Source organism: Ursus americanus, chromosome 4 (assembly GCF_024610735.1).
Source record: "Ursus americanus isolate L20-20 chromosome 4, mUrsAme1.1.p, whole genome shotgun sequence".
Classification (NCBI taxonomy): domain Eukaryota; kingdom Metazoa; phylum Chordata; class Mammalia; order Carnivora; family Ursidae; genus Ursus; species Ursus americanus.
The window spans coordinates 93887502-95040934 of NC_142130.1; the positions used below are offsets into that span (position 1 = coordinate 93887502).

General features: G+C 45.0%; 3 protein-coding genes across 4 annotated transcripts; 2 read left to right on the forward strand and 1 right to left on the reverse strand.

The window, feature by feature from the left end:
- Positions 1-15519: 15519 nt before the first annotated feature.
- On the forward strand, positions 15520-57951 carry IGSF5 (immunoglobulin superfamily member 5). Its single transcript, XM_045813499.2, has 9 exons — positions 15520-15776; positions 19099-19177; positions 26295-26612; positions 31393-31692; positions 41749-41889; positions 44676-44700; positions 48288-48388; positions 49878-49951; positions 56918-57951. Exons 2-9 carry the CDS (start codon positions 19120-19122, stop codon positions 57011-57013), a joined length of 1113 nt encoding a protein of 370 aa, XP_045669455.2. The 5' UTR covers positions 15520-15776; positions 19099-19119; the 3' UTR covers positions 57014-57951.
- A 48576-nt stretch (positions 57952-106527) lies between these two features.
- On the forward strand, positions 106528-159548 carry PCP4 (Purkinje cell protein 4). Its single transcript, XM_045813537.2, has 3 exons — positions 106528-106618; positions 132324-132375; positions 159143-159548. Exons 1-3 carry the CDS (start codon positions 106610-106612, stop codon positions 159268-159270), a joined length of 189 nt encoding a protein of 62 aa, XP_045669493.1. The 5' UTR covers positions 106528-106609; the 3' UTR covers positions 159271-159548.
- An 81799-nt stretch (positions 159549-241347) lies between these two features.
- Positions 241348-959352, reverse strand: DSCAM (DS cell adhesion molecule). 2 transcript variants are annotated; one of them, XM_087861321.1, is made up of 33 exons: positions 959166-959352; positions 841974-842291; positions 821456-821602; positions 545347-545493; positions 536257-536535; positions 532518-532793; positions 524583-524879; positions 523542-523817; positions 497367-497645; positions 479765-479884; positions 463160-463333; positions 378619-378815; positions 377513-377609; positions 376755-376883; positions 367339-367506; positions 357181-357251; positions 341023-341263; positions 339314-339460; positions 333518-333673; positions 322916-323049; positions 306219-306372; positions 301635-301752; positions 300157-300320; positions 298393-298491; positions 295189-295377; positions 293689-293979; positions 290118-290294; positions 278607-278637; positions 270947-271062; positions 267457-267606; positions 258722-258919; positions 257094-257396; positions 241348-242318 (listed from the first exon to the last, which is right to left on the reverse strand). In XM_087861321.1, the coding sequence occupies exons 1-33, from the start codon at positions 959350-959352 to the stop codon at positions 241966-241968; spliced, it is 6183 nt and encodes a 2060-aa protein (XP_087717447.1). In that variant the 3' UTR covers positions 241348-241965. The 2 variants fall into 2 exon arrangements, with proteins under 2 accessions (XP_087717447.1, XP_087717448.1); XM_087861322.1 differs by lacking the exon at positions 959166-959352 and adding an exon at positions 958649-958718.
- Between the last annotated feature and the right edge of the window lie 194081 nt (positions 959353-1153433).

The window sequence follows — 1153433 nt, forward strand, 5'->3', positions numbered from 1 at the left end:
CTTTCTTCACTGCGAAGACCTTGTTTCCCTGGGCAGCTGTCTTAACTTGGGCTCAAAGAAAACTCTCTTTCTTTTAGAGATTCTTTTTTTTTTTTTAAAGATTTTACTTATTTATTTGACAGAGATAGAGACAGCCAGCGAGAGAGGGAACACAAGCAGGGGGAGTGGGAGAGGAAGAAGCAGGCTCACAGCGGAGGAGCCCGATGTGGGGCTCGATCCCATAACGCCGGGATCACGCCCTGAGCCAAAGGCAGACGCTTAACCGCTATGCCACCCAGGTGCCCCTCTTTTAGAGATTCTAAAAGGCTTCTTCATTTTGCATCAACACCAGTGAGACCTAGTGAAGCCGACTGAAGCCGACCTCTATCGGCCCCAGGTAACCCCAAAGTTGACCTCTGTACTAACAGTCACAAAGCAGTCTTTCTCAATTTGGCTTGTGCCAATGGTATCTTGATGATTGAGCCTTCAACTTAACATTTTCTTGTCTTAGGCTTTTAAATTTATTTTATTTTATTATTATATTTTTAAAGATTCTATTTATTTATTTGAGAGAGAGAAAGAGAAAGAGAGCGTGTGCACACAAGTGCTGAGCAGGGAGCCTGACGCGGGGCTCGATCCCGGGGCTCTGAGATCGCGACCTCAGCTGAAGGCAGACGCTTAACCGAGCCACCCAGGCACCTGTCATAGCTTTTAAAAAAAAACTTTTTATTTTGGAATGGTTTAGGTTTACAGCAAAATTGTGGCTATAGTACAGTGGGTTTCTGTGTTCTCCTATAATTAACATCTTACATCTGTATGGCACATGAAAAACATGAAACAAATCCCAATTGGGGGATTCTACAAAATATCTACCCGGTCCTCAAAACTATCAAGGTCATCAAAACCAAAGAAAATCTGAGAAGCCTAAGGAGACAAGGTGACTACATGTCACACATGTGGTTTCCTGGACAGAATTCAGGAAAGGATAAAGGACATTAGAGGAAAACAGGAAATCTGAGTAAATGACGGACTTTGACTCATAAGAAGGGATCCATATGAGCCATGAACTGTGACAGGTGTCACACTCATGGAGATCAATAATAGGAGACCCTGGAAACTTTGTGTCTATCACTGCATTTTCTCTTAAATCTAAAACTGATCCAGAATAGAAAGTTTACTTAACAAAAAAACTCATTTGAAATCTAAAAAATACAAAGACAAAAACCCCCTGAGCTCACAGATAAGAGATTGGTGGTGGTAGAGGCGGGAGGCAGGTGAAGGTCGTCAAAAGGTATAAACTTCCAGTTATAAAATAAGTCAGTCCCAGGGATGCAATGCACAGCATAGTGCCCATAGTTAACAGTATTGTTTTGTATATTTGAAAGTTGCTAAGAGAGTAGATCTTAAAAGTTCTCACCACAGAAGACAGGCAAAAATGAAACAAGATAAAACCAGAGAGGGAGACAAACCATAAGAGACTCTTAATCTTAGGAAAGAAACTGAGGGTTTCTGGAGGGGAGGGGTGGGGGGGGATGGGGTAACTGGGTGATGGGCATTGGGGAGGGTATGTATTGTGGTGAGTGCTGGGTATTATATAAGCCTGGTGAATCACAGACCTGTATCCCTGAAACAAATAATACATTATATGTTAATTAGAAAAAAAAAAAAGAAGAGAACAGAGAACTACAAAAACAACTAGAAAAAGACAGTTCTCACCACAAGAAACAACGTTCTGTAACTATGTGAGGCGAGGATGTTAACTAGACTTACCCTCACAATCATTGGCAATATATACAAATGTGCACTCGAAACTCATATAATGTTTTACGTCAATTATATCTCCATCTAAAAAATCCAGACACTGTGAAACAAAACAAGTCACCATCACCCTAACGGAAAGGATTGTGATAGATGAAGGGGCTGATGAGTTGAACTGCAGCTGGCAATAATTTCATCCGTAGGAGTGGACATTTGAAATCACATCTTTCACTGTTAAGACAGTTTTCCAAATGGGAGGTTAGGTTAGTGAGGCATCTTATAAATCTATCGTGAATATCCTAATGGAAGGACAGTGCAGTCGCGTGGGAAGACCATGGGGTGTCTTTGGGGGCAGAGTCAGAGGCAAAGCTGGCTTCTGGATGGCAGGGCTCTGGGCAACATAATGAAATGTTGAGAGCCTCAGTTTTCACCTCTGTAAAATGTGTATAATAATGCTCACCTCTCACAACTGTTGAGCTGATTCACAGGCTGTAGAAACAAGCCCTTCCTTGATGCCTGGCTCAGGAGAAGCGGTCCTTCCAACTTCTGCCAACGCTGAGCCCGCAAATGGATATGAATCGCAGGGAAAGCTTATTTGGAAGTGGAAGCTCTTTGTGGACTGTATTTAATTCAGGGAAGTTCGTTTTTATTCAAGTGCATATACTGTCTAAAGCAGGAACACAGATTGGAAATGGTATTGCCTACCGTAGGTTATTGGGGTCTGCGTGCAGATAGAACTGATTAAATTAACCCTCTGAAAATTAAACCCAGGATCTTATTTGCATTGCTCAGTTGATTCGGAATAGTTTCAAATAATAACAAATTTGATATTATCATGAATTCCAAATTAAAGAAATCTAAATCCATGAGGTTTTAATTTACAGTTAAAATAACCAGGTGCTTAAAAGAATGTGGTATCCTTCCCCGTATGGATCACATTCCACTCTGGACAGCGTCAGATCCTGGATCTAATGGGGCAGCGTTAAATATAAATAATGTGCTTCCCCCTACTGCCAAACCCATGACAAACTCACCCGTGGGGGGCAGGGACATTTACTTTCAGAACATTGCAGGGAGTGTCCTAAGGACGAAAAGGGAATCAGAGTGATGTAGGAAGACAAACAGCCAGCTAGCCAGCCCGCCACAGTAGTTTAAAAAGAGCTTCCATGAATAAAATCAGAGGAAATCAGAGAGGGAGGCAAACCATAAGAGACAGTTAACTCTAGGAAACAAACAGAGGGTTGCTGGAGGGAGGGGGTGGGGGGAAGGGGTAACTGGGGGATGGGCATTAAGGAGGGCACGTGATGTCAGGAGCACTGGGTGTTGTATGCAACTGATGACTCACTGAACTCTACCTCTGAAACTGATAATACATTGTATGTTAATTAATTAAATTTAAATAAAAAGAGAGCTTCCATTGTTTGGGTTTGGGGTGAGATGATGCTTTAGATATTCAGAAATGTGCTGAGGATGTCTCTAGGGGGCTGAGTAGATCTGCTGTGAGGAATGACCTGAGAGGAGCTGGGCAGAGCCATATAGAGCTACGGGGCTTCCAGAATAATTTCTGAATACAAGGTTTTCAGGCTTGGGTTCTCAGATTGCAAAGGTAGCGTGTTCATTGTAGCAACCTTGGAATATGCAAATAGGAACAAAGAACAACATTTTAAAAAAATCTAATTTTACCATCCAGAGATAACCGTGGTCAGTGTTTTGGCGTACAGGTTTTTAGTTTCTGTTAGGGACCGAATGTTTGTATTCCGCATCACAGTCACATGTGGAAGCCCTAACACCCTAATGCTATTAGGAGGTGGGGCCTTTGGGAGGTGATGAGGATAAGAAGAGGTCAGGGGGGTGGAGTCCCTACGATGGTGTCAGTGTCTTTAGAAGTGGAAGAGACACCTTCCTTTTTCTTTCCGCCATGTGAGGACATAGCCAGAAGGTGGCCAACTGCAAATCTGGGAAAGGAAGGCAGGGCTCTCATCGGACACCATCCCTGCCAGCACCTTGGTCTTGGAATCGTAGCCTCCAGAGTTGTGAGAAAGAATTGTCTGTTGTTTAAGGCACCCAGTGCTTGGTATCTTGTAATGGCAGCGTGAGAAGACTAAGTCAGTCTCCCTCCCCCTCTCCTTCCCTCCCTCTCTCTGACAGTCTCTCTCTCTCTCTGACAGTCTCTCTCTCTCTCTCTGACAGTCTCTCTCTTTCTGACAGTCTCTCTCTCTCACACACACACCCATAAACACCCTTATACATACATTTTTAAAAATTGCAATTATGTTACACAATTTTTCTCTATCTTAATGTAGAGTTTATCTTGTCTCATGACATTATTCCGCAACTTGGTTCTTATCAACTTTATAAAGTTCCATTAAAGAATTTCCCATTCTTTAGTTAGTTAGTTAAATGATCACCATACTGTATTTCAGCGATTTCTGCTTTGTTAGTTTGCTTCCATTCTCTATCTCATTGACCTGTGAGAACCACTCCATATTTCCCCTCTACTCAGTATTCCTGTTGAACACGTCTGTGGCCAGATATGCAAGGTGTTTCTCCCTGACACCAAGCGGTTCCGTGACACCAGCTGGCTGTGCTCTGATTTGACTCAATCCTGACTTACCCGCCTGAATAGCATCAGATTCCACAGGTGAAGGGTGCAGCCCCACAAAACCGCCCCCTCCGCTCCCACCCCCACTTCAGACACCAAGTGCAAGTCCAGGTTGTCTCTGTGCTTCTAACTGACTGGCTGTAAGTTGGAGGATCCTATGACCCCACCCCCTCCAAATGTGATTAATTTGCCAGAGCCATTTGCAGAACTTGGAGAAACTGTTTACTTGCCAGATTACTGGTTTATTACAAAAGCTATTAATGGATATGAATGAATAGCCAGATGAAGAAATACACAGGGAGAGAGCCAGAAGGGTCCTGAACACAGGAGCTTCTGCCCCTGTAATTTGGGCTGTACCACCCTCCTCCTGGCACATGGATGTGTTCTAGAAGCTCTCCAACCATCATCCTTTGGGGTTTTTATGGAGGCTTCATTATGAAGGCACAACTGATTACATCATAGGCCTTTGGAGATCATATCAACTTCCAGCCTTCTTCCCTCTCCAGGTAGAGGCAAAGCATGGGGCTGAGAGTTCCAACCCTCCAGTTCCGGGGTTGGTTCCCCTGGCACTCAGCCTCCATCCTTAGGGACTTTCAAAAAGTCACTTCAATAACATAAACTCAGGTGTGATAGAAAGGGGCTTTTTAATGAATAAAAAAATACATCTTTATCTCTCTTATTATTTAGGGAATTCCAAGGGTTTTAGGAGCTCTGTGCTAGGAACAGGGATGAAGGCCAAAATATGTATTTCTATCAATCAGTTGATCAACCAATCACCATCTATCTCTCTACTTGTATAAATGAGAGTTCCTCTAGAGAAGCAGAACGAGTAGCATATTTTATACATATATTTCTAGTGAGGCCAGTCTGAAATCCCTAGGATAAGTCACCAGGAAGGGCAGGCTGGAAATCTTAGCATGAGCTCAAGCTGCCATCTGCAGGTGGAATTTCTTCTTCTGAGAAGTCTCAGTTCTGCTCTAAAAGCCTTTAGATTGTTTGGATCAAGCCCACTCAGATTATCCAAAATAGTTTCTTTTACTTTGAATCAATTGATTATAGACATTAATCACATCTACAAAATGCCTTCTCAGTAACACCTAGTATTTAATTGAATAACTGGAGACTGCAACCTATCCAACTTAACACACAGAATGTACTCATCTGTCTGTCCATCCATCCATCCATCCATCCATCCATCCATCCATCCATCCGTCTAATCTATCTATCTATCTATCTATCTATCTATCTATCTATCTATCATCTATCCGTCTGTCTATCTATCTATCTATCTATCTATCTATCTATCCGTCTATCTATCTATCTATCTATCTATCTATCTATCTATCTATCTATCATCTATCTATCTATCCATCCATCCATCCGTCTAATCTATCTATCTATCTATCTATCTATCTATCTATCTATCTATCTATCCATCCATCCATCCATCCATCTAATCTATCTATCATCTATCTATCTATCTATCTATCTATCTATCTATCTATCCGTCTATCTATCTATCTATCTATCTGTCTATCTATCTATCTATCATCTATCTATCCATCCATCCATCCATCCATCCATCCATCCATCCATCTAATCTATCTATCATCTATCTATCTATCTATCTATCTATCTATCTATCTATCTATGTATCTATCTGTCTATCTATCTATCTATCTATCTATCTATCTATCTATCTATCCATCCATCCGTCTAATCTATCTATCTATCTATCTATCTATCTATCTATCTATCTATCTATCTATCATCTCTATCTTCTATCTATGTATCCATCGAACACTCATCTCTCTATTGTGAGCTCTGTCTTATTGTACATTCTTTTGTACAAACTATGTGCATACTCCTGGTTGTTTTTTTTAGAAAGGGGAGTTACTGAATGAAAGATGACACTCATTTTAAAGTTCTGAATTATATAGATCAGGGGTCAGCAAACTTTCTCTGTAAAGGGCCAGATAGTAAATATTTTTGGCTTTGTGGCCCATATGTCTCTGTCACAACTCCTCAGCTCTGCGGTTACAGAGCAAAACCAGCCACAGACGGTGTGTAAAAAAATGAGCAGGGCTGTGTCCCAACAAAGCTTAATTTATAAAAACCAGTGATGGGCTGGACTTTGTCCCACTAGAGACTAATTACAAAGGGACGTTTTTAGGAGATAGTGGAAAAGGAAACTAGCAAGAGAAGCTGCTGAGGGCCAGTATGGAGGAAAGAGAGAGGACAGGGCACCTCATTAGTGCTCAGATCAAGAGTGGCGGCACTATGGCTGCTGTGTGAAAACCGTGACCACGGCTGAGCTCCACGGGAGGCCAGCAGCGCTGCTCACCAAACATGGAGTTTCCCTCTTTCCAGGCATGTGGACTTCCCTGCCCCCTTGATGTTAGGTGTTGATTTGGACAGTGAAGTATAAGCAGAAAGGACATGGTACTTATGAGGTGGGCACGTGAAGAGCCAGTATGAGGTTTGTCACGTTTCTGTCCCAATGCAGCAGTTTTCAGAGAAGCCTTCATCCCCTGGGTGTCTGACGAAGCAAGATGAGTGGGATGCTCCGGCCAACCCACATTATGTGAGCGAGATGTAGACTTGGGCTGTGCGAGGCCAGCGAGATTCGGGGTAATTTGTTACTGTGTCAGAGCCTAGCCTACCCTGACTGCTAGACCTAACATCAACCACAGCCCTTGCCTGAAATAGTACCCCCGTTACTGTCTGTTTTTGTACCCTACCTTATTTGTCTTTATAACACGTACCGCAATCCAACGTACACTTGTCTGCTCATTTATTTGTTGTTTTCCCCTCAAGTATACGCGCGTCCCCAAAACGGAGACTTCTGATGTGCTCATTGCTTTCAAAGCTCAGTGTGTATGTATTATGTGAATTAGTCAACATCACTGAAAACATCAACAATATGAAGAAGCACATACTAACTACAGGGTGTTGCGTGAGTTTACAGCAGTATCTCAGTTAGTCCTCACATACCTGTGTGAGGTTGAGTATTGTTATGCTTCTTTCCCCTTATAGGTGAATTATTCTCATTTTATCTACAGGTGATGTGTTTATTAGCTATTTCTATGTCACAGGTTACCACAATGGCAGCTTAAAACAACACACATTTATTATTTCCTAGTTGCTGTGGTTTAGGAATCCAGACACAGCTTGCTAGGTCTCTGTTCAGGTCCTTGCATGACTGCAATTAAGAAGTCGGTTAGGACTGGCATCTCATCTGAATGCATGACTGGGGAAGGGTCCACTTCCCAGCTCACATGGTTGCTGACAGGATTCAGTTCCTTGTAAGCTGTTGAGCCGAGGGCCTCACTTCCCAGCTGGCTGCTGACTACTGGAGCCTGGCCTCAGGCACGGTGCTTTGCCCCTTGGACCTCCCCAGCCTGACTGCGTGCTCCATCAGAGAAGGACAGCAGAGAAGGCAACAGTGAGCATCTGCTAGTCAGATGGAAGTTACAATCTTATGTGAGTACAGAAGGGACGTCCCATCACTTCTGCTGTGGTCTGTGGGTTAGAAGCCACTCAGAAATCCCACTCATGCTCAAAGGGAGGAACTTACACAAAGGCACGAATACCAGGATGCAGGGCCATTGGAGCCATCTGGGAGTTCAGAGAGGTGAAGTCACCTGCCCAAGGCGTGTGGTAGGTAGGTTGGTAAAGGCCTTGCTCCCTAGACCTTACCTCACTGAGATGGTGGCAGGACTAAAGGTGGGGTCACCTGGGTGGCTCGGTCAGTTAAGTGTCTGACTCTTGATTTTGGCTCAGGTCATGATCTCAGGGTTGTGAGATCGAGCCTGGGGTCAGGCTCTGTGCTGAGCATGGAGCCTGCTTGCGATTCTCTCTCCCTCCCTCTCTCTTTGCCCCCCTACCGCCTGCTCCTGTATGCTCTCTCTGTCTTAAAATAAAGAACTATAGGTGATTATGGATCAAAAAGATGTTTGTATTCCCTGAAGCATGATACAAATATTGACTTTGTTCCCACTAGGGTCAGAATCAGGGATCTGACTAATACACATCCTCTTTTTTCTTTTTTAAATACGAAATAGAAAATTTAGACTTACTTTAAGAAAGAAATCAGCTTTTAATGGTCTGAGATGATGAAACAAATTTCTTGAACCTAAAAGTACTTTGTGTTTTCAGGCAATGTAATAAATTTGTGTCTCTACACTGGTCACAGAAGCCAGCGGAACTATTTCTGTTCACCCCCTCTTTGTCTTTTTATTTGGGCCAACAACGTGTCCAGCTGAAAGACTACATTTCCCCTCCTCTGCAGGCGGCATGGACGTCTGACTGAAGTCTGGCCACCGTGTTATGTGGGGCTCCCAGGGAGGTGCCTTGCAGCCAGGTGGCTCAGCCTGCCCGCAAGTCCTCTTCACCTCTCTTCTCTGCTCCCCAGCCACCAGCTGGGCAGTGAGAGGATGCTGGGAATGAGAGCTTCATACTGAGGGCGGAGAGAAGAAAGGACTCTGGGAGCTGGTTCAGGACCACTTACTTCTGGACTTCTTTTTTTTTTTTTTTAAGATTTTATTTATTTATTTGAGAGAGAGAGCGCGCACGAGAGAGCACGAGCTGGAGTGGGGGGGCTGCAGAGGGAGAGGGAGAAGCAGACTTCCCACTGAGCAGGGAGACTGCCCAGACGTCTGACCGACAGAAATAAATAGGTGCTCTTCTAAGCCGCCAACTTTATGGTAGTTTGTCACTCAGTCACAAAACGAATCCAGTGACACTGCGAATTTCTTGGTCCAGGCTTTAAAAGACTAGCAGCCTCCAGTTTTTGTATAATGGAGCAAAGGCTCTTTGACCCCAGCAGCTGTGCTCTAAGGAAACCCACAGCTCCGAGGAGAGGCCCGCGTGGAGAAGAATGAAGACCCTCTGTGCAGCCACAGCCAGGCTCCCAGCAAATAGCCAGGACCGCTCTCCAGCCTGGGAACGAGGTGCCTTGGCAGGGCAGTGGCGGGGGAGTCCTCCAGCCGTAGCCGATCTGTCCCAGCTGACACGGTGTGAAGCAGAGAGGCCACCTCCCCTGAGCCCACCCAGACTGCAAAATAAATGGTTGTCCTGGTTTTCAGCAGCTAAGTTTTGGGGTGTTGTAAGTACAGGGTGAATTTTCTGCTCTGGGCCCTGGGCCACCATCTCTAATTGTTTCACCCATGATACGAGTGCCCTTAAAAGGAAAGTAAATTCATTAAAGACATTTCTACATGTGGGAGAGAAAACAGCCCTTGCAACTTGAAGGGCACATTATTCTAGCTGACTTTCTTCCTGGGATTTTGTGAATCGAGGAGCACAAGGGACAAAGAGCATTTTGCAAATTCCTGGTCACTAGGGGGTTTATTAACTTTGCATTCCAGTTAATCGCACTCACAAATATGACAGTATCCGCGCTGTTGAGGGCGTGGTGAAACAAGTCATCCTCGATATTGCATGTGGGATCGTAAGCTGGCATAGTTCTGGAAACTCTCTTAACTTTATCAATCATTTTAAAGTGACTAATATTTTTACATGATCCTAATGAAAAGAGCCTAATGTGGATAAGGCACCAAATGCATCATGCCCCCCCCCTTCTCTGTACATAAATTCATTCATCTCAGTATTACCTGCAACACTCAGAAATGGGAGCCACGTGATGTTCAGCCACGTGGGGTTTCTTATCATTATGATGCACTTATAATGATGCTCTATTATGTATCATAATAGAACTTATTATTATGAAGCCATTAAGACGGTGCTCACAAACGGTTTTTAGTGATAAGGAACAACGCTTACGATGTAGTGTGAAATTAAGAAGCCTGTAAAATCACATTCTACTATGTAATACATGAAAGTAAACATGGTTCTTCAAGTAAAAGATCTCTACTAGCTAAAGTATAGATGCAACTTAATTTTTAATAATAAAGAATTCTTTAAATTTTAGCCACTTAAAATTGTTTTGTAAGGACACACACATTTATGGAAAGACACTTAGGCGATTTGGTTAAGTGGTTGCACGAGTTCCCTACGGCTACCGTTACAAAGCACCACAAAATAAGACACGTTTATTCTCTCTCCGCTCTGGAGGCTGGAGGTCTGACAGCAAGGTGTTGGCAGGGCCGTGCTCCCCCTGAAGGCTCTGGGGGAGACACCTTCCTTGCCTCTCGTAGCTTCTGGGGGTCACCAGCAGTTCTTGGTATTTCTTGTAGGTATGTCACCCATCGCCACCCCTGTTGTCATGTGGTACGCTCCCGTGTGTCCTCATGCAAACGTCCTTCTGTGTGTCCCTGTGTCCACCTTTCTCTCTTCTTATAAGGACACCAGTCATACTGGATTAGGGCTCTCTCTAATCCAGCATGATCTCACCTAGTTTAACTAGTTACTTCTGCCAAGACCTTATTTCCAAATAAGATCACATTCTGGGGTTCTAGGTAGAGAGGAATTTTGGGGAGACACTATTCAATCCACTGTAGTGGGTTAGGTAAAAAAAACTACCAGATTTTGTATATAAAATTATATATAATATTTCAATAAAAAGCTAAAAATTATATTTGACATACACACGTACACACAGTCATAGACATACAGATGCACAGACTCACGCATTCGAGATCGGAAGGCTTTATAACAAATATCCATAGTGGGTCTCCCTGGATGGCAAGGTTTTGTGTTCCGCTTTAATGATCTGTTATTATTTTTCCCGAATTTTCCCCATTTTCTACATTGACAACACATTCCTTTTGTAATGAAAACAATACTGAATTAAACAAAATTTGCCAAAGTGTCAAAAATTAAAATAGCTGACGGTGTTGATTGCATGGGACATTAGCCCCGAGGGGCCCTATAATGATCTTGGGGAGATTTTGCTAATCCAGGATATTTCAGACTTCTTGCAATGTGCATGTATTTTGCGGCAACAATTGCATTAAAAATAGAAGTTTTTTTTTAAAGCAGTTTTGGGATCACAGCAAATTTGAGCAGACGGTATGAAGAGTTCTCTCCACACATGTATAGTCTCCGGCACCGATGTACCCGGGCCAGAGGGGTACATTTGTTGCAATTGATGGTCACAATCACACAAAATCCACAGTGGGCCTTAGAGTTAACTCTTGGTGTTGTACACAATATGGGTTTTGCCAAATGTGTAAGGACACCCACCCACCATTACAATACTGGGCAGAGTATTTCCACTGTCCCCAAAATCCTCTCTTCTCTGCCTATTTATTCACCCACCTTCCCAGCAATCACAGATCTCTTCACTTTCTCCATAATAGCAATTGCATTTTTCAGAATGGATCCTGAGGGAAGCGCTGGGGGTAGACTTCCCGATCCAGCTGAGATGGTGTTCGCCACCGGCATGTGGCAAGAAGCCTGATAGGACAGGCTTCGGTAAGTGATGCTACTTCCCACTGATGGCATTATGCGCAGTCACTCAAAATCAGGTATTTACTGACTGCAGGCAGAGGGTTGTAATATATTAAGTAAATAAAAACTGGCTCTTAAACAGTAGATCTCATATGAGCCTCTTTTAGCAGATACTTGCCATGCTGTTAACAGTGCTTGTCTGGGTGGTACGCTGAAAAGCAATCTGTTTTAAATTTTTCTCCTTTTGGATTACCTGCATTTTCTAACTCTTTTTCATAGTGAATACGTCTCACTTTTTAATTAAGGAAAATAACAAGCCATTCATTAAAAATGGCTCATGCTTATCCATGGGAGATATTGAGATTGTAGATGGTTTTTATTTTATTCTTTATATTAGGTTGAGCCTAATACGACATTGCTTTCTGTAGGAAAAACAGTGGTCACATGTAGGCATGGTTGTATTATCCACCCTACTACTTTCGATATTCTAAGAAAGTTCTACAGGGATCACGCCACTCGTTCATTTAAGTTCCTCAAAGGGCTCCTGCTGAGGGGTTTTAAGATTGTGGCTTTCATAGAAATCTGAAAGGAATACGTGTCCGAGATTTTATTTAACTCTCTAATTAACGAGGGAACCAACCAGCAAGACGTTGCAACAGTTCGATGGAGAATTCAAAGAACACACACGTACATGCTATCACGAATGTTGAAAAATTGACGAATAGAGGCAAAACTGGTCAATATCTGAAGAGCAAATATCAGGCGCAGCTTCACCAAAATTCACCTGCATCCCTATATTCTAGAGTCATTAGTATTACTGTCAGTCTTACAGCTTTGAGTTCGTCGGCTTCTCCAGAAATAGGCGCAGTAGGTGTGTTGCGTGGTAAGGTGCTGGATGGCTGGTTTGTACAAACACACCCGGAAGGTCCCTGTTAATCACTGTCTCGAGAATATACAGATCCTGTCCTCCCACTTTATTCCCATCAAGCAAGAAACGTAGAAAAATGTGTTGTTCAAGGGGTGCCTGGTGGCTCAGTGAAGCGTCTGCCTTCGGCTCAGCTCATGATCCTGGGGTCCTGGGATGGAGCCCCATGTTGGGCTCCCTGCTTAGCGGGGAGTCTGCTTCTCCCTTTTCCCTCGGCCTGCTGCTCCCCCTGCTTGTGCTCTCTTTGTCAAATAAATAAATAAATAAAATCTTTAAAAAAAAAGAAAGAAAAATGTGTCGTTCAGTGTTCGAGGTCAGGTGCTGGGGGGGGGGTGCGACCAACCTGGAATGACCACCTTTGTAATGAAGGTGTCCAGATGGCAGGCCTTGATGGCCTTGGAACACTGGCCATGCAAGGAAGGGACAGGTGACACATAATTGCTGGGCTAGTGGCTGCCTTATAAAAGCAGCAGATGCTTTGTCCAGTGGGCTGCTCCTGGTCTCCCCATATGTAAGCTCCCCCAATAAACTGGTATCTTGATTGGTGTCTCTGGGTCAATTCTCTGGTCTTGTGGAACCATCACCCACCCTGGGCTTAGAGTCCGCTGGGGTAGGGCTGTACAGTATGTATGTATGTCTGTATTATGAGAAACTGACTCATGCAATTTTGGAGGCTGAGGAAGGGCAAGCTCAGGAGATCTGGGGCTGTGGTCCCTGTCCAAGTCTGAAGCCCTCAGTCCAAAGGCCTGAGGACCAGGGGCACCAATGTCTACAGGCAGGAGAAGAACGATGTTCCAGCTAAGAAGTAGAGAGAGACATTTCACCCTTCCTCACCCTTTTGTTCTGTTCAGGCCCTCAGTGGATGAGTGGAGGCCCGCTCACACTGGGGAGGGATATCTGCTTTACTCAGTGTCCTGACTCAAGTGCTAACATCCTACAGAGACACCTGCCCAGACACACCCAGCAATAATGTCTAACCCGCTCTCTGGGCACCTCGTGGTCGAAGTCGAAGAATGAATCTCAAGGACAATAGAGTGAAGTGAAGTGAAATTTATTAAGTGAAGTTGAGAACAGAGAAGAAAAGTTCCCTAGAGTGAGAGGGGTCCTGAGTGGGTTGCCATGGAGGGCTTTTATAGTCGATCTTTTCTAGAAAACTGACCAGGGAACTTAAATCTTGACGTCATCACCGGTAGCACTGCGTTTATTTCTGATTGGAAGTTTGGTAACTTTCAGTGGTCAATTTGTGATGATCATGAAAATACCCGTTTATAACATTTAAGACAAACAAGATGGTCTCCTTATGTTCTCCTCTCTCTGGTTTTGTATCCCTCTGCATTTCTACTTCTGGGATTTCTGTGAGCCTGGTCACATAGCCCCCTGTGTGAGTCTGGTCAGGGCAGTCAGGGGCCTCCTATCTCTCCCTGCTTATACCTTAACCCTTTCCTTAGGCTCATTGTTCTGGAATTATTTGAGTTTTGAATTGCACTCAGCCTTTAGGGACATCATAAATAAAACACTACAACCCTGGGTGTATGTGGGAGACTATTTGACTCATGCATTGCCTCCTGGAATCTCTCTGTTTTGCTCACCATTTTTTATGACCAGCTTCTAACACAGGGCCTTGTAGGGGAGGAGGAAAAAAAAAAATCTTCTTTACCCTCTTAGGTGCTACACCTGGGACCTGTGAATTAAACTGACAGAAGACAGGTTAACAGGATAAAGGTTTATTCTGCATGCATATGGCAACCGACAGAGGAAGTATCTGGCTCACTAAGTGGTTAGAGTTAATGACTTATATACTTAATTTTAGAAGGGCAAAGTGAAGGGGCAAAGAAAGGCTTCTTATGGGAAAAACGAGTAGTATTTTTGGGTTTTGTTTTTTTGTTTTTTGTTTTTTGTTTTTTTGTTTTTTTGGAGGGGCAAATAGATTTTCAGGAGAACAGACAGGAGATGGGGAAGTAGTGATAATGTTTATCTATACAGGTATGCGTGGTCTTTCGATCTTACTCACAGTCACAAACTCCCCCTGGAGAAAGGATCTGGAGTGGGCTTTGTCTCCCTTCTGTGGGTAGACCCACCCTGAAGGGGAATTTATGGCCACCTTATTTCCCAGTAGTTTTTGCTTTTAGTCGGAAAAGGGAAGCTCTGAGAAGGCTTTAAAAATATAATCCGTTAAATGTCAAATACAATCTTCATGCCAAACTCACATCTTTTGAGGTGGTGTATTCTGATCCTGTTCAACTGGGGAGAGACATTTCCCCCTATTTATCTGTGTCGGTGTTGTAGGCTGAGTGTATGATCCATGCCCTCTGTTGGTGTCTATTTTGGTGAGATGCCCTTGACCCTGAGTCCCCTGGCAAGATGAAAACGCAGTGGGGGAGACAAGGCAGACACTCAGAGAGAACCCAGTGAGAGCAAACCGTTCAGCACGGTGCTGCGCATCCCGATTCTGGGTGGTGGTCTTTTCCAGAAACTGCCATGGTGCTCAGAGAAGCCAAGTTCCTTTGTTCACTGGGGGGGGGGGCACATTCCAGAGGGCTTCACCCTCAGGGCTTCTTTCCTTTCAGCCAAGAACCTGTTCTCCTGGAGGTGGAGGTGCCGGGCTGGAGAAGGAACCGGCTCCGCCAGCCCCGGGCCTGCGCTGACGTCAGAGGGAGGTTGTCCGGACCCATGTCTGCGGGCGGGAAGGACCCCCAGCCCGGGCAAGAGTGACCACCGCCCAGGCCAGGGGGGCCCGGGAGGGGCTTGGCTCTGCGGGACCGAGAGCGGCCCAGAGCAGGAGGAGCCGGGGCAGAGGCCCAGGGGACGCGGTCGTGGCCCGGAGGCCCTCGCATACCCGGCCCCGCCACACTGCCCCGGCTGCTGTTTGGGGCTGGCTAATGATTAGCAGGAAAAATGTCACTCTGGGGCACGCACACCTCCCAGAAGCTAGGGGCCGGTGGCAGGCAGAGGCCGCCTCTGTGTTTCGAGCCCGGCCTGTGACGTGACATTTCGCGGGGAACTTCCTGTTACCTGGTGACTCCGGTCGGGATTCTCCGGAGGCCACACAGGTGTGTGCCTGCGTCTGTGCGCGGCGAGAGAGGACGGTGGCCCAGATGCCTTTGGGACCAGAGAACCTTCTCTGAGGCCCCGAAGAGGAAGAGGGCCTTCCTGCCAGAGGTAAGCCAGCTCGCCAGTGGCCGGGCGTCTGTCCAGCGGGCTGGTCCCCAGGCACCTGTCTCGGGCTGAGGGGCGGGTCCCCGGCCACAGGCCTTTAGCTGCTCTCGAAGGAAAAGTGTCCCACGACCAAACACATCCTCTTTGTCGCCCACCTTCCACGAAGTTAAACATTAAAAGAGGGGGCTGCTCTGGGAGTTTAGGAATTCGGGATCATTTCTCATCGCGCGAGAGCCCCATTCACTGTGAGCCGTGCTCCGGGTACAGGGAAAGCCGAGACCCCACTGGAATTTGGGAGGTCAGGGTTCCAGGGCTGGAAAATCACTGCGCCTCCGTTGTTCTCTCCATGCACCTGTAAATGCCGTCTGTCCTTCTGTGGGAAGGAGAGCTACTCGGGTCTCTGGAGGCCAGCGAGGGCCCTGAGTCGGGCAGGCAGGGCAGCCCTTCCAGATGTCCGAGTGGAGCTGTCTTGTGCCTGTTTATATTTAAGCACGGACGTCTGCAGGCCGCCCCTTGCATGGATTTTGCTGTAGCTAGTTTTCACTCACCTGACAAGCACTTGTCCTTACTTTTGGGTTTTGGCTTCATGCGGCTGCCTGGAACGGAACATTTGCAGACACCTTCAGATTTTACGATCTCAAGTTATTTCCAGGGACCCAGAAATAAGGGCTTGTGTGTGTGGGTAATCAAGTGACATGGTAAAATTCAGCACTCTCCTTCCGGAGATCATTCTTTCTGACTATTTTTGCCTTGTCCGGGCAGTAAGGAATCCTGTCTATTTGATACAGTTTATTAAGGTGTAAGATTATAAGAAGACTGCAGTTTTTCACCCAGAAGTAGGTACTTCCAGTCTTCCATCACAAAATGAATGAGAAGTTCCATCTCAGGGATCTGTCAAACTACTCCCTAGAGATATTAACTTGCAAATTACCTGCCATAGGTCCTAATTTAATTAAAGCGAAGTATCTGATTTCAGTTAAAGCCTGAAATCAGCTTCCTGACGGTTTCTGCCTGCGCACACCGCTCACACGGAGCCGGGCACACACCAGCGTGTGCAGTAATCCCGCCACGGGGTTCCTGTAGCTCTCGGGGTTCTCCTACCCCGCCCGCTCTGGGGGTTCTGCTGGGCTCTTTGGACACGGAGTCCCCCTCCTATGAAGAAAAAGCCGGAATGGCCTGAGAGGACGGCGGCAGAGCGGAGCCTGTCGTGAATGCAGCCATCTGGCCGCAGTCCGGGGCCTGACTCAGCGCGGTTATCAGTATCCCCTGGTGGACCTTAAGCTACCCCTGCAGTTTCAACAGCGCTGGCGGCGCACTTGGCATTTATTGCTTTCGGTGAAATGTGTAGGCTTCTCTGACGTGGTGCTTCAGTTTCTCCTCCCGCTGCTGCTGGGGTGTAGCCCTCTGGGTGACTGTGCAGTGGCTGGCCTGTCCAGTTGTGCTCATCGAACCTTGACAATTAGTAAATGATTTATTTGGTGCTTCATCATTCAGGATTTGGAATCGGTCTGGGAAGGCTGTGATTTCAGTTCGGTTTGTGAACAGCTGCTGTACAGCTTGGGGCTGAGGTGTGTTTGTGTGTGTGGGGGGGCTCTAAGTCTGTTTTAGATTACAGCCAGGGGCCGGGCCCGCTGGGGAGGGGGCGGGGTCCGGCGGGGCCGGGGGCGGGGTCCGGCGGGGCCGGGGGCGGGGCCCACCGCGGCAGGGGCGGCAGCATACTTTGAACCTTACGTTCTGCACACGAGTGGTTATAGTTGAGCACACACGCTGAGTTTCGCTTTCCCAGCACATCAGAGAAACCAAGGGGTGGAAAGCCTATGTTCCTCATGATTTGTGAAAAGCCAGTATTCACATCAGACAGGCCCGACGTCTTTACGATGCTTCACACCACCGCTCAGTTTTATTCGGCAACCTGCATGATGTGTTCTGCAGACTGAGGTGTGGCGGTTATTAATCTGTGCCCTGTTTCACTGCTTGCATTTCTGCCTGTGTGTTGCTGTGGGGTCTGCCTCTTTCGGTATATACCGGAAGAAAGGGGACTGAAGCCCTGGACAGGTGTCAGCTCATTACAAAATCCCACGGTGGGAGGGGGGGGGGTGTGTATCTGGCGGAATCCAGCACCCCACATTTCGGAGGGTTTGGATGGATTCCCCCGGGTTCCCCCCCACCAGCTGATGGGGCTGTGAAATCCGTCTGGATGCCGGAACCACAGAAAACCATCCGCTGGTTAGGGCGCTGTGGGCCACACGGTGGTGTTGAAGAATGTTTGGAAGAAAAAGACCCTTTTCTGAGTCTCAAGGGCTGTTATTTTTGCGGACAGCTCCTGATATGATCAGTGGGTGATTTACCTTAAATGCTGCAGTGGGGTCTCACGGTGCTGGTGACTGCATAGGCCTGTCGCAGGGGAGAAGGGGAAAATCAAAAGGCAACGTGCAGGGATAGACGGTGAGCAAGAGGGTAATCCAAGAACAAGGGACTGGAAGGAAGGGCCAAGAGGTGTATGTGACAGGATACCCTGTGCTGCCGAGGGGCCACAAAGGCCTTACTCAGTCTACACGGGCCTCCCCTGCCCTCTCCCCCTTTTCCTTGCCCCTCACTCTGCCCTAGCCACAGAGCCCTCTCAAACATGCCAGGCACCGTCCCACCCCAGGGCCTTTGTACCTGCTGCTCCTTTTCCTGGAAAGCTCCTTGCAGGTACCCACACGGCTGTCAGCCTCCCTTCCTTCACTGTTCACAGAGCACCTTCTCGGGAGCCTTTCTCCAATTTCCCTAGTTGTGGTCAGAGCCAGCCCCCCCCCCCCCAATCACTTGTACACACACTCCTGTTCTATTTTTCTACATACCTTTGGCACCTCCTAATAAGCTTTTGTTCTATTTTTTCATTTTGTTTCCTGTTTCCCTTTTTTGATAATGTGAACTTGTTGTGGGCAGGATTTCTTTTTCCCTCAGTGATTAAAACATCACGGTTGAAATGAAGAGCCGTAAGCCCACGCCCTCCATCTTGGTGAGGGCTTCTGCGGTAATGGTATGCCCTCTGCATTCCATAATTTATACACGGGCTTGGGAGGAAGATCAATTAATACAGTGATTCTCAAACTTGAGCATGGGCCAGAATGGGCTCCTTGTGGCATTGCTTAGACAGATTTCTGGGCTGGCCCCTGGAGCTTCTGATCCAGCAGGCGTGGGGTGAGGCTGGTGCTGTGACCATGCCGAGAAGCTCTGACTAACCCATCCACGGACACACGAGCCAGTAGGGGCTCCGCGTGCTCTGAATGGCAAATGTTCATCAGTGATAGACTGTGACCTGCCTGCTTTGTTTTCCCAGGGGTGAAGAAAACGTGTGGAGATGGAGGGCAGCTGGAAAGGCATCCTGGCTGTGCTGGTCGTCCTGGCTGGGCTGGCAGGTAGGGCTCTCGAGAGCTTGGTGGAACATTCGTGGTCATCCGGTTGATGTGGGCAGAAGGGAACCCAGAAGAGGCGGCCTGGACACGTGACTGCCAGAAGCTTCTTCCTTGGGTCCTTCCCACAGCGGGGTCTCTTCAGCTGGGCTCATTTCCCCGCTCTGCTGACTGAGCTGTGGGAGTGGTCCTCCATGGGCATCTGGCCCACCAGTCCTATTCATTGGGTTGTCCCTGGTGTGGGCGTTTGCCTTCCGTACCTTCCCATAACTCATTGCTGTTGTTGAAATGGTTTTCTCTTCTTCCATTTATATCTGGCTTTCCAGGAAGGCCCCATTCAGGCATCACCTCTTCCCTGAAGCCCTCCTGACCTGGTAGTGTTCAGGGTGATAATCCCAGCTCCCATTTAGTGATGAGGAGGGGCCCTCTGCCTGTGAGACCTGACATTCCTCCCATCACTTCTCCTCATCCTGGATCTCCCCCAGGGTGTCAGTCGGAATGGACTCCAGGGTGCCCCAGGCCAGGCTCTCCTGATCAGATTCTGCTTTGCAGGAGGTGGAGAGAGCAGACTGTGGGGTCATTAGGGTGACTGGGCTTGGCTCCCCTAGCTTTCTCTTGATAATGTCTTGTCTAGACTTCTTTGCTTCAGGTGTGTTTGTCCTGTTTTCCCAACTAGGTTTTATTTTTTATTTTTTTTTATATTAAAAATTGTATTAAATGTTAGTGCACTAAATATTTCAGTTAAAAGTAGGAATGAATTTTAAAAACAAGACCCACCCATCTATGTATGAAACGGTCAAGTGAAATTCACTTTATTTTAAAAAATTTTTTAAATTTTTTTTATTACATTATGTTAGTCACAATACAGTACATCCCTGGTTTCTGATGCAAGGTTCGATGATTCATTAGTTGCATATAACACCCAGTGCACCATGCAATATGTGCCCTCCTTACTACCCATCACCAGTCTATCCCATTCCCCCACCCCCTCCCCTCTGAAGCCCTCAGTTTGTTTCTCAGAGTCCATAGTCTCCCATGCTTCACTCCCCCTTCTGATTACCCCCTTTCTTTATCCCTTTCTTCCCCTACCGATCTTCCTAGTTCTTATGTTCCATAGATGAGAGAAATCATATGATAATTGTCTTTCTCTGCTTGACTTATTTCACTTAGCATTATCTCCTCCAGTGCCATCCATGTTGCAGCAAATGTTGAGAATTCGTTCTTTCTGATGGCTGAGTAATATTCCATTGTATATATGGACCACAGCTTCTTAATCCAGTCATCTGTTGAAGGGCATCTCGGCTCCTTCCACAATTTAGCTATTGTGGACAATGCTGCTATGAACATTGGGGTGCATATGGCCCTTCTCTTCCCTACATCTGTATCTTTGGGGTAAATACCCAGTATTGCAATGGCTGGGTCAAAGAGTAGCTCAATTTTTAACTTTTTAAGGGACCTCCACACTGTTTTCCAGAGTGGCTGCACCAACCTGCATTCCCACCAACAATGTAGGAGGGATCCCCTTTCTCCACATCCTCTCCAGCAATTGCTTCCTTCCTTGTTGATTTTTGCCATTCTAACTGGCGTAAGGTGGTATCTTAGTGTGGTTTTGATTTGAATTTCCCTGATGGCTAATGATTTTGAACACTTTTTCATGTGTCTGTTAGCCATTTGTATGTCCTCATTAGAAAAGTGTCTGTTCATATCTTCTGCCCATTTTATGATTTGTTTATTTGTTTCTTGCGTATTGAGTTTGAGAAGTTCTTTGTAGATCTTGGATACCAGTCTTTTATCTGTAGCATCATTTGCAAATATATTCTTCCATTCCGTGGGCTGCCTCTTAGTTTTTTTTTATTGTTTCCTTGGCTGTGCAGAAGTTTTTATTTTGATGAAGTCCCACATGTTCATTTTATCTTTTGTCTCTCTTGCCTTTGGAGATGTGTCATGAAAAAGGTTGCTTTAGCCAATGTCATAGAGGTTGTTGCCTATGTTGTCCTCCAGGATTTTGATGGATTCCTGTCTCACATCGAGGTCTTTCATCCATTTGGAGTTTATCTTTGTGTATGGTGTGAGAGAGTGGTCAAGTTTCATTCTTTTGCATGTAGCTTTCCAATTTTCCCAGCACCATTTATTGAGGAGACTGTCTTTTTTCCACCGGATGTTTTTTCCTGCTTTATCAAAGATTAGTTGCCCAAAGAGCCGAGGGTCCATTTCTGGGTTCTCTATTCTGTTCCATTAGTCTATGTGTCTGTTTTTGTGCCAGTACCATGCTGTCTTTGTGATCACAGCTTTGTAGTACAGCTCGAAATCCGGCATTGTGATGCCCCCAGCTTTGTTTTTCCTTTTCAACAGTTCCTTGGAGATTCGGGGCCTTTTCTGTTTCCATACAAATTTAAGGATTATTTGTTCCAGTTCTTTGAAAAATGTCATCGGTATTTTGATCGGGATGGCATTGAAAGTGTAGATTGCTCTGGGTAGCATGCACATTTTAACTATGTTAATTCTTCCGATCCATGAGCATGGAATATTTTTCCATCTTTTTCTGTCTTCCTCAATGTCTTTCAAGAGTGATTTATAGTTTCTAGAATATAGATCCTTTACGTCTCTGGTTAAGTTAATTCCAAGGTAACGTATGGTTTTTGGTGCTATTGTAATGGGATGGATTCCCTAATTTCTCTTTCTTCAGTTTCATTATTCGTGTATAGAAATGTAACTGATTTCTGAGCATTGATTTTGTATCCCGCCACATTACTGAATTGCTCTATAACTTGTAGTAGTTTGGGGGTGGATTCTTTTGGGTTTTCCATATAGAGTATCATGTCATCTGCGAAGAGAGACAGTTTGACTTCTTCTTTGCCGATTTGGATACCTTTTATCCCTTTTTGTCGTCTGATTGCTGTTGCAAGGACTTCTAGTACTATGTTGAATAATAGTGGCGAGAGTGGTCATCCTTGTCGTGTTCCTGATCTTGTTATAGGATAATTCAACCTAGTAGTCTGGGCAGGCTTTTTGGAGAGGAGACAACTAGGCTGAGAGCTGAGGAGTAAGCAGAATTGACATGCCAGGCTGATAACTGCCTGTGCAAAGTCCCTGGGGCCAGAAAGAGTCAGTGAGTTCAATAAATTTAGGATAGTCTCATGGCTGGAGGGTGGAGTTTGAGGCAAAAGGAAGTTGATGTGAGACTAAGTAGGGTCTCAAGATATGATAATGTTAATGGTTATCTGGTCTTTATCCAAAATGGATGTGTTTAAAATATCTAAACAAAGTCTGAGTTGGAGGAGGGAGGTAGGAGAGGGGTACCCGATCACCCCGGTTTGCTGAGAATATCCCGCTGGCTGGTTGCCATGTGGGTAGCAGTTCTGGGTGCTGGTGGCACAACAGTGATGCTGGTGGCTCCTGCCGTGCTCAGCAGGACTCTGCAGGTGCCTCAGGACCCCGCCCTCACATCTCAGATTCCTTCTGAGTGTCCCAACGCCTGACGTGTTCTGACTCCCATTTTCTTCCTCAGAGCTGCCACACCAGACGATTTCTCTGCTGCCAAATCATTTGCATTTCCCTTTCACCCTTCTGCTTTTAATTGTCTGCTTTTTGATTCCTTTCCGGTGCCCAAGAGAAGGGGACGTGGGGGGTCCACGGGTGCAGTGAGGAACCCGCTGGAGGAGAGTGGAAGAATGGAGGGATCTAACCCCCTGCCAGGGAGACACCCAGCTGCTCCTCCAGGGAGCCGAGAGAGAGCCTTCTCAGAAGAGTGGTGGGATCCATGTTTGGGGTCAGTTGATGGAGGGCTGGTAGGACGCGTGGAAGCAGGTAGAGGAGCTTCTGTCGAAGGGATTCCCATTTTGCAGACGGGAGGATGCAGTGAATAGAAGATATGCTTCTCAGTCCAGGCTGCAGCCTTTGGCTCATGAAGATGCATGGTGGAGTAGGCTGGTCGGCAGGGGAGGAAGCAAGAGGCGGGGCTGCAGATGCCGGTGTGCAAATTAGAGTGTGAGTGTGGATAAGGGTCTTTCAAGTGGATAAACTCCTGGTGGGGCGACCACCACAGCTGGCGGCCGGGGAAGTGTATGGGAAGGGGGCGCTGACCTTTCCCATGGCTCTGCCCCAGTTTGCCTGTTTGTTCTGCAGAGCCAAAGAGGGAGCACAGGGAAAGGGAGGTTTGATGTGTGATGAAAGGTCTTATTTATAATTTTCTCATATTTGTTCTGTGCAGGGCAGGGTTACACACACCACAGCTGATAGGATTCAGGATGACGAAGGAGGCTCTAGGAATTCGCATTATCAAGATAGGGCTTCTGAGTCACGAGGCAGGGCTGCAGGCGCGTTTACCCATGGTGGGAAGCCAAGACTGCAGGTGATGCTGTCAGGGGAATGTAGTGCTTAGGACTGGGCGCCTCTGGTTTAATTTAGAGGTCAGGCTCAAACTTGAGGAGTTCCCATTTGGCCTCCCTCCCCCTCACCTTCCACGTGCGAAGTAAGGTATGTGGCCTGCATGTCATCGTGGTCACACATGCCGTCTGCTGGCTTGAAGCAAACAGTGTTTGGAGTGAGATAATCTCTCGGCCTTGCACCAGGCAGTGAGGGAGCCATGGTTTCGGATGGGTTTGCATATTCTGTGGGAGCTGCTTAGATGGAGCTCGTGGAGGGAAGGTTGGGTCTCAGCCATCCTGGCACTGCCCACGTCCGAGCTGCTGGGCTCTGTCCACTTAGCTGCCACCAGCCTGCGTCAGGAGCAGGGGGAGAGCGCTGTTGTCACACTGTAGGGTGGGGAAAGCTCGTCTCTTTCCTCAGGGTGTAGATTTGGCTTTTTCTTTTCTTTTGTCCTTCTTCTTGAGATATAATTCAGGGCTCGTGGAAAGAGCCAAGTTGGCACAGTGGCTGTGGCTTCCCTGGGGACTCATTTCTGATTTCCCTCCTCGGGCTTTTTTCTTTTTCTAGAATCCCGATCAAAGGTGTCCTTGGATCAGAGAGACTTGTCCAGGGATAAGGGAGGATACCCAGTAGGGGCTGTTCTTTAGAGTCTCGCTGTCTCTCTTTTCCTATCATGCTCAGAGACTAAAGAAAGAATAGCCATCGTGTTTACCCGAACACAGGGACAGTCTTGGTTAATTCTGACTTTCCCTTAGTACTGTGTCTTTGGAGCCCACAGGACCCCTTCATTGACCTTGACCCTGGCTGCCTCTCCCACGGCTCCTACTTGCTTCTGGGGCACTGTCCGTGCAGCAGGCAGGGCATGCTGGGTACTCAGGTGATGTGTTAATGGGTTAATGCCTGTCCGCGGTGTGGAAACTATGAGGGCTATAATGAGATTCTTTTAGAACCTGTCTTACAAGTTGACCTTATAAGGTTGGAAGGAGAGGGGGCTGCAGTGATTTGGGAGCACTCAGTGTATAGGGCAGGCTGCCTGGTGGACCCCCCCGGAATCATAAAGCTCCAGAAGGTCAGAGGAATCCATTGCAGTCTTACTGATGCGGCAGGCAAGGCTGAGAAGAAACCACGGGCTATGTCTGCTAGGGGTCCTTTTTGCTGCAAGCTCTGAGTGAGATCAGAGGGGAAAATAGCAAAGAGTAAGAAGGTCTGAGTTTGGGTCCCCGCTCACGGCCGTGATCGCAAGTCCTGGGGTATTGCTCTTCGTCGGTAAACAGTAGGTGGTAAAAAGACGAGAATTCAGAGATTGTGAAGATGATCCTTTGCTATGCAAGCTCTACTTTGAATTTTTATTACAAACATGGGAATGTCTGAAAACTCTAGCTGCCAGTGGGCTCCTCTAAGATGATTAGGACATCAGTCCTAAATGGCCAAAATATTTCCTGAGCTCTTCCGGTGTCGACCGTGCTCCATCTCAGGTAATTATGACTGAGGTCATGTGAGTTGGAGAGCCCTTGACGTACCCCATGTGGAAGACCAGTCAGACATTGTCGCTCCAGTGAAAACCGGTGTCACGGTGCATCTGGTGAGTTAGGGTTGAATGTGGTGAAAAGTGGGAAGGAAACAGTTTTGCTTAAATCTGAGACATTCTTGGCTTGTCGTACAAATCAAACATCCCTTCTTGCACATCACATAGTGATGAATGTTTACCGAGTGCTCGAGGGTCAGGGGAAGTGCTTCACGGCGATTATCGTATTTGGCTTTTGAAACAAGTCCCCGCAGTACTTGTGACCCTGTTTTGCAGCTGATGGGAGTGGGGCACGGAGAAGTTGAGATAATTTGTCCCGTGAACTGGAGCCTCACCTGAGAGTCCGTCGTCTTCTGCCTGGGACCCACCTGCCTGTCTGCTGGGAGTTTAAACCCAGCCCTGGATGTAGGGAGACTTGTACCAGGCGGCCAGAGGCATCGCTTGGTTGTTCTCATTAAGAGAGCCCACTCCCTGACATCCTTCTACCTATCCTCTTCCCCCTCTTTGTATCTCCCCTACTCATGTCTCGTCTGGTCCTTAAGAGGAGAGGCATGGCCCCCATGACAGACAATGCGGTTCTCTTGATAACTGGCGACTGACTTACCTATCGCTCCATGACTCAGGATGCCACTGTTGTCTCTCCCTAGATGGATTCCTTCTCTCTCGACCTTGTTTGTCCTCCAGCCCCAGAAACTGTCCCAAGCATCCCATCTAGGGGCTCTAAGAGTGCAGGGCGTGCATGGGGCTGTGATCGCCGCATGCTGGGTTCCCCATTCTCTTTGTGAAGAGGAGCTGCTTTCCACCTTCCCCTCTGAGCCTTGGGATTTCCTCAGAGGTGGGAGTCAAAGATCCTTCCCCTTTCACTGGGAAGATAACTCTCATTTCATAGGGAGGGTGAAAAACTTGCCTTAAATAACAGAGCTGAGCTAGGGAGGTGCCCTCAGGGCCAGGCTGGGATCAGCTTTTCAAGGTAACATCTCTCTGGAGGTAGAGAAACACCATTTTATTTTGCTTCCAGTTTTGCCAGGAGTGCTGAGAACCGTGGAGGGAGGGATTGGAAAGGAGAGATGGGTGGCTTGCTGTTGGACATGGTGTTGGGACCAGGAAGACATGGAGTCTGACCAGTGGGTATCCACAGGTCACAGCTGGTAAATACAGAAGGGTTAAACCGTACAGTTGACTTACATAGATCCATTCACTTACCGCCTTGAAAAACTGGTTGCCTTCCAGCTTCTGGATCCAGCTATCAAATCATAGAAGGTCCCAAGAACGCAACGGTGGTGGAGGGCTCGGAGGCTCACTTCAACTGCACCATCTCACAGGGCTGGAGACTCATCATGTGGACTCTGAATGACGTAGTGGTCCTGAGCGTCACGCCCACGGAGCCCATCATCACCAACGACCGCTTTACCTCTGCCAGTTATGAAGAGGGCGGCAACTCCGTCTCTGAGATGATAATCCATGATGTGCAGCTCCAGGACGCAGGGCGTGTTAAGTGCAGCCTCCAGAACAGTGACCGGGATGCCTCTGCCTTCCTTTCTGTCCAAGGTGGGTACACAGGTGGCTCCGAGCAGAGCAGGTGGCGTCTGCGGGGCCAGGTGCCAGGGAAATGGAAGGACCCTTCAGAGTTCCTGTCACGTGTAATGACGGGTCTGCTGTCAGCCGGAGTTACACTTAGAATGATTCTGAACCAACCAACATCTATTCTTTTGTTATTTGTGTTTCTCACCCCCCTTCCTCACCAATTCTCTTTCTACTTCCCTTCTTTCTGCTTCTCTCGTCTCTCTTCTCCTTCCCCTTTTCTCTCACTAAGATTCTTAAAGACAAGTCTTCCCACTTTCTCATCTGATCTATGTCAGTACTGATATCTTTTGTGACATATACCCCAGATTCTCCCCAGGCCACTTGTGGTCACTGCTCTTTGATTTAAGGAGAACTGCCCATCCTTGCCTTTTCTCTAGTTTCTTATACACTTGACTCTATCTCTGCCTTATGTCATGTATGCGCTTTGAATCATGCTTTACCCTTTACCTCTTTCCAGCTGAACTTCTCCAATCTTTTATTCTTTTCTGCCCCCAGCAGTTCTTATAATCAAAGGTGTGTGTTCATTAGATCTATCCAGTGTTTTCGAAAAGAGTAAATGAAATTTATCGTAATGGATGAGTTATTTTTCATTCTTAGAGGTAATTGTGAGGTGCTCCGAATCATGCTAGATAGTGAAAAAAAAAAAAAAGGATTCTTTACAAGAATTCAGAGCCTCTTTATTAAAGTTTAATCACTTGCACTCCTTATGTAATTGGTGTTTATAAATGCACCGAAGCTAGTAGAGCTCCTGATCTCTGTGGCAGCATTTCTTACAGCAGACCACATCATGGGTTTGAAATTTCTCTTATGTCTATTTATTTGCTTGTCTAGGAGAAATTTCCAAACATCGGATTTGTGTGAATGTTGCATCGAATCCTGTTTGATAACATTTGGCGGAGACACGTACATATCTATTTCTACTTGGTTTTTTCTTTCTTTCTTTTTTTTTTTTAACTTAGCCAAGCTGTTGTCTCTTTACTTTTGTGTGTCTTTAATTTTATAAGGTTTAACGATGTTTTCTAGATAGTGATTTTATGAGACTACCTGGATTATTGGCTTAGTGTGCATGACTAGTTTCTTATTATAATAATTTGTGGTATAAGGAAAAGAACACAGGAAAAAGGGAATCAAAGACAGAGTTCTGGTCTGGCTTTCATCAGTTACCAGCTTGGTGACCTCTGAGGCTCAGCTGCGTCATCTCTAAAATGGTGACAAGGCTACCCTGCCCACCTCGAAGGTTTACTGTGAGGATCTGGTGAAACGATGACCGAGGATAGCTCGAGGACTCCAAAGTCCTGTCTGATTCAGTCCATCGCACATGCAGTCGGGAGCCAGAGCGGTCTAGTGGTTCATGATGCAGGCCAGGGCCCCCGAACTCTAGGTTCAGATTCCAGCTTTATCACTTACTAACTGTGTGACCTTGGCCATGTTATTTGATGACCTCATGCCCTAGTTTCCTCATCATAGGTTTGTTGTGGGATCACATGAGTAGGTTCATGTAAAGCCTTTAAAACAGCACCTGGGTCCTAGCAATCTCCATATAGCCAATTGTTACTATTTATCGCATTCCCAATAAGAGCCCACCCTTGTGTTGGGCATCTGAAAGGGGACTCAAAGATGGATAGAATAAGGCCGAGTCCTGCCCTCAAGAGCCTTACATGAAGAGTAGATAATGCAAATGCATGAATAACATTGGTGCATTGGAGAGGCTGGCAAGGACCCTGAGAGGGCGACAAGCTCAGGTTTGAACTGGGAAGGGGGATGAAAGAATAAGCAAAGCCTTCATGGATGACTCCATGGTGAGGTGCCCTTATGTGCTTCTGAGGTCTGGGGATGATAGGCAAAATGGAAAAGCAAGAGAGGAGAAGGGCACCCCTGGATCAGGGAAACAGGGTCAAAGGCATGACTTGTTGATATGCCTATGTCATATCAAATTTATAAGTCCATGTGGTTTTAAAGTAGCTTTCCTCAAAGCAATGCATCTATGACGTTGTCTGAATATGTCTAAACATGCATTTTTATATGTTGGTAATTACTGTATCTTTTGGCTTTAATACAGATGGAAGAACAAGCATCTAGGGATGTTAAATTCTTCCCCAAGGTCATGCAGAAGGAACCCACAGAGCAGGGACCACACTTGGTCGCATTACCCAGGTTGCAGTGTTCTGAATGGCACTTTGTTCCTAGAGGAACAAATGTTCTCTAAGCAGCAGGATCTCTTTCAAGGGAAAAGAATCTTAAAAAAAGAGGAGACATCCATTTTATTTTTAAAATGAATTATCCAAAGATTTATTTTTTTCCTCCTCATGTATCCGCAAGAAAAATAAGGACAGTTTACGTAACTCCATACTGAGTCATCCAAAATCTACGTGAACATTCTAGTCATCACCCTTGAATAAAGTGTTTGTCGTGCTGCTCGATAAGCTCCATGGGAGAGCTGAATCACAAATATACATAGAAAAAGGAAATGCTTCAGACTGCTTCACCTGTCCAGTCTATCAACCACACACCAAAGTCTAGATCTCTTGTGTTTTGAGGGCCCCTAGACTTGAGTTCAAGATCGTCTATTATTAATTGAGTTAGTTAATTGAGGCAATGTCATCTTAAACCTGTCCATCAAATGAAACAATGAGTGGAGGGAAAGGAACAAGGACAAAACCCTTTAGCTTTGAAAGACAGATCTATTCCTCTCTGGTTGCACTTACAGTAGTCCTTGCGTTAGCAAAGGTGCTCTACTTATTCCAAGAGACTATTGAGGAAAGGAATAATTGGAAATTTAACATTTCAGAGGAAGAAGAGCTTTCAGAGCTGATCCAGTTCCATCTAGTTGGGGAACTCTTGGGCATCCCCTAGATCCTTTCAGGGTCTGTGAAGTCACAACTGTTCCCATAATAATACTAAGATGTGTGTTGCCTTCCCTACAATCATTTCAGTGGTGCACAGGGAGGCTTCCGCTGTACATTGGGAAGGTCTGCATAACCCAGTGGATCTGCCTTTCCTAAATGACCAACGAATAATGATACAAGTCATGCAAAGGTGAAAGGTTAAGCAGAGTGCCAAATAGAGTGGTGGATTTTAATGTAAAAGAGAATAAATTCCTTTATATAGTTTCAGTTTCCACAGTGCAACTAACCTGTAAGAAAACACTACTTGCCAAGTTTTGGTACAGTATCAAAGACTATCCTTGATTATCTGAAAAGCCCTCTCATTATTCCACCTATGTATTCATGTGGGCTCAGATTTTTTTTATATACACCAACTAAAGCAATACATTGTAACAGATTGAATGCAGAAGCTAATATGAGAATCCAGCCAGACATTAAAGAGATTTGCATAAATATAAAACAATGATGTTCTTAATAATTTATTTTGGTTTAAAAATAAAGGTATTTTTTCCATAATAATAAGTTAATCTATGTTAACCTGTAGTGGGTTATCATTGTTATTATAAAATACATATTTAAAAATTTCTAATTTCAAGTATGGTAAATATTGGTAGGTAGAATCCACATTAACAAAAGGTCTTTGGAGTCTTCATAATTTTTAAGGTTGTAAGGTTGTAAAAGGTACTGAAACCTAAACATTTGAAAACCTCTGATCTAGTCAAATTGTTTCATTGGACCAGTGAAAAACAGAGAGCCTGAAAATGTCAGTGACTTGTTCCAGATGATGGCGATTTTGTGGGAAATCCAGGATTGAGAACAAAGTTTTTGATTCTTAGTCCAGTGTTCTTCCCGTTATATTATGCAGCAGGGAGGATATTTTAATTTGGATGTTCCAGTGTTTATATGTTTCACTAAGGCTGTGTCTTTACCGAGCCAATCCTCAGGTCATTTTGTAAATATTAGCACACACAAGCTTTATATTCAGATGAGTTGCATACAGTGTTCACAGCTATGGCTTATGCAGGCGGGTCCTTAATAAAAGCTTTAAAATATTTTATCTGAGTATTTTATTCTGATGTGATTTAGGGTAATTATTTTTATAATTAGATTTTATTTTGATTTAATTTTTTTTAAAGATTTTTTTATTTTTATTTATTCGACAGAGATAGAGACAGCCAGCGAGAGAGGGAACACAGCAGGGGGAATGGGAGAGGAAGAAGCAGGCTCATAGCGGAGGAGCCTGATGTGGGGCTTGATCCCATAACGCCGGGATCACGCCCTGAGCCGAAGGCAGCCGCTTAACCGCTGTGCCACCCAGGCGCCCCTGATTTTGATTTAATTTGTAATTGGAAAAATACTTAAAGGAACTATCACAGGAAGTTATGTTTAAAAATGTGTGACCCAAAAAAATAAATAAAATGGATCTGACTGAAAAGGCCAGGAGAGATTTGCTTTCCATAAGGCTTTGAGATGTGTTCTCCTTACAATGGAAAGAATGTAAAGGTTTTTCCCTTTTTGCTTTGGCTCCCAGGACAACTTGGCAATTCCACATTAGTGGTTGTGTAGCCTCTAATCGCAGTCACATTCGTCCTCTTTCCCATATAATTATCCCCTGGATCCTGATTTTTATTTATTCATTTTCTCTGGAATAATCTCTTTTCTGGTGAGCAACCTCACCTTCTTTAAGGAACCTGGCAGGCATGAATAAAGACACAGTTAAGGTTCTCGATACAGACATGGCCAGTGTGGACTTGGGAAGATAGTGCTTGTGAAATGTGATTTGAAGGAAAAATTAAAGAAAACCTGGAACCAAAAGAGTCACAGTCACTCCTTCAGAACATTTCTCTTTTCTTCTTTAGTTATGGGGGAGTTGCGCATTCCCAGAGGCAACCTTATAGTCACTGAAGATAAACCCTGTAATGTGACTTGCCATGCATCGGGCTGGATCCCTCTCCCAGATATTTCCTGGGAGATTGGCGTTCCGGTGAGCCACTCAAGCTATTATTCTGGCCCGGATCCCAACGACCTCCAAAGTGCAGTGAGTGTCCTGACTCTCACGCCACAGGGCAATGGGACTCTGACTTGCCTGGCTGACATGAAGGGCCCGAACGCTCACAAGTCTGTAACTGTGAATCTTACCGTGGTTCATCCTTCTTGGGGTAAGTGAAAACCTTTTGCTTTATATTAGAAAATTATTGTTGCATTCCTATACTTTATATGTGGTGCTCTTAATCGACAATGCCTAGGAAAATTGTAGTGACCTTGACTTTGGGTAGGGATGGTAATGGAGGCAATCAACATCAGCTTCATGACCCTCTGATTCCACTTGCTTTTAAATTTCATCTTCAAGGTGTCTTTCTTTTCTATTTGCTTATGGAAACCATTAAGAACCTTGACAATTATTTATCACAAAACAGTATCAAGTTCAGTGATAAATACTTGAAGTCAGTGTTTCTCTGTAGCTTTTATCTGTTGTTCCAGTTTGATCCCATCCCCTGGGCCAGTATGAGACAAGCTCTTCTAATATTTGAGGAGGGTATACAGGTGCTCTTGGATTCCTTCCAATTTTAGTAGAATTATGGTTTCTTTTTTTTTTTAATTTTGGCAAATCCACAGTGTATTTTAAAGTACCAAGTCTTATATTTTTTAAAACTCAACTAAGTGACATAAATAAGATTAAACCAGAGAGGGAGAAAAAACATAAGAGACTCTTAACTATAGGGAACAAACTGAGGGTTACTGGAGGGGAGGTGGGTGGGTGGATGGGGTAACTGGGTGATGGGATTAAGGAGGGCACTCCATGTGATGAGCACTGGGTGTTATATGCAACTGATGAATCACTGAATTCTACCTCTGAAACTAATAATACACTCTATGTTAATTAATTGATTTTAAATAAAAAGTATTTAAAGTTTAGATCTGCAAGAGAACCTACTGTAGGGTCCTCGGCATACCAAAATCTCTAACTACACAGCCTACAGGGCGGCAGAGCCTGCTTGAGCTCTGAGTCAGTCCAGGCCAACGAGAAAACATGGGACCCAGAGTTGGAGATTGACTTTAAGCCTTTGTTTTGCAAAAGAGGACAGAAAGGGAGGCCCAGAGAAGTGCTGTGCTCTATTCCATGTCATGTATCGGGTTGGGATGGAACAGGGCCCAGAAACCAGAAAGGGGTTCCCTCTCGGTGCAAAGATTTTCCCACTATGAAAACACCTTTATTCAAAGTTCAGAACAAAGCTACAGCCAGAGCAAGACTGATGATGAGGAGGAGGAGGAGGATGAGGAGGAGGAGGAAGAGGCAGAGGAAAGGAAGGAGAAGGAGAAGAAGAAAAAGAACAAGAAGAAGAAGAAGAGGAAAAAAAGGAGGAGGAGGAGGAGAAGGAGGAGGAGGAGCAATAGGAGGAAGGAGAGGGAGGAGGAGAAGGAGGGGTAGGGAAAGTGGGAGGAGGAGGGGACAGAGAAGGAAAGAAGAAGAAGAATGAGAAGGAGAGGGAGCAGGAGAAGGAGAAGAGGGAGATGAAGGAGGAAGAGGAGAAGAGGGAGAAGGAGGAGGAGGAGGAGAAGAGGGAGATGAAGGAGGAGGAGGAGGAGAAGGAGGAGAAGGCAGGGCAGGGAGGGGGGAGGAGGAGGGGACGGAGAGGGAGAAGAGGAAGGAGAAGAGGAAGAAGGGAAGAGGAGGAAGAAGAAGAAACAGTCCTTCACAGCATGTGACAAGTAAAGGCGCTGTTTGGAGTGCTTCTCCGATATTAACCAAGTTAACCTGCACAACAGGTCTACGAGTAGATCCTCGTCCAGACGGATGTCTGAAATCAAGGTGTTGGTGGGGTGGGTTCCTTCAGAAGACTGTAAGGGAATGATCTCTAGGCCTCTCTTTTAGCTTCTGGTATTTTGCTGGCTGTCTTTGGTGTTTCTTGGCTTGTAGAAGCATCAGCTCAAGCTCTGTTTTCATTTTCACATGGTGCTCTCTCTATGTGCTTGTCTGTGTCCAAATTTTCTGTTTTTTAACAAGGACTCCAGTCATATTGGATTAGAGGGTCCATACCATCCAGTATAAACCCATCTTAATTATATTATGTCTGCAATACTCTATTTCCAAGTAAGATCACATTCTGGGAATACTGGAGGTTAGTACTTAAACATATGAATTTTAGGGGGACACAAATCAACCCATGATAACGTCTCTATGAACCTGTAAAAAGCCATTCAGAGTCTACCCTGGGGTCAGTACCAACGATTCTGTGCTTTGCACTGCAGGGATTGATCCTCAGTGCAGTGAGCACAAGCTTGCTTCCCTGTTGTTAGGATGTTGTCTCCGGTCTCTGACTCAGATGCCCCCAGAGACCAGGTGGACAACAGAAATGAACGCACGACTGAATACATGTATCAGGTAGAAGATGGAGTGGAGGGGCCCACTGGGAACCAGAAGTCGTGCTCCATCCACAGGGAGCAGCCATTCCAGCCCCAGCTGGTTGTTGCTAGAAGGAAAAGGGACCCAGGACTGCTACATCTTCGACGTGGGTCTGGTGACCATCAATGCTTTTGAGGGAGAAGGACACAGAAATCTGTGTTTCTTTGATTTTAAGTCAAGATTAACTTATTTTAGCTTATTTTTAAAATCTTTTTAAAGATTTTATTTATTTGTGAGAGAGAGTACAAGCAGGGGGAGGGGCAGGGGGAGAGGGAGAAGCAGGCTCTCCACTGAGCAGGGAGCCCCATGTGGGGCTTGATCTGAGGACCCCCAGATCATAACCTGAGCTGAAAGCAGATGCTTAACTGACTGAGCCACCCAGATGCCTCTCCAGTTTATTATTTTTAACAACTAAAACCTTTAGAAAAGTTGCAAGACCAGTACGATGAATACTGATGTACCTTCACCTGGATACAACGAATGTTAATATTTTGTCATGTTTGCCTCTCTCTCTCTCTCTGTCAGCTTTTTTTTTCTGAACCATATGAGAGTTTATGACACTTTACCCCTGTATCCCTCAACATGTTTATCATAAGAATGAAGGCATTCTATTTAACCACACCTGATGTAGGTGGCAATCGGGAAATGTAATGTTGACACAAGACTGTTACATAATATACAGTCCATATTAAAGTTTCACCAGTGTTCTTTATAGAGATTTTCTTCTCCAAACCAGGATCCAGTCAAAGACCGCGAGTTGCCTTTCGCTGTCAGGTGTGTAGTCTCATTCTTTTACTCTTTTTTTTTTTTTTTTAAGATTTTTTATTTATTTATGTGACAGAGAGACAGCCAGCGAGAGAGGGAACACAGCAGGGGAGTGGGAGAGGAAGAAGCAGGCTCCCAGCCGAGGAGCCCGATGTGGGACTCGATCCCGGAACTCCGGGATCATGCCCTGAGCCGAAGGCAGACACTCAACGACTGCGCTACCCAGGCGCCCCTCGTTCTTTTACTCTTGAATGGTTCCCTCACCTTTTCTGTCTTTCCTGATATAAACATTTTTGAAGGGTCCAGGCCATCTTTGCAAGACACATTAATTTGGATTTGTCTGAGGTTTTCCAGCGTACTTTGATTTGAGGCTAAATATTCTAGGCAAGTCGTGGGTAATGTCACCTGGACTCGTGATGCCAATTTTCTCTATCACTGGTAATAAGTTTGATCATTTGGTTAATGATTTCTCCATTGTAAAGGTCCCTTTCTCCATATAAAGAATATGTGATCAGTGAGTACTGTATGAATATCTTATTTCCCAGCGGTCTTTCCTCCTAATAGTTTTTGCATTCATCAGTAAGTCATTGCCTGAATCTGTTGTTTCTATGGTGCTTGTAAAAGAATGATTTTCTGGCTTCATGTTTTTATATTTGTTGATGTCTAATGTCAGGAAGAGACTTCTCTTGACTTTTTTTTTTAAACCAGTTTTAGTATGGACTCATTTTTATTCAATACACTATAAAGGGCTCCTGTCATTATTCATTCTGATGCTCAGATTGCTCCAGATTTGGCTAGCAGGAATCCCTTCCAGCTGGCTCTGGTGTCCTTTTGACATGGCCCTATTAGTTTTTGAGCACTTGGCCCAACATGAGGTTCTGAACTCCCTTTGCATTTCCCCCGTTTTATCCTGGAATCAGCCATTTCTCCAAGGAGCCAATCCAGCCGCCTTCGAAGCTATTTAAATATGATCAAGTATGGTCCAAGCTTTGAAAGGGAAGGTTTTAAAAAAGTTCCATTAGCACCAAATGGAACGAAATCAACTGTTTAAACCACACATATTAACAAGGTAACAGTGCAACAAAGAGGTCTGGTCTGATGGATGATGCCCTGTCGAGATGGATTTTAGAGATTCACTCGCCTGCAAAGTTTTTCTTCTGTAGGGAAGAGCAAGGGGCACTTAATTTCCCTTGATCGGGTTTAATTCAGGGGAGTGCTTCCTTCGTAGGCTAGGGCTAGGGAAGTCAGCGGCCTTAATTACGGCAGCTGGAGTCCCCCCCCCCCCCCCCCCCCCGCCTCAGAGGGAAGTGCAGTGGGTACCTTGCAATGCGTCTCCCTTTATTGCACCCATTTGGAAAAGGGTAATTTGTTTCTAAATTATTCATCAAGATCCAGAGCAGCGGGTGGCTGGGTGCACGTTGTGTATTTTATGCACGCGCTAGTAGCTGAAGACCTCATTACAGCCCCTGCTGCTGGTGTCTGGGAGGCTTCCAGAAGCACAGCCAGGGGTAAGGAGAGCCCAGAACAAACACGCCTACGCTGTGCGGGCTTCTCCAGGAATCGATAAGCATCCGTCCTGCCACCCATTTCCCTCTGAAAGTGCAAGGAGACTGTGTCCATTGTGTTCACTTCTGGAACAGTCCCTGGGAGTCGTTGCAGGAAGAACAGTGGCAGTTTAGGAAGGCTAATTAGTTCAAGCCAAACAATCATTGATTCTTGAAAGAAAGGCATCCTGGAAAGGGTGCTGCTAATGTTTTTGAAGAGACTGATTTTCTCGATTCCAGAAGCAGCACAGACTTCAAGCACTGCGGACACAGGTACAACGGGAAGGTGGGAGCCCCCGCCCTGCCCGCCTTGGGATGAGCCCTGTCCGCCCTCTGTGCCCCCAGCTGTGTTGCTTTCTCTGTTTTCCCCACTCAAGGGAACAGGCTGTGAAGTGTTAGAGCAAAGCAACGTTTTTAGAACAGCGGAGCACTCGGTAGGGTGCAGCGACTCCCGGTTGTAATCTCAGTTTGGTGAGGAGTGGCAACTTTGCAGGTAGACCGAGTGGGGGGAGTGACAGTCCTGGGTCACAGCTCTGGGTCTGGTTGTGAAACTCTGGGCAAGTCGCTGACTTCCGCGGCTCAGTATCCTTGCCGGTAAAATGAGAGGGAGAAGAATAGGGCAGAAGTTCTCTCCCCTGGCTGCCTGTGAGCTTCCAGGACCTTCAGCACACGGGATGAGGCTCAGGCCCCACCCCAGAGGTTCTGATTGAATTGGTTTGTGTGGAGCCTGGAAATTGACATTTTTAAGAAAGCTCCCCGATTGCTGGGCAGTCAGACCCGGGATTACAGAACAGGGAGATCCTGAAGAAGGCCTTGTCTCCTGACCCAGCCTCATCAGGTGCCACTATCCACGCAGACTTGGACACCAGACAGCCTGGGCTCCGATCCCAGCTTGCCTACTTAGTTGCTGTGTGGCTTTAGGCAAGTTACTTAACCTCTCTGTGCCTCAGTTTTCTCATCTGTAAAACTGAGATAGTAATAATAATATCTACCTCACGGGCTTGTTGTTGGTGTGAGAAGTAAGTGGGTTAAAACGTCTGGGGCACTCAGGACAGTCCCTGCCACAAAGCCCACAGTGCAGGAGAGGGGACGGCTGCTCCCTCTTGTTTCACTGATTCAGGGACCTCCTGCGTCCCCCCTAGTCTGCACAGGAGGATGCTTTGCACATGCCACTGGTGACATTTTGTACTGATCCAGTTGGTTTCGAGAAATTCCATGTGGCCTTTTAAAACTCTGAGCATTTCTGTGAGAGCATCTGGGAAGTCCTATCTTCCTTTTCTAAAAGCACAGATGGGAAAAGGACAATCCTGAAGCTGAGATTAAAGTTGCACAGTAAATTCAGCAATGCGGTCCTGACGTGCACAGTCGTGTGAGGGAACGTAGGGAGGAAGGCGAGTGACGTTGAACTTGGAAGTCATCTTCCTCAGTTGCTAAGTGCACATAGGCATCCTTGCCATCACCTCCGCCGTTTGTCTTGAACCGTTATGTCCACACCCTTCGCTAGGGCACAAGTCAGGGACCAGCGCCCACCTGGGCTCTCCATTTCCTGGACTGTATCTTCCCAGAAGATATTCCAAGTTGGACACACAATACGAATAGAAAGACAAGAGTCACAGCCCCGGGTTGTCTCCTGTTCTGAGTGCCCTTGTCCAGTTCACTGAGCCTCTTTGTTCCAAGTATCTTATCCACACAATGCCGGGGTTGGATTATGGACAAGGTCATTGCAAGATTCCATGCCTTCTGTCCACTGTTCTGCTTTTTATCAATAGATGACCATTATTTATTTTTCTTTCGATCCACTGTAAATGTACTCATTTAAAAATTAATATCACACCAGGGCGCCTGGGTAGCGCAGTCATTAAGCGTCTGCCTTCGGCTCAGGGCGTGATCCCGGCGATCTGGGATCGAGCCCCACATCAGGTTCCTCCGCTAGGAGCCTGCTTCTTCCTCTCCCACTCCCCCTGCTTGTGTTCCCTCCCTCGCTGGCTGTCTCTCTGTCGAATAAATAAATAAAATATTTAAAAAAAAATTAACATCACACCGAAGTGTCTATGATACATATGCATGTGTGCTTTCATATATGTATGTCATATATGATAAATTAAAAATTATTATTAAAATAAGGAAGATTCTTCTGTGCAGCTCCAGTACCAAAAGACACCTTCTCATGGCTCAAGCACCATGTTTCTTTGGAGGGGGCTCCACTGGAGTAGAGAGAGAATGTAAGTCTTCCCTTGGTGTGAAACTCCAGGGGAAGTTTGACCCCTAGTGGACTGTGGTCACAGCTTATAGGAAGCAAAAGAAAGAGCCACTTGGCTTTGAGACCAGTTGCTGTTTTGGTGAGATTTGGGGGCTGTTAGGTGAGAGCAGACATCACTTTGCTAAACTTGGTGGTTAAATTAAGGGACAAGAGAGTGAGTGAGGTCACGATATCACCTGCTGTCTTCCTTGGTTTGGTCTCCAAACCCCGTGAGGTGGCCCTTCCCTCCCTTTAAATAACTCCTCCCTGAAGATAAGTAGCAGTTTCTGTGCTAGATCAGAGGAAAGGTTGTCATGTCAAGACTTGGTTGACAGAAGCTTGGCACGCTGAACATTTTTTCTAGTAGGGGAGGAAAGTGCCCTGATAGGGAATGTTTGAGTAAGTCAACAATGTGTGTTGACTTTTTCCAGTAGGATTTTCAAGCCCATCTCTTGAATCCTGAGCCAGATCTTAATTTCTAACCCCAGCTGTCTCCCTTATTATGAAAGTTTCTAATATTTGCAAACTTCAATTTGTAACAAGTTCATCAGACTGATTTAGGATGACGTCAGCAATCTTGAACGTGTGTGTCATACCTTACGGTGTTCTCAGCACTTTTACCCACATCCCGAGTCTCTGAACAGCCTGAGGGGTGGGGGGCAGGAATTGTTGTGCATGAGTGAGCCAGCGGCCAGGGGGCGCTCAGAAACAGTGGTCACGGGATTTCACTGGATTCATTGACAGGAAGCCCAAAGCTCTTTGTCAGTCAGAAGCTTCCACGTGGTGATCTGAGTTTAAACCCCAGATTGTGATTATCATAAATGTGGTTTTGGACCTAATTTTTTTTATCACATCCATAACAGGGAGATTATGGGAACATCCTGTAATGTGGCAGTTTTCTTCGGAAGCGTTTCCATTTTGGGCATTCTCAATGTGTGGGTCACGAACCACCTGCATTAGAATCACCTGGGGTGCCATTCCAGACCCCCTGACTTGGCACCATGGGGGGCGGGCTTTGAATCTGCTTGTGTAACAACATTCCCGGTGATGAGTGGGAATTTTGCTCTCTGTGTTACAAGCGGATAACTTGTATTACTCTCTGGATGTGAAGAGACTGGCTTATTTGAAAGTTCCAGTTGCGGGGGTGCCTGGCTGGCTCAGTCAGTTAAGCGTCTGACTCTTGATTTCGGCTCGGGTCGTGATCTCAGGGTGGTGAGATCAGGCCCTGCGTTGGACTCCGAGCTCATTGTAGAGTCTGCCTGGCTCTCTCCCTCTGCTCCTTCCCCGGCTCTTTCTCTTTCTCTCAAATAAATAGATAAAAATAAAATCTTAAAGCTCCAATTCTGAGGCTGAGGAGGGTTGATATGGGAAGGATAGACTCCTGTCCCTACCACCTCCACCTTTCCTAGGGAACTCTATTCCTATCTCTATCTGTCCCAACTCATCTCACAAAAATGGTGGGTGATGTGGAGATCCATCCTCCCCCGCCCCTCCATACCTCCATCCCTCCCTGCCTCCATTCATCCAATGTGCCCAAGACATGCCGCGTGCTTGGGATATATGAAAAATGAGACAGTCCTCGACCTTGAAGGGACTACGTTTTGTTTAGACAGTAGCAGATGTGTAAGAAGAACTGGAAGTGATAACAGTCAATTTCACAAACATTTAAGGTGACAATGAAAAGGAGATGTTTTTAAAAAAGGAAGTTTTAAATAACGATCACACGTAATGCAGAGAAGCTTTGCACGAAGAGCAGAAGACACGTACCCTTTTATATTATGTAATTCTTCAAAGCACAGAGTTCTCTGAATTTTAGCACTTGCTTGGACATCAGTCCATGTATTATTTTTCAGTGGAATCCCTACTTGTCCATGAGTCAGAATCCATGTAGTCGATGATGGTAGAAACCAGGGCATTAGTGATCATCTCTAACCATCACCACAAGGGACTCTGAGCCTTTAACTTTGACACAGGATTAGCAAATTATGATTTCAAGGTGAGTTTTCACGGAAAACTCTACGGAGGAACACCCAAGAACTGTTTTCCCACTACAACCTCTGGTTCCAATGTGCTGGAGAGGCTGTTGATTCACAAACTCTACCTTCCTTCATAGGAAGTCTGTTGTTTCAGTATTTTCTGATGACCTGCATTTAATAAAATAGCATTCATTCACAATGAGGGTCCAACCAAGCACTCAGGGTTGAGTGGCAGGCTTTATGGAGCAGCACTTCGCATTTGAACAGATCAACTTAAACGCGGTTTTGACCTCAGCGTGGTTCAGGAGGGGAAATGCAATGCCGGATAAGACCTCCTTGCAGTTCTCGCAAGCCCTCGGCTGGGCGGTGCTGTCCAGTGGGACTTTCTGTGATGAGGACAATGCTCTACACCTGTTGGAACTGAGCACTTGAAATGTGACGAGTGCGACTGAGGAGTTGAGGAGTTAATTACATATAATTTTGGTTCATTTAATTTGAATTTAGATAAATGCGTGAAACATGCTAGACAGCTCTGGCTAAGACAGGACTGCCGTACGTCAGGTTGGCTTTCTCCTCTCCCTTCCCTCCTGCCCCACTCCCTTTCACTCCCCACTGGCACTTGCCGATCCGTTCTTTTCCCAACTCCATGCCTACTGGACACAATGAGAGGGCAAAGTGGACTTAAAGGAAGGTGATTCCTGAAGAGCCTTGGGAAACAGCAGTCAGCGGAGAAAGGCTTTCTGTGGGTGGGGTGTGGGTGGGCTGGGGCTGAAAGCCTTGCAGTATGCTCTTTTAGCTGTGACCCCTCTTCAGTTTGTCCTCATATCTTTTGGACCCTGGACCCCTGATGGGTGGGAACATGGAAGGGAGAACCAAAATCTAGTCTTGCAGTCTTGTCCAGCAGTAGGCTTCTCAGTATGTCTTGGCTATAAATAAAGGATGTTGGAGTGTGGTAATTGCTACTCCAACCTGGGAGCTGCCGCCCCTTGCCATCTACTCTCCTTTAGGACTGGTCGAGGTGCGAACCAACGGGTACTGGGACTGTGCTGCTCGGTGGTATTTACTGGCAGCAGTAAGTATCGTAGTAGAAGATATTGTAGAGTATTGCACATCTGAGCAGGCTCAAGAGAAGTTGGCCTATGACACCCAGCTGTGGCGGGCCGAATAGTTACAATATTATTGGAAAACAACATCTGACCTACACGGTGGCAGAACCAGTGATCATGTACCCTGGACAGTAGCAACACCACTAAATACAATTTTCCTCTCTCCTTTCCACCTTACAGGCAGCGTTGATAAAGCAGGTGCCTCCTTGCCTGCCTGGGCCATAGCTCTGCTGGCAGTGTCCTTGTCATTGCTTTTGATCCTGATCATTGTTCTGATTATAATATTCTGCTGCTGTTGTGTCACCGGGCAAGAGGAAAAAGGTAATGTTTTGTTCGTATAGATTTGTATGTATTTTTGAACTTTTGGTACAAGCACTTGAAATTCATTAGCTCCTCAGCAATTTTGTAAGATGCGCTGGGCTTCGGAGAGTCCTTCACTTGGAAGTGGACGTGTGAGCGTCAGAGAACGAGAGGACTTTCTGAAGAAGGGATGCATTCCTTCGGGGCCAGGTGTAACCCCTCCGGGAAAAACCGAGATCTTCACACTTTTGGGAAGGTGAAGAGACGGTACCTCTCTGAACAAAGACACTGACTATTTGAGTTTTGTGTATATTTGCGAGGATGTAAGGGCATTGTAATCTGCCATTCAGAAATGCTACGCTTTTTTTCTAGAATAATACCTACCCATCTGAGCACATTAAAAGATGATTTCCTATTTTGTATTTTGTATTCCATATTGCCTTTTGTAGGCAAATATTGTAGTGGTAGGAAGAAAAAGAAGGTCTCCTGTTAAGTAAAAATAGTACAGACAAAATTAAAGATAATTACACATCTCTTCTGAATGAGGTCTTTTGAGGTACTCAAAAGCAGTGGCCTTGTTTGGGGGTAAGGCTCATCATCAGGGGTGAGCTCGTCAACATTGGGGTGGGCTTGTCATAGGATCCTTGTCATATGGTTGGCTCAGGACTTTCTAGGTGCTGAATGGATGTCCAGCCTTACATTTCTTTGTCTCATAAAACCTCACCTATGCTTATTTGAGTATTTTCTGCAGTTAACTTATTTTTCTTAAAATCAGACTTCTGATAGTAGGCTACGTGTCAGGGTAATTGCATTTAAAATTTTATTGATACGCACTGCCATTTATGAGCACTTTTTATGGCCGTGCCAGACACGACGTCAATAACCTTACACGGAACACGTCTCGAAGTGAGAGATTCTGCGTAAAGTGCACACTTATGCTGCATCTATGCTAACTGTGTAGCCTTTACCCCGTGTGGACTTGGGACTGGGAATCAATTCTGTCCTACAACTTTATTCCCTAGGCAACAGCACATGAAAAGTAGTGAGCCTCTGCTGGCCCAGATTTGACGGGAATTTGCTTTTACCTGGGAGTTACCCTAAATGCCACAGATGGATTACTCAAGTAGAATACACTGGATTTTAAATGAAAACTATTGGATAACTTAAATTTTAAGTGAGAAGTGACGAGGATTGTTCAGTGCCTTCAGATTACTATTTTTAACGTTAGCTGCTGTGGTGTCCTTGGAGGACATTCAGGTTATTTGGGCTTCTGCTTCTCTTCAGCTGTTTTTTGTCTGTTCCACGGCAGCCTAGTAAGAAGGTGGTGGGGGTTGGTGGCCCATGTAAGATGTACACCAGGGTGACTCTCTGATTCTTAGAATCCTCATTTACAAGATGGGAATAAGTACCATCCTATAGGCTGGTTGTGAGGATGAAATAAAATGATACATGAAACTGTTTCCATCTTAGATTTTATCCTTTATTTAACATTGAGATGAAAAGCTCCTAGAAGAGTGAGCTGTTTTTATTGCCCTGGTTCATAACAGGTCTAGGTAAGGGCTATGGACAGGGCCTGCGACAACCTACTTACAAAGGCCACCCCTTTGGGTGGTGTTCACGGTGGACACTACACTTCACCTTGACATAAATGTAAAGGATCCAGGGAGGTCCTGGACTTCCCCATGACAGTGATCTCCATGCTTAAAAACAACAAGCATCAAATGTCTTCAGAAGTATTTTCTGGCACTTTGCTCTGCCGATGCCTAGAGGATTCTCAGTGCTCTCACTGGTTAACTGGGGACTGACCGAGGAGGGGTGAGGACCCTGCTCGGTGTGGTCTGAAGGCTTGGGATTGCTTCCGCTAATAGAGCAGAGAAACCAAGAGCTCGTCTCCTGGAGCCTATCCCTTATGGGAGCACTAGTGACATTCCAGACTGTCTCTCTCTTTCATTGCAAATAAGATTGCTTCTGAGGTCCAATTTGGGGTGTGAATTGGCAGATGTTATTTCAACTGGAAGTACGTGAGAACATATCTAAAAATAAAGAAGATGAATATTTTTTTTAGATTTCAGTAAAGCTTGATGAATAGAAGGCCTAGACAGGACAGCAGAGTTGCAAAGAACACTGGCTTTTGAGACTGATGACTGGGGACTGGTGTATGGCTCTCTTACTCCCTATTTCCAGGTCCTATGTCCCCTCCAGTCCAAGAATCAAGTGATTAAAAACATTACTAATTTAATGACAGCTTTTGGGGGTGCATGCAACTCTGTGCATTGATACCATTGTTACATATTGATTGAAAATGTATCTTAGAATTAAGGAAGTACAATGCTTCAGCAGTGTAATTCCTTATTTGTTGAAGTATGGTAATAAAATATAATAGTGTCTAGTTTGTTAAAAATATGACGACACTAACACCTACCTCTTGGATTGTTGTAACGATTGGATGAAACAATGTCTTGCACGGTGCTGGCACGCAGTGAGTGTGAATGAATGGCAGTAGGGACTGGGAATGCAGAATGCCTCTTCCTGGTGAATGGAGTCTTCATATCTCGCCAGTCAAATTCAAGATTCATTAAGAACCTATTAGGTACCTACTATACTTTAGATATGTTATGAGACGATAGTTAACAGCGAATTCTTCCTGCCTTATGCTTGAAAGTCATTTGGTAATTTGGTGTGGGGGAATTTAATAATATCTAATGGATCACAAATACAAAGCAATGTATTTAAAATCGGGGGTATTTTCAGAATAACTATCCTGATTTTGCTAATGTGATTTTGTTCCCTTTTTTTTTTTTTTGCAGAATCTAGTTATCAGAGCGAAATAAGGTAAGTTTGAAATCACATCAATTTTCTGAAAAAAAAACAAACAACTGAAAAACAACCAAACAACTCCAATCCTACCACCACTAACATACCCAACTGTGGGGTTTCAGGATTATGTTACTCAAAATTAAGTACTGAAAATGGACAACTCTGAAAAACAAGTATGCCAAATACAAACTCATATGGCAAAATTAATTATAGAATACAATAGGGGATGGGGCTCTTGCCTTCATTTGACTTGCCCTGGCTCACTTAGGAAAATGGAAATTTCCTCCTTGGTGTCTGAAATTTGCAACTCTTTCCACAAGAGGACACTATGCACCGTGACTGTTGTCCCTCCTGTTTTGAGTCAATGCAGGGGACTTGAGGACCATTTCAAGGATAAAGAACCAGGCGGAAGTCCTGCTGGAATTTCTGGGGCAGTGGAGTGAGGCCAGCTGCATGGCTTCAGGCACATGAAACTGACTAGGCAGACAAATTAGGTAGCGTTCGCTGCTTGTACCACTAATGGGGGAGGGGACAGAAAAATCCCAGCCATTCCCATGGCTGTCCAGACGTAGCTGCAAGCACTTTTATGTAGTTATGTCAAGGACCTACAATAATACAATAACCCGTTTAAATGTCTGCAATATTTACGCAAGTATAAATGCACTAAGGGGAGGGATTTTTAGACAGCGGTGGTTTTGCTGGGGGTGTTATAACAAAACCATATATAATTTTTAGTATTTTATCAGATAATTTTAGTTTTTGAAATGCTGCAATTTTAAAATACCTTTTGGCTACACATGGTGAATGAGGATGTGTGTAATCACTGTGTAACAGACACTAGCCATTCTCCCTTTGACCCCAGTTGCTCATTGGTGATAATGCCGTGTGGGGTGAGGTGGCTGGGGTCTCTCTGAGGACACTACAAAGCAGCAGTTTGAAACTACACCTCCTTTGGGGCCTGACTTAGGGCAAAAGGAGAGGAAGGCAAATGGACTCCAGTAGTTATTCCGGATTCTTCTGTTCACCATTATTGACTTTGTAACATCTTTTATTTCTATTCTCTGGGATCTTAGATGATTTCAAAACATAGTACAGTGGTCAACAGCTATTTGGGGTTGTGGATAGAGAATAAGAGAAATAATGACAACAGCAGCAATAATATGACAGTAGGGATGACAATAGCAAGGATATACTGAATGCAGAACATATGTTAGGTCCAGGGAGGAAAGACGGGGTGACTCACTGGGACCCCCGTATCCTACCTGCTTTCCCTGCATGGTGGCAGCTGTGCAAACGCCAGCTGCTCCCAGGCTCCTATGCAATAAAATCACGCATATTCCTTCCTACAGAATCAATGCATGTTTATTATAGAAAAAATTAAAAATACACTTTGAGGAAATGATTTTGAGGGGTCCTGGGGGGTGTAGTCGGTTGAGCATCGGACTCCTGGTTTCTGCTCAGGTCGTGATCTCAGGGTCGTGAGATTGAGCACATGTGGGGCTCTGGGCTCAGTGTGAAGTCTGAGGCTCTCTCCCTCTCCCTCCGCTCCTCCCCCCTAAAAATAAATGAATGAATCTTTAAAAAAATAGAAATGATTTTGAAATGACCCCAATTCAGAAGCAGGTATTGGTATGTAAGTATGTATTCGTTCACACACACTTGTGTTCACATAGACACACATATGCATTTTGCAAAATTTGGATCAGCATAAATCTTATTTTGTAGCTTGCTCCTCTCACTTGGCACTATTCTGAAGATTATTTCTGTTAATAAATTTCTGTAATAAAAAAATTTCCATTAGGGGCGCCTGGATGGCTCAGTCGTTAAGCGTCTGCCTTCGGCTCAGGGCGTGATCCCAGGGTCCTGGGATCGAGCCCCACATTGGGCTCCTCTGCTGGGAGCCTGCTTCTTCCTCTCCCACTCCCCCTGCCTGTGTTCCCTCTCTCGCTGGCTGTCTCTCTCTCTCTCTGTTAAATAAATAAAATCTTTAAAAAAATTTCCGTTAATAAATAGTAGTAATAAACTGCTTAATAAAAATATCTTATTGAAGTATAATATAAGTTCAGAAAAGTATACGAATTGTAGGTGTGTAGCTTACTTTTCACAAAGCATATGGGCCTTGAGTGGGGACATGCAGAACTCGAGTGCCCCCAGCACCCCAACCTCCCCACGCCCCTCAAATCACTGTCTGCCCCTTCCTCAAAGGTCATGTCTTTTTTTTTTTTTTTTAAAGAGGGAGAGTGAGAGAGAAAGAGGGCCAGGGAGGGGCAGGGGAAGAGGGAGAGAGAAAGAATCTCTAGCAGGTTCCACGCCCAGCGCAGAGCCCAGCGCTGGGCTGGATCTCACAACCCTGAGCTCAGATCAAGAGTGGGATGCTTAACTGAGCCACCCAGGCGTCCCAAAGATTATGTCTTCTGACCTCCCTCCCCACATCCCCAGAGATTAGAGTTGAGGTTCATATGAACTTTATGTCAGTGGAATCGTACCACGTATACTCACGTTTTCTAAAGCATCACTCTGTGAGATTGGTCCATATTGTTCAGTGAAGAGGTGGATGGTGTATTATTATATAATAGCATGCTGTGGGTATATATGAAATTTATTTTTCTTTTAAATGGGCATTTGGATAGTTTTGGGGTTCATTATGAATTCTGTGCCACTAAGCAATTGAATATGGTGACGTGTTCGTAAGTACTCCTTCCTGTGTTGTATTCAGCTGGGTGTATGTCTACCAGTGAGAGCTAGGTAAGTAGAGTCACGGGGTAGGTAGGGCAGACAATACTGCCGTATAGTTTTCTGAAGTGGGTATGCCAGTTTATGCTTTCTCCAGCAGTGCATGAGAGCTCTCATCTGTAATAATTTTTGCAGGTGGCATGGAATCTCGCTTTAGGGATGTATAGTCATCTATCTCACTAGTCCCCTAAGGTGGGGCACGTGCGTTGTTCGCAGTTTTTGCTGTTATCAATAGCTCACAAACGAACATTCTTTCAAGTAAATCTTTGCACATATCTTTGGTTATTTCCCTACAATACGTTCTTAGTGGTCAAGCATGAATATCTTTAAACATTTGGCTGTCCGTTGCCAAGTTTTCTTCCCCTGGGAAACTGCACAAATTTTTACTTTATTTCAGAGATTGGCATACGTTTTCTATAAAGGGCCAGATAGTAAATATTTTGCTTTTGCGGGCCACGGGCTCTCTATCGCAGTTTTGTGGTACCATGCAGACAGCCGTAAATAATATGGAAGCAGACAGGTGTGGCTGTGTTCCAGTAAAACCTTATTTATAAAAAGAGGTGGGGGATTTGCCCTGTGGGTCATAGTTTGCCAATCCTGCTTAATTTGGTCACTGGCTTCTGGGTGTTGATTATGGACAGGGGAATGGAGTCCACGGGCCTCTCTCCACCCCAGTGGGAGCGTGAGCAAGCTGACCACCTACACGGTCGTGCTGGTGGCTGTGAGTTTCCGTCCTGACCCCGTGGAAGGCTCAGCGTGCAAGAATGCTCTGGGCGGGGCAGAGTGAACCAAACATCGCTGCTGATTAGCATTTGGCTTTTTAAAATGGTCTAAATAAAATAAAATAAAACAAAATGGTCTAATTCCAGGAAATCTGCAAGCGTGAAGACAAACAAAGAAACTGTGGAGACAAAAGTAAAAAGTGGGAGTGAAAACAAAGCCTACAGCCCAGATGAGCCGAGGACGACAGGTGAGTGGGGGGTGGGGCAGTTGACCTGAAGGGGAGTGTGGGGGAGGGGCTGACCGAGCACTGACTGTGCCGGGCAGGGGACTCGGCCCTTGTTGGTCATTATTTTTGGAGTAATTTTCAGAAGGAGAAATTTCAGGACTAGAAATATTCTAGGATATAGAAATATTCTATAAAAAGTAAAAATCCACCTTTTCCTCCAAAGTTTAAAATAAAGTGGGATGAAAATTAAAGGGTTTTAAAATGAATTTTCTGGGTTTTTTTTTTAATGCTTTCTCTTTTTTCTTTTTTTAAAAAATATTTTATTTATTTATTTGACAGAGAGAGAGACAGTGAGAGAGGGAACACAAGCAGGGGGAGTGGGAGAGGGAGAGCAGGCTTCCTGCTGAGCAGGGAGCCCAATGCGGGGCTCCATCCTAGGACCCTGGGATCATGACCTGGGCCGAAGGCAGACGCTTAATGACTGAGCCACCCAGGCATCCTGCTTTCTCTTTTGTTAAAGCCTTCTACCTTTAGTAAAGCATGTGAGGAGGCATTTTAATACATTGAGGGTCATTTTTCCAAAACGTCAAATAAAAACGAAACTCGGAGAGAAATCTGTTCTTGTCGAGCTTTGGATAAGACCATCTCCCATGGTCTGGGAGAATGTTGAAAATGAAACCCAGTTTTGAAAAGTCTTTGGAGCACCTGAATGTCTTCCCTTTTGAGGACACAGTCCTGGTGGGGGCATCTCAGAAGGCTCGGCCACCAGCAAGCAGCAGGGGTAGGATTTGATCTGAGATCCTTCTGGAAGGCAGATGAGAGAGGAGTGGAGTATGAACGGGTGGGAGAGGGAGACCCGGCCCTTACAAGTTACCTGGCAAAACAAATTCCACAGAAAGATGTTTCGTTAATCAGTTCTTGGCAAGAGCCTCCCCCCCAACCCCAACTGTCTTCACTAAGATTGGGGGTGCCCTCCATGGCCCATTTCTCCCCCTTCACCAAGGCCCCCTCCCAGGTCCATTCCAAATGGCTCACTTAAGATTCTCAAAAATTCCGGGAAGCATGACTGTGTCCTTTCATATTCTGATCACAGCTTACAAAATTTCCTGTGGACAAATATTGATTTGTTAGTGTTTTGAGCAATTAATCAAGCAGCTTGACCAAAATCATGGCCCAAACCAAACCTCTCTGTCTGTTTGTCCTCTTGGGTCCTGTGTTTATTTTCCTTGGTCAGCATTAAAGCTACAGATTCACCTTGTCTCTGGATGAGACTACTGAGTCGAGGAAGGACTGGATTGTGAGTTCGCCATACTTTGATTTCATTAGAAAGAAAAGATTAGAAAAGTATATAACCTCAAGGGAACTCTAGAAACAAGTCTGTTTATGGTTAAGGATTACTTTATGCTCGGGTTACTGTGTGAAAGCAAATGAGTTTCCCTACAAATCAGAATTGCTAGGATGTCATTTGGGTTTTGTTACTTATCACTCGAAAGTCATTCTTCCTTTGCAGAGCTCGTTTCTCCCGCTCTAGAGTCCTCTGAATCCAGTGTTCGGGAACAACAGAGAAATAGGCGACCTTATCAGGTGACTCAGACCGTTTTCCCCATTTTGAGGTTTTTTTTTTTAATTTTTCCATTTAAAAACCCTTGCCTGGTGGTAGGTGATTATAGAATGGTGCTTGTTTTGTGTTCGTGATGGAAGAACATGGCCAGTGCTCACTGGCTAACCTGTTAGCGTGGGGGATACTGCATCTCTTATCTCTTGCACAGAAGTGTAGGTGGGGGCTTGTAGATCTTGGGGTATCTCTTACACGCCCACATAGAGACGCCAAGTGGGCAGTTGAATGTGCAGGTCTCGAGCTCCAGGCAAGGACCACTAGCTGTAGATATTGTCGGTTGTGAGGCAAACTCTGATGGGCTCCATCCTTACGAAGAACACAGTCACTCAGGACCCGTGAGGACCTGGTATGTTACTTTTCTGACTGGAGTCAGTGTTGGTTGCCACAGATGAGTGAACTGGGGTGCATACACAGAAAATACGATCCTTTATATCCATGGTCATAGTAGGCAAAATACATATTTTCTTTTTTTTTTTTTAAAGATTTTATTTATTTATGTGACAGAGAGACAGCCAGTGAGAGAGGGAACACAGCAGGGGAGTGGGAGAGGAAGAAGCAGGCTCCCAGCGGAGGAGCCCGATGTGGGACTCGATCCCAGAACGCCAGGATCACGCCCTGAGCCAAAGGCAGACGCTTAACGACTGCGCCACCCAGGCGCCCAAAATACATATTTTCTGATCATTTTCTGACCTGCGCAAAGGCACCTTCAAGTGAGAAGCACTTTGATGTGACTCTGCAATGCTGTCCCCGATATGTATGGCTGTTCTCCCCTTTAGCTGTTGGAAAAGGCCCGCCTGCAGATTGGGTTTCCGACAGCACGTGGGAGCCGAGGTCTGGGCTGTGTTCTGCCTACGAGTCGCTGTCAGTCTGAGGTGCTGCTGCTGGGAGTGCCTTCCCAGACCCATCATTCTTTCTAGGGGTAGATATTGACTTGGGTTTCTGGGCAGCTCCAGGCCATAATATTTCTCCCTGCAGTTGGGATTCAGCTCAATCCCTATATCTTGCCAGTGACGTGTGCCTCCAGGCCTTTGTGGGGGAGGCGAGCTTTGATTGATGCTCAGCTATGTATCGGGGGGACCTAAGTGATGCCGTTAGTGGAAAACCAGGGGTAGCCAGATGGGAAGACATATGAGGGATCTGTGGCACCCAAGAACATCGGCCTAAGTGACAAATTGTTGGGTTCCTGGTACAAGTTCAGGCCAAGTCCTTAGGCTGGGTGTCAGGAAAACGGAGAGGTAAATTTCTTCCCAGCAAGGCTGCTCTCTTTGGCACGTATGTCTTCTGATGCGTTCAGTCTGGCCCTGGGAGCGCTCGCCCTGGAGATGCAGCAGGATCTCTTCCGAGGGGCCATCTCTTGAGTGAGGGGTGGCTGGCCAAAGGGAGTAATCACCAGGCTATGAAGGATGTTTCCTGTCAAACCTGCACAACTGGACCCGAGTGGGGGCTGTGGGCTGATGGACGGTTCTCTTCTCCCCGAACCCAACATACTCACCCAGGAACACTTTTCCTCCAGCCTTGATTTCTGTGGCTTTTCTATGGTTACCTTTTACTGACACGTGTCTTTCCACCAGACAAGTCAAAGTGCTTATGTCTTGAGTTGGGGGCATGTGTTAGGCAGGGAGGGAGTCAGAAAAGATTATGTCAGATGATCCTCCCCCCCCCCCAACGAAGTAGAAATGAGGGAAAAGGGGGAACTCTAGATGCTTTTGGATACAGGAATGGAGAGTGACGTTTTGGAGCTCAGAGTAGATGCTTCTTAGGCTTGAAGTGTTTTGAAAATACGCAGGGAGAGAAACTTAAGTTTCTGCTACTTAAACATGTAACCAGCTGAATAATCTACTGGTGGAAAAGGAGCAGTGGCCTGAAGGTGCTGGGCCCTAGGGGATGGTCACGCACACCTGTGTTTCTTGGAGTGTCTGTCAGGCTTCTAGGGAAGGGTGCGTCTCAGCCCAGAGCCTTAAGAAGGGTCCTTAAGAAGTCAACAGAACGCAAGGAAGATGAGCAATTTTTGCGGGGCTAGAGACTGACCTGGGGCTATTTAGTGCGAGCACAGTTTTGAAGAGGTCCATCTCTGATCGTGAACCAAAGGGTGCCTCTCGGGGACAAGCCTAGGCCCTGTCTGCAGGTTGTCTATTTGGAGAGCACGGACTCGAGATGTGGGCTATGCTTTCCATGAGCATGTAGGGAAGGGAGGGAGCAAGACGGATGGTGGAGGAGGTGGCCGGGCCTCGGAGCCCATGGCCCAAAGAAGACGTAGTCCTGCATGCGGGCAGCTGGCCACTCGAGAGCTGCCAAGTGGCCAAGCCATTGAGTATAGGAGCAGGTCAAGGTGAGCTGCGGTGCAGAGGTTCCTTTTAGGACTTCCCAAGGCCAGGCCTGCAGCCATGCCTGGTCCATGCAGCCATGTTCTCGCTGTGCACGTCGAGAAGGACCTTCCTCAGTGCGCTTTCTTTTCTCCTAGCCTTTCTCCATTCTGTAGGGAGTCTTGACCCCTAATGGCCCAGGAGGCGCAGCTGAGAGTTTCTCAGAGCCTCTTTGTCTCACTTTCATCCTGGCCTCCTCCCCACAGGCCTCAGTGTGCCTCCAGCCTATGACAGAGCTGCCGTACTGCTGTGGGGTCCTTCCATGCACATGGGCTCCAGTGCGACTCCTGCCCCAAAAGCGGGCTTGTCGGAGTTGTTGACACCAGACAACATGATTGTGCAGAAATCTGCACTAGCCTAGGGTCCTGAACACCCCGTGGCTCCAGCTGAGAGATTTCCAGCTGGGAGTCAGCCTGCAGCGAAAGCTCTTCCCAGTCCCCATGGCCGTGGAGCTGGGGGGGCAGATGCACGTCCTATCCGTGGAAGCGTGGCACATGCATCGGCCACCGAGGCTCCCATTTTGTATTAATAGGTCTCACAGGGGGGCGATCTTGGCTTTGCCAACAGCACAGCCACTGTGGAGTCCGTGCCCCTTGTTCTCTCTTCATGCTGGCTTTCTCATCTGCTCAACCTGCTGGTCTTATTTTCACAGTATTTTTGGATCTTAACTAACGGGTGGCCACGGACCACGCGGTCTAGCACAGCGTTCCCAGGTGCTCATTAAAAGTCATTTGTTGAAGCGGAGAATGTCTCCAGTGCCTAGAGTTATGCTGTCACAAGCGAGGCGGTATGCGCAGTGTGCATGCAGCAGACACCGTCACACTCCAGTCGTGACAAGCAATGCTATCAGACTGGTGTAGATGAGTGCTGCATAAAGCACTGTTTGGGGGTGTTGAAGAAAGGACATAATTCCACGTTAGGTTGCACTTTGCTCCTTTGCAACCTTGGGCACCACGGTTTTCCGCAAGGGTATCCTGTTCAAACAAGATCCAAGGAAGGGAAAGTCTGAAGGGCCAGGGGCTGCATATGGAAATTGTCGATGTGGCCTTTAGGATACCTAGATTCTTGGTCCCGCCTGTGGGCCCCCCGGCTCTGTGGACTTGGGGTGCAGTCTGAGTGTGTCTGCATTTTAAGACAATGTGAGGTGATTGTCTAGGTGACTAGGTCTAAGGGCAATTGGCTCCCTTATAGCAAGATGGAAGTGAGGGGCTGCTGGGACAGTGGGACGTTGCCGATGACCAACTTGCCTACTTTGTAGCTTCATGCCACCTATGATTATGATTTGCTCGTGTTCCACGGCATTCATGATACCCATGCTAAGTACGCTGGGGAGGGGTTGCCCTGGACCCTTCCCAGGGGCGGAGGATGCCTGTGCCCTTATTGGAATCGTGGGGATCCCCTCTAAGTGGAGGAGGGTCCAGTCCTGAGCCTCAAGTGTGCCCTCACATCTGGCTCGGGGACCAGGGAAGCGCTCTGAGGAGCAAGAAGTGTCTTGGGGTTTCTCATCCTCACCTTTAAGACCACAACTTCCAGCCCCACCCAGAGTTCCCCATCTGTGTCTGGTCTGCAGACTGTGGGGAGCCTCCAGGCACCGCATCTTCATCATGCAGGACCAGGCATAATTGTATTACGTCCCGCACCCAATGGTTACCAAAACAGGAAGCTGGACTATTAATACTTAAGACGGGCTACGAACCCCACTTGTTGCTGCCCCAGCCTCCATGACCCTTGCTCCATCATACCCTTCTGATTGAGGTCCAGAATGCCAGAGACCTACACTGCCTTGGGGAAGATCAACCTGAGATGCTGTGGGGAGCCTCCTTTGTAGATCTCTTGTTATGTCCAGATGCTTTCAGTGCTGACAGCCCCGAGAAAGCTTCAGAGCCGTGAGGGCTCTGCTCAGGGACAGGCTGGCATGAGTCAGGTCTGTTGGATACTCCGGGCTGTAAACACAGGAAAAAGTACCTGCTGGCTGCCTGGAGCTCCCAGCCTTGCTCATCCCACCTGTAAGCCCTCTCCCCTGCTAGGGTCTCCCCTAAACATGGGGCTTTTCATCAAGGGCTGAGAGGTGGGGACAGTCCCTGTTCCTACAACCAAGTGGCAGAAAGGAAGGATGTGTTTCCAGTGTCTTGGATCCCAAGGAATGCTTGCTGAGCACGGAGGAGCCTCTAGGACCTATAAGCTTCTATATCTTGATACCTTGCTGCTTCAGCTGTAGGTCTCAGTGGAGCGGTATACCAGAAGCTCTTTGGGTGTTTCTTACAATGCAAAGTTGAGCCTCTTCCAGCCATTCTGGATCAGAATTTCTGGGAAATAGGGCCAAAGAATGGATAGTTTTGCCATGTTCTCCAGGTGATCTGCTTCGAGGACCATATTTTCATGGCCCAACATGACAACGTAACAGACAGGCACAGCGCTGTTCTTAAGGGCAACCCATGACAGGGTGCGGGGCTTTTCCTTAGTGCGTGGGAAGTGACTTCTACTCCACAAGCCTGCCACAAAGCATGGAGAGGAATTTGGGGTGCTATGCGATGCTGTGATGAGTATCAGATGGAAGGGTTTCAAAGCAGAGGCTCTTCACAATCTAAGCTGCACTGCTGTGGGGGAACACTTTCTAAACCTCCTGCACTTTAGGTGGGTCCTAAGGCACACTACATTTCCTGTGGATGAAAGAAAATCAGGATTTTATTTTTTATTTTTATTTTTTTAAAGATTTTATTTATTTATTCGACAGAGATAGAGACAGCCAGCGAGAGAGGGAACACAAGCAGGGGAGTGGGAGAGGAAGAAGCAGGCTCATAGCGGAGGAGCCTGATGTGGGGCTCGATCCCATAATGCCAGGATCACGCCCTGAGCCGAAGGCAGACGCTTAACCGCTGTGCCACCCAGGCGCCCCAGAAAATCAGGATTTTAGACTATGGACTCTGGGAAACAAACTGAGGGCTTCAGTGGGGGTGGAAATGAGATAGACTGGTGATGGGTAGTAAGGAGGGCACGTATTGCATGGTGCACTGGGTGTTATAGGCAACTAATGAATCCTGGAACTTTACATCAAAAACTAGGGATGTACTGTATGGTGACTAACATAATATAATAAAAAATTATTATTAAAAAAAAAAGAAAGAAAAAGAAAATCAGGATTTCAGGCTGCAGAGACCCCAGAGCATGCATTCAATTGTAGGAAGGATCAGAAAGGAAAACAAGAAGTGATGTTGCAAACTGACAAATACCAAAACATGACGCTTCTCTTCACCGCTGATTCCTATCCAGGCTGGGCTTACAGCCAGGATACCTAATACTGACTTTATTTCTAGAAAGGACTTTCTGTTGGTGAAGTGCAGTAAGCTCAGGTATAACTGCCCATGAAACACGTGAGGACAACACTAACAAAATTAGAAAGTCTTACTAACAATTACAGCTGGTGGGAAGGGCAAGCACCCTTTGTTTTTATATGAAGTCATGGGCTTTGCCAACGTTTTGCATCTTGGTGACTAGTGCACACAGAGTCCTCCTTTTCCTCTCCTCTCTCCAGGCCTCAACTCCCTGCCAGTCATGTTTTCTGTTTATTTTGGGCAACTCCATTTCTTTCTCTCCTGAGTCTGTCAGGTTTGAAGGGTGAGGGCACGAACGACGTGAAACATGGATCCAGTCTTCCCCGCTAATCACCACCCTCCCGAGATAAACAGAAATACACTCTTGGTAAATTTAGAAAACAGCAACGCGTTTGCACAGCCCAGCAGGAAAACACAAGGCAAACAACAACTGCAAAAATGTCACGCATATTCACAGCAGAAGGCCAGTTCTTAGAGCAGGGCGGTGAGGGGTTCCACCTGCCTCCCGTCCTCCCTGCATGGCTGGGAGCTGCTAAGTGAAGCCCGCGAGCAGAGTGATTCTATCCTCAAGGCTTACTGACATTGCATCGCAACGTAAATAATGCATGGTGCCCACTTACGTTATTTAGGGCGTGCAGTGTGGCCGCAGTGCCCTCGAGTCTAAGCCGGCGGTGTCTGGACCGGCAGGAAAACTTAGTGCGTGTTTTGCAGTAGGGCAGTACTCCTGGGCAGGCACTGGCCCCTCTGGAGGAGTGTGTGGTTTGCCTGGGATCACATTTCCCAAGGAGAAAGGCAAAGACCCCATTTCTGAGAGCAGGGCGACCTGTACTGTCATTTGTTCAACTTCGCCCCTTGCCTTTAGAAGGAAAGTATGCTTTTACAGAAGGTTAGAAATATTTTATATTTTCATCCAAAAGTTAGAATTTCCATAGGAAGATTGGGAAAAAAAAAATGAAAGAAAACAAACCGGAACAGGGCATCTTTGCTGTCATTTGCCTTCATACGAACAAATACTGGATTCTTTGAACTGCATTACTCGGTAGGCCCTGAACTCGGAAACTTCTGGAGGGTGTGGTTATTGAAAATAATGAAATAAAGGAAGGACGGGTTTTAACACCTTTGGTTCCTCTCTGGGCCCTCACGTTTCTTCTCACCTGATGCGTGGAGCTGTCGGCTCAAGTTTGCCTTTCCTGTTGCTCTCCACTGATTAAATACACTTTCTTCCCTTTGTTGCCAGGGACCTGACCACTGGTGGCAGGGCCCTGCAGGTCCCCCGCAGGTTTCCTTCATCATGGCCAGTCCTAGGACCGTCAGGAACGTAACTTTGGTCTAGCGAAGGTGTCCCTCCGGTTCTGTTTTGCACGTGGCTGATGACCCGCATCCCGCCGACATGGGCTCGTCCTTCCTCTCTGTCCCAAGGCTGGACTCCCGCTTTGCCAGAGTTACGGGGACGCAGCGAGGCTGGAATAATCTCCCCTTTGTGGGGAGAGAAGGAGTCTGTTTCCCCACCTCCCAAAGTAGAATTTGGCTTTCGAAATGTTTCAAGATTTTCGTGAATTCCACCAAGTAACTAAGTAAAATCTACAAATTCATCATTTTAATTTACTCGTCACTCGACACTCCTTCTTGTGTCCCATCGATGGTGGATAAGCCTCTATCTTACATGACGTTCAAAATATTTTTGTTATCCTACATCATATGAAGACAATATTTATGTATGTTTAATATGTGGGGCATTATTGTATATTATCCGTGAAAAAAGAGCATACGTATCAGGATCAATCAGAAATCGAAGATCGCCTGAAAAATCAGAACTTATAGGTTAAGAATAAAATTAAATTCAAAGCCGATGTGCACACTGTGAAAGATCTCATTATTGGATATTTACGTGAAGACATTCACGTGTATCTGCTCTTATCAGGCTCGCTCTCATGTTACCCGATGAGGTAGTTCTGGATCGTGCTTTGTAGGGGACGTAACTTACATACCACAAATGCCGTGAAAATACTGGAAATGGGTAACACATTCTTCAATAAATAAAAGAGAAAACACCAAAGAATGTTACTGCCTTTCTGAGTTCCTTACTATGCAGGTGGTGGTTTAAGGAGTCTTGATGTTTAAGAATGAAGCATTTCTAAGAAGCAAAACAGGAGATGTCTGTACAAAAAAAACAAAATCACATCCTCATGTTAGTCTTTGATGATTGTACATTTGCCCCATAAAAGTTAATATGAATGTTGCTATGAAGAATAAACTTTTCCAGATATTTTTTTTTCGTGTGAATGTTGTCCGTGAATTTCCTGCCCACCCATCTCTTCGTATTTACCCCAGAGGCAGGGCTGTTACTTGGTGGAGCGCTGAGCCAGTTGGTACGGATTTCTGTGATGGCTGGTAATTAGCAACTGCTCAGTAATTAACAACATGCCCAACCTTGGCACTGCTAACGTGGAACGTGACTTTTGAAATGTGTTAAGATTTTAGTGCTGCCTTCGAGTTAGTCGGTAGCGATGACAATCACTAGTATGTGCTGAATGCTGGACCCATGTTAGGCCCGGGGAGGAAAGACCGGGCGACTCACCGGGACCCCCGTATCCTCCCGGCTTTCCCTGCACTGTCCCTGCTGTGCAAACTCCAGCTGCTCCCAGGCTCCTTCTGCAGTAAGATAATATACATATTTCTTCCTATAGAATCAATGCATGTTTATTATAAAAAATTAAAAATACAGTTTTAAGAAATGATTGAAATCACCCCTAATCCCATTGTTCAGAAGCAGGCGTAGTTAGGTAAGTATGTAACAGCTCACACACGCGCGTTTACACACACGTACGTGTTTTGTGAAATCTGGACCATCATAAACCTTGTTTCATAGCTTGCTCTTCTCACTTGACACTATTCTGAGGATAACTTCTGTTAATAAATACCCGCGTTCAACATGTTGCTTCATGTGCTTAATCAAAATACCTCCTTGAGGTGTAAGTCCCAAAAGTACACAAATTGTAGGCGTGTAGCTTGGTTACTTTTCACAAAGCACATGGGCCTCGAGTGGGGACACGCAGAACTCGACTGCCCCCAGGATCGCAAGCTCCCCGTGCCCCTCAAATCACTGTCTGCCCTTCCTCAAAGGTCGTCTTCTTCAAAGTGTCCTTGAAATGTGTTAAGACTTTCGAGATTCCTTGGAGTAAACAATGCCAATTCATCGTGGTAATGCTGCTTATCACTTAACACTCCCGCTTGCTGATCCACTCGGTGGTCGACAAACCGCCGTACCGCCATGATTTATACAGTATTTTTATGATCTCAAATCACATTCCACCTCTACCCTGAACCCCCTCGTGTGAATCAACCACGAATTCTGGGGCTATTTGCTGGCACGCATGGGGCCGTGGAAGATAATCCATTCTGACCCGTGGCACTCACACAATATCTGTTCGGAGTGGCTGGTGTTCATGCCGTACGGGTTGTCAAATATTTTGAGTATCACCACCGCTTAGAGGATCTTGAAAAAAAGTCATCTCTTCTAGGACTGTGTCCCTAAAGGGAGGGAATTGGCTGCCTATTTTCTTTGAAATAGAACTAAAATGCAAAATGTTTAAAACCCATGACTATGGCGATATCACTTTCCTAAGGTATCTTTATATGTAAAAACATTCTAATTCACCTGCTGAAAAACGAGACTCTTGCTTATTGTCATTCCTTTACTCCGTGCCAGCGTGGTTCTGTCTCCCAGCACCGTCCTTGAATGGGTACAAGTCCAGGGGAAGGACAAGAGCGTCACGAGACGAGACCCTTTGGGTAGAGCTGGTCAGTGAGTGAACTCCATACTCTTCACTTCATGCTTTGCTCTCCTTAAACCACCACAGAGCTCCCATCCAGAGACGAGGCAAATGTCATGTCAGTTATGCCTTCTGTAAGCTTTACAGAAGCTGGCGTTCTGTAGGCATCTAGTAAATATTGAGATCAAACAGGCCAGTATTGAGAAAGACAGTATATCGAAGCGTAATGAATCGTCGCCATCTGTCTGCTGTAAGGATCGTACTTCGGTGGTTATTTTAGGGGTCAGCGGGAGTTGCATGTAGAATATCATTGAACTTTCGATTTTGAACTCAGCAGAACAACGCCAAAGGGTTTTCATGGAAATGTCTCCAATTTAGGTTGTGCCTGTTGAATCACTCTCAAAATATCTGACTCTGGGCGGTTCTTCTGTGTCGCCAACGGGCTACTTTCTTACAGTAGCTTATTCCAGAAGTAAGGTTTCTCGGCCGGTTTTTATTGCACAAGAGGTGGCAAGTTCTTTGAACAGAACTATCTATAGCTGCTTTGTCCAAAACCTTAGCACATGTGTTATTTACATTTAAATCATTTGAAAGTAAATAAAATATGAGATCCATTTTCTTGGTCCCACTAGCCACACGTCAAGTGCTCCATAGCCACATGTGGCTAGCAGCTACTGGTTGGGCATTGCAGATGGAAGGTTTCGCTGCTGCAGAAAATTCTACAGGACAGTGCTGACCTGGAGCTAGCTACTGGGAAATGACCTTGATGTGTCACGGATGGGCTCTTTTACACAGACGCTCAACGGTGTTTTCTGTCAGTGCTGTGTCTGTGTACTTGCCAGTTTCTATTTAGGAAGCCTGGAAACCCCAAGGCAGCTCTCAACTGAAAATGGTATTTCGCTGATGTGGTAAGTTCATCCCTTACTTCTGCATTTCAGAGAGCTGAGGCGGGCTCCGGGGGACGCTGCGAGAGGGGCCAGTCACAGCAAAATGTCATGCCAAGGGTGTTTCTCAGAAAGGCCGACGGGGCTACTGCTAAGGAGTGGTTGTGAGATACAGGTTTCCCAAAATCAGTATCTCTCACCGGTGTGTGTCATAAAGGCCTCGCCGTGGAAGCCACCCCTGTCCATCCTTCCAGGCATCTTTGACCTTGGTTCCTCGGGCGGGTTCCAAGCCTGCCGCCTGAACTCAGGGGCCTCCCACAGTTTACTTGGGCGTAAGAGGTAACGTCAGCACATGAAAGATAATTGGAGACCTTGAAGAGAAGGGCTTCCTTCGCTCTGCATGGCCCTGACCTTGGAAACCGCTAGAAGCATTACAGTTGCCTTGCAAGATGCTGGGAGTTTGATGACCAAAAGCTGCCCAGCATGTACGAGATGCTGTGTCAACACCTGAGCCCTGCCACGTGAGCCCTGCCACGTGAGCGCTCTGACATCATTGTGGAAGAGAACTCCATCCTGTGTGAAGAGGGAGGACGGTCCTCCCCGTGGAGCACCTGAGAACTTGCAGCAGAGATGAGAGGGCTGGGGAGAGGACAGTAAAGAAGGGCTGGGAGGGTGGCAGGATGGGACAGACACGGGGTGGAGCAGGCCTGGGCACGACCCGAGGGTCTGAGGAGCTGTGACCATCCCTACGGCTGACAGGACAGGGAGAGGTGGCTAGACTGGTATGGAGAAGGCCCAGGACAGTTGCTGGCCTTAGGTACAGGGACACTGCCAAGTCCTGGACACCTGGCAGTGGGGAGTAAGGTGACCAAGACTCCTTCTCCTCACTCTCCTGCTCACGCCTCCCGTTGACCAAGCACGAGCAGAACCAGAGGTCCATGGTGCCCTCTGATGTCATCCATACAGGACAGAGAAGGGCAGAAAATGGATGTGGATGGTGGGCACTCAGAAGATATTCAGCCCTGAGAATCTGGCAACATTAGGGAAACAGAAATCCAGGAATGGAGAATGTGTTTGTAAGGTCATGGGGAAAGACGTGTAGCTGAATAGCGTTCCACTTTTCCCTTTCCTTAAGGATGAATCCATTTATCAAAAGAGGACACCATTTGGGGGAAAGGAATTGGGCTGCACTGAACTTGAGTAGGTCACGGCTTCGCTGACACATCAGTAGAACAAAGGGACGGATGGCGGGCCCCTGAAGTCTCTTCTGGCACTTACCTTTGTAGAGACGCGCACACACGCACACACACACACGCACCTGCCGCGTCCTCACCTGACACGGCCCAGCTGCTGGGACCGAAGCTGCTCCCACGGGAGTGTGTGCAGACGTCCCCCGTCCCTGCTGCATGGGGAGAGAGCTGTGCTCGTCTGCAGATGGTAAATATTTAACTCACACCTCGTTCAGCCTGTAAATCACGCCGGGGCTATGGCCTCGGGTGAGAAGCGCTGTCCAGCGTTTCTGAAGCGGGCGCTCCGGACTCTCCCTGGACCCGGGTGAGGGGCAGAGCTGGAGGCGACAGGCTGGGTCCTGGGCTGCGAGCCACCCCGCATTTGCCTTCCCTCCTTTGCTGGCGGAGGCTTGTTATTTCTTGCAATACAATGCGATTTGGAATCCACAGCCTGATGGGAAGATTTGTGAGAATTACTGGCCAGCCAATGGCTTCAGACTGAGAGATTCATGACCAGTGTGTAATCCTACTGGGCTGACAGAGCAGAAAATGAGTGATTCCAATAAAGTCTGTGGGGGAAATACAGTGCAGACTACGTTGATTACATTTCTGCTCAGAAACCCCAAGAATGTGTGATGTTTTATAGGGTAACTTAATTTGAGAACAATTGGTGATATTATGCTTCAATTTCATGGCTCATAAAGTCTGAGGTAGCTCAAATAATAGCAAATTATTGCCTAAATCAAAAACGAATTCTAAGCATTATAGTTGGTCTAGTTTTTTTCCTTAGGAAGTGCAAACAGGGCGGGATTAGGTGAAATGTGTTTGGCCCAAAGGCTTGTACAGTTGCAGTAGCAGCTGAGGGAAGAACGTGCCCGTCCCTTCTGCATCTTCACAGTTGTGTGCCTGTGTGGCTGTGTGTGTGCGCACGCATGTTTGTGTCTGTGTGTGGTATGTGTGTGTGTGTGTGTGTGTGTGCATGCACGTGTGTGTAAGGAGCAAGGAAAGGGGAGAGACACTGGTTCCGTGTCAACTACGGGAGTCAACAGACTAAAGCCCGTGAGTCAAATTCAGTCTGCTGCTTCTATTTGTATGGCCCTCAAACTAAGAATGATTTTTACATTTTTAAATGGTTGAAAAGAATAAAAAGAAGAAGAATATTGCATTACCTGTGAAAATTATATGGAATCTAAATTCCAGTGCCCGTAAGTACAGTTTTGTTGGGACGCAGCCAATGTTTACGGCTCGTCTGTGGCTCCTTGCAGGCCGCAGGAGCAGAGGCGAGGAGCTGGCCCAGAGCCCGTGTGGCCCACGGAGCCTGAAGTAATTGCTGTGCGGCCCTTTGCAGAAGGCGTGGTCTCTGCACACAGGCACTTTTGTGGGTTAGTTCACTTAATCTTTACTTAATCCACTGGTGTTCTTTCGTCTCCATTGTACCGATGAGAAAAGTGAGGTCACACGATATGGTTCCCAGAGTGACATGCCTGTCTTCTGACTCCAGGTCTTTCTGATTCCAAAGCTGGTTCTGTGTCTTCTCTCCCTGCTGGGTGACGTCTTCCCCTGCATTTCCACCGCTCTTAGGACAAAATCTAAAGTCCTATCATGGCCTGAGGCCCGGCTGGCTCTACCCCCAGCTCTCTCTGACCATGCACCACTCCCTCCAAACCACATGCTAGTGCAGGGGTCCATGGTGCTGCCCACCTCAGGGCCTTTGCACATGCTTGGAACATTCACTTCCTCCCTCTTCAGTTTGTCCGACTCCAGCTGATTCTTTGGATTGTCCTTGGTGAAGCCATCTGTATGGTTTGTGCTGGGTCCACTAGCTACTCTTCCCACTATGGTTCTGGGTGGGAGCTGGCTGCAGAGAAATGTGCCCGAGATCTGGAATGTAGATATGAAGGCCCAGTGACTACATGCTCAGAAGGTTGATGCCCAGCTGCCCTCGAAGCTCACACGTGCTGGCCTCCAGCACCCTGGCCCTCCTGACCACCTTCTGCCCCTGTGGGTCATGGGCAAGGGTGTGTGCAGGCTCTGAGGGGTGGGGGGCTGGCTTCTGCAGGGTGCCTGTGTCATGGGGATTAGGGGAGCTGGGAGAAAGGCAGGGGTCCCAGTTTTTCTTCCCAGGTCCCAGTTTGCATCCCTGCTGTCCCAACTCTTCTTGCTGATGGCCGTGACGACAGGCCCATGCTGGACACAGAGGCAGGAGCTCGCCATGGACTTCTCATGGGCTTCCCGTCACCATCCCTGGGGGGTGACTCTCCTGATCTTCTCACCTTCCCCTTCTGGGCCTTTACGTCCCCAGCATCTGCTATGACTGTGTGAAGTCGAGTCCCTATAATGAACCCTGTACTCTGTGTCACTGGGAACATTCTGCTTCCCTGATGGAACTCTAACGAACCCACTCCCTGTTGGGTTAATGCCTCGACTATGCTAACACATCACTTCAGACTTCTTCGTTGTGCTACTTAGTGACGTAATTGTATGACGAGTTACTGAATGCCTCCTTTCCCATTCCATTCTGCGAAGGTGGGCGGCTCCACGCCTGCCTCGTTCTGCGTGTAGCCTGGGCAGGCACGTTCCATGGGGTCAGGACATACTTGCACAATGAATGATTTATGCCAAAAGCACTGAGGGCACGTGAACACTGATTTTGTTTATAGGCAATTGTTCACCCTGTTTTTGGAGCCTCCGGGCTGTCGAGGTCCACGGACTGATGCATGTTAGTGGCCGCTTTCCCCTCATTGGCTCACCGGGTGCCAGAAACGAAGGGGGCACAAGCTTCCAACTGCTGCTAAAAGACACGCACCGCTAAGGTTGTCACCATGAGTGTTTTGGTCGGGGGGTCAGTGTCGCATTGCATTTTATCTCTTGGGGGTTTGGAGGCCCCCAGCAGCATGATACAGGGGAAAGAGCTGGAGAGAAGTAACTGGGCTTGCTGCCCGGGCGACCTTGGGCCCGTCACCTGACTCACGTGAGCCATATCACACTGGTAAGAGGTGTGAGTGTGGGTGGGCGCTCGAAGTTCTTAATGACTGACAGGTGCCTGTGGCTTTCTGCTGAGGGCAGGTTTCCTTGGGAGAAGCCTGAAAAACTTTCAAAGGATGGATAGTGAGAGATCTGTTTATATGAGCTTAGGTTTCACTGTAAATATTTCACAACCAATAAAAGCATAAAATGTGTTTGTCGTGCATCTAAAGCACCGAATTTTCCGCGAGTGCAATGACCTTGGAAAGATTACGGTTGGTTTTGGGAGGAGCTTCAGCCAGGTTGGTTTGCCGTTTTGGCAAAGTGCGTCACCAACAGCCCCACCCCCTGCAGTCTTTCAGTTGCTGTCCGGAGACCCAAGGATCGCTCGAGAGGTAGACCTGCGCCTGTCCGGTGATTCTGTGTTGAGGCCGGGATTTGACTGCTTCCTATGTCCTGCGGGGAGTCCCACGGAGCCCTGCATTTGCTCTCTTCTAAATAGCTTCCCTGTTAAATCTCCTTTATACCATATAACAGGGCGTTATGTTGGAGTTTTTTTAATCTTGAAATTTAGGTGTCTAAGTAAGTTACGTTATCTATGACTTTAATTTCAGAATAGTAAAACAGGCTTTGCAAAATAATTGTTGTTCAAAATGGTGTTGCATTCGAAAGGGTAAGAGCCTCCACACTATTTGTCAATGTCTTTCTAGGTTCACTGTATCTCTGCATCTCCCCCATTCCCACCAATCACGACCACGTTTGACGTCTGGAAGACGTTTGGCAAACGGCAAGAAGAGGATCCTCCAAGTTAGCATGTTTGGGTATGGACTTCTTCTCTTTCCATCTATTGTTCCTCTTACCTGGGTGTTTACACGTAATCTCTTGAAAATGTTTTGAGCGATGGTGAATCGTCAGTGACGTCAGGGCTTCATGGGAGAGCTTTCTAGCACTGTGCCTGACACTGTCTGTTTGCAAGATACATTTCTTCTGGTGCCGAATTCAGCATTTACACGCAGCAAACTGGCTACTTAACATTGGATAGGGGCCCTACTTTTGCCTGGGGTGTAGACAGCTGGAAAGAATGTCACTTGGACTTCAATAAGAAAATGCTGGAGAAAGTACAAAATCGTAGCTTTTCCAGAAGCCATCAGAAGTCAGAGAGCTAAATTCACAGGCAATGGAGTAGCCTGAAATCCAAAGAGACAGAGCCCTCCCCCCTGGGAAAGGCAGGACATTAGCAGTGGGACGGAGCATAGGAGGAAGTCCCTCTACTATACACGTGTTTCAAAGAAATCAGCTAAAATTTTAAGTGATTGCTCCTGGCCTGGAGTGGAGTAGCAAGCCAGCAGAGCCCCTGGGAGCAGTAGATGCAAGAGGGTTCACACTCACTCACAGACTCCGTTCGTTGCACCTCCATCAGGGATCTCCAGAAAGACCAGGGTGGGAGGCTGGAGAGAGCCTGGTTGGCTTGCAGTCGGCCACCTTCTCCCTGTGTCCTCATGTGGTTGTGCCTCCGTGCATACGCATTCTTGGTGTCTTTTCCTCTTCTTATAAGGACACCAGTCAGACTGGAGTACAGTCTACCGCTTATGACCTTATATTACCTTTATCACTTCTGTAAAGGCCCCATCGCCAAGGACAGTCACATTCTAAAGTACTGGGAGTAGGGCTTCAACATATATGGCTTTTGGGGGGAAAGGATTCAATCCATAATGATACTAATAACTAAAACAAGCCAAACCCACTTCCATCCTAACGAGATTTACTCAAGCCTCCGCACTTAAAAAGGAATCACCTGTCATCCTGATATTAGTGTTTCTCTATTGCTGCAGTCACTAAGGTTGCCGTGATTAAAGGCTACATAATAATTCTGAGTGGATTTGTCATTCCTATGTCCTTTCCTACTGTTGCACATTTTAGGTTAGTTCCATTTTTTTTTTGCAAGGAAAATTTTTTATGCACCCATTTTCCACAGTTTGGAACAGTGCATTAGGAGAGTTTCTAAAAAGAAAAATTAGTGCATCGAAGGGGACGACCCTTTTCGTGCGCTGAATTGTGTCCCCTGCAAATTCGTGTATTGAACCCCAACTCCCATTATAATGGTATTTAGAGGTGGGGCCTTTGGGAGATAATTAGGATTAAATGAGGTCATGAGGGTGGGTCCCTAATCTGAGGAGACTGGTGTCCCTGTAAGAGGAGGAGGAGGCACGAGTGCCCCCCTCCCCACACCCCACCCCCAGCGTGTGCCAGCAGAAGAAAGGCCACGTGAGCACACAGCCAAAGCAGACTACTACAACCCCTTTGACACATTACACGTGCATTATTTATCCGTAAGTGCTCTTGCCCCTAGTAAAGTTGTCTACCTTTTCTTCTGGCCATTTACATAAAGTTCTCTGTGTGATCCCCTCTAAATGACTTTTGTCATCTATAAACTTAAGGTATTCAAATGCACTCCCTCATTTAAATAATTTATGCAAATATATGTCAGATCCCAGCACTGATATCCCACAACAAAAAATCATAAATTTTCTATCTTTAAGCTTATCAATAACAAAGCAGTACCCTAATTCCAACATGTCTTTTTTTTAGATCAGCCCTTTCATGTGCTAGGAAATAACCAACACAAAATCAAAACCCAATAAAGCCCCAAACCCCCCAAACTAAAAAAAACCTGGAGTTATAGAAATTCATGCCTAAACCCTATAAATATTTTATCATAGCCATCTTCCCAAAGTAAATTTTTTTGTGTCTTAATACACAAGGAGTGTTATCTGAATATGTGTTGCTTTATCATGATTTGTGCTAGTTTAAAACACAGAGAGGAAAACTTCAATGAACCACTTTTCTGTCATGGGTGCCAACAAATACTAGTTATGTAGTGTGAGAGTTATGTGCACATTAAAAATGACTAGCCAAGGAGAGATTGGCCATCGTTGGATGATCTGGCTTCTCTGACCATCCAAACCCTTGGTTCCCCTGGGATACGGCTTCTCTGGGACCACGGGAGTAGCACGTGCATGGAGGGTCAAATTTTGCCTCAGAGCCTTTGTTTTGCTGTCTTCAATCAAAGATGAAGAGTTAGTCAATGAACATTTATTGATTTTCCAAGGTTTCTTAGGATGCGAAGAATAAGATACTGTGTGTATGGACTTTTTGAGTCATTGGTTTTGTCGAAGTGCTGTTCTAAGGCTGACTACTGCTCGTGATGGTACCCTGGGGACCGGTCCTGGGTTCTCACATGAGTTATATCATCTGAAAGAGAGACACATCTCTGCTTCTCAGGTCTGTGTACTTTTTATTTACTCAAAGACTGGCTATGTTGCAGCCAAGGTACAGATCAGGACTTTTTGAGGGAGTGGGGAAATTTTCAGATGATCCCAAATTGTCACTTAGTGTTAAAATGGGTTCATCAATCCAGTTGATTGATGCCCAATTGATTGCCCAATTTCCTGACTTACACACACAGCAAAATTGTTGGAGGAGAGGGTTTTAGTTCGACTCTGAGGAAGGTGATTCCAGGAAGCAGGAGCTAGGGAGTAGGAGAGTGAGGTGGGGAGGACGAGGGTAGCGGGTATGGATGTTACCCATAATATGCACAAGACAAAAGGGCTTGCAGCTGTGACAGTGAGGGCTCAGGTTGGGGCTGCTCCTGCAAGGAGCATGGGTGCCCCCAGGAAGGCCCACCTGGAGGACAGCAGCTTTATTCACATGCTCCATTCCCACTGACTGGCGACATTAACCACCTTCTCCCTTCCTCCCAACTACCAAGAAGACACTGGAGTACAAATGGGGGAGGCTCAGGGGCTGCCTGAGGTGGGATGCTGCAAAGTCCAGGATGAGTCTGAGTGCACTGGGAGCTCTTCACCCCATCTGTGATGCTGTGTTGGGGAGATGGGACTTCGGGTACCAGCAGCATTGGCCTCATCTGTGATGCTGTGTTGGGGAGATGGGACTTCGGGTACCAGCAGCATTGGCCTCAGTGACTTTGTCTCCCCCTTCCTTTTCCTATCTGACTCCACAACCAAACAAGCGAAGATCAGGAGAGGGGAGAGGGAGGACTCAAGCTTCTGATACCAAGACTTGAATAGTCTGCTTTTTTGGCACACTGCTGAGAAAGTGTGAAGTCCTTGCAGCTGCGCTTAGATCATGATAATTATAAGGAAACAAATTAATGAAGAAGCCCGGGGGTATTGACGAGCGTTCTTCCATTGTCATGGATATGCAAGTGGTTCTCTTAAAGACCTATAGGGCTAACTAGACTTAAAAATTAACCAGGGCCACATGCTTTAAACTCACGTATCTTTCCAGGGAAAACAAGGACAGGTGCAATAGCAACCTGCAAAATGCAAAATTTAGATCTGTCCTCTGGAAAATGCACAACTCTAGGTTTCAAAGACCAATGGCCAACTGTGGCAGAGGGCAACTGTATGGCTACATTTGGCCATGTTTTAGGATAACACCAATATACTCTTGACTTTTTATTTCCTCGTCAAGATAAAAATACTAACATCTGTCCAAATGTGGTACTACATAATATAAAGCTGTGATTTGTGCCTTCTTAAAAGCTTAAAACATAGAGGACACCACTGAGCGGAGAAGCTAAATAATGTAGAGTCAACCAGGAAAACAGTTAAATGAATATTTAAAAAAGTGAGCTATTAGCCTCATTACTGAGTGGCAATGTTGTGAGTGTGCTTACGAGTTCATGTTTTGGGGAGGGTGGCTGGGAGATTTTGCTGTTGTTTTCCTATAGTGGTGAGTTCTTCAGGGGAAATGGGTTTCAAGGACTGCTTATACTTTGAAAGAGATGATGATAAGAGAGAACATCCATGGCTAGAGTGGGACCCCAGGGATGACTTGGAGATGGAAACACTACATTGAGAACATTTCTACAGAAGAACACACACTTTAGGCAATTTGGAAGAATTGTTGTTGGAAGGTGGGCTCTTAGCAATGTTGGAAGAATGGATAAAGAGACATGGTGTGTGACGTGCATAAGCCCAAGGGAAGGCTGGAAGACAACAGCGAGGTAGTGGATTTTGTGCCAATTTACTGCGCAAGGCAGGAAGTGTGCCAAGGGGAGAGAAGTCACCCAAAGAGGAAGAAACATAACCAGGGGTCAGAGGACAGCCCAAGGGAAGTCTAAGCTGCAGACAGTGGTCCAGTGAGGAACAGGTGTCAGTGAGAAGCACGGTGAAACTCAGACTGGGGAAGGTGGGAAACACTAAGAAGGACTTAGCCTTGGCTGGGTCTTCCATAATTTGTGCATGATGGGTTCCTGAGGATCTTCTGAGGGAGACGTTCTGAATGGCCAGATTCTCTTTGGAGAACTTTGACCATGAATCATCTTCCATTGTGTAACCAAAGTGCTGAATTTTACCTCTCATTTTCTTGGTGGTAGAAGAGGGTTGCTAGAGACTTGAGCTCAGTCTGCATGGAAATGGGCTGCCTGGTAGGAGCCCCTTGGTCCTGGCCAAGTGCTCAGCCAGCGATTTCTCCAAGTGATGCTTCCTGTCTCTGGCACGCATCTCATTGCAGCATTTAAGAGGGAGGAGTACACAAGGCATGGCAATCCTGGCAAGACCTGCCCTCCCCCAGCCTCCCTGCCTGAGGATAAGAGGAGAGCTGTTTATCTGCTTTCTCCTAAAAGACCACCAGGAATAATCCCATCACTCTGTATGCATATCTCTCTTTAGGTCAGTCTCCACCAGAGCAACGGCTTTTAGGTGGCCTTTTCCCATCCTGACTTATGCCTCATAAGGTTCTTTATTCCCTCAAGAGGACTCAGTCTCCTACCCCTTCACTACCGCTCTAAATGTTCTACCGTGTCCTCTGCAATCTGATCTGTCACCAGCAAAATCTCCTGGACCTTCAAGCTCTTCTCAGAAAGTCTCCTTCTTTCTCAGAATGGAATCTGCTCTGGCCCGAGGGCTCCATAGTCCTCTTGAGTGTTCTTCTCTCATTCCCCATGGAGCACAGCCCTGGGAGGGGGGTTGGGCATCCTTTCTGCTTCTCATGGCCTCCTCCCCACCATTTCATTCCTGCTTTCCTCAAAAATTCTAGCCTTGTCAGATAGCTGCCATTACCATATGTATTAGTTTGGGTTCTCCAGAGAAACGGAACCAAACTCCTCTAATGGCAAACATTATTATGTTATATTATAATTGGCTCACATGATCAGGGAGGAGTCTGATATCTGTAACGGGCAAATGAAGATCCAGGAGAGCTAAGGGGGTAGTTCTAGTTTGAGTTTAAAGGCTTGAGAACCAGGAGAGCGAATTTGCATAAGATCCTGTCTAGCCAAACCTGAGTCTGAAGGCAGGAGAAGACTAATGTCCCAGCTCAAACACAGTGAGGCAGAGAGAAAAGATTCTTTCTTATTCTTCCTTTTATTCTATCTGAACCCTCAACGGTTTGGATGGGGTCTGCCCTAAAGGGAGAGGGCACTCCGCTTTACATAGCCTACTGATCCAAATGCGAATCTCATCCAGAAACCCCCTCACAGACACACCCAGAATAAGGTTTAACCAAAGATTGGGGTGCCCCAGGACACATACAGTCAGTCATCGTACCGCACTGTCCTGTCACAGTCCTCTGCTGGTCTTGTGGTCACTTCATATTCATGGAGAAATTAGACACTTCATCATTATCATTATTACCTGGGGAACTGTAGAGAAAATATTTTTATGTTTCTGCACAGTTCAAGGGTTCTCAACAAATTTTATTAAACTTGAGGCCTGGGCTAAGAGAACAAGCCTTGGAAGTTGAAGGGTGATTAGACAGGGAGAACTGTCTGGAGAGATTTGCCTCTCTGGAAGTGTATGTTTACAGTTCAAGGTAGGGATGAGACCCAGGACTATCCCTGGGTTCTGAAGCAGGAGACACTAATCTCTTCCTCTTGGAGTCATTTATTTATATTCCAGAGGGTGAGAACCTGGGATCCTTTCCAAGGAGAATTTATTTACACTAGGGAGTGACAAAGATTCTTTGCTTGACCAAACCTTAGTCAGGCTCCTGAACCTTCTCCTGGACTCATCTCTGTACTTCCTTGTAAAATCTAGTTTTAGCAAGGACCCTGCCCAGTCAGTTTAACCAGCAGCCCCCACCCTGGATGTCTGGTCAGCTCGCTCACCCTCTCCTCCTGCCCCAGGTGGGGTCTGATCACCTGGCCTGCCTTCAGCAAGAATCCCGTTAGGTCAGTTTTGCCAGAATCCTCCTTAGACCTGGTATCTCTTCTTAGAAATTTTTTATCCGCTGCCTCATACCTGCTCCTTGGCCATAATGTCCACTTGCCTATGCTGTATCAGAGTTGAGCCTGGTCCATAGTCAAGTTTATTTTCCCCTATTTTAATAGTTTTGAATAAAATCTGTTTTTACCACTTCACCTACTGTCCAACTCTGGTTTTTCTTAGATAAGAAATAAATTCTATTTTCCTTTTCCAGAACAGGAGGAGGACTATGACACAAGCCATCCTATAGAACCACCCAGATTTATATTTTTATTTGTGGACCACAGTGTGTGTAGGGGGACATCTGATGTAGCTCTAATTGCATCTCATTGTATTACCCCAGGGGCAAGAATCAGGGTGTGAGGAAGGAGGGTGGCTATTAGAGGTAATAATTAATCTGTCCTTGTTCTGGAAACTCACATTAACTTCAACTGAATGTGAAAAGCTATGGAAACTGCACACAGAATATTGTCTTCAGGACTGCTCCAGCATTTCTGGTGATTGAACACTCATGTCAAACCACCACACTCAGGCTTCTTGGGTCCTTTATTTCCTCTCCATGCACACCCATTTTTTTCTCTACTCCAGTCCTTACCCACTGCTTTGATCATTTCTTAGACCTTCAAAATTTAAACTCTAAACATATTCTACTCAGATTCCCCACTTCTTTCTTTTTCCATTTCTTTCCCTTCCCTTCCCTTCCCTTCCCTTCCCTTCCCTTCCCTTCCCTTTCCTTCCCTTCCTTTCCCTTCCTTTCCTTTTCTATCTTTTTAGAGAAGGAGAGAGGGAAGGTGGGGAGGGGTGGAGAGAGAATCTCAAGCAGACTTCCTGCTGAGTGTAGAGTCTGACATGGGGCTTGATCTTATGACCCTGAAATCATGAGCCGAAACCAAGAGTTGGATGCTTAACCGACTGAGCACCCAGGCACCTCTCTTATCTTCACTTACTGTAGTCCTTTTGCTCCCACCATACTTAGTCTGCATTGGGACCACCAATGTATTAGCACTCCTTCTTCACTCCTCATCACTCCTTTTTTCACCCAGTTTAGAGTTCATGGTCCTTAAAGATAACCACTCCCTTGCACACACCCTCAGCTCCTTTGCCCTTCTTGACGCTGTTCAGCAAAACTCCAGCCTTTACTACAGTAAATTTTCTGACCATTTCATACCTGCTTCCAGTGGCAGCATGTGGTGCTGGCTGTTTTTGTTTTGAATTCATCATATAACCTCACGTAGCTCTTCAGCACCACCCAGCTATCGGGCTACTTTGGTACTCTGGTACTCCGGTCAACTCTTTCTCACATACACAGAGATAATTACTTCATACTTTCTCCTCTGTCCTTGAAATTGCTCATAACCTTCTGTATCAGTCAGTTTTTGCTCTGTAACAAACAAGTACGAAATCCCAGTAGGAATTTGTGAGCATACTTCTAGGTCTGTGCATTGGCCAGGCTGCTTGTTCCATGTGTCCCTCATTGTCCTGGTAGCAGCTGATGGCTAGGGGGCACATTCTTCTCATGGCAATGGCCGAAGCAAAGGGGTCAGGACCAGGTGGACTAGGTCATTTTGTTGCTCTGTTCACCTCACATTCACTCACATTCCATTGGTCAAATTAAGTCACAATGCCAAGCCCCACCTCAATGTGGTGGAAAAGTCTACTCCTCAGTTGACGATCTTGTTTTATTTAACTGAAAAATCAGGAGAACCACCTTACTTTCCCCCTGCCAAATCATGAGTCCAACAACAGCCTTGGTCTGACCCTCATACTCTGCCTCCTCTCTTAAGGGCCTGCTGTGGCTATACCAACTGCTCCAGTGTGTCTTAGATCCCGTCTCCTTGGCCATGCCAGTGGGTTTCCCTGTATTGTTGACTTTTTCCTTCTCTCCTGGATCATTCCCATTAGCCAGCACACTCTACTGCTTGCACCAAGGCATTGTCCTTGTTTGATTTCTCACCCCCCTCTAGCCACCAACCCTATCTGCTGTTCTTTATAGCAAAAGTCCTCATAAGAGTTGCTCCAAATCACAGTTCCCACTATCCCACTTCCCAATTCCAATCAAGCTTTTGTCCTCCATGTTGAGATCATGTTGGTCAAGGCCACCCAACTGCCTTCTTGTCAAACCCAGGGGACACTCAGCACTCTCCATCTTCCTTGAACCATTCATGGCATTTGGGATGGTTGATCACTTCCTCCCTGGAATCTCCATGGTTTCCATGAAGCTTCATTCTCCCCTTCTACCATATTAACTTCTCTGTTTTCTGTTTGTTCTTTGGGATTCTCCTCTTCCTGTGCTGTCTAAATGTTGGTTCATTCTGGACTGAGTTTTAGATTCTCAATGTACAATATCTCCCTAGGTGGCTTCACATTTCACTTAGTCTCATGACTGATAGTTCCACATTTTATATTTATCCTTGACCTCCCCCCAAATGCCAGACTTGTTATCCAATGTACTAGTTGGCATCACACTGGAAAGTTGAGTAGACACCTTAAATCTATATATCACTATTAGATTTCTCCCCAACTCCACTGCCCCCCATGTCAGAAATGATGCCACCTATAGTTCAGCCATATGGCTTTGGTTCTCTTCTTCACATCTTTCATTCAGTGTCTTGTTGGAAATGTGCTTCAAACACATCTGGAATTCACTTGTCAGCACTTCTGAGGTTGGCAGAATAGTGGCCCCCCAAAGATGTCCATTCTGTAATTTCCAGAACCTACGAATGCCACTTTACATGGCAACAGGGGCTGTGCAGATGGAACATGGTCACAGAATTTGGGGGGAGATTATCCTAGATTATCTGGGTCACACAAGTCCTTAAAATGGAAGAGGAAGGCAGAAAGATGGGTGAGAGAGATATGATGTAGGTAGGAGTCAACTGCTGCTGCTGGCTTTGAAGATAAAGAAAGAAGCCATGACCCTAGGAATGTGGCACCTTCTAGATGCTGGGATAGCCCTCATTTCACAGCCTACAAGAAAACAGAGACCTTGTTTCTATAGCCACAAGGAACTGAGTTCTGACAACTCAAAGGAATGGGAAACAGTTTCTTCCCTGGAGCCTCCAGAGAGGAACGCCACTCTACCAGCTCTTCAATTTCAGCATCATGAGACTGTCCTGGGCTACTGACCTACAGAATTGTAAGGTAATACATTAGTGTTATTTTATGGTACTAAGTTTGAGGTAACCTGTCACAGCAACAATGGGAAATGAATACAGCCTCTCTTACTATCATCCTGTGGAAGGTGCCATCATCTCTCCTTGGCAATGGTCTTCTATGTACTTCTACTCCACAAGATAACCAAAGTGATATTTTATTTTTTATTTTTTTAAAGATTTATGTATTTATTTGTGAGAGAGAGAGAGAGAGACTGCAAACCGGGGAGGGGCAGGAGAGGGAGAGAGAGAGAATCCTCAAGCAGATTCTCTGCTGAGCATAGAGCCCAATGCAGGGCTTGATCCAAGGACCTTGAGATCATGACCTGAGCTGAAATCAAGAGTTGGATGCTCAACTAACTGAGCCATCCAGGCACCCCCCCCCAAAGTGATGTTTCAATATATAAATCAGATCATGACATTCTCCTGCTCCTCTAAAAGCCTCTCAACACGTTTAGGGAAAAAATCCATTTAAAAAAAAAAATCCAGGTCCTCAAGTCTCTACATGTCTGATGCATATGTAACTTTATGATCTTGAATTCTTCCAAGCTCCTTTCTTCTCATTTTGCTCCAAGCACACTGGTATTCTTGCAATTTCTAAAATATATCAAGCTCACCTCTGTCTCAGAGCTTTGCCCTTGCAGTGTCCTTTTTCTTGAATTCTTGCTTTTCTCTCAGATATTCACCACGTTAGCTCCCTCACTTCATCAGGTCATGCTAATACTCACTGCCATGGGGAGGACTTCTCTGTCAGCCGTATTTATAATTGTCCCTTGTCCTACTCCTGCCATCCCTATTCCTTTGCCTGCTGTATTATTCCTGGTAGCATTTGCTAGTACTTGAAATGAGTATTATAGACTCATTTCTTTGCTAGTTTATTGTCTTTTTCTGCCAGCAGAAAATAAGCCTCTTGAAAGCCCCTAAAACTTTATCTTGTATATTGTTGTTTTGTGTGTTGCTGGCTAGACTAGCTTCCGGTGTATAATCGGGTTCAATATATCTTTACTGAATGAATAAGTGAGGGGCAGTATCTGCGTCTTTGATTTGATAAACCCATTTCTTCCATACCTTAAGTGGTAGGAGAAGGAATGGACAGAGATATTCTCAATTTTCTATATAACTAATTCCTTACCAGACAGATCAACACGTCATCAGCCTCCCTGGGTGAAGGGTCTTTGTAGGGCTGTGGAAGACAATGGGGCTGGATTGGGCTGGCATGTTGCACATCTCCCAACATAGCAGAATCAGAGCCCAAGGGGCAAGTCAAACAGGGGATCATTTGATGGGGCTAGTCACCTGCTGCCTCAGGGTGCTGGGGCTCAGAGGTATAAGGGGTCACAGCATTTTGCTTGCTTCTTTGGTTTTCTGCTGAACTCACTGAGTTTTTTAGTATAATGATTGCTGGAAGAAGGTTTTCCCCCCTCCTGTTTACAAAATGAGCTGGTACCATGCTGTCACAGCCTACAGGAAAGGTCGCTGAGCATGACCTTCCAATTAAGTCATTCATCTAGCATCTTTCATTTCTGATGACATCGCTGAAGTGCTGAGACATCAGGCATGCAATGTTTTTTTTTTTAAAAAACAACTTATTCATGGAACAATTTCACATAGGGAGAGAATTCCAGCAGGTGTGTCCTTTGGTCTACATGACCAGCAGAACTCCTGTATCTCACTGTCTACTTCCTTCCACCTATGCCTCGGGACCCGGTGGAACAGGAGGGCTCAAGCTTCTGTAGCCTTCTTTGTGTATATCATGAGTCTTCTTATAGTTTTGACCAAACATTTTTGTATTACAACCGCAAAATAGAAACTTACCTTTATTTATCTATTAAAGCATAGTTATTTTGTCCTGGTCAAGTCACTCTGCTGGTACCCTTTTCCTGGATGAAGTAGCATGTTGGCGTGCAGGTTGACTTCCGTATTTCTCTCTGTAGCCGTCCACAACTTAGGAGTCACGTGCACTGCACAGGAAACATGCCTTGCAATGGACAATGATAGGTGATGATGTTTAGTAGAGCTTACTGTGTGCCAGGCTCTGTGCTAAGAGCAGCACTTTCTATGTATAGTCCCCCATCCTCCGTTCTCCTCACTTCAGTCCAGTTTCTCTTTCCGGGACAGTTGTGTCAAGGTCATCCATGACTGCCGTCTTGTTAAGACCCACGAGAGCCACATGGGTTCTCTAACTGGTCCTCTTGGCGGCATTTGAGCCAACTGACCACTTTCTTCTGAAACATTTTCCTCTTTGGCTTTCATGTTGTTTCCATCTCTTGATTTTCCTCCTCCCTCAAATTGCTTTCTTTGTTGTTTGTTATTACCAGATTTCACGTTGGAGAAGCCTGGTCCGTGGCCTTTCTTTTCCTTCTATTTACATTTTCTCCCTGGTGATTCATTACGGTCCTGTGGCTTTACACTCCATCTATATGCTGACGACTTACAAATTTATCTTCACCCCCGCTTCTTCCCTGAGCTCTGCCTACCACGCCTCTCCAACAGAAAAGGCCCAAATAGAACTTTTAGTGATCCCCACTATAAAATGAAAAGAAAATCTAGAAGCAATTCCTGATGCATCTTTTTGCATTATTGTAACATCCGAATCCATTAGCAAGTCCTGCCAGCTCTACCTCCATAGTATACTTCCCCAACTCATCCACTTGGCGCATGTCTATGGCTCCCACCATGGTCCAAGCCTCCACTACCTCTTGCCTAGATAACTGCCCTAGCCTCTTACTAGTCTCCTTGCTTGCACTGAAGGTCTAGTCCAAACAGCATGGAGTGTTTAAAAATTAAGTCAGATCTTATTTATTGTTTTGTTAAAACTATCCAAGAACTTCTTATTATACTTAAGGAAAACAAATCCTCCAAGGCCAATTAATCTGGCTCTACTTTATTATTATGACTTCAGTTGGCACTCCCTGCCCCTACGTTACCCACCCGCGCACACGCTCACTGGAATACCATGCTGCAGACTCCCTGGCCTATTTTATTTCCATGTTGGTCAATCTTGTTTCCACTTCAGGGCTTTTACATTCACTGATACTCGGTGTTGGACATTCTTCCCATACATCCCATTCAGGTTTCAGATTTATGCCACCTCCTCAGGGAAGCCTTCCTTGTCTGATTGGGAAACTGAGGCTCAGAGCAGTCCAGTAACTTGCAGGGGCTGTTCTGCTGGTAAGTAACATGTGTGAGTCTGAGCTCAGGTGGCCCGACTCCACTTCCTGTGTTGTGACTACTATTTTCTCTGTCTTTACTTTCTCATAATAGGGACAGAGAATACAGTAAGATGCAGGGCTAATTAGGGCTGCACTTGCAGAAGATACAAGGGATGAAAGGAAGCAGAGGAGATGAATAAGAAGGAAGGGAGCCCAAGAGCATTTTCAGCAACAGCAGCGGAGCCCAGTAACAGAACAACTGAATGCTGAATAAAATGGAAGAGTGAGGCTGTGAATTCCTCAGTGCAGTCGAGAATAAGACATTACATAATTATTCACAGATTAAAAGATCAGGACTGCAAAATTAACCTGCTCTCCCCAGTTGGGAAGGTATTGTTTATTTCCCAAAGATGTAAAACAGGCATGAGAACCTAACACGTACTTGTATCTGTGGTTAGCACCTTACACTTGATTTAACACCTTAGCAAATACCCTCAACAATTTGTCACAGTGTGATTGCTATTCTCAAGTAAATCCTTCTGTTTAACATTGCCATTAAAGTAATCCCACTGGGTATTGTTGAAGTAGAAACACCTGAAACTGGTGAGCAACACTGTCTCAGGATTGGAATCAGAAAAGGCGATGATGGGAATGATAATAGAAAAGAGTGGGTGTACCAACTTTTCCGTTAGGTCACTTAGGTGTTCCTTTTGGGTGATCTCTACCTCAACCTTTTTGAGAGAGAGAAAGATCCTTATGAGGTTGCCAAAAAAGAGGGTTCTTATATAAACACACCCAGATAACAGCATCATCTTTTAGAAAATGTGCCAAGTTTAATAGCTTCCCCCTGAATGCATGTCCATCTAGAGCCTGTGTATGTGACCTTATTTGGAAATAGGGTCTTTGCAGATGTAATCAAGTTAAGATGAGGTCATTAGGATAGGCTCTAAGTCCACAATAATTAGTGTCTCTACAAAGGTGGGAATTTGAACACAGAGATGCAGATTCCCTGGGAGAAGGCTGTGCAAAGACAGACAGAGACAGGAGTGATGAACTAGAAGCCAGCCTACTCCAAGGACTCTGGCAACAACCAGAACTGGAAGAGACAAGTAAGGACTTTCTGCTAGAGTCTTCAGAAGAAGCAAGGCCCTGTTGATGCTTTGACCTCAGACATCTGGTCTGCCGAACTGGGAGAGAATACATCTCTGTTTTATAAATCATCCTCTTTGTGGTTATTTGTTATGTTAGCCCCAGAAAACTAATGCAGAGCCTCTGAATAATTAGCCACTATCAGATGCTCAATATAAGCAAAAAGTCCTTATGAAACAGTTTATTTTTATTATTTATTTAATTTATTTAAAAAAGATTTTATTTATTTATTTGAGAGAAATAGTGAGAGAGCACAAGCAGGGGGAGCAGCAGAGGGAGAGGGAGAAGCAGACTCCCCGCTGAGCAGGGAGCCAGATATGGGGCTCAATCCCAGGACCCTGGGATCATGACCTGAGCTGAAGGCAGACACTTAATCAACTGAGTCACCTAGGCGCCCCTTATTTTTATTTAAAAAGTGGTTTCTAGCAATCTATGTGAATAGACAGTGCATTCACAGGGTGCTCAAATGAAAAATCAGTCCTGGAATGTGTGAAAAGCACCCCCTCCTTCCTCTGCTCCAATTTCCCCTCTCTATAGGCAACAGTTTTTATTAGTTTCTTGTGTATTCCTCCAGGAAAATTTTGTGCATATAAAACAATTCAAGGACATATTCTCCCCGTATTTGAAAAACAAATCATAGCATACTATACACTCTGCTTTGCACCTTGCTTTTTTCACTCAATTATTTATCTTGGAAAACTTTCCATATGAATATATAAAGAACATCTTGATTTATTTTTACAGTTGCAAAATTTTCCATTGTGTGCTTGGAATGATAATTTATTTAGCTGGTGCTCTCATGATGGCCATTTAGATGCCTTCCAATATTTTGCTTCCCCTTCTCCAGACGCTGGAAACCACCATTCTATTTTCCATTTCTATGAATTTGACCACTCTAGGGACCTCATACAAGTAGAATCATACAATATTGTACTTTTGTGTCTGGTGTATTTCATAAGAATGATATCTTCAATGTTTTTCCATGTTGGAGCAGGTGTCAGAATTTCCTCCCTTTTTAAGGCTGAAGAACATTGCACTGTATGTGTAGACTACATTTTGTTTACCCATTCATCCATGAATAGACTTCTGGGCTGTTTCCACCTTTTGGCTCTTGTGGATAATGCTACTATGAACAGGGTGGGGGGTATACATGTTCAGGTCCCTGCTTGCAGTTCTTTTGGGTAGATATCCAGAAGTGAAATTATTGGATCATTTGGTAATTTTATGTTTGATTTTTTTGAGGAAGCTCCATTCTGTTCTCACAGTGGCTGAGCCATTTTACATTCCCACCAATAGTGCACAAGGGTTCCAGTTTCTCCATGTCACCACCAATACTTGTTAGTTTCTGATTTTTTGATAATAGCCATCTTAATGGGTGTGAAGTGGTATCTCATTATGATTAATGATTAGTGATATTGAGCATGTTTTCATGTGCTTGTTGGCCACTTGTATATCATCTTTGGAGAAATATCTATTCAAGTTCTTTGCTCATTTTTTAACTGGGCTCTTTTTGTTGCTGTTAAGTTCCCCATAATTGCTTTTTATATATTTAAACACCACCATACTTTGTGCTGTTTTGATTTTAAAAATGTATAACAGGCTGTAGTTACAACATAGCTACTTTTCTGCCTCACATTGAGCAGAATTTATCCTTTCCTTTCCAGCTCAGAGCTGTCTTGCCTCAGTGACTACACTGCTCTGCAGTGCAGGGAAAACTGGGGCGTCGGCCATGGTGCAAACATCACAGGTTGATATTGTTGAGCCAAGGCTTCTGACTTCTTGGTGTAAGATTTACAGTTCACGTATTTAACATTTAACAAGGACCTGCTATAGTGAGCACTCTTCTTGCAGCTGACAAAACAAAAATGAACTAGAAATGGTCACTGTCTTTGCAGAACTTGCAGATAAATACACACATGATTATAGGAGAAGGTGGAAGGGCTGTAGGTCATGGAGAATGCATGGAATGTTCTTAGGCATTACTCTAATTAGGAATGTCTTGGGTTCTATCGCATGAGTCAGAAGACTTAGAGGACTGTTACTCTATCAGAGAATCATAAATTACACCAGACTAAATGCTATTTGCAATGTCTCCAACCCAATCACGTTCCCATAGGCTCTTCAGCTACAAAGTGGTACAAAGGTGGACATGAATTCATAAAGTGAATGTCACGAGAATAGAGACTTGTTGATCGAATTAAATTTTTCTTGAGCCCCTACTGAATGCCCAATATTGTGCTAAGGCTGGGTCAGAAAATACTTCTCTGATCTTCCCCATGGCAGCGCTGTAGTAAGGCCACTTCCTAGGGTGAGACTGACAAAAGTATGGCAAAGGGAGCTTATGGCAGACATCACCCATCGACGGGAGACTTTTCCCCCTTAGCCCAGTGATAGCTTCCCAGCCCAGGGCCACCAGTCAATAGGGTTGGCATTGTGTATTAAACCCATTTGCTATTTGGTTGCTGAGGGTCTCCATTTGGGTCTCCAAAATTTAGGGGTCTCTAGTAGTGTCTACTGCTTGGAGGAGGGGGAACCTTGGTGCTTCAGGGAATGAAGCCAGAGAAGCTGCTCTCCTCTGGGCCTGGATCCTGGTGAGTCAAGGTTGTCACCTCTTTTTTCCTCCTAAGTCTATAATTTCTCTTTAAAAAAAAATTGTGTTTAAGAGTAAAAACTTCAACGTGCTGGTCCCTGAAAAGAAACAGTTGTTGCACGCTTTCATTTGACTGATGCGTTCACTCATTTGTTTGCGTCCTGTTCATCTGTGTGTCCCCAGCTCCTGCCGTAGCACTTGGGACATGATGGGTCTCAGAGAATATTAGCTGGATGAATGACTGAATTTATAGGAAGTCAGAGTCTTTACCCTATCCATTTGGTTAGATAAGAGTACAGGTAGACTGTAGTACAATTACCAAGTAACTGCTTCCTGGGAGATCAGGAAAGCTCTCAGAGAGGATTGCTACCTGGGAGCCATGTATTCAGGTATGCAGTCATGCATGTATTCATTCTGCACATGTTTATCTTGGGTACTTGGGGGCAGACCAGAAGCAGGATCCCCAACCCCATGGGACTTCCAGTCTAGTTGAGGTGACGACACACGTTAGACAAATACATAGAGAACTACAAATTGATAAATACTAGGAGAGAGAGTGCAGGAAAGATGCAGTTTAGATGGGGTGTCAGCGTTGGCTGGTGACGACGTGGAGTGGAGCTTAGCACTCAGTCTTTCACCTGGAGGTCTTCCGACCGCTGACCTACACCCCCAGTAGGAAGGACCAAGAAGTACAGTGCTGTGCTGTTCTCTTTGCATCCGAGGCCCCCGGGTTCTTAGAGCAAACTACTCTCCTCCGTGAGGATGCGGTCTGTTATCTAACATGCTCTGGCGGCGGTGGGATCCGAGTGAGCTTTCCAACATCATTAAAATTTCAGCTGCTCAGACTTTGGTTCCAAAGAGTCAATAAACTAAATATTTAAGAGGAATCAGGATTGAAGTAGACAGACAGCCCCCAAAAGTCTCCTACTTTGTAATTATAAAAATTAGCATAGTTTCCACTTCATAAAAATGTACTCCTACAGGGTTTATTGGTTTTCACTTTATGGTGGCTTAACCAAATCTGAGCCCTCAGAGCTTGGAGTTTAAAAAAAAAATTCCATAAAAGTAGTGACTTCATTCTGTTCTATTTAAAGCTTTAATTTCTTTTCTCTATTTTATGAAACAATTTTAATTTTATGTCAGATTTCAAATCCTGGTAAGACTTTGGCAGGCTTGGAATGTATTTGATTGGCTTCATTCCTCGCTCCCTCCTTCTCTTTTCTCTCTCTCCCTCTCTCTTGTTCTTCTTCCTTCCTTCCCTCCTCCCTCCCTCTTTTCCTTCCTTTTTTCCTTCCTTTCTTCCTTCTTTCTCTCTCTTTGCAAAATATAGAATTTGAACTGACCCCTCCCCCAAAATTAAACCCTAAGAAAAGTTAAAACCTGTCTTCTCTTTACTAACAGGCTCTATGAAGTTTTCTACTTATCTCTAGGGTAAGACAAGGGAGAGCATTTTAGAACCTTTTCTACCAATAAGGATACAAAATGTTTAAAGATTAATTGTTAGTAGTTCTCCCTTCGTGTGACCATAATACTGACTTCCAGGAGTCAATATTCAGTCAAATTTCCATTTGCTTGTGTATAATCAAGTCTTCCCACCATCTGTTTTTCCTCACTGATGTCTGATGTTTGGGGCTACTTGCTGCTTCCTTGGCTGGGACAGTGCTTCCTGAATGTCCCTGTCAGAGTGGTCTTTGTAGTAGAGGGACAAGATACATGACCATGGAGTTCTGGGGACAGCACAGGAATGCTTACCAAAGGCACAAGACTTTTGTGTAATCTCATATTTAGTTTCGTATTTTCCCTACATTTACATTTGTACTATATTCCTACTTGTTTTAAAATGTTTATTTCTCCAAACCTTCAAGTAACCTTGATGTTTTCAGATGCTCTATCAAGCACACGTGTCCTACAGCTGTGTGTCTGAGGAACAGGGGGTACCTGACTCAGATACGTGGCACAGTGTCTGGGTATCAGACTCATCACAAGGTTTATTGAGCGCTCCAAGCAGTGCGTGAAAACTGAGCCCCATCTTCTCATGTCGCCCCAGGACCAAGCAACCTGCTGTCCTGACTGTGAACACAGTTCTACTCCCACTTCTCCCCCATGTGGCTCCTTGCGAGTGCCCTCGTGAACCAGCAGGAAACTGTAGGAAGGAGGACCACCTACGTCTGGCCCAGCCAGACGCATTTGTAGAGTGTATCTCTTTCCTGAGGGAAGATGCCAAATGCAGCTTTTTCAATATCCTTGCACATCTCCAAGTGCCATCTCCTGCCTAAGGCTCCCTTTATTACCCCAGTGAGCGTCAGGATCTCCCTCCTTCAAATCCACATGGCAAAAGCAAAGCAGAACAAAACCAAAGGGGGAGACAGAGTTAAAAGGAAAGTGATAGAATTAGAGAATCATTATTTTGTCATTGTCACTAATTGAGTCAGGTGAAAACCATGGGATGAAAAGTTGGGGAGCAGAGACCTCACACTGCATCAGAGTAGCACTCCCCAGGCTATTTATTAATCACAAGGGGAAACTTCCCTGTCCAGCCAGCCACCTGTCAGCATCAGGGTCATGGGAGAAGCTGACCTCAAGGGCTCCCACTCTGATGCAGGGAGAAAGGCACGGCATCAAATATTTAGCATTCTGGCCCAGCACGTTGAACCTGAATCTAATAATGACACAATCAGACAAAATCAGACGGCTCGACATTATACAAAACAACTGGCCCAGACTCTTCTGTTGCTAATGAAAACAAAAACAAAAACAGAGACAAGGGATCTATCCGTTCTAGGTAAAAGAGCATGAAGATTAAATACATTGGGGGGCGCCTGGGTGGCTCAGTTGTTAAGCTTCTGCCTTCGGCTCAGGGCGTGATCCTGGCGTTTTGGGATCGAGGCCCACATCAGGCTCCTCCGCTATGAGCCTGCTTCTTCCTCTCCCACTCCCCCTGCTTATGTTCCCTCTCTCGCTGGCTGTCTCTCTCTCAAATAAATAAATAAAATCTTTAAAAAAAAAAGATTAAATACATTGGTCCTCGATAGGGCCTCAGATGCCTGGGACATTTGAGTACAGACTGTATATTTGATAATATTATTTGTCAGTGTTAAATTTCTCAGGTATGATAATGATATTCAAATTATGTAAGAAAATGTCCTTTTTTTTTTAAAGAAACATTTGGGGAGGAAACCTTTGGGAATGAAGGGTTATAATGATTTGAATTTTACTTTCAAATGATAGATAAATAGATAAGGATAGAGCTAGAGGAAGAGAGAGAGAGCAGGCAAGCAAATGTTGGGGAGATGTTCATAGCTGGTGAATTGGGTTCAAAAGTATGTGAATGCTGTTTGTATTTTTCGGTGGGTTTGAAGTTTTTCAAATTTTTGCAGAAAAAAGATCCACATACCTATCTACAACTCTCTTGGCAAATTTTAAATCTTATGCTCCATATGTTTGTGGGTGTTCTACTGTTCTAATGAGATGTTGACTCTTCTCTCTCCTACGTTCCATAAGCACCCAATGAGGCTAATTCATGGCTTTTTACACAATACATATTCAATAAATATCACTTGCATGAGTGCTATGTACTAATACCTTGTACATTGAATGAATGAATGAACTTCTTTCCTCTACCCATCCGGGGGCAATTAAAGGGCTCAGTCTCTGTTGCAAAAAGTAGGGAGTTTTCACCTTTGTGAGTGAGTCGTGAAGATCTTGTGGGTCTTTCTGGCATGCAAGCCCCATGTTCAGGACGCTGGACTTCATAACCTTGAAGGCCTGACCTTCAGCTATACAAGATAATGGAAATTTTTGTGTGTGGGGCTTGTATGAGGGAGCTGCCCAAATAACTTGAAAGTAATGCAATAATAAGGCTTTTATAATAGAGGAGAGATGAGGCACAAAGTTTTAGATGATAAACTTTTTATGAAGTTATGTCTTAAGGATATAAGCACGGATAATAGAAAGGAAAAGCACGTGTAAGTCAGTGAGATCAATTGTTTCAGAATAATGTATTTATTCAAGGTTCAGGAACCTTGTGGGTTTTTTTTTCTTCTCATTTTCATTTAACCAGGAAAGCATTGATTTATTTTATAAAGGGGCTCAGTGATGGTGAAGAGGGATTCTCAACCTTCCCATCAGATCCCAACGAAGTCTTGGGACTTTCACAGTCTTTTTCTTGAGCACTCCATAGTTTGTTGCTTTTCTGAACCCATCCTGGATGGAGATGGAGGCATAGGGCTTCTTCACTGAAGAGCCAGGTCAATAGTGGGGGACTACTCCCCTCCTCTTTGGAGGATGGGGTTTTCTGCAGTGGGGTGCCCTCATGAGACTTGAATTCTGAGCACCTCCAAGTTGGGCTCGAGGCTGATGGGGACTCTTACTGCTGCTGAGGCTCCGGGTAGAAGGGTCAGCACTGTTTCTAGGAGTGCACAGGAAAGCAGGCACCCCACTGATAGTTCAACCCCATTATCAGCCAGATGGCCAGCTGACTGCCTTCTTAGCTCACCTGCAAAGCAGTCACACCTTGCCAAGGTGAGCGCTATTTCTTCTTGGAGACAATGCAGTTGGTCTTACCCAATGAGAGGGATGTCGCTCCCATTACGTGACCTTATTGTTGCCCCCTTGCAAAGCAATAAACCCTGGCATCATTGTGCTCAGGAGTGTTTGGCTTCTTCCCAGGACGAGCTTCCATTACAAGAGCCTCTTCACTGGCTGTGAATGGGTTTGTCTTTGTCCGCAGGGAGGAGGACACTATTTTAATGAGGTTGTTTTACCTCCAAATCTTTCCCAATGATTGGAACAGTGGCAGTGGTTCCCAATTCATATGCTTGTAAGTCATTGGTGAATATAATAAAATTAGACCATAACCTCACACTAAATCTTATGTATCATGCTTTGTTTTTGTTACTGTTTTTGATTCCATTTGAATTTTTTTATGCTAGTCTGGGGCATGAAGATTCCCCCCTTCTTTCCCAAATTCATGGACCAGTTTGGGAGAGGGGCTGATGGGTGTATCCACAGGGCACACTGTTGTCTCTTTTATCCTGGGTCTCATTGTGTCCCAAGATTGACTTATTTGAATATTTAAATTTTACTTCATATTAATTTTTTGAATAGGAAATACATTTCCAAGACTCGAAATTCAAAGCAAAGTAAAAGGTGCACATGGAGATGTCTCCACCCATCCCATCTCCCACCTGCCCTGTCCTGTGATTCTCTACTTGCCCTCAGTGTCCATTCTATGCTCTCTTCTGCCCACTCAGCCCAGAAGTTGCCCTTTGGAGTGCATTGACTAAGCTTCTTGGCCACCAGCCAGGGGGAGATGTTGACAGGGGGTCGGACAGAGTGCTGGAGGGAGCCTGGGGAGCATATGCATATACAGTCTTCCTCCCCTTCTTAGATAAAAGGCAGCACACTTTTCACTGGACAGTATATCTTGGAGGTATAGCATGCCAGTGCATAAGGAGACTCCTCCTTCTGTTCTCTCTCCCTTTCTTCTTCTTTTCCTTCCTTCCTTCCCTCTCTCCTTTCTCTCATTCTCTCCTGCTCCAGTCCTCCCTGAATTAATGAAGTTTTTGTTCACACCTGCTGTGTGTGTGTCGGGGTGGGATGGGGGAGGTAAGTTGCTTGTCCTATGGTGTGGCCCCACTGAGTGGGAGAGGGAATCTGTGGTTGGGTTTGGGTGTCCCCAAATCCACTTTCAGCACCAGGATATTTGGAAGCCAGAGAGAAAAAAAGATTGGGGAGTGGCAGGGGAGGCTGAGAGATGATGGGCAGGAAGGTGAGGGCAGAAAGTAAGCTGTCTTTGACCACAGCAGTCAGCACTTTTGCTTCACCTTTGCAAAGATTTCTCCTCAGCCCTTTGGTCTAGAAGGTGTGAGCCCAGTGGAGTCCTCAGTTCTGTGACCTTGATATGTGCTTTTGGTCCAATGGAGGAGCTAAAAATCAACCTGCATTAGGGTCTATCAAATGAAAAAAATGTTTTAGCTGTATTTGACTCAGGTTTTGATTTATTCATGGGGCTGATGGCCTCCCAGCATGTTGCCCATCTGGCATCGCTATCTGGGAGCACTATTTAATCTGAGGAGCTGAAAGCCTTTGACCCCCTTCTACTTTCCATTCCCAGTGGCTGACTTACTTACACTTATCAAGCAAGAGTTACCAGTTCAATTTCCCTTCCAAGAAAGGAAGGAAAGAAAACGGCCATCCTGGAAAAAAGTGGGAGGCTACCCTAGAAGAAGGTTTTGGGGAAGAAGTGACAAGGTATAAACAACTCAACAAGAGCCGTGGAAAAGCGTTGTTCTTCGCTGGGAAGCTCTGCCAACATGTGAACTGTAAGGTCACGAGAGAGGAGAACCCCCGTTGTTTTCTCATTGGGAATGTTTTTCTTTGAGATTTTTGAGTGTGCAGGAAATCCATCTTGACTTGGAGGTGAGCAGACAAACCATTTCCACCTGCATTTGGAAAGCCAGGCTCTGTTGGGAGCAAAGCAGGCACAAACTTTGGGAGAGAACAGTCTAGAAGGGGATCTTGGGCAGGACCCAGCTTCCTAAGGTGACCAGCTTGCCAGCAGCTTCCTTTTCCCTGAGGTTAGGTGCCTTTCCTCCTGAAGTAGTTTAGAATGATGGCTCCTAAGTCTAGAGCCTTGGTGAACAGGTGTTGGGAATGGCTCTCCTTGCACCAAGTGTCTTGAAACCAGAAAAGAAGAGTGGAGGCAGAGGTATACTTTTATCATCATCCTTTCTAAACTGCAAGAAATAATTATTGAGGCCTTTTTTAAACACATTAATTCCCTTGTCTGAACAGAGATTGAAATTTGTTAACTGATAATTTTTTACCTTTTAATTAAAAGCTAACTGCCAGTGGAAAGTGCCAAGGAAAATTCTTGTCTGTACCCAGTCAGTTAAAGCTTCTGTACTTTCTTGACCCGTGGCCAGTTGGAGGGCCAGGGGGTGGCATCTGTTTGTAAGTGACAGGTTAGGGACTTGGGGGAACTTGAAATAAAAGCTATTTCTTTTATGCAAAATTATGCAAAAGGTAAGGCTGAAATAATTAAAAATGAAAGGCCCGTCCAAGTCCATAACCCCTTGAGCTATCAATCCCACCCCTGCTTCCTGCTTGCTGGAGAGGAGAGGAAAGCTTTGCTTTGTCTTCCTGAGGATGACTGATGAGTCATCGTGGATAATAGCTTTCTCCAGTATCTTCCATAAGTGGAGGACAGCTGGCCACCATGCTCTAAGTCTCCATTGGGATGATACCTCCTTTTTGCCCTTCCAATTGTCATGAGCTGTCACAGATGGTGTTTAAAATTTCCCCAAAGGATACTTTCTTCCCGCCATTGTTTATACCTTAGTTAATGGCATGTACTGCGTTCTGTCCAAGGTCAGGGGTGGGGGCGGGGGACACACAATATTCTTACCTAGAAATCATTTTTTTATTGTATTTTGCATCCAAGTTTTATTTATTTATTTATTTAAGATTATTTATTTATTTATTTGACAGAGAGAGACAGCCAGCGAGAGAGGGAACACAAGCAGGGGGAGTGGGAGAAGAAGAAGCACGCTCCCAGCAGAGGAGCCTGATGTGGGGCTCGATCCCAGAAAGCCAGGATCACACTCTGAGCCGAAGGCAGACGCTTAACGACTGAGCTACCCAGGCGCCCCCCAAGTTTAATTTAAATCCTTGTAGGATTCATATTTACAATTTCTTGGCTCTTATTATGTGCCAAGCTCCATGCTAAAGCCTGAAATGTTGGTTTGAACCCTAGGAAATTGCAGGTATTCAAGTATTGGACCTATAAAACTGGGCATTTCCTATACGGTTCAATAATCCTCACAATACATCTAAAGGGGAGGTATCATTCAATTTGCCTTTTGGATGGTGAAGAACCACAGTTTGAGGGAGGTTATGGTATTTGCTTCAGGCCTCGTGGCTGGTAGGCTGGCAGAGCCAGTGGTCTTATAGCTTGTTCTGTTTTCACCTTGCTCTGGGGCTCGGGACCCACATCCGTCTATTTCAAAAAGGTTGGACTAAAATTCAAGGCTTTTCAACAGGATGCAGTGCTGTCCTCTGAGGAGGCACTTAAAGGGGGCTGGTTTTGTGTCACAATGACTGGGAAGGGGACGCTGTTGGCATTTACTGGGTTGAACAGGGTACTAAACATCCCGCAAAGTGAGGGGAGGTCCTGAACAATGATCAATCATTCTGCTCCAATGCCAATTGCTTTCTTTTTAGAGACATGGCCCAGATGAATGCCAGGTTTCTTCAGACAATAGAATCTGAGACTTCAAAGGTGAGAGTTTCTTCTGTGTGTAGCTGATAGGCAGTCTGGCCAGCCCCATTTTGAGGATGGGCTGGGTCCGCCAGCTTCAGGGCTAGCCCCCAGGGTCATGATTCTGTCATGTGACCATTTTTTCCAGACATAGTCAAGCCATCTAGGGGTGGGTGGGCACCTAGCCGAGCTAGGCTAATTTCTGGGAAATCTGACTACATATACACACAGAAACCCTAGGTGCCAGGAACCACACACGTGAACTTGGGCTTGTGGGTGGTCTTCTCCTCTTCTTATCTGACCTTGAGTAGCTAGGAAGGCCAGTTTGTGAAGAAAGAGGGTAGAATCCAATCATCAATACTTCCCAGTTCCCGAGGGCCTCTGGGGTCCCAAGTCCAGGCTTCCTTGTTGATCATCTGACTTCTTGTCCTTAGGTTCCAGGAGGCAGGCCGCTTCCCTACTATTAGTCCTTCTCGTTGGCTTAAGCCAGCTGGAAATGGCTGCTAGTTTTGAAACTAAGATAAGACGAATCAAGAGCAGTATCTGCTCTGTCTTTGCACACACGTGATAGAATGTGAAAGATGAGCCATGCTTCAGACTCCCTCTTTAGAAAATAAAGTTATACTTCATGCAAATGAGAAGATGCTTATCTTAATTTGACTCCACAGGAGGTTAATATTTTTAGAGTAGAAAAACTTAGCTTTCATTGTTCAAGGTGAATTTTCCATAATGAAAAAGGCAAATTACCTATGAAACTGGCAGCTGTTATTAATTAAACAATTTCCAAAAGAAAATTTCTTGGTTTCCCTATTTAAAGACATTTTTCCCCCTTGAAATCCTTCTTCGAAATTGGTCTTGTTATTTGTCTGGAAATTTATCCAATATTCACCTATTTATTGTGCAGCTAATTTTCATAAAATGGAAATGCATTATAATAATTGAACTTCATTTCAAAGTAAGAACACGTGTATTTTCCACGTCAAATAACTATTGCCTATGAATACTTTTTATCCTGTGGATTTTTTGTGGGCAATGAGGGCAGCTATGTTCCTTGTGTTCAGATCATCACTGCTTAAGTATTCCAGCTTAATTACCTTTAAGGTTTTATCTTCATCAAAGTCACTGAGCTACTTGGAAATAATAGTTCCAACATCGACTAATAGAATTATGTGTGAAAAAAATCCCATCTTCAGATGCTGAAAGGAACCATGACAGCAGTAGACATCTATACCACACTCCTTTTATGTTTATAATTATAAGTATTAGATCCCATCATTATGGAAGAAGATTATACTTCATTTTATTAAAAAAATGGAATGTACCTGTTACACAATAGGAATCAGATTCTCAGCTCATCAGGCAATTGGGCAAATTCTTCATCTGAGAATTTCCTGGAATTTTTTTGCTGGAGTTGACTGTCTAGGTGACTCATCAGGGTTCTAGATAATTTCTAATGTTTTGGACTGTAGTCTAGCTCCTGCAAGGCCCTGGATGCTCCCCAGGCTTCAGTCTGCATTATTTGTGTCTGAACCCACTTCACTCATTTATCTTTGTTCGTACCTCAGGGGGCGAGAGGCCGGCCTATTGAGTAGAGTAGGGATTTCTCATGGTCCAAAGCCTAATGATGGCTGTGTGTGTGTGTGTGTGTGTGTGTGTGTGTGTGTGTGAGAGAGAGAGAGAGAGAGAGAGAGAGAGAGAAAGAGAGAGAGAGAGACAGAGATACAGAGAGAGTGAGAGAGACAGTTCAACAGAGTAATGATTTCTGTAAATATGTCTGTGTCTTAATTCCTAGGACATGTGAATATGTTACCTTGCATGGCAAACAGACTTTGCAGATGTGATTAAGTTGAAGATTCTGAGGTGGGAAGATTTTCCTGGATTATCCCCATGGGCCCGATGTAGTCACAAAGGTCCTCCAGGAGCTCATAATACAGTTCATGGAGAAGATGGTGTGACTCATGGAGAAGACGGTGAGACTCTGGAGATGATGGTGTAACTCATGGAGAAGACGGTGAGGCTCACGGAGAAGACGGTGAGACTCTGGAGATGATGGTGTAACTCATGGAGAAGACGGTGAGACTCTGGAGTTGATGGTGTAACTCATGGAGAAGACGGTGAGACTCTGGAGATGATGGTGTAACTCATGGAGAAGACAGTGAGGCTCACGGAGAAGACGGTGAGACTCTGGAGATGATGGTGTAACTCATGGAGAAGACGGTGAGACTCTGGAGATGATGGTGTAACTCATGGAGAAGATGGTGTAACTCATGGAGAAGACGGTGAGACTCTGGAGTTGATGGTGTAACTCATGGAGAAGACGGGAGGCTCATGGAGAGAATGGTGCAGCTTGACAAAGATGCTCTCCTTGATCAAACTCTAGTCACACCCTCTTAGCCCTCTTTTTGACTAAGCCTCAATCTTGGCTTATAAAAACTACAGACTCTCAGCACAGATGATTTCACCTCCCAGCCCACACTAAGAGACTTGAACAAACACTAACATAGTTTCCAACAGCTCAAGGCTGTGTCTCTAGGATGATGACTGCACCTCTTTAAGGCCTGTCTGAGAAAGCACAAGGCTGCCAAAACCTGGTGATGGGCAGATAGGCCTCTCTGTACCTTCTGCTAGAGCTGTTACTTTAGAAAGCTTGCTATTATAAACTCTTTCTCTGCCCCTTTGAGATATCAACCTTCTCTCACACAGAGCTGTCTTTTCAAGGGCTTCAAAGCTGTCCTGGAGCAACATTCCCAGAGATAACTCTTTGCTTGCTTTTATTCCCAGTCCCTGCGGGAGGGTAAGGGCCTAGCTTCAGTGGATGCCATGCCCTAACCTGTACCAACGCCTTCAGTCCTAAAGACACATGAAGTCTGTTTCTCTGAGAATAAACACCAGTGAAAAAATCCAAGTGTTCCACATTGACCAACCCCACTTAATACCCCTTAGCATCTCTTTTCATCACCTCCAGGCCTTTAAGAAGTCTCCTGATTGCTGTCTTGATGAAGTTGAGTTCAGTTCTTGCTGGACCCTCTTCTCTATTGCAATAACTATTACTGAATGAAATCTATCCTTAGCACTTCTAGTGTCTAGAAGAGAGTGCGTTTCTATCAGCTGACAGCCCTCAGGCCTTTAGACCATCAGAACTCCACTGCACCAGAGAGGGACAGACTCACACCACTCTTTCATCCAGCAGCCATCTTTCCTCAATCCATCCTCATGGCAAAAAGTCTCACTCCTTCTGAAGTCTGAAGCTAAATCTCCTTCACAGATGGATACGGTGAGCAAAACTCAGCCACTGTTGAAAGGAGGCAGGGCCTACTGCAGCCAGGCAGAGCCTCCTTGTTGGCCATGCCCCGGGGTCCAGACTGAGAGATACACTCCTTCTTGTCTTCTCTGGGAACTGTACTCTGGTTTTCCTGATGTCTGGAGGTGAGTGACCCTAGTGATATTCTGGTATGATGCAATAACCACACCAGGCATTCAACTGGAAAGTCACAATGGCCGCAAACAGAAGGTGCATGCCTGGCAGATGTGCCTTGGGTCAGCTCTCTGTCAGCCGGTCCTAGTACCCATGGATTTCCTCCCAGATAACCTGTTAGTTCAGCCCAGTTTCCATCTGTAAGAGTTCTCTGTGTGTAATAAGTCAACCAGGGTCTCAAAAGATGCAGCTCTTCCTCCTCAGCCAATGTCCAGAATTATCTCCCTTCTCAACCTCGAGATGCAACCTGGCTTCCTGACTCCAAGGTGCTGACCTAGCTGGCCCTGCCTGCCTCCTCTCATTTGAAACATGATTCTCCTACTCATAATCTCAGGCCATTCGTATGCCTCGGCTCTGGGCCTTTCTGTCTCCTGCACTCAGCAATTCTTTGGGAGAACTTTAGGGAAACTTCTAATGGCTCCTCCCTTACTGTGTCTTGACTCCATCCTCTCCCGTCTCCTCTGGTCCTTGGTCCACCCATGCCAAACTACATATAGTGAGTGTCACTGGCCTGCCACAGAGCCACTGTCCCTCCCCACCGCTGGGGCCCTCCCTTCTCCCAAGAGTAAAGTCCCCTCCTGTAGCTATTCACCTATTCCCTATATCTCTACTGCCCTTGGCTGGTATCCTCACATGTTTCTGGCTACTCTTCCAATAGTTAAAATACCTTAGGTAGTTCTAGGTTTTTTCCACGGCACTTAGAGCTCAAAGAATGCACAGGACCCTGAAGATTTGCTTGTCTCCAAGGATCTTGTTAAAGGCAGTACTATTACAGTTAAGGCGTATGTGTTGATGCAGGACTGGGCAGTGAGCTTGTCCACATGACAGTGTTTTGGGTAAAATGTTGCTGTAGGTGACATTCTGACTCTTAGATTGTTCAGACCAAAATGGGACCACTGAATGGAATGTTATCACCCAAAATGTTTTTGACTTGTAAGTACATGGTTGCAGAAGCTACTTTTCTTTTCATTTTTTAGGGAAAGAGAGGTGGGAGGAGGGGCAGAGGGAGAGAGAGAATGTCAAGCAGACTCCCCGCTGAGTGCGGAGCCTGATGCCGGGCTTCATCTACAACCCTGAGATTGTGACCTGAGCCTAAATCAAGAGTCAGACCCTTAACCAACTGCGCCAACCAGGCGCCCCTGTAGAAGCCATTTCTCAGAAAGGAGTAAAGGCTTTTTCTGGTCAATGTCTCTATACGATGAAAATGGCCTTGCTTTTTGGGATCCAAGTATATGATGGCATTTATGCATTTTTAAGCTTCATTCACCATAATTATCCTTTGTCAAAATATCTCGTTTATGAGGCTAGTAACTCAGGCTGCTCCTGAGTGGAACATTGTGCTTGCTGCCCCCCCCGGCCCCCAACCCCCAGCTGCTTAATTAGGGAATTAAATTTTTCTAAAGACTTTTAGTTCCCTGAGTTTAATTGACTGAGATTTTCCCTAATTTTGCAATATTGGTAATAAGTTTTTCAGCATGATTTAGCATTTGGAATTATTTAAAGCCAGCATTCATATTAAATGGAATGAACTTATCACTTTCTATGCTAATGTTTTATAGCCTTGAAAGAACCAAAATGACATGAAGGTTTTGCAGATTGATTTTGGACATCATTTTCGCTTTCATTTGGAAAAATATTAGCACAATTTCCCAGCATTCTATTGATACATGCATTAGGTCCAGGTAGTAGTGACCATATATAAGTTCTTTCATGACCCACTTAAATGCTGTACAATTTAGTGCAGCAGAAGGTGCCACTGGGAATATGTTGTGGTTGTTTACTTTCTGTCTACCCCTTTCCCCAGCTTCCACCTGAAATACACACACATACACACCCCAAATCTTTGTCCTGTTTGTGCGGCATAACCGCTAGTATAGGGAAGAGTCTGTCAAGGAGCAGAAAGAACAAGAACAGTGGTATCCACTGTGTTAATATATCCAAGAAGAAACACTAGGATCAAATTTTAAAATTTGATCACCATACAGACTTTTTCTTGAGGGAAAAGAGTTGGATTGTCTGAATTTGGGGAATTGGAAGTCAATATTGTGGGTAACGACAGCTACATTACATCGCTCTGGTATTTGTGTTTTCAGATCACTTGGAGATTCTCATTCCCTCCAATACGACCCACGTTGCCTCCTCTGGGCCACGCTTGTGATCACGGCCTAACACTGGTATTTATGAATTCGACTAATCCCTTTCTACCACCTCAATGGACAGTTCCTTTGATATCAGTGAGTCCAAGCGTATTATCACATGTGCTGCTGTGCAGTCAAGCACACAAATTTTAGAGCCGGATTGCTTCTTTCTAAAAATAAGACTTCACGGTTACTAACAGTGGGACTTGGGGCAAATTACTAACTTCTCTGAACTGCATGTTCTTTGAAAAAAAATAAGATTAATAAAATTGCCTATCTTACTTAATTTTGTGAGAGCGAAATGACATAAAGCATCTCCATCAGGGGCTACGCAGGTAGGGTCATCAGGAGGCGGAAACCACAGACAGGAGTTCATAGAACAGTTGATAATGAGGTGTCAAGTTGCTGAATGAATGACCAAAGGGGCAAAAGAGAACTGTAAGGTGTCACAGAGGTGGCAGTTGAAGGCAGCTACCACCCCTGGGGCCGGGGAACAAAGGGAAGAATTTGGGATTATTAAAATTTAGAAGCTTAAAGGAAGGACCTCAGGGAGCTGAAGTTTAGACCTCTGGTGTCTCTGGGGGGAGTGCGGTGAGGCTGATTCCGCAAATGCTGGGAAAACCGAGAGCTAGATCCAGTCTGGAAGTAAGAAGCGCTGCCACCAATGGGAACAGGGATCAAACAGGAAGCAGCAAGAAGGAGACAGGAAAGATCACACCTGTCCTTCCTCCTCCAGCCTTGCAGAATCCTGACCTACCCTGCTCTCTCTTGGCTGATTCTGGAAGGGAGCGGCTGACCAACTTGAAATGTGATTTGCAGAATCCCAGATATAGAATTGTAGACTGGGGATATATGAAAGAGAGGCTACCAGTTCTACCATCTCTGCAGTTCATTTCCATGAAATGAACAGGTCATATATTCCTGCCTTTTTTGCATGCCTGGTAATTTTTGGATGCCCGACATTATGAATGCCATATTGTAGGGTGCTAGGTTTTACTATGTATCTTATAGAGCGTTGGATTGTTTTCCTGGCACATAATTAAGCTAAGTGAGGGTCACTTTGAGTCTTTTGAGGCATGGTGTTAGGTTCCATTGTGGCAAGCCAAGAGCAGCTCTTATTCTGGGACTGATTGAACCCTATTCCTAAGGCAGGGCTTCAATCCAACGCCTGTGTATTTCAAGGTCGTACCATTTCCGCTGGTGGGAGCAAGAACGATTTCCAGTTCTGTGGGATCGCCAGGAATTGTCCAGGGGCTCTTTCCCCACATTGGGAAGTTTCCTCCACTTTGGCTTCAGAGAGTATTTTTTGCCCAGATCAGTATTCAGTCCAACGCACAGGGGAACCCTCTGGGGCTCTCTCACTGCAGTAATCTCCTCTCTGCTAACCAGTCTTGCAAACCTTGGGCTCCCTGGCACCCCCTGGAGAAAGCAATGTCCTCGTGGTGTTTTTCAGGCTTCTAGGGCATACCCACTCCAGCCCTCTATCAAACCTTGGCTGGCATGAGATGGGACTCTGTGCAAGGTGATGTTATGCAATATCCTGTGTCAGTGGATCAGATACTCTTTAAGCCTCCAGACAGTGGTGCTGGAATTGGATAGATGGAGGCCTACAGATGGTAGCAAAGGAAACTCACATCAGAGTATATGCCTGTTCCAGTGAAGATGAATGACTGTCTCTTCCAGGGTAGAAGGGGTCTAAAGATGTCAGCTTGCAAACAAAGGACTGGCTGATCTCCTTGAGGGATGGTGTCATATCAGGGGCTCACACCTTCTGATCCTCCTTCTTAATAAAGAAGGAAGAGGACCCACTTGCCAGATCAATGACCACATACCATGTACCTGAGGCTACGTTGATCTCCTTTGGTAGAGATACCGTGTCTGGAACGGCAGTTGCAATCTGGGCTGCTGTCTGGTTGGGATTGCTCAACTCTACTGACATCTTCCAGGGTCTGTCTGGCTTCTGTAGAGACCAGACTGGTGAGCTAAATAAAGATAAGTTGGGAACCACCAACCTGGCATCCTTTTGCTCTTTGAGGGTGGTGCTGGCCTTTGCTATTCCACTGGAATGTGGTATTGGTTTTTATGATCGTTTTGGCTGAGGTAGGGGCAGTGTCAGAGCTCTTACTTGGCTTTCCCCACGATGAAAGCTCTTATGCCATAGGCCATGGATCCATTGCGGAGATTCTGCCAACGGCCAAATATGTCTATTTCCCACGTGGACCCACGTTGTGTTGTACAGGACTCCATGTCCACTCGCTTCCTTATACTCCTACTTGGACATAGAGACTGGTGCTTTGAGTTCCCAGTTTCCACTTGCACCCTGGATTTGATAGTCCTCTAAATTTTGGGGGGGTTCTCTTTTTTATTGGGCAGTTACTCAAGAAAATGGTCATGGACCCTTCCGAGGAATAATTGGAAAAATTAATACTACACACTACGGCTATGATGTTGGTGGGTCCTTTCCCCTGGAGACCTGGCCCCCTTTTTGGGTGATTGCTTCTGAGTCTGAAGACTGGCTCAGATTGAAAACTGGACAGGGAATCTTGACTTTGTATTGGGATGCCTGCCCTTAGCCTCTTGATTATTCACCTTCAGTTTCTCGTACTGATTTGTGTAGCTCCTCGTATAGGTGTGTTTGTGTAGATTCGGATTTCTCATCCTCAGCACATTTTGCCCCAGATGATTCTTTGTTGCAGGAGATTGTACGTAATATTGTAGGAAAGTTAGCAACGACTCTGGTCTCTACATACTAGGTGTCATAAGACTCTCCCTGATCCAATGCTGAGACACTCACAAATATTTCCTCCTAGTTGTGACACCTCAAAATGTCTGCAGACATCGCCAGTGTCCCCTGGGTTGTTCCTCCTTTGAGAACCACAAGTTGGGTTAAGCAAGGCCCTTGTTAGTGGCCCCTTTATCCTGCATCTATGGACACGTGTTCTATTAGTATCTATCAACACAGCGCTCTATGAGTCAAGCCCACCGGCTGCCCTCAGACCTCCCTGCTCATTTTGATTATTGCACCTACATGCTTTCAACGGTTGACTGTTGCCACTAGGCCTCTGTTATTTCTGGGTCCTATCATCCCTATCAGGAAGCCTGGTTCTGTATTGGCTTCCCCTACCACCAGTCCTGGCCCGAGGAGAATAGATACCACTGAGCCACCCATTGATCCTGCAGTCCCTCTCACCAACACATTCCTTGTCGCTTTGGTGAAGGCAATGCTCTCACTGCGTATTTTTCCAGAATTATAAGGTATATCCACTCTGGCATGCCCTCATCTCTGAGCCTTTTGATCCCTTCTTCCACTTTTCGCCGTAGCAGTTCTGACATTTCTACTTCGCTCAGTGTGAACCACCACTTTCTGCAAGATTCCAAAGCTATCCTAGCAGCTTGTTGGAACCATCTCTTGGGGTCTTGCCTGGAACGATAGGTGTTATATCATAGGATAGTTTTCCTGTATCAACAAACATTCTCTTGTCCAACTTTATTTTCTGCCCCCACCTGTGGCTTTCTGCCTTGATCCAACACTCAGAACCCAGCCATTCTCATCTTGGCTTCTGCCAGTACGTGTTGGCCAAGCCCTGCAGCTTCCTTTAGGTTCTTCCCTTCCCAGGCTCAACACTTGTGCCAGCTTATACCGTGATTGAACTCTAGGTATGAGTCTGGCAGTGAGGAGGGGAGGGGAGGCAGATCTGGGATAGGCATGTACTGTCTTGCAAGACAGAAGCCTCTGTATCATCTTCAAGTACCAAGAGCACTAGCCTTCAGCAGGGAGGAGGAGGCCAGTGCTGTAGGCTTGGGGTGATTAGAGAGATCTGGGCGTTCAAGATATTCACATGCATCTACCCATGACTCAGGATCTCCCCCACCCCCCAACCAGACCCTGACTTTGACATCGATTAGGAGAACTTGACTTCTCTGACGTTTGGCTACACTGTGGTTAGTCTTGGACCTGTTCCTCGGCTTTTTCTGCTGTAGCCACAAGACATGAGAATTTCTGTATGCTCCTCAATAGGCCCTGGGTTTCACACACTTCGTCTTCAGTTCCTGGCTAATCCCTCTCAGCCTTGCCTTATTTTCCTCCACGGCCTTGACTTGCCCAGCAACAGCCTTCTCATTCCGTTGTCCTTATAATTGTCGTTCCCACCTACTTCTCGAGTGGCTCCCTGGGCAGAGGGGATTTGGGCTGTGATTCTGGCAGAACAAATGCCTCGGTTGACCCCACAGGAAGTGTTAGAGCTGCAGTGGGTGCCCCCACAGAGCCATCCCTTTTTGGGCGCATAACTGACAGAAGTGCACGTGGGTGGTCACCTGGATGGCATGATGACTTTGAGCAAGCAGGGCCCGTCGGCCGAGAGCAGCCTCCCCAGGACAACTGAGTCCAGCACCAGCACCAGCACCAGCACCCAGCATCCTGGGAACGAGTGCTTCAGTCCTGGGAGTGTGGGGGCCCGGGGGCTCCACTAGAGTGTCCTCTAGAGAGAACCTCAGCCACAGGCCAGGTGCCCGAGTCTGCTCAGACTGCCATGGCGGAAGGCCACAGACATTTGTTTCTCACAGTCCTGGAGGCTGGAAGCCCAAGATCACGGAGCCAGCAGGGCTGGTTTCTCCTGAGGCCTCTCTCCTTGGCTGGTGGATGCTGCGTACTCCCCGTGTCCTCACGTGGCTGTATCCCTAGTGTCTCCTCTTTCTATAAGTACACCAGCCCCATTAGAATAGGGCCCCACCCTTAGGACCTCATTGAACTTATTAATTATTTCATTAAGGCCCACCCCACATATGGTCACATCGGGGGTTAGGGCTTCAGTGTGCGAATTTGGGGAGACACTATTCAGCCTATAATACCGGACCTGTGGGCTGGCTCTGCAGATCACTGATTTGAAATTTTGGGAGGAGTTGCTGAAGAGTGAATCGGAGGAGTTCACCTGTGTAGGATGTGAATGCAGGGAAAATAATTAAAAACTCAACAAAGCACCCTTCTGAGAACTGTCGCGGCTGCTGAGTGCAGAGAGCCCTCCCAGCGGGACGTGGCCTTCAGCAATGGGCCCGGAATCGAGGCATTGGAGACGGGGCTCTCTGAACGCAAACACTGCTGACCTTTTCATCAAACAGGGAGCTGCAGAGGGTGACACGCGGCTCTGGGAGCTTTCCAGGCAGACCTTATCCCCAGGACAGCCTTGGACCTTTAATTGAGCTAAAAGGAACTGCAGGTTATAAGGTGACCTTTTCATCCACAAACAGGGAGTAATTTAAACCTGGAGAATAGTACCAGCTTCCGGTGAGACTGTAGCACTTGACGTGGGAAGGGAGACAAGACAGGTGCCCAGAACCGTGGCAGGCGGATTGGACCCATCCGTGTCTGTCTCCCACACCCTCCCTTCTTCTCAGTGCCCGGTGACTTTTTACAGAAAACGTGACCTCGCAGAGTGCCAAGGTGGGGTGGAAATTGCATGTGTAAACACAAGTTGTTTTAGGAGAGTGTGAGACATGGAGGGGGAGGCAGAGAGGGGGAAGGAGGGAGAGCACTTGGCAATAATGGATTTTCAGTACCTCTGAGAAATAATAAAATGTACACATCCGTTATGCAGAGTGCCCAGTTAAGGGTGATGGAAGAGATGGGGAAACGCCCGTGTGGGACAGGAATGACGAGCCAGGGGCAGAATAGCAGCTGTATAATATTGTTTGCTAAAACCTTGGGAAGTCACAGCCTATTATTTCTGTGAATCTGTTTTTTTTTTTTAAGTCAACAAGACACAGTAATCAAGGTTTAAAACAAGTCCATTTATATATATTATATATATATTATTGTTTGAAAAAGCTAGCTTAAAATCTGACAACATAGAGATTATTGAAATATCCTGTTTTCTCATTATTATTATTTTCATTTCATTATCATTATTTTTTATAAATCTGCTTTTTTTTAAAAAGATCTTTATTTATTTGAGAGAGAGACAGAGATAATGACAGAGATAGCAAGACAGAGAGAGAGAGAGCGGGTGCAGGAGTGGGGAGGAGAGGAAGCAGGCTCCCCACTGAGCAGGGAACCCGATGCGGCGCTCGATCCCAGGACCTTAGAATCATGACTTGAGCTGAAGGCAGATGCTTAACTGACTGAGCCACCTAAATGCCCTTCTTTTCTCATTTTTAAAACAGAAAATTCTTTTATGTTGGCTTTAGAAGCTGAAGCTTTTAATTTTGTAGGGTAAAAAAAAGAATTTTTTTTACATAGCAGACTCCACACTCAGTGGCCGGTAGAAAGCTTACTTGTTTGGAAGTGGTTTTGACAGCTAACTTGGTGGGGGGAGAAAGGACAGGGTGGGGTGGCCTCACCCTCTTTCACAAGGCTTAAAGTCCAGGAGGGGAGAGACAAGACTTGTGCAAGCGAGCACACACCTGAATCAGCATTGGAACACACAGATGCTTCTGGGAGAGGTCCACAGAATTACGCTGCATTTCTACATCTGTAGATATAACCAGAGTGGCTTCCGGGCTCTGCGCCACGTGACATCCAGAGGTTGGCAGAGGGCTAGATTCTGTTAAGCGGATTAAAATTAAAGGCAGCACGAAGCAAGGTGGGGGATCAAAGGCAAGAGCCTACTGGGTCCACCCTTTAGGGTGGGGAATGCTGAGCCTTTGGGGTGGGGGCTGCATAGACACCCAGGCTCTGCAGGAGGCTTCTGTTTAGGGGGCAGTGAAGGCAGAAGGGAGGGAGGGGTGTAGCCACTGATGTTGGGCCATGAAGCCTCCATTCTAGGAGGATGACTGCATCCTCCCTTGGTCCAAGCCTTCCATGATCAGGGATGAGGTTTGTGCTGCGCCTGCATGTGGCGGCACACGGAGCGGGGGAGAAGCAAAGGTGGGAAAATGAAGCAAGAGGTGGATGCTTTAAAAGCCCCTACACCCCCCAAAATTATACATAAATGATGCATTTGGTATAAAAGTCTGATGAAAAGCCCCAGGTCATCGATATATAGTGGCCCTATAAATAACCCTAAAGGGGGATTTTGAAAGATTGCTTGGCTCAAGTCTGTACCTTCAGGCTGGATCACACTCCCAAGAAGACGAAAATAATCTACCCATATTATATATATATTTTTCATAAATTACAGAACCCTATGTCTGTAATTTAATTCAGCAAGGTTGGGGCGCCTATGTGGTTCCGTCGTTAAGCGTCTGCCTTCGGCCCAGGGCGTGATCCCAGAGTTCTGGGATCGAGCCCCACATCAGGCTTCTCCACTGGGAGCCTGCTTCTTCCTCTCCCACTCCCCCTGCTTGTGTTCCCTCTCTCACTGGCTGTCTCTCTGTCAAATAAATAAATAAAATCTAAAAAAAAAAATCCAGCAAGGTTGAAGTATTCCCCAAGATCTAATATGTGAAGCTGTAGATCGAATTCCCTTGAAGTTCTTTCAAAATTTATTTCTCAGCTCAATATATTTGTTGTATATATTTTTGCTTAGGTTGGCGGAGGCAAGATTTTACTATTTCTGTATCACCAGCGCAGGAGATGAGACACTGAGGAATGGAGAGGCTTTGCCAAGGTCATCTGGAAAACCATTGTTCATGTCAAAGACTCAAGTTCTAACCTTCCTGTTCGTGACTCCATCTACCGTGTCATATACTGGCTACTATGAGTCATAGAATAGGCCACACAGATTCTAAAAGGAGGTAGAGGGAGGAGAATGGGCAGGAAGCAGGAGAAAATCTGGAAAGTTTGGAAAGAGTGAGGGAGGGGTGTGTGTGTGTGTGTGTGTGTGTGTGTGTGTGTGTACATGCATGTGTATTTTATCACTGTTTCAAGCAATGATTCTCAAACTTAACTGCTCATCAGAACCACCCGGAAAGGTTTAAAGACCATCCATTTACCATCCTTGTCCCTTGGGATTCCAAGATGAGGTCCAGGGAGTCTTTGCAACTCTTGCTTTCGTGGCTGGTCTTGTGGGCGCGCCATTCCTCCAAGACGATGGGTGGGGCTGGGAGCTGTGGTCTAAAGGCCCACCTGCTGCGGAATGATGGAAGGAGCACTCGGTGCTCAAGTGCCCGTGCAGCTGGCCCCCAAGCAGACGTGGAACCAGGACTGTGAGGTATGAACCCCCGGATGCATCCCGTGTAACCCATGGGTGCTGATTTCCCACAGCTGCTCAGTTCTCTCTCTGTGGCCAGACTTACCTTTGCTTTACATTTGAGACAGGCAGCTCCCCAACTCATTAATAGGAGATAACAGCGTTACGAAAGGCATCCCTTGGGAAATTAACAGGGTTAAGCTGCATGCCACATGGCAAATACCGATCAAATTCACCTTAAGATCCTTCTATGCTTCCCCTAAAAGTCTTCTCTGACACTTGGCATCTGTATTAGTTTCCTGGGGTCGCCACACCTAAGTGCCACAGGCTAGGTGATTTCAACGATAGAAATTATTTTCTCACTGTTCCGGAGGCTGGAAGCTGGAAGATCAAGGGTTGGTTTCTCCTGAGACATTTCTCCTTGGCTTGTAGATGGCCAACTTCTCCCCATGTCTTCACAGACTCCTCCTTCTGCGATGGGTCTTAATCTATTTTTCTTATATGGACGCCAGTCCTATTGGATTAAGATCTACCTATATGACCTCATTTTAGCTTACATTCCTCTTTAAGGCCCTATCTCTAAATACAGTCACATTCTGAGGTACTGGGGGTTAGAACCTCAATATATGATTTTTGGAGGGGACACAGTTCTGCCAATAATGTCATCTATCTTCCTTGTATAGGCTTTATGACCCCCTGATTTTTTCCAAACAATTGCACGCTCTATGCAGCAAAGCCACAGCCCAGCCTGGACACTCGTTCTGGCCCGACCCCTGGAAACTCTACCAACTGTTCACTGCTCCTCAAACCTCCAGCTATTGCAAATTGATATACGCATCTGTGCCCTGAGAAAATCCATGTCTGCACCACAACCAGGCCAGCAGAGCACAGCACACTGGCCCCCTCCGCCTTAGCATAGCCCGCAAAACCACATCCTGTCTGGATTGTGTCTGGGAGGTATCACTGTCCACCTCCAAGCACAGGGTGCTCCAAATCCCCAACCAGGCTGGGGAAGGTGTGGTTCAGCTCTTCACGCAGAGCAGCGAACGCTGCTCCCCTTCCTGTGGTCGGCTGTGCCTCGGCTGACCCGTCCTCCTTGGTCTCCCAGTCCTCACCACCGGGGGAACCCCAAAGGCAGCCTGTCTAGACCCGCTCATGTGTGAGACTGGGGACAGGGAGGGGAAGGGGAGTGAGAGGATGCTGTCAGAATGTGCGGACAGGCAGATTCTCGGTTTGCAAAAGCTTCCTGTGGTTGGGATATATAAATATGTGTTTATATATATCGTCCATTTCTGTTTCTCTGTGAAATGGGAGTTATTATAACGAATAGACGTATCCTCCCATTGAAAGGGAACTTTCTATAGACACGTTCCCATGGAAAGTGGCTGTAAATTGAGAAGATTGGTTCGCACAAGCCGTGGGAGTCCCGTGCTTCTTGCCCCTTTGTGTTTGTGCTTGCTCACGAGCACACCACAGAGACAAGGGCTCTGGGCCAGGGCTCCCTGCCCAGGCCTCCGCGGGCAGCCTCTCGTCGCTGGTACCCATGTGGGGATGCCTGTCATCGCTGGTACCCATGTGGGGATGCGTGGCCTTCCACTCACCCAGGTGGACCTGAGAAGGGAGTTGAAAGGAGAAGCCCCCATAGCAATGGCAGGATAGAAGCCAATGGAGGGAATCAGAAAACACCTGAGCTTAGTGTTGGTTCTTCCTGCAGCTGTCGACCGAGTCTCCCCATGTGGGGGATGGGGGAAGCCCCCCGGGGAGGGGGGCATCTGAGTAAGAACGACCCACTTGCTCATGTATTTAGCCACATGAGCTGTTTGGTAGCTGTCCCTTAGATGTGCTTATGTCTCTGGTAGGTCAACTGATGAGTGACTTGTCATCGTTCGGAGTATCTGCCATGATGCGGCCTCACTGTTCTCCAGCCGAGGCTCCCGCTTGAACGTGAGGCCGAGCTGAAGCTGGCGAGTTGCAGGAGTGTGTCCTGACCGGCCTCCGGCCAAGGAGATGGGCAGCAGCACAAGCCCCCTGCTCTTCACCAGCCACGATCCCAGCTGTGAAAGTCAAGGCTCACTTCGATGCTGGGAAGACTCTTCGGCATCTCCTGAGTCCATGCAGAAGGACTGAACCTCATTACAGAGAGGCTGCAGGTGGCAGCAAGGAAACCATTAGTGGGGTCCAGGGTCCCGCCCACGTCCTCTTCCTGATGCTGTTGAGGTTGTGACAGCACAGATCGGGCTGGGGACCTTCTCTCTCGTTAAGAGTGACTCTCCAAATCCACGTCCCAGAGCTGCGGGGACCTCCCAGCAAGGAAGGACGTGCCCAGGGTAAGCAGACTGGGAGTCCCCTCCAAAACGTTCCCCCAAAAGGCTGAGATCTGTGCCACAAATAACAGGGTCGGTTGCAGCTCCTGGAGGAGAGCAGGGGCTGCCGTTTTCTAGAACCGGCCTTCCTTCGAAAAACAAACCTTTCCATTGACATTGTAAACATACTTTCTGTGAATCCAAATCCTGTACCCTTGAATTAATAAGCAATGGCGAACCCGTGATGATCTCTGTACCTCTGACTTTGACCTTTAAAAAAAAAAAAAAAAGAAATCTAGCCTTTCCTTCTCTCGCTGGCGGAATTTGGAGCAGAGACCTAGCTGGCTTCCCGCTTCGTTCCACTAGGTGGCCCCTCGTGCTCTCAGATGTCTGCGAGGAGTGCAGACAGGTGAATGAATCTCATTGGCTTACGGGAGGCATGATGCCACCGGGCAGCCCTTTTTAAGAGAAAAGCCAGGACCGGTGGAAGAGCGACCCCTGAGCAGCGTCCTGGGAGCTGAGCACGGAGCGGAGCACAGGGATCCCGGAGCTGCGGTGTTCGAGCAACATGAGTGAGGTGAGTGGCTCTGTAACTTGCAGAGGGAGACTTGGGGGTGAGAAGGGACGGGGCCACAGCTGGTCTCGGGAAGTGTGAAGGGTTTCCGAGGGGCGATGAAGCGCAGATCAGCCCCTGTAACTGCTTGGAGGGCTGACACTGTTGACATCTGGGTTGGTATGGCAAGGGCAGACCCTGATTCAGGGCGCAACTTTTAAAAATTGCCTTGGAAAGAGAAAGGGATTCATTGTGTGCTGCTGATTTCATTGTGACTTTGGAAAGTGCTTCGGGGGGTGAGACCTCCCGAGAGAAAGCTGGTTGTCGTGGTGTCTCCGGAGGTGTGCGCGGCTTCCCCCTGGTCCTCGCGTGTTTGCTTTGGGGGATACCTTGCAGAATGTTGGCAGGCAGGCCGTCTGGTGACAGTCAGGCGTGGGAGAGGCAGGGGAAGGATTTCACGCACGGCCGTGTGGAAGCACAACTATCTGCAGTTGGTCAGAGCACCGGTGAAGGGGGCAGGTCGGCAGGTCGGCCGGACCCTGACAAATCTGCGTGTGGGGGCGGGGCTGGGAGACAGGGCAGCCGTGGACGGAAGCCCGCGACCATGCTCCGTGGCAAGTCCCTTCCCTGCGTGTGTTTCTGTAGAAGAGATTTTGTTGGGGCAAACTGATAGCTCATTTTATTTTAAAAAGATCATGTTCTCTTTCTTTCTTTTAAATGAGGCAGGTTTGGGGGTGTACAAGCCACCCCCTAATTCAGCTCAACGACCGAGACAAGTCCATTTTCAGGTCCTTTGGGTCGGCACTTAAATAATCACTTTTAAAGACCTTTCATCTTCTCTTTCTTTTTTGACAGATGGGTGACCCTTTTTTTTGAAGTCTAGAGTAAAATTAACTTCAGAAATAAGAGGCGCCTTCACTACGTTTCTCTCTCTGATGGGTGACTTTTGACATAAACACGACTGGAAGAAGGAGGGGGCGGAGCATCTGCGGTTTAGGAATGGGGCTGGGGACGGAGTGAGGACCAGGGAGTGTGGGAGGAAGGTGGGAAGGCTGGGAGCCTCAGTGAGCCAGCGCACCTCACTTCTGCCTGTTCTCAGCCCCCAGCTCAGCGTCTAGGGCTCCACTCGTGTTACCTCATTTCCCTCCCTAAATCCTGTGAGGTGGGTGCTAGCATTATTCCCAGCTGACAGATGGGGACACTGAGGTACAGAGAAGTTCAAGGTCAGCTGGTTCCGTTTTGGCGGGTAGTGAAGGGCAGGACTCAGGCTGCGTGGCGGGCCGCCGGGTGGATCGCAGGGTCCAGAGTGCGTACAGAGCCTCTGAGCCCTGGGTGCCACCGGAGTAGGGGAGAAAGAGGAGCTGGGGTCTGAAGCAGAGACAGGGCAAGGAGGACTCCCCCACTCCGGGTCCCGTGGCTTTCTGCTGGACTCCATGAGGTTTCAGAAGCATCTCCCCTGTATCAGCTCACTGGGGTGGAGAGGGTCTGTAAATATACAAATTAACAGTTTCATAGAGGAGGAGTCAGAAAACAGTAGAGCACTGAGGGGCCCTTCTTCCATAGTTCACTGTCCTGGGTTCTTTTGGAGGGATGGTGCTCTTGCTGGCTCCCCTCCGGCTGTCACCCCATCTTCAGCCGGGGCTGGTGGCCGGCATCATACATGTGAGCTTTCCAGAATGCCTCAGCTCGGTGCTGTTCACCTAACTCTGGGTCCCCAGGGAGAAAGCAAACGTCCCAGAGCTCAGCCCATGATTAGGGTCACAACCTCGTTTCTGCTGGAAGTGAAATTAGGGCAGCTCTGCGGCCGCGCCCTGCCCCCCGCCCCCCATTCCCTCTGACATGTGAGCTGGCTACTGCAAAAGCTTCCTTTAATGTTGATGGAATCCTGCGGGATGCACACCCAGCTCCTTTGCCTCCCTTTGCCCCCACCACACCCCTTCCAGCTCCCTCCTCCACCGTTTTTCCATCCTGTCCCTCCTGCACCCAGGCCCCCCTCGGTTACATGCAGCCCTAGTCCTCTGGCCACCAGCTGGCTGACCAGCTCTCTGGCTGGTCCCCAAGTTTCTGGGTGTATGTCCCTCAGAGAGTGGGAATTTGTCCTTTCGCTAAAACTTAAATCTGCTTAAAACATTTAATAAAGTGGAACAGTAGCTCCTTTCTGGGTAGAGCACTGAACGTCTCCCCACCCCAAAGCTTTTCCTTAGTTGGTTGAATTACATGCGGCTTCTTGTTTTAATAGCTCTCAGGCAGGGATGGATTTCAGAGGATCGTTTACTTACTCGTGTATCTAATTACTGCAGGGGGCCAAAGCAATGGATTTTGTCAGGCTTTCCTCTGACTTCAGGATTTGTTTGCAGCTGGTGGGCAAATAGCGCCTGCCCCAGCTGGCGGGGTTGGAGGCCCGCTGCAGAAATCCCCGAGCTCACAGCTGCTTCCTTGGGCCATGCTGGAGCTGGGCTGGGAGCAGAGGCCCCCAAAGGGCCAGATGCTCCCTGGGTGGGCCCTACTCCTCCACCTCTTCTAGCTTTTAGGGGGAAGGCGGTGAGGGGTGGGGACTCGGGGCCTGAGCTGGCTTTCAGCTGGGTGACTCCATGACACAGTGTCATCGCTATCCCCCGTGACAATGCTTTTTCAGGGAATGGTGATTGAAAAGAGGAGCTCAAGCATAGTGAGGAAAGTCAAGTCCAAATTTAGGGCACCGAGAGAGTGGATGTGGTTCGTGGCGGTGTCCAATTTACATTTCAGGATTAAAGTACGTTGGATGGGCCTGGAGATAATTTAGTAGGGATCAAAATTCAGGTTAAGGATTATTAGTTGGATCAGAAATCCTAACCAGCAAGGCTGAAGTTTGCAAAGTCCTTCTCTTCTCTCTCTAGCTGGACTCCCGCACAGGAGAAGAAAACATTCCCATTGTTGAGCCACCAAATATGAGTCCCGTGAACAATGACAGTCAGTCCCATTTTCTAACGTGGGTGTGAGTTTTTAAGTTGCTCTTCAAAAGAACTTATTCAGGAGAGCCAGGAGCAAGTTTTTAATGCAATGAAGGCAAACGTTTGGAGAATCAATTTAAAAAATGACACCCACCATCACCCTATTTGCGAGGGGGTGGGGGGAGCCCCTGTTGCATAACGCCTCGGTTGACAGCTGTTAATTAGACCTGAGACCCCTTCGAGAAAGCATCTTCCTGTCCCCGCTCTTTTCTTGCACAGTCTTAGATGGGATGTTGAAACTTGGTGCCAGGGTTACGATCCTTTCTTCCATCCAGACACTGCCCCTGAAAGGACTGTGCCCATCGGAGGCATGGCGGGAACACACCGAGGACGTTTAAGGGCAAATCTTTAGACCCACACGCCTGTCCTTAGCACAGCATCAAAGGCTACTGGCTACACATTAAATCTCTAAAGAAGGAAGAGAACAGTGAACAGCATTGTCTAGAGAGAGATTTGCAAGGGGAGGGTAAGCTCACTTCAGTCTTGGGGTGGGGGCATAGAAAGGACAGGATTTTTTTTTTTTTAAAGTAGCCATTGGCTAAAAAATGTCATATGGCACTTGCTTGGGACTCAACTTGTCAGTCATCGGGGTAACCCATTGCTAAGACAAATTGTAGGAAACAGAGCTGAAATGAGAATTATCATAGTCGTGTGATTCAATATGGCGTCACAGTGAACTATAGCAAATGCTAACGGACAGGTGATCAGGTTTGCAGAGAACTGTGTTTAGACCCGTTAAGCACAGATTCTGAGGGTAATTGCATAAAATGGATTTTACAACTGGCTGAGAAGTCCTAGCAACAGAAGGCCAAATGACAATTCAATTTCTTCTGTAATTTTAACCTCATTTGGGGGTGAACCAGCAGCAGGGACACAGGAAGATCTGGCAAGATCCACGTGATTTTATCGGATCGCACCAGGTTAGGCACTCTCTCTACTCCAACTGGGAATGTTAGGTCTAGAAAGAGACCAATTCCAACTTGGGTTTCTAAGTTCAGCTTTTCTGGAGTGGGAAGAGGTCACAATTCAGCCTGGAAATATATTTGCTGGGCTGTCAGTTGTAACAGATTGCCATAGAATTTGTTCCCCCGACCCTGCATTTCACTAACGAATGGTGTGTGATTAAGAAGTCTCACTGTTTTCCTCTTTTGAATTCTAAGCATGATAGAATGCAAGATGAATTCTTTTTTAAGAAAGAAAAATTGAAGAAATGACTCACACTTGATTTTATTAAGGGTTTAGTTGAATAGTGTGATCAAGATGAAAAGGAAATACTTTTGTGGTTTGTTTTTTTTTTTTTTTTTTGGTCAGGGAAAGTGCCTTGAATTTATGATGAATATATCTCTGAGTTACTTTTTTAAAATTATAATTTCTGTGCCAGTGCTTTGTTAAAGGTGCTGTCACGGGAGGAAGGCATTCACAGTTTGTCTGTGGTCCCTCTGTCCTCAGGGTACCGGGTGCCCCATACTATTTGAGCACCTGAATAATGTCATGAGCCCAAGCCTGGGGCTTTTCATTAATTTAGAATGGCTTTCTAGAAAGGGCTTCTCACTGGGGGGTGGGGTGGGGGGAGAAAGACTTTAGAGGGTGCATACACACAGATTCATGCTGTATTTGGCTGATGGTTTTATAAAACACAGCATCCGAGCTCAGGCTGTGATTGTCCTCGTCTGCTCGGGCAGCTATAGGAAAGTACCACCGAGTGAGTGCCTTACAAACCGTAGACATTTATTGCTCACGGTTCTGAAGGCTGGAAGTCTGAGATCAGGGAGCTGGCTTGGTCGGGTGAGAACCCTCTTCCTGGTTCATAGACAGCCATCTCCTTCCTGTGTCCTCATATGGTGGAAGAAGGGACAGGGAGCAGCCTGGGGTCTCTTCTGGGAGAGCCCGCGTCCCATTCGGGAGGGCTCCACACTCATGACCTGATCACCTCCCAAAGACCCCACCTCCTAATGCTTTCAGCTTGGGGCTTAGGATTTCAGCACATGAATTTTGAAGTAACACAAACATCCAGACCACAGCAAGTACTATGGGTTACATTTTATTTATTGGCCTTATCCCAACTAGACGTGACCTTCCTTAGGACAGGAACGACTTTACATTGTCCGCAAGACCTGGCTTCTGGTCTGGCATTTGGCAATATTCCTTTCCTGGATGAATAAACGGATTTGGGGGTGTGGATTTATCAGTGGTTGTGACCAACAGATCCGACACCCTCTTTTCTTAATGTTGAGATTAGTGTCCAGACAGGTTTGGAAAAGAAAAGTTCTATCTTTTGTTTTTTTACTCCGGGTTTGAAACCTGGGTTTGTCATTTAAATCTTTTCAGTTGGAAATGGATACATTGTTACATACAAAAAATAAATGCTTCGTGGCCGGCAAAGAAAGAAGAAAGACTGGGGAGGATCTGGACAGAAAGAACTCTTGACATTTGGAAAAATGTCAAGGAAAACAGGGGAGCTGAGGGAGGGACAGAAAAGTCTAATATTCTATAGTTTGGGGTTGTCTCCTTTGGGACAGTTTCACTTCGGATAAGCTCTATGAAATTCACACAAAGGGAGCTGTAGCCAGAGAGGCAGAGCCCGTGAACGCCCTACAAAATGGTTTGCTGTATTGAAACAGAAAACGAATCTGACCGTGCTTCGGGGGGTGGGGTGGGGGGGGATCAGAGAGAGCCAGCCCAGATCTTTAGTGAGATAACTCCTCGCACGGAATCATGGTCGACCAGACTGCAAATCCTGGGATACTGTTGAAGGCAAAGTATATCTCGCATACAGAAAGCAAATTGCATATTCACATATTTAATTCATATTTAAAAATTAAGCATTGATTTTTATATTAACCAAATGTTTTTTTTTTGTTTTTTTTTTTAAAGATTTTATTTATTTATTCGACAGAGATAGAGACAGCCAGCGAGAGAGGGAACACAAGCAGGGGGAGTGGGAGAGGAAGAATCAGGCTCATAGCGGAGGAGCCTGATGTGGGGCTCGATCCCATAACGCCGGGATCACGCCCTGAGCCGAAGGCAGACGCTTAACCACTGTGCCACCCAGGCGCCCCTAACCAAATGTTTTAATTTATAGTTGCATGTATAAACATTTTAAGTTAATTTATATTTGACATGGAAGTATATGACAATTCATATGCAAAAAAGAGATGGATTTGCCTGTCTTCCAGGGAAACTAGACACTGAATTGGGTAACTATGCCCCATGCAGCCCAACAGCCTGTCTCTACGTTCCTATCATCCCCAGGTATTGACCGTTTACCATTTTTCATCCCATCTTTGGAACGAAGTGAGGTACAAGTAATGAGGAGGGAAATATTTTCCATTCGATTTGGTACAGGTGCCTTTCGAGCACGGATATGAGATTGGTCTACAGATCATTATTTTGTGCCATAAGCCGAGCAAGTTTACCACACCTGCCAGTGGCTCAAACCTATAAATCCAACATGCATTTCTGAGCTGTTTTACACGAACAATTCAGCATAAGTTATACATTCCAGGCATCAATCTGCCTGAATATTGTTTGTGCCCTGCAAATAGCCTGAAATTTATGCTTCAGAGTCTCCCTGAATGACTTCTCATTCCATTTCTGAAAGGGAAACACTTGGCCATGGTTATAACATTGCCAGTGGAAAAAATCTATCACCCACTAAATGCCATTATTTTATATTTTACTCTTAAATTGCCATGTTATAAATAAAGAGAAGACAAATTAGAATCATAAAGCGGGAAGATAATCACCCACAAACTGAAAACTCCCCTGCAGAACATCGAAGGGAAAAGCAGCCAAAAAGTGTGAATTGATAGTATTGAAATGAAACAATTTTCATATCACAATGGAACTAGAATAGAGAACATGGGAATCCTTTTCCCTGGAAGGTTTCTGTCCCCAGTTTGAGGACAGTCATGGGCTTTGCCGAGACTGAAATATCTCAAGTCATCCGTACTTCGATCCTTTCAGACCCAACGGTCTGGAATGCCTTTTGAATGTTAGGTTGTAAACATTTGGTTATGACTCTTTGTGAAAGCTCTTTGATAGCTGAGGTTGCATCTGGATTGGCTTGAGATTATGCTTTTCCTGCTATTACAGTCCAACCTGGAGTAGCGGTGTGGCAGAGGAAACGGCCATCTGTCCTCATAACACCACACCTGTGGCTTGGGCAACGTTCTAACAAAGTGATCGGTTATTTTAATTTTATATGATACCTGAAAAGAGGACCCCGGAGGTTGACAAGACTCATTAACATTTGTCTTAACCAAACAAGACAGTAAAAACAGAACAAGGAAATGGGTTCTCTTTTGCTCCCCAAGAATTTTTTTCCCCAATATACTTTTATGTCCATCAGGGGCTAAGTGCCACTATTTAAAAATTAATTCAGATATTATACCTGTTTTTATTTTATTTTATTACTTTGTAAAATTTTTAAGTAATCTGTACACCCAACATGGGGCTTGAACTCACAACCCTGAGATCAAGAGTCACATGCTCCACCAACGGAGCCAGCCAGGCGCCCCTCCCCCCCATACCTGTATTTAAATGGAAGATTCTGACACATATAATTTCCTAATTAAGTCACAACCCTCTTTCATCAGGGATTATGAGAAAAATATCACTTTTCTTTTCCTGAGCTTGGCAAAATGGCAAAAGTGTACCTGGGCTTTTCTTTTTTCACATTTCCTGATGCGTGTTTGATACACAGAGAAACCCGCGATGCCATGAATTGGTCAAGCAGTCTTGGTAACTGCGCTTCTTCTGATCGGATGGCTGTGGGTGAGGAGCTCGTGCTGGTGCATCAGGGTTACGTGGTTGTTGCTCTTGACGACAATGTTCATGTTCTTTTCATTCTGTGAAATTTTATGCACAGTTTTTTTTAATTGGGGTGAAAAGCATACCATAAAATGTACCATCTTACCCATTTTTAAGTGTATAATTCAGTAGTGTTAAGTTTATCTACTTTATTATGAAATAGACCTCCAGAGCTGTTTCATCTTGTAAAACTGAAATTCTACACCTGTTAGACCACAAATCCCTCCCCCAGCCCCCCTCCCTCTGGTGACCACTTTTCTACTTTCTGTCTCTATGGATCTGACTACTCCGGGGACCTCATGTACGTGGACTCGGACAGTATTTGTCCTTTTGTGCCTGGCTGGTCACATTCAGCATGATGTCCTCAAGGGTCCTCCATGTCATGGCAGGTCACTATGCAAGACTATTTCAAAGTCACTTTCCTACTTAGTGGGGAGATTAGTTTTGTTAAAGGTAGATTACATAATCCATAAATCATCCCGGAGCTCAAGGAACTGCAGTGCAGCACATGGTGATATTCTGAGAGCAAGTCACTAGTGGTGGGACTCCCATTTTTTCCTACTCACCAAGTGACAATGTTGGTATCAATCCCAATAGTGGCTATTGATAAAACCTTATTTCGTTCTTATTGATCTTTGAGCCTAGAAAGATATAAAGAGAATTTTTAAAGTTTCCTTAGCCCTGCATGGTTCTGAGAGTTAAACACCTCACAGCTCCAGAGATGCCATTCTTGCCATAGTCTGTATCAGTGGTGTCCCCTGGGGTTGTGCTGTGCACAACCTGTGCAGCTGAACCTGGTGGTCCTGCCCTTTCCTGAGAGGTAGTCACTCTGCTTAAAGACCACTGACCTAGAGAAAGACTGTCATTTCTATGGTCCTACTTAGAATTCAGAGAATTGAAGGAGACCACAGTTGTCATTTCTTTCAAAGTGGTCATTTTAAAGTAGGGAGCTGAATGCCTGAGGGCAAATTTTGCTCAAAATCACAGAGTTCCTCAAGAGGAAAAGCCAGAGTAGGGTTCACTTACTCATTTCCTATCCTATTAAATTTCTCATTTTCTGTCATATCCTGGATACAACCCAATTTCTTTTACACCTGCCCCAATTCCATTTAGGACTTGCACATGAAATCTATGAAAAACAATATTGTCCTGGATTTTTTTTTTTATTAGCCTCGAGTAAAAAAAGAGCAGCTACAGAAATCTCGACAAAGTCATCCTTTCCTCCTCCAGGTCTTCCACTTTATTGGTAGAGGCTCAAGGGTACACTCTGAGCCTCACCCCTTGTCCCAATAACACAAGGAGAGGCCGGTAAGTGTCAGCACACGGCTGCTGTGGAGTCCCTCATTGAGATCACAGTAGACTGTCTTCTCCTGCCTCTCCTGGCAGTTTCCTTGACTTTGACTTTACATCAATCCACCTTCATTTCTGGCACTACCCCCGGCTCTGTTGAGTAAGAAAGAGCATCCTGAACCCTTCAAATAAAACTCTTAAAAAAACCTTTGCTCAGGGAATGGCAGCCCTTTGTACGGTCAAAACCATTGCGTGTATCCTTGGTAATCACATATTTTGTCGGCCACGTATCCTTCTGCCTTCGAGGTTAGGAACCTTTAAAAGACAGAGACTGTATCTTCTACACTTTTCCTGTCTCTGGCACATGCCCTTCAGCCCACGTGGATGGGGAATCCGTGGCGTGTTGTACGCTCTGCTGGGTGAACGAAGAAGACATGATCCCTACCCCTCAAAGAGCTTAGAGAGGCTAGCCGGGGAGACAGAATCCCATCAAATTAACCCGACTCCAGGTCTAGTCACTGTGAACTGGTGGCAGCACTGACTAAGTCCATTGTTGCGGGAAAGAGAAGAAAGAAGGGTTCGGGGAACCTTCCCCACGGAGGCAATGCTTCCAGAAGTAGGGTCTCAGTACGTATTGACTGAAAAATAAGCACCATGGCTAACGGTTAGTCTGAAAAGTCATGAATTTTAGAACCACGTGACAATTTAGCAATCTTCACGTCCGAGGAACGGATACATATTGGTTCATATTGGTTACGATACTATCGTTGATTTTTGCTCTTGCCTGGCGATATAAATTGCTTTAAATGTGTCAGACATTTTCCCATCCTTATCAATGAATATTTGGATTCTATTAAATTATCACGTCTTCCTTTAAAAGTGCTCAGGGAGTCAAGTGTCTTTAGTACATTGGAAGCGGATTACACGTGTGTGGTCAGGAAGACATTTGGAATTGTGCAAATTGTGCATAGTGGTTCATTTTAAAAGTTCCATGTTCCACGTGTGAGAAATGCCTAAATGAATTCTGATACACCCGTAGCTTCCATCCGTGCGAGTATTAGCGTCTGTCCAGGCGAAATATTACTGCTCACGTTGTATCTCAGAGCCCCTGGTGGCTTCCTCACCATTGCTAGCAGTTTCTTCTCTTTGGAGTTTGTTCAAGGCATGGGCTCATCGTATATTTATAAGTCTGTTCTCACATATGCATAAGTCCTGTCAAAATAGAGAGATAATACAGCCCCACATCGCAAATATTATTTCTGGCAGTGTTCTATACCTCAGAAATGTGGGCTCTTTTACCTCTTCTGGAAGATGACTTCTTAAAATAGATGTAGCAATTTGTCAAGTCCCTCCACCAAATACCTCATGCGAGTTTACTGTTATCTTTTCATCTAGATTTAATCCATCCCATCTTCAAGGCGGATTCATTCTGGGGGCGTCATTTAGAGAATTTCCATGCCACCCTTTTTTGCCATGTTCTTGCTGAGAGCCGGATTTGTTGAAATTCATGTGCGAGCTCCCTGACAATTGAATTTGGGATGAGGATTTTGAATTCTCACACGACAAACCCAGAAAGGCAGGGTCGTGTAACTTCAGCGCTGCAAGCCGTGCCGTCAGGGGACCCCCGCTCTTGCTCCTGTGTCCCGTGCGTATTTCAACAAGGAAGCAAGACAGGGACTGGGGAGTCAAGCAGATCTCCCTCAGAAATGAAGCGATTTCGAGACAAGCAGCAGCTCTGTAATTGTTTGCTCCCGCCCGTCTCCGCACAAAATGTCTTTTGAGGTGACAGTAGCTCAGACAGAGCTGGACAGTCCTGGGGGAGCCCGTGTTTGAACGGCGGGGCAGGACAGTGGCACATGTGTGGGGCCCCAGGGAAAAACAGACATGTGGGAGCTCCGGGGGAAACGTCATTAGGAATTTCAAGACCGGGACACCTGGGTGGCTCAGTCGGTTGAGCGTCTGCCTTTGGCTGGGGTCATGATGCCCGGGTCCTGGGATGGAATCCCACATCTGGCTCTTTGATCAGGGGGGAGCCTGCTTTTCCCTCTGCCCCTCCCCCCACTTTGCTCTCCTCTCTCTCTCTCTTTGACCAAAAAAAAAACCAAAAAAACCCACTTTTCTCCAAAATAGAAAAAAAAATTTAAAAAAAAATTAAAAGAATTTCAAGACCATGATGACAGAGCATTAAACAAAGCTTGGGGCTTTTCTGAGCCAGAGGCCCTGTGTGATTCTCGGGTCACATGGTCATGAGGCTGGCCGTGGGTAAAGCTGGGGGCTGCCTGATTGCTTTTTAGTGGAGAGAGAGAGAGAGAGAATGAGAGCACGTGCCCTGATGAAACATTATTATCCGTTGGCCATGTCAGGGGCCTTTTATATATTCTTCCCTCACCCAGAGGAGGCTTTCAGAATGGCCCGTGCCTGCCCCCGGGAGCAAGTGGCTGGAGGGTCTTCCCGCTGAATCAGATGGAGCGTGGAGGCTGGCTCTGGGGAAGCCCACCGAGCAGCATGCTTGCACAAGAAACCAGGTGACACTGGCTGACTCCGCAGGACCGCTGTGAGCTCGCAGGAGTAGCATTGATTATAAAGCACTTGGAAAGTATACGTTTTTTAAAGACCATATAAATGCTTAACTATGACCCCAATGTGGAAAATCCGCTGCCTTCCGATTTGAAACGACTTTACCGAATGCTGGCTCTTGATTCAGATGAACGTGGCAGGTGGCCTGCTCGCCCCGAGGTACCTCCCACACTCCCGTGTTACTTCCCTGGAGGGAGGGGACATGGAGAGCAGGTGTGTGAGGCTTGTTCAATTAAAGAGACGTTTCATGCTTGGGAAGTAAAGGGTCCTCATCAGAGCAGGAGCCTGGGTCTGGATGTGCTGACGCAAAGCCAAGCAGTGGTGCGAGTGGCAGCGTTCGGATCAGCCCTGACCCAGGAAGCCGACCTTGACCTAAGTTACAGCTGGGTTTGTTTTCCAGCAGATTACATGGTCCTGGATTTTGGAGAGACTTGAAAATAAGATAGGGAGCCACTCTCCTCCATGAAGTGGGCAGAGCATGAGGCTGAGGGGGTAGGGGTTGCTGATGATGGTGCTGGGGATGCGTGCGTTTTGTTGTCCGTGGGGAGATTGTGAGAATTTTCACCTCCCCGGGGTGCAGCTGATCAGATGGCCCATGCAGCTTCACCTGGTCTTTTAATCTGTCTCAATTCACTCCTTTGAGCCATGACAGCTGATTTATGACAAAGCAATCCCCTTTCTTCCAGAAGTACACAACCTCAGGCTTCTACGTGTTCTGAAGCTATTTTCATTTTAGTTGAGTGGGGGAGAAAAGCTGGCTGCTTCTTTATTACCAAAAAAGAAAGTCTCCAGCTTCTGCAGCCTCGGAACACCTCCTCGGGGAGAAGCACGCTGAGGAGCGCAAGGTGCCATGTTACCATCTGAGCTTTAGCGCAAGGAGTCCGCACACGAGCTCGGAGCTTCAGCTTCCGTAGGACAGGTGCGCATGGAGGAGTCCATGAACTAGTTCAATGTGTGAAAAATAAATCAGACGCAGGGACAGAGGGAATTACGGAGCGAGAGCTGTCCGCACAGTCCCGGAGCCCCATTCTCACCGGCATGGGAAACACATCTGCAGGTCTGGGGTCAGAATGCACTGAACACTGCACGGTGCTTACCGGGGTCTCCGACGATCTTGTGAAGTGTGTTCACCCCATCTTTCCCCTGAGACTGTCGATTCATTTTCACACACGGAATTTTGTGTGATGTGGTGGATTTCCACAATAAGGAGGAGCAGGAAGGAGTGTCAGGAAGCACGGTCCCCACTCTGCCACCAGATGGGTTGAGACGTAAAATATCTGTGCCGTTGATGGCAGAGGGGTCATCAAAGTCAGATCTTCCATCTTCCAAGCCAATATGTCCCCCTCTAGATAGGTAAGTTGAAGCAACAGGTGTGCAGACATCCAAACCCGTCTGCCTACGTTCAGACTCCATCCCTTCCACTTCGCAGCTATAAATCCTTGGGCAAGTCACCACATCTCTCCCTCAGTGTCTCAAATTTTGATTCGTCAAATGGGAATGATTGTCCTACCCGCTTCACAGGCTTGTTGCTGCATGAGGGTTACACTGCTGCTTTGCAGAGACAGAGCCTGCTGCGTTGGTGCAAAGAAGGGAAGGCTTTGCCAAGCTTGGAAGCGTGATCTTTCTCTCAGCCCTAAATGTGGCTTCTCTGGGTGACAGGGGATTTGGCGGAGGCTCTTCCCTCTCCTGCATATTGTTTTGTTCCCTCGATGAGGAAGTCGAGTGCAGCCGTAGATCACGATCGGCTCAGCCACGGTGGAGCTGTGTGGCCGTGGCGAGTGACCATTGAGGGCCTGGATGGGTGGCTGTTTAGGGCCGGGCAGGGCAGGATTCTCCCGGCTCTGGGGGCATTTTCATTCTGTGGTCTCCGGCCTTCACTTGATCACACCCAGCACTGCGTTTTACTAGCCATCCTGGGGAAGGGATGGAGGAATAAAATGCCAGTGTCACTGCTGAAAGCAAAGCAAAGAGGTCTTTCTCCGTGGCCTCTGTAACCTGGGCGAACGTGGACTTTCTGGCCTCACGCCAGCTTCTCTGGCCTTTAAAATATAAAAGTGCCCTAAAAACAACAGGACAAGAGGAGGGACAGGCAGGCTTGTGTTTTCACAGAGATACAGTATGGGTCTCATTTTGTTCTAGAAAGCTGACCCTGCCTATTGGTCTTTCCCGTCATCACCTGCACAAGGTCGATTTGTCCTTTAATGAGTTAGTTTACAGGCTCTTCGCAGTGTCTGCCTTCACATTTATCTGTTATTGACGCTTTTCCACCTCCCTCCTTTCTCGTGGCTCGGGGCTGACTGGCTGTAGCTCTCGGGATGGGGAGCAGAGCAAATCTCTGCTGTCCTTTTCTGCTCTGTGTGGCTCTGGTAGCTTCTGTGTATGCTCTGAGAAATAGTACACGTTGGGGTATCTGTGTCTCTGTCTGGGAGCCTACTATTGTCTTTTGCTGGGTCACAGCAGGCGTCGGAGAAAGCATCTGCTCTTTGCATCAACAACCTTCATTCCGAGGATGGTCTAAGGAACCGCCACGATGTCAGGGGGGCAAAGAAGGAAGTGGGGCAGACGGAGAAGCATTTCTTTGGTGCCGTTCAGATGTGGAAGGTGGATGGTGACGTCCACATTCAAGGATCGTTCTGGCACCTTGCAAATCCCTGGGACTTCCCAGGACTGCTCGGGCACGTTAGTTCTACTCTTGCTGGGGTCAGTGGGGTGGCTGTGTCTTGGCTGATGCTTCCTTCTCAGTCTCAGCCCTGCGGGGACTCTGCAGATGTGCTTACTGCATACACGCGGCCACAGGCCAACTCCCGTCTCCCTGTCTCCCTGCTTTCCTCCCCCCTCTTCCACTGGTCACCATTGTACCCTCTTCCCATGTCTTCTCTTTCTAGAAAAAAATGCAAGCTGTCATTTGTATCAACACACAAAACACATCCACCCTGGGATGAGAGGCCCACCTGAAATTAATAATAACTAACAGAGACTATCTATGTGGGGAAAAAAATAATCACAAACCCCAGTATTCTCTCTTTACATACTCATAATAGCCATGCGAGCTACAGGTTTAATTTGATTTGATTTGATTTGATTTAATTTAATTTAATGTAATTTATTTAATTTATTTATTTTTTTAAAGATTTTGTTTATTTATTTGACAGAGATAGAGACAGCCAGCGAGAGAGGGAACACAAGCAGGGGGAGTGGGAGAGGAAGAAGCAGGCTCCCAGCGGAGGAGCCTGATGTGGGACTCAATCCCACAACGCCAGGATCACGCCCTGAGCCGAAGGCAGACGCTTAACCGCTGTGCCACCCAGGCGCCCCTAATTTAATGTAATTTATTTTAATCCTTCATGGAGAAGAAACCGAGAAGACGAAGAAGCCAAGCTGAGGTGCAAATGCACTAGGTCATGGCCATTTGGCCACATGCCAAAGTTGGGGCTCCTCCTGGTCCCCAAACTGCTGAGCCCAATGTGCTTTCAGTACCTTAACCCACTGCAAATGGAACATCATGGAGAGGCGAGAGGCAGACCTCTTTTGAAGCCTGGTTTTCCGTTACTTTGCCATCTGATTCCTTTCAGGCACCGGGCCGTGCACTGAGACTGTTTTCGTCATGTGTCGTTCTCCCAGCCCGATGAAGGAGCTGTGGTGCTGTCCGGCTTTATGGAAACAGAAACTGAGGCCCAGAGAAGCCAAGTGACCAGCACAGAGTCACACAGCAGCTAAGGGGCAGGGCTGGGAGAGTCTGGACAGTCTGATTCCGGGATTGCAGGAGACTTTCCTCACTTTTCTTTTGTCTTTCTTTAATTTTTGGTCATAGTTATAAAGGTAGAATTTGCATCTAGTAAAAGTTACCTTGTTCCGTTTATAGCTGATGAGTTTTGACACGATTGCGGTCTTGTCCTTGAGATACAGACCGTCCTACCACCCCGTAAAGTTCTCTGTGTGCCGTTGGAGTCTGCTCTTTCCTCCGCCCTTAGCTCCAGAAACTTCATTCTTCACCATCACACCCGAAATAAAAACAATCCCGATTTATGCTCTAAGCTATCCGCACCACCTGGGGAAGACCATGGTCACCGAGGCATGCACGGGTGCTTTGTACCTGACAGCTGAGCATGAGGAATGTAGGGAAATGATCAGGAGCATGAAGACGGTTTGGAGCCTCGTGAGTCACTCCCGAGGCTCACACTGCAGAGAGGACGTTCAGTGACAGCAGCTGCAGCCTGGTCTTTGAATGGGTTTCTATCCTGCTCCCTGAGTGCACATTCTGCCACTTGCTCACGGGGCCTCTTCCAGCCCATCTGGGAGAGAGGGCCAGGGAGGCTCCCTTGCCACAGAACAAAGAAGAAAATGCCTCTGGGCCAACATGGGGCCCTGCCGCGGTCCCATGCTCTGCTCCGCACCTCTTCCCCTCTCCCATGCTGGCAGCTGGGAAACCCGTGGCCCTGTGCTGGGCATGGGATTTAAATTGGACACTTATCTTCCCTCTGGCCCAGAGACAGCATCCCACCTCCATGTGGTTGGGGCTTCAGGAGAGAGTTCAGCCCATGCCTGCAGAATCGTACCCCCCAGAGAGAGCGGGGACCCCAAGGGGTGTGGAAGGAGGACACCCTCCTGTGTGCTCTGGGTACTGGAGGCTGGGGGCGCCCTCACTCTCCTCCGAGACCAGAGCTCGGGGCATCCTGGACAAGGGAGCAGCACAGCTTTCTTTGTGTGCATCTGGTTTTCGGCCCAAGTAGAGAAACATGTTGCTGTTGGCATCCCTAGTCTGCCAGAGCTGTCCTAACAAAGTACCACAGGCCGGTTGGCTTGAACAACAGAGATGTATTGTCCCACAGTTCTGGAAGCCGCAAGTCCAAGGTCAAGGTGAGTGAGAATCTGCTCCAGGCTCTCGCCTTGGCTTACAGATGACCCTCTTCTCCTTGTATCTTTGCCTCGATGCGTGTCTGTGTCCACATTTCTCCTTTTAGGAGGCCCTCAGTCATACTGAATTAGGGACCATCTTAAGGACCTCATTTGAACTTGATTACCTCTGGCAGGACCTGGTCTCCTAATAAGGTCACTTCCTGAGGTACTAGGGGTTAGTACTCGATTTTGGGAGCACACAGTTCAACAAATACCAAAGCAAATGTTGCAGTGAATTCCGCCCGGTTTGAAGGACCATTCAGAACCTTCCCTGCCACCCATTTTCAGGGAGAATTGATAGCAACCCACGTCTTACCATGACTCCTTTTTGAGCTGAATTGAATAAAGTAAACAAGGTGATTGTGTCGGCCTATTTGAGATACTTGGATTTGAAAATTTAAGGGACATGAACTCATCCTATTTTGAACTCATAAAGTACAAAACAAATCTACAAAATTAGGGGATCCACACAGATGTCATTAAAGAGTTCCTAAAGTTCCAGCATATTCCAGTAATGAAATTGTGTGTGTGGCATGTGACCATTTCTATAGAACGGAGACTTTATTTACGAACGTCCACACAGAAAAAAGATGGGAAGGAGATATTCTGGAACGTTTCATGAACTATTAACAAAGTTTAACCCTTATTAGTTGGATCATATGTAGTTTTATGCTTTCCTCCTTGTACATTTATTTTCTGAAATTTTCATAATGAACATATCCTAGTTTTAAAAATAAAAAAAAGTGTTATTTAAAAAAGAAAATTGGTACAAGAAAGGTTTTTAAGGGTGAAAAATACTAATTTAAAAATATGGGTGTAGGGACACCTGGATGGCTCTGATGGTTAAGCGTCTGCCTTCATCTCGGGTCAGGATCTCCGGGTCCTGGGGTCGAGCCCTGAGCATCGGGCTCCCTGCTCCGTGGGGACCCTGCTTCTCCCTCTCCCTCAGTCCCTCCCCCAGCTCGTGCTCTCTCTCTTTCAAATGAACAAATAAAATATTTTTAAAAAAATTTAAGTATGGCTGTAGGACAAAGTATAAAGTGAATTTCAGTAAGACAAATCACGCACAGATCCCTAAAAATGAAGGTCCTTTTGTAAACGGTCTGCCTAAACCACAACGATGCTAATTATTTCTATTACCATAAAGGTCAGGAGGACGATGCTCAGGGTGGATTGTAGCATCTGGGGTGGGGTTTCGGCCCGTGGGTCTTTCCACAGTGGGAGCGAGCACACTCGGGGAACGGGGGAGAAGTACAGAGGTTAGTGCTCTGGTCTGTGAAGGTCCCATAACTTTTTCTTTTAACCAACTACTTTTTTTAAACCTTCCAGCTGAAGTTCTCTTTTGACGTTAGTTTCTATACCTTTAGGGATTAAATTCGTGGAGTTTTAATGCTCCATTTTCAGAATGGAGAATTAGAGATGATTTAAAGTATCAGTGGCAAGAAATTAAATCTATTCTGTCCTTATCACATAATGTTGGCATGAAAGTCTCTTCTGCTCTTCAGACAAATTCAGGGACTTGGATTTGGAAGAGGCTTTTAATGATGTGCCTTTGATGTTCCCAAGAGGCCACCTGTTCAGTGATCGTGGGGGCCCCAAGCAGTCATCAGCTACCTGCTGGCCGACCCAGCCGCTCAGCCCACCTCACCGTGCCTTGGCCGTGGTTTGGCTCCACTGTTCATTTAAAGTCTGAAATTTCATTCTAGAGACTCGTGAAACTCTGTCAATAAAATGTTAACTATAATACCATAGAAACACGCATTTTTTAAAAAAATGAACACGATGAGCAAAAGAAAACACAGAGAAAGTGCTGGGAAGGGTGAACCGAGATCTTCAGGGACAGTCCCCGTCTCGATTCTGGGAAGAATCTGCAATATTCCAAACGTCATGGTCCCTGAGCGCGGCCCACACCACAGACAGGAAGATTCGTGTTTTTCCTCTTATTTAGGACCCATCTGAGAAACTGCGCGTCACGATGCTACCATTTCAGGCAAGCTAGAAACCCTGAAACCATTGGAACTATGAATATCAACCACAGCACGAGAGGAAGACAGCACCGAGGAGAAAAATTACTTACTCGAAAATGCATCACCAGGGGAGAGACGGCGTTAAGCAGCACTTGCTAACAAAAGCTTCCGAGCCACCATGGGAATGAGATGGATTTTTTCTTTCCTTCTTTTGCCAAATCTCAGCAACTACTTGGTAGACAGAATCCAAGAGAGGCCAGATGTTGGAAAGAGAGAGCAAAGTGCTTTAAAACAAAAACAAAAACAAAAACGCCTTGAACAAGTCCTTTCCCTTCTTTTAATGTAGACATGCCGTCCCCTTGATATCACTGGGTGACAGCGTCTCTGGAATACTTTGTCACCGATGGACGGGGGAGAGCAGGACGTGTGGCCATCAGGGGCCAGAGGGTATGATCTTGCCTTCTCAGACGCAGGAACAGAGACTCCAGTAAGGGATGTCCCCAGCGATGCACAGGTGGGGTGGGGGCACTGTGACTCATACTGCTTAAGATGTGGACAAGCCCCCGTGACTCCCGCTCACTCTGGTGAGCCCTGGTCCCTCACCTCTGCCCCGATCTTAGTCATCTTGGGTCCCGCTCTTACCCAGCTCATAGAGACAATTGGTTTACTCTCTGTCCGTCCCTCCGGGTGTGAGCCAAACAGTCAGAGAATGTGCGCTTCTCCCGGGGACCCTCAGCGCCCAGCCCAGTGCCTGGAACGAGTCTCTCCCCCAGGCTGAGTCCAGACCTCTGACTGACACTGAATCCATAATCTTCACTTGCACGTTGGTGAATGTACCTAATTTTAATAATCTGCTTTTGTAAGGAATCTTTTATTTCTTAGCCTGGGAGAGACCAAAACCCTTTAACTGGACTATTTTCCTTTTGCAGCAGCTGTGAGAGGCTGATGTCAGGACAGTGAGCAACCTGTTTCACTGTCACTGGATGAGTCTCTTGGGGAGACTGGGGAAGAAGGAGTGGAGAGTGGTTGGGATCCTGGGGGCCCTGCGGAAGGCCTGAGACATTTACTTGAGAAGGCTTTGTTCCCCAAGCTTATGGGGGCTTTGGAAGTGGTGACCCTCTAGTCGAATCATGTCACTAAGTTAAATATCAAGCCAACAAAGATACGGTACAGATTTAGACCATTTATTTATTTATTTATTTATTTATTTATTTATTTATTTAAGCGGTAGAGTTTAGTCATTCATCAGTCACATATAACAGCCAGTGCTCATTCTATCACGTGCCCTCCTTAATGTCCATCACCCAGCTACCCCATCCCCCACCCTTCTTTCCTCCAGCAACCCTCAGTTTGTTTCCTGGAGTTAAGAGTCTCTTATGGTTTGTCTCCCTCTCTGTTTTTAACTTATTTTATTTTTCCTTCCCTTCCCTCATGCTTGTCTGTTTTGTTTCTTAAATTCTACATACCTGTGAAGTCAAATGGTATTTGTCTTTCTCTGATTGACTTATTTCACTTAGCATAATACCCTCTAGTTCCATCCACATCGTTGCAAATGTCAGCGATCATTCTTTTTGATGGCTGAGTAGTATTCCACTTAAACACTACATGTGTGGCTTCAGAAAGTGTCCTCAGACCGTCACTTGGACCTTAAATTTAACCTGCTAAAATTCATTTCACATTCCATTCTCTTCAAACTTCTGGAATGAAAAGTAAATACCTGATAACGGGAACCCTTGTCTCATCCTGATGATGAAACAGTGTGTTGTGGCTGAATGATTTTCCAAGGACACACAATCTGTCCGGCGTTCTGAGTTTGCACTGATGCAGAAGGAGGTTTTGGTAATTTGGTTTCATCTACAACATATGATTAACATACCCAATTTTACAAGTGTTGATGGCAAAGTATGAAACCTGACCCCCCCCCCGCAGTATTCTGGAAGTCATGCAATAAGAACTCTCAAAATGACAGCACAAACTCATAACCTATAATTGTGGCCCATGAGAAAGCTGGAAATGGAAGTTTTCAAAGACTTTATTAAAATAATTTTCCAAATCCTGGAAATTACGTAACTTCTTGAATCTTTTACTTACTTTGGGGGAGCGTGTGACCAGTGCCTGGCGGAGCTGCGTGGAGGCGAAAGGAAATGTCAGTAATACTGGTTTTCATGTACAATGTTGACGTCTTGTTTATTACGACTTTTTATGGTACTTTTGATTTTCTAAAATATGGCCTTAAAACATTTTTTTTGTCTTTTTTAAGCTTTATTGAGGTATGGTAGACAAATAAAATTGTAACATACTTACAGCGAACAGTGCGATGGTTTGATACACATGCACATTGTGAAGGATTCCCACCATCGGGTTAATTTCCACATCCCTCACCTGACATACTTACCTTTGTTTTTTGGTGGGAACACTCAAGTTCTACTCTCTTAGCAAATTTCAATGATACAACACAGTGTTATCAATATAGTTATCATGTCGTACATTAGATCCTCAGACTTTTTTCATCTTATAGCCGAACGTTTTTAACCAACCTCTCCCCATTCCCCCACCCCTAGCCCCTGGCAACCACCATTCTACTCTCTTTCTATGCATTTGCCTCTCTCCCTCCCTTGCTCCCACCTCTCTCCTTCCCTTTTTGCTCTTTTCAGATCCCACATATAAGTGACCCCATGCAGTGTTGGTCTTAATTAATGGCTTTTTTGGTGTCCCCTTAAATTTTGTGTCTGAGGCGGAGGCCTCACTCACATTATCCGGTGGGGGCTACTGCAAGAACGCCGAGATTCTGTCCTAGATCGCGCAAGGAAGCGTTAGAGGACTGAGAAGTAATGCAGTCACTCATTCTCAAAGAAGTGTAGACTTTGCAATCAGCATGCAGTCATGTGGGTTCTGAGTCAGTTTGTGAGGGCGGGGACAGCACCTCATTTTCTATTTCGGCTGTCACCGTGAGGACATAGGTGCTAGTGTTGTGTGTAGACCCCTACGTGTAGTGCACAGGTGGTCAGACGTATCTCAATCTCCATGCTAAGCTCAAAGAAAAGGAAGAAATGGATCCCAAACCACTTATTTACCAGAAAGTAGGTGTGGTCTATTCCACCAGTGGGGTAGTGAATATGAAACGTGATTTTGCAACTCGGTTGAAAGAGTCACCCAGACAAATCTATGTGCTGAGGCAGGTACCTTTCAGATGTCACTTCAGACTCTGTCGGTGGGGACCCCGTGGTGGCCAGCTTAGCGTGGGCTCCACAGGCTTCAGGCAGGTGTGAAGTGACAGCATGTGCTTCCTGGTCACACCACGTGTCCCCACCGCTGCGCCTCCTGCCGCGTCACTTCCTCCGTGTCCCCCAGTAGGGGCCAGCTGTGAGACATCGCCCAGGCGAGAAGCATCAGGAACTGGACTGATGAGGGACAGCGGCTGGTGGCTTACTCACTGACGTTTTCCTGCTGGGGTCTGCTGGGTCACACCACTCTCAGAGGGGGCAAGGCCACCGTCAGGTGCACCTGGCAAGCCGACTTCTCTCCCTCCTCCCTCACTGCAGGCACCCTCTCCAACAAAGTTGTCATGCAAATGCGTTTGCCTCAGGCTCCGTGTTCTGGGAAACCAAATGAAGCCATATTCTTTGTTATTTTCTCGTAGCCCTTGGTGCAGGGGGACTGTCAGAAGAATTACTTCAAAATTTATACCTTGAAATACCAATCCTGCCTTTTTACGGTTACATGGCATGTACTAGATTTTCAGAAAGAACTCTCATGTACCCACTCTTCATTTGGGCTCCTTTTAATTGGGAGTTTATTAAATTCTGGAATGCTAGCTTCTTATTAGATAACGTCACCAGGGAAGGACGCCTCCCTTCTGAGAACCGTGTGAGTTGCTTGGCAAGTGTTTAAGGGTTGGGGACAGTCCTCTCTGGCCACGGTTCTGCCTCCTTCCCTCCCGTGTCCTCCCTGCCTCTCTGCGGACTCCGCAGCAGGGGTGCCCGCCAGCAGCTCGCGCTGCAATCAGAACGTCTCTCGTGTCGCCTCTGAGATGGCTGTCGAGCATTTCCTGAGGGCAAAATGAGGACAATATAGAAAGAGGGAGTTTCCAAGAAAATGTGTCTGTGCTCTAATAAGCTGAGTAGTTTTTGTATTTGTGATTCTAAAGGTAAATTGAGTGGAATATGCTTTCTCACACAATACTCTCTGTCCCTTGAAGAGGTCTTGGGGGTGATGACAGGGATGCTGTCTGGACGTGTGGGAGGAGAGAATGCCATTGTGCCTGAGGAGGATGGGCACAGAGCAGGGATGCTGATTTCAGATGGCCAATGAAGGAAGGGACTGTTATTCTTCCAGACACTTAGGGAAGCTTGGAAGAAGGTGCTGGGTCTGGACGGGGACAAGGTGTAGTGGAAGAAGGTGCTGGGTCTGGACGGGGACAAGGTGTAGTGGAGGGTCCCAGCCAGGAGTGTTTGAGGAACATGAAGTTGTTAGGGTGGGGCTGGAGCTGACCAGGAGAGGCCCTAAATAAGAACATCTGTGCCAAGGGCCAGGACAAAGGGCAGATGGCAAGAATCGTGGCATCACACAAACAATCATGTGTGATGACCACCCTAGACCCCCCAGGATAGAAAAGCTCTCAGATAGCTCCCCACCGCGCTCAGCCTTCCCTTAAAAATTCTGCAAGGTCTCAGAGAATTCTGAAATGACGCACTCTCAGTGAATAGTTCTTTTTTGTCAGGATCCTTTCTGATCCGAGACACCGTCTCCCTGTGACATCTATCAGTTTCCTTTTGCCTCCATCAAATGAGACCTGACACAAAACCCCTGTCTTAGAAATCCTGAAAAAATGAACTCCTTTTCTCCCCTGTGCACATTTCATGTTGGATTTCCTCGGGTTTCTAAAATGTGATTTTTATGGAACGAGGTATTCATGACATTTGAAAGGTGTCACTGTTTCAGGTATTTAAAGACAGTGAGGGTTGAGCGCGCTCCTATTTTGCATTTGTATTCCGTTTAATTTATTCAACTCTACAACCCTGTCCTTTTATTCTCTGAAATTCACTCCCCCCCGCCACGCCCCCTGACCCATCTATGGATTATGTGGGGAAGGATGGAGGGTTTAAACACTAGAGTGATCAGTCCCCGACAGCTGCCGTGCAGCTGGCTGGATGCTCCGTGCTGGTGGCCCGATTCCCTTCAGTGCACCTTACCCAGCCTTGCAGTTGAAGAATGGACTTCAAAACAGGGCAAGAAGAAAGGGGTGTTTTGCTTGCAAATCCATTATATTTAAGAAATGTGTCATTTCTATATGATTTCTCTCATCTATGGAACATAAAAACTAGGAAGATCGGTAGGAGAAGAAAGGGATAAAGAAAGGGGGGGTAATCAGAAGGGGGAATGAAGCATGAGAGACTATGGACTCTGAGAAACAAACTGAGGGCCTCAGAGGGGAGGGGGGTGGGGGAATGGGATAGACCGGTGATGGGTAGTAAGGAGGGCACGTATTGCATGGTGCACTGGGTGTTATACACAACTAATGAATCATCGAGCCTTACATCAGAAACCGGGGATGTACTGTATGGTGACTAACATAACATAATAAAAAATCATTAAAAAAAAAAAAGAAATGTGTCATTTCTTAAAATGAAGATGATGTCTATTCCTGGCTGACTGTTGAGGTAACGATGCCATGACATGGGACCTAAATGAAGTTTGTAGAACAGCTGATGCTTGGCTAAGAACTGCAGCCACTCTCCATGGGAACGCATGGGCAGATCTAGTATTCTGAAAATTCAAGACCTTCCAAGTTAGATATGACGAAGGGGCCCACATTTCTGTAACCTTCCCAACTCGTGGCCTCTCCTTCCACCTCTCCGCCTTTCCGCCACAGAGAGTTGGTTCATCCTCCCAGAATGGGACTGGATTGGGTGGGCATTTGCACTTCGTGGTGACTGGGTTGGGGTGTGTAGTGGGCTTGGCGACACTGGGACACTTGGCTTTGTCACCTTCTCTCGAGTTATCCTCTGCTCAAGGCAACATGGGTACACTTGAGTCTTTATCATTCACCCTATGTATTTATACTAACCGGAACCTGAAAGCAAGATTTTTTCAGATGATCCAGCTACTGTTAGTCAAGGGTTGACTAGGATCTGGGAATTTCTCATAACAACATTGAACACTAATGGGAGCTGGTAATTATTTTTATGCTACTGTTTTTAGGCTGGACACAAATATAAATTTTGAGGACAACTTTACCCCTTAGTGAGAGTCACCTATAGTGGTTTCCTCTTTGTCCAGGGCTCTGCTTCTATTCCCAGCATAATTATGTAACCAAGACAATCCCTGCAAGTCTCTAACCTCTGGGCACCGTAGTCCTGTTTCTAGTCTCGACTGTGTCACCAACTAGCTCCTGACCTTAGACAAATCAGGCTCCCTTCCTGGTTGCATACTCTTCACCTGAAAATTAGAGACTTCATAATCTCTTCAATCTTTTCCAACTTGAAGCATATTTTCAGTAAAGACCAGAAAATTGGATTGACACAATATTTCTCTCTCCATGGACTAGAACCATTCTGAGAATCGTGTTATTTAAAGATAGTCATTGGATAAGCTTTGAGGAATCATGCTTGTATGTTGACATGTGTAGTGCATTTCACATAGCTCCCCAGACCTCACAGAGAATCTAGCCCAATGATCCAAGACTGACCATACGATTTTAATACTTTTGGTCAACCTGGTAAAATGAAAATGCACAACGTAGGCTTACACAATGACAGACAGGTGACTCAAAGTAGGAGAAGCTCAGACTATATTTTTTTAGCTTATTAATTGTTTTTAACCTGGACGTTGTGATTGGAATTGAGAACATAATGGTGTAGTGGGCATCACTGACAAAAGTGACAATTCTCATTTTCTCACAGTTGGCTGTTTCCCTCATATTTCAGATGAGGTTTTCCTCCATCAACAATAGCTTTCCATCTGTTGTTCCTTGGATGTGGGCGAGGGGGGCAGTCCGTGCAAATTGAATGGATCCTTTCTGGGCTTGAGCCTTTCTTGGTCTGATGAGCACCATGTTTTTACCACCTGAGCTCAAGTAACATAGAACATGATATAATGCAACAGATATTTGAAACACTAGAAGTGATAAAAATAATCCTGAATATACCTGATAACAATTTCTTTCCTTTTTTTTTTTTTTTTTTTTAATGCCTTTAGCGACAAGGTGCTGGGGCAACCAATGGAAAAGACAAGACATCTGGCGAAAATGGTAAGATGACATGAGTAGTCCAGCTATTTCCTGGTGTCAGCTCTGCAGCCTTGCGCCCATGGCCGGTGGGGGTCACGCCTTGCATGCAATCGGGCTTACTATGCGCGTTTGTGCTTCGGGTTAGAGTGGATCTGAGCAATCCACGGTGAGCACCATGGTCTGGATTTACAAAGAAAACCAAGCTAACTAAATGCAGTGATAAGAGCAGTTTCCTTCCCAAAGGAGGACTCCCATTTTGGGCAACGTGATAATTACAATGCAAATATAGTTCTGTGCTTTCTTCATTAGGGTTGGTGAGAATCGTCGGAGTTGTGAGGATAAAATGAGATCAAATGAGATAAGTGCTTTGAAAGCTGTGAAGCGCTTGACTCCTCACGGGAGGCTCTACAGTCTGCTTCAGGCCTCCCGAGGACCCAGAGCACAGCGCGGGCTCCAGGGGGTCTGGATGGGGGGGTGGCGGCGAGCTGCCAGCGAACGGGAATACGTGGTAGAGGCCAGAGCGCGCGTATCCCGGGCGGGAGTGTCCACGCTGGCCTTGAGTCTTAGGAGCGATCACTGTATTTGTGGGTGGGGCCTGAGGCTCGGAGAGGGGGCGCTGGCCGCGACCGCGAATGGGAGGAGGGTGCACTTGGGCGGAGACCCAGCTGGCTGTGAGCCTATGCCCCCGACTTTAGCGGCGTGATGGGGAGGACGCATATTAATGAGGACTGCGGTACGCTCCTGGTGAGGTTAGATTCTGGGTGTTCTTCCTTTTTGTTGATTATGACATGAACTCACTTTTGTGGAAAACGGGTCCTGCTTCGTGCTGGATGGGATTTGTGCCCGTGTCCCTTCCTCCTGTCGTGGGTGATGCCGCTCTCCATACCAGCTGCAGAAAACTCCCTGGGGGCCTTCAGGGTCCTCCGCTGGGTCTGCGCTGGGGCCTGAGCAAGACTCAGGTGCTGGAATGTACCTCTGTGGCCTGCTGACTCACCCGCCTGTTTCGGGCCCTCCTAGTGGGCAGGGTGGGTGTGCGGACCCCAGGGTGAAAGGTCGTTATTTGAATTAGTAGAGTGTGTCTCGATTCAGAGCTGGGGACCCTTCCTGTCTTCTCCGTGTGAGTGGGGGGGTGGGCTGTTGGCACAGAGGTCAGAGAGCAGAGAGGGGCAACATGACGGGGGGGGAGTCCCCCCCAGCAGCTTGTTGGTCTCCCTGGTTCGTGGATTCATAGCCATCTCTTTCCTGGGGGCCCTCTGCTGGCCTCGCAGCCCCAGGATCCCAGGATTTTACAGTCAAAAGACTTCTTGGAGACCCGCCTCTGGGACAGTTCTCACGCTTTTGTTCTTCTGGCTTCTTTCCGTTCTTAAAAATTCTCGAAGACCCAGAGAATGGGGTCTTGGGGTTGGTTCCCATATTAGAAACTAAAAGGGAGAAAATTTTTAAAAGGTTTACATATTAATTCAATAAAAATAAAGTGATAAACCCATGACATGTTCATATAAGTAACATTTTAAATGGAAAAGTAATAACATTCTACATGAAAAAGTAATGACATTTTCCAAAAGGAAAAAAGCTATTTAGTGAAAGAATAACAATGTTTTGCATTTTTTGTTGTTGTTGCAAATCTCCTTAATGTTTGGCTTTCACGGAAGACAGCGAGCCGCCTCTGTGTTCCATCCTGTGGCATCGCATGTCCTGTGGGCTCGGGAAAATTCCACTGTGAACTCCTGAGAGAACGTGACTGAGAAAAGCAAGTCATCCCTTAGTCCTGTAGAAGGGAGTTCTGATCTGATGCTTCCCCAGGGGAGGGCCGCAGCCCCGGGTACCTGGTCCACACCCGAGCATTGCTGCTCCCGTGTGACTCCTGTGTCATGCGTGAGGAAACTGCACTCTGCAGATCAGGCAGCGTCGTGGCTCGGAAGTGGCCAGACCCCGCATGTCCACTGCCTCTGCCCCTCGGCTCTACCCTGGCCCCCGTCCCACCGGTCCTCTGAAGCGTGTCCACACACTCAGCGCTTTGCACCAGAGAGAAGCATCAGCTGTTGGAGAAGACGCGACTTTCTGCCGTCCTGAGGCATGACGTTTCTTTCAGCCCAAACCCAATCCCTTCTAGTGAAAACCGACCGTGTCTTTTCTGGAGGTACGGAAATCAATGGAAAGCAAAATTCAAGATGCCGTGGACAGAACTTTCCTTTATATAATTCTATAGATTAGAGGATATTGACTTCTGAGTAGAAGAAGGGATATTTAGAATTAGGGATTATTTGATAATTGTAGAACAGAGGTGCTGGGTACATTTAAATGGTCAACATGGTGCCCTTTGATTTCAGACAAAGCTGCTTACGTGTGATATATGCACTTGACGTTTTATTATAATATTGAGTTTGTGTTCTGCCTCTAAAAATGAACAAAGACAAAAGTCAGTACCAACCCAACAATGATTGGGGTAAAGACTTTGTCGAAAAGACGTTTTCCTAAAAATCTAAGTCGCTTCATTCCTTGTTCTTAAATTTGTAATACGAGAATATCATCTGGGAATTTGTTTTTTTTTTTTTTTAAAGATTGTATTTATTTATTTGACAGAGATAGAGACAGCCAGCGAGAGAGGGAACACAAGCAGGGGGAGTGGGAGAGGAAGAAGCAGGCTCATAGTGGAGGAGCCTGATGTGGGGCTCGATCCCATCACGCTGGGATCACGCCCTGAGCCGAAGGCAGACGATTAACCGCTGTGCCACCCAGGCGCCCCAAGGAATTTGTTTTAACCTATTATTACATTCCATTGAAATCCAAATTATTTTACTCTGTCATCACAGGTGTCTCGAGAGATCTTTTAGCTGAATGTATATTTCCTGTTAGCACAAATGGAGCTGCCCGCATGTGGGGAAGGAACAGGGAGCCGTGGGAGTGGCAGTGGGGGGCACAGAACATCAAAATGTCAGGACAGTTGGGTAGGAGTCAATTAATCATGAGTGATCATTCCCAAATTTCATTAGTTGTCGACAAAGTGTTCTTATTTCAACGATTATCAATTTACTTAGGCCTCCATTTAACACTTAAAGCAATGGAGACCGTTAACAGTGAGTTACGAGTGCCTTGAGATTCTAATTCAGCTCACGGAAGACACACGTCAGATACATGTGAACCCCGGAGGGATCGAAATTGTTGGCTCTGCTGGAATTTTGTTACATTAAAAATTATCTCAAGAGGGCCACTGACAGGGAATCTGGATTCTTGGCATTCCAAGATTATTTTTACTGATGGTGTTGTCGCTGTGGTGTTTACAGCTGTGACTATGACATCTCTCCACTCCACATCCAGAATGCCCCTGAAGTCTTCCTTAATCTCGGGGATGCCAGCCTCTGGCTACACAGCCCAGCAAGCCCAAATGCGCTTCACCACATCTGCAGTAGGGAGACGGGTTTTTCAGAAATTTTGTTTATTGTTTATTTATAAAGGAATGAATTATTTATAATGAATGAATGAATTCATTTATTCATTTTTATAATGAATGAATGAATTTCATTTTTTATGAAATTTATATTGAATTTATAAATTATTTATAATGAATGAATGAATTCATATATAAATGAATAATTCAGAAATTATTATTTTTTAAGTAAGAAATGAATGCATCAGGCTCTTGTTCATTCAGAGATTTTCATTCCTATATGAACAAAGTTCCTTCGTTGTTTGACTAGTTTAGGCCAAGAACTTCATTTCTTACCCTCCTTGAGTGAAACGATAGTGCGTAGCCCCCATTACAACTCACCTGCTGGGTTAAACTCAACCATATTTGTAAATATAGACACAACCGTCTGACTCTAGGTTATTCACCTCCAATCACCAGTTTGGACACAAGCAAAAGGTTTTTTGTTTGTTTGTTTTCGTTTTTGCGAGACAGTAATTTTCCTCGATGTCTTGATCTGTATCCTGATACTTGTTCTTCAGAGAGACTCCAAGAGTTAAAGGTTTTATTGACACAGAAGGTCGGAAAATACTGGAAGGAGAGTGGCCGCTGGGAAGCCTCCAACGTGAAGGAAAGATTTACGAATAATAAACCCTGGCAGAGCTTACTTTCAGAGCCCGGAGGCTTACCCAAGCTAAATTGAATTTCTAAAACTGGAATGGATTTCTCTTGATTTAGTGAGCTGTGATACATTTGTTTCCAGAAAGCTCTGTCTTGGGGGGGGGGGGGCATGGAGGCACGTGATTTAAGAGAGGGATCCGCTCTTACCCAGGCTGTGGGTAAATGTCCAGAAGGAAGGTGTTATTCTCCCCGCCTGTGGAACTCACTGCAGGTGTAATTTCTTTGAGGCGTGAGTCCGTGAGCAAGAACGCAGGTACCGAGCTTGGGGAGGTGGGCCCCTTCTGTGGGAAAGAGGTGGTGGCTGGAGAAATTTCTAGTAGGTGTGGGAATGTGCTAGGACCACATAATGTTCAGTTTGCTTTGATATGACTATATGATTGCTAACAACGAGTGAGATCAGGCATTATTCTGGGTGCTGTCCTCTCCTTGTTTCAAATAAAACCCAGACCATGGAAATTTAAGTTTCTCTCTCCTTTGGATTTGAGAAAACACACACGCACACACTGAAATTTTGTTTTTCTGCTATCAAGTGGGTGGAGAGAGAGATTGAGAAAGATCTGTGCTCATAGATAGACTTAGACACTACCATTAATCTGAGTGTGATTGTGCAAATAAGAAATGAAATCCGAATGTTTATCCCCGGAGCAGCCCCCTCTCAGCTCCAGATCACGTAGTAGAGAGCCACATTTTTTCTTTTGGCGCTTTTGGTGTGTGGTGACCTTTCAGTACCTGCAAAAGGATGTGGGCAGATTTTGCCTAGGACACGTCGAAGCTGCCAGCTCTCCCTGTCTGTGGAGGTGTGTGGAGTGCGGTCTCGTGTATGAGGGTAGATGATGAGCCGGGAGTAGGATGGGTCCAGCAACAAAGGGGACTGGGTGCTCACTGTTGCCACCGAGAGAGAGAGAGAGAAGGTCAGTCTGGCAGGAGATGTTGCCTGGCTGATCCTGCTTTTGTGCACAAGATGTTTGAATGAAAGGTGAGAGGAAGAAATGAAATTTCTGGAAAGGCTACAGAGGCATCACGCCATGCAACCCCTGAATCAGGGAGGAGACCTGGTTCCACTTCAAATGCAGGGTAGGAGAGACCCGAGTGCAGGGCCGACAGAGGGAAGGTCACAGCCCGCAGGGTGGGTAGGCAGCGTTCCTACAGGCTGGTGTGTGCCCGCATCTGGCAGCCAGGATCTGTGACGCTCCGCACGAAGATCTAATACACCAGCTCTGCCTAAATCTGAATGGGAGTTTAGGTGGGAACTTGTCATCCGCCGCTAAACCTCTTTGTAAAGGGGAAAAAAAGAATTCGGAATGTTGGGCAGCAACACATATCAGAAATACACTGTTCACCATGTTTATAGCCCGCACCTGGCGGTGGGAAAAGCACCTCCCCAAAGTTATCAACCTCTCAGGTGTGCAACGATTACCAGGCCAGAAAGCTCTAAATCTGTCTCCGGCTAGTGTAATCAAGCCGCGAGCTGCGGGAAGCCCCGAATTTGCCTGTGCTGACATATTGCGAGCGCGGCCGTGAACACCACAGACACATGAGGCTTTCAAGGCGAAAAAAATCAAACGACTCTGGTCTCCATCTGGGGCCTCCTGGCCCTTTCTCTCTTTTTCCATACTCAGAGCAACCAAAAAAAATAAAAATCAAAATCAAAACCAGAGTGATAAAACCCTAACAGGGCTTTCAAATCTTAAAGCGGTTTGTGCCCTTCTTCACTGTCAGCATGCAACACTCGGAAGATCTATATTCCAGAAGGAAGGGATGGGCACACAAGGTTGCTTCTGATATGGATCCAGAGGGAGAAAGAATGAAATTGGAATTGCTGATGTAGCCAGGCCTTTAAACCACCAGGTTCTGCACACAAACCTGGTCAATGGGTAATATTGTTCAACAAGTGAGTCGATCTCACCTGAAGGTTATTTTAGGGATTAGTGATGACAGGAAATTTATTACTGTTAATCTTAGTTATACCAGTGATCTTTTTTTGGGGGGTTGTTTCCAGGCTGAGCATTACAATGACTTCAGGGCGCAGGTCATACTTGGGATGGATACGGAGCTCCGTAATCCAATGTCTTCAGAGTAAAAGCACTGGAAGCGTCGTCAGTAGGAGAGGAGATTTGTATCTGCTCCTAGCTGTCAGTCTCTACATCTGTGTACATTTGCATAGCTTAAAATGCTCTCATGCACGACCTTCTGTCTGATTCCCAGGCAGCCTTGGGCGGGGGGTAGGGAGGCCGTGTCAGGCGAAACTCCTCATGAGGTTGGTGATTTGTCCAAGGTCACACGAATCACAAGAGGAAAGTTGTGGTTGTCTGGCCCACAAGGCGGACACGCCAGATTGTCTCCGTGGACATCCCCTGCTGAGATGCCTCTGGACCTGGGGTCTTGCTGCAAACTCGCAACAAGGATGGGCTGTGGTCTGAGCCCATGGAACAGAATGGGCTAGACAGGCCTACATCTTGGCCAAGCCAGAAACCAGTCTTTAGCAGCACCATCACCTCATCCGCTCATTAACTGGCCCTGGGAAATGTGTGTGATGTTAGACTCATTACAGGGACAGCCACATTAATTTTTAAAATGAACACATTGAAGCAATACGCTAATGAATGGGCTTATCCATATTTTCCTTCTTCTTCCTCTCTCCCTGCACCCCTTCCTTCCTTCTTTGTGAAATTGAACATTGGATAACTTTAGACTAGCCGAAGATAGAATTCTGTTTCATATCATGTGGAGAAGGCCCATATGCCTTAGCGGAAACCTGAAGGTATAAATTAGGTTGAAAGAATTGCCATTTAAGATCTTTTTAAGCCCAAGAAGCAACTCGGACCAGGAAAATGGCGATCCTTCTTTTCTCTGGAATCCTGCCTTAATTGGGACACAGGAACATCTCATGTTCTGCTAATCGATTATTCGTATGGAAATAATATTTCTCAAGTGCTTGAAAACATTTTGCTCTTTTAAGCATGTGAAACATTCATAATTTTACTTATAGAATTAATTCACAGCAAGCAGCTTTTCAGAAGAGAGAACCGACTTGAATCTCAGCCTGGGCTTTCCGATAAGATGGTTTAAATTTGTAGGTTTCATATGCGTGAGTTCGTCTGTGATTAGAGGCACGTGAGAATGCTAACGTTCCTTCATGAGAAAGGGTGTTCTTGGTAGATAGTGGGCTGAAGTGTCTTCAGAAACTGAACCCCCTCTCAGGCTGGACTGGCCCTCCCAGTCACAGGAAGAGGAAGCCTTGGGGTCCCTGTAACTGTCTCCCTGGGCCTCCTTCCAGCCACCACAGATCTTGCTTCAGACCCGAGGGCAGAAGTTGCCCTGCCTCTCCCAAGAAAGCTCTCTGCCACTGATTCTAGAACGTAGCCTCGCAGAGAGCCCCTGGCGCGTGTTGTGAACTTATGTAAATTCTACTCAACAGTATTGATCGGTTTCTTCCAGCATTCTTCATCAGTAACCGGTGGGAGTTTCTGATCAATACTAATTAATTGTGACAGTTTGGCTTAATTTGGGCCATTCAATCAAGAAACAGTGCTCGTTTGTTCCATGTACCATTTTTATTCTCTCCATAGTGGGCTTCTTGTTTTCAGGGAGTGACTGATTTTCATTAACGTGGGCAAGCTGAGAAGAGATTTGGCTCTGAATGCTCTTTTTTAAGCATTCGAAAGATGATAATGGTTTTTTGTGTTTTTCGTTTTGTTTTTTGGCCCGGCGCTAAAACCTTGTCTAACAGACTGGCTGAGGTCACTTTGCCCTCGCTTTTTTGGGGGAGTCACGAGAGCAAATGCTACGTATGGGTCGCCTCACACCAGTTCACCAGCCACGCGCTCTGGAAGACAAGATCTCGCAGACTCTTTCCTGGTGGTTCTCTGATTGACGCCTCCTTGCCTTTTTCACTCTTTGCGAAGGATAGGGCCACCAACATCAGGGTCTAGGGAAAGATGAAAACATGGCCCTCTTGTTAAACAATGATTAAGCGGAACGTCACTCACCGTGCTGAGCGTGCGGCCCTATGCACGTTGCCTGGCTGGGAAGCCAGCCTCTAAGGGCACCGGATACAACCTTTTTCTTTAAAACTATTCAATATGTAGCATTCATTTTACAATACGTTTTCTTTCCAGCACTTTCTAAACTGCTGTCCTGGTTTACGCCCAGCAGATAGATAATTGGAAACTTTTTAGGGTGTGAAAAATTAATTTGAATTTAAGTAATTTTGCAAATAAGGAGAACAAAACTTCCCTACTCTTTATGCTTTCCTTACTTTGTAATGGACTTGGCGAATCCTCCTGGATCACTTTATGCGCCCGTTGTAATTGTGTATGATTTCTGCTCTTGCATCCTACTTTGTAGAAGATTACTGATGGCTCCAGAGTCTTTGGCTTATGGAGAGGGAGTTCTAAGTCTCCTTCTCTTACTCGGGGCAGGTATGGCTTCTCAGACCAGCTACACACAGCAGAGGGGGTGCACGGGGTTTCTGGGCCCAGACCTTAAGAAACTGGCAGCTTCAAACTTTTTCTCTCTGGGAACCCTTGCCGTGGGAGAAGCCAGTGGCCGCATGAGAAGTCCCATACCCCGAACCCGTCATGGGGAGGAAGCCCGGGCCAGCTGCGTGGAGCAGCGGCTTGGTGAGATACCCGATCAGCCAGCGACGGTACCGTCTTTCCCAGCCCCGCTGCCAGACGTGCGGTGAGGATCTCCCAGGTGATTCCAGCCCCGGGACCACCTCGCTGCAACACACGGAAGGCTCCTCGCAAGAAGTGCCCGGCTGAGCCCGTCCACCTCTAGAGCCGGTGGGCAGAGTGACCACTTCCTGCATTTACGCTGTTCAGTTTGGGGACAATAATTACCTGTTGCATACCGACACCTGTCGTCTTTACTAGCCTGTCGGCTGGGTGTCCTCTCACTCCACCCCTCCTTCAAGTCCATCCTGGACTGTTTTCTGTTCTTGCTGGCAGGAATGTAATCTGGTCAGGAAGCAGACCTTTAGGTTCTTAGAACAGGGATGCTGCAAAACTGTATCAGCCGTAGCTTTTTTTGTCATTCATTCATTCACCTGCTCTGTGCTAGACATTGTAATCAGAACGGGCGATGGAGTATTTTAAAAGAGCAGCACCGGGAGAGTGGGGCGGGAAGTCCTTAGTGACAAATAGACAGTCCATGGTCCTGGGAGGGGACGGAGGGCGCACCCCACCCCTGAGTAACTTGAGGAGAGCTAAGTACAAAGGGATTGTTTGCAAAGATGTGTGTAGGGTTTAAGGAAACCTGCATAGCATAGCACGGCACCTCAGGCTAGCAATGGCAGAGCCTGACGCGAGGCGCCAGAGTCCAAAGAGGATGCTGTCTGGAGAGGCAGCCTGATGGGGGCTGTGTTCTTCTGTTGATGGACATACCTGAGCGGCAGTGACTATGCAGACTTGTAGGGTTGCCACATTTAGAAAATGAAAGTACGGGATGCTCAGTTAAGTTTCAGTGTCAGATAAGAAAAAAAAAAAAGTATAAGTATGTCCCATGCAATATTTGGGACATACTTATACTAAATATTTTTTCATTGTTTTTCTGAAGTTTGAATATATGGGCAGTCTGTATTTTATCTGCAACCCTAGCAGAGATGGAGGTGAGGGAATCAGTACCCAGATCTCTCTCTTTCTGTCTCCTGATTGCCTGTAGTACCATCCACTGGAGGAAGCCAACCAAAGCCATAGAACTATGGTAGAAGCAGAGAGCAAATCCGATGAGTAAAGGTTGAAAAATTGCGTTGTGCCTTGCCCATGCACTTTCCTCACTGGAACTTAAGTCATCCGCTACCCCTCTCAGTCTTCCCTAATGAAAAAATAGCTTATTATACTATAAGTGATGGCAGCTTTATACAGACAAAGCAGGCAGGATTGTTGTAGACAGATTCTAGATTGGTTAAGAAGGAAGGAAGGAGAAAGGAAGAAGAAAGGAAGGAAGAAAGAAAAAGAAAGAAATGCCATTTATTAATATTATCCTTTTCTTTGTGTGGTGTCATTGGTTGGCTTAATGTTTTTAAAGGGAGGAAACCTGTCGGCTCTATTTTTGAAAGAGCAGTTAGGCTCCTGTCACCTCCCTCCAGTGATCTGGGTCTGGGTCTGGAAGCCGCAAACTGAAGGCTTCCAGAAAAGCTGCCTCCCGATGGTCCACTGCACCTGTGGATGACTCACCCACCTGTCCTGAGCCACTGGGGAAAGTGGGGGGCTGCCAGTTGGGAAAAGGGGAGTTGCCAGTGACCCCAGGTGCTGCCCAGGAGGGCTGGAATATGAGCAACCAGCCTGGGGCTGAGGAGTCAAGTTGGGAGGGACGCAGCACTGGGCGCTCCCCGGGCAGCATTTCAGACAGGAGAAGCTGAGATTTGCTTTCACTGCCCTGGAGGGGGATCAGGTTGTAGACTGAAGTCCTTCGTTTCAGAACTTTGAGTTAAACTTCAGACTTGTGACTGCAAGATCAGCTGGTTAAGAAATACGAGAAACAACCATCTCTCTCTTTTAATCAACTGCAAGCCAGAGCCCAAATCTCCGTCCCTCTCCTTCCCCGCACAGCCAGGGGAATTGTTCTTTTGGGCATGTTGGGGAAAATGATTTCCCACAGAAATGAGGACTTGAGTCCCTTTAATAGAAACCATACTTTGAAAGTTCAAGAGGAAAGAAAGATAACCAGTATTATGGGATCATTGAATTTGAAATGTAATTATTTGTAGCTTTGCTTTTTCCAATATTAATTTGAAGGTGTATATATTATTATTATTTTTAACAGAAATTGTTGCTTATCATGATAGGGAAGGCTAATTATTTGCATATTGCTAGATTTAATTCAATGAGACATTTAAAAAAATTATATTTCCCTTGAAAGTTATCTCCCTCCCCCAGAAAACGAACTGACTAGAGGATGCTTCTAATGTGGGATTCCTCTGAGTTCTTGCCAGAGAACTGTGCCTGGAGCCTCTTTCCGTTTTCCTGTTGGGATCTGGAATTGAGTAGACCAACGATCGGCTAAAACATGTATTGATTCCATAGACAGGAGGTGGGGGTGGGAGTGGGGGTAGGAAATCGGAAGAGAGAGATACAGCCTCCTTTACGTTTATGAGAATACTCCTTCCAGTAATTTACAATTACATGAAATGGAAGCTTGCTGCCATTTTTGTGCTTGGCAAGTGGCCTCTTCAATATTTCTAAAATGCCTTCTTCTCTTTCCACCATTCCACCATTCCACCATCCCAGACCTTGAAGATAATTGAAAATTGAACTGCACTCCAGGATTCATTTAGAAAGCAGAGTGTGCTTGGATGTCAGAGAAAAGCTTTCCCGGCTAGGTGCTGATGTGAGCCAAGTAATTTCCACGTTAGACTCTTCCTATCATAATTAGCTCACAGACCTAAGTGCAACAGGATTGACCTTTGAACGCGGCAGAACTCATTACCCACAGCACAGAATCACTCATTGTGCTAATCACAGTGGAGACAATGAGTCTTCTTGCCTCTGACCTTTCTTAGATCTTAGAGTTTGAGAGTTTCAAACATAAACCTTTTGGCAGTTTGAACTGCTGTGCACTCACGAAAATTCAATTTCCCACCAGTCCATAAAGCAAGCGTTTTTATAGTGTGCTTTGCAAATGGGCTAGGTCATCAGAAATAGCCCACGAAGTTGTGCGTTGTAGATTATAATGCATTTTCTGGCTACAAAAAATTCTCTTAATGTTCCTCCCAGGTAGTGCCACTCGATAACTATTTCATAGGAGTTTCAGAAGAAAAGAGAGAAATGTTTAGCGTCGAGGGTTTGCTGGGTTCATCCATGAATTAGCTGGCACCATGTGGCCACCCCTGCAGTATTTTGACATTTAAGCCAGTCGCTCTTAGGTTTTTCTTTGCCTTTCGGCTGTTGCCCTGATTGCAGTACCACTGGCCCTGCTTGGCTGGCTGTATGGTCTGGCAAGGAAACCACGTCTTCGTCTCCCATTTGCTCACGAAGGGGTGGGCGAAGAGGAGATCCCTGTTTCTTGTCCCGGCCATTTGTGGCTTGGCCATTGGCTGGTAGTTCACCTGTGGTAAATTGTTTCACTTCTTTGGGGCCCCATTCCTCCCTGTGGGACAATGTTGTGTCTTGCCTCTTGCCCAATTTTGCCACTTGGGGATCCTGTGGCTGTTACTTTCCGGGACACTAGAGGATGTTGACTTCTTTGGATTTTCTGTTCTGCAAACATCGAGGGAATATTGCCTGTGAGTCCGAAGGAGAAATACGGTGCTATTTCTTGGTGGAGGCAGTGGAGGGGAAAGAAAGTACAATGGGCAGACTCTGACTAGGATTGTCAGCGGCTGTGATAACAAATGTAACTATTTCAACCAAATGGAAACATTTGTTCTTTCATTTGGACAGACTGCATTTCCACATTGCTGCTTGCAGAATATGGGCAGAGGGCTTATTTCCTTGGACTTTCCATGGTGTGCATCCAACTGTGCATAAGGCTGCCTGACCGGTGGCTGGCCTCCTGGTGTGGACAGGTGTAGACAACAGTGGCCCACTCATCACAGGAACACAAAAGAAGTGGGTGGCCTCCTGCGGCTGGAATGAACACATCTGCGCACATAAAGAGGTTGCTGTCGGCCCTCCTGCTACCCCTGAAATTAAATTGTTCCTGCAGTTTTGCAGCCAGAAAATATTCCAATTTTCTTTTGAAACTTTGTAACCATTTCACTTGGGGGTTTGGGCAATGCCCCTGGCGCCATGCGCTACTGGAATTGTGCATGGGGCTGCCAACAAGCGCCCTTCCAGATCCTGGCCGTTGAATTACAGCGACTCGCTGTCTCGCTTTGCATTTTCTATAAACCCAGCCCATCGACACTCTACATTATGGCAATGCATGGAGAATTCGAACTATCATTTTGAAATTATGAGCCAGATTAGTTGGTGGACGGTTAGAATCATGTCTTAAAAGACACGGTAGCTCCCTGCAGATAAAATGAGCAGTCTTATTCTGTTCACACATCTCGAAGTTGAACAAGACCGTAACATCTTGCCAATTACGTATCTGGGACGGAAGTAGACTGTTAGGTCACCCTAGCCAGCCACAGCTGGCAAAATATAGCCCTCGCATGTATTTCCTCAGTTCAGCTTAAAATGACTTTAGTGAAAGGTCGGATGACTTAGCTCCGGGGAGCACTTCCATTCTCTAACAGACCGATGTTAGACATTTTCCCCGGACGTCCTGCCTAAATTGGTTTTCCATATCAGTTTCTTGATATCAGCCTCTATTAACGTTCCCTTGAGCTGCAGCAACCCAAAATGGATATTTTATCACTGCTTACATTTTTTATCTCGATGGAAATGCTTCTATTACCTCTGTTGATCATCAGAACGCTTTAAGGGATGCTGTTTCAATTCCGATCCCTTGAAAAATGATTTTTTTTTTAAAGCTTTTTAGAAACTGAATAAGTTTGGATCATGTTGCCTGACACTGGAAATTTTCTCTGTTTTTGGAATTCTTGAAATAAAAATACTCTGCTTTATTTTTGGTCTGTAAGAACGTATGCGTGTGGGGGGGGGGGCTTTGACGGCTCTCCTGTCATAGCGCCGCATAAAAATCCTTGCTTAAACAGTGGCGATGGCTCGTCAGACCAAGCACGGTTCACATCTGAATTTTTCCCAGGCGTTGGCCCTAAGGCAGTAGGAGAGACGTCTGGGGACTCAGAACTTCACTACTGCCTGGGAAAGTACTTCTTACTCCATTTCTTCTTGAGATTAGTTGTTGGAACATTATTATTAAATAATGCTTTAAACTAAAACCAAAACTCTACTGTTGGTTCGTCCTTCTGGGTCTGGGTACCAGATATGGTTCACCAGCCGAGTCCAGAGGCCGTGTAACCTTGTTCCGTCCTGGGCATCTGATTTTATTCTCTTTTTACAAATATGTGAACCCATCTTCCTGGTAAGTAGAAGAATAAATACAAAGCTTAAAATGACTCCCCTCTAGGAAGCTCTTTCCAGCAAATCAGCAAGTACTTGCCATTAGCTCTTAAGGTAGCGTCATTTTAAAAAAGCAAATGGAAGCGATGCGTCAAGCATAGGCAAAGGAATGTGGAAGCAGAGGCTGGTGGGGTCAGGACACCAGCCTGTGTGGAATTTAAACCACAACCAACAGTTCCTGGCACCCAACACCCATCTTTGTTAACACATTTACAACAGAGGCTGACACCGCTGCAAAGGCCATCCCTGTCCTTAGGATATTCCGACACGGAATGCGTGGTCACGTTCAGAACTTTTGAAGGGTATTTAAAACATGGGAACATGAGCAGTCTTGTCTCCTTCTGCTTCCCTCTGTCTCCTTGCTGTGCCTGAGAGGTGCAGAGAGTGAATGCAGGCACGTGACGCCTGACTGGATGGGGAATCAAGGTTGGTGGCAGCCTCAAGTTCGAGATTTTAAGCAGCAGCAGTGTTCATCAGCCCGACTGCAGCCGGACCTGGCATACATCTGCCTCTGCTTCGCTTCACAGACCCCCTTCCCAGGTGTTACCCAGAGCGTTGCCCCGAAAGTCAAAATCTGTATACACAACGGGCGCATTGGCCCCATAGTCCTGCGCATCTAACAAAGCTTGTAATCCCTGAAAATCCGCACAGGAAAATGCCTGTCCTCCGGGATTAGAGGCGCAGGGCTGAGAGCCAGGGTGGGAATGTGTCCGGTAAGATAGCGCAGCCCCTCCGCTCGGCTGCTGTGGGGGTCCAGGAAGAACACAGAAGCATCTGCTGGGGCTGAAGCCGGCCACCGGCACGTGGCTGGACGGAGGCATCCCTCACCAGGCAGCGCCGCAGAGCACGGGGAAGGAGAGGTGCACAGTCCAACGTCTGAGCACAGCGCTGGTCCCTTTCTGATGCGTGTGTAATGCTTTTTCTATCCACACTGCTGCTTCAACACAGCCCGGGGCTCGTCTGGTCTGTGGACTTCTGAGCCTTTCTCTCCCTTTCTCACCGAGTCTGCAAGGCAGCCCACCTGCCTCAGCCCCTCCTTTCCCTCTAAAGGCAAGTTCTCTGGAATGATGGGCGAGGGGAGCGCCCATCATTTCTGTATGAATGAGGTGAGCTAGTGCTCCTCGGAGGCTTCTTGAAGATGGCCTCTCATTAGGACTGCATTTGCTTTCATTTGAAAACTGGAGAACTTTATAAAATTCTCCATGGTGCTGAAATCTTCAGAGTTCAATCCTTTGAAACTTTGAAGGTTAGCAGCTAGGGGCAAATGAGTCTGGGAAGATTTCACCCTTCAGAAACGGTAAAACCAGGTCATATAAGGGAAAGGGAAAACTGCTAATATTTCAAAGCTCTGAAGGAAGAAAAAATGTGCCCCGAGCAGAATGGAGGAGGCTCCAGCCTGATTCAGGAAAACTGGCATTCCTTTCCTGTGTTTTCAAGCATTTCAAGCTACATGCTACAAAAGCTGGAAGGGGAAGGCTATGGGGGCAGAAGCCACAGCAGGAAAGCCCGAGAGAAATGCTTGGCAAAGGTTACTGAATATACGTGAAATATTTCTGTAAAAAAAACCTAAGGTTTTAAAAGTACTAAAGAGATGGCCAGCCATATCAGAAATTGCACAGACGTATGCAGCCCAAGAAAAAAGCCATACAGTTAAAAGGGAGGAAAATAGAGCCATACTGTACAGTGATATATATTTGAATTTCTATTATTAGTCTGAAATGAATTTGAATGAATTATATGCTTATTATAATGTATGTGTATGTCGACGAGGTTCATCTACAAGAAGGTGAAACTCTAAAAAAAACAACAGCTTAAACAATAAAGTTATTTCTTTCTCATAGAAAAGGTAGGTGGTCGAGAGCAGTCAGGATAGTTTCAAGGAGCATCAAGCACCTGTATTTCTTTTTGCCCTCCGCAGCATAAGACTCTTAACTTAATGGCCCAAAATGGCTGTTTGAGCACTTGCCATTGCCTCTGAATTCCGGCTAGCAGAAAACAGATGGAATAAGAAAAAAGGACAGAGTGTCAGCTTTCTTTTAAGGAGATTTCTTGTTTCCTACCCACATCATAAGGGCCAGAACCTAGTTGTGTGGCCATGCCCGACAGCAAGGAGGCCAGAGACCTAGCTCTGGGTTTGTAACTAAGGAACGGGGGATAAATAGAGGCAAGCAGCAGATTCGGCCACGATCCATTTCTGCTCTTGGAGTTTCTCGAGCGCTTATGTATCTGGCTGGCTTGCATGGAGGGCTGGTCTAAGGTGATGGATGATTCCTTTGTTCTCTGTCCTCCCGATCAACCTGAAGTCGTTTCTCTTTGTAAGCATGTGAAGGAAGGCAAACTGTGGCTTTTCTGAGGGGTGTGCTGTTAGGGAAGTTAGCTGCTGATTTCTGGGAAGGACTTTCCATTCTTTGCATGTGCTTAGAAGAGGGGAAGAAACATTTGGTGTGTTAGCCTCACCTTTACCTACTGTGATTCAAACTATTCTCCGGTCAGGACTAAAGAATTTTCTATGCAAAAAAATGAAAGCCTGGTCTCTGATCTCCAAACACACAGAGGATGAACCCCTTTCCCTACATAACTCCCCTGTCCTTCCCCTGCCCCCATATAAACGAGGCATGCCTACAGCAGATGGTGGCACAAAGAAGAGAATCCACTCTTGCTAGTTTGAGTAGAAGGGGGTCATTACACGGTATCAGCCCCTTAGAATCTCTGAGAGGCAGAGAACCCAGCCTGGACCGCACACAGCCAGGGACACTGTATCCAGAAACACCGACCACGTGCAGGTTTTTCCAGAAGAATCCCCGCCGCCGTTGCTGCCAGGCTCGTGGCACCAGGCACGGAGAGGTCGATGTCCCTACAGCCGCCCCAGAGAGATCCAGTGTCTCTGCCTCCCTGCTTGCCAGAGCTGGGGTCCTTCTGTGTTTGCCAGCCACCCCCAGTGCTCGCTTCTGCCTTCTCAGATCCCGCCACATCGCACCTGCCTGGCTGGCCCCAAGCCTGGGTGGCAGAATCCTCCTTCCAGGACCCCTGGGAATGGATTTCCCCCAGCTGTCAGCGTCTGCGGCGGAGCGAGCCGGCGGAAGGAGAGGGTGTTGGGTGAGCCAGTCTGCATGCCACCGTCCTGGGGAGCAGTGCATTCGTAATTGCTCTTTATACACGACCCAGCAGGCTGGCGCACACTCCCTCCTTGTCCCTCCGAACATCTCCAGAGGCAAATGAGTCTCGATTCATGATCATCCCCGTTTCAAACACAGGGGAGCGTTTGAGCCCCAGAAAGGCACATCCGACCACACTCAAGCAGTCGGAACTCGAGCTTTCCCTAGTGAAGCTTTTTCTTTATTTCTTTATTTTTTCTCAAAAATGTAAGCATGTTGGCTAGTGCTATGGGCGGAACTGTGTCCGCCCCTCCCAACATTCATAGGTTGGAAGCCTAACCCCTGGTACTTCAGAATGGGACTGTATTTGGAGACAGGGTCTTCGAAGAAGTGATGAAGGTCGAACGAGGTCATTAACATGGGTCCTAACCCAGGACAACTGGTGCTCTTATAAGAAGAGATCAGGACCCACATGTGCACAGAGGGTCGACCGTGGGAGGACACAGTGAGAAGACGGCGTCTGCACGCCCAGGAGAGGGACCTCAGAGGAACAAACTCTGCCGGCACCTTGATCTCAGACTTCCAGCCTCCGGACTGTGAGCCAATACGTTTCTGTCATTTGAGCCCCCGTGGTGGTATTTTGTTCCGCAGCCCTCGCAGACTAATACAACTAGGAACCATTTTGCCTTTCCAAAAGAAAAATGAGTTTTTTCAATGATATTTCTATCTTCTGGTGTGTTATCTTCCTGGGCTTCACGAATTTTGGAGAAAACTTGATCTCAGCAACACCTATGTGCACCCATTCCATTGCCTAAACGGCCCAGCCTGGTAATCTTTCTATATAATTAAGGTGCACATAGGTAGGGGCCTGAGCTGCGGCACAATGGGCACAGAGGACTCGGAGCTGGAAGTAAGCCGTGGCCTTCAGCTGACCAAATTAGGCTTTGCATTAACAACAGCCGTTTTGAACAATGGAGACTGTGGGTTTCAGAATGCCTCTTTCAGGACAACAGAGAATTTCTCTCTCTTGGAAAAAGCTGTAAGAATCAAAAAGGTGCTAACTTGGTGTGGGGAAAGTTAGAGGCGGGGAATGCGTGTTTATCCGGTGTGAGAACACAATAGATGCGGACAGCCCCCGCGCCTGCTGCCGCTAATGCCTGACCTTGCTCATTAATCTCCACCGCTGAGCCAAGACCTGGAAAATTGCAGTTCTCCGCACCAGCAGCCCCCATTCAATAAACCCCGAGCCAGTGGGCAGGAACGAGAAACCGCTCAGAGCTCAGAGCTCCGGCGCCGGCTTGCTGAAATTCCACGCACCTTCTCTAATTCATCACCGACTGGCTTTTTCCCAGCTTTTTAAAGAAGGTGCATTGTTTTTTTTATTGGCATTTCATAGGATGGATGCTTGATGCCGGCATTTTTTGGAACTAGGTATACAAATATACCTTTATTATTTTTTGCAGGGGAGGACGTGACCTCTTCCCTAACACTGGGTGCCTTGTTCTCTGGGTATATTTTGATTCAATTTGAGGTTTAGGGATAAAAAATTCCAATCTTTGCTTCCTTTTCTGGCTGGTCTCTTTGCTTTCATTTCCCTGCCTCGAGGGCCTGGATTTGGGTCCTTACGCAGGAAGCCACACTGGCTCTCCCTGACCAATAGGTGGCCCGGGTGTGGGAGAGGGCGGAGAGCCAGCTAAGAGGCCCCAGGAGCCCAAGTTGCCCTGTATCAATTAGCTTAAGTATATCGAGGGCAACACAATGGACAGATGTGAATTCTTTCCAACTTAGTATTAAACTCTGGAAGAAGGTAGGGCATTCTAAGAACCTTCGTATTCTAATAGCCCATTTGCAAGGCATACTTAAGTTAAATGACTGTTATTTCTTTATGGTGTGCTGGAATTTAGGTCCTTTTATAGTAGGCTCCGTGCTGTGCTTCCGAATCAGGGCCGACTCCTACTCAGGACGATTCTATCCCAATTTACTGCTTATGCGCGAATTTCTGATCTATGGGATTAGGCCTTGGGAGGTCATTTGTTTCTATAAAATAAGTCTTAAAATATGGAGAGTTATCAGTATGCAAATGACTGTGCGTGCACGCGTGTGTGTGCATGCGTGTGTGCATGTGTGTACATGCGTGTGTGCATGCGTGTGTATGTGTGTGCATGCGTGTGTGCATGCGTGTGTGTGCATGTGTGTGCATGCGCGTGTGTGCGTGCAAGCCCCTACGTTCCTGACTCACCGCCAGGACCTCTAGGCAATGACTACAGCATCATCCACTCCGAAACAAATATATTTAAGAGTTTCTTCAATCAAGCATGGGGGTTAATATGAGGTATTTTGGAATGAGGCTGAGTTTCAAACTTTTTATCAGATCTTGGGCTGTCGCAGGATCCAGGAATAGCTCTGTTATGCTCTGGATGACTACATGTCTGTTAATTTCTAAAGAATTTATGCTAATTATTTGAAGTCTGCTACTTAGATTGTGGATGCATGGATGGAGAATAATTTTTCAAAACGTGCTGTTTCTTGGCAGCGGAGGGCCCCTGCTGCCCCTCCCTCCTGGGCAGATGGGTCCTAGCCTTGCTTTGGGGACCAACCTCCTTCCCTGACCCTGTCTCTTTCCCAGAGCCCTTACCTGACCTCAGAACACAGACACAGACACACACACACACACACACACATAGACACACACACACCGACACACACACATAGACACACACAGACACAGATACACACAGAGACACACACACACATAGACACACAGACACACACATAGACACACACATAGACACACACAGACAGATACACACAGAGACACACACACAGACACACACACAGACACACACATAGACACACACAGACACACACATAGACACACACAGACACAGATTCACACAGAGACACACACACAGAGAGACACACACATAGACACACACAGACACACACAGACACAGACACATAGACACACACACAGAGACACACACACATAGACACACACAGACACAGATACACACAGAGACACACACACAGAGACACACACATAGACACATACAGACACACACAGAGACACACACACACACGGACACACACACATACACAGACACACACAGACACACACTTTATTTTTGGAATTTATGAAATTCCATTACTTATTTGTGCATTTACCTTTTTATTTTCTGTTTCCCCCCTGCCCCTAGAGAGCAGGGCTTTGGGCTTGTTCTTTGCTCTCTCTCAGCCCCTACAACAGTGATGGACCCATACTAGGCCTTCTCAACCATTTGCTGAATGATAGGATTTGGTCTAAATTCTCCTGGACCGCCCAGTAAACGAACAGATTTTGCAAACTGGTTGACTCTCTCAGGTGTTTCACTTGGACCGTTTAAGATTTTCTTTCCCCCTAAGCAACATTAACTGGTCCATACGAAAAGCTGTCATCTTGGCCTCTAAGGATCTGAAAGTAACGCAACCCTGCTGATTAAAAAGAAGATTTGGAGCAAGGCTGGGCTTCCGAATCAGCCCTTGGCCAGCGCTCGCCGGGCGATCTTGGGCGAGGCATATTATGGTCTCTGTGCCTTTGTGAAATGGGGACAGCGGGCACTTCCTGCAGCTCTCGAGAATGTGGCAGCCAGACAAGGGAAGGAATACAAAGCTACTTTGAAACCTATAGAGCCCAAAGTTAGGTGAGGTGTTGTTATCGGTTGAATTGTGTCCCCCCAAATTCATATGCTGAAACCCCGATACCCGGTCCCTCGGAATGAGGCTCTATTTGGAGATAAGGACTTTAATGAGGTGATTAAGTTAAATCGAAGTTTTTATGGTGTCTGACTGGTGTCCTTATAGGAAGGGGAAGAGACGCCGGACCACGTGAGGACCCAGTAGGGAGGTATCTGTTGGTAAGCCAGGGAGAGAGGTCTCTGGAAAAACCGGATCTGCTCTCATGCTGGTCTTGGACTTGCCGCTTCCAGAACTGGGAGACAGCAAATGTCTGTCAGCCAAGCTGTCCGGCCCGGGGTACCTTGTAATGGCAGAGCCCTGCAGATGGACACAGGTGCCCAGTAAGAACCAGCTGACGGGCTGTAGCCCTGGTTTGATGACCACTATTCTAGCGCCGGCTCTGTGTTGATCCGAATAGATGCACGTCATGTCAAACCATTTCCCCCACGAGCGATTTTCATGGAGGTGTCGAAGACTTTCAGTGTCTCCTGGGATTGTTTTGAGCTGCTGGTAGCTCCTTCCTTTTCTATTTATGATCCTGTATTCTACATTTGCCATCAAATGATCTGTGAAAGAAAATCCACTTAACTCTATGAAGGAGGACCTATTTCATGCTCAGTGAAGAGGGGCTCTTAGGACAATGACATCTTCAAGCATGGCTGCCTGAACATCTCTCCTATGGCATCATAAAATCCAAAACAGCAGAACCACTTCCTGTCTCAGTTTCTGCAAAAGAAAGGCAGTATTTCAGGAAAATAGCATAAGAAATATCTATGGAACAGCCCTGGGTTCCTTCCTGGGGGCAGGTCAGGGCAGCACTGAATCGCGAGACTTCCGAGCCTGGGGGAGCATTGGCGCTCATGGTACTGGCCAGAGACTCAGCTCCGTGTTGTGTCTCGGTTGTCTGATGAAGTTTCTGCCCAGGGAGAAAAGTCTCATTGCTTGGGACTGTCTTGCAGCTGTGCTCCTGGTTCTGCGAGAGAAGTGGGGAGAGAAGGTTGGTGGACACACAGAGAGGAGGGGAGGCAAATAGAAGGGCAGGCGGATAATGTAGCGGATAGTGATGGCCTTTGAGACCAGGCCTGCTAGGTAATGGAGCTGGCAGAACCGGATGAGATCTCAGGGGCTCGTGGGGGCTTCCCGCCTCCCTGGGCTCATAAGACATTGCAGTTATGGGGGTGCCCCTCACAGCTCCAGAGCTACGCAGTCAGGAATTCAGGTTCCCTCCCATTCTCCAGGGGAGTTGGCAATCACTAGCTTTTTATAACCAGCTGATTGGTATGAATAACGTCTTGGCCGCTCTCCTGGTCAGCTTCAGAATTTCTTCAGAGGACACACGGATAACAATCCCATACTCCAGAGAGATACGAATAATAGCAGCCGTGCAGTAACGGGCAGGTTACAAAGTGCTCGAGTGAACTACTGCTCTCAGGCTGGTGGAAAGCCATCACCAGGAACTGGGTCCTGTGCCTTTTGCCTACCGGGGTTCTGAATTCAAATGTCAGGTAGAGAGCCCACCCCACCCAGCTGGAAGCCTGCACGCATTTTTTTTTGTGAGGCGGCAATAGAAGCATCTGGGGAATGGCTACAGGGTGGTCTAGAGACGAGAACAGCACACATATTCCCTCCGCTCATTTAGGTCTGCTGTCCCTCATGCGAGGGCCCAGGCCCCTCCAGTGCCTCCTAGCGACGGTGACTGGGGACTGCCGAGTTGATATTCACATGACCTGTGAGTCCTGGGCTGCACCTGTCTTTCTGTGTAGCCTCTGGGCCTTGTGCTGCTGAGCAAGGACGTGAAGTCACAAGCCCAGCAAACGCCACCTGCCATCCAAGAGACTGGGGAGGGCCTGACCCCTCGGTGCTGCTGCCTCATTGCATGTGATGGCTTTGTGGCCGGCCCTGCCCCTCTGCATCGGGCCCCAAGCATCTGAGAGTCTGAGCAGGTGCAGGGCCCGGGGGCTAGGGAGCCATGTGACTGCTCACACCCCCCGCCCCTGCTTTGCCGCTCTGGCACGTCCTGCTCACTACCACTGGGCAGTCGTTCAATTTACAACATGGCCCACTCTGCACGTCACACCGGTGGCTACGTGGAACGGACTTTTAAAAATGATTCTACCTCTCCATTTTAGAGATGAGCAAACTGAGACCCAGAGAAGCTATGAACCTTCCTGAGAGTCACAGAGCAGAGGGACATACCCCCAAGTCACTGTACCTGCTTCTGCCAGCTGCCTCCCTGGGACCAGGAGGACCTGAGGGTTGGGAGGGAGTCGGTCTTATCCCAGGGAAGCCTGGAGGACACTGCCTGCCTGATGCGAGGCTGCCTTTCCTTTATTCCCTGCCAGGTGCTGAGGCAGGAACTGTTCCAGGCATGGAGGGGCTTAATAGCCCACCCAGAGCTCACCCTCAGTGTGAGCTGCGTATCTGAAGGGCCCCCCCCACCGGATGCCTGAGTCTTTTCTCTCCACCCAGGCCTGACCATTCCCGGTGGCACCCCTCCCCCCATAAACGATGCTTCCTCATGTCACTCCAATGTGGCCACGTTTTGTGTCATGTTCACCAAGTTGTCTGTGGACGGTGCCCCTCCGGGGCCCCACAGAGGCTCTGCCGTGGCACCTGCCAGCCTCCTCCTGCTGAGTCTGGGGTTCTCTGAGCCCTGCTTTCCTAGTCTCAGGACACACTGAGCCATCTGCAGACCCTGGCGTCGTTTGCAGTGACCAAATCTAGTGGTTGTCCCTTCTCCACTACATTCCGGGGCCCCCTCCTCAGCTTTGCAAATCTCGGTGGAAGGAGTCACAGTGTCAGACCTTCCCCAGGGATGGCCTGACTTTGCCAAGTAAACAGAAGGTAACAGTTCCTGAAATATTAGTGCTTCCTTTTTAAGCATTGTAATATTTTTCCAACGAGGGAGGAACGTATAAATCACCTTTAACTGAAGATATTAGTTTCAGAGATGATTGTGAAATTTATTTTTATGACCCGTCCTCATAATCTCACATATTTCCTAAATGTACATAATCTTCTACCCCTTCTTTTATCATTTGTCAAAAAATAATATTGCTGTTTTCTTCAGTATTGTTAAGGGGAAAGATGAATCGGGTTGTTTAAAACCTTCAGGTTGCAGCAATGTTTTAAATCTAAAAGAGAGGTTTTCCGTGTCCCTTTGAATGTCAGCTGGTCACCTCCTTCACAATCAAATACAGGGGTTCCTCAGGGAGGAAGAGGATTTGGGGCTCTGAACCATCTTATGACAAGTCCTGGTGCTGAAGGTGTTACTTACCTGCCCACGTGGCCCGTGTGGAGGGTCCATCGCTGAGAGCACAGGAGCTGCAGCTGGTCCCAGCTCGGGCTTGCCAGACACTGCCCCAGCGCAGGTCATGCAATAATGCTAAAGAAACATGTCTAAGGTACTGCTGTGAGCCTCCCGGAACTCCTGCCCTGCCCGATGGCCCTGTCCACTATAGGTCCCTGCCATGCTGTTTAAATTGTGAATGCTTACTTGATGCGGTGCCGGACAAACCCACCGCGTCCTCTGTATCATCTGGGCTCTCATGGGTTAGAAAAAGATGGCCCCCCAAATATTCCCTGGACATTGGGGCGTTCGAAATTCACTTCTCTCGTGGGCATCGGCAGCCAATCTGGCATAGAGGAAAACAGTTCTACTGATTTAGGTCACAGACGCAGCAGTGTGCAAGGCTTGCAGAGCCACTGTCCTCTCCTCCCAGATGGAGGTATGATTGGAGGGATCTAGGTGACCAGCTGTCTCTGGGCAAATTGATAGGAGTTTGCTTAAGGGTCTGCAAAGGGAATGTCGCACAACCAGATATACTCATATATATTTATATGGGGCAACTCATATATATTTACATTTATATCCTTATCTATGTATCATCTATCATCATTTATCTGTATCTATCTGCCTATCTGTCATCTATCTATTATCTATCACCATCATCATCATCTATCATCTGTCATTTATCTATCATCATCTATCATATCTATCATGTATCTATCATCTATCATCATCATCATCATTATTATCTATCTTCATCATCATCATCTATCATCTATTTATTATCTATCTATCATCTATCTGTCAATCATCCATCTATTATCTATGATCTATCTATCTATTATCCGTTTACCTATCATCTGTCTAGGAGAGAAAGAACAGAGCAGGCAGAAGAGAACAAGACTGTCTCACTTGAAAGTGATCCCATGTCCTCAACCCTCTTTGTGAGGGGCATTGCCCGAACATTATTATCCAAAGTCGCCGAGAGAGGAAATGAGTGAATGATGAACTCTGGCTGCCTGGTGACAAAGTCAGGAGTAGAGCCCTGTCCCTGCTTCAGATGCCCCTGACATTCCCATTCCAAACTGGATGTGCCCGGCACACTGCTGGGCTTCCAGGTACAAGTCCAGGTGGCACTGACGTCTTGACCAAAGTGCTACAGGGTGGGTTCTGTCCCCAGCTCTACCTTGAGCTTACTCTAGGGCCTTACTGGGTGCTTCATCTGTAGACAAAATGTTGAGTCTCAACTCTGGCCACCTCTTGGAATCATCCGAGAGCCTTTTATAAAAGCAGGGCTGTCTGGTGTTCCCCCAGGACCATTGATGCATGTGACTTGGTCTTGCAACCAGGAGCCCTTCCTACAGCAGCCCTGAGTCTGGAGTGGGGCCGCGGCCTGCATGGTTTTGTTTTTTGTTTTTTTTTGTTAAAGATTTGATTTATTTATTTGAGAGAGAGAGAGAGAAAGAAAGAGACACAGAGAGCACAAATGGGGAGGGGCGGAGGGAGAAGCAGACTCGCCTCGGAGTAGGGAGCCCAACACGGGGCTCGGTCCCAGGACCCTGAGATCATGACCAGAGCCGAAGGCAGCCCAGGCCTGTATGTTCTTAAAAGAGATGCTTTGGCAGTTCTGAAGATTAGCTTTTGCCAGACTGAAGGAGTTGTAAAGGTTCTTCCCTTTTATGACTAGAGGGTTTTATTTATTTATTCGTTTTTACATTTGGCTTAAAGTCAGCTGACGCCCAGCGAAAAGAGACACTCAGCACGTGTTTTCACTTCTCTTTGGCTTATATTTTATTTTCTATAATTGTTACAGTGTGAATTAGTTAAATCCTTCCAGTTTAGCGAGCATATTGTTAAGTCTCCCTCATTGGAACAGAATGTGAGACCTGTGGAAGTTCAGCGAAATTGTGAAGGTCAAATGGGGTCATCTGCTGGTGACAAACAGAAGCTTTCGTTCAATCAGCAATCTCGTTGGCGATGGAAGTATACACAGAAACTCAGTGACTTTGACCCAGAGCTCTTGTGAATATCAGTCCCCCATTGGGTCAATATCTGTAGGACTATTTATTTTTTTATTTTTTTTATTTTTTTTTTTAAAGATTTTATTTATTTATGTGACAGAGAGACAGCCAGCGAGAGAGGGAACACAGCAGGGGGAGTGGGAGAGGAAGAAGCAGGCTCATAGCGGAAGAGCCTGATGTGGGACTCGATCCCGGATCGCCAGGATCACGCCCTGAGCCGAAGGCAGACGCTTTAACGACTGCGCTACCCAGGCGCCCCTGTAGGACTATTTAAATTCTATCTCTATGAGGTTATCGGGAAAAAGTCAAAGCACAGCTAATATTTTTAGCACCATGTGGTACATGGCCATGAGACATAGAAAATCAGGTATAGAAAGCATCTGAGGGGTTGGGACTGTGTTCTTGAGTTTCGTGGTCTTTTGCAGATTTGGGGCAGGCAGAGAATAGCCCAGGTAGATCCTGGCTCTGACGGGGGTCGGGACAAGCTCTACTCTGCGAACCAGGTCCCGTCCTGGGGGTGGTGAGTGCGTGCCGCGTGGTGACTGGCGGCTGTCTGTCTTCCTGCTCTCGGCTAGGTGATGGCTTCACCTTTGTGTTTTCTCTTGTTACAGATGGGCAGAAGAAAGTTCAAGAAGAATTCGACATTGACATGGATGCGCCAGAGACAGAACGCGCAGCCGTGGCCATTCAGTCTCAGTTCAGAAAATTCCAGAAGAAAAAGGCTGGGTCCCAGTCCTAGTGGGAGAGCCCCTTCCTAGTCTGCCAGAAGACACCGAATTCAACCATCATCTGTCAAGAAATTAAAAGAACAACACCCTAGAGAGAATTCATCTGCACACGATACACACATGCACACCTGTCCTGCAATGCATGTACAGAGACCCGTGATATTTATTCCCTGATAGGAAGGTGTAGACAGTGCAACTGTGAGTGGCTTAATCTCTGTTTATCTCTAGTATCATTCCTCCCGCAACTATTTTCCTTGATGTTGTAATAAAATGGAGTTATGATGCGTGATTCAAGTGTCTGCTTTGTCTCTCCCTTTTGATTAATCCTGGAAGTGACCAGTGTCAGAGATAACCATGGGGCAGTTGTCTGTTTTCTCCTTCCTTAAGAGTTAGAGCTGAAACACGGTGTTTCTGTGAAAAGCCTTCCTGCTGGGAACAAGAGATCTACTCTTTGCCATGCCTCTCTCATTTGAAGAGTATTAACCGCCAACTGGCAATGCATTTTCCTCTTACGATGGGAGTAGAGCCCTGTATCCTGGGTACCAAAGAGCCAGTCTTCCAGGGGAATTATGACTCACCCAGGAGAACAGGAAGGGGGAGGGCGGAGCATCGACGTTTGGCATGTGTCACTCCGATGTGCTCAGCAGGTGCACCTCACAACTCCAAGGGGCCACCCCCACCACTGAGACCATTGTCTCTGCACCTGGATGGCTCCAGCGAGAAGGTGGCTCTCCCTTCCCCGCTTGCCCCCAACCTCCCTGAGCTCCTTACACTGTAATTTGCTACTTGATAGGATTGTTCACCACAACCTGCAGTTTGGAGAAGCTGTCTGGCTTCCCTCCCATCAAAAGAATATCCTCCCCTGAGAGCCTCACAGGTAAATTGTTTCACACACCCCAAAGGGGTCCAAGGCTGGGAGGAGAGACCATCCTGTGGAGAGGATGCCTCACAGAGTAAAGAGCAAGGGGTTGGGTCCCAGGTGGTAGGAGCCCCGAACCACAGAATCCTGCTGTTGTTTGAGCTTTGCGGCATGAGAATCTGATATGGAAATTTCGTCTTGTCTTCAGCATCCTGAGGGGATCTCCACTGTGGGGTCCCCGATTTCTTTCCTTCACCAGCTCCTTAACTAAGGATCGAGGTGGAACATGAAGAATGGTGGGAAGAGGAGAGACAGGGCTCTGTGTGTGCACCTGCTCATACCTGTGCCTAGGCGTGCAGGTGGAAAGCGCGGTGGAAGGGGCCAGGGGATGGCTGGGGGGGAGCCCATGCTGCTTCTTCGTCAGGGCCCCGTTTGTGGCCGCAAGGGTCCGGACCGAGAAAGACGCATCCGTGGGAAGACTGTTTCAAAAACTCCATCTGAAAATGTGTCTAAAGTATTTTGTGGGTGATCCCTCCTACTGAACAATTCTCTGGGGCCATTAGAGACGGGGGTGGGCTCTGGGGTTCCTCTGATGGGTTCCTAATTAGAGAAGTACTTAACAGGATCACTTCACGACCAGCGAACAGCCAGGGCTTCCTGGGGCTCCAGGCAGCTGTGGACCCACTGCAAACAGGACAGTAGGTCGAGGGGACACTCCAGAGCAAGCTTCCTGAGACAGCAGGGCTGTCTCCATATAACTCCACAGAAGTTATATGGGCTGCTCGGTTGTCTTTATGGAGGTAAAGAAAGGTGGGGACAGAATTCAGATGAATTCCCACTACGCCCCATCCTTCTGGTGCCCTCATTGTCCCTTCATTCTCTGAATGTTGTCACATAAAGGGAGTGGCCCCCTTCCTGAGTGTGTCTGGTCCTGATGGCTGGTTCTGGGTCTCCTTCAGCTTTGACTCACCTGGAAGCAAATCTGTTTTACAGGGAGGATGCTCCCCCTAGAGGGGACTCTCCACGCAAAGCTGGAGAATCTAGGGAATGTTCTTCCCAGTGTTCCAAGGGGATGGGAAGCACTCCTCAGTAATAATGGCCCATTGATGTAGAAGGAGGATTGGGGGGTGAGGGTTGTCATATTTGAAGAGGCCCTCAACAGCCCCAATACGCCTCCCTCATCCCAATCACAGGACAAGGGTACGCCTGATCTCCTTTGAGCCATGGGAATGAATTTAATGTGGATTCGTAAGAGGGTTGAACTCTAGCTAACAGCAAGGAGAAGACTGCAAATGTGCCCCCCTCTGCATGGGAATTAGATATGTTGAGTTTCTGGCCTCATGGAGCTAGAAGGAGGAGAAGGGGCTTATGGCCAGGCTTGGAAGGTCTTTCTCTTCCCGTGGGCTGCACTGTTCATCCCCGAGGAGGGAACTTGCCCAGGGTGTGCCCAAGCAGGGATTCATAGGGTACCAGTGCACTGGAGCATCGTTAACTCAGTTCCATTGCACACATATTTATTGAAATTCTGCCACGTGTTTGTACCGATGCCATCCCTTGTCAAGGCGCTGGCTGGCTGGTGGGGACAAGGCCCAGATAAACAAACGATAAAATGGAGAGATTTGTGCTGGGGGCAGCGCATCCAGGGAGCTCATCCCATCACTCAGGTCTCCCCGAGAAACTGCCACCCCAGCAATGATGGGAAAGATGATGGGAGTCACTAGATAAACAAGGGAGGAGGTTGGGGTTGGTTGGTGGAGAAGGTTCTGGGCGAGGTCCAGGAGAAGGGGATGCTCAGCTTTGCAGAGGCACCCTGTATTAGCACATCCCAGCCCTGGGCACATGGTTCTGACACCCACTCTTGGGCAGGCCAGGAGGCAGGACTCAACGCTTGAGACTTGGAACTGGATGGATCTTTGAGTTGGCCAGGTGACTGCAACTTTGAGCTGGCCAGGTGACTGCAGAGAAGTTACCTACCAGAGCTGCAGTTTCCTTACCAGCAAGGTGAGGAGCAAGTGCACTTAGGCGGATGGGAAAATGTTAGGAATTTAAAATGAGAGAAAGTACTTGAGTGTTTGGCTGAGTGTAGGTGTCCAGGACATGAAAGGCAGTGATGGCAGACCCATGGGGTAAAGAGTCCATCATTGCATCCAGCAGCAACAACCTTTTACCTGACTCAACCCAACGCAGAGTTTCCATGGGACTCAGCTTTTCTTGGTGACAGCCTGTCGGGCCAGTGGCGGGAACCTGACCCAAGAGGTGTACTCAGCCAATTAGAATCCTCCTCTTGTGAGTCTGGACTGATGGTCATGGTTACTGAGCCAGTTAACAGGAAAGAGATGTTGAGTTGGGGTCAAAGCTGGTATTGTGGCAGGTAAATCTGCAAAAAAGTCTTCACAAAAAAGCAAATCCCCTCCCCCCCTTTTTCAGGAAGTGGCAAAAGCCAACTTGAAGAGATGTAGGAGAGTGCCAAGAGGATTTGAGAGCCCAGGAGAGACAAAGGGTAGCTATGGTTGAGTTAGTAATTTTGTTGCACTGAGCAGAAACCCATTCACATGAGCTAAAAACAGAGAATTATTCAGGTCTCATAGACATCTAAGAATAGAATATCCAAGACATCCGGGTAAAGAATAGAAAGAACACCATGGGCAGGCAGAATTACATTAAATTTATAAATAAACTGGGGTGTGGTGGGGGAAGAGTTGACATGTTTATATTATTAACTTTACAGCATTTTATGACTTTCAGTGAAGTTTTATAGTTTTCTTCATAAAGGTCTTTTTATTCAATTTCTAGGTATTCCATGGTTTCTGTTGTCTTTCTAAATAGAATCTTTGTCCAAATCTTCCCTAGTTGGTTTTGCTGTTACCTAGGAAAACTACTGATACCTGTGTATTTAAGTCTGTAACTACTTTTCTTACTGAACTGCATAATATCTGATGGTTTTACTGTGGATTCTTTGGGATTTCCCAGTAGGCAGTCCTCTCATCTGCAAAGAAAAATAATTTGTCTCTTCTTTCCCCCTATTTTTAGTTCCTTTCTTTTTCCTTGACAGTCCTCTGGTTGTTTCAGTAATGATGGCCGATTGATGTAGAAGGAGGATTGGGGGGTGAGGGTTGTCATATTTGGAGAGGCCCTCAACAGCCCCAATACACCTCCCTCATCCTTGCACTCTGAGGGTGTCTTGGGGGTGGTGTCAGCCTTTGGTGACAGTGACAGACCATCTCTTGAGGTGTCATTTTCACAGCTCATCTATTTTGGGTTGACAGATTTTAACTTCAGAGGGTCATGTGTTCTCAAGTCCTGTAGTCTTCTTGTCATACCTTTGAAGGAACAAATTCTGTACACCCTGAAGACCAGCTTGGATGAACTAGCAGAATTGTAAGGGAGGAGTGGAGAGGAGGAAGAGTTTAGGCTTGGAGCTTATTTCCGGTTTGTGCTTATGGGGAGAATTCACACGGATGGCATGTCTAGGAGATTTCACTGGATTCCAACTCAAAGCATAGATCATCGAGGTGGCGTCCCTTGGTTAGTCTGCAACATTCACAGTCTTAGTCAGCTCGGGCTTCTGTAACAAAATACCACAGATGGGGGGGGGCAACAGACATTTATTTCTCATGGTCCTGGAGGCGGGAGGTCCAAGATCAAGGTGTCGGCTAATTCGATTACTGGTGAGAGCCTTCCTCCTGGTCTGTAGGTGGCCTCCTTTTTTGTTGGCTCTTCATGGGGTCAAGAGAAAGAGAGCTCTGGTGTCTCTTCTTCATATAAGGGCACCAATCCCATCATGGGTCTCCACCCTCATGGCCTCACCTAAACCTAGTTACCTCCCAAAGGCTGCATCTCCAAATACCATCACATTGGGAGTTAGGACTTCCCCATATGAATTCTGGGGGCAGAGAGACCTTCAGTCCATGACATCTGCCATTGCAGGACCAGGGATGGCCAGTTCTCCTAGATGTCATTGACTGTAATGTGATCAGACTGAATAACACATTGGACTTTATCCACAGCCCGGCTGATTTTCTGCGGGGCTGGGATTTGCAGCCACTGCCTGATGCTGTGTTGGCTGTCTTTCCCTGATGGCTGTGACTGTGGACTCCGTTTAGTGCCACATTGCCCTTTTGGAAGTAGTTTGTTCTTTTGCTAACAGATGCTTAATTGAATGAGAATTAAGGGTGAGTGAAATGCTACTATGCTTTCTGTGACCTCCCCAGGACGCAGGGGTCCACAGGGCGGGGATAATGATGGGTTTAGCAGGGCCCTATCAGGCTTCCTGAATAAAACAACCAGAGGATTGTCAAAAGTAGAAACATTAACCTTGTTCTCTCTCTGCTCCTTGCCCTGTAAAGCTGATCAGAATACAGAGATTTTAACCGCTCCCCCCCGCCGCCCCTCCCGGGGAATCATTCTCATTATTTCCGTGCGCCTCTGCTGCTGCCTTTCTAGTGCCTTTCCGCCACCGGAGTGTCATAAAGATGCCATCACATGAGTCACAATTGCTCACAAACGTTGGAGAAGTGCTCCTCTGTTAGAGGTTCTGGAGTTTGGTTGGGGGTCTTCTTCCAGCCCCCACAGCTCAAGAACCATTTCCTAGCCCAGCTGTGAAATGAATGGCAGAGCTTCCGTCAGGTGATTGTTTTGTCCCAAGCCAGGCTGAGTCCTTGACTGGTGAGATGGATTCCTGCATAGAAACACCCAGACGCACGTGAGACCACGCAGTGCTGGGTGAGACTGGGAGGGGCCCGAGGTTCCCTACCGGGTTTCCTCAATGTGACTGCATGTTGCCCTCTGGTGCAGCCACGGCCACCCGTGTCCCAGGCCTTTAACCAGTCCTTGTGGTGAAAGCAATCACAGGGCTTGCGTCCAGCCTGAGACAGGAAGGCTTTGGTTGACTCAAGTGTTGACTGGTGGATAGAGCTAATGGTGGGGAGAGAGTCAATGCCTTTCTGCACCTGGATCATTTCAGCAGTCACCCCTCTGATTTCTCTACTCTGTACTCACTTTGCTCTTTCCAGTGCATTCTTTTGTGTCAGCCAATCATCTAAGAATGTAAATTGAATTATGTCATCTCTCCCATGCCTTCCCACTTCCAAATTAAAAATCCTTTGAGGGTTTCACTATGTCTCAGGATAAAGCCAATTTCCTTGACATGGCCTGTGATGACCGGCATAGTGCCCTTTCTTCTCACTTTCTGGGAGTATCTTCCTCAAGTGCACTCTTTCCCCCACGTCAGCTCCTTTGAGCCGCTCCCCTGTCTTCGCGTCCATTAGTTCTGAGCTGGCGGGCTACTTCCTGGAGCAGCTGAGCTAAAACTCCCTACCGGGAAAGATAAATTCCCAAATCCTGGAGGCTGCACCTTACAGAATTTTATTTCTCACAGCAGAGCCTGATGCAGGTTTCTGAGTCATGGCCAATCTCCATGTGGAAGAGAGCATTAAAGGTTTGTAAGGGGCCAGACAGAGAGGTGATCAGTTCTAACGGCCAGAATGCAGGCACATGCCCTTCCCTTCCCTTCCCTTCCCTTCCCTTCCCTTCCCTTCCCTTCCTTTCTTTTCCTTTCCTTTTTCCTTTCCTTTCTTTTCCTTTCCTTTCCTTTCCCCTTTCCTTTCCCCTTTCCTTTCCTTTCCTTTCCTTTCCTTTCCTTTCCTTTCCTTTCCTTTCCCCTTTCCTTTCCCCTTTCCTTTCCCCTTTCCTTTCCCCTTTCCTTTCCTTTCTCCTTTCCTTTCTCCTTTCCTTTCCTTTCCTTTCCTTTCCTTTCCTTTCCTTTCCTTTTTCCTTTCCTTTCCTTTTTCCTTTCCTTTCCTTTCCTTTCCTTTCCTTTCCTTTCCTTTCCTTTCCTTTCCTTTCCTTTCCTTTCCTTTCCCCTTTCCTTTCCCCTTTCCTTTCCTTTCCTTTCCCCTTTCCTTTCCCCTTTCCTTTCCCCTTTCCTTTCCTTTCCTTTCCCCTTTCCTTTCCCCTTTCCTTTCCTTTCCTTTCCCCTTTCCTTTCCCCTTTCCTTTCCCCTTTCCTTTCCCCTTTCCTTTCCCCTTTCCTTTCCCCTTTCCTTTCCCCTTTCCTTTCCCCTTTCCTTTCTCCTTTCCTTTCCTTTCCTTTCCTTTCCTTTCCTTTCCTTTCTTTTCCTTTTTCCTTTCCTTTCCCCTTTCCTTTCCTTTCCTTTCCTTTCCTTTCCTTTCCTTTCTTTTCCTTTTTCCTTTCCTTTCCTTTTTCCTTTCTTTTCCTTTTTCCTTTCCTTTCCTTTCCTTTCCTTTCCTTTCCTTTCCTTTCCTTTCCTTTCCTTTCCTTTCCTTCTTCTTTTAGAGAGCACACACAAGAAGGGAAGGGGCAGAAGGAGAGGGAGAGAGTATTTTAAGCAGGTTCCGTGCCCAGGGAGGAGTTGATGCAGGGCTTGATCTCACAACCCTGAGATCATGACCAGAGCCAAAATCAAGAGTTGGATGCTTAACTGACTAAATCACCCAGGTGCCCCAAGACCACACTTATTTTTAAGAGAAGCTGGGAACGTAGTCCCCCTACGTGCTCAGGAGGTAGAGGAAACAGATTTTGGTGGACACACCGCGGTTTCTGCCACAAGCCCTCCTGTCCCATCCCCACCACATACTTGAGATCCTGTTCTTGATGGCACTTATTACAGCTTTAATCTCACACGTGCTTATGTGATTCTTTGATTAAGGCTGGCCTCCCCTGCTCAGCTCCATGAGGTCAGGAACAATCATTTTATGGGCAGTTTAGTTGTTTGGCAAATACTCACCCGGAGACTTAATGAATACATAGATGTCCAAGATTGTTGAATGTGCTTTACAGGAAATGTCTCCCCCAACATATTTGAGGGCAGAGGGACATAGAGAAATCCTGTGCTTTCATTTAGTAAACAGCCCAGAGAGACCATAGTTTGGTCAGAGTTCAAAGTCAGCCTGTAGTCCTTGGCTTTTCATTTTCTTTCTAAAGAGGGTCTTATAAAGCCCAGCCCTGTCGTAGATGTTCTGGTCACCCCAGTTAATGATGGATAAGCATACAGTGGAGTCCAGCACAGGTGGACACCGATGCGTAGACACATTTCTAGTTCACCTCTCTTACGGAAAGTAAAAAAGCAAATAAATCCCCAAGTTTGCGGTGGCCTCAAGGACAACAGGGTTCTGAATACTGCAAATCCAGGATCCTACTTATATTTTTTTTCCCATGTCATTCCTTCCACATAGAACATAGCCCCACCTTCCCACTCACCCATCGTGGGAGAGAAGCCCTCCCTGGACTATGGTCAGCGTAGCCAGGCTTTGACCTTGACTCAGTCACTATTGTTGGTGTCATCCTGTAAGAACTATAACTCCGTCCTGCCTCAGTCTACTCCTGTATAAAGTGGGGATAATAAGCCCCCAGGATGGTAGGAGGGGAATGGAGTCTTTTCCATGTTCAGCCTGAAGCAAGATGCTGAGCACTTTATGTGTATTAATTCATGTGATCTTAGCAATCTTAGAAAGCAGATACTTTATCCCTGTTTTACAGATGAAGATATCAAGTCCGAGAGAGGATAAGGCAATGCTCAAGGTTATGCAGGTAGCGAGGGGTGAGGTGGAACTTCTCATCCGGGTCTGACTTGGGAGTGTGGTCTTTGACTCCTACATCACCCAGTGTGAGGCATCGAGTACCAAAGTACCTTATAACCAGTGATATTTCCTATCCACATAGGGCATCGTTCAAGTTCTACAGTCCTCAGAGACCCCCGTAGAGCCCCCTTCATCCATTCAGGTCTTTAGGGGGTCCTCTTGACTTTGAATTCTGACATTGGTGGTGGAAGAGAGAACAATGGCCCCAAACGTGCCCACGATCTAGCCCCCAGGACCTGTGACTACATTACCTTACACGGCAAAACAGACTCTGTATGTGTGATTAAGTCAAGGATCTTGAGATGGGGAGGTTATGCTGGTTTTCTGGGTGGCTCAGTGTCATCATGGAGTCCTTATAACAGGAAGACAGGAAGGTTGTATCAGAAAAGATAAGGCTACTGAGCTAGGTTGGAGAGACAACCTTGGAAGGTGGAGGAGAGCCTGGGAGACAAGGAGTGTGGGTGGCCTCTCGAAGCTGGAAAAGGTGAGGAAGCAGATCCTCCCTGGGGCCTCCAGAAAGAACTCGGCCCAGCCCAAACCCTGACTTTACTCCATAAAACTCATTTTGCCTTCCACAACTGACACAGTACATTTGTGTTGCTTAAGCTACTAGATTTGGGGAATTTGCTGCAGCAGCAATAGGAGACTAATACGGTGGTATTTTCTTGTACTTAACACTTGGTGTGGTCTTGTAACCTTAACTGTTACCCATGTGTTAACTATTATCACCCTAGCTGTGAAGCTAGGGTGGGAGAGACCACAGTTTATCCCTCTCCATAAGGATGGTGGAGACACAAAAGAAGGGTTGTGAAAAAGTCTGCTGGGTCCAAAATCATGGCCCAGTGGTAAGGCCATTGAGAAGGCCATCAGATCACTGTGTCCCTGGGCCCTGTCTCTGGGGATAAAAGCTGCACACACAACTTCATCACACTGCAGTCTTCGTGGGACCCCCCTCCAACAGGGAGGTGTTGATGGTTGAAGGGAGCCAGCAGTATTATGAGGTCCCTAGCTGCCAGGACCAGACCACTGTGGCTGAACTCAACACGTGGCAGTGTCTTGCCTTGGAGGTGGGCCAGCATTGGCTGTCACCACCAATTCTCTCGTGGTTCAGGTATAGCTCGGGCTCTATTGTATGTTTTGTTCACAACCAAGCCAACAGCCTCTGCAGCACCGGGGCCCTGAGCCAAGCTGATGAACACAGTGGCCGCAGGAATGGCTTTGCCAATGCAGGGCTGTGAGCAGAGAGGGAGCAGTGCAGGCTCTGCACCGCGTAACGTTCTTCCAGTGTTCCCATCCTCCCGCAGCAGTGAGGCTCTGAGCAAAGGAAGATGCGCATCTCACCACCCTCCTGCTGTAGTTAACAGTGGGGTGAGACAACTTTATTAACGCGATCGCCTCCTAGGTGGGCATTCAGTGGTGAGGGACCTCCCCGGAGCTGTTCATGGAGTGGCTGGCTTGGTTTTTATGATTGTCTGGGTCTAAATGAACAAAGGCGTTCTTCAGCTCCCTGGGGAATCGCCAGGCTCTCAATCTACCTCTTACTTACTCACTACAGCCCCTTATGTGCTTCATGCTCATGAATCAAAGAGCAGTCAGGGCTGCAAACTACTGTAAGGTCTCATCCACCCTGCATTTTACAAACAAATAAAGCAAAGCTTGGAAAAATGCGGTGGCTTGTCCGTGGCTGCATGGCCAGGCCCTGGCCCAGAGTCCTTCAGGGACGGTGCATCTCCCGGCAAGCTTAGACCACAAACAGAGCTGATGCAGCCCATCCCCACTTCCCACCAGACATGTGAAGCTGTGCTTGTCCACAGCCTGGCCCCTAGAGACCCCTTGCTGGCCAGGCTGCACAACCTCTGCTCACATTCCCTGGGAGTGGAAGTGGAAGCAAGATCAGAAGCAAACAAGTAGTGGGCTACCCCCCAGCTATTTTAGTGCAAATCTTGGGAGAGTGGAGAGGAGGAGGTGTGGCAGTCAGGACAAGCCCAGCTGCTCTCACCAACACCCCAAATAATAGTGGTTCCAACAAGAGGGCTGTCTCATCTGGGGCAGTCTGCATCAGGCATTCCGGGGCTATGTGGGCACCTCCCGGTGTTAGGAACAGTGTTCCTACCAACTTGCTTTTCCACCATCCTCAGGTCCTGCCCTTTCCCTCCTGGTCACTGTAGGTCCACATTCCAGTTCTAGGAAGGAGACGTAGGGATGGACACCTGGGAGGATGTGTATAGAGGGACAGCACACAGTCTGTGCTACATGGGTCATCTTGTGGCCTAAACTATGGATATGGGCATGCGTATGGCCCAAGTTCTCCAGACAGTTGGCGTATGTCCACTCCTATCATGTCACTCATCCTAGTCCGGGGATGTGTGACTGATGTGGCATAGCAGGTGTTCTACGTGCCTGCCCAGAGCTCCCCGGTTAATGTGATAGCCTCCTCTTTTGAGCCTCTGTGACTCCCCTGGGGCTTCTCCCAGCCTGCATGTAGGGCAGCGAGGGGGTGATAGGGTGTCCCCGCCACTCGGCTCAGTCCCCAGCTGATGCCCGGTGGATGCTGGAGGACAGCTATCCTGGTTCCCTCACTCCTTGGGTGAGCTCACTCCAAGGCTGTTCCCCGAGACAGAGCAACCTTGGTTGGCTTCGCTCCCTCCTGTGTCATGTCCTCGCTTCCCTCCCCATGCTCCCTCAGATAACCTCCCCGATAAACCACTTATATTTCAATCCTTGCCTCAAGGTTTACTTGTGGGGAAAGCCAATCCTAGACATATGGCAAGGGAGATGTATGGGCATTTTTAGGTAAAACTCCAGGTTCTAAGGATTCTGGACCATATGCTTTGTTTACATTCTATCCTATTTTTCACAACCTCTTTTTATGAAGAAATCAGCCTCTTAAGATTAAAATGCGCAAGAATCGATATAGTTTTTATCCATCAAAAGTCATTTTATCCCTTTCCTTGAAGAAAAAGCTTGCCTTCAGGGAGGAGGAAGTTGGAGTAGGATGGTGTAACCGGTCTGCTTTTTCTTGGGCTCTAGACGAGTCCCGTAGATACAAAAATGGCCTCTCTGTCCCTCGGAAGCCTGCCTCCAGCGGGAGGTTGGAGATGTAAGAGGATGAGGAGGCAGGTAAGGCAGAGCATGCAAACATGTCACATGGCGCTCGTGTGCATGAGAGAGGGGGCGTGTCCTCAAGCAATGGAGGGGTCTCCACGGCCAGGTTGAGAGGCAGAAGCTTCTTGGACTGGACAGACAGAAAGGGGAGAGAGTACAGTCCAACATGGGGGTTATGACATCTGTGACAAGCCCACATGTTCTTGCATCAGCCTTACCTACTCGATCACAGGACCTTCAGCCACGAAAACCTCCCTCTGGTTCCTTGGGCATTGCATATTAATTCACCCTCGGCTTTGCCAGCTTAGCTGGACATGCATTTCAGGTCACTTCAGGGATGCTGCTTTCTTCGATTCATTATGATTTCGTGCTCAGGTCTCTGGGATATGCTGATGTCTTGGGTCTGCTTCTGCATCTCGGGTTAAAACAAGGATGTTGTTCTCTACATGTGGACCCCCATCCCTTCCCCTGGGGGTGTTACTCACTTCCCCCTCTCTCTGTTCCTCCCAGATGTTCACTCTCTTGTACTTTGTCGAAGCCCTCTTGGCTCCCTTACCCTCTAGACCATTTTCAAGAAGGTCCTTGTTTCCTGAGAACAACTCCTTGTGTTTGGTCCAGACTTAGTTTCCTTAAGGCTCTCTGCCTGAGGGGTAATGTTTCCCAGGAGGCTCCGCGATGCCTCGTGATGGCACTTCTTTGATGGACATAAACTCTCAATGGTCCTGGTTGCAGAGAAACTTGAGTCGGTAGCCTGCACAGAACGGAGCCTCTCTCCTGGCACCTATGCTGTTAAAGAACTATGAAAATCCACTCCAGTTAAGATCAGTCAGTTTGGGATGAGACTGATTGCACTGTGGCCCCTCAAGATTTTCTGAGTCCCGTCTCTCCACTTCTTCTGTAGTTTCTAAGCCCCAGGCTATGACGTTTCAGTTTTCTTTCTTTTTTTTTTTATAATGATTTTTTATTATATTATGTTAGTCACCATACAGTCCATCCCCGGTTTCCGATGTAAGGCTCGATGATTCATTAGTTGCGTATAACACCCAGTGCACCATGCAATACGTGCCCTCCTTACTACCCATCACCGGTCTATCCCATTCCCCCACCCCCCTCCCCTCTGTGGCCCTCAGTTTGTTTCTCAGAGTCCATAGTCTCTCATGCTTCACTCCCCCTTCTGATTACCCCCCTTTCTTTATCCCTTTCTTCCCCTACCGATCATCCTAGTTCTTATGTTCTATAGATGAGAGAAATCATATGATAGTTGTCTTTCTCTGCTTGACTTATTTCACTAAGCATTATCTCCTCCAGTGCCGTCCATGTTGTAGCAAATGTTGAGAACTCGTTCTTTCTGATTGCTGAGTAATATTCCATTGTATATATGGACCACAACTTCTTAATCCAGTCATCTGTTGAAGGGCATCTCGGCTCCTTCCACAATTTAGCTATTGTGGACAATGCTGCTATGAACATTGGGGTGCATATGGCCCTTCTCTTCACTACGTCTGTATCTTTGGGGTAAACACCCAGTAGTGCGATGGCTGGATCATAAGGTAGCTCAATTTTTGACGTTCCAGTTTTCTTAATGGGCAAACTAACAAACTGATTTGTCTTCCAGGCAGATTATATCATCTTTATCTTGCTTTAAACTAGATGTCTGACCTGGAAGGAACCAGTCCTGGGTATGCCTCTTGGCCTCCTCTGGCCTGGGACCACACTGATTCTCAATGCGAGGTCTCCCTAAGAAATCATGTCAGTGTCTCTCTGTGGGGTTTGTGGACTTTAAAACTTGGCTTTGTAACAGTGGTGTGACTTGGTCTCTGAGCTGAAAGTGACTCCAGTAGGTTTTAGGGATAAGGTGGGACTAGCAGGGAGTTGTGTGAGTTTCTGTTGTGTGAGTCACTCTATTTTGGACCCATATCCACATGAAAGATTCAGAACTTGATAGGCCATCATGGATGGGGAGGTGGACTGCCTCCCTCCTCTTCTTCCCACCTTTTCTGCTATCCAGGTTGCTCTTCCTTTGTTTCATGTAGATTCCCACTTTAGATCCCTTAATAATAATAGCTATCTCTCGGGATAATTAATGCTAGCTGCTGTAACAAAGACCCCACATCTCAATGGTTTGATGCATAAGAGGTGAGTATCTCACTCTTATGAAGTCTGATGAGCACTGTGTAGCTCTCCTGGGCAGCTCTCCACCCAGGGCACGACTCGCAGACTCAGGCTCCATCTCCTGGGTGACTCTGCTATCTTGAATCATTTGCTTCCTAGAGAAAGAGCTTGAGGGATTATATGGTGTATTGATTTTCTAGGGCTTCCATAGCAAATTGCCGCAAACTGGCAGCTGATGACAGCAGAAGTTTATTGTCTCACAGTTCTGGAGGCCAGAGTCCAAAATCAGGGTATTGATAGGGTTGGTTCTTTCTGGAGACATTGAGGTAGAATCTGTTCCATGCCTCTCTCCTAGTGCCTTGTGCTTCTGAAAACCCTTGAGTTTTCTTGGTTTGTAGACACACAACTTCAATCTCTGCCTTCACTTGGTCCTCTTCTGAGTGTATCCCTTCCTCTCTCTCTGTTCCTCTTGAAAGGACACCTGTCCTTTGATTTAGGGGCCTACCCTAAACCCAGGGTTAGCTCATCTCATAGTCCTTGACTTAATTGCAACTGTAGAGACCCCTTTTTTCCCAAATAAGGTCACCTTCACAGGTTCCAGGGGCTAGGATTTGGATGCATCTTTTGGGGGAACACTACTCAACCTAGCACACACAGTTTGTTTTATTGTCAGTCCTAGAGGGGTACACAAATCTACCCACATTCCATGGGCCAGAACGAATCACACAGCACAGACCTAGTTGTGGAGGAGACTGGGAAAGATAGTCTTCTAGTGTGTCCCGAGAGAAGAAATGGAGGAGGCAGGCACCCGGCCGGTCCCTGGCATTGGCGAACGCTCAAGGGGCACTTGCTCTGTGTCACATGCCCTGCTAGGGCTTTGCAGCGTTAATGTCATTTTAATCATTTTCACCCTCTCAAGAAATCTTTGAGGTAGATAGGTAGATACTCTCGGTTATCCAACTTTCAGATCAGTAAACAGAGGCAGAGAGGTCTTTGAATGGTTTCCCAAGGTTATTCGTGGATGGTGGAAGCACTATTTTTATCCAAGCAGACTGTTTTCAAAGCCTGTCCCGTTGGCTCCTGCATGACCTGGCCCCTAACTGCGCTGATCCCTGGCTACTTGTCCTGTGGAACACCGTTGTTACCTTTCCTCATGTGTCCTCAAGCCTGTTCCCTGACCTTCCTTTACTCACCCCTGGGAACTGACCTGGCCGGAGCCAAGTGCTTTTTGGGTGCTGCCTTTCCTAGGAAACGCTCATCCCTTCACTCTGGGAAGTCTCTAAGCTTTCTCACCTCCACAGTGACTTGTTCAAGGACACTTCAACGGACACCAATGAAACAGCCAAAGTAGTTACCTGCCAGCCCAGTAACTGGATGGAACCTACTGGCAGGAAGGACAATGCAGATGTCCCAGATTGATCGAAGGAAATGCTGACAAGTTCATCTGCCAAAGAAGAGGAACTGGCAAGTAGAGCCTGATGAGTGGCTTGCAAGCACAATTACTGACTTTTGAGCTCGAGGATACTGCCCGTTTATTTTTGCTTTGGCCGCCCGCGGACTGCATTTCAGCAGCTCTCACATAACCCACATCAAGCTGCAGAACCTCGATTGGCTGCTTGTTTGAAGTGGATCCAAACTTCCCTGTCTGAACAGAGAACACAGCATATCTGTAAGCAAGAAGGCCTTGGATTCGTGGCGTGTGGGGAGGAGATCAGGGTTACTTTCCTTCTCCCTGCTGCCCCTTCTGTTCTGGAAAATTTTCTGCTGGCTCGCAGAAGTCCAAGAAGGAAAAGATGCTTGTGTGATTTTGGATTTCATCACTGATTATTGATTCAGATCTGGCTTGTACACAGAGCAGGAAACAATATTTTTGTGAAGAAAAAAAGTCTAGGAGAGGAGCAAGTGTGGAGGAAGGGTAAGAAGGAGGAAGAAAGGAATCGAAGAAAGGGAGAGAGCCAGGAAGGGAAGAAAAAAGAAACAAACAAGCAGGAGGAAAGATTTCCCTTTAGCTTGGGTAAGAGAAAATGTTTCTTACCATGCCCTTGGTAAGTGCACAGCCCGGGTATATCCACTCCCACTGCAAGTTCTGTGAATTCGCTCTCCGTGTCTGCAGATGCAGTAGGCTTTATAGCAGCTGGAGACCTGTGGCCAGTCCATGGATGTGGGGAGCACCTGAGGGCATGAGCTGCCACGAGGTCACTTTGCACCTGCTGTGTAAGAGACATTGTACCAACTCCACAGGGACACAGAGTGAAGGATGCAATAGTTCTCGCAGTTTGCTGTGGCTAGGCACAGTGTTAAGGCACGGCCATCTGTCTGCAAGGAGCTCGCTTTTTAATGGAGGTGATAGAAATACTGACAAAAAAGACAAAATGTCAAGTTCTTTGGCAGATAGATGAAGAATGGAAGGGAGTGAGATCAATTTCAATAAAAGAATACTTCATGGAGAAGTGTGAGTCTTGAAAAAAGCATAGCGCTTAGACATGTGAGGATAGGGAAAGGGACATTCTTGGAGGGCCAGACACAGAGGCAAGAAAACACTTGGTTGGGAGAAGAGTAGCTATTACAATTTGGGAAAGCACAGGGAGATTTGAGTGGTGGGGTGGAAGCAAAGCCTGGAGAGGTAGGTTAGGGCCGGGTCAGATCACAGATTGCTACCGTGGCGGAGAAGGCTAATAGTGCATCAGCCTGTCTCCTCCTTCCTCACTTCCCAGCCTTCCTCACAGTTATATGTGACCATGTGACATGTGAATCCCAACCAATGAAACAGGGGCAGAAGCCATCTGCCAGAAAAGAGGAGTAGACACCATGGGTGGGTGGAGGGTGAGCTTATGCATCTGCACCCCCCCCTTCTTACTATGCCAGTTGCCACCACCACCACCACCACCACCACCAACACTACCACCACCATTACCATCACCACCATCAATGCGACCACCAACACTACCACCGATACCACGTCTACTATCGCCATTACCGCCATCAACACCATCACTACCACCACCATCAATGCCATCACCACCACTACCACCACCACCATCTCCACCACTATCACCACCATCATCACCATCACCATCACAATCACCACCACCACCACCACTGCCAGATCCACCATTACCATCACTATCAACACGATGCCTCTACTACTGTCATTACCACTGACAGGAGTATCAAGCGCACATGCTAAACCAGGTGTTGTTCTGAGTATTCTCACATCTTATCTATCTCATTTAACCTTGACATTGACCCTTTGAGGTGGGCACTATGGTAAACTCCATTTTGAAGACATTTTTAAAACCACTGGTTGTGTTCTAGATTTCAGGAACTTTAGCCCATCTCTGCTTTTGAATTTTTTTGAAGTCAATTCTTATATCAGAGTGTTTAGGTCATGGCTTAAGCTTTGTTTTCTTAGTCATGTTCACCATGAGTCTTGTAGTGTTTTAGTTAGTTTTGAATAGTAGACCAGGATTTTCAAATATAAGCACATTCCGCTGCAGCTGGAAGAGATTCCAGCAACGTGCTACAGCATATAAATGTTTAGTGTTACATAACTCCTTAAAACTTGGGCAGCAACAACCATTGCTTTGATAACTGTCCTTCACTCTTATGAGTCTTGCTCTGTTGATGAAATTATATAGGATAAATAAGATTAGGTGTTTAGAAACTTAACCTACAGTGGAACAGAAAAGTGATGAATATGTTTTTCAAAACAAGGTGTTCTGATCTGAGTGCCGAATCCCTGTTACCGCCATTAACTCCTCTACCTCTCTACAGCTACCATCATTTATTGACTTCGCTCTTCACCCATGCCTCGACCTGTGTCTCTGATCTCTCTACCTTCCTTCCAGCCACCTCCATCTCACCTTTACTTTCTTTTTAGCCTCTGCCTGGATCTCAGCCATTTCTCGGGCTATACATTCCCTCCCCCCTTGATGTGCTGCCTGTAGTTTTTAGTTAAATTTTACCTTTAAAAATGTTCCATAGTTCTACAAGTCTTACAACAAAAACAGCAGTGCTCTGCCTTACCCTTCCCATCTCCATGTCCTATTTCCCAAAGGAAACTCTTTCTTTCTTTCTTTCTTTCTTTCTTTCTTTCTTTCTTTCTTTCTTTCTTTCTTTCTTTCTTTCTCTTTCTTTCTTCTTTCTTTCTTTCTTTCTTTCTTTTTCTTTCTTTCTTTTTCTTTCTTTCTTTTTCTTTCTTTCTTTCTTCTTTCTTTCTTCTTTCTTTCTTTCTTTCTTTCTTTCTTTCTTTCTTTCTTTCTTCTCTTTCTTTCTTCTCTCTCTTTCCTTCCTTCCTTCCTTCCTTCCTTCCTTCCTTCCTTCCTTCCTTCCTTCCTTCTCTTTCTTTCTTTTCTTTCTTTCTTTTCTTTCTTTCTTTCTTTCTTTCTTTCTTTCTTTCTTTCTTTCTTTCTTTCTTTCTGTTATGTTAGTCACCACACAGTACTTCATTTGTTTTTGATGCAGTGTTCCATGCTTCATTGTTTGTGTATAACACCCAGTGCTCATTGCAATATGTGCCTTCCTTAATATCCAACACCAGGCTAGCCGCCCCCCACTCCCCGAAACCCTGTCTGTTTCCCGAAGTCCAGATTTTCTCATGGTTTGTCTCTTCGGATTCCCCCCTTTCATTTTTCTTTTCCTTCTCCTGATGTCCTCCATGTTATTCCTTGTGTTCCACATATAAGTGAAAGAAATATGATAATTATCTTTCTCTGCTTGACTTATTTCACTTAGTATAATCCCCTCCAGTTCCATCCATGTCAATGCAAATAGTGGGTATTCATCCTTTCTGATGGCTGAGTAATATTGCATTGTGTATATGGACCACATCTTCTCAACCCATTTGTCTGTTGAAGGGCATCTTGGCTCCTTCCACAGTTTTGCTATTGTGGACATCGCTGCTATGAACATTGAGGTTCTTTTCACTACATCTGTATCTTTGGGGTAAATACCCAATAGTGCAATTGCTGGGTCATAGGGTAGCTCAATTTTTAACTTTTTGAGAAGCTTCCATATTGTCTTCCAAAGTGGCTGTACCAACTTGCATTCCCACCAAAAGTGTAAGAGGGTTCCCCTTTCTCCACATTTTCTCCAACATTTGTTGTTTCCTGCCTTATTACTTTTTGCCATTCTAACTGGTTTAAGGCGATATCTCAGTGTGGTTTTTATTTGAATTTCCTTGATGGCTAATGATGTTGAACACTTTTCATGTGTCTGTTAGCCATTCTTATGTCTTCTTTGGAGAAGGGTCTGTTCATGTCTTCTGTCCATTTTTTGACTTGATTATTTGTTTTTTGGGTGTTATCACCCCCAAATTACTGGAACTTGTACAACAATTCAGTAAGGTGGTAGAATACAAAATCAGTGCACAGAAATCAGTTGCTTTTCTATACACTAACAATGTAACTGTAGAAAGAGAAATTAGGGAATCAATTCCATTTACAAAAAGCACCAAAAAAACCTAAGATACCTTGGAATAAACCTAACCAAAGAGGTAAAGGATCTATACTCTAGAAACTATAGAACACTTATGAAAGAAATTGAAGTAGATACAAAAAGATGGAAAAACACTCCATGCTCATGATTGGAAGAATAAACATTGTTAAAATGTCTATTGTGCCCAGAGCAATCTATACTTTCAATGCCATCCCAATCAACATACCAATGGGATTTTTCAAAGAGCTGGAACAAACAATTCTAAAATTTGTATGGAACCAGAAAAGACCCCGAATCACCAAGGAAATGTTGAAAAAGAAAAACTAAGCTGGGGTCATCATGTGGCCTAATTTCAAGCTATGTTACAAAGCTGTGATCACCAAGACAGCATAGTACTGGCACAAAAACAGACACAGATCACTGGAACAGAATAGAGAGCCCATATATGGACCCTCAACTCTATAGTCAACTAATCTTTGACAAAGCAGGAAAAAAAATCCAATGGAAAAAAGACAGTCTCTTCAATAAATGGTGCTGGGAATATTGGACAGCCACATACAGAAGAATGGAACTCGACCATGCTCTCACACCATACACAAAGATAAACTCTAAATGGATGAAAGACCTCAATGTGAGACAGGAATCCATCAAAATCCTAGAGGAGAACATAGGCAGTAACCTCTTTGATACCGGCTACAGCAAATTCTTTCAAGACATGTCCCCAAAGGCAAGGGAAACAAAAGCAAAAATGAACTTTTGGGACTTCATCAAGATAAAAAACTTCTGCACAACAAAGGGAACAGTCAACAAAACAAACAACCCATGGGATGGGAGAAGATACTTGCAAATGACATTACAGACAAAGGGCTGGTATCCAAGATCTGTAAAGGAAACTCTTTCAACTTCTTCAGATGTTCCTTTGAGCATTTACCTCCGTATTTCTAGTACAGCCTTACACAACTCATACTATCAGTTTCAGCAATTACAGGTGAACTTCCTAAATCAAACACAAGGATTTACCTCCTCTCAATCTTCCCCTTCTATTCTCTCAATATAATTATGTTTTAATCAGGTTTGGTATTTTCATTATTATGCCTATGTTAATATAATCTTCAGCCGAATCATTGAATGTACCGTCCATTGCATTTATTTCCCCGGAGTTAATAATTGTCTGTCTTTTTCTGCTTAGGTTTTATGTACTTACCACTATTTTAATCCCAAATTTTCCACCCAAAGTGTATATGTCCCCAGTCCATTTAAATACCTCTAATAATCTGTAGCTTCCGTCATTCTCGACATATTCCTCCATCCTCTTGCTTCATTAGGACTGCAGTATGGCTTTCATCTTGGAGTGTCTATCTATCCCTCAGGCAGTCACTTAATCTGTCTCCTGAGTTAAAGTTCCAAACTTTTGACTCTTATATGGTCCTCTTTCTTGATTTACTCCTTCATGTTGATGGGACATATCTTTGGGTTCCTACTAAGAAAGAGTATCTGGAAGGTATTTGAGATTGTGCATTTTTGATGTGTTTTTCTTAGCTTTTACAATTGAGTGGCAGTTTGGCTCGATATAAAAATCTAGGTTGTGAATAATTATTTTCAGATTTCTTATACTGCATTTCCCCTGCTTTACTGATACATAATTTACAGATAATAAAATTTATTCTTGAAAAGTAAATATTTTTATGTCTTCGGTAATTATACATAATTGTGTAACCACAACTACAGTCAAGGTGTAGAAGAGTTCTATCACTCAGAAATTACCCCTCTACAGTCAGTTCTCAGCAACGACTGCTCAGTTTTGTGTCACAAGCTTTTTCTTTTCCAAAATCTCATAGAAATGGAATCATACAGTTTATGGACTTTGGTGTTTGTCCTTTTTCACTTAGCATGATGTTTTTGAGACTGTGTTGTTGTATGTTAATGTTATTCCTTTTTTATGGCTGAGAAGTATCCCATGGTATGTATGTACTGCAATTTGTCCCTTCACCAGCTGATGGACATTTGGTTTATATCAGTTTTAGGATTTTATTAATCATTCTGGAACAAACATTTGCATACAAGTCGTTGAGTGGGTGAGATTTCTGGGTCATATGGTATGTTTGTGTTTAGATCGATAAGAAATGGCCAAACTGTTTTCCAAAGTGGCTGTGCTATCTTACATTCCCACCAGCAGGGTATGGGAATTTGGCTAATCTCATATCTTTGTCAACACTTGGTATAGTTTCTTAAGGTTTTTGTAGGTGTTTTTTATTATGTTTCTCTCTGTAGCTGAAGAGAAATCACATACCATTCTGATTTTCAGTCTTATCTGTGCCTTAATATTTTTCGTTATGTGTTAAGCTTTGATTTTTTATTCCAGTACAGCTAATATACAGTGTTCTATTAGTTTTAGGTGCACAATATAGTGATTCAACACTTCCATACGATACCTGGCACTCATTGCAACAAGTTCAGTCCTTTATTCCTGTCGCCTATTTCCCCCGTCCCCCACCCGCCTCCCCTCTGGTCACCATCAGTTTGTTCTCTGTAGTTAAGAGCCTCTTTCTTGGTTTCTCTCTCTCTTTCTCTTTTTTTCCTTCGCTCATTTGTTTTGTTTCTTATATTCCATGTATGAGTGAAATCATATGGCATTTGTCTCTCTCTGACTGACTTGTTTTGCTCAGAATGATACTCTCTAGCTCCATCCATGTCATTGCAATCGGCAAGATTCGCTCTGGAAACTTTAAGGTTCTTTTCTGTATCCCAGTTTTCTGAAAATTTACAGTGATGTGCTTTGAGATAAGTGTCTTTCATCCTTTAGTACTGGTTGTTGAAAGCAGACTTTCCAACCGGAGCCTCCTGTCCTCTAGTTCCCAGAAATTTTCCTAAATTATTTTTTTTGGTAATTTATTCCCTTCTATTTTTCTCTGAACACATTTTTTAAAGCCTCTACTGTTTGGGTGTTGGCTTTCTAGAAAAATCCTTCCGTTTTGTTTACTTTTCTTTCCTACGTTCCATTTGTCTATCATTCTGTCTTGCCGGCGGGAGGATTTTTGTCAATTTTCTCTTTCCATACTTCTATTGTGCTTTCCATCTTGATCTCATAGTTTAAATTGCCAAGTTTTTTTGTTGTTGTTGCTTGAATGTGTTTTTAATCACACTCTGTTGATTTATTAAAACAGTACCTACCCGTATCTACCAGGGTATTAATTGTCGTTTCTCCCCCGGAGATAGATTATTATCCTTGCATCATCCTTTTTTCCTTTTCCCTGTTTGTTTTGGATTTTTTTTTCTTTTCCTGCTAGATCATGATCTCAACGGGGCAGGTGGAGGTGGAGAAGGAGGAAGGGCAGGAGGAGGAAGAGGAGGAGGAAGAAGATTTTACTCAGGACATATTTGGCAATATCTGGAGATATTTTCAGTTGTCACAGCTGGAGTGGGGGTGCTCCCCCCTCTAGTGAGTAGAGGCTAAGGATGTTGCTAAGCATTTTACAGCGCACAGGAAGCCCACCGGCCACCCCGCAACAAAGAATTATCCAGCCCCAAATGTCGATGGTGAAGAGGTTGAGAGCCCCTGTGCTGCTGAATGCTTTTGTCAAAGGTCTGCTTGTCCTTGGCTGTTAGCTCATATTTAAAGTGCAGTGCAGTGCAAAGTTTCTATTGGCAGACGTTGTTGACTGATGGATCCAACAGAGAGAAATGTGGCTGGGTCTTCTCATTGTTGCGTGTGGTCATTGGCAGAGAAATCCTTAACCCTCCCCAGTATGAATGTGTAGGAGGCAGAGTAAGGATAGCAGCCCATGTGCTCCCAGTTGAGGAGGGAGAGGGGCCCAGGGCTTTCAGCACTGAGTGTGTGAACTTGTTTCTCATGTTTCTGTCGATTCCCTGACCTCGGCTCTGTATACCCTGCCTCTGTCTCAGTCTCTCCAGAGAATGAACCTCAGCCTTCTGCTGGGTCGAGGAGGATAACTCAGGCCATAACACCTTTACACAGACTTTCAATCCATGTCTTGCTTTTGGTGATTCTTGGATCCCCCCATCGCTCCCCTGAGCTCTAACCCCGGCCCAGCCCCCCTGGGGCGCATCTGCTCTTTCAGAGTTGCCTCTGCTGGTGCTTTCCCGCAGTAGCTGCCATGCACCCTGTGAGCTCTGCTTAAACGCCCACCCTGTTGCCAGCTGTTCCCTAAATTCTTAGCGGCTCATCCCACATCCCACCTCCCACCTGACTTCTCAGACTGAAGCCATTCCGACGTAAACCCCTGGCTCCATTCCCCTTAAGGACAACAGTTCTAAGCTGCACCGTGTCTCTCGCTCCTGTTTATGAGGAAACACCTATTTCCTTGAAAAAGTGCACCATCATCCCTCTGTGGGATCAACCCATTCTGGTCTCTTAGGAAAGGTGCCCCACACTTTCACTCTTCTCTTGAATCCTTAGTTTCTCCCTCATCATAGCCTCCCTTTTCCCTGAGATGATCCTGTTAGGTGTTTAAAAATGAAATCATCCCATGACCCTGGTATTTTCTAAGACTCCTATTCTTCCCTTCATGACCAAATTTCTTTTTACAAGTTGTCTACACTTCTCGAAAGCACTTAGCCAACTGGCATGTGTGGACTGGCCCTCACTTCTGTCCCTCCACGTCACTGGGGAGAGTCTTGTCATGCGCCCTCTGAGATAACCCCATGCTTCTCCCCCATCTTGCCACTGCTCCTTCTTTTTGCTGATTTCCTCCGTCCCCTCCACTGGGTCTTCCTCTTGCACTAGTACTAACCAAACACCTATGCTAACACCGAGAGTAACCCAGGATAATCTCATTTATACCCTTGGCTTCTCTCAGTTGACTTTCGAATCTTCATCACCACTTCCTGGTTTTAACTGCTCAGACTCCATATAAAGCACATCTGAGAGAAATAACCCTTTGGTTTTAGATTATGTCGGGGGAGGAAAGATGGCCAGTATACTGCTGTAATGGCTCGATCCATTTGGGCCCAGGACAGCTGGCCATCATCTGCTGGGCTCACCCCGTCAAGGGCGGAAGCAGCCTCCCAGCTCAGCAGAAGATCCAGTATTTCCACTCTCCTTCCTCATTAAATCCTTACTTACCCTGTCTTAATTTGGGACCTTTTTTACACTGAAACTATTCACATACTTCTGTTTCCCAAATTACCCTGAAATTACTTTTTGTAGTCCATCTGTAGCTAGACCAAAGAAATACGGTCTTTCATTCTTTTTCAGTTCAAAATGAAAGCATAATTTTGTTTATTCTTGACTTGGGGCACAAAGGAGTAAGGCGAACCTCCTCTGAAACCCACGCTCGCTCACACACTCATTATGCTGGCTCTGGATTGAGTCTTGTGGCTTAGGTCGTTGGCCGTGGCTCACACTGTAATCACCTGGGGAGCTTGTGAAGAACGCCATTGTTCAAGCTCTACCCTAGACCAATTATGGACCTTGGGCATCGGTACTTTAACAAAGCTCTTCCTGCGATCCCAGTGTGCTGCCAGAGCTGGGAGCCATGGTTTCGGTTGGGGTTTTTTTCTTTGCTTAGCTTTTATTCTCTTCTGGCCAACACTCAACTCTTACTGTATGGCTCTCAAACTTGAGTGGATGTAAGAACCACCTGGAGTGCTTATTAAGCCAGATTTCTGAGCCTCACCCCCAGAGTTTCTGATTCAGTAGGTCTGGCTGGGGCCCAAGAATTTGCATTTCTGACACATTCCCAGGTGATGATGATGCTGGTCTGAGGACCATAATTTGAGAACTACTGCCTTCCTCCGGCTAAGAGCATGAATCTTTTGCAGTCTGCTTCTCAGCGTTAGGCTAACCCATAGTCTCCGTGTTGGCATTAACAGTCCCACATCTTGGGAAACCCCTCCGTCTCAGGAAAACTGAGACAGGTGGTTACCAAAAAGTTATGTCCCCATCCTAACCCCCAGAACCTGTGACTGTGATCTTATTTGGGAAAAAAAAAAGGGTCATTGTAGATGTAATTAAGGAGAGTCTTGAGATGAGAAGATCATACTGGATTATCAGGATGGGCCCCAAAGCCAATGACAAGTGTCTCTAAAATAATGAGGTGGAGGGAGATTACAGACAGAACAGAAGGCCATGTGGCCACAGAGGCCAAGGAATGTCTGGGACTACCAGAAGCTGGAAGAAGCAAGGAATGGATTCTTCCCTAGAACTTTCTCTAGAAGGAGTGTGGATATGTTGGCTCCTTGATTTTGGACTTCTCTGGAACCGAGATGGAATACATTTCTCATGTTCTTAAGCTACTAAGTCCATGATAAGTTATGACAGTAGCCACAGGGCTTTGATAGAGGGGCCCTAACCACCGTTCTTCTACTGGAGTGTTTCTTGTCTCTCGTGCCTCCAGAAAGTGAGCTCTTGTGAAAAATATATTGCCTCCACAAAGACTGGCTGATTGACTAATGAGTCTGTAAAAATGCTTCCCAGAAAGTACAGGCTAGAAGCCAATGGATTGCAGCTAATCTGATATATTACAAAGTTCTGAAGATTATCTCTAGTAGGTCATTAAGCAGCAAATGATGTAAATAGAAAATCTATTAGCACTAAATGTGCCACTTGTTATGCAAGATACGGCAGCCCAACAATTGTGGGCATCCTGTCAGAAATGTTCTGGAGCAATTGTGCCTGGGAACAAAAAACGGAGCACGGGGAGAGATCTAGAGAGGGTCAGGGTGTCCTCGACCAGGGGAAAGTCCTTCCAGCCCGGAGTCAGGGATTGAAGGGTTTTCTGTATTCCAGGACAGATGACGCACCTTTGTGTCATTAGGCCACATGGAAACGGGGGGCCAGGTGGGAGGTCTGGGCCGCTCCCAGGGCACACCCTGTCAACTCCAGGTCACTTCTAGGCGCTTTGTCTATAATGCTTGGAAGAGGAAGGTTAAGAAACATCTCGAAAGCTCCAGGAATGTCAGGTTTTCCTTCAGTGGTCTTTGGATCCCATGCCCTGGGCTGGTTCTGCCCTCGAAAACCAGTTGTGAGTCTGTGTGGGGTCCACTGCTGCTTCTGGGGGGGTCTCTGGCTCCTACATTCTTGCTGAGGTCCCAGTCATCATTTTCCTGATATTCAACTTTTGGACTATCCTGTGAACCTGCCACTGTATGAACCATGTTGTCCAGGTTGCCCATACTGGTATATGGCCAGTATATACTGGGATGTATTGCACTTTTTCTGTTAATTTTTTTAAAGATGGGTAGTAAGGAGGGCACGTATTGCACGGTGCACTGGGTGTTATACGCAAGTAAGGAATCATGGAACTTTACATCAAAAACTAGGGACGTACTATATGGTGACTAACATAATATAATAAAAAATATTAAAAGAAAATAAAGATGTCTATCCGTTGTCTCATGTACATTCTTCTGCACACCGTGATTGCTAATTATTTAAGGACAACAATCAGGCCATCTGCTTTTTCTTCATTTCAAAACACCCAGGTTTAGCACCAGGACACTGTGGGACCCTACCTGGTGTAGATGCATTCACAGTCCCCACTGTTTTTTTTTTTATCACTATTACTGAATCTGGTTCAGCTGTGAATTCAGTGGGGCCCCCTGGATGGGCCTGAAAAAGCGGCTAAATGTTCTAGAACACAAGGAAAAAGGATCCACACAGCTGGCCAGGGGGAGGGGGAGGAGCCAGGGGCACAGCTCAGTACCCAGCATCTTTGCAAACATTCAGTGACTATTTATTGAATGAATGCTGCCTGCAGGAATTAACAGTGTCTAACATATTGTAACAGAATACTCTGTGGGTGTTTTTGCGTCCAGAGAGAATCTGTTTGGAAACTCTGCAATGGCTGTCCTTATGGGACTGATTTCTTTTCTAAGATCGCAGAGGAGACTGTCTCAGTTATATTTAGCGTCACGTGCAGCCCAAGACATAACCAGCCCCAAACCCAAAGTGTGTTTGAAAGCTGGTGTTCTAGCCTAAAAATTCACATGAATGTCCATTCTAGTCTCTGGTATTTGTGTTGTAAATTGCACACGGAGGAATGCAACTGATCTTTAGGGAAGATGTGTCATGTGTGTTTTGTTACTTTATTTCCAGCTCCTTCCGAATCCTGGGGTTCAGGGTCCTTCTGCACAGCTCTCAAACATGACTGGCCCAGAGCACAACTGTAAGGAATTGCATTAAAATAGTGCTTTCAAAGAGGAAATGATTAGCATAGTTTTTATCGTGGAAAGATGTAAGATCCAATACTTAGCTCTCCCAGCTAACCCTACAGCTAGTTTTGCAGCATGAACTTACAAAAAAAGTAAAGTGCTTCTTGCTAAAATTAGAAGCAATTTGTCCAGATACAATAGGCTAGTGTGACAGGCTTTGCAACCTTTCTTCCTTTTTTAACAAGAATTGTTAGTAAGCTACAGTGCTGTGGGTTTTAAGTCACAGGTTTGTTGTTGACGTGTTTAATTTGGGAAGGCTGGCATTAAAAAAAAATGCTTGGCTTGCAAATCTATCAGTAATTCAGGTGATGCTTTCTTCGGGATTTACTTACTGAGAGTTTGCAGTAGGGGGAAGAGGGTGACTGCTTTTGAATGTGGCTGCAGTGATGCGACCCAAAGGCTCTAAACTGGAGAGATAAGATAGAACAAATTATCTCCTGTCAATGGGAAGATAATTATTTCAAATACTAACAATCTTGTATTAGTCACCTTGGGAAAAAATTAGAACAACTTTTATGTCAGTTCCTTGTAAATTTTAACTGGAATCGTTATGGCACTTTATCGCTAAGTCCCAAATCCAAAGTGAATTTTGAAAAACGATCTTCTTGCGCTAAAAAAGAAAAAGTGTATCCCAGGAGAGTCAGGCTTCCTCCCGATAAACACTGACCATGTTCTCTTAGCTATTGCCTTGTATTTCTGAGCTACTCCCATAAGCTTACTCATGCCTTTGACACTTGGAAGCACAAGCCACTGTCATGTACATGAAATGAAGCTCAGTAGAAAGTTTCTGGTTTGAGCACTCTCGAGAAACATTGAAAAATAGATGTTTAAAAATAAGTTCCGAGCTTGAGGGGTTCTAGTATGTGATAGGACAAAACTACATAGAAATAATAATATCTAAAAATTATGTGAGCCCTCTAACTGTGCCCTGGGCTTTAAAAGTGCGTGTGGGTACCCCCCTTAAAGACACTTTTGGGTGCGAAACTAAGTTTCATGAAAAAAACTGGCATTTCCGAGGGTCTCAGAGTTAAGTTCACCAAAGATGAAGACATTTCAGTGAATGTGTGATTAAATCAGAAAGTCCCATTTGGAGAGGTGTTTACCGTATTCGTTACCTGACTGCCGTCCGACCGCGTGTCCACAGAATACTTTCGCACTGAGTGTGCACAGACTGCCACCCCTAGATCCACGGGTGTAGACCACCATCAGGTGAACACACAGCGTGTTTAGCGCCAAGTCGAGGTCAAGGGGATGCTGTGGGGCCATGAGTGCTATGCAAGTATCCTTGTTGCATTTTCCAAGTCACCCTCCGTCCAAGCCGTCCCCAAAACTTGCCGCTATCAGTGTTGATGTTTTACGGAGAAGCTGAGCTGTCAAGTTGTGTTGGGTGTTCCTACTTGCTTCTTTTTTTGAAACGTGCTGACCTGATGTTTTCCACCTTGAATTTCAAGAGCCAGGTGGATCTTTTTTTTTTTTTTGGAAGTTCAAACTCTGTAAGTGTGTATGTTATCTTTAGCTGGGCTCCAAAAGAAAATAGGAAAGCATTTATAAAAGGGAGACTTTTCAAAGAATGTTATTTCTATACTTTTATTTTTAACAGTTTGAGTAGACATTTAAAAAGACTGTTTCATGTCAACAAGGAAGCTTATATAATAAAACTTCTCTTAAAAATTAGGACTTTGCTAAAAATCCCAGAAAAAAAAAACCCACAAAATTTTTACTTAGGGCAGGAAACGTGAGCAGAGATGAAGTCCAGGAGAAAGTGTATGGGTCTGACCTAGGTTCTTTCCTCAGACTGAGATAAATCAAGTAATGTTTGGCTTCAATCTTCAACCTTTTGACATCAACAATTTTTATTTTCATTTCATTTCGGAAACTGTCATTCATGGATCTTTTTCTGGATCTTACAACCTTAAGGAAGGCAAATCCTTCAATCTCCATCACATCTACCATATTCTATTCCTTAGAAATGAGTCTCTAAATGGAGCCCACACCCAAGGAAAGGGAATTAGCTTCACTGAAGGGAAACGTATTGAAGCGTTTGTGAATATACCTTAAAGCACCGCTCGTCCACAAGCATCTTTAGAAACATGGCGGATATCTTGTGGGAAGATCTGTCTTGTGTTTGAGGTAGACTCTGAAACTCCTTGCTTTTTAAGCATCAAGAGAATGCAAGGGAGTTCGTTTTGTTGTCTAGAGTGTGTGGCCTGCCTCCCCAGTCTCACCCAAGGTCCAGAACTCAGAGGATGTCCCGAGGCCCCTCTCCGTTCCCGTTTGTCGCCGCAGCCTGGCGTGCTGCTGGAAGCTCTGCTGTTTCTCTTTCTCCCGACAGAAGCCCTCTGCGGGTCCTGACACTCGGCAGCCACCAGGAAGGGGAAGTCCCCTGGGGGAATAGTGGATGGCCGTTGTCACATCATCTCAGAGTGACTCCTCTGTGTTTGGAATCTTAGTTCACTAGTCCCTCATATTGCTTCACAGTTCTCGGATGCTTTGCAAACGTAATTTTGTAATTTATCCACTTTTTTGTGGTTGTTGCAGTAGAAGCATCAGCCTGCCATGACCGCTACGTCCTACCCCGAGGAAGAAGCTGATCTCTTCCGCTAAAAGAAAATATCTCCATTTGTTTTCTTGTTTCTAAGTCCTCTGGGGTCCTGCTCCGTGAAGTATATGTTCTTTCCCTGGAATCTCTCTTTGCTCCTGTTCTTTACCAACAAGCAGCTTTACGTCTTTGCTCTCCTGAACGGGTCTAGTGTTTGCAACCCTGACAACCTTTAAACCAGCCTCCCACTCCCCTTCCACTCCAGTGCTGGAGTGGCCTTCGCCTCATCTCCCACCTGGGTCCTTACCCTCCAGGGTCTGAAAACCCCCTGTAAGGCCCTGTAGTGACGCCTCTAGCAACCTCGTGACAAAGCCCAGAGGCTTCTTCTCCACTGGCCCCGCAGCCAAACATGTGGCAACTTCTACCGCTGGAGACGCCGCTGCTCTTCGGTGTTTCCCTCGAGGCACCTGTGTGGGTACAACTTTTGCCACCTGCTGTGCTCTTTTCTCTCCTTACTGGGTGTTCCCTCCGAATTTCACTAACACCCAGGGCTTTCTCTTCCGTTTCTATTTGAGTGATTCCTCAATTTTCTTCTGTCATCTCTTCCCTTTCCCTTGGGCCACAAACCAGATTTCAAGGGCTTATCAGACATCTCCATATGATTGGCCCATTACTACCCTAAACACAGTATTTTGACTTGAAATTTTATTTTCATAACCTCTGTTTACTCTTCAAGACTCAGCTCATGCTTCCCTTCCGCCTGCATCCCCCTGTGGTCCCAGCAGGCTGTGTGGTGTAGGATGGGGCGGGTTTCTCTGTGCTCCCTGTGAGTCCCTGGCACGGCGTTCACACTCCACAGCCCATCATCTGCGAGCTGTCTCTCCTGTCTCCCTAGAACACTGGTTCTCAACTGGGGGGGGGGGTGTCACGCTATTCTCCCACCTCTGAAGAAATGTGACAATGTATGGAGATGGTCTAAGTTGTGATGCTTCGGACACTGCTACTGGCACCCAAGGACGAAGGGGCGGGGCTGGGCTGGGCTGGGCATCTCAGAGCGCACAAGTCAGCCCCACAGCAAAGAAATCCAGTGTCTAGCGCTGAGAAGCCACATGACACGATCAGCCTTTCAGAAAATAGCGACGGGTTTTCCTGTCCGTGAACCCACAGTGCTCCACTCACTGTGTGCGCTCAGTAAATGTCTGTTAAATGTCTGAAAGAAAAGGAACTCATTACATCCACTCTGCTACCTTAACTCATTTTCTTGATTCTGTAATACCTTACTCTTTGTTTACTAAAATCTTCATTTTCCTTTTTGTTCACTAAAGTCTTATACACGGTTCAGCTCAAACACTAAGAGCACTCCATGGGGTCTGTCGCCGTCCCTCCCGAACTGCTCTCTCTCCCGCGTGTGCCCACAGCAGTGCACCTGCATCATTCATCCCTCTTCCAGAGAAGTACAGTCATTTGCTTCCATTGTCACCTCCCTCAGTGATTCCTAAGTCCCCTGGGAGCACGGTTGGCTACCCGCTCTTTTTAGAAGACTCCAAGGGCCCACACAGTCCTCCGGAGAGTGGGTCTGTGTTTCATCATGAATAAATTGACTCATGCTGCCAAATGGCCCTCAGTCTCTCCCAGGCTGGAGTCCTTTCTGTGTACCAAGCTGCAGCCCCTAAAATGAAGCAGAAACCAACGGATTATTTGAATCTCCTGATTGGTGTCCTCTGTTTTCTGATAATAAATGCCTAATTCAGGGCGCCTGGGTGGCTCAGTCAGTTAAGCATCTGCCTTCAGCTCGGGTCATAGGCCTGGAGTCCTGGGCTCGAGCCCCGCATTGGGCTCCCTGCTCAGCGGGGAGCCTGCTTCTCCCTCTATCCCTCTCCCCCATTCATGTTCTCTCTCTCTTTCTGCTCTCTCTCTAATAAATAAATAAATAAATAATCTTAAAAAAAACCACTTAATTGGGAACTGGAGGGCTGGTGATTCCCTATAGTATTTATAAAACAAATTCCAACAAAAGGACTTCCAAAAACATCTTGCTTAATAACAGCAATTTATACAGAATATACGAAATTAATATATATATTTCCGTAATGATGGATAATTTTTATTTTAGTGTATAAATATCAGTATGTTTGCAAAAAAAAAATCGTGTATCACTAAACCGTCACAGCTGGCTTACTGTGCTGAAGGTAGCGAATATTGCCGCCCCCAAACATGCCGCTTTGGCATAGGGATTATTTTGAACTGAAGACAGAACAGATATAAGAAAAGCTCTCTGCTCTTGCCCAGCTGCCTAAAAGCAGGGTATGCATTTGTGAAGATGTCCCCTTCTGCACTCGCTATGAGGAAGGACAGATGTTAATTCCTGGAGACACGTCTGGACCTTTACTGGCCCTGAGACCACCCCAGAAGAATCTATGTAGCAAGCTTTACTAGCTAGTCCTATTTTCCATTGGTTTCTCCACATATTTGTCTTCCCAGAATTTGCCACCTCTAGAAGCTCGAGTCCCTTTCCTGTGTCTTATTGCTTCTCTGAGGATGTGTTGTTCTCTTATTAAGATGCTATCGACGCCAAGTTCTAACGATCCCTTCGAGTTCCTCGTCACCGGGTACCTGCATGTGTACATATGTGGCATGTAAGCTTCTGTCTGTTTTTCTCCTGTTAATCTGTTTTTTTGTCAGCCTAATTTGCAGAATTCCAGCCAAGGAACCTAAGATGGGCAGAGGAAAATGTTCCTGTATTGTGCCTCCAAACCATCACGATCAAGGCTGGAGGTCTGGCAGTTCACGGAACAAGCCCTACGGGCTGACACCGGGCAGAGAGCAGTGAGCAGCGCGCTCCTTCACAGACAGACCCATCCTTCTCGCCGGTGCCTCGTTCATGTTCTTTGATGGTGGGTTTGAATTTCTGAAATTGTCTAAAATCATTCAGAATTGAGAACAGAGACCAAAGGGAGCCATGTGCCCTCTCTAGCTCACCCCTCAAGTTAGAAATGGGGCTTAGATAAAACACTGAACCCTGTGTTTCTGGAATCACTTACAAACAAGTCCAGAAAGCTATTCCAACATTGCTTTATATGTTTCAGCATCACCGGACAGCTTCCAGAGACTCCAGGCAGCTACTCAGAGTGTCAAACTCACGTTGATATACAAACGCTGTTGGTGGGAATGCAAGCTGGTGCAGCCACTCTGGAAAACACTATGGAGGCTCCTCAGGACGTTGAAAATAGAGCTATCCTACAATCCAACAATTGCATTACTGGGTATTTACCCCAAAGATACAGATGTAGTGAAATGAAGGGGCACCTGCACCCCAATGTTCACAGCAACAATGTCTACAATAGCCAGACTGTGGAAGGAGCTGAGATGTCCTTCAACAGATGAATGTGATGAGGGAACAGAAGGCAAGCTGAGGACAAAGCAGAAACTGACCCCCCCCCATGGGATGTATGTGACATTCCTCAGCACTCCTGGCTGCCCTGAAGGACAAAGAAATAGTTAACCTATAGATACCATAATCCTGCAGGACTTGAGTCTCCTTCAGTTTACAAATGTCTTTAGCAGTTTACAGGAACAAAGCATTTCTATCACTAATGGAGCTTCCGGAAGGGAATGTAGATACAATTAAATGTCCTTATAATCTGCAGCCTCCAGGAAGTGCCCAACTATCTTAATGTTAATGCTTTGCTAGAGGTAAAAACAACCTTCACTTGACAATGGCAAGGCCTCCGGTATCCTGTGAATCTTCCTTAACATATGAAAGTATTTTCTCAACCTCCCTTTTTCCTCACCTCCCCCGACCCCATAGTATATAATCAGCCACCCCTCACAGCCCTGGTGTGGCAGCTCTTTCTGCTCACGGGTCCTGTCCCTGTGCTTTCATAAACCACCAGTTTTGCACCAAAGATGTCTCAAGAATTCTTTCTTGGTCGTCAGCTCCGGTCCACCCCACTGAACCTCACCGATATCCCACAACCTCATCAAATGGATAAAGAAGATGTGGTCCATATACACAACGGAATATTACTCAGCCATCAGAAAGGATGAATACTGACCATTTACATCAATGTGGATGGAACTGGAGGGGATTATGCTGAGTGAAATAAGTCAGTCAGAGAAAGACAATTATCACATGGTTTCACTCATATTGGAGTATAAGAAATAGTACAGAGGATCATAGGGGAAGGGAGGGGAAACTGGGAAGAACTCAGAGAGGGAGACAAACCATGAGAGACTCTTGACTTTGGGAAACAAACTGAGGACTACCCTGGAAAGGGAGGTGGGTGGGGGAGGGGGAGACAGGGTGATGGGTGTCGAGGAGGGTGCATGATGTGATGAACACTGGGGGTTACACGCAGCTGATGAATCATGGAACACTACATCTGAAGGTAACGATGTGCTATATGTTGGCTAATTGAATTTAAATTAAAAAAAAAACAAATTCTGTCATGGTCTCATTATCTGTTAATCATACCTTGTTTTGAAAGTGTGTTTGAAGACCTCGTGAAGAGGCAATGGGTCATACTCTATTAGAAAAGACTCGAATACTCAGAAGATTGGGGAAAAAGAACATTCAACATCCTTCTCATGAATGACTCCTTGAAATACTTTTATGACTTTAAATCATGGTGTCACTATTCTGCCTCTGGCTAGGAAACTTCCAGGCATCTTAGATTAGGTTTTCTGTGCTTCCAACGCAAGCATATCATTGGGGAGCTAAATTACATTTAGCAGCTGCATTTTTATTTTGATGATATATAGTTGATTGACTTTGCACTCAATTTAATAGAGTAATCATCTTGCTCCCAAGAGGCTATGACACACTCAGTGCCCGAGGCCACGAGCCAGAACCTAGATCTGGTGTAAGAAAGTCATCAAGCTTTTTAACAGAGAAAAGAAACAGAAGAGATTCTTCGCTCCACACCCTCCAGCCCTATCAGCTGTTTTGAACTCATTTTCACTGAGATTCCAAAATTAATGAGCTGTCTTTTCAAAAACAGTAATGCCAGTTTGTACAAACCGATGTGTCCTGAGTGGACAAAATAGGTGTGTGTTTTGTAGCAGGCAAGGCATGGGCTGTAATGTTGCATGCTTAGTTTCACCTACCGTTTCAAAATACACACAATCACACATACATGGCAAATTGTGGTGAAAAATTCGAGAACATCTAATTCCACAGCGCTGGGATTGGATTACAGTGGATATAACAGTTCTGCCTAGACTTATCATTTACAGCCCACATTTTGTGTTTTCTTTAATTTTCAAAACAATCACCAGAGGGGAAGAAACTCACCAGAGATGAGAATGTGACCAGGCTGGGCTTGAGAATCGGTCTTTCCCTCAGGTCACCCACCTGCTTCATTATAAGGGTGTTTCTAAACTCAAGTACTGGACAGATCCCTGCACGATACTGGTACAGGAAAAGCCTTCTTCTGAGAAACGCACAAGTGAAATACTTGCATTTTGGCGATCCCCTGGTCTAGTAACATCAGAAATCCGAGGCAAGCACGAGCATCTTGGCTTTCGGAATGTGCTCCTGCCTTTGAAGGTCAACATCAAGGTGAGAACGCACAATGGACGAGCTGCATGTGACTATAGCACGTGAGAGCTCCCTGTCAATCTGTGGACTCCAGACTAAAAAACACGGTGACTTATGACAAATACATATATTTTTAACTCTCCTGAGTGAAGATGTAGACTTAAACCTGAGCATGCTAGCCGCTGCAGAGAGCACGGGTCTCAGTCCTCACACCCAAGCATGGAAACAACGCGGCCTTGTTTTCATATGTCTATCCTAAGCCCGTGTAGACGATGGAAGCAGAGGGTTCTAGTTCATTAAACACAATCCCCACCAGGTCAGGGTTTCCTCTGGTCATTCAGGGTCTTCTCTTCTCCCCAGAGTGGTGAGTCTGTTTCAAGGGTGGTAGGTTTAGGAAGTGCCACAGGCTGGGTGGAAAGGGGTGGAAGGGGGCATCGTGGTTTTGGACGTCATGGTCCACTCTCGTGAGCGTCTGAGATCTCCATGTTCCATTTGATTAGGGGTCACTGCTCCGCTCAGATCTTTCTACACGGAGCCCTTGGCAGGTGTTTTTTTCCTCTGCTTAGGCATCAACTGAGTGATTCTCAGCAAGGACCGTGTGATGGTTAATTTTGTGTCCACTTGACGGGGCTCAGGGATGCCCAGATAGCTAGCTGCTGGTAAAACATTATTTCTGGGTGTGTCCGTGAAGGTGTTTCCAGAAGAGACTCACATTTGAGTCAGTAGACTGAGTAAAAAGATCTGCCCTCTCTAAGGTGGAGGGCAGCACACAAGCCACTGACAGCCCAAATAGAACAAATGGAACACAAGATGAATTCTGTCTCTTTTGGGGGCATTTTCTCTCGTCCTCGGACATCAGCGCTCCTGGCTCTGTGGCCCTTGGACTCTGGGATTTCTACCAGTGACCCCTGCCCCATCTGGTTCAGACTTGGACTGAGTTATTTTACCTACTTTCTGGCTTCCCGGCTTGCAGACAACAGGTTGTGGGACTTTTTAGCCTCCATAACCCCATGAGCCAATTCTCATAATAAATCTCTTCTTATATATCTTTCTATTTACCCTGTTCTCTGGAGAACCCTGGCTACTACATCTGATGCAGAGGTTTGGGGGCCTAGCCCAGTTGTTACTTCTCCTGCAACGAACTACCTGGGATGGAAAAAAAGCTACAGATGTTGGTCCTCAGCTAAGAAGCAAGGCACAGGACACCTCTGCTCCTGGGTCCCCAAACTTCTCCAGGTGGGGAGGGGGCATTCGTCATTCTCCCTTGTATAGTTCAGTGTTCTTCAAAGAAACAGAACCTATAAGATCTTCCATAGATAGATGGGTGAATAGATGATAGAGATAGATGATAGATAGATAGAAATTTATTTTAAGAAATTGGGTCATGTCATTGTATAATTATGAGCATTACCAAGTCTGAAATCTGTAGGTCAGGCCAACAGACTAGAAATCCAGGTGCGTTGATGTCACAGTCCTGAGTTCAAGGTGCATGGGGCAGCAGGCTGAAATCTCAGGCAGGATTCCTATGCTGCAGTCTCAAGTTGGATTTCCTTCCTCTCTGGGAAAACCCAATAAGTGCTTGGAAGGCCTTCAACTGATTAGATGAGGCCCACCCACGTTCAAATCTGCTTTATTCAAAGTCCACTAAAATGTCACTCATATCTACAAAATATCTTCACAGCAACATCTAGGCTGGTGTTTGACCAAAGAACTGGGCACCATGGCCCAGCCCAGTTCACACTTAACATTAACTGTCACATCCCTCCCTGCATGACTTGGCTGCATAGGACAGACCAGCCTGGGTCTAAAGTGTCTTCTCAGGACACCCACTGATCTCGAACTATCAGGCATCCTTTCTTGTGTCCCTTCACTCCAGCCTGGGGACATTAAAAACTTCTTCCACAGGGCAGGAAAAACCGGCTCTCACCTTATCTTACGTTCTTCCAAATCTGTTGTTCATGGTGTAAAATGTACTTCCTTGGGTCCTTCAGGATTGTGGTCTCTGTCACTCAGATGGCTTTTCGCGTCAACTACAGTCTCTTCAGTGACTTGCAAAGGTTGTTTTTAGACTCAAAAACTGAGTTGATGCCCTGGTTCTGCTGTCATCGCAGCAGGAAGGGATCACACAAAGGTCTCTGTGATGTCACAGCTGCCGCCTGGCACGGGGGGAGCAGCACAGGCACAAGCAGAGTGTGCGGGGGTGGGAACACCGGAGCCAGGCCGTCAGCTCGGCCGCGGCTGCGTTTCTACCGCGCGTGTTGACGAGATCGCGTGTGTACGATGCGCGCCCGGCCCGGAGCCCTCTCCGCGGCCGCCTCTGCAGGTTATCCATCACGCACCTACCCCGCAGTTCGATTCCACGGAAAAGAAGCTGAGTGGAATGGAGAGAAGCTTCCAATTTCTCCTCATTCCTGATGACCGTCCGAGCCAGGCCACGGAGCGGAGCAAGGATACGTGTCTTCGGAAGAGAACTGGGATCGCTCCGTCCTCTCCGGTCGGCGCTGTTCTTCCAAGTAGCTGAACGTTTCCACAACCACGGAGACCCAGGGCTTCATGAATTTGCTCCTCTCTCCACAAAGCCCTCTCCTGTGGTTGGAGTACAAGGTCAAACCCATCTGTGTGGTCACTCAGGTCAATTATTAACATTGCAGTTTGGGAAGTAAGACTTTTGCAGCACAGACATGGAAGGAAGAACCAGCCGCATCATTTATAGCTAATCCTCCGTGTCCTTGAGCGTGTTTCTACTTTGTTGCAGAGAAAGCTGGCTCCGTGAAATATGGCATGTCCTTTAATTGCTGATGAAGACCTACATAAATCTAAGGCTGTATGTCTTTGTTCATATGACCTTGCACAACGAGCACACAGGAGACTATCCGTATTATTTGTGGAGCAAACAAATAAATACGTGTTAGTAATACAGATGTTCATATGAAATGTAAACTAGTCCCTGGCCCAGATATTAGCCCATCTATTTCCATTTTGAGGGCCTTTTTGTCAGTGAAATAACCGTCAAGACCTCTAGAGTGAACCAGAGAGGAATTCACTGGAAGCTCCCAGGACTGAAGGGAAGCCTGGAGAATCCAGCTTAGAGAAGGACAGGGATTAGGTAGACTCAGCAGCAGCACTGGAGTCCAGGGGCGTCCAGTCTGGACGTCAGTGTTGATGCTGTCACCACTCCTGGATACCTAATGCCAGTCCTGACGTGTGCTGGGGGCAGAGGCTGCCCTGGACATCTGTCTCTGTGTGGCCGCCACTGTGAGCAATTTTCTTCTCCATCCCAGCAGATCTCTTGGATGCACAGGCTCGGGCAGGAGCTTCTTGCTGCTCGAGTGGAGGTCACGAGCCCACTTAGTAGCAGTCAGGGTGACACGCCCGGCATTGCTGTCCACCAAGATCCACACAACGCGGGGATTCCCTCCCAAAGAGGACTGTCATCAGAATCCTGGCGAGCAAAACCCCCAGTGTTGCTCAGTGCTGTGTTGCAACTGACTCATGAGCCCCGCAGTCTTACAGGAATGAAATCAGCGTAACACCAAGGAAAGCAACATTATGTGTATATGGAGCCACTTATCACAGATTCGGGCTCATGATAGACATTGTTTATTATGTTTTTTATTATTCATCATTATTAGCAGTAAGGATTTGCCCGGATTTTTGAAATAGTAGGTAATAACTAATGGTCCATGGGCTGGCTGTCGGTGAAATTGTGCAGTAGGGGAATTTTGTCTCAGACACCCCCCTCCCTGCATTTTCAGCTCTCTCCCATCTGCCTCCTTCCCATCCCCACTCTCTTTCCACGCTGTCTGATCCTTTTTCTCCATGACATAAAGCCTTGTTCTTTGCTGGTGGTCCACTAATGTTTGTTAAAGTAGTTTACACTAAGAAAGGCTTAAATGCAGAGCTATTTGAATTTATATCATGAGCTTGAGAAGATCTTAAAGTTTGCAAGGCCCAGTGAATGCATCTTTAATGGTGACACTTACTGTCCCAGGAATAACCAGCATTCAGTAAGTAAGCACACGTTACAGGAACACCTGTTGGGGCCGGAACGAAATACTTTGAATGCACTGTCTCCTCCTGTGCGTGGAATTGTCACAGTCTTTGAGATAGCTATTACTATTATTCCCTTGATTTTCAGATGGGAAAACCGAGGCTTAGAGTCAAGGCTTGAACCCACTTTTGACCAATGCATGGCTCACATTGAGGGCTATAGATCAAAGCTCCCCACCTTCCGTCTAATAACACCCTCTCCCAGCGCTGGTTCCTGATGCCGCTGGCCACTCGGATGATCAGGAGAATGACTTGAGGAGCATGGAGGAGTCCTGTGTTGTTCAGGGATCTCCAGGGTAACAGAAGCATTAGGATGTGTTGATAATTGGCTCATGTCATCATGGAGGCTGATGAGTCTGCAGTCAGCAGGCTGGGCACCCAGGAGAGCTGATGGTGGAGCTCTACTCCACGTCCAAGTCTGAAGGCAGAAGACCGGTGTCCCAGCTGTAGTCAGGCGGAGAGAGAAGTTCTCTCATGTAGTCCTTTTGTTCAATTCAGGACTTTAACTGGTTGGACCAGACCCACCCACATGGACAAGGACAATGGACTATACTCAGTCTGCCGATTCAAGTGTTGATTTCATCCAGAAGCATCCTTACAGACACACCCACAATAACGTTTGACCAAATACTGGACACTCGTGCCCCAGTCAAGTTGACCCATAAAATTAGCCATCATGGGGCACCTGGGTGACTCAGTCCATTAAGCGTCTGTTTTCAGCTCAGGTCATTATCCCAGGGTCCTGGGATTGGAGCCCCACGTCCAGCTCCTTGCTCAGTGGGGAGCCGGCTTCTCCCTGTCCCTCTGCATCTCCCCCTGCTTGTGCTCACTCGCTCCCTCTCTCTGTCAAACAAACAAACAAACAAATAAATAAATAAATAAATAAAATCTTTTTAAAAATTAGCCATCACAGTCCTAATCTTCTAAAGTGTTTTGAGTTCCCTAAGGCCAAGAACTAATTTTTGCTCTTTTTAAAAATTTTTTGTTACCTGTGAATATTCAGTGCTCCGCTAGTCAAGCTGAGTGAGTAAATCTTTGCCAGACCTTAGTTTCAGTGCATGGTGGCGGGTCGGGGTGCACAATCCCAAGGGCTATAGTGAGGGATCACGTGCCCAGTGAGCCCAAGGCGTGGGAGCTGGAAGGGCCTGGTTTCAATTCTTGTGTCTGCAAATAAGCGAGTGATTCAAGGTCTCCAAGTCAGCAGATCGGAGAGGACAACATCTGCTTCCTGGTGCTGCCGTGAAGATTGGAGAGAAGGCAGGGGACCCACCGGGCATGTAGTGGGCCCACCCTAAGCAAGTGCCGTTACATTAAGAGAGGAGGAAAACGAAATCAATTTTCTTGGCAAGGATCAAAGATGGCAGCTCTCTGCTGCCTGTGCCCAAAGCAGTTTAGGGAGCCGGTCCTCCCCAAGCCGGCATCCATCAACCGGCCAGTTAAAGATTTTCTCACAATCTCTTCCGGACTCTTTATTTAAAAGACACCCAGCATGTCTCCTTTTAAAAGATAAATCACTGAAAATGTGACCTTTGTGTTCTAAAGCAGCTTTTATCTGGTGCAAACAAAATCTCTGAAATGCTGAGAAAGCCTTTTAAGTGAGGATGTTTGCTGAAGGGCATAGCCAGGGTAGATGAACTTTTAATTGATGGTTGTACTGAGCTCTCAGAAAGCAGGTTCAAAGTTAATTTGTTGAACACTGTTTCTTTAAGGAGTTGAGAGCCATGACTTCTTTCTTTCTAATGACAGCATAAGGGTTTCTCTTTTTTAGCACAGTATTTGCTCCCTCTTTCAACATCCGCCCCCTTCCCCAGCGCTTCTGGGGCTTTGACACAGAAGTTCACTCTCTGTGGATCAGGGCCTCTGTTGAGAGAACTCAGGAAACAGTAGCCTCCAAGACTCACAAAGACTTACCAAGAGTTCCCAAAGATCTAGAAGGATAAATGTTGGGTGTGATGTTGCAAGTCATTGAAAATCCACTTTGGAGTTACAGTGTGCTTGAGACTTTCTGCCGATTCTGTCGAATGCCCCTTGCTGTGTCTTCATGGAACGCAATGGTAAGTTATGGCTGTTAATGGGAATGCTTGCCCCTGGGAGGAGTGGGTCTACGTACTTGCTTGGACTTGAAATAGCCTTCAACTCCCTTACGTTACTTGGTCAAGCCACCCCTTTCAAGTTGATATGCTTTCATTTTGCAAATGCCCCCTCTGCTCTGGACTTTCCTGGGCACCACTCCTCAGTCACACCTGTGAGCTGATTTCCAAGTATCTCTTCCGATGGGGTAACTTCTATTCCTTTAAGTCGACAATATCTTTGCAAAGATTCAGATTTGCTTAGGTAGCATGTGCTTAAAAAGTAATCCAACAGAATATCTGGCTGTGTGGATTTCTAGAATGTTCCATGTACGCGCGAGTTTGTTATCTATTCCCATTTTCTGAGAGTCCTGGTATGTCTTGAATACAGCAAGGTCATGAACACAGATGGCCTGAGGTTTGGCCAGCAATCCCATGTCTGTCCGAAGGGTAAATCCTAAAATCTTTGCCATATAGGGCCCCCTATGGCCTGGAGCCAAACCTTTAATAAACCACAGACCACATCCACTTCTCCCGGGAGAGGGTCAGCTTCTCTTCAGCCCCATATCTCCCTCCCCTTGGGCTGACCCACCGAGTCAGGATACACAAACATTCGTGGTACCCCTGCACCTCCCCCCAAAAGGCTGCTGCCCTAGAAGCCCATTCCCGAGGGTTCGGCCACCATTTGAAAGCACGCACAATCAACTTCAGATGGAAGGAAACTGCTGCAGCCCAGCGTACTTTTGGCTCAGGGTAGCTAAGAGCCATGGAATCCTGATTTATGTTTCATTTTTTGCCAGCAGCACATAACTGCCTCTTTAAATTATTTCAGCTAACTTCCACTGATGGTCTGTGGATAAACCAAAGTGCCAGTTGCACTGGATTTGTGGGGTGGTTGGTTTCACATAAGAGAGGCATGTCCTAAGTAGATCTGTGCTCCAGAGCTTCTAATTAGGAAAACCCAATGACAGCCTCGGTAACCGTCTCCCGGGGAGCTCGCAGCTGGGCTCTGTGCATCAATTGCAAATTAAAGATTCATAGATTTTGTGAGTCATTAGAAACTATGTGACAATCATAAGGCACATTCAGCTCTTGGGGAAAATAGAAGGCACTGTTATGGATTTAAAAGTCACTTTTCGATGAAAAGTCATTTTTTGTCGTCACAGTGTGTGTGTGTGTGTGTGTGTGTGTGTGTGTGTGATGCAGAAATGGTCAGTGGCTGACCTTTGCTTCATAGGCCTCCTGTCTTGGCCTCCAGCAGGCAGGCCCCTGGCCTCCACCCTGTACTCTGTGTCTCCCTTAAAGGCATCTACCTGGGATTTCATGGCTGTAAGTTCTTGTTATTTTGCTGGCTATCATGTTTGGAAAACTAATATCCACTAAACTTTTTAGCATTTTAAATGAACACATTTTAATATGAAGCTTCTGAAAACTGAAAAACTTTTAAGACACACAAACAAACTGAGGGCTTCAGAGGGGAGGGGGGTGCGGGACTGGGATAAGCAGGTGATGGGTAGTAAGGAGGGCACGTATTACGTGGTGCACTGGGTGTTATACGCAAACAATGAATCATGGAACTTTACATCAAAAACTAAGGGTATACTGTATGGTGACTAACATAACATAATAAAAAATTATTATAAAAAAAAGATACGCAAGGGTTCACACCCAATAATGTCATGTAGGTTCCTGAAGAGTTGATGGAAAGACGGTGGTCAGAGGCGTCTTCTGCTCACTCCATCTGTTAGTGTCCTGGGGCTGCCAGAACAAAGGGTCCCCAGCTGGGTGGCTTACAACAGCAACAATGTATCTTCTGGGTTCCGGAGAAGAAGTCCAAAGTCAAGGTGTCAGCATAGCCATGCTCCCTGAGACGCTCCCTCGGATGCGCCGCCCACGCCTCCTCTGGCTCCTGGTGGCCCCAAGTGTTCCTTGGCTCGTGGCTGCATCCCTCCAGTTTCTGTATCTGTGGCCACAAAGAGTCACATACATTTTATTAGTCCCCACATTGGCCATAAAAGAGAGGGCAAATTCTTTGTATTGGGCCAGAGCGGAGAGTACATAAGCATAACCATGCTTATGCTTTCACTGCCTCAGAGACCCCTTTCCTTGGTCTTTCTCCCCACCCTCCCTGGACAGGCTCTTCCCGGAACAACATAGCCAGATGGCATCAGTCAAAAGAAATATGACAAGAAATCAGTCGTTATGGCCTGACAGCCCACTTGGGAAATCTGTGCGCCTTCTCCAGGGGTTTCCGAGTTTAATGTTTCTTACTCAATCTTTCTATGTTCTGAACTCTCTGGCAGTCAGTGACTTTCCTTCGAGACTGCTGCAGCATGGAGCTTCTCTGGGCAGAAGTCATCTTCTGGAGCTATACAAATCTTGGCAGAATCCAAGAAACTCACTGGTGGTCCCAGTACATCTCTAGGTGATCACTCTGCTGAATCACAGGAGACAAACAAGTTGGTCCAAGCTCCACTGACTGCTGTCACAAAGTTGGGATTTATTATAGAGTTCAGAAGTCAAACGATCTTGGGAAGTCAGGGAGAAAGTAAATTCCCAGCTCTTCAGCAGAACTACTCTGGTAAATGGATACAGTCCTATCTCTCATTGTGAGCTCAAAAGACTAACTTCGGAGATCTAGAAGTTTCTGTTGTTGATGCTACTTAAAAATGGCTGGTTCCAAAATTCTCAAGTGTTCTGTTTGTAGAACAAATGAGGTTTTAATGGCCTGGAGTGCCGTTTGAATATTCATGCTAATAGGTATTTTCCATTTAGGAAATAAGTAGAGTAACCAAGAATTAATTTCAATGGCTGGCAGTTGTTAAAGGCAACTAATTTACGCTGATTCTTGACTAGAAGAAGCAAATTGCCACATCCATTAAGGAAATTAAAAGCCATTCGTTTTTTCTTTCACCTGCAGCAGCCCGAGGGTACCCTGCATGAGCTGAGCGCCCCCTTGTCTCCCAAATGTGTTTCCCAGTTTTATTCCGACCATTAAGTGCTCTGTTCTCCATTTACTGCTATTCAGTTAACAAGAGAGGAACCCAATATGAAAACCTAGATTAGGTCTGAAGAGTCCAATACTTAACGGCACCTTGTTAGGTCCTTCGAAGAAGAATGAGACCTTGCGGATGGCCGGTAAATCTTGTAGGTCATGGTTGTGCAGATCAGAGCTCTGGTCGCTGCTCCCAGTGAAGTATGTAGATTTCAAAACTGTATGGAACTGATGGGATGAGGAGCTTGGATACTTTAGTCATAATCGGACAAGCCAAAAAGAAAGCGTTCTCAAGAAAGAACAGGATGGTCTATTTATTTTCCAGTCTTCAATCAGGACCATAAGAATCATTCTTGACCTACCAGCCTTTTCTCAAAATCAACATGTTAGGTGTCAGAACCTCTGCTTATACAACTTATCTGAAAATAGTGATTTTTTTTTGTTTTTTGAGAATCATTCCTTGAGGGTTCCCTGCTTTCTGTTTTTCTTTTTAACCAAGATTTACAGTCTTAAATAAGACCACCTGGACTTAGAATCAGCCTACCTGGCTCTTAGATCTGGTTCTGCCACTAACTAGTTTGGTGAACTGTTGAAAATCGTCTAATTATGCTGAGCCTCGGTGTCCTCATATCTGTGGCACAGACGTTAGACCCGACCATTTTCAGGGTTTGTTTCTATTTATTTATTTATTAAAGATTTATTTATTTATTTATTTTAGAGAGAGAGAGAGCACAGAGGGGAGGTGCAGAGGGAGAGGAAAAGAGAGAATCCTAAGTAGACTCCACACTGAGCATAGAGCCTGATGCTTGATCTCATGACCCCGAGATCATGACCTGAGCTGAAACCAAGAATTGGACTCCTCTCTTACACTGTTGGTGGGAATGCAGGTTGGTGCAGCCACTCTGGAAAACAGTGTGGAGGTCCCTTAAAAAGTTAAAAATTGAGCTACCCTATGATCCAGCAATTGCACTCCTGGGTATTTACCCCAAATATACAGATGTAGTGAAGAGAAGGGCCATATGCACCCCAATGTTCATAGCAGCATTGTCCACAGCAGTTAAATTGTGGAAGGAGCCGAGATGCCCTTCAACAGATGACTGGATTAAGAAGATGTGGTCCATATATACAATGGAATATTATTCAGCCATCAAAAAGAACGATTTCACAACTTTTGCTACAACATGGAAGGCACTGGAGGAGATAATGCTAAGTGAAATAAGTCAAGCAGAGAAAGACAACTATCATATGGTTTCACTCATGGAACATAAGAAATAGGAAGATCGGTAGGAGAAGAAAGGGAAGAATGAAGGGGGGGTAAACAGAAGGGGGAATGAACCATGAGAGACTGTGGACTCTGCAAAACAAACTGAGGGCTTCAGAGGGAAGGGGGTGGGGGAATGGGATAGGCTGGTGATGGGTAGTAAGGAGGGCACGTATTGCATGGTGCACTGGGTGTTATACGCAACTAATGAATCATGGAACTTTACATCAAAATATAGGGATGTACTGTATGGTAACTAACATAACATAATAAAAAATTATCATAAAAAAAAGAATAGAATATACACTTGATCACAGAAATTTCCCCCAGTTGTCTTCCCTACGTCAAATTCTGTTATATGGAGAGCCATCTCTTCCCCCTTTGCCTATAAACACACAACTTTGGGATAAGTACACACAAATTTCTCCAAAATGTTTGAACTGTTTTTACTCACTGCACTTCTAACACCCAATCTGCGAGGTTTTCTGCACCAAGCAATTCCATTTTCTGAGAAAGCCAGCCTGGTGTCCTCAATTCAATTCAGTTCTGACACGAACTATCCAGAGTTAGGGTCAGACCCCATAGCTAAGGGCTCAGTCCCACAGACTGCCCCCATTTGAGACATCAATCCCAACTCCAGGCCACCTGTACTTCTGACTGACCAGCTGTAAATCCGGGGTTCCTGTGAGCCTCAACTTAGATCACAGAACTCAGGAAACCACTTCACTTTCATTTATTAGTTTATTATAAAGGATACAACTTGGGAACAGCCAAATGAAAGCCATGCACAGGGCCAGGAATGGGAAGCTTGTGTGAAGCTTCTAGGCCTTCTCCAGCATTGCCGTTCCCTGAGCACCTTGATGTGGATGTGCTCACCCACCCAGAAGCTCATCATCTCGTTCGTGAGTTCTCACAGCGCTTAACGTCCAACCCCGTAACCCCTTTCCTGGAAGTCTATGTGCGGGACTGAAAGTTCCAGCCTTCAGATCACTTGGTCTTCCTGGTGACCAGCCCCTCACAGGCTATCGAGTGGCCCCGACCTAAGTCACCTCTTTAGCATAAATTCTGATATGATCAAAAGGGCCTTGTTATGAATGAAAAAAGCTTCTCTTTTTATTTCAGGAAATTCCAAGTGTCTTGGGAACACTGTGCCAAGAATGGGGGCAAAGACTAAATATATTTCTTATTGCACTCTCCATACACTTCTTGGCTGCAAAGTTGGGGGTTCCTATAATCCCATCCCTTTCTGGTTCAATAATTGGCTAGAATGACTTACAGAACTCAGGAAAACACTTTTCTTACAATTACTAATTTGCTATGAAGGATACCACTCAGAAATAGCCAAATGGAAGAGAGGCATAGAGCAAGGTATGGGGGTGGGGCACATGAAGCGTCCATGTCCTTTCTTGGCATCTTACTTTTTCAGTACCTTGATGTGTTCCTCAACTTAGAAGTTCTCTGACACCCATCGTTTAGGAGATTTTATGAAGGTTTTCTTACATAAGCATGATTGATGATGTCATTGGCTATTGGTGATGGAACTCAAACTCCAGACCCTTTCCCTTCTCTTAAGGTAGGAGTGGGATGGGCCTGAAAGTTCCAACCCTCTAATCATGTCTTTGTCTTTCTGCTATACAGACCTGGAGCTGTCGGGGGTCCTCCAACCACAAGTCATCTCCCAAGCACACAAAAGACACTCTTATCACTTGGGAGATTCCAAGGTTTCAGGAGCTGTATGCCTGAACTGGAGACAAAGACCAAATATTTATGTTTATTACATCACAGCACTCTCATATTAATTATGAGAAGACCTCTTCCTATTGCATAGACGAAAATCAGTGAAATAATTAGTCACATTTAGGTTCTAGTTCATGAATGTATCTTCTCTCTGAAACGTTTGTGTTGTGCGTATAACCATTGTTCACTGCTATATCTTACTGTCTGCATGTGGCAGGTGCTGAACAAATATTTATTGAATGTGTAAGTAAATGAACGAATATGGTTTTCATGTAAGCCATGCGCTGTCGGGCACAAAACATTACAGAGTAATGCCCTGATCTGCCATTCCTGGGGAGGGAGAGAAGATGATTCTGACGCAGTGACACAGAAATACATCCATTTTCATCTTACATCCTAGAAATAGGTACCTCTTTCCGTGGAACAGTGTTTACAGAATGCCCTCCAGTGCCACCCAGGATAATGGTGCCAGGGCCAGTGGCGCGTCCAGAGATACTGCGGAGATCATCCCATCAGAGAGCTTTGTTTTCACTCATCATTCCTATTTCCTAGTAAAAAAGGCAGCCTGGATTTTGTACAGCAAAGAATAGCATTTCATAAGATTTGGTTGATGAGACTCAAAGCTTAACTATCACTCTTCCACTTAATTTTTTAAAAATATTTTATTTATCCAATTTTGAGAGAGAGAGAGAGAGAGCGTGCACAAGCAGGGGGAGGGGCAGATAGAGGGAGAGGGAAAAGTAGGCTCCTGGCTGAGCAAAGAGCCCGACGTGGGGCTCGATCCCTGGACCCTGAGATCATGACCTGACCCGAAGGCAGACGCTTCACCGACTGAGCCACCCAGGCGCCGCTCCACTTAGTAGGTATTTTTTTTTAATGTGTCTTTGTGTCAGGGACTACGTCGTATTCTGGGCATGAAAACATGATTAAGATAGGGTTCCTTTCTCAAGGTGGGATGAAGCCACCTATTACACACCATTCTTTAAAGTGTCACGACACAAATGTCCACACTATATTGTGGGAGTTTATCCTAAACTTCAGATTGAGATTTGGGGCCTAAATGGTCTTGTACTGAGTCATCACTGTCGGTGACTCTCAACACCGCGTCCCCCTGCCAGGAATGGTGCAGTAGATCCGACAAGAGAGACCAGCCACCGTCTTCAGATTTTCTGCGAGATTTAACGCAATGCTTACCAGGATGGGTCATGGGAAAATTTCTAATTAACAGTGGTACTTCCTTTCATCACTAAATGATCCTTAACAACTTCGCTGAATGAAACATCAAAGAGAAAGAAGGGGGCATGGCTTTGGAAACTCCCTAATTTCCCCATAAGAACACACAGAGCATCTGGGGCAACCAAACTAAAAACGCATGGGCACCAACTACGGTAAAACTTGGTGGGAAGAAAGCCCTACAAATTCTAACGTCTAAGTGAGTCTGAAGTCCATGCCCACAGGTGCAGTCACCCCACGCCTTTCTGCATCATGTGCTCTTCCTGACTTGCCATGGTCTTTGTATTCCTTCTCTCCTTCCTTCTTCCCTTCCTTCCTTCCCTCCTGCTTTCTTTTCTATCTTTTTTTTTTTTTAAGATTTTATTCATTTATTTGCGAGAGAGAGAGAGAGAGAGAGAGCATGAGCAGGGGGAGCGTCAGGCAGAGGGAGAAGCAGACTCCCCTCTGGGCAGAAAGCCTGGTGCGGGGCTCAATCCCAGGACCCTGAGATCAGGACCTGAACCAAAGGCAGACACTTAACTGATTGAGCCACCCAGGCGCCCCGTCCTCCTGCTTTGTTTCCTGAAACTGAAGTCAAAAAGGGAGAAGAGAAACTAGTATGTACTGGGCTGCTGTCCTCTGCCCATCAGGGGCATACACTGGAATCTCCCCAAACCGCCCCAAACACACATGTTGTTTTCCAGAATCCTTATGTTTTCATGTAATTTTGTTCATTTCAATAAAGTCGGTTTGCTAAAAATACATAACTAAATGCTATTTTTGTATGCTTGTAAAACTTCTCATAAATAAATTCATAAATCATAAAAAATCTTGTTTCTAAATGTGTACCATGATCTTGGTTTGGGAAATACAATATTTAGAGATGACACAAAGGGACAAATTTAAATTGAACAGCTGGGGAAACAAGCTAGAAAAAAAATTCAGCCTCTACAGACGACGGAAGGGTTTGACGGGGAAGTGTAGTCCAGTGAGAGTTGAAACGACTGCCTCGCAGCTCTCGCGGTGTTGGTTTGTGTCCCGAGACGTGACGCAGCTGTGGTTCGGGTTTACACGTGCGATGCTCTGCTGTTGGGCACTGCTCCTGCGCTCTGCTGGCCCCTTCCCCGACCGCCCCACTTCCTTCCAAGTTCCCGCCGAGCCCGCTGTACTTCCTGCTCCCTCTCATTCTGGGGGATGTCTCCAGTGCTCACAATTTGTGCAGAATAGGCTGGGGACTCCCGAGGGCCCTCCTCCGGTCCTGACGAACCTCTGGAATCCCATTCATGGAGACTGGAACTTCTCAGCCTGGGTCTATGGGTATTTTCTGAGTCCAGGGATGGTGACGAGACGTCCATCCATGTGCATTTTTCTGAGAAGGGGGTACATAGGCTTCATCAGATTTACAGCGTGGCCCCCGTGCCCCCTTCTGTCATCACAGCTAATCTTCAGTGAATGCTTCCCTCGTGCCTGGTGTTGTTGCAAGCGCTTTGCATGGGTTTTGGCACAACATTATTGCGGTGGTCTGCCCAGGTGGGATGTATTAGCGGCTCCCAGTATCGTGTGTGAGGACTGGAATAATACTGACATTGCTAAGTAGCCAAGCCTGTATCTATATGGATGTGAGAGGCAAGGTCCAAACCCTGACATCCCCGCCCCCCACCCCGTAAAGTTAAGAATCCTGTACCCTAAAGCCACGTTCTCTCCTGGACATGCCTTCATATCACTATCACCGACCTAGTCCTCTTGGCACCCCCTCTCCCTCCTCTGCCCAGGATTTTGTTGTTGTGTTTTTGTTTTTTTTGTAATCTGCCTCCCAGAGTTCTCTCCTAGCATTTCTTCCAACCAGATGCCAAATGATGTCTGAGTTAAGGCTCTTCCTACCTCAGATCGGATTATGGTCCCGTTGGCCTTCTCGCCTCCCCTCCCAACCACCTACCACCTGCTGCCCTCATTGTTCTCCGAAGTATTGATTGGCCTGATTGGATCACATTCCTCTGCTCAGACACGTTTGTGGCCCCATAAGATACAAACCAGCCTTTTAGCAAGAAGTCATGATACTTCGTGATCAAGGTCGCTCTGACCTTTTCAGCTACAGCTCTGACAGATTCCTACACAAATACACACGCACACACGCCACGCAGACACGCACATGACACATATATATCACACACACAGATACAGACATGACACACATAGATACACACACTGCACACACACAACCCACGTGTAGGTACATAACATCATATTACGCAGATACAAGCCCACACGTGTACCACTCGCACGTACACGCACAGCCCACGCAGACACGCACATCACACACGTCACACCACACAGACACACACATCCCACATGCCGTGTCTGACCCAGGCCCTTGCATAGCCCCTCCACTTGGAACGTGACCTCCTTTTCCGTTGGCCAAATCTTTTAAGTGATAACCACGTGGTTGGTGGGGTGGGTAGGAAAGGAGTCCTGAGAGGGGCTTGTGCTCATAGAAAGTTGGGGACTTCCTCTGAGAAAGCAGAAACTCTACTACTCGTGCTGAGGTCACTGAGGGAGGAAATTATTACCCATGAGGAAGAGGAAGCAGCAGGAAGGGGTGGGGAGGGAGCTGGGCAGCCCCATGCACGAAGCACCCCATGCGGAATGTGGCACCCCCATCTTCCTTGCCCCCACGGTCAAGCAGACTGGCTCCATCCATTTCTTGGACGCTAACCCAGGGCGCGCCCTCCCCACCACGGCCAGTGCTGGAGAGGGTCTCAGCTGTGAGCCATAGCTGTGGACCTCGGGGGCCATCGGATTGGCACACATGGTGTCCTCTGCATTCTGTAGGTGGCTAATCTCTCTAGGTAACATAGACACACGTGGTTCCAGCGGCCATCAGACAAAAGACTGCTCTTCTCAGCCGGCGTCGGGAGCTGTGGTGTAGCCTGTTCTGTGGATGTCCCGTGCTGCCTCCCTCTCAGCCCACCCTCAATCTTTCCCTCATGCCCTTGGATTTTTTCCAAGGGTGGGTTTGCAAGGTCAAGACTCCTGCCCCCTTAAAAAAATCCCTTTCCCAACGTCTTTCACTCTGTATCCAATTTCTCTCCCTGCTGTCTCATCCAAACTCCCTTCAGCAGTACCCGTATTTCTGGACTCCATTCAGCATGGACTCTCCCCTTAACCATAAGAAGATCCGCAGGACGAAGAGGACCGGGGGTGCGGGGGCCTCTTTCCCCAAACACAGCAGGTCACCGTAGAAACTTGGTGCAACCTTGCCAAGCTGCTCCAGTCATCTGTGGAGACTTTGAAACATGGATCAGGATTATGCTAAGTGAAATAAGTCAAGCAGAGAAAGACAATTATCATATGGTTTCACTCATTTACAGAACATAAGAAATCGCAGGAAGATGGTAGGAGAAGGAAGGGAAGAACGAAGGGGGGGAAACAGAAGGGGAAATGAACCATGAGAGAGTATGGACTCTGGGAAACAAACTGAGGGCTTCAGAGGGGAGGGGGGTGGGGGAATGGGATAGGCCGGTGATGGGTAGTAAGGAGGGCACGTATTGCATGGAGCACTGGGAGTTATAGGCAAACAATGAATCGTGGAACATTACATCAAAAACTGGAGATGTACTGTATGGTGGCTAACATAACATAATAAAAAATTATTATAAGAAAAAAGATCCAATTTCACGTTATCTTTTTTTTTTTTTGGTGATGGGTAGTAAGGAGGGCACGTATTGCGTGGTGCACTGGGTGTTATACGCAAGTAATGAATCATGGAACTTTACATCAAAAACTAGGGATGTACTGTATGGTGACTAACATAATATAAAAATATTATTACAATTTCATGTTATCTTTTAAAAATTGCATCGTTTTCATTTAGATAGGAAATGCATGCCTAGCACGCCCGCAGTATTGGGGTCCCGCAGATGCTGGGGTCACACCATACCCGTGTCTCCGTCCGCTGCTGTCTGGCTTCTCGGTCCTCACGTGACTGAGGTTCTCCAGTGGTCCCCGCACAGCTGTGTCCAATGGATAGTCCCCTCCATTTCCTCTCAGTCCATTTGATGGACTCTTCTTGCTCCTTTTTGGAAGCTCCCCTGGCTCCTGAAGGCCAGACTCTGGTTCTCCTCGTACCTCATTTACCATTCTGTCTTTCGCTCTTGGATTCCTCTTCTCCGGTCGCCTGTGAAAGCATCACCTCTTCCTCTCCTCACTTCTTGCTCGTCTCCAGGATGGTCCCGTCCACCCTGATGGTTTCAAACACTGTCTTCGCGGTATTGAGGCTCAAACGCCCTCTCCAGCCTGGACTTCTTAGCTCCCGAGGCACTGCTGCCTCCTGGATCTAGAGGCCTGTGGGGCCTCGGACAACTATGTCAAAACACACACGTTCCGCTGCTGAAAATCCTCTCCATCCCTTTGAGCAGTGCTCTAATCTAAGGCATTAATGTGTATAGCTCGTGTGCCTGGACAAGGGCCTGGCCCTCCAGGATCTGCACAAACGGGCCCGGCGAAGAGCTGAGACTCGTGTGGCCATGCTCTGGGACTGGCTGCAGGACTGGCCCACATCAAACTCTCTGCACACCCATGCACACACCCTCACGGGCTCACACACACTCTCATGGGAACGCAGTCCGCACACTGCAAGCGTGGGAGATCAGCGTGTGTGCTGAAGGCTTCTCGGGGGGACAAAGAGGATGCAGGTCACACGTCACACAGCAGACCTTCCTTCACATTCTTTCAATGCCTCCTTCTCTTCCCCGCCAGCTCCTCTCCCAGGACAGCCTGCATCCCTTTCCTCCTGCTTGTTTGTGTCTCTTGTCCTTGTTCCTCCAGCCTCTTTCTCTCGGGGGTTTTCCATCTTTGCCAAGGAGAGACATCTGGTCTTTTCTGGTCTCCTGTGCTTCTCCTCTGCCCATCACCTCCTTCAGGGACACAGCACGAGGGAGAAAAGCAAAGGGCTGCTCCTGTTCAGTAAATGCATTGCCTTCCTGGGGCTGCTGTCACCGAGAGTCACAGAAGTACTATCTCACCGTCTCGGAGGCCAACACCTGAGATCGGGGTGTCTGCAGGGTGGGCTCCCCCCGAGGGCCGTGGGGGAGAATTGGCTCCAGGCCTCTCCGATAGCTTCTGGGGGTTTGCTGGCAGTTTTTGGTCCTGGGCTTCTAGAAGCATCACCTGGAACTCTACCTCCATCTCCACATGGCGTTCTCCCCGTGTACCCGTCTGTGTCCATATCTCCCTTTTTATAAGGACACCAGTCATATTGCATTGGGGTCGTTTACTCTGGTGGGACCCCATTTTAACTAATGATATGTGCAATGACCCTATTTCCGAATAAGGTCGCGTTGTGAGGGTCTGGGGGTCAGCACTTCAACAGAGGAACACAACTCAACCCGTAACAAATAGGGAGGGGAAAAGGGATTGTAAACATCGTCCCTAGGATTTCCTATATTTTCTTCCACCTCCCGCTCAAGTGAGGAAGTCTTGGAATCCCATCTGGCCCGGGGTATGAGCAATGTCAGAGGGTAGGGATTTCTGGTGGGGGCCTCACGGTCCCTGGGCCAAAACGGGGTTTCCAGCTTCTATAAACAAAACGAGTCCTGGAAACCTCTTTAAAGGGCAGAGCTCTCTGAAGCAGATGGAGGCTGCTTCCTGGGTGTCTTGGGGAGCGTCTGCTGTGTGGGTAGAGCGTGTGATGGGCTGGAGGTCAACGGCTGGCGAGGGGCACCTGGGGCTGTGGCAGTGGGTACATTTCATCATTTTTCATTAACGGTCATCAGTGATCATGATATCGGTTCGAGCGTTTATTACACTTTCCCACGTGCCGGGCGCTAGGCTGAGTATCGACCCTGTGTGATCTCACTGATGCTAGCTGAGGAAAGCCAGGCTGGGACAGGCTGGGACACGTGCCCCAGGTGGGCAGCCAGTAAATGCACGGAGCGTCAGCTGAGCAGCAGCGGGAGGGGGTTTCTGGAAAGACCAGGCTCACCCTGTGTGGGGAGGGGCTGCCCGCAGAGAAGCGAGAAATGGAATCTGCTTCTATTCCACGCGCACGTGCCCACCTGCCCTCAGGAGCCCTCACAGGTGTCCTTGACCTGCTCCCGAGGGGACACGGGTCCCACTTCCTCCCTCTGCCACTGCTACTCAAACCAGTGGTTCTCAAAGAGGGGTGCACGGCGAGCGGGATCCGCATCACCTCAGCTCCTGTTAGCAATGCAGAGTCTCGGGCCCCACCCTGGACATTCTGAACCAGAGGCTCTGGGCCCAGAAATCTGTGGGATTTTTGTTTTTTTTGTTTGTTTGTTTTAAGCCCCCCAGGTGATTCTGATCCACTCTGAGAAGTACAGAACTGACAGGTTTACAAAGCCTCTACCGAGAGTCGGTTGAGAGGACTTGGGTTTTTGATGAGGACAGACTTCACCTTGCGCAGAGGACGCCTGCTTTGCTCGGTGGCCACAGACACTCCTGGGGAGGGGCAGCCTGGCCCCGGACCCCACACCGCATCCAACCCCTTTCTGCCCTCTCGTCTCACGTCTCATGTAGTTCATGCTTCCGCATTCTTATAGCCTGCCGTTCAACAGACAGTTTTACTTTCCATCTGCAACCACATTGTAATTTTGGCAGTGAAATTCATTTAAACCCCTGAAGGGGGAATGAAGCATGAGAGACTGTGGACTCTGGGAAACAGACTGAGGGCTTCAGAGGGGAGAGGGGTAGGGGAATGGGATAGACCAGTGATGGGTAGTAAGGAGGGCACGTATTGCATGGAGCACTGGGTGTTATACCCGAGTTATGAATCATGGAACATTACGTCAAAAACTAGGGATGTACTGTATGGTGACTAACATAACATAACAAAAAATTATTATAAAAAAGAAATAAAATAAACCCCTGAACGCCTTGTTATATGTGCGCTCATGGTCCCGGATACGTGTCAAGCAGAAATGCTTATGGTGAGTTAGTTAACATGTTGCAGTTAACCCAGAAACCCCAGGTTCTAAACCCTTCACTCCCCGGATGCTGAACACATCCTTTTCTGTAATTTACCTGGAGGGACGGGAAAACAACTTAGACCTGTGTGCTTTGTTTTGCCACACGAGGAGGGTGCCCCAGCCTGTAGCACCGTCTCCCCAGCTCCGCCGACTGCGAATCCCCAGACCACCGGAGCAGGCATGGGTCCGCGTTCAGCACAGGAGGGGAGGGTGTAGGGCAGGGGGTGCTGCCCAGTCCTCCGCCCAACAGCAGTTGTTCCCAGTTCTCAGCCCACTCTGTAATTGTAGTAGGAAGGGAGCAGAGCCGGGGTCTCAAGCTCTTGCCCTGCTGGGATGTTGCCCACCCACTGTGCTGGGGAAAAGGGTCAAAGTCAAGGGCTGCCCAACACTGGATGCTGGTGGTGATATTTTCATTTTGAAACCAGATGCTGTCCATTTAACTGCACTGTTTGGTTGGATTGAATGCTCTTTTCCCTGGGGGGCTTTTGTTCGAGGGACACAAGGTCTTATATCTCCCCAAACCCTCTAGCTGAATGTTGGGATCTGTGCGGGGCAGGATGGGAGCTCTCAGACCCCGGTGAGCCGATGGGCCAGAAGGAGGGGAGTTTAAGACAGGCAGGGTCACCCGCTGGTCAAGGCCATTGATGCTGGCGCTGCTCCTGGGTGTACGTGGCGTGTCTGTGTCTCTGGGCACCCTCCTTCCCCCTCTAGGACTTGGTTTGCTCAGCCACACACTACAGGCGACAGCAGTATCCTGCTGACCCAGGAGCCCTGGGGAAGGCATGACTTCATTTTCATAGTGTTTAGAACAATGCCTGGTAGGGGTGCCTGGGTGGCTCAGTCCGTTAAGCGTCTGCCTTCGGCTCAGGTCTTGATCCCAGGGCCCAGGGATCGAGCCCCGCATCGGGCTCCTTGTTCAGCAGGAAGCCTGCTTCTTCCTCTCCCACTCCCCCTGCTGGTGATCCCCTCTCACTGTCTCTCTCTCTGTCCAATAAATAAATAAAATCTTAAAAAAAAAAAGAACAGTGCCTGGTAGAATCAGTGCTATGGGTAAAAATAAAAGAGTAAATCAAGGATGCTGATGTATTTTCATATACATTTTTCCCCTAAAAATAGAAGATGGAAAAAATCATTCTGGTTCATAGAAACAATGGAGGGTTTTGGAGATGACATTGTATCAGTTTCCTGGGGCCTCTGCAGCAAAGTCCCACAAGCTTTCATGGTCTCACAGCTGGGGGGCCAGAAGGCTGTGAGGGGATCTGCTCCAGGCCTCTTGACTTGCAGGTGGTGCTCTCCTCCACTGTTGTGGTCACATCCTCTTTCCTCCATGAGTCTCTGTGTCCAAAAGTCCCCCTTCTGCAAGGACACTCTCAGGTTGGATAGGGTCACCCTACTGGCCTCATTTAACTCAATTCCCTCTGTAAAGACCTGACCTTCTAGTAAGGCTCCTCCTCAGGTTCCGGGGACTTCCAGGACCCCCACATGTCTTTGGGCAGAGCCCACAATTCAACGCATCACAAGGCTTAGCTGTTGTTCTGGTCTCTGTGCTCCTCTCAGGTGATTTGGAGTTGGATTTCCACCAGCTCTTCCTTCTCCAACGTGGGTCATTAACATTCGTGTCTGTGCTCGGACCCCCTTTGGCCTCCCGTGATCCGGAATCCTAAATGTCGTTGGCTGCCCCTCACTGATTTTTCCAGGACAGCTGTACTTCCGGCTTGGAGGCTGTCTCGGAGTGGTTGTGCTTTAATGGCTTTATTTTTTCTTGTCCAGCCGGGTTGCTACAAGTGCTTGGCTTTCTGCATGAGGTTCTGGGATGTTCAGATGTACGCAGCAGGCCAGGATCTGGCCCGTGTGCAAGACGTTACAGGCTTGGAGATCCAGCCCGACGATTAATAACAGTTATCACAGGGTGACTGCTCAGAGTCAATGTCACCTCCAAAATCACAATTCTCTTCAGCGTCTGCTCACTTGAAATACAGGCGTGGGATTTTTAAAGAACGAAATATTCAGAATATGCTTCCCTTCTCCCCCAGTTCTGAGGAACTCAAGCACTTTCTTTGCTAGAGCTAATGTGATGCCTTGCTTTTCATGTCATTTCATGGTAATGGGGTCATCTGACGTACTGGGGAATCACGTGTAGTTTTATTGGGGTTCCTGGGGTCTGGATAGGCTGGATCACGGACACGCTCTGCAGGGCAGCAAGAAAGAGGGATGCCAACATTTCTGACGCTTGGCCCTGTGTCCCGGTGTTTAGCCATACTCTGTCTAGCTTGACCAAATTTGGAGACACCTGTCATTGCGATTTCCGGGTACATGCTCTGATACCTGTCTTGTACCAGGCCTTCAAGGAATTTTACTGGATGTGCTTTATATTATCCATCGCTGTCCTGGAGCACACACCCTGGGTTTTCAAAACCCTGACAGTTTGGGGTGGCTCTGCTGTTGAGCAAGTAGCTGCCAGGAAGGCCTTGTAGCCAGGACCCAGCTGCGCAGTGGGCATGGTGGGTCCGGATGACCTTTCTCCTTCCAAATGGACCCACTACAGCCTTGAAGAAGACAAGATACGGAGCTGCTCGGAGGGGCTCCTGGGTCGCATTTTTCCTATTTATGAGCTTCTGCAAGGGAGACATGGATACGTCAGTGGGGTCTGCAGCCCTCTTAAATATGTGCTTTTTCACGAGCAAAATTAAGAAACAAACAAACAATAACCCAGGGGTAGGGCTGCTGGCACTAAGTACAACAAGCTGGGTGGTTGAAACAACAGACAGTGATTCTGCCATGGTTCTGGAGGCTGGAAACCTGAGATCAAGGTCCTGGAGGCAGCCTGCTCCTTCTGACACTCTGGGGGCGCCCTTCTTGCCTCTTCCTGGCTCCTGGTGGTGCTTCTTGCTTTTTAGCTTTGTTTGGCTTGTATCTGTGTCACTCCCAGTCTCTCCCTGGGTCTCTGTGTCCAAATTTTGCTTTCCTTCTAAGGACACCAGTCATTGGATTTAGCCCCCGCCCCCCATCCAGTATGACCTCATGTTATCTTGATTCCATCCACAGAGACCCTCTTTCCAGATAAGGTCACCTTCACAGGGATGAGGGTTTGTGACTTCAACATCTCTTTTTGGAAGTCGCAGTTCAACCCAGGGCATGTTCCGTCATCCTCACCTGCACTCATCTGTCTGCTTGGTTGTCAGAAGCTTTATCACGAGAATGTTACGTTCTAGGATACAGTGAAAATGATCTGACCTTGGGATGTTGAGGTTGGGTTTGCAGTGACCACACATCTCTATTGATAGGGATAAGAAAATAAAATTCACAATGAGTTTTGGTTTTTAGGGACCAGGCTAACTGCCCAAAAACAGCTTTAAGCTGATTGATCTTACCGTTACCATCAGGACTGGTAAACACCAACTTCCTCAGGTCCGGACCCTCTCACACCCACGGCCGTGTTTCATGGCAGTGGTGTGAAAGGGTTCCTGTGCTTCCGTGCGTGATCATGGAGCATGGGCAGGACCAACACTGAAGTTAAACAGTCAAGCAAAAAGCACTGATGTTTTGTTAACAACGTACTTTCACGTTCACTGGGAGTTGGGAAATTTCATACAGAAAAAATGGAATAACTTGCATGGTACTTCACACGTATGGCTTGTAGGAAGTGACTGTTCACTGTCCAGAGTCAAAGCCTAAGGTGATGAGACCCCTCCACATGGCTTCTCTATGCTCTCGACATTGGAAGAATAAGGGTGATGGCCTCTCATGATCCTCACTGTGTTAAGAAGGCCTCCGTATGGATGTTAACCTGGCAAGACGGCCAAGAACAGGTCCATTTCATCTTTTGAAGCACTTGCTTCATGACCTTGGGCAAAGCAACCAGACTTCCTCTGACTTGTGTCTCTTGTTGCGAAAGTGAGTTCACACACGAGAAGGGAACTCACACAAGAAAGGCTTCACTGTATGTCAAAAATAAATAGCAGGGCCCTTAGAGCAGCTTCTTGGCTAACGTGAATGACACTATAGGTACTCCTCACAATGAGCCTTCGTGCGTACTCATTAATGTTTTCAGGGTGCCAGGGAATTATGGAGTAAATTACAACTTAGGCATAAAAAATAAAATATAACCAAAAAAATTATATAGATCATAACATCTTTTTGTGAACTTTTCTACAGGTAATTGAGACTTTCTGAATATGTGGGCCATAATGATTCCCTCATTCAAGTAATTCTCCCACGATTAAAGTACCTAAAATGGCAAGTCCTGAAACCTGCTTTGTAGCAAGTGGTTGAGCTTAGAGGATGCTTATTTATATAAGTATGGCTTTTTGCACATATATTTAATGTCTTTGTAAGGTAGAAGTTGTGTTCACCAAAGCAATCATTGTTTGAGAATTTTCTCTCAACTGAAATTGAGGTTGCTGTGAAGGAAGGAATATGGCCTTTTTTTGGGTCACTTTAGAACTTCTTAGAGACACAGCAGGGAAAGGAAAATAGCATCATAACTTATGAATCTTAGGCTCCTATTATCAGGCCAGTGATTTGTTACTTGTTCTTTCTTATTCCTTGATAAGACACACCTGTGATAATATTGACTGAGCTCAAGCCATAGGTTTATGTACAAGTTCAAAATTCTAACTTTCTGAAATCTGAACATATCCATTTACTCACATTACAGTAGAATTAGCCTCTTGTGAAGTGTCAGCATTTTGGGATGATGAACAAGAACCTGTAATTTTATTTTTCCCAATATGCGCCCTTCTGAACTCTCCCGTCCTCCAGGCGCAACTCCCTGAATAGAGCATGCATGTCTGTGTCAGCTCCTTCGGTTCTTAGAATAGTCTCGCTCTGGTACTCAAGGCTCAGTGTTGTTCTTTTGCAGACACCGCTCTCGAGCTGTATTTATGCCTCTCTTCTCCTCCCCACAAAGCGGGTCACACCTCCTCCCCACCTTCCTCTTCTTCATCTCCCTCCTCCTCCCTCTCCCACTTCTAGGCCCTGGATCCTCGGCAGATGGGGTGAGGAGGTTGACAGAAAAAGGCAAATCTCTCCTGGGTTGATTGGGTGAAACATCAGTCTGCTCTACTCATTATGGTTGCCTCTCTGGCTGACACTGATGATCTTTCATGCTCTTCTTAAGCTGAGAATCCCAATACTTGGTCCGTTGTGGGGTGGACACTCGGGTGGTTTTTTGGAGGACCCTAGGGATATGTCTCTCTCCTCAGCCCCCTCTTCAGGAAGTCTCACCCTCAGACTCTCACAGCTCCAGTGACAGACCCCCTCTTGACTAGGTCTCCACAAGTCAGCACAACATTGAGGTGTTCACTCAACCCTCAGGGAACTCCTGGATTCTTGCAACATCAGACCGTAGAGGTTCAGGCTGCTCCAGGTGCCATCTTGAACAGTCATCCATGGCTCATGGAGGAGGGTGCTGCCCTGCTTGGGTTGGGGAGAGTGAAGGGAGGTGACACAGTAGCTGTGTTCATGGAGGAGGCCATGAACTTTTCTCCCCACCCTGAGGAAAGCCTGTGGGAGCAGTGGGTGGAGTTGGTATGGTAAAGCCAGCAGGCTCCTCAGGAAAGGGAGGGAGGCTTCCAGGTGAGTCTCCTGACTGGCAGTAGACAGTCATCCTCATGTGAACTACATGGCTTCTGTGTCCATCATCAGCCTCAAATGGAAACACACTGTCTACCTAAATTTGCTTCTCACAGAAATCCCATAAGGCTGATACAGCTGTTGTCCTCAAGGTAAGTATGAAAAAACATCCCACACACTGTGTATCCTTACACACTTTCCATCTGTTCTCCTACTGAGACAGAAATAACTACCTCTCGAAACCTCCAGTGATTAGGCTGACCTTTATGGTCTTTCCTCCTGGATACTTAATTTGGCACTAAGTTTAATCTGTTTTCATCCTATTTTATCTACCAACTGTATTTGTCTTGTTTCCTTTACAAGATGATGAAATATTTGAAGATGAGAATCACATCTTCTAAGACTTTTATTCTCCTTTTAATTGACTAGAAAATGCTGGACATTCAGTAGATACTTTAAAAATATTTCTTGATTGACTGGAAAAAGCAGCCCACACTAATTTTAGAAGCTTGGATTATTCAGGTAATTCCTTTAACTCCCTTTTACTGGCAACTCTAATGTACTTGGAGAGACCCATGGTCGGTATCTCTCCATCTCCTTCTTTTCATTCTATGGATAAATGAACGACCTTTGGCAGACGGAACCAAGGTGAGGCCCCATTCAAATGCATTAAGAGGGGAGATTCCCAGGCCCACGTTTTCTGAGATCCAGAACCTCCAAATGGTAGCTGGGGTCTTCTGTCCTACAACCGCCTTAATCTCCCTGAAAAAGCATCTCTCATCAGTGCCTTAAAGAGACATCCAAGAGTGTGGGTGAGAAGAACCAAAACCATAGTACAGAAAATGTATACGTGATTTAATAAGCAGGAAATGTCAGCTATGATATGTGCATAAATCCCTATGTGGTCATAAGAATAGTCTCTTTCTGGCATTAAGCACAAACATATTCTCCCCTAAGCATTGGGGGAACCTGAGTGGCTCCGCTTATGTCCCTTTCTCCTCATCCAGCTCTGTGGTGACCCCGTTTCTCTTTCTGGCTCTTCACTGAACTACATTGGACGGGCAAATACTTGTGTTCTGGCTGATATAAAGATGGCAGCAAAGCCTTCATCTAGCCAGGAATTATGGCTTAAGATACTGACTCTAGAATACAGAGTTTTCATGAATTAAACTCCCACCACCATTTGTGCTAAGGCAGAGATCCCTTGTAGAAACTGGAAGACGCCTAAATCCACCCCACCCCACCCCCACCCCTGCCAGTGCAGGTTCCTCACAACTGGCTGCCGTTCCTGACTACTCCTTCCCAGGAATGGCTCTTAGTTTCTCCTCGTGATTTCAGCAGCTGGGTTCTATGATCCACTCTGGTTTGTGGGCAGACAAAAGCAAAAATTGGAATCAGCCAGACATGGATTCCCATCTCTATGATTGCTTATTAGCGGTGTGTCAACTCATCTTTGGCCAACTCATCTGATCTCACAGTGTTTTCACACGATTTCTGTCACTGGGCCCCTTTGCATAGGGGTGCTAAACATCACAGGTCCCCAGCCTGTGGGGGAGGGGACAAAGGCTGCTGGGTGGTTGTTTTTTTGTTTTGTGTCCTCCTACGGTGACTCACATTTGCACAACAAACCAAAAAGCTGTGTTGTTCCATCTGACGCACGCATCAGAATGATGATGCTGGTGATATGAAAACCTGGCCAAACAATCAAACGCCTGAGATCTGTACCTACATTTTCCCACGTACCATTTATGGGATTCTTTTTTATTATTACTGAGTTTTTCTGAGAGTGTTTCAAAGTGTTTCCACAAAACCATTCTTATTGACATTTATGAACTCACTCCTCACTTGAGTTTGAAGGAGGGCAGGGATGCGGGATCCCGGTGACCTCTCACGGTACTCAGGATGCCATGAGCCCTTCCCTTGTGCTGAATCGGGTGTGGGGACTGATTGCGGAGCACAAAGAGCACAGAGTAGTTAGGAAAGAAAACTGAAGGCATGCCAGCCTTTAGCAGAGCTTCATCCATCCCAGACCCAAGGTAAAAAGGAAAAAAAAAAAAAAAAGGAAAAGCATTTTAAAAGAATTCATTAAATCAGAGGCATTTAAACAAAGCAAGTCTTAGTCTTTCACAAATGGCTCATTTGGGTCTCAACCTAAGAACACCCTTTGGCTGAAAATACCAACTTGAACGGTTACTTGAAAGTCACAAAACATTAGCAGGGAAACTTTAATTAAAAATAGCCATTGCTTACTGCTTTGAGAGAATTTTCCTCTTGGGGGGGGTCTTTAAGCTGCTTGCAGCATCAAATATGCTTTCATTCTAATGACGAGCTTTGAACACTCAGAAGCACAATAACCACATGAAAGACTTTACTGGCGCACAGGGCTTGTCTGTGAATAGTCTCTTCTGCAAAGGGCACGTGGTCACCCCAAGAGGCAGAGCGTCTCTGCCAAGTGAGGAGCTGGGCGACATCTCCTTGGTCCATCAGCCCTGCTTCCGTGAAACCTTCGTTTGATCCGATATTCCTCCCTCAGTAAAACCGGTATGAATATCTTTACAATTAACCAAGGGCTCTTTGTTAAATATGCACGGTTTTTCCTTGCTCATGAAGGTGTTGACCCTCTTTGAGGCTGAAGAGACCTGCAAGAGTTCCTAAACAGACCTAAGCTTAGCGAGTTAATTTCTATCATTCAAATCCTGAAACTGATCCCTTGGTAAATAACACTGCTGTCTTCAGAGAGCCTTTGGGCAGCTTATTTTAGGCGAGTTAACCCTGGCTTTGCCATGGGATCTCGTTGCACAGCTCCCGATCTGCTGAAGGCCCCGGCTGGCTGCTCCAATCCTGCACGTCAGCTCAGGGAGCAGCATGGTGGCCAGGATCCAAGCCGTGGAGTCACAACTCCTGCCTCGGCCACATGTCCGCAGTGTTGGAGAAGTTACTGCAGCTCTCCACACTTCTGTTTCAACATCTGTAAAACAAAGATTCCGGTCTCCTAAAGGTATCAGAAGGATCACAGGAAATAATGCCTGGGAAGGGCTTTCTAGGTGCCTGGCACACGAGAGGGGACTCCAACCACAATAGCTGTTTTATTGTTATTTTTATTCCGCAAACCTTTACTGAGACCCTACTATGCACAAGGCGCTGGTCTAGGTCACTTGGGGTGCTGAGAGGACATGATGGGTTCCTTGGTCCTAGAAGCTCATAGGCTGAAAGGAGCAGACGAATAAAAGGACCATGAGAGTTCAGGGTGAGCCTGACTTTGATAGAGGATTCCTGGGGTATTTGGGACATCTGCCCAGATGTGAGCTCTGGGGGAGACACCTGCAGGGAATTCTGAAGGGTGGGTAAGAGTTGGATATAGCAAAGTGTTTCCATTGACAGGAGGAGCTTGAGCAAAGGCCCTGAGGCACAGAGGCACATGGAGGGGTCTGGAGTCACTGGTACGAGGTGGGCAGTGGGGATGTCCGATCAGACGGACCCCAGAGATGGTCTCCAGGGGCAATGGGAAGTCACCAAAAAATGTAAGTGGAGGAACTACTTGATGATATTTCTGTCTCAGGAGGATAGATTTTCCAGGAATGTGAGGAAGAGACTGGCTGCCAGTGGCTGGTTCGGAACAATACACCACGGAGAGAGGGAGCCCCTCTTCTTTGTGTAGAAAAGGGGCTCCCACAGGGGTGGCCGAGCACGCAGGAAGAGACAGCAGCGATGGGAGGTGGGAGTGGACAGCACTGGCAGTCACTGAGGGCAGGAGCTGAGGTGTCTGGAGCAGAGAAGGGTGAGCACAGGGACACTGGAATTGGCAGGTGGCATGGAGGGAAGACCGCCCTCCACCTGTAAGGGGGGTTAGGAACAAGAACAACTCTGAGGGGGATGAGGCGTCTGGCTCCCTGATATCCCACCTTCTATTCTTTCTGGTCTCTGACCTTGGGCAAGTGACTCTCTGCAAGCCTTGGTTTTGTCCCACGGAACTGGGACTAATAATACCTTCTTCTGGGGCCATGTGCCCATCTAACAAGGGAACGAGTGTGCACAACACGGCGCTGGAAGCCTGAGGCTTGGTCAAGGGACCCAGACCGAACATGTGACAAGCGTCATCAGAATGGCGTGAAGTCGTGTAAAAACGGGGGGGTCTGATTCGAGGTTTCACCAATTGCAGTTCCGGTCCCTATGAACATGGGTGCTGGGCTTTGCACCCAGGCAAAGGATTCGAATGGATCCCAAGGGCGTTCTTATCCTGTCCAAGCTGCAGAACCCGTTGCTATGAAAGTCACCCAGACAAAGCTCAGTCCCTAGGCTCATGGAGCTGGGAGCCGGGGGAGGAGACTGGGTCGGAGCTGGAGGAGTCTGCCTGCGACGCTCGCCCTGCTGCTGCTTCCCACTTCACCACCTTACGAGTTTCTCGTCTTCCCTGAGTCGTGTTTGAACCTGCAAAATGGGGATGATGATGCTTGCTTTCTGGGCCGCTACAGGGGGGGTTAGGGGTGTCCCATGGCAAGAGATTGCAGGCAGTGGTCTAATTATCATTAGGGGAGATGCAGAATAATTACAAATCATAGCACAAAATCAGGAGCACTCTTTGGGGAAGGATAAGGTGTTTTGGGGTGCCCAGGAGAAAGGGATCATTTTCAGCTGAGATAATCAGGAGAGTCTTTCCCTGGAGGGCACGGGACTTGCTCTGGTCCTGGAGGAAAGATGGTGGCTTCACCACCGTGACATGGCCAAGTGGCAACTATGTTTCCCAGGATCCAGCTCCGTGCATACGGTTCAGTTAGACTGGGCCACGGGGCATTTGCATGAGATCTTGAAGGTGAAGAAGCAGCAGCCATGTTCCTTCAGCCCTTGGGAGGTCAGTGAACGGCATCCAGCCACCATCATTGCTTGTGCACATCGTCTCATCCGCTGGCTCGGCTGCGGTGGGTCCCACTGAACATCCACTCTGCTTCTCCAGCGCCTCGATGGGGGTGGGCTTGGCTCCAGGACCAAAAGTGCCCCCTTCTTCTGCAAGACACCCCTCCACCTGTCACAGACTGGAACACGAATCCCTTACCCCTGGGAAAACACAGGAGGGCGACCGGTGGCCTCAGCGCAAGTCTGCCTCCCCATTGTGCTCCCGTGGATTAGGTCTGCTAGCTAAACCACCCTCCTCATCATGGGGACGGGCGCTGGGCCTGCTCATTGCTGGCAGCAGGCTTCAGTTCTCTGGCAGCCTGCAGAATTATCCAAACAAGCCAGCCCCGTCCTCTTGCTCCTACAAAGTCTGTTCCCACAGCCCTGCACCGTGTGTGGTGTCTTGCTCCCCTGGCTGTGAGGGTGTGACCAATAGGCTGCAGCTAGTCTCACCTGCCCAGGGTCAGGTGCTCTGTGTTTGATCTTCCCATGACCCTACGCGTGCAGTCCTTCCCTCACCAGTGAGGTAAAGAGGCCGTGTTCAAAACAGAGATCCACACAGCTTCCCATCTCTTCTCGCGGATGCCGGTTCCAGCTTGTGGGTTCCACGTGTCCTTGCTGTCTCCCATCTGATACCAGTCCTTCCTTCCCCCTGCCTTCTTCGTGGACCTTAAGCACCGGCATGAGACACAAAACCCACTGCTTTGCAGGGATCAGTTTTCAGAACTGCATGGCTCGATGCCTGGGTCATATAACCTACCGTGTCTCCCTGGAGGCTCTTTTGTACAAGTAGCAGAAACAGGATCTCCCGAATTCCCAGGAAAGACAGTGAATAGTGAGGCTCCTTTCCCTCACCCCTGCTTTTCGAGGGTGGGAGCAAATTCATTCTTAGGACTAACATGATGGCGTCTTGGCAGGGGAAGAACTGGGCCTCACTTGGCCTCTGTAGACACTGGCCAATGCGATACATGCATGTCCCATTGGTAATCTTCAGTTCTGGCCGGCCCATGCCCCTACCCTCAGGACAGCGACCCCTGCTCTGACCCTGTCTGCCACCTCATTTGATTCCTCTCCAGTCTACCAGGGGTGGGGGCTCTGTGAGCCTACCTGGTGCTCTTGGACTCAGCATTCCATGCAGATGGGCCCGCATGTCCCTTCCACTCTCTGATCCCCATCATATCAGAGGCTACATTCTCCTCCCCTTGGGGCCAGTCCTGGAGTGGGTTCATGGCTCCTTCTCAGAGACTTTGTGCACATCTAATTATTTTCCTTTCCCTGCCTTTCTTCTGGTTTAAAGAGCACTTTTCCCTCTTAGGAAAAGCAAATAAATTTAAAATCATTTCCTTTTTTCCTGGGGCTATTGCTTTAAAAACCCCTCAGATATTAAGAACTTGACATCTTTCTTCTTTCTTTCCAACTGGCCTGATGACTTTGCTTCGGAGCAATGGCAGCGCCTAGTTCCAACTGGAGGAGGCCACAGGGCTGGGGGGCTGGGGGCTCACAGGACACTCCAAAGTCCCAGATGGAAGAAAAGAGGGGTGCAGAGCCTAGTGTTATGGACTAAATGTCTGTGTCCCCCCCAACTCATATGTCGAAGCCCTAACTCCCAATATGATGATATTTGGAGATGGGGTTTGGGGAGGTAATTAGGTTTAGATGAGGTCGTGGATGTGGAGTCTCACGGTGGGGTTGGCACCCTTATAAGAAGACGAAGGGAAACCAGAGGCCCTCTAAACCCTCGCCCATGTCCACTCACTGAGGAAAGGCATGTGCGGACACAGCCAGAAGGAAGCCAGGAAGGGAGCGGCCTCACCAAGACTCCAATCTATGGGCCCGTCGGTCTGGGACTTGCAGCCTCCAGAACTGCGAGAAGCAAGTGTTGTTTAAGCCGCTCCGTCTGTGGCGTTTCCATGGCAGCCCAAACAGACCAAGACACCGGCGAGCCACGGGTGGGAGACCATTCCAAGGGAGAGTCATGGACAGGTGCCCCTCTCCCGGTGGTCAGGAAGAGTGGGCCTTGGGAAGGCCATCCGATGCCACACTGAGGGACTGTTTACTGACCTTCAAGAGAGCATTCTGGGGAGAATGTAGAAAGAAAACAAGACTCTAAAGGGTTTGGAGGGAAGCAAGGATCAGGAATACAGAAGTGTCAGCCACATCTATGAGATCCCAGGAAATACAAGTGGGGACAGATGACAGAAGCTTTATGCCCTGCAGGGGACATTCAGAACCCAGCAGGAGGAGGGAAGGATCTGTTTAGGACAAGGGGCTCTTGGGTATATTGGAACACAGAGGAGAAAGAGGCAAATAGAGGGAGAGATCTCCATATTTGGATGAGAAACCTGTTTGGGAATATTAGCTACACCTTTTGCTAACTTGGTGATCTTTCTGTGTGTGTGTGTTTATTTTTAATTTAAAAAAATTTTTATTATGTTATGTTAGTCACCATACAGTACATCTTAGTGTTTGATGCCATGTTCCATGGTTCATTGTTCGCATACAGCACCCAGTGCTCCACGCAATACGTGCCCTCCTTACTACCCATCACCGGGCTAGCCCATCCCCCCCCCCCGAAACCTTCAGTTTGTTTCCCGGAGTCCAGAGTCTCTCCTGGTTCATCTCCCCCTCTGACTCCCCTCCCTTCATTTTTCCCCTCCTTCTCCTAACTTGGTGATCTCGGACACGATACTAAACCTCTCTGAGCTTCACTTTCTTTGCTGTGGAACTTCCGGGAGGCGCAAGCGTATGTCACAGGCTTGCTTTGTAAAGTTTTACTATTAATTTAAAGGGCCTTTGCATGACACGCCGCTCCTTCTGTAAGTCGGGACACATTTATGGCGTTTACTGTTTGTCAGGCCCTACTCTCCACATTGAATGCTTATGAACTCTCTGAGTTGCATGCACTAAATGTCTTTCAACTTAGTTCTCAAAGCAACACTGTGAGGTAATTACTTTTCTTATCTTCATTTTACAAATGAGGCACAGAGAGGTGAATAACTCACCAAGAACACAGAGCTAACGGTTGGCAGGGAGCCTGGTTCCTCATCCCCGCGCAGCACTGTCTCATGCCAAATGAGTTTTCAGGATTAAAACTGGTTATGTGGTTGGTTGATTAGCTGGACAGAGAGAAAGGATAATTACTGGAAAGCAAGAGCAAAGGAAGAACAAAAGGGTGGGATGAATAGCCCAAGGGGACTCTCTGAGCGTTGAAGGATGAGGGACAAGCGGAAATACAGACAAAGCTGGAAGGTGACAGTAACAGTGTTTGAACCCGGGTACCCAGCCGCTCTTGAAGCTGATCAGATCTATTCCCCAAATTTCAGCTTGAGCCAACAAAATCTTTTTTTCACTTAAATCAGGGTATGTTGCATATTCACTGCCTTGCATCTGAAGGATGATAACTGATACGTTCATGGAATTTGGAGTCTGATGGTGGAGAAGGGAGGTGGAGGGCTGTCACTGCAGGGTTGTGACCAGTCCCTATCCGGCTGTCTGCTTGGTGTCCTCGGGCAGCCCTAATAAGTTACACCAACTGGCTTGCTTACAGCAACAGAAATGTATTCTCGCAAAGTTCTGGAGGCCAGAAGTCTGAAATCAAGGTGTTGGTAGGCCCGTGCTCCCTCTGAAGGCTCTGGGGGAGGATCTGTTGCTTGCTCTTGATGATGCTGGTAATCCGTGGGGTTCTTTGGTTTGTAGATGCACCACCCCGGTCTCTGTCTCCAGCATCACGTGGCTGTTTCCCTGTGTGTCAGCGTCTAAGGACACCGATCAGGTTGTGGTAGGGCCCACCCTAGTGGGTTATGACTTCATTTTAACTTGAGTCTATTTTGAAATAAGGTCACATTTAGGTACCAGGGTTAGGACTGCAACATATTTTTTTGAGGGGGGCAAAATCTGCCTGTTGTACTCATACATGGTTGTATGTGGCATATGATTATCTTGATAGTGTCCCCTCTGTTCCTCCTGTCTTTCCACAAGTGTTCAGGCAGCTTTCTTTCTTTCTTTTTTTTATTATGTTAGTCACCGTACAGTACATCCCTAGTTTTTGATGTGAAGTTCCACGATTCATTACTTGTGTATAACACCCAGTGCTCCATGCAATATGTCAGGCAACTTTCTATCTCTCAGATCTCAAGGAAAGAGAGGATACTGTCTAGAACAAAGGCCAAATTCTTGACTTGAAGTGCCAAAACTGGTTCTTGACATTCACTGTAAAGATAAGAATCTAAAAGCTAAGGGAATTTGATGTGTAAGAGTTGGACTTGGTTGAAAAACAAAAGGATTTGTGAATTTTGGCCAGAAAGCTTGGAGGGCCAAGTACAGAGAGGATCAAATAAGCTGGATTTCTGGAGAAGACACAGAATGTAAGGCAAAGGCTGCTTTTCAGCTACTTGCAAAGGGAAATCAGGATTCAAGAAGCAAGGTGCTTAGGAGCAGGGAAGTTAGAACAGAGCAGTTCACAGGCGTCTGAGAAGACTCCCAGGGGCAATTTTAAACTCTAAAGAGGCAAGAGTCATGCACAGAGGTTTGAAGAGCCCAATGAGCATAATCTGGAAATACCGCAAGCCTCTTAGCATGACCTAAGCAGACCCTTATTTTTTTTATAATAATTTTTTTTTGTTATATTATGTTAGTCACCATACAGCACATCCCCAGTTTTTTATGTAAAGTTCAATGATTCATTAGTTGCGTATAACACCCAGTGCACCATGCTATACGTGCCCTCCTTACTACCCATCACCGGTCTATCCCATTCCCCCACCCCCTCCCCTCTGAAGCCCTCAGTTTGTTTCTCAGAGTCCATAGTCTCTCATGCTTCATTCCCCTTTCTGTTACCCCCCCTTTCTTCTTCTCTTTCTGCTCCTACCGATCTTCCTACTTCTTATGTTCCATAAATGAGTGAAACCATACGGTAATTTCTTTCTCTGCTTGACTTATTTCGCTTAGCATTATCTCCTCCAGCAGACCCTTAAATAGGTGACGGAGGCATTAGCCAGAGAGGTTCCAATGCAATCTCCAGGTCCTGCACATCCCAGGGAGGGCCGACCCCCAGGGGGACCAGAGAGCCTGCTAAGTCAGAACAGGGGGGCACAGCGGCCATGGCAGGGCCCGCGGGCCTAGCGCTCACTGGCTGTCAGCACAGAACACTGACAGGCCATGAGGGGCAGCTTCGCTGAGACCCAGGTGCCGGGGCTGGAGCCCTCAGTCCGGCCAGCCTGTCCTGAGCCATGTGTGTTCTCCAGAGCATACCTTCTCCCAGAACTTAGTTGGCCACGAAGAAGGGGAAGGAAGGCATCCTTCATTTGGGTAACTACTTACCCCCAACAGGCTGAGTCATAAATTAGAAGTGGCCGTTTTCCTTGGATTGAGTTTTAATTTTTTTAAATGATTTTATTTATTTATTTGAGAGAAAGAGAGAGAGAGAGAGAGAGAGAGCAGAAGCAGGGCGGAGAGGCAGAGGTAGAAGGAGAAGCAGAATCGCCAATGAGCAGGGAGCCCAGTGTGGGGTTTGATCCCAGGACCCTGAGATGAAGACCTGTGTTGAAGGCAGACACTTAATGACTGAGCCCCAGGCGCCCCTTAATCACCAATTCAAATGGAGGCTGAGTTCAGTTATGGGGGAACCAGAGAGTTACGTCCGTACACGTCTGAGGCTTCTTAATTTGTGTATGACTCACTTACTGCCATGTAACTCAGCGGCTGAGGACAATGCATGGTCAAGGTCTCACGGTTTCTGTCAGTGAGGGTTTGGGGTGGGATGTGGCTGGGTTCTCAGCCTCAGGGTCTCACCGGCCTGCAGTGAAGGGGTGGACAGGGCCTGGGGTCTCATGGGAACGCTCCTGGGGGAGAAAAAGGTGTTTCTAAGTTTGTTCAGGTTATTGGCAGAACGCTTTTCCTTGTCGGTGCAAGACCGAGGACCGACCGTTGGCCGGAAGTTGCCGTCAGCTTGCAGGGGCTCCCCACGGTCCCCCGCCCCACGGTCCACCCTACGGGCGGTTCACAGCACGGCAGCTACTTCTCGAAGGCCGGCAGGATGTGACAGCAAGGTGGCTAGCCAAGTGAGGTCTTATGTGATGTAATCACGGGAGCGAGACACGGTCGCTTTTGCCTCGTTCTGTTTGTGGAAAGAACATCCCAGGTGCTGGCCACACTCAAAGGAAGGGGATGGCACAAAGGCATAAATATCAGAAGGCAGGGGGCATGCGGGTCATCTGAGGTCTGGGACTGGATGCAAATCTCCAGACTTGCTGTACACGCACGGTTGGCTGCGTATAGCTTTCCTTCCAGAGTATGGGTTCAACGGTTTTCAGGGAAATCTTGTTTTGTCAAGTTCTGTTGGAGGTTACAGTAGTTAGGGAACCTCTCTGTGGAACTTCACGTGGAAGCCGCGTTAGTCCTCCCTCACTGCCGAAGGACGGGACATTAAGCAGGACTGTGGAGGCAGCAGGAAGGAACGGCTTCCAAGTGGCTGTGCCATGACCGTTTCCTACACGGCCAGGGTCCCAGTGGATGCTTTTCTGTGTTTAGTCAAGCGTTACTCAATGTAATTGGGCTATTAAAAAAAGATAGAACATTCGAGAAACAAGAATTTGTTTTTTGCTACTTTTATTAAGTCTAATAAATAAGAAATACAGGAGGACACATAGCTACATGACGTTAATGACTATTTAAAAAATTTAAGCATGCCTTTTTTAGAGTGATAGTAGAACAGTTTCTTTTGAAGTTTAACCCTTAAATGCTTTAAGAAGTGGCTTTAATTAGCTCCTCTTTGTCTCCCTCCCCTTCCCTTCTGGAGCCCTCCCCCTTCCTCCTTCTTCTTTAATATAGTTAATATAATTAATAGTTAATATAATTAATAGTTAATAGTTAATATAATATAATATAGTTAATATAATTAGTTTTATGAACTAAACTGGCTCATATCACCAGAAGACATGATATAAAGTTGAAAAGGCACTACATAATTAAACATTTAAACATGATTAAGCGTACTTACGTATATGCTTTTGGGCTAGGAATTGATTTCAGTCCCATGGACATTCACCCAACCAAAAGCTCCTGGGAGTGTTTGTCTTACCCTGATATCTACAAATGTAACAAAATGATCCTTCTCAGCCCAAATGTTGAAACAGTGTTTGGAAGTGAGTGGGATGCTTGTTGGGACCTTGTCCATTGACAGGTGTTCCTCAGCACGCATGGTCTTAAATAAGTGTGTCAAAGGAATCGTTAACCACAACTGTTAACACTTATTAAAACCCAAATGTGCCAAACACTTATTCTGAGCCTTTTAGATGCACCAACTCATTCCATACTCACAACAACCCTGAAAGAAGTTAGTATTATTTCTTATGCTTCCTGTTTCCTATGGGAAGTAACTGCCCAAAGGTTACAAGCTTATCCATGGTAGAGCCCAGAATCGAACCCAGTAATCTCACTGTAGATCTCATACTCTTAATCACTGTGTATTAAGATTCCAGCAGGGTTATCGTGCACAGGCAAGTCAGTGCAAAAGTCTTTGAAATGATCTAAAAAAAAAAAGTAAGACCTCTTTAACTATTTCTTTAAATCTCAAGATTAACTGCTTGATGAAAAGACCCTGGTGTGGTGTGTGTTCAGGGTTCAGTGGTTTCTATCTGTGTAATGGGGCGGGTTCTAATGAAGCCCATTCCCATATATCTATTATTTTTGGTCCGAAGGCTAGCTCATAGGAACTTTGTGTGAAATGATATCTTTTTTGGCCCTCTTTTAAAATATTGTGCTCAACTCAAGTCAACAATCTCTCGCCCCATGTGTTAGCAACACTGGCCTCCTCTTAGCAGGGAGCTGGGAGGATGAATCAGCCACAAAGTGGGGTATCACAAAAAAAGCCTTAAAAGAAAACCAAACTCAGATTTCTGGAAATGGTGTTAAAGGTTCTACATGTGTTGCAAGACCTATAAATATCGCATCTTCTATCTTTGAAAACCTTTACTGCTGGTCCAAATGTTAATCCTCATTAGGTTATAAACCTGGAAAGGATTTTGTGGTCAAAGATAAAAGACAAAAGATAAAATTGGATGCTTCCTGGCTGAGTCCAACCCTGCTGAAGAAACCGACGACTTCCCCTCCTTGACTTCAAAGCCCTGACGGATTTACCTATTCCCCAAGTTTGTCAATCCAGATGAAAACGTCCTTTGCAGAGTCCCTGTCCTAGCAGCGTCCTGCCAGTTCCTCATCGGTGAGAAGGCCTGGGAGCAAAGGTTAACCCAGAACAAGCTTCCACCTCACTTTTTAGTGGAGACAGTGTCCGTCAGTGGTCTCTCATGCTGGTTTCCGTTTGCCTTCTCCAGGCTCACAGGTCAGCCTTGGAGCAGACTCCCCAAAGCTGGCTTCTGTCACCTCAAGAATGAAGAAGAGCATTTTACAATTCAAACAGAGAGTAAATATGGTGGCTACTAGGGGATGGGGAGTGAGGGGGTAAGGTTGATGGCCTTTAAGGGGACAGACTTGTAACGGGTCCTCGATAAGTGATAGAGAACTATGCACAGCATACTGAATATAGGCAGTAATATTGCACTGTAAGTACAGATGTGACAATATCATTACAATGGCAGTGTAAAGTATCGACGTACAATATAGAAATGATTCACATGCTGTACGCCCTAAATTTTCATAATGTTCCATGTAAAATTTATTCAACTAAAAAAAGAAAAAAATAATTAAACAAAATAGGAGGATTTGTTATGCTTTGTCCTTTACTTTTGGACAAGATTTGTAGTCACATCATACATGAAGAAGGTCCAAAAGCAATCAGCAAGCCTCTCCTGGGAAAAATCATAATAAGAGTAATAATAATAATAATAATAATAATAATAATAATAATAATCCTTAATGAAAATAATAAGAAAAGAGGTATTAACATTTGTGATGCTACCTATTCATTTATGTCTTTATTGCCTGGTGTTTATTGAACATGTAATACATACTAGGCACTGGGATAGATACAGGCGGTAGAATGAAGTGGGAGACCTGACATTAGGTATGCCTCCTTAGGAACAGAACTTGAGGTGTGAATTTATATGCAAATCATTTATTACAAGGCTACAATGCTACCAGGAGAAAGCAAAACAGGAGTGGGGGAGAGAAGTTGGAAGAGAGAAGAGGAAGGATGTGACATCTAGCAACGTCCCAGCTTTCGGCTGGTCTCATGCTCTCAGCATACACTGCAGTTTGGATTTTGCTCCATATGGAGGCAAGGGAGCTGGGCTTCCGTACTCCCGTGCTCCTCAGTCACTGGGGAATGTTAACTCCAGGGCCCGTTGGCTCTCCTTGCTTGTAAGAAAGGTAATCCCAGCGGCTCAAGAGCAGCACACTGAGGAAATCTGAGGGGCTGCCTCTCGGAGAGCATTACATTGCCAAGAGGAGGAACTGTGATGTCCTGGCAAACGTGGGCTGTACCCACCAAGGACAGACACCGACTTTGTTGCCAACGGTGGCACAACTACAAACATCAATTTTCTGTGACTCCTCCACAAGGGTTACCGGCACAAACTTAGAAATCCGCTGAATGTAATGTTTGGATAGAGCCCACCTAAAAAGACGTTTTTATTTAGAAGGGCCTGAGGGAAGGTCAATCTCTTCAATACCAGTATGTGAGATTTTATGCAATACGCAGTGAAGTCTCTATTACCCGAAACCTTCAAAAGTGGAAATTTCAATGAAACAGGCATGTTCTCTTGTCATGTGGCCAAGCAGTCAGAATCAGGTTTCTTTACTCTTCCCTCCCCTCAGGATAAGGAGCACATACACAGTAATTAGCTGAATTTAGGAGTTTATTAAAAAGGTTAAAATCTGTCTTATACCTGGGCTTAGGCATATTTAGAACATCCTTTTTGCGTTCTACAAAACATCTGCACATCTACGGTCACTTCCTAAGCATCATTTAAAAACATTTACCAGTTTCGGCTGATGCCTGGGCGGGATGGAGGAGTTAAAAAAATGAATGTAATGCAGCCCTCCTCTCTCACACACACTTCCAAGGAGCTCAGATATTTACCCAGTGAGATTGACACCAAGAACGATCATCCTCTTGTTGAGCTGGAAGGGCCTTGGAGAGCTGATTCGATCCGGTCTGTTTGCAGATGTCCAAACGAGATGGCTGAGCGCGAGATATCACGGTGAGTTCCTGGGCTTGTTGGTGCTAGAGCTGAGCCTCTCTGCACAGTGTTCTTGCTGTTATACCATGTGCCTTACAGCCCCACATCCTCCTATGACCCGATATCATTAAACACACACAATTTTTCATGTTCAGCAGAATGGGCACGTAGGGAGGCAAATAGACAAAAGCATCTTGAGAACAGTCTTTGACAAGGATGGAAGCTGGAGGGTTTCCAGTTAGCTCTGTAGCCACTAGAACGCTCTTGCTGCTTGCTCTGATAACCCTTGTTGGAGGCATCTTCATTATGGTTGGTTTAATTCAAAAGATTCTTTTTTTTTTTTTTTTAGATTTTATTTATTTGACAGAGAGAGAGAGACAGCCAGCGAGAGAGGGAACACAGGCAGGAGCAGTGGGAGAGGAAGAAGCAGGCTTGCAGCGGAGTAGCCTGATGCGGGACTCGATCCCGGAATGCCGGGATCACGCCCTGAGCTGAAGGCAGACGCTTAACGACTGAGCCACCCAGGTGTCCCTAATTCAAAAGACTCTTAACTACTCTTAACGAAACCATCATCTCCTTGATGTTGAAGGTTAACTCTTGCCACATGATGGGGCTGAATGTCTTCACTGAGGTCTACTACGCTGAAGATCATGGACGAAGATAAGTGGAAGTTTCAATGGAACAGACGTGCTCTCCTGCCATGTGGCCAAGCAGTCAGAGAAACAGGTAGTGTTGGGCTAACAGTACATCTTTGCCAGGCTTGTGCTTTGCTCTGCATGTGCGGAGTATATCTCTTTGGACTGTCATCAGGTTGCCTTCCTGGTCAATGGCAGAGCAAACTCCCTCCTTGATGGGAACGTAGATGTTGGAGCGCTGCTGACGTGGTGTGTGGGACATGTTTCATTTGTGTGTTATTGAGTGTGGGCACAGTGGTTGCATGGAAGATTGTGCTCTCACTCAGGTCAAGGGTCCTTTGTTTCCACATACCTGGGGTCGAGTGCTAGGTCAGCATTCCGGCACCATCATTGCTCCATCTCCGAAGTTGAATTTTGGATCTGGAAATAGGAAGCATCTTTTAAATAGGTTTCTAAATATTTCTCCATGGAGTGGTGAGAGGAGGTCCCCTCTCTTTACTGAGGCATTCAGCCCTTAGGGGAATCTCAGAGAATGAGAGATTGAGGCAAACACTGAATTAACTCTTTGAGAGCATGACTTTGTGCCCGCACAAAGCATGGTTGGAAATGCTGCCTTCGCCCTGTCTGTGATACCCAAGTGGTCATGGTAAGCCCCTCTGCGGTAGTTTGGCCCGGGGCCCTACTGTCTCAAGGACATTTCTGAGCACCTTCCCTTCATTACACACATGAATGTATATCTCAGTTGTTTTTCTCTCCATAGAAGGGTTATTTCTTTGAAGCAGAGCACAGCCCTCTCTGGGGAGGCACAATGCCAGTGACAATAAACATTGCCTTTTCTTCTTACAGTTGGCTTGAAGTTTCTGGAACACAAAGAGCTTTACGGCTTTGCCAAGCTTGTCTTGGGAGATGAAACAGACACTCCTTGCCATGTGCTCAAAGTTACTTTTTCCAGCTTTCCCCCTTTCTGAAAGCGAGAGATTAAGAAAAGCAAAACAACAATAACAACAACATTCCCATCAAATTGCAAAAAGTCTGTGAGTGGATCACACCCAGACGCGGAAGCTGCAGGAGTCCTGCTAGAGAGTGGAAGAGGGGGCTAGTGTTCCCCACGTCTAGTTCGCCATCGTTGGGTTCTGTAGAGGGTCTCAGATTTGTACCATACTCCAAAACTGATAGGTTGGTCTGCCACAGTTCCACGGGTGCTGGAAGAGGACGAGTCTCCTAAGTCTGAAAGTCGGTCGTGGTATTACTCACAGCACAGTGATTGGCATGAGGGCCGCGCTCCCCTCAGTTCCCCTGCGCCCCGAAGGCCCGCAGCGTGATGCAGAGGAGCCAGGGAGACTCTGTGCACGCAGTAGGTTTGTGTCACAGCTCACGGACCGTGGAGTTAAGAAACACCAAACATCTTTCCAATTTCAACAAATATTTCTAGGATGCCCGCTATGGACCAGGTGCTGACTTAGGAGTGGAGGACACGATGAGAAAACGGGGTTCTGTCCTCGTGCAGCTGACCTTCTTGTTGGAAAAGACAGGTCATGGAAAATAACCATTAGAAATAAGTAAATTACATAGAAAGTCAGAAGAAGAGAAGGGTATGGACTGAGAGCTACAGAAGATGTGGGAACAGGAATGCTGGGAGGGGGCTGGATGCGGTATGAAATAGGGTGTTCAGGGAGGGCTTCCTGAGAAGATGAAATTAGAGTGAAGATGGAAGAACACAAGGGAAGTTGCCTGAGGTCATGCAGACAGGCAGGGATGCTGGAGGGTGTGAATGCCTGTGTCCAATGCCTAGGAAACTCCAAACTTAAACAAAACGGGTTGCTGGCAAACCTGTCAAATTGTGCCTTGGAGGGAGACATTGCTTTTATTATCTTGGTTGGCAAACAGATCTGTCTTTTGCCCATCAGGGAGACATAGGTCTATCTTCCAACGCTAGTTGTTATGCAGACATCCTTGAAAAGATAGTACAGAACAGAATCTATTAATGCTGCGCTCAGAAGACATGCCCAAATGCAAGGACCCATGTCGGATTATCTCTCAACAGTTATTCCTCACCACCATGCCTGATGGCACTTGAGTGACCCAGCTAACACGGAGGTCCTAGTCTTCAGCTTCAGTTTGCAGAGGGGAAAGGGGCTCCCCCAGGACCATGTCCTTAGTTACCGTCTAACTTCGTCCTAGCCCTGGCTTGGCAGGCTCAGAAATTGAGAGCCGAGAGCTCAAGAGCTCTACCATCACAAATCTTCTCAAATAAACAACATACAAGAGCAAACAGACACCGTTCTACATAGACCTGAAGATTCCTCGACTTCCGCCCTTGTTAAGATTGCAGCGGCTTCATTTCTAAGAGCTGAAGAAAGCTTTTCCTTCACTGCAGCTTCATTCCTCTGGCTTTGTGGTTTGACAGGTCACTTTGTGCCAATGGGTGGAAGAGTAACATGGGGCTCAGGACCCCTGGATATTAAATTGTCGATACTTAATCTTCCCAAGTGGCCTTCAGAGAGCTGATGACACCTTCCAGGCCACATTCTTTAGGCAGTTGAGAAAGGCTGTTGAACAGAGACATAGCATCAGCTCCCATTAAACTTCCCAGGGTAGGTGACGACTCTAATCAGCTAGTCCTTGGATTTCCAACCCTAGTGCCTGGAGGCTGTCCGCCTTTGCTAGAAGTAGATTTATAGAGTTCACAACTAGGCCTCAGTCATTTCCTTAAAAATCACATGGAGCTTTTAGCCTATGGAGGATCAAGTTCCCAGATCAGAAGAACCTTAACTGAGTGAGATCTGCTAATTTTAAGAACAATTGAAGCAACAGTATGTTTTCTGTGTCTCAAAGTATTATCAAGATTCTCTGTGGCAAGGGCACAGAGACGATGGGATGAGAGCTTATCCAGTCTCACCTGCGATAACCTTTGTATCATTTCAGTCCTCCATCTTTCCCTACCTCCACTTCTCCACCCCCTTCTCTTCATGGGTGGTCATGGCAGGCGTGGACACAAGAAAGTGAGCAGGCAGACATGCGGACTGAATGGAAGCACCAGGGTTCCTGCAGATGTATGTGCAGTGAGGGCCGTGTGGTTACTGCTGGCAATTACGAGAAGGCCTTGCTCGCTTCAGGAAAGTGGGCATTTTTCAGACTGTCGGCTGGGTGGATGCCTTAGAGGAAACCCAGCCCATTGACTCAATAGCTATTGTCCATTGACTCTACACCTATTCTCCATTACCCTGAGAGCTATCATGCATTGACCCGCTAGCTCTTCTCCGTTGACCTGATGGCTATTATCCATTGACCCAATGGCTTTTGTTCATTGACCCTCTAGTTATTGGCAGAGGACGAAGCACTTATCAGACTTCCGGTGCTCCAAGATACATCAGTCTGGTTTCAGACTCAGCCTAACAAGATGACCTCTCAAAGACATTATAAATCAGGTTAGAGACAGGCAGAAGTCTAGAGGGAAAGGAATTCTTATCACCCAAGAATGGTTGTTTTTCTGCACAGTGCCCCTTTTAATCCATGGATCTGGATCTCGTTGTGGCCATCAATAGTGGACCTCTTCCTGAAAGGTAGGGACCTGGACTTTCCGATACAAATGCTTGTGTGTTGAACTCATTTAATGAACATCCTCAAGGCGGGATTGTTGAAAGTAATCCATTACAAAGGCAGGCATGGTGCAGAATTTTTATTTTTGCACAGCTTGAGAAGAAAAAAAAAATGGTAAACTTCTAGCTTTGGGGAATAGAGAAGTTTTAAATTTATGAAAGATAGTTTTAATTTTTTCCCCCAGAAAGTAGCATTTAATTTCTTTTGCATACAAAAGCAGTCTGCGAGGGCCTTTGAGGGTGCAGACCATAAGCTGTCGACACAGATCAAATTCTGAAACCATGGCAAGACAGCACACACACACACACACACACACACACACACACACACTTCACAAGCAGAGAGTCATCTAACGTTCATGTCAGCAGGTGGCCTTGACTGAGTCCTGGATCTGTTCTGCAGGCGCTCAGTGTCATTGCATCTATGTAGGCAAATGTGCCTGCCTGGAAAGTAAATGGAAGGAAGTAGTGATGGAGAAGAGTGAGGCAGGAGGGAGGCAGGGAGGGAGGGAGGAGGGGAGAACAGGAAAAACATTTCTGAACATGTTCCCAGATGGCAATAACTGGCACCAGTCTATGCTGGTGGCTTAAATGGGAGCCTGCAGAGAATATTAAAGAGAGAGGAAGGTACTTGTGTAGTCTGTTACCTGGGCAACTGAGCTGCCATGGGCATTTGATCAAGTTTCACGGCCAGTTCCAAACTTCTGTCATGGAGACCTGAGAAAGTCTGGGACGGGGTGTGGGTGCCATGGGAGGATGAGGTGCTCTTTGCTGAGCACACTGTGGAAGGGTCATGGGATGAAGAATGCAGTCCAGAGTACTTAAGGGTAAGTTCTCTTTAGAATGAGCCACATGGTAAATAATTTAAACTTGGAGGAAGAAGAAGAAAAAGTTGGATTTCAGAGGAACATCACTTACCATTGGCTGGTTTTCCTCTGGCTACAGAGGAGTGAACCAGAGGCACATATACTGAGACGTTCTATTGCAAACTTGGATACTGGTCACGGAGATGACAGGACAGGTCTTGGAGGGTAAGGTGTGAGGAATTCCCCAGACCTCTCCTCCTTTCTCCAGAAAGCTGGTGTTAACTGCCGGACTCTAGAGTAGGGGTCTGCAAACTTTTTCTGTATTGGGCCAGATGGTAAATGTTTTCTGCTCTTCAGGCCATACCATTTCTGCTGGAACGACCCAACCCTGCCGCCGTGGCATGGAACAGCCGTAAAAAAATGCAAATGGTATGCATGGCTGTGTTCCAATAACATGTTATTTATAAAAGCAGCAGGGGGCTGGATTTGGCCCACGGGCCATGGTTTGCTGACCCCTGGTGTAGCTAGAGGGCGCGGTGCCGTGGAGAGGCAAGGAAGGAGCAGAACGTCGGGGAGGCTTAGGGCACCTGGCCAGCCCCTGGTTATGGTTGGGGTCAGCTGCGTCATCTGTGCTCTTCCCAGCCATTCCTGAGGAGCTCGGAGCCTTGGCGTCCTCTCCGGTTTATTGAATTAGGCGCTGGGGTCAGCCCTGGTGTTTGCAAACACAAGCGTCAAGAGGAAGGAGGACCCAGCAATCAGTAGGAGACAAGAGAGGTAGACATCGAAATAAAGGCAGACCACCTTTTCTTTTTTATTTCGCTTAGACAAAATGCAAAGAGTGTCTCATTAAATTAAAAAATAAACAGAAAAGAAAATCAAATTGATTCCCCCCACCCCTTCACTGACGGCACTCATTCTAATTCACAACAGAAGGAGGTCAAATTGAGGACCCAGTTTCTAATGGGAAAGAAAGGTGTGCAAACATGACCAAAGTCTCCCCCTGCCCCCAAATCAATGTTCCTTTTAAATTCACAAAGAGGGTCATTTCCCCCCCGTTTTTGTTCTTAAATCTCGTGTGCTAGAACTTCCAGTCAGAAGGTTTAATTAGTCCCCATGCACTTTGTAGAAAATCAGTAAAAATGCAATAACCTGTGAAGATCATAAAACTGGACTTCTTTCCCAAAAAATCGGACGCCCAGGCCGATGGAGCTCACACTCAGACAGAAAAAAAGCAGGAGAGTCTTTGCACTGTCTGTGGTTTCAGTATTTTCTCTTTTTTTTTTTTAATATATTTTGGCAATTTTCTTTCATTATAAATATTGGAATTCCGTAAAAAAAAGGTAGCTTTGATTGAATTTTTTAAATTGTATTTACAACCGCTGTCCAGTCATGCTGTTCGTTATACCAGGGTGTAGGATTTTGCGTAGGGATTGTTTCCTTTCAAATGGCCCCGAGAGTCGAGCAGTGATTCCTGGGAGCTGCTCATCTTAGCTGCCTGTCCCAGCTCCGCTCCCTCTCGCTGAGGTAATGGGGCCACGGCCCCCTGCTGCCACTGCTGTCCCTCTCTCGTGGAGGACGTGGAGGAGGAGGCCTCCATGGGGATTGGCTCGAGGACCGTGGGGCGCTTCAGGGTCCGACTTTTCTGAGGTTCCAAGCACGCCTGCCCTAAACTCAGGTCCCTGCTGGTGCCTGCTCCGCTGCGGTTTAACAAAAAGTCCATTCTAAGGTATGGAGGCAAATGTATGAGGTCACCTGCAAAGAAACACAGAGCAGTTAGTGGGCTTCCTCATTTGCTAAGCAGGTGCCGAGGGCCATTCGGGGCTCAGAGCTGGAGATGTCGCCGTACCTGGCTGTGCTTTGCCAGACCCCTGTCAGAGCTCAGCACAAAGGCAGGTGGAAGGGTCCTCACCCTGTCCCAGCAGGCATAGGGTGAGCTGGCTTTTCTACGGCACGGTCACGGACAGTCTCAAGTGTCGTACTTCAGCCAGAGAAAGAGAGGTGACAAGACCCTTCAAAACCCCACGATGGAAAGAAAAACATACATCAGAGGCAACAGGGCACCCCGGGTATAAAGTGTGATGGACCGGACCCCCCTATGCGATCGGAAGCACTCGGGGGAGCACAGGGCTGGAGGACGGAGGGAAGGATGCCAAGGAAAGGGTAGTGCTCATTGGTTGGCCCAGCGCTTCTGGTCCTCCCCGCAAGCAGTCGAGGGGTGTCTGAGCGGCAGCCTCCTGGGTGAATGCAGGGGTTTCTTCCTGGCCATCCAGGGACGGAGGGGCTCACTCGTAACTCCTTCATGGCACACTGGGTGGGCAGCTCTGGCTAGAAGACGGGCTTGGGGCGGGCTGTCCCAGAGCCAAGAGACCAGGTAGGAGGATGCGCAGGTGGGGGGAGGCACGGCGACAGTCTGAGCTCAGGGGACGTCCACGGAACGTCCAAGGGCTGCAATGGTGAGACAGAAAGCCACCCAAGGATCATGGCTTCCGAATGGAGGACGGTGGGAGGGTGACAGGGAAGGATGTGTGGATTTTCATATATCCAATTTCCTCGAAGCAATGACCTATCTTTCATTCTTAGGAGTTTAATAAGCAAATGACATTAATTTGCTCTTTTATTTACTTTCATGACTATGCTTTTTTTGTTTTGTTTTGTTTTGTTCTGTGATGTGAGTCGCCATACAGTACATCATTAGTTTTTGATGTAGTCACTATTAGTCCTTTATCATTTTGTTCACATACTTGAGAAACTCGTTTACCTCCGGGATTTTTTAAAAATGTAGGTCAAGAGTACCTCATGCTGTTTCTGAGACCCAGGTGAATCTTGAGCACTTGACATATGTGCAATGTGTTGTAACGGATTTGAGAATGAGTCTCTATCCCAGCAACTCCCCACTGAACGAACGGGGCTTATTAAGCCCTGGAAAAACCATAGCCTCTTGGTCCCAGCTGGATTGCAGGATGCCCAGGTCCTGGATTAGGTGGAACAAATGTGTTTGAAATTAAAGACAAAGCCCAGGACAGCCGCCCTCTGCCTGCGGGGGCTCCCATGTTAGATTCAGTCATCAGGAGGGTCAGGGTAGCTGAGAAAGGTGGGTGAGAACTGGACACGGTCCAGTGCCCACGTCTTTGTATATGAGGGCTACTTGTGTTTGCTTACTTTCCTGCAGTTCTGCCAACTATCTCTGAATATCCAATATCTGAGCGATCCAGTTTTTCAGGCAAAGCTTTAGTAAAGTTGCGTGGTGCTCTAATTAGCCCTTTTGACAGTGTGAATGCTGCAAATGTGTTCTCTTAATAATTCATGCACTTAGGTGGAAGAAAGCACCAGAGTAATCGGTGGTCAGCTTTGTTTATTAAAGGCACTTTATGGCCATTAAAATTCCACCCCGTGTGCTGGTCCAAGTACCACTTGGGAAACTGGGTTTTCTAATCATCCATGCATCTTCTCTGTTCTTCAGAGGCCTACAGATCTGAAGCAACCCGTGTGCTTATGACTCCAGCTAGAAGAGGAATGGAAACCGTGGTGACGGTCTGGATGTTGGCACACCTGCTTTTCTCAGCCTCCCGCCCTCCATCTGCCTGTTTCCATGCGAGAAGCTAGATGAGGATTCTAACAGTGGAGATTAGGAGTGGAGGTCTGGGAGGCATTGCCTGCATTGAATCTGGGTTCAGTCTCCTCACTCATAAAATGGGAATAATAGTAGAAACCACCACAGAGACTTGTGGTGAGGATTTCATTAGGCAATGCATGTGGAAGGGTTACTGTCAGACATGTCCCTTCTCAGAAGGTCTGAAGTTACAGGCTGGACACCGGCCAGGGAATGAGCCGGGAACTCTTCTGTTTACCTTGGTTTCTGTCTTCAGTGGGTTGATCAGTGTCCACCCCTTCAAAACATATGGCCATGGCCCAACCCTCAGAATCTGTGGTGTGACCTGAGCAGGAGAAATTCTTTGTGGATGTAACGAAGTTAAGATCTGGAGACGGAATCATCAGGACCCGAGATGGGTCCTAAATCCAGTGACAGGTGTCCTTATAAGGAAAGACAGAGGGAGACTGGAGACAGAGAAGAGGGGAGAAGCCATGTGAAGAGGGAGGGAGAGGATGGAGAGATGCAGCCCCAAGGCGAGGAGCGCCTGGAGCCACCAGAAGCTGGAGGAGGCGAGGAAGGGACTCTTTCCTAGAGTCCTTGGAGGGAGCGCGGCCCTGCTGACACAGGATTTTGGAATTCTGTCCTCAGAACTGTGAGAGAATAAATCCATGTTGTTTGGAAGCGCCCAGTCTGTGGTCCTTCGTTATGCCAGGACACTCACACAGATGTCCTTTCTTCTTGGCTGGGAGGACTTCTCTTGAAGTGTCTCTGAACACTTCTGTATGGGAACAGTCCCTGCTTAGGTTGGTCACAGGAAAGGAAAGAATTTCTCTTTAGAGACCAGTAACCGCAGCCAACACGGTTGTGGTTTGCGGGATCCCCACCTTGTGTTCTGAGCCATCGCCCTCCCTTCCTCCCTACAGAAGTCAAGGCAGCACCTCTTCCCCAGTTCCTCTGCCCCTGGGGAAGCAGACACCTGTCTAGCTGATTCCCGAAGACCCTCTCAGGACTAGGCTGGAGGTGGCTTTCCGGGAGTCTCCCTCGGGAGGGAGCAGAAGCCTCTTGGAAGGCTTCTGAATCCACAGGGAGCAGGTGTCTTGGGTCCTCACCGTCCAGCCCTCCCAGCAGGTGTCTTGATTCCTCGCCATCCAGCCCTCCCAGCCAGCCCACCCCTGGCCGCTGGCCCCCCTCCACCTCTGTGGAGCGACACGCCCTGAGGCTAATCCGCCACGACCCTCTGGAGGTGTCCCATGGGAAGGCGGCTGTGACCCAGGAGACCTTCAAGGATCTTTTTTGCTTTGAGCGCTATGATCGCCTCTGTCAGGCACGCACGGCCCTCGGCATCCTTGTGCGTCGACCCACCATCGCCACAGACGTGGGCAGAGCCAAACCCTGGCCTCAGCGCATGTCCGGTAAACCAGTCACAGTGGAGCTTGCCTCTACTTTCAGCAAGGATTGGATCCTTTATTATCTAAGTTCCTCCTCTTTGCTTTACTCAGCCTTAGCTCTCCCCTTTCTCTTCCTCTCCCCTCATTTTGTTTTCCTTACGCCGACACTCTCTGCCGTGGAATGAAGTGGAGGGAAGGGGTGAAACCGTGCAGGCAGGAGGGGGGAAGCAGATGGCAGCGGAGTGCAACGCAGCCACCAGGGCACCATGTCAAGGGAAGTGGGGTGTGTGTGTGTGTGTGTATATGTGCTTGTGTTGTATTTGTTCATGTGTGTATGTGCGTGTGTGTCTATGTGTGTACACATGCGTGTGCGTCTCTGTGTGCATACATGTATATTCGTGCACACGAGTATGTAAATGTGTGTTTATGTGTATATGTGTCTCTGTGTGTGCCTGTGTGCGCGTCCGTGTGTGTGCATGTGCGTATGTGTTTGTGTGTATGTGATTATGTGTATGTCTGTGTGTATGTGCATGTGTATGTGCATGTGTTTATGTGACTGTGTGTTTGTGTGTGTGCATGTATGTATGTGTTTATGCGACTATGTGTGTGTTTATGTGTGTGTTTGTGTGTGTGTTTGTGTGTGCGTGTATGTATGTGTTTATGCGACTGTGTGTGTGTTTATGTGTGTGTTTGTGTGTTTGTGTGTGTGCGCGTATGTATGTGTTTATGTGACTATGTGTGTGTTTGTGTGTGTGTTTGTGTGTGCGTGTATGTATGTGTTTATGTGACTATGTGTGTGTTTGTGTGTGTGTGTTTGTGTGTGCGTGTATGTATGTGTTTATGTGATTATGTGTGTGTTTATGTGTGTGTTTGTGTGTGTGCGTGTATGTATGTGTTTATGTGATTATGTGTGTGTTTATGTGTGTGTTTGTGTGTGTGTTTATGTATGTGTTTATGTGACTGTGTGTTTGTGTGTGTTTTTGTGTGCGTGCGTGTATGTATGTGTTTATGTGACTATGTGTGTGTTTATGTGTGTGTTTGTGTGTGTGCGTGTATGTGTTTATGCGACTATGTGTGTGTTTATGTGTGTTTGTGTGTTTGTGTGTGTGCGTGTATGTATGTGTTTATGTGACTATGTGTGTGTTTATGTGTGTGTTTGTGTGTGTGTTTGTGTGTGCGTGTATGTATGTGTTTATGTAACTATGTGTGTGTTTATGTGTGTGTGTGTGTGCGTGTATGTATGTGTTTATGTGATTATGTGTGTGTTTATGTGTGTGTTTGTGTGTGTGTTTGTGTGTGCGGGTATGTATGTGTTTATGTGACTGTGTGTTTGTGTGTGTTTTTGTGTGTGTGCGTGTATGTATGTGTTTATGTGACTATGTGTGTGTTTATGTGTGTGTTTGTGTGTGTGCGTGTGTTTATGTGACTATGTGTGTGTTTATGTGTGTGTTTGTGTGTGTGCGTGTATGTATGTGTTTATGTGATTATGTGTGTGTTTATGTGTGTGTTTGTGTGTGTGTTTATGTATGTGTTTATGTGACTGTGTGTTTGTGTGTGTTTTTGTGTGCGTGCGTGTATGTATGTGTTTATGTGACTATGTGTGTGTTTATGTGTGTGTTTGTGTGTGTGCGTGTATGTGTTTATGCGACTATGTGTGTGTTTATGTGTGTGTTTGTGTGTTTGTGTGTGTGCGTGTATGTATGTGTTTATGTGACTATGTGTGTGTTTGTGTGTGTGTTTGTGTGTGTGTTTGTGTGTGCGTGTATGTATGTGTTTATGTGACTATGTGTGTGTTTATGTGTGTGTGTGTGTGCGTGTATGTATGTGTTTATGTGATTATGTGTGTGTTTATGTGTGTGTTTGTGTGTGTGTTTGTGTGTGCGGGTATGTATGTGTTTATGTGACTGTGTGTTTGTGTGTGTTTTTGTGTGCGTGCGTGTATGTATGTGTTTATGTGACTATGTGTGTGTTTATGTGTGTGTTTGTGTGTGTGCGTGTGTTTATGTGACTATGTGTGTGTTTATGTGTGTGTTTGTGTGTGTGCGTGTATGTATGTGTTAATGTGACTGTGTGTTTGTGTGTGCGGGTATGTATGTGTTTATATGACTATGTGTGTGCGTGTGCGTGTATGTGTGTATGTGTGTGTGCGTGCATCACAAAGGCAGAGGGGAGGAAACCCCGGGAGGGAGAAGCAGACACCACAGGAGAGGATGAGGTGCACAGGAGAAAGGGACAGGTGCAGGAAGACCGGGGCTCACATTCTGACCGCCAGAAGGAAAAGGATCTGGGGACCCCCAATGCCCCTTTGCAGGGTCTTCCTTCTGCCCTGCTGACCTAACTGCCCATACTTATAGCACTTTCCTTGTTAGCTAAACCCATTAGCTACTTTCCCAAGCCCAGCATGAGGGCAAACTCTGTGACGGGGGCTAGGAGCCCCAGATAAGCCTTTGGGGCACACCCCACCCACTGGTTGTTGTACTTATTCACGCACTTGTGTGTCATGAACAGTCACCCCACTGTGCTCTGCTCCCAAGGCCCACGGCCCTTGAGTCAGAGACGTGGGGTGAGGGTGAGGCTGGAGGGGCTGACACACCCTAGGGAAGAAAGTGTTCCGAGAGGCTGAGCTTAGGGGCTGAGGTGCTGAACCAGACTGGGGTCGGAGGGGCTGACAGGGGTGGTTGGGGCAGGGCGAGTGGGGGGAATGGGGCTGAGAGAAGCAGAGAGATGGTAGGAGAGATGAGACAGAGGGAGAAAGGGAGAGAGAGAGGAAGAGCGATGAGAGAGACACACACAGAGACAGAGAGATGAGAGACAGAGAGATGGAGAGACAGAGAGAGAGATGAGAGAGACACATAGAGATGAGAGACAGAGAGACAGAGAGAGATGGGGGGACAGAGGGATAGAGGGGGAATGAGAGAAATGGAAACACACACGCAGATGCGGAGGGAAGGGACACAAGACAGGACTGGGGGGGTGGGGGCGATGAAAACGTGAGACAAAGAGCTATAAACGGAGAAAAGCTGATGGGACACGGCAGAGGGGTGCAGGGAAGAGACTGCCACAGGAACCCCCAGGGTGTGGATCACAGGTGAGGACGTGGCCCTGTCCCCTCGCCTGGCCACACCTGCCCACCCCTGGGCCCCCGAGTCCAGGACATTTCTCCCTCTTTGCCTCCTCAGCTTGCAGCTCCCAGATCACAGGCTGCCGCTCCCCTGCCCCTGTGACTCCCACCTTGAGGGACCAGGGGCGGCTTAGGGACTATTCAATGTTACGCCTTATTATCAACATCATGGTCCATTCCCCATTTTCCTGTCACCGCCCCTGGGACTTTTGGTGCCACTAGTATCTCTGAGAGTTCACACTAAACAACTGGCCTCAATTTCTCCCTCTGTCCCTAACCACCTTGCTCACGGGCGCCTTCACAACTCCTCACCCCCAGACCCCCTGATGGTCCCACATCTACCAGGAGGTAGGTGTTCAAAGCTTGCCATCCTCCCCAAGGGGGCCTTCTAGCCATGGATGGCCCCACCTCGTAAAAATTGCCATAGTAAACCTGCCTCACTCATCTGAAACCAGGAGATGGCCCTTGCTATCAGGAAAGCCAAACGTCCTGAACTTTCTCTGTAGAGTCAGACACACACAAGAAGTCTGAATGCACTTTCGCTTTGGAAGAAGGATGGCAAAAATCGATGTTGAAAAAGAGCAAGAATGCATCCATTCAGAAAATCTATAATGGATGTGCATTCCATGAATGTGCATTCTATTCTCAGACGATGCTTCCTGCCGTTCGGTGCACACTAGGGAAGGAGACGTCTAAAGTTGAGATCGGTGGTTCTCAGCAAAGAGAGATCCTGCCCCCAGGAGGCATGTGGCAATGTCTGAAGACTATCTGGATGTCTCAGTCGGGGGGTGGCTGCTACCAGCCTTTCCTGGACACAGGCTAGGATGTTGTCCAACACCTACAAAGCACAGGACACCGCCGCCTGCCCCCCATGCCTCCAATCCGCCAATGCTCATTGTGCTGCTCCTGAGAAACCATAATTTAAAGGGGCTAAAGTTCACAATTCCAGGTGGACCCTTATTTTGCTTTAATTTTATTTGGAAAACATTTCATTCAATCAGAACACGGAATCGTTGTGCTCAGCGCCTACTAGTGCACAGAAGTTGTGGCCTCAGTTCTTGGGAGGAAGTGAGGGATGGGTCCCATGGAACAGCGGTCACAGGGTTTTCCTCTGACTTGGTCTGATGAGGTGGGAGCTTGGGATGGGATAAGAACATGAGCTAGGGACTTCTGGGCTTCCTGTAAAAATCTTGCCTTTACCTCTAAACGGTTCTGTGACCCCCTTCAAGCTTTGCATCTTATCTTTAGTCAAGTGAAGGGGGTACGGTCATGTCTAAGGGCACCTTCAAGTCTGAAAAAGTCTTTCTTATGCTCTTTACTATCTCACCTATGAACACTGGGTAAGCACAATGCATTAGGAATTTGAGGATAAGTATGAAACAAATGAATGCATTTTGGGGAGCCTAAAATTCCGAGGCACATGGCAAGAGCCTTCTTCCCCCTCCAAAGCAATACTTCATTAGCACCAGGGAAAGCATGCATAGGCTTTCACAACAAATACATGTGGAAAGAAAGTGAATCAGAGTCCCTGGGGACTTAGCTCTGCTCCGAGGCCATATAATAAGGAACTTTCATCAATTTCTAATAAGGCTTCTCATCTGTGCTTGGATGGAGCTGGGTATTGATGCAAAGGTAAGAAGCAAAGGATGCTTACTTTGACTTCTAGCAATTTCACTAAGAGCCACACGGATCAGACTTGTAATGATGGTACAACATCAAAGGGCTAGTTACAAAGGGAGAGAGTACGGAGTCTGCCCATTCTGGAGGCAAACGAGATCTAACACTTTATTAGTTTAATATTAATGCTGTGGCAAGGTAATGAAAACTGGTAAATGAAGCTCTCTTGGTAAATGAATCTTCACTCCCAAATGGCCACCAGGAAAACCCCTAAATAAATAATGCGAGATTGATACCAGAGGTCCACCGGTTCCACTACCGTTCTCGGCTTGTACTTATAAGGCTTCATGCATTTTTAAGAGCTCATCAATATTGCAATTCTCCTACTCACTGCTGAGCTATAAAAGCTACACTGAGGTACCAAGTGGGGCTTTGGGTTTGTTGCTGCTCACGATTCTTCGGAAATAAAGTAGTTCTAAATAAAAAGAAGGATCTGAAAACTGGCCCCAGCATTTAGACCAGGTCAGAATCACTGAGCCGGGTGTTTGGAGCACCCAGTGAGGAAGGGTCCATGAGGTTCAAAGAAGCTCCAGCTCCATGTAAGACCCATGAGGACCCACACTAGGGAGCACCGAGGAGGAAGACTGCTTGGAGGCCGCACCGGCTCCGCCGTGGGGCTGGTAGACCCGTCTCAACAACCCTGTGCATCTTGAGTCATCCCACGGAAGGAGTGAGAGGATTCTAGGCAGAGGGAATATACATTTGTGGAGTTTCGGAACCCAGAGAGCAGGGGTCATGACCAGTGAGGAAGACAGGGCTGGATTCTTGAATCCCCGTGAGTCTCTACCCTGAGCAGTGGGCACAAATCCTACACAAAGGATTTCAACACGAGAGCATCCACAACGCCACCTGAATTTAAGGCTCATCACTTCCCAGTCTGGGATATAGGATGCATTGGAAGCTGGTGCCAGCTGAGTCCACACAGGACCGCATTGAAATATGATGGTCTTTGTTGTCTTTTTACCTTTTGTATATTCCCAGCACCTTCAGGTTATCATGACATCTTACTGGGGGGAGGTGTGTGTGCGGGGGGAGGAGGTCGCCCCTGTCTTCCAGATGCTAGATTTTGCCTTGATTCTTGGATTTCCTCATTTATCTGTCTTGTGCCTCTAGGTCTCTGTCTGCTGTTTATGATACTACGTGCTATTCTGATGAACTAAGGAGATTGTGGAAAGTGTTGGTTGAATATATTAACACTTTTATGTCTTAGGATAATACCTGGTACGGTATCTTTTTACAGAGAAGATATTCAATAAATACGGGTTGAATAAATGAGTGTAATAGATTTGTGTTTTCAAAGAGCCTTTTTGGAGATACAGTGAATTTTCACTGTGGTGAACTTTTTGCTTGTCACCCATGGCACTGGCATCTAGAAACTTCTTTCTGGCCACTCAGCAGGACACAGGTGGGCTTCCTACCTCTCCCTTACAAGTTATCAGGCACAGACCTCCTCCTTACCTTGTACCACCCATGGGCTCCCCAGCAACTAAAGCTGAACCCCAATAACTCAACCAAGAAGAACAGTGAGTGAAGGGGCGCAGAGTCAGAGAAAAGGCAGTCAGAACAAAAGAACACATACTTAGGAACTGGAGGATGCACACAATAGCGGCATCTATGATAAATCCACAAGAGCACTCAAAAAGGTGGAAGATTCAGGCCCCCAAACCAGTGGCAGAAAGGGGAGGAGGTCGGTGCAAAAGGCAAGTGGGCTCTGAGTTCCAAGCTTGGGACCCTTTGTAATGAGTCCCACCATCACTTCATGTGTCCTGGAGATGTCGGACTAAAATAACAAGACAGTCTTTCAGAAGGTGAAATCACAAATGCACATCAAAGAGCAGTGAGCCAGGACGAGCATGTTGAGATATTTAGGTCTACCCGGGGCAGGTATGCAGAGCAAAAATCGGAGGTGCAGTTCATGGCCTCTGGGTCCTTCTCACTTTAATACTATGGGAGTATTTGAAAGCTCGTCAGCTCAGAGCGAACTCTTGCTCTGCATGGTGAATGTGAAGCTCATTCCGGTCTCCTGCCTCTGCTCTTCCTCTGCCCACACAATTGTCCCCTTAGGATGGCTTCTGGACTTTCTCTGCTCCATTCACCTTAGATCTCAGCTCACAACTCATTACTCCAAGAGGCCTTCCTTGACCATTCTCCCCAACCCGACCCCCACCAGACTTGATCCCTTTCCCCAATTACTTCTCTTCCCAGCACTTATCGTAATCTGAAACTGTTATTTATCTGATCAGTGTTTGTCTCCCCCACCAGGAACATAAACTCCCTTAAGATGGGGTCTTTGTGGACCTTGTTGATCATTGTATCTCCAGCTCTGAAAGCAGGACCGGTATTGAGCGGGAGCTCAGTAAAGACATGCCGAAGTTAGAGAGGAAGCTGGGAGGCTGGGAGGGAAGAAGCCGGGGCACCTCTGGAAGGATGGAGGCCAGAGCAGCTCAGTGTGCACGGTGTGTGTGCATGTGGGAGTATCAAAGATACTTGCACTTGAAAGGAGACCCTTTCCAGAGATCTTAGAATAAGATTCATGATAGAAATTTCAAACCGAGGGCTTCAGAGGGGAGGGGGGTGGGGGACGGGGATAGGCCGGTGATGGGTATTAAGGGGGGCACGTATTGCATGGTGCACTGGGTGTTATACACAAACAATGAATCATGGAACACTGCATCAAAAACTAAGGATGTACTGTATGGTGACTAACATAACATAATAAAAAATTATTATGAAAAAAATAAAAAAATAAAATAGGTTGATTATTAAAAAAAAAAGAAATTTCAAAAAAAGAGAAGGATGCAAACCTGAGGCATGGGGCCCCCGTCGCCCGACCCAAAGAGGTGAGGGGAGGGGGGATACAGAACTGCTTGAGAGGAACCCAGTGTGGCGCCTTGAGTCAGGAGGAGGGAGTCTGGGCCAGGTCACCTGCCAGGAGCAGAGCTCACCTTGCAGGTGGCAAGGGAGACGCAGGTGGAACGAGGCTGTGGAGGGGGATTTTTGGCAATGAAGATCTCTGGAGTCTAATTCTGGTTCAAGAGCCAGCACAAAAACCACATGGGCTTCGGGGAAACAGCAAGATCACAGTGACAGCTGAGAACAGGAAGAACAGCTTCATCGGAGGGCGCCGCCGGAACAGAGTGGGCTTGTCCTTCAGGTAAGCACCTCTCACTCCACACTCTTCGTTTGATTAAATGCACACACCCAGGAGGGCCTGAGGGATGGCACGAACGGATCCGAATGCTGAAAGCCAAAAACTGCTTCAGGTAACTGGCTGTTCAGAGAACCAACAAGCTGGCAGCAGGCGGTGATCATTTCCAGCTGGAAAACCTCAAGCGTGTTCGTCACAGGAGGGGCCGATGAACATATATTTAAGGTGAGTGCAGAGATCTAAAGGGGCCAGGGTGCATTCGGTTGCATATGTGAAGCTTTAAATTGATTTAAGAAGCTTCATGCGAAGGTATTTCTTGACAGCATAGGATGAACTCATGAATAAAGGAGCAGCCACAACCCAAGAATGTTGGAAACTGGCTCAGAATGCCACCTGAACCCAAGAACAAGTACTGTAATCGAAGTATTGGAAGTTGCCTTGACCAAGAGGGAAAGAAGTTGTTAAACCTTCTAGCTATTTCTCAGAGGAAGATAGAGTTTCGTTTGTTTGTTTGGTTTGTCTTTTGTTTTAAAAGACGGAAATAACCGTCCCTTATTGTAGAAAATAAAACCATAGCATAATTGGCATTTTATTTAAAATAAAAAAGTCCTAAAATTTCAGTAAATTCAGGTATCGTTAAACATCTAAAGTGAGATTCTGATGTTTGCCTTGTGTGTGAGGTGTCGTATTTCATGGGGACTCCCCTTTATCTGTGGAAGAGATTTGCTTTTGATTTGTGAAGAGCAAGAATAGAAAATAAATCACTTTGTTTAAAGGTAGGCTGAAAGATGGGGTAGACTTAAATGTTCTCTTATGTTCTACTAAGAATTTCTAATAATTGTTATGTTTTAACCAATTGGCCAGTCTTGTCATTATCACAACTAGATACATTCATTCGATATATTTGTTAAGCACCTACTATATGTGTCAGACACAGTGGTAGGAGCATATATTCAGTGCCACTAAGTCACTTTAAAAATATTTCTCGAGTGCTCACTGTGCTGCCAGATTATCTGCTAGATACTGGGAGAGAAGTATGAAGGCAGTGAAGACATGTGTTCTGTCTTCCTGGCGCCAGGGTCTGGCCATGTTGATTTAACTTGATCCTGACATGATCTGTGGAGTGTTTAAAAGCTTTGGACCACAAATGGAGAAAGACCATCACACAAGAAGAGCCAATTGTGAGAAGAAAGATGTACAGAGACTGGGGAGACTTCACTGAGACGCACGCTGACTGATGCCGTCTAGAGCTATGGGACACTGGTAGGAATGAGGTTTGAAAGTGCAGCTCAAGGAACTGATGTTTTTGACGCAACCTCCAGTCAGTAGAATAATACATTCTAACCTTGGCTTTTGTGCCTGGTGTTGAATTTAGTCTCATTATAAAGGGACAACAGAAAGGCTTCCCGAAAAGCATATCAAATATTCAATAATAATAATAATACAGTTATCTAGGGTGGACAAAACAAAGTTTGTGGACATTAGGACTTGTGTTGATTTAAGAAATGACTCATACCTAAAGTTATAAAGTCATTTTAGTCTAAATAGCATTTTAAGACTCTACTACTTCACCAAGTTGTGATCTTTCAATTGTTCTGATGGATATGGGCAACAACGTCATAACAAAAGTTCAAACTTTTTTAAAATATCAATCTGACAAGAGGAACAACAAAACATCAGAAAGAAACTCAAGCCTTTAATTAGTTCAAAGCTTGAGCAAATAGGACCATCATTTCACTCAGGATCTCCTGTATGCAAGGGAATATGGCCACCAATGGAAGCACGGCAAACTTAACTGGGTGATACCCAAATGAGGCGAATGCTTTGCAGGATGTCCGTGGCCACTGAAGAGAAATAAACAAAAGAGGGAGGGAGGAGAGGAGCCAGCAGCTCATCTGGAGAGCCACCGGAGTCACCATGAGAATCCCAACAACAGCGTCAACAAGGCAACAGCAGAAACATCAACTGCTAACCACTTTACCCAAATTATGCTGCACATGTCTTACACCAAGGTCATGCCCATTTTCAGATGGGGCAACTGAAGGCCACCAAGGTAAAACAACATGCCCAGAGGTACATTTTCTCTTCTCCTATCTTTCTTCCCCTCAGTCTTAACAGCCACAAAGAGCTTATGTTTTTATCCTATGTTTTTCTGCATTTGCCTTGCAAATAAATGCCAACAACAAGAAAGGCTTGAAATAAAAACACCCACAAATAACAGCTCATCTTCTCCCTGAGGAGGTAGACAGAATGAAAATAAATGAAGCCATCATTCTTTATTGTAGGCTGGCATGAATCTTGACTCAGTTTGGAAGATTAGTTGCTGGATAGACAATTCTTATTTTATATATTTTTATGCATTTATAAGGCTCATTTCAACTGGGCTATACGCCATAAAACCCAAGGGAATTGCAGCAATTTAAAAGCGAAGATAAATTTTTGAAATAGGGCTAGTAGAGTGGTTCACAAAATGGGAAAAAAGGGAAAGAAAACTGGATTCAACAAGAGTGGATAGGCCAGTCCACAAAGGAAAGTCTACAGGCAGCTATTTCACGGTGAAGAAGAAGTGATTCTTCACATGAGAAGTACCACTGGCTGCCACGGCTGGATTCAGTATTTCGATGTGTTTATTTGCCCTCTACAATGGTTTGCGGTTATCTGACCCAACACTTGAAAACTGTGGGTTTCCATAGAAAAAAAAACAAGATTTCTGGCTTCTCTTGAGAAAGTCACTCATCCTGGCCCCCCATTTCCACTCGGGATGAGTTGGCGGGAACATGCTGGAGTCTCTCCCCTCTAGACAGTCTGTGAACTCAAACTTTCATTCATCATCCCCCTTCTCCCTGCTCCCCATCCTCCTCACTTACGCACATCAGCTGCCAGGCCCTTCAGGCCTTAGAACTCAGAGCTGCCATCCACACAGCCAGTCCACTTTCACACGCTCAAGCCAAAGACCTAACAGTGGCTGGCCAGACCCCAGCCAGTCCCTGTCGCTTTGGGTAGCTGGATGAAACCAGGGCCCAAGCACTGGTCCCCCAGCAAGACCTCTCTCCTTCTGAAAGCCCTCGGTACAGCAGCTCTAAAACACAAGCCCCCTGCATTTGAGCCTCCTCTCATCACGCCATGGGGTCTCCCTCTCCCCAGTCTGAGCTCGTTGGGCTCTTCCATGGCTTGAACAATACAATATGCAGAAGCTATGTGTCACTTTCCAGGCCCAGCCTTAGGAGATTGGCTACTTCTACTGTCCGCCTGTGGGGACGCTTGCTTTAGAACTGAGCTGCCAGGATACGAAGAAGCCCGAGCCACCCTGGGGAGAAACCCACCCCGGGAGAGCACGACCAGCACCAGGCCGCCTACGGCAGCCTCCCCAGCGGCCACGGAGCAGAGATGAGCGGCCCCCACCAAGCCCTGACCCCGTTTCAGATCTGTCAACAACGTAAGTCACTGTCGCTGATGGAAACCCGTAAGCTTTGGGGTGGTTCCTTACACGGCAACCTGGACCCAGAGCCCCGAGTCCGGGCACCGGCTGGCTGTCATGGCGGTGGACGCGGGGCAGGAAGTCGCGTCTCCTGCCCAGGGGTCTGTGCGCCGCTTCGCTCACCTGGCCGATGTGCCTTTGGCACCGCCATGTTCATCACTCGACCTCCATCCTGAGGTTTGGGGGGAGATGCAGTGAACCTGCAGATCCCCGATTCGGAAGGGGTGCTGGAGGTCAGACTGTCTGTGTACTCGTTCGTCCCTGCCGTCAGCTGCTCCGAGGAGGTGTCGGATATGAAGCACTCTGTGATGGTGAACTTGGCGTGCCTCAGTTGCTCTTCCATCTTGGCGTGCTCGTAGGCCCTGGCCAGTTCTTCGTAAGTGGAGGAGGCACTTTCTGTGGAGACCATGCTGCTTCGCGCGCGATCTGCCGCGTGAGAAAGAGAACAAGACGGATCCGTTACCGCCTTTCGGGCGCCCCCCGGGTGGCCCTCTGTGGCCCGTGGCTGTCTCGCCCACGTCCTCGTGCCACCCAGCCCGGGAACGGGGTCTCTGACTCAGAATTGCCTTTGTCAGCGTGGGGCCCGCTCTGTGCGCCTCGGGGAGCGGGGCTCAGGGACCTTTGTTTCAGCCGAATTGGTCCCAGCCTGGGACGCTTCCATCAATCAGCAATGCCTAAAAAATTCTGCGTTTCGTTAAAATGACTGGGAACTTCGTGTACGCGGAGAGCGGTGTCTACCCTTCCTCCGCCTTGTAAATCAGTCTGTTCTGTGGAGACTTGCCATAATGCTTGGAGCCCTGCAGGTTGGCTCCTCCTGCCCCAGCTTGGCAAGAAGGACGTGACAGTGGTGGGAAATGGGTCTATGATGCTGCAGGATAGTGGCCAGCAGGAAGCATGGCCCCTGGTCCCTCGGACTCATCCTTTGGGACTGCCACCCTTGACGGGGCCCAGAAAGCCACCAGGGCCAAAGGAGGAGCGTCTTGGTCAGAGGAAAGTCTATTTTACATACTCAAAAGTTTTGAATCACCTCTGTGGAACTCTGAGACTCTTCTGAGAGAAATAACAGCCATAAAAATAAATGTACAGGGTAACACGCCACCTTTGGAACACTATTTTTAAAGTATATCAGCCAGAACAAAAGAAAATGAGTATAAAAATTTCCTACAGCTATTAGGTTTAGATATAATTTCTTTTCAAAAGTTAAGGTGGGGGGTGGGACAAGCCGTGCTATTCTTAGGCCCTGTCTTCTCTCCGCAGTGAAATCTTGGTGGTTGATGGCACAGACTAGATGACTTACCTTATAATCAACCCCTGTTCAATTGTCAAAAGGATCAGCCTGTGTTCCCTATAGAGGGTGCTATGACCTTGTCATGAAATTTCAAGCGTGGCCTCTTAAACCCAGAGTTGGTAGTGGGTCATGTGCCCTCAGAGTATAATCAGGAATTATTGCAATCGTGTGGGTGAAAATTTTAAAGTATCTGTGTTTCTCTCAGCGGGGTAGGAACTCAAAGGAGAGGAGAGCATGAGTCTGAGATTTAGGACACCTGCAAAACAGATGCTTTTTGCTTCTGCTTTGCAGAAATCACTGGGCCCTGGGCATCATCAGTGTTGCATGGTTGTATTGGTACCTGTTACATAAACAGCCTAACAATTTGAAAGTGACCTCGAGGGAGCATAAGTAGGAGCCTCTGAAGCCCACCTGTGGGCCCTGCTCATCCCCAGGGTTGAGGAGGAGGCGTGCAGACCCCTACCTGTGTCTTGTGAGGGGCTGACACTGTAGCTGTCACTCTCCTTGTCCATTGATCCCGCAGCCCTGGGCGTCGGCAGCCTCCAGTCAGTGGTGAGGGTGTGTGCTGAAATGGTGGGGTGAGGTCTGTTGAGGGTCCACTGGCTGGCATACCGATTTCTTGCTGTGGGTCCTGCCTTTGCGTTTCTCCTGGTGGTGGGATCTGTGAAGAGCCAAAAGAATAATGTACATCTTAGTGTCTAGGAGTACAGTCCCGTGATCAAAGTGTTGAGGGGGGTTCTTTCCACCCAGCCCTAGGACCCCCCTGCAGGACTCATGCCTCATGCCTCCAAGAAGCCTTCCCTGACTGCCCCGGTCCAGAGCATTCATTTCCTTTCTCTTATGGTCTGAGACATTGTTGTGATATGTAAGCATTTTATTTTTTATTTTTTTAAGATTTTTTTATTTATTCATCTGACACAGAGAGAGACAGTCAGTAAGAGAGGGAACACAAGCAGGGGGAGTGGGAGAGGAAGAAGCAGGCTCCCAGCAGAAGAGCCTGACGTGGGGCTCGATCCCAGAACTCCGGGATCAAGCCCTGAGCCGAAGGCAGACGCTTAACGACTGAGCCACCCAGGCGCCCCATGTAAGCATTTTATTTATTTATTTATTTATTTTTATTTTTAAATTTTTAAAAAAGATTATTTATTTATTTATTTGACAGAGATAGACAGCCAGCAAGAGAGGGAACACAAGCAGGGGGAGTAGGAGAGGAAGAAGCAGGCTCCCAGCAGAGGAGCCCAATGTGGGACTCGATCCTGGAACACTGGGATCACACCCTGAGCCGAAGGCAGATGCCTAACGACTACGCTACCCAGGCGTCCCCCCATGTAAGCATTTTAAAAAGTTCTGTGGGGGAGAGGACATGAGATTTGGACTCAGGAGTTATGGACTCAAACCTTGCTCTTGGCCCTTAATGTTTTTGTGCCTCAACACACATCACCTAAACTTCCAGAGAATAACCACCATCTTCCATGCTTGGCCAACTATGCTCTAAATGGCCTCTTTTTTATAGTTCTCCTACCTTAAGGGGTTGTTATGGGTTGAATCATGTCCCCCTCAAAAGATATGTCCACATCCTAACCCGTAGTACCTTAGAATGTGACCTTATTTGGAAATAGGGTCATGGCAGATGTCACTAGTTATGATAAAGTCAGCCTGGAGTAGGGTGGCCTTCAATTTAACGTCACTGGTGTCCTTCTAAGAACAGGAGACAGACACGCAGAGGGTAGACGGCCATGGAACAATGGAGGCAGAGACTGAGGTGCTTCGGCTATAAGCCAAGGAATATCAATGATTGTCCACAACCACCACCAGAAACTAGGCACAGGTAAGAAGGACCCTTCTCTACAGGTTTCAGAAAGAGTGTGACCCTGCTGACATTTTGCATTTGGACTTGTGAGCCCCAGAACGGTGAGACAATTAATTTCTGTTCTTTTCAGCCACCCCAGTTTGTGGTATGTTGTTACGGCAGCTCTAGGAAACAATATCGTGTTATTGTGGTTTTGTATTTACTCGTTGCCTCGAGTAGGACTGTTTTACTCATCAAGTAAATTGCAAGTTCCTGACCAGAAGGATGATATACCCTTTTGTCTGAATGTTCTCTTAGGCCTTTGCATATGGTAACATATCTTTTCAGTGGAATTGTTCGAACTTTGTCAAAGACATGGGTCATTCGATGTGGAGCACACGGTTAATTGGTGTCCAGATTTTATGTCTGCTGTCCTCAAAAACAGAGATTTACATGTATAAAGGCCAGTTCCAGATGCGTTTCATTTTCTCTAAATCTGGAAGCAAAGGCAGCAGGTCAACGCGGTGAGCAGAGTTGTTAGTTCAGCTCTTTGACTGGACACCGGAGTGGACCCCAGCACTGTCTTTTCTGCAACTTTGTGGAAGAGGGGAAAGGCTCAGTGACCTGGAGTGATTTTTCTTGGGCTCCAACCTAAGGGCCACATAAGGTCCTAAATGGGGCCTTTTCCACCATTGAATTTTCTGCTTCTCAAAAAGGAATTTTATGCAGTTGTATTTCAAAACGGCCTGGCCACCTCTCAACACTGCAGTCGATATGTATTGCTTAGCACTAATGAAGCAGGATCAAAAGATCAACACTGAGAGGGCCAACCCTTGGCATTGTGACAGTGACTTACTAATGTGCTTTCGTGGGCCTGGAAGTCTCTCTAGGGCAGGGGTAAGGGTGTTCATCCTTGGGTCCATTCACAGAGCTACGGAAATCTCCAGTACACATAGTCCCCTGGATGAACACACACAGCCCAGGGTCACTTTATGGATGAGGCAATGGAAGCTCAGAGAGAAGTGACACAGCTATCAAGTGGTAAAAAGGGAGCCCAAGACGCCATGGATTGATTCAGAGATTGCCAGCACTTGACCACACATGTCCCCACCCTGGACATGTAAGTATCTAATACAGTGTCCCCATGACACTGGCTCCTTAGTAATGCCATGTTGGATCATGGGAGGCAGACACTTGAAAGTGGTGAAACAACTTTCTTTTTAAATGGAGGATTTTCCTCTGCAAATTCTAGATATTGGACTTTGAACCTAATCCGTCATTCTACAGCACTGGAGAGAAGCATGAAGGTGCAGCCAAATCGATATATTTTAAGATTTCCTGGGTCATCAAAATGCTTCATCTTGGTGCATATTCTTTGGGGCATTGATTTTAAGACACATTTCATCCCTTACTTGCAAAATTCTGCAGAAGACTTTATTGGAAGATATATTTTTTTTGCCTTGATTAGAATGTTAATGTGTTATGCTCGAGAGCCAAGCTCTCTGGACAGCAAGGTATGAATCATAATTGTGTTTCTCCACTGAAATGCTAGGAAAGAGGTCCTCAAAGAGATAGAAAAATATTCTCACGGGTAGGAGGCTAACTATCTTCCAGGTACGATGGACTTCCTAAGTAGAGCTTCAATAAACGGAGCTTGTTATTTAAATGCTAATGAATCTTTTCCAAAAAATTACCCTGTCCCTTACATAAGATTTGAGGATTCTTATTTTTAAAAAAAGTTTTTTAAAGGTTCTCATTTTTTATTCTTCTTTATGTTTCTTGCAACTACAGCTGTGGATCAGATTTACTCCTGGCATGGATGCTTGGGTGGTGGGGGTGGGGTGGGGGTGGGTATACGTTTGATCTTCCCACTTCAAGGACACTATTTTCTCAAACCCCTAAACCCTCCCCTGTGTTTCCTCCCACTGACCTGCCCACCCATAGTGGGGCAGGACTGTAGCCCCTTTCTCACTGAGATCGCCCTGTGTGGAAAATTCCACGGTCACATTGTACATGTCAGCCTCTATTCAAAGCCAGAACTCTTTTCAAGTTAATTTTGTTCATTATCCTTTTTTTTCCTAGATGAGGACAGTTTTACCAGTGGCCTGATAACGTTGGAAATATAGGTCATGATATTACTTTCCCTGAACCACAGGCTGCAATTCTGTTCTGCTCTAAGCAAGCACCCTAGAGGCGAAATTATCTCAGTAGGTAGAATATTGGGGTGGTGGACACTTTTTTTTTTTTTTTTTTTTTTAATAATCAGGTTTTGGGAGCTGTTTTGTACCTGAGCTGAACTCTTCGGTATGATAGCTCCTGAGATACCAGCTAAAATAAAAATCTGACTTGGAAACTACTCGGTATCCTCCTTTGTAGGCCTTACGCGGTAATCTACTAAGGAAGTAAATGTTGAGAGTTACTGCCCCTGCATGGAAAGCGTTTTATTTGGCTCCCACCATGCTAATATAAATACAACTTAGTGATGAGCCATCACGCTTGCTAAACAGCTAACCAATGAGAAGGTAAGTGACACAAGTAACGCTTGGCCTTTCAAGACCGGGTCTGAGCCTGAATCAAGCTTTTCTGCCCACTGAATCACATTATTTTAATCATCCTGAATTCAGGATAAGAGAGGATTTGGTGGCTCATAGGGTTATAAAACATGTCACGTGTACTGTGGTCTGGGTATTAATCTGTTTTTGTTCTCTGGCATTCGCTGTCCCATCTCGTCGGTGCTGTGGCCTCCGCTGCACGTGGTGATGACGCTGTGGGGCCTGAACATTCCCATCACGCAACGAACAAATATTTACCAAGGGCTCATCACACACGGGACGCTCCCCGCCTCCATCATGTATTCTCCTGCAGTATGACATCGGGTACAATTCTGCGCGATGGAGCGTCCATTGGTTTTCAGAGTCTCAACAAAAAAGAGTCAATCCGTGCTGTGAACGCTTCTTATTTCTATGTGTAAGTCTACTCAGCCCCTGGACGTCCCCTAAGGAGTATCATCTTCACTTAGCGACAACATGGAGCGGTCGAGCTAGGTGCCTGCCTCTGACCCGGTTTCACTATCTGCTGGCGGTGAGCTCAGCAGACGTGCCCACTTCCCTCATCTGGGAGAGGGGGGTTATCCCTCACCTACCCATAGGACTGTTGTGACACACGGGGTGCTGACCTGTGACTCCTGAGTGACAAATACTTGGCAAGGGTTGGAGCACATCCTGCTTATTGGGAAGAGGGTGGGGGAAGATTTGGTGGGTTGATCAGGAAGGCTAGAAACTCAGTTTAGAGAGGGTTTGGCAGAAAAAAAAGAAAAAAAAAAACCTCATTAAAAAATCAAGACCAGAGGCAATTCAGTGGCTCAGTCAGTTAAGCATCTGCCTTTGGCTCAGGTCGTGATCTCAGGGACCTGGGTTCAAGCCCCGCATCGGGCACCCTGTTCAATGGGCAGTCTTCTTCTCCCTTTCCCGCTCCCTCTGCTCGTGATCTCTCTCTCTCTCTCAAATAAATAAATAAAATCTTTAAAAAATAAGTCAAGACCAGATGCTGGAGCTCTCCCATGCTGCAGAAAGGAGCTGAAGGGTAGAGCGGATAAGGACAGGCGTGCGGCCTGTTCATTCCCACTTTAGCTCTCTCTGCATCAAGGGTGCTTGTACATGCTCTTGGCCCAGATGGGTGGATGCTGACGAAGGGATGACTCTGTCATCCCAAAACCCGGGTCAGGTCTAACACGTTTCACTTCCTGTGTCTTTGTACCGTTGCACAGTTCGTGTGCAAGAAGGTTGATTCGAGTTCTCCTGTGATGGTCTCGTTGGTAAGTCTCCAGAGCGTGTGCTGGAGAGACTGTGTACATACTTGCAAACCTCCAACCGGCTGGCATCCGGACCCCAGCCCATTAGATGCCCTAGGAAATGTGGAACAAAGAGACGGGCCAAATGGACTCTTAAACATCCTTTCTTTTCCACCCCCTTTACTCTGACTTCAGAACTTGACAGTGGATTGATGTTTAAGTATGTTTACTGAGCGCCTGCTGTGTGTCAGATCCTGCAGCTGGAGCTGGGGGGTGGGGGACACAGACACAGACACCCACAGATGCCCCACTTTCTCCTGTACCCTAACCCACAGGAGAGACAGGGAGGCACACAGAGCCGCAGACCAAGCCAAGGGATCTCTGTCCTCTGCTTGAAGAGCTAAACAGCCAGTTGTTGGGATTTCTCCCATTCTCATACTGAATTTTTGTTGCAAGTCTGGAAAACTAAAATAAAAGTGCCTAGAAACATAACGTCTATGATGCAGTCATGATCGTGTGCAAACAACGCATCGTAGATGCTCTTCTTAAAACTGAAGAGCCCCCACATTGACGACCCCGTCCTCGCATCATTAGAACAGAGTAATAATGCCGTTTGCAGCCGAGGAAAGAGACCATAAATCCGTCTCTGCAAAGGCGCCTGACTGCAGTGGGGAGAACCAGCCACACGGGACTAAGATGACAGGGGCGCACCACGTGGGCACCGTGACAAACTCAGGGGCACAGGACCCAAGCGGAGAGCCGGGCTTCTGCTGGGGGTCATCTGTGGTGGGAGTGGGACGGATGCCCACTGTTTCCACTTCTAAATGAAAAATGGAGTGTTCTTAGTCCCTCCTCATGTGGTTCTGGAAGGTATATTTAATGAAAAAAATGATCCCAGAGATCTTTTACTAATAATGTTGTGCAGACGCTAAAGAAATAGCTCTGCTTGTTATTTTTTTAAATGTTTTGGAACTAGAGACTGAATCATGCATTTGAGCAGGTCTGTCTGATGTTTGTAAACCCTGTTGGATGAAGTCCATCACAAATGAAGGAACCAGCGTTCTGAAAGCTGTGCTTGCTGCAATGGGATGGGCTCATCACGGTGAACCCCGAGCATCCCCACACTCTCAGAATGAGGTGCAAACTCTGGAGGCTGGCCCAGGAGGCCTGGTGACCAGGCCCACTCTTTCTCTGGCCCCTCCCCTTCCCCTTTCCCTGTCGCCCACTGCATTCCAGGGATGCTTCTGCCCCTACAAGCCTTAGGAGCTTTTCCCTCCTGTTCCCTCTGCCTGCCCGGCCAGCTTCTGGCCATGACTCAGATTATCTCCTCAATGGCCGTCTCCCCAGATTAACAACCAAAGTAGCCTCTCCCATCGTCCCCCCCACACCTCCTGGCTCACCATCTCACCATTTCGTCATTGTCTCCTATTTTTCCCTAGTTCTTTTAGGTAAATGAAAAATGCTTGAGTTCTTTGTTTGCGTCTGATTTCTGCACTAAGATGAAATGAATGTCTTTTTGCATCTTACAATGTACCCCCATCACTGGGCCACATGTTAAGTAAAACCTTAGTAAACATTTTTGAGTCTGAATGCACACACCCTTGCAGTTCCCCTGCTATGCTCCCAGTGTTACAGGTGTGAGAGATGCGGGCATGCTGCCCCCTGTGCCTCTGGCCTCTCACTTGCCTCTTGCTGGTTTTAGCGTCTGCGTGTGACCGACATTCACATCTCTGCTGGTATTTTTGAATGTCATCAAATCAACGTTTCCATTAGTCAGGTGAGGGTGTGATCACGCAGTTGGGAAGTTCCTAGTGCTTTGGTATCACCGTTCCCTCTCCTCTGTTTATGGCCGGCCTCTGCGCATTGCTCTGCCAGTCGAACACTGAAGGGGAGGTGGGAATGCTTGCTCGTTTTACCTGGCAGACAGAAGTCGTGTGCTGTGAGTGTGGCAAGCTTGAGCGGTCCTGTCCCACGGCACTAAGGGGCAGGAACACACACATCTAACACTGGGGAAGTATTTCTCTGCAAGGGAGCCAGACAATCAGTATCAGAATCACCCAGAATGTCCATTACAATGCGGATTCCTGGGCCCCGCCCCGGACCAAGTGGATCAGAACCTCTGGGGAAGAAGCCCTGGAATGGGTGTTTTGAACAGACATCCTGGGGGATCCTGATGCGCATGAGTCCGGGAACCACTACCTGGGCATCTGTGCTGTTTCCTCCGCCTCTTTCCTATTTTCCTGCTAATGTCTCCATCAGCTTCCATGCTGCCTGGGCATGGAACTCTGAGGTCAAGGATCCATCCATTTCAGTCCCCCTGGGTCTATAGTCTTTCCCTCACTGAATAGCAATCCGTGGTTCAGAAACCCGTCAGTGCAGCGTCCTGAAGTATCCAGACCCTGGACCAGGCGGATGATGATGGGGAAGCCAGTAGCTGGAGAGAACGTCAAGGACCTCGAAGCAGTTTCTAAGAGCCAGGCTCTCGCTCACATCCCCTGCAAAGTTAACTCTTGCTCATGACCTGTTCGGGTGTTCAGTGTGTGCTAATATCATCAGGGAAGGAAGGGGGTGAGGTTAGACAAAAGGGGGAATGAAAGATTTCTTTAGCAGGTTCTTGAGGACAAATTTTCAAATGAATTTCAGTTACAGTTGAAACTGTTTTTAAATGACAATGTTATTAGGAATCAACCGGTCTGCTTCTCGATGCTCGGCGCATTTCACAAATGCCTTTCGAGACAGAACTTATGAAAAATGGCTTTTAACATTGTAATATTTATTTTTCTAATGATAACACTCTGAGAATGTAAATTTTTGCAGAGCGATTAGATTTAAAAGCTAGACATCAAAGCCTTCAAAAAGATAATAATCGGAACATCAATTTCTCAGTCTTTAAAGAGATTTAGAAACCATTTCAATTATGAAAGAATGAGAATATCTAATTAATAAGCTCTAGATACATATTAGGGGATTTAATTTCATTGCAGTAATTAATCCCCATATAGGATGGATGCAGATATTAATAACTAAGTCACGCATAATCCCCGGATTAGCCACGACTACAGTTTTTCTCAAACAGCGTGTGCGGGAGAAAAGCATAAGCTCCGAGGACGGACAGACCCACAGCTCAGTCTTGGCTTCACTACACATCATCCGTACAACTTCGGGCTGTTTACCTAACTTCTCTGAGAATCCTTTTTTTTTTTTAACCTGTAAAATAGAGGCTATCCTATGTATTCACACCCATTATAAGTAGGTACCTCACAGGGCTGCTTTACAGGTAGCATACACGACAGAACCTTTTTATCCTAATCCTGGCACAGAATAGATACTCACTAATGTTAATTACCTTCCTCTTTTCCTGTGTCATCCAAATAAAATTACCTCGACCTGAAATTTGTAGCACTTTCATAGTAAATCACTACCAAGGGTGATTGGCTTCAACTGACACAATTTGAATACCAGCTCAGATCGAACAGTAAAAACTCAATGTCCTAATGAAAGATACCATCATGCGTATTCGTTTCTTAGGCATGGGGCCAACGAGCCCCACCTCTGTTTGACGGGGACAGAGCATCAACGTCTTGTTGGCGTTGACAACACCCACACGGTTTGCACTTACTCGTTCCCGGCCGAGCGTCCGAAACGTCCACCAGGGGCCCAGTGGCCTGCGACACTGACTGGTAGTGTACTGTGTGCGTCACCGTCAGGGACTTCTGTTTCGCTGCCTCCCCAAAGTCAGCATCCGTTAACAGGACCGTGGAGCGATCGTCTGCAGAACAGCAAGGACGCAGGAAACCAGACACGTTTACCCCCTTTCCCTGGCTCCCTTGCCTTCTCTCCCCAGATCCTTGTTACTGTTCATCACAACAGCAATTACGGCCCCATCTAAAGCAGCAAAAACCAGTAAAATCTCAAGCACTGTGTTAGAACCCTGCAGAATGCTGAAAACAGAAGGTAGTCTTTAGGGCTTGGCTTTCAGAGCATGAATGAAAGAGAGTGACCACAGAGAGGGTCTTCTCACGAAGCAAACGCTGATTTGGGGAGGCTTGTTGTTGCCACGGCCTGTTGAACCGAGTTTGGGAATTCTGTGTTTGGCAGGGGCTCACCTGAGCTGCCAGCAGGGATGCCGACACCACCCAGGGATGGGGCTGCCCTTGCAAGGCAGCTCTGTTTGCAGGACTAGAACACAGCCACAGCTGTCTACACTTGAGGGGGCCTTACGCCGAACTTGGCCAATGTTTGGGGTTGGGGGGAGGGGAGGGAAAGAGGAGGGCCGGTCTTCAGAGTTTATAGATTCCTCTACTTTAAAGATTCTGAGGTACGTTCCTTTCCTTCCCACCTCTTCTGAGCTTTAATTACTCTAGAACATCCTTTAATTGACTTCTCAAAATGACTCACTTGTCAGATTTCCAAGCCCAGTTGGCATCTGAAGGTTAGAGAAGCAGGAGCGGGTTCAGATGAATTGGGAGCATTTTAGTGCTTGGAAAGGAAGCAGTTGGTTGAGCTGTGTGTCATTATTTGGTTGTCTCAAGATTTTCATTACTTTGTTGTGATACGTTTCACACTTCCTTAAGAGCTTTTTTACTCCAAGGGAGGCTTCCGCTAGGATATATGGATATATTCAGCTGTTTTCAAGCCCTGCAGCCTGGGATGCTGTTCATGCGAGTTTATCAGTCAGGTGGGACCACGCTGCGGCGTGCCTTGACATGGAACGGTGATGTGAAAGTCATAAACAACACAGTGAGACTTCTGTGCCCAAAAAAGGCTCTGAACAGAATGAACCTTACAAAATCCAATTACTCAGGCTCTGGCAGGAGAGGAAAGCCTCTTGAAGTTAGAATAAAATTTTTTGGCAGGGAAATAGAGGAGAGACTGCCAAGGTGTCTGCTGGCATCCCGGCGTGGGATGTGACTCGGGATGGTACCGCAGCAGGAGCCGGGGCTCGGCGTGGGGGGTCACGCCGCAGCCTTCCCCTGGTCCCCAGACTGGGTGGTCTTTCTCCAGAAGCAGGTTCTTACAATTGGACCTGGCATCGGAAGCCCGACATCTACGTTTGTTTTTCACTAATAATACTGACGTGTGCTGGTTTCCGACACGCAGCCCTGCGGAGAGCACTGTGGATTATCTGCGGGGCTAGGGTACAAACTCCTAATGGGAAACTTCAGGTGCCTGTCAGTGTGCGAGGCTAACCATTCATTCTGGCTGGAAATTAATGGCACTCTCCTATTGGATTCTTGTAGTCAGAGCCCAGAGCGTTTTAAAAGCATCACATTTCTACTTCCCAGTCATTAGAAAATGCCATCGGCCAACTGTCAAGCATCACCAGGAGGTAAACGACTCTTGGTGATGGACGAGCCTGTGAAGAACAGGACACAGGTCTAGCAAAGGGCAGCAGCTGCGGACAGAACGACGGGCAGACCTTCCTCTGTTGTCAGGCCAGCAGTGACTACCTATTTTAACTACAGCGGGGACAATGATTAATAAGGGTGAGGAGGAACACTTACCGAATGTTATCACTATATTATAAGGTCAAAGGAATTATATTTTGATTTTTGAACTGATGTTTCAAAGGAAAGTTTGGTTCTCATGCCCAACCCACTGAGTTCATTAAAAGGGATTCCAGCTATACTCCTGAAAGGTAAAGATGATCACGAGTAAAGCACGGTACTTTGTCCTGATGGGAACACAGATAAAATCTTGTGTATTTTAGGATGAGTAGTGAGCACTCAGACAACACAGGTAGGATTTGAATTTGGTTGATTGAGGGCCACCCTGGGCTTGACCAAACTTCTCCAAGTGTTATGATGCCTGGGTCAAATGTAAAGCCAGCACGTGCAGCCCAGGCCTGAGGATTTAGGAGCCTTTAAGTCAAGATGTCTCTGTTGTTCTATTAGGAACATAATCATGCAGGGCGAGGCAAGGAGCAATGGCGACGTTCTGCCAATCTGGCCATTTACCACTGTTCTTCTGGCAGGAGGTTTCTAGCATAGGTGCCAAGAGTGGGGTAGTTTTAGCCAAACCACAGGATAGGGTTGCCCTGGGACCAAGTGCCAGCAAACACCTTCCAGAAAAAACACAGAGTGAAGTTTGCAAAGGGCCAGACTGGGCAACCTGCCTCAGGGTCTGTTTCCATGGATACTGGGAAACTGAGTGATATTTCTAAGGTGAGGGCTTCTGCACAGTAGCTTGTTGATAACGGAAGCAGGTGGTGACAGTCACAGGAGGGCTAAGCTGGCAGCTGTGGGGGCTGGGGGCTGTCTTGGTTCTGCTCTAGTCTATGTGGCCTGCAAGCTATGTGACTTCTCGATGCTCCAGTTACAAAGCAGTATTTTTTCCTACGTTGATTGGGTGGGTTAAACGAAATGATGCACATAAAGTGCTTATAAGAGCAGGAGACACTAGAGAGCCCTCAGTAAATGTTACCTACTCTTCTGATCATTATTGCAATGGAAATACAACGTCTCTGGTTCTGGAATAAACAGACCTGTATCAGGAGGCAGTGTGGAACGGCAGATTTCGAATGGAAAGGGCTGGAAGGAGTCAAGACAGCGGGGTTCTGGGTGAACCAGCCGCAGAAGTTCTCCAGGTGAAACATGGATCGGGGTGTTTCCCAAAGCACTGCCAAGGAACCCATTCCAGGATGTCTGCGGGGTGCTGAGGGGTGGGGAAAAGGCAGCTCGTGCAAAGACCCTTGTTTGTTAAATGCTAAGTAGAGTTGAAATGTTTTTTTTAATGAAGGCCTTATTGGAGCTGAAGAAGGCACTGAGTGGATTTCCAAGTTGGGGTTTTAGTGTGTGGTCCTTCTAGGTTTATTTGATTACAGGCGTTTGTTCTTGGGAGAAGCACCTATAGTCTCTCCAGGAAAGATCCAGCACTGATCAAAGTTGGGGAACTGCTGTCTCAGGTGACCTCTGAGGTATGTATAAGTTCATTCCCCCCACCCCCCACCCTGCATTTGTCGGTATTTATTATTCTCCTCAATAACAATGATCTCCCTTCTACCTTTGCTCGTGGAGCACTCAAGACGTTCCCCTAGCTACTGGGGTTTGGGCTGAGAGGGCATGGCTGTAGCAGCTACCTTGTGAGAAGCCATGAAGAGGGCACCTTACCGATGGTCTCCATTGTGTCTCTCTCTTCAATCAAAAGCTGAGCCCTGGGTATGTCAATGTGCATTCTCAAGGTCTGTTGTTGCTTGCTCAAGGTATCCGAAGTCCGGGTATTCTTACTGGGGATACAATAGAGAGGCTGCATGAACACGCACAGTTCAGACTTACATGATGACGACAGGTGCTTGCACGTCAACCGGGTGTAGTATCAAATTATGTGAACGCCTTGTGGAGAGGTGGGAAGGGGGAAAAAAAGCAAGGAAGGAAAAGGAGAAGGAAAAAAAATGATATTTACTAAGTTTCAGCAGTCAGTTGCGAGGTTCAGAGAATGAAAACTGTTAATAGAGATTGATTCCATACTGACAGAACCTTTGGAATTTCCCCTTTCTTGTGTAACATTAAGTAAAACAAAAAAAAAAAGGATCGTTAAACCAACAACACTTTTGTCAGGCGTGAGGTATTCCAGTGATGGCAAGGGAGGAGGCGTGTGCGCTGGCTGCCGTTGGGTGGGGTTCCTACTAATGGGTCTGTATTTATAGCTGTGTCATTTCATTTGTGTCCAATAACAAGTCATAAACCTTGTCAACTTCCCTGACACTCGTTTATCCTAACTGATACCACATTTTAGAATTAAAAACAAAACCCAACTACTGTAAGAATTTGTGTACCAGAAAATTACTCTTAGAGCGAGCTGTCTTTTAGGAGGAAATGAAAATAGGTGGTAAAACGGCATGGGATCATCAAATTCCGTTACAGCTTACAGAAAAAAAAATAATCTGCGTGTTTCACAGAAACACAAAAAAAGTCAAAGGCTCGAATTAGAAATCTACATGACAGGAGTGATAGAGCAGTCTTTATAGAGTTATAAGGTTTGAGAAGATTTCATAATAATGTACAGTCAACCCTTGGACAGCACGGGTTTGAACGGCGTGGGTCCACTTACATGTGGATTTTCTTGATAAATACAGTATGGTACTGTAATATTTTCTCTTCCTTATGATTTTCTTAATAACATTTTCTTTTCTCTAGCTTGTTTAATTGTAAGAATGCAGTATATAATGCATATAATATGGAAATATGTGTTAATTGACTGTTTAGGTTATGGGTCAGGCTTCTGGTCAACAGTGAGCTACTAGCACTTAAGTTTTGGGGAAATCAAAAGTTATACGTGGATTTTCGACTGTATGTGGGGGTCAGGGCCCTTAATGCCTGCATTGTTCAAGGGTCACCTGTATATTAAAACAACTTCTAGGGGCGCCTGGGTGGCTCAGTCGTTAAATGTCTGCCTTCGGCTCAGGGCGTGATCCCGGTGTTATGGGATCGAGCCCCGCATCAGGCTCCTCCTCTGGAAGTCTGCTTCTTCCTCTCCCGCTCCCCCTGCTTGTGTTCCCTCTCTCGCTGGCTGTCTCTCTCTCTCTCTGTCAAGTAAATAAATAAATAAAATCTTAAAAAAACCCCAAACAGGGGCGCCTGGGTGGTGCAGTGGTTAAGCGTCTGCCTTCGGCTCAGGGCGTGATCCCAGAGTTCTGGGATCGAGCCCCTCGTCAGGCTCTTCCGCTGGAAGCCTGCTTCTTCCTTTCCCACTCCCCCTGCTTGTGTTCCCTCTCTCGCTGGCTGTCTCTGTCAAATAAATAAAATCTTAAAAAAAAAAAAAAAAACAACCAAACAACTTCTAAGGAGCAACGATCATTCAGAATAATTCATCAACGTGATGAACTATGGCATACATATTAGTCAGCTATCAGAAAGAACGAGTTCTCAACATTTGCTGCAACATGGACAGCACTGGAGGAGATAATGCTAAGTGAAATAAGCCAAGAAGAGAAAGACAATTATCATATGATTTCTCTCATCTATGGAACATAAGAACTAGGAAGATCGGTAGGGGATGAAAGGGATAAAGAAAGGGGGGGTAATCAGAAGGGGGACTGAAGCATGAGAGACTATGGACTCTGAGAAACAAACTGAGGGCTTCAGAGGGGAGGGGGGTGGGGGAATGGGATAGACCGGTGATGGGTAGTAAGGAGGGCACGTATTGCATGGTGCACTGGGTGTTATACGCAACTAATGAATCATCGAACTTTACATCAGAAACCAGGGATGTACTGTATGGTGACTAACATAATATAATAAAAAAAAATTAAAAAAAAAGAAACTCATAAATCCAGCTCAAAAATTGCCAAAATCTACTTTGAGAAAGATTTCTGGAGCCTACTTCACGTGATGAATTACCTCTGTGTTAGTTACTTTAGTAGAGAACAATAAAGAGGGTATCCATACTACATCCTCAATGTTTTTCTTCCCAACTAAGCATTCCCCTAGAGTCCCAGGTCCTTTCTTTGGATGAGGATTCCTCTACCCTTGAACCCTGTCGCTGAAGGAATGTTGATATTCTGAAGGTCAAGTTCACTCTAAGAACCCCGGTAGACATTTGCATGTCGAAGTCTGTGTTAATATTCTGAATACTTTGTAACGGTCCTTCCGTCATTTCAGTATAAACGAAACAGCCTACAGAAACAACAGCTTCCGGAAGGTGAATCGTTCCTACTTAGGACTTGATGTTGAACCAGATTCCTTGCTCGGCAGCCGAGTAACTGGGTTAGGGAGCGAGATCATGCTAATTACGCAGAGCCCAAATTCAAACGTTTGGCCTGAATTTTTCACATGGTCTATATACTTTTTGAAATTATTTACTCAGCTTCGCTTTCCCTTTGTGTGTGTGTGTGTGCGTCTTAAAGCAAAGATTCAAACTCTTGTATAAAATGAAGCACATGTGGGTGACTTGGGGGCTGCAGTTTAGACAAGCTCTATTTCCACAAAAACAGATGGGGAACTACTCCTCTGTGAGTATCCGAAAGGTCTGTTTAGAAACTCCACTAGGGACTTGAGCTTGTCCTTGCACCGAAAATAGAAATGTGAGCTAGTTCCTTCTGCACATCATGAATAGTTATGAGGCAGTCAGCGGCCGGTCTACAAAACACTATGAACCCGAGTGCAGACTATGCTTAACAACAAGGGGTCCACTGTCAGACCGACACAGGAAGCACGCTAAACAGCTACTGTGCCCCTCTGCGGCGGGCACGAGGACTTACAGTACGACTGACCCTCGTAAACAGAGACAATCAAAGCTGGAAGTAAATTTCCCCTCCTCCTTGGGGATGCACACCGTCAGGCACTGCAGCGGGAAGGCAAGAACATGGCCCAACAAACCTTGAGACTCAGGAGCTGATTGTTCCTCTCTCCCTTTGCATGGCTGTTCCCTTCGCTTAGAAGAAGCGTCCCCTCCCCCCATCCCAGGGGCCCTGTGGCTGGCTCCCTCCCTGGCTTCAGGGCTCGACGCAGGTGCTGTCGTTTCAATGGAGCCAGGCTGGTCCAGCTCTGGACACCCCTGATGCCTCCCCTCCCCATCCTCTGTTGAATTTTGTTTCCTTGGCACTGAATGCTCTTGGGCATACGTTTCATTGACTTCTCTTGTTTGTGATCTGTCTCTTCCAGTGGAATATGAGCTCTGTAAGGGGTAGTTCCTTCCGTTCTGTCCCCTATATATCCCTGGAACTTAGAGCAGCATTTGGCCAGAGTAGGTGCTCAATCAATATTTGTCGAAGCTTGTTGAATAAATCATGTTGTTTGGGGGGGTACAGTAGGAGCGAGTGACATGGCCCAGAGGCAGTAATAGTCTTCTCATTTTAAGGCGCTAACTTTCGTAATGTGGCTGCATATTCTAGAATCTATGGTTCTAGGAAGGCTGATTCCCTAAAATTATAACAATTGGTCATTAAAACAGCAGCAAAACTTCAAAAAAAAAAACTGATTTGAGGAAACCTCATTTGTGAAAAGATTCTGAATGTTTTCACTGTAGAGACAAAATTGCACCTTTTTTATGATATGGGGTCATGCTAAATATGATTAGTTATTATTGAAATACAATCTTCCACCATCTATTTGCCGTCTGGTTGTCTGACCCCGTTCATGGAGGATGGTATTTCCCAGCTTAGCCAATAAATTACTTGCAGTTGTTAAAACTCTTTAAAGTCTTAATATTTCCTTAAGCTTTGTGTGTGTGGGGGGGAAACTAATGAAAAAGTCTGCACATCACCCACCTTCCCAAATATGATATGAAGTATTCCATAAATTTAGAATAACTATAGGGTTATCAGGAGCTCATTATAATAGTTCAGTGGTTTTTTATTTATTTTTTTACCACGTGTCTAAAAGTATGAACATCAAAAAAGCTAAACTTATTTAAATTCTCAGTTTGACCCCTTCACCCTCTTCCACTTAGAACCAGCTCTTAATAATACCGGTCTTCGGTCTGTGGATATTAACCACATATTGGCTAATGCCTCAGAGCAGGCTGGTCTTACCTCTTAGAAGGCTGGCATTTTTCTTTAAATTATTTTCACATAATCATAAAAAAGGAAAATCCTTTCTATCCGGGCATGGTGGGTGAAGTCTCTCTTCTCTCTCTCTGGGGGGGGTGATTTGCTTGGGTGAAACAGAGGAGTGTGCAGAAGCACGAAGCCCAGTGATGGGAAATGGGGGATGACACCGTGTGGGGGATACCCTGGCACCAGCTTATCTGTGTTGGTCCTACAGTAGCATCTGCCTTCCTGGCCCTCAGACAGCTAATCCCACTAAAGTAAGCAGATACATTTTTTGTGGACCATGGTTGGAATATATGTTACCTTCACCCAGATCACAGAATGATAAAGCTAGGAACAACCGCAAATTGTTATTTTTAGATGAGGAAAGTAGGGCATACAGGGGAAAATGACTTGCCCAAGATCACAGAACCAACAGGTGGCAACACGAGGCCGACAACGTAGGCTTGCAGGTCTATGTTCTCACTGCACCAGCCCGCTAAGTCCCCGACCTCCCACACAAGCAGCAGCGACGGTCAGCAATAGCTGTTCTGTAGTCTTCTCTATACCAACAGATATGACTTGCCTAGATATTCCAGACCACATTAGAAATACGGTTGGCCCTCAAGTTCCAGGTAGGTGACAGGGTCTTTTGTTGCTTGGCCCCATCAACCTGCCAAACTCAGATGGAACTGGCCTTCATGATTAAAAGCATTGCATTTACTTCAAAATTAATCCCATAAAAATCCACCTATTTGAGAAGCTTGGAAATTCTCTTCCTTTTCAATCACTGTACCCTCTGGAGGAAAACCACCTTCACTACCTTAAGTGGGTGTAATTACCAGCTTGAATGTTCCTAATTTCCTGTTGGCAACAGTTAACTATAAATTCCTGCTTTGCTCAACTGGTGGTCTTTCAACCACAGTGACTGACCTATTAAAGAAGAAGATGTTTCTGACGTCTCGTTTGGGGCTAATAAGAAGGGGGAGGGATGCATTTTAGGATATCAGAGAAGCTAATACCAACACGTCCTAACCAAACAAATGTTGAACATGTCAGAAAACAGAGATTCCAGTGTCACGGGCTTTGGACAGAGACACGATCTCTGGTTGAACAGTGGCTGCAGCAAGTGGCCGGGAGGTCTCGGGAAGGACTGCAGGACTTAGGCTGGGATGCAAACTGGTGAGGTAGACTGGGGTGGAGATGGCAATGGTGACCTGTTATACAGGGCAAGAGGCATGCCCAGTCTACGGGGAGCACTTGACGGAGCTCCAGACAGCCATTATCTCTAGGCTGTGCCCAGATTGGCCGGAGCATTTTCAAGAGAAGTCAGAAAGCCCCAATTTTATGTGAAATCTCTTAGGAGGGCAAGTGACGTGATGCGCACTGGGTGTTAGACGCAACTAATGAATCACTGAACACTTCATCAAAAACTAATGATGTGCTGTATGTTAGCTAACTGAACATAATAAAAAAAAGAAAGAAGAAAGAAATCTCTTGATTTCTAAATGTCATCAACAAATTTATATTTTTAAGTCTACATTAGAAAGTTAATTTTATTTGGTAGATAAGTTACTATAAATTGAATGACTCTGGCTTGTTTTGTTTGCCAGGTGTCTTGTCAGATTTGCTCTGCACAGGTGCACGTGTGTCTGGATGCCTTCTGTGTGACCACAAAAATGTCCCAATACTTGCTTAGCAAACAAGTACAGACTTGCATTAGAGCATGGACTCAAGGCATTTCATATAGATTTTCATATTCTTCTCATGCAAGTTTGATCTAGAAGGATGTGGTCAAAGACCCATTAAAAGATACATTTTACAGGCCATTTGCATTTCTGAGTTCTGCTCTGAGCTCTAGATTCCTGCTACCAGCTATCTATTTGACACGTTCATTGGACACTTGGAAAGCATCCCAAATTCAACATGACCCCTATGAGTCTTTTCATTCCCATCAATTTTCCCCTTCCCTGTCCAACCAAAAAAAAAAAAAAAAAAAAAAAAAAAAAAAAAAAAAAGTACCCTGCATCTATCTTCCTAATTCCTAATCTTAGCAAATGGCACTTATGTTTCTTTAATTGCTCACTCCAAATATTTCAGAGTAATCCTGAGTCTTCCATATCCTTTACCTACAATGCACATAGTTTTAAAACACAGTCTGGCCAAACAAAGATGTCTGTGGAAAATGTAATCCATGGGCCAATGGCAGTTGACCTCTGCCTTAGGTCTTCAAAGATACTGGTAATATGGGCTATGGACTCTTTGTGAGTAATAAAAAAGTGCCAATTTTTTATGCAAAGATGGGGAAGGAAGTTAAATCCAACTGTGGTGGGGTGGGGAGTAGGAGAGACCCCATACCCCATCCTCTTTTTCTCCTACAGTAAACACCCTAAAATGGCAGCACCGTCAGGGTCCCCAACATTTTTCTTATCTGATTTCCAGACTCTGATAATCCTTTTTCACTTTTGGTTTAATCATTACAATATCAAAGTCTTAAATGCAAATACTGGGGTGTCTCCTACAGCCGTGAAAATTCACTTACTTATTCAACGACCGCTAGTCATTCGTCAGCTGGCATTTCTCACATGAGGATGACATAGCAGGCTATGACCGCCAAGACCAGACAGAGGATAGATATTTGCAGCAGAAGGTGGTGAGTGCACCAGTGAAGGGGTGCTCAAGGTGCCCGGGGAGCTGAGGGCAAGGAGGGTCTTTCTTGATCTCCTTAGGAGAGCACAGTGCACAACGTTATTTCCTTTGTTTTTTTTTTTTTTAATTTAAATTCAATTAGCCAACGTATAGTACATCATTAGTTTTTGGTGTAGTGTTCTCTGATTCATTAGTTGTATGTAACACCCAAAGCCTTTTTTGGTTTTCTTTTCACTTGACTAACTGTTAAAGGAGGCGGCTCAACCTCAAAGGTGGTATATTTGGGTGGAAACAAAACCAAAGCTACTTCCTTATAATGTGCCTTTTAACTCCCAGCTCAATGAGAAACAGTCCACTGGGTGAGTCTGGTCAACAAGAAAACTACCTACGGCATGTATGAAAGCAGGTTACTTGGTATCTGAAGCTCCTCTCAGGCATAACATGCATATTTGATACACAAAATGGACTTTATATGTCAAAAATAAAATTTTGTCTCAATTTCAGACAATTATTTAAAAAAAAACATAATATAATAAAATTATTATAAAAAATAAAATAAAAAATAAAATAAAATAAATTAAAAAAAAACCCATTAAGCCAAGTTGGAAATTATTCTTTTAAACACGATATGAGATGGTAGGTTTTGTTCTTACCTCATGAGCATTTCAGCTAAACTCTTTGCATCTGAGGAAAGAAAGTTAACATTAGTACATGATAAACAACTCATTAACATTCACTTAGGCATTCATGACAAATACTCTACAGAGTCAGATGACAATCGCCACTTTAAAAAGTAACTGTAAATCCATATATCACTACTAATAACCTTATTTCTTCTACATGAGAGAATGTATTTATATGTTTTTGAAATATATGTGTATATATTTCAAAAAATAAAGCATAATACTCTGGGACCATAAAAATTCTCCAACACCTGCTAAAGTTTTCTTACAGTGTATTTATTTGCAAAGTTTTGAAAACCCGATTTTATTTTCAGTAGTCAGAAAATTAGCATTTTGAAAGTACTTTATTTATGTAGTACATTCTACTCTTGTTACCGAAATATCAAAATTTAAACACGTATGACAGTATAGATCGCTTTAAGAAGGCGTTATTATAGAGCCAAGAGTGGCTTAAGTTGATCAAAGAATTGTATAAATGGCATTTCACTGTGTCTAGAAACTCAGACACTTATTTCAAATTCCAAAGTAAAAATTTTCTTTATTTTCTGTCTCTGAGGACATTGTTTACTAAGACTTGGTTACCACCCCTGACAAAAGAAATTCTGTCTAAAAATGATGTAGAAAAAAATTCTACAGTTTTGGTGGCATTGCTTTGAAATTCTCCCTTAAAATATAATTTTTCTTTTTACACATTTTGTCCTGGCAAAAAAAAAAAATGAATGTTTCCTTTCTTAGACTACAAAAGCTTTTTTCTCTTCTTGCTTTTTTCTCTCCCCATTGCTTTTTAAAAAGTCTTGATGTTAAATGTAGTATTCAATGAACAGAACTCTCTGGAAATGGATTCAGCTGTGTGACTGGCTCTATAGTGGAGAAATGCCAATGACATGTAAGTGCAATCACTGTCATGTCAGAGCAGCACGGGATTCCTGAGGGGCGCGGGCAGTCACGGGGGTCACCACCCATGGGCCGCTGTCCCTGTGAAGCAAAGCTCAGTTTTTCAAGTCAGCCATGCCAGCTCCCACGGATAACCTCATAATGGGGCCCTGCTTTTGTGCACAGATGGGTTCAGTCTGGGAAACGAAACAGCTCCCTTCTACGCCACCCATATGGTGAAGCAAAGAAAGCAAACCAGCATTTAACTTCCTAGTCCATGTCTTTCTCTGCAAAGACCAAGCAGATATGAGTTTCTTCTCTTCCTGAATGATTTAACACTTGCAAAGTAAATATATATATATCATGCCAAAAGCGTGGGATTAATTAGCTCTATGTAACAGCCAAGCAGTGGCTAGCTCAACAGTCTAAAAAAGAGGGGGAAATTTAAGAAGTACGCGCTGTACTTCAGCTCACGATTGGAAGGTAACTCAGTCTCCAGCGTCTTCAGAATGGACCTGGTTTCCTCATCTCGCTCACTATCATCATGCTTTTTCTGTTCCTGAAGTCAGCGCAGTTTCCTGTCCCATGATTTTTTTCATATCCACGTGCTAAGGAATTGCGGCATCCAACACGTGGGGAAGGAGCCCCCCTCAAACACCACATGCTCTAACTGCCAGTTCTCTTGTCTACAACTAGCAGGCGTCTTCGCTGCGGTTAAGCCGCTCCACAGCTGCCCCACCCGGAGCCATTTTGATCCATGCTTCCCTACGCTTATCATCTCACAACACATCCCTTTCTCTTTCTGTCTGGTTGCTATGTCCTCCTGATTTCATCTGAAATTGTGAGAAAAATGCTATTAATTGAAATTCACTTCTTCTGTGAGTTCGCCCTTGAGAGACGCCGGTGGAGCTTTGCTCACAGTGATGAGGGCTTGACAGCACAGATGGCACTGAGGACCGTGTGCGAATGTCTTCTGGGAGTGGACACGGGTGGGCTGTGGTCACAATGGAGCACGTATCAGGCGTCTGGATCGTGCCAGTCTCTGCCTGGGAATTATCATGCCCTCCTTCAGAAACCAGGAAGTTGAGACCCAGATACGTTCAGTAATCTGCTGCAGCTGAGCGGGAATTCACAACCCATGTCTGTTAATCAAACTTTTTTCCCATCACCATCTTTAAGGTTCTTTATACATAGAGTGAGATTTGGGTCCTATCCTCAGGGACACACGGAGGCATAGGCACCTAGTGCCAACTGAGTGAGGGAGGTGATCCCAGGATCATCTGTTTCAGGTTGAGTCAATCTGGAAGGATCCAAGACTGCCCTTCCCTTAAAGGGAGCATGGGACTTGGGGAGCATAGACTCCAATGGGAGGAGAGCTCCATGGCACAAAATCGGTGTGCACTGGAATTTGAGCTCCTTCAGGAAGCAAGGAGTAGGTCGGTTTGACTGGAGAGAGGTTTCCAGCGGTGGTTGTGAATTGGGGTTCGTCAAGGCATAAGGAGCTAAGGAGGTGTGACTCGGTGTTACTCGCCATAATCTGGACCAAGATGGGGAGCGGAAGGAGGGCAGAGGTGGTGATGGGTGGGTGTGGGTGCCGTGTACTAGCATCGATCCATCCAGAGTGTGTGGGATGGGGGCTGGGGACAGGGACTTGGTGGTGAAGGTGAGAGGCTGGGAGGGTTGGCTGCAGTGAGCACGGTGGCGGGGAGCATTTGATGCTAGAGCAGATGCATGGTGTCTGCAAGAGTCTGGACCTGCGGGGTGCGGAGGGGACCAGCAGAGGGGCTGCAGGGAGTCCAAGGAAATGGCAAGATTTAGGATACGCAGGGCTGGGTGTACGGTAACACAAGCCACCAGCACAGGAGCTGGAAGGACATGGAGGCAGCAGTGGGTGCTTGGCTTCAAACCTCCCGCAGTACTGTACCACGTTAACGTGAACTGGGGGACAGGAGGTGAGGCCATTCAAAGCAGATTTGGAATGGAGTTTGAGAGAGACGTCAGGACTGAGATGGGGTCCAGGGTCTTCGTATTCATGTAGGGACAGTGAAAAGAGATGGCAAAATCTCAGACACGCTTCCGTTTAGGGGTGAGAAGAGAATCTGGGGCAAGTGAAGAACACGTTTAAAATCAGGAAGTCATAGAATCTTAAGAGCATGAAGACTTTTCAAGTCAGCCCCACAGTAAACGTTTGGCTCCCACCACGGTGTCTTGGGCAGATATTCAAATGAGCTGGGCCACCGAGCGCTCCAGGGAGGGGCTGATGCAGTTGCCGCCCTTACAGCGCCCCGCCTCCCACTCTCAGGTCTGACTCGCTGTCAAGTCTGTTGATCTGTCACCTCAACACGTCCCCGTGGGACCGTTGCTTTTTTCTCTCTGCTCAGTTTGAATCTCATGACGAGTCAGCATCCCCCTCCTTGGCCTCCCCACCTCCAGTGTGTCAGTCCTCCAAGTGACATACACCTGCGGGAAGGGGGATGGAACTGAAACACACCCTTCACCGTGTCACACCTGTGCTTTGCAACTCTCAAAGGGACCTCCCCGCCAACAGGACTCAGCGCAGAGCAAGAGCCTTCGCATACTGGTCCTAAGGGATCTTTCCAGCCCTGCTGCCCCTCGCATCTGGCCTCCAGCCCTAGGTTCTCGCTCTTGCGTTCTCCGCAGACCCATGATGGGGCTCCTGGAAGGCTTTCTTTAACGTTGCACCACATGCAGAGGCGACTTGCCCTGTGCACCCAAGCCCCCCAGGTGAAGTTGATGCCTTGGTCCTCTGGACTTCAGGCACCCCTCCGCACCGCATCCAGCATAGCCTTTCCCACGGTGGCTTCCTGTTCCCATGTCCTCTCTCCATTGGCTGAGTCATCTTCCTCTCCAGGCTCAGCCCCGTCCCTGCGAGGCACACCAGCTTTTCCTGGGGATACAGTTCATTGTGGGAAACATCTTCCTGGTCTTGCGCTGAGATCCCTTGTTGTCATTTCGACCTGGACATAACGAGGACACCTGGAGCCATTCACAAGCCATGCGAGTATCTCCATGCAGCTGTGAGCCACCTGTCTCTTTTCCAAGTTGAAATTTCTAATTTTCTCAATCCCTCCTCAGACGGCATAATTTCTAGGTAATTCTCTACCTGGGACTCTCTTCTGTGAAAAACCCGTGATTTCTTATTGTCCTTTATTAAATGAGGCTGAGTGCAGAAACGGGTCATTTTTTGATATTCTTTCTCACACACCCGTGAGGACACAGTGCTCATTATGTGTGCTGCAAATGAACTTTTACAACTTTTACAGAAGACTTCACGATGATTCCTATTACATTTTAGCTCTTTGGTTCCAGCCTTTCAAAAGCTCTTCAGATTTGGAGTTTGCTGGCTAATACATTAGCTTTCCCCATTGGAGTTCTGCCACCTCAAACTGGGCTCAGCCTGCCCTGACTTCAGCTACGGCCTGGTACTCCCTTATCAGTCAGGCCTGTCCCGAAGCAAGTGGGGTTTGTCTGGGCCTCTGCTGATCCCTCTAATTTCCTGATTGCTCACAAACCATCCTTTCTATAGCCCACTTTATTTCAATTTGTAATTTTTAGAATTTATTGTTTCTGAAGGTAGGTATGGAACGTAACCAGTTTCCAACACCTTTAATTTGATTGTTCAGAGATTATCCAGAAAGATTTTGGGATTATGTCCTGAACACTTTTGTCCAGAATTCTAAGCCATCATCCTTTGGGGTCTAGGGACCAGTACCACGTGATATCCTTCCTAATAATTCCTGTGTGTGTGGCGGGGGGACCTTTCCCATCAGTGTATTATCATAGCATTTGTTGGTGTCCATAGTATGTTGCTTGTCATTTAAAGAATTCGTGTAATAGTTTGTAGTAAGCATGCCTCCCTCCCTCCTGGCAAGAGATCAGAACTATTATTTTATGTAATATCCCTTCTTTTGCTCACCGAATGACTGCAACATAGTAGGTTTTGAAAGCATAAGTCAATTTAAATAATCAGGGGCTCTGATTATTTTCTTAAGCACCTTCTCCCTTCCTTCCTTCCTTCCTTCCTTCCTTCCTTCCTTCCTTCCTTCCTTCCTTCCTTCCTTCCTTCCTTCCTTCCTTCCCCTCTCTGTCTTTCTTTCCCTCCCTCTCTCCCCTCTCCTATCCTCTTTCTGCTACCTCTCTGTCCTTTTCTTCCTTTTTTATAATTCTTGTTCCACATTCTATGGTTTGAATAGCACTTCTCCTGGTGTGCGTCAAAGCAAAGCAGACATTGAGTCTTTCCTTCTACCTGCCATCTGTTAATATGAGAACATCATCTCAAGCCTTGTTCTTGCTAAACAGCCTCTTGTGTTGCCTGTCACATTTTTTTCCCCACAAATTTCAGCTCCATCTGAGATTTAGACTTTGGGACACCTTTCCTAAAGTCCTTTGCTACTCCTACACATCCATCCTTGGCTCTGTGTTTGCCCGTTAATCTTTTGGGCTGGGGCGTGATAGGGAAATATCACCAGGATATTTGGAAGGAAGGCCTTTCAAAAAATAACATTTGCTAACACTCTGAATGTGCAAAGAGTCCTAGCAAATGGTAGCTGGAAGGAGAATTTGGTGATCAGAAGGTAACGGGTCATTTGCCTGCAGGAGAGCATTTGGGGGGCTGGGGGTAGAAGCGAGACCAGGAGGATTCAGGAGTTGGTGAGAAGCGATGCAGGTGAGTATAGAATCATCTTTCAAGAATCCAGTGAGGAGAAGCAGTAGAGAGAAGGGCAGCAGGTAGAAGGTATGGAAGACAGAGGTATTGAATATAGACATAAAAGTGAATAAACCAAATATTTTCCATGGGAAAAAACAGAATTATAAAGTAGCTGTTGATTCTGTGTTAATGTATCTTCTGACTCTATGCTTCATTGACAACCCTTTCAAAGCCAACAATATTGATGGGACGTTCCATTTCTTTCTTGACCATTCCCAAGTCTGAGGAAGTTTCATGGAAAGAGAACCGGGTAGGGCAGCAGCGATCTGGGTGCTCTCTCTAGCTCTGTCCTGGTACGTGATTTTGGGCAAGTGCCCTTCAGTTGCCCTGTCAGCAAGATAGGGCATCATGTAGTTTCAAGTTTATACTCCACCTGTTTGCACTGCTGTGGGGGGACCACGACGAGGCGGTGCCGAGTAAGCGCTGGAAAGATGAGGAAGGTGAAAAGTAGAAGACGGGAGTCCTCTGCTGGTTCCTGCACGACTCAGTGGGCTCTCGGGAAGAGGCAGCCGTGTCGGCTGTGAGTGTTATAGCGTGGTCTCGCTCAGTTTTGGGGACCACTCTTCCCATCGTGGGTCGGCCCACGGCACGCAGGCTCTCATCCACGGGGCGGCGCCGTCCCGCTGCGTCAGGGGAGCACAAGGCAAGCCCCGAGCACTGCGCTGTGCCAACTGAGAGTCTGAGCCGCCTCATATTTTGTGCCCAAATGCTTCACTAAAAAAGAGCAATCCCATTCGTCGCCACACAACGACACTTTCCTTCCCGAAGTTCTAGTCAGGTAAAGCGGACTAGGCTTAGGTTCCCACTTCTCTTGGGCAGTAACTTGCATCCCCCCAACATAAAATCCTCTTTGGGAGCAGCAGACTTTGCCTAGCTTTACTATCTACTAAGGGTTCTTTGCAAGCTCCCTGACCACAATCCCTGCTTTTCTGTGGGACTGAAATGGGTCTCATGGAGTAGCTCTTTTCGGAAGGGCTATGAGCCTGCGTTGATGTTTGCTACCAGATGACACACGGGGCTTGCAATCATCCCTGGGCGATGAAAGCTGATCCCAAAACCACGACTAAATAAACACCCCAAAAAGAAAACCATATAGACTTGCGATCTGAGAAAACTGCAAGTACAAACAGGGACCAACTAGAACACCCAGGCGGGGGAAGGCGCCCGGGCTGATGCCAACTCTCTCCCTCCTGACCGCCCGCTCTCTGTCCCTCGCTCCCCTGGCTGCCCTTGGCTCGGCCCTGCCGCCATCCTAACGCTCCTTTGCGCCCCACTCTGATACAGAGGCCCCTTTTACTCAATTCTCCCATTGCAAATTTGGAGTTTCGAAAGAATAACTTTATTAAGAAATTAAGGCTTAAAAAAAGAAAAAAAAAAAAGCAAGCAAGCAAGGAAGGAAGGAATAGAAATAAAGTTTCAGAGCACATGCTTCTGATCCCAAATAAACCACAACTTGGACATTTATTAGCTTCATGAAGAAGTCTCTACACTGCTCTTTCTTTAAATTATTAAAGTTCAAGCGAATTTTTGTTCTTAGATTAAGGCTAGCTCATTTGCAGACCAGATGAATGACATGTTGGAGCTCAGCAGACGACGGCCATCCGTCACGGCCCGCCCCTTCACCTGCGCCCATGTGGAAGCATGAGGCCACATTCTGTCCGCGAACTGCCTTCCAGAACTGATCTGTTTTTATAATATTAACCCATTTCAAAGCATGCTTAAAATAACTATGCTTCTGTTCATAGGAAGAAAGGCATTTTGAAAGCCACAGAAAGCCACAGAAGCGTGGTCAAATTTTATAACCTCCATTGATTTTTATCTTTAGCTTACTTGAAGTCCCAGAAGCGCCTTTTAGGCTTGGCATGCAAGTTGACCGAACCGGCTGGAGCCCACACGACCTTGCACCTTTCTGGGTAGACTCACACTAAAGGAGGAAGTTCTTAGTAATACTGGCGTTGATTACTTGACGTGGGAATCAAATTTTTACAAGGTTGGGGCTTCTGGGATCATGGACCCAGCCAGAGATTTGTTCTGTAACCTTGTACCTCGAAGGATTTAGAAGTGGGGGAAAATCAGGGCATGATTACAAGCAAAATGTGGCTTTTGGACTCCTGGATAAGGGTACAGATTTTTAAAAAATGTAGCACTTGCGACAGTTTGGACTTTAGGAGGTCGCTATGCTCTAAAATTAGTAAAGTTCTCAGGACGGAAGAAATATAGGTTGGCTAAATTGCTTGAGTCCCATCTTGCCTCCCTCCCTTCCTTCCTCCCACCCTCCCTCCCTTCTTTCCTTCCTTCCTTTCTCCCTCCCTCCTTCCTTTCTTCCTTCCTTTCTTCGTTTTTATCTAAAAGAATGTTATATTCACCTAACTAGGTTGTTTGTCTACATGCTAAAACGTACCTTCCTTATAAACATTTAGTAGTTTCTAGCAATCGAACAAGGTCAAAAATATGAAGCTGACCTTAAATAGTAACTCTAACAGTGTCCATTAGGAACCCCACAATATTTTTCTATAACCTAAATTTTATTTCCAGTTTTGATCCTCATCAGTGGTTGCTCAAGAAACATTGACATATTATTAGAAATGTCCTTATTTGGGGCAATAAAAATATTGTATGAAGCAGCCCTTTCTGTTGAATCTGTAAATATATGTGAACTCATTTTAATCCAGGCACAGGATCTGTGCCTTATGTGGGTCAGGTTGTAACTAGCTGACTCTACCACTGAGCTCCGTTTAATAGGCAGGCACCTACTACAGTAAGCTCTGGCTGCAGTTTTCCTCTATGAGTGGGTTGGAAACATTTTATGTCATTAATTAACATTTTGGGGGCTCTGTTGGACTAAAAGAGAAAGATGTTTTGGGGGCAAGACCTGGCTTTTCACTGACAGCCCCCCCACCCCCGTAACCTAGGTCACCTACTCTGTGCTTTCATGTGCACTTTTCACATTTAGGGAAAGATGTCTGTTTCTTGTAAGCCTTTACTCACTGCCACTAGAATGTCAGCTTCTCTAGTTCTGGGACAGGGTCGTCGTCCTCATTTTTCTCTTTGGGACCTAGCCAAACCCTTGTGATCAAATAGGAGCAGTTAATAAGAAAATTTTATGTTCGTTTTAAAAACGGTGACGGCCAGCACACGGCAGGTGATCAATTACGGTTTGTTGAATCGAATTTACTTCTGTGCATCCGCATTAAAATGTGCCGTTAGGAAGCAGGTGGAATTGGGTGCCCAGTCCTTTGTGTTCTCGCCGCCCTCTTGTCCGGCTCTGGGTTTGGAAGGCTTTGCGAAGCCCGTGCAAAATGCAAGACTGCAGACACTTCTGTGCTCCGGCAACCTAGTTCCCTGGAACTCTCTGCTCCCCGGCATCTTGCATAAGTACGCCCTCTTTCCCACAGTTTTTGTTTTCTTCCTGTGGAAACCTTTGTGCGGGGCTCTGTCTTTCCTCAGGCACAAAGAAAACAAAACCATTTCTGGCAAGGGAAAGGCCGTGCTCTCCGATATGATGTATTGCTTTCTTTACCAAGATCCGCTACGAAATACCGGCATCTAGGAGTAGAGATGTCCACAGTAACAATGCCAGTCCCAGGATATTTTCAGGCGGAGCCCTTGCAAAGCAATCCCTGAATGATAAGGCATTCGAATGATTTTTCTTTCTTAAAAGCTATTGAGACGATCGTAAGCTCTTTTTCTCCTTTGATCCCATATGTGGCATAGTACATTAATAGATTTACTTATTATTCATGAGATAAACCCTACCTGGGCAGCACCTACTATTAGATAATTTTTTTCACTGTTAAATTAAATTTGCTGGTATTTTATTAAAGATTTTAAATACCAAAAATAAAAAAAAAGAATAACCATAAGGGTGCGCGGGCTGCCATCCGTACAACCCCACCCGGTGGTAGAAGTCAGCGGCATCTTCAGCATCTTCAGAGACTGGGGTGCGTAGATTATGGGTGGAATAGGGCAAATGAAGCAGCAGCTGGGAAGGAAGGAGTAGTTCAATAGGGACGGGGGGGGGGGGGGCGCGGCAAGGAACGGGGAATTTGGCGGAGGACGGTAGAATGCTGGGAGGGAGTAACTTCACGTTCACTGCATTTGCTGCCAAACCCTTGTGATCCAATGGAAATGATTACGAAAAAAAATTTTTCTCTGGGTTTTAGAAGATGTTACATGAATGATTCATAGCCTCTGACACGCAGCTAGTTAGATCTGACCGTCTAAACGCAACAAGGACAGACCCTCGCTGGTCTGTCCATTACTGGCTCCTCAATGATACTGTCCCTAAAGTCCGGAGTATGGGATTCTGGTGTCTGTGAAAGGGTTAGAAAAACTTCCTTTTGGTAGTGATGGGCACTTGTGAATGTAATCCAACACAGTTTACCTTATACTGGATTTCTCAGTGTATTAAGCCATATGTGGCTCTTACGTGGCTCTTAGATGGCGTCCCCTTCTCTCCCCGGTTGGGATTAATTGCCCCCTCTTTTGTGCTTATGTAGGATTGTTTGAGGCTTATTTTAATATTCATGACATTTTTGTTCTTTTCCTGGTAGATGCTCAGCTCATGTGTCTGCCTCCTACATTAAACCCAAAGCGCAGAAGGCTCTCTTCATCTTGACACATCAAGCACCAAGCATGGTGCTTGGGATATATAGGATTTCCTAAGGTAAGTCTGCAAAATTGAATAAGTGGTTAACGGGATTTAGCAAGGATATTTCAATGCGCTCGATGGCTCATCTGAATGATGGGGCTGTGGGAGATTTAAATGGAAGGGCTATTAACATGTACAGATGGAGCGTGATGTTCTTCAAATATTTTAATTTTTTGGTGAAGTGGAAGCAAGTTGATAGGAAAATGTGTGAGGGCCGAAACACTGCACGTAAGCACAGATAGGAGAAAGTATCACCATGGTCTGCCTCTCTTATCAGATCATAGTCAACTGAAGTGTTTGCAGAAGACGTCAGTGTTTTCCGTTATCAGCGATGTCTGGGGATGTCACAGATAGGTCCTGGGGGCAGGGCTTCCAGATTTGTTCTGCAGGTGTAACTTTGAGGAACATGCAGGATGCTACGTGACCTTCCTCCACATTGGACTGATTAAATGTGAACATCGTGTCCATGCATTTTATCAAAAAAGGGGCTTGGTTAAATACCCTGACAGGTGAAAAGCAAAGGACTCAGCACCACTCTGTCTGCATGGGGTTTCATGTTAGAAAGAGCTCGTTTTCTTCACATGGCAGAGCAAGGGCGAGGAAGGGCTCTCGGCCAGAAGCTGGAAATAGCTTCGTCACCGAGACCTCACAGAACTGGACATCATAATAATGGTGCCCGCTCACAATGGCTCGCGTCTGGCCGAGGCTCTTGTCTTCCATGTTTTTTTTGTTGTTTGAGTGAAACTCTTACACTGGGCTGTAGCTCACATTTCTAATTTTGGAAACTGTGTGTTTTCTGCCTCACAATGCTTTACTATAAGCCCTCAATTTCCGCTTCCTGGCAATAAAATAGTTCTCATTGCCACAGCAAATGTGATAGGTCTTTTTAAAGGACGCCATAATTGATGGCCTTGCTGGGAAGGCTGAGAATTAAGGCGAGCAGACTTGAAAGACCCATGAGAAAATAATTTTCTTTGCCTACGAATTTCTAGGATTTAGGAGACCAGAGCGCGGTTGACCCTCCCTCAGCGTCTGATTGCGTGGGGTAGTGACATCCGTGTGACTCTTCCCCTAAGGCTCTGCAGCCCCGCTCAAGGCACATCATGGAGTCAGGCGGTTGGGGGACCAGGCCCGGAGAGGACAAGCCCTTCTCCTGGGGGGCAGCTCCCACCAGGCCGGCTGTCCAGAGACAGTGGCGCGAGTGGGTGACTGCGGGGTCGCCACTCACCTCTCAGCCTCTTCAGCCTCTGCTCCCGCCTCCTCCTCCGCACCACCAGCAGGAGCACAAACAGCAGGAAGACCCCCACCAGGATGCAGGAGATGGTCACCAGCATCTTGAGCCCCTCGTTGGTCGTCAGCCCTTCTTCGCTTTGGACAACTGACTTAATGAGTGGAGGGATTGTACCTGAAAGCAGGGCCATGGTGTTAGATGACTATTAATGAAGACAGCATGGCGGAGGGTTTAGGGATGACGGTTACAAGAGGCGCGCTGTGTGATCCAAGGGTGTCCAGGGTGATGAGAAATGAGAGGAGTTCTTTACCTAGGTCCTGGCTCGTTGATTTATTTTCTCATGCCCCTCCTCTGCCCAACTTGCACCTTACTTGACAAAGCATCAAATCAGGATTTGCACAAAGGGTGAAGCCCATTTCTTTGAAAGGGGCTTCATTTTGTCATGTACTGCTGGGTGCGGGCGCTTGAAAGCACAATGTCCAGGCCAGGTGCTTAAAAAAGCCACATGCATTTCACTGGAACTGTCACCCATAGTACAACTGCTTGAAAACCTGCACATCAAAGGAGGAACAATAGGTCTGGCCAGGGGCCAGGAGTCTGCAGGGAGACTGTGCCAGACACATGAGCTTAAGGAAGCCGAGCGTCCCTTTTGGTTTGGTGACTCACTTGCTTTTCATCTCCTTTAGAAACTCTCATTTTAGGGCGAAAGAGCTGCAGACAACTTTTCAAAGAGGAAGCATCTAGGTCTCCAAAGCAAGCTCCTCAGTAATCAGGCATTATTATATAGCATTATGAAATTCAGATTATTTAGAATTCTAAGGAAGCACCTAAGTAGACTGAACTCTGAGCTATTTGAAGCTGCTTTCTAGGCAGAAGCTGAGTACAATGGGCGCAGAGATTCAGGCATACATCCACACGTTACGGGGCATGCATTCTGGCACCTTCCGCTATGTAAGATTCTCCATCCCTCTGTGTTTTCCATGTAAAATTTTCCATGTAAAACAAGGGCCAGGAAGTCAGTGGTTTAGGAAAAATAATGCAAAAAATAATGCAATTTCCCCCGAGCAAAAATGGTCTTTATCCTGCACTTAGTAAGTAGAGCAGGGATAATAGAATCCCAGTCTGTCCTGTTATCAGCCCAGGCCAAGAAAAGTGTTCTTCCAACTGTGCCATGTTTCTAGCTGGAAACCCATGTCTTCAGACATCAGAACCCACGTAAGGGGACATGGGTGAAGTTCATCTGCAAAACCAAGGCAGCACAGGGACAAGTGCGAACGTTTGGCAAGGAAATGGCAGAAGAAAGAGTCAAAGACACGAAGAATCTGAGATCGGACTGGTACAGGTATGAGGCTAGCTGTCAATGTTTGTTTCTCCCCACATGAAAGGGAAATCTTCCGTCAAGTATGACAAAAAAGATATTAAATCTATCTGTCTGTGAGATCAGTTCAAAGAAATCCATAATCCTTTCCAAGGAAAATATAAATATGTATTTTTTTATTTCCTAGTGTAATAAAATTATTTCAGATTTCAGGAATTTAAATGTAGCTCACAGAACTTTTGCATGCTTATAATCTAAGATCCTGGATAAAATGAGAGCATTTTTTTTTTTTTAAAGAAGACCAAGCATTGAAATTCTACAGAGTGCTTTGTAAGTTTGAATCACAGTTTCGAATTCTGCATGCGTGTGGTTTCTTATTAAAAGATTAGCACGACTGTCTCATCAATGTGTGCGCTGAAGCCCAGCGCTCCGGCCTCTACACAGATTATAGAGAAGCTTTGTGCTAGTGTGTGATTATCGTAAGTCAATTAACGTAAGCCAATAAGCTAACGTAAGAAATATGCCTATTGCCCAAATGTGTACCTGCTAGCAGAGGACTTTGGGGAGCTCTTAAATGCAAAGTAATGTGTTTCATATATCAGAATCCTTTATTCTGTAAGAGCAAAGAATTAAACCATGTTGGAGGAGAAAGCCAGTAGGAAGGGCTGTTCTGCCTGTGGGTGGTGCTTGGGGATGGGACACCCTTGAATGACATCACTGAGGCTAGAAAGCTAGACAGAGGGGCCCACAAAGACATCAGCTCGTGAGCAGTCAGGTTACAGTCCAGGAGCTGGGCAAGCCATTCCAGGGCCATGGGGCGGAGAGCACTGCAAAAGCATGACCCCAGGCTGGTGTCGCCAATACAGAAGGGCTTCTACCTAAGGACCTTCGTACATTCATGCGAGGCTGGAAATGCTGGAGGCCAGACAGGACTCTGGCTGGGGAGGATTTCATGGTGACATGGCCCTGGACAGGAGACCTGGGGGTGGGTTTCCAGTGGCAGAGCAGGAAGAACTCGTTCTGAGACCTTCAGGAGGGTCCCGGGGAAAATGACCGAATGAGGATCCCAGTCCACATCACCTAGAGTAGCTTCCTTTGGTTGTTTCTGAGGGTCCTTGGGCTCATGGACACTCTCCTTAGGACAGAATAAGCTGCACTCCCAGGAAGTGGGAGCTTGCTGGAGCTTTAATCAAGCAAGATCCCGAGGACACACAGGCAGAGGAGGGAACCACACCTGAGCCTGCCTACGGATGGATCAAGTATATGGGGGTCTTTGTGCCGGTGCAGCCTTTCTGGGCTAAGCCGTCTAACACTGTGGTCTGACCTTATCAGCGGTGTTGGCCAGAAGGCCTGGAGGGGTGTGGGGCAGATGCTAAGCCAGGAGCTTCCAACATTCTGATGAACTGTGGTGGGTCCTACCTTGTGGTTGAGCACCTAACTCAGTCACTGCTTTTCCCTGAGAGAAAGTCGCTGCAAAGCTGCAGAAATCAGCACCAACATGCTGCTTTTTAAGACTTTCTAAAGTTCCCTAACCTCATAACAATCAATGACCCCATTATCCTTCAGCTTCGCTGGGCTGGGCGTTTGTTCAGATATCAATCCTTTGATACTAGTTGTAGGAAAAAAAGGATAAACATTTCTATTGTTTATTTTTGGTTGACTAAACTTCACAAGATACCTCGCCTGGTTTTCACAAAGTCCATGCAAATCACACGTGCGTGTGGGGTTAGGGCGGGACTCACACTAATATCTTATGATATTATATTACTTTCATCCATGCCTGCATTTCTGCTCAGGGACTACCAGAAACTCCTGTACCATGAAGACTGTTTCTGCACATGCAGGCTAAGGGCTAAATGAGAGCAAAGACGGAGTTATGTGGGTTGGGATGGCGTGGGGAACGGGTGGGGAGACAACAAAAGCAGTGTTAGCGCACAGTCATTGACAAACACACAGAACCACGTGTTTGGTAAGGGAAGGTAAAGAATCCTTCAGCCCGAAGAGAAATCACTCCTGCACCACGATTCCCTAAGGAGATTCCCCGTGGCCCTCCGTCCCTTATTTCTGGAGCAGAGCCATGGTCCCGTGAACACAGTGAACTAGGGAGCCCCGCAGGGAGCCAGCGGAGTGGCCCCGAAGCCTCAAGGGATCTGCGGGCACTGGTCGGTCTGTGCCCAGGATGAACGTTGAATGGGAAAGGGACAGTAAGGACATGCACGTGTGGGAGGGCCGTGACGCTAGCCAGCTTACTGCCATCGTAGTTGAGCGTGGCGAAGTTGGCCTGCTTCTCCGCACAGCCGGCACTGTTGCACACCCGCGTCTGCAGCTCGTACCACGTGGCTTCTTGCAGCTCGTACAGGATGTACGACTTGGAGAGAGAGGTCCGCTGAGCTGTGGTCCAGACCGTGGTCCCGAAGGGTCTGTACTCCAGTGTGAAGGAGGTGATGGGACAGCCGCCATCATTCCAGCCGATGAGGTTCAGCCTCACGCGCGTGGTGTTGATGCTGGCGAAGAGTTCTTGCTCCTTCGAGAACTGGGGCTCTGCGGGAGAATGCACGGAGGGGATCAGCTCACGGGATACACGAAGGCCAGCTGTCAGCGTTGTCACACATTTCCCCTTGGCTGCCTTCCCCACCTGGGCAAGGAGCTCAGTCTAAGTCTGGGTCATAGACCAGTCCCAATTTGCCCAGTGTTTACAGGGACCTGGGGGCCAACGGGCTGTCTCCAGCCACAACCCTAGGTAGGAGAGGGGAAATCGGGCGGGTAGAGGTTACTGTTGTGTGTGTCAGCGCTCCTGGAGAACACTGCTATTTTCGTGTATGTATTTCCTTGAGTGATTCTGAAGGAACCCACACCGTGTGCTGAGCTGACCCGTTTCCACGCTTGTGTGGATGGACCTGACTCAAGAGAAGTCTAGTTGGATTTTGGAAGGACCAACAGGTGTCTCTTACGATCCAAGCCCTTCTTACTGGAGCCCAGGGACCTAATGGTTATACTTCTGCATAAATCAATCCCTCCTCCTCTGAACGCTTGCTGCATCTTAACCAGAACTCAGATGCCAGGTCCAAGTAGCACCTTTGCCTTCCCACTTCTCGCTCTCCTGCTCTCCAGGGTGGCCCTGTGTACCCGATAAGAGTCAGATGTGAGGGGAAGCTCCAAAGACCTTCTCTTCACTGCCTCACCTACCCTTCTGTGTCACCCTACCCCTCCCCTTACTGGTGGCCCCAGACTGCAGTTTCACCGCTGAGCACCATTTCTGCCCCCCGGGGGTTCATCTCCTCAAAGGTTCATGTTTCGGATTAAAAAAATCAATTCACATTAAAGGTCAACAGTGTATCCCAGTCACTTCCCAGTCACTGAAAAGTGAGGCCTTGGAGGCAATGAGAAAGTTATGGATAGAGGGGACATGGGGCGATGGAGGGAGAAGGTCACACTAGGCAAGAGGGTAAATGACATATTTCATGGCAACCCAGCCAGGACACTTTATGTTGGCACCGAAGCCCTTGGTTTGCAAATGACGCTCTTCTATTTCACTGCAAATGAGGTAATGAAGGAAGAGAACCACGATATTCCGTGAGGACCAGCCAGCTCTCTCATCACACTGCAACACGTCCAAACCCGTTTTGGGAATAACGAAGTTCAAACTCACAGACAAGCTTGCAAATAAATATATGACACGTCATCGGTGATTCCAATCCCCCATTCGATCTGGAAAGCAGAGGAAATGCAGAGAGCAGAAGGCATACCTACCTTTCCCCAACGTTTTCGCTTCTATGATTTCACTGATGCGTCCCGGTCCCACTCCATTTTGGGCCGTAAGAGTGAACTTATACCAGGTACCACACTTCAGATTTTCCAGGCGGTAAGAACGTTCACTTGGGCTGATTGGAAAACTTCCCCACTGCTCACTGTTATCCTCAGAGTACTGCAATATGTAACCTACAGAATACAAGAAATAGTCAAAAGAGCCTTATTTCCTTTCTACCTTCCTTCCAAATGTTGCCATTTTGTATGGGATGAGAGTTCTCAGCACTCATGCATAGTTGGAAGAGAACATTCCAGAAAACTGAACCCAGGCTGGGAGTATTGCGATGATGTTCCGATTAGTCTTTAGGCCACGCCAGACATTACTATGGTGTATTGCTAATTGGTGTGGTGAAAATAAAGCCACTTTCTCCCCGTTTCCTTTTAAAAGGTGTAGGAGGAAGCAGAGGGTGGACACTATGTCTCTAGAAATCTGCCCTCAGGACACACGTGCCTGAATCCTTGGGTATCCGCATGGTCTGAGCTGAATTATTTTTAAGAGAACGAAAGCTCTGGAAAAGGGCTATGTTACAAGGGCACAGGCATCTCCTCAACCATACACTACCCAGTCCACAATCACTAAGGGAACTGGCTCTAAATCCTGTAGCCATCCCAACATCTCAAGTCACCTGGCTTTTCCTTATTCTGAAAAACCCCTCCAGAAATCCATTTCTGTACATGACCACTATCATCTGTACTTCCATGACCATGAACATCAACTGGCCCTCTCTTGGCTGCTCACTAGGCGCCAAGCTCTGTCCTCAGCCCGCTACGTTCATTATGTCACATAACCGTAGGAGATAGTGATTATTAGCCCCACGGCACGGAGCAAGACACTGAGATCCAGACAGATGAGGTGACCGTTCGAAGGCCCTGTAAGTCAGTGAGATTCAAACCCCACTTTCAGAATCTGAAGCCAGCTCTCCTTGCCCTTGGGATCACCGAGACATTCCTCCTTGTTACGGCCGCCATCCCTACTACCCCAGCCACTTCCTGGTCCTGTTTTCTCTGTTTCTGTCTCCTCTCTGTTCACACCCGGGCAACCTGGGACCAGCCCGCCTGGTGCATGGTGTCCTCAGGCTGGTGGACTGTTTCTTCCCTCCAGCCCGTGGGGCTCCCTTTTTAATACAGGCAAAGCACTTCTCAGCTCCTCACTTACAGAGGCTCCTCAGCCCACACTGGCAGCATCAAGGGTCTTGCAGACCCCTCACATGGAGGTCACCTGTCCTGGATTCTTCTGTGATCAGGGTCCCCATCGTCCTTACTCTTTGCTCCTTCCCTCCCCTCTGGCCCTCTGCTGCCTTGGGGGCCCTCCTCCTTTCCGAGCCTCATTTTCTCTTTGAGTATCCTTGATCTGCACCCCTTAAGGCTCATGCAGTACATGACAGGTGGGTGAGGGATTTGGGTACCCCATGCTCCCACTGTTATCTCCTAGCTTCCATCCCAGCTCTGCCCAAACCACCTCCCTGCTGCTGTGAACGTCACAGGGAGAACACTTTCCTTCTAACTTCCTCCAGCCAAATCACATCTGGGAAGCTCTTGTAACCCTTGGCAACAGGAGCCCTCATGCCAATGGCTGTGGCTACCACTGTGTTTCACGGACCCCTGGTTGTCTTTGCTTGGAAACTCTTCATTACCAAAATTGGCTTCACCTTCAAGACCTCCTGCTCTGGCACTCCCTGTACCACTTCTCGAAGGCTCTCACACTTACAGAACCCAAACACTATTTCATTTGAGCCTCAATTCCTAGAGTCCCTTGAACATTTCCCTTGATGCCCTGTTTTTTTCTCCTTTCTCGTAACAATGTTCTCTAACAGCCTCATACCTTCTGTAGACCATTTCCACCAGGAGCCTATTTTCACCCACTCCTCGGACTCTAGCCACACTTGTTCTGCCAGTCAGCAGCTCCAGTAAACAGCGACCCAGTCTTCCATCCAGGTGTGCGCAGCACTTGACAAAGTCATGAGACGGTGAAATTGTGACCGCCACAGTTTGGGCTATTTTTATGCAGCTGGGCCCCCACTCCCTCTTCGCAATGACTTTGTTGGTCTATTAATGACTCCCCTTACATTTCACATGGTAGCTGTTACAAGTCTTCCCCACACTCCTCAAACTTACAAACACAACCTCCCCCCAATCAGCTAACTATTTAAAAAAAATAATCTCACTTTTTTCTTTAAAAAAAAAAGGAAGATCTTCCCCTTTACTCAGAGTGCTGATAAATGTTTAACACGTGGCTGTAAAAAAAAAAAAAAAAAGAGACTTGACCAGTAGCATTTCTGAGTTTTGGGGTGTGTAACGATCCCAGCCTGGGGTTAGTCACTGAGTATAAGGCAGAGAAGAGAGAGGAGAGCTTACTCTCGTGAGCTGGAAGGAGCTGGCTCCAAGACCCTGCTGGCTTCACCCTGAAATGACCCCCTATTTCCAGTTGTCTGTTCACCTTCCTCATTCAGAAGAGGGGATGTCCTCTGCCTTTGAAAGTCCCCTCCCATGTAGGACCAGCCCCCTCCCCCACTCCCGTGCATCTTTAGTGTATTCCCCCGGATTCTCTCCCTTTCTTGTGGCCACAGCTTGCTCAGAGTGATGTTCTCCCAACTCTGCGCAGGCTAAAATTATCACACTATCTCGTTCCTCAGGACAGACTTCCTTTGTTCTTTTCTGCTATGGACTCAATGCAAAAGTTTTGTGCAAATAGATCGTTTCCTACCTAAACTCTAGGTTCTCCCTTTTTGTGCTTTATAAATTAGAACAATAACCACTTGGTTACTAATTAAATTAAATTAGTAAGTACTAATTACTTGAATGAATGATTGAGTACAGGAATGAATGAATGATGGAGTGTTGACAACATGGAGAAGAAACAGTATGCAGAATTTTGGGGGAGAGATTACCAAATTCTTTCTTTCTTTTCTGCTTTCATTAATCTTTCACTCAGATTGGAGGCACACTGGTTATTTTGTGAATGGGATGCCTTGGATGAATGATGGGTTTCAGTAAATACCATAAGAATAGATGTGTGGCTTGCTGTTTAGGTAGTGGGAGAATTAATTGTAACTAACGCAGAACGGTTACTTGATGGAGATGTGTCACTTATCAGCCTGGGGATGGATAGTGACAGTCAACTACTGTGGGCAACCTATTGCTCATTACCTCTGATGGAACTGCCCCCATTGTCTCCAGGGAGCCACGAGAGCGTAATGGAAGAAGATGTCGTTTTGGACACTGTAAGCCGAGGCTGATCGGGTGGAACTAGATAGGAAACAGTTTTTAGAAAACAAGAATTAGTTTTTCACATCTTTAATCTGCTTGAACAGCCATTTACCAAATCATTTTTAACAGCCATTTATTAAATAAGTGTTTTAGGTTGCCAAAATATGCAATTCACTTCTGTCAAAATGTCTTTTTAGTTGATGTCCTTGGTTAAAGAGATAGAGCAGAGTGAATCTATTATTTAACGAAAATTCAACTGCATTTCTACTTGGATTTATATCTAACTCATTTCCTCACTGATTCCTTGAATTTCTGGGTCGTTCATCACTTACTGAAATCTCCTTTAAACTTTCTAAGGATGCTTGCATTACTCTGAATTTCAGCCTTGATCCAAGTGAGAAAGATAAATGGCATCCACTTAGCTGTTCTGTTCCCAGGATGTGACAGGGGAGGAAAGGGGGGAGGGGAGATTGGGTGAGGGAAAAGTAAGGGAGGGAGAGCGGGGGAGGGGAGAGTGGCTAGTGGGAAAAAGAATTGCAAAAATTGCCACTTTTTTAGCTACTACCCCAAGATTCGATACACACACACACACACAAGCGCGCGCGCACACACACACACACACACACACACACTCAGCTCTGGAAATCAAAGGTGTGCCATTGGTTGGCTGTACGTGAACTTGCTCGTTCGTACAAGACTTGAAGAATACATACTTCAAACCAATGGGCCTCAATATTATTTTGGGTCAGCACCGAGGACAGAAACATTGAAGAAATTCAGAATCAGGTTATCCAAATTATATAGACACTTCCCTTAAAATGTCCATTTCTTTTCCTCTGAGAGAGGCCCATATATATTAACTCAAAGGTGTGAAAACATGACCCGGCTATTTCGAGTCACAACATCAAGTCAATCTTCTGAAACACCATGGGATTCTCTTGACTCCAATTTACTTGAAATTTCAGGCCAATTTTACATTTTTTTAAAAAATATTGTTGTTCTCCTCCTCTTCCCTCCCCCCTGAGGACAATACTGATTTTATTTTTACTCACTGTGATTTATTAATGTGACAACATTTAAGTCCAAAGAAGCATACTCTTTGGTTTTTCAACTAATAAAATATCACTGTGCACCCAAACCTGAACTGGTCTGTGGCCGCTGAGGATTTTACACGTGATTTTAATTCAACTATCTTGAATTTGTCATGTACTTTTTGTGTTCGCTATCAAGAAAAACCACATATACTACATTAAAAACCCAACTAAATATAGCAATATCCGTAGAGTTTCAGTGGATGACCTTTTAACGTACACTGCATATAAAAGCTTGGTTAATTAGTAGATAAAAGACCTCAATTCAGACTTATTCTTGGTGTTTTCTGGGTTCCACTTACACATATGTAGAGTAAACCGTGCAATTAGCAGAAGCTACCAGGACGTCCTCAGTGCTGCACATCGAGAAAAATGAGACTAGGCTCTCTATACGCAAAAGTGTAAATAGCGTTATCTCTGGGATTATGAGTGCTTTTATTTTCTTGGGTTTGCTGCATTACATTTTCCAAAATGAACAAGTATATTTTTCTGTAATATGAACATAGCAATCAGCTCTTTAGAAAGGCTGATTTTTAAGTTTGTTCAATTTTACTCTTTGCATATAGTCACACGTAGAAAAAATATCATTAAAAAGAGTCCTCAAACTTTCTACCTTGTACTTGTAAATTTAAAATAATTTCATCTGATCCCCAGTTGTTATTGGCGATGCAGCTGTAATAGCCGGAATCTTCCGCCTTCACCGTGCGGATAATGAAGCTCCCGTTGCTGAAGATGCTTCTCCGCCCATCAATCGTTACTAGGCTGGGTGTCCCGTTACTACCTCACAGGAAAAAAAGGGCACAGATTAAAGAAATTACAATCCAAATTAGCTGAGGCTGGCGAAAAGCATAAAGGCTCTCTCTGAGGTCAACAAGGCCCTCGGAACTGAATTGTGATTACACGACAAAAACAATCCAAAGCTGAATTTCATTCTTTGGAGAGCGTGCTACGTGGAGGTTAGCTCTGTGCTGGGGGTTTGGCTTCTGGCTGTCACATACGTCAATGCCTGTAGCATCCCGAATGGGCCCCTTCTTCCTCCACCATGCGGGCACCGGCCACCCCCTCTTGCGAATTCCTTCTGGGGCAGAAGTGCCATTTTGACCCAATCACATAGGGACACCTAAATGTGGGGTCTCTTGTGGACTTGCTTAGATTTATAGCTGTTCATGATTTTGACCCAAAAAAAAAAGTGAACTGTGGTTTCTCAAGAGGGTGATGCGTTGGTCTTAGAATAAAAAGAGTCCCCTCGCCATTATAACTGCCGCCATGGTGACTGTTCGGCCATCCCCACATCAGGCAGGATGCCTCTTGACCCTGGGACTGTATTTATTTCCTTGCATTAACTGATTTTAAAAGAGGAGAAAAGTGGTCCCTGGACCAAGACTATTATTTCAATAGTTTATGTCTTTTAAGTGCTTTTGTTTAAAATAGGCACTCTGCTGAATCCATTTTATATCAAATTTCCATGCTCATTAGTGAATTGTCAGCTCTTTATTTATATCCTAATTTTGTCCTCTGAACATAGAGAAAGCACTTAGAAAAGTTACAGGATAGAATATATCTCACCCACTTTCTGCCTCCTATCTTGGCTGCTATTATTTTAATAATTACTTATTGAGTATGGAAAACCAGATTTTATATTAGCTAAGTCCTAATGCATTGCATCTCTTAAAGTCATTTCTCAGAGCATTTGAGGTAGGGTTAGTTGGACCATTATCTTGGAAGGAGAAAGACAGGTGTGAGGGCACCCCTGTGATGGGGGGCGTGTTCCTCTCTGTTATAGAGGAAATTTATATGATAAAGTACAGCGATTATTGGGTTGGTTGGGCTACTTTCCTTGCAGGCATTCTGTTATGAATATAAAGGTTCTGAATTCACGGAAGATAGATGCAACACACACCAGACCCTTTTAGTGCTAAAGCCAAGAGCCCACCCCCCATTCCACCTCCTCTCCCATCTCAGAAGAGTTGCTGTTTCCTGGAATTTTCATGAGTGGAAATGAAGACAGCATTAGAGTGCCAGACCCAGCCTGGTATGTCTGATATAATCTCTTAGAGTCTCGCTAAAGGCATACATTAGGTTACTGGTTACCTGTCTTTCATCCATTTTACTGCAGGAGAAGGGTCCCCAACGGCTTTACAAGGCAAGGCAATATCCTTCATCCACGGAGTAGTCACTGTGCCACTGAACGTCAGGATTCGTGCTGGAGCTGGGGCGCCAAACAGAGCAGAAGCCCAGTCATGCCACAGCCTCATTGACACAAAAGCCAAAAGGCCCTTCCCCCATACGGTGACACCCCCCCCCCCAAAGGGTGAAAGCAGCATAGCCGGTTAGGGATACACCTGCCAACATCGTTCTCTGGTTATCAGGATGTGTATACGGGATTTTCTTGTAAGAACATACAAATAGCTAAAAATCCCTATGGTAGCATTCCCCCCCTCTATTGACTAAACATGAGGAGCCCAAATTAAATATCTGGGTCTTCATAAGCCCAGCATCCCCAAGCTGTGTTTTCCATGAGCCCAATTATTTGTCAGAGCCCTTTATTAAACAATTTATCTCAACACCAAAACCGCACGTTAAAATACACTTTTAATATTTGAGAGAACAGACAATACGAGGCATAAAGTGCTAAGAGAAGGACGAGTAACACAGAACAACTTCTGTCAGTTTTGTTCTACTTCCCTGACTCGATTGTGTCAACTTGATCTTCAGAACAAATGTTAAGGAAAATGAATGCTTTTCAAGCAGCTTCTCTTGAAGAACAACTGTTTGCTTGGGACGGTGATTCAGAGGCTCCAATGGCAGCATCGGCCAGAGGCTTCTGGTACCAGTGACAGTCCCGAAGTCGCAGGAGTGGAGAGGTTTTAAAAAGCCCATGTGGACCTATGCCAGCAGGGGCCTCGTTGAAGACCGAGGAGCCCGGCACTGACAGGTTCTTAGTGCTCCCTTCTTGAGGGAGACCCAGAAGCTGACACCAAGACCCCAGTCTTCCAGAGGCAAAACAATGTGCCCCATCTTGGCCATATGTTGGGACACCGTCTTCTGGGATGCTTCCTCTGGAAGCTGAGCGAGGCCAGATGAACAGCCACCAAAACCACATAAGAAAGGTGGCCCCCATCTGATTCTGGAGCCATAAGGATGGGACCAAGGTTGGGACCCGGAATGATCTGGGGCTTGAGGGTTTGGACTGGCCAACGGGCATGGATGGAGCCCAGTCATCACAGAGGCATCCTGGCCTAGAACACAAGCCTTGGTTATTAAGGTCTACCATACGACTCCTCTTTTCGTTGCTCTGAGTGCTGTGGGCCCGAGCTGAGACAGAGACGGAACGCCGTTGGGCTCAGAAGCTGGGCCCGCTGTGCAGCAAGCATTACAGCAAGCTCTTCCTGCTTGGAGCAGGGTCTGCGGAGACGGCTCATGGACGGCAAAGACCACTGTTTCAGTTACTGACGTTTTTGATTTCTCGTCATAACAAAAATATCCTGGTCAGGGAGCACTGGATTTCTGGCATTGGGTGTTTGGCATCTTCCATTTCAAACCCTTCAGACCATCATTTTATATGCTGAGGAACGTTTTTGCAGCAAAGTTGGGATGATTAGGAAAGCCAGGTAGAGTTAGCGGCTTTCAAGCTTTTTAACACCCCCTCACTACCATAAGAAACATGTGGCACTCTGAATCCCGGAAGCTACACACGTGCTGGGACGTGCGTGACTGAAGACAAAGGGCCTCAAATGAATACTTGCTGTGTTTCACTTTTTCAGGTCAGTCTAGACTATTTGATTCTATTCCATTCTAGTACTTTAATATGCTGGCTATAACTCTTGAAACCAATTCCAGGACTTGTGAATAATTTCCCATCTGCATTTTGAGAAATATAGGCCAGAACCATTTCCTCTTGAAGCCTAACACACCCAGTTTGTAGAATTAATGCCCATTTGTGGCACAGGAATTTAAAGAGTCCTCATCCGAAATTCCAAGACTAAGTGACAGAACCTATCAGAGCTGGTTTTCAAATGAAAGCAGGCAAGAGAATCATTTAGAATCTGTTAGAAATGCAGATTCCTAGGCTGGTCTGTGATTTGGTGGATCTTTGGTGGGTTTAAGGAGTCTGTCTTTTAACAAGCACCTCAAGTGATTCTGAGAAACTGCTGTCCGCCTGCAACCGGGACATCCCTCCCGGATCCTGTGCTGCTCTCAGCCCCGTGGCAGTGCTCTCTCGGTCAACCCTGGCCCTGGGACCCTTCAGGATGCTGTTCCTCCAGCGCTGGGTTCAGGATTCCATTCTGCCACTTCATTCACTAAACAGCAGTTCCTTCTGTGACCTAACTCTGGATTTTGGCCTCTGCTACCTGCCGACAGATTTGCCACTGTGGCTGCCTGTGTTGATCTCTAGCAACTGCAGGATAACTTGAAGCTGTCTCCTTGGGCTGCCGGCAGCATCATCTCTCCAGATTGTATCTTTCAGCCTTCCTGGTTTGCCAGCATCTGGGGCTTCTGCATGGAGCCTTTCAGGTGGAATGTCTGCTCCAAGCCTGAGCCCTTCCCTTGTTCAGCTCCTTTCTGGAAAACCCATCTGGATCAACCCTAACTCTGGGTGAACCCCACTTGAACATTTCTGAAGAAATCCATACAACTGAGAATTTAAGACCCACCATAGATTTACAATCACTGACCTCAAGTGGACTGTCCGCTCTCCCTGCCAGGCTCACTGTTTTGTTAGGAAGTTCCTTCCCACTTCTCTGCAATGATGATTTCCTATTGTCCTTCCTCTTCTCAAACTTCCCATCCTTTTTCCGCCAACCCCCAAAATGCCTAATACTTGGTAGAGGAAATAGAAGACACAGACTGGGAACCTGGCCTTTCCTGTCACCAAACCTATAAACCCATTTGTGTTTCTTCCTCCAACCCTCGGTCCTGTGGCCCCGCTCTTCCTCCCAGATTATCACCTCCCTCCCCTCCACTTGGGTCTTCCATTGCCATGCAAACATGCTCTGCTAGCTGACATATTAAGCCATGGCGAAAACAGAGCCTTTCCTAGCATGAGACCCACCCTTGCTCCAGCTTGTCTTTCTTGTGGCTTCTTCCAGGTGATGTGTGTTTAGAGAACTTTCTGCGGAGTAGATCTGCTTCCTCACCTCCCTCTGTCCCCTCATTTGCTCCCTTCCCCATGAAGCTGTTCTCAGGAAGGTCAGAGAGGTCCCTTGAATGGCCAGCCCCGGGGCACTTCTAGTCTTATTTCCCTTGACCTCCCAGCAGCTGCTGAGGGAAGACCACTCCCTCTTTTCCAAATCATCTCTGTTGAATTCTTGGCCTTGCCCTCCTGATTTTTCTCCTGCCTCTCTGGCCTGACCCCTTCCTCTCTGGCACCCCCTGTGCCTCTCCCTCCCCAGAGCAAGCTGATGTTCGGTAGAGCTACTCCTGGACCTGGGGCTACTCCTGGACCTGACTCTGACTCCCAGGTGGGTTCTTCCCATCCCAGGTATGGGGGTGTCTGCGTGCTGAACCCTCTCCATATCTGACACCTGCCTGCCAGATGTCTCGAGAGAAAGGACTTCCCCAATTGCCTGCCTAACACTGAATACACAGAAGTAGAGAGGAGGTAAAGCTGTTGCTATCCTGCATCTCACGTTGCTGCTTTGCTTTGATCTCATGGTATAGACCTTATGCCCATTGATAATCACTGCTTTCCAGTGTGAGAGTGTGTGTTGGGGGTGGACACACACAAAAAAATCCACGATTTTATTTTCCTTACCAACAACGTATTTACTTTCTATCTGCAGTTGTGTTCGAAATGGGACAGCGTTCTCTTTTCCCCTCGCTATTTTACTCTGCCTTTTCTTAGCTACCCATTAATAAGCCTGTTCTCAAGAGCTCTTAGAGGCAAAATTGGAATCTTAGAATGTTCTCTTACATTCTCTTTTAGGCACCTAGCAGCCTCGTTAGTAATAAATTGCCAGTGTGGTATATTCCAAAATTAGGGGGCACCTCCTGCTGGCCTGGAATTGTGATGTTAGTACATTTACTCGTGAAAAGTGCTAATTTAGTGAGACCCTAAACACTGGGTGGTCGCAATGACCAGAAGTATAATAAGAATAGTTTGTGCCTATATATGCTTTTTAGGAGCAGTACCACCTCAAGGTACAGATTCTATATCCATTTTCACGAACTTTTATTCTTTGGTGACTCTGACTTCCCATTGTTAAGTAAGGTCTTTGTTTATGACATTCTATCAATAGAAGAAGAGCTAAAGATTTTCTTATATTTATAATTTTCCAAATTCCATAGATCCTAAAATAATCATTTCTCTTTAAGAAGTCTGATGCTTGCTTTTGATGAAAGTAGGACTTCCTTGGGAAGCTGCTATGTAGTGATTTTCACCTACCCAAGGGGTGAGGGTGGGCTCTTTTTCCTTACTTCCCCTAAGACACTTTGAGTTGTAAAGCCACTCGCCCTGAGCGCTGTGTTCTCTTCTAGGAGGATTCTTTCCTGATTTGCACAAAAGCCCAGTGCCAGCTAGCCGCAACCTTATTTCTTAAGCTGGAACGTGAATGCACGTGATGCTCTGATTTTCTGGTGATTTTTAGGGCATCGTAAGCTTTATTTCTGGTAGAGGAGGGATTTAAAAACAGTCCAATGAGAGTGGGAAATGAGGTCTTTACCACAGTGGCGCACCTTTAGCCAACGGCTCTACCATGATGATTTCACTGCTGTTGCCTCTCCCAGCTGAAGTCACGGCTACCACCCAGACGCTGTATTGACGGTTCCGACTCAAGTTGGGAATTCTGTAGGAAAATGAGTCAGGAGAGGCTTCAAACTCGCTGATCACCTGTGAGAGGAGACATAAATGTTCCCACATTCAAGGAGGCAAATGGCACATGTGGATTTCCTAAAGGAGTGGTTATAAACATGTTATCTATCATAAGAAACAAAAGCCACCACCAATCCTTTTCTAAAAGGCTGGAATATACGATACCGATATTGACATCTCATATATACATGTAGAGAGCTTACATCGCTCTCTGTGGCAGCTTTCACAGCCACCAAGGAGAAATTGAACCATTGAAATTATGGGTCATGGCACATCTGTTTTCTGCTGGATCGAGTAACAAAAACAGATTTAGCCTCCTACCCCAAAAAAACCACCTAAGAACACGCAGAGTATAGGAAACCACAGTCTCAAAGGCATTGCTCATCAGGTAATGAAGGACAGAGCTCTCTGAAATATGGGAAACAAAGGAAGGGAGCCTACGATTGCAGGGCTTTACATTTTTGTGACAGTCTCCAGGCCATGGCACAGAGAGGGAGCCCAGGAGGAGCCCAGCGGCTTCCCTGAGTTGAGGATTCACGTCCGAGAGACTGGGAAGAAGCTGGAGCTCACAGGACAGAGCTATATACAGACAGAACTCTGGGGATCAGAAGAGGGTCCCACGTGGGTATTCAGGGCGGCAGATTTGTGCAGGCATGGGAGGAAACTACCAGAGACTAGGGAAAGAACTACCTAAACAGACTAGAGGTCGCGGTGCCCAGCATTTGCACAGGGCTGGGAAGAGTGCCTGTTCCACCAGACGGATTGGAAGACCTCAAGGCATCGGATACAGTGCATCAGGGTCTTACCTTGGTGGTGGGGAATAATTAGGCCTAGATTGAACACCACACTGGTATTGCCTAACAAATATTAAAAGCAAAATTCATACAGATGAAATTGTCATGAAGTAACTTAACTGCATCCCAGACCAAAAATCAGAATATTTAAAGGAGTAAAAATATCCAGTGCTCAATAAGGTAAAATTCATAATGTGACATCCAAATATGAACAACCCAAATATCCATCAATTGGTGAATGGATAAACAAATGTGTTGTATCCATACCATAGAGTATTATTCAACAATAGAAAGAAACAAAGTACTAATACATGTTAACTGGATAAATCTTGGAGATATTATATTAAGTGAAAGAAATCAATCACAAAATATCACATACTTATCATTCCCTTTTTATGAAATTTCCAGAATAGGCAAATTCAGGAAGACAGAGAGTAGACTAGTAGTTGCCAGGGGCAGGGTAGGGTTGGGACAGAATGGGGGGTGACTTCTATGGGGTATAAAGTTTCTTTTGGGGATGATGATAAATGTTCTAAAATTAGATAATGGTGGGGGTTGTGTAATTCTGTGAAAATACTAAAAGCCACTGAATTGCATACTTTAAAAGCATGGCTTTTATAGTATGTGAATTATACCTCAAAAAAGCTATCGAAAAAATTTCAGCAATTCAAAAGAAAACACAGAGAAACATTTCTTTCATAAAGAAAATATAATTCAATTAATCCTCATTGACCCATAATTGACACAGTTATTAAATTTAGCAGAAATGGGTATTGTAACAGTTATTATAACTGTATTATAGCTATGTTATAGCTTTAAATATTCAAGAATTTAAATAGATACATGAATGATATAAAACGACCCAAGTCAAACTTGAGATGAAATTACAATATGTGAAATGAAAAATACACTGCATTAGATTAATAGCAGATTAGATTTGCAGAAAAAGAGGTCAGTGAGCTTGAAGATATATCAATATATGAAACACAGAGAAAAGAGGGTACAAAACTTAACACAGCTTTAGTGAGCTACGGGACAACATTGAACAGCCTAACACACATGTAATTGGAATCTCTAAAAGAGGGAAGGGAGGCACAACAGAAAAATGTTTGATGAAACATTGGCTGAAATTTTTCCAAATTTGATGAAAACTATAAACACAAGAGAGCCAAGAATCTCAATGAACTCCAGGCACAAAAATATGAAGAAAACCATACCAAGGCATATCATAATTAAATTGCTCAAAACCACGACAGAAAATCTCAAAAGCAGTCAGAGAAAGGACATGTTATACATTGAGGAACAAAAATAAGGATGTCAGCAGAGTTCGAGTCAAAAACAATCCAAGTGCTAGTGAATGTTTCCCCAAGAACCTAATCCCCAAAGTGATGGTATTAGGAAGTGGGGCCTTTGGGAGGTAATTAGGTCATGGGATTAGCGCTCTTATAAAAGAGACCCCAGAGAGCTCCCTTGCCCCCTTCCACCACGTGAGGACACAATGAGAAATCTGCAACCCAGAAGAGGCCTCTCACCATAACCCCACCATGACTGCACCATGATCTCAGCTATCTAGCCGTAGAACTGTGAGAAATAAATCTCCGTTACTTACGAGCCACCCAATCTATGGTACTTTTGTTTTAGCAGTCTGAACTGACTAAGACGCCAAGTAAGAGGATAGTGGGACATCATTTTTAAAGCACTGAAAGAAAAAAAAGTCAACCTAGAAATCTACACTCAACAAACAAATATTCCAAAACTAAAGAGAAATAAAGACTTTTTCAAAACATAAAAAGCTGAAAGAATCATCAATAGACCCACACTATAAGAAATGTTAAAGAAAGTCCTTCGGTCAGAAGGGAAATGATACCAGATAGAGATATATTTGTACACAAAGGGATATAAAGTACCAAAAATGGTAATTACATAGGTAAATATGTGATTTTTTTTCTTATTATCTAAATCTCATTAAAAGATCATGGATAATCAAAAGATAATGATGTAGTTTGGGGTTTATAACATATAAAAGTAAAATGTATGACAACAATTGCACAAATATTGAGATGGAAAAAAACAGATGCATACTATTATAAGGTCCTTATATCATATGTGCAGTGTGTAATATCACTAGAAAGTAGAAAATGGTAAGTTAAATGTATATGCTTTTAAACCTAAAGAAATCACTGAAATTACAACATACGAATGGCTAACAGACACATGAAAAAATGTTCAAAATCATAAGCCATCAGGGAAATTCAAATCAAAACCACATTGAGATACCACCTTACACAGTTAGGATGGCAAAAATTGACAAGGCAAGAAACAACAAATGTTGGAGAGGATGTGGAGAAAGGGGAACCCTCTTACACTGTTGGTGGGAATGCAAGTTGGTACAGCCACTTTCGAAAACAGTGTGGAGGTTCCCCAAAAAGTTAAAAATAGAGCTACCCTATGGCCCAGCAATTGCACTACTGGGTATTTACCCCAAAGATACAGATGTAGTGAAAAGAAGTGCCATATACACCCCAATGTTCATAGCAGCAATGTCCATAATAGCCAAACTGTGGGAGGAGCCGAGATGCCCTTCAACAGACAAATGGATAAAGAAGATGTGGTCCATATATACAATGGAATATCACTCAGCTATCAGAAAGAATGATTACACAACATTTGCATCAACATGGATGGAACTGGAGGAAACTATGCTAAGTGAAATCAGTCAAGCAGAGAAAGACAATTATCATATGGTTTCACTTACTTGTGGAACATAAGGAATAGCAGGGAGATCATTAAGAGAAGGAAGGGAAAAATGAAGGGGGGGGGGGGCAGAGGGGCAGATGAACCATGAGAGACTATGGACTCCAGGAAACAAACTGAGGGTTTTAGAGGGGAGGGGGTGGGGAATGGGCTAGCCCAGTGAAGGGTATTAAGGACGGCACGTATTGTGTGGAGCACTGGGTGTTATATGCAAACAATGAATCATGGAACACTACATCAAAAGCTAATGATGTACTGTATGGTGACTAATGTATCATAATAAAAAAATGAAATTACAAAAAAAAAGAGTAAAATAAAGCTTACGAGCCAGCCAAATAAATAAAATGGAATTATAAAAAAATGTTCAATTAATCCAAAGGAAGCAAAAAAAAAAAAAAAAGTAGAACGGAAACAAATAGGACAATACAAAACCAAGTGGCAAGATAACAGATTTAAACCTATATCAATATATTAATAATTATATTAAGTGTAAATGATCTAAAATCCTAATTAACAGCAGAGATTGTAAGAATGGATATAAAGGCAATACACAACCATATGCTGCCTACAATAAACCTTTTTCAAATATTTCTCAAATATTTTTCAAATATTGCTGAAAATGCTGAACTGTGTTCATGTTCTAGTGTTCTGTGGAAGGTAATTGGACATTTAGCTAAGATTCTAAGTGAAGTGTAGAAGTAGCACTGTGGTTCCTCCTGACTGCTCATGGTAAAATGCAAAAAGGGAGAAACGAGTTAAAGAAAGTATTGTTAAGCAAAGAGGGACCAGAACTTAAAGATTTGGGGAATTCTCAGCCTATCCTTTGCAAAAACAGGAGAAAGTGTGTTGTGGATGAGAACATTAAGGGTGTGGACCAGCAGCCACGTGATAAGAAGATTGGCACCGGTGTCAGCCATGGACTGAATCAGCTACAGCAGCAGGAACACTGCCAGTTTTCATCAGATGGGGTAGAGTTAAAAACGGCTATCTGAGTTCTTTGATTCTACAGGACAGGATGATTGAGCTATTTGGCCCTGAACTTGTGCTATTCTTCAAGAAAAGGGGAGAATAGCTTTGAAGGATATTCTGACATCATCAGGGTCACTGCCTTGGTCACTCAACAGGCTAGACAGCCTCCACCTGAAGCCTTGAGGGTAGGACCTCCTAGAGCTGAGTGGGGGAGAATCCTGCCAGGGAGAGCCCTGGGGGTTCTATTCTGCCCTGCAGAGCTGCAAAATAGACAAAGCCTCTGTAGAGGGCTGCAGTGTGGGCACAGTCCCACCAAGTACTTGGGGAGACATTGCAATCCCAGGAGGTCTTGAGGGTAGAGCATTGAGCCAAAGACGATTATTCCTGTGCCTTAAGATCCAGGGGGATGTGCCTTGCTAAGTTTTGGACTTACATGGGAACCATCAATTCTTCCTTCTTTCCTACTTCTTCCTTTTGGAATGGGAATGTCTACCTATGTGTGTCCCACCCTTGTATTTTGGAAGCATATAACTTTTGTGGTTTCACAGATTCACAGCTGTAGAGGATTTTTTCTCTGGATGAATGTACCTGGAATCTCACCCATACCTGATTCGGCTGGTATGTAGATAAGACTTTGGGCTTTAGAGTAGTTGCTGGAATGAGTTAACACTTATGTTGGAATGGAATGAATATATTTTGCACTTGAGAAGGACATGGACATTGTGGGGCCAGGGGCAGAATGGACTGAATATCTGTATCCCTCCAAATGCATATGTTGAAATCCTAACCCCCAATATGATGATATTAGGAGATAATTAGGTCATGAGTGTGGAGCCCTCGTGAATGGTATTTGTGCCCTTATAAGGTGATGCAGAGACCAGAGGTTGGTTTCTCTCTCTCTCTCTCTCCCTTTCTCTGCCATGTGAAGATACAATGAAAATGCAGGAAAAAGCCTGCACCAGACACTGGATCTGAGGGTGCCTTGATCTTGGACCTCCTGGCCTCCTGAACTATGAGAAATAAAGATCTCTTGTTTAAGCCACCCAATGTGGTATTTTGTTATCAAAGTGGACCCAGGCAAGGAAACTAAGGTACAGAGTAAGTGACTTCCTGACGTCAGCGTGGCAGACAGGTGAGCAGAGACTCAAGCTCAGTGCTCTGGTCCGAGTCCATGCGGCCGTTACAGGCAACCAAACACACAAGGGCTTACTTTGACCCTTGTAAGCTGTTAAGCAGACCTCATGTAGGTCGGTAGGCAGCATGAGCTGCAAGACCAGCTCTACAATTAATCAGGGGTGCAGATGTTAATTATGCTTCTTTCTTTTTTTATTATAATAATTTTTTTATTATATTATGTTAGTCACCAGACAGTACATCCCTGGTTTTTGATGTAAAGTTCGATGATGTCAAATATTCGACCATGGGAAATTCTCTGACTTTATTTTTTATTGACTGAGCTTGGGATCTGTGTTAAGAAAGAAGCATAATGATTCATTAGTCATTAGGATGCTTGCATCCTCATCACCCTACCTGCCCCCTTCTCCACCCCACCCCTCACGCCAGTCCTGTCCTGTGTTCAGAAAATCATGGGAGCATCGGATCCTTCTAGCATTTCAGAGGGGATTTGGCTTGCTTCCTAGCAGTCTGAGGAGACAATCCCAAGACTGTGTATATTTGTATTCTGTAATGCTCCAAGGCTATGTTGTTGCCAAATTAATTCTACAAAGCTTAATGATGTGCAAATTATAACAATCACTCCTATTGAACATTAAGCATCAACAGAGCATTAAAATACATTCAGAAAATAAGGCTTTTCTGTGAAGAGCACATAGGTTTTAGTTAAAACTCAATAAGCATCCCATCTATAAGGGACAATCGGTCCTTGACTACCTACAAAATAAGCATTTTATTTAATTTTTACCTGCAACCCAAGGCACAGCTAAAATCAATGATAAAAAAATACAATTTCTTATGCAACAATATTTGTTTCACTGTTTATGTAGAAAAGAAACCAAAAGCCAAAGTGAAAAGGTTTATTTATAAAAACTTCTTCCCTTTGGAATGAAATTTCTCTACAGATTAGGGTGAGAAATAATAGTCAACCTGTCCAGGGGTTCCTGTTGGTGATTTGGGAAATTTAGCTGCACTGGTGTTATCACCCTCTGATGCCACTCTATTCCCCTGATGACTGTCATAATTAGGCACCATTTTCCAGCTCTCGGAAGTGTAAGCAGAAGGTTGCCAACTGATCAATTTAAACAATAGATAGGTTGATTTGTTTTCTTCATAATATATGTAACTGGATATTAAATGTGACTTTTCCTGTTGTCTTAATATTTTAGCAACTGGCTTACCAAGTGAGGATAGTCCCAAAGATGCTGGTACCTTCTTTCCTAACAAAAAACCCATGAGACTGTCTATGCAGGGCTTTCTGGTGTTTTATCCATCATCCATCTCTGGGCCCGATAAGAGGCTAAGTCAGGAATAAGACAGTCTGGTGGAGAGCAGTCTGTGTGCATTTCCACCGAGGAATGTCAGGGGTTTTTGAGCTCCAAGCAAACTCCTCGGAGAGCCTGGAGTCTGGAAGAATATAGAGATCGGTGAGTCACACCTGAGGAGGACAAAGGCTATGCAGAGTGGCAAAGGGTAGCCCGGCTCCTGGCAGGACAGCAGGCTGTGCTGGGGCTGGCTGTCACTTCCAGCGTGGTGGGTTTAGGACGTTTACGTCAATAGTTTAGATGAAATATAATACCTGATTATATTTACCTTTCATCAATTGTCTCTTTATTTGATTCCGGATTTCCCAACACAATGATCTCATCATGTTGGAGGTGACTTGCTAATTTGTACAATCCGTCCCTTTATGTGCCACTCCCTTCCAAACTCTGGTCAGTGAGAAGTGACTGATTTTATTTCCAGATTTCCCTGCCCCTTCTGCTGCACTGATGCATCAGAGACGCTAAAGCATTGAGAGTGTGCAGGGAATAGAAAGGAACAGGGGAGCTTCTACCTCAAGGGCAGCAAGACAGACAATTGTAGCCTAAAGAAAAGCACACTCCAAATGTAGGTTCCTAGGATTAGTGAATTGAAGGTGGCAAAAGGAGAAATTGGTGGGGAGGAGGGGATGCGCTTTTTTCAAAATTTAAAAATTTAAATCTCTAAATATTTAATTTCCTGCTGGCAGATCTATAACTCTGTCGTCTCATCTTCAAAGTTAAGACAGAGATATTAGCCACTCTAGAGGGTTTGATTATGTCTACGATGTGAATTAATCCTCATGGATGGCTATAACTGGGCTGATAAGGGATGGCCAGAGGGATAGGACACCTGGGGTCAGCCGTGTAAGGTCACCGGACTACAGATCTCTCCTTTGGGTCTTGCAAAGAAAATGTATGCGAGAGCTCTTAGCCCCGTGCCTGTAATGGGAAAAACTCATCCATAGTTGCTGTGTTTGGATTCATAGGCATTTACTGAGTTCAAGTCCAGTGTGCAGACTGTAAGGGAAGTTCCTGCCCCAAGGGAACAAGAAATGATCGTAACTTGGCCAATGGAAGAATAATGAAATGAGGCATAGTAAGATCCCGACAAGCTCCTCCTAAAATCTAGAAATCAAAATCATTTCAATTCCCTTTCTTAAACTATTTCAGTCATAGTGGAGGACATGATTAATATTTATAAAATGCCTAGGAAAATAAATAAAAACTTCACGTATTTGATTTAAAAAATATTTATGGCAAGTTTCTTTTATAAAACCTCAGATATTTTGACTTCACGAAAATTGTACCCAGAGTAGAAAACACAGCTTGTGATTGACTTGTTCTGCCTTTCTCACTATTGCTTTATGTCTGGTGGGTGGAGTCATGGATTTCTGAGGAACCCGACAGTATACTCCTCAAAAGAACGTAGAGCTTGCTGGAAGGTTGGTTTTCTCCCCGTGCTTCAGTGTCACCCACAAAAACCCCGAGAACAGGGTCTACTGGACCTACTGTCACTACAGAACTATTTTTGCCTCTTGGCTTTGGTACAATCATCTTCCTTTCATGTTTAAGACACTTTGTAAGAGTAAATAAGGTAAAATTAACCACAATGAATTACTTTCAATGCTCTTTAGTGATTTCTATAAAACTGGATATTTATCCAATAGTTGCTGGATTCGTTTCCAAACCCCTCACACTATTTAGCTCGATGGATGACTTGCAAAGCCTGTAGCCTTCTCTCAGCCCCTCCACGGGGGGCCACATCCGCCCTTGGTTTATATGTTATGTAAGGTTCTGGTTGTGGTCTTTACTCCCCTTCAGATTAAGGTCTTGCAAGTCCTCACCACCTCTCCACGCTGGATGGGGGTTCAGGCTCTCTGAGGGTGGCCTAGCCGTATCCCTCCCTCTACGATTTCTCGGGGATCCTAGGTCCCAGCATTGCAGGTCAGGACCCACCCGCCACTAACCAGAACAGACTGAGGCAACACCTGTTGCATTAAGTTGACTAATGACCTAGAAATTATTTGAATACAATCGAGAATAACCATGTAAAGAATGACTATGGATTCGCAGGCTGCTCAGATCAAATTATTCAGTGTATCTCATGGATATAAAAAGAATTCCACTTAAAAAATTTCAATTAACTTTTTAATGAAAAACTATTTCTACCAAAGAAGTATGGTGCTTTAAAAAGCTCTAATATCTAATTATTTAAAAAAAGACTCGAATGTTCTGATTTTGTGGATAGTATGTTCACAGCAGTGATTTAAAAAAACCTCTCCCAGAGCAGAATAAGCAAAATAGCTCTTTTAATTATTGGACAACGACACTTCGAGGACATAGAAAATCTTTCTGTTTAGTGTCAGAGAAATGACCTGGATTACATTAAGAATAAGAAGTTAGCTGGATCAATTTAAGATTTGTCTTTATTCTTTAAAGTCTCATGTATAATACATTCTGGTCTGATTTTCATTGTATTTCACTTTTTTCACCCCAAGAGAAGGTAATGGATCTGGAAGCCTACCCTGCAGAGACAGGCTGGGACGGCCTGCATGCGTAGCGGAAGAGCGTATTCGAGCTACTCGCTTCCTCCAAGTCAATTTTGGTGGTTTCGTCTGCCCTTTCCTGAGATGACCATAACTGTTGTTATATCTATGACCGTTGGCTTCTTAAAAAGTCTTCCAGACAAACGACTTTGGCTTTGGAAATATAAAAATTATGACTTTGCAAGCGCACTAAAGTTGATGTCCAGAAAAGGCACAGAAGAAGCTAGTGGCTTCACATTACTGTTTAGAATCAGCACCGTCCAATTAGCCAGACTGGCACCACAGGGCCCTTACTTTACCCAGGCTCTTCGGAACAAAATCAACTCCGTTCACTACAGCTGTGCCTCATCTCTTCTCTGCGGTCACCCCTCTGCCGTGCAAATGATCTATCTGTAAAAGCGCTTTATTACTCTGACTTGAGCGCTGTCGCTTACTTGACGATGAACAAGTAATTCACTGCGCATGTGCAGATGGAACCGGCCCGCGCCTTCTTCGCCAACTTGTGGCTGCTCCATCATTTCTAGCTCTGCCACCACAGAAAAGAGAGAGCCACCATTAGGTCTTTTAGAAAGACCTACGGAAGGATGATTTCCATGTCAGTGATTTAAAAGCACACGTGTCTTATCTAATTCTTTATGAGAGCGAAAGCATCCCCAAGTATATAAGATACTTTCCTGCCTTATGAACCAGAAACTTCATTATACAGCTTCACCTCTGCTGGACAACTCATAGCCATTATCCATAACATTTAATCCAACACAACATTTGCTGAACATCCGCTATTTCAGCATAATACCAGGCTTTCTGAAGGCAGAACAGTGACGAGCTGGGGGGCCTGTACTTCTGCTGACAAGCCAATCTGGGGGCCCAAGTTTGCCCCCACCTAACAATAATGCAAGAGGTTGTAGTTACGCCAAAATGAGGCTGAAAACCAATGCTGGGGACCAGCTTCCCAGGGAAGGCTGTAGGCTGTGAGGGTGAAGGGCCTGGACTCTGAGCTCAAATACCTGTGGGTTGCAGTCCCTGCCTTTACCTTGCAAACTGCATGGTCCTGGCCAGATGGCACATGCTGCATTTCCGTATCACTAGAGTGAGGTCCTAGTAACCCCACCTGCATACGGTAATCACAAAGATTAACTGATGAAAACCAGTATTGGTTAAGATGCAGATAACGGAAGCAATTTTGTGAGTTTTGACGATCATTTGTAAAATAAAATGGAAAAGCAAAAAACCTACCAGAATGGCAAATATCAGAGTCCATCATGTGGAGCAAGGGTAAATTTTGTTTGCGAAGCTTTTATTGTGTGGGTACAGGACTGTGCTTGTAAGATGCATTTCCTATTGTGAGCCACGAAGAAATACGTTTGGAAACCACAGGCATAAAATGTTTAGCATATAGCAAATGCTCAAAAATGGTGGAGTAAATAATATAGCATTTAAGTTGAGACTTAAGGATAAAGGCTTTAAATGGGAGGAGGATGAGAGGAAAAAGGCAGGGAGGACCCAGAGTAAGCACGCGTGCACACACACGAGACATGACACGGCTCAAGAACTGGCTGGAATAGGAGATCTGAGACTGGACAGGAGTTGGAGCTGGATCGTGGGAATCTATCCAGGCCATCTTGAGGATTTAGGTAAAAAGGGAGTCATCCAAGAATGCACCCAAGGGAGTGACATGGTCAGATCTAGAATATGAAAGAATGATGACGACAGTAATGTGGACACCAGACTGGCCCTTGAGACTGGCAGTGGGAAGGCTTCTGATTCCCACTAGTTTGGTTCCCCAGGTGAGGACCTAAACCCGGGGAATGTTGATGGGCATGAAAAGAAGGGCGAGGATTGAAAAGATATTGTAGAGAGAGGATTCTCGTGACACAGTCACTTCACAGATGCTGTTTCCTCTGGTTGTAATACCCTTCAGTTCAGTAAAACATCCCTACCTGGAAGCCAGGGCTGTACGTACATCCCAAGAAACTGACTCTGACCCTACTGTTTGTGCGACACCCCCTTGCCTGTGCTCCATGTCATCCTGTCCTCTGCACGTCCTGGTTGTGTCCTTTGCCACGTCACAAGAACAGCGACCATCTCTGGTATTTTCTGCCCTCCTTAGAACCAGGAACTTCTCTAAGAAAGGCAGACACTCTATCTTTTATCATGGCAGTCCCGTGGTCGCCATTAGAGCTGTTCTCTAAGCTCCTCTGGTTTTCCTGTCTTCCGGGTCTGTGTTGGGATTGGCTTCCTGGTTCCCTTGTGGTGGGGGGAGGCCGTGTTATGCCCATGTCAGACCCCCCAGAGAGGTCCTTCTGTCTGCCATAAATCCCGCATTGGTCCCTCCTGCAGTGCGGATAACACGGAGCAGAGCTACCACCAACTCACAAGGGACGTACATGTGAAAGAAAATAAAAGTCTAGGTGTAAATCCCTGAGATTCAAGCCTCTGGTCAGAGGACAAAGGGTATCATTAGATCATTAGTTTAGCTGGGAGACAGGAAGAGAAGGGGAGCAGGAATGAATTTGGTTCTGGACACGTTGGATGTGGTGGAGTCTTGATGGAGACATGGATGGAAGGAAGTTGGCAATATGGGACTGACTGGTCCTCTAAGATGGTCGGGGTTGGAGAGAAACGTTTTTGACCTTCATAACTTCAGATGATAGTTAAATTACAAGAACAGATTTAATGATTCATGGAGATAATAAAAACTAGGAAAGGAGGATGAAGGAAGAGTATTGAGAAACGCGTACATTTAAGGGTGGGTGTCAAGGGGGAGGGGGAAATGGCCTCGTACCACCAGGGGGTCTGTGGTGGCTTCGGGGACAGGAGAAGTGGCCAGAAGAGATGGACAGCATTATAAAAATGGATGGTCAGGTCGACCCCACTTGAGGGTTCCATCATGGCACTCTTGTTCGACCCGAGATTACTCAACATTTCTGGGTTTCTGAAGCCGTCTCCCTTGTCCTCAGCCCCATGATTTATTAAATGCAGGCCCTGGGGTGGGTGGGTGGGCAGGGGGCAAACGCACACTTGCTACCTTGGCTCAGAATTTACCCGGCCCCGGCGAAGGTTACTTTCCCTGCTTTCCTGAAGACTTGCTTACTTCTAAGTTGTGGGCTACCCCGTGGGGAGTTTGGCTGCTGAAAGTCGTCTTCTGGATAAGAAGAGTACTGGAACATTCTCCTTTGCTCATTCAGCACCGTCGACTGAACACCTGATGGTGCAGGGACTGGATCACATCATCATCCCAAACTGGAAGAACTGATGTGGGGCACGGCTCATTGACATAATTCTTTCAGGCCTTCTGATTTTGTTTTTCATAGCTGAGAAGTTTGTGCTGCCTAATTTCCCTGTCTCGTCTGCTTAGCACGTGAAAGAGACACTTTCTGTATCCTCACGCTTAGCTAACACATGGCATTTCCCGCGGGCTGCTTCCATGCAGGGAGGCGTGCTAGAGAGGAGATCCAGCTTCGCTCTTTTCTCCCTGGGACCTTACAAGTGGGTGAACAGATCATTCCAACCATCATATATGAAAATTAATAGCCATGGCCCCAAAATTATATGGATGAGTTCCTGAATCAAATGAAACTTAAGATTTTGTGGCTCGAATCTCTGCCTGGGAAGGTCGATGTCTCGGCACACCTGCGGGTCCCTTACCGTGAGACTCCCAGCACCACCAGACTTTAGATGAATTTCCAGTTTCTCGTCTGACCACATAAGCAATTTCAAATCTGAACGTCTTTGACTAAGCTGACCCGAGAGAACACAATGAAACCAGTGCCTGTTACTAGACAATGGGCTTTACGCATTGCAGAGAAGAGCCTGGAGCTTGTCACAGGTCCTAGAGGAATTTTATATCAGCGAGGAGGTTAGCCGAGGGAGTCCCTTACAGCGCAACAAATTACAGGGTGTGCGGTGTCCTCATTTATCTTCCCATGTTCTACATTCAACTATGAAATCATTTCAGAGAGAAGGCGGAGAGATGAGCAAGAGAAACATACAGAGCTCACACTGCCCTCTGGTGTTTACTCGGCCGCATAGGCGGCAAACTCAAAGCCTCGCAAGAGGTGACAGCATCCAGTCTTCTGACTTCAAGTCAAATTACAGAAGCTCAGGAGGGAAACATAGTCCCTCTTTCCAGTAATTTATACTCTCTTCCTAATTCCATGTGAGCAAAACCCCCAAAATAATGGGCGGTATTTTCAAGTGTAAGAAATGTATTAGTTCTCTCCGCTCTTAGAATGGTATTGTTTTATTTTCAAAATAGGCCTTGTATGGGACATCTCTGTATCTCCCACTCAGTTTCCCTGTCACCCAAAAGTGATTTAAAAATACAGTCTATGAAAAAATCTGGGCCTTGTGGCCTTAGGCGATGTTTGAAGGAGATGAAGAGCCATGTGGTTCGAGCGATGGAATAGCCCGATTCTGGTTCACTTCACGTTATCGAGGGCCGCTCTGGGACTCTGGACCAAAACAGACATGCTGCTGCCCGGAAGACCACAGGCACCCCGTCACGATCCTATTTCTGGATCCATGGTGCTTTTTCATATCGTCAAAAGCAGCACAGAGACACGTAGTTAGTGGGAGTCAGACATCAAGTTGGTGAAAAATCTGGTTGCTCATCCCCATCTTTTCTGGTTACTTGGATCTTATGATGGTCGTTTTTGGAAGGGCCTGGGAAGGTCCCGGGTGGGTGAACCCCATTGTTCTGTGCACGGAGAGACCGTGGAAATCCCTTTCTTCTCCCTCCTGCAGACAGTTTGATCACGGCTGCAGGATTTGTACCTCCTGCAATTTATTCCATGGTGCGGAATTCACAGGCTGGGAGGACGGGGACTAACGTGGCCGCCAGCATCCACAACGGGGGCTGTCGCGCCCACGCATCGGTCTGTCAGGCCCAGCTGCAAATAGGCCGGGCTGGGGTTGGCAGCTTAGAGATAAAGAGCAGATGGAGGGGGAGCTGCTGGCGTTCTGGGTACCCTGCTAGTCTCTTCCTAGGTTGCTGGAGTCAGAACAGCAAATGTGCGTGTGACAGCAAATAGATGGATGAATGAGTGAATAGAAATAAAGAAGCCTTTCAGATTGGAGTGGAACACAGCTATGCTTTACTCGAGCAATGACTTCGTCTCTCTCTGGCGGATGGGTTCTACGTTGGGGCTGACGGGAGAATCAGGGCCTGCGCAGGGGTCCTCCGCGAATCGCCTCTCTGAGTCGCAGACCATGACCGCCTGGCCCTTCCTCCCGGTACTGCTTCCTTAGTATCTCTGCACTGTGATGGCAGGATTCGGCAGGTGGGAATTACCACCATGACTGATAACAAAGAAGGAACCCGCAAGAAAGTTCTGGAGCCCGTCTCTGACCATTTACATGTCAATCTTTACTTCAGCTCCAGAGGGGCTGCTGTTGCCGAATGTTCTCCGGCAGAGACGCAGACCTCTGCGAACCGAACACATGCTCTCCCCCATCTCCCACGCTCACTGTCTGGGGCGCTCCAAGGCCTGGGGGGTCCCAACAGACTCTAGGCTTTGGAAAATGTATCACTTTAATTAGAGAATCAGTTAATAAATTAGTTCAAGAATATGATTCCGCCTTAAAAAGGAAGGAAATCCTGACACCTGCTACAACATGATGACCCTTGAGGACACAGTGCTCGGTGAGGTGAGCCAGTCATAGAAAGACGAAGGCTGTCTGATTCCACCTCTAAGAGACCCCCAGAGTGGTCAGATTCACAGAGGCAGAAAGCAGACGGTGGCTGACGGTGCTGGAAGGAGAGGGGACGGGAAGTTAGTGCTTAAGGGGGACAGAGTTTCAGTTTGGAAAGATAAGAATGTTCTGGATGTGGACGGTGGAGACGGTCGCATGACAGTGTGAGTGTGCTTAAAGCCACTGACCTGGACACTTAGAAATGACTAAGATGGTAAATTCTATGTGAAGGTATTTTACCACAATAAAAAACAAAATTAGGGGGCGCCTGGGTGGCTCAGCTGTTAAACGTCTGCCTTCAGCTGAGGTCATGATCCCAGGGTCCTGGGATCGAGCCCTGCATTGGGCTCCCTGCTTGGCGGGAAGCCTGCTTCTCCCTCTCCCACTCCCCCTGCTTGTGTTCCCTCTCTCGCTGGCTGTCTCTGTCAAATAGATAAATAAAATCTTAAAAACAACAACAACAAAGAACCAAAATTAGGTCGTGTATTCATTCCACAAATACTTCCCGAATAACTATGCCTCTCAAGTTCTATGGCCCAGTGAGGGGACAGACAGAGGGGTCAGACAAGGTGCCTACCTCTGAAAATGCCTTACATAATCCTATGAAGATAACATGAATTTTTTGTCCCACTTTTTCTTTTCTCTAAAATTTCCCATTTGGATCTGCTTTTGTATCTGGTCTGAGAAACAGCTTAGCTCTGTAATTATGACTTGGTAGTAATAATATTAATGAAAATAAAGGCAGCACTGGGAAGTATTAATTACCCTAACTTTTAATTCTGTCATAATGAACGAGGCGGACCACGTAATTGTCAGGGTCACAGATCCTCAGTAGAGGCCCCCGTGTCTGGCACAACAGGGACTTGCTTGCTCTCCCTCAGTGGGGATGGGGCCTGGCGGGAAGAAGGGGTGGGAGGTGGGCCATAGGAGTTAGGGCGGAGGGAAGGGGGAGGCAGGGAGGGCCTGGAGTGCACAGAATGACGAGTCCAACAGCAAAATCAATAGGTGTTGTCCACCGACTATCAGTTAAGGCACAATTAAGACCTCTGGGTTTTGATTTTGAGAAGCCGGCTGGCAGTTTTGTGGAAAGTCACCAAATAAACAATAATTCTAGACAATTGTGTCCCTTACAATGATTCAGATGGGTATTTTCAAATGAGGTACAAATGAGGATGTTGCTTTGTGGTGGAGACAACGGGAGAAAAAAATAAAACCACTGGAAAGACCCAAGTAGGTGGGAAACAAAGGAACGAAACCGTCCCCACTGAGCACTCGCAGCTCGCTTCTGGAAGGTGCTTGAAAGGCACTTGGCTATTTACCAACTTACTGTGGGATAGGGGTGGGAGCAGAAGACAGTGTACTTTCGGATGATGCCGTTCAGCTTGAGAGGGGGAAGCCAGGACACGAACACCATGGAGGCCGAGGCCGCGGCTGCCTTCACTCCCGCAGGAGGACCTGGAACTAGAAGAGCCGGGCGTTTAGTCACAGAGATGCAGCTTCGACTGGGCGCTCGGGCCCACGCTGCCCAACACGACCCCCGCCCCAGCTGGGCCCGGCCCCTCTCCGCGGTCAGCTCCTCGAGGAACAGTGCTGACCCGAGAGAGGGCTCCACCGGGTCCCCTCAGAATCGGCATGTGGAAGCCCCGACCCCAGAAGCTCGGACTACGACCCTATTTGGAGAAGCGGTCTTTCGAGAGATGACCGAGCTAAATTGCGGTCGTTAGGATGGCCCTCACCGAGTAGGACTGGAGTCCTTCTGAAGAAAGGGGAACTGTGGACACAAAAACACCCAGAGAGAGAGGACAGTGTGAGGGCACAGGGAGCAGATGGCCATTGATAAGCCAAGGACAGAAGTCTGGAACAGACTCTCCCTGACAGCCCTCAGAGGGAACCAACTTGGCCCACACCTTGACTTTGGACTTTCGGCCTCCTAACCATGAGACAATGCATCTCTGTGGTTGAAGCCCCCTGTGTGTGGTACTCTGTTCCAGCAGCCCTAGGAACTGACGGTCTCTCTCACTGGTGAGCCCCACCAGTCCTGTCCTCAGGCATGTCCTCTAAGAGCCTAATTTTAGTAAGAATCCTGCTGAGTCAGGTCAGCCAGAACCTCCCCAATATTTGATCACTCTTGACACACAAGCAGAAGTCCTGTTCCATCCATTTAGTCAGAACGCCCTGCATCCCTGATGTCTCCTGTCCGTAATTTTCCGCCCAGCAACCCCACTCCTTCCCCTCCATCCCTTGGCTGTAAATTCCCACTTTCACTTGTTGTATTTGAAGGGAAGCCCAGTCTCTCTCTCTCTTACAGTGACCCCCCACTGAGGTGGTCCCCACACGTGTGCCTCACAGCAGTCCCCCTGAAGAAAGTCTCCCTTGCTGCTCTTCAACAAGTGCCACGAATAACTGTTTCTCCCACAGAACTTATACATTCAGCTCAAGTCCCTGTGTTCCCGGGAGGCATACGTCCCCCTTGCAGTCCCTCGTGATTCCCCGTCTCTGAACAGCTGGAGAATTTAGCTTCTTGTGCTGCTACAGAGTTTGGCTTTGAACAGGCTGGGGATGTATGTCTTGCCTCCTGAGTGAGAGAGGAATGCGGGCAAACTTCCACAGTCATCACGGACTACTCTTCCTTGCCCGAAACACTTGGTAATGGCATTCTTTTCGGCAGAGGGGAGGTACAGAAATACTTTAAATGAGGATAGATTTTTGCGTCAAAGATTCACAGCTCACGCAGACGCCAAACCCTCCTCTGTAAACCATCTAAGAGGCAGGACGTGGTGCTAATGGTATTAAGCATGATTTGGGAGTGAGCTTGAAGGCATTTACCCTCCCCCCCATCTTTCCGTTTTCCAGGCTGAAGAGGGAGGATGGAGTGAGGTAGGCAGGCTACAGGGAGAAGGGAGAAGAACATTAATGTTGCTACTAGATAAGCCTTGAGGATCTTGTTTTGTTCCGCATTTGTCCGACTGCCCACGTGGACGGTGGGTCCCACCTGGATAGAGGTCTTCACATTCCAACCAACATACATCCCTGTGAGCCCCTGGAGGAAGCTTTGAGTCTCTTCCTATTCCAGTAGCAACATAACTGCTCAGTAAACATTTCTGGAGTTGAATGTGTGTCTCATGATCGCCCTCTTGACTCTTCTAGGTCAAAGTGACAAAACCAGCAACCACCATGAGAGCCAACTTGGGTTGGACATCGTCACCATTTGAAAATATAAACCTCGGGACCAGTTTTTGGCGTCCTGCTGATGGCAGGGGTCTAGGAAAGGGGACACGCGTAAGCTATGACACCCGAATTACTAAGTCGTCAGGAGCAAGGCACTGCTGTCCTGAGTACGAGGGCATTTGTGCTCAGGTTTCCTACCGGTGAGGGTAACAGCCAAGACATCCACCAATCCTCAACCTGGTTCAGACCCGCAAAGGCTCCTCCTGAACACCAAGGGTAGAGTGAACATTTGCTTGACCTTTTCATCCTAATGGATGCCCCGGATTCGCCAACACTCTCCATTCCTTCTGCAAAGCAACCACCTTGCTGCCGTTCATGCCCAACACTCCCTCTGGCCAGCTTCCTTCTAGAAGCCCAAGTGCTTGGGCAGCAACCACCTGCGGGGCTGCTCAACAAGTCAGTCATGCTTGTTTTCCCCTTGTTTGTGACACTTATACTTGTCATGGTAACGCGATTTAATTCATTACATAAACCTATGAACTATGAGTGCCAAGGAAAGCTGTTTCTGTGACAATTAGTGGGACTTCTTCGGAAAAGTTTTCTCAAAGGTAAGTTAAAAAAAAGGAAGGTTTGGCTAGGTTTGGGCTAAGACCATTGAGAAAAATGATACACATGGCAAAAATCAAGACAGACAGATTTAAAAAAGAAATCAAGCGAAGAGATTGTTGGCAAATGGCAGCATGCTTTACTCCACTATCAGGGAACCTAAGCTGGAAATGGCAGATGATCCATGATGGAAACTGTCATGGAACCGATGACGTAGAGATCTCTTCATCCAAAACTTGAAGAAATGAGACCAAGTTATTTAATTAAAGAATGAATAGAGAATCAATCCTATTTGTATGTTTTAAGTTAAAATGCAATGTACCTTAAACACACCTTAAAGTACGTCTGTTGGTTACTGTAAACTTTAGTGACTTCTTGCTTTATTTCCATTAACTTCTCTTGATTATATCAGATCAAAGGGCTTTCCCTGCATTTACTGTGTAAATCCCTGACTCCTCATACACTGATGTATGATCTGTCTAGTGCAATATTCCTTGTAGGGTTATTAGAATTTTATACAACAAAATTCTATATCATGATGGTGGAAGATGTGAACCCTGCATTCCCACTGAGGGCTTCTATTCAGCTCTACCACTTAGCTCTCTGTCCTGGGCAAATACATTAACTTCTCCAACAACTTCTCCAACTTTCTCCAACCTTAGTCTTCTCATCTATGAAGCTGGAACAATAACTGTACCTATTTGTGGTTTTATTGCTAGGATTATGAGAGATAATTCATCTAAAGAATGTATATGGAGTTTTGCACACAGCAGGCACCAAATAAATTCTAGCTATCATTTGTAAGGACAATCTTCATTTCTTTACATTGCACACCACTAAAGGATCCTAGCCTTTACCTTGTGACCCAGTGTTGAACTATAAACACCAGATGCTGAGAGTTGCAGAAAACAGATGGTGTAGGATGGTCTGTCTGGGACATACTTCTTACAACATTCTTAGTCATCAAGTTACATTCTGTTAATCTGCTTTTTTTTTTTTTTAATGGAAGTACAAGCAAGTTTAGATAATTTTCACGAATTCCTAGCCCTTGTTGAGTGGATTTCTGGCTTCAGATCTAATTGACTGAAGTAAAGAATGCGGCTCCAGAGAACCAGCTCTCCCATGTTCTTTCAATTTGCCTACACCTCCGTACGGCATTTCAGAAGCTCTTACAGCTCGCACAGCCACTTGCCACTGAGATCTCCCCTCAGATTCACAGGTGCCTTAGACCTACCATGTCCCAAACTGAGATCACCGTCTTCCCTTCCAAACCTCCCCCCTCCTGTACCTGTTGTAGGAAACTGCACAGCTATGTTCGTGGTTGCAAAAGCCAGAACCTAGAATTCTCTCCCCTTGGCACCACCCCAGAGGATGTGTAAGGTTAGTGAGCCCTTTAGACCTCCACGTGGACATGGTTAGTAGTTGGCCTCTTCCTCTGGCTTAGTGTTCTGCAATATCAGACCACTTTTTAGATCTCTGGAAGTGGCATGCTTGTCCCACCCCAGGACCTTGACACAGGATGGTCTAGGGGCTTAGCTTCCTTCTGTTTAGAATCTTTTCCTACTCTCTTTCTTTTCCTTGACAACTCTCATGCATCTGTCAGGTTCTACTAAATATTACTTCCTTGAGAAAACCTTCTCTGACCACTAGCCTAGATTAAGTCAGGGCTCCCAAGTTCTCTCTTAAGTACCTTCTTTTTGGGGCACATGTCAGGATCCACTCAAGTATCTGTCTCCTCCAGCAGCCTACAAGCCCCACCAGGCTCACTCTGTTCTCTACTGTATCTCCAGTGCCTGAGGCAGTATCTGGAACATTCTAAGATTTTCTAAGTGAATAGAAAAATGATTTCATCAGCTGTAATGTGGTAGGAAGAATTTTAAGATGGTGCCGAAGATTCTCTTCCTCTGATGTACGTGCCTGTGTAATTCCTTCCTGTTGAACGTGGGTGGTAACTGTCACTGTGATGGATGGATTATTCCCATGATCAGGTTATGTTATGTGACAGAGGTGAAGGGATTTTGCATATATAATTAATGTCCTAATCAGCTGACTTTAAGTTAACCAAGAGGAGAGTATTCTGGGTGGGCCTGACCTAATCAGAGGAGCCCCTTATAAGAGGGGTCTAGAGGTCAGAGATGGAAGAATTCAGAGAGATTTGAAGCAGTAGAGACACCCTCCCATTAGTCTTGAAGAAGTAAACTGTCCTGCTGGGGAGGGGCTATGTGACAGGGAAGGGCAGGTGGCCTCTGGGCGCCAAGGAGACCGTGCCAGTCCTACACATACAAGGAACCCAACCCTGCCAACAACCAGTGAGCTTGGGAGAGGACCTGACCTTGGATGAGCCCACATCCCCAGCCAACACTTGGATTTCAGCCTGTGAGATCCCGAGCAAGGGACCCAGCTGACCTGTCCCCGCACCCCTAACCCATGGAAATGGTGAGATAACAAATTTTTGTTATTTTAAGATGCTAAGTTGGAGGTGATCTGTTATACAGCATAAAAAGTGAGTCTGTACAGTTAAGGCTTCTAATGATGTATCTTAATGTAAAACATCAACGTCAGTGCTTTGGAAAAACTATTGCTCTGGTTTGAAGTGTAAGTCTGTCTACGTACACAGATGCTTCAGCCAACTCCATTATTGCGGTGGTCACGTCTCTGGTCTCGGCAATCAGGCACAGACAGGGGTGTGTGTGTGTGTTATGGGTGGTGTGTGTGTGTGTGTGTGTGTGTGTGTGTGTGCATGCGAGCTGGTGCGTGTGTGATCCGCCGTGGTCGCTGGACACCCCCAAGCCCAACGTGGCCCTGAGCCATGCGCAGACCACGTGGTGCTGGAGGGAACGCTCCACAACGGCCATCACGGTCAAGCCATGCACACGTCTCTTTTCTGTTCCCATTTCCACAAGATCCCGATATTCCTGGCCTTTGCTCTTATAAGAGTGGTATTTTCTAAACATTCTTTAAAGGAGACAAGTCCTTTAACTGTGGCATCCTGTGGGGAGCCAATACACAGGCGCAGGGGGATGTGGGGTGGCTCTTCTTGAACTACAGCGGGGGATGTGGAGCCCCCCACGGGGCACCTCTGCGGCCCCGCCTGAGCGTCACCTCAGTGCAGGGAGCTCTGAAATCCGCAGGGGGCAAGGCCTCCGGGGACACCCTGGTCTGTTGTGTTGTTGGTGCACCTGCGACCACACAGAGCCCGGCACTGCCATGTACGCAGCACCTGTCGACGCAGGGGTGGCACTCCGAGTGGGTAGGCAAGTAGACTCACAGAGCCCATTGCTTTCAAGGTGCACTGAGGTGTGGTCACACCATCCCCTTCAAGAGAATGTGTGGCTCAGGATCTGGGGGCCCCAAAGATTCAGAGACAGCCTGATGTCTGTTTACTCCTCGCTCACTCTGAGCTCTGTTTCCAGATGCGCCCGTCCCCGCCCCACCGCAAAGAGAGTGTGACTCATGGGGCGGGGGGAACAGATCCCCTGTTGCACCTCTCGCTGGCCTTCTTCCCATATAGAATGATTTACAGAGTCATGTGCCTTAGTAGTGTACTCAGCAAATATTTGAACTTAAACACAACCATCTCTATTTATACATATACAGTGTTTACTTTTGCAGAAAAGGATTGGGGCTCTAACTACCTTATGCCTGCAGGATACAAATGACAATTGGAAAGTTAATAGATTGTGTTCTGTTTGTGTTCTCTTTCCCCACGGCTTTGCTCAGATTATAGTCTCAGCAAATAAAACGGTATTAGGATTTCACAAACCCTTTAGAATTCAGATTTAGCTGGTCTTGTGTTCAAAAAAACAGAAAACCAAATCAGCAAGTAATCTTTTGCTTTCTTGCAGAAGGATAAAGGTATTGAGCAGTCCTAGGGAGAGAATCTGAAGCCTGAACAACTCTCAGGGAGCCCGAGAATACGTCCACAGACCCGAGACGATGTCTCTGGGCCCAAGAGTACGTTTATGGACCCAAGAGTATGTCCACAGATTTCAGAATCTGTCTCCTGGACCAAGAATCTTTACAGAGGCCGAGAAACTTCTTAAGGCACAGGCAACTTGTTCTCTGAGCAAACATTTCAATTGCAAATTATCCTTGGCAGATGTAAACTTTTTAAAAATGTTTTGATTTTTTTTAATAATAATATTTTTTTATTATATCATGTTAGTCACCATACAGTACATCCCTGGTATTTGATGTAAAGTTCCATGATTCATTAGTTGCGTATAACACCCAGTGCACCAGGCAATACGTGCCCTCCTTACTTTTAATTTTTGATTCGATTTATCTTATCTATTTTTAGTTACTATTTTATCCTATTTTTGTACGTTTTATTAGCAAGTGCTACATTTTTCCTTCTTAGTATGATCAGTGACCTAACAACACAACTTAAACTCTAGGTTTCCTGACACTGGGGGTTTAGGGACCTCGTTTAAGAAGTGCGTGGGGTACAGAGGACCAAACTCAATGCTTGGTGCCAATGCATTAATATTTCTTTCCCCAAGAGAATATCAAAAAACACTGAAACTTCACTCTGTACCTGGATTAGTGTTTTACTGAGGCAGAACTTAATGAATGTTGGCAATCATTATTTTACTCGAATTTTGTCCATAACCTCACATCATTCAATTGAATCTGGCAGGTTAATCCAAACTTTCTGAACTGTAAGATTTTGTAGCAGAAGTTTAAACAGGATCTATATTCTCAATTTGACTAAGCATTCCTTCTATGATAGCCTTTCCCTTCTTTCAATTAGACACAAAATTGCATCCAGTTCTATAAACTGCTCAAATGCCTATTTACAGAAGCTTTGTAAACAGCTAAGGAAACAGTCAAAGAAACTAAGAGGCAGCCCACGGAAGGGGAGAAGATATTTGCAAATGACACTACAGATAAAAGATTAGTATCCATGATCTACAAAGAACTTCTCAAACTCAATACAGGGGAAACAAATAATCAAATCAAAAAATGGGCAGAAGATATGAACAGACACTTTTCCAATGAAGACATACAAATGGCTAACAGACACATGAAAAAATGTTCAAAATCATTAGCCATCAGGGAAATTCAAATCAAAACCACATTGAGATACCACCCTATGCCAGTTAGAATGGCAAAAATTGACAAGGCAGGAAACAAGAAATGTTGGAGAGGATGTGGAGAAAGGGGATCCCTCCTACATTGTTGGTGGGAATGCAAGTTGGTACAGCCACTTTGGAAAACAGTGTGGAGGTCCCTCAAAAAGTTAAAAATAGAGCTACCCTATGATCCAGCCATTGCACTACTGGGTATTTACCCCAAAGATACAGACGTAGTGAAGAGAAAGGCCATATGCACCCCAATGTTCATAGCAGCATTGTCCACAACAGCTAAATTGTGGAAGGAGCTGAGATGCCCTTCAACAGATGACTGGATTAAGATGTGGTCCATATACACAATGGAATATTACTCAGCCATCAAAAAGAACGATTTCACAACATTTGCAGCAACATGGATGGCACTGGGGGAGATTATGCTAAGTGAAATAAGTCAAGCAGAGCAAGACAATTATCTTATGGTTTCATTCATTTATGGAACATAAGAAGTAGGAAGATTGGTAGGAGAAGAAAGGGGGGGTAAACAGAAGGGGGAATGAACCATGAGAGACTGTGGACTCCGAAAAACAAACTGAGGGCTTCAGAGGGGAGGAGGGTGGGGGACTGGGATAGGCCAGTGATGAGTATTAAGGAGGGCACATATTGCATGGTGCACTGGGTGTTATACGCAAGTAATGAATCATGGAACTTTACATCAAAATCTAGGGAAGTACTGTATGGTGACTAACATAATATAATAAAAAATTATTATAAAAAATGCCTATTTACATTAGGTATTGAGTTTATAAGGTGGCTGGCACAATTCTTCACCGTCTCCAAATAGTGAATTTTTCGTGTATATCTGGGACACAAGATCATTGTGATACCAGTTTTTCTCTACTTCTTCCTAATCTCTGTTCTGCTTGTTTTTGAAAAAGCTGATGATTTATCCCAAGTCAATACTGACACTGGGTTCGGCATCACTCTTTGTGACGCACACCAGCCCACGTGGGATTCTTCACCTCCTTCCTGCGGGAACTGCTAGACCCAAGGCAGCGTCTTTCACCGTCATGGCGTCTCCAAACACCCTTGGCATTGGATGCAAAAGCAAAGAATAATTGATTGACAAATTAGATTTTAGGTCTCAGGGTCAAGCTTTGAGCAAGAACCCCATGATTCCTAAAAGTGGAGATTAAAAATTGATCCAAAATCACCAGTCAATAAGCTGTGGGGAGCCTTCCCTTCTTAATGGATTTCTGTACATTCTTCTGAAAAATGCAGGTGTCAAAATTTATGTTGCTGATCAATTTGCTCTTTAAATAATGATTCCAGTGACATTTGTGTTATTGCTCAGCAATGCAAAAGAATGTGCCACCTCCACTCTGAAGGAGTGGGGATCAAATAATCAAATATGTAGTGTCAGTAACCAACCCACTACTTGTCAAGCTGGCTGTTTGCACACATCACTTGACTCTTTAAATCTTAACCCTGTGCAGTCCGATCATGATGGCAGTTTGGTACATGAGTTCAGTTCAGAGGTTAGGTAAGTAAGGCGCCCAAAGACCCTTGGGCAGCAAGGGACAGAGCCAGCATCTAGACACGGCTTTTTGTCTACTGCATTTTTAAAAACTAAGTTATAACCACATTCACTTAGGACATAGCTTTGTAGAGCACTCCATTAATGTGTGACTTTCTAACGGCATTTCATTTTGCCCTAAGATTTCCCTAAATAATCCAATTTCTTCGAGTGGAGTTGGGTGATAATGCACATTACGGGGAAGAATTACCCGTGTGTTCTGGACAAGCTAACGCTAATGAGGCTAATTTGTGTGCACCCCAGTGAAGCAAGAAGGGCTACAGAGACGGTGAGAATAGCGTGGGAGTAGACGGATGGGACAGGTTGGGGGTGTAAGGCTGGGCCTGCAGAGGTGAGGGCTGAGAGTAGACGGGAGACGGTATGCTCTGGGGGTCAGAGAAGCTTTGTTAGGGGACAGAAAGGCTGCAGAAAGAGTCTCTCCAGGCCTCGGAGCCCAAGTCCCCAGCTTTGCTCCCACTGGACGGACCAGTGTGTCTGATATGCCACATAGAGTTGGAGATTGCAGAAGCATCGATCGCGCCAACGGGAGGTCTAAGAATGGCTAACACCTCCCCCACTGCGCTCTGCCCAGCTTCCTGGAAAGAAGACAATAAAGCCAAAATCTGTGCAGAATTTTGGGGCACTGGTATCTCATCCCCTCCTAACTCTGGGACAGTTCTGTGCCCTGATTGGGAGAGTCCCACGTGGGTATCATTTGACATTATTTGCTCCTTCCTTTCTTAAGGTGGAGAGGGTTTGTCTCCCTATTGTTATATTTATCAGAACTTTACTTTTTAAACAGTCTCAGATATGGCACCTCAGAGTTTCCCTTAAAATAATACAAAAACAAAAACAAAAAACCCCAAACCCCAAAACCAGTTGCCGTACAGGTTTTGCAGGTTTGGGAAAGAGTCACGCAACCAAGTCTACATTGTGCGGAACAGCAAGAATTAATGGCCTGAGCCAAAGAGAGCCGTAATTTAAAATTTTACTAAATCACTATGAATTCCTCTAAGAAATTAAAAAAAAATCAATATGAAGCTTTCAAACTACAGACGTATTCCAAAGTGATTCTAAAGCTGGCGTGGAATAATCTGACGTAGACCGTGATGTCATCTTCCCACGGAAGGAGGGACTCATCTGAGCCTACGCTAACAGCTGACGAGTCATGGAGATTACCCTGATGGGGTACAAAACAGGAATTACATGTTTTACGGCTCTGCGACAAAGGCATTTTTGTTTAAATAATCCTCGGCCAAAAATTTTTAAAAAGAAGAAAAATTCTAGGGGAGAGAAACGATGGACACGTTCAGCAAAGGCGACCCAGGAAGTCGATGGTCTGAACGGCGCTGGAATATTTTGGGAGGGCAGCAGGTGGTTGGCCCGGAGCAGAGCCAAGGACAGGCCGATGGAGGAACCTCGGGCTCTGGGACCCACCCTCCCAACACTAGCTTCTGCCCTGGGTGCTGTCGCTCTGGGGCGTCCCCCCACATGCCCCCTCTCTCACCATCCTCTTTGGTCCGGGTGAAGATCTGCTCACTTCTGACGCCGTCGCCGGCGCGGGTAAAGGCCAGCACCTGGATACTGTAGTTGGTGTACTTCTCCAGGCCATCCAGCTCCAGGGAAGGCTGCGTCGTGGTGACGTTTTTAATCTCGCCCAGCTCTGGAGGACAAGAGAACAGGACCTGGTGACTGGCTGGGGGTGCACCGGGCTCTCTGTCCAGCCCCGGGGCTCGCCCTCCAGCCACCACACCCTGAAATCGCTCCAAGGGGCTGTGCATGGCCTCATCCCCACGAACTGCCCCAGAACACAGGGGTCCCAACGTCGTTCTGGAAAGCAGAGTGATTCACTCCACGTTAAGTGTTAGAACCCAGCGCCGACCTCCAGGGCCCAACGTCCCCCAGCTGCCAATCAAGCGTGCCCCCCACACTCGACCCAGGGAGCTCGGGACTGCACGTCGCTCCCTCTGTGGGTGCATTTCTAATTGCTCATCAAGAAACTTCTGCAAGTCGAGTTTTGTTTTTTGTTTAAAAAGCAAACAAGCTCTACTCTGATGTGCATGTGTTTTCAAGCGCCTAACTTCTCAGGGATCTGAACTGAGATGAGGCGGCTCAGCTAACAGTTCCTCTTACCTGGCGTGACCCCCCCGCCAGCCTCCCTACTGAAGTGACACGCTGATGTGTCAGAAACGCGGCGTTCGCTAAAAACGCTTCACTTTCCGGAGTGGGATCAGCTCACCATGTTCGAAGGTGGAGTTTATGCTCGCCCATCTTAGGCGTATCAGACAAGGCAATTTGAGAAAACTTACAGCGAGGTGTTAAAGACCTCCATGGGTGTTCTGGATTTTGAAATGAGCCACCCACAGAGCAGCAGGAGAGAGAGGGCTGAGGACCGCTCACCCCCAGACACGACCATCCTAGGCGTGCTGGCGCTGCCTGCGGGCCTGTGTGCCCAGTAACTAAGAGGATGGGGGCAGGGAGCAGGCCCAGGAGGGATTCCTGGTTGGGTGGCTGGCTATCGGGAAGGCCACCTGTGCATACAGTCAGCAAGCTGTGGGGCTGTCAGCCTCTCCCCCTCTTGCCTCGGCGAAGACAACCTCCAGCCCCTGCATGCTCACTTAAGGGTCAGCTTCGTTCTGGGTTCACATGCTAACTCATTTAACTCACCAACCCTGTGATCTCCACGACCCATTCATGTTACAGGTAGGGAAAGTGAGGCAGGGGGAGGGTCAGTTCCTTGCCTAAGGTCGCGGTGCCTAGCACAGTGGCCGAGAGCACAGTGGCCATGGAGCCACAGTGCGTGGCCTCATGTCCACAGACCACGGTCTCAGCGCCCTGTTGTGGTCGCTCGGTGAAAATGTCACGTTGGCCAGATTAAAGGAGCTTTCTCTTCCTGCCCTCTGTCTTTCTGTCCTCCTGTCCTTCGGGCATATCACACAGAAGGCCACCTGTTAATTAACAGCCACCTATTTTGTGATGGTGACGACTCTAGAATGTCTTTTTGGTTTCTGTCAGGCCGGACATAGGAGGGAAGCTGAACCTCAGACAGAGCCTGGAGCGGCCCAGGCTTGCGATGCATGGGAGGGACGGTGGGTCACAGACACTGCTGCAGACCTGAGCGTGAGCCCGAGGCCCGTCACCACCTTGTGCAGATCGTGGGCCAGTCCTGCAGCCGGATGCTGTGCCGGGGGAAAGGGGCAAGGAAGGCGGTCCCCAGAAGGTGCCTTTGGCCTGGGGTCTTCTGGGGAGGCCAGCAGGGTGAAGACTACTTGGGGCCACAATTTGGACGCCTCTGCAGGTGGTTTATGAAAGTGAAAAGATGTTCACTCATACGTGGGGTCGTCGCACATTCAGAGAGTGGACAGCCATTAGGCCTGATGAGTTAGGAAGCCTCCCCTCGGAAGGGAGGGTCCACCGGTGACCACCAGAGCTCTCTGTATTATATTATCCGCTTACGATGTTCATTTTCCTGAACAGATCTAATATGGGTGGACTGGATTAGGAAAGAAAAACTCAAATGCTAATGGGAAAAAATGTAAGTATAGATCTCATCGAGATCTTTCCAGATTTAGGGACTTCCACGCTGTGCCAAAGATCTCTCTCTCTCTCTCTCTCTCTCTTTCTCACCCCCCTCCCCAGGGAAAGTGGGGTTCCATAGGGCTGCACACCAGCTGCTAGTTAAGAGACCTTGTCTACATCATTTGACCTCTGGGGACTTTGGGTTTTTGCATTTGTTTTGAAATTTTTATCTTTAAGAAGGGCCCCCGGGTCTCTCGCTGCTGGAGGGAGCGGACTGCAGTCTTCTGCTGCGGGAGAAGGTGATGCTGATGCGTCCGGGTAGTTCCTGGTATGACACCGTGATGGGGAGGACATGGCTGCAAGGGACAAGGCGAAGTGGACCATCCCCATCTTTTTAAAGAAAGCAACGATTAAAGCAGAATTCCATCTACTCAGGAAGCACAGTACGGATTCGAACCAGCACTTGGATGTTTACTCGTCTTGGGGTTCATATTGCTTTGATGAGCTGATTTATTCATGAACCAAGAAAGTGACTGCAGTCAAAACCCCCATTCAAGATTACCTCCCCCCCCGAGGTTCCTAACACGGTCCGGGCGGCACACTGGGCGTCTTCCTGACTGGCCGATACTTGATGCTCAGCAGATACGGAGAAAGTAGGAAAGAAAATGATGACAAAGAGCCCAATCAAAATGGCACGCTTCATTTGCCATTCTTTCGAGCTTTTGTTCTTTTTTTATGGTTTCAGCAGGATTTCTATCATCAACCTTCTACAGCCTCCATGGGGTTATTAAAAAAAACCCAGGAACTAAAGAATAATGTTCAGTTGAAATCATGAATAAAATAATATGAAATGAATATATAAAATAAATTTAGATGTATTATTTCTACCATAAACATTTTTAACTTTCTGTTTTAAAACAAATTGTTTTATGTATTCATACCCTCCCTCCTTCTCAAAGCGTCTAAGGCAAAACACAGGGGTGGAAATGGCATTTCTAAAGCACCGCCAACTGCGGCCCCACCGAAGCGAACATCCGCTCGGCACTAAAAGCCGCCTCGCTCCAGAAGCACCGAGTTGTCTTGGGGAAACACAGGAGAAATGACAAAGGGCTCAGATGCAGACGGAGATGGGACTTCAAAGTGTACAATTTTTCCAGCAATTGCAGATGAATGGCCTTGTCAAGTCTTGAAAAGTATCGAGCTTTAAGATTCTGATAAAATACTGAGAAATCGCACCAACATACCGTATGCTTAGTCTCCTCTACCAGACACGTTCCCCACCTTCATCTGACCTTGTTAAGAACAAAACGCTTTCTTGTGTATGGATTTGAGGCAACTGCTAATCACAGTGGTAGTGACAATCTGTGTCCCCCCGCCTGTGAATGTGTGTCTGTGTGAGAGCACGTATGTGTGAGTGTTGTGTGTGAGTCTGTGTGTGTCTGTGAGTGTGTACCTGGGAGCGTGAGTGCATGTGTCTGTGGGGGTTGTGTGTCAGTCTGTGTGAGTGTGTGTGTGAGTGTGAGAGAGTGTGTGCGGTGCTTTCTCAGGGTTCGTGGGTCCAGTCCTTTACACAGTCACGTTTTCCGTCTGTGGGAACCTCGGGGCGGCAGCCTGAGGAATTTCTGGGGAAGCATCCGGTAATCCGTGGGATCACCTGCTAGTTCAGACATGTCCCTTCTTGCAAGTAGCAGGTGAGGAGCGCGCTCCTAGCACATTTAGGTCTCTGAGGGCTTCCGTCTCATCTTCGGAGATGAGCCGTGGAACGCCCGCCTTAGACCTTACGCACACCGCTTTGATCGTAATACACTGAGCAAAAGCATCTGTAGGAACTGTACGCATTCCCAAGCAGTCTTTATTTAAAGACTTGCACGGTTTTGAATATTCGGGTTTTGGAAGCTTTGGAAGCGTCGAGTCAAAAGAACCGTATTGACCACGTTACCTTGGTGGAGCTAAGGTGTTAACGGGCGGGATTGGCAAACGTGAGCCACGTGTGAGAATGTGGATGAAGTGGGGGAGGGGCCACCACGGATGCTGGAGGTATTTCCAGCAGGAACAAGGACAGAACGATCCAGTGCCCCACGGCGTCTAGGTGAGTATGCTCGAGTACTTAGTCCTGCCTCATTCGGGACGCGGAGGAGAAGCCACGACAAGTAAGCACACAGTGACAGGGTACCGCGTCGTGTCAACCACATGGTGCTTTTCCCAACTGTCACTGACCTACACTTTACGTCTACGGGATTTGTAAAAGCTCTTCGGAGGCCCGAGAGGGGAGAGTTGTTCCAGAATCATCCATGCAGGTCTGCCCCTGTCTGGGGCTGGCTGCGCAGGATCGGGCTGTGGTTCTATGTTCCCTAGATTCTCCCTCCGTCCCTGGTCTGGAACATCCAAGAGGGCAGGTGCTGCCTCCGCTGTGTCGAGCATGAGCCCGGCACGGAGCTGATGCTGCGCGAACGTGTCTGCCTCGGGTAAGCAGGTGAATCTCTACAGAAAGGCTCTAGGGCCGGGTGCTGTGTGAGGCGCTGTACTCAACAGCAGGAGGAACCGGGTCTGGTCCTCAGCCCTGAGAAGCCGGTCCGATTAGACATCAATAACTAAGCCTCCAAAAGCTGCTCTTTCCTTAGCAAATTAAGCTTAGTTATTTAAGCATCTTCCTGCCTTTATTCTGGCGCCAGTACTGGAGCCCCTTGCAGCCTCCCGGCCCCGTGTGTTCTGTTTACGGGGGCGGGGACAGCCACCTGCTTGGCAGAGCAGACCCACGTGCTCGAACGGGGGTGGGACGATCTGGGGGTGCTGGCTCAGAGGTGAGCCTGCACTAGGAGTCCCCGCGCAGTCAGAGGGGGTGAAAGAAGCCCCAGGCAAGAGCAGAGGCACTGTCCCGGGGGCAGGGGTGCAGAAGACAGCTGGGAGGAGAGAAGGGGAGGGTGCGGGTGTGGGCCACACGGGCCTTGCGATGCAGGCAGTGAGCAGAGCTTAGCAGCTCCTCTGTGAAGGCTGCAGGGCGGGTCTGCGCCGATCCTGCTCGTGGAGCGGGGCTCCGTCTAGTTCAGGAGCACCGACCCCAGGAAAGCACCACCACACTGAGACGTATTCTCCCCAAGAAACTTCCGGCCCCAATCTCGGCGCTACCTCCGCAGGTCACACTCTCATTCAGTCTTGGCCAAACACACAGAAGGATTTTGTCCTATGCCTTGAAAGAAACAAACACACACAGAAACAAGACGAATGAAGAGAAACAGGAGGAGGGGAAGGAGGAGAAAAATAAAACAGAAGGAGACAAAATGGAGGGTTCTGGATGGAATGGCTCCGAGAGGAGTAGCAATATTCCTGGCAAGTTGTTCCACTATTCCCCCTGAACCCTCTCGTGGGTCAACTGCAGGGACTCAGGAAGGTTCCCTGCAGAGTTTTATCAGGAAGTTGGAAGAGGTCAACCTTTAGGATACACATCACATAGAACTTTCTAGAATCAGATCGACATCTTGGTGCTGGCTGCAGAGGCTCGACATAGCTGCTCACCTAGGAAAGCACAACCATGCCTACACCCCCAAGTGCCAACCCTCGATGCCTCAAATTGCGTTTTGAGGATACACGATGTTTCAGGCAGCTCTACGCACCTGTGAGAACGCAAGATGAGAGGTCAGAACAGCACGACACGGGGAGAGTGGACAGTGTCCATTGATAAAGATGCACCCTCCATACCCTGAAATCCACGTTAGGAGCGGGGATCTGGTAATCCCATCGCGTTCCCTCTGGGGCAAACTCACAGCCCTAGTTTTCATCCTCTTACCTCCGTCCATCAGGTTGGCCCAGTAAATGACTCTGAACCCCTGGAGAATTCCATTCAAGGCTTCCTTGGAAAGTGTGGACCAGGATATTGATATGCTTTCTGGTGATGTTGCTATGGCTTGGACATTTTCAGGGGGGTAACTGGGCACTGAAATTAAATAATTAGAATCTGTAATAACTGTGGGTGGCTTAAGTGGCAAAGCAACCCGAATAAGCAACATTAGCTTAACATTTCAATATGCAAGCAAAGGAAAAAAATCACAATCCACAAAATTAAGGGAGGAAAATGAATACCATGTCCCTATTCAGATAGTGTAACTCCTTAAATAATGTGAGTTTATGTGTAAGTCCTAACAGACTGCCGCAGTCTCTCTTTCCAGCTTAACTGCTTCACGTGAAAGGAGGTTGTCCCAGGACTGAGGAGCAGAGAACACTTCTGATCTTACTGCAAGAGTAAAAAGCCATTACTTCTCTGGTTTATTTCCCTATCTTGTGACTGTGTGAAGTTGCTTTTGCTTTATACGGCCCATGTCCTCCGCATGTTGTTGTATCTGGCATATAAATGGGAAGCCTAGCTGTTGAAAGGTGCTGAAAAGCAGACATTACATACCGCCCCCTCCCTGATCAGGCCCCACTTGCAAAACTGTAACATTGTGTCAGAGGAAAGAGAGTAAATGGACTGAGATGGGGGCTGTTGAAATGCTTTTCACATCGCGTTTATGCAGACCTTAAATGCCCGGGAGAAGGGACAAAATAGCAACAGAACCACACACATCACTGAAAAATGAGCATTGAGGTGAAAACCAAAAAGCATATGTAATCGTGATTGCAAAGGTCATGACGTTGGACAGAAAATCCTGGTCTTTGGGTTTCTGGTTTTCTAAGACTTCTCTCCCTATAGAAATGGTCCGAAATTATGGACGCAATTCACCGTGTGCTCCTCAAACCTATGATCACGTGGCTAACTGCACAAGAGGTCACCGCGGTGCAAATTTGGTGCCTTAAAATCTACACTTAGTGCTACAATGAAGCCCGTATCTTATCTCTGCCCCTAATGTGGGGTCTCTGGACACAGAGCTCTCTGCTTTTCAAGCACTCCTGGAACAGCCATGGGAGAAGGGGAATTAACTCTTTGTGGCCACTAGGGGGCGCTCGGTCACCGTGAGATTTGCTCCAGGAAGCCTGCTCGTTCCTTGCTCTTGATCCAAAGTGCTTGGTAATAGAAAGCAAACATAAAAAGAAAGAAGAAAGGAAGGAAGGAAGGAAGGAATAAGGGAGGGAGGGAGGGAGGAAGGAAGGGAGGAAAAGAAAGGAAGGAAGGAAGGAAGGAAGGAAGGAAGGAAGGAAGGTCCTCCTTAACACTGATTTGAAAGAAACTCTTAGGAATCAATTTCTACATTCTGGTCAGGTTTCTGGAGTCCTACGGAGAACCTTGGATGCACTCCGGAAAAGTCCAATTCTCATGCTTGGAATGAATGAGATGCGGAGAGGGAAGGGATTTGGGCTTTGCAATCAAGCTCTGTCAAGGACGGGACCCAATACGTGCAGCTTGTGAGCGGAGGGAGGCAGACTTCCCTGGAGCCCCCAGAACCCCAGGCCTGGCACCTTTGTCACTGCAGAGCCAGCAGGGGCCGGGCTGTGGGGGGCAGAGTGGCGAGCAGAGCAAACCCTTGAGGAAGGAAAGGCGCGAGAGGGGCTGCCAGAACCTACCGTCCTCGAGGGTGGTGGTGATGATTTCCTGAGAAGAAGGTCCCGTGCCGGCCCGGTTGCAGGCCTGCACCACCAGGCCGTACTGGGTGAACTTATTGAGGTTGTCCAGGGTGTAAATCTCACTGTCCCCAGTGGTGTCAATACTGATAATGTTGAATTGGAAGTTGCCCCCGGTGCTGTACTCGCGGTAACCTATTTGGTAGCCACGGATAATCCCATTTTGCAAATGTTTCTTGGGAGCCTAAAGAGGAAAAGAAAAGAAGACACTAAGGAAGGCTGGAGGAACTACAGGAGGGAAGCCAGCACCCACCCCCTCTTAGGGAAGCAGAGTAAGGTCTGAAGGTCACGGTAATAATAGCAGCAGGTGTGCTGGTGGGAGAGGAGTCAGGGGTGTACCGGCGAGCCCAGGCGCAGCCTGCTCTTGGCCGGGTGCTCCTTCTCTGGAAGTCGGAGACACCGAGTGTGTTAGTGGCACCGACCATCACACAGGGACACTGGTCTTCACACCTTCACCCGGCAGAATCTGCAGGAGCTAGAGCTGCTCTGCCAGCTTGTTCGAGGCACTGGGGAGCAGGAATGATTTTCTATAACAAGGTCCCTGCCCTCGTGGAGGTTACAATCCCATGGAATGTTCCAGAATAAAGGTGTTTCCGGTTGGCAGCTCCAGGTGAAAGGAGTCCCCCACCGACATGAAGTCACAAATCATTTTGGAATCATTTCATGGAGATTTAAACTGGGCAGGGGTGAGGCTGTAGTTAGCTACTCTCTGCTAATGACAGAGGGTCTGCCGAGTCGCAGACAGAACACTTTAGCCAATACCGTGGGTTTTTAAAAGAAACCAAACTCTTTTCAAGTATGTTATGAGAACAACACAGCAAATGCCCTGAAGTAATAAAAGTTTTGTAGAATTTCAGGCAGTCAAGAGATATGTGTCTGTGCAAATGTGTATGTATGAGTGTGTTGTCTGTGTGTGCATGTGTGTGAGTACACGTGTGTACGTACGTGTGTGTGTCTGTATTCCACTACAAACCATGGATTTAAGTTACCCAAGACCATGAAAGTCTTTCTCTGTCCCCAAAGCGCTGGCAGTCCAGTTGGAGAGAGCGAGTAAACACTTAGGAAACCAGAGAGAACCTCAGGTGTCTAAGCATCCGGCACTGGACAGCGAGGCCAGTGGGCATCCAGCACGTGGCAAACTCAGACTGGTTGGAAGAGGCCAGCCCCGGCAGGCGTGGAAAGATGGCCTGGGTCTGGGACTGGGGCAGGGACAAGGTGGCACGTGGTACCTGCAGAAAGCAGCTGGGGGAGGCAGAGTGGCTGGAGCGAAGTGGGGGGTGGTCAGCACACAGCCGTGAGGAAAGGGGGCAGGTGAACAGAGAGGGTGGGGCCACCAGGTGGGCAAATTGCCAGCCCATGGAGTCTGCACAGGAAGAAGGCAGAACGAGGCTTCGAGCAGCACTAATGCATTTCAGCAAATATTTAAGAATTGTCTGATATGCCCCCTCCCAGTGGGATTAGATGGCAGTAAAATCACATTTTGTAAAAGCAAATTTCCTCATTTCCTCCTCAGATCCTAAGTCAGGATCACAGTGTGCTGGTTATGGCGTCAGGTCAAGAAGCAAGTGAAGGGGGTAGAGGCAAATGCCCATCAGAAAATGTTTACATAGAGCGGCAACCAATTTAGCTAAACCTTCCCAAAGCAGGGGCATCTGCCTGCTGACTTTTAGCTCCTTGGGTTTGTGATCTGGTTGCGCAGGTAGGGTGGGGTCTTCTTATCTTCCCTCGCATAGATGAAAGTACATTCTAACTAGCTTAATTTATGATGGGCATTTTTAAAAGATTTTATTTATTTGAGAGAGAGCATGAGACAGAGAGAGCAGGGGTGGTGGGGAGGGGCAGAGGGAGAAGCAGACTCCCCGCTGAGCAGGGATCCCAATGTGGGACCCGATCTCAGGACCCTGGGACTATGACCTGAGCCAAAGGCAGATGCTTAACTGACCGAGCCACCCAGGGGCCCCATGATAGATATTTTTAATCAAAGAAACATTTAACAAATCACACGAAGAGAAAGTATTGTTTTCACGCACAAAAACAAGTCAAACTAACTATGTCAGGGAAAGTTTATGTTTTATTATTATTTGTAGGCTGGATCGTCAGATTTCCACTTAGGGATGTGTTTGCATTAAAGAAATCCTTGAGAATATATCGAAAACTCCGATCTCTTTTTAAAAGTCCATAGACAGAGGAATTCTGTACCTTCAGTGTAGGAAATTTTAGGGAATGTGGTACAAGTTCCAAAGGGCTTTGAAAGTGACCCTGGAGACTTTCTCTGAGTTGAATGGATAAGACGGCGGGGACAGGGCATGTGGATGAGTGTGGCAATGGCCTTCGCGTCATCCCAAGATAAGTTAGTGCATAATATCCTTTACTTTAAAATATGTTTTGTCGGGTGCCTGGGTGGCTCAGTCAGTTAAGGGTCTGCCTTCTGCTCAGGTCATGATCTCAGGGTTCTGGGATCGAGCCCCGCATTGGGCTCCCCGCCTGGCGGAGAGCCTTCTTCTCCCTCTCCCTCTGACCCTCCCCCCTGCTCGTGCTCTCTCTCTCTCAAATGAACACATAAAAATCTTAAAAAAGTAAAATATGTTTTGGATGATGCTTTAAACATCTGTGCCTTGGAGCATGCATTTACCTGGGATAAAGGAAGATGTATGTAAGGGAGAAATCCTAATGGGGAAAGCAGTTCTAGAATAAATTCTCTGGCTGTTAAATAGCATCAAATTGTGACTGACAAAATGGATCCGAAATAATTATTTGTTTCATGAAACTACATGAATGAAACTAACGGTGGAGTAGGATGAAAAGAAAAAGAGGGAATCCGGTAAGAGTTCTTAACATACTTTGAATCTGGATTGCAGATACCGGAGAAGGCAAATTTCCTAAGAAACGACTTCGATCATGCCCCCTTCTCCCCAAATCTCAGCAGCACCCATTGTGAGATTTAAGCTCGGTTTTAGTCTTTTCAGGCTAGTGTCCCCTGGATGTTCCCTGATGACCTAGGATTCTCTCTGGCTGCTTGAACAAGCCTGCAAATGCCACCTCTCTTGTTTTTCCCCATCTCATGAAAGCCCTCATCAGAGACGGCTCTTCTTCCTCCTCTATCAAAGCCCAACTCATTCTCCAAAGCCAACTCAACTTCCAGCTTATCCGCTTCCTTCGACTGCCTCCGTCCAAGGAGTTCTCTCTCCTCCAGCCTCCACCCGCACTGATTCACCATCAGCTCAGCAAGAACTTCCATGCCCTCCTGCGGCCACTGTTCCATACTGAATGTTGGGTTTCCAAGGACTTGATTGCAAGCTCCAAGAGCCCAAGGATTCTCACAAGCATGTTTGAAATCTCAGCCACTCACGTGTCCAAAGCAGGGCTTCAGCACAGTGGACATCCTCAGCCAATGTTACTGCAGGTGCAGAGGAGAATGGTTTTGAGTGGATATGAGGCACAAAACCAGTGATGGGCAGGAATGAGGTCAGTTGCAGGTTTATAAGCTGACTGGGTACAGGGCTAATGAGAACGGTTTGAAGATAGAAGAGCTGCCCAGACTCCAGGTGCATGGTGCAGCTGTTGATCAGAGGTCTGGACTAGCGGGTGCGGAAGGCTCTCAGGAGAACCGTGCAACTTGGATCCAGGTTGAGAGCTGGCTTCCCTGCGGCCACTCAGCATCGTGGCTCATGCATCAGGAGAGGTCCAGGCGGGATTTGGAGGGGTCCAGCTTCACTTCCCAGACCCCGTCCAGGGAAGAAAATAGCGTCTGAAGAGCCAACTTGTTTGGACAATGGCATCCTTTTTCTTTTCCTTCTTCAAGCAGGACTCTGGAGCGTTTGTCCCCTTGTTCGGCCAGTTCATGGGTGACATGGTTTTAGAATAAGGATCATTTACGGAAGACCCACAGATTTATAGCAAAGCTCACCTGGCAACCAGTCCTCTTAATACATATTAAAGGAAGACTTTGGAGAGTAAGTGAATGGAAAAGTTAAAAAAAAAAGAAAAGAAAAGAAAAAAGAAGATCTGAGGTTCACTGTGTATCGCCGAATTCAACCATCTGAGCCCCTTTCTGCACCAGAAGATGCTGTTATGTACAGACCGCTCTGACTTACGTGCGTTCTGTTTCTACCTTCTCGCAAGCCCCTTCAAGACTCTCAAGCTACAGCCCTGGGAGAAGCCCTTCTCTACTCATTGTTGTGTTTCTCGCGTAGAGGTGCATTATTTTTCTGTGTTGAATACTACTCTCCCTTTCATTTACCTTTGGATCCAGTAATAAGCCTGGGTTCTTTCTATTTGTCTCCTTTATCTGCCATCTGGGGAACTCTCTCCCCTTTCTAGCCCTGGCATTTTTCTCCTCCTGTAGTCTCCCCGAACAGCCTTCTTTCATCCTTCCAGGTGTTCTTCCTCCAGCCTCTGGGCCCCCCTCCTGCCCCCACTTCCTTTAAGAAACTGTCTCTTTTGATCTCCATGACAACAGTAGCACAGCGCTAGTGTATCTGTGGTTCGTAATTGTCTGTATTTTATGTGTCCGTCTAAATGAGCCTGGGAGCTGCCTGTGGCAGGTACAGAGGTCTTTAAGAAGTCAGTAAGAACGGGGATGTGCAAGTGCTCACAGCGCCATCAAGGATGCGAGAGCTTAGAGCGGGCTTCTCTACTTTAGAAAGCCACCAGCCAGGTCCTGTTTCTGGCACACTTCCCTCCCCCTTCCCAGCACAGGTGAACGGACTCTGCTCAATGCCAGGGTTCACCGGCTGACCAGCTGTGAGAGCTAAAACCTCTGCTGGTTTCTGCATTCCAAGAGCACCCCATTACTCGGACATGTTGAGTAACTCAGGTGAAGAATGAATCCCACATTGTCTTTTAGGTTTTTCCAAATTCACTTAATATGTAACCTGTCCTCATTTCCTTTTTATTCCAGGGGCTGTGGACTGTCTTCCTTATCTTCGTGTACTCCTGCCAGTCCCCGTCCCTGCCCCCCAAATAAATAACAGCTACCCGGTTAGCTCGTGCGGTGAGCAGGTAGGAACGGGAGCCTCTCCTGCGCAAGGGGAGACCTGCGCGTGAAGCTATGATCTGTGCAGAGCGTGGTGCTGGCAGTGCTGAGGGTTGGCATGCAGTATTGTGGAAGGGAAAAGGGAGAGGTGCCTTTTCCCATTGTGGCAGAAAGAGTTCCAGAGAAGGGGCATTTCATCTGAGCCTCTAGGAGGACAGGCCATTGCTGAAGAGGGATGGCCTTACAGGAATGCAACCAGCCTGCCCCACTGTACCCGGGCGAGATAACCAGAGATGATCCCGGAAGGAACAGCTCCCAATGACCCCTCAGAAGGTTTCTGTGCTGCCTGTGGACCCCCACAGGGATGGTGGGCTTGTAGAGAAAGCTAGGGAAACCCTTCTGAATGAGAAACACACTTTGAGGGTGGGAGTTGGCGATCTGTGTTTTCACAAGCCCTCCAGGGGATTCTGGAGCGAGCTCGAGTTTGAGAACCACTGCTGTTGTCTTGGGTTGTCATTATAAGGTTGAGTGTTGGCATCCCTAAGGATGGACGACGTCGTTAAAAAGCGACAACTGTGTGTTCCCAAGTTTCAGGTCACTAATAACCCATTTTCCTGGTCTCTTAGAAGAACAAAAGGGAACACATACAACAACAGTCAGATCTTTATGGTCCCATGAGTGGCATGGCAGGAAAGGGACTCTGCTTCACGTGGGGCCTCGGTGGGAGGGGGAGCAGCTGCCTTGACGGGTGAAACCCCAGAGGAGCAGCTGCGCCAGGTGCACGGGCGACGGGTTTTGAGGAATCGATGTCAGAGCAGAGAATGCTCACTTCCTTGCCTCGGAGCATGTCTGCATTCCTGTGTCTGGCTTGAGGGCTGCTCTGCACTAAACACAGGGCCACACCGTAGGTCTCAGATGAAGGGCACACACGGCCATGTGGAGCCCTTCTCCAAAGCTACCATCCATCGAGCAGCCAGGACAGAATGACAGGCCACGTGTTACGAAATAAAAAGTGGACATGTGATCTGACCATGAGCCGTGCTTTGAACACAGGAGCTCTTCAGTGCAGGTCTGAGAAATCAAGGATGAATGACGGAACTTTGAAATAGGCACAACACTGAGAGGCCAAGAACTTTGTGACTTGAAGCTGGTAGTCACTGTGTTCTCGTCAGATCTGGCAGCTGGCGGGGGGAGGCGGTGGCCACGTGTGTGCTCGGGCTTGGAAAACACATGGAGAATTTCAGAAACAGGCTCTTACAGTTTTATGGGATGAAACGGAGGTTAACTATTACATAACAGGACTTCATTTATTTAATTTCTAAAGTGCGGGGTGGCTCGCTTTCTTTCTTTCTTTCTTTCTTTCTTTTCTTTCTTTCTTTCTTCTTTTTTCCTTCCTTCTTTCTTTCATCCAACCAACACATGTGTTGAAGAGATATTCTTGCTGGGCCCCCCTCCTTTGGCTGAATTTCACCGTTCTTTGCATCACACACTCCTTGGTAACTACACACAGCGTTTCACACCAGCCTTAAAGGCTTATCCAGTGCTTTCTGCCGAAGACTTAACAAAGGAATTCATGGCACATATGCAGACTCCACCTGGTGTTATATGTATTGGCTCTGAGAGTTGGTCTCCAGAACATCCCACGTTAAATGCTGGGGCCTCTAGATGTCTCAATGTTTCTGAGAAACAGACTTGGCCCGAAGGGTGGCTCACAGTGTCCCAGAGTCTGGGAGCGGAGTCTGTTGGAGCTAGATGACACAGAGAGTGGAGGTGTCCAGGTTCGGACCAGGAAAAGAGTAGGGAGACAGTGGGAAGGGCCTGCATGAGACGTGTCCATGGGCCACCAGGAGGCTTAGCCAGGGCCCAACCAGGAAGCAACGCACCTGGAGACTGTAAGGCTTTGGAAGCCAGGTCTCACCTGTGCGTCTAGACATTGCGCAGGCAATGGGGATGCAGAGGGAAAGGGGTTTGGGTTAGGATGCCAGGAGGGAGTGTGTGCTAGTCTGTGAGCATAAGGCTGGGACCCCGGCTATTTAGCGACAGCTGAGTGATCCCAAAGGGCTTGGCTCCTCCAATGCAGACCAGAGGGACCCAACCTGGAGGGGCTCCCCTGTAGGTAACGGGAGCCCCTTGGGATGGCAGGCTGGCCACAGAGATCTGGGGGCACAGCTGATCCACATCTGCTAAGCAAGTGAAAAGGCAGTATTGTCAAAGGTGTTAGCGTCTTTGTAAAGGAATGGGCTGCCTCAACCATAGGAAGAATGGCTGCGTCGCAGTCTTCGTAACTTCTGCTACTGGAGGGTCTGTCCAGAAGGACCAAAGAAGATCTGCAGTTGAAAGGAACTGCTGAATGAAAGGAAGGCTTTAACTTCACGGCTGGAAAGAGGCCCTTGGTGCTTTAACCCCCTGATGAAAGAGCCAAGTAGTAAGAAGCTATTTGTGAATTTTTCCAGCTGCACAAGGATGCTTCCCAGGCATCGTCATGTTCGATAAAGCATGGTTGACAAACTACCGTACCGGGGCCCAGTCTATTTGGCCATTTCTTCTATATGGCCCTTAGCTAAGGATGTATATATATATATATATATATATATATAATATTTTTAAATGGCTGAAAAATTCAAAAGAGGAAGAATATTTTGTGACACGTGAAAATTACATGTGCTTCAAATGTCAGCGTGCCTGAGTAAAGTTTTACTGGCTGTGTGCTTCTGTGCTACGGTTGGCAGAGCTAGGAGTTAAGACAGAGGCTACGTAGCTCTTCCAAGGCTGGAAGCGTCTACTCTCTGGACCTTGACAGAAACACTTTACAGACCCCTGGGGGACACAGTGCTGTGGACTGAATCAGCATGCAGGGTGTGGGGTAGAATTCATGGGGTGGGCTGGGGTTGGAGGTGGAGGGAGGATGGGAGGCGAGCAATGGTGGGAGGAGAGGCACGTCCATGAGAGGAGGGTTGGAGAGAGGCCAGGGCTTGGGCTGAGTGCTTGATGGAGTCAGTCCCCTTTCTTGCTGGGGTGGCCAAGTCCTAACCCATGTTCCATCAGAAGACCAGCAATGCCTGCATCAACAGCGGACTTTTGGTCATGGATGAACATCTACCTTATACACCTTCTGTCATGACTGAAGCATAGGATGGCATTGCTTTCATAGAGCTATTTACGTTTGTCTCTTACCTGTGCGTGGGTAATGAAAAGCATTGGCCCCAACTGAAGGAATTTCAGGCATGAACACTCATGAATGGATAATGGAGAAGAGTGATGAGAAAGTGTCCAATAGGATCATTTCCCCTGTTGGGAACATGCTATTCTGGACTTAGGATCCCCCAGGGACCACTCTGGTTCTCAGACGGGGGATGTACCTGACACATGCCCAAATGCAGAGACAGCCACAAGCCCTGTACAGGGCCCCCCGGAGTGACGCTGCCCATTCTCTGCCCCACCCCCTCCTTTCTCAGGAAGTCTGACTTCCAGAAGCCAATAAGAACACACCTCCTGAATTCTTCTGTTATTTAGATAAAAACAGGGCTTATTTCCAACTTCAGATTGTTACTTTCAGAAAAAACAAAAATGATAATATATGTTTAAAAGGCAGAATTGTTTCATTTCCAATGTTTCTACGATTACTCAAAGCACGTAGTACTTTTATTTTATATCTCAAGTTAAAATTTTCAAAAGAATGTGCTAATGGGAAGAATCCATCACAAGGGTTACAAGAAGGTAAAACTAGTTTTAGGAGATTTTAATACAAAGAGGAGGTGGCTTTTAAAAATATTATGGGAGGCTACCTTGAGATAGAGCTAGCTGATGACATCTTAGTGCATTAGGTTAAACGTATTTGTCCTGGCGACATGAATCTGAAAGCATGCCTTGTGTTTTTCTGTTCTGTTTCATGTTACCATGAAAACGGAATGTGGAAACTAGATGCAGAAAAGTCTCCTACAGCAATTGGCTCACCCTGTGCTGGCTGGAGTTCTTCCTGAAACAGACCACGAGAACTTTGTCCAGCCTGGTTTTAAATGATAAAAGGCACATCAGATTTCTTCCTTTGCTTTCGGAGACATGTCCATGACATGACAGGTGTCATCTGATGTCTGTGGACTTCTTGGTCGGACACGTTTTCTTTTGTTCATTTGATTTTTCCTTCTACCATCCGCGCTCATTTACTAATGTATCTACCTTATTTGATTTCTCTGATAAGACGAGAAATGTGTTACCAGCAAGATGGCTTAATGAGTGCTCTCTAGGAAAATCAGGCACATAAAATTGTGTATATTCACTCACTCACTCACTTGATGGATGCCAAGCAGCTTTTTTATAATACTTAGCTCCACATTCACTGTAACTTGGACTTCTGATTTGTTCTGTTAAAAGCGGAGTTAGTATTTTATGAGAATCAGTAAAACTATACCTGAGAATATCTTATGAATATTTTTCTTAAAATCACTACCTACCCAGCAATTATTAGATTATTTAAAATAAATAATAAAATTATTTATTTATTTTTGTCAGGCAAATTTCACAAGATTTACATTTACTGGGATGCATTGTTCAGAAAGGGCTGCACTATCCAGAGCCACCAGGGGGCCAGCATCCAGGATGGAGATCATTTTTATTAGGTGTAGAAATGGCAGTAATATCTAATTTTCCTGAGGTCTAATCCAGTACTTTATATCATATCATATCATATATTCTTATTATATGCAATTTTTGTTGTAGATACATTTAACATGTTAATCCTACCCTATGCATAATGAAGTGAATACATAATGTATTCATATATATATATATATATATATATATTTATGTCTCTGTAAGATTTCATAGCTAAAATTATGCACAGTGTACTTAATAGACAATTAAGTAATTTTCAATATTATTCAACCATGAGCAATTTTTAGCCTGATGTTCCAACTTTAGGTTCTAATTCCCTTGTGAAATGTGAGGTTGATGTATCAAAGAAAGACCTATGGCTGGTCATCAGTCCGTGCCCAGAATGCTCTTTTAGTTATGACCTCGTGATTCTTATGTGCTGTTCATATTTGCATCTTCGACAACATGTTCTCTGTCAAGGCCTCCTGACTCACTGTAACCTAGCAGTTTATGATCTAACAGCTCTGAGACAGAACCACGGACGCGCCTGCTCTCGGATACCTTGCCTTGTCAGGTTCATCCAGGCTCCGTGTGAAGCTTCCAGAATAAACCATCTGAAAGGACTACCAGCGGATGCATGGAGATGGCCTTGGTCCTAGCCCTCAGGCCAAGCCCAGTTTGTGTCCTGTCAGGGTCAATTAACTGGAGCAGTACACTAGGACGTGCCTCCTCTAGTGAGCCTGAGCCAATCTCTCCCATGTGCCCGGTGTCAGCCCTGGACCCACGGTCCTGGCGGCTGAGCAGCCAGGATCTTTTTGCTACACTTGGCGGTTGGGAACCAAGAGAATTGTCTGCTTAGGTTGGGAGGCCAGCCAGGACCCTTTGGGCAGACCGGCTTGAGGCTCTTCTCTGGGACAGAGAACTAGGGTCATTGGTGAAGGCCAGTCACGAGGCTAAACCAGGAAGGCTAATCCAAGGGATACATGGAGAGAGATGCCAAATATATGCCAAATGAGGCAAATAAGCAGTGAATGGCTTTAGTAAGGGGATTTGTCTATTTTATACACGCACAAAAAAGTAAGATGTGAATATGGTCACGGGGTTTCCAAAGAAAAGGTAGCCCCTCTTGATATGAATATTTTAACATGAATATGCACAACGGGAATGGCTTATGTATTCATTTAACAAACCTTTAAATATACTTCTACTGGTGGTGTAGCGGACAAACAAAAACAAAAGAGACAAAGTAAAATAGGCCTTCTACCCTCACAGAGCTAGTCAACGGTCAGAAGTTGAGAGAGAATAATCGTAGGGTATGTGGACGACCAAGAGGTTTTGAAATCAGTTTGGCTTTTTCTTCTCCTGTTAGAGGGGAAGAGGCTGACTTGTCAATATGAGAAGGGCTGACAGTTCCTCAAATATTTGTAAGACATGTTGGTCATTGGGATTTTTAATAAAGCTGCTGTAAATTCAACTCCAGAACAAATTGATTAGGAAATGTAAATTTTGTAATTTTTCATAGCCCGAGGATTAAAGCGAGAGTCAAGGAATGAAGTAAAATTAATTTCAAGGCAACCCTTTTGAATTTCAGTGGATGTTGGAAAAAAGGGTGTTGACTTACTACTCCAGTTACGCTAAGGCTAAGTTCACACCTGGAAAGAAAGAGGGATAAGATAGAAATTACATTTTTTCCTATTTTCTCTAATATTAAAGTCGAGTAAAATTTTTAACATGAAGTTGGAAGGAACAGGACAAGAAACTAATCTTTGTTGAACCTTACTATGCACAAGCCACGGTCTTGGCATTTTGGTTACCTTAGCTTATCGGTTGCTTAGAAACCAGTTGGAAAACCTTGGTGAGGGTCCTCAATCTGACAGTCCCAAGCCCTCAGATTTTGGGCAAATCCCTTCAATGTCAGGACTGTGTGAAACCCGGTATGCCCGGTACACAGATCTAACAGCATAATGCATGCAAAGTGGAGCACAATGCCTGGCTGAGAGCAAATGCTCAGAAAGACTGCTTTCCCAGGCATCCCAGCCCGGAAGCACCATTCTAGAAAACAGTCCTTTTCCAATGTGGCATGCCATGTCCTGGGTTGAGGGATTCAGATGCAGGAGTCAAGCGGAACCTGCAGTTTATTAAATCATGATGATGAAGGTCACTGGCAATAAGGCAGTTCTGTTTTTAAATGACAAGCTAAGCCGTTGTCCCATTGTAAGAGCTCATCTGGGAAACATAACATATTGCAACGATGCCTCAATTAGCTGGAATTACTGGGGATGGTGCAGATGCAGTGTTTTAGTTAAAAGTATTCTTCGGATTACTGAAATTTAATTAAATCCCTAACTATGCAATGTTCAAATTTTAGAGATCGGGGATGTCATCTGCAACACTGTGCATTCTAAATAAAACGCAGTCAGTGAATTTCATATAGTGGGGCAAGAAAGTGCAAAATCATTCTCAGGACTTGGTCCTGAGTCCTCAGCCGGACAACTGTTTTTAGCTCTGTAATATTTAAACAATCGAACATTTCATACTTTTGGGACAGCATATGGCTCTAAAAAGACTTCCCATTCAAAACAAAAGAAAACATTAACATCAATAGGAAAAAAAAATCTCTGCCTTAATTGGCATCCTCTGGAGAAATGTTTGGAGATACTTGTAATAGTTAAATATTTCAGATACTTAAGATTTTATGTTATGAGCACTAGAGAGAGCGGGCAATCAAAAACTGTCCTTCATTTGCAAGAAAATGGGATCGGTTGGTTCTGAGACTAACCAGCAGAGAAGGTGACAGGCCATGTCAAAAGAGACTTATTCTGTCAGTATTCTGACACTTGGGGAGATAGACTAAAGCCATAATTTTCTGAAAAACCAAAGAATTCTCCTGTAGGTTTATGATTTTCAGGTACTTAAATCAAACATATTATCAATAATCAGTAGCTTTAAGTATTCTTTCTGATTTTTTTAAGATTTTATTTATTTATGTATTTATTTATTTATTTGAGAGGAGAGGAGGAGCAGAGGGAAAGGGACAAGCAGACTCCATGCTGAGCACCAACAAGCCCAATGCGGGGCTGGATCTCATGACCCTGAGACCGTGACCTAAGCTGAAATCAAGAGTAAGATGCTTCACTGACTGAGCCACCCAGGCGCCCCATATTCTTTCTGATTCTGAATAACCCCAGCAAAAACTGCGAGAAATTGTATTTGCTTATGCAGACCCTTCTGTTTTTCAAAGGGGAGGAATAAGAGCTAGAAAAATGAATCTTTATCATCATTTACTTCCTTTTATTTATTTAGAACCACTTATGTTATCTCTCGAGTTCCCATCAAGGCACTGCTCAGCATTTTTATTTAACTCCAAATACATAAAGATAATAAAAGCCTGATTTAATAGGGCCCTGGTTCTTGGACATCTTCCTGAAGGCTGACATTTGATGTGAAGGGCAGAGGGCCATTTCCTCTGACACTTATCACAAATTTTTTGAACCATTACTGTCATTTATTTTTCAATAAATTACAATAGAAGCCCACACATAAAGTGGTGGGTCTGTGCGCTCCCCGGAGCGGGGATTGCGGTTTTGGGTGCCCACCATGGTGGGCTTAGGGGAACCACACTGCGGCATGAGTTAGACCCTCACGACCTTCCAGCTGGAATCTGGAGCTCCCCATAGCTGGGTGTCTTCTCCGTGGCCGTTTCTGAGAGACGGAATGCTTTGGAGGCTACTATGATTTGAAACACTTGGGCTATGGACCTCACCATTCTCAAGTCACAAATGTCCTCACCCAATCACTTGTTCACTCACTCATTCATTCATGCAAGCGTGCCAGCCACTGGGGACCAGAGATGAATGAGATCTTCCCTGACCTTAAGCAGCTCAGCGAACCACAGAGGAGGTGCCAGCAAACAGAGGGATGGGGGCCCCACTGGGCTGCCACCAAGACTGCGGGTTACACTTCCAAAGTCATGCAGGACTGGACGGGGTGGGGTGTGTGTGTTACAAACAGTGTCGTCAATGACAGCGAAGGAGGAGGGGGTGCCAGCTGTGGGCACGTGGATGGTCTGTTGGGACAGTGGTAAGGGGAGGGTGACAGCCTGCCGCCAATGATGAACGGCCTCGTGAGTCCAATGGGTCTTGGCTGACATTCATCGGGCCATGGGGAACCTTCCCCAGGCTTGAAATTTTAAAAATTTGAAACTTTTCCAAGGTGAAAGACATGGCTAAACTAAGAAGGGAAGATTGTGCTGTGTACATTGTTCAGTAGAAGGGCTATAGCACAGAAGTGCTGCTTACACAGTAACCAGACAACCAACACCCAGCTTCGGTGTTAAGGACCACCAGCGCGCCTTTCAGAGCGGGAGAGTCTAAAATGGCTGTTTTCCCACCGAAGCCCCGGCACCACTCTCCCCTCCGTCTCCTCTCCCCCTGAGTGCGTCTTTTACTTCTGTCTGTTGTCCTGTGACCCTGAATGAGTTTCCAGCTCACTCCTCCCACCACCCCAGTATTTCTAGTTAATAGGGTCCCTCTCTGAGTTCATGTGATCTCTTTCTTTCTTTCTTTACTTCCTTCTGTCTTTCCCTTTCTGCTCAGTTTCCTTACACAAAATGCAAATCTGGGGCTTTCACACCGTAAAATCAAGGCATATTTCATGCAGCATATCGTCCTTTCGTACACTTCGGATCGGCATACAGTTTAGTTGAATCAGTGATGCACTTTCATTACGTCATCAGGCCACCATGAAATAACAAGCCACCAAACGGGGGTCCTTACCTCGTTCAGTCCGTTAAACCACCCGGACACCTGTCCGCGCGCTGACAGCCACCACAACATTGGCCCGCTGCTCCGAAAGAAACCACTGCTCCGCGCACTGTGCGTTACGATCGGCTCACGATCTAACGGAGGCAAGGCTTTCTTGGCATAGCCCACAGCGTGTTCATTCTTTTGACATTAAGAAGGAACTTAACTGCAATTTACTGACTTTTGCTTTTTTTCTCCTCTGGAGACAGAAGGATGCCATGCCAAGTCTAGAAAGTTTCCACTTTTAGGTGTCAGAGCTCTGTGGACAGACCCCCTTCTCAGGCAGGACCCAGAAAGCTTTAGGGGCCGCAGGAATAGCTGGACTTTCTCGGTGGTGAAATGCGAGACTGTGCAGAGCCAGTGGATGAAGGCTCACAGAGCCTTTAATTTGAGACAGAGTGAGCCAGCGTTCCGTCTGTAGAGCGGCCGGGATGCGTACGGGGCGACGGCTTGCTGAGTGCCTTTTATCATATAGTGTGTGATGCTCGCAGCTGGTGGACACACTCACAGAGAGGAACGCCACCCCTTCCCACACCGCTCGGCCTGTGCTGTCCGTGCGGCCGAACAGTTCCGGCCTGCCGTCCGCTGGAGCCAAGCACTGGCTGGGCTACAAGAGCTCGTATGAAGGGGCTGCGGCATTGGTCCTGAAGACGGTAGCCACCCTGACAACGAGGAGCTTTTTTTGTTCTAGACCCAGCTCCCTGTACAAAAGAGCTGTTACCAGAAGGACAAGACCAACAACCGGTGTGATGAGTCAGGCCTTTATGGTTTTAGGGCCACGCCACTTGAGGACCCCACTGTGGTTGTTGGCCTCTCCTCTGAGTGAGAACGCAGGGAAAGGGTGAGACCACAGTAGGGGGAGCCTCAGGACTGGAAGAGCCAGTACGACTCACACAAGTCCGGACCCAACAAGAGCACTCTAGGTAAAGAGTCTACAGCCATCTTCTCCAAGAGCACCTCCAGGGATGACTAATTGCCAAGACAGTTTCCCCCACCAGGTCAGTGACTTCAAGAACCCCAGGGGCAGTGGCACCTCCCACGCCCCTTGTGACCAGCTTGCTCCAGCATGTAAACGGATGCTGCTTCCTTCACCAATGGCTTTGCTAGAAAAACATGGCAGCCGGACGAAACCGTGCTGAGTGTGTAGTTGTTTGCTCCATAGCTCAAGGCGTCTCTCCTAGTGACCAGCCACAAGCCCTTGGCTGATCAGCAGCCAGTCCGCATCTACGGCCACGTGTGGGCACCACTGCCTTGGCCGGCAGCTGGCTCCACAGGCCACCTCGCCGAGGAGGAAGTGAAGGACATCCTCAAGGACACCGCTAGCTGGTGGCACAGTGAGGGCGACAGTCTTTTCTGCCAGCTCTGTGGACTATCTGCCAGACTTGGATTTGCCACTTTGGAGAAGCACTTAGAAAAAGCTTCCCCCGGGCTGATGGTAGATGTGTGGGGCACATCTGTTCCCCTATTTGTGTGGACACCAGCTCTTAGCACCCAATCAAATTCAAAGAATGAAAGCCAGACGTAACAACTCCACGCTCTGTCCATATAGAATTTGCTGTGAAAGTGTTCAAATTGTGGATATGCATGTCGGACGCTAAGAAAAGGGCTTTTAATTTAATGTGGCAAAACCACAGTTTCACAAAATGTTAGTGTCTCAGCATCCTAACACGTAACGTGCATGAAGTGCTCACCCCATGAATAAAGCGCCAGGATACAGGTGATTGCTTGGCTTACCTTCCAGGTGACCCTGATGCTCTGAGATGACAGGGGCTCCAGGTGAACTTCCTGAGGTGGGCCGTCAGGAGCTGTAAAGACCAAAACCCACAGGCCGGTTAGAACTGAGATCCAGAGAAGACTGACGTCTACACAGCACGCAGGCCCGGAAGACAGGTCCCCGGCAGTGCAGGGAAGCGTGTTTGCAGCTTTAGTGAGCTGATCAATATGGCCGAGTCGCTGGTACGGAATTCACCCTGTGGGTACTCGCTCCCGGGAAAAATGAACCTTGAGGACCTGTCCTTGTGTTCCTTCTCACCACCTCCTCACCTTCTTTGACGCCATGATTAATAAACCTCAAGTCTGGAAAGTTCTCAGGTAAGAAGTTGTAAGACAACATGGCTTTTATGAAACCCTGTGGCGCCTGTCGAAGGCCCTTCTCTTTCCCTCGGAAGTCGTGTTTAGGGACATGGCATTGGGGTCACTCAGGTGGCGTGGCGCTATTGGGGCAAAAAAACAAAACAAAACAAAACAAAACAAAACAAAACAAAACAAAACAAAACAAAACAAAACAAAACAAGATTCTTCTCCTTTTGAGTCCCTTTGATGGCTTGAAAACGCTCATGACCGGGGGCGGTAGCCTCAGAAGACAGGAGCAAAGTTAAAGCGTCAAAGCATGCAACTCACGCCGCCCTCCTTCCAACGCTGGTGGAGAGTCCGATCACCTTCCCGTTCCAGACAGTCCCTAGGTATCAGACCCACGCTAGCACTAGGCACTCTGTGTGGAACTAAGAGGTGGAACCCGGTTTGGTCCACCGAGAGCTGACGTGTTACCAGAACAGCCGAATGCACGCGCTGCGATACAGCCCAGCCCACAGTGCGGTGGACACTCAGTCATCTTCCAAAGAGTAGAAGCAACTGGAGCGCAGGACTCGGGGGGAGGGACCCCTCTGGATGGAAACACGCTGCAGGCCTGACGGGTCTAGCGCCCCCACTGAGCTGCACAAGGGCCATGTCTGTGGACTGGAGATGCCCGTTTGCAGGAGGAGGGGGAGCACAAGGCGGATGAGAAAGCAGCAGTAGTGAATGTGAACGTGTTCAAAGCGTCTGGAAGTCGATGGAAGGGCAAAGATGAAGGTCAGATTAAGGGAGAGGCAAGATTGAGGGAAACACGCTGTCCTTGGTTCAGGAGAAGTTTTGATATGGAGATGCTAAGTTGATGGGTGTTTCAGTCTTTCTGCTTGAGTTCAAATTCTGGCTATCTCACTTAGTAGCTGTGCCTGTGTCTCGGTTTCCTTCTTTATAGAACAGGACAATAAAATACATGCCATAGGATTGTTATGAAAATAACGTACTCAATAAATATAAGCAATAATAATTATCATTGGGTGTTTGACACAAGCGGAGGTAAAGGGGGAAATCCATATAATGGAAAGAAAAGATACACTTGAAGGAACAATGTCTGGGCATAGACGCAAGGGTGTTATCAGGAATGGAGGTGGTGGGGTCCCGGGGCATCAGCGCGACCATCTCTGCGGTGGGAGGAGGGAGGAAACAATGGGAGAGCTTTTGGTGGACTTGCTGGTTGAGGGAAGTAGGTTCAAACCTGATTGTGTTTTCTTAGCAAAATAATAAGAGGCAAGGTCAGGGGCGCCTGGGTGGCCCAGTTGGTTAAGCGTCTGCCTTCAGCTCAGGTCATGATCTCAGGGTCCTGGGATCGAGCTTCGCATCAGGTTCCCTGCTCAGTGGGGAGTCTGCTTCTCCTTCTTCCCTCACCCGCCCCATGCTCTCTCTCCCTCCCCCTCTCAAATAAATAAAAAAAATCTTAAAAAAATAGAAACAAAATAAAAACATAAGAGGTAAAGTCAGGAAATCAGAATGGGGGAAGGAAGGAGGCCCATGGCTTTAGGAACACAAGGGCTCAGGGAATGGCAGTGGCCGATGGAAACGTGTGCCCCGCACAGCACAGAGGATCACGGAGCCCCAGTTTGGCATGTGAACATCACGTGGGGAGAAGCTTGCGTGTGGGTCTTCACGAGGGCATCGACAGGTGCACACAGAGTGTGCAGGTGGACTGGGGTGAGCTGGGCAGGAAGAAGCAGGTGTCCAACTTCGTCTACTGGGGGAGGGGCAACAGGACCCTCCAGCTCCACACGTAAGCAAGAAGGCAGGGGTCGGGGGTGGGGGGCTGACTCCAGAGGCCAGGGCTGGTGGGACCAGGAGAGAGTGAGAATGCTAAGAGAGAAAGCTAGTTTGACAGAAAAGATGGTTCATTCTGTTCTACAAATAGGAACTTGAAGGGAATCGGCGATATCAGGGCTGGAAATGTTTACAAGGGCCAGGACAGAAAGAGGAGCCAGGCCTGCAGTCGGCTTCCTTCCCCCCGCCTTGTTCCGTCCTGCTAACGCCAGCCTGACGCCTCTTCTGCATGTCTCCTCTCTGTGCTCGGTCTGCCACTGTCCCCACTGAGGCTCTCGGCCTCACCAGACAGCCTGACCCAGTTCCACATCTATGGCTAGTGCCAGTTTTTATTTGGGTCCTAAACATTGATTCTGGTTTCCAATTTCCCCTTTTAAAGGGGACATGGGCCCAGAGCACCCTTGAAGCCACTTACTCATCATACTACCATTCCTATGTTCTATGTCCTGCCTCCCTCTGCACCCTTCTGTTCTGCACCCCCACCCTCCTGTCCCAGCCGTGGCCAACATCTCAGTGGAACCCAAACACACCTGCCCCACGCATATCTGACCTTCTGTCCTCGAGCTTTCTTTTCCCTCCATCGGCACGGCCTGCCCATGCCTCTGCTTCCCCCCCCAGTCGCCCCCACCTCAGCGTGGGGACCGTCACAATCACAGTGGTGCTGGGCACTTGCTCAGAGCCACCTTTGCACCAGGCCGTCCTCCCCCAGCTGACTCGAAGCTGCATGGCCTCCCGACCTGGGTCCAGAGCAAGTCTCCGCTTTGAAGGGTAAAGCAATGCGAGACAGTGAAATGCAGAGCACACCTCTCTCAACCTGGCAGGTTTGCTGGGGCTGCTGCAGGCTCTTGGGTCTATCCATGATTCCCCGTGTGAGAAGGTGGTGATAGCACTGAAGCCGACTCCGGAGCAGGGATCAAGGGAGGGGCTGGCATCCAGCTACCTGCCATCATTGTTCTTAGAGTTCTGTGCCTAATTTCTGCTCACAGGGTCATGCCCTTCATGCAGGAGCCTTTACATACAAGCTCCAATGAAAATCCGTGATTTCTCTCACACTGATAATTCTGTGGTCATCGAGAAGCATGGGGTTCATTGACAAAAATCCTCCTTGAAAAAAATGATTTTGAGGTCTGACAACGATACTGGAGCTTGATTATTTTAATTTAGTGGTGCTACATCAGACTTCAAGGAGATCCTGTTGTGAGGAGTGGGAGGTCAGGTGGGGGCAGCGCCTCGTCCTGCATCTTTTGGGTGTGTCTGGGCTGTGGCCTTCGGTGTGGCTTTCTGGGGGCAGGGGGAGGCTATAAGCATAGGCTTCACATCCTTGATGGGATACAGTCAGGCTTAAAAACAAAGATAGGAGGACAGTGTTTACAAAATGGCCTTGATTCTATCAGAAAGCGTGAAGTCAATGATACAGTCATGAATTGGGAGAATTTGTTTTTCCAATCTGGTTCAGACCTCTCTCTCAAAAATGAAGTGATAGAAACAATGTTAAAGACAAATGTCAGAAGAATATAATTAGGAAGCGTTTTTTGTTTGTTTGGGCCCTAATTTTCCAGTCTAAGTTTTCTAAAGCACGATAGGAAAAACTTTCTCAAATTATATATATACAAAATGAGTCTGCTTTCAGAAATTTCGTGTTTTCCTTAGAGCTCCTGAGCTGTAATCACGCCACAGGTCCTCATCTCCTGGCAAACAAACAATTTCTGTAAAATTTAATCCAAGGCAGACTGAATTCCCAAAAGCTGAAAGTATTCAAGATCAACCATTAGGTACTCACTTACTTAACTAACTTTGGAAACTGTGTTGACATCTGACATTTGAGAATTTATTTATATGCTCTTGAACTGAAGCTATACTATATATAGAAAGCACAGTTTCTTCTTCTGTTTTTAAACCAGAATATTTCACTTTTTCTTGCAAGAGGAGAAGGCTAGGCGGTAAGAATTAATAATGAATGTGATTTTCCAAAATAAATAATCTCTGCATTTCTACAGAAGCCAAAACTGTCCAATCTGCAAAACAGTAATAACTGAAGATGACCTACTGAGTTTCTAGTGCTCTTCCCAGTAGGCAAGGCAACTTTTACTAACTCTGCTTGGCTCAAGACACAGTGATGACAGAGCCTTCCTAACTGCCAGACATGCAGACCTCTGCCCTTGCTTTCCTCTCCCAAGCCCCGGGGCTGGCTCCGTATCTCCATGTCCTGAGCCGGCTCCTCTCCTGCCTCCTGCTTCCCTGTCAGTCACTCTCAATGCACCGTCTCCATGCGTGGTCCCCTCTCTCACTTCCAAGAGGTGAACTGAAGACTCCAGCCCCAGCACTCCCCTCCGGCCTCGGAATACCCTCTCCTCCACGAAGCCATCTCCTGGCTTCATGCAGAGTCTTGGGGCCAAATTAGTCATTTAGCCTGGCTGAACCATCCCCGTGCGAATCACTCCCAAATTTCTATCTCTTATTGGCAGATTTACTGAGGGCTTACTATGTGCACGTGAAAAAGTCGGCAATGACTAGGGTACAAAAGTGGGTTCCACAGACACACGTTTACCTCTGCTGGAGGCAGCGGGGGTTAGAGTGATACTCTTTGTGGCGCAGGGGAGAGCAAGACGGTGTTTGATAAAAATCAAATTAAACAAAGAATAGTTGACCGCTAGACGGGGAAAAGATGAATTCGTGTAGTAACTATTTATCAATTAAGTAGCTTATTAATTTAAACTCTTTATTTATTTAACACTTATTACGTGCCAAACACTGTCCTAGGTGGTTGGGATACAGCAATAAACCAGACAACTATTCCTGCTCTTGTGGGAGGGATCCAAACAGATCTAAACAAAATAAATTGGTAAATTCTATGCTATGGTTTTTTTCATTTTTTCTTATTTCTTATTTCGTTTTATTTATTTCAAAGATTTTATTTATTTATTTGTCAGAGAGAGAGAGTGAACAAGCAGGGGGAGTGGCAGGCAGAGGGAGAAGGAGAAGAAGGCTCCCTGCCAAGCAAAGAGCCCGATGCAGGGCTCGATCCCAGCACCCTGGGATCATGATCTGAGCTGAAGGCAGATGCTTCACTGACTGAGCCACCCAGGCATCCCAATTTATTTTTTATTTAAATTATATGCTATGTTGATGGTGATGTGATGCTATTTTTACAAAGAAGAATGTGGAGGGAGGGAGGGGCCAAGTGTGCCAGAGTGGGCAGTGGGTTCGACTTTAAATGGGGGGGGGTCAGGGTAAGACTTACTGAGACGCTATTTGACCAAACACATGAGAAGGTGTGGGAGGAGGGGGAGGAACATTCCAAAACATTCCAGAACATTCTAGGTTAGCCAGTGAGTGTATAAATATACAGGGCATGAATGAGGAGTGGCAAGGCAGCCAGTGATTTGTTTGGTTTAATTTCCAAAGTCTCCAAATGGAAGCCGGAGAAAAACGATGGCCATGGAAGCAGAATTCCGAAGGCTCAGGCGCAGGGCGTGCCTGGTTCTTTCCCAGGGGGCAGACCCTGTGCATTTGATGTCCCTTGGAGGAGCACAGTCCATGCCACGCCGGGCCCTACTATGCAGTGCGATTCACATTTACTGTTACTTGTGAATGCCTTTTATTCTTTAAGCCCTCATCATATCCTCGCCCCCTCCGCCCCCAGCTCAGCACATGGAGGGAAGGCATCCTCTAGACTGGAACCGCCACTCTGGAATGTGATCAGGACTGCTACAAAGGGCTGTTAATTTAGCGCCGGATCCCAGGGAAACCCAATGACTCCTATGTCGACCTTTCCATGATCCTGACCTTCCACTCTCCGAAGCATCTGAAAAAATTCAGTGGTTTCTCAGTGAGCTCCTGCATAACCGAACCTCCAGGTTCTAGGGGCAGATTCCTAATGAACACAGTGAAGGGATCAGCCATCCCAAACTCGGGCAGAGGCACTAGGCAACACGTGACCTTCAGGGCACAGCTGCTAATGGGGAAGCTGGTCTTGGTGAGGGTCAGCTATGGATGGGACCTGCTGATGGGTGTTGAAGGAACCTGGTGAGTCAGTGCATTTCTGGTCTGTTAGGATCTAATCCCGTCAGTTCCTGATGGCGTCTCCACTTCCTCCCTCACCTTCTCTTTGAGGGGTAAGGGGCTGCTGAGGGGAGTCGGGAGGAGGGAGCTAGAAAGTGAGAACCCTGCTGCGTGTCCCCTGCATTGGAGTGTATCATAACACCCCCATGCACTTTCACACAAAAATACCTGGGGTGTGGTGGCGTTGGAACAACGCTGTTTTCCAACATTAGGTAAAGATGCTGTGCAGATGAAGTGAGTCCTTCTTCACTAAGCTCTGCGACGGGAGCTACGACAGGAATCCCAAACCCAAATTCCCACCCTGGCAAGACCTAAGTTAGGGATCTGTAAACCTTTCATGTAAAGGGCCACATAGTGAATACCGAGGCTTTGTAGGCCACCGGAGGTCTCTGTCACATACTCTTCTTTCTAAAATATAAACCCTATTCTTTGTTGAGGGTTGTAGGGGGATTCGGCCCATGGGCTGGAATTCGCTGAACCCTTAAATGAAAGAAGGGCGGGATGATGATTCATCAAGGGGAGCATGTGGCCAGCTTCCAGGTAACTTCTGGAGACTTGGCTGAACTGGTGGGTGCCAAGCAGGCACTCAGGAGAAACTCAAAGATTGGATTTTGATCTGAATATTCCCGATTTCAAAAATTGGCACCTAAACTGAGAGATTTGCCCTACAGTAGGCAGACCCGAGCCAAACACGTGCTCAGGCCTGCTGTGCTGTGGGCTGCGGTCTGTGACCTGGGAGAAGCCTCAGCCCATCAGGACAGGCCTGGGAATCTCAGGCTGCTGGCCCCAGAGATTTCTACAGCCTTAGAGCTCTGGTCGGATGTGCCTTCTTCCCCCACCTTCCAAAGCCCTTCCCTTTTGCCTTTCTCTACTTTTCTTCCTAATGAGACCCTTCAAAATTTCAGTGCAAATACATTCTCCTCACACACACACGCACACACACGCACACACACGCACGGTCACTGTTACACCCATTCTAACAATCCTGTGAGGCATCTTTATGAAGACCCCTCCCACATGAGATTTCCATGAAAGATCTGCCTTGTGCCGGACACACAGGAAGAGGGAAACAGGAGTGGCCTGGAGCCGCTGATGTTGAGGGGGCCACAGCCTCACCCTGAGGTCCAGAAACGATGACATGCCTCAGGGACAATTGTCAGGAGGATTCCTACTTAGCGGTGGGGGAGGAGGCATTAATGTCATCCAGGGAGACAGGGAACTTGGAGGGCACAGCACACATGCCAAGAACGGGGGGCAGGAAGGGGCCACAGGAAGTCAACTGGAGCTTCTAAGCAGAGGGGTTGGGGGAAGACCCAGCCCTAACCACCTCACAGACACATTTCCAGCTGGGTACTGAGACATGTCCCCCATGCCTGAGACAGTGGGTTCTACAGCTTCCAGAAGTTTCCATCTGAGAGAGAGATGGCCTGCTTGAGAGATAGCCTTTTTTTTTTTTTTTTTCTTAAGGAAGGTGGGCAATAAGGATGGGAAAAGATCCCCTTGAGATGACAGTAGCTCCCAAAAGATGTGCCTTTGGGTATCCCTGCTGGGAGGTGTTAGTAGCAATCTACGGCGACTGCAGGCAATCCTGATGAGGGGATCTTTGGTCAGGACAGTTGCCCTACTTTCTCCATGAATCACAAGGAAGAAAACCTGATTGTTTCAGGTCAGCCACAAAACCTATGCACCAAGACAAAGACAAATTCTGTTTTGGAGTTTCACTTTGCTCTACGTGCTCCCCTCCTTGCATTTCCCCCTAGCTTGTCTGAAGAGTAAATCAGAGAGGCTCTGGGGGACCCAGAGCAGCCTGTGCGCAGGGCAAATCCCAGAGGCCGGCCCCGGAAGCCAAGAGGGTGTCTGCAAAGAAGCCAGGGAGCGGCATTGCAGGCCAGTGGCTGGGAGCCGCTCTTCACCTGGCCTCCTGGCTGGGAGGGAGATGCTGTCATGGCAACTGCCAGCCGCAGCAGAGGCCACAGAGAGCCCAAGAAAAAGCAACAGCCGTAGGATTCATCATGGCAATTGGGAAGGCAGCTGCCAGCAACAGCACCAGAAAATACAGTGTTCTTGAGAAGCACGCCCAGATGCGGGCGCAGGTAGAGCAAGGGTTAAGAAGGAGGAGAAGGTTGAGGAGTGCTTCCAAGACTCCATTTGGGGGGCAGCGTCTCCTCCCTAGATGTACAACGTGATGAAATTCCAGGAAGCCCGTGGGCTGTTGAAATATTTAAATAAGATTCTATTTCTGCAGAAGCACGTCGACGCTCGCTTCTCACTTGTTTCTGAGAAATACAGAGTACTTTTAGAGCTTGCATTTTCCCCCCCAAGTATCCAGTATGTTTGTGGTGAGGAGGAGAAAGGCATCATTATGCCCCTTTTGCAGATGAGAAATCACATAGAGTTTCTAAGCAATAAAAAGGGCTCATCCTCAGACACTCAAGAATAAAGTTATCCTATCAGCCGCCCTTCAAAACAATGTCCAAGAACCGATGTGTTCCCGGGGGGAGAAGGAAGTGCTCATCCCAGCACAGGAAGAATTGTCCATGTCGCCCCACTTCCTTGCAGACAGTATTGACTACACATAGCAGAAGAGTTAAATGTTTGCATTGGCTTTGGACCAGCAATCTTAGTGCTTGGGATTCAACCTAAGAGAATAATCTTAGGTGGCAAAAGACAGGCCACAGAGGGTGTCCATCACAGCGGCATTTATAGTAATACAAAGGAAAACAACAGACGTGTCTAATAACACAGGATTTGTGAAACAGACGGTGGAAGGTGTCATCATGGATCGTAGGCAAGGACTTAAGGGGTAGATAAGAGTGATTTTTTGGGGGAATGCCATTAATGAGGGTCGAAGAGAATGAGGCGGAAGGAAGGAATCAAGAACAACGCTAATTCCCCAGCTGAAAGCGGAAACAAACCTCCCGTGGACTCTCACTCATTTGGGGATGAGCCCCTGAAACCTGGTGATGAAGAAGGGATCTAAGTTTCCAATTTCACCACAGCAGCGGTAGTGGCTGATTAGCTCTGATTTCTGGCAGGAAATGAAAAGCCAGGTTTGGGGCTAGACGCTCTCCCTCCCAAGAGATGAGCCAGGCCTGGGTCCTTACCTTTCCTTCCCCAGAGCAGCTCAATGGCAGCTGGCTTCCTCCTCTCCTGCCAGGACGTGGGTGGACAGCCAGGCTTCACCGGCACTGCCCAATGGCTCAGACCCCCACAGCTGCTCAGTTCACCCCCGGCAGCGATGCGCGTGTGTGTGGGGGGGAGCGTGCATGCGTGCGTGCCTGTGTGTGTGATGAGTGATTCCGTAGGTGATAGCATCATGCCCACAGGTAGTCCTAGGTGGTGGGATTAGGGAAGCAGTTTTGCTTACTACAAAAAGCTCATCTCTATCTTCTAAATTTTCAACCCTGAATATGAAATTCTTTGTAATAGGAAGAACACTAAAGTTTACTATAGAAATACTGACATTTCTCATCAATAAAATATCGTCTACTGCTGTCCCCCCAACTCCTCACACACAGAACATTCTTGCTGTTTCCTAGTTAAGCGATCCTGCTGCACCTGGACTGCACAGGGCTTTGGGCAAGGCCAACACTCATGGTTCTCCCGTCAACCCGGATTCCATGATCCAAACCGAGGAAATGTAAAGATGGCCCAGCTCTTTAAAGATCACTAGACTGGTAGTGTCCTACGTCTGTGTTTTAATCCTTGTGTATGAGAACCCTGAACGAAGTTGGAAGAACCAAGCCTTCCATGCAGAAGCAGAGCACTGTCTGCGTGTCCAACGGGGCACGGCACTGTGGAGGGCACACTTCGAAAGGCCTCCACCAGGCCAGCCAAGGGCCTGATTCTGCTAGCCATCTGAGCCCCGAGGGCCTGCTCCGGGGCTCCGGGACGGGGGCCTCGCCCGCTCGCACGCACCTGCCTCGTCCGCAGTGATGGAGAGCTCGTTGCTGGGCTCGCTCTTGCCAATCCGGTTCTTGGCGTACATGCGGATGCTGTAGGTGGAGGAAGGGTGGATATCAATGATGGTGGCCGAGTTCAGCTGAGGGGAAACATCTTTGGTTCTCTGAGCAGAATCCCAGGAGTCTTTTGGGTTTTGTTTTTCAAAAAAGAAGAGATAGAGACGTGAGTTTTTTTTCTCTGCTTCTGAAAGTTCGTAAGTAGGAATTACACACGCTCGCGCACACACACGCACACAGGAAGGAAGAAGGAAAGGAAGAGTAGTTACAACTCAAAGTGAATTCTCAAAGCAATGCTCCCAGTGTGCCGGCGGGCTGGCCCACAGAGGGGGACATCGCAGACTCATCACCCGCGCTGAGGGGGACCAGGGCTGCAGGCAGCCCAGGTCTGGGGGGATGTCTGAGGCACTGGCGTGTATCGAGGAGGGAGGTGCAAGAGACAGGAGCGCGCGTCACTGAACTGGGAAATGGCCACATCAAGGCACTCATTGTATGAGACAGTAAAAGGAATTATGATTTGGACACCCCCCCACCCACCCACACACACAAAATCTCTGATTCTTAAAGGTATTTGAAGACCAGTGAAACTTCTAGCCACGTCAGATCCTTCCTTCTCCAGAAGCACGGTGGTCAACATGAAATACTTACATAAAAACTAATCTCGGTCTCCAGCATAAACACTTCGTCTCAAATACTTTGTTGTGGGAAATATTTTCAACCACAACTAATTCTCACAAGAGTACAGGCTTCCCAGGAAGAGTTATCATTGAATATGTGACAGTTTGTACCTGTTGAGTTTAGGGCTTCGGCCAATGAGGAGTAAATGGTTCTCCTTTCAGGAAGAGTTTGGGCAGTTGCTAAGCGGGGCTGAGGCGTCAAGAGATGATGTCCGTGATGGGAGAACAAGAACCTAAGGTGGCGGACAGAGATGATGCTCACACCCCCCACAGTCCCCAGGGTCCTCTTGGGTGGCGCTCACCACCCTTGTAGGACTCTCACAATCTCACCAAGGTTCCGTGTTCCCTGCTAGATTCTGAGCTCCATGGCAGCAGGCACCATGCTTGCCACGTTCACTGCCACATCCCCAGTGTTTCCACAGTGCCTGATGCATAGCAGATGACACATCATAAATGCATGTTTAACAGGTAAATACATAAATGGCAAACACACAGACCTCTGAGCCCTGGGGAGGGTTCATTTTCCCTTCCACGTTCATGATAAGCATGGAAGCTTCGAGGGCTGGTCAGCCTACAGGTAGCCAGAGATGTAAGAGGTCTTGCAGACTTGTACAAAGATGTGTCTCTTCCAGGCTGCCTTGGAATGCTGTAACTAACCAGGGAACAGAGCGTAATAAAGACTGACAATGACTGTTCCACCTAAAAGGAAAAGTATCACTTGAGTCAAGAAGATTGAAGGAGGAAAAACCCTGACATAGAAAAAGATGCTGCTGCAAAAAGTCCCGCAGTGGAAGAGGAGAATGTGGTCCAACGGAGGAACCGAAGTGGTACTGCTGCAAAAAGTCCCGCAGTGGAAGAGGAGAATGTGGTCCAATGGAGGACCCGAAGTGGTACTGCTGTAAAAAGTCATGCAGTGGAAGAGGAGAATGTGGTCCAACGGAGGACCCGAAGTGGGGGACTTAGGGCCGCTGGACTGATACACATATATGGACCCTGTCCCACAAGGAGAAAGCCAAGCCTTCTGGAGAAGGCGTCTAGAACAGGAGGGGAACCCCGGGCACTGTAAGGTGCAGAGAAGTGGCTAACCAGCCCCGGGAGGAAGCAGATACCTGCAGGGGTTGATGGCCCTGCCTGTCTTCTCTGAGGTTGTGTCTGGGAGATGGCAGAGAGGCCCGAGGAGGCCTGGTAATGTCCACTGACCGCCTCTTCCTCCTGTCAATCAACTCATGAAGAGCCCGTGGGGGGGCGTGGCCATGGCAGGGGGTGAAGGGCAGGAGGCGGTGCTTGAAGAAGGGGCGGTGCTTTTAGCTGCTGTCCTGCAGTTATTGCACTCTGCTGGAAAAAGATGATGTCAATGACCATGATTATTAGGATAAGGTTCACAACAACCCAGGGTGGATCTTGAGTTAAAGGTCAAGAAGATGAGAAAGAATGCTTTATCCTGGAGGATTTGAAAGTAACTGAATGGAGAAGGAGAAGAGAGTCTAGTTAAATCCCCAGACACCTTCTGGCAAATGATATGGCATCAAAGGAGGAGTAAAAACAAAGAGGTGAACCACCCTTGCATCCCAGGGATGAATCCCACTTGGTCATGATGGGTAATCCTTTTAATGTACTGTTGGATTCTATTAGCCAGGATCTTGTTGAGAATTTTGGCGTCCATATTCATTAGGGAGATCAGTCTGTAATTCTCCTTTTTGATGGGGTCTTCGCCTGGTTTGGGAATCAAGGTAATATTGGCCTCATAGAATGAGTTTGGTAGCTTTCCTTCTGTTTCTATTTTTTGAAATAGCTTTAGGAGAATAGGTATTATTTCTTCTTTGAATGTTTGGTAGAATTCCCCAGGAAAACCGTCTGGGCCTGGAGGTTTATTTTTTAGAAGGTTGTTTATCACTGTTTCAATCTCTTCATAATTAATTGGCCTGTTTAAAAAATCAATTTCTTCCTGTTTCAGTCTTGGTAGTTTCTATCAGTGTCTTAGATTTTATCCAGAAAGAAAAATTCAAAAATCATATGATTCTCTCAATAGATGCAGAAAAAGCATTTGACAAAATACAGCATCCTTTCCTGATTAAAACCCTTCAGAGTGTAGGGATAGAGGGTACATTCCTCAATCTCATAAAAACCATCTATGAAAAGCCTACAGCAAATATCATTCTCAATGGGGAAAAGCTGGAAGCCTTTCCCTTAAGATCAGGAACACAAGGATGCCCACTCTCGCCACTATTATTCAACATAGTACTAGAAGTCCTTGCAACAGCAATCAGGCGACAAAAAGGGATAAAAGGTATCAAATCGGCTAAGAAGAAGTCAAAATGTCTCTCTCCACAGATGACATGATACTCTATACGGAAAACTCAAAAGAATCCACTCCCAAACTATTAGAAGTTATAGAGCAATTCAGTAATGTGGCGGGATACAAAATCAATGCTCAGAAATCAGTTGCATTTCTATACACGAATAATGAGACTGAAGAAAGAGAAATTAGGGAATCTATCCCATTTACAATAGCACCAAAAACCATACGTTACCTTGGAATTAACTTAACCAGAGACGTAAAAGATCTATATTCTAGAAACTATAAATCACTCTTGAAAGACATTGAGGAAGACACAAAAAGATGGAAAAATATTCCATGCTCATGGATCGGAAGAATTAACATAGTTAAAATGTGCATGCTACCCAGAGCAATCTACACTTTCAATGCTATCCCGATCAAAATACCAATGACATTTTTCAAAGAACTGGAAAAATAGTCCTTAAATTTGTATGGAACCAGAAAAGGCCCCGAATCACCAAGGAACTCTTGAAAAGGAAAAACAAAGCTGGGGGCATCACAATGCCAGATTTCGAGCTGTACTACAAAGCTGTGATCACAAAGACGGCATGGTACTGGCACAAAAACAGACACATAGACCAATGGAACAGAATAGAGAACCCAGAAATGGACCCTCGGCTCTTTGGGCAACTAATCTTTGATAAAGCAGGAAAAAACATCCGGTGGGAAAAAGACAGTCTCTTCAATAAATGGTGCTGGGAAAATTGGACAGCTACATGCAAAAGAATGAAACTTGACCACTCTCTCACACCATACACAAAGATAAACTCCAAATGGATGAAAGGCCTCGATGTGAGACAGGAATCCATCAAAATCCTAGAGAACATAGGCAGCAACCTCTACGACAAAGCAACATTTTCATGACACATCTCCAAAGGCAAGAGAAACAAAAGATAAAATGAACTTGTGGGACTTCATCAAGATAAAAAGCTTCTGCACAGCCAAGGAAACAGTCAAAAAATCTAAGAGGCAGCCCACGGAAAGGGAGAATATATTTGAAAATGATGCTACAGATAAAAGACTGGTATCCAAGATCTACAAAGAACTTCTCAAACTCAATACGTGAGAAACAAATAAACAAATCATAAAATGGGCAGAAGATATGAACAGACACTTTTCCAATGATAACATACAAATGGCTAACAGACACATGAAAAAATGTTCAAAATCATTAGCCATCAGAGAAATTCAAATCAAAACCACACTAAGATACCACCTTACGCCAGTTAGAATGGCAAAAATTGACAAGGCAAGAAACAACAATTGCTGGAGAGGATGTGGAGAAAGGGGATCCCTCCTACATTGTTGGTGGGAATGCAAGTTGGTACAGCCACTCTGGAAAACAGTGTGGAGGTCCCTTAAAAAGTTAAAAATTGAGCTCCCCTATGATCCAGCCATTGCACTACTGGGTGTTTACCCCAAAGATACAGATGTAGTGAAGAGAAGGGCCATATGCACCCCAATGTTCATAGCAGCAATGTTCACAATAGCTAAATCGTGGAAGGAGCCGAGATGCCCTTCAACAGATGACTGGATTAAGAAGTTGTGGTCCATATATACAATGGAATATTACTCAGCCATCAGAAAGAACGAGTTCTCAACATTTGCTGCAACATGGACGGCACTGGAGGAGATAATGCTAAGTGAAATAAGTCAAGCAGAGAAAGACAATTATCATATGATTTCTCTCATCTATGGAACATAAGAACTAGGAAGATCGGTAGGGGAAGAAAGGGATAAAGAAAGGGGGGTAATCAGAAGGGGGAATGAAGCATGAGAGACTATGGACTCTGAGAAACAAACTGAGGGCTTCAGAGGGGAGGGGGGTGGGGGAATGGGATAGACCGGTGATGGGTAGTAAGGAGGGCACGTATTGCATGGTGCACTGGGTGTTATACGCAACTAATGAATCATTGAACTTTACATCAGAAACCAGGGATGTACTGTATGGTGACAAACATAATGTAATAAAAAAAATAAAACAAAACAAAACAAAAAAAACAAAACAAAGAGGTGACTACCCGGGAGGAAAGAGTCAGGACAGGTATTGGAAATACTGCTTCTGATTGCAGATGCTGACATACAGACGGGCGGGACGTGGATTATTAGCAAAGCGTGCTGGAAAATGTAGCACGGCATTACAAACAGCCACAGAACGATCCTGACCGTTGCAAGGATGGAAATGCAGATTGAAGAAATACAAGTACAACTGGGAAGGGTATACCACAGACAAAATAAAGAAACTTAGGAGTAAGTCCCAAATGGAAATGCATGCTTGGGAATCCAAGAGCTGGAGGATGCATGGAGAGTGCTGGGAAGGGCATGAACGGGAAGGGCGGGGAATGGAATTGTCGGGGGAATTTATCACAGGTGTTCCTGCCCCGTGGAGGAGGGGGACAATGCTTTCTGGATGCAGAGAACAAATGTCGTGTCAAGGAGGGCCCATAGGTCACACTGGAAGATCCTTCACAAGGGGACTATTTATCAAGGTGTGGGCTGGGCTAGAGGAACTTGCAGGGCTTGCTGAGTTTCCTGGCATCTAGCAAGAGTGGGGAGCTGCTCCCTCTGGGGTCAGGAGGGCCAACGAGAAGGGACAGCATTGCCAGAGCCCAGACAGGGCTGGGACCTCAGAAGAGGGGCCCCTGACAGAACGCAGCCACTGCCAGGATCCTTGTCCGAGTCATTCTTTGTGCCCACCACTGGGCGAACGCAAGGGGAGGTCAGAGGGGAAAAAAACCCCGCGTGTTGTAGCCAGTGTTGTTCAGCCTCCCAGAGGAGGGCAGACTGTGGGTCTGCGGGGTTGGTCAAAGCAGTGGCCAGAGGAAAGCCAGCGGCGGATGGCGCTCAGGCTTGGGGAGTTCGACCTGCTCCCCCAGTGCTGTGCTAGGCATTTTACATACGTGACTCCCGCGGTCCCCAAATGTGTGGGCACGTTGGAAACACCACGGAGCTTCGTGACACCTGCTCTTTCAGACTGAGTGAATCAGAATCATGGGGTAATGGTGCCCAGAAACCCGTGCTTTACAAAGCCTCTCTCTGGGTCATTCTGAAGCACAGCTAGAGTCTGGAACCCTTCAGCTGACTGAATTAGTACAACATCCTGGTGAGGTAAGGACTTTTATTTTCCTCGTGAAGGTCAAGAAATGCAGGCCTGTCACGTGGCCAGCATGACGTGGGGCTGGGGTTTGATCTCACCTGTGCTATCCTGAAGCTTGAGGTCATTTTCTGGTAGCATGTGCCCTCCACACAGTCCCTGCAGGACACCTAATGAGACCAGATTGCAATTCTCCAGAGATCTGCTGGAAGTCTCATATGTTTGGATGCAGACGTTCTGACAAGGGCTTGACTTGGCTTACTGACCAGGGGTTTAGCCAAGTGCAAGGTAGGGGAACAGAATTACCGTAACCCCTATGAGTGTGGGGGGACAGAAGTGGGGAGAGCTGTACAAGAACACACGGGACCCTGGTTTAGAAAGGAGATGTCAGGAGCGTTTCCTGAAACCGTGGGCAGGGTTCCCTGACATGCCCCCAGATAGATGGGTAGTGGAAGAGAACGGAGAAATTCAGACTCACATTCCTGCCTCTGAAATGCCCAATAATCCATGGGAAGGGTTGAGGGAGCCCACAGGGACAGGGTGCTTGCACTGGATGCTTGCTGGGGGCTCCTCAGACATGGTCCCTGCCCTGAGGGGTCAGAAGAGCCCTTCCCAGTTGGAGAGACAGAGGTTAAACATCGTCCCAGTAGAGGATCTGGGTATTCAATAAGCAGCCAGAAGCCCACTAAATGTTCCAAGGCGGACAGGATGTTTTTATGGAGCTAGACCAGCTGATCCTAAGGGTCACCTATGGAAAGCTAAGAAAATGTTGAAAGGCACTGTCAGAAGGGCGGGATGGCCCTACTAGAAGTTAGAACCCATGAAGCCTCCATGACGGGCGTAGTGTGGTGCTGATGCAGTCATAGACAAAACGATGGAATAGACTAGAAAGTCCAGAAATTGGGGGAAGAGCACAGGGAAAGCTAGTTGGTGATGAAGTTGGCATCTGAAACCACCGGGGAAAGGTGGGCTTTTTAATAAGTCACATTGGGGCAGCAGGATTCCCATCTGGGCAAAGAGCAAACTGGGTTCATATCTCCCAGCATACACGAGAATCAGGTCCAAATGGATCAGAGATCTGAATGTAGGAGCAAGAGAAAGAAACCATACGAGTAGAAGGAAGGGAGGATGCTTTTATAGCCTGACTGTAGAGAAGAGCAATTCTAACTTGACTCAAAATCCAGATGCAATAAAAGAAAATGTTGATATATTTGTGGGAAAAAAAAAAACATAATCCCAGAAACAACTATACGATCACCTGTGACGCCCAGCCAGGAAAAAAGGAGACGATGCTGTAGGAGCACGTGACGGGAGGCCTGGCCTCAGGTATGGGCCAGGAACGCGTCCTTGTGGAGGTGACATGAGAGGTGGGGTCTAGGGAGCAGGTGGGAGGAAGCATGGGAGCCGTGGGGTCCAGGGAAGGGAGTGGTCTCCAGCCAGAGGGCAGCCTGTAGACTTTGAGGGACTCCTGTCCTGGAAGATGCTGTGGTGTCCCATTTCACAGTGGAGAATGCTGAGGGCAGGGGGACAGTGAAGGCACAGAGCTGGTTAGAGCCTGGGCTGGCTGCGGAACCAGCACCTGGAAAGTGGAACCAGCACCTAGTTCAATTCCCCTGAAGACAGGGAGGCACTGAACTGCTCCCCCGAGAGGACCCCGGGCACCCTCGCCAAGAGCACAGGAGACCGTGGTCCTGCGGTTACGCTCAGCCAGAGAGACTGGCGGGGCCACCCTGCGCTGGGCACACTGTGGACTGTCGCCACGATGTGTGTCTGCCTTTCTCTGGAGTTCTCCTTGTTACCGTCAGTGTCCAGGCCATTCCCTGCTAGAACGCGCTCGCCTCACCTAAGAAACATTTCCTTCACTTCAAGATGTGTGTCTCAGAACTTGGAACTCACTGGCGCCTTCCTGACCTGGGTTTCCACAACAAAGGCAGGTGTCCTCTCTTCCCTTTGGCCCCGGGGAAGCCCGTGTGTACTAGCTTCCAAAAACGCCCCGTTTGGGCCAGCACTGTCTTCTGCTAGCTTGCGGTCACTATGTCCCTCTCCCCAGCCTGTGCCAGCTGTCCCCTTCCCTGGTGACCGAACTACTGGCAGCCCCTGCGCTCCTGTCTCAGAGCCCCCACAGGCCCCATGGCTGCAGGGCTCACTGCTGGGGCTCTGTTGTGACTTTCGGTGAACACGCTGCTCTTCTGTACTTTCCCAACACAGCTGCGTACTGCAAGACTCAAGTGCTGTTTCCAAAACCACTGTTCTGGGAGTGAAGCACCTTCCTCCTAGCGTTCATGCACTGCTGCTGGGACACTCCCCACTCGGCCGCCCATCCAGCCCCTGTCACTCCCTTGCACGCTGGTCCTAAAACCTCGCCTCGCTCAGGGCCTGCCTCCAGCTGCCCGAGCTTCACTCTCACTATGGCCTCAGCCCAAAAATTCTGAGTAGGTCACCACCATGTAACCCAAAGTCCAGTACGGTGCCCAGAAAGTGAAAAACAAGGCTACGTGTGGGTCTGTGAGGATTCTGTTAACCCTACCCGCGCTGGTGCTCCTCATCTCTTTAATGAGACACAAAGGCCCGAGCAGAAGCCACGCTGGTGGCTTTCTACCCTTGGCCTGATGGACCCTCAAGTTCCAAGTCACGCTGGCATTGTCACTTTAAGGGGACAAACGGGCACACCTGTTGTGGTCCTGACTACCGGCTCTGTTTTATTTATGGCCCCTCTGGCCCCCGGGGAAGCAGGTGATGCTCCGAGCAGGAGCAAGTGCCCCTGGCCTGTCCTTGCAGCTCTTCCAGAACCTTCCTGCAGGGTCCGTGCCTGTCTCCACATGGAGCAGCTCTCCGTCTCTGCACAAGCTCCGGAGTCTCTACGGACTCCAAGCACAGCTGAAGCCCAGGCTCTCGACAGAAGTCCCTGCCTAGAGCAGTCCCTGGGCTGGGGAAATGGGACGTAAAGGACTGAGGGGGGATGTGGCAGAAAACGTAACACGCCACTGGTCGGTGGCAAGGATGCCAGGGTGGGGGGGCTGGAAGCAAGCCTGGGGTCTGGAGAGAAAGGAGGGAGGGCGAGGCAGAGACAGACCCCTGCACACAGACCCCACCCCACAGAGGAAACGCGGTATGCTCTGAGCAAGAAAAGACAAGCTGGGAAAAAGAGCCCCTTCTGAGTTTCCTTGAGTCCAAATTTATTCTTACAGGTAATCACGAATAACCGAAGAGAACAAGAAAAGGGCTTTTGGAAGTGGAAATAAAGCTGGAGGAAATAAAGGACTTACCTGATTTATTTTTGCATTCAATATCGTAGCCCGTAATGGGGCTGTTGCCGTCAAACCCCATGGTCCACCTGAGGGTGATTGTGCGTGCTTTCACGTCTTTGATCTCAATTTCGGGAGGGTCTGGGGGCTCTGCGCAATCGACAGGAAAACCCGGGCTTAGTTCAAACATGGCTCAGGCAGAAGACGCGGGTGGAAATGCTGAGTACGGCTCAGAAAAGCTTTGTCAGCCTTCAATGGTGGCTGACACATTTACTGGGGAGCATTTGTTTCCTAATCACATTTTGGGGAGGAGAAATTCCACTTTCCCAAACTGCCTGGTGTTTACAGCAGGGCTATATGGCAGGGCTGGGCCAAAGTGGGATGTGGATTAAATGTCACTCTTCTGGTTTGGAATCCAGAACTCAAAAAATATCTTGGCTTCAATGTTAAACTTCCCTTCTCCTTTAGATCATCTGGCATAAGGATTCCCACCATTCGGCTAAGCGGGCACACTCCTGTATTCAGTGCCTTTAATGGGACTGCTGGGCCATCTGGCCCCATTCCTTTCAGGACTCTGTTCCCTGTGTTTTGGGGCTGCACTGTGACACAATCATGCACGCAGCAAAATACTATTTTAACACCAACTTTGAACATACTCAAAATTTTCTGGGAATCAGGAGGGGTTATGGAGCAAGTTGAGTCCACACAGAGGTCCGAGCCTGGGCATACACTTACTGTCCTAAAAGCCGTGTTTTCCCCCAATTAGGTCTCCTTCCTACCTTGCACTGTGAGCTGAATTATTCCACGGTCCTCCCCATAAGAATTGATAGCATGACAGGAGAAGAAGCCAGAATCTTCTCTAACAGTTGGCAAAATCTATGTGTAAAGGAGAAAGAAATCCATCTTATCCAGCAGCATGGAGCGAAGACAACTACAGGGGCTTTTGGCTATAAAAATCTCTCCACTCCCACCCTTCTTGCATCCCCAACATGCGTGTGCACGCACACACAGACACACACACACACCCCGAGAGCAAACTATTGCAGTGCGATTGCGATGGTGTAGATGGACAGGTTGGGTGTACATGACCAAGGTCAGGTGCCAGCTCATTAAGCTGCGTGTGTAATTTACGTAGGATGCCACGGTCAGGTGGATGTACACTCCACATACGCATTTATTTTTCTCTCGGTGTGTCTTCAGTGCATCCAAAGCAATGCTGCTCAGAGAAGCAGATCCATAAATCCTACAGTAAATACTTGGTCCTGCAGGACCCTCATTAGAGTTCTCGCTAGAGGGACTCCAGGATTGGAGCTGCGCGTGAATCAATCTCAGCGTTTGAAACACAGGGCCTTCTTTTTTCCCGTGTACACTACGGCGTCACTTCTCTCCCTACTGAAGACGTCAGCTACCAATAATACTAAAAAATATAAGGGACTATAATACTTTCTGCTAGCTTTTGTGATCCTCTATGAAGGACAGAAGTTTTATGTTGGATCTTTCCCAAAAAAGCAACACGTTTCCTTACAAAGCCCATCTAATTTTTGTTTCTGCAGGACATTAAAACAGGTGCACAGCACCGGAGGGCAATCCTCCAGGATTAACTGTCATTAAGACACTCGATTCCTCCCATTTTTTTTTTAATTACAGTCGGGTTCCCTGGGATAGTTATCATCATTTTATCCTTCATAACACTTAAGATCAAGCCCTATTTTTGTCAGCGACTCAGTAAAGTTGCTGTAAGCAGTGGGAGAGAAATGGTGCGTCAGAAATAAGTCCTGGAAGATGATTCGCTGTTTATCACCCACATGCGTCCACTTAGGTGAAAGGACAGGATTATCCTGCCGATGCAGTTAGATTCTGATCCGCTCTCTTCACTATGTTTTACCTGCAGAGTGGAGATCACCTCCTCTCCCACCTCCTTGGTGGACACGAGGTAACGGGCCATCTCAGGGTTGATGATCCGGTCCTCCTTCTCCCAGCGGACTATGATGGGCTTCTCGCCATGGGCCGCGCAGCTCATTTCTTTCTTCTGACCCTGAGTGGCCAGGGTCGTGTTTGGATAGGACGTGATCATCGCAGGAACTGAAAATCCAAGAGGGACACGACTTATTTGGCAAAGCAGCATTCTTGATTTCCCCACCGTAACACTCAACTAAATCATGCCTGAAGAGGGGTTTCTTTGAAATACAATGTATTCAAGAAACTGAGGAGCAGGAATCGTGAACAGAAGAGAGGGAAGGTGGCAGAAGAGTGGAACCTGATGACATGAGCCCTCAGCTCATTCATTCGGAAGCTGCTGCAGGATTTCACATTCGGGGCAACGCTTTCTCCCCAGCTCACTGTGGGCACACGCGGATTGCGGGACAGAGCCCATGTCCCCTCGGACACACGGGAAAACAATTTTCCTTCTGAACAGGCTGGAGAGGCGGCTGTCATGAAATGACAGTTTCTAACTACCGTTTCCTTTTTTTTTTTTTTTTAAAGATTTTACTTATTTATTTGACAGAGAGAGAGAGAGCCAGAGAGAGAGGGAACACAAGCAGGGGGAGTGGGAGAGGAAGAAGCAGGCTCATAGCGGAGGAGCCTGATGTGGAGCTTGATCCCATAACGCCGGGAACACGCCCTGAGCCGAAGGCAGATGCTTAACGACTGTGCCACCCAGGTGCCCTTCTCACTACCATTTTCAATGGTGGGACTCTAAAACCTTACTTATCAACTTAGGTTGGGGCCCTGATTGCTGCTGACCAGTTGCTGGGGTGACGTCTAGCTATGCCCATCTCCCACAGTTGTTACAACCTGTCACGGTCACCTGGAGACCTCAGACCCATCACATGGCAGGGAATCTCAATCCCATTTCACCAAGCAAACAGAAAGCTTTGCTTGTGAACTTCTCAAGTTCCCCCTCTCCCACCACAAAATTCATCTAAGGACCTCCATCACTATGCTGGGTGACTTAAGGCCCTGCTCCCGTTCCACACACCACCTAGAAATGCAGGGCAGCACAGAACGAGTGTCTTTCTAAATGCACACTGAGCTTATAAGAAAGTGAGAGAAATCCCAGGCGCCAGAAACAGAAGTGACTGTTGAAAGACCACAGGTATTAGGTTGCTGGGGCCCTGACAACCTGAGAGGCAGGGGGTTGAAAGTGGGCCCCTCAAACCAGGCTCCTCAAAGGGCTTCACCTTCAGAGAAAATACCTACAACAACGCCAACAAGACCCACACAGGCAAAGGGGAAGCAAACTGCCTTGGCTCGTGTTATGAATGAAGAAACCAAGCCTCCCCTGAGACTCCATAGCCAGTCTGACTCTGCATCGGTTTGGAGCTGGATTCATGCTAAAGGGTCCAGATGCTGGTGATGCTACTTTGGCCATAGGCCTGAAGATCGTAGCACAAGAAACACAAGCACGCTCCAGAGGGAGGCACACTCCATCCAGGCCCATCGGCGTTCTCCCAGATGAACCTCTGTTGAACATGAGCTAACAAACCAGAAGTACAAAACACACGAGAACACGACCCACCGTCCCCGAGAATCAGCCCAAGCACCGCAGATGCTAGAATGATCAGACACAGACTATAAAACAATTATACACGAGATGTTTAAAGATTGTTTAAAAACACAAGAAGGGAAAAATACACTCTCAAAAAAGGACCAAGAGGATTTGAACAACCACCAAAATAAGTCTATATTTTTCCTGTTTTTGGCCTCATTTCCACCATCACGGGGAGAAAGGCCCTTCTTCATTTCTAAGGTCAAGCTCACACTTGTGGACTGTACTGGCCACCTCAGAAGCCCTCTGCTGCTCCTGGGCAGGTGACCAAACACCGTGCCTTCTTTTCAGACTGGCACGTACTGAGTCCCGTCTTCCCCCGCAGCATACCCAAGTGGTTTGAGACATACGACGAGTAAAAAAATCTCCCAGCTCTGTAGCCTGGACGCCCACAGGAGATACCGCTCTCAGTCAGCAGGTGCGTGGCAGAGAGGAAGAGCACGGAGTGGACAGACTGACTGGGAGAAGCAGCACTGGGAGCCCCGCGTTTTATCCACAGCAGTGGTGAGGTCCCTCTTCCAGCACACCTGCGTGGCAGCCAGCCTGGTTCGTGAGCCCCGCTTCTGTCCCTGATCCCTCACTTCCTCCAGCTGGTTCGAGAAAAAATTTAATCTTTCTCAACAGCTTTATTGAGGTCTAATTTACATACCATAAAAATCACCTGCTTTAAACCCCCCTGAATGGGGTTTACTCTTGTATTTTTTCCTAGGACAGCTGTAACCAACCACCATGAGCTGCGTGGCTTCAACAGCAGAAATCTGCTCTCTCACAGGTCTGGCAGCCAGTCCGAGATCAAGGTGCTACAGGGCTACGCCCTCTCCCAAGTTCTAGGGAAGACTCTTTCCCTGCCTCTTCTGGCTTTTGGTGGCCCTTCAGCTCCTTGGTTTGTGGCCACCTCATTCCCATCTCTGCCCTCATTTCCTATCATGTTCTTCCTTGAGGGGTTTGCCGTATCTTCATGTGGATTTTCTTATAAGGACAGCAGTCACTGGGTTTAGGACTCACCCTCATGCATTATGACCTTATCTTAACTAATTATATCTGCAAATAACTTATTTCCACATGAAGTCGTGTTCTCAGGTGGGCTCAGGTGGGCATGCATTTTGGGGGGGACAACACAAGTATATTTACATTACCCAATACACACAATTACAACCCGACACAAGTGTATAGAGTTATCACCACAGCAGGTTTTAGAACATTTCCATTACCCTGAAAGGATTCCCCCACACCCATTGATAGTCCTTTCCCACCCCAGGCCCAGGCAATCACTAATCGACACTCGTCCTTTTAGATTTGCCTTTTCTAGACATTTCCCATAAATGGGATCCCACAGTAGATATTTTTTCGTTGTCTAACTTTATGGCTTTTTCTCACTGAGCGTATTTTCCAGGTTCATCCATACTGTAGTGTGTATCAGCTCTTTGTTCCTCTTTGTTGCTGAATAATATGGCATTGCATGGGATCTGCACATTCTGTTCACTCATCCGTCCACTGTTGCCCATTGGCATTGTTTCCACTTTGGGGATGTTACAGATAATGCCGCTCTCAACACTGGGTGCAGGTTCTTGTGAGGACCTATGTTTTCACTTTTCCCAAGTAGATCCCTAGCAGGAACCGCTGTGTCACATGCAATTCCGTTTAACTTCTTGAGAAACTGCCACACTGTCTTTCCAAATGGCTTCAACATTTTTCTCCGGGTGGTGCTAGCAATGCGTGGGCTCTTGGCACAATGTCCTCAGTGGTCGGGGACTGGCTATGTAGGACGTTTCGGGTGTGCTCAACGTGGTAAGTTGGGGTCTTCGCTACTGGTGAAAAATTATTTTCCATGATAATTGTAAACTCCATATTTGTGTATGCTATAAAATTACTTAGAAATCTGAAATGCAGTGGAGTTTTTCTTCTTAAAAAGTATGTCTGAAGGAGCCAAATTATTCAAGAATCTCCCAAGATGCTTCTTGATCTTTATAGACAGGAATTGGTTTCCTATTGTAAGATTCATTGGATAAAATTAAGGGCAAAAAAATGTGGCTGAAAATAAGAAAAATAATTCAAGTATCCAAGATCGGGGCAGTCTCTGTTACGTCCAACCCATATTTGTCAACTCATCGCTAAAGAAGGCACCTAGGTAACAAAATATTTATGTTTTCACGTGGATGTATGTCGATGTGTGGATTTATTTGAGTTTAAAGCAAGGAGTCGCTCTGCTGCTTTGCCTCCACTGGGTCTGTGATGACGATCCTGGACCTCACTCTAACGATGTTGAAAAATGGGGGTGTCTGGGGAGTGAGCCAAGGTGTACCGGTGGGGACATGAGTACTGCTAACTGGTGGCTTCTGCATTTTAAACCCAATGCGAGGTGGAGACCCTACCAGAAATGCTCAGGGCTGCAGGGATTTGGGGCCCCGGATGGGCTTGTCTGGAAACTCAGGAAGACACCAGTGGATTTGTGTAGAACCGACTGACAGGGACGCTGTGGGACTTGGGAGTGAATCAGGCAGCGCATGCCCCACGTTTGTAGATGCGACGAATCAGGCTTGGTTTACTGTTTTGTTGATTGTCTGGATTTAAGAAAGGGATGGAGAAAAAGTTAATAACAACGATGATATGTCTGAAGCTATTACATTTTACATAGCTCCAAATATTGAGAAATTATTCTTCCAGTACACCAGATTCAGCAAAGAAGTCTGGTTCATCTGATTCAGCAAATAATTCACTCACATCATTGATAAATGAATGACATTCCCTGATCAGTCTTCCTGTTTTGCTTCCGTCATCCCTGTTACTACAAACAAAAGCACTGAACGACCTTCATGTTGGAACAACACTGGTTCAGCATAGCAGCCATATGGTGACTACAGACACGAGGGTTCATAGAAAGGCAACTAAAGTATTTTATGATAAGGAATTGGCTCTGTGGAATTGACGATGCTGAGTATGATATATTTTATTTTTATTTGTGCATGTTTTTGGAGATCTGGTGGTTATATGTTTCCTAGCATAGTGTTAGATGTATGCAGAAGAATTTGCAGACCAGAAATAAAAGAACAGGAACATCATTTAAAAAACGAGGCCGCAGCAGCTAAAATGGGCAGGTGGTTGTTGGGGAAAATGCCCCCAATCCTTATGCTTCCATGTGGGGGGACCATCGATGAAAGCAACACTCCTGACCCCCCTCCTGAATGGAGAGGCAGTGACTAACCTGATTTGAGAGTTGGGGAGGAACTGAGAAGTGTGACCAGTCCCTTCTAGTTACCTGTTGGCAGAGGACACGTGTTCTGATATACAAACTTCCCGTGATGAAAGAGGATGTGTCCAAGCAAGATGTGTGTATGTCTGCAGCTCTGGCAGAGCCTGGGTGGTTCAGTCTCCCTAGTTCTAGACTGTAGCATCTGCAAAATCCAGAAAGCTGAGATCAAACCACCCTACTCCTGTGTCTATCTCTTGCTCGATTCTGAACTCAGGGCTATTATTTATGGGGCCCTCTGAAACTCTGACAGTAGGTATGGACTGCTGACTGAGCAGAAATTTCCAGTTGCCCCTGGAAGCCCATTTTTCCCTCTTTCCCCAGCTTTTAACAAGACACATTATTAAAAATACACCTGAATAAAAGAATGTGTTTCCAAGTTTTTCTTACAGTTGGATATTGCCAGCTCAAGGCCATGATGCATTTAGGTCTTCTGGGAGGCAAGCTCTGCTGGGTGGAATCCCTTTGGGCTTTCTCTGTTTCCTCCTGTTCCAGCCTGACATCGGATCTAACACCTAGAGTGCCAGCTGTCATTTCGGACCATGAGATGACTCTGAAGATGGGAGCTTGGGCCCTTGATGACGCCATGAGCGATCGTGCCCAAGCCCGCCTGCCTCCCTCCAGAAAACATTCATATGAGAAAAAAGTATAAACCATTATGTTTATTTATTATTATTATTTGGGGGTTTTTCTATAATAGGAGACTAAGTATTGTTTTGAGCTGACCTTAATCATAGGTCTTGGCTCTTTGGGGGAGTATGGCAGATGTTTTATTTTGAAACAAACGAGCAAACTAAACGATTTCTATTGGATTGCTTTGCAGAGAAAGATGTAATGGGCAGCACGCGTAGTTTCCAAAGCGATCCCCTGTTGCAGAATCATTGTTATAGGCTGGGTTGTCGTCAGCCCGCACAACCTGGTGTTGTACAGCCGCAGTGTGAATCTTAGATGTGCTGGTTGGTCACTGTGTGGCCCTCGTCACTTATCTGCTCTGGGCCTCAGTGCTGTTCTTTGTCACAGGGAGATGATTGTTGAGAGGGTGAACAGAGCCAGCCCACAGCACAGAGTCAGTGCCACACAAGCATATGCTGATGGCATCTCCGTGTCTCCGATGGCAGGGACTTATTTCTTCATGCCCTGAAGGGGGGGAGGTCTTCAGATGAGGAATGGATGTGGACTTTCGTTTGGGGTCTGTGGTCTGCTCAGGATTTGGGGCACATCTCCCTCCTAAAGCTTCTTTACTAAAGACACTTTCGGTTTGGGCTCAAATCCATTAACCAAGATTTTTTTCTCACAAGAGCCAAGTGCTAAATCATGCTAATTAAAGATCCCACAGCCACCCAACGTGACCTTGCAAAACTGTGAACAAATCTGTCGTGGGTCCAAAAAGAAGAGATACTTACTTCTCCTTCTTCCTCTCAGAGCTGGGGAACCTGAGTCAGGAACTGTGAAACTCACATATAATTCCTGCAGCCCCCTGAGCAGAGCACAGGGTGGAGGGGCTCCAGCTGCAGAGCTGGGTTCTAGAAACCAGTCCATGCTAGCGCCTCACGGTGTCGGGGGCGTGTAAGCGCTACAGTGGGAAGGGTTTGCTGCCAGGCAGGAGGAAGAAGTTTGTAAAATGGCAGAGAATGAAAACAGAGAGATTTCCCATGAGGACACGGCAAGTGCAGGATATTTTATCATTTCTTCTTCTTCTTAGGAGAGTGAACCAGTTCTGAAATAATGGCTTTCTGTCCTACCTACGAGCTGCGACGCAGGGGAGCAAATGCACCATGAAGGTTGCTGTTAGCCCAGAAGGTAATTTCCTATTTCTTTAAAACAATCCACTGGAAGAACATGTTATTGCTCCCTAAGAAAAATGCAGCATTGCTTTGAGGACCTGTTTTCTGTTCTTTCCTTGTCGTAATAAGGAAAAGCTTAACTGCATTCCACATGGGAGCCATGCCTTGACGAAATCGTCCACCTCTGGCTTGTTCGTGGCTTGCCCATCTTACTCTGCAAAAGATACTTCTCTTTCTACTCACATGTCTCCTTTGGAAGAGTGTCCCATCCAAAACAGGTATTTTAGGTCTGGTGAATAAGCTCCATATTTGGTCAGACACGGCCTGACCCAGCCCACATTCTCCTATCCCACCCAAGTATTTGCAGCCGGGTAAAGAAATGGTCAAAAAGACTTTCTAAAAATGGATCATTATCATGGCCTCTTACAATGCTAATGTCTAAAGGTATGACCTTTCCACCTGTCACGGTCACGGGTGCTGAGAGATGACAACATGTCAGTGGAGCAGTGCTTTTGGCAAGGATTTCTGAAACATAACAAATGGATGGGGTAATTTAACAGGGGTTGGTACCACGCAGAGGCTGTGGGGGCAAAGGAACTCTAGACCAAGAGAGCTTTGTTCAGAGACTGTGTGCTGTGTGCGTCTCCTGCAAAATTACCCATTAAGTAAGGTGCCATTTTACACCGCGATACATTGGTTTATACGTTTCCTTCATAAGCCATGGTATCATCTAACAGCATCTCAACATTCAGGAAATCTGCGTTCTCACGGCACAAGGGAGCACCATCTGACCTACTTTCTTGCAGCAGAAAGATGCAGGGGTGGAAGGGAGCCGCTGCCACCGGCCACGGAAAGCCGTGCACACTGCAACTCGACTCACACTCGTGGGACGTGACCTATTTAGCTTGAAATTGGCAACGGTGGGAGGATTTACACCATTGACATTGGCAAACACTAGAACTCAGGGCTCTCTCCCCTCCCTCCACCTCCACCAGCTGTTGCTGTTTAACACTGACCAGAAGACTGCACAGCGGAGTCTGTCACCACATTGATGCTCTAAGGAGTAGGGAGTGTTCCCACAATACAGGGACACCGAGGAGGTGGGGAGTTCACCTGAGAGCCACAGCTAATCTTAGTCATAACAGTAAACCCCGCAGATGTGAACAGCACATCGCTGTGCGTTTTGACAGGTGATTCAGTGAAGAATCGATGTATATGTTGCTTTCTCAACTCGGATACAGGAGGGTGGACATTTATATTAATAAACTGCTGATATTCAAGATTAGTTGTAAGTGTTACTCTCTTTGAATGGCACAAAACAGAATCTAATACCTTTTTATTTCTTTTCTCCCCAGCTCTGCTGAAACTAGTGCTGAAAAAGAAAACAAAATACCAAGCAGCCTGCATAATCTTTTTTTTTTTTAAGATTTTATTTATTTATTTGACAGAGACAGCCACCGAGAGAGGTAACACAAGCAGGGGGAGTGGGAGAGGAAGAAGCAGGCTTCCAGCGGAGGAGCCTGATGTGGGGCTCGATCCCAGAACGCCGGGATCACGCCCTGAGCCGAAGGCAGACGCTTAACAACTGCGCCACCCAGGCGCCCCAGCCTGGATAATCTTTAACTAAACAACCTGCCCATCACGATCATCTGGTTCAATTCCTTCATTTTATGGAGAAGAAAGAGAAAACCAGAATAGAGAAGTGGGTGTCAAAGCCTTGGAAGAGGGGTCAACCAGGATCCGACTTAAATGAGTCCTATTCTCCAACCATTACCATCGTCAGTAACGACCCCAATAGAGAGGGGCCAACTTCCCAGGTGCCTAGAACTTCCCAGGTTTGAGGAGGCAAGCCCTGCCTCTTGGGGGTGGGGTGGTTCCCTCAGTCCTTCATTCTGTCCAAACAGAGGCAGAAGAAGAGTGTGTGGTCCAGGCATGAGGCAACAAGGCTGCCCCAAAGGCCAAGGTGGAAAACAGAGGCAGGGACAAAGGGTTTATGGTTGGGAGGACCAGGGAGGCAGATATTCTCAGACAGGAACACATATTTTAAACCCAATTCTTCAAGTATTTTTTCTTAAGAGAGAGAGTGTGCAAGTGGTAGGGGGAGGGGCAGAGGGAGAGAGACTCTTAAGCAGACTCGGTGGTGAGCATGGAGCCCATCACGGGGCTTGATCTCACAAACCCGAGACCATGACCTGAGCCTAAATCAAGAATTTGATGCTCCACTGACTGAGCCACCCAGGCGCCCCTTCAAATACTTTTTTTTATACCTCCCCACCCCCAACATTTGACTGGGAAAAATTTCAAGCATATGGAAAGTTGAACAGACATATACCCACTGCCTGGATTCCACAATGAATATTTCATGCACAGATTTGAATCTAAATTTATTTCAGTGTTATCTCATCAGCCAATCAAAATTTACTGAATTCAGAATTTTCATTATTTTATTTTAAAATAGACTGGGTGAAAACATGAATCAGTAAGCATCTCAAAGATCACTAAGACATTAAGGCACTAAGATGGCGGCCCTTTTCCTGAATTCTGCTTGGCTGGAGACCCACTGCACATGCCTTACTCTGGACTCTGCAGATATGACCTGGGGTCTGGTGCTACTCTCACACATGTCATATAAGAGGGCAAGGTGTGAAGGGGACTAGAAGCAAGGAGCCTGGGTCCAATCTCACACCATCCAGGACATGCTAGGAGTGAGCAAGACCGCTGGCCTCATTCCTACGGGGGCTGAATGGGACCAGTCACTCTCAACCTGGGCTGCATCTCAGAAGTTGGAATCACCTGGGTAGTTTTTAAAAAAGACTAGTGCCCAGGCCCTACCCCAGACCAGCTGAGTCAGAGTGTCTGGGGGGCGGGGCTCAGAAGTGGGTTTATTTGAAGCTCTCCAAGTGATCTACCATATAGCCTGGGCTGCAACAACTCTACGGGGTGATCTCCCGGGCCACTGATAGCTCTAATGCTCCTCCACTTTCTCTGTCCCTTTCCTTCCCACTCTGCCCCCTTATTCCCCTTCCCTCCTTCCTCCCTTAATTTTCTCCACTTTTTCTTTCTCTTTCTCTCACAATTCAATAGTAATAATAATAATAATAATGCTAACAACAACAACAACAATAACAACAATAGCTAACTTGCTTGAGTGCTCACTCTGTGCTGGAAACTTTCTCATATGCCCCACATATATTTAACCCATATAACAACCTGACGGGATACAAGTTCTCACCATAGAAATGATGCAAAACCAATTGATAACTTCCACTTCAGGTAGATTTTAAGTTTTGCTATAAATATGTGTAAGAGATGTAGAAATAACATTTTTAGCACATTCATTGGCTTTAAATTTATATTAACAGATGCCCATGCAGATGATCCAAGAGAACCAGGCACTAAATACCTACCTTGAAGTGGGGAAAAATAAAGAATAGAGCACAAGCGAGTGCTAGGATTCATTTAATATCTGGCATCTTCCCCTCTTTCCCTTTGTTTATAAGCAAGGACCCAGAGAACTAGAGGGTTTAAGACTGGCAACGCTGGAACCCATGCCCTTTGAGCCCCTTTCCTACTCGTAATCCAAAGATCTATTTCATCTTGTAGGATTCTTTTTTCTTAGAAAGCATCTTTCTATAAAAAAAAATTTCATTTACATTCAATTAACATACATGCACTCCAATGTCTATAGCAGCAATGTCCACATCTTGTAAGATTTTTAAAACATCAATTTCACCATAAAAGTACTATAGCAAAGTTATCTTCTTTAATCCCTAACATGAACAGTTTTCCCTGCCCTGCCCTCCCTGAAATTCTTAATTCCATTTACTCATACTAAAAGAGGATCGGAAAGGGAAGTAATAAGACTAGAGCAATGCACCTAGGAAGTCGATGGAAAAATCTAGAAGGAAGGAGACCCTAGATCTCCTGAATCCAAGTGCAAAGCCTCTTCACCCAACCCTAGTGGCAGACATGAGGCTGGCCCGCCTCGGAACACGGGGCATAGGGCAGCCAGAGCATCCTCGGACGCCCCTGGGCCTGGGGCTGGGTCCATTCAGGGGAGACCCCCCCATGACGTCTTTGATGGCTCCAGCTCCTCAGCTGCAGAATAACATCTCTCCTTTAAGCCGAGTGCGTATTTGAGACTGCTTGGCAGGACTGGCTACATGATTTCTGGATCCAGAGCAAAACAAAAATGTGGGATCATTTGTTCAAAAAGCAGGAAAAAGGTGCCATTAAAGTTCTAAAATATAAAGCTTTTTTCATTCGTCTGTGCTCTCTCTCTCTCTCCCCCCACCTGTCTTAATGGTTTATATTTCTTTTTTTTAAATAATAATATTTTTTTATTATGTTATGTTAGTCACCATACGGTACAACCCTAGTTCTTGATGTAAAGTACCGTGATTCATTAGTTGCGTATAACACCCAGTGCACCATGCAATACGTGCGCTCCTTAATACACATCACCAGCCTCTATTTAATCTTTTCTTTTTTTAAATTTAAATTCAATCAGCCAACATATAGTCTTGTGTTCCCTTGAGCTTGGGGCTGGCCAAGTGCCAGCCTTCCCAGGCATTAGGACAGGTCTGGGACTTGGCATGCATGTACGTGCTCCTGACCACCTGCCAGGTCCCCCTTCCACCAGAATGACCGCCGAACCCAGGTCTTAGAAGGGTGGCCCCAACAGTATTCTGAGTCACCTCTTGAAAACTCCCGGTGTTGCTACCTCCAGGCAGCGAGGGTGTGGAGATGCTGTGAGGAGCCTGACCTTGATCATCCACCATACCCTGAGGTTCGCAGGCGAAGAGGACCTCAGGGATTGGTGAGTGGGTGACTGCAGGAAAGCACAGCCTGGGGCTCCGGGAGTGGGAGAGCGGGGAGACAGGTGGCAGTGGGAAGTTGATGATACCGGGGCTGAGGCCCCAAGTACCCAGATCGAGCTCCACTGTTCCGTCAGACCTCACTTACAAACACAAACTTAAAGACCAAATTACTAAGAATTTCAAGATGGCAGCTGAAGAACATTAAACTCTAAGCACAGGACTCTTGATAGCTCTGGGGCCCATGCCATCACACTAGTCACGTACCCAGGACACTGGCCCTGGAAGCTGATAAATACTCAGTCTCCTAGGCAGTCGCTGCTGTTCCCTAGTCACCTGAAGGGGGCAAAGAAGCTGGGAGGAGGCAGTCTCTTGGGCAAGACTTGGGCATGACCAACCACAGTCTGGAACTAGCGGCCTTCTTTTTCCCTATTGCCATGATGAAGGCCATGCACACAGGGCAAATCTTAACGAGAAAAGTGGTTGGTCTTCTTTCTAAGACAGTACAGCCTGTCAACATTATCTTTCATTGCAATTGTGGTTCCTGTCCCGGCATCACCTGGGGCCATTAAGGAGCCCACACTCACATTGCCCAGTCCCAGTGAACACACATTCTCTCCAGCTCACCTAACGTCAAATTTACCATCTTAACCACTTTTCAGCATACAGGTCAGCGACATTAAGTACACTCACGCTGTTGTGCAACCTTCCCCACCATCCGTCTCCAGAACTTTTTCATCTTCCCAAACTAAAAGCGTGTCCCCATTAAAACCCAACTCCTAGTCCCTCTCTCCCAGCCACCATTCTACTTTCCATTTCCATGGACTTGACTCCTTTAGGGACTTCATAGAAGAGGAATCCTGCAGTATGTGTCCCCCTGGGACAGGCTTATTTCACTCAGCATAATGTCATCATGGCTCATTCATGTTGTTGCGTGTGTCAGTACACCCTTCTTTTAGAGTCTGAGTAACATTCTATTGTGGGCATATGCCACCTTTTGTCTCTCCATTCCTCCATCCAGGGACCCTTGCATGGCTTTCACCTTTGGGCCACTGCGAATAATGCATCTATGGTCATTATTCTTGAAAATGTCTATAGCGCTTTGCTAGAGAAAATGGTTTGTAATTCTGGGCCCCTTCTTCTCCAGGCATTCAAAGGCCGAGTGGCTTTTTCTCCGTCTGGGGTCCCTGCCTCTCAGCTTCATCTCCATTCCTTCATCTGTAAGAACAATGAGACCTCCAGCATCCTGAGGCTGTGATCAGGATTAATGAGATTATGTTAGTGGAACCCACTGAGTGTGTCGGAAGAAAGGCCCCGCAGAAACACAAAGTCCTATTATCACTGCCGCAGAATCAAAAATTCCTCCTGTCCAAATACTTATTGTTCATAAAAGTTTTAGCAAGTGAGGCTACCTACTGGGCAGCTCTAATCCCCATAAAGAAAATGATTTCTCCAGCCAGGAATTAATAAGTTCTTAGCACATACTAAAATATCTTCTTGGCTGGGTTATGACGCTTACATAATGAAGTTACTTTGATTATAACCATTGATCAAATCTGTGTTTCCAAGCTACAGTGGGCTGTATTTGAGGTTAAACTTTAACAAGAGTGGCAACAGCTCCATGTCTCGGCATCTCAGCTGGGGCCTCGTGACATGATTAAATGTGTCAGGGCAAAGACAGAAAACATTTAGGATTCATATTATATTCACTCTGAACTTGTTTCAAGTGACATTATTAGAAGAAAGTTGATTTATTTTGCATGACAAGTGTGACTATTAACCAAAAGATATTAAAAACAGTATTTTCCCCCAATTCACAGAAAGATAGGCAGGACGTTTTTTTCCTTCTCTTTCTCGCTGTCTGGCCATGTACACAGAGGGTACATTCTGCCTAACAAGACTTCCTAGCAATTAAGGTAGAAAGGAGGAAAATAGTAAACAGACTTCGATTTCCTGCCGACAGTGATATAAAAAATAAATTTTAAAATGTAAGAAAATAGATTATGTCATCATGAAAAATTGGATGAGGTCTAGAACATTCATTAGGAAAAAAAGTCAGTGGTGCTGGCCAACCCCCGGGGTGATTCCCAGTGGTCCCCACATCCTGGTTTGCAAACCCTTGAATAGCTCCTCCCACGTTTTACCAGAGTCCCTGGTCCACATGACCAACAGCATCCAGCAGAAGTTCTGGTAAATCACTCAGATTAGATTATAGACTGCAGCTTTCACCTTGGGCACTGGAGCATCTGTGTGTGTGTGTGTGTGTGTGTGTGTGTGTGTGTGTGAGAGAGATATCACTTGCTCCAGGGAAGCCCGCCATCCTGTCACTAGGACACCCAGGTAGCTGGGCAGGATCATGAGGAATGGAAGCTTCTGGCCAATAGCCTGCGAAGATCCCAGGCCGGCCAACAACCCTGTGGGAGCGGGGAAATGGATTCTCCCCCAGTCAAGCTTTCCCTCTTCTTACATATTCGGAAACAGTTCTTGGAAGGCAAGAAGTTTCCATGGAAACAGAACCAGCAGCATCCGGTGGCTTGGGGATGGATACCCAGAACTGTTGGGTCCAAAGCCATGTTCTGACTTTTGAGCATTTGCACGGAAGCACACAGAGAGAAGATAAGCCATTATCCCCACTGACACTCGTGGTGTGGACTCAGCCACATTCTGCTGCTTCGGCTGTGATGCATATTGCCTTGTGGCTCCCTGGACTGCAGGGCAGTGTCTCCTCAGCTGAGATCACACCACCTCCCTCTCTAGGGCACCCCAGGGGGCTTCTTCCACCTGAAGATTCTTGTCCAAGTGAGGCCAATGCCCAGGACCTTAATCCTGTCTTCGACCCTGCAATCCCCACCCTATGTTTGATTTCTGATGTGCTGCCTTTTCCTTGAAGCCATTTTGACCACCTGGTCTTCACCCTGTGTCAATATCCATTCCCATAGAACCCTCTTTCTTTGGCTCCTGGTGTATGTTTCCATTTGCTTGCATAAATGCATACATGTTTTTGTTAATTTGGTTATCTGGATTTGGTTATAACATTTGGTTTATTGGGTTATCATTTTCCCCCCGCATGTCTTTTTCATTTGTTTGTGCTAGTATCAAGGACATAAAATGCCCTTTGAAAAACACCTGGTGCAATACAGATGATGATAATTATAGCTAACATGTATTAAGCCCTATGTTGAGAATTTTATCTGCTTTTCACTTTTACAGCAACCCTAGGAGGTAGGTGCTATTTTTTTTTAAGATTTTATTTATTCATTTAACAGAGAGAGACAGCCAGAGAGAGAGGGAACACAGGCAGGGGGAGTGGGAGAGGAAGAAGCAGGCTCCCAGTGGAGGAGCCCGATGTGGGACTCGATCCCGGAACGCCGGGATCACGCCCTGAGCCGAAAGCAGACGCTTAACGACTAAGCCACCCAGGCACCCCCGGTAGGTGCTATTTTTACCCTGATTTTAGGTGTGCAGAAATTGAGGCAGAGACAGGCTGAATGACTCATTCAAGGTCACACAGGTCGCAAGCAGTAGAGCCGGAATTACAACTTAGGCAGCCTCGACTATTCCCACCTGGTTCTGCATCCATGAACAACTGAGTTAGCCTTGTCTGTTCTCGAGTTGGCTATCCCATAGGATCATACCATCTGTACTGTTTGGTGTCTCCCTTCTTTTATTCTGTGTTGGTTTACATGATATCTACAACATATATACAGAGCCTGCAGGTGTTTTCACTGCCCTATAATATTTCCTTGCATGAATGTTCCATGGTTTATTTCAGAAGTTACAAATTTCACATGACTATGAACATTTCTGTACATGAACCCTGGAAACTTATGCATGAATTTCTTTAGGGAACATATACAGAGAGCTAAGGTATGTGCATTTAGACTAATGAGACAATACCAAGCTTCTCTCAAAAAGAGTTGTGCAAATTTATAATCTCGCCATCAAGCTTTGTGATCAATTTGTCAACAACAGTGGTTCTTCAAGAGTGGCTCCTGAACCAGCCACGGGAGCAGCACCTGGGAACTTGCCAGAAAAACAAACCTGGGGCTGGCATCCTCAACAACTGTCCATGAGATTCTGGTGCATGCCAGAGCGTGAGAACCATGGTTTTAGAGCTGTCCTGGGCATGGCTCCCCACCCCCAGTCACCTGGAGCCCTACTGTAAGATCCTGTGAGAGTGTCGTGCAGAAACAGCACAGAATTTGGAATCAGAAGAGCTGACTGAGGGGCGCCTGGGTGGCACAGCGGTTGGGCGTCTGCCTTCGGCTCAGGGCATGATCCAGGCGTTCTGGGATCGAGCCCCACGTCAGGCTCCTCTGCTATGAGCCTGCTTCTTCCTCTCCCACTCCCCTGCTTGTGTTCCCTCTCTCGCTGGCTGTCTCTATCTCTGTCAAATAAATAAATAATTAAAATCTTAAAAGAAAAAAAAAAAAAGAAGAGCTGACTGAGTTCTAGCTCTGCCAGTTTGTGAACTATAAACTTCAATGAGCCTGATTCCTTGGTGGGCACCATGGCGATGCCTCCTCCGTACAGAGCAGCTGCAAAGATCAAATACACAGGAAGTCCTTTGTAGACTGTGAGGGCTTATAATGTTAGTTTTTTTTTCTCCAGCTAATATTTGCATCCACGACTTGTTTTTCTGACTAGATTTACATTCCACCAAGGCTGAAGAGCTTTTCATATATTCGTATATAGGCAAGGACCAGAAGGAAAGAAAAAAAAAAGTCAGCATGAGGGTGATGGGATTATAGAGATTTTAAAGATCTAACCGTGTCGTGTGGTTTTCGTAAGGTTTGAGCAACAAATAAAACATGCTTGAAAGTAAATTTCACGTTTGTAGGTTCTCAATGAAATATGAATGGATTTGGTAAATAATATAATGGCTGTATCCATCACATCACCTAGAAAATTGACAGCATAGGTTAAAAAAAAAAAAGGAAAAAGAGAATGTTTTCTATGTGCTCAATTCTGGTCTCTTGATATGAAGAGAATGGAGTGATGGCTTGCTTACTTTCCAAGGAGAAGGTTTTGAGTGTTATTCTCAAAAGGATTATGGTCATAGGTCTCTAGAAGGGTCTATATTTGTGTAGATGTGTGTGTGCGTGTGTACTTGGGTGTGCCTGCGAGTGACTGGGGGATGTATATACCATCCTCTACGTGTGCACAGCGAGCATATATGCCTGCACACGCAGGTGTGAGCGCACTTTTGCGTGAGTGTGTTGGAGGCACACAAGGCAATTCCCGAGCCACCGGAGCGTTTGAATTCTCTTAAATTTTCTCCCAAATTTTATATGAAAGCCAAAATGACAGGCATTTTTAACAAGGTTTATTAGAAAATAAATATGCCATTATATGTTTCTTTTTTAAGAGCTTTCTCTTTCAAAAAGAAAAAAAAAAGTAAAGCGCTCGGATGGTCTCTCGCCCTATTTTTTAGGTTTGCTAAGGCCACATCTGTTTGGAAAAGAGCTTACGGAGATACAAAATAGCACCAACGACTCTGCAGACAGAAAACCACCTTTGCTGAAGGAGCGGTAGCCCAGTTAAACACGGCTTTGTGGGAGCCTGAACCAGCTGCCTTTCCTTTCTTAACTCAAGGCGAGCCAAGTTCTCTCCACGTACTGAACCGCAGGGTTAATGCTGCTGAAGGGTGGAGGTCACGTCCCAGCTCACGAGTAAGTGCCAGGATACGTGCGTGCACAGGCACACGCACACACACAGGCACTGGCACGCACGCACACCCATCCAGCTCCAGTCCGGGCTCTTCCTCGCTTTGTGCCGTGCATTTGTGAGTCCGATCCAGGCGTAAAATCCGCGAACCCTCACAGGGCATGCTTGGGGGATATTTTCAGTGGAACGGCTGGCAGGCGGCAGCTCTCGGTGTCTCCTGTTTATGGCAGCTGATAAATCTTACAAATGAAGAAACAGAAAGGAGCAAGGGATTCTTGGCAAACAGCACTGTTAATCAGGAGATATTTTATGACCGAGCGCCTCTCTGAGGGCTTGGAGATTGCAGAGGCTTGTGAAGTGAGATGTGTAACCGTCCCTCCCAGGGCAGGCGAGCAGGCACTAATTGAGGTATTGACGGCTCTAAATGAAGCAGAAACTGCCAGGAAGACTCAGCTCGGGCAAAAGGAGTGCTGCCAGTGGTGCATGCTGGGACATTAGTGGTTTTCATTCACGGCTCGTTCGTGCGAGTGTGCGCTTGAGCACGGAGACCTGGTCTCTGCAGCACACGACCTGTGCTACGAAGCCGCGAAAAATCATCAAGGTATTAAAAATCCCCTTTAAAGAAAAAAAAAATCCTATTAACTCTCTCCTTTAAGATTTCCCCAATTTGTTGTCGGTACAGATGAATATTTATCTTGTGTATTTCCCCTAATTCATATAGAAAAGAGGTATAGGAAATATTTAAGCCTGTCGCAAGATATTCAGGCATATTAAAGAACATTTAATAGCTTCGCATGAAGAAAGATTGTAGCAGTATCCTCTCCATCCTGCATGAGATTGTAGCAGTATCCTCTCCATCCTGCGCATGGACAGTATTTATGCAACACGCGCTGGGATTTTACCTCGTTTGACCTTTTCTATTTAACATGGAAGCATCATGCTCGCAGATGGTTCTTGGCGCTGGCAGAGGCACCTGCTTCCTTCCCAGAGAGCTCTGGATGCCCAAAGAGGAGGGACTGGGAGTGCTGGCTCAACACTGAACCTGTGCCTTTCTGAGATCCGCTCAGTTCTAAGAACAAGTAGTGTCCGTGCGTGTATGTAATGAGGGCTTCCAAACATGTGTGTGTTTCTGTGTGCATGTGTCAATAGCAAATGAGCTGCGAGGAAAATGCCGTCATCCGAGTGGATGTGTCCCTAATGACAGGGCAGAAGGTAAGGTTTAAACCACTGGAAGCTGCTGCGGGGGGGTGCAAATGAATTCCCGGGAACAGATCTGTCTGCAGCAGCCAGAGCAGTGGGGTTCAGACGGGAGTCTGCCTCTGAGCCGATGGTGGGCACGTAGCCCAGGTGACCTGGCCTCACTGAGTGTGTGATCCTGCAGGTCTAGGGAGAGACCCCAGAGTCTGCATGTCCCACAAATTCCCGCTGACCCACATTGAGACCCACTGGCCCAGAGGAATGGGTGACTAGCACCGAATATGTCCTACCCACTCTGACACGGCTAATTGGATGTGTTCCATCAAAAAGTATAAACACTGCTGTTTTTAATTCCACATAATGGGGTAGCAAACATCTTTAACCCTGCTTTCCCCTTGCTATTTACTCAAAGATATTTAGGTGAACATTTTGAGAAGAAAAAAATTTGTGTCCATGATATCCAAGCCAGAAATTGTGCAGTAAAGCTGAGTAGATCCCATGACATAACAATTTAATAATTCTTTCTACTGATAAATAAGCAAACCACGAGGCAAAGCAAAATGAAAAGAAAAATGGCAAATGTGAAGAGATACGTAACATATACCAGAGAAAGGATCATCATGCGATAAATATCAAGAGAAACAAACCATTGGAAAAAAGTGCAAAAGGATACAGAGGGGATGGGATAACAGGGTGATGGGCATGAAGGAGGGCACGCGACGTAATCAGCACTGGGTATTGTTTAAGGCTGATGAATCACTGAGCTCCACCTCTGAAACTAATAATACATTATATGTCAATTAATTGAATTTAAATTAAAAACATTAAAAAAGCAACTATCAAGACACTCGACGTCTTTCGTTATGAAATTAAACGATCATTTTTGCTGACAGATGCAGAGCAGGTTAAAGACTCTAAGCGGCGGGTTGATTAGGAGGTGGGGGTGCTGGTACTTAAATCCTGCAAACAGAAATGTCAGCTAGCCCGGACTTTGGGAAGCCAGTTTGGCCGCGTGTGACACAGTTTTGCACGAACACATCTTTTGACCCTGTAATTCCACTTCTCATATTTTACCCTGAAAAATGATTTGATACATGTATATGTGTAGGGATGCTTCTTGCAACTTTGCTTGTAATAAAACCCTTCAGGCACAACGTAAATACTCATGATTGTTTAAATGACTGATTACAGAGCCGTAGAATGGCATATGATCCAGCCATTAAAACAGTGAAAAGATACCTGTATTAGTTTGTTTGGGTGGCCGTAACAGTCTACCACAGACTGGGTGACTTACATCGCAGGCTGAACTTTCTCACAGCTCTAGAGGCTGTTAGTCCAAGACCAAGGTGCCTGGTCTTGGTCCCTCCTTGGCCTGCTGATGGCCACTTTTTCACTATGTCTTCACATGCCCATTGATCCACCTGCCACAACCCTGGGGCCTCCCCCTCTTCTTAAAATGACACTAGCCCTATTGGATTAGGGCCCCACCCTTATGACATCATTTAACCTTAGTGAAATTTTTAAAGGCCTTACCCCAAATGCAGTCACATTGGAGGGTTGGGACTTAAAATATGAATTATGGGCACCTGGGGGGCTCAGTCAGTGAAGCATCTGCCTTCAGCTCAGGTCATGATCCCAGGCTCCTGGGATTGAGCCCCGCATCGGGTTCCCTGCTCAGAGGGGAGCCTGCTTCTCCCTCTTCCTCTGTCCCTTCCCCATGCTCGTGCTCTCTCTCTCTCTTAAATAAATTAAAAATCTGAATACAAAAAACAAAATGCAGATAATTTTTTTTGGGGGGGGCACAATTCAGTCCATAATAATACCTTATTTATTGAATAAAAAAGCCTATAAGGCATAATTATTTTTTGTTCTTAAAAATGTATTTAGGGGCACCTGAGTGGCTCAGTAGGTTAGGCATCCGACTCTTGATTTTGGCTCAGGTCATGATCTCAGGGTCGTGAGACTGAGTGCCGTGTGGGGCTCCGTACTTAGAGGGGAATCTGCTTGAGATTCTCTCTCCCTCTCCCCCTGTCACTCACCCTGCTTGCATACTCTCTCTCTCTCTCTCTCACATAAATAAATAAAATCTTGAAAAAATTTATTTAAGAACCTCTCTCTCACTCTCTCCTCTCCCCTCTTTGTATACAAACAAATCTATGCATCTATACATAGGACTAAACATTTAAATGTCCTAAAAGATAGTAAATATATTAGCAGGAGGAATGATAGGTGTATTTGCTACATTTATTTCTGTATTATTTCATTATTCATTTATTTCTTTGATTTGTCTGAATCTTTTTCAATAAACGTATTTACTTTTACAAGCAGAAAAAATATATTTTTTTGTTTTTGACATAATATGAGCTTAATGGCTTGAGTTTAAGGTCCCATTAAAATATCCCAGATTCAAATGTGAGCAGCACACTGATGACCTGAAAAAAAGGTGCATCAAGATGCCTTTAAGCCCTGGCTGAAGAGCCTTCCAGAGGTGCACTGCTGGGCTGAATCAGGCCACCTTCCATTGTCAAACAAATGGCAGAAAATCTCAAGAGGTCTCTGGCTGGACATACAGACTCTCCCACAGGGCTAGTGCTTTGTGCCTTTTTTTCAAGGAGCTCAAATTGCTGCAAGCCCTCATGTTCCTAAATGGTCAGGGGTTCTCATCCAGCTGGGAAAAAGTGGCAACGTTTCCTGTCCATCTTACGAGTGAAGGAACATTTTCAGCATGGTGAGAACATGCAGAAAGTTATCCTTACATGTCCATTCTCTATAGGAAGGTCCAATTTAGCACCAAATGAAATTCTCTTGGGTCGCTCAGCCCAAATACGGGGAGCAGCTGCAGCCTCCCGTTTGGAAACTTCCCCATCCGTTCCCCTCCTCCCTCCTTTTCTCACCCTCTTATTAAAAACCAAACAGCAACATCAAACAGGCTGATCTGATCCTCTAGGGAGACCTAAGAAATGTGTGCCGGTGAGGGGATGCATCCCTCCACCTCCAAGGAAAAAGCCCTCAAAATAAACAGCCCCCAAGATAAGGTCTGAGCTACTGTGATTTGCTTCTGGAAGCTCTAAGTGCAAGGGAGCTGGCAGCTAAATGACGGGACACAATTCTGAGAACTTGCAATCAGGATTAATTGTGGAGATGGGGTTCTGTGGGTTTAGCGAGGCTGCCTGTAGCCACTTGGACAAAGAGCGATTTTCCCCTCATCTCTCACGTCAGGGGCGCTCAGGGCCGGTTGCTATGGCTGATGAAATGCACCTGACAACAGCCTGTGGCAGGAGCTTGTTAAGGAAGCAGTGGGGGCGAGGGAGCGGGTTATGCAGGGTATGCAGCCAAGTCTGGACCTGTCTGGAATGATGTCAGGCTTTGAACAAAATGACAGAAGAAAAAGAAGAAGAAGAAGGGTGAAGGGAAGAAGGTTTTTTTATTTTCTAGACCCTGTAGCGGGACATCTGCTCTCGAAGGGGCTTCTGACCCTCTCTCCTCCATCGCCTGCTCTCCCATCCGGGCTTAGCCTTGCAGATCTCAACTGCATGGGCTGTGGAAACGCGTTATTCTGAAGCAGCGACCCACCTGTCTCCGGCTGCCAACTCACATCGCTGGAAGTCAGCCAGGAATTTGCAAATGGATGGCACGGCACCACCTGCACGTGGCAACTGTCCCCTCAATTCCCTCCCTCTCTCTATTCCTGCATCCCGGGCTCAACCTTGGACTGACTTCCAGTCCCTGTGCTCATCAGTGACCTAGTTCTGTTTAGCGAATGTTCACGGCATCTTTCACATCACGTGTGTCCTTGCTGGTCTTCCAGAGGCCACCTCAGTCTAGGCCTTAATCTGGAAGTCCGTGCTGGGCTAGGGCCAGTGTTCTAATCCCTTTGCCTGCCCTACACCGATCCGTTCCAAACCTCTGCGGGGTTCGGCTTCCACAAAAGTCACTTCTAATATGACAGTAGCTTCTCACTATCTGCTGTTTCCACAGCACTAAGTCGAAGACACTTGGAATCCTCCTGCAGCCTGTGTTTCCATCCACCAGTTAACTCCTTTAACCAAACACTCTGCTTTTGCACTCGAACCCACTGTGTGCTCCTCTCTCCCCGACCCCATATGGGAACATCCTCTCCCCTTTCCAGCACAGCTGGTTGGCCCCGCTGCGCCTTTTCCACCTTTCCCAAAGTCACCTCTGTCTCTCCAATCTGCTTGCCATCCATCCTCCCCTGTTAACTCACATTCCATCCCCCCATAAAACCTGCCCGGACCTCACCTCTCCAAGATGGTCTGTCTCTCTGAACTCCCACAACATCGTCATGTCTCGGTCACGTATATCCTACGTAGAGGCCTGCTGTCTCTATTTGGCATTATGGTTTGGGGGCTGTTACTTAGTAAAAGCTATTTAATTTGAAAAACAGACTCACAGGGATTTGCAAAAATAGCGTTGGGTCCTAAGTGCCCTTCACCCAGCTTCTACCAAGATTGAGATTTTACGTAACTGTGGCACAATATCAAAACCAGGAAACTGGCACTGAAACATCTCTATTAACTGAAGTATGTATCTTATTCGGTTTTCACCATTGTTAAATGTGTGTGTGTGTGTGTGTGTGTGTGTGTGTGTGCGTGCGTGTGTAGCTCTATGTAACTTTATCTAATCATAGATCCAGGCACCCACCACCATGGTCATGATACAGAATGTTTCCCTCACCACAAAAGAAGTCCCTGTTGCTACCTTTTTGTATTTGTACCTGGCCACACCCCGATCTCTTTCCCTGTCCCCTAATAACCACTGATTTTTTCTCTATCTCTGCAGTTTTGTCCTTTGAGAATGCTATATACACAGAACCTTTGAGACCAGCTCTTTTCACTCAGCTTACTACCCTTTAGGCTCATCAGGGCTGCGGCGTGGAGCCACGGTTCCTTCCGCGCTGTTGCTGAGGGCGCTCCAGCGTATGGCTGGACCAGAGATTTGTGTTAAGGGACATTTGGGTTTTTCCCAGTATTTGGCTATCATGAAGAAAGCGTCTATGAATGTTCACGAACAGGGACTTTTGTGAACGTAAGTTTTCAGGCCTCTGGGGTAAATGCCCAAGAATGTGATTGCTGGATCACGTGGTAAGTACACATTCAGTTTTATAAGAAACTGCCAACTATTTTCCAGAGCGGTTGCACCATTTTGCACCTCCACCGGTAATGTATGAGAGATCCAGTTTCTCCACGTCTTGGTCAGCATATGGTATTATAACTTTTATTTTTTGCTGCTTTTATAAATGTGTAGTGAGTCATCACATTTTGATTGTGCCGATATATCTGCTCATAAATCAGGTGATGGGTTGAACATTTCCAAAGGCGGCGCTGCGTCCTTCATAGCTGACAGTGCTCACCGAACGGCTGTGAATTAACGGGAACGCCCGCCACACCTCCCAGTTCCTACTCTGCATTGGAGGCATTTTATCTGTGCTCACTCCATCTTGCCGCCTCTCCCCTCCAGACTGTAAACTCCTTGAGGTCAAAGATGATGTCTTAATGATGTATACTTCAATTATTGGCTCCTAGTAGCTGCTACATAAATATAGATATTTGTCGTACGAGAAGAAAATACTAGACCTTTTATCCAAAGGAAGGTGTTTAAGGCAGAGAGAGCAGGGCATTCGGAGGCAGAGAGGTGTCATTGTGTGGCTGCGGTGAGCCACTAACGGGGTTTCCCTATAATTGGACTGCAGGGTAAATGTCAAGAAGGGGTAAAACTGAGGCCTGGGGCAGGCCACAAAGCACCTCCTGGGACAGGCCACGGAATTTGGATTTAACATGAAGGAAGTGAAGATCTCCTTAAGAATTCTAAGCAGGACTCAAATAACACACTGTAGCCAAGGAACACAGATTGTGTAATGCATTTGACTTGAGTTTTTAGTTTGAAATGGAGTTTCTCCTTAGTCTTTGATATTGTTATTAACTTACATATTCCATTATTTAAGCCCTCTGTGCATTTGCTTATTTTATTTATATTGAGGGGTGTTTTCTTTTGTTTGTTTGTTTGTTTGTTTTTTGTTTTTTTTAAGAGCAGTTAAAGGTTCGCAGAAAATCTGAGGGGAAAGTACGGAGAATCCCCATAGACCACCTGCCCCTTTGGTTCCACTTGACTTTTGTTGAGAGGCATGTGCTGAAACCCTTCTAAATTCAGATTTGGTCCCTTCCTGCTACATTCCAGCTGCTTTTTCGTGTTTGGATATAACAATTAGTTTATAAAGTCTCCCTCCCACATTCTGTGAATTATCATCTATCCATTTGGTCAATAAAGGACCATATTATTTTTCTGGGTAAGTGCTTTCTTCCTGGGTTCTATTTTGCTAGAGATAAAGATTGCACCGTTTGCTTTTATGTGTGTGCACTTCCCTGACGTGTCTTTGCCACCATTTCTGAGAAGCTGTTTTCTCCCTGAAGGTTTTCTGCTTCTGACTCAGCAGATTCTCTGAGGTAAGAAGAAAAGACGTTGTCCTTTAGATTCTTCCAGGCACTGAGGTTCTTTGAGTTCTTTACCAAGGGTGGAGACTGCCTCCTTCCTGCACCATGGGCATTAAGGAATGGCCTTGCACCCTCAAATCTTAGAGATTTGGTAAAATAACTCTTTCATTTTTTTTCTTACAGCACAATTCCAACCTCCTGAGATTCTGTTTCCAGTCCGTGGGGCATCGGGTCAGCAGACAGTGGACTCAGTGTCCTTTTGGAGATGCCTATGGCTTTATTCCCTCATCAAACTTACCTACCTCTTTTCTCCTGCCCCGTCTGTGTGCAGAAGGACCTCCAGGGGACATGCTCCATCAGACTTTAATGTATCTGAATCCTAGCAGCTGATGTAGCAGGTCAAAGTGACCTCCTGCTACCCTGATCATCAGTGAAGTCAGCAGAGTGCTCGGTATACCAGATGTCCACCTGTAAGCCAGCAGCTTTACTACAGACCAGCTATGGCTTCCTCCCTGGGAGTTATGGTGGGAATGTGGGTGATCACATTTTCGAGTAATAGCACAAACACTCACCCGATTTGTCATATTTCTATATTGAATGCACTTATCTGTACTCTTATAATTTATTAGGAAATATTTCATTCCCATAAAGAGAAATAGAGAATAACAAATGAACATCCATATGCCTTCATGGATAAGCATCACCATCACGTGGCCCCAGGTCACTGCTCATCTCCACTCTCCTGACCCTCAGTTTTTGCTTGGACATCCAGGCCATTCATTCTGGGGCTACACAGTGAGAGGCAACCACAAAATTTTTTATCGTTGCAATATTTTCATGTGCTAAGGTTTTTTAAAAAATTTTATTTTTTAGAGCAGTTTTAGGTTTACAGCATAATTGAGATCAAGGTACAGAGATATCCCATATACCTCTTGCCCCACAGTTGCATAGTCTCCCCTGTTATCAACGTTACTCACCAGAATGGTACATTTTTTAAAAAGATTTTATTTATTTATTTGACAGAGAGAGACAGCAAGAGAGGGAACACAAGCAGGGGGAGTGTGAAAGGGAGAAGCAGGCTTCCCGCCGAGCAGGGAGCCTGATGCGGGGCTCGATCCCAGGACCTTGGGATCATGACCTGAGCCGAAGGCAGATGCTTAATGGCTGAGCCCCCCAGGTGCCCCAGAATGGTACATTTTTTAGCAAGGGTGAACCTACACTGACACATAGTAATCACCCAAAGCCCATAGTTCACCTAAGGGCTTACTCTTGGTGTTGCACATTCAATGAGTTTGGACAAGTGTATGATGACATCCATTCATCATTACAACATCATACAGAACATTTTCACTGCCCTGAAAATCCTGTGTTCTGCCTGTTTATCTCTCCCCCTGCCCACCCCTGACAACCACTGGACTTTTTACTGTCTCCATAGTTTTGCCTTTTCTAGAATGTCATAGAGTTGGAATCATATAGTATGAAGCCTTCTCATATTGGCTCCTTTCACTTTAAGGTTTTTCGGTGTCTCTTCAGGGCTTGGTAGCTCATTTCTTTGTAGCGCTGAATCAGATTCCTTTATCCGGTTGCACCACAGTGAATTTATCCATTCACCTACTGAAAGGCATCTTGGTTACTTCCAAGGTTTGGCAATTATGAATAAAGCTGCTCTACACATCCAAGGGCAGGGTTTGTGTGGACATAAATTTTCAGCTTCCTTGGGTAAATACAAAGGAAGGATATTGCTGGATGGCATGGGGAAGGGTATGTTTAGTTTTGTATGAACATCTCATACAATGTATGAGCGTTTCTGTTGCTCCAAATCTTTGCCAGCATTTGGTATTGTCAGTTTTCTGGATTTTGTCCATTCTAATAGGTGTGGAGTGGTATCTCGTTGTTGTTTTGACTTGCATTTCCCTGATGACACAGCATGTAGAACATGTTTCCATAGGCTTTATTACCATCCATATATCTTCTCTGGTGAGGTCTCTGTTAAGATGTTTGGCCCATTTTCAAACTGGGTTGTTTGTTTTCTCGTTGTTGGGTTTTAAGAATACCCTGTAGGGGCTCCTGGGTGGCTCAGTTGGTTAAGCAATTGACTCTTGGTTTAAGCTCAGGTCGTGATCTTGCAGTGGTGGGATCGAGTCCCACATTAGGCTCTGTGCTTAGCGCAGAGTCTGCTTCAGATCTCCCCCTGTCCCTTTTGTGCTCTTTCTCTCTCAAATACATAAATAAAATCTTTGAATATTTTGGATAACGGTTGTTTATCAAAATTACTTTTGCAAATACTTCCTCCCAGTATGTGGCCTGTCTTTTAATTCTATTTATATTATTTAGAGAAATTAAGAAGTTTTTAACTTTAATGAAGCCCAGCTTATCAATTAATCACTTTTATGGATCTCGACTTTGGTGTTGTATCTAAAAAGTCATCACTATACCCAAGGTCATGGAGGTCTTCTCCTATGTTAGCTTCCAGGAATTTTATAGTTTGGAATTTTACATTTAGGGTATAAGATTTGTATCTAGATTCATTTTTTACACATGTAAACATCCAGTTGTTCCAGCACCATTTGTCAAAGAGGCTATCTTTGCTTTCTTGTATTGGTTTTACTCCTTTGTCAAAGATCAGTTGACGATTTATGTGGGTCTATTCCTGGGTTCTCTATTCTGTTCCAGTGATCTATTTATCTATTCTCTTGCCAATACCACACTACCTTGATTACTGTAACTTTACAGTAAGTCTTGAAGCCGGGTAGCATTAGTCCTGCAACTTTCTTCTTCTCCTACAATACTGTGTTGGTTATTCTGGGTCTTTTGCATCTCATATAAACTTTGGAAACAGTTTGTCAGTATCCATAAAATAACTTGTTGAGATTTGTTTTGGATTGCACTGAATCTATAAATCAACTTGAGAAGAACTGACATTGCATCTTCCTATCCATTAACATAAAATATCTCTCCATTTATTTATTTGATCTTGTTTATCAGTTTTATAATTTTCCTCATCATACATCTTGTATATATTTTGTGATATTTATAGCTAAGTATTTCATTTTTTGCATGCTAATGCTAGCGGCATTGTGTTTTTAATCCTAAATTCTGGTTGTTCATTGTTTGTATATAGGAAAGTAACCACTGTTGTATAACAACTTGGTATTTTGAAACCCTGCTTTAAACACTTACTAGTTTCAAGAGTCTTTTTGTCCATTTTTGGGGATTTTCTACAGAGATGAACATGACGCCTGCAAACAAGGATAACTTTGTTTCCCTTCCCAATCTATACCCCTTTTTATTTCCTTTTCTTATGTTACTGCATTATCAAGGACTTCCAGAACAATGCTGAAAAGGAGTGGTGAGAAAGGGCATCCTTGCCTTGGTCCTCATCTTAGGGGCAAAGCTTCATGTTTATCACCATTAAGTATGATGTTAGCTGAAAGTTTGTTTTATAGATAGTCTTTGTCAAATTGAAAAAGTTCCCCTCTAGGGGTACTTGTGTGGTTCAGTCAGTTAAGCATCTGCCTTCAGCTCAGGTCACGATCCCGGAGTCCTGGGATCCAGCCCTGCATTGGGCTCCCTGCTTGGTGGGGAGTTATCTTCTCCTTTTTCCTCTGCTACTCCCCCCACTCCTGCTCTCTCTCTCTCTCTCTCTCTCTAACAAATAAATAAACTTTTTTTAAAAAGAAAATGTTATACACAAATAATGAATCATGGAACTTTACATCAAAAACTGGAGATGTACTGTATGGTGACTAACATAATATAATAAAAAATATTATTATAAAAGAAAAGAAAAGAAAAAGTTCCCCTCTATTCTTAGTCTGCTGATTTACTGGGAGTTTTATCATTACTCGATGTTGAATTTTGTCAAATTTTTTTCTACATCTGTTGATATGATTATGTGATTTTTTTCTTTTTTAGCCTGTTGATGTGATGGATTACATCAATTAATTTTCAAATGTCGAACGAGGGAAAAATTTCACTTGGTCATGGGGTATAATTATTTTCTTTTAAACTTTTCAAGATTCAACTCGCTAATATTCTGTCGATGACTTGCATTTATTTCATGAGACATTGGTCTCAATTTTCTTTTCCTGGAATATCTGTCTGATTTTGGTATTAGGGTAATGCTGGTCTCACAGAATGAGTTAAGAAGTATCCCCTCTGCCTCTATTCTCTGAAAGAGATTATAGACAACTGGTATAATTTACTCTTTAAATGTTTGATGTAATTCACCAGTGAATCCCGCTGGACCTGGTACTTTCTGTTTTGGAAGATTATTATTGATTCAATGCTTTTAATAGATACAGGCCTATTCTGATTGTCTATTTCTTCTCCTTTTTTTTGTAATGGTATTTTTTAATTGAAACTTTTTTTTCTCTAATAATATTTTTATTATATTATGTTATTCACCATACAGTACATCCCTGGTTTTTGATGTAAAGTTCAATGATTGTCTATTTCTTCTTGAGTGGGTTTCGGCAGATTGTGTCTTTCAAGGAATTAGTCCATTCCATCTGGGTTGTCCAGATAGAGCTAAACTAGGGTGGGTAGGAGCAGAGAGAACTGGCCCTACTCTATGGCATATGCTGAAATCTCATGACATGGCCAGATTTATGATGAACATGTATTGCACCTGGATGATGAGAACAATGATGAAGTGTCCCCACTTATCCATTCAGAACCCTGTGGAAGGTGTTATTAACTCTCATGTTTCCAGAATGTCCTTTCCTAAAATTATACCCAGGCCTTACACTATCCTCTCCAAAAACAGTTAAAGCTTCCTTTCTTCTCTCTCCCACACTCAAAAGTAAACTATGCATGAATAAATTTATTCAATGTAATTTATTTTAATTTATGCATCTAACAATTAAAGGGGAACTACTATTAATAGTTCTTCAGCTTTGTCTACTGGTAGAGGGAGTATATAGGGCCAAACATAAAGAGCCCCAAGAATCAAGGAGATAAGGCACTTGTACAGCAGCCTATGCTGGCCTAGAGCAGAAATATTCACTTAAGAGTTGGAATTCTTAGTCAGGGTTCCATGGGTCATTAGGGGATCATAAATGGAATTCCAGTGTGTGTACGTATGTGATTTTCTATGACAAGAAGCCAGAGCTATCCTTTGATGCTTAAAGGAATCCATGAGCCCCAAATTTCCAGATTTTTGCTTTAACGCCACAGATTAGCCCAGAGCAGCAAGATTTGGCTATGACCTAACTAGAACCCTATAAGGGAATCTAGAGAAAGATGTCAGTATGGAGGGAATTGACAGCTATGGAAGCAAAGGAAAAAGAACAAATGCAAGCAGGGAAGGAGCTTTCCATGTTCCTTCCAGAGCAGAGGTAATCTTGACCCCCAAATGTCAAACATTCAGATTGGCAAAGCATCCACTGTGGAAGGCAATGTGGAGCCATCATGGTGGACAGTGCTATTAAATACTATGTTTCCGTTTCTAGTGCCCTCTGTTCTGATTCTAGTCATGCCAAGCCCTCTCTGGAAGTCCTTTGGCTTCTGATGGAGCTCCATCTACTGAAAGAAGGACAGCTACACTTCTCATGAAGTAATTAGTCTCAGGTATTTGCCTGATTTGAGGACAAACCCACTATCAATGCCCAAACACAGTCCTGAGCTGAGGATCAAGGGCCACGGCAATCTTACCTGGGCATCAAGTGATGTTCTGTGGGATTTCTTGTGAGGAGACACTATCTATAGTGCTTGGCATCACTGTGGAGTGAGCACCTTTTCTAGCAGCTTCAGTGACTGTGCAACAGCCAGGGGTGCTATACAGTGATGGTCACCTATTACTGTTCATAGACCTGACATTCACAGGGATCTTGTCATACATGACAATGGATTTCTGGAGATCAGAAACAGAGATGCCACCCTAAACGTACTGCAAGCCCTTCTGTCACTCTCTCCCAACAGTATCCTAAAGGCAAATCAATCCTGCTCATTTTCCCAATGAACCTAATGAAGTTAAACTGTTCAGACGGTCATCACGGTGCCAGAAGGGAAGATACAGTGAACTAGGAAATAAGGCTTGAAAATGTCCCACTCGTTCCAGCATTCTATGTTGAGTTTTTAGGATGCCATCCTTACTGGGAAATGTTTTCAAGACAGCTACTGTTGCTTTCCTTCATGAGCCATGAGAATGCGTATCACTCATGGCAACAGGATGACACATCCCTCTGCACATCCTAAGCTGCTTCTCTGGTCTCCCACCGTTCTCACACAAGGGCACACATCTGCTTTGTGAGGCCTCTCTTGGATACTGACACTGAGGCATTTACGTGCTTGGCAAGAAAGCTATTCTTTTGGAGGGTCAATATTTTCATTTTCATTTTCATCCCTGCAGTGGGTTGAATTTTGAGCCCCAAAATATCTGTCTACATCCTCAACCTTGGATTCCCAGAATGTGGCCTTATTTGGAATAAGGGTCTTTGCAAACATAAATAAGGTAATGCTATCCAGATGAGAGCATCTGGGATTAGGGTAGTTCCTAAATCCAATGAGGGGTGTCTTTATAAGAGACAGAAGACGGAAAGGACAGGGAGATGCAGGAAAGAAAGCCACATGCGGTCAGAGACAGATACTGGGGTGTCGCATCTATGGGCCAAGGACCACCAAGGACTGCTAGAAGCTAGGAGAGAAGTAAGAATGAATTCTCCTTCAGAAACTCCAGAAAAAAACAACTCTGGTGACATCTTGCATTCAGACTTCTGGGCCCCTGAACTGTGAGAAAATAAATACATTTCTGTTTTAAGCCACCCATGTGTGGGAATTTGTTCTGGCAGCCTTAGGGGATGAATGCAATCCCCCAAATAATTTAAGTAACATATGAAATTTCATGTCATGAAAACTTTACTTACTATTTCATGTTTTTTATTTCATGTTATATGTATTGCTTTATTTTGTGAATCAAGGTCTCTGAGATATATTTTTCTCATCCTAGGATCATGAGCATAAACAGATGTGGCTGAAGAGTGCACCCTGAGCCAGCAATGAAGTAAAGAGACCTAGTGCTCCTTCACAGCCTCTGCTTCCCCGCACCCCTCCCTGGTTTGGAGTCAGGCACTGCTGGTAGGAAGGTAATGAAGGTGCATGAACAAGGCAGCTTTAGAAACAGCTTTTAAGTTGCCACCAAAATACATGTTAAGATGTTTGTTTCCACCATACATTTCTACTCACTCTATCTATCTATCATCTATCTATCTATCTATCTATCTATCTATCTATCTATCTATCTATCATCTATCTATCGATCTATCTATCTATCTATCATCTATCATCTATCTATCATCTATCTATCACCTACCTATCATCTATATATAGATATATACTATGTACAGAGATATCTATTTATTATCTATCATCTATCTATCTATCTATCTATCTATCTATCTATCTATCTATCTATCATCTATCATCTATCTATCATCTATCACCTACCTATCATCTATATATAGATATATACTATGTACAGAGATATCTATTTATTATCTATCATCTATCTATCTATCTATCTATCTATCTATCTATCTATCTATCTTCTATCTATCTAGATATCTCTGTACATAGTACAGACATGACTAATATATGATGGCTGTAGAAAAATCCCATTGAACTTACTGAGTTTTTACTTAGGTTCTATGTAGGAGGCATCACAGATGGCCACTACAGATTATTTCTAGAAGCTATGAGACACCGGTAGCTTGCTGACTTGGAGATGGAGGGGAAGAGAAGGTAGGACAGAGTTGGTTAAAGAAGACATAGAAGGATGGGTTCCTTCTCTTGAACATAAGCTGAGACAAAGCAGGCTCCTGGAGGAGGGGGATCAGGAGGCCAGCTCCAGGAATGGTTCAGGGTTTCTCCCCTGAAGGGATAACCCCTGGGTCCCTACCTTTTGGCTTCTGTTCTCTAGTGACACCTCAGGGCCTTCACCTGGTCGTTAATGGTCATTCCAACCAGCAGCTAAGGGAGAGCAATGTTGGAAGACAAAGTCACCTCAGCAAACTCTGAGGCTGCAGGCACCCAGTCCCCCTTTGAAAACACAGCACAATGCTCTTCCTTTTCCACTTTCTTTCCAGAACCTTCCTTTAGGCAGATGTAGGTAGAGGGGAAAGAGGGAAGCAGCTCATGCTTCTTCCAACTTCATCCAATTAACCTCCAGTTCTTTCTTCCTGCAACTGACCACGCATGGGCCGGGAGGGTCTGGACACTGGGTTTGCTTTTGCCTTTAGTCTGAGCTGGTTGGCCCTGCAGCTGCTTTGCCCCATGGGCCTGGCTATGACGTTCATCTGAGTCCTGATGTGGTACTCACTCTCCTCTTACTTCTCCCATGATTAGCCCTAACGTGCAGGGCAGTCCCTCCACAAACTTCCTCTTCCCCTCTCTCTGCAGCTTTCTTTGAGACTGGACTGTGAATACGCAGTTGTCACATGAGCCGGGAAGACACTCTTGTCTCGATTAAGCCACTATTGATTTGGGTTGTTTTTAATTGCTACCAAACCTGTGTTCTAATGCTTGTGCTTCTACCTGTCTTTGTCTTGGTTTCGCCCCATTTTTCCAGGGTAGGAGCAGGGAAGAACTCACCCCTGCCTTTGGGGGTCTCATGCCTCCCTGCACGTGTCTTCCCCTTATAATGTGCCAGAGCTCTGACCCTTCTCTGCCTGCTGCCCCTGTAGACGTTCTGGTTTTTTAACTTTGGTTTGGGTTCAAATGCTTCTCTGGGCAGTCGCTTGGCTTCTGCCAGGAGGCACGCGCTGGAGTGCAAGGGCTGCTGGGTACGCACTCCCTCCTCTTCAGCTAGTTAACTCAACTACCTAGTTCCTCACTCACTCGCTCATTCATTCCTTCAACTTTACGAATATTTATCAAGTGCTCACTGAGTCAGGCATTGCACCAGGTGCTGGCTCCAGGGCAGTGGTCAAGGTCATCAGCGTCACTACCCCTCTGCAGCTTCCTCCCTAGACAGACAATGAAACAACCAACATGCACAGGGTGAGGTGTCGGGCACTCAGGGATGCCTGGATTTGCAAAACGAAGCCTCCCTTCTACTCCTGCCCATAATACTTTTCAGGTAGTTTGCTGCCCAGCCCACTTTGCCCAGACAAACTCTGCCTTCGGCCCAGCCAGTCACAAATGTCAGCCAGCTCGGCCACCTCAGAGCCATCCTCCTACAGGGACTCCTAATTTAAATATTTTTAGCACAGTCTTTCACTATAGATCTTCAAATACACCAGACTCCACATTTCATATTTTATCTTATTTACATATCCACCGTTTTGGGTCTTGCCTACATGCTTTTGGGGCAAGAGCGTCCTCAGAACACAGGCTCCCAATTTCTATGAGGACTTCCAATTGTTTTTCTTACTGAGCCATCTTTCTTGAGTCTCAGTGACCCATTTCCAGAGCCTCTAAAGCTCTGGTCCTTCATGATTCTGTCCCCCGTCCACATCAATACCACTTTCTCAAGAAACTGGCACTACTATTTCTCTTCCATGGTTTCAGAGACTAAAGGAGGCTCAGCTATGTGCAGTCCATCATCCCGGACCCCAACATCACTGTGACCTTTGCCGAGGAGCTGTTTTCAGCCTCAGAAGACAGAGTGCCTGTGGCTCAAAGGAAGCACCCATGGAACACAGCAATTCTGACCTGATGGACACAACTCAGGGAAACTCACGCCCCATAAACTGGTCATAAGTGTCCACCCCATTGGACTTTGGATGCTAGTCAGTAGCTCCCCATCTCCTCTGCCATGGGCCAGCATCTAGAACAGAGCCTGTGCTCACTGCTCATGAATGAATGCATGGCTGTGGCGTGAATCCCTGGAGGCTAAGACACACCGACTGATGTGAGGGGACACTAGTTAACTTGAGTCCAGGAGGATGTTATGGTGAAAGCAGAGCACTGGCTTCAGGGTCCAGAGATCTGGGCTCTTTGCTGGGGCTGCCTGTCTTGCTGTGTCAAGAACTTGTAGGAAGCCCCCTTCACCTCTGTCCGGTCACCTGTATGACTGGGGGCTTGACTGTATGGTGTTATGGCCTTTCCAGCGACGAGCTGCTCTTACTCCCCTTCTTAGAGCCTTCTGCCAGAAGGGGCTCTGGAGGGACTTGTACCATATCTGGGATAAGCGAGGCAACCATATTAGCAGAGGGAAGGGTAACTGCCTAGCCTTACGTGGGCACAGAGCTGGCTCACACCTGGGGAAGAGGAAGGCACTAGAGTAATACAAACAGAATAGAGGTCAGCACTCATTTCACCAAAGGTGACATGGCCTCATGGGACAGTCTCTGCAGAGCCCAAGCTCAGTTTACTATTGCTTCTTTTATTCTCAGAAGAAAGAGTCCAGAGCTCTTTATGAGAAATATGATGGGGTTCCTCTCCTCTTTTGTTTGGTCAACAGCAGTCTATTAAAATCTCAGATGAATTGTTGAACACTACATCAAAAACTAATGATGTACTATATGCTGGGTAACTGAACATAAAAAAAAAACCACCTCAGATGTTTCAAACCTGAGCGAAAAGACCAAGTCAATGATAAATTACGACCGTTTGTTCATATGCGTTACAAAAAGGGTAAAGCTACCCATTTTCTTTTTTTAAAATTTAAATGTTCATATTTAAGACTTTCTAGAGAAGGAACCAGACATTAAAATGTATTTCATTCCAATATTCCTTCTGTGGAATAAGTGATAAGCAGAAGAGCATCAAAGCGTGCATGATTTCTTCTGGCCTCCTATCAAACCCATGATCCACTTTTTATGAAATTTATATGAAATCAGCTGCTCCCTGAAAAGCTCTTAAAAACGTCCAGAGGCAAGGTCAGCTGCCTTTAGGATGCTGCTTGAAATCACAGAGACTTCTATGTGTGGATATCTGTAATGCAGACCTTCTATCAATCTACAGTCAGTTGCACCACCAGACTGAGTGCTGCTGGCGAGGGGGTTAGGAAAATATCAAGACACTATTTAGAGTTAGGTGTGTGCCGCCTTGAGTAAACTCATTTAAATAGCTCATCAGAGGATCGCAGAATTTTGCAACTAGCAGACAGGACTCGGCTTACAGCGCAGCATGGGTGATGGCCAGCAGTGAGGCTGGGGGGCGACTCATATGGATGACCAGAGCAGCCTGTGGACAAGAAGGGGGCATGATGCCTGGTGTCTCACCTGGAGCCACTGCCCTGCTATAGGGAGAGGGCAGAGCCAAGACACCTCGGCAGGGCTAAATGACAGATGTCTCTTCCTGGCTGAGAATTTAATGTCATTTGCCTTATTTTTCAAAGTCAGTTTCCATAAGTGGAAAACAAAGATCACCGGATCTGAACTATTTGAACAGAACTGACTGAACAGAACTAATGACCCCCCTTCATGCAGAGAAAGACCCAATGGATAGATTTCTCTCATCTAACTGTAAAAACCACGCTGACTTTCTATAAGAGAACATTTCTTGTCCTTTTCTCAAAAATGTTACGACAAAGATTTTTATCATTTCAAGATTATTTCATTTCCAATGACTCAGAGGACAATGCATCTTTCATAATATTTTATTACGTTTCTTGATTAATTGTCTCTGATGGCAAACTAGAAGCTTGATTTAGAAAATTTGGAAAATGCAGAAAAATATAAAGAAGTATGTCCTAGTTTGGGCTACCATAAAAATACCATAAACTGGGTGTTTTAAACAACCGAAATGTATTTCTTACATTTCATACAGTTCTGGAGGCTGGAGTCTGAGATCAGGGTGCCCGCGGGGTTGAGTTCTGGTGAGGACTCCCTTCCTCACTTGCAGAGGGCCCCCTTCTCACCACACACCCTGCGGCAGACAGAGGGTGCTCTGGTCTCTTCCTCATCTTATAGACACAAATTCCATGCTCAGACCCCACCCACCTGACCTCCTCTAAACCTAATTACCTCCCACAGGCCCCGCCTCCACATACCATCAGAATGGGGGGCAGGGCTTTAACATATGAATTTTGAGGGGACACATTCAATCCATAATAAAGCACAAAAATACATCATCCATAATCATGATGCACAGAAGTGACCATTTTTAACCCTGGAATTTCCTGCTCATCTTTTTCATGTGCTTTTCCTCACACTGTCAAAATTATACTGTTTATACGGTATATCCAGATCCTGCTTTTTATTATCCATGTTCTGCTTTTTAATAATTTAGCTTTATCATATGACTTTCCCCTGCATTAAGAAAACTTAAAAAAGCATCATTTAAAATTATCACATCTTATTCACTTAGGCTGAGGCACACATGCATTCACTTAACCGGCTGTGTACGCCAAGAGAAATTTTTTATTATTATAAAGGACCATGTTGACTCATTTTACATAAATCTTTGTCTACACACTTTATTTCTTTGGTATGAATAATTAAGGATGGAGTTAGTGGATCCAAAGAGATGAACATTTTTATGGTTTTTGATATATGTTGTCAAATGCCTTAGAGAAAGTTTCCTACCAAATGGCATATCAGAATGCACGTCTTTGCACATCAAGGCCAGCATTCCATTTTACCCATTTTTTGTCTCCCTCCATGTTTATTAATGAAGCCAATGCTCAGTAAGTTGTGAAATTAAGTAAAATTTTTAAAAATAGTATTCCACTACATAACAATATGCCTTTTGTGAATTAATATAACTGTCAATATATTGCCATTGGCCATTTGTTTTAAATACCAGATAACATTATTTGGATATGCTGGATACAGATCAGACATAAATTTTCTTTCTGTCCATAAAAGATACTGAATAGTTCTGGGGAAATTAGCTTTAAGCATCTATGGAACAAAATCTCTTGTAAAATCATTATATTGATAATGCATTATGATCATAGTCATGGGAAGCAATGAGACAGGGCAAACTGGAATCACTTGAATTTAACGAGTTAACACTTTTTCTAACATCTGTAAACTCTTATCAATGTTTGGCTAGTTTAGATTCTATCTTTTCCCCCCCTCCTCTGGCATGAAAGACTAAATGACATTAATTTGCCTTTTAGCTTTGCCTCATGTTTTCACTTCCCCCCCACTGGACTCCTGGGGGCAGGTGTTAGAAGATGTGGACACCATGTCTCAAGCAAGAGTGGACTGACGTACATTTATGTGCAGTCAGCTACCTTCTTTCTCCATAACTGAGCTCAGGTGCTATTTTCCAAACATAGCCAAGCCAAGAATCAGAAAACTGTAGAGTGAATTTCACTTAAATTAATTTATTTTAAAAATGTAAAATAAAGATGCTGAATTGAGTGCAAAATAAAATATAAACTGAATTCACTGTTTTCTCTTGTCTAAAAACACTGTGTATTTATAAGCACAGTCTGAGCCTGCATTTTGAGATTAATGTGTTTGGTATTCAAGAGAGAAATTAGTTAACTCTACCTTTTAATTAAGATTATTTTTCCCCATGATATATATACATTGATTATAAAGGAACTTGATGCCTTGCAAACTCTGCTGTGATAAACTCTAATACCTCAGAATCCTATGTATGAAAAATCTCCATAATCTTGGTGCCGTGCAGTGACAGGAAGGCTGACACTATCCCCATGACAGTTCGCTGTTCTATCACCAAGGAAACAGGTGGAGCACCCAGTTCTTCCCTCACACACCAAAGTGGACGGGGGCGTTTGTGCACAGAGCCAAAGCTGGAGGAAATGGAGCAGCCCTTGCTCACGGGGCCTGCCCCACCACCCAGCCAAAAGGGGGCCATCCTGCCTGTATTCCTTTCTGTGCTCACTGGACCATAAGGCTGGAGAAGGCTATTTTTATAATGTGCTTCTGAAGCCTCTCCATCAAAGGGTTTCCTATCTCGTTAGTCCTCCAGCAATCCTAGCAGTGAACTTTGTATTATCTCCATTCCACAGATGCAGAAACTGAGAGGTTCGGATACGTGTGACATACAAATCACACAGCTGGTGAGAAGCAAAGTCAGGGTTTCAATGCATTTTTGTCTGACTCCAGGGCCTCTGTTCATTACTATGCAAAAGGATACAGCCTCATTAGTGTCACAAGAATAACAGATAGATCCCTCCAGCACTACACTACCTGCCTGTGGCACCCCCACCCTACATCCCGCAGGGAACCCTGAGATTCAATCTGGTTGGAACACTTACATTTGAGATTTGTCTAACCGGAAAAAAAATATTTAAAAACATCTCTATAAACACACACACATAAAGTCATCATCGGGCTATTCTCTATCAACTGTTCTCAGACGGCCTTGGGTCTAGTCAGCACATACCTGGCATCCCCAAGAATCTTTCAGGACATCTGCGGAATGAAAAGCTGCTTTCAGAATAATACTAAGAAAGTTTTTTTTTTTTAAAGATTTTTTATTTATTTATTCGACAGAGACAGAGACAGCCAGCGAGAGAGGGAACACAAGCAGGGGGAGTGGGAGAGGAAGAAGCAGGCTCATAGCGGAGGAGCCTGATGTGGGGCTCGATCCCACAATGCCGGGATCACGCCCTGAGCCAAAGGCAGACGCTTAACCACTGTGCCACCCAGGCGCCCCACTAAGAAAGTTTTTGCATTTTAAAATGGACAGTGGAAAATTGAGCTACCCTATGATCCAACCATTGCACTACTGGGTATTTATCCCAAAGATACAGACGTAGTGAAGAGAAGGGCCATATGCACCCCAATGTTCATAGCAGCATTGTCCACAATAGCTAAATTGTGGAAGGAGCCGAGATGCCCTTCAACAGATGACTGGATTAATAAGATGTGGTCCATATATACAATGGAATATTACTCAGCCATCAGAAAGAACGATTACCCAACATTTGCTGCAACACGGACGGCACTGGAGGAGATAATGCTAAGTGAAATAAGTCAAGCAGAGAAAGACAACTATCATATGATTTCTCTCATCTATGGAACATAAGAACTAGGAAGATCGGTAGGGGAAGAAAGGGATAAAGAAAGGGGGGGGTAATCAGAAGGGGGAATGAAGCATGAGAGACTACGGACTCTGAGAAACAAACTGAGGGCTTCAGAGGGGAGGGGGTGGGGGACTGGGATAGGCTGGTGATGGGTAGTAAGGAGGGCATGTATTGCATGGTGCACTGGGTGTTATACACAACTAATGAATCATCGAACTTTACATCAGAAACCAGGGATGTACTGTATGGTGACTAACATAATAAAAAAATTATTATAAAAATAAATAAATAAAATGGACAGTGGCCACACTGCTGGGGTGTTGGTGTGATCCAGGTGGTGGCCCGTGTCCTCACCATCACACACTCACAGCAAAAACAAACACGTCAGTTGCCAGCTCCACATAAGTGTGTCCTGACAAAGCAGTAAAGACCACTGTGTGTCCTTCCACTTTGACCCTGGAGGACACATGCCTTTCATCCTCCACGTGACGGTAGCTGGCACGTATGAAGCGCATACATGTGGGCGCTCGAGAGAAAGCACTGGGGTGTGATTCATTAGCTGCGCTCTGCGTGCAGCACCATTTTTACTGAGAGAAAACTGACAAACCATTTTTGCTGGGGTATTTGACGAGCATTTTCTCGAATGAAGTGAGCTGTCACGTCAAGGAAAACCAGGGAACGTGTTTGTTGCCAATGAGAAAAACCTGAGCTCTCAAGTCAAAATTCGATTCTGAAGAACTTGCATTCTCCATCACGCACTAATACCACGTCCTGATATTTTAAGACTTTTGGGTGATTTTCGTGGTCATATTAAAAACTGTGTTTTTAAAAAATATTGTGTAATGAAATATATCAACATTTTGGAATGCCCACACAATTAAATCAATGCTTTTCAAAAACTCAGTGCTGGGTGTTACAAAACCATGCATGTGCAAAAGATCCATTGGAAGTGCAAAGGAAACCAAGAGATTTTAATGCAACAGTACGTCAGGCCATTGGTGTGGCTCCCGAGTCTGTGCAAGTCACCACGTGAAGGACTGCCACCGGTCAGATTTTGGTGTGGTGCTGTGAGGAGCGGCCACCACGACCTCACGAGGCTGTTACTGCCCCTTCCTTTCCCAGCTATGTCTCAGTGTGTGGCCGTATTCTCCTCACGTACTCCTGCCAGAATAACATGTCACAGCGGCCCGAAGGCAGCAGCAGCTTTGCTGTCCAACTGTAAGTGAGACATTTAAAGAGACTTCCAAAAGCGTAAAATATTGCTTCGCTTCTCACAGAATTTTTGTTTTGTTTTGTTTCGGACAATGTAGTTTTTTTCTTTTTTTAGTGATTTTATTTTTTATTTTTTTGAGAGAGAGAGAGTGTGCACGAGCAGGGGGAGAGGGAGAGAGAATCCGATGCAGACTCCACACCCAGCGCATAGAACTCAAACAGCCCTAGATCTCATGATGGTGAGATTGTGACCTGACGTGAAACCAGGACTCCAACGCTTAACCAAACGAGCCACCCAGATGCACTGTTGGACCATATAGTTATTTTTCAATAAAAAGTGGTATTTATGATAACATGTCTGTTTATTATTGTTATTTAGTTCTTTTTTTAAATTTTTAAAATTTTTAAAATTTAAAAATTGAATTTATAATATAATAAATACTGAGAGGTATAACCCACATAAATAAAAGCACTTAGGGGTACTCAATAATTTTTAAAAGCCTAAAGCCATCCTAAGACCAAAAAGTTTGAGAATTGCCTTCCTATATAATTGAGAGAGTTTATAGACTGGTGATGGGTAGTAAGGAGGGCCCGTATTGCATGGTGCACTGGGTGTTATACACAACTAATGAATCATCGAACTTTACATCAGAAACCAGGGATGTACTGTATGGTGACTAACATAATATAATAAAAAAACATTAAAATTAAAAAAAAAGAGAGTTTAAAAATTCAAAAATCTGTTTGGATGTGCTCCCAGGGCTTGAAGTCTGATGGACGTTTTTCCAACTCAACTTGAATCCCTGGGAATGGTCTTTGCTCCCTCCCGGCAAGCCACAACCCCCACCCTGTCCCCATCTCCTGTAGCTTTGTTAGTCATGATGTTCTCCTTGCTATGCCTGTTGGCTGCAGCCTCTCCATGAGGGCCTCCAAGTCTTCCCCACCCCTCCCCAGGGTCCCTACCTCTGGCTGAGAGCCCAGGTTCACATGTCCTGTCCCTGTTCCCCAGGTAGCACCTGGGTACTGTCTTTGATCCTGAGACCCAGAGCCCAGCCCATCACTGGGGCCCGAGAGCCTGCTGAAGGCTGCCCTCAGCTACACCATCCCTGCCACCTCCCGTCTGAACCAACATCTTCAGCTCTTAGAGACTTTTCCGCGTTTCTTGCCTCATGACATACAGGTTTCAGAGAAACAGGTCAAATAACTCAAATAGGCAAGGACAGTCAAGCTCAGAGCAGAAGGACATTTTTTGTACATCCTCAACCAAAACCCAAGTCACCTTTATTATTGTCATATCACACTTCCATCTTATAATCAGAAACACGCGTGCAGACACGTCCATACATCTATCCACGTGGATTGTATTCCCATCTTCAACACCATCCAGAGTGGTTGTCGGTATGACTAACAAAGTGCCTAGGCAAACCTTTTTAATGGGATATTTTACAAAGTGACAACATTAGGAAGAGGTTACTCTCACGTGTGAACATCAGAAGGGTTTCTGGCTATGAACATGACCACATCTCTGTGAACACACTTACAGACCTCTCTGCAACAGGTGAGACTTGGAAAGCCACACTTCCTATCTGTTCAGACAGTCTGCAGGTGTGAAGGATGGAAAGTTTCAAGATGTACCTCCCCCATCCCCCCCCACACACAGGCTGGGGGTCCCTATGCAGTTCCTAGATTTCAGGTTAAAGAAAAAAGAATGAGGGGTGCCTGGCTGGCTGAGTTGCTTAAGCGTCTGACTCTTGATTTTGGCTCAGGTCATGATCTCAGGGTCATGGGATCAAGCCCCGCATTGGGCTCCCCGCTCAGTGTGGAGTCACTTGAGGGTCTCTCTCCCTCCCCCTCTGCCTCTCCCCTCGCTCGCACTCTCTTTCCCTCTCTCTCTCTCTCAAATAAATAAGTTAAAAAAAAAAGAAGAAAGAATGACATTAGAAGGAAACAAGTGGATTTCTCAAAATAACCCACAGTATCTTAACAACATCTGTACTGGGTAAGTGAGGAAACACGTGGCTAAGTACAGATACGATGGGGACATTTTTTAATTGAAAAAGAAAATCTCTTTAAATATTCTCCAGTCCAGTCTATTTTCCTCCCCAAGAAATTGGGGCATATCATCTTTCATTAACTAATCACTGATGCACTATTTAGAGCTAACATTGTTTCAAACAAGATTTGGTTAAGTTCCATATGAGAATACATCTGGGGACACACAGAGACATACTTAACTATCTCTGGTAGTTTTGAGTTTAGTCAGCAGTTTAAGTGAACCTTAAAAAGAAAGGAAAGAAATAGATTTGATCGACTACAGAAACAACTACAGTTACTTTGAAATGTGCCGATCATTACAACATTTCGTGAAAAATGCTGGGTATTAGGACAGAGGTCAGGATGGGAAGACTTCTGATTGAGAAAAATGACCCAGGGTACCCAGGTTCCACTATATATGCAAAGATTATCTACGGCATCGATAAATGTGAGTTTAAGTACGTAAATAAGTATTAATGCTAACATTTGCAAATTGCCATATTTGGCAGTAAAGAAACCCCTTAAACTCTTATTCAAAGTTTTTATGTAGTCACAAATTAAAAAGTTAAAAACTGACTTTCGGGGCGCCTGGGTGGCTCAGTTGGTTAAGTGACCAACTTCGGCTCAGGTCATGATCTTGGGATCGTGGGATCAAGCCCCACGTCAGGCTCTGTGCTCAGCGGGAAATCTGCTTCTCCCTCTCCATCTGCCCTTCCCCCTGCTCATGCTCTCCCTCTCTGTCAAATAAATAAATAAATAAATAAAATCTTAAAAACAAAACAAAACAAAACTGATTTTCATATTTTCCAAATGGGTATCTGAGATTTCATATCACTTTGAGTGACATTAATTAGGACAATTCTCTGAAGGGCCAGACACACACACACACTCACACCAGAGAACTTCCAAACTAAAAACACCACGCACTTCAAAAAGATACATAAGCAAGGCTTCTGGTCTTCTATATATTATATTATATATATTGTGGGTCCCTTAAATATCTACTCTCTAGTGTTGCTGACCATGGGCTCTTGGTAACATGAGTTGGACTGGATTAAGGATGACCTTTTTAAAGCCACGCGGTATGTGCTCTCATGTGCTGGGCGTGATGTACATGTACCGTACATACATGGCATGCTCAGCTGGCCTGTTGATAAATGATGCAAGCTCCCAGTCCAAGGCAGTCTGGACAGGTCACTTGCATTCTCTGGCTCAGATCTTCCTTCCCACCATGCCCAGAAGAAACGGAAGTGCATACATGTACATATATGTTTTTCTCTTCGGTTTACTGTCTTTGTTCCCGTTTGCAAAAACTTCCCTGACTACCTGGCCTTCACCACCAATCGGGGGCCCTTTGGGTCAAGCCCGAGGAGCCCACCTTGGTTTGGAAGCTCATCTCTACCCGAACCCCTTCCCTCCAGTCACCTCAGGCACAGCCCCTCAACATCTCCCAGCCACCCCCAGTGCCGCTTCCCGACACTCTACAAGTCCTCATTTTCCCACCTTCCCCTTTCTCACCCTAATACCGCCTTCTCATATCTTCAAAATGCCTGAGACTTACCACCTGTGAGAGAAGCCATGGTGCCTTCGTTCCTGCCCCTGTCTGTGCGTGAGCTCGACAGCCATCTCCCGAGTCCCTCAGTTAAGGGGCTGCCTATCAGCCATGATAAAGTGCAGAACGTGGGGGTATGATCTCTGCCACTCAGGAGGCAAGCTGCTTCTTCCTCCCCAGTCCTTACATCTGTGGTGCCTGGGGTCCACCTCATCTTCACTGGGACAATGGAGAGAGACAGAGATAGCGGCCCCCTTCATCGACATCCTCAGGCTCTACCTGTGCCCATGCCTTGGAATCAGAGACGAGTATGCTGGTGCCCCTCCACCAGCCCTGTATCCTCAGTCCAGTCACCACACCAATGTGTTCCGGCTTTGAATGATACTGATTCCAACATGGAAACACGTCCATTCTTGCCTGGGTGTGATGATAACCTCTTATGTGTCTGCAGAACCTACTACTAAGTGCTTAACATGCATTTTCTCTTGTGCGTTTACACATCAGTCCAATGAGGTGGGTTCTCATCATCCCTGTGGTACAGTAGAGGAAACTGAGGCAGGGAAAGTTAATACATGGTAGACGTGACATCCAAACCCAGGCAGTTTGGTTTCTAGAATCTGTGCCCTTGACCGTATCTCAAAATGCTGGCTACCTGTGAAATTAAGCACACACTGAAGACGCACAGGGAACCGGGGGACACAGTGTGGACATAAATATGGGACATATCATTTGGCTTACTCTTTGGTAAATAGTTCTGTGTAATTCAGTGGGCTGTCAATGTTTTCTTGGGCTGAGACAGAAATTTCTGCCTTGAATACTGACTTTATAATAGCTCAATCCACTGTCTCACATTTCTTTAGGGAGCCATATTTCACTGCTGAGAGAGATAACAAGCAGCAGAAAAGATATGATATTAGAATGATACTGATGATTCCACTTGGCTATAAATGAAAGAAAGTCAGTTGCGTGCTGAGTGTAGGAAGCCTGCAGGCAAGAAAATGTTCCAAACCCACGCAGCCGTCCACAAAGACCCAACTGTGCCAAGTTGTAACACATGAACCCGAATCATACCCAAATGTCCCGAAGCCTCTGAGAAGTACAGCAATATACCTTAAAAGGTGAATTTGGTATTTTTGTTTCTCATGTTTATGCAATCTCCCAGGCTTTTTGGAGGGGAAAGCACCTAGAGATCAAGGACCTGTGCTCACATGAAGTCGGGGGCGATGGGTCACAGGACAAGCAGAGGCTCCAGCCCTGAAGATGAACACTTGAGCATGTGGGGGCTTCCAAGCTTTCAGAGAAGACTGACAACTGCAGTGTAAGATCACAGTCCCCAGCTCCCACTTTCCAGAAGGCAGTGGAAGGCAGCTCAGATCATTTTAACCAAGTCTTTGGAAAAGGGCCATCTTCGAGGCTTGTCACAAACCTGAAGCTTATGGGAGGCGCTGCTTTATAATACTAGATACTATGTAGGACAAATTGTTTCCTAAACACCCAACATTTGTATCAGCTCATTCCGTCATTCTCTCACCATCAGAAATGCCCCAGCTCTATCCTGAGATCAGACAGACGTTTTAAGGACTGTAGCTAAAAGCACTTCCACCCTCCCCACTCCCACCTGACTCATCCACCTGGGGGGGCTGCCTCTTCTTTGCTGGCTTTTTTTGTTTTTCAAGTAGGTTCTACGCCCAGTGTAGAGCCCAGTGTGGGGCTCGAACCCACAACTGTGAGATCAAGACCTCAGCCAAGATCAAGAGTCAGGCATCCAACCAACTGAGCCACCCAGGTGCCCCTTTTGCTGGCTTTAAAAAAATTGACTTTACATTTTAGAATGTACGTAGATTCTCCAGTTATATACATCTTACATTACACAATGATTAAATGGCTGTTGACCCATGATTAACTAATGTCCTTATTTTATTCAGATTTCCTTAATTTTAATTCACCTTTTCTGTTCCAAGATCTCATCCAGGAACCACATTATATCCAACTATCCCGTCTCCTTGCGCTCCTCTTGGCTGTTAACAGTTTCTCAGATTTTCCTTGTTTTTGATGACTGACAATTTTAAAAAGTACTGGTCAGGTATTTTATAGAATGTCCCTTGGTTGGGGTTTGTCTAATGTTTTCCTCCTTACTAGACTGGGATTCTGGGGTTTTTGAAGTAGGGGGCAGCAGAGGCATGGCGCCATTTTCACCACAGCATGTCACATGTCCATGCTGTCAACACAACTCATCACTGTTGGTATCGACCTTGGTCACCTGGGTGAGGTTGTATGGGTTGAGTTTGCCCACTGTCCCCACTCCATTTTCCATCTAATGCTTTGGAGGCATTCACCACATACAGCCCACATCTAGGGAGCGAGAGTCATACAATGTCTTTGAGATGGTGTGTCTACATAAATTATTTGGAATTCTGCCGGGGAGATTTGTTGATTGCTTTGTTTATTCATTCAATCATTTATTTATATCAGTATGGACTCATGGATATTTATTTTACACTCTGGATTACAATCCAACACTACTTTAATTTCTTGCTCAAATTGTTCTACATTTAGCCACTGAGCACACCCTAGGTTGGCTCCTGGGTCCCTCCGACATACCAGCATTATGGTTTTCCCTTTTTCCTGTCTTTCCTTCCTTCCTTTGATGGTTTGCAGTAGCACAAGTTCAGAGAATGGAATTTCCCCACTTTGTACCGGCAGACCTGCACCCTGAACGGGAGTCGGACAAAGTCACACATTATGCACTAAGACCCTGAATTATATTTGTTGTTAACGACCCTAAAGACAGAAGGGATAGGAAAAGAAGTCAAATATAATAGAGCCAAAAATGGATTTGTTGAATCAAATCAAGTGTTTTAGCAATCTAAGGAGTGGGGACTTCGGAGTAGCCGTGGAGTCAGACAATGAGTAACGCGACTTACGGAGCATGGAGTATGACGAACCCCACTTGAGGAGTTTTGATGCAGCAACCACAGAACAGGGTGGGATTGAGTTTAAAAAACAGAAAAAGCCACAGTCTCTACAAGGGGTTTCCCTGATTAAAAAAGTTTAGTCTACTGGGGCAACTGGGTGGCACAGTCCATTGAACACCTGACTCTAGATTTCAGCTCAGGTCATGATCTCAGAGCTGTGGGACTGAGCCCCGCATCGGGCTCCGTGCTCAGTGGAGAGCCTGCTTGAGATTCTCTCTCCTTTTGTCTCTACCCCTGCTCCCACGCTCATGCACTCACGCTCTCTCTCAAATAAATAAATAAATAAATAAATAAGAAAGTTTAGTCCACTGAGAAAATGTCCCTGAAGATGCTGAGGAAGCTGCCCCCACCCCAACTGTTGACATGTTATGCTTCTTCAGCAGATGATATCTTCTGGCTCCAGAAAGATTTAGAATACAGTAATGTTTTACAGAAGAAAATTTAAATATTATTTTTATGCTAAGAAGCGTGGTTTAAATGTTTATGAGATCTATTAGTGTTCCATATCAGATTTGTAATTCTAATTTTAATGTAAAATGGAGTAATTGATTTAGAAAGGTAATAGTAGGTGGAACTCTTACTGAGGTTGGATACGATAATATAACATTTAAGCAAGTATAGGAATAACCAAATTTACTTGTAAGTTTAATTTATTTGATTTATAAAAGTTATTTGGGTGCCCAGAAAGGTTTAGTTAGTCGGATAACTGGAGTCTTTAAAACGGAAATCAAATGTATTTAATTTATAAATATAGTTTAGTCTACAAAGATGAAAAATGAACTAAGTTTATACATGGAACAAAACATTCACCAAAAGTCCCCTAAAAGTACTTGTGCAAATTTGCTAGATATATACACAGCGAGATTTTTTTTTAGTTGCATTAAAGTTAAAGGAAATCAGGGGGTTTTGCATTTATAACTTTAATAAATGACCATATTAATTTTTAAAACAAAGTAACAATTTAAACAATTTTTTCTTCATTCGAAAGTAAATGAAGGCTGTCTATCACATGGTTTCACTCATATGTTGAATTTACAAAATGAATCAAAGTATCATAAGGAAGGGAGCGAAAAATTAAATAAGATGAAATCAGAGAGGGAGACAATCCATAAGACACTGAGCTCTAGGAAACAAACTGAAGGTTGCTGGAGGGGAGGTGGGTGGGGGGATGGGCTAACTGGGTGATGGGCATTAAGGAGGGCACGTGATGTAATGAACATTGGGCGTTATATGCAACTGATGAATCACTGAAGTCTACATCTAAAACTAATGATACACTATATGTTAACTAATTGAATTTAAATAAAATAAGATATAAAAAAGTACCTGAAGGCTGCAAGAAACTTAAAAAAATACACTTAAATTTAAAGAAGAAAATAAAGACCATTTAAAATTCAGCCATCTCAAGTGTAAGAGGGTTCCCCTTTCTCCACATTCTCACCAACATCTGCTGTTTCCTGTGTTTTTACTATTAGCTGCTGGTGGGAATGCAAGCTGGTGCAGCCACTCTGTAAAACAGTACGGAGTTTCCTCAAAAAGTTAGAAATAGAGCTACCCTATGATCCAGCAATTGCACTACTAGATATTCACCCAAAGGATACAAAAATACAGATTTAAAGGGCTACATGCACCCCAATGTTTATAGCAGCAATGTCCACAATAGCCAAATTACAGAAAGAACCCAAATGTCCATTGACAGATGAATGGATAAAGAAGATGGGGTCCATATATACAATGGAATATTACTCAGCCATCAGAAAGAATGAAATTTTGCCATTTGCAATGATATGGATGGAAGTAGAGTGTATTACATTAAGCAAAATAAGTCAGAGAACAACAAATGCCACATGATTTCACTCATATGTGGAATTTAAGAAACAAAACAGACGAACATAGGGGAAGGAAAAATAAAAAGTAAACCATAAGAGACTCTTAACTATAGAGAACAAACTGAGGGTTGATGGAGGGAGGTGAGCGGGGGATGGGCTAGATGGGTGATGGGCATTAAGGAGGGCACCTGTTGTGGTGAGCACTGGCTGATTATGTAAGTGATGAGTCACTGAATGTAATATTATGCTGTATATTAACTAACTGGAATTTAAATAAAAACTAAACTAAACTAAGATAAGATAAAATAAAAAAAAAATAAAAATAAAAATAAAAAAATAAAATAAAATAAAATTCAGCCACCTTGAAACAATTACTGTCAAAGTTTTAGGGACCATATTTTTACAGCCCTCTCTCTATATAGGACCACATGTGCACACACACGTTTATATAACTTTGTATAAATGGAGTTGCACCTTGTATGGTGTTGATCTAATGATGGGCATTTAGTTTCTCTCTCCCTTCCACAGGGACACTCTCTCTCATCCCTGACCTCAGGAGACTCATAACCTCAAGTATGACCTTCCATATTTTTCTCTGTATTCATAAGACTCCCCTCCCCAACCACCAACATGCACAACACACACGGGCACAGTGTAGGTTTTTGGTCAGAGTTCATTTGATGAAAGGGTGTCTACTGCACGCATTTCTCTGTGTATTCTTTTTCTCGCACAGCAATAGCTCCCGGCAATTCCATGTACCCTGGTACAGTTCTGATGTCCTTTTATTCACTGCTGTGTAATATTCCTTACACCTCCAGAGGTGCCGACATCTGACAGCCTCGGGGAAGGACTGTCTCTACCTCACTCTGGCCGCTGTGTGACCCACTCTGCCTGGTCCACCTCTTCGCGCCTCCCGTCTCAGCTCCCAGGCGACACACACCCGCAGTCCATAACCAGAAGGTCCATGTGTAAATATCAACAAGCACAAAATAGCACTTGCACAAAATCTGCCCGTGGACCTGGGGAGACCTACATGTGACTGAGCTCCCATAACCTCATCCTTGTCCCAGGATCTCTATTTGGTTTATTTTTCCCTTTTAGGTGTAAAGAAATTTTTTGGATGACTTTGTATTAGGTGAGGTGTCAGGGCAAATTAAGTTATCCTGCTGATTGGAATCCCGTCGAGGGAAGTTGTCCAGGTGAGTGGTAAAGAGGGCGGCTTTGGTGTCAAATCCCGGCTAAGGTACAGAACAGCTCTGTGGCTTTGGGCGGGCTGCTCGACATCTCTGAGCCACAGTTTCTTCATCGGTAAAATGGAGGTCATGGTCACGTCCCACCCCAGAGGCTGATGAAAGGATGCACGGGTTAGATGGGTACAGCAGGTCCTGTGGGGCCTGGCTCTTAGTGGACAATTAGCAAATCAAGCAATTATGTGCCATTCTTGGCAAAGTTGGTATAAGATGTGGTTGGTTTCTGAATTTCAATAAAATAAGGCAGATGAACGATTCTGTGACTATCTTAACTCCTATCTGTTGCGGCCTTGTTGCCTGTTTCCTGCTTCCTCTCTTTGTTCCTTGCTCTCCCGCCATGTTTTTCTTGATCCGGCTCACTGCCCTACTCTTCTCTCCATTTTCTGCAATGTCATGGTCTCTGTTATCTTCTCGGGGCTTTAAAAAGCATTCAACTGGCATTTCTTCAGGTGCATACATGTTTCTATTTTTATGGGACACTACCTCTCATATCCTGAACCACACCCCTGAGCTGTTTCTCCTGAAATGCAATGGGAATAAGACGTGTCCATAAAGCCCAGGACTGGAGGCAGGTCCTGAACGTGTGGGCCTTCTCCTCCAGTCTCAGACAAGAGGCTTCAATCTGCTCAACTTCTCAGTCCCCTTCCAGCTCCAAACCTTTACAGGCACACCAGAGATACCATGACTTCACTATCTTAAGTCTACAACAGCAGTAAATGGTGTTAATAAGATCACTACCACCTGCCCATACTCATATGAAACTAGCCTTTTCAGAAACGTGATAACGTTAGGGACAATTTACGTGCCTATGTGGCTGAGGAACCCCCTACAGCCTACACACAGCAGACTGGGTATTTTCATATTGCTCTGTGGCAGGGGTGACCTATTACTACGGAACTATTCCCCTTTGGCCTACTGAGGCAGCAGGCCACATTTGGGGGCCAACAGTGGCCACAGAACCAAGACATACATGAAAGCCCAAAACAGCAGCCCTATATTCCACAGTAACCATCTGCAAGAGCCACCACAAAGAAACACATTTTACTTACGAAGCAGGAAGATGCAAGAGAGAAAAATGGCAGATTTGCACAAACATGATGTATTTTCTCTCATATTTAATTTGGACAATGTTACAGAAATGGCAATAATTATGACTAAAAGAGCTGCCACTTGAAACTATAAGGTTCCTTCTGATCTCTTTGTTCACCTTGTCCCTTTCAGCAAGAGAGCTCAGTTGATGAGATGCAAAATAGAATTGAGTCCATTTGGAGGGAAGAAAATGGTACTACCTCCAAGGGGGTCCACCACTGCCTTCCATTCAAATCTCATCTTTTCTTCCCTTGCTTAGGGACCCCCTCATTGGTCACTCCTTCAAATGTATTTTTTTGCAAGCAAATTTAGCTTCACTCTGGACAAAAATGCAACCAAAAAGCTAATGATAATACATCAGGCTTGCATTTCTTTTCAGAAAAAAAAAATCAGATCTATTTACACCACACTAGAGGCCATCACCATTATATATAAGAGCTCTATCACTTTAGATAGGATAAATGTATGTTTGTATCATGAATGGAACTGAAAAAAAAAAAAAGGTCACTATTGCATGGGTAATTTTTCCATTACTCACAAGGAAGGTTGTTTTGTTCAAATAAAAATTACCAAAGCCCTGGGTGATGAGGTACCATGGGGCTCTATTACCAAGCATTATATTGGGAATGGAAACAGTGCCTTTCCTCTGGACGTCTGCTCTGATCTGTACACTGAAGTAGAAAACAACTTGTTTCTCACTACACAACTGCATATATTACAAAGGGATTCTAAGCCTTGAACTTGGTTGCCATGTTTCTTGCCCACATTCTAGAAACAGCTTCCCTTTCTCTATGGTATTCCAAGCACAGAGCCCCAGGGTTGGCCCAAAGTGGAGACTCAACCAATATCTGATGAGTGGATAAGTCAAAATGTGCATCCCAAAGTGCCCACTCTGAAGAGCACCTGAGCTTCCATCATCCTTCCACCATGTTAGAAGGTCACCTTAGCTAATGGCTTTCTGGCCCTTTTCTACTCTGATGATTGTGCGTGGGTGTGGGCTAATTTATCATCCCACACTTCTGCTGAACTTCCAGTTCTGTAGGGTATAATTCCAGTGGGACAAACATGTAGAGTAAGAACCTAGATCTCTCGGTCCCTCAGGCTAAAGGAAGGAAGTGCTCCAGCCCAGCGGGGATGCAGCAAGTGAGGGTGCAGATGGGGACCCCTGATAACACGCTGCTCAGACATGCAACCTGGCTCTGCTTCGTATAAGCCCAGTGGTCTTAGGTAAGTTCTCTGGGTCTCAGTTCCCTCATTTTTAAAATGGGATTAATAACTGTACTTACAGGGGCACATGGGAGGCTCTGTCAGTTAAGTGTCTGCCTTCAGCTCAGGCCATGATCCCAAGATCCTGGGATCAAGCCCCACGTCAGGCTTTCTGCTCAGTGGGGAGTCTGCTTCTCCCTCTCCCTCTGTCTCCTGCTCCCCCTGACTGTGCTCTCTCTGTCAAATAAATAAATAAAATCTTTAAAAAAGAGGGAGATGAACCATGAGAGACTATGGACTCTGGGAAACAAACTGAGGGTTTCGGGGGGGGGGATGAGTTAGCCCAGTGAAGGGTATTAAGGAGGGCACGTATTGCATGGAGCACTGGGTGTTATACGCAAACAATGAATCATGGAACACTACATCAAAAACTAATGGTGTACTGCATGGTGACTAACATAATTATAAAAAAAAATTTATCAAATTTTCATTTCTCCTGTAAAAAAATGAAAGTGAAATTTTTCAAAAAATAACAAATAAAAAAAATAACTATACCTACACCATCATGATAGAATAATGATTCAACAAGTTACTATTGTTGAAGAGCTTGGGGGAATGACTGGTACACAGTAGGCATTAAATAAGCATCTGAATTACTATCAGATCAGTGAATCATAGATGCTCCATCTTAGTAACGCCTGAGAGGAGGCAATGGCCACTGGGGTCACTGGGCTGGGTATCTGGGAGAACTGGGTGGGAAGCCATGGGGCAGCTTTATTCGAGCACTGTCATCAAACATCTCACAACAACTGGACAACTGTCCAACACTCCTGTCAATGCCTGGAGCACCGGAGCCCCAGTTCTGTCACTCACCCCCAGAGCTTGCATGTTGTCCATTGCGTGAAGACTGTTCACGGTGCTTTGCTAGAAACAGTGTTGCAAAAATGCTAGGGGGTTGTAGTAGTTTTTACTGCTGCTGTGACAGGTTACCACAAACTTAGTGACTTAAGCCAAAGGTATTCTCTTATAGTCCTCGGGGTACAGAGTCTAAAATCAGGGTGTGAGCATGGCTGTTTTCCTTCTGGAAGCTCTAAGGGAAAGATCTGTGTCTTTGCCTCTTCCAGGTTCTAGCATTCCTTGGGTCACAGCCCCTCCTCTATCTTCAAAATCCCCCACTCCAACCTCTGCTTCCATTGTCACATCTCTTTCTTTGACTTTGACCCTTCTACCTCTCTCATAAAGACACCTGTGACTACATGGGGGCCCCCTAGATAATCCAGGAATTTCTCCATATCAAGACCCTTAACTTAATCACAGCCATGAAGTCACCTTGCCATGCAGGTTTGATGGATTAGGGCATAGACATCTTTGGACAGGTCATTACTCTGTCCATCACCAAAGTTTTGGAAGTTTGAGAGAGAAAAAAATCAATTCCAATGTGGATCTCTGTGGGAGTAAACAGTGGAAAGATGAGGTTTTGAGACAAGACTGATTCAGAGTTGAGTGGTCATACAGAAAAAGCACCAATTATCGGTGCATCTGCAGGTAAAGGTCAACTGGGCACGAGGAATGCAGTTTAACCCAAAGCCAATATGATGACTGAGAGCCAGTCTAGGAATAGAGGACTTGAAAATTGGAGATAATGAAGGAACTAGGTCAAATGAGCAAAAACCAAGAGTGACCTCGAGGGTCAGGTTCAACAGAGAGGCCAAATGATGAGAAGAAAGGAGCGATAAGGAGCATCCAGGAGACATTAGTGATTGTTTAAGCAATGTATATCTGTGCACCTGTCATTAACCCAATCCGGTATGTATGGTCTGCAGCCCCTTGAATATCTCCTCTTGCATGAAATAATGTGGTATCTTGAATGTATTTCGTATGCTGTAAATGTGGCAGGCACACCCTAGAAGGAAGGTCTCAACTCCTTGCTGCAGCAAACCTGCAGATTAATGGGAAGGAAATGGAAGTGGGAGCCTGGCACAGTACAGCATGGTGGGCGGGGAGCCTGCATGTCAAAGCACACTTTTGTTTAGGAATAATTCATAAGAATTCTGGACAAGACCTGGAAGGAGTACTAGACTGATTCAGATATAGAGCTTCTCCTCTAGGAACAAGAGGACTTTGAGTGGTTGATACGATAGTCATGGAATCGCCTTCAACAAACCTGGCCTGGAAACGGACTTTGCCTCATGGGCTAAGTGACTGGGAAAATCACATCACCTCTCTGAGACCTGGTTTCAGAGTTACGGCATGCAAGATGAGGCTGATTGTACAATTCTCGTGGGTTATTATTATTTTTCTAATATGAGGATAAAATGCCATCAGTTTATTTTAGAGATCTGTTGGGAAGTGAAAACTGCTTCTTACTTGTGTTTTGTGTTCATTTGACCGTAGGGACACCTGACTTTCAGCAGTTTGGGGCTGTAGGCCTCTTGCCACCAACATCTTCTAGAGCCTGACCCTCAGGAGATCCTCCTGCTGACGTGGTAACCCACAGTCTTGGGGGTTTGGAACCAGGTCAGTGGGAGAGCTGGATAGCTTTTGAGGACATTGGGTCTCCCAGTGAGCAGGGGAGAAGGGAGAGGTGTTAGACCCCCAAACTCCTCTTGGCAGCTGGAATAAATCGGAAACAGGTGGGCTTGGCCTGGCTGGCCTCTGGGAGGAAGAAGAATGAACGAAGTGCTTCAAGTGGGGAAGCTTTAGCTGTCCCTCCTCCACTCCATGGGATGCTTTCATGGCATCAAGAAGAAAGGAAAATCAACTAATTTGTGTGTTGTCTAAGTAAAAATGACATCAGGTAACATGTCCTTCCTTTTCCGTGCCTTAACTAAATCGAACCACTGGCTCTGCATGGACATAATCGAGAGTGTTCTTCTTTTTTAGGACAGCCACCAGAGGTGACAGTGCAGTGTCTGGGAACAACTGGAAGCCCTTCCATGATTTTCTAGAACCTTACCCCTTTCTTTCTTTTTCTTTTTCTTTTTTTTCTCTTCTCTTCTTTCTGAAGAGACATACCGTTGACATACAAAGTTACATTAGTTTGAGGTGTACGCCAGTGACGTGACAAGTCTGTATGTCATGCTCCACTCACTGCAAGTACGGCCACCTGTACAGTATCTGTCACCATACACGGTATTACAATACCATAGACTATATTCCCTATGCTGGACCTTTCGTCCCTGTGACTTAATCATTGGAAGCCTGTACCTCCATCACTCATCTTCAGGGAAATGCAAATCAAAACCACAATGAGTTATCCCCTCCCACCTGTCAGAATGGCTAAACTAAAGAACACAAGAAATAACAAGAGTTGGTGAGGATGTGGAGAAAAAGGCACCCTGGCACACTGTGGGTGGGAATGCAAGCTGGTGCAGCCACTGTGGAAAACAGTGAGGAGCTTCCTCAAAAAAGTTAAAAATAGAATTGCCAGATGATCCAGTAATTCCACTACTGGATATTTACCCAAGGAAATAGAACCTTACCATTTTCAAGTGGGAGAATGGCTGTGCCCTTCTCACCTGAGTCTCTGGCGGCAATATGAGCCCCCATACCAGGTGACTTTCCCACCTCCCCTGATTTGGGAGGAGAAGCAGGACCTTTCCGAAAGAGAGCGAGTTTTAATATGTTCATCACATGTTCCATTCACTGTCTAATTTATAATCCTTTAAATTCTCCCCATGAATGACTTCAGATATGGAGAACAGTTATGTGTCCATGAGGGGAATCAACAAATTATGATGGGTTTTCACTGATTTCCTCATGTCTACAAGGTCTGTTTCAAAGATATTTTCTACAGAGAAGAATGTGCAACATTTCAGGAAGTCAAAATCCTAAATGTTATTAAGATAGTTAAGATACAGAAAGATCATTTTGGCTCTAGAAGAGGAGAGAGAAATTAGTCTTTTTCCCAAAGTGAGGAGAGATAACAACCGTATGTACTGGAAACAGAATTTTTGACATCACAAATCTCTCTGGAAGAGAGCCTATAATGATTTTGCTTTAGATCACAGGATGAAGAAGGGGGCCTGTTTCAAATAAGTGTTTTGGAGACACTTAAATATGACTTAGCCAACTTTTGTGCAGGATGAAACCAGCAAAAAGCAATGCTGAAATGAGGGATACCATCTAAGTTTTTAAAGGAAATAAACTATAGAGGAGAAGGAACAAAATGTAGTGCTTTTTTCCAGCCTCAGGTGGATTGTACTGTTTAGATTAGGTACTGTCCTATGCTGGTAAAAAGTAACTTAACTGAGCACAAGTCCCCAAAATCTTACAGGAAATTTCCAAAGGCACTTGACAGGAGAGGCGAGATTCAATATGGCCGCTTCCCTTGGAAGTGGCATAGCCGATGGGGGTACTTATGTAATCCAGCTCTGGAAGCGTCCACAAAGCATCCAGAAGTTGGTAATTGCAAATGGAGAAAGACTTAGATATTTGAGACATTTTAATAGTGACTTTAAGAGCTCTTATACTGGCCACTTTTTAATGTGTTCAGTACTTGCCTAATTCCTGTCAATTTCAGGGGTCCGTCTGCACAGTCAAGGTTGCACTCCCCCCTGGGTGATTGTATTAGGGCTCTCGGGTAAGTAAGTTTAAAAGCAGTCATAAAGGTGGGGCTCCAAACTGCTGATAGCATGGTGAACTTATAGGAAGAAGAAGAGATTTCACTCTCTCCCTCTGTGCATGCACAAAAAAAAAAAAAAAAAAAAAAAAAAAAAAAGGAAGAAGAAGCAGCAGCAGCAGCAGCCATGTGAGGACAAAGCAAGAAAATGGCTATGTGCAAACCAGGAAGAGGGCTCTTACCAGGACCTGAATTGGAGCACCTGGATCTTGGACTTCTAGCCTCCAGAACTAAGAGAAATGAATGTATGTAGTTTAATTCTCAGTCTATGGTATTTTGTTGGGGCACCTTCAGCACACTAACACACCATAGTTTCCCAGACTTTCGTATGCACACAAATTGCCCAGGAATCTTGACAGAGCACAAACTACTGAGCCCCATTCCATGAGAATCTGCAGAACCCAGTGATGCTGATGCGGTGGGTCCCCAGACCCTACTTTACACAATTCTAAGAGGGAGCCATTAGGATTAAGGCTCAACCTGAGGAGGGGAAAGTTAGCCACCACCTGTCCTGTGGGATAAGCCTATCCCACAGGGACCTCCACCTCCCCAAGGTCTGTATCTCTATTGACACCCCCACCCCCAGGAAGCCATTCATCTCCTGTGATGGTTAGTCAACATGGCCCATATTAAACATCGCCCAGATTAAACATTATTTCTGAGTGTACCAGTGAGGGTCTTTCTGAACAAGATCACCATTTGACTCCGTGGACTTAGGAAACTAGATTGGCCTCCCCAATGTGGGGGGCATCATCCAATCCAGTGAGGGCCTAAAGAGAACAAAAAGGTGGATGAAGAAGGAATCTGCCCCTTTGGCCCCTCAGACTGGAATTGGTTTTCCTGGGTCCTGCTACCCAACAGTGGGACTTCTCAGCCTCCATTACATGAGCCAACATTGCATTATCTGTCTGTCTGTCTATCTACCTCTTGATACAGATACCCTATGAGATATAGATATCCCATATATCTACATCTACATCTGTATCTCCATATCCAATTGGATCGGTTTCTTTGGAACTGGACTCACCATGCAGGTGGTCACCTTTCTAGGGACTGCTGTGTTTTGAGGGTTCCACGTGATCTGTAACTGCTCCCTATTTGTAAAAATGAAGAGGCCAGTGGGTGCTCAGAATCTGCCCTGGGTTGGACCTAGAGCTGCCCTCCATGGGTGTAACTGCTCCCTTTCCCCCTTACTTGTCTGGTCGCTGTCATTTCTGTTGACTTCCCCTCCTGATACTTACCCTGCCCTACCCTCCCTATTCCCACTTTACCTGTGGGGAGCAGACCTGCATCTAGATTACTGCAACAGCCTCCTTACTAGCTTTCCCTCCACTTCTATTCCACTCACTCCATCTCTTCCAAGCCATCTTGCATACAGACAGCTGGTAACTACTTCTCCATCAGAACTTCTCTGGTATCTTCTCTGTTTTCACAAGTATTCAGCCTCTTCCAAAGGTTGACAGTAGACTATGTGTGTTCCTTTTCCAGCTAAAATAGCTTGTTTTCTAGCCTCTAGGCTTTTGCTTAGGCTATTCTCAATGCCAGAAATGCCTTCCCCATCCTCCTCATCTCTGCTTGTTGCAATCGCATACGTTCCTCCTGTACGACACATTCACAGAGGTCTCTATGAAAAAATCTTGGCTTCCTCCTTGAAACTCCACAGCGAATTGCCTGCACAATAGACATGACATTTGTGACACATGTCATGGCTCCCCTCCTCACAAAGCATGTGTAGCTCCCCCAACAAACCTGAATTCTTTAGGTGCAGAGATCCTGATAACTCCAGCAGGGTTTAGCATGACCTCCTACACGCAGAAAATGACTATTTGTTAGAGGGACTCCTGAAGTTATTGGTGGAGGGATGGGGGGACTGAGGGAGGGATGGAAGGATGGATGGAGGGGAGGATGGATGGACAGATGATCAAAACACTCAAGTAAAAACCACCATATTTTAGGCTTTGCAGGGGTCAGGGATGCTGTTCACCACAGGCCTCAGGTCTTCTGCTTTCTGAGCATAAACTCTCTATCTTCACTGGTATGGGCCTCTGGGCCTCTCTTCCTCCCTGCTCATTTCTATATCCCGGTCAACCCTTCCAACCATAACCATGCTGCTCTCTCCTCCACCTCCGACCTTGGTGGTGACCCCTCATTGACATCATAGTTTGGTAACCTGACAGCATGCCCTGTGTCTGAGGCTTTACACCTTACTTTCTGTTTACAGCTAATGACTTCTGGGCCCGCAGCTCCCAGCTCTCTGGGCCCAAGCTCGGGGATCACCATACAGCTCTGTTCTTGAATGTTCACGCCAACTCTGAAACACGGAAGCTGGGGAGGAAAGGTCTTCCTGCAAGAGTCTTGTTACATTTTTCAGTTTAAAATTAAAGCAAATGAACAGTGAAAGAGAAAAATGTAACAAAGTGTTTTTTTTTGAGACAGAAAAATAAATCTTTGGGGGAGGAGATTTTGAGGGGTGGTGGGCACTGGGTTGGTTGGCTAGTTTTGCTCTGGTAAAGAGACCTGAGACTTCTTTTTCTTTTTTAACTAATGAAAGGTAGTGAAGAAAGAAAGAAATGAACATTTTTTAAAAAGGCTAGTTTCATAGCTACTACCTATAAATGTGAGATATAATTTGCAGGGCTCAGTCAAAATGAAAATGTGGAGCCCCTTTTTCAAAAATCACTAAGAATTTCTAAACAGTCTTTTTGATGGCTGAATAATATTCCATCATATATATGCGTGTGTGTATATATGTGTGTATGTGTGTGTGTGTGTGTATTCATTCATCTGTCGATGGACATCCGGGCCCTTTCCCTATTTTGGTTATTCTGGACTTGTCATTTGTTGCAATTTGTAACAACACAGACAGAACTAGAGGGTATTACGCTAAATGAAATTAGTCATCGAGAGAAAGACAAATACCATGATCCCACTCATATGTGGAATTTAAGGAACAAAACCAATGAATATATGGGAAGGCAAGGGAAAATAAAATAAGATGAAAACAGAGAGGGAGGCAAACCATAAGGGACTCAACTCTAGGAAACAAACAGGGTCGCTGGAGGGGGGACGGGTGGAGGGATGGGGTAATTGGGTGACAGGCATTAAGGAAGGCACGTGATGGAATGAGCACTGGGTATTGTAGGCAACTGATGAATCACTAAATTCTACCCCTGAAACTAATACTACAGTAAATATTAACTAAATTGAATTTAAATAAAAAAATTAAATTAAAAAGATAAAAGCCTCAGACCTATACTGTGCAATACAGTAGCCACTAGCCATATGAGGCTATTAAGCAAATCAAATACAGTTGCTTCAAATGAAGATGTGCCATAAGTATAAAATGCACATCAAATTTTGAAGAATGAGGGCCTCCCCAAATGTAAAATATCTCCAAAATAATGTTATTTCTGATCACATGTTAAAAGGACAGTATTTGGAATATACTGAGTTAAATGACATATATTACTAAAATTAATTTTACCTATTTATTTTTTAATATTGCTACTAGAAATGTTTAAATGACATACGAAATTTACATGATGTGTCTTTTTTATTATTATTATGTTAAGTCAGCCACCATGCAGGACAGCCCTGCCCTAGAATGTGAATGACGTCATGGAGTCATTGCACCACTGTGGCTCATGAGAAAGAATAAATCTTTATTAAGTTGCTGTTAGTCAGATTATCAGTTTTTTGCAGCCAAAAGCACTCCTGGCATATATAAGAATGCTTAAAGTGGCGTGTCAGGACGGCTGGAAATGTAAGAGCTCCTTTAAACTTTGGGGAGCCAAGACTGGAGATCTCTAAGTCGAGTGTAAGCTGAGGAGGAATAGAAGTTCCTGACAGCCTCGCGGAGCAGCAAGCATAGGGAAGAAGAGAGGAACAGCTACGTACTCGAAGAGCCTACTGACCCCTGGATCTCCATGGTCCCCAGACTGCCACGCGCAAGTATCCAAAAGCTTCCCAGCCCCCAAACGGTGCTCAGAAGGAAGCCGAGAGAGGAAAGGACCTGCCTGGACTATGAGATCATCCCCCAGCCCAGACAAGAGATCACTACAATGAGAGATGACACGGACTCGCTGCCCCCGGGAGCGTTGAGGATGAGGCCACACCTCCAAAGAGTGGGAACGAGCTGAAGTCAAGCCAGGGCCTTAAGACTGACAGGTAGGGAGGAAGACATCTGATGCAGAATGTCGTGTACAAGATGAAACGGTGGGCACCCCCTTTGCACCGCTGCCAAAGTGGGTTTACACAAGCTTCTGGTAAATTCACTGAACAGTAGCCTGATGTGACTTTAAAGGCATGACGTGCCGACAGAAGCAAACCGGAATCAAGCCTGGAAATGTCCCAAGGTTACAAAATCAAAGTGCTAAGGACAATTAAACAAGAGCTATCGAGGCTTAAGCTGTAGCCAATCAAATAACTTCCTTTCTTTGCTTCTGCACCTTCTCTACAAGTCTTTCCTCTGATTCCTGTTCACAGAGCGCTCCTAACCACTTCTGGCTTGGCACTGACCCCACTGGAATCAATTTTCACTCAAATAAACTCTTGAAAATTTTTAAAAAATGAAATTAAATTAAAAAAAATCCAAACAGTGACAGCAGAGCTTTGACTCAAGCATGAGACCTTTCCGGGCACCGGGCCCTTCCCCTGTGAAGCCAGCCCCGCCTATAACACAGAAGCCTTGCAAGACTCTAGGATCCGAGTCACTCTTGCACAATTTGTTCCTGCATTATAGTCCGTGACTACAGAGCAGGGGGGCTGTGGCTGCTGCGTTAGACCAGCATCTCTGGAGGAGAAAGGGATGATGCAAAGAAAGTGAGGAAACCCTGTCCAGCAGCGACCATTCCTTGTCATCCCATTCATGCCCTGCGGTGTCCCAGAGAAGGCCTGCCATGACAGGGGTCCACATGGGCAGCACAGGGAGGGACCTCTCAGGGGTCCGCCTTGCAGTTCCCGGCTGGGATGGGCATTTCAGCCCTGTGGACCCCAGAACACACAGCTAAAGGAAAGCAGGAAATAAACGCACCTCTGTGCCCAAATGGATTCTCCTTTCCACATTTAGACAGTACGTGGGGGAGGCCATTTCTCGGCTGGTACCCTCCCGTAAGGGAATGTACCACTCTCACACTGGTCTAAGAAACCATCTCTTTTATCATCCGGGCTGCCATCGAACTGCTGTTACAATTCACAGCTCTGCTGCCATTGGCTGTTCTCTGCTAAGTCAGTTTCTTAAGACTCTGGGCCTGTTTTGCATCTCATGGTTCATGATGCAGACCCAAGAGGTCTCAGAGATAAACTGCAAAGGAATGGGGGCTGCAGGAAACTGCTGGAGGTGCACTCTGTCACAGCTCGATAAACAGGAAAATGGGCTACGCAGTAGCAGCACCGGCAAGCGGGAGCCTTGCTCAGAAGCAGGTGCCAGAGGTGGGAAGTGCCAGGCAGAAAAGCCCCATTGTCACCAGACATGTGGTTTGTAACAAGCCTCGCTTCTCTCCAGCAACCAGCGGTGGGGTGGACAAAGGCAGTGTCTTAAAAGGCAAGAAAGCTCAGTGCCATCATGATTTGCATGCAGAAATGCTTGAATTTCTGTCCTGACAATTATTTCACAAAACAGTGCTCATTCTGCTGACTGCCAGCTTGACCTCACAAGAGTCCAGCCCACAGCAAGGAAACCAAGAGAGAGGAAGAGGGATACTCTTGCTTTCCACTGGTTCCCTTGAGCCCACTCCTGTCCCCCTACTGCAAAAGGTACTGTGCTGTACTAACAATGGCCAAGCTGTGTGGAACAGCTGAGAGAAAATCAACAAAGGGTTGCTCCAGCGACTTTCAGTGCGATTTACTGGCACCCGTGTCTTGCGGCTGCTGCCGCCTGTCGGACTAATGACACATGATGGGTGATTAAAGTGCACGTCCTTAAATCAAAGCTGTGCGGATGGTCAGGAAAGGCAGCAAACAGCCCTGGGAGCTTGCTCACCCCCTCTGAGCGGCAGGACCTCATTAGGGGGAAAAAGGGGGGGGAGGCTACTATCCTAACAAGAGCAAGTTCTGCTCCTGGGAACCTTCTGGAGGTTGCGGATTTACCTGAGCTCCTCCCCAGTACCTGGGAGAAAGGGAGAGCCAGGGGCTGGCCCAATCAGCTGCAGCTTACTAGACATTCACATGGTTTGGGGGACCCCCACCTTCACCTTTCCTGCAGGGAGGCCCGGGGTCAGGGGACATGGGACAGGAGCAGGCAGGGAGATTTCCCTGGGGCCTGAAGCAGAGGCTGCCTCTCTCTGTTTCCCTCCCTTCCGGGTTGGTGCTGGCAGGGAGGGTGGCTTGAGCAGGTGGAACTCATCATTTCCCCTCTCTTTCATCCCAGGGGTCCGTAAGCGAGGAAGTCATATTCCATAGGGCTCTCTGAGCTGGGTAAGTGCGCCTCTGGTGTGCTGCAGGCCCGATGCTTTGCAGCGGTCTAAAACTGGACAGACCACTGAGCCTTCCAGCTGTCATGCTGGCACAGCCAGGTGGAGGGATGCGGGAGGCAGGGGAGGGACGGGGGTGGCCCTGCAAAGAACAGTCTTCAAGGTCCAGTGAGATCCAGGTTCCTGTTCCTTAAAGTCTCATCAAGAAGCATGTCTAGGGGGCTTGCGTGAGCATGAGCAAGAATCCCTCGCCACTCCCCAAATGCCCAGCAAGGACAGAGATGGCCCAAAAGGAGGCCCAGCAGAAGAGGACTCTGCAGTGGGTGATGTGTCATACTCAGGACTAAAGGGCAATGAGAGCCAACATAGAGGGAAAGCAATAACAGCGAATAAGACAGTAAAGAGCACAATTAGAAGTACAGGTAGCCATCGATAGTGTGTAGCCTGGAAGAGCAAAGATTCACACCTCAGTTCCTTAACTTCTTCCTGCATGAGGAATCCCCAAGATGCTGGATGTTTCATGCTAAAATCGACAGTCCCAGGCAAACCAGGATGACTGATTACCCTGTATGTGACCTTGAGTCCAACTTTAACCTTATGAACACCAGTTTCACCATCCGAAACAGGGCAAATGCAGAGACCCAAACTGCAGCATCGTCATGTACTGGCATGTAAGTGTACTGAAAGTGTCTGGTATATTCCCTAGAACAACCTAGAGATTCAGTAATAGTCTTATAAAAATAGTGTTCATGATATTTCAATTAGAATAAGATGCCTCTAAAAGTAGTGAGATCTGTCAATAGACACATACAAGCCGAGGCCAGATGAGACCCTTACTGGGTGGCTGAAGGGAGTTGAAGCCTCATGCAGGACCAGGGGACCAGCTAAGCTCCCTTCCCTCTGGGGAGTCCGGGACTTCTAGGAGGGACGGTCTGCAATGCTGTGAACAAGGATATGTATGAACATTCCAAAAGGTCGAGGAGGTTGTCTGTGCAGGCAGCTGTTGCTCTGAAGTGTGGGATGAGCCAGGTTTCCAGGCACAGGGGTGAGATGAGAACTCTCTTTGTGGCCTGGATGCTGGGATTTAAGTTTGGGGAGTCCAAACTTGAGGTGGTCATGACCTCATGGGGTAGCACCGTGGTTCTATGCAGCCAGGAAAGAGGAGAAACACCCCCACCATGCTGCATATGCTGCATGATGGAGAGGGAGGCATGCAGGCCCAGGAGAGGGACAGGCCTTGAGGCATATTGTCTGCTGTGGTGAGTGAGCCCAGGGGTAGATCTGGCTGGTGAGCAAGAGATTTCTCCCCCACTGGAGGCTGCGTTGAGAGACTGTCCTCTGGGAGACAGACCGCGCTGGGCCAGGCTGCGTGAGTGAGAGGCCCCCACGCTGACCCGGGTCTCAGGCCTGGGTGGAAATGTTCTGAATAAAGGCGGTGGCCTCCTTGTTGACTTTTAAGTCCCAGCACACCATCGCCCTTGTGCTGTTATGAAGAGGTTCTGCTCACAGTGACTGTGACTTCACAACCTTTGAATTTAAATTCAAGAGTATTTCTGTCCTTGGCTGGGTCCTGCGGTTCTAGAGCTCGGGTGGGCAGAACCCCTCTAGAAGGCTCGGGATTCATGGACTCTGTGGCGAGCTTCATCCATGCAGTATCTTGGAATATCTAAAAACATTCCTACAAGGGTAGGGGTTTAAAGGAAAAGTCGGGGGCATGGGTCAGGAGCGTGGAAAAGGGGGACAAAGGCCATTGCATTTGAAGATGTCAGGGGGAGGGATGGGTGCTCTAGGCCAGGGTAGGAATACGGTGCTACGTGGTAAGCTGGGAATGAAAATTTTAGGCTGGCTTGATGCATCTTCGGTAGTTGGTTTGAAATTGTTCTAATATCCCATGTTCACAGCGGACGTACGTGATGGATGGCCGGCTAATGCAGTGCCACTAGCAGGTTATTTTACACGTCCTCCAGAAGGATCAACCCAGAATTTCTGAATCCCCAGACAGCCTCACCGTGGCCTCCTTTTATCTCCGTGGCTAATCAGTGAAAGGGCAACATGCGCATCAAGACACCGCTGAAGTGCCAGCGCCGGCTGGAGGACGGCTGCTGTGCTGCGCCGGGTGCGGCCGACGTGCCCAACCTCGCTGCTAATGAGAGCATTTGAAAGAGTCCTGACATGCCACGGCCACGGGGGCTGCCGGAAGTAATTAGGTGCAGCTTCAGTGGAGGGCTACGTCGTCTGCACATCTAAGACTTGAGTGGTGAAAGGGGGAGGGTGGGGCTGTGAGCGTTTCTACCTGCCCCAGCGTCTCTGAGACCTTCTCCTTCCCAGCGCCCTTCCCTGCCCATCATGCCAGTTCCGGGGGCTGCCAAGGCCGCTGAACACCAGCTCGCTCTCTATCTTGTGACGTCCTGAAAGGCAGGGAGGGCCTTTCTGCACATTCCGGGCTCCCATATCCTTGTTTGTTGCCTATACTCTATTATCAGTGGAATATGTGCAGGACGCCAGGTTGTTGATGCAGCTTAGAAATTACGAGAAGGCAAAACTGGCTGCCAAAGACGGGGCCACACAGACATAGCGCTGGAGTGTGATGGAAGTCCCTACAGAGCACATATCGCAAGAATACTGAATGACAGAAAAATGTTGACGGTATGGAGGTAGAACTGGGTAGGTTATTCATAGAGCTAACTGTCCTTTCCTCTGCCTTGTCTTTAGAGCTGGCAGCCCCTAGGAAACCTGTGATGGGCAGATTCTGTGATGGCCCTGAGTGACCCTGCCTCTGGAGCTCATACCTCCCAGGAATCTCTCCCTCTTGAGTGTGGGCAGGACCTGTGACTCTGACCAACAGAGCATGGCAAATGTCATGGGATGTTGCTTCTGTGCCTAGGTTACATTTCCATCTTGTGACTCTCTTGCATGCTTTGGTAAAGCAAGCAGCCATGGTGGAGACATCTTCATTGCAAGGAATGGAGGGAAGGCTCTGGCCATTGACCAAGAAGGAACTCAGGTCCTCATTGACCAAGAAGGAACTCAGGTCCCCTAGCTGGGGAGCAATGAATCCTGACACCAGCTCCATGAACTTGGAAGCAGGGCCTTCCCTAGGTGAGCCTTCGGATGAGACCTCAGCTGTGTCTCACACCTTCACTGCAGCCTTGACAGACACTGAAGAAAGCTCAGGTGAGCTGTGATTGACTGCCTGACCATGGACTGGGAGATGATAAATGTGGACTGCTTCAAGTTGCTGAGTCTGGGATAATTCGTTACAAAGCCACAGAAATGAATATACACCCTCATGCAGTAAAGGTATGCATGGTGGGTCTGTGCTTTGGTAACGCGCAAAAGCTGTCAGGAGTCTACGCATGCTTAGGACTGCCTGGGCGAGTCTACTGAACTCTTGGCTCAAGTTAGGAAGGTCATTAGCCCATAGATATAGATATAAAGAGCCCCATCTCATATCAGTTGTATCAGCAACAAATGAGATGTTACTGTTTGACTCCTTTGTTTCTTTCACATTTTTCATACCTTGGGCAGGACAAAGAGGAATACTTCTATGGGGTCGCCTTTAAAACACTGTATTTGAATTTCGGGATCAGGGAAGATTTTTCTTTTCTCTTATCACTCCATTTTAAAAAGATCTGGGAACAGGTGTAATTATTATAATTGGAAAAAATATTTTTACTTAAAAGGGCTAGCTAGGTGGCCAAGAACATACCAGTGGGTGCTGAGAAGGACTTCTGCTATTACCTGCTTTCATTTCTATGACTCAAGACTGAAGATCAAGGTGTCCTATCCTTCAATTTTCAAAAGAATACCAAGACCAGATTCCCATTAAGGACTTACTAAACTTTGCTACTTACAACCATTACACTGGACCCCATTCCTTTCTAGTGCAGAAAACATTCTATGGGGGACATAGAGAAGGAAAAGGAAATTGTCCCAAGTTATGAGAGAGTGCTAAGGCTTGTGTCACTTGTCCCCCACCCAAATGCAAGTGAAGGAGTCTACTAGAGAAACTCATAGTGGCTGGGAGTGCCAAACCAGTGGGAGAATGAAATTCATGCTCCCCAGTAGCTACTTTCTGCCCTCTTCTGCCATACGTGAGTTTATGCTAATAAACTTCAGGTAGCTTGAAGTAGGGCCTGGGCATGCCACAAGGACAGAGCGTGTGATTAGAGGGTTGGAATTTTCAGTCCCACGCCCTGCCCTCTGTGGAAAGGAGGGCACTCGAGATTGAGTCCATCATCATCTAATCAATCATGCTTCAACAATGAAACTTCCGTAATAACCCGAACAGCAAGGCTTGGAGAACTTCCTGGTTTTGAACATATCAGTGTCCTGGGGTGAAATACGCCTCAACTCTATAGGGACAGAAACTCCTGTACTCAGGACTACTCCCAATCTTGCCCATGTACCCATTCTCCTGGCTGGTCATTCCTATCCTTTTTAATAAAACATTAATCTTTAAGCATAGTTCTTTTGTGAGTTCTGTGAGTCATTTCAGAGAACTCTCAAAACCGAGGGGGTCAGTCATGGGAAATCCCTAATTCATGGATGGCCATGCAGAAGTAGGTGGCCTGGGGACTCCACTTAGTGCTGGTATCTGAAGTTAGGACAGTCCTGAGGAACTGAGCCCTTTAATTTCTGGGTTCAGATGCTAACTGCGGGTAGTTAGCATTAGCGTTGAATTTAATTGCAGGACACCCAGCTGGTGTCAGAGAAAGGGGTTGGAATGTAGGCTACAGGTTTTGATGGTCATCAGGTATTAGAGAAATCACCATAGCTAAGGTAATAAAGGCTCCTTTGTCCCTCACTATCTCCTCCTATAATCCCCCCCTCCGAACAAAAGACCAGACGCTCCAGCCAGGGGGAGGGATGAATGTCATAGTTTAAACCTGACCAGCCATTACTGCACAAAGGAGTCAGTAGAAAGCTCTGGGACCTGTCCAAGAAGTTGTCACAGGAGCTTTAACAGAACCCAGCTGAAGACCGTGGTGGCAGAAAATGAATACTGGTTCACTATACTTCCCCCACGTCCCACCATCAGGACCAGACTTTTCAGTGTGCACGTGACTATAATATGCAGCCAGCAATATTAAATGCATTTGATTATTATAATCACAAGGCTTTCTAACTACCAAAGGCATACATCATACCTACCTCCAAGGGATCTGAGGATCAAGGTGACTGGCGTAAATCCCAGGCCTCCAGCCCCAGCTCAAGACAACTCTGGAGGACCAGCCCAGCTTCAGAGCACCGTGTGGCACCGTGTGCTGAGGCCCTGCTTGCACCCACACCCCAACTTCTCCCTCTGCTCCTGCTCCTTCCTGCCCTCCCTCCTAGATGGCTGCTAATTGGTGCTGATCTCGAGCACTCCCCCACCAGCTTCCTGTCCCCAAGTCCCCACCTCAGGGTCTATTTCTCCTGAAAGCCACCCTATGACACACTGTCTTTGTTTTTTCACCTTCCATTTAAAAGCCAACTTCCTGGGGTGCCTGGGTGGCACAGTGGTTAAGCGTCTGCCTTTGGCTCAGGGCGTGATCCCGGCGTTATGGGATCGAGCCCCACATCAGGCTCCTCTGCTATGAGCCTGCTTCTTCCTCTCCCACTCCCCCTGCCTGTGTTCCCTCTCTCGCTGGCTGTCTCTATCTCTGTCAAATAAATAAATAAAATCTTAAAAAAAACAAAATAAAAATAAAAGCCAACTTCCTCAGAGTCTCCTCGCTTATGATGCGCGTGGCATGTACGGAGTGAATTTAGTGAATTTCCCTCGTGCCACTATCCTTGCTTTTAACGACACGTGTATTCATCTGGTTGAATTATCAGTGCCAAGCCAAAACCCGCACGAGGTGAAGGTGCCCTGGTTTATTCACCATCACATCTGTAGGGTGCTGCACAGAGCAGAGTATAGACAGCATATTCAACATATAATTAAGGAATGGACTTGTCAATAAAAGACGTTAAATCATGCTAAGCAGATGATTCCCGAAGATTGAGCTTTTTGGTCCATATTCCTTTCTATCCACCCATTCATTCAACCACTGAACACCTACCGTGTACAATGTGGTGTGCTGGGTATTATGGGTCAGGTAGCAATAACTTGGCTTCTGCTGTGTGATTTTTGAAGCCAGCTGCTACTCTGCACCTTGCTGTTTTGGTCTGCGGTGGTGTTAGACAAATCGGTCATTGGCATTCAGCTCTTTTCTCCAATGGGTCTGTCAGGGCCACGAGGGCAGGGACATTCAAAGTCCTAGCTCACAGCAGGTGCAAGAGGCAGAATAGTGGTGCCCCAAAGATGTCCACACCCTAATCTCTGGAGCACGTATGTTACGCTTCATGGCCAAAGATCCTTTGCAGGTGTAATTAAGGTTGCTAATCACCTGACCTTAAAATAGATGATTCTGAATTATCCGGGTGGTTCCAATGTAATCAGATGGGCCCTGGGGCCCTGGCCCTTAAAAGTGGAAGAGGAAAGAGGAAGAGTCAGTTAATTAGATGCGGCCACAGAAGAGGCACGAGGAATGAGGTCAAAGGACAGTCAGGGAGTTTTGAAGTGTGAGAAGGACTCAACCCACCCTTACCAGCTCTGAGACGCAAGTGATTCTGTGCAAGGGACCCAAAGAGGTTTCTAGGGGCTAAGGGTGATCCCAAGTGACAGCCAACAGAAACAAGGACATCAGATCCACGTCTGCCAAGAGCCTGAGCGAGCAGGGAAGCAGCTTCTGCCCCAGAGCCTCCAGGAGGCAGTGCACCCCGACACCTGACAGCTTCATTTTGGTCTCTGTGAAATGTAAAGCAGAGACCACAGCTGAGCCCACCAGATTTCTAAACCTGCAAACCCTGAGATAATCAATGGGTAGTTTTTTTTTTCTTTTGAGTTGCTAAGTTTTTGGTAATTTGTCCTGGCGGCCAGAGAGAAAAAAAGACAGTAGGCATCCAATAGATATTTCTGACTTTAGATTTAAATCTGGGTATTCCCAAATTAAAAGGCAGCAGACCCTGAGTATTTATAGAGAGAACATTCTCAGTTCCAACTCTTAGTAAACAATGCGGAATGTCCATGGCACGTTAAAATGCATGATTTGTGGAGGGAGATGTTTAGGTTGTGAGCGCTGCAAGGCATGTGTGCAGAAATGCGAGCCTGCCTGAGCAGCCGGGCCTCCTGCTCCAAAGTCTGCATCAGTCAAGGTCCTCCAGAGAAGCAGAACTGATGGGAGAGACATACAGAGAGACAGATTTAAGATAGGAGCAGGCTCCTGCAATCGTGGGGACTAGAAGTCCAGAACCTGCAGGCCAGGCTGGAGGCCCAGCTCAAGTCTGAAGGCAGCCTGGAGGCAGACTCCCTTCTTCCTGCAGAAAACTCAGGCTTTTCCTCTGAAGGTTTTCAATGGGTTGGGCGAGGCCTACTCACACTACGGAGGGAGATCTGTTTTACTCAAATACTATGGATTTCAGTGTTAATCACATCTAAGAAATACCCTCACAGCCACATCTAGCCTGGTGTTTGACCACACGACGGGGCACCATGGCCCAGCCAAACTGACATGTAACGATCGTCAGTCTACCCCTTGTCAATGGCATCCACACACATCTCCTTAAACTGCACTTCATCTCCAAATAAAGGTGACAGCAAGGTCATACTTTCACCTAACAAGATGCGTCTATCCCGTATAAGACCAAAAACACTAATGCCTCCCCTAGAAGAGGATGCAAAGACCCTGGGGGATGTCCGCTCTTTTCTTCGCTATTCCGTAAATGTCACACTATGATGTTAACTCAGTGCATCTTAGGTCGAATGATGAGCGGATAAGAGAGGGACGAAAACAAAGGTAACTGCTGTGTGTAGGTGTGTACAATGTCTATATCCATGTATGCATTTGCTGTATGCACGTGCACGCACACACTCGTGCCCAACCCACCGCCTGGCCCCTGCCTCTCCTGCAGGGGTGGGACTGCATGAGAAGAAGGGATCACTTAGGTAACCCTAACGCATGAGCACTGACACCCGGTGAGGTAATTATTACACCAGTTTCTACAGCTGCAGGAATGAGTTTCCAATGGCACGTGAGAATGGCAGGTTCACAGGAAGTGTCGGAAAATAATCCGGGGGACGACTCAGGAAGCATTCATTTTCTTAATGATCATGCATGTTGCCGACATGGCCAAGGCCACACAGAACTGGCAGCACGGTGTGATGACAGTGACAAAAGCAGGGAACTGTGTACTCACTAGTGCAATTTAGGGTCAGAGGATGCCTGGTTTTCCTCTTCCAGAGGGACACGCCCTTCCCTTGGTGCTGATCGGTAGGCTTTACCGACAAGTGTCTTTCTCTCCTCTCTCCCGTTCAGAACGAATGGCTAAAGCCTCAGAATGCGAGGTGCTTCCTGACTTGACTCTGTTTCCATTTCTCAGCAAGGGCCCGTTCTGTATCAAATCTATAAAGGAGCCAGAGAAGACGAGGCACTTGTGCTGCCTCTCTGGGGAAAAATACTGTTCTCCAGTAGCACTCAACAGCATACAGAATGTGCAGAAGGGAGGAAAACCTAAAAAACCTATATTCTGAACTCCCCCGTCAGGGTCTTCTGTGGTCTGGCCTCTGCTCTCCGGCTCCCTCTGTCCTGCATGCTTTGCACTGTAAGCAGTGGGGAGAACCTATGACCCAGGGCCTGGAGGAGGCTATTCTCAAAGGACATGAACCCAAGAAATTGTTTCCATGCTGAATGTCCACTAAGAGATAATCCAATGCACACAGTGAAACATGATGTACCATTAGAAAGAATAAGCAGGAGCTGTGTATTTATCTAGAAAGACCACTAGGATATGTTATCAACTAAAAAAAGCAAATCAACCAACATATGTTGTGTGTTTTCATTTTTTTAAAGGAGAAGCTGACACATACAGAGGCACCCGCTAGGAGAAAAAACAGAAGAGGCTGTGCCATTAGCCCAGACTGAGTGCCACATCTGTGCTGCTCTGGAAGGACTTTGTCCCCACTTCCTTGAACTCTGTTCTTTCTGCCGGCAGCATCACTGAAGGGACACAGCACATTTTCTCCTGCCTCAGGGCCTTTGCACTGGCTGTGCCTTCTTGGAATGCACACAACTTCTTTCCTATTCAGTAAAGACTCCACTCTGAGCAAATACAGAAGCTAAGTAATAAGAAGCAGGAAGCAAGATGGGAACTTCTCAGTACAGACCAGATCCCACAGTACCTCCCAGTGATGAGAATCATGTCACGCCAGCAAAAAGTGGTGCCTCTGGCCCCTAAGTGGGGCCTCTGGACCCTCCATTTCCTTAGAGAGAAAACTAAAATTAGAATCAGATGGATACCATTTATCTTATAGTTCTCTTTAGGGAGAACAAGAGTATGGAGACAGCTGTTCTCAACCCATGCATCTGCCACGTGTATAACATCATGTACGGTCCTTTGGTGTGTAATACGCAACTCTGACAATTACAGTCACACTCTGGGGCCCAGAATCAGCTAACGATCGGGGGACCTCTTCTGATGAGGAGGTTCTTTGTGGCCTGTGTGTTTCCTCCTCTGTAATGGCCTTAAAGTCGGCAGCTAAGTAGGCAGACGCTCACATGTGAATGCCTCGCTTGAGCAGGTGGCGAAGCATGTGGGGATTTCAATGAATAGGTGGGGAAACAGTATATCTGAAGGCCCACTGCCAACCTGGCTCCTTGTTTCTGCTGCAGCCTTAGCTGGAACTGCATAGAGCAGATGGCTGGTCACAGCCCTGGTGGCCATGGACATCCCACCATGACCTACCATGGCATTACACACGTTCATCAGCAAGCTCTTCTCCGCAGCTGTTGCCTTTGGATGTGTCCTAACATGAGTAGTTCAGATTGTCCCTGCAGAGGGTCAAACCTGGAGTCCCCAAGAGAAAAGTGAGCCTCACAGCCCAGGCACCATATTCTACATAGAAAAAATCATCAGAGGAAATCTCCAAGCCTCGCCTTTCCGCGAGCTTATTTCCATGCACATGTTCACAAGGTCCATGGCAGACCAGATGATTCCTGACCTTGCTGCTGCTGAGCTTGCAACAAAACCCTGGCCTGTGGCCCTTGAGGACATTTCTCTGTAGCTGCTTTTCTTTAGGCGTGCCTAAGCAAAACTATCCATTAGCTTCTGTGTCCTTTTTGAGATGAATTGCATTAAAACTAATGAAGCGATAGCAATGATTAAGAGCATTGAAGGACAGAAAAGTAGCCCCTGACGTCCAGGAGCTGGCTGGGAACTCCCAGGTGGGCCTGGGTGCTCTCTTGTTGAGAGTAAACAATTTCACAAAATACCGGCATCAGACCAGATCGCTCTGTGGTTGAGACGGATCGAGATAAAACACACCCACTCCATCATGTCTGAACACAGGCAATAGCATGAATGTTGTCCAAATAAACCACAACGTGACTAAACATCCACTGTCCTGACTACTGAGAGTAGTTGCAGATCTTATTTTTAATAGTAATTTTTAATTATGTTATGTTAGTCACCATACAGTATATCCTTAGTTTTTGATGTAATGTTCCATGATTCATTATTTGCATATAACACCCAATGCACCATGCAATACTTGCCCTCCTTAATACCCATCACCGGCCTATCCCAGTCCCCCACCCCCCTCCCCTCTGAAGCCCTCAGTTTGTTTTCCAGAGTCCACAGTCTCTGCAGATCTTTACTAAGCTTTAGCCTGGCTCCATCCCTCCCCCCTTGCATTTAAGATTCATTAAGATGCCTGATCAAGAAACTGCCCCCATTCCTGACAGCATCCAATCTAGAGCCAAGCTCAGCTTTCCTGATCCTTCACCCAAATCACCTAATACAGACCCAGCCATATAATACATCCTTTCCAGCACCTTCTTATGGAGACACCCCACTGGCACCCCATGGTGTGTGTTCTCCCTTATGTCAAGAATAAACCCAACGTGTCCCACTGCCTGTGTGGCTGGTGTGCTATGGCTGCAGGACTTCCACAGAAAGGACGTGGGGGTGCAGAGGTTTGGGAATCCAGCTCCGATGCCTGACTGACTCCCTGGCACATGGCAGGAACTCAGCAAATGTTTGTTAAATGAATGAAAGACCTAAGCAATGGCTTTGACCATACAAATAATAGGGGGAGGTGAAAAAATATATATAAAATAGCATATGGTCTTCAAAATCCTGTGGGGAGAAATAAGAGTCTGGGTTCTGAAATTAGACAAATTAGAAATTCAGCAAAGAAATATATAAAAGGAACTAAATAAAATCCTAGAACTGAAGAGCACACTAACTAAAATGAGAACTTCAGTGCATGGACTTCATACACACTGGAGACAGCTGGAGAAAGAGTCAGTAATGGTGAAATAGATTTAAAAACAGGCAATCTGGGGGCACCTGGGTGATACAGTCAGTTAAGCACCCAACTCTTGGTTTCAGCTCAGGTCATGATCTCAGGGTCATGAGATTGAGTCCTGCATCAGGCTCAGCATGGAGTCTAAGATTCTCTCTCTCCCCCTCTCCCTCTGTCCTTCCTCCACACCCTCCCAAATAAATAAATAAATAAATCTTTAAAAAAAAAACAAAAAACTAAGCAATGTGATGACAGAGGGAAAAGACTGAAGAAAAATGATGTAAGTATCAGAAATCTTAGTCCTGGGCCAATACCAAGTGGACTAACATGTGTGTCCTAGAGAGAATAAAATAACAACAGAAAATCAAGTGAAAAAATAATGGATGAAACCTTCTCAGGTTTAAAAGTCCAGATTTAAAGATCTCAGGTTTAAAGCAATTCCTCAACCCAAATCAACATAAATACAAAGGAAACAGCATATAGGTACATCCCAAACTCTGAAATCCCATGAGAAAGAAAATCCTAAAAGTGGCCAGAGAAAAAGGACCTATCAAGTGTAGGGGTGGTAACCCTGAATTGACACTAATTCTTAGAGAACCAAAACATTACCCTGGTCCTCCAATCAGGGGCTTCTACAGGCCAAGGGGCAATGCATATTGTCTTAGGTTCCATTTACAGTGGACCTAGTGAGTCTTCAAATCCATCCTGTGGTTATTTCCCCAGTTCCAGAACATCACAGTCGATAGGAGCAGAATGCCCACATGGTTCTCAAACTGTTGAGTGAGGGCTATTATAATAGGAAAGGCCAAGTGGAAGCCAGGAGAGCATAGTAAACCAAAAACCAAATGGCATTCCTGGAAGGACTGCAGAGATTAGCGCACTGGGGAAATGGGTGGTGGTGGCGGTGGAGATGGAGCATAGCAGGAGGGTCCCATCAAGGAGCACTGGACTCCACCAGCTCAGCGTGGGGGCTGGAGGGATCCTTCTGGGTTTCTAACAGGCAGCCTTTCAAATTATAGGCCATGAGAAGCAGAATCTAAGCAAATCTCTGAGCCCCAGGGGCAGACACAATCCACCCAGTGCCCTGGGGCTGCTGCAAGACCACCACTTGCTCTGCTGGCTGGCTCTCTTGCCTCCCTGCGCCCCTCCTCTTAAGTCAGACACAAAAAAGAGACTTTTGAGTGTCAGAATCAGACAATAGTCATGTTTATCATAAACTGCAGTTATTGTTGTTGTAATACTTTTCCTCTGTTCAAAATCTTCCCATGGTGTCTCATCATCATTGAAATAAAGTTCAAAGTCTGACTATGGAGCTAGCCCCTGCCTAACTCTCTTGGCTTCATTGTGTACCCTGCACTCCAAACACATAGGCCTGCTTGGGTCCTCAAACGTGACCAGTTTCTACCTCGAGCCTTTGCACTTGCTATTCCATTTGCCTGGAATGCTCTCTTCAAGCATACACACACCTTATTTCCTCCCTTTGTTCTGTTCTCTGCTGGGCATTATGTTGCATACCTACATGCCTGCCATTATCTCCATGGAAATGTATACACCACGACGGTAAACTAGTTCTGTCTTGTTCACCCAGTATGCAGTATCTAGAACCGTCCTGGATGCTAGCAGGAGCTCAGTGGGTACTGTTGACTGGCCGAGTGGACAGATATGACAAGGGGCAGCCAGAAGACCAAAGGGGGCAGCTAGGCAGTGACCCCATGGCCAGGGACCAGATGGGAATGCAATCATCTCAGTGGGGGCCACTGTGGAGGGTGACAGCTAACAGAAGACTCAGAGCACTGATGCCACTGATGCCAGCACCCACAGAAGGCCGTGGGGGAGGAAGGATCTTAAATCAACCGAGAAACCCCGAAATAGCCAAGATTACCCCAAAAAGGCAAAAATAACTTTTCAGCTGCTGGGTAGAAGGGAGCCTCCAAAAAGAAGGAGGAGGAAGAAGCAAGTAAGGAAAAGAGAAAAATATACTTTCTTTTCCTTGGAGCAGTGCCAACCGTCCCAAGAAACATTTTTAAAAATGCTATTTGTATTTGTCATTCTCCCTCCACTGGGCACGGGCCTCCTGGCTCTGGGACCCCAGATGTTCCCCAGGCTTGCACATAGTCACTGATCCTCAAATGCCATTCCTCCCCCAGACCTGTTCTACCCCAACCTAAAGGATTATGCTTTATGAATCCCTATAATAGTTCCTCTAATCAAAGAAGGCTCCTCAGTTCCTCAGAGGTGTTTATTTCAGGCCGAATTAATTCCCAGGAGTTGCTGATGATACTGTCCCTTATCCATTTCGCTGGGATGTCTCCAACGGCAAATGAGAAACCCTGACCCACACTGTTTAGACAGAAAGGCAACCAAGTAATTGGTCTTCTCATTCAACTATGAATTCAGAGGTGGGGGATTCCAGATACAGTACATTAGCAGCAAAAATCCACTTTTCCAGTTTTCTTGGCTCTACCTTCCTCTATGTATCGGTTTTATCCTCAGGACAATACCAAAATGGCTGCCTCAGTTCAAGGTGCCACCTCCAGATAGGGTCAAGAATGAGAAGAAATGAGCCTCTCTTGCAGAGTCACCTATTACGAATACGGAAATCTTCTCCAGAAGATCTCTTCTCACCGTTCATCAGCCAAAACTGGGTATCATGCCCATCCTGAAACCAATTACCTTCAAAGGGAATAGGCTGCTCATGAGTTCTTCAGGCCAGAGTTCACATCCACTGGTTTAGACAGATGAGGATCCACCAGCTGCAGCCAGTGTAGTGAGCGTGAGCTCCCCTCAAACACAAGACTCCCCGAAAGATCTCTGTTATCACTGAGTGCGCTAGTGTTCTAGGCCTGCCGTAACAAAGCACCACTAACTGGGTGGCTTAAAACAACAGAGATATATTCTATCAGAGTTTGGGAGGCCCGAAGTCTGAACTCAAGGTGTTGGTAGGGCTGTTCTTCCTCTGAAGACTCTAGGAGAGTGAACTTCCTTGCCTCTTCTAGCTTCCTTTCACCTGTGGCAGCATCACTCTGGTCTCTGCCTGTCTCCACATGACCATGTTCCCCCTGTGTCTGTGTCCAGATTTCCCCTTTTTATAAGGACACGAGTCACACTAAAGGCCACTTCAATAAAATCTCATCTAAACTAATTTCATCCGCAAGTACCCTCTTTCTAAATAAGGTCACATTCTAAGACACTGAGGGTCAGGACTTCAATATATGAATTTTGGGGGCACACAATGCAACACTTAACCCTGAGAGATGAGACGAGGGAGACTGAAACCGGAGTTGGCAACAAATTACAGCTGCTTAGTTTGTCTTCCCATTTTACAAATTCCTTGTTAACCCCAAAGAATCTTCAGCTGGTAGAATATCAGGCTCATTTAAGAAGTGAAATGCAAATGCTTAGGTGGAATACAAGACACTCTACCTGGAAGGAACCACCACCCACCATTGGTATTACAGGCATGGAGGGTCTTCTACGGGCTCACAGTTGCCCATCCCCCCACGTTTCCATTCTTACTTTCCCTTTCTTCTTCCCATCTTCAGTTTCTGCACCCAAACATTCCCATGAAAACTGCAGATATGTTTGACAGCTGTGCTTCAGAGGGGAAGGGTGAGGGACAGGAGTGTGGTCATACATGTGGGATAAATTGGAGTGGGGGCTGGTGGACACTAAAGTCATGAAAATGTGTCAACTGGGTGTTTTTGAATCAGGGACACCTCATATTCTATCACAGCCCTAATTTGTCTTGTTTGGAGGGGGGCGTCATAGACGGGAATGCAGGAACAAGGATGATAACTGTAACAACAGTACTAACATCAACCACAACAGTGGCCGCCATTGCTCTGCATCAACCGGAAGTCAGGAATTATGCTGAGCGCTTCAGTCACGGCCCATGTCAGTCTTACAACAACCCCACGAGAGAGGTATGATTGCTGTCTCTGGTCTACGGAGGCCTGGTGAGAGGGTGAGTCGCTTGTCCCCGGTAATGCAGCTCAGGAGGGGTGGAGCCCTCGCAGGGTGAGTCTGGAGCCTGACTGGCAGCCAGAGTTAACATCACTCTGATTCATTTACATCACGTATGACGTAAGGCCTCAGTAAGTGTGGTCATGAAACCAAGATCGTGCAGTTATCAAAACCTAGTTTTCAACAGAAGCCAGTCTGCTGCCTGACTTATGGTTGCTGACTCCTCCTTAGCCCCTTATAACCTCTCGTCGTGAGCCTCGTTGCTTCTGGTCCAGTGCTCTGAGAGGGGCTGCAAGGAAAATACACAAGACCATCCAGGGTGCGATTTTCCAGAACAGCAGTTCTTGACCTTCTTTGCATCATGGATCCCTCTGAGGATATCAGGAAGACCACAGTGTTTCCTCTCAGAAAAAAACGTATTTTTGCACATGATATTGAGGGGTCCCAGAACGCTCATGGGATCAGCCATAGCCTACAGGAGCCCATGAGTCAAAGCTTGATTTAGAAGCTCCTGAATTAAAATATCAGGGAAAACAACATTGCACTAAGACCCACTTTGCTATCTTGGCAGTTTAGGGAACAAAAACATTTCAACTTACTAATGCTACATATTCAAACTCTCCTTCCCCTTCCTCTATAAGAACAAAACAGACAAAACAAGCCTTCATCTTGTTCTCAGAGGAAAGGGCGTCCTGTCAGTGTGACCATGAGGAGACCAGAAAGCATTCTGTGGGACTGGTTAAGGCCATCACAACTTCATGGAAGGGCAGCTTGGGGCCATGCTCCTCCCTTCTAGGCATCTCACAGAGTAATCGCCAGGACTAGAGGAGATTTTTACTTAGGTAACTAGGCATACGGTAAAGATCTGTGGGTCTCAGGGACAGAGTGTGAAAGCAGAAAGTCACAGAGATTGGATGGAATATCCAGGGGTAGATATGGATTCTCGGAGGTGGGGGCAGATTAGTGAACGCCATCTCCAACATCTCCTCCCTGGCAATGGCAGGACTTGGGCGTCCTGAGGTCCCATCACATCACCCAGGTCTGTCCAGAAATGGTCAGGCTCCTGGAGACTGACCAGAGCTGACTTGAACTGATGGGTGCACATGCAGTGAAAGGCCCGTGTGCCTGAATCCTGTCAGCGAGGGCTGCGGCATTGTCACCAGAAGGTAGAGCCTGGTCCCTCTGTCTTTTCTGCCAAAGCCCTTAACGACATCAGACTTTCCAAAGTCGCCCCTCCCACGGATCAGCATCACATGGACAGTGAATATACCTTCCCCTGGATCTTGGAAGTCATCTTTCCTCTTCCTTCTTCCTAGCCTATGACCTTATAATTTTCTTCTTCAGAGTGATTTTCTGGAAATGTCCCAGCACACACCACCATTGGTGTCTATGTTTTCTCTTTCTCTCCAAACAACAGGATCACCTACTATTTGCATGTGCTGGAATACATGTGCTGAGTGCTTTCTGTGTTATGGTATATCTTTACAGACGTTATCCCATTTAATTTTCATAACAACCCCCCGAGGATGGTGTGATTCTTCCTATTTTACAGGCTCAGAGAAGTAAAGCAATTTGTCCAAGATCACTAATGAGAAGAGGAGAACCAGAAGAAGAAGCAGACTGCTTTGGGTGCAATGCCAGAGGTGTCTCCACCTGACCCTGGGCTCCCTATTGATTACACCGTGCTTCACCCCTCCACGTCCACCTCACACAGTCTTTGAGGACTTCAGTAATTTTGACCCAGAACGTAGGGTTCCCTGTTTTTCCACAACAGGGTTTTCATTTAGGGGCTACTGCTTGAAGGTAGTCAAAATAGTGAGTACCACCGCAGGGTAGACTTGCTACCAGTTTTATGTAATAAATTCCAACAATACTGAGAAATTCTTTAGTGTCTAAAAGATTGTAGTTAACTGTTTGGGGAAAAGGGGAAGGAAACTTTGTCCCTTCTTTAGGGATCCCAGGCAATGGTTTTCCCAGGGGTTGGATAGTGGTGTCCCTGTTAGGCTCTCATTCCTGTCCTGCTACAGTTTGGATGGGTAGTTGTAGTTCATTTGGGATGGTTTTTCTGTGTCTGTATGGAATGCAGTGTGTGTGTGTGTGTGTGCGTGTGCGTGCGTGTGTGTGCGTGCCATTTTTAGGGCCGTATTACAAGATTAAAATAAAGGATGCCTGGCTGGCTCAGTCAGTTGAGCATCTGACTCTTGATTTCAGCTCAGGTCATGATCTCAGGATCGTGAGATCTAGTCCTGCATCAGGCTCTGCGCTCAGCAGGGAGTCTGCTTGAGATTCTCTCTCTGTCTCCCTCTGCCCCCCCCCACTTGTGTGCATGCTCTCTCTGTCTCTCAAAAAAAGAGATTAAAATAAAAGATAATGGGATGACGATTCCTTCTCTTCTTGATTCTACCTGGGTTTGGTGGGTGCACACTGTACGGGCATGCGCGGGGGGATGCGGTCGGCGTTTTAGCACATTCTTTCTCTCATCTATAGAAGTAATAACAAAACATTAAAGATCGCCCCTGATGGAAGTCTGGTTAATGTCAGATAAGAAGGGCCCAGAACCTGCCTTGCTGCGGTGCCAGGTATAATCCTGTTCCCCTCACAGGGACATGAAATCAGCAGGCTGTGCTCTGTGCTCCAACGTCCTCCCTATTTTCTTAGTGAAGCAGCTGTACACCAGGCAGCAGACGTCCTGCTGCTACGTGAGCTGCCGCCACGCATCCGTGCTAATCCACTTAATAGTCTGCTCAAATACGCACACAAAAAGCAAAGTCATCTCCCTGTTTGCTGTTGTTATTGTTGTTTTCACGGTATCATTTGAGAAACACACCTATTTACTGTATATCTGTATATCTCCTGTCTTTGTGTGTATATCTCTTTCTTAAATAATTTTTTTTTACTTTTCAGAATTAAATATTATGATTTTAAAGGGTTAAAAGGTTAAAAATACCAAGCACCTGAGGCTGAACTAGTTTACAAAAGCACCAAGTGTTATTAAAAACTGGTAAAATTAACTATTACATAAATGCACCTCTCTGCTAATAGACAGTATGGTTTGAAAGAATCTAAAATTGGCCAACTCTAAGAACCATTTCCCTTTGATGCTCCCTTTAAACGTTTACCTGTCTAACTTCCTCCATGTATGGGGTACAACATTCAGACAGAGTTACCAGTAGGTAAACAGCCGTGGGAGTTTTGTTTTCATGTACATATGAATGTATGTATTTTAAGTAGGCTCTGTGCCCAGTGTGTAGCCCAATACGGAGCTTGAACTCATAACCCTGAGATCAAGACCTGAGTTGAGACCAAGAATCAGACGCTTCGCCAACTATGCCACTCAGGGGCCTTGGGAATTTTTATTTCCTCTATCTGCTCTCTGTTCCCTCTCCCTCATGCACCTGTATCTACCTTCAGGTGCTGTAAGCGTTGAAATCCACTGCATCCTCTAGGGCTGAACTTAAATGCCACCTGTTTTCATCCTGTAGTCTCTGATCCTGTATGCAAATATAAACCACACCCTTGTCTGTGCGCCGTGTTCTGTACTTTTTTCCAGTGCATTCTACTAGACAGGCGTTGTACACACCCACCCTGATCATTCCACGAGAAAGAAAGTTCACTAAGGGCAGAGAGACATCTTTGTGGTCCTCCCCCATGCGTCACGACCAGCACAAAGGGTGTGGAGAGAGGAAATATGGGGGATATCAGCTTCTGGATTTTTAAATTCCATCCACTTGTACACATTTTTTCCCCATGAAGCTCCCCTTAATCCCTTCAAAATGACAGTTCTATCCTTCTCTGAAAGGCACGTCTATAGCACATATGATATTATTCTCCACCTTGCATTAATACTAGTAAGCTCTACATTCTTCCTTGTTATCTCCTCTTCCAAAACCTAAGCTCTTTTTACTCATGAGGGTAAAGCCCCTGGATGATATATTTACATCCTTCACAGGGCCTTGTATCTATTAGAGCACACAGATGTACTTGTGGAATGGGAAGATTTTTTGATTTTAAAATACATCCAAGTTATAAAATATAATCAAATTTATAAATCAAATGTATTTGATTAAATATAACCAAATTACAAAGTATATTTCTTTTACTGGGGAAAGATGGGTCAATATTGGTTCACATTGGCCCTCAGCTCTTGGGTTTCCTTAATATTTCATCAGTTTATTATTTTGTTAATTACCATTTCAACTTTGGACTTAGATGATATGACAATTTGTCTTTAGATGCTTGCAAATCAGTTCCTCCAGAGCATGAAATTTAGAGGTCAAAGTTATGTATTGGAGATCTACAAAACATATTTTAAAGCACCCCTATTTCAGAACTGTAATTTTTCATGATACGAAAGTATAACAAATAAATTGCTTGATATTTTCATTGTTACATTGGAAATAATGGACTAACTAGAATAAATTCTTAGTGAAATAGGATGGAGACCAGTCTCTGTGCAGCCAGCTTAAATATCTGTTTCTCTCTCTCTCTCACACACACACGGCACTTTCACTTTTAAATTCAATCCCCCTAATAAGTGTATGGTAGAGGTCCTTTCCAAACTATTTAATAATACAATTAAAATAAAAAAGAGAAAGGCTGATCAAAGCCTTGTCAGGAAGAAATCACAATTTATCCAGTAGAAAATTATATACTTGGTCAAACACCTAAGTCATTCGCCGTAAACTAGCTGCACAACTATTTGTTAAAAAGCAGCACTCAGTGAAAGTTGGCCCATTTTATGTCCTTTCTTTGGTAGTTCAGTTACCAAAGTACAAACATAATTTCATTATATGTTGCCCTCCCTATAAAATGGGTCAGCAACATGGACCCTAGGCATGGTGCTACATGTTGCCGTCTCATAGTTGTGTTTCTTTGGTAATGAGGTGTTTGGTCGCTTGATTTCATAAGAATCTTTAAAAGGAAACCTATGGCCAAGCCAGCTTGCAAATAATAAAATGCATGGAAACGGACCTCTGAAAGAGCACGTATGAGACCACGCATTAGGCTCTTCTGCAATAAAATCAACAGAGTAGGAATGTGGGTGCTAAAGGCAGAGGCCCACTCCCCTGCTGAGTTGCCCAGAGCCTGTACTCGTGGCCATGGGGCCCAAAGGGGGAGGAGCATGTGTCCCCCAATACCAGGGCACACGGTCAGGCTGTTGCAACTGGCTGGAGTTTCGCCCTCATCTTCACTTGTGTTCCCAGAAGAGCAAAACCTCAAACCTCAGTCGTAGCGAAGCTACGTGTGACCTAGAATGTTTTGTTTTGTTTCTAAAAAGTGTGTATGGAGACAATGGCAAATTGAAGCACAGAAAGACCTATTTAGGTAAAACAAAGCATTCTTCTTCCTTACTTTTGACCGTGAGGTACATGGACTTGCTGACGTCCGCGCCCACATCGTTGCTGACCTTGCACAGGTAGTAGCCGCTGTCTTCCTCCACGACATGCTTGATCAACAAGGACCCGTTGCTCAGGACCTGAATTCGGCCATTGAGGGCAATGGGTTGGAACTGGGGAACCCCAGCACCTGGAGGAGAAGAGAAAGGAGGCCACATGAGCAAATATGGGGAAACAGGGAGCTCGAGTTCACCCAGACTAGTAAAGAGAAGGGAGGGGTATTTCACATCCAGAGGGCTGTCACGGGATTCCCTCCCCCCCATGTGGACATTCCTGTTTGGAGAGAAACACATTTGTTTCAAATGACACTATTTCAAACTCTGGGATAAAGAGTAAGAAACATTACAGGTCGTTTCTACACAAAAAGCCAAATTTGATGAGTGTTAAGTAGATGATAAATTATTCAAAGACATCACTGTGGAAGGAGCACAGGAGTGGATGTCTCTCCTGAGACTAAGTAGAAGCCTTGTGTCCCCAGGGAATTCCTAGGAAGGTAAACAAGGAGTGCCCCAGGGACAGCCCACTGGAAGACTCTGCTTCCGGCACACACCCAAGTCTACAGAGAGAATACAAGTATTGCAGGTTTCCCTTCTAAGCGCAGTCATATTCCAGTCTAGAAACACATGCATGTTCATATCGTTTAATGTTATTTGAATAAATAAGTCAGATCATGCCACTAAGATAGCACGGTATTCAAACACCACTCTCCTCAGAGTATTGCATTCAAGGAGAAAATGCCATGGACGAGATATGCTGTGGTCATAGATGTGATAGGACTCACACGGGAGATCCCTATGGAACTAAATCTTTTAGAAATAATGAAAAGCAGGACTATGGTCTTGGGAGGGTTCTGGGAAGGTGATGGTTTGGATGAACCTGCTACGTTGCATGCCTCTGTGTGAGGGGCATTGGGTGGGACTAGGAGGGTAGGATCCAAGCCCTGAACTGCTGAAAGAACTTCACTATTTTGTGACCTGAGTCTGAGGATTGGGGGAGAAGGCACAGGGGTGAGGACCAATTGCATCGTCCCGGAGAAAGCCCACGACATGAGTCAAGCGCGTGCTCTAGAGAGGGCCTGCTGGTCTCTGGGGCCCCAGATGCCGTGTGGGAGCTGAGCACAGGCACGGTCACCTACTCCTCACGCAGGAAACTTCGGGCTTTACATCTGGGGACAGGAGAAGGAAGACACTTCCTCCTGTGGTCTCTGTGCCAAACTGACCCCTTACCGATTGGCATCCCTCAGCCCACAGTGACAGAGACTGCGGCTGTGCCTTCCCTTCTTTCATTTCTGCACCAGGTCTCAGCCCCACCAAAGGGACAAGGGAAATTTATAATGTACCAAGGGGACATTTCACACTGAATAAGAAGAACAAGAAGAATCCCTATGACCGGTGGTTTCTATCAAAACAGAACTGCTACAGGGGACACATGAAAACTTGAACTAAAAATACTGAGTTCCACTCCGGCTAAGGATAGAGGGAGACACAAAAGAATGTCACTTTCATTCTAACAACAAAAAAGAGAGGTTGTTAATCTACAAAATTATTCTTTTCTTTGAATAATTCAGGAAGTTGAAGGAGGTTGGTAAACTCAGTTGCAAAGAGTTAAAAGCCCTGCAAGGAGATGTGGTTGTATAAATAATTCCATCTTTGGCACAGGATGGGAGTTCAAGGACCTCGGCATAAAAGCAGGTAAGAAGTAAAGAACTGGCAATAAGTATAACTCTACTTCTCTTTTATGCACCAGGGCCAGCATTCAATAAAATATTGAGACACACGAAAAAGCAAGAAAAAAGAATCGAAGAAAAAAATATCAACAGAATTTGGCATGGAGCTCTTTCAGACAGGGCCTTTACAGTAATTACAATTAACATCCATGAATAGGTGGGGGTTCAGAAAGAATCCTGAAACTGTTAAGCTATATATATAACAGACAAAATGATGAATACAAAAACCACAATATTAGTATGAAGAAATCCTTAAGCTAATCAGCAAGTTAGACACAGCAGAGGAAAAAATTGGTGAATTTGAAGCTAGGTCAATGGAAAATCACCGAAGTTAAAGAAAAAGTGTAAGAGTGAGAAGTACAAAATGGATTGTCCTGGAGTTCTGAAACTATATAAAATGTTCTCATATTGAGAATTAGAGTCTCAAAAGGAGAAGAGAAAAAGGGGCAGAAGAAATAAGATCTGAAATGCAGAAGACTTGAAAACCACTATTAATCAATTTGATTTAACTGACATTTACAAAACTCTGCACCACCCAATAGCAGAAGACATACTGGTTTTGAGGACACATTTGACACTTGCCAAAATAGATGATATTGTTAGTCATAATACAAATGTCAATCGATGCTATGAGAAAAAAATAATACACGTTACGTTCTATTTCCACAGCAAAATTAAATCAAAACCAATTACACAAATACATCTGGAAAAACAGCCAAATGTTTGAAAATTAAACCACACATTTCTCAATAACTCATAAGTCGAAGAAGAAATTACCAGAGTAACTAGAAAAATACATATATTTTGAGTTGAACAAGGATATAAAAACAGCATAACAAAATTTGTGGGGTGCAATAATTAGATGGAAGTTTGTAGCATTTAATTATTGTATTAGAAAAGGAAGGAGATCACAGATCAGCTCTCTAAGCATCCCCCTTAAGAAGCTATTCCAAGAAGGGCAAGGAAAATCCAAAGTAAGGGAAAGGAAGAAAATAATAAAGAGGAAAACTGAAATTAGTGAAATACAAAACAGAAAGTGATAGAGAAAATCGATAAAACCAAAAGCCAATTCTTCGAAAAAAATATCACAAGTGAACCTCTAGCTGGACTGATGAAGAGAGAAGACACAAGTTACAAATAACCATAATGAAAGAGGCCAACCCTACAGCCCCTACTTGAATTAAAAGGATGATAGCAGCATATCAGGAATAGCTTGGTGCCAATGAATTTAACAACTTAGATTAAATAGATATATTTCTTGAAAGATACAAATTATCAAAGATCATACAAGAAAAAGTAGATGAAGTTAATAGTCCTATATCTACAAATTAGTTTATAGTTAAACACCTTCCATCAATAACACCCAAAGCCCTGGCAGCTTCACTAGTAAATATTACCTAACACTTACAGAAGAAATAAAAACATTTTTACACAAACACTTACAGAAAATGCAAAATCATTTTACAACTGGTTTTATGAGGCCAGCATCATCTTGATACCAAAGTCAGATGAAAACCTTATGAGAAAAGAGAACTACAGACCAATATTCCTAATGAACACAGACATAAAAATCCTTAACCAAACATTACCAAATCAGGTGTATCAACATACACACAACAATGTATCGCAACCAAATGAGATTTACTCCAAGAATGAAAGGTTGGTTTAAATTCAGAAATTACGTCAATGAAACTCACTGCATCAACAGACCAAAAAAGAAATAAAATATAACCAACTGAATAGATAAAAAAAATTTACAGAAGTCAACATCCTGATAAAACCTCATAGTAAACAATAAGAGAATGAGCTAACTTGATCAAAGGTTTCTACAGAAAACCCATAATTAAATCACATGTAATCAAAAAGAACCGCCAAAAAGTTGCTAGAACCGTAGTGGGCTTAGCAAAGGCAGGGGATAGATCAATACACACAATTCAAAGTTAATTTTACTTATACGTATATTAGAAACAAGCAACTGGAAATTGAATTTGCATCAAAACATGAAATGTTCAGAAATTCATTTGAAAAGATAGGTGTGAGACTGGCCCACTGAGAACTACAAAAGTTCTTGCCAACAATTAATGAAGACCAAAATACATGGAGCATGACACCATGCTCATAGATAAAAATTCTCAGTATTTTCAGACAGTAGGAGGAAATCTTTTTCCATGAAGGGCCAAATAGTAAATATTTTAGGCTCTGCAGGCCACACTGTTACAACTCTGTATTTCCGCCACAGGAGCACAAGAGTAACCATAGAAAATTCACAAACAAAGCAGCGTGACTGAGCTCCAATAACATCGATTTAGGAAGACTGCTTGGGGGCAGGATTTCATCTGTGCCCCACATCTGGCTGACATCTGGTTTAAAGGAATGGAAGAAGTACACGGCTATAAGATAACTGTAGTGTTGGAGGGTAGAGCATACACAAATAATAACATTTGGATTAGTTTTGTGTCACATATCTGATGTATGAAATATCAGAACATTTTAAGCAGAAAAAATTTAATTTCATCGTATTCATAAAGAATTCAAAATTAGGGATGAAAAGTTTTAAAGACATAATAGTATTTTTCTTTTATAATTGCAATACATTAGGGTGCCTGGGTAGCTCAGTTGGTTAAGTGTCTGCCTTCTGCTCAGGTCATGCTCAGCGTCCTGGGATCGAGTTCCTCATCCAGGCTCCCTGCTCAGTGGGGCGTCTGCTTCTTCCTCTTCCTCTGCCCTTCTCTCCGCTCTCTCTCTCTCTCTAATAAATAAAATCTTTTGCAACACATTGCTTTCCACAGTATCAGCTACTGACTACTTTCTAAAGGGAGACGGAATGAATGAAACCAATCTTATCCCTAATTCTGTTCACTCTTTGGAAATAGAGAAGTTGTTAAAATGTAGAAAACGCAAACTTAGAAACGTGTAATACGGATCCTTTAAAACTTAATTCACATGAAATTCACAGACGATTTTAACAAATGTATGATGAATTATGAACAAGCCAGTAAATGAATGATTGGTTTTGAAAAATAATTAATAAAAGCTATCTGCCAGCTTACTTATTATGGTGCAAAACATGAGAATCCCAGATTAGGGATCTGAAAATTTTTGGTCAAAAATTCAAACAGTAAAAAAGTAAATGTGCTCTTTTTCTCAAGACCCCAATCCCATAATTTTCCCTTCCTAATATTTTATAAGCCCATATAAAAACCTGCTCTGTTTTTACCTAAATGGGATTCATTGTTCAATTGCTGAGCACCCACCGGAGGGGGGGGCAGATACTGCACATAGCTATGGTCACCAAAGACTTGGCCTCTCTTTCAATCCCTCTCTGTCTGAGGCTAGTGGCCTCACGGGGGGGGGGGGGGCGGACATGAGCTACCCTATGGAGAGGCTCCTGTGAGTCTGTCCTCCAACCAGCAGTCTGTGAGGACCTGAATCCTGCCACACAACACAACCACCACACGAGCGGGCTTGGGGGGAGACTCTTCCCAGGTTGAACCTGGACATGACTGCATCCCTGACCAACACCTTAACTGCAGTGCTGGGAGAGACCTTGAACCAGAGGACTCAGCTAAGCCATACCTGGATTCCAGATCCATGGACATAAGGAGAGAATAAGTGTGCATTATGTCAAGCCACTAATTTCGGGGGGTAATTTGTTACAGAGCATCAGATCATCGATACACTGAAAAACTAGGTAATGAGGTAACCTTTTGCTTCCTCATGTTCTCACCTGTAAAAGTGGAAATCGTACAGAATCTTCTCCATAACGTGGTGTAGGCACTGAAGTTCTTAAACTATGGTATAGCATATGGTGAGCACACAATATTGCTTTTTAAAAGATTTCTGCTTATAATTATTTAACATTAGTTGACTTTCTGTCTTTCTTACTCTACAAAAGTAAGGACCATATTGTAAGGAGCCTCTCCATTTATCAATCAACCTACTAACAGAGTGAAAGGTGATCTCTTAGGTTAATGGTTGGAGTGGAAATCTGCATGTTTAGTGTTGAAATACATGGTTAAGGCGCTTACTGAAGGATACATCAATTTCATTTCCACTAGTGCTGGCTGAAGGTTCATTTTTTCCTCACACATGTACATGATTGATCTTTTTTATCTTCATCAATTAAGTACATATCACATTATTTTAATTTGCACATTTTGACTATTTTTTGTACTTTTCTTTGTTTTTGAGCATCTTTTCACAAATGCATTGGCAATTTGTACATTGAAAAAAATTTTTTTTTTTTTTTTGGTGAACAGTCCATCCATAGCTTTGGCCTATATATCTATTGGACTGTCTTTTTCTTTTTCATTTGCCAAAGCACTTTGGGTCTTAAAGAGCATTTCTATATTCCTATTTTACACAAATTTATTTGTGTTCTTTTTTAAAAAAAAGTCAGGATCAGATGTCAAATATGAGCAACAACTTTTCATTATCTATTGAAATAATCATATGCTTTCTCTCCTATAAAAGTCGACTGTGTGTCTTAAAAATTTGGTTTTATAAATTGTAAAATTCCTTTTTATGGATCACATGTTCTTTAGCGTAAGGATAAGGGGATATTATTAGGACTTAAAATCAAAGCAAAAGCCTTTAATTTTTATTTAAGTGCTTAAATTTGGTCCACATTTTGAAAATCTGTAAAGGCTATTGATGCCCTTCTCAAAGTTAACGGCAAGAAGGGAGTCAGATCTAGTTCAAAGCACACAACCTAATAATTCAGCCAAATGTAGGATTTAAAGAATATATCCATAAGGCAGAAAACCAGGAAATCTGAAGATGCGATGGGATTTGTAAATTATGTAAAACCGTGTACAAAACCCTAGAAAAATCTAATGAAATGCTGATGGAGTATGAGCCAGTTATAGGATCCTTCATGTTAAAAACATGTATGTTTTCCTTTCCTTAAAGAATTTTCAACAGAAAAATACTTGTAATATTTGACACATTTATACCAAAGAATTGTAATATAGAATTTAACTATGTTGCTAAGCTGTCTCAATTAAGTAGCGGATTATCTATTAATCCCTATCTAGAGCGAGAGAAGCCTCTTCATTACTAAAAGGTCTTAACCATGACAGAAATGAAACATAAATGCATTTGAAAAAACATTAAATGTTTTTTTTCATGAGGAAATGAACCTAACTTGAAGGGTCACACAATTTATAAAACTGATCATAGTTGCTAAACAGAATAATAGTGAATCAATTCATCTACCATAAGAACAGCAGTCCCAAGGGCTAGTATTTGTTTAATTTGAGGGAAGTAGACTTTGCCACAGTTTGATACAATTATCAGCCATTCACTTTAGGTTCATCATTATTGTAAAGTGCAAAATTTAACATGGTGCCTACAATATTCAAAATTCTGCAATCTTGTTGGCACGAGGTAAGCACTTCGGGTAATTAGCTAGAAGATACACTATAGCAGCCAGAAGTCATTAATTAAAAAGCTGTCGATTTTCTGTGGATAGCTGGGGTCAAGTGGGGACAATTTTAATGCTCTATTACATGAAAAGAAAATGTTAAAGCGTTATGTAAGGCACATACTGAATTACTGGGTGTGTTAATGCCATGTGACCTTTCTTATTTATGGAAAGATATGCTTAGCAGTGTTTCTAAGGACTGAGGGAGTGGGCACAGGCGGAAGAGAACAGCCAAGCGTCACCAAGAGAACTCACTTGAAAGGCAGCAGTGAAGATGGTGATTGATTCATCTTTTCTTCCACTCTTGAGTCGTTACTGGTCTGCAGTGAGAGCACTTGGCTAAGAGTCAGAAGAATTGGAAACTTATGAACTGTGCCCCTGAGCAAATAGCTTATTCTCGCTGCACCCTTAATTTCATCGGATATGAAACAGGGAGAACAATGCATTTCTATGCTTTACAGATTGTTGTTCACCAAAGGCAGCAAAGCTGTGTGGATGTGAGCATAAATGCCCACATAAGAACCGGAGAAGTTGGCCAATGACCACATGCAGAGAGTCTCCCTAGGGTGGAATAACATTGATTTGAAGTCAAAGAGAACAGTGGAAAGGAGATCTCTCTATGCTCCCTGGGCTGCACCCAAATGGTAAGGCTGAGAGCACATCCCTCTCCCCACCAAGGAATTGGAAACACAATCCCTTTTATCCTTATGGAGAGGGTGGTGTTTCCCTGAGGAATGAGTGTGTTTTGCTTGCTCAGGGAGGTGGTTTTCCTTGCCCTGGAAGAGTTGGTGGGTTGCAGGGAGTGAGCAGCTACAAAGGCAGAAGCGGATATGGAAGGGGGAGAGCAAGTAGCAACAGCAGTAGCATCGCACCTGCTCCAGGGTGAGCAGCTGCAAAGGGAACCATTGTTCAGTGACCGAGTGCTGAGTCCTGGTGTCTCGTTCTGGAGAAGTGGCCAGAAGTGGACAGAGGTAGGGTCCGGAGGCACTGGTTCAGGTCCAGGCTGGACAGCTATTTCCAAGCCCAGAAGAAGAAGCTTCCGGGCTGTACAGCACGTGCACGTGACATTTTGTCCCTACGCTTGCATCGGGTATGATGTTTCCATCCTCAGCCTCCTGGTACCCTTCCGATCTCTTCCCTAAGTTACAGGGACCGGAAGCCTGAAAAAACCTATTTCCCGCTGAATTGTCACCAGGCCATGGTTTATATTTCACCAGCGAGAGGCACTTGAAAACAGTTTGGAAGGTGCAGGGAAGGAAAAAGCACCATTCTCTTTCAGAAGCAACAAGCCGGGGCAGAGGCAGTTGCCAAACGTCGCTTCCAGGAGAACGGCGCTTCCGGGAAAATGGCACTTCCGGGAAAACGGCACTTCCGGGAGAACACATCACTGCTCTCGAGCCAGGGGTGGCTGTAGCCACAGACGGGAGTAGTTTATTTCAATTCCCACGTTTCTCAAGTTCCTGAGAGATAGCTGGGTTTCTCCCACCCTTCCAAAATTTTGCATGCCTCTAATTCCAGGTACTAAGTCTTTTCTTGCTAAAACACACACCCTAACTGGGGCGGCATCGAGGTTCCCTGTTTTGTAGATCTGCATATAATTATGCTCACTGTGCAATTCTGTTTCCTTCCCTTCATTCTTTTTTGTCTGTACTGAAGGCCCCTCTCCAGGGAAAACCACCTGACTTAGGTGGACTAGCTTCATGCCTGCCCAGGGCTGGCTACACTTCAGTAGTTCACTAGCTCAGCACGCCAACTGCTCGACTTTAACTCTCTACCTAATTGGCAAGGATTCCTTTTTATCATTAAGGTGGAACACTGGCCCCTCACTCACTTATCAGAAAATAGAACCATGAACTGATACAAGTCAGCACTTGCTGATGGGACCTGTGATCCTGCAGGGAGTTTAAGTAGCCCCATTATGCTGATGCCACTGTGGCTTTGCATTGGGACTGTGGGCTATGAGGAGCCCCTGCAGCTGGATCCACCACACAAGGCCTTCAGCCACCTCTTCCCGGGAGCAAGAGATCCCCAAACATTTGCCCTCTGTGTGCCTGCCTCTGTCTATAAGAACAATGAGGAAGAGGGGAGACAGAGTAGGAGCAGAGGAGCAGAGAAAAAGGGAAGGGCCTGCGGCCTATGGTCCTGGTGACCCTACCAAGGCTCAGGGAAATTGCAGCTTCTCTGGGTCAGGGTGGGGGGTATCTTGGAGCAGTTCCCAGGGCCACTAGACTCCACTTATTTTAGCCCAGAGGAAGGCAGAAGATTTTCATCCACAGTGAGTTTTATACTACCATCAAAGGAAGAAAATTGAAAAATATGTTGAGTATCCAACCCCTCTGTTCTGTTCACAATCCTTTTCCAAGAACTCACAATGCTTAGTGAGACCCATTGTCCCCATGTGGGGACCCTATAAGTGGAGCTGCTTTTGTTGTACACAGAAAGCCACATTCCACCTTGAAGTTGGGTTTATTTTCATCACTATGTCACAGAGAGGCATTGTCTTCTCCTTTTTTAGATTCTTTGAGCCCCTTCCCTGTATTAATTCCAGATTCTTGTGCTAGTGGGGACAGGGACACTGGACAACAAGTGGGCCCAATAGTCTGGATGAGCCTAGTGCATGAGCCTGAAGCAGGTGTTGCTGGAAAGACCTAGGAGGTTCACTGTAGGTCCAGTAAACTAATGGCTCAGAAGAGGCTGAACCATGGGGTTAGAGACTCAGGGCACTCTACCCACACAAAGAACAGGGTAAGTGGTGAGCCCAGGAGCACCTGAGGGCTCGTCCCATGCGGCGTGTTCTTCTTGTCATCCCGACACACAGGTCTTGGGGGCTGTGGACGGCCCTGGGATGTCACCTTGACTTTGGGAGAGAAGGACTGAGCAGGACCAAGGTGAGGCATTCCAGGACAAGCCCCTGAAGTAGGAGGAGGCTCCGGGGGGGTGTGGGGGGTCACCTGAGCAGTCGGACCTGAGCATAGTGTCTGTGTCTCAGTCTGACATCGAGCGTGGTGCCTGGAAACATCCAGGGAACTGCTGCAAGTGTCCACTTTCATGTCTATAGATTTCTAAACAAAAGAGTCAAGTCCCTGTTGGCCCCTGTTAAGAGTCTACGATAAGAGAGGAGGGTTTGGGCAGGGGGGCTGGCGCCAAGCAGCACTGGACACTGCGGGACCTTGATGGTAAGGGATGGCCGGGCCCTCGGACAGACTGCCCTTGCAGATGCAGAAATGACACCATGAACGGCTTTCTGGGGACCGTGGGAGGTGCCTAAACACAAGCCAAAGCACCTCGCACTGAGCAGTGGCGGACAGTCTGACACCCCTGAGGAAAAGTGAAGCAGCGGGAGCTTCACTCCCCTGTGAATGTGCTTCTGCTGAGGGAGGGGGGACACAGGCAGAGGCCAGGAGAAAGGCAATCTGAGAGAAACAGGCAGGACGAGGAGGGCCCCACCCCAACTGCAGGCATCTCTGTGTCCTAGAGAGTGGAAGAATATGGGACTCTCCCAAACAAGGGTAACCTGTCCCTCAATGGGAGGAGAGGCACAGGTGGCCTCAGAGGGCCCACAGAGCCTGGCCATCCATGCGCCAAGTTTCCACCCAGAAAACTGAAGAGGACCAAACACACTGGGAGGCAGAATAGTGCCTCAGACACAGAGAAAGAAAGCACTTAAATTATAATGAACATTAAAACAAGATATAAATAAATAGAGAGAGTGTCCATGATATTGGCTGCGAAGGCTGGATATTTTAATGAGGTCCCTGTTCTCCATGTTAACCTTTAAATTTATTACAATCTCCCAAAGTTTTCGGAAGAAATTTTTCTGAACTTGATAAAATTATCCTGACATTCCTCTAGAAGAAACAAACAAACAAAATTCCATGGGAGAAGGACAGGACAATTTTAGGTGGGTGGGGGGGTGGGGTAATGGGTGATGGGCGTGTAGGTGGGCACGGGATGGGATGAGCAGTGGGTGTTACACGCAACTGATGAATCATTGAACACTACACCAAAAACTAATGATGTACTATAGGTTGGCTAATTTAATTTAAATAAAAAAGGGGAAAAATACAGGATATTATTAGAAAACAAGTAAAGAGAGTATCATTGTTCTAGATACTAAAATATATTTGGAAGAGATAACCCTCTAATACATATGGTCCCAATACCAGAATGGAAAGGCTCCAAAACAGACTTCAGTGGACGCATTTTTCTTTTTTCACAGACTGTAAAGCAGTTCATGTTAGTAGGGGAAAGGTTGGGCTATTCAATACATGGTTTTAAGACCTGGTAGCCATGTATGCTGCGGATGATGACCACTGACGGTAATGACTAATTGCTATGTGCCAGGCATTAGAAAAAATGCATTCTTTGAATCATCTTACTAAATCATCATATTAATCCCCTTATTTTATCTGCCAGATACACGAGGAAGCTGTGGTTCACATAGGTTAAGTAATTTTCCTGCAGTAACACGCCAGACAGTGTTGTGTCTGGGGTCTAAACTCAGCCGATTCTCTTAACGGATGATTTCTTAACCGCTTCTGCTAGATTCCCACTTCACTTATTTTTCTGAAAGAAAGCCCAAATTTAATACAGCTTAGTATATGAACAATAGGGCTTAAGATTTAAGGATGACAGCATAAATCCAGCATTTCTTCTCTTCCCGGAAACCAGCCATACAAGTGCAAATAGGAGAACGAGGCACGGAAGATCTCAACCACAAGTAGGTAAACGGTCAACCAGAAGTGCGCCTTGAGCAGAGGCGCGTGCAGAAAGACAAGGACAGACGACGTGGCCATGAATCTGAGCTAGCATCAGCACAGAATGTGTGGTCAGAGTGGGGACACATCCGAGGGGCACAGCCAGCACCAGGGACCGCAGTGTGCCCAGGCTGGGTGGGGCTGGAGCTTTCGGGGGACCTGCTGGAGCTCGTAGACAGGCAGGATTAAGTGAGGAACCAGATACTTGGACAAAGCAATCTCTTTCTGGGGATATGAATTTTCTTCAAATGGGAGTTCTCAAAAGGAAGCCAGCATCTAGCAAAGATACTATGATAGAAGCAGAAAAAGCAATCAGGTAATGGGATCGCACCAGAAAAACGCTGCCATGAGTTAGACGAAAGCTGTGAACAAAACAGCCGCTTATCTAGGAAGCAAGAGCTCAAGCAAAAGTGAAATAGGAACCAGCAGGAGTGAGAAAGGAGGAGAAAAAATGAAATCACAAACATGAAGGAAAAATTGGAGAGAGTGCAAAGAAGAACAGACTTGGCTGGGGTACAATGCACAGTAAATAAACATTTAAGTATCATATTTGAGGCAACGGCTAAAAACTCAGAGAAAACTACTCCTGCCATGGATAGGTGAAGGGAGCCCTGTGATGCCCAACAGGGAACCCTGCAGGGGAAAATGAAAAGCAGGGAAGGGAACAAATATTTACAGATGTAATTTAAGCATTGTTTTCTCAAATTAAAGATGCTTAGAATCTACATATTAAATAGCACACTGCAGCTGTGGGACAACTGGACCCCAAATGAACGACATCAAGGCACAGACCATACACTTGCCAGACTCCACAATCAGCTCCTTGGTACATGCAGCAAAATGATTCCATCCCTTCTACCGGCAAGTCAGGCAGCCCCCTTTCCCTCCCGAGAAATAATGTGGGCCACTGGTCTCCTACCGGCCAAACTGGCTTTATGTGTGAAAAAGACACAGACACACCATTGCAAATGGAGCAGAGCTTGAAGACCTATGGCCAAGGCCTAGTGGTAGCACAAGGGCAGTGTCACAGAGCAGAGGCAAAACTAAAGTCGGGCATGTGGCAGCAGACTAGAGGTGGAAGGTATGAGCTCTGACGCTGCAGAAAACGTTTATCAAAAAAAAAAAAAAAAAAAGTATACTTGGAAGGTTCCTCATTGCTTATCCTGGGGATTGAGGGCTGTGTCTACAGAGAGAGAGACCTGCACTCCTGTGCTGACCGCAGCCCGATTGGCCCTCTGGGAGTGGGAGCGCTCCGTCTCTTGTCTAAGACGCCTCCCCTTCGCTCACACCCACAGCCAGCCCATCAGCCTAGTGGATTCTGAACGACTTCCCCTCCTGCACTGCTGTCACCCCGATCCAAGCCATGTCACGGCTCACGGCTCCTAATAGGCTCCAGCCGCAAGTCCTGCCTCCACACCCAGGACCGATGCACAGACCCCACCGCCCCTCCTGGATTGTCCAACAGCCTCCTAGTTCTGGGGTCAGCATGGCAGTGGAAGGAAGGGGACAGCTTCACTGTCACTACTGTGACCCCCACCTTGTCATCGCCATATCCTTGTAATGATTGATGGGAGAGCTGACCTCCTGGGACCTCTAACAACTCCTTTCACTCTACCCTGGCTTCAGGGTCTTCCTTGGTATTTCTGGAACATTCTAGGCATAAACACACTTCTGCCCCGGGCTTTGGCACCAGCTGGCCCCCTGACCTTCGGCACTTCCCCTGAAAACGTGCACAAAGCTCGTCTCCCATTTCTTTCAGGCTTCGCTAACATTACCTTTTCCTGGGCCTTCTCTGACAACCTCATCTGAAATGCAAACTACTCCCCACTCCTCTCTGACCCCCACACACCCAGGCATGCTCTGACCCTTGCCCTTGAATGTTTGCATGAGGAAGCTTCCCTGGGGACAGAAGGAGCCCTGTCCCTGGGCAGCCAGAGAGCAAAGGATGCCCCCACAGGCCACGGGCGGCAGCACTAGCTGATTCTTATCATAGCAGCCCCTCCCTGGGCCGAGCGGCTAACAAGGGGATGGTCCCCAGGACAGCAGCTGAAACCCGTTCCCGCCACCATACATTTCTGGGAACACAGATGAGGCCAACTATGATATTCAGCCATGATTAAAAAAAAAATCTCTTTAGACAAGAGGCCTTGTTTGTCCGCGTAAAAGGACAAAAATTCAGGAGACAGAACTGAATGTTTTAGATTTAGCGCATCCAGACCCAAGGTCAAAACTGTAAGAACGTTATCTTCCCACAAAGACTGTCTCCTTCCTGCGCCAGCCCCCCTCAAGCCTTCTGCATTTACTCTGGAATTCTGCAGTCTCAGGATTAAACTGTTGCAGCTCTCAGAGAAACCACTCAAGTCCATTTTCTTTACATCTCTTTTGGTCACACATAAGCAAGGTGCCCTGATGTTCTTAGTGAATATTTGACTACGGGGAACATGTTCCATAAGCAAAGCTAATTTTTTCTTAAGAAACATCTTTATCGCTTGTACAATTAAAATGGTATTCTACAGTCTCCCCCTTTTCTATTGGAAGATATTTAAAAATAAGCATCAGGGTGCCTGGGTGGCTCAGTCAGTTAAGCAGCCAACTCTGGATTTCAGCTCAGGTCTCGATCTCAGGGTCTTGGGATTGAGCCCCACATCAGGCTCCGTGCTCAGTGGGGAGTCGGCTTGAGGATTCTCTCTCTCTCTCTCCCTTTGTCCCTCCCCCAACTCATGTGCTCTCTCTCTCTCTCTCAAATCTTTAAAAGTAAGCAGACCTCCTGTTTAAAAAAGTAATAAAAATAATCATAACAACCAGTATTATTTTCGTTGTAGGAAACAGGCAATGGCGTAAACTGGGGAAGGTTGTGTACAGGAATACAGCTCTGGCCAGCGGCCAAGGCGTACTGAAAGGGATAGAAATTGCTTACTCTGAGCCAGCCATTCTACTGGCAGAAATTAATGCCTGGAAAAAAAGGACACGTACAAAGAATGATGAGATGGAGTCACTGTGACATTTTTATGATAGTGAAAACTCAGAAGAAAGCTGACATGACCTCTGCAGCAAGAGTGTTGGACACGACTAGCTGCCCAGGGTCCATCCTCGCCTCTTACTTCATGAAACAGCCCAAGTTGCAGGCATGGCGGCGGCGTGCGTAGCTACAAAGCATCTTGCAGACCCCTGTGGGGTTTTTGTTTGTTTGTTTGTTTTTTGATGCTTATTACCTGACTTATTAGAGAGATAGCTCTTCAAGGTAAAAAGAAGGAGGGGCAGTGGGGATGGGGAGGGGGCAGGGCCAGCAGCGGCAGCCCAGTTCCAGAGGTGCCCACGGCTCTGGGTTTGACCAAGACAGCATTCAATGCACGCTGTTAGTTTTCATGTAATGTAACATGAGGCTTCAAATATGGCCTAAAATAAAAAAATCACGTGGGCAGATACTCTGAATAACAGGCTTTAGCTTTTTGAATAAAGTGCTTTCACATGGACAATGTATGTGGCAGGCTACAGGGGCGTAGCCTCAGGGAATTCTTAAAAATTTAATTGAGTCCCTCCCACAATGAAGTGGTTTCTAGCACCCTCTCCCCTCCCTCTTCCCCTTCCCCTGGAAGGAGGTGGTAAGGGACCCATTTGTTTTGCTTCTGTTGCACTATTATTTTCATAATAAGAAAATGCAACAGTTTACTTTAAAAAGCAACATCTGGAATACAAACCATAATAAAGCAAACAAATAAATAATACACTCAGAACAATTAAACACACATAGTAGGTCTCAGATGGTTAGGAAGAGACCATGATTGATTTGTTTATCCCACCTGTGTGCATTCGGCCTTTAACCGTTTGATAAATAGATTACTGAGTAAAGATGAGTGACTGAGAAAAGAGTGAGAACTCCCATACGTGGGTGAGCACAGTTAAGAACCCTTCCCTGGAGAGGACTGTAAGATGGACACAAATGATCTCTATGGTGTCTAGAATGTCCCCCCTTAGTCTGCATGTTACATGTTTCTATTCCTGCAACATTTACAGCCTTACAGTAAAACTGGTGAGGCTGCTTTGCCTTTGAGGAGAAAGTGTGATTAGACACACATATTCAGCAAAGAACACTGTATGCTCAACACACGGCATGGATGTGTGTGCTTTTAAAAGAGCATACCAGGCAAATGATATGGAATTTGTATATTCTAAGATAACCAGGTAAATAAATCAATCAACAATTTTATTTTTTACCTTCTAAACCCACTTAATGTCCTATGTATAAGTACCGGGGAAAGGATTTCCAACAATGAGCACTTCTGACAATTGCTTCTTGTGTCTGTACATGGAGGGGTGTGCGGTGCTCCCAAGCGGGTCGTGGTCACACCACAGAAGTAGGCAACTAGAGCTTTCCCGGGGGCTGAAATAACTTCCACGGATTCCATGGATTCCATGGAATCCCCTGCCCCATTCATGATATTTCCCGGGGCAAGCTGTACAAGACCAGACATTCCTGGTCCAAATTAAAAACACTCAGGCGGACCAGTAGGGGTAAACTGAGAAGACAGACTTGGTGGAGGTGGGAACACCTCTAGTTGCCAGAAGCACGTCTGGAAGGACCTTGAAATGCTCCTCTAATTCTTTAGATTCGAACATGTTTGGCAGGCAACAGCAAATCAAGTAATGTCATACCTTTAGAGAATTTCCACACTATGGTGGGTACAGGATAGCCCTCGGCTGAGCAATTGAGGATGACAGCCTTGCCATAAATCCCGTCCTGGTCCCGCGGCTGAACCACAAATTTGGGAGGAACTGAAAAGAGAGAAATGTCACCCTTAATTCAGACAAGAACACAACTTATTTTAATACCTTTAGGTATGTTTGAAGAATTCCAAGAATTTTAATGAACATTAAAATACCAATGACATGTCACATATACAGAAAATTGAAAAAGAGTATTTACTAGCAGGAACAAATTAGGAAAGTGACCTCGGTGTAGGAAATCAATGAGATTCTGCACACTGAAGTTACTTTGCACTGGGAAAAACTGGGCTCATGTGTGAGAACGTGACTAAACCAAGGGAATATGACATTCTCTTTTTTATTTAGGTTATGGAAGATCTTCAGCAATCCACTCCATGGCAAATAGAATCAGGACCACAACTGAAAGAACAAAGAGTAATTATCAAGAGTAAGTATTCCTCTCGGGTGTGCACTGCTCAAAGCATTTGGTATCTGTTCTTCTTCTAACAGGAGATGAAGGGAAAATTAATAGGGATCCCCTAAAGGCAATAAAGAACACAGCATGGTATTGAACTTTTCCCAAAAATCTGACGAAGACACATAGACCATTATTCCTGATGTCAGCACTCTTCTGGGCCAATGGGGGACTTTGGAGGCTAAGTGAAGTGAGGTACCATGATGGCTTTATAGTGTACTTATTAAAAAAGCAGATTATATAACTATTTGGTGAGTTTTGTGAGGTGCTGAAAAAAATGCATCCCTACCTGAAACATACACATGCACTGTGTTTAGAACACACCTGCCAAAAGACAGCAAATGCCTTAAGTTATTGTGATACTAAGAATATTTGAGTCTTCTCTTAAAGAGATGATACAGATACTTCTAGGAAAGGCAGCATTTGAAGGTGTCAGAATCTCAGAAACGTTTCTATCTCCAATGATTAATTATGGGATGAACTTCCAACAAGGCAATCACAGGATTATGTGAGAGGCGATGGGTTGTGTCCACCGTATGTCAGACACTTAGTAAATGTGAGCATTCTTCCTCTCCTTTCCATAATTCCTGGTAAAGCTAATGTTACCTGCCTTGCAATTTCTAGAATTCTTATTTTGAGACAGAAACACGGGCCTTTGTGCTACAGATTACTAAGGATTCCAGCCATCACATGAATAGACTGGGAAAAAGATCAGAGTCTAGGTGAGCTAGAAGCTTAGAAGCATGTTGAAAGGATATGAACCATAGTAAAGATCATTTTGGTCATAAAACAGCCAAGGAGGAGGGAATGATAGACATGAGAAGCAGCTGGAGATGGAACTCACTGCTGTGTTTCTGAAAGAGATGACAATGATGGCTAGGAGTACAGAGCCAAAGACTAAACACCAGGGCTTGAGTTCCAACTCTGTTTCTTCCAGTTGGATGATCTGGTGCAAGTTATCAAATGTCTCTTGGCTTCAATTTCCTTATCTGTAAATTGGGGATAATTACAGCATTCATTTTATCAGATTGGTGTGGGGATCAAGTGAATTACGATGGCAAATGTCCCAAAACAGTGCCTGGAAGATATGAAGTACTTTAGGAGTGCTGGTTAATTTAATAAATGCAGGTATGTCCAGCTTTAACATACCCTTAACACAATTCCCAACTTGCAAATTAAATAATTTATATAGCCAATAGGTCTCTTCAGTATTGCTTAACTAGTAAGCAATTTTACTTCATTTAGACAGCATTCTGAGACACAAATATTCAATAAAATGGAAATATATTTAAATTAAGTAATAAAGGATGACTATCTCATGCTGAAAAAATTATTTCCAGGAAAAATGCTGGAGATTATATAGAGCAAAGTTTTCTAGTAAAAATAATCAACCTCAAGGATAGATTACAAAGTTTAAGGCACCATGCCAAAATCACTCTGGCCAGGTGGAAGGTAAATATGCTGTCATCCATAGTCTATGCTCTATTTGGCTCAAATTCTGCTGAGAGAAGGAAACCCCTTGTCAAATGGGCAGGGTAACTAATCTCTTGGATTTCCTCTGGAAGCATGTCTAATTATGATTGATCCATGACCCCTCCTCTCAATTTGGTTTCAATCCAAAGGGACATTACTTAAAAAATGATCAAAGAGGTTTACATGGGAAATAACCATTGACATATTGCAAGTCTAAGGTAATCACAGATGGAAATGGCCCATAAAACTGCAAATTATCTTTCATATCTTCCTCTTTCATCTCCTTGTATCAGGTACTGATGATTCTTCCTCGAAAATGTATCACATATCCTCATATTCTCTTCCTCTTCACTGCCATGCTCTCATCACGGTGGGTAGGCAAGGTGTGTGGTGAAGTGCCACACACCCTCCATCCATCTGGTTTCAGCACACCAAGGGCTGGACAGTTCCATGCACTTGCCAGGGTACCATCCAAGAGCGCGAGTCTCTCTCTGCTGTCTCAGGGCCTTCTCTGGAGTCACAAATGCTTACTCACTTTCACTGATGCAATCCAGAAATGTGGGAGACAAACACATGACAGTGAGTGAGGGCGTGGGGGGGGGTGCCCCTCCTCTCCATCCTCCAATCCCATGGAAGGATTCTGAGACACGTTCTATGCCTGTGCTTCTGAAACATTAGAGGGCATCACAATCACCTAAGAGGCGACTAAAACACAAGTTGCTGAACGCTATCCTCCAAAGTTTTGACTCAGTAGATCTGAGGAGGGATCCAAGGTACTGTCTTTCTAATATGCTACTAGTGATGCTGAGGCTGCTGGTCCAGAGACGACACTTCGACAATCACTGTTCTGTGTGATTCCTCAGAGGATTCCTCAGGGTACCAATGGGCCCCAACTGCCCACAGCATCAACAAGCTCATTAAAACAACTTTAATTGATATTTTCCCTCTGTTTCTTTATTTTTTTAAATTTTTTTATTATGTTAGTCACCATATAGTACATCCCTGGTTTTGGATGTAAAGTTCGATGATTCATTAGTTGCGTATAACACCCAGTGCACCATGCAATACGTGCCCTCCTTACTACACATCACCAGCCTATCCCATTCCCCCATCCCCCTCCCCTCTGAAGCCCTCAGTTTCTGATCTCATTTCCACCCCCCAACCCTCACTCTGGAATCCAGGAATCACATCTCAAATAAGTGATCAATAGCCAATCGTGGCCCTCGAACTCTGCTTTCAGAGGAACTCCGCTTGAGACAAGACCAATACTGGTTCTTAGCTGGTTTCTGGAGTAGTCTCCTTAATAGTCTACCCTGGCACCTACTGCCCAGCTTGAATTCATTCTCCACAGAGTGGCTTGAAGAATCCAATTGGATGAGGTGAGTCCCTGCTTAAAATCACCAGTGCATTCCCTTTGTCCCTTGATACAATCCAGACTCTTAGAATATTTTGAAGGCTCTTTATGACTTGGGTCCCTGGTCTCCAGCTTCATCTCTTGATATTCCCCTCTTGCTGTTCTAAAACCCCATCTATTCCCCAACCCCCATGCTTGCTCTTGCTGCTGGGTCTGAGTGACCCCAATGTCCAAAGCCTTTGAGTAGGGTAGACCTCCTTTCTTCTGAGGGAAGAGAGCAGAAAGCATTCTAGAAGGATTCTGGGCAAGGAGATGCAGACTGGAGGTGGAACTGTTGCAGTTTGAACTAAAACTTATGATAGGACCCAAAGACTTAATACAGAGTATTGGGGAATTATAATTACCCAAAGTTGCTGGCTCCCTTTCTAAAAATTATATTTTGGGGGTACCTGGGTGGCTCAATCGGTTAAGTGGCCAACTCTTGTTCTCGGCTCAGATCATGATCTTGAGATTAAGCCCCACGTCTGGCTCTGTGCTCAGCGAGAAATCTACTTCAGATTGTCTCTCCCTCTCCTTCTGCCCCTCCCTCCAGCTCATGCTTTCTCTCTCTCTCAAATAAAGAAATAAAATCTTTAAAAAAATTATATTTTGGTTTCCTTTTGTTTGTGTAACCCTTTATTTGGTATGTTGTAGTGAGCACATTTGCCAATATAGTTGGTTTTCCAAAAGAAAGTGGAGGAGGGTGATTAAGGAAATAGAAGAGATAGTTTCAACCAAATAATTATGTCAACCCCCCAAAGGCAACGTAAGCCATTCTTGCCATACACCTTAGTGTCATGGGGCCCATGTAGTCTGACAGTCTCTCAAGACCCCAGGGATTCCTTGGAGGGAGCTGAATATTGAAAATTATCTGGAATCTGTGCTTAAAAATGTGCAGAAACTGAACTTTTTTTGAAAGGTGTGTTTTCAACTTGTATTCTAACTTTTAAAGTATATTCTGCCTTTTTAACAGTTTTACAAAAATGTTCTGAACAGGCTATAAAACTGTTAAATAAATGAAAAAAAAAAAAACCAAGGGCTGTTCAAAATACAGTGATCTTTGGTTTGGTCTGTTTGTTAAATGAGGGATTATTTTTGTAGTTAAGAGAGGAATAGTAGTGTGCTTATAATAGGACAGGTATTTTTCAATGTTAGATGCAGTCCAATTTTTTTTTTCATGTTTGAAATTCATGGCCTCCAAGACATCATATATTTCCAAAGAATGGATGTGAGCTTCCCTAAGCTGTCAACAGGGACAGGGATTCAGTTCTACTGAAGGTAAAACTGGAAGCTATTTGGTGGGGGGTGGGGGGGCACGTACATAAATATTGCCATTCTCTACTGGATGGCATTTAGTCAAGATGGTAATTGGTCAAAGTCTAGGTAAGATTTAATTTATGACACTGGAAACTAAAATCCAATGGCTTCCCGTCACAGCCAGAAAGATGGCCTGGCCTTTGCCCTCAATCCTTTCCCTCCTCCCTTATGGGACACTGAGCACACTGTTCTCTTGCTGCTCTTCGAACACGCAAAGCTCATTCCTGACTTGGGTTCTTCGTGCTTGGTCTCTCTGCCTGGTGCTCCCTGTGCCTTGTTCCTTCACCTTAGTCAAGTCTGCTCAAAACTCTCTTCGGAAAGGCTTTCCCTGTCCACCTGACCTGGCATACTTTTCCTATCTCTATCACTCTCAATCCTCCTGCTGAGTCTTGATTTCATAGGACATGCAGATACCTGACATTGTGTATTTGTTGTCTCTGTCCTCCACTGGAATGTGAGTTTTATGGAGCAGGAAACTGGGATCTCACTTTTGATCACCCTGTACCCCAGCACTCAGAATATCTGGTATAAAATGGATGCTTAATAAATATTTGTTGGAAGAATCAATGGATGAAGTAAAATGACAACACAAATACGGTATCAAAAATTGGATCACTAAACATAGCAATACGATAGTGGCCTCGTATAATTTTTATTTTCCTTGCCAAATAAAGGTTAACTAGAGGCCCTTTGCGTGGCGCTGTTTTCTGTGGCAGCTCATCATTAAAAGCTGGAAACAGCAGATACATCATAGGATATAAAGAAGTGTGAGAACACTGACCTCCTTTGGAATCACAGAAAATCATCGCATCGGTGGCTTTCTTCTCGGTGATGCAGAGCCAATAATAGGAAGCAAAGGGCATGTGTGTTCTGTCATTAAGTCTAGTACTTTCCCCCCAAATGGCTTCATTAATGCCAAGGTCACCCAACTGAGCATGACATTAGGGAGATCCTCGGTCCACAGCCAGTGTAAGCCATGGGGCACACACATAAGAGCGAAGGGTTGTTTGGTTCTTTTTTCTTTTAATTTCCCTTATGATAACAGCTAATGTATTTTAAATTAAGTCTCTATAAATCTTCCCAATGACCCGGGCAATCAAAAACTGTGCTAAGCTTTATAATGACCCTAGGTCATGAGACTATGATAGAAGGAATAACTATGATAGAAGGAATTGGGCTCCAAAACTCCAGTGCTGTCATACGTATTTATTCTACACCTCAGCTGAATTTTTCTCAGTTGTCACCTTTATCTCCTGCATACAATTTACCCCCAACTGCCGTGGTTCCTTCAAAAATATATTGTACTTTCACATTTTAGACTATATTCCCAAGGCCTTTATTCTAATTAATTTCCCAATGCTTGGATTGCTCCATGGCCTCTTCTGTGTGGTGTGTCCTCAATCATGTTCCAAAATCATGTGGATATGAGTGGCCCGAAGGGACAGAGGGACAAGGGTAGAAGGGTGTTATCACCCACTGAGTGCTTATTATATGCCAGGCACTGGGATAAATACGTTATTTAACCCTTAGAAATCCCTATTAGGTATCTTCCCATTTTATGAATAAGAGAATGGAGGTAAAGAGAGGCTGAGGAATTTACTACCCAAGGCCACACAGCTAACAGGTGTCCCTATCATGGTAGTGCTTCCTTTGACAAGGAAGTAAAGAGGAAAGAAGAGAAGCTGGAAAGAGTTCTGCAGAGGCAGACTTGCAGGCCAGCGCACTTTCCCTTGGCCCTCCTGTCCACACAGTACAGCCCGTCAACTGTCTCCAGAATGGTCTTCCTCCCTCAAGGCAATCTGTTCAAAGACACTTGTAGTTCCCCATCACTTCCTCCATCAAACACATACTTGTGGATAACAGCAGGCAGATGGGCAAACTCTGACCATTGCACAGCCTCTATGTCTTGCCTGGTGCTATCCCTCCCTGACCTCAGAACATGTGCCTGGACACCTGTGTCCCCTCTACTCATTCATGGAGAGTCATTTGAGGGCTCTGCGGCCAGCCAGGTGCCAACATCACACCAATTGTTACCTTATGACCTAATTAAATGCTCTCAGCAGCTCCAAGAGATAAATCTTACTGTTCCTATTTCACCGATTAGGAAATTGAGGACCAGAGAGATTCAGTCATGTTCTCAAAGTGAGAAAATGAGCGAGCAGAAATGTGGACCTTGATTTTCTTACTGTGAGACCGAGTGTTGCATTTTTATTCTCTTTCTAAACCCTACTCACATCAAGGCCAATGCAGCTCACTCCTTCCATGGAGCCTTCTCTGAACATATCAAGCGCTGGTCTCTCCCTTATTAGAGTTCATTCTGCTCTTGTAATTAATTGTCTGTCACTTGAAGGCTTCCAAACTACCCTCACGGTGACAAGGCAATTTCAAGGTCTCTAAGATCCTCATTCTACTTCTGTTTTTCCCAAACTACATCTCAGACCAAAAACTTCAAAGCCTCTAAGAGAAAAACATTTCTTAACTCAGGGAAAGATTTAAAGGAAGACCCATATAATTATTCTCTAATGCTGTTTGTGTTTTCATGTGGGTTTTGCTTCCCCAACTATACCTTTGCATTGTTTCATGAACCAAATGACAGCTGTGTTCCAAAGTTAATGGTAAGTCCACAGTTTGCAGTATGAATGCTCTTTCATTCTACATGGCAATAAAATGATAAGATTCTTCATCTTACCTAAAAAGTCTATTTAGCTGATTCAGAATATGATCTAGACGAAGTTGTGACAAAATTCAACTACTTGACCATTCAAATTAAAAGTTGAAATTTGAGCAGCTGCCTGATTTCTAGCAATCAAAGACAAGAGGCTGCCACTCATAGCAGATATTACCCACCCACAGAGAGAGTTCCCTGTCCCATCTATTATGGACTGAGGGCAGATGGAAAATGGAGGAGACAATGAGATGTCCCAGGTCCCATTCCAACACCCAGCATGGCCCTTGGCCAGCTACTTTTGGGGAAAAGGTCTGTCTTCAAGTCTTCTCACACATTTTTCTCAAAGAGTTGGCCACCAATTCCTGTGAAGTATCTTCTGAATTAACCCCACCTTTGCCATCCCTGCTACCCCCTCCTTAGGTCTAACCATCACCACTTCTCGTGTAGACCACAGAGGCCTCCCCTCTGGGCTTCTGGTCTCACTTTATTCTGTATAATTTTTTTCTTTTTTCCTTTTTTTTTTTTTTCCTTTAGATCCCCTCATTCAATTCCTGTGGCCTCCAGACCTCAGGGCATGGAAACTTCAAACTATGAACCAGAGTTAGCTCTGAGTCTCACCCTCCACCATGTTGGTCTCCAGGCACCCCATTCTACCACCCCAGGGAAATAAGTGCATCTGCTGTCTCAAGCCTCCCCACCAGTGCATGTGACAGACCTTCTTCCAGGAACACATTGCCTTCCTTTCTCTCTTTCGTAACTCCCTGCTGTATTTTCTAACGCCTCAGGATCCCTCCCTCCCTCTGGGAGCCTGCCTCACGTGTCTCCTAACCTAAATGTGGTAACTTTCCTCTCTTCTTCCATAGCTGTCCTGCAGCTTGTCACTCCACCCTGTGGGGCTGTCACCTGTCTCTCTCCCACTAGATGGGGGCTCTCACTGGGAAGAAATGAGCATTCATCATCCCAGTGACTATTTCAGGGCCTAGCAATTACAAGTATGTGTTAAATATACTGCTGTTTTATGCTGGAATAAGAGAAGGATGAAGGAAAGGAGGACAGAAAAAAAAATGCAGTCATTCAGGGGTGGGTGTAAAAGAATATATTTGTATCTACCCATTGATGCTTCAAAGAGGTACAGCTCAAAATATTCTTTTTCTTTTTAAGATTTTATTTATTTGACAGAGAGAGACAGACAGAGAGAGAGGGAACACAAGCAGGGGGAGTGGGAGAGGAAGAAGCAGGCTCCCAGCGGAGGAGCCTGACGTGGGGCTCGATCCCATAATGCCGAGATCACGCCCTGAGCCTAAGGCAGACGCCCAACGAGTGAGCCACCCAGATGCCCCAAAATATTCTTTTTCTTTTGCTAGCAAGTAAAACAAGAAAACACTGAACTCATCAAATTGAAAATTTTTAAGAAAAAAAAAACACAATAAAGATGGCTACACATAAGGACTTTAAAATAGAAAATGCTTTATCTAAGATTTCCTATAGTCCTTAATTAATTAATCCATTTAGGGATTACCATGCCAACTGAAATTAAAAGTAGCCTCAAAGCTGATTGATTAGTTTATTTAAGGTGACTGACTTTCTGAAATCAGAATGATGACCTATTATGGTATCTATAACACTTGCTATTAAGGAGGGCACATGTTGCGATGAGCACTGGGCATTATACGGAACTAATGAATCGTTGAACACTAATCAAAGACTAATGATATACTATATGCTGACGAACTGAACATAATATAACAATTTAAAAATTCAAAAAAAACCCCAAAAAACAAAAGACTTGCACTCCAGATCTAACCTAATTCTAAAGTTTAGCTGAATTAATCATAAACCCATCCCCATCATAGCGTAAGTTAAAGGAACTTGTATACCTATGTCCTTCCATATGCTGTTAAATAGAATTAACAAAAAAACAGGGGCACCTGGGTGGCTCAGTAGATTAAGCGTCTGCCTTAGGCTCAGGTCATGATCTCCTGGGATCAAGCTGCCCAGGGTGGGCTCCCTGCTCAGCAGGGAGTCTGCTTCTCTCTCCCCCTTTGCCCCTCCCCCAGTCGTGCTCCCTCTCTCTCTCTCAAATAAATAAATAAAATTGTTAAAATAAAGGAGTTAACAAAAAAAAATAGATTTACTAAAAGTCATGTTGAAGTTAGAATATTTTCCACATGTGGTATAAAAGATGATACAGCCTGTGAGGAAGAAAGTGTTTAAATAATAGCCTTTCATTTTCAATCACTGAGTGTTAGAGCCAGAAGGGAAGCTACTACTTATTGATTTGAGGCCAGCCACTAACCTGTGACATCTATTCCTTTTCTACAGTACCTTCCAAAATACCATTCCATTTTTAACAAACCTCTCTTAGTAGGAAAGTTGTTATTTTGCAAAGTAAGTTACCTAATTTTTTCATTTTTGAAGAATTTTGACCCTTAGGAAGGTTACCTTTTAATATTTTAAAAACTGAAGTACAATTTATATACAGTAATATACACGGCTTTGACGTGTATAGTTTAATAGGTTTCGACAAGTGCATAAATGCACAAAACCCACATCCCATCAAGATTTAGAATATTTCCATTGACCCCAAAAGTTCCTTCCTGTCCATTCCTTGTCAGTTCCCAATCCCCCTTCCCAGTGGCAACCATTCTGATTTTTACCTCTGTTGGTTAGTTTTCTATACTGGAATTTCTTATAAATAGATATAAATAGAAATGTGACAAATATGTTATAAATAGAATATATTACTCTTTTTGTGTGTCTGGCTTCTTTTACTCAACATACTGTTCTTCAGAGCTGTCTGTGTTTTATTGGTATCCATAGTCTGTTCCATTTACATTTAAAGTAATTATTTATAGGGAAGGACTTGTTTAGGACATTAACAAAATGTTTTCTCTGTCTTGCTCTTTTGGTCTTTTATTTCCTCTGTTACAGTTTTCCTTTGTGTTTCACTGTTTTTTAATACTGACATATTTGACTTTGACTCTTTTTTCTTTTTCTTTTGTGTATTGGTGTATTTGTTAACATTTTTCTATGCACACCCATGTCATCAGCACATTTGTGCCTTCTATCATAAATGCCATGCCTCCTATTTTTTTTCTTGTCTAAGCACAAAGGCTGTGACTGCTAAAACAATACTGATAGAAATGTTGAGAGTGGACATGCTTATCTCTTTCCTAATATTAGGATAAAGAGTATAAAACACTATGGATTTTTTATAGGTGTGCTTTATTCTATGAGATGTTACTATTGTTTGTTAACCGAGGGTTTTTTAAAAAATCAGGAATGGATATTGAATTCTAGTAAATTCCTTTTATCTATTTTAATATGTGATTTTTCTACTTTATTTTGTTAATATGGTAAATTATATTGATTAATTTTGAATATTAAACCAAGGTTTTATTCCTGTGATAAAGCCCACTTTGTCATGATATGTTATATTTTCTTTATACTGTTAATTTGGTATAGTAATATTATACCAACTATTCTTGCACCTATATTCATGAGCAATAAGAGTTTGTAAATTGTTTTGTGTGCAATGCCTTTATCAACTTTTTATCTTAAGGTTATGCTGTGTTTAAAAATTTGGAAAGTCTTCCCTTTCCCATGATTATCTGAAGGAATTTGCATAAGGGTGCTATTATTTCTTTCTTAAATTCTTGCAAAAACTTACAAATTAAGCTCTCTCAGCCTTGAGTTTTTGTGGGAAGGTTTTTGATAATGAATTCAAACCTTATAACGGACATAGGTCTAGTCAAATTTTCACTTTTGTATCTATTTGGATACTTTATGTCTTTGAAATCATTGATCATTTGATCTAAATTGTCAAATACACTGGCACAAAATTGTCCAAACATTTCTTTACTATCCTTTTAATTATCTGTAGGAACTATAGTGATACTTGTCTTTGCATCAGTTTTCTATAGCTGCTGCAATACGTCACAACAAACTTAGTAGCTTTAAACGACAAAACTTACATTTTTATTGTTCAGGTGATCAGAATTCTAGAATGTGCATTCTGTAGTTGTTTGATATAATCCATAAATATCAATTAGGTTATATAGGTTGATGGTATAGTTTAAATCTCTATTCTTACTGATTTTTTCTGCTTATTCTATTAATTATTGAGAGAGAAGTGTTGAAATTCCCAATTGTCATTGTTTATTTGTCTGTTATTCCTTTCAGTCCTATTTTGTAATCGTGTTAGATTTCATTTTTTTTTATTATGAGATGTTAGTTAGCTTTTGATGTAGTGTTCCATGATTCTTGTTTGCATATAACACCCAGCACTCCATGCAATTCGTGTCCTTCTTAATAGTTACCACCGGGCTAGCCCATCCCTTACCCCCTTCCCCTCTAAAACCCTCAGTTTGTTTCCCAGAGTCCATAGTCTCTCATGGTTCGTCTCCCCCTATGTTTTCCCCCCACTTCATTTTTCCCTTCCTTCTCCTAATGATCTCCCTGCTATTCCTTATGTTCCACGAATAAGTGAAACCATATGATAATTTTCTTTCTCTGCTTGTCTTATTTCACTTAGCAATAATTTCTATTACTAGGTGCATCGGTATTTCAGATTTATATGTCTTGTTGATGAATTAACCATTTTATTATTTAACATGTCCTTATTTGCTTATAGTAATATTCCTTATCCTGATATTTATTTAATTTAATATTAATACACCCAATTAAACTTTTTATGGTTGTTGTTTTATACCATTTACCTTTCACTCCTTATGTTTTTATACTTAACATGGGGTAGCACGTACTTGCATCTTGCTTTTTAATTAAGATTGATAATCTTTGCTTTTTATTGGTATGTTTAGTCAATTTATACGTAAAGTATTGATATAGTTGTATTTAAGTTTTCCATCTATTTTCCATCTCTTCTTTGTATTTTGTCCCTTTTTTCCTACTTTTTTTCCTAGCTAATTTGAGGATATTTTAATGTTCTTCCATCTAATCTGTTGGATTAATATCAATACCTATTTGTTTCATTTTTGATAATTGCTCAAGAGTTTGCATTGGGCATATTTAACCAGCAGCATCTATGTTCAAATAATATTATACCACTTCATGTATAACATAGGATAGATTTTACAACAGTAAACTTCAACTTTCCTTCTTCCTGTTCTTTGTGATATTATTGAATATTTTACTTTTGCATATTATAAATTATTACTGCTTAAATATCTAAATATGTTTAAAGGAAACGAAAATGATAATAAGGTGTGTCTTATCTTTAGCCATAAGTTTATCACATCAAGAGATCTTCATTCCTCTTGTAGATTAGTTTACATAGAATTGTTTTCTTTAAGCTTCAAGAACATTCTTTAATATTTACTGTAGTAAAATCTAGCTGGTGATTAAGTCTCTAAACCTTTACTTGTCTAAAAATGTACTTACTTTGCCTCCATTTTCGAAGAATGCATTTTGCTGGTTATAGAATACTAGACTGATAAATGTTCCTCCACCCGCTCCTTTCAGCACTTTAAAGATACTGTTGCGTTCCGGTCGGGCTTGAATTGTTTCTGATCAGGAGCCTAAAGTTTGCTTACTTGGTCCTCTTGATGTAACAGGTCAAATTTCTGTGGTTACTTTTATATTTTATTATTAGTTTTTAACAATTTAATCAGAATGTGCCATGGCATGTTTTTTCTCTGCTTATTTTTGAAGGTTTCATTGGTCATTTTGATATGTAGATTTATATTTTCCTTCACATCTGGAAAATTTCCAATCATTATTATTCAAATACATTTTTCTTTCCACCTCTTTCTGAGACTCGAACTATGTATATGTTGGAATGTTTGACATTTTCCCAAGCTCAATGAGGCACTGTTTACTGTTTTTCCGTCTTTTACCTCTCTGTGAAAATATCTGAATAATTTCTCTTGCCCTCTTTTCAAGGTCAGTAATCCTTTATTCTGCAGTATCTAATATCTTATTAAATAGATCCAGGGAATTTCTCATTTCAGACATCATGTCTTTCAGATCTAGAAATTCTGGTTTGTTTTTTTTTTAATGTTTTACATTTACTTTCTTGAGTTCCCTAAGTATTCACTTACTGCATATATCTTTTCATTTGAATCCTTGAAATAAGATAGCTGCTCGAAAACCTTGCCTGCTAATTCCAACATCAGCATGTCCATTAGTCTGTTTCTTTGTTTTTCCTTCTGTTTATGGCTCACATTTCCCTCCTTCTTCACATATCCATAACTATGTGTAATACATTGTGAATATGCTATTGAGATTATGGATTTTGTTGACTTCCTTTTAAGAGCGTTAATGTTATTCTTGCAGACATTTCATTTACTGGTGAAGTTTTATCTTGTCAAGGCTCTCTTTAGGCCTTTTTAGGGTTAGTTTAGAGTAGAGTAGAGTAGCCCTTATTCCAGGGATAGATTAGCCCTCCTTTTAGTGGCCTGAGATTTTAAATGAATTCCCATGTGTTCTCTACTCTGGCTATTCAGAACTCCAATATATCCCAGCACTGGGGAACCACTGAAGTCTTTATTCATTTCACATCTACCTGGTAGTCATTCTCTGGTAGACTTCATGAAGTCTCATCCTTTGTGAAGTATAGTATTCAGCTAACGACTTTAAGGAGATTTTTAGAAATCTTTCTCTGAACAGCTCCCTATTCCCCAGTATTCTGCCCTGCAAAATCCCACACCTCAATAGTTTGACATTTCTACCTGTATTCTCCACCCAGCAAGAGCACTGTTACCTACTTGGGCTCTGCATCCCTCTGCCATGGTTTGGAATGTGCTCTGGGCAAAAACTTGGGGTTTTTTTTCTAAAATTTTCTAAAATTTTGGAGCTCAATTCATATATTCCATTTTCTCAAGGATCACAACCCTCTGCCTCCTGTTCTGCTGCCTGGAAATGGTTGTTTTATAAATTTTTCCCCCAGTTATACAGGCTTTTTTTTTTTTTTTTTATGACAGGAGGACAAATCCATGACCTGTCACTCTTTGATGGCCCTATTCAATACTTTTTCTAATTTGTTTTTCAAGTTACTTGAACCAAAGTCTGACTCCCTGAAATTTCCAACCATTTCAGTGGGTTCTATCTTTTGGCATACCCCCACAATGGTTCTCACTATAGTGCTTTTAACACATTCAGTTGGTGCAAAGAATCCAATCCTAATTCACTAAATCAAGGACTTTGATCCTGTAATTATCTCCTCTTTATCTTTGTCACATGTTTCTTTCCTCTCTACTGACTCATTCCCATCAGAATGGAAGCTTCCCTGGTCCTATGTCCCGTGTCCTCTTCAACTTCCTCTCCATTTTTCTGCCTCCCATTATGGCAACGTTTCTGAAAATATTAAACTAATCATACATATTTTCTTGAATTCCCACACATTTATTCATCTCCCTTTCTGTTCATTAGCCCCACTAATCAGACATTCACTGCAATCACACTACTCTTCACGGTCATAAACAATGTCCATCTCCCTAAACCAAATGACCACTTCTTAGATTTCCTTTTTCTATTTCCTGTGGGATTTTATATACATTATTACCTGTATTTCTTGATGTATTTCCTAATTTGCTTCCAGGGCTCCCAGTCTACTGGACTTCCTCTTACTTCACTGGCTTCTTTTCCTTTTCTGTTTCGTTTGCTGATTCCTGGAGCCTCAAACGCTGCAATGCCTTGGGTCTGGACCCTCTTGTTTCCCCCACATGGTTGCTCCCCGTGTCACACTGCTGCCCTTTGCTTCTTCTCCACTTCCGTTAAAGACTTCTATTTACCTTATTAAGCAACACATATGCTTCCTCTCATTTGCAACATTCACTTTATAAACATGTTTTGTTTGCTTTGCCTTCAAAAGGTATTGCAAATTCAACTGCTTCTCATTACTTTAACCATTGTCACCTCCATTCAGGGCACTTTTTATGTTACCTGAACTTCCAAAATAGCCTCTTAACAACTACCCTTGCTTTCTGGACCAGTCCGTTCTTCAAACAACTGCTAGTGTTATAATTAAAAAGATAAATCAGGCCATGTCACTGACCTGGTTAAAGTCACTAATGACATCTCTTCACATTTAGAAAAAAAAAATCCAGGCTTCTAAAATAGCTGCATATTCAAATTACCCAGGGGGTTAGGACTTGACTTTGCTGTATACTAAGTCAACCTGGGGATTTTACAAATTACTAATTCTTGGGCTCCACCTCCAAAGATGGCTATTTAATTAGTATGGGCTGCAACACAGACACCAAGAATTTTAAAGCTCCCCATGTAATTCTAATGTGTGACAAAATTTGACAACCACCAGCAGGTGATTTTTTTAGGGGAAAAAAAAGGAATACCCCAGAGATCTGAAGGATGGATCTACTCCCCAAGATTATGTTTCAGTTGGGATTAACTGGGGCCAAAAAATAGTTATCAGTGTTTTCTGTTAAGAGATTCTATGGTTACGTCTAGATGGAGGATTACTGTCCCACATCATCTCATCCTTGATGGTTCTCCATGACTGACCTGCTTGTGAAGCACATTCCCTTTCTCAGAATTATCTTATCTCATTGGTGATTTAATGTTGATTTCACAAAAGTTTATTTGACATATTTGAAGAACAATCACATGGAGCCACTAATCAGATTGTGATCAACCACATCACCCCGGATGGCTTGGCTCAACTTCAGTTCATCTGACCTTTGCCCTTGGTCAAAAAAACCCGGTTACCTTCCCAGGGCAAGTGATACCAACAGCATGCGTCTACATTTTTGTCTCACATTCTGTTCTGTGACTTGCATCCTTCGGAGCATCTAGATTATTCAGGAGACAGGCTGATGTACTGCTTTGCCCCTCACGAATAAGAGTAAGATTCAATTCCTCTTATAAGAAAACATTTAGGAAATGGATACCACGTTGGCTCCCATTTTTATTTATCTTCAAAAAAATGAGAAAAAAATTCACGTATTCCTATTCTTACACTCAAAAGCACAAGGTAGGAAGAGAAAAAATGTCACTTGTTTTTTTAGTTTGTATGTGACTGAAAATACATTTTCTTACTCAGGGAAAAATCTTTTTTTTTTACAAATACAAACTTGGTTTCTTCATATAAACTCGAAGTACGCTTCAGTCTCTTTTGTTGGCAAGTACATAGAAAGTACATTACTCTTCAGCCAGAGAGGAAGGAGAGATGTCATGAGGACAAGGTCCAAAGACTAAGGAAGGACGTAGGAATCTATTGCTCAAGAAAGAATATGCTCAGATCAACTACCTGGAAAATAATGGAAATCAACCTCTCCAAACAATTACTCTGAGAGCCCCATATTTGGAGATTTTAAAATGCAAATAATCAAAAATAAGTCTTTAATTTCATACAGTTACTTTTGTAATGCGGGTAAGAACTAGAGTAGGACATGAATGCATACAGCTCTTGGAGAATCATAAAATCCCATGTCCGTGCCCGACAGCCTTTAGAGAATACTAGCTGCTCCTTTTGCAGATGAGGAGTAGAGCATTCATGGGAATCCGGTGCCCAGAATACAGATTTGAAATAAGACAAATGCTTACATTTTAGATGCATTGAGTTCCCTGCCAATATTTTCTACAAGCTCGACCACCCTATTTTAATTTCTAAAAACATATGACCCCACTTGGTTTAATGTAACATTTATGTTGTTGTAGCCTCCTAAATTAATGAGAGGTCTAATGCTAAACAGAAGAGAGGAGCGAAACGTATTTCTAAACTGAAACTAAGTTCACATTTCTAAAATTAAAACAAAAATATACAAGAAGCTACTATTTGCTATGTGTCCACTGTACTTCAGTAAAACAAAAAGTTACTGTTTTATGAATCTTTAGAAAAAGTGTGATCTGACAAAAAATATTTGACAAACATTTTTAAAGCCATCAATCTAAAAAATAATATTGTAAAAAGTGCTAAATAGAGTAAATACAATACAGCAGGAGCTCCTGGACTTTTTGGGCCAGTGTAGGGAAAGCCTAGTTCATTCATTAAATCCTACTCCCCTCTTCCTACACACATCTCTTAGCTACTAATTATTTGGAGCTTCATATTTTAGGAAAATAAAACCTTGGTTTGGTGGTAGCGGAGTTTGTAGTTGGTTTCTGTAGTTGTGGGTTTTATTTTAATGGGATCACAACAGATTCTATGGATTCTAATTCTTTTCGTATTATTTCAAGTGAACGCTCTCTGTGAGCGTTGCTGAATTTGACTGCATTGATGCCGTGTACCCTCTGTCCCTGTCCTCACCTCTCACAATCAGCTGGCTTTGGTGCTCCACCGCCGCGGCCTCATTCCGGGCGATGCAGGTGTAATTCCCATTGTGCATGAGGGAGAGATTGGAAATCCGTAAGGAGCTCGTGAAGTCAATGTTGTCGATGGTCACCCCGAGGCTCGCTGGGATTGGCCGGCCATCCTTCTGCCAGGTGATCGTGATGGGCAAGTCCCCTGAGACCACAACACATGGGATAAAGACCCGCTGTCCAATGGAGAATCTTGGAAACTCAAAGGGTTGGATAAAAGGTGGAACTGGAAGAAAGAAGAGAAAACGTAAGAGAGGAAAGATGGTAACAAACTGCACACGTGCTCTCCATTCTCTTTTCCTTCAACCCTCTTGAGGGATATTGAAAGAGGAATACAGTCACTGCTATAGCAGGTAAATACATGAACTAGGAGAAGAGCTGAAATTGTGCCATCCTGCTACTTGATTTTTCTCTTCATTCTAAATGAAAATCATGGCTTAATTTGAACCTCGGCAAACACGCTTAATTTATTTCGACAGACTTTTTAGAAAATAATCATTTTTGAATGAAAATATTTCCAACTCTGCACTCTTCGTGTAAATACTGCGAAAGAGGCATTTGGGTTTGGTTTTCCCTTAGAAGTTTTTGAAAATGATGTGTACGAGAAAAAAAAAATCTCTTTCCTGCTTCGCTAATACACAAGCATTATTGTTCTCCCTTTAATGCATTCCATGCCTTGCTAATAGGCGTACTTTAAGCCTGTTCAAGAAGAGATTCTAATTTCATTGTTAAACATTTTTTTAGGACTAAGGTCCAACAAATGGCAAATGTTAATGGAAGAGACTTATTTTATTAGGATAATCACGTCTTTACTCTGTACCCCTCAATTTTATACATTTCACATGCATGACCTTAAATGATGAACTGATCTGTGGCCAGTTTTCTGACTTGTTATGTGTTGCTAATGAGGACAGGGTTACAGCCTTCAACCTGGCCAGCCATGGACACAGCCAAGCTCAGTCTGGAAAGCTCTTTTCTGATTTAATTTCCCTGATAAACTCCTCTTTACCTTCTCGCCTCAGGACCACTCTTCCTCAGGAACTTCTTGGATGGTCTCACAGGATTCCAGAGTCATAAAATGTTTAAAATGGAGCCAGAGAAGCCAACTTTGAATCCTGTCTTGGTTACTTATGGGTTGTGGGGTCATGAGCAAGTTATCAATATGCTCTTCCTTTCAGCCCTGTGAGGCTGTTATGCATAGTCTCACTTTCTAGATGGGGAAACTGATTCTCAAAGATACGACTTTGCCCTTGGCCAGAAAACTAGTTCACTAAAGAGTGAGAGCTCAGACCTTATCAATTTTATTTCAGAGACTTAGATATGCGCGAGGTTGTTAACTGAGATTATTAAGCATGAAATAACTTAATACAAACCAATTATTATACCAGATTTCATAGAATGAAATTATTATATAGTAGGATATCTGAAGAGTTTGTTCAGTAATCAATTATAGGTACATTTCAATTATCAGCTTGGGGGAGGTGTGAGATCAAGCTGAGACACAACTGAATGGAAACCATTCACTGAGCTCCTGGTATGTGCTTGATGACCCTGTGTGTGCTGGGGACACAGCAATGAACATAATACACCATCCTCTGTCCGGTGGAGCTTCCTATGAAGTCATAAGCAGCAGAAGTCAACAGGGTAGAGCTGTGGCTGTTCTGCTATTTAATATTATTACTACTACTATATGCTTTCAAAAGCATTTGGGAGCAAGAACAGAGAACTGCAAATACAGCCAGAGTTAGAAGGACTAGTGAATCAATGGCTCAAGTTAGGTCTTACCAGAGAAACAAATAAACAAAAACAGCTTAAGGTGCCAGTGCATTTAATGTCAAAACTGCTGACAGCAGACAGTTTGCTGATTCTCAATGTGAAGTTACAGCTTTGAATCTGCAGTGAGTTGATCTGACACTAGAAGAAAAAGATCTCGGGATGAGCTTCTACCTGGGGCTGGTAGAAAAGACCAGGTTGGATTAGGTTATGATTATTCACAATTGATATTAGGCAGGAAAAGTGCCAACTTGTCACAAAGGTGCTCTTCTTTCTCTAAATGTTGCCCCAAATGGCATAAATATTTACTATTGGTGTACATATTAACACTTAATAAACTACCTTTTTTTTAAAAAAAAATAAGTAACTACATTTCCTCTTGTTTGGTTCCTTACACATTGAAACTTGGTTGTCAGTCTACTCAGACATACCTAGGCACTCACTGGGTTGGTGCTTATTATCTGAATTGTAGATTTTTTTTTTTTAAGATAAGAACTTTGACCCAGACTACCTGGGTTTAAGTCCAGCTGTGCTACTAACTAAAGTTTTTAAACCTCTTCTGTGCCTCTGTTTCCTTATTTGTAAAAGAAGGGGTTGCTGTGAGGCATGAATGAGTTAGCAGGGGGTTCACAAACTTCCAAGAACACCTGAATCCATTGCTTAGGGCTGGTTCTATTTTGGAAGCCTTTAAGGTGAGGAAAAAACAAAACAGTTAAGTTGAAAGATCACTTGGCAAGGGAAAGGACTCCATTTCTACCGTTATAGTAGGGAGAAGAAAAATATGAGGACTTACTTTCTATTCCCCAGATCAAGAAAGAAAGGTAAAACATAGCATGTTCTCAATCTATTGAATAAGAACACAGTATGTAGGATGTAGACTGCCAGTAATTACTAATTATATGAATGTCTACTTCTGAGAGCAAAAGAAAGTTCTAGAATAAAGAAAGAGCAGGTGCATGTTATTTTCAAGAACAGAGGCAAGAAGTAGCTACGAGGAATCATTATTTACTTGTTTGTTTGTTTGTTTGTTTGTTTGTTTGTTTAGAGAGCAAGTGCACACCAGTTGGGGAGAGGAGCCATGGAGCCAACCATGGGGCTTGACCTCAGGACCCTGAGATCATGACCTGAACTGAAATCAAGAGTTAGATGCTTAACCAACTGAGCCACTCAGCCACCCCAAGAAGAATCATAATTTAAAAAGAAAACAAGAACAAATTCTACCATTACATAATTTCTGGAATTCATTGGTTTATAGAACTCTAATAGTCCCAGGGGTAAATTTCAGAAACTTGAATCACAAAGGGACACTCCTGATGACCCATGCCTACAGACCTGCACCTCCAACGCAGTGAAAACAAGCACCCAGAAGCCCATGGGCTCACTCTCACCTGTGTTGCTCAAAGGGGAACCCCTTCCTTTCAACACTGCATTTTAAACTATCACAACACTCAGCTGTCTCATTCTTAGCCTAAACCTGATGCCGAGAATGCAGACACACTCATGCGGGCTCAGTGAGGAGGCAGAGTTGGCAAACAAGCGAGCAAGGGACCAGACGTAAACTCTATAAAGAGTAGACACAAGAACGCAACACGCGCAGCAGCTGGAGGACACTGCCCTTAATCGCCAGTGTGTTCACAATTAATACACAATCACAGCACATAATTAAAGTGAGTGCCTAGTTACATACTCCAAATCATAGGTTATAGTCAATGTATCAAATGGAAAAAATATATATCTAAAATATCTTAAAATACAGCCAGCCAAGGGGTGCCTGGGTGGCTCAGTCAGTTCATCTGCCTTTGGCTCAGGTCGTGATCCCAGGGTCCTGGGATCGAGCCCCGCATCAGGCTCCCTGCTTATCGGGAAGACTGCTTCTCCGTCTCCCTCTCCCTTTGCTTGTGTGCACGCATGTGCTCTCTCTCAAATAAATAAATAATATCTTTTTAAAAAGTTAATCAAAGAAAATACAGCCAGCCAAGAATGTTGCACCCAGCAAAACTATAATTCAAAAATTGAGACGAGACAGACGTTCCCAGATAATCGTAACAGAGGGAGTTCACCACTGCGGCTGCCCTGCGAGAGAGGCTCAAGGAATTACTTCAAGTTGAAATGAAAGGACACTGGGCTCTAACACAAAGCCATGTGAAAGTATGCGGTTCTCTGGGAAAGGTAAATACATGGGCAAATATAGAACACAGTATGATTGCAATTTTCATGTGTAAATCAACTTTAATTCTTGTATAGAATTTTAAAGGCAAAGACATAAAATCTATGAAACTGTGAATGGCTATACAACATGTGGGAATGTAATTATTATTATAAAAAAAGAAATGTAATTTAATAGAAATAAAGTGTTGAGGGGTGTAGCTGTAAAGGAAAAAAAAATATTTTAAAATATATTTAGAAAAAAAAAAAGACCCCTAACCAAAATAGTTAAAATAAAGACTTCCATGATTTAAAAAAATAAAAAAGAGGATTTAGTTAGAGGGAAAAGTCAGTTTTCCCAGAATAATGTCAAAATCAGGTTTGTTATTTGTTGTTCCACTTGCCACATTATATCAGGATGAACTTTTTAAAATGCAGATTAAACCATCAGACAGATTTGTGGATCTTATCACTGTTCACCTCGCTACCTCCAGCACTTAAGCCCGAAACACATGTTTGCTGTATAAAATGCCTAAATTTTCTTTTCTCTTTTTTTAAAGATATTATTAATTTAGTTGAGAGAGAGACAGAGAGAGAGAGAGCAGGAGCAGGAGGGAAGGGCAGAGGGAGAGGGAGAAGCAGGCTCCCCGCTGAGTAGGGAGCCCCATGAGGACCCGGGGATCATGACCTGAGCTCGAGCCAGACCCTTAACCAACACAGCCACCTGGGCACCCTGTAAATTTTCTTAAAGTGTCTGCGATCTTATATTTTACATGCATAAGTTATAAAATTAAAGGCAAAAAGTAAACCAAATGATTCAAAAACATTCGTAATGACTTTGGTAAAGCCAGATAACCTGTTTGAGACCTACTGTTTGCTTTATCTGGTTCATTAGTTCACCTCTGAAGGTAAATCCTCTGAATCTTGTTGAAAGTGAAAGCTTGTAATATCACAGGAGCAGAAATCTAGAATGTGACCTACAACAGGTCCTACACGAAGCATGTAAATATCTGCTAAATGTCACTAATTACCAGGGTTGTTGATATCCTTCTCCATGCTGGTGGGGCTCCTCTCTCCCAGGCAGCTGGGAGCCATCCAACGCAGCCAAATGTCAGTTTCGACTTTCTCTTTCTAAACCCTTAACGAGAATTGTTGAGTCAGGCTAAGACATTTCTATGCATTGTCCCTCAAGAATTAATTGTATATTCTTCCTCACAGGGGAGAAAAGGAGCTTTTATTTTCTTCCCAAAGAGAAGTATAGCATAGTAAAAGAAACATGGGTTGGGTGTCAGCCAAACTTGGGTAATTTGCAGTGTCTTCCTGGTCCACTTTCTCTAAGTCTGCGATTCAGTTTCTTCACGCATAAAGTGGTGACAAGGAACACAATTCATGAGTGTTGGTGAGGGCTTCATGTAACACGCAGGCATAGGGCCCAGGGGTGCAGAGAAGCTGTTCAGTTTGCATTGCTCTCTCTTTCCTTTTCTTACCTTTTTTTTTTTTTTTTTTGTCCCAGAGCCCACAATACACTGGGAAAAATCAAATACATCATACGGATGTTGAGACACACGGGGTGGGGTTTGCAGCACCATATATGGTTTCATTAACTCCACATTCGTCATCTCTTCTCTGGTGGTATTTTAATGCCCTGGTCCTCCATACAGTCCTCAGGTTGAGAGCTCCTGGTCTCACACTGCTCAAAGAGTCCCATTCTGTCCAACAAGCTTTCTCTTCTCGCCCTTCAAGAAGTTTTCTTGTTTTATACCTTGCCTGCTTCCGGAACTCTCCAAAAATTGCATGTGTGAATCCTGCCCATTATGGAAATGCAAATCCCATGGCTGGTCTCTGAGAGTTCAGTCCCAAATACATACGCATCTTCGGTGCCTGTACTCCCCCTAGATATGCTCAGGTCCGGCAGAGGCTTCCAGCCCTATACTGTCCCCTGAAACGAAAGCTGTGACTCTAAGACCGCAAGGCTGGTGAGTGTGTGTGACTTGTGAGTTGAGCATATCACTCAACTGTCTTTCCACTCATAAGACCAGTTATTTGTCTAATTCTGCTACTTACCACATGCTTTAGATTCCAAAATTGTGGATTACTAGTCCTATGTCAAATAGTTCTCTACTCCGTTCAAACAACACGATTAAACTCTTCCTCCACCCACTCCAATAGCTTGCCGTTCAAGATTCTATAGTGGAAAGTATCACAGGATGGAGCATGTGTATAACGTGAGTATAGCAGTCAGCGCACATGCCTCGTTCCTTAAGTAGAGTGACCCAGGAGGCACAAGATGCATTGAGTTTATCTTTACTTCCCACAATTAGTGGAATAAATAGTGCCTTGTACCTCTTAACTGCATAACAGTTTTTGAAAATACCTTTTAGAGGTGACAATGAACACATGTTTACACTCTTAACATTACACAAGCCTAAATTTATGAGTAGAAAGGGAAATAGATCCAGCATTTACTAATGACGAGAAGATAGGGACAAAGGTGAGGCTGTGTTTCATGGTCTGATTAGTGTAAGAGCTCAGGACTTCTAACCTGAGGTTCCACTGAGCCATCTCTCCCCCCTACTGGTAGGCTGAGTTGGGGAGATGAAGTCAGACCTACCCTTGCTTCTTCAGGTAAGGCCATCTGGGCCAACTGGGAACTGCTACGTGAGCTTGACCTCCTGAGTCAGAGCTGCTCCTGACTCACCACGAATTGGGTTGCTAGTCCTAGGCCTGTGTCTGCTGGAGAAGGACAGGCATGAGACTGTGATTCAGGAGGGTATGATGTAGGAGTGAGAAGGGAATTGTCAGAGCTAGATGATGCCAAAGAAATCAGAGGTATATATAAAATACCTCTCTCTAGAGATCTCTAGATACATATACAGATCTATATTATAGATGTCTAAATTATTATTATTATAGATCTCTAGATCTATTACAGATATCTAGAGAGATCTGTGTCTCTATATATACAGAGACAGAGAGATAGATATATCTATATAGAATTAGAATTAAGTTTATGCAATTATTAGTATGGTAAATATAATTTGAAATTATTTCTAAGTTAATTAAATGAACCAGTAATATATTCTCAGGAATAATAAATGTCACCATGTCCACTTCTTCTGGGCGTTTGCAAAACACAGACAAGTGTTTTATGAGAATTTATGTGTTCACAGATCCCATGGCAAAAGGACAGTGAGGGTGGGTGCCTCGCTCATACGAAAAATTTGTACAACAAACTACAAAGGAGGGTAAATCAGTAATTAAGCAATTCACTGGAGGCCGTGTGCCCCCTACTGATCCCACACTGGTGGAAACCTCATTTCCTAGTGCCCCGTCATGGCCTTGCTTCCTTTCTGTTTCCCTAATGACGTTATCCTCCCTTCCACTCTGGATGTCGGCTTCATGCCGCTGGTTCCCCAATCTACATTTTCAACCAAAAACTCCTTCTCGAGCTTCATGCCTGCTTGTTGAGTTGTTAGCTACTATCTTCATCTTGATGTCGCAGAAGATCTCAAATCCCAAACCAAACGTATCAGGTTTCCTCTTAATCCAAACTTCATCTTCCACAACCTCTTCCAGTGTCGAAACCTCCCAGCCCCAAGACGTTCGGAATAATAAAAGCCTTCCTGATTGTGCATTTCTCTTTTCTCCAGCCACTATCGGCGGCTGCTGTGTCTCTTCCACTTCATTTCTCAATAGCTCCTGGTCTGGCTCCTTTTCTTCCAAACACACAACCATCACCTTTTATTAAAACTTTTTCAACTGTGCCCTAATGGGGCTCCCTGATTTTTTAATCTTTCTGCATTGCAATCCATCTTATATACTTCAACGAGATTCATGTCCTAAAACACAGTCGTGAGCATGTCCCTCTGCTCATGTCCCTCTGCCTCAATTATTTCACCGCTTTTAGGATCAAGCAGAAGGTAACAAGCGCTACAAGTCTGTCTCTGTGCTGACTCATGCTACTTCCCTCCCCTGGGGACTCTTGTTTCAGTCTTACTGACTCTGAATGTAAGGCACTATACCCTTCCCCTATTCTGCCCCCCGCCCCACCTGGACCCCACTCTCACCCTCACCGTCTTATGGTGTGAACACTCAACTCAGTTGTTAGCTACTTTGGAGACCTTTTTAGGCTCCAGATCCCCTTTGAGACTCAACTCAGTTTCTCCTGGAAACTTTCTTGACTCCAGACTTCCCATCCCACCTCAGCACCAGAACTGGCTAGATGTCGTCTTCTCTATTTCTAAAAGATCTCATGCGTCCATATTTCTTCGATGGTGTTATGTGGAAATCAGTGCTTTTCTTGTCTACCCACTGCTCTCCCCTGGCGAGCTGAAATAGTTCTCACCCTGTACTGCTTCCTTTCAAGACACCTGCTACCTGCTGCTGGCCAGTGTTTATTTGTCTGACTCCAGCTCATGAAGAGTAACTGCACAGATAGCACCTGAGTAAATTAAAGAAATCACAGGAATCAAAGAACTAAAGAGGTTCTCTGGCTTACAAATTGTTTTGATGACAAAAGTCTAGTTTAATTAGGCTATCATCATACACTGTGATCCTTTTCATTTCTTTTTTTTTTTTAAAGGTTTTATTTATTTGAGAGGGAGAGCAAGAGAGAGAGCATGGGGGAGGGGCAGAGGGAGAGGAAGAAGCGGGCTCCCCGCTGAGCAGGGGGCCCGGATGTGGGATTCCATCCCAGAACCCTGGATCATGACCTGAGCCAAAGGCAGACATTCAACCGACTGAGCCACCCAGGTGCCCCCCGTTTCCGTTTCTTATTTGAAATATTGGATTGATGTCCTTATAGAAGTGAGACCAATTTAAGGAAAAGATATTTAGGAAAAGTGTATAAGCAATATGTCTAGCTGTTTGGCATCCATGTAAGTGGTCGGAGTTGATGCATATGGAGACATGTGGCCCAGATTCCTTTTCTAGAAAGGATGTGTGCCCCAGATTCTGGGAGGGATGTCAGGTAGCCACCTTTAGTTATCAGCCACTCTGAAGACTGTTCCAGCTGCAGAGATCCATCTCACAAAGGACAGGCTCTTTCTAGGGTGGCCTACATCCAATGACTGACTGAGGAGGGCAATTCTGCCTGGACTCACGACAGCTCTGAAAGACCCTTCCTTCTCTGGAGCTCCCCGCAGGGATGCTAAAGCTGTCATCAGCCTCGCCACAGCTCACCCCCTCCCTGTGCCCAGTCCTTCTTCCTCACCCTCCTTCCACAGTGTTGATTGTTGGGGTACTCCTTAATAAACACCTTACACACTAAACTCTCTCTCAGAGACTGCTTCCTGGAGAACCAAACCTGCAACAGTTTCTTCACCTAAAGTGGAAATTGATTTGCCATCAATAACAAAACCAAATATGTTTGTACCACTCCACGTATATACTCCAGCCAGCCATCCATCCAGCCATCCAGCCAGCTATCCATCCATCTATCCATCCATGCTGTTTTTATTCATTTCAGATTGTGACCAGAAAATAGTCATCATGTGTGCTGGGTTCTCTTTTAATAAGACCCCTCTGTTTTGATTGACAGTATCTTCCGATTCTCCTGCAGAATAGAAGCATTCTGTCATTGATAGGAGCAAGGAAAAGATAGTTTGGAAGTATAATTTTAAGATTATGTGGGTGCCTGGGGGGCTCAGTCCGTTGAGTGTCTCACCTTTGCTTTTGGCTCAGGTTATGGTCTCAGGGTCATGAGAATGAGCCCCTCATTGGGCTTCATGCTCAGTGAGAAGTCTGCTTCTCTCTCTTGCTCTCTCTCTCTGCCTCTGTCCCTCCCCACTCATGCTCTCTCTCTAAAATAAATAAATAAGTTAAAAAAAAAAACAAAAAGATTTCCGCTTATCACCTAAAAAAGTCTGTGTTTATTTGCTGGTTGGATGGTTGGTGGGTTTGCACTCATTAGGCATCCTACGTTCGGCCAGTGCCCGGTCCTGAAATTCTGTCTTTCATATGGGGCTATGCATATTCATAAGCTCACTGATATATGTCAAACAGAACTAAAGTGAGTAAGAATTCAGTGCTAATATTGGAATCAGAGCTCAAGAACTCCCAAAAGGCTCAATTCAGAAATACAAGAAAGCATGGCAACTATAAACCAGAACACACATATTTGGGTGCCCAACCACATACACACGCGGCATGCACCAGATAGAGGGCTCCTAGCAGGTGAGGCCTAATGCATAAGGTCCCTAAGCTGAATACCAGCCAACAGAGTAGTTCAGTTGACATAAAAATAATGTGGCTTTGGAATAAATCAGAGACAAGAGCAACTAACTCTTCCACCATTGTTTTCTAAACAAAGTATTTTGGACTGTCAGATTGTGAGAACCACAGAGCCCAAAATATGACAACATAAGTAGATAGGTAAGAAAGTAACTTTTCCCCCCTAAAATTGTTAAAATTATCAATTAAGCCCATGGGAAGAAATATAATTAAAAAACTCCTTCGGGCATAATGTAGAATTACAATGAAGAGAAGCAGGATCCGTTGTCCCCATCACCTCGAAGTTACAAACGGCACATAAAGAAGAGGAAAGACAAACTGCCTGAAATTTGGGGAGGTAAAACACTAACACTAACTCTGAGAAGGCTGACAGCATCTCCTTCAAAGGCACTTCCAAGAGGAATGGGTCACCTCTGCTCTTGTTGACCAATGGCTGCGGCAGGCTGTGGTGGAAGGATCTGGGTGGTTTCCGGGAGAGATTCTAGTCCCTAGCCATGGGAGATGTTTTTTCATAGAAGGTGTTTCATGGCCATAGCCATAGCAGGCTGAAATAAATAGTTTCAAACTTTAACATTTAAAAATGACAGACAGCTTGAGAGTTTGTGAGAATTTCTGTATTTAACAATCGGAGTCACCTCAGACTGAGGAGGAAGCCAGGTTACTTTTTGCCCCCCATTGAGGGCAGTAATGTGTTTTCACAAAACACATGGTAATAAAGCCGAGTAGTTTTCTGATGAACCCAAACTAACTTGCATCTCTAATATTTAAAGAAAAGCTATTTGAATCATCGTGACATCAAGAAAATGAAACCTACGAAGTCAGAGAGGGAGACAAACCATAAGAGACTCTTAATCATAGGAAAGACACTGAGGGTTACTGGAGGGGAGAGGGGTGGGGGGATGGCGTAACTGGGGGATGGGCATTAAGGAGGGCACGTGATGTAATGAGCGCTGGGTGTTATATACAACTGATGAATCACTAAATTCTACCCCTGAAACTAATAATACACTATATGTTAACTAATTGAATTTAAATAAGATAAGTTTAAAAAAAGAAAATGAAGCCTAGCTTGTGTTTTACTAATCCAGGCGGAGAAAAGACTCATCCAGAGGGGTTGCAATCACTTTCCTTGTGTTTATATCAGTGGAAGCAAAGCCAGGTGACTCTAACCAGAGGGGATGATGGTGAGGCTACGTGGCAGGGATAGGCAAGATTCATAAAAACACTGGCACTCATTTTAAAGCTTAGTTCCTTTTCCCAAGCAGCTTTTTTACAAGGATTGTCAGTAGTAGCAGGTTATTTACTTGAGAAGTATTTTCCATGACACTGACTTAGAAAAGGTCACCCTTCCTTAGAAATTTGGTTATTAATTATAACTGACTTCAAGTTGCTGCATTTCTTGAGCAAAATGCTGAAATATGGGGCGCCTGAATGTTTCAGTCAGTTAAGCATCTGAATCTTGATTTTGGCTCAGGTCGTGATCTCAGGGTCATGAGATGGAGCCCCGCCTGCATCAGGCTCCACACTGGGCTTGGAGCCTGCTTGGGATTCTCTCTCCCTCCCTCTAAACAAAATGCTGAAATACGTCATAGTGAAACAAGGGGATAAAAAGGTAGCTACACTGGGGCGCCTGGGTGGCTCAGTCGTTAAGCCTCTGCCTTCGGCTCAGGTCATGGTCCCCGGGTCCTGGGATCGAGCCCCGTATCGGGCTCCCTGCTTGGCGGAAGCCTGCTTCTCCCTCTCCCACTCCCCCTGCTTGTGTTCCCTCTCTCGCTGTCTCTCTCTGTCAAATAAATAAAAAAATAAAAAAAGGTAGTTACACTATTTCAATGAAGCTCTAAGTCAATTCAATTACTCTGATAAATTTCAGGGCACTGAATTAGTGATATAATGAAGGAGCAGTATTGTTGAATGTCTGAAAACAGACAAACAGCATTCTTGTCCCTCTGTGTTCCATCCACACAATATTCACATCAGCATAAATTTGCAGAACTTACGATGCAGACTGCTCTCCAGGCAGTCAGGCCAGCTGTGTGTCCGTGCACCACTCTCATTGTCTTCATGGTGAGGACTCAGACTATGTGTGTTTCAGCAGTAACAGGTTCTGAGTCTTTGAGTGAATGATACGGAGTGAAATCCGCCAGGTATTGTCATTACTCCTAGACAGCGTGAACAACTCAGATCTGCAGAACCAAGGTATATTGTCCCCATGCCTAATACATGTTAATACACATAACAAGCAACTAATTCTTTTTTTTTTTTAAGATTTTTATTTATTTATTTGACAGAGAGAGAGACAGCCAGCGAGAGAGAGAACACAGCAGGGGGAGTGGAAGAGGAAGAAGCAGGCTCCCAGTGGAGGGGCCTGATGCGGGCTCCATCCCGGAACGCCGGGATCACACCCTGAGCTGAAGGCAGATGCTTAATGACTGAGCCACCCAGGCGCCCCGACTAATTCTTGAATAAATTAACAAATTCTGTGACTGAATTGAATAATTAGGACAAGTAACTGCATGTGTCAAAATTCTCACACACACACACATACACACACACACACAATTAAAAATTGGATCCATGCAACATCGTAAAACAAAAGGCTACAGAAAAGCAGGAGTCCAAGAAATGGGAAAAAAAAATCTACCAGGAAATTGTGGAACAAAGAAGGCAAGAAGAGTAACTTTTCAATCATAAAATTCAAGACAAAACCTCAGAGATTATGGCAGAAAATAGGTAAACCAACAAATATATTTAGTAATATTAACACCTGTTTGATAATTGATCAATGATGGGAATAAAAAAAACCTGGAGATGAGACATAATTATTAAATTTAATTGAACACATATAGACAGATTTATGTGCAACAAATATAAGAAAATAACACATTTTTTAAAAAATAGATGAAAAATCCATAGAGAAAGCTTCAGCACATTTCACAGAACTAGAATCATCTCTGAAGACACCACCATAGTATCTTGGTGGATGGAGAAGAGTGGGAAGTAGGGGCCATTTAATAAATGGTATTGGGAAGACTGGCTCACTGTATAGAGAAAGAAGAAATTGACAGCCACTTCTACTGTATCTACAACCCTCAACGTGGATGGAAGACCTAAGTGTGGACAGTGGGAATAGAAACACCGAGTGAATACAGAATATAAGGCGGAATAGTTTCCAGGAGCTCAGAGACTTGTTAATCAAGGTCCCGTGGAAGACAATCAAAGGCGAAGTGAAGAGACAAGAGACAGTCTTGACAAAGATATTCACAACCATTTCCGTGTAATAAGAGATTCAGTTTACATGAAGGGACCAAAGCAAAGCAGGAAGAATGATGGCGAAGTGGGCAAAGCAAATTCATAGATGGGATACCCAAATATCTAGTAATAATATGAAGAGGGTCATGCTCAACCTCAGTAGTAATGAAAGAAGCAAATTAAAGTAAAACCTATACTCATTAGGGGCGCCTGGGTGGCTCAGTCGTTAAGCGTCTGCCTTCGGCTCAGGGCGTGATCCCGGCGTTATGGGATCGAGCCCCACATCAGGCTCCTCCGCTGGGAGCCTGCTTCTTCCTCTCCCACTCCCCCTGCTTGTGTTCCCTCTCTCACTGGCTGTCTCTATCTCTGTCAAATAAATAAATAAAATCTTTAAAACAAAACAAAACAAAACAAAAACCTATACTCATTAGATTTGCAGTACTTAGAAAGGCAGATAATATCAAGTGCTGGCAGAGATACAGGGAAATGTGACCTCTCCTGGGGGGCTGGTGGCAGCAAAAACTGGTATTTTGGAGAGCACTCTGCAGTCACTGGGGACACTAAGTTAATATTACGCACAGGCCCACCGACAGGGATCTTCATCGTCCACTATGCACAGAGTCAAAGGGCTGGAGGAAAGCCTAAAGGTTTACTTTTCATGCTTTAACATACATTTCTATGTCTATCTCCATAAGCACATAAAAAGTAGATTTAAAATAAGCCTATTAAGTACACACATGAGTAAGTGCCGACAAGAAGGAACGACAGCAGAAACAGTGGATGGTTAAAAAAAAAAGAGAAATGCAAATAAAACAAAATATGGAACATGTATGGACTGATGATACTGATGGGGCACAAAGGCAATACCAACAACACCAAAGCTCTCCATGGACCCGTCAGCAGCACCTCTAGGGGATTTTATTCATGAGCCCAACGGAGTGACTTCAGAGTAGGCCATGGGTTCCACGCAAGAAGTCTTCTCTTCAGGGTGATGGTGCCATTCTCATTCCCCTCTTTGGGGCATTAGAAAATGCCTGGAGGGCTGGGTTTCTCTGAGAGGAGGCGGCACATGCAGCTGCCCTTACAGGGATGTCAGAGACGGGTAGCTAGAAAGCAATGGCTCGCTGTTGTACTCCTTTACCTTGAGGGGAGAAGGGGGCAGTTGTTCAGTGCTGCTCCGAGGGGAAAATGGGACCAGAGAGAAAGGGAATGGCTGGAGAAGGCAGATTTGTATCCAGCAGGAGGAGGAACTGTGTGATGCTCACAGCTGTACAGAATCGGGACGGGCTCAGTGCCTAGAGTGGCGCACTGAGCAGAACAGGTGCAGACGGAGTCTGGAAAAACACAGGTACAGTTCAGGGCAAGGTGAGTATCACATGGGGGTCTCATCCGGGTGAACTCCACGTTCGTTGCTATCCCTATGGCTCCGTCTATTTATGCTACATAAACGTCTCTTCTATATACTTACTTATGTCTAACTGTATATGAATGTAATACACATAGGTAATTATGCAGGACTTTAACCCATGCGTATGTGTTACAGTTATACATAAATAAAAGACACAAATGTTATTTATGTCACGTATCACGTGTGCACAAACTTATATAGCTGTGTTACGTACCAATTTCCGTAAAAGTTCCTACTGTATGATTCTGCATAATTGTGGAAAGCTTTTTGCTGACTTTAAATCTCATCAGAACATTATTGCTTAAGCTCTGCCTCGGGGTCTTGTCCCGTGTGTGTGTGTGTGTGTGTGTGTGTGTGTGTGTGTGTGTGTAGGTGCTCGTACAGGTATGCATATTTGCAAAGAGACTATGGGTTAGGCAGGGCAAGTGCAATGATTTTCCTGTCATTCTTTCTTTCTGTCTCATCTCTACGTAATTCTCTCCTTCTCCAAGTTCCCGTGTTTAACAAGCACAAGTATTGCCAAACGTGATTTCTCCTGCAACCCTAATTTTCACTGAGTAAAAACTGCAATCTTTGACTTCAAAACAAATCCAATACACCATCTTTTTCTTTTTCTCTACTTAGAGACAAACAATTTGAGATATTATCTCTAAAAAAAAATTAATGAAAGATTTCCTTGAAGAAAGGTACCAGCTTCATTCTTCTAGGATGAAAGGGGAATTATAAGAGCTTCTACCCAGGACAAACTCATCTGGAGAAGACACTCAAGCAGACCTCAGAGCTCAAGTCTGACCTCCGAAGCTAAGGACAGTAGTTCTCTCCCGCAGGAGCTTGAGAGGCTGAATCTTCAGCCAGGGGAGTAAATGCAGCCACTGGGCCCATCTAACAGGGGTGCCCCTTGGTAGTTCAGCGAGGAGGGGTGGGGCAAGTCCCCCACCTCATTAGCCTTCTTCTGTCACACTGGAATATTAAATTAACCAAGAGGGGCGCCTGGGTGACTCAGTTGGTGAAGCGTCTGCCTTCGGCTCAGGTCATGATCCCAGGGTGCATCGGGTTCCCGGCTCGGTGGGGAGTCTGGTTCTCCCTCTGCCCCTCAACCCACTCATGCGCGTGCTCTCTCTCTTTCTCTCTCTTTCGCAAAAATAAATAAATAAAATATTTTTAGGGGGTGGGGGAATGGGATAGGCTGGTGATGGGTAGTAAGGAGGGCACGTGTTGCATGGTGCACTGGGTGTTATACGCAACTAATGAATCATCGAACTTTGCATCAGAAAGCAGGGATGTACGGTATGGTGACTAACATAATAAAAAAAAACATTAAAAAATTAACCGGGTGACTACGAATTCCCATTTGCAACCATAAAGTCCCACAAAAGGATCGCACATTTAATGTCTCCCTACATCCCTCCACTAGATCTATTTTTCTCCCCTGTTATTCATAATAGAAACTACACCTTCCCTAAGTAGCTGGTGAAAATTCATAAAAACATTTTGTGAATGACTACAATTTACGGCCACACAAGACCCAACAAACGGGACCCGAAATGAAGCACTGCTCAACTTTAATGAGGCACCTGAAAGCGAAAACTAGCTTGAAACGCCACGTGTTCTACCAACAGGAGTATAAATGACTCCAGTAGTTGGTGGAGGTGACAAAGGGAGAAGAACTTCATCCCCGATGGAGGGGGGTTCTGAGCCTGGCTGGAACAGCAGGGAGGTTGGCGGTGCTCTGGTTGGAACAGCGAAGGGGCAAGAGTGGGAAACGCGAAGTGGGAGTGGGGGGCCCTGACAATGCTGTTTCTGTGCACAGAGCTGTGCCTCTGTCCAGGCCGAGCGACACCAGCTGTCAGGAGCCCCTGAAGACCGGTGTCGTTAGCAGGCAGCACTCCTGGCCGCTCACTCAGAATGGGAGCTGAGCCCCATTTTTAATCCGGCGTTCACGTCCCCCGCTGCAGCCAGAGCCAGGCTGCCAGACTGCCAGGGTCACAGAGCAGGTGCAGCGTACGATAAAGAGCCGCACCGGAGGTAGAATCTGTAGGTCAGATTGTGCAGATCCTTCTCATCCCTGCCAGGCAGCTGAACACAGAGGGTCACTACTGTTTAGTCGGAAATACTGCCAATGACACCTAATTCTTCCCTTGCTTTGGAGCAAGACACGAGAAAGACGTGTGTTCAATCAGGAAGGGAAAATGCTACAAAGACCGCGGTGAAATGAGATACGAAGGAGCTAGTAATGTCCGTGACCGCCCTTGCGGTGTTTCGAGCGTCATCATCTCACCTCACTGGCAAACATTTATTTTAAAAACTCATGAAAAATAATTCTGGAAGCTTGATGCTTCTCAGACATTCTTGACCACCCACAGTGTCGGCGATCTCTCTCTACTAATTGTAGCCCCTCCAAATCTGTATTTCAGATTCCCATGGTCTGAATCCAGGATGCTGGTCCAGATGCACTCAACAAACCCCACTGTCCATAAGCCTTGCCCAAGCCACTAACACTGTAGGTTCCCTGTCTCAGGCTCTCCATCACCCAGAGCAGAACTTCTGGAGTGGCGCTGGGTCCTCCCCCCACTCCCACGTTTCAAATCCATCCCCCCTTTTACTTCTCATCAATGTAACTAGTTCTCCTTCCCTCTCTTTAATTAAGCCCTTGATAACCTCGTGCCCTTCCTTTTTGAATCATCTTCTTTCTTAACTTTTTAATAGCTTCTTTCCTGGGTTCTTTGCCTTTATTTCTCCTCACTTTCACCCTGGCTTTCCCCTGCAATGTGGATTGCTTTTCTTTTTTTTTTTTTTTAAAGATTTTATTTATTTATTTGACAGAGATAGAGACAGCCAGCGAGAGAGGGAACACAAGCAGGGGGAGAGGGAGAGGAAGAAGCAGGCTCCCAGCGGAGGAGCCTGATGTGGGGCTCGATCCCACAACGCCAGGATCACGCCCTGAGCCGAAGGCAGACGCTTAACCGCTGTGCCACCCAGGCGCCCCGCGGATTGCTTTTCTAAAACACACTACAGGGGGTACTGGAATCCAAAGACGTGTATTTGAATCCTGGATACATTCCTGGACTGCTTTGAGCAAGTCTCCTGCTCGCTCTCAGTTCTGTTTCTCTGCTTCTGCTGTATCTACATTACAGAGTCACTGTGAGCATTAAGGTTACACATATGAAAGTGTTTGTAAACTATAAAGTTTTATATAAATATAAATAGAAGGTGACATTTCTATGTAGCAGCCAATTAACTTTCCTGGCAGTGCTGGTCCCTAGCAATTAAAACACTCAATTAGGCACCGTTCAAGTTCAATGTGGCACCTAAAATGAGAAAGAAAACGCTTTGAAATGTGTTAAATATAACCCTGCTTGTTAAACTGAAATGAAGTGAAAAAAGGGATTTTGACTTTCATTTCCCCCGACCTGTTCGAAAGCAGCACGACTGTGCTTCTGGTTCGTTAATATAACTCAGAACTGCCTAAGTTTTAGGGGTTACCAATAATTAACATGGTGTTTAAATTGCTCTTTGAAGGTTTTTGTTTTTTTTTTTTCAAATTTCCTAAGCCAATGCTACAAAATAAGCAAAAGGCCAAGACTATTGGCAAAAAAGACATGACTGAAAAATGGTATTGTTTAGGGGCTCCTGGGGGGCAAGCGTCGGCCTTCAGCTCAGGTCATGATCCTGGGGTCCTGGGATCGAGCCCCATGTCAGGCTCCCTGCTCAGCGGGGGTCAGCTTCTCCCTCCCCCATTGCCTGCTCGTGCTTATGAGCTCTCTCTCTCTCTGAAATAACTAAATAAAATCTTTAAAAAAAGAGAGAGAGAGAAAATAGTATTGTTTCCAAATGTCATCTAATACACACACTCGCACACTCACACACACACTCGCACACACTCAGACACACACTCACACTCAGACACACACTCACACACACACTCACTCACACACACACTCAGACACACACTCACACACACACTCACACTCGCACTCACACTCAGACACACAGCACTGTGTTCTGTGTTAACAGAGAGAACCTCCGGGAAACAAGGTGGAAGGGTGTGCTCCCCCCATTTGTGGCATTACTGCCGGAAACAAGGGGACCCACCTTCCAAGGAAGCCAACTCGTGAGCCAATGTATTTGCTCTTCTGAAATTACCTGAGTAAAATATTCACTGTGCGGTCTAACAAGAAAGGTAATCAGGCTGTATTTATATAAATAAAATAAGAACAGACTGCCTTCCCATCCCGATTCACAAAGTCAAACATCTGTCTTTGCTTCTAATTCAGTTGATTCCTTATTTCTTCCCTTATCATAATCTTTATCATAATTGAAATAAGTAAAGGTTACTGATCTTTTAAAAGCATTGATAGACTACGATCCCAACGACTGGAGTGTGGCTTAATTTACTTATTTTATTTCCAAACATTTTAAAATTCAAATGTAAATGTTCGGAAGTCAATTTGGTTGCAACCTTTCTAATGACATTTGAGTAAAGCTAAAATTGTTCCTGGTGTATAATTACTACTATATATTTAAAGTCAGAAGTCATCTTAAGCAAGAAATGCAAGTGGTATCTTAAACTGAATTACTCAAATATCTTTGCTACGGTGCAGAGCCAGTAACTATGACCAGTGAGTCAATACATAAAAGGGGATGTCAGGCTGTGATCTTTTTCACCTGGAAAGTCCCACACAGGCTTACGCAGGATTAACCCTGTCCACCCAGCCTGCAATTTCCTCTTTTGGTAACTACAGTTTCATCTGTCAACACAGAAAAGATGAAATTAAATAAATGTAAGCTTGGTTAGCCAACAACCGTATTTAGTTTAGAAAATGCTCCTTTAAAACACGTTTTGTTTGAAGCAATGATTCACCAAAAGGATATGCTCTCCCCTCTGCCCAGACATCTGCACAAAATTTATAGATATCTCATCAACACCAATGAACACAGTTTTTAGCAAGTTCAGTATTCCAGGCTTCTTGGCAAACCCACTGCTAAAGTCTCCCCGATGAAATTTGTGTTAGTGTGCAATATTCTCATAGGGTGGGCTCCACGGAGAGAGGCAACCTGTCATCTAGAAGGCTACGTTAGAGACTGCCAGGGTGGTCTCAAGCTTTGCTCACTTGGCTGTTGTAGGTTTCCTAGGGATCTGCTTGGTTTCAATGTCACCTTGTATCTAGAGGGCTTTCTGCTTTCTTCGTCCCCTTGTCTGTCTGATGTGGTTCCCGCACCTGACATCGTCCTTCCATCTGGCTCCTTCCCTCACACTGCCTTTTTTTTTTTTCTTTAAAGATTTTATTTATTTACTTGAGATAGAGAGAGCACAAGCAGTGGGGAGGGGCATAAGGAGAGGGAGAAGGAGGCTCCCGCTGAGTGTGGAGCCTGACGTGGGGCTCAGTCCCAGGACCCCGGGATCATGACCTGAGCTGAAGGCAGATGCTTAACCGACTGAGCCACCCAGGTGTCCCTCCCTCACACTTTCTATCAATGGTTTTTGCTTGGCTTCCATGCCTAACATGACTCTTCTTATCCCTGGGGTTGTTTTCTTTTGGGGAGAATTCTTAGCCATTGGATAGAATTTATTTTCTGAGGTATGAACCTGCATGGGGGCCTTTCCTTATTGAGCACATGTTACTAAGTAAAGTGAATACACATTCAGAAGTCAGTCTCAGTCCAATTCATATTTTAATTCACTATCCTAAGACAGCTTGCAAAGACTGTTGTTTTCATTTTCCTCTTTCTTTTGATAGTTCGACCTTTTCCCTAGCAGGGGGGTGTGGGTGGAAACAGGCCGCCTAGCCAGGCACCCCATACATAGCTCTGGCCGCAGTGACTGGCCCAGGAACGGTCGGTGGTCTGTACAGAGCCAGCCAGAGTCCCCCCCTCTGATTTTTCTATGTGGAATTGTTGGGGGAAGAGCACGTGAGTCCAGAGATAATGAGGGTCAGTTTTCTTGCCATATGGAGAGGCTGCTCTGAGGGAATGGAGCCGGTGTGTAGAGGGAAACACCAAAGGAACAGAGAGAAATTTCAGATGGTAATTAAATGGCCAACAGACACATGAAAAACTGCTCCACATCAGTCGACATCAGGGAAATACAAATCAAAACCACAATGAGATACCACCTCACACCAGTCAGAATGGCTCAAATTAACAAGTCAGGAAACAACAAATGTTGGTGAGGATGTGGAGAAAGGGGAACCCTCTTACACTGTTGGTGGAATGCAAGCTGGTGCAGCCACTCTGGAAAACAGTACAGAGGTTCCTCAAAAAGTTGACAATAGAGCTACCCTACGACCCAGCAATTGCACTACTGCGTATTTACCCCAAAGATACATATGTAGTGACCCGAAGGGGCACCTGCACCCCAATGTTTATAACAGCATTATCAACAATAGCCAAACTATGGAAAGAGCCCAGATGTCTATCCACAGATGAATGAATAAAGAAGATGTGGTGTATATACATTGGAATAGTACTCAGCCATCTTCATGGACATGGGTGGAACTAGAGGGTATTATGCTAATGATCTCACTCATATGCGGAATTTAAGAAACAAAACAGATGAACATAGGGAAGGAAGGAAAAATAAAATAAGATGAAAACAGAGGGAGGCATCCATAAGACATGCTGAACTCTAGGAAACAAACTGAGGGCTGCTGGAGGGGAGGTGGGTGGGGGGATGGGGTAACTGGGGGACGGGCATTAAGGAGGCCCTGATGTAATGAGTCCTGGGTGTTATATGCAACTGATGAATCACTGGATGCTACCCCTGAAACTAATAAAAAAATAATTAAAAAATAATTTAAAAAAATGTCTAGCCTAGGCCTCCCCTGAGGCCTATGCTATCTCTGCCCCTCCCAAAGGTTAGTTTAATACAACCTTGACCTCCATCCTGACCTCCCCTCCCCCCACACACTGTTGTAGTTGCTGTTGAACCAGCCTGATTGGAGTTCTACTCTTTTCAATCAATGGGATCATGGTTGATACATTGATCCATCCTCATCTAGGAAATTTAGAGACAGATTTACATTTAAACAGGTCTTGTATGAATTTCTGTCCAACTTTATCTTCAGACATTTGGTGAATAGGTTCTACTGTGAGTCTGACTGAGGGACTGATGGACCGGCCTCTCTGAATGAGAATCTGCAGTGAGACGCACAGTCTCCTGATGGTTACATGAAGGCCTGTGCCTTACACATTATTTACTCACTGATGTCTCCAAACCTACCGCTTGGGTTCCACCATCCTAAATTCCACTCCTGTCTATCCCACTGCATACTTACCGGATCCACTTAATATTTCAACCTCAATACATCAAGAAGTAGACTCCTGATTTCTTGCCTTCAATTGCTTCCCTGCATCTTCTGCTTACTCAACTGATGGCCGTGTTCTCCTTTCCATTGCTCAGGCTGAAATTCTATCCTCTTACACCCACATCTAATCCATCAGGAAATCCCACTGAGTAGACCTTAAAAATATATCTAGAACCTGTCTTCTCTCACCCCCCGCCCCCGCTCTCTCCCTGACCCAAGCCCCCTGACCTCTCCCCTGGATGAGCTTTCTAGCAGGCGACCTGCTTGTCCCTTCTTGACTTTAGCCTGTTCTCGGCACAGGAGTTGTTATCCTTTTGCAACCTAGTCACAACCCTGTGACATCTCTGTTTAAAATCATCTGATCAACCCCTCCATCTCACTCAGGAAAAACTAACTCAAGGCCTTAGAGCCCAGCCCGGCTATACCGGGTCTTACGTGAAAGGGCCCTGCTGATTTTGACCTCACGCCTTATTACTTTACCCTGTGTTCACTCTCTTCCAACCACACAGCCTCTCTGCTGGCCCTCCAAGTGGCCAGGCCCACTCCTGACTCTTTTTGTTCCCTTTATCTAGAATGTTCTCTCCCCTAGATATGTGCTTGCTCGCTTGCCCTCCTCTACGTCCTTGATCAAATGTCAGCTTCTCAAAGGAGCCTTCCTTGACTGCGCTGTTAAGCACTGGAAATCCCAAATCCCTACAACCGCCCTGCCCGCTGGCAGCCACTTCTGGCCAGGCAAGTGTCATAAAACACCTTGCAAAATAGTATTTTCCTTCTTTTGTCTGACGATCCTTGCCAAGGACCTGAAAATGATTATTCTACATAAGACGCACTTAGACGAAAAGAAATTCCTGAAAACAAAACCATTTGATTCAATTGTTTCCTAAAATGATAGATACTTTGGTGATAAGAGCCAATAAATTCTCCTTTAGGGTGTAAGCTCGTTGCAGTTGCTTTCTGTCACTTAAAATTAAAAAGATCAAGGTTAATACACTGATTTATGCCGGTCTAGAAAATTTTGAGAAGAAAGGTGAATAATTCACATGGTCTTTGCTTGAATTTACATATCCTAAAAATTGATATTAAAATATCTCTATCCATTTATCCAATGGTCACACTTCTGGCAACTTTTCCTGAAAGAAACCATCTTACAAGGAGATAAAGGCCAATGCATGGAGAAGCTCATTTGACACATCACCCAGAATGGTTCATAATTAGACATAAATGAAATAGCACTGGAGTAGACATTTTCTAAATGTAGTCTGAAGATCCCTAAGAACCCTTGAGAATATTTTCAGGGGGTTGCAAGAAAATGACCATTTTTACTGTAACACTAAGATATTATGTACTTTTCTCATTGGTTTGACATCTGCATAGACACACAGAAGTCACTTTGGGTAAGACCGCTGGGGCCTTAGCACCAATCATGGCAGTGACACCAAAATGTACCAGTCATCGCCATGTTGTTTACCACCACACAGTTCTAATTGTTTTTTAAACCAGCTTCATTTAAGGACACTTGGTGAAGCCATAAAAATAATAATTTTAAATAAAACTTAAACCTTGACTTCATGTCCTTTTCAGGGTTCTCTGCGCTGTGTAACAAAATGGGAAGAAGGCACAAAGCATTTCTGCCCTGCTGTGCAGGCCTTTGTCTTGAAGAAAAGTACTTGTGCCTTCGTTTGAATTACAAGCTCCACTAGTCTCTCTTTTCAAGGAATTCTATTGTTTCCTCAAAGAATACCTACCTAAAAGCTATAGTTATTCGGCCTTGTGCAACTGGCAGACACTGTCCTAGGGAGGGGAAAAAAGATATACCCTGCCTCTCCTGTGATCACAACTGACTGTGTTTGTTGCAAATAATGAAATTCAAACTTTCAAGCAAAAAAGTAGAATTTTGTAAAACTTGTATCTGTCGCTATGAGCCTCTCAGCTTCCCAATACTTAAAGACTTTTCTGATGAGACTTTGATTTTATTCAATAAACCCTGTAGATGTTTCAAAGATCCATATAGCTCAGGAAACCAATAATTTCCAAGGGATCAACTTCTGTTACAGAACAAGGTGTGGGTGAGACATTCATTCAAAGGGCACGATAGACGGATGGATTTTAAGATAACAGAGTACCAAACATTTATTGATACAGCTTCTAATTCTCCAGGGCAGCTCACTTTAAGATACCACCATGTTGTAATCCTCTGCATTGTACTGAATATTATAAAGTGTTTTCTGGTTTATTCACTTGTTTTGTTGTTTACTCTTTGTCTCTCTTTACTGAACGGAGAACCCCACAGGGAAAGAAGCTTGTCTACATTCTTCATCACTATTTTCCTCAATGCCTAGAGTAAAACCTAGCATCGAGCAGAGGTTTCATAAATGGTAAAGTAATAAATACAACCACAAAACGAACTTTAATGTAGCTATCATAGTCTGATTTACCAAGAAATTCTCACGATCTGAGAAAATTCAGAAGAGATGTGATTCTTTTTAAAAGATTCAGAATTATTTATGTGCAAGTGTATCTAATGTATTATACATATTATATAACATATAATACATAATATATTACATAGATTGTATGTATGCATGTGTGCATTTATAGGTGTCCTGAAAAGGTAAACCAATGAGGTTTGTGGGGAGAAAAAGGTTGGGAAAGACCATGGAAAACCTAGGTAATTTTGTACCCATGACATTAAAAGACAATTATTGGTATGTAGGGACAGCTCAGACAGATGCTTAGCAGGCAGAAGGCTATTGCTATGAAGTTCTGAAATTGTTTCATAACATATTAGAGTTATTTTCATGACCTGCTTTATGTAGATTATTTACAGAATTGAAAAATTTCATTTTAAGTGCAGCTGAAGAAACCGACTTGGGGGATAGAAGAAACAGCTTCCTCTAAGGGTCTGCCACGACAGAGCTGTGTCCCGAGGTGGGCCTTGTAGTTTCACTGCTCTTTATTGATAAGGAGATTGAGGTTGAGTTGCACGACCCCCAAACTTCATCCTGATGGTTAGATTCCATGATGTAAAGAATCATTTAAAAGTCAAGAAATTTTTCAGTGGGTCCTTTAATCATATGATTCCTATATTGTTGTTTTGACCTACTCAACTTCTCAAGATGAAAAGTTTGAAAACCTCTCTGGTTGATTCTAAAAGAACTTATTTTAGGAGTTTTTAGGAAAAGAAAGATTCAGATGGTTCCCAACTTAGGATGGTTCATCTTCCAATTTTTCCACTTCATGATAGAGTAGAAGACATGTGCGTTCAGTAGAAACTGTATTTTGAATTCTGAATCTTGCTCTCCCCCAGAGCTGGCGATATGCCATAGATACTCTCTCGGGATGCTTGGCCGTGTCAGGTACCCACAGCTCCCAGTCAGCCAGTGGTCAGGAGGGGAAACAACCAAAACTGACCACCATTCTTCACCCATACAACCTTTCTGTTCTTCACTTTCAGTACAGTATTCAATAAATTATGACATGATATATTCAACACTTTATTATAAAGTTGGATTTGCATTGGATGGTTTTGCCCAATCTGAGACTAATGTAAGCATTCGGAGCATGTTTCAGGTAGGCCAGGCTAAGCTATGATGTTTGGTAGGTGAGATGTATTATACATATTTTCAACTTACTACATTTTCAACCTCCAATGACTTTATTGGGACATAACCCCATCGTAAGAGGAGGAACATCTGTATGTGTTTTAAAATGATCTGTCAGACAACTAGGTAACGACACCAATGATGTCTATTTTTTCGACGGTAATACTGACAACACATGCCCCTGAAAAACCAACCCAAAAATCCATATGAAAAAAAATTACATCAACCATAGGTCTTGTGCAGATGCAGGAGTAAAGAGATCAGAACATCTGATGTACTCTATCATTCTGGCCTTTGTAACTGTCTTACTGAAAATATGCAGCCTCTGAGATCCCCTCACTCCTAATCGTGATTCTGGTGAAAGAGTGGAGTCATGGCAAGCTGTGTGGGGACAGGGAGGGCAGCCTTACCTTTGACGGTCACGTGGACACTCTGGCTGGTGGAGAGCTGCGGTTGAACCAGCACATTGCACGTGTACTCTCCCTCATCCACTTCCTTTTGCACATCCGAGAGTTTTAGAGTGCCATTGTTCTCAAATGCCACTTGGCGATGGTTGAAAGGAAGCAGATTAGAGTTCTTGTACCATTTGATGGAGTAATATGGATAGCCAATCACACGGCAATGGATGTACGTGTCCCGCCCTGCTATTGCTGTGATATTTTTCATTGGTCGAATGCTTGCAGGCCCTAGAGAGACACAAAGAAACTCTTGAAAATAATTTAAGGGTACATCTCATGTGTGGAAATTGGTACACTTTTCCTTGAGTAAAAAAAAAAAAAAAAGTGTAGATTATTGTCATATAAAAACATCTTTTTCGATTAAACAATTTTTTCTGCATTTGGATTTTTCTACTAAGAAGTTCTTTGTTTCCTTTCAGTTTCATTACTTTCAAATGAATTGAATGAAGGGCTAAAAACTTCCATTATCAATTACTTCTATCAAAACATTTTGAAGCACAAGATAAGAGGCAATTTAATCAACAAAAAGTAACTGGTCTGCACTGAACCATCATGCTGTTTTTGTGAAAACACCAGTTGCAATTCAATTTTTAAACTCTCTGTCAAGTAGGTTATGAAGATGGAGGTTATGCCATGTTGCACTATGAATGCAAGTTCAAATACCATGTACATGAAGGTTTACGTGAATGTGGTAGAACAGAAGAAGAGGAGGAAGGAAAGAGCATGCAGAGCATAAACCGGGGAAGGAAAGATCAAGTGGACAAATCTAAGAGTAACAAAGAGAACAAGCTGACTAAAGAAACCAAAATGCCATTTTTTTTTTCACATTAACCCCATCAGGGCCATTCTGGAGTCCGAAGGAAAGGGTAGGAAATGAGAAGCAACAGTTAGTCTGTTTTGGCATTCCAAGACTCAGCTCGGTGCATGCAGAAACCTTCTTCTCCACTACAATGAGTTATGTGTGTTTTTTTGAGGAGCTGATTTGACAAGCACCTCTTACGTTTATTCGAGCCTGGTACAGGACGACTCCCGCCGAGTTGTTGGCAGTGCAGCGGTAGACTCCCCCATCCCGGACCTGAGAGCTGGAGATGTTCAGGTAGCTGACCACGTTTCCCTCCGACGTGATCATCTGGCTGATGCGGTGACTCCCACCCTTGAGGATCGGGTCATCGTCCAGGGTCCACGTGATGGTGGGCAACGGGGTTCCCTTCACGTTGCACATGAGGGACACTGGTTCTGCTGGACTCACCACTTTTTCACTAAAGGCAGAAATAATTTTGGGAGTTCCATCTGCAGGAAGACAAATTATGGAAGGAAGTGGCACATACAGATAATTACACAACTTCCAAGTCCATTTATTTAACGATTGGGAGGTAGATGTAGTGGTGATTAAACACTACCAAAAAAAAAGTCTGGTTTTATGGATAAAGTTAAATTCCAAGCAGAACACAATTTCTTTTTCAAAATGGGCAAATACAGTATTAGCAAGCCTTAATTAATTACTTATGGGTTTCCTGGTTGTCATAAGAAGAACGATCATGCAACTCAGATGACCATGTTACACGTGTCAGTTTCCAAGAAGTCTACAATCCGGAACTGTCACGTCCCCACCAGAAGTTATAAACACAGAGGAAATTCACCCTTCCAAGTGGTCACGTTAGCTTTCCACTTCTGCGATAACTAGGGCTTGCTCACCAAGGAATAAAGGAAAGACTGAGGGATTGATTATCTCACCTTGTTCGTTCTCTCATAAGAAATCATCCTTTAATTATTGAACTCTACATCTGAAACTAATAATGTACTATATGTTGGCTAATTGAATTTAAATAAAAAAAAGAAATCATCTTTTATAGTTTTGATGAGAAGTGGTAAGTCCATATAAATGTCCATGAAAACTCTGAGAATAGGTAAAAGCCAAATAAACTTTGAGCCTTCCAGTGTGTATTAAATATCTCTGTAAGTGTCTTAAGTTGGTGGCTGTACAATTTATCATCCAACCTGGGACACTTTTGAGAATTAAACAGATACCAGGAGTAATTATGCCAGGAAGACAGACACTGCCTCAGACTGTCCCAGGCCAAGTAGGATTGAGAACTCAGGGAGTTTTCCACAGGAATTTCCAATATTTTCAACAAAGATAAAATTTTCATCCTCCATTGTTTTTCTATCACATATATGGACCATTTCCCTCACACTCTACGGTAGTAATCACATATGCATCGCTGACAAGTTGAAAAGCAAAACAAATGGAGGGAACCCACCTAAAGCTAGCTTGCAATGCCATCAGAGAAAGGTAACTGTTAGCACTTCCAAGTACTCCTGAAGACCTTCTTGTCCCCACCCCCCTGGAAACATGGAAGCCTATTCCTGTGGCCAGCGAGGTCAGCCATGTAGGGTTCTCCCGATGGGGGTGCTGTGCTGAGCCCTCTACCATCCTTCCTCTTGCAAATTCCTGAATGTCAACTCCAATCCAACTCCTGGGTGACTGGAGAAGGCCCTCAGGTATGTATTTTTCCCCTCATGCACTCGCAAGTGGTGTATTTCAGGGTGCTTGGATTGCAAGCATCTTGCGTAGTAGGAAAGATGAAAACAAGGACTTCATAATATTGAAGTAAAGAACCGGTGCCTTTGTCCTTAGAACACTGCAGCCGCTGCTTCAGCCTGCTCTGCCTTAATTTATGGAGAAGTTGGAAGTCGCTGTGATTGTTATTCTTTGTACATAATCAGCTGTTGATGCTTAGGAATGTTATCTTATTTAATCTTACAAGTCACCTTTTTTTCAGGATGTGCTGAGCTGTGAATTTCTTTGCACTGATTTTTACACTATACACTGAAAACTCGTCTTTTTTATCTATTTAGGAGAGTTTTCTTCATGATACTTTTTTTTTTGTAGGTAAAGTTTACATACAGTGAAACGTACAGATCTTAAGTATACAAACAGAATGAGTTGGTACAAACACTGTGTAACCACCCAAATGAGCACGATGTAAAGCATTTCTTCACCCCAGAACGTTCCTCAGGTTCCTTTCAATCAATCCCCTCTCACGAGACAGAGGCAGTCACTGTCCTGATTTCTTCCACCCTGACTTAGTTTGCCTGTTCTTGAGCTTCAAATCCATGTAGTCATAGAGTTGTGTGCTCTCTATACAGCAGATATTCTACCATCACCACAGCACAGTCAGCAAAATTAAGAAATGTAACTTTGGAACAGTACGATCACCTAACGCGAAGTCCATATTGAAAGTCTGCCAGCTGACTGATGGTGTCCTTCTCAGCTATTTCCCCCAGCCCAACCAGTATCACACACCCTATTTATTTGTCATGCTTCTTTAGTCTCCTTCAATCTGGATCATTCTTTCATCTCTTTTGTATTTCTTGACTTTGACATTTTTGAAGAATTATTCCACAGCCAGTTGCTCAGACTGGGTTTTTTCTATTTCTGCATAGTTAGATGCAGGTTATGCATTTTTTTTTTGGCAGGAGTAATGTTGTCTTTATGTGCTTATTGGCCATTTCTGTATCTCCTCTTGTGAAATATCTGCTCAAACTTTGGTCCACTGTCATGTTAAACTACCTTTTTATTGATTTGTAGGAGTTCTTTATGTATGCTGAAGGTAACGATTTACCAGATATCTTCTAATGGCCAAATATATTTTTCAGGTATATTAAGTACATATAATGTGTGTCAGACATATGTATAGTATGTATTATAGCTGTGCATGTTTGAATGTATAAAATGTTTTCTTCCAGTTTGTAGTTGCCTTTTATTTTCTTAATGATGTATTTGCCTTTGACTTTTAGTTCTTTATCTTAAGAAAGCTTTGCCTACCCCTCAAATGATGAAGAATTCTTCAATGCTTCCTTTTAGAGACTTATAGTTTTGGATTTTATATACCAGTCTATAATTTAGAGCAAATAAAATCTGTGTAAGGTATAAGGTGTGAGGTAGGAATTTATATTCATTTTTTGTATTATATTCATTGAGTAGTTTCAGTATTGTTTGTCAGAAAGACTTTCCTTTAGCTTTAGAATATTGTGGACTCTCTTACAAATCAATTTATCATATATGTGTGTGGGCGCATTTCTAGACCTTCTAGTATGTTCTATTGAGCTATGTATCTATTTCATTTAATGTAGCTAGTATATGAGTCCCCCAACTTTATTCTTTGTTTTTAAGATTGTTTGCACAACTCTCAGCCCTTTACTTTCCCATACATGTTTTTTAAAAACATGTATTAAGGAGGGCACGTATTTCATGGAACACTAGGTGTTATACGCAAACAACAAATCATGGAACACTACATCAACAGCTAATGATGTACTGTATAGTGACTAACATAGCATAATAAAAATAAATAAATAAATAAATAAATAAATAAATAAATAAATAAATAAATAAAAAAAATCAACTTAGACTATAGGACTTCCACTTTTCTACATAAATTTAAAAATCAATCTATAAAAGCTGTTGGGATTTTGATTGAGATTATTGTTGATCATATTACAGAGAATTGTTACCTTAAGAATATTTAGTTTTTCAGTCCTTGAATGTGGTATACTTTCCAGTTTTTTTGGTCATCACAATTTTATATTAGCAATGTATAGTTGTACAGTTTTACATGTTGAAATCTTTCACATCTGTTGTTAAATTTATATTTAAGTGTCTTTGTTTCATGCTAATGTAAATGGAATTTCAAAATATTATTTTCCAATTGTTGGTTCCTATTATATAAAAACAAAACAAATTTTGTATGTTTTTGTATCCTATAAGTTTCTAAACCCACTTATGCATCTAGGAATTATTTTATAGATTTCTTGGGATTTTCAATGTAAACAACAATGTGATTAAAGACAGCCGAGATTTTTCCTTCCTAAACTTTATGTATTTTATTTCTTATTCATGGCTGCCTATGACTTCTGGTACAGTGTTGAATAGAAGTGGTGGTTGTGAACATCCTTGCCTTGGTCCCAATGTTAAATGAAAAATATTTAGTGTTCAACCATTAAGAATGATTTTCACTTTAGATATTATTCATAAATGTCATATACCGAGTCAAGGAAGTTCTTTATATTCCTAGTTTGCTGAGAATTTTTTATCCTGAATGGATGTTGAATTTTGTCAAATGGTGTTTTTCTGGATATACTAAAGTCATCAATTGGTTTTTCTCCTATATTCTATTAATATGATGCCTTACACATACATAGATAAGTTCTGTTTTTAATATTTTGCCAATTTTTCATTTATGGAAAAAAACTCCAACTAAGTAGATACCGACACAGATGGATAGATCAACATATCCATATTCATATTTATGTAAATATACACATATAAATATTTATATGTATATCCATACTAATATGTATGTGTGCATCATCTATATAATTTGAATCTCATGTACTAAAAGTGAAAATTATGCTGCTTCATGTGAAATGTAAAAGCCCCCAGTACAAATAATTTCAAATAATTTAATTTATATTCTCCTTTGTGTTCTTACATCTAGTTACATCTAAACTCTATAATACAATGTTATAATTTTATAATTTGTCAATTATTGTTTAAAGGCATTACAAGAGAAAAAACACAATTTTTCTAAATGTTTCCCAACATATTTCCTGCCTTGCCTCACGGCCTTTATGACTAGAGATCTGAATTGCCATTTTAGGTCATTTCCCTTCACCTTCGATGACTTCATGTCTTCTTCTGGCATCACATTCTTTCATCTTTTGTTTACTGAAAATATCTTCACTATTGCTGATTTTTAAAGACTTTTTTTTTTTTTTTTGCTAGATATAAGAGCCTACGTGGGCAGGGATTTTTTTTTCTTTTTATCCTTTTCAACATTTTAAAGATGTTGCTCCATTGTCTTCTGTCCTTCAAAATATCTCATGAGAAGCCATCCATCATTTGCATTGATATCTCCATTTACTTAATATTTCTCCTCCCTCAGAATTACAAGATTTTTAATTTATCTTTGGTTTTCAGCAATGTGGCTCTAATGTGCCCGCATGTGATTTTCTTTACATTTATTCTTCTTGGGGTTTACTGTTTCTTGGCTCTGTAACTTTATTTCTTATACCAAAACTGGGAAAACTGTAGCTGTTAGTTCTTCAAATATTCTTTTCTTCCCCAGTGTCAGACTTCTATTTTTCTGGGCCTCTAATTATAAGTGGATCAGGCCATCTGATGACTGTCCCAAGTCATTGAGGCTTTGGTCATTTCCTTTGTAGTCTTCTTTCTCTCTGTGCTTCAAGTGGGATAATTTATTTTATCTTTAGGTTCACTGATCCTTTCATCCTTCTCCAATCTCCTGTTAAAGCCAATATACTGAATTTTTATATTTCTACTGGTTCCTTTTTATAGTTTTCATTTTCTCTTCTGGTCTTTCCCAGATATCTATTCATTATGCCTTTATTTTCTTTTAAGGTATTGAATATATTTTAAATAAAAGCTTTTAAGCCTTTGCTAATTCATCTGGGTTCTCTCGAGGTCTATTTCTACTGCCTTCTTTGTCTTTTAACCTCTGTTAACAGTATCCTTTTTTTTTTTTTTGATATGCCTAGTTGTTTTTATTTTTATCTTTTTTTTTATTTTTATTGGATTCTCCTCCACATTTTCCAGTTCAGGTGTCAACTAAATTTTCCAAGGAAGTTCATTTTTAGATTTTAGGACTCCCCATTGTTAGGGATTCAGGACCATCCTTCTTCCTGGAATTTCAACTCACCTCCCTCAATTGCAGGTATTTCAACAGTATAGACTTCTGTCCTTCTATATGTCAGTCCCATAAGACTATAGTTTTCTGCTTTTCTTCTAGCATTCTAATTTCCCCCCCTATCTCACAAAGACTGGGGAATGTCCTCAAGGGAAAAGTGGTATCAAGGCAGATAACACCTAACCCTTTCCTCTTCTTTCATGGGTCCAATCCTTCCCTGCTTTTGGATTCCTCTCCCACATTTCGTTTTTTCTCAAGTTCATAATTTTTATCTGCTTGCAGTGTTGCCTGATACATGCTACTCTATCATTTCCTAAAATAGGACCTGTTCTTATTCTTTTCTATTATTCCATTTTCCAGTTACCGTGGTTTGGTCTTGAACCTATAATTATTAGATTTCATTTTCTTTAGACTTCCATTCCAGTTTCTTTGGCCTCATAGAAAATACTCCCAGATTCTGCATTATATCAATGGCCATTCTTAGCTCACAGTATTGTGAGTTCTTATAATTTACATTAATCTAAAACTATTTCAATGGGAATAATAGGAAGCTCTATCCAAGGATACTAGTTAGACACCATTTTAAGGCAAATTCTAGATATGTGTTTATAATTACCCTTCCGCTCTCTTTTGCCACATTAGCACTGTCATCTCTCAGAAGAGAAAAAATAGAGTGAAGCTTCTTGTCCTGAATGGAAACTGACATGCAACAAATAAATCTGTGAGTCTGCTCAGTATGCTCCTCTGTCCCCTTTTTTTTATTCAAGTGACAGCCTTTTTTGGAGATGAAAGCAGACATCATTTTCCCAGCGAGACCTGAGTGTCTTTGAAATCTTTCTTGCTGTCACTCTCTGATAACCTGAAATCTTTCGACATCATTATGGATTATCAATATGCTCTTTAGGTTTTCTTAGTCACACGAGATAGTTGCCAAGGTAACTAGACCTAGACAGGTATTCTCTCCCTATTCTACAAAGAATCTAAAAATAGTGATGTATAAGGACTACAGTGCATCAGCAGCAGCAAACCGGCTCTGTACAAATTGATTACTTTCTGCACTTAATTATTATGCGGATCTCAGGGTCAGACATTTAATATGGGTTCCATGCCTTCAGCTAATTTCACCTCTGCTTTAAGAAACTGTCTGCAAGGAAATGCTTGAATCAAAATAAGAGTCTCATTGCTAAGCCTGCTTCTTCCTAAACATTTTCTATTAAAAAAAATAATAGAAATATCCTCAAAGAGCATCAAGACGTATTTACACTTATTTTCATATATAAATATTTTTCTCTCTTTAAGCTATAAGAAAGTCATGTAATGATTTTAATCAATTTATACCAAATGAATTTTAATTATATGTAAAGCCATAATTTCCAAAAAGATGCACACAGATACAGGTAGAAGCCAGTTCAATTATCTGGTGATAAACATATGTCTCACTTGAATGTTACCTTGATAGGCTTTCATTCCCTGGCTGATTGACAGCCTGCAGATGTAAGCAGGCCATTCAGAAAAGAAAACAACATATCCAGGACCTATTATGACAACCCGAGGTCATTCCTCACAAATCCCATTCACCTAAATTTGTGACTATCTGGACCCAACCAGGGACAACCAAACACGCCAGATGCTGCTTTTTCCTTTCCACCAAGGACTCTGTTGAAATTTTGCCCTACATTTTGTCTGTCAAATTGTATTTCTCAGCTGGAGGCTACTCCCCTCACCCTTCCACCCCCCAGGCCTTTTGGCAATGTCTGGAGATATTTTGGGTTGTCACAACTCAGAGAGGGGGTGCTATTAGCATCTAGTGGCAGAGACGAGAGATGCTGCTGAACCCCCCAAAGCACCTAAAATGGCCCTTCAAACAAAGCATCACTGGGCAACTCCAGTCTGCGGTAACGAACTGTCAACCAAACTCGAAGTTGTAAGTTTCTGCGGTCTGTACCTTGACAAGTAACTAAACACACGAATGGGCACCATTCCCGTTACTTAACTTAATGTGAAGTCACTTTTGTTACATCTACCACTTACAACTTTACCAGTACAGGCTCTTTCATTAGCCCGATCTCTCCCGAAGAATTAGGGCAGAGTTAGGAGCTAGTCAGACAGAGAGAAATCTTAGCCCTGGGAGTTATCAGCATTGCTCCAATGTTCTTCTCTCTGAGTGCTCTGGGTTTGGGTTCTGGTGCGGCCGAACCCTGTAACGAGGCCCACTGACCTTCAAGGACCACCTGCACAAAGTCTTGAGCGGACAGCTTATCCTTGCGCACAAAGCACTGGTACGCGCCCCCGTCACTTTTGACCATGTGATCCATTATAAGGTTTTCGTGGTTGATCCCTGTGATCCTCACATTTTTTCCAGGGTTGAGGATTTCACCGTTTCGGTACCAGGACAGTTCCTGGTCCTCACTGCCTGTCACGCTGCAGGACAAGGAAACCTGGCTACCCACGCTGCTTTTAACTTTCCTGGGGCTGATGGTAGCTTTCAGTGGCTCTGGAAATTTCAGTAAGAGAAAGAAAAAGAAGGTAAAAAAAACATCACATAGGTAGACATCATTTCAACGACATGCTGAGCTTTTGACAAGGCTGACGAGGCTCACGCATCACCGTAAGCGCGCTCTACACAGTTCTCCTGTTTGCAAGCACCCTCTTCACTGTTTGTCCTTCCTTCTCCATGTAGCAAATAGACTGCATTGGTCCAATTGCTTTCTCAGGGGGTAAGTGTGAGGATTAACCCCCTGACGGTAAGAAATGCCATGTTCTGGTTACCAGCAAGGACAGAGCTATTTGAATACTTAAATCCTGTTGCCTTGTCCCAAGGTAGCAGCACAGATGGGTTTCTCTGGGACATTCTCACACACTCATACACTCGCTCATCCCCCTCCCTGTGTGGTTTAACCAGGGCCTGTCACAACAGCTGCAAGAAAACAGGTGGATATTAGAATTTGTGGCCACAGGGTTTTTCTTTAAATTGAGGCTAACTGGTTTGGACGGGGATGGAACTCTCCTATTTGATGTTCCCCCTTTTGATTCAACAAACCCAATCTGATATAGCGAGTTCATTTACTGAGCATCTACTATAAGCCAAAAGCGGGGTTAAACTTACAGACAAGTCCAAGATGAATGACATTTGCTGTGTAACCGCCATGGGCCAAACAATCACTAAATGTCTCCTATACGTTATTTAAGTCAGTCTCCCCACCGTCCTGCATGCTTTGTCTTATCCTATCCATTTTACAGAAGAGGAAGTGGTTGTTCAGGGAACTTAATTAACTTCACCAAATCCGCTCAACAGGTAAATGGCAAAAACCATTTTCTTTTTACCCCAAGTATTCCTGACATCTCGTGTTACCACACCAAGGAGTCTCTGCTTCCAAGGAGTTCCGTCTTTTGGTGGATGAGACAAATATGAGAGTTGATATAAGCCAAGCAGTGATAGATAGGGTCTATCAGAGACGTCTAACATATGGAAGGGGATCCAGAAAGTCCTTAGATATCAAGGATGGACAGACCTGAGCCCAGCTGGAATGAAGGGGCATTTTGTGATTTAGGGCATGCAGAACAGTTGTGTAGCCGGAAGACTGCGTCTGCTCAGGACAGATGCAACACACCATCTCTGTAGCAAACTTATGGGAGAAAAATGCCAAAGGCAACCTGGAACAAGTCTGCAAAAGGTCTTGAGATTTTGGAATTAAATCAGAGGGGACTGAAGGAAACATGCAAGAATTTTTAGCAAGTGAGTATACGGTCAAACACATTTTTAGGGGAACTGACTGATCATATTGTGTTGGACAAATTAGAGTGGGGTCCTTGGTCAGTAAGGGGGAATTGCAAATGCCAAGCTGAGGTACAATGAAGACTCAGTCTAGGACAGGATGGGGTTGAGGAGCATGGCTGAGAAACATCACTGAGTTGAAATCTCAAGGACTTGGAAGGACTTGGACGAAGAAAGGAAAGGCTTAAGGAGAATCCGAGATTTAAAGCCTGCTTTTGGGGACTCTAGGGGGTAAGACATTTGAATAAGAAGAGCCATCAACAAGGAAGAGATGGTTGGGAGTTTGGTTTGTGATACTGTTGTTTTGAGGTGCCAGCAAAATATCGGATCTAAAATTGGGTGACAGACTCATCTAACACTCGAGAAGGAAGCCGAGGCTAAGCACGCGGATCCAGACTTGTTCTCAGAGGGGAGGGATCTGGAGCCATATGAACAACGAGAGCACCAAGGAGGGAAGAGATGGAAGAGAACAGAGTTTTGGATTTGGAACCCAAGAGAATGCTTTCTGTCTAGAGAGAAAAGACAAAAACGAAGTCAGAGAGAGGTGGGAAACATTTGAGAGGCATTTGAGGACTTGTCTCAATGTGGCAAAGGAAGACAGTAGTGAAAACAGGCACATTCAGAATTAAGACATTTCCACAAATAACTTTTAAAATGTAGACAGTGATAAATGCCTTTACAGAGAAAGCAATAAATTAAACCCTAAGAGATGAGCATGAGATGCGTGGGGAGGGGGATGTCTCTGGGGAGGGCACTGCACTGGGCTTCGAAAGATGGGAAGTTTGAGACCTTCAAGTATTTGAAAACTGTCTTCCATGTGGAGGGAGCAACATGACCTATGATCGGGATAGGATGGGTTTGTACCGAGAGTAGGAAGAAGTTAGATTTAATAGGAATAGCTTTTCTTTGAAGCAAAACTATGGGCAATAGGACCAGACAAGCTTACTTGGATGATTTTGATACTATCCTGAAATACAAACTTATTCAGCAGGAAATGGGGAGCCATACAGGTATTTTAACAGAGGCGATTTTGACCTTGCGGGGATACTTCTTACTTGCTGTACAGTGCTGTGCCATTGCATCTAGAAGTTTCTTCAGCTACAGAAATAGAACTGCGCAGACCTGATCTTCCATTTCCCCCTACTACCAGCCTACTCCTGTTTGTGTGATTTTCACGGGACCCGCCCTGGGCAGCTGGTTCCAGGCAGTCCCTGGAATGTCTACTCCAACAAATTCTGTTGGGCTATAACTGTCCACACTCAGGGTGACATTGAAAAGACAGTTCCATAAACAGGCATGGGGTTGGGAATTAGCGAGGATAAGAGAATGACTCCTCTTTCAAGGTTGACCCTTGTGATTAAGCTTGTTTAGTCAATTAGTTCATCAACTTAAAAAAATACACATCCTATTTTATGTAATATACAATAATATTATATACAATGAAAAGAACATTCCATTTGCATCTAAGGGCCACCTACTTTGACCAAAGCTCTGCCAGTCAATTGTGGCCATGTGCTCTTGGGTAACTCACTCTGATTTGGTTTCTACATGAGTAAAACTGAGGGTGTCTGACTAGATTAAAGTGCTCCCCACCGGAGTCACACCCTCCTTCCTCTGAGGCTGGCCTCAGCATCCTTCTCGACACATTCCTCAAGACAGTCACTACAAATCAATTGGAGATGAAACATATCCACCATATTTGAACTAAATGATATGTAATAATGAGACCAAGTCTAATACTTTGATCATTTAGGGCCCTATATTTCTGCTGATAATTGCCCCATTCAGGAACGTCAAGTAGCCTCTGAAAGCTGTCCAAGGACACCTACTGTGATCTGACTATGGTCACTTGTGCTGACTTCACAAACCCGCCCCTCTTCCTCTGTCAATGTTCAGACAGGGTGGCCATTATTAATTCAACAGCTAGGTAATGTGACCTCAGATACATATCCTGTGGCCTAACCTGAATTTGAATCCTCAGTCCCAAACTCTCCAGCTGTGTAATCTTGAGCAATCTATCTGAGCATTCATTTCCTCATCTGCAAAATGTGGTAATACTGGTCTCAGCAGGACTGTTGTGAGGATTAGTGGAAAGCTATAGCAAGAGCCCAGAAGTCATCTTGTAACAAGAGCCCCATCAGTGGCGGTCAACATCACCATTCCAAGCTACCGTCCAACTTACGTTTCACGTACAGGCGGCCTATCACCTTAGCAGTGCCGTATCTGTTGGAAACTTCACACACATAGCTGCCTGAGTCTGAAGGACGAGTGTTCTCAATGAGCAGCCCCGTCACGGTCTTCTGGAACCTTCCAGAAAGTTCCAGGGGCATGTTGTCCTTCAGCCAGCGATAATCTGGCTCAGGATGCCCAAGCGCTTTGCAAGGCAACTCCACACGTTGCCCTGCCATGGCTTTGCGATGATCAAACCCATCCAGTATGGATGGGGCTGAGTTCGCTGGGTCTGAAGAAGAAAGAAAAACTTTTAGACGTGGTGAATGAGTTGAAGTGGTCATTTAGAATCATAGGACCTCATGTGTAGAATTCTATATATCATGCTAACTACTAACAATAGATCTTGAAGGTTTTATTAAAAAACAGAAAGAGGGGCGCCTGGGTGGCACAGCAGTTAAGTGTCTGCCTTCGGCTCAGGGCGTGATCCCGGCGTTATGGGATCGAGCCCCACATCAGGCTCCTCCGCTATGAGCCTGCTTCTTCCTCTCCCACTCCCCCTGCTTGTGTTCCCTCTCTCGCTGGCTGTCTCTATCTCTGTCGAATAAATAAATAAAATATTTAAAAAAAAAAAAACAGAAAGAAAAACTCTATTAATAGAAATTTATCTGCTCAGAATTTTCCAAAGGTTGAAGCAGAAAAGTTTCTGCTTTTCATTTCCCACTAAATAACTAAGAATTCCACAATCAGCATGCCTCTACAGGTGTTGCTGTCCCAGGCCAAGAACTGGATTGTCTTGTGACCAGAGGACGTCAGACTTCCCTGTTCAAAAGAACAACAATAGCAGAGATAGTTGTTTGACATTAGTAAAATTTATTTCACACACACAAAAAGAGTTTTAGAGTTATTGAATTCGAAAGTGTTTTATTTATTCATTTCACAATATTGTTTGAGCCTCATGTCCAGGGCCAGCATACAGTCAGGAATTGGAGACATGTTGACGAATGAGACAGGAAAAGATGAGACCCTCATGGAGCTTACATCCGACTGCACGAGTGGGGCCGGCAGGCAATGTGCAAGCATGCGAACACATAAAGGTGGTGTGGCTTGTAGCAGGTGTGACAAAGAAACAGAAAAGCCTAACACAATAGAACGAGTGAAGGTGGATGTGTCGGGAGGTGGGGGGACTTAGAGGTGGTCCTCGTGGATGTCCTTCACAATCGCTGAGGACAGATGAAGGAATGAAGATGACCAAGGTGTGGCAAAAACGAAGTGGTAATCATTTATGACACAGCCCTGTTCTTACAATGCGACAGTATATATTCGCCTGTGCTCTCAAATGACGTTTGGCTGATCTTGTGTTCTCAAGACTGATGAAGAAAAGGACCAAATGCTCTCAAAAACTGGGTCAGTGGAAACCATTCAGCTCAATGATCAAGCTTGCTTTGAGGAATTAATGTTCTCAGGGAATATAAGGAAGAATGCAAAAAGAGAGGTTCCCTTTTGGATGCCCAACATAACAGTCAGTGACCTTTCCTTGCCCTCTCTTCTACGCTTCCTGTTCAGAACGTACATTAGACCACACACATGAGCGATCACACTGGTCTCCACACGGATATACAGAACAGATATGGGCTCCTGGCTCCTGACCTCTTATTATCTTTGCCTTGGTTAGAAAAGCACCATGGCTGTTGTGATCTGCCTACAGTAAACCCAAAAGCAAAGGACTGGATATCCTCCATCCTCTCAAAGAACCCTCTGGAATGGCCTCTTAAAGTGCTGTGATTCCACAGTCAGTCACCGGGGGCAGTCAGGAGACCTGAGCAAAAGTGGCAAATACACTGAGCCTAAACTGGTTCTGCTGGGGTTTTCTTTTGTGACCATCGGAGATAAAAATCCAGGACATACCACTGCTCTTCTCACCTCCCTGGTGCTTTATGAGGACGATGTGAATGTTCTCATGGGATATGATGAGGGAACCTAATAATCTCCTTTCCAGGACTCCTCTGCAGTTCCATCACGCGTTATAACTGAAGAATTCCGTAGCCCCTAATTATGCTCGCTCACATATCTGGGTGCGGGGCTCCGGAGGAATTAGAGATGTATGAAGCCCACAACAGCAGGTGCAGAGCCCTTGCCAGCAGAGGCCTTATTGCTTCAATCCCCCCCTGAAGGAATTTAGGCAGACTTTGGAAGGTGTTGAAGAGCAAGTGACTGTCTTACGGACTACATGGTTACCAAATCTGCTGTTCTGCTTGGAGTGGGAAAGCACTGGTGCTGGAGAAAGTGACACAGAGAAGGTGTCACTCCTTTGGTGGGGCGGTTAATTTTTTTTTTTTTTTTTTGAGCAAGCCCACAACTCAGGAAACAAAAGGTGCTCACTTCTAATGCTAGTCACAAAAAAAGCAACACCCAATAATTACACTTAAGATTTTTGTTCTGCAACTAATTATTGATAGAAATTTCTCAAATATGCTTAAGATAGTGCTGCGTAATTCTGACTTTTTTAAAAAGAAGGACTGGGACAATGGGATATCCATATCAAAAAGAAGAATTTAGAACCCTTACCTCACACCACCTACAAAACGTTAACTTAAAATGGGCTGTAGATCTAAATGTATGAGTTACAACTCTAAAACTTGTAGATGAAAAGGCTGGAAAAAATCTTTATGACCTTGGGTCTGGCAGAGTTCTAAGACATGACACCAAAAACAGAAGTGGCAAAAAATCAATATATTACACTTAATGACAATGAAAACATTTTACACTTTCTAAGATACCATTAAGGAAAAAATAAGGAGGAACCTATTGGGAGAATATATTTGTAAATAATATTTCTGATAAAGGACTTCTCTCTAAAACATATAAAGAACCCTGACATCTGTATGGTAAGGAAAAAAAAAAAAACATCAAAAAACAGACAAAAGACAGGATGCCTGGGCGGTTTAGTCAGTTAAGCGTCTGCCTTCGGCTCAGGTCATGATCTCAGGGTCCTGGGTTCGAGTCCTGCATCAGGCTCCCTGCTCAGTGGGGAGCCTGCTTCTCCCTCTGCTCCTGCTGCTCCCCCTGCCTGTGCTCTCTCTCTCTCTCTGACAAAAAAATAAATAGCCTTTTAAAAACATAAACAAAAGATCTGGGGCTGCCTGGGTGGCTCAGTCGTTAAGCATCTGCCTTCGGCTCAGGTCATGATCCCAGGGTCCTGGGATCGAGTGCCGCGTCCGGCTCCCTGCTCAGCAGGAAGCCTACTGGTCTCTCTCCCACTCCCCCTGCTTGTGTTCCCTCTCTCTCTCTGTCAAGTAAATAAATAAAATCTTTAAAAAAAATAGACAAAAGATCTGAATAGATATATCACCAAAGAAGATATCCAAATGCCTAATAAGCACATGGAAAGATGCCCCGTGGCATTAGCCACTAAGGAAATGCAAATTAAAACTACAATGAGATACTACTGCACACTCCCTAGGAAGGTTATAATAAAAAACACCAACAAGGGGCGCCTGGGTGGCACAACGGTTAAGCGTCTGCCTTCGGCTTAGGGCGTGATCCCGGCGTTATGGGATCGAGCCCCACATCAGGCTCCTCCGCTATGAGCCTGCTTCTTCCTCTCCCACTCCCCCTGCTTGTGTTCCCTCTCTCGCTGGCTGTCTCTATCTCTGTCGAATAAATAAATAAAATCTTTAAAAAAAAAAAAAACACCAACAAGAACAGACACTCATGAGGAAGTGGGGGAAGAAACTGGCCCCCATACACTGTTGATAAGAAAGTAAAACGGGACAGCCACTTTGGAAGGCAGATTGGCAGTTTCTCAAAATGCTTCACTTCACTTTACCACAGCGCCCCGAAGTCCCACTCCTAGGTACCTGTCCCAGACAAATGAAACCGTGTTCACTCAAAGACCTGTCCACAGAGGTTCCCGGCGGGCTTTTTCATAATAGCCAATAAGCGGAAACAACCCAAATGTCCATCAGTTAGTGAAGGGCTAAATGAGATGTGTGTATATACATAGAACGGAATACTATTCAACCGAAACGAGTGAGCTACTGATACATCTTACAACGTGGATGAACCACAAAAGATGAAGCTAAACGCAAGAAGCCTGATACAAAGCCACATGTGAGATACGACTTATGGGAAATATCCAGAAAGCACTCATCTGCAGAGACAGACAGTAAACTAGTGGTTGCCCGAGGCTGGAGATGGGAATTGGAACTGACTTCAAATGGGCCACAAGGAGTTTTCTGGGGGTGGAAATGTTCTAAAATTGGATGACACTGATGGTTGCACCACTCTCTATGTTTACGAAAATCACTGACTTGGGTACTTAGCATGGGTGAAGTTTATGGATGGTAAATTACACCTCAATAAAACTACTTTACAAAAAAGGAGTGGCACATTTCTTTTCTGTTTTAAGTACGCAATTTAAGCAATGCTTGAGACAGCTCCCCGGGGACACTTGGTCACATATAAAATTAGTACAACCAAACAGCACTATATTTAATTTTCATCTCCTCGTCTTCAATCTGCTTATCTACATTTAAAAATATGTTTTTTTAAAGATTTTATTTATTTATTTGAGAGAAAGAGCATGAGCTGGGGGGGAGGGGCAGAGAGAGAGAGAGAGGAGCAGACCCCCACTGAGCAGAGAGCCCAAATGGGACCCGATCCCAGGACTCTGCGATCATGGCCCGAGCCAAAGGTGGATGCTTAACCAACTGAGCCACCCAGGGGCCCCTAAAGATAAGTTTTTATCACAAAAACTTGCAAACTCACACAAGAGTAGAAAAAATAACATAATGCATCTCATATATTCATCACCCAGACACAAGAGGTATCAAAAATTTTTCTATCATCTATTTCTTTATAGTCTTTGCCTTTGGTGCTATCATATTGAGTCAAATCATAGAACCTATGTCATCTTATCACTACACCATTAGTATGTTTCTTGAATAAAAATAAAAGTTTTCTTATAAAACCACAATGTCAGTAACATACAAGAGTCATAATAACCTCTTGGTACCATTTAGTACCTATTCCAGAGTCACTTTCCCCTGATGAGCTGAAACCATGTCATTATTACTATTATTATTATTTACAGTGATGCTAATTAAATCACCCTTGTTCTACGGTTAACAGTTAATGTCTCTCGATTCTCTTTTAGTCCAAAGCAGGCCGCTCCTTCTTTCCTCTCTCATGTCTTTGACTTGTTGAAGAAGCCAGGTGAGTTGTTTTGTAGGAAACCCTCAGTGTGAATTTCTTTCTTGATGGTGTCACTGAACATGCTTCTCTGGCCATGTTTCTCATAAACTGGAATTTAGTTCTCATGAGCTGATGAGATCAAATTCAACCTCTTTCCTTTCTCTCCGCACGCGTACGACACGAAGCTTTCCCACACTCGGTGATGCTGAATTGATCAGCAACTTCAGGTGATAAAGTTTGTCTGAATGAGTTATTTCATTAAGGGTTGAAATGATTTTCTAATTGTCATAGCTCGTTCACACGCAGTAGACGTAATTATTCTGCAAATAAGAACTTTCCTTCCTAAACTGGGATTATTTGGTTATTTTGAAATACAATAGTCACAGGAAAGATAAAGAGAATTTGTGGTTCTCTTTAATCTACCAAGTATCCAAAAATCAAGAGTTGTTGCCCTAGTTTCCTCTATGTTGACCAGTGAGATTCTTACTATTGCTTTGGTTGTTATTAAATAGATTTGTGTGTGTGTATCAAAGTATATACGGATAGAAGTATATACCTATCTATATGTACGTGTATGTATTCATAACAAACTCAAAAGTTTTTCAAATGTTTCATGGTTATCCATCAAATGCAATCATTATTTCGAAATTCAACTCATCAGACTCTCAGCCAATGAGAGCCCCTTCAGAAGTTGTCCCCTCTATCATTTTGACAAGACCCTGTTAATGTTTCAGGCCCATTTATACATTTCCTGTCCCAGACACTATAATCCACCATTCTTCCAAGGAGCCATGGTCCCTTTTAGGGGGAGTGCTTAAAGGACACTAGGATCTAGTATTAGAGCTGCTTGCTGCTGTCAGTTACCCATTGCTTCTGGGCCTTTTCAATGTAAAGTCCTTGGGGACACATTCATAAGAATATAGCAAGTGTGTACTGATAGTTTCTATCAGGCATTTCAAGGAATTTTGTATTTTTATCTTTTCTCTTACACTGAAAATCTTGGTTCCAAATAAAAGTATCATAGACATAATTAACCCCGCTCCCTGCCCCATTCTACGTTATAGTATTTTATAGGATGGAATTCCTCCAGGGCCTCCCATGCCTCCTGAGTCTCCTCCATCACGCTTAGTAATGCTGAGTCACTCTGGCTCAACTTGGCTCCTAAAGCCAGCGGTTCTGTCCAGGTGACTCTCTGTCCTTCTGAAAGGAGTATGTGCTGGACACTTGTGAGATCTTTGAGGAGCGATGTGGTCATCACTGACTGCTCTCATGGCCATTTGCATCCATCTTCCACTCTGAACTCAGGTAGGTCTATCCAAGGTGGTGAATAGTCCTGGACACATTTCCCCAGGGTCCACTCAAGGGTTGATCCTCTGCTTTGGAGAGGAGAATCTGTTAACTATTTTGCAGTTCTGTGACCATGTGGAGTCCCAGCGCGTTGCTCCTCTTTACCGCCCGCTGCTCCTGTGACATGGCGGCCATTCCTGCACGCCCCCACCGCGGCAGCTCTCTGTCCACACTGACCCACGTTCCAGTTCCACCAAGTGCTCCTGGAAGGCCTTGCCCATATGCTTTTTCTTTTGTCATTATATAAGGTCTGTTTTAGTTTCAGGAGGAGTTTAAGAGCATTAAAAACCTTGTCACTAATGCCCCCACAGGACCCAAACCCCATGTGTGCATTTTTAAATACATTTAAATGTAAAGTAAAATTAATTCTTCTTTTTCTGTCAGAGGTTAGCTTTCTCGAATAGTCACCTTCACTCAGTTTTGATGGTCTCATTTTCTAGCATTAACAATTTCCTACCTCAACTACGTTATTAACATTTCTGTGACAAAAAGGTCTCATAGCTATGTGCTACATACAGAGACTTTCTCAAGAGTCTTTCCATGACACTTGACCCTGTTGACCCTACCGCTACACCTCTACCCCCAAACACTCAGTGTCTTAGTGTGAGACGTTCCTTCATGAGACTGTGCCCTGGGGCCCCTCACTTCCCACCACAAATGCCCACTGGGTGACTCATTTCCACAGTGACCAAGTACTCATGGGTCCTGCTGTCAATGCTGAAAACATCAGTAAAGGATTCTATAAAAACAACAACAGCAACAACAAAAACTTGGAATTAAGAAAAGTAAATTTGCCTCTCCAACCCTAAGGGTTAAATTTGAAAATCAGTACTTAATAATTTATAATAGAGAGAAGTCCACATTTCAGGGTCCCCCCCCCCCCCGCCCCCGGTTTTCTCCTTCTTTTCAGATTTTATATTCAGGTTTCTTTTTCAAGAAAGATGGGCTCTCAGGGATGCCTGGGTGGCTCGTTTGGTTAAGTGTCTGCCTTTGGCTCAGGCCATGATCTCAGGGTCCTGGGATCAAGTCCCACATTAGTCACCTGGGATCAAGTCACCACATTCTTGGTGGGAAGGCTGCTTCTCCCTCTGTCTGCTGTTCCCCCTGCTTGTGATCTCTCTCTCTTCTCTTTCTCTCTGACAAATAAATAAATAAAATCTTAAAAAAAAAAAAAAAAGACGGGCTCTCAGAATAACATCATCTAATTCACTTTTTGGGATGGAGAAATGTTTATTACTTCTTTTGCTAAAATTCAATTTAGTCTTGTACCCAGATCTACCCCCCAATCCTTCCCCTTCCTTGTCCCACTACTGTTATGGTGTTCCCAATGCACACAAAACCTTTTCTAGGATATCCTGAGCAAGTCGAACACTGTGCTGTCATTAAAACCACCATGGACAAAGATCACAGATGCCATTCACTTTCTCATTTGTTTTCTCCAGTCTTTTTTTTTTTAATGGAATATAATTTTACAGCACTGATTGCTCCTGCCCTTAACAGAAGCAACAACACAGAGCTAAAAAACAAGGGATAAAGTAACGATTGGCATGAAGAAGAAGAGGTAAAGAAAAATTATTTTTGTGTGCAGAGAAGAAATCACTTGAATCTGACTTGTGTTTGCGAAGCCCCTGGAAACAGGGGTGGGCTCTGGCTATTTTAAGGATGTGAATGTGGAAAGGAACCCAGATAGAGCAAAAAAGCACAGTAAGTGGGTGTTTGGGCAGCAATGTTTTTAATTACACCAACGGTCAACAGCCTTCCATCCCTTCTCCCTCACAAAGCATCACTACAAATAAGATAAAGATATTCAGGTCACGAAGCGGTTTTACCTTCTAAAGCTGCAAGGGCAAAGGTCAAATATTTTGCACTAGATTTCTAGGACTGAGATGGACATCTCACATTCTAATTGGCTCCGTGAAGATCTAGCCGTGAGAGCTGACTGCTTACTTGTTTGACAGATGGGCCGGTAACAAGCCGGTGGTGAAGATTATGCAAAAGGTGGATATTTTCTCAAGTCCAAATGCTATAAAGAAAGGCACAGAACTGACATATTTCCAGCAGAGCGGAGTCAACGGCCTTCAGGTTTCTTCACTTGAGAATAATCCTGGAAGGAGGTCGGAGGGAGTGACTATCCCTTTAACTTTAGATGTGGGTGATTTCCCCGATATTGTTAGACATAATATGGGGAACAACAGGCATGGTCCCTGTGCCCCTGCTCTTCTCGCTTGGAGCTATGTGTCACAAGAAGCCTCACGGTGCTGGTGGACAGGACACAAATATGCAGGGCAAGGAGGCGGTCTCCTCAAAACGGAAGCCATACTGGGTCATAGGAATATGGAATTTTACATAACCTGAAATGACTTCCCTTGGAATATCTATACGTGTGGTGTATAGTATTAAGATTTTTTTTTTTTTTTAAAAACCTTTGGTTGCTGAAATATTGGGGGGGAAATAAAGAATTCTTTATTTGACTCATGAATTCTGCAGTTTGGTTGACTTCCCTCAGGACACTAACGAAGGAATAACAGAAATGGTAACCACAGTCTCGAGGGGTTTTTACCTGATACAAAAAGTCTAGCGCTGTTACTCTGCCTGGTCTCCCCAGTGTATCTGTGCCGCGTGATACAGCGGTAGTTATACAATCCATCTTCATTCTGTACATCTTTAATATACAAGGCTCCCGTGGATGTGATGAGAAATCTAGATCCTGCAACGGAAGAAAATGATTGCCCAATTAAAATAGAACAAAAGCAACTCAAATCACGTAAACAAAGACGCTGACTACTTTTTTCCCACCTGAAGGAAGCTTAGGCAAAGGCTAATGGTGTCGGTTACTTTAAGGGTCCAAGATATTTTAATTTTTCATTTATCCTGAATGAGGAGTTTTGAGTAAATACGCTACATAATAAATATATGCTTGGAAAATCTAATCTCATGAATTAAGTTTTTAGGTCATGTATTTATCTTTAGAGCAGCAGAACTGGTATATCATTGATGTGCAGCTAATTTAGCAGATTTTCTTTGATGACTACAGTCAAGGGAGGATTAACTTTCTTTAGTGAGTTTCTACCTCACGTGAGCATGAACTTTCACCTCCGTTTGAAGTGTTTCCGTGAACCCCACAAATGTTAGGTTAGAAAGCAGTAAAATACCCACCAACTTCCCAGGAAGGACTGTCTTCCCTCCTCATAATAACAACCAACACCTAAGGCTCGATTCTAAGACTAGGATCAATTCCCCCTGTCGTCCGTGTTCGGACTCTGCGGTTTCTTAATCACTACTCCACCGATCGTCAGTCATCACTTCCCCTCCTGGGACGCGTGCCTTTACCACTCCACCTGTTCGGAGCCGGGCACAGTCAGAGATCAAATGCCAGTGCTGCTCTAAGAAGGGTAAAGGTAATTTTTCCTTTGAAAATGTAAATATCTGAAGACAATTGGTACCGTTCAATTATAATTTGATAATAAACCAAATGCAGGCAAAGACGTAAACCCCAAAGTGAGCTGTGGCACCCACACGGTGAGGGACTCAGGACCCCACCCTCTGACGCCGTTAGACTCTCTTACAGAGTACTTCTCTGCCTGATAACAATGCTAGCTGGGGGATAATGTGATTTTGTCTCTTTGGGAAAGACTAGAATGCCAATAATTTACCTTCTTTTATTGTTTGTTGTTCTTAGGTTCATTTGAAACTTTCTTTTGTTTATTTCAATCAGAATTTACCAGGTGTCTTGACTTTGATAATTTCGGGTCTCAAATATTTAAGTTATGAACACAATTCCTACAGCCCCTGGTTATTTTCTTTTTATAAAGACTATACTTGATTCATAGACCAGTTGTTCACACAAAATAAAAATGGCTTATGATTTCTCACACAAGTAAGATCAATGCAAAAGGGCACGGATAAGAAAAAAATAATCACAAAACAGATAGCAATCATGAATAAGCTTTTTAAAAGAATGCAAATTAACCAAAAAATAGTACAAAAATCTTTGAATAGAAAATTCACTTTTTAAACTATTTTACAATATATTATAAATATGCTAAATATTAGACTACCTAGAAAAGCCAAGCTATATATTCTAGATATTTTTGCTTTATCCTCCCACAAAGAGAAAGCAACTCAAAATACCTTTTACCACTTGTCATATGTCATCACACAGCAGCTTTTCTTACCAATAGATACTGTGCCTATTGAAACATTCTTTCTTTCAACATATTTTGCATACTTACATAATGTTTTAATAACCAGCTCCTTGAAAGTACTGAGCAGCAGACAGAAAAGAGGAACAGAAAGATAATGTATGTAATTCCTGTCACCTTTCTAACACTGAGTATTTTCATTAGCATTGACAGGCCATCAGCAGTGCTGAAATGCGAGTGGAAAGCATTCTGTGTACTGTTGCTCGGAAGGGCTGGGAAATGCACGCGGAAGGAGCAGCCGTGTGCATTCATTACTCTGCCGACTCCTGAGAGCGCTCTATTCTCTAGGCATATTTAACTTAATCACTTACTTGCTCCTGTAATATCTCACTTTTTTTTTTTTTTTTTTTTACTCACTTAGCATGCCACATAAGACCCTTAAGACCTGTTGTTTCGGAAGAATTTGAACTTTGTTTGTTTTAAACAGTCCGGAGATGTTCACAGGGAGAAGGAATTGTCCCAATTACTGTACCTCATTGAAACCATCTCTGTCTAGCCCCTCATTTCCCATCGAAACCCATTTCAAAATTGATCAACATTTTAAAACAAAATAAAGATGAAGGACAGAAGCCTCTGACTAAGAGAGAGCCCTGAAGACCCAGGGTCCTGGAGCACAGTCTGAACTCCCAAGATGCCTGGAATTTTCAGGGGCAACAAGGGCACACAGTCTTTAGAGCACCAGATGTCTTGTCTCCATGGTGATAAGAAATCATCTTAACTGCTCCCTAACTTGCCACCACGTGCCATTTCCTGCCTTCCATCATCAGAGCCTTCGCATCGTATAGAATAAACGGTTCATTCACATTCTGAAACGGGATTGAAGAATGCGCTTCTGTTAAAGTAAGCAAATACCGAGATACAAAACGTTGATATTAGTAATCAGCACACACACGAACTCTGTCTGTCTCACACACACACACCCCTTTACTGCTCACAACTGTCTGGTAACATACAACTGTGCAAAAAGCCAAAAATTTATAGGTGATTTTATTTCCCTTGGAAAACTATTAGCACTTTAGATGAAAACGTTTCTCAAATCAGAGTGCATACTTTGGGTCACGTAAAACATATTGCAAATCATTCAACTGAATGATAGTGACAGATTTTTGGGTCCGGGGTCATTGTTACGGATATCAAGTATTGAGCTACACTGCTCAGTTATTAGAGGGCTGTCTCAGAAGCTCTCTTGGCTTCTCAACATGTACTAAATGGTTCCCAGATGTTTAAGCCCCAGTTCTGTTTTCAACAGTGTATCTGCTCCTTCCTTTGCTACCAGGCAAACCAAAAATTACTTCTCTCTGCCACTCATATTCCCATCCACACATTCACAGGGTGATGTATTCAGTATGCCAAGAGGCAGAAACCAGACATCCCACAGCTGTTAGAGCTTTGCGTAAACTAAGAGTTCGTGGGTAGCGAGTAAGCGCTGGTGTGGCTCTCCAACGTTATTAACATGAGCTTGTATGTCAGTGCCACTAACAAGCCCACAGCTCGGTACCAGGTCAGCCAGGTCAGCACAGGGACTAGAGGGATATTTCCATCTGGAGATGTAAAGCTAGCAAAGAAAATGGGACATCTGCACAACTGGGAGTATTATAGGGACACTCAAGGTATAAGTCCTGCAGCTGCACTCTTCCTGTCTCCTTTTCAAGTTTTCCATGCAATAGCATCAGAGGCAGAAATGAAAACAGCAGTTTTCAACTCCAGCCACCCATTTGCCCAGTTACGTGTAGCTGAAGATCTGCGTGGCAGAAAGCAGGCACCAGAGACCTCCAGAAGAAAGCATGTGGAAGCTGATTCTAGGAAAACCAGCGCTGAAGGGTATGCCATTCATTGGGCCAGCACTCTCCTGGGCTCTGGGAATCCAAAAAGGAATGAGACGCGGGGGTGGGGTGGGCGCTGGAGTGTAATCAGGAAACCTCGTCTCACCTGGATGAAGGTAACCACCAACACCCAGGCAGGAAAACGGTCTTATTACCTAACCTGTCTATATCCTTGCAGATTACTCTGACATAAAGAATTAACTTCCTATGGTAAAGCATCCTTTATTAATCTGCTTGTTCAATCTACGCAGCTCATTTTTTTTTCTCATTCTTATAAAGAACCAAGTTAAAAGATCTTTTCCTTGGTACCCAGTAGAACAAGTTCACCCACCCGCAAAGATTTCTCACGGTGGGAGAAAAAAGTCGGGTTTTAGAATCCAGTGGCTCCAAATTCCCAACCTGTCAAAGTCACTTTCCAGCTGTGTGACCTCAAACAAGACATTCAGCCTCTTGAAACTTTGGCTTGTTCACGTATGGAAGACAGATGGTGAAGAGCCTCGTCTCTGTTCCAGTGTTGAACCGTAGTTTAATGCACGGACGTCATCTAACAGGGAGTTGTGCATCAAGCAGGATAGCTAGAGAAGCCAGCGTAACGTGGGTTGTTCTGTTGTCCTGATGGGATCGGTCAGTCGTCAGTCGATGGCGTGAGCGCAAAGCTGCCAAGGCCATCAGCCTGCCTGAGCCAGACTGGGAAGAGCCCATGGACACGGACAGAGTATTTAATTGTTCATGTATTTGCTAACTTCTATGAAGCAGCCTCACGTAGCAAGAAAAGCATCAGCGTGGAAATAACACGGCTGAGTTTCATATCACACTCCCGCCACATGGAGCTATGTCACCCCAGCAAAACGGATCACACCACAGGGTCCTAGCAGGGTGCACAGGGACGGAACAAGGCCCGCAGAATAGCTTCCTAAATCCCAGTGTGGGGCTGTGGGCAGAGCACGGTCGTAGAGACACCATCCTCAGACTTCCTTCCTGCAGGCAACTGGGACCTTCATGGAAACCCAAGGCCTTCCTCTGTGAGCATCATCGTGTGATGTGAATAAGAATATCCCCTCGCATATTTGTCAGGTATTCTAAAGTTTTCCAAATTAACCATTCCTCACCCCTCATATCTCATCCAATGCAAGGTCCTTCTGTTCCTACTTCTAAAATATAACCAAAATGGTCCACTTCCCCGTCTCCGCTACACACCCTGGGCAGCGGGGGGGTGTGTGTCCCTGGCTTGTCTCATTCTGTTTCTACTCCTGCCCCTCTCGGCCTGTCCCCCACTCAAAGCCATGGTCATTCAGCGCCGATCAAGTAAGTCATTTAGTGTCGACCGGATCCCACTAGACGGAACAAGATGGTGGCCTATGATGGTTCAGGCTTTGACTGTATTTCCAAATGCCACTCGTCCCCTCTCTCCCTTTGCCACTACGCCCCAGCCACGCTGTCCTCTCAATCCCGCTACGTGAAAGACCCTGAGCCCATCTCTCTACCTGGCTGGCTCCTTCTTATCTTTCTGGCCTCAGGTCCCAGCGATGCCAGCCCACATTAAAGTACCCATGGTCACGCATGCTCACAGAGCCTGATTTTATCACATCTACGCGAGGTTGCCTTGTGTGTGTTTAAGATTGGCTTAACATTTCTCGCCTCCAACAGAAACTTGATTTGTCCTGCTCAGTTTTTCATCTGCATTACTCATAGTGGTGCCTAGCTATGCTATCTGGAAATATTTGTTCAGGAGGTGGGCGGATGAAACAGTCTATCATTGCTTGTATACAAAATGTCTCTTCTTAAGTCTGGGTAAAAAGAAAGCAAGCTGAAATACCTCTTTTTAGGTTTCAACATGAAACTTCCTCATGTATAATACATAAAAACAGTATTTTTCCCCTCTAGGAGTGACTATAATATATTCTTACATGAAAATGAGCATATTTTAAGATTTTGATGTTAATTATTCTTTCATTATGCTCTCTGGCTTTTTTCCTGTGCAGCCGGGCTGTTAGATCTTCAATAAGGACAATACTATTTCCAGGAAGATTTTAAAAGCGTATTTGATTTTTCACTTAGTCAGAAATATATCTTAGGGTTTTTTTTGCTCTTGCAATCTGAACTGAGTTAATAGTAATTAAAAGGACAGATGGTTCTTCTAATAAGATGCCAAATGGTAGCGTAACACAATGAAACTTTTATCAGCTGTGCCTGCCACCTCCAAGTGACAGCCGACTGTGTAATGAAACCGAGCTTTGTCCCGGGCGCTTTCCATAACAGACTCCGAGAAATAAGAGGAAGATTGAAATCTAAGTTCTAAGTATATGGTGGTAGAAACAAGATGAGCCTCTGAATGACAATCTTAACATTTTATTGGGTTTGGAAATTGAATTAGCATGAACTAAAATAGAAGTGGAAACAGAAAAAATACATAAATATGTATTTTCATATATATATATATTCATATATATATAATCTACGATAAACGTAGATTATCGCCTTCTCTTAATTCAGATGTAGACTGGAATGGAATTGGACCCTCCCTTTGGTTCTGAGGTGGGGCTGTTGTGTGACCTGATGGGTGGGTGCCAGGCCCTAGTTAGATATAGGGGTGAAGCAGCTACAGCCCTATCTTGGGCGACTAAGTGGCCTGATAAAAATGATTGTTCAAAGAAAATTATGTTGAAAGCTGCGTATAAGGGAGAGGAGTAGGCTCTTAAGGTAAGACTTCTAAACTGGTGTTATGGGTTGAAGTGAGTCCCCCTCCAAAAAAAAATTCAGGAGTCAAATCCAAACCCCAAGACCACATTCCAAATACGTGGCCTTATTTGGAAAAAGGTTCATCACAGGTGGAATTAGTTAAGATGAGGTCATACTGGAGTAGGGTGCGCCCCTCATCGAATGTGAATGTCATAGGAAGTGGAAATGCAGACGCAGAGACATCTGGGTATCGACACCTACGCTCACCGGAGCCAAGAGGTATGGCCCGCTTAGTGTGAACCTCCTGCGTTCTGACCCACTTAGTTCTCGCGATGACTCCTCGAGGCAGGTGCTGTTATGAGTCCTACTTTACAGATGAGAACAGTAAGGAACAGAGGTTAAGTGACTTGCCCGTGTTCATACAACTTTTGGTATCCCCGCCAGCGTGATGCCCTGGTATCGTGGCTTCGAGCTCACAGCCTCAGCTACCACGCTCCCCGGCTCTGGGTCGGAGCCCTGGTGAGACAGCAAGGCACAGGAACAGGGAGAGTGGAACAGAAGAGATCCACCCAGAATCATTTAAGCCGAAGAATCAACAGAACTGGACTGGAGAGAAGAGTGTTCCAAGTGCTCAGTCTGAAGGACGGACGGGATGGTGGTGGTGCCGGCAGGCAAAGAGGCTGGGGAGGGTGTCTGTTTTTATGGGGAAGGCATGATGGGCCACTTTGGGGGTGTGATGAAAGTCACACTGGAGACAGAGCTTTGCGGATCAAGCTCTGCATGCCAAGAAGCCCTCGATGTGAACAGATGCCCAGGAATTCCCCGGGTCGGGAGTGGAGGAAAAGGGCCAGCAGGACACAGCAAGAGAAAGGACGGACAGAGACCCAGGAGGGTGTGCGATTCTGGAAACCAGGCGGGAGGATTTCCGGAGAGGATGGCGCAGACTCAGCTCTGCGTCTCCCTGTCAGCATAAACCGGAATACACACGTGACCCGAAAGAGCCTCCGTGTCCGCTTCTGTGCAAGGGGGCGATACGGTGATGTTGAACAAGAACGTCCCGTGAGTGCCTGCTAGAGAAAGGCGCTCTAGAATACTTGTAATCAGCAATAAAATATAATGAAAAAGCATCCCACTTGGCTAGGTCAATAAAAATATTAAATATCTAGCTACAAACGGCTGGTCACATATGTAATGAACTTAACACTACAAATCATTACCAAAGGGCATAATATGAGACTTGGGTAAATGAAAGAGGCACGAATCCCAGCATCAGACGGCTCGATGTTGCAAGAACGCCCACCTTCTACAAATGGATTGATTTCTGAGTGGAATTTATCTAGAACTTGAGAAAAATCAATGTGGATTAAAACAAGATGCTATTTCTAATCCAGGAGATTAGGAAAAAATTAAAATATGTGATAATATGTGGTCTGCACAGGGCTTGAAAACGTACACCTACTGGCAGGCGTACAAACTGGTGAAGTCTTGGTTTTTGGTGGGCACTCCGGTAACCTATAACATGCAGTTCCCTCCAGCTCGACCCTTCAAGAGCCTGTCCTACGGAAACACTCGCGCACGCGCACGTACCAACGTCCGCAGCTAAGGTACATGTCGGCCTTGTTCAAAAGCGGAAAACCGTAAACAAACCCAGACGCCAATCAAGGGTGCACAAGCGAAGTTCGGGTGTATCCGTACCATGCAGCCGTCTACGCGACAGGAGGGTAAATGCATGCAGACGGCAGACTGCGCGAGGAGATCTGCAAGGCACCAAATAAAGTGAGTACGGAGCACCGCACCGTGTCCCGTATAAAAGGCAATGGATGCGTGCCCGCGCTATACACTTGTGTGTGTCAGTGAACAGATGGGAAGGTGTCAGAAGATATCCACCAATGTGTGAGCTGCAGTCACCTCTGAAGTCACCAGCGGACTAGGGCAAGGGAAGGGAGAATTACAGGTTTCATTTCATTGTCTCATGTATTTGAATATCTTAAAGGAACACTCTATTAGTGCGCTCCTCGTGCAGTTGAAATTTATTTTGAAGAAGGTGTCAGTGGGTGGTGAGCATATGGACGCAGCAGGCGTAGACCAAACTCATTTGAGCAGCACGGCAGAGCGGAAGGAGAGAAATCCAGGGTAATATTTATGTTGGGAGTAAATGTGTCAAAAGATGGCCTTTTGTTTAGGTTGGTTTTCAATCCAATCACATTGACGCCTATGGAAAAGCATAAGGGGCGGCTTTCAATATTTACCCTGGTCGCTGTAATCCTCCCCCTCCAAAACCCAACCCCATCCTCCCAGCTGGTAGGTAGCAGATCTCCTGGTCCTCCAGCCCTACTTCATTTTACCCCCTAACTGCATTCAATCTAGTCGGTTTGCATGCTTAGAACTGCCTCCCCCAGTGACAGCAGCCTCTCCAGGGCAGGTCAATCCCCATGTCTGCTCTGCTTACCTACTGTTTCCCTCCACCTCGTAACACTGTACGAGACACACTTTGGATTTTTCCTGAAAGTAGGCTTCGTACATAGGACATCATATTGCCAGGATCTGCTATGCTTACGAAAGTGTCACCGAGATATTCAAAGGAACCATGAAGCACCAGCTTGGACCTTGGGCTGCCTAGAAGAAGTCACTTGGCCAGAAAGGATGACGTTACCCCTGCACACGAGGACTGAAGAATAACCTAGCAACCCTGGGCTGGATTCAATAAGTGAGGAGTGATTTGGCATATATACGTTTAAATTCTCTCAGAGCAATCTAAGCCATTTTTCTTATGTAAATAAAATTCTCTCAGTGAAATTCTCCTGCAGTTAAATGAGGCTCAATTATACACTACTAATTTCAGCCTGCACACTGCATTCCAACTGTATACCTAATTACCCTATTTAGTCTGTTAATGATCAGATCTTCGTTCTTGAGCAGATAGTGCAGTCTGCCATTAATCTTTCCTCTAGTTAGATTCCTAGTTATTTAAAAGAATAAATCCTTAGAAAGAATAGAATTTGATTTTTAAAGGAATTATTTTGAGGATATTTTTAAAGAGCCAAAGAAGCTTATAAAATTTAAATTGTATGTCTTCATTTATATGACGAACAAAACAGTTTGGGGCCCTGACATCTAGGAACAAATATTTCGGTGGGGAAGAGAATCAAAACAAGTAAATAGACAAAATAATCACAGAATGTGATGAGGACTCTTAAGAGAATTAAGGCATGGAGGTTGAATCCACATAAAGAGAACTGCTGCTTAGACAGGACAGGGGAGGAAGGGTTTCTGTGCAGGGTGCTTTTCACAGGAGGCAGAGTGGATAGGAGATTAGGGCTGAGAAGAAGGAAGAAAGGAAAGCATGTGCAAGGGTCCTGAGGTGGGGGAAGGGTAGCACGTTCAAGCAACTGAAATAAGATAATGTTCTGAAAATAGAATTGACTGGACATGGATTTGGCCTGGAGGCTGGGGTGAGGTCAAAGGCAACTTGCAGGTTTAGCGGAAGGGCGCTGGGCAGCTGGAGAGGAAAGCCTTTGCTGGAAAGGAGAAGCCTTGGGGCATGGCACTGGTTGTCCGTGGGTGACTTATTTTGGACTTCTGGGCTTTAACAGATTGTGGGAAAGGTAAGAAAAAGAATGCCATCACGAGGGCTGCTTGCCGTGTTGGGGTAACTCACATCTGGAAAGGTGCTTCAGCAGTATTCCCTGTCCCACGAGATTTCTGACTTTGAGGCAGAAAAAGCATGCATATTTCATGTGGGTCACCTGTTCCACGTGTGGCTGTGTGATACCCTGCTCATTAAAAAGCAACCTGTTCAGAAAGGAAAAGAAAGAGGAGAAGAACAAAGCACAGAGCTTCGATCCGCAATGACTGTGCTTGGGTGCTCTAACCATGCTGTGGACCCAAGAGGCATGGAAGCCCCTTGGGCTTATTGGTGAAACACGGTGAAAATTAATCATCAAGTTAGTCTGCCTCATGCATATGACATATGGTTACGGGAAAGAATTTAGAAAAATAGGAACCGTTAAGGCTGAAAATAGACACAGTGGCCACTTAATATTACAGGGTAATGGTTCTTCCCATGGCGGGCAGTGACCTATTAATGGGCTGTGAAATCAATTTCATGGACTGTAACTTTGTTTTTTAAAAAATAAAATAGAGTAGATAGAAGGAATTGGCGTGCATCACAAATAGGAGGGGTAAGTCTTTTATGAAGGCTTTGTTTGAGTTCACAGGTGCCCATAGAGGACTGTGGAGGTGTTTATATATGTCTGTGCACGTGCATTTATGTATACGTACGTGCTTACTGGGTCCCGATACAAAATGTCTTTTTCACTATGACTTCCTACTGTGAGTCAAGTAAAAAATGTTTGAAGAACACCATTGAGCATCTGGCGATCCGGCTGTTCTTTTTTTCACTGGGTTTCCCACCTCCAGGCAAGTCTCATGGTCTTTATATATTTGGGGTACTTAAAGTCTTCCCTTCATATACTCAGACTAGTAAGACTGTAAGGCCACAGATGTGGCTGTGTTTACGGCCACAGAGGCAGATGAAGCAGCTGACTTCTTTGCTAGGCTGCATCCTTTGAAGAATCCTTTGGATTATGTCTGTTTCTTGACAATGCAAGAAGATATCTACAGGAATTGAGTGAGTTTACTGAGCATTCGTGCAAATCTGTATGCAAGTATATACTTACAAACCTCCCCACCCATGGTAGAAATCATGTCAGATACAGCTCCTGGAGCTCAGATCCCAGATCCTCCTGGTTTTAAGTGGCCTGACTCAATGGGATTGGGTAGAAGATACCCCAGCTTCCACGTCCTAGAGCCTTCGGCTGTGAGCGTCACTCGGTTCCCCAAATGGCTTTCCAAGATATAGCTGATCATGAAACCCGTCGGCTGACAGTGTCTTTCCTAACAAAGCTTTACTAATACAGTCATACAGCAATTGCCCACCGTATGCAGAGCTGGTACTGGGCTGAAGGTAACCCCATGACTAAAGGGTAATTTCTAGTTATAGGGAAAGAAAACACCATGAAAGTATGAGGCTGGTGATGGGTTGTGGGGAGGGCACGTATTGCATGGTGCACTGGGTGTTATACGCAACTAATGAATCATCGAACTTTACATCAAATACCAGGGATGTACTGTATGGTGACTAACATAATATAATAAAAAATATTTTTAAAAGTCCTTTATCAAATATATGCTTTGAAAATACTTTCTCCCCCCCCCAAAAAAAAGTATGAGTGATACAAAACAGGGTGAAATAGTGCCAGCTGAATATACACCCGTGTTGAGGTAAATAAATAATACAGTCCTGATTAATCAGGACGGGACAGGCACCACTGTTGGTACTCAGGCCGATGAGATTCTACAAGGAAGTGCCATGAGAACACACGGTGAGAAGTTTTTACCCTGTGTGTCTTATCAGTGCTCAGAGCCTTCCAAAGGGAAAGCCTCTGAAGGGTGTCCCTGTCCTACCCACCAGCTGTGTGCCTCTGGCTTCCCTCCGCTCTGATTCTCGGGGTGTTTTGTGAGGAGGAATGATCTCCGCTCCTCCCCCAACACTTGTTGATTTCCTTTTTCTTTTTTATTCATCACAGGAAAAGTAAGCTACTGGCTAGGAGCCTTTGGAAGGCAGCTGTATCTGGCCAGAATTTAATATTATTGTTTTGTTTTCACTATATTTGTGTTGTTTTTAATCTGAGAATTTTTTTATTAAGTTTTCCATTTTAATTCCAGTTTAGTTAATGTGCAGTGTGGTATTAGTTTCGGGTGTACAATATAATGATTCCACACTTCCATACATCGCCCCGTGCTCATCATGACAGGTGCACTCCTTAATCCCCATCACCTATTGCCCCCATCCCCCCCCCACCTCCCCTCTGGTGACCATCCGTGTGCTCTCTGCGGTTAGGATTCTGGTCCTTGGTTTGCCTCTCTCTCCTTTTTTTTTTTCCTTTGCTCATTTGTTTTGCTTCTTTTTTTTTCCTTTTTTTTCTTATAATAATATTTTTTTATTATATTATGTTAGTCACCATACAGTACATCCCTGGTTTTTGATGTAAAGTTCGATGATTCATTAGTTGCGTATAACACCCAGTGCACCATGCAACACGTGCCCTCCTTACTACCCATCACCAGCCTATCCCATTCCCCCACCCCCCTCCCCTCTGAAGCCCTCAGTTTGTTTCTCAGTTTTGTTTTTTATATTCCACATATGAGTGAAATTTGTCACTTTATTTGTATTTTTTTATTTTTATTTTTTTATTATGTTCTGTTAGTCACCATACAGTACATCATTAGTTTTTGATGATGTTCCATGATTCATTATTTGCGTATAAGGAGGGCACGTATTGCATGGAGCACTGGGTATTATGCTATATTTGATTTGATATTACTTAATAAACAGCAATGTACATTTTCTTTATAATTACATTGCCTTAAGACAATATGAGTTATGTAGACAGATAAATAATAGCGAAGATGGTATTCAGTGACTGCAGAAATCATAAAGGTGATTCATGAATGACCAAACTTTGTGTCACACTATGTGCGTGATGCTTCCAAGGAGAGTGGGTTATATGCATTGTTGCTTGGAGAAAAGGATGGACTCACAGAGGGCCAGGCCAGGGGCATAGCGGGTGACCTGGGGAAGCGCAGGACAGGCCGTCCATGCAGGAACTTTATGTGTTACACCAATGAGGTCGGGAACGGTACAGTCGGGCTTCTAGGAGGCCCAGGGCTTGGTGCCAGGATAATGGCAGACGATTTCCAGATTGCAAGGCAAGAGCTAAACCCAAGGGAAGCAGTGGTCAAATTGCGGTTGAAGAGGGAGCAGAACTGGGAAGATGCAGACAATATTGCAAAGACGGCCGGCCACCAGGGAAGCCGGCGGGGCAGCACGGGGCCAGAGTGGAGAGACACGGGGGAGGGCTCGGCTTCACGATGAGGGGTCCCTGGTCCACAAGGGACTGGTCCTTTAGAGGAAGTTCTGGCCTCACAGCGATCTATTTCTTCTGACTTGTCCTCCTCCTGTGTCCTCAGTCCCTCACCCGCCTTCCATTTTTCATGTAATTGAAGTAGTAGGACCCCCCGCAGACGGAAAAGTTCATCTGTGTGCCCATCACGCAGAACTGACCACTGTTAACACTCCTGTGTGCTCTGTTTATTTAACGAGAGAAATGACACTGTACAGAAAAAGGTAAATTCTCTCTTTGTTCCCTCGCCTGTCCTATCTTTTCCTCTTAAATCACCATTGTTCTCAAGAATGTATCATATGCATTCTGTTCACTTTTTATTCCATTGCACATGCCTGTACGCACCCATGAACTGGAGATCGATTGTTCTGTACGGTCTTTCTTCTTTCAAATTTACATAAAGAGCTTACTGTTTTAAGTTTTTCCACCAAACATTATGCTTTTTAAGCTCTCTCCGTGTTGATACAGAGAAATCTAATTCATTTTTTCAATATAAGTATAGCACCCTATTGTATAAATAGAAGTCATGATAACCATTGCAATGGAGCTCAGGGGAGGCATGTGTCTTCCTGGGTTTTTCTTTTCATTGCTGTAGTCTCAGCACCTGGAACAGTGTGACACACACACACACACACACACACACACACACACACACACACACACAGTAGTTGCTCATTAAGTATAGCCCAAAAATGAACGCATCCATTCATTCCACTACTGATAGACTTTTACCAAGATCTGTCTGGCACACTTGTGAATGTCTCACTGACATGTCGTCCTATATACATAATTACTGGGTCAAGAGGTTGTGTTTTCCATTTTCCTGATTCCTCTGCAACGCCACGTGACCTCTGAAACCTCACACTGCGGTCACTGCTCTGGCTGAGGAGACTGGTGTCCACCAGCCCACGAGGTCGGGGCCAGGGCTCACACTGCTGGTTTTGCAATGACTCTTCCTCCCCAGTGTATATTTTTAAATGGATAAACCTCAGGACACCTGGGTGGTTCAGTCGGTTAAACATCCGACTCTTGGTTTCAGCTCAGGTCATGATCTCGGGGTCATGAGATCAAGCCCCGTGCCCGGCTCCATGCCCAGGGCAGAGTCTGCTTGAGATTCTCTCTCTCCCTCTGCCCCCTGCCCCGCATGCTCTCTCTGTCTCTAAAATAAATAAATGAATCTTTTTTAAAAAAATGATAAACCCTTATGAGAAAGGAAAAGTGGAGTTACTCCAAGTAATGAAATAATCCTAACTATAAAATAAGCGGGTTTAATGATTCACAACCAGGGACAGAGATCCTCGTTGGGCTGAGGGGGTCTTGTTGTCAATACTAGCCTCACTGCCTTCAAGCATGGTCCCTTTCTAACCAGGGTTGTCAGTGATGACAACAAGCTCAGGGTGCATCTAGCCCCTGCCATCATGCCAGGACGGCACCGGATAAACAGTAACGTGTACATCACTGTGTAAAAGCAATATCATGCTCCATTAATTACACCCGCGGCAATGGACTAGCCTTGTAGCTCCTAACACGGTGCTTTTATTTCGTTTCTCCTTAGGCCACCTCCCAGGCAAATACAAATGACATGAGGCCTTTGAAAAGGAAGAAACACTTGAATAAAACCTATTTATTTTTCATTGCCAAGCAACCCTTTATGGGTTTTGTAACCTCCTCGGAACAATTAAAAAGCAAACACATACAGGATCCTAAGTCTTTGCAAAGATTTTCAAATTCTGAGCCCTCAGCTGAAGGCAATTGTAGGATGTACAAAGCTCTTTCCGAGACTTGCTTTGAGCATGCGTGGGGGTTATTCACTGCACGGAGACCAGGGTGGTGTGGGGACCCCTTGGTCAGGCGTTTCCGGTCGTGCCCTTGTCCTGCCTTTACGTGGAGAGCACCTGGCGCCCCCTGCTGGCCTGTCTGAGGCCTCACAGGCTCTCCCTGGGAGTCAGGACTGACCCATAGGTGGTGGGAAACACAATGTGGGAAATGCTCTCACTAATGTAATAGCTGATTCCTGTGGGGTCTGCACGACCTTAATACTTCCGCATAATGACACGTGGTTTCCACTTTATTAATCTCTAACCAATTCCTGTTGACTCTTTCTTGGGTCCAGATAGAGATAAGTGATCAGCAGAATTCTATTTTTTAATGGTACCCTGTCAGAGAGATTACTTTTCAGTTTAAAGTGTAAGCAATCATGATGTTCAATTCCACATATATTTCTTAATTATCATTGTTATTACTTTAGGCTAGTCAAGTGAAACAGTGGGGGGAAGGAGCAAAGAAATCTGTAACTGGCTATGATCAATTAATTGTAAACACCACTGCACTTAGACCAGCCTCTTAATTATTACTTTTAATTGCATTTTTGTTACACAACCATAAAAGAATTTTCCTTTAAATATTGAGATAAAATTCCCCATTCGGCTCCTTTTGGTCATTTCTGTCATGAAAGCATGACATATTATTTAGAATTTTATTTTCCTATATTTCTTTCAAATAGTTTAATATGGTCAACAAGTCAAACGTGGGTTATAGCAATGTTCATTTCTGATGATGTAAAAGATTAATTATTATGAAATGCTTGTGTAGAAGAAACTAGAGATGGTGGGTCAATATAATAAACATCCATTTAAATGAGCAGCAGAGATGTCAGGTAAGGAAAATCCTTACAGATCTATAAGTGAGGAAGCAATCGAACACTCTAGAGCAAAGATCTCATTGATGCTGTGGGTGTCATGGGACATCTGCTCTCCCTAGGAAGCAATGAGGAAAGAAAAGAGAAGGCTTTAGTTCTACACGAGGTGAGGAAGCCTCTGCAGAAAGTCCAAACCTCCCGCACAGGGCAGACCAGAAGAGAACAATTCTTAGCAAACACTCTTGCTTGTTCCTGCCTGGGCTTTGGGTATGAAACATGTCTAACCACAGCACAAGGCTGGCTCAGGTTTGGGGTTTAGGTGTATACTATCTGCAGGGCCTAAGAAACTTTATGCCAAGAAATTAGCTTAGAGTGACCCAGTTTCCAAGAGCAAGGGACAGAAGCGAAGGTCAATCTTCCCTGGAGAAGCAAGCTACCAGGGATGTTTAAGCCCAGCCCTGAGTTCCCAGTCCAAAACCACGGAACACAGTGAAGAACGATTCACTCTAAGAAAAGTCAGAAGAAACAACAGATGGGTATTAAGGAGGGCACATATTGCATGGTGCACTGGGTGTTAAACGCAAGTAATGAATCATGGAATTTTACATCAAAAACTAGGGATGTACTGTATGGTGACTAACATAATATAATAAAAAATATTATTAAAAAAAGAAGAAGAAACAACAGAGACCCCAGATAATGGAATAACTGGGTACAGATTACCCATTAGTATTTTTGAAATGTTTGCAGAAATATAAAATTGACGCAAGAAGAAAAAGAAACAAGAGAGTGTGAAAAAAAGATAAATTAGATAAAGAAAAGAGGATGATTAAAAATTAAAAGTAATCCTTGATATAAATACTTAGATAAGATACAGGGAGATTCATGTCCTGTAAAATTAATCTAAAGAAATTACCCCAAATATTGCTTAAAGAGGAAAAAAGCACAAACACGAATGAGAGGTTAAGAAACTTGGGAGAGAGATGTCAGAAATCTGTATACCTACTTACTGGTCCAGAAGGAGGAAGCAGAAAACATGGCAGACAAGCCACAGTTGGAGAGAAAGACCTGACAATGTCCCGGAATTGGTAAGAACAGAAGGAGTTTGCCAATAGCGCAGGCTCTCCTGGGACTCCAGGATGTGCTCCCAGGAACGCCAGGTACTCAAGGAAGGAAGGAGGGCCCAAGGGAGTGATGAGCAAAGGCACTGGTATGAATGGGTACCTCTATAGAAATAATGCCTGTAAAAAGGGATCATCATAGTAATGACCAAAAGGATAGACAGAAAAACCAAGATGCACCCACAACGCTCGACAACACAAACCTGTGAGATGTGAGGGAGATCACAGGAGTCAGGTGTTCTCGAGTCCTGTGTAACTCGGCGTGAGGCAGGCCAGGAGCATCACATCCGCACCCACAGGAGAGCAATCGCTCTAGCGTGATATGAATCCGTATATGCCACGCCACCCACGTCTTACTATTTGAGAAACTAGACCACGTGCTTTGCAGTTTACAAAGAAGTTTTATGGCCATTGCTATATTGAATCTCCATAGCAAAACCATGAACATAAAGGCCATTTTAAGACACAAACCCTCATTCTCCACTGATTACTCAGACTGTGTTCTTTGAAAACAGTTGATACAATTCTAAGAAATGTCTGCTTTACATTTTGAGAAGTGTGTCCAATCTTACTAAAGCCTATGAGAATGCATTCCAATGCAAATGGGGAATGGTTACATGAATTTATTGCTCAACGGTAAGCAAGTCTTTCTTTTTCTTTTTTCTTCAATTCCCTACATTTTCTTCCCACATTTTCTCACCCAGTAATTGTTTACAAATTCCACGTGGAACACGTTCATTTCCTACTGGCCTACGGAAACACTTCTCCCAGCACATACAGTGGACAAACCACCCTGTACCATTCACACACTGGTCGTATACAACATGGTAAATTTACCCTTTCCTTCAATCTAATTCAACATGTGTTTAATCAAAGCAGGATAATCCTTTCTAATGGATGAATAAAAATCCCTTGCATTTTAAGATAATTTGTTCTCTTCTTGAGCGAGAGTACGAAAGGTCTTTCTCCAACATACTTTTTACTCATTTTGATACCTTCTGATAAATTATTCTCGTGTCATGCTGAGAAAACTTCAACTTGTCATTTGAGCGAGGATATAATAAAGTTGTTATAAATGTCTAGCACTGAAACCATCTTTCTTTCATTTCTTGACATTAAATTTTAATTAGAGAATATCCCTTTAAATAACCGATATTTTATAGACAGAAATAGCATAAGTGAAGGTCATAAGGAAGAAGCTAATGTTATAAAAAAGACATCAGACTGGCGGGTACTACTTATTTCCCAGCTCATTCTAAAAATACCCACTGTATATAACAAATACCACAAAGGATGATACGAAAACAGGGATGAAGTTCCATCACGGTTATTTTAGCATTAACACTTTACAGGCACATTTACAAGGTTCTTTGTTAAATTCCCCAAATCATTATAACCATATGAACCAAGCTGATAAGGGTCATACCATCAAAACCATAGCTAACGTGTTACATTTATATAATGAAATTTTGAATGAATAAAATTAAAAAAATACTGATTTCACTTAACAAAACCCAAAAAGCATAGCTAAAGTACAACAGAAATTTGCATTCAACCGACTTAGATTAATGAAAGGGATGAGAGAAGTGTGCCCTTAACTCTTGCTCTAAAAAGTAAATATAACATGTTATCACCACTGGATGGACAAGCACTCCCCAAAAGATTGCCTTCATACACCACGGCCAGTTTTTGTGCCTTCACGGTTTCCTAGTCAATTACCACCATACACCTGATCATACATACACTTGTTCACTCAGCACTTAGAGGAAAACTTGAGAACAGAGTTTTTGTGAGAATGCAGAAGTGAGAGAACATCTGTGTAGCTGAGGAGAAGAGACGGGATAAGAGACAATGTACCTTTCAAGGAAGGCAGATTGTGTGGCCACAGACGTGAGCCTGGGGGTTCACTGCCTTGGGGATCACTGTCACGTATTATAGAGAACAAATCCCAATTGTTGCCTGTTCATTGCCTGACTCTCCGTCCTGCCTCTGTGGAAACCTCTTGGGGACGGGAGTTGCAAGCATATGTGGGAGGGAGAGCACATGTGGGACGGTGTCTCAGGTGAGTTTTGCGTAACCACGTTTCCTCTGACTTCTCTCACTCAGTTTCAGATTCAGACCTTCTCTTGAGGCCTGTGAGCCTAATTTCAATATTCAGTCAAAGCTCAATTTTTGTTCATTTTTTCTCCACTGCATAGAAGTAAAGAACATGGAGTCTATCAGTCATCTGTTAGCAACAATTTTAGAAGGATCTATAATAGCCAACCAAGAGATGGCAATCTTCGTTTTCAAACTGACAGGTGCAAAAAGGAGATTTGAATAATTCATGGCAGGAAGACGGAAGGTCTTTGATGAGTTGATTGCGGTGCAACTTGTTTTGTGTTTTGCCTTAGACTTCATCTTTCAATATGGCATCTGTATTAGTCTCTTAGGGCAGCCATAAGAAAGTACCACTAACGGGGGTGCTTTAAACCACACAGATTTCTTCTCTTACACTTCTGGAGACCAGGAGTATGAAATCAAGTTGCCAGCAGGGCCATACTCCCTCCAAAGCCTCTAGACTGAGACCCTCCCTTACCTCTTCCACCCACTGCTTGGCTTGGGGCCATATGACTCTGATCTCTACCACTGTCTTCACGTGACCACGTCCCCTCTGTGTCTGTGTCCAGTCTTCCCTCTTCTTACAAGGACACCAGTCATGTTGGATCAAGGGCCACCCTACTCCAGCCTGACCTCTTCTTAACTGATTACATCTTTAATGACCTATTTTCAAACACAGTCACATTCTGGGCTACTGGCGGGTGAGGGCTTCAACATATAATTTTGGAGGACACCGTTTAACCTGTAATGGCATCTCAAAGCAGCTCACCTCTGCCCGACTCACGTAGAACAATGTTAAAACAAGAGGGAGCGAAATATACCCACAGTTCTTTCCAGGGGAGGGAAGGCGGAGGGAGTTTCTCCTAAGAGAATAGCTTTATCATGGAAAACTATTTCAGGATATATAACAATTCCGATCAGATGGGTCAAGTTGCATGAAATCACTGCAGTCTTGAACACCCTCCACGGAGCAGTCACGGCCGTATAAACAGCGTGCGGACGCACAGCGCCCTTACCCCGCAACGAGCACCGATGTGTATCTACTCATTCCAACGAGCTTTAAAGAAAAAGCCAACACCATCGAAGGAAGTCCACGGGTGCATAAACACAAAACACAGAAATCTTGACGGATGCTGAATTTTAGACAATGTGCCCACTTCCTCTTTGAGAAAAAAATGCCGGAGTTCTTAAAACAAATTATAGGCAAAAAGTGCAGAACATCAAAGAACCCCCGGCTCAGTTTAATAAAATGAAATAATGTGCCCGCGAGTGATTTCAAAGTACGACTACACAGTATTCTAATTTTCTTTCTTTCGGGAGGAGTACTTAATTTTGTCAGCTCATACTGAGGTTTAGCCCCTCTCCAATGTGTTCCCGCTCACCACGGACTTGCTCTCCGAGCAAGTGTGAGCGTGAGCGCGGTGTCCGTGCAGGACGGCCCCAGAACGCAAGCTCCTTACGCTCGGGTGCAAGGGGCATCCCCCACAGCGCCCCGCAGAGGGTGGCACATATTCCCTCACTCAGTACTCGCTTACCACCAGTGTTTAGAGAAGGCTGTCATGCCACTGCTTTTACTGGAAGTTCCTTATCACAAAAAATTGAAGAATCGCTCGCTAACTCCATAATGTCACTTTGGTGGAGTATGTGACTACAGTTTGCATATGCCACGACTTGGAATGTGGCCTGGGCCATCTCAGAGGAAAGGAATTGTGGCCAGCCCCTTTCTTCTTCCCCCCTCCCAGGGGCTGGTGGCGGTGCAGAGAGGGGAGTTTGGGCTGTGGGGACCTATACTTACCAAACTACCCCTAGAGAATGAGTCCCCGCATCATCACTCCTTTCAAAAGTACTTTCTAATGACCTTCTTCATGATTATTCTGCATACCATCCTCAAACATTCCACACATTTCTCAAATCTCATACTTGAACAGGGGATGAAGAACAGGAATTCCTGATAACGAGTGCTCCGTGTTTCGGGAACATGATCCTATTAATCCAATAATCCTATTGATGCCATAAAAATGTCTGTAAGCAGTGAATAGTGATATACATTTATCAAGACCCTACAAATTATTTATTATCCCAGTGCGGGTTAAAGAGAAACAGGATCTGGTAAGCATTCGGAAAGCACAAAGGCCAATGAAACACCCTAAAAGACCAGATCAGAGAGTCATTGACAGACTATACCCTTCCTAAAATGAAATACACTGAAAATAGTACAGGATGAGAGTGGATTAGAAAGTAATACTCCTATACAGCATAAACTTGCAGCTCTTCTTCTAAGAAACTACCCCAAGAAAACTTAGAAAGGAATACTCCCATGAATTTATCCCTCCAAATCACAGAGAAGCGTAGCACAGGAGTTCTTGTAACACCCCCAATCCAGGATGGAGAAGGTGTTATGCGTCCTGACTCAAGGGGAAAGAGCAGCCACGTGTGTGGGTAGGAGAAACGCCTGGGTCTACTCCAAACACAGAGCTTCTTCCCTTTGCTCCCACCAAACTCCATGAAATGCAACTGTAGAGATGCTTCCCACAAAGGGGGATGGAAAAGCAGCCTCACGGCGAATATAACCTCAGAAGCAATGGTTCTGACTCAGTGAGATTCTTAAAAACGTGACACAGGTGAAAAGCAAAGTAAGTACGCACACAATGAGCATGGCCAGAAGCTTCTGCTCCTGAGAAAGGATCAGTGTTAGGTGAGCCGTTAGGTCAATTTTTAATAATGAAAAAAAATATTTTAAAAGAGATGCTGAACTCTAGGAAACAAACTGAGGGTTGCTGGAGGGGAACTGGTGGGGGGATGGGGTAACTGGGGGACGGGCATTAAGGAGGGCACTTGATGTGATGAGCACTGGGTATTGTAAGCAGCTGATGAATCACTAAACTCTACTGCTGAAACCGATAATATACTACATGTTAACTAAATTGAATTTAAAAAAAGAATTACAAAAAAAGTATATTCGAAAGATAAGAAAATCTACCACCCCAAAACCAAACATTAACAAGAGGCATGAGACGAAAAAACATACAGAACTGAACTTTAGTGCATTAGTTAGACACCACTCACACCCTGCTTCCTTTAGGTCAAACTAAAACCATGTCTAAGGCACTCATTAATGTGTGGTTCTCTAATAACTGACTTCAGATCGAGGCCACGAAAGTCTTCTTGGATGAAAGGTTTAGAATTCCCTCAAATTGAGTTCAAATTCAGAGAATTACAAGGTAGTGAATAAACAGACTTCTCAATCTCGCCCACTTCTGAAAGCCACACCCCAAAACCCCCTCGTGTCTAAGAATCTCTTGGGACCCAGGCACACAGTCTGGCCCAGAGTGACAGTCCATAAATATTAGTTACAAGAAAACTGAAAAATGAATCAGTTTCCCCCAAGAAGTGAGCTGGGATTTAAACATGAAAAGACATATTCCCAGCCCTGGGGAGTTTATATTTTATAGGAAAAAACACAAAGAAAATTCTAGCTTGAGATAAACTATTAAGTTTCTATGTTTATCAGCATAGATTTAAAAATCAAGGTATATGGAAGTCCATATTTTCATGTTTATGAGGTTTTTAAATTACATCTTTTTCTGATTACAAATACAATAGAGGCACACTGTGAAAATTCTGCAAATAAAGAAACGTTAAGGAATAAAATATAAATCCCTCACAATTCCGTTACCAGAGTTGACTAGCCGGCTGTTACAGGTGACCAAGCACTGACCACTATTAACATTCTATAGTTTTTTCTACACATATATGTATATATATTCAGATAATTGAGATTATATTGTTATTTAAAAAGCTTTGCAGTTTATTTTACTCGATATTTTTGTCATGTGTGCACTCAATAATATTGTATGAATGTTGCAAAATGATGATTTCCAGTCACTAAAACGTTTGAATACATCATTTTAATACTGTGTACTAATCCATTGGGTGGATATACAATAATTTAATTAAACTATCTACTCTTGGGTGCTTCTAATATTTCACTGTTATAATTAAAATAAAACAAAATAAAACTCTCCACATAGATCTTTAACTGTATTTCTAATTATTTCCTTAATTAGCTCCTCGCAGTAAAGTTACTGGGGCCAAACCTATACCTTTTTAAAGAAAGACATTAAATTGATGAAGTTTTAGAATGGCTAATGAATATATTCTAAATATAGCTGTTGAGTGGTTTAACAGAAGGGCAATCAGTGAGGGTCTAAATACAGCAGCAAGATCATACCCTCCTTCACTCAGAATATTCTGTTTATGAATGTGAGGGAGACCAAGGGATCCTTACTAATTACTATGTCCCAGGAATTTTGCCTCTGATCTCATTCAATCCCCCAACACGTCCGTGAATGGAATGAGCAATCTGTGGTTCAGCAAGGTCATGCAACACGAGGACTGAGGTCACATAACCCAGGTCGGCCTGACTTTCAGTGCCATGTCCTTTCCGCTACACCAAACCAGATGGCTTTCACACAGTTAAAGTGAAAAATGATAGAACATGGACCCGCATTGCCCCCATGCTTCTAACAGCATCCTAACCCCTCCCTGAGCCCTGGCAACAAAGGTTTCTGGGAAGGTTGCTTTTTGCTTCCCTGAGTCTCAGCCCAGCAGACAAACCGGAAGGAAGTGGAAATGCATGCTGAGTAATCCAAGCCCTTGTTCAGACAGAAATATTTACAGAAGAGAGAGCACAGAGGACAGCAAAGCCATCTTTTTCCTAGAGGAGGACAGATTGGGAGACCCTCTATCTTGTGCTGAATTTTTGAAAAAATGGATGAATTTCACTCAAAGGACAGAGAGAGAAGGATTTCAACACAGAAATGTAGGACTGAAGGCACATATTGGGGAGCAAATTTCACCACCCCAAGCTTTGCTTCTTTGGCATATTGATTATTTTAAGCTGGTTGTTTTTAAGAAACTGCAAACACAAGGGGAGCCTGGGTAGTAGCTCATTTGGTTAAACATCCAGCTCTTGATTTTGGCTCAAGTCATGATCTTGTGGTCATGGGATCTTGCCCCATGTCTGGCTCAGTGGGGAGTCCACTTGGGATTCTCTCTCTTCCTCTCTTTTTGTCCCCCCTTCTCTCTCTCTCTCTAAAATGAATAATCTTTAAAAAATTTTTAAAAAAAGAAATGGCAGACACAAGAAGAGCTCTGAAAACTGAGTAGAAGTTACCCTTTTGTAAGAGATATTTACATGTATAAGGGAAATCTGCATGTGTAAGGTGTCTCCCTTCTGAAACCAGGAAGAGAGGAATGACTAAATCTCTAGAACCTGTTAGTGGAGTAGGCAGGGACTTAAATCTGCATAACTACCTTACCCTGTTCACTGTGCTTTTCTTGGTCACTTCCCATAACTGACCTGCTCACTCCCAAAATCTTTTGTCTTTAGTTGAAGATGGAGTAGAAAGCAATGGCCTCAGCCATTCCAGGGAGTCACTCGGTTTTCCTGGGTCTCTCCCATGTAACCAGGAGGAATGCAAGTTATCAAACGTCTGTTTGATTTTCTCCTGTTAGTGTATCTCATATCAGTTTGAGTCTTAGACCAAAGAACCGTGAAGGGTAGAGGGAAATTTTCCCACACCAGCACACACAAGTTCATACATGGGTTTTTGTGTGTGTGTGTGTGTGTGTAACTGGGGAGCAGTAAGAGAGATTAAGATAGAGAGATAGGCAGTCCTAGATGGGAGAGGGGTTTAAAAATCGCTCTGAAATTGGAACTCAACCACAAGGAAAAATTTGGAAGAAACTCAAACACTTGGAGACTAAGAACCATCCTGCTCAGGAATGACTCGATAAACCAGGAAATCAAAAATCAAATTAAACAATTTATGGAGACCAATGAGAATGAAAATACAACAGTCCAAAACCTATGGGATACTGCAAAGGCAGTCCTAAGGGGGAAATACATAGCCATCCAAGCCTCACTCAAAAGAATAGAAAAATCTAAAATGCAGTTTTTATATTCTCACCTCAAGAAGCTGGAACAGCAACAGAGGGACAGGCCTAATCCACGCACAAGGAAGCAGTTGACCAAAATTAAAGCTGAAATCAATCAAGCAGAAACCAGAAGTACAGTAGAGCAGATCAACAGGACTAGAAGCTGGTTCTTGGAGAGAATCAATAAAATTGACAGACCACTGGCAAGACTTATCCAAAAGAAAAGAGAAAGGACCCAGATTATTAAAATTATGAATGAAAAAGGAGAGGTCACGACGAACACCATTGAAATTGGAAGGATTATTAGAAATTTTTATCAACAGCTATATGCCAATAAACTAAGCAATCTGGAAGAGATGGAATCCTTCCTGGAAACCTATAAACTACCAAGATTGAAACCGGAAGAAATTGATTTCTTAAACAGGCCAATTAATTATGAAGAAATTGAGTCAGTGATAAACAACCTTCCAAATAACAAAACTCCAGGCCCGGACGGTTTTCCTGGGGAATTCTACCAAACATTCAAAGAAGAAATAATACCTATTCTCCTAAAGCTTTTTCAAAAAATAGAAACAGAAGGAAAGCTACCAAACTCATTCTATGAGGCCAATATTACATTGATCCCCAAACCAGGCAAAGACCCCCTCAAAAAGGAGAATTATAGACCGATTTCCCTAATGAATATGGACGCCAAAATCCTCAACAAGATACTTGCTAATAGAATCCAACAGTTCATTAAAAGGATTATCCACCACGATCAAGTGGGATTCATACCTGGGATGCAAGCGTGGTTCAATATTCGCAAATCAATCAGCGTGATACATCATATCAACAAGAAAAGACTCAAGAACCATATGATCCTCTCAATCGATGCCGAAAAAGCATTTGACAAAATACAGCATCCTTTCCTGATTAAAACCCTTCAGAGTGTAGGAATAGAAGGTACATTTCTCAATCTCATAAAAGCCATCTATGAAAAGCCTACTGCAAATATTATTCTCAATGGGGAAAAGCTGGAAGCCTTTCCCTTAAGATCAGGAACACGACAAGGATGCCCACTCTCGCCACTATTATTCAACATAGTACTAGAAGTCCTTGCAACAGCAATCAGACAACAAAAAGGGATCAAAGGTATTCAAATCGGCAAAGAAGAAGTCAAAATGTCTCTCTTCGCAGACGACATGATACTCTATATGGAAAACCCAAAAGAAGCCACTCCCAAACTATTAGAAGTTATAGAGCAATTCAGTAACGTGGCGGGATACAAAATAAATGCTCAGAAATCAGTTGCATTTCTGTACACGAATAACGAGAACGAAGAAAGAGAAATCAGGGAATCCATCCCATTTACAATAGCACCAAAAACCATACGTTACCTTGGAATTAACTTAACCAGAGATGTAAAGGACCTTTATTCTAGAAACTATAAATCACTCTTAAAAGACATTGAGGAAGACATAAAAAGATGGAAAGATATTCCATGCTCATGGATCGGAAGAATTAACATAGTTAAAATGTCCATGCTACCCAGAGCAATCTACACTTTCAATGCTATCCCGATCAAAATACCGAGAACGTTTTTCAAAGAACTGGAACAAATAGTCCTTAAATTTGTATGGAACCAGAAAAGACCCCGAATCTCCAAGGAACTGTTGAAAAGGAAAAACAAAGCTGGGGGCATCACAATGCCGGATTTCGAGCTGTACTACAAAGCTGTGATCACAAAGACAGCATGGTACTGGCACAAAAACAGACACATAGACCAATGGAACAGAATAGAGAGCCCAGAAATGGACCCTCAGCTCTTTGGGCAACTAATATTTGATAAAGCAGGAAAAAACATCCGGTGGGAAAAAGACAGTCTCTTCAATAAATGGTGCTGGGAAAATTGGACAGCTACGTGCAAAAGAATGAAACTTGACCACTATCTCACACCATACACAAAAATAAACTCCAAATGGATGAAAGACCTCGATGTGAGACAGGAATCCATCAAAATTCTAGAGGAGAACATAGGCAGCAACCTCTACGACATCAGCCTAAGCAACCTTTTTCATGACACATCCCCAAAGGCAAAAGAAACAAAAGATAAAATGAATTTATGGGACTTCATCAAGATTAAAAGTTTCTGCACAGCCAAGGAAACAGTCAGAAAAACTAAGAGGCAGCCCACGGAATGGGAGAAGATATTTGCAAATGACACTACAGATAAAGGACTGGTATCCAAGATCTACAAAGAACTTCTCAAACTCAATACACGAGAAACAAATAAACAAATCAAAAAATGGGCAGAAGATATGAACAGACACTTTTCCAATGAAGACATACAAATGGCTAACAGACACATGAAAAAATGTTCAAAATCATTAGCCATCAAGGAAATTCAAATCAAAACCACACTGAGATACCACCTTACGCCAGTTAGAATGGCAAAAATAGACAAGGCAAGAAACAACAATTGTTGGAGAGGATGTGGAGAAAGGGGATCCCTCCTACATTGTTGGTGGGAATGCAAGTTGGTACAGCCACTCTGGAAAACCGTGTGGAGGTCCCTTAAAAAGTTAAAAATTGAGCTACCCTATGATCCAGCCATTGCACTACTGGGTGTTTACCCCAAAGATACAGACGTAGTGAAGAGAAGGGCCATATGCACCCCAATGTTCATAGCAGCAATGTCCACAATAGCTAAATCGTGGAAGGAGCCGAGATGCCCTTCAACAGATGACTGGATTAAGAAGTTGTGGTCCATATATACAATGGAATATTACTCAGCAATCAGAAAGAATGAGTTCTCAACATTTGCTACAACATGGACGGCACTGGAGGAGATAATGCTTAGTGAAATAAGTCAAGCAGAGAAAGACAACTATCATATGATTTCTCTCATCTATGGAACATAAGAACTAGAATGATCAGTAGGGGAAGAAAGGGATAAAGAAAGGGGGGGTAATCAGAAGGGGGAATGAAACATGAGAGACTATGGACTATGAGAAACAAACTGAGGGCTACAGAGGGGAGGGGGGTGGGGGAATGGGATAGACCGGTGATGGGTAGTAAGGAGGGCACATATTGCATGGTGCACTGGGTGTTATACACAACTAATGAATCATCGAGCCTTACATCGAAAACCGGGGATGTACTGTATGGTGACTAACATAATATAATAAAAAATCATTATTAATAATAAAAAAAAAAAAAAAAAAAAAAAAAAAAAAAAAAAAAAAAAATAAAAATCGGTGAGCTCCAGGATCTTTAATATGCGTTACTTATTTCCCAAGGGCACTCTAAGACAAGTTTAAAATAAAGGGAAGAATTAGCCTGCATGAACTGGGAACGAGAGGTCAAGCGATGCTTATTACTACAGGTGATACAGCTATATTGCATCCAGGTAGTTTAATTTGCCAAAAGACTTGAAAGATTTTTATGAAAACTAACTCCAATAAGAAATGGTAATACATTATATTTGAACTTCCTCCTCCCTTTCCATTCTTGGCTGGTTTTGAAAATAATTTGATGTGGCTCCATATTTTTAAGTTGAGAGGAGGCTATTCTGGGACATTCTTTTTTATTTTATGTTTATTTTTATTTTAAAGGAAAAAATGAAAGTCATTTTTGAAGGCAAGAAATTTCTCTCTTCAAAGGTCAGGTCTATTTTTACTTTCAGATATTTTTTTTAAATAAAAAATTCAGTCTCTTTGGTATCCAACTTTAAAATGAAGCCAGTTTTCTACCTGGAGACTGTAATATTTGCCTCTATTTTAGGTTGGAAGGGGTGAGAGAAACTTGTAAGTTCATATTTTAGGATCACTGAAATTAGTGACAATTGGTTTAATAATACAATTTGGAGACTTCTGGGTAGATGCCATAGATGTCTTTGCAAAGAATTTCTCTTTCTTTTTCTTAAATCACAAAACTTAAAAAAAAAAAAAAACCACCCTCAGAAATATTGAGACCTTGCTATTAGTTTTGTTTTCTCTCTAAATTAATTAACACAAAGAAACCGGACAACAAAGTAGTTTTATGAAATAATCACTCTCCATAAACAAAATTCTATTAAAGATTCTATGTGTGTAGTTCATTTTTATTTTATTTTATTTTATTTTATTTTACTTTACTTTATTTTACTTATTTTTTGCTCAGGGGCCCTCTTAAGAAATAGATGTGGGGGATATTGGCTTTTGCTGTGTGATTGACCGTGTGTCCTGATCATTTGCTGAGTCTTATTAAAAGTCTCTGAGATCACTCCGTACCTTGGCCCTTACGCTCCATCAGCCATCAATTCAGAATGTCAGACCTGATTACCAGGACTCTCTCTGAAGCCCCTTCTAAGCCATTAGTGAGCGGAAGCCGTGTCCTGGCGCCTGCGTGATGCAAATGCTCCTCATCAGGCTTCCAACTCAAGGACAACTCGTTATGTTGCAGAATAGCACTGACAATGTTAGCCCCCTAAACCAAGAGGACATTTGCAATTTTAAATTTGAACTTATTAGGGGGATGTTGTTTATTTTTGTCTTCATCGCTCCCACATCTTACCAAAAGACAATTTCAATTCAAATTCTAAATTATATATTTAGTTCACAAAAACAGGTTAAAAGGATGTTTAAACAGCAAACAATGATGTAACAGCATTTCCTTGAAAATTCCTCATAACAGAGACTACAGGGATTCTTCACAATTTGCCTACTTTTCAAAAAATGTCTAACCTTGGGAATCAGCTAAATTGAGGTAGATCAGATTTAGTGGTCATTAATCCACTATAATAAGGACGATTTCCAAACACAAGGGTGGTGTTGATTACTCTTGGTGGTTTCGGTTGAGTGATGAGGGAGATGACAAGTGAAAATACACTGTTTACGAGCAACTTCCATCTGTGTGTGTCGGTATGCTCCAGAGCTGGGTGCCTACCATCAGTAAAAGACCAAACTTGAAATGGCTGTGGCCCTTCACGTGAAGAAAACATGGTGAATGAAGGCCCTTAAATCCTGCTACTACCCCTTGCAAGTCCTTTTAGCTCTGCTACTTCTGTAACATCAGTAGCAGCATTAGCAATGCAATATATCTTCATAATAAATTCAGTTTACAATGATGTCACGTACAATGCCTACTGAGAATGTTTGTATTCGGCTGTCTGCTACTGAAAACACCTACCTAAATTCCCTGGTACGGGGCCATGGGCAGCCTGCAGAATCCTTGCCCTCTAGGTACTTACATACTCTTCAGTGACCCACCATTTTCATTTAGATATTTTAAAAAGTGACTCAATTTTAATGGCCCTTTGGTGCTTCTGTGCAAAGTGCAAATGGTTATCCTGAAGTTCAAGGTCACCTTAAATTTGACCTTATCCCAAATCCTAACCTTTTGCAGCTGTCTCCAAATGGCTCCCCAACATACCCTGTACTTTCTTGCCCTAAGCTAAAGCTATCACTGTCATTATTCATTTCTTTTTCCTAAAATGTCAGAAGCTACCCATTCCCCATCTTGTGTTTAAACGGGAAATAACTTGTTCCTGGTAGCCGAGCTAAGAAATGCTTAGAGCTGGATGCTACTACGTCTCTCTAGGGCTCTATGGTTGCAATAGCCATGCTCTTTCTGCCATGTTCATTTTGCATACATATTGAAATCTGCCCTGTGAGGTAAGGAGTTTCTTTCAAGAACTGGCAGTGTTTTGTTTTGGTTTTGTTTTGTTATCTCCCATAGTAAGTACTCGTTGCTTGAGGAGTGAAGGACTCAGTCAGATGGGAAGCCAAGGATCCCACAGCCAGTAAATGTTTCACACAGCTTCAGGGGGTAGAGAGCTCTGTGTGGAAAGCTGAGTTTCTTTTATTTTCTAAACAGAATTAGGGTTCCAGGACCAGCCCACTTAAATGGGACATTTATTCCTTATGTGCCTGGCAGTTGATCAGAGTGGCTTTTTATGGTGTTTATATGTCACCGTTTTTATGAAAATGCCCTGTTGGGGACATCTAAAGATGTCCTCCCTCAACCTGCCCGGCTTAGACAACCTTCCTGAGTCCCAGGGTTCAAGAGTCACGTCAACCTGGTTACCTGCCTGGTGATGTGACCTGAAAATAGATCATCACTTGATGTTAGGAGCTGTTTATTCATTCATTTTATTCAACAAATACTTATATCAACTTAGTAGTGACAAGTATGTTCTAAGCACATTACCAACACTAACTCACATAAACTTCGTGCTGCCCTTAGAGATATGTGAAAAAATTATACCCTTTTTTTTTTTGTTAGACATGACAAGCAAAATTAAGTAGTGACTTTTTTTTTCTGTCTCCGAATTTCTCTGCTCCAGAGAACATATTTCTAAATTTTAAGTAGACGTGTAATGAATTCTTCCAGTGAGGTCTTACATAGAATCCCAGAAAAACAGTCACTAGTTAGTCTGCTGGGATTGAATCTGCAGGGCATCATGGGCCAGAGTTGCCCCCATTCCAGAGGCACCTTCCTCCAATACCTCATGCAGCAGGTCTAAGGACCCCTTTATAGACTCTAACAAATTACTGAAGACCTCAAAGAGTCTTTGATTATGTGACTTGTCAATATTCAGTGTGGAAGAAATTTTCAAAGTTGTAAAACATTTGTTTTTCTTTAGAAAATGAAATAGTAAACCATTACATGTTAATATAAATAAATACTCTTTTAATAAAAATAACTATATTTTCTAAAACAAAAAAAAATGGGGACAAGAGTGACACTGTTGCATTTCTGTAAGTCTTTGTAAGTCTTCTGTGAGTCTCTGCCTTAATAGAAAACCGTGCAATTCTCCTATCTGCTTCTGCATTTGCTCTCCTATGGTAAGTTGGTTCAGTGGAAGTCTATTGAGATGAACCAGCTTCACGCATGCGTAGCTGGGAAAGGAAAGGACTGCTTTCATAGCTTGCACAGATCACTGTGGATATTCTTTGGTCGCTTCGAAAGGTTAGTTGCAGTGGTCTTTTCAAGTTAGGTTATATTAAAATTCATCTGCCCAAAGTTCTGCCTCAGATTCGAGTGGGTCTATTATTGATGCACGACTTTTGTATCATGCATCGATTAGTCATTTATAAAATATCATTCACCAAATTATGCAGATCTTCTGGATGTTGACACATTTCGATACACAACATTGAAAAATCACATTTGTGAATATCATCACGGACCTTAGCAGGAAAGCCTTTCTAATATCGGGAGACTGTCAAGCACACAGTGGTGGATAAAGGTTTTCCAAAATTTTAATTTTTGTTTGAAAGGTCAAATTTTACCCCTGAACCAAACTCGGTCGGTTATTTTCCTTGACGTGACAGGCTCACCTCAGTTCATTTTTAAGAAAACATTTGCTAAATGTCTATAGTCCCAATAATCATAGTTTTTCCGTTCATTGTCCTTTTAAGTAAAAGTGGTGTTCCATTAAAAACAAAAACAAAACCAAACCTGATAATGCAGCTTGCAACTCGGCTGCACAGTACTCTTTCCTGATCATTCTATTCGTGTATGTTCCCAAAGTATCTTATGTGAACTTCCGATTTCTTCACATAGAGTATTAAGAAGTCAGGTACTCAAGGATTGAGATGTAATAAAATTAATAACTTTATGGCTGCATAAGGGACATTCTTAAGTTTTTTTTTTTCCTGTGAGTGTGTGGCAGTGAAGAAAACAGTAAAATACTTGGACAATAGGAGTGGGACTGGGTCCCAGGTCTTGATTTGTGCTGAGGCACTAGCTGTTCACCCATCACTGCAAATATCAAAGTAATGACGCAGCCAAAGAACATGTTAGCATTTTTGAGAAAACGCTTTTGACATTGCAGATCCCTACAAGAGTCTTGGAGGCCCTCAGGGTCTAGGGCTACATATTGAGAATGATTGCTCTGGGGAATTAGGATTCAAAGTTTGTTATGGGATCACATCATGTTAGAAGACATGAGAAGAGTAGACAGAATGGTTCCACCAGGGTCACGTGCAGAGAGCAAAGCCCAGTATTCCCAAAGCTCCACCTCCCAGACCTGCCCCATCTCCCTCTCTGGGACCTACCAAGAGCCAGTCTTGCTAGCTATTCTAGTTCTTTCTACGAAGAACCATCCAGCCTTGCTGGCAGCATTTTACACAGACAGAGTGGAACAGTGCTGGAAAAGAATCAAGTGGTTCACCTTTTTTAAACTCCCAGTGTGGGTGACAGGAAGCCATTATAACATCTCAGTGGTCATGTGCGTTTTATTCTTTCAGGACAGATGGCATTTGGTTCCTAACAAGTAGTTTTAGCTATCTCAGATTATTATAAAAAGTATCTGCTCTGGAAAAAAAAATCTGGAGAGTTTAAATATGAAATCATTTCTAAATGGAGAAAAGACGATCTTTCCCAAGAGAGTGAAACATCTGTGTATTTCCAAAGCATACTGGTTTTCTTTACCTGAGGTTATGCAATTATGACTCCCTGCAGGCGAACAAGACAAACAACGGAGCTCTCTCAACATTAGCATCAAAGTGGTCCATTTGTGTTTAATCACTTTCTTAAGGGGAAAGTTCTAAGTTCAATTGACTCATATATATATAATGTTAATTTCAGGAAAACAGGTCCTTACTATATTAATCTTCCTCTTTACCTTTTGAAATACAAAAATGTAAGGCTTGATTTTAATCAAATGCTAAAACTCAGACCAATCTAGTACCCAGTAATAAACCATCTCTTCACATCACCGGAGAGCGATAAGTTGAGGAAAAGATGAATTAACAGATTTGAGAAAATTTGGAGAATATATTATGCCTCTGTCTTGCCATCATAGTCCTTCCCTATCATGGCCCATTTAATTATCTGTCCATCTCCTCCACCAGCCGCTGAAAAAAGGCCCTTCCTATAACGCGCCCACCACTCTGTCATTTCCATCAAGCACACGCCTGACACATGCTATGTAGATATGTACTCGACAAAGCGCCCAGGGCTGCAGAATCATCAGAACGGACATCATCATATGTCTCTATATAAAACGGTATATAAAAATCACCATTATATATCAGCCATGGTCCTTTAGAATACCAAAAAGGAAAATGTATCAAGACACTAGCACGCTCTAATAGAGAATGCGCATTCATGCATTAACAGAAAACGATAATAACTGTTAAAGTGTAAGTGGTCAGTAAACCTGTTTTCCAAAGAACAAATCAAAGACAATGCTCACTGGACTTTTCACTGGAATTAGGTATCTTACAAATCAGATCTGTAGTTTACCAAACGATACGCTGTACAGTCCTGTTCTTACATGGACGGTTTGCCGGTCAGACGCTAATGCACTGGCAGCTGTCGATAGAAGAGGTTTGCCTGCAAGACAACGGGGAGGCCTTCCAGGTATGCCCTGCCTTCCACAGTGATAACCGCTTCGTGCTGTGACACCAGCATCATTCGTACCATCAACGTACACACACACACACACACACACACACAGCATACACACACGTACACACCTACTTCCACTCCTACCAGGATCCCCGATGTTGTCATGACAATGCCGATCACAAATCAGGCAGAATCCACTCCAGCCTACAACGTTGATGGGGACCCTAGATGTGAAAGCTGATAAGCACCTTAGGCTCTTCACGAAAGCTTGAGACTTGGATGTTTTCTTAAATATTCCTCAAGGGAACAGCAGTTACAGTTTTAAATGCTCAGGAAATTTGACTAATAAAATATTTTAGAAAATAAGATGAAGGTCAGGCATTTCTGCTTTATAACATTAACCATGAGATCACCATCATCATCTCCTCATGATGGCTACAATGTATTGAACTACCTGATAAGCATTGTGCCAAGTAACCTGTATAGATGATCTAACTTAATTTCCCACGGTCTCAGTCTATTCAGGATGCTGTAACCAAAATATCCTATACCAGCTGGCTTATAAGCAACACCAACTTATTTCTCACAGATCTGGAGGCTGGAAGTCCAAGATCAAGGTATCTGCAGACTCAGTGTCTGGTGAGGGCCTGCTTCCTGGTTCAAGGACCGCCATCTTCTCACTGTTGTCCTCACGTGGTGGGGGGACAAGGGAGCTCCCTGAGGTTTCTTTTATAAGGGCACTGATCCCATTCGTGAGGGCTCCCCCTCATGATCCAATCATCTCCCAAATGCCCCACCTCCAAAGACTATCACACTGGGGGTCAGGTTTGAGCATATGAATATGGGGGGCCACAAACACCTGGTGAACAATACTTCACAAATGTAAGTGGAAAAGCTCTGAGATGGATTTCAGTTTCTCCTGTTCACTCCCTCTTATATCAGACTTCTATCTTATGCCTTTCTAGTCTTCTGTGACTATGACTTCCTTACCCATCACTTGACAACTGTCTCACTGAGGGTTAATTTCAAAGGGTTCCATCTATGTGGCATGCAGCTGCAGAACACTTTACATTTGCAGGATGTTCTGGAAAATGTACACGAACAGCAAAAGAGTAAGGGTTTAGACACCACACTCACCTTCATCTTTCAGATTCTGTGAACAAAGGAAAGGTTGCAGATCTGTTAAGTCAAAGATTTTAGAGGAGGTTTGTGACATTGGGTAAAATTTTGCAAATGAAAGCCCCAGAGCCAGTATCTCGACTAGAGACTATTGTGCACACATGTGGCCTCTCAGGACTGGAGGCCAAAGGTTGAGCACAAGGCTAAGAGCGTTTCCTTGGAAACGAGGTGCTTCTTCATACAGCAGAGGCCCCTTTGGACGTCACATGTTTTCCAAGTACCTGCTGTGTGTCTAGAAATCTGCTCTATGGATTGCACTTCATTTAAACAAATAAACATGGGGAAGAATTCAACTTTTAGATATTCTCTTTAGAAAGTTCTAACATTGCTTAACCTCCATTCGACAAATAGGGTCCCTCATCCACTAGGCTCTGCGCCAGCAGCTGGGAAGAGGATGAGAAGAGGGTGCGGTCCCTTCTTGACTGGAGGGTATCATGTTGTCACTGTCTAGGAAAGGCTCTTCAGCTGGTGCTCCTGACATCATCTGCTTTGGAATCATTTCCACTTTGATTCAATGAATGGGTCCTCTCTCCTAGAATGACTGATATTTATGAGGTCTGCAGGCATACCTAGCACATATCATCATGCTTATTTGATGTGGCAGAATAAAATCACTGAACGAAATTCTATTTCAGCCCCGACTGTCACTTAGATCAAGAGGAGCCTTGTAAGAACCTTCTAGTCATAGGAGCCAAGCTGTACTCTATGCAATATGGGGAAAACAACAAAATCTTACCTGCATTTAAAACATTATTTTTCATTCATGTCTTAGATTACTAGACATAAAATCTAGGATATATGAAAAATAATCTCATCTGGGGACCATAAGGATTTTAATTTAGTTCCATGCAAAATACATATTATTTAAGTACAGTCACTTATTTTCATCCAGCGAACAGGTAGTTCCTATACAAAAGGATGTCATGCCAACTTTGGGAGAGTCTGATACTGATATTCTGGGGGCATTGAGCATAAGGGACTCTGGAAAATGTAACAGGGGCCCTTTGCCCATCTAAGTGGGACCAGAGAAGCCATCTGATCATCTAATCCTTCTGAGACCACACGTGTATAATAGTTACGTTTAAATTTAGACGTTGTGCTATTTATCGTGACCTAGAATTATAATCACTGGTGCAGTCTTGGGACAAGCCTTAGTGATACATGTTCAAAACGGTCCCCAATAAGTCAGGCTTCTGTGTCAACACTCCCATTGTGATATACCTTTGCCTTGAATCCCAGATTAAAGGGGAAGTCTATGCCCCCCACCCCTGAATCTGGAATGGTCTGTAACTTGCTTTGACCAAAAGAGGGCCATGCAGGTGACATCATGGGAGTTTCAAAGCCATTCATTTAAAGATCTTACAGCTTTCTCTTTGGTCCAGGTAGAATCCAGCAACCATATGAAGGAGTCTAAGCTACCCTGATGGAAAGAGGCAACGTGGAAAGGAGACCCTATAAGACAAGCCACTCCATATATAGAGAGAGGTCACACGAAGGGAAAGCAAGTGAGCCAGAACAGTTTGAGCCACGTAAGCTAAGGCTTACTTAGGCAGATGGGAAGGCTGCCTTTGACGCCTCAGCCTGAGTCCGGCAGACACCACGGGGAGCAGAGACAAGCAGCCCTCCCTGTGCCCTGCTCAGTTTCCTGTCCCAAAAGGAATCATGAGCCAGAGAGTAATGTTTACCTAAGGCACTAAGTTCCAGAGTGGTTAGTAAGCATCTATGAATAACTCGCACGACCCTTCTCTACATGAACCAGATGCAAATGAGCCACCTGATAGGACAATACTGCCTCTCAAGGATCCTCTCCAAGGGACCCAGTTCTTTACAAGGCTGTCTGACTGCTTGGTGGGTTTCTGCCCAGCGAGATACGAACAACAGAGACACAAGTTGTTGCACACCCTGCCTGGCAGTGGGCTTGCACTGCTACTAAGGGGCATGGAACATTTTGAGCCCTGGGCCGTTTGACTGCCCAACATGAGAGTAATAAATAGTAAAGAAAAAAAAAAGTAAATGTTATTAAGGAATATATTAATAAATGAGAGAAAAAAATAAAGAATACTAAGCCTAGACTCTAGGCTAGGACTGGCAATTCTCATCAGTGGTATTGCTGGGAACAAAGAAAGAATGGTCCACACTAGGCAGGTGGACGGTGGAATTTAAGGTCACGTGGCAAGAGGCATCAGAATCAGAAGTAAAAGAAGTGATAAAATGGGAACGACCCGGTGTTAGAGATTGCACGGTATTTACAAATCATATGAAGGAAAATGCCAGTCATGCAATATTTAACAGAAAAAGCTCTGGGGCTCGGAGTGAAGGAGGCTAGAAGGTCACTGCTGGGCCGCACATCCAGGTTTGAAGACACATTTAATGAGGGACACCGGCAGTCAGAACAGTGACTGTTTTCTAGTTCTGACATAACAGCAGACGTTCCACAGTCTTGAGCTGCTATTAGCTCTGGCTGGACGTTTCTTTTATCTTAAGATTCAGCTAAACAATTCATGAAAATGGATGTTTAGTAGGCTCTATTTTGCTCATCAGTTTCCTCTGTGTTCTCCTTTCTTGAGTCTGTTTACTTGCACGGGAACATTTGTACAGGATCCGTCTGTAACACACGCAGAGTGAGGGTCCACAGACGTGCTGGCTCGCACGTACAGCACAGCACGCCCAGTGCCCCGTGATGTCACTCATCATCTTCGGTGACATTCCTCGTGCACTGAGGCTGGTGCTGTTTTGATTAATGAGGTATTTGTTCTCTATCAGGTAGCAATTTAAAATAGCCCATTCTCTGTGACTTATGAATGGGATTTGAATATTACCTTCTGACCTGTCTAGGTGTTTCGGTGATTTGTGGCTATTTTTTTCACTGAGAAACCACTTAATATTTCTTTGAATAACAGTGTCATGGTCCAATACAAATGCTTATGGAGGAAAAAAACAACCATGGTAACCATAAGTGGAATTTAAATTCTTTAGTACGAATTTAAATACTATTTCCAAATATCCATTCGTATATAAGTTTTAGGGTAAATACAATACTTTGAGTTCTTGGATATTGAGAACTTTAACATTAAAAAGATTCATAAGAAAGTTCTTTGGACTTCTTAAGTGTTAAATTGTATAATAATCACTTCCACATTCAGCCCTGACAGAGTAACAAGGTCCATATTCACCCTCTCATCTTGAACAACCTGTGACATGGACAAGATCTATAAAGCAATAGTGTAAGGACTGAAAAGCAGGCAGCACAGCCCAGCGAGCCCCAAGAGAAGGAAATCCAATGAGGCGCTCTCTATGACTTCCCTTGTTTCCTGCCCTAAGAGAGGTCCCCAGCCACGATACATGACCTGATGGGCTCTCCCCTGGGTTGCAAGCATATAGTTTCCAGCTTGAGGAGGCTAAGACAGCTAGGATTTACAGGCAAAAACACCAGAGGGGGACCCTGCAGTGAAAGTACCTGACAACTAGTTTTTCCGATTGCAACGTAAGTGCCTGACATAGAGCTTTTGATTGCCAAAGCATCCACTTCAAAGACAGCCCCATTGAATAAGCATATTGCCTGCTACACAACTAGAGAAAGAGCCAGGCCACCCCACCCACAAAGTTCTCCTTTTAGAAAGCTGTGGCTGACCTGGATAGCCAGCCTCTCAAGTGGACCAGACCTGCTTTTCCCTCTCATGCGTTAATCCCTGCTCTTACGTGTTAAATTTTAAAAATGAAACCCCCAAACCCTAAGCACCCTATCCTTGACCCCAATAAAGGCTGAACCCCAAGTCTCTGCTATCTCTATCTCTCTCTGCCCAGGATCTTGCTGTGTGGCCCCAAGCAGGCTGTGTAGCCCCCCAGGATTTGTGAGCGATAAACCTTATTCTTCAAAGTCCTCTGATGGTTGTTACTGAGGTGCATATTGGAATCATAAGAACCACAAGAGCCAGTCCAGCCTCAGCACTGGCTCCGGTTAGGGAAATGTCTGTGGAAACTCACCACAAGGATGGGTGCAAGTGAGAGGTCCTGGGCGTTTCCAGTTCATAGTGTTATTGTATCAGCTCTGGACTGAAATCGTGCAGAGATGACTTAAAATCAAGGTTTAATGAGAACCTAGTGATGCCAAGGAGCTCAACTGCATCCCAGAGGACTAAAGTAGCTAAACATAAAATTTAAAATGTCTGGCATCCAATAAAAAATTACTGAACACGCCAAAAGCAGGAATATTAACAGCCCAAGAATAGAATAAATGAGGAAATTAAGATAATTGTAAATATATACCAATTATCCAAGAAGGTAAAGGAAAGGAAAAGAGAGAAAGGGAATATATATATAATTGAGATCCATGTGAAACTTTAGGAAGTAGGAAATACAATATTTGAAATAAAAAATGATCACTGGATGGGATTAAAAGCACATTGGAAAATGCCAAAGAAACCACCAAAGAACCTGAAAACATAGCAGTAGAAACTATCCAAAGTGAAACAGACAGAAAAACAAATACTGAAAAAAAAATGAACAAAGCATCAATGACCTGTGGGACAATGTCAAGCAGTATGGAATATGTGCAACTGAAGACCCAGAGGAGAAGAAAAGCAGAAACGGGACACACAAAATATACATATTTGAAGAAAAGAGGAAAAGGAAAGAAAGAGATCCAGATTTCTCACAACTATAAAACCATAAATCAAGAAAGTTCAATGAGTCTTAAGTCAAGGAGCCATGAAGAAAACAAGATTAAGACACAACACTATCAAATTGCTGAAATCCAGTGATAAAAAACAGAAGAGTCAGAGTTAGCAATCTGCGCAGGCAACTATGAGCATGACAACAGGCTTTCCACACAAGCCAGAGACAATGGCGTCATAACTGTAAAGTTCTGAAAGAAAAACTGTCCACGTAGAATTCTCTACCCATTAAAAAATATCTCAGAGAAGATGAAATAAAGATTTATTAGCACTAACCAAAGTTGAGAGAATTCATTGCCAGCAGACTTACATAATAAAGACTGTCTTTCTGGCAGAAAGAGAAAGGAATCAGATAAAGGCTTGAATCTCCATGGATGAACAAAGTGTACCAGAGATGAAAAATATGAGGTGAAATATAAAATCTTTTTTTCCCCCTCAGCTTTAAAATTTTTTTAAAAGATACTTGGCCATTTAAAATAGAAACGAGACTATATTGTGGAGTTTACACCATATATAGAAATAAAATGTAGAACAACAATGAAGAAGCCCAGGAAGCAAAAAAAAAAAAAAAAAGGAACATGTTATTGTCATAATATTATTTTTTAATATTATTTATTTATTTGACACAGAGAGAGAGAGAGAGAATAAGCAGGGGGAGCTGCAGAGGGAGAGGGAGAAGCAGGACCCCTGCTGAGCAGAGAGCCCGACGCGGGGCTCGATCCCAGGACCCTGGGACCATGACCTGAGCTGAAGGTAGATGCTTTACCAACTGAGTCACCCAGGTGCCCCTGTCATAATATTCTTATAACACATATGACAAAGTATAATATTAGTTGAAGATACAGAGTGATGTGTTCAATAGGTATATTTAAATCATAGAGAAAACACCCAAAGTAAATAAAATAACAAATACAACAAACAATAAAATGGAACTAATAAGCTAAGAGTAAAGATAAAATAAATTTTATGCAGCCAATAAAACAAATGTGCATGTAGTCCAAAATACCGCAATAAAAGTGGAAAACATGAAGAATAAATGGGACAAACAGAAAACAAATAGCAAAATGATAGATTTAAGCCCAACACTGTCAATAGTCACATTAAATATAAACAGCATAAATATTTCAATTAAAAGGAAGATATTATGTGATGGCACAAAAATAAAAAAACAAGACCCAGCTATGTGCTGTATAGAAGAAATGCACTTTAACTCTTAAGTCACAGAGAAATTGGAAGCAAAAGAGATAGTTTAAAAATGAATGTCTAGTAAGGAGGGCACGTACTCAATGGTGCACTAGGTGTTATACGCAACTAATGAATCATCAAACTTTATATCAAAAACCAGGGATGTACTGTATGGCGACTATAATAATATAATAAAAAAACATCAAAAAAATGAATGTCTAGGGGAGCCTGGGTGGCTCAGTCATTAAGTGTCTGCCTTCAGCTCAGGGTGTGATCCCAGGGCCCTAGGACTGAGCCCCTCACTGGGCTCCCTGCTCAGTGGGAAGCCTGCTTCTCCCTCTCCCACTCCCCCTGCTTGTGTTCCCTCTTTCGCTCTCTCTCTGTCAAATAAGTAAATAAAATCTTTTAAAAAAATGAACATCTAAATATTACTCATCAGAAAGCTCACCTAGCCCAAACCATGGATATACAATTGATATCAAGTAAAATTAATAAACTTATTGTAAGATTGACAAAGTAATTAATAGAAGAGACACAAATTACCAATATCAGTAATAAAAAGGGGTATATCACTCAGACCTCCTAGATATTAAAAGGATAGTAAGGGAATAATATGGATAATAATATGGATGTCATAATGCACATAAATTCACCAACTTAAAAGAAATGGGTCAGTTTCTCAAAAAGCTACAAACTACCAATATTTACGTAATATGAAATAGATCACCTGATGAATTCTGTAATTATTAAAGTACTGGAATTTACAGTTAAAAACCCTCCCCCAGGGGCACCTGGGTGGCTCAGTCGTTAAGCATCTGCCTTCGGCTTAGGGCATGATCCCAGCATTCTGGGATCGAGCCCCACATCAGGCTCCTCTGATGGGAGCCTGCTTCTTCCTCTCCCACTCCCCCACTCCCCCCGCTTGTGTTCCCTCTCTCGCTGGCTATCTCTCTGTGTCAAATAAATAAATAAAATCTTTAAAAAAAAAAAATCCTCCCCCAAAATGCCTAGGCAAAGATGGTGTAACTAGCAAATTCTACCAACCCTTTAAGAAAGAAATAACACAATGCTATTCCATGTCTACCAGAAAACAGGAGAGGAGGGAACACCTCTGAACTCATTTTATGAATCCAATATTAATTTTATTCCAAAACCAAAGACATTACAGGGATAAAAGCCCAACAAAATATAGCAAGTTGAATCCAATGACACACACACACACACACACACACACACACACACAGACACACACACACACACAAAGAATAATACACCGTAGCCAAGTGAGATTTATCTTGGTTACAGAAAATTGGTTCAACAGGTGAAAATCAACCAGTGTAATTTGCTAGATTTGCAGAGTCTGGCAGAATCAGAGATGAGGCACGCCAGTCAGAACTCTTTTCAAGAGAATCCGCTGTGGGTGATGTAGTTCGCTGACTGCCACCACCCGACATGACTTCAGATACACTATAGAAATGATGCTGAAGCCACGCTGTACTCAGACTCCTCCCAGCAAAGGAATGGGGGCAGGGACACTGAATGGGTCATTTCTGCTAGTTGTAGGACACTGCTGACAGGCAACATTTGTTCTGGGATTCCTCAGCAGCCTGACGGAGCATTTCGCAGATATGCACAGCCATCTGCAGCTCTTTCTCCTCCGTCTATCCATTCATAGGTGCCAGACTTGCACTGTGGTCTGAAAGCCTCGCCACCTCCTCCTCTTCCTGATGCCCTATTTCTTTTTTTTTTTTTTATTTTTTATTATGTTATGTTAGTCACCATACAGTATTTCTTTAACAAGCATTTCCCCTAATACGTTTTTTCAACTTGCTTCTGTTTTGGAAGCTTCTTAGAAGACCTCAGATAGCACACATTCTGAAGAAAAACCATATGATTATTTCAAAACATGAAAAAACAGAAAGGCTAAATGTCTTGACCCTGAGATCAGGAGCAAGGATGTCTGCTGTCAGTACATCCATTCACCATTGTAATAGAGGTCCTAGCCAGTGCAATAAGACAAAATAAAGAAATAAAATGCAAGCATATTGGCCAATGCGAGGTAAAACTGTATTCATAGGTGACATGATGGTCTACGTAAAAACAAAAAACAAAAACTTAAGTAATTTACCAGAGGAAATACCAGAACTACAAAGTGAGAATCAATATACCAATATACCAATCAATGTGCCAGAAAGTAAAAATATATTTCTACATACTAGCAATGAACAACCGGAAGCTAAAATTTAAAAACAAGACCATTTATAATAGGATGAATAATAAGACATACTTAAAAAAAATTTAAATATACAAGATCTATACACTAAAATCTATAAATTATTGATGAGAGAAATGAAAATAGACTCAAATAAATGGGGGGACAAAAATCACGATCACTGATAAGAAGATTCAATTATTATTAAGGAGTCAAATTCTTCCTAAATTTATCCTTGGATTCAACACAATCAAAATCGTAATCCTGGAAGACAAGTGAATTCTAAAATTTGTGGAGATATTCAAAAGATAGAGAATAAAACAACTTTTAGTAAGAACACAGTTGAAGGACTTAGACTAGCTGGTTGAAGACTATTTATAGAGTTGTGCATCAAGACAGTATATTATTATCCATAAAAATAAAACAGGCCAAAGGAACTGAATAGAAGCCAGGACATCTGACATACATAGTCGGTTGATTTTTAACTGATGTACTTAGGTAATTCAATGGGGAAAGAAAGAAGTTTTTAGAAAATAGTGTTAAAAGATCTGGCTATCAATATGCAAAATAAGTTAGATATCCATATGCAAAAAATGGGCCTAAATAGTTACTTCAAACAATACAGGGAATTAACTTGAAGTGGATCACTGACCTAAATGGAGGAGCTGAAACTGTAGCACTTCTAGAAGAAGACATGGAAGACAACGGAAGTGATCTTGGGCTAAAAGTTGTTTTATCTAGGACACAAAATAAATTATAAAAGAACAAATACTGATGAAACAAATTTCATCACAATTTCCAAATCCACTCTTGCAAAATCACTTTTAAAAAAATGAAAAGTCCAACTGCAGCTTAAGAGAAAATATTTACAAAGCATATCTGTGATAAAGGACTTGTCTCTACATAATAAAGAATTCTTAGGATCAACAGTAAGAAGGCGAATATCTCGATTAAACCTGCAGTGTGAGATACATGGATCCAGGGGCACCTGGGTGGCTCAGCCATTAAGCGCCTGCCTTTGGCTCAGGTCGTGATCCCAAGGTCCTGGGATCAAGCCCCGCATCAGGCTCCCTGCTCCATGGGAAGCTTGCTTCTCCCTCTCACACTCCCCCTGCTTGTGTTCCCTCTCTTGCTGTCTCTCTCTTGTCAAATAAATACATAAAATCTTTTTTAAAAAGTACATGGATCCAGTGAGCAATACAGGCATGTGTTGAAAATCACAGGTTATTATAATCACAGTGCAGGAATGATCTCCAAGAAATTACCAACCTGCCAACGCAAACCTGCCTGAGGCTACAAAGTATTCGGATAAGGCACCAGGTAAATGGCAAGGCCTCAAAGCTGAAGGGATTTATCAAGGCATAGGAGAAAGGAAGAAAGAAATGTTTAATACGCAGCATATAAATATTCTTGAGTAACTGAGAGAAAATTTTCTCACCCTCGATAAAATATATATCCACAGTTACATAGAGCAGGATTTGTGATATATACCTGAAACTTTTCCAGGATTGAGTCTACAGACACAAGGTATGATTAGTGGAAGCAGAGGAAGAAATTACTCAGGAGAAAGAGAAAACACTTAGAATTTGATTTGGACATGTTTTGCCCATGTTAGGCACTCAATAAAATTTGTTTATTAATACTAATACTAAAGATTGTTCTAAAAAGAGATTGATTTTTTCCAATCAAAGGCTTTTTATAATTTAAAGTAAATAGTTATTATAAAAAGGAGAGAACACACATTCTAGCACAAAACAGCAGTGCAAATGGCTGAATGTCAAAGGATATTGTCTCTATGGCTCCTCAGTAGAACTCTCCAAGAAATGGTAGCCCCACGGTTAGACTGTTTACCCTGCACACGAAGTTGCTATACTGAACTTCCAGACTTATTTGAAGAGGACGTGGAAAAATGGTGAAGAAACCAAAGAACTTCTCGGGACTGGATGACTACTTGCAAGATGCTGGGAAGACCAGCTGTTTGCAAGGAGTACAGTGTGGTAGACTGTGTTGAGTAGGACGCTGTGTGGAATACCAGAAGACAAGTCTAGGGTCCTGAGGGGACAAGGGAATTGGCCCATGTCTGGGCAGGGAAGTTGTCCAGGACCCACAAAAAGAAATGAGCTCTGATCGGCCCAATAGCCCATATCCTTGTAATCACTATGAGGCACCTTTCACAGAGGTTCCCTAGTGGGCAGGTGAGACCCACCTGGGAGGCCTTCTCATACTCCATAGGACACTTCCTCTCTCTCTCTTCTCCTCACCCCCACCATCATTCCGATACACTCCTCCACCCTACCCCAGCCCCAGGAGGGCACAACCCTGTCATGCATCCCTGTTGTCCTATCCACTTCCTGTCCCCACCAGCTTTATTGAGGTATAACAGAGAAATAAAAATTGTATATAGAGTTAAGTAATAGAGTACCATCCAGTTTTATTAATGACGTGTGTGGTATAGCTTGGATTATTTTCTTTCTTTCTTTCTTTCTTTCTTTCTTTCTTTTTTTTTTTTTTTTTTTGGTGGAAAGTAGGTTACAACTTTGTGGCACAAAGATTGTATTTGAACTCCTAAAATTGGCATAGGAGGATGTTCACAATCCAGACCCCGTCAAACTGGGCATGCAAACATTTGCTTTCAATGAGATGACCTGCACACTCTATTTCACTTAGGAACTGACAAGTCCAGCCTTGCCTGGACATTAGGATCATTCTTTCTCTGTATTGTGCATCTGTGATGTAACTTTTTTGATTCCTATGTGTTGTTCTAGACTGGGTTCCCTCTTACTTCCCTATTTCTCCTGTGGTGTCTTCCTGACCTCCCCACTCTGTGATGGTTTTTTCCCCATCCCCAGTCCCTGGCCACCCTCTGCTGTACCAATCTCTTGACCCGATGCTCTCAGCCCAAGGTCATGTCTTCATTTGTCTCCATGGGCTTTATTGACTAAGGAGGGGAAGTCTTGTAATTGTCTGTAGACACACACACACACACACACACACACACACACACACACACTAAGCAGTGCCCTGTGCCTGGTAAACTCTTGGTGTTTAACAGATACCTGTTGAATTTACATCTTGTAAACAAAACAGACATCCCTCTGATCATTTCTTGCATAAATGTTGTTTTGCCAAAATAAGCAGACACATACTATGGAGACAGGACTGAAACATAAACTTCCTATTTCAAGACAAAGTAAGATCAAAATGAAAAATAACAACTTGACGGACTCTTTCAGGATTTTTTTGGGGGAAATCATATTCAGCTATTTGCAGAGAAAATTATGGGGACTGATACTGAGGTGAATTGAATTGTTTGAATTCATAAAATAAAAGGAAATAATGAAGACACTATATTGGAAAGTTACAATAGTCTTGCATGACTGACGGTGTACAGGTATTACAGTACTCTCTAGTGGTCGGATTTGGAGCAAGACACTTGCAGGATAAATGCAGGATTTTTTTAGAAAGGCAAAGAGGGCAAGGTATATAACATTCCAAATATCATTATTTAATGAACATTTTGTGAAAAATGCTGTATAATTTTAAAATTCAAGAACATCTTATGTAGCTAGCTATCACTGCATGTGCAAATCAAAAGATGCTGAAATCCTTAATGCTCCTTTAGGATTTTTCGATACACTATTTTGTCATATGAAAAGGTGACTTTGGTCTGATGTGATTGAGGCATCTGATTATATGTATAATGCTGGTGTTCATATTTTCATTTCCTATATAAATGTTCCTAATTGAGTGGAAAATTTCCTAAAATTACTCTTTTAATAGCACTATAGAGTTGTAAGAATTGGATGGATATCTATATGTGTTTCATGCTTCCTTTTATTTTTATTAATGATATATAATATTTCACACAGATTTTGTTCCTTTTGCTCAAAAGCCATTTTTAAGACCTAAGACAGAGGAAATAAGTGATTTCTAAGTAATCATAAAGATTTTTGCAATGAAATATTGAATTCCTGAGTACAACAGAAAACACACTAGAATTCATTTCAGAAACATGACCATGGGTTAATTATTGTATCTCATATAATATTGTATTTGGTATTTGATAAAGACAAGAAAAATACAGAGATATATAGAGCCATATATTATGTTCACATCAGACAGTAAATAACTCAAATTTTATCTTACCGTTGTAGAGTGAAATTTAGCTACAATTGCCACCCAGATATTTCTGGTATGGTTCTAGGCATACAAGGCATATTTAATTCAGTGTAACTCAGTAAATAATAATCACTGTGCTTAATAAATGTTAGTCACAAGAGTACAAAGATTTTTGAAGAAAAATCCCTGTCAGACAGTAAGTCACCCAATAAGACGTCATGGACATGGATGATCACAATAATGAAAGATAAGAAACTTTGTCATATATATTGTGTCACTTATTCTTAAGAAAAATTCCTGTTTTCCATTATGATCCCTCCATACAAATAAGGAAAATGAGTTTCCAAATGAGAAAATCTCTTGCCTAGAGTTGCTCAGTGAATCAATGGCTCACACACACTGAAACTGAGACGTTTTCCTTGACTGTGTATGCCTTTCTTCCATAGGAAGGTTTCTCAATACAAGATGGAAAACTCCCTCGGAAGTAGCCTCTGAAGTAATAGCATCTTTGCTATTACCCCTGTGAATACGCAGAGGTTAGATGAGGCCAGACAATCCAGAGGTTGGGCAGATTTTATGTTATCTACCTCACAATCTGGCAAATTGTCCAGACGGGATGACAGGGAAGTAGGGTTGGCCAGAGCAAAGGATTCCATGAAATTCAACTTTTGCATGCCACCTGAGCAAAACACCCTGGATAAAAGAGCTCACGTTTAATGCATCACCTCGTTTTGATTAAAGCGCAGATTAAAGATGAAGAGGCTCAGATAAGCAGTATCTGTGTATCCAATTCTCACAGTTCCATAGCTGGGCATAGAATTTTGTACCATTCCAGGAAGGTCAAGTGGGATTATGGCCACAAGAAAATGGGATTTATTTTCAGTGAAGATAAGACCTGTCTTGCTAAGGCCTGCCAGGACTGGAGGGCAAAGTATGAATGTTTTAGCAGAAAGTACACACAGTAAATGGTTTAACAAAATGTCTTACTAATCCCAATATAAATAAAAAAGGCTTTGCATATACAAAACTAGAACAATCTGCTAAAATAAAGGGAGAAGCTGGGATAAAAACAAATTGATTCGGTGGGGATGAAAAAAAAATATGTTCCCTGAATTAAACACTGTAAATAGAAGATGAAATATTACATAAAGTGGAATTGGTGGGATAAAAGAAAAAAAATAAATTCCACTGACAACAAAGAGTGAAAAATTAAAACACTGACGTAATTAAAAAACAAAGAAAAATGGTTTAAAAAGCTATTCAGGACCTGATAAAATCCTGTGCTTCAGATAGAAAAAGCTTGTGAAGTACCAGGCAATTGTATTGAAAACAGAAGAATTCTTCAACATACATTGAAGACATTTTTAAAAAATAAGGGGAAAAAAGTCTTGTAAGTATACAGGTAGATAAAACACATTATCTTTAAATGGAGTAAAATGTACAGCGCCGGAAGCAAACTTCTATACCCAGCCGTATTATCTTGCGTTGTCTGCATTCAGTATCTCATTAGCTTCCGCAGAAAAATCACTATCATATTCCAGCTTATCAAAAGATGGAAGAAAGAACTCAATAACATATGGCACAACTTACAATAACTCGGTTAAACATACACCAGGTCAAAATATGTGTTACTGATCTCTCATAAAACAATAAAATGGTGACAATCAATTCTGTTGTCATCACCATCGTCATGATGGAAAGTTCCAGACTGTTGTTATCAAAAAAGGCAGTAGCGGGAGGAGAATAACAAATTTAAAAGCATCCTAAATTATTCACATAACACCCAAGAAGCATACGGACACTTTAAAAATTTTTGGCATTTATAACTAGAAAAATATGTTTGAATGCCTCTATATGAAATTTGGGAGTAATCATTAGTAGAGTAAGTACTGAATGCATGCCTTTCAAATTTCTAGAGAAAAGGTGGTTATGAAAACAAGCCATAGACAGAAGAAGAAAAAAAGGACCATGAAGGGAATGAAAACAAAGTCTAACAAAAACAATCAGCAGAACTCGCAGAAACCACACTTTTTATGTTTTCCAAACGAGGTGCCTACAAAACCAAAATCTCACAGCAGCAGGTTTTTCCAATAGTTAAAGGTGGTGCAGAAAAAAACAAACTTTCAAATATGCCATCAAAATAATATGTAATAAACCTCAATAGAATGTGCATCTATCGACATAGACTACTGCTATCTAATAAGGTCTTTTACTAAGTAATTATAATGACACAATTTTATCAGTAAAGGTTAAGTATCTTTATCTGAGCAGAATCCGATGAAATTAGTCCAGATGTAATAAGCACCATTTGTCACTATTAGAGCAAGAGCTGTTGACAGGACTTGGGTGTCTCCGTGGCAACCCCGGTGTTCCATTTCTTTTTTCTGTAACCTTAGACACTAACAAGGCATACAAGTCCAGAGGGCATAGAAGGTATTGCCTGGGTAATTTATTTACCCTTTTCTGACTTTGCCAGGCAGCGGCACATATGAGAATCCGGAGGCATTTTACATCAAATAGGTATCTGCTCTCAATGTTGACTCTGCTGATGAATATTTTGAACAGAAATATTGTACACAGGTTTTCATTAACAAGAAAATCACTAATTTTTAATTGATTTATCATCCATAAAGTATAAGAGAGTCAGAGAGAGAGAAAGAAAACACATATGTAAACAGAATGTAGATTTCTCCATTTCAGAAACTTGCAAGAATAAATATCCCTCAGCAATGGGACACATTCCACTAAAATTAAGCAATTTTAATGAAGTGCCAGCTACAGCCCATGTCTCAGATAACATTTGTGGAGTAGAGCATCCCAAGGGGGAATATTTACAGCTATGCTCGAAATGGGAGGAATTTGCTCTAAGACCAGGGCTCATACAAAGGCACCAGGGCTCCGGCATTACAGAAAACCCCTCCCCTTTGGCTTCAGAATCGGCGGGAGCTTAGTTTCCAGCCAGAATCATACCTGAAAACATGTAGACACGGTTTGACAGTCCCCATTTGGGCCACACTCAGTAGTAAAATAAAATGAATAATGGCACTTTATAAACGTCCCTGCTATCAATCTTAAGGGCGAAAACCTAAGGGGGAAGGTTCCGCGGGTGGGTGGAGATGGGATATTGGGATAAAAATTGAGAGGAATGTTGTAAATAAAATTTCATATTTCATTTCTTTCCTATTGTTCTTTATCATTTTAGAAATAGCACATGCCAGTTTTCCCACTTTAATAAACTAATATGAAAAAATAATTTATTTTTAAAAATACGAAGTTAAAAATGTAATTCATCTATTTAAAAAATTTGTAGACATAGATAACCAGACCTGGGGCCTTGTTCATGGGCAGATACATCAGCAACATGACATATCTTTTAAAATAAATTATTATTTTTCCATTTTGAATTTTTGTTACAGGTTGAATTGTGTTCCTCTCCCCCCCAAAATGTGTCAAAGTGCTAACCCCAGAACCTTAGAATGTGACCTCACTAGGAGACAAGAGTCTTTACTGAGGTTAGCAGGTGGAGGTTATTGGGGGGTGGCTCTAATCCGTTAAGACCGATGTTTTTATAAAAAGGGGAAATTTGGACCCAGAGACAGACTCGTGAACAACGTGAAGACATAGGGAAGAGAAGGTTGCCCCGTGACCAGAGGGCCCAATTTCAAGCCAAAGTTTGCTAAGGGCTGCTGGCAACAGCAGGCTCTGGAAGAGGCGGAAGAGGCAGGAAGGACCCCCACTCCCACCTCCCCTTCCCCTGAGATCCATGAGGGGTGTGGCCCTGCAGACACTTGGATCTCAGACTCCTGGAGTCCAAACGGTAAGAGAATAAACTTCTGCGGTTTAAACCGTGCGGTTTTTGGCGACTTATTCTGGCAGCCATGGATGCAGTACAATTCACCATGAATTCAGGATAAAACGCCTATTTCCAGAATGTAATGCCAGTTAAGTCTTCAACAGTGATGCCGTCCTACCGTGGAGTCAGTGACCGCGGGTCACTTAAATGAATGTTAGGGTAATCAAGTTAATGCTGTGAGATCGAAGTTCTCTTTCCCAAAGTTTCTTCTTCCAACATAAACTTAAAATGGGAGTACAGCATCTTCTTTCCTGTTTTACTAAATTCTAATTTCTACTAGAAATTTTGTCATTTCTAATCAACCTTGTATGCGTGTATATATATATACATACACATTTATAAACATATATTTACACGCATATATGAATATGTGTGTATGTATATATACACACACACACACACAGAAACATGCATGCATATGAACAACATATGTCTATACAGTATGTTTACAGGTTATATGGATATATGGTAAGCATATGTATGTTATATATACCAGCTATATTATGTACGTATACATGTGTATATATACTATACACGTATGTTATATACATGCATATACATATATACGTGGGTGTGTGTATATATGCATGCACACATATATACATGGTTTTCAGCAAAAGAAAGAATAAAGATGCTACATTTTTCAAATGATTTGAGGTCTTCAGAAAGCTCACTTTGCCTGCTGGTCACAAACAGCTTCTCTGAACCTTATGGTTGATTTTTACATGTGTGGCAATCGTGGGCCCAAGTGCAGGACTGGGGCAAGGCCAGCTTCATGCTGCCGGCAGCGCTGGAAGGAAAGGGCAGCCCAAGACCACCAAAGCTGGTGCAGAGATCGGGGCTCATGTCTGAGGGCCGGTCCCCGAGAGCCAGGGCTGCACTCACGGTTTTGGCACGCCGCACAGACATATTTGCCTACAACAGTCATGTAGGTTCCCACCTCATAAGACCAATGGGCAGTTTTCTAGGAGGCCTTTGACCTCTCCTTTTCTCTAGTCACTCCTGCAGTGGCTACTCAGTGTGTGGCCAGGCGGGTCCTGTGTGGACTTTCCCAGGCGAAACTGCATATGGTAAAAACACATGACAATATTGCTACGTGTTACTACTTACAAAAATATTTAGGGACTTGGCTTCTTCTTTTTTAAAGATTTTATTTATTTATTTGACAGAGAGAGTGCAAACAGAGGGAGCAGCAGAGGGAGAGGGAGAAGCAGGCTCCCCACTGAGCAGGGATCCCAGGACCCCAGGATCATGACCTGAGCCGAAGGCCGATGCTTAGCCAAATGAGCCACCCAGGCCCCCCTTGGCATCTTCTAATATATTGTAAATATTTAAAGAATAACAATGTAAATAGCATCATTGACGTTGTCAAGGACCATGTGTCACAATCTAGTTGTTAAATGTGGACAGCGTTAAAGGTAATTGTAGTAGACAGTACAATGACATGAGAGCAAGTGAAGAACCAGATACACTCCCGGAGGCATGACCTCGAAGGGCTGGCCTCCAGAAGACGCCTAGAGCTTTCCTCTCTGCCTCCTGGGGCCACCAGCTCATCACCACAGTCAACGCGACAACCAAAATGGCATCAGGGTGGGGGCCCAAAGCAGCACAAACGGGAGAATGCCCACAGTTGTTCCCTCATTCAAACCCCAACTGCCTTCTCAGCTCACGTTTCCTTCGCCAGTGCTTGGCTAACCCTTTGGAGGAAATGCAATGTGCAAGTTCACGATTACATGTGGTGGGAAAAACATCACCAAGCTGTCGCTGGGTGTGAGCCCCGGAACCCAGGGTCACTGGCCACTCGAGAGAATGAGCAGCGCTCATGTCGTGATTCCAGGCTCGCTGAGCAGCCTTCTGGCCAGGCGGCTTCCGTGCCACGAGCCTCCCGGAGGAGCAGGAGTGGGCCTCTCTGCCCCAGCGGCCTGCCAGCCTTGGGGCCAGCCATTCATACGCTGGCGTGCTCGAGGACTCGGTGCTCCCGGCAGCTTGGTCAACATGAGGCAGAATTCCCAAATCCCTACCAACCTGGGGCGGTATCTGGATGGATGCCCTGATCCTGGAAACAGAGGCCAAGGCCTCAGTACGAGAGATTTGCCAAATGCACTGGCCCCTTGCGGTGAGTGCCAGAAGCCCCCAACCCTCCCTGCGGGGACTGAGACCCCTGCCCCCTTTTAGTATCCTGTTCCACATCTCTGCAGCACAGGAGACACAGGAAAGAAGGGGGGAGGAGATTGACTACTCAATACCTGCCCCATCACTGAAAGAATATCACAGGTTCTCGTCCCAAGGCATCAGACCAAACAAGACAAAGGTCTGCCAAGCTAACCTTGATTTCTGATTGGTGATGTGACTAAGTCAATCAAGCTACTGCGTCCGGGCACTCTAGACAGGAAGCCCCACTCTTCCATGGGAGTTCTCCAAATACTACTGACAAATCGGCTCGGTCTTGGTGCTCAGTGGTTCTAGCCTTCTACCAATGACGCCTCAAGCCACACCGTCACGCGCACGCAGAAGGAAGCACCTCCCCCATCTTGCTTATTTGCCTTCACAAGTTTCCACCCTAGAGGAGCCAGTGACATCAGGACTTACGTGGACTGTCCTTCTACTTCCTAACTGGGCCATTTGTTCTAGCCTTCCCTTGGGCTCCCGTCCTAGCTACTCTGTTATTCAGCCCACCCAATTCCACAACTTTCCTTACCAACCGCTTCATCACACTCTTCCTTAAGAGTGTTTGCATACACACAATTTACCTATTCTCAAACACCGATGCCACACGATGTCCACCAGGAGATAATATATTTACAGTCACACTGATGGACAGGTGCAGGAAGAAATCTCCACCCTTTTAGCATGTGTGAACAAAGGACACGAAGGCAGGGAGAGAATGTCAACCCATCTAATACTGGGATGCAAAAGATGGGAAACCATCAGCAAATGCAAAACAGTGGATCAACTTTCCAGTGTTTTGGAGTGAACCAAAATACCAACTTGAAAAACAGATTATTGGAATTTAGAGTCTTGAATTCAAATGGTCGAACTCAAAAATCCTTCTGGATACCGGCAAGGCTGCACTCACTTTGGGATGGTTACTCAGCTGGGGGTTTGGGACACAGGCTCTTCAGTAATCGTTCCTCATAATGGCACATTATGCAAGGAAAATAGTGTGAGCAATTTTGTTAATCAGGCCATCAAGTAGAAATAATTAAACAAACTAACATGGCAGCACCCCAATTATAATTACAAAAAGCAATTCCATTATGCCCTGTGCATGGAGAGGTGAAAGGACTTCCAGATTTGTGTAATTAGTTATTATTCTCAATAAACTTATATTGATCATCAGCAATACACCAGGTATCACAAGGAACACCTGAGTAGACGCCATATCAAAATCTTCCAAAGAGCATAACCGTTACGACAACTATCTGCAAGACCCATTCCAGCTATCAATCACTGGTTTGTTTTCTCGTATGTTGAAAAGAAGCCACAATTATATCCATTTGTAGATTGGGGCTACTAGGGCCGAAAAAAAAGAATCTGACCCTAGGATTACCTGTCTCTAAAGACTCACATTTTCCCCCTGTAATGTTCTAGAAAGCCCTCCAATAATGGGATGGATCAGCAATAATAGAATGTCAAGGGCACAGACAAAAATTTTCCATTAGGCAGGAGACGGGGAAAATTACCCCAGGATCTGTATTTTCCAGTTCTTAGATTTAGTGGTCGAGGAGGAGGTTACAGAGCATACTGGTGGCCTCAATTTACGCTGCTGAGCTCAAACCCTGGCTGACAGGAGGCCCGTGAGCCCACAGTTCCTTGTTCGTAATTGCTGGGGTCACGGTACAAGCTCATTGCTAGATAATTGTAAAGTCCTCTCAGGCTTTCAAATTCTACATTTTTTATTTGATTTAGTCGGGAACATGCATTTGCACTTTATAGTTAAGACTGTGACCCATTTTGAGTTAATTTCTGTATAAGATAGAAGGTTTAGGTCAAGGTCAATTGTTTTGTTTTTTTTGTTTTTTTTCCCTACAGATGTCTAATTGCTCTAGGAACATTTGTGGAAAAAAAGACAATCTTTCCTCCATGGAACTGCTTTTGCACCTTTGTCAGAAATCAGTCGGGCATGTGTGTGTGGGTCTGTTTCCAGGTTCTGTTCCACTGATCTGTGCCTCCAGCCCTCCACCAACGTGTGGAAACTTTCAACTCACCTTTGTGCCAATTTAAAGTGATGCGATGAGCATGGGGTGTTAGACGCAACTGATGAATCACTGAACACTACATCAAAAACTAATGATGTGCTGTATGTTGGCTAACTGAATTTAAATGAAAGAAAGAAAGAAAGAAAGAAAGAAAGAAAGAAAGAAAGAAAGAAAGAAAGAAAAAGAAAGAGTTTCTATATCAATTATAGGCAATGTGCTTCTTTATCTAACAGTAGTATTATAGGGGTGCCTGGGTGGCTCAGTTGTTGGGTGTCTGCCATTGGCTAGGGTCATGATCCCGGGGTCCTGGGATCAAGCCCCAAGTCGGGCTCCCTGCACAGTGGGGAGTCTGCTTCTCCCTTTCTCTCTCCCTCTGCCTCTTCCCCTGCTCATGCTCATGCTTTCTCTCTCTCAAATAAATAAATAATATATTTTTAAAAATAGATTCAAAAAGTAAAAATACCATCATAACTCAATAATTATGCAAAGATGAATTTGGGGAACAACTCCCTTGAAGTGCTTAGCTTATACAGACTACACTTCAATCATATTTTTCTGGTTTAAGTAACCAGTTATAGTCCTTTGGGGAAAGAACCTAGAATTCTGGTTATCAAAACTAGGTTAAGCTGACTTCTGCCCAGCTAGGCATTCAGGACACTGGCTGGTGTGCTGGCTTTTAGTGGTGTGTGCCTATATGTTTTAGATCTGCAACTCTGTGCATAGTTTTAACAATCAAGGCAGAGTCCTGACTCTCCATTGAGTTTGCCTTCCATTGACCCAGATGACAGGAAGCAGTACACATTGGGGGATCAGACAGAGGCAGTGCCCCCAAACAGAGGCAGGCATGGCGGGGGCGGGGGTGTCTCAGCAGAGACTGTTTGGCAGAATGCCAGCTCTTTGGGCTATGAATGGGGATGTCAAGAAGAGCTGCATAACTTGCAAGATGTTGTGGAAAATAAAAATGAATGTCCCCTTGTTTAAAGTTACTAAGAATTTCCAGATGACAACAACAGAGCATTAAGCCAAGAGCTGGGTCCTTTTAGGCACACGGTCCATGTGAGTACAGGTCACACGCCCAGTGAGGCAGCCCCGAGGTGTTCCTTGTTCAAATAAGCTGCAGAATTCAGTTTCTGTAACCTCATTACTTTCCAAAGTTCTTAATAAGCTATTGTAGATTTTGATTTCCAGGAAGGGACTGGATTTCAGATGAGTGTGTGTGTGTGTGTGTGTGGTGACTGCATTTTGGGAAACATTGCGTTACTGTCACAGATACGCCCTGCACCTGTGATAAGATATAGTACCTAAAGACACAGGAAGTGGGTGACATTCGCCTAAAAATAGAGGAATTTATTTTCAGAATTCCTGAAAATGGTCAAAATCAGGCATGTGGACTGAGATGACTATTTTAATGAATGCTCTTCAGATGGCTTTCCGTGGGAGGGGTAAAAACAGGCGCTCCGGCATTGCCACCATTCGGTCCATGCTCGGGGTGGATTTCAAACAAGGAGAGATCTACAGCGGAACCTCCGTCCTGAGACTCCCAAGAGGGACGAACTCCAGCTCTAGAGCTCAGGGGTCACAGGGGCGATACTACTAATACTGGCCCAACTTCACCCAGAACTGACCATGGGACAGGCATAAGGCTTCCCAGAACAATCTCATAACCTGGGTGAGACTCTTCTGAGGCAAGCTCTATTATCATCCCCACTTCACAAGTGAGGGACTGAGGCACAGAGAGGCTAAGTCACCTTCCTGAATTCCACACCTACGAAGAAAAGCCCAGGCGGTCTGGCCCCGAGTCCAGGACCTGACTGAAGTTAAATCTTTGGGGATTGTAACAAGCCCAAGACTAGAAGCCTAAGGACACAAGTCTCATCTGGGTTCTGCCCCAGACTGACTCTGTGACCCTAGGGAAGCCACTCTGTCACTGAGCTTAAAATGGGGAGGACAGGGGCTCCTGGGTAGCTCATTTGCTTAGGTGTCCAACTCTTGATTTCAGCCCAACTCTTGTGATCTCAGGGTCATAGGATCAAGCTCCGTGTCGGGCTCCACACAAGTGGGGAGTCTGCTTGGGATTTTCTCTCTCCCTCTGCCCCTCCCCTCACTTGTGCACTCTCTCTCTCGCTCCCTCGCTCTCTCTCTCCCTCAAATAAATAAATAAAGTCATTTTAAAAATGAGGAAGACAAAATACTACCTGAGGACCTTTTCAACTCTTACTGAACACAATAAAATATAGCTTGTGATTTTGTCCAAGGTAAAACTAGGCTAGAATATAAATTTCTCGAGGACAAAGGTCATGTCTTATGTTTATCTTGGTGTCTTGACAGTTTAGAAGAGCGCCTGACACACAGTAGGCTCTCAAACATTTACTGAGTTGAATGAATGAATGAATGAATGAATGGTGAATAAGTTAAATAAATACAAGAATTCAATAATCCAACACAGAGAAAACCAACTTTACACATTTTTAGAAACCTCACAAATCATGACACCAAACAGAATCCTGCAATTTTACTCGGTCTTGGTCAACTTCAATGTCAAAAGTCCTACCAGCTTTCAGTCATCGGACTACAACAGGAACTCATGAGCAGGACCCACGCAGTGTCCCTGAGGTGAATACTTTACAGTCGGTCTAAGGGAAAGCCTCACTTGGCCTTCATCTGGTGTCAACAACATAACAAGTGGGGACGGTTGGAGATGACGTATTTTTGCTTTCAAAAGTCAGTGTATCTTCTGGCACCTTTTGATGCTATGCGGACCTTTACTCTCTCATGAGGCATGTAACGTAGGCGCAGAGTGCAGGGCTGGTGGACTTAAACTTCATAACTTTAACCCCTGCACACTGCGGATAGGGACCTCCTAATGCAATATGTTTAATGACCTTTTTCTCTGGAAGGTGGCAATAGCACGGCAGTTCTAATAAAATCAGTATATTCTGATCATTCTGCAACAGCTGAAAGGGAGGTCTGCCGAAGCCAGCAGCGTAGCGCACGTGGGTCCCCCCAACGGAGGTACCCCCGGGCTGATGTTCCCCCACCCCCACCCTGCCTGGGCTCTCGCTAGTTGCGTGCACGTTATTTTGCTCCATTAACATTTAGCACAACTTATAAATATTTACTTCTTTGTTTACTCATTGGCGACCCTCTTCTCCCCCCGACTGCAGGTCTAGAAGAGAGGGGTCATGAACACAACTGAATCATCTCACCTCCCACATGGAGGCCATACTGAAAGAAACCCAAAAACATTTGCAGGAAGAGTGAATTGATAAACAAATATATTCGTTAACAGAGGAAGGGGGTTCATAATATATTGTTGAGTTAAAAAGTGCATGAGAGACTATGGACTATGAGAAACAAACTGGGGGCCTCAGAGGGGAGGGGGTGGGGGAATGGGATAGGCCGGTGATGGGTAGTAAGGAGGGCACGTATTGCATGGTGCACTGGGTGTTACACACAACTAATGAATCATCGAACTTTACATCGGAAACCGGGGATGTACTGTATGGTGACTAACATAATATAATAAAAAAACATTAAAAAATAAAAATAAAAATAAAGGATGCGGGAATGACCGTCTAGGTCAGCACATTAATAAAAAAAAAGTGCATTATAAAAGGGCATTAGATACTGTGTGATCCCTTTTAAAAGACATTTGTAAAATACTCCCGTGTAGAACGTTTACAGGCAGTTATACACATACACGGAAAAAAAAAGTCTAGATGTAGAGAACAAGATGCTCACATTACCCAGCTTAGTTTGCTGGCATAGAGCAATTTTATTTTATTTTTAAAATGTACTAATCTGCACCTCCTTAGTTTTCAGTAATGTATACGAACTATTGATGTATTAAATATGTTTTAAAGAACAAAATGCAATTTAAAATCCCTGAGTTACTGAAGTTTTGATTCATGTCTAGACTCCCCAAATGGAATATGCACATTTTAATGAAAGAAACCATACAGGATACATCTATGAACCCTTTCTGTCTCCCCCAGTACGTGTGGGTATGAGCATGAAACAAAAGCTCATAAAACAGCAGGGAGGGCACATAAGTTCTATTCTTGCAAACCAGGAGATAGGGAAATGCAGAGACACATGTATCAGGACTGCAGACTTCTCATTTCCTACTTTGTGTCTGCTCCCACATGTGTGGGTCTAGCAGTGCTGTCCAAGACAGGAATCTGTCCTAGTGGCAGGAAGACTGCGTGGCTCTTCTGAGTATTGGCTAATTTATGTACTTTATTTAATCAACTTCTTATGCAGCTATAAAATGCTAACTCATTCCAAAATAAAAATTTTAAACAAGGTTTTAATTAACACTTGTATTGCTATAGGCATAAATCCACACGATGTTCCTTTCTTGGTCAGTGGATTTATACTATACTAGCTTGGTAAAGCTGTTGAGAATCCTTTCTTTCTTTTGGCAATATCTCATGTCTGGCAATACTGTACCATCTTCTAATTAACAAGAATGTTCATACGGCCTTCATGTAAATTAGAGGGTTGAAGCCACAGGTGGCTACAGGACTCGACTCACGGGGTCTATGTTTGCATCCGGGTCTGAGCTGGGGAAGCCAGCTCCCCATGGTTCCACTTCTGGTCACGAGGTTACTTCACTGCCACAGTAAAATCCAGCTTTATACCATCACCGACACATCCAAATGGAGTTCAACATTATCTCTAAAAAGTAGAATCTCACTGGCAATCTATGATTTTTCCTTTGGGTCAACATAATTCCACTGGCAGAATCAAGAACAAGGAAATGCCATGTCCTCATCACAAGTCCTAGCGGAGGAAGGGTGGGTACAGTTTTCACTGGCCTCGCATCTGTCTTGCTGTTGTAGCCATTACAAGTGACAACAGCATGAAATGCTTTAATGTTTTACTAATTCTACCAGATTGCCAGGGCTCCGCATCCTGCTTCTATTCCTATTCACTTTACAAAGTTGACAAACAGGCATTTGTGTCAAGCTCCCTGTCTATTAACCTAATATTTTCATTGAGAATTTAGAAGTGGGTGAAGGAGGAAAACCACTTAAATACCTTGACTTTGTGTAGATTGATGGTTTCCTTCAGACAAGAGATCATGTATAGTACTGGAGAAAAATGGTTTTTCCTTTCTTTGTTTTCCCCTCTTGCTTTTGTAATATCCTCAGAAGCTACACTTTCTTTCTCAACTTTAAAATACGCCAAAACATGCTCATGGGTGGACTGATAGCTAAACCGGGATACTCAGGATACTAGATTGGGGTTGATCCACTGTTGTTCCCTTCCTTTGCCAGCCTCACATGGGAGGAAGCATGCATTTCTCAGTGCCGCTAGAGTTAGGCTTGGACATGTGACTTACAACCAAGCTCATGCCAGCAAAGCATCTGGAACAGAGGTTCTCAATGTGTTTGCGTGCTTTACCATGCTTCTGATGTTACTGGGACCTGCCCTGAGCAAAACAAATCCCGCATCCCTGTTGGTCCAGAAAGGAACAGAATCCAGTGGAGCTGACCTGACCCCATCTGGTACCCAGAGACAAGCCCAGCCCAGCCTGACCTAGCTGAGGTTGGTCAATACCCAGCCAACTAGGAACTCAAGGGAAAGAGAGATAAATGGTCTTAGATTCAGGGGGACTATTTGTTACACTGCATTATTGCATAAGTAGCTGACTAATACATAATCTGTTAAGCCGAGATGTCCTTCAACAGATGAATGGATAAAGAAGATGTGGTCCATATATACGATGGAATATTACTCAGCCATCAGAAAGGATGATTACCCACCATTTGCATCGACATGGATGGAAATGGAAGGGATTATGCTAAGTGAAATAAGTCAAGCAGAGAAAGACAATTATCATATGGTTTCACTCATATGTGGAATGTAAGGAAGAGCATGGAGGACATCAGGAGAGGGAAGGGAAAATGAAAAGCGGCAAAATCAGAGGGGGAGATGAACCACGAGAGACTGTGGACTCCAAGAAACAAACTGAGGGTTTCAGAGGGGAGGAGGGTGGGGTCATGGACTGGCCCGGTGAAGGGTATTAAGGAGGGCACATATTGCATGGAGCACTGGGTGTTAAATACAAACAACGAATCATGGAACACTACATCAAAAACTAATGAAGTACTGTATGGTGACTAACATAATAATAAAAAAAACCCCAGAGTTATAGCATAATATATTCAAAGACTGATCAGGAACTGAAGTAATCATTTGGACCCGCTCTTCTCTTTTGGTAGATGAGGGCCCTGAGGCTCAAAACTTGCAACTTGCTCCAAAGTAGAGAAGAGAGTGGGATCCAGTCCCCTGATTGTCGGTGCTTTTCCTGACTGAGCAATGGCAGATTCCAGACTGGCATGGATTTTTGTTAGATTATACTGTCCACCTGTCTGCTTCATGGTGCCTCACTCTGTCTGTCCCACTCTTTTTCCTCCCCTCCTCCTCGTGCTTCCCCATCATAGATCGATCAAGGACAAGCTTGTCAGAGTTTGCCATGATTTCCACCAGGTAACCCCATAAGCCTCTGCAGTGTGCTGGCCGCTGGGCTGTGAGGCGACCCAGCTCACTCTGGGGTAACACAAGATGGGACTGTTCCAAGGCTACGACTTAATTGAACGGTCTCTTTCCATCGTGGTCTGTTTTCATTTGTTTGTTGTTATCCTCAATAACTTTCCAGATTTCAGAGTTGATTTTTAGAATTACAGAATCTCACAGTTCCATGGGGTCTTGAGGGTACATCATCCCACACCTTCCCCATTATTTTAGGGGAGAGACAGAGAGAGAGTTCTTAACATATCTGAGGCCTGAGTCAAAATGTCTAGAAGTTGGTAAAAATCCAACACAAACAGATTTTTCTTTTGTAAGTAGAGTGCTAGCGATACTATTCACACCAGAACCACTTCTCTCTCCCTTGCTTTGAAAGTTCAGTCCATTGAACATTTTCGATCTCCTGAACAGCTTCTGTTTGATCACCTCATTACTTTCTCTAGGGCTGACGCTTATAGTTCAAGACCTTCAAGAATCTCCTCAGTGGGCTCCCCAAAATAAGTATTACTTCTCTTTAAAAAAGGCACTCAGTGCAGCCACGTTTTCCTTTGCACGTGGTGCCTGCCCCGGCTCATAAAATGCCTTGTGCCAGCTCCCGTGACCTGCGTGGGAACAAAGCCACGCCGTCCCATGCATCTCTCCGGCCAGCTCCCATCCCTTGAGTTGACCGACCCAGGTGTGCTGACCCCCAACAGATTCACCCAGTGATCTCATCAGTGAAGGATTCCACATTAGTCTCTAGCCCGCTTCTCCCACGTCATTCTGTGTGTGGATCCTTTCCCTTTCTTGGTTTAATGAGGGTCTCAAATCCCACTTTGAACTTGAAGCGGTCCCCAAGCAAAAGGGAAACAACAGCACACACTGCCGTCCTTCCTCCCTAAACGTTTATTTTACTAGGTTTATTTTCTCGTTAGCAGCCTTCAGATGTAGGGGTTCCCACATGTGAAAAGCAGCCAGAAGGGGAGGGCAGCAAGTCTAGTCTCTCTCTCCTGTAACAGCAATACGATCCTGAGAAACTTACGCAACATCAGTTTCCGCCCGATAACTGGGCATACACCTCACACAGTATTCCTGGAGAGTTATCGGAGCTGTGCGATTGCCCATGAGAGCCCCTAAGTAGCGCTGCCTTTATGATAGTGATTATGATGTCAAACTCCTCACATTTGTTCAAAATCAATGTCTTTCTTGTGCACTCTCCCCACCTGTCTGTTAGAGCAATCTTAGGAAGCATCCAGACCAGGCAGCCTCCTTGAGAGGCCAGCCACGAGTGGGCACCCTCCTCCCCAGGGGAAGTAGGCAGCCAGAAGCTCACGATCCCTCCTGAAACGCTGGGCACCAGCTTCCTTTTTTCTGTCCCAGCACCCAGGGTTTGCCAAGGGCCGTGGCCTACTCCACTTGGGCTCGCTTCTCTGAAATACCGTAAGGTTAAATGATTTTGCCTAATTTCACATCTTTGCCTTTCTAAGTGCAAATTTCCTTCCATCCTCCGGAAATCCTTCTCCAAGTTATCTGATTTGCCACTGGCCTCTCACATTATTTAAAAGGCAAAACGGAACACCTTTGTTGATAAGCAATCAACAGCATTGGCAGGAAGCCCTTGTCCAATCCTTTAGGGATTGATTGATGCTAGCTGCGGGGCCTGGATCCAGTCCTGTACGCAGCATTGCTAGACAGCTGAATTTGTATTGGGGTTGAATCCGCAGTTCGGTACAAAAGTGGTGCTTCCCCTACTCCTCAGCTCACTTCCCGTAGATAAGGGAGAAGGACACTCCACTCTGTACGTCTGGCCCACGAGGTCATATATAAAACCTGCTGCCCCGAGAGTCCTCCAGAAATCCAGGTAGGATTTAGAACTGCGATGGGCCGATTTTTTAGATGTCAGTTAACTTAACCCTTACTTTGAAGAATCTCCATCTCCTTCATAAAACCTTCACCACAAAGTAACTACGATACTTTGCAACTAAGAATCTATAAAACACGCTCAGTTTTCTTGGAGAGAGAAGCACAGTCTTGTTTTCTCTAATATTCAGGCTGTGCAGTTCACGCTGAAAGGATGTTATCAGACTCTATGACGAACTTCCTGCTTTTTAATTGAGGTATCATTAACGTACAGTGTTATATTAGTTTCAGGTGTACAATACAACAATGTAGCAATTCTGTACATTACTCAGGGATCACCACGGTAAGTGCAGTCACCACCTGTCCCCAGACAGCGTTATTACCATCTTCTTGAATACATTCCCTATGCTGTGCTTTTCATCTGTCACCTATTTATTTTGTACGTGCAAAGCAGTATCACCTCATACCTGTCAGAATGGCTAGAATCAAAAGGACAAAATATCACAAATTGTAGTGAGGATGTGGAGAAAAAGAAATCCTCATATGCTTTTGGTAGGAATGTAAACGGATACAGCCACTGTGAAAAACAGTGTGGATGTGCCTTAAAAATTAGAATGACCATATGATTCAGTAATCACGCTACTGGGTATTTACCCAAAGAAAACAAAAACACTAATTGGAAAAGATATATGCACCCCTATGTTTTTTGCAGGATTATTTATAGTAAGTAAGAATTCGAAGCAATGCAAGCATCCATCAATAGATGAACGGATAAAGACGATGTGCTATATATAAATACCAAGAACACTTCCAAGCTGAATACAACTTTCTGCAATGCTCCTGAGAGATTATTCAATAGTTCAAATAATGGATATTGACATTAAAAAATAAAGACAGTTTATCAAGGCGATTAGTATAATTTATGTGAATTTTTTGAGGCTCAGGCCCTTAGATTCCTTAAGTTGCATTAATGACAACAAGCTTTTTAATAGGATTCAAAAAATCTTCATGACTTTGCAAATGGCAAGATTTCATTCTTTTGGATGGCTGAGTAGTATTCCATTGTATATATGAGCCACATCTTCTTAATCCAGTCATCTGTCGATGGACGTCTGGGCTCTTTCCATAGTTTAGCTATTGTGGACATTGCTGCCATAAACATTGGGGTGCAGGTGTCCCTTCAAGTCACTATGTTTGTATCCTTTGGATAAATACATAGTAGTGCAATTGCTGGGTCATAGGATAGCTCTTTTTATATGCAACTGATGAATCACTAAATTCTACACTGAAACTAATAATACAATATATGTCAACTAAATTGAATTTAAATTAAAAATTTTTTTTACAATCTTCATGTCTTTGCTCTGTGTGAAATTTCTCAAGAAATTTTATAATGTACTATTCTTTTGTGGGCAGGACAGAACTGAGACATCCTAATCTTACTTAAAGCCTCCTGGCGGGGGGGGGGGGTGGGTGGTTCAGGTCATGATCTCAGGGTCCTGGGATTGAGCCCTGCATCGAGCTCCCTGCTCAGCAGGGAGTCTGTTTCTCCCTCTCCCTCTGCCCCCTGCTCCCCCTGCTTGTGCTCTTTCACTCTGTCAAATAAATAAATAAAATCTTAAAATAAAACAAGAAGTCTCCTGGGGGAAAGTGGCCAAGGAGCAAGGCTGGAAGCTCCTGCAGACGTGGACCACTCAGCCACCACCACTGTGAGCACCTCTGAGAGGGGCACAGTGCCTGGCTGGCTGGAGATGGCGTTGAAAGACACTACTGGAGGCCAGAGGGGGAGACCAGGCATGGGGTAGGGTCCCTGGCAGATAAGGGCAGCATAGCCATTTTGGCACATGCTGGGCTGTTAGCGAAAAGGGGATAGACGTGGATCTGCCCTCCTGGAGCATAGCCTCTAACCAGAAAATCAGAACGTAAACACGTGCTCATGTACTTTACTGTATCATTAAAGACCACAATACTGGCAAGAGGAAAATGCTGGCCTCCAGCTGTCAGAGAAAGCCCTTCTCTTTGAGACCTTTGGGCTGAGTGGGGCAGTTGGTTAGACAAAGAGGGGCTTGGAGAGGAATGGAGGCACACTTGTGAAGACTGAGTCAAGGAAGAGGTTGGTGATTTGGAGACCTGAGAGTAGGGAGTGTGGATGGAACTGAGAGCCAGGGGTGGGGGGCGGGAGAGAGGCTGCAGACACAGCTGGGACCAGATCAGGGACTGATGGCTCCAGTTAGGAATCCTGCTTTAGCCTTCAACAGAGGGGGTTCCCATATCTTCTGCTCTCGATCAAAGACAAATGAATAATAAGAGAAAACTGAGAGACCCCTGCAACATGCCTAAGGGTCAGATCAAATGGAAAAAATGGAATGCCAGCAACTGCTGTGCAATCTCCCTCCGTCCAGATCGCTGCCACCGCCCCCTCCTGGAGCACCTGTCCTTCCGCGGACCTTGTTGAGGACCGTCCCTCCCCGCTCTGCCTTTTCAGTAGACCATCTACATATGGTGACAAAAGATGCTGGGACTTCTGTGCATTGTGTGGTCTGCTTAGTCCCAGGAAGGGTGATCGAATCACTGGTTTATACAAATTAGGGACCTCGAGTCTACCTCAGAGAGTCATGCCGAGTGGACGGTCTGGTCACACTGAAATGACACGCCTGCCTTTCGGCTCTACTTCGCTGTCAGTCAGAGAAACCCTGGACTCTGCTAACACCAAGGCCTGGGATCCGATGGGAGGGTCAGTTCTAAGGGCACCGGGCCAAGGAATGCTGGCGGATCTCGGAGGTTCTCATCGGAAATCTTTCCCACATGTAGTGCCTCGCTGGTTCTCATACGCAACCCAGCACCGTCCTACTTATCTTCCACTGAGCATCCTGGGCCCCTGTGCCATGTAGTGCTCGCTCAGTTGCATTAAGAAGGAGCCATTCCCAGTCAGCATGGCTGTTGAGAAACAGTAACATTGGCCCAAAAAGCAAATGCACTCGGTGTGTGGTTTCCAATGGCCAGAATGGACTCGGACCAAGTCACAGAAGGAATCTCATTTAAGAATCACCCTTAGCAACTCATGGATGTGGCTTTTGCCCAAAGGAGATCATTCTACTGACTACCTCAAAATGTGTAATATTCAGTTCCAAGCAGTGAGGTAGAGCACCTGCACGTTAGACACCTGGAAGTCTCATACCGGAAATTGTATTTGAGAATGAAAATATAAATCCTTATGACTTTGAAAGTGCTGTTGGGAAATTCTGGTGACAGTAGCAGCCCTCAGTATAGCAGGGACCACACTGCACGTCAGCACATGGCAAGGACTGAATGGTGTGGAAGACCTGGGGTCTCATCCTCTGCCAACGGGGGAGCCTGCCCGTCAGGGATGCCCCCCTTTCATATCATCTCCTCGTGCTCCTGTGTTATATTGCCTTCATGCTCTGGCAGGGCTGGTACAGAAGGCTGATGGGATCTCTTTCCAGGCGGCCTTAGCAGTAACTCTACGAACGTTTATGACAGTTCTTCCTCAGAATGGAGGATCACTCATCGGGTTAAGGTTGGGCGGGGGGGTGAATGAAGTCCTACCACTTCCATGACCAGAGCTCTCACACCTCCGTGGGGGCCACATTATGGAATCCATGGAAGGCCTCTGTATTACCAACACAAAATCTAAGACCCACAATTTCCTTCTAAAAGCCCTAGTTTCCATTTTGGTTCTAAAAGGCCGAGGACAAGACCAAGAACAACTGAAAATATATAGTTTTTTTTTTTTTTTTCCCACAGACTAGTGAAATACTTGTTCTTTCCTTACTGGGGACAGATACTACTCCATGTATTTGGTGGTTTAAAAATCATTAACAACTTCTGTGTAGAGCAGAAGTGAATAAGAAGTAACCCATGATTATGAGAATGCTGCTCACATGGGGGAAAATATGTGGGACATTCAAGAAGTCCTGGAACCTCCACAGCCAAATGACATGGCCAATTGTCCTTCTCTTTGTTTTTTAGCCAAGGTCATACTCTTCATACTACATGTCACTGTGCTCGCGGTACACGGCAAATGCTATGTATTTGTACTTCTGGGGGCAGTAAGCGTCCTTGAAAGAATAACCACATTTCTCTTGGTGTTAACTAACATTTTTTTCCTCCTAAGTTAAACAACTTATTTGTGAAAAAGTCTTTTCTCACATAAGATATTCCACGAAGTATAGATGATTAACAAGTAAGTGTGTGATACGCATATCAACCAACCTCAACCTACCTGAAATTTTTAAAGGAAAAAAAAAAAAACTCAACACTGATTTTTTATGTGATTGCTCTACTCTTAAAAACCCATCTGCTTTACCAGAAAGAATTCCTGATCATGTAGACTTTCGTCCCTACGGTTGCCGGAATATTGGCCTAATAAAAGAAATGTTTCTTGTGTCTCTCAAACAAAAGACAATATGAAGGCTAAGTTCCTTCATTCTCTCACCATGGAAACAACTGTGTTACAGTCTATTTACTCTGCAAACATAAAACCCGTTTCTCATGTTCTGAGGGGCTATATTCCCCACCCGTTCCCCATTACAACTTTAAAATATAGAGTTTGTCTCAGGGTTGAGGGAGAAAATGCTGAATCTTAGTCACATCTGAATAGATTTCCTGTTGCTGATGTAACCCATTATCACACACTTAGTGGCTTAAAACAGCAGAAGTTCATTATCTTACACTTCTGGAACTTAGAAGTTGGATATGCGTCCCACTGGGTTAAAATCGAGGTGAGCAGGGCTGTGTTCATTCTGGGGGCTCCGAAGGGAGACTCCATTTTTTTGCCTATTCCAGCTTTTAGGGGCCACTCGAACTTCCTAGCTGTGGCCTCTTCCTGCATGTCCAAGTTCAGTTCCACTGCCTCTCTCCAACCCTTCTTTGGTCACACCTCTCTCTGACCACACATGGGAGAGGCCTTCTGCTTGTAAGGGCTTGTGTGATTAGACTGGGCCCTCCTGGATAACCTAGGATAATCTTTTCATCTCAAGGTCACTTAATTGCATCTGTAACCCCAATTCCCTAATGCCATGTAATGTTCCATATTCACGGGTTTAAGGAAGTAAAATGTAGGCACCTTTGGGAGGCATTTTTTCTCCCTACCACAATACCTTTATATATATAATTACCTTTCTGAAATAATGCCCCACTTATAAAAATTGTGTACCCCACAATGCCAAATATAAACTCATTATGCCAATCTGTATTCTCTTAGTCTCAGAAGTCAGAGATGGGAAAGAAAACATCAAGTCATCACAATCACTTTTTAGGAATCAAAATAAAGTTTCACCTGCCAGAGATTTTCATGTGTGGCAAAAATAACTGATTTCATAAGTTATCCATGGTATATTCTTTAATACTATGTTCTAAATAGTAATTGAGCAGATTTTTTTAAAGGAATTATTACTGGAGAAGATATTTCCAAATGACATATCTGATAAAGGGTTAGTATTCAAAATATATGAAGAACTTGTAAAATCAATACCCAAAAAATGAATAATCCAATTAAAAATGGGCAAAAGCCATGAATAGACATTTTTCCAAAGAAGACATACAGATGGCCAACAGACACATGAAAAGATGTTCAACATTACTTATCATCAGGAAAATGTAAATCAAAACCACAGTGAGATATCACCTGACAGCTGTGAGAATAGCTAAAATCAACAACACAAGAAACAACAAGTGTTGGCGAGGATGCAGAGAAAGGGGAACTCTCGAGCATTATTGGTGGGAATGCAAGCTGGTATGGCCAATCTGGAAAACAGTATGGAGGTTCCTCAAAAAGTTAGAAGTACCCTACCATTCAGCAATTGCACTACTAGGTATTTACCCAAAGAATACAAAAACACTAATTCAAAGGGACACATGCACTCTGATGTTTATAGGAGCATTATCAACAATAGCCAAGCTATGGAAACAGGCAGTGTCCATCGACTGATGAATGGATAAAGAAGATGTGATTATATATATATATGTGTGTGTATATATTATATATATATATATAATATATATATATATATATACACATATATATATACACAACAGAATATTACTCAACCATAAAAAAGAATGAAATCTTGCATTTGCAATGACATGGATAGAGCTAGAGTGTTATGCTAAGTGAAATAAGTCAGCTAGAGAAAGAGAAACACCATATGATCCCATTCATATGTGAATTTTAGAAACAAAACAAACGAGTAAAGGGGGAAAAAGAGGGAGAGAGAGAGAAACCAAGAAACAGACTCCTAATTCTAGAGAACACACTGATGGTCCCCCGAGAGGATGTATGTGGGAGGACGGGAGAGACAGGTGATGGAATGAAGGAGAGCACCTGACCTGATGAGCACCGGATTGTGCGGAAGTGTTAATCACTATATTGTATACAAGAAGCTAGTATTCCACTGTATGTTAACTAACTGGAATTTAAATAAAAACTTAAAAAATAAACAAAAGTAAGAGACAGTAAAAAAAGGGGGGGGGATTTTTACTGACTTGTATAAGCTAATGCCCATATTCTTCTTTGGTATTTTTCATTGGAAACACAAAGACATGAAAAACTTTGAGTTAAAATAATGAGTGTAGCTAAAATCTAATGTCTTCTTTCCTGCCCAAAGTTCCCTGATAAAAGAAACTGCTAAATTTCTTAACAAATGTTAGGCTTCTGGAGCACCTGGGTGGATCAGTAGGTTAAGCGTCCAACTCAGGTTGTGATCTCAGGGTCAGGGAATCGGGCCCTGAGTCAGGCTCTGCACTCAGTGCCGAGGCTGCTTGGGATTCTCTCTCTTTCTCCCTCGGTCCCTCCCCCCAAACCCTAGTTCGTGATCTCTTAGAAAAAAATAAATAAATAAAGGTTGGGCTTCCCTTTCCTAGTGAGACTTTTCACTATTATATATTTGATTTAAGCCTGTTTTTATTGACCCTGCAAATCACCACAGTTTTAAATAAAATGTCTACATCTACAGTATCTACAGCAATTAGAATCATCCTGTAAAGGCAGAAATAAAATTAAATATACTGTTTGATTTTTTTTTTTTGTTTCTTTTAAGCAAACTCTGATTGGGATATACAGAATAACAAGTCAATGAAATGGTTAATGACATTTCTATATGGACATTAACATAGATGTTAATAAGTATTAGAAAGTTCTAGAATGCTATACAGGAACTGGTTATCAAATTACTCTGACATTCTTTTTTTGGATTTCTTTTTTCTTGGTACACATGGGACTCGGCACCTTTATAAACCAAACCAAACCAAACCAAGCCACATAACATACAATAATATGTATGAGGATTTCTCCTTGCCTTGAACACTGGGAAAACCCGCAGAACAAACCAGATTTGCTTTGCTAAAGACTGTGTAGAGTCTGAATCTTTTGACTATCCTAAACCCAGACTAGCACTGGAAAACGGACCCCAAATGTCTTTGGTACATCATTGTCTGCTTCATATTCTAGTCAGAATCTAATTTATTCACTCACAGCTACAGGATGATACTTAGTGCCTTCCTTCTGGTAACACAATAAATGTTATTTTACCTATAAAGGCAGAGGGGCGGGGGGGTGGGGGAATGGGATAGGCTGGTGATGGGTAGTAAGGAGGGCACGTATTGCATGGAGCACTGGGTGTTATACGCAAGTAATGAATCATGGAACTTTACATCGAAAACTAGGGATGTACTATATGGTGACTAACATGATATAATTAAAATAAATAAATAAATAAAACAACAAAAAAGGCAATCTTGATGACCTTGAAAATGGTTATTTGCAAGGATGCAGCTCTGGGTTTAACATTCCATGTGGTTTTCACACATAATGACTTCCAAATATTTGATTAATTGTCCATATTTTTATCTAGGTTTTAATTCAGAAATGAAGTTTATTTTTAAAAAGAAATAAGAAATGAAGTTTATTTGTAAGTTTTTGAGCTTTTGGCTTTCATATGTATTCAGTTTATCCAAGCTATCCAGGCTCCCAAGTTCAGGTCGTGCATGGTTTTTCTGAAGCATATTGAGACTTGACAGAAGGTACGTTTTATTGCTACTGCTTTTAATTGCCGACATTATTTCAGGACTGAAAGAAAGTGTTTAGGAGGCTATTTAATTCATATAGAGTTCCTAAGGAAATTTCTGGCAACAATTGAACTACAGCTATATTTCTATATCTATCTATCTATCTATCTATCTATCTATCTATCTATCTATCCATCTTTTGTTTTCCTTTTGCATCTTAGGATTTCTATTGTAGTTTGTAAATCTGTGACTCTCTTGTGGTTCGCCTGCCTCCTCCTCAAGATTCTGTCCCGTTGGTGGGTGTTGTAGCCAGCTGGCTGAGTCGGGCCATTCCAGGACACGTGAAAGTCTGCATGCCTTGTTCTTCAAGGTCAGTTACAAATAATTCTTCGGTTTTCACACAGCACACCAAAGTAGAGTGGGGAAGGCAGGAAGGTGGCAGATTTCTGAGATGTTCTGCAAGCCATCTTCCCATCTTCGGGCATTCAGCCTCATCTAAAACCTGCCTAGCTGGAATTTGGGCCTCCCATTGAAAAGTTGAGGTTAAACTGTTCAGACTCCATGGTGAAAGAGAAGGCTAGCTTCCAGGGTTTGTAAAAGGAAGCAGATGTTATTTTAATGAAAGGAGAGTATTATAGTCCAGCTCCCCATGATGGTTTCTACTAGCTTGGACACGCCATCTTGTTGAAAGAGACATAAATCTTCGTAACAGATTGACAGAGCTGCTTTCACAGTATATAGAAAGTAACAGACTTGGGGCAGCAAAGTAAATTCCACACCAAATGCATGAGACACTGAGTGTTTCTTGGTCCATGTTCATGTGGTGTAGTCCTAAGAATCAAGCGTGAGTATGCATGTGTGCCTTGAATCATATTAAGTGTCTACCAGGTATACAGGGTTGTCAGAATAAATTAAATTAAAATTGCTTTCTCAATTACATCAAACATCAAACATCAATGTGGTAAAGCACAATAATGATAGCAATTTAGCCACAAGTGTTTCCAGCAGATGACATGCTGGACTTTATTCAAGTGTAGAAATAAATCAAATCACTACAGTTAGAGTTTGGGGATAGCTACACTACGTGTGTGTACCAGAAACTGTTTGGAAGGTTATTACAAACACGAAATTTAGCAAGGGATTACCACTTCTCTGTGGATACCGGTTATGACAGCAAGGTCCCTCAATAGTTAGTGTTGCTGCTGAAAGTTACCAATCACATTGCCTCAGGAGACGCTGACATACAGGGAAGCCCTCAACTAGGCAAACTTCAAAACTAAAATTTATTCATGTCTCCTGCCCATTTTTTAATTGGATTATTTGTTTCTTGGGTATTAAGTTGTATCAGTTCTTTATACATTTTTGATAGTAACACTTAATCAGATATGTCAAATATCTTCTCCCATTCCGTAGGTTGCCGGTTAGTTTTGTTGTTTCCTCCTCTGTGCAGAAGCTTTTTATTTTGATGAAGTCCCAATAGTTTATTTTTGTTTTTATTTCCCTTGCCTTAGGAGACATATTTAGAAAAATGTGGCTATGGCCAATGTCAGAGACATTACTGCCTGTGCTCTCTTCTAGGATTTTTATGGTTTCAGGTCTCACATTTTGGTCCTTAACCCATTTTGAGTTTATTTTTGTGTATGATGGAAGAAAGTGGTCCCGTTTCATTCTTTTGCATGGAGCTGACCAGTGTTCCCAACGACATTTGTTGAAGAGACTGTCTTCTTCCCATTGTATATATTCTTTCCTCCATTGTTGAAGATTAATTGACCATAGAGTTGTGGGTTTATTTCTGGGTTTTTTTAATCCTGCTCCATTGATCTATGTGCCTGTTTTTGTGTCAGTACCATACTGTTTTCAATGCTACAGCTTTGTGATATAACCTGAAGTCTGAAATTGTAATACCTCCAGTTTTGTTTTTCTGTTTCAAGATTGCTTTGGCTTTGGGGGTATTTTGTGGTTCCATACAAGTTTTGGAATTGTTGGTTCAAGCTATTCAGATGGCCAAAAGACACAAGAAAAGATGCTCAACATCACTCAACATCAGGGAAATGTAATAATAACAAAAATGAGATATCACCTCACTCTTGTCAGAACGGCTAAAATCAACAATACGAGAAACAACAGGTGTTGACAAAGTTGCAGAGAAAGGGGAACCCGCGGTGGGAATGCAAACTGGTGCAGCCGCTCTGGAAAACAGCATGATGGTTCCTCAAAAAGTTAAAAATATAACTACCCTATGATCTAGTAAACACACTACTGGGTATTTACCCCCAAAATACAAAAGCACTAATTCAGAGGGATACATGCACTCCAGTGTTTATTGCAGCATTATTGACAATAGCCAATCTATGGAAGCAGCCCTAGTGTCCACTGATAGATGAACAGATAAAGAAGATGCGGCATATATGTGTATATATATGTGCATATATACATATGTGTGCATATATGTACATATACATATGTGTGCATACACACACATGTGTGTGTGCATATATACATATATGCCACATCTTCTTTATCGATCATACATAGATATTCCATTATACAATTGAATATTATCCCATTATATATACAATATAATATAATAATATAGTATATATAATACATATAATATAATGCATATACATATATATAATGGAATATTATTCAGCCAAAGAAAGGAATGAAATCTGGCCATCTGCAACAACATGGATGAAGTTAGAGAGTGTTATGCTAAGTGAAATAAGTCAGAGAAAGACAAATACCATATGATCTCACTTATCTATAGAATTTAAGAAACCAAACAAATGAGGAAAGGGGAAAAAAAAGAGAGGGAGAGAGAGACAAATCAAGAAACAGACTCTTAACTATTGAGAACACCGATGGTCACCAGAGGGGAGGGGGTGGGGGGATGGGGAAGTAGGTGATAGGGATGAAGGAGGGCACCTGCTGTGACGAGCACCGGGTATGGTATGGAAGTACTGAGTCACTATATTGTACACCGGACACTAACGTAACACTGTATGTTAACTATGCTGGAATTAAAATTTAAAAACATAATAAATAAAGATAAATGATAAATGAAATTTATTTGATCTATCTATACAAAATCAAGATGATTAAAATACGGAGAAAAATGCATGAGAGATATAGACACAGAGCATACAGAGCACTAAATAAATACACCGAGAAAAGGTTATCCTGGCAAAAGCCCTGTAAATGCATCAATCTAACTTGTGAAGTAAATTCAATATTCAAAATGGATTTGAGAACAATTATTATCTTACACAAGCTGGTTTTGGAGATGTGTGCACATAGACATGAATACATTTAAGATATTTTAGTGACGTTAAGATATGAAATGAATGAAATTGAATAAAGAGCGATATCAATTGTAGTGCTTGTTTTACCGTGTAAACACATTTTTATATTAAAAAGTGACTTCAATAGTTATTCTAACAACCTATTACTATGGTACAAAATATGAAATATATGCTCTGACTATTGGTAAGAGCGAGACTTTATATTTTGCTGACATAAAGCACAGAATACGGCATTCGCGCTCAGGTATGCAGTGGCATGCTGCCAGGTTATGGGGTATCATCGTGTGTGAGAGCCCTCTACCAGCAGAAAAGAAGAAACCGGATCTGTCAGGACTGTTTTCCTGAGGCATGATGCAAATCATTCTCTCTCAAGGCTCATCCTTAGTTATACAGCTGCAGAGAACGTCTGATCTAGGATTTGTGCCAAATGTTATATTCTATACAGGAAAATGGGACAAATCTGCAAAATTCTAGCTGGGGCTGAAATGAGTAATTTATGTCTCAGTTGTTCAATTAGATTTAATTTGATAATTCTTATTAAATTCAGAATGACATTTAAAAAGAGTTCTGATATTTCCAGTCTTTCTTTTTCTGCTGTGAGGTAGAAAGATGGCTGCCTCTGTCTGAACTTGGTGGACTCGCTGTGTGAGCATGAGTGTGTGTGTACAGATATATACACACGTGCAGATAACTGCATAAGACAAAGCTTAATTAACGTGTACTTTCCACCTGTTTTCTTTTTCTTTTTTTTAAGATTTTATTTATTTATTCGACAGAGATAGAGACAGCCAGCGAGAGAGGGAACACAAGCAGGGGGAGTGGGAGAGGAAGAAGCAGGCTCATAGCGGAAGAGCCTGATGTGGGGCTCGATCCCATAACGCCGGGATCACGCCCTGAGCCGAAGGCAGACGCTTAACCGCTGTGCCACCCAGGCGCCCCTCCACCTGTTTTCTGAGCTCCCGGGGTCGATATGCGATGGATATGTGCCTTTCCCTCTCTCAGAATGTGTTCCTGCTTGAGAGGGTAAGGAGGATGAGCAGACTTCCTGAAAAAGTAATGCACAGTTTTCTGTCAGATTGTCTTTGCGTGACATAAAAGTCCATGGCATGTGACACGAGAAAAGGTCATGATGACAAGCTGATCACTGCAATTCTGGATTCTGTAGTATGACTGGAGAATGACTTTACATTCTCACTGCACGAAATGCCTGCAACAACAAAATGTATGTGTTCCTTTGCATTTTCACAAACATTTCAGAAAGCTTCATCTGCCCCCAACCTTCTTCCAGCCATTCTTGGGGACCATCGCCCATCTCCTGATTGAATACACTTGGACAAGAAATGTACCATCCATCTGAGCACTGGTTAGTACAATGTCATTATTGTTAATGATGAAAGATAAATAAAAGTAGAACGTTGAAAGTGCCACAACTCTTCCCTTAAGAACGGATAACATTCAATTAAGAAACATTTATACAGCAGTTAAAATACTTGAAGCACTGAGGTGTATAAAGAGCAAACAGACTTTGCCCTCCTGTAAAATTATCTTAACTGGAAAGATCAGGGGACAACTGATCCCTCACTAATAAGACTGAAAAAGAAGGAAAAGCTTTGGTCCCTGGGTTAGCAAAGGCACTCATCATGTCTAAGTGCAGAAAGGGGGAGTCCTTGGCTGGGACTTTTCATGTTGCACAAAAGCCCTTCCACTTGCCAATGGGGCCCCAGTGTGGGAACAAGGTCCATAAGTGCCCTCGGATCCCTGCCCAGTGGGGATGAAGAGGATTGCATACTAATGAGTGGAATCATATACTGAAATGGAAAGATATCGATGAGCCAATTAGACAGTCTGTCACCATGGCAAAGCCTGCTCATGATAAATAAGGGCAATTTTCTATTTTCTCTAATCTATTTCAAATGTCAAAGCTCTCACCAAGTTCTGAGAGCTGTTTCTTGTGTCTGCGCTCAGTTCCCGGCTACGAGGGGAGGTGTGTTGAGGTGAGTGGGGCTGTCGGGAGCTCACTCTGCGTGTATTAGCTGTGTGACATTGGCCATGGCATGTGCGTTCCCGGAGTTTCTTCTGTCCACCTAGAAAATGAGGATGACTACGCCCACTGTGAAGGATTGTTGGAAAGAAGAAAGCAAACTATAGATGTGGAAGTTTTCTGGCAGGACTACTCTGAAGGAAAACACCCAGTTTTCAATTATCCAAATGTCCTCCCTTTAAAAACGTAGGAATAAAACAGAAAGAGCAGTACAACAACTTTAAAGACACTACAGAGAACAGAGGCACTCTACCAGAAAGAGGAGGAAGGATGGCATGCACATACTTCTCACAAGGAGAAGAGTTTCCAAATGGAAGAAATTCACCAAAAAACACTTTCCACATATAATTTGTCTTCAACAAACCCAAAGAGATTTCCATGAACTCAAATGACCTTCCAAAAGCAGGGGGAGAGAGATGAAAATGTGGGAAGTGACCAAAAAAAGTAGCAACTCAGGCAGAGCTAACGAAGCATCCTTCTCGAAGTGCGGGCATTAGACTACAGGAATAACGAACGGCTTAATTAATCACTCGCTTCAGTAAGACGATGGCGGGCTGCTAATGGGAGCTTCCCCAGAGCCCGTCTGGCACGGTGGGACAGGAAGAGAGCTAGGGCTGGGTACCTTCTACCCCCATCTCTACAGGACACTCAGCATTGGGAGCAGCCCAGGACATGCTGACTTGTGTTGGCTGGAAAGAAGTGAAGACAAAATATCTCACCCGTGAATATAAGCCGATGTCAGAAGTTGCTTCATTATAAAGTGGGAATAATTCTTGCTAATCTGGTTACGGTTTCCCTTCTGAATAAACCTTTTTACAAGTACCTGATCGAGGAAGTTCTCACTGGAAAACAAATGAAACATCAACACTTCACCAGAAAAGGTAGTTACCGAGCCCAAGAATCGTTTCAACAAAATATACAACAATGAATGAAAATAATCAAAGGGAGCACTTGGCTTTGAGCGGAGGTAGAAGGCTCCGGGAAGACAAGGGGGTGGGGTATAAGCTACTTAAAGGCAAAGGGGGAAAAAGGAAGAGATTTTTTTTTTTAATCACAACCTGACTGTCATGTCCTGATCGGCACAAGGAAAGTAGACACTGTCCATGACATATAGGACTAGATTAGGAAAATAGCCTAAGTAAATAAGTAGATAGATCGATCGATAATTAAAAAGGATTCAAGACAGACAAGGAAGAAGAGAAGAAAATCCAAAATCCACTTAACTGGTAAGAGAATTGCCTGCGTAAGAGAAGCATATAAATGAACTAAAAAGTATTAAAAATGTTATTTAGGAAGTAATGCAGAAATATCAGGAAAAGAAGACTTGAACATATAGATTAAAATGGTTCTATTGTCCTAAAAATATTTGATATAGAAAAGTCAATAAGAACCTTATCTCTATTAAGATTTTACAGGACTTTTGAAGATGAACACTTTTATTGGTAATTGGGTGAAAAAAAGAAAAACAGAAAGTCACTTAAAAAAACGAAGAAAGTAAATCATAATTACACTCATCTTTTTCACAATGACATCCACATTTAAAGATAGTGGGACAATGTAAAATATTCATGGAAATAAAATGATATACCCAAGCAAAAATAGCATTCAATTATAAGACTTCAGAGCACATTTTCAGATGGAAACACAGTCAGAAATTACAGTTGCTGTGAAATCGTTCTGACAATTAGAAAAAAAATAGCTAATGGAAAAACTGAATGAAGACTATTAATATTGAACTCTAGTTAATGATGTGTTGGCTGAACTGTTCGAGAGTCTACTGATACCTGCAAATTATTCTGAAATGCATCAAGAAATAAGATGGGTCGATGTTGGAGGAATTGCTAAATGGATAGCCAGATGACAGAGCATATAGAGTAAATACCAATTGTAGAATCTAGATAATGGTTAATAAGTGTTCACTATACAACTGCTTTAATTTGTCTATATGTTTAAAAATGCTCATAGTAAAATGATGGAAAAATGAGTCAAGAAATCACGGGAAAAGCATTACTGACTCTGCATTAGTTCGGTTAACCATAGGATTAGGAGTAAAACTGGGAATTATAGAACAGAAATCAATGTTTTACATCATGGCAATTTGAAATTACTATAACAAAAACTCACAGGAGAGGGGAGATAGGATGTAGAGTAATGTTTATAATCAAATACAGATTCTTTAATGGTGACATATCAATTAATCAATATATAAATGTAAACACTAGAAGAACCAAGATAAATTTAATCAAGTAAACTTGAGGGCTGGAGTTCTTAAGATACTTCATATTTTCTTCACAAGTCATTGTGGAGGGCTGATGCTGTCTTTAGACAAAGATCAAGTATATCCCATAAACGTGTGACTGTACAGGTACCCATTGTAGGAACTAAAAACAGTCCACCGAGAGTCCATAACTAAAAAGAACTGAACACCAAAAACAAACACATGAACAAAAGGGGAGGGAAACAAAAGAAACCATATAAAGAAAAAGCATAACATGAAATACGACAGAACACGATGTAGATTTGTTCATCTTACTCCCATATTGGATCACGAATTTAATTATGTACCATTTTGGTGAATTTTGAAGTGGTTAAAAGGACTGAATATTAAAAATGTAGAAAGGCGTATCAGGCAAATGCAAACAAAGGGAAGGCCCGGGTCATGTTCTCAAATAACAGACAAATATAAAATTAGGGTAGCAACCATTAGTGTTACAAAGCATGGCCCTTTATGACGGCAAGGATATAATCGGCAACAAACATACAGATGTAGGAATATCGATACATAATGCAAATATCACATCAAAATTCATAAAGCAAAATCTACAAGAAAAAGAAAAAAATAGGAAGAAATATGTTAGTAGATTTTAATTTACCTCTCTCAGCCCATGACTGATCAAATATACATAAAAAGATAATGAAGATTCACACAACACAGTGAATAAGTTAGATCTATATGCAATTTACTGAATTCTATAACTTGTAGACAGATAATCTGTCCTCCCCTCCACTGTCCAAAGAAAACCATCGCCTATCATTTTATTTTATTTTATTTTATTTTATTTTATTTTATTTTATTTTATTTTATTTTATTTTATTTTTATTTAAGAGAGAGAAAGCATGCACACACAAGCAGGGGGGAGGGCCAGAGGGAGAGGGGGGAGAGTTCAGCAGGGAGCCTGATGTGAGACTTGATCCCAGGACCCTGAGATCATCACCTGGGCCGAAGGCAGACACTTCACCGGCTGAGCCTTCCAGGCACCCCAACCATCACCAATCTTGAAGACACATTAGACCGCAGAGATATTCACTAAATTTCTGCAAGTAGTAATGGTATAGAAGAGAGCAGTCTCTGAACTCCGTACGGAACTGCAACTAACAGGATTTCCCACATGGAATTTGCCCCTAAGTCAGCACAGCAACCAAAACAGGCATTGGACAACATCTAAAACACAGTGGCACTTGGGACGAGCACTGGGCGTTGTATGTAGGTGATGAGTCACTGAACTCTACTCCTGAAACCAGTATTATCTTATTTGTTAACTAGAATTTAAATAAAAACTTGAAATAAAAAAAAAAAAGAGTTAAAAAAAACAAGGGCAATGAGTATAGTTCATATTGGAACCTATGTAATATACCAAAAGCAACACTTGGAAGAAATTTTAAAGCCTTACACGCTTATATAAATAACAAGAATGAAAATAAATGAATTAAGTATCCAACAAAAAAAATTAGAAAAAAAGATGAATAAAATATATACAAGTAAAGCAAAAAGAGGAAATGAGTTAAAAATAAATGCAAGAATCTATGTATTCAAAGCAGACTGATGTTAGAACGCTTACACAGATCTAAAGTTTTAAAATAATTAATAAAAAAGATGATTCAGCTCATCTGGAAAAGAAGGACAAAACACACAAAACTGACAATGGCAATGGGGACTGAGCTACAGAGAGTGACAAGTCTGAATGTGTACAACGTGATGACGGGAGGACACAGAACAATGTCTACTAAAATGGAGAAAGGGCTTAGCAATGCTCGCACACGATATAATTGCACAACTGAAAAATCCATGAGGATCAATTGAAAACCATTACAAACGGTAAAGACAACTCCGTGAAGTGACTGAGTAAAAAAAAAGAGGTGACAGTAGCCTGTCTCGGTACGTACAGCTACTCCTTTGGAGCCAAGATTCTATCCACAACGAGGACGAGAAGAACAAAGGTAACGAATGTGTATGAACCCACAAACAACACGCTGAATTGCTTCTCAGATATTCAAAAGGACCTTTGGATAAGTGGAATGGCAGACCCTATTTAAGTTGAGAACACGGTATCCCGAGAAGGGCAATTCTTGAATTAATCTATACATTTCAGACCACACTCACAAAATACCAAACACATTTTTTCCAGATACATAGATAATCTAATTTTAAAGCAATCATGCAAAAACAGCCAGGGAAAAAAATCTTTAAAAAATGAGTAAATAAGGCAGAAATAGATCTACCAGATATTCAAATGCATTTCAAGGCTGCACCAGGGCGCATGAGTAGACAGAAGCAAGGAACAAAAAGGGGAGACCAGGAAAAAAAAAAAAAAAAAATATATATATATATATATATACACACATTTTGTAGCCTGTGATAAAAATGGTGTCATCTATCATTAGAAAGAAAACAATTATTCAGTAAATGGGATTGAGGCCCATTTTTTTCCAGAAAAAAATTGAAACCATATCCCTACCTTAACTCATTGAATCAAAACAAGTTTCAGAGATTTAAACAATACAAAATAATGTAATTATTAGAGGAAAAATACGAAATTTTTGTCTTATATAATCTAAGATAGGCAACCTCTTTCTAAGTATGGTACAAAACTGTAATGTGATAAACAACATATAAATTCAACCACTTAAAAATCAAATACTCCTGTAAGGCAAAATGGAAAGCAAACAAAGAGAAAAAATTTTATAATTCATTTCATGGAAAAAAGATAGTTCCTGAACTGTGATGAAATCCTATCCATTAATCATTGAGGGAAAAAAATCCAACACTCAAAAGAAATGTGGTTGAGGGACATAAATTGATGGTTAGTTGAAAAAAAATATGATTGCAAAGGAATATATGAAAAGAGGCTTGTTTCACTCACAGTGAATGATGTTAATGCAATGTAGGTACTGTTTTCACCTGTCACAGGGAAATAAAGATCCTGCAGGACATGGGCCAGCCGGGACCCTATGGACACAAGCGCAGTGTGCCGATGCGAATGCAAACGGGTAAGAGATCTCGAGAGCCACGTGTGGCAATACCTATATCAAATTTTAAAATGCACATTATTACCTTTGATTCAGAGGGTTCACCTCCAGGAATCAATATAACAGATATATGGACCTTGTACCAACTGGTTCATTTATAAGAATATTAATTACAGCCCTGTTTCTAATTGCAAAGAACTAAACAACACTCGATGTTCATCCATAAAGGACTGGCTGAGTAAACTGAAGTACAGTCATAAAATAGAAACTATAGGGCTGTTTAAAGAGTGAGGGAGGTGACATTAATTGAATTATTATTCAGAAAAGTGCATTCCAGTCTACCACTTGTGCAAATAAATGAGATAGCTGCATATGTCTGTAAATGCATACATCTCTGAAAGGATCCCCCAAGAGCTGGTAATAGTGTTTGCCTATGAAGTGGGGAACAGGGTGACTGTAGGAAAGATGTACAACTCACAATGACGACTATTAAAAATGTAAGCACAGCTAAGGTTTTCTAACATTCCTTTGCCAGCATCACGTATCTATCTCCATCTATCCATCTGCCACCTATGTAATTAAATGGCCACATATTTAATAGTGTCTCAATATTGTAAGGTAAGCACTTTAATTCTTTGACTTCCGGAAATTCAGAGAAGTTCAATATCCTGCCCCAGGTCACCCCCTCCCCCAAGCTCTGACGCCATAGAGCTGGTTTCACACTAAAGCATCCGCCTCTGGAGTCAGGCATCTAGAGTGCAGGGGAGGCAACAGAATAGAACAGTGGTCCCCAAAGGTGTTCACACCCCAACCCCTAGAACCTGCAAATCAGTCAGCTGATCTTAAAGGAGGAAGGTTATTCTGAATATTCCCAGTTTACCCAGTGTAGTCACGAGTAGACGTGAGAGGAAAAGTCCATGTCAGAATGACGTGATGTTCGGAAGACTTTCCCCGCACTGCTGGGTCTGCACCCAGAGGGGGCTGTGAACCAAGGAATGCAGCGGCCTATAGAAGCTGCAAAAGGCAAGGAAACCGATTCTGCTCCGGAGCCTCCGGAAGGAAACACAGCCCTGCCAGCTCCTTGATTCTGGCCCGCTGAGACTCGTTTAGCTCACGTCCACAACTGTAAAATAATAACTGTGTTGTCTTAAGCTCCTGAGATTTATGCTTCTTTGTTAAAGCTACAGGAAGTTGATACAGTGGAGAAGAACAGAAGAATGACTGCAGGAAGATAAGAAGGCGGTGGGGACAGATGGGATTCAAACCCACTTCTCTCCTCTCGGAAGTCCCTTCCTGCGAGTTTCTATGAGATCTCAGGCAGGACGTATGTGAGTTTCCATCCAGACCGCATGCAACCAGACACATGGGCTCCTATCAGTGGGACACAGTGGTTGGTTCTCGTGGTGTGGTCCCCAAACCAGCAGCGGCAGGTCACCCAGAAAGGGTTACAAGAGCACATTCTTGGACCCCTCATCAGATGTCTTAAATCAGACACTCTAGAAGCATAAGCCAATAATCTGGTGGAACAAGCCCTCGGCGCCATTTGGATGTGATGAATGTTGGAGAGACAGTGGCTTAAGGCAGCTGTTGCTTTAGGCTGAGCCCTGGCTCCCAAACTTCATAGGGCATTGGAATCAATCTGGGCTTTGGACAAATTCTCAACGCCCCGGGTGTACCTCAGACCAATCGATTAGGATGATTCAACGTGGAAGGTAGGTATCAGCAAAATACTCTGTTCAAATTGGCATAGATTAATATCAGAAACTGTGTCCAACTAAAATAATGAGTTGAGTTCACTCATTCCCCTTCTAGAGAATAAAATTATGTTTTCTCTTCAAAGGACATCACAGCTACCTCTTGAGATAGTTTAAGCAACAATGACCCCTTGCTGTACCAACTTGTTGGATTATAAACACATTTGGTGAAAAATATTTTCTACAAGCTTGTCAGATTCTAAGGTCTGTTTGTTTTTGAAAGCATAAAAATAAAAGAGAAGCATATCCTTGCTGTTTTGGGTGACAGGATGATGTCTACAAGGTTCTCAAAAAGACTGTGAAATATGCAGATGTGGTCACAAGGAGTGCAGTGCAAATGGAGCTGTTGCTCGGAAAGAAATGCCAGCCTCCCACAGACATACGCACGATCCCATCTGTGATTCTGAATTCATGGCTCCTGAACAGCTAGAGAGCTCCCAGAGATCAGCAGTGATCTGTGCGGTCGCCCTTTCAGAAATAAGGCAACACAGAGCCTAGATACATCTACCCTCCTGGAACTGGAGACAAATGACATTCACCCCTGCTGAGACCCATCTCACGCACAGATACTGCCTTCCACACCCTGACACTCTGATTTCAACAGAAAGTCTCCAATGCCTTCAGCTGCTCTCACGTGGCTGTTGATTATTAAGCCACATGGTCCAGGGGTTGGAGGGTCAGAAAGGATCACGGAGGGGCGCCTGGGTGGCGCAGTCGTTAAGCGTCTGCCTTCAGCTCAGGGCGTGATCCCGGAGTCCTGGGATCGAGCCCCACATCAGGCTCCTCTGCTGGGAGCCTGCTTCTTCCTCTCCACTCCCCCTGCCTGTGTTCCCTCTCTCACTGGCTGTCTCTATCTGTCAAATAAATAAATAAAATCTTTAAAAAAAAAAAAAAAAAAGAAAGGATCACGGAGCCCAGGACAATCCCTGGAAGCCTGAATCCCCTCACGGCAGCTCTGACAAGTAGGTGTCCCTCCTCCGCTCAAATACTCACAGTGATGGGGAGCTCACTACTTCAGAAGGAAGCCCATTTTCATTTTTTGTGTTTATTTTATTTATTTATTATTTTCTATTTTATTATTATTATTATTTTTTGGTTTACAATTCCCTTTATTATCTTAAGAGTTGAGATGAAGTCATTTCCTGAGAGATACAAATTATTACAAAATTGAACAAAAGAGAGAGAGTTACAGAGTGTATATTTGGGGATGGAGTTGTGTGCATTAAATAATTCATATTAATAGAAAGCTGAAGATATACAAGATTTCCTGCCTATAAATAAAATTAGTCCAATTATTATAGTTTGGTTTCACAGCTGAGAATTTACCAAAAATTATTGAATTGGACAAGTAAAATGAGCAAAGTTCGTGGTATGTAAATTATACCTCGAAAAAGCTGTAAAAATGAATTCAGTTTTGTTTGGTATGTGTAATCAATAAAATATTAACAAAATATAAAAATAGCAAAATGTTTTTAAACAGATACAGCTCAGTTCACACCTACGTGCAATATATAGTGGGGTCGTGGAATGGTCAAAAGTGAGAAACTGATGCTGATTCATATGAAAACCATGAAAAAGTATGAATTTTCAGTTTGCAGATTGTTCTGAGAGCTTTCACTCAAGTAACCAGCCCCAGTTTGAACTCAGTGTCCACTGATGACTCCATGAATAATTACACTAGGACAATGAGCAGGAGCAAATCGTATGCAGGGTCCCTCGAGCTCAAATCATGTGTTTGATAATATGACCAATATTAATATGTAACTCTTGGTGGGTTTTATAAGCAGGGTTTGAAGTCAGAGTTTTGATTTCCTCAATTCTAAAACAGGGAAACTGTTTCCTCCTTGCCTTCCTCTCTCCTTCCCTCCCTCCTCCTTTCTTCCCTTCCTTCAACGGCTATGTATTGAGTTCCTACTTTTTAAGTTCTGTACCAAGAAGGAAGCCCATTTTCATTTTTTGTGTTTATTTTATTTATTTATTTATTATTTTCTATTTTATTATTGTTTTGTTATTATTGTTTTTAATAGGAAGCTCTTCCTTCTATGGACCTGAAACTGCTTCCCCCCACCCAGCTTCTGCTTCTGCCTTCACTGGCCAGGTGAGAGCGGAGTTGCTCTGACAAATATGTCTCTTGTGACGCTAGCGAATAACTAACACAGCTCCCCTTTACAGCTTACATTCCCTCGCTTCTGTCAAGGACAAGCAGTAGCCATTGGTGGGGGGGGCATCTCAAAGGCCTTTGAACTACTGAGAGTGGACAGCAAGGCCCCAAAGACATTGGGGCTTCTCTGTGACCCGACACACAGGTTTGATTTCTGTCGGCCTCCAGGAACACCCATAAGAACTTGGTTGAACTTAGCTGATCATCACCTTTAAAAATCATATTTTTTCCTAATGCAGTTATATTCAAAAGTTTTTAAAGTTTTAGTTAGCTTTGTTCATCTTTTTATTTATTTTTTCCTACGTTTTCAGGAACTTTAAAATAACTAGATATCATAAATCTAGAATTTAAGCCTAAGGATAAATACATTAGTCTGCATCTAAAGGTATTTTCACCATCAACCACCACCAGAGGGCTCCCATATTTTGGTCATTAGTACTTCACCTCTATTTAAAGAATTAAGAAAATAAAGGCAATTTGTAGAAATAGTCATCAAATTTAAACATAAGCTGTTACTGACACAGAGACCTCAAAAAACATTTTTTTTAATTACTTGTCTTTGTTTCCTAATCTCAACACACTGTGTCCTTACACACGTATACATGCACAGATTTAATCCATAAAGGAATGAACAGTTAATTGCTCTTTATCCATAAATTTATTGAAGATTATAGGATCTGCTGTCTACTTCTGTAGAAGTTGTCACGTGACTACTTAATGTGAAAGAGTAAATGCTCTGTTTTCAAAACAGGTACCTATCTGGAGATATTCAGAAGTACGAGCGATGACAATCTGATGAAATGAATTCACCTATCAAACTGAAGAGGGCGAATCCTTCCTTCTGGGAAGCGAAGAGCAGAGTGAACTCTCTTGCACATACTTGCTCTAAGTGAAATTCATAGAATATAAGAAAGTAGTTTGAAAAACTGCAATTCCTTGGTGGGGGGAGAGAGCGAGGGGCGAGCAACAGGAGGACAAGGAGATGAAGAGGAAGGGAGGGCCTCCCATTGCAGAGATACCGAGTACTGCAGAGCTTAAGTGAAACGTCCACATGTCCACACACACTAGCTCCACGCTCCGGGGCCGGAAGTTGATGCAAGGGCAGCGGGTGTGCACATGGAAGGTAGAAGGTCAGGCTCTCTGAGGAGACGTTTCCTCGCACACATAGAACCCTGGAAGGCCTCAGGACTTGGAGGCACCAGACCCTTCTGAGATGTAGAGTGAGTAGGGGTTGAACCAGGAGACGCGGCCTGAAAATCCCCAGGTCCTCCTCCCCTGCCCCCATCCTGTGACCACCCCTCCCTCACCAACTCAGGAGCCTCAAGGTTTGCTGTCTGGCTAGTAAGCAGAAAGAGAATTTGGGGGTCACTAAAAGCTAAGTGGGGAATTTTTTTAAGTTCATATAACAAGAAGAAAAAGCTGGAAGAAATGTGTGGGACATCAAACAACAATGACAATAAAATCTGGACAACAGAAGAATAAAAACACGTCATCATCTCCATCCTGAAGGTCTGACCCCCGAATGACAGGAGTCCCAGGGGGGCAGAAGGTGGAAAAAGCAGGGAGGGATCCTCCAAGAAGCCGTGCAAGGACAGGGGTGTGTGCCCGCGAAAGCCCACTCGAAGACCAAGAGCATGAATGAAACGAGGGCACCCAGACACATCCTCATAACGTTATGGGAGGTCAGCGATTGAGAGGGGGGCCGAGACGTTTCCAAAGAGAAAAAAGAAAACAAATTTACACCCAAAGGTCAGCAATCAGAATGGCAACTACCCTGGAAGCTAAAAGACAATGGGGAAATGATTTCGTATACAATTATTTTACATTTCTGAGAGAAAATTTGAATTCTCGAACTTAAATTCTTTTTGCAAACGGAAGTTCTTCAAAATGCACCCTTCTCATGCACCCTTTCGTGGAAATGACTGGTTGGCGGCTGTGCCTCCCTGAAAGGAGAGAGAAAGAGAACGCAGACACAGATGCAGGACTTAGGAAAAGGGGAAGCAAGAGTCTGGGGCGGTGGGGAGAACGCAGGCAGACGCTGGCCGGGGCTGGCCGGGGACAGTGGCTCAGACTAGAAGCCAGTGCACGTGACCGGAGACCCCTCTGCTGGGAAAACAAGCCGGAGTGACCACCCACCTGCCAGACCTGACCAGGTGTGCTTTTTAAAAAATAAGTAAAATCTTTAAAAAAAAAAAAGAAGGAAAAAGAAAGAAAACAGTGAGGTGTATGTGCTCTATGGAAAAGTATTTTAGTAGGTTCTGTAGGAAAAGTAAAAGTTGTAAAATAATGTAATCTCACATATTATCATAGAAAGAAACCTGGATAAATCTATTCCAACGTGTTTGAAAATGTTCATTTCTGAGGCACAAGATGATAGGGGTCCCTCACTTTCAATAATCCTTTCTGTTTCTAAGTATTTTGCAGTGTATCTATCTTTCTGGTTTTTTTTTTTACCTAAAAGTGATACAATTAATATAAATGTTATAATGGATAAAAATAATGAAACGGATATATTTTATTTATTTCAGATTTGGCTGCAAGAGGAAAAAGCTTTGTCACTTGACGCAGTAAACAGAACTTTCCAACCAATGAGAGTTTAGTAAATACAACAAAACCCAAGGGCTCTAATAGCCCATGGATTTCATGTTTCTGCCTTATCGGAAAAAAAAACGTGGATGGTGAATATCCAAGAGCCTTGAACTCTACAATTTATGGCAGGGGACGGCTTACGATAACGTCCCACAAAGCCAGGGGCACTGTTAGGCTTCCCTCCACAGGCAAAGTTGGCTCCCTGAGCAACGGAGCCTCTCAGGATCCAAGAGCTTTCTGCTACCTGGTCTCCAAAGAGGTCAACTCTGAAGTGACCCTGCCCGTCAGGGTCCCGTTGGCCCTTCTTAGGGGTCCCACAGTTTGAGCCCAGCACTATGGTTACTCCAAGTCATGATGCCTGAGGAGTTTTGGTTCTCTTTTAATTGATAGGAGTCATTCAAGGCGAACAAAGAGCTCATAGTCTTAAACCAGCAGGAGAACGCAGCATACATAAGGAAAATCATTATGGATTATCTTGGTTTTGTTTAGCAACTTTACTTTCATTATGGACATTTCACGGTTTTCCTTCCCTAGACTCCGGTTGTCATATTCAATTTTATCTAGCCGTTTCCTTTCTGGTGTTTTTTTTTTTTTTTCCTTTTAAGGCATCAGAGGAGCTAAAATGTAATTGGTAAAGAGCTATAAATGGCAACTGTCTTTTCAGAGGGTTAGCTGAATCCACATGAACTCTGACCAATTAGTGGCAAATTATCCCAGCGATGCGAGCTTCTTGCCGAAGTTCTGACCTCATGTGCACGAAAGACGATTTGTTCACGTGCCAGAGACCGGAGCTCCCGTCAACACTGCAAAACCACTCAACATGGCAGTCAGGGACCAGACGACTTCATGGGGTCAAGGCCACGAGCCACTCCCTGTGACACAACTGAGGGCACTCTACTCTCTCGCCACCAGCTCATTAGTGGCAGATCTCAGCTACGGTGATTTTTAACTCAGTGCTGATAAAACAACAACCACAGCATCTAAGGATGACCAGGGTCCCGGTCCTGATCCAAGTGCGTCACGGTGATTAAGTAATTTAATCCCCCGCAGCAAACTGATGAGCTGGGTACTATTTTTTCTCCATCAAGGAGAAACTGAGATCACGCACACCACCTGCCCTAGGTAACCCAGCTCCACGGCCCCGCGAAGGGACTCTCCCATCAGATCCTGGGCTTAGAGGGTCAAGAGACCCACCCCATCGTCTCACCAAGAGGGAAAGCCCAGAGGAGCAGAGGCCGTCCAAGTCACCCTGTGACCTGTGGTCCGGGGAGAAAGCTGGATTAGAACTCGCTTCTCTGACCCTTACTCTCTGTGGCAGCTTTTATTCTGTGATGTCACTTAGATGGTGTCAAGCAGATGAGTGTGTCTCTTTATAAATATGGGGACGCGTCACTCTTCCGGTCTGAGACTTAGAACACGAGATTACATCACGTTCCTGGGGAACATATGTTCCTGGGGAGTAGGGTGTGAATTTGTTTCACATTGAATCGTATCTTGCATTCACGGAGAGCTATTTGAAGCAATCCTGAAATAAATCAGTTTTTTAACGAAAGAAAACTTTTGGGAAATCATCATCTTTTAAGCTATGAGGGTATCGGTTCTGGTTTTCATAAATGTGTTTTAGTTACCTAGACAGACACATGCATCTTGTTGTATCAGACATATTGTGTCTTAAAAAGAAAAAAAAAGAATGGTAGAACTTCATTTTGAAATAATTTTGTCTTGGATTTTGAAATACCAGGTCTGTGGGAACTTGAAGACTGTTCCAAACCGAACACAGGGCTGGTTGAATAGGTCTGACTCATTGGTCTGTTTGGGAAGGGGTGGTTTATTCAGGGGATGGTTAATTTCTGTGTATTAATGTGTTTTTGAATTTAAAAAAAAAAGAGCCCCGGGACTCATTTCTCAAAACAATTACATGTTGTGTCTCCTGTCCTGCCCGTGTCTAGAACACGGTCTCCCCAGCTGTGTGCACGATGCAGAAGCTGGGTCCAGGCTAATGCACGCCCCCAGGAAAGGACAAATGAGAAGGGGGAGCGCACAGCTTCCCAGTGCTTATTAGCACAAACACAGCGGTGTACTTGGTATTTTTGTTGCAAAGGTCATACCGGTCAGCCCTCACGGTGGGCTATGAGCCTGTTTCCCAGCAAACAAGACCGTCCATATGGGGCACTAATTTATTTGAGCAGAAGTATCAACGTCGTTCTGGGGGAACAAAGGGGCAGTTCACCAAACTGGCGGAGAACTTGCTTAAAAAGCAGCCATGGCCACTCAGTTTCCCTGCCGGCAAGAACCACCAGCTAACCTCAGTTCGTGGGTAGGAAGTCGTCAGCCAGACTGACAGAAACACAGAACGACCCGCACTCACGTCAGAGAGACGTGCTCTTTCGGACCCACCGATGATGAAAGGTGTATCAAATGTGTAATTTGAATATAATGAGACAAATATTGGGATTCACGGTGCAGCTTATGGAGGGTCTCCCACTGAAATATGCAGTGACTGAGTAAAGGGGAGAGTGAGAAAGAAGTCGTCCGACAGCCAAGCAGGCCAGCGGAGGCAGCCGGGCTTCCTGACGCACTGTGGTAATCCATGACCAAAACGGGGGCTCTGAAATGACGCCGGGTCACCGAAGGGCAGGTCACATAGACTCTCTGAGCAGAAAACCCACAGACAACTTTTTCAGATGATGGCCTGAATTGTATCCCCCCCAAATCATATGTTGAAGCCCTAAGTCCCAGTACCTCAGCATTTGACTGTATTTGGAGATGGGGACTTTAAAGAGGTGGTTAAAACAACGCCCCTGGCGTGGGCCCTCATCCAATGTCCTTCTAAGAAGAGGACGTTAGGACACAGACACGACGGAGGGCCGACCATGTGAAGACTCAGGGAGAAACGGTGTCCACGAGCAAGCACAGCGCTCTCAGGAGAAACCAGCCCTGAGACACCTCGACTGGGGACTTCCGGTCTCCAGAACGGCGAGCAGATACATTTCTGTTGTTTAAGCCCCAGCCTGTGCTCTTTTGTTATGGCGGCCCCAGCAAACCTATACTGATGTTCGTCAAAACGGACACACACACAAAGGTCTAGAAGATTCCAGAGAACAGTCCAAGAATTCCCTTGGTATGTTTCTTTGCGGCACATAATATTCCATCCCATTGTTTTCTAACTTCTTTCTTGTAGACAGTGCTTACTTTTCTTCATCCAAAATATGAACAAACAGTTACAAACACACACACACCTACAATTGCTAAGCACGGAGCAGCAGCCACGGGAGCCGCCAGCCCCTCCCCCTCCCCCGTGAGCCGGCGCAGCCCCTGGGGCTCCGGCAGAGCCGCGCTTGAAAAATGCCGCTCCCGTTCTGCTGCCGCACAAAGATCTAATATGTCAGCAAATTACCTCAGGTTTGCACATTATCATTAATCACAGTTGTCACGGGGGATGGGAGCATTCCCCCAGACATAATAAATAATGATGACCTTAAGGCTTGTGCAGCCAGAGCGGAGCGTGCATGTGTCTGTGTGCGTGCGCGCGCGTGTGTGTGCACGTGAAAGGTTCCAAGTGCGCAGAGACGCAGGGAAAAGTCCCTCTGGACATCCGCTCTGGACAAAAGGGTCCCTGCCAGGAGAGCCTCCCCCCCCCCCCCAGGAAGCCCAGGGCAGGTGGTCATCAGTCCCCTGGCCCAGCAGCCTCCAGCCTCGCGCTGCGGGCTCTGCAGGGCGTCTGAAGATTTGCATCTCCACCAAGAAAAAAAAGCCCCTGACCCCAACACGAATGAGGCTCTCCCTGGATGCTGGGGAGCGCCCGAAAGTTGGAGAAGCTCCGCAGGGGTGAGGCGCCCCCCCTGCAGCCGGCCATGCACAATTCATGACGTGCTTCCATTTCTAGGGCATGAGCACGCCAGGCAGCCCTTCTGGGACACTCCTGAGTTCACTCTGCGTTTAAGCCTTCTGACCCGGCTTCGATGTAGGTCTTGACATTCAGACCGGTGTCCTTCAGGAGGACCCCAGGGCGGCTCACGCAGCTGTGAGGGCTAACTGGCCCAGCTAGACGCCTTCCCTTGAAAACTCTTGATTGGATGGGGCAGGGAAAGCTCCTCTTAGAACAGGACCCGTGATGGCAGGCTCCAGTTCGAGGCTCCTTCTCGCACCTTCTCTCCACTCCCCTTTTTATTTGGATCAGGTTACCCTCAGGGGCATTCTCGAGGTGTTCATTAACGGATGTGCTCGCCCTGACGTCCAATCTGGGTAGTTGCTGTGTCCTGGGGTTTTCAGCCCATCCTTGCTTTTATAGTGTCATCCCATTAGTCATTGTTTATTAATTATCCAATACTATAGGGTGCTTTATTCCATATCAGGTTTTATCTTTGTGTAAAGGCTGTTTCCCTGCCCAGCTGGACTAGGAACCTCATGGGGAGAAGGAACTGTCTCTGAGACCTCTTTTTATTTCTATTGAAGTGTCTCCATTAGAAGGCACTTAGTCAAGATACATTAACAAATTTTAGAAAAGCAATATAGTATGGGGAAATAACAGTCAGCTCTGAGTTTGAATGTCAGCTCAGCTAATCATTCATGTGAAGTTGGACCATTTTTAACTTCAAGTTTCCTGAGACTCAGTTTCCTCCCCTGTTACATGGGGCTCATATCACTCACTGGGTTGTTACAAACTATATATATATATATATATATATATATATATATATATATATATATATATATATATGCTTAAATATATATATGTTACAAGACATATATATATACACACACACATTTATTTTTAAAGATTTTATTTATTTATTTGAGACAGAGAGAGAACACAAGCAGGGGGGAGATGCAGAGGCAGAGGGAGAAGCAGACAGCCTGCTGAGCAGGGAGTCCGATGCAGGGCTCGATCCCAGCACCCTGGGATCATGACCTGAACTAAAGGCAGCTGCTTACCCAACTGAGCCACCCAGGCGCCCCAGCTTACATGTTTAGAAAATGCATACAAAATGCACAGCTAAGTGCCTGGCACAGAGTAATCAATGTATAATGATAATATTGATGAAGACAGTAATGATGATGGTAAACATTTAATAAAATGCGGGGTTAAACAGACTTTACTCACAACTTTGTCTGCTATAGTGTGTGCGGACTAACTAACCAAAGAGCTTTTGAGTGTTTACGGAGGTCAAATCTCGATGATCAATGCTATTAACCATGAACTGGGAAACAAACTTGATGGGAAGTTCAGAGGGGGCAGTGAGAATGTTTATCCCCTCACCCTCATCCTGCGACCACTGTTTCAACAAACCTAGACCTCATAAAAACCTTATTTATTTATTTATTTATTTATTTATTTATTTATTTATTTCTAAATTTACTTATCTTTAAGTTCAAATCAAAAAGCAATTTATTTTCATTGCATAAAATTGAGATATGTGGAAAAGTCCAAAGAATAAAACAGTTTGTGTGTTTTTAATTTCTTACGAGTATAGTTGGCACACAATGTTACATTAGTTTCAAGTGTTCAACCTTGTCATTTGACAAATCTAGACACTATTCTGTGCTCTCCGCAAGAGTGTTAAAAAGCATTTTAATGAGGACTAAAGCCAGCCTACCTGCATTTAAGATCTCAATGTAGAAAAATATGAAATGTATTTCAATTTATAAGTTAATTTTCAAAATACATCTGTTCACGTGCTGTGATGAGCACTGGGCATTATATGTAACTAATGAATTACTAACCCTACACCAAAACTAATGATGTACTATATGCTGGCTAACTGAACATAGATAGATCGATCGATCGATCGATCGATCTGTTCAAAACTCATTGACACATACTCACAAATTAAAAGGAATATGAAAACAATCCCTTTTCACTTAATGGTCTAGAAAAATAAAAACAGCTCACTATCTGACATAGAAAGCTCCAAACTGACCTAATGAAAAATAAGAACCAAAAAAAGGAATGGGGAAAAAAAGGAATCCCATACAAAGGGAGGAAAAGAAGGAGGGGAAGGAGCAGGAGGAGGGGAAGGAGGAGAAGAAACTAAAAAAACAAAACAAAACGACAACAAAAAAACCCCATAATAATGGCTAAAACAGTATTTATCTGCTAGTCTTCTCTGCAGCAGAACTTTGTTCTTCCCCTGATGTTCAACTCTGGAATTCCAAAGAATGTTTAATTTCCGTTAATGCTTATGAATGGCCTACAATTATTTCCACCCTATGTACTTACATCCTCTCCAACAAACCTACCCATTAGGAGGAGCATTCAAACTTAAATGTTTCACTTTTCTCTGTTTTGGAGGGAAGTGATAACCCACCATACTTAGTATGCTTAGTTTGGTATAGTGTCTATCGGAAGTGAGAGGAATGCTTATAATTTGAGCACAAATGTATAACTATTTTACAATTTTATCAAGATTGTATAATTAACTTAAAATCCAAACATATTTCCATTTAAACAGTTAAAACTGTATTCAGTACTTTTTTTTGCATGGACCCCATTGTGGGGCTTGAACTCAAAAGCCGGAGATCAAGACCTAAGCTGAAATCAAGTGTCAGACACTTAACCAACTGAGCCACCCAGGCAAACCCTGTATTCAATATTTTAAAAGATACAAATGACACATTTTCTGCATTTACATTTTTTTCTGTATTATTTTTTAAAACTTACTAGTACAATACATTTATTTTAAGTGAACAGTTCAATTGAATTTTCACCAACTGATCCCACCCACGTAAGAAATACTTAGGTCAAGAAACAATACATGAGCAGCACTTCGAGGACCCCCTACCCCAACCACATGCCTTTGTGGGGATCACCCTCCAAGTTAACCCATTTCCTGACTTCTAACAACATAGGTTAGTTTTGCTTGTTTTTGAACTTTATATAAATAGAACCACATAGTACATGTCCTTCGGTGTCCTGCTTCCTTCACTCAACATTGCCCTCGTGAGATTTATCCATGTTGTGTGTAGCTGGTGGCCGTTCATCCTTGTTTCTTTGTTAAATATTATGTATTGTGTGAACATGCTTTGATTTCTCTACATTCAGCTTTTTGGGGAATTCAGGTGGCTTCCTGTTTGGGGGTCTTATGAAGAACACTGCTAAGAACATTCTAGTCCTTGTGCATTGTGAACAAAAGTGAGTATTTCCATTAGGGGCATACTTGGGTGTGGAATGGCTTTGTCATAAGGCAGCATATGACCAGCTTTATAAGATATTCATAGTTTTCCACAGTGATTGTACTTGTTTTACTTTTTATCTGCCAACTAAATGAGTAAATTATAAAATCGTTATTTTATACTAAACTTATGGCCATTTCTTTGTTACATATAATCTTCAAAATACATAGAACATCCTAAAAAGTCAATTCTTGGCAATAAGGAAGATTTGTAATTTCAGGTGTTAAACTGAGATCTTGAACAAAAACTTATGTATCGGGCATCACAATGCCGGCTTTCGAGCTGTACTACAAAGCTGTGATCACAAAGACAGCGTGGTACTGGCACAAAAACAGACACATAGACCAATGGAACAGAATAGAGAGCCCAGAAATGGACCCTCGGCTCTTTGGGCAACTAATATTTGATAAAGCAGGAAAAAACATCCGGTGGAAAAAAAGACAGTCTCTTCAATAAATGGTGCTGGGAAAATTGGACAGCTATATGCAAAAGAATGAAACTTGACCACTCTCTCACACCATACACAAAAATAAACTCCAAATGGATGAAAGGCCTCGATGTGAGACAGGAATCCATCAAAATTCTAGAGGAGAACATAGGCAGCAATCTCTATGACATCGGCCAAAGCAACCTTTTTCATGACACATCCCCAAAGGCAAGAGAAACAAAAGATAAAATGAATTTATGGACTTCATCAAGATTAAAAGTTTCTGCACAGCCAAGGAAACAGTCAGAAAAACTAAGAGGCAGCCCACGGAATGGGAGAATATATTTGCAAATGACACTACAGATAAAGGACTGGTATCCAAGATCTACAAAGAACTTCTCAAACTCAATACATGAGAAACAAATAAACAAATCAAAAAATGGGCAGAAGATATGAACAGACACTTTTCCAATGAAGACATACAAATGGCTAACAGACACATGAAAAAATGTTCAAAATCATTAGCCATCAGGGAAATTCAAATCAAAACCACACTGAGATACCACCTTATGCCAGTTAGAATGGCAAAAATAGACAAGGCAAGAAACAACAATTGTTGGAGAGGATGTGGAGAAAGGGGATCCCTCCTACATTGTTGGTGGGAATTCAAGTTGGTACAGCCACTCTGGAAAACAGTGTGGAGGTCCCTTAAAAAGTTAAAAATTGAGCTACCCTATGATCCAGCCATTGCACTACTGGGTGTTTACCCCAAAGATACAGACGTAGTGAAGAGAAGGGCCATATGCACCCCAATGTTCATAGCAGCAATGTCCACAATAGCTAAATCGTGGAAGGAGCCGAGATGCCCTTCAACAGATGACTGGATTAAGAAGTTGTGGTCCATATATACAATGGAATATTACTCAGCTATCAGAAAGAACGAGTTCTCAACATTTGCTACAACATGGACGGCACTGGAGGAGATAATGCTAAGTGAAATAAGTCAAGCAGAGAAAGACAACTATCATATGATTTCTCTCATCTATGGAACATAAGAACTAGGATGATCGGTAGGGGAAGAAAGGGATAAAGAAAGGGGGGGTAATCAGAAGGGGGAATGAAACATGAGAGACTATGGACTATGAGAAACAAACTGAGGGCCTCAGAGGGGAGGGGGGTGGGGGAATGGGATAGACCGGTGATGGGTAGTAAGGAGGGCACGTATTGCATGGTGCACTGGGTGTTATATGCAACTAATGAATCATCGAGCCTTACATCGGAAACGGGGATGTACTGTATGGTGACTAACATAATATAATAAAAATCATTAAAAAAAACCTTATGTATCTAACAACAGTGATTATTACTATTTACTGTCACAAAATACAACATAACAAATAGTAATGGAACCCCTTCTAGGCTCCAGTCCCTGTGCTGCATGCTTTACCGCAATAACATGTTACTCCTCTCAGTAAGTGTGTGAGTTCTACTGTTGTCCCTAGGTGTCCTTGATGAAGCCAGATAGGTACTATGAGTAACTTGACCAGGGTTGAGAAGCTCCCCACACAGGTCTGTTGGGCTCCACAGCCAGCTCTTACTGCCCTCTGAAGCCAAGGCTCCTGGTGCAGCTCTGGGGAGCACAGACTGTGATCGCCATACAGAGGGAGGCAAGGGTAACATACGGCTCTTCTGGATTTCCTGATGTGGTCATTTCATTGGTCTTTCTAGAAATATCTCCTGTGGGATTCTCTACATGGCTGCCAAAAATAATTTCCTTTTTGATTGTAAAACTTTGTATTTCAGCAGTGAAGAGAAATGGGTTGCAAATATTTTAGATTTCGTTTCCATACACTGGCAGATCTATTGGTCTTTTAGCATCAGGTCAATGAGAGCAACACGTGTGAGCGCTAACAAAAGTAAATAAATAAAATCAGTCTTCCTTTACCATCCTGTTTATTTAACTTAGCAAAGTTGTGCATTGGAATTCTCCCCGTTAGCTCAGTGAGCTGATGCACTGCCTGCACACAGTAGAAGAAGGAGGAAGGTGGGACGTGGGGTCAAGTGGAAACTCAGGAGTCATTTCTTTGTGAGTCTGTGTTTAGATGCCTCATGGCCCCTACGCATCTTCTTGTGCGCAGACCTAGGCTTCTGTTTAGAAAAGAGATGGTCTCTTTACGGAGATGTGGCATCATCCGTACAAGTTAAGGAATCATGAAAGCATGAGACAAAGTATTTCGCAAAGCCTTTGGGGGATATAGATCTTCCCTTCCCTGTGTCCCTCCCTTTAAACATCTAAATTCTTTGTGAACAAGTAGCATGTCAAAGACTGACACAGTCTGTTCGGGGGCTCACATACATCAAGTCAAATTCTACAAATAACAAATTGGGGCTGCTTTTAGAAATATCATAGATTTTGTTTTCTACTACCTGAGACATGGTCCAGATGAATTTTGGGGAAATGCAAATCCAAACCACAGTGAGATACGACCTCATACCTCTCAGATTGGCTCCTATCAAAATGATAAGAAATAACATGTGTTGGCGAGGGTGTGGAGAAAAGGGAACCCTTGTATGTTGTTGGTGGGAATGCAAATTAGCGGAACCACTATGGAAAACAGTATGGAGGTTCCTCAAAAAAATAAAATAGAAATACTATATGACTCCGTAATTCCACTACTGAGTAATTACCTGAAGCAATCAAAAGCACTGATCTGAAAAGACATACGCACCCCTGTGTTTATTGCAGCATTCTTTAAATTAGCTACACTATGGAAGCAGCCCAATAAATATCCACTGATAGAGGAATGGATAAACAAGACGTGGTATATATAATGGAATATTACTCAGCCATAAAAAAGAAAAATGAGCTCTTGCCATTTGCAACAACACAGAAGGACCCAGAGGGCATTATGCTGAATAAGTCACCCAGACAAAGACAGGGAGCATACGATTGCACTTGTATGTGGAGTGTAAAATACCAAACAAATAAATAAAAAACCAAAACAGACTCATAAATACAGACAAGTTGGTGATTGCCAGAGGGGCGGGGGGCTGGGGGATCAAATGAGTGAATGGGATTAAGAGGTACAAACTTCCAGTTATAAAATAAATAAGTCATGGGGATGAAAAATACTGCATAGGGATATAGTCAATAATACTGTACTAACATTGTATGGTGACAGATGGTGACTATAGTCATCATGGCGAGTGTAGCACAATGTACAGACTTACCAAATCACTATGTTGTATACCTGAAATTCATGTAACATTGTAGGTCAACAACACTGCAACAAAAATGTCTTAAGAAGATACATTTTAAACCATTAGAGAAATTCCTTATCTCTTGCATACATCCTATATTAAAACATGTCTAGTTATGTAATACATACAATTTTGATGGCAGGAATTTGGCACTGTTGTTGTTAAAAGCCATTCAGGTGGGGTCCAGTTCAAGACTGTGTCATCATTACAGAACAACGCGCCATGCTGTTTGGGGGCAGAGATTCACAGTGATGCATACAGAAGTGTGTATGCTAGGAAGGCCACCCTTGATCCCCACAAAGACTTTGCATAACTGGACCTTGAAGATTATATCCGTTCAAGGACGGAGGACATTCTAGATATTAATATTTGTATATTTTTCTTCTAATGCCATTGGAAAACGTTTTAGTCAACCTACCACATATATGGATTTGGAAAAGAGTGAACGATGTCTATTCAACAAGGAAAAAGACAAAACTATTTTAAAGCTATTAAATTCACTTTTAACAAAAGCCTTGCTCAGGAACACTGAAATATACTCAAATAGCCAACGTTATTCAGTATTGGTGAAAATGACCAAAGTAATCCAACAAATCTACAAGCGTGTGATTTTCTTCCGTTTTTGAAAATGTGCAATAAAACCAGAACCACATTCAATAGTGCGAGCAGTTAATTATGACAGTAAGGAGGACTGTCCTAACTCACGTCACTTCGTTAGAAGTGGGGCTTGGGGCCACCATAACTGACCACCCCGAGAGGCGGACAGGACGGGGATCAGGTTCCCGTGGAGGGAGGCAGCTGACTGAGGCACCGAGCAGCCCTGAAGCCACAAGCAAATGGATGGCCAAGCCAGAACCGGAGCGACTGCCCTGGTTACTGTTACAAAGCTGTCCCCTCACCCCAGCGGGTCCATTCCTGGTCCCCATTTGAGCAGGAAACAAGAAATCTCAGAAGTCACTGAAGTCACTCTCATTACTATTAAAGCCACACAACTCCCGTGGGAAGAACCAGAGTGCCCTCTCTCCTGCCTGTGAGCCTACTGCTCATTTAATCCCACGTGGAGACGACTCACCACCACCCTTCTGTGGCCATGCTTCCATAGAAGTGAAGATCAGTCCTGGCCTCTTCGCTTCCATAGTGAATTTCTTCCTGTTCTCTCTTAATTTCTTCACGTGGCCATTCTAGAGAGTATTCCGCACAAAACTACCACATACATGTCCACTCCGTGAAGCACCTTTTCTAACCGATGCTTGATTTTATGCACTTAGAGCGATAGGAGAACACCATTATATTGGACCTGTTTTCTTTGAACACGTTTAACCCCCAAATAGTAAAACTAACAATTGCTTTTGTCACGTGTAGATGCTTCACACTGGCCTTTCCTGTCTTCTCCAGGTTCAACTTTTTTTTTCTCCTCTCTTTCTCTCTCTTTCTCTTTTTTTTTTAAGGAGAGAATTGTTCAGAATTTTTCCTCACTACAGCTCAAGCATCGCTTGAAACAATTTCATGTTTTTGAAATTGGACTAAAGGAAAACTTTATTGGTTTTGAGAAGCAAGACCAGAGAAATCATGACATTTTCCCATTCTCTGAAGCCACGTCAAAAAGAATTAGAGCAAAAGGAAGCCCACAGTCCCCGAGGTTGGGCCTGACAGGAGGGCAATCAATGCTCTGGTTCTAGAATTTTTGATTCCCTTTGTTTATATCCTATGTGAGACCCCTGTGTTTTTTCCCAAAGCATTTTATCAAGACAATTTCTAAGTCTCAGCACCACCCCAGCGCTTCCAGAGGTGTGAGGCAGAGAAGAATGGCGGGCGCGGGGTGTCTTGCCCCCAACAGACGTGTGCTTGAAAATGAGGTGACGATACGCGGGGTGCTATCAGGGACACTAATGACACGCAGCCTGCCTAATTGTGAAAATATAATTAAGGGAGCGCTGCTGTCCTGTGGATGAGATTATTTTCAAAACTACATCTGACTGGCTTGGTTATATATTGATCGACTCTGTCAGTGAAAGACAGCTCATAAAATCTGACAATGAATTAGTTGTGACTAATTGGAACAACACATGATTCTTCTTTGTTTCCAGATTAGAAACATAATAGCATGTAGTTTTGTGGAAAAGCAAACACACATGTGCAGACACACATAAGGACAAATTCCAAAAGATTTTGCGTAACGTAAAAAATAGCAGTTATCTACCTAAAAATTTCCAAAAGTGTTTCACCGTTCTGAGGTTTTATTTTAATTCAATTTTGATTCTATTTGCAAAGTAAGGAGGGAAGAATAAACATTTACGGGAAACCTGTTATGCATAAGCAAGGTCTTAGTCATTAAAAATATTATCACACTTTTTTAAAGAGAAAATGAAGCTAAATGAGCAACAGTGATTGAAGTGTTAAGTTGGTTTGCTTTTAATGTCATTGACCTAAACACTTTGGCAAGAAATTACAAAGGGAATTATATCTTTCTCAGCTAATTTTCATAAAAATTTTATTGTGGGGATTGACAAGTCATGATGACGTCACCCAATTAAATAACTATGACAAATTTATCCTTAATAACATGTTATTTTCCTACATAATAGAGGCATACTATAATTAAACATATACAATAAAACTGCTTAAGCTGTTTATCTGACACAGTTTTATATATTTCATCTAGTAACTATGCATATCCATGAATAAACGTGGATTACTATTTTTCCACCAAAAGTCTCATCTCTGGGGTGGGTTTGAAAGCTTGCCTGCTTTCCTTATTATTTTAATAATAGAGCTGAAACATGCTTCAGTCACCCTACTGTAGACATGCCTTGAGTACTGGGAAGCTTTCCATGAAAAGTAGTTCCATGACCGTGGTTCTTTTAAAATTTGAATGGGAAATTTAAACGTTAGGTATTTAAGCATGCATTCCTTTCCCTATCCAGGCACCAAGCAAGCACTTTTTACTTTTCCAGGAATCGGGCTATTTTAATCTCAATATTTCTGCAATTGTCTAATATTTATGGATTATTAATTCTATGTAGTAGGACGGGCCCTAGAGGATAGAGGACTGGGCATGGTTCTTGCTGTCAAGAATGTCCCAACCCCACAAAGTCTTCGGACCTTCAGCAGACATCCTACCTGTTGACAGACCCAATCTAAGGACTGTGAATAGTCAGGTCCAATATTTCATCCTTTCAAGTATGTTGCCAGGAAAAACTGTGAAGAATTAAAATGGGCAAGAAATGATTAAATGGGCTTTGGGTGTCTTATCTCGTTCCCCCGTCTTGGAGGTCTAGACCTTTGCTCGTCTGTGAGTAGGCTTCTACAACTCCGAAGAGGAAGACATGAATAGAAGACGGATGGCAGCACAAACATTTTCCGTCTGTTCATGGAGGCACAGGAGAGTTTGTCCGGTAGCTAATACAAATCCCGTGAGCCAAATCCTCAACTGAACCAGTTCCCAGCTTACCAGTTCGCTCATTTGTAAAAACGTTAAAATCTCTGACTCGTGTTCATGTTTGTGTGAGTGTCATGATTTTACCTTCTAGAAAAAAAATCCTTTGATAGAGTTTGTGAGTAGCTTTTTGCTCTGGTTTCCTGTGGCCACATCATCTTTATAGCTACTGACCTTTCCCCATCTCGCATGACACCAAGCGTGACACACAAATTTCCCCAAACACTACTGACAGAAGGCTACTGTGGTTACCTGGCTTTATTTTGGAGTCTGGGCTTGTAGCATAAAAAGGGGCCCACGACTGTGAGAGATGACATTTTAATGTTTTCGCCTTGAAATGCACACAGATCTTGTGCTCTGGCCCATAATACAGCAGTGTTTCAGCATTCCAATGAATGCCTGCATTTCCATGGAGTGAACTGGTATACCAGGAGACCAGGCAGTACTTCCTTTCCACCATCTTTTTTTTAAAATTTTATTTATTTATTTGAGAGACAGACAGAGAGCATGAACAGGGGGAGGGACAGAGGGAGAGGAAGAAGCAGTCTCCCCGCTAAGCAGGGAGCCTGACTCGGGGCTCAATCCCAAGACCCTGAGATCATGACCTGAGCTGAAGGCAGACATTTCACTGACTGAATCACCCAGGTGTCCCCCTTTCCAGCTTTTGGTGTCCACTGAGCAGCACAAGCCTGCAGCCCTTGTGCTCAGTAGCACTCCTCAAACAGTGCTGGGAACAAGCTACCATCAGGGCAGACACCTGTGGAGCAGCTGCGCCCCCGTGGGCTCCTCTGAGCTCCTGCTTTGCTCCTTCCGCAGCACTGGCCCCTGGCTCAGTGGCATCAGCGCTTGCGTTAGCAACCCCGGCTTGTCCTCACTTTCTGTTCCCAGGAGGAGGAGCACCAGGAGGCGAGGACACACCAAGCGCGCAGCATGAGAGGATGAAGTCACGGGGAACTCTCCCGCGCCCGAGACGCAAGATGCCTAGCACAAAGCCCTGGATCCCTTCAATCCAGCCTTTCAGGGGCCTCTAATTCTTGGCTCTTGCTTTTCTACTGTCACCTGAAGAACAGCTGACATGGGAAGTTGCAGGAAGGCTTGTGCCAGAACCTCCTCTTCACGTGCATTGAAGGAAGGTCAGGCTTTCTGTGGTCTCCAAAACTGATGAAATACGTACAGATTGGAGAATTATTCAGCCCTAAAAGGAAGGAGGCACCGACCTCTGCTACCACATGGCTGAGTCTGGAGGCCAGATGCTAAGTGAAAGAGGCCAGACACAGGAGACCAGACGCTGTTTGACTCTGTGTATAGGAAACATCCAGTATAGATAAACCTATAAAGACAGAAGGCAGACCGGTGGTTGCCAAGGCCCGGGTGGGGAGCGACGGCTGCACAACATGGTGGGTCTCCCAAATGCCACTGTGCTGTTCGATTAAAAACGGGTAATTGTAGGTTATGTCAACTCCATGTCAATTAAAAAAAAATAAGTGAAAAAAATCGAAATAATGTCAGGGTGAGGGGGATATCTCTCTCTGTCTCCCCCTTCTTTTCTCCCTCCTGCCTTTCCCCGCCCCTCTCTCTCTCATGTGTGCACGCCAGTGCGCTCTCTCTCTCTCTCTGTCTACAGGTGTCAGGTAACCACGTCAGGTAGCCGTAAGACTTACCAGGTCAAGTGTCCTAGCGTCTCACTCAGGTAGGTTTGGGTGTTTGCGGTGTCACATGAGGCAAGGCTGGAGGGGAATAACAACCCCTGGGACTCGGAAGCCACCGGAAGCAGTGTGGACTTTCCTTCAGAGCTGTGGGGAGCCACTCAAGCTTGTTCAGCGGAAGAATAACATGAACAGATCTGAATTTTAACAAAATCAGCATGACTGCAGAGTAGGGATCCACTGGTAAGGAGCCAGAGCGGAGGCAAAAAGGCTGTGCAAATGTTAGTGATCGGAGACAGAGAACCAAGGCGGTGGCCATGATGCTGGGCGGCTTCTGGAGATCTTCTAGAGGGACCGTGTGGAGCCGCTGTGAGGGAGGGGACAGCGGTTTCCAGAGAGCCACCTGGGCTCTGGAGACTGGAATGAATGGATACTTTTGCTATTCAAGGCGAGAGAAACATGGGGGAGCAGGGCGTGGGGCGCAGAGGGGCTGCCGCAGCAAATGCGGTCCGAGTCCGAAGTTCTAGCACCTGCGCACCCCGGACCAGCACTTCTCAAGCTCCCACCCATGCACACTCGAATCCCCTGCTCATCTCCTGAAACAGACGCTGATTCAGGGTGTCTGGAAGTTTCTGCCTCTTGAACTAGCTCCCAGGTGATGCTGATGCTGCTGGGTCCAGAGACCAGATTCGAATGTGGGCTCCAGATTCATCCAAACCCTCCTCTTGTTAGGCACCAGTCCTCCACGAACCTATCCTGCTCCCCACGAGAGTGTTGGCTCTCCACTCCCCACACCTGCAACAGCAACGGTGGCCTGTGGTAGACACACGACTCTGCTGAGAGAACCAGCACCCGGAGCAAGGTCCTCCCTCCCTGCGCTCCCGTTTCCTCAGGAGGGATGCTGCTGCCGCTGTGGTCGAGCCAAAGGGCCTGAGAGGTCTCCATGGAGACCAGGGCCCCTCCCCATCCTGCAGACCAGGGAGAAGGGGCTTTGGCTGCTGGTAACTACTATTTGGACACTAGTCATGTCCAAGGTCCTCTGTCAGCATGATCGCCTAACAGTTTGGGAAAAAACAAAAGACAAAAACCCCTCAGCTCTCAGGTTTGACTCTGCGGCATTAAGCTTTCTAATCCTGTTTCATGGACGCTGAACGACACGTGCACGTCAAGAAGAGGAGAAAGCCTTCCACCCAAAGAAGAAAGGAGAGATACATCATCCCACAGTGGACACCATGCTGATGAGAGTTCCTTCAAGGATTATTGCCTGAAAACCTCTAACCTGGGATGGAGGGAGAATTATCCTGACTGTAGCTTTAGCAGAGAAAAGGAAAACCTTAATTTTATTTTTCTCTGCTCCAACTCCCACGCACATCCAAAGATTAACAGGATGGTTTGTTTTCCCTTGGTTTCATTTCCAGAATCATCCTCAGCAAACACAATTTAAATTCTAGATATCGCCCCACCAAAAGGCAACAAAGATGTGTTCAGGAGAGCTCACGGCGACTTGAAAGAAAACGCATAGAGATTTGCCAGCTACGTGCAAAGACTATTATATGAGATTCTACGACACTGTGCTATACTCATATGTAACTGGATAGTCAAGACCCATGGGTCAGTCCTCCCTAGATGTGCGCCTTACAAAAATGATACCATAAAGTATGCATACAGAAAGAAAACCTTTCATCTCCCAAATTCTGGAGCTGTCAATAGAGACAGACGGTAGATCGCTTCACCCCGGATATAACAAGAGGTTCTGTAGTCCTGTTTGATTTGCTAAGAGCGGTGCTGTGCGTGATAAATGTAGCTTATTTTTAAAAATATCTACACCTATAATTGGAGTCTAGACATTTTTTTTTTACTTAACCAAACTCCCATACGGTGTGGTTCCATTACATGGATCTTAATACCATGACTTTCCCACTTTGAGGCCAATGGTGTAACGCCCAGCTCCTGGTCAGGACTCACCAAGAATGGTGAGTTAAGAGGGAGGAAGGGAAGGGCAGGGGTGTCCTTGGGGCCCCTCCTCCCTCTGCTCCCTCCCCTCACTTCCCCGCCACCTCATTGCTGAGAAAAGATCTGAGCTCTGGCCGGAATTCTTCCTCTCCAGACTGGAGTAATACACCCCATGTGGATTTCCCAGAGGAACTAGACCCGTGAACCAGTGTAGGCAAAGTCACCGGCACACAGCAGGACTTGGCTCTGCCCTTAAACTCCTTTCTTTGCTCTCTTCTTGGCCCCAGACTCGTGGCCACCGCCCGAGGATTATGTACATTTCAAATGTAATTCTTTTTACAGGAATAAATATTTTCTAGTGAAAAACATGTTTTTCTACTTGACAGTAAATGATCCAGAGGGTCAGGGAGTTATCGTTAATTAAACTCTTTTTCTCACATCTCATATCCAGGTCATCAGCAAATGCCATTCATTCAAAGTAAACCAGGAGCGGGATTCCTTCTGTCCACTTCCTTGCTCACCGAGCCACGCCGTCCTTTACTGCTCACAGCCCCCCTGCTTCTGGTCTCCTTACTTCTAGTCTTGACCACACCCGGCCCCACCACTGTCTGTTCTCAACTCCATAGCCATGGTAGTTTCTAAGTCAGCCCTCTGCTCAAATTCCTGCAGTGGCTCCCCATGGGGCTTCGATGTGGTCTGGCCCTTCCTTTCCGTTCTGAGCTACCTGTCACCCTCCTACTCCTGCCCCAGTCATTCCCCCCAGCCCCACGCTGGCCTCTGTGCTAGTTCTGCAATGTGCCATTTACACCCTGGCTCTCAAACCTTGCCTCGATTTTCTCTTTGCTCTCAACTACTTTTCACCAGCCACCTCTCCTGTTTGCATTGCGTCAAATACCACTTCCTCGGTGAGGCCTATTGTGGCCACCTGCCCCTATATAGCACCGCCACCTGCTGGGGCCTGGGGGTCCTTCCCTGCTCTCTGTCTCTGCTCTGTGCGGTTCATTTGCCCATGGTGCTTATCTCCTCCAGACATACAGTGTCATCTGTGTTTGACAGTGATATTTCACAGAGGAAACTTTTCCCCCAGCAGAAGTCACAGGAGGGAAGATTTTTGTCTGTTTCGTTCACTAAAGTATCCTGGACACCTAGAACAGTGAATCGTGTTTAATATGCACTCAATAATGTCTTTTGAATAAATCAAGGGTTTTTTTTTCATTATTTTAAGGGGAAAAATGTTATTCCAGAGCTCTCGAGTCATTGGTAAATTCTACTTTATAATGCATAAATTATTAGGTATGTATCACACATAATGATGATCAGTTGCATTTGAATTAAAAACTTGGTTTGCTTTGTATTTGCCTTGAACAGTCATGCAGGTCACTGAAGGACAATTATATAAAAATAAGAACGGGGAAATAATTGAGCATAAGACTCACTTCCCACGCCCAGGACAGAGGGCTTCCGCCTGCTCTGACCCTTCACCTTTGCTTACGTGTCTTTCAGTGGCAGGATGTATCTTTCCTTCAAGCCCTGCCATCGATGCCAGTGAGGGTCTCCCTCAACACCCACACAGGGTATGGAAGCTTGAGCAGGCACAATACAGAGTCCCCAAGTCAGCTGATTTTAGATTGAAACCGTGGGGCATCCAGTGTCCAGAAGATAAAAGTAATGTTTCAATTAGAAGGCAATCATTCTCTTTACATGGGAGCACATTTGAATGGTGTACTTCCAACTGGTCTTTCTGCAGCGAGCTTTTAACTAATTTATTCTCCATGACTGAATAAACATAAACAATTCAAACCATGCTTTTAAAATCTGCTACAGTTAGCACTGATTATATATGTCACTCTTCTCTGTCGCTCAACAGAAACTCAACATTGTACACTTGTGCTCCAAGGAACTCAGATCTAAAGATAATGAGGATATTTGCTTTCTATAAAAATCAGGTACATACATTTGCCTTTGCACAGCTCTGTGTCACTAAACAGATGCTTATTTCTAACACAAATTTACAGCTACTATTGGGAAATGCCACCACGCTCTGTCAAAGTGCCATCAATTTTCAAGCTACCGCAATCGTGAAATATGAATAGTTAGATTTTTCAAGGAGAGAATCTGCGGTGTGTCATCCAACATACTCATAAACGTTGAGCCCAGGGTAGGACACGTAACATAAGGTCAAGGACATGTGAGGGCTTTGGTGTTGGGCCTGGGTTTGATCCAGCGGGACTCAACCTGGCTTGGTCTCAGTTTGTAAAATGGGATTAACAGCAACATTCAGTTATTATTGGGTTTCCTAAATGCTCAGCACAGAGCCTGTCTCCACAGTGGGTGTTTAGGAAATGTCAGCTATGGTTATCACAAGGATCGCTATGCCCACTTTTAAATGGTGTTCTGATCCTACCATTACTGGCTCAGTGACCTTGGAAAGCTGACCCCTACCTCCAGCGGGCCTCCATTTTCACATAAAAAAGCTCTCTGCTAGGTAAGACCACTGTGAAGACGAAACAAAGTATGGCATATAAAGAACTGAATGGAGGGAATGGCCCATGGCAGAGGGTTCAGAGGTAGAAGGTTTTGACCCGCTTCCCCTTTACATAAGGTTACACAGGTTTACACAAGGTTATATAAGGTAATTGTGGACACAATTTCTATAAGACCAGAAGAAAACCAGTAGAAATCATTGAGATGATCAAGAAACAGCTGTCTACCATTGTTCAGAATCTATAAGCAGATCTCTAAGAAATGACATTTTAAGATTATGCATACCTATATTGTAATATAAAATATTTTATATAGGTATCCATTACCAGTACTCGGAAAAGATAATAAATATTAAAAGGAGAGTAAATAAACACTATAGTAATTCTCAAACAGTACTTTAGAATCCACAGACTACCCAAAGCCGCCTTAAGAGGGGAGATTAAATTAGAACACAAGAGAGTTTCTCATTGTAACAAGATGATATGACGCCCATCCTGCACCAAGGAAGGAGCTGGGGCTCTGCATAGAACTTCATTAGGACAGGTAATAATTCCAGGAAAAATTAGCTGGGAATAAAACAGATCAACTCAATTAAATGACATCAACTAAATTTACCCAAGCTAGAAAACAGACTACACTGAAATTCACATATAGATACTTGCGAACTATGAAAGATTGAGAAGAAACTCTTATATGTGTTTATGTAATCATATGGCATGAGAGAGGCAAACACAATATGGCAGATCTGGAGAAAGCTACCGAGGAAACCTGACCCAACAATACAAGCTATTCTAGCCCCCAAATTTATCAGGGCTGAAGAATTTTGAGAAGACCAGTCAATCTCTTCACTGATTGCTCTCCTGCCCTTCACCCACCTTGTGGGAATACTCAAAGTAAAACCAAACGAAACCAAACAAACTCCTAGAACTCTCCTACGTATGTGATGATAGTAGCTAGAACCTTCTAAGTTGGGCCAGCCTCTAAATAAAAGATCCTTGCTCTTAATTTAGAATCCACCCACTGGCCTGGTGTGTGTCTTTTCTACTGTGTGGGATCAGCCATGATTCAAGATGCCTGCTAATTCACTGAGAAAGTTTAGAGAAATAATTAGGGGATTTAGCGATTTCTCTGTTGCTTTTCTCCCAACCACATCTGAGACAAGTGGGTCAAAGAATAGAAATGCAATTAAAATTAGCAAATATTTCTTGAAACCCTACTAGATGTACTGAAAGGAGTCATCCAAGTTCTGAGCCAGGAGTGAAGTGCTGAGCACCATTTTTGGGGAAGAGAACCCAGTAGCACAGTGAGGGACAAGCAGGAAGGAGGGGCTGCAGGAAAGAATGGTCCAAGACAAGATGTGACTTTTCTGTTAGTTTTTCCTTTTCACTTACTCAACATTTTCATTTCTGAATTTTCTGAAGAAATCTCCTTAAAAACACAGGTTCTATAAACACAGGATTCATGGTCTTGTTCTATGGGGGACATGGACATTCTAGTGATAAATTGCTTTCATTCCACAGAGCTTTTTTTTTTTCCCCCCCGGCTGGTTAAGATTCCTATTTCTATTCATTGTCCCAGGAACTTTTTCGGAGCAGATATCCATTTTATAATGAAGATTAAGTGTCCACCAGGACCTCACCATCAGAATGGCACAGCCAGAATGCCAACTCTGCCATTTTCTTCCCAAATCTTTTTTTTTCTTTCTAATTCACGCTTTCATGATCACAGATCATACACTTGACCTTGGAGATCTAGGACATAGCCTTTGCTGTATTAAGATTCCAGCAGGGAAGAGATGGCACCCTAGGCTCAGTAATTTGAGGAGAATCTTAAAAAGGCGCAATTTACAAATTTAGTGCAGTGCCCAGGGGCTAAGAAGAGCTCAAAGTGTCACCTGCCCTAGGACTGAAGAGTGGATGGGAGCCCAGCAAGAGCCTCAACAACCTGGCGGGGAGGGAGCTGGTGGAAAGAAAATAAATATGCTGTCAGCACTCTTCTGCCTTTCCATCTCTGCTGGTGCCTCCCATTAGCTGGGCCCAATGGGAAGCCGGTGACCAGGGAGCCCACTGATGCATCCAGCCACCTGGGACCCAACGCAGGATGGAGACAGGTGCCAGAGTGGACCTGGAGAGGCATATGGAAGGTGCACGGCCCAGGGTGCCCTTCCTAAGCAGAGCAAGGTCAAAAAGAACGGTGGTTGCAAGCAGACTCAACACAGCCTCTTGTGACCGCTACAGCAATGATTCTTCGTAGTCTAGAGATAATGAGTCAATGGCCTCTTCTTTGTAGGATTGCCAGATTTAGCAAACAAAAATGCAGGACCCCAGGGAAAACTGAATTTCGGATAATGTGTAATACTGAGTGTAAGTATTTGGGATTTGCTTAGGCTAAGATTATTTACTATTTGTCAGAAATTCCAATTGAACCAAGCATCCTATATTTAATCTGGCAGCCGTCTGTCTTTGTGTAAAGTTATGACTGCTGTCCCAGAGGAGGGGGGCAAATGATGAATTTCCATCAAGTGTGTTATATTTAGTATTAATCTTGTGAGTTTCTTATTTTTGCTTCCCTTTCCAATTTAATTCTCGGGTTCTCCTTTTAAAAAATTACGCTATTTTTACTCATTGTGATATATAAAGACTGTCTCCATTGAGAATGTGCCGATTTTATTCTCATCGAGGTCATCTGTGAATTGCTTCTTTTCTCATGAGAATACATTTTTTAAAAAGGCATTAAACTTAGTGTTCTCTTGCAAGGTAGTGAACTTTTGTTACATGTCTTCTGTGTGCAAATGGGAAACACGGATTTTAAAAACGAGTCCTCATTCAGGGGTCTTCAGTAGGTTTCCAGAGATAAGAAACATGTGAGTCTATAGAAACTAATACAAGAGCAAGCAAGACAGTGGTTCCACAACTCCAAAGGCTTCTAGGGTTTAGTGAAGAAAAGGCCATTTTCAGGAAGGATTAGAGCATGACCATTTTAGAAACTCTGCTTTTGTGGTGCCGATACTGCTCCCCAATTGTCCAGGGTGAGAGATGCTGAGGGAGAAGAGAAGCCTCCATGGCCAGGGCTGAGTGAAGTGGGAGAAGCCAGTACAGTGGAAGGGCACACAGCTGGTGTCTGCTTCTCCCTCGCATTTATCTCTTGATGGCTCCCCAGTCGAATCCCATCTCACTCAGAGTCAAGCCCAAAGTCCTCACAGGACTTCCCATGACTTGGCCCCATAACGCTCAGACTTCAACTCTTCTGTCTTTGTTTTCTTACCTGCTCTCCTTCAGCCACACTGACCTCCTCAGGGGTCCTGAATTTTCTAGATACACAACCATGACAGGGCTCCTGACCTGCTGTTTTTATTCCCTGCTCCCGCATTTCCACAGGATCCATTTCCTTGCTCTCTCATTTTTTACGGCCTTCCCTGACCAGCCCCTTCAAATTGGTACCTCCTCCATCGTCCCCTGACATTTTACCTGTTGTATTTTTCTTCTGGGCACAGACCATCACCTCCCTGTGAGGTAATGATTTGTCTATCTTCCTCTCTATAGAATACAAGCTTTATGAGACCGGGTATTTTTGTCTTTTTTTTTTTTTTTTGTCTACTGCTGTATAACTACTGTCTCCTCACACATGGAGACCCCAACAAATTGGTGTAAGGTCTCCATCCTGAGTGATATCACACCACATATTTATTCCAAAGATATGTAAGTTGTGTTCACTTTCTGGCTTTGCAGGAGTCCATCACTTGAAGGGTTCACCTCCATATAACCAAGAGAACCACACCTGTCCTTCCTTTTTTGTTTGTTTGTTTTTAATAATCACTAAAATCAAACTGAGTTGGAGTTGGGTGCTACAATCATCAAAGTCTGGTATCTAACCATGCAGACAAGTAACTAGTCCATGCAATTTTTTGTTCATTTGATTTCACGTTTAATACACTGTATTTGAGTTTTGTTGATGGTCTTGCTGGTACTTCAATAATACAAACTCACTGTCTTCTTCAGAAGATGATTGGTTATATGGGCCTATATTGAAAAGTGTATTTGACATCTGTTGACCCCTTTACCAACAGACCTCCTGACTTCTTAAGTCTTATCTTGGAGTCACTCTTATGTTCCCTGAAAACGTTTACACTAATTGAAGCCTTAGATTCTTGTTCGCAGTGTCTCACCCTCCTTGGTTAAGTCAACCCCATCAATGTCTTTTGGGTCTATTTGGAAATACACAAAATAATAATTCCTGACAGCCATGCACCCCTTTCAAATTTATTTTAAAAAAAAAAAGGTTGGGTCTACATTATTGTATTGAGTCTTCACAGTAGACCCAAGATGATTTGTTTCCCCAATTTCACAGATGAGGAAACTTGCCAAGTTGAGAGGACTTGAAGCAGAGCCAATGGCCATGCCCAACTCCACAGGGAGCTCCTCCCTCACTGTGAGTGTGAGGCTGTGCGTGATGGCTCTGGTTTTAAGTGATTTGGTCACAAATTACTTCAGTGGAAAAGGCAGTGGCTTATGATTACAGAATCTAATTTGAGGCATTTTTCCCAACTGTCCTAATTTCCTATACACAAAATGAACAGATCCCTTAAGCAATTTGCCATGATCAAAGTGCCTTACTGGGGAGCCGCCCAGCAGACACATATACCACTTAGACACATACTTTTCATACGAGCCAGTGAAATAGTTTCAATGAGTGGCACTTTAATTTTATATTAACTCCTTCTGGAAGAGCGCATTTTGGCATCCACAAAGACAAAGGGGGACTCATCTGGGGGCCTCACACACAGAGACACAATCTGGTCTTTAATGATGTGAGCCATATATGAACAGCCCCAGGAGTTCAGGGTTTTAGGGCTAGAAGGGACCACAGATAGCATAGCCTCACTGTTTCCAAACAGAGGTCCCAGTACCTGGGACATGTGACAGTGTGTAAAGGAATCTGAATCTCGGGCACAAGCACAGTTCGTAACACTAATGCTTCAATGATGAGCAATTTCAAATATTATTTAATATTAAACCAAACACACATAATGTGGAAAAGAATTAAATCCACATGAATCTTCAAGACTTAATACAGGTTTCACAGATGGTTCAAGCTGGTAGTGGGCTGCCCTGGGCAAATCCCAAACTCTGGGGTTTTATGTTCTATTGCCCTCAGGGGCAGGCAAATGGAAGGATTTCAGAAAAACTAAGCCTCCTCAATTAGCAGATGAATAAAACTTGAGCCCCAGACAATCTAAATGATTAGTAAAGATGCTAGAATTCGCTCTTGCATGAGATACCATGGCTTTCCTGTCTTTTTGTGGGATAATGTGCCAAGTGTCCAAACTGCTTGAGCACCTGTGGGTTAAATTTGGCTGGAGCGTGCTGAAGGCGTGATCCTGGTTTTCTAGGGATGTCACAACTAAGCAGTGTAAACGGAGTGGCCTAACAACACTTCTGGAGGCTAGAAGTCAGAGATCAAGGTGTCAGCAGGGCCATGCTCCCTCTGAAGGCTCAAGGGAAGGATTTTTTTTTTTAATCCTGTAGTATTTTTTTTTTTATCCTATTATGTTAGTCACCATACAGTACATCCCTAGTTTTTGATGTAAAGTTCCATGATTCATTACTTGCGTATAACACCCAGTGCAAGGGAAGGATCTGTTCCAGGCCCCTCTCCTAAGCTGTGGTTGTTCTTTGGCTTATGGCAGCGTAACTCGTCTTGACATGACTTTGTGTGTGTGTGTGTGTGTGTGTGTGTGTGTGTGTGTGTGTCCAGATTTCCCGTTTTATAAGGACACGAGTCATTTTAGATTAGGGGCCCATCCTACCCCAATACACCTTATCTTAATTTAACTAGTTACATCTACAGTGACCCGGTTTCCAAATAAGGTCACATTCTGAGGTACTGGGGGTTAGGATTTCAATATCTGAATTTGGTGTGGGGATAGGATTCCACCCATAACACATATCAAGTCTATTATGGCCCAGACTTAATGAACCAGGTGGTTCTGAGAAATGGTAGCCAAGCTCAAAGACGAAGATGACCCTTTCTAGTGTCTACCACTTAGGCTTCCTTGAGCTCAAAATTAAAAATTATCCTCATTTCCAGAATTCACTGCAACCACACAGTCTAAGATTTTCTACTTGGTATCTTTTTAATTTTATTTATTTATTTGGCAGAGAGAGAGCAAGCAAGCGCACAAGCAGGGGGAGGGAGAGTGGGGAAGGGGGAAACAGACTCCTCACTGAGCAGGGAGCCCAGTGCAGGGCTCGATCTCAGGACCCTGAGATCATGACCTGAGCTGAAGGCAGACGCTTAAATGACTGAGCCACCCAAGTGCCCCTCAACTTGGTATCTTGTGTGTGCAGTACCAGAAACTCTGTAATTGTTGAACTTTTGCTGGTCTTAGGTCAAGATATACAGGAAGAAAAGCAGTGTAGGTTTGAGTCAGCTGCCTGTGAGAGAGCAGAAAGCTACCTGCTGGCACTGCCTCATTGAAGGAGGCCTCTCTGAGATCCCCAAATAGTCATTAAGTGATCATCAAGCGATGGAAAACTCTGTCACTTTTGAGTTAACTCGTCTTCCATTTTAGCGGTCTAGATTAAGACTTATCCTCCCGTCTTGTGTATTTCTGCATTTGTGTTGATGGGTCAGGTGATTCACCATAATGGAATACACGAGCCCCGGTCTGGGGGAAGCAGTCAGAGACGTGCTCCGTGTTCTGGCTTCACTGTCATTCCAGCTTCTGCTCATCTCTGTGTGTGTAAACAACACTTGGCTACCCTCCATGGACCACCTTTTTTTTTTTTTTTTTAACATTTTATTTATTTGAGAGGTCACACACGAGGAGTGTGGAGGGACAGAGGGAGAAGAGCTGAGCAGGGAGCGGGATGTGGGACTCGATCCCAGGACCCCAAGACCAGGACGTGAGCCGAAGGCAGACACTGAACTGACTGAGCCCCCGAGGGGGCCCGCCTCCATGGCCCACATTAACCATCTTCCAGCCCTGAAGCAATGAAGGTCATCTCACAATTACTATTCGTGGAGACTTTTCTCCTTTTATTGAAAGGAGAGCTGATTGGCAGCCTTCGTCCCATCTGCAACATAACATGAGACATAACAGACTCACAGGTCCTGGGGAGTAGGACCCAGGCATCTTGAAGGGTCATTATTCTGCCTGCCATCTAGGTATGAATGCAAATTTGATAAAAGACTTCCTTTATAACCCTATGTAGTTTGCTCTATGCCCTTAGAAACACTGTGCTGGGGAGGGTTCCACAGGCTTTGCCAGACCTCCGAAGAGCTCCACGGCACCCACCAGCTGACGAACACGATTCTACAGACAGTGAAGCCGACAACTATGACCACTGCTCCCTCTAACGGAGCACTGGCCACAAAAGCACTTGCACGTCGTCTCTCTCACTCCCACCTCTCGGCAACCTTCCACAGTCAGGGCTTTAGGTATCAGGTATTTTCATAGATGAGGACACTAGGGTGGCAGAGAGTGATTTGCTCGTGGCCGCACCGCTGATGAGCTGCCGAGCTGAATTCAAAGCTCTCCACCATCCCCTGAGCTGAGAATTCTCCTTCAAGCCCTTCAACATCGAAGTATATTCATTTACCAACAAAGACCAAGAAAAAATTAGTATCGGTATCAGCGTACAGTGTTTTTCCTTTTCTTCCTAATTTATGTGACCAAGAGTTAAAAAAAATTCTTTTTTGAAAAACACATTGCAGTCACTTCTGTCACTAGCTTTCTCGCATTATCTAAGAAGACCTTATTAACATATGTGAATGGCAAGACGACGCATTTCCCTTGTGACCATAGCCTGAGTGAGCCGGCGAGCAGGTGCTAAGGCTCTCAAGGGGCTGTCACATGTCCACTTCTGTAGCCATCCACACCCATCGCTTTTGCAGCCTGTGACTTCCCTCGGGTAGCCGTAAGAACTCCCCAACAAAAATGCACTGAGATCTGGAACCCAGCTCTTCGTCACCGATGATTGGTCTCTTTCACTGAAGTATTTAATCAGGATTCTATTTCCTCTGGATTGTTCAAGCCACAGAGGTTAAGATCTGGCTCTGCCTTGTTGTTTTAGTGCTGGATAACTTAGAACCCGGTGGACACACTGAGATTCGGTTCTCAGGTCAGCACTGACTTATTGCCCTTGTGGACTGATTATCATCACTTACCACTGCTATCTAGCATCACCACTGGGTCACTGACTAGTACAACTTCTCTTCCAGGCTGTCAAAGGAAAGGTGCTATTGGATAGTTCATAACAGCTCAGGTTTCTCATCAGCAGCTCTGAAGAGGTTTGGAAGAACCAGGCCCGGGACACAGACAGCTCATGGTCGCTGTCCCCTCTGTCCAGCCCTAGAAGCTCACACGTCCCAGATGTGGAACAGTGAGAGAAGGAGAAAGAAGAGGAGAGGACAGAACAGAAGAGGAAGGGGGAGAGAGGAGGGAAGAGGAGAGGAATTTCTTTGTAGTTTTTAACTATGCAAAGGACACATGTATTATTTTGTTATCAGACAAAATTATTGAAATTATTTTTTTAGAAATACAAAGATAACATAACAAGATCCTATTATTAAAAAAAAAATAAAGATGCAGTGGAAGGTGTATGCTACACCAGCTCTCAGGTTCTCCTCTGCAAGATAGGAGATGAGGCCCTGTTCGTGATTTGGCCTGGGGGCTGCAACTGCACCCCACAACCTGCTTCCCTTTTCACAGGTGGTGGTACACTGGGAAGGCTCGGAGACGGCCGGAGAAGAAAGAGTTTGAGGATCGGTGGAGATGGATTTAGTCCGTCATGCATGAAGTACAGCGAGACCCAACCCGTACGGGCAGGTAAATCCAGAATCTGCCAGAAATTCGGCCCCATTGTAAAACTACAACGTTGAGCCATTTTACCTCGCAAGGTAGACAGAGGGGACAGGGCTATTTCTGTGGAGGCAAGTATTCTCGCAGGCTAGAACTTCCTTCCAGTTATTTTTAACAGGTTTCTTTGCCGTTTGATTAGAGCAGGGAAGTCTAGAGATGCTTGTAATATTCACTCATACGATTCTGAGAAAAAGTCTGGCAAATTCGAAGAATTCTATTTCTGAGAACTTTCTCAATTGCTTTACAACTATTTGTTGCTTCCTTCGACTCTGCCTTGCAGATTTCAGAAAGCACCTGAAGTGGCAAATGCTGTCGTGAGTTTTCTCCCCTTGATGGACACTGGAGTCCCTTAGTTTCTCCACCTGTTTACAGGAATGCTCACGTTCCCGAGAGACCTGTCTGTTGCTAAGGTAGAAGGTGGGCATCAGAACCTTCCAGCTTGAGCTTTGCCGATCAAATTGCTCTTTGGGGATCTCGGCTCTTCACATAAAGTCACCCAGGGAGTTGTTTAATGATTGTGATATGCGGCACTCCTCGCGTGAAATCCCACCACGCTTCGCAGATCCCGTCCCTCCGCATGTGGTGGTAACAGCATCCTTGACTTTTAGCACTTGGCCAATAACTCTATTAATCAAAGTGTGCATCTTTGAAAGGAGCAAAGTAGCTATATTTGGCTCCTTTTCATTCAGGAAGATGCTTACCATGATGCAAAGAACCATTAAAAAATGAGAAAAATGAGAGACAAAATTATCCACTGTAGACTAAAAATTGAAGATAATACTCTTGAACCAGCTTGTGCTGCTTTTGAGGCTCTTAAAGGCTTACTGCCGAAGCCTGGTTGCTAATGCATGCATGCTTGCATTTCAAAAATATGGAACCAATTTTATAAGCGACCCTGTTAATCTCAAAGACAAATGAGCATTGTCAGGGCTTCCTCACCACTGATCTCAACCGCCAAGCTTGCGTGCGCTGGGACAGCGACAATGCCTGTGGCATCTGGTTTTCAGAGAAGCAATAAAGAATGGGGATTCCAGCAAATCAGATCCTCCATTTGAAGGTTTGACACCATTTCCTGGAACTCACAACTGCCCATGGCTTCTCTGATAAACATAGAAAATGCCAATGGGAACTGCTGACCCACTGACCTCACAGGGGAAAGATGAAAAAAGCCAAGGTTGTTCGACCACCTATGTGCTCATTTTGCTTAATTAGAAAATCGAAGTAGTTCAAAGTCTGCTTCATTCAAATAGGAAGCCATCAACTATATTTGAGAATCAATTACTGATGGAAAGCAGCAAATATGGAGGAGTCAGGAGCCCTTTCTACACTTCTGACACCATGTCTGCTCACCAAAATGTCACATCCATATATATGGCCAAAGGAAGGGGTGGTTTTCAAAGACGAAAAATATACTTTTGACCTTACTGTATCAGCAAAATATTAGCCCCATTATAATGTAGAAAATATTGCTCTGGTAGTAGTCAAAGGAGGAAAAAAAACCCTGTATTTTGCCCCACTGTTACTAACACATTAACCACAAATATAAAACATGTTATTAGAGAAGCTAGACTTTGATTTAAAAATAGACTTTCCTTGTTAAGATGACATCAATCATGATTAAATACCAGGATCTGATTTCAGACAAGAGTCGCATCATGAAGATGCAGCTCTTCTATCTGACTTCTGGTTGACAAACATCACATTCACATGTTTACTATATGCTGCTGTTTTTGTGTCGCAAACTCATGCATTTCTAATGCGACTTCCCATTGTTTAAAATACCCTGCATTTATAGGGGCTGGTCAAATGTGCCCTTTAGACAGACCATTCCATGCCGCCTCATAGAACTTCTCTACAAAAGCACCAATCCCTGGACCTTCATGGCCAGAAATCCACAGGTATTTGCTACATGTAGTTCTGGAAAACGGGCAGAGATGAATGTTTATTTATTTTTTCCTACAGTGGAATAATTCTAAATTAAGAAATCCTATTTAATCTGGGGGTAGGGAAGTGTGTGTTGGGATCACACTACCAGGAATGGAAGGAGACTCTTAACTTGGGGTATCTACCACTCTGAATCGTTCGACTGTGAAAGCAAACAGGCATTTGCTTTTGTAACTTTTGGATGATAAATAAATCAGTGATGAAATTGATAGAATGGAATAAGTTGAGATTCATACTTCACCCACGCTTTAAATGGGAAATACCATGCTACTCATAACCCCAAAGGAGAAAGTAAAAGATCCAGAAAGACTGTTTTTGATTATTAGAATAACTTTCTTATAATCATTAAATGCAAACTACTAATGGTGAAAGGATCCCAAGTATGGATTAATTTAAATCAAATTTAAAATATGCTAACTCAATTGTTTGGCATTTAAACATGCAGAAAAACAACAGTTCGATGGAAGGAATGATGGCAGAATGATGCGTTTCTGAAATAATATTTCTGAAAGAAAGGTTTGATTAGTGAATAGTAAGAATCTGGTAAAAACGGAACAAGGGCCTGAACACAGGTAAGCTGCCTAATGTCTGAGGCATGCAGTTATCATGACTTCTTCCAACGGCAACTTGTCCTCACGAAAAATTGTTGCTCTGCGCTCTCCTGAATTCTGCCTGTTTAGGGAAGTCAGTGTTGTCCAGTGAGAGCCGTGTGTTACACAGGAAAGGAAAAGGCTTTTGTTCGACCCTCTGTTTCCAAGAGCTCAGCCATCTGTAGCCACAGAAGCCAAGAAAACAAACTATTAGGTAGATTTTAAAAGGAGTAGGGACAGTGAGCTCGGATGCCCGAGATGATGTCAACCCCTGCCACCATTCCCAGTCACCCACTGAGGAGCAAGGGGTCTTCTTCCACGACTGCTTCTCTCGTACACTTCAGGGGGGAGGAACTGCTGGGGGATCCCTGCCGACATCCAGTGGCCTACGGAGATTTGATTTTCTGTTCTTCACGGGCGGGCGTTGAGGACGGAAAGATGTCCTCCCGTTGTTCATTTCACTCAGCGCCGGGGGCCTGTCCCTCACTTCCCAGGGGGCCTGCACACGCTCACCCCACGGGCAAACGTCGACACGCAGTGGGTGCAGATTGACAAGGAAGACGAGACACAGACGTGGGCCCGGTCAGCCCGCAGAGCTGACGTTCAGCAGCTTGCTAGCCAGCGAGAACTCTGTTGAGCAATCGTACGGGATCACAGTAAAAAGCAGGAACAGAAAAGCTCCAGCACAATGACTTCGCACTTCGTGAAGTTTAAAAAAAAAAGTTGCATACATTCATTTGGAAGCAAAAAACGAACAAATGAACAAAAACTAAACCAGGAAGTGAATTTTATAAGAAACGCTTGGAATTTTATTTTTTTCTGAAGAACTCCCAAATTACTGAACACTACAAAAAAAACAAAAAATCACTATGAAATCACTAATGGATATGGCTCATCTAATACAGAACTAAACTCTAGACGGGCTCTACTTCAATCACAGGCAATCGAATTTAGGGGAATATTTATTAATTTCAGTGAAGCTAGTACTTTTATCACTAATATTCTAGCTGTGTAGTCTGACATGACTAGATATCACCTTCTAATTAATCTCCCTTTTATGAACTAAATAATTGCTTAATTTTTAAATAAGTTCTTCAAGAATTAGTATCATATTTATTTACATATTAGAATAGAACAAGACATTTTTGTTTGAGAAAAGCACATCATGTTTGTTCTACAACCCAAAAACTCCATAAAATCTTCATTACAAAAATATCAGAATATAGGCAGATGGGATTTTGTATTGCGTACACATGTGTGAATATAGATTGGGTTTATTAGGCAGGATAATAAAATTCTATCGGGGCGCCTGGGTGGCACAGCGGTTAAGCGTCTGCCTTCGGCTCAGGGCGTGATCCCGGCGTTATGGGATCGAGCCCCACATCAGGCTCCTCCGCAATGAGCCTGCTTCTTCCTCTCCCACTCCCTCTGCTTGTGTTCCCTCTCTCGCTAGCTGTCTCTCTCTGTTAAATAAATAAAATCTTTAAAATAAAATAAAATAAAATTCTATCAATTTCTGTAATTCTGTATGTGGTATTTTGCCTTATAGTTTATAAAGTGTTCTCACAAATTCTCAGTTTCTTTTGAGAAAGGAGAATGGAATAGAACAAATATTCTTGTACCCTTTTTAAAGATAAAGAAACAGAAAGAAATTTCCTAATAGCCCCTAATAACACAGCTGTTAAGGACTAATGTTAAAAATATATTCTCATATAAATACAACTAAAATAAAAAGAATTAAGCTTAATATAAGTTATTACATGAATTTCTTTATCAGATAACATGAGGGTTCCCTTTGAAAGAGAAGTACTATAAATTCACTGCATGTTACTTAACAAAAATAATTGAAATGAACATGACTTTGGTTGGGCAACTTTAGCACTTCTTCAAAGAAAAGCCTTCTTCAACTACAAAAAAAAATGAAAAGGATGGTACCAAAATCAAATCACTGATGTCCCTTTCAGCTCAATTTTATAACTCTCACTGAATAAAATTAGGGTCCTGCGCTTCCACCGAAACCATCCCCTCACACCTCTGGCTACACATCGGCTGCCATTTTGCCACCCAGCAGGTATCAGATCGAGGTTTTGCTTCTGCAGAAAGACTTGCACACAGAAATCATCTGGAATGAGAACAAAGAGGGAGACAGGCCACATGGTTTTGCAATAAGAGGGTGAACGTGTTTGAATCTATCTAACAATGATCTCCTTCCAACTGAACTCTATTCGGTGACTGCCAAGGAGAAGAAAGGCATTTGTCCATTCTACTCTGAATGAGCTCTGTTCTTTTCCACTGACAAAATGATTGAGTCTGTTTTCCTTCTTATCTATCCGTTCACAAATGTTAATTTAACAGCTACTCGCTGTGGTCCCCCTGCTCATGGGGGATACAACAGCAAGTGGACAGGCATGCTCACTGTCCTTCCCAATCTTACGTCTATTACTTCCAGCTGTTGGAAATATGGGCATCTTGTGATGTTCCAGAGTCTAACCTGTCAGAGACAGTAAAAGTCAATAGTCATCAAAGCTTGTAAGAGAAGGGGCAGAGGAGAGCGTGCAAGGCTTCCTTCCCACCATGTTATTCCATGCCATCGATTGCCAGGAACAAGTAGATCTCAGAAGGGTTCCTGTAACTGGACAGTGTTTGGGAAGCATCAGCTTCTGACTACCTGGTTATCAGTAATGGAAATAGGCATCAGTTTGCACCTTGCAATTTAAAGATTATCCTTAAATCTTACTGTATATTTTATCTCTTTATAGTGAATTTAAATCATTTTACAGTTATCAGCCTTGGGAGTAAGTAGGCTTTAGCCTCTTCTGTTCACACCTGGACGGCACGCCTCCATCAGCATATTAACAGCACCACACTGTCCCTGCTGGCCGCCCTCGGAACTGCAGAGAGGGGACAGCAGATGTATCCAATTTTGACTAATTGCTCCAAAACTTCTGACAGCAAGCCTCAGCGGGGTATCAGTGGGACCCTCCTGTTCCTCTCCTCTACCTTTTTCTTACCACCTCTTTCTTCTTTTCTCTTTTACTAGTAGTTTGTCTTCTGGCATCCTTTTTTTTTTTTTTTTAAGATTTTATTTATTTGAAAGCAAGAGCAAGAGAGAGCGCGCACGAGCAGGGGAGAGGGGCAGAGGCAAAGGGAGAAGCAGACTCCCCGCTGAGCAGGGAGCCCGATGCGGGGCTTGATCCCAGGACTCTGGGATCATGACTTGAGTTGAAGGCAGACACTTAACCAACTGAGCCACCCAGGAGCCCGCATCTTTCTTCTGTTACCTACTCTATTTCGCTCAACCTGCTTTCTCTTCCTGTCTTTTTCCTCTTTGCCATGAATACCACTAACTCTCACCCTGTGCAGAGAGGTAATTCTCAACCACAGAGAGCACACACTGTAGCAGGAGACAGTGATGATTTCTCACTGAGGTCATGCATCATCTCCAGGGAGATGTCATTTGCCCCTAGAAAGAAAGAGGTGGGTGTTTCAGGCCATCTTGCCAAGACAGGATGGAAATTAGCACCCAAAAACATATGTGCATGCTATTTACATGAGTGCAGGAACCACAGTGGTTAAGAGAATAAACTCCATCTTGGGAACAAACAAAAATCTAAGAGCAAAAACACGCATATGGGTGTTGAACACATGGAGAGAATACAAGAAAAATAACATATTTAGAAGGAGAATTTAAAAACTGGAAAATGTATGTAACAAATGAAGAAAACATAAGTTCAGTTGAAAATAGTCAAACGATTTTCTGGAAACCAGATCATAGATTGGAGGAAACAGAAAGGCACTTCATGTATTTTCAACACTCTGGTCTCAGGACGTCCAGGTGAACAATGCGGCGATAGGTAGTATACAGAATGCACATGGAGTGTCTGAGGACGTTTGTGCAAGAGGGGGCGGGTGTCGGCTGGGTGGGAACGAGTAGGCATACATTTGTTTTCAAAAATTTGCCTTCCAAAAAATGAAAGTAACCGTCTGAAATAATTTAAGAGAAACAGAGCAAGAACCAAGAAAATCCAACAAATATAGTCAATCATACTCCTCACTCCCAAAGAGTTATAGAGGAGCTCCTGCCTCAGTCCTCTATGTCTGTTTACAGTTCTTGAATCATCTTTTCTCTGACTGTAGGTTGCCATGAGCCAGGGAGCCATGCGATGCTTCATGGTCCCGGGGAAAATGAACAAGTTTCCCTTATTATTTTTAGTGATACATACTTATTCCTCTTAAAACGTGGCTCATTGTTAAAACTCTGGATTATTAAGAAAATGCCCCAGGCTCCAGCTCAACACATCACAACATAAGAGATTGTCTCCTTATTCAAAATAAACCACGGAACCCCGGGATCTTTGTTTCCTCTCTTGATGTTGCCTAAAAAACCAGTAAGAATTTTCAGTAAACAACGGTCAGACGACGTAGGCTCCGCCAGTGTGTATTCCAATGCTCTGTGACAATACCCAGAGATAAGACGAAAAGTCCCAACCTGCATTTAAATTTTAAAGCTTTTTCTTTAGGGGGCATGGTAAGAGCATGCACAAATGGACCCTGCAGAAGAGTTTGCTTTCACTCTTTGTTTTTTCTCTCGTACTAGTAAATGTGACCTAAATACGTAATGTGTGTTGGGGCACCTGGCTGGCTCAGTCAGGTGAGCATCCGACTTTTGGTCTCTGCTCAGGTCTTGATCTCAGGGTCATGGGTTCAAGCCCCACATTGGTCTCCACACTGGGCGTGGAGACTACTTAAAAATGAATTAATTAAAACATCTTAAAAAATACATAATGTATTAAATAATACTGGTTATTAAACTACGACTAATATAGGTTTATCAACAGAGCTTATGAAATCCCAGGTATTCTTCTCCAAAGGGCCTTCTGAAGGGAATAATCCAACTTAGATATGAAAATGTTGAGTGAGTCATCTGATCATTTCATCCTAAAACAGTGGCAAGGGTGAGGTCTGAGAAGGCAACAGGAAGAGATGGGGAAATTTTGTTTCCAAGAAGAGCCAGTGTGCAGAAGGTATTTCTATTTTTCCTCAAAGAGTCAGCTCCCAGCCATTATTAAAATCTAGAACTTCACTACTTCCAAGTTCCTCACTTCTAGGATTTTCAGAACACAGCGGTAACTACTCTGCTCTTCCTCTGAAATACGAAAAAGCTTTTTCGGAATGCATCCCATTTTCTGAAGTAGACCATTTCCAAAGCAATGGCTTCTTCCCTGTTTCTGCAACTCTGAAAATAGGCACTTCATCAAAAGCAATATACTCCGTTAGTTTTTAGCTTATAATTTTGAAAACATACAAAGTAAGGGACAGTTACCACAAAATCATAGGTGACCTGCAGCACCCCTTTCACTTAGCCTGGCTTCTCGGGGACAATGTGCCACCTGCCACCACCACTGTCACTTCTTCTAAGAGTGACAATAACCATTGTTGCCACGGAACAATTTAAAAGTATGTTGCAGGGGTGCCTGGGTGGCTCAGTCAGTTAAGTGTGTGCCTTTGGCTCAGAGTCCTGGGATCAAGACCCGAGTTGGGATCCCTGCTCTGTGGGGAGTCTGCTTGTCCCTCTGAATCCCCCCCTCCCCGCACTCATGCACGTTCTCTCTCTCTCTCTCTTTCATTCTGTCTCGCTTTCTCCCTCAAGTATATAAAATCTTAAAAAATAACAATAATAAAATAAAAGTATTTTTGCATACCTGACACCCTTTTACCTCAAATACTTCCACGTTACCTTCCAAGACTAAGGAGAGGCTTTTATATAACCACAGAACAATGAACAATTTCAGAAAATGAAGATTTTACTGTGAATGTCTTTGGTTTTAAGTGAGAGTGTCATCAAACTCCAAAGGTAAAAATACCTTTCCTTCATTATAAACCAAGTCTTTTCTGACTTCTCATGCCAAGGAACTACACAGGGTAAAAATTCCTGAGGGCAACGATCTGTCTTCCTTATTCTTCCCAGGTGCGCAGGAGCCCCCGGGGACAGCCTTACACCTAGCACATGCGTAGACCACGTTCGCTGACTGCAGAAGTCACTCCTGAAACCGTGTGAATGCCCGCTGAGTATCTTGTGTGTCTAGACCAGGTACATGAAGTGAGTCCCCATGATGCTTCTGTCAGTATGTTGACATAACCCATCTATTTGGGAAATTACGTGTTTTTTTTAAGGGATAATATTAAACATTTTTTCCCCATAGATCACCCTCAAACATTACCCTGACTCTTGATTTATTTTTAAATATGCTAGGTATTTGTGCCATTGCTTTGAATTTTTAATATCCAGTGATAGTTACCACTGGTAACCATCCCAATGGTAGGGGGAGTAATAGCCAGTAATAAGGGAAGTTACTGGTTTAGGTTGATTGTGGGATTATTGAATCGTGTTGTCCTTTTATTTCCCCTCATTGCCATAGACAAATAAATAAATAGACAAACAAATAAATAAATAAATCTACCCTTCAAAAGAAAAGCAAGTCTCTCCAAACTGACTTCTATTAAAATTAATTTTTTAATAACTGCTTGGTTTTATCACGACTTCCCCAAATGCTAATTAATTCTAACTCTAAGCTGTGTAATTATAATACTTCTGCTGAAATACAAAGTATCTGGTGCCCCTGGGGTGAACAAGATAGAATGTATCTCATGTTCCATTCAGCTCTTTCTGAGAGCAGGGGAACAATGGAGCAGCCCCCGGCTGGCTCCCCTCCCCCAAACCCTGGCGAGCCCCGCTCCTCCCTCCTTAGCAGGGACACGGAGCCGAGCTGACAGCTGGCATCCCGTCAGTTAATGCCATCTCCGTGGGGCTGGGAGGAACGGTGGCATGCCAAGTTATTTTCGGCCAGAACCTTCAGGAGCCTTCATTTAGTCCGCGGCCTAAGTGGCCGTGATATACCTGCAGAATGTGAATTGACGTTGCCATGGAAATAGAACAACTCTTCCTGGTTCTGTCAAAATCCATCTCTCTCTGTGACCAGGCAGGGGTCAGAAAGGAAAGAAACACCAGCTCCAGGGAGAAAGCCAGAGAAGGGGAGGGACTCGCAGCGCCCTACAGAGTCAGAGAAATCCAATTGGCTTTTTCTGCTAAGATTCACCCGTATTATTGCCTTTAGAATCCAAATCTCGCAATCTCTCTCCCCCCCCCAGTCTCCTCCCTCTCTCTCTTTCCACCCTCTCTGTCTCTTTCCCTCTTTCTCTCCCTCTTTCCCTTTCTCTCTCTCTCTTTCCTCATCTTTCTCTCTCCCTCTCTCTTTCCCTCTCTCTCCCACTCTCTCTTTCCTCATCTCTCTTTCCCTTTCTCTCTCTCTGCCTCTCTCCCTCTCCTCTCTCTCGCTGTCTCCTCCCTCTCTCTCCCCCTTGCTCTCTCTCTTCTCCTCACCCTCTCTCTCTCCTCCCTCCCTCTCTTCTCTGTTAGATGGTAGTGAATTCAAGCCTTTCCCCCCCAGAACCTAAAGCCAACCTTCGCCGACCTGCTACAGAACATCTTCAGGGTCTGTTCCCTCCACTGTCACAGGGGAAGGTGACCCGGATAACCACGAAACCATCCCATTTGAGCATTTCCGCGATGCTCTTTAACGTTGTGCTTTCAGCGTTAACAGCCCCGTTCTGCCCGGACCTAAACAGAAACGTCATAATGAAGCACATGAAAATAGGGCCATGGACGTCAGAAGAGCAAACCAGGAGAGGGTTTCCTGGATCCGGCACACCGGTCTCACCCTCAGGCACCTGCTCGGCCCTGCAGGTGGCCCCGACCTTCAGCTAGCAGTCCAGCCCCTGGCTGATAAACTCTGGCTCACAGAGACACTGGTACCTAGTGCAGAGGGAGGGTATACCCAGGACCTGGTGGGGCAGGTGCACGCACACACACACACACACACACACACACACACACACACCCTACTGGTTCTATTTCTCTGAAGAACCCTCATAGGATACATTTTTGCCTAATGTTTGAACAACGACGACAAAACCCAAACAACAACAAACAGGCCCCCTTTGAAGCGTTACCTCACCTGGGTAATTTAGTTCACAAAACATGTGCCTTACCTTCTTGCATCCTGGGGACCCAAACATCTGTAGCCCTTGACCCCTAATATCAGTGAACACACATTATTTCAGATGTCTCATCTATTAGAAGACATTTAACGACTCCGAGCCAATATGTTGCCTGAGTGACACTAGTCATTGGCCCCACGTTAGGCACGAAGAAGATCAGTTCCCAATACAGGGATGCATTTCCATTAGAAGAAATTCCATGAGCCAGAGCCCTATTAACTTCAAGTGGAATTGCAGGGGTACCCCGAAACGCCCACACATCAGCACGTGCGTCAGGTTTGCGTGTCAGTAGCCCTGCCTTCCTCTAAATGCCCTCCTTCTGGAGGAAGCGAGTCTATAATCCCAGCTAGTCCAATGGGGGGCGAGGTTCAACGCAATGCTACCCTATTCCAGCAAAAACGTTTCCCATGAAAGTGTTTCAAAATCAAAGATTGCCATCAACAATGTAAGTGTCCTAAGCCAACAATACGAAGTCAACAATACAAGAACTTTTAGAAGTTCTGGAGGGGGCAAAACAAACTCACTAACAAAAACACCAACGCTAAATGGAGACTGGATGAAGGAAGCACCGTGTGTTTGTAAATCCCAAGTGACTAAATTTGAGTTAGCACGTGACAGCTGAACTGAAAGCGTCCTTGTTTGCTAAGCTTCTAACGGACTCTAATAAAATAACATCACAAGGGGCTCTAGAAGCACCTTCTCTCTCTGTGGTCTTACAATAATCCTACAGTCCCGACTCTACCTAGACCGCTGGTTCTCAACTGGGGTGCGGGGGCGATTTTGCCCTCCAGAGGACACTGGGTTAATATTTGGGGATATTCTTGGTCACCACTGGGAGTGGGAGGATGGATGATACTGACATCTAGTGGGTAGAAGCCAGGGATGCTGCTGACTATCTTAAAATGAAAGGGACAGCCCCCCTTCCCCCCAAGAGTAAGGAATTATCTGGCCCACAGGTGGACAGTGCTGAGGTTGACAAGTACTCTAGAACAAAACTGGGCATAAAGTATGTGCTTTCCACTGGCACGTGTTATAATTAAACTGAAGAGGGAGACACAACTCTTGCTGACATCAAGGGCAGTACGTACAAGGCAGTTAGTAGACAGAAAACTGGTAAAAAGTCCAAGTGCAAAGAGCATGCTGTTCCCCTGAGGAGGAGAGCTAAGCAAACGAAGCCCATCGCAGCTCAGTTATCATGTGCTAGCTCCAATCAACAAGAAGGGGTAATAGCAATGCAATTTGTTCCACATGATTATAATTCATTTTGCTCAACAGGGAAGTCGGATTTGGTGTTCACGATCATCAAGCACAAATCCTACAAAATGTATTTAATAAGAATGCAGTGTAGTTTTCGATGCCTTCATTAATTTGATTTTTCCCCTTTTGAAACAATAAATATTGATAACTAAATCCAAGTCACGTTATCTCTTTGGGCTTCCACTTCTCGGTTTGAAACTGGAGAGTTCTACTTGGTGAGTCTTTTTGAACTGGAGTGCATGGGTCCTTGCTGGCGTACAATGGACATCTTCCCTTGAAAAGGAAACAAAATTGACCAGCCGATGTCTGTGGTCAGTCGTGAGCAAAACAAATTTCGTTTTAGGAAGGTATTAGATCTCCATATCTCTAGGGGTAGTTAGAAAAGATACGTGCACCCCTATGTTCACTGCAGCATTATTTACAGTAGCCAAGTACGGAAGCAGCCCAAGTGTCCATCGGTAGATGGAAGGATAAAGAAGATGTGGGATGTATATGTACAATGGAATATACTCAGCTATAAAAAAGAATGAAATCTTGCCACCTGTGACAACGTGGATGGACCTAGAGGGTATTATAAGTTAGACAGAGAACGACAAATATCATATCGTTTCACTTATGTGTGAAATCTAAAAACCAACCCAGCCAACCAACGAACAAAAAACAGAAACAGGGGCGCCTGGGTGGCACAGTGGTTAAGCGTCTGCCTTCGGCTCAGGGTGTGATCCCAGCATTCTGGGATCGAGCCCCACATCAGGCTCCTCCGCTGGGAGCCTGCTTCTTCCTCTCCCACTCCCCCTGCTTGTGTTCCCTCTCTTGCTGGCTGTCTCTCTCTGTCAAATAAATAAATAAAATCTTAAAAAAAAAAAAAAAAAAAAACAGAAACAGACTCATGAATATGAAGAACAAACTGGTGGGGAGTCGGGGTCGGGGGGCAGAGGGGATGGGGCTGAAGGGGCACAAACTTCCAGTTGTAAAGTAAATAAGTCATGGCGACAAAGAGTATAGCAGAGGGGATGGAGTCAATGATACGAAGAGTGTCTCAAGAACCTGAAAACGTGGGAGCTGAATCTCGTGAAAAGGATTTGGTTTATAACAGAAATGCCACGTCTACTTAAAAAAAAAAAATTACTACCAGCAGTTTTGGTCTCCAAGAAAACTGAGATCATGAGCAACTTAAAGTTAGAATTTTCATGAACACATTTTCCAGGTTGAGCTTTTGAAAAATTTGGTATTTTCCAACACGATTTATCAAAAAAATCTAAAATTTGGAAAAGTAAAAAGATATTCAAAAATGTGTATCATTGGTGTGGTTATAGGAGGACACCACACATGAGAATTCTCTTTCTCCTTTCCTTTTCTATGTCTTTATTTCTGAACTTTGCTGCTAGAACAATTCTGCTAGTACAGAAATACTGAATGCACAGAAGTAACATAGTAAGTATTTGTAGAGTGAAGTTTTCCCCTTCCATTTTTTGCTGTGTTGATGTATTATATGTTGGCTAATTGAACATAATAATAAAAAAAAAAACGAGGAGTTTAAAATATTAGATTTTTAAAAATTGTCTATAATGGTAAAAATTGTATTACAGATGTATGTATTACATATCCATATAAATCTTAACTTCTCTTAATATATAAAATCTGAACTCTATGTAAAATGTTTATATATATATGTATATAAATATTAACAATAAAATTATACACAAGCATTTTGTGTAGAGTTAAGCTTTTCCAGCATTTTGTGTGTGTGTGTTACCATGTATTAAAAACCAGTGCAATCTCTTGGTATAAAATATGTCAGCTACACACATTATTTGGACTAGCAAAACTAAATCATTCATTTTTTTGCTTAAGTTTTCTGATGAAAGGCGACTATTCGGTTGGCTCAGGGGAAAATAAATTCATAGACACCTGCAAACTTCAAGTCCATCGTGTTCATTCACATGACGCTGATGCCAGCAATATGCTAGAGATCTCAGAAAAGTTCATCGTAACTTCACAAATAAGCGTACTTATTTCATACCACTCGAGTTTATAGATACTGTTCCCAAAGTGGATCTTTATTTGTGGTGTATTTATCTCATGCAAGTATATACAGACTACAGGGCATCAAATAAATATACTTGGCAACGCAAAACTAAACTTAAGAGTGACGCCATGCCTCCAGTTTTCGGAGGAGCGGACTCCCTGGTTTCCGTCTATCAGTGAGCAGGGGTGTAGTTAGAACATGTCAGCAGAGATCATCATGGAATGTGGCACTTCATGCTTCAGGCCCCAGACTGTCATGAGACAAACACCATTTGGGTAAGAGGGATGATTACACATTGCTGATAAGCCCTTCCCTGAATGGATTAGTGGTTTGCCAAGGTATTAAAGCAGTCACTTTTCGGAGTGAGTTTGGTTTGCATCACCAGGCCTTCTGCACACCCAGGGGCTACCTTGATCTCCACCCCAACATGTGTATCGCCGATTCTTGTCTCCCATCTGTTTCTGGTTTGCTGATTTGCTCTCCATTTCCACAACTTCCAGCCCCTCCATCCTTAGGGCCCTCAGCCCTGCCCAGCTCACTGCCCCTTTGCCCAGCACACTTTGTTGCTCTGGTCTTTTCTTCCCCTCTGGGGGCGTTGCATTCTATGGTTGGAATGGTGCCTACTCCAGTAAAAAAGAACAAGGACTTTAAAGTCAGATTTAGTTCCTGGCTGTGTGGCCTCATGAAGTTCACTCAATGCTTTGAGGCACCCATGTTCCAGGTCCGGGCCAGAGGGGTCCCACTGCACACAGCTGCACCCTGTACCTACCTCTAGCCAGCAAACAGGACAGGGAGTGATGGGGGGGTCAAAGTCCCCAGCAACAGCCTTCAGCCATAGATACGGCAGGTTCCTCATCCCTCGGGTAGGATCCTTCCTTAAGGATGCTCTGCCAGGTCTCTCAGGGTCCCAGTGGGGCTGAGCCCCCATTTCAAATGTCCAGTAACCCACTGGACAGCAATCACTTCATTGTCTTCTTTCCTGTCTCTCTCCCCTAATTCCTTAGGGTAGTTTCTGAGACAGCCTCTGAAATAAACTGCTGGCACTCAATGTCTTGTCTCGGGGCTTCAGGGAGGCTGCATTAGCTGCTCAAATGGGAAATGGCCCCAGATGCAGAGCCGTGACATCCCTAGAGCTAGGTGGCTCTCACCTAGATGCCCCTGACCACTTGGCAGGGACCACGTTTTTTCAGGAGAGTCCCGTGTGCAGAGGAGAGGGTGGGATATTGTTCATGCTGTGTGTGACTTAGCACAAGGCCAAGCCTCCCAGGGAAGCTCAAAGTGTCTCCACCGCTTTTTTGGGCTTGTTCAGACTAGGGACAGGGGAGTTTCTCAGGGGGGTCCTGGCCTTAAGGACCCTGGTCCTGTGATGAGAATATAAAGCAGAATTGTTCCATTGCCCTCTCCCTTCTAGCTATGTAGAGACAAGGCATCTTCCAGGAGAGAGTTGGGGTGAGGGTCAGCATGGCAAGTGGGTGGGATTTGGGGTACTGCAGACAATGAAAGCAGTCAAAGTAAGCACCTGCTAGAGAGCCAGGAACTTTGCTGACCAGACCTTGAGACAGTTTGGAGGGAACCACACACAGTGGCATTGTATCTGGCATTGACCTATATAATGAGGAAGAAGTCATCAGTGCCAGCCCCCCGCTGGGGCTTTACGAGATCTTCAGTACTTTCTCCCTCCCTGAACATGCGGAGATGCCCCATAGGCAAGCCCGGGCTAGGCTGCTGATGACAAGAGGCAACTGGCATACTTTCTCCCATCACCCATATATACAGCTGGCCAACCCCCAAAGCAGAGCACCTTCCTGACAAGCAGCTGGTCACAGACTCACACCCAAGCTCAGTTGAGCCTAGCCCAAACTGCCGACCTACAGAAGCATGAACTAAATAAGTAGCTCGTATCTGAAGACATGAGTTTTGAGGTGGGTTATTACACAGTGATGGATAACTGAAATGCCCTGGAACAAATCCAGTATTCCCGTCCCGCTGTATCTGTTTTGGCTGTCATAGCCATGGGTTCAAGGGAAACTCAAAGCCACTCTTGCTCCCAAAATATCAGGGCCCCATTTTAAAACTCTAAGCTGAAAAGCAACCCTCCAGCACTCAGGATGACTTGATAAATAACCATTGATTTCATTTCACAAAGATCTCCACAATGTAGACATGGCCACAGCTACAAGGCCTGGGCCATAGTGAATGGTGAATTCCAGAATTCCGTTCTTTTTCTTGCATGTGGCTCAAATAAGACATAAGCCGCAAGGCATGACTCACCACATTGATTTAAGGACTGAAGCGGCCCCTCTGAAAACATCACAGAAGCATTCTGCTATACTAATTCCTGGCCTCTGATATTTTATTATGCATATTTAGGAAGTGTAAAAAGTAAACTTTTTTTTAACAAATAGAATATGCATAAACATTTGCTCTGGCTTTTCTAGGACAGCTCTGATTTAAAATAGCCCCTCCCAATATATACAAAGTGTTCCTCCTTGAACTAAAAGAGAGGATTGTTTTATAATCTTCATGGTCGGACAGTGTTGGCACCACTGTCTCACATTACTGATAAATTGTGCGTGCTCGTGCCTCATCTTTCTAGCTAAATGCTCGGATCCCTAAGGCCACAGGCTCGAGAAATACCCTCTATGTCTCTCCCCACTCCTGAGGGATGCTTATCGTGTTTTTTGCCTTGGTCGAGGTGGTCTCCATAAATCACCTTGCAAAGCAATGTCTCTGGTTTCCGAATCCTGGAAGATAGAGGGTGAGTAGTCGTCAGAGAATTTTCATGGCTGTGATTAAAGACGTAGTTTGGCCTTAGCAATGTCCAGGCTTTCCATTTTCGGCCCCTCCTCTTTCTCGAAGCGTGCCGTGGCCCTCACCTTTGGGAAGGTTCTTGAGTGAGTCGCCAGAAAGCATTTGCCAAGAGCCTTCAGCACTAAAAGGCACTCACGTGCATCTGTCAGGAGTTTCGTGTGTTTCTATTACAGAACATGGTGGGCTTCCTTGGTGGCTGTTAAAATAGTTTTCTTCCTCTTGAATAGGAATTATGTTTGCAGAGATTTCACTCCAAGCTCTAATATTTGCTTGTGTTGATTAGGAATAACCTTATCTTAAAAGTCCTGGATCCTTTCAAAGCCTTTCAAAGCCACATGGATCTCCTTAATACGAAGCGTTTAGCCGATCAAAGGTCTGCGTCCTGATCCTCAGAGACTGGTGGTCATTTCTTTCCGTCGGTGGATATTTTACAATCATCTCTCTCACGTCAGCTCCCACCCTACCCTAATCTGGTGGGACGAGAAACATTCAAGATAAATTTCTAAGCTTCTTAGCCATTTAGGTATAAGAGAGCTTTAAGAACATTGCAGACTATTTTTGGGTTTGGAAGAATGTTCATAACCGCCTTAAAAAATCTATCTTGCTTCCTAGAGGAAACAGTTTTTTTCACTATACAGTATCAGAGGATTAGAATAACCCTTGGCCATCTCTCCCTCTGGTACCCCCTCTTCTTTGTGCAGGAAAAAAGCAAAACTAAGAGCCTTTATTTACCTAGAAAATACAGTTACAGGAGGCAATAAGTTTATGGCAACGGGCTTGCCATTTTTTGCTCCCTGCTGCCCCCAGCAATATTTCAAAGAGACACTTCTCTATCAGAGATATACTATCTTGGGGCACCTGGGTGGCACAGAAGTTAAGCGTCTGCCTTCGGCTCAGGGCGTGATCCCGGAGTTCTGGGATCGAGCCCCACATCAGGCTCCTCCGCTGGGAGCCTGCTTCTTCCTCTCCCACTCCCCCTGCTTGTGTTCCCTCTCTAAAAAGACTCAAGCACCTGAATTACAACAGCAAATAACCTATTTTCCTAGAAATAATGTTTTTTTATATACAGTCTCCCTTCCATCAAGAAATCCTGGAGACACTTCAAAATCAACCTCTCCAATAACCACATTCCTCCTTCTCCATCCAAAACCCACACTTCACCTGGTTCCCTTGGCGTGGGTGGAACTTTCCACCACCAACCCTATGCCCAGTAAGGAGGTCGCCTCACCTGCCCTCTTTGTCTTCTCCCTGTCAGCAGATGTCACCAAGTCCATTCCACTCTCTGCCACATTATCTCTCAGCTCTGCCAGAGTCCTGTCCTCTGGGCCAAGCTCCCCCAGCTCTCACCTGGATTAAGACCCAAGCATCACCCCACTTCTGGAGCAGGTCAGCCCCTTTCCCCAACCACCTGCTACACTGCAGGCAGAGTGAACATTTATATTGAAAATGTGATTGTGGGGCACCTGGGTGGCACAGCAGTTAAGCGTCTGCCTTAGGCTCAGGGCGTGATCCCGACGTTATGGGATCGAGCCCCACATCAGGCTCCTCCGCTATGAGCCTGCTTCTTCCTCTCCCACTCCCCCTGCTTGTGTTCCCTCTTTCGCTGGCTGTCTCTATCTCTGTCGAATAAATAAATAAAATCTTTAAAAAAAAAAAAAAAAGAAAATGTGATTGTGTCTCCCCAGCAATGAAGTCTCTGTGTCTCCTCAACACTTCAGGACCATTACCTTGGCTCACCGGACATCGCAAGGTAAGTGCCTGCTAGCATCTGCAGCCTCATCTTCTGCACCTGATCTGTCCCCTCCCCTGAGCTCTTCCCCACCACAAGCTCACCACATTCTCGCTCTCTTCAGGTCCCCTCTGCCTGACACACTGCCCCTACCAACACATCTGTCTCACTCCAGATCTTCCCCTGTGTGTCAGTGTGCTTGCCTCTTCCTGCAGCTGACATGCCCATAAGTCCTTACTATTTCTTCTCCTGGCACCAGTGTACCTCATTGTCTCACTGGAGCCTTCTGGGTGTCTCCCCTTGCACTGCAGACTGAGAAGGGCTCATGTTAGTGTTTCCCTCCCCTGGGGCCCACACCTGGCAGTTTCTGGCTCATAGAGGAGACCGCTCAGGAAGCATGGGGCAAACAAAAGACAAAGGGGATTCCACCAGGGAATTCCAACCCCAAACTCCAGGGAGGGCAGGGAAGCAGGCAGAGTTGTCCAATCTGATACCTGAGCCCTCTCCACCAGAGGTGGCCCCACACGTAGGAGGGAGCAGGGCTCTGGCTGTCAGAACCTGAGCCATATGGTAGACAATGCTGGTTCTGCCCCCTCCCTGCCTTCGTTCCAGACAGAAATTCAGTGAAACGGATGGACCAAAAACAAGGAAGTGCAATTCGGCACCCCACTCGGCCCTCCACATCACCGACATGGGTGTCACTTGGCAACGGGCCACTGGGCTGGGGGAGGACATTGGACCACCAGGAGGCAGAGCTGGGGTCCGACCACCCCAAACTCCAAAGCCCAGCAACTGAAACAGCTGTAATATGTTCAAGGTGAACATTTTCATATACTTGAGGGATTATTACCTTATGTTTTAGTGAACTCTTTTTATTGTCATTACTGCTTAAGAATAAAGGTCATAAAGACCGAGCAGCTCCAAACCAATGTTCTTAGATAAAAGAGGTTGTTGTAAATACTTTACATAAAGAAATTCCTTCAGAATTCACAGCGGTGGGCAACACGGAGAATGAATGATGAAGCTGAAACACTAATAAATCTCAGATAAGACAGTTTTAGTTTCTAGTAAAACTAATGGTTGATCTTACCCCCCCAACACCCCCAAATCCCCTCAACCGTTATGAGGCAGAAATCCCTCTGGCTCTATTCTAGGGGATACATCACTGAATGAACAGACAACACGCATGCCCTAGACAAGAGGGACACACGCACCAAACAAGATAAAAGAGTGGGAGAGGTGGCATGAAGGCTACAGAGAAAGAGAAGTGAGAAGAAATGTTCCATTTCGTCAGGATTTTAAATACAGGGGTCAGACAGGTTACGTGGAGGGCCAAGGAGGCTCTGGACCAAAGAAGAATCAGCGAAGGGAGATCGAGGGTGATGGGGTGTGCTGTGGTATGAGATGGTCAGGACCCTCCTGATAAGGTGACCTAGGAGCACAGACCCAAAGGGAGACAGAGAGAGACAGTGGTCACCTGGGGAGAGAGCATCCTCAGCAGCGACACTTACAAACAGAATGACACTGAGGTAGAAGTGTGTGGGAGTATCTGGAAACATCCAGAAGATTTTGTGGAGTGAGCCAAGGAGACAGGGACAGTAGGCAAAGTCTAATAGCAACATGTGATCTCACAGTGCCCTGGGGACCACTGAGAGGGCCTCAGTTAATGATGCGATGGTTGGACCTAAGCCTGGATGTGTGTATGTGTTAACAGAAAGAATATCATTCACCTTGACTGGCTTTACCAGTAGGACAGAAAAGTATCTCACTTGTAGCTGGTCAGCAAGGGCAGGGAAGCTGAGTAAAAAAAAAAAAAAAAAATGATTTTAAGGATCCCTAGATTGTTTCAGGATATTGTAAATACAACGGCAGTTCATTATCAAAGCTTAGGAAGAATCAAGGCTATGCTCCTCTCCTGACTGTGAGTGTGATTTTATCGATGCGTGTGTAAATGCATGTGCAAGTCGTTTCTCTCTGTTGTGCTACATACACACATAATATATTTTAAATATCCCCAACCTATTTAAACATTGTTCTCTTTCTCCAGTTTACTAACTAGAGATCGGAAGCACAATGCTTAGCCAATGTATAAGCATTGTTCAAAGAAATGAATCCACCTGTCTATTCATTTCCCCATTCATTCATCCGCCAACTTCCCACCCTTCCATCCATCCACCCACCTACCTACCCATATACCCACCCATCCACCCATCCATTCATCCACCTAGTCATGTACCCAGCCATCCATCCACCCACCCACCCAGCCATCCACCCACCGTTCACCCAGCCATCTACTCATACACCCATCTACCCATCCATCTATGATTCAAAGCATTATGAATCATTATTTTAAAATTTACTTGAATGACTTTGCTTTGACTTCATTCCTATAGAAGATCAGAAGTTTATAAAACAGATGATAAACTCTTAATACCAATGCTCTGTATTAAAATAAAAATGTAAATAGGCAAATATATGCTTTTTTATCCACTGACATTAAGATAATCCCATGTTATGGTATATGAAAAAAATTTTTATGAAAATTGACTTTTTTAACGAGAATGGAAAATTTCACCCCAGGTGGCAAAATCAATCCAGATTCTTTTTGACATTTTCTAACCTTCGGATTTCTCTAGGAGCAAAGGAGTTGTATAAAGATTATATTCTTGGATATTAATTATTTTGAGTAGTTTCCGCAGGGAAAAAAGTAAATGTCATTTGTGACAGTGCAGAAGAAAGTCAAGGTTTTACTGTCTCTCATTTATAGGAGAAAGGAAAAAGAGGAAGATCAACGAGAAAACACATACTTCTCAAATGTAACTGAAGGGGCCTCTGGCACCTTGAGAGCATTGACGGGGATCAAGTGTGTAGGCCCTGCTTTGAGAGGCCAACCTGAACTCTGCAGGCCAGTGTCATTCATCACCAAGAGTTTGTTTTCACAAACGTATTTCTTGACCAACATTATTTGCATTTGAAGAGTATTTAATAAACAATATTATCCAGGACAATTATTTAAGAGTGGTATATATATATTTTTAATTTAGTCATCATTTTACTCAATAGTTTTCTATAAGGTAATTAGCACATATAATTTTCTGTGTTATTTTATCCACTTTTTTATTATCCTGACTTGGAAATAATGTATAGAATGGTATCAAATAACGGGTGGGCATAATGATCTCTGCCAGCATTACCTCTAAACCCATCATGGCATTATAATCAAGTCTCTGAACTTATGTGGAGTCATCTAATATAGGACAAGAAAAATAGAAAGTTCTAGTTTGGTAGAAGAGGATGGACTTCTGTGATAGACATGCCTGGGTTGGACCTAGTTCCCCAAGAGGGGGTCAGGGTTAAGAGCAAGACCTTTGCTACCAAGACACGAGGTTTCGATCATTGGCCGCCATTTATTTTAGTCTGATCGGCATCTGTACTTACACCCTCTGTGCTTAATTGGCCTTATTTGTAAAGTGAATGCAACGATACTCCTAACAGTATTCCTAACGATATCCTAAAGTTTGGGGGAGAATTATGTGAGATAATACATGTCAGAAGGTTTACAAGAGTGCTTCCCGCAGAGTAAGCGCTAAAAAGAAATGTTTACTTTGCTTCTTGTACCACATAGGAACGTGGGCAAATACAATCCTTAGACACCTGCCCTCATCCATCATCAGGCAAAACTGGGACCAGAGTCAGGGTGAGGAGCAGCTGTCATAGCTCGTGATTCGTTCCCTGCAAACACCGGCCAAGGCTAGTTCCATCTCCCCCCGTGGTAGCTGCTTCTGCATTTGCTGATCAGGACAAGAGATTTATATCTGATAGGGTCAAAAAATAAATTATTACCATCATAAATACCCTAGAAATTCAACTAACTTTATGTAAGAGAATACATTTTTCAAAACTGTATTGATCTCAATTCTTAACATTAACTGAACACCTACTCTCTCGTGGGCACTGAGTACAGGGATGGGTAAGAGCCAGTTTCTGCCCTTGAGAAGTTCCAAGCCCAGTGGGGATGACTGGCAGATCAATACGTAGGGCACTTGGAACCAGCGGGTGTGAGACGGATAAGCCAGCGGATCGCACGGGTGTCGGACAGGACACTGGACTAGGGCAGAGCACAAATTCTCATTGGTCCCACCTATGCCTCCCAGGCTTGTGTGGAACACAACCCCACGTCAGCAGCCCTGGACACGGCCTGTTTGTTGTGGCGATGGAAAGATCATTAAAATTGGAGGTTTTTTAGCATTTAACTGAAATTTTATTTATTTTTTAAAGATTTTATTTATTCATCAGAGACAGCGAGAGTGAGCACGAGCAGGGGGAGCGGCAGACAGAGAAGCAGACTCCCCGCTGAGCAAGGTGCCCGATGCGGGACTTGATCCCAAGACCCTAGGATCATGACCTGAGCTGAAGGCAGACGCTTTACTGACTGAGCCCCCCAGGCGCCCCTAACTGAAATTTTAATGGACCTTACACTCACTCCACAGCTTGTCTCGGTGACCAAGTCCCCTGGTGCAAACCTGAGCCCAGAGCAAAGCTCTTAGGCCCCAGCGTTCAACCCAGACATCATATGATCACTGTATTCCCTTTGTTTTTTTTTTGTTTTTTAGTGGAGCTTTTCAGAATTCTGATCATCAAGGCAATTCATGTTCATGAATTCATGTTCATGTTCAAAAGAAACAGAAAAGGAATAGAGAAGTGAAAGTTTATTAAGTCGGCTGTTTTCACCTAACACAAGCCCTGACTTAGAACTCACACTATTCGCGACTCAAGCCTCCCAGTCACCCAAGGGGCTGGGACCACCGCCGTCTCCATTTTTCAGATGAAGACACGGAAGCCTGGAGAAATCAGCACGCCCACCACACAGGTGAGATGTGTCCTCTGCAAATTAGGACGACTTAGTAAATTCCTTTCTGTCCACCCTGCCTCGCAGTGGTTGTCACGGTCCACATGTTGTCGATCGGTGTACCTCTAGTTCCTAAGTCCTCGGTCCACTCACTGACACTGAAGCTACTTTTGAGAAAAATGCTCACTCGGGGAAGGATCTGCCTCACACGCTGGGGTCAGAGCAGCCAACCAACCAGGAGATGGAACAGTCTGCCTTCCGGACGGGGAGACAGGGAGGACAGGAAGAAGGTGCACCCTGGGTCAGGTGGTGTTAAGGCTACAGGGAGTCGGAGGCGAGGGGCACAGCTCAGGAAGAACTTCGTAGACCTTGGCTTCTCCTCTAAGGGAAGAGAAAGCCATCAGAGGGTGTGAGCGGAGAGTATGACCTGGCTTTTATTTTCACAAACTCACTCCGTCCGCCCATCAGTCCCCCTGGAGGAAGTGTCTGGGGGAGGGGGATTACTCTCAAGTGAATTCAGGGGCCACAATTCAGTCTTTCATGGGGTAGCATGCTCTTCCCTTAATTAATTTCTTCTTGTGACATCAGATCTGCCACAAGGGAAAGAACAATTTCAGTTTTCTCACAGTTCTTCGAAAATACTGCCCATTTCCAGAAACATTTGCAAGGACAGAAGGCAATAATTTCCACTCATAAGGCAGTCTCCCTCCCTCTTCCCTCTTTCCCCTCTCGCCACCCACCTCCCCGCTCCCCTTTTTTAAGACCTACGGACCAAATCATTTCATCAAGATGCTATTTCTAATCCCCAGGGCTTTAGATTGGGAAATTGGATTGGCCAAGATGTCATCAGAGATGAGGTCATCTGTATTAGGGTGGGCCCTGCTCCCTGTGAGATGCTGGTGAGATGGGGCGGTGTGGATACAAGCCAAGGAGCCCCAAAGATGCCAGCGGGCACCAGAAGCCAGGGGAGAGGGTGGAGCAGATTCTCCCTCCCAGCCCGGAAGAAACCGGCGTTGCCCTTGGACTTTTGGCCTCCAGACTGTGACATGAGACATTTCTGTGGTGTAAGCCATCAGCTTGGGGGACTTTGTCACAGCTGCCCTAGCCAACGGGAGCACTGCCCAAGCACTTTTGCATGATGTAAAGTAACCCTCTTTCTTCCATTGGGCTTTAGAGGTCCTGGGAGTGGGACCCAGGGCCATGCATCTTCCGGGAGAGTGCTCGGTCAGTGCCGACTACCAGGTGAGTAAGTGAGCCGGTGAGCAAGGGGATGGCTCCTAAGTGAGCCGGTGAGCAAGGGGATGGCTCCGGGGGCAGATGTAGGGCTTAGCTAACACCGGGGCAGAGCAGGGGCTCCCCCACTGGATAAGGAAAGGTCTGCCTCCCCATTAAACAATGAGGGGTAAGCCCTCCACCCTCTCGTCACTCACGCCTGAGAACCCTCTGCTTTCTGCACAGAGGCCACAGTCTTGATAGAGAGCCAGGCTTTTGGTGTCCCTTCATTTCCAGCCCAGAGAGATGATGGGATCCTTACTGAGCCCAAAGCAAATCATAAGGAATGGCGGAAGAGAAGGGCATAGGCACAGCCGGACCCCTGCATCCATATTCTTGGGAAAAATTCCACCCTAATGAAAGATTCGGATTTCTCCGTTGTGGTGCCAAGTAGAATTTGAACCAAACCTAAAAGGGAACAATCCCCAAGCATGAAATGAAAATCCGCTCTGATTCTGTGCTTACTCTCTGTTTGCCATCCTGTGACTCCTACAGCCATGATCTTATTTAATTTTTTGGGTTTTTTTTTTTTTCCTCCAAGTAGTCTCTGGACTACCTGCTATTAAAATCATCAGGGATGTTGTTTTCAAATCGGATCTATGGCCCCTCAGCCGGATTTGCTCCACAGGACTGGGAAACAGGACATACAGAGGGAGAGTCGGGATATCGCCGTGCATTTCAATGAAGCATTCAAGTGCTTCTACACAATAAAGGCTGAGATCTGTTACTCTGGGTTCCATCTTTCTCACAGAAGCAAAGGGGGTGGAGGATAAAGATGGCATTAAGGTAAGTTAACTCACGTACTAAAGAGAAACACTTGCCCTTTATGGGATGAAAAGAAATCCAGACATGGACTTCTTATAGATCAGGATTTAAGGCTAGGAAGGAAGCTCATGATCACAGTCAGTGGCTGTTTGGGGAGCCCCACATACCAGGAGCCCCCAGGGATCCCTAGGGAAAGAACAGGTGGGGGGGGCGCTGAGCAGACTGGACACTGGGTCTCCAGATGTTCACGCAGCTCAAACAGAGCATCGGCTAGGGATTATCTGTTAGAAATCCTGAGATTTCAAATGAGATTTTATTTGAGAAAAAAGATTTTATTGCTTAATGACAAGTCTGCAATCCTATGACCATTTGTAAATGAAATAAACAGAACCACAGCAAGATGGAATATAGCTCAAATCACCTATAATTAGTGGTCAAGCTAGAGCAAGAACTCTGTTTTCTTTCCTGTGCATATGCTTTTCATGGGATGAGAAAGGATATTGTCACGGGTAAATTTATAAAAATCAACTTGTGAGTTTTTTTGAAAAACGAAAATAAGGGATAGGTATCTACATTTACATTAAGGCATATTCTTTGTATGTGGACATAATCCAGAGTATTCCTGGTATGTCTTGTTTAACCTAACGGCTTTATTAGGATTTATTTTTTCTTAGTACTATGGGAAAAATAAGATAAAGAAGACACTGTCTTTAGGCTCATCGTACCTATACTTTTAGAACGGATAACTTTTTGCAAGTGTCTTTACACCGAGTTGCATTATTCATTTAAGGATGCTTTATTTTCATGTATGATCCATCCACAATATCCTTATTAGAATTCATGAATTCTTAACAAATATTGACTAATTATCAGCTGTCAGGCTTATGGGCTGTTCCTTCTACATCTGAAGCCTGCTCACCTCCCCTTTCCGTGCACAACCAAAACACAGAAAAACAAAACACTCTCTATTCATTAATTCATACACTAAACATTAATTAAGGCGCATTTAGATTCTCGAGAAGGTAGAGCAGAGATCAAACAGCCATTCCTCTAAGAAGCCTCCATTGATTTTCCTGATAGAACCAACCTCTCTCTCCCTACTCCCCTGGGACTCGGAGATTCCACTCTAACACAGGGCACAATCTGCTTCCTGTCGATCTTAATCACCAAGTCTATCCCCTCCATCACCCCCACGCGGCACGGAGCTTCTAGAGTACTAGAACCTTGTTTTATTTTCTTTGTGTGTTCCACTCGCATTAAACACGGGTCTTCATTCTTCCAAATTGTACGAAGCTTGGTAAGGGAGCCAACAAGTACAATTTTCTAGGATACAGAGCTGAAAAGTGTTCATCAGAAAGAGACTGATAATAAACAAGTATTTACAAAAAGAAACTGTCTACCCTTCAATCTACCCCTCCCCATTGTGTCTCCTTCCCTTTACCCCAAAATGTCCTAAAAGGGTCTTCCTCCTTTTCTGCTGCCTTGGATGCACGCCAGTCTGGTTTCAGCCACATTAACTCCATCAACAAATAACACTGAGCAAACCACTGAGCCACCCAGAAAATGTACTTTATTAAAAGAAATCGTAAATATACGTTAAAAATGAAACAATGAACGTTCTGGAAGAAAATGCAGTTGTGTGTCAATAGAGGCCTTTCTATACATCGAAATATTAATGAATGTCATTATTTTCTCTTTTTTTTCCCCAAAGATTTTATTTATTTATTTGATAGAGAGAGAGACAGCCAGCGAGAGAGGGAACACAAGCAGGGGGAGTGGGAGAGGAAGAAGCAGGCTCCCAGTGGAGGAGCCCGACGTGGGGCTCGATCCCAGGACCCCAGGATCACGCCCTGAGCCAAAGGCAGACGCATAACGACTGAGCCACCCAGGCGCCCCAGGAATGTCATTATTTTTACAGGCCACCATTAGGCTTCTTTTTGTTTATCTGTGTCTTCATTGTATTACAGGAAGAACACGTATAAGCCTTCATGAAGAGAAAAAGCAATTCACGTGACTACAGTCCAAGGAACACAGAAGTTTCTGCAGTGAGGTCCATTTCAGTACCCACTCCATGCTTTCAACATCTCAGGTGGAAGGTGAATTTACAAACGGAATAAGGTGCATAAAATAAGCATCAGATAATGAAAGTTCTAAATACAAAAGAATAACTGCAAAGCTTAAATGCAAGTATTTTCAGAGAGGAATCTTAAATTCTTCACAAACCGCTGTTTTTGCCATTCTTTTGGTCTACTTTCTTCATAAATTAAAAATTGTTTTCTTGCTAATTAAATGAATAGCAGTATATTCCAGAGCCGAACTTTTAAACATACTCGCTAAAAAATTTTGAAATGTGTGCTTATCATTATTAGGCAGTAGGCTTATATTATTTATAGGGATGGATTTTCCTTTCTGATCAGGTCTTAAGTCTGAGGCACTCTGCATATATGAATTTTGAAAAGTACCGAGAAAAGAATACAGGGAGCTAGAAATAATAAAGAAAATCAAGGCATCGTTAAGGAGAAAGACACTCTGGGCTAATGTCTGCACTCCTGTGGGTTTTCAGATACAGATATGCGTACATGTATGTATGCATGGAAACAGATGTGTTATAAGGCCTAAGGCCAACTTTCTAAAAGTTGCAACGTTATTAAATCTATCAAAATGGGGACGCCCGGGTGGCTCAGTCAGTTAAGAGTCTACCTTCAGCTCAGGTCATTAATTCTAGGGTCCTGGGATCGAGCCCCAAGTCAGGCTCTGCACTGGGCATGGAGCCTGCTTAAGGTTCTCTCTCTCCCTCTGCCTCTATCCCCCAGCCCCACTCGAGCTCTCTCTTTCTCGCTCGCAATCTGTTTGAAATAAATAAAATCTTAAAAAAATAAAAATAAATCTATCATAATGAACTTGAACTGGTAAAACAGTAGGACTCTCCTTAAGGAAGAATTATCTGCCTAGCATATTAATGTCCAGGAAGACTTTGAAGGAATGCATCCAAATTCAGCAACATTTACTGTCCTGAAAGCAGGAGAATATTTATAGAATAGGCATTTGGGGTAAATCTTAAGTCATATTTGCTTTGGACCTGGTAGATGTCACAATGAACAGCAACCATGTTTGGCTGTGGTCTTAAAGTGTGCCTCTGAAAACAAGAGGAGTCCGTTTGGAATACGGCGGTGTCCCTGGTGCCCAGGGAAAATACCACCTGCGGAGCTCAGTAGGGAGAAACAAAGAAAGAGCAGGGCAAAGCACACAAAAGAAGGAGGAGAAAAAGGCACCGGGGCTCAAAGATTTAATGGCGGAAACTGGTTTTTGAAAAACACATGGCATTTTTGCTTCCCTTCTTTCTCATTGAGACCACCTCTCTAGCGATCTCAGATTGACGAACTGTAGAGAACAGTTCAAAAACAAATATTTAATCTCGAAAGATAAAAGTTAAAATGATATTTGTAGACATGGGTAGAAATGGCCTATTCACTGTGAATAAGAAATTTATTATTATTATTATTATTATTATTATTATTATTATTATTATTATTATTATAAGAGAAATTGTTTAGGGGTAAGGATGTCACAAGGAGCACATCTGCTGCCCTGGCGCCTTCTCTCCCACAAGATGGAAATGGTACTGACGGTTTTCAAATTGTGCTCCCAGGAGTCTCGGGAAAATAAGGAGGGTCTCTGGCCACGGGGGAAGTGGCAGGGAAAATTCACTGAGATTCCACCAGAACAGCCCTGCTCTTGTACACGTTATATACTTGATATGCACTGAAGAACAGAAAGCTTCAAATAGCTTTTGTTTTGTGGGCTTTTATTCCTTTGGACGGAGGCTACTCATTTTTCTTTAAATTGATTAATTTAATAAAGGTCTTTATAAGAAGAAAACACAGAGAGACACAGAGAAGAGGGCCACGTGATGACAGAGCAGACGTGCCACATCTATAAGCCAAGGACTGCCAGTGACCGTGCAGACACCAGAACCAGGACAGGGCAGGGAGGATACTCCCCTGTAGCTTCGAGAGGGAGCCTGGCGCCTCGACGTTGGATTTCTGGACTTCACAGCTGTGAGAGAGCACAGTTCTGGTGTTTGAAGCCCCCAGTTCATGCTAATGAGTTAAGGCAGCCGTAGGAAGCTCATACAGTAGCCATTACTGTCGTGGCCCTGGACTGATCAGTTACATCTTTCCAAATGAAAATTCTCTCTCGATTTCCATTTGATAGTCAACTTGAACTTGGGAGGCAGGTGGCATTTTTTATTCTCCAAATAAGGAACGTGAGACAGATGTTCAAAATGATCACTTGGTTAAAAGCATGCAAAGCAAAGCAGACTGAGGGCCCGGATTCCAAACTGAGGGCCCGGATTCCAAACTTAAGACCCCACCCAGTGACTGTTCATTTTCGCAGATCAGCGAAACTACTTCTTCCCTGAGATCCTTCACTGGAGGTATCAGGCCCTGTGATTTCTGGAACTTTCCTCTAGCAAATGAAAAAGCCTGGCCTGCAAGTCCCACCTGTTCTTTATAAAAGTCTTTATAAAAGACAGAAAACACCATGAGAAGCAGAGAGGCCGCGGAGCAGTAGCCAGAAGCACACTCTGGACACCTGCCACCCATTTCCGGGAGCCTTGGTCTCCTCAGCGGGCGGTCCGTGCTGGGGGTGGGACCACGTGGGACACGACGCACAGGTGCACGGCAGCCCGGCATGGCAGGCAGGGCTGCGGAGTTGCAGGACAGTCTCAGGCATGGGCCATCCACACCTACTGCACGCAGGGGAGAGGAAGGCACACGTCAGAGAGCTGACGGCTTCCATAACTTCCCAAATGACACTAGAAGCAATTCGGAGGTGGGACATGTGTCTCTAGCCTTCCGTGGCATTTCTGAATGTTGCCCCCATTGGTCCACCGCAATTGTTTCAGACCCCCAGCCCCCTCACGTGGCTGGGTGAGCCTGTGGCCGGGGTGGCAAGCCAAGAGCTTTAGGGGCAGAGAGCTGGGTCCAGTCTGGGCCTCCCCTGTGGGCACATGACCTCGGAAGGCTTTCCTAGCCTTGCTAAGCCTGCACCCTTCCTCTGTTAATGAAGATCATTATAATCTCCAATAAGAGGGTCTTCAAACTTAAATGAGGGGATGCAGTGCTGGGGACCTGCACGGGAGTGAGAGAGCTCACTGCCACCTTCCCTTCTAATACTCCCTGCATAAAACTCGGATTGGAGATCCTCTCTCTTCTAGGACACAGGCATTTGAAGAGGGCCGGTGTGTAGAAAGAGTCCATGTCCCTGGGAATGTGCATTTCAGGTGTCTGCAGGGCAGAGATTCGGGGTAGGAAACCACGGAGGGGAGCAGGGAGTGGCTCCCAGGAGGCCGCATGTCACCGGATCACGGGGGACATCTGGTGCAGGCGCTGGACGAGTTAGAACACCGCCAACACGGTGGGCAAGCTCTGGCCGCAAGCGAAATGGGATGTGGCCAAGGGACTACGGCCTTGGGTGAGACAGATCTGGTTTTGAACGACAGCCACCTCCCAGGCTCTTGCCCTTGGGCAGGTCACCGAGACTTCTCTGAGCCTCGGTTTGCACATGCAGATAACGGGATGATAACACCTACAGCACCAGCCTGGTCCTTGTGAGCACAGCTCCTGGCACGGGGAGGACAGTAAATAAACGGGGTCCCCTTCCCCAGTCTTTTCACAGGCCTCAAACAGCCTTTGGTGTGTACGTTAGTTTTATTTCTTGGAGATGCAGCCTAGTCACTTAAAAAATAAGCTGAATTTTTTTAAAGTCTATAGATGACATTTCCTAAGGCTGGATTTGTGACTTATGTAATATTTATTGGGATCAAGTCACTGCCAGCCTCACCCCAAAACCCATCTAGAAAAAAGGCGAGTGTGAGTCTTTCTAAGGAAAGACACATCTTGTACTCCCCAAAGTACCTTTTTGGGAGAACACTAGCGGTAGGTGGCTTTGTTCTGGTGACTGGGGCTGGGGTGGGGTCTGCAGGATATTTTAAGAAGGCTGATGCCTAGTTATGGGGGAGAGGGGTCACTGGCAAACGTTTCTTCTGAAGCCTAACACAGGCCCTTCTGCAATCCTCCAAAAGACCAACCAAAACCATCAACATGGTGCCCAAGAGCGGCCAAATCTTGGTCAGAGAGGAATCTTACCATCTGCGCAGGAGGACCCCCACCCAGCCCCAGGAGGAAATGACGTCATTGTCCCCGGGGTGAAGGGCCAGCTGGGCAGGAACCGGCTCCTGCCTCCTCCTGTCTCTTGTATGCCTCTGGGCTGCACACACCCTCCCCGCAGCTCCCTCTCCCTTCTCAAGCACCTGCTGTTAGAAACGTCTTGATCCCGGTGACAGAAGGAAACTTGAAAACGCAGCTCAAACTCGAATCAAGCCCAGAAGCCACCCTGCACCCCAACCTATCACCTGGAGGGACCTAAAAGGGAATTCCTCAAAAGCCAAATGCATTCATCTCCTTTTCAAAGCCCTGGGATTCAGCTGTCAGGCCGCATAAAAACCATTCTCCTCAAGGTTAAAATTTTAATGCACTGTTTACACATTGAAGCAAAAGAGGTTTGCATAATTAATAGAGCACAGAAAATTGAGAGCCAGAGCACAACATACGTTTTAAAGAAAAACAGTCTGTGAAGGAGAAAGGATGCCCTCCTAGCATGTCCTGCACAGCTACGAAGAAACCACTGGAATCGGAGGCAGGTGCCCCTCCTGCTTCGAAGGGTCACAGGGGACCCCGATCCCAACACAGCCACCCTCTGTGGCACAGGGAGCCTGGTGAGTTTGGGGAGCAAAGCTTCCCCGTCCCTTCAAGTGGGCATCAGATCGGCTAAGCAAAGTCCCGAGGTCCCCACCACCGTCCCGGAACAACGGGACGTCCTCAGGAAAGGCAGGGAGGGAAGCAGGAGGTGGCAGAATGCACTTTCCCTCTGCAGACTTTGCAAGGGCCTCCGGAGCCAGGAGGAATTCCTCGGCGTGTCGTCAGAAGGGGCGCTCAGCAGAGGCAGCCTGGCATATGGTGTCTCCAATTTTTTAGTGACGAGTGGCACGCCAGCCGAGCCGTGCAGGAGCAGGCAGAGAGCCGGTTGGCTAATCACTCCCCGTCGCCCGCACCCTCAGGCACAATCACACTGCTTTATGCAGATGAGCTCATAACAGTTTCTTCCATTTGGCTTTTATATAAAAAGTGCCAGCTTCTCACACTGTGTCAACAGCCACCCGAGGGCCCACCACTTTACAACGCAAGTGTATTACTATTTAAAGACAAGCTTTTCGCTGAACATCAGTGCTGCCTTCGGAGTTTAATTACCGCCCTCCCCATGGGGCCCAATGAGCCAGCGACTCTTCCCAAGGGGGTTTGCTTGGTGATGATCTTTAACTAAGTAAGTAAATGCCAAACCAGCTTGGCTTAAAGTGCCTGCGTCTGATTTCCTGCTCTGCTGCAAGATTGTAGGTGACTGGTAATGAGCCGTGGGCAATTCAGAATCCTGGGGTAATTAATTTCCAATTGAATAATAAAAAAAAAACAACTAGTAGAATGTGTGTGTATATATGTGTGTGTATATGTACATATATAAAAAATAAACTAGTAGAATATATCTTATGTAAAAATACATATTTATAATATATATATACACATATATATATAATTTTTATTTCCTCTTCTGAATTCAGGGAAAGGGCTCTGTTGCAGGAGCTAGCTGCAACCAGTTCCAATTTTATAAGGGCAGTCATGTAATTCTGACGCCAAAAAGAGGTCCTTCTCTTAAAACCCTTTCTCAATTTACGGAGTCGAATGAAGACAGTTTGAAAGGGTAAGGTCAGGCATCCTTCACTTCTTATACAGTGATCATTAAATTAGTCCTTTCTTCCGAAGTACCATTAAATAGGCCCAACTCTGGGATATATAATCGACTTTTACAAGGTAAATTAACATGTCAAGTGCAGTACACATTGAAATTTTATCTGAAAGTGGTCCAGAGAGTTAAAAATCAAACTCATTTTCCAAAAGCCATCGAAGAGTTGAAATAAGACGAAACAGAAAGAACTACTTTTATCTTCTTGCTTTGAGAAAATACACACAAATTAAAGATGAATCAAGGCATAAACTCAATTTTTAACTAAACCATGCCTGACAGAACATTACTAAGGGATTGACTGAGCTCCAAATAGGTCAAGGTATTAAGTGTTCATTCTAGAAAATTCCAGCAGGTTCTTCAGTCCCCTGCTTGGAGATTATAAAATGCACCCAAGGTTGTAAAGCTGTGCTGACGAACTGACAGCAGCTAAGAAGGATAAGGGTAGTCCTGATGGGCCGTCTCTCTAAATCAAATAAAGCTCCTCACAGTGTGTGTTTGTGGTGCCGGGTCAATCCAGTCACGTGTTTATTCTGAGAGGATTGAGGCGGGTTGCAGTGTGAGAGGGCTCACCCTTGGGATGGGAAGACCCAGCTTCCAGCCCCGCCCCGTCCATAGGTAAGGTGTGAAATTTGGGGATAAGTCATGGGGACATTCCTCCTTATTTAACAAAGACCGTTATGTCTGTCATACTGAGGTTTTGCACCTCCAGCCACACCACTGGAGACAAGGGTGGGCTGAAGTGGGGGACAGGAGACAAAGCACTTGGAGGAGGTGTGCTGCACAAGACAGGTACTGAGCTCCAGGCTGACAAAGGTGCCCGCTAAGTCAAGACTTGACCGCGCCCGCCATGTCTGACTCGCATGCAAATTAATGAACAAAATGTTGAAGCGGATGAAATGATGAGAAGTTAGACAAAGAGCCTGGCTTTATGGGATGTCTATGAAGTATGGAGCAGTGTCCAAGGCACTGTCCTTGGTCCTTTGCTCTTCATCTCATTGACTTATGAACACAACCCCATTGGAATGCCAGCCCTGTTCACAGGAAATGTCCACTATCAGCCAGCTGGTAATTGGGCATTTGGACGCCGCCCCCCCCCACTCCAGACCAACATGTAGGCCCAGGCTTGACACTCAGCTTGACTCCCTGCCCTTTTTTGGAGGTGCCCCTCCTGTGACTTCTACCTCTTGTACCCTGGGTTAAAAGTATCTTAGCGAGGGGCGCCTGGGTGGCACAGCGGTTGAGCGTCTGCCTTCGGCTCAGGGCGTGATCCCGGCGTTATGGGATCGAGCCCCACATCAGGCTCCTCCGCTGTGAGCCTGCTTCTTCCTCTCCCACTTCCCCTGCTTGTGTTCCCTCTCTCGCTGGCTGTCTCTATCTCAGTCGAATAAATAAATAAAAATAAAATCTTTAAAAAAAATATTTTACCAAAAGTTTAATAAAATTTTCTACAGCCTTGTAAATTCCTTTGCATGTAAAAATTGGTTTTTCATAAAGATTCCTGCTAAGTAGCACCAGACCCTTTCTACTCCCTCTTAGGATGTCCTCTTCTTCCGATCGGAGGAGACCTTCCCAACAAACACACCACTCTGTTTAGGGAGCACTTGCATAGAGTACTAGCTGCCAGGACAGATGGCCGCTGCAGCCAGACATCAAAGATGCACTGGGAGGGTCCTTCTAGGCCAGCAGGTCGGGGGCCTGAGGTTCACGAGAAAGGGTCATGCAAGGCAGACAGGCTGCGGTGGGTGCGCAGGGCTCTGTGGCAGCCTGATGTCCCGCCACCCCCACTATCACCCAGACCTCAGATCTCTTACTCAGGGCGGCGTGTTCATCAGAGTCTACTCTTCTGAAAGACAGGGTGTTTCCAAAGATACTCATCCGCGGGGTGCCTGGGTGGCTCGGTCAGTGAAGTGTCTGCCTTCTGCTCAGGTCATGATCCAGGGTCCTGAGATCGAGCCCCGTGTTGTAGACTGCTCACCCCCAAACACCTGCCCATCCCCCATCTCTGGGACAGCTGCAGCATTTGTCATCAGCCGATGAAAACATGCCACAGTGGGGTGGCAGCTGAGGGAGTGAGATCCAGAGTGTCAAAACCTCTCTCTTCAAAAGGGAGCTGGTGTGGTCACGCGGAGGTTCTGTGTCCCAGCTTCCTGTCCACCCCACGTAGGTTCAGTAAGACAGTGAAGAGTGTATCAGTCATGGTCAAGTCAGGACAACAAGAACCCCTTCTATTATCTTCACAGGAAGAATTTGACACAATTAATTGTTAAGCAGGTTCTAGAGAGCAGAAGGGACAGCGGAGGCCCTGCAGCTTCAGAGAGCTGGTGACTTCAGGGCTGAGACAACAGAAGCGAATGGGTGGAGCTCCTGGAGCCTGGAGGCTTGGGGAAAGGGCCCACGGAGCCGGACTCCAGCCTCCAAGGGACGTATGAGGTAACATCTCAGTGGCTGGCAGATGCTGGAATGTCAGGAGCTCAGAAGAGGGACCTTGTAAATTCGGACCTGGAAGTAGAAGATGCTATAGGCTGGCATTTGTGTCTCGGGGGGGGGTGTCATAAGGCTGATTTTGCAGGTGCAAACGGAAACCAAACGTGGCTCCAGGAGCCCACTGCCACTGCCGGGTCAAGTTTAGATGCTACTGAGACGAACAGGAGTCAATAGCTGGGAACTGGCCCTTCCCTCTCTGCCAGCCTCCAGACACCCAGGGGTCCTGACTGGCAGAGCCGTGAGGCAGAGCTGGTGAAGGAGACGGTGGATTTGCAAAACCCAAGCCTTGGGATCAGCACACAGAGTAGAGAGGGTGGGTCAAAGCTGAAATACTTAATCAAAGAAATGAAATGGTCTCATTGACTATAGTGCCCGTGTATTAGTTTTCTCTCGTGGCGGACAAACCCCCTTTTGCTCAGCAGTTTAAAATAATGACCATTTATCAGTTCACAGTTGTGTATGTGAGATGATCGCCGGGGCAAGGCTGGGTTGTCTGGTCAGGATGTCACAAGCCCGGAGTCAAGGTGCCAGCCCAGTAGGGTTCTCATCAGGAAGCTCTGGGGAAAATCTACTCCCAAGCTCCTCTTTGTTTTTACAAAAAAGATTTATTGGTTTGTCTTTTTTTTTTTTTAAGATTTTATTTATTTATTCGACAGCGATAGAGACAGCCAGCGAGAGAGGGAACACAAGCAGGGGGAGTGGGAGAGGAAGAAGCAGGCTCATAGCGGAGGAGCCCGATGTGGGGCTCGATCCCATAACACCGGGATCACGCCCTGAGCCGAAGGCAGACGCTTAACCGCTATGTCACCCAGGTGCCTCTGTCTCTCTTTTTTTTAAATTTTTTTTTATTATATTCTGTTAGTCACCGTACAGTACATCCCTGGTTTTTGATGTAAAGTTCGATGATTCATTAGTTGCATATAACACCCAGTGCACCATGCAATACGTGCCCTCCTTACTACTCACCACGGGTCTATCCCAGTCCCCCACCCGCCTCCCCCTGAAGCCCTCAGTTTGTTTCTCAGAGTCCATAGTCTCTCATGCTTTATTCCCCCTTCTGATTACCCAAGCTCCTTCTTGTTTTCAGAACTCAGTCCCTAGTGGTTTGGGGACAGAGACCCCTATTTTCTTGCTGGCTGCCCCCTGGAGGCTATTCTAGCTCCTCTAGGTCATTCCCATCCCTTGTCACATGTCCTCCTCCCTTCAATTTCTTCTCATGCTCTGACCTCTGACTCAGATTTAAAGGGATCATGTGTTTAGGTCAGGCCCACCCTGATAATCTCCTACCTTGAGGTCAGTTTATTTGGGACCTTAATCACATCCACAAAATCCCTTCTGCCATAGAATATAACATCATTATTTGTGGGTTTCTCGACTCCCAATGGGAGGAAAATGCACAAGGGCAAGGGTGTTTGGAGGTCATCAGGAATTCTGCCTATACGCAACTAATCGTGGAACACCTCATCAAAAACTTATGATGCATGATATACTGGCTAGCTGAACATAATAAAAAATAAACAAAGAGACAAACCATTTGGGGTAGGAAAAAAAAATTCTACCTAACACAACCAGCATGGAGAGAATCCCTTCTGCTCTTTTAATTCAAAGAATTTCGAGAATTCCCAGGGAATTTTGTCAGGCATACAAGGTAGGCCCAAGTTAATTTCTGATAAAAGTTAAAGCTAAATTCTTAGAAGAAATGCACTCAGATCAAAACCTTAACCTCTTAGGGGTGCCTGGGTGGCTCAGTCAGTTAAGCGTCTGCCTTCAACTCAGGTCATGATCTCAGGGTCCTGGGATCGAGTCCCTCCTCTGGCTCCCTGCTCAGCGGGGAGTCTGCATCTCCCTCTCCCTCTGCCTCTCCACCTCACTCATGTTCTCTCTCTCTCTCTCAAATAAATAAACAAAATCTTTAAAAAAGACCTTTAACCTCTTGGAATATTTTGAATACAAAATTAAATCGTGGGGGCAGGGAGGCTCCATCACCCTACATCATAGCTCCCCAGTAACCCCAGCAGAGTCCATGGTGTACAAGCATGCTCTGTGTGTGTAAGAGCTGAGCGGGCCACATCTGTTTCTTCTCTGCATGTGAAAACTGCACTAGGCCATCTGATCTCAGGCTAGGTTCTAAAAGATGATTCTTCTTATCTGCCTGCTTCACGGGATTGAGAGTCAAAGTTGAATAGATGAGGACCAGCGGACACAGCTCTAGGGCGTGCCGTCACCAGCCTGTCCCCGGAGAGGCCCCAGGGCCCCAGGAGTGGGAAGACCAACAGCCAACACAGAAAGTGGAAGTTCCAAAGTGAGAAAGCCAGAAAAATCACAGTGCCCACCCCCACATCCCCGGACCCATCCCGTCCTCAGATCTGTGCACTGCATTTCCCAACTCCGATTCGACCACAGACTCACATCTCTGTGAAGCCGCAGGTCACCGAGGAACCTACATGTATTCCCCATTGCTCCCAGCACGGGCGACACCGAGACCCACCCTCCTTGTCCTGCCACCCTCTGTGTTAGAAGCATGTCTATCTTCCTCCACAACCTGGCAGTAATCTCAGCAGCCCCACCTGCACCCTGCTGCCCAAGGTCAACTGCTCCCCAACTCTCCACCCGAGCCAGAGCTCAAACCCCACTGAGATCTCTTCTGGCTGACCAGATTTGCGGGGAAAATTCTCTCGCTCTTTCTTAGCTGGAGGAAGTGGCACTTGCGTACCTTGGATCTCCACATCTCCACATTTTTTATCTACTTCTCTGAACAGATTTCATGCTGATTTAAGCCACATAGTTTTGAGACAGCGATTCTATTAGTGTTCTTTCTCTTCACCCAACATCGGGATTATTTCCCATGCTTAAGGACTTTGGAAGCGGATGTTGGGAAAGAACATTACAGATCATCTGGAAGCAGTTTTCTAATTTTTTTAGTCTAGGATTAGGATGCAAATCCAACCCGGAAATTGAACCATCCCTAAACGGTACCGTTCTTTATCTGATTACTGCTCGAAACCATCTGTGCTTAATTGTAAGACGGCAAATCATGTAACCGTCAGCTCGGATCAAAAGACAAACCTTCTTAGGAACCGTGTCTATCGGTGGAACTTAAAAATTAAAGAAGGAAGAGCACACATCCCTACATTTCTTCCTGATTTTAAAACCCGAATCACTGGACATCAAAAACTAATGATGTATTATTATATGCTGGCTAACTGAACATAATTTTAAAAAAAACTAAACTAAAAAAAAAAACACTAAAAAAAAAAAGAAAAGAAAATACGTATAGATTAACAACAACAACCACAAAACACTTCATCAAGGGTTTTTGTTGGCTATACTTGAGTGGCGTTTTTATTAAAAGTACTGAGGGGCTTATCTTCTATACCTCAGAAAGGGTATATGCACTGAGATCAACTCCTCCCTTCTGAGAATTTCCAGTGAATTCCAGAGACCCGCACAAATAACAGCATCTCATGTGACTCAGCATTTCATGCTGAAGAGCTGGTGGTGACGAGCCAGTCCGCCAGGGCCCCTGCAAGATCATTCTGTGTGAAAGGGCCTCAGCGCTTAAGATATAGTTTTGAGATTATTAAACCAAACCCATATTCACCTCTTCTCTGACCAGTCCCTCCTCTCTCAAGCAGGACTTGTGGTAACATATCGAAACCCTTCTCACTCTTACCTCGACACAGCATGCCTTTGTGCACCCCGACATAGACTCCACACATGTGCCAGCAATTCCTCTCACAATTTTCAAATCCAGCTCCACCTGTAATTATTTTTTCTTGTGAGGTAGTTCCTTTTACCCTTGTAAGGGAGAGTCATAGTATGACTAAAACATGACTTAGAAGTTTCCCACGAGATGACTTAGTTTAATATCCTCATTTAACATATGATAAAACTGAATCCCAAGGGGTGACTTGACTTGTCTGGGTGACAGAGCCAAGTCGAGAAGCAACTAAAAAAAAAATCCCAAATCTCACAGTAGGGTGTTTGCATTTTCACATTTGTAGAAGTTTGTGGTTGTGTTTCTTAATTTGATTGTTGGTTTGTTTTTTTATGATGCTTCAAATTGTTATATGAAACTAACTTAAGAAGTTCTAGACCATATGCGTAAAGCTGAACAAAACTGGACTCTTTTCTGGTGAAGTCTTATTTAGATGGAAGACCTAGGATAGCTACCACTCTAATACAAGTGAAAACAAGATGGCTGGATGCACCTTGGAAATGTCTGTCTCTACCACACGAATTTTTGCTCCTGGTCAGTTCCCTGGAGGATGTTGCTGTGTGATCCCAGCCACTCAGGCCCCTCGAGTATCTTACCATGTGGGCAACTCTGGAGAAATCAGACCAATTTTGAGTCATTTGACCAGTGGTAACTGAAATTCCATTGTGTATTGAATATGCTATTAAGAATGTAAATGGTAGGGGTATCTGGATGGCTCAGTCGGTGAAGCGTCTGCCTTTGGCACAGGTCATGATCCCAGGGTCCTGGGATCGAGCCCTGCGTTGGGCTCCCTGCTCAGTGGGGTGCCTGCTTCTTCCTCTCCCTCTGTCTTCTGGGGCTTGTGGTCTCTCTCTCTCTCTCTCTCACTCCTTCTATCTCAAATAAAGAAATAAAATCTTTTTAAAAAAGAATATAAATGGCAATCTCCATTCAGAAAATTATACAGAGATGGTTATTCTACTGACATATGTACTCTCCTTATAGGCTGTATTCCACTGAATCATATTTTTTTTAAATTATGTAAGTTATTACTATTTTTAGGTGTTCTTAAAAGATAGCAGACCCAACCACATGTGAGGTATGAAATGCATTTTAGCAAACTTCTGTAGGATAGCAAGCATGATTCCCCTACTCCCATGATATGTCACGGCTTTTCCATAACCGCTAACACACTGTATTAAAATTTATCACTCAACACATTGTGTTGGGATGGTGTATTTACTTCCCAGTTCCCTCCATGACACTCAAAACTCTTTACAGATGTCTCATTTGTTTTTTAGTACCTAGAAGCAAGCCCAGATTCTAGCACACAGAAGGCATTCAATAAATGGTTGACACATGAATGAATCAACGAATCCATTAATGAATTCATTAATGAGTGAATGAAATGATAAATACCTTACATTCTAAAACACTCTATTGACATGTAGATTTTAAAATGAACTATTCAAGCCTTGCTGTCTCCATTTTTCAGACAGGCGAGGAGGTTGAGTCGGCAGCCTCTACATGAGTTGGCCAAACTGGAATGCAGGTAACACTTCATCTGCTCAGGGAACCCCACACATATATAAGTGCACATGTTCTTGAATGCTTAAAACACACAGACCTCTGCTCAAGCAGATATTTTGCAGATGGATAGAAAAATGTTTTGATGATAAAACCCAAAGATCAAAAATAACCCTTTTCACTACTAGAGACCTAGCATCACCTCTACAGGACTGAGTTACCAAAGGCCATATTTAATTGGCTCCCGAAATCTGCTTAAAACCAAGATCCAGTTGCACTAATACTTTTACTGATAACAAATAAGAATCAGAATGAAAATGTGATCACTCCAAAATATTTTACTGAGTTACAGAAGAGGAAATATTAATTTAACGTTCTTACATAAAACGATTACTCTAAATGTGAATGCAGGACACTTTGACAAATCTTAAACTAACTTTTGTCCTGACAGTAGAAAATTTATTAGTTGGGTGAAAGAGGTACCGATTGGATAATGCAGTTAGATAATGAAGAAACACTTCTGTCGTTAAAAAAAAAAGAATGTATAGAACAAAAAGTGATATATAATATTTGCTTCAAATATTTGCTTCAAAAACATTTAGTTCTTCTACCTCCAAAATCAAGATCACTATATAGAATCATGACCTTCAAGGAGAGACGTATGTTTGGTGTTAATGACAACATAACGCTCAGGACATGAGACTACACACACATGCACATCTCACTGGAACACATCAGAAAGATCCAACATGGATCCTTATGCTTTGGCTGCAAGTATTAGGAATATCTGCTTCATGATCCGATAGTATTTTGATTTATAGCTGTATTTAATATACGTGCTTTGGGGCATATACCAAAGGACAGTGTTTAAAAAAAAAAAATCTGTGTCTTTGTAGAGATGACGAGTCTACCTAAATGACTCGTATCCAAGGATCACTAGATAAATGAATGCCCATCCCTTTCTTCAGCCTCAGAAACTTCCCATCATACATTTATATCAATGAAGAAACGATGTCATCACCAGATTGTCCCTTAATCAGTTGTTACTAAAACGATCTAAGATCATTGTATTGAGAAAGTCCCGACTCCTACCCAGTAGGGCGACGTGCAGCATGAGACGGTGACTGTATTGCAAGCCGAGAGAAGCCGGACCGCGAGCTGACGACCAAGTGGTCCAGGTCCCACTGGGCAGACCTCCCTTACGGCAGGACAGAAACACTGACGGTTCTCTTTGAAACTTAATCTAGATAAAAACAAATATTGAAACATGGCTAGCTACATGCTAATAGAGCCCGTCTTCCTTGCTCTATATCGTGAGGCACTTCATGCTACTTTTTATCAAGTTTCCATCCCTTTCCGCAAGCTCTCCTGGTGATTTGATCACCTCTGAAAATGATTTTAAACCTTGATTGTTCTTGGCAGCACATGGAGAAACGTCCTTCACTAGGGACGCCCGGATGAAGTGAATTTATGAGCCCGTACCGAGATCTGATAAGCAGGCAGAAATCATTTTTATTATGTACATAAAACGGTGCCCGATTAAAGGACAGCCACACTGTCCCCTGACAACCTGTCCTATGTCACTCCAGAAAACAGGCTTTCTTTTTTAAGGTAACCTTATAAGAAATTTGAAGTTTAAAATGGAAAGCCTTAAAACATAGCGGCAATTAAGCAAAGCCGCTAATGCACCGATGCGAATATTTGCAGAAGAAACCCGCCTAGTTAAGGGCAGTACAAGCGTAGACAACTAATTACAAGCAGAATAAGAAAGTGAGAGGAACGTCCTGTCCTATTCTGAGGGCCTCGCAGGGTCCACAGTCTTGTCAGTTTGTAAGAGTGAAGCCATACTTTCCCAAGGTAAGCAGAACGTCAGTGCATCTAGAGTCAAAAGTCATGCTTAGAATTTGAAGCTTGTCATGAACAAATCCCTAAAAGAGGAAGACCGTACCCTACTGGAGAGGAGCACGCTGAGTGCCTCTCTCTGCACTTTCCACGGTGGGAGGAAAAAGAGAGAGAGACAGAGAGACAACAAATGTTACATTGTGTTTCATTTCTTCTAGGATTAAGAAAATCTGTTAACAAAAAAATCTATTTTAAAACCAACCACTAATAAGAAAAAGGAAAAAAATGCAGTGTTGGGAGAACTAGACAGCGCATGACTGTGACTGGGAAGATATGGTTTACTCAGACAGTAATGGCAACCATGGGAATAAGTGCATTGCAGATGCTTTTAGCTATATTTTTAAAAAGCAGGTAGAGCTATCCCACTGCTTATAAGCTCTCCAAATCCCATATATGCATCTTTTAAAAAGATATATGTGTATATAAGTGTGCGTAAATGTACGTGTGAGTTCAGTTTTTAAATGGTCAATGAGATGACATAAGAAAAAAGAAATCAAGTCCTAACCAGCAGACAAAATCAAGGGCAGCGTCTCAGAGTTTCAGCGGGGAGCCTGAATCCATATTCCCAGCCCTTGCCTAAGACTCTCTGATTCTGTGCGTGCGTGCGTACTCCTGTGTGTGCACGTGTGTGCACGTGTGTGGTGTGCGGTGGGAGACCTAGACATCTGCATTCCTAGAGTCCTCTAGGTTCTTGTTATGCACTTTGAAAAATCAGTGTGTCAAAGATGTCCACAGCTCAGCCTGAGCTTTGTCAAGACCCAAGGGCCCAGCAACTATTCACTTTAGAAACACCAAGTTCCCCGCCCACCCAGGCAGGTCAGGTCACCTCACAGTAAGGGAAGCTCTATTCCAGACAGCCTCCAAGGGCTCCTCCTTCTTCCCAGTGAGACTAATGCACTATCTGACCATGAATTCCTGGCCATGTGATTCCTGCAAGTGATGCTGGGAAGGGTTGCCCACGTGGACAAGTGAATGCGGGCTGTCCTCTGAGCAGATGTGAGCCTGGGGATTTCAGCTACAGAGCACCGTCTGCTCAGTGCTTAGCGATGCCTCCTGATGCCCTCTTCGGCTCTTCCAGGGCACTGAATGCAAAAGGGACCCGGTTTCTGACTTCCCCAGCAGCCATTCTGAGGATTCCCACTGTGACCCTTTCTCTGGGGGGGGGGGGGGTTCCCAGTGGGAACATAAACCGGATATCGTAGGGAGCCTCCCTCCTTATTTCTCTTTCTGCCAATCGATTAAGGCAAATCAAACACTAGAACGGGTCTCATTTTCTTTGACAGAAAGGCAACGACGAGCAATTTGTTACCCTTTCTTGTCTCTTGGATATCAGCATATGGTCAAGCAGAGAAAATTATTTATCATCTACCTGACACAGCCAAACAAATTGGATTGCTTGAACTACCAGTTTTGGGAAATCATACTAAAAGATTGTTTTTAGTTATTATTTTTTCTTTATTTCTCCTGTGGCACATTTGACAAATTAGTTCATTGCTAACAGAATGAGTGTGTGTGTGTGTAACTCAACATGGAAATTGTCTTATTTTTTTCCACTTTGCAATAAAGTGTAGATGGCATATAAGTTGATGCCTCTTTCTGTGTGGGCATCAGTAGGAAGTAGAAAGGAAATGATGAGTTTCCCCCATTTGTGTAGAAACAACTCATTAGAAGTTCATTAGAAGCTCATGTTGTAGTTCTGGGGCCCGATGATCTCATTTATATAACAGACAATAATCTGCAAGCATAAAATATGATTCAGGACATACAATTCATACAAAAGCCATTATGATATCTGTCGAAATGGAGCAGCACGATGATATTTAAGTACTTTGTTGACTACTTATTAAGATCGTTTGTGCTTTCAAAATTTGGTGTTTTAAACTCAACTACAGCCATCCACCAATGGTCTTAGAACAGTAAGATGAAAAGATGTCAGAGTCGAGTGGCAGAATTCACAGGGACTCCTCCCATGTTGCCTCAATACAAGGAAGGACCACCTGTCACTCAATGGGATGAGTTTCCTGTGAAGTAAGATTTGCCGGAAGATCTCAGAGCATGACTAGAAGACAAGCAGTCAGGCAGGCAAATGACCCTCGGGGAGACTCGTGCATTGGGTGGGTATTTGGGAAACATGATCCAGAAGTTCCTGGCCAGCTCCAGATTCTTGACCCCATATTCCCACGAATATCCACAACCATCTTTACACTGATGTCTACCCCACACCGAACCAGGTGAGGACACGGATGTTTTCAGTCAATCCATTGCTAATATTATACTAAGTCCTCTTTATTTATGGGAATCACACCAGGGGTCATGAGTTAACGAACATTAAGGAATTAGCCTTTGGATTGATGAGGACCTGGGCCAGAGCCTGGGTAACGTCACCTTTAGTCCCACACCTGTCCACTCACTAGGCTAATGGTGGTGACCAATCTACAGCGGAAACCCCGGCATTCAGACTAAACGTGCACACACCCAGTGCCCCCTGGTGGTAACATATCTCACACGCAACAGACCTCTTCAGGGGAACATAAATCCTTTCCAAGTATAACCGACAAGAATGTGTTGAGGCGTGGATCTTGAATACATGTTGTTCCACCATTTTCTCAGGGACAGAGTGTCTTAGGAAGAACATAAACAGCCTTGTTTTCATTTAAGTCTGTTTCTGCTAACTCTGTTTCCACAGTGATCGATCACTGCTTTCTGGGCTGCCATTTGAGACAAAGTATATGGTCACCTTTCAGCTTTTGTTTGTTTGAATGACACCTCATTTCCTCTATTTTCTTCTGGCTTTTCTTCAAATGGTTTACAGCTTAATAGAATAGGGGGTTTGTGAAGTTTTGTCACAGTGAGATGGTTTTCTTCTCTCTCTCTCATTTATTTGTTTTTTTGGTTTCAGTATTAGCTCATATCCTAGATCCCCCGACGAAGATGGTATTTTTCTGTGAAACATAATAATGACAAAAGCAAGTAGACAAAGTAGTTGTTTCTGTTTTTGGAGATGGGAAGGCATGTACTGGGAGTTACTGATATTGCATAGGGGGAAACAGAACCAGCAGTAAAAGCACAAAAGGAGCCTCGATTTCGAAGTCCTTTGTGTACATTTCACGTTTTATAACATTCAGGCATAGCTCACCTTAATATTTCAATTCACATATTTTTTATTTAAAAGTGTCTTCAATCATAATTGCCAATACTTGGAAGCAAATGAGATGTCCTTCAGTGGTGAACGAAAAGATAAGCCGGTACACCAGACAATGGGATAGGATTCAGCACTAACAAGAAATAAACGATCAAGCTGGGAAGAGATAGGAAGGAAGCTTATACACATATCACTAAGCAAAAGAGGCCGATGAGAAGTCTCCATACTCTATGATTCCAGCTTACATGACATTCTGGAAAAGATGAAAGTACTGAACAGTAAAAAGGTTAGTAGCTGCCAGCATCTGGAGTAGGTGTAGAGGGATGAGAAGAGGGAGTACAGGGGATTGTTAAGGCGATGAAACTACTCGGTGTAATACTGTAATGGTGGATACGGGTCATCACCCCTTTGTCTAAACCCACAGAATGCACAACACCAAGGATAAACTTCATGTAAACCGTGGACTCTGGGCGATGATGACATACCCGTGCCGGGTCATCGCTGGTAATAAAGGTACCTCCTGGCGGGGTTGACAGTGGTTGATAGTGGGGGAGGCTGTGTATCGGTAAGGGTAGGGGGTATAGGAAATCTCTGTACCTTTCCCTTAATTTTGCCATGAACCTAAAACTGTTCTGAAAGACTGAAATCTTAAAAAGAACAATGACTTTGTCCACTTCTGCAAAGACGGAACAATCCTAGCCATCTGCTGACTTTCCCCATGTATTAGCCTCTCTTTGTAAGGAAGGCTCAACTCCTGTAACATAATCTTGCCCTTCCCAAGGTCCTCCAACGTCATACAGCACGCCCCTCCCCAGACACAGCCCTCCGTCAGAGAAAACACAGTATTCCTCGCCAGTCATTTCTTCACACCACCCTCTCTTCCTGAACTGATTTTTCTACTACCTCTGAAAATAACAGCTCGTTAGAAAGTGATCAGAGACTGAGTGAGCAATTGAATACAATTAAACAAAATTATACCGTCTTAAACCAGGTGCTCAGCTCTGTGTCTGAGCGTGGGAAGCCGAAGCCCTGTATTCTCCTACCCAGCGCTGCTGGAGGTCACCTTGATGGCCTTAAAAGGGAAAAAGGGAAAGGATCCCTCGCTGCAATACACACGGAACCTCATTTTTTACTGCACACTGCCCTAGAAAAGGGACCGTCGGCGGTCCCAGCAGTGGGACTTCTGCAGCCCACATGCCGCACATCAACAGACAGGAGAGAGATGCTAAAATAAAGCATGTCACGAATCTGGCCTATGGAGGCAGTGGCCAGTGGGTGCTGGGCAGGCTGACTTCACCCCAAGAAAAGCTTACACGGAAGTAGAAGAGAATCTGCTGTTGGGGGTTGGGGGGGAGGGGCACGATGTCTTAAAATGACAAAGCTTCCCAGGTACTCTTGCCCACTGAAACCATTTCTAATATGACCAACTGTCCAGGTTTCTCCAGAATTGTTCAGGTTTTTGCACTGAAAGTCATGCCTCCTGGTTACCTTCTTTGTCCCTGGTTAACCAGGATGGTTAGTCATCCTGTTTAAAGTCACCTGATACCATGAGATCTAGAAACGCATGCTAGAAAAGCAATGGAGGACCATTCCAGGAATTGACAAACTTCTACCAGATCAATGATATTACCTAAATTGGGGGGGGGGGATATAACATAGATGTATTATAAAATTTCTTAGTAGGTGAACACCTCCAGCTACGCCTCGAGCTGATTTGGTAACTCACGGTTTTCAGTTCAATGCTTGAAAGCGGACCTATAAAAATGGGAAAAGCAAAAACAGAAAAATCCTCTTGTGCAAGTGCAACCCACTGGAGAACCCAGGCGTTGGAAAGAAGAGCTGAAGCTACGATTTCAAGGCCCAGGCGTGGCCTGAGAATGAACGGCTGGACTGCCCTGATTCTCAGCCTTCTCGTCTACCAAAATCTGCCCTGCTGTTTTCAAATATCAGGCATTTAACGATTACCACAATAAATGCATTTGGTTAGGCTTCCCAAAGATGGAAAAAGAAATCACCCCAAAACATCTTTGATGGTGTTTCCCCCTTGAAACCTCGTGTCAGAGGGAAATACACCATGACACGGGAAACTCAAGATACTCTTCAAACAGACCATCTGCAGGGGAAAAAGACTACGAAGCACGAATTTCCCCATGAGGAAGAGAAATGAAAACTACAGTAAGTCTGTCTCATCACAGTTCTTCTCAGAAGCTGAGTAAGTCATCTTCAGAGTAAATCTGGGGAAACGGTTCCGGTCTTGCACACAAGCGGGCAGGAAGGAGGCAGGGTGACCTCCTCGTTCGGCGTGCCTCCCACCACCCTCTTCCTTCCCCACTCCTGCTTTCCTTTGTGCTGTAGTGAACACACGCTTGGACACGGGGTCGGTGCCGAGTACGTCCACAGCATCACAGCAGCCCGCCTCCTACAGACTGGGCTCCTCGGAGCCACTTTGCGTCTGTCTCTCTGTCTCTACGATTGCCCCAGTTCATGGGATTGTTGTCAAGACTAAATGGAAGGAACGCACAAAGCATGTGCATGATGACTGGCTCATGATAAACAGTCAATAGATGTCCGCACTTTTGGGTTCTATCAGTGCAATCTCGAAGGGGCGGTACCATCCTGGGGGGAATTCTGGAAATCTACAGGGACTTTGTGTTTCCATTGTGACTGGGGCCCTGGTGTGGCTGCCAAGGTGAGGGAGAAGCAAGGATTCTCGGTGTCCAAACCGTGCAGGCCAATCCCACGTGGCAAATAATGGCACCAAGTCTCACAAGTCTCTCAATGTCCTGCTGTGCGTTCACACGGACGAGCAACCTGCCGACCGTGATCAGAGCCTAGACTTCAACTCTCTTGAGCTTATAAACATGAATATTTTGTACCCAATTCCAACTCGTAATGATTCTTTCCAAGAATGTGATCACTGTGTCAGCTAAAGGAAGTTTGTACGTTTTTCAGCTCAGAACTTTCCAAAGGGTCTTTCAACCTTTTAAAGACACCAGTGGCACTCTTGAAAAGCAATAAATGATATTACCTTCCTACCCAAGTAATGTTTAAACACTTATAAAAACTTGTATACAAGTGTTCATAGCAGCACCATTTATAACTTGTGAAGGGATAAAGGAAATGCAATATATCCACACAATGGAATACTACTTGGCAATAAAAAGGAACAAAGTGTTGATATCACCTCAAAAACACTATGGAAAGTGAAAACCAAGACATAAAAGACCTCAGACATGATACGATGCCATTTGCATGAAATGTCCAAAGAAGATAAATCTACAGGATAGAAAGTAGATTAATGATTGCCCAAGATTGGGCGTGGAATAGAGAGAGACAGCTAACGCATACGGGGTTTCTTTTGGGGTTAATGGGAATGTTCTAAACTTGGATTCTGGTTATGGTTTCACAACTCTGGAAATATAAACATCATTGAGTTCAACATGTAGAAGGAAATGAAATGATCGGAAAATCATGCCTGAATAAAGCTGTTAAAAACTCAATATAAGGAATTAATTATAATCTAAAGACAAGAGAAAATCAATATTATTTCATGAAATGCGTATTTCACCATATAGCTTCTCAGACACAAGAGGCCAGAGGCCCCCCCATTGAATGGCTGTGCAGGTGAGGTCTATGAACACAGACCTGGTGTGGATATGTGTAGGTAATATTACTTACAAATTTCATGCCAGGAAGTAAAGGGTTATTCCAAAATATTTGTTATCAAAAGGGAAGTTGGACTTGTTAGTGTTAGGAACCACTGGTAGGGTTATTTCTTTTAATTACCACACACATCCTTGCATGTGACACTGTCTCTTAGAAATAACCTCAGAGAAGTTGAATAAACTACCCAAGCTCTCGCCCCAGATGCAAGGCAGACATGGATCCGTTCCTGGTGTATCTGCCTCCAAAGGGAGACAGTACCAGACTGGGCTCAGCTTCCCACAGCACCCCGGGACTCAAGGACACATCCTACAGCTCGCATGCTTTCTACAGCATCAAACTCTCTCCTGGTTTTCTCGTGGGACAAAGGCACTTGGTTCTCAAGGCTTATTCAAGGGTGAGATTCACAGCCTATGCTGGCAGATGGAAATAGAGATGATGCTAAAAATGGCACATAACAGAGAGAAAGAGCCCCTGGGAGGGGAAAAGGGAGGAACTGAATGGAATCCAAAGTCATAGTGGTCAGATTATGCAGTGGAGCCTAGAGCTCCCTGGCCCCATCTGAGAAATTCAGAAAGGCTCCCTGATCACCCCAGCCCCCAGGGTTTCCTTCCGGGCCTTACACTACCGGACTCATCTCCTTGGCCATGGTTGTAATAAACTTTCGGTGGCCAGGGGGGTGACCATGGGCCTTCCCAACTGCCTCTACACTATCCAGGATATCAGCCATCTAGCTGATGACAGTTCCCACCAAAAAAATGCTAAGATGCTAATGTGTTCATGGAGAAGCCTTGTGACACCTGTCATAGAGATAAATCCCACATAAGGCACATTCTGGGATAAGGAACATACCCGATTTAAATTGGAATTTATTTCCACAAAGCTCATTGCTGTCCCTACCTTGTAAATGGCTTCTGAATTATCATCAACAGCCATATGTTTACAGTCAGTGCCTTGGGGTCTTCAAGACGAACAAAAAACACCAGCCAGATTTCCTTATCTGAGGAACAGCTCACGGTTCCTTCACATTATCATTTAACATTATATAAAAAGGCAAGATTTAACTTTAAGAAAGGGAAAATGCATTCTAATGAGTCACTTTTACCCACATTTAGGTCTTCCTCCCAAACCTCAGGCTCCAACCTTACACTGGAAAATTGGACCATTATACCCCTGTCACCTCCACACATGCATGTCCCCACCCTCAGTGCACACACCTACGACATGTGTCCTTTTAGGGGCACCTGGGCGGCTCAGTGGGTTAAGCAGCTGCCTTTGGCACAGGTCATGATCTCAGGGTCCTGGAATTGAGCCCCACATTGGGCTCCCTCTTCATCAGGGAGTCTGCTTCTCCCTCTCCCTCTGCAGCTCCTCCCTGCTCCTGCTCTCTCTCTCAATATCTGAGAAATAAATAAATAAATAAAATCTTCTTAAAAAATGTGTCTTTTTAGATAAAGTTTACACACCAGCCAATAGAAGCTGGTGGGGGGCAGGGCAGGGAAGGCACATAAGGCACCTAAATAAACCTAAAATGTGAATTCTTAAACCAAAATGGTAGACATCAAAGTCCAGTTCCATTTCCCCCACTAAATGGGTCCTTTAGCTTTCATCCTGTCCCCACACTCACATATTATCATGCTGAATTTCATGGCTCTGGGTTTTCTAATAAGCCTGCCATGAGCACGGGCTTAAGGAGGTGGACCAGAAGCAAGGGGCACTCTTGGGGCCAGGAGAGCACTGAGTCCGGGAGGACGTCCCGAGACGGTGGCAGGCACCACAGCCCAACACCCAGAGAAGGGAAAAGGTCCTAAGTAATACAGTGAACTCTTAATAACATGACCAAGGGGAGTCCCTGTAACCTGCTGTCCATGAAAAGACAGAACTGGCTGAGCCTCTGGCCCTCCAGGGCTCCTGAACCGTTTCAGACCGTCTAGGTACGCTGACTGGCAAGGTGTGTCATAATTTGGCTTTCTGCACAGCAGCTCAGCATCCATTCTTCACTGCTCCAAAGTAATTTGAATTTATCATGCACTGCATTTAGCAAATTTATTTTGAACTATGTTCCAAATGATTTCCTCAGTTCAAGGCAGTATGCATTACGTGGCACAGAAGGCTTTCAAAACCACCTCACTGTCTGAAACATTCCGTGAGTGGATGCTACATTTCTCTGAAAAAAAGTCAGCGAGGGAAAAAAAGAAATATCATCACCACCGCCACCAACCCAGGCATCTCAGGTTTCACTCACTCACATAAGCATTCATGTAGTAATTCATTCACTTCTTTATTCACCCATCCATTGACACATTCATCCATTCATTCAAGCATTCATTCATTCACTCACCTATTTACTCACCCATTTATTTTTATTAATTTTTAAAAATATTTATTGATTTGAGAGAGAGTGTAAGTATGAGTGGGGCAATGGGCAGAGGGAAAGAATCTCAAGCAGACTTCCTGTTGAGTGTGGAGCCCCACAAGGGGCTCAAACTCACGACCCTGAGGTCATGAGCCGAGCCGAAACTAAGAGTTGGATGCTCGACCGAATGAGCCACCCAGGCATCCCCTCACCCATTTAACAGACAGATGTCACTCGACTACCTAGTGCTGGGCACTGTGCAAGGTGACAATCTTGGCTTGCTCCTCTCTAGACATCCCTGGATGGCACACAAGGAGGGTGGGCATGGGTTGAAGATGCCCCCATTCTATACACATAAGCATCTTTCATTCAGCGTGAAGGAAAATTGCCGAACAGTAACAAAACAGAAGGAGTGGGTGCTGGCCATCTGACTATGAAAGACATAGGGCTGTGCGCAATACCACATTAGGGGATTTGTGGGTCCTTCCTCCATAAAAAATTGTTAGAAGATTATATTTTATGACTACATCAGTATAAAGACAAATATGATCTTGGGGGGATTATGTTCAATTTTTCTTGCTGGTTTTAAAAGAAATTAAAATATTTTCATGGACTCTTAAAATCATCATGGCCCTAGATGTTGTGCCTACTGTACTTGGGAATAAGTAGGCCCTGGCTTTGGGGTCACTCACACCAGTGTCCCAGTCTGCTGGCACCATTAACCGCAATGCCCTTGCACACGACAGCTCACTTCTTCACGCCCCCGTCTCCACTGCTAAGATAGGAAATGGAAACGAGACCATGTGGCTTAGTGCCTGGGACCTAGCTAGGACTTAGTGTCTGCTTCCCCTTCCCCTTCAAATAGCAACAACAATAATAATTCACTCTGGAAGCTATGGAACACTAAGGGCAGCAAGATCACAGACATCTCCCCTTCAGAGCTCACGAGACATGAGAACATTGAGACTAAATTAAAGCCGCATGAGAGTGGATCCACTCTCATCAGTTACCCACCACTGTGTGCACAAAACCCACAGGACCCACCACATGGAACGTAGTAAGTAGGATCTTTATTTCACCCTTTGAAGTAATTCTCATTTTATACCAAACTCCACACCTCCCCAGCTTTTATCTCCCTTCCTTATTTCTTTAAAAATACTTTATAACAAATTTGTTCAATCTGTCCATCATCTGTCTCTCCCTGGTGCATTAGCTCTGTAAGGGCAAGAGTCGGTATATTTTGTTTACTGCTATATTATTTTTTTTTAAAGATTTTATTTATTTATTCGACAGAGATAGAGACAGCCAGCGAGAGAGGGAACACAAGCAGGGGGAGTGGGAGAGGGAGAAGCAGGCTCATAGCGGAGGAGCCCGATGTGGGGCTCGATCCCAGAACGCCGGGATCACGCCCTGAGCCGAAGGCAGACGCTTAGCCGCTGTGCCACCCAGGCGCCCCTGTTTACTGCTATATTATTATTCCTGACACTTAGATCAGTGTCAGTCACACATATGCACTCAGCGAATATTACTTGTTAAATTGATTTGATTTGAAAATTATCAGAAACACTAGTTTCAAAAGCATTAAAATTCAGCCTTTGGAATATTTTTGTTACTTTCTATGCAAATTTCTTCTCTACAAACTACAATTCTTGACCAAATATTCCTAATAATGTAGGACATTATTATTTCTGTCTATTCCCCTTTCCATATCTCAGACACAAACTATTTTTGACTGAAATGTTCAGCAGAGGATACAGAATGCATGTGTACTACCCCCTTCTTTCCCTGCCGGCTACTTCTTTATGTGCCAGAATTTCTTAGCTAAACTTTACACCAACTTGACAGTTTCCCATAAAGCAAGAAGAACAGAGATTACATTTGCAAAGTTAATAGGGTCAACTTTATTAAAGTACAAGATATTTTAGAATGTGATTCAAATATATACATATATTTTTTTTCTTTTAGAATGGCTACTCTACTTGGAAAAAAAGGACAATGACTTTGGATTGTTTCTAATGTCCTGAGCACAGAAACTGTCCCATTTCCCACATAGGGGGGCTCTCTCGAGGTTTAGGATGCCTTTTGTCGTCCCCATGAGCCACTGCTACCACAAAGCACTGTACATTCAAGGAGATGCTTATGGTATTTATAGGTGGAGACTTACAGAAAAAGCAGAATACTAGGAATCCTATTTTCTTCCTTATGGAGTGTAAACTCATTTCCTTGTTTATTCAAAATGTTAATAGTTGTCTTGACTTAATTATAAAATTAAAATATTCATATTGTAAGAACTTTATTAAATATGGGAAGGTAGAAAAAATGACCCATTATCCCATAACGACATCTTGCAAAAACAAAATGCCTTCTGTTAACATTTTGATATACACCCCATAGACTGGGTGCAATGAGCAGAATGATCTGAGGTGGCCCTGGGAGTTCACTCAAGCTAGGCTGGATGGTAAGCCAGCTGGAAGCAGGAACCCCCTTTCTGCTGGCATAAGTGGGTACATCTGAACAAGACTTCTTTTCCCCTGACAGGAGGGGTAACACCTTCCCATGGGCCTCTGAGTCTCCAGGAGCCAGGCAGCTGGCTTTCCCAGACAACTCCAGTAACAGCTGATGTCTAAACCCAGAGGGGATGCTTATCTCCCTGTTTACTAGGATTTCTCTCAGTTTAATAACAAAGGAGAATCGGGGGGTGCAGAGGGGTCCCTCAACTGGACACAGACCTACCCACTGTCCAGGATACCCAGCCCCAGCATGCCTCCCATGGGATGATGAATAAACTAAGAACTCTTTCATTTGTTCGCTTGTATTTATTTTCTTCCTTAAAGATTATTCTTTAGCATGTGCTGTACCATATTGTGCAATATGCCCTTTACCACTGTGACAGTCCATTTTATGCATCAACTTATAATTAGGCAATAGCACCAAGCTGTTCAGTCAAAGCCTAGATATTGCTATGAAGGTGTTCTGCAGATGTGGTTAACATCAACAGTCAACTGATTTTAAGAAAAGGAGATGACCTTAGATAATCTGAGTTGACATTATCTAATTGTTGAAAGGCCTTAAGAACAGAAATGGGGTTTCCCTGCAGAAGAAATTCTGACTGTGGACCACAACATCAGATCTTGCCCCAGAGTTCCAGTGAGCCCTAGGCCTGCCCCATAGATTTTAGACTTGTTCAACCCAACTCTAATTTTTGTGTGAGCCAATACCTTGAATCTATCTATCTATCTATCTATCTATCTATCTATCTATCTATCTATCTATCTATCATTTATCAATTCATCTATTCTATATATCCTACTGATTCTGTTTCTCTGGCAGACCTTGACTGGTACACACGCTTTGCATCAGTGCTGTAGAATATTTTTCATATGCTAGTTCTGTATAAATGACAAATGACCTCTTCAGATACAAAGTTTATGAAACGTTTCTCCCATCCACTCACCATACACTTACTTGCTTCTTTGTTTTTTACATGCCCATTTCCAATCTGGATTTAAGAGATCAACAGATCAAGGTATCATAAGTTTAAAATATAAAACTAACACATAGAATATGTATTTATAAATAAGTGACAAATATCAGAAGGAAGTTTTATAGTCGGAAGAATATATTTAGCAAACAAAATAAATGCTAAAAGCTGGGAGAAGGGCAGGGGGATTGGGACAAATCCTGCAAAGATCCCTGGACACACACCAAAGATGCTGAGGTGGCTCCGTAAAGACTGAGCGCAGTGCTATAAGGCAAAAAGAGATGCCCCCATGTGCACAAAGCCAGGAATGGGTCTAGAGAGCAAAGAGAAAGCTCCAGAAACTCAAAAAGCTGGCGGGCAGGCTAAAAAGCAGAAAGAGAATTCCCAGAGTTTAGAAAGCTGGTGGCTAGCCCTGCAAAGCATGAAGAGATCTAAGGAATCTGGCTGGTGCTCAGATCCCAGGCCCTTCTGAAGGCAGAGTTTCAGCCCCACCTTCACAACAGGTGAACCGCATCACCTAAAGACTCCAACTCTGCAGCAGAGTCCAGGACCAGCTCAGCTACTGTTGTACTGGCTCAGCCTCACACCACCAGCCGGACAGAGTGGCAAGTCCTTCTCAGGAGGTAACGATCCCTTACCCAAAAACAATGTTGAACATAAAATAAAAATCACAAGATACATAAAATGAGAAAATAGGGCCTGAATCTACGAAGAAACAGATCATGGTAGCAAATGTAGCAATGGCCCAGATGTTCAAATTATCATTCAGGAATTTTAAAGCAATCATGATGAAGAATCTAGAGGAGAATGTTGACAAGTGTAAACAGATAAGAAATTCCAGCATGGAAAGGGAAACAGCAAAGACAAAGATCAAATGAAACTATTAGAGTGAAATTATATACTACCAGAGAGGAAGAATTCAGTTGATGGGTTTACTAGCAGACTAGGTGCAGTAGAGGAAAGAATCAGTGAAATCAAAGGTGGACCAAGAGACACCACCCAAACTGAAACATGAGGAGAATAAAGAGTGAAAAAATAAAAATAAAACAAAGCATCCAGACCTGTAATATACTACAAAGCAATAGAAATACTTGGAATCCCAGATGGAGAGGAGAGAGATATAGAAGAAAAAAATATTTTCAGAGACAAGTGTTCAATAATTATTAAATTGATGAAATATATCAGCATACATATCTAAAAAGCCCAACAAAACCACGAACACAATTCATTTAAAACTATTTTTTAAATTACACCTAGTACATCAGAGGCAAGTTGGAAAATGGAAAGGAACTCTTAAAAGTAGCCCAAAAAACAACCCATGTCATCTGCAGAGGAAGCATGAAAAGAACGATGGTTTAATTTCTCACCATGGAATGGAATTTTCAAAGTGCCAAAAGAAAAAAAAAAAAGACGCCACTATAGAATTCTATATATAGCCCAGTATGCATCAAACATGAGAGCTAAATACTGACATTTTTGGCCATAGAAAAACTCAGAGATTTTTACAGCAAGAAAACCCATGCTACAAAAAGTACTAAAAAAATTTCCTCAGGGTGAAGGGATGTGATACCAGACAGAAGCTCCAGTCTTCAGGAAAAAAATGAAAATACAGGAAATGCAATATGTGGATAAAAACAAAGGACCCATTTATTATTTTTAATATGTGTGTGTTTGTATGTATGCAATATATGTGTATATTTATATATATTATATTTGTAATACATAGACTTAAGCTACAATTGTTCAAAACAAAAATAACAACACGTAGAGTTTATACAACACAGAGGAATAAAAGAGCACAGGAGTGAGAGGGATGGATGGAGTTATACAACCATGAGGTTCCTACTTTTTAAAGAGTTTAATATAACTGGAAATGAGATGATGCTCAAAGATACGTATTGTAATTTCTACAAACCTCTAAAAAATAACACAATGAATATTTAAAAATAAAAATTTCTAGCTGATTTGACACAAAATAATGATATCTACAAACATAACACAAAACTCCTGTCACTACAAGGACATTAGTGAAAAACTGAGTATTTAAAACTAGTTGTTGTACAAGGAAATCTTGAAATGTCCCGAAATCTGATGGCTCAGTTATGAAAAAAACTTGACAGAAGTTGTGTCAAATTTGATCACTGCCCTAACCACTCACTCAAAATTACATTAATTTAATTGTAAATTTAAACTTTTTCTGATATCTTCAGTAGGAAAAAATAAATTTTGATCGACCGCTCTAAAACAAGAACCTAAAAAAGTTAATGGAGTTAAATAATTTCTTAATCATTCAAAATAAGGCAGGAAATAAGAAAGAGAAACACATACCAAAGTGAAAGACTTAAACACAATTGAATTGATAATTACATTAAATATAAATGGACTATATACCACTCAAAGATTAGATTAAAAAAGCCAAATCCAACTGTATGCCTCTTACAAGAAACACACTTAAAACACACACACACACACACACACATACACACACACACACACACACAGACACACACACACACTAAATGGTTGAAAATAAAATGTCAAGAAACAACCTATGGGGCGCCTGGGTGGCTCAGATGTTAAGCATCTGCCTTCAGCTCAGGTCATGATCTCCAGGTCCTGGGATTGAGCCTTGAGTCAGGCTCCCTGCTTAGCAGGTAGTCTGCTTCTTCCTCTCCCTCTGCCTCTCCCCCTGCTTGTGCTCTCTCTGTCTCTCTCTCTCTCTCTCTTTTTTTTTAAAGATTTTATTTTATTTATTTGACAGAGAGAGAGACAGCCAGCAAGAGAGGGAACACAGCAGGGGGAGTAGGAGAAGAAGAAGCAGGCTCCCAGCGGAGGAGCCTGATGTGGGGCTCGATCCCGGAATGCCAGGATCACGCCCTGAGCCAAAGGCAGGCGCTTAACAACTGATTCACCCAGGCGCCCCTGTCTCTCTCTCTCTTAAATGAATAAGTAAAATCTTAAAAAAAAAAAAAAAAGAAAAAGAAAAGAAAAACAACCTACCACCCAATCACTATGCATCATAAATCTAGATGACTGTGTTTATATCAGACAGAATAATTTAAGAAAGTTATAAAACCAGAGATAAAAAGAAATATTTCTTAATGTTAAGAGTCACTCTGTCAAGAATAAATAACAACCCTAAATTTGTCTGCACCTAACAAAAAAGCTTCAAAACGTATGATGCAATAATTGACAGAACTACGAGAACTGCTTTTAAAGCTTACATTCATAGTGGGAGAAATTAACATGTCTCTCCTTATGACTGATAAAACAAGTAGAACAAAAATTCAAAAAATATAGATTTAAGTAATACTTTCAGCCAACTTCACATAATTAACATTCCATTTAACAACTATATAATATAGATTCTTGCCAAGAGCACATGAAACATTTGCCAAGATAAATCATATTCTTGTTTTTATTAAACATTTTAAAAACCCTCAAATTATAATAATTCACACAAAGTATGTTCTTAACAACAAAGCATTCAAATTAAAATCAATAATAATAAGGTAGCTTTAAAAATACTCAAATATTTGGAAGCTAAACAACATATTTCTAAATGGGTGATGACTTATAAAAAAACCAGAGAGAAATGATTGAAAAGCTCATGGCCTTTGTTTAAGTTTGGCAAAACTCACCATAATAATCTTTGACACAACATATCAAAATGTATGGAATGCAATGAAAGCAGTGCTTAGAAGGAGATATATAGCTTTAATCGCCTGTTCAAAAAGGAAAAATATGTTATGAAATAAAAAGCCTAGGATTCTAGCTTAACAAGCAACAAAAAGAATAAACTAAACTAAAGCAGAGGTAAGAGAATAATAAAAACAATAGGGCAGAAATTAATAAAATAAAGATAAAATAAAAACAAAAAAGGATATAGAAAATCAACAATGCGGTAAGTTCGCTTTCTGAAAAGATTAATAAAACTTAATATAACTCTAACAAAACTGTTCAAGAAAAAAAGAAAGAAAATGCAAATTATCTATATTAGGAACAAAAGAGATAAACATCTCTCCAGTTCCTACAGGTATTTAAAAGATAATACAAAGATACTATAAACAACTTATGCCAATAAATTCTACACTTAAATGGGTGGACAAGTACCTTGAGAAACACATCACAACAGGTACAAGAATCAAAAAACATCTAAGTAGGTCAATTCCTGCTGAAGAAATGGAATTTGCCATCAGAAGTCTTCACATAAAAATAAAACTCAAAGAAAAAAATCTTCAGGTCATATATTAACTTTTAAGGAAGGAGCGATACCAATCCTTCACAAATCTCTTTTAGACAATAGAGGAAGAGGAAACATTTCCCAAATAATTTTCTGAGGCTGCATAATGCTGGCATTGACACCTAATGACGACAGTATAAGATAAAAAATACTAAGCAATATCCATCATGAACATATATCCAAAAAATTCATTAAGATATTAGCAAATGAATGCTATAAACGTAAAAAGGTATAATACATTTTGACCAAGCAGAGTTTATCTTAGAAATATAAAATTGTTTTAAGATTTAAAAACCAATAAAAATAATTCATTACGACAGAATAAAGAAAAATTTTATATCATTATTCAGTATATACAGCAAAATCATAGGACAAAATTCAACCCCATCCATGAGAAAGCCCTCAGAAAACCAAGAATAGAAAAGAACTTCCACAATCTGATAAATAAGCATCTATGGAAAATATACAAATGTATATTGCATTTAATGCTGAAATAATATTGAATGCTTTCTACCCTTAGGATTGGGTATTATTATAACTATTCAAATTCCCCCTTCTGATTATTTTCAATGTCTAAAGTCAACAAAACCTAGTATTAGAATATACATAGAACTCCTGAAAATAAAAAAAAAAAAAAAAGAGAGACCCCACTGGTAACATAGCAAAAGATATGAACAGGCAATTTTTCAAAGAGAAGACCTGTAAGGCTCAAATGAATATTAAAAAATCCTAAAATTAATTAGTAATCAGAAAAAAATAAGAATTGAAATAATGAGATATTATTTTACAACTTTTTCATCTATCAAAAATTAGAAAACCAAATATAGATCGGTAGGGGAAGAAAGGGATAAAGAAAGGGGGGGTAATCAGAAGGGGGAATGAAACATGAGAGGCTATGGACTATGAGAAACAAACTGAGGGCTTCAGAGGGGAGGGGGGTGGGGGAATGGGATAGACTGGTGATGGGTAGTAAGGAGGGCACGTATTACATGGTGCACTGGGTGTTATACACAACTAATGAATCATCGAACTTTACATCAGAAACCAGGGATGTACTGTATGGTGACTAACATAATATAATAAAAAAAATCATTTAAAAAAAAAGAAAAAGAAAACCAAATATATTCAAGAGTTGGCAAGGAGAGGGGCACATGGGAAACCCCATGCCTTGCAAGAGGGAGTACAGACTAATACCGTAGCCAGGGTGCAGAGCTCCGCCCAACCTACTCCCCATGCCTGCTCCGACTGCTCAGGCCTCGGTCCCGACTGGCTAGGCAGCACACCATCCCAGATCTCAACTATTCAGACCATCCCACCAGAAGCAATGATGAATAAAGAACTCCATGAATACGCTGGCAAATTTAAGTAAGAATTCGCTTTAAAAAAGACCAATGAGTGAGTTAAAAAGAAGGCAGAATTAAAATTCTAGACAAAACAACGGGGAAGTAGGAGAAAGAGGTCAAAATGAGCGAAGTGAAGTTCAGGAGGAAGACAGATACGCTCATCGGCTGCACGCTTTGTATGTGAGGTATAGATGTCAAGGTCACCAGGTTACCGACAATACTAGACACGGATTTGCAACTTTCGCATCCGTCGAAGAAATAGGGAGAACGCCAGTAACCTAACAGCAGCGGGAAGTTCGGGCAGGTAGGTGGAGAATCAGCGACAAAGTGTGATAGATGGAAAATGCCAAAAGTATCAGAAATTCAAGGAAATATAAATGGGCTTAAGTGGTCTACTAAAAACAACATATTTTTAAAAAATCTTGTGAAGTGCAGCTATAGTGTTCCTTGGAGAAATCAATAGCTTTATTTTTTTAATAATATAATAAAAAATATTATAATAAAAAAATAATAAAATCAGTCACTAAAATGAAATCAATAACTTTAAATGTATTTCTTTTTAAAAGAGGGAAAGACTAGAAACAGATTAACTAAATATTCAATTCTATAAGCTAGAAAAATAAAGGAAACTTGAAGAAATTAGAAAATATAAAATACAAAACAAGAAATTAAACTGAAACAAAAGTTATATTTTTAAAGAGACTAATAATAGAGAAAAATACTTCAACGAGGCGCAAGTAATAAATAGGGATGAAGAAGGAGACTATGGGTCAACCTGGTCCTTTTTAATCATCAGCAAATACTTCAAAGGCGAAGGTAACACTTTGGTTCTCCCCTGAAGTTCAGCGCATGCCCTGCAGTGGCAGAAATGGGGTTTTCTTCTTACTGCTGAGCCAGAAGTGTCCGCTTCTCAGCTTTTGAAATCCTTAGCAGCGGTGAGGTAAGAACCGCTGTTTTGCGGGTGAAGACACAGGGGCTTGGGAACATCAGAGAACACATCGCACCCATTCAGCTACTCAGTGAAGAAGCCAGGATCCAAACTCAGGTTTGTCTCATTCCCAAACTCATAATCCTAATACTGGAGCACCTTTCACAGTTTCTCCCAGGGGTGAGGGTAGGGGAGCTGGGATGGGGAGAGAAACGGGGAGGAAATGTAAGGTCAGGAGTTAAGTTCTCCTTCACTCGTGACAAACTGCGACCTTACAGTTTTGTCACCTTGGCACAGGATAGTTTCCCACTGTTAGGTGGGCCCAATGTACCCACATCTTCCAGAAGATACTAGAATCTGAAAACACGGGTCTCACCTGGAAACAGATGAAGAGGCATTAAAGCTGGTAATTTATAGCTAATATGAATTTAGTCTTACTGTCTTTTAAAGCTTACCAATGACACTTTATATTAGAATTCATTTATTCTAAGTCTTTAAGAAATATCAAAAAAGTAACTCAGTCAAATATATTTTCACTTCCAGAGTCTCTATTCACTAAGGAAACTGTAAAATGTAATTTATTCCCTCTACATCTTATTTTTAATTCCCTGATCCCATATGCTGGTGAGAGGAGCAAATCATAGTGAACTGTGGTTGAGTCACAGGTAATTACTTTAGATCAATGTCATTCTGTGGTTTAGGATTCTGGTCCTAAGTCCAAAGTTTAATGGTACCAATTAAGACCTCCTTGGATTGGCCGTAGAGTCCTGGGGGCTGTATGTAACAAAACCCCACAAAATGACTCATTCATAAGTCTGTTCTGATCATCTATCCCAAGGGATGGCTTCAGGTCTGAATCCACATCTCTATGTCAGACACCAGCAAGAAGAGCAGAACCAGCAGGGACGTTGTGTTTAAGTAACGGGAATGTGTACTTGAAATTCACATATCAACAAGCACCTGTATCAGATGGTGTCGCTTTGACTTTCAGTTTGTAGGTACTCTCTCTTCTTTTAGGGCCAAAATGGGACAAGAAACACATACTGTCATAACACACACTCTAGATTCAGAAAGCAAGATAACGTCCCTAATAAGAAGGAACCAAAAGAAAACAATGCCAGTTATCTGTCATACACATAAACGTGGTGGACATAGCCTTGGTGACAATTCTCAGAGAGTGTTGTTAAAACGCACCAGTAAGCAGAGGAGGAGAGGCAGCCATTTGGAGGAATAGATATGGACATGCAGAATAAATATTTCAGGGATTTCCAGTCACTGGGATTCTGTACGTAGCCCAGGCACACGAAGATAAGATCCAGGGAAAATGAAACTCTGGTTAGGTAACATGTGGCCTTACTCATGAATACTTACTAGAAGTTGAAATGGTGTCCTGAACATTGCCTAACTAGAAACAAAAAGACCACTGTTTAGAACAAAGTACCCTAGATTCGGAAGGAAGCGTAAGTGAGCAGAACCCGCCCCCTGGGCCAGAAGGCATGCCAGCGAGAGCAGACAGAGACTGGCCATGAGGAGGCAAAGTCTGATCTTCATACAGACTGCACGCAGATCGTGAAGCAGCAGGAAAGCAACGCAATATTTGGAACAGACTATCGAAGTCTTGACTAGATGAGAGAACGGAATTAAATGTACCACAAAACTGTAGAAAGCAATTAAAAGAATAAAAGACCAAGGACAACTGACTATGTGTGAACTATTGAAGAAAGACCACTTAAGAACTCGGAAAAGTACAAGATGGAATCACAAAAGGATGTTTATAAAACCAGCCCTGTATTTTTTCAAGAGACCCAACAGAAAGCAGGGGTTTGTAATGGGCCCAGCCAGTGATGCGAAAGGCTATTTGGGACAAGCACACATCACACCATCCAAAGAAGTTGCTGGGTTTTCAGGTTGAAGACAGATTATATTAACAATTCCAGGCTGGGTTTGATTTCCATTGACTTCAAGTTTGATCACTCAGCTCCCAGAGACTTACGTTGGTGGCATATCAGCTTTCAGAACTCAAGGCCCCAAATGAACCCACAGACATAGATGTGCTTGACGGCGTGAATGGCAAAGGGAATGTGAACTCCCCTTCTGCCCTCCTCTCTTCCCTCACACCCCGACACCTGCCTCAGCTGACATCACCCCAACTCTGAGGGCCTTCAGATCAACCGGGGAAATGAGCAGGAGAAAACAGCAAAGTGCAAAGAGCAAGAGAACATCCTGATAAAATAACAACGCAAATTTCCTTTTGGCTGGGCAACTGGCTCCAAAGGAAATCCTAGAGTCTTTCCAAAACTTTCAATGAAACCAATATAATAATCAGATAGTCTCCAAAGTATATTGAACAACTGGGCTCTTGTGTCTGCATAATGAATGAGTTCTCCTGCAGGGCAGGACGGGCGAGACCAGTCCTCTGCCTTCCGGGCAGGCAGAATACAGAACATTCTTGTTGTGTGCATCACCCTGTGTTACAGACGACAGAGCGAAATCCCAGAAGTGCTGGCTGACTTGGTCATGATTGTCTTAGTGTGTTGTGTACAGCCCATTAACATGGTCAGTGATGAAGGAAAGCCTTCTTTTATACGGAAGAAAATCAGCCCATTTAAGAAGGAAAATCACCAACTTAAAAAAAAAAAATCCCCAGTGTTCTCATCACTTCATAGTCTCACTTCCATTCCATTCTTGAATATGTCGAGAGGCCCAGGTGGCCTGGGGACGATGCCCTCTCCATAGCGAGGCAATGTTTGGGGCTCAGCAGCAAGGTCCGTTCACTGAGTTTGTGGATTCAGGTTCAAAGTGAATGTTCAAAGTTCCAAACATCTCAGAGTTTGACCATCGGGCATCACTCTGAGCTTGGTTTAAAAGAAAAGAAGAAAAAAAAAGATAGTAAAGGATCAAAAGGAGTAAAATTCAGTGATGAAAGGGTTCTGTGTTTTCAAGGGCATGATTCCTATGCATTAAGGAATGAGGCAACATTGCTGGTGTGGATGGAATTACATCTCAAGAAAACTACAAGGGAAAATAATTCTGTATCAGTCAGAGGAAGACCCATAACTTGATCATCCCTGCCCATGTGTCATGGAGACATCTATAAGAAAAGGAGCACAGGAAACATGATATTCCTCCCATAAGCCTCCTGTTGGCTCCTTTTTCTTGATGCTATGTAGGGGTATCGGCATAGCTCAACTGAGGCCCCGATGGCTCTAGCGTCAAAGCCTTGGGTGCGAGCTTCCTGGTGGCAGAGATCACTGGGTCGGGCTGGGGAATAAACAAATCACATTTATTTTGCAGATCCACCCGCAGGCAGATGAAAGATGATTTGGAATTCGCTCACGGCACAAAGCCGAGTGTCATCATCAACTGCCAGCTCACAGGTGTCCACTGTGGGGTAGGGAGGTGCTGGGAAAGCAGGGACCCAGGAACTCGGCAAGAGCTGCAGAATGGCAGGAAAAAGTAAAGGGCGCCTGTGCCGATGGGAGAAGCGTGGGCAGTTGGTAAAGGGCTCCCAGGGTCATCGCTGTATTGGCGCTCACTTCACACTCATCCCTCAAAGAAGAAACAGGGAGTCTGCAAAGTCAGGTCACTAGGCTCCAAATGGGGCCGACCACCAGATACGCCCCACAAACCTTGCCACAAATACCAGTGCCTGGGGTTCTGTGGTCCAAAGGAAGCCCTGGAGGTGGGGACTATGAAGCTGGAATTGTCAGATCCTCTCTCGGTGATTCTGATGGTCCACAGGAAGAACGGAGAAAGGGTCAGAGAGATGGCGCTTATCAGAGCCCATTAGATCCATGAGGAAAGTCTATTAAATGTTTTTAAAAATGCTTTAAAAAAAAAGACATAGCAAAAGACTTACATTTTAAAAAGACCGAGGCATTGATATGTCTACAGGGTTTTGTTTTGTTTTTTCTAGTGTATCAATGCAACAGCAAGAAACACAGATGATTTGGGAGAGGGTTTACTTTCCCCTGTTTAGTGCTAAAGGGAGAATAGCGCCGTGCACCTGCCATCCGTGGAGACCAATGAAATGAGAGGGTTGTGTCGGACTATTCCGTGTCCCAGAGCAGGGCTAATTAAGAATGAAGAACTGCACACAGTAGGAGGGAGCGTTCGGGAAGGCCGGGCCCACGGTTGACTCGAAGGACAAGGACGTTTTAGCCCCGTGCTTCTCAGGCTCCAGTGTGTATGGGAATCTCTGGAGGGTTTGCTAACACGCACATCCTGATTCAGGAGCTCTGGGGTAGGGCCTGAGACTCTGCATTTCCCATCCGTTTCCGGGCGATGCCGACAACCACAGACACCCTTTCAGGGAGCGAGAGGTTTCTGGCAGCACAGCTACAAATATCTGCCAAGAAGGCAGGAGGAGGGTGGACAAAACCAGTGGGCAAACATCCGTGAACCGCTGCAGAAGGGAGCACTGTTTGCTCAACATCTACGCAATCCTCGGTTTGTTTCCAAAGCATGTTTCTGTGCCTCATAGCCCCATGTTCCAATCATAAGAGTGTACAATTGAACCGCAAAGGAAGGCTAGACCCCAAATGGCAGCAAGGATGACATCTGGGGGCAGTAGCCACCTTACGTGGAGTCCAGAACAAGGAGCCAGGCAGTAATCCCTTGATGCAAAAATTAAAAAGAGCAGGTAGGTGATTCAAAGGGTTCCCAGAGAATACAATCGTGTCCAAAAATTAAAAAGAAATCTAATAACCATTTTACTTAAAAAATACACCAAATATGAACAATACACACACAAAGGAGAATGATAGCTTTGCAAGCAAATTAGTAATAGGAATGCCTGTGATAACCCCATCCACAGCAGGGGAAATGCAAAGGTTCAGAGACTGTAGACTTCTAACTGTGAATTACCTTGAAATCACAGAACCTTTGATTTCCCTTTTTTTTTTTCTGACCAGAAGTCTAGGGCCGTGGCTGGGCCTAAAGCTTACGATTCTTATGACAAAATCCAGGCGACAGCTCGCGTAACTACATGCTCTTACCAACATAAATACTAGTCTACACACTGATTTTTTAATGCACTCACATTTATAAGTTCAGTATAACACATATTCATGTCAGAAAACGTTTTCTCTGTTTATTAAGTTTTATACGACATTCATTAGTATCAGTTAATTAAAGGAAGAAGATGGTGTGTCGTCCATACATGGCTGCATTACCAGAAGAAGGAGAATGCATGGTGTTTATCACAAAAGGTTAAATTAAGCGTTTGGTAAGTTCTTCCTTTCCAAATTTTAATAAAGCCGGACATAACATTATCTCTACTTTGTAGATATCTATAATTGAAATCGTATTAAAAGAACCATCAGCTGCATAACAACTAAAGAAAATTTTTATGGATGCTGCATAACAACTAAAGAAAATTTTTAAGGATGCCACAATTTCCGTTTCAGTCTATTCAAGTTGGAATATGCTGTAAAAATCAACATTTTCTGATTTACAAACCAAGGTTTTCTTTTCACGCGCTTGCAAAGCCTTTGGGCAAGAAGTTGAGTTGAAAGTTAAACATCTATTTGCATTTGGTTTAGGAAATCCTTGTCACTTTCCCATGAAATTCAGCTGTCTCAGTGGATTTGGCGAAGATCAAAGCCCCAACGCTCGGAGAGCCTCGGTTTTAATCCCTGCCAACAGTCAATCATTTGATTCTTGAGTACAAAGAGCTGCTCCTGGCACAGGGCTGCCCACACGGTTATGACTTCATACGGCCCTGTTGCCACCTGCCTGGGATGCATCTGGTTCCAGGTATCGCAGAGATTTTGCAAAATGGATACGAGGAGAATCTAAAACGCAGACTTGGGCTCAGAATGCGGTGACAGGAAACACTGATGAAAGCTTCCCCTTTCTTCCTGCCTGGTGAGCACGCGACATGGTGTGGGGCTGTCAGGCGTGGGCTCACATCATGGCTGAGTCACGGACCTCGGGTTTCTCCTCGGGGACCCTAGCGGGCCCCTCGGCCCCTCCAGGAAGAGGCAGGGTCCATCAGACCTCGGAGTCTACTTTCTTTCAACCGCATCGCACAACCTCGTGATATTATATACGTTCAGGAAAAACTACTTTGTGACGATCACTTGGTTAATATCAACATTGGTCAGGACATGTTTAACGAGGAGGCTACACGGGGCGCCTGGGTGGCTCAGTTGGTTAAGTGTCTGCCTTCGGCTCGGGACTGAGCCCTGTGTTGGGCCCCCTGCTCAGCAGAGTCTGCTTCCTCCTCTGCCCCTGCCCCTCTCCCTGCTTGTGTGCTCCCTCTCTGTCTCTCTCTCTCTGACAAATAAATAAATACAATCTTTTTAAAAAGTAAAATAAATAAATAGGAGGATATGCTTGTAATTAATCTCAAATGGGGACCAAGATGGTAAAAGATTTTGCAAATTTCAGTGGATGCCATAAGTTTCAGCTAGTGGTGATGGGGGTAAGTGTATTGAACCTGTCATTTTTAGAACAATGGACTATCCTAGTTGAAATCATGGAGGCTGAATCTTTATTTTTATTTTATGACAGATTCACTAAAAATGATTGATAAAAATGATTGATTAGCCAAGGAATAAATAATGATAATATTTTTAATTATAGTATCAAACACTCATAAATATTCTAGTCTTTCACTCTCCCATGACTTAGACAAAAGGAAAAAAAAGGGTTTTCCTTTTCTGGGTGTACTATTCAGTTGGTGCTAGTCCACATGCGGAAAAATGTTTAACAAGGAAAATAACTGAATAAGAACAAAGGAAATTACTCTGACTGAGGAAAAAGGAAGAAAATCTTCATTCTCACAGAAAAGAAAGTGAAGCCATTGATGTGAAGAAAAAGAAATCGCAGTCAATTATCATTATTCTGTAGTCGTCGTATTTTCAAGAGCCGAATTTTCCATCTTACTAATTAGGAACTCAGGACTGTATTTGTATGGAAAAAAAAAGACCCGGGCAAGTGATACCACGTGACCCATCACAGCTCTGCTAAGTGCAGCCCTTTCTACTTCCTGCATTGTTTCTTAAAGACCGTGAAAGTAACGATTGTTCACAATAGAATTGCAATCTAGCAACAAGTCACTTTTTCCATAGAAATAATCAATGAAGAAACAGTAACAGAGCCCGCAGCTCTTGCCTCCAAAATACGATTTATAAACTTTGGATTAATGTTTTATTCATGCTTCCTCGCCAAACAAAATGAAAAGAAAAAGTAAACAGAAATGAGTTACCAACCTTTTAAGATAGAAGGTATTACACACAGGAAAGTAAAAAAAAAAAAAAAAAAAGAGAGAGCTTGTAATTTTTGAGATCTTCAGCAGCGAATATGACATCAAATGTGTAGAAATGATGACCTTGCAACCTAGCCCCTATAATCATCATAAAACCATTCTCATTGCTGAATTTCTGAATACAAACTCTTTAAAAAATAATAGATATATTGTATTCTTTTCATCCTCTGGTGGCTGATGTCTGGATAATACAGCCAAAAATTCTATACAAATGAATTGGCTTTTCCTTTCACTCACTATTATAAATTAACCCCTTTCCCTCCACCGGCCATTTTTTTTTTTAAGGATGCAAAAAAGAAATCGAAACATGTAACTCCTCTTCCCCAGAACGGAATTAACAGGGGCTGGCGGGTAGTTTCTGCCAACTCACAAGGGAGCCCACACACTTGAAGTGAAGCTTCAGTATACCTAGGAAATAGACCCAAGAGGGACCATATTCATACCCAAAGCCTGCAGCCAAAAGCCTCGATTCACATACTGGGTCTGCAGCTTACTCAGAAGCATGTAAATAGAGAATATTAACATAATGTGGAAAAAAATCACAGTATGAGAAATGTGAGTTTCTAATATCTCTTATTGGGTGCCCTACCATTATGTTCACTTTTTTCACCCAGGCATGGGCATGTCCACCATTCACGGAGGCTCTGCATGGCTTCCACGCAATGCACTGAGACCCGGGATGAAATCCTAGCTCTCACACTTCGTAACCTGTGTGAACACTAAGGAGTTAACCAAACTCTCGGACTTCAGATTTCTCATAGATACAAGGAGGGAAACAGCCCATTGCAATTAATAGCAATAATAGCATCACTTCGTATCACCTTGCAAAAGATGTCCCAAAGTCAAAAATACTGAAAAACTAACAAGAGGCTAGATCTGGTGTTTTCCTTTTTAAATGTGAGCCTTGGGATGTTTTCTCACTAGTAATCCTGTGCAATATTGTCAGCCTCACTTCTCAGACCAGAAATCACCTTTGAGCGCTTACATCTTGTCCAGGGGGGCGGGCCCTTCTCTTCCCTCACCTCTGCCTCTGAGCAATGTATTCACAACACCCTTTCACGAAGAGGGCTATGAAGTGAACCCCTCATCTGGCCCTCATGCAGCTGACATCACTCTATCCAAACAGTCTCCTGGGTTCTACGGACACTGTGATGGGCCAAGCCAGCAGATCCCCACCCTCGGGGAGCTTCCCTTCTAGACGGGCTAACTAAACACTGGGTAGCGATCACATTGCAAAACGGCAGAGTAGCAGGGTGAAGAGTGGGGGGTGCTGGCCGCCAGGGCGGTGAGTGGGGGCTTCCTGGAGGGGACAACCAACGACACAGCGAGACAGGAACAAAGCAAGGGCTTTGTAAGGTATAAGGGAAAAATTCGGGGTGACGTTCCAGGGTTTTTTTTTTTTTTCTATATCCCCTTTTATGTAAAAAGTTTTCTGACTTCACCCGCTCTTGAACAGCATCCTCAGGGTGGGAAGTGTGATGCGAAGAAACAGAGTCTCAGGTTTGACAAGCAGTACACTCATTTGGGAAGAAAAGAGATGTGACCACCTTCCAGGCCGGCGGCGCCTCTCAGGACCCAAGTCACTGCCCTCCCCACTCCTGTCTGGCTCATTCTAGGTCTGCCCCCTAAAGGTCAAGGTTTTCTCACTGACTGAAACCTCACAGAGGCCAGAAAGGAGAACATTTGTGAGATGAGGATTCCTCACGCCCCAGGGGGGAAACCAGCTGAAAGCCCAATTTCAACACAGGATTTTCACAGGAAAAGAAAACACAACTACAAAATAGTAAAGAAGGCCAATGTCACCAGGGTCAGGAATTCGGGGGACTGAATTCATGTGCGTGAGACCCTGTGGAGGGGAACATCCTTACCAACTTGAGGAATTTTTGAAAGCTTGGCATCGGGTAGATCTGATAAAGGGTGACCAGAAAGAAATCACAGCTCTTCCGTAGTGCCAACGAACAAGCAAGAGCCATTAACTGCCTTTGTCAGGAAGAACGGAGTCACCACACGCCACCCAGAAACAGTATAGTACCATTTGTTAGAAGCCTCCTGGTCATTTGGGCCCATACATTCCATTTGGTCAAAGCTGGGAAATATTATGTAACTTATATTCTATGACAATATCATAAACATTTGAGATGCGTAGGCGGCTGTACTGGGAGTGCGAAGCAAGGTGCCCACCAGGTGAAGAATCCTGGAGAAATTCTCTTCCAGATGCGTTCTGAAAGAACCAGGTCAGCTAACAGAGCGTGAGCACACACAAACTCTAGGTCATTCTGCAGAGCTTTCAGAGCTGTAGTAGTAGGGACATATTGAACTCTAATTTAATAATTTCCATTTCAATCCCTTAACCACATGCCAAGTACGTGTTGACAATGTAAATGGTTCAGGATGTCTGGAGAAGAGGCCTTGGGTTTGGACGCCATTTAACAGCTTACCGACCATTTCCGGACATATCAGATTGCAGGACATCCATGAACCAGAGCTTGGCTCACTGTACAAGTGAAGGAATCACATGCCAGAGAAATTACATATCTGCCCAAGAAAAACACAGCGCGGAAGTGGCAGGGCTTACGCAGACCTCACTCAGCCAGGACTCTGTCACAGCCCAGCCGCCCAGCGGCATTTAGAATTGCTACACATGCCACATTCAAGGAGAAGAGCTAGTCATCCGGAAGGGGACGATAGATATCCCAGTAAGAGTTTGAACACTAAATGTAATTTTTTTAAAAGCTGACTATTATATACATTAATATTATATTTGTCAGGCAAGGAATCACCCTTAAAATATGGTGGTTCCCCAAGGAATTCTTCATGTCACTCCTAAGGCAATGTACTGGTAAGGATATTTCAAAGTCTAGAAACTACCATCTATAGAGGCAAAGAAACTCCATTAGCTGAAGGTCTATCAAACATCACGTGGTTGCGTGGTCTTGTGTATCTTAACAACATTGTTAATAAGCTGAAGAGACTCCAGTTGTCAACGAAAGGGCAAGCTGTTACCTGGTTTTGGTCAATGGTTTCCCGTTGTGATTACAGGAAGATGTGAATGCCTCCCTTCGGCCCACGAGGCTCAGCTTGATTTCGCCCGAGGTCTCTCCCACTTCACCTTAAACCATCCTCCTTCTCAACTGGTCTTTCCAAAACAAACATTCTCTCTGTCCTCCAGTACACCTAGCTCCTTCCGGCCTCTGTGCATTTGCTGATGCTGTTCCCTTTACCTGGCTGGAAAGGAAGATCCCTTCCATCCGGGTCTTGATGAAGGTGTCACTTGCTCAAGGAACCCTTAGAGACCTCTCGTGACTGTCCCTTCTACCAGGCCACCCCAGGTCCTCTCTAGGCCCACAACCTGGGTTATCTCCTTCAGGACAATGCCAGCTCTCCTCTGATTGCGTATTAATGCCTTTCTCACAGAACAGAAGCCCCATGAGGACACACATCCTTCTAATACATTGCTCTCTGCAGCCCTTTGAAAGTTTCACAGGAACTCATCACAGGCACTCAATATTTATTGAGTCAACAAACTGTGGATAATTTGTTAGCCATTGAACTGAAATAAGGTAAGAAAACATGCAAAACAGAATACATCTGACTAATTTAAATGTGTGAAGAACCAAAATAGGTCCTGAATTTTTGTTCAAAATTAGGACAAAAAATATTCTCTGCCCACCAATGAAGTTTAGAACTGCCTTAGAAAACTTTTAGTTAACTTAAACCACACTATGAGTTAAAGTATATGTTTTATATATTAGAACTTCATTAAAAAAGTTACTTGTTATTTTAAGTCTTATTAATAACTTTAGAAACTACTGACCCACGGAATAAAGCCTGAACTCCTAGACTTACGCTATGATTTGGCAAGCTCACCCGTCGGCCTTTCGATCTCCACCTCCACATGAGATGCTTTAATATTACACAACTATCCGAAATGATCTGAAAACATCATTCCCTGCCGTGCCTCTGGGAGAGCTCCCCCTGATCAACACTGAGGATTGTTCAAGATCACCGATTAGTAGCAGGTAGAGCTAGGAGTAGAACCCTATCTGGGCTGACAAAGCAGGACTGTCCACTCTCCGGGGTTTCACTGGAGCGTCACGCAATGCCAGGGATGAAGCTGATGACCATGAAGGGAGGACTCACGGGGGGAGGGAAGAGCAACGGGGTAAGCCCAGCAAGTCGTTAACGGGCAGGCTCAACGTGAATGGAGAGAAAGGGGCGCAGACCCAGGGCGTGGCTCCTCGGCTGTTCCGGCTGTTCCAGGTGCCCTGGGCACTTCGAGCAGGTGCGGTCCTGCACTCACTCAACTGGCTCAGCCAGCCTCACGACTGCACGTGTTCATGAGAGTTTGTAATTGTCATTGAACTAGTCTGAGCTAGAGGCCCTGGGAGAGCAACCTGAGCGAGTTCAGCACTTTTGAACAGCTGACAAGTAGGCTCAGTTTCCAAGTGACCCATTTCAGACGTTCCATGGGAAGCTTAGGGGTCGATCTCATGCAGCTGCTGACATTCAGTAGCTAAGCTGCACGTGCTTCGCACTGACTCTGATGTTCCGAAACGGAACCCTTAATCTGCTCTGTGAACACAAGCTGAACAGTGGGATATTATTTCTTGTTTGGTTTTCAGCAAACCACTTCGGTTCTTGCGTACATTACACGACATGTGATACAAAACTCTGCCACTTGTCACAAGTCCCCTTTCAGTTGAACAACAGGTGCCACGGTACTGAAAATTGTGCAGAATTATTTTCATCTGTAAGGGACGGCATATGCCCCTTTCCCCAAAAATCATCAGAAGAAGGTCAAGAAGGGGTTATGTGCTGACAGGTTAACCAGGAAAATAGGAACCAATACTGGATTTGGAACAATCGGCACTATGGGGTGGAGTCTGGAAATGTGTTGTTGGCAGACATTCTGCGGAGCCACGAGTCACTGGAAGGTGACAGGGACATGCACACGCGGTACAGAGGGGTGTAGATTACTGGAACACTGTGGTCGGTGGGAGCCTGGGACTGGAGTCCACTCACATGGGTGCTATTCCCAGTTCTGTCCTATCCAGAAGACAACCCTAGGCAAGACCCTTCAGTCTTTGAGACTCACTTCTTATCATCCGAAAAATAAAAACACTAATGATCATCTCATGAGACTGTTCGGAGTATTAGGTGAGTGACATTTGTAAGGCTGTTGGCACAATATTTGGCATAGGCTGGGGCGTGAATAAACGCTAGCTTCTCTGCCAGTACCAGGATGACAACGTGAAGAGGCCATCGGAGCACAGCTAGTCCCCACCGGAGCAGCGTGGCGCGTTACAACGTAACCGGGTGTCTGCACAAAGACACCTAGTGGTAGTATCGCCTTTGGATAGAGCGATGGAAACCAAGGCATGGGAACAAGCCACGGTGACGGCGGAGCTGTTCGGAGGCTGATGCCAAGAAGGCGACCGCAGTCCTTCCGGAGGGTCCTGCACATGCTCACGGACACCACCGGAGAATGCCTCATGCCCTTGGCTCTGAGTCTGCGCGCTCTCGGCCGAGACTGGGTCAGGTGCGGTGGCCTGCATTCGCTGGCACCTCCTCACTGGGCACCTCTACGAGTTGTCCGGTCCCAGCAGCACCGATGGAGCCTTGTCTGCTGCCACCATGAATCTCTGTGTTCACCTCGTACTTTCCCACCCCCCCGCCCCGTTTAGTCATTTCTTCCCATAACCACCCATCCACCTTGTAGGTACCAGAAATTGCTTCTCTTTAACATTTAATCTGAAACAACACCTAGCCCATGGTAGGTTTGTCACAACGGGTGAATGGATCATGCCATTTACCTTCTCCGCATTAGGGGCTGTCCAGGGAAGGGAAGATACCGTGGTTTTAATGAGCCATCGCACTGAATGGCACGTGGCGAGCTCACGCCACTGAGCGCACCGCCGAGCTCCGCCATGCAGCGCAGACACCAGGCTCTGCTTGGCTAAAGGAAGGTGAGTGTGCCCTCCTTGCCTCAAAGTCAATAAATTCCTCAGAAGCTCCCCCAGTAATTTATTCTTCCCGATAACCTATTTTTCACCATAAACAATGAGAGCTACTTTTTTTCTTTTTTGATCTCACAGAATTTGGCATAAGCTTTCTTTTTGGGGAAAGCCCAACTATGTCGATAAACATATGTGAAATTGCTGTGAAAGACCCCTGACTTTAACTGAATATCCTTTCAAAATAATGGCACGGTGTTACTTTGAGATGCCGGGAAAGAGACTGAGCTGCTAAAAAGGTCAGAACTAAACAGATGCCCACACCTACGTGCGCCTGTGTTCGTTCACATTCAAGGAGCAGCAACACTTGCTAGAAAACCTTTGTGATCCAGAAAAAAACCTTTGTGATCCAGAAAAAAACATCTGATTTGTTCCCTTCCACTTAATCCACACAGACTGTAAATGCTACAGGTACTTCTTAAGTGAAATGACTCCTTTCTTTGAGTGGGGGGGAAAGCTTCAATATTTTGCTTATCAGATCAGCTAATGTTTAATTCATGACTTCTGCCAATTCAATCTAAAGAAGGAATGCTTCTCGGGGGCGCCTGGGTAGCGCAGTCGTTAAGCGTCTGCCTTCGGCTCAGGGCGTGATCCCGGCGTTCCGGGATCGAGTCCCACATCGGGCTCCTCCGCTGGGAGCCTGCTTCTTCCTCTCCCACTCCCCCTGCTGTGTTCCCTCTCTCGCTGGCTGTCTCTCTGTCATATAAATAAATAAAAATCTTTAAAAAAAAAAAAAAGAATAAAAACAGTAGTGATGGAAGAGGAATCATCTAATAAAGTGGTTCTTTAAAAAAAAAAAAAAAAAAAAAAAGAAGGAATGCTTCTCAACAGAAAGAAAAGGCAAGAGTCAACCACCTGAGGGTTCCAGTTTATAAGAAATTGGACCAGATCCAAATTCTGTTTAATGTTATACTGACAATGCAGCATTTTTAAAAGGAAAGAGGAAGGAAGGAAGGAAGGAAGGAAGGAAGGAAGGAAGGAAGGGAGGGAGGGAGGGAGGGAGGAAGGGAGGGGTTGTGCATCTTTAATGGTCCTAGGACACAAACATTGCTAATGATAAATTCTTCTAGCAAAGTAAAATGTATGAGCTTGAGTGTCCTAGCCTCTAATGTCACCCCTATTGCTAATGGGATATAGGTTGCAGCAAAGTGTGGCCTCTTTGTTCTGGGTACACGTGCATCTGGCCTTATTCTTATATCCCAGCTGGCTTCTGGGTTTACTTTTGGACAAAGACTAACAAGGCAGGGCACTCTGAGAAACCCATTTTTCCTGCAGTGGTACACTGAGCGCCAGCCCTTGGGTGAGCCTTAACATATTTTAAGAATCCACAGTCAAATAACACAATGCTCCTTTAATAAACTGTAGCACTCATAACACATAGAATATATTTATGTCCTCTTGTCTAACCAGTTTGACTGTTGCTGCTTAAACTAGCTTCTGCCTAATAAGACATCACCATTAAGTCTCAAGTGTAAATACCACATAGGGCAAATCAAAATAATCTCCTTGCCTAATGTAAAGCGACCTTGTATATCTTACACTGAAGTCTGATCTCTTGGGAAAGTGTCTTCGGCAAACAAATGAAAGACCTCCTCTGTTGGTATGATCATAGAAATGGGGTACCAAGCATCTCACAGAGTTTTAGGACAGAAAGGTTTCATGACTCCAGCCAAGACTGGCAAACTTTTCTTCTTTTTCGCTTTTCTTTTGAGAATTAGTAGACTTCACCTTTTTTTTTTTTTTGAGATTTTATTTATTTCTTTGACAGAGAGAGAGACAGCCAGTGAGAGAGGGAACACAAGCAGTGGAGCTGCAGGAAGAAGCAGGCTCCCAGTGGAGCAGGGAGCCCGATGTGGGACTCGATCCCAGGACTCTGGGATCACGCCCTGAGCCGGAGGCAGACGCTTAATGACTGAGCCACCCAGGTGCCCCAGACTTCATCTTTTTAGAACAGTCGTAAATTTATAGAAAAATTGAGCAGCTCACACAGAGTTTCCATATACTGCTCCCCCCACCCCAACCCCCTAGTTTTCCCTCTTGTTAAAATTTTGATTCAGTGTGGTAAGTGTGTTACAACTGAAGGAGCGCTACTGATACATTATTACTGAAGTCCATAGTTTGTATTAAGCTTCACTGCCTTGTATATTTGGTAGGTTTTTACAAATGCGTAATACCATGTATTCACCATCATGGTACCACACAGAATAGTTTCACTGCCTAAAAATCCTCCATATTTACCTATTTATCTATGGCCAAAACCCCAAATCCCTGAACCCTTTTATTGTCTCTATAGTTTCGATTTTTCTAGAATGCCATATCATCGGAATCATACAGTATATAACTTTTCAGACAGGCTATCTTCATTTGGCAATATGCATTTAAGTTTCCTCCAAGTCTTTCCATAGTTGGATAGCTCATTTCTTGTCATCACTATATAATATTCCATGGTCTAGACACACAAAATGATGCTTATCCTTTCAATTTTGAAGGTCATTTTGCTTGCTTCTAATTTGGGGCGAATATGAATACAGTTTCTATAAACATTTTTTACAGGTTTTCGTTTGGACATAAGTTTTCAACTCATTGAGTAAATACCTAGGAACGTGGTTAATGGATTGTATGATAAGATTCATGTAGCTTGAAAGAAACTGACAGCCTATCTTCGAAGGTAACGTTACCATTTTGTATTTCTGCCATCAATGAAAGAGTCTCCTGTTGCTGCATCTGCTCGTCAATATTTGGTATTGTCACGGTTTGGGATTCTAGCCGTTTTAATAGATATGTACTAGTATCCCGCTGTTGTTTAAATTTCCAATTCCCTAATGATGTATGATAATGAGTATATTTTCATATGTTTACTTACTATCTATCATCTATCTATATGTTCTTTGATGAAGTGTCTGTTCCTACCTTTTGTCCTTTTAAAAACTAGACTGTTTTTCTTGTTGTTGAATTTTAAAGGTTCTTTGCATATTTTGGATACAAGTCTTTTTCAGATGTGAGTTTTCCAAAGATTTTCTCCCAGTCTGTGGCCCGTCTTTTGATGCTCTTTTTTTTATTATAATATTTTTTTATTATATTATGTTAGTCACCATACAGTACATCCCTGGTTTCTGATGTAAAGTTCGATGATTCATTAGTTGCATATAACACCCAGTGCACCATGCAATACGTGCCCTCCTTACTATCCATCACCAGTCTATCCCATTCCCCACCCCCCTCCCCTCTGAAGCCCTCATGTCTTTTGATGCTCTTAACCTGTGTCTTTTGCAGAGGAGAACTTTTGAATTTTAATAAAGTCTCACATCAGTTTTTATTTTTTCTTTCATGGATTGTGCTTCTGTGCTTATATCTAAAAAGTCATAACCAAATCTGAGGTCACTTAGATTTTCTTCTGTATTCTAGACATTATATAGCTTTGCATTTTATATTTAAGTCTATAATCCATTTTGAGTTAATTTCTGTGAAGGTAAATTCTTTAATATTATCATTAAAGTTTGTGTCTAGTTTTTGGTTTGGAGGCTTATTTTTGTTGCATATGGATGTCCAATTGTGTTCAGCACCATTTGTTGAAAAGACTATATTTCCCATGGAATTGTCTTTGCTCATTTGTCAGAACTCTGTTGAATGTATTTATGTGGATCAACTTTCGGACTCATCATTGTGTTCCACTAGTGTATTTGACTATCCCTTTGCCAACAGCACACTCTCGTGATCATTGGAAGTCTCAAAGTCAGGTACTGGTAGTGCTCTCATTGTTCTTCTATGATATTATATTGGCTCTTCTGCTTCTTTTGACTTTCCAAATAAGCTTCAGAATCCATTGGCTGATATTCAAAAATTGACTTGCTAAGATTTTGATTGGGACTGCACTGAAACTATAGGTCAAGTTGAGAAGAAATGGCATCTTTGCATTATTGAATCTTCCTATTCATGAACATGGGATATCTTTCCATTTATGTAGATCTTAGATTTCTTTCACTGGAGTTTTATAGTTTTCTTCATATATATCTTGCATGTATCCTGTTAAATTAACACCTAATTTTTTTTTTGTTTTGATTTTGCTGCCAATATAAATGATCTCTGTTTTTAATTTCAAATTTCAATTGCTTATAGCTGGAATAGAGGACAGGATTTGACTTTGTATATTAATCTTATACCCTGAAACCTTGCCATAACTGCTTATTACTTTCAGGGGTTTTATCGTTGATTTTTTGAATTTTCTAAGTAGACAATTATGTCATCTGTGAACAAAGATATGTATACCTTTTATCTCCTTTTCTTGCCTTATTGAATTAACTAGGATTTCCAGTATGATGGTGAATAGGCCCAAGGACAGGGGACATCCTTGTCTTGTTCCCAGTCTGAGAGGGAAGTACTTACCTTCTTGCCATTAAGTATGATGTTCGCTGTAGGGTTTTTTGTGGATATTCTTTATCAGGATGAGAAAGTTCCCCTGTATTCTTAATTTATTGAGAGTTTATAATCATAAATGAATGTTGGTTTTATCAAAAGCTTTTTCTGCATCTGTTGTTATGATCAACTGATGTTTTTTTCTTTAGGTTGTTAATCATCATGGATTATATTTGTTGATTTTCAAATGTTGAACCAGCCTTCCATACGTGGGATAAGTCAACTTGGTTGTGGCGTAGAATTCTTTTTTATACATTGTTGGATTGGGTATGCTAATATTTTTTTTTTTAAGATTTTATTTATTTATTTGACAGAGAGAAAGACAGCCACTGAGACAGGGAACACAAGCAGGGGGAGTGAGAGAGGAAGAAGCAGGCTCCTAGGGGAGGAACCCAATGCGGGGCTTGATCCTAGGACTCCAGGATCATGCCCTGAGCCGAAGGCAGACACTTAACGACTGAGCCACCCAGGCGCCCCTGGGTCTGCTAATATTTCATTGAGGACTTTTGTATCTATGTTCATGGGAGATGCTTTTCTGTAGTTTTCTTTCCTTGTGATGTTTTTATTTGGTTTTGTATTAGTGTAATATTAGTCTCCTAGAATGAATTAGAAAATATTTCCTCTGCTTTTAGTTTTAGAAAGAGATTGTAGAGAATTAGTATCATTTCTTCCCTAAATGGTTGGTAGAATTCACCAGCGAAATTACCTGGGCCTGCTGTTGTCTTTTTTGGGAGGTTATTAATTACTGATTCAATTTTTTAAATACATATCACCCCATTAAGATGATCTATTTCTCCTTGCATGAATTTTGGTAGTTTGTGTCCTCCAGGAAATTAGGGTTTTGGTTTGTTTGTTTTTTTCATTAAAGTTAACAAATTTGTGGGCATTGGGTCTTTCATAATACTCCTTTATTATCATTTTAAGGTTCATGGACTCATTAGTGATGACCCCTCTTTCATTTCTGATATTAGTTATTTTCATCTTCTCTCTTTTCTTTCATGGTAACCTAGCTGGAGGTTTAACAATTTTATTGATCTTTTCAAAGAACTAAATTTTAGTTTTGTTGATTTTTCTTACTGGATTCCCACTTTCAATTTAATTGATTACTTTTTGGATTTTTATTATTTTTCCTGTGCTTGCTTTAGGCTTATATTGTACTTCCTTCTCTAGTTACATGACTGATTTCAGATATTCCCTCTTTTCCAATATACACATTAAATGCTGTAAGTTTCTGTGGAAGCAATGCTCTCATTGCATCCCACAAATTTTTATAAGTTGTATTTTCATTTTCATATAGGTCGAAATGTTTTTAAACTTCCCTTGAAAATTTTTCTTTGATTTGTGTATTATTTAGAAGTGTTTTGATTCTCCAAATATTTAGAGATTTTCTAACTATGTTTCTGTTATTGAATTAAATTTAACTCCACTGTAGTTTAATTCTGTTGTAGTGTGAGACCATGTTTCATATGATTCTATGATTTTAAATTTGTTGAAGTATGTTTTATGGTCTGGAATGTGATCTGGGTAAATATTCCACTTGAAAATAATGTGTATTCTGCTGTTAATGAAATATTCTATAAATGTCAATTAGACTCAGTTGTTTGATGGTAGTGTTCAGGTCAACTATAGTCTTACTCATTTTCTGCCTGCTGGCTCAGTCTATTACTGATAGGTGTTAACGTCTCTATAATAGTGGATTTGTCTATTTTTCCTTGCAAATTTTATTTTACTATCATTAATTCCCTCTGTGATGTGCCTCCTTTCTGTATATGAATCTGAGTTTCTGACTTTGTTATTTTCCTTCTCTCCGAAGACTATCTTTTAACATTTCTTACAAGGCGGGTCAACTGCTGACAAATTCCCTCAGTTTTTGTTTGTCTAAGAAAATATTTCTCTTTCACTTTTGAAGAATAATTATATCAGATATAGAATTCTATGTCCATAGCTTTTGTGTTTTCTTTCCACACATTACATATTTCACTCCACTCTCCTGCTTGTGTTGTTTGTAGTGAAAAGTCCAATATAATTCTTATCTAGTTCCTTTACAGGTAAGGTCCCTCCTACTTCCAATCCTCCCCCCTTTTAATCTTTTCTCTTTTTCTTTGGTGTCTGCTGTTCGGGTATGATATGCTTAGGCTCAGAATTTGGGGCTATTTATCCCACTTGGTGTTCTCTCTGCTTCTTGGATCTGTGATTTGGTGTCCACCAATTTTGGACAATTCTCAGCTATCATTTCTTGAGATATTTCTTCTGCACCATTTTCTTTCTTCTCCTCTGGCATTCACATTGTGCATATGTTGTATCTTTTGTAATTTTCCCACAATTCTTAGACATTCTGTTCCTTTTATTTATTCTTTTTTCTCTTTGCATTTCGGCTTAAGATATTTCTATCAACATATCTTCAGACTCACTGTTCTTTCTTGGTTGTGCCTAGTCTAGCAATGAGCCCATCAAAAGTATCCTTCATTTCTGTTACACTGTTTTCTATTTTATCATTTCTTTTGATTCTTCTTTAAACGCTTCACCTCTCTGCTTAGGTTACCCATCTGTTCTTGCCTGTTGCCTACCTTTTCCATTAAATCCCTTAGCATATTAATCAAAGTTATTTTATATTCCAAGTCTGATAATTCTAACATCTGTGTCATACCTGAGTCTGCTTCTGAGGCTTGCTTTGTCTCTTTATATGTGTCTTTACTTGGATTGCCTTCCCCGTAAATTTTTATTGAAAGACAGACATGATATATTGAGATATAGGAACTGGGATAATTAGATTTTTAGTGTGACATTTTATGTGAATCTGGGAAGCAACTGGGCTATATTTAATGCTGTTGTAGCTGTGGGGGCCAGACACTTCAGCTTCCTCTAGTTTTCTTATTTTACTTTATTTTTCTCTTTTGTTCTTTGTGTTTCTCTAGGAACTCCTTTGAGTGTGTGTCTTACGGCTCTCTCAGTTGTAATATACGGCTATTATTTCAGAGCCCTGCTGATGTGGTGGAAAGGGGCTGAGAAAGGGAAGCTTTCTATAATCTTGGGATTAAATCTCAGCTTTTAGTAACCCTGAGTCCCTGGGTTGTAACATCCAGGTGTTTGTTTGTTCGTTTTCTCCCTTTATGTGAGATAAGAAGAAAGAGGGCACTGCTACTGGCCAAGTGCTCTTCCCCTGGTTAGATAAGGCTCCGGCAAAATAATTCCCCCAGAAGACAGGGCTTTGTTATCAAGAATGCACTGGGCTTATTTCAAACGGTTGTTCGTCCACTCCCCATGCTCAAAACAGAAAGGGGTTTTTCTCTGACCTCCATGTGAAAACTTGATGAGGCTCCTGGAGGTAAAACCAAGGAAAGTACATGGGAGCATTCAGGAAATGTTACCTCTGCAGCCATCCACACTCAGCTGCCAGCAGTTTGTCAAACTCACCACTGAAATGTTCCAACAAGTTCTGCTCCCAGTAAACTGACCTTAGCTGTCATTCTCTGTTTTGGCCTCTCTCTCCAGATTTCAGAGTGGCTGTCTGCCCTGTGACTTCAATTCTCTGATGGATCTAAGAAAAGCCATCAATTTTCAGTTTGCTCAGCTTTTTTCTTGTTGTAAGAAGTTGACTGATGACTTCCAAATTCCATACATGTCAGAGCTGAAGTTTCAAAAAAGAAGTCATCAAGCTTTTTCTATAAAGGGCCAACTAATAAATGTTTTTGGCTTTGTGAAATATATAGTCTTTATTGTGGCTACTCAAGTCCGTAGCTGGAATGTGCAAACAATCACAGACAATACGCAAATGAACGGGTAAGTCATCTCCCAATAAAACTTTATCCACAAAAGCAGCTGAATGGGACCTGTGGGCCACAGTGTACCAACCCCTGCTCTAGACTAAAGGCCACAAACTGAAGGGCCATCTGGGGCCGAGCTGGTAGCAAAAGTCAGCAAAGTTGGGTGGGTTATCAATAAACAATAAAATATAATTTTCCTTTATGTTAAACACATACTTTTTACGTCCATGAAGTAATAGGGCATATCTCATTTTTCTTGAAAACAAGTATCTTATTTTGCATACAAATGTGGGTACCACCAATCATGTAAGATTCTAAATTACTATAAGCAAATAGCGCACGTCGTGAATGTAATTGGAGACCGGCAGTTTGTCTCCATGCCAGGGGCAGCAGGGGTGGTGGCGACACGGATGAACCAGAGAGGGGGCACTGCAGCCACGCCGGACATTACAAGTCTGCAATGCCAGGATCCGTTGTTCAAGAGGAGATGGGAATCTCGGTTTTATGGTACACTTACCATGTTAAATGTTGCCAGTTATGCAAAATAAACTTTCAAGGATCACACAGGCCAACAGTGTGTATACCAAACACAAATATTCCAGCTGGTTGAACGTGGTTCTGGGTTGAATTTGTCCTCCCATCTAGGACAACTCCACGTTAGGAGTTAAGAACTTGCCCAAGGTCACACAGCCATGAGACGGCCGGTGTGATGTGTGCTGGGGCTGCAGAGAAGCCCGTTTCTCTGGGTCTGTTCATACTTCCCATCAAATGTGCCCTTAGCCTCCACAGGACTAGCGTCCTCTGCTCTGTGTTCAGTCTGGCCACCATGTCACTTTCTTCCACCCATAATATCAATAATCCCCATGCTCACATTCCTAGGTAGCTTTTTAAATTAACCAACTTCAATTTTTTTTTCATTTTTTTCAGAGTACAATTATATTTCACTTAAATCAGCAGAGAACAACAATCACAATTATGTTTGTGCTGTGAAATCACAGCAAGATAAATGATCCAATCAGTTACAGGAAGTCTGCAAAGAACATCTTATTCAAAAAATGTGTTTCAAGTTATGCATATCTTACTTCCCTGTGCAACACCGTTCTGCTTAATTCTGAACTGCTCTAAAAAACTTTCATCTTTCTAGGGATTTCAAGGGCAAAATGAGAGCAAGAGAATGGTTGGAATGTCCCCACCCACTACGCGCTATCCCAGATGGAGTGGGGCCAACATGACATCAAGGAGGCTGAGGGTGGAGGGTGGAGGGACACGCAGGGAAGTAGAGCTTTCACCCGGGGACTTCTAGAGGCCCAGGCTTGCATTCCTTGTTGCCCTATATATAGAGCCTTCGACTAGGAGTTTTTCAAAAGAGAGAAGTATCAACCTAAAAGGCACTACAACTTGTAGAAAGAGACTGATTATAACATATAAACAAGCATAATGAACTCGATGGAAAGATTTTCATATCAACAGCAGAAAAAGAATTATCCTAAAAACCTGCTGACATCACATTATGTTTCAATGCTATAATTTTGGACTGCCATAGAAGTACTTTTCAATGGAGTTAGATATAAGGACTGGATATATTAAAATATATTTTAGGCTGGAAAGAACAACAAAATATTGCAATCTAATGCATTCGGTAAGATTAGGGAGAAATAGCTGGGTCTACTGACCTGAGTAACAGAAAAGACACCAGCCCATCTCTCTCTCTCTCTCTCTCTCTCTCTCTCTCTCTCTCACACACACACACACACACACACACCATTATATATTTTAGCTTCATGTATGAAGAATTTAAATTTGCGATTTTCTTAAATGATGCAGCATTTTAGTTATGAGAGTACCAGGCCACCTTTTCTTCCTTCCTTCCTTAAATCGAGGTTACTAGTTCTAGAAGCTACCACTGGTTCCATACCCAGTGCAATTCTCATGTTCTTTATGTGTAAAATATTTTGAATATGATGAATTGCCTTGGATTTCCAAATCAGTGTTTTCTTTCCAGTTGGGTCTAGAAAGACTTAAAATATGCACATCGTATGGAATTTTCAATGCCAGGACAAGTAATTACACAAAACTGTTGTCATACAATTTATACTGAAGCGAGATAGAACACCTGGTTAGTTATCAATTAATACCTTTTTATTATGTTCTGCCTGGCTTTCCTCCTTCTATGTGGGATGATACTTGGGCTAAGGTTAGTTGTGATTTATAGGAAGGATGGCAATAAAGATTTATGCTTATAGGAAATGCTTTGCTTCTCTGCCCTGTGGAGAATAACACTGTGCAATGTTCCTTCTAATCACACAGTGGGGAGGAGAACTGAACCTCCATGAGAAAAAGAAAAATGAAAAAGAAAAGTCTTGGGGAAGGGGATGAAAATGACATTGGAGGTGCTGATTGGAGAGGAGAGCTCTGAAATGGAAACACTTTATTGAAATTAGGTGGGAAAGGGAGGCCAGGATTGGCTCTAGCAAAGGGCGGGCAGGCCTTCCTGGAAAAGGCTAGTCCCGGGATGGGCAGAAAAGTGGTGAGACTGTCAAGACTGTCTCAAGCTCTGGTTGGAATTCTTATCACTCTGTGCTCTTATATCAAAATCATTCTAGTAACAGTCTATCAAAGAGTGTCACAGCGCTCTGGGGATTAATTTATAAGATGCTACAGTTCTTCCTTATGGGGAGATGGATGATTTCCCAGGTTCAGAGAGCTGCGGAACACAATTTCATGAGGCCTAAACACCTTTAAAACAAAAATGAGCCGCGGGACCCAGTCCAAATGGCAATCTTGAGAATTCTGTGTTGAGAAACGGCACATTTACATCTCTTGTCTCTCCCATCAAGAACGACATGTGGGATGCCCAGTGAGAAAATATCCATCACTGATGATAGAATGAAATGCCCACATTTCTTGCAGCCAGTTCAAGGAAACTAGAGGACAATACGGCACTTTGACCGTGACACTGTCTACCTTTATTCCTTCTCCACCCCGTCCCTCGGACACACCTCTCCGTACACACTAAATATTGGAAGTTGTCTGCTACACCTTGGCATTGCCTCTTCAGCAAACTAAAACAAACTGGATAAATAAGTAAACCAAAAAATGGCCCAGACCTCTGCCAAGAGCCCAGTGTGGGCTGTTCAAAACTCTGGGGCTGGTAAGGCTCTGTCCATTCGAGTGGACATGACTTCCAGCACCCAGGGGAACATGCATGTTTTATGTGACTTTATAGGAGACATTGTGCAATTCTGGGGGAGTCCCTAAATCTGGCTTTCTCTTGGACATCCCCCCACTCCACCTCCTACCACAAATGAGGAGGCATTCAGTAGGCTCTGCTTGTAATTTTTGCAACGAGATTCAGTATTATGTGAACCACATGCATGACTGCAGGGTCAGGCATTCTGGCAATGGGTACCTAACCATGTGTCCCAAAATGGCTTCATGGAAGATGAGTAACGGGGTGCTAAAAAGAATGGATCCCACTCACGGTCAAATCACTTCCCAAAAACCCTGGCTTAAAGTAAGTGTGTCTCCCTGCAGGACTTCTCAGCACCTTTGATGCATTCATTATAAACCTTCTAAAAGGGAAGACTTTTTGTAGCATTTCTTCAAGCATATTTGGAAATATAACATGATCCCCAAATGAGAGCCATGCATGTGATTTTAGATTTTAAGAAAGTCACCCTAATCAAGTAAAAAGAAGCAGATGGTATTAATTTTAATAATATACTTCATTAACCCAGGATATCAAAACTATTATTGTTTCAGCATGCAGTCTGTATAAAATGTTATTAATGAGAACATTCACATTATTTTTTGTTGGGGAATGCTGTGTATAGTTCAGTCTTTCCGCCCTCTCTGTTCAGACCAACCCCATGTCTGGGATCCGGTGTGGCACCGCAGGCATGCATGGCCACCCCACTGGGTGGTGCGGGTCCATGGTATCTTAGGAGACAATTGGCTCGTGGAATTGATGTGATGTGGGATGTACAAGTAAACATTATTTCTGGATTTAGGCTCATAAGATGTTGACTCACTTAATAAATATTTATTAGACGGCTCCAGTGTGCAAGACACTGGGCTAGGTGCTGTAGAAAGAGTACTGGACAGCATTAAAGCCCCTGAGCCTAATGAGGATTTCATCCCAGGGAGGAATGCCAGCACTGGATTACATGATTAACATTTAACACTGAGTGCAAGGAAAGGACGTGACGCAGGCGTCCGACTGGACCCAAGGGTCGGTGAAGGCTTCCCCAACCAAGTGACAGTTAAGTGGATATTGGAAGATACTTTGCCTTTAGCCAGACAACATACAAAGAGAAAAACGTGAGGTGGGAAAAAACACTGTGGTTCAAGGAAATGCCAGAAGTTGAGGTATTAAAATAGAGAGAGGAGAGCCTGGGAGAGTCATGGTTAGATGAGCCTGGCCAACAGAAACAGACAGCGTGCTCCACACCCGTACTAGATTTCATCTGAAAAGCATTGAGAAGCCTTGGAGGGTTTCAAGCTAGACTGGAAAGATCCATCATGCTTTTGTGAGGAGTTAAAGATAGATGCAAATTCTTTGCTACCCTTCTCATTGAGAGTTGCGGTCTACTTCCTCTCTTTGAATCCAAGTTGACCTTAATGATCTGCTTAACCACAAGAATTTGGTGGATGTCAAGTTGTGGGATTTCCAAAGCCAGGTCACAAGAAGCCTCGCAGCTTCAGCCTGGTCCCTGGGCTCCCTCTTTCTGGGAGCCCTGAACCACCATTTAAGAAGTCTGCCTACTGCAAGAGAGCCAAGCACGAGCCATACCATGGGGAGAAGACCCAAGGCGATGAGCTAGAGAGAGAGAGGTCATCCTGTGCATGAGAAAAGTCTCTGCTAGTTTCCAGATCAGCCTTGCCCCGAGGAGAGCGTGGATTCCATCCTGCTGGTCATTTATGCCATCAAGCTGAGGGCCACACATCTCAGAGGAGAGGTGAGCTGTTCTGCTGAGCCCTACCCAAATCTCCTGCCCGTGAACAAAGTAAAGGGTAGTTATTTTAAGCCACCAAGTTTGGAAATGTTTGTTTCACAGCAATGGATACCTTGAATGGTTTCTGATAATCCCGTTGGCTGCAGTGTGGAGGTGGCCTACAAGGGAAGGAGGGCATATGGAAAAAAGTCGCCGAGCCAGAACGTTGCAGTAGGTAAGGAGGGAAGTGGTCAGCAATACACGTTATTGTCTTCATTTTAGCTTTCTTGTCTGTAATTATTTTCTAAAGATCTATTTATTTATTTTGTAGAGAAGAGGAGGGGCAGGGAGGGAGAGGGAGAGAGAGTCTTAAGCAGACTCTGTGCTGATCACCGAGCCTGATGCAGGGCTTGATCCCAGGACCCTGACACCATGACCTGAGCTGAAATCAAGAGTCAGACGCTCAACTGACTGAGCCACCCAGGCGCCCCTCATCTGTGATTTTACTTACAACATTGGAGAACTAAGATGAGAATCTTTAATTCTCTTTCCTTTGCCATCTTTCCCATATATTTTTGGGGAAGAGGGAGCTAAAGAGTGTCTGTGGCCCCCTGGCCATGAAAGTAACTTAGATGTCATAGTCGATAAAATCCCTGTCAATCCATCCTTGGAAAGAGGATGCTTGGATTTACTGGAAACTGTACTTCCATGGTCAGGTGGCTTAAGAGATAATAAAATTAATCTAGAAAAAATTGAGAACAACTACCTTCACCCCATTGTAGCTAATTAAAAACCATTACAATGTCTCTAAATAGGAACGAGTATTACTAGTGGTCAAGTGGCAAGAGGAAAGAGTCCCCAGCAACTGGCATCCCATTGGTTAAGTCTGCCTGGGGTTGGTACATCAACGCAATGCCATCCCCTAGCGCCATTTTGGAAAACAAACATAATGGAATTTTGTTCAATTGGGTCATTTAACAGGACTATTTTCATTTGTATTTAACTACAGCAGTTTCATATTCTCAATTCTTAAAGAAGCTGTTTCTATTGTGAAATCTAAGGCTCATGTAAACAAGAAATTTCTCAGAAGTCTCTAAGAAAGCCTGTGCATCAATGAAAGCCACAGTTTTTAATTCATCTGTGTATTGCAAATTAATTGCAATCACATTTTTAAAGGGAAATTGTTAGAATCGAGACTGGGATGTAAAACTTGCCCTAGCATGCACACCGCTGAGAAGAGATATTACGGCCCACTTTTCCACTTCACATTTGGGGGAGCCGTAGCTATTATTTCTTATTTAGGAAGTAAAATTGGCTGCACCTGGGCATATTATTAGCTGTTCACCACAGGGAACCTCATGCTGATGGGCTATAATTTAGCAGAGAAGAAAAAAAAGCAAGCCAATTAAAATGAAGCACATCACTTGGTGCCCATTCGCTGATTGTTTGTCAGAATTTATTATCTTATATTGAACAAATAAGGGATAATTAGAAAAGGGATAAGTGTGACATAATCAAAATCTGGAGAACAAATTACTTCTCCTGCACATGAAGAAGAAGTCTCTGGGAGCCCTGAAAATCAGTCCTGCCCAGGGAGAAAAAAACACACAACAGAGATGCCCCCTGCCCCTACATTCAGTGAGAACTGGAGAGGCGCCCCATCAACCAGAACCTGACCCCAGCCCCAGGAGCTGGCCGTGTAGACCCTGCCTGCAGCATGGCCCACACCTGACCCACTCGGTGCCCACAGGACCCAGGCTTCCAGCAGGAGTAACTGAGCCCTGGTCACAAAAGTCTGGGCAGTCAGGTGATCATTCACGCTAACAGCTTCTTTAGGGTCAAGAAACCATTTTGTTTTGTTTGCTTCTTCACGTTATTTGGTCAATTTGAACAGGTTGACATCCTGATTGAAAGAGAAGACAATGAAGTTCATGTAAAGGTTTTCTGGCGGCTCCTTACTAGTCAAAATTATTTTAAATTTTAATTGTAATGAGAAGCCATTTCTGCACATGCATGCGCTAATCACTAAAATCGGTAAATTGATGAGAAAACAAGCCCTCGGTGAAATTTGGAACAACTTCGATGCACGACAACTGGCTCTAAGTTTCAACTGGAAAAATGTGCCTATCCTTTAATTCAGAAATTCCCCCGATAAGGACACCATCTTGAGGGAATATCCTATGTGCATGGAGATTTGATGGAAGATTGTCATCACAGCATGACATGTACCATAAAACATGCAAATAGCTGTATGTCCAATACCAGGACTTCTAAGGGTGACACAGCCATGGGAGGGAGACTCATGAGCCCAGGGAACATTCTTCAACAACGTAGACGAGTATGTAATATTGATGTAGCGTCAATAAGACAAATGAAAATCACATCACAGAAGGACATTAACAGGAGCCAAATGATACAAACAGTATATAAGTTACAACCATATGGATGCATATTCCTAGTCACCTGTGTGTGTGTGCGTACATATACACACATAGCACCCCATCCGTATGCCTTCAAAGTAGGTGTGGATATTATACAGCAAAATATTTTCAGAGTAGTTTCCTCATTGTCTTCAATGTCTTGGAAAGAGACATTCTCCCCTAAAGTGGGAGAAAATCGGACAAACACACTCCAGCCACGTCCAGACATCTCGTACTGACCTTTTCCACGATTGTGAGTGGTAACACCGCTTTCCTTGAAGACTATGGTCTGCACTACACACACAGTACGCACATAAGAAAACCGGGATGCCTCAGACCGCAGCAATGGCAGACCCCTGAAGTAGGCTGGGACGTGCTGCGACCCCCAGACACAAGAGCTACAGGCAGCCCGAGGCACAGCGCTGCACATCGGCAAGGGTCTAAGCAGGATATGAGCAACCCCTGGGCAGGTCTGCTGGCTCTAGTCTACGGGGCACCTGGGTGGCTCAGTGGACTAAGCCTCTGACTCTTGGTTTTGGCTCAGGTCATGATCTCAGGGTCGTGGGATCGAGTCCCATGTCAGGCTCCTCCGTACTCAGTGGGGCGTCTGCTTGAGATTCTCTCTCTCCCTCTGCCCTTTCCCCCACTCTCTCTAAAATAAATAAATCTTTAAAAAACAGATTCTCTTTCTCCCTCTGCCCCTCCCCCTGCTCGTGCCCTCTCTCCCTCTCCCTAAAAAAGAAAAAAAAAAGTATTTTAGGGTGCCTGGGTGGCTTAGTCAGTTAAGTGTCTGCCTTCAGCGCAGGTCATGATCCCCGAGTCCTGGGATTGAGCCTGTGTCGGCCTCTCTGCTCACCAGGGAGTCTGCTTCTCCCTCTGCCCCTCATCCTGCTTGTGTTCTCTCTCTCTCTCTAATGAATAAATAAAATCTTTTTTAAGAAAATATTTTAAATACAAATTTTTAAAAGCCGCAGGGAGGTAAATGGAATTCCCTATTCCACCCTCCCCGTTGACTCATGTATGGTCTCCAGTGGAGCCTTCAAAGAGCTCACTCTTGATGGAAATGATAAAGATTTCATTTTGAAATAGCACACACACACACACACACACAATCAATGCAAAGCACAAAAGTGGCCTTGGTTGTGATTTTTTGAATGACATCACGCACGAGCCAGCTCCTGCTTGTGGGCTGCAAGCAGCAGCAACCAACTCTGAGTTAAGCAGCAGGGCTTGGCCGAGAGGCCATCTATGACCGCAATGTGTGGGAAACAGAAGCTGATGTTGCTCACCTCCCAAATCTTCCAGGGGGCTTGCTTGCATAACTGACCTTGGTCTTCGCCCTTGGAAGCTTCCCTATGCTGCTCATTAATAAGGCTGTTTGTACCCCAGGGGCCTGGAAACATGCTGCACAAGCTTACCTGGCTTGTCCATACCATCAGTGTGATCGATGGTGGTCGCCGCCTTGCCTCTGGTTGTATGTGCCTATGTGACCACACCCTCCAAAAAGCAGTGGCCTCTGAGACTCAAGCGGGCTGCCCTGGCCTGGGATGCTGTGCGTCCGTCTCACAGATCGTGGCTGGGTGGGATGAATGGGTCCTGAGCAATTTCATGGGGAAGATTTTGGAAGCCAGTGCCCCATCTCCTCCAGACTTTTCCTGGTGCCTCTTCCCCCTTCAGTGACTCTGATGGATGTGTTTTCACCATAACAAGCTGCCCCTGAGTCCTGAGTCCTTCCCATGAGTCACTACACTTGAGGGATGTCACAGGACGCCAGAAACAGAGGGAGAAGGCCCAACAAAAGTCAAAACCAGGACAAAAGAAAGTCATAGAACCAGTGCAGAGTGGACACCCCCGCCAGCATCACTGAACACCCCCGCCAGTCCCACCTAACACCAGCACCGGATCCTGGAGACCCAGGACCCCAACCCCATCACTGCCTGGGACACCGGTGACCTGCCGTCAGAACGGACCCAAGATCCCCACTTCTTGACTTTGCTGGCTCGCCAGTCCTGCCGGACTTCTCGATCTTGGCCCTGTCGACATTTGGGGCCACATAATTCTTCACTGTGGGGACATCCTGAGCATCGTAGGAGGTTAGCAGCACTCCTGTCCTCTCCACACCAGATGCCAATAGCTCACTCAATCCCGATCATGACCATCAGGGGTCTGCTGACAGTGCCGCAGGACTCCTGGGGGCAAAATCACCTCTGGTTGGGAACCACTGACTTAGAAGAAGCTAGGTCGGGGGTCCAGTGGCGGCAACAGGCGTCTCTGGAAACTGAGACTCTGCTGACTCACCTACTATTTCCTCCCTCCACCAAAACTCATACGGCACAAATCCCTAGACAGAGGACGGGCGTCGGACGGGAGGCATCCGTCCGCCTTGAGCGCCCCCCGGTGTCTTCATCAGTATGGCTGCCTTTGTTACAGAAAAGAGGTGAAAGCAATAGAAATGTTCTGTCTGCTTTCCAAAGAACATTTTCTTTACTCACTTTCTGGCCCCTGTGTGGGACTGATTAAAATATGGCATTGCTTTAAGAAATGAAAGCATCGTGTTTCAATAAACATCTCTGATAAGAAGAAAATTGCTAGTTAGTGCACGTCAAATCAATCGGCTTCTCAATGCCTCTCAAAACACGTGCTCCTTTTTCATAAAATCGAAACGAAGAGTGAAATAAATGCATTTTAAAATGTTGCCTCATGAAATCCACAGATACGAACTCTGCATTTTCTGTGCTTGGCCCTTAAAAACAATCTTGCATTGGACATGGTCTCAGGAGGGATGGGAGGAGGGTAGCAAGTCGGCTGCAGCCCCAGTAGGATCAGAATGAACACGGGCTGTACCTGAAAGCTCTCCTCCCTGTGAGCACGCACCCCCCTTCCCTTCACGTTGGTGGCCTGGGGAGGGGCAGTGGGGGGAGGACCATAAATCCACATTCTGGACATCGGGGTTCGTTCTGCTGAAGGGTTTGCTGTGCATGTATGCTCTGCAGAGATCATCCACACAGCACTGAATTCTGGATGACTTAATTTGAATACTACAGAGGAGTAAGTTAAAATGGCCAAGAACACCCTTTCCAGGTGGACAGACTCAAAAAAAAATCAGTATCTTAGGTTAATATTATTTCAACAAAATACAATTCACTCTAATCTTATTGTTATGCCGTCCACATTTTTCCACTTTGTTCACAAGTCTGAAATACATGTTATATCTATGAAATTATTTTAATATACAATTTAATTAACTCATCAGAAAGGAAGGAAATCAGATCCCTTTGGCATAACTTATTTTTAGTGAAGGCTTCTGTTGATTACGACTTTATTTAATATCTACTCCTAAAGGCTCTACAAAATAATCTGTCCCTAGAAGCTTGCTTTCCCATCGCGCCCACAGGCGTGGTAAATATCCCCACCCACAGTTGCTAGACTCTATGTATTCTTGTTCTGTGAAAGATAACATTTGAATGGGAAAACTCTTTTTAAGAAAGCCCAGTCAGAAGGTTTGAATAGATACTCCAATAAAGAAAATATACAAATAGTGAATAAGCAAATGGGGCAAAAAAAAGCTCCAATATATTAGGCATCATCGAGGAAATGCAATTTAAATCACGTGAGACAATACTAGGCACCTATTAGAAAGGCAAAGCCAGAGAAGGAGGAGGGGAGGGGGAGGGGAACCTGACAGCATCTAGTGCTGGTGAGGATTTGAGGCTAAGGGAGCAAGTGGGATTCTAGCAGGTTGCTGGCGGGAATTCACAGTGAATCAGCCATTCTGGAAAACAGTTGACAGAATTTTACAAAGTTAAACATTCACCTACACTACAACTCAGAAACGCTCCTCCTAGGTATTTACCCAAGTGAAATAACAACCTACATTCACATGAAGCCTGTAAATGAATGTTTATCATGGGTGTGTTCATAATCTCCCATAACCAAAAAAACCCCAAATGTCCCCTCACAGGTGAGACCGTAAACAAGCCTTATACACATACGATGGAATGCTTCCCGACAGTGTGGACTACTATCCAGCCTGCACCGCTCTAGGCAGTAACACAGACAAATCTCAAGTGAAAGAAGCCAGGCTCAGAGACCACCACAGTTGGCACCTGCAGGGGTGCAGGGGTGCAGTGCAGAGATCAGTACGGACTCTAGGTGGTGCCAGGGTCCGTGGGGGGCTTGAAGTCAATGTTCTCCCTCTGATTGTGGCAGTGGTTATATGACTCGATGCATTTGTCAAAACTTGCAGAATTGTACATTAAAAAAAGTGAAGGGGCACCTGGGGGGCTCAGTCAGTGAAGCATCTGCCTTCGGCTTAGGTCATGATCCCGGGGTCCTGGGATGGAGCCCCCCATCGTCCGGCTCCTCACTCAGCGGGAGTCTGCTTCTCCCTCTCCCTCTGCCCCTCACGCCCACTCGTGCTCTCTCTCTCTCTCTCAGATACATAAATAAAAATCTTAAAAAATAAATGAATACATAAATAAGTGAATTTTTTATATGTAATTATAACTTCATAAAAAGAAAAAAAAAAACCTCTAACCCGTATGTAATAACAAAGCCAGCAATTTCAGGTGAGGTGAGCTTAGGAATAGTGACTCGGGGTGCTCTCCTCCTACCAGACATTCTTCTGGACCTCCTCTCCCACATTTCAGCCTTTGGGGGTGATGACCTGGCTCCCCAGGAGACTTTCATAAAACCCGTCCTGGAGATCAAGTCAATGTTCTGAGGCCTGGGGTGACACTTCATTCTGGACCACAGAAGAAAACAGCAAGAAGATGGGCATCTTAGTGAAGGTATCATCCCCAGGACCCTGCTGGAAGAGGCTCTGATTTACACAACAATGACCCCTGGGTCCCTGACCAGCAAGCGCCAGGCCTTGACCTGCTGAGCTCTCACCGTGTGGTCCGAGCTGACTGGGAGGGAGAGCGATTGTGCATCAAGGGTATTTGGTAAAGCTATTTGCAGACAGTGCACAGAGGTGCCCCAAATGCCCATCCAACTGCACAATTAGGGGCCGTTTTTTATGGAGAGTCAGGTGCACAGAGAGGCAGAGAGGGATCAGAGTGGAAGTGAGGGCAGGTACCGAGTCACGCATCAGCCACACGAACAGTACCAGAGACAGGAGTGAGGAATGGGGAAAGCCGTCTTTACATCAATTACCACTGCAATAAAAAATCTCTAAGAGACAAAAGATGCTTAAATACTAAGTGGATGGGTTGCTTATTTGAGACCGAATATCTTTCACTCCCCACAATTAACCACCTCCCTGCTCTTTTCTTACTCCTTGACCTTCAGCTAGTCCCCTGAGTCAGGTGCTTTCCCAGTTTTAAAAGCCAAATAAAGGATTTGAGTATCAGCCACCCCGTTGGAGGTACCGAAAAAAAAAAAAAAAAAAGTGTGCTTCAATGAAAAACTGCAAAATGTGCAGAGATTATTCTGGGCTTTCATTACCTTGGAGCTATTTTACAATTCTGTAGTTTGTAGGTAACTGATGGACCCAGAGTCTTCCTTATCTGGGAGGGGTCTAAGGGAGCTCCCCCCCACCCCCCCATCCCTATGGGAAAGGCTGTGACTGCCCTGGCACACGGATTCCAATATCGCCGGTGAATATTTGAACTGGTCACAACGTCTTCTCTGCTCCCTTATTCAGTAAGTTACATAAAATCTTTAACACGTGCTCACTTCTATGCCCGCAGGTGGTGTCTTCTGCAGACAGGTGTGTGAGAGCCGCCAACCCTAACCCAAACCTGGGCCCCCCTCTGTCTGGAGGAAGGCCTGGAGAGGTTCCTGGCACAGTAAGGCTCCTTTTACCCCGGGGACTGCCCTGGACCAAACCCTGCTCTGTCTTCCTTCACCGAGCTGGCTCCGAGCCTGCCCTCGGGGAACGTTTGTTTTGCATTAAAAGCCCTTACCACTGATTTGTTCCTACTCCTTACAAAAACTAAAAAAAAATAAAAAATAAGGATGATACTGTGCTCACAACTTATTATATAATTGGACCTAATAAAGAAACATCACTTAGTTACCTAAATAAATTTCAATGTATTACTGAATTAATAGCTGCCCTCCCATACAGCAAATATTGCCAACTCGCTTCCGGAAGCTGGTGCCGACCACAAATGTGACCAATTAAATGATTAATTGAAGTGAAAGGACTCCTGTCCAACAGAAGGGACGTCAGATGCGTTTCCTTGCTCTATGAAATTCCCCTTTTTCTACGTTGCACCATTTTCTGAGAAGCAGGGCGGAGGGTGGACTCAGGCTGCCTCTCCCCCCGAAGACCACATGAAATATTTTGAAGCGATTCAGAAGGATCGCATTAAAAACAACTTTCGTACGAAAGAGGTTAAGTGGCAGAAGTCTTCATAGAGAAAAGTCCCTCTGTGCTGTATGCTACTTCCTGAGTGCAGTGAACTTATTAAGCACTTTGATGTAGCAAAAATTGTGATGTGCATATGTACAAATGATCCAAACAGAGCAAAAAGCAGCTGAAAAAAAAAATCAATAGAGCAGCTTTTTAACAAATGCATTCCAAACTGGATCAAAGGGATAGCCTCCCAGCTACATGCTACTGATCTAACATTCTTTACATTTTCGTTTCAAGGAAACATCTTTGGCAACAGAAAGGTGAAGTCTATCTGTAATGAGCTTCTTCTAAGGCAAGAGGAAAGCTTCTTTTCAAATCAGAGACTAAATAAATACAGGGCTGACGGAGGCTCTGCAAACACAAGGCTGCAGAGGGCTCACCTCGGACACACGGGCCCCTTGCAAGCAGCTGCGGGCGCAGAGGGCGGCTCTGCCATCATCGGCTGCCTTGCTGCCCCCCCAGCAGAGATGTGTACGTGTGAACACGTATGTGGCTAGGAGGCACACTGGCCGAGGCACAGTGGGTGTTTGGGTTTGGTTTTGCTGTCGCGCTGCAACTCTGTGCTCACCTCCAACGGGCTTGATCATGACCTTCACCGCTCGTCCTACCGCCCAAGGGATGGGCTCCTCTTGGAATTTTTAAGGCATGGGATTTTTCCAATGAGTTCACTCTTAGGGGGTTTGTTTGGTTTCCAGTATCCGTGTGGGACTAGGCCTCAACGTTGATTTGGGGCCGTGTTCTTTTTTTTTTTTTTTTTAAAGATTTTATTTATTTATGTGACAGAGAGACAGCCAGCGAGAGAGGGAACACAGCAGGGGAGCAGGAGAGGAAGAAGCAGGCTCACAGCGGAGGAGCCTGATGTGGGGCTCGATCCCGAAATGCCGGGATCACGCCCTGAGCCGAAGGCAGACGCTTAAGGACCGCGCTACCCAGGCGCCCCTGGGGCCGTGTTCTGAACACCCCCCGACCCCATTCCAAGTTATGTTGCCCGGGGCTGCCCGCCTACCCCAGGAGCACAGCACCCCAACAGAACGCTGGACTCCCCGGCTTTCTGTCTGGACCTCGCTTCACCCCTCAGTCTCCTCACTCATCGTCTGTCTTGTTAACGTGGAATCTTGTCCTTGCCTCCACCACTGCGCTCACGGGGAACAAAACACAAGTGGCTCTCAACTAGCGTCCGGTAATACAAGTTAGAAATAGGTGAACAAGGCACAGAGATCTAAAATCCTTTCTCAGACCTGCCTTACTTGAACATCGATCTAGAATAATATGTCCCCAGCATTACCGGGAAATAATCGAATTAAAAAAAAAACCAACCCACAAGATTTTTCATTTCCCCCCCCTGCCGACCCTTTGAATGGAGGCAGAGGATTATAGAAAGTAGGGAAGTAAAGGAGCCTTGTCTCCAGATGGGGTGATGGGGAGAGCAGGGTCTGCGGAACACGCTTCCAGACAAAGGGGAGAAGCACCGAGGAAGACGATCGCCAAGGCTGCCGCCTTTTGTGTTCTTCACCGTTGGCTTCTCTTGACTCCAATAGGTAGTGATTTATTCCAAGGAAATGTCGGAAGCGATCTTTGTGTATGCACACGCACACACACACGCACACACACATACACACATACACACAGGCACACACACGCATGAATGCCAACTTTACAGGCAAATCCATATTGTAAAATATTTCAAATCTATTTTGAAGAAAACGAGACAGTAGAATTAATGGAACAATTTTCCAAGTGGCTTATTCATAGTAATCATAGCAAAATAACCTTTGTTTGTACAAATTAAAAGGAGCTTTCATAATCTAAGAGAAGTTTATCACATTAGCTGTTAGTATTTGATATATAGTGTACAATTATATTCATATTACAAAAGATGCAAATAATACATACATCTTGATGTCGGGTAAAGCTTTACTTTAAACCTTTATTTTTGAGATGTCCCAATTTGACAAAATGAACATTTACACAATGTCTGAGAGAGAAATGAGTGTCCTGGAAAAATGAGAGACATTTATGAAATTCAACAGATACAAAACCCAAAATACAATTAACCTAGGAGTGGAGACACCACAGAGATAAATGTGGAGACCAATTTGTCCAGGTTCTCCAAAGGACAATAAAAAATCATGGGGAATAAGGGAAAGAGATTACAGAAAGACACACGACAATGCACACTATGGTTACTTTTAAATCCTCCCGAAACCAGCTCTCCCAGAGCCTTCCTCATGTGAAGCAGTCACTCAACAGGGGTCCACAACCCTGTATCTAGCAGGCTTCTTTCCATCCCCTTGAGACAGGATTTTCAGTTTCTCATCTGTACCTTCTCTCCTAAAAGCTCTCCCAAGGCCTTCCCCGCCCTTTCACCGAACAGAAACCTCATCTCAAACTCCCTCGATTAGAATCTCCCTCAACTCTACACCCATCTCCAGTTTACCTCCCACACCAGATCCCTCTGCGGGAGCTCTAGGCGCCCCCACCTTATGGGCTTCTTGAGGACCTCAGTTCTTCTGTTTTCTCCCTTCCTTGGTACCTGCCTCTCAGTATCCTATTCCCTATGGGATCACTGTGCCCATCATGCAAACACACTTGCTATTTGTTTTACAAAAAACACATAAACAAGTAACAACAATAAAACCAAATTCCCATTACTGGATTTTCTCCTTTACTACTCTATTATCCCCCTTTTTTTAAAATTTTTTTGCTTCTCATGCACAACCATGTTTTTCAAAGGAGTAGATCAAATATTCACCTTCATATCTTCACCAGCCATTTATTTCAACCTCTTCAATATGGCTCTGCACCCCAAGAAATTGGCCTTGTCCAGATCTCTGATGATTTTGATGGTGCTAAATCTATTGAATATTTCATGGATCTCATCTTGACCTGTCAGCAGTGTCTGACACAGCCAAAGCCTCCCTACCATTATTCTCTTGATTGATGTCCACAACACCCTACACTCTTACATTTCCTCCCAATCCATTGGGTGTTCACTTGAGGTCTCTTTCCTCTTTGATCTCTAAATGTTAGTGTTCTTCGGGAATTTATCCTGGGCTCTCTTTTCTTTCCTCATAGAGCAGCACATTCATCCGATGGCTTTAGATACAATTATATAGCTGATGACTCACAGATTAACGTGGCCAGATGAAATCCATATATCTAACTGCCAACTTGCTGCCTCTACATAACCGTCTGCTGTATTTAAAACCTAATCTGTTTAAAAGCATTCTTAATTTTCCCCCTACAACCTCTCTCACACTTCTTCACAGGGAAATGGACCACTATTCACCCAATCCCTCAGCCCAGGAATAATTCTTGATTTCACCATCTTCCTGCCTATGTGTTCCTTTCTTCCTCTTATCCTACCTCATCACATCCTTCAACAGATCCTATTCTTTCTATTTCCAAAATATATCTCAGATCTCAGTTCATGTGCCTCTACTTCCAGTTTAGGTCAACATCTTCTCTTAAGTAAACGTTTGCCTCTCTGCATTCACACTTTCTCTTCTACAATTGATTTCTCCTTATTTTCATTAGTGAGAGTGAACTCTTTAACCCAACATCAAATCATGTCATGCTCCTTGTCGAAATCCTTCACTGACTTCCCATTGAACTTAAAATAAAATCAAAACTTTTCCCATTGCTTCCCAGCCTCTGGGCAACCTAAATCACCTCTCTCTGTGACCTTGTCTCCTTTTTATTCTCACCTATTTCCAGCCACACTGTCTTCTTGTATTCCCCATTGATGTCACCCTCTGCTCTTCAAGTGGCTGGTCCTTCCTCATTCTTCAGGACATGGAGGGACCTTCCTGCTTCCCTAAATCAAAATAGGTGATCTCCCATCCTGGTCCACCTCTCTACCTCCCTTGTTCGTCTGTTTCCTTTGGAACATTTATAACAATCCTTAATTATTTCATTTTTTTCTGGATATAGCTCTTCTGGCTGTGAAGTCATGCCTTTTACCTTTGTATTTGGAAAACTGTATGATTTCTATTTATTCTGTCTTAGCTACAATAACCCTCTCAGTAATCCCCTTGCCTTGCCCCGCCTCTCTCCCCTCCAACTTATCCAACACAATGATGGCATTATTTTCATTTATTATATGTTTCAGTTACTGGGTCTTTTTTCCCCTATCTTTGCTACTGGGCTATAAGCTCCTTGAAGACAGGAGATCATGACCAGAATTTGCCATTGTTTTCCCAGAGTGACCATCACATAGTGGGTGCTAAATAAGTATTTGCTGCTCAAATGATAAGGAATTTGGAGGCTAGTGGAAATACAACTTCTCAGTGAGGTCAGAACAGGTCATATAAAGCCAACGCTATCAAACTTGAAAACTTTATTCATCAAAAATACCTTGAGTTCTTAGATTCTCACTTTATAGACCAGGAAAACAATAAGATAAATCAGACATCTGGTTTCCAGATCCTCAGTAAAGTAGGAAAGTGCCTGTTGTGCCAAGTCATTCCAATTCGAGCGGGGAAGAAAGAGGTGTCCTGAGGACAGGAGTCATGTCTATTTCATATTCCGTTGCCTTCTCTTCCCCAGCAGCGAGCACATTGCCTGACCCATAGCAGAGAACTTCATATTTGTTGAATGAACAAATAAACAAATGTAACCTCTGGTAAATGGAGGTAACCTAGTAACCTCTCACAGAGACAATCACAAAGGACAAGGTAAGGACAGAAGAATCAGCGACACACGTCCTTGGAGATCATAACAACAACCGAGCGGCCAAGTCTTAAAAGTTATGTAGCACTAGAACAAGCAGAAAATGTAATGAAAGCTGTCCACGTAAGAGAAACCACAGGAGCGGAGCTGGCAGTTTCTACCATTACTTATGAGAAAATATGCTCTAGAGATCCTGAACATTCTGACTCTTCTAGGAAATCGCTTGAGATTTAAAGAATTAGTTGTTTTCCTTACACAAGTATGAGCAACTCGGAGCTAAACGACTCTCAACCGCACGGAGCACCCGGTTGCAGGCTCCCCGTAAATGCAATCAGCCTGGAGATACAGCAGAAGTGAAACCTACGTGAAGACAACAAAGATGGAGAGGGGTCCTCACATGTCCGTGGAGTGTTCCAATTCTCCCACCACTTGCGTTTACCTAAACTCCTCCATTAGTCCCAGCACACCAGTAGGTAGATATCTCAGCTCCATTGTTCAGAAGAGAAAACTCAGATTTCAAGAAGCACCAGGCTTTATACAGTCCCACAGCAGAAAGGACAGATCAGAGGGCCACTCACATTCAGCCCTTCCAACCTCAGTTGCTTCCCACGATGACTCTTCCTCACTCCTGGACGGAGTTTCTCTGCGGTGTTTTTGCTTTTTATTTACCCTTGTGGAGAGGCATCGGAAAGAAACCTGAAGGTCCCCTAAGCTGTGTGTACGTGTGTGGTGGAAAACATTCAGAGGGCACACTGCTACCACTTTGTATCTTTTCCAATTTTGTGCCTAGCGTGCTTGTGTTGACCCGGGCACACAACCCCAGCATGATGGACGCTTGAATAACTTGTGTCTTTGTGCAGATGGCCAAAGGATCACCCATAAAAAGACCAAAATATTAACTACCTGGGAAGCCAACCCCTCTGTCTCTGATCTACACTCCAACAGCCTATCTGACCCCACCAGAGCGGTGGGCATCACAGAGAAGCAGCGCATTCCAATGGCTAGCAATGTGGGCCCTGGAGCCAGGTTGCCCCACCTAAACCTGGGTCCCCCATTTACCAGCTGGGTGATCTCTTATAAGCTATTGTACCTCTAGGAGCCTCCATTTCTTGATCTATAACATGAGAATAACAATAAGGTTGTCATAAGGAAAAAATAAGCAAATACAGGGACTGACCAACTCCAGCCCAGGAGTCAAACCAGCTCACGGCCTGCTGCTGCAAGCAAATCTGTACGGGGACGCGGCCACGCTCGTCTGTTTACGGAGCGTTTGTAGCGGCTTTGGCTCTACAGTGGCGGAGTTCGTAGTTAAGACATAGATCTCATGGCCCCAAGACTAAAATACTTAGTTCATCTGTCTCTTCACAGAAAAAGTTTGTTAACTCTTGAGTTAATATATGTAAAGCCCTTAAAAGAGTCACCAGCATCTCATAAGCACTGTATCTATGTATCTTTCCATCTATTATCTATGATCTATCTGTCTATTATCTATCTGCCTGCCTGGCAGTCTATCTTTGTGTGTGTGTGTGTGTATGTGTGTGTGTGTGTGTGTGTGTGTGTGATACTAGTCAGTCTGTGGGAAGTACCAGGGTATATGCAGAACTGCTTACCCTCTGAGATTACTGTCCCTGCCCCCACACAGAGGCCCAGAGGTTGGGAACCATGGATCAAACAATCCTGGAATTGGATGAGATTATCCTTATAAATTTCCTTGAGCCCTTTGATTCCAGGGAAATCAAAATGAAATCAAAATAAAATTAACAGAATTGACTTCTTCAGAAGGATTAAGTCTCGTGAAAATACAGAAACATGTATCTTTCGTGTGCAGACTGTGTATGGAGCTAAATGACATCCAGCCAGACTCCTTTGAGGAAAGTCACATGCCCGGTTCTACTGACATCAGGACTGGCCACGTGACTTGGTTTGGCCAATGACGTGTTATCCCAAAGTGGACAGGTAATTACAAGACAATCTGACGTTTAACCAGGGCTCTTGAGGACATTGAGTTGAGAAATGTGGAAGACAGAATCCTTGGTCTCCAACCGTCTGCAGGAGGAAGAGGAGTCAGAGCTGATGTGCCCTGGGGAGGCGGGAGGCCCAGGGAGTCAGACAAGAATGGGTTTCAGAGGTTGACCAGGGAGAGAAGCCCCCACAGAGAACTCGGGTCAAGCGGCTGACAAAGAAAGACCCTGGAAGTTGGAACAACTTTATAGTAACTCTGGAAAGTGAAAGGACTATCATTTTCCAAAATCAGATAACATAACTTTTTCCCCATGCTTTTAAGCAATTATAACCATTAAATAGGCCTATGGTTAATGGCCGCATTATTAAGTAGGAATTTTGTATGCTGGTGTTGAATTGAACCCTCTGCACTTACACATTTCTGCCAAGTCCCCTGGAATTGTTTTATCGATGTGTCTTTTTAGGGGCACCCCATGCCCTCTCTCACCCTCACCTCCATGCGTCTGCGGGTCACCTCCGCTAATGCTACCCTTCCTGCACGACCTCATTTTTCTTCTTGGTTCTTCAGCGACCCTTCCTGGCAAACCACCCTACCTGGTATTTAAATCAGTCCCTTACCTGCTCTCCTAGCTCACACCCCCCCCAGCTCGCAGATCAGTTGTAGTAACTTGTTCCCACATCTAACTCATCGACCACTTTTGTTTTTCTTCTAAATGAAATTTGTCAGCTTTCCTGGCATGGCTTTGGGGTGGGACCCTGGGCTCATGTGATGGTCAGGTTGCTCCTGTGGGCCCTTCACGGTTTTCCTCCAACTGACTCTGCACCTTCGTGACCCCAAAAAAACTTCGAAGGATCATTTCTTTCTTTGTCTTCTCGCTCATGCCCCATGATAATGGCAATGACGAGAAGGAGCTGAGACACTGGAATATGTCATCTAAAGAGATAATCTCTGTTCACCTGGGAACAATGTAGGTGGTTTTCCATACTTACCCAAATGAAACTGGGTGATAGAATCTCAGAGCCGGGAGAGCCAGGGAAGTCTCGATTATTACCTCTGTTCTAAACTAGGAATTTATGACAACATGTGGCCATTCAGCCTCTGTCGACCTCACTGTCCATGAGGCTTCCCAGTCTGACATGAGACACAGGCTTATGGTGCAGAAGAAGGAAAAGGACTGATGGGGACAGTAGGCCCGGGCTGGAAACTGTGAGCCAGTTCCCCAAACTCTCTCCATCTCACTGCTTGGCTTGTAAAACAGGGACAATGGCAATGCCTGCCTCCCTGCACCCTAGATCTCTAAGTGTGGGCCTTTGGAAGCACGTGGTCATACAGCGGAAGTGGGCATCGCTTTACAGGTTTGAGTTTGCAAGGGTAGCTCCAGCCGCACGCGCCAGGCCTCCCAGGAGCTGTGCCAGCTTCTAGAACCGCTGACAGCAGTGCTGTTGGAAGTGCTCCTGGGTGAGGCCCTGGAACGGCAATAACCAGGCTTTGAAGGTCTTTTGGACATAGGAGGGCAGAGGCAATAACTAAAATCGCCCCCAAACGAGTCCAGCTACTGTAACCCACTGTAGAATTTGCCCACACCTGCCTCTGTTAATATTTATCATTCTCTATATAAATGAAGACGTAGAGAAAGCAGTTCACAAGATTAAAAGGAAGTCGGGGGTAGGGAGAGAGAGGAAGGGAGGCAGGAAGGAGGGAGAGGGAGAGAGGGATGGAAAGAGAGAGGTTACCAGTGGGAGTGGGGCCCTGGATGCCGGAGCTCCCTGGAGGAGGTTGTCCAAGAAGGGAAGGAAAGCCAGGAGCAGGTGAGTAGGCAGATTTTGCCCCTTAAAGAGCACGGTTCCAATGTCTGCGAGCAGCATGTCTTCCCATGCTCCTGCACATGGGGAGGCCCACCCAGGGACCAGCTGCACCTGCCAGTGCTCGGAGAGGGCCCCACGGGTCAGCACCCCCCACAGCAGCCATCCGCGTGCCATCCCACTGAGCCGGCCCGTCTGGGCGTCCCCAGCGGGCACCTCTGCACCTCACGGCTGGTGCTTTCCCTGCCGCAGCTGCCCTGTCCACTCGTACGCATCATGACCCACCCGAGAGCGCCGACGTCCATGGGCGCCGCAGGGGCACTTTGCTGCCTTCGGCTCTCCTTGACTTGTCCCTGCCTTTAAAATGTGGCTGCTCTGCCCCAAAGATAAAAGCTTCTTGGTGGCCTTTGTTTTTCTTTTAATGGGCTTTTCAGGCAGTCTACCCACCACGTAGCTTCTCTCAACCTCAGGGCACCCCTCACAGGCATGGCAGGAAAGAGGGGCCCGGCCTGGCTTTCTACACATTCCTGTGTAGCAAGGTCTCTGCTAAGTGTCCCCTCACTCTCTGCGGCATCGCTCACCTTGTGACAAAGAAAGGGAAAGAAAAAAGGTGTGCAACCGTGCTGCTGCTGGTCTGAAGAAAAAAAAACCCGAAGTCGGTGTTCTTTTCCAAAAGACCACACTTTGATACACTTCAGAGATTTCTAAATACCCCAGCCCTAACTTGGGTACACTTTAAACACCCATATTTAAATATTAAATTAGTAGTTTATAGAAAAACCAAGAAACCTACACAAAGGTAAATGGCTCCTACAAAGTCTGAGATTCCATACTGGATCAAAATGGTTTTTAGAGGCACATTGGTTAAAGCGAATTCTGATGTGACTTGTGAACATGAATCCAGGGGAACCGCACTAAAATGGAGTTAGAAGGCCGGGAGGGAGGCCGGAGGGAAAGCCGCAGCCCTCCACATCGAATACAGGAAGGTCTGTCAATTACGGACTCCGCAGAAGAATCCTCAGAAGGGAAGAATCATCCATTACAGCCCCGACAGGGAAGATGTGCACCGCATCTCCTTACAACCAACCGGCCACCCCTGCAACTCAGCCACTGAGCACCCACCGTCACCCTGAACGCTTGCTTTTCTCCAAATGACGCTCACTCAAAGCAGCCTCCTCCTTCTCCGCAAAAACAGCATTCCTCTCCTCTGTTTGTTGGACTTGCTTATGGTTTTGCATATACCAAACTCCAATTCGCTGCTATTCCTGAATAAACTCATTTTGCTGGGAAGATAACTGGCTGTTTTATTTTTTAAGGTAAACAGACCCAAAACTTCATTCCACAGACAAGCAACGTCCAGCTCTGGAGGCGAATGAATAAGGCAAAGTTCTAATGGAATTAATTTATACGAAAAATGTCAAGTGGCAATGAGAATGGAACCCAGAAAGTGAGAGCGCACAAGACTGTTAGAAAGTTGTGGCAAAGAACAGAGATGTCAGAATGCTGGAGCTGGATTGTCGCAGAGATAAAAGGCCCAGAGCAATTCAGCATTTTCTTTTTTCCCTTTTTTAGAAATAGGCTGGTGATGGGTAGTAAGGAGGACACGTATTGCATGGTGCACTGGGTGTTATACGCAACTAATGAAGCATCGAAATTTACATAAAAAAAAGAAAGCTATGAGTTTTTAAAATAATAAATAATTTTAAATGTTGAAAAAAAATTTATTTTGCTTATACTCAATTAGTTAACATATAGCATATCATTAGTTTCAGATGTAGAGTTCAGTTATTCATCTGTTTCATATAACACCCAGTGCTCATTACATCATGTGTCCTCCTTCATGCCCATCACCCAGTTACCCCATCCTTCCACCCACCTCCGCTCCAGCAACCCTAGAGCATTTCCTGATGCCTCCCCACAGGGGTGGGGTGTGGAATCTGAGCTCCCCTAGTGGTTTACTCTCCTCCCCTCCCATACAAGTGACTGAGTACTTTATTTTATAATTAGTGAGTGTATCTGTTTTTCTATCTACCTAATTCTGATCTCCTTGAAGAACGGGACTAAGTTGTGTTTGACTTTGTCATCCAACTAAGTTTAACATGAGGCCCTGCTGTACAAAGTAAGTGCTCAAAAATCAGCTTTGAAACAAAGAATGAATATGTCACTCTACATACACTTCACATACATGCCCCATGACTCTGCACACAGCAGTGCTCTCACATTCCCAGCACCCTTCCCTCTGTCCTTCCTGCTTAGGACCTTTTCATCAATGACAGCTGGGCTCAGCAGTCACAAATGGCCATGTTCACAGGCTCTGTACACCCATTATTGTGTGGTTGGACCATAAGAACCATGAGGACGCCATCTCTGGACCCTGGAACAGACTGTCATGTAGCAGGCATTCAGTAACTGTTTACCCATAGACACCGAATAGAATATGTAAGGACAGAAGAGATTATAGGTGTCTGTGGTTGAGTCAGAAAAATCACATTAAATATAATATCTTTTAAATCTTACTTGGTGTACCGACTATATCACAAAAACATGATGAATAACAGACTGAGACTGGAACTATTAATCAAAGAACAGCCCTGAATGTCTTTCTGGGAGTGAAGGCCATCCTCAAGGTCCTGACCTGGGGTAGGAGTGCAGGAGGCTGAGTGGCTGGAGAAGGTGGAAACATGGCTCTTCTTTCTATCTCCTCATTGGGACCATCTTGAGAATACTTCCAAGCATTGATTAGAGAGATGGCCACAGTTAATTGGATACCTAACAAGCATAATTGAAGAGAAAACCTACCCACTTCCATAGTGACCCATCAGAGTAGTCCATGAAGAGTGATAAAGTATGGTCAGGCTAGGGATCCCTGGTGCTCCCACAGCAAGTGGGGTTCCCATCTGTAAAATGGGAAGAGTAATAGTGGCTGGTCATGAGGATCACTTCACCCATACACACAGAGACTGCCGCACATGTGCGTACACGTATGTACATGCAAGCACGCAAACATAAATATACACGTATGTGCATATATGCCTAACAATGGGTTGTTATATACGTACATACATAGAAAACACATGCACAATATATGTATGCATACACATAGAATTGTCTTATATACACACGTATGTCAAAGGGTTGTTTGACACACACAAATACACACACTAAAGAGGTAAAACATCTAAAGCGCCTAGCAGTCCCTGTAGGCATGCCACAATGTGGGATATTACAACCGCCCTTAGTGTATCAATACCAAGACCAAAATGGAATCAGGTGCTGTGCCCACTGGGAGACACGATTCCAGTACAGGACTGAAACTGCCCACTTGGAATACGCACGCGCTTTCACATTCGCTCCTTCTTTGCTTTCTAAACCTACAGTTTTTATCATTTTAGGTACAATTACTTAGATCATTTGTGTAAGATTTTCACCTGCATCACTTTTCCCTTCTATTTGTCCTAAGAGAATTTATTCCCAGGGATTTTGCCAAATAGCATGTAGGGGAGTTAAGTATCCATTTCCTAGTAATGCCTACATTCATCGTCCCGTATCGATTTGTTATTCAAAACAGCCTTTAAATTGTTTATTGGTATCTTCCCCATCTATGGTTCTCTCTTATTTAATATATCATCACCAGAGAATTTTTTTAAAATGCTGAATGACAATTACTTTAATAGATCCCACCTCTGAATGTGATACTTGGTTTTGGAAGGAAAGAGCAAAGTCTGAAATGATTTTTTCTATAGCATTGGTCACACGGCCATGGAGGAACACACAGCCCTCACCATCAAATGGCAGTGGCCCTGGGGGGCACGCAATGACCCCACAAGATGACACTGCAGCACCTGCCTTCACGTCACTTCTCTGAGTGCAAAGACCCACAGCTCAGATGCAACAGGCCAACCGTGATTTCAAACATGTCACCTACTCTTCACTATCAAGAGTCCTGGGAAGAGAATAGCATCTAAATAAATCACATGAGCAATCAATAAAATAAAATATGCATAAGTCAAATAAGTAAATCTACAACAATTCTTTCAAAAACCCCAGTGTCAAGTAATGTGTTCATTTCACTATATTAGTTTGAACCTTATCTCCATCTTTATGTACTTTGCAAGGACACATACAGGATTCTTCCATCTGGGCAATTAGGTGAGTGGGAAGAAAGGAGGAGACTAGCTAGAAATTGGGGATGAGGTCATCACCCACAAAGGGCATCAGGCAGGACTGTAGGGTAAGGACAATTTGATGGGAACACATAGAGTAAAACCATGAGGGCTGAGTGAGTTGTGCGGGGGAATGTTCAACAGAAGACCTTTGAGTGCGTGTACCGTGGAGAGAACCATATCTGGAAAACACGAGCTTATATTCTCCAAAGGAAGGACGTGATGGATTTGCCCTCTTTTTCTTGACCCAGGAACAGAGACTAAATTTTATAAAAAGAAAACCCAGCAGCTATTCCTTCTCAAGTATATTGGGATACACTCCATTGAAAAGGTCTCAAAGATACAAAATGTGAGCTTCTCTATTTAAAGATGCCTGGGGCATGGCTGTTCTCCTCGGTCTGTGCACCACCTGCACATCAGCTCTCTGCGCTGTGCACAGAGCTGTCCCCGCCTGTCTTTGCACGCGCCCCGCGCAGGGACCTTGTGACTGCAGCGTGATGCTCTCGCGGTCTTCGCTCCACAGCCACAGGGCCTTCTGTGACTTCTGCAATCGGAATGTGAGAGCACTAATTTTCCACTTTCCGCCTGCCCGGAAGACCTCCTCCAAATATACTCACATCCTTTCCCCGCACGTCTGCCTAGACCTAGTCTGCCTCTCCAAGAGGCCTTCACCCAACACCCTACCGCAAGTGTGAAACAGTAAAGCTCTGATCACGCTCCCTCGATTTGCTGCTACAGTGCCGATCAGCAAGCACGCGGTCTACACGGTCTTCCTCATAGTGGTCGGTCTTCTTCCCCGGCTGGAAGGCAAGCACCCTGAGGACAGGAACTTTGTTCTTGGGGTTGTCTATTATATCTGCAGACCTCAGAAGAGCCCCTGGAACATACGAGGGGCTCAGTACACATTTGGGGAATGAAAGAATGAATGCATTGCGGATGGCTTGTGTAGAAGTCGGAGGCCAATGAGGATGGGACACAGATGGGGGCAGCCAGGGCAGGAGAGTGGAGAGGAATCCCACCCAAGGAAGGGGCAATCCAGAAGATCAAGGGGAAGGACAGAGGACAGACAGGGCGGGAGGGCTGTCGGGAGGAAAAGGGTGGGACAGCAAACAAGGCCAGTTGCTCAAGGGAGGGCCAGCGCGAGGCCACCACCAAATCGCAATTAAACAGGCATTGGTGACCGTAAGAGAGCAGTTTCGGCGTGATGGTCCATGTAGACTGCAAATTGCTAAGAAGTTAAAGCGAAGATTTAGAAAACAGAGTTAATGAAAATAATCTAACTGAGAAAGAGAGAGGGAGTGAGGGAGGCAGGCTGGCCAGTGGCCTTAGCAGCCCAGAATCTAGAGAGAAGGCTTAATGCCTTCAGAGTCGTGTGTTGGGGGCGTGTGTGTGTGTGTGTGTGTGTGTGTGTGTGTGTGTGTGTGTGAAGTGTGTGTATGTGCCAATGTGTGTTCATCTGTATGTCTTGAGTGAGCGTGTGTGTCTGAGTGTGTGTTGGTGTACATGTATGAGTGTGCATGTCTGAGTGTGTGTGGGGGGGAAGTCTGTGTTTGAGTGTGTGCCTGACTGACAGGATGGTGGACAACCCAGGAGGAGTCCTTTCAATTCCGTAAGAACCAACCTCACCAAGATTTCTTCTAAGGAAACGGGACAAATTAACATGGAATTAAAATGCCATTGACACAGTGAATTTTGGTTCCTCTATTTCAATTCCAGGAGATAAGACACCACAATGCCCACACTTCGATTTATTTAGGAGCCTTTTAGATAATAATTTTAAGACAGCTCAGAACTAAGTCTTCAGGCCAAAAGAATTGACCTAAAACGTGCTGTTGACTCAAACAAAGAATATTAGGAACAAAGCAAAAAAGAAAAAAAAACCTGCATAAAAAATTAAAACAAATGAAAAGCCCTATAGGACCAAAGACAGAGGCAAAATGAATTCTCTGAAGAGGAAAATACATTTTGTTCTAATATTCTCTTAATAGATTTTTTTAAACATGATAAGGAGATGGAAAGAAAGCTGAGAAACTCTGGTAGATTATGCAAATACTCATTTCATTTCCCCGCTTTTGGGTGAAGCATTGGCACCATTTTAAAGCTGTAAACCCCCAACATTCCCTATCTCTGCTCCCCAGCTGGCGAGCACAACCAAAGGATTATGCGTAATGCACTCCCGATCCAGCAGCAAAGACATTTATGCGGAGCTCGGAAGGATCTGGGATACTGCAGGTCTCGGGGGCTTAGAATGAAGATTGTTAAAATACAGTTCCATGATTTTCACCAGCTTATCTCAACCAAGAGGTTAAATATTCTCTCTCTTCTGCAGAGAGAGGTGGGGGATGGGGGGTGGGATTTGCTGCTCCTGCAGCCGGGAACGGAAATGACTTTGATTCTTTGATTTTAGGTTCTCTAATAACCACTAAGGCCCTTCCTCATCTTGCCTCTTTCTGAAAGTGTGAGGTTTACACCAGGGAACATCCACACCAAATTTTACCATAGCGATTCTTTTTTTCAGAGTTGTATCTCTAACACAAAAAAATATGCCCTGCTATCTTTTTAGGCTAAGGGGAATGAAATGAACACAATGTGGTATATTTCCATTGTCTCTTCCTCTGTAACTGGAATGACTAGCTAAGAAAAGAAACACCACTCCAATCTGGAGATTTTCGTCTAGAAATCTCATGGTTTCTTTGCATAGCATCTTATTCAACAAATACCCCATGGCTTGACAATACGCCCCTCAAATAAATGTTCCTGTCACTCCTGTTCTCAGAAGCACGCTGCCAAGTCAGGTTTCATTAAGAACGCCCCAAGACCCCAGTGATCAATATGGATCAAGTCTATCTTCGTCACTCAAACACTGTCTTTGTCCAAAGGGAGTAATGGTGACTTTTAGACCGAAAGAGGGATTCGGATAGAATTAACCCAGAAAAATCCACTCTTAACTACAATAGTCATAGGCAAAGGTATCTACAGACTTCCTTTTTCTTTTTTTTTTTTTTTTAAAGATTTTATTTATTTATTCGACAGAGAGAGAGACAGCCAGCGAGAGAGGGAACACAAGCAGGGGGAGTGGGAGAGGAAGAAGCAGGCTCATAGCGGAGGAGCCCGATGTGGGGCTCGATCCCATAACGCCGGGATCATGCCCTGAGCCGAAGGCAGACGCTTAACCACTGTGCCACCCAGGCGCCCCCAGACTTCCTTTTTCTGATGATAACGTAACTGAGCTTAGTCTTTCTTATGTGAACCTCAGAGAGAAGACAACGTATTAGAAGAATAAATAAATTGCAGCTATATTTGTGTTCATCGTCCAATTTGTATTAAACAGAAATGATCCAGGAAGAGTCTTCTTTTCTCTACGTGCCCCGCTATGTAATCTGTACTGTCAGGCATTACCACCCACATGCAATCCTGAACTTTCAAATGGAATTTCCGCAATAACAAGATGGGACTATAACCCTGTGATATAAATAAACTGTGTGTAACTGTGGCACACACGATGCAAAGGGGGATGTCGGCTTGGATCACTTCTAGCGACAATAACCTCATGAGCTTGTCACTGGAAATGGATTCAAGACGATGGGCCAAAAATAAATTGTAATTCGAAACAGAATGGCAAGCACTGTGGTTTAATATTTGGGTGGCAAAGGAACTGGGAGTTTATCAAATTCAAATTAAACAGACAGTCACAGTGCTATGCAAGCACTCAGGGTTAATTCAGGTCGTTTTCTCGGCTCTTGTGTTCCGATTTGAAGCTCGGCAAAGCTGGGGTGTAATTAGGGAATGGGTAGTACTCACTGTACACCAGTTGGGTGTAAGCTTTAAACTAATAACTCAGCAATTACGAGAAAAATGAGCAGTAATTACACCCATTTTACTCGCGGCTAGACAGATGGAACATTCTCTCCTCGTTATTGGCAAACTGTCACCACATTTATTTCATTTTTACTGTTTACTATTTGTTGTACTTTGATTAAGAGTAATTACAGGCTAGAAAAATATGAAAAATATGAATGTTGGGTATTTTTTAAAAATAGAAGGAGGCCCTTCCTTCTGATCTATATGGATAGAACTCTCATTTGAGATCCTATTGAAAGAATGTAAGTATCCTTAAAATACTTGGAGGCAGCTTTCATTTTCATGACGGCTCTTCAGAAGGGCATTTCATGTGTACTAATTATTCGGGTCATCACAGGCCCCCCCTCCCTCCACTCACTCCTGGTGTGGTCAGTGCACAAGGAAAGCAGATATTCACCTGTGTCTGGAAAAAAGCAAGTAATGCAAAACATAGCATGGCTATTGTTTTCATGGATTTTAGAACGAAAAGTCTATTTTCTTCCCATCTTTGTAAAACAACTTAATAGACATTGTCCAGTAAACAATAATACTGAGTTCCTTACTCAAATTTCCCTCTGAAGCCCTTCAGCATAAGTGACTTCAATGTTAAGATCCCGTGATATTTACATTGAAGTTACTGACGAGGTGTCCGCAGTATTGATTACACCAGCGGGGAAATACACTTGAATTCATTTTCGGCAACCATGTTTCTAGCTGGCATTATCAATTTTTAATATCTGTGGTGAAAAAAACAGTACTATTTTAAAAGAAATACTAGTGACAGAAGTGCCCATGCCAGATTACCTTCCCTTGAACGTAGCTTCTAGCTAATCTTAAAAATGGTATCTATTTTAGAGTAAGTCCCCGTGTGTAAAATAATGTGTTCTCCATTGGTACAGTTTGTGTGTGTGTGTGTGTGTGATGCTTTAAAACTGTTTTGTGAATCATGATTGCTAAGGGTGCAACTCCAAATTCTGAGCCCTGGATGATGACACAGTCCCAGGAGAAATAAAAGCCATCCCCGTCCACAACTGGCCCACAAAAAAGCATGATTCTGCAAGAAAAAAAAAACAAACATGTTTTCCCCTTCCTACAACACATACTTGAAAACATCTGAAAAGTTGTTTCTGGCTTCAGTTTTTCTTAATGGGAGAAAAAACCCACACACGGCTTGTTCTACACGGGCTCCATATCGATGTGTGGAAATGCCATGTGTTAATGCCCCGGCCTGCTAATGGCTCTGCCTGTGTGGTGATCTGCCGAGCTGGTGCAGTGCACGGAATTGATTAGTTCCCTTAATGAGCCTCTGATTGTGCTGCTGGCGGTATGCAGAATGCAAAGCAGGGCTAAGTGTGTGGCTGGAGCCAACCTGCCTCCGAGCAGCCATCAAGAGGGAAGCCTAGAAATGCAAGTGGCAGAAGAATGTGGGAGGGGTGCAACGGAGAGCAGAGCTGGAAGCAAAGCCGCCTTTTCTCTCAGGGGATGCTGCAGCTTGCTACACCCCGGGCTTCCGCAAGCGGTTCCAGAATCAGCAGGAGTCAGACAGATCAGATCCCGGAGTCCACTCTGGTCTCTGCACCCTAAACCTCCCCTCCCTGACCCGCAGCTTCCTGCAAATGAGGGAAAGAGGGGAATAGCCATCCGCATCTTCATTCTCCTGTAAAGTGCATCGTACGATTTACACTAGAAATGTACTAGAGGAAGTCAGTAATGTAAAGCTAGGAAGAAAGTCAGTTCGGTTCACGGCTGGCCAATGACTGACGAATGCATACGAGGGAGCCATGGGGGCTGGGTCTTCTAGGAAGCCAGTTGTTAAGGCAAAGGGGAGCCCAAGACAGAAGGAAGAGAAGGTGTGGTGGGAGAGATTGGTGTAGACACGTTCCGTGTATGCAAGGACCCAATCTGCCGTTAGTCGTTTGTATAACTATCCGAAAGGTTTACCGGGAGAGGAAGAAGGCACAAAAAGAACAGATCAAATAGCTCTCCCTTTCCTCTGTCCCTGCCTCCCCTGCCATTCCCACCCCAAAACACACCACACACACACACACACACACACACACACACACACACCATACACACACGCCACACACATACAGGCCACACACACCATGCACAAAACACACACACACTGCACACACACACACTCTCGGAGAGGAAATGTTGGATAAGCTGCTAAGAACTTCTACAACATTTTTGAACAGTATGTAAAAGCAATCTAGGAAAACATTTCCACTTTCTGAAAGAAATGTCAGCAGGCACTGTTAGCCACGCCTCCGTGCTCACGGGGAAGAGCAGGAGTGCGGGGAGCCCCAGGGCTTGCGGAGGAGAGCAATCCCACCCTCACCTAAGGCACTCGCCCCCCGGGAACACGTAAGGGAGCTCATGGCATGGAACTGTGTATGCGTAAGTCAGTGCTTGGTTCTCCTCTTGCCTGGATGAAACGTGCAAGGGTCTTCCTCCTGAGATGAACGGAGGGTGAGGCACGTGGGTACGATGCATCCAGGAAGCCACGTTATGGTCTCGGGGGCTGCGTCAGCGTGGTCTGCAACGCCCCAGGTGCTGGACACGGAAAGCGCAAGGCAGGAAAGACACGCGAGCTACTTGGAGGAAAAGTTATCTTGATTAAGTATTCGAGGATGCCTCCTCTTCCTCCAAATGCTCAAAAGGGGGTCATGTTTCATGTATTAGCCACCACTGGACAGGTCCTATTTAAGTCAAGGAGACGGTCATTCAATGGAAACATCCAGAATGCTTCTCTTACTTTAGCTGTTTCCTTTCGGTCATCAGAGGCCATGGCTTTCCTTCTCTTCTTTTAAATAAGTATCACAAAAGACTTAGTACAAATTGAAAATATCTAGAAGTGAAGTTCTAGAATAATCTCAAGACTTCAGATAAGAATTTATTTGGTTCTGGGGCCCCTGGGTGGCTCAGTCAGTTACCCATCCAACTCTTGATTTTGGCTCAGCTCATGGTCTCAGGGTCATGGGACAGAGCCCCACATGGGGCTCTGCACTCAGCACAGAGTCACCTTGAGATTCGTTACCCCTCTCCCTTCCCCTCTGTCCCTCCCCCTATTTGTAGGCTCTCTCTCCCCCTCAAATAAATAAATAAATAAATAAATAAATAAATAAATAAATAAATAAATAAAATCTTTTTAAAAAAAAGAACTTATTTCGTTTCAATTCAGTAGATTTTTCTGCTCTGAAACAGAGATACTTACAGATTGGTAAAAGCCCAGTTAATATGTGTTTCAAAGATACACAGTAGCAAAAAATAATAATATAGTTGAATCACTACTATGAGCCTTGAAAATGATAAATAATAATATCAGTGTTCAAAGCATGCCCATATATTATATAGCATCAAGTGATAAAGGATGTTGTACACTTAAACTGGAGACGTGAGCGCAACCTTGGGCACACACATTCGCAAATCCCCAACGCTAGCACCGCGTGTCAGCCTCATTACGCTATGCTCGCAGGGCGAGTCCCTTTGATAATATGTATTAACCATCTACTATGTGCCAAATGTTTCGTGAGACACCGTGAGAACAGAAACAAGTAAAGTGCAAAGTTGCTCCTTTGAATGAATTTATAATGTACTTGGAGAAAAAAAAAAAGACCAACATTTTGCAGGGTTTTTTTTTTAATGGTTCACCTTCTTTCTTTTTCCTTTTTTGTTAATCTTTGTTGTTGTTGTTCTTTTGACCCAGAGGATAACAGGAGGTAGCAAAATGCAATGCTGGCACACACCTTGGGAGGACGTACCACTTCCAGTGGGCCTACTAGGCACACACCTTGGGAGGACGTACCACTTCGAGTGGGCCTACTAGGCACACACCTTGGGAGGACGTACCACTTGCAGTGGGCCTACTAGGCACACACCTTGGGAGGACATACCACTTCGAGTGGGCCTACTAGGCACACACCTTGGGAGGACGTACCACTTCCAGTGGGCCTACTAGGCACACACCTTGGGAGGACGTACCACTTCGAGTGGGCCTACTAGGCACACACCTTGGGAGGACATACCACTTGCAGTGGGCCTACTAAGCACACACCTTGGGAGAACGTACCATTTCCAGTGGGCCTACTAGGCACACACCTTGGGAGAACGTACCATTTCCAGTGGGCCTACTATGCACCAATATTGCCCAGAGTGATTTATAGATGTCCTCTCAGTTATCCTTATGGGGTCTTTACAATATAATGATTATTATTGACATCTGGGCTCTTGGATGGGACAATGGAGGCTCAGAGAGGTGAAGTCATTTGCCCAGGGTCACACAGTCTTGGAATGACACAGCTGAGCCCTGGCTGTTGGACTCCACAACCCAGAAGGAACTCAGAGATGAAAATGTCTACATTGGCTTTAGACACTGAGTGGGCCTCACAGTGGAGGAGAGGCCACTGCTGGTCTACAGGATGAAGAGATGACCCGGGAAAGAGCAGTGCAGTGGAGACGGATGGCAGGGAAGGACTGCCCGGAACTATTGGGGGAAGTTCCCACTCGAAGCCATGAGAGTTGAAATAGTAGATAGCTACATTCTAGAATCTCAGTCTCTACCCTCACTCACAAGATACAGTGCTTCTGGACATGAATGATGAGTCCCAGAGGAAGCCTTTTTACAAGCTCTCCTATGACCTTGGTACACCTGCCATGAGCCTGGGGGTCACGGTGCCAGAGGCCCCCCAGAGAGCCAGTGAGGGGGTTGTATTTGCTCTGTTAAGAGCCTGGAGCCTGGACTCTGGGCTCAGTGAGTGCATAGATTAGGGCTGTCTTGTGTGTCTGGCATGTAGCAAAATCTGGAGTAGAATAAAGTGTTTTCCAGGGGATGGTGAGTAGATGGACGGGTAGATGGAGACATACAGGGATGCATATAATAAAAGTATTCTTAAATGCAGCTCCTATCTATCTGAGTTGGATATGCATGCTGGCTGCTGCATAAAAAGAGATACTTAATATTTTTTAATATCTTAAATTAAGTAAAACAAGTTGGTATTCTCACCCCTAACTCACACCTGGGTGGCCTTTAATCAGGGGCCTGACTTCTTGTTTTATTTTCTCTAACTCGGAGAGAGAACATATTTTACAAATGAGTGATGTGTTATCAAGAGCAAGCTTGCAAACACCAGCGGCTCATGCTCCAATAGCTCGAGATATTCTGGGTTCAATTCAGTTGCACGAGCTTCCCTGGGAGCAATTCTGAGAGTCATAACAGAACCGTGAAGCTCTCGGGTGAGAAAACCATATCCACAGACCATCTACTAGCATTCCACAGAGCAGATAAAAACTCCAGTTAGGAATGCAGCCAATTCAGTCAAGGGCAGAAGCTTCTGCCCTGTCGTGGGCTGAACTGGGTCCACAATCCCCCATTCATAGGTCGATGTCATGACCCCAGCACCTCAGGATGTGACCATCTGTGGAAATCTAGACTTCAAAGAGTTTAGATAAAATGAAGCATTAGAGTGGGTCGTAATACAATCTGACCATGTGCTTATAAGAAGAGGTAATTTGAGCACGTGGGGGGACACCAGCGGCGTGCACACAAAGGAAGGGGCACCAGGAAGGCGGCTTTCGACAAGCCAAGGAGAGAGCCCTCAAGAGGAACCAGCCCTGCCAACAACTTGACCTTGGACGTCCAGCCTCAAGACCATGAGACAATACATGTCAGTTGTTTAAGCCACCAAGTCTGTGCTATGCTGTTCCGACAGCCCAAGCAAACTAAAACATGCTCCCTTCAGTCCACGGCTGCTCTGCTGACACTCTGAGGCTCACGGTCCATATGAATCATTGCAGGGGTGATGGAAGGGGGCACTGGAGGGAGGTGGTCCACGGGTACAGACTTACAGTTATGACCTAGTACATGCTGGGGACACAATGCCCGATGTGATGAGTGTGGCTTACACCACTGCACGACGTACAGGAAAGCTGTGGAGAGATCCTAAGGTTCCCGTCACAAGGAGACATTTTTCTTTCTTTTCTTTCTCTCGTGTCTGTGTGGGGTGGTGGATGTTCCTGAAGCCTACTGTGCTGACCATTTCACAACACACATCACCAAACCAACACACCATCCACCCTAAACCAAGGCAGCGATGGATGGCAGTGACGTCTTAATCAAATGGGCAAAAAATAAAGTTAAAAAAAAAATCAACTTTGGACTTTGGACTTCGCTGAACTCCCAATTTCCCAAGGCCCAGCCCAGAGGTTCTGATGCGGCTGGTCCACGGTGGAGACTCAGAACGTGGGTGCTTGCAGAGCTCTGCTTCGATCTCACAGCCTGACAGAAGGAGGAAAGCCACCACACAGTACACGCTCGGTGACTGCTTTCTGGATGGATGAACAAACCAAGCCTTTCTAATAAGAGTGTAAAGCCAAACTCAGCTCTCAGTGCAGCAAGTAGAGTTTAGGGCAAGACTGAGGCCATTCGTCTGTAGAGAAGACCCTCACAAGTGCGTGAATAAGCATGAAAATCTTGGAACAAATGGGACACACAATTTATAATCTGAAGGGATTGATGATATTGTTTCACTCAAAAATAGATGTTAAAAAACTTCAAGATTTACCAAATTGTTTTTGAAGGAACTAAAAGCCAGACCCTCACACTCTTTCATTACATTTTAAAATAAGGATACATGGTGGGGGGAGCTTCATTTTCTTCCAGATTTGGCCATAGAAACACATGGTGGGAGCTGTCAGACCAAGGACAGCTTCCTAGGATAACAGCATAATGGAGTTTTCATGAAGAATTTATGTACCCTCTTTCTACAGCTCTTCTCCCTAATATCTCCCCCTCTCTTCCTTCTCTGGTGGGTTGTTTGATGTCCTGGAAGCTACAGCAATTAAGGAAACTGTCGAGCGCAGGAATCACAAATCCACATGGTTTCCCGTGGTTTGGGTGATTTAATACGTGACACAGGCATTCGGAGCCACAAAGACACAGTTACCGAATACGAAGTCCCTGATGAGGAGCTGTGTCAGTCACACACCAAGAGCAAAAGATTTTATTAAAGATGGTGATACACAAAATGAAATTTGGCTGGAGTGTAGGAGGCCGTTAGCTGAATCACGAGGAACAGTGAGATGGAAGCAGGCCCACATTTATGGAATCCCATGACGCTCCGATGCTGTCCCAGGGAAGGTACTCACTCCATCAGCTCATCTCCACCAGTAAAGCAAGAACGAGTAGGCAGGAGGAGCCCCCAAACCTCACAGCCGTTGGGCAAGACCACAAAGTGCCCCCCTTCCTCTTTCGTGTGGTAAACCTGTAGCCTTTTCTCTGTCTGGGCAAAACATGGTCACGTTTGGCGGTATCGGGTCAAGGGCCTGCACACCACGTAGTTATCACGCTGGTCATTTATCCCATTCACTTTTACGTCTAACTCAATTTAGCTTTTTAAAAAAGGAAGCATTTAACCTGAAAGTGTATCTATCATAGATTCTTGGTAAACTAAAGGTAATCCCCAGGGAAGGAGCAGGGTGGAGGGAAGAAGGAAAGAAAACGCCACTTAAACGAAAAAATATGTTGTTTTGTTCATGGGATATTCCAAAGCAATGGGTTATTTGAGCAGCCCTGTGATGTGAAAGATCAGTCCTCCATAGAATGAAACGGGTCCAGAGTGGATAATGCATAATGAAAACCGCACGTCTGTTACCACCGTGTATGCTCCGGGCCATGAAATTCACTGTGTTAGCCGCAGAGACCCTTGCCAGGGAGGAGGCTGGGGATCCAGGGCCACCGCTCCGTTCCAGCCAAGGAAGGAGGTCGGCTGGGAAAAGCAGCACGACCGAACAGAGAGACCCATGGCCGAGCGTAAGGCCAGAACTTAACTACCCAGCAAGTCAGCGAAAGAAGGAGGTGCTCACCTGATACCCTGACTTCTGATTTCTTGTTCCCAAAGAGAAATAATGAGTCATCGGCTTGGTCTAGAGTCAGTTCTGTGCCCACTGAACTTCCTCCAAACTCTGCTTCTTTCCTCCGAGTTCATGCTAGTTTTCCTTCCTTGGTTGAAATATTTAGAGACGACAGAAATAGTGATCTCAAACGTAAAACATCCACGAGAAAAGACGAGCAAGCAGAAAAGATTACAGGGAAAATGGAACACGAAATAAACACAGGACCTGCGAGCTAGCAGGTTGTTGAATTTCAGGGGGGCTAACATGCCCGCTCCGAAGGCCAGAGCATGAAAACTTTGATCCTTCTTTCGAGTCCCTTCCAAACTCTCCAGCTAAAACGGGACTGTGCCCCAGGCCCCACCAGAGCCTCTGAGTGGCTCAGTGTCCCCCTCCCCTCCGCTCGAAGTCATGCATCCAGGTGCACCCTAGTGATAGGGGGCTGCACCCCTGCCCAGCCCCTGGGTCTTCTTCCAAAACTTCCCTTTGCTCTTAGCTATGTGCACTCTCACTGAGAATCTAGAACACTTTAAAGACACAAAGTCGTTTAAACTTTGCTCTGGCTTTTTAAAGGAGGAAAAGTTCAAGCCATGAATATTCACTGGGCAATGCTAATATATTATTGTGAAGGTAAGTTTTCCAATCCTATAATTATCACTTTATTCGTTTCTGCACTGTAGGGTTGTTAAAATTCACAAGACTGACATCAGCCAAATGTTACTGTAAAGACGTGTACACTATAATTACAGCTTAGAAAGGCCAATCAGTTTGCTCCTAAATTATAAATGCAACAATCTCTGCCTTAGTCCCTATGTGTATACATACCGCTTCTCTGATAATCATACCCTTACTTCTGCAAAGTGATTTTGAATCTTTTTTGTTTCTCTATCAGACATATTTAAGAAAATAGTCATAAGTAGCCCATTAAATGTTTCCAATCTAACAGTTCAAAAAAATCCAATCAAACATCAGTTTTAGATTAATAATACAAAGTAACATTTCACGTATTATGGTGAATTTTATGTAAGTTTTTGTTATTGCTAAATAAATTTGACTGACCTCCAAGAAATCCCATCACATTGCCCAAGGTCTGGTTTCCTTACCTAAAATAGTAAAACTGCTAGGGCCAGGACAAAGAATTAATAGTGCCAGCCTAGTTGTAAGACAGAACCTTTGGCATAGTGAGACTGTAAACAATAGGTCACTTAACAAGTCATGCCCATTGAAATAATCTTTTCGAAACTTCTTACCTTCAAAACTCCTCAGATTACACTAAGGGACAGCTATTTTCCATTTCATGACTCAGAAACCCTAGGACTTTCAACCCAACCAAACCGTGGCTGGTTTATACGATCTCACGCGCCTGCATGAAGAGTGAGACAATGAGCATCACCCAGCGGTGTGTGAATGTCCAGATGCCCTGAACGATCCACCCATGTGTCTTGCGCACTGAAAGTGCCAAATAGTGAGGATGAGTGGGCATTTATGTCCCACATAAGGGGAGGGAAAGACGTCGACATTACCTAGAGAAGTAAGATGAGTTAAGTTGGTATATGCAAGAGAACATGTCCAGATGGAGAAAAAAATAAATGGAAAAACAACAATGTCAAAAGTGGTATATTTTGCATTCTTGCAACAATAAAAAAATAGGATTTTGAAAAAGGAGAGCAGAAGGGTCAGTAACTACTACACTGCACAGATTCCCAGGGGTGATATTAACGTATTCAACAACCTGTCCGACACCACAACTCATTAATGAAATGAAATAATTCAACATTTCCCCCCACTGTTTCTTCCTGACTACACATGTCTGCACACCCTGGCGCTCACCACAACTACCCAGCAGGTGACTGAAGCTACAGCACCAACTGTTTACCAAATCGCTCCTATAATTTGGATTTTAGAAATTGCTGGTGTGAGTGTTTGTTTGCTGCTCCGTCACCGCTGAACGATGAGCTGTGATTTGGCATCAGATACTTTCCTGACCTCCCCATGAGGCGGACAGTCTTTGGGCCCCTGCACCTGGTTGCAGAGGAGATGGGCCCTGGATGCCAGCAGTTTCCATGTGGTCTGGACTTCATGGACCAGTGTCTTGACCCCAATCCCCGTTCCCCTCCACTGCCTTCAGCCCCTCACCTGTTCACTGTCTCCACCATCTCAGCACCACCCCCGAGCAGCAGCGGCATCATGCGTACCCCTGCCTCTAACCTCTACCCCTGTCCACATCCTAAACATCCCTGCTGCCGTGTCCTCACCACCTCCACGGCCTCCACAGGGCAATGCCATTAGATCCTTTGTACTCTCAGTAAGTAGACTATTTCTGTTTACTAAATGGTACGGAAGACTTCCCATTCACTTTTCCCTCCCTTCCTCTATGATCCTCTGCGCTGTTTCTTATGTTCCACGTATGAGTTAAACAATACCGTAATTGTTTCTGATTGACTGATTTCACTCAACATAATCCCCTCCAGTTCCATCTTTGTCAATGTAAATGGTAGGCATCCATCCTTTCTGATGGCTGAGTAATACTCCATTGTATATATGAACCACATCTTTTTTATCCATTCAGCTGTCGATGGACATCTCGGCTCTTTCCATAGTTTGGTTATTGTGGACATTGCTGCTATGAACATTGGGGTGCATGTGCCCCTTCATTTCACTACATCTGTATCTATGGGGTAAACACCCAGTAGTTCAATTGCTGGGTCATAGGGTAGCTCTATTTTCAACATCTTGAGGAGCCTCCATACTGTTTTCTAGAGTGGCTGCACCAGCTTGCATTCCCACCAACAGTGTAAGAGAGTTCCCCTCTCTCTGCAAATTATAAATACATAAATACAAACAAATGGTACAGAAGAATTTTTAAAAATATATTACAGGGCACCTGGGTGGCTCAGTTGGTTAAGTGTCCAACACTTGATCTCAGCTCAGGTCTTGATCTAAAGGTTGTGAGACCAAACCTTGCACTGGGCTCCACACTGGGTATGGAGCCTACTTAAAAAAATAAAAAATAAAACAAACTTTAAAAATTTATAACAACAGATAACAACACGTCATTGTATATCAGCTGAATGCCTGCTTGGAATATACGGTCCCTTTGGCCCTGGCAAGGAAACCCCAACAGAACCACGTAGAAATGAGAACGACACACGCAAACGATGCTAAGCAGTGGTAGCAAAACATGTGACCCGGAAGCTCCACGTGAGAGGTGGCCTAGGAAGGAGTCTGAGAGGTGGCCGCCACCGTGGTGTCTCCAAAGGGAGCCGCTGTTGAGCCCAGGGCGCCGCCAGCCGGGCCGGATGCTCTCCGGAGCCCCTCACTTTGCCTCCCCATCCTGCCCGACGGCACTGCCTGCCCGAGAGCACTGGAGAGGGAGATGCCGTCTGCTCCACGTGCAGAGGTGGCCTTTTCCACTTTCAGCACTCCAGGCTGGGACAGCAGGGATGAGCGGCCCAGCGGAGAAAGAACAGAACTTACTGGGGCCCGGAGAAGCGCAGAAATGCAGAAGCATTTCATGCAGAGCCACAAAATCATGGCTGGGGCCCTTCTGTTCTTTTGACCGGCAGTGCTTCCAGAAGTCAAATAGGGAAAACAAACCTCCCCCTGGGAGGAGGCCGTATTTTCATCTGAGCAGCTCCGAGCATTTACCGCGCACGCAAAACGTTTCACATGATGCCAGAGGCCACATTTCCACTCCTCATCACCAAGTGCTTTGGCTAGGTGCATAAGGAGGCTTCTCCCCTTGCCGGGGTGACGGCACTTGGGCAACATTTACCTGTGTCGTCGTGCCCTGCCCGCAAGGAGGAAGCCCCACGTACGCCAGGTGGACTCAGTACACACATAAAGAGACGTTCGTTTCTTGGCCCGATCACCTAGACAGTAGTCCCAAGGTTGGTAAAGATGGATTTGTTTTCCCTTACAAATCGCACAGGCTATCAGGAGAGTGAACACACACCAGAGAAGCAAGACAAAGCCCGTTTAACAGCGGCCATAGACGAGGGTCTCCAGATGGAGTCCCTGGAGGCGTGTTTTTGCATTTCCGGCGTGGGTGCGAGGGTAAGGGCAGCGTCTCCAGCATTGCTTCGCTCCCGTCCCACCTCGGCTGCTCACTGTATTTATTAGCTTCCTACGGCGGGTGTGACAAACGACCACAAACGTGCGGGCTTAAAACACCACCTTGGGGCGCCTGGGTGGCACAGCGGTTAAGCGTCTGCCTTCGGCTCAGGGCGTGATCCCCGCGTTATGGGATCGAGCCCCACATCGGGCTCCTCCGCTATGAGCCTGCTTCTTCCTCTCCCACTCCCCCTGCTGTGTTCCCTCTCTCGCTGGCTGTCTCTATCTCTGTCGAATAAATAAATAAAATCTTTAAAAAAAAAAAACACCACCAATTTACCATCTAACGAAATTAGAGGTCAGGTTCGTACATGGGTCTCGCCAGCTAAAATCAAGGTGTTGGCAGGGCTCTTCCTTCTGGAAGCTCCTAGGGAAAGTCTGTTCCCTGCCTTTCCCAACTTCAAGAGGCTGTCCACAGTCCCTGGCTCGTGGCCCCTGCCTCCATCTTCAGAGCCAGCAATGGTGAGTAGTCTTTCTCACCTCGGATTCCTCTGAGTCTGACCCTGCCACCTCCTCTTTCCCTGGACCCTTGTGATTACACGGGACCCCACCCCGACATAATCCAGGGTACGCTCCCCATCTCAAGAGCCTTAATTACATCTTCAGTCCTTTTCAGTGTGTAAGCTAACACTGTCCCAGGTCCTAGAAATGAGCACATGGGCATCTCTGGGGCCAATTACTCTGCTGATCGCATTTAGTAAGGACCAGAATCTGGTCCGGGCGTTAAGATGCCTTAGGAATGAAATCATCATCTCTGCCATTGAGGTGCTCAGTCCAGACAGGGAGATAACCACAGGAATCCGTGTTTGCACTATGTGATCACTGGTTTAAGCAGGCTCTGAAGCAGTCAGAGGAGGACGGAGACTCTGGCTCCTCCGTTTATGCAGTGCACAGCCCCAAACACCGCACACACCCATCGACATTCTGCCAGAAACCAGACATTTAAAGATTATGCCTCTCACTTGTTCCCTTCGTCAGGAAGGTAAAATACCACTCTCGTTTCATTTGTCCTCTTTACCCTCTTTTAAAGGCTACCTTCTATCCTTTTTTAGAGTTTCTATTTTATTTTCATGCACAAACGCCAATGACTTCCAGACTCCTCCCAAGTCCCTTGAAGGCCCTAACGTGAAAACTTCCTATGTGCTCTGGCGCATCTCGTAGCCAAGCCCCGTTGTGCCTGAGCGAAAGCTCTAGTCACTTGATCCGTTAGAAGCCGCGCTGTCACGCGGGCTCCGTGTGTTCCTCGCCCCGGCCTCAAGTTGACAGGGAAAGCCAAACCGCGCTGCTAGACGCTTCCATACAAAGAGTGCTTGTCGACACAAGCCTGTGGTGGCTCAGGATGGAGCATTTTGTGCTCTACCCCTGCCACGTTTCTGGGCCACTTCTGTAGTGGCTTCCACCTTGAGACAATGAATAGGTAAGAACATCATTTTTCTTCCTAGCTGTCTTTGAGGTTGGCAATTTAAAGGCTGGAGTTTAATTACATGTTGCATGGGGACAAAACGGCCAGCATGGCCACTCCACTCCCATGGGAGGAAAGCAGGTGATAGACACCAACAGGACCCTTTGAGCTCAGTCTGAGTAAGGCGGTGAGGCTGGGATGTCCCTTATGTTATTTTAGCTAATGCAGATCCGAGTTGAAAGTACTACATGCCAGCCGCCTAGGAAATGCTGCTTTACAGAACCCCTTAATGCAAGTATGGCACCCCCCAAATGTTTGGTCGAGCAAAAAAAATGAGAATCCACTATTTAAAAATCAAATAAAATCTTATTAATAAAAATTTGTATTGCTTAATAAAACATTTTAAAGGTTTCTGAGCGACTCTGTTTTAGCCAAATCTTGCATCATAAGGAAGTTTTTGTGCAGGAGTGAGTGGATTTGCTAGGTACACATGGATGGCCATCTTTCTGAACCACAGTGGAGGGTGTAAATCACCTTAGCGTGATCTTGGCTGGAGCGAAGCCTACAGAGTCATGGGAAGCGTGGGGCAGCGTCATGAGAAGCGAGATGGGCAGGGAGGCCCCACCTCATCTTCTGTCCCTGGAGGTTACTTTCGGGCTGACATGAGGAATACATCAATAATTAGCCCTTAAGATGCAATTCTCTGTTGGCCTAATTATTCGGGCCATTTTCACAGACAATAAAAGCAAAGAAACCGGAGTACAACTCTTTTTAAAATGTTAGAGATGTTAAAAGCAACATCAGGGGGCTAGTTCAAGTGCCTTTCAAGCAGTAAGAAAAAAATTAAGTGAAATGGATGAAGTCCAGGGTTTTATTTTCGGCTGAGAACAGGAAAGACACAGAGAAGCTGCTGAGGGTTTGTCCTCAAACAACACAGCTCTATGTCCTGGAGACCCCCCCCGGACAGACAGAGAGATGCCTTCTAGAATGTGGCAGTTAGATTAGGGAGTGCTCTGCCCCAGGGCTGATGCCATGCTGATGCGTAAACACTAGTGGGACAAAGCAGTACATCTGTATTTGTTTAGGTATGCAGGGGGAATTTTCTGGAAGGACAGAAAGCAAATGAATGGTAATGACACCGGGAACCTCCTTGAGGGTGGGGTCTGCATACCTGGGGGTTAGGATGAGGGTCGGCAGTGGGACTACAATTTCCTCTAGGTACATTTTAAAACACTTCTTGAGTTTGGGATTATGAATGTATCACCTATTTGCAAAGTAAATAAATTAACAAGAACAAGCCAGCAGTGATCCCCAATTTAGAAGATGCTACTTTGTGGGAACAAGTTGGTCAGGTGGGGCTTCCCTGCCGGGAGCTGTCACAAAAGAGCCATCCAGGAGGAAGAAGAGGCTCCTTGCAGTCCAGGAGACGTTGGCTCATTCTGAGATTTTGCAGGGACAAAGCCAACCATGGCAGAAGAAAACAACACAGGCCATTCCACAAATGTCACCTCCTCCCAGGTCCATAACTTTAGCATTTAATTTCTGAATATCCCCGGATCTATGAAGACACTGATCTTCTCTGTATTTTTTTTTTTTTTTTGGTCAAGCCCTGTGAACAAATGTGCCTCTCTGACCACTTCTGCCAAGGTTTAAAAATGATCTAATATGCGGTGTGCCCTTCCTAAGAGTAAACATCATGCTGCCGCTGAGCCAAACTGACACTCTAATAGGGCACAGTGAGCTGAGAAGGAATTTTATTGCAAATCCGCACCATGGGGCATCGTGGGAATTCTACAAGAATCTTCATATTCATGAAGCTTAATTATAGCAAAATTGCCAATCTGTAAAATACGGCTGCATTTGAATACTACTTTCAAGTCTGAAACATGAACAAGGAGACGCCGGTCCCCCTGAGACACCCCAGCAGCGTGTGTACAGAAGGACCAGTGAAAGGAATTCGGGGGGAAAGGGAAGACAACTGAAAACACATCAAGAGGCACTCTACTTACCCAGAAAAATGAAAACGCCAATCACAGAAAGGGTCTTATTATGTACTTGTAATCAACCATAACATTCAAATTGGCGAATAAAGAATCAAATAAAATCACAAATTTAAGACATTAGTCCTAAAGATAACACAAATTTTAGTTACAGAAATGACTACGAAGTCGCCAAGGCTGCACGCACATCCCATCTGTTCAATAATAGGCCAAACGAGGCTCTGCCTTTAAGCCCTTGCAATAACCAACTTGAAATCCTAAGTGCTCCTCTGGAGATGAGGGGAAGCATCTTGAAATAACAGAGACTGGGCGGGGTGGGGGGTGGGCTTCAGCAAGAGAGGAACGGAGCCGTCAGCAGCACCGTGCCTGCAGAGTTCTGCCAATGTGTCCTGCAGGATCGAAAATACGTACTTGTGTCTAACCATTTGATAAAAATGGAGGCAATTAAACTCTGGCAGGGCTATGATTTCCTAGCAAAGAAATAACCTCTGCCAACGTGAATTCTTCCTTTTCCCCTTTTGGAAAGACTCTCTGGTGTTCTTCAGTTCACAGTAAAGACAGAATCCCATGGTATGTCATGGCATTTCCTAGTCACGCCACTAGGGGTTCAGATGAATATCTAGCCATCTATCCACCCATCACCTATTCACCATCCTTCTCTATCTATCTATCTATCTATCTATCTATCTATCTATCTATCTATCTATCTATCCACCCATCCATCTACTCATCAATCCATCTTTCTATCCACCCATCACTTATTTATCATTTATCCATATCTATCTATCTATCTATCTATCCATTATCTATCCACCTGTCCGTCCATCTGTCCATCTAAAACTCACAGGCATGGCAGCTCTGCACCCTTACGCGGTCAGGCATGGCTGTTTGCAATAAACCCTCACATAACATTAAAAGCTAAGACTGACAAAAATAACCATTATGGATAATATTTTCAGAAAATATTTTCAAAATAACTTACATGTAAGCAAAGACCGAATTCATTTCACAACTAAAAAAAAAAAAATTAAATGTGAGTAAAGTCATTGCTTAAAAGAGAAGAGCAAATGTGGTGTGACGCCGCGTGGGGCATGAGAACAGCCGTGGTTATTCACCGAGCACCAGCTGTATGCTGGGAACCATTGTGAGTGTTTCCACACCCATCACCTTGCTGTGTCTTCACAATATCCCCAAGGAGGTAGATGTGATGGTTATCTCAGGAAACAATTCCTCAGGAAACACAGGCAATGAGTAGCAGAAACAGAATCGGGCCACGGATCTGTTTGACTTGAAAACCTGAGTTCTTAAAGACTATACACAAGTTGGCTCTCTCCAAATCTTGATGAAATCACCAGAAAAAGAGGGCAGGAAGGAGGGAGGGAAGAAGGAAGGAGAAGGGGAAGGGAAGGGAAGAAGGGGAGGGATTGAGGGAAGAGGAGGAGAGAGGGAGGAAGAGAAGGAGGGAAGGAGGGAGGGAGGGAGGGAGGGAGGGATGGAGGGAGGGAGGGAGGGAGGGAGGGAGGGAGGGAGGGAAGGGGGAAGTAAAGAGGTAGATGGGAGGGAGAGAGGGATCTGAGTCTGCTGGAAAACAGGGCATGATGCCATCAACAGGCCAGAAAGTGTGTGAGTTTATAATGAAATAATCATAATCACAATCAGAAACATCTACAATCTCTTATGTGCAATTCCACAATCGGAAAATATCCGAAAACAGAGAAGGAATCTTCATGATTCACCTGCCAGCAAAACCTGGCCCGAACCGGCAGGAGACTCCATTTGGTCCTTGTTTAGCCCCCTCAGAATGAAAACTCCAGAGTTCTGCTGCAGACAAACACTGGAGCAGCCGGGCCGCGCTCCCCCCCCCGAGGCGGGGGGCGGGTGGTGGGTGGAGGGAACATTCAGGATGCGCACAGTGCCGCCTGTCTGAAATCCAAGAGACTCTGCAACACACTTAGTCGCCGAGGTTTGGACAAGGGCTGATCAGAACACGTAGTGTCCAGGGACCCAAAGGATCCCCCTGCCATGAAATGTCCTTCCTGATCAGAGAGACCAGGATACAACTCTCGGTGAAATCCTAACCAGCAAGGACGGAAACTTAATGACAAAAGGAATGGACATCTCAATAACTGATGGATGGGGGCTGGGGGGGGGGGGGAGCCTGCCCTGTTGCCAGGAGAACTCGTGGCAATGTTATCACATTAGCATCTGACATCATCCTCTCTCCCCTCCCGGCTAATTTCATAACCCAGTTTAGTTTGAGCCCAAGGACAGACACTTCTGGACCCTGATTACATTTGTGCCCCCCAGGCTCACCAGCCCTCGACTGGGAAGCACAATATTTTGGTTGCACAGTTTCCGTGGAAAAATAGAGAGGGTTTAGAGAAATGATTTATAAGAAACCGAAGGGTGAGTCTTAACGTGGGTGATAGCATTTCTACACATTTTTAAACCCAACAAGTAATAGCTTCTGTGGTTTACGGATTCTTAAATACATTGTGCAGTATCAAAACACGCATAAAAACATCAGTGGGACCCTAGTTCTAACATTATTATTTATGAAAAGAATGAATAAAATGTGGCAAAGGATAAGCCTCTGTCTCCGTGTGGGACTGAAACGCCGGTTTTGTTTTTCTCTTTTTCTGTTTAGTTGCAATGCATTCGTTCATTCACCGTTTGTCTCAACAAAAATAATCCTCACAGAAGGCCAACCCTATGCCAGGCACAGAACAGATGAGGGAAAGAAACAGACAAAATCTGTATTTGAAAGGTTTTACAATTCATATGAAAAATTATATGAATTTACCGCGTCTTCTCAGGTCTAGAAAACAAACTCACCTCTCTCAGTGTAGATGGGAATAATGCTGATTTGCTTATTTGCTTTTACTGGAGTTTAGGCTGATAAAATAATTAAGGACAATAGATTTCCCTAACAAACTGGACATATCCTCAAACTGTACAGAAACATTAAGGATTACCCGGCAGGGAGGGAGGGAGGGACAGGAGACCGCCGGCATCTCTGCTGTAAGCAGGATTTCTGCTCTAGATGTCCCCAAAGGGACAAAATGCAACATGAAAACAGACTGTGTCCAACTCCATTTTCCAAAACTGGGCCAATGCTCTGAGCAAAAGTTCCTCGCCTGGCAAATAAATGTAAACAATATAGTGAGTAAATATTGGAAAAAAGAAAATCAAATTGAGGTATTTATTACTCAGACTGTTCCTACAAATATATTCTTATTTTTTCAAAGTACTTATGTACATAGGATTAGAGCACAAAATCACGTCATCACTCCCTTGGGATCCCCTGGGAATTAGCACTTGGTAAGTGTCACGGAGATAACCCGAAACACGTAAAACTGATGGCAGTAAGTCGTAAAAAAAATTCTGTAAAGAGACGAAAGCGTTAGATTTTATGAGCGTCTACAATTATATAAGAAACTAACATCGAAAGGAAGTTCATGGCCGTTGCTTTCTTGAAAGGTATAATCCCGGCTCCCTTTTGTCCTTCAGTTCTACGGACTTTTCCCTTTTACTTATCAGCTTTCAAAATGAATTTCATGACAGATATGTCAATCTAAACGTGTGTGTTCTTAACCGAATGAGTTCCATGTTTTACCTTGAACGTGGCACATTTGAGTGAGAGCAGAGGAGAGCACGGTGCTTTGGTCCTCTGTGAACACGAGGGCTGACTCTCACCTCCAAGTGCGCAACCAGAGAACAGGTAGCAGGCAGAGTCCTCCCCAAGGTTTGCTTTACCCCAAAATATACCATTGGATTGGCTTAGCTCCCTTTCAAGGCCCTTAAAGAAAGTGGAAGTAAATAGAAAAAAAAAAAAGCAGCAGCAGTGCGCCAAGGTGTTCATCAGAAGCCCATCTTCACGGGGTTCAGTGATGTATGTGTTTGTGTGTGTGTGTGTGTGTGTGTGTGTGTGCACGTGCCATGTCAGCATGAGTGACCAGGGCCACCTGGCCATGCACAGGCCAACTCACACATCATGGCATCACCCACATGGCCAACACTCTCCTCCTGCCCCTTAAATTCTTGGTTTGTGGGCATCTGTCATTTTTGTTCAAGGCATCCACCCGTCCCTCTCAAGGTAAAAGCAGCTGGGCTGTCCTTTGAGGAGCCCTCCATCACGGGTGTGGGACAAAGGTCGCCACCATGATGTCCCTATATATAGGGAAGAGTTCACAGATGGGCATGTGACATGAGCCCTTCTCAGGGGCTAGAGAAGGAGACTTTTTCCCGGGGGTACCGAACTACTGGCTGTTGGTAGGAAGGAGTGTGCTGCACCTGCCTGCCGAGGGGCCAGTCTAACCCAGAGGACAGCCCAGCACAGTGAGACCGACGGCAAGAGCGAGATGTGCTCCCATCGGAGTTGCATGAACACCTTGATCCAGCTGGACCAGAAGGTGGTTACTGCTAGACTTTTCAGCTGCGTGGGCCAATAATACCCTTTTGTGTTCTTGTTTGTCATTTGCCATCAAAACAGTCCCGACTAGTACAAACGATCGCCCAAATCCTGAACTGAGTTTATTGCTGCAAAAAAAAATAGAATACTTTTGAATTACAAGTCTATAACATGCTGTAAATATGTGTTCAGACGTCAATCTGCCCAAATATTGTCAGACAACAACATATGCACGAACTATACATTCAGATTTACAAAGCCAATGTTCTTTTTCCTCGGAAGTCTATCTCCATCTGCAAATGACCTCCTGTCCACAGGCTGAGATAACAGAAGTGCATTCTTCTATCCCAGTGCCGTCCAGTGTACATAGCAGCAGCTGTGAAGTCTGCAGAGAAATCTGTACTTTTCATGGAGGGAGGGAATGGGGTCCTTCTACCAGGACTCCCGGGATTTCTCATCATATTTGTAAGACCTGCTCACTCTCCACGGATGCCCGAGGTTGCTTCCCTGCGTCATTAGTCACTAGACAGAAGAAGGTTGTCGGGGTTCCCCAAGGATGAAGGCTCGGTTGATGGAGACTATAATGCTGCTTCTGAAAAACTGATGGAAACCACGGGTTTGGGCCTGGTGGGAACAGAGCAACGGCCACCTTGAGAGAGGGGGGCCCTGTTCCTGACAACATGTCCTTTGGCGAGACCCTCTTCTCATGGTAACTGGGCTAAGGGCCCACCACACAGGGAGGAAGGCACGCTGGGAACCATCCAAGGGTTACACATGTGCTCTAAGAGAAACACGGACTGCAAGCAGGCTGAGAGACGTGGCCCACCCTCCCCTCCCTATCGCTCGGCGGGCTCAGGATCCCCAGAGAAGTGACCTGGAGCAGCCGGGTAGCTGCAGCGAGTCCGCCACGCTCTGTGTATTTGGCCTATGAGTGGAGGCATTTCTTATATTGCTGTATTTCTGAACTCTGGCCATACTGGAAACCCTCGTCCATTGTTGCATAAACAGGGAGTGCTTAGTGCATGCCAGGGCAAGAGCGCTGGACACGACAAAGGACCTACTTCCAGGGACTCTCATTCAGACGAGGAGCAAGCAAATGACAGACCTTCCAAAGGCGGTAACCACCGTGAAGAAGACGCAGTGAGGGGCTGGGTGTGGGGAAGCGGTGGGAACAGAATGACGGTGTATTCCCAACCACGGCTTGAATGGCAAGAAGGGACCAAACAGGCCCCGTGAATATCTGGGGACAGAATATACAGTTCCCAAAACAGGAACAAGGGGACAAGACTGGACTCAGTGACCAGGAAAGGGCCATCCCCTTCTCCTTCACACCTCCTACCTCAGGGACCCCACACATGCTGTTCCTCGCCCAAATGCTCCTTTCCCATCTAAATGACTACTTGCCACTTGCTAGGAGACACATCCCTCATGTCTCGCAGTTACAACTGGGGGGCCATCTGCCTGATGGTTTGAGGCCTCCCCTGGCCCACAGGCCAAGGAGAACGGGATCCCTGGCACTCCTGTCGCACCATCCATGCCATGCTTACCTCATGGCCAAACCCGATAAACACTCCTTCAACGAGTCACTGATGAACTCTGACTAATACACTCAGCCCTAGCTTCAAAAGACAGAGAATTCTGGTGACCATGATGCTGGATGGGAAGATGTCAGGACAGTGGTCAGACATGCTGCACTGCACCCCCAAATGTCTTCTGTCCACTGTCCCTTTGACCCAAAGGTGAGTTGGGTGCAGAGTCGGCCCTTTTTCCTGGCTTCCCCTTGGCAAGCTTCTCTCCTGGTTCTCACCCGCCTCACCTGCCTTGCCCTACAGGTGCTGTGCCCTTGGCCGCCTTTTCCCACTGGGGACCTTCGGTCATCAAATGTGACCCGTGGGGACCAACTGCACCTCAAGCATGCCAAACAAGGGAGCGAGAGACTTTTCTCCCGTCCCCGTCCCTACACCCACATCCTGGTGGCGGCTGAGCTCGGGAAAGCACCCCGAAATGAGGACGATGAGGGCCGCACCCACCGTGCAGCCCAAGCCCCAACAGGAGTACATTCCGGGCAGTCTCCCCTTTTCTCCTTAAAACAACCCGCTACGAACGGTGGTAGCATCGTCATCCTTTTGCCAAGGAGGAAACAGGTGCGCAGGCGCTAAGTAACTTGCCCAAGATCACACAGCCAGGGAGCCGCGGAGCCTGGATCGTGGACGGTCGGATCGCAGAGCGCGGCTGCTCTCCCTGTGGACGCTGCCTCGCCGCGGCCGGGCCACTGTGCGTTCTCACCTACTCGGCCTCTCCCTGCGCGGACAGTGGCTCCTTCTGCCCACGGCGCCTCTCCCTGCACCACAGTGGCTCCTTCTGCCCACGGCACGACAGCCACCCTTCCATTTGCAATGGTTCATTCTGAAGAGGCTGGGAAGTCCCTGGCGGGTGTTTTCCTGTCCCTCGGGTCCTTGACACAGTGAAGCCACCAGACCCATGGCCGGGCCCTGCTCTGTCCCTCTGCTTTCTCCGTCTGCGGCTCCAGACAGCCAGCTGTGGCTCGGACTAACTGAGAGGCACAAACCCAACCCGATGCTCTAGGGACCAGAAGCAAGGACTCCCCAGACGGGCCCAAAGTGCCGCACAGCAGGGCCTTCCTAAGAACGCTGTGGTCGGTTAATTCTCTGTTGAACGTAACGTTCTCCTGTTAGCTGGCTTCTGTGGATGGCCTGATTATTTTAACCCTCACACGAACGAACAGCAGGTGTTTTGCGAGAGGGGACGCTGCAAAGCTCCTAGAGTGGCCTTTATATCTGTAGAGGCCACCTTCTGTGGTCACCCTCAAAGCCACACAGGCCACGTATTATCTCACAGACACTGCACCTGCTTGAAGAAGCCTGCTGAGGAAAACGTTTCCTAACATGTACGTCAGCAGCACCCTCAGGAAGATAAAACCACAGGAAAGCGACTTCTGCCGATCTGCTAATGCAAACAAAGTAATATCTCAGGAAAAGGCCAGGAAGCGCTTTCTGCTCATGCCCCCATCCCCAGCCTGCACAGCGGGGTCATGCTTCTCCGAGACCCTGTCGTGGCTGGGAAGCAAACGGACGGGACCCGAAAAGTAGTCCTTAGCAAGAGAAACTTATTTTTGCCCAGATGCAATTTTTTTAAGGCTTGGTTTCTACTTTTATTTAAACATACTACCAAATAAGTAAATAAATAAATGCTTGTCTATGTTGCTGAGTGTTTGTTGAAGTGACGCACCCATAGCATCTATCCGTTCTGACTTGACGGCCTGGCAATTTACTGGGGCTGTATGCCCCTCCGTTCCGAACTGCAGACCTTCATCTCATCTGTTTCTTATTTTATTTTATCTATAATCTATCTATCCATCCATCATCCATCCATCCATCATCCATCCATCTACCATCCTCCCATCCTCCCATCCTTCCATTCATCCCTCCATCCATCCATCATCCATTTATCCATCCATCCATTCATCCAACCATCATCCGTCCATCTATCCATCATCCGTCACAGATATAAACATTTTTTCCACCACTTTCTTTCCAGGACCTCTCCCAACTTTTATCTCAGAGCCCAAGACCGCTTTCTTTCTCCATGAAGTTGGGGGTTGGAGCACGAGACTGCAGCCATGGGACCAAGTCATCCACCATAATCTACAATGTCTGAAAATGATCACTCACTTGTCCAGCAAACACATTTCTGCACGCTAGTTCCTGTGCCAGGTGCTGCCTTATGACAATTCCCCCCCCACCTTCCTCAGACCCCAAGCAACTTTGCTCTGCACCAGATTTCATCAGTGGACTTGGTTACATGAGGCGACAGGCAAGTGGCAACTGTGCCCATCCAGGGCAGTGGTCTTCAATACCGGCAGCTCACTGGACGAGCTTTTAAACTCTGGATGCTAGGGCCATGCCCAGACCACTTAAAGTGAGTCTTTAAGAACAGGGCACCAGTATTTATAAAAAGCCACCAGATGGGTTCTCATGTACAGCTAGGGCTGAGAACCTACAGTCTTGCCGCTCTCAGTGTGGCCCTGGGACTAGCAGATTCAGAACATTTGGGAGCTCATTAGAAATTCAGAGTCTTGGGGCGCCTGGGTGGCTCAGTCATTGGGCGTCTGCCTTCTACTCGGGTCATGATCCCGGGGTCCTGGGATTGAGCCCCGCATCGGGCTCCCTGCTTAGTGGGAAGCCTGCTTCTCCCTCCCCACTCCCCCTGCTGGTGTTCCCTCTTGCTGTGTCTCTCTCTGTCCAATAAATAAATAAAATTTTAAAAGAAAAAAGAAATTCAGAGTCTTGGGGCACCTGCGTGGCTCAGTAGGTCAAGCATCTGCATTTGGCTCAGGTCATGATCCCAGAGTCCTGGGATCAGTCCCCCCACTGGGCTCCCTGCTCAGCAGAGTCCGCTTCTCCCTCTCCCTCTGCCTGCCGCTCCCCCTGCTTGTGTTCTCTCTCTCTGTCAAATAAATAAAATTAGAAAGAAAGAAAGAAAGAAAGAAAGAAAGAAAGAAAGAAAGAAAGAAAGAAAGAAAGAAAGAAAGAAAGAAAGATTAATTCAGAGTCTCAGACTCCCCTGAACAACTGAATGAGAATCCATTTTAAGAAGACTTCCCAGTGATTCATGCACACATAACAGTTTAAGAAACATTGCTCTAGGATACTACTTGAGATAAAACTTCACTGAATTAATAGACCTACAGGAGGCTGCCTGTCACATCAGAAACTAACAATTGTCTAACACCGTGTCTGCAAGACATAGATCCCTCCAGACCACACAGAGATGACGAGGGACCCTTCTTTCTCGTTAGGACACTCGCACCAAAAGACTGTAATTAGGAAAAAAATAAAGTACAAAAACTGGTGCTAAGACAAGGTAATAAGGAAGAGGTAGTTGGAATCAACGTCAGAAAGTGGTTCTATCCCCCTCCACACACACGTCAGATTACACATTCCTTGAGTGTAGGGACCGTGGATCACTCTTAGTCCCCGAGACATTCACAAAACCACGCACGGGGTTTGCACACAGTAGGTGCTCACTGAACAGGGACTGCCTGATTTAGCTCCTGCTTTGAGACAGTGGTCAAATCTCTCTGCCCTTCTGCTTTTCGGTGTTTTTATGTAAATGATCTGCTTACAGTATCTACTCGGAGATAGGAGATACTTGGCAAGTAGAAGCTCCCTGATGGGTAATCCGTGCTAGACACAAGCAAGGCCCCTCATCTCAGAAGTTCTGTAGGGCCGGTTGAGGAGCTTACTTTCTTACACACCACACAGTAAGGGTAACTAGTACGCAGATATCCCAAGCGTGCTCATTAAACAGATATTCACGGAGCTTATACTCTGCACCACTCCTGTTCCAGGCGTAACCAGATGGATCGACAGCCTGCTTTCTTGTAGCTTATATCCCAGTTCTGTGCCATTCAGGCAGCCGTAGTGTTAAAGAAAATAAACACCCATAAAATTTCTATCGTATTTTTCGTTATTACAATTTTTAGGTCTAGCATTTACTTTTTTTGTCATTTTCTAAGGGCTTTTTTCAACATATGGCTATAATTTTAAAAATCCAGGTTCAATGTCATCAACCACATTCTTTTACAAGATACTAGGAAAAAATAATTCTTAGGATGGTTTTTGAAGCTGTGAAATACGGTGTTATGCATATGATCCTGTTTAGTTCACTCACCTAGGTCTTATCTACGAACAAAATCAGTTTTCCTATTTTCCCATGCAATTATTTAAAGGGAGAAGATGCAATAATTTACTTTTTAAATTTTTAAATTGTGGTTAATATGTATAATATAAAATTTACCATCTTAACCATTTTTTAAAGATTTTATTTATTTATTTATTTATTTGAAAGAGAGAGAGAGAGCAAACACAAGCAGGGGGAGGGGCAGAGAGAGAAGCAGACTCCCCACGGAGCAGGGAGCCTGATGCGAGACTCGATCCCAGGACCCTGGGATTATGACCCGAGCCGAAGGCAGAGCTTGACCGACTGCGCCCCCGGGTGCCCCAGCTTTAGCCATTTTGCGGAGCACAGCTCAGCCGTGTTGAGCACATTTACATTATTGTGCAGCCGTCACCACCATCCATCTCCAGAAGTTTTTATCTTGCAAAACTGAAGCTTTGAACAACAGCTCGCCATGTTCCTCCTCTACCCAGTCCCTGGCACCCCCATTCTACTTGCTGTGTCTTTGAGAATTTGGCTCCTCTAGGAGCACAGGTAAGTGGAATCCTGCTGTATTTGTCATGTTGTGACCGGCCTATTTCATTCAAAAGAATGTCCTCAACGTCTATCCATGCTGTAGTGTGGGTCAGAAATGTCCTTTTTTTTTTCAGGTTGGAAAATATTCTCCTGCACGTACCACATTCTGTTTCTCTAGTCATCCATCAGTGGGCACTTGGGCTGCTCCCACTGTTTGGCTGTTGTGAACAGTGCTGCTATGAACTTGAGTGTGCCAAATCTCCTCCACAATTTGTTTTTAAAAATCAGTGTCCAGCGTCTGCCTTTGGCTCAGGTCATGATCTCAGGGTCCTGGGATTGAGCCCCACACTGGGCTCCCTGCTCAGCGGGGAGCCTGCTTCTCCTTCTCCCTCTGTTGCTCCCCCTGCTTGTGCTCTCCCCGCCCCCTCTCTCTCAAACAAATAAAATCTTTTTTAAAAAAAATCAGTCCGCAATTGTTTTTGCACAGGTGATGGCATTTTTCCTTAAACCACCATCATTTCGAACAAATAGAAGACAAGTCAAATGTGTGTTTTTCATGTAACCGGAGAAAATGCTGGGCATTCATCAAGTGACATTGGTATCCCATTAGGAGAGAGCACATCCCGATTTAAAATAGAAGCTGAGAAGGATTCCTGCACAACGAGGCATGAAACAAGTTGAAAAGGACATGATTTATACCCGTGTTCTAATTAGAAGCATGACCACATAAAGTTTCTGCAAAGATACGCCATGACAGTCTTTCACTGCATTTACTTTCTTATAGAGTTATAAAACTTTATTTTCCCCTCTGCATGAGTCTAGGAAAATTTACGCACTGCCCTAAATGAAGGAATACTCGGAGGGGGATCAAAGGCAGCAAAGAAAATGATCCAAAGGTTGGAAACTGTAAAACTTAGAAGACTTTAGAAGAATGTCCCCTAAAGAAGAAAAGACTAATAGAGTAGCCTGGGAAAAGAAAAAAAAATAAAAAAGAAGTCTGCACACACTAAACAAGAATAGAGAAGGGGGTGACTATGGACGAAGCCGGAAAATAGTTTGAAGTCGTGAGGACGAATCGAGGCCTGATGACATGGACACTCATGGACGCTGAGCGTGGGAGGGTGAGGAGACACGGGACAGCACTTCTCTGAGAAACCACGTTCACACGCTCACATGGAACAGCAGAAAGATGATCCTGGTGTTTCTACTTCAAGCTCAAATCAATTAAGCAAAGTTAAACAATGCCTGATCCCCATCGTGAGCGGCTGGCTGTCACACCCAGGGTCTGGAGCAGGGCAGCTGAGAAAAGAACCCCGTCACCTTCCTTCTTGTCCCAAATGCCTAAACCATTCACTGGCCTTTATTTTGACGAACCTGAATGAGTCAAGAACAGAGTGAAGTCAGCGGTGGGGCAGAGGCGCAAGAGGCAGGGAGAGCTCACGGTGACACAGAATAAAGACGACAGTGTGATCGAAACAAAGAGGTGGGAGAAGCAGGGCTTGAGCCAGCTTCCCGAAGACATTCTTGGTGAGCATAAGGGGCTCATAGGCCATCCCCGCAAGAAGAGGGCCCGTAAGGGGCTTTCCCTATTATTAAAGCTGATCAATTTCTGATTGATGAAATTAAATAATAAGGTTTCTCTCCACTTGTTCATGGTACCACCATCCACTAAATTCCCTACGTCAACAACCTGAGTCATCCTTCAGGACTGTCTTTCTTTCATCTGTCACTTGTCACACCTACTCTACCACCCAACATACCAAATCTTCCCCAAACATCTCCCAGATCTGTCCTCTTCTCTCTGTCCCCATGTCTACTGATCTGGTCAAGTCTCCAATGTGTCTCGTACTCATCCAATGATCCGTTTGCTCCCCGCTCCCCATGTTGTCCATAGAGCAGCCACAGTCACATTATCCCCCTGCCCAGATTCCAACAGTTTTCCATCATCCCTACAAAAAATCCAAATTCCTTGACGGGGCTGAGAAGGCCCTTCATGTACTGGCGCTGCCCACCTCCCAGCCCCACCTCCCATGCTCGTCCTTCTAGGTGCCTTTGCCTCACTTGAGGACCCCACGTGGCTCTTCTCCTCTTGCTGTTCCAGCTCAGCACAAACACACAGCCTTTCCTTCCCTCTCCATGCCGGACTGCTCTGGAGCTGGCCATGATGGTGTCTTGCTTTACAGTACAAAGGATAAAAATGGTATCTAGAGAGATACAAAATAGAATCCAAATCCAATACACTGAGACACCTGTGTACTAGATTCAAAAAAAGCAGAATCTTCAGATTTGTTCTGCCCATGGGTGGTGTTTGTCCTATGACAACATCTGGCCCACAGGTAAACATTAATCACTGAACCTAAGGTTTAAAAGAATACCGCTTTTATATAAATTAGCTTCAGAGGCCTTAAATTCTAACATACCATTTCCCAGATTGTATTCTAAGGAATATCATGGATGGTCTTGGAAGAGAAAAGTAAATAAAAATAAAAATTGCAGGTGATGATTTAGGATTTGCGGAGCACGGCCCTATAGCAAAGAACTGAGGTCCTATTGTTTAATCTATACGTTCCTAATTCTTGAAAGCCCAGAATCCACGTGAGCGTCTTCCATCCTCTTAACCTCTCCACGGACACAGCTTAGGAAATGCTGCTCGAAAATACCTCATCTCATTAGTTGAGAAGGAACACTCTCAACTTGGAGAAGCACCACTAATTTTAAAGGACATTTTTTTATGGTTCTAGTGTTGTCCCAGAATTTCAGAGCTCATAACCAGCAGGAATACAACACTTCACTTAATGTATCATTAATTTTTAAAATACGACATTCATAATCTGCCTATTTCTGGCTTGATGATGTGCCAATTGCTCATGTCTAACCGTGTACTCTGAAGGTTCAAATACAAAGTATTACGGTTTGTTACCCGGGTGTCTTTCCTTCGACTTCTCATTATAGAGTATTTCAGACACGCGCAACAGATAAATATGATCTTCATCAGTATTTGTGTATCCGCCACCCGTTTCAGCCATGATCCCCTCCTGCCGCGCCCAACCCCCACCCCCACACACCGGATTAATTTGAAATCAATCCCAGGTAGCAAAAAGGTATTTTTTAAGAACTAAATGTTGGCTAATGTTCATTACTAAGAGTGAGAAAGCCATAGCTCTCACTCCATCAAAGAGCCATACATAAGCACACACACACACTCACACACCCTTTGCACATTTACTAAACAAGTAGTTCCAGCTGCTTCTGATCGTAGGCTGCTGTCCCTGAATTCACGACATGCATGGGAAGGTGCGTTAATGGATCTCTCTCTCACCATTGATGAGGACTACTAGGCATAAAATATTTGTCCCAGACCACAGGGACTAATCCACTAGCACGGTTTCAGCTGTCAGATCGGTCTGAGCCACACAAACCTGTCAACAAGCAGGTCAGCAGGCTAGCGCAGAGAAGAAAAAAATCAATAAGCCTTTGAATGAATCATGCGGCCGTCAGGGAGAATGTGGGTGCGCTGGGTGAGACCCACGCATCTGGCGAACTCGCCTTCCTCTCCCCCAGCCCTTCTCTCACTTCCACCCGGTGTGCTCACCCTCGCGCAGGACGCCCACGCCAGTAACCGAGCGCAAGTCACTGTCCCTAATTTACAGTTTCTGTCCCACCTAATTCTCTTAGAAAAGGATTTGAGACAGGGGATAAATGAGCCACGTTTAGATTAAAGGGAAAGTGCATCATCCTAAATTGCTTTATTCTGGTCACATGTGATCATTATTAACAAACAAATACATTTCCCTGTAAAACTGGATTTTACATCTCACGTAATAACCTTATGTACACCGAGAATTTTACTGAACCTTTACATAGGTTCGAACTCCCATCACCTTGAAAATCCTACTGTTGGTACATGGGGTTTAGAAGCATCGACACTCATGCTGGCACAACTCAACGACCCTCCAAAAGAGACACGTCCTAAATCACACATCCCTAGGCCTTCTGATCCTACGTCTGAATAACTATCTCACAAGGGTATATATCAGAGATCTATAAATCAATAGCCACTATTAGTAAGAAGTAATTCAATCTTACATTCTAAATTGAAAACTGAAACAACGATGGATATTTATTTTTCCCACGAACAGCAAACAGGTATAAAGCCTGAGATTAGCAGTGATGAATGCAGAATACGTGTATGTTTTAAGTACATAAAATGCGTTGTCTGGCTTCGTTACTTTTCCTTGAAAGGTGATTAATCATGCATGCCCTTACCATCTGCAAAGGATTTCTTTCTGAAAACCTCAACATAAAATTAAAGACATTTGCAATAAATGTTTGGTAATTTTGATAAAGGAAGAGAGGAGCATATATGCATTCATCTTTTGTAGCCACGAATCAGATGCAGTAAAAAAAAAAAAAAAAAAAAAAAAAAGAGCCAGAGATTCAAGAACATAAAACTGGGTTCACATGTTTGAGACCATAAATAAATTATGCAAGGGGACCGATGAAAATCACTCATCAGGCCCCAAGGAAATCAGAGGCTGTGCGCATCTCACGCATAAAATCGACTTTGGAGTTCTGTGCAAACCTTTCGCTGGAGAGTCACTGGGGGCACGGCCAGCAACGGGGTGCTCAGGCTCCCTTCACTGCTGATGAGATGACACAGGATTCCGCAGAAGAGGAAATGGGTGAGACATGCACTGTTATATTTTCTCCTCACTTCATGGCAGGAGACAGAGTGGAGTTCAGCAGAAGAAGGACATCACTGGGACACGGATTGGGACACAGAGTGCCAGCAAATAAAGACAATGCGAAGTGTACCTGCCCTGATTAATGTTCGTGGATCATTTAAAGGATATCTGCAAGGCTGAGATATAGTTCTCTTCAACATTTGATTATTTCTGGCGGGAATTTGCAATACAGATGATTTTTTTTTTAAATCCTGAATCCTAGAATCATTTTTTAAAGAACAAATTACTTGAAACCAGAGCGGTAGAAATGTGTCACGTGCACCCAGATGGCATGTTGCTTTGGCTTTCTGCAGAGGGCTCAAGTCTGGCTGCATTCCCTTTTGGGAAATGGCCCTCCTCAATTCCAAGTTCATTTGGCTTTTTCAATGATAGGGTTTCAATTCAAACAGATAACAATGCCAAGAACTAAAAATTTCACCATCTAATTAGGGAGGGGGAAACTCAGTACGGCCTTTCTTTCCTAATATCATCTGTAGTTTGAAAATGACTTGATGAAGGCTCTTTATAAAAGCCCCTCACTTTTCCTGGGACAAGAACAATTGTAATGAAAGCCACTGGTACAATGGAGTGGGCACAGAAGCAGAGGAATTGTATGCATGACAAAGGGAGCAGAAGGAGCAGGGACAAATAAGAGATCAGAAAAGATGAGGCTGGAGATTTCAAGGTCAAACTTCACTGAAAAAAAGAAAAAAACCCTATCCTACCTGATGTGTCTATCAGAGGGTTTCACCTGGGATGGACACCCAGTTAGTCTGGGCAAGAGCAGGTAAGGATGGTGTTGGGAGGGTGTAGATGGGTTGCAAGATTGAGGAGAAGCAGAAAGATTCTAGAATTCATGCAGGTTTAGGTGCATCTGTGTTTCCTGGGGATCCACTGTTCCATAGTTCGCACTACCTCCTCCGCTGGTCCCTGATCCAAAATAAAGTCTAGAAACACCAATCTGAGGACGTTTCTACCTCTAAAGAAATATATTTTAGAAACTACCAGCACACATTCCCAGATATGCAGCATCTTGTTTGCACCAAAATGCATTCGAAGTATTTGATATTGAAATAAAACTCAGAAACTACAGGATTTTAAGTCTATTTCAAAATGACTTATCCTGAGAAGCACAATTTTCAACTTCTTTTAAATGAACAGTGCCAAGCATGCAGTAGTGTGGACAACTCCTCCACCACAGTCAAGTATATTGACTTGAAGTAAGTCCTGGTCAGGCACCTCTATCCCGCCTGTGCACCTCTTACATGGGCCACGGGATGCCCTGGGACACCTGGGGGGCTCCGTCGGTCAAGCGTCTCGTTCTTCCTCAATGAAATAATTTTCCAACACAAAACCTGATCCAGTGACAGAGATGAATGAGGCTCTAGGCCACATTCCCATCGTCACCCAGACTCACATGGGTGAGCCCTCCCGCTAGGCAGGCGCCCTTCCTGCTGCTGGTCATGTGACCTCTCTCAGGCTCCACCACCCACATCACAAAGGTACTCTGACCCTCCTCCACGCACAAATTCTATAGTTTTCAGATGTAGTGTCATAAATGGGGGAGGCACGCTGATCCATGTTCGGAATGGGCACCCCTACACAAAAAAAAGCTATACAGGAGAGTGGTTTGTGTTTAATGAAGGGGTGTGTGTGTGTGTGTGTGTGTGTGTGTGTGTACCACCCTTTAGAGAAATGAGTAAAGTAAAATGTGAGGAATAATGGCTTGGCTGTGGACCTGTGTATTAGAAAATGTTCTAAAACGCCCCTACAGGTCTTGGCATGGACGGACCTCCTTTGTCTTGTGCATTCATCCACTATTCAGTGCTACATTTTAACAAATGTCACAGCACAACACTGGAAGGTGACACAAATAAATCATTTCATGAAAATAACGGGAGACAGCTTTTGCTTTGGGACTAACAAACATTGGGGATTTGGGAATATCTGTTTCCCTTAGAACATCATCATTTTGTGAAAGTCTGCTGTGAAACACCAGGTTGCGTGGGATCTGACCTGCCCAGACACTTTGCACTGGGAGCAGAAGAGGATGTGAAATGGTGCTTCAGAGGAGTAGAAAAAATATATAGGCACGTAAAAGCTGTTCTTAAAGCATTAAGAATAATTCGAAAGAAAATACCATAATTTTAAGGGAACAGTTGCTCATACAACATTCTTTCAGTAAACATTTATCCACCTACTATTACATGCTGGGCATCATAATGTTATACTTGAGGTCGGTGGAAAGGGACGATTTTAAATAAAATCGAAACTAAGAAAATTATTTTTACCCGAGACCGTTTCATCTATCCGGATTTTTCTGTAGTTGGGGAATACTGTTTCAAAAAACATGAAGCATATCGTCCCCAAACCACATGAAATGTCCTAGATATGTCAACTATCCAAAATCATACCATATTTGAAAATGTTTTTCTTGTTTAAATAAGTCCCTACTCTCAAGTTACGGCTGTTATAAGTTGTTCGTCATTCAATTGACAACTTTTGTTGACTCTCACACGCTTGGGTGCTGTAGAAAACCAAAAGACTTTTCAAAAGGCAGAACCTCTACTTTCTAGAGAGGGAGAAGGCCAGACCCTGGGTGAGTGCATGAAACACCCTGCGCCTCAGTATTCTCATCTGGGAAGTGGGGCTGCTGAGAATAACCACCCACGGGGCTGTTAGAAGTTGTTTGATAGAACCTGACACAGAGCATCAGCCATTTACCTTCCCAACCACGTCACAAGTGTTTCGACGTAAGCTCAAGCCTTTCCTCAAATGGGTCTTCTGACTTCTCTCTGGGGGTAAGGCAAAAAGTAAAGAGCCTCTTGTTCTAGTTCATTGCTCATTATACGTTATCTGATTTCTGTTTAAGAAAAATAAGCATTTAATAAAGCAAGTGTTGTTTATTTTGATAAAACCCAAGAGATTATTAGTTCAGTAGCATTCTAATGCCTTTACATTGAAATTGCAGGACTCCAGATCATTTCGTGTACCTGGCATTTTAGTAATTCCTCTTAAATAGAATAATTTCTGCTTTTGCTCCCTAACGAGCTCACCCAAACAGTTTCTTATTTGTTTGGAAATCATGTAGTCCTGAGAGCCTGCTTTCTGGCACAGAAATGCTTTAGACGGAAGATAAATAATAACAACAACGCCAACATTTACATCAAACACTGTCTAAGCATTTCACGTAGAGTAACTCATTTAGTCGTTACAACCATCTCATGATGTAGTTACTGCTGTTGTTACTCTCATTTTCCAATCGAGGACACTGAGGCATAGAAAAGTTATGTGATCAGCCTAAGACCACAGTGTGGACTGTGGTGGATTGGGGATGTGGACCTAGACGTCAGCTTCAGGGTCCATCCTCGTGCCTTCCGACTAGATAGACGAATACATGGCTAGAGAACAGGAATTGGCTAGGTATTTATAACTCATGGAGCACCTCCCCTGGCATTTCTAATCTTTATCTAAACACTGTGTCCAATTCTACGGCGAGGTAATTAATTGTTGAAGCTCTCACAGCTGTGAGGTTGGGACCCAAAGCCAGGTCTAAGTTCAACCCCACGACTTCACACAGACTGTTGGCAAAGGTGAACTCTTCCCTGGAAGAGTGTGTAACCCAGTTGGGAGATTTTAAAAACAGTCTATATTTGTTTATTTACTGTACGTGCTTATTAGCTTCTCCGCAAAGGACATCTTGACTGTGCTCACCCAGAGCAGCGTGTGCTAGAGATTTTCAATTCTTTAAACAGCCCAGTTCTGGACAGTCAATAGTGTGCATCACCACTGTGCTTTCAGAAACTAAGCAGACTTAAATATTCGACAAAAATCCCCGCCTTTTTAAGTAAGCTCTGTGCTCAATGTGAGGCTTGAACTCATGACCTCGAGAACAAGAATCACATGCTCTACCAGCCAGGGGCCCCTGTAAATATTCTCATTAGTTTCCCACATGTGGACACAGCACAGTCAGTGCAAATAGGGCTTAGTCGTAGATGTTTCAATCCTAAGTGATTGTTCATCCAACGAAGTTACTTTGGGATTGACTTTTGAATTTGGGGCACTTTGGGGGGAAATTTAAAAAAATTGTTTTTCTTTCCTTTAATTTTTTATTTAAATTCAATTAGCCAACATATAGTACATCATTAGTTTCAGATGTAGTGTTCAATAATTTATCAGTTGTGTATAACACCCAGTGCTCATCACATCACAATTTTTTTTGAGTATAGTTGACACACAAGGTTACGTTGGTTTCAGGTGTACAACAAATACCATATGATTTCACTCACATGGGAAATTTTGTATTGCATATAAGTTTTCAGATGACTAACCATTTGGGAAATTTATTATTCATTTTTCCAGCAATAAATGTTCCCCTTTCCCTTAGGGGAGGGAAGCGTAGAACTCTAAATTACAAAAATATCCACTGCACCTGAAAATAGAATCATTTATCAAAAGAGTGAGAGCTCACTTTATCATCAGAGGGCTTCATATATGTTATTTACTAATGTGTCAGTGCAAACCAGAAAGCTGGTGGGGCAGCAATGTTAACATGTGGAGTTCCGAAGCGGCAGAATTAGACTGAGAAAGTGAGTTTATATGCATATCATCAACATTAGTCAGCTCAGACTGCCATAACAAAATACCATAGACTGGGGGTGCTTAAACAACAGGAATGTACTTCTCACAGTTCTGGAGGCTGGAAATCAGAGATGAGGGTGCTTGGAAGGTCGGTTTCTGGTGAGAGCCCTCTTTCCTTCTCACTGTGTCTTCACATGTCTCTCTCCCTCTTGTGATAAGACCATAGTCCTACTGGATTAAAGCCTAACCCTTAAAACCTCGTTTAACCTAAATTACCATTTAAAGACCCTATCTCCAAATATTGGGGGTTAGGGCTTATGAATGTGAGGATCCCATAGCATGATCTGAAAATACAAGCAGCTTGCCCATAGTCCCTGGTGTCTTGGCTCTGGAACATCTTGATTCTGTCCCCACCCTGGCCCCCAGCCCAGTCTGACACAAGGGCAGGCTACACACAGCTGAGGGGGAAGCAGCTGATGGTGTGGCTGCCAGCTGGCATTCTAACACAGCTGGGGCAGGGCAAAGGGGCCAGCGCGGGAACAGTCATTCAGGTGTGGGCACTTTGCACCAAAACTTTCTGCTTTTCGTTTCCTTCCCTTTGAAATTGTTTTTATTTCAGGATCTCATTTGATACACATTTGTCAGTTGTCAAGCAGGTGATAGAAAGATGTAAAATAGGTGTAATAGAGGGTCAAAGGAAATCAGAAGGATCTGTTAACATACTGGGTTGAAGAGCTTCTCCCAAAATTCGTGTCCTTCCTGGAACCTCAAAATACGACCTCATTTGGAAATAGGGTCATCATAAATGTAATTAGTTAAGATGAGATCATAGTGGAGTAGGGTGGGCCCTTAATCCAATCTGACTGGTGTCCTTACAAGAAGAGAAGAGACACAGAGACATGCACAGGACAGAGGCCATGTGACCAGAGAGGCAGACATTGTAGTGATGCGTCGATATGGGAGAAGTGCATAGACTAGATTGTTCCCTAGAGCCTTCAGGGAGAGCAAGGCCTTGCTGACATTTTGATCCTGTACTTCTGGCCTCCAGAACTTACATTTGGGAGCTTGCATTTCTGTTGTTTTAAGGTGTGTTGTTTAGCACCTAGTTTGTGATACTTTGGAAACTAATAGTTAAAATCTGGAGGGAAAAAAGAAGGGACTAATTCAAAGGCAAATTCATTTGTGGTTGGAAAGAATGCTGGATTCTGCTTTAGACATGCTCTGTGGGAGGTGGCAGGAGGGGAGCAGACAGTGGGGAATAAGCAAGCCCAGGAGAAAAGACAGGCCCAAAGTGAGGACCACCTACACAGGCATGATGGTCAAAGCCCCGGGAAAGAAATGAGATGACCCATAAAGAAAGTGGAGAGTGGAAGGAGCTGGGGGTGAAGACTGAGTTTTGGGGTCTATTTACATTCCTGAGCAGGGAGGAAATGATATGGGAAGGAGATTGTGCAGAAATAATCAGAGAGAAGAAAGCCAAAGAGGGCAACCAATGGAGGAAGAAGGTCAATGGTGTAGATTCTTCAAGGAAGTCAGACAGAACTTGGGTGACCTTGAAAATGTAAGTTTCAGTAGCATGCAAGTGGTAGAGACCAGACCACGCAAGATTAGGAAGAAGTTATTCACTTGCTTTCTCCAGCATTTGGTGCTGGGCACATTCAAAAAGTGATTGTCCAGGGGCGCCTGGGTGGCACAGCGGTTAAGCGTCTGCCTTCGGCTCAGGGCGTGATCCCGGTGTTATGGGATCGAGCCCCACATCAGGCTCCTCCACTATGAGCCTGCTTCTTCCTCTCCCACTCCCCCTGCTTGTGTTCCCTCTCTCGCTGGTTGTCTCTCTCTGTCAAATAAATAAATAAAATCTTTAAAAAAAAAAAAAAGTGATTGTCCAATGGGTGACAAGCAACGAGCCGCCATCACCGAGAAAACTGCCCTGGACAGAAACCAATTAACATAATAGGTCTAGAACTGCTTTCCTTAACAGGCCTGCTTGAAAGGCTGACCCTTGGCTGGTGTCTGGTAACTGGAATTTCAGGAGGGTTCCTGCCACCTCACTGTGTCTAAACTATACAAACAATATAGTTTCTTGAACACCTAAAGGCCTGCTTTCCTTCTAGGAGTCTGGAATTTTGGTACATGCCAGGCCGAGGGTGCCCACATGACCAGCCTCCAGTAAAATCCTTGAACACTGAACCTCTAATGAGTTCCCTGGTAGAGAGCATTTCACACTTATTGTCATCATTCCCTGCTCTGGGGATTAAGTGTGACCGATGTGGCTCCATGGAGAGGAAAGTCCTGGAAGCTTGTGCCTGGTTGCCCCCAGACTTCTCCCCATGTGTCTTTTCCCTTCACAGATTTTGCTCTGTATCCTCTCACTGTAATAAATCACAGAGGTGAGTAAAATTATATGCTGAGTCCTGGGAGTCCTCCTAGCAAATCACCGAATCTCTGACACATGCATAAAATAAAAATGCTATGAGATGAAATCTAAGACAAAAAAAAAGAAAAGAAAAGAAAGCTGGCTTGAGAAATGAAATATTCAATTTGGAATTTTAATATTCTGCCATTTTATTAGGAGAGAGACCAGTAAAACCATCTTCTAGCTACATATGGAAGCTGAGGCAGGGGAAAGAGAGTTTCGCTCCCTGGTCACCAGCTAATCCGTGGTGATCAGCTTTGTTCCTGCAACTCCCTGGTACTTTTGTTTATTTTTGTTTAAATTCTATTAGCCAACATATAGCACATCATCCGTTTCAGATGTAGACTTCAGTAATTCATCAGTTGCACAGAAAACCCAGTGCTCATCACATCCCTGGTACTTTTAAAATCGAAGACTGGGCTTTCAGGTGACGAGAGGCCTGTCCCCTTAATCATTTTGATGTTTCTCCCATTCCCTTTACCCATAAGCACCTTGAGGGCAGAACTGGGTCATCTCCCCACGGGAAGCTGAGCGGCTTTGTCACAGGTCACCTTGAAGACGCTCGGTGACTGGAGTAAAATGAAAACAGGGGTGCCTTAGGAGGCGAGAACGTGCACTCTCTTACCGTTGCAGGGTGTAGGAACAGAGACGACGGGCCCCACCCAGCCTCCTTGCCCCCAGCCGCTGGGCCCCCCACTCCAAAAGACAACAGAGCGCATCAAACCTGCTCTGAGTTTAAGTCTGCTGAAACTTGAAAACCGTGCCTCGCTGGGGTGACTGCATCTACGACGTAACCGTTTTCCCCATCCTAAAATGCAAACCAACATTTTCTTAAATGGCCACCGCTTCTGGGAGAGTTTCCGTACCTCCCCAGGTGAAAACACTGCAGGCGTGCGTTCCTGTCGTGGTCACCCGTCTGCCTGTCCCCATGCTCACACCACACGGTAATCTCCCTCCTCGGCGCCCTGAGAGCAGAAGCCGTCTCCACGGGGGGGCTTCTTCAAGCCCAGATCCTGCCTTATCTACGGTGACCAGACCCAAGTTCTGCATCCATACACCGCCACCAGTGTTTCATGGGAAGTGCTGGGCTAATGTCCTTTGATATTTAATGTGGGCAGAAAATTGTTCACTTTTACCCAAAATACAGGAAACAGGTAATCGTCCGTGGACTTGAACTCATTGATCCTAAGAGATAAAATTCTCCTTGAGTTATCACTAATAGAGGTGTTCAGATGGGAAATATCGTAACAGAAAATTGGGCCAGTGCTAAAGAGGGAGGCAGATTCTCTGGGAATAGTAAAATGTTCACTGTTTCCATTTTCCAAATCCGGTTACCCTTGGGCTGTGTCTTTGATGTTAATGCAGCTAAACCCCCGGTGAGATTCTCAGAATTTTATCAGAGGAAACAGACACAGAACGCTGGGCTCTCTCATTGCCAGCCTCCCTAATCGGGAAGAAACTCACAACGGGCCACGGAGTGAAACCCAAATATAAAGCTGTCAATATTGTTCTTTGCTGGGATGGGGTCCTGCGTGTCTCCCCATCAGCAGTACCTCCCAAGGCACATCGCTATCCAAATTACTACACTTTTATTGGGCTACATTAATATTCTAATATTTAAAAGGCTCTCATTTGTGCTTAGAGGGAGAGAAGTGATAAGGATTTTGGAAAACGAGTATGGACATCATCGCTCTTGCTTTTCCTGGCTCCTTTCTGTTAGGTAAGAAGGCAGTAGATCGGGGTCCATCCCGTTCAAGAGGCTTCATGACCTCTTTCCCTGGGCATTTCTGGCAGCCCCAATGGGTGGAGCTCGGGCGCTGGAAACAGGGTCCATCCCACTCATAGATGCACAGTGCGCACCTGTCCCACACACTCCCCAGTTCCTATCATCCATCCACCAACATTCGAGAATGAAGGTGGACAGGTGAACAGCCAGAGAGACAGCAAAGCAGAGAGCACAGCAGCGTCAGACATTCTGTGCCTCTCCTTCCCCCGGGGCAATTATGGGATCGCTACTTTTCAGCCTTTTTTTCCAGCACTGGCTGCAATAATAAAAATAAATAAAATACCACAAGCTGGATGGCTTCAACAAGAAGCATTTACGCCTCACAGTTCTGGAGGCTGGTGTCCACGATCAGGCTGCCTGAACAGTCGGGTTGCGGTAAGAGCCCTCTTCTGAGAGTCAGACAGCCGCCTGTTTGCTGTCCTCATGCGGTGGCGAGGGAGAGTCCTGGGGTCTCTCCTTTTAAGGACACTAATCCCCTTGTGGAGGGCCCCATCCTCATTACCTCCTCAAACCCTAAGTCTTCCAAAGGGACCTCAACATAAGAATTTTAAGGGGACATGGACATTCAGTCCCTAACAAGACCATTGGAGGATTCTCTCCAAAGATAGTTTAAAATAAATGAACTCATTTATGCTCTTAATTTGATGATCTAATGACCTCATCTGACAGAAAGGCACAGCTTGATTCCTGAGTCTAGAGTCAGGCCAACTTAAACCTCCCCTGGAAAGAAATCAATGCATGACCTCATGTGTAATAAGCTAATGAACACGACTGTTGGAACAGCTAATGAATCCGTGCAGCTCACGCTGAAACCCAGACAGACATGACTGGTGCTTCTCACCCCTACAAGAACATAGCCCAGTCATTGATTTGCTCAGCCAAGGGAAAGGGCAAAAATTAGTAAGACATCCTCATAGAAGCCATTCTTTTCTTTTTATAGGAATTCACCAGTATTTACATTTTTTTCCATTGGAAGGATTTCCTAGGCAATGGATACCCACTCGCCTTAGCCTAGATTTCCTAAGAGTCCTGGCCTAGAAGGCCTGCAGAAGCCGGATGCTTGCTGACCAGAAGTAGCCCTCGCCGCTCTGGCCTCCCCCCAGGGAGCTCTGGACCCAAGAGCCTGAGTGAGGGGACAAGAGCGGAGCTCCAGGGGACAGGCCTCTCCCGGTGCAGGCGACCTCCCACCCAAAGCCCCATGCATTCAGGGACAGTGGCCAAGACCCTGTGTGGCCTGTGGGAGCTCCAGCTTTCATGGCTCAGCCCCACTCCCGGTGTTCCCTTCCCACTCTCAGTGTTCCCTTCCCACTCTACCCACTGCGATGGGGACTCACACAGCCTCGTTTCCACAGAGGATCTGCTTCACTGCCTTCCTCCACGGAAGGAAGTGATGTGTGCAGGGCAGGCACGTTTCCTGGGAGCATTCCCAGCCAAATTCACGGAGCGCTGGGCTGTCTTGGAATCCCAGAAAGACTGACATGGGGCGATGGCCCCTGCCAGCCACCAAATCGAAATGAGTTCAGCAAGGAAGCAGCGGCGCTATCCGTTTATTTACAAATCGCAGACAAATTAACCTTTGCAGACCATCTGCTGTGCATACAACCCAGATATCCCCTTGCTGCCTACAGGACGGAGGCCCCAGGCTCATCCTCTGAACCTCCCGGCCTCCTGTGCATAGTTACCTGTGCCCTGCCTTACTCAGGGCCCTGGCCGCCAGCGAGAAATGCAATCCTTCTCCACCAAAACCATCCAGAACTGGTTTATTAATTAAGATCCCCAAAGCATTTAACCATTTTGTCACCTCCAGTGGCTCCATGACCTCCTTCCCTGGGCATTTTTGGCAGCCCCAGTGGGTGGAGCTCAGGCGCGGGAAACAGGGTCCAACAGTAAGCCACAGCAAATTGCATTAGAAAGATAATTTCCAGACTTCCAGTCCACAGATCATAACACTGGACCGGGGCGCTGTTCTCGGGTTAAACTCCCTGAGAACGCAAAGAGCTCTGACTCACTCTCTTTCTGGGTGCGTCTCAGTCTCTCTGTCTCTGTCTCTTCATCTCTCTCTCCATCTCTCTGTGTACACACACGCACACACGCACGCACACACACGCATCACCTGAGCCACGTGGAGCATCTTGGGAATGCCTTGTGCGTGGTTAAATGGCTTATCTACAAAAAAACTTGCTACTGAAGTATCCAACCCTTCATGAGATCAAAGTCTATACTACATTGGTTTTCTGGATACTTGCGTGCAAAAAAAGAAAAGCCAAGTGCTTATCCCTGGCACACATTGTTTTTAAATTTTTGGCAAAGGGTAAAGCTCCCATGCATGATTGAGGAGATGTGGGTGTCATCAGAACCCATCGGCAAGGGGCGCCTGGCTGGCTCAGTTGGTTGAACATTTGACTTTGGCTCAGGTCATGATCTCAGAGTCCTGGAATCGAGCCCTGTGTCGGGCTCCCCACTCAGCAGGGGGGTCTGCTTCTCCACCTTCCTCTGCCCCTCCCCCCACTTGTGCATGCTCTGTCTCTCTCTCTCAAATATATAAATAAAATATTTTTTAAAAAAAGAACCCATCGGCAAGACCCCAGCTCTGTGTTTGCATATCAGCACCTTCTCCGCTCACCAGATGTAAAATTCCTTTTATTTTATTTAATTAGGTTCAAATTTGAAGAAAAAAAATTCTATTCATATCAATTGCAACCAAATGAAACCTGCACGGGGATACCACTAACTAAAGATGACTAGGAAACATAAGAATGCACACAGTAAATTTTTTAAATATAACCTGTATTACAAACATAGAAAACATATCGATATGTATAGCAATATATGTTGATAGGTATAAAAACCTCTGGTAGATATTTCTATTTCTCACCCAGCTCTCCAGCAGTTCTCACTTAAGTCAGATATGCCATGTGACCTGCTTTGGCCAATTAAATATTAACAGCACTGACATACGTCTCCTCAAGTAAAAGCACATGGAGGCAGTTTGTAATCCTCCCCTGTTTTCTCCCCTTCCAAGGTGAGCCCTGGAGGCTGTCTGATGGCTGTTCTGCGATGGTCGAGCCTCCATCAGCGCAGGCCCCTGAGTGTGGAAGACTGCAAATACTGCCCCACATCCTCCCCGACGGCGCACCTGCACGCCCTCGCTAAGTGCGCGTGAATACCCTTCCGCTCCGGCCCTGGGCTCAGCCAGAGGGACGCATCACCAGATCTCTCCATCTGCCATTAAGAAACTAAAATGACCTCGAAAGAGAAGCCATTAAGACCATGAATCAAAGACAACAAGCAGGGGTGTCCGGCTGGCTCAATCAGGAGAGCATGCGATACTTGGTCATGAGTTCAAGCCCCATGTTGGGTTTATAGATGACTAAAAATAAATAGATAAAAATTTTTAAAAACCACCACAAATATAAGTGTACAGGTGAGTCTATTATGATTATTTGCACTCAGATTTCAGTCACTAAACTCAGTATTTTCTCAATTCTTTCAGTTAAATTATGATTAATCACCATAACAGCAAGACATTTATTGTCCAGTGAAGTTCGAGGAACTCTGACTAGACAGTGTTGAGAAAACCTGAAAATGTCAGTTACGCAACTATGTTACTGGATATACTTTAAAGACCAAAGATTTAATTTTTTTCTAATGGTTTAATGATTGTTTTAATGGTCGTTGTATGGTAACCTACACCATCTAGAAAATCAATAAGCTGAAAAACAGAAATGCCATGTCACCGTGAGAGTTTAGTTCCAATGCCTACATCTACAAATGGGCAAAATCTTGGTGGTATTCAAGAGTTGCAAGAAAGCGTGTGTGTGTGTGCACACTTGCACGCACATGCACCCAGACATGTAAAGAAAAGCAGGCATTTAAACCTGTTATAGCACATTGCACGCTCGTCACCACTGTTCTCTGAAAGCAGCATGTGGTCACTCACTATCCAAAGATGAGCAAAGCAGGAACACTGGACCCTTTCCAGGTAAACAGCAACAGGGCAAGAAATCTACTTAAACAGCACAAGAAAAGAACATAACATCTTAGAAGCAAATTTCAGTTGCATCATTTCCAGGTTCTGAAAATAAACTGATAAGTTATTTATATAAAAATATACATATACATATACATATGTATATGTGTGTGTGTGTGTGTATCTCAGTGCTGAATACATATTCTGAGCAGAATTTTCAAGAAAGAGGTCAGAGACATCACATAGCTCTTAAGCCATTTGAAAGGGTCACAACAGTCAAAACCAGAGTTTCTGTTTTCCAGATTACAGTTTCAGGCTATCAGTCATAAGCTTATCACTGAGGACTCTCACAGGCGCGAAAACCCTACTGCCCTATTTTCACGAGCAGAAATAAGCCCAAATTGCCTCAGAGAAGTAACATGATGGCTGTATGTACAGTCACCAATTTCTATCCATCAGTCAATTCACTGAAGCCTGTCTGAATCGAGCCACGAAACCAACATAAAGCACTGACGTCACACAATCATCCAACAGCGTCAACCGCCCAGACGCCAATCTGCAGTTAGGACGAACACATAGCTAGCGACCTAATGCAATACCTGAAAGAGCCTGGAAGAAGGTGAGCCGGCGCCCTGCGCCCCGGACGCCCCGCCTACCTGAGATGAGTGACACGGTGTCTTTCTCCCAGGAGACGACGGTGACGTACGCCTCCACCGAGGAGGGGATAATGCACTTGAAGACCGCAACATTGCCTCTCATGGTTTTCTGGTCCTCCACACGGACTGTATAGGGCTCCCGTAAAACTGGAAGGCAAGGAGAGGACCCTTGGTAAGATGCTTTGGCAGGAGCTCCTTCTGGGAGAACCTCATTCAACCATATGCGATGGAACTTACGTAGAGTAATTGCACCGAAAACTGTCATTGGAAAAAAATTGAAGACACCTGCAGATCACTTTTTAAAAATTTTCATCCCATTGACAAATAAGCTGTACTGTTTTCTAAAGGGCAAGAGCATATCTAAAGACAGCTCGTCTGCCCCTTCAATGCACCTGGAAGTGGCAAGTCGCTTCCTAAAGAAGTTACGATCATGGGATCATAGGATCATGGGCCACTGCTCTCCCTGTCCCCAGAGGACAAAGGAAGAATTTTCTGACTGTAAAGACAAAGAGTTTAAAAAATCAAGAAAGGCAACCTCTCCTGGGAATTCTTAAAAACTATGTGACAATTAAAGTAACTCTGCAAAAGTGATTTATTTTTTCGACAGTTGCAAAACAGCTTGATAGTGGCAAAAACACCATAGTGAAAAGAACTATACCACTTCCTGTGGCTTAGGAAAGGATCCTGCTTAAGGCACCTCCCCCAGCACCTCCGGCAATGGGCGTAGCCCTGAAAACTTTCAGAGGGGACATCCATGAGCTGAATGTCTGGGTTAGAGGCAGGTGGCAGTGGGGTTCAGGACCCACCCGGCAAGCCCACCTGCCTGGATTCACAGCCAAGTCCAACCACTTGCACAGTGAGTGAGTGCCCCTGCCATCTAGATTTTGATAACAAATCTACCATTGGGGGAATGTAATGACTCGGTCAATGTGGGTAAAGCACTCAAGACAGTGCCTGCCATGAGCGGGTGGGTAAGGTAATGTGTACCAGCAGCCAGACCTGGATCCTTACCATCTCCCAGCATGAGAAGACCTCTGTCTCCAGGATAAGGAGAAATCAGTGCTCTAATCCAAGCCCTGCCTCACCCCAGCTCGATAAATATGGGTGCAAGCCTTGCTTCTCTAGAGCTTTATTTTCCCCAAACTTAAAATGAGGGGGTTGGGCAAGAAGATTCTCAAAGTCTGAGTTTTCAAAGTCTCTGGTTTTCTAAGAGAGCCACAGAGACCACTTATCTCATCATCCATTTGGCTTTCTTCATGTTTTGGTCATTTATCAGACAAATATGTGTCAAGAAAACTGGCCGCAGAATTCCTTTTTAAAGAAATTAGCAAAGCGATGAAAATAGGAATGAGTTTGTAAAGGGAAATCACTTCATAGGCAGAGGTGAATGTTCTAGAAGAAACATATTTAAGATTGCTGCTAGTTCTGTGAGATGCTGAGTATTTTAGTATTAGAGCACGCCATTACTCACAGGATTGCCCCTCAAGCCCCGCTTTTAACAAAGCATTTAATATTTTCCCAATTTGATGAATTTTTTCATTGTTGTCTCAAACCAGAGATTTTCAGAAGTTTGGGTCTCTTCTGAGACCCCCATCCCCGCACTCCACAGCAGGCTGATGCAATGTGTCAGGCGGTGACGTGGCTTGTCAAAAAAGTCCCCAGGGTAACAACTCAGGGTGCCCAAGAGCCTGGCCTCAAAACATCATCATTATACACAGGGGCAGGAACTGACTTTGTACAGGAAAATACCTCCATCAGTAACACTTTCGGGAGAGCAGAGGTCCACAGTCGTAGGTCGGAAAGAGGTCAAGTAACCAAACTCATTAATAAATGAGGATTTGAGTGTGGTGGAGGGAAGAAGACAGAGGAGAGGAAGGGGTCGAGAAGAGAAGAGGAAGGGACTGGACAACATGGCTGAGGGCCGAAGCGTCCATTGGCACAGGGATAGGGTCACCGGAGCAGGTGCTGGAATCCAACATAAGTCTGCGTGTTTGCGTGATGCTGGCTCTGAACTATAAAATCAGGTCATCTCCCCAAACTTCCAGTGCACTTGGCTTCACACATGAATGGCTCAGGTGGTGGAATTCTTCATGGAAATCAAGGCCAGGGAGACTACTTCTCTGTTCCAGCCAGGGAAGAGCGGGGACAAGAGAAGATGCCCATAGGGAGACAGAGGAAGCACCTTCCCAGCAGGCATGCAGGCACGTGCTAAGTGCCAGTCACCGGAGCCACAGAGAGGGACCAAGTAGGGACTTGCCCTGTTTGCACCCAAAGTCCTGCACCCTAAGAACTCCTCGGTCCAGGCCTCCCACACATACCATGGGGCACCCTCTCCCCTCCCTGCCCACTGGTCTCACCTGCTCCCTCTATCTCCCCAGTCAGCCCCAAAGAGCCCAGATACAACCTGGGTGCCCTGCACCCCACTCAGCGCAGAAAGAACGAGACATGGAAGGAAACCCTCCACTCCCTCACTAGATTCTTCTTCCCACAAAGAAAGACCACACAGAGAGTCCTTAAAAAAATTACTGTAGAATTTCTAACAATGACAGGCACATAGTAGGTGCTCAATAAATGCTTGGAGAATGAATAAAAATCACAGAGCTTCCCTGTTGTAAGTACTTCTTTTCTTTTTTCTTGTGACTATTTTTATTTTATTTTTTTATAATAATATATTTTATTATATTCTGTTAGTCACCATACAGTACATCCCTGGTTTCTGATGTAAAGTTCAATGATTCATTAGTTGCATATAACACCCAGTGCACCATGCAATACATGCCCTCCTTACTACCCATCACCATCCTGTCCCATTCCCCCACCCCTCTGAAGCCCTCAGTTTGTTTCTCAGAGTCCATAGTCTTTCATGCTTCACTCCCCCTTCTGATTACCCCCCTTCTTTATCCCTTTCTTCAAGTACTTCTAACCCTATTGTAGAATATAATTAGTATCTATTGTTTTAAAAAGCAACTTGGGTTTTCATTACAGATCTCCACCTTACTAATGAAAATGTTTCTTCCTGAGGCCCTCACAACTTAAGAAGCCAACACTGCTATCTATCGGAATATACCTCTCATAGTACAAAACAAGTCTCCCAGGATGATAGTAAGCTTTTCCAAGGTACTTGGGTACATCTAGTCCTTGCTAACACTATTTAGGGGAACAGAGACTGGGCTACAAACCTAAGATCCAGGCAAAAACTTAAGTGTTATTTTAAACATGACTGACATTTGCATTACGGGGTAGGGTAACCTAAGCCTTGCACCTTGTGTCCTAAGCTGGGCTCTCCCCAGAAGCAGGCCAGAGCTGAGGAGCTGGAGGAAAGTGATCGACTGCAGTCTTGACCCCAGGAGGACCAGCGAGGGAGAGGCCGGTGATGCAGGGCCAAGCAGGGCCAGCAGCTAGGCCAGGGTGTTGGATTTCAGGGCAGTCCCAGCCTCCGCCTGATCCCAAGGGGAGCTGTGAACGTGAGTTACACTTCAAGCTCCTCCCACTCTGTGCCTGGGGCTGGAACTTTATTCTCAGAGCAGTCTGGCGCTGGCTCGGGGCTGGTCCCAGGGCCCAGCACTCCCAGGCGCTCCCCGGTCTGTGCGTGGGAAGCAGCTCTGGAACGCCAACCATTCTCTGAAGGCTCTGTGTGAGCTGTCCGCAACCAGCACGCAGAGCCAGGGGGTCTGACTCGAGGGCTGCCAACCTTGTCCATGACAGTCCTCTTAGTCCTCCTTAGTCAAATTTACAAGCTTTGCAGTCTTTCCATAAGATCTAACGTGGTGAGGGGATGAGAAGAGAGAATCTACAGCGATGTGGCTTCGGGGCAAACTCAGACACGTAGCGTGAGCAGGGGTCCCAGGGCTGAGGTCCCTTTGGAGAACCCACCCCTCTCTGTTAGACTTCGTCCTTTCAAATGGAAAGAACCTTTAAAACATAAATATTAGTAAACAAGGAATCATCTCATTTCGTATTTTACTGTGAAAATGAATTTAACCAAGTCAGGCCAAGCGCAGAACTCGTGGGGGATGGAGCAAATTGAAAATCCAGGACCCCTTATTTACAAAGGAGGGGAAAAGGGCCATGAAGATACTAGAAACATAAACTGTTTTCTTCTGTGGTCTTTCTCTCAACCTGTCATAGTGTTTTTTATTTGCTGCTTATGTCACCCTCACTGGGATGCAGGACAGTCACTGCAAGTGCATGCGCTCACAGGGTCTCTAGACCCCACTCTGCTGGGCACACGCGGTCCGCCAAATGCAGGAGGGCCTGCTAGTGTCTGGGCTGATGTGCCACGCCCCAGCCGGGGATGGGGAAGGCAATCTCCCTTCCCCGTTACCCCTCCCACAGTGGACAGGCGACCTCTAAGGGATTACAGTCTCCATGCTAGCTTGGGGGCAGGTGTGGCTTCCACTGAGCCCCACCTTAGAGCACAGCACCCACTCCTATCCCCACTCCTGCCCTGGCCAGGATGGAGGGTGGCAGTGGTTGCTGAACAGGGACAGAGAGGAGAGGCCAGGCAGGGCCAGAGCACCCGGTGTCAGAGGGCCAGCAGTGGTCATTGTGGGGTGAGGGAGGTGGAGGCTAAGTGGGGCTCTGGGCACCCAAAGACTGGAGAGAGGGCCGCTGAGAACCCATCTAGGGGAGGTGGCACGAGGCAGGACCCTGCAAGAACTGAGGAACTGAGCTCCCAGAGCACGTTCCATTGTCCCATGGCACTTTACTTACAAATGGAAAGAGAAAAGCATTAATGTTTCAAGCTGGCAACAGGAGAGCATTAAGCCAGAACTCTGGGACCTCTCAGCACTGGGCCCTGAGGGACTGCTCCCATCCCAGGAGGTCGGTCCTGATCCAAACTCTGTGCATGCAGCGATCAGGTGATGGGGGATGACGGGGGATGATGGGGTGGAGGAAGTCAGGGGAACGTTTGAAGAATTGGGCACTACAGGGGAGGTGGTGGCCCTCCTCTCCTGATGGGTTGCACTCGGATTGTTCCTACCCCTTTGATTTTTACATCCAAAGTGGTAAAACATAAACAAATGCTCATGTGTTGGATTTCTCTGGAACACCAGACGACTTAGGGCCAGGAGGAGGGTTGGCGCCTATCTTTCCTATTTAGGAAATGGTCATCTGAGGCACAAAGTGACCTCAAAGCACATTAGTTTTATAGAAATTGGGTTTTGTTCTATTATATTTTATAGCTGATCATTTAATAAATTGAGATGTGCCTCGAACAATCAATTACATCTTGAACACACCTTCGGTCAAGCACTGTCTCAGGGACGATGGATAGCCTAACACTTACGGAATGATCAGCTGAAGAAAGAAAATTCAGGTAGCCGAACAACCAGAAGAAAACAAAGACTGATGGGTACAGGTGAGAGGGAAGGAGGGATCCAGGGAGGCTGTGAGTAGCCGGTGGGGAAGGAGGCACTTCAGCTAGCCCCAAAAGACAGGAGGACTTAGAGGTGGAGAGGAAAGAGAGAAAAGAGCAAAGGTGACATGAGCAGGGAATACTCCAGAGACTGTGAGGCACTGGACCAGCACCTTTTGGCTAAACTGGCTTCCCAACCACAACTCCTATGAACAGGCAACAGGTTCACAGAAACCCCCTTTCCTTTATCTGAAAATGGATATAAGATTGACCTCACGTGGTTGTGCCGATTAAAATAAAGAATGCCTTAAAGTACTCGACACAATGTCCAGCACATAACCGCTTTATTCACTGAGTCTCTCTGATTGCTGGCAACAGGAGCTGATCTGAGCTACTGGAAGCTGAAAGAGGAGACATCTTTGAAGACACAGTTGCTTTGGAACCTGCAACTAGGCCCTGGGAAGGGCCCCACAACCTCTTTCTCTTTGATTCTGGCTTCGCCCTTCTTTTTTCCACAGACAGGCTTCATCTGTTTTTCTGGTCCACAAGGAGGATGGAATGTGCCCAAGCATCCCAAGGATAGATGCACGCTCTCTCAAGTCCATTTCAAAGGAAGCAAGCAGGGAAATGGACGGAGCAGCCTGGTTAGCTGCTCTCCCTTAGTATAATCACCTATGAGCAGAGGTTCCAGACCAATCTGTGGGATGTGGATGCCAGAGACAGCTAAGGGGTTTACTGCGGGCTGGGCAGAGCGGCACAGACGTGCAGCTAGTAACTGCTACTGGTATTCTATGAACACCGAGACAACTCTTTAGTAAATAGGTCAGCCAAATATTATTACTTGCTTCTTCTCAAAACAACTTTATCAAGATATGATTGGCATACACTAAAACAACACTGATGAGTTCTGACATGTATATACACCCATGAGGTCACCACCACAATCAAGATAATGAACAGACCAGACCCACCACCTGAAAAGTTAACTTGTTGTCCTTTGTGAACCATCCTTCCCACCCCCTTTCACAGACACCCACTGATGTGCTTTCCATAATTATAGATTCATGTACATGTTTTCGAGTCTTATACAAATGGACTCATACATACGTACATTTTTATCTGGCTTATTTCACTCAGTGTAGTTATTTTGAGATTCCTTCCTGCTATTGAGTTTATCAACATAGTACTCCCTTCTTATCTGTGGTTTTCCTTTTCGTGGTTTCAGTTACCCGTGGTCAACCACGGTCTGGCAGCTCACGATCCTCCTTCTGACATAGCATCAGGTCAATAGTAGCCTCATGCCACCTCACAATGTGCATATCATTCCTCTCACTTCGTCTCATCACGGAGGCATTTTATCATCTCACATCATCACAAGAAAAGGGGTGAGTCCAGCGCACTAAGATATTTTGAAACAGCACACTCACGTAACTTTTATTACAGCACATTGCTTTAATTGGTCCATTTCATGATTGTTGCTGTTAACGTCTTAATGTGCCTAATTATAAATGAAACTTTATCATAGGAACGTATGTATAGGAAAACACACAGTACACAGAGACTTTGTTACTATTCACGGTTTCAGGCATCCACTGGGTACCCTGGAACACACCCCCAGCGGATAAGGGTGGTGGGGGGAGACTCTATAGTCCATTCCCTTTCATCCAATTTTATGGATAAAATTTGTTAACTCATTTGTCTATTGATGGGCTTTGACCGATTTTTGGCTATTACAAATAAAGCTGCTATGAACATCCACATAGAAGTCTTTGCATGGACATATGCTTTGGTTAAATACCTAAGAACAGAATGGCTGGAGTATATGGTAGGTGTATGTTCCTCTTTTAAGGAAATTGCCAAATTATCCTCCAAAGAGGCTGTACCATCTTACGTTACCACCAGAAGCGCATGAGAGTCCCAGCTGATGCATCTCCTCGCTTACACTTGGTCCGGCGATTGTGTTGACTTTTAGATTTGTAGAGATAGTGATCTCACTGCAGTTTTAATCTGCATTTCCTCAAAGGTTGATGATGCTAAACCTCTTTTTATGTGCTTACTAGCTATTGCATATTGCCTCTGTTGCAGTGTCTCTCCAAAACTTTTAACTCATTTTTAAATAGGTTGTTTTCTTGCGATTGAGTTTTTAGATTACATTATATTTCTGAATAAAAGCCCTTTAACAGGTATATGTTTTGGGAGTATTTTCTGCCAGGCTGTGACCTACCTTTTTATTCTCCTAACAATGATTTTAGAGGAGCAAAAGTTTTAAATTCTGATAAAATCCAATATAGCACTTTGTTCTTTTACGGATTGTGTTTTGGGTGTCATATCTAAGAAATCTTTACATAACCCAAGATTGCAAAGATTTTTCTCCCATTTTCTTCAAAAAGTTTATAGATTTATATTTGGATCTATGATGTTAGGTTTTGTATATGACGCAAAGTATGGATTGAAGGTCACTTTATTTATTTTTTTGCAAATGGATACACAACTCTTCCAGCATCATTTGTTAAAACAACTATTCTTTTTTCATTGAACTGTTTTGCACATTTGTCAGATTTCAGGTGTCCATATATGTGTTGGTCAATTTCTGGACTCTGTTTTATATTACTTATGTTTATAATAAAACTTAAAAGTCGTAGTGTTAGCCTTCTTAAATTGCCATTCATTTTTCAGGGTTCTTTGGCTGGTCTAGGTCCTTTGTATTTCCATATAAATTTTATAATAAAGTCATCAGTTTCTATTTGTTTTTTAAAAAAATTCTGCTGAGGTTTTCAGTTTGATTATATTGAATCTATAGATCACTTGAGGAAGAACTGACATCTTAATAATACTGAATCCTCCCAGTCATGAAAAAAAGATTTTTTCTCCTTTACTTACACCTTTCTTACTTCCTCTCAGCAATGCTTTATAATTTTCAGTGTACAGGTCTTTCACATTTCTGGTCAGATACATCCATAAGTATTTCTTATTTTTTATGCTATTTTAAATAGCATTTTTTAAATTATCTACCAATTGTATGTGTTAATCTTACATACTGCTGTTTTTTTATAAACTCACATATTGGTTCCAGTAGCTTTTCTTTTTGTAGATTCCATCAGATTTTCTACATATATGATTGTCATCTACAAATAAAAACAGGTGAACTTGTTTCTTTGCAATCACAATGCCTTTTACTTACTGTTCTTGCCTTATTGCACTGGCTACCATCTCCAGTACAACGTTAAAAAGAAGTGGTGAAAGCACACAGCACACATCCTTGTATTCTTCATCTTTAGAAGAAAATCAGTCTTTCACCATTAAGATGTTGGCTATAGTAGGATTTCTATAGGTGCTTTTTATTAGCATGAGGAAGTTCACTTCTATTCCTGGTTTTCTAAGATATTTTATCATAGGTGAATTTTGTATTTTGTCAATACTTTTCTGCATTGATTGAAGTGATCACATGATTTTTCTTTTTAAAACGTTAATATGGTAAACTACCTGGCTTAGTTTTCAAATATGAAACTAACTTTACATTCTGGAGATAAGGCTGACATGGTAGTGATGTATTATCCTTTTTCTTTGCTGTTGAAATCAATTTGCTAAAATTTTGTTTAGAATTTTTACACCTATACTCATGAGAGATACTTGTATTTTTCTTTTTCTCTTGTAATGTCTTCATCTTATTTTAGTAGCAAGGTAGTGCTGATCTCATAAAATGATTTGGGAAATTATTCTCTCCTTGTCAGTTTTCTGGAAGCGTTTGTGTAGAATTTTTATTATTTCTTCCTTGTGTTTGGTAGAATTCAATGGTAAATCCATTTGAGCCTGGAATTTCATTGTAGAAAATTTTTTTATTACAAATTCAAATTCTTTGAAAGATACAGGGCTCTTCAGTCTATTTCTTCTTGAAAAAGTTTTGGTATTTTATGTCTTTCAAGGAGTTTCTTGTTTCATCTAATTTGTTGAACGTATTGACATACACTTGTCCTTAACAGTTTATTATAATTTTAATATCTGTAGAATATATACTGATATAATCTTCCTCATTCTTGACATTGGTAATTTGTCTTCTTTCTTATTTTCCTTTTCAGTCTGGCCAGAAGTTTCTCAAGTTTATTGATTTTTTTTCCAAAGAAATAAGTTTTGGCTTCATAGATTTTCTGCATTTTATAATTTATTGATTTTCACTCTGATTTTTACTCTTTCCTTTCTGTCTATATTGATTTTAATTTGTTCTTCTTTTCTATTTTTAAGATGGAAGCTGATGCCAGTATTTGAGACCATTTTTTTTTCTTTTTTTTTTTTAATGATTTTTTATTATATTATGTTAGTCACCATACAGTACATCCCCGGTTTCCAATGTAAGGCTCGATGACTCATTAGTTGTGTATAACACCCAGTGCATCATGCAATACATGCCCTCCTTACTACCCATCACCGGTCTATCCCATTCCCCCACCCCCCTCCCCTCTGAGGCCCTCAGTTTGTTTCTCATAGTCCATAGTCTCTCACGTTTCATTCCCCCTTCTGATTACCCCCCCTTTCTTTATCCCTTTCTTCCCCTACCAATCTTCCTAGTTCTTATGTTCCATAGATGAGAGAAATCATATGATAGTTGTCTTTCTCTGCTTGACTTATTTCACTTAGCATTATCTCCTCCAGTGCTGTCCATGTTGTAGCAAATGTTGAGAACTCGTTCTTTCTGATAGCTGAGTAATATTCCATTGTATATATGGACCACAACTTCTTAATCCAGTCATCTGTTGAAGGGCATCTCGGCTCCTTCCACAATTTAGCTATTGTGGACATTGCTGCTATGAACATTGGGGTGCATATGGCCCTTCTCTTCACTACGTCTGTATCTTTGGGGTAAACACCCAGTAGTGCAATGGCTGGATCATAGGGTAGCTCAATTTTTAACTTTTTAAGGGACCTCCACACTGTTTTCCAGAGTGGCTGTACCAACTTGCATTCCCACCAACAATGTAGGAGGGATCCCCTTTCTCCACATCCTCTCCAACAATTGTTGTTTCTTGCCTTGTCTATTTTTGCCATTCTAACTGGCGTAAGGTGGTATCTCAGTGGTTTTGATTTGAATTTCCTTGATGGCTAATGATTTTGAACATTTTTTCATGTGTCTGTTAGCCATTTGTATGTCTTCATTGGAAAAGTGTCTGTTCATATCTTCTGCCCATTTTTTGATTTATTTGTTTCTCGTGTATTGAGTTTGAGACGTTCCTTGTAGATCTTGGATACCAGTCCTTTATCTGTAGTGTCATTTGCAAATATATTCTCCCATTCCGTGGGCTGCCTCTTAGTTTTTCTGACTGTTTCCTTGGCTGTGCAGAAACTTTTAATCTTGATGAAGTCCCATAAATTCATTTTATCTTTTGTTTCTCTTGCCTTTGGGGATGTGTCATGAAAAAGGTTGCTTTGGCCGATGTCGTAGAGGTTGCTGCCTATGTTCCCCTCTAGAATTTTGATGGATTCCTGTCTCACATCGAGGTCTTTCATCCATTTGGAGTTTATTTTTGTGTATGGTGTGAGAGAGTTGTCAAGTTTCATTCTTTTGCATGGAGCTGTCCAATTTTCCCAGCACCATTTATTGAAGAGACTGTCTTTTTTCCACCGGATGTTTTTTCCTGCTTTATCAAAGATTAGTTGCCCAAAGAGCTGAGGGTCCATTTCTGGGCTCTCTATTCTGTTCCATTGGTCTATGTGTCTGTTTTTGTGCCAGTACCATGCTGTCTTTGTGATCACAGCTTTGTAGTACAGCTCGAAATCCGGCATTGTGATGCCCCCAGCTTTGTTTTTCCTTTTCAACAGTTCCTTGGAGATTCGGGGCTTTTCTGTTTTCATACAAATTTAAGGACTATTTGTTCCAGTTCTTTGAAAAATGTCATTGGTATTTTGATTGGGATGGCATTGAAAGTGTAGATTGCTCTGGGTAGCATGGACATTTTAACTATGTTAATTCTTCTGATCCATGAGCATGGAATATCTTTCCATCTTTTTATGTCTTCCTCAATGTCTTTCAAGAGTGATTTATAGTTTCTAGAATATAGGTCCTTTACGTCTCTGGTTAAGTTAATTCCAAGGTAACGTATGGTTTTTGGTGCTATTGTAAATGGGATGGATTCCCTAATTTCTCTTTCTTCGGTCTCGTTATTCGTGTATAGAAATGCAACTGATTTCTGAGCATTGATTTTGTATCCCGCCATGTTACTGAATTGCTCTATAACTTCTGATAGTTGGGGAGTGGCTTCTTTTGGGTTTTCCATATAGAGTATCATGTCATCTGCGAAGAGAGACATTTTGACTTCTTCTTTGCCGATTTGAATACCTTTGATCCCTTTTTGTCATCTGATTGCTGTTGCAAGGACTTCTAGTACTTTGTTGAATAATAGTGGCGAGAGTGGGCATCCTTGTCGAGTTCCTGATCTTAAGGGAAAGGCTTCCAGCTTTTCCCCATTGAGAATAATATTTGCAGTAGGCTTTTCATAGATGGCTTTTATGAAATTGAGAAATGTACCTTCTATTCCTACACTCTGAAGGGTTTTAATCAGGAAAGGATGCTGTATTTTGTCAAATGCTTTTTCGGCATTGATTGAGAGGATCATATGGTACCTGAGTCTTTTCTTGTTGATATGATGTATCACGCTGATTGATTTGCGAATATTGAACCATGCTTGCATCCCAGGTATGAATCCCACTTGATCGTGATGGATAATCCTTTCAATGTACTGTTGGATTCTATTAGCAAGTATCTTGTTGAGGATTTTGGCATCCATATTCATTAGGGGGATCGGTCTGTAATTCTCCTTTTTGAGGGGGTCTTTGCCTGGTTTGGGGATCAAGGTAATATTGGCCTCATAGAATGAGTTTGGTAGCTTTCCTTCTGTTTCTATTTTTTGAAATAGCTTTAGGAGAATAGGTATTATTTCTTCTTTGAATGTTTGGTAGAATTCCCCAGGAAAACCATCCGGGCCTGGAGTTTTGTTATTTGGAAGGTTGTTTATCACTGACTCAATTTCTTCATAATTAATTGGCCTGTTTAAGAAATCAATTTCTTCCGGTTTCAATCTTGGTAGTTTATAGGTTTCCAGGAAGGATTCCATCTCTTCCAGATTGCTTAGTTTATGGGCATATAGCTGTTGATAAAAATTTCTAATAATCCTTCCAATTTCAATGGTGCTCGTCGTGACCTCTCCTTTTTCATTCATAATTTTAATAATCTGGGTCCTTTCTCTTTTCTTTTGGATAAGTGTTGCCAGTGGTCTGTCAATTTTATTGATTCTCTCAAAGAACCAGCTTCTAGTCCTGTTGATCTGCTCTACTGTACTTCTGGTTTCTGCTTGATTGATTTCAGCTCTAATTTTGGTCAACTGCTTCCTCGTGCGTGGATTAGGCCTAGAGACCATTTTTTTTTTTCTAATCAGGGTTTTTAAAACTAGAAATGTCCCCCCAAGCACTGATTTAGTGGCATCCCCAAAATTTTTTCTTAGATTTTGTGCTTTCACTTTCACTTTCATTCCATTCAAAATACCTTCTATTTCCTTCTGCTTTTTCTTTTGCACAGACTATTTAGAAGTGTGTTATTTAATATCCTAACATTTGGGGATTTCCTGGAGTTACTGATTACTATCTTAATTCCATTGCAGTCAAAGAATATATTTTATATAATTTTATTTTTTTAAAAATTCATCTGAGACTTTCTTCATTCCCCATAATGTGGTTTATATTGATAAATTTATGTGTGACCTTGAAGATAATGTGTATTGTGCTTTTATTGGATTCATTGTTCTCTATTTAAAAGTTAATATGGTCAAATATTTAATAGTGTTGTTCAAATATTCTTTATCCTTGATGATTCTGCCTATTGCTAATTAATAAAAGAGGGCTGTTGAAATCTCTAATGATAAATTTTGATTTGTCTGTTTCTCCTTGAAGTTCTATCAGTTTTTACTTCATGTATTTTGAAGTGCTGTTGTAGGGGGCATAAACATTTAGAACAGTCATATCTTCTGATTTAAATGACTCCTTTATATTATGAAATGAAATTTAACCCTTGTAATATTCTTTTCTCTGAAATATACTTTGATATTAATGTACTTACTCCAATTTTTTTATGTTGTTGATTAAATTTATTTGATTTGATGAGCATAGTACATATTTTAGCATCCTGTAACCTTTAACATATCTGTATCTTTATATTTAAAGTACATTTCTTTTAAGCGATATTTGAAACTAATCTAGCAACTTCTGCCTTTTAAATCAGATAATTGGAGCATTTATATTTAATGTGCATATTGGTATTCCATGGTGCACTGGGTGTTACATGCAAATAATGAATCACGGAACATTTTATCAAAAACTGGGGATGTACTGTATGGTGACTAATATAACAAAATAAAAATTAGAAAAAAAAATAGTAATGTGTATATGGTATGGTTAGGTTTAAATCCATCATCTTGTTTTTTTATTTCTATTTTCTATTTTTACCATCTATTCTTTGTTTCCTTTTTCCTATTTTTTATTCTTTGTTTAGAGTTGAGGATTTTTTTAATGATTCCATTTTTTTCTTTTATTATGAAGATTATTAGCCATAACTGTTTTGCTATATATAGTGACTGCTTTATATTTTATAGCATACATTTATAACTTATCATAATCTATATTCAGGTGATATTATACAATCTCACATATAAGAAAAAAAACCTTCCAAGAGTATACTTCTACATCTTTACTCCAGGTCTTAGTGTTATTATTGTCATACATTTTACTCATATATATGTTACAAATCTCACAAGACATTATTATTATTATTATTGTTTAAACAGTCAATTGTCTTTTAAAAGATTATAAGTACCAAAAAATTATGATTTAAAGAAATCTACAGATTTGATGTGAACCCCATCAAAATACCAATGGCATTTTTCACAGAACTAATGACCTTTTTCACAGAATCCTAAATTTTTTATGGAACCACAAAAGACCATGAATACCCAAAGCAATCTTGGCTTTGAAAGAAGAACAAAGGAGAGGTATCATGCTCCCTGATTTCAAACTATACTACAAAGCTATAGTAATCCAAGAAGTATGGTACTGACACAAAAACAGACACATATCAATGGAATAGAATAGAGAGCCCAGAAATAAACCCATGCATATGTGATTGATTAATCTATGACAAAGGAGGCAAGAAAATACAATGGGGAAAAGATAGTCTCTTCAATAAGTGGTGCTGGGAAAACTGGACAGCCACATGCCAAAGAATGAAACTGGACCACTTTCTTAACACCATATCAACACACTAAAATCAACTCAAAATGGATTAAAAACTTGAATGTAAGACCTGAAAACAGTACTCCTAGTGGGGGGGGGGGAACAAAGGCAGTAAGCTCTTTGACATTTGTCTTAGCAATATTTTTGGAGGCCAGTCTCCTCATACAAGGAAGAAAAAAGCTAAAATAAACAAATGGGACTCCAATGAACTAAAAAGCTTTTGCACAAAGAACCATTAACAAAATGAAAAGTCAATGCACTGAATGGGAGAAGATATTTGTAAATCAAACATCTGATAAGGGTTAATATCCAAAATATATAAAGAACTCACACAACTTAATATCAAAACAACAACAACAAACACACACAAAAAAATAATCTGATTAAAGATTGGGCAAAGGACTAGACAGACATTTTTCCAAAGACATGCAAATGACCAATAGGTACACGAAAGAATAGTCAATATCATCAATCATCAGTGAAATGAAGTATCACCTCACACTGCTCAGATTTGCTATTATCAAAAAGACAAGAAATAGCAAGTGTTGGCAAGAACGTAGAGAAAAGGGAACCTTCATGTACTGTCGGTGGGAATGTAAAGTGGTGCAGCCACTATGGAAAACAGTATGGAGGTTCCTCAAAAGATTTAAATAGAACCACCATACAATCCAGGACTTCTACTACTGGGTATTTACCTGAAACAAAAACACCAATTCAAAGAGATATATGCACCCCTATGTTACCCGCAGTGTTATTTACAATAGCCGAGATACGGAAGCAACTTAAGGGTCTGTAGATAGGTGGGTAAAGAATATATGGGGTGTGTGTGTGTGTGTGTGTGTGTGTGTGTGTGTGTAAAATAGAAAATTATTCAGACATAAGAAAATGAAATGTTGCTATTTGTGACAACACGGATGGGCCTAGAGGGTGTTATGCTAAGTGAAATAAGTTAAAGACAGACAGATACTATATGATTTCACTTACATGTGGAATCTAAAAAACAGAACAAATGAGCAAACAAAAAACAAAATAGGAATAGACTTAGAGAGAACAAACTGTTGGTTACCAGAGCAGAGAGGTGAACTAGGTGAAGGGGATTAAGAGGTACAAAACTTCTAGTCATAGAACAAATAAGTCATGGGGATGGAATGTGCACCAAAGGGAATGTAGTCAATAATACTGTAAAAACGTCGTGTGGTGACGGATGGTAACTACACTTAGCGGGGGATCATTTTTTAATGTATAAAAGTATCAAATCACTGTGATGTACACCTGAAAGGAATAGGATATTGTCTGTCGTTGCTGTGCTTTAATTTTAGAAAAATGTAATTTGTTTTCCCACGTGGTTACCACTGTCACTTTCTTCTTCCCTTCAAGTAGATCCAAGATTCCATCGGGTGTCGTTTGTCTTCTGATTGTAGGACTTCCTTTAAGACTTCTACAAGTGCAGGACGGCTGCTGATAAATTCTTTTAGCTCTCATGTGTCCAAAAAAGCCTTGATTTTTTAAATAAAAATATTCTACCGGATATAGATACAGATTTCTAGATTTACAAATTCCATTTCCTTTCAGTACTCTAAAGATGTCACTTCTCTGTTTTCTCACATTGATTCTGAAGGGAAATCTGCTGTCATCCTTGTTTTTGTTCCTCTGTGTGTAACGTGTCTTTCTCCTCCGGCTGTTTTTAACGTTTTGTCTTTAGACTGGTCCTGAGAAATTTGATTATGATGCGCCTTGGTGTATCTTTCTTCATGTTATCTTGTGCTTGGCGTTTGCAGGGCTCCTTGGATCTGTGAGTGTACAGTTTTCATCAAATTTGAAAAATTTTGACCAGAATTTCGACTATGTATTTATTTTGTTTGTTTCACCATCCATTCCTCTGCGACTCTATTTGTGTATCAAGCTACTTGAAATATTTTTTTTCCAATTTTCTTTGGAATAGATTTTATTATTTAGGGCTGTTTCAGGTTTGCAGAAAACTTTCACAGAAGGTACAGAGAGTTCCCCAAAGGGATACACTCCCTTTACCCACCCTGGCAGTCTCTCTTGTTATTAACATGTTCCTTAGTGTTATGCATTTGCTCCAATTAAGGAGGCAGTATTTATACATTATTATGAAGTAAAGCTCATAGTTTACCTGAAGGTTCCTTCCGTGCCATCCAGTTCTAAAAAGAATGTTCTGTATCCACCATTAAGGTATCATCCAGAAATTTTACTGCTTAAAAATGTCCTATGATCCACGTATCCACCCCTCATTTCCTCCCCGTAGTCCCTGGAAATCACTGATATTTTTATTGTCTCTATATAGTTTTGCCTTTTCCAGAACGTCAAAGAGTTGTAATCATACATTTTATAGCCTTTTCAGATTGGCTTCTTTCACTTAGTGATATGCATTGACTATTCTTCCATGTCTTTTTCGAGGCTGCATAGCTTATTTCTTTACATTGCTAAATAATACTCCATTGTATGGATATACCACAATTTGTTTATAGTTACAGGAAAAAAATTATTCCAATGCTTGTTAAAATGTAAAGGAAGACTTTACTCAAGACTATTGCAAGTAGGACTCATGACTATTCCAACAGGGGAGAGAAATTTTTCTCAACTCCAAATACAGCAGACAAGTGGGGCTTTCTAGCCAAAGGGCAGAGTGAGGGGATCAGTTGATAGAAGATTACCCAGAGGAGACATGAAGGCTAAAGGCAGGACTGACTCACACATCAAAGTAAGATGAGGAACTTGATCAGATGTCAGAGTGGCAGGATGTCAAAGGGAGGGGATGACTGAGTAGGAGTCTTACTAAAACTGGGCTCCAGAAGGACAGACAGAAGGTCAAGGTTGAAGACTAGTGGAGAACAGGGCTCACAGGAGCCTGACTAAGGTTTCTGCAAGGAAAGAGTCTTTGTTATTACCCACTCACATACTGAAGGACCTCCTTGTTACTTCTAAATTTTGGCAATTACGCATAAAGCTGCTATAAAAATTCCGTGTGTAGGTTTGTACGTCCCCATCTGGAAACTCAAGGCAGTGTACTGGGGCAGTCACAGGGCTCGCCTGCTTCTTCCAGCTTCTCTAGGATCACTCTCTTCTATCAGGTGATGGCCAGTCTTGACAATGGTGACTCTGTATGTCTTGCCTGCTTCTTGTTGTTCCTGCTTCTTCCAGCTTCTCTAGGATCACTCTCTTCTATCAGGTGGTGGCCAGTCTTGACAATGGTGACTCTGTATGTCTTGCCTGCTTCTTGTTGTTTCAGAGGAAAGAGTAAATTCAGCCCCTGCCACTCCACCTTGGCCAAGAGCAGAAGTCCCAGTCAGATGCTATCAACCCCAGTAAATGAAAGAGGAAACAATCACTAGAATTTTTTTTTTTTTACTTGTCCAAGGTCATACTGCTGATGACTATTTGCTGGGGGCCAGGGGTGGGCCAAGGGTGGAACTGCTTCAAGAGGTCTGTCTGCATTCCAGTCCTTGGAACAGAAAGGGGAAGAGGTACTTGACTGTGGAGTGCAAGGTGACCCAGCCTTGCTGATTCATGACACATGATGGATGAAAAATCCACTCTTGCTGACACCCAGACCTAAGTCCAAGTTGCTGGAAACTGTGAAGAATGAGAATTTCCTATACTGCCAAAGGAGAGATTATGAGGCCATTTTACCCAATGGATTATTCCAGGAAAACCCCAACACCAATCGAGAGGGACCCTGAGACACTTAGGAAGACCTGATGTGTAGGGGCTACCCCATGAGCCAGCCTTCCCTCTGCTCCAATCTGCACTCCAGCCGTCACTGGGTAGCGCAGACCGGACACCCCCACCTGCCCTTCCAAACAGCCGTCCAGTTCCATGCTAGCATCTACATGAAAAGGGTGAAACCAGATTTTCAAGATTCCAATCAAAAATCTAAAATATTATTATTACAGTCACAATATCTTCACAACAAGAAGTAAAATTAAATGAGAAAACAAAGTTCATGTGGGTGACGTGACTGTCCAGCTTGTAAGTTCCCACGGACGCAGAAAACACGTGTTTGCTGGACTCGGTAGGAGTCAGGGGTCAGGAATACCAGCCCATGGACAGCGCGAACGTACTCATGCGGAAGTGGAAGGTGGCCCCGCCGCCAGACGATGCCCTTTCCACCCCTAAAACATGCACTGTCACCCAAAAGCAATCAATTCCATGACAAATTTCCCAAATGGCAGTTAAAACAGAAGTAAGCACTGAATTCCTTTATCTGACAGGAAGCCCAAGAAAGAAATAGCGGATTAACACATACAAGCATAGCTGTTTGAAGTTCTGGGTTTTTCTGTAAGTGGCACTTTGTAGATCATAAACATGTTTCCATAACACATCATTACCATTTGCAGCCTGCCAAGCAAAAGGCACTCGCTCTATCCTCCTGTTTGTCAGGTTTAGAGGTCTCTGTGCAAATTTCATTTGCTTTATTTTAATTATTTGGGGTATCAACTTTTCATATCTCTTGATTAGAGCCCATCTTCCTCTCCTAAGTGCGCTCTTGCCCAGGTGCTAGAATTCATGAGCGTGTCACGGAGATCGAAACAGAGTTGGGAAAATGACTAGCTAGCAGAATGAACCGCCGTCTAATGTTGGATTGCTTGCATCAAAGGGATCAAGTGCAGGGATTCAGAGACATCTCATAATTCGCTCACGTTGTGAACTCTTCAAGCAACACCTCCTCGCTTCCTGCAGGCATTATTACAAAGCTCCCCCAGCTACCTGGTGCATTAGACAACAATCAAAGTCGCACTCTCTTTGCCCTGACATTATATTGTGTCAGTCTACCGTAGTACTTGCAAGGCGAAGCTTAAAAATATTTAAAACAGTGTTTGCTAACTAGAGTCTAGCTGTAAGCTTGTTTCTCGGGGCTTTGCTAAATCTACAGAATGACACAGCGTGTCCTGTATGTATACCTTTTTATGTCTGTGAATCTCAGACTGTATTCCTGGGTTGACTTGTAAGAATGTGATTTTAAAAATACAGAACATGTTGTTATGAAAGACTATGGACTCTGAGAAACAAACTGAGGGCTTCAGAGGGGAGGGGGGTGGGGGAATGGGGTAGACCAGTGATGGGTAGTAAGGAGGGCACGTATTGCATGGTGCACTGGGTGTTATACACAACTAATGAATCATCGAACTTTACATCGGAAACCGGGGATGTACTGTATGGTGACTAACATAATATAATAAAAAATCATTAAAATAAATAAATAAATAAATAAATAAATAAATAAATAAACAAATAAATAAATAAAAATCCAAAAAAAAAAAAAAAAAAGGAAAGGGACACAACAAACTCAGGATTTACTCTTTGGCAACATCCTAGCAACAGGGGACACAGTCAAAATTGTTAAAATGATCCTTTTTTTATTTCACAAGGAAGACAAGAATATTTGGCTGGTTCTGTTTCAGTTACATTACACCTTAATGCCAAGGTTTTACTCCGCTTCAGCTGTGTGAACTCCCCCCTCCCCTTCTCCTCCCCACTCCCCCCACGGTCTGCCTCTAGGAAGGGGTACAGCGGGGGCTGGGCAGCAGGAGCAGGAAGCAAACACACTGGGTTTGAGACACTGAAAAGTCTGAGTCGCAGTATCAATCAGTCAAAATATAATACATTGGGGTTACAGTTTAAACCTTACCCACTTGCTATCACTAATTTCACGTCTTAGTTCCAGGGGCACAAGGCATTTTGAAACCCAGTCAAGGGGTGCCTGGATATCTCAGAGAAGCCACGGTCAGTGTCAGAATGAACTGACCATAGGGTTTCCACTGGTCCTCAGCTGATGGCACCTTATGGTTTGTCACTGGCTCCCCCTCCCCCCGCCCACCATCCCAAGCAGGCACAGAGGGAACAAAGAGGAGGAACAGTACTCACCAGCCTTGATGTGGACATCCTGACTTCTAATTTTCCCTGAAGGATTTTCAGCTGTGCAATAGTAAGTATTATCATGGATTAAGGTACTAAAGCTTGAAGGAGGGAAGGGAAAAATTTGGAGAGTGCCGTTGGCGTGGACGTGGCGGATCCCGGGGACATCGTAGATCTCCTCGCCCGTCGCTAGGTACCATCTGAGAGACACAGGAGGGACGCCTGCAGCGGGGCAGGGCACCAGGGTCCCCGTGGTGCTCGCAAACACTACCTCTTGCAGAGATGCATTGACAAAGTAGAGGCTGGAGTGAAGGTCCTCACTGAAAACTACAAGAAGACAACACAAGAATCGGTCAGTAAGGCACGAGCTCCAAACGTGGCCTTCGGTCAGCCTGGCCTCACAAGGTTGTTTTGAGAAACAATTGCCAGGTTTGACTCAAATGAAATAATTCAAAATCGCTCAACTACTATGGACAGAGAGGCTGGTACTAAGCAATAAGCTACTATCCTCACTTCAGACCTTGTACACGAACGGAGAAATTATCCCAGATCTCAGCTTGCAGTGGCTTACTTAGCAGCCTGTTCCCCACACCCCGTTCTGCCTCCACAGTACTGACCACTACTGGGATTTACGCTATGAATTTTGTATTCATCTATCGTCTGTCTCCCCTTCTAGTGCCTGAGCCCCATGAGAACAAAGTCATGATCTGTTCGCGCTTTTACCCAGAGCACAGAGCCTAACACCCAGCAGGTGCAGGGTGAACAGAAGCTAAAGGAACCAACGACTAGGTCCAGCGACTAGGACCAAATTGCTCTGGGTGGGAGGTACACTGAGAGATATTCCAGAATGAAATTAGTCACAATTCTGAATAATTAAAGTCTATGTTTATAGGTAAAACATTTTAAAAAGCACAACTAGTTTTCTAAAAACAGTGTCCATAAGTCAAGCAGAGAAAGACAATTATCATACAGTTTCACTCATTTATGGAACATAAGAAATAGCAGGGAGATCGGTAGGAGAAGGAAGGGAAGAATGAAGGGGGGGTAAACAGAAGGGGGAATGAACCATGAGAGACTGTGGACTCTGGGACACAAACTGAGGGCTTCAGAGGGGAGGGGCGTGGGGAATGGGATAGACCGGTGATGGGTATTAAGGAGGGCACGTATTGCATGGAGCACTGGGTGTTGTACGCAAACAATGAATCATGGAACACTGCATCAAAAACTAAGGATGTGCTGTATGGTGATTAACATAACATAATAAAAAATTTAAAAAAAATAAAAACAGTGTCCAATCAACGATACATTGTGTTTTTGTGTTTGTTTTTTTATTGAGAGGTACAGCACTAATACAGAGAACTCCGACAGAAGCATCACCCAACTGCACCAGCCCATGACAGTTTCTGCTCTGATTTCTATATTTCCTCTCCTGGTCCATCTGCCTACATGCCGTACCTACATGATTAGTCCATGTAATAATGTGTATACATAAAATACACTGTTGTTATAGGCCGTGCTTCATTCTCCTAACATTATTTCATACACCAAATTCCGTTTTTCTATACAGACCTTGCAAGTAAATACTGGATGCATATTTTCCCTAATACAATTTTCTATTTTCCTGATCTTAGTTATTTAAATCGTTTCTGTTTTAACTGCTACAAATAAAACATCTACAAACCAGCTCACACATATATGGCTTTTTAATTCACTGACTGAGTACCCATGTCGCACTCAGTAACAAATAGTCACAGAGTGTCATTTGCGTGAACAAAGGAAACAACTTCTAGAATCCAAAAATTAACCAGAAGATTTTTAAAAGGCCACGAAGACCTACTTCTCAGATGTTCACACTTATATATGACTTCCTAAAAACAAATCCTCGTCACATATTCACAAGACAGAAAAGAATTACTCTCATTGGGCAGAGATGTGAACATTAGTCAGGGAGCACGTGTATCATTGCAGGCCACGTGACGAAACTCAAGCTGTTACTCTGGTCTTGTGAACAGCAGCTCTGCCAGAGGAGTCTAGGCTCCCCTTGGCAGAAGGAGATGTGCGGGTTCAGAAGGGTTGTCACCGGACCAGGGATTAGGGCCTAGGAGGTCCCAGATGCAGGATTCGGTCTTTCTGATAAAGATTTAAGCTCATTATATGGCTGCCTTTACTCTATAAAGCCAGTTCCCAGGGCAGCTGTGTTGATGAGACTCAGCGTCCCCCGGAAAGTTCCCCCGAGCACCCACCCACTTCCTCCTCCATCTCTCTCCCGGGCAGTGCCCACCAGCGTGCCCACCGGGACCAGCGCTGACTCTCTCTGAGCTGGCAAACACAGGGGCCGCCGTGTGTCAAAAGACGGCAGAGAAAAATCCACTCTGTAAAAGTGATAGAAACTGTTTGATGGCTTTCTCTGCCAACCATAACTAAAGACTTTAGCAATGCTCCATAAATCAGAATCTGAAAATTATTGCTAACTAAGAAATTGGCTCAGATCGGAAGCACAGTTAATAGTTAAACATCACAGCTTTCAACTCGAGTAAAAATGCTGATGGTGGCACCGTGATTTTACATCTGAGCTTTCGAGGAAACTGACATCACCCCAAACACATTGTTAGGAGTGAGGTAACTGTCACTCTTCAGGGCTAATTAATTCCTCCCAGATTCTTTTTTGTTCCCTCCCCACACGACTCCTCTGTCAACTGGATTTGGGTAATTTGAGCTAAATAAAATTTAGTCATATTTGAATTCATTCTCCTGTCTCATAAAAGTAGCCCTGTTAAGGATAGCAAATCTTTGCAAACATGGATGCATGTAAGAAATATTTCATATATAAATGAGGAATTATTTAAATGACTGCGAAAGAAATGCAAAATAAATGTTTAATCTGAGTAGTTAAGAAGATAAGTGACCCATGGGGGATTACTGTCACTTCTCCTTACATTTTTTAAAGGTAGTTCGCATCAGTCTTTCTACTTTATACCACTGGGTTTAATAATGTAACATAAACTCATTCTCTAAGATACACATCATATGGCCACAGGCAAGAGAAAACCCAACTATATTCCAGCAGCTTCTGTTTCCTCCATCTAAGGGGCCATCCATCTGCTTAAATAATAGTACTTCATTTTATGGCATGCTGCGTGCACTTTAAATACAGCAACATTTGCTCCCTCCAGTAAGGGCACGGGTAATCTCGCTGTGAATTACGTGAGTCTAAAATTTCCCTGAAACTAACTGCAGTTGAATAACAAAAAGCTAAACAAAACATTTGGCATAATCTTGCTGCACAACTCGGCGTATAAAATCCTGGGGTATGGACACTAAGGACGCTAAAGGAAGGGGCTTCGGAGGATTGCTCTTCCATTGGCAGATTTCTCCACGTTTTATATCATTATAACAGATGGTATAAGCAGGGCTCCCGTGACAACATAAAGAAGAATGTTACACTAAAAAGAAGAATAAGTCTACATTGCTTTCTTTGAATTCCAGATCTGGCCAGGTGAAGAGACATGAAAGAAATGCTAGAGAAAGCAATGACACGATCGCTCTTTCATGTGAGAGTATTTATGGAGCACCTGCCCTAAACCAGGCTTCAGGCAAGGGCCCAGGAATGACGATTTACATGAGTCAGGGCACTGATCTCAAGGAATTTTTAGCCTAGAGGGTGCCACGGTCAGTAAAGAGTCAACGATAACTCTTTGCTGAGCGTCATCGTCGTAGAATTAGTCGCAAAATGTTACAGGAGCAGGAAGAAGAGAGACTACCAAAGCCTGGGGAAGAGGAGGGAAACTCTCCAGAAGACAAGAGGAAAGTAGATTCTACGCAGAGGGCATAAAAAGGTTAGGACACTGAGTCATCACAGACAGGAGAGAAGCGAGAAGATACTGGATAACGGGAACTTCACGGCTGAACTAACAGTGATGCAGAATTTGGGAGAGGGAGCTTGAGCTTCTTTATACTCACTTACTCTGTACACACCTGCTCCTCACCCACTAACAAGACCTGGTGCTGTGCAGAGGCCTGGGGACACACGAACACCCAAGACTTGGAGGGTGATCTCAGGAAACTTCCCTTTCAGACGCTTATTATCAAGTCTAGATCATAAGAGGTATCAGATCTCATGCTAAGACGCAAGAGCTTTATTCTGCAGGCCACAGGAAGTCCATCCAGAGGTATATACCCAAGAGAAACAATACACACGTCCATGAAAAAATCTGTACACAAGTGTTTAAAGCAGCATCGTTTATAATAGCCAGATGTGGGAACCACTGAAGAACGGATCAACAAAATCTGGTGTGTCCGTCCAGTGGACTTAGCAGCAATGAGAAATGAAATACTGATTCACGATCTAGACACAGATGACCCTTGATAGCGTCATGCGAAGTGAAAAAAAACAATCACCAAAGGCCAACACATTCTACGATTATGTAAATTCACATGAAAGGTCCAGAAGAGACAACTCTGTAGGAGAGAAAGGAGTGATTTCCTTGGAGCTGTGGGTGAGGGTAAGGGGTGACAGGGTGGTAGCTAAAGGATGCAGTTTCTTTATAAAGTGATTAAAACGGTCTAAACTTGACTGTGGTGAAGATTATACATACCTGTAAATTTACTAAAAACCACTGAATTGTACAAATGGGTGAATTTTATTACATGTAAATGAGATCTTGATAAAGCTGTTTAAAAACAAGAGAGAATCAGTGAAAGTTTTGATGTAGAACCAATTGATGCCTTCCCAAATTGTAGTTTTAGAAAGTAAACACTGGGTTCACAAGGAGTGGAGACGAGAGGCAGGAAGTCCAATTAGGCTGCTGTGGGCGTGGCCACGACCTGCCTGGTCATTGATGGAGTGAAGGGAAGAGAAACCTAACTATATGAACATGGCTGATGTGATCCTGCTGGAATGTGTGGGCAGGGCCTTGGAAGGAATGAGACGGAGGAAGAGGGAAAATAATTTGTGGTCAAATTCCGTAGTTTGCACGTCTGGCTGCATCATTGAGCCATAAGCGAAAATAGAGAACGTACAAGGCAGAGCTGGTTGGGCAGAGGAAACAACAATGTCAGATTCACTAAGGTTAAGGGGGCACTGCCTTTGGGCCACCCACTAGTGAGGTGGGAATAGGGGTCTAAGACCCCAGAGAGAGATACCACAATCGGGGAAACTGAAGCCCACCATTGAGTGAGACATACTAACGAGAGTGTAAAGAATAAGAAGACACAAAAACCAGAGATGGGGTGGGTGGGGGGCCGGGTAAAACAGGTGAAGGGGATTAAGAGTACACTTATCTTGATGAGCACTGAGTAACATATCAAAGTGCTGAGTCACTATATTGTACACCTGAAACTAATAGAACACTGTACATTTTCTACACTGGAATTAAAATTTGAAAAATAAAATGAAAGTTAAAAAAAAACAAAAAACAGAGATGGGGGGATTGTCTGGGTGGCTCAGTCAGTTAAGCGTCTGCCTTCGACTCAGGTCATGCCTTGCATTGGGCTCCTCGCTAAGTGGGTAGTCTGTTTCTCCCTTTTCCTCTGCCCTTCCCCCCTGCTTGTGCTTGCTCTCTCTCTCTCCCTCTCTCTCAAATAAATAAAAATCTAAAAAAAAAAAAAAAAAAAAAAAAAAAACAGAGATGGACCCTCAGGGATACGGAAGATATAAAAGGTGAGCAAAGGATATCTGACCAAGGACGACTGTCACCCCAGTCTATAATGAACTCCTACAAATCAATAAGAAAAAGAGAATCTGATTTTAAAAAATGTACAAAAGCCATTATACGAGTAGCCAATACACCCATGAAAAAATACTGAATGTAACTAGTCATCAGAAAAGTCAAATTAAAAGCATGAGGAGGGGGTGCCTGGGTGGCTCAGTCAGTTAAGCATCTGCCTTTGGCTCAGGTCTTGATCCTGGGGTCCTGGGATCGAGCCCTATGTCGGGCTCCCTTCTCAGCAGGGAGTCTGCTTCTCTTTCTCCCTTTGCCTCTCCACCCCCCCACCCCAGTTTGTGCTCGCTGTCTCTCACTCCCTCTCAAATAAATAAAATATATTTTTTTGAAAAGCAGGAGTTACTACTATACAGCTTTTTTTTTTAAGATACTATTCTTTTTTTTCTTTGATGTAAAGTTTGATGATTCATTAGTTGCGTATAACACCCAGTGCACCATGCAATACATGCCCTCCTTACTACCCATCACCGGTCTATCCCATTCCCCCACTCCCTCCCCTCTGAGGCCCTCAGTTTGTTACTATACAGCCTTCTGAATGATTCAAGTGGAAAAGATACAATATACTGAGTGTCTCAAGGATATGAAGCAAAAGGAAGCTCACACACTGTAGGTAGGAGTATAAACTGATAAAATCTGTGGAAAACTGTTCACCAGTATCTACTAAGGTGGAACATATGCATATCCTATGACTCAACAATTCACCTGCTAGGTATTTATCCAACAGAAATGTATGCATCCTTTCGCCAAAAAACCACATGCTGGAATAGTCATAGCAGTGGTGTTTATAAAAGTCCCCAACTGGAAATCACTCAAACAACCATCAGTAGTAAATAGTATGATATATTTGTACACTGAATCACTACATGGCAGTAGGAATGAATAATCTATAATTATAAAAAATATAAATCTCACAACTATAACGTTGAAGCAAAGCAAATAGACACAACAAGAGTAAATACTGCATTATTCCATTTATGCCAAGCATAAAAATAGAAAACACTAAACTATGATGGTAAGAATCACAGGTTGGGGTGGGCATAGAGAGTGAAAAGACACAGGGGCATCCAGGCTGCCGGCTGTGTTCATTTTCTTGCTCTGGGTGCTGCGTACACTGATGCGCTAAGCTAATGAAAATATCACTGAGCTGCATGCTAGGATGCGTACCCTTTTATGTACATATTCTATACTTCAATTAAGAGTTAAATATTTTTAAAAAATGGAAAAATAAAAATCCATCATGAAGATTAAGAGGAAATTATTAAATCAGGAGCCCAAATCCAGGAGAAAATGATGCTTTAGAAAGAAAAGGATAGCATGTGGGGAAGTCAACCAGTGGTTTTCAACAGTGTCAATTGCTTCAGAGAGATCAGAAAACACAAGAACCAAAACAGACCATTCGATTTGCAAATTGGGTATATTCATTTTGAATGGAAATGCCATTTAGGACTAAAACACTTTTATTGATTTTATAGGAATATGTGAGTGGATGTGCTTAGTAAAATGCACTGCTTCCGTAAAGGTCTTCCAAAACGAAAAGGGATATAACTTCGCCTTAGGTAAATATTATCTAGAAAGCAAAACCCTTCACTGATTCAGAGATTCCAAAATGTTTTTATGTTTGAATAAATGCTTTGAAATTTAGTGTCATTTTGATCAGACGATCTGAAAGCAGATAAATGAATGGTCTCATAATGACTTGGAAAGCATTCCAAACTTCTATAAAATAATTCCACAACAGGCTATAAAAATATGCTCATATGTTATGCATTTAACTCTAGTATATTTCAATTATTCTATCTATTCCCCAGCATGAAGCAATAGTGCAACTCTTCTTATGAATTAAGAACTGGATAAAACTTCACAACGGCATAAAACTTTGAAATATGAAATCCTGTTTCTGGCCAGGATAAAACAAAACAAAACAAAACTAACAAAAAGCCAGGAACTGGATTTACCCTCCCATAAGTAAACATTTCAGGTAATATAGAGCAGTAAGCCATGAAAAGAAGGGGACAGATGAGCTAGGCCTGACAAGTGCCCAACTTACTTCCCAGAGAGAGTTCCCAAGTCCTTTCAAAAGGAGGCAACCTAAGTAGAACTTGGTGAAATTTCTGAGCTGAGAAAACCAAATGAGAGGTGTGGGGAAGCCAGGACTGCTAGATGGATGAAGCAGAGAGAAGGAAATTGCCCAGACTTCCTCCAGGGAGCTCCAGAGACTCAAAGAAGGTTCCCTTCCCTGAGTCTCTGGCTGGGTACAGATATTTGCATGTATATGAGGAAACTGCTAGATAAGAAACACCAGAAGGGAGCAGGGGGGAAACCACTGAAGCTCCTGTGGAGGACAGGCTGGTTTATACTCTAGCCGGCCAGACTGGAAAGAATTAATGCACAGGTTATCAGCTAGAGCACTCGAAAGTGTATCAGCACCACATTGAGGACCAAATGGATCATAACAAAGCCTAAAGGGGATCCCAGAATGGATCTCAGAAGGAATGGAATTGATTCCAAGTAACTTAACTGCCCAGCAAACACATTTTAATACTGGTTAATGGAAAAGAACAAAATCTAATAATCAATAATGTAACATTTGCAATGTCTGGTATTCAATAAAAAAATGGACACAAGCAGGAAAATATGATCTATCATCAGGAATAAATTCATTCAATAGGAACAGAAACAGAAATGAGAGATGAAAGAATTTGCAGGCATGGACCCTAAGTAGCTATTATAAGTAATCTCCCAGTATCTTCAAGATAGTGGCAAAAAGCAAAGGCATATTGATGAAAGAAATGGAGACCATACAAATAGCCAAGATGAAACTTCCTGAGATTAAAAATTCAATAAATGAAATGAAAACATGAAAATGAAATTAATAGCAGATTAGAGGTTGCAGAAGAAAATATCAGTGAACCAAAAGATGGAGCAGTAGAAAGTACGGAAATTAAAAAACAAAGAAAAAAAGTCTGAAGACAATAAACAAAAAATTAGTGAAGCACCTGGGTGGCTCAGTCGGTTAAGCACCTGACTTGTGACTTTGGCTCAGGTCCTGATCTCAGGGTTGTGCGATCAAGCCCCACGTTGGGTTCCATGCTCAGTGGGGAGCCTGCTTGAGATTCTCCGACCCTTTGCCCCTCCCCCCACTCATGCGCATGTGTGCATGTGTGCTCTTTCTCTCTTTCTCAAATAAATAAGTCTCAGAAAATATTAGTGAGATGGGGGGCTATCTCACAGGACCTAATATATGTATAATTGGAGTTCCAGAAGGAGAAAGTAAGACAGAAAATTTTTAACATCCAAAATTTTCAACATCTAATAATAGTACTGCAATTCCAAATATCCCATAGAGTCACTGAACACCGAACAGAAGAAACATGAAAAAAATCACACCATGACACATCATATTTACATTTCTGAAGGCCGATGATAAAGAGAAAAATCTTAAAGGCAGCCAGATTTTTAAGTAAAATACACACTACAGACATAGAAATAAGGATAAGAATGATGGCTGACTTCTCAGAAACAATGCAAACCAGAAGACAGTGGAGAAAAAAATAAGCATTATTTAAAAAGAGTAAAGAAAAAAACCTGCCAATCGAAAATCCTATACACAGGCAAAAAATACTTCGTAACGAAGGTGAAGTAATAATCGCTTTTCACACATCCATAAGCTAAGAGAACTCAGTGATAGTAGACTTAAAGGAAGTCTTTGGGGCAGAAGGAAAATACCAGATAGATATTCATGACCTCACAAAAGAAATGAAGAGTGTCAAAAGATGGTATTTATGTAAGTAAATATAAAAAATGTATTTCCTCATTTAAACACATCATCAGAAGACAATTTACTGTTTATAGCAAAAATGATAGTAATGTATTGGGGGCGTATAACATATATAGAGGTAAAATGAATGACAGTATTAGCACAAAGGCAGGCGGGAGGAGGGAAATGACAACCTACTGCCATAGTTTCTTCTACTATACATGAAGTGCTATAATATCATTTGAAAGTAGGCCACGTTAATTTAAAGATGTATATTATAAACCGTAAAGCAATGACTTAAAAAAAACACAGAAGGTAAAGTAAAACAAAACTTAGATATTAACCCACTAGGCAGATAAAATCGATCATTAAAAAAATACTCCACTAATCCAAAAGAGAAAAGAAGAAAAAAAAAAAAGAAGTGGAGTAAATAGGAAGCAAATATCAAGACAGTAGATTTAAATCTAAACAACTGATGTTCACACCACATATAAATGGCTGAACATGACAATTAAAAGGCAGAAATTGTCAGATTAGATGAAAAATCAAGACCTAACTATATGTTATCTGGGAGAAATTCATTTTAAAATATAAAGAAACAGGTAAATTAAAAGAAAAAGAATAGAAAAAAAATTCCCATGCTAACACTACTCAGAAAAAAAAAAAAAAAAAACTGGAACAAGAGGTGTTGGCGAGGATGTGGAGAAAGGGGACCCCTCGTGCACCGCTGGTGGGAATGCAAAGTGGTGCAGCCACTCTGAAAAACAGTATGGAGGTTCCTCAGAAAGTTAAAAATAGGGGTGCCTGGATGGCTCAAATGGTAGAACACGTGACTCTTGATCTTGGGGTCACAGGTTTGAGCCTCACGTTGGGGGTAAAGTTTACTATAAAAAGTAAATTTTAAAAGACGTTAAAAAAAAAATTGAGAATAGAACTACGCTGCAACCCAGCGATTGCACTACTGGGTATTTACCCAAAGAATACAAAAATGCTAATTCAAAAGGATACATGCACCCTGATGTTTACAGCAGCATTATCTACGACAGCCAAATTATGGAAATAGCCCATGTCCATCCATAGATGATGGATAAAGAAGAGGTGGCATACATATACAATGGAGTATTACAGCCATAAAAAAGAACGAATCTTGCCATTTGCAAACACATGAATGGAGCTACAGAGTATTATGCTAAGTGAAATAAGTCAGAGAAAGACAAATACCGGGGCGCCTGGGTGGCTCAGTTGGTTAAGCAACTGCTTTTGGCTCAGGTCATGACCCTGGAGTCTCAGGATCTTGTCCCGCATTGGCCTCCCTGCTCAGTGGGGAGTCTGCTTCTCCCTCTGACCTCCCCCTTCTCATGTTCTCTCTCTCTCAAATAAAAAAATTTAAAAATTTTGAAAAATTAAAAAAAGAAAAGAAAGTCAAATACCATATGATCTCACTCACATGTGGAATTTAAGAAACAAACAAAGGAGCAAAGAGAAAGAAGTAAACCAAGAAACAGATTCTTAACTACAGAGAACACACTGATGGTCACCAGAGGGAAGGTGGAGGGGATGGGTGAGAAAGATGATGGGAATTAAGGAGGGCACCTGTCGTGATGAGCACCAGGTACGTATGGAAGCGCTGAATCACTGTATTGTACACCTGAAACTAATATAACGTTGTGTGTTAACTAACTGGAATTTAAAAACTTTAAAAAAAGAGAGAGAGAGAAAGAGACAATACAAAAGTTTGGTAGGATTTGGAGCAACTGGAACTCTCATATATTATGATGAGACTGTATAATTATACACTTTAGAAAACAGTCTGGCAACTCCTAATAAAATTAAACAGACAACAACAAAATAAAACAAAATATAAGGAAACAGCAGATTAAAAGTAAAAGGATTTTTAGGGGCGCCTGGGTGGCACAGCAGTTAGGCGTCTGCCTTCGGCTCAGGGCGTGATCCCGGCGTTTCGGGATTGAGCCCCACATCAGGCTCCTCTGCTATGAGCCTGCTTCTTCCTCTCCCACTCCCCCTGCTTGTGTTCCCTCTCTCGCTGGCTGTCTCTATCATGTCGAATAAATAAATAAAATCTTAAGAAAAAAAAAAGAATATTAAAAAAAAAAAGTAAAAGGATTTTTAAAATCCCCTGCTAACACACACACACACAAAAAGCTGGAAGGGCCATATTAATATCAAAATAGATTTCAGGATAAAGAATATTACTAGGATGGCAATATCCTAATGAGAAAGTGGTCAATTCATCAAAATGACATAACAGTCCTAAATGTTTTGTACCTAACAACAGACTCCAAGTGCGTGAAGGAATTCTGCTGGAATCACTGTGAGCAACAGCAAACCAAGAAGAACAGAGAACTGGGTTTCTTTTTTAGCCCTAACTGCTCTGGGGGTGATCTATCATTGTTTTTGGTTGAGATGGAATCTGCCTTCTTGTATTTGATGTTAATAAATCATGCATAGAAAAAAATCAACCTTACCTCATGCTGATGGCTCACTAGAGTCTAGCCACACTGGGCTCCCCAGGGCCTGGGGTCCCCAAACCCCTTCCCACCGCAGAGTCTGCACAGGTACTGGACCCTCTGCTGGAATATTTCACCATCCTTTGCTCCATGTGCTACTACTCATTCTTTGAATCTCGGCACATCAATCCCTTAGAAGTGTCTTCCTGGTCTTCCACCTCCCAGACTAGACCCCTGGTCTTCCACCTCCCAGACTAGACCCCTTGTCTTCCACCTCCCAGACTAGACCCCTGGTCTTCCACCTCCCAGACTAGACCCCTGGTCTTCCACCTCCCAGACTAGACCCCTTGTCCTACCTCTCAGCCTTCTGCATGATTCATTCATAACTCTCTTCTTAGCTGTTTGGTGTGGACCCGCCCTCAAACTGTCATCTACAAGAGGCGTACTGCATAGAGACGACACAGCTGTATTGCTGGTACGTGGTACACCGACTAGGACATAAGAGAGGCTCTCAAATTCTTATTGAATGAATAAATGTTCAAAACAATATTATGGTTTTCATACTGTATACGGCCAAAAACTATCCTTTTAAGGAACAATATTTAATCTGTATTTCATCTGCATCATCTATTATAATCAAAATTCCATTATATAGATGTCAAGGGACAGTGAGTAACTGAGAAAAAGAATGTCTCAGATATTATGAGAAGAACACATTTATGAGATTTAGCTACCATGTGTAAAAAATGTTCTTTTCCTCCAATATTTGTACTGATTTTTCAACAAGGGAAAAAAGGCTCAGTTTTGCTATGTGTTTTTACAAATCTCTGGAGGAAAAAAGAAAAATGTTAATGGTTTTGCTCAGAAAATGTCTAAGTATTGTTTGCAATATCCTTCTAGAGAATTATTTCCATATGTGTACAAGGAATTCATTTTAGAGATAAAGTCTCTCTGTCCCTCTGGATGGATGAAAGTCACTCTCAGGAACATTGCTGGTGGTAAAGCGTACATTTTTAGAGAAGAATACAGACACTGTAATGAATAATCTGCATGTAGTTCGCTATGTTCCAGCATTTACGTTTGAGGCTCAAAGTTTTCCAAAGGCATGAAAGTGGCTAGTGATTTGGAAAGAGCAGAAGGCACTCTGGGAATTATGACCACACGCGAGAGAGCACAGGCATAAACCAAAAGGATGTCCGTGACTCCTTAGCATCTGGCAGCATTTGGGAACAAATATAGGACAAATTAATGAAAAAGCATCGCTGCAGATTCACATGAGGAATTTCAAATTTAAAAAATCATCAGAAAAAGAGAGTGGGAAATAAAGCTAATAACATAATAATGTTGACAGAATTGTTTCCTGAAGATTAAAAGCCTTGGGGAGAGAGAAAATATTCTAAAAACAAACGTCCAAAAACACAGCAATATGAACCCGAAACAAACAGAACACTGAAGCAATAAAATGAGACTCTCAAACGAGGGGTGGAATGAAATTGACTGAAGCCAAGTGAATCACCTGTCCTATGATTAAAGAACAAAATAAATTAAAGCCAGAGATCGCAATGGGGCCCCAACAGAAAGATGTAACATCTAATTCCAGAAGTGAAATCTTAAGCTACAGTGCTAAGTGAAAGCACTAAAGTGTAATGATGAAACACACACACGCACACACACACGCACACACGCTTCTTAGTTAATCTCATTGTTCACCGTCATTTTCTTTTGCTAGAACTTCACTGAGCTCAGGAGCACTCAGTTTTCCATTTTGCTCTGGCCTAAGGACTTCCATAAGACTACTTTTTAAAGTAAGTTATTCTTCCAGGTAACGCACAGCTTTTCCTTTATGTTTCAGTTATAAAATGAATGACCCTTCAGATAACTACAAAGGTAGCCTAAGTGGTAAGAGACAAGAATTGTTTCAATTAGAAGGACTCTCAGAGGATTGACTCTAGTCTAAGCTGGCCCCTTCAGTTCACCAACCTGAGTGAGAGACCTGCTCATTGGCTTCCCCTTGTGTGACTTTCTTCAGCTTTCTCCAGTATGTTAAATCATGGACAACTCATCAGTCATTGCCAACTCATGGCTGCCACCATCTTACCCCCCTTCCCCTTTGTCCTTAGGATTATGTATAAATGCCCTTACTATCATTTGAATGGAGTTTCAGGGGCAGGATGAATGAACAATGACAGAGTCGGATGTTCAGTTGCCTCGTCTCACCAGCAATGCCTACTATCTCCAAAGCAGTGACAGGAAGAAACTGTGTCTGGATTCCAGGTATGATACAACCCTCTGCTTCCCATAGAACACTGGGGAACATTCCACACAACTCACCTGTCTCCACCATCATCTGTACTTTCATACCATCTGATCTAGTCTTTTACTTTTTGCCCTTGCTTCATCAGGATATTACTCATTTATGTGACTTCATTCATTCATTGCTCAAACATTTGTACCACGGATGCAGCAGAGGGGACATTATCCTCCTTGCACACCGTCTACTTACACAGCACTGAGTGCATAAATAATGCAGTGGACACTTCAATAAAACTCAAGTCAGGTTTCCGTTGACATTGAAAGGCATTTCTTTGGACAAAAGGTGCCATCTTCCATGGGGTTCTCCATAGTTGAAACCTACTGTTGAATACAACAGTATGAAGGCCAAGGACCTGATCTTTCGCCTCTGAACCCTGATGTGCTCCTTTGCAGAAGAAGTCAGGGGGCTGAGCTGGAAATCTACACCCAGAGTGTGGAGCAAGGAAACAAAGACATTTTTAGATAATGCAAACCCCCAAATTTTACCTCTCAAGCATCCTATTCAGAAAGCTACTGGAGAGAATTAATAAGGCAGCCAGCCAAGGGAGGGGCGCAGACGACGTAGAGAAGAGACAGAGACGCAGACACAGGTGAGGAATTCCACGAAAGGAATTTTCAGAGTGACTGAAAGGATCCAAGATAACAGCTGTAGAGTGGAAACTAGTCCAGAAAGGTGCAGAGAGATGCTCCAAAAAAAAATAAAAAATAGGGGCGCCTGGGTGGCACAGCGGTTAAGCGTCTGCCTTCGGCTCAGGGCGTGATCCCGGCGTTATGGGATCGAGCCCCACATCAGGCTCCTCTGCTATGAGCCTGCTTCTTCCTCTCCCACTCCCCCTGCTTGTGTTCCCTCTCTCGCTGGCTGTCTCTATCTCTGTCGAATAAATAAAATCTTTTTTAAAAAAATAAAAAAAATAAAAAATAAACATTCCAAGACGCTGATGTATCTGAATGTATTAAAAGGAGTACTTAGTCCTGTCAGAGAATTTGGGGGATGACTTAGTTACACATACTGTGAAGACTAAGTAAACAAAAAAGTCAGTGATTATTAATCCCAGGGAAAACACAAAGCCGTAATAGAAAGGAAAAGCATTCACAATGGCTCAGCGGTAGCTAATATCTACATGGTTATAATAATGTAAACCCTAAATATTGATTTAACCCAAAATGGTAATATCATCATATGAAAAAAGTAGGAGAAGATAAGGAGGGCTGGCCTTCAGAGTCCATAAAATTAACTTCAGTAGTTATCTAACCCGCAAAAATGAAGTATTTCAGTGTAAACAGAGAATCTGAAAATAGAGGTATGAATACTGGGAGAAAAAGCTTAAAAAGGGAGAAAAAATACAGAAAGCAAAGTCAGTAGGTGAGTGTGTTTCTAGAGAGTTTCATTCCACTCACGCTAAGCAGCAGCCCTAACCAACCCTTACGTACAACAGCGCCTCGCACGGGTACGAATCACAGGGTGACCGGTGCTCAGCTCACATCAGCCAGCAAGGAGCCTGAGGGCACCCCAGGGGCTCCGGATGATGGACCACAGGATGTAGAAATCCCACCCACAAAGCGTTATTTGGGAGTCTCAAACATTTAAGACTTTAGGGGGGAAAGCTGGTTGACTGGAACCCTGGTAAACGGTTGCTCTAATTCCCTGGTCCCTCCATCGCATCCGTACCTCGGGATCCAGCATTCTGAACATACCGCCTTCATGAAGTTCTCTTACCGCCCTCCTCTTCCATGTGATTCTTTTTCATATTTGGTAATATTTCAAAAAGAGAGAAATTAGAATCACACAAGGTACATACAAAAATGTTCTATCCGTAAAATATCCGTGTTTGAATAGAAGAGCTAATGGCCATCCAGTCTTACAGTCCCTCGGTCCAAATGCTTGGGTCCCCTTGACTCCCCTCTTTTTCTCAGTCCTTACATTCACGGCGTGAGGAAGTCTGCTGGCTGCCCCTCCAAAATACCCTCAGACCAGCCACCTGCCCCCTCATCTGCCGCCTCCGGGTCCAAAGCACCACCTCTCACCCCGGGATTGTCACAGAGGCCACTCTGGCTCTCTGGCCTCCACTTTCGCCTCCTACACACACACACACACACACACACACACACACACACACACACAAACACACACGCGCTAATCCATCAGCCAGAGCTGACATGTCAGGTTGTCTCTCTCCTCTGCTGAGAACCCTCCAAGGGCCCCCATTCTCTGGCATAAAGGCCACTATTTTCGTATGACCCATGCTCCCCGTTGCTTCTCTGCTCTCACCTCCTACTCCTCCCCCTCGCTCCTTCCACTCCAGCCAGGGGCCTTCCTGGTCCCTACAGCACCCCCGCAGGCTCCTCCCTTTGCCTGGGCTGCCCCTCCCCCAGAACGCACCTGGCTGGTTCCCCCACCTTCTCTAGTCTTTGCTGAGCCCCCTCCTTCCCCCTGAGGCTTGCCCTCACCCTGCCCTCCACCACAGCGAGGACTCCCGACTGCCCTCAGCTGCTGTCTCTCCCCACAACGCTGATCACTTTTTAGCATCCTGTGTAATTTACTTATTTGTTATAATTTTTGGATTATCTGTCTCCCCGGCTCCTTAAAGTTTGAATAGACGTTTGACTGGTTGAATTCCCTGACGGATCTCCAATCCCTCCAACAGTTTCTAGCACGCAATAGAATCCCAAGGAATGCTTCTTGAATACAGGGCTGCTTGACTGAAGTCAACCAAATATGAACAAATACATCTCAGTGAAATAAAACTTTCTAAAATTAGCTTTCACTATAAATGATTAATTATCCCCCCTGTATATTCATAGACCATTTTACCCATACCAATGCATTGTCTTCCACCCCGCCTCCTTAAATCACCGGGGTTTACGGGTCCACACTGCACGAGGTCAGAAGACAGAGGCCAAAGAGAAGGAAGGGAGTTAGTTATCCAAGATCTCACGTTTGTGTTCTGCACGATACAAAGATGAGAGCGTGTCTCCTTTACTTAGTGGCTAAGTCACCTCAGCTTAACGTGGCTTGCTACCCTCACTTCTACCAAGACAGTATCACCAAGCGCATAACTAAACTTTAAATTTCGTTAAATCTACCATCATTACCTTTGTTCTGGGGTGTAGTTGCATGACCGCAATATATTGAATATGTATTACAGTAAGTATTTTAATTGTATTAAAATTTATATTTATAAATATATTTATATTAAGATACAAAACAGATCCTCAGGGACACGTGGGTAGCTCAGTCAGTTAAGCGTCTGCCTTCGACTCAGGTCACGATCTTCGGGTCCTGAGATCAAGTCCCACATCGGGCGGGCTCCCTGCTCAGCGGGGAGCCTGCTTCTCCCTCTCCCTCTGCCCCCTCCTCCTCTTTGCTCTCTTTCTCTGTCTCTCTCTCAAATAAAATCTTTAAAAAACAAACAAACAGCTACCACTGCTATTTTCGTGTTAGAGATGAGAAACAACATGAAGTTTGAACTCTGCTGTGAGACACAGACTTGGGATTCGCTCTCGGGAGTCATCTGAGCAGGGACCGTGTTTGGGCCCAGCCTCCTCCAAGAACGAGGGGCACATGCTGGGTGTGCGGTCTCAAGAAGGGAGTAAAGACACCTACCAATCCATGTTCAGCCCCTTCAAAGGTCAAAATCCCCAAGTTGGACACCTTTGATCTAAACATCACTCCAGAAAAATGACGTACAATTCTCATAATCCAGTGGGCCTGTCTTGGTGCCCTGTATTTGCTGGGGCTCACTCCAAAGCCTCGTCGCCTGAGCCCGGGTCACCCACCATCTGTGTATTCCCTTACCCTCAGCAATGACCGCCTTAACCTGGCACCGCACAAAAACCCGAAACAAACAAACCTCGGCCACTGAAATGTCTTTGATGGTAGCTCTTTCTTAGTTTCTTTTCTTTTCTTTTTTTTTTTCTCTTTTGGTTCTAGAAAATCTGAATTAACTACCTTGGTGTACTTCTCCCCAAAATTAAAACTGTGATTAAGGATGGAAACGACCAAACCAGAAAACATGATTTTCAGAGTGGTTTCCTCTAAAGACATCTGCTAGGCCTGCCTCCGTGGTGAAAAGGTAGCAAGTTCAAAATACATGGGGGCATTAATGCTCATTTCCAACCGGGCCGGGTTTCTCCCTGTAGGGACCAAATCTCAGCAGGCATTCACTAATTTTGACAGTCTGCCCACCGCACTGGAATGGATTTGCTGAGTCACAGAAACTTCCCTAAAAAGAGCAGAATCCCATTCTCCTTGCTATTAAGTATTCATCACAGAATGGAGTTTGAGCATTCTCGGGGAAACCAGGCGCACCGTTAATAACCCTAGAACCCGTGCAATGCGGCTTGGGCTTCACCAAGCAAAAAGCCCACAGCCACTCAGGTCCCTCTGCTAATATACCTAATATACACCAGCCAGCTGTGTAATGGGCCCAAGCACCCCCTGGGGCACAGGAGACAGTCATAAAATAGAGTCCATTACCCCACACTGGAAATTTGACTTGATTTGGATTTGACACTTCATTTAGAGAAATGTCCTGGAGGCATATCTTTTCTAGAAGGTTGGGGATGGACTGGGTGGCTTGCCGTTGCCACATTAATTCTGCAGAACATTTTTAAACTTAAAGGAGTAAGACTTTTAAAATATTCCCTTCATGATGACTTCAGAAAATCAAATTGAGTTGTAACGTCTCAAAGTTATTACTGGAACATTTTAAATTAAACCAAGCCAGCCTCACTCATTTCCAAGAGGGAGGACGAGGACAGTGCCAGTTACAGCATTTCCCGGTGTTGGATAAAAATCAGAGCTTATGTATAAAGACAAAATAGTCCTAACCTTCCTACGATTTGGAAGAAATAATACCCACACAGCCTATCAAAGGACGGCCCAGGAGCACAAGCCTGGCATGCCTGGGATCCTGTTACGTCTGTCTCCGCATGAGAATAACCTGGTGTGAGATGCAAGAAGAACTCCAAGTTGCAAGAAAGGAGGAGAGATGGAGCTAGAACCCAGACCAGACTCCGGCTTCCAGGTCAGTAGTGTCTTCGTTTGTGTATTTGGGTAGGGCTGTAGTGTATTAACAACATGGTGCGTGCAACTCAATCGAGATTCCCCAAGCCCAACGTAGAGACCATTATGAAATTTTATAAAGTGAGTCTATGACTACTGGGAAAATTTAAGCCAATGGAAAGTAAACCTATGATTCTAAGTAACCATCACAAGAATAATTTTCATGTTTGCACATTTGGACCAATACTACACACTTGAAAACAAAATAATTTAAATGTTTTAATCACTTCTTTAAAACATAAGAGGCCAGTAAACTGGGAAAACATCAGAGGCCACGAGCCTACGTTCCAATCAGGAATGTGTGGCCACAAGGATGGGAGCCGTAAGTGTAAATGCCTGAGGAAGTATTTAGGAATGGATCAACGTCAACCTTACAGAGGTTCTGAGGTATCATGGCATCAGGTTTGTCCTAACCTTGTCTTATTTAATATTTTTATTACTTAAACAAGATAACATAAGGCTACAAATGATAATGTTAACAAGCAGTAACAGTCACCCGATACGGCACCAGACAGGGGTCATTATCGCCTGTAACCCCGCCAGCCCCGGGGGCAGGTGCTATTGCTGTGTTTGTTAGACAGAGAGGAGGAGAGGCAGGACACTAACAGGTCACCCTCACAGTGGGGTCGGGGGCAGAGCATGTATAAGTCAGCTCCAGCAGCCATAACTAAATACAGACTTGGTGGCTGAAATACCACACATTGATTCTCTGAGTCTGGAGGCCAAGGTCCAAGATCAAGGCGCCAACAGGCTTGCTTTCTGCTGAGGCTTCTGTCCGTGGCCTTCATGTGGCCAGCTTCTCTGTGTCCTCACATGGCCCTAGAAATGTAGTCCTATCCAGCCAGCGAGAAATATTCTGAATGGGCACTAAGGAGGTACCCTGTCCCGTGGACCCTCTCCCGCCCCCCAAGGAAGAGGAGGGAATCTTTGGGATCAGGCCCCACGCCTCCCCTTGAGGGAAGGTGACCTTGCCTGAAACAGTCCTTTCCTTTGCTAATAACTTCCTCGTCCCACCATCCTTCCTCTAAAAACCTTCCACAGCATACAACTCAGAGCCAGATGGGAGTGCTGCCCACTGCACAAATCGATAAATAAAACCAGGTAGATCTTCACATTTACCCAGTTGAATTTTTGTTATTAACATCTTGGAAGCTCCTTCTCTGAGTGATGTGAACAAGGGTCCTGCAATTAATTACATATTAGCCTTCATTCCTAAAATAATTCATAGAATTATTGAGACAATTTCAAGTGAATATGCTTTGCAAAATAAGTTGCTTTTTGCCCCAAAACCAGTCCTAATTAGCTACGTGCATCATATAACTAGAAGATTATAGCTTGAATCCAAGATAAAAGCATAAAAGAGATGAATATAAAACACTTCTGGATAGGAATCACATGTGAGGAAGGTAATCTATGTGACTATTACCACTATTTAATGGTTCTCTGGGCTGGCGAGGACTGGGCTTGGAGCCAGCACCACAAATAGGACTTGCTACTCTTTCCACTGTTTTAAGAGTCTCTGCTTTTGTGCTGCTGGGTAAGATCCACGTGTCTGGCAGGTCAGATGAATGCATAAAATGATTTGGAGGAATAACACGGACAGCTAAATATTTATATGGAAAAATGTTCACACCATTTTTCTTCCAATATCCAAAAAACATTCTCTAAAATCAATACCACTGTCCACACGAGGCTGCACTATGCCAAGGGACACAAAGCCAGGTGGTTGCTGCCCTTGCAATAATCCACAGGTGACAGTAATTACGAGAAGGGGGGGAATGTAGAAAATGGGAGGGAAGAGGCATACACAGGGAGCCCGGACGGAGAGGAGGGGGCAGTAGATCCTGCCTGCTGGATTAGGGGCAGTCCTAGGGACAGTACTCAGCCTTTTCTTCCATTTGGAGGGTCCCTATATTGAGAAGTGCTTCTCCATGGGGGGCAACTTTGCCCCCAGGGAACACTGGGCGATGCCTGGAGATGCCACTGACGGTCACAGCAGGGAGCTGCGAGGTGTTCAGGTATCTGGTGAGTGGAGGCCGGGGGGCTGCTAAACGATGCAGAAGACAGGCCCCCACAAAGAGTTCTCCAGCCCCAAATATCAGTAGTCCACAGCTGAAGAAGCACACATTGGACTGTAATACCCGTGGACTTTCAGACCCTGCCTCCATCAGACGAGAGGTGAGCTTGGAAGAAGGAAGGAGTGCATCCCTCTACCCCCCCACCTGCTGGCCCCTGTTTGCCTGCAAGGAGTACTCCTCCGGTCTGTCCTCACCCATGTGGTGAACTGAGCGGGGTCCAGCTTGGCCCGGTGCTGGGGTTCACATTGAAGACTGTCATAGGAAGATGCTGTTTCAATCTCCATCTGACTCCTCTCCCCACACCCCCCGACCCTGACCCCCTCACCATCTCTCTTAATTGGTTCCGGGTGTGGGAAGAGAACCAGGGGGTTTCATTGGCTTCCCGAAAAATCCCAGTATCTGGGGCCCTCAAATCTAAAATGTCTGGAGGGCCCTTGATGTATTAAGCGCTGGGTGTGGTATGCAACTGATGAATCACTAAATTCTACCCCTGAAACTAATAATACAGTATACGCTAACGAAACTGAATTTAAATAATCTTAAAAATATAAAAATTAATTAACTAATTAATTAAAATGTATGGCAGGCCTCAACTAAATTCTCCAAATGTCAGTGTTTAATAAAAGATGAGTAGATAAAGCCTAGCGAGTTCTGAATCAGATGTACACGGACTTGAGGTCATCAGGAGACCCACGTCGTCCTCGGGAACTCTGCACGAGGCCTGAAGACAAAATCAAGGATCTCAAATCCAAAGAAATCAATGCTAAGGAGACGCTCTTGGCTTTAACAGCCACTAAGAAGATTGGACCGTGTGACTACACTAGAAACATCTCTAGGATATTTTCTAAATTAAAAAAAAAAAAATGTAACTACATACGGTGACAACATTAACTAGACTCCCTGTGGTGATCATTTCACAATATATACAAATATCGAATCATTATGTTGTGCGCCTGAAACGAACATAATGGTATACATGTCACTTGTATCTCAATTAAAAAAAAACTAATGTAAATAGAAATTTTAAAACTGTATTTTTAAGTGATCAATAAGCATGCTGGAAAAGGCCACTTTAGGAGACAGTGGCCAGAGCCTGGGGTCAAGCCACGACCCAGGACCAGAGCGCCCTGCCTCTGATGATGGCGCTACGGGAGCTGCTGTCCTTCCTTTTCACCTGCAGCCGAGGGAGCCCGGTCAGCCTCTCTGAATGTCAATGGAACTGTCTGCCAAACGTGAGGAGACCGTGTGGCAGCCTTGGCTCTGAAACTCAAGTAAGCCCTCCGTCCCACCTGCACCCAGTTTCGATACGGGTGCTCACTCTCGATTTTCCGGAGCTCTCTTTTGAGTGAGCATCTGATTTCCTCCTGAACGTCCCGTGTACATGCAGACCTTGGAGGTGCTGTCTGCTGGCTTCACAGATGCAACTCTGCTCTCCCTGTGGCTGCGGCCCCGTCTCCCGGGCTTCTGGGGGGTGAGGCGACGCCCCGTGTTTAGGGAGGAGAAGAACAAAAAATGTGCTTTTGGAAGAGAAGCAAGTAAGCGAAGTATGAGGATCTGGGGGACGGACTCATCATCTTCGCTTGCGTCCATGATGCAGAAGAGAAATGCTCATTGGTTTGAAACACCAGCTGGTCAACTATTCACAAACCACTTTTAGAAACTGGTAAGGTGTCCAGACATAGATCAGCAAAGGAAGTCAGCACTCTCTCCACGGGCCATTATCGTGTGGATGGTCCTGCTCTGCACAGGTTCCCAAGCTCATCTTCCTCCCCCACTAGACTGACCATTCCGGAGAGTCAAGGACAGTATGCCATTCACCCCGGCGTTCCCAGCACCTAGCCAAGTACCGACACAGATACGCCGTTATTGTTTATTGAATTTAACTCAATTCAAAGGCTATAGGAACAGAGAAGTCACAGAAAAGGAACTACAACTAGTTAGGGGACATTTAGAATTTCTAGCAATTAAAGAAACACCACATAGAGTCACGGTGTTTAAAATGCACCAGCACTCACGTGCAATGGAAGTGGATGCACGTTCTAGAAAGCAACTTGGTAACAGGGATCTAGATCCTGAAAAATGCTATCATCTTTCACCCAATACTTCTGCTTCCAGGGATCTGTTTTATTACACTAATACTCGCCATTGGTGAAGTACCTCGCTACAACTGTGAGAAGTCTCTTTAAATGTCACTGTATCCTTTGATCCTCAAAAGACAAGGACCACAACAACCTCATGGGTAAGTAGTAGTCCCATTTTCAGAATGAGAAGTAGAGGTTCCCAACATTAGCTCAAATATGGAAGACCAGGACAGCCACGTGGCTGGAACAGCGGAGCCATGACTCAAACCAGATCTGTGGGCATTTTCTTCTATATTGCATTGCAACGTTATCATCTTAAATAGCCTGTGTGTTTTCTACACCAGCTAATTCGTTTCAGTCTATCTAAAATTCAAGTTCGAAGTTATCTAAATAAACCACGGAAGAAAATAATTAACTGGGGAACATCAGTTTAATGGAATATTATGGGTTAAAACTCGTATTTAAAAAGACCGTGAAATACCACAGAAAATATTTAAGATACAATGTTAAGCAGAAAACAAAACTGTGATTGCACTGTGATTTCAATTAGAAAAGTAAGTTTATATGTAGAAAAAAGCCTCTAAGGAATACTCTAGAATTATGGGACCTAAGACTATGAAAGATAGTTTCCCTTATTCTGATACCTTGTTTTCACTAATGCATTTCTCGAATTTTGACTGTTAGTTTTAAAGGCAACTGTCGATTTCACCGTAAGGCAGGCATGATACATATTATAGGATTATAGGATGCTTGTTAAAAAGAGAGAGCTTTATAAGGAAATACCACTTTACCCCCGTTACTGGAGACGTCTGCACTTAAAAGCCAGCAGTGTCTGAGTGGCGGGTGATTCATATGTCGTGGATCAACACCTAATTACAAGGCTATGGCAGTAAGCTGAAAGGAGGCAGAAACAGTCCTGGCTCGATCCTGGCTCGGCATCGCCTTGGTCTCCCCTTCTGATGAACCGAAAAGCCAGGACTTACCAGGAAGAGAGAGCCTGGGGCATTTGCTTCCCAGCGGCACGTATGGCCCTCGCCCACTTCTTGCTGGAGTTTTCTTGGACCACTCTGTTTGCCGGGCTGCTCTGCTTGATTTCAGTCTAGCTTAACAGCCATGGGACATAGGGCAGATTAATTTATCCAAGCCTCAATTTATTTATCACGAAAATGGGACTGAGAGTAACTGGCTTCTATTTATGTTAGGCACTTAATGTTATTTCTGGCCAATAAATGTTTAATGACGGGTAGTTACTATTATTAGCACTATTACAGTGACGATAATAAAGAAAACTGTGCTGCTAATAATAGAGCCACCTGATTTAAAATTAGTACATTCCAGCAGACCCAGTGCTATTGATAAATGTTGTTTACCAGCAAGAGTCTGTTTCCAGCTCTTTCTCCCCCCTTCCCCGCTTCATTTGAAGAGCAGGGCATCTTTCTACACATCTGTTCCTATCTTTGGCCACCCAAACACACGTGCGTGTGCATATATACATACATACACACACACACACACACACACCCCTGATTCCTCCTACAAGATCAGTTAGGAACACTCCAGAATTAGACTTGGCTCCCCCACGTTCCAAACACGTGACTTCGGGCAACTTAAAGATCTTTTGGGCACCTCTCGTTCCATGTCTTTGAGACTGAGCTAACAGCAGAGCTGACTTTGCGATCAGTAAGGGGGCTAGCACGGGGAAGCATTCGGAACAGCATGGGCAGGCAGCACGTGGTCACTGAGTGCTGTCCTTTGTTTTCATCAAGATGCTGATTGTTCATAACAGGGAGACAGGCTGTAGCTATTAGAAAAGTTTCACTTAATCACCTTGACAACAAAAAGGGAACAGAAATAAAAAGAATATAAGAAGTTTGCGATGACACAATACCCAGATATTTGGTTAAACATTATTCTAAATGTTTCTGTTAAGGTAGTTTTGTTTTTGTTTTTGTTTTTGTTTTGGATGAGGTTAACATTTAAATCAGTGGACTTTGAGTCAAGCAGATTACCCTCCCTAATGTGAATGGGCCTCATCTAATCAGTTGAAGGACTTAATCACCCAAAAAGGCTGACCCGCCCTAAGCAAGAGGGAATTCTATCAGCAGATGACTTTTGGACTTGAACTGCAACTCTCCCCTGGCCTCCAGCCTGCCAGCCTACCTCACAGATGTACTTAGAAAGCCTCCACAATCACATGAACCAGTTCCTTAAAACAAAGCCCTATCTGTGTATACACACACACACACACACACACACACACACACACATGCAATCACATACACACACTCTGTTGGTTCTGTTTCTCTCCATAAAGCCAATACCAACTCAAAACCAGTGTGGTTTACATAGGACAGGTGGGGTCTTGTCCAATCCTGGGATGCTTACTCTGTGCTCACAGACTTGCCCTTCTACACCTTGGCCCAGGAGCACACTCCTCAAGGATTAGCACCATGAAGGCAGCAACAGTGTCTCATACTCTTCAGGCTCTCCAGAATTTTCTTGATGGTCCCTCATGCCTTAATCCATTGGCTTTCAAACTGGAGGATGAGCAGAATCCCCTGGAGGGCTTGGAAAGAGATTGCTTAGCCCCGGCCGCGAGTACCTGATTCAGTCGATCAGGAGTGGGCACTGAGCCCCCAGGTGATGCTGATGCAACTGGTGGGGGGCCACACTGAGAACCAGTGCCCCAAACCCAGCCAGGGGAGAAGCCGTAGCACACAGAAACACGCCTCTTACTTAACTGAGGCCCAGGAGTGACATCACTTCAATTCAATTCAATTTCGCAGGGGCTGGTCACAGGGACCCCAACCCCCGCCCCAACGGGCAGCACCGACTCTATCAGCCATGGCGGGGAGCGGGCACTCTGTGCCAGGGTCTGGTCCTTCTTTGACAGAACTAGTGTCCTTGTTAGGAATCTTCCTGGAAGGCCGTGTTCCCTTCCTCCGGATCTTATGTCAGTGGTGTTTGCTTTGCACACGTAGGCTGACGGTTACATCCTCTCTTGTCACCTTTCTTATTCGGAGCCACTGATGAAGGGAAAGGAGGAGTGCTCAAACCAGGGCAGGCGCCGCAGGGAGGACCGTGGTCTGCAGGAACACTGGGACGGGGAGGCTCGGCTCGGGGTCTGGCCTCTGAGGACCCTGACAGAGAAACACCCCGGCGTGGAGATCAGTGACTGAAGGAAGCCTGCATGGGAAGGGGTGTGCTCACTCGCAACTACTCCTTCTGTTCCACGAAGTAAAGCTGAGGGTGCTGGTTGCTGGGCCACCGTAACAAAGCACCACAAACGGGGCTTAAACAACAGAGTTGCTTTCTCACAGTTCTGGAGGTCAGGAGTCTGACACCGAGGTGTCATCGAGGTGTTGGCAGGTTTGGTGACCCCCGAGGCCTGTCTTCCTGTGTCCTCACATGGTCGTCCCTCTGCATGTGTCTGTGTCCTTTCCCCCTTGATTTATAAGGATTCTGATCCCATTGGATTAGGGCCCAGCCTGGAGACACCATTGTACTGAATGGCCTCTTTCAAGACCCAATCTCCAAATCCAGTTACATGTTGAGGTGCTAGGGATTGGGACTTCCATGTAGGAATTCGGGGGTCACAACTCAGCCCATAACACTGAGGATAAGACACAGCTTGTACTTCTCACAGTCACTGTGTGACTTACAACATGTGGATTCAAGTTTTTTCCAGCAAAGAAAATCTAAATCTGGCCGGCTGGTTAGTCTCGGTTGCTTCCTTCGCCTCAGATTACAGTTTTCAGACCTGATTGTCAGCAGCCAGCCCACTGTCGCAGGTGGAAACGTCCATCAGGCAGACCATCTCTGGGAGATGTGGGGGAGGTGCTTTCTTGTCATCGTTTAAAGCAAGAACCACAGCCACACCGGGGCGCCTGGGTGGCTCAGTCGGTTAAGCGTTTGACTGATTCTTGGTTTCCGCTTAGGTCGTGATCTCAGGGTTGTGAGATCAAACCCCACATTGGGCTCCCTGCTCAGCAGGGAGTCTGCTTCTCTTCTCTCTCTCCCTCTGCCCCTCCCCCCACTCATGCACTCTCTCTCTCTAAAATAAATAAATAAATAAATCTTAAAAAAAAAACAAAAAGCAAGAGCCACAGCAAACATTGGCCGAGCAAACACACACCAGCTTCCAACTTGAGAGCTGCAGTAACGCTCATAGGCGAGCAGAGGCCATCGTGCCTCTTTAAAGCACCTGCTCAAAGCGCCTAAAATCATATGCTGTAAGCGTTGCCATCAATGAAACTTAAAGCCCTTGGAGAGAGGAACAAACTAATACAGAGGCCTCCTTCCAGATTTGAGCTGCGAGGTTCCACACGTTCCCCGTCAGCTTTCAGCCATGCCTGCCTCTTGCAAAGCAGAAGGGAGCTGCGGGGCTGGTTTGGTCAGAACCCTCCAGCTGTGTGTTTCTTCCCAGCCAGGGTAAGGCGCCCCAGGGAAGAAGGTCAGGAAACTGCCCATGGCCTTTTCTGCCCACAGATGTCCCCCCCCTCCAGTATTTTCCCCGTTCCTGAGAGGCATTACAAGCGCCTCTTTAAAATTCAAGATGTCCACAGAGCATCGAGCCTCCCTTACATCTGAGTGTAAACTACATTAATCACATCATCTTCTGCATTAGTTGAGTAGTGCTGTGTGTTTCAAAAAGGGACAATTTGGATGAAGTGGATGGGAGGAAGTTTTGGATCCATCTGGATGAAGTCAATGCCTTTGACCCAAGCAAGGCAGGCTGGGGACCACAGACTTCTGGGTGGTAGGGACACAGAGGTAAGAGGAAGGCTCAGAGGAACAGGGAGGACAGCTGGCCAGGAGGGAGTCCCTTGAAATCTCACCTGGAAGCTTTGGGATTAAGTGGTTCAGCCCTGAAAAATGTCACCTGTGATGTACAAGGTCCTGGTCCAAATATCCGAAGTTGAGAATAATGCAAAGGTAGGCAAATCTCAGGCTGGTGTCCCTTTCTGCACTGGGAGCACCTTACTGTGGTAGACTGAATAATGGCCCCCAAAGGTCTTAATCCCTGGAACCAGTGAAAAATTTTTTATATGGTGACAAGTCTTCGTAGACGTGATTAAGTTAAAGTTGAGATTGGGGAAATTATGTGGTGGCCATAAATGCAATCATAAGTGTCCTTGTAAGAGAGAAAAAGAGTTATATTTGATACAGAAGAATAAAACAATGTGACCACTGAAAGGAGATGCTACATTGTTCATGTTAAAGGTGGAGGAGGTAGCTGAGATCCAAAGAACACACTCTAGAGCAAGTGAGAACAAGGCAATGGATTCTCTCCTACAGCCTCTGGAGGGAACATCGTGCCCCCGACACAATGATTTTGGCCCAGTGAATCTGATTTCAGACCTCTGATCGCCAGACGACAAGAGGACATATGTATGTTGTTTTAAGTCATCCAATTTATAATTATTTGATGCAGCAGCAATATAAAACTGATATATTTATATGTACCCAAATAAAGAAAATCCAGAAGAATAGAAGAGAAGGTTTGGAAAGAAGTTCAGAGCAGCTGAAATTTAATGTATCCCCTTTAGTGGTCCAGACTCTGTGCCAGTTATTTTATATGGATTAGGTCTCAAACTCACAAAAACCACCCAAGAGAGGTGATATCATCACCATCATCATCACTATCTTCTTTATCATCACGATCATCATCAGCACCGTCTTCATCAGCACCATCTTCATCACCATCACCATCGTCATCATCTTCATCTTATCACCACCACCATCATCACCATCATCACCACCATCATCACACCACCACCATCATCAGTATCTTCATCATCACCACCATCACCACATCATCACCACTACAACCATCATCAGCATCACCATCTTCATCTTATCATCACTACTACCATCATCATCACCATCTTCATCACCATCACCACCATCATCACCATTATCACCACACCACCATCATCACCATCATCATCACCACAATCATCATCAGCATCACCATCTTCATCTTATCACTACCACCACCATCATCACCACCTTCATCATCATCACCACCATCATCACCATCTTCATCACCACCTTTATCTTCATCACCATCATCTTCATCACCATCACCACCATCATCACCACTATCACCATACCACCATCATCATCATCACCATCACCATCATCATCATCACCACAATCATCATCAGCATCACCATCTTCATCTTATCATCACTACTATCATCATCATCACCATCTTCATCATCACCACCATCATCACCATCTTCACCACCACCTTCATTTTATCACCACCACCATCATCACCATCACCACCTTTATCTTCATCACCACCATCTTCACCTTCATCATCACCATCATCATCATTAATATTTATCATCGATATTTTTATTTTCTATTTTTGCATTGAGTTATAAAATTCTGCTCCTATTGGAACACATTGGGTTACCAATTAATGGTCTTTATGGCCTGAAAACAAAGTGAAGCACCCACGTTTGAAGAGCAACAGAGCAGGTGTTTTGGTAGCAACCTGAGAAGCGCAGCCCACAGATGAATGTGATGGGTGGTCCCACAAACACTATTCATACAGAAATTAACATGGTAAAATGCTATAAATAACTCCCCGTTCAGCACCATCTTGCCCAAAAGAAATTGTTTCTGCAACATCAACTCCTGGCAGCAACTTTGCTATGTCTGAGTTGCCATTTCTCAAAATAATGTCCTTTTATCCCACTTGGGACCTGTCACCTGGAACAAAGAAGGTCTTTATGAGTCCCGGGAAATGAGAGAATTTTCTCCACAAACTATATTTTTCTGTACTTGTTCCCTACCCTGATATAATATGAGATTAACCTACTAGAGAAGTTGAATTTCACACACCCCCCGAAAAGAAATGAGGATTTGCTCATACCAGAAGGGAAAAATCCAACTGATACAAAAAGTAAAATCTGAGATGAAAAAAAATTATTTTTTAAAATAAATAAGTTTTTATGAATTTTATTTCAAAATTTATACTTTCATAAATAAGAGTTCTTCATGACACCGAGAGTTACTCAGATATGATGTTTCTGTCTGGTCAAAAGTTCTTAAGATCTCTCACAAGTCCTGGGTCTAAGGAATTCTCCCTCTTATCCCTCAAAATCGGTATTTGTCTTGTGATATAAAGAGGTCGAAGTTCCCTAAATGGATCGATACATTAAAATTAAGTCCAATAAAAGTAGCAATAATTATGACACCTTACACTACTTCGCAATTCCCACATGCCAGGCAATATTCCAGGCCTTCACCGACAGCGACTCTTTACGCTTCCCATTATGAGAAAATACTTCTATCACCTCTGTTTCACAGATGAGGGAACTGAGGCACAGAGCTAGTAAGAGGCAGAATTCTATGCTAAGGATATTGGCCCCAGAGTCTTCTTAAACACAATGTTTTAACATCTCAACAAAGTTCTAAAAGGACTTTCAGAGAAATGTGGATATCTTACCTTATAATTTACCCAAACGCCTAAAGAGGCGAGAGGAGGAGGACTCACCCTATCAGAAAAGCAGACTAATTATAAAGCCACGGTCACAGAGCCAGAGGGATGCTGAGGCCGGGACACATCAGCGGGCCCCCGGGACAAACAAGAGATGCTGTAAAAGACCTGCACATATGTGGACAGCCACACGCACGAGGGAGGTACGGCGAACCCAGGGAGAGATGCCCAATGACCGAAGCTGGGATGATTTGCTATCCCCATGGAGGCAAATGAAATCAAATCCCTGCCTCTCGCCAGACAAAAATCCACCCCAGATGAATTAAGGACTTAATGAAATGAAAGCCAATACAAACTATTCTAGAAAAAAAATAGGAAAACTTGTGGGAGGAAGCCCTTTTTTAAGGTGCAAAACACTAATCAAAAATTATGAAATGACTCTAAGATCACCTGTTCCTCAAGGAAAGTACCAAGAAGGTGAAATACAAGCCTCAACTGGGAAAATATTTAAAGTACTTATAACCATATAACAAGGGATTAGCATAAACAATATATAATTAACTCTAAAAACAGAGAGAGAAGAAAGTAAACAATCCAATAATAATAACAAGTGGGCTGGAGGCATCAGCAGGCATCTCACAGAACTGACAACAAGCATGGTCCACACATGTTTAAAGATGCTCAACCTCGTTAGTTAAAAGGGAAGTGTAGATTTCACACGAAATTGGGAAACATTAGGAAGTCTGACAATACCAAGTGCTGGCCAGGACCTGGAGTACTGGGAATGAAAATATGCTTCTGCTGCTAGTACACGTTTGTACAAAAATCCCAAATAGGTGGAATACACTAAAGCCTATCAACAACAGAATATATTGTTTACTGATTATCTACTCATATCTGTCTGTCTGTCTGTCTAGCTAGCTAGCTACCCAGCTATCTATCTATCAATCATCTACTTAACGGGGGAGACTATAGAGCAATTTTTCCTTTTCTTTTTTATATCATCAAATTTCCCTTCTCTACCAGATCATTCCTGCATCTTCACACACGAAGAGTTGTTATTCCTCCTCTCAGTCCTACCTTGGCTTCACTTTCCCCTCCAGCCTCCTAGTCTCCCGCTCCGCACAGGTTTTGGTCCCCACCACCCCACTGAAACTGTCACAGAAGTCACCAGGGACTGCACGTCACCCTAGCCGGGATACTGGGCACTACTCGCCATGCCTGGTTCACGCTCCTTTCCTGACTCTGAACTTGAGTGTCTCAGGACTCCACTCTGGGACCTTTCTCGCCCCTCTGTGCACCTGTTCCCCTGATGCTCACACGTGCTCTGAGGGTTTCTGTCATGTCTCTAGATTGACGGCTCCTACAGTTTCGTTCCAGCCCAGACCTCTCCGGTTGCTGCCCCAACCTCCATGGGCATGGGGAATTCGGATCACAAGCTGAAAAGCCTCCCAGCTGAGCCCTGTTCTTTCCCTCCTCCTCCTACCCGCTCCTCTCTCCATGCTCCCCAGCTCAGTCCCAGCCCCTCTGCCATCCGATTGTTCAGCCTACAGCAATCAGAGGTGGGGTTAGAATTAAAAAGCAATTGCTTTCTCTGTCAGCCCAAATCCAATCATCAGAGCAAGCCAATACACAGCCTTTACATGCGCACCCCAACAGGGTGACCCCCTTTCATGGGGTCGTGCCGTCTCTCATTAGCGCTGAGAGACTCCTCCCCGGGGGCTGGCTCCATGTCCTCCTGTGTCTCTTCTCAACACAGCAGCCACAGGCATGATGTCGAAACGCCAGTCCACAACGTCACACCATGTCACTGCTCACACCCCTCCAGTGGCATCCATCTCCTGCTTCCTCTCTGTCCTCACCTCCTCCCCCCACCCCCCCAACTTACACTGCTCCCCTTTACAGCACTGGGAACTCCAGACCGAGGCTGCTGCAGGGCTCTGGCACTTGCTGTTTGCTGTACCCAGAGTGCTCTCCCCAACATCTCAATCCTCTCTCCCTTGATCCCCCAGGTTTTCATTCAGAAGTCCCCCTCTCAACCTCCCTGCCTGGGCTTCCACATCTCCCCTAAATGACTCTTCTTCATGGTTTCAGGTTTCCCCAGCACCAGTTACGTGCTATGTATTCTATGGACCCTGTGTGCTGCCCCCCGTCCCCTTAGGATGAAGCCACATCAGGACACGGCGTTTGCCTGTGGTGTTCGCTCTATTTCCCCAGCACCTAAAATCAATGTGCGACACATGTTAATTGCCCAGAAAATTATCTGTTACATGGATGGACAAATGACACCCATTATCCTGGGTGAATCTCAAAGCAAGAATGCAGAGGAGAACGAAGCCAGTGCCAGAAGAACGCCTCCTCCGTCCCTGTAATGGCATCAAGAGCACGCGCATCGCAGCAAGATACCACGTGGGGCTGTGAGCACAGGTCGTACAACGAGAGGGAAAAGCAGGGGCTCACTCACACTGAATGTCGGAGGGCATCCCTCCCTGGGAAGGGAAGTGATCAGAGAGGGGCACACGGGGGCTTCTCCAAGACACCCCTGTTTCTTCACACGGGTTCTATGCGAGCTTCCATTGTATTCGTGCAGTGACATTTTAAGCTGCATTTTAAAAAGACGAGAAAAATCATTTCGAGGGCGTCCAACCACATCCCTTCTTGGGAATCCGATTTTCATCATACAAATGGCCCCACCACTGATCCACTGCTCAGCTCTGTTTATGCGGCTCTACTGCAGCCTAACTAGGCTACTTGTTCTTAGTTCCACGGCCCAACTGGATGGCAAAACTCACCCCAGACGACCGACCTCCAAGAACAGTCAAGGTAAGATGGTGAAGGCTCTCGTTTCAAATCCCTTGACAACACTCTGTACATGGCAAGGATGAAAAAAATATCTAATGCTTAATTATACAAACTGAACCTTTGACTTAGTAGCATGAGGGTTTGTACCTGGAAAGGAGAATGAGTCCCTAACTTTGTCAAGAGTGGGTGCTTCCTCTTCGCTGCAACCCCCACCTTTTCTCAAAAGCCCGCTCATCTTCCTCCTGCCTGAGAGCAGTCCCTCTCCCACACATGCTCACACAGCTGAAAACTGCTTCACGAGCCAGAGACTCCCTCAGTGTCCTTCCTTAGGAAAAGGACCTGTGGCTCCACTGATATCTGACAATTCGGCATGAAGACCAAGAAGATTAAACGCAATACATGAGCAAACATGCAGCTACTCTTAAAATATTGTTGCGACACTGGATAAGAACTCAGATGTTCAAATAAAGCCCTGTGAATAAAGCTCAGGGAAATAAACAAATGATGGATAGATGATAGCTGATCAATATATAGACACATAACTGATAGATAAATGATAGATGAAAGATAGATAGACAGGGAATACATGGATAGATGGATGGATGATGGGTGATGGATGGATGGATGGATGGATGGGTGGATTATGGATGATGATAGATGACAGATAGATAGACAGACAAACAGAAGAAAGGGAGTCTGTTTTGATCACTACTATATCCCCGCCTGGCAATTATTAAATAATAGATACTCAATAAATATCTGTCAAAAGAATGAATGAAGTAATGGATGCCAAACAACACAATAAAAATATAATCCAAAATCTCTAACAACTTGTTATCCTACACATGAATCTACACAAGTGGCCCTTCAGCCTCCACTGTGTGACAAGCTCAGGTGAACGTGCACGTTGCTTCTGTCTCCTGGACGCTGGGACTGTTCTCTTGTGGAAGCCTGCCTGTCTGTGCTCCTGAGCTTGAGGAACAAGCTCTTTTGCTTAATCGATTTATGTTTTAGGAGAGTATCGGCAAAGATCCATCCATTTTAGTATAGCAGGAGGTTTTCTTTGGTCTGTTGGATCCCAGAAAATGACCACACTCCATGGAAAATCTGGTAGTACCTGGTGAGTCCAAGGTGGCGATGCTAAGACCTTTATCTCTAGCTACAAAGACTGTGGGTTGGTCAAAACCTTCCGTAGCTCAGCCACAACAGTTCTTTGTTCTCCAGAACTGTGTTTTCCAATATGGCAGCCACTGGCCACATATGACTATTAAATTCAAATTCACCACAATTAAACAAAATTAATAATTCCACTCCTCACTCACTCTATCCACATTTCAAGTGCTCCACAGTCAAATCTGCCTAGTGGCCACCATTATAGGGCTTAACGTTCTAGAACATTTCTATCATCACAGAAAGTTGCATTGGACAGCACTGGGATACCATGTGATTTGATGTTACCATTATCACCTTCGCCTGCGATCACTGAGAATAAGCCAGCTAGAGCACCTTAGAACTACAGAAAGGGCTAAAATGATTTAATAAGGATTAAGGATTAGAGACACAAATTATAGTTTAAGAAGCAAAAATATAAATGAAGTAACATTCCATGGGAAAGGGGATGAGTAAATCATCTACTTAAAAACGAAACAACACATTTATACAAAAGATAAACAGATAAAACTGACACTCTTTAGACCTACACTGTACTGAATTTAAAGCAAATGCGTTGGTCAAGGAATAGACTAATCCATTTACAAACTAATCGGATTGTTAGGTGCACGTTACTATCAGAGTAGCCTGAGGCAGTACTTCCAACTAATGGTAGTAATTGCTTTTAAATGACCTTCGAGGAGTACAGTCATCTCAAATGTCCCATTTAACCCCCTTTCCTATTGTAGAAATTATGCTATAGGTCAGCCTCACGGGGGACACACACCTAATATGCACACAAAGGACAACCGGAAGAATCAAGAAGTGAAAAGTAAAAAAACGAAGCTTTGTAGAATGAATGAAGACACACAGAAATCTGAACTGCCCTTGGAGCAAAGCTGGCCCTCGTCACCCTTTTATGGTTCATGGGTCTGCGGCTTGCTAGCTTTATGACCTTGACCTTGCCACTCCGTCTCTCCACACTTCAAAGGTCCATCTGCAAATCGAAGGGAGTTGCGTGTTTGACATTCGTTCAGTTGCTATGGGCGGTGGATCCATGAACGTGGCAGGGACAAGAGTGGAAAGAAACAGTGGCCCAGACTTCCTGGCCATCAGGCCAGCTCCACACTGCTATTCTCAGCTTAACTAGAGGCACCAACGCGCTACCAATCACTTCACCCGATGCCTTGGACTCATGTCCCATCCTTCTGCTGCCCTGCCACTATCCTGCCCTCCTGATGTCATCACCACGCCCCGAATGCACAGGACCCTCCACCAGAACCACCATGACAGACTCCTCTTCGTCACTTCTCTCCAGTCCATCCTCTACCAATCTAACAGGTGCAATGGCAGTGAGAGCGACACATCTGATATGTCACAGTGTTTACCCCTGGATCCCCTCCGAAGACCCTGAGCCACGGACTCAGGTGAAAGCAGTCTACTTGAGAGGTGTTTTCCGGAGTCACAGGCACTGACTGGGGCCAGGGAGTCAGAAGACGGAAGGCGGCCAGGGAAGGGTGAGTTTTCAGACACGTTACCACTCTCAGCACCTGTAACTTCATCTTCGGGACGCTGTGAGACCCAGCACAGAACCACAGCACAGTGAGCCTGCCCGAGAGGCTCAGGTATGTGTCCTTACCTCCTGCGGTCACCGGTTGAAGGCTACTCCTAGGAGTCAATCCCCAAGCATTCCGGCGGGAGCACTGAGGCAAAGTGTAGCTCCGGCCAGCAGCCAGAAGTCTGACTACCTGCCCGGAAATGCTAAAGTCTGAGAGGGTCTGGGCAGGCACCAGCAGCATCTGCTACAAAACCATGCATTTTCATGTGCTAATTGCCCAGTGGCTCCTTTGTCCACCAAGGAGATGGCGGCCTCTGGGTCAGAGAGGACAGATACGCCTAGATTCAGCTCTGAGCTCCTGATTTTTGTTTCTTGAGTCTGAGATAAGAGTTTGAAAGCCAGGCTTTATGGGGCAACTGAGAGAAAGAAGAATTGTCTAAATCCCAAAATCTTCATCCTATGTCAGGGCGAGCAGAGCTTGGAGGTCTGGTGATGGTCATGGAGTCCAGCTATAAGACGTGGTGGGGAGAAGACCAAAGATATGACCTCAGGATGGAGAGACTGCATCCTGAAGAGAGGTGAGGACAGCAGTGTGCAGGATGTGGAGAGATGTGCGGGGGATAAGATGAAGTTCTTGAGAGGGAGCTTGGCCCTGGGGGAAGGGGTGTTTTGAGATGACAGACACCCTGCGTGGGTGGAGGGGGACACCAAAAGGAGAGGGAAGGTCCCCTCCTTCCCCCCAAAAGGCCACAGCAGCGTGGAAACGGTGAATGGAAGAACACGGCAGAGCAGGGTCGAGGTAGCACCGTGGTTTGCCATGGCCTGGGTGTGGTGTATAGGAAATCCCGCAACACACGCACGCAACATACGCACATTAGCTGACATGCGAGTTCAAGAGAAAACGAGATAGTAATTAAAACACATAGCATCTGCGTAACAGTTGCAATATGCTAGATACTGTGATAAACACTTTCCATATTTTAACTCATTTGACTCTTACCACCCACATCCCTAAGAAGGAGGTATTACCCTTCCCATTTTGCAGATAAGGACACTGAGGCACAGAAAAGTTGGTCAAAGGACATACAGTTTGTGTGTCCTGGAGCTAGAATTACAACCCAGGCGATGTAGCTCACAAGCCTGTGCAATTAATTTCTAGAATATTCTACAGCTCTGTAAGAAAAGCTACCAAGTACCAATATATACATTATTTTTACTCCACTACAAATACACAAGATCATGTAACTCAACTTCTGTGTGAAAAATGGCTGTAGTAAGGTCTCCCATTCCTCTGTGCAAACAAGTACTATGGTCTTGACCGAGAAGAGTCTCGAGGCAAACATCTCATTCACGCCCTGAGCAAAGCACTGGCGTCTAATGGGAGAGTTCAATGCTTGGAGCCAACAAACACCCTGGCAGCTCAAAGGCAAAACACAAACCCTACAAAGTTTCAGAAACTGCCACCTCTTCTCGATCTACGTCAAAAGACTAATCTGACGATGAAAGGACAGGAAGCATTCCCAAACTCTGGCAGAAATATTTAAGATGTCCATACTTTCAAGCTTGCTACAAGGACACACTAAGGTCCCATCAGGAGAAAGCCACCATTGTCCTCAGAGCCGCACAAAGCAAAGCTCGCGCAGTGAAACCACAGAAGAGCTGAGTCCGAGAGGCCGGCAAAGCACCAGCGACAGATGGGGACCTGGAACTCCCAGGGGGACTTTCCAAATGTGACTTTTCTATTCATGCCTTGGTGACAGAGAATATTCACAGTCCCCTTATTTAAACCCGGTGGATCAAGAATGACCTACGACGTCCTCTTCCCTTTGCCATCTAAGGCCTGGTCTTGCACATTCATCCAGTCCTCTCTTTGTGCCTGGCACTGATTTGTGTGAAGGACTCAGCAGACCCAGCACTGTGGGCAGAACTGGGTCCCCCAAGAAGGTTCGTTGAGGTCCTAATCTTAGTACTGTGAATGTGTCCTTATACAGAATTAGGGTCTTTGCAGATGTCATCCAAGACCCAGAAATGCGGGGACAGAGACACCAGCAGGACACCATGTGGTGACAGAGGCACAGACTGGAGTGAGGTGGCCACAAGCCATGGGCTGCCATCAACCACAGGAGCTGGGACACATGGAACAGATTCTCCCTTGGACTCTCCAGAAGGAACCCACCCTGCCAACAGCTCGATTCGGACTTTTGGCCACCAGAACTATGAGACCATTGATTTCTTTTGTGTTAAGCCACTATGGGGTACCCTGTCACAACCAGGAGATTAATACATATGTCTTCTGGGCAAGACAGAAAGAAACACAAAGTAAGGAACCAAAACAGAGACACAAGAAGTAGGAAATGTAGCAATTTCTGGCATAAAATGGATGAATTATCTTGGTCACACCTATTCCTCTTTGGGGCCAACTCTGCCTTTGTATCAGACGCTCGCCTGGCCAACCAGGAGCGCCAGCTCAGTGACCTTGGGAGAGCAAGGTGCTAAGCTAGCTCCTGAAAGAGCCTTTCCCCCAAGACCGAGCATCACAAGTTGTCCCGTCTTCCTTCCAGCCAGGACGCACCTAGCAGAAATCCAGGAGAAACGGGCTTCTTCACAGGGCCTGACTAGGAGACTCTCCCGCCCCAGCAGGTGATACTAAGGAAAACTTTTGATCTGTGGCTCTTCCTCTGGCTTGCATCCAAACACTTATCCTAGTGAATAAACTATGCCAAAAAAGAACCAGGATGCACATTTGAGACATTCCTCAGAGGAGAGGGGTCCAGGGCCACCAAAGGGCCACCAAAGCAGTGTTGGGTATGGGTGGGGGATAGAGCCGTGCAGGACAGGGGCAGAGAAAGGGTCAGAGAGAGAGAGGGGCAGAGGAAAATACAGCCCTCCCTAGCGTAGGGCGTCAGCCTGTCCCACATCCTCTATGGTGAGTCTTCATGGATGGGACCAAAAACCAATAGCCCAGGCCCAATTTCACACTCCTCTCCCATGCCCTCATCCCACCCTGTGTCCCATCCCACCCCCACTGCTGCCTAAAAACCCACCAATCCGGTATCCCTACTGCCCCTAATTCCTCCAACATCATGGCAGCCTGGTAGCCAACTCTACTCCGGCTTCCTCTTCACCCTTTGGGGTCTCTACGGGCTGGATTAGATTTTTTTTTTTTTTAATCCGAGTCAAGTAACTAGCTGAACAACTTTAGAGTCCTTTAGAGTGTGTGTCTCCTCTCTGCCCCGCCAGCATCTAACAAATGCCTATGTTCTTGAGAGGAGCCCACTGGCTGACCTGTCTCATCCTCTTCCTCCCCTAGTTAAGAGACACCAGGGGACACAGACCCTTCTTTTTCTTATTTAAGATTTTATTTATTTAAGAGAGAGAGAGCACAAGCCGCGGGGGGGGGGGGGGGGGCGGGTGTGGAGGCAGAGGAAGACCGAGAAGCAGACTCCCCACTGAGCAGGAAGCCTGATGTGGGGCTCGACCCCAGGACACTGGGATCATGACCTGAGCCAAAGGCAGATGCTTAACCAACTGAGCCACCCATAGACCCTTCCACGCTGCCTTCAGCACAGACCCAGTCCTATTCCCAGATTGCTGGTTTGGTTGGTGGGGCTGGTGGACCCCAGGCCACTTACTAAATGAGCATGGGAGCCAGTTAACCCTGCCTCCAATACTAGCAGCCCAAACTAGCCCACTTCCTCCTCCCCAGGCCTCTGTGAGCCTGCTCCCTGGTGGAGGTCAGTATGAAGCCCAGGTGGCACCCGCCTTCAGCACTGCCCACCCCGCTCCATCCTCCATCTCAGCATTACTACCCCGGCCACTGCAGGACAGAGGTGCCGAGAGGCCGTGTGTGCCCCTAGAACCCGCAGAAAATCAGGCACCGCATTTGATAAGTTCTCATCCATCTGTTCATCGGTCCTTGCCTCAGTCCTGCTCCAAACACTATAGGATCATTCCCATTTCTCAGATAGGAAAACTGAGGCTGAATGGGTGCTGAGCTTGCACAAAACCTGCAGATCACTTCCAGCAGAATTCAGATTTGCTCCCCGTCAGTCTCACCCCAGAGACAACGCTCTTTTCACCAGAGGCCCCAGCTGCAGACCCCTCAAGGAGTGAGAAAGTGCCACTTGCAGACGCCCCGTGTCAGCAGTCCTACAGCTGCCACAGAGGTGGAGGACGCTTGCTTCTCTCCGATTCCCCTCCCATCCCCCCCTCACCCATGCCTCGCCCGGCTGTCCTCCGTGTCTGGGAAGCTGGGTGCGACTCTCCCAGGGGTCTCTGGGAACCGTGCACCCCAGCCCTCCTGCACCTCCCGCTGCCTGCCTGAGCCCCCACTGCCTCCTCCCTGCTGCAGCTCCAGCGTCATTAGAACCGGGCTCGCCAGCACATCGCCCAGAGTCAGAGCACTCGCACCCCACTGTGTGTATGTGTGTGTGTAGGGGGTGAGTGTACGTATGTGTACCTGGGCTGGGCTCCAAAAGGGATGTCAGGACTTACTTAGAACCTCGAGATGCCTGCCTCACCGCCAGTATGCACCTCTCCTTTCTCCTGCAACCCAGGACTCCCTGCGGAGCTCCCCTCCCCCCACCCCCACCTTGGTGCCTCCATCCCGCCTGCAACCAGCTACTCCCTACGGAACACGCTGGCCTGGTATCTGAATCGAATGGGAACCGAGGTGGGGGCTTGGAGGTTGCCAGGGAGGGCTCCAAGCCAAGTTGGAGGCGCCGTCCTCGCCCTTCCTGAGTAGCGGACTTCGACGCTGCTGCTCCAAGCGGCCGCGTAAACCCGAGCACAGCTCCAGGCTGCTCCGAGCCCACCAGCTCCTACCTGCAGTAGCTTCCCATTGCTGTCGCAAAAGCACACTGAGGGGCTCAAGCTAACACCAACGCCTCAGCTTACGGCTCCAGAGGTCAGAAACCAAATGGGTTGGCAGGGCTCCGTTCCTTCCAAAGGCTGCAGAGAAGAAGGGGTTTTCCTGTCTTTGCTTGTTTCCAAAGCCTGCGTGTGGTGCATGTCTGTGGCCTCTCCCTCTGCCTTCTCTCTAGCTTTCTCTCTTCCCCTCCATCCCTCCCTCCCTTCTGCTTCCCTCTTCTCAGGACCCAGGTGATCTTCTCATCTCAAGATCCTTAACTTAACTGCATCTGCAAAGTCCTCATTGTCCTGTAAGGTGGCGTATTCACTGGCCCATTACTCAGCCTACAGCAGTACCGACCTGTGCCAGGCCCCAGGCCCCATGCCCAGGCCCCTGGCCCCAGGGAGAACTATACAGACCGCAGGGTAAGAGCTAGAGCTTCTTAACATTTTATATCTTGAAGGGTCTTCCTTGTCCTTGATGGCCACTTGACATACAGTTCTTGGATAAATGAATGGACAGTGTAGTGTCCCTTCAAAATTCATAGGTTGAAATCCTAACCCCCATTAACTCAGAATGTGACCTTATTTGGAGAAACGATCTTGATACAAGTAATCAAGGTAAAATGTCATTGGGGTGTGTTGTCATCCAAAAAGACCGGTGTCCTTCTAGAAAGGGGATATTTGAACCCAGACATGCACACAGGGAGAAGGCCGTGTGAAGGCAAAGATGGCCATTGACAAGTCAAAGGGACCAGCCTGGACCACAGTCTTCCCTCCCGGCTCAGAGAGAATCAACACAGTGAATGTTTGTCATTGAAGGTGCCCGGCTCACAGTGTTTTTTACAACAGTCCCAGTAAACTAATGCACGTAGTAAAGCTCCTATTTAGAGAGTGTCCTGGGACATTGCAAATAAGATTTTTTGAAGATTTTATTTTTTTATTTGAGAGAGAGCTCTTGAGCGGGGGAGAAACAGAGGGAAAGGGACAAGCAGACCCCTTGCTGAGCATTGAGCCCAACTTGGGGCTCGATCTCACAACTCTGCAATCATGACCTGAGCTGAAATCATGAGTTGGGCACTCAACCAACTGAGCCACCCAGGTGCCCTGCAAATAAGATTTAAATAAAATAAACTTGTCAGAAATTTCTATGCCACCAAAAGTATTTTACTCCTTGGAGAGGCAAAGGAGGTGGGTGGCGTGGGAGTACTCAGGGCACCATTTCCTACCCAGTGTTCTTGCCATCTCTCAGTGCATGGAGCTTGAAGCCAAGGTCTGACCCTCCCACAGCGAGGCAGTCTGAGGCCAGCAGACGAGGCTGCCCTTAGGACCCCCGGCTCCTTCCTGCACAGAGCATGGCCAGGTGGCAAACTCTGACGGGACAGCCAGGTCCCTTCCTTGTCCCTGGTCTGCCCTCCCGCTCTCTCTGCAGGACCCCCAGTCTTCATCACGTCCCACCTGGCACCTTTATTATGAGAAGCTTACTCTCCAGGGTGTCTGTGGTCATGACTGATCTCTCCAATTAAGAACTATGAAAACGTCCCCTGAGAAAGAAATCAGAGACACTGGAGAAGTGGTGGGGGAAGGCCTGGGGGGTATCAAGGCATTGCAGGTATGAAACAGCCCCTTCACAAAACCATCCTTGACACCTTGTGAGATTTGCAAGAAGGCATTTTCTCCAGAGAAAGAAAGAAAGAAAAAAAGAAAGAAAGAAAGAAAGAAAGAAAGAAAGGAAGGAAGGAAGGAAGGAAGGGAGAAAGAAAGAAAGAAAATAATAATAATAATAATAATAATAATAATAATAATAATAATGTCTAGCAAAGAGTCTGCTGGAAGCCACCAACCAGTTAGGTGTTATTTGTTTTGATGTCCACGCCCAAAGCTGACCCCTCCCACTGCCCTGCCAGCATATTTTACTAAAGGCAGCCAAGGGTCTTAATCTCTGGCTCTGCATTTTCTTCTCCAGATGCCCCTCATTTCTCGTCTTACACACCACTGGTCAATTGTGGGGAAAATAATTAGCTTCCCTGTACCCTGCGCTAATTATGGAAAGCATCATTTACCCCACCCCGTGCTCGCTCTCGGGGCAGCCTACCTCCACCCTGCTTCCCGGACCCGCGGGGAGGCAGGCAGTGAGCGCGTTCTGGTGACAGCTGGCAAACCAGCCTCTGGGAATAAAACATTTTAGCACTTCATAAATTTCTAACAAGGTTTCAAATTGCTGCCGCTTCCCTCCTCTCAGCTCTGTCAACTAGCAAGAGGGAGGGGGAAAAAAGACTAATTAAATCTACGATGGGAAAGTACTATGGGTAAGATCGTTACTTATTAAAAATAATGAACTGGTAGGACCAAATCGCAAAGTAAGGTGAAATTCTCCCCATTTCCCCCATACATCAAAATACAAAGTATACTCTCCCCAGTTTCTATGTGCTTGGTATTTATGGACATATATCAGAAGAACTCAATACGTATCGGAACAGAGTATCTGCTGCACGACGTTCTCACACTTGCTGGAAGGTGAGACACCATATGCAACAACACGGAATAGGGCCATTAAGGCTTGATCTCATTGATAAAGTAGGTCATTTCGACTCCCTTTCCCATATGACTTTAACTGCAAGTGAATGATCGCTGGGGAGGCATCAAATGGAGAGAAAACCCACCTTGAAAACCTCACGGAAATGACAATTTCCAGGTTTTGATCACCATTGCTAATTTTTTAAAATACCAACAACAATAAAAGCCTCTTAATTCTCTTGCACTCTGTTTTAAAAGCACAGATACTCAACGGGGGGAATATGAAGAATTTCAGTAGGGGGAGTGCTGCAGAGGGAAGGGAAAGGAATTCACAGGGGGGTTTCACTGTCACCTCAAACACATCAGCAGCCCAGCGGGAGGGGCGAGTTCAGGCCAGAGTAGGGTATGGACTGCTCCTGCCAGTAACTCGGGGTTCAAGTCCCTTGGACCAAGCACACAGCCGAGCACAGAGCAGGTGCCCAACAACCAGCAGAGGCCAGGCCGGGGTGACTGTCGCTCCCTGTACCCACCAAGGCGTGCCTCACACTCGCTCCCTACACACACCAGCCCCGTCTGCTTCACCTGATGCCTGTTTTCGCCCTCGCCTGAAAAGGTTGACCTTTAGGTTGACATATAGACGTAAGCTTCTGCAGCCAGGAAATGCACAGAAGAACATGTGCCCTACCTACGTGTGGGAATAGAAACACTTCGGGGCGTCAGCCTAGCGGACGTTCAGAACAGCGACCTCGGGCCTGGCTATCTCAGGATGGCTCCTGACTACATTTCAAATGCAAATGATCACTTGGTATTAATTCCAGCCTTGCTAATATTTGGTCCTGGATATCACGGGTACTCAACGGGATGAACTGCCAGTTCTGCTGATGGTGGCCCCTTGTGACATTTGGGATCTTATGAGCAATAGGACCAACAGTGGCTTGACATTGCCAGTGTGCCAATTATGATCCTTGGTACGTTGCTCACTGTTGTCTCCCCCCCCTCCTCTGCTCGCTCTATCTCGCTCTCTGTGTAGTTTCACCAAGAGATATATCAAATTTTATGTTTCCCACATATGCAGAGGTTTGGCGACAGGGACAAAAAGAAAAAAACAAGAATAACAAAGAAAATGGCTAAGGGGAAACTACGTAGAAAACACTTTGATGTTGACTAATCATGGCAGACAACAGAAAGGTGCATTTTAGAAATTCATCCCAGCTTTTAGCACGTAGGCTGTGGCTCCACTAAAGGAAACGAGGTCACCCCAGGTCCACTCTGCACCCCAGATTGACGCTCCAGGCCCCTAGAGGGGACCCACCCACCTGCCCCATCAGTTCATGGGGACATTCCCTTTCAGGACTGCCATGTGATCATTCTGAGAACGTTGTGACATGTATTTGTCCTGCATTTTAATGCAAGTCTGCCCGTGATTTTGTGGGCATTGTCTGGTCTCACGCTGATCACCATGACATCGTGTATCCACCAGTGGAAACCATTGTTCTCCATCCCTCCAGCAATTCCTGCAACACATGCCTGGTGAGGACAAGAGGAGTGGCCAGCCAATATCTGGGGGTTAATAAACACCCCGACCTGGGTTTATTCTCGTCATACACAATTTCCACTTCCGGGTATTTGCCAGGGCCGGAGAGCAGCACGGGACAGCCTTTCAAGGTAGAAGCAGGCTTCCCGAGGAACGAGGAACCGCGCTAATTGTAATTAGAGTGAAGCCAGCAGTTGAGTGCAGACCCACAGCACAGCCTGGGGCGGAGGGCTTACTGCAAAAAAGAGAAAAACCGCTTTTCCTTTGGAAGGGAAGGTGGGAGCTTCGTGGGGTATGGCTGAAGTTTCTCCAAATGGGGAGGTTATCGGAGGGTTTGATATGAAATATGGAAGTTAGAGACCTCCTTCAAGGTCAGGGTGAAGTAGTTTGGGGGCTAAAAAATTAGACCCATCTCTAGATGGCAGCTGGGGGATGTTTGCTCATATTATTAACTCACTGGCGTCGATATCTTAGAATCTTGGGGGTCCTGCCCCCGTCCTCTGCAATCTGCTTCAGGGCTCTGAGCTCTTCCCCAAGTCAAACCAAGGAACAGCCTCTAAATTACACCCTCTTAAAAATAAAAAGGAGGTATTACATAACTGGTCTTCATGATCCCAGGATATAAGAAGTCGCCTTTCACATTTTTTAAAGTATTTTCCCTCAATTTTTTCGGTTTCTCCTCACACTTATTGACATATGAAAACCAAATTTGGAATCAGTTCTGAACACTTTTCAACGTATTTTTCCTCTAGTGGCACGTGAGGGTCGGTGTCGGAGCAGAGTTCTGGGGCTCACAACCCTGCGCCCAGGACACCGCTGGACTCACCCGCAAGCATCTCCCCCCCAGTCGGGCCCCACGATGACAGGGGTGGTCGTGCACCAACGTAGAGACTTGCCCATAAGTAGTCCTTGAGTTTTCTCCATGAAATCAGAGGGTGATACCTTCCGAGTCACTAGTGCGGCCTCCCAAGCTCACGCAGCCCTCCGCACGGTCTCCGAGGAGGAAGAAAGCCAGCACTCACCGCCTGCAACTGGCCAGAGGCAGATGTCATTACCATGCCCACTTTCCTGACGAGAAAACGGAGGCACAGAACAGGGAAGCTGCCGGAACCATACCGCTGGTATGGGGAGGAACCAGGCTTCCAACCCTGAGATATTTATAGCCCAAGGAGGAAACTTTTTAGTTCTTGAGCAAAAGCAAAAGCATGTTGAGGGCATAAGGAAAGAGTGAAAATAAAAGGACAGAAGTTGCCAAATTGAAGAGCACATGTGGACCTAGGGAGTCTTTTCTTCTGGAAACATGCAGAAAGATTTAGTATGTCTAGAAAGAAAAAAAGCAGCCCTGGAAGGCAAGGGGGTGGGTTGAAAAGTGTCGAGGGGCATAAGGTAGCTTGGGAGTGGGCACGGGCGTGAACAGGACATACGCTCAGGCTGGCCCGCCTCAGATGCACCTGCTAGGGGTCTGCAGAGTGACCGTGCTAAACGAGGCCGGACAGACAGAGAGGTTTAGGCTCCATGCAGTACGAAAGGGGCTGGTGAGGTGTGCTGAGTGCAGGAGGGACAGACGGGCTGCGTAAGGAGATGAGTCTTCAGTACAGGGACCACCTGCTCATTCTACCAGGCATCCTCTTTGAGCGGGCACTGGGCTGGGTGTCCTCCAAGGGCTCCGGTCACGCTCAGGCTGCTGAGACACAGGGAAGCGGATGCAGGGGGGTAGTACTGGGAACGGAAAAGCATGAAGGTCATCTCAAAGAGCACTGTGCCTTTTGGAGCTTTTTTTAAATGTGGAGTTTTGAAAGCAGAACTCCTTGAAAACGTGTATGTCATGTGTGCTCCTGCCTAGGGCTGTGAGCAAGCCATCTCTGTGCACGTGCACCGGGCGAGACAGGGCAAACCCGTGACCCCATATCTGCGTGGCTCACGTGCACGGTTAACGGAAGCAACCACAGAACCTGCTTGGTCCACATTCCCCGTCCCTGGGCGCGCGGCTTGTTTCCACCTAAACTGCACCTCTGAGTAAATCAAGAGCAAGCAGGAGGAAGTATGAAGATATCATGGGGAACCCTGAACAATACATTGTTGACCCTCAGTTACTGGAGGCAAAACTCTGAAACCCATCTGTTTGATCTGCAACGCTGTGGTTACTGCCTCAAGAACTGTTTTTGATTTGGAAAGGCATTCCAAGTGGGTACACGGGGAATGCCACCTAAAATAGGTAATTTAATTTTACATGCGTGTCTTCTGTCCAGGGAAAAGGCACATGTTACACACAGTGGGGAGGAAAAAAAATCGGGAGACCAGAGCTTAGGACGTCCTCTTTATGGGAGTGTTCTTTATGATTTTGTAAACCATGACCCTGTTCGCGGGAAAGAGGCCATGAAAAATAGTCATTTTTGCTACATGTGTAGATAACAGCAAAATAAGATAGACAGGAATTGATACAGAATTTTCCTAATAAGGATTGATACACTGTCCTGCGGCGCGAACAGCAAATTTGATTCCTAGTTTTTGGTACTAAATGTTTTGTGAGTAACAGACGAAAAAGCAGTTTGGGGATCACAGCCTCTTTCTCGCCTTTGTGCTAACGGCGTCTCAGACCTCGGTCCTGCACCTCCAGCTGCTCCTGGCTCCGCAGGGAGCTTGGGCAGTTTTTGGAGGTGCCCTAGCCCTCGCCCCCACCCCTGCAGGAACCCCGTCCAACCCCGTGCCTCTGTTGGCTCGCGAGCTTCTCCAGCCACACTCCTGGCACCTGGTACCTCTCTGTAGCAGGTGAAGGTGACGTCCCCCTCCCGACTGCGGACAGCAGGAAGAACAGTGGGCATCCCGTGTGCTGTGCAACACGGTACCCCTCGGGGGGGTCTTCTGCCAGGCAAAGTGATTGCCACTTGTCACACATCAGGACTGACATAAAGAAGCTAATTACTGGCATGGCTAAAGCCATGGTAGCCAGGCACAGAGCCAGTGCACCCCTCTTCCAGCTGACTGTTAGCAGCTGCGGCTCCTCCACTTCACCCAGACACCCCTTGTCCCAAAGAAATGTCTCCACCACGTGAGAACCAGCGCCCCCTGGAGGATGCTCCCCGCTCCTCCCTGGCAGCCAATGGTCCATATCAGGCTGACCTGGGTTCAAGAGGTTGGCCCCACTGCCACAGCCAAACAAATGCTGCGGACACTTTGCGCTCCGGGGCTCTCCTGGGAGTCCAGCTGGAACCACACCCCTGACGCACTTGCTCTCGCGCTGCCCTTCCTCAACCATCCTTCAATGACCTGCACAAGAAACCCCTTCTCAGTCTCTGCTTCTTGGAAACCAACAGTATCAGGTCCCTGAGGGGGCCGTAACCAATCCCCACAAATGGGGTGCTTAAAACATCTGGAACTCATCCAGGGAGACCAGAAGTCTGAAACGGAGGTGCAGGCGGAGCTGGATTTTTGGAGGCTCTGAGGAAGGAAGGAATCACTCCATTCCTTCCCTAGCTTCTGATTCTGTCTGCAATCCTCGGTACACCCTGGCTTAGAGATGCACCATTCCCACAGCTGCCCCCTCCTCCCGTGTCTCCATCTAAATCCCCCTCTACTTTCTCTTCTAAGGACACCAGTTATTGAATTTAGAAGCCACCCAAGATCCAAGATGATTTCCTCCCTAAATCATCTGTCGATCTGGAGATCTTATCTTCAAGTAAGGTTGTATCCTGAGGTTCCAGGTGAACACGAATTTGGGGGGACGCTTTTCATCCCATTTCCCCCAACTTAGACAACTGAGCAAAGTACCTACAAGCCAGGGTCAGCAAGAGAAGACACGGATCCCCTGATCTTTGCTCTGACCCACAGCAAGTCACACAGGGCCAGGACACTGTGACAGACATGCAGCATGGCTGTGACTTTCAGGGGCATTCTCCTCCATGGTGCTGCTCCCCCTGACAAGAGTGACAGCAATCTCGTAAGCAAGGGACAAGTCAGGCTACCGGGGCACAGGCGGTGCGGGTTTGCAGCAGCGTCTGCGAGCGTCGGGGAGCCCCTGGTAGCTGAGTTCAGGTGCACCTCCAGTAGGAAGGAAGCCACCAGTGCCAGGGGAAGCCCCCATCCTGGCCAGCAAGGGAAAGCACCAGCAGAGACACTGTCCAGAACACAGGAGAGAGATCCCAGAGCGCCTTCAGACGCCTGTGGTTTTTCCACCACCTCCTCTAAGGACAGTCAGCCTGCGACCTGCTTACAGTGACAGCTTTGCCGTGAGAACCGTCTTCTCTTTCTGAAAGTCTAATACAAAATACAGAGCAAAGAGCACCAAAGCGAAGAAGAGGAAGAACAAGCACACTGCCCAGCGGGCAGTGAAGTCAGAGACACACAGCTGAAAGCAGGTCAGTGGTGGGAACCCGAATGAAGAGGCGTGAACGGCACACGCCGTTGACATGAATCGGTCTTGCACCGATGCAGGATAATGAACCAACAGAGGACCCCACGGAGCCAGGAAGGTACGTGACACCACAGTAAGAACCTTAGGCGTAAATAGGGCGTCTTTACACCGAAGCCACATGGATCATTACTTAGTCTCACTTGTTTCTCTGACGAGTCTCAGATTCAGTTTAGTTGACATCTTGCCATGATCACTCCATGGCTCAACTTGATCTCCTAAATAGCCTCGAAAAACAGGCTGAGATCGACCCTCCAAAGTCCCTCGCTGCTATCACTCATCTCCTGTTCCTTCATGCATCTATCCTCTCAACACAAACTGGGGAAGAAGCTGGTAACCAAAGTCAGATATAATTACTGTCGTTACAGTGCTTAATGTGGGTGAGACAGATCTGACCAAATGACCATTGAAACAGAAGGAAAATTACACTTCTGATAAGTGCTGCAAAGGATCTACGATGCTAGGAGCTATTTACAGGGGCAATTTTATCTATTCGGGGGTTAGAGGAGAGGGTCGGGGCCAAGAGGGCCCGAGAGAGAAGGCCCTTCAGACAGAGAGAAGGGGATGTGTGCAGATCCCTGAGAGGCCACGGGAAACCAAAATAGCACTGAGATCAAGATGGAGCATGATTTCTGATGAGGCTGAAAATCCACGTGGGGAGAGAGCAACTTAGAACCTTGGAGACCAAAGCAAGGATTCTAGTCTTTGTTCTTTTTTTTATTTTTAAGATTTTATTTATTTATTCGACAGAGATAGAGACAGCCAGCGAGAGAGGGAACACAAGCAGGGGGAGTGGGAGAGGAAGAAGCAGGCTCCTAGCAGAAGAGCCTGATGTGGGGCTCAATCCCATAACGCTGGGATCACGCCCTGAGCCGAAGGCAGACGCTTAACCGCTGTGCCACCCAGGCGCCCCCTAGTCTTTGTTCTATGGGCAACTAGCATGCTTTCTGCAGGGGGTTAATGTGATGAGAACGCTCCTTCAAAAACAAGCAGACTGGACTGTGTTTCATGGAGGACAGTAGCTTGGTCTCTTAACTCTAGGAAACAAACTGAGGGTTGCTGGAGGGGAGGGGGTGGGGGCAAGGGGTAACTGGGGGATGGGTATTAAGGAGGGCACGTGATGGAATGAGCACTGGGTGTTATATGTAAGTGATGAATCACTGAACTCTGCCTCTCAAACTAATGATATACTATATGTTAATTGACTGAATCAAATAAAATTAAAAAATAAATAAAATAAACATATAGAAATAGAAAACATAAATCCTAAGCAAGCAGAGAAAAAAAGAAAAGAAAACCTCATCACACAAAGAAAGACAGGAGAAAGTCTGAATATGAGTAAGTCATAAAAAAGTAAGGCAGGAAAAAGAAGTCCAGCATGCCGATCGTGACAACGAATAGGACGAAACTAGAGCACACGGTCCTCTCTAGAAGGGCCCAGGAGACATGGGACAGCAAACCAATGGTTTCCAGCACACCGGACTTCAACTTTCTAACCAGGATCATTTTGATTAAAATAGGTTTTAAAGGGGAAGAAAATATTCTTGGATATCAGGATGTCATTACAGCAGCCTACATGAGTGATGACAGACACACTTCGAGTCAGCTTTTCCAGGACATCCGCAACTGTGTCCATGGAACAAATTCTGAGGAAGAGAAATGAAGGTCAAAGAGTTTATCATTTTCAATAGGTCGTGTTCAAGGTTCTCTCCAGAACTCTGCCCCGTGCAGTGCTACCACGTTAAATTCCTACTGCATAGGAACCAAGGGCAGGCACTGTTCTAGATCACTAGAGGGAATGACACAGACAAAATCCTGTCCTCGTGGATCTACCGTTCCACGCTGGGAGGGGAAGAAGGCAAATCACATGAAAATTCAATCAGGAAATAATCATTTCAGACAACAAAATGTTATGGGGAAAATAAAATAGGTGAGCTGATGAGCAGGGATTTCAGGGTCTGAATCAGTGAAGGTCTCCTGAGCCAGGACTTGAGTGACCCGGAAGAAGAGCCTCCCTGCCAGGACTCGAGTGACCCGGAAGAAGAGTCTCCCTGCCAGGACTTGAGTGACCCGGAAGAAGAGCCTCCCTGCCAGGACTTGAGTGACCCGGAAGAAGAGCCTCCCTGGCAGAGGGATGGCAGTGAGTAGGCTGTGAAGCAGAACTCCCAGGGCAGAGTCTGGGGACAGAAAAATGCCCATGTGGCCGGTGTATGAAGAGTGAGGGGCTGAGTAGGCTCTTTCCAAAGAGATGACTAAGATTTACATACACACCTATGTCTGTGGGGGAGGGAGGGGCAGCAAAGACACGGATGAGCATGGCAAACCTGTAAATGTGTCTTCCTTCCCAGGAGGCAGGGATCTCACCTCTAGTAAGCATTAATTTGTGCTTTGGACTTCATATACACCACCTCTTCGATTATGACAACAAACAGCACACGTGGACAACATCACCTCCATTGTCACGTTAGGAAGCAGAGTCTAGCTTTAAACCCACATTGCACTGACTTCCAACATTCATGTTTTTGCCACCATGAGCCAAGAGACATTGACTTGGATACTGACATTGGGATGAGGCTTTAGAAACCAACAAGCATCCCCTGAAGCAAGCATGTAACACTCGTAAAGGGGAAATGGTTGTCGTGACATAAATTGACCATAGGCTGTTATGAACCACCTACTTCCAAATTATATGTATATAATTATACATCTTACATGTAAACAAAAAATCCTTATTAGGAAAAACTAGAAAGCAGAGAAAATTTAGTATGGCAGGACCCTAAGGTTAAGTAGGATTCTTACCACAGGTAAGGATTAAATATTAATGAATTAATCACTGCTACATCTATGCTCAAACTAGAAATTGTTGCGTCCGACAGTCTTGCTACTTCAGGTAGTAATAAACTCTGATTCTACGAATTACCATTTCATCTTTAAATTGAGAGTGATAATACTTGTAGGGACTATTTCGCAGTAAGTTTTTAAAGAAGAAATGGGGCTTATAAAAGCACTTTGGGGTCCCTTTGGGATACACAAGCCAAAAGTGGATGATTGCAATGGCTTTGGAACATTTTCAAATGAGCTGGAAGAGGGAAGCTAGCAGTGACCACTGGAGCAGGAGAGTCGAGAAGATCCTCACACAACACAGGGACCATAATTATTTGAAAAGACGACTCAAGAAAACATGTGAAAGGAAACTCCAACCAACTATGGGCATGTTAGTTATATCAGGCAGTGCAACGGTTTCCATTTTGAATGCGGAGTTGACTATACTCGGAGATCACATTAAAGAAATAACGTTTGCATAATTAAACAGAGGAAAAAGTTCAACAAAGATCTGGGCCCACCATTCACTAGAATTAGCAAATTTCAGTGAAAAGAATTCTCCTGAGCTCTTGTCTTTGGCTGCAGGAGGTGAATTTGAATTTCAGACTCTGCAGGATAATAGAACACAGCTGGAGAGAATTCTAGAGACGGAAGAGAGGCAGAGCCTGGATGGGACACATACTGCCTTTCCCTATCAGCACTGGGGGGTACTCCCCAGAAGCTACCCCAGGGTCAGGATCGCCCTCAACATGCATGGATGAACTCAAAACTTCCTACTAGCACCCATTAAAATGCGTCACTCATGCCTTTGAAAGTGATTTATTTTTTTAATGCTCATAGGAGAACACTTTTTAAAGTATGGAAAGGTGTAAATTAAGAGCAAAAATTTACCTTTACAACTCCCCACCTCAAATACAAAAGGAGAAAACCATGGATAATAGTTTCCTATAATTCTTCCAGACCAGAAGGGTATATGTATGTTAAAAGTACATAAAATGTATGTACTTTTGAAATACACAAATGAGATTAAAATACGCATGCTGTTATAACAGCACCTCATTTTTGTCATTTGATAATCTACTGTTTTATATCAGTGCACATAGGTCTACCTCATTCCATTAATTTCAATGGCAGTATATTTTATAGCATTGTTGCTTCCTGTTTTTATTGTGACCAATATTGCTGCATGAATCATGTTGTACACGTCTCTTGTGTGAGAATATCACAGAGTATTCCAAGCAGAGAGCATACTCGTTGCTTCCATTTTCCACTGTGGGGTCTGTCCCCATATCCATGCTAATGCAATGGCAAATTTCCATTTTTACCCATCTGGTAAAATGGCAAAAAATGGCATGGTGTTGATTTAATTTGCAGTTCTTTAACCATGAGAGTTAGTCTGTTTTCATGTCTTTACTGGACATTCAGATTTCATTTGTGGTTATCTGCCCATTCATATGCTTTGCTCATTTTTCGACTGGGTTATTCATCATTGCCTTACTCATTTTGAACATTCCTTATAAGAGACAAAAGTCAGTTCTTTGTTATATCTCTTTCTTGTTGTTATTATTACAAATATTTCCCCAGAATTCCATGTGTATATGGATTTTATAGCATTTACTGAATTGTAGGCAGTCTGGGTGTTTTGTCACGCCTAGAGAGATTCTTCCCGCTACGAGATTATTTTTTTTTTTATTCAAACAATTTTCTAGCACCTTTTTGGTTCACATTCATGTATAAATATTTATTTCATTTATAACTGATTTTGGTATAAGAATTGACGTACAGATTCCGCTTTATTTTTCCCCAAATAATAACTAGTTGCCCCAGTTTTACTCACTGAAGAATCATCTTTCCTTCCCTGATCTCAGCCACCTTTGTCATATATAAGGCCCCACACATAACTGGACCTATTTCCTGACTTATTTCTCATCTATTCAACTGCCTCTGCATCTGAGACAAGCTGAATAATAGGTACCAATCAAGTAAAACCCCCTCATTCTTCTTTTACAAAACTCTCCTGCCTTCTCCCCGAAGGACTGGATGCTGGTTCAAATCCCAGCTCTTCTGCTTATGGGCTATGCTTCTAGTCAAGTGCAAGTTTCTAAAGCTCTCTTTCCCCTACTGTTCTCATCTATAAAGCATTAACATGCGCAGAACCTGTTACATCGGATTCTTTTGGGGAGGGAATGATGTAAAGCCACAAGAACATGGCAGGTGTCGTAAGCCCTCAATCCCTGTGATGGTCATCATCACCATTATTCTTTTTGTCTGCGGATGGATGGGGCTTTGTTGTGTGCATTTTCCTTTTCGTAATCTTGAAGTTTTATATTTAGCGTTAGTCCTTCTAATGGTTATAACATTAAACATTCGTTACCTTGTTTGGTGGTTTCAAGCAACGTCTATCAGCTCCCACTTATCTACCTTTCCTCATTCCTCCTCATCCCCGGTGTAATATACATTAGTCCACATTTTCATGTTTAATAACACTGAAATTCTATAACCGTAACTCTGCAGTTGTGCAGCCTTAAAGCTCAATAGGGCTGCTTTTGCCACTGCTCCTCCATTTCTGAGTTCTTTTGGATGCTACCTTGGTTGACTGGATTTTACCATTGGTCTGCTTCTCTCCAAATCGGGTGGGATATGTACGCTCTTGAGGTTTTTCAGAAAACTATCTTCTCCTTCCCTGGCCCTACTGTTCACAGGAGTAAGGCTGGGGTCAGGAGTTACTTCCTGAGATTGCCTGCCTCCCCCTACCTAGAGAGGATCCACTTCTTGAAGGTCAGACCATCATCTCCTGCCCCATTGTTAGTTTCTGTGCATGTACACATCACTACACTTTATTTAGTGCATTAAAGTTTGGGGCAGGATGTTCTACGGCCCAGCCTTCCATCTTACCTTGGATTTCATCTCTAGTTTAACTACTCTGAGGGTTAGACAAATTTAATAAACATATGTGTGCACACACAGAGTTGGAACTGAGCTCTGGCTGCATTCTTCTAATGTGTTTCTAAAAGTCTTCCCAGCCCCATTCATCCAGGCAAGGGATAAAGATGCCAGTCCCCTACATGCACAGACTCAGTGGAGCAGGTTAGTGAGAAAGATTCATTAGTTGTACAGTATAAAATCACCAAAAGGTGATCCTCACAAGTCAGGAAACATTGATAGGAATCATCCTTTCTTGGAAGACTTGTCACATACTATCTATATGACCACTAGGATGTTCCAGAAAGTCTGGGTATCAAGGTGAGGCATTATGCCAACAGACAACTGTAAGAGTGGCCAATATTTATGTATTTCTTACTATGTACCCGGTATTGTTCTAAGTGTTTTATACACTCATTCACTCGATAATCACAGCAGCCCTATAGGGGAGTATTATTACTATTATTACCCACCTTTTGCAGTTGGGGTCCTGAAGCACAGAGAGACTCAGTAACTGGCCCACGGTCATCTAGCTCTTCAGCAATACAGCCAAGATTTGAAGCCAGGGGCCTACTCGCTACCCCCATGCTGTGATGCCTTCTGAGTAACTGGGGAGGGGGGACATTACAAGAATGACCTCAGCACGTTCTGACTGCGGCTGCCACTTGTCATCCACCTCAACTCCAATGTGGGCCCATTCATCGAATAATTGTGGAATACTGTCTAATTTGCCACCGGATCAGACTGGAAGACTTCCAAGCGTCTTCTGTCATCCATCTGCATTTCTTATGTAGAAAGTCAGAGGCCTCAGTTTAAATTTGTATCATGCATTATTTATACCAAATGTCCACATTAACCCAATAGGGCTGAGGAAACAGCAAAGTGAGAGATCAAATCACCAAATTTGCTACCAACTCCCTGTGCACAGGCAAGTGATTTATCTTTCCTCTGCCACCACTTGGGCTGCTTGGAGGAAAAACGCACCAATGAGCAGAGTATTCTATTTTATAATCTTTTGGATAGATAGCTTCCCTTACTTAGAAAGACTGAGCTCAGAAAATGTTCTTTAGTCTTGCAAAAAATGAAACACTGGTTTCTATCTTCAAATATTAATATTGCAGGCTGAAAAGAGAGATGCACAGTCGATTTTTTTCTCTCTTTAAAGGGAGATTAAGGAGCAGAGAAGAGTGGGGGGGATGGAGAAGGGAGCAATCTAAATGCATGACTTGAGTTTATAACAATCTGGTTTTCCTATGCATCTACTCTTTGCTATGGAACCAGCTTCCCAAGGGGTAATGACAGGGAGAGAGTTGGTGGTAATCAATCACTACCGAATGGCTACGTCCAAGGCAGCCTAGAGATGGATGACCAGGGCTGGGAGCTCTGATTGAACAGCAAGCTGGGTAAACTATTCCTAGCACCAGGTGGCCCTTTAAAGAGTTCCACCAGAGGAGAAAATCATAAGCAAAAGGTCAAGGAATTATGTCCACGATCCCAAAGAAGAAGCAACCGTGTCACCTTAAAGTACAGAATGAATTTCAGATGCCCATCTTTAGACTATGACCTTCTGCGAGAGGACTCTCCCCCGAGAGGACTGCTGTGAATTTGACAGCCACAGTCCAAGCCAACAAGGTGCAAGGTCCACCACTCCAACTGCTCCTTCGTAGCAACAGCCCCTTCTTCTGTCTTAACACTTCAGGCAATGGAAAGCCGGGCAGGGGCAGTGTCACGGACTGATATGTGTCCTCCCAAAATGTATATATTGAAGTGCTGACCCTCAGGACATTAGGCTGCAACTGTATTTGTAGATACAGCCTTGAAAGAGGTAATTAAGGTAAAATGAAGTCACTAGACATCTTGACCTCAGACTTCCAGCCTCCAGCACTGTGAGGAAATAAATGGTGACAAAGCCCCCACCACCCCGTCTGGGCTTTGTCATGGCAGCCGAGCAAACCCATCCATGGAGCACTTATATATCTGAATACAATACTGAAGTATTCCTGAGGCCATGTACGGTGATTTATTGAGTGAAATTCTACAAAAACAAAATATGCTGTTAAACACATCTCTTGAATTATCAACCGTTGTTTTTAAAATAACTCAACAGTTAACACGTTCCACTTCTTTTTGTACAGTGTGCTTTAGTTGAGGCTGACCATGACATAGGTCATGTGCCTTTGTGACACACGTGTGAAAGGTCCAGACCATGGAGCTCATGCCCTGAACCTGTCAGGAAAACACCCGGGGGTTTTATTGGTATCATTCTTCATCCTCCAGACAAACCACTTTACTTTAAGAAAAGAGAGGAGGGGCCCCTAGGTGGCTCAGTCTGTTAAGTGTCTGCTTTTGGCTCAGGTCGTGATCTCAGGGTCCTGGGATCGAGCCCCGCATCAGGCTCCCTGCTCAGCGGGGAGCCTGCTTCTCCCTCTCCCTGTGCTTGCTGCTCCCCCTGCTTGTGCTCTCTCTCTCTCTCTGTGTCAAATAAATAAATAAAATCTTAAAAAAAGGAAAGGAAAGGAAAGGAAAGGAAAGGAAAGGAAAGGAAAGGAAAGGAAAGGAAAGGAAAGGAAAGGAAAGGAAAGGAGGAAGGAAGGAAGGAAGGAAGGAAGGAAGGAAGGAAAGAAAGAAAGAAAGAAAGAAAGAAAGAAAGAAAGAAAGAAAGAAAGAAAGAAAGAAAGGGAAAAGAGAGAGGAGACAGGACAAAAATGGGACTCAAAGAAAGCCCAATCAAACCACAACATTCTTGTCCAGGAGTCAGAATTTGCTGAGGCTCTACACCCAGTTCTCGCTCCGGGAGGCAATTCCCCCGAAGCCCAGGGATGATTCATAGCATAAGAGGAAGGGTCACCAGCTCTTCCACTGTCGACCAGCAGCAACACGTGTCACTACAGGAATGACCTGCTGTAATATGTCTATTGGTCATTACCAAGCTGTACGGGTGCATTTATAAAGCAATGGGTGGGGTGTGACAGGATATTGTACATGTAGCTTTAAACCTACCACTGTGTGTGTGCGTGTGCATGTGCGTGTATGCGTGTGTAAAACAGCAAACCACAGAAAGTCCTCAGTTCGGCTCTCGGAGAAGGGGCATTCTTTTAGAGGACTTCAAATGGAAAGGCAATTCTCCGGTGGGGGACGAAGGAGGGACGTTCATAGAGTCACATGAAACACAAACAGTAAATTGCCAAAACATCTGCGTGGACTGCACACGTAGGACCAGAGTGACGCGACTCCTGGGTGGTCTTTTTAACTCGCCACACTTACACTTGCTTAGAAACATCTGTCCTATGTCCATGAGCGCGCAACTGTTGAGAGCAAATGATCATTACGCTCTGACAATGCCTACTTTGAAGGACCTACTGCTTTCCACAGACGTCTGTGTGGGGTCACATCCCAGAGTAGCTGCCAAAACTGCTTTCCTTCTTTCTTCTCACACTGCCTTTAAAATACTGGAAAAGTCAAATTTGAATATAATCTAATGAACATGCAGTGTTTGGGGAGGTAAGGAAAAAATTTGTTTTAAGGCAGGTATTGTTTTATTTTTTATAACTCATGTGCTATATTTTATTAGAGAATATACAAAACGTCTTCAGATCCATTTCTAGAAAGAAGTCAATATTCATTAGCATCATCTTTGCATAAGCATATTCATTCTAGACAAGGCCATACCGTGGCATATTTTATTAACTCCGTGCTTTTGGTTACCCGCTTAAAATACACCAGCTAGCCCTCTTGCTCATGAAGTCTAAAACACAGTTTCCAAATAAATTGAATGATTCCATACTAAAAAAATTTTTTAGAAGTAGAGACCAGTGCAATTAAAGTGGAAAAAAATGTACATTAAGGTAAAGCACTTTGTTTTGAACTGCAAACATCAACTATTTCTGGTGAGGGCCAAAGCGGTCCACAGGAGCCAGGACATACGTAGGGACAAGTCTGTGGGACACCCCGACTCTACAACCTTCCCGACTGATTGTTTACTGCCCTCCAGGAGTTGTGATGACACACTAGCAAGAGGGCGCTCTCTCCCAGAGGACTTGAGGGGGTGAGAAAATAACGGGGCACATCCATGCACCTCCCATGGCCTTGCCACGGAATTACTCTCACGGTCCCACCCACTCCTGGGATTCCAGAAGTTTCTAAAATCAGGGTCCAGAGTGGTCTCCCCTGGCCAGCACTCTTATCACAAGAATATTAGTAAAGACCTTTAAGTGATGGAAAACAGAACATGCTATCAGGAAATGACATACAGAATCAATGTTTTTCTATGTCACCTGAATCCTGCTCTCGTCTGTGTCTTTCCATTCCCATTGTCCGGCTTCCCCCAAACTCTTGGGTATGGCATCTGATGAGATGTCCATGAAAACAAGACTCAGAGTCCCTTCACTCATTCATTCACTCAATCATTGAATGAGTGAATTGAATTCACTCAAAACATTGAATATGTAATGATCTACCCGTGTGATGCCAGGAGAAGCAGGGAGCTTCGTGGAAGGGGCGGGACTGTCACATCATCCACGCCTCACCTAATCAGTATGCTAGGTGTATCCCTCCTCTGCACACATGCCTCAGGGTCTTACTGAGATGATTACTCTGTCCCTACTGCTCATATGCGATTATTTCATCTTAAAAAAACCACTTTGATGTGATGAGCACTGGTTGTTACATGCACCTGATGAATCACTGAACATGACATCTGAAGCTAATGTTGTGCTCTGTGTTGGCTAATTGAATTTAAATTTAAAAATTAATTAATTAAAAATAAATAAAATTTAAAAACCACTTAGATGGAAACTGCAAAGACACATTTGCCACACCCCTGTGCTCTGCGACCTTGCCCCCTCGAGTCAGGCCCGCGAGCCAGCAGCCACAGCATCACGTGGGAGCTTCTCAGAAACAGCCCTGAGCAGCCCCAGCCTGAATGCACCAGAGTCTGCACTCCAACCAGATCCCCGGGAGACCTATATGCACACTGAACTTGGACAGCACTGAACGCAGATGCTTTTCCCGAAGTGCATTCCAGGGACCTCGGCATCAGGGTGCAATGTGAACCACCGAGATCTTTGGTCGAACAATCTGAGGAACCGATTTCTTCACCATGGGATTTTTCAGAGTCGTTTAGGACTTTTCCATCTTTGATGTTCATTTAAAATACTCAAGGGGAAGAAATCACTAGTCATTAGAAGAAGAAGAAGAAGAAGAAGAAGAAGAAGAAGAAGAAGAAGGACTAATATTTGTTCAGTACTTACTAAAGACTATGTTCTAGATAGAGCTACAAATATGAATACAGGGAGAATCACAGTACTTTGCAAAGGAACCTAAAAATTAGGTATTATTGTTCTCATTGTTCAAATTAGGAATCTGAAGCTCAGAGAGGCTAAGCAATTTCCCAAGACAACACGAATAGCTATTCACCGGCTGGGTTTAGAACCTAGTCCCCCCTGATTCCAAAGCCCCCGGGCTCAGTTCGAAACTTGTGGCAGTTTATAGTCAATCACTGAACTTCCCCCGGAGTGGATGTAGTTTGTTTTTGTATTTTATAAAGATCATATAGGACTAGTCCCTAAAACACAGTTTGGGAAAGTCTTTCACAGACACAAAATGTTCCATAGTGTGTCTGACCCATACCCCACGGGCAGAAGGTCGCAGCAGCGTGAGGCCAGGGCACTGCCAAAGGTGATGTCAATTTTAAACGTAAGGCTTACATTGCGGCCATTTAGGGGGTCGCAGAACAATGTAAGGGTTTCCTCCAGACCCAGCACACTGGTTCCATCCTGTTCAATTACGTCTGAATTATTGGCATGCCACATCATAGTCCAGACACACCGCGGCCTTCTGTAACCTTCTCCCATCGTCCCTACGTAGCTGGTACAGATGGATTCACCGCGTGCTCATAACATACTTGGAACTTCCAACCTACACCCTTTCTCAAGTAAAGATTTGCAGTCCTTATAAAGTCAGAACTCTCAGGTTGTCTCATATTGTTTGAACTTGAACGGCAGCCCATCTTAGAACCGACGCAGCCGTGGTATTTTCATTCGCCTTCACTGTTATCCATCCATTCTGAACCTATATACTGAGCCCCTTCTAAGTGCCAAGAAGCCATTCACTGTCCCATGAAGGCCTCCACACGTACAATCCTGATCTGCTCAAACCAAAAGTAATGGGACTCAGCCACGGCAGCCACTCAAGCACACTGCGATACAACACTCTACCCGTGGATAGGCCCGAGGGAGTGGAAGGATCAGAATCCAAGGTCAGACCCAGAAGATATGGGGGAAACAGGCTACGATCGTCATCTTCTCCACCATACCTTCAATTTCGTTTTTTATTTTTTTAAAGATTTTATTTATTTATCTGTCAGAGAGACCGCACGAGCAGGGGGAGGGGCAGGGGGAGAAGCAGACTCCCCCCTAAGAAAGGAGCCCGATATGGGACTCGATCCCAGAACCCTGGGATCATGACCCGAGCCACCCAGGTGTCCCAACCCCCAATTTCATACCAAGGAAATCAGTATTAAATGATCATTAACGGCAAACCTCAAGTAGGAAAAGAAGCCACAGGAAAATGGACAGTATTGTCCATGAACAGGAGTAAGATGCCCTCCGCCACCTGGCAGGGCTGACCCGGAGTGAAGGGCTTGGTCTGCTCCACAGAAAGCTGACTGTCCATCTGCGTGTGACACCAAGCAAACTGAGTCCAGAATCAAAAATGCCTCTACTTCCCTCACCTCACTTCCAGGAATTCCTAAAAGATTCACAATAAACTAAATGTGTTTAGCTCTCACATGAATACAGGTGATTTTCCTAAGCAAACGGCATTACACAAATTGATATGAATTTTTTTCTTCATCTGTATTTCTGTGTTCAGAATAAAAATCCATGTTTAACCAGCCCATGTCTTCTTAACCAAAAAGAACATTATCAAAATTCAGGCGATGGGGCGTGACATTGCCTATTCTATGTGTTTGTAAAAAAACTTGGTTCCCCTTTGGGGGAGAGGGTAACTTTGGTGTGGGGGACGAGAACTTTCTCTTCATGGCTTGGCTGGGCGACACACCGTATCTTGGCCGTCCCAGGAAAAGCAGAAGCGGAAGCTCGGCCTTATACTCTCAGCACACCTCTTACCCACGCCAGCCCATTCCTGCTTCATTTTGAATTGGGATCACTGGTTCTGGTCTCTAACTTCCCTGCCCTAGAGCTCATCATACTAAGTGATTTCTGGCAACAGCTATTTTTAACCACTTTCTCCAAACCGCAGTGTCCCATAAACTCAGCGGTTTGGACACACACGGTACATCAAACTCCCTGAAGACCGCGTGTGGATTTTGTTTTCATCCCAGAATCCCTTTACTGTAAAAACATACAGAGGGGACTCTATGATGATTTAAACTAAAGCCATAATCCAACCTTTATTTTAAAGCAGATCATTGAGGAAAGCATGAGTCATCGATCAACAAGATTAATTTAGCAACACCTCTTTTTTACACGGTTTTATGGTGAAATGTAACAATACAACAGCCCCACAGTTTTAGATTTTACCATTAAAAGAACTGTTTTCTACTCAGCAATCAGAATCTAGGTCTAGAATTTCTACTAGAAAAAATATTAACACTTTTGGATCACTGCTTGGCACATAGTTGCCACTCATTAAATCTGAAACGACAACATATTGCTAAGAACCCGCAAAAAGCATTTTACTGTAAATGCTTCATCCCACCCTTGGGGATCTCTAGGGAATACCGCACCCCCATACCTGCTGTAAGTATATCGACAGAGCAGCTGAGGTTGAGGATCCTTTCAGAAGACAGAATGAAACCAGAGAAGCATCGAGACAGCCCAGAAGAGGAGGGAAGATAACCGACGGGCACTTGAGATAGAAGTGAATCACACTTTTAGAGGATAAGTCAAATCTTCATTCTTTGACTCAAAAAAAAATGGAATAATTACCTGAGTTGGGCAATAAATCAGGCTCAACACCAACTCAAGAACCTAACATGCTAGATGTGACAACAGCGACATTTAAGCGACTGTGTAGCTTTGTAAATAATTGGGACAAAATTCCATAATCATAGCAGCTGCTTCCTTATGTCCTGATAAGCTGCCTAGGTAATTAAAATGTCACACATGATGCAGAAGACTGATTGATTTTTTCTGCTCTACTTCTTAAAGTCAGATGTTCCTTCCCGGCCTCGGTGCTGGGAGCCCGGACCATCCCCACGCTGTCTGCGTGGCTCTGACAGGCGACTCGGCCAACCTAGCATCACTGGCTCTCGTCTGTCCCTCCCAACCAGAGCCGCCTTTGCTTTTAAGACTTGGTACCAGGATGCATGATTCATATTTTTTTCTCAATATCGGAGGGTCACAAGCTACTGTCCAGAACTCACGGGACCCTCACATCTTTTAGTTAGAAAGCTCCCCCAGGAGATGAATGTTTCCCTTGATGGAGCTTGTCATAGGTGGCCTTGCCCCTAGGCCCTGATTATAGTCCAATTTATCTTACACATAATGAAACCCACACTGGTCCTGACAACCTGTTTTGCTCTCTTTCACAGTTCCTCACCCTTCCAAATGCTTGAAATTTAAAGAACACTATATGGGATAAACTTGTGTAAATGATTTTTATTATGGCCCATGAGGCTCATATTCCCATCATCCTGTTATATGAAATCACTTGAATGGACCATTGGGGTTGGTGGACTCTTGCAGAAAGTTGTGTGTACGTGTGAGTACGTGCACACACGTGTGCATGTATGCACGCACACGTGAGTATGGGGATTCTAGTGCAATGAAGCACTGAAGCACTGAAGACGTTGGGATGCTATAGGATAGAGTGTAACAAATACCTTAAATGAGGATTTGTGAAATTTTCTAGGATTCATATAACAAATAAATACTAAATATTCCACTCCTATTTGTCATTAGCTCAGAACGCACACTCGATGCTTTGTGTAATGGCAAAAACATCTTTATGGAAATATGTTTCGCACTGACTGGCTGATGCAAGCAGAAGCCTTTACGAGCACTCACAGAGACGGATGGAGGGTGGGATGCATTCCTATCTATCTTCTAAGAGGCCCGAATAAATCAAGGAGGGAAACAGCATGCAAGACTGTGACAATACCCTCTTAAGTGTCATAGTCTCGTTAGTTATTTGTATAATAACAGAATAATAAAGTATCAACATATGCCATTTTCATTCTTAAGAGTCAGGATATAGTGAAATGGTTTCTCGTCCTGCTCCTAAGGGACTACATGACTATTTGTCCTGTAAATAAATGTGCTTCTGCTCACGTTGTCTTAACCCCAAGCTCAGGAACCAGGGCCACGAAGCACAAAACGGCAGGCATCTCTTCGAGCTCACAGAGTGACCGAGGCATGCTTCCCATGTGTGCCCTGTCCCTTCTCCCCGCATACTGCTCAGCTAAGGACACTGAATAATGCATCCTTCAAGAACACAAATCAGAAAGGGAAAAGAAATACTCATTATTTCGCCGGAGGTCGATTCAATTTTCTTTAGATGTACAGAAAATCCTTATTTAACAGTTGTTAGGTACATAGATGAGCTTGTGCTGTGGGTGGAATTATGTCCCCCCAAAACTTTATGTTGAAGTCCTAACCCCCAGGACTTCAGAATATGACCTTGTTTGGAAATAGGATTATTGCAAATATAATTAGTCTGGAGTAGGGTGGGCCCCTAGCCCAGGATGACTGGTGTCCTTACAAAAAGTGGAAATTTGCACACAGAGACAGCAGATAGGGAGAAAGACATGCAAAGATAAGCCAAGGATCACTGAAATTGCCAGCAAACCACCAGAAGCTGGGAGAGAGGTTTGAAATAGATCATCCCTCGGGGCGCCTGGGTGGCACAGCGGTTAAGCGTCTGCCTTCGGCTCAGGGCGCGATCCTGGCGTTGTAGGATCAAGCCCCACATCAGGCTCTTCTGCTATGAGCCTGCTTCTTCCTCTCCCACTCCCCCTGCTTGTGTTCCCTCTCTCACTGGCTGTCTCTATCTCTGTCAAATAAATAAATAAAATCTTAAAAAAAAAAAAAAAAAGAAAAGAAACAGATCATCCCTCCCAGCCTCAGAAAGAACCAAGACTGCTGGTACCTTGATCTCGGACTTCCGGCCTCCAGACCGGGAGACAGAGTCTGTGGTTTAGGCCCCAGTCTGTGGTGCCTTGCTGGCGCAGCCCTGGCCAACTTACACCGCACCATAAACCAAAAACATACATGTATGTGTGCATATGTTTACATGTGCGTGTGCATGAATACATACGCATACATACACACGTATAACCTGCTAAGATGCCATGACCCATGACATCGGGTGGAGCAGAGAAACACCAAAACACGTTTTAGGCTGACTTAACGATGTGCGTTACTGAATAACCATTTAAATGATTTGTTCACCCATTTACATTAATGAGCATTTAAATGCAACAGATATAATTTCAGGTGACTTAACATGAATGAATAAAAGTCAGTGCTGTTGGGAAAAAAAAAATTTTTTTTTTAAAAACCACCACCAGGCTGACAGGCAAAGACAATTTGAGTAAAATTAAAGCTTTAAGAAATCGCTGGGAGCCTGCCAAAGGGCAACTGCACTCATTATGCAAAGTCAAAAAGCGTTGGAGTCTCCCCAGCAGACAGACACACACACACACACACACGCAAGCATGCACACGTGTGCACACACGTGCACATGCCCACACACACAGGTGCACACACATATGCACACACAAACACACACTCATATAGGCTGACTTGCCAGATTCCTCTCCCATCACCTCCAAGTTCTCCAAACACACGGTCTCTAACTAGGCCACACAGGCCCCCGTGCCTCTCACTCCCTTCCCTACAGGGATTCTCCTTTTCCAGCGACAGCCCTCTGCCCTTCCCACTAGAGAACTCCTTACTTGTCTGGCTTCTCTAACTTTTGCTTCACTTGCCCGTGCCACCCTAAAAAGTCACTCCCTTCCTGTCCAACACAGGTGTCTCCTCAGTGGGTGCAGGACGTGGGAGGCAAGAATGCAGTTAATTTTAATGCCCTTATCTTTTCCTTCTACTTTGCCAAAGATTCAAAGTAAAAAAAAAAAAAAAAGTCACACTTTCCAAAAAAAAAAAATCAGGTTTCTTTTAAGAAGCCCTGAGGTCTTTTGGACTTTCAGGTGCCCCTGCTTGCTCCGGGATCAAGGTGGTTCTTTAGACCCTCAGAAAAAGAGAAACACGAAGAATTCTGAGGAGTTTCTTGGGGCCAGAGCACCCGGATTTGGGCCCCATCGCAGCTTGAGGCAGTTCCACCCAACAGTTTCAGGAGTAGGGGATGGATCTGTCTCCTCCAATGAGCAGAGTGGGTGGCCTAGGTAGTTCTAGAGCCTGGACATCCACGATGAAGGTGCCAGCAGCTCTGGCTTCCCCTGAGGCCTGCCACCTTGCCTTGTGGTTGGCCAGCTTCTCACTGTGTCCTCACGTGGCCTCTATTCTGTGCATGCACATCTCTGGTATCTGGGTCATATTCAATTACTTTCATCAACGTCTTGTAATTCCCAAAGTACAGGTCTGTCACCTCCTTGGTTACATTTATTCCCAGGTATTTTATTCTTTTTGATGCCATTGTAAACGGGATTATTTTAATTTCTATCTAATAGTTCATTATTAGTGTATTATTAGTAATGTAACCAATTTCCATGTTCATTTTTTATCTTGTGACTTTCTGAATTCATTTATCAGTTCTAATCATTTTTTTAGTGGAGGCTTTAGGGTTTTCTATATACAAATAGTGATAGTTCTACTTCTTTCTTTCCAGTTTGGACACCTCTTATTTCTTTTTCTTTCCTAACAGCTATAGTCAGGACTTCTAATACTGTGTTGAATAAAAAATGCCAATAGTGGGCGGGCATCCTTGTCTTGTTCCTAAACTTAGAAAAAAGGCTTTCAGCTTTTTACCATTAATTACAATGTTGGCTGTGGGTTTGTCATATATGGCCTTTATTATGTTAAGGTATATTCCCACTACACCCACTTTGTTAATAGTTTTTATCATAAATAAATGTTGAATTTTGTCAAATCCTTTCTCTGCATCTATCAGGATGATAATATGATTTCTATCCACTGCTTTGTTAAGGCGGTAGAGCATGCTGATTGATTTGTGGATATTCAACCATTCTTGAATCCTTGGAATAAATCACGCTTAATCATGGTGTGTAATCCTTTTAAGGTATTGTTGAACATATTGCTCAAACATTTTGCTAATTTTGAGGATTTCTGCCTCACTGTTCATCAGGGATTTTGGCCTATAATTTTCCTTTTCATAGTATCTTTGGTTTAGGTGTCAGAGTAATTCTTGCCTCACAGCGTGAGCTTGGAAGCATTCCTCTTCCTCTTCAATTTTTTTGGAATAGTTTGAGAATAGGCATTAACTCTTCTTTAAATGTTTGATAGAATTCACCTGTGAAGCTGTCTGGGCTTTTACTTATTGAAAGTTTTGTTTTGTTTGTTTTGTTTTGTTTTGTTTTGTTTGGGGGGGTGTTAATTACTGACTAAACTTCATTACTAGTAACTGATCTGTTCAAATTTTCTATTTACTCCTGATTCCATTTTGGAAAATTGTGTAATTCTGGGAATTTATCCTTTCTTTCTAGATTGTCCAATTTGTTGGCATGTAATTGTTTATAGTAGTCCTTTATGATCCTTTGCATTGCTGAGGTATTAATTGTAACTTATCCTCTTTCATTTCTGATTGAGTCTTTTTTTTAATTTAAATTCAATTAGCAAACATATAGTACATTAGTTTTTGATGTAATGTTCAGTGATTCATTAGTTGCATATAATACCCAGTGCTCATCACAACAATTGCCCTCCTTAATGCCCATCACTCAGTTACCCCATCCCCCCAATGCCCTCCCCTCTGAAACCCTCAGTTTGTTTTCTGGAGTCAAGAGTCTCTCATGGTGTGTCTCCCTCTGATTTCTTCCCATCAGCTTTCCTTCCCTTCCCCTATGGTCCTGTGCACTATTCCTTATATTCCACATGTGAGGGAAACCATATGATAACTCTTTCTCTGATTGACTTATTTCACTTAGCATAATCCCCTCCAGTTCCATCCATGTCAATGCAAATGGTGGGAATTCATCCTTTCGGATGGCTGAGTAATATTCCATTGTATATATGGACCACATCTTCTTTATCCAGTCATCTGTTGAAGGGCATCTCAGCTCCTTCCAGTTTGGCTACTGTGGACATTGCTGCTATGAACACTGGGGTGCATTGTGCCTTCTTTTCGTCCTTGATGAATCTTGCTAAAGGTTCATTGATTGTGTTTATCTTTTCAAAAAACCAGTTCTTGGTTTCATTGATACTAATTTTTTTTTTAGTTTCTATTTCATTTATTTCCACTCTTATCTTTATTATTTTCTTCCTCCTACTAACTTTGGATTTGTTTGTTCCTCTTTTTCTAGTTCCTTTAGGTGTAATGTTAGATCATTTGAGATTTTTCTTGTTTCTTGATATGGGTCTATGTTATTATGAACTTCCCTCATAGAACCTTTTTCACTACGTCTCAAAGATTTTGGAATGTTTGTTTTCATTTTCATTTGTCTCCATGTATTTTATTTCCTCTTTGAATTCTTTGTTGACCCATTGCTTATTTAGTTGCATGTGGTTTAGTGTCCACGTGTTTTTTTCCAGTTTTATTACTGTAATGGATTTCTAGTTTCATACCACTGTGGCTGGAAAAGATGTTTGATATGATTCAATCTTCTTAAATTTATTAAGACTTCTTTTGCGGGCCAACATGTGATCCATCCTGGAGAATGATACACATGCAATTGAGAAGAATGTATGTTCTGTTGTGTTTGGATGGAATGTTTTGTATATATATGTTGAGTCTTCTGGTCCAATATGTCTTTAAAGTCAATGTTTCCTTATTGATTTTATGTCTGGATGGCATATCCATTGATCTAAGTGGGGTGTTAATGTATCCTACTATTGTTGAATTTAAATTTCTACCTTTAGGTCTATTAATATTTGCTTTGTATGTTTGGGTGTTCCTATTAAAAGTGCTATACTTTTTTGTTGGATTGATCCCTTTATCATTATGTAATGCCCTTCTTTTTCTCTTACTATAGGCTTTGGGTTTTTTATTGTTTCTTAGGGTTGGTTTGTTGTTGTTACTGTTGTATTTTTGCTTTCTTTTTTCCAAATTTTTATTTAAATTCTAGTTAGTTAAAATATAGTGTAATCTTGGTTTCATGGTAGAATTTAGTGATTCATCACTTACATATAACACCCAGTGCTCAACCCAAGTGCCCTCCTAAATACCCTTCACACATTTAGAGCATCCCCCACCCACCTCCCTTCATCAATGCTGTTTGTTCTCTATCATTAAGGGTCTCTTTTTTCCCCCTTCCCATATGTTCATCTGTTTTGTTTCTTAAATTCCACATATGAGTGAAATCATATGGTATTTGTCTTTCTCTGACTGATTTATTTTGCTTAGCAGAATACACTCTAGCTCCATCCACATCATTGCAAATGGCAAGAGTTCATTCCTTTTGATGCTGAGTAATATTCTATCATATATACATATATTCATATATTCATATTATATATTCACAGACATACACACACACATACACACATCACATCACATCTTTATCCATTCATCAGTTGACGGACATTTGGGCTCTTCCCATAGTTTGGCAACTATGGATAATTACTTTGCTTTAAAGTCTACTTTGTCTGATATAGGTATTGCTACTCCAGATTTCCTTACATTTTACGTCTCATGGTATATGGTTTTCTCCTTCACTATTAGTCTGTATATGCCTTTTATCTAAAATGAGTCCCTTGTAGGCAGTATATAAATGAATCTTGTTTTTTTTCTTTTAAAAAATATTTTATTTATTTATTTTTATTATGTTCAGTTAGCCAGCATATAGTACCTCACTACTTTTTGATGTAGTGCTCAACGATTCATTAGTTGCATATAACACCCAGTGCTCATGTGTTGTGATGAGCAATGAATCTTGTTTTTCAATCCATTCTGCCACCCTATGCCTTTTGACGTGAACATTAGTCTATTTACATTTAAAGTAATTATTGATAGATATGTACTTATTGCCATCTTGTTAACTGTTTTCTGGCTGTTTTTATGGTTCTTCTCTATTTTTTTCTTTTCTTTCTCTCATCCCTTGTGATTTGATTACTTTCTTTCATGTTATGTTTGAGATTCCTTATCTTTATTTTTTGTGTATTTTTATAGGCTTTTGTTTGTGATTACTACAAGGTTCATCTATAACAACCTATGTACACATCAGTCTATTTTAAGTTGGTGCTCATTCAAATGATTTCCAGAAGCACTACATTTTTTCCTTCCCCACCCGATGTTCTATGTTGCTGACATAATATTTGATAGATTTTTACTTTGTGTACTCCTTAATTATTATAGATACTGTTGATTGACTTTTGTTTTTTAACCTTCATACTATCTTTATAAGTCATTTATCCACTCCATTTACTATATATTCGCCTTTACCAGTGAGTTTTTCCTTCATATATTTTATTTCTAGTTATAGTCTTTTCTTTTTTACTTAAAGAAGCCCCTTTAATATTTCTTGTAAAGCTGGTTTAGTGGCGATAAACTCCTTTAGCTTTTGCTTGTCTGGGGACATTTTACCAGCCCTTCAATTCTGAATAATAACTTTTCCGGGTAAGAGTATTCTTGGTTGTAAGTTTCTTCCTTTCAGCACTTTGAATACATCATGCCAGGCCCTTCTGTCCTGCAAAGTTTCTGCTGAAAAATCCTCTTACGGTCTTATGGGCGTTCCCTTACATGTAATTAACTGTTGTGTCCATGGAAGGAGGTGAGCTCAGGATCCTCCTACACTGCCATCTTCAACCCTCTAGCACCTTTCAAAATCAGTTGAAAACTGTCTGGACTAGAACAACCAGTGGTTGTTCACTTGTTTTGTGTTTACTCTTTGTTGAGTAATGAGTATTCCATTTCTCATGGGATGGGGGAGTGGAGGGGAAGCTGATTCTTAGCACATATTTAGTCCCCTCAGATGTACATGTAGGTACAAAAGGTAAAGTACATATATCATTTAATTGCCTTCAAAATTTACTGCTAGCCCTAACTGTCCATATATAGACTAGAAAGAACTCGTTCCTACAGGCTGAACTAAAACATAAGGTGATAGGTGTTTGCATGTAGTTAACAAATCAGACAAATTGTTAATATGCCAGATAAATATTACCAAATTCTCAGTTCCTCAGACAGATGGCAGGAAGGTTTCATACCCCATGCCTATTCTGATCAACTAGAAGTAACTGCCTTAAGTCTCGTGATGAGAAGGATTCTGAGGTTTAGACTGAACATACAAAAGACAGTGCTCTCATTATTTCACCATACCCATCAGGGATGGTGGAAGGAGAGCTTTGCAGCACCACAACATGGAAGGACAGGGATCAAACCAGCTTTCTAGGATATTCTTGTCTTGAAAAGGATCCAGTGGCTTCAACCAGACAAATCTCTTGCTTTGCAGGTGTAACAAATGGAAGAGTGCTCTGCTGTGCTTTATGAAGCCACCAAACACAGAGAGAACGAACTGTTTCCTTGGGTATAGAAGAAAATTAAGATCATGTGTAATATAAGGAGCACATCCCCTCTATGATGTTAATATGAAACCCAGAGAAACAAATGTTTATTAGTTTTGTTGTGAGGTTGGTGCTTAGGATTTTGTAGTTTGGTTTGTTTTTTTTTTTTAATTATCTCTGTAATAAGCTTATTGATTTTTTCCTCGTTAAATAAGCAATTTTCTGCGGGAAAAAGCCAACCTTTCTTGGCGCTACCTCTTTTTCTGGAGATTATTAATTTCTTTTTAATAGACCTCATACTGAAAATCAAATTTTTATATCACAAAAGGATTTACATTTATCTTGAGCTGCACACTCTTCGTCGTCTATCAAACTGAGTTTAAGTTTCTAATTGAAATAATTTTTCAAGTGTTGAGCAATAAAGAGGCAATAAGTGATATATTTAAATTATTTATTCATCTTATTTATAATTAATTCGGTTTTGTTCCTTGCTGCACAGTGAGGCTAACCCAATGCCTTTGATTTTCAAATCTTCTCTATCATTAGGGCAACAACAGAAGTGGCTGCTTTTCCCACCCCACTTGTGTTTCATTGGTCCCTGGGGACTCAGGCAACATCGATTTAAATCACAGTTAAATTTAACACATTAACTTTGTTTTGCAACATGCTATTCCAAAAACAGAGTCATGTCTATTATTCTTAGTCAAACTGGAAAAAAAAACTACCCACCTGGTAAGATGAGCCATTGCATTAAAAAAGATCTTACCCTTCAGCATTCAGACACTGCATATGCCTTGGTCTACACTCCTCCTTCTACACACTGAGACTGATATATTTTTAACATGTATTATGCAATGGATCTTCAACTAGTTAATCTGGCTAACTGGTTTGTAGATTATCTCCAACCCTTCTTCCAATCTCTTTGTCTGGTTCTCCCCTGGAAACATAAATTCATGCTCCACATTGAATTCATAATTTCCTGCCTCACCTAAACCATTTTCATAATCATAATTCCTCTTTCTTTTTTTTTAGAAGATTTTATTTGTTTGTTTATTTATTTATTTATTTATTTATTTATTTATTTATTTATTTATGAGAGAGAGTACAAACAGGGGGGAAAGGCAGAGGGAGAGGGAAAGCAGACTCCCCACTGAGAGCAGAGCCCCACACAGGGCTCGAACTCAGAACCCTAAGATCATGACCTGAGCCAAAGTCAGATGCTTAACCGACTGAGCCACCCAGGCACTCCCCAATTCCTCTTTCTGATTATAGCTGTTACTACCCAGAACGTAGCAATAGCAGAGCCAGGATTCACACCCAGAGTCTACACGGTTATCCAGTACACACTCCTGCCCCCTAAGCACATGCCCTGTTACTGGAAGAGGCTCTAACTCAACTTTGGTGGGGCCCTGTCCCCTCTGTCCTGCACACTGGAATGAGCATACCACTGAGTGTGGTCCGTGGGTCTGCAACTACAGTACAAAAATCACCTGGGAGATGGGTAAAAATATAGAATCTTCGCCTCTCACTCCAGAATCTGCATTTTAACAAAATCTTCAGGTGATGTATGTTCACACTAAAGTATGAGAAGTGCTGGTTTAATACACCTGCATGAATCTCTCCCTTCATGAGAAGGCAAGATCAAAGGGCTGTGAATTGGAAATGAAAGGGCAGAAGCATCACCTCATTTCCCTCCCCAATTAGAGACCACAGGGGGAGGGATCTGTGCACTAACTACAATGACAGCACTCGAATACATTCTGGTGCTTGCTCTAGCCACCAAATAATGCTCTTGGATGGAGCAGCTCACACCTCACTGCTGGCTCGGCTGACCTCTTATTCACAACTCAATGGCTTGTTTACTGAACAAATAAACATGAGGGCCTATTAGTCCTCATTAGGGACTGTTAGCATGTGGGGAAAAAAAATGATACATTGTGCTTATCTTACTCTCCTGTTCCAAGATCCCATTATTGGTTTATCACCCTTTTGATGAGTGACATTGACCACTAACCATAACAGTACACACCACAGCTTCCCAAGCACAAGTTATTATAATAATCAGAAGAGGAATATAGTCCTTACCAGGTGGTAATACACCTGAAAACTCAGCCATGATCTCTTCTCCACATGTCCTAAAACCCAGTGGCAGTGAGCCAGAACATCCAAGTAGTAATGGAAATGAGTAATGATCTTTCAAGATGGCGGATGACAGAGGCAGAACAAGTACCCATGCATCTGAGACACGTTCTCCCCGGTGAAAGCTAAGGGTTTTGACAGGCTGGTTTATGAATAAATTCATGACATGAGACATTTCCAAAATGTCTGTTAAGAACCGTTTCAAAATGAAGTCATCAAAATTACTGCAAAATGTATACTTTAAATTCAAACAGCCGGGGGAAAGAGTGTGCTTGTTATGTAGAATTCATTATCAGTATTTCAGAGTGCAGCCTCTATAAACATTTGTTTAGGATTGCTTTTATGCAATTGTTTGGAACATAAGCAGAGAAAGAGCTGAATGGGAAATTCCAGAAGCCCAGAGCTTATTCAGCTTGGGTTTTTTTTCCTGCCTTGTTAGAAAGAAATCATTTCTTTTTCTTCAAATTTTAATGCAATTGGAGGGATCTGATTTTTTTCCCCTAATTTATCAGTTTATGTTGTTAAGAGTTGGGACATCACTTTAATGTGGAAAATGGAAGCCATATACTGGTATTTTTTCTTTCATTATTATCTGGGGGCAGAAAAGGCTCTTCATTAGATGCAAATTACTTTTCATAGGTATTTAACTCACAACGTAAGTATGTGCACATTCACAGACTCACATAATACTGATTCCCTATATATTCTGAATTCAGCCTGGAGCTGCTAAAAGATGAGATTACATGGTCAAACAATCAAATTAGCCAACAGAGGAAATTAAGGGTCAAAATATGTTAAAGAAAAAAAAAACTATCCTTAACATAGAATGAACTAAGTGGTTAGTTACAGGTTAGAAACACCACTGCTCCCCCCAGTTCCCCACCCTCCTCCCCTCTGAAGCCGGTGATGGGTATTAAGGAAGGCACGTATTGCATGGAGCACTGGGTGTTATACGCAAATAATGAATCATGGAACACTACATCAAACACTAAGGATATACTGTATGGTGACTAACATAACATAATAAAAAATTATTATTAAAAAAAAAAGAAACACCACTGCTCTACCATGAAAAAGGAAAGTTGCATTTGCTCAAAAAGGAAAAGCTGACTAAAATCTGGCATGCTATCATAACTGAAGAAAATCAATCTGTAAATAACAGAGAACAGAAATCTCCAAGGACATGCCCAAAAAGGAGAAGCCAAACAGTATAGAGTACACAAAATTTAAAAATACACATATGGCAAAAAAAGCTCACTATAAACAAAATTAAAATGCAAAAGATGACCTTCAAAATTGTATGCATCTGTTTAAAAAATTAATAACCCTAACATACAACAAAAAGCTTGCAAATCTGTTTTTCAAATAACATACCAAAAAAGAAATGGGCAATGCACATGAACAGGCAGAGATAAAATTCCAGGGACAATGTAAATGCACATTAGGGGGACTGGCTAAGTAAACTGTGGAAGATACATATAATGAAACGGAATGCTGCTATTATAAAGCCACATTACAGAAGAATACATATTGGTGTGGGGAGATATTCAGGAAGAAGAATAATCAGACAAGCACTTGATTATTAATATCTGACAAAAGTATCTACACGTTAACAGTATCTATTTCCACATGGTAAAACTATGTGTTCTTGTCTTTTTGGCTTGTATTCAAATGTTTTACAAATTTTACACATTCAGTATATATTGTTTTCTAATTCACAAAAATAATTATAAACATTACAAAATTAAAAGAATTTAAAACTGAAACAGTTCAAATACAACATTTTAGCATAAATGAGGGGGGGAAATTCTTCCCAACCAATCCAATTATACCCTAAACTATTGATATATCTTACTTCCGAGTGTAAGCTGGCACATTTGGGACAAATGACATTCGCCCACATAGACATTTTTAGGTATCAACAGCTATGTTGAGGACAACGTTGAATCACACATGTATGGAGATGGCTTGCACCAAAAAGAAAATTCCATTTCCTAAATTCAGAGTCTGTGTTTGCAAGGTGACTCCCCTGCCAGAACCCCTGCTGTATCCTGGAGTGTGCTGGGGTGACAGGATCAGACCCGGTGTTCTATGTTGGAGATGCCTCCTCACTAACTCTACATCGACACCTACAGGCTGCCAACAGGTGAGGTGGGAGCTATCACATCAACTTGAGGTCACTGCTTGCATCACCTGCTCTGATCCAGGAAAGCCATTCATGCAAATTCATCAGGGTAACTGATCAGTGAAACATGAAGGGAAAAAAAAACTCAAAATAAATTATTCTACAATATTATCGTCTTGTTGCCTGTGTGATACACCAACACAAATGTGGTGGCTTCAAACAACAGGAATTTACTCTCTTAGAGTTCTGGAGGCCAGAAGTCCAAGATCAGTTTCACAGGGCTAAGTGAAGGTGTCAGCAGACCTGTGCTTCCTCTGGAGGCTCTAGCGAAGAATATATTCCCTCAACTTCTCCAGTGTCTGGAGGCTGCCTGCATGCCTTGCCTTACAGCCCCTCCTCACATCCCTCCCCTATCTTGTTTCATCATCGCATCTCCTCCTGTCCCTCTGATCACCTGCCTCCCTCCTAGAAGGAACCTTGTGAATATATCAAACCTTCTAGATAATCCAGCATAACCTCCCCATGTCCAGAGACTGAATTTAAATACAAGTGCAAGGGCACCTGGGGGGCTCAGTCAGTCAAGCATCTCCCTTCAGCTTAGGTCATGATCTCGGGGTCCTGGGATCAAGCCCCGCGGTGGGCTTCTCTGCTGGGGGGGGGGGGGTTCTGCTTCTCCCTCTCCCTCCACTCCTCCCCCCTGCTCATGCTCTCTCTTTCTCTCAAATAAAAAAAGAAAATCTTTCAAAAAAATAAATTAAAAAATACACTTGCAAAATCTCTTTGGCCATGTAATATCCACAGGTTCTGGGGGTTAGCACACAGCCATCCTGACGGATGTGGCCACACCATTCAGGCCACACCTGCCACTCAGCGAGGCAAGGCCCAACCTACAGAATCCCTCCTCTTAGAGGAAGACTGGGTACGTCTTTGTCAATATACTAGAATTATAACAAACTATGGTTCTCTCCAGAAGCACTAAACTGAAGGTAAGTCACAGGAGTGGGTTCCTAAGAGCGAGAGGAATATTCATTCTTAAATTTCTTGCTCTTTCCCCAAGTCTCCGCTGAGTGCTGCACAGCTGAAAACTCGTGTTTTAAAAAACAATTACGGCACATGGGCCATATGGCGGATACAGATGTGAGCAGCGGCTTTCGCTTCACAAATGCAAATGATGCCTTTGACTTTCCGATGGCCTCTCTTCCGAGAAGGCAGGGCGACGGGGAGAGCACCCTCGGTGAGCACACGTGCGCCACCCCAGTCACCCGCCCCATGCCTGAGAAAACCAGGACAACCAAAGCAATCGGGGGCGGGGGGGGGGGGCTGAAACTCCAGTAAAGAAAAATATGAAACCTCTTGCTTCTTTACCGTGGCGGGGCCGCCGTGCAGAGGAGCCCGCTCAGGAGATACTTCTGCCTTCACAACACTCACCCACAACCAACCTCAGGCCTCCGCCTCTCCCTTCTCTTTCTCCCCGTGAGCTCATCTCCTGCAAAGGGAACGTTTTGTGGCTCTACGATCACGAAATCTCTGAGTTGCTTGGTGAGTGGGTAATTACTACTGAACTCCAATGCGGACAGCATAGGAAGGAACGAAGGGAGAGAGAATGGGGAAAAGCCACCTTCCTGCCCGTATCTGGACCCTGAGTGTTGTGGGAGAAAATCACACAACTGGGCAAACTAGCGTCATAACATGTAACATGTGGTCACTAACCTACACTGGTCCCTCTGCGTCCCCAAGGAGAGGTCCCTCTGCCGCTCTCCAAGGTCCCCCTTCGCCTTCCATAACCTCTCCAGCCTCAAACTCCTCATTCTCAGGAGCCAGTCTTCCCTCCCTCAGAGGAAAGTGGTAAACAGTTTTCAAGAAAACCCCTTTCACTGCCTCACTACACCGCCCTCTAAAGACAATACAGGGTCTGGTCCACTCTTCCCTCACAGGGGTTCGAATGGACAGTATGGCCTGTCCAGTACAAGGCACCCTCCCTCCACCGTGTCCATACGGAGATGGGGGGACCAGCTCCTGCAGTTTTGAGAGTGGGCATGGACTTGCCGATGCTGGGCTCGGTTCGGAACCAGGAGAGCCCCAAGTCTGCAAACCTTCCTTCACAGAGGGTGACAAAGCCTGGGGATGGGTGCTCTGCGGGGTGATGAGGCTCCAGCATTGGCTTCTCCCTTTCTCTTGACTGACTGGCTCCTCCTGCATCCTCGCCTCTCTGTCGCCACTGGCTCTCTGCTGACTCGGGTCACCATCTAGTATGCTTAGGTCCCCTTGTGGAGTGGAGCGCTCCCCCTGCCCCCACCACCCCCCACTACTGACTGATTTCCTTCGCCCCCACTCCCAGCAAGCATTCCCTGGGGAGATACAAACATCCCAGGCTCCGTCTCTTCATTTCTCAGACATTCCACAGCCCAGTCTGACCCCCATCCATCCCGTTCCTCTTGATTTTCTGCCATCCAGGGACACTGCTTCTCAGTCTGCTTTACTGGGTCACCTGTCTCTGCCCAATCCCCAAATGCTGGTGCTTTTAGGGATTCTAACCCAGGTTCACCCTACACTTGCTCTTTAGAGACGTCAGGTATGCCCCATGCCTAAATTACCATCTACAAGCCAACTGTCCACTCCACTCACACCCTTCTCCTGAGTTCCAGACCTGCCGCTCCAAGCTGCTCCTTGACAGTTTGCTTGAAGGAACTCAGGCATTTCAACTGACCAGGACCCCACCAGAACTCCTGCATTCTCCTTCCTCACTCCCCAAACTGCTCTGACTCCAATGTTCCCTGCATCAGGGACAGGCATGTCCACCCTGCTGTCCAAACTAGACTCTCCTACATATGTCTAGAATTGGCTCACTTCTCCCCAGCCGCATTGCTCAGCTAGCCCAACCCCCCACTGTCTCTCCTCATGAGCGCTAACCACCTCCTAAATGGCCTTCTAGAATCCACTCTTGCTCCTGGCAAATCCGTCCTCTACTCTACCTCCTATAATAACCTGATCACATTACTCCCTTGCTTAAATGCTTGAGTAACTACCTGATAGCCTTTGACTAAAACTTAATCCTTGACAGGAGCCAGCCATCTCTTTACAATTCGGCCATTGCCCTTGCTTCCGTTCCCATCTGTGTCCCTCTCCCTCCTGGGAAGATTCCTTCTGTTTGCTCATCCACATCTCCTCCCCACCTGGCTTTCTGACCAGCATTGACTATGTCAATGAGGTGCCTGTGCCGCCTGACTTCTGGTGGCCTCAGGGCAGCGGGAGGTCAGAGGTGAGTAGGAGCATAGAGTCACTTATGAATCCCCTGGCTCACTCCCTGATGGGTCTCCTTAGCTTGTTGCATCCATCAACCAAAGGTCACCTATCCTGTCAAAGAGGCCCTCTCCTTCCAGGTCCTGGGAACTGGTCCATCATGCCCTGACCCCACCGAGCATCCGGACGGTGACAAGTCGGCCATCATAGGACCCAGGGTACTCCACCACCCTTTGTGCACTCCTGCCACCCAGCCCACACCTTCATACACGGTCCCTTTATTAAACATTCCCAGGGCTTTCTCATCTTAGAGTGCCATCACTTTCCTGTTGGGGTCCTGCTGGTATACCCTCATCGTCCACACTCCAGGCCTGCTGACCTTTCCTCAGATCCTTCGGTGTGCCATGTTTTATATCCCTGGAGGCCGTGCCACAACCGAAGCTGGGCTTTCCGCCCTGCATGATCCACAGGCTAGATTAAGTGCCTACTACATGCTCCCAATGTGCCGTCGACCTTGGTGCTGACGCCTTCTGAAATGCTGCCATTCCTGAGTAGCTCTTCAACGTCCTCCCCACAGGGGCAGGACCATGGGGATGGCACCCAATCCCCTCAGTGCCTGGCGCCCTGAGGAACTCGACAAATAGTGTTGACCAACGAACTCATCTCTCCAGGTTTACCATCTGCTGGTGCATATCTGATGGTATGTAAAGTTCCACTCTAGCTCTTGTAATAATATATATAGCACTGCTACATCAATAGCTTTGGATAGCCTCAGGTAAAAAGTGACTTCATCTACGTCTAAATCCTAGCGGTATTCAAAACAACCTTCGTTTTGGACCTCAGTCATGAGGTCCAAAAAATTTATGAATGTTACAATATGTGCAGACATATTTAAAGGCTGGATCCCATTTGTTTCATCATCCTAAGAAATTAGTTTTGCAGAGCAGACTCCTGGTAATATATAAAGAAATGCATCATAAATATATGATTAGTGCTTCATTATTATTGAGCTCTGTTGCTGGCTGACCACGTAACCCTATGGTGTCCAAATTTCTTCACTATAAGGAAACATCTATGTCCTATAAACCTGGAGGCTAAGCATGGCTTCTCATACCTGCTTTCTTCCAGGTCAGTCTCCTGAGCCTTTGGACGGCCACTTAGGAACCAATTCTTGTCACTGGTCTTTCGAGTAGCTGTCACTGTTATCAACCAAATTGCAGGCTCTTGGTCCTCCCACCCCCACACCTCCCTGGGGGACAATCCTCCTGTCCACCCCTCCACCGAAAAGCTTCGGTCCACTCCTTGGACCTGCTCACAGCTGAGAAGTGACCACAACACTCACAGCTCTTTGCCAGCACATCAAGAAGGGAAAAACCTTGGCTTGTTCACAGACCTGACACATAAGGATCCAAAGCCAATGACAAAATAAAAGTGGTCATCTTGCCAGTGGCTAAAGAAGGACAGCAAAGCAGAGCCACAGTGACCGCAAAGCCAGCACACAAGAGAAGAGAAACAAAGGCTGAGAAAGGAGGGTGGGGGGTGCTGAGGAGGGGACAAAAGCCTGGATTCTATCCACCTTCCTCCACCATCCACCAGAGGGGCACTTGTACACATTGTGTGATTGTGAGTGACGTTGTGTCTCGTGAGCCACCAGTGTCCCTTGGCTACGTGGGGGGCTTTGTTTGGCTTTTGTTGTCTGCAGTGGATGCTGTAATCTGCAGCCCACTTTAGGATTCGGGTACTCGGCCCCTACCTCCCCAGGCACGTTCCCTGCTGAGAGCTCATAGCAGAATCCCTGCAGGGAACTGACCTCAACCAAAAGAAGACATCACTCATCCGATGACTAGTCAAAGGCAGTGGGGGAGCCCAGCCCCATCCCGGACAACTCTGAGGGTCACCTCAGCCACAGAGTTAGTCATAGGATCAGCTCAGGCTTCTCTTTTGCCCAATCCTCGTGGCTTCATTTCCTCACAGGTGTGGCTCCTGAGAACATCTCCCCCAAATTTCCTGCATGCAAATCTTCCCAGGATCTGTCTCCCTGGACCCGACCTAAGACATAAACCCTCGCTTCTAAAATATTGAAACAATGGAGGCTCCATCCTTAACGTCCTTCAATCCGTCAGCATTCCTACTTACCAGGCCTCAGGGAGACCAGCAGGCCCAAATCTGCCCATTAAAGCTGACTTTGACCTTGAGATCCCAGGAGGACCTGGCCTTTATATAAGAACTGCTATAATATTAAAGCTGAAAAAGCCTTTGGGGGTCACACATTGACCTGCTGCTCGGCGTGGGCTGGAATCACGTCCAGAACACGTGCTGTCCACACACAGCTGGCCCTCTGCCTCGTGTAGTGCTGTTACCGTCCAGACCATCGAATCCACCTCCCTCAACCTGTGTCTAGCCTCCAACCTTCATCCCAGAGACTGCTCTACACCCCCTCCACTGACCATTCCCAGGGATACCTGGCTGTCCCTGAACAATCTCTGATGTTCCTTTTCTCACTGGCTGAGGGCCCTGCCTCACCCTAACAGTCCATTTGAATCCAGCCAGCTCTGGTTAGTTGGGATCCGGACCACAATGCTCGGGGGGCCCCACAGCACAATCACCACCACAGCAGAGGCAAAAGGAAGCATGTGTCCCCCTGTCCCAGGGCAGGACCAGCCACCCATAAGACTAGACAAGGGTCAGTGTCGGTGTGGGTTCTCCAGAGGCAGAACCTAATTCAAGAGTTCAAGTGCAACATATCTACTGTCTCTGCCACCCGGAGAGGGTACATTGTCTGGTCTTCTGTCAGAGTGAGCCTGAGCTTCATTCTGCAGGAAGGCTCTGAGAAATAGCACAAGTCGCACACCCAGAATTCTTACTTGTGGTTGGAGGGAGTCAGGTTATTTATACACCCGCTGCCATGGACTGGGTGCATGTCCTGTCCGCCTGCCCCAATTCATCTGTTGAAATCCTAACCTCCAATGTGATGGCATTAGGAGGTAGGGCCTTTGGAAGGTGATTAGGTCATGACAGTAGGACCCTCATGAATGGGATTAGCTCCCTTCTACAAGAGACCCCAGAGAGCTCTCCCTCCCTATCTGCCATGTGAGAGCCCTCACCAGAAGCTGACCATGCTGGCATCCTGATCTTAGACCTCCAACCTCCAGACCCGGGAGAAAGACATCTCTCCTGTTGATAAGCCACCACGTCTACAGCACTTTGTCATGGAAACCTGAACCGACTGAGACTCGTCACCAATCATTGGTTGTTGGGTGAGGGCTGCTGGGTGGGTGTTAATTCTCTGAGACTTCCAGCCTGCCCTATATGGACAGACCAACCTTGTGGGCCAAGCCCAGAGGCAGTAGGAGGCAGATGCTGCAGCTGGAAATCTTCAGACTACACGGACACAGTAAGACCTGGACACCTGGGCGGGTGTCAGTCCAGCATCCGCTAGGGCCAGGTAGCACATTATGTGGCCAGCATGCCCCGTATCCTGTCCACTGCAGCCCCCCTCCTGCCATGGTATAGACTGGTTAAGCCTACCACCCTACTGTGGTTGCTGAAGTATGTAGGTACTAGGATGGACTTCAACAACCAGACAGAATATGCCAGAACATAGGGCAAGTCATATTGGTGCTAATTTCTAAATCTGACTGTCCACTCCTGGCCACTTTGACCTTGCTCAACTTTCTCTACACTTTGCTTAAAAAAACAACAGGATAAAAACGAGGAAATGGTTTGAGTGGACATTTCACCTCAAATGTATACACAAACAGCTAGGGAACAGATGAAAAGATGCTTCGCCTTCTGTCTGCAGGGACATGCAAACGAAGACCACCATGAGATACCACGCGGCACCAAGCCGAACGCTGTAATAAAAATGATAAACAGAACCAGTGCTGACGAAGAGGTGGAGGGGCCGGGCCGCCAGCACTGCTGTTGGGAAGGCAGAGTGGCGCACCCATTTAGGAAAACAGCTTGCTGGTTTCTTAAAAAGTTCAACATAAGTTTACCGCATGACCCGGATATTCTGCTCCCCGTACACACCCGAGAGAAATGAAAACATATGTCCACACAAAAGCTGCCGAATGAATTTTCATAGCACCACATTCTTCATAGTAGCCAAAATCATCAACTACCCAAATGTCCCTCAGCTGGAGAACGGATAAACAAAATGTAGCCCGTCCATATGATAGAATATTATTTGGCGATAAAAAGGGACGAAGCAGGGATACATGCTACAGCATGGATGAACCTCGAAAACATAACGGCAAGTGACAGAGGCCAGTCAGCAGACCAACGATTGACGTGAGATGTGCAGAAAAGGCCAGTCTATTCAGAAGGTGGAGTAGAGACTGTTGCCCAAGGCTGGGGCTAGGGGTGGGAATGGCGGGTGCCTGCAAACAGGAGTGAAGCATATTTTGGGGTGGCGCAGGAATATTCTGGGGCGATTCTAAAATTAGATGGTGGTGCTATCTCTACAACCCTGTAAACTGACCAAGAATCAGTGAGTTGTACACTGCAAACAAGTGAATCGTATGCCACATAAATTATGTCTCAAGAAAGATGCTAAACGTATAAAAATAACATTTGGAAGTAGGTAAGTAGTAAATAAACTGAGCCTGTGAGCACCCAGCGTAGATCCCCACCCCACCTCGGACTGTGTCTGTGTCCCCAGTGAGGTTTCAGGCTTCCTGTCAACTGGCATTTTCATCTTTGTTATCTTCAGAGCACAGTTCCTTGCCTATAGCGATCACTCAACAATTATTTGTGGAATGTTCCGGAACCCTAGTGCGGGGGGGGGGGGGGACTTTTTTCTGGACATCAGAATTATTCTTTAAAAAAAGGTTTCACAAAACCCTTCCCCCAATGGCCCGTTGTAAGTGACTCACCGTGTCTAGAAAAAGTGCAATGACGTGGGCGTGAGCAGCAGACATGACATTTAGCTAAAGACCCAGCAAATCAGTCTTTGGAGGGAAAAAATAATAAAACAACCATCAGCGGCAAATACGGTGTTGCCTCCTGATGTCGGGCCAGCTGACGGCGGCGTTCCAGAAGGGGCAGCCATGCGTCCGCTGTGCGCAGTGCCAGAGGCCACTGGCTCCTCTGCTGAAACCGTCACATTACGGCCCACACGGCTGAACTTGGGGGCAAGGAACACAGCTGAAGCTGTTCTGCATTTTCGTCTAAAGGTTGCCGTGCATGTCCTTGCGGACAACAGTGACGCACGGAGCCTGCATCCTGATGAACTCTGTCCCCACACCCCTCAGAAGCTCCCGAGTAGTGAGCATTCTGCACCCCGGGACCACACACAATAATATTCGGGGGGGGGGGGGGAGTCCTCCTAGAGGAACGTAAGCTGTTGGTTTTCTCTGCAAAGGGACTTATATCAAAAGAGAAGGATCATTTGGGAGCCCTCCTTGGCCTGAGAGGCCCAGCCTACTCTTGATGGGGGGCTGCGGAACCAGGAATGTAGGTGGGTGAGTAGTGTCTAGACTGTGGTGAGTCTGAGAGCTGGGCTCAGGCCCTGGCCCCATCAGTTACTAGCTGCCCACCTGTAGCCTCCCTGGACCTATTTTCCCACTTGTGCACGAGGTCATTGCTGGTTTGCAATGAGATGTGCCATGACTGATGGCATTGTGTGGGAAATACTCAGCTGGGTGCTGGGCACCCCCCGGGAAAAGCAGGTCATTAAGTTAAATGAACAGAGACCCTGGTGCAGCCAGTCATCCAAGGTGTGCCCTTGATGGGGTTTCAAAAGTCCTTTCCGGGGGCTCTGCCAGAGAGGAGAGGGTCTGATTCATCTTTGCATGGTTGAACAGAGTCTCACAAAGGAAGAAAAAGAGCCCCATATGATTTTGAAACTCAGACTGACTTTTTGAGGGAATGATGTCTTAACCAGAACCTCAAAATTAGTATCCGTGGCTCTGTGTTTGAGAGAGCCATCACTTCAAGTGAGACTATCATCTTCAAACTTTTACTCTCCAAGAGCAAATCCTGATTTCCCTTGGCCAAGTGTCTGTGACCTACCAAATACTCAATACTGCTCGCTGAACTTTAATCAACTTAATTATTCCCGTAAGTTCACCAACATGAATCATGAAGAGAAACTATTTCACCCAAAGATAGGTCTAAACAGGGACAGATTTTTTTCCTCCAAGCACTGGGAAGGGAGTCCCAGAACTGCAGAGCCGCTGGCCCGGGGCTGGGGAAGCAGATAAAGGAAGTCTTCAGACAGGGGATGAATCTGACACTCCAAGAGAAACAGGGCAAGACACGGTGAGCCTGGAGACCGAGACAGACTGCTAGTCAGTCCTGGGGCGCTTCTCAGGTCTGGCCGTACTTTCTCATCTTCAGAAATATGTCCTTGAGAAATCTGTATCTCCCGCTTGATCTCCCTTTGGGTCGAGCCAAGCAGAGTACATTTCTCAAAGATTCATATGGGATCTCATACCGGCCAGACACCTGGATCATCACAAGTCCAGCTTGGTTTGGGTTCTGGCCTTTCTCACTTCTTACCCCCTTTGGATTGTGCCTCCAACCTCCTGGTATCGGGGAGTAGAAGGGATGGCTTGTAAAGAGAGGGGAAATTTAGATGGGCAAAAATAACCAAGAAGGAGCAGAACCAGAGTGACATAACAAATAGGTGGTAGCCAGAAATCCCCACACCTGACCTCACAAAATCCTCACCCTAAACAGCCACCCTTAATAAGAAACAAACTTTTTCACTTTCACTGTGGGTGCTTAGGGCAAAGACCATCATACCAGAGCACCCCAGGCTTCCCAGGTAATCTCCTGGTGCCCACATCTTCAGCTCAGGAACCCACATGCTACACCCTAAAATGTTCCCCAACACCCACACAGCCATCCCTGCCACCACAGCACGCAAAGACAATCTCCCAGGGCTCCCAAGACAACTGACTTCCCTCCCACCTCCTGTGCTCTCTTTACAGATACGTCTGGACCATTTTACCCACATCTTATGGCATGGTTGTTTATGCGGTTCAGAGGGAGAAGACAGCATTTGGTTGGGACTATTGATTATTTGCTTTAGAAGTGACTCTGAGTTCCAAGTGGACGTATCTCGACAACTGAACACACGGATCGGAGACTCAGAGTAGAGCAGGAATTAGTAAGTCATGGGCCTGCATCTTATCATCCAAGAAAAGAGCAGGGGATAAAGACAGAGGGGTTGAGCACTCAGGGTGGGGGCCGGGGGCCTAATGCCAAAAAGCCAGGCATGAGCTGGCAAAGAAGACTAGAGAAACAAGAGAAATCAGGAGAGTGAGGGAGTCTGGGAGCCAAGGAAGAGGTTGTCCCAGTGAGGAAGGGGGACTCACCTGTGCTAAAAAGGACCATGAGGACTGCATGTCAGCTGGCCACTGAATGTGGCAAGATGGAAGTCCCTGCTGGTCTTGGAGCAGTCTGTCTTAGCAAAGGGACAGGGCTGCATAGAGCTGACAGATGGGGTGTTGAGTGAGTACAAGGTAAGGACATGGGTGCAGTGAGTGTAGACGTGTTTAGAGGAAGTCCGCTTCTAGTATAAGGAAAGGTAAGAGGGTAGTAGCAAGTGGGGTAAACAACAAAGAGAAAACTTGTATGAAAATGCAGCCAAATATATACTAAAAATATAAGAGGTGTGATTTTCATTCCACCAAAGGCTAAGGGGTGAGCTGATTGAATTTGAAGCCACATTGCTTTTACCCAAAGACCATGGCTGGGCAAAAGATGGAGGGTGCTAAGACCACACATACAGCTATCAATCTAAACAACTGAAATCGGAGCACAGGGCTGTGAAGCTAGCCTGATTCACTAGATCTTCTGGTCACTTGCGATTTTCCAGCGGTCACATAGTCACAGCTGAAATCCACCGCTCCAGCCAAGCGACCACATAATACCCAAGAGGAAGCGGAAAGCAAAGGCACTAACAAGCATACGTGACCAGAATGCAACTGGAACATTCTGAAACACAGCTTTTCTTGTGCCCCACACAAGGGGCTGGGTGTGCCAACTGCACAATTTTCCTGCACATGGAGAGCCACAGAACCATGACGCCTCTCCAGCTGCGTCCACGTCCAGGTGCACCTCTCGGACCTCTTTTAGAAACCATGCTCAGTGTTCAACCTGACGCTACCACGCTTGAAGCTTTGCTGGTGTTGTCGCTGAAATCTTAAGAATGATCTGTGTGGGAGCCCCGCCTCCTAGCGTAGTAGAGAAAGGATCAAAGTTAGAAATGTTGGAATCTCTCATGAAAAGACTCACTATGAAAAGAAATACTGCTTTTGCTCAGTTACATCTAAGAGCTATTTTAAAAGCTCACACAAAGATGTGCACTGGTGAGCACAGGCGCCCCTTATCTACTGTGTTGGTGCTAAAGTCTTAGCGGCAACATTGACAAACAGCCCACTGACGTCAAGAGATTTTAGGGTAAAGGGAGAAAGGGATATAACGGAAGAACAAGATGAAGAAATGTTGACTGGAGACTCATTGACTTGGAGCCACAGTCTTGCCATTGAACAGGCATAAATAAAAATACTAGTACCATCCACAAGAAGACCTAGGCCAGCCAGGTAACAGGAGGTAGACCAGATAACTGAAATGCCCAGGCACTTCATATGCTGACCTTCAGTTATATACCTGAAAAACGAAGCACTGTGAAAATGTCTTTATCTCACGTTCTTATGAGTTAAAAAACAGCAATCATAATGTTTAAAAACATGATTGCAATTTACAAGCTTAAAATAAGCATAAATTAAAAGCCAGCACTTGAGAAGAGTCACGTATCAAATCTTCGAAACGTTAACTGACCTGCTCCTAAACGAAACACTCAAATACTATAGCTGGGGCGGGGGGGCAAGAGGTTAGAGCTGAATGGAGAAAAGAGACAAACTGTCATCAATCTTGACCTTCCCACCGCTGCCATGTTGTTTATTCCTAGTTGCCAAAACAAAAAAGAAGTCCGCATCTCAAAGAGCAATCTCCATCTGAACTGTTTGTATGCCACAAGGGGCCTGTCAGGTGGTGCTTAGTAACTTCCTCAGGACAAACAGGAAGGGACAGACCACCACAAGACAAGGCTCTTTCTCCCCCCAAACAAAGCTCAGCCCGCAGGCTCCACTCCTGGAGCCCACAACCTGGGCTGACACAGAGAATGCCTCAAAGGTGGGCTGCTGCCTCACGGAGAGCCAAGAACCTATTCAGGGAATCTGAGAAAAATGGACGTCCCTTTCTCTCCCCAGATAAAGCTGGCACCAACTTCTGCTGGAAAAATTAAAAGACAACATTTTCCAATGCTAATCAATTCTCTTCCACTTAATGAGCACCAATATGTGTCTGCTTCACAGATGAGAAAGTGGGAATAAGAACAGCGTGACAGATGCCAAGATAATACCCTTTGTCAAGGTATTTTCACATGCATGATGACCCTTTGGTTTGATGCTTCCAGTGACTTCATGAGGCACACAGGTAAGGCGGTCTGAGCCAGAACTTAGGGACTGGGTTCCTAACACTGGACCTGATTAGGGAGATCTGGGTTCAAACGGACCTTGAGCAACTTTCTCAACCTTCTGTGATTCAGTTTGCTCATCATAAAGGGCAGAGAGCTATCAAAGGAAGGACTGCCAGCAAGAGATAAACATGAACGTCCTAGTACAGTGCCTGACATTCAGCAAGCGCTCAGCAGACTGTCGCTCTCATTATTACATTTGTCTTTGGTGTTGTTATCCCCACAGATAAGGAACTTGCTGAGATCCCACTAAGGTCCCAGAGGCAAAGACTCAACCAGAAACAGAAGCAGCCCAAAATTAGAGACACAACCATAGCTCCTACTCCTGGTCTAATACTTCCTCTGATCTACCATGGAAACAACTCATAAAAATAAGTTTTATTAAAGGGTGGAAGCTTTGTGTTACACGTGTATTTTAAATAAATGGAAACCAGAGTCCTATAGAAAAAGAAGTCTGGTTTGAAGTTTGGGCAAGATTAAAAAAAAATGGTAGTGGTTTGTGCTTAGCTCTGCCCCTGACTGTGTCAGGATGAAGTCAAGATTCTGCAGTCCTAGAAGCCTTTCAGCCTCCCTAATGGAAAGGGGGGCTGATGACCCGCATCGAGAGGTGAGTGACAGGAGGAAGCGTGGTTACCCTCTGCATCAGAGATGGTCAACAACGCCATAGGAAGCAAAGGTCTAGCCCAGGGGACCACATTTTACGATTTCTAAAGAAACATAAGAGGGTTGTCTTCAAAACAAACCTATTTTCTTGAGACTATACACCTTGAATCTCTAGAATATGGATCCATATTTATTTTCTTTTTCCAATACTCAAATAACATTGCCAAGGGCTCGAACTCACTAAAATTCTCCCAGGATACAACCAGAAGGCTTCGAGGAGAAGAAAATTCAAAACCAAAATCTACACATACTTTCCAGCTCTGCTCCCTTTCCAGTGCATCTATGACGTCGGATGCTGAGTGTCGGAGGTAGATTCCACGGCCTTCAAAGTCATTCCCTTCACCTGTGCAATAGGGAAGCCTTGAAATCTCGCATGGCGGAAGAACGGGTTACCCTTATTTAAAGACATGCAGTAAATTAGATTTTTTTTTTTCCCGGTGCCAACAATTAGGAATACATACTTCCCGTTTCTAAGCAATTTGAGGTTTAATTAGGATTCTCCAAGCCCCATTTGTCTTAACAATGTGACAGCTCTCTTCCCCTTGCACACCCACACTCTTCCTTCTCTTCCAGTCCTTCCCGTTTGTAGCATTTTATTCCATAGAAATGCCAGGAGGGAAAAGGAAGGAAGCATAAGTGCAAATGAGAGCACTTGTTTCTTCTCTGAACACGCCACTTTCAAGGCACCTTTGATAAAAGGTTATTTTCCCTTGACTGACAATTATCTCTAAGCTAATTATTAAAGTGTCTTATTAAAATGTACATGTTTGAGGGGCTTCCATGGGAGGCAGCAATGAAACCCCCCTGGAAGAAGATGACATCACAGGAATAATGTGCAGGAGAGCGCCCTATTTGTCCATTTAAATTAGTTTCCTCATCCATAACAAGTGTTTAAGAAGCAGAAAAGCAAGCGTGATGCATAATGCATTGTGGCATGATGCATAATAACTAGGCCTGCTCCCAGCCACCCCGGCTCCCAACACTTAAAAATCTCTCTGAGTAAGCATTTTGTTCTAAAGGCTTTGACAAAAATGCCATTTAGGGACTTTCAAATTTACAGCTAGGCAATTTGTCATCATTTACAGGCGAGGGGAGAAGGTAAGAGGAATAGAACGCTGTGCGCTTCATCACTTCACAAGCCTCCTGGTGACGAAAGCTCCCCAGGCCTCAAATGGGAAGAAAGGCAGCAGCCCGTCCCCCCAGACGCACGTGCATGCGGACCTCCCCGGGCCACGCGTGGCTCTTCCGTTAGCAGAACGACAGAGCCACAGCCGACATCTGCTCCCGGCTCACACCGGAGCAGAATGATTTGCTCTTGGAAGAGCCAAAGGTGACTCAACGTTTGGGGAGCCCTGACTTCCTACCTGCTTTTCCAGTTCTCCACCCCGACAGGCTGAGGATGGCATGGCATCGAAAACATTCTTTATTCTAAAACTTCATCTCGAGAAGCTATGATAATCCCTAAGAGGACGCCCAATTTATGTAACAACTAAAACTCCTTGGAAACAAGAAATGGATGTACAAAAAAGAAAACAGATGTTTTGGGGTTTTGTGGGTTTTTGTTGTTGGTTTTTTTGTTTTTTTTTTTTTGGAATGAGACATTGTTACTTTAAAATGACCAATTATTTTATAAGGAAGGGCTTCTTCTAGATTTAAAATAAAACTTAGCTCTGAAGTGCACCTTGCTATTCCTTGAAGAAGGAAAAGAAACCAGAACGCGGGTCTCATAAGCCATACGCGGCCTATTTTTGCTCCCACCCATTAATCTGACACTAAGCACCTCAATGTGTGTGGCATTCTTTTCCACGGCCCAAGGCTATTTGTCCACAAAAGCCTGAGGGAGGAACACGAGAACAGCAAGCCCCCGAAAGGCTGATCATTTTCAGACTACGAAGAAAGAGTTAAATGATTTAATGAGTGAATAATTAATGGAGTCCAAAAGGCGAACTCAAGTAACCAGAAAAATTCTCTTTCAGCTAATTTAACATTTTATCATAACTGAACGCTGATCGCCTTGAGCCACGGCGCTATGCTGGGCTGCACCCAGGAACGGGCACCTTCCGTCCCTATGTTCATTTCTCCCAGACGAGAGGGGGAGCGTCCCTGTCACTAGAACATCCTTCTGGGCTTTCACAGAACACACTCAGTCCTGGGAGAAAAACGCAAGGACCAAACACGGATCGGCTGGGGACATGTTTCCAACCGTAGCCATCTTTAACATTCATTAAGCCACGAATTTAGGAACACAGAGCTGATGCCATGTAATGACACCCTCACGAACTTCTGGTATAAAGAACCCATCAGTCAACCAAGGAGAGCACGATGGGCCAAGCTGCTAGGACAGAGTGCACACGGGCTGATCTGCTTTGACCTACATGTGACTATCCAGTTTCTTCCCCTTCATGCATTCAGCATGACGAAAATTATCTGCAACCAGGAGGCAGGTCAGCTGGTTGGATCCTAGCTCTGTCCAAATCCTAATGTGTCTCATGAAAGAAGTCCGCTACCCCTTTGGTCCCCTCCCCTCTGGCCTCAAACAGAAGTCAGAGGGGTGGCTGTCAGAGTCCCTTCTGTATCTCATTGTCCATGGCTCTACGGACTCTGAGGTGTCATGCCTCAAAGAGTAGGGTGTCCTGAGTGCCAAAGTCATCTGCCTTTGGCTCAGGTCATGATCCCAGAGTCTTGGGATCAAGTCCCACATTGGGCTCCTTGCTCAGCACAGAGCCTGCTTCTCCCTCTGTCCCTCCCCCTGTGCAGTCGCTCTAGCTCTCTCTCTCTGACAAATAAATAAAATATATATATATATAAAAAAAAAAGTAGAGTGTCACTGTCAGGACTGTGATGAGATTTCCCATTGGAAATTGGTGGAAATTTGTGGAGGAAGATAGTGCGTGCCGGGACATATGAATGAAGGCTTTCTGCAGGTGACCAGCAAGGTAAAAAACCACTGAGAGTCACATGTGTATACTGAGGAAAAGACACAAAACATTACCTTCAAGCTGAAGTCCAGAGGCAGGAGAAAAGGTAAAGGGAGGGACAGAAAGGAGGGTCTTTGGATGAGAAGCCCAGCCCCATCAAGGCTGGAAGCCACCTTAAACAGGAGGAACCTCGCAGGTCTGACGTGCGAAGTAACGTCATTCCCTCATGAAAGCAACGACTTCTCTAAAGCATGATGACAGACGGTATTCTATGTGTCTTTCACTTAAACAAATGGCTTTAAACTCCACTATCAGTAACTGGGGAAGTATCTTCACCCCAATGTGGCAAACACGTTTACTCTAATTTCTCGAAACATCTCTGTGTTTTGATTCTGAAAAGCTGCACTTTTTTATTCTTCCCATCCTAGAAGTCAGGACGTTGCCAATGTCATCCTTCCACCTCCCACCAGGGCTCTCCCCTCCCCCTGAGCTACCCCTTATCATGCCCAGCTCCCTGTCCCCCTCAAGTCTTCCCAAGTCCCGCCCCTCCTGTGTGCCCCGTGCAGAGTGTTCTTCCAAATACACTGCAACAGAAATTTAAAACAATAGATCACTCTCTTTAAGGAGGGGAAATAGGAAGTAAAGGATGTAAGCCTCTCTTTAGGAGGGCGTCTCATTAAGGGACAACTACAGCAAGGACCCTGGACATTCAGAGGTGCTGACAGGGAAGCTAAGACACATCACGAACTAAAACACAGTCAGAGAACTAACATATAAACCCAATTTACGTCCTAAAAGGTGAAGGGGAAGGTCTCAAATAAGACTGAATTTTACTAGGTTATAACTTCGATGAATAAACTTCATTTTTTTTTCCTAACACTCCTCATGCAGGGTGAAAAAACCCTCTCCTGGGCAAATAAGCTTAGCACAGACTTTGCCTTGACTCACTTTATCTACAGTGTAAACCCCTCTGTGTGTACAAACAAGCCAAGATATTTTAGATAATTACAGGATCATAACACATGGCTGGTGTTAGCATGCGGAGAGGTCAGATTTTACCTCTTGTAAAGCTCTTCATTTGTAAGTGATGGGGAATTCACTGCGTTTTTCTTCTTTCTTCCATCCTGCCTTAAGCGAAAACCCTCTCCTTTCCATGTGGTTAAAACTTAGTGCCAATTCTGGGATTTGGGGAGTAGCTGCAATCACGGCTACCTTTACACCTCAGTTGTTTGCCATGGGTCTAAGTCTGGCACACGTGCTTCCGGCCAATTCTAAATGGCTCGCTATAATGGGAAACTTGATTCTACCCACACGGCCTTACTCTGAGGGTCTTTCAGATCTTCTTGTTGAAGCCTGAATTTTGCTCCTCAGCCTCCCGAGGAAGCACGGGATCAGTCTCCAAATTTCTAATGCTCACCCCTACTTCCAAGCTACAAGTTGCACACACACATGCCCGTGCACACGTGTGCAGACACACACACACACATACACACACACACACCACTGCTGCCAATGCCCAGCCCATCCTCAAATTGCTGTTCAGCACTGATCCGTGCCCCAGAGGATTCTGCCAAAGCTACTCTTCTTCCATGAAGTCTCCCCTGACTTCACCTCACAAAGCGTGTTCCCTCCTCTTTCTTAAATCTAATGTCTTTTCAGAACCACCAGCAACTCATTTTTAAATCTAACTAAATTAGATTACCCAGTTTATCTTACCAGTTTATGATACCTCAGTTTTTAAAAAGGTCATATTTTCTTGTACTTATATGTCATGATTTCCCAATGCAATGGCCAATTCTTCAAGGGCAGAAATCTTCTATTTTTCTTCTCTTATTCCATATTCCAAATGGGCATAAGATATGCACAGTAAGTATTTTCTGGTTAATTAAGAAATCCTTTCCTACAAAAACCCATTGGTGAGTTCATGTTGGTTTCATGATCAGCCGTTAGTAATATTAGTAACATTGTTACCAGTGATCAGTCCCTTGAGCTAATCACAATTCATCATGACGTGAGAATATAAAAACTGCATTTTAGATTTTTCTATTCTTTTGAGTGAGGCTTGGATGGCTATGTATTTCCCCTTAGGACTGCCTTTGCAGTATCCCATAGGTTTTGGACCGTTGTGTTTCCATTCTCGTTGGTCTCCATAAATTGTTGAAATTGATTTTTGATTTCCTGGTTTATCGAATCATTCCTGAGCAGGATGGTTCTTAGTCTCCAAGTATTTGAGTTTCTTCCAAATTTTTCTTTGTGGTTGAGTTCCAATTTCAAAGCACTGTGGTCTGAGAATATGCAGGGAATAATTTCAGTCTTTTGGTATCGGTTGAGACCTGTTTTGTGACCCAGAACATGGTCTATTCTTGAGAATGTTCCATGGGCATTAGAATAGAATGAGTATTCTTTGGTTCTGGGGTGTAGTGTTCTATATATATCTATGAGGTCCAACTCGCCGAGTATGGCATTCAAAGCTCTTGTTTCTTTGTTGATTTCTTGCTTAGGTGATCTGTCTATTGTCGATAATGGAGTGTTGAGGTCCCCTACTATTAACGTATTTTTATCTATATGTCTCTTCATTGTGGTTAAGAGTTGGCTTGCGTATCTTGCTGCTCCCCTGTTGGGGACATATACATTTATAATTGTCATATCCACTTGTTGGATACATCCTTTAAGAATAATATAGTGCCCTTCTGTGTCTCTAACTATAGTCTTTAGTTTAAAATCCAATCTGTCTGATATGAGAATTGTTACCCCAGCTTTCTTTTGAGGTCCATTGGCGTGAAAGATGGTACTCCATCCCCTTACTCTCAGTCTGAATGTATCTTTAATCATATATATGTATGATTGTCAGATTTGAAAACTGAGTTTTTCAATTTTCAGTTTTGAAAACACAACTCTTGATCAGTAAATACAAAAGCAAAGGAGTTTTTAATAAATGCACTGTAAGAAATACTGCTTAATCTAAGGACACACAGAGTGTGTGTGAGGGAGTGTGAACACGTGTGGAAAGCAAGGAGAGAAAGGGAGAGAGGAAAGGAGTTGACAAAAGAGATAAATCATAAAAGATACCTGTAAGTTGCACAACAAGAAATGAGACCACGAATGTGGATTATGAATCAAGCCATAAATTATTTTGAGGTTGAAGTTATACTAAGTTGAATTCTGCTGGATCTAAATTTGACTTAAGAATGAAGAAACTTCCGGAAACTCACAACATTGAATAAAATTTTTAGCTTATAATTTTTTAAACATTCCATAGATTTCTGTGGAGCACAGTGTACGAATATGAGAAAATGGATGTTTGGGGGCCGACTTTCCAAACTGGTACTTCTTACGGTTAATCTAGTTAGGGTGCACGACAGAAATTGTAAATCTTCATGCCTCCACTTGACCCTTCCTTTTCTGGTGACTACAGAACCCAAACAGGTTCACAAGAAAGGGAACCAAAATGTAGCTCAATTATCAACAACTAATAAGATGGAGGTTCCCAGGTGGGACTATAACCCAAACTCACGGTCAACGTTGATGTTTCATATGCTTTACTTTCAGGAGAAATAGGAGAACTAAAAGAAATGAAGACTGTGGGTTTTCCACAGGTTCGAGTCCATTAGTTCCTCTCTCGGGGTGGGACCCTGACCTGTACAAACTGCTGTCCAGTTCCCAGGCTCTCTCGGGTTATAACTAAATCACAGAACGGCTCTCATCGGGCGCTATAAAACCCCGCCAGTGGCAGGTTCTCAGGCAGGCAAATTCCATATAGTCACAGCCCCCCCCCCCAAAAAAAAGATTCAAGCGCAGGAGTCTGGGCAGTAATGATTACAAGGCTGCAAACACATTCGCTATTCGTGCCTTTAGATTCCCAGCGACTCCACATGCGAGATGGTCCACGGGGATAATCTAGACCCCACTTTGTAGTCAGGCTTAGATTCTCACCACCAGTTTCCCTGTTCAGCCCTCCTCCCCATCTGTCAGCACCCTGCCACCTACCACCGTCCCGGCGGCAGACTGTCCCCTTCCTGTGCCACCAACACAGCTCTGCTTGGCCACCCTTCCACCAAGGTTCTCGGCTCTGCTATCCTGGGCAGCCCGGGTAAAACATGGCACTGAACACTCACGCAACTTGGATTATGATTTTAACACAAAAGTCTTAAATACAAATTTAATTTGAATTTGAATATCAATTCTCCTTATTCTGCTCCCTGTCCCATTTTAGATGTATCTTCTGCTCGGACGTTGTACAGAACCCACATCGTGGTGGGGGGGAACCTTCCTGCTGTTCCCCTTTGCTCCTGCCATCTCTTTGCTGCCCACCTTGTCCAGTGAAAATAGGCACCTCCCTAAAAGCCAAGTCTTGAAACATTCTTCTCCTTGAAGCACTTTTCAAAAAGTCCAATCAGAAGCTGTTTCTGCCTCCAGAAACACTGCAGAGCCTTCCCAGTGTGTCCAGCATGGCGATCTTGCCGCCTCCATCCCTCTCTGCAGTCTTGAGTTTTCCTCGCTTCCCTGCGATTTTGCCATGAGCTATAGAAGGCCTACAAAAATGGTCTTCCTTCTTGCACCGTCATCAGTCTAGTGACGACGATTTTTTTTAATTAAGGTATTTTTTTATTGTTATGCCTCTAAGAATTGGTCAGAGTTGAAAATTGCAGGGCGTGATGCTTGCTGACCTTTCTATTAATATGCATGTCCCAATCTTCCACAGGAAGAAGGTCCTGCTATGCAGAGAGATATTGTCACTCCATGGGGAAAGAACAGACTAGAAGTAAAGAGAGCAATGACATCAAGCCCCTAAGAGTTACAGCCCTGTAAAGAACATGCATTGACTTAATCATTCAATCAGCAAATACTTGCCGGGCACCTGCAGTGTTCAGGAACTCTCCTGGGGTCCAAGACACGGAGGCGAGCACAGCAGACAAGGTCCCTCCTTCCAGTTGGAGAAGACAGATAACGGACAAATAACCACATTATTGCAGGCACCCATAACTCTCTGAGGAAACACAGAGTGAGGCAAAGAGGAGCAGAGTTACCTAGAAGGACACTTTAGATCGTATGATCATGGGAGGCCCCTCTTAGGAGCTGGTATCTGGGCAGAGGGCTGAATGAAGTGAAAAAGCAGACAGTGGAAAGTTCCAGGGTAGAGCATCCCAGGAAGAAAGGGCAGGGAGTGGGAAGCTGACTTGCTGAGCGTGTACAAGTTCGGCGTGTCGGAGCGAGACCCAGAGCTCAGCGTGGCGGAAGAGGAGGCTGTGTGGTGTGGCCGGCCTGAGCCAGACCCTGGAGGCCCTTCAGGTTCCAGGAAGGAATGCTGGGCTTACGCTAGGGGGGATGGAACACATCCCTACAAGCTTTAAGCAGGGGGGTGGTGTGGTCAGATTTACAGTTTAAGCAGGTCCTGCGGCCACTGGGTGGGAACCCAACTGCGAGGTGAGTGCGTATGCAGACCGGCAGGTTGGCCAGGTACTGCGGAGTCTCCCCAGAGAGGACAGCAGTGTGAACGGAAGTGGAAGAAACGGTCATGTTCTGGAAGTCAAGTCAGTGGGACCTGCTGGTGGTGCGCTTGAGTCGGGAAGGAAAGAGGGCCATCCAGAGTGACTCCAAGGCTCCATCCTGAGCGGTGGAGGAACACCAATGCCCAACGTGGATGACAAAGACCTGGGACAGGAGCAGATGTGGGGAGAAAAATCCTGGAGCTCTGTGTTAGGTCAAAGTGTGAGATGCCTACAGGGCTTCTAAGGGGAGACGCTGAGTAGGCAGAGGACTGGAGGGTCTGAGGGGGGCTCAGAGGGGAGCCGCGGATGGAGATGCGAACATGGACCTAACCAACATACAGATGGTATTTCACGCCTCAGCCTAAATTAAATCACAGAACGAGTAAGTAGAGACGGGGGTGGGGAGTCTGTGAACTGAGCCCTGGGGTACTGGAGAAGAGACTGTGAAGACAACACGAAGGAGAAACCAGAGAGGGAGGAGACAAGCCTACAGAGTCCGATACCCAGGATCACAGGGACAGTGTCTCAAGAGGGAAAGTGACCTGACCCTGTGTCAAAAGCTGCCGAGGATCTCACAAGATGAAGACGAGAAACATGTGGGTCGTCGGTGACACGACCAACAGTGTCAGTGGATCTGGACAGAAGACACTGACAGGAGCGGGTCTGAGAGCCTGAGGGGGGTGTAGACAGCCCTCCTCAAAGCATGTGCAGACCGGTGACCCGTCCCTTGTCTGCAGGGAGGCGAACACTGAGGGCCCAGGGCCCTAGAGCGTGATCCATGGCCTTTATTCTCAGCCCCGAGGGGTACAGAGCACCCCACGTACTGTGGAACTCACGGACCACGTGGCGTGTAGACCAGGGTGGGTGCTCGGCGTGGACTGTGGGGCCGCACGCTGACCTGCGGCGCACGGACCGCGAACACAAGTCCCCACATCAGCGGGGCGAGAAGTACGGCCGCGCCACCGCCGTGGGGAGCTGTGCTCGAAACAGCATCAGAGAGAGGACGTGGGGGAGGGGAGCGCTGCCAACAGGTTCGTCTGGCGGTGTGTCCGACGTGTCAGTGTGTCCTGAATGTCAGCGGGTTCTGCACGGTCGTGCGTCCTCGTGTCGGTGTGTTGACGGGAGAGAGAACGTCGTGTGGTGTGTTACCCGAAGACGGGGAGTCGGGCCGTGCCCGAGAGGAGAACACAGACGTGAGGCCAAAGTCCGGGAGGCAGCGCAACTGTGGGTACGGACGGCGGCCTCAGGCTTTGAGGGGAACGAGGCAGGTGCTTCCACAGTCAGGGGCGGAAGGCAGCGGACGCGGGTGTTGCGGAGCAAGACCTGAAATTAACGTCCGTGTTAAGTGCTGCCTCCAAATCGGGTAAAATCGGAAAGGCTACCAATGGCCAGGCCTCTAGTCCTCGCCTCTCGCTCTGCTCGCACAGACCAGGACCCAGCCCAATCGGCCTCCCTGTCAGGGCACCAGGCACAGTCCCCGCTCAGCCCCGAGCGGCGAGGTCGGTTCTCTGCCACCCGTGGCCCTGCAGAGTTATTCCAAAAGCCAACCACATCCTCCGTGGGAACCGAGGGGTCCTCACCCTCGACAAAGCAAAGCCTTCTCCGTGGCTCACTCTGTTCCTGAGCATGGCCTTGCACCGTGTGGACGTCTTATCCCGTGGGCCACGGGCATACGTGACCAAAATCTGGCCGCTGACCTTCTCCGTTCAGGGCTCAGAGTCGGCTGTCCTGTCATCCCCATAACTGAGTCCCACCCTCACTACTGGTGAAGGGAAACTATCACACCAGGGCACAGACACGACACCATGATACACTGGGGGTGGGGGGAGGAGACATTCCAAGCAGTTCACTGGCTTCTTCTAGGTTCTCGGTAAAAGAATTGAGGTCATTGACTGCGAGCAGAAAAGGAAGGGGAGTCTGAGGTTCTCGGAGGAAGGAGATGGTGGAAAATAGTCTTCCCACAGAAAGAGGAAGCAACAGGCCATCAAGTGGGACGGAGGACAGATCTAAGGGCACTTGAGGTCCGTGGCCATAACTTCGGACCTCTCAGAACGGCCGTGCGTGTCTCTCCAGGCAGCTCAGCTGTTCCGCTGTGGCAGCGTCGAGGCTGGGTTGGGTTTAATCAGGTGTATCCTAAAGTCTCAAGTCTCTGAGGCACGGGAAACTCAGGGTAAGCCCGAGCAGCAGGGTGAAAGGATCAGAGGGAATGCTGTCAGAGCGAAAACAGCAACGCCAGCTGTCAGGTGACTCACAGACAAGGCTTCTGGCACAGTCCACTGAAATCTGGAGGGTTTAATTTTCAATCCAAACACCATGGGAATAAATACGGAAAGACATGCGACAATGTGCCACAGGCTGGGAAGTGGTGGTAAATGGCGCTCGGTGGCATGGGACGGGCAGCGTGGGCTTGGGGCTCCTTCGCCAACTGAGCATCGAGCTCAGGAAAGAGCTGAGATCCTAGAAATGTTGTGATTGAAACAAACCCTGAAACTCCCAAACTATACCCACATTGCCATATTTTTCCAGCATCTTCCTCTAAGAAAACTTAAGAAAGCCATCTGGCCCATCCCAACCGTCCGGCACAACCCGTATTTCCAGCTCTCCAGGTAAGTACGCCTCTTCAACAGACGGGTGCGCTCAGGAGCCAGCCCAAATATCAGGAGCTCCTTAATGGACAAGCACAGGCAGGTAGTCAACGCAGGCGTTCTGGAGTTAGATTGCCCGGGTTCAAATCTTGCCTTCACCACTAGCTGGACATACGACTTTCAGAAAGCCTCTTCACCTTTACAAGAGGTGATGCACTTTGATTCCCCCCGAGGATAAAATGAGGTGTAGTATGAGTAAGTATCTCAGAGACTTGACTGCAGATCAAGTGAGATGATACAATTAAGCACTTAGCGCAGGGCCTGGCGTGTGGTCAGTGTTCCGTGAGTATCAGCAATTATTATGAATAGGGTCGGTCAGCACGCCACACAACAGTGACTCTACAGGCACACGTGAGATATCTTCTCACCTCTCTGTGGTCGGGTCTTCCGTGGGACCAGAACTCAAGGTTAGCAAGGTGACTGCATGGACAGAAATGTAGGCAAACTTTATGACAGGAGTTCAGCTGGGGGATCCAGGCCTTGACTCCCTTAGCACCTCCTACCAGTGAACCCCAAGTGGTGACCCCAGGAGGCCTCACAGTCGATCAACAGCTCCACCGGCTAAGGGAAGTACGGGTCAGTCGAGCTCTGAGCGCTGCCAGGGCTGGGCTCTTTTCATCACGTCTGGGTACTGGGGTTTCCTACACTCCTCAGAAGGCAAGTATGTCCTGTATGAGAAACTGGTTCGAACGTCACGTAAGCATCGAACAATAAGAACATCGCCACGGTGTGGCAGGTGTATTCACACGCATGCACACGCGCGTTATCCTTATTTACTGTAAGTGTGAATGTCTAGGCAGTGTTTCCTCAACTCTTCAGGATACATGTCCCATGGACAAGCCAGCAAAATAATTCAGCTGTGCTGGATTCAGACCTGTGTGCACAGAACTCTTTTGTGCCTTTTTTTCCTAACAGCCCAGTTGATGCTAAACTCACACCTGATAACCAGTCTTCGATTACCAACATCAAAAACTAGTTCTATTCTAACATTTTGACCTGAGAGAACTGACGGTCTGTCCAGGACAGATGAAATGTAATGTACTTAAAAACAGATACACAATTTAAACTTGGGGGCTGGGGAAGGTCCCACCCCATAACATGAGCGGAATATAAACGTCACTCTTAAGCACACTGACAACAGAACGTGATGCCACGAAACAGCTCCAGCACTGAAGTAGATAAGTTAATTAACCTGTCCCTTACCTGCCTAACTTAGCTCAAGTGCATAAACCACGGCTGACAAGGAAAAGTAAATGAATTTTCCCCCTTTATACACTCATTCTTCACAGATGATACTTCACTTTCTCAAAACAACTTTTTATGGCTCAACTTTTAAAGCAAATTTAACATCAACATTTTCAAAGTTTATTTTTTTTAAGATTTTACTTATTTATTCAACAGAGAGAGAGAGAGCACAAGCAGAGGGAGCTGTAGGCAGAGGGAGAAGCAGGCTCCCCCCTAAGCAGGGAGCCTGATGCGGGGCTCAATCCCGGGACCTTGAGATCATGACCTGAGCCGAAGGCAGACGCTTCACTGACTGAGCCACCCAGGCGCCCCATTTTCAAAGTTTAAAAAAAGAAAGTCAAATGAGTAAATACGGCTGTGTTTGAAGGCTCTGAGGATGTTCACAACGCAGATATAACAGGGCCCTCGGATCAACGGGCCCCGTCTGACCACATGTCCAACATCCGCAAACCCTGGTGTCTTACTCTGCAAAACTGATGCTGGAAGTGCTTTCTCACTGGACGCGTGAGGAGGCACGGTGTCGTACAGCGGTGCGGGTCGGCACCCAGACCTGGGCTCACGCCCGGTTCTGCCATTTGGCGGCTGTGTAACCCACAGCACACCGTCTAGCCCCACCTTACCATGGTAATAGTGGTACGAATGCCTGCCTCCCAGCTGTGGGCATTATAGGTACTACTATAAACTCTTCAAGTCGTACCTGGCATCTTAGCAATAAGTAATGCCCGTAATTGCCAATGACATCATCATCACTCTTACTACCAAGAAACACGTGAACTACGCGTACGACAGTAAGCCAAGCGCCTGCACGCTTTAGATGCTCAGTACATATGAGTTTCCTCTTACTTTCATTTTCATATGAGAAGAATTACAAGTAGAATTTCATTCTTCAAAGAAAATCAAAAGATTGTAACCTGTTACAAACGATATTGCACATGGGGCGACTGGGTGGCTCACTCCATTAAGCGTCGGGCTCTTGATTTCGGCTCAGGTCATGATCTCAGGGGCATGAGATGGGGACCTGCACTGGGCTCCACGCTCGTCTGGGTGGGGGAGGGGGTCTGCCTGAGATTCTCCCTCTTCCTCTGAACTTCCCCCCCACTTGTGCTCTCTACATAAATAAATAAAATCCTTTAAGAATGATATTGCACATTTCTCAGTGTAAGGGAGATGTGAAAATCTAACCAGGTATTTAGTCCCTATATTGTCATTAATTCTGTGGTCCCCGCTGTTCTCAGGACAAGGTATGTGGGACAGATGATACATGTATCGTCTTCTGGCCTGTCCTTAAATGCAAATGCTGTAAGTTCCAGCCAGAATCAAACGTGCGTACATTCTGATAGAAAAAAAATACATATCCTAAATGGTGATGTTTCTAGTAACTGGATGACCCCCACTATAAAAACGTAAAGGGGGAAGAAAGGGACAGGGTGTAAAGAAAAATCCCACTACCACTATGCTCCTGGAAGCACCAAGTAAGCCAAGGCGACCTCCCGTCCTGGAGGCGAAATCCATCCATGGCGGCCTGGCCATCAGTACGTTGCACTCACGCTCTTTCCAACTCATCTCAAGAGGACGTTTCGTAAGCATTCATTCAACCCACCTCCAAGTCACCTGGAAAGTTTCAGGCGTGGAAAAGCAGGATGAACCCCAGCACGTTAAGCCGTACTTCTGACAACCGAAACACACAAAAACAAAATGGTGGAACACTTTTTTCAGGAAATACACACTTGAAACAAACACAGAGAACACGGCTCCAGGACCAGCACACACACAAGCAGCCCACGCTCACGTGACCCTGGGAGGAAGGCAGCAGGGAAGGTGTCACCAGGACGGAGCCAAAGGCCTGGCTAGTGGCCTGGGCAGCCCCACAGCCGCCTCCGGGCAGGCAAGGGGTGCTCCCTGCCCTCCCAGCGCTTCTCCCATCCCATGTCTTCAAATAATTGGTGCTTCCTAACTAGGGTTTCCACATTTCCCAGAGGCCTCTGCAGCCCAGCCTCTGCCTGGGAGAACAGGTTACAGAAATATCCCCTCTCCCTGGTACCACGCAACAAAGGATTTGCAGTGCTTTGAAAACAGAAACCCACATCTTCAGGAAAAGCAGGCCTCTGTCAGCCAGCGGCACAGGGTGCTTCGGGCACAGGGTAACCAGGCGAGAGAAATGCATTCCGAGCGCTTTGCACGCAGGATTAATCGAATTATAATTTAATCATCTGATCAAACACTAATTAGCATAATCACTTGAGGGGAAAAAGGGCTGGAGGAACACCTCGGCACTCCTGTTCTTAGTGACTTGGCCCGAAAGGATATGGATTTGGTTTTCTTCTTTTTATGCGTGAAAAAATTAAAAGCGGATAGTAAATAAAGCTTAATCAAGGACAAGTATTAGCAGCGATGAGTTTGGTAGCCTAGGAATTATAACTGAGATTCAGAACATCTTCCTTCTTGCTGTCTCTCCAGGGCCCCCGCGGCATCCACAGAGAAGCACAAACCCCATATTCTAGTGTAGGAACTAAGGCCCACACTCTTCCACTTAGGGTTGCTCACCACTGACATTTTGGAGCAGACCATTATTTATCGCGGTGGGAGAGGGATGTCTGTCCTGCGCATTATGGGACCTTGAGCAACATTCCTGGCCTCCAGAGCCTGCAGCATCCCCTCCCTCACAAGAATTGTGACAACTGGAAATGTCTCCAGATATGGCCCATTGTCACTTGGGGGCCGGGGGTGAAATTCCCCCTGGTTAGAACCACTGATTTCACGGAAGACCACAATTTGTCAAGATCATACCCCTTTTCAAAATGATCAAATCATAAAAGGGGGGGGAGGTCTTTTATTTCCATCTGCCAAAAATAACCTAAAATAATAGTTCCATGGTTTACTTTCTGTCTCGTGGCTCTGTTTAGGGCTTCACAAGAACCCAGAAGGCCAATGCCTGGACCCTCTAGAAGAATATGTAAATACGAGCCTCCCCCCATGCAAAGATCTCCAGACTTCCACGGGCACCCCTAAGTGGGTCACCCACAAGCTGAAAGGACCCTGTCCCTTGCTTCCAGACTTCAGCTGAGGGATCACCACAAGTCCCTTCACCTGCCCATGGGAGAGGAAACCCCCTGCAAAATCAGGAGAGCCCATGGAGGCCCCAGACCCTGGGGCAATACAGCTCTCTTCCCACACTCTCTTGTGTGCACGGAGGTTTGGGTATTTGCTTCAGTTTCCAAGGAGAGAGAGAGGAAGGTGAAAATAACAACAAGGGACTAAGTACAGGAAGCCTCTCCGGTCCTTGCAAGTCCATCTCCACTGCAGGGGCTCCCTGCATGAGACACTCCAGCCCTAACGATGTTCATGCTTGCAGAGAGAGGCAAATGCCAGGAACCGAAGGGGAAACACTCTACACTTACTACAGCATGTAATAAATATTTTCTACGGGTTAAGGTGATTTACTCTAATAATAAATCTGAGTCACACAGCCTCTCATTTGTGTTTCTTCTAAGGAAAGTGTTTAACCATTTACAATGACTCGTGAGTCTCTCGCAGATCATTAAACTTGATGATGGAAATATTTATGCCCTTCCCATGGGGGAGAGATCAAGAGAGAGTGACCTACGCCGGTACGAAATTTTAAAGAGAACAGTCTGTACAAACTGCGGCGGGTTTGAGAACTCCAGATCAGAGAGGGACTGGGAGCTATTTTAGACGAGATCTTCTGCGAACTCCCTCCGCAGAGCTGCTGACTTCCTAGCACAATGCCCCCCTTTTAAAGGAAGGTAGGAGTAGGAGCCTATTGTTGCAAAGAAATGGGGTCTCCCCTAATTCCTGTAGTTCTGAGTAAGCAGAAATCACATTTCTTCAGCCTGCGATGCCTTTCATACCGTTTTCTTCTAAAGCGAAATATCAAAACAGCCGCTCTGAAAGATAATCTCTGCAGTGAATCACAATGAAATCGCCAAAGCATTATAACATCAAACTTGTTTAAGATGCCTAGGAGGGAAAGTTATTTTTAATATTATCTAAAATAAGATCTCAGGACACAAAAGGATATTTTTTAAGGCTCTGAATTTAGGCCTCTCTCCAGCACACATTCAAGTCTATTTTAGTTCAAAAATCAGGGACACGGTGTTTTGAAAGGATTATTCTGCCACTCGTAATTGTCCTCAATTTTATCCTACATGTGACAAGGTCTAAAAGTGCATATATGTCCTGATACGTCATTTTCTCTTTTTATGACAACTTGGCATGACAGCACATGCTTCATATGATAAATACGGTCAATTCGGGGTCATCTGCCTCAAAGAAGGAGGCAGAGACCAAGAAAACCCCAAAGAGCACACGATCCCCAAGTGGTTTGTTTTATCTGACTTTGGAAGGAGCTTGAGCACCGATATTTGAATGAAGGCATATGTCATGTTCCCGGGTTGGCACCAAAGCAAAGCCTCAAACTGCAAACAGATCTATTTTCCTGTCCTGTCTCAATCTGCCCTCGCTCATCTCTCAAGATTGCTCAGTACAGTCACCCACTCGGTTTCACGCTGTTGGCTTCCTGCTCGGAGCAATGGGACTACAGGTAGGTTTCAAAGGGCTTCTCCGCTAGGGCTCCAGCTGCTGGCACGGAAGGGGTCAACGTGAGAAAACAAAAGGGAGCCAGGTCCAAAAGCAAAGCGCATGCTAGCAATAAACCAAAACCTCCAAGAAACTCTAACAATAAGAAAAAAAGGGCATGCAGATACATGCACACAGATATATGTTTAGATGCAAATGATTCCCAAGCTACTAGCACCCAAATCAGAAGTGCCCCTGATGGGGTCACACCTCCCCCTACTCAGGGTCTTCCGTTTCCAGCTTTTACCGCCATCTCTCCCCCAACCTGCCCAAATCCGTATGATAGTCAATGACTAACTAGCCCCACACACGTCCACCCCTGCCAATAAATCACTACTCGATACGGAGTTCACCAAGAACTGAAGTCCACTGGAAACTTCACTGGGTTGGCTTTCTAGCCAGTGTCTGGCCCTCTACATCCAACAGGGGCCAGGAAGCCCCTTCAGAAGTGTGTGTGTTTTCAGAGGTGGATTATGGGCACCTGGATCAGAAAAATAAGGCCGCTTCCTAAACCACGCGTACCCCAGAGTGGCAGAACCAGCCTTTCCCGCGGTCAGAGCCAGGAAACTACATAAACTATAGCTGAGTTTCTGCACAATGTTGGGAGCCGATGGGGGTGGGGTAAAGATGACAAAGGTACACGTTGGAAGGAGACCCGAGAACCTTTTCCAACTATAGCCCATTCCCAAAATGGTGACAGCATTAGATTCTCCAAAACGAGACTCTTGAAGGAACCAACTCTCCAAGAAATTTCCTTAACTTCTTCCTCTCTGCCCCAGCCCACGTGGGCGTTGAGAACCAGTGGCCTTGGCCCATAGCTGAGAAGGTCCAGAAGGACGCACATTATTAGAACAGGGCCCCAATGTGTGAACAGACTGCGCCTAGAGGCAGCCTGCCTCCTCCTTCCTCCCGTCTGTTCCTGCTATCCTGACACAGGGCTGGTGCAGCCCCTTTCTCCGTTTTTGGTCTCCCCATAACCTTTATTCCCATTGCCTCTAAGCACCTGACGCCACCGAAGCCCGTAGCGTACTCTCCCACTCCCTCATCAGCGATGGGGCAAGCAGGAGAACGAGGGGTCTCTTGTGACCATAAATAACAAGGGGGATGGTTAGGGCTGGTGACATGAGACGCCACAAGACACAGATAAACCACTGATCAAAGTAATTGCCCAAGACAAATACCAACATCATATGTAGGTCAAAATTTTTCTTCCCAGCGTTCTAGGTAAATATCCATTGAGTCTGTTGTAAAACGGTAGCCACCAGAGATTTAATAGGTATTGATTTGGGGGAGTCATAATACGCATGCACGTGTCTGGTGATTAAACATCCCACTTGCTTTCTGCGCTCATGTCAAGGTGCCAGATGGGAACTGCTAACTTAGGTTTCACCAACTTGAATAATTTATGAAAGAATCATTCTTTTCCTTAGAGAGCATTTCACATTGGTTATACATTTCTTGTTCACTGGCCACCAGAGAGGCAAATTGGCTACCTTTGCAGGAACTGCAATGACCAGGTCCAGGATGGCTGACAAATGAACCCTGAAGCCCTCTCTATGGTCTCAAGTTGACTGAGTTACAGTTGGGGGTCCTCAGCTCACCCCTGAAGTCTCACATGTCATATTACAAAGCACTGTTGTTTGTACCCAGGCCACTACAAATCAGTGGTTAAAAATGCTCTACAGCCAATATTAAGAAATAAACACCGTAATTAAGCAGGCTGGGATTCGGGGTTTCTGGTGTCCTGTGGGAACCCAAGATCAAATCAGGCCACAGTGGAGAGAAGAAATGAATCTCGGGTCTCTCTAATGAGAAAATATGTTTACTCAAAAGTTTCCACAGCATAACTCAGGTCTTTTATGTTGGGAAAAAAAAAAGGAATAAAATTTAAAAACACACAGAACTGCAGTGGTTCTAATTACCTTTGGACTTTGTTTCTGTCCTAGGACATAATCACAGAAATCTTGCCATCACCCTGGAGTTCAATCAGTGAGTGAGGAAGCAGAGATTTCATGAGGAATGTCAATGGTTTACTCAATATTAGGAAAAGGCATAATTGGTGAGGGTCTCCACTGCCACGGGCCATTTCACACGGCCCGGCTCCACAGCATGTGACGCGGGCCACCTCAGCAAGCATCCTGCCTGCTGGGGGTTCTAGTCCCAGCTGAACATGGTCCTCACGGGGATCCCCCGAGGATGCACAGGGCACCTGGGGACCCTGAGATCATCAAGATCTTCACTGGGAGTGTTATAACCACTGCAGCTTCACAGAAATATCCAGTAATTGGAGAGTTCGGGTATCTGGAAAAAAGAACTCTAAATTTTCACTGTATTTGTGCATAGCAGACAACAGGAATTACTTAAATTCTGTGTAAAATAAAGCTTAAAACTATTTCCTGGTTCCTCGTCTCAATATTAAAAGAGGCAAGACTCACATTAATAAAAATCAGTAATTGAATAGTTCATGTCTCCTTCCACCACCTCAGAAAACATGTGCATTCCGCAGTCTGGAGAGGATGGCCACAAAATGGCCCATTTTACAGACGCTTCTTCACAAGACAAAAGGCAAATGCTTTTCACAGTGTCCCTGCTCGGGGGGTTGGTCAGGACGTGGCTTTTGTTCAGATCTCCAACCTGTAAATCAGCAGTATTTCCATACAAAATCAAAAGTTCTACTCTCAGTAGAAAATAAGGCCCACGTGAGACTAGTAAAACCAAAATGTCACAAGGAACAGATACCCTAGGAAGGAAAACTAGTCCATTGTTAAGAGCAGGTGTGCTCTCTCTTCTTTGTCCTGTAACATATTTACGTCAATCAAGCGGCTGGTGGTGACTTGGCCTCCCCACCTGGCCTGACCATTTACGAGAGTGGATAGAACAACTTAAATCTCCAGAATTTAGTCCCTAACACGGAGGAAACTGTGATCATCACAAGAGCCTCAATCTGAACCCCTCTCTCAGTAATTGCTCCGCGACAAATAAGACCATGGATTCGGCCCTCCCACTTTCTGTGGCTGACCCCTTGCAAGAGGGGCAATGCGCACTGCCCAGCGAGTATCTGTGGCCACACAGCACGCTCCACACCCTCCCTGCACTCCCTGTTCAGGCCTGCCCAGGCCCAGTTTCCAAACAATGTATACACCGGCTCCCCACCCCACCTCCAAGTCAGACAGACTTAAACCCAGGGAGCGTCTCTAGAACATTCTGCAGCATCCAAAGAGATTTCTCAGGACCTCAGCAAGGGTTGGTATGTCTTCTTTTGTCTCCTCCAAAAATTCTGTACGGTGCTGGGGAGTTAGGGGAAGCCGGCATTCGGTGTGGAGGTGATCTCTCGCGTTTTCCATTCTTTCTTTCACTGTCTCAACCACTGCATTTAAAAACGGCGTTCTATAAATAGGACTGCTTGCTCACTCTTAAATCTTACTCACTGTTGTCTGCGTAAAAATAACTTAAATAGGGATGCCGGCAAGATTTATTAATCTCTGTCATTCTGTCTCTCTGTGCAGGAGCCCCTTCCTTCCTCTTATCTCGACAAATATCTTGTCGACCCCATTCCTTCCTCCCTTCTCTGCTAAACTAGGATATATATTTCCATATTTCGGGGGGCTTAAAGACCAAAAACTCACCCAGCCGAAAGACTTTTTTAAATACCATAGTTATTGATCAACATAGAACAAATATAGATCTCCAAATATCAAAAAAATAGTAAATATTGTAAACTATGACACCTAATCTGACTCTTTAAACAAAAGTCAAAATTTCAATAATGAATAAAATGTATTCCTTTCATGTTACTTTGATGAAGAAACTAACTTTTATATTTGGTTCTGCTGCAAAATGAGAAAAAAAGAGATAACACTAAAAAACTCATAAATCAAGGGGATACTTAAGAAAATAGTAATGTGATTTTTTTAAAGACAATTAAGGGCTAAGAAAGGGAGCTCTGTTTGATGTCCCGGGTGGCTCGTTGATGAAGAAATGAATTCCCAAGAGTCCCGAGGGAAACCTCTGTCGATTTCGTGTTTCTGACCGGCTCTCAGGAGGCAGCAGGGCGGCAAACGTTGTGTAGGATTTCTGAATCGTGCACTTGGCAGCATACACTTGAGAACAAGGGGGCCGGTGTATTTATGGACTTACTTTCTGGGACATTTGACGCAATCCACATCAAGAGGTGCACCTAAAGCAACTTTCCACCATAACGTCCCTGTGATGGAGTCCCAGCGCCTATTCCAAATGTGAATCCATTTTGGAAAAGAGAGAAAAATGCCCAGGAAGCATTTCTAGCAAATAAACGCTTGTATAACCGTGAGGTCCCTGCGTCAGAACGAGATGCAGGAGTCCAGGAATCCACACAGCTGCTTACATTTCTTTCTCACCATGGTTTAGAGACTGGGGCCCAGAAGGAGCGAAGGAGAGGTGAAGCGAGGGCGGCAGAGAGGTGTGTGGGAGAAAGGAGGGGTGGGGAAGGAAGGAAGGAGGGCTCTGCCCGTCATCTGTCCCTTCATTCACTCAGCCAACATCTATTACCACCTACTCCATACAGGCTCTCTGCACAGTGTGTCTAAACTGTGGACCTTACCTTCTAGAGACGGGGACAGTCACGGGCCAAATAGGCACCAAAGAGGTAAACAGTTATGGACTACCCCAGACACTGTGGCGAGAATGGTCAAGGTTCTATGAAAGAGGATAATGCAGGGACCAATCTGGGAGAGCAGGTCTCTGAATGCAGCCCTGCCCAACATCCTGGCCAGAAGCTCTCTAACCTCTGAGCCAGAAATCAGTCATCTACCTGCCCCGTGGTACTTCCCACCTGCCCCCTTGGTGGATGGTGTCACCTGAAGAAGGCACCCTGTGGGCTGCACTCTGCGAATTCAGAACTGGGCACATGTCGGCTGCTGGAATCTTCCATTCCCACTGCCTTATCTTAACCCATAAATTCAGGGAGGGAAATGCAACTTTGAATTTTCTTCTATTTTCAACACATTAAAAAGAACACAAATATGGCGGGAGGGAGACAGAGGATGGGAATTTCTGTGCCCAGTTCTCTGGGAGGTGAAGAATTAACACGGGCCCAGGTGAACAGGTGCTGCCCAATTTGCCTGGGGGAGCAGGGAGGGGGCTCCCGGCCACAGGGCCCTTCGTGGCAGTGAGACAGACCGACCGCAGAGGCACGGGAGCGGCAGCATCACCCCTGTCACCATCAGCAGGAGGAGAAGCAAGCAGAGCCTCCTGGAATGACATTGGAAGGTCAGCCAATCAGGCACGGGGCTGCTCCTGGAGCTGCCACGTCCAGGAGGAGACGCACACGCTTCTGGGCCGGCTCCCCGCCGGTCTGGAAGGGGCTATGCAAATGCACCTTCCTCTCTATGCACCTTCGAGGTTTCACAACAGTGCTGCGAACGGGGCCCTCCTTTGTAAAATCGGAAACAAAGCCGGCCGGCCCCTGCCTCCCTGCCCTGGCCTTCGCTCTGCTCCCGGACAAGTGCACCGAGCCACGGGAGGCCGGGCCCTGGGGCTGGAGAAAACGCGGGGAGGAAAGCCTCCGATCCCCGCACGCAGCAGTGCTTCCCCCGGAGGCGGCGGGCTCCCCGCTCAGCTGAAGGCGGCAGTCTGCACCGGTCTGTGAGGTTTGCCGCCCACTAGTGTCCTATGGCAGGGACACAATTGACATGCAGGTAGCACCACCTCTCCAGTCTCCTAGGCCGGCCGCTGGGGCCGGTCACCAAGAGCCGGCGTGCACTTCCGCCCCGCAGCCGAGAAGATGCCCAGACGCGGCTGCCTGCACGAGAACGCCCCGGGCCCTGCCCGCCCTGCCGGCTGCACCCCACACAGGCAAAGCGAGAAAATGCTACTGGATGCCGTGCCTACGCTAATCCTGAATGCACCGTCTCCACCGCCTGTCCATTACTGAGGAGGCACGTTCACAGTCGCACCCCTAGAACTCGGCTAATTTTGTGAAATTCGGATGCCATCGATTTTGTAAATGTGTCCACGGAGGAATCCATCCTTTAATTTTTCAACCAGAAATATCTAGTCTCCTGCAGTGTTCACAGGTCTCTCCTTATAAAATGACCTTCTCCATCTCTCTCTCTCCTCTCTCAGCCCAAAATTTTACATCAAGTTTCAACGCACATTGCCTGAGTCCCTTCAGAAAATCCTCACTGCCTCTCATCTCAGACACATCAGTGATAAAACACTTTGACAGCTATGTGGAGGTCCAGGAATTAGGGATTCAGATTGGGATTGGCAATTTTCGGGGGTCAAAATTATTTCCCCTTACCAGTATGCTGCATATTGTCCCCGTTCTGCCCTGCGGGTCCCTGATTCCCAGAGGCAGCAACGAACTGTGGTCATGACAAAGTAGCACCCAGGAGGGAGTTGAGATGTAGAGAAGGACGGGTTGGCATATATTAAAGGTCTGCGTGGCATCTTGTTTTCCTACAGAGGGCATCTGGCAGGGACACACAGCTTAAGAGACCTAGAAATTTCAGGTGGGCTCTGAAATTCTGAGATAGAATTTGAATCTGCTTAATAAAAACAGGGGAGGGAGAGGAGGGCAGGAGGCCCTGAAATTATTCACCTAATGACACTGTTTACTTGCGTGTATTTACATGAATAAAATACAAGTCATTTTAAAAGCCCTCAAGGAGCACTTGTACTCACAAAGGTCTACTCCTAAATTTAAATAAAACGTCCCGTTTGCAGTATGTAACGTCCTGTGGCGATGAACTGGTGAGGCCCACCAGGGGCTGAGCCCCGACCTCCACTCTGATAAGCACCTGTCTCTCTCCCATCACCCAGCTTCTCAGCTCCATGAGCTCCATGAAAACAGCAAAGCAGCACAGGTCAAGATTCCAAGGCTCAGGAAAAGGTGTCAGGGACGTGTGTGCACATCCAAAGAGATGCAAAGATCCTGGCAAAAGCGCATTATAGGTAATAAATATGCTTATTGTTTATCGTTCTGTTTCTCCAGAGGCCGGTCTCTGTTTTTAAGAGGAATCTGACACTCGAATGTGCTCAGTGGGGTTGAAACCACGAGAAATTGTGCTCAAACACAACGCAGCGTGATCCTGTCCCAAGGAGACACCCAGGGACGTGTGTGTGGCTGTGTGTCTGCATGTCCATGAACCCGGATTCCTTGGACTGTAACCAAAGGTCTCCTGCGAGTATTTCCAGAACACTGCAGAACAAGTTGACTGCTTTAAACGTGATGACAGCACCTGATCAGGTGAGGTAATTCATTCAAGGGTTTAACCCATGAAGGCACGGCTCTCTCACTTCTGTCTGTCACCCAAAACACGGTCTCCAGCCTGTCCAGCAACCATGCTTTTATTAAGAAATAAACGTACAGCCCATGACATCAGTAGGAAAAAGGCTCTTGCCTACTGTGAAAATGCAGATGCCCATTCTTATTTTGTTAGTGCCCCAAATATCAAACTGCATAATCTGTTACAAATAGATTTTTTTAAAATCATGTCAGACATTTTGCTGTTTGAGGCCTAGGGGTAATCAGCTTAGGTATTAGAATTCATAGATCTTTTATCACACACATTCACGAATTTTTCAAAATTAAGGTAGACCAAACTACGATAGTTGGGGGGGGAAAAAAAGAAAGAAAAAAATTTTTCAACAAGTCTCATTCAGATAGGTAAGAACCATCTGATTTCACATTTTTGAAATGTGGTCTTATGAACAGACAGCATTCCAAATTGGACCCTTAGTCTATTTTCACATGACCATATATTTTATGATCCTTTGCACAGTAGGCATTGAACATCATTCATTGAGAAAGTCTTTAAAGCTAATCCCGACCCCCCCCCCCCCCGCACCCAAAAAAAATGAAAGAGCCCAGAGGTCTACAGTCAGGCCTTTCTTTTTTTTTTTTAATTTTTTTAATGCTTGGTCATATAAAGAGAGGGCCATTTTTATATAAGAGTTCCATAGCTTTCTGATAGATAGCATCAGGCCACATAATACAGCCATGTAAAATATTCATTTGCATGTACAGCCTTATACGGTGAAATCTACCTGTGTGCATTACAGTCCCAATAATGGTGATTATCAATCAACTTTAAAGGTCTTAAAAAAGGTGTAAGAAGATAATGTCCCCCCCCCAAAAAAGGAGACTATGCTCATACATATGCACAGACATAGTCTTTGCATATATTTTCCATGTAGAATATTTGAGGTCTTACACAATTTTCTCACTATGATTCTCTTGTGATTCTTTTAGCATGAAAATTAATTTTTTTAAGGCCACACACACTCACAGCATCCCTGTATCAGAGACGGTACCAGAAATTCTTCCATACTATTTTTGTCACCTCTAACCGTGAAACTGTAAAATAGGAACTGATTGGCAGTCTTCCGCCAGCCTGAAACACATACTTCCCAATAGGATGGAGATTTCATTTCCTCCTATGATCCTGGCCTTTCCAAGGAGCCCAGAGATGGACGCCCTGACAGGTGAGACAGGCCGTCAAGGCTTGGAGGCACGGGAAAGACGTCTGTGATTTTTATGTTTTCTCCGAGTTCACATTAGCAAAGCAGCATAAAGGGCCGACCTTCCTGATGCCTCACCACACATTAGCTACAGCAGATCTCTCCCCCAAGGTAAATTCCCATGAGGCTGCAGAAGAGGTAGAGTGCCCTCTGGGAAAGATGGGGTCATGTCAGAACTTGTTGCGAATCTCTCCTGCTGGGAAACCTCCAAATGAAAGTTTTGAACACTTTGCTTTAGGTTATATTACAGAGCAAAGCATCATTTCCATGTTAATTTCAGGAGCGCCTTTTTCAGCTCCACCTTTTCTTAGTCATTTTTTTTTTAATTTTACAAAGTTTATGCGTTTCCTCTGGCCTGTCAGTGTGATGATTCCTAGGATGCTATCTACATAGGCAAAGAAAATGCACCCCTATGCAGCTAACACTCAGAGCTTCCCTGTGCATCTTCCAAGAAAATCTTAGAGCCTCCCCTTGGCTTCTGGCATTTTCTCACCAGGGCGAGATTTCCTCCCTCCCACCCCCGCCCCCACGCTCGCTCTCTCTCTCCTGGGTAGGGGATTCTGCTTAATGGTTTAATTTTAACTGTCAGCAAGTCATACATATTATGCAGATTTGTGTTCCAAAATTTGAAATGGGAATTTAGGCTGTAGCTAGCTACTCCCAGGCAATGCCAAATGATGACAATTTCCCCCAGTTCCCAAATGAGAGGAAGCCATTCATACATGTAAGTTCGTATTTACGCGGTGACAGGCGACCTAAGGTGCAATCACACTTACTAATTGGGTCTGACTCAGGCAAGAGCAAGAGCTTTCCAAATCCCCAGGAAGAAAGCATTTCAAAATGTAATATTGGTGGGCACAAGGAAAGGAATGCTATTTACGATATTCACTGATGTCATTTGTACAACTGTACAGGTGTTTTTTAAAATTTGTCAACATCTCAGATGATGTCATGCTTATGAGTGCATATTTTTACATAAATGACTGTGAGGAATGTGTAGTACCCAGAAGGTTGGGGAGGAGGGGGGTGGAAGGACAGATCTTTCTTAAAGGCTTCATCGCTGCCTGGGATGAATTGTAGCAGATTTAAAGCCCATCTTTTAAAAGCTCAAAAAGCTTTGCATGTGAAAGCAAGTGTTCTTAATTGACCCTCCACCTGCCCACACTTGGAATGTCACGTCCCTTTGAGGTTGTAATGTGTCAAAGCGGCGATCTTCCCGGTCTCTCCTCCTCTCCCCAAACCTGGTTTATTCTGAATGAGGTAGCTATCTGGTACTGGAGTTAGCTCGGAGCTGTCACTTTGCTAGGTAAGCTCCTTTAAATGATTACAGAGCAATTTTTCCCCCGGCCTCTCTACATTGCCTCCTCTCCTCCCCAAAGAAATAAAAATAATATTAAAAAAAAAAAAAGAAACCCATGACGATTTAAGCACAGACGGGGGGAGAAGAAGGGAAAGACTTCCCCCATGCATCCAATGCCCCCACACTCCGGTCCATACAAGCAATGAAATTCACCACAAACCGAAAGGCTCACCATTCGCGAAGCTCTGGAACAAGGAGAGAGCCAGTATCCACATGCCCCTGCTGCTCCCCGGCCTCCCGCGAGCGACGCGCCGGCCTCGCCCCCCGCGCTCCGCCCGGCTCCGCTCGCTCGCCACCTGCCCGGGGGCCGCCGCCCGCCCGCCGCCGCCGCCGCTGCTGCCGAGCCGCCCGGGCACGCGGCGCGGCCGGGCTCCGGGGCGAGGGCTGCGCTCGCCGCGCGCTGCGCTCCTGCACACCTGCTCCCGGGCGCCGCGCCCAACGCTGCGGCCAGAGCGGGCCGGCGGGGCTGCAGCCCAGGTGCGCCGTCAGCTCAGGGGGCCGCCGGCAGGTCGGCAGGTGGAGAGAGCCGCAGACGCGGGCGTGAGCTCATCCCGGGCACCCGGCGCCCCGAATGCGCAGCAAGCGGCCTCCCGTGCGCCAGCCCTCAGCCTCCACATCCAGGCAGCAGGCGGGCGGGCAGGCTCATCTTTCCTCTCCCGCGGCCCGAATCGCAGTGATCCCTCGCTAACCTTCCCTGCCTGGGAGGCGGGCGGGCGGGCGCGGAGCGAGCGAGCGGCGCGGAGGCGAGCGGGGACCCCCTCCCCTGCCTCTGGCCGCTGGGGCGCTCTGCAGTCTTAAAGCAGCAGCGGAGAAGTGGAGCCGGACTGGAGGCAGGACGGAGGAGAGCGCAGCCACCACACAGTCACGCACAGTCATCAGGATGCATTTCTTAGAGGCTTAAATAATCATTTCAACAGCCGATTATTTTTAGTTATTTTCTTGCAGGTTGCTAATAAGATACGGCCAGGGGTGACTATTCCGGAAGGCTGCCAGCTAAGCAGAGGTGACCATGAGATGTTAGCAGCTTTAATAAAATGTGCAGCTGGATTCAGATTTCATATTTACTCTCATAAAAGTCCAGTTCATTTGCCTGGAAGGAAAGGCTGCCTCCAAATCCTTCCTGCTCCTATAAAGATCTCTATGGTTTCACGGGCTAATTTTTAATTATCTCAAATACACTGTCGAACACAAACACAGGCAATTCTAATTTTGCTCTCTGAATGGTGCAAAAAAAAAAAAACTGATTAAAATTGCTGATAATTTGAGTTAATTCCAAACATATAACCCCTTCCACATTACTGTGAGAAGCCAGCATGATTATATTTCCTGAATGTTCTGTATGGTTCTTGAAGTCATAATAATATTAAAATAAAAGCTTTAAAAAGGGCATGCATCCATATTTTATCACTTTGCAAAAAAAAAAAAAAAAAAAGCTGGAATGCACCCCAATTTAGGATCCAAGGTAGAATGCTCAGAGCCAGGGCAATAAAGACTGAGGAGAAGCATTTGGGGTGGTGGAGGGTGGTCTCCTGAGAAATGAGCGGGCTTCCTGGGCACTGGGTGTCTTTTGCCTAGGCCCCACGTTTTCCTCCATAGCAAAAGGAGAAATAAGCACACCTAGAACAGCTAGCAAAAGAACAGGAAAAGCAAATGGTGAGGCAGAAACAAAATGGTGCTTTACCAGAGTTGGGCACAAGATGGCCAGGCCCTGTGTGGGAGGAAGGGCCAGCTGAGCCCGTGATGCTGCGCTCTCGCCATTGCTCTGCAGCTGCAGGTGGTCACGTGCTGCCGCCCACTCAGGACCACAGGCCCAGCCCTGCCCGACCACACACCCCCGTGTCCTCTGGCTTTGCTCACACTGGGCGCTCCCGCACAGGTCTTTCCTAAATGCAGTCCAGGAGGGCAGGTGATGGCGTGATTTCTGCTCCCACATCCAGCTCCTCCACCCAAGCATTCAGTTCACAAAATCTTAACTGCACACCAGCCATGCGCGAGGCTCCTCTCAGCCTTCATGGTCAGGTGCTGGAGTACCGGGGTCAGACAACACTCGCATCAGAGCACCATTTGGCCACTTACCGGACACGCAGGCTGTGCCTCGTTATCCTCATGGGCAGAATGAAAATGATCAAGGTTCCTCGCTCCTATGGTTGGGAAGATCTGATGGCAAATCCCTAGCATGTGTGGTCACTGTAATCAATCGGGACATGGCCGTTGCTGGGTCTGGGAGTAGAGCTGGCTGCAGGATCCCCTGCAGAATGAAAATGGGGAGTTCCTTTCTCAAAAAGGGGAAAAGCACAATTAAAGCTCCTAAAATGTGAAACTTTCCCCTTTCCTTCTCAGTCCCTCTCAACTTGTCATGGTGTTCTTTATTCCCTATTTAATGCCATGTTCCCTTGGGCATGGGAACAGTCCCTGCCAAGTGCCCGGGACTCAGTGCAGCACCAAGAGCTCACATCTACCCCCTCCGTGGACCAAGGCACTGTGCCCCCACCAGGGCTCCCCCGTCCCCTCAGGCCCCTGCCCCAATGCACGGGGACAGGAGATCCTCAAGGAGCTTCCGTCTCCAAGCTAGGAATCACTTGCACCTGGATCAGAGGTGGTGAGAGTCTGGCCCTGCTCAAGTCACTTGAGGAACAGATCATGGCAAGGGCATGCCTGGGGCAGGGACAGCCGCGACTCGGCCCTGCCCTAAAACAGCACACGATGTGTATGCCCAATCTCAACACTCCCTGTGCGCACACCCGGGCCCCTACCAGGCCTACTGAGGGCGATGGCAGAATCCAGGCCTCCTCTTCCCAGATGCCGCCCGATGGGAGAGCGCCAGTGATTGCAGGATGGGGTGGGGAGGAGCCTGGTCACAACCCGGGGCACCATGGAGGGAGGGAGAGGGCAGGCAAGAACCCCTCCTGAGAAGCTGGCAGGAGGCAGGACAGTCCAGGAACCAAAAACGCAGGAAAAAAAATTTTTAAGGAATAATTTTTAAAAGTCGTAAGTTTTTTAAATTTTTTAAAGTAATAAAATTTTCAAGATGGCAGCGGCACAGATTTTGACCCCAAGGGCAGGCCCTTCCAGAAGGCAGGACCCAGTGCAAAGGCACCGGTCCCACCCCCATGAAGCCAACGGGCTCTGGGGGTCCGCCTGATGTATCTGCCACAGACTGAATAGGTTAATAATGATCTAGAACAGGCCTCACATGGCACTCTTTTCACAAATAGTTTTAGAACATATTTCAATATAAAAGCACACCTATACCACAAGATCGTGGGCTCCATGAGATCAAGCACTGTGTCTGTCCCGCTCAAAAAGCAGTCCCGAGGCCTGGCACAGTGCCTGGCCCGCAGACACACGCAGTAAACAGCCGTGAAATGGAATGCGGTTGGTAATGCAGGGAGAAAGCGAAGGCCGCTCTAAGATGTGCACAGAACATCATGGGGAAATTCAGAAGAAAACACTTCACACTCACCCTCGGAGAAGTCTTTTGGAGGAAACAGCAGGCTAGCTGAGCCTTCGGGTTCAGTTAAGATGTCAAAGTGCAAAACTGAGTCAAGGCAAAGGAGTGTTTCCCCCTGATCAAGCAGACACCAGGAACTTTATCACATACATTTAGGTTTTAACTCTGATTGCCGAACTCCCTCGGGAGTTCTGGGAGTTCTGCGGGTGAAATTTGAAACTGGCCCCAGGCAGGTGGAGGGGCAAGAGAGACAGAAGAAAGGGGCAGGCCACGGGGCTGGGCTGGCTATGCAGCAGGTGAAATGTGCAAGGAAACTTACATGGGAGGCTTGCCCTCCAGCACAGAGAACTGCATCTCCATCCCGCCCTGCAGAATCCTAACCCTTGATACAAAGACCTTAAAGAGATTCAGTTCCATGTACCCTCCAGATGGTCTCAATTGCAACTTACTCTCTCAAGGTCATATCCCTGAGGTGGTTTTGGGGGAGGGGGGATAAGGGCCAGCTTTCCATCTGCCAGAGGTCATGTGCTCTCCATGACCTCTTCCAATAATGAAATTCTCCTTTCCTTGTATTCCAACTTCATGGTAACACCTGGCCTTCTCAAGATCATCAACATTTGTCCTGAAAGCATTCCTTAAGGAATCATTCCCGGCCCCCCACTGTCTTCCTACTGCTCTGGCGCAGCCTCCCCAGCAGAACAGAGGCAAATTCAAGGAGGCTACTCTTAGCCCCGTTGAATTATGCTAAATAAGAAACAACGGCCATTTGGGGTGCGGCATCATCCGAATTCCGCCTTCTACTCCCGCATGTTCTCTAGGATCAAGAAGAGCATCTCTGGAGTGGTGGCATTTGAGCCGTGTTCTAACGGAGGGATTGGGCTTACCCATCAATGGATGGCTGAGGAGGTGCTTCAGGTGGAAATGTCAACTGTGGCCACAGGGGGAAGGCTCGCTCCTTGCTGACCGAGAGGACGATGGGTTGCCCAAATGGGACCTGGGGTCATGTCCTCAGGCTGCTGAAATGAGTACCACGAACTGGATGACCACAGAAATTCCCTACCTCACAGTCCTGGAGGCCAGAAGTCCAAAATCACGGCATTGGTAGGGCTCTACTTTGACACCTATAGGAGAATCCTTGTGCCTCTCCCAGCTTCTAGTGGCCCCCAGTCCTTGGTGTCCTTGGCTTGGAGATACCCCACTCCAGTCTGTAGCTTCAGTTGCCCTTCTCCCACTGCGTGGGTCTGTGTCTCTCCTGCTCTTCTTATGAGGACATATTCGATGAGGGACGCACCCTGATCCAGTACGGTTTCATCGTACTCACATTGCATCTTGTAATGACCCTGCTTCTAAACGAGGCTGCATTCTGAGATACTGAGGGTTAGGGTTTCAATATACGGTTTGGGGGAGACACAGTTGATCCCATAACAGGACCCAAGAAGCCTGAAATCAAAAAGCAGGAGGCACGGGAAGGCTGTCCCAACAGAAATGGCCATGCGCCGTACGCACCAAACACCCCTTTGTGGTGGGCATGCACAGAGAAGGAGTTCAGACTACCTGGAGTCTCAGTTGCTTCCCTTGGAAGATGAAATAACCATACCTGCTATTCTTAGCTTACAGACTGTTGAGATGATAGAATGAGGTATGGGAGCTGGTTTGATAAGGATTACACAGAGAACCACCATCGGCAGTCACTACTGTCTGTAGCCGGACCTGTAGAAACATTTTGAATTAATTTATTATCATGGCGGCCAGTACTTTGATTAAATTGAAATCAGGGGGCGCCTGGGTAGTGCAGTCGTTAAAGCGTCTGCCTTCGGCTCAGGGCGTGATCCTGGCGATCCGGGATCGAGTCCCACATCAGGCTCTTCTGCTATGAGCCTGCTTCTTCCTCTCCCACTCCCCCTGCTGTGTTCCCTCTCTCGCTGGCTGTCTCTCTGTCACATAAATAAATAAAATCTTTAAAAAAATAAATAAATAAATAAATAAATAAATAAATAAATTGAAATCAGGCACTATTATTACCTCTGGTCTGAGAAATGCAAGGGGCAGAGATGGTCAAGAGAGTCAGTGGGCCATCCCGTTTATCCTCCAGTGAACTGATGGAGACCATCCACAAATACTCCGAGTGTGCCTGCTACCGACAGTGGCTATAATAGTCCCCCAGGAGCTAAAGTAAGTGGGGACCAGTAGGTGGGAGGGGGGGTACTCAGGAGACTCTGGCTGCTCGACATATTCTCTATCTGGATCTGGGTAGGAGTCACAAGAACACATACACATATAAAAATTCATCAAACTGTATGCTTCAGATGAGTGCACTTATACACTTTACTGTGTCTTTAAAAAAAACAGTGGCTAGACAGTCCCTACCAACCTCACAGTTCAGTGGGGGATTGAAATAGTTGCAATAATTTGATGAAAGAAACCCCTTAATTAGGGGGTGGCACATCTAACTCAGCCAGTGTGTGTGTGTGTGTCTATGTGTGTGTGTGTGTCTATGTGTGTGCGTGTGTGTGTGTGTGTGTATGTGTGTGCATGTGCGTGTGTGTGTGTGCGTGCGTGTGTGTGCACATGCTGGGAACAGGTATGTAGGAAATGGGACAGAAACAGAAGAATTGGTGCAAGGAGGTGTTTGGACTCCATCCTGAAGGCAAGAGGAAGCCACAACATATGGTAAACAGGAAGTGATATGACCAGATTTATGTTTCAGAAACATTCCCTGCTAGGGACACGGTGGACAATGGCCTAGGGATTGGAGAAGGTCACAGGGAGACTGTTAGAAAATTAGCCTGAGTTCAGATGGAAAACGACTGAGACCCCATGAAAGTCATGGTACGGCGGGGATGGAGAAGTTTGCATCTTGTAATGTTGGTAGGTAGTAGGAAGGTGAGACCATGGGAAGGCAGAAATCCCACTAATCGTGACGACAGCTGCTGTCACCATCAATGCAGCGGTCCTTTAGCTCGTCGCTGACATTGACTCAGCACTGGCATGTCCAGTTCTATGCTGAGTGCTGTGGATGCTTACCAAATTCGATTCTCGTCTGTGAGATAAGTGCTATTACTGTCATTCCCATTCTTCAGATGGGGAAGCCTCAGCTCAGAAAGGTCCAGAAACACGCACTATAGCACCCAGCATGTTAGGTAGAGGCAGAGCCTGAATCCAAGCACAACGCCCATAGGTCTGGTAAGGACCAGTCTCCTCTGAGCACAGAAGAGATGGCAGGAAGTGGTAAGAGAGAGGAGGAAGTGGTGAGGGAGAGGGAGGAAATGGTGAGAGAGGGAGGAAGTGATGAGAAAGAGAAGGAGGAAGTGGTAAGGAAGAAGGAGGAAGTGGTGAGGGAGTGGGAGGAAGTGGTGGTGAGATTGGGAAGGAAGTGGTGAGGGGGGAAGGAAGTGGTGAGAGAGAGGGGGAGGAAGGGGTGAAGGAGAGGGAGGACACCAAGATGACTCCAGGATTACAAGTGGGATGTCTGTGTGGACAGAGGAGCTGCTGCCCAAAACTAGGGACACCACCATCTCTCAGAGGCTTTTAATGTTGCTCTCGTCTTCCACCCTCACACCCACAGCCTATTCTCTATAATGCAGGCAGCATGGTCTTTTACACACACACACACACACACACACACACACACACACACACACTCCAGATCACAGGAAGCTCTGCTCACAACCCCCACTGCCTTCTGATCTTTCACAAAGTGCGCACCATGGCTGCAGACCCTGTGCTGTCCGCCGCCACCACCCTGCTCTGGCGGGTAGGTCTCCTGCTGCATCCCTGCTCCCACACTCCACGTGGGTTCCTTGGCCTTCCTCACACTCAACCGGCACGCCCCCAGCCTCTACATGAACCCTGTTGGGTCAGCTGCCCCCAGGGCTCACTCTCCCCTCAACTGTCCTCTCCTCAAAGAGCACTGCCTGCAGCCCCGCACACAGCATTTCTGGCCTGTCTGTATCTACGCCCCGCAGTTATCCGTAACTGTGGGCACTATTAGCGGGTGCCCCCACCTCTGTGGCACTGGGACCTTGTCTCTGTCGTCCCTGTCACACTCGGCATGCCGACTGCAACGCCCAGCACAGTCAGTGCCCAGTGAGCAGCTGCTGAACGATGACAGACTGAGTGTTGAGAGCAACTGCCCATGAGGCCACGCCAGGAGCCCTGGGCTACATCTCTGCCACTCCACTTGCTGGGAAACAGAGGATGACAAGAGTGGAGAAGGACACCCAGATGGAAGAGGTGTCACATAACCTCTATCTGCATAAACATGTCATCCAAACAAATACCTCTTTACTCCCCACCAGGCAGGTGGCTTGCTGATCAGCGCTCTAACAAGTTACTTTCCAGAAGATGCGTTCCGGAGTCTGGGGATGTGAATTGTGAGAGAAGGACAAGGCGGGTGTACACACCAGGGAGGTCTGGGAAGCGGAGACCACTGCATGGGAAGGGATGGGCCCATGGGAGTGGTGCGTCCGGCAGCCCCATCCGTGGGCAGGGCACCGCTGGGAGGAGGAGAGATGGGCAAGCAGGACAGAGTCTGCCAGTGGGACTGAGCCCTTGCAAGCCGGCCTGGGTCCAGAACCAGGGGTGGCAAACTGCCCCTCAGGAGAGCCTTATGTTCACACAAAACTCCCAGAGACGTGAGAAGTTCAGGCCACTGGGTTTGGATCTCATGGCAGGTGGAGCCTCGGTTCTGGATGAGGAGAAAGAATCACACACGGAGTTAGCCCGCGGCCTTGGCATCGTGTGATGTGACCCAGTGTGGCCCTGGGGGCAACAGTAGGGAAAGCAGACTTGGGCTGTCGGGTGACCCCCGTGTCCCCAGCCACAGCTCAGCCCCGTGGCATTAGCACAGTAGATGACACTGGGCAGGTGCTGATGGAGGGCCCAAGGGCCACCGTCATTGCTGGGGGGACAGGACAGGGAGGAGCAAGAGCCAAGCACAAGTGGAGAGGGCGAGGGGACAAGCCTGGCTTCCTGGAGTGTGTGGGGGTCTGAAGCACGGTGCTTAAGATGGGTGCTGTGGATTGGACCACGTGCAGTGCCACTAAGTGTGTGACCCTGGGCAGTGGCTTCCCTATGCCACGGGGCTGCCAGCAATAGGACAGATCAGGAGCACGGAGAAGACGGGGGAGAGGGAGATACAGAAAGCATAAGTGGTGAAAAAGAAAACATCCCGAAGGTTTCCTTTTGATTTACACGAACCAAAACTGAGTGTCTTTTTTTAATTTTAAGATTTATTTATTTATTTGAGAGAGAGAGAGAGCAAGCAAGCTGGGGTGGGGAGAGGGAGAGAGAGAATCTCAAGCCGACTCCCCACTAAGCACAGAGCCCAACGCTGGGCCCGATCCCAGGACCCCGAGATCATGACCCAAGCTGCAGTCAAGAGTCAGCCACTCAACGGACTGAGCCACCCAGGCGCCCCCAGACTAAATGTCTTTAGAGAAGTGGAACAGGATACAATAAAAATAAGAGCTTTACCTCATTTCAGGCATATTTCAACGCTTGATGTAAAAACTAAACAAAAAAATCCCCACGTTTGAAAGATTGAAAAAAGAAGTTTTTTGAACCAAGCAATTCAGACAGTAGAATATCCTGGAGAATGTGTGTGCAATCTAGGGGCCCGGGAGACACCTGTAAACACGACAGAAAGCCAGAAGCTCTAAAATAGAAGACCATCGACTACAAGCACTTGTGGAACAGCAAAATATAGCAAAGCAACATGGAAGACAAGTGCAGGCCGGGGGTGGGGGGGGACAGTCACCACCTGCAGGACGGCTGATGTCCTCATACCAACAGCGGACGGAACACTGACCAGTCAGTAACAAAAGGACCATCAAGCCTATAGAAGAACGGGCACAGGATTCGAATTTGACCATTCACAGAAGCAGCGAACAACGCAGCCAGTAAACCTGAGATGCCCAGCCACGTTCATAGCCACAAAATGTAACTGTAAATAACCGTTCCATATTGCATCTCACCACAAAATGAAAAAGAAAACAAGTGGGATTCTAAGGTTGGCAGGATGTGGGGAGGAAGGGCGCTTTCAGACATTGCTGGTGGCGATGTGACGTGTTTATAGCTTTCCTTACTGTTAACAGATTCTGGTGATAAGTATTAAAAAAACAAAACAAAACAAAACAAAAATACACTTACCTTCAACTTAGCAATCCTACTCTTGGGAATCTCTCCCATTGAGGTGAAAAATAACCGGTACTTAAAGCTATTTGTACAATGCTATCCACTGCAGCGTTGTTTGGTCAGACAATAGACAGAAAAAAGAAAAAACGAATAAGAAAAAAATCATGTGTGTGCCCATCAAGGAGGGGTCCTGAATAAATTTTTTGGAATGTGCAAACATTGGAACATCATAGTCAAAAAATAAAGAAATAAATCAGTGATGTGAGGACAATTCTACCACATTTAATTGAGAAAAGAAAGATGCAGAGGAATACATAAAATATCTCATTTGGGGGGCACCTGGGTGGCTCAGTTGGTGAAGCGTCTGCCTTTGGCTCAAGTCATGATCCCAGGGTCCTGAGATCAAGCCCCATATTGGGCTCCCTGCTCAGCGGGGAGTCTGTTTCTCTCTCTGCCCCTCCACTCACTCGTTTTCTCTCTCTCTCTCAAATAAAATCTTTTTAAAAATTTTTAAAAATAAAATAAAATATCTCATTTTTGTTAATCAAACAATAGCAGAAACTCCATATCTGTGTGCATGTACATTTAACTGTGTATGTGGGTTCACGCAAACTCACAAGGCCAGGGAAATGCTGCACAGCAAATGTAAACATTTGTTACTTGACAGGGTTGAGGGAGGAGGGGAGCTAGGGAGAGAGAAGGAAGAAACTTACTGAAAGAAATAAAGATTGGTTTAGAAAAACCCAGCATGTATAACAATGTATAACATGAGCTCTTTTATATGAACTATGTTACAATGAAAATGTTAATGGTAGTCATCTATGTAGCAGGAGACCCATGTTTTACTAGTTTATTACCTTTTCTGGGTTGTTTGATCCTTTTCATTTTCTTGATAAGAACATCTAAGGGGCGCCTGGGTGGCGCAGTTGGTTAAGCGTGGGACTCTTGGTTTCGACTCAGGTCATGACCTGAGAGTCATGGGATTGAGCCCCATGTTGGGCTCTGCGCTCAGTGCAGAGTCTGCTTGTCCCTTTCCCTCCCTCTCTGCCCTTCTCCCCACTTACCCTCTCTGTCTCTCTCAAATAAATAAATAAAAGTTTTTAAAAGGAATGTCTAAAATTAAAAGACAAAAATGAAAGAAAATAAAATCAGTTAGGAAGCCTGACGGGGTCTATGTGACCTAATATGAGGGGCGCTTGTGGAGCCCGCGTGCTGACCCTAAAGGTCAATATTCGCTGGTCTCCTTCTCTCCTGACCTTTCTGGTCCTGCCTCGTTGAGACCAAAATGTGGAGTCAAGAGCCTCTTCTCCCTGTATTGTTAGTCTTTCTCCTTCTTTTCATCCACAGCCTCGAATCCACGGACCCAAGCCTGTGCTCCCCCTGCCGCTCCTGTTACTATGAAAATGTGTTGGGTGAGAGCTCATGCTGCTTTTCTCTCATTATAAAAATCCCTAAGGCGCGTTCACTTCCCCACTCCCCACAGAGGGCTGAGCCACAGGGTAGAGGAGGAGTCAGAAGCCAACACCCAGAGGAGGTGACAGAAGGGAAGGAGGCCTGGAGTGGCTCTGGAGAACGGGAGGGAGCCTAAGTGCTTCTGGAAGAAGGCCAGAGTGTTCGTGGAGCTCCATGGTGGGGAAAGCTGGGAAGGAGAAGCCAGACCTTGAAAATCACGCCCAAGATTGACCGTACAACGTCAGTTTCCCCTTCTGTGCCATGGCTCGTGTCCACTGCCTTGCAGGAACATGGCAGGGCTGTGGTGGCAGAGGGCAGGGCCCTTTCAGCCACAGGAGACCCAAGGGAGCAGCTGAGCAGAATTTATGGTCCACAAAAGGGGCAATGACATCTTCATCCATACTAATTTCCATAGGATTTTACCAAATTTCAAGCAAACTTTTGAAGAGCAACTCTCAGTATTTCAGCTTCTTTATTCCCATTTCTCTAGGAACAGTGGGGATGTTATTCCAGGAAGGGGTACGAAGCAATTAAAAAATAAAGAATATTTGATGGCCAGAGCCATTGTTAGCCTTTGCTCTCTGTGACAAAGGGAACCCATTCAATCCTCAGTCGACGTTTTCCAAAGCGGGCACAAGACCTCAGAGTATGATTTACAAGTGGACCATCTCCTCGTTCATTTGACAAAGATCTGCTGAGCTCCTGCTGTGGCCCCTGACTACAGGCACAAGTGAGCAAAACAGCCGCCACTTCTTGTGAGCAGAGAGTCAGTACGACAACATGACAATCAGCGTGACACCCATCCCGTGAAAACTATGCTCAATCTGATTTGTTTCGGAGAGTGACACAAGGAAGATCACTTATTAAATCCCCACCGATTTGTTGTTGTCTTCGAGACTTTTCTTCTCATGCAATTTGCTATCATAGAAAAGACCAGCCATGCACAGGTGCAAAGATATACGTGGATGGATAGTCATTACATTAGTATTTGCAATAACAACGGAAAGTAAAATAATAATAATAAACACAATAAAATATCCACTATTGGGGCCAGTTAAATATGGTGCAACCAGCTAATGGAACACTATGCAGCCATTAAAAAAGATGAGGCCGCTTTACAGCCCATACACCAAGATTAGGATGTTTTGAAGTGAAAGAAGTAGGATGGGGAAAACAGTGGGTACTGTATGTTCTCACTTAGGTAATGAAATGTGTATACATTTACGTGTTTATACATGCATAGACAAGTCCCAGAGAGAGCTACAGGAAGCTATTGTCCATAGTTGCATCTCAGAGGGGGGACTGGAGTAAAACATGGGATACAAAATTTCACAAAATCATGTTTTCTTATCTAACAGATGTTTTCTTATTAATTTTATGTCATTTTACCATGCATCATTGTAATTTATCAATTAGAAGCCGTTAGTATAAAAAATATATTAATGAGCTTTAGGAAGTTATTGTCTATACCTCTGTCCAATATGTCGGAACCAATATTTCAGCCACTAGCCACGTGTGGCTATTTATATTTAAAGGTGAATTAATTAAAATAAAATGAAAATTTAGTTTTTCGGTTGCACTACCCATGTTTCAAGTCCTTGGCAGTCACGTGCGGCGAGTGACAAGCACACTGATGGTGAAGCTATAGAACATTTGCATCATTGCAGACGGTTACACTGGGCAGTGCTGGGTACTCTTCGCCGAGTTAGAGCCAGAGAATTGTTCTTGAAATACCTCAGCCTTCGCTCTTCCTAGTTGAATTGATGCAAAAGAGAAATATGGAGCAGGTTTTGCATTATAGAAAAAGACAGACATTAATGTGCATCTCTCCCTCTCACCCCTGTTAATGAGCATGAACATGAGAAACTCAACCCTTCAACTTTCTACAGTGTCATGACTTATGGCTCTAAAATATTTTGCATATATTCTAAGTATTACAATATCTGGGTTACTTTTGCCCCCTACCAACCTAAATTAATCAATATTTATGGATGCTACTTACAAGCATAAAGTAATAAAAATAAGTGACAACCCAGAATCATCCTACTTTTCATTACTGTATAAATACTAGAACCTTCTCCCTTTTTCATATCTTTCATACTCTAACTTGTTTAGCTTCTGAGGACCCTCCCAACTCTGAGAAGCCACAGCTTCTCCCAGCTAAGGGTTAAGCTTGAGTCACGACGGATCCCTAAGGGTTGTTAGCATATCTGGTTCAATAAACCACAGAGAACCAACAAATCAGGCAGAGATTGCTCACCCATGTCTACTCGGAAAATTGCATTTGTGCTTCTTAATCAGCCCAGTAGGAATTTAAATATTTTCTAGCTATTCACACTGGGGTCTTGGCCAGTCAAATGCCAAGGAAGCAACCTTTAAGACTTAGAAGTCTTCTTCCTTCAGTTAGTGAAAAGATCAATGCAGAATCAGTTCTTATCCTTGCCCTTCAGAGAGAACACAGCGTACTCTAGAATTCTCTCCTCTGTGCACAGAGCTGCCTTAGTCCCAGACAATAAAATATCAGAGCATCATCTGGCTGGAGAGCTGGCCTCCTAGGACTCTCTGCGGAGGACACATGCATATCATCCGTTAATAATAGTATCTTCAACACAGCCCCACACCCAACCATCTGTTAGGTTGGGGGTTTCCATAATCAACCACTAGAGGAAGAAGAGAGGATGAATACAAAAATGTTCTTTCACTCAGTTCCTTCTTCTATCCTTGGACTTCCTAGAAGAAACTGCGGTGACCCGTCTCAGAGGACAGAACTTGGAAGCTGCAGAGAAAGCCCAAAGCCATGGACTTACCTGCAGGCAGATTTCCAGAATGAGCTTCTTGCTACCAGGAGAAGAATGCCAATCTCCCAATGCTGCAAACTCTCCTTTCTCTTATTCATGGACTTTCAGGACAGTCGGCTTATCACAGCCACCTGATCTGAACTCACTACGCAGGACAGTGAAGCAAAAGTGGGGCCAGCCCAGGTGACAAAGAGCACCCTGTGCCGGACAGGCACCGCTTGGGCATAGCCTCAGACAGCCCAGCAGAGGGAAGGTGTGGTAAAACAGCATTTCTCTGCTGTTCAGGGGTGACTCAGACTGTGGAAGTCTAGCAAACAGATCCCCGGTATGGATGTGTCGCAATGTAGCAGGTGCAAAGGAGTGAAACATGAGAGTTCTATTCTCTTTATCCACCAAAGGGCTCCACTTATAAATTAAACGAGGACTGAGAATTTCACATTTGTCGACCATTATCCAATCCATTCTTATGGGTAACTTTTAAGTAAACATAACAATGGTTCATTAATACAGTGCTGACAAGTCATGACATGTTTTTTTTTTTAAACAAAAATCAACCTTTATTTGGGGGGTCAGTTGTTTGACTTCTTTTTTTAATTTTTTTATTTTTTTGAACAACATAATTAAATATTTATTTCCATTTTTAGAAATGATATGTTCTTCATAAATTAATTTTCTTAACAAATTTGTCTTTTATGTGAACAAAAGAAGGAACTTCTTCAACAAAAGATTAATATCAACTTTAGAGTCAGACAGACGAGGGCTACAGTTTGTCCCTCCAGTTACTAGTAAAGGGACCTTGAGCAGCTCACTCCGTCTCTCAAGGCCTCAGCTACCTCATCTACAAAATGGGAACATCAGCAGAACATAACCTGTAAGGCTTTTGTGAGGTTTAAACAAAGCATCATCTCCACTCAGAGGTGTGCCGGAAATGTTGGAAATGCTCGATGGGGCGACGGTGGTGATGGTGATTTGTGGCACCCTGACTTTTTTTTTTTAAGATTTTTTATTTACTTGAGAGAGACAGCATGCATGTGAGAGAGACCACGTGCGGGGTGAGAGGCAGAGGGAGAAGCAGACTCCCTGCTGAGCAGGGAGGGAGTCCAACGTGGGGCTCGATTCCAGGACTCCAGGATCATGACCTGAGCCGAAGGCAGACGCTTAACCAACTGAGCCACCCAGGCGCCCCACATCCTGACTTCCTAAGGAACACGTATGGAGGTAAATAAATGTTTTCCTGATGACTTAAACCCATCACTATGAGCCCCACCATGTAGGTCAGAGGTCTGTTTGTCCCTATACTGAGTGATCCTGTTGCATTTGGGGATCTCTATGTTGTTTGGTGTTTGGGACCAGTTTCTGATAAATCTCCCCTTCCATACTCATTTATTTCAATCTGCTATGAGACAGGAATCCAAATAAGTTACTATTCTGCTTAAGGCAGATGTAAACGGGCTACAGTCAGCAATTCTTGTGTTAGAATCACCAGGGAGGTCGGTCTGGAATGGGACCAAGGCTCCAGCAACTCCAACATAAGTTGCCCAGAGGAGCCCAATGGGCCAGTGGAGCCTGCTGTCAGGGAAGGTCAGGTCCCTCCTTCTCTGTTGGCAGCCCAAGAGGTGCAGCAGATGACCACCTGCAGTAAGTGTGGCTGGAGGGCAGGCTCGGGACGTCCCGTCCAACAAATGGCCAAGGCCGCAGATGGCTGTATAAGTCCAAAGCCATCCCAGCCTCCCAGGGAAGGCAGAAAGGTGGAACGAAGGCAAATTCAGTCCTTCATCTGTGTTCACTGAGGTTACCGTGTGCTGCTGGACACATGGTGCATGTCAGTGACTAGGACAGACGTTGCCTCCATCTCCTGCATGCAGGAGAGCCACGTGGAGCACAGAAGTAAGTGATTGAGTACTTAGATAAGTCAGTTACGATGAAATAACTGTACTGATGGCAGTACTTCGGTGAGAAAGTCTAAGCTAGAGACACCCCGAAGGATTCCTTAACTGAGCGTGGGAGAGCAGACCAGGCACTGCCGAGGGCCAGAGGGTCGTGTATCAGTTCGCTAGGACTACTGTGAGAAAGTACCACAGACTGGGCAGCTCAGACAACAGCAATGTGTTCTCTCCCAGTTCTGGAGGCCAGAAGTCCAAGATCAGGGTGTGGGCAGAGCTGATTCCCTCTGAGGGCCGGGAGGGTGACTCTGCTCCAGGCCTCTCTCCCGGCTTCTGGTGGTGTGCTGGCGATCTTCGATGCGCCTTGGCTTGTAGAAGCATCACCCTTCCTGTTCACATGGTGCTGTCTCTTCGGGCAGCCCGCCTCTGTCCAAATTTCCCCATTTTGTTGGATTATTGGATTAGGGCCACCTGAATGAGCTCATCTTAGCTTGATCACTTGCAAAGACCTTATTTCTAATTAAGTCACATTCACAGATGCTGAGGGTTAGGACTTCGATATCTTTGGTGGGGGGGTGGTGAGGGGGGTAGGCAGGGTATACATTTCAACCCATTACACGCAGCAAGCAGTTAGGCTAGGTGAAGGATGATGGAGAGAGAGAGCATCAGTAGAGAAGAAGCTTGTGCCCAGGCTCCTGGCCAGGAGGGCTGCTACAAGGACAGAGCAGCTGGAAGCCCGGGTGAAGGCATGTGGCGAGCTTGGGGAAGAGGTATGGAGCGGGGGGCGCAGCCCAATCCTACAAGGCTCCAGCAGGCTTTATTTGGAATGTGGGAGCCAAAATAGGGAGCTGGAAACCAGGGTCATGGAGGGTGAGGTGTAGCAGAACCAGCAAGATGGATTAGAGGGACGAGTCCTTCTGCCACACAAGGGAAGACTGAAGGCTTAATTCTAGAGAAGGATACAGCGTCTCTGGACTGGGTGGCAGCAGACACGGTTGAGAACTAGGTACACATTGGAAACAAATTGGGGATTAAAAAACTGTTGATGTCCTGAATGCCAGCTTCCCAAGCTTCTTCCCTACTCAGGCTCTCCAAAGTTTGGCAGACAGAGATCACCCTGGGACTGCTGGGCAGTCTAAGGAAAAGGGGCATAAAGACACTGACATGCAGAACTCCTCCAGTGAAACCATCCAGACAGACCACCCGACACTTTTCAGTGCTTCTCAACATGAATAAAAATTATAAGAGCAGGGGCATTAAAATACAGATTCCTGGGCCCCACCACCAGAAATTCGGATTCAGAAGATCTAGGAGAGGCTTGAGAACCTGCTTGTCTAACAAGCATCTGGGAATGCTGGCGCTGCTGGTGCACGGACCACACTTTGAGAATCATAGCTCTCCATGAGCATTGAAGAGCTTCCAAATGACATTTTAGAATTCTGCTCTTAAATACAAACAGAGATTAAGTATGCAAAAGGGCCAAAACACATGAAAAGAACATTAATCATGAAAGAGAGTGACCAAAACAAATAGGGAAAAAAAATAACGACTTAGAGGAAAGAGATTCTTCCGCAAGAAAACTTCATTAAATCAACAAATATTCTCAGAGAAAAAAATATAATACATCCATAAAAAAGATCTATGTCATTTTTTAAAGATTATTTATTCGAGAGAGAGAGTAGGGATGGAGGGGGAAAGGGAGAGAGAGAGAGAGAATCTCAAGCAGACTCCCCACTCAGCACAGAGCTCAGTATAGGGGCTGGATCCAATGACCCATGATATCACAACCTGAGGCAAAATCACAAGTCAGATACTCAACCAACTGAGCCATCCAGGTGCCCCCAGATGCTATTTTTTAAAAAGGAAAAGTTGGGGTGCCTGGTGGTGCAGTCAGTTGAGCATCCAATTCTTGGTTTTGGCTGAGGTCCTAATCTCGGGGTTTTGGGATCCAGCCCTGCACTCAGCTCCGTGCTCATCAGGGCGTCTACTTGGGATTATCTCTCTGCCCCCCTCATTTGTGCTCTCTCCCTCTCTCTTTCAAATAAATAAGTAAATCTTTAAAAAAAATTTAAAAAAGGAAAAGTCAAAACCAAAGTTCTTAGAAATTAAAAATATGGTAGCAGAATTTAAATATCCAATAGAGGAGCTAGAAAGCATGATGTAGAAAGCAAAACAAAAATTTAGAGAGATGTTTTTGTAAATTAGAGGACTGGTCCATGGAGCCTGACATCTGAATAAAGGAGATATAGAAGGAGGAAAATCCTATGGAAAGAAGAGAGTCATCAAAGAAATAATTCAAGAAACTTTTTTAGATCCAAAGGACAAGGACATGATTTTCTGGACTGAAGGGGACCATCAAATATCCAGCACAACAGATGAAAACAGACCTACACCTAAGCACCCTGTGAAATTTCACAGCATGGCACCAAAGATACTATCAACTCCTACTAAAACAAAACAAAACAAAAAACCATCAGCTTTAATACACAGGGTTAAGAAACAGCACAGCATTGGATTTCTCAAAACTGGTATTAGAAATTAGCAAACAGAAGCATATGTCATACAAAACCATACATAAAATTATTTCCGACCTAGAATCTTACGTCCAGGTAAACCAACTATTAATAACTAGCACTGATATGTTTTCATAATACAAGATTAAAAAAAATACACCTCCCCTCCACCCTTCATCAAGGAGGTACTGAAGGATGAGCTCCACTAAAATGAAATTGGAAACCAAGAAAGAAGACATGACATACAGGAAACCGGAAGTCTAAAACAAGATGAAGATGCAGGCAGTCTCCAGGAGGACGGGGAGAGCCCTAGGAAGCAGCCATACCACAAGCCTGGAGAGCGAAAAGCCCAGACAGTATCTGGTCAGGGGCTCTCGGAAAGACGTCTTTAGAGAGATGACACTGGTAGAACTTCCAGGTGTTTGAATGCACTGAGAGGAGAATTACACAAATGGAAGAGAGTTTGGAAATAGTCGTAAGCACATGGGAAACCAAGCAAACAAAAGACCCAGATGAATATTAATTCTAAGGAAAAAATGTTTTAAAATGGGCAGGAAAATAAAAGTAGTGTCCTGTGTAGCTCAGCTGTGAACATCGATGGTACTTCAAGACACTGGATATTGAAAATACAAATGTGGAATGTCACTCTAATCAACATTATAACTATCTTGAAAGAGGTATGATGGAAGCACATGTGTACAGGGCAACGTCAGAGTGAACCAGAGCTCAGTCCTCATCTATCATGGGAAGTTAATAGTGCCTAAAACTAGAATGTTTTTTTTAATTTTAATTCAATTCATTAACATATAGTGTATTATCAGTTTCAGAGGTAGAATTTAGTGATTCATCACTTGCATACAATACTCAGTGCTCATTACATCAAGTGCTCTCCTTAATGCCCATCACCCAGCTACCCCATCGCTCCCCCACCTCCCCTCCAGCAACCATCAGTTTGTTTCCTAGAGTTAAGAGTCTCTCATGGTTTGTCTCCCTCTCTGATTTCATCTTATTTTATTTTTCCCTCCCTTCCCCTATGATCATCTGTTTTGTTTCCTAAATTCCGCATATGAGTGAAATCATATGGTATTAGTCTTTCTCTGAGTGACTTATTTCACTTAGCATAATACCCTCTAGTACCACCCATGTCATTGCAAATGATAAGATTTCAATTTTTTTGATGGGAGAGTAGAATTCCGTTATAGATATAGGTATAGATACACACCACATCTTCTTTAGCCATTCATCTGTTGATGCACAACTGGGCTCTTCCCATAGTTTGGCTATTGTGGACATTGCTGCTATAAACATTGGGGCGCAGGTGCCCCTTTGGATCACTGTATTTGTATCCTTTGGGTAAATAAACTGGAATATTTTTTAAAGATGCCATATAAGGATGTTACTCTAAAGGAGATAATCTTTTAAGTGAATTAAAAAGAGTTGAGTGATTTTCTCTAGGGAGGAGGAAAGAAAAGGATGGAGATCGTGTTATTTTAGCAAACCCTGTAAACTATATGACTCTTCAAATTTAATACATGTATAAGTCTGAGAAAAAAATTAAATATCTAAAAATCTAAACAAAAATAGACAAATAACATATAGAGAGAGCTACATATACTCTCTCCCCAGCGAAAGAACCATAATTGGCAAAAATCATTTTTGAAAAACAAGTCTTTGAAAATTGTCCTAAAGGACTACTACAGACATATATAAAACGAAGAAACACTTATTTAAGAAAAACTACTACATCTTGGCAAAAACAGTGACTGTCTGTAGCATCTGAGCCATGATTTGCTCGGTCACCACCCCACTCCCACCTCAGTGTGACAGAAGCTCTACTCCAGGCAGATACAGCCAGGAACATGATGTTCCACTTCCCACCCAGATTCTGGATTTAGCAGATAATGACTTCAAAGCATATCTTGTAAATATGTTCGAAGAGTTAAAGGATGCCTCGCTTCAAGGATTAAAAGATGGTATGATAACAATGTCTCATCAAATAGAGAATACTAACAGAGAGATAGAAATCATAAAAACAGGGGGCGCCTGAGTGGCGCTGTCGTTAAGCGTCTGCCTTCGGCTCAGGGCGTGATCCTGGCGTTCCGGGATCGAGCCCCACATCAGGCTCCTCCACTAGGAGCCTGCTTCTTCCTCTCCCACTCCCCCTGCTTGTGTTCCCTCTCTCGCTGGCTGTCTCTCTCTGTCAAATAAATAAATAAATAAATCTTAAAAAAAATCATAAAAACAAACCAACTGAGAATTCTGGAGCTGAAAAGTATAGTAATCCAAAACCTTGGGGATGTACTGTATGGTGACTAACATAATATAATAAAAAATCATTAAAAAAAAAAAACTCACTAGAGGAACTCAACAGTAGATATGAGCTGGCAGAAGAAAGTATCAATGAACTTAAACATAGGTTGATAGAGATCATACAATCTGAAGAATGGAGAAAAAAATGAGAAAAATAAACAGAGCCTCAGTAAATCTGGGAAAGTATTTAGCACACCAACATAAGGGTAATGAGTGTGTCAGAAGAAGAGAGAAAAAGGAACACAAAAGATACTCAAAACAATGGCTGAAACCTGCTCGGATTTGATGAAAATCATTAATCTACATATTTCAGAAGTTAAATGAACTCCTAGTCAGATAAATGCAAGAGATCCAAATCCATAGCTGTTATAGAGAAAATTGTGAGTGCTAAAGACAAAGAGAAATATTGAAAATAGCAAGAGAAAAACAATTTATCACATACAAAGGAACCCCAACAATATTAATAGATGATTATCAGCAATAATAAAGGTCAAAGCAGTGGGATGGCATATTCTAATTGCTAAATGGAAAAAAAATACTGTCAACCAAGGATCTTATATCCACCAAGCCTAACTTTCCAAAGTGAAAGTGCTATAATTACATTCCCAGAAAGAAAAAAGAAACAGAAAATTCAATCCTAGCAGACTTGACTTATAAGAAATACTGAAGGAAGTTCTTCAGACGGAAAAAAATTGACATCAGACAGTAATTCAAATTCATACAAAGAAATAAGGAGTGCCAATAAATGTAATCATATAGTTAAATGTTATTATAGTTATATATATAGTTATAGTTATAGTTATATATATAGTTAATTCCATGTATCTTCTCCTTTCTTCTCCTAACTGGTTTAAAAATCAATTGCATAGGGGCTCCTGGGTGGCACAGCGGTTAAGTGTCTGCCTTCGGCTCAGGGCGTGATCCCGGAGTTCTGGGATCGAGCCCCACATCAGGCTCCTCTGCTAGGAGCCTGCTTCTTCCTCTCCCACTCCCCCTGCTTGTGTTCCCCCTCTCACTGGCTGTCTCTATCTCTGTTGAAGAAGTAAATAAAATCTTTAAAAAAAAAATAAAATAAAATAAATCAATTGCATAAAATATCATGCATGTAATTGCATTTTTGGTCCTATAACCTATAAAATTATAATATATTTGGCAATAGCAACACAAAGGAGACAGAAGAAAATAAAATTTTATGGGAGGAAGAAAATACACAAGATGATAACTGAAAGCCATAGAAATAAATGAAGAAAATCAGAAATGGTGACTAAGAAGGTTAATACGACAAACTTCTAATGATATAAAAAAGAGGAGGGAGGAATGTAGCTATATAGGATTACCATTTCTATAATTTCACTTGAATTAAGTTAGTTTAAAACTAAAATACATTCTGATAAGATGTATATTGTAAACCTAGAACAATCAGTAAAAAAAAAAATCCTAGATAATATATAGTAAAAGTTGTTAGAGAAATTAACATTAGAAAATGTTCACTTAATGCAAAAGAAATCAGTAAGTAAGGAATAAAGAAATAAAAAGACATGAGATACATAGAAAACAAAGTAAAAGAGCAGATAAATTCAACCATATCAATAATAACACTAAATGCGAATGGATTAGGCAATCGAACCAAAGGCAGAGATTGGCAGACTAGACAAAACAAAAACAAGGTCTAACTACAAGGTGTCTAAAGAAGACATGCTTTAAATGCACAGATATAAACAGGTTGGAAGTAAGAGGGTGGAAAAGATATACAACGACCATAAAAGAACTGGAACAGCTATATAGATATCATATAAAATAGAATTTAAAACCAAAAAAAAGTGTGAAAGTGTTTCTAGAGATAAAGGAGGAAATTTTATAATCATAAAACATCAATTCCTCAATAAGATACAATAGTTAAAAACACATATGCCCTAACAAGAGCCCCAAAACGAGTGAAGCAAAACTGACAGAACCAAAGAAAGGATTAAACAATACAAAAATAATTATTGAATATCTCATTTCCATAATGGATACGACGATGGAGCAGAAATCAAGTAGACTTAACTGACATCTGTAGAGCATTTCACCCAACAAGAGCAGATTGCGTATCTTTCTCAAGTGCACATGAAACAGTCTTCATGTAGACTATTTATTGAACCATGAAACAAGCCTAAATGAATTTAAAAGGCCTGAAATCATGCTAAGTATGTTCTCTGACCACAATGGAACAAACGAATAATCAGTAACAGAGGAAAATTTGGGAACTACACAAATATTTGGAAATTACACTACATGCTTCTAAATTACTGATGAAGAAATCTAAAGAGAAACTGGAAAATATTTTAAGATGGAATGAAAATGAAAGACATAACATATGCAGATGTGTTAGATGCAGATTATGTGGTGCTTAGAGGGAATTTTATACCTATAAATGCATGTATTAAAAATAGGATAAAAGCTATTCAAATCAGCAAAGAAGAAGTCAAACTGTCTCTCTTTGCAGATGACATGATATTCTATATGGAAAACACAAAAGACTCCACCCCCAAACTACTAGAAGTTATAGAGAAATTCAGTAATGTGGCAGGATACAAAATCAGTGCTCAGAAATCAGTTGCATTTCTATACACGAACAATGAGACTGAAGAAAGAGAAATTAGGGAATCCGTTCCATTTACAATAGCACCAAAAATCATACATTATCTCGGAATTAACTTAACCAGAGATGTAAAGGATCTATATTCTAGAAACTACAAATCACTCTTGAAAGACATCGAAGAAGACACAAAAAGATGGAAAAATATTCCAAGCTCATGGATCGGAAGAATAAACATAGTTAAATGTCTATGTTACCCAGAGCAATCTACACTTTCAATGCCATCCCAATCAAAATACCAATGACATTTTTCAAAGAACTGGAACAAACAGCCCTTAAATTTGTATGGAACCAGAAAAGGCCCCGAATCACCAAGGAATTGTTGAAAAGGAAAAACAAAGCTGGGGGCATCACATTGCCAGATTTCAAGCTATACTACAAAGCTGTGATCAGAAAGACAGCATGGTACTGGCACAAAAACAGACACATAGACCAATGGAACAGAATAGAGAACCCAGAAATGGACCCTCGGCTCTTTGGGCAACTAATCTTTGATAAAGCAGGAAAAAACATCCAGTGGAAAAAAGACAGTCTCTTCAATAAATGGTGCTGGGAAAATTGGACAGCTCCATGCAAAAGAATGAAACTTGACCACTCTCTCACACCATACACAAAGATAAACTCCAAATGGATGAAAGACCTCGATGTGAGACAGGAATCCATCAAAATCCTAGAGGAGAACATAGGCAGCAACCTCTACGACATCAGCCACAGCAACCTTTTTCATGCCACATCTCCAAAGGCAAGAGAAACAAAAGATAAAATGAACTTGTGGGACTTCATCAAGATAAAAAGCTTCTGCACAGCCAAGGAAACAGTCAAAAAAACTAAGAGGCAGCCCACGGAATGGGAGAAGATATTTGCAAATGACACTACAGATAAAAGATTAGTATCCAAGATCTACAAAGAACTTCTCAAACTCTGAGGCACCTGGGTGGTGCAGTCGTTAAGCGTCTGCCTTCAGCTCAGGGCATGATCCCGGCATTCTGGGATTGAGCCCCACATCAGGATCCTATGCTGGAAGCCTGCTTCTTCCTCTCCCACAACCCCTGCTTGTGTTCCCTCTCTCGCTGGCTGTCTCTCTCTGTCAAATAAATAAATAAAATCTTTAAAAAAAAAAAAAAAGAACTTCTCAAACTCAACACATGGGAAACAAATAAATCAAAAAATGGGCAGAAGATAGGAACAGACATTTTTCCAATGAAGATATACAAATGGCTAACAGACACATGAAAAAATGTTCAAAATCATCAGCCATCAGGGAAATTCAAATCAAAACCACACTAAGATACCAACTTACGCCAGTTAGAATGGCAAAAATGGACACGGCAAGAAACAACAACTGTTGGAGAAGATGTGGAGAAAGGGGATCCCTCCTACATTGTTGGTGGGAATGCAAGTTGGTACAGCCACTCTGGAAAACAGTGTGGAAGTCCCTTAAAAAGTTAAAAATTGAGCTACCCTATGATCCAGCCATTGCACTACTGGGTATTTACCCCAAAGATACAGACGTAGTGAAGAGAAGGGCCATATGCACACCAATGTTCATAGCAGCATTGTCCACAATAGCCAAATCGTGGAAAGAACCAAGATGCCCTTCAACAGATGAATGGATTAAGAAGTTGTGGTCCATATATACAATGAAATATTACTCGGCCATCAAGAAGAATGATTTCACAACATTTGCTGCAACATGGACAAGACTGGAGGAGGTAATGCTAAGTGAAATAAGTCAAGCAGAGAACAACAATTATCATATGGTTTCACTCATTTATGGAACATAAGAAGTAGGAAGATCAGTAGAAGAAAGGAAGAAGAAGGGGGGGTAAACAGAAGGGGGAATGAACCATGAGAGACTATGGACTCTGGGAAACAAACTGAGGGCTTCAGAGGGGAGGCGGATGGGGGACTGGGATAGGCTGGTGATGGGTATTAAGGAGGGCACATATTGCATGGTGCACTGGGTGTTATACGCAAGTAATGAATCATGGAACTTTACATCAAAAACTAGGGATGTACTGTATGGTGACTAACATAATATAATAAAAAATTATTATAAAAAAAAAGAATGATCTCAAATCAGTCACCTAAACTTCTATGTTAAGACACTGACTAAGGAAAAAAAAAAAGCTAAGTAAACCTAACACAAGCAGATGGAAGGAAATATTAAAGATTAGAGAGAAATTAATGAAATAGAAAACAGAAAAACAATAGAAAAAAATCAATAAAACAAAAAGTTCCCTGAAAAGCTCAACAAAATCAGAAAAACATGTCTTTTTTAGGTTGATTAAGAAAAAAGAGAAAAGATTCAAATTATTAAAATTAGGAAGTAAATGGGAAACTATTGATCTACTAAAAAGTATTGTGACAAGATACAATGAACAAATACATAGCAATAAATTATATAATTTATACCAAATGGACAAATTCCTAGAAAAACACAAATTCCTGACACTACTTAAAAAGAAACAAAATCTGAAGAGACCTATAACAAGAGATTGAATTAGTAACCAAAATCCCACAAAAAATGCTCAGACTCAGATGGCTTCACTGGGTAATGCTACCAAACATTTAAAGAGTAAATAACACTAACTTTTCATAAACTCTTCCGAAAATTAGAAGAGGCATTTCCAACTCATTTTAGGACAATATTAAACTATGATAAAGCCAGCCAAAAATATTACAAGAAAAGAAAAATACAGATCAGTATCAGTTGTGAATATAGATGTGAAAGGTCGCATCCAAATGCCAGACACCAAAGCCACCAACACATAAAAAGAACCGTACACCGTAACCAAACTGCATTTATCCCAGGAATGCAAGGTTGGTTTAACATCTGAATATCAACTTATGTAATACGTGTCAATAGAATAAAGGACAAAACCACAAGATCACATCAATCGATGCAGAAAAAGCATCTGGCAAAATTCAATACCCTTATGATGAAAGCACTTAGCAAACTAGGAATAAAAGTAAACTTTCTTAGTCTGATAAAGGGCATCTATAAAAACCACAGCTTAACATCATAATTAATGGTGAAATGTTGAATACTTTTCCCCCAAGATCAACATGGCAAATCCGGATATATGCTCACAACTGCTATTCAATGCAGTCCATGAAATTTTACCCATGAAATCGGACAAGAAAAGAAATGCAAACCATCCAGACTATAAAGGAAAAAATAAAACTATATTTGCAAATCACATAATCTTGTATAAAGAAAATCCTGAGTAATCCACTAAAAAGAACAAGTAAACAATTTGAGCAAGTTATGTATATTGAGGTCAATATACAAAAATCAACTGAGTTCTATACGGTTTCAACAAACAGCCTGAACATGAAATAAAACAATTCCATTTATAATAGTATCAAAAAGAATAAAATACTTGGTAATATATTTAAAAGAAATGCTGAAGTGTCTGTCTGGCTCAGTCAGTAGAGCACACTACTCTTGATCTTGAGGTCTTGAGTTCAAGCCCCAAGTTGGCATAGAGCTTACTTAAAAAAAATTTAAAGTAGGGGGCGCCTGGGTGGCACAGCGGTTAAGCGTCTGCCTTCGGCTCAGGGCGTGATCCCGGCGTTATGGGATCGAGCCCCATATCGGGCTCCTCTACTGTGAGCCTGCTTCTTCCTCTCCCACTCCCCCTGCTTGTGTTCCCTCTCTCGCTGGCTGTCTCTATCTCTGTCGAATAAATAAATCTTTAAAAAAAAATTTAAAGTAAAAAATAAAATGTCATTTAAAAAAAAGAAATGTAAAGCATGCATTCTGAAAACTATAAAACGTTGTTTAAAAAAAGCAAAGAAGTAAAACATTCTATGTTCATAGATCAGAAGACAATATCATTAAGATGACTATACTCCCCAAATTGATCTACAGATTCAATGCAATACCTATCGATGTGTTGGCTTTCTTGCAGAAATTAACAAACTAACCCTAAAATTTATATGTAAAGGGATAGTCAAAATAATCTTACAAGGAAGAATAAAGTTGGAAGATTCACACTTCCAATTCAAAAACTTACTACAAAGAGAGTAGATCTTAAAAGTTCTTATCACAAGGGGAAAAACATTGTAACCATGTAAAGTGATGGAGGTTAACTAAACCTATTGGGGTAATAATTTTACAATATATACATATGTCAAATCATTATGTTGTATACCTTAGCTTACACAGTGTTATATGTCAATTATATCTCCATAAAACTGGGAAGAGGCGCTTATGACAAAGCTTCAGTAATGAAGACAGTGTGGTCTGGAAATCAGTGGAACAGAATTGAGAGTCCAGAAACAAACCCTTGCATTTTCAACAAGGATGCTAAGACAATTCAAGGGGGAAAGAATAATCTTTGCAACAAATGGTGTGAGACAACTGGATAGCTCCATGCAAAGAATGAAACTGGACCCCTACCTCATTCCACATACATGAATTAACTCAAAATGATCACAGACTGAAATAAATGTAAGAGCTACAACCATAAAGCTCTTGGAAGAAAACACATAGGAATAAATCTTTGTGACCTTGCTTTAGGCAAAGCCTTATTAGATACAGCATGAAAAGCACATGGGACAAACAAAAATGCATAAATCAGACTGTATCAAAAATAAAAGTTTTTGCTCTACAAATGATACCATCAAAAAAGTGAATACACAAGCCATGGAATGGGAGAATATTTCCAAATCATATAGCTAATAAGGTACTTAGAGCCAAAGTAGATTTTTTTAAAAAACCTTTTACAACACAATAATTAAAAAATAAATAATCCAATTAAATTAATGAGATCTTGATTAGATGTTCATCCAAAGAAGATATGCAGATAGACAATAACACATGAAAATACACTCAACACCATTAGTTATCAGGAAAATACAAATCAAAACCTCAATGAGAAACCATTTCACTAAGTATCAGAAAGAGATATTAACAAATGTTTGCAAATTTCAAGAAACTGAAACCCTCATTCGCTATTGCTAGAAATGTTAAATGATACAGCCACTTTGGAAAACAGCTTGTGAGTCCCTTAAAAAAAATTAAACTCAGAGTTACCATCTGACCTAGAAATTCCACTCCTAGGTATCTACTCAACAGGCATGAAAACTTAAGTCCACACAAAAACGTGTACATAAATATCTTAGAGACGTTATTCATAATCATTCATAATTATCATGATCAATAGATAGATAAAATACAGTATATACATATGATGAAATAATATTCAAAAATAAAAAGGCACTAAGCACTGATGCATGCTACAACATGGATGAAAAAACACTGTGCTAAGTGAGTGAAGCCTGTCACGAAGGACCACGTACTGTATGATTCCATTTCTGTGAAATGTCCAGAAGAGGTGAATTCACGGAGAGAGAGAATAGATGAGTGGTTGCCTAGGGCTGGGGAGGTGCCATAAGGCGAGGGGAACTGACTTGTAATGGGTAAGTGGTTTCTTTTGGGAGTGACAAAAATGTCCTGAAATTCGATTTGATAATGGATGTACATTCTGTGAATATCCTAAAAGCCACTGAATTGTACACCTTAAACAGTAAATTGTATGGTGTGTGATTTATATCTCATTATAGTTTTTTTTTAAAGATTTTATTTATTTATTCATTCGGCAGAGATAGAGACAGCCAGCGAGAGAGGGAACACAAGCAGGGGGAGTGGGAGAGGAAGAAGCAGGCTCATAGCGGAAGAGCCTGATGTGGGGCTCGATCCCATAAGGTCAGGATCACGCCCTGAGCCGAAGGCAGACGCTTAACCGCTGTGCCACCCAGGCGCCCCTCATTATAGCTTTTTTAAAAACACATAAGCAAGAGGCAGATAGAATGTTGTTGACTATATTTACCAAAATTTCTCAGTGAATGTAGATACTCTTTGCTTATTATATGTTTTTTTTTTTCAACTTGAAGCCATGATATTTCTTCATGTGAGATCAAATGTTTCATAGCAAAAGCTCATTATCTCTTAAAAATACAAGTTTAGCAGGGGTGCCTGGCTGGCTCAGTCAGAAGAGCATGTGACTCTTGATCTTGGGGTCATGATTTCGAACCCCACATTGCCTGTTGAGATTACTAAAAAAAAAAAAAAGGTAAGTAAACTTTAAAGAAATAGTGGGGCACCTGGCTGGCTCAGTTGGTAGAGCATGCAACCCTTGATCGCAGGGCTACAGGTTCAAGCCCCAGTTGAGTGTAGAGATCACTTAAAAAAATAAAATCTCGGGGCGCCTGGGTGGCACAGCGGTTAAGCGTCTGCCTTCGGCTCAGGGCGTGATCCTGGCGTTATGGGATCGAGCCCCACATCAGGCTCCTCCGCTATGAGCCTGCTTCTTCCTCTCCCACTCCCCCTGCTTGTGTTCCCTCTCTCGCTGGCTGTCTCTCTCTCTGTCAAATAAATAAATAAAATCTTAAAAAAAAAAAAAAGAAATACAATTACAATGTAGGTTCAACTCATTTTTATTTATAACTAAAAATATAATGAAGATGCAGATTTGATGATTCTCTCCCAGGTATTGTGTGTGCTGGTTGGTCTCCCCTTACTCCTCTATCCTTCATGGCCCTGTGCCTCAAACAGCTGACCTCGGCATTCTGCACCGTCCAGGCTCCACAGGCTCGGCCAGCAGAGACAGGAGGAGACCGGAGCACAGGAAAAGAGAGGTCTGATTCTGCATCCCTCCTCCTCGCCACCACACCAAAGTTTTGTCAATAGTTGAGTTCCTTGTGACCACAACCTCTGTCTCCCACCATCCTGTCCTCCACAGTTCTGTCTCGAGGTCCTCTCACACTCTCCATCTCCCCGGCCCCTTCATTCTCAGAAGAGCAAAAGCTTTCCACTGGGACCATGTCTTGGTCACCTTATCATCTCCCATTGGGACCCTCGCCTAAGTCCCCTGTCCTTCACAGTGCCTGCCATCTGTTTTCCGCTGGGGCCTTAGCAGAGACAGGGCATTTCACAGCAGTTCCTTCCGCAACACAAACCCTCTGGGGTCAAAGGAAGAATTAGTTCCACCGTTCAGACTCATCACATCACATTCGGCCTTTGGCGTTTGTGTGCCTGCAAACACCAGGTCGCCCTTGGCCTCGCAGATTCACGTTGCCAGGCCATACCAGGATGTGGTATGACGGGGTTCTACCTGCTGGCCTTTCCTTCTAGTCTGCCAAGAGACTAGAGCTGCTCTTACAAGCGACAGAGTTGTATTTTAAAGGTCCAATTGTTCCTCCCAAATGAATGAACTGGAAATATGGTCCACATCCCTCTTTTCCTTCAGGAGGCATAATATTGATCTCATCACTAACATGCTAGCTGAAGATGTATTTAGAAGCTTTTTCTCTAGAGCCACCAAAAGGCTACAATTGTGACCTCCACAAAGGCCAACTTTAAGAGAAGTCAGTCATGGGGATGGTGTGATCGAGGGGCCTCCTGACGCAGTCCCTGTCTGAGAAGAGCAACCCCACCCCTGGTCACTCTGCTATGAAAGCATTATCCCTTTAATCAGGGGTTTCTCGAAGTGTGTATCTACACGTGTATGAGTGTGGAGAAGGACACAGGCCAGCTGAGTACCTTTGTTACCTCAGAGGATGCAACTGGAGAGGCTTGGCAGGGGAGAGATTATTAACATTTTACATGGCATCATTTTACTTGTTGCCTCAATATGTACTACTTAGGTAATTTGTTTTAAGAAATTTAATACCAAGCATTTGTAAGGTAAAAAGCAGTCCTACAGAATTAATGTGCTGGGAACACATTTTGGGAATTCTGCTTTAAGCCCGTTTCCCACTGATAAAGTCCAGGCTCCTTCCCACAGCATAGAAGGCCCTCGGACACCTCATCCCAACCTGACAGTCAGGCTCCCTGCGTCACTCGTGTGCAGACATGGTAAGGGCCAGCATCACCAGATATCCAGAGCCCCCCAAACACACCAAATGCATCATGCTGGTCTCTCTGCCAGACACTCCCTTCTTTTCTCTGTCTCGGGGGAGCCGACCCTTAGCCCTTCTGGACCCAGTCAAATGTCACCTCCTGTCACGCAGACTGAGATCTAGCACCCTCTCAGGACCCACCACACGTCCGGGGGCCAGCAAGTGCTCATGTGCTCAAATCATACTCAAGAACAGCAGCTATTTACCAAGTGCTCCATGCCCCTCCCATGTGAAACTGTTTACAAGTGTCCTCCTCAGAAACCATACGTTACCTTGGAATTAACTTAACCAGAGACGTAAAGGACCTATATTCTAGAAACTATAAATCACTCTTGAAAGACATTGAGGAAGACATAAAAAGATGGAAAGATATTCCATGCTCATGGATCGGAAGAATTAACATAGTTAAAATGTCTATGCTACCCAGAGCAATCTACACTTTCAATGCTATCCCGATCAAAATACCACGGACATTTTTCAAAGAACTGGAACAAATAGTCCTTAAATTTGTATGGAAACAGAAAAGGCCCCGAATCTCCAAGGAACTGTTGAAAAGGAAAAACAAAGCTGGGGGCATCACAATGCCGGATTTCGAGCTGTACTACAAAGCTGTGATCACAAAGACAGCATGGTACTGGCACAAAAACAGACACATAGACCAATGGAACAGAATAGAGAGCCCAGAAATGGACCCTCGGCTCTTTGGGCAACTAATATTTGATAAAGCAGGAAAAAACATCCGGTGGGAAAAAGACAGTCTCTTCAATAAATGGTGCTGGGAAAATTGGACAGCTACATGCAAAAGAATGAAACTTGACCACTATCTCACACCATACACAAAAATAAACTCCAAATGGATGAAAGACCTCAATGTGAGACAGGAATCTATCAAAATTCTAGAGGAGAACATAGGCAGCAACCTCTACGACATCGGCCAAAGCAACCTTTTTCATGACACATCCCCAAAGGCAAGAGAAACAAAAGATAAAATGAATTTATGGGACTTCATCAAGATTAAAAGTTTCTGCACAGCCAAGGAAACAGTCAGAAAAACTAAGAGGCAGCCCACGGAATGGGAGAATATATTTGCAAATGACACTACAGATAAAGGACTGGTATCCAAGATCTACAAAGAACTTCTCAAACTCAATACATGAGAAACAAATAAACAAATCAAAAAATGGGCAGAAGATATGAACAGACACTTTTCCAATGAAGACATACAAATGGCTAACAGACACATGAAAAAATGTTCAAAATCATTAGCCATCAAGGAAATTCAAATCAAAACCACGCTGAGATACCACCTTACGCCAGTTAGAATGGCAAAAATAGACAAGGCAAGAAACAACAATTGTTGGAGAGGATGTGGAGAAAGGGGATCCCTCCTACATTGTTGGTGGGAATGCAAGTTGGTACAGCCACTCTGGAAAACAGTGTGGAGGTCCCTTAAAAAGTTAAAAATTGAGCTACCCTATGATCCAGCCATTGCACTACTGGGTATTTACCCCAAAGATACAGACGTAGTGAAGAGAAGGGCCATATGCACCCCAATGTTCATAGCAGCAATGTCCACAATAGCTAAATCGTGGAAGGAGCCGAGATGCCCTTCAACAGATGACTGGATTAAGAAGTTGTGGTCCATATATACAATGGAATATTACTCAGCTATCAGAAAGAACGAGTTCTCAACATTTGCTACAACATGGACAGCACTGGAGGAGATAATGCTAAGTGAAATAAGTCAAGCAGAGAAAGACAACTATCATATGATTTCTCTCATCTATGGGACATAAGAACTAGGATGATCAGTAGGGGAAGAAAGGGATAAAGAAGGGGGGGGTAATCAGAAGGGGGAATGAAACATGAGAGGCTATGGACTATGAGAAACAAACTGGGGACTTCAGACGGGAGGGGGGTGGGGGAATGGGATAGACCGGTGATGGGTAGTAAGGAGGGCACGTATTGCATGGTGCACTGGGTGTTATACGCAACTAATGAATCATCGAGCCTTACATCGGATACCGGGGATGTACTGTATGGTGACTAACATAATATAATAAAAAATCAAAAAAAAAAAAAAAAAACAAGTGTCCTCCTCACACCCTAGGAGGCAGAGAACACTCCTTCCTCATTGTACTGACCAGGCATCCAAAATGTAAGAAAGTTCCAGAACTTATCCGAAGTCACATGGCTAGCGGCCACCGGAGCCAAGATGCGGATCCTGCCGGCCAGCTCTGGGTGCCCACACTCACCCTGGGAGGCTGACATTAAATCATGTGCCCCTCACGAGGCTGGCAGTATGAGCCTCTTATCCTCTTATCTGTGTACCCCCCGGGGAGCTGGCAGGACTGCCACTTGGTTTAATAAAGCTTAATCCCTTACTGTTATCAACCCCATAGCAGGGTGACCAGATGTCAACTTCCTAATAGAGTGCCAGAAATTCGGTAGACTCAGTAAATGCCTTCCTTCTTCCCCAAGTCGGAAGGATGCAGGTTGGGGGTGTGAGGTTCGGGTGAGTCACTGTGTGCCAAGAGGACACTCACTGGTGCAGGGACATCATGGATAAGCCTCGCTGCTCCACCACTTTGGTCAGCCCCAGGCTGTGCACGTTTTCCAAATCACAGAAAATGCCGACTCCAGCTTCACTCACGAGAATGTCCACCGGGCACAATCACATTTGCCTTTAGACTTAACAGACTGCCTTCCCGTGCCCTGCCTCGGGTCAGATCCTCGGCAAGCAGCTCCCGTCGGTAGGTGCAAATAATCAGAACCAACAAGGGTTCGCTCAAGATGACGGCCAGTGGTGAGGGAGCTAAGATCACATCGAGGCGTCCTGACCCCGGGGCACACGCCCAGCTCTCCACACAGCACCTCTTCCCTGGGCGTAGGACCTGCGGCCGGACATGGCTAATGAACGGAGCCGGGGTCTGACTTCGCTCGTCCCTTTTTTACAGCTGCAGCCCTCCGTCAGCTACAAAAGGGGAAAGAAGCAAAAGAGGCCCTGAGGTGGGCCTCCAAGAAAAGCTCCACCCTTTGTCATTCCAGACCCTTAGCCTCCTGCAGGGGGCAACCTATTCACCAGGCTCAGGGCCGGGGGGGATTCCACAGGAAGCTAATTTATCCAGGAGCATGTGTCTCAGTGTTTCCCCCACACTGTCCTACTCGATTTTTAGGAGCATGAATGCATATATAAATCGAGGACTAGGATTAGAGAGGGGATTTGAAATGTAAAGCAGTCTCCGTGTATGTCTCACTGGCCGTAAGGATGGAGGAACAAAGTCAGCCTCTGTGTTAGAATCAGGCAGCCCAGACTGATACACCAGGGGTGTGGTACCCTGGACTTTAGGTTCACCTCGGCAAATTGATCAGGTGTAAAGCACTCAACCTCTCTAGCCCTCGATACTAAGCACCTGTCAAATAGGAATAATATTGCTCGTGCTGTTTTTCTCGTATATTTGTAAAATTAAAAACAAAGAATATTTAAAAATTATCACGAACTATGAAAGCCTATAGGAATGTCAGATTACTGTTATTAACTCTCTGCTGTTATTACTATGAATTAAGAAATAGAAAGCAGAGAATATGTTTTGCATATTAATACTTAAATTCTGACGGTTAACGTGTTCTTCAAATACTAAAGCAGTTTTTCATTCCATGGTGTTCCAGGAGAAGTTTGTTTCCTCATTGAACCAAACTGAGGAACAAATAGTGTGGATTGATTATTACCCATTTGTTCATGCAAATACGGATTAATATTTTACTCAGGAAAGAATGGGTACAATTTTTCAAATCTGTATTCCTGTGTCAAAAAATCCACAAAGTACCTCTGAAATTCCTTCCAAAAGGGCAATTTTTTTTCTGTTCCTCCCTATTCAGGACAAGTATTTTTTTTCCCAAGCCCTAAGTCACTCACGGTTTCCCCTTTCCCCCTTCCCCCTTTCCCCCTTCTTCTCAGGAGTGTATGGATAGGAAGGAACATACTGTATGGAGGGTTCAGTGCCATCCACAGCTTCAGGCGTCTGCTGGGGGTCTTGGAAGGGATCCCCGCAGATAAGGGGGGACTGCTGCCTGCAATACACCCAAGTGATCATGACCGTACAGAGCTGATATTTTATATAACAGCATTCTTCAGAGAGAATTCACATCTTACACTTGACCCACCTAAGCTATACAATCCAGTAATTCAGTATGTAAATAGAATTGGGAAAATATCATCAAATCTAATTTTAGAAGATATGCGTCACCCAGAAAGAAACCTTGCACCCAGGAGCCACCTCTCTGCATTCCCCTCCCCACCCAGCCATAGATAAGCCCCATTCTATTGCTTTCTCTGTGGATTTGCCTATGTGGGCATTTCCTATAAATGGAACTGTACAGTATGTGCTTTTGTGACCGGCTTCTTTCACTTAGCACAGTGTTTCCGAGGGTCCTTCGTGTTGAAGCATGTGCTAGTCCTTCATTCGTTTTGATGGCTCCATACTATTCCACTGCACTGACAGTCCACATTCGGTTTATCTGTTTATCAGTGGATGGACACTGGAATTGTTCCCACTTTGGGCTACTATAACTAACACTGCTCTGACTATGCACGTGCAAGACTTTGTGTGGAGACTCTTTTATTTCTCCTGGGTCGATTACCCAGGAGTGGAAGTACTGGGTCATATGGTAACGCTATTTTTAACTTTTTCAGGAACTCAAAGACTTCCTACACCATTGCCTACCCCATTGTACATCTCCACCCGCAAGGAATGAGGGTCAGGGCTGATTTTTGGAGGTTAATCTGTAAGCCTCTCTCTTAGATTATGGATGTCCAGCTGTGTGACCTTGGACATGTTACTTGCAACAGCAGAGCTGGACCCATACCTCGGGGAGAACAGTGTCTGCCTAATAAGGTGCATGTGTGATCAACTGAACTGATACCTACAGCGTACCAGCCTGGGGCTCAGAGTATACAGCAGGTGCTCAGGCACTGCGGCAGGCTTACCATGGCTGGTCATCAGTAGGAAGACTACCAAAGTAACTAAAACATGAATCACAAAACACTCATCATTATCCATACCCAAACCAGGCCAGGTCCACTGCAGGAGTATCAGTAAGTTAGGGCAAACAGGGGGGCAGTCAGACAGGAACCAGCTTGTGGATGAAGACGAGAAGCTGCTTCTCTTCTCCACCTGAGACCCATGCAGGGAACAGTGTGAGTCAGTCAGGAATGGCAAGTTTGTTCATAGATATCAGTGAGGGAAAGAGCATTGAGAAGACTGTCCACAAAGGACAACCATACCAGGTGGGGGACCAAAGGGGGAAGTACTCTGCCAGACCTTGAAACACCTGGTTCATCAGGATGCCTTTCCTGTACATTGCTTTAACACCACAAAGAGCCCAGACCTGTGGCATTCTGTGTTCCATAAAAAAGCCAGCCTTAGTGGAGAATGACCAGAAATAACCCATTTCACTTCCTGTTCTGTAAGAGAAATATGCTCTCAGGCCAACTGATGCTCTCAGACCAGCTGAAAAGCAAAACCAAAAAAGTGAGTTAAATCAGCAATGGGTGGGGGCGCCTGGGTGGCTCAGTGGTTAAGCATCCACCTTCGGCTCAGGGCGTGATCCTGGAGTTCTGGGATTGAGCCCCGCCTCAGGCTCCTACGCTGGGAGCCTGCTTCTTCCTCTCCCACTCCCCCTGCCTGTGTTCCCTCTCTCATTGGCTGCCTTTCTCTCTGTTAAATAAATAAAATCTTTAAAAAAAAATCAGTGATGGGTGGTGTGAGCCCTAATATAAGCCCAAAATGGAGTGAAGACATCACCATATGACCCCTTACCCTGATTCTACCCCAAGCTTTTTCAACAACATGTAGTTGAGTGCTTCTCTTGAGCACCATCCCAGAATCTGTCACGAGCGAGCCACCGCAAGGAGGAAAGTGGCAGGAAATTGAGACTCTTCTGAAATGTTAGGCAAGAGAGGGGACAGGTGCAGTGGGGGGTGGCAGGCAGGAGTGTTGAGAACATCAAAGGGCCATTCACGAAGTTAGATTAGCCGAGGCTTTGCTAGGGAGACTAGCTTGATGCAGTTTATCAGCTGGTAACACAAAAGAGGGCAAATCACTGAAAAGTTGTTTAGAAGGTCGCTGTCCATTTTCAAACACTCTTGAATTCGGGGAAACTGAAACCGAACCAGGGCGCTCGCGGCTCCCAGGGGCGAAGCTCTGGACAAGAGGCAGCATCCACACGTCCCCGACCTCGCCCCCCGCGCTCCGCCCGCCTCCGCTCGCTCGCCACCTGCCCGGCGGCCGCCGACAGCCCGCCGCCGCCGCCGCTGCTGCCGAGCCGCCCGGGCACGCGGCGCTGCCGGGCTCCGGGACGAGGGCTGCGCTCGCCGCGCGCTGCGCTCCTGCACACCTGCTCCCGGGTGCCGCGCCCAACACTGCGGCCAGAGCCGGCCGGCGGGGCTGCAGCCCAGGTGCGCCGTCAGCTCAGGGGGCCGCCGGCAGGTCGGCAGGTGGAGAGAGCCGCAGACGCGGGCGTGAGCTCATCCCGGACACCGGCGCCCCGAATGCGCAGCAAGCGGCCTCCCGTGCGCCAGCCCTCAGCCTCCACATCCAGGCAGCAGGCGGGCGGGCAGGCTCATCTTTCCTCTCCCGCGGCCCAAATCACAGTGATCCTCGCTAACCTTCCCTGCCTGGGAGGCGGGCGGGCAGGCGCAGGCGAGTGGGGACTCCCTCCCCTGCCTCTGGCTGCTGGGGCACTCTGCAGTCTTAAAGCAGCAGCCTAGAACCCAGACTGCCAGGGAGGCTGAACAGCCGGGAAGGAATAGGCTCAATCCAGAAAAATTTAAAAGTGCACCGGTCTGCTCCTGTGTATAGTCCGGGTCCGTTATCACAATCTAGCCTTACGTCATTGCTTCTAGCATCTGTTTTTCAAAAGGCTAAAGAAATACTACATTGCACTCCTAAACGTGCCATCTTTAAGATAGGTGATCAAAATGAGCTGCTTAGAATGAAACACTCCTGACTTTCAGAGAGCATTAGCATTCCTGGTTGCTCCTCACCCCCGAGGGTAGCTGTATAATGCAGGTATTAGTAGACTAGACTCATTTTCCAGAGGATAAAACAGATTTGGAGAAATGTGACTTGTTCACGAATAAGCAAGTGGTTGACAAGCAAAGTTCAGTCTTTCCAACTGCTGACCAGTGTTCTGTGGTTTGCTCACTTTGTCCTCAAGTTCCCTAACTTCTTTTAGCAAACATTTCCTATAAATTCTTTGTGGATCATTCTCTAAAGGCCTAAAAATACGTAATACATGATAGAAGCTAAGGGATTTCCAGTAACCATGGAGAGCTGGACACAAGCACCCTTCAGGAACCCCACTCAATGACAGTAAACAAACTAAGAATCCAAAAGGAGAAAGTGAATGGAAAGGGATGTCGAGGGGCAAAAGATGCCCCTATAATTTGAACAGGCATGGAAGGGGAGGTTTGTGGGCTGACTCACTTGGCAGGGAGAGAGGCTGGCTCCTTTGTCTGTGGGGAAGCGGTCAACAAGAGGCAAGGTGGTTCTCCTCTAGGGCCCTGGAATGACTGAGGGGCCTGGAGCCTCAGATGCTCTGAAGGTAGAGTCTTCAAGGAGCAGGTGATATCCCAGGGACCCCCTTCTTGAGGCAGCCTGATGGAAGTGTCTCCCAGATGCTGGCAGGAAACTTAAGAAAACTTCTAGAGAGCATCTGGACTCAGTCACCAGGAACCCTGTGGACAGGGGTGGTTCTTCCCTCTGGAAAGAAGAAATTCAGCTGAAATCCACATCCCTAAGCTGGTATCCTCCCTTCTGCTTGCTCAGGCTCCAGAATGCAGGCCTCGAAGCTTACACTATCCCTGCCTGCCCCCTCTGTTCCCTGCATGAGACTCAGACTGCTCTTTGGGGACGTGACCTTCACACCTGAAAAGACCCACAGATCCTGGCGTTGCAGCTCCCCAGTGCTAAAGCCAACTCCTGCTTCCGGAGAGAAGCCAGTAATGAACAGGACCCTCCATCGCACCCTAGACACATGATGCATAGAGTTTCCTGTTAACACTTGGATTCACTTCTAAAATATGAATGTACATCCGAGGATTAACAGACATTTTTAGGCGAGTTCCAACATGAAAGACAGAGACAAGTGGAAAGAAACAGAAACAAGAAATGGAGCAGAAGGGAACATAAAAAAAAAAAAAAATCTACGATGAATGACCCCAGAGTAATAACCAAAACATTTTCAACCGTGAAACAAGTATACCATGTTGTGAGAGAATCACTTAAGAAGTAAGAATGAGCTCCTAAGAACTGAAACATTATGGCAGAAATGTTTTCACGAGGTCAATAGGATGATGGGAAGGCAAAAAGTTGTGAGGAAATTCCCCCCAGAGCAGAACAAAAAGGAAAGGGACAGAAAATGGGGAGAAAAACAGATACTTAAAAAATGGATCAAGGAGAGCCAATATCTGAATTATAGGAATTTCCCCAAAAAAAAGAAAAGAAAGAATTTAGAGATAAAAATATTATCAAAGAAATTATCCAGGACAGTTTCCCAGGACTGAAGCAAGTGAGCTTTTAGAATAAAAAGGCATACTGAGTACCCTGATCATAAATAAAAAAACAGATAATAAATGGACAATAAATAAAAATATAGAAAAATCAATTCCAAAGCACTCATTATCAAATTTCTGACCGCTAGGGATAAGAATATATTAAATGTCCTACGACCATCCACGTTAAAGAACAGTGGTTCAGAAGAGCACCCTATTTCTCAATACCAATTCCAAATGTCCTAACACAGGAGCAATGTCTAAAGAAGGGTGCCTGGGTGGCTCAGTCAGTTCAGAGACCGACTCTTGATTTCAGCTCAGGTCATGATCTCAGTGTTGTGGGATCGAGCCCCGCATCGGGCTCCACGCTAGATGTGGAGCCTGCTTAAGATCCTGTCTCTCCCTCTGTCTCTCCTCCAGCTCTAAAAAAGGAAGGAAGGAAGGAAGGAAGGAAGGAAGGAAGGAAGGGAGGGAGGGAGGGAGGAAGGAAGGAAAAAGGAAAGGAAAGGGGAAAGGGGAAAGGGGAAAGGGAAAGGGAAAGGGGAAGGGAAGGGAAGGGAAGGGAAGGGAAGGAAAGGAAAGGAAAGGAAAGGAAAGGAAAGGAAAGGAAAGGAAAGGAAAGGAAGGAGGGAGGGAGGGAGGGAGGGGGAGGGAGGGAGGGAAGGACGGAGGAAGGAAGGAAGGAAGGAAGGAAGGAAGGAAGGAAGGAAGGAAGGAAAAAAGGAGAAAGAAAAGAGGAAGGGGAAGGAGAAGGGGAGGGGAAGGGAAGGGAAGGAAAGGAATGGAAAGGAAAAATCTGAGGAGAAAGAATCATTAGTCTAACCCTATCTCACAGTGTAAGTGTAGAATGAAGATAAACCAGATCTCTGAAGTGTTACACCCCCCCCCCATGAATCCTTTCTCACAAAGCTACTGGAAGTCTTCCTTCACCAAAACCATGAGTGAAGCATGGAAGAGAGAGACATTCCCCTGTGCCCTCCTGAGCCTTCAGGAAGCAGGGATCCCTACAAGAGAAAGAACAAGGCAACCCAGGAAGAATTGATAAGGGAAATCCTGGGACAAGAGTGTCAAGCGCTGGGAGCACAGCCCATCCACCGGAGATCAGGGCACACAGCGCTCCAGAGTGAGGGTCCAGGGAGAAACATTACTCACAGCTGCTGGACGGTTCTGCCTGCATGGAGAGAATTTGTTCTGTTTGAAGGTCTGGGAGCGATTAATGACAGTGAGAGAAAAGAAAGCAAATGGAAAAAATGGAACTCCTGTTATCTCCGGGAATAACAAAACCGATAGAAGAAAGGAGATGTAATCGTGGGATTCGATGGGCTCAACCGTGACCAGTATGTCTACTGCGAGTACATGAATATGGAACTGAAGCCACCACCCAAGGCTACTGGGAGGAAGCAGGGAAGGGAAGTGTCTCCTTAGGTGGTAGAAGGAGATGTAGGAGAACCCAAACCCCATCATCCATAGCAAGGAAGTCAATAGAGATTCTCTTCTCCGGAACAAAACAGAGAAATCACAATATTTTAAGTCCAGGAATGCCAGAGTCACATGCCATTAAAAAAAAAGTATTTAAAATAAATCAATGGTGTGAATGCGGGGTGGCATTCTTTCCGGGCTGATGAGTAACCAAGGTGAGCTCGCCTGTCCAGGGGTTCTGGGCACGTGGCCAAATCCAGGCTGGTCCTTCGTGCGGCTGGGCACCACCTGGTGGCCGATGTCTGCCCAGGACCGCCTACTGACAGGACAGTTTGGGGTTTGTACGGTTTGTGGGGTTTGTAGGAAAGTGGCAGCAATCCCTGGATTCTCCTGGTGATTGGGGACCCGCTTGGCGGGGTTTGATCCAAGTAAGGTGAACTAGGGAAATGCTGGGAACAAGGTGGCCCATCCTTTATCTTCCCACTTTTTGAATTGGGGTGTCCTGACATTTCCCCTCCTTCTCATCCTTCTCCCCCAGTCCTTCCTCCTCCGGACAGGGAGTCACGGCTGCCCATCACCCGTGTCGTATCTGAATTTTCTAAAATCACTCTTCATTGCTAGCACGCGACAGGAGGATTACTGTTTGAACTTTAAATGGCTCATAGTAACTACATTACTTCTTAAAATAATAAAATATAATAAAATCTTTAAGGGACAAGAGTATTACAAGCAGAGCAATGACTAAATCTGAGGGGAAAAAAACCACCAACACAGCCCGGAGTCATCATCCACGTCATCATGTCCCGGAGAACAAAAATTAGACAACCAAAGTGTTACTGTCCATGAATCTTTTCTTCGTTCCCTTTCCTACTTTCTAGCACATTTTGAAGCCACATTTTCTCAGTTCAAAAAAAAAAGTTGAGAATATATTTCTTTTGCAGCCCAAGGCAAATTACCTATTTTTAATCAGTTCAATGTTTATCTTTTCCTACAGAAAAAAAAAAAAAGTTTTGTCTTTTTTCTTCCCTAGCTCCTTGTTGTCACAATTTGCTTTCACTTACTCAGCGAAATTCTAGAACAGGCATCAGTGTCCATAAAATGCCCTTGATGACCTTGGGGATAGTGTTAAAGTTACATCTCGGTCTTCTCAGTGTCACATTCTTCATACTCTTTCTTCTTGGATCTTCTTGCCTCAGATTTTAAGCATTTTGGTTGATTCCTCTGGTCAGCCTCCAAGCTTGCCCTCGCCCTCTGGGGCTGCCAATCCCAGCAGCCTGCGAAATGTTTGCCCGCTATTGGACAGGGTGGCGTGGACCCCCACCTGCTGGACGCCCCATGGCAGGTGCTGGCACCTTTGTAGGGTCGGTGGAGAGAGTGGCTCAGTGCCCCCTGGACCCCTTCCGGTCAGACTAGACCTTCTGCCATAAGACCAATACCATCAACGGACAGAATACACAGTTTAACCCAGCCACATGTCTGACGGTGTCACTGAATTTAACTTTTTCTTCTTCGTCCCCTCGAACCATTCTGGGCACACTAACAGTCTAGTTTTTGTTTCACTGTTGGTAAAAATCAGTATTTTGAACTCAGGTTTCTTTCAGATTTTTTTCAAATTTCTTTCCAATAGCTCAATATCATTTCTTCTATGTATTTATGTTTAAGATCTTGGTTCTATTCAACGTGCAAACCTGTTGTGTGTGCACACTATTATAGGTAACACTTTTTTGAAAGTCTTAGAATCCAGAGTCAGGGAAGACTTTGGGGGACCGCTAGGGAGACTGGGCGAGGTCAGGGCTTCAGAAGGTCCTGGCACAGTTATGACTCAAAGCCTGGCCAGAGCCCACTTTCCCGAATTTTCTGCCCGTGTCTCTCTGGAGCCCCACACTCTTGATCCATGACATGGGCAGTGCTGCCCAGCAGCACTGCTCAGGGGCAGGAAACCTGGCCCCCATCAGGAGAATGGGGTTTGATTCCACTTCTACCACCCACTAGCTGTGGGACTGTGGCCCCAGGACATAGCTCCTCGGCCTCCATCTCCTCCTCCACAGAACGATGGTGGTGATAGCACCTGCCTCGAAGGGGTGCTTTGGCAATAAAGGAGATACAGACGAAGCACATGGAACCGTGCTTGACTTAGGACACACCAGACACATACCATCATTATTATTATAATCATTATTCACTCGTGCCCCAGAAAACCGTTTTGTGAGTACAATCAGCTACTGAAAGGTCCACCACATACGTTTACCTACCACGGCCTGTGTGCTGATCAACCAGCAGCAAGTGCAGATCAGGCACAGTGAAGGACCCCACTGACAAGCCAACACGCTACCCTGTTCCTGTTTCACGGCAGCTGGTACAAGACTCCAGACTCAGGGCCTAGGGTCTGCGGCGGGTCGTCTCCTGACAACGTAGACCAACATCAAAGCCGCTGGACACATCACGTTCAAAACCACGACATAAGTAAATACTGTAACTAACGCAAATAGCTCATTTATAATCAAGAATAAACAAAGAACTGGAACAAACAGCCGTTAAATTTGTGTGGAACCAGAAAAGGCCCTGAATCACCAAGGAACTGTTGAAAAGGAAAAACAAAGCTGGGGGCATCACAATGCCGGATTTCGAGCTGTACTACAAAGCTGTGATCACAAAGACAGCATGGTACTGGCACAAAAACAGACACATAGATCAGTGGAACAGAATAGAGAACCCAGAAATGGACCCTTGGCTCTTTGGGCAACTAATCTTTGATAAAGCAGGAAAAAACATCCGGTGGAAAAAAGACAGTCTCTTCAATAAATGGTGCTGGGAAAATTGGACAGCTACATGCAAAAGAATGAAACTTGACCACTCTGTCACATCATACACAAAGATAAACTCCAAATGGATGAAAGGCCTCGATGTGAGACAGGAATCCATCAAAATCCTAGAGAAGAACATAGGCAGCAACCTCTACGACATCGGCCAAAGCAACCTTTTTCATGACACATCTCCAAAGGCAAGAGAAACAAAAGATAAAATGAACTTGTGGGACTTCATCAAGATTAAAAGCTTCTGCACAGCCAAGGAAACAGTCAAAAAAACTAAGAGGCAGCCCACAGAATGGGAGAATATATTTGCAAATGATGCTACAGATAAAAGATTAGTATCCAAGATCTACAAAGAACTTCTCAAGCTCAATACGCAAGAAACAAATAAACAAATCATAAAATGGGCAGAAGATATGAACAGACACTTTTCCAATGAAGACATACAAATGGCTAACAGACACATGAAAAAATGTTCAAAATCATCAGCCATCAGGGAAATTCAAATCAAAACCACACTAAGATACCAACTTACGCCAGTTAGAATGGCAAAAATGGACAAGGCAAGAAACAACAATTGTTGGAGAGGATATGGAGAAAGGGGATTCCTCCTACATTGTTGGTGGGAATGCAAGTTGGTACAGCCACTCTGGAAAACAGTGTGGAGGTCCCTTAAAAAGTTAAAAATTGAGCTACCCTATGATCCAGCCATTGCACTACTGGACATTTACCCCAAAGATACAGACGTAGTGAAGAGAAGGGCCATATGCACCCCAATGTTCATAGCAGCATTGTCCACAATAGCTAAATCGTGGAAGGAGCCGAGATGCCCTTCAACAGATGACTGGATTAAGAAGATGTGGTCCATATATACAATGGAATATTACTCAGCTATCAAAAAGAACGATTTCTCAACATTTGCTGCAACATGGATGGTAGTGGAGGAGATAATGCTAAGTGAAATAAGTCAAGCAAAGAAAGACAATTATCATATGGTTTCTCTCATCTATGGAACATAAGAACTAGGAAGATCGGTAGGAGAAGAAAGGGATAAAGAAAGGGGGGTAATCAGAAGGGGGAATGAAGCATGAGAGACTATGGACCCTGAGAAACAAACTGAGGGCTTCGGAGTGGAGGGGGGTGGGGCAATGGGATAGGCTGGTGATGGGTAGTAAGGAGGGCACGTATTGCACGGTGCACTGGGTGTTGTATGCAACTAATGAATCATCGAACTTTACATCAAAAAAATTAAATTAAATCAAATTTTTAAAAAAGAATAAATATTGCTGGGCATTGGGACATGTTTCAAAGTCTGTAACTCATTGAAATTTGACCACCACGCTGTACATGAGATCCGCCAGACAGGCCCTCAGATGCCACCTCCTTTAGCCTCACAACAAGCCTGTGTGGAAACTCCTCTCCTGCCCCCAGAGAGGCTAAGGACTTGTCCAAGGTCACACAGCTAATTCCAGGGGAAGCTAGGATTTGAACTCGGTTTTGACTTTCCACCAAAGGTTTGAGACAGGAGGGCAAAGTGGCTAAGATTGCGGTCTTTAGAGCCAATGGATTTGGTCTCAAAGTCAGTCTCCGCATCTGCCTAGCTGACCTTTGGAAATCCCTTCACCAGTCTGTGCCAGAAATTTCTCATCTGTAAAATGGGTGCAATAATCCTTTCCACGCAGGACCGAAGTGACTATTGAATGAGATAGTTGTACAGAGTTTAGATACTAGGTAGCACAAGGTAAATGCACCCAGTTTTAAGTACTGCTTTGCTACATTTTCCAATATTGAGTCAGATTCTGATGATCCGCTCTGAATTATCCATTTCCCTTGGGAATCACTTCTTATGCCTCTTGTGAACCCAGACCAAAGCACATGCTCCCTTTTGTGCTTCTCAGTATGTGAGAAGGTCAGTAAAAATTCACGGCATGAACTGAGAGGTTGAAGGCCTGGGGGAGTAAAGGTGCTGGGGTCTGCAAACTCCTAAAAGGGTCAGTTGGTAAATGTTAGATTTTATGGGCCACACAATCTCAGTCTTAACTCCTCAACTCTGCCTTAGGAGCATAAAAGCAAACACAGAAAACAACATGAATGAGCATGACGCTGCTCCAACAAGCTTTATTCACAGATACAAATCTAAATTTCATGTGACCTTCACACATCACAAATATGCCTCTTTTGGTTTTCTAACCATTTAAAAATGTTAAAGCCACTCGTGCTGGCTGGATTTGGTCCATGGGCTGTGGTTTGTTAAGCCTTGGACTAATGTATGAAACCACAAATGTCATGCTATCGATGGGACTGAGGATCACGGGGGCAGGAGAGGTCGGGAAAGGGGTCACTGAAGGTCAAGGACTTGTGTGGGGGAGGGGCACGGTGAGATCTGGGCAGGTGCAAGAGTTGCCTTACATGAGACAACACATGTGCAAAGACTCAGCACAATGCCTGGCACTCCACGGATGCAGACTCTGAAAACATCAGAATCCTGTATGAGTGGGGGGTGCCTGGGGGGTGCCAGCGTTCTGGGATCGAGCCCCACATCAGGTTTCTCTGCTGGGAACCTGCTTCTCCCTCTCCCACTCCCCCTGCTTGTGTTCCCTCTCTCGCTGGCTCTCTCTGTCAAATAAATAAATAAAAAATCTTAAAAAAAAAAAAAAAAGAATCCTGTATGAGTGGATTAGGTTTTTTAAATGCAGAAGACAAAAGGGCTGGTATCCAAGATCTATCAAGAACTTATCAAACTCAACACCCAAAAAACAAATAATCCAGTCAAGAAATAGGCAGAAGACATGAGTAGACACTTCTCCAAAGGGACACAAATGACTAACAGATACATGAAAAAATGTTCAACATCACTTGGCATCAGGGAAATACAAATCAAAACCACAATGAGATACCACCTCACACCAGTTAGAATTAACAGGAAACAACAAATATTGGCAAGGATGTGGAGAAAGGGAAACCCTCCTACACGGTTGGTGGGAATGCAAGCTGGTGCAGCCACTCTGGAAAACAGTACAGAGGTTCCTCAAAAAGTTAAAAATAGAGCTACCCTACGACCCAGCAATTGCACTACTGGGTATTTATCCCAAAGATATAGACATAGTGAAAAGAAGGGTCACCTGGGGCACCTGGGTGCCTCGGTCGTTAACATCTGCCTTCGGCTCAGGGCGTGATCCCTGTGTTCTGGGATCGAGCCCCACATCAGGCTCCTCTGCTGGAAGCCTGCTTCTTACTCTCCCACTCCCCCTGCTTGTGTTCCCTGTCTCGCTGGCTGTCTCAATCTCCGTGAAATAAATAAAATCTTTAAAAGAAAAAGAAAAGAAAAGAAAAGAAAAGAAAAGAAAAGAAAAGAAAAGAAGGGTCACCTGTACCCCAATGTTCATAGCAGCAATGTCCACAATAACCAAACTGTGAAAGGAGCCAAGATGCCCTTCAACAGATGACTGGATAAAGAAGATGTGGTCCATATACATAAGGGAGTATTACTCAGCCATCAGAAAGGATGATTACCCACCATTTGCATCGACATGGATGGAACTGGAGGGAATTATGCTAAGTGAAGTAAGCCAAGAGAAGACAATTATCATATGGTTTCACTCATATGTGGAATATAAGGAATAGCACAGAGGACCACAGGGGAAGGGAGGGAAAACTGAACGGAAAGAAATCAGAGAGGAAGACAGACCATGAGAGATCTTGACTCTGGGAAACAAACTGAGTCACAGAACGGAGAGGGTGGGGGGATGGGTAGACGAGTGATGGGTCTTAAGGAAGGCACATGCTGTGATGAGCACTGGCTGTTACATGCAACTAAAGAATTGTTGAACACTACATCAAAAACCAATGACATACTATTATGCTAACTGCACATAATTAAAAAAAATAAAAAATAAAATACAGAAGACTGAGCTTAAACTGAGGGCTTCAGAGGGGAAGGGGGTGGGGGATTGGGATAGGCCGGTGATGGGTATTAAGGAAGGCACATATTGCATGGTGCACTGGGTGTTATATGCAAACAATGAATCATGGAACACTACATCAAAAACTAAGGATATACTATATGGTGACTAACATAACATAATAAAAAATTATTTTTAAAAAATCTAGAAGTTATAAATAAATAAATAAATAAATAAATAAATAAATAAATAAATAAATGTAAAAAAAAAAAAAGCAGAAGAAGAAGACTGAGCTTAAGTACCTTGCATCCCAACCACCAGGATACAATTCAGTCTTTATGAGTCTAGGCTCATTTTCAAATGGGACAGCAGTCTCTGTAACATGGCTTCAGGGATGTAATATTGTATTCCTGGCCCCCCCTCCCCCCCACAGATAATGGTTTCAACAATTCAGTGCCTAGAATTTTTTTCATCAGTATCTCATTTCTGTGCCGTGAGCTCCTGCTAGCAGATAGATCTTGGTTACCTAGAAGCAGGTGCACATCATACCTCCTTAAGCACATGTACTTATTGATGTAAAAGCAGAACTTAACTGGGAAAGAAAAAGGTCTTAAGTTCCGAGGGAAGGGGAAAAAAAAAAAGGAAACACCATCCTGGAGAAGAATCCAGATCAGGACAGGGCCCTCTAAGTCAAACTCAACCCATTTCACCTGCTCCCCTCCATGGTCATTATTCGGGACATTAATTTTCATTCTGGAGAGTTTTTTTCTTAAGCTAACAGAAAATTCTAGTTAAAAGGGTGCTGGATAGTAAACTTGTTATGTTTAAAACACTGGTGCTTCGTAAAGCCAAGGTCGGAGATTTTGGTGTCTCGTGACAAAAATTTAACATCTTACCTAAACTTTTTGAAATAATTGATTCATTATCCATGATTTTCAAACCTAAAAATATTTAGCTCAAAGTACTCATAATTGGACATGTAATTAAGATTACTGACTTTCATTTTAAGTGACTTAATAAGATATTTTAGGCTCCTGAATGACATAATATTAACAGCAAAGATTTTTACCCTGTCCCTACCCAAGCTGATTATGAAAATCATCTTAAACTCATCCACTGCTAAGTAATTAGTCGGAAATAGAGTGCTTAGCGTCTTACTGTCTCAATCAGTGTCCTAGAATCACCGTTGTGCACCTTCCACGATCCCATGCCTTGTGGGTCACAGCCCACTCGATCTAGAAGAGGTCTGTCTCCGTAAAGGAGAAAGGGCTGCCGAAGAAGTGCACCCAACTTCTATCTGATTTGGAAGCAAAGTGCACTAACACCCATAAACCACAAAATAACCGTGCTGTCAAACAGCCAGTGCCGCGTGTGGAGTGCACGGGCTTCTCCTCCTGTTCTATCCGCACTGCTAACAGCAGTGACTTCGGCGTGCTCAGACACAGCACGCGCACCTGGATCTTCACCTTCGAAAGTGACTTCTAAGCTGCCATTCCTTCTTAGAACGTCATGCCCGAGGGTGACGGAAATCGAATCCGGCTGTCAACCACAGGCTCCAACCCCCAGGGGCAGAGCTCCCTAGAGCTCCCCGGATGGCGCCCGGACGCTCTAGGTTAGAGTCACGGAAGACACCATTCTCTCATTGCCTGGAAACTTCGTTAATGGCCTGGGGTGCAGAATTATGAGTCACTGATACACTTCCATTTGATCTAGTAGTAACTTGTTCAGTTTTGCTCTAAGTCAGGAAGTTTTGGCCAAAGACATGAACCTTTTCTCTTTTTAGCAGGCACATGGATTCACATATACAAGGCCGAAAAAAAGGAAACACAGTAAGGGATCTGGATGCTGACAGTTGGTTTTTCACTCTGCTCTTCCATACTATCTTCCCCATATTTCATTTTGAAAAAGCTCTGACGCATGCTCTTTGATATTATACCATACCGTGTTTTCTTAGGAATTTCAGTTGTGGGCTTTCCACCACTTCTGTGTGGTTACGGTGCTTAGGGTTGTGGACAGGTTCCGTGGGATGAAGTCATGTGATTTCCAGCATTGATTTGATTAGGAGAGAAGCACAGATATTCTGGTGGCTGGGGGCACTTATGATATAGTGGTTAGTGGTGGTGACAACAGTCATCTGGGGTGTGAACTTTTAGGGCAAATACATAATGCAAACAGGCAAAATCCTGAATGCAGAGAAGGGAAACTAAGGCGTGCAGGCAGCTGGGCTCTCGGGCACCCCCCAGCTGGCTCGAGGACCGTGCCTGCGTCACTCACCTGCAGGTGCTGGAAAGCTAGGGCAGTGGTGGCAGGACTTGACTTGGCAGCTTCTTCTCTGCGACCAGAAGCATCAGCATTCCGGGGGTAGCCAGTTCCCTCCTGCACCATCCCACGTCGCACTGAGTCTCCAATGACTGTCTTTCCACTCTTGTGCTTCTCACAATTCCTCTTTCCCCAGCTGATCACTGATCCCCCAGGCATTCTTGGCCGCCCAGATGGGTCACGTCAGCCAGGTCCCTCTCATGCCAAGGAATAAAACACCTCTGTAATGCCCTTCTGAATAAATCCATGTCAGATTCAGGCATTAATAGTTCCTTAGACTTGGATTCTTTACCAAATATCACAATGAGTGGCTGCTTTGCTAGAATATTAAGGACTCATTAACTACACACCAGTTTCCCCGTAAGTACTGATATAATGGCTTCCATGAGGCTTTATTACGATACTATCACCAAGTGTCCTGCATTGAGCCAGGAACAAACTCTCTCGGGAGAAATCAACCAGCACGCACAACTTCAGGCAGCCTTCACCCAGCTTAACCGTGTGAACCTAGTGGCTTGTCTGTGTCTGTCTGGTTCTGTCTTCAAGCTTGTGACCTCACATCAGGCCTGTCAGTTGAGGTTCTAACCCTCAGTTTTCTTGTCTGTAAAATGGGGATAATGTCATCACCTCCGAGTGTTTTCAGGGGATCGAGGTGATGATGTCTACACAACCAGCCTATGGAAAGGGGGCGAACCAGAGTGGGGGATAATCGGGAAATAGTCCTACTTCTATCACCTCATTGTCTTCAAACCCACTTTCAGATCCCTATCCCACACAGTTGGAAGATGCCCCTGGGAAGCCCACAGCTTCCCCATCCTCCTCACGTATTTGTAAGGCTTAGTTTCTAGATATTAAAAAGTTAGCCTCATCTAATTCCTAAATCCTAGTATCTTCCTGATTTCCCCACAGTTCGGCTGTGACCTCGGTTTGAAAGTCTGCAAGGAACCTGCAGGGCCTCTCTTCATCCTTCCTGGAACATCCTCCCACCACCGCCTCCCTGATGTCTCCAGGACTGAGAAGGAAGCCTGAGGGCTGGAGACACGAGCCCGTCTCTGGAGTCCACTGGTGCTGTCCGTGGCCCCCCTACAGCCACTCTCGTGGGTTTTTCAAGAATGTGCCTCACACCCTCTGTGATGGACACATGCCGTGGCTCCCGTCCATGGGTGCTCGAGCCACAGCAGGCATCTCTGTGATGGCAAAAGCCCTTTCTTGGCAACCTCGGCCCAGCCTCCTTCCGGAGCGTCAGCCCAGAGGGGAGAAGGACACAGCTGGGCTCCTCCCTGTGCTGTCAGGAAGCTGCCCGCGTGCTCAGGTGGGCCGATGCCTCCAGGGGTGTTTGCTGACCTCTTCAATGGGGACAGTCACAGGATCCATCTTCTGCTGTCCCCTCATCAGCCGCTATGAGGATGATGGGAAGTGGCTCACTGAAGCCCTGGCCACAGCAGCTGGCTCACGTGGCATCTAGCGGAAAGATAGCGTGGTCAAGGTGGCTAAAGAATTCGGCCCACAAAGCTGGGTCCCTGGGTGTGGATGCCACTTCCTAGTTGTCCACCTTGGACAAGTTACATGTGAGTTGATCTCACTGTGCTCCAGCTTCCCGTCTGTATGTAGAGACAATAGCAGTACCACCTAGTCCTGGACGTGATGTGTTGACATTTGGTACCAGGCTGCCCTCAAGATTCCCCCTTCCTCCTCTAGGGACGAAACCTGGAGACTCCCTCTCCACCCGCTCTGCCCGTGGGTTCCTGTTAGATTCTGCCCGGGGGAGGCTCTCCCAGGCTCTCGGAGCTGGCCCGGGGCTCCAGCCATGGCAGCTTGCAGGCATCAGGTGTGGGGCTCTGCCAGGGGCTGCCAAGCAGCACTGCAGCAGCCACATGAGAGCTCCCCGTTGTCCTGGCCAAGCCCTAACTGCTCCCTGGCCTCCCCAGGCTGCTGTGAGGATGAGGTGACCGGCAGTACTTGATACACGTCAGCTGCTGGGACCTACTCGTTATGAATCTCGGCACCGCTGGTCAGTCCACGCGTAACATGCCACCACCGCTTTGCACGCGCGGGAACACAGAGGACCCTGGGAATGCTCACCTGAGCGGGGCGTGTTGAGGACCACGGCAGGAATACGCACGCTACTCACAGATGGCATCCACGCACAAGTCAGCCGGGATCCGACTTGCCCGCCTCTCTCCTCAGCGGCTCAAGAGCAAGGTCAGGGACCAGATGCAGAGGGCCATTTCCAGGGAGCCCTCACTGTCCGGGACCCAAATGGGGCACACACGTGGCGGGCAAGCATCCAGAATCACCGTGCTGTTGAAATGCGTCTTGGATTTAGTCTGAGGTCATTTCACGTTGGCGAAAACAGAGAACTCCGAGTGAGATCAGGTAACTGCAGCCAGAGTGGAGCCAGGCTCCGAGAGCTGCTGTAGTTACCCAATCCCGGGCTCAAGGTCCAGCTGCACCTGCCTTCGAGCCAGGACGGGACGCCAGAGGGTTTGCCAGCCACGTGGCTCGCAAAACCCCAAACCGGCCGCATTTATTTCTGCTCGGCGGGGAGTCTTCAAAGGCTGTGAGAGCACTGTGGTGATTAGATGTTTGTTTGCCCCTCTAGGAGGACAAACCCACATAAAGGCTAGACTGTAAGGAAGAGCAAACAATAAAACACAAAAGCCCTTCGCCCACCTGGATTTTTCCACTGGCAGAGACAGAAACGGCTCTTTTCAGTCAAGCTCGTCCAGGGTACACCCTCAAAACTCTGTGTCCCATTGATATATCAGAGCTTCATTTTGGGGCCCTAAACTGTCTGGGCTTTGTTCCTCCTCTCCCTAATGCCTCCTATAGATTACTATGGCAGCCTCCCTCCTGATCTCGAAAACCAGAATCAAAATAATCCTTTTTATTTTTTGTACACCCTTACGATCCCTCTCTGTGTTTAAAGTGGTCCGGGTCATCCCCCCTCTTCAACCCCAGGAATGACAAGGGCTCACGGCCGCAGAGGCTCCTCCTTTTCCAGAATTATCGTCTCCAGGAAACGAGTCTTCATTAGTCGTTAGGCACAGGTGTGCGTCATGTCTCATGCTTTTCCCCCATGAAAACACTCAGGTTAACGGTCACAAGAGATTTGATAGCAGCTGGACTTGATCCCTCTCTCGTCTCTCTAGATTTTGAGGACACGATAAAAAGGAAGTGGATTTACTACTTGGGACCCTATTTGGATGCTTAAGAAAAGAAATAAAAACATGCAAAGTTTACATATGTGTGTGGTGTGTAAATATTCTGTTTTTCCCCTTTAAAGACGGGCCTATAGATATGACAGAAAGAAATTATTTCCTTTTAAGAGACCTATCTTTGTTCAGAGATTTCTATTCCACTGTCTAATCAAACTTCACTCAAAGTGCAGGAAACCAGAAAGAAAAAAAGGTACGTCTCGTTCTGGGACAGAAGGCCAAGCCCACAGTAGAGACAAAAGATCCAAACTCCACACTTTCAAATGCAAGAACCGGACCAAAGACAGGCCACATACACAGGAGTGAAGACACTAGCATGGTTTGTCTGCTAATGTTTGTGTTCCTGCTGCTGGGGTGACAGCCTGCCCTGCCTCCTTTCAGGGACATGGGGCTGCCTGCCAGTGATTACATCATCCTTCACCCCGTGTGCACGGAGCCCTGACAGGGCCCCGGACAGGCCACAGTTAACCAGGAGGAGAGGTTTCTGCCTTTGCAGCTCTTGTTTGCTAGCAGAGGAAACACAAATAAATAGATATACAAAAATGATTTAAGGCCATTTTGTGGTAGGGTCCCCAAGGAAGACCTTACGCTGCTGTCACTGGGGGCCCGGCCAGTTCAGACCAGCTGGGAAACACAACATTTGGAGAGCAGCATCTAAGACAGAACAGGATGGTGGGGATACAGGTCTGTCAAAAAGTACAAATCCACAAGAGTTGACACAATGCTGGCCCCAAACTCCAAGACTGCCAACAACCTGACCTGCCCCCAAGCTGGGTTCTGATGCTACAGATCTGTCCCCATAGCATTTGGGAATCACATGATGTCCACAGTGGCCCCACTGAATCCAGCTGATCCCATCAGATTGCCTGAGCAGTTGCTTCTTCGTGAATGGTGACTGGGAAGCTTTTTGGTTTTACACAAATATGTGTTTTTCCACAGGCATTCATCACTGGGATTGGAGGCGGTGTTTCCAGGGAGTGCTTATGAAGACAGCAAAGGAAAGATGCCAGATTGGAGTCTATCCTGTGCACTGTCCCCAGGGACATGGCTTATCTCCTCCTGCCAATGGGGCCGGGATTGAACCTTGCCAAGGCACATGGCATTGCCAAGACAAGTAGCAATAGACCATTCACTATTTGCTACATCTGAAAAAGAAGAAGACAGAGTAACCACTGTCCTAAATCATGCTTTGTGCAAGGGGGAAATCATGACTTCTGCGTGGTTATAAGAGCTATCTCAAAGACGAGCTTTCAAAATGCGTTCATTGTACTGGGGCCATACAGGACTGCGTCTTGGCATTTTCGTGTATAATACTGAACGAGATAGGAAACGTTTAATGTAAAAAAGCGATAACGTTGGGGAGGTGGGGGTGAGAAAGAAAACTATGATCACTCATACTTACGGCTGAAAGTTGGGTGTTAATTGTGCCTGCGATTCTGATAGTTATCCCACCCCTAGGTTCTGCTTCCTTTCTTATCATTTTGCTTCCATTCCCCCAAGACTCTCCCTCCCCAGTGCTGCTTCCTCTCTGGCACCTCTCCTGCCTCCCTTCACAGCAGGTTGGCACTATGCCATCCTACCCGTGTTTGGTGTCCAAGCATGGCCTCCATGGCTTCCTCTCTTCTACCTAGAAAAAAACAGCATTTGCTAATTTTTACTAAGGAGTAGCCAACAGCCCCCTACTCAGGCTGAATGCTGTTGGCAGGACCCTGAAGCCCACCAGCAGTCCAGCGACACCAGCATCTGGAGGGTGACTCTGGGAGGGACGTGAACATCTCAGGAGGTCCAGGCCAATATCTTCAACCTTCCCGTCCCCAGTTTCCTTTAAATATTCTCCCCATGAGGGTCCCCACAGGTCATGGCCCAGCACACCTTTGCCGTGTGCTCCGTTCTCCATGATGAAGACCTAGTCTCTCCCATACTCCAGAGCACAGGTGCACACCAGCTCCTCCCAGAGCCCTTCCAGCTCACTCCAGCCCAGACCACTGCGCCCCTCCCAACCAGAGCCTCCTGGTTGGCCACTCTCAGCGTTGCTTTTGTACCCTAAAGTATATCTCGTTGCCTAGCCCAAACTCTGAGGTCCTTAGAAGCAATCTCCACATGGGACACCTTTTGTCTCTCCCACAGCACTAAACAGCGCTGTTCACATGGTAGGGGCTCATTTTGTCATACCCACCATGTGGCGGTGCCCAGGGGGAGAGGGAATGATGTTGACATGCTCTCACTTCTCAAGGAACTCTGCCCAGTGCTAGCCAAACATTTATCACTAGGCGTTAAAAACCACATCTGCTGCTCCTTGATATTTACCCAAAGGAGTTGAAAACTCATGTCCATGCAAAAACTTGCACACAATGTTTATAGAAGCCGTATTTATAACTGTCACACTTGGAAGCGACCACCATGTCCTTTAGTAGGTGAAGGGACAAGGAAACTGGTAAAGCCAGACAATGGAAAATTATTCAGTACTAGAAAGAAATGGGCTATCAAGCCATGAAAAGACACGGAGGAACTGTATCCTGTCACTCAGAGGATGAAGCCAGTCTGAAAACACTGCACACTGTCTGACTCCAACTATATGAGCTTCTAGAAGGGGCAAAACTATGGGGACAGGAAATGAAGAGTGGTTGCAGGGGTTGGGGGAAGGAGGGACAGTTAGGCAGAGCACAGAGGGTTTTTAGGACAAACTACCCTGTATGATACTGTAAGAGTGGATACATGGCATTATGCATTTCTCAAAACCAAAAGAAGGTGCCGCACCAAGAGGGAACCCCAGTGTAAATAACTGTGAACTCTGGGTGATACTGACGAGCGGGTTCATCGACTATGACAAAGGCACCCCTCCTGTGCCGGATGCTGACCGTGGAGGAGACTGCACCTATATGGGGGCAGGGGGGTAGGGGAATTTTCTGAACTTTCCACTCAAAAATTTTTGTGAACCTCAAACTGTTCTTAAAAATAGTTTCTTAAGGGGGAAAAAGAAACCCACATCGGTGTGTCTAAGAGAACTAGGGAGTCAAACCACAAAAGAATTGGCAGAACTTGCTTCTGAAAAGCCTGCAACCCAAATTTTTAGGGACAAGAGGAATTAAACACAATAACCCAGAAAGGCAAAGAGGTTAATCCATGTGGTACACAGGGGTATTTTCATTCTGGCAGCTTAAAATCATAGATTACTGATCCAAGAAGTGAACTCACAGATCATTCATTGAAACTGCTGGCTACATAAAGGGAAAGACCACATCTGGCGGAGACACATAATTTTCCCAAGACACAGCGAGAGCGATCCAGAGCTCATCAACCCCGCTGAGCCCCGGGCCGAATCTACTTTGGTAAGAGCCCCACAGATGCGGGAGCACCTTAGGTTTTGAATCCTGAAAGGGGCAGAGTAACACTACCTCTCCGGGCTGCTGGGAGTGCAATTAGTGAGTTTCAGAATTTATAAAGCTCTATTCAACAAAACCTCTTCTGTTTCAGAAATTCTATTTTAGGGGAAGTCCAAGGCTGGTAAACATCCTTCAGGAAGCATCCATTTATAACAAATCTCACGAAAAGGGAATCAGAAGGGCCACACTAATTCTAACAGTAACTTCTGAGTGAACGAACATGAGTAATAAAAAATTTAAGCTACAGATCTTATAGAGGCAGGAAATATCTTATTATCAAGAAGTGTCCGGTTTCCTGGAGATTTGGGGTTCAGTCCACGTTTTCTCAGAGCTAAGACGATAAGACTTAAGAGGTTTTTAAAAACGCCAGTAATTTCTTCTAACTTACTAACAATCTCTCTGGATTGTGGCATTTATACAGTAAGTATCTATGTTGATCTTCTTTTTACTGGGATCACTTCTTAAAGGGAGACTGGATTTCAGAGCCTTTTGACTTCAGCAGCCATTTGAACTTACCCGAAGGAAAAAATATATTGCTGAGAAAATACACCCGATTTATTTAAGCTAAAATTGTTTAGGGAATACTTTCCGATAAAAAAAAAATATTAGTGGGAAGAATAAGGAGCAGTAATGATGCCCCAGCTGTTGCTCCAGGTTTGCAAAGTAGTTGAGAGTTACGGATTGCACGCCCACAGCGATCCTGTGATGGAGCTCCCTTACGACCAGCCCGTGTCCGAGGTGGAGTGTGGGCGGACGGATGGGAGGAGCGCTAGGCATTATGACATCAGCAGCGTTTGTAATTTTAGACCAAAGATGTGAATGCTTCTCCTTTGGGTCTTGTGACATTTCCTGGCACTTTATTCCTTTCCAAGCTCAATATGTCATTGAGGAGATTAAGCTGTGGCGCTCTGTGCCCAGAGGACACCCAACCATCTGAACGGCCGTGACCCGAGGGTGAGGCTACAGTGAAGGGCTTGTGGGTGAGGAGCCAAGAGGGGCTCCCCTGGATCGGGGCAGAGGAAAGCACCGTCTGTATTACTGCGTGAGCACAGCGCCGGCGGTTTCCATCACGTGAGCGTCTGAAGGAAGTCTCATGCATCTAAGTGACAGCATCGACGACATCATCGGCCTGCCAGCAAGGCTAAAAACTGTATCTCAGACGCCTTAAGAAGAGACAAGGGGACATGAATACAAACGCCATCGAATACAAATGCCATATGAAGGAATATGAAGAACTGGTCCGTTCAGGAGTCTCGGCAGAGCCCGGGCTGGGGCAGGGACACTGGAGCTTCATGTGGTCCCAGTTTGTGGGCAGTTCCTTAGCCTTTCCACCATCAACTCCTCACCTGAAGAAGGAGGTTATAAATAGTACTTAGTCCAAAAGATTGCTATGAGGATTGAAAGTTTGCAACAAGGCCTGCTAAGTGGCAGGCTCTGTGAGAAGAAGCAGACACACGAAGCTGGCTGAGAAACGGTGAGTCTGAGCCACCCAGAAAATTCAGAAGGAACGCTATCCCAGAAGAACGGCAGGGGATGGTGGCAGCTGGGAGAGTCCAGAGATGCCTAACGGTCTGGCAGGCTGCCCAGGGGGTGTCAGGCAGTGCCAGGGTGTGGAGGGGGTGATGGGCAGCTACCGGGGAGGGCATGCATCAGACAGTGCCAGGCAGTGGGCAGCTCTGGAGGAGGTGACCTGCCCAAACTCTGTCTCTAGTAATAAAGATGAGATTGAACCTGTCATTCTATAGCACAGACAAGCAATTCCCCTCGAATTCCCCGATGCAAACAACTGAGCATGCCAGACATACGGGGCCTGCAGATGTGTTTATGAGCAAAAGACAGTAATTAAGAGCCAGCATGGAGTCATAAGAGGAAGTCCTGCCAAAAGCATCTTTAAAAAAAAAAAAAAAAAAGCAAGATGACCGGTCTGTTAGATCAGGAGAATCTGTTAAATCGCAAGGATCAAGATCACAAGGCAATGTTAGTTTGATTGCAGCAAATCCTTTGACAAAAACGTGGCATTCTTGCGACACAGCGGAGCGCAATGAGCAGAAAGACACCCTGAATAGTTTGAAGGTAGCCAGGTGTGCACCGGCTCCAGAGGGCTGGGTTGCAGGTTGTTACAAGGACAGGTGACTCTCTACCGGCCTATTAAAGGACCATGATCTTGACTTCCTGCACTCATATTTCATCAACAAGGTGGACGATGACAGTGTGCTCATTGACTGTCCGTGTGACACCTGCTGTTACAGGTGACCCTGCACCGAATGCAGAATCAGGCTTTAAAACAGCTGCTGCCCCCCGGGGGTGGAGCTTCAGCCAGGGAACAGGGAGGCTCTGCAGGTGGGTGGCGCTCATGGTCACACAGCACTGTGCCTGTACCGACCTGTTCACCCAAAGTGGCTAAAATGGCATATTTTTATTATGTATATTTTACCACAATAAATAATGTAAGACCAAAACAGAAAGGTCGTCACAGTCAAGTCAAACGGGCTTATTACATGTAAATTCGTGGGTGGCAAAGCTAAAAGCCAAGGTACAGTGTCTCAGCTTTTGCCACATTGTGACAAATTTTTGGTGGTAAGCGTCCTTTCACTCACGATGGGTTTGAAAACAAGAACACATTTAGAGAAGGTGTTAGGGAGATTTCACTTCCTGTTTATGTTGGTTTCAAGTTCAGGGAAGGTGACTTGCGAAAAGGGAAGTGTAAGCCATCATTCAATATAAACAACCCAGTCAAGTAAGGACCCCATATTACCAAAAAAAAAAAAAAAAAAAAAAATACTATCTTTTAAAACAAAAGAATATAAATAAACATCTGTTGTTTAAACTGAAAACACAGTGTTAAAAACATTTATGATTGACCAATGTATTTATAAAAATAATTTTCACAAATAAATTATACTAACAAAGCGTGTGAGTAAAGTCAGTTCACAAGTTTGACCACAGGTATGACATATTATGCATGTATCTCATTTGATATATTCTGAATCTCTTTCGTTAACTTCATATAACAACTTTTAATCAAATGCCTCCATGAGATTTAGAAACACTACCGTGTTATGTCTGCAGCCTCACAGAATGAAGTCGGCTATGATAACGGAGAAGGCAGAGTCCTTTGAACAATTGAGCGTGAAAGTTAAGAGAACTGAGAAACTCGTGAGATAAATGATCAAAGTGCTATTTTTGTTCCACATATCTGAACTGGAATAAATACTTCACTATTTCAAAATGATGTCCACTTGGCTATTAGTGGCTAGGAAGAAAGCGGGAAATCTCATGGAGGAAACCAAGAAAACTCCGAACATGGAAGTGCAGATACGGCTGGGGGGGGGGGGAGGAGCTGCAGAGTCTGAGAACACGGGGTTCGGCCTCCACGCCCCCTCCGCCAAATGGCCTCAAAACCCAAGGGCTTGCTAAGAGAAGGAAGTAAGGCGATGTGCATGATGCTGAGGTACTTACTGCTTAGTACCTGATCCGGGGCATGCAGAAAGGATCGGCTCTTTTGATTGGAAGTCCCTCCCCGCTGAAGATTAGAGGGGAAATGTCTTCAGTCTTTCCTCGGTCTCTTGGAAGAGGGTTCAACAGAAGAACCCTCTTCGGAGATGCGAACAGCCAAGGAGGAGCATGAGCACCTGGGGACGACCACCGGAAGCCATTTCCAAATCTCTCCGGCCCTTTCTACCTTCAAGTCCTTCACCCCGCCTCCCACTGCGACCCCACTGGAAGCAGAGGGCAAAGGGCGCTGGCGAGACGCACCATTGGGGTCAACCTCCCGGCGCAGCAGAGCAGGGAGCGCCCGGGAGGCGCCCATCTCAAGTCACCCGCTCAGTGCGCATGTGCATGCGCTCACGCTCCCCACCCCCGACCGGAAGTGATCAGAGGAGCGGGTCCCACACGTGAGCTCCTGACAACGAGACATCCGCTTCCTAGTCGAACTGAGCGCGTGCAGCAAGATAACTAGGAAATGAAACCAATTTGCTAAACAAAATGGCTTTTCCGGCCACCCGCTTTAACAGTGACATGGCCCAAGATGAAAATAAGAGGAAATGGAAGAGTTAAAAGAGGAAATCATTTTAATACGTGGTAGAAAAAGAACAACAACTTTGGCAATAATAGTAAACTCCGGCTGCTCTGGTCTGGACGTTTGTGTCCAGACAAGATTCACAGGCTGCCGTCCTACTGCTCAGGATGGTGCTTTAAAGGGGGTGGTGCTTCTGAGACGAGATCAGGTCAGGACGGTGGAGCCCCCGTGAATGGGTTGCATGCTCTTACAAAAGAGGTCCCACAGATTTCCCTACCTCTCCCCCTCTGTGAGGACACACGTCAAGTGGGCCACCCGAAGAGCACCCTCATCCCGCCACACGGGCGCCCTGATCCCACCCCCAGCCTCCAGCGCTGTGAGCGATTAATTTCTGTGGTTTTAGGCTACCGCGTCTATGCTAAGAACGGACTAAGACACAGACTTTAGAAGCGCCTTATAAAATGGAAACTTGTGCCCAGCGTGTGTTGGGCATTTCAAGTCCTGAGTGTCCCTGGCTTACGCTGTACACGCCTCTACGACACGCGTGTTTTCCCACTAGGCACCACCCCTTATTTTTGGCTCAAAACTTGGATCACTGTAACTCCAAATTAAAGGATCAGTGGGCACATCGGATTACAACTTTCTGCATAAAATTATGGCAGAGACACTAATGAGTCACGGGCTGTGGCTAGACTAGCCACCTTTGCTAAAATGCAGCTCACTACTTGGAGAATTTATCGTTCATCTTGGAACTAGCAGCTCGCACGTGTCTGCCTTAATTTCCAGACTCATTTCTCACCACACCACCTTAATGAAACTTTTGGCTCAACCAAATGGGTCAGAGCCCCATCTTCAGCCACCTGGCACCTCTCTATATGTGGTTCCCTGCCCAGAGTTCCACGTGGCTCCTTGTCACTTCCTCATATCCTCCCCATCCCGGGAGCCCTTGCCTGCAATCCTCACTCAGACACTATCACAGTAATTAAATATTATTAGTGCAATTTCTGCTACGTGAGGACACCCACAAGCCCAAATGTGACATTGCCAGAGACTCTTACCTCTTGCACTGAGTTTAATATTACTACCTCTCATTTGGCACCTCGTTGGTCCCTATACTTAGTAAGAATTCCTTGTGTCTCCTCCCTGACCAGGCTGTCAGCAACTGGAGGATGAAAATCCTCCTGAAACATTTCCAGTTCCCATTTGTTCCTGGTTACAGAGCCTCCGTGGAGCACCCCCGCCCCCGCCATGATTAAACCCCAGTAGTAGGACTGTGAGAAGTCAAAGGTCGGTCATTGTGATAAACAGCTTACCTCTATCTTGCAGCAAAAATATATGCCATCGTTGGGTAAGTAAGCTTCACAATGCACATTTCGGTTCTAGAACCTTCCCAGGCTCAAACCCCACAGCCACCACAGGAAGTGCTCCATGGCGCATCAGGAGAACTGATGTGCTCAAAACATTCCTAGGAACCAGTGAACGTGTCTTAAGGTAAAATTATGTTTCAAAGGCAAAAGAAGTAAACATTGGAGCCTCAGTAAATTTAAATAAATAAATGTGAGCTGAATAAATACACATCTTTAGGTAAATACATAAATGAATATATATTGAATATATATGTATTTAGATAGATAGATGGAGATATACAGATATCTTCCAGGATTCATTATCTGCAGCAAAGGACAGAGAAATCTGTGAGAAGTGCTGTATAAAGATGCCCACGGGTAGGGAGGATCCAGGTGGTCCATGAACCAGGACAGAACCAGATACAAGGTCAGAGGGGCGCCTGGGTGGCTCAGTAGTTAAGCGTCTGCCTTCGGCTCAGGGCATGATCCCAGGGGCCTGGGATCGAGCCCCATATCGGGCTCCCTGCTCTGCTGGGAGCCTGCTTCTTCCTCTCCCACTCCCCCTGCTTGTGTTCCCTCTCTCACTGGCTGTCTCTCTGTCAAATAAATAAAATCTTAAAAAAAAAAAAAAAAGATGCAAAGATGCAGATTCCAGATGGGAATGTAGGGCCCAGTAAGGCCGAATGTCATGGTAACATCCAGGGCCCCCAAACGGGTGAAAGCCTAGGACCTAAGAGTCAAGGGCAGAGGACAGCTCAGGGTATGTAAGTGCTGTAGGTTCACCTGTGTAGAGCTCCCTCCCTTTTCTGGAAGGATGCAGCTGCAGCCGTGGCTCTCAGCATGTGCCCTCACCCTCCTAGCTAAAGGTGCGGACATAGCTGTGACTGCTAATCTCAGCTCAGGTCCCAGCTGCCCAGGGCAGCAGGGCACAGTACTCCAGGTTGTGTACTGCAAACTTGCAGGAGGAACAGTATAAAGTAGCAGGCCGTGCCTCAGCCCAGCCAGCATTGAAAAACTGCCTTTCTGGGCAAGACAGTATAAATTTGACCAGTGCCCTTGAAAAAGAAAAGAAAACCAACAAAGCTATTAGCCATATGTAATGATTCACCCGGCAGTGGCTTTTCAATCATGCCACCTGTACCCACCTGGGGCTTTGTGTCCCCTCCCCCACGTGTTTCTTTTGCCAACCCTGCTACGGCTTGCTTCCAAGGACTCACTCTCCCTCAGTCACTCACTTATGGTCTGAGGTCCTTCTCCAGTAACTGAGTGTTTGAAAGTAATGTCACAATAGCATGCTTTCCTCCCTGGCACCTTTCTGATGAGTCAACTTTTCCATTAGCCACCTCTTCTTTCTTACCATGACCCCTTCTCTGATCTGGTCCAGAACACTCCTGGGAGAGGCTGGACAGAGTGTGTGCACAGCCAGGGCCGGGCTCTACCTTCCAGGGGTGCCTATGCCTGTGAGCGGACATGAGGCCATGGGGACGGCCACGGGCATGCCCCACTCAGCCCGCCCTTTGAGAGAAACCGACAGCGAAGAGTATAGTTGGCTGGCAGCACCCAGACACCACACCTTTGTGATCGGCTGTGGTGCTGGCCCCGGGGCCACATGCTCCCTGGGGCGGCCCTGGTCAGGTGCTTTCTGCCCAACACAGGGCTGCTCTAGGCTGTCTCCGCACTAGGACGCCCTGTCAGCCTGGCCAAGACTTTCTTGGCTCCGTGTCTCAGCATGAGGCCCTTCCCACACAGCCCTCTGTCCTCCCGATCTGTGTGCACAGAGGGCAGCCCTGCCCTACATCCAGGAGGCCCACTCGGCCCACTGTGCTCCTTCTCCCGTTCATCCCGCACAGGTGTCCCCCAGGAAGCCTCTTGCTCATCTAATTGCTCTAGACACAGCTTCCCGAGGGCCCTGAACCACACAAGGACCAGGGAGGACTGGAAGCTTGGAGGCATCAAGCTGTGCCAAGCCCCAGCAGGTGAGATCTCTACCTCCCCTACAACAGAGAGGCCCCTCTTTCTCTATTATGCATCAGGCTTCCAGAAGCCAGCCCCTCCCCAGGAAATGTTTGAGACCATCTTCCTTTCTGGCTGCTGTTCCTCTCCTGCTTCCATTCTGACAAATGCGCTCTTTAGAAATGCCCATACCACCCTTCAAGGCACAGTATGAATTACAACGAGCATGTACACTCATCTGAAAAATAACCACGAAAATGGAGTCTGATGTGTAGTCCTCAGCCAGTCCTCACGGCACCTGTGGCTTGGCCAGCCCCTCCTGACAGCTAGCTGTGCAGGCCACAGGTTTGTCCTGGGGGGCCGAAGTGCTCCTCAGACAGCGCAGGAAATGCCCTTAAAATGCTAATAAGCTTCTTTGCCTGTTCTTTTCCACCAGGTATGCAAGAAGCCCTTTGCCAACTGTACTATTCATGAACATTCGTCGGTAATGATTGTCTCACACCAAATCAGAACCTGCCGCTGACATGACAAGACACAAGCAGTGGTGAGAAGGCAGCCGAGGGCCGTGGGGGGGGAGGGGGGGAGGAGGGCAAACCACAAACTGCAGGAGCAAACCCGAGGAAGCACAGTTGAGGCTCCCTGCTGCCGGAGCAGACGAGGGTCACACGGCAGCCACCACACAGGCGGGGTCGGTGGGGGTTGACGAGCATCGTCCTGAGCCATGCATAAAGCTGAAGGCAGCTTCGCTTTGCAGAAGTCTGAAGCAAACTACCGTTTGGTGTAACCATTTTCATTTTGCTAAATTAACGAGTGTGTGTTCTGTGCCCGACCATAGGCCATGTACCCTTCTAGACCCTGGGGATATTGTGACTACCAAATCCCTGCCCTGCAGAAGCCGAATTGGAGCAATATTCCCATCAAAAGCGGCCTCAAGTGCTCCAGGCGACGGCAGCCAAAGGAGTGAGCGGCTGTTATCCGCAAAAGGCACGTGAGCAGCGGAAGTCTTTCCTGAAGGTTGCGCAACAAACAGGGTAATGCTGCGCATGCTCGGCTGGAGGGCAGGGAATGGGGCGGGGACTGAAGTAACAAGTCCCTCTTCCGGTGTGGATTGCGCCTTACTCTCTCACTGGTGGGGCTGATCAGGCATGGAGTGGGCTAGCACTGGATGATCGCTCCTCCGATGTCAAGCGAACCAGTTCTGACTTCGCTGTCGTTGGCGCTGGTGGGAGTTCCTGCTCGGACTGGGTTGTCATAGCGCCTCAGAAATAGCAAACGCACAAAAGCCACCGTGATGCCAGTCAAAGCTCGGTGCTGCTCTTGACAGTCCGCATGGAACTAGAGCAGCGGAGGTCAGAGCTTCTGTGGAGGCCAAGAGGATGTGATCGTACTGTGAGGTTTCACACGGAGGGCCAGGGAAGGGAATGGAGCTGGCCAGTTAATTATGATACTTCCATGGGACTAAGTGCTGTAAAGCCACTAAGATCATACTTCTAAAATTACTTTCTGACATGGAAAAATGTTAATTCTATAGTATCTTATGAATTAAATTACTTATGAACAAAACAGAATCTACAGTATGAGCCAGAATTTACCTATGAAGAGACAGAGAAAAAGAAGAAACAAAATCCCATGTAGAAGAGAAAAATTACCCAAATGTCAACACTGGTATGTTTGTATGTTACCTGTTATCTTACTGTCAGGTAGTGTTTAAGAGCACAGACTCTGGGGCCAAAATTCAGGTTCAAATCCCACCTCTACCCCTGACTGGCTGTGTGAGCTCAGGCAAATGACTTAACCTCTCTGTGTCTGCCTTTCCCCACCTTAAAAGGGGGGGGGTTAATAATAGTATTTATATGTTTGTTAGGAAGAAACCTCTTAAAATCGTGTCCAGCACAGGGTAAGCATTATGTAAGTGCTTATCAAATAAAATCAATCAATAAAACTAAACTGCTGTATTTTTCAAAGTTTTTGAGATATACCTGCATTGCCATCATCATTAAAATAAAAATGATTATTTAAACTTTGGAATTAAAATCCTGATAAATTATAAAATGCCACCTGTTCCCTCCCTTCCCTGCTTCCTCTGCAGGCACCGACCTGAGAATTTCCTGCTGCAGGAACAGAGGTTGTCTCCGACTTGAGTGAATGAACCCAAGTCTGTGTCACCCTGAAATAAAACAGTCAAATGTGCTGACCACCTGTCCACCTCCCCCCAGAGAGACAGGAATCAGTCGAGTGGGGCTGTGCGGGGTTGGGAGACAAACAGGGAAGGTGGCCATCTATGAATGAGAGAGCTCTTTTTCTTCCTTCGCTTTAAAAGGCATGTTCAGAGGACCCTTGCTTGTACATGGAAAGGAAAGAGGAGACTTTGTGAGCAAATTCACTTATTCAAGAAGCATTTCTTGAGCCCCTGCTCGGTGCCAGGCACTGTTTGAAGAAAAACAGAGGAGGCTGTGAATAAAACAGGCAAATGCCTGCACTCACTGGGCTCATCCTCCAGTGGAGGAGGAAAAGAATGAACAAGGAAGAAGCACGTGGGAAACCTGATGACACGTGATGACTCTATGAAGGAAGGAGACAGCAAATGGCCAGGTGTCCCTTACACAAGGAGTCCAGGGAAGGTCCTGGAGATGAGGATGCATGAGGAGGGAAGAGAGAGACTGAGCCGTGCAAGGACAAGAACGGTCCTAGGAGAAGGAACAAGCGGGAAGGCCCTGAGCTGGAGTCACCCGTGCCCAGCCCGAGGAAGGGGTGTTGGGGGTCTGAAGGGCCCGAAGGGCCAGCTGGTGGGGGACCAGAGATTCCAGAGTGGTCAGCAGAGAGGCGATGATGAAAATAGAAAAGGATGAGGCTGTCCAGGAAAAGGGCCTAGGGTCTGAGGCATGGTGGGGAGATGCCACGGACATAGCATGGCACATGTTGACCTCAGCCAGCCTGACCAAAGAGGTCGAGTGGGGTTGCCAGTGGGGCAAGGTGAGTTGTTGTAGGAACCAAAATAAGAAATCCAGGCAATTGCTGGGTAAGTGTGGCTAGAAAGAGATAGGAGGGACATAAAATGAAGGTACTTTGTATTGATTACGGGGCTCCATGGCAAGGATGGAAGGGATTCTGGAATCTGCCTGCCTGTCTGCCAGTGTCAGGTTGACAAGCGCCACTGGCAGCCATGGAAAGCACTGTCTCAACCCCAGTGGCTTTAGCTCCCGGCATATGCCGCTGTCTCAACCTGATCTCCAGGAAGACCTTTCTTTGGAGCCTCCCCTCAAATTTCCGACTGAACATAGGGCATCTTCATGTGGATATCACACACCCCTGAGACGAGACATGCCCTACCTTGAACTTACAATTTCCCCCTCAAACACATCTCTTCCTCCATTTTTCATGCAAAGGAGCCACCAACCAGCCAGTGAGTGAGTCCCTGCAGGAATCAGGGCCCACTCAGACACACGTTTCTTCCCCACCCATCATTTACCATCAAGCTCTACCAATACAGACTGCGAAGGGTCTTCCACCCATGCCCACCCATGCCCAAGTGAAGTAACCCCCTCCTCCCTCATTCTTCCATAACAAAATGAAAGATCGGCTATGCAGAGAGATGCCCCGGGTGGGGGCAGGGTGGAGGACAGCTGAACCATGGACACTTGTCCTTGACCTTTCAGGGGGTTCTCTCTCTAACAGCCACTGCCAACCCTGGACTGGCTCTCAAGGAACACAAGGGTACCCCCCACCATGCTCCTACTTCACATGGACACAGAGTCTTCTGCTTAATTCCAAGCAGCTCAGTTGATTACAAACTGAAACTCAGTAACCAGAGATAACACAAAGGGAGTGTCACAGGAAGTAACATGACACCGAATCCATCTTATGAGGCAGACTGGCTCCCTGGGGCTCAGAGACCCTCTCCCATTCCTGGCCCACAGCAAGTAGGCACTGCCCTGTGCTCTGCCAGTCTCCCTTCTCTGGAAAGGGTGCTTTGACACGGATGCACGAGGGACCACATCCGCACCCCACGATCCTACCCCCACGCCTTTGTCTTTAAATGATCCGTCCAGGGAGTGCCATGAAACCTAAACAGGGCAAATCGAATTCTTCTCTAGACTTTTTCAAACCAGAGTTATGGAAGCATTTTCTAGCATGGTGAGTGATGGGCTGTCAGCAGCCATGTGGGCACAGTGTGAAGAAAGCCAGCAGGGAAGGAAGACGGGCAGGAAGATGACACTGTGCACAGGGAGAACCAGAGACAGCACACAGGAGCCATGGCTGTGTGAAACATCACTTCCATGGCTTCTGGAGCCTCAGAGGCTGTCTAGCCTGTCCTGGGATTTGGTAAAAGGACAACCCAGCCTCATCTCCAAGAACGTTCTCTCTAGTCCACACCAGGTCTCGTTCATGTTATGTGTCTTGTGACAGTCCGAGGATCTGGTTTGTCTTCTCCGCGAGGGACCCTTCACTCTGCAGTCCTGTCCTTCACATCCAGCCCCCAGGAGTTATGTCATTCCTTCCCTGCAGGGCTGAGATCAGAAACAGTGGCCTTGCCGTGCTCGGTGACACTGAAATCCACAGGCCTCCCCCATGCTTTTGCAACATCATGCTCCGATCGTTGGAAAATACTGCTTCACCAAATTATGCATTATATGACATCAAAAAATCGCAATTGCTAATACAACATCAGTCAAGTCTTTATATATTGGGGAAGTGTTCAGCTCACATTTTTTTCATTCCCACTTTTTACTCAAAAAATTAGTTTTATACTTAGCAACAAATACTGTCAGTTGTTCTTTGAAATGACAAGGCTTGGTCTGTCCATTTTTTATAACAGTGTCTGTTGAACACCCAAGGCTGAAAGTGCAGCATGCCTGTCAGGTGTTCCTTCAGCTAGAAGTGGCGTCCCGCAGAAAGCCAAACATGCCGTTCCAGCTCAAAGCTCAGTCACACAGGTGCTGTTCTGGCGACAAGCGTCGTGCTCGGACACACACCGGGGGCGCTTCACGTCTTCGCCCATCCCACCCCACAGAATAGTAAGAGATGTGAACTCAAGTGTTGGGATTTAATAAAACTAATTATCGTTAGTATTTCATCAAAGATATTCTTAAGTGAAACTGGCTTGCTTTCTTTCTTTCTTCCTTTCTTCCTTTCTTCCTTTCTTCCTTTCTTCCTTTTTTCTTTTCTTTTCTTTTCTTTTCTTTTCTTTTCTTTTCTTTTCTTTTCTTTTCTTTTCTTTCCTGTGTGTGCACAATAGTGAAGACACCAAGGACTCCTGGCCAGTTTGACGTCATGACCTTGACTCGTGCTAAGGCACCAGCAGTTTTACCCACGATGATGGTTAATTTATGTGTCTACTTGGCTAGGCTATGTTTCCCAGTTGCCCCATGAAACACCAGTCTAGAGATTATTTTTTTTTAAGATTTTATTTATGTATTTGAGAGAGAGAGAGAGCACAGAGGGAGAGGGAGAAGCAGACTCCCTGCTGAGCAGGGAGCCCGACATGGGGCTTGATCCCAAGACCCTGAGACCATGACCTGAGCCGAAGGTAGACACTTAACTGACTGAGCCACCCAGGTGCCCCTAGAGGTTATTTAAATGAGATTAACATTAAATCAGTGAACATTGAGTAAAGCACATTATCCTCTATGATGTGGGTGGGCCTTATGCGATCAGTTGAAGGCCTACAAGAAAAGACTGAATCCCCTGAGGAAGAGAGAATTCTGCCTCCAGACAGCGCTTGGACTCAAGCCGCAACATTCATTCTTCCCTGGGTCTCCAGCCTGCTGACCTGCTCTACAGATTTTGAACATGTTAGTTCCCACAATCATGTGAGCCAATTCCTTAAAATCTCCCCGCTCTCTCTCTCTCTCTTTCTTTCTCGCGTGTGTATTATCTATATGCATCTATCTAATTTACATTACATATGTTTGTATTATCTCACCAAACAGCACTGTTTCTCTCTCTTTCTCTCTTTCTCTCTGTCTACACACACACACACACACACACACACACACACCCTATTGGTTCTGTTTCTCTGGAGACTCTAATATACCTATTAATGCTTCTGCATTATTAAAGTCAACTCAGTGAAAAAAAGGCAAATAGCATTTTTGTATTGCATTAAGAAAATCATTTTGGTTATGTGATACTGTACTGTGAAAGTATTTTGGGTTCTGATATTCCCAGAGGTCCATAGCCCACACCTGGAGAACTGCTGTCCTCACATCTTCCCCCCGACCTCTCTATAGTCTCAAATCTTCACGACAAGGCAAATAAATGGACTCTCTATCAAACCTTGGGATCAGGGGCGCCTGGGTGACTCAGTCATTAAGCTTCTGCTTTCGGCTCAGGGCGTGATCCCAGGGTCCTGGGATCGAGTCCCACATCGAGCTCCCTGCTCTGCTGAGAGCCTGCTTCTTCCTCTCCCACTCCCCCTGCTTGTGTTCCCTCTCTCACTGGCTGCCTCTCTCTCTGTCGAATGAATAAATAAAATCTTACAAAAACAAACAAACAAACAAAAAAACCTTGGGATCAGCAGGAGGAGCTTAGGATCTGGAAGAAGAAGACAGGAGGGCCATCCTGGCTGGGCCCCTGAGTGATTTGATTCTTAGGAGAAGCCGTTCCCAGAGCCTGGTGCTGCTCGGCCTCGGCTGTCTTCCTGACATCAGTTCCCCTGGGGACCCTTGGTTCAAAAGCTTTCTCTGATGATTCTATTTGTGGACAAATTGCTAATGATTCCTGTTCCTTCTCTTCTAGGTGTAACAGCCATGCATATTTTATTCCCATAAATTATGAGAATTGAGCCATTACAAAACAGGACGTGTTCTTTATCCCCTTTTTGTCTCCTCAAGACGCAGCAGGTGCAGGATGAAGCATGGACCGTGCTGGGAAGAGGCTGAGCAGGTGCTGCTCCTGCTGGCTGAGATCTCGGGAGAGCCTGGGCCACAGCCAGGCCACCTCAGGACAAAGGAGAAAGGGGAAGAATTCCACAGTTGGTGGCAAAAGTGTCTCCGCGCCCAAGGGAACTTTAGCATTCAAGTTATTAAATAAAGCAGCCCGTCTGGCAGTTGGCTACGAGAAGCAATTCACACTACTGTAAATGGATTAGCACAATGTAATGCCTTCCACATTTCAATTTCAATTATTCCAAATGGGTGCACAATTTTTAACGTTCACGAATTGTTTTGAATGTCTCTAGAAATGCGAACAGTAAATATGTTTCTTGCTTTGGAGCTCTGAAAAATATTTCCCGTTATCATTATTTTCCCTCTTTGCCTTAACCTACCTCTAGTGTCAGGTTGACCAGCTGCCTCATTTTGGTATTGAGACAGGGGATGTAAGTATATGTTCATTGGGAAGTGAAGACGTAAATGCCAGGGGCACCCAAGGAGGAGGGTCTGTGGCTGTCCTTGCCTGGCACTCCCACCTGATGAATTCTGAAGGAAACCTGGTGTGAGAGGGGCAGCAGGCCCTGCCCCTGGAGCCTGCATGGCAGATTTCCTGGGGAAGTATAATTGACATGCACAGTGATAGCTTTGGAGCATGCTTGCACCCTACCTGATTCTTTCTGTAATTAAGTGGCATAACATGAAGTAGAATCCGAGGTGTAATTCTAGGGATAATGCTCATCACCCAAGGGTGCACCACTACTGGACCGGTCTGCCCACTGGAGGTGCCATTTTGCTGCGGTGCATTGGTGTGATTTTATGCACACACCATCCTTTATCTCAGTGTCTGGGTGACCACCATTTGCTGCCTTTTCACACTAGGAGGCTTTGAAAAGCAGTAGACAGACCAGCCATAAAAGTCAAGTCCGTTCTATGAATTGGAACTGGAGAAGAAAGTCTCCCCTTCAAATATGATGTTGGGGAGTGGGAGAGGAATTTCCACTTGCCCTGGGAGATCATGAACTCACAAACTTCATTCATTTGAAGTGTTGGGAGACAACAAGAGTTGGGCCCTAGAGAAAAAAAGGAAGGCAATAAGAAAAAGAGCCCGTTCAATCACAAAGGCAGGGAGGAGAGGCAGCAGGCACTGGTGAAGCTCATCCCCCTGTGAGGCCAGGAAATGCCATCTGGATCTTACTGAGAAAGGCACAGCCTAGGGGAGGGAGCAGGGACAGCAGAGGAGCTGACCAGAACAAATGATGGAGCTAGAAGCTTGGCCTGCATACCCACGGGTTGTTTGTATAAATAACTACAAGAAACATGGTCTTCAGGGGGGAGTACCAGAGACCTGCCAACCCTTCTTCACTCACGCCTTTATTTATTTACTCCTCTTGCATTTGCCTTGCCAGTCCTCACCACCAAATAAATCTAAAAAGCCAGATTTAAACCAATGTATTGGAAATGTGACCGAATGCCAGGGGTTACACAGACCCTGCAGCCTGAATCACTTTGGGCCCCTCGGGGAAGTATCTGGCTCTGAGCTTCCTTTTAATTATTGGAAATCTCAGATGCTCCACATATAAAGAGATCCACATATGCTTGTGGCGCGGGGGCCGGACAAGGCCTGTGAAAAAGCAATCTCTCTTCAATTCACAGTCCGAGTTCCTGATTTAAGCAGAGTTTGCTCTTCTGACCAGTTGGGAAGCATCTCTCCAATGTGGAAGCAGAAACTAGGATGTTTGCCCTGCTCCCCACTTCACCCCTGCCCTCTGAATTAAAAAAAAAAAAAGTCACTCTTACTAATTTCCTAGCTCCGATCAAAGGACAAAATGGAAAAAGCACTATGAGATTATATTTTCACATTTTTAAAATTCTTACCCCTCCTGAATGAGCACCATGTTGTACAGTAAGGAGATGCCCACACTCGCCGGTGTGGACAGGTAGGGGAGTATTTGCTCTTTCCTGCACATGAGACCATGCAGAAGCCTCTGGGGGGGAGGGTTGTATTTGCAGGTCACGGTTAGACAAGGGCTTCTATTTAAGAAGAATGGTGAGATGTGCCTGATTGATTTTGTTGTGTGTCGAAGAGCCCACCAGCCTTCTAAGAAGAAAACAGGTGCTGGGAAGGAAGAAGCTGAGTGCTTTAGGGCCGACATAATATTCTTTTTTTTTTTTTTTAATTTATTTATTCGACAGAGATAGAGACAGCCAGCGAGAGAGGGAACACAAGCAGGGGGAGTGGGAGAGGAAGAAGCAGGCTCATAGTGGAGGAGCCTGATGTGGGGCTCAATCCCACAACGCCGGGATCACGCCCTGAGCCGAAGGCAGACGCTTAACCGCTGTGCCACCCAGGCGCCCCCGGACATAATATTCTTGAGTTGGATTGAATTCTCCATGATTTTATGGTAATGCAAAAAATGGGTGTGAGGGAAGAGAGAATGAGTGATCGTAGGACATAGAGTGACTCATTTAAGGGCAGGGCAGAGGAAAAGCCCATAAGATTTTATGCTATCTTATCAATATTATTATATGATAATGATAAAAATAATATAATACTAATACTGATAATAATAGGGTATAAATATAATAAAATAATTTATTTTATATGCCAATCACAGCTGTCAGTAGGGTTCATTGTAAGTGTGTACCTAACTGCTAACAGAATGAGGCTTACCATAATCATCCCCATAATCACATAATGATGAATTATCTATTCAGGAATAAAAATAATGCAGGGGCGCCTGGGTGGCTCAGTTGTTGGGCATCTGCCTTTGGCTCAGGGCGTGATCCCAGCGTTCTGGGATCGAGCCCTGCATCGGGCTCCTCCTCTGGGAGCCTGCTTCTTCCTCTCCCACTCCCCCTGCTTGTGTTTCCTCTCTCACTGGCTGTCTTTCTCTCTGTCAAATAAATAAATAAAATCTTAAAAAAAAGAAAAGGAATAAAAATAATGCAGATTAGCCATCTAAACTGCCCAAAGTCACTTTGTTTCCTCCTTTGGTAAATTGACTCTGTGTATGTATGTGTGTTTTCCATGTGTGTGTGTGTGTGTGTGTGTGTGTGTGTGTGTGTGTTTCGTGTGCGGGTGTGTTTCTCTGAGCAACAATTCTGTCCCAGGAGTGAACCCAGGCTAAAACCTTTGAGTGTTTTAAAGAAAAAAGTAATTCACATTCTCCAGAGATCTTTTAAATTTTTTGTTATTAAGATGTTAAACAAATATGTTATACAAATATTCCTGAAAATCGAAAAGAATTTACAACAAATCTGATGTGGCAGGAGAAGGAATTTATCTGATTTATCTAATCAAGTATTGTTGTTAAGGCTGAGTTATCAGATTTACACCCTATAAAGATTATCAACTTCTAGAAAATTCACATAATTTTCCAATAATGCAAACATGTTAACATCCAGCTGAAACTCCATGAAACCTAAATTTTCCACAATGCTGGAAAAATAAACCCCTCTTTATCTCTTCCTGGCCTCACTAAACTCATAGTCCTCCACCTGGGTAGGATCTGGGGCCCATTTGAGCATCTTGTAAAATCTATGGACCTTCTTTCTCCATAGACTCAATTCAGACACAAATTTGTAAAGTTTGTGAGTTTGTGAATCCCTTAAAGCAGATTCACTGATAATTTAGAGAGTTAAGAACCCTAGACTCATTCTTTGAACAAATATTTATCAAATACCTACCATATCCTAGCCCATTTCCAGGTACCAAGTATTCCAAAGTCTGGGGTACAGTGGTCCCTGCCTTCAGTGAGGAGAACAAGGACCATACGTGGTTAAGCAACTAAGAAACAAGATCATTATTAACATGATGGGTGTTTAAGAAAGTCACCCAGTCCAAGGTGACTCATGTCCCAGGTACATGCTCTGCTAGGAGAGTTGTCTAACTTTTATAATTAACAAGAGTTTTGTTGGAAGAAAGCAGTGTTTAAATACAAGGGTTGCCTCCACGCCAGCATACTATTATTATTCTAGATTACTAAACCTTTGGACTGAGAATGACCCCAGCTCCCCCACAAGTAGGAGATCCCCCCCACTCTTCTTCTCTCCATTATTCAAAGGAGGCCCAGCCTCCTTGAACTCCTTCAGAGAAGAACCGAGAAGAGCAGTTCTACACAGTAACCTATGCCTCTTTGAACACTCTTAATTGTTAGATGGATGTTTTTACTTAAAACAACCTGACGTTTGACTTTTTGTGATTCCAAACAATTAAATTATTCCTAAACTACTGAACAAGTTGAGTCTAATCCATCTTCCTACAGATTCTCCCATAGATCTTTTATCCAAGTTAAACATTCCCGGTTTCCACAGTAATTCCTGAAAAATTCACCATTCTTCATGTATCAATATATTAATTTAAAGCCCCATCTTCAGATGAACTGAGCAATGCAGAATAGTCTATGGCACGGGGCGCCTGGGTGGCACAGCGGTTAAGCGTCTGCCTTCAGCTCAGGGCGTGATCCCAGCGTTACGGGATCGAGTCCCACATCAGGCTCTTCCGCTATGAGCCTGCTTCCTTCTCTCCCACTCCCCCTGCTTGTGTTCCCTCTCTCGCTGGCTGTCTCTATCTCTGTCGAATAAATAAATAAAATCTTTAAAAAAAAAAAAAAAAGAATAGTCTATGGCAATCACTGCCTTTGGCATGCTTGCCTTTAAACAGCACCCACTAGGGCAGTGGAGATTTCCATTAACTAAAACATCTAGGCTTTCCTATTAATCAAAGCATTCCCTATTTTACTTCTTTATTTTTTCTCTGTTTTTCTTTGTCTAGCTTCTTTAACTGAATGCTTAATTCATGTTAGTTAGTCTTATTTTCAATAAAAGTATTTAGGGCTAATAATGTACACCTAAGTACTGCTTTAGCTGCATCCCACAAGTCATATTAAGCAGAGTTCCACTGTTGTTTTAACTACTTCATAATTTCCACTGAGATTTTTCCATTAGTAAAAAAATTACTCAGGAAAAGTATAATGTGTGTTTGCTGTGTTATCTGAGATTATCCAACTTTTCTATGAAGAAAACAATCAGAATGTGTGTGTGTGTGTGTGTGTGTGTGTGTGTGTGTGTGTGTGTATTTCTATGAGCAGTAATGCAGTCCCTTGAGTCTGTACTCATACTAAAAACCTTTGAATGCTTCAAAGAAAAGGATAATTCAGGAAGTCCAGAGACCATGTGGATTTTCTTACCAGACTCATAAAAAGAGTTAAGCATAAATCTTAAGCAAGCTATTAGTTTATGAGATTTAGTAAAATCAGAGGATAGATTAAATATAGGTAATGAATGTTTGAGTAGTTCATGAAACACAGTAACATTGATAGATGTGTTACATGTAGAAAGTAAGTTAGTAACCTGTATGACATATTAAGGTTAGGTAGAATAAATCCTTAAAATATGATGTAATAGAGTAGATGCTGGTGTAAAGCAGGAAAGGCCTAGAGAACAGGTCATGATCATGCCACCTCTGGGTGGGTGACTGTGTGTCTTCCAGATTTAGCCAGCCATAGTGACACCCATCATGGTCCCTCCACAGCCCCAGTGCTCTGCCCAAGAAGCTCAAATGAAAACCACAGCTAATCAGCAGGCTGCCTGGCGAGCTCTGGCCAAGTGAGGCTCCCTTGCCCCTGTGTCTCTCCCATGAAGCAGGTATCACGTGCCAGGGACCCAGGGAACCTTCCATTTGTAGAGCCCCTTGTTCAAACCTCAGCTCCAGTCCTCATAACCACATCCTCAGGGGGAAGGCTGGTGGGGCAGGAAGAGAAGCAGGTCCGGTTAGCACCCAGGATTCAGGGAGGTCACCAGCTCTGAAGTGTGTTAACTTACCCTTCCGCTCTCCCCTTGCTTACCTCTGTGTGAATTAGGTAGAATTTAATAAACTACACGATTCAAGCATCTTACTATGGCCCGTGTTCCTTTCTGTTGCCTCATCCCTGGGGGAGCCTACCCAGCAGTGTACTTCAGAGCAATGGATGCTTCGAGGCAATTTTCTACACAGTAAGTTTCTTCTTTTTGATTTCGACTTTAATTCCATTCCTTTGTAATCAGAATAGTATTAATTATTTTGTATTTGTCGAAGAGTTTTCTTAATACAGGACCACTGTAAATGTTCCATATGAACTTGAAAAGAATGCATATCCCCCATTTTTTCAGTGCAGGGATATATTTTTTTTCCAGTCAACTGTGCAAAATGGTATTTTTCATCTCTTTTATAACATTACAATCTATTCTTCTGTCCTATCGATTTCTGGTAGAGTTGTATTAAATTTTCTTGCTGACATTGTGCATAGGTCTGCTTCCTCTTGTGGTTTTCTGAGGCTGGAGGGAGATGAGTCAGTGACCTAGGCTTGTACTTTGCCTTTTGCATGTACAGTAAGCCACGGATTTTCCAGCCCGGCACAGGCTTGGGGTTGTGGCATGTTCTCAGGAAAATGCTGGGTTTATCACCCCCACATCTCTCTTCATCCCTCGTGATGCTTTCTGCCTTAAGGTCTATTTTGGTGACACGACGGCCACTGCATCGGCTTCATTTTGGTCAGTACCGACCACGCATCTGCTCCTGAGCCGTGCCTCTAGCCTTTCTCCGCGGTCTGTTCAGACACGACTTTGTCAACATCATCACGTTGAATTTTTAAAAATCCGTTCCCTTATTTGTTGTCGTTAATGAGGAAACTGCTTTATAATAAGTTAAGCCATATGCAGTTACTAATATCCACATATTCTTACTGAAAAAAATGGCAATCTCATGACATTCATCCTAATATTTACTGTGATGTAATTCTATTTATTTCTGCCATCCTCTGCTCTTTTTATCCTGCTCGTCTCCTTTGCTTATTTTTTTTCCTTTCCTGCCTTTTTTTGCATTGATTTCTTTAAGTTTTCTTCGCCAGCGTATCCCCTTCAGTTAGGATATCAAAAATTATTTTCTGTTCTTTGGTCATTGCTCTATATGATTGTTAACACATAGGGGCCCCTGGGTGGCTCAGTCGGTTGGTTGAGTGTCTGACTCTTGATTTTGGCTCAGGTCATGATCTCAGGGTTGTGAGATCAAGCCCCGCGTCAGGCTCTGTGCTCACATGCAGTCTGCTTGAGGATTCTCTCTCCTTCTTCCTTTACCCCTCCCCCCACTTGTACGCTCTCTCTCTCTGTCCCTCCCTCTCTCTCATTTAAATAAATAAATCTTTAAAAAAATAAATAAAATTGTTAACACCCGAACTTCGTTATAAATTCTAACAAGAGTATGGAATTAGTGTTTCCTGTGTCAGTAGCTCTATCCCACCCCTTCATACAATGAAGGTGATTTTCTCTTACTATTGTTGCCGAGTTTGAATTCTACATGGATCAACACTAAAAAAATTAATGGTTGTTTTTGCAGCTCAGTGTGAATTCAGTGTAGGTGTGCGTTTTTGCACTCTCTGTGCCTACCACCCTTTCCTTGCATCCCCGTCTCTCCCAGGTCACTTTTGTTTTGCCTGATGCATTTCATTGCTGACCTTTCAGCCAGGATTTGCAGTCGGGGGGGCAACACCTTCACTCTGCAAGGGAGGCTGAGAAATGCAGTCTTTCTTCAGGACACGATGTGCCCACTGCCGCCTGGGGAAGACGAGGAGGATCCCGGGAGGTGGCCAGCAAAGCCGTCCCAGCCCTGCCGTGTCAATCCAGCGAACGGAAGGACAGTAATGTCCACTCCAGAGAAAGAAACCAACATCTGGAAGCGTGCTTTCCAGCTCCTCCAAACAAATGAAGAGCAAACTGTATGAGCTGAGGATTTCTCTGGGAACAGCAAAGGAGCAGGTATGGGGTCGCAGAGCAAACTGCTTGGGCAGCAAGGACCATGAGCAGTGTGGAGCAGAGTAGTTGTTCCTGCCCCTGGGCTTATGGACCGCACCCCCCCAAATGTGTATGTTAAAACCCTGATCCCCAGAATGGCTGCACTTGGAGATGGGGCCTCAAAGGCAGTAATTAAGGTTGGATGAGATCCCAGCTGGGCCTTGATGCCATAGGATGAGTGTCCTGATAAAGGAGACTAGCGAGCTTGCTCGCTCTCTGTCTCACACGCATAGAGGAAATTTCATGTGAGGACAGAGAGGGAAGGTGGCCATCTGCAAGCCAGGAAGAGAGGCCTCACCGGAAATCGAATCAGCCAGAGCCTTGATCTTGGACTTGTATCCTCCAGCACTCCGAGGAAATAAATGTCTGTTGTTGAAGCCCCCAGGCCACGGTGTTTTGTCAAGGCAGCCCGAGCAGCCTGAGGCCTGGCATCACCATGGCCTCGGCTAGACGCTCCTGGAGAGCACCAGGACCAGGGCCTGATGGCAGCAGCACATCCTGGCCTCCCTCTGCCAAGAGCATCTCTGAAAGCTTGCCTTAGCCACGGTGCTTCCTGTGTGTGTCAGGAGCAATCCGAGGTTCCACAAGCCGGAGAGATGAATCTGGAGGCTCCTGTCGGGACCACATTTTATTTGGCTGGGATTGCAGCACACAGCACAGTACCCAGTGCTCCTCAAGGGAATGAATAAATGTTGGAACAGATGAATAATGACGGACCGAACAGCCCCTGAGGTTGGCAGGAAAGAGCTCTCCGTCACCTCAGGGCACCTGTGCTTACACCGGTTGCTTCCCCAGGATCCCAGAGCTGGTGAGCAGCCCTTCAGGATTAGATTCTAGATCTCTGCTGACTTTCCTTCTCTGTGCTGTGATGGGAGTGGGGAGTGTCATCAGGAAGGACAAGTGTCTGGGGCAGTGACACCCAGCACCTGTGTCCTCTGTTCCCTTGATGAGCTGAGTCACCTTGCTTTGAGTCACCTGTCCCTACACCCACCTGCTCTCGCCTATAGGGAGCAGCGTGGCTGCACCAGCGATGGCCGGTTTCCGCATGGATATTATTGGTCTCTCCCCAAATATAAATTGGTGAATTTCCCTGGGATGTGCTTTCAGCAGTGGATTCTGTTAGCCAAACCCTTCACAGATGGTCGGGTCCATGCACAACTGCACAGGGCTTTGGTGGCAAGGAGCATGCATTTCCCGTCCTTGATGTAAATTCTATCTTCTTGGCTTGGAAATCGGAGAGCTATTTGAACCGCCCGCTCTACTCCCTCCGTTTGGGATCCGACAAGTATTTGAAGTGCTCCCATCTTCGAGGGAAGTGTCTCTCGGTGTGTGCAGGGGAGACGGGCTAGCAGCTGGCTCTGCATTCCATCAGGCTTGGTCCTGTGATGTTAGCAAAGGGGCCACCTGGGTTTTGTCCTAAGCAAAGAGAATTGGAGGGAGTAGGGAGTCACAGGAAGATAATTGCAATCTTCTGTTTTTCACTCACTCTCTCTGCTTACCGCTTCATTAAAATGAAATGAGGAGGCATTGGCTAGGTGAAGAGGAAAGAAGAGAGTTCTATTGGACAAAAGCCTGGCAGTAAAGAGGCAAGAAGCGGTGTATTTAGGGGATGGAAGGAGAGTGGTGTAGTATCTGAGTGGGTGCGCGGGGGCAGCACTCACCTGCATGGTGGGAATGGAAGTGGGCCAGGCTCAGCTCCTGCAGCCTGTCCCACGGGACCAGCAGCCAGTCTTTGTCTTGTGGGCAGCCCCAGGCACGAGGCAGATTCGCATTCAGGAAAAATCACCCTGGCTGCTCTGGGGAGTTCAGGGCTATGAGACGGAGGGGCAGGAATCATTTAGGAGATGATCGGGCAATCCCCATAAGAGATGGTGAGTTTCGAGGATGGGGGGACATGGCCTGAGCGAAAGGAAGGCATGGGGGTGACCCCGGAGCTGGCTGGAAAGCTGGGGGGCTTAGCAGGGTCATTCATTACCAAGGGGGACTCGAGGCAGGGGAGGTAGGGGTTCCGTTTTGGAGAAGTTGAGTTGCAGATGGGGGCAGGACAGGTAAGTAGCACTATTTAGCGGGGTGGAGGGTCATGAGCAGGCAGACGGAGACATGGTGGGGGACGACACGGAGAGCACATGAGAATGGTGGGAAGCAGAACCAGCGGGTAAAGGAGTAGATGGGAGGTGAGCCGGGGCGGCGGGTGGCAAGTGTGCATTAGTTGTCTTCTAAGAGGAAGAGAGACACCTGGGCATGTTGGGTGGAGGAAGGTTGCTGTTTTGTTCTGTTTTGGCTAATAAAGGAAAGATGGGGTTGGTGGAAATGTTCATGAAAATGTGCCAGCAGACAAGAGTTCCCTTGTGTTCCTGCCCCAGTGAAACCATAGCCTGCCACTGGACATGCACGCCTCAGCGAGGCACTGGGGGCTTTCCATGAACCAGCCTGCTGTGGACTCAAGTGTGTCCCCTAAAAAGATATGACCCCCAGTACTTGTGGGTGTGATGTTATTTAGAAATTCACTTGCCCCTTGAACAAACCCCCAGGCCCCTTGTGCAGCCAAAATTCCATGCCTAACTTTTCCCCCAAAACTTCTCTACTAATAGCCTACCGTTGACCTTATCGATAGCATAAAAAGTCAGTTAGCACATACTTCGTATGTTACATGTGTTATATCCTGTATTTTTACCATAAAGTAAACTAGAGACAAAACAATGCTATTAAGAAATCATAAGGAAGAGAAAATACATTTAGAGTGCTGGACCATATTTACCCGAAAATTAAAAAATTCTGCATCTCAGTGGACCCATGAGTTTTAAACCTGTGAGGTTCAAAGGTCAACTTTCTGGATGTCATGCAGTTAGGAGGAGGTCAGCCTGGAGCAGGGTGGTCCTGACTGCAGTGGCTGGTGTTCTTGTGAGAAGAGGGATATTCCGGTGAGCACGCAGAGACACACACTGGGGGAGCCCTGTGCCGGCCCAGGCAGAGACGGGAGAGAGGCAGCCACAAGCCAGGGGACCCCGAGAGGTGCCAGCAGCCACCAAAGCCAGAAAAGCTCTCGGAGCACAGCGGGCCAGCACCTGGATAGGGACTCTGGCTGTCAGAAATGCGAGACAATAGGTTTCTGTTGTTTTAAGCCACTGGGTTCATGGGGACTTGTTGCCGCAGCCCCAGGACACTGATTGACAGCCCTGCGACCTTTCACTGCCACTTCTGTCCCCATTCCTCACTAGCAGTGCGTGTGGCCTGCAGCCAGGCTGGGCTCCTCTCCAGGGCCGTCCGCCTCTGTGCTCCTGGAGACTTCCTCCTCCCTCCCGAAATGTCCTACCCACTTTATTGTCTTGCAATCCCCCCCACCCTTGAACACCAAATGTCCCTTAAGCTTCAAGTCTCCAGAGGGTCCCGCCCTATGCCCCACAGCGTCTTGCACGTGCAGGATTGTGGCCTGACTCATCTGTATTGCACAGCACCATTTGCTCCCTGTGTCCTTGGCCACGCTGTCAACCTCTGGGAGCAAAGGTCAAGCCACTTTTTCTCTCTCCCTCCCCCGTATTCTGGAAATAGTGTGTCCATCAGGGTCTAGCCAGGAAAACAGAATCTCTGTCGGCTAAAGGAAATAGAAGGAATATAACTCAGAGGATTAAACACATCGGTGCTTAGAAGAATTGAAAGAGCACGTGGGGGTGTAAGACATCCCAAGACCAGCGGCACAGCGCAGCCCCCGCCATCCCTGGGGCCGGGGGAAAACCGCGGAGGACAGGCCGCTGATGACAGGAGTTCCACCCTCTCTCCCCCTGCAGGGACCCAGCCCGAGCCCCACGGAGGGCCTGGGAGCCTGGTTAGAGGGCCAGCCCCAGTGCAGCGAGGAGCAGAGACTGGCCAGCACTCATGGCAGGGCCTGGGAACTTCTCAGGCAGACGTCAGGTCACAGCTGCTGCAGGAGACAGGACACGCTTTGTGGTGGAGAATTTGGTGAGCCCTGTGGGGGGCAGAACAATGGCCCCTGGACATCCACACCCTGATCCCTAGAGCCAGGGGCTATGTTACCTTACCGGGTGAAAGAACTTGCAGATGAGGTTAAGTGTGTGATGGGGAGATTATCTTGGATTGTCAGGGTGGGTCCAGGGTAAGCACAGGGTCTTTATGTAAAGGAGGCAGGACAGAGGGGAGCAGAGGTCGTGTGAAGAAGGGGGCCCTAGCCAAAGAATGTGGGCGACTTCCAGAGGCCGGGAAAGGCCAGAACCTTCGTCAGTTAGGGCTACTGTAACAGAGCGCCCCAGGCCAGAGAACCCACGCCACGAAGGTGTATTTCTCAGAGTTCTGGAGGCCAGCCATCTAGATCCGGTGCCCGCATGGTGGGGATCTGGGCAGTGTCCTCTTGTGGGTTGCAGACGGCAGATGTCTCCCTGTGTCCCCGCGACGGCAGAGAAGGTGACGGAGCCCAGGGAACCCTTTCCTAAAGGCACTGATCCTGTCACGAGGCCCCACACTCAAGATTTATCACCTCCCAAAAGCCCTACTTCCTAACACCATCACATTGGGGGTTGGGATTTCAACATAGGAATGGGGGGGGAGACACAAACATTCAGACCAGAAAGGCAGCTAAAGCATAGATTCTCCCCTGGAGTCTCCAGAAGCAACCAAGGCTGGTGACACCTTGATTTTAGCCCCGTGAGACCCCTCTTGGACTCCTGACTTCCAGAGCTGTCGGAGAACAAATTCTTGCTCTCTGAAGCTACCACGTCTATGGCCGTTAGTTACAGCCGTCACAGGAAAGCAGGGGAGTCAGACTCATAAAGACAGGACAGGGCTTTTCAGATTTACTAAGAGCCAAGGATGCATGGTCTTCATGACCGTGGTGGGTGCCGGGGGCAGAAGGTTCAGAAAGAAAAGGGAAGAGGCGGGAGGGACCCTCCACGTTAGCAGTACGCGAGCTGGAAGAGACAACCGGCCACGTGAGGCCAGGTGTGGGCACGTGGCTAACGAGCACGGATTTTCTGTGGCTGTTGGGGAAGAACAGACCCGAGCACTGAAGTCACTGCAATGAGCTGGCCTCTCCGTCAAGACCGCGCCAGGGCCATGTGGGATGCGGTGACCCCCAGGGAGGTCAGTGCCTGTACTTAATCTCCACCCTCGGGGCAGAACAAGCCGCTTTTTGCTTCCCTACCAGACAGGTTGGCTTTTGTTTTCCTTCAGAGAGGTGTTCCTCTTGAGCTGCCTCGGTCTCATGCTCGCTTTGACCTTCCACCAGAAGACCTGGTGCAAATTCATCTTTGTCTAGTGATCTTAGGCCATTTCAGTCAAAAGCATTAAGCTCCTTTAAACACTCTAGGTCTAGTCTATACCTGTTGATTTCCCTTGGTCTTAATAAGTCGTTTGTTACAGCTCCGAGCGGTCCTGTCTGAGCCGCTCCTTCATCCTGTCCCTGGGCCGCCAGCATGGAGTTCCAGCCTCCTGGCATGTTTTGTTTAACTTTTCAAAACTACTGTGGGAGCCTTTCCTGAAGCTAACCTTGTTGCGTCTAAAATTACAGCTAAATCCTCCTAATCCACATGGTTCTGGTAAAGCCATTGTCTCTGACTTCTTTTAATGTTTTTAAAGTGCATTTGCTTTATTTTGAAAGCACAGGCCTAACCAAGTATTTCTCTAAGGGTTCAATTTGGAACGAGGGTGGAAGGAGCCGCATGAAGGATAATTTTCACATCACAACCTTCTGCGTGCCACGAGCACACAATGTCACCATTGTTACCGTTGAACCGAAGCCTGGCTGATGGACGTCAGGTTGGTTCATTACTGCAAACAGGCCCCCATTGTTGGCGGGATGTATTGTTACAACTGCATATGATTTTTTTTAAATGTCTCCCTCCAACCATTTATTTTATCCTTTCAAAATTTAAGAGATTTTATGACAGGCTCCCAAGGTCATTGATGGGCACAATGTACCTGAGTTTTCTATTTTTCTTGTCACACTTAACCCTTTCCATAGGAGCGGTTTCAAATCTGTTGGCATTGAAATTGGCTAGCAAGTCAATATTTTACTACATTAAATCGGCTTGACCTCTTCTGACTGTGCTCATTATTACTATGGATTTAGAAAAGTGGGAGAAGGGAATTCAGATGGCAACAATATACTTCTTGAGAAACGGGAAGCAAAATGAGGAAAATGAGAAGCAGATTCAGCCGCGAGAAGCATGAGCGATAACGTGTCGGGTCAACCAGCTCAGCACATAGTAGGGATTCGAGAAATATTTGCTGAACGAGTGAATGAAAACCAACTCAGTTGAAATTGGGAGATATTAAGGAATAACTTATCCATGAGATAAATTTCTAATCACTATTCTTCCATGCAATAGTTGCTTTTATGTGGGGAAATAAAATAAAAATAACGACTCCTTAAGGAATCGTGGCAGCGCTCTGGTTCCATACACCACGAGCGAATTATTTGAAATGTAGTCAAAACTGACATGTGGCTTCGTCTTCGCCAGTCAAGTCCCGGCTCTTCAGGCAGGCTCGTGCCCTCTGCTCGGTTGTGAACCGGATTGACTGAAGGGGGTTCTCAAATGGGAACCAGAGACCGCCAAACATGGGGCTCATCACAGGAAAGCAGATGATAGAACTTGAGTCTTCCAGAAAATGTGTTTCTCCATATGAAGAGACGCTAACAGGTGCAGTGTGGTGGCCCAGACACAGAGGCGGCAGGGGCGGAATCTTCGTAGCTCAGTCTTTAGGATTCAGAGTCTGGGGGTTATTGGGCAACACCTCCTGACTCCTTGGAATGAACTCTTTCTGGCCTGTAGGAAAAACGCATTTGAAACGATACAAGGTTTTTGGACTACTACCCCTTGGGCAGGGGTAGAGGGACCATCTCTATGTGACAACAATATCAAAGAATCCTCAGTCGGTCTACCAGATGATTATTGACATACAATTTAAATCTTCAGGAAGTCTTTGAAACTGGACAAAGGAAGATTCCACTCATGGCGTGCAGGGCACAAGGTTGCTGCTTTAAAATCCCCCCTTTCCCTGAGATGCTTTCTGTATTCCTCACCCCAGATCTCTCAGTGTCCTCTCCCCTCTCTCCTCCAGGCTTTCTAAAACCTGGCACCGGGGGACCTGTCCCACTCTCCCTCCAGGCCCGCCCTCAACCATTCATGTTCCCCCCCGTTGAGAAGGCAGGCCAGAGCGGGAATCAGGGCAAGGTAATGGGTTCCAGTGCTACCCCAACAAAGATTGGCTAACCCCTGTTGCTGTGAATGGGTATATAATTAGAAATCGGGTTTTTGCAAATGTAATTGAGTTAAGGATCTTGAGATGAGGTCATCCTGAATTAGGGAGCGCCCTAAATCCGAGGACTGGCATCCTCATAAGAAGAAGAGAAGCAGACATTCACACAAGGAGGATGCCATGTGGAGACAGAGCAGAGACTGGAATGATCCGTCTACAAGCTAAGGAACCCCGAGGATTGCCTGGAGCCAGAAGCTGGGGGAGAGACCCAGGACGATTCTCTCTCAGAAACCCCCAGAAGGAACCGACCCTGCCAACTCCTTGATTTCCAACTGCTGCTCATCTCAAGTGAGAGAAAAAATTTCTGTTGTTTCTAACCAACCAGTTTGTGGTAATTTCTTTTTTTAAGACGTTATTTATTTATTTGACAGAGAGAGAGAGTGTGCACAAGCAGCGAGAGTGGCAGAGGGGAAAGAAGCAGGCTCCCCGCTGAGCAGGGACCCCCCCCCCACAATGAGGGACTCGATCCCAGGAACCCGGGATCACGACCTGAGCCGAAGGCAGCTGCCCAACCGACTGAGCCACCCGGGCACCCCAGTTTGTGGTAATTTCTTACAGCAGTCCAAGCAGACGAATGCTGGCAGCCCTTCAGTTTCCCTCACCCTCCAGGTGAGGTCTCAATGGATGCAGTGAAGTTGGGCTGCAGACCTTCCTGGTCTCACCTGACCCTGTGTGTCCCGTGTTCCTTGTGATCGGGGCCTGTCCTGTGTCTCCCCACCTGAACGTCCTCAGTCTGATGGGGTCTTCCTGATAACCATGGATTCTCCTGTCCTTGCTGCTACTCCCTGGCAGGGATGCCATCGGCTATGACAACAGAGGCTCTGTGACTCTGAGTTCATGAATAACCCGTCCTGCTGCTCCCGCGCCCCCCGTCACCTGGTCACCCCCCTCCGCTTCCACGCTGCTCACGACCCTCTGCTCCCCACCCCCCACCGGGCCCAGCTCCCCGTGGATTTCACAGCTCCTTGCTGGGAACCGTGTCTGAGAGCGACTCCATGGGAGGAAAGCCAGCCTCGGCCCCTGTGAGGCTCCTCTCCCTATCCAGAAAGGACTCTAATTTCTCAAGAAATTGGCTGTGCGTGGAAACTAGGTTAACTACAAATTCCAGCTTCCAAGGAAGTTTCTCCACCGTCCCCAACTCAGGGAATTCATGGAACACAGTGGAGCATCGGTTCTCCTCCAGATATGTCCCGGGCATCCTCTGAGGCACTGCCGTGACCACCTCGATCCCACCCGTGGTTTTCTGCAGCTCCGTGGGGGACACACCCCCCCGCCGCTGACCCATGTCAGCCGGGCCTGGGCTGGCTGATCAGCCCGCCGCTCGGTCCTGGCTGCCTCTAGGCTGACGGCAGCTTGGGCCGAGTGCACCTCCAGAGCACTCCCAGGTGGGCCCCAGATTTTAACTCACATGGAGCTGCGGCTGTTAGTCCTCATCTTAAGACGGCGTCATGTTTAAACACAGCATGTAAGGTGCGCCTGGCTGGCCCAGTTGGTGAAGCATCTGACTCTTGATTTCGGCTCAGGTCATGGTCTCAGCACCGTGAGATCAAGCCCAACATCCGGTTCCGAGCTGAGTGTGGAGTCTGCTTAAGATTCTCTCTCCCTCTCCCTTTGACACTCTCCCCACTGCTTGCTCTTTCTCCCTCTCTCCCCCCACCAAAAAAAAAAAAAAAACAAAAACAAACAAAAACCAAACCAGATTGCAAGTTCCATGAGGACAAGGGTCTTTGCACCTGTTCCATGAGCTATCGAATCCCAAGCACCTGGAACAGTCCCAGGCACAAAGTAGGGACTTCAGAAATATTTATTAAATGAATCTAAAATATAGGGCGCCTGGGTGGCTCAGTCAGTGAAGCGTTTGCCTTCAGCTCAAGTCATGATGTCAGGGTCCTGGGATCGAGTCCGAAGTGGGGCTCCCTGCTCAGCGGGATGTCTGCTTCTCCCTCTCCCTCTGTACATCCCACTCTTGTTCTCGCTCACTATGTCTCTCTATTTCTCTCTCTCTCTCAAATAAATAATCTCTAAATGAATCTAAAATATGGTAAAGAAATGTACTTATTAAAATCCATTAAAGGATGAAATCTCTGTAACAACTCTTTGTTTCTTCTCCCCACCGCCCTCCTTCCCTCTTGCCCTCACTCTCCTCCCCGCCCCCACCCCATGCATCACGGTGCATTGGTTTCCAGGAGCTGCCGAAACAATTTACCGCAAGCAGGGTGGCTTACAACAAAAGAAATGTATTCTCCCACAGTTCTGGGGGGCAGAAGTCTGAAATCAAGGTGGGCCGGTTGGTTCCTTCCACCGGCTGTGAGGATAATCTGCTCCAAGACTCTTGCACCTTCCGGAGGCTGTGGCTGCCCCTGGTGTTTTTCGATTTGTAGTCTCTCATCCTTCATCAGCTTCATCACCTTCTCCCTGTCTGTTTCCTCCCTGCCGTTCTCTGATAAGGACACTTGTCATTCATCTGGGGTCTACCCTAAGCCAGGGTGATCTTTTTTTTTTTTTAATTTTATTTATTTATTTGACAGAGAGAGATACAGCCAGTGAGAGAGGGAACACAAGCAGGGGGAGTGGGAAAGGAAGAAGCAGGCTCCTAGCGGAGGAGCCCGATGTGGGGCACGATCCCAGGACCCTGGGATCATGCCCTGAGCCGAAGGCAGGCGCTTAATGACTGAGGCACCCAGGCACCCCTATTCGACATCCTTCATTACATCCACAAAGACCCTTTTCCCAAATAAGCCCAAGCTCACAGGTTTCTGCTGGATGTATCATTTGGGGGTCGCCACACAACCCACCACATTTGATATCCATCAGATATATAGAGCGCATCCCCAACTTGTCTCCACGACATCCCCAAATCCCTCCTAATGCTACCCACACTGGGTCTTTTTTCTTTCTTCTTTTTCTCTTCCCCAGCTCATCCCATTTTTGGTCCTATGTGAATCGATTCAGAGGGTCTGGACTCCCGCCAATTGTCCCACTTCCTCCGCAGGCTGGAAAAGAAATCTGCTTAACAGGCTGGGGAAGGAAAGGCCATGGAAACCCATTTTATGCTGTCAATGACATTTTTTCCCACACAATCTGATAAATAAGTAATTCAGAGGAGTATCTTTTCTTATACTGAGGACAGGAAATACTCATCTCTAGCCCAACTGACATAATATTTTCCATCTGTTACCAAGGCTGGGAACCTCTACATTTGAGTATCAGGATCTTCTTAGGAATTACCATCTTTGGGGTGGTCTTGGGGCTTTAATTTGAAAGCCTTCCCTGATTTCTGAAATGGAGAGATGAATGTCCAACCTGATAAATGATGGATTTTCCTGTATTTGGTGGCCACGTTCAGATTTCAGCTCGGGTGCACTAGAGAAATAACAGAATCAAACGTTTGGAGGCTGTGTGCATGTGTCCGTAAACAGCCCCCCCCCCACCATCATCTGAAATGATGTAAAGCCAAGGAGCAATGACCATTAGTTTACATGGGAAACTTTTGAGCGTTCCCAGACCCCCAAAATATCACCTCTTTTAAGCTTTTCTGATCCCCAGAACACATTTAGCTAATGGACACACAAAATCAGGAGATCAAGCCCAGATGCTAAGGGACCCAGTTCAGAGCCCCAGAGGCAGAAGTTGCGAGGCTGTGGGTGGTTCGTGGGGCAGGAGGTGGGGTGGGGGGGGCCCTGCTCACCGCTCGTGGTGCACCCCACCCCCACTGCACCTCGCTGCAAACTCGTTGCTGGACACTGTTTTCGCTTTTCACAGTTTTCATAAAAGTGAAAATCCACTTTGGATTTATCTTGGTTAGTGGTGACAGGTACTAGTGTGGGTCTTTTGCAAAAGCAAAGTTGTCTCATTAAGGGTCAAACTGAGGAGTTAGACACTCTTTACATGTCGATGCACACACCCCAATCAGGATGCTTCTGTACTGTTTCTCCTGGTCTCCTGTTAAATTTCCTCCTTCCCTATTACTGCTGTTGAATTTTGACTGCTTTACTCTTGAAGGTGGCAGTGTGTTTCCTTGAATCCCGTTGGGAAGGTGCCCCCCAATGTGCTGTGTGTCATTCACGATCTTCTGTGTTTGGTGGGTGGCTCGGTGACTCCCTATGACAGATTACCCACCTATTCAAGGGACAACCATGAATACATCTAATTCATGCCTATCTAGTTTACATATGCGGTATTTTATCATTTATCTCCAACCAGGGCTTCTCAAAGTACAACTCAGAGTACTGTTTTGTGGTATTTTTATTCATGATATGAAATGGTCCACAGTGCAGAAAACAAATAGCAAACAGCCGCAGGAGCGTACGGCTACGATAGTGCCGAATTCTGGAACCACAAGACTCAAGAGAACCAAATTACTTCCCCGCTTATTATTTTCCTAACATCAGATTTCCAGAAATCAAGTTCACCTAAAACAAATGAGAACACCATGCTCTCATTTCACTCCTTGATTTATTTGGCAAAATGTAGGGGAGGAAAGTGGAGACAATCTTAACAGGAGTTTCCGTGATAATGATTTTACAACGACACTGGCATTGTAGGATGGGGGACCCATGAATGAGACCTTTGTCCAATGGCATGAACCCTGGGACAGTCCCAGCAGGCCCACACAGAGGTCTGGAGAATTTCAGATCAGCAGAGGTGTTTCTGGTTTGAACCAGAAGGGACGGTCAGAGGATGGAATGAAATGAGGCTGGTGGACCCTCGCCGCAGACTCTACTGGCAGCAAGCGGGCCGATAAAACTGTTGGGCTAAAAGCATGCTGGCTTTCCTGAAAAAGGAAAGGTGACTCAGAGCAAGACGAAGAGCCCCAGATGATTACCCCCGGGCCTGGAAAGCTAAGAGAGTTCACCTGGCTGGATTTCAACATTGCTTTGGACCGGCAACTTCACCTTACCTTCCATGTTGCATGATTTTGAAGAGGAATATCTGCATCTGTTAACCTATGCCTGTCCCGCCCACTCTGTGTGGGGCCAGGTAACTTGTTTCTGCAGTCACCGGCCTGTAGACGGGGAGGAGTGTGCCCAGGAGCTGCACCTGATTCAGATGATGAGTGCTGGTCTCTCGAACTGATGAGATTTAGATCAGATTTTGAACTCTGGGTTGATGCTGTGTTGGGATAGGTCCTTTGAGGACTTTAGGAAGCACGAGGGTCAGGTGTGGGTGTTGGGAACAGGAGGCAGATTGCAGTAGGCTGATTTTGGTTCCCATGACTTCGACCCCTGGTGCTATGCCCGTGAATATGTTATGTATCTTGGCAAAAGGGACTTCTCAGATGTAATTAAAGCTACTAATAAGAAGACCTTAAGATAGAAAGATTATGCTAGATAGAAAGATTATGATGGGGGGGCGCCTGGGTGGCACAGCGGTTGAGCGTCTGCCTTCGGCTCAGGGCGTGATCCCGGCATTACGGGATCGAGCCCCACATCAGGCTCCTCTGCTATGAGCCTGATTCTTCCTCTCCCACTCCCCCTGCTTGTGTTCCCTCTCTCACTGGCTGTCTTTATCTCTGTCAAATAAATAAATAAAATCTTTAATAAAAAAAAAAGATTATGATGGGCCCAGTGTCATCACATGAGCCCTTCAAAGAAGAAGAGGTAGAGGAAGCAGAAAGATCTGCATCAGGAGAAGTATCTGATAGGCCAGTGCTGGCTTTGAAGATGGAGGGGCCATGAGCCAGAGAACGTAGAGGCCACCAGCCAGCAAGGGAAAAGAGACTTCTGTCTTGCAAATGCATGGAGCTGAATTCTTGCCACACCTGAGCAAGTCTGGAAGAAGATTCTTCCACAGAACCTCCAGATAAAAACCCAGCCTGGGCAACAGCTCAATTCCGGCCTTGCAAGACCCCAGGAAGAGAAGCCAGCCACATTGTGTGGGGCGTCTGATCTACCACCTTGGATATAATAGATTCATGTTGTAAGGCACAGAGTTAGTGATATGTTACAGCCCCAACAGGAAATGAATGCACCTGCCCAGCCGCTGTGAAGGGAAAGACCCTCCTTCCCACTTGGCAAGACAGGTGCGGGTGCCCTGCTCAGTGTCCCCCGCTGACAGCAGGTGCAGCCCGGGAAGAAAGGCTCGTCTGCATAGGACACAGCTTCTGTGACACAGTCTTCCCGCAGCACAATGCGACGCCACCTCCTTCGTTTCAAATACGTGCACTTCCGATGACATTTTCGTTCACCCTAGACATTTCCCCTCTAGCAATCACTGTTGGGTAACAAATCACACTTGAAATAGGAATAAGGCTCCAGATTTTTATTCAAATACTTTTCTCAAGCAAACTCTATGCCTGAGGCTTTCACCAGGCTGGCTTCTCAAGGGCTCAGTGGGACTGGGGATGAGGGAAAGCCCCCAGGATGGGGCTGGGGGAGAGCTGCACCAAGGCCAAGCAGGATGGTACAGCGGGCTTCAAGGGCCACACTGGGGCAGAGCCCGAGAGGGTTCCTGGGGCAATGGTATGCGGCCGTATTGTTGTGTGATTCTGATTTTTGCTGCAAACCTGCTATGTGCCGTCTCTAGCAGCCACCCCTGCTCTATTTTTCTTTATAGCACTTGGATAAATTCTAGTTCTCCAGAGTGTAATGTCCATGAGGACAGGGACTGATGTCTGCTTTATCCACTGCTGCCTGTATCCAGCCCCCAGAGGAGCACACATAGTGGGCCTCACTGCAAGAAAGATGATTGCATGCGGATTTCAAGAAGAACGGAGAGAGCAGGAGTGGCTGCCAGGAGGCCTTGGGGTCCAGCGCTGTAATTCATCTGGGAGGAGGCAGTGACTGGACGAAGGCAGGGAATTTTACTGTCATAAAAGACTGCAGCATGCGATTTACAAATAATAACAACGTGCATAATAGTCTGTATTGTCAATTCCACATAGCAAAGTGATCCTCATAATATGTTTAATTTAGTTTGGCAGAACTCTTAAATCTCGGGAGAACTGGTGTTCCAACTGGTAAAGTTTCCGATACAAATACTGGTTGCTACTTTCATTTATAAGAAACACAAAATGGAATAATGACCATGTAGGTCAGAACTTCAATCACTGGCCAGTGACCTGACCTAGCTCTTTGCCTGATAGCTAGTAGTTTCTGAATACTGAAAGATGCTTTCCTCAAATGTTTGCTTTATCTGCATCATAAATGGCTAAAGGCATGTCGCCCTTCGAAATGCAATCCACATCACTGACATTGCCTCCAACACTGTAAGTCTACACAACTAAGGAAGCAATAAATCCAGCTCTGGATTGGTAACGTTGGCCCATTTCCATGGTGACAATATTCCCACCGTGGCAGATTCCAGGCTGCCAATGTGGCATCACTGAAGCCAGGGTTGGGAAGAGGTGAGTGGGGGATACCATGGAGAAAAATAATCTCAAGAGCAAAGATAATCATAAAATGCAGTAACATGATTAGGAAGTGATGGTTTCAAATATTTATCACCTTTGTTTTAGTACAATTTGCTTACTTGTAAGTTAATACCATTTATTTTTTTATTTATATTTTTTAATAATAATTTTTTATTATGTTATGTTAGTCACCATACAGTATATCCTTAGTTTTTGATGTAAAGTTCCATGATTCATTGTTTGTGTATAACACCCAGTGCACCATGCAATACGTGCCCTCCTTAATACCCATCACCAGCCTATCCCGATCCCCCAGCCCCCTCCCCTCTGAATCCCTCAGCTTGTTTCCCAGAGTCCATAGTCTCTCATGGTTCATTCCCCCTTCTGCTTACCCCCTTCATTCTTCCCTTCCTTCTCCTACCGATCTCTCTGCTATTTCTTATGTTCCATAAATGAGTGAAACCATATGATAAATGTCTTTCTCTGCTTGACTTATTTCGCTTAATATAATCTCCTCCAGTCCCGTCCATGTTGCAGCAAATATTGTGAAATTGTTCTTTCTAATGGTTGAGTAATATTCCATTGTATATATAGACCACATCTTCTTAATCCAGTCATCTGTTGAAAGGCATCTCGGCTCCTTCCACAATTTAACTATTGTGGACAATGCTGCTATGAACATTGGAGTGCATATGGCCCTTCTCTTCACTATGTCTGTATCTTTGGGGTAATACCATTTATTTATTTATTTATTTTTAAAGATTTTATTTATTTATTTGACAGAGAGAGAGAGGGCCAGGAGAGAGGGAACATAAGCAGGGGAAGTGGGAGAGGAAGACGCAGACTCCCAGCGGAGCAGGGAGCCCAATGTGGGGCTCGAACCCAGAATCCTGGGATCACGCCCTGAGCCAAAGGCAGACGCTTAACGACTGCGCCACCCAGGCGCCCCGTAATACCATTTATTTTTAAAAATTAAATTTTTATAACTTGGCATTTAACAACCAGCTCACAAAATTCTGGAAGATTTAACAATCAACTGTAATGAGTCAAATACAAGCTAACTCAGAACACAATTGGCACAGAAAGAGTCATTCCAGGAAGGATGCTAGAAGCTTGGCTTGCACAGTTGGATAGATGGTCTGTCGCTCACTTGGAGAGGGGACGCCGTGAGAACCACTTCAGCATGGACAGTGCAGGCGGGCAGTTGGGATCATGAAATCATAATCAGGCATGTCACGTTGGACATGTTAAAAAAACTTCCATGTGGAGATGCCCAGTTGGCAACTGCAAACTCAAGTTTAGAGCTCAGAGGTACACCGGGGATGGAGAAAGAAAGGAGTGGCTCATCGGTTGGTGGATGGTAAAAGAAGCTGTGGGCCTCGGGGAGATTCCCTGGGAAGAATGTGAAGTGAGAGCGGAGGAGCTGGGTCCAGGCTTGAGAAACGGCACTGAATGGCCGGATACGAACATGCTTGCAGGTGGACTCGAGGATGGTCCATGCAAGGGATGAGAGGTGCTGCCACATGTGCGGCCACACATGGTGCCACGGAGGAGATCAAGGTGCAAAATGCCATCAGCACCACTGAAAGCTACCAAAGAGTTTAAGTACAATGAAAACCCGAGGTTATTGGTGACTTTAATAAGAACAATTTTAATGTAGGGTTGGTTGGAATCCATATCACAGAGAACAGAGGAGTAAACCAAAAGTTGGGAAATAGAGACAGAAAAAATGAAATTTTTTCGTGTCTGTTAGCCATTTGTACATCTTCATTGGAAAAGTGTCTGTTCATATCTTCTGCCCATTATATGATTTGTTTATTTGTTTCTCATGTATTGAGTTTGAGAAGTTCTTTGTAGATCTTGGATACCAGTCTTTTATCTGTAGTGTCATTTGCAAATATCTTCTCCCATTCAGTGGGCTGCCTCTTAGTTTTTCTGACTGTTTCCTTGGCTGTGCAGAAGCTTTTTATCTTGATGAAGTCCCACAAGTTCATTTTATCTTTTGTTTCTCTTGCCTTTGGAGACGTGGCATGAAAAATTTTGCTGTGGCCGATGTCGTAGAGGTTGCTGCCTATGCTCTCCTCTAGGATTTTGATAGATTCCTGTCTCACATCAAGGTCTTTCATCCATTTGGAGTATATCTTTGTGTATGGTGTGACAGAGTGGTCAAGTTTCATTCTTTTGCATGCAGCTGAAGAGACTGTCTTTTTTCCACTGGATGTTTTTTCCTGCTTTATCAAAGATTAGTTGCCCAAAGAGCCGAGGGTCCACGTAGTGAAGAGAAGGGCCATATGCACCCCAATGTTCATAGCAGCATTGTCCACAATAGCTAAATCGTGGAAGGAGCCAAGATGTCCTTCAACAGATGACTGCATTAAGAAGATGTGGTCCATATATACAATGGAATATTACTCAGCTATCAAAAAGAACGATTTCTCAACATTTGCTGCAACATGGACGGCACTGGAGGAGATAATGCTAAATGAAATAAGTCAAGCAGAGAAAGACAATTATCATATAGTTTCTCTCATCTATGGAACATAAGAACTAGGAAGATCGGTAGGAGAAGAAAGGAATAAAGAAAGGGGGGTAATCAGAAGGGGGAATGAAGCATGAGAGACTATGGACTCTGAGAAACAAACTGAAGGCTTCAGAGGGGAGGGGGTGGGGGAATGGGATAGACCGGTGATGGGTATTAAGGAGGGCATGTATTGCATGGTGCACTGGGTGTTATACGCAACTAATGAATCATCGAACTTTACATCAAAAAATAAAATAAAATAAACAAAGCAAAAAAAAAGAAAGAAAAAATGAAATTGTTTTCTTTCTAGAAGCTTGGCTATTAAAAAAAAAAGTGAAAAAGCATAGACTCCAATGTGGGGTAATGTAGTGTTGAGAGAGGGTGTTATGGGAAATAAAAAACCTTGTTCAAGTCCGAAAGATGAAGGATAGAGTCTAGTAGAAAGATACAAGATTCAAGAGAGAATGAAAGTGATGTTATAAGAACTTGTGTGGATTCCAAAACCAGATCCAAATGCACAGGGATTTTATTAGATGTTTAGGTGGCGTTTCATGTCATACTTAGAACCAATTCAAACAAATTCCAGGAAAAAAACTTAAATGGAAATTATAAAAGTATCATAACTAGATGTTGATGAATTGTGTTTAACTATCTTACAATTGAAAAGGCCTCTGAGTGTGACACAAAACCTAGAAGCCATAAAAGAGAAGATGAGTGCATTAGACAACATGAGAAAAAACTTTTTAAAATTCCGCAAGACATGGGAGCGTGGGTGGTTCAATTGGTTAAGCGCCAGACTCTTGATTTCAGCTCAGGTCATGATCTCAGGGTCATGAGATCAGAGTCTGCTTGAGATTCTCTCCCACTGACCACCGCCCCCCCAAAATCTGCAAAGCAAAACACCATAATTAAAGTAAAAAGCAAATAGAGAACTCATGGGGGGCGGGGGACATGTAGCTCATATCACAAGGGCTAACTTCCTAAAAACAGAAAAAGCACCTAGAAAGCCATATGAAAAGCAACAAGTCAATAGAGAAATTAGTATAGAACAGCTCTCAGAATGGAAAACGCCAAGGGCCTTAAGTGAAGTTCAACATCACATATAAGAAATAAGAGCAAAAAGGAAACCACATCATTTTTTAATCTATTAGATTGAAAAAAATTAAGAGCAACAAGAGTCATTGATTTTGAGAAGAAACGGGCCATCGGGCATTTTCACGCGTCCAAGTGAACGTTGGCAGAGCCTCAGCGAGCACAAGGACATGCTGAAAACTGACAAACAAACTTGCATTTTGAACTTGCAGTTCCACTCTTGGGAACTTATCCTACAGCCCTGAGTGACCATATGCTCTATTTTATCCACGTTTAAGATGCGCTTTGGAAACTGGATGAGTTTGGCTCTCAGTGATGTGGCGTGTTTTAATTAGCGGCATTTTTCCCTTGTTCATGGCACATAAAATAACAGGATGTCTTAATATCAAGGCAACTGAGATTAGCTGACGTCAGTTTGCAGATGGTCCGTCACAGGCAGACTGGGGAGAAGCAATGAAAGCAAGGCAGGAACAGTGTGTGGAGTTGTCACAATTCATGCACAGACGTGTGATCTCTATCTGTGGCTTGGACGACACTGTGCTACCAATGCATGTTACACGTGCTTATATGTATATACGTGCATGTGCATGTCTGTCTAACCATGTGTCTGTGCCCGCTCACGCCTAACCGTTGGCTGGCGTATGTGTGTAACCGCTCTGGTTTCTGGCAGGATTCGGGAACCTCTGCTGTGTCTAGAGAAGAAAACTGGGTGGCCAGAGGATAGAACTTGAGGGAAGTTTCACCTCTTTTGTATTGTGTACACATTGTGCAAATAAATGTATCATCTAAAAGCTATAAAAGTGTATCATCTAAAGTAGAATGTTATGAAAACAGAAACAACCAGTCATCCGCACTGCAGACCCTGCTCTGCGTTGCTCACAATACGCTCTCCTCCTGACGACTGCACCTGCTTTAGCCACTGGGCTGGAGAGAAAGAAGGAAAGGAAATCAGTGCCACAAAATTACTCTCTATCCTGAGTCTAGCTATAGCAGGAAATCCTCAATTCAATAACCGAACGTCCTTTCTTTTTTTTTTTAATGATTTTTTATTGTATTATGTTAGTCACCATACAGTACATCCCCAGTTTCCGATGTAAAGTTCGATGATTCATTAGTTGCGTATAACACCCAGTGCACCATGCAATACGTGCCCTCCTTACTACCCATCACCAGCCTGTCCCATTCCCCCACCCCTCTCCCCTCTGAGGCCCTCAGTTTGTTTCTCATAGTCCATAGTCTCTCATGTTTCATTCCCCCTTCTGATTACCCCCCTTTCTTTATCCCTTTCTTCCCCTACCGATCATCCTAGTTCTTATGTTCCATAGATGAGAGAAATCATATGATAATTGTCTTTCTCTGCTTGACTTATTTCACTTAGCATTATCTCCTCCAGTGCCGTCCATGTTGCAGCAAATGTTGAGAATTCGTTTTTTCTGATAGCTAATATTCCATTGTATATGTGGACCACAACTTCTTAATCCAGTATATATTAAACATCATAAAATCCCTTTGAAAAGTCTGATTTGGGGCAACTGGGCTTATAAGTGAGTCTGGTTCTCATAAACTTTGAAAAAATCCTTATTACTTTTCTGATCATAAAAGCAATACCTTGTCAGGGAAAAAGAAAGAGAGAGAGAAGAACTCGATAGAAATTGCTAACATAGCAAACGGAAACAAATTTTGGCCGGGGTGGGAGTCGGGGATGTAGTCAACCCGGGAACGCCTGCTGCAAGCAGTGTTCTGGAATTTGAAAAAGCAGTGATTTTACATGTGGGCAGAATCATCACAACCCCAGCTAATGTCAACCAGTGGCATCGTAATGTCCAGCAAGTCAAACACCTGCTTGAAAGAGCTCTGCTTCCTACCACTGGCGGTGCTGCAAGGGGTACCCCGTGGGAGGACAGAGCCTCCCCAGCTGGTCTGCAAGTTCCTGAAGGCCATCTCTATGTTCTCACCATCGAGCTGGGTGCCTGTCAATGCATAGTTATGGAATGAATGAAGAGGTGGCCTGGGGTGGAGGAAATCCTACCCACCCGGAAGCCAGACCCACATCAGACTCAAACCTCAAAGCCTGCAAGCCAAGGGGTCTGAGTAGGTCACCCACCACCTCTGAGTCTTGACCGCTGTCCCTACAGTGTCCGTGGTAACACTTTTCTTGCTGCAGAAATCAAAAAGCCATCTATGCAAGCAAAGGCGCTCGCACAGCAGCAGGAAAAAGTCAGGGCACAATACACTTTTTTCCAGTATGGTGATTACTGCTGGGAAGGAACCCGGGATGCTGGGCAGAGTGGGGTCGCAGCGGCTCCCTGGGAGTGTGGGGCTGGCAATGCTTGCGTTATTAGGGCACGGCGCAGTCAGGCACGGCTCCATCCAGCGTCCCTGCAAACGAGCCCTGCCCACCACAGGGAACACATGTGCTCAGCAAGTGAAGTAAAGTCCTGCATTCTCGAAGCCTCTGCTTAAAACCAGGAGGACACTCCTAGACCTTGTCTGCTGAGGCTGCTGGAGAAACCACACATCTTCGAGGACTGGCTGAGCCCCAGGCTGCGGCCCTGTATCCTTCTCTGGTCGCTGGTCAGATTCCCCACTCGTGGCCACAAAGGCTGTTTCAAACCTTGTTCCCTCCCTAAGGCTGCTCCCCCACTGCCTGTCCTGCGTTCTTAGGGAAGACAACCTCACTCACCAGCCCACAGAGAAATCGCCTCAGAGAGATGTGATCCATATACTGACAATCCCGGTATGACGTGTACAATTCTATGGTTTTACTCTAGTCACAGAACTGGGCGCCTGTCAAATCCATCAATCCCAGAACCTTTTCATCACCCCAAATAAACCCTGTGCCCATGAAGCATTCACTTCCCGTTCTCCCCTTCCCCCGTTCCCAGCCGAGGCGACCTCTCGTCTACTTCGTGTGTCTCTATATTTGCCTATTCTGGACCTTTCATAAAAACAGGATAATACAACATGTGGCCATTGTGACTGGCTGCTCTTCACGCGACGAAAGTTTTCAAGGTGCATCGGGCTGTACCTGGCTTCGATGACTCTGTCATGCGGGCGCACCTCACTTCATCCATTCTCCGTTGACGGATGTCTGCGTGATTTCACTTTTCGGCTATTAAGGGGGTGGGGGGAAAGACTGCTGTAAACATTCTTGTACACATTTTTGCAGGGACACACGTTTTTATCCGCCTCGAGTCTACACCTGGGAGTGGAATTGTTGGGTCTTACGGTAACTGTGTGTTTAGCCATTTGAGACACTACCACAGACTGTTTTCCCAAGTGGCTGCAGATTTTACATTCCCACCCGCAGGGAGAGGCTTCCTGGGTCTCCACATCCTGGCCCACACCCATCATTGTCTCTCTTTTGGATTCTAGCATCCTGGTTGGGGTGAATCTTCATCTCATTGTCTTTGCATAGCTAGTCTTTAGCTCCTTGAACCCCCTTGTCTCACTATTGATTTCGTATAATCATAGTACATATAATATGATTATATTTATATATGTATATATTACACAGACTATGAATGAAAATATAAAAATATATAACATATATAATATAAATATGATATATATAATAGAAATAAAACTATAGGGGCGCCTGGGAGCCTCAGTCAGTGAAGCATCTACCTTCGGCTCAGGTCATGATCGCAGGGTTCTGGGATCGAGCCCTGAGTCCGGCTCCCTGCTCAGTGGAGAGCCTGCTTCTCCCTCTCCGTCTGCCTGCCGCTCTGCCTACTTGTGCTCTCTCTCTGTCAAATAAATAAGTAAATATCTAAAAAAAAAAGTAAGAAAGAAATAAAACTGTAATAGAAAGTAAACAAAGAAACCCTAATTACCTAAATTACGAAACGTGTAAATCCATCATGATGCATTTCCTTAGGAGTGGCTGTTACAAGGGCGGGGTAGGTCACAGGTGTGACCCTGAAGCCTCCGACCACCAGCTCTGCAAATCGCCTGCTGATGGCATCGGTCCTTAGCAGATCCCTCCCTTCTCAAAAGAGCAGGAGCCTTCTTTCTGAATCGGCTCCATCCAGCCTAGGGTCTGGGCCCCACCCACTCACACCGTTGGAAAGGGGCTTCCTTTCAATTCTCTGTACTCGCTTTCTTACCAGTGTCACCAACCACAGAAAAATCCCCTTTCTACACTATACTTCCACAAGCATCTGATGCAGCAGACACCCCAAGGCAGTCCCAGTGTCGCTGCTCCCTGAGCCCGGGCGGCCTGGCACCCCGTTCACCGTCTGTTGGCCATGCACCTGCGTCCTACGCCGTGAGGAAGGTGTGCCCGGAGACCTCGACGCCCGCCCGACGGAGCCCGGCCCCCACGGCTCTTACAGTTATTGTCTCCAAAACTGTGGTCGTGATTTGAATAAACACTGTGGGCAAGTAACACCACAGTTCAGATGCAAGTGTCGTGTGGCGGGATGTAAGCTTCTCAGCAACCCCTATCCACAGCCCGACCCCCGAGGCGAGCACCACTCCCGGCGTCTTGGGGACCCTCACAGAGATGGGAGCGCTGCACTCGCGTGGGACAATCGTGGGAGAGGAAAGTACACACGTAATAGCCTCCTGAGCGCCCTATTCTGGCATTGGCGTTGCTCCCATTTTGGGGATGCTTCAAGGTCAGCACCAAGACTCACCTGGTCCTTCGTGCTCCTAGCGCTATTAGTAGTACAAATGTTATTACCATGTCGTCCAATATTATAAATATACAATGATAAGGAAATACGATTAATTAGACATCATTAAAATTCATAATAAAAATCGTCAAATTTACCTCGAAAGATGTACCGGGTGACAATTTCCAGCCGCAGAACAAGAGCGCGTCTCTCTCCCCTTAACTTCCCCAAGTGCTGTTGTCTTTGATCCATGTCAACCTGACAGGTGAACAACAGAGTCAGACTATCATGTAAGTGGGCATGAACCTAAATACATACATACATACATACATACATACATACATACATGCATACGTATGCAGGAGTCCTAACTTGAGCGAGGCAGAACATGTCTCCAAGTGTCTAGTCGCTTTTCGTACTTGTATTGGGTGCAGTGGTGGAAACTCTCTGTGTCTTCTCTGCCCTCTATTTCTATTTTATTTTAAATACTTTCTTATTGGTTTGTTAGAAAAATTAACCCTTTGATTGCGACAAAAACTGCAATTTTTTTTGCAAGATTGTCTTTTTTGTTTTGAATTTGTTTGTGGTCAAGTTTTTCCCTGTATCAGGTCAAATGTGTTAGTTCAGGTCCGGTGTAATAGCTAAAGAGAAAGTCTGCATTCCTATGCTTTCTTTTAGTGCTTTTAGTGTGTGTGTGTGTGTGTGTGTGTGTGTGTTCTTTATATATACTGATAGTTTGAGCTATTGAAAATTTGTTTTCTACAATTTATTTATTCCAGATACTATCTAGTTATTTTTTTCCAAATATAATCCTTATTTAATAATATTTTTCTTTCTAATTTAAAATAACATTTTCAAATTTTTTACCAAATTGGGTCTGTACAGGTGTCTCTTCTCCATTTGTCTTTTCTAAAGCCGGGATCACATTGATTTAATTATCGTAATTTCATTTAAGAATTTTTTTTGGAAAGCTTGTTTATTCCTCCCTTCAAAAAATGCTTTTAGGTTTTTTTATTGCAATTATATTAAACGTATAGATTCACCAAGGGAGAGTTGATAATTCCATGAAGTGGAGTCCTGTCCAAGCAGAGTAGGCTTTCCCATTTATCAAGTCTGGCATGGCCTTTCATGCTGTTTTAATGTTTTCTTCATCGCGATCTCCGCCATTTCCTGGTAAGTTCATTCCCCAGCTGTGTCATGTTTTTTGTAGATGTTACAAATGGCTTTTTTCTTCCACCATAACCTCCCTCTCTGGGTGTGAGACAGCAATTAGTATCTGTATATTAATTGTGCTATTCTGACCCTTTCTGGATTCTGTCATGTCTAATTGCTTTTCAACTGTTTCTTCTTGGTTTTTCCACTTTTTTCCGTAGTGATAACAGTACTTCCTCCACTCTCGTTTCCTTCTCCTTTCTAGTTGCATTGACTATCTAGATTAAGATCAATAAGAGTTGTAACATTTCACGTCCTTTTGTCTTACACCTGACTTTATGGGGATGCTTTCGATGTTTCCTTATGAAGCATTAAAGTGCCTTTCGAACAGAGATGACTATTCAAATTCGAATAGTCAATTTCAAATAGAGATGACTATTCAAAAAATATTTTATCTCCATGTGGTTTTGATTTCTATTTCCCTGATGGCTAATGATGTTGAACATTTTCTTCATGTGTCTGTTAGCCATTCCTATTGAGATACCACCTTACACCAGTTAGAATGGCAAAAATCAATAAGGCAGGAAACAGCAAATGTTGGCGAGGATGTGGAGAAAGGGGATCCCTCTTACACTGTTGGTGGGAATGCAAGTTGGTACACCCACTTTGGAAAACAGTGTGGAGGTCCCTTAAAAAGTTAAAAATAGGGCTACCCTATGACCTAGCAATTGCACTAATAGGTGTTTACCCCCAAAGATACAGATATAGTGAAAAAAAGGGCACATGCACTCCAGTGTTCATAGAAGCAATGTCCACAATAGCCAAACTGTGGAAGGGGCTGAGATGCCCTTCAACAGATGATTGGATAAAGAAGATGTGGTCCATATATACGATGGAATATTACTCAGCTATCAGAAAGAATGAATACCCACAATTTGCTTCGACATGGATGGAACTGGAGGGGATTATGCTAAGTGAAGTAAGTCAAGCAGAGAAAGACAATTATCATATGGTTTCACTCATATGTGGAACATAAGGAATAGCATAGAGGACATCAGGAGAAGGAAGGGAAAATGAAGAGGGGGAAACCAGAGGGGGAGATGAGCCGTGAGGGACTCTGGACTCCAGGAAACAAACCGAGGGTTTCAGAGGGGAGAGTGGTGGGGGGTGGGTTAGCATGGTGAAGGGTATTAAGGAGGACAAGTGATGCAATGAGCACTGGGTGTTATATGCAAACAGTGAATCATGGAACACTACATCAAAAACTAATGAAGTACTATATGGTGACTAACATAACATAATTTAAAAATAATTAATAAAAAATAAAAAATATTTTATCATGAACATTTAAAACATAAATAAAATTAGAAAGTATAGATGTTTTTTAGAAAATAAACCTCATAAACCAAATAACCTAGATTCAATAATTGCTAACATCCTAACTCACTCGCTTTACACACGTGTGCACCCTGTGTAGCTACACCCATTGCTGACTGATTTCAAGTAAATAATGGAAGTCATGGAGCTCCAAAACACCAAGCTATTCCTCTCATGGACACAAATCCCTATTAAACAAAACAAAATCAATAATTTGTATAATACCCAGCTTTATTAGAATAATACCCACATTTTCAAATGTGCCCAATTGACCACAAAGTGGATTTTATGGCAGGAAATGATCAGAAATCACAAATTTCATTTAGTTTGTTTTATCTTGTCTTGGATATATTTCAGATTGCTGAGAAAGCAAGATTTATTCTTTTTTATTTATAATTTAGATGTAGCAATTATCAACTGTTTTTCTAGCATCTAATGGGAATTTTTTCTCTTTTTGCTCTATTAATGTGGTGAATTGTTACTAAAGGTTTCCTAATATTGAAAGCAGTTTGTATTCTGGGAACAAAATTCTCTTGATATTATTTTTTCCAATGTGTTACTGGATACTATTATTAAGTGAGATTTGCCTGTGGTTTTTGTTTTTCACACTGTTTTTTTTTTTTAACCTTTGATAACAAAGCTGTATTTGCTTCCTTTTTTTTTAAGATTTATTTATTTATTTGAGAGTGCGTGCATGCATGTGAGTAGGGGGAGGGGCAGAGCAAAAGGGAGAGAGGATCTCAAGTAGATTCTGTGCTGAGCACAGAGCCCGACGCAGGGCTCGATCTCCCGACCCTGAGATCACAACCCTTAGATCATAACCTGAACTGAAACCAAGTGTCTGATGCTTAACTGACTATGCCACCCGGGTGACCCTTTGCTTCGATTTCTTAAAAAGTAAGATGTTCTTCTTTTTCTGTACCCTGAGATAGTATAAACAGTATTGGAGGCAGTTCTGCTAGCAGTAGGGTGACATGCTCCCCCCACAAACCAGCTCTCCCGCTGTGACACTTGGACAGAGTGGGGCTGTAACTCCAGTTACTCTCCGCTCCATATGACTTCCATCTTTCACCCTCTCTCTCTCTCTTACTAGCTCTTCCCTGAGCTCTGGAATGTCTGGGTTTTTTTCTCTTTCACTTTACATTGCTTGGTGGTGGTAAGTTAATTAAGATTTCAAAGATTTTCTGAAGATGTGTTGAGCCTATTCCGTGGTCACCTTCTTCTGGTGAGTACTCTCGACCTGCCACATCTTCTTGCTTTCCCTTGAAGTGCCTTTGAATAGATCTCAGCGTGGTTTATTTTTGCCTAGTTATCCCGAAAGAGGTGAGTTCTTGAACCACCCAAGAACTGTCTGTGGAGGAGGGGTCCAGACCATGTTCCAAGCAGGAGGAATTTTCCTTCTTATCTATGAACATGGGTTAATTATTTTAGCCTTTGCTTCTCCCCAGCCAAAGGAGGGCAGAAACAGTAGGCTCCTCAAAGAAAAGGTATGTTTCTTCTCGCCTGTACCTGACCCCTACGAGGCAGGTTTCTGAAGGTGCCGTTGCAATAAATGGATTGTAAGTGAATGTTCCGTGAGTTACATCCAATGGTAACTTCCAGCTGAGAAGGGTTTGCTTGTTACTCAGGACAGCAGGGCAGTGAGGGGGAGAGGTCCTCTGCAGACAGAGTGTCTCGTCTGAATCCCACCAACACCTCTTCCTGCCTCTGCGAGCTTCAGATTCCCCAACTTGAAAATTTGAATTAGTGTATGTATTGAGATGAATTAAGGGAGGTCATCGCATGACACTCATCCTAGCGCTGCTCAGGGAATAGAAACCATTACTGTTACTATGTTTAGTTGAACCCAATTAAGAGAATTGGAAGGAAAGCCCGAGAAAAATGGCATGTAGATCCCTCTCTCCACCAACAGGTGAGGTCTCCAACCATGCAGGTCCAGAATCTTAACCTTAATGGACTCATTTTCACTAATTAAATTGGCAGCCAATCAGTTCAAAACCAAGATGTGAAATTCTCCATCAGCAGTGTAGACTAACACTGATTAACGTACAGCCATGCTAAGTGGTGCCGTGTGGAGGATGCTCCGGGCACACAGGCTCTTTGGGTGGAAGGGAGGGTGGGCACGAGGCTGGCGGAACACTGGAGGCTGGTGAGAGAAGAAAGGAAAATGACTTTGGGTGCTCCCTCTGCCTCCCCAGGCGTGCAAATGCTCTGCCTGAAAACTAGAGGACTGTGTTCCCAAAATGTGTATCCATGAGACATGGACCCACCTTCATTCATGCGCCCTTGACCACCAGCTCTTGCCTCCATCCAACACTGCTCCCACTTCCACACCCAGGTTTTCACCATTTCCTTCCAGTTTTTGGTCATTCATGGTTGTGTAGGAGCCATTTTGCAGAAGCCTCCAAGAACGATGCAATTTCCAGGCGTCTTGATGTTTAACTGCCCTGTGGGTCCCTCAGATCTACTGTGGTTATAGCAAGAGAAAGACACCCCTTGTTTTTGGACACCCTTTGTTCTTTCTCTGACTCTTGCACACGTCAGTAATTTACTCCCATTTTTTTTTTCCTAAGAACATTTCACAATATAAATTGTGGCCTGGAAAATGGTGTGTTTCCTCTGCTTCCAGACAAGGAAAGCTGTAAATAATTTAAAGTTCCTGCTGTGCAAAATTACCCAAACAGAAAGTGCATTTTTTATGCTTGGCACTGAGGATGGTAAAATAAGAAATTGTGCCAATTTTCCTACAGGTGAAATTTTAGCTTCTTTATAACATAAGCACTTTGACTCTGAAATAAGTAATGTAATGAGATTTCTTGTAAGGCGTGCCAGCATTATTGTGGGGCCATAGGAATAATGGTCCACATTTACCTTTCTCAAAAAAAAAAAAAGACTCACAAAATTACTGATTGTAAGTCTGAGCCTGGGACCATTAAGTCACACCTCAGGGCTCAAAGACTGTGCTCACTAATAGCATTTATGTCACCACCACTGTCCAGGTCAGCATACCCAGCTTACATGAAAAGATTATTTTGTAGCACAAAATTCTGATTTGTGTGTTCTTTGAATTTCCATAAGCCACCATATTTTGAAACATCAATGTGACCTATTTTTCATCCCCTCATTAATGAGTCACGGTAAAATGGCACCATGTCTTGTTTCAGCTTGACCTTCCTGCATTGTGAGCGCCTCCAGAGGTGTCCTGCTGTCTCTCCAAGGACTGTAGGAGTTTCCTCCTTCATGTCCAGGTAAGCCCTGAGACTGGCAAAACCCCACTCCACAAACCCCAAGTTCTCAGAGCAAGAAGAAGAGAGAGGCCACCTTGCTCAACTCTTTCCCCCAGGAAACCTATGCGGGGAGGGTGTCATGGAAAGAGGGGCGGTTTCTTGATCTTCTGTTCAGGCGCCATTTTGTAATGAGGGCAGCTTCCCTGGATACCAGACCAGTGGCTCTCACTTCAGCTCAGCAGATACAGTTCTCATTCTGCATGAGTGGGGAAGGGTTTTGTCTTCAGATTTTATAAATACAAAGCACAAACATGAACAGAGAAGAGCCAAATATACATCAAAGATTACGAGGCTCCTGGGTGGCTTAGTGAGTTGTGTCTGCTATGTGATTTTGGCTTAGGTCATGATCTTGGGGTGTGAGATTGAATCCCACACTGGGCTCCATGCTTAGTGGGGAGTCTGCTTGGGATTCTCTCTCTCTCTCCCTCTCCCTGTGGCCCTCCCCCCACAGGCTCTCTCTTTCTTTCTCTCTCTCTCTCTGGAATAGATAAATAAATCTTTAAAAAATGATCATCATAAAAATTATTTGCCAGCAGCTGCTAAGTACCATCAAACACATGCACAACCAGAGTTTGCTTCTGGTGGCAGCTGTCCATCCCTCTCACACAGGGGCTTCGTCCTTTGGTGACAAAAGTTCAGTCTCTATACCTCTCTACACCCCTTCTCTTGCAGGACGTCTGTGTGCTGAGCAGTTCTGAGCAGATGTTGAAACGCCAGAGTCCTCACAGGTATGAATGAGCTTGGCTTATATTTTCTACAAAGAGACAAGAAAGAAGGAGTGAGAAAGGAGGGAGGGAGGAAGAGAGAAATTAAAAAAAAAATAAAAGCAAACACAAAACACTGCTTCCTGTCAAATGGTCTCCACGGTTGCAGCAGGAGGGGTGCTACGGGTCTCTCTGACTATAGGAGACAGAAGACTAAATCGTTGCTCAGGACCCTGCATTCTGCTGGGCATGTCCCAGGGCAGCAGCTGGCATTGCAGGCAGCCTGCTTGGTGGGCTTGCCCCAGCCCCACACGGGTTCTGGCGCTGCTCCTTTGGGGAGACCTCCCGCGACCCCTGAAGCAGGCTGGCTCTTTCCCTCAGGTGCTCATCACACACTGTGGTTGCCACCCTCTTTCAGTGTCTTTCTTCTCTACTAATTTATAAACTCTGTGGGGAAAAGCATTGTATCAGCCATGTTTCTGATTCCATTCCCTGAGCCGCCTGGTCAACAGTCAACAGTTGAATTCATGAGCTCAGGCCGTCTCATTAAACACTTTCCCACTCGCTTACATGAGGTGACAGGTTCTGTGTTTTCCTGAGACCAGAGGATATTTGCCCTTTCTTGCATTCATCCGGGGTTGACCATGTACTGAACTCCTGCAAACATGGCTTGGTTGGCTCCTGGGGGTCTTGGGGAAAGAGTGGTAGCCAACCAATCCAGGAAGAGCTTCCTTGGCTCCCAGCCTCGACGGTCTTCCGAACTTTGGGCTCCACGTGCCGTACATTTAATTCGGGCAGAGTGGAAGAGTCTTGAAACCATCTCATCTAACTTGTTGACGCTACTCTTGGAGAAATGGAACCATTAGCCTGTTAAACTTCTCCAGAGAATACACCTCATCCTCCAACCTGAAACAGGGGAAGCTATCGAGTTGGAGATAAACCCAAAGGCAGATGCCCGGCCCCCCCGCCCCGTTCCACCCACTATGAATTGGAAGTTACCCCAAGGCAGGACTCAGGTGGTCTTAACTTGTATCATCCTTGGACAATTACAAGCTGAACAGATACCTTTGGATGGCAACTGTTGTATGTCTTCCCTGAGCTTCGGTGCAAACTGGATCCTCTTCGAAAATATCTATTACTTAAAACAAAAACAAAAACAAAAAACCCAAACTGAGTTTCTTGTCACATGATGGACTCACAGAATACAGAGTTTGAGAGCTAATCTTTACGACTCACTGCCAGTGTCTCTGCTGCTCTCTGGGTAAAAGGAGGCTTGCCACACCACTGGAGTCGGACAGCCTGCTTTGCCACTGACCTCCTGAAAACGAACTTGAGCTGAACGGCCCCTCACACTTGGGATGTCCAGCATGGATGACAGGATCCAAGCTCAGCTTCTGGCTTCTTAGCAATTTCTCCCCAGTGAACACTTAAACCTCCAAAACGGAGTGTGAGTAATATAGTGAATGTTTCACCTTCCAGCTTTATTTCATAAACTATAAGCACCTACTTGCTGGTATGTGCCAGTCGGTCTCCTGTATTCTAGGTATGGAGTACCAACTTAACAGCCTTGTTTTTCTCCCTCGGGAATAATTTAGAGCACATTTACCCCCAAAGAGTGTAATTTGAAGGAATCTTGAAATGACTTTCCCTTCATTTTTAGCACTGTTTCTAGTAATCCCCAAAGGCCAAGAGGGTGTTATGACTGTCCTTGAATGGAGCTGCTGACTGTGTGAGCTGCGCGCATGGCACTGGCAGAAAGAATTCAGGAAAGGCCTCTTGGGTGCAACTCCCTTAGACTGATTGCAGGGGAACATAAAGCATTCCCCCCACCCGTTAGTCCCGGGGCCAAATTCCCACCCTGACATAATCTTCGGGTGGAGCATGGTCTCCAGGAGGCTCCTTCTCAACCGCAGACACACCATCTGCAGAAAGGTCGGTGCTCTCCTCACTCAGCAGGTTTCTGATCAGATTTGTGGGACGTGACTCAGGAGGGCTCTGCACGAGTGTGCTGGTCTTCTTCTGCATGACACGAGAGCCTACCCTACATGGGGCTGTCACAGAAAGAAGAGTGGTCGTCAGGATCCTTCAGTCCCCAGAGGCCCTGGAAACGGCCGGGTGTAAAGAAACTATGTCCGTGTTTGGGCAGTGTTAGGGCTTTCTGAATAACTTTGTCTGCAAACCGGGGGTCCTGGGCTCAAAGAAGGTCTCAAGAAGTTAAGTACAACTGGAACGAGTGAGAGAACCCCAGGGAGATGCGCTAACTCTGGCTGGATGTTGACGTTTCAAGTCTAGAGACAGAAACATCTCTAGGTGTAGCAAACTGGACACCAGGGCTCACCTGGCCTTGGAGGGGATGTATTTACACTCCAAACAGTTAGAATGAGAACCCAGGAGCCTTTCCCTTCCACCTCTAGGGAGCAAAGGTTTTCCTCCCTCCTCTTGGGAGGGAACAGGAGGCAGCTGCCTCTGCCTCCCATGCATTAGGAGAGAAAATTCGTTCTTCGCTCGATGCAGACTTTGTGTTTGTGCACGGCATTGGCCTACTTCTCGCCACGTCACCCCAGGGGTGAGAATCAAGGCACGGGGAACCCCGCCGAAGCTATTTGCTTCCCAAATGAATAATGATCATCTGTCTTTAATCCAGAATATACATTCTCATGTACACATTCAGGATAAAGTTAACAAAGATGAATATGAAATTATGAAATCCTAACAGCAATTCAAAGGGGAAAAAATAGCCCACTCTATTTCCCTTTGATCTTCACCTGTGGCTAGTCAAGGGGAGGGAAGGACTGTTCTAAAGGGTAAAAATGGGGTGAGTGGAGAGAATTCTTACTTTATCTATATTTGTTGCCATTGCTTTTTTCCTTTGCCAAATATATGGTGCTGGATTTGAGTCCGTTAAATCAGGCGTTCCTGCCCCCAACCTAGCTAACAAGTCGGGCTAGAAAATTCTTCATTGTGAGGACTGTCCTGTGCATCGGAGGAAATGCAACAGCAATCCTGGCCTCTGAAAACGGGACGCCAATAGAAACACCCGCTCCCCCTGAGCTGTGACAACCAAAAATGTCCCTAAACATTGCCAAATGTCCAGTAGGGGGCAAAATCGCTCTGGTTGAGAACCACTATTGTAAAAGCACACGTGACACCATAGACCCATGATGGGAAGAACTGGTTTTATGCACAAACCAACCAGATTATTTCTCCTTTGTCTGAAAAGGTCTTCCTAGACATCCCCATAAGTAACCCATTCAAATGGTAACCAAGCCTTTCATCCACAATGATTAAGTTGAATCTGCAAAGACCCCCGTGAAAGGTACCACCGCTGCATAGACCCACTTGGAAGAGACTGCCAGACTGGATGGCTAACACAGCAAATGCTCTTTTGGAGATCAGCATTTGACAGAGGGGAAGGGTCAGGGTCCAGAAGGGGAAAGAGAGACTAATGAAACAGACAAAGGGTGCAGAAACTGAACAGCAGTAGGGCTAAAGCCTAGATTCACCCCATACAAAATTTTGCAAAGAAAGAGCACCACTGAATACAGAATCATTTAGAAAACAAAATGCACAACATTTGAGAATGTCATAAAAGTCAGCAGGCTAGGTCGTGGGAAGTGAGGTCCATTTGTGTCCCCCTTTGTTCGAACATGAGGGAATGAGCAGAGAAGCAGCTCAAATGAGAACATGTGAGTGTGGAAGGACACGCAGCCTAGACCATGGGGGCAAACTGGGGAGAAGGTGCTCAGAGAGGAGGGGTTCATATCTTCCTTACGATTGCCTTATTGCCTGGACAACTGATGTGCCTTAAATTGAGGTTATTTATCTCAATACTCCTCTCCTCCAATTGGCTCTAGATTTTTCTGGCAGTTCTGGTCTTCACCATGAATATTTCTGCTGAGGTACCTAGCCTAGGACCTGACACACTAGAAGGACCAGAAAATAGGGGAATCCATGCGGAAGGGAAGCACTGTGTTAATGAAGCTTTGTTTATGTATCTGCCACTGCTGGTGGCTATGCCTCAAGATTAAAGATGTGCTTCAGAAGGACATCCAATCATGGAGAGCCACTCATAGCCACCAGTGTAGACAGCCTACAGAAGGGGAGGGCTGGGTGCCACCACCTGAGTCCTCAAGAACTCTCAACGTGAAGGCATCAAAGTCCCCGGGCAGAGTATGGTCTGGCAAGCTGTAGTCACTTTCCATGGCATGTGAGAGATTACCACAACCTTAGTGGCTTCAAACAACACCTACTTATTATCTCAGTTTCTGTGGTTCAGGACTACAAAGCACAGCTTACCTGGTCCTCTGCTCAGGGTCTCCCAAGGTTAAGGTGTGTGCTGGGCTGTGTTCTCATCTGGAAGCTGGGTTGAGGAGGAATTCACTTCCAAGCTTACGCGGGAGGTTGGCAGAATTCCTCAGTGGCTGTTGGCCAGAGGCCGTCCATAGCTCCTCCAGGTGCCCACGGCTGTGTCTCCACAGGCGGTCCACAGCATAGCATATTGCTTCTCCAAGGCCCACAGGAGAGCAAGTGTGAGTGCTAGTAAGACGGAGCCTTACACAACATGGTGTAATCACAGGACACACCTCCTGCCACCTTTGCCATATTCTATTGATTAGAAGCAGGTGATAGATCCCACCTAAACTCAGTGAAGGGAGATTTCACAAAGCCATGAACACCAGGAGGCAGGGCTCACTGGGGATCACCTTAGGATCTGTTCACCACAGGAAGGAATTAAATAAAAAAGAATTGTAACAGGGATGCCTGGGTGGCTCAGTCAGGTAAGCGTCTGCCTTCATCTCAGGTCATGATCCCGGAGTCCTGGGATGGAGTCCTGCATCGGGTTCCCTGCTGAGTGGGGAGTCTGCTTCTCCCTCGCCCCAGCCCCTCCCCCCACTTGTGTTCTCTCCTTCTCTCTCTCATAAAAATGAATACATAAAATCTTAGAAGAAGAAGAAGAAGAAGAAGAAGAAGAAGAAGAAGAAGAAGAAAAAGAAGAATTGTAACAATTCTCCCCCACTCAGCTTCCCAAGAGCTGTTCAGGGGACACAGTTACCATCACTTTTCCAAAATTCTGACATTCCCCACTGTTGGGAAAGTTAAGGGAAAAACTGAACTGCAGGATGGGTTTCCTTTTCCATGCAATGGCTCTCACTGTGACAGATCTCTGGTCCTATCCCATTCATGACTATGACCTGCTGCCTAAACAGAGTAGGATTGGGGGAAGGGGCTCCATCACTTCAGAAACTCTGGTTTGAAATGCTGACCTGTAAATTCATAAACTTTTGGTGCACTGTTTCCTAGCAGGAAAACTGAGATCACACTGACCGCCCTTTTTTCCATCCCTGGACAGGACCAGAGCCCTTCGCCTGAAGCTCGGTCATAGCCAACATCATTTTTAATGAGGGGTCACGTACACGATCTTGTGATCCTGGAAATCTAATTGGTCCTTTCCTTGCCCACTCTGGCCAGTTTCTCTGAAATGTTCCTTATTCTTTTCTGACCTCATTAGAAGTAGGTTTGTTCCATCTTGATGGTGTGTTTCCAGACCCAGTTCTTACCCACGGTTTGACTAAGCACAAAATGTTTCCTTCATCAGGTAAATCAATTAAGAGGCCGGTCACTCAGTAAGCCCAATCATACCTAGGCTTAAGGCTAAAAATAGAAGGAGAGAAAGTCCTTCCAGCTGTGGAAGCAAAAATGATTCACATTCTAAACCTCTCTATGGATGACTCCTTGTCAAGGAAGAGTTAGCCCCCATTTCTCTACCTGGAAGCACTGGGCTCTGAGGAGGGCGATTTGAGCAGGTTGTACAAGTTGAAATTGCTCCTTCTCACCATCCCCTGCCCCTGATTCACCTCCGTTCTTCAGAAGGGCCACAAATGAAGGTGCGTGTCTGGCTTGTAGACCACAATGAACTCTTATTCTCACAGAAGTCATTTGTAATTTGTTTTACCTCTTCTTGCATATTACACTTGTATCCTTCTTTTCTTATTTTGATCTTTTTAAAAAAATTACAAGGTGTTTCTTCATGTCATCTGTGAAGAGAGACAGTTTGACTTCTTCTTTGCCAATTTGAATACCTTTTATCTCCATTTGTTGTCTGATTGCTGTTGCAAGGACTTCTAGTACTATGTTGAATAATAATGGTGAGAGTGGGCATCTTTTTTTTATTAAATTTTTTTATTATATTATGTCAGTCACCATACAGTACATCCTTGGTTTTTGATGTAAAGTTCGATGATTCATTAGTTGCGTATAACAGTGGGCATCCTTGTCGTGTTCCTGATGTTAAGGGAAAGGCTTTCAGCTTTTCCCCATTGAGAATGATATTCGCCATAGGCTTTTCATAGATGGCTTTTATGAAATTGAGGAATGTACCCTTTATCCCTACACTCTGAAGGGTTTTAATCAGGAAAGGATGCTATATTTTATCAAATGCTTTTTCTGCATTAATTGAGAGGATCATATGGTTCTTGTCTCTTTTCTTGTTGATATAATCTATCACACTGATCGATTTGCATATGTTGAACCACCCTTGCATCCCAGGGATGAATCCCATTTGGTCATGATGGATAATCCTTTTAATGTATTGTTGGATCCTATTAGCTAGGATCTTGTTGAGAATTTTGGCGTCCATATTCATCAGGGATATTTGTCTGTAATTCTCCTTTTTGATGGGGTCTTTGCCTGGTTTGGGGATCAAGGTAATACTGGCCTCATAGAATGAGTTTGGTAGCTTTCCTTCTGTTTCTACTCTTTGAAACAGCTTCAGGAGATTTGGTATTATTTCTTCTTTGAATGTTTGCAGAAGATATGAACAGACACTTTTCCAATGAAGACATACAAATGGCTAACAGACACAGGGAAATTCAAATCAAAACCACAATGAGATACCACCTTACACCAGTTAGAATGGCAAAAATTGACCAGACAAGAAACAACAAATGTTGGAGAGGATGTGGAGAAAGGGGATCCCTCTTACACTGTTGGTGGGAATGCAAGTTGGTACAGCCACTTTGGAAAACAGTGTGGAGGTCCCTTAAAAAGTTAAAAATAGAGCTACCCTATGATCCAGCAATTGCACTACTGGATATTTACCCCAAAGATACAGACGTAGTGAAGAGAAGGGCCATATGCACACCAATGTTCATAGCAGCATTGTCCACAATAGCTAAATTATGGAAGGAACCGAGATGCCCTTCAACAGATGACTGGATCAAGAAGATGTGGTCCATATATACAATGGAATATTAGCCATCAGAAAGAATGATTACCCAATATCTGCAGCAACATGGATGGGACTGGAGGAGATTATGCTAAGTGAAGTAAGTCAAGCAGAGAAAGACAATTATCATATGGTTTCACTCATTTATGGAACATAAGAAATAGGAAGATCAGTAAGAGAAGGAAGGGAAGAATGAAGGGGGGGTAAACAGAAGGGGAAATGAACCATGAGAGAGTATGGACTCTGGGAAACAAACTGAGGGTTTCAGAGGGGAGGGGGGTGGGGGACTGGGATAGGCTGGTGATGGGTATTAAGGGGGGCACGTATTGCATGGAGCACTGGGTGTTATACGCAAACAATGAATCATGGAACATTATATCAAAAACTAAGGATATACTGTACGGTGACTAACATAATATAATAAAAAATTGTTACTAAAAAAACACAAGGTGCTTCTTCAACTTACATATCATGGGTTTTAGCCTTGTAAAAAACTTCAAGGATATCAACTTCTCGTCTTAGAAATGAAGTTAGTGGGAATAGTGCAGTCGAGTGGCCTGCCAGGGGCCCCCTGGTGACTTACTGAGAGCAGGAGCAGATCACACAGGAATCCTGAAATTATCGGACACTGTACTAGCTTCGTGGGAGGGCAACCATAGAGACGTGGTCAGTGTCGGATCCCTGGATTACCAGGTTTGTTGTGACCTCGTGGTGACAGGCTCACAACTGAACCACAGCTCAGAAGAACCTAGAAGATGCCACACTCAGGGAATTGAGTCTGGGGCCTTCCCACCCGCATCCTGTATTTTTCATCGTTTTTCTTTCTTGCCTTCCTAGAACTCATGTTTTCTTGTAATACCAGCACCAGAATCCTTCACCCTTATACCTCTCCTTCTCCACCTCTCATCTCCTAGTGACTTCATTTAGGACACTGCTACCATTGTCCCCTCCCCCTCAACCTGAAATGTCCCTTCTAGTCATGCCCTTGCCTCCGCCACCTGATCTTTCTTCTTCCACATGCACCGCCTGGTCATGACCGCTATCATTTCTGGGATGCCTGTCTGGTACCTAGCAATGTGCTTGGCCTTCACCATGTATCACTTAATTTAAGCACCACAAAAAGCAGTGGAAGGGGTGGAAGGGGATGTTATCTCCACTCTACATGTGAGGAGACTGGAGCTCAGAGAGGTTAATGACCTTCTCATGCTCTTATGAGTTCCGTGTGGTGTCAGGATTCGCACCTGTGTCTGACTCCAGAATCCATGCTCTCTCTCTCCTGCCCCAGGACAGCATCCCAATGTGCCTTAAGTTTTACAGAATATCATTACATCATTGATTTTAGATATTGTGTCCTTTGGGAGCCCTTAGTACATGTGCACATATGTCAGATTATTTATTTTCATTTGGAAAGGAGAGTTATCATATGTACGTGAGAAACTAGGGACACACAAGTCTTCAGCCTTTGGTCCAGGGCACACATACACACGCCACAGACACTGTGTGTAATGTTCCTGTACATTTTGAACAGGCAGACATTTCAATCCTAGGGAACACCAGAAGTGAGCAAAGACCTCTTTGCGGCTAGAAACTTACACCCTCACTAACCTCCGTCAATCCTGCACTCCAACCAACTAGCAGTCAATAAAGAGCATTTGTTTCACATTTTTCCCAAGGACTTGACAACTCACATCCTTGCCAGAGACTTTGAGAAATTAATGCGGTGGTTTTCCGGGTTTTCTGCAGCACGCTGACCTTATTGGCATTATACGATGTTGAAACATTTTGAGATTTTTTTTTTTTTTTGAAGCTCATGTTTCTTTTTCTTTTCCTTCGTTCATTTCTGAGGTTCCCTCCGCTGTTCATCATTTCCAGTATAATTTTTCTGGTATACCTCTAAGTAGTCCTTTGTGAATCTATACCGGATGTTTCCTGTTCTTTGTGTTGTTTCTAAAGAAATTGCAATTTTCTGGGCTTTAATTAAAGTGTCCCGCAGGATACCCCCATTTTCTTCTGCTTCGTGTAATATTGTGCAATTTTGTCTATTATGCTTTCTGCTCCTCTTTACAGATGCAGAGCTCTCCTCCACTGCACTGCCTCAAATTCCCGTAAGAACCATAGGTGTGTGTTTATTATACTTTTCCAAGTTTGAAACACAGATACTGGATGCCTACTCTTGTTGACGGTCCAACACTAAACACGCGGAGATGATCGCAGATATCCAGCTAATTTGTGAGGCGATGGGTAGAATTAGGTAGCTTTGCTGATACGTACTACCGGCGTGGTACAGACAGAAAAATACCAAATGAAAGAATTCTAATTTTCCCTATGAAAAAATAATGATCTATATCACGTGATTCCAGGTAGATGCAGTAAGACATGCCGACCTATACTACCACTGTAATTTATTTTTAAGTGGATAAATTATACAGCTTATATTTTTAAAAGATTGAAGAGGTATAGAAGGGATGAAGACCAAAAGAGCTCAAGCCAGAGAGAGACAAGAGCTTTCCCAGCTGAGATGCTCATTGCTGACTGTTTTCTTCTCTTGGCGTATTTGCCAGTTCTGAACATGAGTGGAAGATTAAGCTTGGCCCAAACTGAGGGATGCTACCGGAAGACTTTGGGCGGCCAGAGTGATGGATTGAAAAGAGAGCCCCCAACAAGCATGTCTTCCCCTTGAGACATTTGCTGAGCTCTGCTGCAGAGCTGGAAGCTGGGGACCTGGACACCAGCACAGACTGAAATTTCATACTTAAGTACTTACGTGCTTAAGAGATGAAGTCCCGTTAGAGAGAGACGTTCTGCAGCAAACACGAAGCCAGGCTTCCTTTCAAGTCAATAGCCATACTTGAACTTGTGCAAGGCAAACGCTAAGCTCAAAAACTCTGAGGGGTAGAACATTCTGGAGAGGGCAACGAGATAAAGCAAGGGCTTAGGAGCACCACATTCAAGAAACAAGGATTTACCAGATACGAACAAATGTTGCCAAAATTACGATCCAGCCCCAACCCAAGATAATCTCCGTTGGACTGAAGGGATCAGCTCCTCATTCTGCATGTCCACAAAAGGAAACGGAACCCTCACTGACTGAAGATATTATCTAGAGCACACATGATCTGTTTATATGCCATGTCTGGGATACAAAAAAAATACCATCGGATAAGCGATTGGATCAACAATCAAGAAGATGTTTGTTTGTTTGTTTGTTTGTTAATTAGAGGTAAATGATTTCGACTCTGGCATGTAAAGAACTTGGAAGTATCATTCTATACTTACCTACAACAACAAAAATCTGGACAAACCGAAAATCAATGACTTTCCTGGAACTGATCAGAAAATTGAGGTCACAAGTTAAACCACCACCTCAAAATCGAGAGAGACAGGCAAATTCAGAGAACCACAGCCAAAATCTGCTTACCTGGAGCAGAAGCCACTGGAGCTGCAGACTGGTAGGAATGTTTAAATGGCAATTTTGAGGACAATGCTGCTGTGAACATTGGGGTGCATGTGGCCCTTCTCTTCACTACGTCTGTATCTTTGGGGTAAACACCCAGTAGTGCAATGGCTGGATCATAGGGTAGCTCAATTTTTAACTTTTTAAGGGACCTTCACAGTGTTTTCCAGAGTGGCTGTACCAACTTGCATTCCCACCAACAATGTAGGAGGGATCCCCTTTCTCCACATCCTCTCCAACAGTTGTTGTTTCTTCTCCGGTCAATTTTTGCCATTCTAACTGGTGTAAGGTGCTGTCTCAAGCAAGTAATGAATCATGGGACTTTACATCAAAAACCAGGGATGTACTGTATGGTGACTGACATAACATAATAAGAAATTATTAAAAATAAATAAATGGCAACTTTGCTGAGTTGCTAGAGGCTGAGGTACAAGCTAGCACAAGACGGAGAAACTCCTGGGGGCCACGGTCTTAGTGTGTGTGTTAGGGTTGGAGGGGACACATCTGTGGGTTTTATTTCCAGGAACCACACCAGGTTCTCATGGTGAAGACTTGAGAAAGATGTCCTCCTAGCTTGGGTAAGGAAAGGCAATCTTTGTGAAATACAACAATCTTCTCCACGACACAGGACTACTGTCCAGTAGGAAAGATTTGTCAGAACCTTAGCTCAGCTGGGAAAAGGGCATCCCTCCCAGTCAAGCTCCATGCAGCCTTGCTCAGCTAAGTGGAAAAACATAGTCATCAACGGTCAAGGCTTCAAAGAAGTAGACTGGGAATGTGGCAGCCAGGGAACAGAGTAGGAAGCAAGGGCCAAAGGGGAAAGCTAGGCTGCCACAGAAACACCTGTGAAGGTCACAGCCCCAAGGCACAGCATCACTAAACAGCAAGATTGATCCGTAAGATTATAAAATGCTTCCCCTCCCCCACACTTGACCACCACACCAGCAGGGTCGCAGTATGAAAAGCAATGGATTAAAGCTGAAAGTGCTGCCGAACTCAGACTTTATATAGGGAAGAGTACCTAGAGAAGCCCTAAGTCAACAGGAGAGAAAAAAACAGTGACACTGAAGGAGTAGAAGTTTCTGGCACCTACAGCAACAAGTATCAAGCACTCTTGGCCAGAGTAACATAATACCTAGCATCAGAGCCCTATTTACTTTAGGACTTGTTACAGCCAGCTGAAATGCCACATCCAGCTCTCAACAAAACATTATGAGGCATCCAAAAAAGCAAGAAGAAGCCAAATCTGAAAAGATGGATATTTAAAATAGCTACGATTACTCTGCTAATGTGTACAGGAGAAAATTCGGACAACGTGCAAAAATAGACGAGTAATGTAAGCAGAGAGTGGGAAACTCTAAGAATAAGAAGACAAATGTCAGGAATAATACTTTAAGAGAAATTAAGGCTATTCGGATGAGCTCATCTGTCAATGCAGGAGAGCCAAGGCACTAATGAACTCGAAGATAGATCAAGAAAAACTTCCCAAACTGAAATTCAAAGAGAAAAAAAGAATGAAAAAAAGCAATCCAGAAATAGAATATCCAAAAACTGTGGAACGATTGCAAAGTTGTACCATATGTGCAATTGGTACACCAGAAGAAACAGAGACTGGTGCATAAGGAATATCTGACATAATAATGGCCAAGACTTTTCCAGAATGAATAACAGATGCTAAACCACAGACCCAGTAAGTTCAGAGAACACCAAATGAGATAAATACCAACCCTCTCCCCCAAATACCAAGTCACACTGAATTCAAACCATAGAAAACCAAAGTCGAACAAAAAATCTTGAAAAAAAGCCAGAGGAAAAGAAATCATCTAACTTACAGAGGAATAAGCATAAGAATTACAGCAGGTGTCTCGTCAGAAACAACCTAAGTAAGAAGAATGTGAAGTGAAATATTAAAATTTTTGAAGAATAAGGGGTGGCTCCATTGTTTAAGCATCTGCTATCTGCTCAGGTCATGATCCTGGGGTCCTGATATCCAGCCCTGCATCAGGCTCCCTGCTCAGCAGGAAGGAGCTCGCTCTCTCTCTCTCTCTCAAATAAATAAATAAAATATTTTTTAATTTTTTTTAAAAATAAAAAAAATCAACTTATAGTTCTATAAGAACAAATTATCCTCTAAAAGTGAAAGATAAGATAGGATATTTTATATGCTTCAAAAAGACACAAAAAAGTACACATTAGATGTTGCCATGTCTGGAAGGGGCTCCTGGGAATGTTATACCATGCTGTACGCTTAAGTAGAGCTGGCCTTGATGAAATCCAGCACACAATATACTATGCATGCAGTAGCCCTGCATTTGGACTCGGTGAAACGATTCTGATACTGTATTGTTGGCTACGTGGCACTATGCACTTGCCAAAACCCATTGAACTTTATAGCACAGAGAAGGAATCTTAATGTATACAAATTTTAAGTCACTTAGGAGCTCAGCAATCCCAGCATGGAATATAGAATGTAACAAAAGACTCCAACTCAATTAAACTGTATTAAACAGCCTCAGGGGAGAGAGGGGTGAAAAATATACGGACTTAAGTAGCTTTGGAAATGACCGAAGCCTGTAAGTCTAAAAGTAAAAGAAACAGCACATAAGCCAAGTGCTCTAGTTGGTCATCTTGCTGCCCCCAGGACGACGGGTTAATTCTGAAACTACTACAGATGCGTACTAGACCTGCCACAACTCAGGAGCATGGCAGGTGGTGGAAACTAGATGTCTCATTGTTGCAGTGGGAGGTTACACAGAAGCAGGGGAGGAGGCTAGAATGATCCAGGAGGTACTGGATTGGAGCTGGAGTCATCAGTATAAACTCACTTTAGTTGAATACAGATACAGGTGGTTACATATGGAAATGTGTGTTGACATGTGATCAGGTAGCACATCTTGCCTCAAAACTTGCTTCCTAACACTGCTTTCTAATCAAAGGAGCCAGGGCTCCTTGGAGAAATGCTGATTCTAGGATCAGAGCAGCAAATACACAAGATGAGCCTGCAGCTTTTTGTGTTACCAGAATGTAAAGAAATTCTCCCAAACAAAAGAAACTGTAGGACATGTCAAAGGAGCACAAGGGTCAACTGGGAGATGTCCTGCTAGTCAAAGCTAGCATAATTCGAGCAAAAAATAAAGTAATATTGGATTATAACCTAAAATATCACCTACATATCCATTAGCCCGTATCAAATATTAATAACTGATTGAAGAAGTGAATAATGGAGAAGAGACAAATTTCCCATGAGGAAGAATCCCAGGTAATCTATGCAGATTCTTCATCCTCAGGAGAACAGAGCATAACTCCCCCTGAAGTGTGGACTGTGCTTAGGGATTTCCTTCCAAAGAGTGCAGTGTGGACGAAACTGTAGAGCCCAGCTCAGGATGAAAGTTCCCATCAGTCGTGGTAAGTCACATTGATAATATGGATCGCAGATACATGCGTGAGAACGGCACACTGTATCTCTTCTTCCCTCAAACTTGTAAGTCCAGTCTACTCATGAGAAAAACACCAGACAGATCAACAGAAGTTGGGGGACATTCTACAAAATACCTAACCAGAACACCTCAAAACCGTTGAGGTCGTCAAACACGAGGGAAGTGTAAGAAATTACCACAGTCGGGAAGAGCCTAAGGAGACATGATGGCTAAGAGGATGTGGAATCCTAGAACAGAAGGAGGACCTGAGGTAAAAACTAAAGGAATCTGAATAAAGTATGGACTTTAGTTAGAAACGTACCTGTATTGGTTCATTAATTATGAAAAATACACTGTACTGATATATCAGTGATAATAAGGGAGGGGCGCCTGTTTGGCGCAGTCAGTCAAGTGTCCAACTCTTGATTTCAACTCAGGTCATGATCTCAGGGGCTCTGCCCTCAGCGTGGAGTCGGCTTGAGATTCTCTCCCTCTCCCACCCCCTCTGCCCCTGCTGTGCTCTCTCTCTCTCTCTCTCTAAAATAAATAAATAAAATTTAAAATAATAATAATAATAAAGGAAACTGGGTTCAGAGTACATAGAAACTCCCTGCATTATTTTCATACCTTTTCTGTAAATATAAAACTATTCTAAAATAAAAAGGTTATTTTTAAAAAAAAACACAAATATTCAAAAAATAGAGGTACACGCACAGAAGATCCAGATTTTGAAGCCGGTCGAAAAGGACTTTAAAAATAACTATAATTCATATGTTAAATACTAGAAAGAAAACTATTTGTAAAATTAATGAAAGGATAAAGAGTATTGCTGTAAAGGAGAAGTGTGAAGCATAACCGAGTGGCCGTTCTGGAATTGTTTAGATATCTGAGGTTACGAACACGTTTATAGATTTAACAGAAGACTTGACATAGCAGATAGCAGCAGTAATGAACTCAGAGATGGTACACAGAAAACAGCCTGACGGAAACACATTAAAAATAAAAGAATGGAAATAATAATTCAAAGCATAAAGAAAAATCAGGACATAGTTCAAAGTTCTGATAAATGTGTAATTGAAGTTCCAGAAAGCGAGGAGGAGAGGGGGCAGGCGGAAAAATATTTGAAGGGATAATGGCTAAGAATTTCTCAAAACTGATAAAAGGTCTCAACCCATGTATTTAGAAACTCAGCAACACATAAGCAGATAATTACTTCCACCAAAAAAAAAAAAAATCATACCAAAGCAGGTTTATTTAAAATGTTGAAAACCAGATGCAGGAGGAAAATCTTTCCAACCAGAAAAGACACGTCACCTTCCAAAAAGCAACAGTGTGTGGAAGCCACAAGCAGCAGGTGCCGTCTTTAAATTGCTGAGAGAAGAAAAAAAGAACCCTCTAACCTGGAATTTTATTCCATCATACGTTCATAAATGTCCTTCAAATATGCATGAAATGAAGATATATTTAGGAAAGTTCATGCTAAATTACTTTGCTGCCAGAGAGTGGAAGGGTAAATAACAATTACTAAAGGAAGCTCATCGGGTTGAAGGTAAACGATCCTTGATAAAAGAACAAAACTCTGAGGGGAAGAGTCTTGGCAGGAGTCAATACAGGGGCAAAAGCAAATGATGTTAGTTATTAATGAAAGCCACTTAATCTTAATAATGAGTTAATCCGAAAAGTGATGATAGTGTCTTATGTGGTCTATAGCATATGCAGAAGACCGAATGTGTGCCCGTGATCGCACAGGTGCCGAGTGTGGACGGAGCCGCACTGGGGTAAGACTCTGCCAATATTCCAGACGTGGTGAAGGTAAATACATCTCTGGGACGAACACTGATTTCCTAAAGTACCACAATAACAGTAAGAAGAAGACGTAAACAATTTCTAAAAGAGGGAAAAACTTTGAAAAAATATACTTAATCCAAAGGAAGTCAGGAAAGGATAAAGGAAAGAACCAACAACAGATGGGATGGATAGAGAACACTGAAAAGAAGATAAAATTAAAATCAACTATATCATTAATTACATCCGCTATAAATAGACTAAGCAATCTAATTAAAAGACAAATGATTTATTAAAAATAAGCTTCAATTGAGACAATAATATATGTTTCATTGTCATGGAAAAGTAAAAGGGTGAAAGTGTATACGGCACTCGAACAGAACCAGGAGAGGCTGTTGTGTCCATATCTATATTAATATCATTCTTATAAGGCAACAATTATAATCAAAGACTAGGAAGGACCTGGGCGCCTGGGGGGCTCAGTTGTTAAGCATCTGCCTTCAGCTCAGGTCATGATCCAGGGTCCTGGGATCAAGCCCCACATCTGACTCCCTGCTCAGCAGGGAGCCTGCTTCTCCCTCTCCCTCTGCTTGTGTTGCCTCTCTCGCTGTCTCTCTCTTTGTCAAATAAATAAATAAAATCTTGAAAAGAAAAAAAGAGTAGGAAGGACCTATCATAATAATACAAGGATCCATTGAGCCAGAAGATAAAATTAATCCTAAATGTGTATGCGTTTAATAACATAACTAAAATGCACTTAAAACAGACATTCACAGAACTAAAAAGAAGAACAATACCAAATACCAAACCTCTCCTGGTAACTGATAGAATATACAAGAAACAGGAAAAAAAATAGTAAGGCTATAGAAGAATTGAACAATATGATTAACTGAGTTGATACAAACGACATTGTGGAAAACTAATACCGATCTACCAAATACATATGTTTCCAGTTCACATGCAACATTCCCCAAAATAGACGCTAGGAGGGGCCATAACAGCAAATTCCAAAGAATCAAAATCATATGAAGCACATTCTCTGCCCTCAATGGGATTAAATTGGACATGGATAATAGGTAACTAAAATACTCTTAAGCACTTGAAAATTAAACACCACGTGTAAATAACACTGAATCAAATAAGGAAACACGATGGAAATTAGAAAATATTTTCAACTAAATAATAATGAAGATTTAACATTTCCAGTCTTGTAGAACGATGCCAACGAAGCAGGAGAAAATTTATGGCTTTGAATAAATGTGTTTAAAAATAAGGTTAATTAATTATCTAAAACTCCATCTGAATAAGCTAGAAAAAAGAAAAGCAAATTAAACCCAACAAAAGTCAAAAGACAGAAATAGTAAAATAAACAACAGAAATCAGTTTAATAGAAAGCAAACATTTAATAAAGAAAATCAATAAAGCCAAATAGATACTTTGCAAAGACTAATGGTATGGTTAAACCACCTGTAAGACTACCCAAGAAAAATGAAAAAAGACAAAATTACCAATATCATTATTTTTTTTTAAAGATTTTATTTATTTATTTGACAGAGATAGAGACAGCCAGCGAGAGAGGGAACACAAGCAGGGGGAGTGGGAGAGGAAGAAGCAGGCTCATAGCAGAGGAGCCTGACGTGGGGCTCGATCCCAGAACGCCGGGATCATGCCCTGAGCTGAAGGCAGACACTTAACGACTGAGCCACCCAGGCACCCCACCAATATCGTTATTTTAAAAAGAATGTTACTATAAATCCTGTGGGCATTGCAAAAGAAGAAGAAAGTATAATTAATGATTTTATGCCAATTCTTTGAAAAATTAAATGGACATGATTTTAAAAACACATACTACTAAAACTGTCAAAAGGAGAATCAAAAAACCTGAAGAATTTGATATTTTCTAAAGAGTTGATCCCATTAAAAACTTTCCACCAAATATTCCAGACTAAAACGGCCTCACTAGTAAACTCTTCAAAATATTTAAGGAATAGTAAATAGGAATTTTTACAAACAAGTTTCAGAAAATAGAGGACTGAGGGACTCTTTCCAGATAATTTTGTAACCTTTTTTTTTTAAGATTTACTTATTTATTTTTAGAGAGAGAGTGAACATCGGGGTGTGGAGGAGTGGAAGGGGGAAGGGGTAGAGGGAAAGGGAGAGAGTCTTAAGCAGACTCCTCGCTGAGCACGGAGCTCAGCACAAGGCTTGATCTCATTACCCTGAGATCACCACCTGAGCCAAAACCAAGAGTCGGACCCTTAGCCAACTGCACTACCCAGGTGCCCCAAATCTTGATAACAAAACCTGACATGGTCGCTTGAAGAAAGGAAAATTTGGGGCCAACTTCTCTTATGACTATAGATGCAAAAGTCCTTTTTTTTTTATTTTTATTTTTAATTTTTATTTTTTTATTCTTAGAATATTTTTTATTATATTATGTTAGTCACCATACAGTACATCCCTTGTTTTTGATGTAAAGTTCCACGATTCATTACTTGCGTATAACACCCAGTGCACCATGCAATACGTGCCCTCCTTACTACCCCTCACCAGTCTATCCCATTCCCCCACCCCCTTCCCCTCTGAAGCCCTCAGTTTGTTTCTCAGGGTCCATAGTCTCTCATGCTTCATTTCCCCTTCTGATTACCCCCCCTTTCTTTATCCCTTTCTTCCCCTACCAATCATCCTAGTTCTTATGTTCCATAGATGAGAGAAACCATATGATAATTGTCTTTCTCTGCTTGACTTATTTCACTTAGCATTATCTCCTCCACTCCCATCCATGTTGCAGCAGATGTTGAGAAATCATTCTTTTTGATAGCTGCGTAATACTCCATTGTATATATGGACCACAGCTTCTTAATCCAGTCATCTGTTGAAGGGCATCTCGGCTCCTTCCACGATTTAGCTATTGTGGACAATGCTGCTATGAACGTTGGGGTGCATATGGCCCTTCTCTTCACTATGTCTGTATCTTTGGGGTAAACACCCAGTAGTGCAATGGCTGGGTCATAGGGTAGCTCAATTTTTAACTTTTTTAAAAATATTGTTTTATTATATTATCTTAGTCACCATACAGTACATCCCTGGTTTCTGATGTAAAGCTCGATGATTCATTAGTTGCGTATAACACCCAGTGCACCATGCAATACGTGCCCTCCTTACTACCCATCACCAGCCTATCCCATTCCCCCACCCCTCTCCCCTCCAAAGCCCTCAAAGACAGTATGGTACTGGCACAAAAACAGACACATAGACCAATGGAACAGAATAGAGAACCCAGAAATGGACCCTCGGCTCTTTGGGCAACTAATCTTTGACAAAGCAGGAAAAAACATCCAGTGGAAAAAAGACAGTCTCTTCAATAAATGGTGCTGGGAAAATTGGACAGCTACATGCAAAAGAATGAAACTTGACCACTCTGTCACACCATACACAAAGATAAACTCCAAATGGATGAAAGATCTTGATGTGAGACAGGAATCCATCAAAATCCTAGAGGAGAGCATAGGCAGCAACCTCTATGATATCGGCCAAAGCAACCTTTTTCATGACACATCTCCAAAGGCAAGAGAAACAAAAGATAAAATGAACTTGTGGGACTTCATCAAGATAAAAAGCTTCTGCACAGCCAAGGAAGCAGTCAAAAAAACTAAGAGGCAGCCCACGGAATGGGAGAATATATTTGCAAATGATACTACAGATAAAAGACTGGTATCCAAGATCTACAAAGAACTTCTCAAACTCAGTACACGAGAAACAAATAAACAAATCATAAAATGGGCAGAAGATATGAACAGACACTTTTCCAATGAAGACATACAAATGGCTAACAGACAGATGAAAAAATGTTCAAAATCATCAGCCATCAGGGAAATTCAAATCAAAACCACACTGATACCACCTTACTCCAGTTAGAATGGCAAAAATGGACAAGGCAAGAAACAACAATTGTTGGAGAGGATGTGGAGAAAGGGGGTCCCTCCTACATTGTTGGTGGGAATGCAAGTTGGTACAGCCACTCTGGAAAACAGTGTGGAGGTCCCTTAAAAAGTTAAAAATTGAGCTACCTTATGACCCAGCCGTTGCACTACTGGGTATTTACCCCAAAGATACAGACGTAGTGAAGAGAAGGGCCATATGCACCCCAATGTTCATAGCAGCTCTGTCCACAATAGCTAAATCGTGGAAGGAGCCGAGATGCCCTTCAACAGATGACTGGATTAAGAAGTTGTGGTCCACATATACAATGGAATATTACTCAGCTATCAGAAAGAACGAGTTCTCAACATTTGCTGCAACGTGGACGGCACTGGAGGAGATAATGCTAAGTGAAATAAGTCAAGCAGAGAAAGACAACTATCATATGATTTCTCTCATCTATGGAACATAAGAACTAGGAAGATCGGCAGGAGAAGAAAGGGATAAAGAAAGGGGGGTAATCAGAGGGGGGAATGAAGTATGAGATACTATGGACTCTGAGAAACAAAAGTCCCTTTTAAAATTACCACATTGACACCAGAAATGAGTATTCCTTTTATGTTAACTAACTGGAATTTAAATTAAAAATTGTAATAAAATAAAACAAAACAAAATAAAATAAAATAACTGAATTGAATCTAGCCCTATATATAAAGGACTAAATATCATGGTCATGGGAAGCCTGTTCCGGAAATAAAAGGGTGGGTTAACATGGGAAATTGATCACTTTACTGCACCACCTGAATAGAATAGAGACGAATCATGTGCTCATCTCCGCAGACGCAGGAAAAGCAGTGGTAGACTCGAACACCATTCTGATGTTAAAAGAAAAAAACCTTTCTGCAAACTAGAAATGGAAGGAATCTTCTTTAGTCTGTTGAAGATGTTTACCAAAAAAAACAAACCAAACCAAACAAAAAACCCAACAGCTAATATAATACTTAGTGACGGAATATCAAAATCTTTCTGTAAAATTTAGAAAAAATACAAGGTCTCCACTGTCATCACCTCCATCTAACATTGTGCTTGAGGCCGTACACAGTGCAAAAAGGCCAGAAAAAGAATAAAATGTCTAAATGTTAGAAGGAATCAAATAAAACTGTCATTCTTCGCAGATGTCATGATTGTATATTTAAAAAGCAAAGTGAATCTGTGGAGGAAGGAAGAGCATTAAAACGTGAATTTACCAAGTGTGCTGGACAAATGGTAAACACACAGTATCAAATGTTTGTCTAGATACTATCAACAAAGAATTATAACATGAAAAATTAAACATCACGGCAAATCCTATTAGAGAACAGCAATGCTTGAGAATAAATGTAACAAAGATACGCATGAACTCTACACTGCAAACCAGGCACTACCAAAGATGTTTTAATGAAATATACAACTTGGTTGGAATATTCCATATTGTTAAGGCTCCCCAAGTTTTCTAGTAACATCAAGACAATTCCTACCAAAATCCCAGCAGATTTTTTTGTAATTTAACAAGCTGAATTTAAAGTTTATTTGGATCTAGAAATTCAAAGGACCCGGAATCTTGAAGAAAACCATGAAAAAGAAGAGCAAAGCTGGAAGATGATACGACGAGATTTTAAGCCTTACGATAAAGCTACAGGAATAGTGGGATAGCACCTCAAGGGGAGACCAGTTGAGCCTCACCCACCACAACGGAATACATTCGTAGAATTTGTAAAAGAGAATTAGTTAGAAGGTGGTCTCCCGGAGCCCACGCAAACTCAGACTTGACCACCTTCCTTCCCCTCTTTCTTCAGGATCTCCTACCCTCCCTCTAAACAGAGTATGGTTGGGGCGCCTGGGTGGCCCAGTAGGTTAAGTGTCCGTCTCAGGCTCAGGCCATGATCTCGGGGTCCTGGGATCGAGCCCCGCGTTGGGCTCCTTGCTTGGTGGGGAGTCTGCTTCTCCCTCTCCTCTGTGCTCTCTTGCTCTCAAATCAATAGATAAAATCTTTTTAAAAATTAAAAAATAAACATAGTAATTCAGAAATTAACTTCTTCAATGTGTTACTTTTATTAAGTAGAGTTTATATATCCTAGTTGGAATTTTTATACTGCGACATCAGACATTTTTCTCTAATAAAAAGAGACATAATTGCTTTTTCATTTACATGATCCTTGATTGAATGTGTATGTGTCAGTGTGACTTGGTAGGAAAACTGTGATTACAAGACAATCTGAACGATGAGCCTTAGCCCTGGAGCAAGACGAAGACACCCTGCGCGTCACGCACTTGGGGAAAAGAACAGAGTGAGGTCTTCCCGGGCTCTGTCACCAGCCTTGGCTCAGTCTGCCAGGATATATAGGTTATTCCCTTGAATCCCCCTACCCTCACCTGGGGAGGGCGAAAGTACACACACACACACACACACACACACACACGCATACCACACAGGTACACACACAACACACACACATCACACACAACACACACACATCACACACAACACACCTTACACACCACACACATCACATATCATACACACAACACACAACACACACAACACAACACACACAACACACACACACAACACACACATCACACAACACACACATCACACAACACACACATCACACAACACACACATCACACATATACACCAAACACACCGCACACACACACTCATCCATTAGGAATGAAAATGAAAACATGTCCGTTCAGAGCCTCTGGGCTGCAGCAAAGACAGTCCGAAGAGGGGAGGACGGAGCAGTGCAGGCCTTCCTCAAGAAACAAGCAAACGCTCAAACACACAAGCTAACCCTACACCTAGAGGAGCTGGAAAAAGGAACGAGAAGGAAAAGAGATGCCAAGCCCTGAGAGTTGCCCCCAAGAGTCTCTCTTTCCCTCCTCCCTTGCAAAGCTTCAGGGTGACACTGCCTGGGGGGAGGGTGGACAGGGGAGTATGGGTGGCACAGAGAACATTGAGTAGCTCCAGCAGCAACAGTTCTAGAATACGGGGCTTCGCCCTCCCCCCCCCACCCCCGTGCGGGCGCCGTGGCAGAGCCAGCTGGAAAGGCCTGGGAAGGTGGCGACAGAGTGAGGCGTCTGTTGCCAGAGGAATGGCAAGCCTCCCCCGTATGTGCCTGGGACCCCCGGCCCACCCCCTTCTGGCAGCGAAACCTCCCAGCGAGCCCACGGCCTGGCCTGTAAAATAACAAGGCAAGGACTAGGTGAGACAATGAGCGGGGCGGGCTGAAAGATCGGACTCTGCATGAAGCCTGCCCACCAGCCTCTCTTGGAGAAAACACGGAGAGGCAGGGGGCACGGGAAGGGCTCTCTTCCTGCAAGTAGAAAGGAAGGTGATGCGTGCGTCCCCTCAGGAGGGCCCGAGACTCAACGTGACAAGTTAGGAGCTGTCTTTCCACAATTGTAACAAGGGAGTAATCTGAAGGTCTAGCACTGCTTTAAACCCGCCAGAATCTTCTGACAATGAAGCCAACCATAGGTCTGTGCGGAGGAAAGCTGCCTCCTCCTTCTGGCCCAGAGCAGGGCTGGGGGGCGGGGGCTGGACGTGAAGACAGACAGGACCTCTTCGATGCAGACCACACCCACGCACGGTGAGAGGCAGCAAGTGACCTCTGTTAGGCCTTCACTGCTCTTTTTAAAAAGAACCTCACTGTTCCAGCCCCACTCTGTTGGGGTCCCAGGGGTCCGTCGTCCTGGTGAAAGTATCTCTTCTGCTTGTCATAGACCATGCGTCCAGGCAACCTTGCCTAAATATTCCTGTACCGAACTCCCTACTGGTTTTTTATGGGGAACACATGTGTTAGCCAGAGAAGCTTTCCAAGCTCTGGGACAGATGACAAGATGCACGTGCGTATCAGAGGATTCAGCTTCTGCAGATCTCCCCTTAAACCTGATTTTCTTCTGAAAAGAGCCACACTGGGGCAGTCCCGTCCCTCCTGTTTCCTGGAGGAGACCAGCAGCAGGGTGCTGACGCCTGTCCGCCAGGCCCTCAGATCCTCATCAGCGGCAAGGAGACAGAGGTTGCCCACGGAATGCGTGAATGAAATACAAACACCTCCTTGCTATTTCACGCCAGTGATGTTTTACGTAGATGCAACGGGGCACACATTGGAATTAAGGGAACAGCTCAAAAATACTTTTGTTAATGTAGGAGAACAGTGGGTATCATCGTCTCCTTTTGCAGGTGGATAACGCATTGTCTTGACTGTTAAAAGCAATACTTCTATTACAGCTGTTTTCTAGGAAGGGTACGGGCCACCATGCACCCGGTTCTCAGTCCTGGCTGTCCTCTGGCACTTTCTCCTCATTGTCGTGGCAAATGTAGTCCTAGCTGCCTCGCCCGGCGGTGACGGGGTCTCTAGAGAACAAGAGAGCTATCTGCACAGACAAGAAAGCACAGGGCACCTGCTGGGGGAGTGTCCCACGAAGATGAAGGAACTGTCTTTGCTGAGTGGGAAGAAGTACAAAGTGAAATTCATCACCAGAATGATGTCAAGACCTGCTCATGAGCCAAACAGCCAAATACGGCACTTACAACAGCAGAAGCTAAGATTCGCTGATCATCTGCTCTGTGTCAGGCACATATTACATGTCTTGCTAAATATTCGCAAGAATCCGATGACTATCTCCCTCATATTACTTGCAAGTTTCAAGAAGGACATAACAGATCGGGGTGGGGGGTCCAAATGTGGAGGGTAAACCCACACATCTGGGATTCGCTGCTGAGAAATGACACCTCAGCTCTGTCCGTGGAAGGGAGAACCGTGGTGTGCGGGAATGTGACTGCGTGCGTCATGAAGGCAAAGTGCTTGACCCAATGGGTTTACGTTCTGGGAGGGCATTGGAGCAAAGAAGGCAGATTTTACACACACACACACACACACACACACACACACACATGTGCACACGCACACTGCGCAGATCCTTGCAGAACGCTCCTCATTTGGGATTTGCCTGATGTCTTTCTCACAGTTGGGTTGGGGTTATGGGTTTGAGGCACATCAGAGATAAAGTGCCATTTGCATCATATCGAGGACACATACTATCGGCATGAAGTGTCACTGTGGATGCTGACCTTGGTCACCTGATGGAGGTCATGTTCGTCAGCTGCCTTCCCTGTGCTCTTTTTCTCCCCCTTCCATTATGGTCCTCTTTGGAAGGCAGTCTCCATGTACAGCCCACACCTAACGAGTAATTATGCTCCATCTCCTTGGGGATGTGGCCTCCACGTAAATTATGTGTGTTTCTTCTCCATAAGAGACTTCTCCTTAAGTCCCATTGGTTGATCGATTTTTCTTCCATCACACATTCGAATCAGTATGGACAGAACGGTATTGACCGTATGCCCTGAGTTATAACCCAACACTTCGGTGTTCGCGTTGTTCCACCCTCGGTCACTGGGAGCGTTTTCTCTGGTTCCTTTCTCCTTGATAAATCCACATCAGTGTGTGTTCCTTACTTGCCGGCTCTGCGAGATGCTCTGGGTCCTCGTCGTAGAATTATTCACTTCTCCAGGGAGCCCTGGTTCCTTTTCCTGGAGAACGACACCGGGAAGCGAGCTCTGAGCAGGAGGTGAGCTCCTTGCTAGAACGGGTGACCTGTCAGAAGTGGGGGCCCCAAAGACCGCTGCCCCCAGGACTTTCTTTCCCTCAAACTACCCACACCCAGCCTCCAGCAATTCATCCAAACGACCTATCCAGTGTTCCTGCCCAAGGACGGTCGCAGCGATTCTGCTCCGGGTAAGCGGACCTCCGTGGCTGTATCTCTCCCCAAAGGTGTCGGTCTCTCCAGCCTCTGCAGTGCCCGTTTTCCCTTCTCAGATGGGGCCAAAGACAGGGGTTGATTCTTAGCTTTTTTTCTTGTTGTAAGGGTGGGAGTAATGACTTTCAAGCTCTTTGCATATGGAAGGCAAAAAAATACCCAGGCTTCCTGCTGGCTGGATATGGAGGTAGCGAAAAATGAACTGATGGGAGTCGTTTAGCCAATGATGACCAGAAGTTGCGTTCACTGTACTCAATATTCGTGGCTTGTAAGCATTACCTAGTGTTTTCCCAACAGTGTATGACACATACCCCTTCACTTGATTTTGAAGTTAGAAGCCCAGTCAGTTAAGCTGACATTATTTGCATTACAAGGTAACACAGACAACACCGTGGACCTCTATGTTCGAAATGACTTTGCCCTTCAGGATTACCCAAGGGAAATCTTGAGACAAACACCTTCTAAATGGATAGTTTTTACAATGCTGTGTCATAAACATATCCTTAGCCCCAGGTAAGGTGCCCTGCAGCCATCACCAGCTACTGGGTCTGGAACATTCTCTCAGCTGCTGTGGAGCCCACTTTCCACATGTCTGCTGGCACCGTTTAGCCCCAAGGGACGCCAAGGTATTGGCAAGCTTTTGGAATCAACATTCAGTGAAGGACACTTGCATTCAACCCGGTCCCATTTACGGGCAATGGGAGAAGCGGATCGAGATTTTAAACCAGACTCTGGACGAGGATATGACTCCTCTGCCTGCGTTTTGCATCTGTAAAATGGGCATAGGGATAGCTGACTCATGATATGTACATGACATTAGCCCTGATAGGTGTAGGGTAAGCGCCCAAAGTGAATTCACATTTGGGTTGCTTAGTGCCACCTGCTCTGTTTGGTAAAATTTCTGCCACATAGTATAAACATTGGTTTTCTGCTTCTGATTGGCAATCTTGGGGAGGTTTCCTGAGTTAAAGTAGGAGGTTTCTGTCCCTGGATCTGATATCTGATCAGCTGTGTCTTGTGGCCCATGATCAGGAACAGGATAAGGATGGGTTCTGATTGTCTGAGTTTCTCAAGGCTCCTTCTCTTGTACACGACGTTGTTCTCTTCGGTGTGAGATGGCATTCCAAACCTCAGTCATGGACTCTATCAACACTTCAGTGCTGTGCTGGGTGCTGCCGATATAATGCTGGAGGGGCATGGGTTCGAATCTCCTCATCCCACCGGTATTAACTGTAGCAGGTGTTAGGACCGAAAGACACAGTGCAGGCAGTGGAAGGGGAGGGGATCACAAGAAAATACGGAATGGGGACCTAGAGTAAGCTGGGGATCAGGGGGCTTCCCAGCAGCAATGACAGGGACGCTGAGATGCTGAAGGATGGGAGAGAAGCTCAGGTAACAGGCAGGCAAGGTGAAAACCTTGTAGAGTATCCCCACATGAGCAAGGTGCCGGCAATCGCTCTCTGCAAAAGACTGCCTGGAAAATATTTCCAGCTTCGCAGCCCTGTCTGCCCCGACTCCTCTCTGCCATCTCAGCACAAGCCACAGACAGTAAGTACACAAATAAGAGAGGATGTGCTCCCCCCAAATTTGTTTATGGACGCTGAAATCTGAATTTCGTAGAATTTTCATATGTCACAAAGTATTCTTCCTTCGATGCTTTTTTCCCACCAATTGAAAATGTAAAACCCATCTTTAGCTCACAGTTACACGAAGACAGACAGCGGACCAGACCTGGCCCATGGCCTGAGGTTTACAGACCCTTGGGGTGAGCCAAGAAGGAGGTGGTGGACACCAGTGGTCAGCGAGGCCAAGGGGCCCCCAAGATGAGGTCTGGATACAGTGAGGTTTGCATGAGAACCCTTCCTCCCCAGGAATGCGTGCTACAAAGCCAAATTGCCCTTTCGTAAATGAGGAAACAAGAAAACGCTACACAGTCAAAGGCATTGTCTTACTGTTGTTTATGGTCTCATCACATGTTAAGGCTGGGGTCCAGAAAAGGTGATCTATGTGACCTCATTGGCATGCGAGGTAATTCACAATTGCCCGACAAGGGAGCTAAGGCCAAATCGTTCTTAGGAGACCTCACTCAGGACTAGGAAAGAGTAATTCCTCCCATCTGGTGACGAATATGTCCTCCAGTTCAAGCTGCTTGAAAATCCATTCCAGCTGCTAATACAAATTGGTTAGCAAAATATGAAGTATCCCAAGATAGCATTCTTCTCCTAAAGGAAGTCTGTACACACTTGCATTGCAACAACAGTTGGTGCCAGGGAATAGTTCTGTGCTTCATCAATTCCTATATTCAGCGAGTAGGTAGTGAGACCCCAAGGGTGGATATTAGCTCTGAGAGAACCTGAGCCAAATAGATAGGACCCCTCCTTCATGCTGCTAACTGCTTAGAGGAGATAGGTACTCCAAGATCACACAAATGACGGATTTTCATAACCAAGACAGGTGACATAAAGGAAAAGCATAGGAAACCGTGAAGCAATTGAACGGGCTCATGGTTCAGGTTGGGAGGTTGTAGTGACCTCTCTGTTCTCTCTGTGGACAGAACAACTCTGAAGCTGAAAACGGCTTAGACTATGTGAAAAGCTCAACAATGGTCCTCAGGACCAATACGTTAAAGACAATAGGCTAAGTCAAGGCTAAGAAACCAACAAGGGTGAATCCCTCAGGACCTCCTTGGCCCTGCTAGGAGTCTGGATTTTATCCTCTGTGCGAAAGAGATTCTCTGAGAGCTTTAAAGCAGGGCAGAATTGCTCTAGGATTTATATTTTCTTTTCTTTTTAAGATTTTATTTATTTATTCGAGACAGAGAAATAGCAAGAGAGAGAGCAGGGGGTGGGGGAGGGAGAAGCAGGCTCCCCACTCAGCAGGGAGCCCAACTTGGGACTTGATCCCAGGACACTGGGGTCATGACCAGAGCCAAGGCAGATGCTTAATCAACTGAGCCACCCAGGTGGCTCTATGATTTACATTTTCATGGGAAGATAAGCAGAGGACCGGCATCAGTAATGAACCTGGATTTCTAAGGGTGACTAGATTCAATGGCATTCCATCCCAGGCACATCAAGGCTGAAACCACTGGATCTTTGTGCGGTTGTGTCACTTCTTGGCATGCTCAGAGCGGTAAGAAAATGAAAGCCACGCTGACCTTGTCCATGCACCATCCAGAAATGGGCACACACGTGTTGGGGACCCACGCTACACGTGCAGCACTGTGGTTGGCACTCAAGAAGTGGCTGTCGTCTGTTTGCTCATCCTTGTCCAAAGCTGTGGAATATTCAGGAAGCAACTCCATGTTTGCAGCCTTGAACATATATACGCAGCCTGGAAATACATGTCATGCTTCAAGGAGACGCCGGTGGGATGTTTTATAGAAAGGGATTTTCTTTCTCAGATAAATAAATTAACGTGGTGTCACATGTTTCTTTTTTTTTTTTTTTCTTTTTTAATCTGTGGGAGCGTCTGGGCGGCGCAGTTGGTGAAGCGCCCGACACTTGGTTTCGGCTCAAGTCATGATCTCAGGATCGTGAGATCAAGCCCCGTGTTGGGCTCTGAGCTCAGCACAGATTATGCTTGGGATTCTCTCTCCCCCTCCCTCCCTCTGTGTCCCTCCCTGTGTGTGCTTCCTCTCTAAAATAAATAAAATGTTAAAAATAATAATAAAATTAAATTAAAATAAAAATTTAAAAATCTGTGAAAGTTAAAGAAACCTTCCTCTGACCCCAGTTGTCTTCTGTATACATCTTTCCTCTCGTTAATTCATTCTCAAAAGACAGGACATAAGGCCAAAAGGCACCCACTAAGGAGCTATTCCTTTTGAATTCATTGGGGATTCTTATCATTTATTGCCAGAACTCTGAATATCACTCTAATTTTGCTCAAAAAAAAAAAAAGAAAAAAAAAGACTGAAAATGCCTAATTCCGAAAAAGGAAGTACTATTTTTCTTATTAAAATCATCTATTTAAATGTAATTGTAGTTATGTAATTTGGAGTGTAAGGGGAGGAATCACTCAATGTAAGAATATTCTGGGTCCATGGGCTGTGCCCTTTGTCCTTCCCGTGTGTCCCCTAGAAGTACAGTATCTGCGTGATCCGGGAGCGGAGGAGATGCTTGCTGACAGCTCTGCACTTGTCACTCTGCGTACTCCCAGTGGTTGAGTTTGGGCGCCGTGCCCTTCATGCCTGTATTAGTCTGCTCGGGCGGCTGCAGCAAGGTTCACTCCCGGGTGCCTCAAACTACAGACATGTGCCGTCTCTCAGTCCGGAGCCTGGAAGGCGGGGATCAAGGGGTCGGTGGGGTTGGCTTCTCCTGAGGCCGCTGTCCCTGGCTTGTACACGGCCGTCCTCTCCCTGTGTTTCAGGGCTGTCCCTGCGTGTGACTCTGTCTTCACCTGCTCTCCCTCGAGGGACACCAGTCCTATTGAATTAGGGCCCAGCCTTGTGATCTCGTCTTAGTTACATCTGTAAAAATCCCGGTCTCCAAATACAGTCACTGACGGGGTTCGGGTTTCAGCATATGCATTTGAGGGGGGGCCACAATTCAGTGCATAACAGTGAGATCTCACCCTGGCCTGAGAGCTGGAGGTGCCGGAAAGAGAGATGTTCCCGAGAGAGCCTGGCCTAAGGAAAGGCAGAAGAGACACAACATGTAACTTCCTCTCACTGACCTGGGCTCCTGGGCGCACCCCAAGAGTGGACGCCCTGCAGAGACTGGGGGGCCAGCAAGAGAACAAGGGCTGAGGTCAGGGGAGGAGGCCTTGCAACAGGAAGGCCCCTGCAGGGGCTTAAACACCCCTGGGGTAATTACGGAGAGCGGGGCCCCGGACACAAGGACGCAAGGGAGACTCTCCAGCCTCATCCGGGAGCTTCCTCCCGTGGAATCCTAAGCCTAGCCTGGCAGTCAGGTGTCTCTCTACCCGAGACTCAGAAGCTTGCTTAAAACATTTGAACTGAAAAATAAATGCATCCATATGTTTTTGAGGATTTACCTCTGAAAAGTTTCTTTTCTCATGTTTCTGCAAACGAGGGATATGAAAATGCAGTTTGGTTTATCATGACGGGAAAGAAGCCTTTGTTTTTTTCACAGAAGCCTAAATTTTGCATATGAGTTTCAAAGTTTTGGGTTGGTCTTGGCTTTGGGTTTGGTTTCCATAAGAGCTCGTAAGACGGGAGCCTCTCCCCAGAGCTGGCAGGCCCGGGGCTCTCCTGAAGACTTGCTTCCCCCAACCCCAGAGGGTCTGCAGGGCTGCTTGGGAGGGCCGACCTCAAATCGGGGAGCTCGTGGAGGAGCCACGACTCACCCCTGAATGAAGGGCAGGACTGTCTCCACGTAGGTTTTCCACAACAGGAAAATGAGTCCTAATGCCTGAAGGGAAATAGCCTAAAAACCAGGGTATAGACACAGACGTGAACATAGGTCCCGAGCACAGGTGTATGGGCGCAGCTGTGTGTGTGAGTGAGTGTGTGTACACATGTATATAAATGTGAAAATATATGGAGGGGTGTATCCACGTACGTGTAGATTCTGCATACACACACGTCTGTTTGCAGGCACATACAAGGGCATGTGTGGACGTGTATGTACACGCATGTGGACGGCTGGCTGGATGATAATAGATGCTAAGTAGGCAGATAAATGGGTGGATGGGTGGATAGATAAGCAGACAGACAGACACAAACCATGAAACTCACATTTTCAGAAGCTGGGAACACAGGAGCCCCGGTCTACTGAGTGTAAAGGCAGAAATCACCGGAGCAAACTTAGGTTTAAGCCAAATCCCAGCTCAAGATAGGGTCAGGTAAAGACCCCTCCCAGAAACCTGCGGGGAGTCCTTGTGCAGCAGGCTAATGTCAAGGGTTCGTGGGAGGGAGCCTGTGTGAGGCCAGACGGCAAGCTTTCCAACTCAGTGGTGGCGGGAACCGGGGAGGGAGGGACGGACCCGGGCACTCTGGCACGGACATGCCGGCTCACGCTGCCAGATGTTGCCTTTTTTAAAGTGGCTTTTTCATCTACAAGTTTTAAACCTTGGCCCAATTTATTAAAAAGGGGTCAAATAAACCTCTTAACATGGTGACATATCCCCCACGTAACAGCAGAGTCGATGGAGTCTTGGCACAAAATGCTGAAAAGCCATGGTCTCTATTCCTGTGGAGTTTCTAGAAGCTTCTAGTCTAGAGGGGAGAAAGAAACTCGTCACTGCAGGAAAACGTCAGAGCTGGCGGGGACACCCAGCAGGGCTGCAGGAGGGCCTCCCCGAGGGGAGCAGGAGCCGTGAGGCAGGGGTGCTGCAGCGGGAGCCCTGTGCCCACGGGAGGAGGAGAAGCGAGCAGGGGTTCGGAGACCTGAAAGGACTCCCCGAAGCGAGTAGTGACGATTTCCACCGCGAGCCTCCCTGCACACGCCTCCTCGTGCCCAGTCCTGCTGGGGGAGACGCCGTCTTCTTGTCCAACCCAGCCCATTGTCCTGTTGCTTTGTTCCCGTTTGCCTTTTCATTCTTATAAAACACTAGAGCTTTGTTTCGCACCTGCATGGCAAACACACTTTGCCAAATGATTCGTTTTTTATTTTGTTCGTGTCATCTTCCTACCATATGAGTCTTTATATAGAAAAATATGTGTATCTTTATTCCATAGCTGTTCTGTTTTCTTTGTTAACAAAGTCTCTCTACCCTTAGAATTCCTTTCACAATTTTTGTTGGGTTTTTAAAAAAACAGGGCCGCCTGGGTGGCGCAGTCGTTAAGCGTCTGCCTTCGGCTCAGGGCGTGATCCCGGCGTTCTGGGATCGAGCCCCACATCAGGCTCCTCCGCTATGAGCCTGCTTCTTCCTCTCCCACTCCCCCTGCTTGTGTTCCCTCTCTCGCTGGCTGCCTCTCTCTCTGTCAAATAAATAAATAAAATCTTTAAAAAAAAACATATTTCCTTAATCAATCTACAATTTATTTTTGGGTCTAATCTGACTTACGGTCCAATGTTATGTTTTTCCAGATGAACAGTCAATAAGCGATTCCAGAATCATTTCTGAATAAGCCAACTTTTCCAAATAAATGCCAGTTCTATCTTTATCATAAATTACATTTTCCTGTGTATTAGGATTGACTTCAAGATCCTCTGTTCTTTTACACTAATCCATGTGTTCCTCTGCTAAAACAATATTGATTTGATTATATGCTAAATAAATGTAGTGTAAATTTCCCCCACTACTGTTCTAATTATTTTCCAGGTAATTTTCAGGCTTTTTCTCCCCCACGTAATCATTTAATTTTGCCACATCATGGCCACTGCACATGCAAACACAAGCACACACACACACACACACACACACACACACACACACTGACAGGGTGAATCCTGGAATTAAAAAAATCAAGCGCCTGTTCTTTTGTCTTAAAGCTATTATCTCCTTTTATAAAGATGACAATTCTCTGAATGGCTCTGAAAGGGCAATATTTCCCAGCATGTTTTTACACCTGAATGTGAATGAAATCCCGAGTCCCCATGTAAGAGGAGCTTTCTAGGGATGTAGAAAGAGAAGCAGGGGGTAAGGGTTCAGGGTCCCTGCAGGATGTCTAAAGCAGAAGCTAGGAGCCCCATGCCTCCAGTGTCTAGGACAAACCCACTTCATTTCATGGTTTGAGAGGCTCCATCCTGTCCCCAGGATACTTTCTCTTGAATATTACAACAGTTCTTATAAAACAGGGGTCAACACACTTTTTTTTAAAAGGCCAGATAGTAAATATTTTAGGCTTTGAGGGTGAAAAGGGAATATGGAAGACATGATGTAGGAACTTACATAACCATTGCAAATTTAACTATTTAAAAATGTAAATCTGGGGTGCCTAGGGGACTCGGTTCGTTAAGTGTCTGCCTTCAGCTCAGGTCATGATGTCAAGGTCCTGGGATCACGTGTCGCATGGGGCTCCCTGCTCAGCAGGGAGCCTGCTTCTCCCTCTCCCTCTGCCTGCTGCTCCCCTGCTTGTGTTCTCTCTCTCGCTCGCTCTCTCTCTGACAAATAAATAAAAATAAAATCTTTAAAAAAATGTAAAAAACATTCTCAGTTTGTGGGCCCCAAGGAATTTGGCCCACAGGCTAGAGTTCGATGAGCTTGCTCTAGAATCTTCCCTAAACTTTGTTCACAAAATTCCAGAATCTGATGCTACTGTCCTACTAAAATGTTGATAGGTGGTAATGCACATAAAAATATTGCTTCCATTAACAATTACACGCACACACACTACACGCGGAAACCTGACAATATTGTGTATCTGACAATAGTGACCCAGAACAACAAGGACTAGCCTATCCTACCAATACATACCAAGATTACTGAACTTTAAAAAGTTAGTTGGTGGGCATCTGGGTGGCTCGGTCGGTTGAGCATCTGACTCTTGGTTTCAGCTCAGGTCATGATTTCAGGGTCGTGAGATGGAGCCCCACTTTGGACTCTGTGCTCAGCGTGGAGTCAGCTTGGGATTCTCTCCCTCTCCCTCTTCCTCTGCCCCTCCCCCACCTGGAACACTCATGCACTCTCTCTCTCAGATAAATGAATAAATCTTTAAACAAAAGTTATTTGGAAAATTAAAATAAGTAAATAAATAAATAAAAAGTTATTTGGGCATCTAGGCAAAAAGAACAAATGCTTTATAAGGGGAAAAATGAGATTATTAACAGGCTTTTGAGAGCAATGGTTTATGCCATAAGAAAATGGTGTAAATTTAAGATTAAAAATAAGTGAGTCCAAGGTTTACAGTTAAGAAGCGGACTTCCAAGTATAAACGGCACAGAAACACTGTCTTCAGCGCACATGAGCTCTTCCTAGGGAGCTTGCTAAAGAAGCAACTGCAGAAACCAAAATGACTGCTTGATGCAACTACTATTTTTTTTTAAAGATTTTATTTATTTATGTGACAGAGAGACAGCCAGCGAGAGAGGGAACACAAGCAGGGGGAGTGGGAGAGGAAGAAGCAGCCTCCCAGCGGAGGGACTCGATCCCATAACGCCAGGATCACGCCCTGAGCTGAAGGCAGACGTTTAACGACTGTGCTACCCAGGCGCCCCTGATGCAACTACTATTGACAAGCTTTAAATGGATCGGGACTCCCAGAGCTAAGTCTTAATGTGGGTTCAAGGGCGCGAGGGTGGTGTGAACTGGCCGCTCTGACAATGTAGATGTCGTATGAAGGACAAGTAGGACGAACAGGGGCAAACAAGAAGTTTCATGCTTCCAGCTCTCACACCGACGTGATGGTGTGTCAGAATCCTAGATTTCGCGTGTGCAAAGTGGGAGAAACACACAGTTCCGGGTATTCCGAGGCTATCGTTCCCCTTGTCATTGAGAACTAGTATTCTTTGTTTGGAAGAAAAGAGACACAGATGAGGTAGGTAAAGGAGGAGTTAGGCAGTCTTCTTGTTTATTTCTTTGCTTATATTTTTTAGTAAGACTTTATTTTTTTGGAGCAGTTTTAGGTCCCCGGCGAACCTGAGGGGAAGGTGCAGAGAGCTCACCTGCCCCACACACGCGCAGCCTCCCCACTCCCCGACATTCCCCACCAGAGCCGGACCGCGGTCACCAAGACTGAACCAAAGTCCTCAGTTTCCCTTTACATCACTCTTGATGTTGTACGTTTTGTAGGTTTGGATAAATGCCCTAAAACTCCTCTGTAGTCTGTCTATTTATCCCTCCCCACCGCAACTCCTGGCAAACCACTGATCTTTTTTACTATCTCCGTAGTTTTTCTCAGACTGCCTGAGTTGGAGTGATTCAGTACGCAGCCTTTTCAGATGGCTCCTTTCACTTAGTACTATGCACTTAAAACTCCTCTACATCTTTTCATGGCTCATTTCTTTCTATCACTGAATAATATTCCACTGTCCCGATGGACCACAGTTTATCTCTCCATTCACCTACTGAAGGACATTTTGGTTTCTTCCAAGTTTTGACAACTGTGAACAAAGCTGCTACAAGCATCCATGGGCAAGTTTTTGTGTGGACACAAGTTTTCAGTTCCTTTGGGTAAATACCAAGGGGTATGATTGCTGGATCGTAAGAGCATGTTGTGGTTTTATTTTGAATAAAAGTGTCAAAATGTATTCATAAGATTATGTGTGTGTGTGTTCTGTATGTTTCAACTAAAATGGCTTAAAGGCTTGAAACAATGACCAACCCCAGTAGCGTCCACATCTCTCAAACCAGATTGCTGTATTGTGATAAGAAATAACATTTTCCATTAAAAGAAACAAAGACTTCTTACAGAAATGGCCAGATGAAGTTTCAGCACAGGAAATGCACAAGATGAACCTGAAATCTTTTCACATCATAAAGTATGGATCGCGGCAAACAGAGAGTAACTTGAAAAGCTCCCACTGGCCAAAGATGGAGAAATTTCAACTTCAATTTAAAAAAAAAAAATTTCCATGGATCAAAACCTAGGAAATGTACTAAAATCCATCCTTTCCTAATGATATTTTTTATAAAGCTACTTGGTCACCGTTCAACAATGATAGGGAACCAATTAATTATTTTTATAACTGGGAAAGAAGGAGGGAGAATACAGCATTTATCTTGAAAACTGGTAAATAAAGGAAAAAATATGGTATTTATTGCTGTTTCCTTTTTTTTAAAGATTTTATTTATTTATTCCAGAGAGAGAGAGTAAGCAACAGAGCACGAGGGGGGGGTGGGACAGAGGGAGAAGCAGGCTCCCCACTGAGCAGGGAGAGCCAGATGCCTGGCTCCATCCTGGGACTCTGGGGTCATGACCTGAGCCAAAGGCAGTCGCTTAACTGACTGAGACCCCAGGCGCCCTATTGTTGTTTCTCTATCAACTAAACTATGGGATAACAAACAATAGAGTAAGAAAGTATCTCTTTATAAAAGAGGCTAACAGGCTAACTAATGACAAAGAAATCACCAATCAGTAAACTTCTCCCAACACAAAACAAAATAAAACAAACAAAAACCCCATGACTGAGGCAATGAGCACCAATGACTACAAACATTTATAAAAGAGGAAAAGATAACCAGACACCACGTGCCTCTTGATGAAAGAACACTCCACTGCTTCTTCCAGTCTTGCCAAAGGGACAAAATCTGTGTCTGATCAGACCTCAGGATCCAGCTCCCAAAGGGCTGGAAGTAGGAGGAAAGTACAGTATGCCCGACCGGACCGTGTGTGCACATCCAGCAAGACCGAGATTGGGAATCATCATAGTTCAAACAGCTCAGGTGTCTCGGCAGGTGGATTGGAAGGACAAGACAGGGGAGGGAAAGGGTGGAGGAGAAACCCGTAAATGACAAGAGTCTGTCAAGCTAGAGAAAAAAACAGGCGAAACGAAACTGAACTGTCCAGGGATTCACAAACTACAAAGAAACGCAAGAAAGTTATCACCACGGAAGTCGGGATAGTGGTTACTTTGGGAGGATCTGGTGTGATTGGAAGGGGACACATGGAGAAGCTTCTGGGTGGATGGCAAAATGCTATTTTTGATGTGGGTATTGGTGATGACTGTGTTCACATCCTAGTGATGAATTAGCTATGCAGGTGTCTTATGGGGCTTCCTGTATCTCCCATGTTTCATAACATGAGATTTTAAAAAGCAAAAATCAATAAACTGGGTGATCTTCAAAAAGCCATCCCCCCTTCAAAAAGTGAATTTGTTTTCATGTACAGGGTTAAGTCCTTAAGGGAAAAAAAGATAAAAGGTCAGAATGCGGCTTGGTGGGGGGGGAGGGAGGGAATATAAAGAGCAAAAATAATTGGTACCCTTCATGCAAGGCCATGTCCAGAGAATTTCTTACAAAATCAATTTCTTGATATTGAGGGTTAGGATGCATGTTTGGTTAATGAGAGGTGCAAACGGCCAAAGTAGTTAAATTAAGCAGAAAGAATATTGGTGGGAAGCTGTGTGTGTGTTTGCTAGCCAAACAGAGGTCATGCATTTCAATATCAGCTCATAGCACGTTTTGAAAGTCAGCCTGTATGTTCCAGAAATTTGGACTTTGGACCGGAATTGCTGATAGACTTGCAAATCCTTGGCTGGACACTTGCAAACGGGGCGTCATAGAGATTAGTCCGGCCGGATGATTGAATGAGGCTTGTGCGTTAGGCGATGGCTCGTCTGCTGTTCAATCCTGTCAGTCTTGATGATCAAGAGTTTTGTCACATATGTCGTAGTTGAAATATTTACGTGAGAGGTAATCTACAATAATATTTTATTCTGAACGCCCATACCCACCGTTCGATCTATGTCTCTATGAGTCGAGCAGGTGGTGCACTCAAGCTGAAGCTGAAAGGTTTGCATCATCTGTCGTCCTTTGAGAGAAGCGGGCCAGCAGGACAGGAAGTGTGCGTTAGCTCCGAGCAATCCAATTTGCTCCATTGTCTCCTTGGATTAAGCGCCAGGTCAGCTAACCCAGGCACACAGCTGAATTGAATTAACCGGGTTATTCAAAACCAGGAATCACTGTGAAAGAGGAATGTTATTCATAGGGTAATCTTATTCTTTATTTTCGATTAGATTTTTTTTGTTTTCTTCAAAGGAAATTAAAATACTTTATTAAAAGAAATAAAACTTTCTTAAGAATCTCCTTGATGGGTAGTAAGGAGGGCACATATTGCATGGTGCACTCGGTGTTATATGCAGCTAATGAATTATCGAACTTTACATCAAAAACCAGGGATGTACTGTATGGTGGCTAACATAATATAATAAAAAAATATTATAATAAAAAAAATCTCCTTGGTTTACAAACACATAGCAGACCTGACTTTCTGGCTGGCTGTCCGAGGCCCAGGTGGGGACACAGGGACATGGATTTCTAGAGTCCTTGCTACTGAGAAGGGTCTCGCTGCCTCCAAGATTCCAGATCACTGCACAACATAATTTGGGGGTGGAAGCGAGGACTCAGAGTTATAAGAGGAAGATGTGGAAACAGGCCAGATGAAATGAGATCATCGCTGCAGAGGACAGTCCTGGAGACGCTTGAAATAAACCCTTCATATGTTCCAGCCAACAGATATGCAGGGAGACGTACTTACTGGGGTGAGCTTGTCCGACTTTGGAGGCCTGGCTGGAGATAACACTTCTGAAGAGAAGCGAAAAAAGGAAGTAAAAAGTTGAAGGCTCTCCGAAGTCAGGAGACGCTCGCTGGGAGGTCACCCAGTGCAGCCCAGCCCCAGCCCACCACTCAGGCAGCCCGTATAAATTCCCGAAACAGCATCTCTGACGAGCTGTTACCCGGCTGCTGCGTAAGGACACAGACAGAGGGACCCAGGACACCTGAAGAGGACCCCTGAGCCTGAGTGGGCACTGGGAGAGATGTTCAGTGACCTCTCTCTTCATGCTCCCACGTTCCCTGCTCTACACCCTTCCTCCTCTGCAGAAGGTCTCTGTAGTCTTTCACCCGCCTAAGATCCACTTGTGTCCTGGCTGGGAAATTGCAAAGTTGGAGTTCCAAAATGGGATGTGCTGTGTTGTGTGATAATAAGCTCCCCGTTAGGAGAAGCAACCAAGCCGAAACTGCATGACCATGTGCGGGGAAACTGGAAAGCACACTGGGAGGGGAAGCAGGACTGAGAACTTCCAGCCACACATAAGCTGAGGCCCTAGTGACAGCAACTATATAGACTGATATCAACTCAACAAGTCTTGACTTACCTTTCAGGCCAGGCACTGTGTTGGGCATTACTAGGGAATCGCGCTCGGTGAGAGAGACACAAAGAGAAAGAGTTAAGAAAGAAACCCGTGAATATATGGTCAACTGACTTTCCAAAAGGCGTCGAGACAATTCCCCGAAGAAAGGAAAGTCTTGCAACAGTTGGCACTGGAACATCTGGGTACCCACGATGGTGGGCGGAGGCGGGGGGAGCTCCACCCTTACGTAAAGCATACCCGGAATGAGTTTGCAACAGATTATAGATCAAAACCTAAAAACTGGTGATGGGTAGTAAGGAGAGCACGTATTGCATGGTGCACTGGGTGTTATACGCAACTAATGAATCATCGAGCTTTACATCGGAAACCGGGGATGTACTGTATGGTGGCTAACATAATATAATAAAAACTCATTTAAAAAAAAAACTAAAACTTTAAATCTTGTAGAAGAATATCGAGAAGGGGAGGATTTTTGTGTGCACGCAGTGATTTTTTTAGCCAAGGAGAAAAAGCATGAACCAAAGAAAAAAATTTTAAATTGGACTTAATCGAATTTAAAATCTTCTGTTCTTGTTCAGAAAATGAATAGGGGCACCTGGGTGGTGCCGTTGGCTAAGCAACTGACTCTTGGTTTCGGCTCAGGTCATGATCTCAGGATACGGGAGCTCAGGTCTGGCATCGGGCTCCACGTTCAACATGGAGTCTGCTTGAGATTCTCTCCCTCTCCCTCTGCCCCTCTCGCTCAAGCGCTCTCTTGCTCTCTCTCAAATAAATAAATAAATCTTAAAAAAAAAAGGAAACTGAAAAGATAAACCATAGTTTGGGTGTAAGTACTCATAATGCATATATCTGGTGAAGAATTTGTATCCAGAAAGTATAAAGAATGCACACAAATCGATAATAAGGCAAACACTCCATAAAACACGAGCGTAGGATTTGAACATCTATGTTACAAAAGCAGATATAGGAATGGCCAATAAGCACATTAAACACATTGAAAGATGTTCAAGATCATTAGCCATTAGGAAAATGTGAATTAAAACCACACTGAGATCCCATTGCAGATCCAGTAACGTCCAAAATTAAAAAGACAGACAATGCCAAATTGGCCAGGATATAAAGCATTTGGAACTCTCCTACATTGCTGATGGTAAAGTGGTTCTACCACTTTTGAAAACAGTTTTGCTATTTCATACAAAGTTAAACATATATTTAGCATACAACCCACAATTCCAATCCTAAGTATTTATCCAGATAAAAATGTGTGTCCACACAAAAATCTTGCACATGAACGTTTACAGCAGCTTTATTCATAGTAGCTGAAAACTGGAAACAACTCAAATGTCCAAAATCAGTGAGTAGATAAACCAATTATAGTACTCTTACACAATGGATATGACTCAGTAAGAAGGAAGGGGGGAGGAGAAAGGAAAGGAATGGCTTACTGGAACGTTCAGCGGCTTAGATGAATCTCAGAGGCATGCTAAGCAGAAGAAGTAAGACCCAAAAGAGTACACCCTGATAAATGCATACATCTGAGTTTCTAGAAAAGCAAATCTAATCTACAGGGACAGAAAGCAGGTCATTGCCCACCGGGGCTGCAACAGGCGAAGGGAATTTTCAGAAGTGATGAAAATGTCCTACATCAGGATTGTGGTGGCAGTGACATGACTTATAAACTTGTCAAATCTCTTGAACTAGGGGTACCTGGGTGGCTCGGTCAGTTAAGTGTCTGACTCTTGATTTCAGCTCAGGTCATGATCTCAGCGTCGTGGGATCGATTGAGCCCCTGCAATGGGCTGCATGCTCAGAGGGAGTCTGCTTGCCCCTCTCCCTCCCCCTCTGCCCCTCCCCCTCTAAATAAATAAATAAAATCTTTAAAAAAGTCTCTTGAACTTCAAGAGTGCATTTTATTGCATATAAATTATACCTCAATAAACTTGATTTTTAAAATACTTATAAAACACTCACCCTTGCATCTACATATAGCAAATGCCTAACGAATGAGGAGATGGGGAAGAGGGAAAGAGGAGGAGGAGAAAAAAGAGGAGAAAGAAGAAGTTATGATTGTTAAATTTATTTCTAAAAGTATTTATTTGGCGCGGCGCCTGACTGGCTCCGGGGGGAGAGCATGTGATTCTCGGCGTCATGAGTTCGAGCCCCACGCTGGGTATAGAGATGACTTAAATAAGTAAGGAAGCTTTTAAAAAATATTTATTTGGCAACAAAACTTATTTAATAACAACTTGATAACGCGAGGACATCACAGTTGTTGTCGACATGATCGGGACATTGGTTTGCTCCCAGTGAGTTCGTAAACAACTCAGGGAACGGGACGTCCAATACTATACACAGAAACACATGTACTGTCGTGCACTAGCTATGCCAACAGTGACACGTGCTTCCACGCAGGAATTCCTTCCTAGGTTTCTCTGGAAATCTGCTTTCCTAAATCCCCAAGTTCAGGAAAAATGGGTCAAGAAATAGGAAAACAAAAAATACCAGAATTCTTCTGTGACTCTGAGTTGAACCATCAACAAAAAGTTGTGACTGTTTTGAAGGCATCTCCTGACAGCACATTGACGGCAGGAGCAGGGAACCCTGGCACGTGGAGTCGACGGCTTAGATGCACGTTTCCGGTAACTGGGGCAGGAGTGGGCGGGAAAGAAAGGGTCATGTTCTCAGTGGTCCCTCAAGCCTGCACCCGCTGCTGTTGGGTAGCGATGTGTGTTCCTGGAGGCTAATAGAGAGGCGCTCCTGGAATCTGGTTTATCACATACTTACTTTCCACAAATCTTATAAGTTTTGTGCTAGGGAATAATAAATGTTGAAAATAAAATAAGTCCTTAAATTGTCCATTTGGCGAAGTATTGTCGACCTGGACGGGAGATCCAAATTTTCCATAGTTTTTCTTATCTTCATTAGCATTTCCTGGTGTTTGAATATTTGCTATGGGCTGCATTCTTTGAAAATACTGCTCAATTTGATATTTCTTATTTTTTAAAGATTTTATTTATTTGAGAGAGAGAGAGAGAGAATGAGTAGGGGGGAAGGGAGAAGCAGACTCCCCACTGAGCAAGTAGCCCGGCGTGGGGCTCGATCCCGGGACCCCGAGATCATCACCTGAGCTGAAGGCAGACACTTACCCAACTGAGCCACCCAAGGACCCCTGATATTTCTTATTTATGAGATTTTTAGATATCGTTAACAGTGAGCAAAGAGTATGAAGAACATCAGAAGTATTTTAAGAATAACTTATGATCATGGGCATTCTTGAGAATTCCCCCAAACTGAGATTTCTCCCTCTCAAATCCCAAAGATTAATATCTATTAGGAAGTTGGAAACAACCACGAATAACAGCTATGGAGAGAACTATGACATGATTGAACTTCATGGGCTTCATAAGTGGGGTGGTATTTGAGCAAAGTATTGAGGGTTGAGCCTTGGATATAGCAAGATATGGCCGTTTACATCAAGAACCATGCAGGTGGAAAGGGAATGGACCCAGCAGGAGTGCCCACCAGCCCAGCAAGTGGGGCAGGTGCCGAGGGTTGCTAATTCAGCAGTCAGGGTGGTCCGATCTACCAGGCGGGCCAACTCATCGGCCAACCACTGTGACACCATTCATCAGCCGCTCAAGCAAGAGTGGAGATGAACGTGGCTAGGACAGCGATGGAGAAACGCTGCCCCTGGCTCGAGAACCATGACTCTCTCCATCGGGGATTTAAGCAATTCACAGATGGAAGCTCAGCACCATTGACCTTCCAAATGTTCTGTTGGACCCTCTACCTCCATTTCACTGGCTAGAGCTTCTGACCAAGTCCCCCTCATATGCCCCAGATCCAGGGTCTGGGTCTCAGGGAGCACAGTTCCTGCTGGGTCCCACTTCTGGGCACCTGAGCCCAGCCTTCCTCTGACCAACCCTCTGGGGAACTCGAGTCCTGCCCCACATGACCACCGAGCACCTGGCCCTGATGGCTGGCCCTGCCCCGCTCACTCTCCTCACCTCACCCCACCCCATCCTCCCATCCACTGGGGCTGAAACAGCCCACCTGAACCTCTGACCTACTCACCAGCCCACCACGTCCATCTCGTAGCAGAATCACCTGAATTGTAACCATGGATTCCCCCCCCTTCCCCTCCTCTATTTCAGGAAGACGATTGGTCTCAGTATTTCTTTGTCTCAGTCAGAAGACAGAAACTACTGAAAGTCATGACATGTTCTCTGGTGAGAACCTAAGTTCCTCTGAGAGTCCATGCGGGGCAACCAGGGAGAGTGGGAACTTCATCTGTGTCGCAAGGTTGGAGGCTGTGGCTTGGGGAAGATTTAGGAAGAGTGGGGACCCTCATAAACTCACAGCAGCAGCCAGGAGAGGAACTGTCAGAGGGGAGCGCTGGGGGGCCCCTCCCACGGCTGCACTGGGTAGGCCGCCAGGTGGAGATTCCCGTGCCCCCCAAAAGGAGCAGAGACCCCACCCGAGAAGTCACATCATGGAGAAGGAAAAAGAGGCCCCTTAACAGAAACAGGAGAGCCTCCCTGCGCCCCAGCCCAGGCCCGGAGGGGGACAGACCCTGAGTCTCACTGCGTGGCCTCCTGCACATCTGTGTGTGGACTGTGACTCGTGGCTGAATCCACGCACGCGTGGGTCCTGCTATCTCCAGCTCCTATTCGCCCTGCTGAGCCCTGGTGCAGACAGCTCTGGGGAGGATATTCAAAATAAATCTCTTCTCTCCCACTCAGTATCTTTTAAAGAGGATTAATTGAGTTTACTGAATTGGTTGGAATTGTTTTATGCAGCGGAAAACAGCTGTGTTGATTGCCTAGATGGGCCCATTCAGGCAGCCTTCCGTTTCTGTTACTAAGCGCAGAGGGGCTTCAAGAGGCCCCACAAAGAGGTCTGCACTCATCCTTCCCCTGGAGGGCATCTGCGTATCTGACAGGCCAGACTCAGGCTCAGCGCTTCCAGTGAAGGCCCGATTACATACCTGACTGAGCCCGCTCCTTCCGAAGGCAATCAAGCCTCTCACTGTTTGGTGAGAAGTGATTCGAGCTGGGGGGGGGGGGGGGGTTACAGCAGACAAGAACGCGAAATCAGGGGGTGTGCCCTCCGCTGGGACCAGTTCACCGAACTTCCAGATTAGACCTCCTGATATCAGAGGCGGAATTCGGAAAAGAAAAAACAAAACACAAACCTCCCTTGGCTCGCGCCAAGACCAACGCGCCTCCCTCTGAAGCCCGAGAGGCTGGAGCTCGTGCAAATGTCACACGGACCGACGGGACTGGGGGGAAGCCACCTGTCTCGAGAGCATTGGTTTTGTTTCTAAAGATCCAGTCGCTGTAATTTGTACAGAGGCACAGCTAGTATTTAGGATAGAAATTATTTACTTTTTAATTACAGCATTGATGCTCTTTGTTCGCCTTAAAATATCAAAGGGTTTTGCTGGTGCCATTTCAAGGTGAAAGCGGCTCATGGGGCAGGATCTCAGCAGGCAGCGCGGCCACTGGCGGCCCAGAGCCAGTGGCATCTCAGCCGGGCCATGCCACCCTACTGGGATCCGGCCGCCGGGGACAACCCCTGACCCTTAGGGAGGTGGCAGAATGATGGCCCCCCAGAGAGGCTCACATCCTAACCCCTGGGGCCTGTGGCATGCAGAGGGGAATTGGCAGATACGATGAAGGAGGTTGGGATGGAGAGACTTTCCTGTGTAATCCCAGCTGGCCCGATGTAATCACAGCGATGGCTGCGAGGGGCGGGCCGGAGGGTCAGGGACACAGAGGGATGGGCCAACGGAACCAGAGGTCCAAGTCAGACAGAGGGGAGAGCCTGGAAGATGCCACGTGGGGGGCTTTAAAGGTGGAGCGAAAAGCCACGAGGCAGAAATGCAGGTGACTCCTAGAAGCCGGAGAGGCACAGAAACAGGTTCCCACCGAGACCTGGGAAGGGACCGGCCCCGCTGAGCCCTTGGCGTGAGCACTTCTGACCTCCCAAACTGCGAGGCGCTAAGGGCGTGTGGCTCAAAGCCACTGGCTTCGTGCTGGTTTGTGACACCAGCTGTGAAAGCAGCTCACTGGAGAGCCCGGAGAGTCCGAGGGCCCTTGCCACCCCTGCTGGCCGTGGCTGCCTCCTCCAGGGGAATCGCCATCCCTGCCATTCAGATGCACGGGAAACTCTCCCCCAGGCGCTGCCACAACGCACCGTCTCCCCAGACTTCCAGCTTCTCATCCAAACAATACAATCTTGAAATAGGGCTGGTATTCTCGGGGCCCTGCTCCATTTCTGGCAGCGGTATCATTGGATCGAAACTACACTTGAGGATAATTTTAAGCTCCTAACAGACCGTATTCTAGACATCACGTGTGAGTCTGCCTGGGGGAGCTATTGGCCCCAACTTCCAAGTGTCTGTGCAAATGGGAAGCAAACTTTGAAGCGTATCTAAGCCATTTTCGTGAGGCCAGGCATTTCTCTTGCCAAAGCAAGAGGAGACTTTGTCTTTCCAAGGACTCAAGTTCTAGAACGTATTTTCTTACGACTCGAGGACTCGAAATAAAAAACACCCATCTTTTCAGACCCAAGCTTCTATGTAGACACCAGCCACGGAGACAGCTAGTTTGTTTCCTTTTTCCTCACCATCTCATTTGTCACTACGCCCCAGGACTCAGATGATGTGAGGATGTGTGTTAATGAGGGGAGGGAACGAGAATGCTTACATGCCAATGGATCACAGAGCTCCTCAACCAGTGTATTGTTATCTCCATCCCCAGGCTTCCTACCAACTGATATTCCACAGTTGGGTTAAAGGAAGGTTAGCGGGTGAGTGGCTTGCCCATCATCCGCTTCCTTCCCATACACTTGGCAGGTGTCATTAGCGGATGACAACGCCATTCCCTCCAGCCTGCATGCAGGCTCGACACTCTCAACACCATTGCCAACAAGCAAGGCTGGATCTCAGCTCCCAAGGAAAGCTACTTGCCAATCCTGGGGCGAAGCAGCCTACTAACGCAAAATGTCATCAAGGACATCTCGTGACCGGGTATTTGCCCGCCAGTCTCCAGCACGGCAGCGCTTCTGGCTCAGCAGCCCCGGTCCTTAAAGAGGTGGCAGAGAAACAGCCTTCGCCGGGGAAGGATGGACAGACAGCCTGCTCCATGGCAGGCTCCCGAGCTCAGGGGCCAGGTGGAGATTCCTGAGATGCTCCCACAGGGTGGGGCTGAGAGAGGACGAGGAGGGGACTGAGGAGACACAGGAAGGTGCTGAAAACAAACTTTCCAACTTGACCACGTGGCCCAGCACCAGCTTCCCTCTGATATGGGCAAGGTTGGGGGGAGGGGTCTCCTGCCGCCAGACCACATCCATCCTCTTCTCTGGTTCATGGGCCTGTGCGACACCCCGTTCTAGGGCTCACGTAGCATTGCAGTTGCCATGGAAACCTCTGGCCTCATCTACTGGTATCATGAGGGTTTTATTGAGGTACACGGTACAACTGTACTACGTCGGCTGTAAAGGTTAGGGTATCCCAGGGCTCCGAGTCTCCACTGAGTCATGATTTTTCATAAAGATGTGTTTGCTCTGTTCCTGGGGAGCATTGTGTTTGGATTCTGGCTGAGGGGTGACGTTGACTTAACAGCATCTCCTGTAGCAGAAAACCTGACTGCAGTTTTCTAGAATGTGAACCTCGTAATACAGCCTGACGGGCACTTCAGGCTCCAGGTTGGACAGAACAGAAGGCGGCCAGCTCACTGACCATTAGACCTGCTGATGTGGGAAGGGGAACCCAAACCGCTTACCCTGTGCCCCCCACACCCGCACGCTGCACTAGTCCACCTTCATTTTCTTTCCTTCCTAGTTTGAACGATTAAAGTCAAAGCAGTATTGGGGCTGGATCAGTCATAAGACGGTAATAAGGCTTATCTAATTCATTCCTCATGGGGCGCCTGGGTGGCTCGGCCGGTGAAGCGTCTGCCTTCCGCTCAGGTCATGGTCCCAGGGTCCTGGGATCGAGCTCCGTGTGGGGCTCCCTTCTCAGCAAAGAGTCTGCTTCTCCCTCTCCCTCTACCACTTTCTCTCGTGCTCGCTTGCTCTCTCTCTTAAATAAATAAAATCTTTAAAAAAAAATTCATTTCACACATTAGAAAAAACTAAATACAGACTAAGGAACGAATCATGGAATATCCCTTGGATGATTGCAGATCTCACCCCTGTGGCAGAACGGCATCCAGAGACACCCGTGTGCCAATTTTAAGTGAAAAAACAGTCTGTAAAACTACACACTAGGATGTAATTTTTCATGACTCGTAAGTGTGTATGGAAGTTGAGAATTCTATAAACAAGAGTGCCTAAGGATGGGGGAGGTAATAAGCGTTTTCTTTTACTTGATTTTCTGATCTTTTTTTTCTGTTAAAAAATGCATTGTTTTTGTAAAAGGGAAAACATTAAGTTTTCTAATGTTCAAAGAAAAATATAGCATATCAAATAAGCCTGTTTACAATGGTCAGCGTGTTAAACTATACTAACAGGCAGGAGAAAACTGACTGAGCAAGTCGTTGGCTCTGCTTTGCTACCCTGACGCTCCCCGTGAAGGATGAGAGGGGAACGTGCTCCTAGCACACTCAGAGGCGCGCGTGTCCTTCACCCACTTCCTCAGATTCCAGGGGGTAACCGCCATCACCGTGGTCATCACGGGCGTCACCACTGTGACCTCCGAGCCGCCAGGGTTCATTGTCCTAACAGTGGCACTCACCGAGCGTCAACCCCCTGCTGGGTGCTCCTGCGGCCAGAGCAGGTGACGGGCTAACGCCCCGCGTGGCAAACCCAGTCAGCTGGAGAAAACAGGCTTCCCCCAGAAACTGGTAGGGATCGTGCTGTTTTGCCCAAACCTGCTCTACCCCCGTGCCGATGAAAAGCAGTTATAGTTTGTCCCTAGGCCTCCCAGCATTTATTGCCCATACGAAGGGGAGGAGAGGGAAAAGAAAAAGCTGTGTCTCCATAACTGATGATGTTCTGAAAGTGCGGTGTAGACAGACGTCCTCAGCCCAGTGACTGTAGAACAGGTATGGGCACGTGGGGAACTAGGAATAAGATCTGGGGCGCTCTAGGAAGGGTTAGCGTATTTTGGAAATCAAGCGAGCATCTGGCTTGAGCATAACATGCGATATTTGCACCCCTCAAAAGCCTGTCTGAGACCTGAGTGTTTAGGGAGCTGGTGCCTTCCTCAGGAGTGTCTGTGTGTGTATGTAAGTGAAATTCTGTTTTAACTGTTTCCAAACTCATCATATAAACACACGCACACATGCACGCGTGCTCACAGACACACACACACGCCACGGCCTCCTTCCTTTAAGAAAGCTGATGCAAGGAAATTATTCAGTGTGGTTTGAATCCTGGGCAGCAGGACAATATGCCGCCCACAGCGAGGTAACCAGATGTCCCCTTTGGGCACAGCCCTGCACGCTGCGGATCGTGGTGGATTGTCGGGATGCCAGCCGGAGCTCAGGAGCAATGGAACACAGCGCTGAAGAGCCATGCGGGCTGCTGGCAAAGGTAGCTGAATGGAGAGGCAGTCTTCAGCACACACGGAGAGAACGCTGGGGACCAGCCTCTTTCAGATTTAGACGTGTTTGTCAGTGGCAGGAATGCTACAGGATGAAAAAAAAGGAAGTTTCAGAACAAGAAGAGCAAACCGTCCAGGGGAGATACACTGACCTTCTGTGCCTGGCATTCAAATGTACCTCTGATGGGTTTGTACTTGTTACAGTGAACATGCATATTTTGAAAATTAATAGAAAAAATATATGTATATTTAGATGCATATAATGAGGTACAGGCCACTGCCCCAGTTCATCAGCGCCCCTTCCACACATCCCTTGTGCTCCTGCACGTTGGTGTTAGTGCCCAGACATCAGGAAGAGAAAGGGAGGGGTGGGCGCCGCTCTGGGTTCCGAGGTCCCCCCAGTTGTTTGTGGAGCGCTCACCAGACTGACCCACCTCCCACCTCACTATCAGAGGAAGGGGAACTGCCTGCATCAGCCAGCAGGAGACTGCCCCTCCTTCTGAAAGTCAGACCCAGTGCCACGTAACTGACCTCAAGTCTTTGGCCCCCCTCCTCCCCACGCTCTTCCTGTGGTCGTGTCCGTGCTGGGAAGTGGAACAAACTGAACCAGATCCGTGCCCACTACACAGTCTGGACGGATGAGTGTGGGGGTGTCTGTCTTGACTACTCGTAGAAAACAAATATGAGGCTTTGTGCTATCGGCACGCGCATCTGTTTAGCTTAGCAAAAACCAGCTTCAAACACCAAGACTAACACATTAACAACACAGAATGAAATAGGGAGGCAGTAAAACCCAGTAACATCCACCCAGCCCCGTTACCACTGCAGGAATACGACTGTGTTCATCAGTCAATACACCTGGGTAACCACCTCTTTGATCGCCACCTTGAACGTGCAGTCTCCTAACGAGAAAGATGGTAGAGAGGCGTCTGGGTGGCTCAGTGGGTTAAGCGTCTGACTCTTGATTTCAGCTCAGGTCATGATCTCAGGGTCATGAGATTGAGCCCCACATTGGGCTCCATGATGAGCACGAAGTCAGCTTGAGATTCTCTCTCTCCCCGTCCCTCTGCCCCTCCCCCCTCTCAAAGGAGAGAGAGAGAGAGAGAGACGGTTTAAGTCTAAGTGCATATACCTTCAGTGTATAACATTCGTTGGTACACCATGGAAACATCCAAGGAAATGCAGTGGTCAGAACACCTTATCTCCTTACTCTGGAATACCAAGGGGGGAAACTAAGAAATAAGTGATTGATTTTTAAATCCAGGTTTAAACACTTCTAAGACTGTTAAACTTTTGCTTTTCATCGTCAAGGTTAACAATATATACATTTTGTTCTGTAACTGTTATATGATTGGTCTCTGGTCTGGCGATGGGTCTTCTAAAGGGTAAAAATCAGTAACATCAAAAATAACATTATAAGTAATTTCCCCTTTTCTACGGATTTTATTTTTTCTGAGATACTTAATAATCTATCATCTATCTATCTATCAACTATCTTATATCTGCTTTTATCACATCCTTACCACTATCTGTTTCAGGGACATTTTCAGATATACAGAACTCTCTTCCTTCCCTTACCCTTTCTGAGCTCTTTGGCCCTAGACAAATCTCTCTCTGGTTCTGTTTAGAGCTATCATCCTGGATAAAACCTATTCTTCTTGGACCTTAAGTCTTCCTCTTTTGGTTCAGTCCCTTGCTCAGCTGGAGTACATCCTCGAATAGCTTTGCCACAATGGTTGCCTTGGGGGAAAAAATCTGGGTTCTTGCACAATCTGCCTTCACTCTTAGCTGAGAATTTTGTTGCCTATATAATTCCAGGTTATAAATCACTTAGAACTGAGAAGACCTTCCTCCTTGTTTTGTAAGAGTGAACTTGTAAGAAGTCCACAGGCAGTCTGACCCTGAGCCTTGGCAAGGAAACAGTTCCATACTTGCTGGGAACTTTCAGAACCTTCTACTGATGGGTGTACTTTGACCCTTTGTCACAATGTGCATGGAAGTGTGCTTCCTCACAGGTTCTGCTGGGATCAGAGAATGATTTCTATTCAGGGACATGTGCTTTCTTCACCCCTAGAAAGTCATCTTGGACTGTTCCTTCGGAAACTTTGTTTTCTTTGGTCTCTCTAGAAATTCTTTTGATTATCTTGGACTTTTAAACTGATATTTGTCATGTCGGCCCTCACACACATCTCCACCCCTCTGTTGTGTTGTACTTCTGTTTCATTTTATAGGTGGCTTCCTGGATTTCATTGTGGAAACTTCTGTTGAGTTTTGTAGTTTGAAAATAATTTTTGGCTTTCTAAGAAATCATTCTTGTCCTCTACGAGTCTTTCTTTGCGAAATCCTGTTGATGTATTATGGATTTTATACTTTCTCAAATTGCTCTTTCTGAAGACACCAGTTAGGGTTTTTTAAAATACACTTTTACCCGTTGAATTATTTGTTTCCTCCTGGGTCACTTTCTTCTGCTTGTTTATCTTCGCCTTTCTCCTTTACATTACCGGCTCTCCTCAAATGTCCATGACCCCCTGCTATCCATTTATATTTTATTTATTTAAAGATTTATTTATTTATTTTAGAGAGAAAGAGAGAGAAGCATACAAGCTTGAGTGGCGGGAGAGGCAGAGAGAGAATCTCAAGCAGACTCCCCGCTGAGCACACAGCCCAACGTGGGGCTTGATCCTACGCCCCTGGGATCATGACTGAGCCGAAATCAAGAGTCGGAGGCTTAACCATGTGAGCCACCCAGGTGCCCCTATTTATATTTTAAATACTGCAGCAGCTGGGAGCTCAGTGTCTGCAAATGAGGCCCCTCAGGGCAGGTGTCACCGCAGCCCGAGCAGGGTGGGAATCAGGCCCCAGAGCGCACAGCTCCCGGCGCCAGGCCTCGCCACCCCCCATCCTCCCCCCCCCCACGCTGCTACTACTCAATTTGCTGTTTCTTTATCTGAGAATCCGTTGCTTTTTTGCCTGAGGGGTAAACATCTGCCTATTGGCTGGTCTGTGCTCAAAAGTGAAAAGGGGGCTTGTCAGGGCTCAGGTCCTGATTCACCCTGCCTCCCCCACATCTCACTCCCACCCTCCCAAGTGTCTCTGAGTTGCAAGCCTCCATGGGGTTCTGGGGGTGCCGGGCAGGTGTGCAGCGGGGTCTCCCCCAATTACGTTCCCCTCTGGACCATCCACCCGATTTATTACTAGTCACCACGATTCCACCTGCCTTTACCTGCAGGAAACGCAGGGCGAGCTGTCATTCAGCGTCGGCTCCCTTCCAATTCTCTTTATGGTTGTAAGCTAATTCATTTTTCATTCCCTAACTCTCTTTTCTGTAGGGTTTTGAGAGTAAGAGAAAAGAAACATATGTGAATTACCAGGAAAAAACAAACAAACAAACCAGAATGGCCAAAGGGCAGGAAAGGAAGAGAAGTGGCCTTCCAGGAGTAGAGGCCTTGAACTCTGAGTAAACCACGGGAATTCACGGCTTTTAAATGAGTCCAAGACAATGTGAGGGAGGTGGTGTGTCTACTTTTAGTTGTGGTTTTGCAGCCAAATTAGACTGTTGTGCTAAAACCCAAACCTAGTTGCGTTCCGATGTTTGCTCCTTCTTAAATCCGCGTAGGGTCAAAAGCACATTGTCACCCTCTCCTGCGGAAAGTATGCTTTCGTTGGTAAACGTCAAAACACACGCAAAAACAGTCTGTGACGTAGGGGCAGTAATGACTGATGGGGGCACAAACGAGGACCGTGGGTGCCAAATGTTTTATTTCTTGTTCTGGGTGCTATTTACAGGGGTGGCTTTACTTTAGGGAATGTCCTCCTGCTGGATTCATGGGATTCTTAGTATACTGTTCGATACATATCTATTTTTTTAAATATGAAGAAATAAAAAGAAAAAGGAGGACAAAATACTTCCAAGATCCTTCTTTTTAAAGACGTGTCTAATACTGTAGCACAGATATCCATCCATAGCATACGCCCCTCCTTCCCCGTAGTGTGAACTTCTCCATGACGGGGGTGTTTCCTCATACCTTCAGCAGTGCTTAGGTAGGTAAGTCAGGGAGATGAACAGCACAGCGTGGGAAATGACCGACAACTGTGCGACAATGGTGTATGGTGACCACACTGACCTCGGGAGCATCATGCAATGTACAGAATTGTGGACTCACGACGCTGAACACCTGAAGCTAATACAACATTGTGTGTCCATTACACTTCGACTAGTAAAACCAAGAAAAGAACAGTTGCTGGCTCATAACGGGTGCTCATCAAATGTGTGTTGAGGGACGTCCCGGCTCACCCTCCTGGATGCAGCGGGACGTGTACGGCAGGCCCTGAACCCGCATCGAACTTGATTGATTGCTGTAGGAAGTGAATGCCGAGAGGTTATAAACAGGACTGACACCTAGCAGGGCATCTTCTTACAATTTTGCTGCAACCCCGTGAAAAACATCAGCAAATCTGCTGTGCCTTCCGAATGCTCATGGGTGAAGCCCCCCCCGCCGCCCCCCGGCTCTTTGTCTCCATTTCTCCCCTTGCAATACACCCTTGCAGCAAACACTACCTTGCAAGAAATGCAGCCTCTGAGGTCGGGACAATGAGCGGGGTGAGAGCCCATCAAATCTGTACCATGAGCTTTCCTCGTGCCTCCCAAAAAGAATATGAATTCCACCCTCCCCCCCACCCCAGGCTTGCCAAGCCATAGCAACCTCTCAGGCTGCCACTCGGTCTGCTCTGAAGGGCCGGGAGCTGCCTTCCTGCCTGTTCACAGGGAAACAGAAAAGGCCACTCAGAGAACGAGCAGCTGGGATGGTCTCCCTGAGGGGATAGCATCCTTGGGCCTGCAGAGAATTTTGCAGCTTTTCTTTATGCATTTTTAATCAATTCTAAGCTTCTTACAAATATGTGCAATTACGTTCTGCACTTTGCTTTGTAATAAGATTTAATGACTCTGCTACAATCCTCTGGGTGAACGTTGATAATCTGACTCTACGATTTTAAATTTAGCGTTAGCAAAAAAAAAGGAGAGTATGAACTGAGATGAGGGGTCTTTTAGATTTGTTGGTTTTTTTTTTTAAAGGAAATCAGAAGTTGGAATTATGTTAGCGTTCAGAATATCACTAATATGAGGGAACAAGACGTCTCATTTATTTGCCCCATAGCATCTGATTAAAAATATATACCAAAAATCCCTAACAACATAGGCTCTCTCTCCTTGAAACGTCTCACGGATTATCTTAAACAGGGAGACCCAGAGAGGTCATGTCCCATTTGCAAACATTTAGATATGGAATGTCTTGCAAGTGTCTTTGACAAAGAAACTATCTGCCTACCCTCCCATCACGTGGAGGACCCCCGTTTCCACCGCCCTGCTATACGCTGACCAAGTCGTTCTATAATCAAGAAGAATAAACACAGCTCAGATTTACCAAGCGCGTGCTCTGTACCAGCCACACATCCATGCAGCCTTACAAAAACCCAGCGAGCGGGTATTCATACTATCCCCATGGTGAAGAAAGACACGGAGGCACGAGGAAACCTTTTATGTCTGCAGCACCCCTATTTATCGAAAAGGGGCCCGTGGATGCACATGGTCCTGTGAATGTTGCTACGAACCCTTCAGCCTAACTTCCTGCAGAGAACTCAGCCCCCCACCACTGCCCCAGTGCTGGCATCAGCGGGGGCCCCCTTCCTGCTTTTCCCTGCAAAGCAAGAGAGCACAAAAAGTGTACAGGAGATGTGGCTTATCCTGAGTCACCCCTCGATGACTTCGTTCTGTCTGAGACTCTACGAGGCTATGTGGCCTCGCTGGGAAAGGGGGACAACGTGGGTAGAAGAGCCGAAGCCTAGATGTCACTACGGAGCTGTTCCGCAACCAGGTAGCCAACCGGGGGTTCGTGTTTTTTATCTAGAAACTAGAAAGTATGGTGACTAACATAATAAAAAATTATACAAAACAAAAACAAACAAACAAAAAGAAGATGTGATACGTGCATACAATGAAATATTATTCAGCCGTGAAGAAGAAAGAAGTCCTATCTCTTGTGACGATGTGGATGGACAGGGAGGACATTATGTTGAGTGAAATAAGCCAGACACAAAAGGACAAATGCTGTATGATCTCACTTATGTGAGGTCTAAACAATCGGACTCATAGACCCAGAAAGTAGAATTGTGGTTAAGAGGGACTGGAGAGCAGAGCAAATAGGGAGATGTTGGTCAAAGGGTGCAAACTCCTGGTTATAAGATGAATAGTTCCGGAGACCTAATGTACAGCATGGTGACTGTTGCTAATAATAACGTATTATATTCTTGAAATTTGCTGAGCAAGTAGATTGCAAGCATTCTTACCACAAACACAAAAACTATGAAGTACGTTAGGTGATGGACGTGTCAATCAGCTTGACTGTGGTAATCATTACACAATGTACATAAAAATCAAAATATTGTGGTTGTATCCCTTGACTATGTACAAGCTGTGTTTGTCACCCACACCTCCATAAAGCTGGGGGGAGGGATTCTCTCAGCCTCAGTTTCCTCATCTGTTAAATGAGGATAACCATACCTGCCTTGTAGGACTGTGTGAGGATTGAATGAAGTGGTTGTAAAGCAATAATTAAATAAATAAATAAATAGATAGATAAATAAATAAATAAATAAATAGAAACTAGAAAGAGACCCTTTCAGGTCCAGCACATGTGATTATATGTCACAATCATTTACTGAGCGTCGACCATGGGCTAGGAATGGAAGATCATCGTTTTCTTCTGTGCACAAAGAACTCAAAATGCTTCTCAGTGTGTCCCTGTGACAAAAGATTCAGGCTCAGAGCTCCTTCTCAGAGGAGCCCTGGAATAAGGCAGATGTCTTGCTTTCCTATTACACAACAGAACGAACATTCTACTCCCAGAGGCTCCTTCTTCTCACCAACTATTCCTGCTCCAGACGGAAAACGCGGAGCTACTGCTCAGCGAGGGTCCAGTTGGGCCATGGGGTCCAAAGTCACTGAAACAGCTGAGGTCCGCCTGGGGCCTGCGAGCTGTTGGGACACGCGGGTGCAGGCACCACACTTTCCTGAGCCTTTGCGGGCGACGCGGCCCGTACGCCACTATAGCCATTGCCCGCCATGAACTGCGGACTCAAACCGTGGTGGAACCGCATCTGGTTTCTGAGATGGAACGCCAGGGCAAGCCCGCGCTCCCGGCATCACAGGCATCGTAGGCAAAGGGCAGCCCCTGGGACTTCGGCGACTCCAGATTTTACAAAAAACGAGGATGAATATGTTCTTTTTTCCTAAAAATGAGGCACAATTTAATGTGATTGACAATCATTTTCTGAGTTGTCCAGCTTCAAATCTGAATCATTTACCTTTTCTCTATTGACATCTAGACTTCCGTCTACAACGGCGGGACCCTGGACTGACATCTAGAATGGTGTTCATTAAAGGGGGGTGTGTAAGGCGGGACGAAGGCAGAGTGCAAAGCTCTGATTCTGTATTTAGTGGCTGGAGAGGCAGGAAGGAGTATCAAGAGACCGTATGGCCAAGGGGAGAGAAGAGAATATGAAATTAGGACTGTTCCCCTCTGGCAGCTCTAAGCTGCCTTCCAGGGGCGGGCTGCAGGGACAGGAGCTTCTGTGGCAGAGGGGATCTCCCAGCCACAAGGCAGGTCTGAGTGTGGCCCGGGGAAGAAGACTCCTGGAAGAAGGAAGACCTAGGTCTTCATAGGTCATCCCCCCCAATGGACTGCACATCCCGAATGGTACCTGGGGAAGTTCACGCCCAAATGACATGGCAGAGAAGGGGAAGGAAGTAGTGAGGGCCCCGCCAGACCTGGACAAAAATAGGGGTAGTGGGGGATCCAAGTGGCAGCTAAGCTGACAAAACTATTTGCAGGAAGCCTATTTTCCACAATCAACGATCCACCAGGAAGCACAGCCTCTCAGATAATTTCCCCCTGCTCTGCGAGCAATTGTCCACCAAACGCACACTTTTCCAGAAACCCCTTAAGGGGTTGGAGTTTCAATTACTATGATCAAAAGGAAACCATCTACTTAGAAAAATAACTCATGCAGAACATTTTCTCGGTACATTTGGGCACTAAGTATGTTCTCAGTGGTGGTCATGAGGCAGAATGCTCCGCAGAAGGCCCCTAGTGAGCTCTTAAAATGGCATCCTTGCAAGGAATTGCAAAAATGATCGATCAAGAAAACGGCTCTCCTCTTCCAAAAATTGGAATGCTTAAAGCAACAGCATAGACTCGTTCATGCACCATGTGGGCAGGGCCTCTCCCACTTTCAAGATCTGACAATTGTATTCTCTTGTAGAGAGAGACTCTCTCACTTTACAAGGGGATGTGTGGAAAGGAACTAGCGATTCTTGAGTTTTCCTGGAGCTTCAACCTCAAAAAGGCCCACAACCAACTTGCCCAACATATCTTCCAAAAGAGCAGGATTTGAGTGTCTCTTGGTCTGGCACTGACATCTCAGCAGATCCTCGCGACAAATCAGTTATTGAGGAACTGTTATAACTCATTTATAAGTGGAGAAACTGAGGCAGATAAAAGAAAGTGTCCAAAGACACAAAGCCAGTAAATGGGAGAATCTGAACTCAAGCCAGGGCTTCTAAAGCAACAAATAATTTTAAAATAACTTTTAAAAAAATACTATTTACAATAGCATTCAAAAAAAATCAAATGCTTAGGAATAAATCTAGCAAAATCTAGACAAAACCATTGAAGTGAAAGCGAAAATACATTACTCAGAAATTAAAGACCTAAATAATTGGAGAAATGCATCTTGATCACAAACAGGAAAGTCTAATATTGTTAAGGTGTCCATTCTCCCCAAACTTAATCTACAGATGCAACACAATACCAGTTAAAATCCCAACAGGGGTGTGTGTGTGTGTGTGTATGTGTGTGAGTGTATGGAAGTGCTTCTAAAAAGTATCTGAAAGATCAAAGGACCAAGAATGGTCCACACAACCTTGAAGAAGAACAAAATCGGAGGACTTCCATTAACAGATTTCAACATTTACTACAAAAACTCATTAACTGGGGCATTTGGGTATTGGCCCAGAGAGAGAAAAAAGACCAATGGAACAGACTAGAGTGTCCAGAAACTGACCTACACATACAGTCTCCTAGTTTACAATGCAGGCACCCATGCATGCAATTCAGGCAAGAAATGATGATCTTCTCAATAAATGGTCCTGGAGGAATAGGAGATCAGTGTTGGGGGGATGAGCCTTGACCTCCTACCTCATATTATACATAAACTTTAATTTGAGATGGGAAATTATGAAAGCAAAAACACTAAGGCTTCTACAAGAAAACGTATGCAAAGATCTTCACAACTTTGGCAAAAATTTCTGAAATTTGACCCAATGGGCACTAACTAAAAAAATAAACCATTGGTACATTGGACTTCAATTAAATCAAGAATTTCTGTCCATCAAATGACTCCATTTTTTTTAAAGATTTAATTTATTTATTTGACAGAGGGAGAGACAGCCAGCGAGAGAGGGAACACAAGCAGGGGGAGTGGGAGAGGAAGAAGAAGGCTCCCAGTGGAGGAGCCTGATGTGGGGCTCGATCCCAGAACCCCAGGATCATGCCCTGAGCCGAAGGCAGACGCTTAACGACTGAGCCACCCAGGCGCCCCAAATGACTCCATTTAAAGAGTGAAAAACACACCACAGAGTAGGAGGCAATATTCACGAGGTATGTGTCCAACAAAGGACCAGTGCCACAAACATCTACAGGATAGCTACAAGTCAATCTTAAAAAGACAAAGCATCAGATTTAAGAAGTGGGAAAATGCCTTTAACAGGCCCTTCCCAAAAGAGGATGTCAAGCTGGCCAATAAGCACAGGGAAGTGCGCTGAATGTAATTACTTCTCAGGAATACAGAACTTCAAAGAGATACCATGACACAGCCACCGGAAAGCGTAAAATGAAAAAGAATAAACCTGTCAAGGAAATACTGGCGAGGATGTGGTACAACAGGAACTCTCATACTTTGCCGATGAGGGTGGGTGGTGCAGTCGGTTAAGTGTCTGACTCTTGGTTTTGGCTCAGGTCATGATCTCAGGGTGGTGGGATCAAGCCCCTCGTCGGGCTCCACACTCAGTGCCAGAGTCTGTTTGAAGTTTTTCTCTCTCCCTCCGCCCCCCCAAATACATAAATAAACCTTTTTTTAGAAAAAGAAAACGGTGTGACATTTTTCTGCCGTAGGTAAACATATACCCAGTCTTTGACAAGCCGGTCATCCCATTCCTGGGTTTAGACCAAGAGAAAGGAGTGCTAACGTCCTCATGAACACATGTGCACACACAAACGTTCATAGCATCTTTATGTTGAATAGTCCCAAACTGGAAACATCCCAAATGCGCACCAGCAAGGGAATGGGTAAAATAAATTGTGGCCCATCCATTCATTGGAATACCATTCCATAAGAAAAGACCAATTTACTGATACACAAAAAAGGCTGGAAAGATCTCATAGACATTACAGTGAGTGAAAAAAAGTCATAATCAAAGGAGTGGCCACCCCATGATTCCCCTTATGCAAAAGTTCACAAACAGATGAAACTAATCAATGGTGTTTGAATTCACAGTAGTGGTTATCTCTTGAAAGAATATTGACTGGGAAGGATCATTCTGGAGCCTCCTGGGACGGTGAGCATATTCCCTACGTCAACCGTGATGGTTTTACACAGTTTACAGATGTGTCAAATTTCATCCAGTTATTTGCATAATATTTGTGCACTTTACATGCCTCACTATTTGTATTTTTCATCCCAGGTATAAAAACCTGTGATTTCCAGGGACTGGGAGGAATGGGGAGTTATCATTTAGCAGCTACAGAGTTTTCATTTTGCAAGATGAGAAAGGTTCTGGACTCGGACGGTGGGGTTGGTTGCATAACACTGAACGTCCTCAGTGCCACTAACCTGTGTGCTTAAAATCATTGAAATGGCGGGGCGCCTGGGTGGCTCATTGAGTTAGGCACCTGCCTTCGGCTGGGGTCATGATCTCAGGCTCCTGGGATCGAGTCCTGCGTTGGGCTCCCTGCTGGGCGGGATGTCTGCTTCTCCCTTCCCCTCAGAGCCCTGCCGCTTGTGATCTCCCTCTCTCTGTCTCAAATAAATACATAAAATCTTTTTTTTTTAAATAATTGAAATGGTAAAAATTATAGGTATATTTTATTTACCATAATGTAAAAATAATTATTACATAAAAGCAAGGGACTGTCAGGTGAGAGGTGTGTGAAGAGGAGGACACTTAGCTGGGGCATGAAATGAGACACACACCCCACCCCGACCCATGCCAGCCCTGGAAAGTCACTGTCTGCCTTGTTTCAAGTCACCAGTGCTTTCTCTCAGCCCCGCCTACATGGTTCTTTCTCTTGTATCCCTACTATGTTCCCCGACACCAGAGGCATGAAAGGACAGCTGATGGGGGAATTCTACGCTCCTCAAGGAAGCAAGGTTGTGCTGGACACAGACACAGACGCAAGTAAACACGGCACGAGGTACATAGGGGCCCACTGGGTGCTGGGGAATTAGGGGAGCAGTTATGGATGGAGCCGCTCGAATCCTCAGAGATGCGTTTTGCAGACTGAGTATGATTCACATCGATTTTCCTGAGGAAATTCAGCATGAGAAGCGAGCGGCACGCAGGCTCCCTTGCCTGGCAAGCTCCCCTCGAGTATATTTTTGTGACTCGCGTTATTTTCATCTCCTTTTTCAGATGTGGCGGAGGAGTGCCTGGCTCAAAGGCGATTATCATGTCCCACAAAGCTCCCTCTCTCCCAACACACAGGGCCCTGTGCATAGTAGGTGCCTTCTAGGCCCTGGCTAACGCACATTACTCTGGTTTTCGTCCTGCTACAGCCACGAACCTTGAGCCTGGAAATACCCTGCTGCACATCCCATCCCCATGCTGCTGAGCAGGACGCCTCCCCGGGCACCCAGTCCTGTGCAGAACCAGCCCTCCGTGCCTTCATTCTGTTCGTGAGTTAATTCCACGTCTCTTATTAAGCGCTCAACGCACACCAGGAACTTGGCTGGACATGCATGATTGCAGCTCCTTGTGGGTTTATACACACTCTCAAATTCCTCCAGTACCACCCTTGATGGGATCCTTGTGGAGACCCTGCTGGATACGTGTTGTTCTCCCACACCTTATTTTGCAGACAAGGGAGGTGGGCCTGTAGGGGAAGATAGGATTTGCTGACATCACGCTGCACGCTGCCGCGTCCCAGGGCAAGAGTGAGGGCCACTGAGTGTCTGTTACCCCGAGGCCCCGAAGCTCCACTGGGCATCTATGGGGGCAGTCACTTTCCAGTTCTCCCCCGGCCCCACAAAAAGCCCGGCACACCTGTGGCTGCCACCAACCACATCATTACATTACTCACTTAGGCTTCTGACTGGGCATTACCGACTTTTATGCCTAGGGATAAACCTGGGGGGAGAAAATAAAACAATGAGAAAAAATTCCACACAATAGCAAAGTTAGGTGACCCACAGCCAGCCTGGAAATGTGAACGTTCGAGCAGATGGGGTGAGTGTGAGTGCACTGAACCCAATTTATGAAAGTCTCAGGACTGGGGTTGAAGTAAGGAGCCGCCACCAGAGTTTCTCTCTCCAAAATGCCTCCACCAGCGCAGGTCAAGGTAGAAAAGAACCTTCCAGAGCATGGTGCACCATGGTTTCCAAGGGGCTCCTTTAAAACGCTAGGAAGGATCTGTCAATAGATCCTTGAAATGATCTCATTCTCTTTCCAAAGGTACTAACGACCAACCGAAGTACCCAACATAGGTTGAGGGTCCACAAACCATGTCTAGCAAAGGATAGTTCAAAACACCTCATGACTACCTGGTTAAAGCATGCTAAAGATTTCAAAATGACTTGACAAAAATGAGGAGTTATGTTGACAAGTTAAAGACGGGGTCCAAGCTGTGAAGCAGAAAATATCCTTTTTGTGATACCATGGAAACTCACTCAATACAAGAGAGCAGTTTTCACATTCGGGTAAGAAGATCATATTCATGGGAACAACAGTTTTTCACAAAGGCCATACCTTCAAGTGTCATCCTGCTTTCATACCCATTGGGAGGTATCACAGACGATCGACTCCACACTCATGTCCCAGCAGAAGCACCGAGGGGAAGCTTGGTCACCCCATTCTCTTTATCCCCAGCACCTGTGATCAGCTCTGCAGAGCTCTGTAGACTCTGTCCCACGGGGTTCATGGAGTTTCCAGACCTGATTCCATCATAAGCCCGTATTTTGAATTATTGAATACCTTCCGACACATTTACCTTTAGACGATAAATTTTTAAAATCTGGTACTTATCCTAAAGGGAATGTTTCCAACGTGAATTCAGACAAGAAGAAGCTTGATGAAGGCGAACTAAGCAAGTCTTATTCCTTACTGAGTCACCCAAGATCACAGATAGCTCTGAATATATTTGCACCAAAGAGGCGAACTTTGTATCCATGGCTCACAGCACCTCGTTATTTTTCTAGCATATGCTTGTTCACTACAGCTATGAAGGAATATGAAATGTCATAAGCACAGTGAACAGGGCCTATGAGACACATCACGTCTCCTGAAGATGGGTAGACACAGAAGGACGGGGTCCAAGTTAAGACAGAGGTAAGCAGTACAGACTGAACAGAAACTTTGTTCCTTAGTGCTCAGACTATTCAGAAAATCACTATTGCTATTTTGGAGAATTCTTATCAACCCTTTATTTTTTTAAGATTTATTTATTAATTTGACAGAGAGAGAGGAAAAGAGAGCACAAGCAGGGGGAGCAGCAGGCAATGGGAGAGGGAGCAGCGGGCTCCCCGGCCAAGCAGGGAGCCCGACACAGGACTCGATCCCAGGACCCCAGGATCATGACCCGAGCTGAAGGCAGACACCTAACTGACTGAGCCACCCAGGCGCCCTTTATCAACTCCTTAAATGAGCCCTTTTGAACAGCCCCAGATCTGACAGTGAAACAATTTTGAAGTCGGCCACTGTGCAGGCAAGAATGTTGGGATCACACGTGGGGGGTATTTCATTCAGGGCTGCAACTGGGGAAAGCTGTGACCCAGACAAATATAAAAAATGATGCGTGGGGGGGCACTTGGGTGGCTCAGTCACTTAAGCAGCTGCCTTCAGCTCAAGTCATGATCCCAGAGTCCTGGGATCGAACCCCACATTGGGCACCCTGCTCAGCGGGGAGTCTGCTTCTCCCGCTGCCCCCACCCTGCTCATGCTCACTCTCTCTCTAATAAATAAATAAAATCCTAAAAAAATGATCATAAGTGTCTGCTAGGACAGCACTCATGAGCAATCATGCGTACTATCACACAGCAGTGCCCCGGAGGAGGAGGCTCCAGATCTTTTCCAAATAGTCCGACTTGGTGATCCCCAGCTCTGTGGCTTCAAACCACGCGGCCACCCACACCTTCCCCTGCTGCTTGCCCATCTCCTCCAGCAGCAAATCCTAATCTTAATCCTAAACTGCCTATCAATGTATGTAGTGGGTAGAACTGATCTCCCCAAAAGAGTTGAGCTCTTAACCCCCCAGTACCTGCGAACATGATCTTACTTGGAAATAGGGTCTTTGCAGAGGCAACCAAGTCAGGATGACGTTACCCCGGGTTAGGGTGAGCCCTAAATCCAGTGACTAGTGTCCTTGTAAGAAGAAACAAATTGGATACAGACATGGAGTGGGGGAGGAGACACAGGGAGACCATCATGTGATTGAAGCAATGTGCCTACAAGCCAAGGAATTTCAGAGACCACGTCCACCCCGCAAGCTAGGAAAGCAAGGAATGCCCCTCCCCTAGAGTCTTCAGAGGGAACATGGCCTGTCTTTCCATTTGATTTTGGATTTCTGGCCTGAGCTGCAGGAAAATACACATCTGTTATTTTAAGGCATCCAGTTTGGGGTAATTCGTGGTGGCCACACTGGGAAACCAAACCCACGTATCATCACAGGATCGCAGCAAGTGGCATCTGCTCTGAAAAGATGACAAGGCCCCATTCCAAAATCCCTGCCTTGCCCTGTCCTTCCCCCAGATCGTGATCACATGGGCTCAGGCAAGTCCTTCCGCCTCTCTGAGCCTCGGGTTCCTCCCGGATGAACTGGAAATGATAACCGTCATGCACAGGTCTGTGCGCGGCACTCGACCAGAAGCTGTAAGAAAATGCTCAGACCCAGTAGAAGGTCCTGACCCCTCAGAATCCTTCGTAAAAGTGTGATCTGGGTTTTAATCGTTTGCCAACGATCCCAGAATTTCCTGGGTTTTTTAAAACTTGGTGGTTTTGATGGTTGAAATTAAGTCTATTGGGAGAAGGAAGTAATTGAATCCTCAAAACATTTAAGTTTATCCCAGATTAAAAAGTTGTTCATGTCCCCTTACCCGTCCTCTATTTAACAGACTCAAAAATGCTTTCAACCTCCAATGCAAGTCTGCTACATAAAGGAATATGGGGTTGGAGTTGAAGTTCATGCAGAATTTTTTTTTTAAAGACCATTTTCTGCCCATATAGTCAAGCAATTGCACAATCCTAATTGTGCAAACTCTAGTGGGGGTTTGCCTTCTAAGATTCACGGAGGCAGGGCAGTGGCAGGAGCCGGAGCGGCGGCGCGGGAAGAGGCCCCTCTCTCGAGCATGAGCGGTGGGAAGCATCCTGTAGCAATAACTTTTTTTTTTTAAAGATTTTATTTATTTATGTGACAGAGAGAGAGACAGCCAGTGAGAGAGGGAACACAAGCAGGGGAAGTGGGAGAGGAAGAAGCAGGCTCCCAGCGGAGGAGCCCGATGTGGGACTCGATCCCAGAACGCCCGGATCACGCCCTGAGCCGAAGGCAGATGCTTAACGACTGCACTACCCAGGCGCCCCAGCAATAACTTTTTAATCATCCCATGCCCCTATTTAAAACATGACTGCCTTTAATCACATGTTTCTGAAAGACAAACACCAGCTTCTGCAAAATTCAAGAAGCCCAAGGATGCAAAAACTGTGGCCAATTATGTCACAGCCCAGAGTGGGTGACAATGACCAGCTGGTGGGGTCAGCCGCTTGAAAGGGGCCACCATAATCGGAGCCACTGACAGACCCTAGCCAGGGCAACACCGCAGGGTGCCTTTGGAACACGGCACAGGCGCATTGCTTGTGCTGGTGTGTATTTTGTGGTGTTCGTCTGGCTCGGGGTCCTTTGCTAATGATCCCATGACCACAAGTCAGGACAACAGACTCAGTCACAAGATCCTCCATCCTGAAGGCAGTCATATTATTTTATGGATATCTGATACTTAAATTTTTTTTTAAAGATTTTATTTATTTATTTGACAGAGATAGAGACAGCCAGCGAGAGAGGGAACACAAGCAGGGGGAGTGGGAGAGGAAGAAGCAGGCTCCTAGCGGAGGAGCCTGATGTGGGGCTCGATCCCAGAACGCCAGGATCACGCCCTGAGCCGAAGGCAGACGCTTAACCGCTGTGCCACCCAGGCGCCCCTGATACTTAAATTTTAATGTAGAATCAGCCTGGAATACAGACAGAAGCAGGGTGAGCAGAAAGAATTTACTCTGTTATACGCAGGTTGGCTGGAAGGAGGGGAGCCTCCAGGGGACAGTGACAGGGCAGGACAGACCTGCGTGTGGATGAATGGACCGTGCCTGTCGTGCCCCAGGCCAGGGGCCAGCAGTCAGAGCCACAGGAACAGCGCAGGGGGGCATGAGCTGCGCAGGAAGTCAGCACATGGCATCTACCCAGCAGTATTCTCGGCATCCCCAGCGGCTTGCTCCAGCACCGGCCGCTGCGCGCTCTCGGCTCCCTGTGCGCTGCTCTCTGACTCGGGGAGGGAGCCACAGTCCCCGCCCACCTGCTGGCACTTTCCCGAAATGCAGGGCGCACCTGGCCATCAGCAGGGTGCGGATGCCCAAATGCCACTTCACTTCCACTCATTTGGAAACCCAAATGTGACCCAGAAATGACTCCAAGTCGGGCTAAATATTTCACATCACATAGCTCTCCCTGAGAATTATCTGCGTCTCTACAGTTAGTTCTGGGTTGCAGGCAAGGACAGAAGGTTATGGAACGGACGGTAAATATTTCATGATGTCGGTGCTGTGGTGATTTTGAATGAGGTCCTCCACCATATTCCAGAAATAAACTTCCCTTTCTGGAAACAACAGAAAGAGCTCCTGTTGTCTGGGTTGGGGAATGTTTTGACGTCCAAAGTCTCACTGTTTCAGTCACTCACAAAGTATTCTTTTTTTTTTAATTATTTTAATGTTTTTTTATTATATTATGTTAGTCACCGTACAGTACATCCCTGGTTTCTGATGTAAAGTTCGATGATTCATTAGTTGCGTATAACACCCAGTGCAGTTATAAGAACTCACAAAGTATTCTTAAAACTGGAGGGATCTTAGCCAAAGAATAGCCCTCTGGCCACAACACCGGCCCTTCAGGTTAGCAGCTGTGTGTTCCAGGAACAGGCAGCAGGACTGGGGGTTTGAGAAGGCAGGAGGGCAGGCCGCTTGCACCCTCCCAGATGCAGCAGTGGGCTCCCAGACCAGAGAAGTTAGGCTTCGAGTCTTACCCACACAATTAATCTCACCCATCTTGTTTGCTGTGTCTTGACCAGCAAGTCAGTGTAATTAGCTGTTTGGAGAAGGAGGGGTACAACTGGGGCCTGAGCCTGGGGGACTGGAAGAGAGATTGATCAGTTTGAATCCATCAGTCAACACCTTGAATCTGGGAATAAAATATGACAAAATGGGAAATCAAAAGGCAACAATGACCTTTGCTGTTATATTCTAATGAAGAGGAGAGTTAAATCATCTACACTGACCCAGGAAGGGGAGAGTTGGGTCGGAGAGGAGGCTCTTCAAGACATAGCTGAAGGAGCTCTCTACAAATCAGTAGCTATCAGCCCTTGTCAAAGAGGCAGTAACATTTTGGTGTCATGAGGGAGGCAGGAGCCTCAGAGAGTCTTACCACCCATATGTGGGTGTTAAGATATGGAAAGCCCCCAAGTCCAGATGATGACTGCACTATGTCGTACACGGCGGTTCTCAAAGTGTGGTCCCCGGACCAGCAATATCAGCCTCACCTGGGAACTTGTTAATAAAGCAGGTTCTAGAGCCCCGCCCCAGGCCTAATGAATGAGGAACTCTGGGTGGGGCCCAGCGACCTGGGTTTTAACAAGTCCTCCAGGTGACTTGGAGGCCCCGCAAGTCCGAGGACCACTGAGCGCACACCTGTGCTCCTAGCAACTGCTGCTTTGGGGAAAAACAGCTACCGGGTTGTATTGCCCATTCCCACTGTGCAACACTGACACCCACCCACAGAGAAAACAGAGGAAAGGGGCTGCAAAACCAGTCTTTCTGTTCTTTGAGGTGCAAGCCTTTGTCCAGGAGAAATATCAAACGAGCCGCTTTGCCCCCACTGTACAAATGCCTTACTTCTTCCCTAGAAGCAGAGGCTAGGATGGCCGCATGCTTGACAGAGAAGTGCAGACCCTCTCGGGAGTGCACCTGCCCTCCCCTGCTGTCTCCCATCCATCCTTCAGGAAGGGGCCCCTCTGTGGGGAAGCCTTTCCTGGGAGCCCTTAGCCCCACCTTCGCTGAGCCCCACCGGGGTGGCTGTCGGAGGGCTAGCGACCCATCCATGCTGGCCTGAGTTGGCATGCAGGCAGCAGGGTCAGGTGGAAAGGGGGAGCAGCTGGGTTGCTTGCTTGCTGGAGGCAGAGGTGCCTGGGAAAGGAAGGGGAGCTAGAGATGGAGCGAGCAAAGGACGGGCTGGTGCCCGTTCCTGCCCTGAGCAGAGGGGCTGGACTGGGAACTGAGGCCGTGCTCACCAGCGACTTGTTTAGAGAGACTTTGGGCACGAGCAGCCACTAGTTGAGGCCCAGGACCAAAGCAAGTGGCCACGCAGCCTAGACAGGGAGGGCCAGCTGGCCGCGGGAGATGCAGCCCTCCTGTCCCCAGAGCCAGCAGGCAGCCAAGACTTGAAGGGATGGGACAGGAGCGCTGGGCTGAGTTCCGTCCCCGACACACACCTAGAGGTTCAAGGGCGGGCGGAGGGCTCTAGAAGCTGCGATGCAGGTGTGCGGCTCACACCTCCCTCCAGGGAGAACCTGCCCCGAGGAGCCCATGAGGGGTCTGCCCTTGGTTGCTGCACCTTTAGGACCCACAACAAATGTCAGCTGAAGCGACTCTCCCGGCTGCCCCTGCAACCCTGAGCTTTGCAGGAGTTCCAGAGCTGGCCTTCTGCCCAACGCAGCCCTCCTCTGCAGGCATCTGGGCTCTGGGGCTCCCTGTCACCTGACCACCCAGGCTGCCTCTTGGGGAGGGCAGTCTGAGGCTCTCCCTGGCCCGATCCTACTGGCTGCCTCCCTCCCTTCGCAGCTGTGGGCTCCCAGGAGGCTCCGGAGCACCTCCCCCAACCCTGCTCTTCCCCTGACTCCCCATAACCCTCTTGCCCTTCCCATTCCGCCTCGGTGGCTGCTTCCCGGAAGGCTGAAGGGACACCCCTGCCAAGGAGAAGGGGCTGAGGGCCATCACATATCCAACAGCAAGGTCCTCATGCTGGACACATGGCCACCGCTTTCCCACCGGGAATGAATAATGACAGCCACGCTTAGTACGAGGCACCAGCCACTCCAAGTGCTTCACGTGCCATCACTCCTGAAATCCTTGCCACGACGCAATGAAGGAGGGATGTTATCGCCATCTCACGGAAGAGAACACTGATGGACAAAGGGATGAACCAACCTGCCCGGTGTCAGGCAGCGACTCCGCACTGGGAGAGGGGCTCCAGCCGTGCACCGCGCCCCCAGCCTCGCCCTGGCTCACACGCGTCCACCTGCCGGCGAGGATCGGCTCTCCACCGTCTGTTTACCTGCGGTGTCCAGCAAATCACTGGGAGCCGGGAAGCAGTGAATAAACAAACAAAGTTATGTCTTGTAAGTGCACTGGTTCCCAACCCGTGGGCAGCTGCCGCTGTGTTGTGACACGTCCTTGTGTCCGTGTTGGCCCACAAATTAAAACATAATTTTTTCATATGTGTATGTGTAACATCTAAAAAATGTATATAGAAACCATTGTGATGAATTAAATAGAATTCATTGTAAGAGGTTGTTCAGTGCATCAGCAGTCCCTGTATGGTCCTTTCTACCATGTCAGACACTAGAAGTACGAGAGCCCCAGTGAGGCTACACGACATTTTGTCACATAAAGAGAGCCGTGGGGCACCTGTGTGGCTCAGTCAGTTAAGCATCTGCCTTCAGCTCAGGTCATGATCCTGGGGTCCTGGGATCGAGCCCCACATTGGGCTCCCTGCTCAACGGGGAGCCTGCTTCTCCCTCTGCCTCTGCCTGCTGATCCCCCTGCTTGTGCTCTCTCTCTCTGTGTCAGATAAATAAACAAAATCTTTTTTTTTTAAAGAGCCATAATTTTGGAATGTGAGACAGAGGAGGAGAAGGAAGAGAATGAAAACTGGAGAGATAGAAGGCCTTGGGAAGGAAAAGAAGGGAGAGGGGGGCACAGAGAATCAGTCTTCGGGGCAAGAACCATCATGAGGATTTTGTCATCTCTCATACATGGTATACCACTTTCTATGTTTTTATCCCAACAGGGCTCGCAAAAGAAAATTTTATTTTGATTCATCTAAGGATCACCATCCTGATTGGCCAAAGCAGAACTGGAATTTGAATTGTACCAGAAAGGTTTGAGAACCATACTCTGTGTTAAAAATGATCAGACTTGACTCAAGTCATTTTTGGACATAACGAATGAATCAGCAAGAATGGAAGCTCACACCACCCGCCACAGAAAAACCAGGCAGAAGCAGAAATGCAATTTGCTTCCTGCATTACCAGCAATAAACAATCTTTTATATCATAATGTAAGATCTAAAAATAGTTCACGTTAAATTTTGAGCCCTTGTACATAATGAAAGGAGTCTGTGCATAAAAGCCAGTTCTTCATTTATTCCCTACATTAAAGGCTTCAACCATAAGAGCCCAATTAACAAAAAAAGACCAGTGGGAAATTATACACAATACTTTTTGTTTATTACAGAGAGATTTTCATTCGTATCTTACTGAAGGGAAATTTTGTACTGAGTTACATAACTCATCCATGACATTATTCCCTCTGAATATAGGGTTCTCACAAATGACCATGTGGAAAGAAATGAAATGGAAAAATAGTGGTTTTTAGAAAGATAATGCCCCCGTGTCATTAAAACTTGTAGACAGCATTTTCATGGCGTGGGTCAAGCCTACAGCTTTGGACAGATGGCGATGCCGTAGCTGTCGCTTGGAAGAAGCACCAGGATCACGACCCTGGAATTCTGGATTTTAATCCTGGTTTAGGAGGGATCATTTCTATACATTGGCTTATTAATTCTGGGCACATTATGCAAATTACCTCTAACCCTCTCCCCACCGTGCCATTGTGCAGGTGGGGAAATGGACGATTAGTGAACTGCGGGTTGGGGCTCTCCTACCAACTCACTATGACATCCACCAGCCCAGAATTCCTCTTCTGCCAAATGTGATGGCTAAGAAGATCATTTTTAAGATCCTTAAGCCTCTGCTACTGTAGGACTATTTCTCAAGAAGGCTGAGGACACTCCCAGGACGCCAGATAACTAAGGAGAAACAGCAGGGATCACACTTGCCCTTCCACATTCAAGAATGTCATTCGCTGTTCTTCCCAATCCCCGGTGTCCGTGGCATAAGACAATCTGTGACTTTGCTAAGGTCTGTGTCTGGATGCCAGTTAGGAAGCTGGCATGTTGGAGCAAATCATTTGGCTAGGGAATGAGCCTGCTGACCACCCAGCATCCCCATTTGCAAAAACCCAGGTGGCTCTCTGCTTCCTGTCACAGCGAGTAGCTCTTATGACTTGATGGAAGCCCTCCTCTTCCTAGAGGAATATATGACCCCAAAAGCAAGCCACTGGCTCGTGCTGGTGATGGGACTGAAGGGAAAGAGAGGCAGCCTTGGGAACTGATCGCTCTTTCTCAGAGTGTGGACACAGCACATAGTGAGGAGTGAGGTGACAAGTCAGCAGTGCTTGGGTCCCTGGCAAGCCCACCATCTGCTTTTCCATGGGTGGAATTATGTGTTCTCATTGCGTTTGAGAACTGGAGTACGTATTGAGATCTCAAGACGTATCTTTTAAGAAAATCAAAGTCTTACGTATCACTTCCCCCATCCTTATTATGCCTAAAATTTCCAGAAATGAGAATGTGATTTTTTTTTTTAAGTAAGTGTCTTGATCATGGGGATGGGCTAGGATTGGGAGTGCTAACATGAGTGGTTGGCTGATTGGGGCCACCTTTACTTAAGTAGTCTGTCCAGTTGGTCTTTTGAATATCAAGAATGGCTGACCAAGGCTCTTCCTCCTTGTGTTCCGGCAACACTAGGATACAATGTAAATTTCACATTGCACACACATGGGATGGTCACAGAAGAGGTAAAAGGGTACGGAGAAAGGGATGAAGCGGACACATTTCCCTGGTACCAGAACACAGGGACCTTCCATGACCCGTGCGCTCTCAAGTGTCTGAAAGAGCTGCTAAGTGGACCCCCACAGTCCCAGGCAGTGAGTGGCCTATTATCTGGGAGCCCAGAACAAGCCACACTATTTTAGTTATATGATTTCCAACATGAACATCTATTTTTATAGATAAATATACATTCATATATTACTGTGTTATATGTACATAATTAGATATGTATGTGTATGTATGTACATATGTGTATATTTATGTGCATATAATGGGTGAAAATGGTCATACATAGAGGTAAAATATATTGTTATAGTTGCATGTGTATCACTAATAAGTAAATATACACATAAATATACGTCTATTAAAGCACAAGCTCAAAATTGTTTCCAAATAGTAGCATACGATCAAAAATGCCCTGGATAATCTCCTTTGATCGGGATGCAGTACTTTCTTCATTTAATTTTCAGATTATGTTGGCGATATTTCCCCATATTCAGTTTGCAGTCAACTAAAAAACCAGAATATTCTGTGCTTAAACTTATGTGAAGCCAGGCCTCCCTAAACTTGTATCTGTAAAAATACTTACTGAACAAAATAACAGAATTCCCATTCATCCACATTTGAATTTCTTTTGTTGGTTCTGCCCACTATTTTTGCCCGTGAGGTTTAATACCTACATTTTTTCTCAACGATGTTAAAAAAGAAAAAAAGCAAATGAAAACCTGCAGGAAGGAAATATGCAAAATGTCAACAGAGGTTGTTCCAAGGTGATGGGTTTCTGGCGACTCTGCACTTTTTCTACTTTTGAAATATGCTACAGTGGTCACGTATTTCAATGGCAATAAAAAAAAATAAACACTTATAAAGCAAACGTTTTGATTTCCATTGTCTTCATTGTCCCTCCAGACCCCATGCCAACGGGACATGCTCTAAGCTCAGGTTTTAAAGAGCAACACAGGATTTGATGTATAACTTGGACTCGATTTTGTTTATTTCCATTAAATAGTCACAATTTCCAATAGCAATAGCATGTAACAGAAATATGTGCAATGACATTTAACCGAAGTGGACACAGGTTAGGAGGAAGGAGGGACACAGGACATGGTTTGTGTGCCCTGGGCTGCGCCCGGGCGAACCAGTCTCCTTCCTGATTTGTATGGAGCAAATCCATTTAGCTCTCGGGGACGGACACTCTTTTTTCAATGTATTTGCAAACCAGCTGTCAGCCAACTCTTAGATAAGCTTTGGCATTTTCTGATTAATGGCTAATTCGCATCAAAAAGAATGGCTAGCTAAACCCAGATTTTTCACCTATTGTACCCTCAGAGCTGGCTGACCCAAGAAGTTGTGCTTTTTTTTCTCAAAGATACCAAAATGTTATCCTCATAAACACTTTACACCAACTTTGAGTAGAACAAAATTGTAGCCATGATTATAATCTTTTTATAATTGACTCAAGGTATGACTGGTGAGATCAGCCAATGCAAAGGGGACAAGGCCAGCTGCCCCCCGCCACCCGAGAGCCAGCCGGCCAGCCATGGTCACTGCTACTCTCCTGGACGGGAAGCAAGAAATCAGAACGTGGCCACTCAGCCCAAATCAGCAGGATGACCAGGGCGTTCCCCGGCCCAGGAGCAGGTAAGTCACCTCCTCGGAGCTGAGGGAAAGCAGAAGGCGTCCTATAAAAAAAACTGGAGAGCCCTAATAAGCAGAAAGTGGACTGTGAATTTTTTAATTCCAAGAATTAGAATGTGTAAGATAAAGCCAGAGGCACTGGAGTGTTTCCTAAAGGCAGCAAGGGCTGAATGAGCACGTGGACGTCGATGGCATTTGAAGAGGTGGAGGCGAAGTATCACAGGTGTGCGGGCAAGAGACCAGAGGGGCGTCCCTGGCAGCACTGGGACAGATGACAACAGCAATAGAAGCAAGACGAAATCAGCCGTTGGGAAGAAAATCAGATCGTGTGGGGATTCAAAATTGGTATGAGAAATATACTATCGTGTTTCAAAAGATGAAAGCATTCACAGCACGGATTATAAATGCACAGCTATTATCAATGATTCTGCACAAAGTGTGTTATTATCTAGATTATTAAACTAGCAGCTTCGATGCAACCATTATGAAATGATTGTACAGAAGGGATATTGCGGGATTGGAGCCTAATTAGACAGGATACGGGAAGCCCGATGGGTATCCGAAACCCACAAATGGATCTAGGGAAGGGGTTTGGATTCAGAGTGGAGCCTCGAGCTTCGTCCTGTGCTTTGCCGTAAGCCTGCATGGTGAAGACCACGTTTTCAAGCTCACATACGATGCCGTTTGGTCACCTTGTGCAATCAAAGCGGGTATATTGTGTACATTTCTGAGAATTGTGTGCAAATAATTCTTTTTGGAAAATTGAATTATGCTTTAAATGTACCTGGGGAGACAATACATGTATGAATGTTTAGAAAAACTTTAAAGCACAAAAATAGCAGTGATTAGTGATAACAAGGTCTTCATAGCTTATCTGTAACCAGGATTCTACCTTGATTTTTTAATTTTTTTATTTTTTTATTTTTTTTAAGATTTTTTATTTATTTATTCGACAGAGATAGAGACAGCCAGCGAGAGAGAGAACACAAGCAGGGGGAGTGGGAGAGGAAGAAGCAGGCTCATAGCGGAAGAGCCTGATGTGGGGTTCGATCCCATAACGCCGGGATCACGCCCTGAGCCGAAGGCAGACGCTTAACGGCTGTGCCACCCAGGCGCCCCCTACCTTGATTTTTTTTGAACTCAATATGTAAAATCACAATGATAGTAAAACAAATAAGGATTATCTCTTCTGTAAATGAAGAATCCTCATGCAAGGTGATGCTTTTTCCTCAAGTTCCGTCATTTGTGTGTCTGGGCTTTGGAAGCTATATCCGGCTGTGTCCGGGATGTGCGGGCAGCAGCCCTGGCCTGACTCAGGTGGTGAGACTGCGGGAGCCAAGAGGACACGCAGAGACATGGAGCTCCATGAGGAAGCCATCAGTGCATCACACAGGAGGGTGGCTGACCGTATCCAGGAGCTAAAGACCTCAGCATCAGAAACCAACCAATGCAAGCCCAGATGACTACAAGATGCTGCTGTCCAGGCCAAAAGAATTGGGTAGTTAGGAGGGGAGGCCCAGTTAGGGTATGTGGGCCGTGGGACAGGGGACCGTAACCAATTCTGTCTCCTTGGAAGAGCCCCAGTGCTCGAAGCATTGAAATCAGCATCTTGGGTGAGTGTTTACACACCCACCTTGGAGTTTAGCACGTGTGAGGAAGGTTTCCAAGGGCCCGGGGATCCCCACAGGCTCTGATGAAATTGAGTTTCTAGGTCCAGAAGAATGGGCCGCAGAGCTGGGGTGTCCCCACCAGCCTAACTCTCGGCCACGTGCAAGAGGAGAGAACCAGGCTTAGCATAAGCTGGGGCCTCCTCCCTCATGCCCACCAGCTGCCCCCAGGGAGCTGGGCACGCATGCCAAGCCTGGACAGTCCACTTCGACGGAACAGCATGCCAACGTCTGGCCACAGTGCCACTCACACCCAAACACACTCTGTAACGTCCCTATCTTGCTGCTAGATGTGCGGCGAGAGGAGAAAAGAAATCCAATTGAAAATAAAACACTTTCAGAAAACTTACTCATTAAAAAAATTACTGAAAATTCTGGGTATAGGTTATTATTTTGGTAGGTGCTCAAATGCATACAATGATGGGAACTGTGTCAGAGCTAAGCTTTAGAGGAAAATGTACAGCCTTAAGAACTCTAATGGGAAAATGAGATCTCTATTGGCGGGGGGAGGATTTAATCCAGATAGGAACATTTAAAGGTATGGGAGGAGAAATTATATTCTGTTGTTACAAGAGATAGAATATTCCCTGCCATCGAGAATATGCTGGCCTCCCAACAAACCAACCAACAAACAGGGATGAACATGTGCTTCTCAGAGACCGGAAAATCACATAACCATCTCGATACAGATAATTTACCACCGCTTTTCAAGCCCTTTCTGTACATTCTTACCTAAAATTCATCTAAAAACATGACCATATGAGCACTTGGGGGTGGGGTAAGAAGCCAACAGCGTGCTGATCCCTATGCCACCTCTCCTTTAGACGTATGTCCCCCATGCGTAGCTGTCACGGTGACATTACTCATCTATTTTCCACGGTAGGGATGGCACACGCGAGAAGCACTAGATCACTTTCATGTTAATTGCAATTACATAGCAAAACATACTGTGCTGCCAAAATATTCACAGGATAATTGCCCTGTGATGACAAGATAATTCTTCCTATTCTCCCAAAACAGAATGTAGATGCCCCATCTAGCTACTTTGCAATCTTCTAGGCAAGAAATTTCACTCGGCCCCAGGCCAGCATGTACCTCTCCACGTACAACTCCCCTCCAGGTGTCTTTCCTCACGTCAGAGGAAGCGTGAGAGCACACCAAGGATGGGATTGGGGTTCTCAACCTCAGCAGCGCCGACGTATGGAGGCAGACGATTTTTTTGCTGTGTGTGTGTGTGTGTGTGTGTGTGTGTGTGTGTGTGTGTGTGTAAGGGCGGAGGGAGGGACTTCCCTGTGCATTGTAAAAATCTTTAGTAACATCCCTGGTTTCCACTCACTACGTGACAAGAGCACTCATCCACCTACAGTTTTGACAACCAAAATGTTTCCAGACGTTGCCAAATGTGCTCCAGGGGGCAAAACTGTCCCCTAGTGGGAGTTGCTATTAGATATATTTGCCCAGCTGGTAAAAAATCCATTCGCAGGGCACCTGGGTGGCTTAGTTGGTGAAGAGTCTGCCTTTGGCTCAGGTCGTGATCCCAGGGTCCTGGGATCGAGTCCCATGTCGGGCTCCTTGCTCAGCAGGGAGCCTGCTTCTTCCTCTGCCTCTGCTGCTCCCCCTGCTTGTGCTCTCTCCTCTCTCTCTTTCTCAAATAAATAAATAAAATCTATTTTTTAAGAAGTCCATTTACAGCTGTTAATGCAGGGAAAGCACAGGAAGCAGAGAGATGCATGTCATGATACGCCCCTTCTCCTCACCGTCCTCCCCTGCATGCCTCCTCCCCCCTCTCCAGGCCTCCAGCACCTGCTGTCCTCTCCTCATTCCAAGTCCCAACTCCAAGAAACTGCTCAAGCCCCTCTCCCTCCAGAGGTCCCAGCTCCAAAGTGACTCTGCCATCCTCCTCGTTTCCCGCCCCCTCACCCAACACCAGAACCACACAGACGCCTCTCAGAGCATACATTTCCTCATGTTACTGACCTCAGACCAGAGGGGAGAGGAAAGCACTTCGACTGAAAAGTAAAACATAAAACAATAGTATCCTTAATACTCGCAGGGATGTTTGATGAAATTTTAGGTGGCGTGTACAAGTGAACGAGGAAATAATTTAGGATCAGAAAGCTGTTTTCAGGATTTCCTGTATAAGACTAGCCCTGCTGATCGCTCCCAAGATCTTGGGGGACAGGAAGTCCTTCAGATTCCAAGGACAGTCCATCCCTGAATGAAGGAAACAGTTTGTTTTTATTCTCAACCCTGAATATATTGGGCTTAGAGTGTCTCTGTTTAGTTGCAGTGATAAATTAGGAAACTTCCAAAAGGTTCTCAGTATATCATTGTAATTTGCTCTAAGATATAACCACCAAGAGAAGATGCAATTGCCCTAGAGTGTGGGTCAGCAAACCATTCACGTAAAGGGCCAGAGAGCAAATATTTTAGGCATCGTGGGTGATAGAGCAGCACCTACTCAGCACTGCCGTTGTAGGGTGCCGTGGACAAAATGTAAGTGAATGAGTACAGCTGTGTTCCAATAAAACTTTATTTACAAAATCAGGCTAGAGGCGAGATCTGATCCAAGGCCCATAGCATGCCAACCCCCGACCTAGAGGATCCCCCTTGTTCATGAAACAACATTGACTGAGCATCAACAATGAGCCAAGCATTGGGAGGCACACGGCGGATTTGGGATTTATAACACACTGACCCAACTCTTAAGAAGCTTGTCCTCTAACAAAGACAGTGACATTCAAACAGCAGATCCAGGGAAGTGTGAGGGGGTACCATGGAAACCCAGAAGCAGTGATCACTTCCTCCCCTGGGGGTGGGAGAGGAGACGGTTTAAATAAAAGCTTCAGCTGAAGAGGTACCCAAAGTGGCTGATTCACTGAATAAGATGCTGTTTTTGGCGGAGGCTCCCTCCGTGCCCTGCCCACAGTGCTGGGGAAGCCCACCCTGTCTCCCACAGCTGGGGCTTCCCACCACGGTCGTGTCCAGAAGTTATCTATCCGGAGCTCCTGTGTTCATGGACAAAGGAGGCTGCAGCTCTGAAATGCCTCATCCTCAATGACTAGAACCACGAGCTTTGACCCCTTACCCCGCCGTAGCCTGCCGAAGTGAAGGATATGGATTTAGAGTTCTTTCCCTCTTCCTTCGTCTCCGAACACCTGACTTTTCAGTTACCCAGAGTCTGCTTCAAGTTCTCTCATATTACACACAAGCTGTTTGTTTTAATTTATGGACTCGTTTGGGGCACTCTAGAGTTACAATTCAGACTGCAAATGGGTCTCATTTCATAATATTTAGCGACGTCTCAGGACTGGCTGAGCTGTGATTGGGGAATATTTTAATTCTCATTTTAGGACTATAGCTTCCCGTCCAACTTATGAGTGCGAGAACGTGGAACGCTCTTGTTGTCCTGTTTCTAACCACAAAGGGGAGTAGCATGGGAAGTAGAGCGTTCATAGAGAGAAGGAAAACACCCACTCCTGGAGTATTATGGGAAACATTGCATTGGCTCCACCGCCAGATAATTCATGCCCCGTTATCACAATACACGTGCATCTCTGATTCTTAAATTCCACCCAAGACAAACTCATCCAAGGGTGCACATGAAGAAAACTAATGCATTAATCTTAGTAATAAAAATATTAGGGAAGGATGGCAATTAACAAACTAGATTGAGAACGGTGGCTGTGACTTACAGCCACCCGACGGCAGCCTTCTTGAGATGGCATTGAAGTCCCAACTTCGTGAATAGAGAAAAATGCTATAAACCCCAATGAGCTGAAGTGGGAGGACTTTCATCTGTCACCTGAAGCCTAAGTCAGCCCCGCAGACCCCACCAATTTTCTGTTTGTGAAAGGGGTAGAATGATGGGGTCAGTGCCTTGGCCTCTGGGGCAAGGGCAGAGTGCAGAGCTGAGACCATTCCCCTCACCTTGTCGTGGCCACAATGCTACTGAGATGACTCACTTTACTGTGAGCATTCTCAATGCAGAAGTCACCGATGGGGACAGTGTGACTAAGCCTGTGGCCTGACTGGCCTCTGATATGATGCATGCAAGAGGCTGTTCACTCACCATTGCTCTCCCACCAGCCTGTCCTCCTCTCCAAAAGAGGAGTAACCATCCGTAGGTTCAATGCCTTCGCAAAGATTCGTGCACCATGTGTGTGGGAACAGGGCTCCAAAAGCATGGATCTCATCCCTGGCAAATGCTCATTAAAGTTGTACTAGTGTCCTGTCACCGCTGTAACACGTGACCACAGACTTAGTGGCTTAAAACAGCACAAATTGGTTCTCTTTCTGTTCTAGAGGTCAGAAGTCTGAAACAAGTCTTACAAGACTAAAATGGAGGGAGCTGTGCCCTTCTGGACTCTCCAGAGGAAAATCCATTTCCTTGCCTTGTCCAAGCTTCTAGGGTCAGCCCACATTCGTCGGTTTGCGGCCCCGTCCTCAGACTTCAAAGAGCATCCCTCCAACCTCTGCTTCATTGTCATGTCTTCTTTTATGACTCTGACCTTCCGGCTTGCCTCCTAAAAGGACGCTGTGTCCACCCACCCAGACAATCCAGGATCATCTCCCCATCTCAAGATCCTTAACTCAATCACATCTGCAGAGTCCCATTTGTCACTTCAAGTAACATTCACAGGTTTAGGGATTGGGATGCAGACGTGTTTGAGGCATTGTTCTGCCTACCACACGTGCACAAAGCAGGGCTTTGAATGAAGGGCAAGAATGAAAATTGTCTGTCAAAGTATGGGGCACATGGAAGTGGAGGCTGATTAGAAGTCCTACTGGCCTGGAGAAGAAGGAGAGAGGTAGAGGCTGCCAACCTTGGCAGTAGAGAGCACTTGAACGAGGAGTGCCAGCCTAGAGCCAGGAGACGCAGGTTGTAGGTGGCTCGGCTGCCACCTTCCTGTGTGACTCTGGATGAGTGGGTCACCTGCCTTTCTGAGCTTGCTTCTGCTTCTTCTCCAGTCTCCGCTCCCCCTCTCTGCCTCTGTACCCACACTCTTTCTCCCCCGCCATGAGAGCTGTTCCTGCTCACACTTCCCCTGGGGCTCACCCTGCCTTTGAGCTCACCTCACCCTGTATATTGTCAAGTCCTCCCTTCTCCAAGGAGCAACTTCTTTAATCCACAAATATGGTGCAATACCCTTCCCTTTAGAAGAGCTCCCTTGGCCCCATGCTCACCTCCATCTACCACCTCACGCCTCTACTCCTCTTTATAGCACAACTCCCAGAATGGTGGTGGGTACTGACCGTCTCCACCACCTCCCTCCCCATTTCTTGCACCTACTCTATTTAGGTTTTTTGTTCCCAAACATGCCCCTGAATCCGCATTGTCAGGAATGACAGTGACCTCCATCTTGCCAAGTCTAGTGGGCAGTTTGCTCATCCTCCTTGACCTCTCTGTGCATTCCACATAGGTGATCACCTCTTCTTTTGGACAATTCCTTCCCTTGCCTCCCTCAACTTTAAGCCCTCCTACTTTTCTTCTTATCTCCCTGTCTGCCTCTTCTCAGCCTCATTTGCTGATTCTTGCTCTTCCTCCTCTTGCCAGCATGTCGACGCTGTGGGCTCCAGGCCCGGCCCTTAGACCCTTCTCTTCCTGCACCTACTCTCTTGCTGAGCCCATCCAGTCTTGCTGTCACTTAGGCATTGCTTACATGCCTCCTGCATGCTAACAGTTCCCTAATTTATATTCCCAGCTCAAACTTCCTCCCCAACTCTAGACTCTAGTCTCCAGCTGCCTATTCCATATCTCCACTTGGATGTCAACCAGACATCACAAACACAGCATGCCCAAGAATGAACCCTGGTCCATCAACTCCAACCTTGCCACTCCCAAAGCCTTCCCCACTTGAGCAAATCCATTCTTCTGGTGGCTCAATCCAAAATCCTAGCTGCCATCTTTGCCTCCTTCATTCTCTGCCCGCTTCCACCCAACTCAGCATTGGGTGCATATTCAAAACATCCAGGAGCCTTTGTACTTTGTACAGTCCCTCCACAACCACCCCAACCTAAGCTGCCATCATCCTTCACCCAGAATGCTCTATAGGCTGACATTGGCATCTTCTCTTGACCCTCCTTCAGTGGGGTTTTAATATGGGAGCCAAAGAGCGGTACTTTTCTTTTAAAAAACAAAAATCAGATCTTGCCTGACCCTTGCATAAAATCTTCCCATGGCTTCCTATCCCACACAAAACAAACAAACAAAAAACAACAAATGAAAACCCAAGTTCCCTGCAGTGTCCACGTGGCCACACATGCTGATATGCAGCCTCTGTCTGCACTCGTTTCTGTGGCATGCATCCGGGCTCACCGCTCTCCAGCCTCCCCACTCATCAAGCAAAAGGCTCCTCTGCTTTGGCACTTTTGGATCCCACCTCGGAGACCAGCTCCTTCATACGTACGCAGGGTTCATGCCCCTACTTTATGTACGTCTCTGCTCAAATGTCACTTTCTTAGAGAAACCTTCCCAAGACCACCATATCCAGCACAACCTTCCTTTCCCCATCCTTCCCCCACCCCCTTGTAGAACATGGCATTGCCTGTAAAAGGTGCTCATTTTTACTTGTTGACCTGTTTATTTTGTCTCTCAACTAAAATGAAAGCACCATCTGGACCGGGATCTTACGAGACTCATTCTTTGCTGTATGTCCATGACTGAGAATGGTGCCCAGCAGGTAGGACGTACTTAGCACATTCACAGAGTATTTGCAAAATGGGTGACTGAACATCTGCTTTTGCTATCATGGTGCTTTCTTGCTATCTAATCGCTATTGCCCCACTGCCTCCCTAAAAGGGCTGTCAGGTCCTCAGGAGCAAAGGCATGTCTTCTTTATCCCCAGCATCTAGGTGGTCCATATACATTAGATATTCGGATAGCTGGATGGACAAATGGATTTATTAGACTAGGTAAGTAAGAATGATGCCCATGGCTGGCCCTGGGGCCCACACTTTGACAGGTAAGAGGATTTGCTTTTGAAGATTAATTCCTCAATCATCTCAATATAAATGCCATCCAAGCTGGTCATACAGACAGGAAAAAGCAAAATGATTTTTTTGAAGAAATCTGTGGGTTGACACTTCCTATCTTCTCCTAGGTTGTAATTAGCACTGGAGTTACTTTCACTTTCCTAAAGCTTCATATGAGTGCCCTGGTCCATCCCTCTAACTTGTGCCTTAGACGAGAAGGAATGTCCCCTGGGACCTTCTCTCAAGGCCACACTCCCCTTCACAGCAGAAAATCCAAAAGGCCCAAATCAAGCAAATTCCCTCCCAAAGCTAATTCTGACATAATGAGAAGTAGAGACAAATGCAGCTGTTTTCTTGGAGCTCACGACCCGATTGCCACCAGACCTCAACAGACTCTTCAAAGACACCGACCCAGTGCTTATCTGTGTGGATAATTTAACTCTCGTTGTTATTTTTTTTTATGCCTCAAAAGATTTCCTGATAATGCAGGGCTACCTCACAAAATTTTAGCACTCGTACCTTTTTTTGGTCTAAAAAAGCAAAAAATGATTAACTAAATCAGATAGGTTATTTGAAGAAGGGGAAGGGAGATTATGAAGAAAGCATTTAAAATATAGATATTTTTAAAGTACGGTTGAGAAAACTAGCATCCAAACCATTCTTATCAGAATTATAGTATTTTCCATTTAGGGAAGTGGGACAAGTTAATTGCATAGTTACCACGAAATAAACTACGTGGTAATTACACAGATACGCCTTCAGAAGCCGTAGTAATTACACTGAACTAAAGCATTCTAAAATAGACCAAGAGTTACCAAGTTCACATACAATGAAAAGATGTTTAACCTGGACTCCAGCTCCTTGATGTGAATACAGCACCATCAATGACTCCTGATGCCAATTTTCGGAGATAATGATTTTTAAATATAGACGTATTTCTAGAAATGGTCCTTGGCACAATATTTCCTTTGAAAAAGCTCAGTTAACTACCGCCAGGCAGCAAGAAACTTGACAGTAATTCCCTGCCGAAGAGAGGTGATGATCTTCAAAGAAAAATATTAACAGTTTCAGTTTTAGAAAGGAGATGTGTGTTGCTGGCTCATATTTACATACCGTATGTCGGATTGGAAAGAAGAGAAATGGCTAAGTTAAGAAGTGAACAGTGCAATGTATTTTGCATGGAACGAGCTATGTTCTTGGGAATCGAAAGGCACATTGTATAGCTCATCCCCCAAAAGGCTCAACACAATCACCTTTTGTACCTCTGTTTTAAACCAAATCATTCAGCTGGAGCAAGGAAGTGGGTACAATATGGGTCGTTTTACAGGGATTGCCAAGTCCTAAGCCACGTGGTCATGGAAATAGCTCCTGGGATCCTGGGTTCCTAGCACTGGGTGTCTCAAGCAACTTACTAACCTTTGAGCCTGACTTGATGAAAAGTCTCTCTACAGGACGTCCTTACTTAAGACTAGGGAATTAGAGTTCCAGAAGAAGGAAACTGAGGGTTTCCAACGATGCCCTGAGTTTCTCTGTACATCACCTGGCCTCCTGCCACCCTCCCCAACCCACCAGACAGGGTTCACATGCAGGTCTACAGATGGGTGCTGGCCCCCTGCCCCGCATCCCCGTTGCCAGGGCTGAGATATATCAGAATAAGCTGCCAAGGCCTTTGTGAATTTAATTTCATGGACATTGTTCTGCTAAGCTGATGCCAGGGTAGATGATGGCCATGAGAGCAAGAAATGGGATTCGATGAGAACAAAGCCAGACGAAGGGGAGGGAAGTTTCTAATTGCACATAATTCAGACCTTGTTTGTTCTCAGCTCTGGCTCGGCCAGGCCAGCCCCAAAGGCATGGTGAAATGAATTTAGTCTAAAAATGGTTCTGTTAAACCCTGACCTGAGCTGCCTCTTAGCCTCACACACAAATGCACACACAGACGTGTGCACGCACACACACATGCACACACGCACACACAACTGCACACATGAACACAGAGCAATCGTTTCCACGGCTGTGGGTGTCTCTACTGGGTTGTGAGATTCTGGAGGGCAGAGAAGCATCCTCTGCTCCCTCTTTGCGTTTCAATAAATGTTTGTCAACTGAGTAAATGAGAGCTTAGATCCCCGCAGAGATGGACCTCCAAACAGAGCACCAGGGAATATTCTTGCCTTCAGCCAAAAAGACTTTGCACAATATGTGGAAGGAAAAATAGCTAGGGAGTGTTGTTGGTGTTGTTGTTTTTTAATGTACAATGATCAAAAGAAAACAAAGCTGTTAGAATTAGTTTGATTTAGAATGGGAAACATATTAGAGTTGCTGTAATCATCGAAAGTCACGCAGTGGCTAGTAGTGATAAGAACTCAGGATTCCAGGAGGCTCTTTCAAAACTGACCGCTTGCTTAGGGCTTGATAAGTTTTGAGATCACACGGCTGTTACAAATGTGATGTGTCTAAAGTCGACTGAGCCCTAACTTTTGAAGAACCTGTGTTTTTAGAGTCAGGTGGTTCTGTGTCTACAAAAGACAAAGATGAACTTGACTTTCCTATTACTGTTCTAGAGTGGTTGCTAATTAAAATGAGTAATGTGTGGCTTCTCCAAACCTACTGTCAGGGGAATATTTCATACCAGCCTCTGCTATGGACTGAATCCTATATTTTCCTCCAAAATTCATATGTTGAAACCCCAATCCCAATGTCATGGTATTTGGAGGTGATCCTTGGGAGGTAAGGGGGCCAGGAAGATGGAGTTCTCACGAACGGCATTTGTGCCCTTATAAAAAGAGGCCAGAGAGCTGGCTAGCTCCCTTTCTGCCATGTGAGGACACAGGAAGAAGCCGGCCATCTGTAACCCAGAGGAGGGCCCCCACCAAGAACCCGCCCATGCTGGCACCTGGATCTCACACCCCCAGACTCCAGAACTGTGAGAGATAAATCTGTGTTGTTTACAAGCTACCCAGTCTGCGGTATTTCATTAGAGCAACCCCAGCTGGCTGAGAAGATAGCCACACTCTTGAATATGGATGTAAGTCCGTCAACACACCACCTACTCTAGGCCCACGTGTGCGAAACCTTAGCACAAACGCAGCGTTGAGGTTCTGCCACCAGGGCGATCGTGGAGAAGGGCAATCTTGGAGTCCTTCCCATCGTCCCCTCCCCTTGCCTTGGCCATGGAAGAGCTTACTTTGGTCAATCCCCCTTGGGCTGTGGGAAGGCCCTGGTCACTCACACCCACACAGGCCGGATGGGTGCTAGAACATCAGGAGGCGGCTGCAGGTGAAAGACACCTGGACAGATAATGGCCGTGTCCCAGCAGGTCCCACAAGAAGGCAGCTTCTCACCCCAGGCCTAGGAAGGCCCACGTGCAGGGACTCTACCCCAAGAATCAACATTTTTTTTATAATAATTTTTTATCATATTATGTTAGTCACCATACAGTACATCCCTGGTTTCTGATGCAGTGTTCCATGATTCATTACTTGCGTATAACACCCAGTGCACCATGCAATACGTGCCCTCCTTACTACCCATCACTGGCCTATCCCATTCCCCCACCCCCCTCCCCTCTGAAGCCCTCAGTTTGTTTCCCAAAGTCCACAGTCTCTCATGGTTCATTCCCCCTTCTGTTTACCCCCCCTTCCTTCTTCCCTTCCTTCTCCTACCATCTTCCTGCGATTTCTTATGTTCCGTAAATGAGTGAAACCATATGATAATTGTCTTTCTCTGCTTGACTTATTTCACTTAGCATTATTTCCTCCAGTGCTGTCCATGTTGCTGCAAATGTTGGGTAATCGTTCTTTCTGATGGCTGAGTAATATTCCATTGTATCTATGGACCACATCTTCTTTATCCAAAGAATCAACATTTTAAAAGAATTGTAAATAACTAATCTTGCTACGCCATTTTGTTCCCAAGGCCCCCCCCCAATGCCATTGACGTTGTAAGTCCCACACATCCCTGTGGGGTGTCCTGTTGCCCATCAGCCCATCTTGAAGGGGCAGTACAGCCTGGTGGTGGAGGCATGGGCTCTGCAGGCCCCTTCCTGGACTCAGCTCACTGCTGGCAGCTTCGCCAGAGCACCTGACCACCCTGTGCCTCTGTTTTCCCATCTGGAAAATGGGGATGATAACAGAACCTCCCTCTTGGGCTTGGTGTAGGATTCACAGGGACAACGGTTAGCAGGTCTGGACCATGGTGAGTGCTCAGGGAATCTTGGCTTTCATGTGTTCGAGTTACAGCCGGACAGTCTGTCTCAGGCTGACATGGGCAGCTACCGTACTCCAGGGTCTCCTGGCTTCTGAGTCTGAGTACTGCCGATAATCCCCTCTGTCTTCTAGGCAGTTCGGGTCACTGCTCAAAATAGATTACTTTATTTCTCCCCTTGAATAAATAGATTTGTGCGATAATAACTCATTTCTACAAAGAGAATCACACTTTCGATGCAAACCCCTGGCCATAACGCACACATACAGCATGAGGCACACGGATGCATGCTTGCGTGCATGCTTACACGGCTGTATTTGCTAATATAGGGGTAATGTCGACCGTAGAACATTGGAAAAATACAGAAAAGTATACAAAAAATGAAGAGTTACTCATAATCCCATAAAGTCCACCAAGCATCACCACAGTTGACATCTGGGACAAGGCTTTTATGGTCTGGGAATTTTTTCCTGAGCACACACACATCTTCAGATCTATGCTCTATCGATCGATTGATTGATGGATCAATCGATCGATAGAGATATACAACTTGGCGTGATGCTCTTCTTTTCAGCTTTGGGCTATTCCTGATATTGGTACGCCACATTAAAGAGTTAGTAGGTTTACAGGACAACATCTCCCGGTGCTGTACTTCCTCCTCTCAGGAGTGTTGCAGTCTGAATCACAAAACCTGTCAATCAGAACTACCCACCACCACTGTCAGTGCGCGGGGCCGGTGTCAACGAACAGGTGGTGTCTCCTCCCGGGACCAAGCTCTCCGAGCAGCCGTGATGCTGAGTGAAATAAGCCAGTCACAGAAGGACAAAGGCAGCATGATTGCCCTTGTGCACGGTATCTAAGGTGGTCAGACTCATAGAAGCAGAGAGAACACGGCGGTTGCCAGGAGCCGGGGGAGGGAGAGTGGGGAGCTGCTGTGCAATGTGCATAGTGTCAATTGTGCAAGGAAACGTTCCAGAGACGTGCCTACAACACCGCCCTTACAGTAACAAGACCGTACCCGACACTTCAATATTTGCT

Bases quoted from the DNA above. Each gene is read 5' to 3' on its own strand.
- IGSF5 (XM_045813499.2), top strand. From the start codon at position 19,120: ATGGAGGGCAGCTGGAAAGGCATCCTGGCTGTGCTGGTCGTCCTGGCT. The intron at 31,693-41,748 runs GTAAGTGAAAAC...TCCACCTTACAG, and splicing joins CGTGGTTCATCCTTCTTGGG to GCAGCGTTGATAAAGCAGGT. The intron at 49,952-56,917 runs GTGACTCAGACC...CTTTGTTGCCAG, and splicing joins GAAATAGGCGACCTTATCAG to GGACCTGACCACTGGTGGCA.
- PCP4 (XM_045813537.2), top strand. The intron at 132,376-159,142 runs GTAAGATGACAT...CTCTTGTTACAG, and splicing joins CAAGACATCTGGCGAAAATG to ATGGGCAGAAGAAAGTTCAA.
- DSCAM (XM_087861321.1), bottom strand. From the start codon at position 959,352: ATGACTGTGCGTGACTGTGTGGTGGCTGCGCTCTCCTCCGTCCTGCCT. The intron at 497,646-523,541 runs GTAAGGCTGCCC...TCTTTCTTCCAG, and splicing joins TGTCCACGTGACCGTCAAAG to TTCCACCTTTTATCCAACCC. The intron at 242,319-257,093 runs GTGAGCGAAGCG...GTTTCTTTGCAG, and splicing joins GCCAAAGGCACATCGGCCAG to GTGACCTCATACATTTGCCT.